At 40.1% G+C, this 1,153,433-nt stretch overlaps 13 protein-coding genes, 1 long non-coding RNA gene, 1 other non-coding gene and 1 pseudogene across 41 annotated transcripts; 6 read left to right on the top strand and 10 right to left on the bottom strand.

The window, feature by feature from the left end:
• Positions 1 to 47,347: 47,347 nt before the first annotated feature.
• On the bottom strand, positions 47,348 to 76,080 carry ATG3 (autophagy related 3). Its single transcript, XM_004272061.3, has 12 exons — positions 75,589 to 76,080; positions 72,641 to 72,682; positions 68,988 to 69,037; positions 65,020 to 65,090; positions 63,557 to 63,664; positions 58,362 to 58,411; positions 56,230 to 56,311; positions 52,694 to 52,728; positions 52,288 to 52,443; positions 51,380 to 51,507; positions 49,250 to 49,318; positions 47,348 to 47,614 (listed from the first exon to the last, which is right to left on the bottom strand). The coding sequence occupies exons 1-12, from the start codon at positions 75,658 to 75,660 to the stop codon at positions 47,533 to 47,535; spliced, it is 945 nt and encodes a 314-aa protein (XP_004272109.1). The 5' UTR covers positions 75,661 to 76,080; the 3' UTR covers positions 47,348 to 47,532.
• Positions 76,081 to 76,201: 121 nt separating this feature from the next.
• On the top strand, positions 76,202 to 96,411 carry SLC35A5 (solute carrier family 35 member A5). Of its 7 annotated transcripts, none has more exons than XM_049710324.1 (7): positions 76,202 to 76,559; positions 77,212 to 77,360; positions 82,296 to 82,394; positions 83,776 to 83,906; positions 86,429 to 86,496; positions 92,868 to 93,648; positions 94,918 to 96,411. In XM_049710324.1, the coding sequence occupies exons 2-7, from the start codon at positions 77,231 to 77,233 to the stop codon at positions 94,984 to 94,986; spliced, it is 1,278 nt and encodes a 425-aa protein (XP_049566281.1). In that variant the 5' UTR covers positions 76,202 to 76,559; positions 77,212 to 77,230; the 3' UTR covers positions 94,987 to 96,411. The 7 variants fall into 7 exon arrangements, with proteins under 7 accessions (XP_049566281.1, XP_004272140.1, XP_033288053.1 ...); XM_004272092.4 differs by having other exon boundaries at positions 76,206 to 76,559; positions 83,773 to 83,906; XM_033432162.2 differs by having other exon boundaries at positions 76,207 to 76,404; positions 83,773 to 83,906.
• Positions 96,412 to 108,205: 11,794 nt separating this feature from the next.
• Positions 108,206 to 141,711, bottom strand: CCDC80 (coiled-coil domain containing 80). Its single transcript, XM_004272059.4, has 8 exons — positions 141,345 to 141,711; positions 139,029 to 140,929; positions 130,909 to 131,065; positions 120,073 to 120,209; positions 118,341 to 118,489; positions 112,362 to 112,465; positions 109,810 to 109,890; positions 108,206 to 108,711 (listed from the first exon to the last, which is right to left on the bottom strand). Exons 2-8 carry the CDS (start codon positions 140,916 to 140,918, stop codon positions 108,365 to 108,367), a joined length of 2,865 nt encoding a protein of 954 aa, XP_004272107.1. The 5' UTR covers positions 140,919 to 140,929; positions 141,345 to 141,711; the 3' UTR covers positions 108,206 to 108,364.
• A 71,114-nt stretch (positions 141,712 to 212,825) lies between these two features.
• LOC117202246 (uncharacterized) lies at positions 212,826 to 269,726 on the bottom strand. The gene is made up of 3 exons (XR_007477593.1): positions 269,055 to 269,726; positions 242,796 to 242,931; positions 212,826 to 214,456 (listed from the first exon to the last, which is right to left on the bottom strand). It is a non-coding gene; the product is annotated as an uncharacterized LOC117202246 (long non-coding RNA).
• A 61,274-nt stretch (positions 269,727 to 331,000) lies between these two features.
• On the top strand, positions 331,001 to 331,540 carry LOC101282982 (teratocarcinoma-derived growth factor 1-like; annotated as a pseudogene).
• Positions 331,541 to 335,613: 4,073 nt separating this feature from the next.
• Positions 335,614 to 368,351, bottom strand: CD200R1 (CD200 receptor 1). Its single transcript, XM_004272058.3, has 8 exons — positions 368,056 to 368,351; positions 348,773 to 348,856; positions 347,589 to 347,648; positions 342,311 to 342,628; positions 341,944 to 342,195; positions 338,109 to 338,214; positions 337,350 to 337,389; positions 335,614 to 336,680 (listed from the first exon to the last, which is right to left on the bottom strand). The coding sequence occupies exons 1-8, from the start codon at positions 368,120 to 368,122 to the stop codon at positions 336,540 to 336,542; spliced, it is 1,068 nt and encodes a 355-aa protein (XP_004272106.1). The 5' UTR covers positions 368,123 to 368,351; the 3' UTR covers positions 335,614 to 336,539.
• A 12,075-nt stretch (positions 368,352 to 380,426) lies between these two features.
• Positions 380,427 to 422,499, bottom strand: NEPRO (nucleolus and neural progenitor protein). 4 transcript variants are annotated; one of them, XM_004272054.4, is made up of 9 exons: positions 422,370 to 422,499; positions 420,609 to 420,763; positions 418,660 to 418,739; positions 418,148 to 418,279; positions 417,598 to 417,675; positions 415,820 to 416,181; positions 415,424 to 415,485; positions 412,977 to 413,236; positions 410,661 to 411,288 (listed from the first exon to the last, which is right to left on the bottom strand). In XM_004272054.4, the coding sequence occupies exons 1-9, from the start codon at positions 422,470 to 422,472 to the stop codon at positions 410,829 to 410,831; spliced, it is 1,692 nt and encodes a 563-aa protein (XP_004272102.1). In that variant the 5' UTR covers positions 422,473 to 422,499; the 3' UTR covers positions 410,661 to 410,828. The 4 variants fall into 4 exon arrangements, with proteins under 4 accessions (XP_033288052.1, XP_004272102.1, XP_033288050.1 ...); XM_033432159.2 differs by lacking the exon at positions 422,370 to 422,499 and adding an exon at positions 421,840 to 422,357; XM_033432161.2 differs by lacking the exons at positions 410,661 to 411,288; positions 412,977 to 413,236 and adding an exon at positions 380,427 to 386,860.
• GTPBP8 (GTP binding protein 8 (putative)) lies at positions 386,429 to 410,555 on the top strand. Of its 2 annotated transcripts, none has more exons than XM_049710327.1 (6): positions 386,429 to 386,764; positions 388,578 to 388,676; positions 390,360 to 390,490; positions 391,493 to 391,592; positions 393,982 to 394,100; positions 408,640 to 410,555. In XM_049710327.1, the coding sequence occupies exons 1-6, from the start codon at positions 386,429 to 386,431 to the stop codon at positions 408,752 to 408,754; spliced, it is 900 nt and encodes a 299-aa protein (XP_049566284.1). In that variant the 3' UTR covers positions 408,755 to 410,555. The 2 variants fall into 2 exon arrangements, with proteins under 2 accessions (XP_049566284.1, XP_004272105.1); XM_004272057.4 differs by lacking the exon at positions 408,640 to 410,555 and adding an exon at positions 399,414 to 400,201.
• On the top strand, positions 422,426 to 686,403 carry BOC (BOC cell adhesion associated, oncogene regulated). 6 transcript variants are annotated; one of them, XM_049710305.1, is made up of 25 exons: positions 422,426 to 422,565; positions 428,888 to 429,002; positions 445,795 to 445,939; positions 449,900 to 450,083; positions 499,931 to 500,032; positions 597,555 to 597,726; positions 611,690 to 611,781; positions 645,215 to 645,376; positions 646,064 to 646,342; positions 663,154 to 663,300; positions 665,078 to 665,221; positions 665,539 to 665,832; positions 666,191 to 666,463; positions 667,534 to 667,841; positions 671,226 to 671,385; positions 671,793 to 671,903; positions 672,273 to 672,479; positions 673,730 to 673,911; positions 679,505 to 679,610; positions 679,873 to 679,995; positions 682,163 to 682,384; positions 683,158 to 683,393; positions 683,575 to 683,651; positions 684,351 to 684,544; positions 685,642 to 686,403. In XM_049710305.1, exons 8-25 carry the CDS (start codon positions 645,292 to 645,294, stop codon positions 685,827 to 685,829), a joined length of 3,336 nt encoding a protein of 1,111 aa, XP_049566262.1. In that variant the 5' UTR covers positions 422,426 to 422,565; positions 428,888 to 429,002; positions 445,795 to 445,939; positions 449,900 to 450,083; positions 499,931 to 500,032; positions 597,555 to 597,726; positions 611,690 to 611,781; positions 645,215 to 645,291; the 3' UTR covers positions 685,830 to 686,403. The 6 variants fall into 6 exon arrangements, 5 of the variants coding, with proteins under 5 accessions (XP_049566262.1, XP_033288045.1, XP_049566263.1 ...); XM_033432154.2 differs by having other exon boundaries at positions 671,223 to 671,385; XR_007477587.1 differs by lacking the exon at positions 685,642 to 686,403 and having other exon boundaries at positions 671,223 to 671,385; positions 683,483 to 683,651; positions 684,351 to 684,423.
• Positions 686,404 to 690,248: 3,845 nt separating this feature from the next.
• CFAP44 (cilia and flagella associated protein 44) lies at positions 690,249 to 827,868 on the bottom strand. The gene is made up of 34 exons (XM_004272091.4): positions 819,779 to 827,868; positions 810,682 to 810,837; positions 810,027 to 810,186; positions 806,042 to 806,204; positions 804,124 to 804,226; positions 800,186 to 800,402; positions 797,857 to 797,971; positions 794,800 to 794,964; positions 785,446 to 785,601; positions 784,597 to 784,644; positions 783,882 to 783,981; positions 783,099 to 783,193; positions 780,234 to 780,443; positions 779,500 to 779,610; positions 756,017 to 756,178; positions 754,726 to 754,956; positions 746,929 to 747,074; positions 746,050 to 746,320; positions 740,516 to 740,571; positions 740,187 to 740,349; positions 738,554 to 738,684; positions 735,240 to 735,436; positions 732,490 to 732,664; positions 721,469 to 721,646; positions 718,410 to 718,910; positions 712,574 to 712,777; positions 711,416 to 711,611; positions 703,468 to 703,578; positions 702,076 to 702,206; positions 700,804 to 700,920; positions 699,733 to 699,934; positions 695,839 to 695,999; positions 694,187 to 694,321; positions 690,249 to 690,582 (listed from the first exon to the last, which is right to left on the bottom strand). The coding sequence occupies exons 1-34, from the start codon at positions 819,933 to 819,935 to the stop codon at positions 690,409 to 690,411; spliced, it is 5,598 nt and encodes a 1,865-aa protein (XP_004272139.2). The 5' UTR covers positions 819,936 to 827,868; the 3' UTR covers positions 690,249 to 690,408.
• Positions 827,869 to 828,705: 837 nt separating this feature from the next.
• Positions 828,706 to 892,125, bottom strand: SPICE1 (spindle and centriole associated protein 1). 3 transcript variants are annotated; one of them, XM_049710308.1, is made up of 18 exons: positions 892,056 to 892,125; positions 885,275 to 885,373; positions 882,222 to 882,269; positions 878,020 to 878,163; positions 873,596 to 873,698; positions 872,668 to 872,774; positions 868,977 to 869,092; positions 860,055 to 860,197; positions 859,706 to 859,843; positions 859,089 to 859,354; positions 848,156 to 848,287; positions 844,741 to 844,882; positions 843,353 to 843,577; positions 836,584 to 837,074; positions 834,310 to 834,493; positions 831,800 to 831,902; positions 830,933 to 831,020; positions 828,706 to 829,470 (listed from the first exon to the last, which is right to left on the bottom strand). In XM_049710308.1, the coding sequence occupies exons 2-18, from the start codon at positions 885,371 to 885,373 to the stop codon at positions 829,417 to 829,419; spliced, it is 2,583 nt and encodes an 860-aa protein (XP_049566265.1). In that variant the 5' UTR covers positions 892,056 to 892,125; the 3' UTR covers positions 828,706 to 829,416. The 3 variants fall into 3 exon arrangements, 2 of the variants coding, with proteins under 2 accessions (XP_049566265.1, XP_049566266.1); XR_007477588.1 differs by lacking the exons at positions 828,706 to 829,470; positions 892,056 to 892,125 and adding an exon at positions 831,981 to 832,159 and having other exon boundaries at positions 831,003 to 831,020; positions 885,275 to 885,411; XM_049710309.1 differs by lacking the exons at positions 843,353 to 843,577; positions 892,056 to 892,125 and having other exon boundaries at positions 885,275 to 885,410.
• Positions 866,233 to 866,339, bottom strand: LOC117202271 (U6 spliceosomal RNA). Its single transcript, XR_004484501.1, has one exon. It is a non-coding gene; the product is annotated as a U6 spliceosomal RNA (small nuclear RNA).
• Positions 892,126 to 908,738: 16,613 nt separating the features above from the next.
• On the top strand, positions 908,739 to 997,108 carry SIDT1 (SID1 transmembrane family member 1). Of its 6 annotated transcripts, XR_007477589.1 has the most exons (26): positions 908,741 to 909,580; positions 933,980 to 934,101; positions 935,100 to 935,270; positions 945,771 to 945,816; positions 949,090 to 949,191; positions 949,807 to 949,890; positions 951,860 to 951,947; positions 954,529 to 954,600; positions 955,019 to 955,112; positions 963,290 to 963,333; positions 969,427 to 969,498; positions 970,839 to 970,984; positions 971,989 to 972,062; positions 973,449 to 973,515; positions 975,231 to 975,304; positions 976,286 to 976,409; positions 976,617 to 976,734; positions 979,036 to 979,172; positions 979,803 to 979,914; positions 983,751 to 983,827; positions 986,545 to 986,591; positions 990,947 to 991,052; positions 991,137 to 991,247; positions 992,438 to 992,551; positions 995,650 to 996,365; positions 996,452 to 997,108. XR_007477589.1 is itself a non-coding variant. In XM_004272052.3 (25 exons), exons 1-25 carry the CDS (start codon positions 909,368 to 909,370, stop codon positions 995,710 to 995,712), a joined length of 2,478 nt encoding a protein of 825 aa, XP_004272100.1. In that variant the 5' UTR covers positions 908,741 to 909,367; the 3' UTR covers positions 995,713 to 997,108. The 6 variants fall into 6 exon arrangements, 4 of the variants coding, with proteins under 4 accessions (XP_049566271.1, XP_004272100.1, XP_049566273.1 ...); XR_007477590.1 differs by having other exon boundaries at positions 908,739 to 909,580; positions 991,145 to 991,247; positions 995,650 to 997,108; XM_004272052.3 differs by having other exon boundaries at positions 995,650 to 997,108.
• An 18,326-nt stretch (positions 997,109 to 1,015,434) lies between these two features.
• On the bottom strand, positions 1,015,435 to 1,059,512 carry USF3 (upstream transcription factor family member 3). Of its 2 annotated transcripts, none has more exons than XM_004272051.3 (7): positions 1,059,245 to 1,059,512; positions 1,039,431 to 1,039,555; positions 1,037,948 to 1,038,012; positions 1,036,198 to 1,036,226; positions 1,034,011 to 1,034,093; positions 1,026,133 to 1,026,229; positions 1,015,435 to 1,023,517 (listed from the first exon to the last, which is right to left on the bottom strand). In XM_004272051.3, the coding sequence occupies exons 3-7, from the start codon at positions 1,037,992 to 1,037,994 to the stop codon at positions 1,017,087 to 1,017,089; spliced, it is 6,687 nt and encodes a 2,228-aa protein (XP_004272099.1). In that variant the 5' UTR covers positions 1,037,995 to 1,038,012; positions 1,039,431 to 1,039,555; positions 1,059,245 to 1,059,512; the 3' UTR covers positions 1,015,435 to 1,017,086. The 2 variants fall into 2 exon arrangements, with proteins under 2 accessions (XP_004272099.1, XP_033288035.1); XM_033432144.2 differs by having other exon boundaries at positions 1,039,440 to 1,039,555.
• A 12,498-nt stretch (positions 1,059,513 to 1,072,010) lies between these two features.
• Positions 1,072,011 to 1,096,556, bottom strand: NAA50 (N-alpha-acetyltransferase 50, NatE catalytic subunit). 2 transcript variants are annotated; one of them, XM_004272050.4, is made up of 5 exons: positions 1,096,222 to 1,096,556; positions 1,077,434 to 1,077,570; positions 1,076,898 to 1,077,017; positions 1,076,394 to 1,076,460; positions 1,072,011 to 1,075,022 (listed from the first exon to the last, which is right to left on the bottom strand). In XM_004272050.4, exons 1-5 carry the CDS (start codon positions 1,096,227 to 1,096,229, stop codon positions 1,074,845 to 1,074,847), a joined length of 510 nt encoding a protein of 169 aa, XP_004272098.1. In that variant the 5' UTR covers positions 1,096,230 to 1,096,556; the 3' UTR covers positions 1,072,011 to 1,074,844. The 2 variants fall into 2 exon arrangements, with proteins under 2 accessions (XP_004272098.1, XP_033288034.1); XM_033432143.2 differs by having other exon boundaries at positions 1,077,434 to 1,077,567.
• A 653-nt stretch (positions 1,096,557 to 1,097,209) lies between these two features.
• On the top strand, positions 1,097,210 to 1,152,802 carry ATP6V1A (ATPase H+ transporting V1 subunit A). Of its 3 annotated transcripts, none has more exons than XM_004272049.4 (15): positions 1,097,210 to 1,097,407; positions 1,122,530 to 1,122,624; positions 1,129,688 to 1,129,816; positions 1,131,642 to 1,131,856; positions 1,132,132 to 1,132,269; positions 1,133,535 to 1,133,686; positions 1,137,271 to 1,137,433; positions 1,137,962 to 1,138,070; positions 1,142,357 to 1,142,479; positions 1,142,573 to 1,142,687; positions 1,143,502 to 1,143,565; positions 1,145,044 to 1,145,247; positions 1,146,596 to 1,146,690; positions 1,148,670 to 1,148,841; positions 1,150,599 to 1,152,802. In XM_004272049.4, exons 2-15 carry the CDS (start codon positions 1,122,540 to 1,122,542, stop codon positions 1,150,689 to 1,150,691), a joined length of 1,857 nt encoding a protein of 618 aa, XP_004272097.1. In that variant the 5' UTR covers positions 1,097,210 to 1,097,407; positions 1,122,530 to 1,122,539; the 3' UTR covers positions 1,150,692 to 1,152,802. The 3 variants fall into 3 exon arrangements, with proteins under 3 accessions (XP_004272097.1, XP_049566275.1, XP_033288033.1); XM_049710318.1 differs by lacking the exon at positions 1,097,210 to 1,097,407 and adding an exon at positions 1,097,437 to 1,097,455; XM_033432142.2 differs by lacking the exon at positions 1,097,210 to 1,097,407 and adding an exon at positions 1,115,694 to 1,115,813.
• The last annotated feature ends 631 nt before the right edge of the window (positions 1,152,803 to 1,153,433 follow it).

The raw sequence follows: 1,153,433 nt of genomic DNA, 5'->3' as shown, positions 1-1,153,433 counted from the left end.
ACTTTGCCTGGGACTATGGGGCAAGGCTGAATGGAAAGTTTGTATTTGAGCTGAACCTTAGTGAGTGAGTAGCTCTTTGATAATCAGAGCAGTGAATGGAACAGGGTGGGGGTACCTTAAGTCTGGGGAAATTGAAGGGCAAACGCAGACTGTTCAGGAATCTCATGGCAGATTCAGGGAATTGATATACACTTGGATTGTGGTTTTATGAAAATACTGATATGCAGACCACTAGTCGTTTCAGTATAAATGGAATAAGCATTAGGGGGGAGAAGTTTAAACTTTGCTTATCCACCATGAGAAAATACAGAGCCTGATTCTTTGGAGATATTTATAAAGTTCAGGTAAATAGCTAAAAATGAGAATTTTCAGTTGAACAGAGTTGTTCAAATGCTAACAGATTGTGTGATGTTGAGATAGTCACCCAGCCTCACCAGCCCTCAATTTAAAAAAAGTAAGATGAAAGGACTGGACTACAAAAACAGGAAAAGTCTTACCCACCATCCTTTCCTACACACAAACACATATACAACTTCACCTCCCTCAGTGTACAACTGATGCTATAAAACCACTTCTCTAAGTCTCTCTATTACAATATATTACCTTTCCATTTAGCCACTGGGCTGTCACCCAATGCTAATAGCACTGTTGAACATCCTGGTTAGTTCAAGGATTCCACGACTACATGCTTGGGAGGAGTGTACAAAGTGGGTTAGGAGGGGAGAAGAGCTAGCTGTTAGTCCTGACCACATCACTGACTTGCAATGGGATAATAGAAACATCACTGTGGTTCTTGTGTGTTCTTATCAGCAGGATGAAGATCATTGGCTGTCACATTGACTAGCATAGGAATTTTTCTCGAGTGGAGGAAAGAATGGATGGAGGCTTGTGAACAGGCATTAAAAGTCATCAAGAGTGCTACCCCTTTGTACAAAGAAGATATTAACACTGCCTACCTGCGTGAAACTAAAACTGATGCTTGTAGTACAGGAACGATGCACTGAGGTAAATGATAGAATTCTAATTTTCCATCTGACAAGCATGTTGACACTTTTGTTGCTTGTCCCAAATTACGTATAATCATCTTATGACACTCAGGTTATCCAAAGCTGTCCCCAAGGGGTTTGTCTTGTCAAAGAAACATCTGAAAAGGAATGAAGATCACAGTTGCTTTCGGCTGGGATTTATCTGTCAACTTTAGTTTTGTTGTTCCTGCTGTTTTCTCAAACATTTATATCTAATGGTGGGGAATTTTCAATGCTAAAAATAATTAAAATAAATGCATGCAGTGAATGATGAAACCTCTACCATCTTCAGGCTGTCATATGATAAAGTATCCCTTTTTAAGTACTATAGGTTTAGGAAGCCTCTCCTTTTAAAAATTCTCAGGTTCCCCTGGTGGCACAGTAGTTAAGCATCTGCCTGCCAATGCAGGGGGACACGGGTTCGATCCCTGGTCCGGGAAGATCCCACATGCTGCAGAGCAGCTAAGCCTGTGAGCCACAACTAGTGAAGCCTACATGCCTAGAGCCCATGCTCTGCAACAAGAAAAGCCACCACAATGAGAAGCTTGCAAACCACAGCGAAGAGTAGCCCCCGCTCGCTGCAACTAGAGAAAACCTGTGCACAACAATGAAGACCCAATGCAGCCAAAAAATTTTTTTTAATTAAATAAATAAATAAATAAAATTCTCATGAAAACCACTGCTGCATTATTACAGAATGTATATTCCATGACTAGGGTGTACCTAGCATAGTTGATGCCCAGAGTGCATGATTTTTAACAACCATTTTTTCTATATGGAAAAATATTCAGAAATAATCATGAAATGAAACAAATAATAAAATGCCCAGGAAAGAAACATAGTGAATATTGTTTTCATTAAACTTCATGTATAAAATGGTGCAAGTTGGACTTCCCTGGTGGCGCAGTGGTTAAGAATTCGCCTGCCAATGCAGGGGACATGGGTTCAAGCCCTGGTCTGGGAAGATCCCACATGTCATGGAGCAACGAAGCCTGTGTGCCACACTACTGAGCCTGCGCTCTAGAGCCCATGAGCCACAACTACTGAGCCCTCGTGCCACAACTACTGAAGCTCACATGCCTAGAGCCTGTACGCCGCAACAAAAGAAGCCACCACAATGAGAAGCCTGTGCACCACAACAAAGAGTAGCCCCTGCTCGCCGCAACTAGAGAAAGCCTGCGCACAGCAATGAAGACCCAACACAGCCCAAAATAAATAAATTTATAAAAAAAGAAAAGAAAAGAAAAATATAAAATGATGCAAGTTAAAAAATGTTTGAAAAATAATAATAGAATAGAAAAAGGGAAAAATGCACAGCTATTTATGTAATAATTTTATATCTATCTAAACAATGTGAACTTGGATCCTTTAGTTACAGCCTGATATTGTAGTTTATGTAAGTAATTTTCCAGTAATTAATAAGCAAATTTTATTAAAACTGAAATTCTATAAAAGACATAATTTAGACCATTACTGAAATGTATCACTAATGTAAAGTTTTATTTTCTTGATCCATTCTTTAATTTTAAAACAACACTTTAAAGATTATAAATTATAAAGATATTAATCAATAAAACAGTTCAGATATAAACTTTAGTTCATGCATGAGAAAACAATTGTATCTCACAGTTTGTATTCTGTTTCACTGTTTTAAATTTTAAACAAATAAATATTCAAAATGGTTGTATGGAATGAAAGAAATGAAACAACACACATTCTGTTCCTTTGTCTCTCTAATCACTGTGGTATTATTGTTATTTAAAATCTACTGTTTAAATGTAGAAATATGTAGTACCGCAGGGGTTGGAGACACAAACTATGCCTAGAGCAAGCTCATGTGATTCTGAACATTTATGAATTTGCTCTTGAAGTGAACACATATAGCTGAATTTGAAGTTCTCTGAGTTAACTTTCAGGTAGATGCAATGTTTCTTAAAGGGGAAGTACTGAAAATGTGCTAATTTGAAACTTACATACATATTATTAAAATTTAGGAGTAACCATGGTCATTATTTAGAACTTAGACCAAAATATTTGGGGATGGGGGAACATTTTATCACTGATATTTTTCAGAATTGCTGGTACATGGTGATCATTAAAAGTAGACCAACTTTTATTTGCTTTAAAACTCTGTACAGACAATATTCCCCCTTATTGCCCACACCCAGGGAGGGGGGTGGACATCCCACTGTTCATGACTATTTCGTTATGGGACAGATTCTAGTGCAAAGGGGATGCAGAAAGAGGCTCACTTGGCTCTTCAATTTTCCCATAAGATTTTTTTCTTTTTTAAAAGATTGAACAAGATACAATCTCTCAGAGTTGTCAAATCTCCAAGAGGGAGAGAGCCTTTCTGTCTGGGTTATCAGGAAATGCTTCAAGGAGGAGGTTGAATCTCCTCCTGTCCCAAACCCCACTCCAGGGCAGATCTGGTCCTCCTCCCATTATCACAGTATAAAATACCATTATCTACCTAATCACATGGACCAGAACCTGGGTGCCATCTTTGTCTCTTACCCCACTCCATCAGCCACCACGTTAAGTTAATTCAGCATCCAAAATATCATTCAAGTTTGTTTTCATGCTACTGCCTTAATTTGGGTCTCATTCTACTTCATGAGGATTATTGTCACAGCTTACCAACCAGTCTTCTACATTCCGAATTTGGCCTTGTTCCCCTCCTCGCACCCCAATTCATTCTCCACATCACTGTCACAGTTTACATTCTTTTTTTTTTAAGATTATTTTTTTATTTTTATTTATTTTTGGCTGCTTTGGGTCTTCATTGCTGTGCGTGGGCTTTCTCTAGTTGCGGCAAGTGGGGGCTACTCTTTCGTTGTGGCGCCCAGGCTTCTCATTGCGGTGGCTTCTCTTGTTGCGGAGCACAGGCTCTAGGCACGCGGGCTTCATTAGTTGTGGTGCGTGGGCTCAGTAGTTGTGGCTTGCAGGCTCTAGAGCGCAGGCTCAATAGTATGGCCCATGGGCTTAGTTGCTCTGTGGCATGGGGGATCTTCCCGGACCAGGGCTCAAATCCGTGTCCCTTGCACTGACAGGCAGATTCCCAACCACTGCGCCACCAGGGAAGTCCCACAGTTTACATTCTTCAGACGAAAATCCAACTGCAAGACTTTTTTGCCTAAAATCCTTCAGAGATTCTTCAGTGCCTGCAGGAAAATGTCCAGACTTCATCAAATGGCATTTTGCCCCTGCCTCTTTATGCAAACTTGACAGTCCCCCCCCCCACTCCAGCAACCCACATCCACTTGATGTTTCTCCTACCAAATGTCCCATGCTACTTTGTGTGACACGCAGCACTCTGTTATGAGTAAATATGTGTTTATGCATCTTTCTTCTGATCTTGTCTACGACCTTCTTGATGGGATGACAAAAGGAAATGGCCTTAGAAAAGGTATGAAAGTGAGAAAGCATGAGACTGAAAAGAGAGAGCTTCATGAAGAGAAAGATCTCCTGTTCACACTCTAATGCTCTCTGTGCACTAAGACACAGAGCAGACACAGCTGAGTCCTTAGGTATGTGGACTAAAGACATTGAGGTGAAGGATGTATGTATCTCAACATACCCTTTAGTGGTTATAACTTAACCACTAAAGAAAAACTAGACCTTACGAGTATGCAATGTGTAAGGGCCTGATTTATGTCCATTCAGGGGTGATATTCAAAATATTTAAGAAGTGACACTCCATGGTCATCCAGATACCCAAATCAGCCAATCAGAAAGGTGTGCTGACCACAAAAAACTGCATGGTCCAGTACCTTCCAGCTTAACAAGTGTAGCTGCTGGTGTAAATAACATCAGGAGCTGAAGGGAGTAAGTAATTTGTGAAACTTACTAACTACTAAAAACCTAAAAGCCAATTGACAGACAAATGGACAAAGAAGATGTGGTACATATATACAATGGAATATTACCCAGCTATAAAAAGGAACAAAATTGGGTCATTTGTAGAGATGTGGATAGACCTAGAGACTGTCATACAGAGTGAGGTGGGTCAGAAAGGGAAAAATAAATATCGTATATTAACGCATGTATGTGGAGTCTGGAAAAATTGTGCAGATGAACTGGTTTTCAGGGCAGAGGTAGAGACATAGGTGTGGAGAACAAACATGTGGACACCAAGAGGGGATAGTGGGGAGGGTGGTGGTGGTGGTGGGATGAATTGGGAGATTGGCATTGACATATGTACACTAATATGTATAAAATAGATAACTAATAAGAATCTGCTGTATAAAAAAATTAATTTAATTTAATTTTTTTAGAAAAGAAAAAAACAAAGACCATGAAATGAATAGAGAGAATTTTCACATTCATCTTCTATCACTATTTTCTCTTTAAAATCTTCTTAAAATGGTATGTGAAACCTTTCTTTAATTTTGCTTTCACATGGTATTTATAGAGCACATTTTTTAAATAAATTTTTTTTTTTGGCTGCACCGCGTGGCATGAGGGGTCTTAGTTCCGTGACCAGGGATCGAACCCATGCCCCCTGCAGTGGAAGTGCAAATTCTGAACCACTGGACCTCCAGGGAAGTCCCTTTAGAGCACATTTTAAAACAATTTCTTCTAGGGCTAGAATTTCTCATAATGTGATATGACTATTTTGGAGAATATTTTGAAGACTATCTATTTAATCCAGTAGTACTGAGCAATCTAAGACTTTAAGCCATATATCTCTGGCTTCTATATAGTCTGGGATAATTCTGAAATTTTTTTGTCTTGATATAGTCATTCTAGTATTTGCTATAGCTTTGTCTAACAGTTAGCAAAGCATCTAAAGTACCTATGTCATTTCATTTCCTTGAGATATTAAAGAATAGTACAAGCAGAGAGCTTTAGTGATCATCAGGTCAGATAGTTTAAGTCACATTTGGAAGGTAACCTCCAGAATCACTGCTTCATATTGATTGCCACTTGCTCACAATTGCAGCATATTTCGCATTATCAGAGTACTGTAAACCCATCCTAGGTGCTCCCGACAGGAGGAAAATAGGGATATGACTAATATTTTTTGAATTCTTATTATGTGCTATGCACTTCTACATACAATACATATATTGTTTCCTTTGATCTTCACAGCAGTTCTATCAGGTAGTTACTACTATTATCTTTATCTTAAGTGGGAGAAACCAAATATTAGAGAAGCTAAGCCACTTACTCAAGATCACCAGCTGGCTGGAGGCAGAGACAGGACCAGGACTTGAACCCAGGTCTGGTTACCAAACCACAAGTTCTTTTCTGGTAGAATAGTTGTGAACGTGCATGGGAACACATAAGAAGAGTTGTTAGCACTGTGGTTCATTCACAATAAATAATAATAAATGCCAGGCATTACTATTTTTTGGATAGGGTGAATTTAGGGAAGCAACACAGCAGTTGAGTAATTGTCCAAGGGTGCAAGGCCTATGGGAGGCAGAGACAAGATGGAAACCCAGAAGGTCTGCCCCAAGTGCCTCTGCTCTGAACAGTTACTTCCAACTTCTTTTGGGGATGAGCAGTGATGTGATCATGGATCAGTGATGTGGTATATTCACCAGCCAAATGAATATAATAGAGATAGAAAAGGTGTTATATCCCACAGAAAAAAAGTCCTTTTATATGAGACATGAAATTCTTGAGAATTATACTAATGAAGAAGGCTAGTCTTGGTCAAAGCTAGGAAGTAAAAATCCTTTGCTTTTTGGTACTTTCTCAAGCTTTCTCTGAGTACTTCTTCATTACATTTCCACCCAATGACAAATATCACCCTGCAGTTCTACCCTACTGGTCATGCCTTTGTCTCCTCAGACCAGAAGATTCACTCCAATCCTTCAGAGTTCTGCCTGTCCTATTTGATAAGGATGAGTTTCCGGTGGAGAGTTCGTTGGCCAATGTGTAATTATCTCTCTGGAATAGCAAAGGTTTTTACCCAGTTCAACAGACCCTAAAGAAAAATGATTCATGTTGACAATTTAGGGGATAGTTCTGGGTAGGGAAGACTGTCTGGTATAGGTGGGTCTGTCCTTCAGAGATGCTAGGCCTTCCACCTTCCTCACAGTGACTTTAGGAAGAAAATCAGGTCAAGAAAAGCCTAGAACATACCTTGGAAGCTGTGGACAGTAACATTCAAGAGAGCCTTTGGCATTTTATAAGAAACCAACATGAGTATTTCTAAATGTTGCCTTCAGTGTTTGAGTGGTTACATGTGATGCTCAGAGTAACCGTGGGTTATGTGTTGTTGGAAGGACACGAGGAAAGTCCATCTCTACTTCTTTTCCAGATACTTCCTCACCTTCCTAATCCATTCTACTACAGAGATCACACTGAGATTCATTGGCATTTTCAAAGCCCTAGAAGATACCTAACATTACCTATGTGGGCAGAAACTGCCAATTGTCCCCCAATATTAATTCTCCTAATACCCCAGAAGAAAAAGAAATGGGGCCATCACCACCCAGGTAGAACCTAAGTGTCCCAGCCTTCCTTATAGCCACTTCTGGACAATGGGCTGTTTGTGATACATGCAAGTTCCAGATTATGCTTATAAGATAAATGTAGTTATCAGGAAGGAGAAAAGGAGTTAAAGAGCTCTACCAGCTAAACCTAATGTTTCCCTATGACTGCCTAGATGGCCCCTCTATCACTCGCCTGGACTGTGTTCAAAGTGAACCTCACGTTGTACATGTTTAGATTCTGAGCATACTAACATGATTCCCTGCATGTGTACACACAGACACAGGCACACAAGTAATTTCTTCCATGGAGATAAGCATGGAGATCAGAGTCCATAACCATGAGAGGACACCGGAAAGGTGGAAAATACTGAGCTTATTTTAGGTAAGGGAGTGAAGAAAATTGGAAAAGTGAAGCAAATTGCTTATGATACAACAATTCACTGACACAAAGTAACTCAAGCCTCATGACTCCCAAACTCTGTTCTCATTTCTTGGTGATGGGGGTGATGGGAGATAATGATATCAAGAGTTGTTTATAGACAACTTTTGTCAACCCCAAATGAGAGATGATCTCCCAGTAATACTTTAAGGGGACTATCAAGTTAATTAAGTTTGGGACTAAAAGGGAAAAAAACCCTAAAACATTATTAGCTAAACTTACACAGCACTTACTATGTAAGTTTAGCTAATAAACTTCAGTCACTGTCCTAAGAGTTTTACAGAATTAATTCACTCAATACTCACAACAACCCTATAAGTTCGATATCATTATTGTCCCCATTGTTTAGATGAGGAAAGAGAACCAGAGAGGCTATGGTCACAGAACCAGTAAATGGCAGCGATGGGAGAGTAATCTAGTAATCTAGAGTCCCTGATCTTATCTGCTCCACCACTGTGCCTCCAAGGAACAAAGAAAAATGTTGATTTCATTTTTGGACCTGATTACAAATGCCTGTGAACATTTTTCTTTCAACAAATTCTGAACTCTAAGTAAAGGTGAAACTCACAAATGATGGAAATTAAGTAGGAAAGTCCCAGTGAATCAGGATAAACTGTTTAACTTCAACATTACAATAGAGGAAATTTTGATAGTGGAACAGAGGAAGCAATAATTAACTAAAGACCTCAATGTTAGGAAAGTCTATTCAAGGCTGTGATCAACACAAGAACTGGTCTTTTCATACCTCAATCCAGGAAATCCTGTAGCTGCAGAATGTATTTCTAGACATTTACGTAAAAGGTAGTCATATCTTATGACAGGCATTTTTGTAATAACAATACACAGGCATTTGCCAGAAGCAGAGCTCTATCTCTGGCATACAATGTGCATATTTCAATAAGAACAAATAAGTAGAGCCAGAGAAATAAGCCTGATAAAGACACTGTGTTACAAAACCAGAATATGAAGGAATGAGAGACAGATTCAGAGCACTTTTGCCCCAGTGTTTCTTCTCTGACCCAAGGATATAGCCTGTTCATGGTGGAGAAACAGAATATGGGAGGAATGTGGAGTATGGATCCACGGATCACACTGAACTACCACCATAAAGGAGAAAGAGAACACACACAAGACCCACATGGAGACTTGGCCCCAACCACTGTGTTTTCAAAGGCACCAAACTGTCAGTGGCCTCCGGTACTAGACCAGATTAGGATGATTTTTTATTACAATAAGCAGTGATCAGAGATTTCCTCCTGCCTTTATTCAGGATCGTATATAATCTCTGCTATAGCCAGAGATAACTGCAGTGCTCCTGGCTGCTTGAAGCTGGGATCCTTCGTTGATGCTCAGCTGAACAATGTCCCAGGACCTCTCAGCTGGAGCTGCTCATTGGGGATGAGGCAGGTGACGGACATGGGCCATCTCCACCTGCAGCCTAGTTCTTGCCAGAAGAATCTCTCCATGTGTAGGTGCTGAAACTTCTATTACTTTCATCCAGACAGAAAGTATATGCTAGATACAAAGGGACAGAGTTCCCCCTAATTTTTTTTGAGAAACACAAAAGGCAAGCAAGCGTAATTTCATTATAAAGAAAGACCTTAAGCTGGAAGTTTGTAGAGAACTTTACCATTTTTTACAACCTTATTACGGATGCAGCCTCATTCCTGGGAAGAGGCACACAGACTTCACATTGCTTTGAAGTGGAAAGGAAAAAATCTTTAAAAATTATTTTTAAACAGTTTGTGCCAGTGTAAAGAATTCAGTAAGCAAATCACGGGAAATCTCACCAACCTCTCTTCCTAATTTAATTCAAGTAATGCTACAATCCAAAAACTGCTGGATAAGATACCTGGCCAGTACTTTATCTAAGGCATTCCGTTTCATTTTTCAAATAATTCATGTCACTATACTTTGGGCTAAATATATTGTACAATATATTTCATGTATTCATTTTATTTTAGCTTCAAAACCTCAACTATTTTAAATGATAATGTTAAAACTTGCTTCCCACTTAATTGAATATTGTGTGGGTTCCTTGGTGTAAAGAATATTAGCAAAAATACCATTAATGTTTTTCAAGCTTTTATTATGTGCACTTACTATGCCAGGCACTTTATCGACTGTATTTGTAGTCTTCACAGAAGCCCCATAATTTAGGTACAATTATTATTATTTCTATTTTACAAAAGAGGAAACTAAGGATAAGAGAGGATAAGAAACTAAACCAAGGTCACACAGTAAGTGGCAGGGCCAGTCAATGAACCCAATTCTAACACCCAAGTCTGTTTTTGTAAAGCACATTGAGAGGAGGAACAGAGTTGTACCATACTCCCAGTGTGATGCAGCACTGCATGTTCTCTTACTTCATTTCACAGAGAATAGTTTATATATTCTTCAGACTGGTATGATTTCTGTTTAATAATATTTGACTTCAGTTCTAGCTAAAGTGAAAAATCCAGTCAGCCATCCTACACCTCATCAACATAATACCAAATACTTAGAAACATAAAAACGCTTAAATGAAGGGGATTTTTGTTTTGCACCTGGTTGCATGCCATCCTGGCATCACAAAGACATTCCAAACCACACAGCTTCAGAATTGAAGATGACATTTACAGGATTTCAGTGACCATATTTTCTGATTTGAAAAATTTAAGAGTATGTGTGCTTGTGGGGATAATAAGGCAAGGTATTTGAAACCAGGAAATCAGAAACTTCTGCTAGCTTTTTATAGCCCTTCCCCCTTTACAATATGCGGGCATCTGTGACCACGTAAGGGAGCAAGGGAACTCATCACTTTTTTGCCTGCATAAAGTCTTTGCAAAAGTGGCCAAACATTGTCTATGCAGAATCCAAGTTGTTTTCTATATCATGACACCCAAGTAGGAACATTCTTTTTCATCATACTAGAAGCTGAGACAGAATGTTCCAATCCCATATTTCTCAGCATTGTCTCATTCAGTATTCTCAAGGCATGTTCCCCACTGAAGCAAGTAGCGAGATTTTATTTAGCCACATTATTCCAGAGTAACCATGGAATCAGATATAATTCCAGTTATCCAACACCTAACCTACCCACCTGAGTACCTCAACACTCCTCTAGCTTCAGTTTGGAAAGAACAAGCTATTTATTCACCATCTGTATGACATCCAGAACATTTTTGCTAGTAGGAGGGATAAATTTCTACTGAAATATTTATAATGTTTGCACAATTCTCTTTTCTTACCATCTGTGTTTTTAAGAAAACCAGCCAAACTGTGACTTAAGTACTGTTTTCTAATTTGGTTTATGTCCTATAATGTCTTCAGTGAGCAAGTCTAACTACTTGGTTTCATCTACCATTATCCACTTGACATAAACACTACATCCTACTACAATCAGCAAGGGAAAGCATTGCCTCCAACCCCCGCTGAGAAATATAAGAAGTCAGTGCCTTACCATTGATACTCCAGATGCCTACAGGTGGAATTAGAAAGAGGACCCAAAGCAATTTCCTGATTCCAAGCATGGTAGGTGATGTCTTCATTTCCTGTTTATATCACAGATACTCAAGTAGAAAGCTTCCCTTCCTCCCCTGAATTCTTCAGAGTTGGAGCAGGTTACCTACTCCAGTGACATCTATAAAATAAATAGAGAAGAGAGAGGAGGTGGGAGAGAACAGTAAGAAGAGCCCAAGTAGTCTATGAAACAAAATGAACAGAAAGACTAGGCGGTACTCTGTTGTGTGGGTTTTGCTTCTTGTCAAATTGGTTGTTCACTTTCAAATGCTCTGATCCATTAAGCAGCGCAGTCCTTAACTTCTCCTTCCATACCACCCTTTTTGCCCCACATTTAGGTTTTTCTCATTCAAACTTCAGTGAATGAACAACTAAACTCTAAAGAAATTTATATTGTTGAAATCTTTAGGTTGAGATTTTAATCAAATCAAGGTCAGGAAATTCATGGTAAAAAGTACTTATGGTAAGTATACATTTCCCCGCTTTCCACAACTTGTGATTATGAAACTTCTTTTATGTAAGAGATTTTAGATTTACCTTCCCCAAAATCATGTCATTATAAGATGAGAATGCTTATTAAACCAGTGAAGATTCTCCTGAGGTTATGGAGAAAGTGAGTGACAGGAAGCCTTTCCTCAACAGATGAAGGAAAGGCAACTGTCTTTAGTCTGTAGATAAATATCAATGGGACGAGATCATCATTAGTACTGGCTACATGTTCTCTCTAAATAATAAAGTTCCAAGCTGAATAACACCTTGAATATCAATTAAAGGAAACTTCCATTTTCAACATTCTTCACGTGGTTATTATCTGGATTAAATAGAATAGAAACAATAAAGGAAGAAATGGAAAAGTTCAAGATCAGACAGGATCAATGTGGGACTGTTTTCTCCAAGGCCACTTGTAATAATTAGCTTAGCTTCTAATCACAGAAGCTAATTAAATTCACCCATTTGAGATTCCAAATGAAAAATCTAGATTTGTGACATATGTGGTCATTGACAGAAGTTCATTTTGTAAGTCTTTCTCTCAGAGGCTGGTGATTTTCTTCCAAGGCCAAATTTCAATGGTTTTAAGTATATAAGGTTAAAAAACAGTTATCATGTATTCACTGATTCAGATAAACACCGTGCAATGGTTGGAGGAACAAAGATGAAAAGTCACTCTTCCTGATTTTAAAGGGCTCAACCAGCACTGTAATTTCCTCATATCAGCCTTCAGTGTTGGGACATAAATATTCAGGCATTTCAACCACCACATTGTAATACAGAGCGACTACACATAGCTTCTTAGAACTTCCATTACTTCCAGAACTTCCATTACTTCCAGAACTTCCATTACTGGAGTAAACATCCTGCAAATATTACAGTATTTATGTAATATTTACACAACTTTCTTTCCCATGCAAATGACATATACCAGCCAAGTTAAGGCTCATTGTCCCTTTAAAATGGTCTCAGAAGTCAAAGCCACAAACCACAAGGCCAAGGATCTCAGGATATTATCCCAAACCAGAAAGAAGTCCTATAAATGTTGTTTATCTCAGCATAAAACCTTCATGATTCACTATTCTAAGGATTCTTTCATATAAAAATGCCTGTGCTAATTAGATAAATTTGGGGGAAAAAACTTATGTAACATCTAATGTATTTTTTAAAAGGTATCTATTTTGTGACTTTTATCAGCATGACTGGTCCTTTGTCCCTCCAGAGCTGGAGTCCTTAGAGCCCCACTGTAGACAGAATCCTCAGTCAGAATCTGACTCCTATCTTCATTCTGGTAAAGAAGAATTGAAAGAAGCCTGGCTCAAAAGTTTGTTAGCTCAGCAACAAATCAATTTTGCTTTAAATTTTTACCTCATCTAGTAATTAAGCTTCTATCTTGACACTTGTCCCATTATAATTATGTACTGTTTGATCAGAAAATTATACTTTTATTTAAATGTGCAAATTTGAAGAATTTACTACATCTTAAAAAGTAATTGCATCGTATTTTAGAAACAATTTCAAAAACATGAACCTATCTCCGATTTTATAGTTAAAGACAAAAAGCAAAATAGAATTTGGAATCTTCAAATTCATTTTGCAAACATCTTTGGAGCTACTTACAGGGCAAATTCTTCAGTTCACTTACAGATGCAGTTGCTTTCATGAACCATGAAGCAGCTGTGCTTTCTTCAATATTTTTACCCAAGGGTGATCAGAGAAACAGCAATCACAAAATAAGACGCAGGGTCCTGGTGTGGTCTTGCCACTGACTTTAGATAACATCAGCCCAGGGGATGAATCTTGATTCTGAATTTTTTTAACACTCCAAAACTCATTGGGTGACTTCTATCAGAAATGTAGTACAGTGTTTAAAACCATTTCCATTCTTCTACTTGGCATCCTCTCCTCATCAATGATAGCAATAATTTCTATATATGACTGTACCTTTGAACCAGCCTGGGCACTTTTTATTAACTAGGTGGAATTCTTGGATCTCACTCACATCTACTGAATTAGAATCTCACAGGATTGAGGCCAAATATTCATATTTTAAAGAAATTCCTATTTTAAAAGTGATTCTGATACAACTAGTTTGGGTGAATATTTGGAAACCAATTATAAATTAGTGGGGATCATGGACTTTTGAGCCACAAAAGACTTAGTGTCAAATCTTTGCCACTTACTAGCTGTGGACGCTTTCATATATTTCTTACATTCTTAGAGTCTGTGGTAGACACAGACGTACCACTCAGATCCTTTTTCAAGGACATATTTGCTCTTAGCTATTGGGGAATGCAGTCAGCAGACTGTATCCAGGTGTATGCTCCTTCAAGGTCTGCTCAGCTGAGATTTCCCTTGTCCAAGGTCATGCTTTCCCATGACAGCCTGCATCCAGTGATGGAGCAAGGAAAGTGTATAAAGGGTTGGCCATTGTGACTCCACATGGGATGTCGATGGGCAGTACTTGACCCAGAGCTTCCAGTTCAGTCAGCCAAGGTTATGTCAGGCTTATATCACAGTTTGACTTCTTTCTCTGCCCAATCTTCCTTATACCCCCTTTCTTTCACAGGTGTTGATCCCTAATCTATTTTGATGTCTGCTTCCAGAGAACCAAATCTGCTCCATATCTCAATTTTTCCTGTTCTGTAGAACACAGATGTAATAATATCTATCTTTTATGTTGGTTAACTGAGCTAACATATATAAAGTGATCAGTAAATTATATCTATAATTATTTCTGACCCAAAGATGGGTTTTCATTTGGACAAGATGGATACCAGGAAGCCCTGTGTTAATAAGCCAAAACATAATGATAGTGGAACCACTTGAAAATGTGTATTTGCTAATGGTAGTCACTGTTGCATAGAGAATGAGACTCAGAAGTGTCATAACAAAGCTTTGATTAGCAGAGAAATGTAATAGATTAAAGGTCTGAATTCCAGAAAATTCACAAGGATGGATCAGCTTCACAAACAGGCCACAGAAGTAAAGGGCAGGAAGAATTAGAGGCCTGAGAACAGGAGATCTAAAAAAGGGTCCAGCCATTGGGCCTGTCCTTCAGGGAAAGAGCTGTAACCCTCCAAAAGACTGGAAGGGGTCAAAGTAGTCACAACAAGACTAGAGGGCTGGACAGGTAAACAAGGCAGGGGCCACTTACTGAAAGTGGGATACAGAAAAGGATCATAGTCATTGGCACCACAACTGAGAACCTGAGATGGGCAAGGATGTTGACTTGCTACTGAGCTCTTCCCCTTGGCTCTTTAAAGTGTATGTTTGGTGACAGAATCAATCCCATACTGTGAGGTGGATAGGGTTGATCCAAAAAAACAGTATAAAATACACTCAGCTGCAAAAATTAGAAGACTGAAGTTGCTTTAGGGAAAAAGATTCCTTGCAATAAAAAATGTATATATAGACAACACCCGAAAACACCCTTCTCCCCTTACTTCTGTATTGGTGGACTTGAAATGTATTGTGGTTCTGTTATTTACTAGATGTGTGTCCTTAGACAAGTTACTTAACTTTGAATCAATTACCTCCTTGAAACCCATTATTTCCTCTGTAAAGCAGGAATAATCACACTTACCTGGAACCTTGTTATGGGTATTCAATAAGAGACAAAAATCGTAACATACATTTTAAGTTTAACAAATGTGAAACCACTTACCACAGTGACTGGCACTAAACCAGGATCCTGATAAATGTATTTTCCTTTCTTTCCTCCCACTCAGACAAGAAGTATAGAGTGCCTATGTCTTGTTTATTTGTATTATTTGTATTGCATGGGCAGGGAGAGAGTTGACTTCTCTTATATCCCAGGAACTATATTTGTATATGCTCATATTTTTGTGCCATATGTATGTTTATCTCATTGCTTGTGTCATGAACCAAGTTATGGATGCATCTTTGCTTTGCAAATTGTTTTCTCTTTTACTTTTGTGGATGTCCACATGTCTTGATGAGCCTACAGCTTTAGATCTCAGCAAAATGTTAGGGTCTGAAGCCATGAACTTGTTCTTCCAGGAGGGACTAGGGGGTTTACATGGAAAAGAAAGGTGGCATACCTTGTAGATTTCCAAATATAAGGGTGTAATTGACCAAAAGCCCCATGTTCTGCACGCTGAGATTTATCACCTTATTTGTGCCATGAGGCTCTGCTTCCCAGCCAATGACTGAGCACAACAGAAATAACAAGGTAGGTTCATTTCTGAGGGGCACAGGATACATCTAATGACCTACTTTCACTTAAGAACTCCCCTAGAGCCTTGCCAAACCTTCTTGTGGTACACAGCACTCTAGGATCCTTCCACCCAACCTATTTCCTGCAGTCACTCAGGATCACACTTGCTTTGTGGTCTAATAGTTCTTCCTGGCATTTTTTTTCTCACAGGTGTTTCCTCTAATCTAATCCTTGCATATTTTATCCTGTTTTGGAGTCTGCTTTTTGGAGCACCCAGTCTAACACATTAATTTTGCATAGTTATGACAGTGTTGAATATACAACTTTTTATTTTGCTTTCCCATACCCCTTGTTCAATAGATGATATTCTGCACAGAGGGGATCTATTTTGCAGAAAGTGGGAAGGCATGAAAGCTAGTTAGTAGGAATCGCAGTATTAAATTAGTCAATCTGGGAGAAACTGTGACGATCAGCCAAACCAATGGGAACGATAGTGAAAAACAGGCATAGAAAGCAGGCAGAAACTTGGAAAATTCACATCCTTTTAACTACAAAAGTGAAAGTAGCTAAGAGCACAGTGGGAATTGGACCAAACAAAGCTTTATCAGAGCTGCACTGCGCATGCTCCACTCGCATTTGTCTTAGCAGTAGAATCCTCTCCTTATTTACATGGCTTTATGAGAAAAAGAACATGCAAATGAAGTAAATAGTAATTCAAAGCAAAGGAAATGGATTTAGTTTTATTTTGGAGTAAGGTCAAAGAAAGAATTTGGGAGAAGTTTGTCCTGAAATGAAATATATATACATATATATCTCCAGCAGCTTCCTGAAGGCCCAATTGTGCCAGTCATTTCAGTTGCTCAATAATGAAGAGATCCCAAAATGATAGGTCCCAAGGAAGGATCCCAGGGGGCCAGGGATGCAGGGAGTACTCAAGGGCTCAGGTCAGGGCAGCAACTAGTTGCCATTCACCAACCAGTTCAGAAGTGCAGCATTTCATATTCTAACATCTGGTAGAGCCATATCAACGGTAACTGACTGAATTTTGGGCCTGTTTATCCCTTTAATGCTAATTGCAGTCAGTGTTAATAAACTCAGATAACTATATACCTAAATTTTCACACATAATGGTTTGAAAGGAAACTCAGAAAGATCAGGTCCAGGGGAGGCATGTTCTCCTGACTTCTGAGCAGATTTTTAGCTGCTGCTCAGCTGCCTTGTAAGATTGCTCTCCCTGCCCTTACCATAGGTGTTTCTCCAAGTGAATTAGGAAAAAATACTTTCCAGTAGCATCCATTTAAATAGCTGAATAATATTCTATCTTATAATTACAGCACTATTCATTTAGTCATTTTCCTATTGTAGGATGTTTAGGTTTTTCTAATTTTTCACATAAAGATAAGCATTTTTGCTCTGCTGCATTTTGGATGACTTCCCAAAAGTGGTATTACTGAGTAGAACATATGAACATTTTTAGCACTCTTGATACTTAGTGCTACATAACTTCCAAGGAAGACCAGCATATATTTCTAGGGGCAAGTTATGAAAGCATCCAGATTTGGTTAACTGCACTCTTACCATTAGTAATGTCTTGTTATGATCATCATATTTCTAAAAGTAAAACTTTCCATTTATTATGGAATTTTATGCTTAATGAGGATGAACAGATTTGGGGGGGTGTTTTATCATTTGTGAATTGTTCTTGCACGATTAACTGTTTATGAAAATATTGGAGTCAGTGATTTTCTTATTATTTTAAAAATTTTTATAGTGCATATATAGAATATATTATACTTTTGTCACCTTGCCTGCTATATTTTCAGCAAACAGTTTGTTTTTGCCTTTAAACATTTTAATAGTAGTTTTTGATTTATGGAAGCTTTTTAAAGGCAACCATATCTAACTGTAACCATATGTAACAATTTCTGTTGCTTTTAAATTAGAAAAACACCTTTCCTGAATGATTTCTAATCAAGATGTCTATGTAAGTGGAGTCAGCCTCCCAAATGTGTCTACATCCTAAACCTTGGAACTGTGGAACCCCCGATACTTTATATGGCAAAAGCTAATTCACAGATTTGATTAAATTAAGGATCTTGAGATGAAGAGATTATCCTGGATTGTCCAAGTGGGCCTGATGTAATCACAATGATCCTTATGAGAGGGACACAGAAGGAGTCAGAGTTGGAGGAGAAGGAAATGTGACAACAGAAGCAGAAGTTGAAGTAATGTGGCCACAAGCCAAGGAATGCCAGCTGCCTCTAGAAGCTGGAAGAGACAAGGAACAGATTCTCCCCTCTGGAGCCACCAGAAGGAACCAGCTCTGCTGACATCTTGATTTTAGTCTTGTAAGACTCATTTGGGATACCTGGGTCTCTAGAACTGTAAGAGAATAGATTTGTGTTGTTTTAAGCCACTTAGTTTGTGGTAATTTATTACAGTGGCAATAGAAAAGTAATGAATGATGTAATTTTGTTCTCCATCACACAAATTGCCAGTAAATGTCAAAATGTTATTGTCCAGTAAATATTCTCTACTAATATAAAAGGAAACTTGCTTCACTATAAAATTTCATGGAATTTCTTTTAGAAATAGTGTGGATGAGGATGGACCATAATACCATAAGAAGCTAGAAGTTCTCGAGCCTAATTCATCTCCTGTGAAGCTTAGTGTACCTGGTAACTATGGAGGCCACTAGGCAGCACACCCCTCACCTTCCCTAGGAAGAGTGATGACAGGTCAAAAGGCTATTTTAGGATTACACCACTGGAGTTCTATATCAATTTAGATTGAGTGCAGCTGTATATAGTGGAAAAGTCCAAAATAGTGATGGCTTTAATAAAATAGAACATTGTTTCTTTTACATGCAAAAGAAGTATAGAGGTAGGCAGGACAGGGTTGATATTATGGCTCCTCATTAATCAGCTACCCTGTATCCTGTTTTTTTTGTTTGTTTGCTTCACTATCTTAACTCTGACATCCATCTTCTGGGTCCAAGATGTAAGATGAATGGTCTCAGCTCCAGTCATCATGTCTGAGTTATAGGTTTGAAGAAAGAGGCAGAGGACAAAGGGAGCAGACCTTGGGGATGACTGAGACTCTTTAAGGAGATTTTCTGGAAACCCAATACCAAACTTTCACTTACAGCACACTGAACATGACTTAATCATATGACCACACCTTCCTGCAAGGAAGACTTGGAAATGAAATTTTCTATCTAGGCAGGAAAAAATACACAACTAAATTTCTAGATTCCATTATTAAGAAGGGCCAAAGCTTTATCTACCACATCCACCACTTTGAGCACTTAAACATCCCTGGAAGAACACACATCCCTCTCCAAAAGGGACAATATCAATAGCTCACCTTGCTAACTTGTCCAAAATCAACGTATTTGGAGGACACATATTCTCCGCATCAGATTTGTACATAGCTTCTCATGGTTCTATGACCTGTGAACTAAAAGGTAACTCATATGCTCCCAACATTTATATGATAGTGTTTAAAAAAGATTTTATAAGCATTTTTGATTGTTGAATGACATGTTATTTCCAATGATAAAACATAACATAAAGGAGGCCCTCTTTTAAAACAACTGGTCTCCCCAAATGAAGAAGGAATATAGTATCCATAGTTTAAATTATTATATGAAAATAATAAATTCTAATCGGGTAACATTTTGTCCATTTTTATAAAAATAACATAAGTTTCTGCATATCTTTTCTAGACCATGTTGTATCAGTGTTCCATATTATATAGAAGGTTACTTCAAACCAAAGGCAAAAATGTCGATATGATTTCTTTTCAGCTTTTAGGAAAAAGATACACATTTCTATACAGAAAAGGGTATAAAGGAAATACAGGTAGCTACTGACAAGAGTGAGGATATCCTGCTGCTGCAACAGTGGACGAATTCCTATGTTTGGGCTTCCAATTGCCCTAGCCTTTGCCCTATAAAGTCTCTTCCTAGTTTTTGAAGATTAAGTTCCTTGGGAAGCAGTCTCTGAGGCTGAGATGAGCACACAGGAATTTTATTAAAGAGTGCTCTAGGGATCATTGACTGTAAGGACAGAGAAGAGAGGAGTATTAAGCAGAGGGATACACCAGGCTGTGGTACGGTCCCAGCAAAGGCTTCAGCCAACCATGGGGACGTCTGAAACTGGATTGGCCCCTTAGAGTAGATTTGAGCTTAGCTGAGAAGACTGGGACTTTACATACCTGTGTCAACAAGTCATTGGTTGTAGGCTGTCTTCAGGAAAGGTGGTGTGTCCTTCGGTGAAGTATTTCTCTTCAGCAATTTCCCAGACAAGACTGACAGCTGAGAACACTCTCAGCAGCTCAAGAATTGTCCTTCAGTCCTAAAGGGGATCTGGATCATACATCATAGCCTCTACTACACCGGTCCTTCTTCCTTTAGGACCACAGCTGAGGGGGGGCATTGGAAAGGATGACTTTGGGGAATGCACAGCTTCATCATTCTACTTCCTGTTTGTGCAAGTTGGGGTCCAAGTACAGTGTTGATATTTATCAGTCACAGGCTATTATAAGCTAGTCTTGGGGTTCCCTCAAAAATCTAGTAGGAATTTCTTCTATTATTTTTTCAGTAAGTTTCATGCACAAATAACCACAGTTAAGGAGCTGGTATAGTTGTGAAATTTTAAGCCAGAAGACTTACTTACTGGCCATTATCCTTTGTCCACCCTCCAGCTCTCAGTTAATGAGAGCTATCCTGAGACTATTTGAAAGAGGATTAAGTGGGAAGTTAATTTTTAATCTGATTTTTATCAATGAGCTAGCTCTCATTATCAGGCAAACAACTCTTATGGGACTTGCTTGAAAAAACTTGCGATCAGAAACTTATCTCCTTCTAAGGCTAAACAGTAGCCTTTACTCTTAGGGTAAGAAAGCAGTTGATTTTTTAAAATAGATTTCATTTTTTAGGGTAGTTTTAGGGTTCACAGCAAAATTGAGCAGAAAGTAGAGGATTCCTATATACTCCCTTCCCCCACACAAGCACAGCCTCTCCCACCATCAACATCCTGCACCAGAGTAGAACCTTTGTTACAACAGATGAACAAACATTGACAGATCATTATCACGCAAAGTCCATAGTTTATATTATGGTTCACTCTTGGTGTTGTACCTTCTATAGGTTTTGACAAATGTATAATGACATTTATCCCCCAGTATAGTATCATACAGAGTAGTTTCACTGCCCTAAAAATCATTGTGTTCTGCCTATTCACCTCTCTCCCTCCCCTCTAACCCTCGGCAAACACTGGTCACCTTTTTGCTTTTTCCAGAATGTTATATAGTTGGAATCATACAGTATGCTGCCATTTCAGGTTGGCTTCTTTCACTCAGTATAATATACTTTTAAGTTACCTCCATGTTTTTTCATGGCTTGGTAGCTCATTCCTTTTTTTAATAATTCTTTATTTATTTATATATTCTTGGCTGTGTTGGGTCTTCATTTCTATGCGAGGGCTTTCTCCAGTTGCGGCAAGCAGGGGCCACTCTTCAGTGTGGTGCGCGGGCCTCTCACTATCGCGGCCTCTCCTGTTGCGGAGCACAGGCTCCAGATGCGCAGGCTCAGTAGTTGTGGCTCACGGGCCCAGTTGCTCCGTGGCATGTGGGATCTTCCCAGATCAGGGCTCGAACCCATGTCCCCTGCACTGGCAAGCAGATTCTCAACCACTGCGACACCAGTGAAGCCCCTCATTCCTTTATAATGCTGAATAATATTCCCTTGTCTGGACATACCCTACTTTATTTATCCATTCAACTGAAGGACATCTTGGCTACTTCCAAGTTTTGGCAATTATGAATAAAGCTGCTATAAACATCTATGTACAGGTTTTTGTGTGGACATAAGTTTTCAACTCATTTGGGTAAACACCAGAGTTGAATCTTTTAACTCTGCAAGATTCCCAATTACTAAAGGCTCAGTCTATTTAGATTGCAGGCAACAAGCCCATGGCCTCTCTTAGCCAAGTGCTAGTTCCTTCCACCTATAGTTTGAGTTGATCTGTATCTTGCAGGACTTCACTGAAAGCAGCAAGAATCAGCACACACACATCAACATTTTGAATTTTCCCTAACATATTGGTTAATGTAACAAGCTTGGGCAGCATGGGTTCTGCCATCTAAGGATTGTTTGATGTCATATAACTAGGTTCGCAAGCTTTCTACTCTTCAAAGTCTAAATTCTTAGTATCTTTCCGCCTACTTCCTTCATGAAGCCAAAGACACAGTTTAGGTTGTGATGCTCTCTGTACACAGTCCTGGTAAAAATGATTGCATTTCAGAGAGCAGAATCATCTATAGTTAGTTTAATCAAAAGAATTCATTTCATTTCAAATTTCTTGAAGTGCCAGGAAACCAACTTAGAGGTCACATAATGAGAAGGAATACAGCAAAGAGAAATATCCAGTTATCCAGTAGGCTTGTTACAACAAAGTCACACTGCTGCCCCAGCACTCAACACATGTGAAGCCAGAGACTAGGCCATCATCATTACTGTTCTAGAAACAAAGCAAAACAAATACCTCAATGACACTGCTTGTCAAAAAATCACTTGTCTGCTGCCTCGTGATGTTCACTGCCATGTTCCGAGTCTCACACACAGAATCCTGACTACAAGAGAGTCTGGGGAATGTGATCTTCACTTGCTGCCTCCAGGGTACCAGAAGGCAGGATGAAAAGGAGCTGGAGTTACATGAGGAATGGTTCTCACTGAGGGGTGATTTTGTCCCTCCAGGATATTGGACAATGTCTGGAGACACTTCTGGTTGTCACAACTGAGGCAGGGGTGATAATAACATCTAGTGGGTGGAGTTTAAGGATGCTGCTCACATCCTACAATGCATAGGATAGACCTCAAATAAAGAATTATTCAGCCCCAAATGTCAATGGTGCCGAGGTTGAGAAACCCTGGTATAGAGTGAGCCAATCTATAGTATCTGCCTTAAAGTTCCACCTCAGATTCACAGTCCTTGGTGACCGTGGAGGCCCTAGGTGTCACTTCTGGAGACTCACAACACAGAGCCTTACTCTAAGCACTGAAGAACCACACAATGAACACATCCAACGAGGAAAAAAGGCAGGGACCACCTGCCTTTTTGTTACTACCTGAGTCTCAGACTTCCACCCACTTCCCAAGGCCCTTCCATCCCTGCACCTTGGAAATGATAAAAATTTCTGATAAATATAGAACTGTCTTCTTCAATCCAAACTTGAAGAATCTAAACAAGTACCTATATCGGTCTCTCACCAAAACCATCTCAAGGTCGGTTTTAGATTGCATTTTCCCAGAAGCAAATCCCAATTCAAGGACTTGAATGTAAGTGGTTTTTTTGGAGGTGTTTCCAACACAATATGGGAGTGAAGAAGTTGGAGAGGAATGGGAAAGAAGTACCACTGTAGATAAGGCACTTAATCCCCACCTCCAGGAACTCTGAGATCCAACACAAAACATATGCCTCAGAGTCAGCCCACTCAAGCACTGAGGAAGCTGGTGTATTTAACCATTTTATGAGTTTCCTATTGCTCCTGTAACCAATTGCCACAAACATAACACAATTTATTATCTTACAGTTCTGGAGGTCGAAAGTCCAAAATGTGTCATACTGGCTAAAATCAAGGTGACAGCAGGGCTGCAACTGGAAGCTCTTGGGGAGAATCTGTTTCCTTGCTTTTTCACCTTCGAGAGGCCATCTGCATTCTTTGGCTGGTGTCCCTTTCCTCTATCTTCAAAGCTAGCAGCATAGCATCTTCAAATTTCCCTGTAATTGTGACTACCTTCTTCCATTTTTAAGTGGATTAGGATGTGCACCTCTTTGAGCAGGTCATTTTTTTGTCTACCAAATATATCTATTCTCATCAGTTGTTACTTGAAGACTACTCTCAAGAGGGGCATTAGCATGTCTAGCCTGCTACTCAGATAAATGAAGCAGGCTCTGGTGGCTAGGGAAAGCCCGTAAGCAAAGAAGTGCAGGTGCCAGAAAATTGCACCAAAGTGGTGAGGATGAAAGATACAGGTGGGGCTTGGACACCATCTGATGCAGTTCCTCCTGAACATAAGTCAATACTGGAAAACACAAGCAGCCCTTTTATTAGTTTTTGTTTTGGTTTAAGAGAGGAAGGAAGGAAGGGAGGGAGTGAGAGAGCATAAAAATCATAGTATATCTATGTAAAGATATTGTTTATATGTAAGAAAAGGTTCATATAAAGGTAGAAGAGGGACACAGAAATATGGTTAAAAAACCATATTTTTTAACACTAGTTTTTAAAAAAGAAAGGCAACTATAAAGAACCAAAGGGACTGCCTCCCTTTGAAAGAGATTTATTAAGAGAAACAGAATAAATTTTAGGAAGTTTTATGTTTTCAATGTAATTCATGAGTTCATTGTTCATTTTGGGAAGATGGGGGTGGTAGCAGCATGGTTTTGGAATGTTTCCAAATTCCCACATCAAAACAAACAGAGTAACTACATAGCAAAACCAAAAACTCCTAGCATTTACAAGAAAACCAAAAGCAACAAACCCAAAAACCCCAGGTAACAAACTGCCCCACAGGCCACAAACGAGGACAAACTACACACAGGCATAAATCTGCATGGTATCAGCTCTGTGCAAGAGGAAGTAGAGGGGTGCAACAGGGCACCTGACAGACCTGAGAATAGTAGAACCCCAAAATAGCCAAGGAACTCACTGGAGCATACAGTGGGCCTAGCGGAAATAGCAGCTGAAACTGGGAGGGCATGTCTACTCCATTAGCAGGTAATCACAGGAGCCTGCTGTAAGAGGGCTGAAGAAGCATAGTCTCTGTGAACTTTCAAAACTTAGCCACATGGCTGTATCCCAGGACATGGCTCTATCCCAGGACATGGCCCTACCCTAAGCAGTAACTACTAAGGGTGGCATCAAAGTAGATGACAGTGGTGATAAAGGTGAAGAGAAGAAAGGGATCATATGAAGGTGGGGGAGGAAAACAGAGTTCAAAAAGCAAGCCACAATATTTCTGAACTCTGAAGGAAAAACAAAAACAAGACAAAAAACAGACAATAGAGCTCTCTGCAGTTAGAAAAGCTACCTTGAATCATTCCTCCTTCTAAAAATTTGGAAAAATTAATTAAGAAACAGGAAAGTATTGAGGTCAAATCCCATACAAAGTTATTATAAGAAAAGAGAATAAAGAACAAAATAACTTCCCTACCAACAATGAAAGCATGCCAGAAGACTTCCCTGGTGGCGCAGTGGTTAAGAATCTGCCTGCCAATGCAGGGGACATGGGTTTGAGCCCTGGTTCGGGAAGATCCCATATGCCATGGAGCAACTAAGCCCGTGTGTCACAACTACAGAGCCCATGTGCCACAACTACTGAAGCCCGTGAGCCTAGAGCCCGTGCTGCACAAGAGAAGCCACCACAGTGAGTAGCCTGCACACCGCAACAAAGAGTAGTGCCCACATGTCACAACTAGAGAAAGCCCGTGCACAGCAACGAAGACCCAACACAGCCAAAAATAAATAAATAAATAAATTTATTTTAAAAAAAAAAGAAAGCATGCTGGAAAGACATGTTCACAGAACAGATTTAAAAAGAGCTAAAAGAAATTAAATAACACAAGACATGAAAGAACAACATAATTTAGATCAGAAAAACTCAAAATGAGGTGACAATTCAGAAAAGAATTAGAACTAAAAGAAATTTATTTTAGAGACAAAGACTAAACAAGAAGGAACACAAGGGTGAATGAGCACAACAGATAATGCCTTAATAAAATAGAAGGTGAAAAATTAGACAAGTTTTTAAATTCAAAAGAAATGAATAGGTAAAAAAGGATTTGAGAGAAAGTAGCAGTATTGAAAGTAGGAAAAAAAGATCAATTATACAGTCTTTTTTTTTTTTTTTTTGGCTGTGCTGGGTCTTCGTTGCTGTGCATGGGCTTTCTCTAGTTGCTGCAAGCGGGGGCTCCTCTTTGTTGCGGTGCGCAGGCTTCTCGTTGCAGTGGCTTCTCTTGTTGCAAAGCATTGGCTCTCTATGTGCACAGGCTTCAGTAGTTGTGGCACGCAGCCTCAATAGTTGCGGCTTGTGGGCTGTAGAGCATGGGCTCAGTAGTTGTGGTGCATGGGCTTAGTTGCCCCATGGCATGTGGGATCTTCCCAGACCAGGGCTTAAACCTGTGTCCCCTTCATTGGCAGGTGGATTCTTAACCACTGGACCACCAGAAAAGTCCTTGACTATACAGTTAATGTAAATTTCTGGTGAAGAAAAATCAAAGCAAGAGAAAATCTAAAAAATATAATTTAAAAAATTTCTGAAATAAAAAATATTATTATCCTAAGCCTATTATGTGTGTAATATGGGATAAAGTAAGTATAGGATAATCTAATTGTTCCAATCCCTATGTCTCTGAGAACAGAAGTCTCTGTGACAGGAAGGAAATACAGATGTAATATTGAGGTCCAAGACACTGTAGCATTCCCAAATTTTAATTGGAGGTATAAAGTATTTTATCCTAAAATATGTATATACATAAGCACAGAGCTAGGAGATAGATGGATACAGAAAGGAAGGAAGGAAGGAAGGAAGGAAGGAAGGAAGGAAGGAAGAAAGAAAGAAGGAAAGAAAGAAAGAAAGAAAGAAAGAAAGAAAGAAAGAAAGAAAGAAAGAAAGAAAGAAAGAAAGAAAGGAAAGAAAGAAAGAAAGAAAAGAAAGAGAGAGAGAGAGAGGAAGGAAGGAAGGGGGAAGGAAGGAAGGAAGGTAGGAAGGGAGGGAGGGAGGGAGAGAGGGGGGAAGGATGGAGGAAGGGATGAAAGATGGAAGAAGGAAGAAGGAGAGAGAGGGAGGGAAGGATATCTTTCCAAGCTCTACCCACTGAAGAGACCTAGAAACAATGACCAACCAGTAGCAGTGAGCATCTCTAGAACCTGAATTGTGGTCTTGACATAATATTTCCCATTTAAAAACAAAACAAAACAAACAAAACCAGCAACCCAAAACTAGGGCCTGTTGGAGAAACAGTTGATTCAGGACTTGGGGCAGGAAATGGACAAAATAAACCTGGAACATCTTGTCAGAAAAAGAGCAAGGAAGCTATGAAAGATTACTAGGGTTATACAAAAGGATTCAGAGCCAACTTGAAGAGGCTCCTATTGGCCAAAGATGAGACAAATAAGCATATAAATGGATAATTGCAATTTGCTAAAATCAATCAAATGTGAGGAACGAAGTAAGCAGGAAGAGAATAGACAGCATGCCCATCCTAGCAAGGCCAAGAGAGAAAGCTTAATGTCAATTCAAGGGTTTTGTCTTCCACGTTAGACTGAACACAGTGACTACTGAATTATGACTCTGTTTGCAAAAATGATTCTAGGACAATCTATTACTCAAGAAAGATCAGAACAGCCATGGGCCTGGAACTTTACCCAGAGTAAGGGGAAGATTGCTGCTACTTCATAAAGTTTGAAGGAATGGTGAAAGAGAAAAATAAAGTTATGATTTTTTTAACATCTTTACTGGAGTATAATTGCTTTACAAAAAGTTAAGTTTTGATTATAATCCATGTGTCATGTTTATTCAACATAACAGTTACACACATAAATATATGAAACCTGTCCCCATGGAGCAGGTAATCTAGGAAAGATTTTACATGTGTACAAATAACTATAATGCAAAATAGTATGAAGTAAGTGCCACAACGGAGGCACAATCAAAATTCTATAGTTAAGTAGGCAGAAATATCACTTCTGACAATGCTGAGAGAAAGAGAGAAGAGTAAGATCTGAGTTGGTCTTTAAAGGAAGAGTGGCATTTAGTGGGCAGAGATGAGAGGGAGAACACGCTAGCCTGAAGAAATAGCTTGAACAGAAATGCAATATAGAAAATGTAGGGAATGTCTTAGAGCACAATGAGAGATTCCACTTGTCTGGAAGGAGAAGGTATATGATGGAGGAGTGAGAGGCAAGGCTGGAAAGATGGACTGGGACCAGGAAATCGGACAGCGCCTTTATTAAAGATTTGGAATTTATCTTACAGTCAGTCACTGAAGGTTTTTAAATGGGAGAAATTTCTACCAACTAAAACAGCATTTTAGGATGCCTGAAAGATGCATTAAAAGGAGGGACATATGGAAGCAGAGAGACCAGTGAGGAGGTCACGGCAATCAGAGAACTGAACTGCCATGGACGCGGAGGAGGTGAAAAGAGAGAGAGGTGCCAGAAATATTCTGAAGGAAAAGTCAAAATGGGTTTTTGATGAATGATGATGCATGATTAGATAGGGCATTGAGAAACTGGAAGGGAGTAAGGATAACTGAGGGTCTGAGCTTAGTGATTGCAAAGAGCTGTGACTGGGCTGGGGAGAAGAGAATTTTGTGCTTTATAAACTTGAAATGAGTTTACTAGAAGGAACAGGACAATGCAAATGAGAGACTGGAGTCAGAGAGAGGGGCTGAGGCAGGAAATAGAGTTTTGGGAGACATGTCTATAAATTCGACTCTGAGAGAGTAAATGAGAACTGAAGGGAGTGTGCTGAGAAAGAAAAGAAGGGAATCAATGATAGGCCCTCGGGAGAGACTGATGTTTGGTGTGGGCAGGAATGGATGGAGAGCAGGATGGAGCAGGGCGGAGACCCAGCGCTGTTCTCCTGGGTATGCCAGAGTCTCCCAGTGTTTAGACTGCCCCCCAGACATGGATTAAATCAACCTAACCAATCCACCAGGTTCTATTCAAGAATCGGCACAGTTTAGAGCAGTGCTTCGCAACCTAACTGTGGTGAAAGACCAGTTTTCTTCTTTCCAATTTGTTGTCATCAATACTTTTGTAAAATCAATAAAAGTTAATTAACAGAAAAATGATTAAGTGCTTGGATGTTGTGGCAATGTCAAATTGCTGTAAAATTTTCTGTGGGCTTACTTTCAATTTCTGTACTAACATTGTGAATATAAAATAAACACCAGTACACCCGAGTAGCACTAAGAAGAACTGAGTCAGGATACTATTTCGGGTACTGTCATTAGCACTCTGTGTAGGCAAGCTTTTTAAGTTCACTGGGCTTACATTCACTTGCTTTTAACGTAAGGGAATTAAATTTGCCCTAAAGTCTAGAACATACAGTCCTTAAACATTAGTTGACACTGAAAGGGCCTGACTAAATTATCATTCTGCCCATACTCGCTTCCTTGCCCAAGTAAGGTTTTCTTCTTCTGGGAGACTTTTCCCCCTCCTTTCTAGTATTTTGAGGTGCAATGCTGTGTGTTGAGGCTGGAAGACTAATCAGAGAAAAACAAGCCTCCAGGGGGCCAGATTTTCTGCAAAACTATTCTGAGCTAACCTCTAATTATCTCTAATTGCGGCACATAGAAATCACAGGAAATCTAAAACAAAAACACTAACCCTGAACCACAGATCCCAGCTTACACCACAGGATCCATGGCTCAGTAGCTCAAGATTCCAGGCTACCAGCACCTTGCCCAGATATGAGTGTGCGCATTTCCACATCCACCAGCTGACTTGACATGGTCAGTGTCATTTATCATATCCTGTTCATCTTATATGCTCCAAATGCCAAACATAATGCGAGGCATGCAGTAGAGGTTCAATAACTCTTTCTCAAATAAATAAATGGAGGAAAAACACTCATTTCTTTCAAAAGCCTTCCACACCCCCAGGCTGACACTACTAAGTTTTTCCTTATTCAGTGTCCCCTTAGCACTTACTCTTTGAAGAAATTACCCATTTCCTGCCATTCACTATAGGAACTGTGATTCACAGCTCTAGAAAATACCTGTTTGGACTGAATTGTGTCCCCCACATTCCCCTGCCTTCCAAATTCATGTTAAAGCCCTACCCCCAGTGTGGCTATATTTGGAGACAGGACCTATAAGGAGGCCATCAAGATTAAATGAAATCATAAGGATGAGGCATCAGTCTGATAGGGCTGGTGTCCTTATAAGAAGAGGAAGACATTTCCCTCTCTCTCTCCCACTGTCTCTGCACACTACAGAGGAAAGGGCTTGTGTGGACACAGTGAGAAGGTGGCCATCTGCAAGCCAAGAAGAGTCCTCACCAGAAACAGACTTTGCCAGCATCTTGATCATGGACTGTGAGAAACTAAATTTCTGTTAAGACACCCAGTCTGTGATATTTTGTTATGGCAGCCCAAGCACACTAATATAACGCCCTTCCTTGATTTCTCCCATGCAAACATCAGAAAACAGTGACTGAGATTCCCCCACATAGAAAGCCTCTAACTTCCCTTTACCACAACCTGAGGGGATCAGGGGATTATGCTTTGGGACGTTATATTTCATACCACAGAATCATCAACACAGGCATAGCCCACCTCTTAGGGACAAAGCTATTTTTATATACCATGAGGCAAACACCTATACTAATTAAATGGTTTTTAAACTTTTGCAGTCATAGACTCCTTTGAAAACTGATGTAAGTTCTACAGTAGCACTGTCTACCTGAACTTTCTGAGATGATGAAAATGTTCCATAATCTGCATTGTCCAATATGGAAGCTACTTAGCCAGAAATGACTATCAAGCTTTTGAAATGTGGCTAGTGCAACTAAGGAACTGAATTTCTAATTCAGTTTAATTCTAATTTGTTTAATTCATTTAAATTTAAATATAATAATATACATATCCAGCTTGACCCCTCTGGCTAATGAAAGATGTCTATGCACTCCTTCTGTATCCACACTGATTCCTATGCCTTTGGGGAAACAGAAGAGGTAGTACAATAACAATGGCTTTCAGAGTTTAATAAATCTGGGTTCAAATTACAGCTCCCTTTATTTTACTCAGAATAGATTTTTTAATATACTAACAAACAACTCCCACATCTCAGTGTTTAACAAAAGTTTGCTTCTCACTTTTCAAGTATCTGCTTGGTGCAACTATAGGGCACCACTCCTTCAGTGGTGACTCAACCGGCTTTCTCCATACATAGTTTCATCATCTGAGTACGAGGGGAGGGGAGAGACTGAAGACATTTGAGGGACTTTTCACTGCTACATCTCATCTCATTGATAAGATCTATTACTCAGACCCACTTAATTACCAGGGAGATGGGAAGCAAACTTTTCATGTCTAGGAAGGAAAAACATTACACTAAATGTTGATGAACACAAAGCATTGTCTTCTGCTATGCTCTCTAACCACATAAACCTGAAAATTTAATTAACCTTTCTTAGTTATCTCATTTGAAAACTGGTGATAATTATATCTACTAAATAAAATGAATGTTCATGTGTAAAGTTCATTGAACAATGTTTTGCACATTGTGGGAACTCAGTGATGGTGGATTCTTTTTCTTCACAAAGGGATGGTGTAGCAAACTTGCAACAGCTCAACAGACTCATGGAATAGCACGTCACATCATGTCTCAAACTATCATAGCTCTGATCTAATTCTTCCTGCTCTTAACTATTTTTCCTCCCACTCGGTCCACCAACAACCCCTTACCTTTATGTAATTTTTAAGATGGACCTTTTGTTGTTTCTATTAGCAGGTATGAGTAATTAACCATAATTATCACAACCAGTAGCTCTAATAATTAGTAACTATACAGAGAAAGATTTAATGTAAAATTATAATAAAGTCAGAGTTCTAAAATATCAAACTCATAGATAAAAGGTGCTTTTCCCCCTCTCTTCCCTCCTTTTCATACATACTACATAGCCTGAAGTGAATGACATATTTGTTATGTACTTGCAATTGTTAGTAAAGGCAGATCTGAATAACATTATCAATCACTTTAATCTAACTGATTTTTATACAATAGTATATCCTGCAACTGTACAATATATATTCTTTTCAAGTGCATATGATGTGTTCTCTTAGGTAGACCAATGCTGGAATATAACAAGTCTCAATCAATTTAAATTTACTGAAAACGTACAGAGTATGTGCTCTGACAACTGAATTACAAATCAATAGTAAGATATTTAGAACAACTCCCTAGTTTGGAAATTAAACAACAGACTTCTCAATAGTCTATGGGTCAAAGAAGAAATCATAAGAAGAATTAGAAACTATTTTGAATAGAATGATAATGAAAATATATCAAAGTTTGTAAATGCAGCTAAAGCAGTGCTTGGAGGAAAATTTATAGTTTTAAATGCTTATTTTAGAAAAGAAGAAAGGTCAAAATTAATGGACTAAGTTTAGAACTCAAAAAACTAACAAAAGAAAAGCAAAATAAACCTAAAGTAGTAGAAGGAAGAAAATAATAACAAGAAGATATAAATACCTTGGAATAAAATAAGCAAACAACAGGGAAAGTTATCAAAGACAAAAGTAAGTTCTTTGAAAAGATCAACAAAATTGATAAAGTTCTAGCTAGAAAGAACATAAATTTCCAATATAAGAAATAAAAAAGAAGTTATCCCCACACATCACACATATATTAAAAAGACAATAAAGGAAATATAATGAATAAGTTTATACAAATTTGACATCTTAGATGAATGGACAAATTCTTTGAAAAATACCACTAACAAACACAAACACAAAATGACATAGAAAATCTGAATAGGCCTGCCTATATACATTAAAGAAATTATATCTGTTATCAAAATCTTCTCAGAAAGAAGACTATAGACCCAGATGACTGCACTAGTGTATTCTATCATATATTTAAGGAAAAAATCTTATATAAATCTTATCAGTTCATAGCAGAGAAAGGAAGTTTTCCCAACTAGTTTTATGAGGTCAGTGTGTCCAAAATATCAAAACCTGACAAGAATATTATAAAATATAGAAAAAAGGAGAAATAAAGATACAGAGAGAGAGAGAGAGAGAGAGGCAGAGAAAGAGACAGAGAGAAAGGAAGAAGGAGGGAGGTAGAGGGAAAAATTACAGACCAATATACCTCATGGACATAGATGTAAAATGTCCACAAAATATTAGCAAATCAAATTCAGCTATATATAAAATGGATAATACATTATAACCAAATAGTGTGTATTAAGTTTAGTTTAACATTCAAAAATCAACATAATTCACAAAAAAGGGGGAAAAAGTATATGATAGTTTCAATAGATAAAAATAAAGCATTTAACAAAATTCAACTCATTTATGATTTTAAAAGTCTGAGATTTTTTTTATTGGAAAAGCAAGCCCTAATTGGAATACATATTTTTTTTAATTTTCAGAGTCCCTTCAATGTCACAAAGAGTAAGTTATTTGAATTTGCAAAAGTTAATGTAGTGGTGGAACACTGATAATCATCATTCAGCAAGGCAACAGGCATGGTAGCCAAGTATACCAAAAATTCTAAATTTACTATATTAAATGATTTGCAATTTGAGAGAGAAAGAGCATCCTGAGAATCAGATCTTTAAAAAAAAACTCATAAAACTATGAATATGAGGGACTTTCCACAATTTGACAGAGGTCATTGTCAAGAACTATAAACAGTTTTTCTCTACTTACAAGTTAACCAATCAGCCTGTCATGGATGCTGGCAGAAGACACAAATCTCCTAGGTCCTCTGTAAAGGACAGTTTATTTCTCATAACAATAGCAGTAGCTAGAGTATTATCATTTTCTTGTGCTAATTTCTCAAGCCCCAATTTCACAGGATGACACAATGAGGCCTAGGTGCCACCTGCACACACAGTAGCTTACATTACAGAAGAGAAACACTGAGTTTAGTGAAGTCAAATCTCTTGTAATGGGCTGCAAGCAACCCTGCCCAACATTTGCCCCAAAGGGAGACATTATCATATTGGACAGTAAACAGATCCACCCTTTGCTCTGGAGGGAGACACTATATATTCCAAGGCTTTTTGCTGTACAAATATCCTTGAAAAGGTAGTCCGGAACAAAACAGTGCTTAGTATATCTGCTTGCAAGATATGTAGCAACAGGAGACTCATGGAGAACTGTCTCCTCAAAGGTGACATATATCCTATAGCTAACATAACTAATGATAAATATCAAATGCTTTTGCCACAAGATCAGGAGCATGGAAAGGATGCACAGTCATATCACTTTGATTCAACATTGTACTGAAGGTCTTAATCATTGTAATAAAAACAGAAAAAAGAAATAAAAGCATAAAGTTTAAAAAGCAAAAGCAAAACTATTTCTATATGCAAATGACATAATGTTCACATGGAAAATCCTACAGAACTCCAAATGACTACTAGAAATAAGTCAATTTAGTTAAGTGATAAAGTTACATAATAATATCAGTAATATGAAAAAATCAATTGTATTTTTATTCATACTAGCAGGAATCAAATAGCAGAATACCATTTACAATTATGTAAAACCCAAAATATTCATTAATAAATTTCAGATGTTCAAAACACCTACACTGGAAACTACAAAATAATGCTGAGATACATAAAAGAAGATTTAAATAAATGAAGAGCTTTACCATATTCATGGAGTAGAAGATTCAATCTTGTTAAGATGTCAATTCCCTCCAAATTTATCTATAGATTCAACACCCCCAGTAAAAATTCCAACGGGATTTTTCTTGTAGAAACTGACATGCTTATTTATAATTTTATATGAAAATTCAAAGGACCTAGAATATCCAAAGCAATCTGGGAAAAAGAAGAAAAAATTTGGAGGACATACACTACCTGATTTCAAGTCTTCTATAAAGCTGTATCAATCAAGACCAGGTGTATTGGCATAAGAGTTGACAAGTAGATTAAAGATACAAAAGAGAAAATCCATAAATAGACTCATATTTTTAAGATCATTTGATATTCAACAAAGATGCCAAAACAACCCGACGGAGAAAGGAAAGTCCTTTAAACAAAGGGGATGGGGTGGGGATGGGAGGTGAACCTGGACCCATACCTCATCCATATACATAGACCTAAAGTTAAACACAATAACTAAAATGATAGGGTCTTTAGAGGAAAAACAGCAAATAGGTTCATGTTTAAGGGTAGAAAGGTTTTTGAAAAAGGATATAGAAAGCAAAGAAAAAAATGGAAAAATTAGACCTCATCAAACGTAAAAAGTCTATTCCTCAAAAGACAAAACTAAGAAAATGAATAGGCAAGCTATAGACTAGAAGCAAATATCTGAAAAACATACATATGCCAAAGTTCCAGTGCAGGATTTATAAAGAACTACAAATGAAAAATAAAGACTAATAGCTCAATAAATACGGGCAAAATACCTAAATGGACACTTCACAAAAGAATACATATAAATGGCCAGCAAGCAAGCAGAAAAAAATGTTCAACAGGATTAGTCATCAGGGAAATGCAAATTAAAACCTTAAGATCAAAACTAAAGCCACCAGAATGGCTAAAATTAAAGACTGACAACATCGATGTTGGTGAGGTTTTGAAGCAACTAGATCTCTCACGCATTCATGATGGGAATGTAAAATAGTATCTCATCTTTTTTGTGGTGAGAACATTTAAGATCTACTCTTTCAAGTATATGATTCTGTATTATTAATTATAGTCACTATGCTGTACATTAGATTCCCAGAACTTATTCATCTTGTAACTGGAAGTTTGTACTACATCTTGGTTTTCTCCCACTCCCCAACCCCTGGTAACCACAGTCCTAGTCTCTGTTTCTCTGAGTCAGCTTTGTAAAATTCCATGTATAACATGATATAATACAGTAGTTTTCTTTCTCTGTCTGACTTACTTCAATTAGCATAACGCCCTCAAATTCCATCCATGTTGCCACAAACGGCAGGATGTCCTTCTTTCTTTTGGCAAATACTACTCCTGTGTGTTTGTGTGTATACATATGTATGTATACATACATACATATATATATATATATATATACATACATACATATATATATGCCATGTATATATGCACCACATCTCGTTTATTGATTCATCCATTGACACTTGGGCTATTTAAATATTTTGGCTATTGTGAGCAGTGCTACAACGAACATGGCGGTGCATATATCTCAAGACCCTGTTTTCCTTTCCTTCATATATATACTGAAGAGGTGGGATTGCTGGATCATATGGTAGTTCTAGTTTTAAGGAACCTCCATAATGTTTTCCAGGGTGGCTGAATGAATTTACACTCCCAACACCAGCACAAAAGGATACCCTTTTCTCCACATCCTTGCCAACACTTCCCTGTTGAAGAGGTAGGAAGATGAAGAGAGCCCTCCCAGGCCTTCTGACCTGCTATGCAGTGCCAAGCACCAGATTCCCTTCTGGTGTTTGCATAGGTGGGAGCTTCCCTAGCTGACCCTGGTGAAAAGAGTAGCCTTGAATGATCTTAATTCCAATGGCAAATCTGCTTATACCTTCCAGCTTCCCCTGCTCCCTCTCTAAGCTCATTCTTTGGGTTATCTCTCTCACTTTTTTCCCCCATTCTTTCCCAACCCAAACATTCTATACCCTCTAGACTGACCTGCTGATCATCTCATCAACGAAGAATGTAGATTCTGAGGTTGACACACTTTGACTCAAATTCTAGCTGTGTTGCTCATTATCTGCGTGATGTGGGACACAAGTTGCTTCACCTCACTAAGCCTCAGTTTTCTCATCTGTAAAAAGGGGGGAACTTGTACATTTCTCAAAGGGTTGTGGAGCTTCAGTGGGCTCATGTTATGGTTATTTATTGCTGAATAAAAAACCTTCCTGGATCTTAGTGGGTTAAAAAAAAAAAGTATCTCATGTTAGAAAAAGATTTGACAGGATTTTCTGTTTTTGAATGAAACTACATATACATCTACCTTATGATTCAACATCTCTACCCCTAGGAATTTATCCAAAAGTTAAAAACAGGTAATGTCATTAGAATAGCAGTGTAGAAGGATCCAATGCTCATCCCCCCAACTACATACTGAGGGAAATAACTCTAGGACAACTCCAGAATACAATAAAGTAGCTTCAGAAATCCTGAGGAGCACAAAAACTAAGGATGGCACATAGAAAAGTGTAGAAAGCAAACCTGTGTCATCTCATCCCCCAGTGTATCACAGCTTATTGCCAAGAGGGATGAGTGTGACCATCCCCTATGGGGAAAAAAGAGAACCAGAGGACCTCAGCAGCCCTAATCACTGCTGAGGACACTCTAGCTTTTGCCAAGGACTCCCACTGTCCACACCTATGCTGAACCCAGCAGATGGAGCTGCCTAGAGTCACCCCCCACTGTCCCCTACTCCCTGCTGGGCCCCAAGCAGCAGCTGCATCCTCCCCGCAAGGGCCAGAGCTGCCTCTGTGCAATGCTGCCCCCTCTCCAGGGCCAGAGCCATATGTACACTGCTGGATCCCTCAGTTCCCAGTGCCAGAGCAGACATCCTTCTTCCACAAACATGCACTTGCCCTGGACCCTATCTCTGCAACTGCTACACATGAGCCTGTGCCTGAGACTTCTGCTGCACTACTGCTGCAGCAAATGCACATGCATGCTGGACCCACACCCAGAGGTGTCCTGGCTGTGACTTGCTCAAATGAAATAACACAGTAAACAGCAACACAAAAGCATGTGAAAGCACAAATCTCACAAAGGTAAATATATAGACATATGTAGAGCTGTCTATAACACAGTAAAGGTGGTGTATAAATTATTTTTAACCCTAATATAAAGCTTAAACATTTGTTTATGGGTATACAATATAAAAGGAAACCAAATGTCTACAAGAACACAAAGTGCTGGAGGTGGGAAGAGTAAAAGGACAGGGCTTTGTACGAAACTGAAGTTTTGTTATCAATTTAAAATAGAAGGTTATAACTATAAGATATTTTATGCAAGTCTTGAGCTAACCAACAAGAAAACATATAACAGATACACAAAAGATGCAAAATAAATCAAAGCAAATCACTATAAAAAATCATGAGAGGAACAGAGGGACAAAACAACTGAAAGACAAACAGAAAACAACAAAATGGCAATGTTAAGTCATCACTTATCAATAATTTAACTTAAAATATTAAACTCACCAATCAAAAGGCACAAAGTGGCCAAATGAATTTAAAAGACCAAGATCTATCTATATATTGTCTGCAGAGACTTGCTTTTAAATTAAAGATACATGTAGACTGAAAGTGAAGAAATGGTAAAAGATATTTCATACAAATGGTAACCAAAGAAAGCAGATTCACTATACTCATATCAGATAAAATATACTTTAAGTCTAAATCTGTCTCAAGAGACAAAAAAGGTCATTATATAATGATAAAAGAATCAATTCAGGGCTTCCCTGATGGCGCAGTGGTTGAGAGTCTGCCTGCCGATGCAGGGGACACGGGTTCGTGCCCCGGTACGGGAAGATCCCACATGCTGTGGAGCAGCTAGGCCTGTGAGCCATGGCCGCTGAGCCTGCGCGTCCGGAGCCTGTGCTCCGCAACGGGAGAGGCCACAACAGTGAGAGGCCCGTGTACCGCAAAAAAAAAAAAAAAAAAAAGAATCAATTCAACTGGAAGATATAAAAATTATAAATACATAACACACTCAACATCAGAGTATCAAAAGTAAATACTGACAGATCTGAAGGCAGAAACTGACAGCAATGTAATAATAGTAGGGAACTTCAATATTCTGCTTACAATAATGGATAGAACATCCATCCAGAAAATCAATAAAGAAACAGCTGACTTGAACACTATAGATCAATGGAAGTTCATATACAGGACTTTCTACACAACAGCAGAAGAATACACATCCTTCTCAAGTGCACATGGAACACATTCCCCAGGAGAGATCACAAGTCAACAAATTTAAGAAAACTGAAACCATTCCAAGTATTTTTTATAACCACTTGGAATAAAACCAGATCAACAACAGGCAAGGAAACTGGAAAACTCACAAATACATGGAAATTAAACAACACACTCTTGAACAACGATTGGGTCAAAGACAAAATCAGAAGAAAAGTTTAAAAGTACCACCGGACAAACAAAAATGAAAACACAGCATGCCAAAAACTATGGGATGCAGGAAAAGCAATAATAAGAAGGAATTTTTAGTGATAAATGGCTACGTTAAAAAGAAGAGCACAAATAAACAACCTAAATTTACACCTCAACAAACTAGAAAAAGAACTAAGCCCAAATTCAGCAAAAGGAAGGAAATAACAAAGACCAGAGCAGAAAAAAAAAAATAGAGACTAGCAAGACAATAGCAAAGATCAAAGAAACTTTAGCTAGACTAAGAAAAAAAGAGAGAAGACACAAAATCAGAAATAAAAGAGACATTACAACTGATAACACAGAAATACTAAGGATCATAGGAAACTACTATGAATGATTATATGCCAATAAATTAGATAAACTAGAAGAAATGGATGAATTACTAGAAACACATAAACTATCAACATTGAATTATGAAGAAACAGAAAATCTGAACAGAACAATAATGTGTAAGGAGACTGAATCAATAATCAAAACCTCCCAACAGAGAAAAATCCAGGACTGTCTGGTTTCACTAGTGAATTCTACCAAACATTTAAAGTAGAATTAATACCAATCCTTCTCAAAGTCTTCCAAAAATTTGAAGAGGAAGGAACACTTCCAAACTTACTTTATAAGGTTAGCAATATCCTGACATCAAAACCAGACAAGAACACTGCAAGAAAAGAATATTATAGGGCAATATCCCCAATGAACATAGATGCAAAAATCCTCAAAATATTAGCAAACCAATTTCAACAATACATTAAAGGAACCATACACCATGATCAAGTGAGATTTATTCCTGGGATGCAAGGATGGTTCAACATATGCAATTCAATAAATGTTACATCGCATTAACAAAATGAAGGATAAAAATCACATGATCATCCCAATATATATTGCAGAAAAAGCATTTGATGAAATTCAACATCCTTTCATGATAAAAACTCTCAACAAATTAGGTACAGATAGAAGGTATCTCAACATAATAAAACCCATTTATGGATAAGCCCACAGCTAACATCATACTCAGTGGCAAAAAGCTAAGATCAGGAACAAGACAAGGATGCCCATTATCACCACTGATAGAAAATTCAACAGCAAAAAACAACAAAAACAAAAACACAACCCAATTGAAAAATAAGCAAAGTACTTGAATAGATATTTTTCCAAAGAAGACATCCATATCGCTAACAGGTACATGAAAAGATGCTCAACATCACTAATCATCAGGGAAATGCAAATCAAAACCGCAATGAAGTATCAACTCACATCTGTTAGGATGGCTATTATCAAAAAAACCAGAGATAACAAAGGATGGTGAAGATACAGAGAAAAGGAAACACTTGTACATTGTTAGGGAATGTAAACTGGTACAGCCACTATGGAAAACAGTATGGAGATTCCTCAATAAATTAAATAGAACTACCGTATGATCCAGCAATCCCATGTCTTTGGGATATATCCAAAGGAAATAAAATCATTATCTCAAGGAGATATATGTACTCTCATATTTGTTGCAACGTTATTCACAATAGCCAAGATTTCAAAACAACCCAAATGTTCTTTGAAGGGGATGTGGTATATGGGGATTGGAATTCTGGAGTCCACTGGTATCTAACCCAGCATAGGCTTTTGACCTCTATTTAGTGAATGAACGTATTTGGGCTCTGTAGTGGTAGTTGTAGCAGCAGCAATATCAAGGGGAATAATAATAATCATAACAACAACAATTTTCTTTAGCATTTTCAAAATGTGTTCACTGTGGTTGTCATGGAGGCATGCCACTCAAATCTCCCTTCTGGAGAGAGCCTCCTGCAAGGAATGTAATAAGCTGATGGCTTCCACCTGCCACACCTTTGGGATCTGCACACAGCAGTAGAACCAGGACATTCCTGGCAGATGGGGTGCTTCTCTAATAGGCAATCTGTGCTCCTGGATCCCCATTAATCTGTCTGACACTTTCTTGGAGCTGCACTGCAAGATGAGACTCTTTCTCCCCAAGTGTCCTTTCTTCTCCTTCTCTTTTCACAGCTGTTTCACCTGCATCGTGGTCTCTCCTCGACTACTGTTAATATATACACTGCAATATTATTCAGCCTTTAAAAAAATAGGAAACCCTGTCATTTGCAACAACATGGATTAATCAGAAGGGCATTTCACCAGAAATAAGCCAGATAGAAGACAAATACCTCAGGTTATCCTTTATATGTGGAATCTTTAAAAAAAAAAAAAAAAAGGCAAACTCATAGAAATAAAGAGTAGAATGGTGGTTTCCAGGGGCTGGGAGAAAAGGGGAGAGGTTGGTGAAAGGTTATATAAACTTTGTTATTAAATGAATAAGGTATGAGGATCTAAGGATAGCACGGTGACTACAGTTGATAACAGTGCATTGTACAGTTGAAATTTAGGCAAGAAAATAAATCTTAAGCATCCTCACCAAAAACAGGAAAAAAAAAAGTAAATATGTGAGATGATGGGTGTGTTGTGAGAATCCTTTACAAATTATATATCAAACCATCACATTGTATACTCTAAATACATTAAAATTTTATCAATTATACATCAATAAAACAAAAAAATTAATCCATTCTCATTTTAGAAAAGTAGATATGAAGGACATAGCTCAGGGAAAATGTCAGGTGATTGAAACAGCAAATAACTGCAAGCAAACACTGGGTGAACTGGATCTCACTGTTCTTCAATAAATGAAGGGGTGAGGATCTCAAACATAAAGGATGTTGACCAATATCATCCACCTCCCTCCCCTATTAAGATAAAAAACGCAAAGAGAAAGTGGGAGAAGCAGTTTTTGATAACTCTGCCATATCCAGAAGGCTTAAATGCTTAATCTTGTGCTATTCCACTGCCCTCTGCTGGATGTGATAATTCTGACCTCAAAACCAGAAGTTCTAGAGTGGCAGCAATTGTAATCATTATCGTCATCACACTAGCTACAGCATGAATGTCAAGCACTGTGCTAAGTGCTTTACATGCATCATCATCTTCAACCCTCCTAACAATTCTATGGCTAGAAAATGTTAGCCTCTCTTTGTAGGTGAGGTATCTGGAGGTTCAGAACCAAGGTCACACAATCAAAGGGAACTGGGAATTCAATATTGGCTCTAGAGACGGCTCTTAGCTACTTCCTCTTCCCTAAATATAAACTTCATGCTATCAGCTGTACTGGGAGACAAATCTGAAAAGGTATTACCTTCTGAGACCAGTTGATTCACTATTAACAATGGAATCACAAAAATGATTTTTATTTTAAAAAGCTCCCCCCAAATATCTTCCTCTAATTTTTCCTTAAGAAGCCCCAAAATTTATCAAAAAGGAAGTTTACTCCTCAACTACGGGCAAGAGAGTGTTTCTCAAGAATTTCTCAAAGTGTGATCCATGAATGAACCTCCTTCATTAAAATCTTGTGAGTTGCTGGTTCAATACACAGAACCCCAGGCACCAGGATGTGTCACGGAAGTAGAGAGGACAGGACTTGCCGCTGAGAGATGTGATATGTATTAGTGGGAGAGGGGTGGACAGAGAGAAAGAGTATGACTCCAGGAATTTTGGCTCAGTAACTGGGGGGGCTGGTAGTGACGTCAAGTGTGGAAAATTGGAAGAAGTGAGTGGTTTTTTATTGTTAGCAGTTCAGTTGTGGTAGTTGCTGTTTGGCAGTGAATATAAAATCAGGAGTTTGGGCTTAGACATGTTATGTTTGAGATGTCAAATAGGATAACCAAATAAAAACGGAAAACTGAGGAAACTACAAAGGAAATAACTAACTTTTAAAACTTACAATATGTTTAAGATCTATCCATGTTGTTTCATGTGTATCTATTATGTATCCAATTGCTGTACAGTACCTGGTATCCCTACCAATGATTAATCCCCAGATTGCTTCCAACTCCTGTCACCATAAACAAAACAGCAATGAACATTCTATAGGTTCCCTGTAATATAATAATAAATATATATGTTGGTCTCTGTCTCCAGTTCCTAATACAGGGCTCCTAAGATCCTTAAAAATTCCTAAGTGATAAGAGCACTAAGAATATCTTTGGACTTCCCTGGTGGTGCAGTGGTTAAGAATCCTCCTGCCAATGCAGGGGACATGGGTTCGAGCCCTGGTCCGGGAAGATGCCACATGGCGCGGAGCAACTAAGCCTGTGCACCACAACTACTGAGTCTGCGCTCTAGAGCCTGCAGGCCACAACTACTGAGCCCGTGTGTCACAACTACTGAAGCCCGTGTGCCTAGAGCCCGTGCTCCCCAACAAAGAGAAGCCACCGCAATGAGAGCCTGCGCACTTCAACGAAGAGTAGCCCCCGCTTGCCACAACTAGAGAAAGCCCGCACGCAGCAACGAAGACCCATTGCAGCCAAAACTAAATAAATAAAATACATTTAAAAAAATAAAATATATTTTAAAAAATAAATAAAGTTAAAAAAAAAAAAGAACATCTTTTGTTCTGTCAAGGTAATTCTAGGTGGACTCTTTAATCGGGGCTCATAACCAGAAAGACAAAGCCATGATTAGAAGCTTAGAATTTTCAGCCCCACCTCCCCATCCTCCAGAGAGGGAAGAAGGGCTAGAAACAGAGTTAATCATCAATCATGCCTATGTGAGGAATCCTCTATAAAATCCCAATAGTATGGTGTTTGGAGAGCTTTCAGTTTGGCGAACACATCCACTCTGAGAGGGTGATGTCCCCGCACTGCACAGCAACAGAAGCTTCTGGACCCAGGACCTTCCTAGACCTCACCATTCATCTAGCTGTTCATCTGTATCCTTCATGTCCTTTAATAACTGATAAATGTTGTGTTTCCCTGAGTTCTGTTAGCCACTTCAGCAAGATAATTGAATCTGAGGAGACATACTTAATGTGACCAGGTACTACCAGATTCCTCTCTAAAATGGCTGTACCACAAAGGAAACCATTGACAAAATGAAAAGACAACCTACTAAATGGGAGAAAATATTTGCAAATGATATGACTGATAAGGGGTTAATATCCAACATATACAAATAGTCCATACAACTAAACATCAAAAAAACAAACAACCCAATTTAAAAATGGGTAGAAGAACAGAATAGACATTTTTCCAAAGAGGAAATGCAGATGGCCAACAGGCACATGAAAAGATGTTCAATATCACTAATCATCAGGGAAATGTAAACCAAAACTACAATGAGATATCACCTCACACCTGTCAGGATGGCTATCACCAAGAAGAACACAACAGGGCTTCCCTGGTGGCGCTGTGGTTGAAAGTCCACCTGCCGATGCAGGGGACACGGGTTCGTACCCTGGTCTGGGAAGATCCCACATGCCGCGGAGCGGCTGGGCCCGTGAGCCATGGCCGCTGAGCCTGCGCATCCAGAGCCTGTGCTCTGCAACGGGAGAGGCCACAACAGTGAGGCCCGCGTACTGCAAAAAAAAAAAAAACAAACAAAACACAACAAATGTTGGCAAGGATGTGGAGAAAAGGGAACTCTCTCACACTGTTGGCTGGTATGTAAACTAGTGCAGTCACTGTGGAAAACAGTATGGAGGTTTCCCAAAAAACTAAAAATAGAGCTACCATATGACTCAGCAATTCCACTCCTGAGTATATATCCAAAGAAAATGAAAATAACTCAAAAAGATACATGCACCCCAATGTTCATAGCAGCATTATTTACAATAGCCAAATACAGAAGCAACCTAAGTGTCCCTCAGCAGATGAACAGATAAAGAAGATATAGTATATATACACAATGGAATACTACTCAGCCATAAAAAAGAATGAAATTTTGTCATTTGCAACAACACAGATGGACCTGGAGGATATTATGCTAAGTGAAATAAGTCAGCGAAAAGACAAATACTATATGATATCACTTATACGTGGAATCTAGAAAATTTTTAAAAAGAACGAATATAACAAAACAGAAAGAGACTCACAGATATAGAGAACCAACTAGTGGTTACCAGTGGGGAGAGGGTAGGGAGGAGGGGCAAGTCAGGGGTAGGTGATTTAGAGGCACAAACTACTATGTATGAAATAAATAAGCTACAAGGATATACTGTACAGCACAGGGAATATGGCCAATATAACAACTTTAATTGGCATATAACCTATAAAAATACTGAATCATTATGTTGTATACCTGAAACTAATATTGTAAATCAACTATACTTCAATAAAAAAAGAGGCAAGAACAAAAATAAAATGCACAAACAGCTCAAAAAAAATCTGTAGTTTTGTAGTATTGTATCAATGTTAATTTCTTAGTTTTGATAAATATATCATGGTTATATAAAATATTAACATTAGAGGAAGCCAGATGAAGGGTGTATAGGACTTGCAATTTTTCTGTAAATCTAATATTATTTCAAAATAAAAAGTTATAAAACAAAAGAAAAAAACCATTACCATTTGCTACTACTTATGCAAATTGAATGTTTAAAAATGCCACAAAGCTAATATAAAAAATAAACTAGGTGCAAAGACTTGTAAGATTGCCGTGCGTAATCTGAATCCCAATTCTAAGTTCGTTAAAACAACTTTGTTTATCAAACCAACTCCATTTTTCTTAATGAGTGCTAGAAATCTGAACTCATAAAAACACATTTATACCATTAACATATCCACTTTTAGAGTCATGTACCACAATGTTCACTGCAGCACTATTTACAAAAGCCAGGACATGGAAGCAACCTAAGTGTCCATCGACAGATGAATGGATAAAGAAGATGTGGCACATATATACAATGCAATATTACTCGGCCATAAAATGGAACAAAATTGAGTTATTTGTAATGAGGTGGATGGACCTAGAGTCTGTAATACAGAGTGAAGTAAGTCAGAAAGAGAAAAACAAATACCATATGCTAACACATATATATGGAATCTTAAAAAAAAAAAAGGTTCTGACAAACCCAGGACAGGAATAAAGACGCAGATGTAGAGAATGGACTTGAGGACACGGGGAGGGGAAAGGGTAAGTTGGGATGAAGTGAGAGAGTAGCACTGACATATATACACTATCAAATGTAAAACAGATAGCTACTGGGAAGCAGCTGCATCGCACAAGGAGATCAGCTCAGTGCTTTGTGACCACCTAGAGGGGTGGGATAGGAAGGTTGGGAGGGAGGGGATATGGGTATGTCTGTATACATACAGCTGATTCACTTTGTTATACAGCAGAAACTAACACAATATTGTAAAGCAATTATATTCCAATAAAGATGTTAAAAAAATCCACTTTTGTTTTATGCATTAGGCACCCATGTAAAGATTTCAATTGGAAAAAAAGATCTTCTGATTTATGCCACCTAGTGGTGATTGAGATAAATATGACTGCCGGCTTAAAAAAAAATGATTTGAAGGTATCTGTACTATAAATAAGGCTTAACTGGGAGAAAAATGTTGACAATGTGATAACATCTATTACTACATATCATTTAGATTACAGGTATTCAAAAATAGGATATTTCAGTAAAATCAGTTGGGAAGATTAATTCAAATAAAGCCAGAAGAGTAGCTTGCTGCCTACATGAGCAAGCAGGATATCTGATGTGTATTCTAAGATGACACCCATGTTTACATCTATTATGCCATATCAAACACCACCTTAATTCTATCAAGATTTTCATTATGGAGAGCTCCTTAAAACACAAAAATTGGGTTACAATTGGAAAAGGGGTAAAAATAAAGGGGCATTGAAGGTAAGGCAAGTATTCTTGAATGATGAGGAATACAAAAATAAACCAAGAAACGAAGGTTCCTTAGAGGCCGGGTTAGCCACTCCCACTATGTGCAAGACAGAAAGAAAGGGGACGAGGGGGCAATGTGGGGTACGAAGAGAATGTAAGAGGAATCCTCAAAGGGCCTGGGTTCTACTCCTCGGCTCTCAGCGGGTGTCCCTGAGTAGAACCTCACTTAACCTTTCTGAACTCCCAGACCCATATCTGTAAACTGATGTGATACAACAAAGGGATCCCTTTAAATTCTAATATTCTATCAGGCAATCACCATAGGAAAAATATTCCTGAATCTTTAATAAAAAAATAACTTTGGTGATACAAACTTAGTAAAACAATCCAGAAAGAAAATAAGTAACAGCACTTAATGCATTTCCTGGCACACAGTAAGTACTTCATCAATATTAACTACTAGCAGATAGGAGACTTAGGGAGATGGTCAGAGAGGGGAAACAAAAGGAACAGAAAGAAGAAGGGAAGGTGAGTCTAGCATGAAGTATTTTCTAGCCCCAGCTCTCACATTATTACACATTTAAATACCTTCCTCATAAGTGTGAACCAAAAATACTCTTATCATCATTCTGTATGAGATACTTCTACACTTGAAGAATTACCATCTTTTGATAAGAAGCAAGAAAAACGGTCTCTTTACACTCATTTTATTAAACAAATAAGGCTGGTAGAGGAACTTTTATTTAATGCATAAACATATAATTCTCTTTATTAGAGAAATTGTACATATCGGTGAGTATGGTCAATGGTCACATCTATGGGTTAATTCTTTAAAAATCAGAACCAATAATTAGGATAGATTCTATGCTCTCTTTGTTACATTGTGAAGTGTCTTGTGTAGTCATATTCTATTGTTGGAATGACAGCTTGTACAAATTTCAAGAAAATTAGAAGATACCTAAAGGTCTTTAGCTAAGGAAAACAGATTGGTAAATACTTCTATGATTTAAGCTAACATTGTAAATATCCATTTTATTAAGCAATAACTCCTCAGAAAAAATACAGAAGACAAAATCTTAAATCAAGTATATTATATTAAAAAAATTCATTCATGCAATTGGTGTCTATTCAGCATGAGGCTCTCTATAAGAATGACTGACCCGGCCACATTTAATATTTGCATGTAAGACTTCTTAATGAGTACAAGTTCATATTAGCCCAAATATTTTAATATAAAAATAAGGACAAGGTGGTACATGTTTAAATGATTGGGAGATGGTCTTTTTATTGCCTATAAGTTTGTTAGAGTATGTTAGAAAATGAGACAGTGTAAAGAATATAAAAATACTGAAGTAAAAGAACAAAAAATAAGTAAAAAACCCTCCATAAGGAATGATTCTTGGTTAGAATATGTACTTGCCATATTCTATACTGGAATAGTCTTTAATAAATCTGCCATACTGGACTGTCTTTAATAAATTCCTGAATTTTTTTCTATGTTCCACTGCACTTAGAAACATTAAGAGATTAATTTTTCTCAGGGGAATTGATGACAATTATGAACTATATATAGAGTCTTCCAAGTTGCTACACAGCTTCCAAAAGAGATAAATGCTCAAATTATGCATAATAGAATTTTAAGAGTAATTCTGGTTTGGACCAAAAGTTCTTGGTTTGTTTCAGTATCAAATCAGCCCAATGTTTCTCTGAGGCACACATTCTATTAGCAATGCTTAGTTTATCTGTAGTTCCAACACAGTGGTGACCCCTCAGTCTACATCTAACACTGAGTGGCAGGAACCACCAAGTCGAATGTCAACCTAGCATCAAACTAATTCAAGCTATTTGGTATTTAAATCATTGACTCTTGACTGCTTTTGATGAATCCATGCTATGGGTACGTGTATTTCAGGATCCAGCAGTTTACTTAATTCCTCTTGCTAACCCCAGAGAAATAAAGAGGCACTCTTATCTGGAGAAAAATGAAAATACTACATTTGAAGACAACCTGAAATAGATTTAAGGTGCTTTACTTTTTAATTAACCTATTTATTTAATCTGAATTCTTTCTTTGCTTCAGAGACCTCAGACTGACAAAACCCAACTTTACTTTTACCTGATAGAAAAGTACGTTTTTGATAACATGTTAAATCAGAAATATACTTGAAAAGATATTCATGTGTTATCCTCTAAATTCACAGGTTATTCATCTTTCATCAACAGATTAAGCACTTTGAGTTTCTTTTCCATAAAGAGTTCACAGTTGTGGAATTGCATACTCTCAGCCACTGCCTCAACAAACAAAAGCACTTGGCAAGATGCTACCTAGAAGTACATATTGCTCTGAAGCTCTGTAACAAGGCAGAGCTAACTGGTGCACACAGGGACATGTGCTTATCAACTGAACAAGGCCAGAACTATCACAATGTAACATTTTCTAAATAAATTAAGGACTCCCACTAAGACTTCCAGATGTGTGGGGCTAAAATAAGTTATACTACTGTGCCTTAAAGTTTATACTAAATTTCCCAAAAAGGGGGAAAAAAAAACCCAGAAGCAATTTTCCTCTAGTCGCATACACAGGTAAGGATACATATGAACACCAAGTTCTCCCCCTCCTTCTGCAACAGTCTCAATGATTTTCTTCATCACCTCAGCATGCCTAAAAGCAAAAGAACACATCTTATTAGTATAGATCAATTGGATCAAAGTAGGAAAAGCAAGTTTTTGTTTGCGAAGAAACCTACATTATTACACCTATGTTATTACCGCCTGTGAATTAATTTTAATATATAATAGTACTATTGTAAAATATTCTCCTCCCTACTCCCCAACAAGCCAGATTGTTGAGTCATGCAGACAGTTTTATTGTAGCCATGGTAGTCACAAATGAACACAATGGGACTAGTTAGCTTTCCTATAATGGGGGTGGAAGGGAGGTAGGGCAGAAAATCAGAGAAAGGGAAATCATGCCAGGGCATAAATGCAGAGCAAGGGCTTTCTGCTCTGAGAAACAAAAAAGAACCTAAACAGGCAAATTCAAAAAAGCTACATGGTTAACAGCTGGTCAAAAAAAACACAAAGATATTTATAAGGCTGTGATTTTGACTGTTTCAATGTTTAACAGAGAGTAAACCAAAACTGAGTTAAAGAAAAGCCAACTTGTCAGAGTTAAGAGGTTTATATTTTTTTTTTTCAGATTAAAATTATCTGATTCTATTTAGAAAAATTTTTTTGGCTTTATATAAAGAAGGATATTTATCTGAAGTTTTCCACAAATGTTTTTGTGGCCAACTGGTGAATCTCCTATGCTATAGAAAAAGGTGGCATCAAAGTAATTGCCTGAGCATATAATTGAGAAAAGGGCACTGTACAAAAGAAATGAACTTTTACACATATCCTGGCTTAAATAACACCACTTCAATTTTTATGAGTACAACCTTCATGAAAGAGGCAGTCAACTTAGAAGATGAGAATAAATGTATTGGCCCTGAGAATATGAAGACATAATCTGAGGCAGCCAATGGCAAGGCCTAAAATGCCCTTGCAGTCTCATTTTACAGGGCCCCAGCTTTTTTTTGCCTTATTTACATTATATTCCATAATACAGTCATTTACTAAAATGTTTAACATCACCAGTTAAATTACTTATCTCTTTTTCCCACTGAGTAAAGTTTATACTTCAGAAAGAGACCTGCCTCAGTTTGATAAGCTCTGTCCTAAACTCTCAAGCCATAAGAGGATCCAAAAAAATAACTCTCAAAAATGAAAACCTTTTAGATTAGGTAATTTTAGATAGTTTTAGTTTTAAACTAATGACTCTTGAAATACTTTTCATAGTTAGCATTATTAACACTCTTAATATAAATAAACTTGAAAAATGAACTAGACTTCCTATGGGATAGATTTTTGGAATAAAAAGGTTGTTAAAAATGAGAAGAAAATATTAAAGGATTTTTTAAAACAAGACTGTTGCCTCTAATTAGTCAATGGAATATCAGAGTTTTCATCTGAAAAATACTGTTACCAAAATTGCTCAATGATTTGTAGAAGTTACCCATTAGAAATAACTGAAAGAATTTAGCATGTAATTTTTTTTTTAAGGAAAATTCTAAACAGATCATATATATAGATTCAGTTTCACTTATTTGGCCCTGTGAAAACACAGTAATACAAAGAAATCCCAAATTATAAAATGTACTTGATTTGGTAGGGCTGAAAACCTCTTAAATGAAAAGTAAAGGAATAGAAATTCTACATACGTCTCCCTTCACTAACAAATAAAAAGAGATAAATAGGTCACCTAGAAAAAGCACAAAGTTAACTTTACATTGCACATTCGCAGAAAGATATATCACAATAGAGCAAACCATGTCTAAATGATTAGTATTTTTTAATCTAAAAAGGATCTTCCAAAGTATTCTTGGAGCTAATAACAGGAGTGAAATCACAAAGATCTATACTATAACTAAACATACACAAAGGACAAAAATTATTCTTAATGAATTTAAACTTAAAGGAAATTGGTAAGGTTTTTTTTTTCTTTGTCTTATATATTATTTAAGCACAAAAACATTCCTAAGGAAGACAAAAGAGAATTTTATTTATTAAGTAAATTTTTTCTGTTCAGGCACCATGTTTATACAGACTCCCAAGTAGTAAATCCATGAAGTATACACACACACACATGCACACAAATACACACACACACACACAGACACACCTGCATGGGTGAACTGAACACATAGGAGGTGGTGGAAGATGAGGGTGATTTTCAATGGTCACTGTTTTCTTCACATGATCTTGACTGATGTCTTCATACATGTGCTCAACTGTTAAAGGCTGCCGTTGCTAAAACCATAAAAAGTGCTTCATTTGAAATTACTGTTTAAAAACTTTTAGGCCTAAACTTCAGGGTTTATACTTATCCCCACCTCCCACATCACTTGCAGTTCTGAATTCTATACTATTTAGAATCACCAGATTATTTGGGGCCAAGGATTTATTTACACCAAGTAGGGAGGGAGGGAGGGAGGAGAGAGTCTGTCCATCAAGGTTATGTGACATCAGCCACCATCTAATACAGAAAAGATCCTACAAAAAGGCAGGTTCATGGCTATCAAAACATTTTATAACTTTCTAATATCTTTTAGGCCGATTTTGTTTTATTTTCTTGTTTCCCATTTATAGTCATTGGAATGACAGATTAAACAAGTTACTTTTATTTCAGTTATTCTTTAATTCAATTAAGTGAAATTCTTAAGGAAAAAAACTACATGCAATATGATCATTCTACAAATGCCTATATATCCAATAGATATAATCTCAAACAAAATTTAATACAACAAACCAACTTCAATTTTCCTCACATTTTGAAGGGATAAATAAGCTCAGGAACCAAGAAATAAATGTAACAGATTATTTCTGTTTAATTCTTAGCAGTGGTGGTGTTACAATGGATAATTCAGTTTCTTCAAAATAAGAATCAAACTCAACATAAATCACAAAATTATAAAACAAATGATTTGTAAAATTTAAAAGGCAAAAGTATATATCCATGGGCCTAATGACAAAAGAATTCAACATAAAAATTTTAAATATTTACAGTAAAATGTCTTTCTTTATTTTTACCTCATCATAGCCGAACAACCATAGTCGTGGTGTCTGGTAATATTTATCATAAGTGATGTAAAGGTCATAAGTTCTGGTTTGCAAAATAGCATCTTCACCTCCAGCATCAGTTTTAGCTTTACAAGCTTCTACTAGTTTCCTTGTATCTAGAGTAGCCTGGTAATAGTGGAGAAAAATTTACAACCATTAAAATCACTATGAATGTCTTGTTTTAGAAAATCTATTTTTCCCATCCCATATATTTTTTATTCAACAGCAGATATAACAAAATTTAAAGCTAAAATGTTATATACTGTAAACAATGTACACATATTAAAAACTCATTTGATAGATCAAGATATTAAGAACACTAATCCCCAAGTTCACTCATTAAAAATTAACTAAAGAAAAAACTTGATTTACAAACCTCATCTGTTTCCAACAATCCACTCTCTTCATATTCTGTTTAAAAAAGCAACAAAAGACTAATCAAGTTCGAAGGAATTTCCTAAACCAAATTACATATTACTTCAGAGTATCATTCAAAACCTGGGTTTTTGCTTTTGTTCTGACTGAAGATATTGAATAAACATGAGGGAGCTAATTCTATACTTCTAAAGCAGCAGACACTTTACCTGACAAAGCCAGAGAAAGTTAGCAGGCTTAAGGCTTGGCCTGTGCTACAACAGTCTATTACTAATACCAACTGGCACAATAATACTGTAGAGCCCTAGGTGACTCCATAGGGTGCACAAGGCTATTTATAGAATTGCATAAAATGTGCTCGTTAAAGTCATCACTGACTTCCACTTGGCTGAATCCGGGTGGTCAATTCCCAGTTTTCATCTTAATTGACCTCTCAGGAACATCTGGCATGATTTATTCCCTCTTCCTTGGAACGTTTTCTTTCCTCAGCCTTTAAGATACTACATTTTCCTGGCTTTCCTCCCACCTCACTAGCTTCTCCTTCACTATCTCCTATGCTGGTTCCCCTTCATCGTCTATAGTAACTACGGGCTCAGTTTTTGGACCTTGTCTCTTCTTTATCCACACTTACTCCCTTGATGATTTCATCTAGTCCCAAGGGCTTTAAATGCTGATGACTCTTAAATTTATTCCCTGACTGCAAACATGGATACCTAATTGTTTACTTAGGACTACAATGAGTGACTAAGGAGCAGAGCAAATATCACATGTCAAACACTGAGCTCCTGACTCCCCCTCCAAAGCCATTCACTCCTACAGTTTTCCCCATCTCAATAATGACATCTTTCCAGACATTTGGGTCAAAAACCTTGGAGTCACACTTGAGTACTCTCTCTCCGTCATGTCACATCCAATCCAGCAACAAATCCTTTTTCGGCCCTACCCTCAAAATATGTCCAGAATCTGCAGCTTCTCATCACTTCCAATTCCTACTCGAGGCCATGCCACAGTCATTTCTTGCCTAGATTATCAAAATAGCCACCCAACTGTTGTCCCTATCCCTTCACTCTATTCTCAACACTGAAGTCACAGTGATTCTGTTGAGATGTTAAATCTTGTTCTCAGCTGTTCCTCTACTTAGAAAAACCCTCCAATGGCTTCTTGTCTCACTCTGAGTTAAAGCCAGGGCCCTACACGATCGGGTCCCCGGGTTACCTCTCTGACTCCATGCCTTTACTCTCCCCTCTCTCCTCTCTAGACATAGGAGCCTCCTTGCAGTATTTTATACAAGCCACACATGCTCCCACTTCAGGGCCTTTGCACTCTTCCTCAGATATCCAAACAGCTTGTCCGTTCACTTCCTGCCAGACTTTACTTAAAAGGTATATCCTCAATGAGGTTCTTCCTTGACTAACCTATTTAAAAATTACAACACTCATCGTACTACAGGACTCCCTATCCCCTCCCACCTTTATTTTTCTCCCTAACACTTATAACCATCTAAGACAGTATATATTTTGCTTATCTACTGTTTCTTGTCTGTGTCCCCTAAATCAAATATCAGCTCCGTGAGATCATGTCTACTGCTTTGTCTCCAGCACCAAATACAGTATCTGATACACAGATACTGTATTGCTTGATAAATATTTGATGAATGATGGATGAAAATTAACTGTTATATTAGATACCAACAACACTGTTTTTAAGCAGAATTCCATATATAGCAATTGTTTCTTTAACTCTATCCAAGGGAAATGTAACCAACATACTAAAAGGCTGCCAGATATTTAAGGCAGTCCCACAGCTTGTACTCTAAAAGCAGTACTTTATTCATAAGGTTCCCCACTCCAACCGGGACAACTGTATGCCATTCAGAGACAAATGGAACCCAGAAAGAGTATTTGTACAGAAGGTGGTTCTGACAATTATGAGACATCCACGTAGAAATGAAACTAAACAAGTAGATATGAAATTCAGGAGATCTGGGTTGGGGGTTTAGACATGGATGTCTTGAGCGCAGAAATGGTATATGAGGTTGCTGTGAGCAATTTCGGTTACAAGTAACTCATTTGGATTTCCTCAAAGAATAGGAGTACACAGTGGAAATAAGGACAAGACTCTTACTAGAATTCAGGAACAGATATACAGCTAGGTTTCACAGAAACTCAAAGTAATTTAGGAAACAAAACTAAAAAAGGTACTTTTAAGTAAAGGCTACGCTGGTTGATTAGGCTATGCTGTCACCTCCTCATCATCGAACACCACTTGCCATTATGGTGCTTCAACTCTACTGACACTACCTTCTACATTTGCATTCTCTCTCACTAAATCCTATGTATTGGGGGGATTTAGCCACCTTACAGCCTCCAAAGTATCTGCCCTGTCTTTTTTAAATCCTCTTCCTTTTTCCAACTAACCTTCTCTCTATACATACACAGTCATATTTAAACTCTTATAGAGAATCTAATGTAATTTATATACCATTTTTCCTGTTGTAAACAATTCTGTGCCAGACCACAGTATTCAATTACAGAAGTCATAAGAGTAGATAAAAATCTACCTGGGAGTGAGCAGAAAAAAAAAAAAAGTGAAACCCCATGAAATAGTAACATTTAACAGTGAAGCAGAAGTAAAAGAGCCCAGCAAGATGACTTTTTACAAGAAACAGTCAAGGAAAGAGGAGGAAAATCCTGTGTCAAAAAATCAAGGGAGGGGCTTCCCTGGTGGCGCAGTGGTTGAGAGTCCGCCTGCCGATGCAGGGGACACGGGTTTGGGACATGGGTTCGTGCCCCGGTCTGGGAAGATCCCACATGCCGCGGAGCGGCTGGGTCCGTGAGCCATGGCCGCTGAGCCTGCGCGTCCGGAGCCTGTGCTCCGCAACGGGAGAGGCCACAACAGTGAGAGGCCCGCGTACCGCAAAAAAAAAAAAAAAAATCAAGGGAGGAAAAAAAAGAGGAGGAAATGGTTAACAGAATCAAAGCTGTATACTTTTAGACCCGTATTACTGTGTTATGTTAGTACAGTGGGTTTCAATCTCTTGTAACAATGATTCACTAATGCAGTGAGTCTCAGCTAGCAATCCTAGGAAGGCACTTCAGATTTTCAGGGAGCAGTGGAGGGATTCCATGTAGTTCAAAAGGCCCCATTAAGAATCACTATCATAAGGTTTTAGTAGTAAGATGTTATCAAAAAGGAAAAAGAAAATACTAAATGCCAGAACAAATTTTGTTCTGTTCTGAAAGAATTTAAGAATTAGCTTAAGAATCTGTGTCTTACGGCTGTACCCAGCATTAAAGATTTATGATCAGTACTGATCTCAGCAGAAATAATGCTATCACAGCTATGCTCTGGGTGAAGTAGAAGAGTCTAAGACCAAGATAAGTTCTGTGCTGATTAAATTTAAACTAAACAAATCCTCTCTAGGCTGTTAAATGTTAAATTTAGAACTCAATGGAGTAGAATTCTTAACTCACATCAATTACACCAATTCTAAAAGCAATATTCTATTGTGAGTAAAGCAAATCCAGAACACAATACCTTCCATATCTGCAGCTTCTCCTTCATCTTCCTCTTCCTCCTCCTCACATAATGCTGAGCAATCCTGGAGTTTTATACTGTCCTTTGAAATTGATTATATTTAAAGTCACTTAAATACGTTCATTAGTTCAAATACTGAGCACCCACATGCCGGCAGTGCTAACTAACCACTGTAAAAATAAGAGTGATAAGATAGTTCTTATGCTCAAGAAACTCCTCCATCAGATGACAAACCCATAAGCCAATCTTTAAGAGTGATGTGCTAAGTGCTGTGACTGAAAAATATAAAAGTATCATAGAAGCACCAAGTCATCTAAAAAAGTTGCCAGTTGCACTTCCAACAAAACAATACTTCTAGTTAAGCAATTCATTAGTATTAGAAAACCAATTCAAAGTTAACTTGCACACTTAAAGGAGAAAAAGCTATATATCTATAAATCACAATACATTTATAAGTTAAATTTATTATTATAAATATCATATTCTCTAATTTGTTAACATTCCTGACTGAATTAAGCAATTACAGTTACTAGAACACATAAGATTTCAGTTCTTAACTACATTTGCACTAGAATGAAATAATGCTAATCAAAGCCAAGCCTAATATACAATTATCATTTTCACGAAATTAATATTCTAAAAATCTGAAGTCAATGTAGTAGGTAAAAAAATTGGACATTTAGTTTCACCTAATTTATAATTTTACTCTGGATAGCAAGTATTCTAAGCACTAAATTATAAATAATCATGTAAATTCTATATTAAACAGGAAGTGACAGGGAAGATATATTCTAGTTGTAAATTAATTCTAAATATTCAACCTTTACTAGGACATAAGAATGTTAAGTGGGATACAAAGTACCATATTAACCATTATTGCATTTATTAAAAATTCTTAAAAGAATTACCATAAACCTATCAAATAATGCTATCCACACTCCTCTGCCATTTATCATTCCCAAAGTCTGAAGCATACATACTAATGGCTGGAGTAAACAGGAGCTTCTGAAGCAGCAAAGCCATTTATGTAATTTTTCCTTTATCATTCAAATTCTCCAAAAAGTAAAACTTCAAAAGGATGAATTCTCAGGCTGAACTGAACCTTAAATCCCTAGCAAGCATAAAATTGTACACAGGGAAAAAAAATATTGTTTTGGTTTCTAACACCTTCTGTTAAGCCCCAGGTAACAAATCCCAAAAGATCCAAATGACAAAAACACATAAAGAAAACTATCTTAAACTAGGAACTGTTGTAGTTGAATGTTTCATAAGGACAAAAGGAACACAATTATTCTGTCCAAATATTCTATCTTCTAAGAGATTTGACTGTGAACAAAATAGTTAAGAAAAGATAAGGGTGAAGGCATTTCGTATTTTTTCTATATTATTTCAAACAACTATATCAAAAATATGAAGACAACTGTAATCATTCTTTCTCTAGAAATGGAAAAGCTAATGTAATACAGATAGTCTAAATTAACTGAAAACTTTCAAGCAGAAAATTTCTACCCAATTATATATTTTTACCCTTCCTTCAAATAAACTGTACAATGAAACCCATTAAGCTTCCACTCATCCAAAATGTCATGATTTTGGATGACATAAACTAAAGTTTCCTTTAAATTTTCAAAAAAAATAAAACAAAAAAACAAGAATCCTTCAAATTAGCAGTAAATTAAGAAACTACAGAAGAAATGAGTAAATTACTTAATGTTTAAACTACAAATTTAAACATGATACCATCAGCAGCTACTGATCAGCAAGTAAATAAATCCCCTCAAAACCTCCACTTGAAGACCATTTTGTACTTATACTTAAAAAGCCGTTTCTTTTAAAATGGTCTAGAAATCTTCCCAATTAGTAAAAAAATTTGTAGATTTTAACCAGTTACAATCTCAAAAAATGTTCTTCTTAACCATTTGACAGATTAAAGAAAAGAGAAGCATTGGGAAACAGCAGTGTTTTGGTATGTTGATGTAGAAAAATGAGAGGGAATAAAATAGCTAGAATTTAAAAGAGCTTGATAATAAATAATTAGAGTTTGCATAAAAATGATATGAATAATCTCAAAATAAATATACATGCAAATAACTAGGTCACTGAATTTAGAAACGTAAGTAAACAACCAGTACCTTGCTTTCCAGTGTAATCTCCTTAACTGCTTCGGTTATTCCTGCAATACCTGTTTAAAATTCAGCAGAATATAACTAAAATTAAGTTGTAAACATCCTCCATTTACCTGATTTAAGAAATATAAAAATACTTATTACCTAAATTCTCAAAGTTCTCTGAAACGAGGAGGCAATGTTAGCAGCACTTTCACAAATGAACTCTAATAGGAATAAATAATCCCAAAGGGTCCTTTCATATTAAAAATAAAATTAAAAATTTTAAATACCAATTTAATATTTTACCATAAATTATCCTACTCTATCATTCCTCATTTACTATTCTTCACTTATTTACTTTCCTTGTGTGAGTCTATCTAAATAAATATTCATCCTCATAAAATGAACAGATTAAGAGATTACAGGAGTCATACAGGGTTGGTCAAAAGGTTCATTCGGTGTTTTCCGTAAGATGGCTCTAATAGCATTTAGTTATCTAACTTCATTCCAAACAATTTTTTTAGATTGTACGTGACAGCTGTCATATCAGCATGCATTTAAAAAAAAAACATCAAAATTGGTGAATTTTTGTGTAGCCATTTTACTGTTGAGGATGAAAGAAAAACAACATTTTCGGCATATTATGCTTTATTATTTCAAGAAAGGTAAAAACATAACAGAAATGCAAAAAAAAGATTTGTGTAGTGTATGGAGAAGGTGCTGTGACTGATCGAACATGTCAAAAGTGGTTTGTGAAGTTTCGTGCTGGAGATTTCTCTCTGGACAATGCTCCACGGTCAGGTAGACCAGTTGAGGTTGATACTGATCAATTTGAGACATTAATTAAGAACAATCAACGTTACACCACATGGGAGATAGCCAACATACGCAAAATATCCAAATCAAGCGTTGAAAATCATTTGCACCAGCTTGGTTATGTTAATCACTTTGATGTTTGGGTTCCACATAAGATAAGCAGAAAAAACCTTTTTTTTTTTTTTTTGGCTGCATTGGGTCTTTGTTGCTGTGTGCAGGCTTTTTTTTTTCTCTAGTTGCGGCGAGCAGAGGCTACTCTTTCTTGCAGTGTGCGGGCTTCTCACTGTGTTGGCTTCTCTTGTTGTGGAGCATGGGCTCTAGGTGCACGGGCTTCAGTAGTTGCAGCATGGGGGCCCTAGAGCACACGGGTTTCAAATTCGTGGCACGTAGGCTCTGGAGTGCAGGCTCCGTAGTTGCAGTGCACAGGCTTAGTTGCTCCACGTCATGTGGGATCTTCCTGGACCAGGGATCGAACCCAAGTCCCCTGCAATGGTAGGTGGATTCTTAACCACTGCGAAGTCCCTGGAAAAAACCTTCTTGACTGTATTTCCGCATGCGATTCTGTACTGAAACATAATGAAAACGTTCCGTTTTTAAAACAAGCAGTGACGGGCAGTGAAAAGTGGATACTGTACAATAACGTGGAATGGCAAAGCCTGTGGGGCAAGCAAAATGAACCGCCACCAACCACACCAAAAGCCGGTCTTCATCCAAAGAAGGTGATGTTGTGTATATAGTGGGATTGGAAGGGAGTCCTCTATTATGAGCGCCTTCTGGAAAACCAAACGATTAATTCCAACAAGTAATGCTCCCAATTAGACGAACTGAAAGCAGCACTCAGTGAAAAGCGTCCAGAATTAGTCAACAGAAAACACATAATCTTCCATCAGGATAATACAAGACCACATGTTTCTTTGATGACCAGGCAAACACTGTTACAGCTTGGCTGGGAAGTTCTGATTCATCTGCCATATTCACCAGACATTGCACCTTCGAATTTCCAATGATTTCAGTCTTTACAAAATTCTCTTAATGGAAAAAATTTAAATTCCCTGGAAGACTGTAAAAGGCACCTGGAACAGTTCTTTGCTCAAAAAGATATAAAGTTTTGAGTTTCCCTGGTGGCGCCGTGGTTGGGAGTCCACCTGCCGATGCGGGGGACATGGGTTCGTGCCCCGGTCCGGGAGGATCCCACATGCCACGGAGCGGCTGCGCCCGTGAGCCATGGCCGCTGAGCCTGCGCGTCCGGAGCCTGTGCTCTGCAGCCTGAGAGGCCACAACGGTGAGAGGCCCGCGTACCGCAAAAAAAAAAAAAAAGATATAAAGTTTTGGGAAGATGAAATTATGAAGTTGCCTGAAAAATGGCAGAAGGTAGTGGAACAGAAGGGTGAATACGTTGTTCAGGAAAGTTCTTGGTGAAAATGAAAAATGTGTCTTTTATTTTTATTTAAAAACCGAATGCTCTTTTTGGCCAACCCAGTATTTATATTTAAACCTGCACTGAAATTTTTTCAACAGGATACTGGTTATACTAAATATGCTATTTAGGGGCTTCCCTTGTGGCACAGTGGCTAAGAATCTGCTTGCCAATGCAGGGGATACGGGTTCGAGCCCTGGTCCGGGAAAATCCCACATGCCGCGGAGCAACTAAGCCCGTGAGCCACAACTACTGAGCCCACATGCCACAACTATTGAAGCCCGCGTGCCTAGAGCCCCTGCTGTGCAACAAGAGCAGCCACCGCAATGAGAAGCCCGTGCACTGCAACAAAGAGTAGCCCCTGCTTGCCGTAACTAGAGAAAGCCCACGTGCAGCAACAAAGACCCAACACAGCCAAAAATAAAATAAATTAATTTTTTAAAATTTAAAAAATATATGCTATTTGCTTCAGAAATCCTGGACATTCAGAGGTAGTAATATCATATCAGATTTATATAGGACTTTTTATTTTACTGTTTCTATATCTTATATAATCCTTACAAACACTATTCTGTAAGATAATGATTTCTCCCTATAAAGAAAGGAAGTCTCCAGAAAAAGAAAGTAATTTGCATGAATCTCACAGACAGTTACATGAATAATCTGGGACTCAACCCATACCTTTTTGGTTCAATGCTCTGTCCAGTGCACCTCATTAAGCAACTACCTTGGAACCTACTTATCTCAATGAAAGGGACATTAAGCAGATGGCAGCATCATAAGTCAGTTAAATAATATTTCTAATTCAAAATACCCATCAGTGTTCTCAATTAAATAGTTCAACAAGGATGGGAAATATTAAAGAAAAAAAACCCCTAAATACAAAATATGCTTTGCTCCCTTGTTAATCTTCTAAAGCTTTGATGTGTCTGCTCAATATATCCAAACCAAAGAATGACTCATTTTCACAAAAGGAAAATGTCACAATCCACAGCTCTAGCATAAAACTTTTACTTCACAGTAGTTTTTCTAGAAATTATTTTATGATAGGTATGATTATTTTATAACAGTAAAGCCCAAATATTAACGTAATAAATTGCTATTACAAAACAATTCACTGAATCTACTACATAGAAACAAAAGAAAATAAATCTCTTCAATCTGTTTAAATATAATGTAGTAGTATCCCATTAAACCAGACTCTCCTAAAAGTAGGACATCCTGGCAAAGAAAAAGACAGCTCAAATGATTCTAATGAAGGTAATACTCTATAAGGCTGTGATGGTTAATTTCACATGTCAACTCAACTTGGGTAGGTTATTGTGTCCCATAGTTTGATCAAACAGCAGTCTAGATGTTGCTGTGAAGGTATTTTTTAGATGTGCTTAACATTTAAATCAGTATACTTAGAGTAAAGCAGATTACCCTCCATGATGTGGGTGAGCCTCATTCAATCAGTCGAAGGCCTTAAGAGAAAAAGACTGAGTGCTCAAGAAGAAGAATTAATTCTGCCTCCAGACTGCCCTTAGACTCCAGCTGCAGCAATCAACTGTTCCCTGAGTCTTCAGGCTGCTGGCCAGCCTGACCTGTACATTTCAGAACTGTTGGCTTCCACAATCACATATGCCAATTCCTCAAAACAAACCTGTCTGTATTTATATCCCTGGTTTCTCTGGAGAATCATGACTAACACAAGGGCTAACAGAAGTAAAAGAAACCTGAGAGAAGAAAAGCAGTAATGAAGCAAAGGGAACTGAGGTGAATAAAGAACCAGGCACCTAGCCTCATGAGTCAGCTGGAAGCACTGCTTTAAGCTAATCAGAATATAGTTTAAACCTAAAATTCTAAGGGTATCTCTCATAAACATTACTTAGAATTTATGTACACCACATCAAATGAAGTATAATACTATGTTGCTTTCTATGTAAGAAAATGATGCTACTTGTCTTCTGTCAACATGGCAAACATTTCTTTAGTTGTAGAATTTCTGTAATAGATTTCTGTCAATCCAATCATTCCGGCACCTGCTTATCTCTGTGATGAATGCCTCTGTAAATATGTACCTGGATTTTGGGGTAGGGGTTATGGAATAAAATACAACTAGACAGCTTGAGAAACTCACTAACTTGATATCAGAAATACAGTGCTATAACCAATGGCTCTATTCAGTCAACAGGCAATTTCCTACAGATGTGCTACTCATATTTCCCAGTCATGTGAAGACTAAAGCAGAGCAGCTAAAAGATTCTGGAAAGATCCAGGGGAAAAAAGAAGAAAAAAAATGTCCAACAGCACTACTCAGTGGAGAAGAGAGGATGATTTTTGAAATTATTTTAAGAAGTTGTTCAATCTATTTTCTCTAGGCCTTGACATGACAACATTCAACTCATTAAGGAACAAAAGAGCTTCAAATCAAGGAGCTCAATTCCTAAATCTGTTTCTATATCATCATAAGGAAATGATGGCAGTATCCTTTACTCAGAGAAGAGGAGAAACAGACTTAATGAGGTACTTTTTCCTGTGCAGATTATTTAGCCCTCTGACTACTGCAGTGAGTATCAACTGAGAGTAGCAATTTTGCCCCTCGCAGAATATCTGGCAATGTCTAGAGGCTTTTCTGGTTGTCATAACTGGGAGGATGTGACAGGCATCTAGTGGGTAGAGCCCAGAGATACTGCTAAACATTCTGCAATGCACAGAAAATGCTATGACAAAGAACTATCCTGCCCAAAATGTTTATAGTACTAAGACTGGGAAACCCTGCTCTACCACTACATTTGATATACCTCCTATTCTCTAGGAGTTAGAGGGAGAAAACTTGTTTATAGTATCCTAGATTTAAACTCAGAACGTATTTTCTTTATTAAAACTAAGTCATAATATGCCTTTATGTAGCCTTTTTTTAAAAATGAAGGCTGTTATAAAAGATTGTAAAGGAGTTTAAAACAATTTAAACTAAATACATGCCATTCTAATCTCCTCTTACCTGTATTATGATAAGTATCTACCCATCCCCCATCACCATCATCTTCTTCAATGATAGCTTCCAATTCATCTGAATATTCCATCTGTTTGCACCGCTTGTAGCATGGCACTGTAAAAAAAAATGGCAAAAACAGTTACTAGGACATAATCTGCTTCCTATAAATCCATTAAAAAAAGAGAAACTTTATTCCATAAAATATATTTCTGCCACCAAAATATTAGGTAAATATTATATTTTACTTCTAATAGGAGTACTTAATTTAAGAGTTACATTCAACCCACAAAATTATTTGACCACACTTATCTTTCCCTAAATAGCTTTGTTAGAAGACAAATACAAAGGCTCTACTGGGAGTGTTCTATATATTCTCTACCCTGATGATCTGTGAAGATCAACAAAGCTGAAGTCAGAGATGACATCGTTCAACCTCAGGCTAATGAATAATATACTATTTTAACAGCTTTACTCTCAGGACATGGAGGCACCACCTGTCACACTCGGAGGCGGTAGAGGTGACCTCTGGTTTGCAATCCTAAAATAACTTTCAACATGTATTTCATAATTCATATTTAAGCTCCAGCTATTCATAATGGATAAACCAGTTAAAGTTCACTAACCTGCTAAACTTTACTCTCTTATACAAATTGGTGCCAAGTTTTTCATATAGCAAATGTATCGAATAACAGGTATTATAATTCATATAAGCCTAAAATTGAAAAATTATAAGGTAACAACATTACGACATGGGGTCAACAAAATGCTATTAATCTCCTGATTTTTTTTTAAAACAAGCAAGATATAAATGACCAATCCTATCAAAACATATACTGTAGGAAATAAAAAACTGATGTTTTGTACATGTTTTCCCTTTCCTATAATAAGCAAATTAGAATAGAAATCAATGTATTGTTATGTGATTAGATAGGGACTGTAACAACGTTTTGATGTTGTTTTCAAATTAGCTTCATAAATAACTTCATTAACTTCATAAATACCTGTTTCAGAAACATTTTTGTGCCTATAGGCAATCTTTCAATGACACAACGGACAATAAAACCTCTAGCTTTGAGATTTTAGATATCAAAGATAGTATAAGTTATACTTTCCATGAAAAATTAAAGTCTAAAGATGATTAAAATAGCTAAAAAGATTATGATTATGAAGTCTGCTTAAAAAGCTCAATGAGAAAAAAGTCCATTTTGCTTAAAGCTCTTTTCCTTCATATCTTAAAACTAGACTTTTTTGGCAAAAAGAAATAACAAAAAGGAAGGAGATAAAATCAAGTATGGAAAAAATACTCTACCCATAGAAAATCCAGAGTTTCATTAAATTTCCAAATTTCTGTATGAGGGAAGCTGCAAGTACCGCTTTAAGCATGAATTAAGATCAGCAAGTGCTAAGGTTTTTTAAAAAATGTTAACTCTTTGCGCAAAATTAACTAATACATACAACATAATTCTTACCATTTTTGGTGACCAAAAATTGTTTGCCTGATGGTAGGTAAGCCTTCACTTTCAATTCCTCTCCTGTAGCCCTTTAAAAAGAGTGAAAAGCACCAAAATACAAAAAATATTTTAAAAGACAAAGACAGAAGGTATCACATGTTAATCTCAACACTACACAATCCACACCCCTGAGAAAATTATTTTAGGATTGGTTTGGGAAGGATGCCATAAGTGACATACGTCACGGCAATGAAGAGCACAGCAATATTTATTGTAAGTGAAATGTACCAAGAGATGCAGACAGACCAAAAGAATTTGGATTAAATATTAGACAAAAAGGTAGAATAATACAGAACTATATTATGCAACTATTGTGTTTGCCTCTAACCAAATATAATCTCATTCAGATTTTTAATCTTAAAGTACTGCTCATCTGAAGACCAAGAAGAGGCAGAAAAATAGCTCCATGACATTACATAACAAAGTAGGTGGTTCACAAGATCCACATTCCTACCACTGTATTAAAATTGGAACTAAGAGATAAAAGATGCTTTGAATCACAAGATGATAATGTTGAGAATAATGGTGTAACAAACAAAAAATCCTTTTACTGAGTGCATATTAAGTATAGGACCTAGAACTCTAACATGCAGTATTTTTATATAATCCGCAGATATCTAAATACTGAGTAATATTTATATTCCCATTTTATAAGTAAACAAAAGCTTAAAGAAGTCGGGTTGCCCACAGTCACAAAACCAGAAGGCAGAGGAGCCAGGATGGAGCCAAGTGACTAGGGCTCCTGCTCTTGAACACTGCTCCCTCTGTGGGTCAGAGCCAGCTATTTGATTTTGGGGGGCTACTGTGGAATATCTCACTAAGAAATTTGTTCAAAGATTCTTCTGTGGGTCACCTAGGGGAATTGGTCAGAGTTAGAGTGGCATGTGGTATCTGTCAAAAATATAAATGAGCATAAATTTTGAGTTCTGCTGCCGTCTTAAGCTTCAGTCTAAACTTCAAACCATAGATTTGAGCATAAGATAAAGCCAGGAAATGTCCTAAAACCATCTGGCAGGCTTCTAGTATCTTTAGACCATTTCCAAGTGTCAAATTCAACAACATCATGGTAATGCCTGAAGTTCTGTGGGAAGATGATATAATACAGTCACGATGGCACCTGTAAACATGAACATATAGCATAGAAATGGTCTGCTTCTAGCACTGATTTAAAATGAATTGCTCCTTTGGCCCCAACAATTTAGCCGAAGTATAGACATTGGAGTGTGATATAATTGAGTTCTAAGTTACAATAAAATTATTTAAACCATCACAATTTATGAAATGGAACTATAAACTACTACCTGCTAAAAGAAGATCCTGTCTATATATACCAACCCCTATAACAATACTATAGATTATACAACTAAACTAACTAGACAACTAAGGGCTTCAACAAAGAAATCTGAATAAAGAAAATGTATATCTATCACACGTGTATTGAAGAAAATCCTTTAGTTCTTTTTCCATAGAATGACTATTACCTTAAATTTTATATATCTATATGACTTGAAATATACAAATATATTGTAGACCACAACATAGCTAAATATAGTTTTAACAATTTAGGGAGGAAAAAAGTCTAAAATCAGAACGCTTCTATAATATGAACATAATTTAAAATATGGAACAGAAATACACATAGGAAAGACAAGGACATAAAAATAAATGAACCTGACATTTCGGCCTTCCTTGTTACATAAAAAACAATGTTCTACAAGATAAAGAGCAATTGATCAAAAGCAGTAAGAACTATTCTGGATACGTGTTAAGCATAAAAATTAAGGGTAGGTTGGGCATTGGCCAAAGGCTCGGTGACACAAATGCAGTTTCTCTTTGACTTTCTGAAATATTGAAAACAGTCCAGGAACCCACTTTATTATTTTACAGATCCCAAAAGGCCCACGGTCCCCAAACAGGGGACAGACAGAATCATGAAACTCACAGAGGGGCAAGGACTTGTTAAAAAAAAAAAATTAAGGGTAATAGAAGAGGCCACAGATGAAAGAGAATTCTAACTGTGATTTTAAATAGTTTAATTATTTAAGCTCTTTAGATATTAAGGAAAACATTATCAATTAGAATCTTGTTAATTCTAGAACCCCTGCTCCCAAATCAAAACTCTACCTTTCAACTACAATTGAAAAAGTGTCACTGAGGGAAAAAAAAGGATGTAACAAGTTGAACCACTCATATACAAACAAGATGATAATTCCAAACAATTCTAGCCTAATTAAAATAGTCTGCCAGTATTGGGATCAATTTTGCAGCTACTGCCAGATGCTTTTATCGTAAGTGTTCAAAGTAATGAAACTGAAGTTGTTTTAAAACATTCTGTTATTATTCAGATATTTAAAAAACACATTACAAGAACTGCTAGTTGCTTAAATTACTTTATAATTAAAAGAAAAGTTAATGAGGAAAATAAAAATTTGAAAAGTCTGTTACAAGTAGATTTCCAATTAAGACCTTATTTGGTATCATGAATCTCTCAACTTTTGAGCTCATTCCTAAAAAGGGGAGAAACTTTTGAACCTTAAAGAAGGTCTTATGGTAAAGAACCATAAGATTCTGCAAAATTCTGCAGTTATTAATGTCATAAAAAAATTCAGGGCTTCCCTGGTGGCGCAGTGGTTGAGAGTCCGCCTGCCGATGCAGGGGACACAGGTTCGTGCCCCGGTCCGGGAAGGTCCCACATGCCACGGAGCAGCTAGGCCCGTGAGCCATGGCCACTGAGCCTGTGTGTCCAGAGCCTGTGCTCCGCAACGGGAGAGGCCACAACAGTGAGAGGCCCACGTACCACACACAAAAAAAAATTCAATACATTTGAATTTGAAAAATAAGCTAATCAGGTTCCTTAAAAAACTAAAAATACAACTACCATATGACCCAGCAATCCCACTACTGGACATATATCCTGAGAAAACCATAATTCAAAAAGAGTCATGTATCACAATGTTCACTGCAGCTCTATTTACAACAGCCCGGAGATGGAAACAACCTAAGTGTCCATCATCGGATGAATGGATAAAGAAGATGTGGCACATATATACAATGGAATATTACTCAGCCATAAAAAGAAATGAAATTGAGCTATTTGTAGTGAGGTGGATGGACCTAGAGTCTGTCATACAGAGTGAAGTCAGTCAGAAAGAGAAAAACAAATACCATATGCTAACACATATATATGGAATCTAAAAAAAAAAAAAAGGTCCTCATGAACCTAGGGACAGGACAGGAATAAAGATGCAGATGTAGAGAATGGACTTGAGGAAATGGGGAGGGGGAAGGGTAAGCTGGGACGAAGTGAGAGAGTAGCACTGACATATATACACTACCAAATGTAAAATAGATAGCCAGTGGGAAGCAGCTGTGTAGCACAGGGAGATCAGCTCGGTGCTTCGTGACCACCTAGAGGGGTGGGATAGGGAGGGTGGGATGGAGATGCAAGAGGGAGGGGATATGGGGATATATGTATACATACAGCTGATTCACTGTTACACAGCAGAAACTAACACAACACTGTAAAGCAATTATACTCCAATAAAGATGTTAAATATTACTCTTATGAACAGAAAAAAAAAGCTAATCAAAGTTATTAAACTTTTGAAAATTATTTTTTAAAGACCCACCACAAGAACAGACTTAGACACTATAAAGAAACAGAATACTGGTAAAGGAAGTAAGGCATTTATCTCAAAAATCTCCACCTTTCGTGCTAACAGAGCAAAACAAAGCAGGCATAATGCTCAGTTTTTCTTCATTTATTTTACTTTAGCAACACTGGAGCACTATTTAATAGAAAAATCTACTAGAGGAGGGTTAAACAGGTCATTCTAATTTTCATGCACTAATCTATTTTGTAAACTGCCAAAATTATGAAGTCACACCTTTTATAAACTTTCTATTCCTCACTCAAGAGTACTTACCATTGCCATGTTGGACAGTGGTGGACTAAGTGATCTCCAGCTGCTACAAACTATTGAAGATTTAGAAGAAATATGAAAAAAGGAAAAAAGAAAAATTGAACATCATTGAATATAAGGTGGCAAAATACCAAAGGGATCATCCTGTATAAACTTGATTCAAAATAATCAATTAATGCAAACAGCACCAACTTGCTCTACCAGCCTAAAGATTTATTTTTGAATATTTATTAAAACTACAAAATTTTTAACATCCATGAAAATGTATATTAATTTTGGAAGAAAAAATATTGAGTGCTGTTAATTTTTTTATTCAATTGTAATCACTGGATTTAGATAATGCCAAAAGCATACAGTACCATGAAATGAATAAGGGTAACACAACAGGATTTTAAAATGCCAAACACCACTTTATGGATGAATGAAATGTAGAGCGATTCTTGCTAATGGTTGAAAAGTCAATGAAGATCTTTGAAAAAATTACTAAATAACTACAGGTCTATGATGTAAGAATAGTTTATTACATCACAGTGCACACAGTTTTTCTCCCTCATTTTTAAAAAAAATTAAGTAACATCTTATTTTGAAAGCTTTTTCACAATATTAAAGGAATCATTAATAAAAGTGAGAAATGTACTGCCAAACAATGGGGAAAAAGTTAGAAGCTTTTGGATTGAATCAGAAAACACCAAGACAATTAAAAAATTGAATCCTCTAACACATCTTGGACTTTCTGGGCAGGCTGAACGTTGTACAAATTTTTGTTTTTCTTCAGAAATGAAAAACAGACTTAGGAATAAAGAGTTTAATCTTCTGAGAATTTCCATTATACATGAGCATGGACTGATCTTATCGTAAGACAGAAGTCCTGCTTATTCTTGAGAGCAGAAAATGAAAGTCTGTTAAACACAACTGCAGTGTCCCAACTCAAGCTATATGCACACATACGTCCCCAATTACTATTTCACAACAGCTCTAACTTAAAATCATGTATTGTTCATGGGTTTATTATACAGCAAAAAATTATATTATCTTTAACCTTCTAATGTCTTTCTGAGAAAAGTATGTCTATGTATGATATTCTGCTTTAATTTGAGAGAATAAAACTCTATAAAATAAGAGTTCTGACAGTAACTTCTTTTAAGAAGATAGATTAACAAGATAAGATTTAGCAGCATACTCCCAACAGTAACTTTACAAAATGTTTCTGTTCTTTTATTTGAATAATTTCTTTACTACTTAAAGGGATTAGGTAAAGACAAAAACCCAAATGAAATCAACACCCGCTCCCCCAGGTTTTAAGCATTTTGGGTCTTTGCAACCAGATGCTGCAACTCTACGGCTATTGGGAACTAATTCATCATCACCAAAAAAGTATTAATTTAACAAAGTGCAAGCAAAACAAAGAATTAAAAACTTAAAAATTCTTTAATGATACTGCCTTGAGATCACAAGACTCTAATATTTTATTCCCCAGCACCTCTGCTGGCATCCATCGAAAAAATAACAAAAACACTAGAAGATAAGGAAAAATATAAAAGAACATAGAATTGCTATGCTACTAATGATATTTAGTACATGTGTATATCTGCTCTCATTAGCAGTGGCCATTATTATTATTACATGCTTCCTATGTTCAAAAGAAAGATTCAAGTTTCTAAATTCTCAATACTGCTTACAGTAGCTTTCTCTTAGTGATTAAATATTGGATAAGACTGAATAACTTTAACAAGGTAGAATCAATATTAACATTCTGATGAACAACTTTATTCTTCAAGCTATCCTCTATTACTAGTACTCTATTTACTCAAGTCATACACATGTTGTACATTAAAGTATTTTTAGTCAGACAGTACCATATTAGATAATGCCTGTCCTTATTTTTAAACACAATACTTCCACACCTCTCAATGAAAACAAAAAGGTAGTTAGAGGCTGACAGCCAGAGGCCCAGAAACAGTAAGAGAAAACAAATGAACAGATCAACTCAGTACAGATCCAAAGCTTTGTCTTCTGGTTTTCTTCCTCTAGACTCATTCTAATCTAATTAAATCCCATAATTGCACTCTATCTCAATTCAGCATTATGTGGTTGGTACCCAGCTGAGCTAGTTTTTGCCTTGCATTTGTTTAAAAATGAGGAAATTCATAAATCACTTCAAGATACAACTAAGTGTAAGAGTTATTCATTGTAGGATTAGTAGCTGTTTTAAAATGGTTTGCTTAATTCTATTCAATGACCACAGACTTGTATCTCTAAATCCAACTATCTATTTACCAATTAGCCATTTTCACATAGAGGAGATAAAGTCGAAGAGTACAAGAAAAACAGCACACTTTCATCTCTGCTCTTTATTTTAGATACTGAGTTTCAAGAACATTAATGATTAAGCTCAAAATTTAGTTTTATTTGGCATTCAAGGTATTAAACTCATGATGCCTAAGGCAGACTGGGTTCTTTAGAGAATGTCCAGTCAAAATCCCTCATTTTAAAGATGAGGAAACATGAGGCCTGTGCCTAGATTAATTGATTTGCCTAAGTCAGAATAGGAGAAATTAGAGAAATGGGTCTAGAAGGCAGGTCTTCTAGGTTTTATCCATACTATTCTGTGTCTTCACTAAACATGAAGACAATTTTAGATAAAATTTTAGATAAAATTTTCAGTTAAGCACACCATCCTTTGAACTTACAAGGATTGGGGACTGAAGAGATTCCATCACAAGTGAAAACTAAAAGATCAGTTAATTCCCTGGCTTGAGGTCTTGGAATTTACAACCAGATCATACAACATGCCTCATTTCAATAAAGTTCCATTGCCAATGACTGGTACTTTTAATGAGAGTTAAAGGTGAAGCTTAAATAAATTATTTACCATTCATTAAGACTAAAAAATAAGTCTGCTGTAACCATAACTATTCATAAAACTGGAGTCCAAAAGGATTTTTAGACCAGAATGTATTTCTCTAAAGACAACAAAATAAACTACCTAAAGGAAAGACAATACTTTTATTATATAGATTTAGTGAACGAGTAAAATGATTCCTCAAAACATAATTCTGTATTAAAAGTATATAAAACACAACTGGCCTATGAAAGAGCCATTTGTTTCAGCATTAAGCAGATTCATCATTGTCTGGTTAGTAGAAAAAGTGAAAGAATGGTGGGGAAAAAAAATCAATGTTAAATATGTAGCAATAAAATATTTAAGCTAAATACTGATAGAAAACTTAATATCCAAGCATTGAGACAAAGTTTCCAAATGGAAAGCCATAAAAACTCATGTTTGGGGTAGAAAGAAGCAAGACAACAAACGCCAGAGCCCACTGCACAGCTCAATATAATACAAATATTAGTGAAGGATAAGTCACTATAGGAATCTTTTCCATTTCCTCTCCCACCCTCATTTCTAAATAAAAAGAAATTACAGAAAAATATGAGAAATGGCAAACTGAGAGGGAAGTTACATTTTCTTTTATGGGAAATAGAACTGCTATTATTGTAATTACAATTACAAAATTGCTAATACAGTCAACAGGATCTAATTTTACTCAAATCAAGATTAAATTTCCAGATGTTCTCTTATAAAACACAAAAGCCACCCAGTTTTATGTAATTGTAGAAAATAACAGCTTTATACTGATATCTTCAATACTCACCTCTTCTGGGGTGATAACACCTGTTTCCTTAAACTTTGATTCCTATAGAAAGTAAAAAGAATAACAGTATTACACTCTCTCTCACTTTCAACTGAAAAATGTTTGTGGGCAACTATGTGCTTGGTACCCATCTAGGTAATGGAGCATGTGCAAAAAAACAATCTGTCACTGGTACCTGACCTCAAGGAATATGTAAGTATAACAGGAAACTGACATGAAAATAATCACAATATAATGTGATCAGTGCTATATTAGAGCAAAGCTCTTTTGAAAAACATTCAAAGATTTATACAGGGGCTTCCCTGGTGGTGCAGTGGTTAAGAGTCCGCCTGCTGATGCAGGGGACACGGGTTTGTGCCCCGGTCCAGGTCCAGGAAGATCCCACATGCCGCGGAGCTGCTGGGCCGGTGAGCCATGGCTGCTGAGCCTGTGCGTCCAGAGCCTGTGCTCCGCACGGGAGAGGCCACAGCAGTGAGAGGCCCGCGTACCGCAAAAAAAAAAAAAAAAAAAGAGAGATTTATACAAACATTAAACCTCAAAATAATTTTGTGAAATGACGAAATATCATTATTTTACAGAACAGAAAAACGTCTTAAAGATGTTTAAACATATTACAATTCAGCCAATCTCTCATTTGAGTAATATTAGAAACCAAATCTAGAAGTCCTAAATCACTTAATACTTTCCCATTATTCTCATCTCCACCAAGATATTATACAATATTCTCTCCTCTAAAGCAAGGATGCAACTTACCAAATTTTTCTAAAGTTTAAGTTATACATAAGGTTTTGTGGTAGAAATCTACAAAAATGAAGATTCACTTATGAACATTACTGATTCAAAACATACCAAATAACTACTATATGCCAAGCACTATTTAAGGTAATAGGGACATAGAGTGAATAAAATAGACCATACCCCTCCTTGTCCTCATAAGAAGTTTAAACTCTAGTTCAGGGAGAAAAGCCAAATGGTCATCAATATCAAAAAGAAAAATGGGGCAGAGAGGAAACTGGTCAGGGGTGGAGGGAGAGAGATGGTTATTTAAACTAGGATGGTAAGAGAAAAAAGACTACACTGATGGGTGACTATAGAGTAGAGACCTTAAGGAAAGGAACCAGCCACAAGGCTGTCTGGAGGAAGAGCATTTCAGGCAGAGGGAAGAGCAAATGCAAAACCCAAGGCAAGAGAGTGCTTGATGGATAACACAGAAGGTCAGACTGGCTTTTAAGCAAAAGTGAACAAGGACTTCTGCTTAAAATCCAGTAGTAGGTGAGAAAGGACCCTCTACCAAACAAGTATAGGCTTGAAGTTCATTGTAAGGACTCTGGCTTTTACTGTACATGTGCCTTCCAAACCATGATTTTTCTTAATTTTTACTCATTGGGATAAATCATCATCTATTTCCCAGGGATTTAGCTTTTTCTCCTTGCCTTCCCATGTCTAGTAGGAAACTACAAGAATTCACTCTGTAAACCAACAGTTTGCACAGGGAAGATCAAGGCAAGGGTCATAAATTCTGCTTTCCTTCTTACTAAAAATACATAAACAAGCTAACACATCCTTTCAGTTTGGTGAACAAGTAGAATGCTTTCTCAATACATAATCCTATAAGTTCAAAATAGCAGTTTTATATTTTATGTGGGAGGTTTTTTTCTCTTGCTCCTCTCTCCCTGAAACTAAAAAGTTTTAATAATTATGTATTATTTAAATGCTGTATGCCTAGTAAATTAGACGTTTCTGATAAGATGACATAATATGCAAAAGAATCATTCGATTCAAATGTCAAAAAAAAAATTTTCAAAGTTGACTGAACAATCTTAATTATGATGGGTTTCACAGTAAACAAATGTAAGCATAGCAAGTGTTGGAGTTCTCATTTATAAACTTTTTTTTTTAACTTGGCCCAACAAGACATCATTTTAAAACCATTCTTAGAAATAAGTATTTAAAAACTGCAGGACTAATATTTCGCTTTGTCATGGAAAGGGAGCAAAGTAAAATCTTCTTAGAACACCAGAGTAACTTCTTGAATAGAGAGGAACAACCATTTCCATGGATATTTCATCCTACACTAAGATTTGTAAAATTTTAATAAAAGCTTAAAGAAAAAAAAAAACACTTAAGCAAGAAATCGCTATTCATTTACTATCATTGCTCGTTTTTCAGAAAGGAAAAATAAAGATACAATAACAAAAAACTTACCATAAAGGGTTATAAAAGAAAAACTCGAATGCAATTCTATTATCTTTGAAAATAAGAAAGTCAGTCACTGCTGTAATAGGTAATGTGTCACAATTTTTAGTTTAAAAATGCTGTTATTGCCAATGTAAAAAAAAAATATGTATCTAGAAGGGTCAAGCTGCTCCGTATTATCACTGACGTCCAAGATGAACTAGTTTCAGCTATTTTAAAACTTGGGAAAGGGGGTTTTGCCTGTAAACTGGGTTCAACGGTACTGAAAGAAATAATGTTGCAAATTTCACCTTGTTCCACTGAAATCTAATAAGCTGCGACCTCATTCACAACTTACTATTTCAAACTCCTAATTACAAGACTTACTACTAAATTTGAAAGAAAAAAAGTAACATGTCATTTTAGTACCAAACAGATTCATTTCTTTAAAATAAGCAAAATCCTTGTTTAAAAAGTTCAAAAGACTTCCGAGGTTAGGATTTAATGTTCTAAAGCCCACTTAGCTGCGGACTACGCTCCAACCCGATGTACCCAGACGAGCTGAGTTCTGGCGGGTGAAGTACGCACAGAGCGTCGCTCCAAGTTTACCCTAGAGAACAGCTGGATAAGACCGCGGGAGGGGGCTGCACCTTTTCCCGCGTACCACCCTACACCGCTCCCCACCGGACAACACCGTGACTCCCCCGGCGTCCGGTCCTCGGTCCCTGCAGAGCCAAGCGTGAGCCTGACAACCCCCGGCAAGCCCGGCTTACCTTGAGGACCGGGGTCAGGTACTCAGCCACTTCCAGTGCCTTTCCCTTCACCGTGTTAATCACATTCTGCATCCTGGGGCCGGAGTAGCGGCCGGCCCCGCGTCGGAGAGGAAAGGGCAGCCGGGACAGTGGTCGGGAGTCAGAAAATGTCCCCGCTGCCGCCGACTCGCCTCAGCACCGGCCGGCAGCACCAAAGGGGACGGGACGCGACGGGAGGGACGGGACGAGGGGGAGGGGCGGCCGGCGCGGCGCGCAAGGGCAGGGCGCGCGCTCCTCGCGCCCCAGGCAGCGCGCAGCAGGCCAGGCCCAGCTGTCACCTGGCCGCGAGCGAGGGCGGCGGGGCTGCGCTGGAAGAAGAGGGCGCACGCGCACCCCTTGCCCTCTCGGGAGGAGTCTTCTCTGCCAGCCTTCACTCGCGCCCCTTCCGGCTTCCGCTTCTTACTCTCGCCCTCTCGCCGTAGCTCCGCCGCCACCTGGGCCTCACGTGACACAGGAGCCTCCGGGCACGTGACGCGACAAAGGCCGCGCTGGGGCGGGATCGGGTCGCTTCTCCCCTCCCTCCGGAAGCGTAACACTGAGCGCGCCTGCGCAATGGGCGCCAGGTCCGCTTTTGCTCAGTCGGGTAGTTATTGTGCTTTTTGTTCCGGAATAGGAGGGTCGGGTCCAAAGGCTTATTCGCCTTTCTTTTCCTCCCATAGATTCTCTGCGTATGGATCCTAAAAGCTACCGCTGCTGCTGCTGCTGCGGACCTAGACAGTTACTGTCTTAGCTTTAGGATGTACGCTCTTCCACTAGAAGCTCTTCCAAGGGACCGAGGTAACCGCGCCCCCCGGGACAAGGAAGTGCGCGTGCGTTTGAGGGGAGGGTGCCCCAGACGAGATGCCTCCTGCGCATGTGTGACAAGAAGGCGTTCCTAGATCGTGGAGGGAAAGCTGCTCTTCCCGAGAAGGGGAGGTGTCTCTTTGGCCTTGGTAGGTTTACGCCCACCTTGGGCTGTGGGCATTGGTATTTCCAGCCCATCTCTCACCAATCCCCCAGGCACTGTGCACTATCCTTACTCTGGGTTGCTTTGGGTAGTTACCCGACCTGGAGTTTAATGGCCTTAACATATCAAAAGAGGGCCTTAGAGCCATTGATTTCTAAGTCGTCTTCTACTTCCAACAGTAGTTCAGTATAAATTAACACAGTGTTTCAGATATTTCTATTTCGGTCATTATTGTAACGAAATCTTTCCCATCAAGCTCTTTTTCTTCCTCCTATGGAAAAACTGCTACTGAGGAGAAAAATACAAGTATGAAATTATCTTCTAGAGCAAAGTTGCTCATAAGAATGAAAGTTAAAGAATTGCTTTTCTGCAGAATCCTGCAGTCCTAAAATGTCCTACCTTTGGCAGCACTTCTAAGCTGGCTCTTGCCTTTTCAATCTCTAGAGTTCCCCCTCCTATCAAATTTTGACTCTTTCCTTTCCCCATAGTTTCCCTTGTACTCCCCAACTTTTTTGCTTTGGGTATAGGCATAACCAGACATTTAAAAAATTCCTTTTCTGTTCTTCACAAATCAGTGGTATTTGCATTATGCTTAATCTGCCAGCAGGGTTGCTCATGAACTTGTTCTTCTCTTTAAGGCAATTAAAAAACAGTGGAATGGAAAGCAATTATTGTGGTCATCCCGTGTTAAGCTCCTCTTCAGCAATGTATACATTCCTGCTGGGGGCCATATTCATTGCTTTAAGCTCCAGTCGAATCCTACTTGTAAAATATTCAGCCAATGAAGGTAAGTTAAGATTTGGAATATGTATGGAGCACTGCCATCTAATCACACTCTATCTTTCTTGTCTTTAGTTTCCCTTGTATATAAAATGGGGATAATACCCTTTAAAGTATTCTGCTTCATGTCAGTGATAAACCATGTTTAAATTTGGTTCTTTAAACTGTCATTCCTTACCAAGAAAAATTTTTGATGCTGAGTGAAATTTGGGTCAGTTAAGTACAGGATCAAAACCTTTGCAGAACAGATCATAACATCTGACTGTTGGTTTAATCAACAGGTGTTTCTGGGCCTATAGCAATATATATTATAACTTATTTTGAAATAGGAGATACATTTGGTCACTTGGGGTTTGTGAGGTACTATTTTAACTACATAATCAGTGGAGCAGTACAGGTTATTAGCTTTGATAAATACATACTCAGGAAATGTTTTATTATTCTTAATGTAAGAATTTGTATTTAAACAGTTTAATTCCACAAAATTGTGTTGAGAACCTCTCACTAGTTATTGAGTACACGTAAAATCATGACATCATGATCGTTAATGGTCTGCCTGGGGAGTCAGATGTGTACATAAGTCTCTTTTTCAGTTAACATTTCTCTGCCAGGGGCTGGGCTAGATATTACTAGCAGAGTTCAAAGTGCACAAGATATAGACTTTATTCTCAAGAATTCACAGTTTATTAGAAGAGAAATACATGTAAATGCATCATGAAAATACAGTATAATAAGTGCAGTTCTATACCAAAGATACAGAGGTAGTTTTACATAGAAAGTGATATATTCTGTCTGGGAGAGCATGATGTGGACTGTGAAGCAGTCAGGGAACACTTCCCTGATAAGGTGACAGTTGATCCACAAGAAGACAAGGTGGGCAGAGGTATTCAAAACAGAAGCAACAGCCTGTAAAAATGAACAGATGTATTAAAAAAGCAGGATGGATTGTGAGAATGTGTAGTTCAGAATTACTGAGCAAAAAGTTTTAAGGACTTGGACGAGGGGGGAAGGAGTGCTTAGCCAGAGAGGGCAGTAATGATCAGAGCGCTGAGGACTTTATATGTCATGCTAAGCATCTGGGACTTTATTCTCTAGGCCCTAGAGTCTGGGGGACAAGGAATACTTGGAGGAATATAAACGGCAGGTTAAGATGAGAAAGACTGTTATGGTAGCTGGATGGAGAATGGATTAAAGGGGAAGAGAAGTAGCCAGTTAGGGGGTTATTACAAATTCAAGCCACAGATGATGAAAACTAACCAAGGCTTTTGAAGTAGGAATTGAGAAGAGAGGATAGATTCAAGAAATATTCTAAACATAGAAAAGATAAGACCTGGAGAATGTGTGGAATGTGGAGATTAAAGGAGATGAAGTATTGGATAGTTCAGAGGTTTCTGGTTTGGATGCTGAGTAGATCAATGATGTTCTCAACTGAGATGGAGACTAAGGAAGGAAGAGCAGTTGGACAGAGCTCAGAGAAATTAACAGTTTTAGCTCTTGTACCTTCCATGAGGCCAGGAGCTGTGTCCTTGTTTACTGCTGTATCCTGCAGTGTTTAGCACTTCACACATGTCAAGGAAATGCCAGTTAAGTGAATAAATAGGAGATAGTCATTCATATGGACATGTTTAGTGAGCATTAAATGTTCCAGAATACAGATTTGGAAACATTTATATTAAATTGACATTTAAAACTCGAGGAGCGGAGGGCTCATTCAGGGTAACCACACAGAATGAGAAAATAACAAAGAGCCAAGGAATGCCAGCATTTAACAGGAGTGCTGACGCTCAGAGGACATTAAGAAGGAATTAGAGAGGTGAGAGAACTAAATGCACTTGACTTATAGAAGGGAGTTTGACTGGGAGGAAATTGCAACATCAGGATAAGATAAGGATTAAAACCCACTCTTGGGAATTAGTAATTAGAAGATGTTTGGTAATCTCAGGAACTAGGTAGTTGGAGTACTGTGGTGGGATTAGAAACCAAACTGCTTGGGGGCAAGATCTGAGTGGAAAGTGGGTACAGTGGAGATAATGAATATTGACACTTTTATGGAGATTAGGAGGAGGTATGGTAGCTGGAGAGGGAGGATCTTATATTTTATTTTTTTTGGTTGGGAGTTTTGAACATATTTGTAGGAGAGGAGAGGAAGCCAGTTAATTGAAAGATAAAGGAGATATACTGAAGCCCGAGGAAATAATTATTGGAGCAAAGCCCCTGAAGAGAATGGAAGGTTTTAATGGGGAGAATGGGTAAACAGTGGGGCCATGGCTCCTCTCTCTGGGAGTGAAGGGAAACCAATAAGGATGAATGTGGCGTAGATAAGGTTGAAGTGTGGGCAGAAGAGTGGAGAGAGGTCACACATGATGCTGTGATACGATACGGGATCAACCATGAGAGAAATGCAAGGAGAAAAACAAAAATGATGAAAAGCAAGAATGACTTAAAGAGCAGTGACAAGAGTTTGAAAGTTGTGATATGAAGCCCCCCCCCATTTGTGTGCGTGCATGTTTGCTCATGTGTATCGTGCTAGAAAGTAAAGCAAAGTATTGTTGGAGGATAATGGAAATGTGATTTCAGTATAACTTTGAGCTCAGAAGAGGGAGGAAGAGATGTTTTTAACTGAGCTTTGAATAATGGAGAAAGTTTAACAGCCAATTAAGTGCCTACTAAGTGCAGAACACTTAACTGCCAGGTTTAGGATGTCTTACAAGACATGATCCCTGTCTTGTAAGAAGCTTACTTTTTAAAATTTATTTATTTAATTTGTTTGTTTGTTTTTATTTTTGGCTGTGTTGGGTCTTCGTTGCTGCGCGCGGGCTTTCTCTAGTTGCAGCGAGCGGGGGCTACTCTTCGTTGCGGTGCACGGGTTTCTCATTGTGGTGGCTTCTCTTGTTGCGGAGTACGGGCTCTAGGTGCGTGGGCTCAGTAGTTGTGGCGCATGGGCTTAGTTGCTCCGCGGCATGCGGGATCTTCCCGGACCAGAGCTCGAACCCATGTCGCCTGCATTGGCAGGCGGATTCTTAACCACTGCGCCACCAGGGAAGCCTCAAAGCTTACATTTTAAGGGTAAGACATACAACATAAAAAATAACTATAATACAATGTTACAAGTACTGTTATAGAGGTTTATAGGTAGTGTTACCCGAAAGCAGGGTTCACCTCTTGGTAGGTGTTGAGCCAAAAGACACAACCAAGCCAAAGATCGGGAGAAGGAAGGGTTTATTATTACTTGTAGCAAGTAAGGAGGACACCAGGGATCTTTCCCAAAGCAGTGTCTTCCCAAACAGCAAAATTGGGGAAATTTTAAGCTAAAGGGTACATGCATTTTATGAAGGGGCTTGGGTGGTTGACAGAATCCAGCTTTAGTTGATTGAAGTCAGGAGGGTCAGAAAAGGTCAGCATCATCATCCAGTTCTAGTTGATCTGGTGGTTGAGCAATGCAGGCTCATCTTTACCATTGAAACTGAACTGGGAGTCTTTACAACTGATATATTATCTTTGCTATTGTCACTCTCTTGCTGGATAACAGTTTATTCCTGCATTCTTTTGTTCCCTTAAGATCCTTAATTACTGAGACCTGTTCAAGGACCAGCATTATGGCCAGGCTTAAGTCACAAGATGGCTTAGGCCAAAAATGGCTTCTCTTATGTCCAGAAAGCCACGCCTGGTTCTCTTTCTCTGGGGACCCCCTACCCTATCTGTTTACACTAGTGCTACAGGATCAGAGATGAATAAAGGATTGATTATGCATAGGTTGTGAAGGTCAGGGAAAACCACAGAAAAGAGGAAGAAAGAGTGTTCTGGGGAGCAAGAATGTCGAGTTGGCTTTTTTCCTTTGTACTTGGCTTTTTTCCTTTGTACTTGGCCAGTTTTTTCATATGACAACCAAGGGAAACAAGTAAATATTTTTGAGAAAATGCATTCCTCAAAATAGTAACTAATAAAATTTATGTTTGTCCTTGGCAAAATCATAGAGCAAGTTGTTTGTAAGCATTTTAGAAAAAGGAGAGAAATAACAGCTAAGTCAAGATATACTAACCAAACCTCATTTCCTAATTAGATTGACTTGTAGGTTGGGATATAGCTTCCTGATTGGTCAGTGGGATTGGATGTGTCAGTGTGTTTGTCCACCGAAGAGCCCTGGGCCAGTTGCCTCTTGCCTCAAGCCGCTTCCTTCTGTTACCACAACATACTGTTTGTCCCAGAGTGCCTAACAAATACTGTTTTCCATGTGTACCATGATATGAAACAGATAGGAAAACTCTGAGTTCAGGGAATATCACAGACAGAGTGTATTTAAGCAAGGCAGACAAGTCACACAAGAGGAATCATGAGCTGGGTAATAATTCAGCCACCTAGATTGATAGCTGTTTGATTAGTCAGGCCCTGATTGTTAGTTAATGGTCAACTTAGAAGGTGATCTCTAATGCCACAAAGCTTTCTTCGCCTGTAGCCCTAGCCTCCTCAACACATTTTTCAGGAACTCGAAGGAAAACATGAGAGGCATATCTCTCAATTTCAAGGATAATAAAACGCTCAATGAGGTAAGGGGAATTCACGTTAGGTGAATTGATTCAAAAATCCAAAAGAGCCAAAACCAACTGGATGAAGTTTAATATAACCAGTCTTTTGCGGTACGCGGGCCTCTCACTGTTGTGGCCTCTCCCATTGCGGAGCACAGGCTCCAGACGCACAGGCTCAGCGGCCATGGCTCACTGGCCCAGCTGCTCCGCAGCATGTGGGATCTTCCCGGACCGGGGCACGAACCCGTGTCCCCTGCATTGGCAGGCGGACTCTCAACCACTGTGCCACCAGGGAAGCCCAATATAACCAGTCTTAAAGTCCAACTTTTAAGTTTAGAAACAGCTCTAAATTATTTACTGTATGTAAGCATTATATAGAGCAAAATTTATAATTAAAAAACATTTCTGTTACATTTCAGAGAACAAATATGATTATCTTCCAACTACTGTGAATGTGTGCTCAGAACTGGTGAAGCTGGTTTTCTGTGTGCTTGTGTCATTCTGGGTTCTAAAGAAAGGTGAGTCTTGAAATGGTATTATATACTGGTTAAAAATCACAGGATCAAAAAATTTTAGAACTGAAAGGAACATTTTGTATCAGTTAGTCTAGCCCATTAATTTTATATATGAGGATACTAAGATACAAATAGAAATATGATTACTCATGTTTTGCAGGTGAGGAGCAGACTCAGAGAGTAAGTAGTAAGTGTTAATGTGGTGCTGGGTAGGAGGGGGCAAAGCCTGGACTCCAACCCACATGTCCTAGCGTCCCGTCCACTGTGCTGCCTCTTGACTTGTTCCTGTGGTGGGTCACACAGCGAGTTAGTTTTTGTTCAAATTCAGGATTATCTAAATCACTACTGTCTGACGTGATATGTAGCATACTGCAAAACAATCCCCATTGCCTTTAGGGGGATAGCATAGCGCTTTGGAGTCAGAGAGACTGTATTCTAGGGCAGATTATTTTACTTTTCTGAGCTCCAGTTTCATCAACTATCAAATAAGTATCAAATAAGGGTGCAAATAGTATCAAATAAGGGTACTAATCCTTCCTCAGATCAAAAGTATGTACCCTTTTGTGGCTATTAATTCTCCAGTTATTGAACCTTAGCTCTCTCTACTACTTTGATCCACCTTCCCACATGAGGTAGACATAGAGTTTACACTATTAAAGGGCTTGCCCAAGAAGTTGTCTTTTCATTCTCAGAGGTTTCAATCTTTGCAGAGTTTCTAGTTAGTGGAATACAATTCTTAATCTCATGAAATTCATGAAGTATTTACAGGGGTTAGACTTAAATTGTTTTCTATCTTTTCATTTTATTTTACATTCTCTGTTATAGTACCTTCTTAAGTTTTTGTAAACCTAGAGATAGGAGAATAACTCATACTAGGATGAGCAAAGGTTAATTTTCTCTACTCCCCTGTATATAAACTTTCACTTAGTTATCTCCCTTTCCTGATTCCCTCACCCACCACAGCACCACCGTCCCGGCCCCAGGAAAAAAAATCCCAGCATGAACGCTACATTTTTTGTTCCACTTATTTTAACTTGTTGATCTCTCTTGGCTTTATGCTCAGAGTAGTAAGAGAAAACATAAGTGTGTCCTGAGTTGCCTTCTTCAGTAATACGTCTGTCTCAAGTTAGCAGGAACTAAGAAAATCAATATTCCTAAAGTGTTGCTGTTGTCAGAGATGAGCACGGTGGTGGGGTGAAGAAAGACCATAATGGAATCATGTGTAGTCCTTGATTTCTCAAGGCTAATAGTCACTTATGAAAGCATGTTCATTAAGTCTCTTTTAAAGAATTATATCAGAAATTAAATACAATTTACTTTCTCTAAAAATATGTGCATTCTCATCAAGCTCATATATTCATTGCTGTATTTCTTTCTTTAGAAGATCATCAAAATAGAAACTTGAGATGTGGTTCCTGGAAGGAATTCTCTAATTTCATGAAGTGGTCCATTCCTGCCTTTCTTTATTTCCTGGATAATTTGATTGTCTTCTATGTCCTTTCCTATCTTCAGCCTGTAAGTAAATAATGACAAAGAAGATAGCATTGAAAAGACAGAGAAATGAATCCTGGAACTAACCTTTCTCTTTTTTTTTTTTAATCGTTTTCCTTGGCACTGTTAGTTTCTCATTGCCTCACTGGCCTTCCTGAGGTTTGAGCAGAATTATCTGAGCACTGACTTACCAATCCACTTGCAAGACTCTTCCGCTGTGAAAGATAACTATTAAACTGTGCTGACTGATGTGTGGGAGCTGCTTCCTGACCACTGAATCTAGAGCCATCTCTCTCTGTGTAACCTTAACCAGTCTGCCTATTTTCTGAGCCATCCTGTGGTCACCCACCTCTAGTATTAATCTCAACATCCAGGACCTCCAAGCAGACTCCCATGAGTAACTCAGAAAATTATACACTCAGTGTACCGCTCTTTCTTACACTTGTTTTAATGTGGTGTATATGTATTCTTTTGGTATGATTTTCGTTTTCTGTTAGTCCTGTCATTTAACCAAGTTCTTTAAGGGTAGAGATTATATCCTCCCAATCTAACTGCTATCCATAACTGATAATACTAGGTATACTTCTCATCTCCCCTGGCATCCCCTACGCCAATTTAGAGAGCTGTTAGTAATCAGAATTAAAGTTTGGTCTCTTCTGCTTTTACCTATTACTCAGTTTGGATCACGTGTATATTTTCCCCTCTATATTTTCATTTTATAAAACGAAGGTTTCTATTGCCACATTTAAGAAAATGTGTTTTAATTTTCTTTAAAGAGCCAGTTCAGGCATTTTGATCATAAATAGAATTTCTGTTGACACTAGTCCTCTATTTGCAGCCTCTTAAGTATATCCAAATCAGTATGAAAGTGGGGTGAAAAGGAGGGGTCAAGAGGGCACTGAGGTAGAAAACAGGAGTTTGATTCTTTTGCACAATTTAAAAGATTAGAACCAGGCAAGGCCAAACCGCTCTGTAAAATAGAATAGTGTTACCATACCGGCCCAAAGGTAAGGACCTAGGCCAGGGGATCACATGAAGTTGCTTTCAGCTCTGTGATCCATTTTCTTAGTAAAAGTTCATTGCATTTAAAATGTGTCCTCTCCTAAATTCTTTCACTTTGTTTTTCAGATCTGAGAATTCCTCCCAACAACATAATTATTCACATTCAAGAAGTGTATATTTGTTGTGTTTTATTTGCATCCAACAGACTACCTCTAAATTTATATCCCTTTGCTAAACCCCTAGTACCAAAGCAGGAGTGCAACTTCCTGTTCTTACAGCTTCTTGCTTTGCTCTTCCTTCCTGATTGTGTACAACCACAGATATTACAAAATAAATTACTTGGCATACATATTCTGTGTAGTGCTATGCCCACACCTCGTTGGAAAGAATTAAATAGAGATGCATGGAAGTTTGGGGGCAAAGAGCTGTGATATTTTATTTGTTCTATACTATTGCCTGGACAAAGTGGACACAATTCTCCAGGCCAGCAGCAGCGCTGTAACTGATTAATCAGAGCCGCCACTTCCCCACTCTTAACCAGCCACGTACTTTTCTTATCTCCTCTTACTTGTCTCCTAACCAGGGGTTCACAAGCATTCATCTGCAAAGAAAACCTTAAAATAATGGTTCCCATAAAAGTCAGTAGGAAAAGAGCAATATTGTATTCTTGGAATTTTTGCTAGTTGTTATTGGATTTTACTCTTATTTCTTTAATTCAGCTGCATATTAGTCATGTTTGCTGGTTGCATAAGATTGTGGATACTCTTTAGGCTTGGTCAATTTAAAGTGACAGCAAGGAGGAAGGCAGTAGGATTTGTTTTTAGAAATTATTAATATTGTCAGATCCAATTATGGGGGCAGTGATAAATTTCACATTTTCTGGGCCAAAATGTATATATGTTCAGATTAATATTTTCATATGTGAAATTTGACTAAATTCACAAAAACAAACCTTAATAAAATCTGGCTAACACCTTTCTAAGTGTTTAGAACAATGTGAATAAATCCAAAGGACTGTCAAATATAAGTTTGGTAGTGAATCACTGGTATTGAATCACTACAGTTCAACCAGGTATAAATTGATTTAATTCCTAGAGCATTAAAAACGCTTAAAAACCTATACCTCCATCTTCTTAATGTATAAATGGGCCTAACAGTACTTGCTTTCTCTCTACCCACAGAATCAGTGTTAAAAGTCTCTGAGAGCTTGAAAAAGTATGCTTTATAATCATTGTAACCATTATTTCTGGACCTAAACTTATAGAGTTTATACGTATTTCCAGATCTGCACATAAAGATTATTACACAGGCATTTGCTGAATTTCAGCACATTTTCAAAGCCTGTACAATAATTTGATCATATCTACGTAAGTTTAACAAGCAATAAAAATAGAATTTAATCCTCTAGTGAAGTAGCTGCCCTAATAACCCCTCTGGATTTTGACCAAAAAGCTTTTTTTGTCAGGTGAACTTGCACCAAGCTGGGAGATTTCTGAGGTCAGTGCTTTGCTTGGATTGTAACTCTATCTTCTCTTTCTTTCTAGGCCATGGCTGTTATCTTCTCAAATTTTAGCATTATAACAACAGCTCTTCTATTCAGGATAGTGCTGAAGTAAGTAACTTGTTGTGAAAGCATATATCATACTTTAAAATGGTACCGCCTTGTTTCAGATGATATACCCTCTGAATCCCAAGGCCGGGATTTTATTCCTAATTTGCTTTGTGTGTTGGGCAAGTTGTTTAACCCATCTGGAAAGCAGCTGCAGTGTTAGCCTGTCTAAATCCTCTGCGATTCAATGTTTGAAATGTATTTTCTTAGCATCTCAAAAGACAAGAGATGATTGGGTTTTAATTATTTTAATTTTTAGTGCCAGACTTTCAACAAAGAAGTCAATAGCTTTTTTTTTTTTGCAGATTCTCTGTACACTAATAGGGAACCAAGAAGTTCCTAAGATTAATATATTTGTTATTTGGAGTTTGGAGGTGATAAAAAGTGGCAAATTCCTTATTAAACTCCTTGAGGTGACTACGTGATTTAAGCTCTAACTGGCAGAGGATTTGCATGAGGAATCTAGTTAAAATTCCAATTAATAAGAGTGAACTTATTAAACTTTCCAAGTGCTATCACTAATTCATCTCCAGGAGAACGTTTGAATAAAATAAACATTTTTAGTTTAGATAGGCTCTGCTGCAAAGCAAAGGCCAGAATGTCCTAAGGTGATACAGGATCTGGGTACTTAACTCCAGTTTAATTTGTTATTTAATGATGATGATGATGAAAATAAAATTAACTCTCTGTTATATTTGTTGTGATTGTTTTTATTTTAATTTTACATTCACAGTCTCTTTTTAATTTGTTTCTCAATGTGCTGTGTCATAGTGTGTTTTCATAATTGATGTGTACAGAAGGATGAAGGGCTTGGTCCATAGGCACTCAGTAGTTATTTGTTGAATCCCATGATGCATCCAGTACATAAATTATATGAAATTCTTGAAAGGTTTTCTTTTACCCTGAGGAAACATTCAATTTAATAGTTAATGTAAGAGATGGGAAAAAAATGAACATAGCATTTCATCCAATTTAAATTTTAGAGTCACTGAAATTTGCTTTTGCTATCACTTTCTTCATTTTATTTATGAATTGTGAGAATAATTCAATTCAACTAGCAAGTTAAAGAATGCTAATCCAAAAAAACGTTTTAAAGTCTTTAAAATCAGCACGAAAGTCACTTTGTAGGATAAAAGTTGGCTTCTGAGAAAACATATGTAAGCAATCATATTTTTATATTGATTCCTGTGATAAAATTAGGGATGCACTTCCATAAAGGAATAATTGTTGTCTCTGACACACAATAAAATACTCACTATTAATAGGGGAGTGATGGTCTCAAAAACATGTAATTTTTTTGTTTTGTTTGGGGCTTTTTTTTCACTTTTTTTTCAAGTAAAAAAATTTTTTTTTCCTGTGAAGTGACAGTTTATGAGTACACATGGTATTATACTTAAGTTATTATATAATACATAAGTATTATGTCAAAATTAAATTAATAACTGAATTTACCAAAGAGAAGTTTAAAGGTATTTCCTGACTTGAAATTGGCTAGTGGCTCTAGCTATGCCCAGAGTTGTTTGTTTTTTTTAATGACCCCAGAGCATGAGCAGGGCTGTGGGCCAAGGTGAGGGGCACTTGGAAAAGCCCTGCCCAGGGTGGCCCGACTGCCATGTGGGCAGCTGCGCGGGGATGCTCTCCACCAGTGACTAGAAAACACTAAGGTCTCCTCAGGGCCTTTCTACCCTATTTCGACTTAACCCCACAATGACCCCATGAGATAGGTGCAGTTAGGCTGAGTCTGTGCCTGGAACCCAGAGCCACTAAGCATTTTGCAGCCCTCAGGCAGCTCCCTTTGGCTGTAGAAGAGGGAGTGTAGGTGGATAGGCTGGGGGCAGAGGGGCAAACAACGTTATGAACTACAGTTCAAACTTTTTTTTTTTTAACATATTTTACCTCTTAATATTCAAAGCAGTAATATGGATTCTTAGGCATGTGTTTGCTTTGTTGTTAATACCACTCTGTTTTGAATCCTTAGAAGTTCTTTAGATTAAAGAAACAATAAAAGCACTCCATTTTTATTATTTCCACAAGCACTTAGTTCCCAGAATGGGTCTTAGTTTGACTAATTCACAAACCAGCACTTGAAGCTACTCTAAATAGTGAAGCTAAAATGTGGTAATTAATAATGTCTTTTATGGGAATGCCTTTTAAGTATTACCTATTATTATATTTTAAAATCAACTTTGTTCTATTTTGATCTTTTTGTTGGTGATAGTGTATGTTGTTTGTTAGTTTTTCCCTATTTAATCTACTCTTCATGAGTCATTTGATGGTCTTTTGCCCGTGGCAATAAAATTTTGACCTAAGAATAGCTTGAGTTCTATCACAAGTTCTTAATTTGTTTGCCATAAATAACTCATTTAGAATATCAAAGCTCTTGTCTTATACTTGCCTCTAGCAGAGCTATCAAATAACCTTTCCCATACAGGTAAAGGATATAAGGCTATACAGGTAGAAAAAAATAAGTCCAGTGACGAATGTAAAACTTACTTGTAAGAATTTGAAAGTGAGAAAAAGTGAAAAGTATCATCATTCAAATGTCTTATTCTAAACCCCATGTGAATGCATAGATTTCCTCCTTGAAGTATAGTTACTGGTTCAAAGTGGAAATGTGGCAGGCATGCCTCAAAGCCCTATTGGTTTGCTCTTAAGGCTTGGCAAAGTTGTATAATCTTGTTTGCTAGGCTTTAGGGAATAATAATGTCAGCCTGAACATCGAGATTTGGGAGATTAGAGAGCGAAACCAAGACCAGCACTTATTTTTACCTAAAAAATGTATATAAGTTTCTGTGATTTCTTCAAAGGGAAGGGAAAAAATTATTAAAAAACACATTTTGAAACATATGTTGGATGTCTTAGAAGTTACGGTGAACTTTACTTTCTGAACCAGCAGAAAAAATAAAAGTGCCACTCAGTAATAACAAGCATTTCTCCAAAACCATTCATTCACTTGATAAATATTTATAATTTCCCTTGATAAATCTGCCCTTGGTCACTCTTTGTGCTATTTAGAAAGTTATGATGCATGGTTTCTTGTAAAAAGTTATGTCTTTCCACTTAAATATTTTCTTGCTCTGCTTTGGTTTACCACCAGATATGGTAGAAATGCTCATATCTGACACAATTTGGACCTAATTGTTGAGTTACTAGGAAAACTCAAAGTAGGGATGTCATTTAAAATATATATATATACTTTAGACAATTTAACTTAAGGTATGTAAGTGTCGATTCATCATTCTTTTGATGGTTCAAAGTGGAACCATGGTTCAAAGTGCAACCTTTCCTTTGCATACGTGTGGGGTTTGCTGATTGGAGTTCTTTGGCTTCTTTCTTGCTTGAACCTACATTCATTACACATCGTCTGTGGTTTCTGGTTTCAATTTCATTATAGTGGAGCAAGCCTTAAGTATATTTTTAAAGTAGATTCTTCTGAATTTTTATTATTCATTCCCTAAGCTTAAACTAACTTACCTGTACCTAATTCAAAGGCAGGTTTTTTGTCTTGAGATTTGCCTTTTGTCCTCCCAAAGCATTCAACTTAGTTTTCATGAAAACAGCAATCCTTTTCATTCACTCATAATTTATGATTTCTGTAATCATTAAAATATATAATTACAATAATGAGGTCACCTGGCAAAAACACGTTTTGGAACAGAGACTCTTTGTGAGCAAACAGTTCACTTGGGAGCAGAGGCCTTCAGGTTCAGCAGCCTTCCAGCCAGAGGCATTCAGCTCTGCGCATCAATCTGAATGTTTTACTGGGGCAGTGGAGAGGTCGGTTAAGTGAGTTTCTACTGTTGAATCCCCTAAGCGGTAAGGAGCAAACTTTTTCAAACTCTTTCGTGCCTAATCAGTCATCATTTATAAGAGTGCAGATCCTCAGCTGCCTTTATAGGATGATTTATTGTTTTATTTTCTTTGCTAAAAATCTGTTTTCACCCTAATCCTTAATAATTTTTACCTTCCTAGAACATTATCTTGAATGAGTAATTATTTGCAGTAGTTACCGGTTAGCTTATTTAAGGCTTTATTTCCTTGGATTCTTTTTTCTCCATGTCAATATTAGTGGAAGATCTATAGCCGTCAGAATTGAAAACTTCTAAAGGACCTGTAGAGTATATCATTGCCTCATTTATCTTGACTTATAGTACTTGGTTATATAATGAGTTTTATAAATTGAGCACCCATTTTTCATCTCTGTCTTTTCGGTTTCTGTTCCATTTGCTTTCTACTACTAAATGTGTACCACCTGCACCTTCAGAAATGTATGTGACTAGCTGACAGTTTCTGACCTCATGGACTATAAGGCTCTGTTGGTCTCATCACTGCATGCTAGATCTGGTTATATGAAAGTGTATACACAAGAAGACATATAGGGAGCACAGGTGTGCTGCTGCCTGTGCTATCTGTGCAGTTAGCAGTTTCACAGCATGAAGCTCTATGGAAACATTGGTGAAATCAGACACATATTCCTGTACAGGCATCCTGGGAACTCAGAATTATACTTAAGAGGTGCATTGGTCCAGAGGAGAACTTACAAAACCATAGCTCAGACTCCTTCCTTGCTCTTTCATAAATACATGACCTTAGAGAAGTCAGTTAAACTCTGAGAACCATTTCCTCCTCTAGAACGGAAACTGCCTGACCCATAGTAGGTGCTCAACAAAGGCTCCAAAATTCTTGCAACTTCAGTTCTCACCTGTTGCTTTACATGTCTGCCTTTGCTCATGTTACTCTCTGTGCTTGGTGTGCCTCTTCTCCACCTGACTAATCGATCTTCAAACTTGAAGGTGTTCCCCCCAAAAGCCTCCCTGGATGCCCCCACCTGAGTCCCATACCCCTCTTTCCTTAGTCAATGTACCTTCTTGTAGCCTTTGTATAGACTCTTGCCTCTTCCTGGGTATATTGCCAACTCCCTTTTCACATGAGAAACTTCAATTTATTTCTCATCTTTCAGCCTAAGTGTCATTTCCTCTTCGAAGCACTACCTGACTCTATTTCCAGACTCAGGTGTTGTTCCTCAGTGTACCCCAATTGTTCTGTGTATCATATGTCACACATTATATTGTCATTATTTAGTTCCATGGCTCACTCCGTATTAAAGTGTAAATTCTTTGAGGATGGAGACCAAGTCTTTTTTCTTTTCCCAGCGTGCCTGGCACATAGTTGCTGCTTATTAAATGTCTGTTGAACTGAATGAATTTGCAAAATGGAATAATAATCATCACATCCTCCATATCTGAAAAGTTTGTTGTTAGGAAAAATAAAGAAATAAATAAAGCATTGTTAGGACTTCATCAACTGAAACACTGAAAATATTTTTTCCTTGCCTTATCAAACAGTTTGCTGTATAATATTTTATGATCAGGCCATGAATCTGGGAACTAGCTTCCTCCTTAAATCATTTCTGGGTCATGAATACCTTTGAAAATTTGACGGATCTTTGAAGGATCACCTGGTGGGGGTGGGGAAGACCAGGAATTCACCTATGTAGAAGATTTGGCACACACTGCAAGAATTCACAGATATCCTAAGCTCGTCACATTTTTTCTGGTTCATGGAAACTAGATTGAGAATCCCTGCTATAACTTATTTTATCACGAGATTAAAAAGTGATCGTACCAAACATCTAAGATCAGTTCCCAAGGTAGGAAGGAGGCTTAGTTAAACCTATAGGTTAAAAGGAAACTTAAAATGAGAAGAAATGACTGAATGGCCTTAAGGGACAGCTACTATAAAAGCAGATAAAAAATAAGTTCAAGGGGCTTCCCTGGTGGCGCTGTGGTTGAGAGTCCGCCTGCCGATGCAGGGGGCGTGGGTTCGTGCCCCGGTCCGGGAAGATCCCACATGCCACGGAGCGGCTGGGCCCGTGAGCCATGGCCGCTGAGCCTGCGCGTCCGGAGCCTGTGCCCCGCAACAGGAGAGGCCACAGCGGTGAGAGGCCCGCGTACTGCAAAAAATAAATAAATAAGTTCAAGGGCTTCCCTGGTGGCGCAGTGGTTGAGAGTCCGCCTGCCGATGCAGGGGATGCGGGTTCATGCCCCGGTCCGGGAAGATCCCACACGCCGCAGAGCAGCTGGGCCCGTGAGCCGTGGCCGCTGAGCCTGCGCGTCCGGAGCCTGTGCTCTGCAACGGGAGAGGCCACAACAGTGAGAGGCCCGCGTACCAAAAAAAATAATAATAATAATAAGTTCAAGAAGCAGACACACCCTGACGGGTTTCCTTTGAACTTGAATTGTGGGGAATGCAGGCAAAAACAGTATGGTTCATGCCACCAAGTACTCAAGTGATTTGAGTTTTCAGTAGACACAGTTGATAGGGGAGGAGGAAAAAAGACCAGTATTAAAATCTCTTTTTTCATCTTTGAACAGGAGGCATCTAAACTGGATACAGTGGGCTTCCCTCCTGATTTTGTTTTTGTCTATTGTGGCCCTCACTTCTGGGACTGAGACCTCACAGCATAACCTGGCAGGACATGGATTTCATCACGATGCCTTCTTCAGCCCATCCAATTCCTGTCTTCTTTTCAGAAGTGAGTGCTCCGGAAAAGACAATTGCACGGCAAAGGAGTGGACTTTTTCTGAAGCTCAGTGGAACACCACGGCCAGGGTTTTCAGTCATATCCGTCTTGGCTTGGGCCATGTTCTTATTATAGTCCAGTGTTTTATTTCTTCGATGGCCAATATCTATAATGAAAAGATACTGAAGGAAGGGAACCAGCTCACTGAAAGCATCTTTGTACAGAACAGCAAACTCTATTTCTTTGGCATTCTTTTTAATGGGCTGACCCTGGGCCTTCAGAGCAGTAACCGTGATCAGGTTAAGAACTGTGGGTTTTTTTATGGCCACAATGCATTTTCAGTAGCCCTTATTTTTGTAACTGCATTCCAGGGCCTCTCAGTGGCCTTTATTCTGAAGTTCCTGGATAACATGTTCCATGTCTTGATGGCCCAGGTCACCACTGTCATCATCACAACGGTGTCTGTCTTGGTCTTTGACTTCAGGCCCTCCCTGGAGTTTTTCATAGAAGCCCCGTCAGTTCTTCTCTCCATATTTATTTATAATGCCAGCAAGCCTCAAGGTCTGGAATATGCACCTAGGCAAGAAAGGATCCGAGATCTAAGCGGCAGTCTTTGGGAGCGCTCCAGTGGGGTAAGTTTGTGACGATGCCGCATTTTTGCCTGTTCTTCCCAAATTCAAAGTGTAGTTATACAAGAAAAGAAATAGATCAGTGCTGATTTGGCACAGGGCGTATTGGATCTCTCTGTGACTTACCGTTCAACAAACATTTGTTGGACTCCTTATGTATAAGGGCTCATGATAATGCTGTCAGGGGTTGAGAAAAAGTATAAATCACAGTCTCAAGGACCTTATGCATTAGTTGTATCATAGAATATTACAGTCACAGAACCAGAAGATGCATCACAGGTTATCTTGTCTAGTCTCCTAGTATTACAAGTGAGGAAACAGACTCAGAGAGGCTAACTGGGTTACAGATAGTAAGTGAAAGAACTGGTACCAAACCCATTCATTACTCTTTCCACCCCACTGTAGTTGGGGAAACAAGCCTCATTCGTAAGAAAAGTTGATCTTTGACATTAGTAAGTCTTGTTAAATATAAGTCAAAAGCCTGGCTTCTTTCTTTTCGCTGTAGTTTTTCGTCAACCAGAGTGTGCCAGAAGGGCAACCTTGTTTATCTCGCTAAGACGGTGGTTCCCAAGGTTCCCAAAAGGATCGCTGCAAATGCATAGTGATCTCTTGGAGGCTCAAGTTACGAGATATATATTTAAATAAAACATGAAATGGAGTCCTCTATCTAGGTTTAAATTTACAGTTTTCATGACAACACAAAATATGAGATAGTTCACACAATGAACATTTTACTCTTCGGGAAAGTTAACCTATTTCTTATTAGATACAGTTCATGGCAAAGCTTCCCTCAGTAATGCCTCTGAACTGATGATATTTACAACAGATTCTTAAGATGAAAAAATTAGAAGGCTGCTCTGATATCAGTTAGAATATAGATTTGGAAATCCTGTATTGTTTTCCAACAGTCTAATAACACTGCTTGCCCTACTTTTTTAGGTAGAAGAAAATCAATGTAGGTAACAAGGCCTAGTTTATACCTATTTCTGCAGCCTTTAGTCATTTCCCTCCAAGACCAGCAGAGGCCGCTCCTTACTTTGCTCTTGTTAACTTTGAAATTCAAATGTACTGAAGTGTATTCCAATTTTTTATCTCATTGTATGCCTGCGGTTAACTTTCCAAGAACTTATTTATTTAATTTCATTTAACAAGATTATAGTTTAATTAAATAAAATCCATGATTTGTTAGTAAGGTTTCTCCTTAGTAATCATTAAAAATGGGACATTTCTAGTTTTGTCCTAATTAATTACTGATTTCATGTTTCCTTGTAGGATGGAGAAGAACTGGAGAGACTTACCAAACCCAAGAGTGATATTGAATCAGATGAAGATGCTTTCTAACTGGTACCCAAATAGTTGGCAGCTCTCATAAACCTTACCTTCACATTTTCAGCATGTGTGATATTTATCTTTCCACTTTGATAAACCAAGAACATTTCTAAAGCATAAAACTCTTTGCATATATCTAACCGCTCCCTAAATAATTCCAACCAAAGCTTAGAGTACCCAAAGGCTAAAAAGTTCTAAGGAACTGACGTAAGAATAATAGTATGGAGACTGCATTAATGGCCTGGTACTTAGTAGGTCAAGATATATTTGCAGATTATTTTCCTTGTTCCTCCATTCCAGAAAACTTGTAATAATCATGTTAGCTGTACCCTATAAATATACAAATAGAGATCAGTTTGCCAGATTTTCAGAATTGTGTAGTTCTGCTCTGCATGCCATAGTCTTCCCTTTTTTATCGTTATAAATATCACCTAGGTTGACCCTTGAATTTTGAGGCCGTGGAGATAGTCATTTTGTAATTAAAAAGCAATGAGACTCTAAAAATGTGGTTGAAGGACCTTAATAACCGGCCACAACATTGATCTGAGAGTAGTGTAGTCTGTGCTAAATGTTTTGCCAAAGAAGCAAATTTTTCAACAAAAATCTCAGAATTTTAATTTTTAGGAATTTGTGGGAAATCTTATTTTTAGTGGTTGTCTTTTGATGTTTTTCTACACAAATAAGCTTCCATTTAGGTGAAAGTTGGTTTCCAGTCCCCACAGTTATCACTTGTGTTTTACATCACTTAAACGAGCTATGGTGGGTTTTTTCTCCTCAGTTTGACCACATGACTCTTGAATTACTCTATTTTGGAGAACTAATAAGCCACTTTTATTAGTTATTAAATAGAACTTATGGCTATTTTATATCTTTATATCATACTCTGTTCCTAAAGGTTGAGACACTGGCTTCAGAATCATGCCAGGTTGTCAGTAAGACTATTGCTGAAGAGTTCTTTTAAAAGAGTCACTTTGCAAACAAATGACTTTTACTGAAATATGAATAGTATTACTCTAAAAAGAGGAAGGCCAGTAATAAATAAAGCACTTTATAGTAACCATATTGCACCCTTAAACTGCATGGTATTTTTTGAGGTATTTTTGCATGCATCCAGTTGAGTCTATGAGGTAGAGAAGTCAGGTGATAGATAATTTAAAAATGAGAAAACAGAAATGACTTGCCCAAGGCCATATGGTGGATGGTGATGGGACAAGTGTTGGCTTCAGCTAATAGACCTGTGTGTTTATAGAGCACTACACTGTAAATGTGAGCTTTAAGTTGTCGTTTTCATGCAGTCTGTACATCTCTTCTTTCCCCTAAATTTCATACAGATAAATATAAGATAATACTATTACATAATCCATCTGTGATATCCAGAACAATATGAATGGCAAGAGTTGGTGGAAATTTATAAATAAAATAACTATTAAACACTTACCTTGTGTTGCCACTTTGTTATATGAGATGGAATGCAGAGTATTTTTAATTTCAAAACGTAATTTCAAAAGAACTTTTAAAACTGTCTCTTTTTCAGTAGATCTTGACTTCTGAGAATAGCAAAACTTTACCTTATCATAGGCGTTCCATCAGAGTAATGTGAAACAGAAAGATTACTTTATTATGGCAATTCATTTTAAGGTAAAGAAAATCAGCTATAGGAAGACCTCACTTTTAGGAAATATAGCATATAAAACATACTTATTAAACACATAAAATTGCAACAGTATTACTTGTGAAGGTATTGCCTACGGGATATATTAAATAGCAGATCCCACTAATTCATGGAGATTGATTTTCTCATTTACAGTTGCTTTTTCACCCTCCTTTTCAGGAAAGCATTTATTGCCCAAAGGAAGGTTTACTCATCTTAATTTACAAATTAAGTAGAGAGAGGGAAGGAGCTGGGACTAAAATGTGAAGTTCTGATGTGGATGCACTGGACCCCTCAACACGGGTTTGACCTGTACGGGTCCACTTATATGCATATTTTTTTTCAATAAATACAGTCCTATACAATCACCGGTTGGTTGAATCCTCGGATGCATAACTGCAGATATGGAGGGCCGGCTCTGGGACATGAGCATCCTCAGATTTTGGTCCGCAGTGGGTCCTGGAACAAATCCCCCGCAGACACCAAGGGACAACTGTATTTTGTGGGCGCTGCTATTTTAATAGGAGAGTAACTGGAAGGTGAGAGGTCTAGAAACCATATCCTATCATCTTAGGTGCTCTTGGATCAAGTGTGTAATCTGGGGAGAGCAAGTGTCATGTGGAAAAAGAAGTAGACTTCTTTCCTGTTCTAAAGAACAAGTTATAGGGTGATGGTTATTCTTTCCTTATAAGGAAGACTCTCCTAACAAATGATACTTTCCAATAATGGAGAAGGCCTTCCTGAAGAGTAGTAGAGAGTAGTAGTAAATTCTCAATCACTGAAGTGTTAAGGAGAGATTGTATCAGCAGTATGTTTTAGAAGAGATTCCATCATTGGTATAGAAGTTGGACTAAGTGATTTCTAAAGTCCCTTCCTATTTTTAGATTCTCTTCTAAGCAGTTTTGACCTACAACTAATGAGCTGAATAGCCTTTGGTTGGACCACAAGTATGGCCTACAGTGACCTGATTCCAGCTCTGTCACTGGTCCTAGGGTCAAACTTCTATCCAGCAATGTGCCTAATCCTGAGGGGAAGCAGGATGTGGCTGTTGGTTATAGAGGGAAAGATGGCTTAGACCCAGATCCCAAATGCTTGGCCAACTGTGTCCTGCTGCCATAGGTTTTCAAGGTCTATATGCAGAGGAGACTCAGCGCAGAGTTACTTTGTTTATAACTCTAAGGCTTTTTGCATCTGAATCCACATGTGGAAGCCCTGTTGCTGGTGACCTGGGTTAGACTATGTGGGGCTGCAGGGAAACCTTTTGCTCTTGTACAGGCCCAACCTTGACCAGACACAGCCCAGGTCCTCCTTGGCAACTTCTCCTTTTACTTAAGTCCTGATTTTTCCTGCGAACTCTTACCATTCTAGTATGGTGAAGGGGCAGAGAAAGTCAAACCCAAAGGAAAGAGAGTGGTTTTCCTTCTCTAAAGCCGAGAGCAGACTTTCTAATACTGAGTAATATATATCCCTCCTTTAAAGGAAAAAAAAACCTCTCACAGATCAGTGTTGACCTTTTTTTCACTTTACTGTAATTTAAATGCATATGAACATAAAGTATAAACTTCTTATAGTTTTTATATGAAAACCAAAACAAATTTACAATTAAAGTATAAAGCTATAAAAGCAGTACATTTTCAATTCAAATAGGAATTTAGTGAGAAGATGATATTTTGCTCAAATGGAATCACAGTAAACTCCCTAACAGATCTGCAGAACTTCTGTCCTCACTTGCTATTTTACTTGCTTCAAGCACCATCCTGTCTCTGCCAAGAAAGATAACTGAAACCTGCTGACAATGCTGGTAATGCATTTAATCCTGCTGGGATTTATCAACCCATGTCCCTAACAATCCCATACGGATGTGGTGTGCGTCAAGCTGCCAACTCCCATTGGCCGCGATGCCCCGGAAAGATTTTAAAAACGTCAGCTTTATGTGTTCCCTGAAGCTTTGAAAGAACTCACAAATAAAATTGCCTAGGCTTGGCACTTTTTTGAGGAGTACTTTTTTCCCTACAACAGTCTTTGTTTCTTCCTCCTCTCTTCTTCTTGATTCACTCTTGATCATTTATATTCAATATTTTGCTAAAAAATTAACCATCCAGATTTTCAAACTTATTTGCACAGGAATTCGTGAATCATGCTCATAATTCTTTTACTTATTTCCTCTTTTACTATAGTTGTTTTCTTTCTCATTTTTGATTTTGTGTATGAATGGTGTCTCTTGGTTTTTTAAAAAATAGGTTAATGAGCAGCTTCTAATTTTTACTTTATTAAAATTTATTATGTTCTGTTTTTCTAAAGTTTGTTTTGTTCTTTTTCCATCTTCTTCAAATGTATTTGTTTTCTTTCTTGCTTGTTAATGAACATGTTTATAACTAGTAGAAAAATTCCTTGAAGTAAGTAGACTCCAGGCCAGTCCCCAAAGACTTTAAAATATAGCATTATCATTGTTATTTTTTCTAATTCTGTTTCGAGTCAAGAGTAGTGTCATTGAGGATTTTATTCATACTTTTGTTAATTTCTAGTTTTTATACACTTGGAAAATGAGATCTGTGCTCTTCCTGTTGTTATTTGCATATTTTTATTGAATTTATTATTGTAGTTTGGCTCATCCTTTGTGTAAAAACTTTTTTGAGAAAGTTGATGTTGGTTTGATATTTTGAACCAGTTTGAAAGTTTCTTGTCATATTTTAGATTTATTCAACTTTCATGTCTAGTCTGTTTCACTGCTAGTAGTTACTTCTACATTTTTAAAAGCAAACTTAGAACCTTATTTATAAATGTTTAAACCTCAAAAATTAAAATATGGTCATTGACTTCTTTCATTGAAAGATGAGGAACTTAGGTTATTATATTTCCTGCCAACTCCTCGTTTTTCATAATAAGCTCTGAGAATTTTATCTAGGTCTGCTATGCTGTATTTCATCTCTTCTAGGACTCATATGTTTTCACATTACCATCTCTGAAATTGGGGTGTGTTAAGCAATGGCATGTTAATATAGCTGCTGCCTCCTGGCAGTAATGAAGTTGTCTTTGCTTGCACATGCAGGCATTTGGCACGGGCATACAACTTCTTGATGTTTCAGTCAACAAGCCACTTAAAGACCATTTGAAGAGAGGATAAGAGTTCTGGTTGTTGTCTGAAAATCTTTCATTGGTACCTCCTGGTAAGATCAAGAACATGCCAGCATCAAATTTTACAGAATAAGTGTCAATAGCTTGGAAGAAGACCCTAGAGACAGCAGAGAAACTCTCTTAAAATGCTTCATCATCATCACGTCTCCCAGTGGTGCAGGGAACTATCTGCCTGGAAAACCTCAGACATCTACGACTCTGTGTCAAAAAGTGATTCAAGAGATTCTGGCTCAAGATGTGAAGATATTCTAAAAATAGCTTAATTTATTTAACTTATAGTTTCCCTTTTTATGTAATCAGAATATGCTACATGATAAATGCAAAGTCTTTAAAAGCTCTTTAAAAAGAGATATAAAATGAAAACTCTAAATGACAAGAAAGTAATAGGTTTAATTGACTGTTTCTTAGCAGGACATGAAATAGTGGTGTCTCTTAGATTTGATGTTGTCATGGATATGATGAAATTTGGAAGTTCTTTTTTTTTCGGTAAGCAGACCTCTCACTGTTGTGGCCTCTCCCGTTGCGGAGCACAGGCTCCGGACGCGCTGGCTCAGTGGCCATGGCTCACGGGCCCAGCCGCTCCGCGGCATGTGGGATCTTCCTGGACTGGGGCACGAACCCGTGTCCCCTGCATCGGCAGGCGGACTCTCAACCACTGCACCACCAGGGAAGCCCTGGAAGTTCTTTTTAAAATGTTTTATTATGCACCTTTTCCTTCAAGAATTAATAGTTTGCCTTTTAGTTTGTAATCCCAATTATCACAGCTAATTAAACTTTATTCGTTCATGACATAATTTGTTTATTCATAACTTTAAATGCCAGTTCATCTCTCAGCTGGGAGCTGTCTTAAAATAGATTTTTCTCTTCCGGAAGTGTTTTCGACTGATACACTTCCTGAGGTTTTAATATTTTTTGGTGTCTAATAACTACTAACTGCAGGTTTTTTCGAGTCATATTATTGTTCAGAGGTTTTGCATTTTTATTACTTTCTATAGCTATTTAATATAATATAAATAATGGCTTGTCTGAAAAATAATTCTTAAGTCACCTTTTTTTTCCATTTAGAAATCTCCTTTTTTATCATTTAGTGTTGCCAAAAAGTTGTTTCCCTGCTCTATTACATATGTACGTATGTATGTGTATATGTATGTCTAGGTGTGTGTGTATGCGTATATGCACACACACACACACACACACACACACACACACACACACACACACACACACATATATATAGTTTTTTTTTTCCCCATTTTTGTAGGTGAGCTGATTTCTAAGCCTGGGTGCATGGATGCCTCTGTACAGATCTTTTCTTTAAGATTTCTGTGTACTCATCTTTAAACAAAATTTTAATCAGTCCCAGTATTTCCCGCAAAATGGTGTAGGTGAAATCTCCCTTACCCAATTGCTCTTTACCTGGACCCTGAATGGCATCTTTGAAGTTGTGTTAAAGCTAGACGGTGTTTTAAGAAGGTGGAAGGGAAGCAGGACCATAGAAAATTGCAACGAGGTAACTTTCTGGGTGTGTACTTTCCCTCTATCTCTGTTGAAATGCCTGCTTTAAGTGCCAGTTCCATAGAGATAGGGGTAGTACTGTCTCCTGTTGTGAGGAGAGGGTATCACTTGACTTTTAGTTTGTTCCTCTGTTTGAGACTGAGCCCCCTGCTTTGATAAGAAGTCAGGCTAAGTGAAGTGCCTTGAAAGCAGCACACACTTTCTCTACAACTGTGAAATTTGCTACTAGAATGTTTCTATTGTATACTTATATATAATTATATAATATTTGTATATATTCTTACATTTAATATGTTACAGACACTTAACATATTGTATAAAATATTTTAACATTTCATATTCTGTAAGGTTTTTTATGTAAAATTTATACACACTGCCCTGCTGCAAAGATTTCCCACGTTCATATATTTGAAAGGACTCACCAGACTCCACAGAGGACACTCATGTAAGACTTTTATTTAAGGCGAAGGACATGGTGCCGCAAGAAAAGGAGAGTGTAAACACTGGGGTTCCAAGAGAGCCGAAGCCTGAGCTCCCCAGGGTCCTTATTACACAGAGACCGCACTGTCTCCACTGTCTCCAGCTGGAGCTACCAAGATCTGTGGGAGGAATCTTGACTTTGGGAGAGCTCAAAGTAGAATTTCCCAGGCTTTTCATGGCCTCTCTAGCCAGCTAATCAGTCAGGTTTTCGTAATCTATTAGGCCAGTTGGAAACCATCATTAAAGAAATTAACCCTGGGGATCCCTGGGGTAGTTTCAAACTTTAAACAGCACATCATAAATCCCACTGCCCTTAGTTTGGCCAAGAGTCGAAAAAGATACCATCATGTCCCCAGAGATAGAGCTTTTCCAGTCTAGCTGTAAACCAACTCCATCCTGCATATATATATATATATATATATATATATATATATACCCTTATCTCCAAACCTCCTTCCTCCAATTAGGAAGTTAGGGGGAAAGAAGGGCAGGGCATAGCCATGTCACTTAACTTTGGCCTCTCAGCTACAACTGATCCTTGCCTGAGCAATAGACTACAAGTGTATTTCCTATCTTTCCTAGTGCTCAATTTCCCCAAGTTGGGGATAGTAAGTAGACACACATTACTCAAAGTTCATGCTTTGAGATTAAAGCTATTCCCTAGTTTCAATCTTGATGAAGTTTTCTTCTATAAATTCATGCTTATTGTTCATTTTAGTTTATTTCAGCAAGGGGGTAGTGTTTATGAATGAATTAATATTAGTGCCACCATCCTTTCATGGACATCTGGACAACTTAAATCCGGGAGAGGTAAGAAGTTCCCAGGAGAAGAAGTGCCTACACTGTGAGTATCCAAAAGCCATTGACTCTGGTGACAGTGGAGTCAATATGAGGTACTTGTTCAAATCATGTCGAGGCTGACAGGAAGAGCAATGTAATAATTCTAATCTCCAAAAGATTGAAGAACTATCATCACTTATATCTCCCTGGTCCCTTCTTTATACCTCTCCCCCCCATCATTGATTATATATACTATCTTATAATTGACTGTGTACATGGCTGTTCTCTACTAATCTGTACAGGAAAATGTCAGTTTTGTATTACTGGTTTCTAGCAAAGTACATAGAAAATAATATAAATACAATAAATGTTGGAATCATCATATAACTTGAGCATAACCTGAAAATGAGTATCTTGGCTTAAGACCTGGAATGACTAGATGGTTCTCTTCACACCTCAAGGCTTTCAGCCATTCTTGATCAAGTCTTGCCAAATTTGGGTATATTCCTGCCTCTGCCTACCCTGTTCTAATTTGGCTTCTCTAAAGAGTATTCACAAAAAGAGGTGAGCCAAAGATAGAAAAGAGGACTAAAGGAGACAAACAGAATGATGGTGAAATGCACAGGAGGAATTTACTCTTTCTCTAACATTTTTGAGAAGGAAAGTGAGGCTTGCTTCCAGGGATTAGCAATCTTTCAGAAATGGTTTGCCAAGCTGTTCCCTATGGTCCTTCTTCAAGGATCTCCTTTTGCGCTGCAGATGTCCTTAGAAAGGGTGGTACCTTTAGCATGTCAGTTATACCTAATCAGTTGTAGTCATCTGTGAGCCAGAATGGTTCATGAGAGAGGGGCCAGGGAAAGGAGAAAAGGGAGAGAGGAAAGGGATGCTTATGGGGGAGGAGGAAAGCCAAAGAAAATGTTGCCCAGGGTCAGTTTTAGCTGTTTAAAATCACCCCACCCCTTTGCCCAGCCTCCTTGGCACATGTATCAACCCATGGAGTGGAGGGTGGAGGACCATCCTTTTGCTTTCTAGAAGGAAGTACTAATATTTAAGGTCTCTGAAGTCTGTCCAGGGACTGCCCAGTTTCCAAGCTTCAGGTGATGCATTTGGTCCCCAAATTAGGAAATTTGTGTTGAAGCACAAGCATATGGTGCAACACAACTTTCCTAATTTGGGGACCACATTAAGGGACTCCTTAAATGTTCAGGAAGCTCACAGTCCTTGCCAGCCTGAATCCCTTGGAAGCTCCAGCCTGGCTGTTAAGGTGATGATGAGGGTTTCTGTGTGTTAGAGGTGATGACCTCTTTAGATCACAGCCACAGCAGCAGTACTGTGCTGGGAAGAATTCAGTGAAGTTGCTTAATACCTTTCCCAATTCCCATAACAATTTGGAACTGGATTCTGAACTCTGAAGTCTGGGTTCTCTGAGAATTAACATTGATTGGATCATAGGAAATCTCTGAGCTTCTCTGAGCTTAGCATTCTACTCCCTAAAGACCAAGAAAAATTCATAAATGTCACAGAGTTAGAAGAAACTTAAATGTCTAGTCCCACTCTCTCATTTGGAGATAAGAAGCTGAGTCCCAGAGGTAAAGTGACTCATCTCAGGTCAGGGCAAGGACCAGTAGTTTTCCCAAGTCCAGTGGCCCTTTTAAAACACCCATCGAATTCTGTTACAACTTGCCCTTTGCGCTTCATCACCTTCTGTGTAAGTGCCTGACAATTAGCTTTTCTGGGAGTAATGTAAAGGCTTAACATTAATCTTTTGATTGTTAAGGCATCCATGTCAAAGAATCCATCTCGAATAAACATGTTGCCAGCTACACAACTACCTAAAGATCAAGCAACCCCCATGAAGTTCCCCATTTGGAAAGCCCTGGGTGACCTACATAACTGACCCCTTGAGTGACCCTACTTTTCCCTTCATGTGCCTAAACTCCCACTCTTAGGTTTAAATTCACCAATAAAAAGTAAACCCGTGAAACCCTAGGCACCTCACCCTCAACCCCAATACAGGCAGAGCCCCAGGTCTCTGCTCTTTACCTGCAGCCTTGCCGTGTGTATCCTCCAGGACCTGTGAATAATAAATCTTGTTTTTTACAGAGTTTTGTGATGGTTGATGAAATAAAATTCATATTTTATGGCAAGATGAAAAACACGTAAAATTCTTCTTTGCCTGTTTCGGCCTCCTCCCTCCCCTTTAGTGTGTATTATGCATTTGTACTAACCAGACCTCCTTAGGAGATAACCTTCCTTCCTAACCTCATAAGGGGCCACTATGACCCATGACCCACTACTCATTTTGTACATGTTGATCTGTAAACTGTCAAATGATGCATAACTATTTGTCTCAAAAAAAAGTATGTAACCGAGCTTTGACCTCTAACTGGTAGAACAAACCTCAGAGCTTTCTGAAAGACTGTCTCCCAGATTATAATCCTCAGGTTGGCTTTAATAAAAATTTCCATTTCTTTCTTAGATCTGCTATTGATTAATTTTTCATCAACATGGTTGTTGCTGAAGTGCACTTTGTGATCATAATAAGAACCATAAAGGCCAGTCCAGCCACAACATTGGTTCCTATGGGGAAATGTCTGTAATACAGGCCCAGATGAGTGCCCCCGGGCATTCCTGGCTGATAGCGTCACTATCGACAGGTTGAGACCATCAGGAAGCACCACTCCGACCTTGATTTTTGAGTTCTTAATAACTAATAACGTGTACAAAATGAAGAGGAAAGTCTGGCATTGGGGCTTTGCACCAACTCTGAGAGGACTGAAGAGAAGTAGTTAGCATTTTAACTGAGCCTCACTTGGAGTTAAGAGCACTCACCAACCACACCCTTTGTCCACACACACCAAACCATCAAGTACAGAGCAACCATGGAGCAGAAAGGATTCCTCAGCAGGGAAAGGGGAATTTGTGGTGGCACAGAAATGGACAGAGGTTCTTTTCAAGAGGCTTCTCCTTTTCTGGAATCTCCCTACAGTGCTGAGCACTGAGATCATCAATCAGGGTCAGCTGAGGCCATCATTCACCCTGGTCCTGAGCTATTTTTATCCTCAAGGCTCTAGGAGTTGAGAAGGTGTGAGCTTCGTTATTAACTATAATCCAGAAAATGAGACCAGTGGGCTCCACCAACTCTGCTGCGTCTGGGCCACCAGCCCCTGTAGCAGGCAGGAGAAGGATCTCTCTGCTGAATTAATATTCACCTTAGAGGGCTTCCCTAGTGGCACAGTGGTTGAGAGTCCGCCTGCCGATGCAGGGGACACGGGTTTGTGCACCGGTCTGGGAAGATCCCACATGCCGCGGAGCGGCTGGGCCCATAAGCCATGGCCACTGAGCCTGCGCATCCGGAGCCTGTGCTCCACGACGGGAGAGGCCACAACAGTGAGAGGCCCACGTAATGCAAAAACAAAAAAACAAAAACAAAACAAACAAAAAAATATTCACCTTAGAGCCCTGGGATTTCTCTAGTAGAAACCAATTCTTGGAAATTCATGGAAGGGAATTATGACAACCAGCAACTTTGGTGAGGCTGTGTCCTTTACAGAGTTTTCCAGATTTTCCTAACTCAACTTTCTAAATACCATAAACTTTCTCAGAGACTATATTTTATTTATTTCTTACCTTTTGTTGTTGCTGTTTTGGGAAGGAAATGCTTTTATAGGAAAAAAACAATACTCAGATTTCAAACAACCTGATCTATACCCCTGGAAGACAGAGATTCAGGTTACCTAGTTCTCCAATCCTCCCAATTTGGTGAGAATTACTTTGTATTTTTCCAGATTATAGAATTTACCAAAAACATCTTCCTCTGAATGTGTCCTTTTGCTGAGCTATGGCTTATACTACAGTCCCCCAAGGGATTATACACGACTTCTGCCTCCACTCATTAGAGGAAGGAGTCTTCAAATGCATTTGCTAATGATCATTTCAGTGTCCCTGAAACCAGAAGAATTCTTGAAAAAGTAATCTCAGGTTATGAAAAAGTGTTGTCTTTCTTTGGGTGTAGGAACTAAAACCTTATTCATTATTATTCTATAAGTAAATTTTCTATTATCCCTACCTAGTTTCCTTGGGAGATGAAACTCCCTCATTATTATATTTCCTGAAATTGAGATAATTTGTGGCCCTTAGAAATTGTCCCTATGTACTTTCAGAGACAATCATAAAGAAAACCATTCTTATTGGCAATTTTAAGCTGTGCTTCACCTTGGCAAAAATGTAAGAGCAATGCACATCAACCTGGTTCTCGCACCTTCACCCTTCAGGCAGCTGGTACAGATTGTTCTAGAAGGAGAGAGGAGGAAAGCTCTCCACCATGGGAGAGGGGTAGGGTGGGAGCATAGTTTATATAATAAGAAAACTGTGTTCTGAAGTCACTTGTACTTTCTGGACCTCAGTTACCTGTAAAACAGGTAAGAATGAATGGTCTTCATAGAGAAAAAGGGACAAAACAAGTGACTCCTCAGGTTCATTGAGGTACAAATTCCACTTTTACTATAATTATAACAAAGTTCAGATGATGTAAAGACAAACTCGTACAAATAGGCACAGATAAGTTAAACGCTAGTAGTATTCACATGTGGCTTGAATGCAGTTATTAATATCTAGGCTCACTAGAGTTAATAACCAATTTCAAGACTATTTGCAGAATTAGTTGTTAATAACAGTGACAAAAAATAAGCATCCCCATTACTGATAGAGGCTGGCACTGTCCGGATACTAAACTCTGGGGAATCTGATCACCTTAGGGCAAGCTCATACATGTTAGTTAATATTACTTGGTCTTTGCTGAAAAACAAAGAAAAGCAGGAAAGAAGGAAGGAAGGGAAAGAGGGAGGGAGGAAGGGAGAATATTTAGTTTATATGCCATATGTAAAAAATAAATGCTCTGTTTCAAAGACAAGGATTATATTCTGCAATCCAGTTACAATTTTATCCACTGTTAATTTAGTAACATTTTCCTTTGAAAACAAAAAGAACCCCTAAAAATAATCTCCTTTGTAATTTTATTTTACAAGGTGCCAGCATGATAATGGGCCCATTAGGGAGTCAAATGTGAAAAGTCAAGGTTTCCCATGCTGGAAATTCCATGGTACCTGATAGAACTCTGAAAGTAGCACCTCTAGATGCAGAGCCAGATTCTGGTGGTGATTTAGAAGTTCCTTTTCCCTGAAAAGACACTAAAAGTTAACAGAAACAGGGCAGGAAGTGGCTATGATAACAAAGCTGAGTTTGGTACTTGCCCTGGCTTTGGTAGCCAATATCACCGGACTCCTGTAGTATCAAACTTCAGGAAAGAAATTCACAGGATAGAGCAGAGCTGTCTTAATCATTTTTAGACTAACATTTCAAAAAGGGTTAAGAAGCTATCTGCTCTGTCTGTTCCATCTGCTCAGATGTTCATCTGAAAATATCTGTGCTGTGATCTTTAATTTTCTTTAACAATCATGGTTTTCACTTACCAATTAATACTAAAAATACTAAAAAGAGAGGTATAAATACTTACGCTATAGAATACTGTATTCCCAATCACATCCACCATATTAAGAAAAGGAAAATATCCATTTTCAATAACATTATTCAGCACCAGATCCTCTCCAGTTAGACAAACAATTCTTTTAAACATCTTTATGATTTAAGGCTTCAGTAACAACTCAAGAGTAGGCAAAAGTTTGCTATTTATTTAATCTTGGAAGAACACTGAAAGAAAAAGGCAGGGAATGTAGGCAGTGTGGAAGAACTCTCCTTTACATAGCTGGCCACATGTGGCTTCAACAGCTGCAGGGGAAACTGGCTGGGGCTAAGGTTACATATTTCTGTTCAGTAAGGGTATCCATGGTGGTAACTCTCATGATGACGGTAGTCATCCTGGTAACCATCCTGGTATCCTTGATGGTAACCATGGTAACCATAGCCTGCATACTCATCTTCTGGGCAGCGCATCCCCAGTGACTGCTGAATAGCCATTTCCTGTCTCCGGAGTTGCATCGAATCAATTAAATCGTACACAATCACCATGGACCACATTGGGGAAGGATACCAGGATTTCACATTTCCATCTTTTCCAACTAGAAGCATGGAGAAGTACTCTGGGCTCACTTGAAAATAGTTACGTATGTCTTTCACCAAATGGGCTGGTACGTCTTCTCGCTCCACAACAGAGCTCCCTGGAATAGGATTAGAAAAGTTGTTAGCGGATTGAAGAGGCAGCACTCAGGAAAGCATCAAAGTGAGAAGAAACCACTGTGAGAATAAAGAGAGGACCCAGGAGTCTCTTCTCTTCAGCTCAAAAATCCAATTTAAAAAGTTTGCTTGTTTTTTTCTATTAGCAAAGAAATGTCCCTGCTGTTCTACAACATTATTAGTGTATCCAACTTTGGGGCACATAATGTCTCCTTATAGGAATGTTACAAAGTATAAAACCAGTCCCTTCATTTAATCCTGGCAAGATCAACTGCTTTAAAATTTGTCACTAACAAAGATTATATTGTTTATATTTCTAAGTTTACTTCCAATTAGCTTAGTTTCTTCTTAGCGGTTACAGTTTTACTTTTGATGCTGTTGTCTTTATAACAAAACTCTTATTTCATTGTCAAAGGTGAAAAATACCAATTATCTAAGAGCTGGGAATATATTTAAACTATTATCATTAGTGAAAAGAAGAAAGCGAAGGGAGAAGGGCACTGACACTTTCTGCGTATCTGCTCTGTCCAGCACTGTGCCAGGGATTTATCCACATTATCTCAGGTAAAGTGCTTGATCTTGGATGGAAGGACTGGGTTTACTTTCTGAAACTTTTAGTCACTGTCATTTTCTTTCAGCTTCTCTGAGCCTTTTAGTATATGTCCTCATCTGTTGCAAGGGAATCAGTGAGATAGGACCTTTGTGCCTCGTAAAACTATTTCGAGAATTAAATGAGATAACATAGATGAAAATGCTTTGTAAGCCAATAAAGCCCCATGCAGACAAAAAAGAATTACTTATTTCAGTTAAGAAAATGGATATTTTTGCTGTCACTTATGATTTTTTTAGTAAAAACAATATTAGTGCTTGTGCTCTCCTTCCCCTTCTTCTACATGCATCCTGTGTACACACACACACACACACACACACACACACACACACACACACACACAGGCAAACATGAAGAGGGAGGATTTTGTGACCTTTCTTCACCTGAGGGGTACACCCACTGCTTACATATAAATTAACATAATTTAACTGAACTTATCAGTAGTTTATACTGTGTTAAAGTAACACTTTACCATTAATCGGGAACAGTTCTAAAACTCCCCCTACTTCCTCTCCAACACCTAAAAGCTTCAGAACAGTTATGTGGCGCAGACCTAAGAGAAAAAAGAAAGCCGTAGAATCTGTAAGTTTTCTTTCACCTCCAAAGACTGGATGTCTGAGAATTAAAAATCTCTAAGTTTAAAAAGAATATAAAACATAACCTGATTAGGTAAAATAATTCATTTTTTTAAAGTTTTTTTCATTAAAAATATATATTTAAATACTTATAACATCTTGAAAAAAGACTAATTGCAGATTTTGGGATTAACAACAGGGTCAGATGTGGTCTGGTTTTGTTTTGTTTTTGCAGATTGAAATAGAAGAATTTGCTTTTAAACTGTGATTCTCACTCTACTAAATGACAAAACAAAAATGAAGCCATCGGAACTTTAAAATATCTAAGATGATCTAAGCTGATTAGTGTTCTCGAAAAAAGTCATGCCTAAAGTTATAACAGCTTGCATGGATAATTTAATTTTCTCTCAAAGAAAAGACTACAGACCCTCGCCGTTGTGATTGTTTAAGAAATCATTCTGGCTTCCTCAAAGAAAAGTTTGTCAGTTTAAAGGGCAGGTTCTTAGCACTTTTTTAGAAGACTCAAAGGGGTAGCACAGCAGGCAGAGCTTGCTTCCCAGCCTCAGCTAAAGTTTCAGGAAAGGAAAGAAGGTCATGCCTTGGTAGCTTGTTGGAATTCTTTTGAAGATGAAGCGCATATGAAAAGATTCAGGAGAAAGAACACTGGAGGACAAGGAGGCTCTAGATTCATCCTATTCAGATTCCGTGGTTTTAGACAAAATCCGAGCCTAGTCATAGTAGCAACTTGGAACGAAATATGAATGTTGACGGTGTTGACTGTCCAAGGGAGAAAACTGAAAGCCACCATGGAGGGCTTTTTTAAGGAAGAGTTGAAATCCAGGCAAAATGCTATTACAAAAAAATTTTGTGGCCTTTACTCTTCTCCCAGAGAAGAGAAGCATTTCTATTCCACATGTTGTTGAGTCATATTTTCAAAAGGGAAGATCATGAATTTAATTATTCCTTAAAAACATGACTTGTTCACATTTCCTGTCTACTGCAAAAGTGTTTGACTTGGGCTCTGTGCAGAGATTCAAAATGAAACATCACCTAATAGCTGCTGCAAAGACATCTTTAGAAAATTAGCAAACCATGATTTTATTTATATTCTTATTGTGGAGGGTCATTAACTGCTCTAAAAACTTCTGTCTTACCCAGCACTGTTGGTGGCTATACATAATTTAAGTTTTGCCTAAGAATACTGGCACAATCAAATCTTCTTTACATATATTGATATAAGTTCTTAAAGCATTAACCTTGTTAATAGGAGTATAAATAAAAATTCACAAATTTTCTAATTGTTTTTACTGTTATGAGCTCATTTTCTGCCTTCTTTTGAGTTATTATTTCACATCTTAAAATTGAAATGTATTTATAATGTCAGGTACTGGGTCATAGCAAGGGCCCAGGCTCTGGTAATGTTTTACAAGACTTATGCCACCACACCACCTTTTATAAATCAAACACAGTTTTATAACTAATAAATGATTCTTCTTCCTAATAGAAGTATCAAAATAATAAAGATTCATCTATGTTCCAATTATGAATTTTTTAATCTGTGGCCCCCTAGCTACTCTTCCCCCCTCTAATGACTCTCTCAAAATTCTTCCTCTGCAGAGATGTATTTTACATGAGACTTCAGTTGTGATTTCCACTTTTGAAATTGCCATTATCTCTTTGGTTCAAAACAGAACTTAGTAATAAGTTCTCTGTATTATGCATTTCCTTTCCTTTCTATATGTCCATATTCAAAATGATACTAGCTCTTTCTGACCACTAGGATAATAATGTTTGGTAAAGAAAGCATACATTAGTTTTCAAAACACTGAGCAATTTACTGCAAATAATGATAGTAATAATAAACTGCATTTCTCTTTGACCTGCTTGTCTTAAAGCATAAGGTTCTGTTTAACAGATCTTGCTGTCTTCCTGGTGCCCAGTTATAGATCAAAATCCTTTCTAAGGGAATGGCAATATAGTACAGTGTGCTTCAATTCACTCATTAATTCCCAAAGCCATTCCTGTTTTACAAAAGATATTTAATCTGTGGAGAAGTACACCATGTTGGTACCTAATTATTATGTAAGAAAATGATAATACCTGAGTTTTATGATCTTGAGACAAGTTTTTAAAAAGTAAACAAGAAGACAACATAATAGAGATCACTTAAAGTAAAGCAGCAGGTATTTTCAAACACTTTAATGAAGAACCTGAGAGGGCAGAATATTGAGAAAAAAGAAAAAAGAAAAATAGACCCCAGTTGACTAAGATTTCAGTCTGAAAGCAACTTTATCCTCAGTATAACTGAGTAAGTGTCTAGGAATCTACAGTTTGGACTGGGGAATATTTGGATGACCTAATGTTCCATTTTAGAACAGACCAGGAAGAGAGTGGTATGGGAAAGCAGTGATGCTTTAAGACAAGCAGGTCAGTGAGGCTTCCCACTCACCAAAATTGCATGCCTGACCACTGAGGGCAGAGAGCTGCTGTGAATAGGCCCAGTCTTCATCATTAGGTGCTGAGATCACTAGCAACCGCCTCCTCCATCGGAACCTGGAAAAGAAGCAGAAGGCCACAACTGCTGCTTCAAACAATAGAGGCCAGTGTGAAAACGCAGAGGAACTTTGGCTGTCTTTTTTTTCCTGTGCCCAGAATAAAAAACAGTGACCCTTACAAATATTTCATAGCTCCTCAAAGCCTAATATTAAACGGTATTACCACATTTCTTGCACGTTTTCTTTTGTAACTTCACAGTCTGCCATACTGTGACATTTGCGTGATGTGTCAGGCATGAGTCTGGTCATCAGACATGAGTCTGGTCCCCATGCCTGATGAGGTCACTTAGGGAGAGACGAAGCTCTCAGATACAATGAAAACTAGCCGATATTGTATGTTAACTTGTAGCAACAGAAATAAGGGAATCAGAAAATAACTGAAGAAAACTCAGGTTCTGGGGCTTCCCTGGTGGCACAGTGGTTGAGAGTCCGCCTGCCAATGCAGGAGACACGGGTTCGTGCCCCAGTCCGGGAAGATCCCACATGCCGCGGAGCGGCTGGGCCTGTGAGCCATGGCCGCTGGGCCTGCGTGTCAGGAGCCTGTGCTCCACAATGGGAGAGGCCACAACAGTGAGAGGCCCACATACCGCAAAAAAAAAAAAAAGAAAGAAAGAAAACTCAGGTTCTGGTAGAGTTCCCTAGGGTTTTTGGGTGGGGCAGGGATCAGTGAATATATGGACAGGAAATAGTATGGAGAAAAAGAACTGAATTTTAAGTAGATGACAGTGACAGGAAGAAGGAAAATAGGAAAGTGTCTTAAGGGGTCAAGGAGGGTTCCTGGAAAAACAAAGCCCCGTGTACCTTCCTCAATAGCCAGGGGCTCTTCCAGGGGCAAATGCTAGTTCTAAAATGTACCCTATCATCATAGTAAGAACCACCACTTACAGAGTACCCCTAGGAAGTAGAATGGGGCTAAACCTAGAGCCATAGGATTTTAGATTATATGATAAACTTGTTTCTGCTCTTACAGCTCCAACACGGCAGGGCAGTGGAAAGAGCTTTTGTCTTACAGCCAGGAAGCTTGGTCCACATTCTGTCACTGCCACTTTTTGGGTTCCTTGAGTATGTCACTCTGTTCATCTAAGTCATAGTTTTTCCTTAGCTCTAGAATCAAAAAGAGCATCCACCTCAAAGAGGTGTTATAAGAATTAAACTCTAAAACCCATCAATGGAAGTTATGCGTGTGATGGCATGGCTATAGATCATGTCTTATTCTGCAGGCTTCTTGATTTAGAACTCTGTCCTACTGATGGATAATGTCCATTTCCCCATTAACAGATCTTGGACATTATCTATCATGATGTCATACAACAACCCATTTAATCCTTATGTTTGTGTATCATTTTATAGCTCACTTTCACCTACACAATATGTGATCCTCACTAGAGTTCAGTGAGGGCATGACTTGTTTTCCCCAGTTCACAGATAACAAAATGAGGCTTAGAGAAGTGAGGTAACTTGCCTAACTAGTAAATCTAAGAGGTGGTACCGAAATACAGATTTCTCTGTCTCCTGGTGCAGTGCTTTCCCTAGTCTACCCCCTCAGAGGTGCTGATGCTTGGCTGGCGCGTCAGGGTCCCAAAGAGGATAGGAATGAGAGAGGGTGTGCATCCAAGGGGCCGCTGCGTGCATTTGTCTCAAATTCCACCTTCACTGGAGAAGGGTTTTTTGCTTTCTGCCCTCAGTGCTGGTGACTGCGGGGTGTCAGTGCACTCATGGAGCCGGAAGCCAGTTGATTTTATTCATGGCTTCTCTCCCTGTGCCCCTTCAAGCCTCACAGTGAACAGGAGAGTTTTCAGTCCCAAAGAAAATGGCCTCTTAGGGGAATAGTGGTTTGGATGAATGAGAGAAAATGATAGTCTGATGAAATAGAACCTCTGAATGGGTGCCTGTAGCAAGGCTCGCCAAGAATTGCTTGCTGTGACATTACATTAGCTTCCTCTGCTTGTTTTTCTTCAAAGGGAAAGAAAAACTAAAATCTCCACTGAGGATAGGAAGATGAATGTATTTGCATAAAGGAGGGGAGAGGAGAGTCTGAGACTGTCTGAGGTTTCCTGGGAAACGGAACAGTGACTGCTCTCGGATCACGAAAGGGGTCTCCTGTATCTTCCCTGCTTCCTTAGGAGGCATGCCAGACCAGCACCGGCACCCCAGCCAGCACCCAAAGCAGGCCAGCCTTCCTGGCCTCACACAGAGCTTCAGAGTATCCTGGAGGGAGCTATTTTGGGTGAGGTCTATTTTGGCTTGTTTACCTGTGTGCACCACTGAATGCTGTCAGACTGGAGAAGGATGGGATCTGAGACTCCCTGTCCCAGACACGATCAAGAGAAGGTCATTTCCCCTAAGTGATGATTCTTTATCCCACAGACATTTACATTAAGATACAAGGCCCCAGCTCCCAACACTGAAGGACGAATGTTAATGGAACTAACTTCTGTGGGAAGTAACAAGAGATGTGAATGTGGCCCAGATCCTTATTTTGGACAAATTGTTTTTCCGTCACTTTACTTTGTCAGTAAATAGAAAGTCTACAAGCTATGCATGTGTTTGCTTCTTTTAACTGGCATTTCCAAATTAGTGTGCATTTGCCCACTCTTTAGGGCTTCTGTCTCAGAGAAAGGTAATTATAGCCTGAATCATATGAGTGTCACTAAAAACTAGACTGGCTTCAGAGTCTGGTCAGCTGAAACCAGGCTGTATAGACTCACCAACAACTCAGCAAATATGAAGGAAAATTCCCATTTGGATACTCCTTTATTTATAGAACAGTTAGGTAGAAAAAACATTTTTTTTCTGTTCTTTTTGCCTGGGTTTCAGTTCTGAAGGTGTTTATTAAATCTCCTCTTAGCTCTCCTTTGATGACAAAGTTCTCTAACTAGGACCTGAATAAATGGCCCTAATACTACTAATAACCACCATTTATTGATTACTTGCTTTGTGCTAGGTTCTAGCTCATTACCTTTAGTATCAAATTTACCTTTCACAACGATCTTAAGAATAGCTAAATTTATTATGCCCATTTTGCAAATGAAAAAACTAAAGCCCAAAGAGATTAAGCAATTAGCCCAAGGTCACACAGCTAATAAGTGGAGAAACCAGGAATCAACTTCAGGGCTGTCTTACTCATGCCTTTAAGTAATACACTATTCTACTTTAATTTTTAAGATCAGTGATAATTGTCAGCACGATGATTCCATGACCACAGGTCATAGATAGCCATAGGACATCTAACTTATAATCATATGCCATTCTGAATATCCATAAAAGATGTATGTTCCTGAAATAGTAGTGAATATAAGAGCTCACAAGTCTCTAACATTAGAAGGAAAATACATTTACATTACGTAGGGCCCTATCCAGTTCAAAAGACTTTAGATGCAAAATATGTATAATGTCTTAAGAATCAAAAAAATACAAATTCAAGTCAGTGATCAACTTGAATGAGCATTGCAAGCTTTGTGAGTGAACAAAAGTGAGATAATGTCAGTTTTCCCTTTCAAGTTTTGAAACCCATGACACTGTGATTATAAAAAGACCCTCTGCCTGAAAATGGTGAAAATAATCCCTCAGAATGTCTGTAGTTGCAGGACTCATGGATGGCCTAAATCCTTGGTTATAAGTAATATCAATGAACTAGATGGTTACTGCTTTAGAGATCAGGCTATGTGAGTTTAATGGGTTGGTTCAGTGGGTATGCCTCTTTCAGTCCTAGAAGATTTAGAATTAAGAAGAGGAAGTTTGCAAAGAATCAAAATCGTAGTAATAATATACATTTCTGATTTTCTTTATATAATTTATGTTCTTGTGAAACTTAAGAGAATTTGGCTTAAAATGATAGCCTTGAAACTCCAAACTAGGATGTGTAATTGAGTATTTGGTTTAGACGTATAGTTTTAGGTTGAAATCTTACTAAGCGTATACAGTTATTGGAACATCTGAGAAAACTTTAGATTCACTGTATTTACAAGATTAACTTATTAAACTTATGGCTCATTTAAGTACTCAGAAAGGTTTTGTTTATTTCAAGGAATTGAAAGAAATATATTAAATGTAAAATGGTTGTTTGGCATAATGACATTGTTTAATTACTGAGTTCATAAGTGAGATTAAACATTATTCAAAGCCCCTTAAGAGTGATAGTTAAAATTTGCCAGGTTATAAATAAAATGATAAGATTTAAAAGCCTAACTTAAAAGTTTAAGAGAAAACTAAGGTCTTGAATTTATAACTTGGATATATTTAACACTATTGGTTAAAATCAAAAGTAAACTTCTAAAGAATCTTTTCTGCCTAAAAAAGGAGAGAAAGGTAAAAGAAATAAAAGGAAGGGAAAGAGAGGGAAGGGGAGGGGAAGAAAATACCTCAAGGACAACAGCAAGCTCTTATCCTCAATCTTCTAAATTACTGACATCTAGAAGGATGACCTTGAACTAAAAGTTGATATTTCAGAGCCCTCAGGATTGGACAAGAAGCCATCGGCCCAGTAGAGCCCTAGAGCCGTTTCTCAGCCAGGAGAGTGGCCGGAAGACTGAATGAGCCTTATGTCCTTAGGGAGGCATGCACCTTTCATCTCCACTCCAGGTATTTGCTCTGTACTGAAAATTTGGATGAAGGCAGAATCTTGGGTTCCTTTCAGCTCTGAAATCCTGCGGTTTTAGGAGTATCTTTCTTCACTTCAAACTCTGGGCCTCTGGGTTCACACTAAAATTAATTCACATATTTTCAAAACGAGTGTTAGATAAGAGCATGGACTTTGGGAACCAGATTATCCTGGGGCCACTAAGTTCTAGAACTGACACTAGTTCAGTGATGAAAGTTATTTAATCTCCATTAGCCTGAGTTGTCTTGTCTGCAGCAAGACAGTAGTTACAGTATTTATATCATGGGATTGTTGTGAAGATTAAACTCAGGAGGGAAGAAGAAGTGCTTGGCACAAAAGGTGATTACAGCAACCCTGGAGTGGAAGTAGGGCTACTTGCTGTCGTTATCCTCATGGGTGAGAGATTTTTAAGATAGGGTTAATTGGAAGCATAGGGGCAACATACCTAGAAAATTGTAAACTGAAAATTTGGATGAATGGCAAGTCCTATGCTCTTTACACATCATGTTGTTATCTCTTAAAAGACCCAAGCTTTCTGAATCTAGAGGAATTCAGATTATCCATTTCCTAATCACAGAATTCTTGATGCTTAGATGAAATTTCTGCATCCTTGCACCTCTTAAGGTCCCAAGGGTTTGTAGAATTTTCTTCCAACATGAGGGAAGGGATGGAGAAGGGAAGAAGTAGAGTGATTTTTTTTACACTCTTTTTGGTATATGTACTAGAGTTTCCCTATAATGGTTTTCAATAAACCACACTCCTCAAGGAATCAGGGAGCTGGGTCAAGAGGATTTCTCCTTTTGAGGTCTTAGTGGAGCTTTTGTTCTCTGCAGAGTTGGAAGGAAGCAGAAAATCAAGCAGTGTTCCAAATCCTGTTTGGAACTAGAAAAGGCCCAATAAATATGTAAAATAAAAGTACAGTATACAAAGCCCTCCAAATTGACTGAATGAATAAACTAACCCTCACAGAAGTTCAGAATTCTGTATCTGTGCCAAAAAAAAAAAAAAAAGGCAGAAAAACAAGAAAAGACCTATCCAAAGCCACCCAATTAACACTCAAGCTTGGAGCTGACCCCAGCCAGCCTTGCCACCAGAGCAACTTCCAAAAGGACAAGACTAAGCCTGGTGGCTAGAGTGCCATGAAGAGGACAGACGTCTCACAGGGAAGGTCACTCTGCACACACATGTCTGCTCTGTGTTTCTCTGGGGGTTTCATGAGCTCACTCAGAACACTCTCCCGTCTGCCTCCTCGGGGTCTCCAAAGATGATGTACCTGGATAGGAAGTTCTCCAGTGACTGCTTCTTGTCTTCTTTGCAAACAATGCCCTCCTTCTTCTGCTTTTCCATGTCTTTGATTCGGGACTGAAAGGTATCAATCACATCGAACACAGACTTCATTGCTATAGGCACCTCATAATATTGCTGTTGAAGGAAAAATAAAAAGTATATAATGTATGAAGGTGTTTCTTCCCTATGTCCAGAGGATAGAGAGCTTGAGAGAATTCAGGGTGGCTCCAGGGAAATCAGAGCCTGGAGGGCTCTTTGATCTATAAATTCTCTCCTGCAGTAGTACCTCTGCTGATTTTTCGAGGTTTTGAATCCATGAAACAAAAGCCGTTACCTTCCATGAAGGTCTTAACTTCACTCTTTTTATTGGGAAGGGTCCATGCCTTCCTCACCACACATATTCTAGGCTCACTTCCCTACCTCTGCGACTAAGCTGGTTCCTCTTCACTATACAACTGGAGAGAAGGTCAGAAACACTGTACTAAACACAAGAAAACAAATGGAATAACATGTTAGCGTATCTGACCTGAGCAATAAGGGTAATTTTCCACCAGAAGGAGGCCTGCTCTGTGGTCATCAGAAATCTACATAAACTCTTTGTGATTCCCAGAGACTATTTTATTGAGTGAGCATTACTTAAAATTAGGTCATGTTTGCTTATGTATTCTCAGATAAAAAGTTGGAGCTAACTTTTTTGGGGATAATGAAATTCAGTTTCCTGCATCAAAGCTGTCTGGACTTAGAACAGCAACCTGAGGTGGATTTGAGGGCTGGCTGATCAGCATAAGTGCCCTCAATGGGAATTTAGTAAATCATGGAATGTGAAAGCTGGCCGAGACCTTGGGGATCATCTAGTCCAACCCCTCACATTAGAGGTGGCACAACACAAATGTGGAATGAATTATTGAAGGAATCTCTCTCCAGATCCAGAAAACTACTGCAGGTTGAATCAGCTATTCTAATAGTCCAGGCAGCTTTTTTTCAAAAGGATTTTCATGTAAGCATGGGCTCTGGAGTCAACCTGCGTGGGTATGAAGCCCAACACTAACTGGGTGAACTTGGGCAAGTTACCTAACTACTCTGGGTCTCTATTTGTCCTCTGTGAAACAATGATAATACTTGCTATTTATCTTAGAGGTTTGAGACAAGGATTGTAAACATCTGAGGTGAGTGCTTGACATAATGAAACAAAGTTAGTTATTATTGTTAATATTATTATGACTACATGGCACAGTTTTTCAGGGTTCAGACTCTCTGTCCTTATCATAGGAAGAAAGTAGGTGTAAAACCCTACTGTCTTGCCCATGTTGGATCAGGAGGTAAACTTCCAGGCCCTTTCAAAGTAGACCTATGTTAAATCTGGGTTTTCTGAAAACAGAAGCTAAATACTCTTTACTTTTTATCACCAGGGCCTGGCTGGTGATAAACATCATAGCTATTCAACAACTGTCTGGTGAATGCATGACTTTGATGTTACAGAAGAATTTAGTCTGAGCCAAGTAGCTGGGCCATAGGTGGTCATCCAATCCAATATTTTCCATAGACCACATTTCTAGACACAAATTCTACAGGACAGTGGAAACTATTTGGACCATTTCAAAACCTTCCCATTTATGAAATAACTTGTGCTTAGTCATATGTCTAATAGACTCATTGACAAAAAATTGAGTTGCTATCTTAAGGAATGTCACTGCATCATCCAAAACAGGAACCCATACCTTGACTCTCAGGTCCACATCAGTGAGCACCATGAAGAAGTCATTGTAGGTCATTCCATACTCCTTCCTTAGCTCGCTGATAAGATGCTGGTCTACCAAGTCCTCATCATCCACAACACGCATAGGTTTCTCATTATCTTAAGGCAAATGAAATGTGAATAAATATGGATGTGACAAAACAGAAATCAGTGGGAAACCAAAGGGTGGAGGCCCTGAGCCTTCATCCCAAGTTAATGAGAACAGTTTTTGATAGTTGCACACATTTGACTAACATTTTGTTTGAACGAGCGTTTCCAAAGTGAACAAATAAATATAGAAACAAGTGAATAAACTCATTTTGAAAATCACTTTTCCAAAGATGATCAAACCGCCATCTCTGCCCACCCTGGTCACAGTGAATCAGAAGGAGCAACGTGAGAGTGAAGCTGCTGAGTCATCCCTGGAAGAAGACTGCCAACTCACTCTGGGGATGAGTCATCACCCTAGCTCACCAGGGAACCAGACCCAGATTCTTTGGTTAAGTTTTATTTCATTTTAAATTTTATTTTAGTGTTAGTTATTTGTTTAAGTCTAAAATCAGTGTCTGTTCCTCCCACTTAGAGAATCACTTTGGGACTCAGTGAACTATGTCATTGCAATAGAGAAAAATAAAAAGCCTATGTTCAAATCTGGTCATTTGGCTCCAAAACAAGTCAAGCTATTCATAATATAAATTTTGTAAGTGAATACAATTTTAAGTAAAATGTTACTGAATTGATGGAAGTTTTTAGTGTTAGGTATTTTTTCAAATACCAAACCCTGAAAACAAATTATTATAATTCAGAATGGTTCCTAAAGGTGCTACTGGGTTAATGGGAAGTATGAACATGGCAAATTACTATGTCTGGAAAGCATTTTGGAAAAGATAGGACAGCTTTATTTACTTCTTCTCTCCCATACAGGTCACAGTGTTTCCCTCAACCCTATTAAAATTTTTATCTGCAAATAATCCCCTGTATTTAAAAAAAATGTACAAAAGTTAAAGTTAGCAAATATGTGATAACAGATCTATTACAGAAGGGAATCTATCAGTTATTATCAATACTGCTACCCAATGAATAGTACTACAGTAGAAAAAAACACAATTTTGCAGATACAGAGGTTACACAGCTGAGTACCACAGACTATTACTCTTTTATTGATATAAAGGGGACAATTACAATTTAAGTATTACTTTGGTTTATTTGATTAGGATTGAAAGTATATAAGTTGAAAGTATATAAACAAAAAGCTTCATTCTCCCAAGCAGATCATAATGAGAGGAGAGAGAATGCTATCATTAATAAAATATAAATTAATTTAAGAATTGTTAGGTTCATGGTGTTGGTTTTTGTTTAGTATAGCTCATTGAATAAAAACAGCAACTTGCAGAATAAAGTGCATAGTATGATGTTATTCTTAAAAGGAAATAAAGCAAAAGAAAACATAATACATCTATATGGGAATATGCATAGGAAAAAGTTCAGAAGGACATACAGCTGATAAAAATGGTTGCCTCTGAGGAGTGGGAAGAGGTGAGGTAGAAAATTTCACTGTTTACTCCATGTAAGTCTATATTATTTAAATTTTAACAAGAAGCATATTTTACTTTGTGATTAATAACAACAATAATAATAATAATGAAGGAAATCTTAAAAAAACTGATTTGTATATGTCCTCAACAACTAATGTTCTGATTCTAAGACCTTACAAACCAGATTTTATCTTGAACCTAGGAATTGCTATTTTTAATCCATAACATACATTCATTTTTGCTTTTGTTCATTGAACAAAATATGTGCTGCCAGTGTCCTAAGCTGATTCTGTGCTGGATGCTGAATTCAGAGATAAGTAACTTGAACAGAGTTCTAGTTCCTAAGTAGAATCACAATTAGAACATTTACATCTACCTAACAGATAAAGTCACAAAAACCATTGAATGGCTGAGATGAAAGGAAATTGGAGACTGTAGTGGATTTCAAAAATGGTCCCAGGGCTTCCCTGGTGGCGCAGTAGTTGAGAGTCCGCCTGCCGATGCAGGGGACACAGGTTCGTGCCCCGGTCCGGGAAGATCCCACATACCGCGGAGCGGCTAGGCCCGTGAGCCATGGCCGCTGAGCCTGCGCGTCCGGAGCCTGTGCTCCGCAACGGGAGAGGCCACAACAGTGAGAGGCCTGCGCACTGCAAAAAAAAAAAAAAAAAATGGTCCCAATTCTCCACCCTTCCCTATACTTACATTTTGCCCAGTAGCTGTAGCTGCCTGTTATGGTGGATGGGTTGATTCTGAGCTCATCTATATAACTTGCTTCGGTCAGGGTTAGCCAGTGTTCACATAAGTGATACAAATGGAGGCTAGAAATGGGCCTGCACATTTGGGATTCCTGCTGCTTCTGCCATTACCATGAGACTACGTCCATACTAGCCTTGAAGAGGATAAGTCAAGCCAAGTTACTCTGGTCTCACCCCAGCCAGGGCTATCCCAGATCAACTGACAGCCAGTTGACCCCTAACATGTGTGCAAGCCCAGCCAAGATCAGCAGAACCACCTAACCAACAGGCAGCTGACTGCAAACACATGGGCAAGCCAAAGCTGAACCTTTCAGGCTTGCGACTCAATGAATGTTTAATGTCGTATGCCACTGAGGTGTGTGGGTCTTTATTACATAGCCTTATTGTGGCAATAGATAACTGCTACAGACATTATCTCGCCCAACCCAGTCACATTACTGAAGATGAAACCAAGGACTGCAGTGGACACTCTGCAGTGCTGGCCAGATCCTACCTTCAGGACTAAAGCTGCTGTGAATGTTAGCAGCTGAATCCCTCTGAAAACTGCTCTCCTTAGAAAAGTACTGCCTTTCCCCAAATCACACCCTTACAAAGAGACAGCCCACACTCAGTGGTTGCCGCAGGGGGGAGGCAGTAGATATAACAGCTGCCCCCTTGCCTCAAAGTGAACAATGCTGAAGGGCCAATTGCATTCAAATTCTCTCTCTGTCACTTTGCATCCCTCACCCCTCATAGGCATTATTCCTGAGAAATACTCCCCATTAACCTCTTGCATGCAAATCTCAGAGTCTGTTTCCCAGAGAACCGACCTATCACAGACACCATGAAGGGAGCAATCTGCTCAAGTTCACATTGCTAGTTAATAACAGACTGCAGGTTAGGACTCAGGTAACATGACCTCACTCCCATCCAGTCCTCTCTCTACTTTCACAAAATGCACCACACTCAAGGATAGAGATGACCCAAGAACAAGATTTAAACCAAATTTTATTCTACTAAATATGGAGGGGAAAAAAAAAACCAACTTCATGGTCTGGATTCTCCCTTCAACTAGAATATTTTCTGAAATGATTTGATCAAACTAAAAATGATAAACAGAACATTTTGCACTCCCAGCCTACAGAAAGATACATCCCGAAGCAATGTTTGTGCTGAGAGAATCTGCCAAAGAAAAACAATGAAAGGCCTGATGAACACTGGATCCAACTGGGATGGGGACAACTCTAGAGCAAGACAGAGTCTACCTCTGGCTGAATTCTGAGGAGGGTAAGTGTGAGGCCAGTTCCTGTCTCCAGCTGCCTACTCCTGACACAGGTCTCTGTTACGCTCTGCATTCTGTCTAAATCAGGGCTGGGTGAACAAGAGGTTTTCTTCAGTCTGGAAAAGCAACATGAATTTGACAGATTCTTATTAAATTTATCCAAGTTCTGTCAAAGATGTCTAGTCCTCCTCAAGGGTGGCAGGGCTTAAAGCAAGCATTCTTTAGAACACATCCTATAAATTGTCCATATGGTCCTGATCCGCCTAAAATGATTCACAGAGCCAAGCCCATTTGGTAGGATTTGGTCATTCCACACAACCTGCCCCTGGACCTAAGTTTTTTTTTTTTTTTTTTTTTGCGGTACGCCGGCCTCTCACTACTGTGGCCTCTCCCATTGCAGAGCACAGGCTCCGGACGCGCAGGCTCAGTGGCCATGGCTCACTGGACCAGCCGCTCCGCGGCACGTGGGATCCTCCCGGACCAGGGCACGAACCCGTGTCCCCTGCATCGGCAGGCAGACTCTCAACAACTGCGCCACCAAGGAAGCCCCTGGACCTAAGATTTTTGAGGAGGGACGGGGGGAGGATGAACTCTGCTGTGTGCTGATGAGCACTGGCTCTAGAAGAGAAACACCTGCCTAGTTTCCCACCCTTTCAGAACTCCAACTCCAAAAGTCAGTGGTCTTCAGGTAGTAGTAAGTTTCTTCATGTATTCGTTCTTCCATGTCTGACTATAGACAGCAATGACACTGCAGAAAAATTCAGCTCCAATTACAACTTATTAAACACCAACTGTGTGCCAGGCATTGTGTCTGAAGCCTCCCTCTGTGACTGCTGCGTCTCTGTGACATCCATGGTTTCTCCTCTTTCTCTTTATCCCTAAATTCAGGCCATTCCTCCAATGTCCTGGGACCACTTCAGCTCCCCCATTGCTTCAGAAGTTCCCAATTTCCTCTTGTAGCTTTTCAAAGTATGAGTCACTGTCTACCTTCATCATGAACCTGGAGTGCATGTTAAAATTACAATCCTTGAATCCAGATCTATCTGGTTCATGCTCCCTGTGGGGCACTATTCCTCTGCCTTAATCAATTGTCTCAATTGTCTAGAAAGACCAATTTGCCAATTAGTCTTGTCTATGAAGAATGTGTCCTGCCAGGTGCTTTTCTGTCCTACAGACTGACTACTAAACCTTAAAAGTTATTTAAAATTTATTTGAAAAATATATTTAGAAACCTTTAGTGACTTCACATGGTTTACCAAATAAAGTTTGAATTCTTTGTCCTGGTATTTGAAATCCTCTAAAATCGCGTGCCAATCTATATTTCTAGCCCTCTCTTCCCTTCTATCCTACACCCAACCTTCTGCTCTAGATCAAACTTATCTGCAAATCAGAATCCCTTGAGCAACATTTTAAAAACAGATTTCTGGACCCCATCCCCAAACTGGGTCAGCATCTTGGAGTGGGGAGAGGACCAGGGAGTCTGAATTTTCCTTCTGTTTTATAAAGAACGCCTATAAAGTGAGATTAAAAAGACCAACAACACAATAGAAAAATAAGCAAAGGACACTAAAAACAAAGCATAAATGTTCCTGAAACATATGAAAATATCTTCGATCATACTCATAAAAAGAGAAATGCAACCTAACACTATATCACACTAAGATACCATTTTTCACACACTGCATTCCTTAAAAACATTCACAAGTTTGATCGCACAGTCTATTGAAGAGGTCTGGGGAGATAGACGTTCTTACACATTTCTGGTGGGACTGCAATATGATACAACTTGTATGGAGAGAAATTTGGTGATATCTACCCAAAGTAGATACACTTTCTGTTTGGCCCAACTATCTTACATCTCAGAATCTATTGTAAAGATATACCCACATACATAGAGTGACATGTGTACGGGTTAATTCTGAAATTGTTTATAAAAACAATATACTGAAAGCAATCCAAATGTCCATCAAGGGGAATGGTTAAAGAGACTGTGGTAGAATCTCACAATGGCTTAATAAAGAATGAGAAAGATCTCTATGTACTCATAAGAAAAGATCTCCAGGAAATATATTTAAATGAAAGAAGCAAAACGCAAAGTAGTCCATACAGTATACTATAGTTTGTATAAAAAAGAAGGGGAAAACAAAAAGAAACTACGTTGTAGCACAGGGAACTATATTCAATATCTTGTAATAACCTATAATGGAAAAGAATCTGAAAAAGAATATATATATATATATATATATATATATATATATTCACTTTGTTGTATACCTGGAACAAACACAACTTTGTAAATCAACTATACTTCAATTAAAAAAAAAAAAGGTCTTTCCTAGCCAAGGTAATAAAACAGTTTCCTGTTAAAAAAAAAAAAAGAGAGAGAGAAGAGGAACATAGGTATTTATATTTATTTGTGTTTGCACAAACAAGCATTAAACGGATAAACAAGGAATCATAAATATTCCTATGGGGGCAGAGAGTAATAAGGTAAAGGGTCAGGAATGGGTGTAAGACTTGTCTGTGTATGCCTTTTTATGTAGCTCTGACTTTGGAATCCAAAACATGTATCATTTGTTTAAAAAAAAGAATAAAAACAAAAAGCACCTATGATAGAGTCATCATCTATCCAAAAAAATCTACTCAGTTTCAAGTCCCCTCCTTTAAATCCACCCGCTTTTCAAAATTCTGTGATACATACAGTACTGTGATGACTGCAATTGGAAGAGCTTATTCCTCTACCACATCCTTCAAGCACTTGTTTTATACACTTGACTTATCAGGTGTTTTTCACCCCTTGCTTGCAGGGGTTGATCTTGACACTGGTACACTTGATGTTGAATGGGATGACTGGACAAGTTAGGGGGCAGCCTCTCCAGCCTCTAGGGCACAGAGTGATTGATAATCAAAGACTGAATAAACAGAGAGGGAGACCACAGGCAGTGTCTGGAAATCTGGTCACTCACCCAGCCTTGTCTCCCGGCACAGGGTGGCAGGCTCTAGAGAAGGCAGCTGCCGGGCATAGTCACCACTGAAGAAAGGAGGAATTGGGGCAAAGGGTCAATTTTTCAGGTGCTCCTGTGGGAAAGCAGCATTTCTGCATTGTTATGGATCCTGATGGTTGTGAGGCTGTTCAGAAAGAGCAATTCTCTTCAACAGGATCGAAGGTAGAGTATTTTAGGCTGAAATGTATTCTATCAGTCTCACTTAGGAAAGTTGTGTTAGAGATTCACCTAGGAATTCTCTACTCACATGAATAAGGAATCAACACTGTTTCTCCTTGTTGCCACACTACACTTCCATAAACTCTTCCACCTCCCTTTTTTTATTCTTTAAAAAGAAACTATCAGGGCTTTCCTGGTGGCGCAGTGGTTGAGAGTCCACCTGCCGATGCAGGGGACACGGGTTCGTGCCCCGGTCCCGGAGGATCCCACGTGCCACGGAGCGGCTGGGCCAGTGAGCCATGGCCGCTGAGCCTGCGCTCCGCAATGGGAGAGGCCACAGCAGTGAGAGGCCCACGTACCGAAAGAAACTATCAAAAACTGCCTTTGCCCATAAAAATGTCCTGTGTTCTAACTCTTAAAATTTGGTGATCAATACCAGCGTCAAAATATTTTTCATCTCTACATTTTGCTAAGCACATAAATATATATATATATACATGTCTGCTGTGCTTTCCTCACTTCTCTTTTCATTCTGCAATAAATGTCTTTAGCTAGGAACTCCTTCCCACCTGACAAACTTTGTCTATAATTCATACACTTAACATAGACACCAATATTCCTATCTTAGATTGATACTTTAAATATCTCTAACAATTAAGAATGTCTTTATGTGTTAGGTCATTCTATTTTTCGTCTTTTGGTTTTGGGTTTTTTTTTTTTAATTTTTATTTTCTTTTTGTGTTAGGTCATTCTAAACCATCACGTATAATATACTCTGGGCTGGCAAAGCCAGATGGGCTTATTCTGCATTGGAATTTGCTCAAGAACGAATGATGACTGAAACCTTAAAGTAAGTTTCCTGGTGTTTGTAGGTCCATCATCTATAACTCAAATACATTTAGCAAGACAGGCCAGCTGATGAGTACAGCCCACACTGTAGTTGGATGTGGGCCTCTGCTTTTAAGGACCAGTAAAAGACTGGAAGAGTAGAGAGTGCCTGATTTATTTTGAGGAAAGTAAGGCCATCTGAGAGATTTCCAGCTGAAAATCGGTCAAGGCTGGAGATTGGTTCACTGAGACCATGGCACACGCCAACTCCTGTTTTCCCATGGCTGACTCCCAGTCTTGGCTGAAAGTACTACAGCCTTTCCCATAAGGGTAACCTGGGACATGACACAAGGAGAGAAAGGCCTTCCAGGAATCAGATAAGGAACAAAATAAAAGGCCCCCAAATCATGTCCAAGCTCCCATTCAGTAAGTGGCAAACACCCAAATCACAATACCTGATTTCCAATAAGGCAGAAAAGAAAATCTCAGTCCTCTACAGTTCATATTCAATCCAGATGTCTAAAAGACAGCAGGATTCATGTTAAAATTTTGCCAAGGCAGCACCAAATGCTTGTAACAGTTAGGACCATGTAGAGGTTGAGGTGGAAGATATAATGATTTTTCCAAACTTCTCTGAAGTAAGGAATGACAATTCTTTGTGTGAGTTGGTGCGTAACATATTTGACACTGGGAACACCTGGTGGAGGAAGGCTTTCATCACCAGCCAGCATGTTTCTGTACTGGATTGAATACCTACTTCCTCTCTAGACATCTGGATTATAACCAAGCTCACTGGCTCATGCAACTATTTGAAAATCCAGGAAGCCAATGGTTGACTCCCAGTTAACCACAGAATATGCGGCTTTGTAGTATTAGTCTCTTGGGCTTCAGTTTTTTTTTTTTTTTTTAATAACACTATTTAAAAATTTTTTTCTTTTAATATTAGTTTATTTATTTTGGCTGTGCCGGGCCTTAGTTGCGGCACACGGGATCTTTGTTGCGGCATGTGGGAGCATTAGTTGCGGCATGCATGCAAGATCTAGTTCCCTGACCAGGGATCGAACCCGGGGCCCCTGCATTGGGAGCGCGGAGTCTTAGCCACAGGACCATTAGGGAAGTCCATCTTGGGCTTCAGTTTTGTCACCAAGAGTAGTAATGCAGCCTGACCCTGAGAAGCAGTTGTGAGGGTTCCCTGTCAACGCTGTGTAATTAGCAGAAAGCAATTACAGGTATTTTTCAATTATACGTGCTCTAGTCCCTGTGACAGCACATTGATCTCCAGATGCCTGCCAGATCAAATGGTGGTGATGACGACAATAGTAGTACTTATTATGTGACAGGTAATTACATATAACCTCTTATTAAATCCTCACCATCACCTGTGAAATGTATATAACTATGTTCTAAGCTGAGACTTAGGAAATAACTTGCCCAAAGTCACACAACAAATACATTGTGACCGTGGATTTGAACCTCTTTATTTAACTCTAGAACTTCTTTTGTGTCTTTTGTTTGTATGATTATTGTTATTGTTGGTAAGGACACACTCTCTCTCTCTCTCTCTTTCTGTTCTCCCTCCCAGACATACATACAGCACAGAGATAAATGTCCACAAACCAATCACTGATCCACAATGATTTATGAGAGGACATTGGAAAGGATGCTATTTATTTTCCTTTAGAACTATCTCAGGGAAAAGTGAGCTAATAAAAATAGAGAATGCATAACTGAAACTTCAAACCCAAATAAATTTGGGAGACCTGCTGGCCAACACTGTACCTATACTAAACAATACTGTATTGTGCACTTAAAAATTAGTTAAGAGGATAGATCTTATGCTGAGTGTTTTTACGACAATAAAAAAATATGATTTAGAAAGCTAGACTATATTAAAATCAAGTTGACATTATCATGACATAATTATGACTGATATGTGTTCAATGATACCAAGATCACATGACAGAAAAATATGTGAGGTAACATGTTACATGTAATGAAGTTAAATGTTAACTAATGGAGGGACTTCCCTGGTGGTCCAGTGGTTAAGACTCCACATTTCCACTGCAGGGCGTGCGGGTTTGATCCCCGGTCAGGGAACTAAGATCCCACATGCCACGGTGCAGCCAGAAAAAAAAAAGTTAACTAATGGAAAAAGCATGTTTTATATGCTTTCAGATGAAATATATTTTATGGAAAATATGTAGGATACGCAAATGGTACAAGAAGAAGGATTTTCATTATAGTTGAAACAACAATAAACAAAAGTAGAGAAATCATGTAAGAAAAAACGTTTTTTTTTAAAAAATAAAGCTCTAGAGATGTAATAGTTATAAAAGAAACTGGGTGGGTTAGAGGTGGGGCTTCTGACCATGAGGCATAACTGCTCACAGTAAGTCTTGCCATGTTCCCATGAGAACGCAGTGAGTTAGACCTTAGCTGCCTAACGCTGAGCTGTACGCCTCACACGCATCATTAATATGAAAAATTGTGAAAACTCCACATTCAGCCAAATCCCTCTGCTTTCCAAAAGGACGTGGGCGCCATTCAGTCTGTATTTCCAGTGATTTTTCATTTAGCTTCACAGCTCCTCTCAGCCCCGGCTCATTCCCCCCAAGCCTGGCCAGAGTCAAGGACCCCCAAGGGTCTGCAGGAGCCCCATCTGTGAGGGAGTCGCCTGCAGCACAAAGGCTACGGGAATATCAGATGGTGCTGCTCACAGGCAAGAAGACTCAGGGGCTTCCCTGGTGGCGCAGTGGTTGAGAGTCCACCTGCGGGTGCAGGGGACACGGGTTCGTGCCCCGGTCCGGGAAGATCCCACATGCCGCGGAGCGGCTGGGCCCGTGAGCCATGGCCGCTGAGCCAGCGCGTCCGGAGCCTGTGCTCCGCAACGGGAGAGGCCACAACAGTGAGAGGCCCGCGTGCCGCAAAAAAAAAAAAAAAAAAAAAAAGAAGACTCAGGATCCAGAAGAAAGTGTCAGGATACCTCTCTGGCTGCCCCCGACACACTGTATTACTTCTCCCCTTTTCCTCCATCTTACTGACTTTCAAACCATACAGTGTTTGCATATTTTTCATTTTAAAGTGCCCAAAACTTAAACCAGAACCATTCAGAATGGCTACATATCAGGAATTAGGCAGACTGACATTTGTTACCACAAGAAAAAAGCCCTCTTGAAACCTGAATTTTCCTTTTGATTCCCCACCGACCTCTCCCATAAGGTGTGCCCCACCTTAGCTGAGAGAAAAGCAATAATATAATAAAGTGTTTCAGAGAACCTAGCTGGAAGTGGTCGATTTTCATGGTGCTGTTGTTGACAGGGCCAAAGATGGTGATCACGGAGACTTTCCTGGTGGCCATCTTGCAGAAACTTTCCAGATACTCATCTCGCTGCTGCACATACATATTGTTCTCAGCCTTGGGAGCAGTGATCAGCTGGAGGAGGGTGAAAGCAAGAAAATAGTAACTCACGGTGATAGTTTCACACAGAGGCAAAAGCCAAAGGGATGATTTGGAATAGAGGGTTGGTAGTGACTGACACCTAAACGAAGAAACTAGATTGTTTTGTTGAATAGATAGTATAATTAAGGCCAAAAGAGACCGTTTGGAAAGGCCTTTTTTTAATGACTCCAGACAGCTTAGAGTTTTCTATTCATTTCCACTATTGTCTGCCTTCATTACCAGTCTCCACATGTCTTGGTTTTCTCATTTGTGAACTCTGCACAGGAATGTTCTTTCGCAAGGCTGATGTAAGCATTACATGATACTTGGCATGCAACAATTGTTCAATAAATGCTATCTCTCTTGTTTTATGTTTTATTTATTTATTTTTTAAATGACTGTATTCTCTCTCTCTCTTTTTTTTTTTTTTTTGCTGCACCACCCACAGCATGCGGGATCTTAGTTCGCCAACCAGGGATTAAACCTGTGCCCCCTGCAGTGGAAGCACAGAGTCCTAACCACTGGACCGCCAGGGAATTCCCATTTCTTCCTCTATTTTGATCTTCATTATCTTAATTGGCTGCTCAGACATTCATGAATTCAGTGGTTACCACTATTATTTCATGTCTCACGGGGTTGAGTTTCATAGACAGGCCTTAGGCACTATGGAACATTCGACGGCTTAGAATTTTTATGGGGCAACCTTGCAGAGAATTTTTAGGACAGCCTTTTGGCCCAGTATTGTCACAGAATATAGTCATTGTCACACTGGGCCTGCATAGAGCTCGTGGTGGATGTCTGATGTTGGAGTCCTCGAACAGGATGGGTTTTACTCTTTCAGCTCGCCTTCTCTCCAATTCAAAACTGTATTTTTCACCTAGCCCCTGTGTCTCTCACACTCACTTTGAAACTCTGACGTTTTCTGGGGAAAGAGAAGATACAGCAATAGAAAGAGATGATTTAGTCACCAGCTATCTGGGAAAACATATTTCATTATTTTGGATAAAATGAGGATACTCTTATTTTTTAGGGCTCCTCTTGAACCCTCTCCCTAAGACTGCCTCAGTGTTTTAATCGAGTCCAAAATAAAAGCCTTTTGACTCTGGTGATTATTTTTGCTGCCTTTTCCCGAGCTTTCTCCAATTTTACCAGGTTCTTCCTGAGCAGAAACCAGAACTGTGTACCACAATCCATGAGTGTGTAGGCATGTGCTGTTCACCCTGGAAGTGGAAGGACATGAAGTTTTATGCTGATGATAACCAGGTCTTTGTTGACCTCTCTAACCCCATTAGCTCACTAGGCTGATGTCTGCAGTAAACACTGTCTACTCACCCTTTGCAGGCTCATCATTAGTTCAGAGGCCAGGATTGAACTGGCAGTGAAAGCATGGAGTCCTAACCACTGGACCACCGTCTATACGGTTTCTTTCATTTGACCAATTCAAATTTGTCAACCACTTTTCTACTTACCCATCTAACCTTATAAAATATTTCTGAAGTTTGTGGCTATTAGCTTGGCATTTTGCAGAGGGAAAGTCACCATGTTGTTAACCTCTTTATCGAATACTTTATCAAAATGGTAACAAATCTGCTCCCAGCTCATCCTGCTGTTTATTTTGCTCTGTCAGAGATGTGTTTATTGCTGCCTGTAGGCTTTCCCTTCTAAGAATTCTCTGTGCTTGAGAAGATACTATGCTTCATGGAAATCAAAATGAGTTCAATAGCTTTTGAGTGGAACATTAACAAAGTTTATCCGGAATGAAGTTTTGTTTTGTTTCGTTTTTCTCAGATTGTTATTTATCTTAAATAGACATGATTTCATCTATTTTTTTTTAATATGTAGAGAAACTGGAAGTTCATACACTGCTGGTGGGAATGTAAATGATTTTAGCTACTTTAAATTTATTTATTTATTTATTTTTGCTGTGTTGGGTCTTCGTTTCTGTGCGAGGGCTTTTTCTAGTTGTGGCGAGCGAGGGCCACTCTTCATCACGGTGCGTGGGCCTCTCACTATCGTGGCCTCTCTTGCTGCGGAGCACAGGCTCCAGACATGCAGGCTCAGTAGTTGTGGCTCACGGGCCTAGTTGCTCCGCGGCATGTGGGATCTTCCCAGACCAGGCCTCGAACCCGTGTCCCCTGCATTAGCGGGCAGATTCTCAACCCGATTTCATCTATTTTTGATTTTGTATTTATATACCTCTTCAGATGGACAGGGTGAGTAGGAAATGCTTGTTTTAGAAAAATAATTTCCCAAGAGGAAAATAATAAAATTTCCCCTTATTTATTCATTGATTCATACTTAGTCTTAAAAAAGATTTAAGGTGGCTATAAAAAGATATAGTGATGGTATTTTCGCTTTGTTTGTTAGTTTTTTAATTAGCTACATGACATTTGAAAATAATTCTTTAGGTTTTCATGGTAGCCCATATCCAGGAGTTTTGTTTTTAGTTGGTATGTTTTAGGTTTTTCTTTCTGGCTTTTTTTTTTGTTCACAGATACACTATTTTAAAATAAATAAAATGAATGTTTAAGTGAGAACACAAAAGAGTAAAAAAACGAAGGTAAGATTTACTGGTAATGAGTCTGGACTCCCTGTTCTAAAAGAAGGATAGGCCCATATTTAGAATATATGCTAGATGACTGATAATTACCTGCCTCTGTAACTTCAAATCCATACATAGACTCCATTCCATTCATGGACCCCTACAGTACATGGACAGACCATGATATGACAGGATTTTAAGAGTCCTCAAAGCCCGCTTTGGTCTTTTTCTCCCCCTTGTGCATAATTGAGAATTTCAGAGAATATGTAATCAAATAGAACCTCATTCTCCCCTGCCTGGCAGCTTCTCCCCTGTATCTCTGAATACAGTAGCCTTAGGCCCTGGATACCCAGTGGGAGCTGTACTTAAATAAATAAAGGGCTCTGATGTTTACTTTCACCTCAGGCCCTTTGCCCAAGGAAGCCTTAACCCACCCGTGAGGTGACATTCATTTAGCATGACTCATTTCCTAGCTTCCAGCCCTCCACAACCTGGCCTCTGGCTTTCTCTAGCTAACTTTCCTCCTATTCCTCCCTTACGTGACCTCTTCACCCTGTAGCCAGACCGGCCTAAATTGTGAAATGAGAGGAATCTGTGCAGAGTGGCACAGAGAAAGGGTGATTGCAGTCAAAATTGGAAGGCAGGGTGATTGCAGTCAAAATTGGAAGGCCTGCATTTTAGTCCTAGTTCAACCCCTGGCTACTCTGTAACCTCAACAAGGCCACTTAACATGCTGAACCTTAGTTTTCTCATCTTTACTATGGAACAACTTCCCTATGAGCTCATAAAGTAGTGAGAATCAAGCACATACATTAGTATATATATTATATATAATATATATATACAGGCTGCGTGCACCAGAGCGTCACAGATGTATGTTGCCTCTGAATAATTCACTCACATTCCTTCCTCTGCCTTCACCCATGTCACCCTTCTCACCCAGAAAGTCCTCCCCACCCTTCCATCTTATCAGAATCTGAGTCATTCTTCAAATGCAGCCATCCTCCTTAAAGTGTCTTCTGGCCCACAATGCTCACTTTCTCCTTTTAATTACTGTTCTTATTGCCTGCACGGCTCACCTGAAATTTATGTATTTCCTTTTACCTCTTTGTTTCATGTTTATGTCATATCTCCCCAACCAGAGGATCCATTCTTCAAGGCACTGAAGCTCCAGCCCCACCATTGCCCTGCAGACAGTAGGAGCACAATTCTGGCCCACGTTCCTCTGGCTACACAGATCATTCCAGCCAGGAGTGGTTTCCTGGTTATGTAAGTCAAGATGCAGCCCACGAACCGTTGGTAAAGACACTCTCCCTTATGTTCAATCTGCTCCTCGAGTTTGCAGCACAGAAAGTAAAAGAGGCTGATCATCTAAACGTATTTCAGCGACTCTTTCCCTGTGTGTTGACATCTACGTCCCATTCATTTTCTAGTGTGGCACTACTTCAAACAGTGTTTAAAATGGTATCCAGTCCCCGCTTCCTAAAAAGAGCATTCTAGAACTTCTCAGTAAACATTATTGTCTAGCACTTGGCCTCTTTCCAGTTTGGTGGTGATAAATCAGGGCATGTAAAGTGAATTTAGAATTGTGTTGTTCTTTTTCATGTTTCTGTTCCAACTGGTATGTTGGCACAAGCAGCCTCAGAGTATAATGAAGCCAGGTTGCATAAGTAAAGGGCACAAACAGGAATGTGAAGATGTCAGGGGGAAGACATTTTAAGTCTCAACTTATTCCAAATACTGTGTTAAGGTCAAAATACTAGGACAGGATTCTGAGAAATAGCGTCCCAGCTGGTAGTCTGCCTTAGTAAACCGGAGCTTTATATCCTTTTCTAAAATTAAACCAAATAAGTAGATTGTTGTCCCAATATCCAAATTTCTGAGGTAAGGTTAAAAGTATGAACGTACTTGAATTATGGGAGATTCAGTCTTAAGAATGCTTAAACTTGAACTTGAATCTATGTACTTTGGCGTGATGAGCCCTCTTGCTCATTGACAAGTAGGTAGATCTCAGGGCACAGCACGATGGCTTTTCAGCTACACTCTGGACTCCAGTGTTTTAGTGATAAACAGCTCATCTATATTCTCACTGTTGTCACCCCCAAACCAACACCAACCAGTCTGAGGGATTAGGTTAACTGGGATTCAATCTATTGTTCTCCACTGACTGTGTGGAAAGCCGGTGAGTTGAGGTGCAAAGAACTAGCTGGGTATTAAAGACAGAAACTGTACATTGGTGCTCAACACGAAATGTTGACAGTTGGTGTACCTCACCCTTTATATGAGTAATTCAAGGTTGAAAATGAATTTTAAAACATCCATATTACTAACGTCCATTTCTCAGTTTCCCCTTCTTTTTATGGCATATGTCCATGATAAGCTCACACCCATGGGAAGGCAGAGCAGGGCAGTGGTTTGACCCTCAGTTTTAAAAATCAAACAGACCTCAGTTCTAATTCTCACTTTGTCACGTATTAGCTATACACCTTGGGAAACTTCTCAACTTGTCTAAGCTTCTGTTGCCTCCTCTGTAAATGGAGTTGATTAGTCCTTCCTCACAGGACTGTTGTGAAAGTTAATTCACAGTCTCAGCAAAGCACCTTGCAGGATGTGCCTCTTTCAGTTGACAGGCTGAGAGGCAGCGGGTTTGGAGGCTTGACCTCTGGCCTAAGAATAGGACACCTGGCTCTACCTGAAGCTCCTTTTGAAGCCCATTAGGATGCTGTTCACCTGACCATAACCTATACCATCTCTGCCAGTGCTTCTCTAAGTAGTTAAGTAGCAGTTATGTGATGTTTTCACATCTAAAGAATGATATAAATAAATGCAAAGCAGTAGGTTAACTGTAGTTGGGCAGCAAGTTACTGAAAATCTGGGAAGGTGAGCTAAAGGGCCAGCACAGCTTCTTGGAATGCAAACCTCATTTCAGTTTGAGCACACTGGGTTAGGCTACATTGTCAGCTGTACTTGAACAGCTTGGAGGCTGCTGAGCCTTAATGAATATTAATTGAATCACTGAAACTTCCTGAATAACATCAACCATGCCTGACAGGAAAAATGAATGGAAAAAAGATACATGGCACCAGCAAAATCTTTCACCCAGAGACACTGGTCTCCTCTCTGTCTGGTGAAAAAGACACTTTTCTCTCCATCTTTTGACTTTAGGTTGTGTTTCTTTTATCATGCCTTTTCTAATCCATTCTTCTTTTAGACATCATTAGCTCTTCAGAGAACACAGTTCCGATATGATCATCAGCTGAACACACGTGGGACTGAAATGCCTCCTGTTGGTATTTTCTTTCTAATAACAATCCCAGTTCTCTGTCCAACCCCAAAGAGCAACATTGCCATGAGCAATCCCAGCTGGTTTCTGTTTTGCCTCACATGACATCAGCAGAACCTGTCGTTTGAGTTTCATTTGCTAGAAATTTATGATCAGGGATACTGTTAAAAGCAGAAAAGACCCAGCTGGGCTTTCAAATCCCTGACTAAGGGAGTGGAGAGAAAGAGAGAGAAATGAAAGGCATGACTAATATCAGGGATATAGTATGAAAACCCCTTTCTTCTGACTCACAAGCTAGGGGCGGTGGAAGTATTTGCCAGATGGGTGCACAATTACAATCCTGACATTTTACCCATGATTATTTCCCCCCTGGTTAAAACCTGACCATGAGGAACACTATGTCTGCCCTGCTGGCCAAATGGCCAGGGTTGGGTGATATGCTTTAGTAGGCTGGACAAAGTCCCAGGTACTCAGGAAGAGAGCAACAGAGCACGTTACTAATGCTTTCCCATACCCCAGAGACAGCACTTTGCCCCCAGAGTTTCTGTACTAGGTAGAATTCTACTCTGAAATCAGTGATTCTTCTGGTTCTGACTGGAAACCTGTGTACTCTGGGAATAACCAAGCAGCTGTTAAACTACTCTAACAGTCAGCCTATCCTCTGCTAACCTAAGTTTACATAGTTACTTTAAGGCCCTGGTGAAAAACGAGGTAACAGCATACAAAAAATATGTAAAAAGACACACACACACATCACACACACACATATGAACCTGTAGAATCAACCAAAACTTAGGCTTTGTTCTAATACATAGATACACACACTATGGATGAAATAGCTAAGAGAATCTGGGGATATGCCCCACCCATGATAAATAGCACAAGGGACTCTGCTCTGAATAGTATTTCAAATGCACATTTAACTTTTTGAAACCACTAAAGATACATGGACACAGAGTCACTTTGCTCAGATCATTAATCCAAAGTTAGTTGGAAAAACTAAAAGACCCTCTAAGAGATGCCATCTCTTTCGGTGGCAGGAACACAAGGCATGGAGTCACCTTGTGTCTTCAGCAGGATAGATGCTGTCCTCAATGGCATGGGACAGCTCCCTTCCACCCAGCTAGCTGAGAGAATTATTCCTGACTCAGGTTACCCAACATCCATTTGCTGATCTTTTTCTCTGAATTAACTGCATTATGCCCTTTTCCTCCCAGGCAGCCTGGAGTAAAATGTAACATTAAGAAGCCAGGGGCAAAAAAGGGCCCCTAGCCCCTTTTTAGTGCCCTTCTTGGAAGGGCAGTAAAATAGGGGCAAGAAGACACTGAGAGAAGAAGAGCCTTTCTCTACACTGATGAGAATGCCTGTACGTTTAAGATGGTGCTTATTCCCGTCCAAAGCCCTCTTGGGTCTGTATGTTCTGGTATCATTCTTTGGACGGTGGCAAAGCAGTGGGGGAGGCAGCCTTTAGGGGAGAAGATTTTAGCCAGCTGGTTTTAAAAGTATATTCGTGAGGGCAGACCAGCAAGGACCCTTCCCCACTCCCGTCATACCCACTCCCCACCCAGGCTGCTCTACTTTCCCCTTTGAGTCTTCCAACTGCTGATATATACCTAATTAGGGGGGAAAGGAGGACACCTGCCATTTACCCATGCACATGCTTCTAGTTTTTAAGCTCATGCAGAGAGAAACACTTTTCCTAAATTGTGACCACGGCCAGTGCATTCCACTTTAGGTATTCTTTTATTCTTTGCACTTGGCAAAAGGGAGCGGTATCCTCCTGTGTATCTTTCCACTGTCCTGTGGAAGAGAGAAGTAAAGTGGGGATGGGCCTGATGGGTTTGGAAGAAGCTGAGTACAGGTGCTTCCCTGGGCTCATGGCTAAGATCCCCCAGTCATTGATTCTGTACTTAGGGCCACGGGTCTGTGTGGATAGAGGTTCATAGAATATCTTAACCAAAAGGAACCACTGGCCTGGCTGGCTTTCCTTGACAAACCTCATGATCATAGCATGAACATAGCACCTGTTCAGCCACAGGCTGCCATCCAACAATGTGATTTTAGAAAAATAACACACCAAGGCCGGACACTGCCTCGGCCCACAGAACAATGCCAAGGAGAAGATTACTTACAAGGAGCCTTCGTTTGCCTTCCAAGGGCCCCAGCAGGTCGGTCACCGACTTCCTGGGACTCTGAGCGAAGTGTTTCGTGGGTTTCAGGTGCCCGTCCTTCTCCGTTCTCCCCGCCTTTTTCTTCTTGTTCTTCTCTTTCTCCTGCCTGCTCTTTTTCTCAGCCTTGTCCTTCTTCACTTGCTTTTCACTCTTGAGTAACTTGTCTGCTTTCTCACTCTTCACCCTCTTTTTCTTCTCCTTCTCGGGTTTCTCAAGCTTTTCGTGCTTTTTAGACTCCTTCGCTTTTTTGGGGGCAACATTCCCCACCTGCAACTCCTCCTCCAGCTGAGAGGCGGTCGGCCGGCTGAGGTCATACTTACCCTCGTACTCATTGCTAAGGATTTTGTCCCGGGCTTTCTTTTGGGGAGGTTTCCCCTTTGCAGGCTTGTGAGGACCCGGCCCCACATTCGGGTCCCGGGGGCCGTGCTCCCACCTGTCCGTGCGGTTGTCCTGGAAACGGCCGGCGCCAGCCCTGGTGCTGGGCTCGGAGACGGTGGTGGGAGGGGCAGCCGTGAAGCGCTCGAAGCTGGTGGCCTTGCTGGGCCTCCGGGCGGTCTGCGGCCTCTCCCTGGGCTGCTCCTTCCTGGGTGGAGGGTAGAGGTTCTTGGAGGCCACGGGGCCCCTGGCAGTGGCCACCTCGGCTGTTGCTGAGGCCCTGTGAGGCTCCGAGGAAGGGTGCACCCGGGGGGTCCAGGGCCTCTGGGTGGTCGGAAAGCCCACGGGGGTTGTAGGTCTTGCAGTTACCGTCACCGGCCGATAGGTGGCCCGAGTCACTGCTGTGGCTGCAGCAGGAGGCAGGGTGGTGGCCCGTGGGGTTGTGGGCGGTGGAGGAGGGGCCCCCGCAGCGGTGGCCGCTTTTCTTATCGCCTTCAGCCGACTCTCTCTGGTTGGCAGCACTTGTGCTCTCCTCTGCTCCTCTTTCCTCTTCTCGCTGCTCAGGCCTGGCCTTCCTGCCTCTCTGCCATCGTTCCCTTCCTCCACCACCTGACCCTCTACCCCGGAGGCCTTACATTTTTGCACAAAACCCTTCTGCCTGATCTTCTCTATCCTGCGGATGGGGCCCTGGTCGATGATCTCATACATGGCCTCCAGCCTGACCGGATAAGGGTAGCGCTCCTCTACCTGCAGCGTCTTCTTCAACAGCACCATGCCAAACTTGCCCTTCTCCAGCTTCAAGAAGCTCATCAGCTTTGGGATGAGGCTGGGGTCCAGGGGCTGCTCCAGGACCCGGCCCTCAGTGGTGATCCTCCGCACCTTGCCTCCTTCCTCGCCTGCCTGGTGGAAAAGCACGATCTGCTGGATGTGCCTTTCCGCCAGCTCACAGTACACGTCGTCCTTCAGCAGGCTCATCATGAGCCGGTAGTAGCCTTCCGAGGCGTGGGGGGCCGAGATGACCCACACCCTATTCTTCCCTGCAAAGCTGGCAAGGATGTTGGGAGAGCTGGAGCCAGACGGGAAGCGCAACATTCTTGACCGAGCTGAAGACCCCTCATCTCGGACCATCTCACGGGGAGAGCTCCGGGCTGCTGGTCTCCGCTCAGTTCTCACTGGGGCCCCGTGGATACCCAGGGAGGCTGACGGTGCCGTGGCATGAGCCACTCTCAACACCGGTACGCTCCTCCTTCTTTGGAGAGGCTGGAGGTTTGGTTCTTCCGGAGTGGTTCTCTCAATTCCCTGAGACCTCCCCGTGTGCCTCAGTAACCGAGCTGGCCTTCTGTTGACGGGGGAAACCGGAGGCGCTTTCTGCCCTCCGCGGCTCCCTCTATTCATGGCATGCGCGTGGGGTTCTGATCCGCACACCAGCCACAATGCCAGTAGCATGGTAAAACTGGGTCCCATTCTCCATGTCATTGTGCAATCCACTTTGGGGAGGCAGCAGGGTCAAAAGACAGAAAGGGGAGGGCAGAGTAAAAAAAGAAAGAAAGAAAATCATTTAATTGCAAACAGAGCTCGGCATTATCTCTTTCTCTATCTTGGCCAAGGGGAGGGGAAGGGGGGGGCGGTTAGAGAAGAAGAAGGAGGCAGGTCAGGGAATGGAAAGTCGGATGAGATCCCGTTGCATTTAAGTCCCTGTAATTTGTCAGTGCTTAGCAGAGACAGCTATATTAAGCAGGAAACCCATTCAACATGCTTGCACTGTTTCAACTGACTGTCTGATGCTGCAGAGAAAATGCACACTGAGCATATCAATTATGACAACATTCCCATTTCATTTCTTCAAATAAGCGACAAAGAAACAAACAAGCACAGCAAAGACAGGCAGGATTACACACTTACGTGGTGGCTCATGGAGATGGAATGCAGAGGCTTTAAAATGTAATCTGAAGTGTGCTCCCAGGACAGTTCCTAGATGAAACACTTTTCCTCCCAACTCTCTTTCTCCTTTGCGAGGCTGTCCGATACAAAGGGGTGTACTGCAGCTCCAGCTCCCAAAGCCACACGCAGACCACCGCCTGTCTGGACCTGAGGGCTGAGCTTTTTCTTTTCTTTCTGGCTGTGCCTTTTTACCTTCTTGACAAGTAGAATGAGGTGAAAGGAGCTGTCCTTTTAAGTCTTTGCATCTCCATTTGTCTGCAGCTTCTTTCTGCTCAGGCTTGTGTGTCTGTGTGTGCCAATGCCCCCGGCCGACAGTACTGGACGCCCCTTAAAGTGGAGCCCCAGCTATTTCTGAATCTCACTCTTTCTCTTTTTCGAGTTCCAGGATCCTTCTTATCACCCTTTCCCCCACAGTCTGGCTTAGTCCCTTTGTTTCCGAGCGTAAAAGCACTGGGATTAATATAGTTTCCAGGCTGAGGGAAAACACAGGAATGTGATGTTGAAAAAGGACTTTTTTCTTTTCCTTACGCTTCTCTCCTCCCTTTATTTCTTCGCACCTTTTTCTCTCCTCTTTTCCTTCTCCTTTTTCTTCTTCCTCTTGCCTGGATTCAGTCCCAGCAATGCCAGGACAACCTCAGTTTTGATCCAAACCAAACTCAAACAACAGCAGCCACTGGAAATCCAGGAAACTTCACTAAGAATTTAACAGATCAGCAAAACACCGCCTCCTTCCCATTTCAGCATGGTGAGCCTGAGCCTGGACTGGGGGAGAGAGAGGGGCTGTTCTTTGGGGTCGGGCTGGGGCGGGGGGGGGGGAGAGTTTTGAAACACTGCACATCATCATAAATCACTTTAGAACAGGATGGCTGAGGACTTAACCCCTTCCCCACTGAGTCATCAGGGCACTATCCCTTCCTGTCTGTACACAGACTGCACTTCGGAAAGCGAAAATTCTCAGATTTCTACATCTGACTGCTTGGTTTTCCTAGAGGCAGATACTCATTTGCGTGAGGATGATTGGCTATACATACACAGACAGTATGTATATTTATAGTTCCATGCATGTATTTTTATCTCTTCCTCCCTGCTTCATGCATTTCGTTTGAGGTTGGAAAAGCCCATGGAAAACATGGCTGGGTTGTTTTTATTTTATGCTAACCGGGGATCATATTACTGTGTTCTTGTTCCTAGTTTCTCCTTGGCATGAAAGGAAGCTGGTAAAAGGTTAGAAATGCAGGCAGTGGCTGCTGTTCCCCTGAGATTGTGGGCAGCCATTACACAGGGAAAGGCCATTATGACCTCCAATTCTGGGCTCTGGCTAGAGATGGTAGGCTAAGAACTTCCTCAGAGGGCACGAGTGTATGTGCATGAGTGTGTGTGTATGTGTGTGTGTGTGTATGTGTGTCGCAATGTCTTGCTCTCTGGAGGCTTCAGGTGTCCAGAGGGCTTTAGGCAATCCTTAGAAATAGCCATATCGGGTTTCCAAAGGAGATACTGAGGCAGCTCTGTGCATCCACCACCTGGATCTGCCATGAGGATTCAGCTTTTAGTGGGGAGGGAAGATGCCTTGGGTTATACAGATATTTCTTCCAGCCTCTCCAAGTGCATTCAGTCAGCATCAACTGCTACGGACAGTGGTGAGCCAGGGTTTGCAGGAGGTCCCTTGAACGCTAGGCCATGTTAATGGCTGCCCTCTCTGAATAAAACCTGGTCCCTGCTTGCTCCCTTTAATCAGCCCCATCTCCGACTGCTCATTGACTTTTCCTTCACATAAGCTCTCAGCACTGAATTGAAGATGTGTAGAGGGCTGAGTGTCAGGCTCTCAGTCCACAGCGTGAAGACCAAGGGGTGCCAAGAAGGAAGGCCCCCCTGTGGAGCCATCTCAGATCCTTGTGAGTCCAGAACAAAGGTGGGCCTCCGGCAGAGACCTTCTGTCTGTCCCCTGGAGGCAGAGATTTCCCCTTTCATGGGATTCACCTGTTAAGTTGATCAAAGGCCTTGTGCTGAGTTGGACAGTCCTAGATGTGATTTCCTTTCTCATACCATAATGTGTTCCGCACAATCCCTTACTAGGTCTCCCCGCTTCTTTCTTTTCTCCTCCTTTTGTCTTCTCCCTGCTGATAACAACTCCTATTCATTGAGCATTTTCACGTGAGGCTCTGGTCTTGGCACTTTCCTATATTCTTTTATCTAACCCTTACAGCCTCCCTAAGAGATAGGTGGGATCATCCCCACTTTACGGATGGACAACCTGAGACTGAGTGAGTTTAAGTAACTGCCTACTGTCATGCAAATACTAAGAGGTGGCCCCGAAATTTGAACCCAGGTGTAGAACTGTCTACAAAGCATTATGTTATCCTGCCTCTCCCTTTCACTTTCTTCCCATGCCCTCTCTTTCTTCTCTTCCTTCAATTTCTTTTTGTGTTCCCCATATTCATAGAAGAGTCTCATTTATTTTGCTCAGTCAGAGCACTTACACTTTTAGTCCTACTTTCTGGAATAATTGTTTAGCAGTACTTTTTGCCTTTCTTAATAGATCCTCTTTTATCTTTTTTCTTGATTGTCCCATGGCTTCCACCAAACTCCCAACGAAGTGCACAACATTTGTCACCTATGCACTGGTAAAGTTGAAATAAAGCCACTTTAGCGACCTGGATTTGACCCAGAGGGGAAGCCTGCCCAACCCTGAGCTGGGTCTTCTGGGGTACTTAGGCTTTCTTCCCTTCTGTGAGCTTCAGCCACTAGATGGCGTGCTAAACACATACGCGGGAGAGGACCTAATACCTCCACCTCAGTGTCTCCCCAAAGCTCCCACAAGCCCAGCAGACATACTGGCAGCATGTGACTTCTGGTGCCTGCTCAGGATTTTTCAACCTCAACACCCAAAGCCTTCCCTGGGACCTCAGAAAAACCTCCCAGGGAAGACCAGGGAGCACATGTCTGATAAGGGCCTAGGAAGCAAGTTAGCATGCACCCCTTTCTGAAAAAGCCCATAATGATGTAGGATTTGCAATGACTCTCAATTTCTAGTCCATGATTTAAGAGCCCTGTTTTTAAACGTTTTCCACCTAGATCTTTCCCTTTCTTCTGTAACCTAAGAAAGAAACATTAACTAATTGCAGAGAAGAGAGAGAAAGAAAGGAGAGAGATTTTAGAGAGGGGGGGATTGATGCTGAGTCAGAGAAAGGTAAAAAGAATAAAATTCAAAACTAGATTTTAGAAATGCTAATTCAGAGATTCACGGACAAGACACTGCCTTGACATCGGTCACATAGTAATTTGGAGGGAGGGAAGGAAAGAATGTGCAAAACAGGTTTGCTTTAGAGAAATTGGGATGGGGGTGATTATTTGATGAAAATGAGAGTAAACGTAAGGAGACATTCAGAAGCTGGTGTGCTAACTGATCAGAACCACGCTGACCTAAGGCTGCAGCGACCTGAGACCAAGACTCAGCAAAATAACCTGTCCCAGGCACCCTAGAAGAAGTATGGGTTCTGTCATAGTTGGTCCCCTACACAGAGTAAACCTCAGTGGATCTTACCGACTCGATTCAAAACATTGTTCTAGTGCCTGAAAAAATCATTTGCTTAAGAGGAAACCAGAAAAAAATTAAAGAGGAAAAAAGTGCAAACTCTTCAGTGTCGTGTACCCCCAGCAGGAAGAATAGCAGAGCCATTTTTTCACATCTTTGTGGCAAAGACACAAACAGTATTCACATCGGGGATCATGCTACGTGGTTTTCCCTTCCATCTGCAGACTGTAATCAATGTTCAGTCTTCAGCCACGTTTATGTCATTCAGAATGAAAATGAACTCTTCTCTTTCTCAGCGTTCACAGTGTAGGACAAACTGAAGAAATGAACAGCAAAGTCAAGGGGAAAGCCCACAATGACCATGAACTGAGGATGCTGCTGCTGCGGCTACCCAGAGAAATTCTGAGAAAGGGTAATCCCCAAAAAGGAACACTCTGAAATTGTCTCTGAAATGTCAACAAGCTCGCAGGTTTAATCTGAAGTTGAGGTATGTGTATACGTTTTTAAAAAAATAAATAAAAATAAAAGTTATCTGACACATAGTGGCCAAAACTATTGGGAAGAACAGTTTTAATATTCTTTTTTTATTCATTTAGTTTTGATTACTTCAGAGGTTTCTTTGGGTGAGAGGGACCTTGAAGGCATTTTTTTCCAGATGGAAAGTTGTTTAATTAAGAAAATGTTGAAGTCCTAATTAGAGCAAATTGAAGGTTTTTGCCATAGCAGAGATTAAGGAACTATGTGAATGACTTAATGGCTCATTTTAAATCTTTAACATTTAAATTTTAAGTCTTTAACCCCTCAATTTGCTGCTTGAAGGGTTAGTTGTGAATTGGGAGGGGGTGACCTGTACTGAGTTCAAAGTCAGCTATTAGCCATTTAATGCATACAAAAGTTTATATCAATCAGGTTTCAAGGGGAAAATTCTGAATATGTTGCTCTCCATGCCCTTAGGTATAACCAAGTAGAGAGCAATGGTCCAATTTCTTTCTCCCAAATGTTTGCAAGAGTGCAGACTTCATACCAGGAATGGTAAGGAATGAGGCAGTGTCTTCCCCTCAGAAGCTCACAGCCCACTGGAGAAGATAAACAAATATTAGTCCATTATACTCTCTGCAGCAGTACTGCCAACTTTATCTTCATGTAAAAATTCAGTGCATGCCTATGGCCCCACTCCTCTTGGAGATTTTGCCTCTTTGATTCCTGGAGCAGGCTTTACCGTGAAAGAGGCTTCCCATGGCAACTCCTGAGTGGCACCTGGAAAACTTGCTTGGTATATTCCTTTGGCTCTAAAGTCCGCTAGGGTCCACAAGAGTCCAAGATACTCTGCCTGGCAGGACGTGCTAGATTGCCTGACAGGCCTTTCATCCTCATTTTCCCATTTCCCATCTAGGCTCTGTATCCTGCATTTGTCCTGCTAGGATTGCCCTGTCTTTCACTTGTTTCTCTGTATTGACCCCGCACTTCAGGTTTTGATCACATCACTCAGGACATCACCTTATTTACATGAGGAGGGGTGAGCCATAAGGATGGTAATGCATTCATTCAACAAATATTTATTCAATGCCAGGCATTGCTCTGGTTACTAGGGATATAACAATGAACACATCCTGATCTCATGGAGCTTCTGTGCCAGTAATAGGAAACAGACTATAAGAATATGAACAGATAAATAGACCTAGACCTAGACATGTGCTTGGAAGAGATTTTTAAAAGGGAAGGGAGTATAAGGTGATGAAAGGAAGGAGGCCGTATTAGATAAGGGTCAAGGATAATGATTCTAAGTGAAGCTAGGGGAGCAAGTCACTCAAGTATCAGGGGAGGGAAAGAACAGTCTAAGTAAGAGGGAGCAGCAAGCACATAGGCACTGAAGCAGGGACTATGTCACAAATGTGTCTCAGAGGAGTGATGTTGAAAGACGTTAAGTGAGGATGTGTCAGAACCTGATACATGGTGAGGGCTTTTCTCTTTCATTTTAAAATTTTATTTATTTATTTATTAGAAGTATAATTGATTAACAAGTGTCGTGTTAGTTTCAGGTGTACAACACAGCGATTCAGATTCTTTTTCAGCTTCTTTTCCCTTATAGGTTATTACAAAATATTGAGTAGAGTTTCCGAAAACCTGATACATGGTGTGAAATGGGTGCTACATGGAGAACGGAGTATGGGAGCAAGAACGGCAGCAGGAAGACCAGTGAGGAAGCTATTGTACTAGTGTAAGCAAAAGGTCAGGTAGATTGAATTGGGGTGCCAGGGGCCGTGAAGGTGCAGAAAAGTCAACCTCTTTGGTAGATGTTTTGGAGATAGAGCCAACAAGGGCAGAAACAATCACAATTTTTTTTTTTTAATTCCCACTTAACACTCTGGTACAAAGGTTGATTAGCCTGTTGGTACATGAGTCTAAACTTCAAAGAGGACTGAGCAGGAATTATACATTTGGAAGGTTATTTAAAGTACGAGGCTGGGAGAAATCACTTAAGGAGCAAATATAGGTGGAGATGAAGAGTTCTGTGACCTGGCGTACAATATTTAGAAGATGAGAAGAGGATAAGGGACGGGGAGGAGGGGCAGCTCACGGTGGGAGAAAGGCAGGAGCTCATGGTGGTTTATTCTCACTCACAACTTGAACCATATGTTACCTCTGGCCCTCTCTCCACAAGTCCTTTCTCCATGTGTCCACATTCAGTTCATTCTGCAATGTGCAGGCCCTGTAACTATCTCTTCCATGGGGTTTTTCCAGAAACTCCAGTATGAATCACTTTCCTTTCTCTGAGAAGGTATTTTGTACAGCATCACTCTTCTGATCTTTTTGACCTTCATATATGGCTTCTTTCCTTCCAAGCAGATCTTTAAGCTTCTGAGAACATGGAATAGCCTGACATTTATTTTGCATCCTTCACAGCACCCTGCATATAGTTAAGGCACAAAAAATTACAGTTAAAAGGAGCAATGGCAAAACCCCAGAACACAACCCAACTACAACATATCACTTTAAAGAAGGAAAGAAAAGAAAAAAAAAAACTACACTTAATGAACCAGAGGGTCCCTTTATCTCTATTTATTAAATAATAATAGTAGAAACAAAAGACATAGCACTATAAACCATCAAAATTAAACCTTATACGTGCATTGAATTATGGAATTGTGACATTGAGGCAAAACATTTTATGTAAAGTAATATAAATCTTCATTTTATTCATTCATTTATTCAAAAACTATTTATAGAGCACCTTTTATGTGTTGGACATTATTCCAGTGTTGGGAATATGGCAACAGACAAAAATCGCTCCTTTCATGGAATTCACATTCTGTTAGTGAGAGATAAGCACTCTAAAGAAAAACAATGAAGGGAAAAGTTATAGTGAATGAAGAAATGTACCATTTAAGATGGGGTGATCAGACACGATCGGGGCTAGCCTCATCAAAGTGGTTATATGCTGCATGTCAAGGAATCTTTGGCATATCTTCAACTTTGTCAATTCTTCAACCTTTGATTTTGGAGTTGAGTATTAGTCATAGTCTGAAGGAGCTAAGTCTATTGAATGAGGTAGATGACCAAACTGTATAACTCTGGTTGGGGTCAAAATAATAAATGACTATAAAGTAATAAGTTTCCTGCATGGTTCATTAATTAGTTTTGGAGGAAAAAGCTCTGAGTGTCTGGCATAGAATAAGTACTTACGTGTTTCAATGAATGAATAATTGGAACGTCACTATCTACAGTCTCCTAAGATGACTGCTTTGAAGTCAACGATATTAATTTGAACTCTGCTGTTTAAAAAAAAAAAGTCACATTCATTTGTGATCACATCTCAAAAATCTCTGTTAAAAAATGATATTGTTCTAACTTAAATGCTTTTAACCAAAGTCTGTTGCAAAAACTCCAGAATGAAGATCAAATACAATGTGGTCTTCAAAGCAAGTTCAAAGTTCAAAGTCGAATTCGTTCTGAATATGTTAACAGGTAACATTCCAAAGTTTTAAATAATATTTTTATTTACAAGTTAAGTATGGGAAATAAAATCATGTGGTCCCTTTACAAATAATTTGTGATGGTGGATTTTGGCAGAAACCTTGGCATTAACTATTGGGAAAATTCAGTCAGTACAAATAAATGTTAGTAACCGCATCAAAATGAGAGGAACAGCTTAGATTGAAAAAGAATTCCTGATTAGAGAACAGTTTCCATGTTTGGAGATTTCACTCATTCATTGGATAGGATTTGTTTTGCCTCTGAGAAAGCAGCACAAAATTTGCAGCCCAACAAACCTTAGACTGGAATCCCAGTTTCACTGTTTACTAGTTGTGTGACGTGGGCAAAGTGTCAAGCTCCCTGAACTTCAGTTTCTTCATCTATAAAAATGTGAAAGGCTATTTTTTATATAAATAATAGGATTCAATTTTTTTTCTAAAGATGGTTTTGTGACAGTGTTTCACGGTTCAAATAACAGCAAATTCGCGGCTCGCTGCTGTAAATGACAGGAAATTTGTCAGCTCACACAAATAAAACATCCTGAAGTGTGGCAAGCTTTTGGGTTGATTTGCTTCAAAAGTTCTCAGTCTTGTTTGTTTGTTTATTGTGGTAAAATATACACAACGCTTACCATTTCAATGATTTTTAAGTGTAGAGTTCAGTGGCATTAAGTACACTCACATTGTTGTCCATCTCCATAACTTTTTCATCTTCCCAAATTGAAATTCTGTACCTATTAAACAATAACTGCTTGTTCCTCCCTTTCCTCAGTCCCAGGTAACCACTATTCTACTTGCTGTCTCTATGAATCTGTCTCTATGACTGAGAATGGCTAGTTTTCATGTATGAAACGTGCCTAATACTCAGCTTAATGGTGGGGGAAATGGTATCCACACAAGAGCAGTCATAAATTCAGACTTCTAGCCTAAGGCAAAAGGCAAATGAAACAACGTGGGAAGGAGCTAAAGGGTCAGACAGAGGTGCTAAGCATCAAACACAAAGAGGAATGACTAAGCATTGGAAGGAGACTCACCTATTATGTATTTTGTGCCAATCTGTCATGAAATCAGAAGCTGGAGCAGTGTTTACACTTTGTGTCTCCTGTTGGCTCTCACTTCTAAGGCTGTAATAGTCTTCCAACTGGTCTTCTGGCCACCAGACTCATCCTTTCCAATCCATCCTCCAAATGATTGTCACTATAATTTTCTTCAAACATCGACGTTTCATTCCTGCTGCAAATTCCTCAACAGTGAGCAGAGAACTTCAGAGAGAAAGCTCAAGGCTCCCCTGGCCTAGAAGTGACATGGGAAAGTAGGCAGTGATGCTAGCAGTAACGATGGAAAACTGGTGGTGGTGTGAAGTTGGATCAAGTTGAAAGGAGGAATGAGACTTCATGCCTGCAATGTAATACCCGAGTGGAGCTTGGCACCCTGAGATTTCCTCCTGCAAAGAAGGTTTTGAACTTTAACCAACAGATGAATATGGTGTAGAAGATGGTTTGAGGAGCAAGAGAAATGCATGGCCTCAAGGCCATGGTCTTCAGGAAAAAAACCACTTGCTACTTTGGGTGTGAGTGGCACAGAATTTACTGGAACTATGAAACCCCTTAGAGACACATCTCACAGGGTAAATTGAATAGAGAACACCACCATATATGAAGGGAAAGCAGAGCCCCAGAGCCTCTGTTTCCAATTAAAGAGCAGTTCAACTGCATGATTTGGAAATTGAAGAGCACTGATTCCATTAATTATGGGTCTTAACGACTTGGCTATAAGAAAGTTTGCCTGAGTGTAAACCTGGAATAAGACGGAAATAATTTATTTTCACCACGGTAGACCTAAATTAACCTAGTTATATTTAAAACTTCAAAAAAGGAAAAAGGCAGGAAGAAGACTGTGATTTTAATTTTATTTTTATAAACAAAATAATTTATGTTACTTTTAAAAGACTGTGACTATTTTTTTAATTTTTTTTGACTTTTATTTTTAATTTAATGTCTCAAAATAGATGGACATTATAACATGACATATGTACACTATTCATGGTGAGCTAGTATGTCTAAATTATCAAGATTTCTGTATAAGTGATTATAAGTAGAAATATAGCATCAAACAATATTTTAAACCCAGATGTTATTTTTAAGAGGTTTTTTTGAAAAACAAATATTTTATTATGTGTAAATGAGTACTATTCACCCAGTTTATTCAAATGACACAAGTACTTAGTGAGAGATTTAAAACTACCTGTTTCACAGATATTCAGAGCATGACAATCTGACCGATGCTTAAAAGAACCAATTTCTTCCCTGTGTTTTCAACTTCAGTAGAGCCAGCTAAATGTTCATCCAACTTTTCAAACTCAATTTATCTCAGTGGAAAAAATAACCCAATTGATTTTTTTGTTCCTCCCTTTCCCCACTGTGTTTTTCCAGCATCCTGATAGCTGTACTTTCATATGCCCAAATACTAGATAACATTTCGGCTTGCTAGAAGGAAAATGTTATAAGTGTCAGAGCTGTTCAAAGATGAAGAGAGATGTATGCAGAAGCAGTAAGCTCCCTGTTGGAGGTGTTAAAATAGGGGTTCCTTAGCAGAGAGTTTAAGCATTAGGTGAGTGGCTAATTCAGGTGAAAGTTTAGCCTGTAGGAGTCTACGGTTACTATGATTACTAGGTATGAACTGATGAATTTCCCTGGCTTCTTTCTGAGAAAAATTTACTTGAAATGTTTGTCATCAGAGTTTACCTCTAAAGGCACCAGGTAGAGAAGGAAGTGTCATCATAACACAGAAATATTTACTAGTGGGCTGTCCACTTACAAAGTTAGTTCCAAAACATTTTTCTCCATATAACAACTTTGCCCATCAATTAGCACCTTTATCTAATAAGAAGTGATAAAGAACTGCTGAAATTACATGCAGAGATATTAACAAATAGATCTGGCAGAAGAGAAAATCAACAAGAATGGAAAAAAAAATGGTACCTCAAGGGAAAATTATTTGGATATCAACAGATTAAGTCTTTTAGAATATCAGTTAAGCCATTGAAAAGCTATTGAATAAGCTTAAAAATGTGACCCTCGTGGGGACCGTGCTGTAAAAGTCCAACTGTGAAGTGATGGGTACTAGGTCACGTTTTGCAGTTTTGTTGGGAAAATCTTACTCTCCCCCAAATCAATAGGTGAGTCACTCCATCATCCTAAGAATTCAGTGCACGGAGTTCCCTGGTGGCCTAGTGGTTAGGATTCTGGGCTTTCACTGCCATGGCTGGGTTCCAACCCTGGTTGGGGAACTGAGATCCTGCAAGCTGCGTAGAGCAGCCATAAAGAAAAGAAATTTAGTGCACATTTGCGATTACAACTCAATTTATTAAATCTGAAATAAACTTCACATTTTCCTTTCAGATTTCAAGATAAGGTTGCAAACAAACTTTAAATTATTTGCTATGACATTTAGTACCTGTTGAGATAGGTTAATCCTAATGGCCTTTTTTCAGGATTAAATTTTTGTTGAGTAACATGGACCTCTTGCACTTTCACAAAGAGCTCCTCCAAACAATCTGAAAACAAACATGTAAAATGAGATGCATTGTACTAATAATTTTTAAGAAATTATTTAAACTTTCCTACCGTACACAAATCTACAGCAGAAATAGCCGACGTATGTCAACCTCAAAGGGAAAAATCTAAGCCTGTTAAAAGAAAAAAAATCTAATCTGAAGCTTTTTTGGAAATCTAAGATAATTCCATTAATTAATTATACCAAAAACAGTTTGTGCAAGGCAGGAAGCATCCCCTGGGATGTCTGTCCTTGAATGCAATGACTGTGGCTCATATTATTAGGTGATTCAGCACACCTACAGTCAGGTATTTCTCCTGGACTAGGTCGGTCCCCCCTCTGCCTGTGACCTCTGCTCCATGAACCCTGCCTTGGCCTCTTGACCTACCTCTGGGGTTTCGGGGTCCAACATATCAGTCTGAGTACCTACTAGAGTCAGTTTCTACTCCCACAATCCTCACAGGTATGTTGACCTAAATAAAGAGGTAAAGTGAGGCAAACTCAAAAGAATGAGTTTACTTGGGAATAGCGGAGGAATTGCAATTTGGGACAAGCAAATTACAGCAAGCTACAGGTGAGTCAGTTGAGGGTTTATAACAGGTTGTATTTGCAGGCAGGGGATGTAGAGGGGAGAGTTCAGTTAGAGTCAGTTAAAATCAAAAACAAACGAAGACCAGATTTGAAAACTTCCGAGCAGACAAAATCAGTCTAGTCACACAAACAAAGCTTGATCCAGCCCACTTTGTGAGACTGACACGACCTGGGTCATCTCTCGTTCGTGCCTTTGGCAAAACTTCTCACGGTTGATGTGAGACAACCTCTGATCAACCCCCATCATCTGAGAGAATTCTCACACTATCAGTTTTCTGTAAATCAGGCGTTTATAGGAAATTAGTCTCTTAGTTCATAAGTTTTGTCTTCCTGAGGGCATGTGTGTGAGATTCTCTTTATATCCTCCAGTTTCAGGTTAAATTCTTCCACAGGTATTACCTAGGGTTCTTAAAGTAAATCTATCTCTACCCCCAAGGCTCCATCTTAACAGTAAATTATCAAGAAAGACTGCTTTGGATAGGCACAACTTCTAGTTTACCGGAAGCCAGTTTGGTTCTTTCCTAGTTACAGAGTAACGCCCCAGGAGAGAGTTGGGAGGTCAGGAAATCCTGGTACTGAGGTGGACATTTAGATCTTCTCATAATTGAGCTAGGAAGACTTTGGAGGAAGAGTCAGAAAAGACAGAGCCTCAAATGTACACAAGAGCCCAAAGATCAGCCCAAACAGCCTTTCAAGGCACCTTCCTTGCCCTTTACAGAGCTTATGACCTCACATGTTGGCCATAAACACACTGGCTTCTGGGCCAAGGCAGCAAGGTGAGGCTTTTGCAGAAGGGCCCTTAGGTAGCGTTCTCTGTGGGAGTTTTTTGCTTATTTGCTCATCACTGGGAGAAAGGGTTTAACCTCTGGCTGCCTTCCTTTATTACATAATCCATTCATCACTGAGGGCCCAACCTAGTTGCTGGTTGCTTATTTGGATGAAGAGAATTTTAAATCCTGGACTTTGAATTCTTTAAAAGCTTATCCGGGTGGCTTAGTGTCATTTTCCTCTATGTTGGTAAATTCATGCCAAATGTGTTTATTTAATGTGATGACTTTTACATGAAGTAATAAGACAAAGTCTTCAGCTACCTATTTTGCTCCTACTTAATTAGATCTCCTTGCATTGGGAATGGGAAACCCAGTCCCCTGTTTCCTCCTGGCTCTAAATAAACCCAGAGCAAACCCTGAAAGCTCCTCTGTGGGACATACCAAGGCAGTGTCTCACACTCTCTGGAGTTCATCGTGGAAATGTGATAGAGATTAGAAATATGTAGACCCTTCTTTGTGCTGTCTTCCAGACACCCTGTGAGGGCTGGCAAAAATGTTCTTATTCTCCAAATATTCACTGGCATGAATTTGTGTAATAAAATTATGTTTGGGGTTTGTCGTTGTTTTTTTTTAAATGAACATCTGTTATTCTCTTTCAGTCTAAAGGTTCTGAACCCAGCTGGGCAGGGCAGCTTGGCTTCTTCCACTACCTCTGCAGAGTCACAAATGGAGCCTGTCAGCTGCTTGTTGATTGGCTGACAGGACACCACTCATCTCCCACAGCTGTTTTGCTCTGAGAGGCTCCAGGGTGGGGAGGGAGGGAGTCAGGGTCAGCTTGTTCTGTGCATGTAGCCCATGGGAGTTCCAGGAGCGGGGATATTTAATTAAGCTGCTCTGAGCAGCCATTACTGGACTTTGTGTGTATGTGAAGCAGGCAGAGGGTCTGGTCTGTGCCTTTTAAAACAGTGGGTCATAGCAGCTTAGTGCTTAGAGCAATTGTTTTTTGTTTTTTTGGTTTTTTTTTTTTGCAGTACGCAGGCCTCTCACTGTAGTGGCCTCTCCCGTTGCGGATCACAGGCTCTGGACGCTCAGGCTCAGCGGCCATGGCTCATGGGCCCAGCCGCTCCGTGGCACGTGGGATCTTCCCGGACCAGGGCACGAACCCGCGTCCCCTGCATTGGCAGGCGGACCCTCAACCACTGCGCCACCACGGAAGCCCAGAGCAATTGTTTTTACCTCCTGGTGTCTCTCTTCCCTATGTCTATGATATACATTATAGATAATGTGACCTGTGCTAAGGCAAATGAGAGATGTAGTTGCAATGAGTGCTTTATTTTCACCAAGGAAATATGCTCTTTGGATCTACATTATGAGTTCCATGTTATTCATAAAAGGAAGTTAATTTTCTTTATGCCTCAGCGCCAGCAAATACACAAATGCTTCAAGTTCCACAGACACTCCAACTCTGATAGCTTCAGGACCCTGGCTTTCAAGAGGACCAAAGTATAAGACCCTGAAGCTCTTTCCCCGAACCCTTGAGCCAAATCATACCAGTAGTCGTAACCATCCATTTGACACACTGTTGTAGGATGATTACTCTTCCTGACTCACAGCTCCAGTCTTGTTACTGTCTTACACAACTCCTTTAATGACTTGCAGCTGCCAACAATACAGGTCACACTCTAGCTCCGCGTTCAAAGTCCTCTATGATCTGATCTTAAACCGCTTGTCCGAATTCTTGTTGCCAACTACTGCTATTAGTGCCTTCTTCAATCTAGCCAAAATACACCACATATGTTTTCTTTGTTGCCCCTTGATGATCTCCCCCTTCTGTACTTTTGCTTACTCTGTTGGCTGATCTCAAGTCCAGATGTCCCCTAACTGTCAAGTCCAAATGCACCTGCTGCATAGAGTCTTCCCAGCTGAGCCCACCTCTGCCACCTCCAGATATCCAATGACTCTCCCCACCCTCTCTCAAAGCACATTTTAGTATTGGGAAGTCCAAAAAGTTCGTTCCAGTTTGTCCGTAACATGTTACAGAAAAACCCGAATGAACCTTTTGGCTACCGCATACTTTATGTCTGGACTTGTGGCTCACAGTGCCCAGTTGCCTACCTCCCCCGGCAGAAGCAGGGAGAACCTGCATCCCGTTACTCTTTCTGCCTTCCCTAGGTCCTTGCAATTAGTGCATAGTTGATAAATTTTTGTTACAGAGATAGCCATAGACATTTGTGGAGAGCTTTGAAGTGTCCGGAGTGGATTCACTTAATTCATTAACTCATTTAATTCTCATAAGTGAAAGTAGAAAGCACACGTGTTCCCTTTATTAAAAATGAGGAGAGAGGAAAGGGAATTAATTTTTAGTCAGAATTAACTTTTACTTATTTATCAAACTATTATTTGTGTCTTTCTTAATGTCTGCCTCTTCTGCCACTTTTTTTTCCGGTACGCGGGCCTCTCACTGTTGTGGCCTCTCCTGTTGCGGAGCACAGGCTCCGGACGCGCAGTCCCAGCGGCCATGGCTCACGGACCCAGGCGCTCTGCGGCATGCGGGATCCTCCCGGACCGGGGCACGAACCCGCGTCCCCTGCTTCGGCAGGCGGACTCTCAACCACTGCGCCACCAGGGAAGCCCTCTTCTGCCACATTTTTAAGCTCCTTGAGAGCAGAGCTGTGTCTGTTTTGTCAGTGTTGTATTTCCAGTGCCTAGCACAGTGCCGGACATAGTGTAAAAACTCACTGAACATGTCTGAATGAATGAATGAGTCAATATTGTGAGACAAGCAGTGGGCTGAATGTTCTATATGAACGATTTTACTCTCACAGCGGATGTCATCTCTATCGCACAGGCAAGGAAATTAAGTCTCCAGGGCACACAGTGCTTACTAGAATTGAAACCCAGATCTCATGATTATAGGTGTTATGTGTTTATCATGACACCATCAGTGCCTTTGGTTGTCTTTCTTTTGTTGCTGTTGTTGTTTTCACCCTTAATTGCTTTATAATTCTATTTAAAAATTAAAAGAAATTTCAAGAGTTACCTTAACTCAAATATTTAACTCTGTTAATTATAAACAGTTATAAAATACTGGATAGTGTGTTAGTCACTTGCCAAGTTCAACAGTATCATTGAGGGTAGATGGGAGTTCACTCTTGGAAGGAAGGAAATAAGTTTTTACGGATTTCTCTGCCTCTGTAGTTTCCTTCTTTTGATCTAAGAATGAAACATAATTAAATTCCCATCGCAATTTATTTTGTCCTAATTGGTCCAGAGGAATATTCATAGTTACATTTTGATCACTGTCACTGAAGAGAGGAAATGAACATATATTGAGCAATCTCCTCATGCCAGGACTTTCTTTAGGTTAATACCTGATGAGTAAGTATTATTATCTCCTCTATTTTACAAGGGAAGACAGTATTGCTTTTATTTCTAAGCACAGTTTATTTTCATATCTATTAAAATTCAACTAAAAAATTGAATTTATCATGCAATTGTCCAAATACACTGTTTTCTCTTTATGTGAAATTTGGGCAAAGATTTTCTTCTGATTAAACATTTTTCATACCTAAAATCAAAAGGAGAAACTTTAAATTTGTATTTTTTTCAGTCTTCTTTCATAGTGTTTTAATACTGTGATTAAGCCGTTGGGCTCGAAATTTTGTGTTTGGTTAACACAAGCCTGCAAAAATGGAATTAAGTAATGTCTGATGATGATGATGATGACAATGAGTTAACGTGTTTGTTTTCTTTTTGTCATAAGATCTGCATATTTCTTTAGCTTCTCCTTCTCAACCCACGTTTGGGAAGTCAAGACTGAAACTACTTGCTTTGAAAGGTTTCAACATGATTTCTAAGAGGAAGTTCAGTTTATTCATATTTTACAAATCTACGTTAATCTATATTTACTACCCATCATTTAATTTGCATCTTTAATATTTAATAAGTATTTAATATTTAATGTGTCTTCAGTCACAGAGTGTTCTGCTTTTTCTGTGCAGACCTCAATTACTAAACTACTGGTAAGCAGTTAGTTTTCACAAAGTCTATTTGATCAAAACAAAAGACCTTAAGGCCAAAGTTTTGCTCTCTAACACCATATTCCCCTGAGCCTGCTTGGTTTCCACAGCATGTTCTTCTTATTATGATATGGATTTAAAGAAAGCTTTTAAAAACATGACAGATTAGCAACATCTAATCATTCCTGGATGGAGCCATTACTCTCAAAATGCATCTAAAACGGACATCACAGAGAATCTTTTATAGAAATTTCTGTTCCTGTAGCTATTCTTGCAGTGCAAAATACTTATGTGAACCCAAATTTTTCAAAGTGACTATTGAAACCATATAATCTCATGTCTTCTTACTACTGTCTTCATGGTCTCACCTCAAATTTATTGCCCTTTTATAGCAAGAGAACCTTGAAAGAAACATCTGCAAAGGGAGCTTGGGACATGGAAATGCCAACTGTAAAAAAATAAAAACGTACCTTCTAAATTAGAGTTTTCTAAATAATTGCATCAGTTTAAATAGAAACAGAAGTTTCTTTTCTGAAGATAGGGAAGTAGTCTTTTCTTTGATGGGCCCCTATATCCACACACATACTCCAGGGCTCCAGGTCAGTTCTGCAGAGTCCCCAGGTCCAGAGAGATCATCATCCTTCAAGAACCACAAGGCAAGAGAAGGCGTCCTTGCAGATGCCTCTAGAGCTCTGTCCATCACCCCTGCCACTTCTGGCTGAATGTGATGAGCACCATTTTCTTTCCTTACCATAGTCCTTAGTCTTGACCTCTCAGGATTTCTAACTATCGTACACCTTGATGTTAACTGTCATTTCTTGGTCATCAAGTTTAACATCATTTCTCTTCAGCTGTCTGGTTCTGGTCTTTGTAGAGCTCTGGCCTACTTCATCCTTACTGCCTATTTTGTAAACTTCTCTAGTCCCCTTTTTCCACTGGAATTTCCCACCATAATAGCTATTTAATGCCTCTTCCTGTTCAAAGCAGATATAACCCCAGGTGACTGACACAGAAGAAGTTCATCCTTCAGATTCTGACAAGATATACCCAGTGAGTGCACATTATAATGAATGGAGATAATGATTTTTGAAGGCAATAGTTGTCTAACTAATATCATAAGACAGCCTATACTGCCTATAAGCTCTGTCTTTCTCTCTTAATTCTCTGTGTGTCTCCAGCCCTTTTCTGCTTTACTCTTCTTTTGATATAGGAGTATGAATCAGAATAAGTGAAAGAGAAGAGATAAAACAAAACCACAAGGCCAATACCAAGGGAACAATTCTGATACCTTCAATTGATGAGGAATAAGCCAGAAAATCCATGAAGACCAGTTGAAAGGTATAATCAAATTTTATACAAACATTAATTTATGTAAATTAATTTTAACCACTAACTATTTCAAAATCAAAATGTGGGTTTTAGGAAGCATCTTGCAAAGACCATGCACAGAGCTCTGTGCACTGACAATTAAGGAGAAGTGAGGCCATCACTCGGTTGCAAGGCCCGGCCTCTATTTCAGCATCTTTCAATCAGTGCTTCTTCTCTCTTTTTTAGGCACAGCCCACTCTAGCCGTAAGTCAGACCTAGAGCACAGAGTTAGGTTTGGCTCAAGTCTGCCAACGCAGGGACCCATCTTCCTCTCCTCCCCTCTAGCCCAGAGTCTGGGCGTCAAAACAGAGAGTCTTATTCCATCTTTTCTTCCCCAGATAATGAGGCAGTCACCTTCTAAAGGTAGCCACCTACAGAGACTCTAGAGAACATTTCCTATCTCAACCTCTTTCTAAGAAATGTTGGCATCAGTGAGTTCAAGTGCTTTTCTAGCTTCTTTCTTGTTGAAGCAGAGAGAACAAAAACAAATTCTATCCCCAGCTGTGCCTGCCTTACAATATATTTTTTAAAATATTTATTTATTTACTTATTTTGTCTGCTCCATGTCTTAGTTGTGGCATGCAGGATCGTTTTTTAGTTGCGGTATGCATGTGGGATCTAGTTCCCTCACCAGGGATTAAACCCAGGGCCCCTGTGTGGAGTCTTACCCACTGGACCACCAGGGAAGTCCCTGCATTACAATATGGAATGCACACTGTGCTCAAGGCACTGTGACATTTACAGTCAACATTTTATTTAATGCTCACACAGACTAAGAGGTAGTCATGATTATTAACTTCATTTTACAGACAGAGAAATTGAGGCTTAGAGAGGTTACAAAACTGGTGCAGTTCAGAAAATGGAGGTTCTATGATACAAACTCAGGCAAGATTAAATTCAACATCCAGAAAATAACCATTATTCTATGTTAAATTCCATAATTATATTTGTGGACAACAACAGCTCTCTACCAGAATTATGCTCAGTGGTAATACTGATAGAATATTTTTTCTCAGGTCACAGTGTGTTTGGAGAGGCAGAAAGTTTGTTACAATAGAAATTGGCAAAGGTTGCCTGGAGAATATAAGAAAGAGAGCACCTAACTCTGCTTAGAAAGACACCAGAGGGAGCTTCATCCAGGAGGAAACTCTTGAGCTAATCCTTGGAAGAAGAGTGGATGTTAGCCAAGGAAAAAAGACGAGTGGGCATGCCTGGTGAAGGAACCATTTATGCAAATGTGAGGGGGCTTGAAAGAATCTGGCACACTGGAGGACAGCAGACAGCTTTTCATAGTCAGAGCACAAGAAATGGAATTTTGAATTTTGAATGGAGGAGCAATAAGAGACAAGATGGGAAGAAAAGGCAGAGGGAAGAGAGCCCTTGGCATGCCACAGTAAAGGTGTTGGACTTGTTCTGAGTGCGGCAAAAAGCCATTGAAGGAGTGAGTGTATCATGATAACATTTGCCTCTTAGATAACTCTAAAAATGGATCAGAGTATTGTATAAGGTGTAGAGCCCTGGGTGGAAAGGTTGCATAAATTCATGATGCCATTTCATCCTAAAACTCAGGAGACACCTGAGCCAATGGGACAAACACACAAAACAACGTAGTCCTTTTCACATTTTCGAGCTGATGACCTAGAACCAAATCTGGATTTCTTTTTTCTTTTTTAAAAACATCTTATTGAGAAACCTCAGTTTCTTAAGGTTACTCACTCACACACTTACCAACTCATTCTTCATTCAACAGACATTAGCTTGGCATGAGTTTCCAAGAACTGAGCTCAAAGCTAGAGCAAACGCTTCCCATCAACTTGGCCCCAGGACAAATCCATATCCTTTAAGCTAAGCCAGAAGAGGCAGACTCTTCCCCCTAAGCAGGAGAGAATGTAGAGCCAGCTCTATGCACCTCTCTCTCCACCCTCCCTCTGCACTTAGCTTTGTGCATCCATTTCGTTATCAGAATCACAGTGGGAACACCAGTCACACTGGTCCATGTAGAGTCCCTGCCTTCTAGATAATCATGTGTGGTGACAAAGTGCTGAGCAACACACATGCCAAAGCCCTGCAGAGCTTTCTGCAGAGGGCCCTGCAGACTACTGTGGGCGAAATGCTAAGCTGGAATCAGAACTGCATTGGCTAAAGCATGTCAGCATCTTTACCTTGTCAGACAAATCTGAGGTTAATGAAAATCCCCATGTCATTTGTAGAGACATTTCAAATAAAACCCACATGGTGTCCACAAAGGAAACTGTGATCATCCCAGCTCTCCAATCCTTCTTGCTTGCACAGATTATTTGGAATCTTTAGTGTTAGACTAGGAGCCAACATACCCAAAGTAGAGTTTTTCTATTTCTCTGTCATGCTCTTCTTTCCAAATTCTACATTGTCACTGCTTTCACTAGTCCCAGCAACAAATTACTTGAGGACCTATGTGTGCAAAGCACTGTTCAGGGCACAGGAGATACAAACATGCATAATAGAGCATCACTGTCCTTGAAGACTTCAGTCTCACTGAAGCAGATATAAGGAAAAATGAATAACACAATAAGGTAAAATAGGCTATGTATTAAGTACATCATCCAGACAATGGTTTCACAGAAAAGAGGAGAGTTATCAGAGATTAAAAGCAATAGGGAGAAAAGGATAACAGAGAAATAAAATATGAAATGAGAGATACATGCCCATTATGGTACATATGGATGATTACATTTAAAAGTTTACTGAGATATACTAAAAAACAACAAAAGCAAATAGACTTTTGATACTGTAACCGAAGTTTCTGAAAGGAGAATAGCTACTGCCATTTCCACGAACTTTATGAAGTTTTCTAGCATGAATAGAAGATCAATGGTGAAAAGTTGAGTCTATCTTTCTTATCTATATTGTGGATATTATTATAACTGAATAAGCTAAAATTAACTTTAAAAAACAAAACATTGTGTTGTAAAATTTGATTAAGTGCTATATACTAAATAAGGGTGAGAGGAAGGGTTTATACTTTCTGGTATAAACCTGAAAGGTATTCCAGTTAAAAAAAAAAAAGTAAATATTTGGACTAAAAAATAATTTCAAAACTAACCTAAACATTTTATGATATTATTTTTAATGATATTTTCATATTTTTGTGTGCACACATATTTACAATATATTATTATCGATCATATAGTCAATAACAATGTTTGGTTATTGGTTTTCTTTTTCTTAACTGACATTGTTCATCATCTAAATAATAATAGTAATAGAATCTAATTAGTACATTAAAATGAAAAAAATTACAAAAAATTACTTCCAAGAGGAGAGGACATAGACAGCCTGCCATTGTTCACACAGAAGGTATAGTTTGACTCCCCAGTTGGGTTTTGCAAAGGAGGAGAGTGGGGATTATAAAAGTTCAGGGGATCCACAGAGTGAGAGATTCAATCTTCAGAAGGCATATTTTAATGAAAGACTGGTAGGGTCCCAGGGTAGAGATAATTCCTCTAAACTTGCTCGAGGTGCTAGACTTCAGCAAGAAAGCTTATGTTCCTTTCTATCTATGGAGCCCATATACAAAGATAAGATGGGGCAAAGATAAGAATATGCATTTGGCTGGGTCATGCCCCCAGCTGTATTTCTTAGGGATCTGCATCTGGCAGAATGAGTTGCCGAAAGAAAAAATGTATTTCCAAAAATATGCTATAGATATGGAGATCTTTACAATCCATCTTCCTAAAGGCAGAATTGGTCCTCAGATCTGAAATAGGACATTTAGTTGGAGAGTAATGTGTTCTATTTGCATGGGTTGGAGAGATTCAGAGCCAATAGTGAGTCAGGCCAACACAGTGACCATAGTTTGGCACTTCTCAAATTTGGTACCACAATGTTATTTCTCTTATTTTCCCCCATGTAATTGTAAATTTCTTGGGGATTATTTCTTCCTCTATTTTTACAACCAAGGGTGTAAACTTCCTGAAGTATTACTTTATATTATGTATAGAATACAATGCTATTGTATATTTAGGTAAAGCATATATGTCTTAGAGAATCCTAAGAAAAAAACAGAAATAACCAGATATGTACTTATGAATCAATAACATAAAAGCATATATATCTTTTTTGTCAAAATGTATCTCTCTGAATTATTTGTGAAGTACATAGTAATATTTTAAATAATTTCATTAACAGGAGAAAGCAGTTGTCAATGAATGTCCCGTCTCATTACTCTTGCTGAAACTACATCTTCTTATTTGGTATTATTTAACTTCATAAACATTTTTCTCTTGATTATATTATTTCTAACTTCTGGTCTTTTGAAAAAAAATGTTAGGGGATTTCCAACAGAGGAAAACATAAAATTGAAAGTATCTTAATGGTGATGCAAAATGAATGCTTAGGATAAAATATTTCATAGTTTATCATTTAGGATAAAATATAATTTTAAATTCTGATTAAATACCATTAAGTACCATTAAAACTATACCCAATACCCAACAATGTGTTCCATCATATTTCTCATCAAAATTGGCTCTTTGGATATAGACCATAACCTTCCAATATTGAAATATCATACTAGACAAGTGCAACTATGTACATCCCAATTCACCTGTTGGGGTCTCGTTTATGAGAGCAGAGTCTTCACTCTCTTAATCTCTCAAATTCTCTAAACCATCTTGGGAATTCAGTCTAAAAACCAGATCTAGAACCCTTTTTTCATTGTCAACTAGTTGTACAAAATATCTGAATGTCCTGTACTTAGTTGCAAATATATGTTGTCCCTTGTACTCTTCAAATTAATATCTCTATTAACAAATTGATATGGGTAACTAGATCGGTATGGGGTGGATATGTTTCTGAAAGTACTGCCTAGAGAATGGCCTCACTTTTGGCCAACTGTCTTGTAAAGTGCCGTATTGATTTTGTTGTCAGGAACATTTGAAATTCTGAAAAGAAATCAATAGGAGGCCCAAATAATTTAGATACTATCGCTTAAATCAGTATATTGCTTTCCATTAGCTATTTGATGTGACATTTTGAAGTATATATCTTGTGATTTATGTTATTATTTATATAAATTGGTTATAAACACTAAAAAGTGATCTTTTATATACCTTATTTTAAAAGTATAATTACTTTAAAATATTGGCTTTCATTGTGACTTTGTTAAATAATCAAAATAAAGACCTCTTTGGAAAATAAATAAATAAAAGCAATAGGGAAGTTTTAGATTATCAGAGAGAGGAGCAACTCAGGAGGGGGTCATGGAGGAATAATATGAACTCTAGGACTGGAAAGTAGTATCTAACATTCATGTAACATTGCCAGGCTCTGTTCCAAGCACTTTATACACAAAAATTTATTTTATTCCTTCCAATATAAATTATCCCTTATATTAAATAGGAGGCAAATACAGCACAGAGAGATTAAGTGACTCGCCCAAAGTCACACAGCCAATAAGTGGCAAAGTCACGTTGTGATCTCAGTCAGTCATGTTCAGAATGTGGTCTTAACCACTCTTCCACTACACCCCATAGAATGTGTGAACAGCAGCCAAGTTTCATCCAGGCACAGCAGGTTGAGAGTAGAGGTGGGCAGGTATGTCCATGGGCAGAGAGTAAAAGCTAAAGGGAGTGGGGTGGGTATACAGAAGTGCCCCCCAAACCCTAATATTCTCAGTGTGGCTGACAGACTAAAAGCCATTCACTTCTAGATTTTCAAAGGCAGTTTATTTTATATTTACAAACATCTAATGTCAAAAGTCAAAACTCAAGGAGTAAAATCTTAAATTCAGGCTGCAGTAGTATTGGAGTTGAATAGGAAACTAGGGGAAGTGGTATATTGCATAACTACAAAAATGATAACCAATACGGCCTTCAAACTGTGAAAATGAACAAATTTAGGATTTCTCTAGAATTTGTATTTATAGAATCAATGTGCATGTAAACTCCAACTTTAAAACCATTCATGAATGTTCTTTATGTTTGGTCTCTTAACTTAATCCTCTCCCTCCCCATGCTTCTCATTCCTTCTTCCTTCTGCCATAGGTCAGAGCCAGCGGGCGGTGATGACGACCATCCTGAGCAGGTCATTCCATGCTCTGTAGGGTTCTATTTGGGGTGGGAACACTGAGTCAGCTCACTTCCTCTCCACTCTGGTCGCATCAGCATGCTTCTGGTTAAAGGAGAAGAGAGAAGACGGATGTGGCAAAATGGGGAAGTTGGTTTTGTTTCAGGTTGCAGGAAAACTCTGCAATCAAAGAGTGAGCCTCAGTGAAATTGACACTTTCTATTCCGGGACAAATTCACAGAACTCTTTTTCACACCAAAACTTGTCAGCAAAATAATGATATCATTTGAAGGTGCTGAGAGCAGTTGTTAGATGAGGACTCCAGCAGGTAAGTTTCCTGAAAAGAAAAAAAAGAAAAACAAACTGGTCAACACCTGAGGATTGTTAAGTCCTCCTCCCTCCCCTAAAGATTCTCCTGGGGGAGATGCCCGTAACTTCATCCTTTGCACTCTTCCCCCAGCTCTAATTCAAAGGACATCAAACAAAATCTTCGTATGTGTTTTGAAATTTTTTCTTCTTATATTTTTGTTCCCCTTCCCCACTCCGAGATGTTTAGTATTTTGAAAACTTTTCAGTCATGTGACATTTCTTTGTATCTCTTTGACAGCTTATTTAGTTCTGACGCCACTTTAGTGAGTTTGGGTTTCCCAGACTTAAGTCTCACTTCTCCAGGATAGAGTGTAGAGGGGGTTCATGCCAGGAGTGAGAGAAAATATCTTTTTCTTTTATAGTTTGCACCGGGCCTCCCTACACAGCCCCACAGAGCCATGGAGTGCAGTACAGGCAAGGCCAAGGGCAGGATGGGTAAGGAGTTACAATCTTCCAAACTGCCTAGAAGATACCCTTTTCAGTAGTCCCGCCACCCACAGGAGCAAAGTTGGAGTATGGAGAGTTCCCCCTGACTTTCGTCTCTGAATAGGTGGTATTTACTTAAAGTACAGTTGACCCTTGAACAATGCCGGAGGTGGAGGGGATTAGGGGCACCGACCCTTCACATGGTCAAGAATCCACATATAACTTATAGTCTTACAGTCCATGTTCCACATCTGTGTTTCCACATCCGTGAATTCAACCAACTTAGAGGACTGTAGTATTCACTATCGAAAAAAATCCACCTGAGTAGTTCAAACCCGTGTTGTTCAAGAGTCCACTGTATTGTTGGGGAGGGGGAAATTTCCTCCCACCCCTTCTGAGTTCTTTTGGCTGGCCTAATAATTCACTTGACACAAGACAGATTAACAGGAGAAAAGACTGATTGAATTAGTGCACAGAGGTCTCATAGAAATAGAACCCCCGAAGTCACCAAACAGGCTGTTTATATACCGTTTTTAGACAAAGAAACAATTATCTGTGAAGATTTAACAAAAGAATGGGCTTATGCTTGGGGTAGTCGACTAATGGAGAAGTAACAAAGCTTGCTTATACAGTTTTCTTAGCCTTGAATTCCCTAACTCTGGTGATAAGGATGCTTTCTATCCTCCTGGTATGGGGAGGATACCTTCATAGGGGAGATTTATTTCCTGCTTTCATAGGGAAAAAGGGGTCAGGATGGGGTTTTTAAATATCGCTTTTTCCCCACTGGCTCCTTCTCAAATAACTAAAATTCAAAATAATCAATATGCCATTGAGCCATATTTTGCAGCAGCCTGCCCCGGGCCTCAACAGTGCTCACGTGGAAGTCTCCATTTATAATTGTTTAGAGCTCTCTGGAAATGAGAAAAAATATATAAAGTTGTTTAGAATTCTCTGGGGAAGAAAACAAGTAGGCGCTTATTGCTTAAAATAAATCTTGTTGATGAAAGAATGAAAGTAATAACCACCAGCATGCTGAACAGAATTAGAAGCAGTGTGATTGCTGGGAGAAGCAATGGGTCAAAGGCAGCCCTGGAGATGGAGGGGAAGGAGGAGAAAGGACAGGGAGTAGGGGAACCAGGCATGTGGCATGACTGGTTGCTCGGAAAGTCTGGGGAGCCTGGTGATGGGTGCATCTCAGCCCGGCCTCAGAGAGTGAGAGCTCTCTGTTTCCTGGCTGGCCATAGGGCCAGACAAAGACAGGTCAGCCTGGTCGAGGGGAAGAAGCAGAATGGAGGTACCGGCCAAAAGGTTTTCTTTTTTTTTTTTCTTTTTGCGGTACGCGGGCCTCCCACTGCCGCGCCCTCCTCCACTGCGGAGCACAGGCTCCGGACGCGCAGGTCCAGTGGCCATGGCTCACGGGCCCAGCCGCTCCGCGGCACATGGGATCCTCCCGGACCGGGGCACGAACCCGCGTCCCCTGCATCGGCAGGCGGACTCCCAACCACTGCGCCACCAGGGAAGCCCCCAAAAGGTTTTCTGATAGCCAAGGATGGTGACAAGCTGGGCTGGGGCTCTCAGACAGAAATATCTAGAACAATAATTTGGTAAATCCGCAACTAGACAGTGCTGATCTATATCTAGTTTATAACTTTAGGTGTCCTCATGATTTTCTAGGAAAAAAAGTTATCACACAGTTTAATTCTCTTAGTTATTTTCCAGTCTTTGTTCAATGCTCCTTGTTAAATTTTTAAAAAAATCTCTTCACCTTTAGCCACCTTGTAACTGAGTCTTCATTGTGAGATAATGTTGTCTTTTTCTTCCATTTCTTTCCTGAATTTGATCACTACTCATTTCACTTCTTCCTGACTGGCTTTTTTTTTTTTTTTTTTTTTTTGGTCTACTTTTGCTTTGAATTTTTAAATTTTTGATTCATCCCAAATACTGGTAAGCAAGGCGATGAGGGGAAGGCGATGAGGGGAAGTCTGGTTGGTATCTGTGGAAGCCAGGGCCATGCAGAGAAAGCAATATTTGCAAAGACACTCAGGCAGGTACAAACCTGGCTTATTTGAGGAAAATCACTGAAGCCAGCATGGCTGGAGCAGGGGAGAAATAGGATTGTCCTTACTACGTGTCAGGCTATTTTACGGGCTTTTAAAATATTAAATGTTTTGTCCTCATAACAACACTATGAGCAAGATAGGATTATTAGCTTCATTTTACAGATGAGGAAATGAGACACAGATTGGTTAAGTTATCCACCCAAAGACGCACAGAAGATAGAGCCAGGGTTTGAATCTGCATAATCTATGGAAAGAAGGAGGAGGAAGAGGAAGGGGAGGACATCAAACGTAAGGGGGTGTCCCACCGTTGTAGGGTCTTGCAGAGCACTTCTGGAACTCTGGTTTTTACTCTGAGCAAGACGGGACACCATGGGAAGATTTCAATCAATGGAGTGATATGATTTGATTTACATTGTAAATGGATCTGTCTGGTTGCTGGGCTTAAAACAGACTGTAGGGACTTCCGTGGTGGTGCAGTGGTTGGGAATCTGCTGCCAATGCAGGGGACATGGGTTTGATCCCTGGTCCGGGAGGACCCCACATGCCGCAGAGCAGCTAAGCCCATGTGACACAACCACAGAGCCTGAGCTCTAGCGCACACGAACCACAACTACTGAGCCTGCGCGCCAGAACTACTGAAGCCCGCGTGCCTGGAGCCCATGCTCCACAACAAGATAAGCCACCGCAATGAGAAACCCGTGCACCACAACGAAGAGTAGCCCCCGCTCTCTGCAACTGGAGAAAGCCCACACGCAGCAACGAAGACCCAATGCAGCAAAAATAAATTTATTTTTAAAAAGTCACTATTGCCAAATAAAACAAATGGTATTAAAAAAATAAAACAGACTGAAGCAGTGATACCTGCTAAGAAGCTATTAAAGTAAATATAGGTGAGGTTGTCAGATCACCTGCTAGTCACGAACTCTGTTTTTTTATGTAAAATAATCCATTAAAAAAGAAAAGAAATGGCAACTGATTCAGGCCTTTCTGTAACATTGCGACTGCTAATCAAAGGACATGTTTACTGACCCCTCTGCCCTGTACACACATCTCTCCTCTTGTAGGAGGGGACACTGTGGCCTGTACCTTCCTTCTTCTCTCTCAAGACCTGTTTCTCGACATTTGAAAATGGATATGCCATGAATGAATCAGCTTAGTCATCGCTGGAGTGAGGGGGTGACCTAGCAAACAAGAGGCTTGGCCAAGACCGTCCCATGGGGGATTTCACTTCACTCCCGTACCTCACACTGCACGAACGATTGGAGAGAAGCCGCATGTGTTTCTCTTCCTCCCATTCCAGCCCTTGGCCTCCCACATGCAATCGTAGAGAGGGCGCGGCTGGGACAATCCAGACTGGTGTTTGAGATCATCCCAGTTCTGCTTTTTCCACCCTTGGAGACCTGAGATCCTGAGGTATAAATTTCCCCGCTGCCAATGCTACCTTCACATTTATAACTATGTTTTGCAAGCCCAGGTGAGGCAGCTGTACAAAGCTTGTGGGGAGAGAAGTGTGCAAGCCTTTTAATCTCCCCCAAAACAGAACCACACAAACTGAGGCAGATGAGTCCACTAGCCACCAGGGGACACCCAGTACTGGTCTGAGGAAATCTCGGCGGGGTTCCTGAGGGGTGCACTGAGCTTCGGCCTTCGGTTCAATAACCAAGGGCTGAGGTTCTGTTCGGGAGGAAGGTCCTTGTCCACTGGCTATGCCTTTCTTACGGATATGATCCCAACAGCTACACATAGATGCACCTTAGGAAGTCTGCTTCTACTAGGATATGCTGACAACTTTATCTTCTCAGCGGCTGATCTGAGAGTTTCCTAAGGCAGAAATGGTTTTGATGGGCTTGCGATGAGGCTAAAAGCCATGGTCTAGGTTTTAAGTAGAGAAAGAAAATTTTAAAACGACTGGGACCAAGCCTTGCAGGACAAACATGAGGCATGATGGGAGACTCGTCGGGAAGGGGAGAGAGCCTTAGAGAAGTTCGTGCTACCTGAGGTGGAGGAATTGAGTAAATGCGGTGCATTGGGAGGTGTGCCCCTTTCCCACGAATCCCCCAGATCTTTGTGAAAACTAAAAACAAAATTGTGTGATTGAATTTCTTGTGAAAGCTGGTAAACGGCCTTGAGCATCAAGGTTGGCCTGGGGCAGAAGCAGTCAGCATGCACAACCCAGGGAGAGAGTCGAGGTCTAGGCTAAGCCATTTGACACAGGCGGTGATGTATCAGGCACAGAGCCAGGTGGGCCCTTGCAGGACACGTGTGCAGCCAGATCTGGACTCTTTCTGCCCCCCATTCAGCCCTCCTCCCTGGCTCCCTGGAGGTCTCTCTCCTAGTCCTAATATTTCTATTTCAAGCCAGTAAGCTCAGTTCCCAACCATCTGAGACTTTTTTCTGAGAGGTAGTACAGTGAGGTGGTCATGCGTGAACATAGGAGGGCAGGGTAGTCTGGACTGAGATCCTGGCTTGGCTAGTTTTAGCAGTGAGTTCTTGGTGGAGTCTAACCAGGCCTCAGGTTCCCCAGCTATAAAATGCTATAATGGGGTTATTGATCTCCCAGGGATGTTTTGAGTACTAAAAAGGCTGATACACGTAAAGTAGCTAAAAATTTGGCCTCATTCATGGTAAGCTGTTTATTATTACTTAATGCTGGGAGGAATAAGGGAGTTTAGTCACAATACCACAACTTTTTTTTTTTGATCACTGAATTAAATTTTTTAAAAATTTCAACCTATAGTCATAATTCTCTGTTATTTACAAAATTTTGGTTTTGAGGTATAATTGACATACAATAAACTGCACATATTTAAAGTATACAATTTGATAAATTTTGAGTACATATATATATATATATATACACATATTATATATATGACGTTATATACACCCATGAAACCATCATCAAAATCAAGAAAGTGGACATATATATCACCCCAAAAATCTTCCTTGTGGTCTTTAGTTGTCCCTCCTTCCAGTCCTCCACACTCCCATCCACTCCCTGTTACCAACAAACAACTGATTTGCTTCCTGTCACCACGGATTAGTATGCATTTTCTAGAATTTTATATAAATAGAATCATGTGTGCTCTTTTTTGTGTCTTCTTTCACTCAGAAGGATTATTTTAATCTCCTTTCATGTTGCTGTATGTATCAATAGTTCATTTCTTTTTTTGCTAAGTGGTATTCTCTTGTATAGATACACCATAATTTATCTATTCACCTGTGGATAGATAATTGTGTTGTTTCTAGGCTTGGGCTACTACAAAAATAGCTGCTATGAGTATGTGTATACATCTCTTGGTGTGGACATGGTTTTTGTTTTTCTTATGTAAATACCTAAGAGAAGAAATGGCTAGATCATAGAGTAAATATATTTTTAACATTTTAAGAAACTGTGAAACTGTTTGCCAAAGTAGTTTTGTCATTTTTACATTCCCACCAGCAGTTTCTCCACAACCTCATCAATGCTATATATGGTCACTCTTTTTCTTTTTTTTTTTTTTTTCAGTGCGCGGGCCTCTCACTTTTGTGGCCTCTCCCGCTGCGGAGCACAGGCTCCGGACGCGCAGGCCCAGCAGCCATGGCTCACGGGCCCAGCCGCTCCGCGGCATGTGGGATCCTCCCGAACAGGGGCACTAACCCATGTCCCCTGCATCGGCAGGCGGACTCTCAACCACTGAGCCACCAGGGAAGCCACTAACTTTTTATTTTATATTGGGGTATAGCTAATTAACAATGTTGTGATAGTTTCAGGCACACAGCAAAACGACTCAGCCACACATATACATGTGTCCATTCTCCCCCAGACTCCCCTCAGTGGTCACTCTTTTTCATTTTAGTCATTCTAATAAGTGGTGTTAGCTCCTTGTGACTTTATTTGCATTTCCCTAATGACTAACAGTGCTGAGTATCTTGTAATCTACTTACTTGTCATCTGTCTTATTTGATGAAGGGAAGTGTCTGTTCAAGTATTTTGCCCATTTTTAAAAATTGGATAGTTGGCTTTCAGATTATTGATTTTTGAGAATTACTTATATGTTCTGCCTACAAGTCCTTTTTCAGATATATGCTTTGCAAATATTTCATCCAGTCTGTGGCTTGACTTTTCATTCTCTTAACAGTGCTTTTTATGCACTGTGCTTTTTAAAGAGTAGAAATTTAAAAATTTTCATTAAGTCCAATTTATTTTTATTTTCTTTTATGGATAGTGGTTTTGGTGTTGGACAGAAGAAAATTTTGCCTAACCCAAGTACAAAAGATTTTATTCTATGTTTTATAGCTTTGATTTTAAATTTAGGTCTATGATACATCTTGAGTTAAGTTTTCACATGGTGTGAGATAGATCAAACCTCTTTTGCTTTGTTTTGCATAAAGGTATCCAATTATTACAGCATGGTTTGTTTTTATTTTCTAGTTTGTTAATATGGTTAATTACATTGATTGATTTTTGAATATTAAGCCAGCACTACACACTCATGGGATAAACACAACTTCCTCATATTATATTATCCCTTTTACATATTTTTGGATTCAAATAACTAAACTTTTGTTTAGAATTGTTGCATCTATATTCATGAGGGATGTTGTTCTATAGTTTTCTCTTTTTATAGTCTTTGTCTGGTTTTGGTATCAGTGTAATGCTGGTCTCTTAGAATGAGTTGAGAACTATTTCCTCCTCTTCTATTATTTTGGAAGAGTTTGAGAAGGATTGGTTTTAATTTTTCTTTTAATATTTGGTAGAACTCACCAGTGAACTCATCTGGTCCAGAGTTTTTCTTTGTTAAGAGGTTTTTAAATTATTAACTCAATCACTTGTTATAGATCTGTTCATATTTTCTATTTCTTCTTGAGTTAATTTTAGTAGTGTTTGACCCATTGGTTATTTAGGAATAGGTTGTTTAATTTCCACATGTTTATGAATTCCCCAAATTTCCTACTATTATTGATTTCAAATTTTATTCCATTGTGGTCAGAGAGTATATTTCACGTGATTTCAGCCATTTAAAACATATTGATCTAGGTACACCCTCCAAGGCAGGTCTAAGTGAAGGTTGCTGAGATAACCCTCTGGCCTTTGTCAAGTTTCACTCTTGGCTATTTGGAGTTTCTTTAGAAGCTAAGTTGTCTTCTGCAGGCAGAATGCAGCCAATGCGGGCTGGGCTTGGCTTTCCTATCTGGGTTTCTTCCTGGCTCAGATGACAAATCATTTGAATGGGATAAAGTTAGGAATGCCTTTATTTCTCTGGTTGGTGGAGCTGATGGGCATTCCAATCCCAAGCACACTGGTGCAGTAGGTGGAAATGAATGTAATGTTAAATTTATCAGGTTACTTTGTAAGAGCCTTTTTACAAAATTCAAATGAACATTAAGATAGATGTGGCTGGATTTCTGATGTGGGTTTTTTCCATTACAGGTTTAATTTCCTTATCTGGCATCCAGCTGACACCCCCCTCACTGACTGTGTTGAAAGTAGGACAATAAAACATTCCCTTCCTTCAGAAGTCTCAGTGAAACTCCTCTTCATAACAGGGCTGCCTTTCCTGGCCTCTGCCAACCCATTAGGATGTTTCAGAATGTTTTTTACTTCTTCTCTGAAGCCCTTAGATCCAGGAGTTCATAGAATAGTGTACTCAAATATTTTGAGGCAAATATGATTCAGAATCCACTTTGGGGTTATTTATCTGAGGAAATGTCTAAGTCAGTAAAGTTGAGATCAGATTGAGTTCTGCAAGTAGAAGGGAAGTGAACTAGGTAAATGGAACACATTGGTACCTAGAATAGCCCGGAGTTTCCTCTTTGGCATTCTGTTGCACGATCATGGTCAGATCAAAGAAACCCTTAGAGGTTTTGTTTTCACCGCTTGGAAACAGGAAAATTAAACTCAGCTGGTCAGGATCTTGTGATATTTGCCATAAAGAAAAAGATGCCATTTTTCTTTTGTTGTGTTCCTTTAGCAGGTGCCATCAAGCAAGGGGTTTGCCTTAGCTGTGAATATGTTTGACCCATGGTATTTCCCTGACTCAATGAACCAAGAATATAAATTAACTGTTTCCCTAAAAGTTTAACTTCATATTAAATATCAAGTTAGGGGAATTAATATCTAGTTACAAGCTATGCATAAGAAAGAGCTGTTAAAGAAGAACAGGGTTTCAAAGAAACACAAATCTCTACATTGACATATGGACTGTTGTATATTATTAAATTCGACCTTTGCAATTAGCATTTAATTCAATCCAACTCTAGTTCAAACTCTGAGACATAAAAATAAAACTCACCCCACTTCCTTTCTAGATTCAGAAACTTGTATCCCAGATTCAGAAACAGACATATACATATGAGTAAATAAATATACACATACACCTTGTGACTTAGGACAAAATAATTACAGAATGTAAGCAATTTTAGAGCCATTTAGACCCCTTAACTGCTTCTGAGTAAAAAGAAGCTGTTCTTAACAAAAATGATGAAAAGAAAATAAAAACTTATTTTACCTGTGACCAAGAATGTGAAGGTTTTATAATTGTAAGCCCCCAAACTATCTCCTGTCCTTGAGGAGGACATAGTGCAGGTATCCCAATGGCTAAAAGCATTGGGTAAAAAATGCCCTGAAGTTAAGGACTGAAAACCACGAGGAGGCAGACAGCACCTGGAGGCAGTCACTCTACAATGAGTAGACCCATACACCACCCTGTCTCACCCTTCTACTTCCAAAGTCATCAGTATGGTTGCTGGTGTTTGTAACAGGATAACCTACCAGCGGGAGAGAAAGGGAGAAGGGAGAAAGCTGGTGTCAAATAGCTCCTGCCCTCCTCTCTGTGCTCCATCACCAATTGTGGTTGGAGGAAGCTGAGTTCTAGCCATCATGAGAGCAGTGGGGCATCATCTCTTACCATTTCGCTAACTACACAATCTTAAGAAGTCCCTTAACCTAGTTGGGTCTCAGCCTTTTCATTCAAGATGATTGCCCAGGTGGTCCTAACATCTGTCCAAGCTCTCGGACTTGGAGATCCTAGAACTGGAAGCAATCACCATGAATGTATGATGTAAAATATTAAGTAATGAATATAAAACAGAGACTATTAAAGCAGTCAGTAGGAAAAACAGAGTCACATACTGAAACACAAAATAAAACAAATGAATGACAAAGATGTACTTTTTAACCTGGATGAGCTCAGCTAGTTAGCATCTCTTTCCATTACAGCTGATTATCTTCACTTTGCAGCACTAAACATCCTCCTGAATTGGTCAACTTAATTATTAGTGATCTCAGAGACAGAAAACTTTCCTGGGGAGATTATTGTTCTATATTTATGGATCCATGGCTGTTTTTATACTTAACTTTAGTCAGACACCAAAGAACATCTGGTGTTTTATAAAATGTCACCTTTGAATAGAAATTTGGCAATCATGTGCTGAGTTCTGGAAAATGACATACTGTCTAACCAGAGTCCATGTGTGGGTTGCTGTAACAGATCTGAAAGGGAAGTGACTTGATCCAACGCACCCAGAAACCCCAACTGAGGGCTCCACTCTATGATGACTTTTCTTACAAATGGACATATATCGCATTCCCCAGCATCATTTCAGACATAATCAGCCCACTGATACCGGCTGGTACGTGAAGTAGCCTGCCAGATCAGGGAGGCAGGAGTAAGGATAAAGGGAGAGAGAACTGGATTCCAGAGCCACAGAGTATTAGCACTGGTTGGGACATTGTGGCTTAGTTCTTGTCATTCATAAAGCATGGCCACCTAGATCAATGGAAAGAAATGACTGATGCTACTTTACCTGCTTTTACATTTTCCCTTTTTTTCTGGTGAAAGTGAAACCATGCACCTCAGATCGGGACTTGGACCCACAGGCCGGGACTCGAACCCAGACAAAACCCAGATTGGGACTTGCACCCATGGCCTTTTAATTAGAATCACTCACCTGGTGTCTGGACTTACTGAGGCTCAGGTTCTTTGTGTCTCAGTGCAGAAAAAATTCAGTGAGAGACAAAGTAATAGGTAAGAAGTGGATTTATTTAGAGAGATACACATTCCATAGACAGAATTAGGTCACTCCCAAAAGGTCCCTCCCAAGAGCGGCCCCAGGGCATGAGATCATTTTGGAAAGTGAGAGCAGCCAACGGAGAAACACACTCCACAGACAGTGTGGGCCATCTCAGAAGGTGAGAGGCCCCGAAATATGGGGTGGTTAGTTTTTATGGGCTGAGTAATTTCATAGGCTAACGAGTGGGAGGATTATTCCAACTATTTTGGGAAAGGGGCAGAGATTTCCAGGAACCACCCACTTTTTTTTCTTATAAATTTATTTATTTTATTTATTTATTTTTGGTTGCGTTGGGTCTTCGTTGCTGCACGTGGGCTTTCTCTAGTTGCAGCCATTGGGGGCTACTCTTCGTTGCAGTGCATGGGTTTCTCATTGCGGTGGCTTCTCTTTGTTGCGGAGCACAGGCTCTAGGCGCACTGGCTTCAGTAGTTGTGGCACGTGGGCTCAGTAGTTGTGACGCACGGGCTTAGTTGCTCCGTGGCATGTGGGATCTTCCAGAACCAGGGCTTGAACCCGTGTCCCCTGCATTGGCAGGTGGATTCTTAACCACTGCACCACCAGAGAAGCCCCACCACCCACTTTTTGACCTTTGATGGATGGCATCGGAACTGTCCTGGTGCTGGTGGGTGTGTCATTTAGATGCTAATGTATTACAATAAGTGTATAATGAGGCTCAAGGTTTACTGGAAGTTGAATCCTCCGCCATCTTGGACCTAGTTGGTTCCAGCCAGTTTATGTCCACCCTCAAGGGCTATGTCATTCTTTTAGAGGTTGTGCCCTACTCCCTTCCCTCCTGTTTCAAAAGTGTTTGGAGTATCTTTAGCCTCTGGATCTAGACTGCTTGAATTTAACTCCTTACCCTGCCCTTGCTCACTGTGAAAACTTGGGTAAGATACTGATCCTCTCTGTGTCTTAGTTGCCTCATTTTAAAAATGGGAATAAAAATAGCACCCACTTTATAGAGCTGCTGTGAGAATTTAAGGACTTAATATATGTTTTAAAAAAAAGCACTTAGACTAGTGTCTGGCACAGAATAAACACTATGTAAATATCAGTTATTGTTGTGCTAACCTTCAAAAAAGAAAATTCATTGGTAAGGTGTAAAATTTCTTGAATAGGTTATTTGCAAGATTGTCAGACTTAGCATTTATTTCCTTGGAGAATTCGTAATCCTTTTAGCACCTGGACCACATCTGATTCTTTCTGCCACCTGCTTCTTTATGGATGGGAAAAAAGCAGATGCTTCTCAGTCTCGAAACAAATGGTTTCTCTCACTATGGTGCCTCTCCTTTTCTATGCTTGGGTCTGCTCAGGAGAGAAAGCAACTTATAGGTCTGAAATTAACATTTTCTTTCTCTTAGGGAGCTTCACTGTCTCAAACAATGAAACTATCCTTTTTCCCATTGAAGATGGGCTTTGTCCTGCCAACCAGACAGAGTTGTGTCTGCCTGGGGATTGACAGCAACTGTGTTGGTGCTGAGCCACAAACCAAACAGAACTCCTACGGCTTTGGAGTTTAAACAATAGCTGAATTACAAGGGCACTGTCCCAGAAGACACCATGCTTATTTTTGCAGACCTGAGCAATAAAATGGCTGTGTCTTTGAAACCAATTGCCAAATCTTTGCTTTACTGGGATGTGCCTTTCCCTTGACAGTAGAGAATTCCCAACATGGGGAGAAAGCAGGTTTCCTATCATAGACCCTAGTATAACTTGGAAAACTATAACCACAGTCCTCCAAATCCCCTGTGTGATATCGGTGGGGACTGATTCCACCATGCTAAGAAAAACAAATTGGACCGGGGAGGATGATGTTGTTTTGACTTGCAATTCAGCCAAACAAGAAGATTATTGCAAACTCAGATGGGTGGAGAGTTTCCCAGAAATGCTGAGTAATGGCCAGGGGGCATGCTATGATCTGAGATAAATAACTTGTCAAAGGTAAAGTCCCACAAGAGTAGTTGATTTCAAGTGAAATACCCATATAACACTCCTAGATCCAGCCCTAGGGTTCAAAGGGCACTGGGAGACTCATTGGCCCTCAAAGCATTCTAAACACTCATCAAAATCTCCTTCTCTTAGGATGTTTGTTTATCTCCAGAGGGGAAGAAAAGACTGATAAAACCATTTCTTATTAAGATGTTCAGGCCTGAATGTGAACCTCCGTCAATACTCCAGAGTCATGCACTCTTTGAAAGAGAACTGAAAAAAAGAGTAATTAGTCACCTCCCACGGAAAATCCCAAAGCAGAATTTCAGGCCATGTGTAATTAATAATATTTTCATCACCTATGTCAGCACCTTCTCTTCACTCACAAGCTAACCCTACAGCACTTCCCTGAACAAACAGTCCAATTCTACAAACATTTAAGTGTGGCAGTGTGCAAAGATCTGTGACTCCAAACCAGCAGAATGCAGCACAGAAATTAAGAGCACCAGGGCAAGACTTAGAGCTTGGGTAAAATCCTGGCTTCACCCATTACTGGCTCTATGAGCTGTTTCTCAACCTCTACTTGAGTTTCAACTTACAAAATACAACTGACAATTTTTTTAAATTAATTAATTTATTTTGGGTTGCGTTGGGTCTTCGTTGCTGCACGTGGGCTTTCTCTAGTTGTGGCAAGCAGGGGCTACTCTTTGTTGTGGTGTGTGGGCTTCTCATTGCGGTGGCTTCTGTTGCAGAGCACGGGCTCTAGGCGTGTGGGCTTCAGTAGTCGTGGTTCGAGGGCTCTAGAGCGCAGGCTCAGCAGTTGTGGCTCATGGGTTTAGTTGCTCCACGACACGTGGGATCCTCCCAGACCAGAGATCAAACCCGTGTCCTCTGCATTGGCAGGCAGATTCTCAACCACTGCGCCACCAGGAAAGCCCACAACTGACAAATTTAATCCTTACATGGCTGCATTGGGTATTTCATAAGATGAAGGTTTTTGCACAGTGCCTGGCATGGAGTGAGGGCTCAGTACATGTTACCTGCATGTGGTATTAAGTGGAACCCAAGTGCAATAAGTGTAAGTGTCTTAAAGCTCAGCTGATGAACCATGAACCTCATGAACCACTGGAGGTCTAACTCCCGGCACACGGTAGGTAATAAATATTTGTTGAATGATAAAGTTATGAGTTTTTCCCTGCTTCATCTACACTTGATCACTGCCTCTTCCACCACAAGAGAAATTCTAGAGATAGAGGAATGACTATTATATAGGTGAGGTTGGATGTGGTAATAGAGCTGGTCAAGACTAATGCTTAAAGCAAGAGCCCAGCTGGAAAATGGGAGCCAGGTGTAGCCAGATGTCTGGGACGGTCACAACCAGGAACGAAGATGGGCTTGAGACTGAGGTGAGGGCCAAGTCCAGGGTACATGAATTCTGTGTGCTGCTTTCTCTGAGGACTTGATATGCCAGTAATTCTAGCAAGCTGAACCCACCAAAGCTGAAACATAAAGGCTTCTCTCAAGTTTTGCCAGCAACTGTCTTGTGGATATCCAGGTAGGATATAAAAGATCATGTTCGATAAGCAGACACTTATGCTTATAAATTTATTGCCTTCTACCTTCTTTTCCCCTGATTTCCTTCTCCCTCTACCTCCAAGTTCTTCCTTCACAGATGTGATGGGAACAGAGAGGGCTGGCTGGGATGTTTTATTTCCTTACATATTTGGACTTGAAGGTACAATCTGCATTATGAGTGTTTTCTCCTTGTTTCTGTGAAAACCTATTGCAAATTAAACACATTAGGTTTGCGTTTCAGGCAAATAAAACAAATGGTCTGCACCCAGGTAGGTGTAGACAGGTAGTGCGGGGATGGCTAACTTATCCCCTGTTAGTCCTGGGTCTAAAATTTCCTTTACTCTAGTCAACCTTTTTGATGCACTGTGTCCTGACTGACCTCTCCTTACCAGGGATTTTCCACCAAAGGGGACATTACTAGCCTTGGATTTCAAAGCCTTCAGCTTTGAGGAGGAGGAAGTATCATGTGGAAGTATGTTTTTCAGTCCTGTAGATCGTGGTTGAAGATTAAAAGGTCAACCTGAAATAGGTGTATTTTTCTTAAGAACTAAAATTGCTTGCTACTGTTGGCAAGTGGCCTAGAACAAAAGGATGAAAGAATTTGTTCCTGGAAGCTTTCAAACCCACAAAAAGTCAACATTTGCTTTGCACTCACATGCCTCTGAGGCTCTGTGGGCTCCTGCCCACAGTAGGCAAGCAGTTTGCTCTTTGACAGCAGCAACTCAACGTGCTTCAAAGGATTTCTTCGGTGCTGATTTCTTATTCAGTGTGAGTTCTCTGACCTATGGAGGTCTCACTATGACATCGGCATTAAGAACAGACAACAACACAGATGGCAGAGGAAAAAGACCCTGGTTTTTTTTCACACCCCATTGTTCAGCTTTTTTTGTTACTGCATTAGTGGTTTTTCTGCTTCTGTTTTGTGGCTCTCTAATTCTGTAGCTATTCTTTCTTCAGCTCTTTTTTTTTTTTTTTTTTGTGGTACTTGGGCCTCTCACTGCTGCGGCCTCTCCCGTTGCGGAGCACAGTTTCCGGATGCGCAGGCTCAGCGACCATGGCTCATGGGCCCAGCCGCTCCGTGGCACGTGGGATCTTCCTGGACCGGGGCACGATCCCGTGTCCCCTGCATCGGCAGGCAGACTCTCAACCACTGCGCCACCAGGGAAGCCCTTCAGCTCTTTTAGTAAGCATTACTTACACCTTCTCTTTCCTTCCAGTTCCTGACAACCACTAAATGTCCATTCTTGTTACCACTATTAGAAAGAGTATTTATGTCTATGCTAAAATTACATAACCTGGGAGCACTACTGCAAACAAAACGAGCCTCTCAAAGATTTTGGTTGGCAAGCTCATCCAAAGCAAGGTTTCCTGGTGAAATGAACAACTGGCCTTCTCTTTGGGATTCTCTCTCTTAAACGCCATGGTCCTTCTCTTGGAACAGAGCAGTGGTTGTCAACCAGGGGAGCAATTTTGCCCCCCAGGCAATATTTGACAATGTCTAGAGACACTTTTAGTCATCAGCTGGGAGAAGGCCATCCTACTGGCCTCCGGTGGGTAGAGGCCAAAGATATTTCTACAATACACAAAATTATCTGACCTAAAATGTCAATGGTAATGTTGGAAATCCTGGGGTAGAGGAAGTGGGGGTGTTTACCCAGGGAAAGAAAAAATTTAAGAGTCCTAGATTCTATATGCAAATGTTTTTCTCTTCTTTATAGTAGCCTTATTTATTTCACAGATGTGATGGCCTCTCAAAATTCTTAAATGATACTGAATATATATTTTTAAAAATATTATCTTTTCCTAAAATTATGTATTTCACCAGTACTTTGTTCACCTGTTTTTTGTTTTGTTTTGTTTTATCTTGGCCGCACCGCACAGCGTGCAGGATCTTGGTTCCCAGACAGGGGATTGAACGCATGCCCCCTGCAGTGGAAGCATGGAGTCCTAACCACTGGACTGCCAGGAAATTCCCTGGTTCACCTGTTTTTGATGTCCCCCATGCTGCTGTTTTTTTCAAAAGCTGAGTGATTCTAGGTTGTCTGTTTATATGTATAAACAAGGGTCTACATCAGCAGTCTCAACTCTGGCTGCACATAAGATCAGTAGAGCCCAGTCTCTAGGAGTGGAGCCTGGGCATCTGTAGTTTTCTTAGATTTCCTAAGTGATTTAGAGACACAAGGGTCTAAATGGCTCAGTATCAGGAGTTGGAATGGTTTTCCCTGGTAGAAATGAAGCTCTCTGCCCCTACTATACTTCCTTAGGTGAATATAGATTTTGACTTCAGAATACTTGAGAAGAGTTGCCAAGGAAGAAGAGGTTGAGATTGGGATAAAAGCTGCTGTCATCGGGGCTTCCCTGGTGGCGCAGTGGTTGAGAGTCCGCCTGCCGATGTAGGGGACACAGGTTCGTGCCCGGGTCTGGGAAGATCCCACATGCCGCGGAGCGGCGGGGCCCGTGAGCCATGGCCGCTGAGCCTGCGCGTCGGGAGCCTGTGCTCCGCAACGGGAGAGGCCACAACAGTGAGAGGCCCGCGTACTGCAAAAAACAAAAAAAAGCTGCTGTCATGGAGTAGTCTTCAAGGCAGAAAAAAAACTCACATCAGTGTCATGGGTGGGTGCAGCTAACACACCCACATGGGCTCACGGGATGGGTGCTGAAGCTCAGTATGGTAAGGGAAGCATAAGAACAATAGAAATATTGGACCAAGAACCTGATATAGAGAAGATCCAACTTTGTCAATTCACTTTTCCTTCTCAAGGGCCGACCTCTGCTCATTGCATCCACTTTTTAATGGAACCAGCAGTTGAGCTCTGCCTACCTAGACTGGATTTCCTTGGTTGGATTGGAAGTGTTGGACTTGTCTCTGAAGAAGTGTATTTATAGCCTATATCTACATTTGGAAATCTGCACACACTGCTAGTTGTCCTTGAGGACCCTACATCACCACAGTCTTCCACAGTCTTCTCAACAGCAAGCTGGGAAGTCAGCAAGGTCTCAAACGTGGAGAGGGAAAAGTGGGTTCTCTACTCTGCATAATGAGTCAGGCAGCCTAGGTGTGCAATGGTTATATCAAGGTCCTCTTAATGCCTTCATTTCTTTCTCACATTAACCCAGATCTGTGAGATTTCTACATAACCACCACTTGTGCCTCTAGGTTATGAGGCTCCTCACCTTCTCTGCTTCATCTTCTCTACGGGCAATCGTAGACAAGTGACCATAGTCTTGATTTCTATTGGTGTTAGGTGAGGCTAGCTAACCTTAGAGACCCAACTCAGGCTAGATCAGGAAGGCTCACACTAGGAAGTTGTCACCATGTTCTGTGTTTTTCTTGCATTAACGTTAAGAGAAGCCTTCTCCGTTCTCAGAAGTGTCAAGGTGCAGCAGGAGAAGAAAACAGATCAGTGGTACCTAACTCAGGACTGGTCCATGGGAAGGTAGAGCTTGCACATGAGGCAGCAGTAAAGTCCAGGTGGATAGTCTTATTTAGCTATACTGACACTCCTGGGAGAGACCCTAGGAATCCAAAACAGCAGTGAAGAAACCCACTTCAATGAGAATGGGGGACAAAAATTACCAGTTTATCCCAGATATATGTACGAATTTTGCTTTTATTACATTCTGTGGATACCTGAATCCCCTAAACACCATCTTACCCATGGACTAAACTTCATTCACTACATTTTAATTGAGCAGCTACTATGTCCCAGGACATTTCTGAGCACGGAGGATACAACAACGAACAAATCAGAACAATTCCCTGGTGTCATGGAACTTGTATTCTAGAGCTGCATTGTCCAATAAAGTAGCAAGTGACACAAGGGCCATTTAAATTTAAATTACTTATAATCAAGTCAAATTTAAATTTTAGTTTTTCAGTGTGTCCAACAGCTACATGTGGCTTGTGCCTACCACACTGTACAGAACATAGAACTTTGCCATCATTGCAGAAAGTTCTGTTGGATATCACGATCTAGAGAAGCTTACAACCTAGAGGAATCTCTATCTTTAGTCTCCCACTTTGATTAAAATGCTGAATGAGCCCATTACATAAGCAGTTTTTTTAGAAGGTCAGCACCATAGCCATTATCAGACCTTTGAGTAGTTCTTTGTAGGAATGAGTCACCGAAAAAATAGATTTTTATGGATATAATTGTTAATCAATTAGGTAGGCACTAATTAAGTGTTTTCAAAAACAAACTCATTCAATCCACACAAAAGCCCAATGAAGTAGGTGCTATTTCTTTTTTAATTTAAAAGTTGGGGAAATTAAGACAAGGAGAGATTAAGTAATTTGCCCAAGATTTGAGCTAATATTAGTCAAAGTTTTTTAAATGGTTTTACAAACAACCCTCTAATCTAAATGACATAACACAGTGAAAACTTTATTCCTTTCTCAAGACACAGGCCAACTGTATATTTGGTGAAGACCATTGTGCAGAGGTTCAGAGCCCCAGTCTCCTTCTACGTGGTGGCTTGGCCAACTTTTAGGTTCTCTGAACCCTGGTGTGGATTCTGCATCTAAGCAGAAGACAAAGTAAGAGCTTAAAGCAGGGTTTCCTAACCTCAGCTTTATTGATATTTTGGGCTGGATCATTCTTTGTTTGCTATCTTGTGCATTGTAAGATGCTTAGTAGTATCCCTGGCCTCTACCCATTAGATGCCAGTAGGAGTGTCCAGTTGTGACAGCCAAAATGTCTCCATATTTACCCAAAGTTACTCGGGTGGAGTGGGGACGCAAAATCACCCACCAGATGAGAACACTGGCTTAAAGGATCACTCCAGAGGTTTTAGAGAAGATGGAAGTGGTCATATTCCTTTCACCCAAATTCTGTTGGCCAGAACGTAGCACATGGCCATACCTATCTGGGAGAGATGGCTGGAAAATGTTCCCAGGAAGAAGAGGAGGTCTTGGAAGAGCAGGTGAGCAATGTGGAATCTGCCTGAAGAATACAGACCCCAGAAAACATTAAAAAAAACTTCAGAGAAACTTGCAGACATTGGCAAAGCATTCTAGACAGTATTGGAGATAAAACCACACCATTATCACATTTTTTTCATGGCAAACCTCATCACCCTATATAGGTCTCCCAGAATAAAAAGCTTATGCGATAAAGTAGTAGATGTCATATTCCCTAGGTGAATATATTCATTAGCTAACACCAAAAAGTAATCAACATTTTGCAATGACCCATGAAAAAGTTGAGCACATGTAGGGTGGGAATGAGTCTGGGATGATGGGAGTGTTCCATGAAGCTGTCTAGCCCTAATTATATTCCAGAAAGATGAGCATCTGCAATATGTATGGCCGGGAGACAGAAGGAAGACAGGAATGCATTTTTGGAAGATGGAGAAGTGGAGAATCTTTGGATAAATGTCACAAGTATTGGAGCTTCAGAAACAGGGAGAGGTGGTGGGAGAAAGCTGTCATTCATTTACTACTGACCGTTTCAAATAATATCTTGGCTTAGTGTAAAGACATGTTGCAAAATTGATTAACAAATGACAGTATCTGGAGTCCCACTCAAAGCACTAGCATTTTGTATTGTGAAGCCGGTTAGTTCACACCTACTCTATAGAGAAAAATGCATACCTTTTGGAAGGATCATCTAAATTGCAGTTGGCTCCTGTTGGTGTATGGAAAACCTTTAAATATCCCTTAATTTTCTCTGCTTTATGACAGCCAAATGAAGTCAAAATGCTTCTTGAGTTTTTTATTACATAGTTTGAGGGAAATTATTCCTCAGCTGCCTAGTTTGTACATTTTTCTCCTTACTATGTAATCAAATTGAAAAGAACTAGAAACTCTCAAGTTTCTACCAACTGGCAATAAACCAGACTCAGAAGCCAAGGCTAGCTCCCCAGCCACACTTAGCTCCAACCTACCCAACCCCTGTCCTAAGGAAAAGATGGCCACATTACATCTCTGCGGTAATAAAAATCAATCAAATCCAGCCTAAGTCACTGGGTTGAAGAAAAATAATGTATCCAATAAATTCACATAAAGGCCTATATCTTATTAAAGTTATTGATAGCCTTGTCTTACTAAAATTAATAATTATATTTTATTCATTTTATCAAATGTTTCTATTTCTTTGTGAAAAAACTATTTGAAGAGTATACCAAATTAAAATTGAAGAGTATTCCAAATTAAAAAGAGAGAGAGAAAAAGGATGGGGAAAAAGAAGGAAAAGGGAAAGTACGATATTTTGAGCAGTAGATAAGTCACATTGAGAGAAGGACTCATTTGCAGTCTTACACAACAGACCTCTTTGGTTGCATTTTCTAGAGAGTGGAAATCAGGTCAGACAGAGTTATAAAATAACACCAGATGATAACCAGAGGCAATGACTAGGTGTTTTTAATAAGAAGCAAATTAGGAACCACAGCTAATAAATACATATACATACATTAACTCACCAAATATTTATCATGAAATGCGATAGACAAGACACTGTTAGATTGGCAAGTGAGGGATGGAAAAGGTGAGAAAGACATAGTACCTCTCCTCACAAACTTGAAATGTAGTGGGGATGTCAGATAAGTATACAAGTGAAGGAAATAGAAAAGAGAAGAGAAGAGAAGAGGAGGGGAGGGGAGAGGAGGGGTGGGGAAGGGAGGGAAGGGAAAACAGATGGAGAAAAAGATACTGAAGAACTGAAATTTCCTGACTGAGTGAAGAAATGTGGTATAGCTGAGATCTGAAGAAGCAGTGTTTTAAGGCAAAATTAAGAATGTCTCCACTCTCTGGGCAAGATCATACTTTGGATTATGATGAAATGGAAATTCAGGGTACTCAGGGAGGAAAACCATAAGGTTTTACGTGCTTTTATGACCCATCCAATGCAGTGCCAAGTCATCCCCCGTGATTACTCACAAGGTTTTCTGCACTCTGCCTGAAAGCAGGCTTCTTCATTTCTACAAAGGCTCTGGGCCCCTGGCCTTGCCTGGCTTCCTTGGCCACCTGAGGCAGAGGCAAAAGAGGGCGGGCCTTGCGTAGCATGAGGCTTTCCAATAACTACTCTCCTGTCTAATTTGGAATACCGTGAACAGGTTTCTCTTTCCTCTTTCAGAGACACAAAAAGCAAGCAAGCGGAGTTTATAAGCCAAAAAGACCTTTTAATAGGGAATTTGCCAATATTACACATTCTGTCCTGGTGCAACATGTAGCCCGACTCTTATACACCTACAGTGTAATGGTGAAAAGAATGGATTTGGGAGTTAGATAGTCTGTGTATAAATTTCGGTTCTACCACCTATCACTGTGTGATCTTGGACAAGTTTATTAACTTATCATCAGATTCCTCACCTATAAAGTGGAGATAATTGTAGTACCTACTTCACAGGGTCATTATGAGAATTAAAAGAAGTAAATAAATAAATTAGGAGTTTGGGATTAAAATATACATACTACTATATATAAATTAGATAACCAAAAAGGACCTACTATATAGTGCAGGGAACTATACTCAATATCTTGTAATAACCTGTAATGGAAGAGAAATTTAAAAAGAGAATATATGTATATATGTATGTAAGTGTGTGTATATATATATATATATATATATATATATATCTGAATTACTTTGCTGTACACCTGAAACTAACACATTTTAAATCAACTATATTTCAATAAAATTTAAAAAAATTTATTAAAATTAAGAAGTAAATAGATGCAAATAATTTATAATGATACCAGGCCCACAATAAGAATTCAATAAATGCTGCTCATTAATAACATTGCTTTAGAAAAATAGCTAAAAATAATATCATGCTAATTCCTAATGCTTCCCATGAGAAGAAAAAATTATGGGTGTCAGGGCATCTCATGTCCCTTGGAGGAATCTTCCTGAGTCAATAATAGCCTATAGGCAAACACTGAGTCAATAATAGCCCATAGACCCAGGAATACAGTCCTGTTTTCTCTAGAAGGCTGGCATCATAAGCCCAGATTCTTTCTCTCCAACAAAATATCTTATACATCACCATCAGAGGAAGATAGTGGCCCTAAGCTTGGATGCTACTATTTCTCTGGCTACTCCCAACATGTTATCCCTGATTTTCATTATCCAAAAGAGTGACAATTTATCCCAGATCTGTGTCATAGAAAGTTGATGAGCATTCTTCCCTTTGCATCTTTATGCAGGTTATTGATAAAATATCAGACAGGATTTGGTCACAGACAGACGTGGATTTCTCTACAAGTGTTATTAAGTCCTTCATGCTCTGCAGAGATGCTATTACTTCCCTTCTATCAAAGCTCCCTCTCTCCCTCTCTCTCTTTCTCCTCCCTCTTCTGTATAATTTGAACCCATTAGTTCATGACATGTTATCTTATTAGTCTGTCCAAGTTTTTTTTTTTAATCACCATACCCCAACCTCCCCACAAAAGCAATTGCTCTCATATGTTTAATGGATGTGTGTGTGTGTGTTGGTAAGTGTACTTTCGAAATGTGTGTGATTTTTTTCATGTTCATGTATTATTTGAATACATGATTGATATTGTGTTATCTATCCCATCCTATTTCTTTTTTTTTTTCACTCAGTACCAACTTTTTTAGTTCTATACAGGTTGTTATACCTACATCCAGTCTGCAGTTTCTAATGACTGTATGATGCTCCGTGGTATTCAACCACCACATTTTGATTATCTACTTTCCTCCAGTGGACACCTTGGTTGCCTCCAATTCCCTACCACCACCAAAACACCTGCAATAAATCCTTATGGACCTGTGTAAGACTCTCTGAGATGTATATCCAAAAACCAAATTGCTGACTTCTCAAAAAACATATAATAAATCTAAGAGCTGTCACTTTGCTTTCCAGCATGATTGCACCAGCTGGAGTAGTCTTAGTTATCACACCCCATAGTACACATCACAGTCATAAGCCCCGTCCCTCTATGTCATCAACTCATGTTCATGAAATCACATTACCACTTAGTACTAAATGTTCTATTAGTTTGTACCCATTCTTTATGCAGTGGGGTACAGACTAAGTCAGAGCTATAAATTTACTTATTGATTCTCTTCCCTGATGTTTTCTTGTTAGAATAACTGAACAATTTGTTATGTTTTTTCCAACGTCCTACCAGTTAATCACCAAACTTTTACAGCTTTATCTATACTTTTTCTTTTCTCATTCTCATTCATATTTCAGGTTAAACCCTTTTGAACAGGTTAGGAATTCTCCAGTCAGACACAGTTTTCCTATTCTCATGGGTTAGACTTCATCCCTTGCCAAGGCTCAGATGTTCTGGCATGAAAAGACATGGTCTAAAACACTTTAAAACCATTTCTGTGGCCAATGGTTCACTTCCCCAATGCCTCTTTCTCTTTCAAATGCTTCAATTTGCAGCCTGGACTTCAAAGTCACCAGCAATACATTCCAGATTTCTTTGGCTCTTGTATTATTCATTCCCAAAAGATCAGCAAAACAGCCAAATAGTTGGTGAGTTTGAGGAGAGAGTCAATTGCTGCTACTTTTTCAGAAGATTCCATCACCCCTTCCTGAGTCACTTTCTCTATACATTAACTTCTTGATATTGGCTTCAATTCCATTTGATTGCTTGGGATAATTTTTCCTCCTGACTTCTCCCTTGGATTACTTTCTTCATCCTGTAGAAACATATGATGTTTCCCAATTACAACTGTCCACATAACTCAGTATTTTAAAAACATAGTTTGTTTCATAACTTTATAACTTTGTATAATTCATAACTTTGTTTCATGAATCTTGTGATTCCAAATCCCCATTTGTGATGATGGCAGAAAACTAATTCAGTCACTTTCAGATGCTTACTCTTATCCAGTCAAATTCAAAATTATTATCTCACGAACAGTCCAGTTTACACAACTGCTTCTTTCTCTTCTTCTCCAAGCCAGTTTGGGGTTAACTGCCCTGGAGAGAAGAGAGGAGAGTACCTCACTTTCTCATATCTGTCCTGCACTATCTCTCTGCAGTTTCTCAAGTCTCACATAGTCTGGTCCTGGACTCAGCACCTGACATTGACTAGCAGGTGAAAATTGTCTGGCTGTGACAGCCATTTTCTTTCCAAGAAGATTTTTGGCTTCAGTTGATCCCAGACAGCTATTTCTGTCTCTTCCCCCAGGTAGAAGTCAGAGAGCATCCTCAGGTGTCTCTCTGTCCCATTGGTTGCCCAGGCAGCCTTTTAGAGTTGATAAACGAATAAACACCACCAACTAACATCAAAGGCTTTCTGAAGCCACTAGGAAATTACAAAGTCCCCCAACTGCCAACCTTGGAGGGAAAGTGGGAGTGGCAAGTTGGAGAACCTTTGCTCCCTTTGAGCCTAGATACCCTGCTTCCATGTGGCCTGCAGTTCTCGGGCTGTGCTCAGCAAAATTCATCCAGGGTGTGTTATCCCCTATTCCAGTAATCACCCCCGCCCCCGCCTGAAACACACACATACACACACACACACACACACACACAATCACCACCTCCACCACCACCACCACCAACAACAACTCCCCTCTCTGTTTTACATTTTAAAGCACTTTGTCTTCAGCCTTCTCCTGAAGCTTGGCAGTGTCTCCTTCCAGGGCAGGACATGGAAGGGCAGGCTCTGATTCCAAACAAAAGCAATAAAACATCATCTCTCTTAAAAATTTGAAGAAATGTCCAGATTTTTAATAATTTAATCCAAATAATTTGAATTAATTCTTTTTACTGAACTTGTCATTTTCCTATTTGATATAGATTTTAAATATCTTTGTTTATATTAACATGCACTCCTATGCACTGAAGGAGGCATTTATGGGGGTTTAAAAATTCATTTGTTATGAAGTCCAGTACTTCCCCTTATTAGGAAAATTTGTAAAAGACTTTTAAATGGACAGAGGTTACTAGGTGTTTCTATTTGTTTTCTCTTACTATTGTAATAAATCACCCCAAACCTAGTGGATTAAAACAACACAAATTTATCATCTTATACTTCTGGAGGTCAGATGTCAGAAATGGGTCTTACTGGGGGTCTTCCCTGGTGGCGCAGTGGTTAAGAATCCACCTGCCAATGCAGGGGACACAGGTTCGAGCCTATGAGCCTGCACTCTAGATCCCATGAACCACAACTACTGAGCCCATGAGCCACAACTACTGAAGCCCACGTGCCTAGAGCCCATGTTCCACAACAAGAGAAGCCACTGCAATGAGAAGCCCACACACCGCAATGAAGAGTAGACCCCGCTCGCTGCCACTAGAGAAAGCCCACGCACAGCAACGAAGACCCAACGCTGCCAAAAATAAATAAATAAACTAATTTTTTTTAATTAAAAAAAAAAAGAACAAAGAAATGGGTGTTACTGGGCCAAAATCACGGTGTCAGCAGGGCTGGGGGATCCAGAGGGGAATCTGCTTTTTCCAGCTTCTGGTGGTCACAGCATTTCTTGGCTTGTAGCCTCTTCCTCTCTCTTCAAAGCCAGCAGCCCAGTATCTTCAAATCTCTGACTATGACCTCCTCCTCTCCTCCCTTTTCCACTTTAAAGGACCTTGTAGTTCCATTGGACCCACCTGGATAACCCAGGACAATTTTCTTATATAAAGTCATCTGATTAGCAAACTTAAGTCTCTGTGCAATCTTAATTCCTCCTTTCCACATAACATAAGATATTCACAGGTTCCAGGAATTAGGACATGAGCATCTGGGGCAGGGGGCATTATTCTGCCTACCACAGTGTCCTTTCAATGGAATGCTCATTGTTGTTTATCTACTGGACACTTGGGTTATCTGATTTTATACGAATATTCTCCTTGTCTTTGACAAGGCTATTTCACAACTCTGTAAACTGGAAAAGCTGAGAGCAGTGCAAATAATTCTTCTCTATAGAAATACAAATGAATTATATCTAGTAGATATATAATTTATTTCTTCCCTGTAGAAAAGATAATTCCAAACTATATCTCATTGCCATATAGATATTAAATAGTTCTACATCAATTAGTAAATTAATTTTAGCATTGCTGAGTACCTAGATATGTCTGCTCTTCAGAGTTTCCTTTGAATCAGTTTTAACATCTTCTCATTTCTTATTAAATCTTTGACAGGTATTCATTTTTTATCAGTATGAGAATGACGATTTTATCTTTTAAAAGTTAAATTTTAACACCCTTGAAATTACCCAATAGCTGAGAACTATCTGTCTGGAAAATATACCAGAAGCTGATACTGTTTAGAATAGTATTTTCCAATATGTGCTCAATCTAACACTAACTCTGCTAGTGTTAATAGATGTTCACTGAAAAAAGGGTTTCATTTTAAAATAATTTGGAGGAAGATTTTTATTTACAGAGCCTCTCACAGGGCTAGTATTCCATGTCAAGCATTTCAGATAATTCTATTCCAGATTATTGGATTTTTGTCACATTATAAGCTAATAACAAACCAGTAGCCAAGACTCTCATAAAATTATAATGTTCATATCAAAACAAAAATTTATTTTCTCAGTTCCTTTGCCTCAATTTACCCAACTTCAAAGTGCTCTTGAGTGTGTTTAACTAAAACCTGCTCGCAACCAGAAGGGTTGTAGGTATTGCAGGTATATCTCAGAAGTGAGGCTATCTCTGATTTTCGTTTGATCTGATTTTTTTTAGATATTCAAGAGATTAAGGTTGGAATTAGAGTGCCAAATTATTGATTTTTAATAAATCATCAGTGACTCAAAAACTCTTGTTCATTATCCAAGCTTCCACCTTCCTGCTAACAGAGGGCCTGGTAGCTGATAGGCAGATAACTCCTTGGTGACCATGAATGAGAGACAGGTGAGGTATGTAGTCTTTCAGATCAATTAAGATAATAAACACTAATATCATTAGATGTTTACCATTTTCCAGGCCTTGTGCTGAACACTGTGTATAACTTCATTTAATGTCTGAACTTGTAATATCCTTATCTTGCTAAAGAAGAAACCAAACCGTGAAGCCAGTAAGTCACTTGTTCCAAGTCACATGACATGTGAGTAGCTGAGCTGGGATTGAGGCCCACACATACACAGCATCATGACACACAGACCCCCAATCCCTTAGCTGATTGGGGCCAGATGTAGTTCAGATTTCACAATTTTTAAGATTTTAGAGAAGTAAACAGTTCATTTGCTGTATATGACAACACCCCTAGCTAGCGGGGTTGGGAAGCAGCTCACGATCAAACACATGAATGTATCTACAGCACAACATAAATATATTCATGCTGAGATAAATGGAGGCTATAAATTACCTTATATCTATCTACTCAGGTCACATTTCGTTGCCAAAGGAATTGTAAAACAGCTTCCATTTTCGGAGATTTTTGGATTTTAGGGCTGTTCATAAAGGATTTTGGACCTGACTTCTTTTCAAGCGCCCATCTCTGTTCACTAAATTTAGTATCTCTCTCTTTCCTGGATAGTGCAGACAGAACACTGCTGATTCTTACCGTTTTATTTTAAGTTTTGTGAGCCACCAGCCCTCTAACACCAGGTTCCTTTTTCAGTCAGGGTAAAACGCAATTAGCCTGTAAGGGGAGCTCCAGGCCTCCAGTTTCATTCCCCTTCTTCACCGCTCCCCACACCCCAGTGCACAAGCATCTGGACGTGTCAAGAGGCCTTTCATTGAGCCACCGTACTAAGGCTACGGTCTCTTTGCCCCAGTATATTCTTTCTGGGGAGTCCGTCTTGCCTCTGCATACCTGATGCTCCTGCCTGTGGCCCACATTGCCCTGAGAGAGCACGGGGTGGGGAGCTTAAATAGATCAGCCTCCCATAGCCCTTAAGGAGATGCAGACTGGCCCTCCTTTTTCCTTGGCAGGCTCTTGTACTGCCTTTCCTTGCTGTCGGTGTGGTACACTTGAGAAGTCAGAGGCATTAATCTAAGCCCAGAAGAACATGGGCAAAACAGACCTTCATTAAATGTAGCAGAGAGAAGCCTCCACATCCTCAGCCTGTTTCACCAGGTCACCCCATTGGCATCTGGGATACAAGTTCACAGAAGCAAGCGTATGTGTTCTGGTCTTGTCCTTGATGCATATCTCTCACATGAACTTCAGAGGGAGGTGGCCATAGTAAGACTGTTTAGTTAGGTCCCCCAACAAACACTGTTTCATTATCATTTGGACACAATTTATAAATATGGTTCTCTAGGGGTGGGCTTTCTTAGTTTCAGTCACATTCCAGGCCTGTTCCCCTCAGTTACACCTTGAATTTGGGTGTTTTCATACTTTCTCAGGCCTACGTTTATAGGATCGTTCTGGGGTTATTTCTGAAGATAGCTCATTGCATCCATTTATGTCTTATGTTTCCCCAGTTTAGCTTTCAGAGGGTAACTGTGCACCCAGAGTTGGTATTCAAAACCCTGAACAACTGGAATGGCACAGGCACCAACCAATCAGAACAGACAACAGATACAAACAACAGAACGGGCTGTGCTGAGCTGCGCTGGTGGAGCCTCAGCCTGGCTCATGTGTGTCTGTATAAGAAACTAGCCTATGATTCTATTCTAGTTTCTACTCCTTATTTGGCCCACTTGTGAACTGTATCTTCAAGTAACATTGAGGAAGGGCAGTCAGAGAAAATTTCTATGGCAATAAAACCATTCTAATACATGCTGCAGTGGGAAGAAATAAATAACAAGCCAATGACAGTGCTAATTACTCTTTCTACCCACTTATGTGTAATAAGAAAGGAACTCTTTTCAAGTAGAAGCTGATATCTCTCTGAAAGGCAGGCTGTGGCCTCTAAGAATCCGCTTTTACTTCTAAAAGGACAGGTCCTAAGAGACTGCATCAAGCCTTCAGCTCACAAAGAATTGCTGCTTTCACCATTCAAATTATTCAGTCTAGAAAGCTCCCCCAATATATTTCCTAAACCTGCTGACTGTAACTGTTACCGATCCTCGTGAGTTGGTCCCCAACAATGGTCCTCCTGCCCAGTGCCGCTCGTGCCAACAGAACGAGACAGAGTTTGGTTCAGAAGCAAAGGACAGCTTTATTCTTTGATCAGAGAATGGAAAGATGCGACCTCTCACCCTCGACCATTTCCTCTCCCCTCTGGAAGGCCGTGGGCGGGGCTGCTTTATCAGGACGCCAGCAGCGGGGAGGGGGCTGAGCTCTCGCGGGGCTGCGCTGCGCTCCAGACCGCAGGGCGGGCAAAGCGTGTCTGCACACGGCCGCCTCCGCCAGCTTGAATTGCAGTGTCGGGTCCAGCCGCTTCGCAAGAGGAAATCTGGTGTGAAGCGCCGGAGGTGAGGCGTCTGCCCGTGGCACCCTATGAGCAAGTGAAAGTAGACGAAGCACTGAGGAAAGAAAAAAGGTTAGAACCAATTTTATTATCTAGTTTCTTTCTTTCTTTTTTTTTTTTTGCGGTACGCGTGCCTCTCACTGTTGTGGCCTCTCCCATTGCGGAGCACAGGCTCCGGATGCGCAGGCTCAGCGGCCATGGCTCACGGGCCCAGCCGCTCCGCGGCATGTGGGATCCTCCCGGACGGGGGCACGAACCCGCGTCCCCTGCGTCGGCAGGCGGACTCTCAACCACTGCGCCACCAGGGAAGCCCTCTAGTTTCTATTTTTATTCCCCAGGATTTGTTAATAGGCTTGGTCAGTGACAAATGTCTCTTCTGTCTTTCGTCCTGTGCCTCCGTCTTGAGGAGTGCTGAGGGGCGAAGGTCCATATTCTGTAACTGGTTCCCGCTGATTTGGGGTGTCAGCCATCGTAACCTTGGGTAGAAGAGCAGAACTTCTCCCCAGCTGCCTTTAGATATGTTTCGTTGTCACCAGGCCGGAGCCCAACTCTTTGTGTCCCTGAGCACCGCCATTTGGAGTTTTATAGTTACTCATGGCCCAAATATTAGCAAGAGAATAATGGTCTTAAGGGACCCAGGAAAGGGAAAAACCACGTGATACCAGGGAGGGCCTGTTTTACCCAGCTGCAAGTTTGTTCAGTCAAATGAGGCTGAATAGCTTGAAGTCGAAGCCGGTGTCACTGGCCACCATTGCCACAGTGCCTGTTACCTTTTTTATGGTGATAGTGTGATATATGGTTCCCCCCGCCAAGGTCACTAGCACCCCTATAAGTGCAGTGTTTCCTGCAATTAGGAGTCCTTTCCTGTTTTAGGTTGGGTGTGACAGATCCAACAATCAGTGAAGTTCCATCCTTCCTGAATATCCCTGGTCACATTTTTGTTGTTTTTCGGAAGAGAAGCTTCAGGTCAGAGGGAGGTTCACACAAGTAGTCGTGGGGGTCCATTGCCCCAGGTTGTCTCTCCGGAGGTTGGGGCTGGGGAGGCCCCTTCACTCGAATGTGATGTGCCCCTGGAGTGATCGTGATCCCCTGCAACTTCAGGGCAGAAGGGGTGGTTAGGATACCCAAGTGGGGTCCGTTCCACTTAGGAGTAAGCTGATCTTGTGGGCTGCCTGTTTTCCAGGTTTTTAGCTTCACCCAGTATCCTGGCTGGAAAGAGTGGAGGGCCAAATTGGTGGGTGTGGGCAGCACCTGGTTACCATATTCTGTGAGAGCTTTCATGTTTTCTCCTACCTGGAGGGCATACTGAATTGTTCCATTTCAAGGGTGTTAAGGTGTCCCTTCTCTCAGGCTTGGCAAATGGGTCTACCACATAAATTCAAGTGCACTTAACTTTAATTTATCCCTTGGGGCTAACTGCAATTGAGAGTAACTTAATCCGATTTTCTTGAGTCTCCTGGCATAGTTTGACTAAGGTTCATTTTAAGGTCTGATTGGATCTCTCTACTTTCCCAGACAATTGGGGTCTCCAGGCTGAGTGCAAGGTGCATTTTAAGCCCAGGGCACTTGTTATCCGTTTTGTCACTTGACACACGAATGCTGGGCCATTATCAGTTTGTAGGGATCCTGGGAGCCCAAACCTGGATATTATCTCTTTTAGTAATACTTTAGCCACTTTGGCTGCCATTTCACTTCTAGTGGGGAACACTTCTACTCACCCTGAAAATGTATCCACTAGCACCAAGATATACCTGAAGTTGCCCGATGCACTTGGTGTGACAGTGAAATCAATCTGCCAGTCTTTCCCAGTCTGATGGACCTTATGTGGAGGCCTCTGGGGGGTCTGGTATTGGGGTTGTGGATTGTACAGATGGGGCATGTCTCAACTAACTGATTGATAATGCTTTTCGTGCCAGGAGTTACCATGACCTCAACTGAACAATTATATAGGGGTTCCTTCCTGTAGTGAGTTCCTTGATAAACTTCCCTGATGGCTTGACAAGCTGCAGTTTGGGGAAAGAAGGATTGACCATATTTATTAACTAGCTATCCAGGGTCTCCTAGATCTCTACTGAAGCCCTATTTCTGGGCTGTGTCTAATTCTTCCTTTGTGTAGACTGGGGAGTAATTGGCTGGATCTGGCCTTTTAGGTATGAAGGGTAATTGTCAACTTACTGGTTCTAGGGCCACCCTTTCAGCCCCTACGTTGAATCACTACCACTGTTTTTGGAAGCTGCACTGCTTCTAGGGATCTCAATATGTTTAAGCCATTTTTTACCTGCTTATTCTCTGCAGTAAGCATACCTCTTTCTTTCCAAATAGGCTGTGTGCATATAGGATGGCATACACATACCGGGAATCTTCATAAACTTTTAAGATCTTCCCTGGGAGGTCACTGCATATTCCGCTAATCTTTTTCCCTTTCTCATAAAACTGTTCCCATCTGTGAACCATTCCTCATCAGTGTTTCGAAGAGGCTCACTTCCTAGGTTGGGGCAACTGGAATAGATCATGTCTGTGGTTTCTATACAATCATGCTCCATCTAGGAGCTCCATTTCTGTGGGTAGCAGGGTGGCAGGATTTAGCATGTGACAAGTTCTTATGGTAGCCACCGGGTTGTCTAAAAACATAGCCTGGACTTGAATTCACCTTCCAGGGGATAGCCATTCTGTCCCCTTAGAACTTACTAAAGCCTGAACCTGGTGTGGAGTCCATATAGTGATTGGCTGACCAAAAGTTAACTTTTCAGCCTCTTTTAGTAGGGTTGTAGTAGCTGCTACTGCCCGTAGGCAAGGAGGCCATCCCTTAGTTGTTTGATCTAATTGTTTATAGAAATAAGCAACCACCAGAGTAAGGGGTCCTGGTTTTTGAGCTAATATCCCAAGGATGATTCCCCTTCTTTCGTGAATGAAAAGCTTAAAGGGTTTAGCTAAATCTGGGAGGGCCAGGGCAGGGCCCTGAAGTAATTGCTTTTTCAATTCTTTTTTTTTCCCTTGGGGCAGTAAAGACCAGATAATTTATCTGGTCCCATTTATAATGAAGAGACAGTGGGTTCACACTCAGAAGACTTAATTACAAAGTAACATCCCGACAAGGAAAAAATTGTCCATCTGCCTATCTATCTATTCATAAAATCACTTAATCTTTGTTTTGGTGGAGACCTTAGAAGTCTTCTGTCCCAACCAGGCACACAAAACATTTTTTTTTCTTTTCAAACACACTTGACAATTTATTTATTCAAACATATCCTGTTTCTACTTGAATGTTTCCGATTAGGGGCAACTCACTTCTTTTCAAGAAAACCTAGTTCAGCAGCCAGCACATATAGACAGCCAGTAATGTTTGCTGAATGACTACTTGAAGTAACTTACAGCCTTTTAGGGTTTTGCAGCGGGAAAGGACCATAGAGTGTGGAAAAATGAGACTTATATTGGTTAATGAGATGTATGTTGTTATTTAGTTATTAGTGACAGGTTGGAATAACAACTCCGGCCTCTCATTTCCGGAGAGACAAGGAGAAGCCAGGAGAAAAAAAGACTTCCTGGGGTGAATGGGCGTCATGTAGAGAAGGGATTCACCTAATTTTGACTTGTTCCAGAGAGGGCAAAGCCAGGGGTAAGAAAACTGGTAGTTGCTTATAAGCCAATTTCAGCTGAATTCAGGGAAGAGGTTTTTAATTGTTAGAATTGCTTTTTCAATTCTTGAAAGGTCCCTTCGCATTCTGAATTCCATTCAAAAGGATCATCGTCCTTTCCTTTCAACTTTTCATATAGACGTTTAGCATAATTAGAGATCCAGATGGGCAAAACCTGGCCGCCCCCAGGAAACCCCTAAGCTGTCTTCTAGTTTTAGGAGGGGCAAGGCTGCAAATGGCTTCTTTCTTCTCCTGAGGTAGGCTTCTCTGGCCTTCTGTGAGAATGAAGCCTGGATAGGTCACCCTATTTTGTGATATTTGAGGATTTTTCTTGGACATCTCATATCCTTTATCAGCTGAGCTGTTCAGAGTGGTTACAGTGTTTTTGTCAGAGGCTTCCTTAGTAGGGCTGGTGGTCAGAATGTCATCTACATACTGAAAGAGGATTCCCTTCTCCAGATGTATAACTTTTATGTCCTTAGCTAAAGTTTCCTCAAAGATGGCAGGGGAATTTTTGAACACTTGGGGTAAGACTGTCCAGCAGTGTTGTTTTTGTTGTGTGTTTGGTTCCTGCCAAATTTTTCAAAAGCAAAAATTTCTTGTGACTCTGGGGCTAATGGAATACAGAATAACAGAAGAAGGCAATTTTTAAATCTAATAATACAGAATACCAGGTCCTGGTGGATGGTAGCGTGACCAGCAGGGTATAGGGATTAGGGACAACTGTATATATATCCCAGGTAGCTTCACTGACTGCCCTGAGGTCCTGTATTATGCGGTATTCCCCACTGGCTTTCTTTATGGGGAGAATTGGGGTATTACAGGCTGATTGGCCTGGTCTAATAAAGCCTTGATCAGTTAGGCCCTGTATAACAGGGACAATGCCCAACAAGTTCTCCTGATTGCCATGTATGTCCAGGTTTTAGTTGGACTATCACGAGACTGGCTTCTACAGTTTGTCCCACACATCCATGGGCCTGGGGAGGTCAACTTGCTCTGTCCAGGGAGGTTTGTCCTCAGCCATTAACATTATCACCTTGTGCCTTTTTTCTGATGCCGATCTCCAATTTGTCTCCCATTAGGTGGATAATAGTTCTCAATTTATGTAAGGTATCTCTTCCTAACAGGGATGCAGGGCATTCAGGAATGTATAGGAAGGAATGGCTGAGAGTATGCTCTTCCAATTTGCATTCTAATGGCTCTATGAATGCCCATCCTTGGGTCTTCCCTGATACCCCCATAATTTTACCACTCTTGTGACTGGGTTTGCCTGATCTGATATTCGGAACTGAGTAAGTGGCACCAGTGTCGACTAAGAATTCAACAAGCTTTTCCCCTATGTCTAGCGTCAGCCAGAGCTCCTTGGGGGTCAATTGGAGTGTCAGATTAGGAGACCCCTGGCTCCATCATTGTTCATCTATTTGGACCATCTGCCTTTGAGGGTAGTGGCCAGGATCTGCCATTTCCAACCCCCTCCAGGGGTGGTGAAGCCATTCTCTCTTCCAGTGTTCCTCTGGTTTACATATGACACAGTGATTGGATCCTAGTTTCCTTGGCTTGCTATCCCTTGGTGGGGACCAGTGTTGACCCCTGGAAGTCAGCAGGAGGGCAAAGAGCCATGGTGCAGCTGCTACTGCCTTGTACAGGGGTCAGGAGGATAGTGCTACTGGTGAGACAGTGGGCAAGATTTCCTCGGCTTCTTCTTGCCCACAAGTTCCCATCACCCCTGGGCCGCCTGGCACTGCGGGAAGGCCAGCCAGAGGCAATGGGCAGGCAGGTATGAGTTTTAGTCTCCAGTCCCCAGTGATGGCACAGTATGATTCCCTCAAGGGGGCACAGTCCAGATGACCCTGGGGGCTATGCAGTGTGCGTACCGCTCCCGACTATCAGGTTGTTGGGCAGAGTCACTCTGAATTCAGTGGAAGGCTGCCACCATTCTACCCTGTCAGAGTGTACCCAAGATCAGAGGCAATCATTCCCATGCAAATCTCCAAAACGTCCACTGTCCTCCAGCTGGAGCCAGAGTGAGTCTGAAGCCTAGTAGGTTGGTATAGGCAGCAGGGCCATGGTCAATACCATCTGGGCTGCCAAAAATTTGTTACCGAACTCCCTGAATTGGTCCCCAGTAAGGGGTCGTCTGCCCTGTGTTGCTTACGCCAATAGAACAAGACTGTTCAGAAGCAAAAGAAAGCTTTACTCTTTGGTCAGAGAATGGAGTGGTTCAAGCCTGTGCTCTAGAGTACATGCTCTCCCTGAAGGACCCTTGGCGGGGTTGTTTTATGGAGTCCTTATGGGGGTGGAGTGCTTGTGGGTCAGGTACAGCTATGCTGGTCACTTCACTCCAGATAAGAGTGCTGGGTGCAGCATCCCTGCACACGGTCCACCATGCTGAAGTGTCGGCTGCAGCCATTTCACACTAGGAACTCTGGTCTGAAGGGCCAGGTGCAAGGCCTCTGCACGCAGCACCCTATAAGCAAGTGAAACAAGACTAAGCACAAAGGAAAAGAAAAAAAGGTTGGACTTTATTTTATTACCCAGATTCTATTTTTATTTCCCTTGAATTGTTAATGTGCTTTGCCAGTGACATAACCTGCCCAGCAATGGAGAATACCAGGAGCCAAAAATACACATTTCATCTAAACAGTCTTGAACTTTCTGAAGTGTCAGCTACCAAGCTGCCCTTTGTACATGACCTATAGTGTCTCACTCGGGAGTTTTTTCTGCACACATCAGTCAGTGGCACCCTTTGACAAAGTATGACACTCCACTGTGGATCTATGATACGTCCTAAATAGTAGAAAAAAGAAGAGAACTAAGATATGGGAGTTGTTGCAAGAAAACTCTATTGTGAGCAGTAGCAAGAAAACAGAATTGGAAGAGAAGCCCCCTGGCCAGGAAGATGCAGCCAGGAGCTCCCACCAGAAAGATTCCTCTGGTTCATTACAATATCCAGACATGGGGTTGGCTTCCAAGGCAAAAGCACAAAGCATTAACATCAGAACAAACATTAATATAGCCTCCCACTCTACAGAGAAGAACACAAATCTTTCAACTTCATCTCAATTTCCGTTAAGTCCTTTAGAGAAGTTTTCTGATGAATCTGCATAAAACCCGCTTTATAAAAATTGGTTTAATGGCCTCCTTGATTGGGACATTTCTGTTGCATAAAACATGGGATGACTGCCATTGGACAAAGTGTCCCCTTTATATTTCTCAAGACTAGAGAGAATAGAGTACAAAGTATGAAGAACTTTTTCTCCTCTCCCATTCTCTTTCCTTCAAGTGCTTATTTTAGGCTCATATTTATAGGTTGAAGGACAGCTCTGTACAGAAATTTGAAAATCCTAACTCCCCCAATTCCAGATCTCCTAACCCAGCACTATTGAAAGTATGTTCACATACCACTGCTGACTTTTTTTAATCAGTCCCTGACAAGATTATACAGCAATTGAGAATAGCATTTAGAAATTTTTTCAGCCATTTGTCACAATAATTTTAATTTTCTTGAAGCTAATCATAAAAAGAGAGGGGCTTATATTTTGAGTATTCATCCATTAAGCAGTGGGAATTTTTAAAAACTGGTTTTTTGTTTTTTTTACTTCTAGATAGTTTGATAAGCACTATCCTGACTTGTAGTCTTTCCAGTTGCCATGCCCTAATCCATAATTATGACCTTCCAATTAGCAATGCCTAGAGTGCAAAATCAGGTACAGTGTCCAATAAAAATAATCCATCACCTAACATCAGTATACTTTTTGTTTCTGTTTTTTTAACCTTGAAAACACATTAGCTCATTTTAATTTTTGCAGTCATATGAGATGGGAAAGAAAATATTATCTGCATTTTATATGTGATTCTACTGAGCTCAGAAATAGTGTGCCCTGTGTGAAATGACAAGCTGGAGAGGACCAGGAGAGAGTAGAAAGACTATTTATTGTGTTAGTGACTGTGAAGAAATTGCTTAATCTCTCTGAGGTTTACTTTCCTTATCTGAAGCAAGCAGATAATAATACCTTGCAAGTTGAAGACTTGATGAAAAAAAAGAGAAAATATGGTAATCACTTAAAAAATTGTGTTATTTGGACTTGTTAAAGATCTCTTCACTAGAACTACAGGTAAAACAATGGTATCTCACAAAAGTAGGACAGTTTTTCCAGAACCTGGCACAAATCTAATTTTCAATAAATATTAGTGGGATGAATGACTAAATGAACAAGCACAGATTTTTTTCCTTCTGTACTGAATCCTTTCTAATGCTCATAGAACTTAACCAAGAGGAACATAATCACACCAATTTTGTTCCTTATTACTATATCACTTAGGATTTCAGGGGCTGTGTCCAAGTATACATAGATTTTTGGATACTCAGTTTAGAGATCTTCAAACTCATTCTAATTAAAGAACTCCTTTCTCCAAACTTTTATCCAGAATTCCATTTTTAAAACAAACAATAAATATTCTGTTGGCATAAATAAGGTGGTCTGGTTCCTCACTCACTTAGCCTCCCTCAGGCCCCACAATAGCCCCTGAGACACCTTCTTAGACCCGTAGGGCACAGTCTGAAAACCACTGTCTTTCTAATAATGGTGACTGGGTGACCAGAACTGACAAGAATTTAGTAAGTTAGAAAAAATAAAGGGTAAGCATATAGACTTTTAGGAGCATAACTATCTCTCCTGAAAATCTCCAAGAAGTGGCCAAAAATCAATTACTACATTTACCTTTGAAAGTCCAACCTATAGTGAGTTACTCATAACCTTCCATTGTTCCACCCAATTATGCTTGCTATATGCTTTGAGAGAAGTGCAAAATTAACTGTTGGGTACAGTGGTTTTAGTTGTTTGGTTGATTTTGTGATCATCCAGAGTCAGCTTTCCTCGAATTCAAAAACAGGAAAACACAAGAAATCAATGAAGAAGTTACAAACCTCTTGATAATCTTTGGCTCTTACAAGGGTCAGGTTGTTGCAAACACTGATCTGATGAATCAGAAGAAGTGTACTTTTGGGGAAGTAGAATGAGACCTCTTCAGCAAAAATATTTGAAAGAACATGCTGCAACCTCAGGTTAGGTTCTGGGCAAGACATCAGAGGTCCCAGGAAATTTGCCTTGGCTACAGTGGTTGGTACTGCATGGGGAGCTTGGGCAAATAAAGACTGAAAAGGCAGCATCCCAAGGGCCCATCCACAATTCAGAGTGGGTTCTTATTCCCCTTGGGTCAGCTGTCAAGATGAGGAGCTTAGCTTTAGCCTTGTTGAATTCATAGAGAAGGTGGGGTATGTAATTCATTCAAGAAAGTGCCAAAATGTTGAAAGAATCACAGCCTTTTGTTCTGGGTTTCCTGGTTGAGTTCTCTTGTCTACACGGTGAGAGATGCCCCAATGTGCTGCCAATTAGTATGGTTTGAATTAGCAGCTACTGCACCAAGGTATTGTCATTCCATTTGTCCTCCCCCATTGATTCCTCTCTCTCGCTCTCTCTTTTGTAATTGAGGAAACTTTAATATACAAATTGGAATATTTTAATCTCTCTATAGACAAATTTTTGAGTCCTGGAGAGAACGGAGGAGGTGGGTAGGAGGACACAAAATACTCTAACGAATCTAGGAGGACATCTCTTTAACGTTTGAGGTAGCAGTTACATTTGACTTTGTTTTTCTTCTGCTCCAAAGGAATTTTTCCTTCAAATCACGTGGACTTGTACATCTTAGAGCAAAGCTGTACAAAGTGACTTGTGAGATAGAGACAGATAATAAAGGAGTCCATGATTGCCACATGAATTTCATCTAGAATAATCTCAGTGCAATTTACAAGGTCTGTATCACCTTCTAGCCATAGGTTATAAGTTAAACAATAATACTTTTGCAATAGCAATTTAGAGAGAGATAACCTCAACATTTCACATAAGAACTTTAAAATCACACGTTTGAACATCAACTCTGACGTTAGTAAAGAAACTTGACAAATACGTTCTTAGTTTGAAGCCGTAGGATATTTCATTGAGACTCTAGGAGGGGCTGAAGACTATTTTTTTTTCCGTTTTATATGTAAGCAAAATTTAGGCCCAGAAATGTTAATGGCTGTTGTAAATTCTATGACTAGACCAAAATTTCCACATTACTGACTCTTGAACTAGCCATTAAGTCAAGCCTTTATTCTAGTGGGATTCTTTGCAGAAGTAAGATTTTTTCATAGTCTTTCATAGCAATTAATTTTCTGAGCCTACATACAGAATCAAAAAGCAGGTAAAATTAGACATATTCTAGGACTAAGAAAATTGAACCAACTTTCAGTGTGTGGGGGTTTCCAAACCAAGTCTACACTGTTCACAGATTTTCTGCTACCCATAATATTTTTGAGGAGAAGAGCTTTTAAATTATTAGCTGTCTTTTTGGATTATTCTTATTTCAACTAGAAGAACTAGAAACTGCATGTGGACTCAGTAAAGACCCCAGCTGCTGCTAGCCCTATAATTGAGAGTGTTAGAATTTTTAAATCATTTGACTTTGATTAACTCCCTGGGAAAGATGACATGGGGTGAGATAGAGAGATGTGTAGGTCACAGGGTCATGATAAAATGTTCATTTCCATATGGACAGCCAGAAGATGGACACTGGGAAGAAGTAGTGAACGGCTTGATGGAATATCTTTTTTTTGTTGTTGGAATATCTTTCATGGAAGCAATGTGTCTGTTGGGCAGTTGGTAACCTGAGAGGAAGTACACTCAGGTGGAGCAGAGAAGAAATCCGTAAAGATCGTGTGAATTTTATTTTCATTCTCCTAGGCCAAGGGAAAGGAGCCAGGAAGGGAAGAAGCAAACTGAAGTTTCCTCCACTAGAGTAAAGCAACTCATGCTGCAAATTATGCTGCAAATTTTTGATTACCATCATATAAAAAGATCTGTGTACTTTTGATGAAAGCCTAGGATGGGCTTGGGGTCAAAGAGAGGTGAAGACTTTGGGATTCTTGTCAACCTTTATGCTCCCCTCCTTTGGATCACAGTCTCTAAAGCCAAGAACTAATACGTTTTGCCAAAACTAATTCATCTTGAATAATAATGGGTATGAAACCCCCAAATTATGACTTTCTAGTGGCTTTCCACAGCCATTATTTAAAATAGGATAATTATACCATATAGGCAAACTAACCAGGGTTTATACTGTTAGATTTCAGTTTGTAATATGAGCAACATGATCAGAAGTCTTTTCATGAAAGACAATATTCTTCGTATTAAATTGCTTTAAAAAGTATTCAGATATCACAGTTGTCTGTTTCTAGTTACTTCAGTGGTTTAGGGTCCCAGATTAATTAGTGCAATATCAAAAATTTGATCTCAGAAGGTCTTTCTTAATTCCATGTCATTGCCAGGTTGAGTAAGAACTGCTTGGCCCTAAAATATGTATAGTTTTTGCTTCCTTATAGATCAGCTGTCCCATAATTAATCCCCATAATTCTAGCTAGACGTTTTGCTTATGCATTTATTCAACAAATATTTATTGAGCAATATGCTTGGCATCATGCCCAGTACTGAGGATTAGAAGATAAATAAGAAAAAAGGAAACAAACATTTAAGAACCTAGGCTGTCCCAGGCATTATGCCAACCAATTTACATGTAAAATGTCTTTTCATTCTAAATCAACCACACAGTGTACACATCATGACTTTTTTCCTTTAAAAATAAAACTCATTGTTTTGAAAGTTATGAGTAATATATGATCATTATAAAAAATATGGAAAATACAGAAAGGTACAAAGAAGAAAATTATTATCATCTGTAATGGCAATCCCTAGAGATAATTATTATTAACTTGCGGAATCTTTTTGTGTATGTGAACTAAGACTGTTCTGTGTTTGAAAAATTGTAGTGTGTCTTGAGGAGGTGTATTTTCTGGCAGAGGTGCTGAGGGGATTAGAAACTGAAGGCTTAATGCTAACTTTGCTGTTTATATGAGACTTTGTGAGATTCATCCTCCTCCCCACTCTCACCCCACTTCATCCTCAGCTGGACAATTGCTCATCTTCCTTTAAGTCTAAGGACATATTTCCTCTAGGAGCTTTTCCCTGACATTTCTTCCACACATCCACCCATAAGTTAGGTTCCCATTCTCTGCTCTTGGGGCATCCTGACTTCTTGTATGTTGCACTCTTATAATTGTAACAAAACAGTCAACTCCTATTCATCTAATGTACACTTCTCTCTTATTTATTGTTACAGCTTCACTCCCTAGCAAAGTGTCAGGTATATAAAATATTCTTTGGATTAACTGAATGAATGAAAGGTTATGGTGTAAAGACCAAAGGTTTTATAGGAATTCTGTCAGCACCAGAGGCTGTGAAAGTGGGCTAGGACCTGCTGCTCTAAACTTGGGTTCATATGTTGATGGGGGCAGAGGAGTGAGGGAAGTGCATGCCAGGATGAGGAGCAACATGACACAGAAGCTTGCTGTGGAACCTTGGGGAAGAGACTAAAGGATATGCCAATGAGCCTAATTTACACAATAGATTAACTTCTGAAATTTCACTTTTGTTGGCAATTGATTCATTTTCCTGTTCATATACACTAAATTCCAACACATGGATACACACATACACAGACACACACACAGAGATGTAAAATTAGCATTTAAAAATTGTATTTAAGAATGCCTAAAGATTTTCAAATACAAGAGTATCTGAAAATAATACTGTAATAGTCTTAATCTCATACAGCCAGTCAAATACTTGAGCAAATAGTCAGCAACACAAAGAGCCTAGAAACTTCCTGGAATTAGGAGGTGTGGAAAAGAACAAATTTCTTATTTGAGACACACTTAGGACATTTTTTATTGGTTACATCTTTATTGGAGCCTAATTGCTTTACAATGCTGTGTTAGTTTCTGCTTTATAACAAAGTGAATCAGTTATACATATACATATGTTCCCATATCTCTTACCTCTTGTGTCTCCCTCCCTCCCACCCTCCCTATCCCATCCCTCTAGGTGGTCCCAAAACACCGAGCTGATCTCCCTGTGCTATGCGGCTGCTTCCCACTAGCTATCTATTTTACGTTTGCTAGTGTATATATGTCCATGCCACTCTCTCGCTTTGTCACAGCTTACCCTTCCCCCTCCCCATATCCTCAAGTCCATTCTCTAGTAGGTCTGTGTCTTTATGCCTGTCTTACCCCTAGGTTCTTCATGACATTTTTTTTCCTTAAATTCCATATATATGTGTTAGCATACGGTATTTGTCTTTCTCTTTCTGACTTACTGCACTCTGTATGACAGACTCTAGGTCCATCCACCTCATTAAAAACAGCTCAATTTCGTTTTTTTTATGGCTGAGTAATATTCCATTGTATATATGTTCCACATCTTCTTTATCCATTCATCTGATGATGGACACTTAGGTTGTTTCCATCTCTGGGCTATTGTAAATAGAGCTGTAATGAACATTTTGGTACATGACTCTTTTTGAATTATGGTTTTCTCAGGGTATATGCCCAGTAGTGGGATTGCTGGGTCATATGGTAGTTCTATTTGTAGTTTTTTAAGGAATCTCCATACTGTTCTCCATAGTGGCTATACCAATTCACATTCCCACCAGCAATGCAAGAGTGTTCCCTTTTCTCCACATCCTCTCCAGCATTTATTGTTTCTAGATTTTTTGATGATGGCCATTCTGACTGCTGTGAGATGATATCTCATTGTAGTTTTGATTTGCATTTCTCTAATGATTAATGATGTTGAGCATTCTTTCATGTGTTTGTTGGCAGTCTGTATATCCATTTTGGAGAAATGTCTATTTAGGTCTTCTGCCTATTTTTGGATGGGTTGTTTGTTTTTACGTTATTGAGCTGCATGAGCTGCTTATAAATTTTGGAGATTAGTCCTTTGTCAGTTGCTTCATTTGCAAATATTTTCTCCCATTCTGAGGGTTGTCTTTTGGTCTTGTTTATGGTTTCCTTTGCTGTGCAAAAGCTTTGAAGTTTCATTAGGTCCCATTTGTTTATTTTTGTTTTTATTTCCATTTCTCTAGGAGGTGGATCAAAAAGGATCTTGCTGTGATTTATGTCATAGAGTGTTCTGCCTATGTTTTCCTCTAAGAGTTTGATGGTGTCTGGCCTTATATTTAGGTCTTCAATCCATTTTGAGCTTATTTTTGGGTATGGTGTTAGGGAGTGAACTAATCTCATACTTTTACATGTACTTGTTCAGTTTTCCCAGCACCACTTATTGAAGAGGCTGTCCTTTCTCCACTGTACATTCTTGCCTCCTTTGTCAAAGATAAGGTGACCATATGTGCATCGGTTTATCTCTGGGCTTTCTATCCTGTTCCATTGATCTATATTTTGTGCCAGTACCATACTGTCTTGATTACTGTAGCTTTGTAGTATAGTCTGAAGTCAGGGAGCCTGATTCCTCCAGCTCCGTTTTTCGTTCTCAAGATTGCTTTGCCTATTCGGGGTCTTTTCTGTTTCCATACAAATTGTGCAATTTTTTGTTCTAGTTCTGTGAAAATGCCAGTGGTAGTTTGATAGGGATTGCATTGAATCTGTAGATTGCTTTGAGTAGTAGAGTCATTTTCACAATGTTGATTCTTCCAATCCAAGAACCTGGTATATCTCTCCATCTATTTGTATCATCTTTAATTTCTTTCATCAGTGTCTTATAATTTTCTGCATACAGGTGTTTTGTCTCCTTAGGTAGATTAATTCCTAGGTATTTTATTCTTTTTGTTGCAATGGTAAATGGGAGTGTTTTCTTGATTTCACTGTCAGATTTTTCACCATTAGTGTATAGGAATGCAAGAGATTTCTGTGCATTAATTTTGTATCCTGCAGCTTTACCAAATTCATTGATTAGCTCTAGTAGTTTTCTGGTAGCATCTTTAGGATTCTCTATGTATAGTATCATGTCATCTGCAAACAGTGACAGCTTTACTTCTTCTTTTCCAATTTGGATTCCTTTTATTTCCTTTTCTTCTCTGATTGCTGTGGCTAAAACTTCCAAAACTATGTTGAATAAGAGTGGTGAGAGTGGGCAACCTTGTCTTGTTCCTGATCTTAGTGGAAATGCTTTCAGTTTTTCACCATTGAGGATGATGTTGGCTGTGGGTTTGTCATATATGGCCTTTATTATGTTGAGGAAAGTTCCCTGTATGCCTACTTTCTGGAGGGTTTTTATCATAAATGGGTGTTGAATTTTGTCAAAAGCTTTCTCTGCATCTATTGAGATGATCATATGGTTTTTCTCCTTCAATTTGTTAATATGGTGTATCACGTTGATTGATTTGTGTATATTGAGGAATCCTTGCATTCCTGGAATAAACCCCACTTGATCATGGTGTATGATCCTTTTAATGTGCTGTTGGATTATGTTTGCTAGTATTTTGTTGAGGATTTTTGCATCTATGTTCATCAGTGATCTTGGCCTGTAGTTTTCTTTCTTTGTGACATCCTTGTCTGGTTTTGGTATCAGGGTGATGGCAGACTCGTAGAATGAGTTTGGGAGTGTTCCTCCCTCTGCTATAGTTTGGAAGAGTTTGAGAAGGATAGGTGTTAGCTCTACTCTAAATGTTTGATAGAATTTGCCTGTGAAGCCATCTGGCCCTGGGCTTTTGTTTGTTGGAAGATATTTAATCACAGTTTCAATTTCAGTGCTTGTGATAGGTCTGTACATATTTTCTATTTCTTCCTGATTCAGTCTTGGCAGGTCATGCCTTTCTAAGAATTTGTCCATTTCTTCCAGGTTGTCCATTTTATTGGCATAGAGTTGCTTGTAATCTCTCATGATCTTTTGATTTCTGCAGTGTCAGTTGTTACTTCTCCTTTTTCATTTCTAATTCTATTGATTTGAGTCTTCTCCCTTTTTTTCTTGATGAGTCTGGCTAATGGTTTATCAATTTTGTTTATCTTCTCAAAGAACCAGCTTTTAGTTTTATTGATCTTTGCTATCATTTCCTTCATTTCTTTTTCATTTATTTCTGATCTGATATTTATGATTTCTTTCCTCCTACTAACTTTGGGTTTTTTTTTGTTTTTCTTTCTCTAATTGCTTTAGGTGCAATGTTAGGTTGTTGATTCGAGATGTTTCCTGTTTCTTAAGGTAGGATTGTATTGCTATAAACTTCCCTCTTAGCACTGCTTTTGCTGCTTCCCATAGGTTTTGGGTCGTCGTGTCTCCATTGTCATTTGTTTCTAAGTGTTTTTTGATTTCCTCTTTGATTTCTTCAGTGATCACTTCATTATTAAGTAGTGTATTGTTTAGCCTCCATGTGTTTGTATTTTTTACAGATCTTTTCCTGTAATTGATATCTACTCTCATAGCATTGTGGTCGGAAAAGACACATGATACAATTTCAATTTTGTTAAATTTACCAAGGCTTGATTTGTGACCCAAGATATGATCTATCCTGGAGAATGTTCCATGAGCACTTGAGAAAAATGTGTATTCTGTTGTTTTTGGATGGAATGTCCTCTAAATATCAATTAAGTCCATCTTGTCTAATGTATCATTTAAAGCTTGTGTTTCCTTATTTATTTTCATTTTGGATGATCTGTCCATTGGTGAAAGTGGGGTGTTAAAGTCCCCTACTGTGAATGTGTTACTGTCGATTTCCCCTTTTATGGCTGTTAGTATTTGCCTTATGTATTGAGGTGCTCCTATGTTGGGTGCATAAATATTTACAATTGTTATATCTTCTTCTTGGATCGATCCCTTGATCGTTATGTACTGTCCTTCTTTGTCTCTAATAGTCTTTATTTTAAAATCTATTTTGTCTGATATGAGAATTGCTACTCCAGCTTTCTTTTGGTTTCCATTTGCATGGAATATCTTTTTCCAACCCCTTACTTTCAGTCTGTATGTGTCTCTAGGTCTGAAGTGGGTCTCTTGTAGACAGCATATATATGGGTCTTGTTTTTGTATCCATTCAGCCAATCTGTGTCTTTTGGTGGGAGCATTTAGTCCATTTACATTTAGGGTAATTATCAATATGTATGTTCCTATTCCCATTTTCTAAATTGTTTTGGGTTCGTTATTGTAGGTCTTTTCTTTCTCTTGTGTTTCTTACCTAGAGAAGTTCCTTTAGCATTTGTTGTAAAGCTGGTTTGGTGGTGCTGAACTCTCTCAGCTTTTGCTTGTCTGTAAAGGTTTTAATTTCTCCATCAAATCTGAATGAGATCCTTGTTGGGTAGAGTAATCTTGCTTGCAGGTTTTTCTCTTTCATCACTTTAAGTATGTCCTGCCACTCCCTTCTGGCTTGCAGAGTTTCTGCTGAAAGATCACCTGTTAACCTTATGGGGATTCCCTTGTGTGTTGTTTTTCCCTTGCTGCTTTTAATATGTTTTCTTTGTATTTAATTTTTGACAGTTTGATTAATATGTGTCTTGGCGTATTTCTCCTTGGATTTATCCTGTATGGGACTCTCTGTGCTTCCTGGACTTAATTAACTATTTCCTTTCCCATAATAGGGAAGTTTTCAACTATAATCCCTTCAAATATTTTCTCAGTCCCTTTCTTTTTGTCTTCTTCTTCTGGAACCCCTATAATTCGAATGTTGGTGCGTTTAATGTTGTCCCAGTGGTCTCTGAGACTGTCCTCAGTTCTTTTCATTCTTTTTTCTTTGTTCTGTTCTGCTGTAGTTATTTCCACTATTTTATCTTCCAGGTCACTTATCCGTTCTTCTGCCTCAGTTATTCTGCTATTGATCCCATCTAGAGTATTTTTAATTTCATTTATTGTGTTGTTCATCATTGCTTGTTTTATCTTTAGTTCTTCTAGGTCCTTGTTAAATGTTTCTTGCATTTTCTCTATTCTATTTCCAAGATTTTGGATCATCTTTACTATCATTATTCTGAATTCTTTTTCAGGTAGACTACCTATTGCCTCTTCATTTGTTAGGTCTGGTGGGTTTTTATCTTGCTCCTTCATCTGCTGTGTGTTTTTCTGTCTTCTCATTTTGCTTATCTTACTGTGTTTGGGGTCTCCTTTTTGCAGGCTGCAGGTTCGTAGTTCCCGTTGTATTTGGTGTCTGTCCCTAGTGGCTAAAGTTGGTTCAGTGGGTTGTGTGGGCTTCCTGGTGGAGGGGACTAGTGCCTGTGTTCTGGTGGATGAGGCTGGACTTTGTCTTTCTGGTGGGCTGGTCCACGTCTGGTGGTGTGTTTCGGGGTGTCTGTGGACTTATTATGATTTTCGGCAGCCTCTCTGCTAATGGGTGGGGTTGTGTTCCTGTCTTGCTAGTTGTTTGGCATAGGATTTCCAGCACTGTAGCTTGGTGGTCGTTGAGTGAAGCTGGGTGCTGGTGTTGAGATGGAGATCTCTGGGAGATTTTCCCCGTTTGGTATTATGTGGAGCTGGAAGGTCTCTTGTGGACCAGTGTCCTAATGTTGGTTTTCCCACCTCAGTGGCACAGCTCTGACTCCTGGCTGGAGTACCAAGAGCCTTTCATTCACACAGTTCAGAATAAAAGGGAGAAAAAGTAGAAAGAAAGAAAGAGAAAGAAAGAAAGGAAGGAAGGAAGGAAGGAGAAGGGAGGAAGGAAGGAAGGAGGGAAGGAAGGAAAGAAATAAAGAAGATAAAATAGTTATTAAAATAAAAAATAATTATTAAGAAAAAATTTTTTTAAAGAAAAAAAAAACGGATGGATAGAACCCTAGGACAAATGGTGGAAGCAAAGCTTTACAGACACAATCTCACACAGAAGCATACACATACACACTCACAAAAAGAGGAAAAGGGGAAGAAATCATAAATCTTTCTCTCAAAGGCCACCTCCTTAATTTGGGATGATTCGTTGTCTATTCAGGTATTCCACAGATGCAGGGTACATCAAGTTGACTGTGGAGCTTTAATCTGCTGCTTCTGAGGCTGCTGGGAGAGATTTCCCTTTCTCTTCTTTGTTCTCACAGCTCCCGCGGCTCAGCTTTGGATTTGGCCCCGCCTCTGCGTATAGGTCGCTGAAGAGCATCTGTTCTTCGCTCAGACAGGACGGTGTTAAAGGAGCAGCTGCTTCGGGGGCTCTGGCTCACTCAGGCCGGGGGGAAGGGAGGGGTACGGAGTGCGGGGCGAGCCTGATGCGGCAGAGACCGACGTGACATTGCACCAGCCAGAGGTGCGCCGTGCCTTCTCCCGGGGAGGTTGTCCCTGGATCCCGGGACCCTGGCAGTGGCGGGCTGCACAGGCTCCCCGGAAGGGAGGTATGGATAGTGACCTGTGCTCGCACACAGGCTTCTTGGTGGCGGCAGCAGCAGCCTTAGCATCTCCTGCCCGTATCTGGGGTCTGCGCTTTTAGCCGCGGCCTGCGCCCATCTCTGGAGCTCCTTTAAGCAGCGCTCTTAATCCCCTCTCCTTTCTCAAGAGAAAGTCTCTTGCCTCTTCGGCAGGTCCAGACTTTTCCCCGGACTCCCACCTTGCTAGCCGTGGTGCACTAAGCCCCTGCAGGCTATGCTCACGCCGCCAACCCCAGTCCTCTCCGTGCGCTCTGACCGAAGCCCAAGCCTCAGCTCCCAGCCCCGCCTGCCCCGGCGGGTGAGCAGACAAGCCTCTGGGGCTGGTGAGTGCCGGTGGGCCCCCATCCTCTGTGCGGGAATCTCTCCGCTTTACCCTCCACACCCCTGTTGCTGTGCTCTCCTCCGCGGCTCCGAAGCTTCCCCCCTCCGCCACCCGCAGTCTCAGCCCACGAAGGGGCTTCCTAGTGTGTGAAAACCTTTCCTCCTTCACAGCTCCCTCCCACTGGTGCAGGTCCCGTCCCTATTCTTTTGTCTGTGTTTATTCTTTTTTCTTTTGCCCTACCCAGGTACGTGGGGAGTTTCTTGCCTTTTGGGAGGTCTGAGGTCTTCTGCCAGCGTTCAGTAGTTGTTCTGTAGGAGTTGTTCCATGTGTAGATGTATTTCTGTGGGGAGGAAGGTGATCTCTATGTCTTACTCTTCTGCCATCTTCCCCTCGTCTCCTGCCATAGCCTAGGACATTTTTTAAAAGGAATTCATTAAAAGGAACACTTTTGAGCAAGTGCTTTCTTGTGATATCTTTTGCTTTTTGGCTTCTTTCCAAACCAGATGAGAAGTATCAGTTAAGAAGTCTGAAGTCTGCTGCTTAGAATTTTCTTACATTTGCAGTAAGGAGATGTAGTTGCTATATGAGTTCTGCCCTCCCTACTGTCATTTGCCTTAGCATTCTCCGAACCTTGCTGATTCAAGGGTGTCGGCAGAGCCGGCACAGCCTTTGCGATTACCTAGTCCAGCTCCATCATTTTGCAGTTGAGGAAAACAGAGGGATGAAGAGACTTCCTAAGCATTCATGCTAGTTGCTGGCAACTAGAACTCAGGCTTCTGGAGTCCCTTTCCCTCCAGTGTCCTTTGCCTGATCATACAGTCTCCCGGGATGAGCTGTCTTGGTATGTGTTTTGAGAAAGGAGGGTGAGGTAATGTTCAGAATTTGAGACTGACCAATCACTTATGTGACCATGGCCACAATTAGTCCAAAGGGTCCCAGACTTCCATGCATTGTAAAGAGCCAAAGGAAGTATAATGTTCTAGCGCAGAAATAAGCAGGCTTGCAGTGCTGCCAGGTATCTGCAAAGGAGCTTCATACAGCCTGATGGACCTCAGATCTGGAATCACTATCACTATCCTGAGATGAAAAAAGAAAGTTACAGGAAAGGGATTTGGAATGACATTAACTGGTTATTTAAATTAAATTTACAGAACTGGATCTGCATCCAATCAACATTTGGAGAGTATATTTTTCACCTTCTTTAGAGGGTATTTTGAGAATATCAGCAATAACAGATAAAAGTAATATTAGACGAAAAGGGAAGACCTCCCCATACATGTACCACTCCCATTAAATTCAGAAAAGAGGAAGAAAAGATATAAAAGCCACACTTTGAAAAGAAACAGTCGGGTCATTTTGCCACTTCAGTTACATCTTGTGGGATGTTCAGACACAAATGGAACTCTTGTAAAACATGCAAATGACTGAAGACTCATCACACACGACCTAATGAAGATGAACATATGTGAAACAACCTAAGTGAAGGTAGCCTATAAAGAATGGCAATGCCCTGAACCAGGTTCTCCTGTGCTAGGGGAATGTAGAGAACAGACTTTAATCCTTCTGTGAAGTAAAAATAGAGTCGAGGCTGGGCCATGTGCCTGGCCAACTCACCCCTGGAGCTCAGCACATTTGGGCTCTTGCTTTATACAGAAAAGCAAGGAATAATATAATCCTCCTAGTCCTCGGGCCACAAAGATCCTCAAACCCATTCTCAATCTGTCAGGGTGCTAATCTGTTTTGAACATTCAGTCCTTCTTTCCAGAAAGGTTTTTTTTTTTTTTAATAAATTTATTTATTTTATTTTTGGCTGCATTTATTTATTTTATTTTTGGCTGCGCACGGGCTTTCTCTAGTTGTGGTGAGTGGGGGCTACACTTCGTTGTGGTACGCAGGCTTTTCATTGCAGTGGTTTCTCTTGTGAAATGGGCTCTAGGTGCGTGGGTTTCAGTAGTTGTGGCACTCGGGCTCAGTAGTTGTGACTCACGGGCTTAGTTGCTCCATGGCATGTGGGATCTTCCCGGACCAGGGCCCGAACCCATGTCCCCTGCACTGGCAGGTGGATTCTTAACCACTGCGCCACCAGAGAAGTCCCAGAAAGTTTTTCCAGCCTTCCTCCAAACTGCCAACACAGCCTGACTTCTGTGTTCCTTCAGTTGGAATTTTATTGCCATACATCTGGCTGCCTGGTTTGTTTGTTTCCCCACTAATTTAGAAGCTGCTTAACAAAAATCTGACTCTTGATGTGATATTGGCCTGTCATTTTCTTTTTTGTGCAGTATTTTTTTCTGCTTTTGATATCAGGGTGATGGTGGCCTCATAGAATGAGTTTGGAAGTGTTCTTCCTCTGAAACTTTTTGGAATAGTTTCCAAAGAATAGGTATTAACTCTTCTCTAAATGTTTGACAGAATTTGCCTGTGAAGCCATCTGGTCCTGGACTTTCGTTTGTTGGGAGTTTTTAAATCACAGATTCAATCTCAGTACTTGTGATTGGTCTGTTCATATTTTCTATTTCTTCCTGGCTCAGTCTTCAGAGATTGTATCTTTCTAAGAATTTGTCCATTTCTTCTAGGTTGTCCATTTTATTGGCATATAGTTGCTTGTAGTAGTCTCTCATGATCTTTTGTATTTCTGTGATGTCAGTTGTAACTTCTTTTTCATTTCTAATTTTATTGATTTGAGCCCTCTCCCTTTTTCCCATAGCTGCCCCCTGCCTTCCCAGGAGACCCTCCAAGACCAGCAGGTAGGTCTGGCCCAGGTTCCTATGGAGTCATTGCTTTTACCCTGGGACCCGGTGCATGTGGAACCTTGTGTGCATCCTCCAAGAGTGGAGTCTCTGTTTCCCCTTGTCCTGTGGAGCTCCTGCAGTCAAGCCCCACTGACCTTCAAAGCCAAATGCTCTGGGGGCTCCTCCTCCCAATGCCAGACCCCTAGGCTGGGGAGACTGTTGCGGGGCTTAGAGCTCTCACTCCTGTGGGAGAACCTCTGCGATATAATTATTCTCCAGTTTGTGAGTTGCCCACCTGGGTGGTAGGGGGTTTGATTATATCACAAGTACACCCCTCCTACCATCTGGTTGTTTCTTCTTTATGTCTTTGGATGTAGAATATCTTTTTTTGGTAGATTCCAGTCTTTTTTTTAATCAGTGGTTGTTCAGCAGTTAGTTGTGATTGTGGTGTTCTCTGGTGTGTATATCTGTCGGTGGTCTGCAGCACTTTGCTCTGTGGTGTTCATAAAGTGGCCACGTATATGATATATATAAGGAAAGCTGGCTTCTACAGTGTAGAGGGTTATTGTACTCTCTCTAAGCTCTCCTAAAACTATGGCTGCAATACAGACCCTGAGGTAGTGAGGGCTGTGGTGAGCAAAGAGTGAGAAGAAGATTATGGTTTAAAAGTTCCTAAGAAACTAATTTACATGATCCGTATTTACTCTCTTACGTGATTATAACCCATATAAAATGAGACCTGGTTAATATTCTTGCTGTGAAACCAGGTGCAGCCAAGACATTTAAACCACATCACCCAGCCTCAGAAACTTGCAAATATTTACTAGATCTTTGTTGTAATTTTCTTAAAACTTTCTAAAAATCCTCTTTAGGCAGCTTTTCTTCTCCCCAAGTTTCATATCGCCAAGGGCACCTTTCCTCAAATTTTCATGAATAAACTCCTCCATCTAGTTATATGCTGATAGATTAAAGAACAGGTTAAAGCTACAAAGAGGATCCATATACATTACCTCACTGTTGAGCTTGATGAACATTTATTGAGCACCTGCTATGTACCAGTAACTGTTCTAAGCTCTGTGGGTACAAAAATAAATACAACACAGTCCCTGCCTATTGAAATGAAAATGGCAGAGCAGGCAACATAATTGTCTCTGAGTGTAGATTCTTTCTGCACTCAGAGATTAAAGGAGGCTGTATAGCTGGTAGTGATGACATCTGAACTAAACCCAGGACTATCTAAATTTTGGATCATAACTCTCTAGTTTTCTATCCAAGCGTTTGTTTTTCACAGATTGAAAAAAATGTGAGCTATTTGGAAAACAAAAACAAAACAATATGACAACAACAAAATCCTTTTAGTTATACCCAAATAGAATTCTTAAAAATAATAGTTAATTAAAAATAATAGTTACAGCCAACTGGAATTTGACATATCTTTCTATATGGCATTTTACTCAATTGAGCCTTTATTGAATAGAACTTTCTGAAAAGATGAAAGTGTTCTGTGCTGTTCAGTACAGTAATCACTAGCCACAGGTAACCAGTGAGCCCTTAAAATATGGTTAGTGCAACTGAAGAACTGAATTATTTAATTTATCTTATCTTATTTTAATGAATTTAAATTTAAATAGCTACCTGAGGCTCTATCATGTGCAGATCATGGCTACATTGGGATGACATGGGAATTTTACATCTTTTACTAGAGGAGACTATTTCCCTTAACAGATAGAAAAGATATTTAACCTGCTTTAATATTTTGTGGCTTGGAGGTAAAAGTGCGGTAGAAAGAGAAACAGACAAAGATGCTGACAGGCAGAAGCACAAAAGGATGCAGCCTTTCACAAAACAAAATAAATGAATGAAAATGGTCATGGCCATCCCACATGCTCATCACTGGTAGGAAAACGATCCTCTCTCTACAGAAAGAGACAATTACACTTGCACCAGTGGGGAAAATAAGCTTGTGCTTACAGAAATCTGTTTCTAAATGAAACAGTTTGGCTATTTTTATCTATTTAAGCCTAGACATATTACTGAATATTAATAAACTCTGTGGTCTAAAATTAATTGTTGAATGTGGGAGAGAATTTTCTCTTTTTCTCCTCTTAATAAGAGACAAGCAAAAGTGAAACCTTAACTCTTTGGCTTGTGCATACCAAGTAAAGATTTCAGCCCTTAAAGATTCACATGTCTGCCCAACAGGTGGCAAAATGTTCTTTTTCTATCATTAATTCCCATAATCGTCTGACTTGCACGTGGTAGTATCTATGGATTTTTCTAATAAAAATACAACTTATTCGTTTTGCATTTCCACAGTATAAAATATCCAAGCTGCTCAGGGTGATAAAGTTCTACCATTAGCTGTGCTCCTACACTGAGGCTGCCTAGGAGATTTGGTGAGCAGGGTCCAGATAACTTAATAAAAAAGAGAAATTTATAATGGAATCACTGACAATAGTTTTAATTCCAATAGCCCGCGTAGATACTGTCAAGCAGAGGGCATATAGAGGCCAAGACTCACGAAATTCTCATGATGCCATAATTTTCTCCCTTAATTATAAGGAATTACTCTAGAGATACAAGATACAATATAAATATATAGTAATACAAAGGTAACAGGATATGAATTTTTAATATGGAAATTATTCCATGTTTTAATATGGAAATGTCACTACGTGTTTTCTGTTTTTCTTTGCTTCTGTGCATTGGAAGGAGTGATTCAACCCATTCTAGGATGGAGGAAACTTTCTCTGCCCTCCTTTTATTTCCATCACTCTCCACCCCTAGGAAGAAAAGCAAACATTTCTCCTTCCCCCCAGGAAGTGTCTAATGACTAAGCCTTCCTACACTGTAAAGAGAAACTAGTGTTTAGTTGCTAGTAATTTGAGCTCTGGATTTCATAGCTATTGAAGATTATTGTGTGAAAGAAAAGTAAATAGTATAGGACTTTGAGCTTGATAAAGGGTCTACGGCTGAAGCTCTGGAAAGTACTAAAATTTTGGGGCAGAAGGAAAGAGAAAAGGGAGTCACTGGATGGGGAGAATTGTCTGGGAAAAGGATGGGCTGGAAAGGGTGGGGAAAAGGGGCACTGACCTTAAAATACAGGATGAGTAATTGGAAAAAAGTACTGAATATGAGAGGTATCATAGTCCTGTCCACCTACCACCCAGTATTCACATAAATGAGAATCATCCCAAAATCGTTATCTAGGACCTCAGGGGGAATTTTTCTCCATCTGTACCAGCACCTCACTAACTTGACTTCCCTGTGGAAACAACAGCCATCCTTGCCACAGAACTTTCTTTGTTATTTGAAGTGACAATGTATGGACTGTCTTGCCACTATATCTCTCCCAGGACATCTTAAGCCCAAGGGACTCCCTGGATTCTTCTATGAGTCATGGGATGGAACTTCTCTAACTTTACTTGGGAGGGCTGAATTGTACAAACTTACATCTCAAGCTGAGACATTAATTTTTAAGTGGAAAGCTCGGTGATGTAAGGATAGTGGTTCACTGATTGTCCCTCTAGTATCCATTCCCTCTCCCATCTTCTCCAAAAAGATTCCAAATATTTATTAGGTGTCCACTATCCCTTTCCTTTTCAGTCTGTATTACCTAGGGGAAGCTGACCCTATCTCCAGTTCAGGGATGCGTTCTTATTGATTGACATGAAAAGGACTTTTATTTCATGATTGGAAGAGATGCTATCACTCTCTCCTGCTGGACATGAATAAAGAAGCATATCACCTTGATTCCTAATGACAGCCATTTTATAAACACAAGAGAAACCAATCTTAGGTTGATGCAATAGGTTTGACACAGAGGGAGATGGAAAATATTTTCATGTTTGAAGACATTGTTGAACCATTAAATCAGCCATTCCTGAAACACATCTTATCTATGGATTTAGTCATTTCCTTATCACTTAAATCAATTTACTTGGAGTTGTCTATTATTTGCAGCTGAAAACTGGCTTAAAATCTTATTAGAAGAATTCAGGAAGTTGATGAGGAAGCTTCTTTATTAAAATAAAACCCAGAATGTTCAATGATTAGATAGAAAGGAAAATCATTTCCTGTAAAAGAGGTAGGTAGCTAACTGATACATTCCCAAGGATCTCAGTCTTCTGCATGGAGTTCTCTGAAGTAAGACACTGTAGCCACCACCACACTTTGCCCTAGAGGTATGTAAATTCCCTCTTAAGGCCAGATGTCGAGTCACTCCTACCCATAACAGAATAAGAAAGTCCTTCCTCTTCCAAAATATCTTCCCCACCCATTTAGTCACACATTCAGCCACCCACTGCCTTCCATTTCTACATCACATTTCTTTATTTAGTTTAGGGCTGCTGTAACTTCAAATCATTATGTGGAAAGAGTAGCATATAAACCAATTGTATACTCTTTCACTAGAATGTATGTAACAATTACTTAGAATAACTGACGTAATGACACCCAGGTCAGGTAAATTTCAGTGGATAGGAGGTTGTCTTAAGTTGGATTCTATTTATTTGAGGTCATATCAAATGAGTCACAGGTAGGGCAATGAGGAAGTGAAATGGAAAAGAAAAAAGCAATAGAGGGTGTGATAATGAGCAATTTACTACTGTGGCAACTGGGGCTTATCCCATAGGAGACCTCAGAGTTTTCTCAAACAAGGCGTAAGGAGCTGGGGGATTTTTTCACCAACTCCACCATTGTTTGAGGGATGCTGCAGGCTATTATCTCCCCCAAGCACTTCCAGTGTTCCACTTGTATGGACTGAGTGACTTGAGTCTCAGGGGCTTGAAAGAGAAATCCATCAGTATGTAAGAAACTGATGAATGCTTAGGGGACATGGGTTGGGTTCCAACAGTGTCTGCTGCATTCTACCCTTTGCACCACTTAGATCCCCTTGGGAGCCCTATGTTAAATTGACTCAGTCCCATCATAGATTCCTCAAGGAGGTGATTCATTAAAACTTAGAGAGAGAAAAGAAAAAAAAGACATTAGTAAGGTTGATGGGGCAAGATACAGTCTCCATTGGTGCAGCTTGTCCCAGATTTATAATTGGTAATCATCATCTCCATCCTCTACTACGTGTTAAACAGTTTGGCTTGTCTTGGTTGCTTGGTGTGATAACCTAGACCGTCATCCCTGAGGGATCTAAGCCCTTGATTACCATGGTCTTGTTAGACTGAGACTGCTTAAAATGCCTGTTTATGATTATTACCATATACGAAATCAATAAAGAGTGACCCAGTGGATTTCCTGGGTTCCAGATATTTTCTTCCCTGTTGGTATTAAATATTAGCAATCCTATCTCCTATCTCCTGATGGTAATCAGGGCCAGTCACCCCTCCCACTGTAGAACTCTTCTTTGTCTGTTAGTCAGCATGAGAAGTCCAAAATGACTATGTGGGAGTCATAACATTAGGATAGGGAATCTCAAAGAGAGGACTGAAGAGTCCTGGAAGTTCCCAACACTATTTTAGGGGGCTCATAAAGTTGACTATTTCCAACTACATATCTGTAAGAGACCAGATTTTCTTCATATGCTTCAACCAAAATATCATCTCACAGTAGATTGAATGCTGAAGCAGATGTGAGAATCCACCTATCTTCTGTTTCATCAGAGACTTGCAATGATGTAAAACAAGGCCATTTTCCCCTTAAATTTTTTTCTTTGGGAAATATTTGTTCTTCATTAAAATGTGTCATTTACTTTAACATGTAATGGGTTTGCAATTGTTATTTTTTAATAAATTAATACTATTAAAATTCTTTAGTTTAATGGGCAGAGAACCTAAATAGACATTTTTCCAAAGAAGACATACAGATGACCAACAGACACATGAAAAGATGCTCAACATCACTAAGTATCAAGGAAATGCAAATCAAAACTATGATGAGATATTACGTCATACCTGTTAGACAACAAATAGCAAGTGTTGGTGAGGATATGGGGAAAAGGGAACCTTAGGTACTGTTGGTGGGTGTTACCTAGCAAAGTGCTCTAGCAACTGTGGACAAGGAATGTTGCCTGTCATTACAGTAAACAAAGGATGTTGTCTGCCATCCCAGTTCTACAAGAATCAAGCCATTAGCCACTGCAGCTGCCACTGACAATGCACCTTGAGGAGAATTCAGGATGGAGAAAAACAGGAAGCATGCTGTGCTTTGGATACTGGCCCTAGATAGTTAATATGCACATCTAAGGAATAATTTCAATGAACCCAGACTCTTGCATTGTCCTATACATAGAAAGCACTAAAATCATTAACTTGAGATGTTTGTTCTTTGTGATTAGCAGTAATCTTTTGATGTTCAACTACACGTTTTGTTTTGTTTTTTTTTCCAGCACAAAACTCCTATATATCCTGGTTCCTCCCTTACCTCTTCAGAGCAGTTTTTCAGAGCTCTCTGAGAGGCTGTCTCCCGGGCTATAGTCCTCAGTAAGATTCCTGAATAAAACTTAACTTGCAAGGGGGCTCAAGATGGCAGAGTAGGAGTACTGAAGCTCATCCCCTCCACAAGCACGTCAAAAATATATCTACAGGGGCTTCCCTGGTGGCGCAGTGGTTGAGAGTCCGCCTGCCGATGCAGGGGACACGGGTTTGTGCCCTGGTACGGGAAGATCCCACATGCTGTGGAGCGGCTGGGCCCGTGAGCCATGGCCGCTGAGCCTGTGCGTCCGGAGCCTGTGCTCCGCAACGGGAGAGGCCACAACAGTGAGAGGCCCGCGTACCGCAAAAAAAATATGTATATATACACACACACACACACACACACACACACACACGTGGAACAGTTCTCATGGAAAACTAACTGGAAACTGGCACAAGAAATCCTATACAACCAAAGCTGCAAGAATGATCTCTACATAACCAGGTAGGACAGGAAAAAAAACAGACATTGGGTTGGGAGCTGTGACCCTGTGAGGGATCAGTAAGGAAGAGGAGGTCCACATGGGGCACCCTCACTCTGAAAAATGAGCAGGTTGACCCACAATCTGGACACCCCAGTTCTGGGGTCCTGAGTGGATGAGACAAGCCCCCTTGCCTGCTGCGGAATCTGCAGAGACAGATAGAAGGGCTGGAGAAGCCTAGACTCTACTCATGAGGAGTGCACACATGCTGGCTTGCCAACAATCAGGGTGGAGAGAGCTTTGCACTGGCAACTTCTGCCTTGCCACACCTCCCAATCTGAAGGGGCAAACACCCTGGCCTCGCTCGCTCACTCCACACCACAGCCTGGTGTGAGATCTGGGCAGAGATTTGGTCTAGCTATGCAAAGACAGACCAGAGCACCTGGGGTGTGGTCTGGGCAGAACCACAGAGGCCATTGTCAGTGCACGCATGGCACAGTGGGTCTAAAGAATGTGCAGTAGCTAGGTGCTGGCTGAATCTCTGGCAGATAATCCGTGGGAGAGGACTCAGTATAGCTACACAGAGACAGCCCGGAGGGCCTGTGGTGTGAACCAGGTGGAGCTGTGAAGCCCATTGTTAGAACCCCCACAGGGCAGCACCACAAGAGGGTGCAGCAGCTAAGTGCTGAATCTCAGGCAGACAGGCCCTGGGCAGGAGTACACACCAGTTTGTTTCCCAGCAAGAAGACCCTGGCCCTGCCCACTCCATACTGCAGCTTAACACTGGATCTAGAGCAGACAGGTCCTGAGAGAGGTCTGACACAGAGGCAACCCAGATCTCAGGCAGCAGCACAGCTACCTCAATTCCTGCAGCCACAATGCCCTAACCCACAACCCCAGCCTACTCCACACCACAGACTTGCACTAGATCTGGGACAAACACAACAGAGAAAAGGACATGACCTTGGGCTGCTTCTGAGGAGAACCGCAGGTGCCTGCACAGGCAGTGCATAGATCCTCTGTGACCCGCATGCACCTCACTTGCTTCAGCAATCACCTCCTTTGGGGCAGGGCTTTCAATCAAGGGCAATGGAACCTGATTAAACATTACTCTCAGGCTTCTACTCCAACAACTGGGGAGCAGACCCCACCCCTGACAGTGCAGCTACAGCCACAAAGCAGAGAGTAAGCCCACCTCACGTCCTTCACAGGTTTTAAATGCTCCAACAAAACCCACACCCCCTAGCAAGGGGATAACTGCCAGCACACTCTGCTCGACATCCATAATGAAACCAACTCTCAGACCAAAAATACTGGACACACACTGTCTACACAGGGATGCTCCCACATAAAATACCCCTTCAAGACCACAGTAGTTAACTGTTTCTTCTAAATTCATAGAGACAGAGAAAGCGAAGCAAAATGAAAAGGCAGAGGAACTATTCCCAATTAAAAGAACAAGAGAAATCCCCTAAAAGAACAATTATTGAAATAGACCTCACCAGTCTACTAAACCCTGAGTTCAAAAAGGTAATAAAAATGCTAAAGGAATTAAGAAAGATTATCAATAGAAATGGAGATCACAGTAACAAGGAACTAAAAACTATAAAAAAGAAACAAAGCTAGACAATTCAATTGCTGAGATAAAAAACAAACTAGAAGCAATGAATAACAGACTAAATGACACAGAAAAATGAATAAGTGATCTGGAAGATAGAATAATGGAAATCACTCAATCAAAAGAGCAGACAGGGCTTCCCTGGTGGCGCGGTGGTTGAGAGTCCACCTGCCGATGCAGGGGACACGGGTTCGTGCCCCGGTCTGGGAAGATCCCACATGCCACAGAATGGCTGGGCCCGTGAGCCATGGCTGCTGAGCCAGCACATCCAGAGCCTGTGCTCTGCAACAGGAGAGGCCACAACAGTGAGAGGCCCGCATAGCGAAAAAAAAAAAAAAGCAGAAAGAAAAAAAATGAAAACAACATATGAGATCTATGGGAAAATATAAAGCATGCCCACCTATGCATAATAGGGATTCCAGAGGAGGAGAGAGAGAGAAGGGAATCAAAAATGTATTTGAAGAAATTATGGCTGGGGACTTCCCTGGTGGCACAGTGGTTAAGAATCCACCTGACAGTGCAAGGGACATAGGTTCGAGCCCTGGCCCAGGAAGATCCCACATGCTACAGAGCAACTAAGCCTGTGCACTACAACTACTGAGCCTGCATGCCACAACTACTGAAGTCTGCACACCTACAGCCCGTGCTCCGCAACAAGAGAAGCCACCACAATGAGAAATCTGCACACCACAAAAAAGAGTAGCCCCTGCTCACAGCAACTAGAGAAAGCCCACACGCAGCAACAAAGACCCAATGCAGCCATAACTAAATAAATAAATAAAAAGAAATTATGGCTTTAAACTTCCCAAACCTAAAGAAAGAAACAGATATCCAGGTACAGGAAGCACAGAGGGTCCCAAAGATAAGTACAAGCAGACCCACACCAAGATTTATCATAATTAAAATGGCAAAAGTTAATGATAAAGAGGGGATTCTAAAGGCAGCAAGAGAAAAAGAGTCAGTTACAAGGGAACCAAAATAAGGCTATCAGCTGATTTCTCTGCAGAAACTTTGCAGGCCAGAAGGGAGTAGCATGATATATTTAAAGTCCTGAAAGTGAAAAACCTGCTGCATAGAATACTCTACCCAGCAAGATTGTATCATTTATAATAGAAGGAGAGATGAAGAATTTCTCAGATAAGCAAAAACTAAAATAATTCAGCATACTAAACCTACCCTAAAAGAAATATAGGATCTTCTCTAAATAGGAAAAAAGCAAGAATCTATAGGAAAGGGAAAATCACAATAGGAAAGGCAAACATACAGTAAGGATTGAAGATGACCGAAATAAACCAGTACTTAGATTAAAAAACAAAAAAATTTAAAGCAGTCATAAATACAATTAACAGTAAAAGGATAAGCATGAAGGTGTAAAGTAGGACACCAAAATCACAAAATGTGGGGGAGAGGAGTATAAAAATATAGATCCTTTAGAATGTGTTTGAACTTGAATGGCTAGCAGTTTAAAGCAAGGAGATATAGTTATGAGTCAACATACATGAACTGCTAGGTAACCACAAATCAAAAACATACATCAGTCACAAAAACCAAAACCAAAAAGAAAGGAGCTCAAGCATACTACAAAAGAAAATCATCAAACGACAAAAAGAAAAACAAAAAGAAGCAGAAAAGAACAAGGAAGAACTACAAAAACAACTTGGAAAACAAGGATTAAAATGGAAATAAGTACCTACCTATTGAAAATTACTTTAAATGTCAGTCAATGGACTAAATGCTCCATTCAAAAGACATAGAATGGCAGATTGGATTTAAAAAAGCAAGAACCTGCAATATGCTGCCTACAAGAGACTCACTTCAAGGTGAAAGACACACACAGACTGAAAGTGAGGGGATGGGAAAAGATATTTCATGCAAAAGACAATGTAAGGAAAGTGGGGGGAGCAATACTCATATCAGACAAAATAGACTTTAAAACAAAGGCCATAAAGAAAGATGAAGAAGGCATTATATAGTGACAAAGGGATCAATGGAAGAAGAGGATATTACACTCATTAACATATATGCACGCAATATAGAAGCACCTAAATGTATAAAACAAATACTAACAGACATAAGGGGAGAAATTGACAATTATACAATAATAGTAGAATACCTTAACACCCCACTGACATCAATGGACAGATCATCCAGGCAGAAAATCAGTAAAGCAACAGAATTCATAAATAACACAATAGATCAGTTGGATTTAATTGATATCTACAGGACACTACATTAAAAAAAAAAAAAAAAGAATACACATTCTTTTCAGTTACTCATGGAACAATTACTCATGGAACATTCTCTAGGACAGACTACATACTAGGTTACAAAACAAGCCTCAATAAATTTAAGAGGATAGAAATTATTTCAAGCATCTTTTCTGACCAGAACAGTATGAAAATAGAAATCAACCACAGAAAGAAAAACAGGAATAGAACAAACACGTAGAGACTAAACAACATGCTACTTAAAAAAACAATAGGTCAATGATGAAATCAAAGAAGAAATCAGAAAATACCTTGAGACAAATGAAAATGAAAACACAACCTTACAAACCTATGGGACGCAGCCAAAGCAGTTCTAAGAGGGAATTTCATAGCAATACAGGCCTTCCTCAAGAAACAAGAAAAAGCTCAAATAACCAAACCTACCACCTAAAAGAATTTTAAAAAGAACAAACAAAGCCCAAAATCATCAGAAGAAACGAAATAACAAAGATCAGAGAGGAAATAATAAAATAGAGAGCAAAACACAATGGAAAACATCAACAAAACCAAGAGCTGGTTCTTTAAAAGATAAACAAAATCAACAAACCTCTAGCCAGGCTTACCAAGAAGAAAAGAGAGAGGACTCAAACAAAGTAAGAAATAAAAGAGGAGAAATAACCAATATCACAGAAATGCAAAAAAATCATAAGAGAATACTATGAACAGTTATATGCTAACAAATTGAACAACCTAGACAGAATGGACAAGTTTTAGAAACTATAGCCTTCCAAGACTGAGTCAAGGAGAAACAGATATACCCATGCACTGATGGTCAATTAATCTATGACAAAGGAGGCAAGAACATACAATGGAGAAAAGATAGTCTCTTCAACAATTGGTGTTGGGAATGCTCGACAGCTACATGTAAATCAATGAAATTAGACCACTCCCTCACACTATATACAAAAATAAACGCAAAATGGTTTAAAGACCTAAACATAAGATATGACACTATAAAACTCCTAGAAGAGAACATAGGCAAAACATTCTCTGACATAAATAATAGCAATATTTTCTTACATCAGTCTCCCAAGGCAAAAGAAATAAAAGCAAAAATAAACAAATGGGACGTAAAGTTACAAGCTTTTGCACAGCAAAGGTAACCATCAACAAAACAAAAAGACAGTCTATGGAATGGGAAAAAACATTTGCAAATGATGCAACTGACAAGGGGTTAATATCCAAAATATATAAACAGTTCATGCAACTCAATTTCAAAAAAACAACCCAGTCAAAAAGTAGACAGAAGATCTAAATAGACATTTTTTCCAAAGACAGATGGCCAATAGGTACATGAAAAGATAATCAACATTACTAATTGTTAGAGAAATGCAAATAAAAACCACAATGAGATATTCCCTCATGTAGGTCAGAATGTCTGTCATTAAAAATTCTACAAATAATAAATGCTGGAGAGGGTGTGGAGAAAAGGGAGCCCTCCTACTCTATTGGTGGGAATGTAAATTGGTGCAGCCACTATGGAAAAGAGTATGAAGTTTCCTTAAAAAACTAAAAATAGAGGTACCATATGAAACAGCAATCCCATGCCTGGGTATATATCCAGAAAAAGTGAAAATTCCTATTTGAAAAGATACATGTACCATAATGTTAATAGCAGCACTATTTACAATAGCCTAGACATGGAAGCAACCTAAGGGCCTATCAACAGATGAATGGCTTAAGAAGACATGATACATACACACAGTGGAACATTACTCAACCCTAAAAAAGAATGAAATATTGCCACTTTCAGCAACATGGATGAACCTAGATAATATTATACTTAGTGAAGTAAGTCAGACAGAGACAAATACTATATTATATCACTGATTTGTGGACTCTAAAAAATAATACAAATGAATCTATGTACAAAACAGAAATAGACTCACAGACATAGAAAACAAACTTATGGTTACTAATGGAGGGAGGGAGGGACAACTTAGGAGTATGGGATTAATGGATACAAATTACTATAGTAAAATAGATAAGCAAGAAGGATTTACTGTATAGCTCAGGGAACTATATTCAGTATCTTATAATAACCTATAATGGACTATAGTCTGAAAAAATATGGGACTCCCCTGACAGTTAAGACTCCTCGCTTCCACTGCAGGAGAGCGGGTTCAATCCCTGGTTGGGGAACTAAGATCCTGCATGCCTTGTGGCATGGCCAAAAAATTTTAAAAAAAGAAAAAAAATATATATATATATATATATAATTGAATCACTTTGCTGTACACCAGAAACTAACACAATATTGTAAATCAACTATACTTCAATAAAAAAAAATAACTTGCAACTGTTACATTGTGCATTTTTGTTCAGTCGACACAGCGAGGGACTTTTGTTTTTGTGCGGGTAGCTGGACTTCGGCTCTTGGTTGGTTAAGCCAGCTCTCAAGAGAACTAACTTGTAGAAAGGTACGCCTCAACAAAATTAGGACTTTATTCCTTTCATATCCCCCTTGCCTGAATCTGTTACCGAACTCAGGTTTGGCTGCTCACTGCTAAAAACCCAATACTCAAGAGACAAGTGTTGGTTGGAAAGGAAAGGTTATTTATTCGGGGGGTCAGAAACCTGGGGAGAAAGCAGATTCATGTCCAAAACCAACTCTGAAGATTCTACTTGACCATAAAAGTTTTTAAAGGGAGAATCATTTGGAGAGAGGGTCAGAGTCTTCCACTGTGTGGAGACTATCTCCTGGTTGGCTGGTGGTGAGGTAACAGGGCAGTGTTCCAGGAACCTTGTGCTCAGCCTGAAGTTACCATCCTCCACCTGGGTGGGGCCTTAGTTCCTGCAGAACTCAAAGATATTGTTATGTATATTCCTTAAGGAGAAACCAGGACCCTGCCCCATGGCTGTACCCTTGTTTCTTGACTGCTCGTCCTGTTTCTGCATTCACTCCCTTTCCTGATAAGCAACTGTTTGAATCTGCCCTTTGAAACTGAGGGGAGGTCAAGGAGGCTGAGTGAAACCTATGTCCTACAAATAACAAATGAGAGACACAGAAAGGATTTGTATCCAGGAGGGCCCTACAGGGTCCTACTTGGTTTCAGAACAATAGGGTGATTAATCTCTTACTAGTTTGGTGTATGTCATTTCTTTACTGACTGATTAAGATACATTATCCTGTATGCTATCAGCTTGTGAAATTATTATAACTCCCACAGCAAACCTGTGTTAAATAAAATATTGGCAAAGACAACCTCAGTTTCTGAGGGAAACACCTTGACAAATGGAGGTTTCCCTTATAAATGTAAGGGAAACACCATTTAGAAAAGGGTAACTTCTCAGTTTTCAGAGCTTCATTTGTGATGATGCCTAATGCAGATACACAGTGCACAGTAGTGGGCAGAGAGGAGGCCAAAGGGCAAAGAAAATTTTTTTGTTTAAATTTTCCTTGTCTTGCCATAAAATATGATTTTATTTCACAATGTCAATTAGGTCTAGTTGGTTTATACTGTTCTTACAGTCCTCCATGTCTTTAGTGATTTTTCTTGTCTTTTTTTGGTCTATGGTCCTTAGCAATTACTGATAAAGGGGAGTTGAAATTTTCTGCTGTGTGTTGAGTTTTCTGTTTCTTTTATTCTCTCAGTCTTGCTTCGTGCCTTTTAAGACTGTTATTAAGTACATGCACATTTGTAATTGTTATATCTTTCTGATGAATTGTTCTTTTGATTATTATGAAATTTCCCTCTTTATTTCTGGTAATACACCTTGGCTTGAAGTCTATTTTATTATCTGACCCTCCAGCTTTCTCATGCTTATTGTTTGCATGGCTTACCTTTTTCAGTGATTTACTTTCAACCCATCTGTGCCTTCATATTTTAAGTGTGCTCTTGTAGGAAACATGTACTGTGTTCTTGCTTTTTAAAATCTATTCTGTCCATCTCTGCCTTTTAACTGGAACATTTAGACATTATCCAATATCTCCCACTAGTAGCCCAGAGCTGTTCCCAGGGTCATTAACTCCCTGACATTCTTGGTCTGTCCCTCCTGATAGGCTGTGCATGGTCTTACAGTAAAAAGACGTCCACATGCAGAGGAAGGATGAGTGTCAAAGTGGTGAAGGGAGGGTCTTAACAATGTCCCCTTCAAAGGAAGTAAAGAAAAAAAGGGAAGGGTATTTTATTTCTTTGTCTGAGGTATGCAATGTTGTTAATTAGAGGAAGTAAGTCGGGATATTAGAAATGTGTGTGTTGATAGGTTGAGGACTGTGAGCCCTGTAGGAAGACAACAAAAAGAGTGAAAAAGAAAGGATATAGAAATCAGGCTTTTTTTAAAAAAAAAAAAAAAACTAACATTTTCAAGTATTTACCATGTCTTATGCCTCTACTTTCAGTGCGAAGCCACTCATTTGTGTTATTGGATTTAATATTTACAAAAATACCATGTGTTAGATGGTATGATTTTACAAATGAGAGACTGAAACTGAGAAAAGTAACATCTCACAGTGAATAAAGACAGAGCCAGGATTCTAACCCTAACTATCAGACGTTAGATCCTGGGCTGGGAGGGGCTATGTGGGATAGGCTTTGCCTGCTTCACAGACCTCTGTATGTTTGCCAGGAATGCTCTGTGGAGCGTATCCTTCAGAAATTAAATTCTGTTTACAGACTGTCCATAAACTGGGTGATCAAGGAAATGGTATTCAGCCCACTTTCACAACTCCCTGGCACCCAGACAAGGACCAGAATAGGATTCTCACGGGGACTCAGAACCACCTCCTGTTGTGAGCCCTCGAGGGCAGGCTCCCACGCCTGCCTGGGTGCTCCTGTGCCCCCCCCTTTCGGATGAGTAAGGGGGGCTCTGCAGCATCCCTGTCACTTCACACAGCAGATGCTTGGGCACAAGCTGGCCGTGGAACAGTAAGAATGGCTCAATAGACAGGGCCCAAGAGAAAGTTCTAAACTTCCACGTGAAAGCTCAAGGCCCCAGGTGGCCTCTCTTGGGACTGATGTTCTTTTAGAGTGGACCATTTTTCTGGATTATAGTATTCTTGGTTACAATTTATATTGACTCAGCTGCAGGCACTCTAGCTGACACAGCTGTGTCGTCAGCTGAAGACTTATAAATGTAATGATATATAAGCATTGGCCTGGATCGGTCTGAAAAATAATGCCCCCCCCCAAGAGCAAAATGCCCCCTCTGCAAAATTACATAGGAGCCACAAACCTACTGGTAGGAGACTATTACTAAATCTAGACATCTTCTACTGTTCAATGCTTTACTAGCCAGGCTTCAAATTGTGCCACTCAAGTTATTCTCTCTCACAAACACCCATTCTGCTAACTCCTGCCTCTCCACCCCGCTTCATACACTTCTGTGAGGTATGAAGGTGCTCTTGTTGTACCCCATACGTGGGGTACAACAAGAGCACCTCCATTTTGTAACAAGGTAATTGAAGTCCAGACAGAAAGAGTAACTTGACCAAGGTGAAGCTGGACCAGAACTCAGAAGCAGGAAGTCCTTGTTGGGTGAACTTTGCAGTAGAGTATGGCACCAGGGGTGAGACACTGTGGCCAGTACATGTTTGGCTTTTCTCGTTATCCATACTGTAGGATGAGGACAGTCAGCTCAGCAGGAATGTACCACCTTTGAAAAGTAAATACTCTGCTTTCTACGGACTTTCTGGAGATCCTGTGTTTGATTCCTGTGGCTTCCATAAATAATTATCACAAACTTAGTGGCTGCAAGCAACAGACATTCATTCTCTCACAGTTCTGGAGGGCAAAGTCCGAAATCAAAGTGTTAGCAGCATTGATTCCTTCTGGAAGCTCTGAGGGAGAGTCAGTTCCAGGTCTCTCTTCTAGCTTCTGGTGGCCACCAGCAATTACTGGTGTTCTTGACTTATAGATGCATCACTCCAACCTCTGCCTCTGTCTTCACATCACCTTCTCCACTGTGAGTGTCTGTCCTCTGTGGTTCTCATAGGACACTTGTTATTGGACTTGGAGCCCACCTAGATAATCCAGGATGATATCATCCCAAAACCTTAACATAATTATGTCGGCAAAGACGCTTTTTCCAAATAAAGTCATATTCACATGTTCCAGGGATTAATACATGGACATATCTTTTTCTGGGGGGTGGGGTGGGCACCTTCCACCCCACTACAAATCCCCTGTGTCCTATTCCTTTGGATTTATTTGAGTCATCTTGGTCTTGCTATAGGTTGGAACTGAGCAGAAAACCAGAGTCCAAAATAAATTTAAGTAAGAAAATGCTTCTGGAGCTTCTACTATGTGGAATTAATTGAGTTAGGAGCTGGTAACATAAAAACAAATAACCTCCCACTGCCATCTAACTGTAATATACTAACAGGTATATGAGTAACTGATCCAGGACATTAGCGAGGTACAAGTACAGTAGCAGACATTACGCCATTATCTTCTTGGAGATGTACTTAGCATATGTGAGTAGTTTTAACAGCAACATAAAGTCTCTCCTAAAATCTCACTCACAGTTCAAGGAAATGCCATCATTTCCTTTGCCTTTGGTGTGGACTCACAGTAATGTCACAGAGAGATGACATTACAGGAAGGGAGTAAAGACATGTCAAACTTGGGACCCTTTGAAAAGATTTGTGTGGTAGGTATCAGAACTTTGGCCAATTTCATCTCTGATTCCTGCCGCCAGACACTCTTATGGGAATGTGGAGCTCAATAAAACCATTCACTGTATCAAGTAATCAACATTCTAAATAATTCCCAAAAGCATTATTTTTGAAGAATCCAAAGATGGGACTCAATAAATGAGCTCTATAGGAAAATTAGTACTTCCAGTCTTTCTTCTCATGAAGCTAACTAAGCAGCCCATAAAAATAAGGACCAGTTCCCATAGAGCTCTGCATTCTCTCCTAATTAAGAGACTGCCCCGTTTTGCTAATATTTTCTGTCAGTATGGATTTCAGGACTGATCCACTAAGCGAAGACCCTAAACCACCGGAATTTATAAGAATCAAGGTCACTGAATAAATTGTGTCTAAAAATATAGAAGTGCTAAATGCTTTTAATTCCACTCCATATTTCATTCTGTTACCTCAGATATCGAATTTGGTGTATTTTTCTTCCTATTATTCTGAACCTTCAGCTCAGCAAGCCTGTGCAGTTTTATAAGCTGATGCTGTTCGATGCTTTCTTAATGTAACAACTTCTGAAAGGTAGTGTTTGTGTGAACAGAAAAGAAGAAATAACAATTTATACCTTTACGGATGCATACGCCTCAATTTTACAAGAAGCATTAGAAAAGGTCTAAACTCCTATAATTCTGGAAGAGTAAAGCTTAAGAGCAAGACTTGAGCAAAGTGGTGTGTTCTACCACCATGCTGCTGGTGTGGGCCACAACTGAGATCAGAGCCCAGGACTTCTTGGTTTGAGCTTCCCAACAGGAGAGGCGGGGGGGAGGGGGGTGGAGAGAGAGAGAGAGAGAATATGGATGAATGAATGAATGAATGAATATGAATGAGAGAACCTTTTGAATTAAGTACATGTCTGACCTGATTCAAGGCCCAACTTGCCAAAGCAGCCAGCCAGGGCCTGGTGTTTCAGAGAGAGGAATCAGGATGAATGCGCCCACAAGAAAGATCTTGATTCAGATTCCAACTTAAAATTGCATTTCCAGACATAAGACGGGGATGGCCTGCTGGTTGATTCTTCCTGCTATTGTCATGACCAGAGCTCTTCTGGTCCTCATACATGCTTAATTGGTTGGTTGGATTTGGTTTAAGGACACAAATTCACTCCATGATTATACCCTTAGAATGATTGTCTGTGGGAACTCCAGTCTGGTGTTAAACTGGATGGGAAGCTGACTTGTATTTTTTACTCCTTCTACAGCAATGCATTTCTTGCCCCCAAAGTAAGTCTCATTATGCCCTTCCCAGTCTCCCTTATAATTCTTCTTTGGCCCTCTCTCATATATGCAGAAGGCTTCCAGATTGTCAACTGGAGATTTCTTTACTTAGGATTGTTTATCCCCAAGGAAGGTCACAAGAATATGGGAGACTTACCTAGACCCTGAGCGCTTTTCCCTTCTAGGGTGCATTCCAGACACCCTCACAGCAGCATTTCTTATGCATGTGGCACTGCAGTTTTATTTGCTTAATAAAATTTGGCAATACGTATTTTCAGATGCTTAGTTTTCTTGCAACACTTTCCAGATGCTTTGTGCCCTCAGATTTGGTTATTCAGCCCACAAAATATCTGCTCCTTAGACCTATCTGGGATCTTTGCTTTTAGTCTCTTTTGTCTGTGGGGAAATCAATAAGTCTTGGGCCACAAGGAATGATTTCCTTTGCTTAACCCTTCATGATGCCAAAATTATCCATCAGAAGATTGGAATAGGCTATCAATATCTCTCTCCCTATTGTATCTTGAGGGCCGAACTAGCACATGCAGAATAAAAATTTTTTTGAAAGCAAGCTATAAGTACAAACAAGGAGAAGTACTTGAAGGAGAAGTAGGGAGGGGTGGAAGGTGGTGGTTTCATTTGAACAAATTATCATGCTTATATGTACCAGTTTGCTTAAGGCACATTTGCTTCCTTTTCCTCCTGTGTATTCGTATTAGTGAGCTTGTCTCAGAGGGCCAGTGTTATAGAGTCCAGGAAATGTTCTTCTTGGATGACTTTTGGATCCAAGTAGCACGAAGTCATGACTGCTCACTTCACATGGGAAGATGATAGCAATGAGAAGATAGCCCAGAACTGAGACCAGTTAAAAATAAAATTGTGAAGAAGGTAAGTTTTGAGGTCAAGCCCAACTTCTCTGTTTCTGTAGCCCTCTTCCTGAAATTTCTTGGATCTGCTTTACTATAGCACCCTTTTATTACAAAGAGGAAAGCTGCCCTATGTATATATACCAGAACTCTTCAATCACTGGTACTTTGAACACTCTTCACCCTCAGTAATAAGACCCTTTCACTCTTGTTACTTTCTTCCACTGGGGAATTTACGTCAATCCCCCCAACCAAAAAAAAAAAAAAAAAAAAAAGCTAGAAAATTCAGCTGTGTTTTGCCTAATGGGGAGAAGAGAGAAAATGGAATTGAGCTTAAAAGGATGGTTCCAATACAACCAAATGAAGGTGGCTACTAGAGTAGGGAACTTCTCAAACACAGAGTGCATTCCAACCTGAAAAAATATTTAGAGATAGAATAAATCAGCGCTGGCAAAATTGTTTGAAATAGTTGGAATGTTGTTTCCTTCTGAGACTGGAAATAAATCCCTGGTGGGTACTTTTTTTTTTTTTTTTTTTGCGCTACGCGGGCCTCTCACGTTTGTGGCCTCTCCTGTTGCGGAGCACAGGCGCCGGACGCGCAGGCCCAGGGCCATGGCTCACGGGCCCAGCCGCTCCGCGGCATGTGGGATCTTCCCGGACCGGGGCACGAACCTGTGTCCCCTGCATCGGCAGGCGGACTCTCAACCACTGCGCCACCAGGGAAGCCCTCCCTGGTGGGTACTTTTTTAAAAAAATAGAGTATATTGCATTCACTTTTGTTTAAGAAAGCAATTCATGATCATTAGAAAAAGTTTGAAAAATATGAAAAAAGAAGGAAGAAAAAAAACTCACAAAAGCCATCCACCTACAGTCCTACTGGACTGGAAGTAATTTTGGGAATCATTGGGTTTTTGTGAAAAGGACATGGCCTTTGGGATCAGAAATACCTGGGTTTAATTCCAGTTCTAAGTTGTGTGTCCTTGGGCAAATCCCTTCAGGTTGAGCAAATACTTAATAAATGGAAGTTGAACAACAACAAAAACTGATCATTTTTACATATGAGTCACTAAGGAGGAGAACTCCCCTTTCCTTTTCATATATGGCACTGATTTAGGATCAATGTTTAACTACCAATAATGTTCTTGTTTGGGTTTATTTTTCATTGTTATAAGCTGAACTCCACATTCCTAGCTTTCTCATTTGACACTACCATTACAGCCTTACATTTAGCTATGGCCATGACTCCTCTCAAGGCAGCTCTTGCCTTCCTTCTCCAGAAGCCCTTCTTTAACCTTTTATAAGACACCTTCAGTCTCTACCTACTAGCCTCAGTCATGCCAATGATGTCTCTCCACCTAGAACGAAGGTGGGCAACCATGAGCTTGAGCCTGCAGGCCTTTCTTCATTCTTGAAGTAAATGAAGGTTAAATTTTAAATGGCTTTGATAAATCATATTGATGCTGTGTTTCAAGAACTGCTGTGGTATTTTGTCCACATGCTAAAGTAATTCAGAATTCAAATATTGGAAGAGCTATTGCATCTCATGTCCATTGCACCCTCTTATCTGACTTCTGTGTACTTTGGAAGAGCACCCACTGCTCCTGCAAGTCTCTTTCAAACCGTGTGCAGGGCAGAACCCAAGAGTCCTGGGGTCTTCCCTCCCAGGTGGGAGAAAACTGAGGGTCTGTATAGAACCTCTCTCTTTTACCCAGGCTGCTGAGAGAGCCTTATGAAGCTCAGGGGTAAAGTTTAAAAATTTCAAACAGTGGTGAAACATTAATGCTTATCAAAAACCAAAGCAAAGCAAAATAAACATCTACCTTATTTATCAATAACTTTCCTGGATTGAGACGGAGTAATACTTTATGAAAATACATGGATTGTGAAAATTAGTTTGGTGGGTGGAGTTCAGCATTTTTTTTTTTTTTTTTTTGCGGTACGCGGTTCTCTCACTGTTGTGGCCTCTCCCGTTGCGGAGCACAGGCTCCGGACGCGCAGGCTCAATGGCCATGGCTCATGGGCCCAGCTGCTCTGCGGCATGTGGGATCCTCCCGGCCCGGGGCACGAACCCGTGTCCCCTGCATCGGCAGGCGGACTCCCAACCACTGCGCCACCAGGGAAGCCCGAGTTCAGCATTTTTAGGTGAAAGAATAGAATAAAATAGAAAATATCAAAGTACAAAATAGATGATGCAAGAAGATTTTTAAAATGTGTGTGTGTGTGTATGTCTTCCATGATCACAATCAAAAATGTTAAAGAAAAACCCTTGGAATAGGAACCTGGCTTGAGAGTGGACTGATAGACAGGTTGGGAAGAGTAGGGTAGTGATGGAGAAAGGTGGGTGCTTGGGCAGGTACCAAAAATAGACTAGTCCTTCACAATTCGCCAAACTCACACACCACACCATACCACACCCTGCATACACATTCTTCTATCCCTAACATCACTCCTAAATGCCTAAAAACTCCCCAGTTGCTGCCCCTGGCATAAATGCCATAGTCTCTACCCTTGGTCTGAAGGAGTCTTCTTGGAAAACAGCAGTCCAGGCCAGTGCCCTCAAGAAGAAGATCAAAAACACCCAGAGACTTCTGCTTCTTTCCTGGGCTGGTATAAACAGTTTATGAAGGGGTGATCAACCCAAGTATTCTTTACATAGCATCCTATTTTAGAGTCTCTGCTTTGAAATATTTAGATGAATAACATCATACATAGATCCCCCAGTTTTAGGTTAGATAATAAGCAGTTATAATTCAAACTTGAGAAAACCTGAAGTTTAGTGTTCTTAGTCACCTATATCACTTGTTGTACAAACACTGCAACAGTCTCTCCTAAGGAAGTGTCCATTTAAACCACATCCACTGCATGGTTCTCTCTAAATTGTGCAAGGACTGTGCTTGCGTGGTTCCTTCACCCCGTGTTAGATCTCAGACAGTAACTTAGGCTGCAGCCCAGGCAGCTGAGCTAAAGCCACAAGCGCCTCTTCTAAGTTTCCTCATTTGGGTATGCTTGACATTTTCTCACCTTTCTTGCCAACGGGGAAACCTCACAGAGAGAGTGTGAGAATGAGGTTAAGAGTTTGGGGAGAGGGGAACTGAAAAGCACTCAGCTGTGGAGACAATATACCGCCATGGCATCAGTGTGGGTAGGAGGCTGCAGCGGCTCCCAGGGTCTCCTCAGCTGCTCGGGCTGCCCAGGCCCTTCCCAGCCCCTTCTTCTTCCTATGGGGCTAAGAGGCAGCTTCTTTCCATTCTTTGAGCTTCTCTCCTGCCATTGCATCTCTGATTCCCTACCCTAGGACACTTTTCTGTGAGTTACCTGCACTAGGCAGCTAGCCAAGGCACCTCACCTGGGAAACTTCTTTCAGTGACCTTTGCTTCTTTCATTACCCTCTGGAAGTTTAGTTTCTGCAACTATTTAGCTTAATTTTGGTCTACCCTGTAGCATATTTAATTGTTAGCACTCCAATCCTGGGGGCAAAAAGAGGGCTGCTAGATGCCCATATTGTTCTGTTTCATGATCTAAGTGGTGATTTCACAGGTGTGTTTGCTTTGTGACAGTTCATTGAGCTGAACACATGATTTTTGTCTTTCCTGTGCATATGTTATATTTCAATAAAAGGGTCTTAATATTCCTATCTTGTCCACTAGACTATATCCTGAGGACAGTATTCTCCATATGTTCCCTAACTTACAGTAAAATGCTTGACACTTAAAGAGTTATCAGGAGGCCTTGATTTAAATTTTAGTGACCCTTTTTATGGAGGCAGCAAGGTCCAGTAGAAAAACACTGGTATAGAAATATGGAGACTTGAATCTAATCCTGCGCCTATCATCATTTACCTAAACTAATTTAGGCAAGTTATTTGGCCTCTCTAGTTGTCGGCTTGTACAACTATAAAATAGACCCCACTGCACCTGCCTTCCTGACCTTACAAGGATTCCTTCTAGGGATTAGATGAGGTCATGGTATAAAAGCATAAAAAAGTGGAAAGTGTTAGACAAATGTGAGGTTGATTTTCTCAGGAGCCTCCTGCCTGCATCCATGTCTCCTGGTCTGGATTAGATTGTAGGCATCCAGGGATGAAGCTTTCGTACCTCTCTTTGTGCAGTAGCAATAGAAATGCTTTTATACTATGAAGGATCATTTTAAAAGAATGTCCACTCATCCCCCAGCCTGGATCCCCAAGTCACCTCAGAAAGCCTTCCCCAGTGCTCTCTCTGAGCCCCTGTTTGCAGTTTCCCATGGGGTTTGACTCATGAAGATCGCTTCTGCCTTCCCCCTGGGGCCACACCTGGACTCGCTCACCCTGCAATACGCTAAGAGCTGTAGCCTGCAGGAAGCAGCTGCAGTGGACCTAATAAGTGGAAGGTGGTGGGGCAGGAGGGAGGAAAATGGGGTGTTAGAAGTGTGAAGATCCTGCACAGAAAAGGGCCTGATCACCTCCACCATTGGCTGAAGTAAAAAGGAGGTGCTCCCCTTAGACAGGAGCTATTGAACTTCTTGCTCAGAAGTTGACTGGTCAATCAAAAAACAATTCTAAGACTTTCTGTCCTAGATGGAAAACATGGGACCCCAACCAGAGCTACAAATCTAATCTAAGGGCTAGGAGGGGCAGTATGATGTGAAGGTTCATGGCACCAACTTTGGGTCAGGTAGACCTCAGACTGAAATCTTGGCTCTGTAGCTTTCTAGCTAGAGACCTTGACCTCCCTAAATCTCACTTTTTACATCTGAAATGTGCTAGTAGGTACCTGATGAGTTTTTCACATGAGTAAATGAGAGAATGCATGAAAAGCACTTAGCACTGTGCCTGGCACATAGTAAGCTCTCAATAAATATTAGTATTTTTTTTCCTATTAAATACAAAGGAGAGCCTTATGAATGTTTGAAATAAAAAATAAAGGTAGCCCAGGTGTGGGGTGTGTGAGTGCCAAAAGGATGGGAAGGAAAAACAGGGAAAGACCAGGAGCAAGCATTTGAATTCAAGTGTGAGGTTTGGGGAGTAAACAGGAGAGAATGTGACTCAAGGGACAGAATTTATGACATTTAGAAGAATAACACAAATGGTTTAGTGCATCAAATGGTTTGTTAGTTTGTTAATATGGAAAGTTCTTGTTAGTTTTTAGCTCCAGCACTGTGGTATGGATTGAGGAAATTTACTAACTTTAAACTGGCTCTATCAGGTAGGCAAAGATTTCTTAAACAGATTACAAAAATAACTCTTACAGGAAAAGATTGATTAGGCTTCATTAAATTTAAGAAATGTTCATTAGAATACACCATTAAGAGCATGAAAATTCAGGCCACGGACTAGGAAAAGATATCTGCAACCCATGTATCCAACAAAGGATTTAAATTTGAAGTATTTAAAGATATCATACATGTCAATAAGAAAATGATAGTCAACCCAAATAAATAAAATTTTAGGGGGAAGGGGAAAGTGGTAGTAGACTTGAACTAAACAAAGAAGATATACAAATGGCCTATAAGCATATGAAAAGGAGTTTACTCCTCAGGGAAATGCAAATTAAACCACTCCTTACCTTCCAAATGGGGGGAAAAAAGGTGTTGGCAAAGGTATGGAACATCTGGAATTCTCATGCATTGCTGTTGAGAGTGGAAATTGGTACAAACCCTTTGAAAGTGGGTTTAGAAGTATCTACTATAGCTATACACATGCATATCCTATATCCGCCAAATTCCACTCCTTAGTGCAAAAGAATGCTCATAGCAGCGTTGTTCACAATAGTCCCAAACTGAAAACAGTCCGAATATCCATTAATAGTGGAATGAATAAGCAAATTGTGATAAATTTATAGAAATGGAATATTATTCAGCAATGGTAATGAACAGACAACTGCTAACATAACAACATAGATGAACCTTGTAAACATAAAGTTGAGTGAAAAAAGTCCAACACAAGAGTACAATTTCATTTACCTAAAGCTGAAATGGAAAAAACTATCTATGATGATCCATGGCAAGACAGTGGTTATCTTTAGGGAAGAGGAGGTAACTGAGAGGGACCCTGGAGTGGGGGTGGAGGAAGCCCTGGAATCACATTTCATGTTCTGTTTCTTGATTTTTATGGAGGTTACAAAAATTTCAATTTTAAAACCTCATCGATTTGACTACGAATTTTGTATTTTTCTGAATGTGTTATAGGTCAATAAAAAATGTTTACTTGTAAACTAAGCAGAACCTGCTCCCCACTCTTATGTAACCCCTGAAAGAGGAATGCATCACCGTCACTTGTGAGATGTGGCCCTGTGTGTGCAGGCGACTTTACCAGATGACTTGGAAATCTGAAGCCCTTCTGGGAGGGGGCACATCATCCCCGTCTGGGCGTTGACAGGTTGACAGAAAGATCAGGTGGGCAATGAAGAGTTAATCAGGCACAACTCTGAGAAACTCTGTGAATTAATGAAACAACTTACACACCCTAAAAGAGAGTCAGGGCCATGTGTCCTGCTAGAAGGACTCAGGCAGCAGGGTGTAGGAGATCCTGGTGAGGCAGGGACCGGGACTGTTGCTAGAAGAAAATTGAGGCATGGAGAGATTAAGTTACCTCAATCCAGTCGCCTGCTGTGAAGTATCGAGATATGAATCCAGGATTTGAACTTCTGCAGCCTGGCTCCAGAGCTTGGAAACTTGGCCACCAACCTGTATAACCACTCAAAGGATGCATGAAATTTCAGGCAGGGCTGTCCAGTAGACATGCAGTGGGAGCCACATATGAAAAAGTAAGAAGAAAGGGGTGCATTCATTTTAATGTTATATTTTATTTAGATAGATATATCCAAAATATTATCATTTTCACATGCAATAAATATAAAAATAATTATTGATGAGCGAGTTCACATTTTTTTTAACATCCGATTTTGAAATCCTGGGTGTATTTTACACTCACAATATATCTCCATTTCAGGTGCACAGGTGACTTGTGGCCAGCATTTTGGACAGCACAGGTCTGGAGAGCAGGAGAGGAACAGGAAGACTACCCAGGTGAGAGGAATGGCTTGTGAGAAGGCTCAGGGAGAGGAGTGCTCTGAGCGTTTCGGGCATCTTTCCAGGAACTGCCAGAATTTGAGCATCCCAATAGCTGCTCCCAGGGAAATTTGCTCTGCGGCATGGCAAGACCCCTTTCTGCCTCTAGTGATTAAAGAGAGCTGAGAACATACATCCAAAACGGCATCTGCCAGAATTCTCTGGGGGCAGGCTTTCAGACCCACAGTCTATAGGAGTCAATATGAGGCCTTCTTTCAGCCATGCCTCCGTAAGTCTCAGAGTAGGAAGCCAAGCCTGGCCACCTTCACCTCCTATGCTATCCCTCCACTCCCCTTCGGGCACACCCTCCTCAGGCTCTTTCTTCACCCTCTTCTCTTCTGCACTCCCGTTCCCCCTCCTCCTCATTCCTGACTCACAACTTGGGGTCTGCTACTCAGCCTTTTTCCTCCTCCTCTCTGCCTCTCTAAACCTCCCCACTCTTTGCTCGCAATCCTGGTACAGCCTCTTCACATAATTTATGAAGTGCTCCACTCTAACTAGCAACCACAGTTTGGGCTGCACAGTCCTGTATGTGTATCTCCACATACACTTGTCCAGTCAATTTCATTGTCAGTTTGTCCTCTGATCAGAGCTGTATCTTCTATCAGTGTCAGATAGACAGTGAGCAACTTATAAATAAGTGTTGTGAGAATAAAACTGTCAAGGTGTTCAAAGAAGCTGAATTCTCACGCCTACCTGACTCTGAAAACAGGATGAATGAGATAACTACATCTTAACAGTCATTGCGCATTTGCCAAATAACGGCCTGTTGAATCATTCTCTGAAGTCTTTCTGATTACAACATTGAATATGAATGAATTCTCCATCTGTATAGGAAACAGTGATACACGATAATGTGAGCTGTGCGTGTATTTAACTCATTTAGAAATGCTGGAATTACATTTTGAGATGCTCCAGGAATAACGGACTGAGTGATGCTCATTTGCAGACAAGCCTGCCATGGAGGCGTGAGCAGGTCCTAACAATGCCAAATGTTAGGATCAGCCACTGCCAGAGGTACATGAGATGCAAATAAATAATTTTCTCAAAAGATTTGCAATAATGCTCTATTCCTATGTAACACTAGGAAAAATTTAATTAAAATAATTGTATTATCGTCCCTGAATATATAGTCATTGCTTTGAGACCTTCATCAAACAAAACCATGGAAATCCCTTTGATTCTTGGAAACAATGGCTGTTTCTACAGAGGAAACTGGTGGTTTCCAGGACCATGTCCATGGGTATGTTGTAAAGCATAGGATGGAAGCTCTACACTGACCTGGGTGAGGTGCCAGTTCTGCTGAAAATGAACACGAGCAAGTACAGGTCACTAGCTCTCTGAACTGCCTCTCTTTTCATCTGTAAAATGGGAGGAAGTAAACTTACTTCTTAAGGTGGAGTCAAACACTGGGCAGAATGCACATCTATCTCAGGGCTTTGCTACTCCCAGGGGTAAGAGTGTCGAGGGTGAGTGGGGGAACCCCGAGGAAGAGAATGAGAATGAACTTGCCTGCTCTGATTCTCCCAGAAGTGGGATGGAGCTTTGCATCTAGTTTCTTGAAGGGAATTATAGGGGAGAAATATGAGTCTCAGGAGAAGAGAGCAGAGTTAAGTCACTCCTCAATTCATGACCCCCAGTCATCACCATTCTGGGCAAGGCCTTCTCTCATTTTGTTAGCTTTTGTTTTATTTTTTCTTTTTTTATACATTTCCTTTTCATCCCTGACTTCTACTTGCCCCCACCCCAGATACTAATACGTACTTGGTTGTGTACATATATTAATACATTTGAAATTTCATGATGCTGTATCATCATTGTATACATTTAAAATATATATGTATGTAAATATATAAGTATATATATGCATATATGGCAGTGGACTATGGAACTCATTCCTTTTTTTCCTTCTCTTTTCACTCAGCTCTATGCTTTTACGAGTTGCCCATGTGTTTGATGAACAGTATTCCACATTTATCTATTCATTCCCCAATGATGGACACAGAGGTAGACCATAAAGCATAATGGTTAGGAGTGCACACTCAGGAGCCAGACTGCCTGGCATCATTTCCATTGACCAACTGTGTGAGCTTAGCCCATTTACTCCACCTCCCCATACCTGTGTTCTCATTTCCAAAACAGAGATAGTAATAGTGCCTACTTCATGTAGAGTACTGAGAACATGTAAAGTACTGAGCACACATAAGCATCCAGCAAGTGTGAGCCATCAACATCATCATCGTCATCGTCATCATCGTCATCATCATCATCATCATTATAATTCCCACACCCAGTGGTGCATAGAACACCCTCATATACATCTCTTAATGGACTTGTGCCTGAGTTTCTCTGGGGTGTAGACTCCAGAGAGGGATAGCTGGGTCACAGGGCATAGGCGCACTTAATTTCACCAAGTACTGCCAAACTCCTCTCCAGAATGACTGCTCCAGTCTACATTCCCACCATCAGTCCCTGAGGGTTCTGGGAAAAGTTTTCTCAGCCAGTGAGAGCACAGATTTCAACAAGTCTCCTCTCCAGTTGCACTGACATCATCTGTCTGGGAGACTTCTGTCCAAGTTGGGTGGAGAAACAGCTCTAAGCCATGAGGCTGATTTAGAAGTCTGTGCGGTTCTACTCTCCAGAGCCCTAAATTCTGTAGTAATTATCAAATAGTAAGCTCATAACCTTGGGGGAGGGTATCAGAATCACCCTGGAGGAATGCGGTTCAAAGTGCTTCACCAGGGAATTCTGACTCGCACACCGTAGGAGAGCATGCATCTCTCACTCCATAATCCCAAGTAAGAGTCCCTGCCTCTGGGAGCCACTGTGCTGATGGATGGATGTTGTCAGCACAGGACAAAAGGTGGAGAACCACTGCGGGAAGGGTAGGCCTGCAGTGACCCAGGGCCCAGGGTTGCATCAGGGCTGATGCAGCCTAATGGAGCGGGAAGGTCCCTTTGTTCAGAAAATTCTCCTACTGTCAGACAGCCCTCTATAGCCTGGATAATACCAGAAATGTCACTACTCAATTCAATCTTTTGAGTTAAGCCCATATTTTCTCTTGAAGACCATGCTCTATCAACATGTTATCTGGGCTCGGTGTTACTTGGGCTCTATTGCCTACAGCCCAATACCTGTTAGTACCAAAAGGTGTAAACATCTAGGCAGGAGTCCTTGAGGGACTTGGAAGTTTGGTAGGCAAAGTATGATCAACGTTTGATAGATTTGGGAGATGTGTGTCCAGGGTCCCCTCTCGGGGATAGTAAGTACAGCTCTAGAGGAGATTCTGAGGCCCACTGAAGGCTGTTATTTAAATCCATCCTGGCACCCACATCATGATAAAGATGATAAACCTTACACTTAATAACTGCCAGGTTGAAAGCTAATACTGGGGGTAGGGTTTGGGCACAGGAGGTAAGGGCAGGGACTAGGTGTGTAAGGGTAGGAGAGGTTAGGATGAGGAAAACAGCAAGCAATAAAAGAGGTTGAGGCTTGATAACTGGGTCCAGATGCCAGAGAAGGAGGTTCAGTGCCAGTTTCCCCGTATCCATGATTTCTCCCTTACAGCATATTCCATTCACATCCCGTTCCCACTCCCACATAGGGAAAGCAGGGCTGAAGCTAGACCCCATTGCATCCAGGGGAGGGAATGCATCTTAGGTTTTGTCTCCCCAGTTTGGTGCCAAATTGTTATTGATGAGTGTCCCTGTCTTGTCCTTCTGGGACTAGGCCCTAGTGGATCCAGCATCCATGGCCCTACAAATGAGGTTCCTCAATCCCCATCCACAGGTTTGCCCTGCTCCAGAAGAGACAGGCCCAAAGGAGAAATTTAAGCCTGAGTCCTGTCCAAAATTACTGTGGCCTCTGATCTATCCCTGACTTTGACCCCCAATTCTGAAAACTGGGTCAGCCTTAGCTCAAAAATATTTATGGAACACCTGCTATGAACCAGGCACTCTGGTCCTTATTGGAGATACAGTTATGGATAAGATACTGGCCCTTGTCTCATGAAGATTACAGGCTAGGGTCCAGTAAGTAGGAAGTTGCAGTAAACTGTGATGAACATTGGGATAGAGAAATGGAGGCATGTATGAAGACAGCTAACCCGAACTTGGGGAGAAGGAGTGGGGCAGGAAAGACTTCCTAGAGGAAGTGATAGCTAAGCCCTGATGTAAAACACAAGTAGAAGTGAACCCAGCAAAGAAGAGGGCTGTGTATATTCGTGGGTCAGAGATTTTGGAGGAAGGAACAGCAAGTTCCTTCCTCCAAATGGCCTAGAGATTAAAGAAAGCAGGATAAGTTCAAGGGTTTAAACATAATTCTATATGGTTAAAGCCACAGAGGATCATGGAGGAAGGGCAAGAGATGTGACTCAAGTAGTAAGGAGGAGTCAGATGACCATGGGCCTTACAAGTAGAGAGATCATACACATTTATTGTCCAAATTGAAGACTCAACAGTTATAAACTGGGACTGTTCTGGCAAACCAATTCATATCATCACTTTAATTATAAATTGATTTAAGAGATTCAGCTCTAACTGAATCTGGGTTTATGTCTTTCTTTACTGAGCCTCACCTCAGTGGCCTGCCTGAAACCTAAGTCCCTCCTGTACAGAGGCCCTGACTTGTTCTTGCTGAACTTCTCCTAGGAGGAAACCTGCCTTTCTGTATATTTGGATTCACATACTGCCCTCATTTCTGGGTAAACCACAAATATGCCCAGTCCCGTAGTCAGTCATAAGCCTCCTGATCCTCCTTCTACTAGACCAATTGGCCTCCTTCCCAGAGGCCAAAACTTCTCCTATATGTGCCCTATGCATGTGAGTGGTAATAATTTTATATTCTGCTTCTCTAGTTGATCTTGTCCCAGGGCAGTTAACCAGGGGCTTCCAGAAGAGATGGTATCTACAATCTTGAAAAAGCTACTTATTTGAGTTATATATCTTCTAATAAAACAAACTTATTATTCACATTAAGATAGTTTCATGTTTTACCAACACCTAAATATGCACTGAGTCAGCATCAGAAGGCTAGAGTTCACATCCAGTCTGCTCTATTAACTTAGACAAGCTACTTGACTTCTTTGAGACACATTCTCCCATTTGCAAAATAAAACAGTGCCAATATCATACAGTTGTTAGGAAAGAACACTGGTGATAGAACCTAGCTCAGTGTCTGATTTGTGCCAGAGGCTCAATATAGCTTGCTTGCTTTATAATTTTTTTTAAAGAACCTGAACTTGGCAGTAGTCATGAACAAGTACCAATATCATTTATTGAAAAGGCTGTCTTCTTCATTGTATATTCTTGCCTCCTTTGTCATAGATTAATTGCCCATGTAAGTGTTGGTTCATTTCTGGACTCTCCATTCTGTTCCATTGACCTATGTGTCTGTTTCTGTTCCATACTGTTTTGACTACTGAAGCTTTGTAGTATAGTTTGAAATAAAGGATTGTGATATCTCCAGCTTTGTTCTTGTTTCTCAAGACTGTTGTGGCTACTCAGGGTCTTTTGTGTTTCCATAGAAATTTTAGAATTATTCTAGTTCTGTGAAAAATGCCATTGGTATTTTGATAGGGATTGCATTGAATCTCTGGGTTGCCTTGGGTAGCATTGTCATTTTAACAATATTAATTCTCCCAATTCACAAACACAATATATATTTCATCTGTGACATCTTCAATTTCTTTCATCAGTAACTTACAGTTTTCCAAGAACAAGTTTTTTCCTCTTTAGTTAGATTTATTCCTAGGTAATTTATTCCTTTTAATGCAATTGTAAATGGGACTGTTTTCTTAATTTCTTTTTCTGATAGTTTCTTGTTAATATAGAAAGACAACAGATTTGTGTACATTAATTTTGTATCCTGAAACTTTACTGAATTTATTGATAAGTTCTAGAAGTTTTTTGGTGGCATCTTTAGGACTTTCAATGTAGAATATTATGTTGTCTGCAAACAGTGACAGTTTTACTTCTTCCTTTCTAATTTGTACTCCTTTTATTTCTTTTTCTTGTCTGATTGCTAAGGCTAGAACTTCTAAAGCTTTGTTGAATAAAATTGGCAAGAGCAGGCATCCTTGTCTTGTTCCTGACCTTAAAGGAAATACTTTCAGCTTCTCACTGTTGAGTATGATCTTAGCTTTGGGCTTGTCATATATGGCCTTTATTATGTTGAAGTATGTTCCCTCAACCCATTTTGTTGAGTTTTTATCATAAATGGATGTTGAATTTTGTCAAAAGCTTTTTCTGCACCTGTTGAGATGATTGTATGGTTTTTATTCTTCAATTTGTTAATGAGGTGTATCACATTGATTTGTGGATATTGAACCTTCCTCACATCCCTAGGGTAAATACCACTTGATCATGGTGTATGATCCTTTTAATGTATTTTTGAATTCAGTTTGCAAATATTTTGTTGAGGATTTTTGCATCTATATTAATAAAGGATATTAACTTGCATTTTGTGTGTGTGTGATAGCTTTTCCTGGTTTTGGTGTCAGGGTAATGCTAGCCTTGTAGAATGAGATCAGAAGCATTCCTTCCTCTGCAATTTTTTTGGAAAAGTTTGAGAAGGATAAGTGCTAACTCTTAAGTGTTTGGAAGTATTCACCTGTGAAGCCTTCTGGTCCTGGACTTTTGTTTGGGAGTTTTATTAATAACTGATTCAATTTCATTACTGGTAATTTGTTCATATTTTCTGTTTATTCCTGACTCAATCTTGGGTGATTGTACATATCTAGAATTTGTCCATTTCTTCTAGGTTGTCCATTTTATTGGCGGATAATTGTTCATAGTAATTTCTTATGAAGCTTTGTATTTCTGTGGTGTCAGTTTTAACTTCTCTTATTTTATTGATTTGGGTCCCACTCTCTTTTTTCCTTGATGAATCTAGCTAAAGATTTACCAATTTTGCCTATCTTAAAAAAAAAAAAACCCAAGAAACAGATCTTAATTTCATTGATCTTTTTTTTTTTAGTCTCAATTTCATTTATTTCTGCTTGGACCTTTATGATTTACTTCCTTCTATGAAGTTTAGGGTTTGTTTTTTCTTATTTCCCTTGTTACTTTAGGTGTAAAGTTAGGCTGTTTATTTAAGATTTTTCTTGTTTCCTGAGGTAGGCTTGTATTTCTATAAACTTCCCTCTTAGAACTGTTTTTGCTGTATCCCAAAGATCTTGGATCATTGTGTTTTCATTTTCATTTGTCTCCAAGTATTTTTTTTATTTCTCCTCTGATTTTTCAATGGTTCATTCGTTGTTTAGTAGCATATTCTTTAGCCTCCACGTGTTTATGGTTTTTGCAGTTTTTTTCTTGTAGCTGATTTCTAGTTTCATAGCATTGTGGTCAGAAAATATACGTGATATGATTTTAGTCTTCTTAATTCTACTGACACTTGTTTTGTGGCCTGATACATGACCTATCCTAGAGATTGTTTTGTGTGTACTTGAAAAGAATGTATATTCTGCTGCTTTTGGATGAAATGTTTTATATATATATATCAATTAAGTCTATTTGGCTAATGTGTCATTTAAGGCCAGTGTTTCCTTATTGATTTTCTCTCTGGATGATCTGTCCATTGATATAAGCGGGGTGTTAAAGCCACCTACTCTTATTGTGTTACTGTCAGTTTCTCCCTTTATGTCTGTTAATATTTGCTTTATGTATTTTTGTGCTCCTATTTTGGGCACATATATATTTACAATTTTTATATTTTCTTCTTGGATTGTTTTCTTTATCATTATGTAATGTCCTTCTTTGTCTCTTGTTATAGTCTATAGCTTTAAAGTCTATTTTGTCTGATATAAGTATTCCTACACTGGCTTTTTTTTTTTTTTTTTTCTATTTGCATGGAATATTTTCTTCCTTCCCCTCACTTTCAGTCTGTGTGTGGTTTTATATCTGAAGTGAGTCTCTCTTGTAGGCAGCATATATATGGGTCCGGTTTTCATATCCATTCAGCCGATCTATGTCTTTTGATTCAAACATTTAGTCCATTTACATTTAAAGTAATTATTGATAAGTATGTACTTATTGCCATTTTGTTCATTGTCCTTGGTTTGTTCTTGTAGTTTATTCTTATTCCTTTCATCTTCTTTTGCTCTCTTCCCTTGTGTTTTGATGACTGTCTTTAGTGTTATGTTTGGATTCCTTTCTCTTTTGTGTGTGTGTATCATAAGTTTTTGGTTTGTGGTTACCATGAGGTTTATATATAGCAATATAGATATGACTGTTTTAAGCTGCTGATCTCTTAAGTTTGAACACATTTTAATGACCCTGCATTTTTACTCTTCCTTCCCTCCATTTACTGTTTTGGGCATCATATTTTACATCTTTTTGTTTTGTGTATCCCTTAACTACTTATTGTGGATATAGGTGATTTTACTGCTTTTGTCTTTTACCCTTCCTACTAGCTTTATACATGGCTAATTTATAATACTATAAATTGTATATTTGCCTTTACCAATGAAAATTTTTCTTCTATAATGTTTATATTTCTAGTTGTGGCCTTTTCTTTTCCACTTAGAGAGGTCCCTTTAACATTTCTTATACAGTTGGTTTCGTGGTGTTGAACTCTTTTAGCTTTTGCTTGTCTATAACACTTTGGAGTTCTCCTTCACATCTGAATGATACCTTGCCAGGTATTCTTGGTTGTAGGATTTTCCCTTTCATCACTTTAAATACATTGTGCCACTTCCTTCTGGCATGAAGGGTTTCTGCTGAAAAGTCAGCTGATGATCTTATGGGATTTCCCTTTTATGTAACTTGTTCTTCCTTTGGTGCTTCTAGTATTCTCTCTTCATCTTTAATTTCTGCCATTTTAATTGTCTTGATGTGGTCCTCTTTGGGTTGATCCTGTTTGGGATTCTCTGTGCTTCCTGGTCCTGGGAGTCTGTTTCCTTTCCCAGGTTAGGGACCTTTTCAGCTACTGTGTCTTCAAATATGTTCTCTGCCTCTGTCTCTCTCTCTTCTCCTTCCTTCAGGGACCCCTATAATGCAAATTTTAGCATACCTGATGTTTTTTCAGAAGTCTCTTAAACTGTCCTCATTTAAAAAAAAATTTTTTTTCCTGTTCAGCTTGAATAATTTCCACTACTCTGTCTTCCAGTTCACTGATCCACTCCTCTATATCATCTAATCTACTGTTGATTCCTTCTAGTATATTTTTTATTTCAGTTTTTGTATTCTCCATCTGTTTGGTTCTTCATTATATTTTCTATATTCTGTTTATCAGGTAGATTACTAATCTCCACCTCACTTACTTCTTCTGTAGTTTTATCTTGTTTCTTTGTTTGGAACATATTCCTCTGTCACCTCATTTTGCCTAATTCACTATTTTTATTTCTAGGTATTTGGTAGGTTGGTTACATTTCCCAATCTTGGAGAAGTGGCCTTATGTAGAAGGCATACCATACATCCCAGCAGCACACTCTCCTATGGTCACCAGAGCTATATGCTCTAGGGGAGTTCTCTATATGGGCTCTATGGGTCCTTCTGTTGTGGCAAGCTGACTACTGTGGGCAGTCTTGCAGGTGTGTCTGGCTCCTGTTCCTGTTGGTTGCCAGGCCCTGCCTCATGTGGAGGCTGCCAGCCATTGGTGGGTGGGGCTGGTTCAAGATGTGGCTGGCTGTGGATCCCTGGGGGGTCCCAGTGCTAGTGCTGGCCCACTGGTGGGTGGAGCTGTGTCCTGGGGTGGCTGGTTGGAAGCATGTGTCCCAGATCTAGTGTCAGCCTGCTGGTGGGTGAGGCCAGTTCTTGACGGCTCGCTATGGGGTCTGGGGTGTCCCAAAGCTGGTGTCAGCCCACTGATGAGTGGGACCAGATCCCAGGGCAGCTGGCTGAGGGGCCCAAGGTGTCTTGGAGCTGGTGTGTACCACTTGGTGGGTGGAGCTGGAGCCCAGGGGATCCTGGGGCTGGTGTCAGCCTGCTGATGGGTAGGGTCAGGGCATAGAAGATCCTGGGGCTAGTGCTGGCCCACTGGTAGGTGGAGCCAGATCTTGAGATGGCTGATTGCAAGGGCAGGGGTCCTAGATATAGTTGGCCTGCTGTTGCATAAGACTGGTTCCTAACATAGTTGGCTATGGGACCTGTGGTGTCCCAAAGCTGGTGCTGGCCTATTAGTAGGTAGGTCCTACCGAAGGGTTCTGAGGCTGTTGTCAGCCCACTAGTGGGAGGAACTGGGTCCTAGAGTCTCTGGCTGCAGTGTCTGGGTTTTCACAGAGTTGGTGTTGGCCCATTGGCGGGCAAGGCCGGGCCCTGGGCCCTCTGGTGGGTGGGGCCGTGTCCCAGGGCACCTGGGGTTTCAGGAGGTCCTAAGGCAGCCAACCTATTTTTGGTGAGTGGGGCTGTGTCCCCACCCAGGTAGCTGCTTGGCCTGAGGCATCCCAGTATTGGTGCCACAGGCTGGTGGGCAGGGCCAGGTCACAGGCTAATTAATAAGCTAGAAGGATTCCACAATGGCACTTGCCAGCATTAGTTTCCTCATGGTAGAAAGAGCTCCCAAATTTGGCTGCCACCGGTGTCTGTGTCCCCAGGGTGAGTTCCAGTCACCTCCTGCCTCTCTGGAAGGCTCTCCAATATCAGCAGGTGGGTCTGATCCAGGCACCTTTCAAATTACTGTTTCTTCCCTAGGTCCCAGAGCATGTGAGTTTTTGTGTGTGCCCTTCAAGAGTGGAACTTCTATTTCCTATAGTATTCTGGCTCTCAAATTAAGTCCCACTGATCTTCAAAGTCAAATGTTCTGGGGCTCATTTTCCCAGTGCAGGACTCTCAGGCTGGGGAGCCTATTAGGGGCTCGGACCCCTTGCTCCTTGGAGAGAACCTCTGTAATTGTAATTATTCTCCTGCTTGTGGATCGCCCACCAAGGGTATTTATCTTGACTGTACCACATCTCCACCACTCCTACCTGTCTTGTGATTCCTTCTTTATATCTTCACTTGTAGAAGGTCTTTTCTGCTAGTCTTCAAGTCTTTTTCATCAATAGTTGCTCTGAAAATAGTTGTAATGTTGGTGTGCCCATGGGAGAAGGTGAGCTCAGGGTCTTTGTACTGTACCATCGTGGCCACTCCCATGCATCTGTTCTTCTCGATTGCTTAGCTGGGTTCATGCCCAAAACCCAGTAACCAAATGTGAACCCTAGAGTGTTGGCGCCCAGGGGTGTGGCAGGTACACAGAGGGCAAAAGCATATTGCTGGTAGCCTGATCCTCTTCACATCTACTGCACTGATACAGATACATTTAGTTCTTCCTCCAACCAAACGCATGCCTTATTGTCCTGAACCACTGGGCTCTACATGTCCCCTCAGCAAATCCAGCCCCTAAGTGCAGAGCCCAGGATCATAACCTAAATTCCACTTTGCTTTGGATTGTGTTTGCCATAGCAGTACCACATCATGGCAGATCATCACTGCCTTCGTTATTATCTTGGAAGTGCTATATCTGCTAAAGGGAACTTTCATTTCCATAGAACTTTGGCTTCTTTAATATACCTCACAATAGAAAACAACCAGTGTTATAAGACATAGCTTCCTTTCCCCTGGAGCCTGATAGCCTTTGAATTTCAGTCCGTAAGGTGCTGCTCCATTCTCTGGGGCCAACCCTGTACTTGGATAGCATGGTGGTAGTGAGGAGTATGGTTTATAATGAACACTAACTACACATATGATCTGTCTTTCTGATGGCCCTCTTCTTCCCTTGGGATTCCCAGGATTAAATTAGATGAAATGATTTTGAAGGAGAGTTAATAAAAAGAGAACTGAACTGACAAGGGGCTATAAACTTTGAATGGTGCCAACAAATCACTTATACCCATCCAAGTCATTCTACACCCCCCAATGCTCTAGCCCTTGCCTCCTGTTCCAGGGACCAGATTCACCACACTGAATAAAGGAAGCAACAGTTACCCCAGGACACCTTCTTCACAAGGAGCACACACCAGTCCTTTACATTACCTGATCTTTTCTTGATCTTCACAGAAAATAGCATAGAAGTAAGTAAAGCGCACTTCCTGAGAAATAAGATTAGTATCAAATTAGAGGTTTCAGGCAGGTGAAAAACCTGCCCATATTCCATCTTTAACCTCATATTTTCACACGTATGACTCTAGGAACACATAAGCTTATGTACATATTCATTGTACATAATGCTTTTACTTGATCTTTCCCAAATTTTATAATACACTTACTCCCAGAGAGCTGAACCACAAAAGGTAACTAAACTTTTTTTTTTTTAAGAAGATGTTGGGGGTAGGAGTTTATTAATTAATTTATTTTTGCTGTGTTGGGTCTTCGTTTCTGTGGGAGGGCTTTCTCTAGTTGTGGCAGGTGGGGGCCACTCTTCATCGCGGTGCGCGGGCCTCTCACTATCGCGGCCTCTCTTTTTGTGGAGCACAGGCTCCAGACGCACAGGCTCAGCAGTTGTGGCTCATGGGCCCAGTTGCTCTGCGGCATGTGGGATCCTCCCAGACCAGGGCTCTAACCCGTGTCCCCTGCATTAGCAGGCAGACTCTCAACCACTGCGCCACCAGGGAAGCCCCGGTAACTAAACTTTTACTTTGTTCTCCAGAAAAAAAATCCGTAACTTTCCTTACGAGGTCTGAGTTGCCCACTAAGAACCCATTGTCACATGGTTGAATCCATTTTATTCAATGTCCCACTCTCTATCTGCCTGCCTGCTAGGAAACTTCCTTCCTGTCTCATTGAGGCTCACAGTGACTCCATGGATCTTAAAATCAGCTTGGGTCTTTGATAATATTTGTGGCCTGAATCTACTTTCACAAGAACCTGTAGGTGTATCCTTCTAATGACTTGGGCTTGTCTTGAAGTTCCAAAACCCAGTCTTTGCTAAATCTGGAATAACAACCTGATCCTGTCAGCCTAAAGCCACAGTCATGATAATCAAAGCCACTTCTCTTTTAGGTTGTGGGACATGGACCCAGAATAATGATATAGTAGCAGTGGTAGGCACAGAGCTGGATCACACTTCAGCAAATCTCCTGAGAACAGCATCCTCTGGCCAGATCCACTCCTAAAATTTGCTGAATAAAGTCCCCAGGAAAGAGTTCTAGAGTTAAAGACCAGGATACTTATTCAGAAAGGTAGAATATCAGGTCCATGAGATGGGAAACTTCCTTCCTACTCACTGCCATCTCCCAATGTCTAGTCCAGGGGTTGGCACTTAGTATTTGTTCAATAATACTTGCATGCACGAATAAAAAGAATATCTGAAAGAGTTATAAGTTTGAAAAAGAAAATATAAAACATGAAGTATAACAAAGGAATTTAATTTCTTTTATTTCAAGAAGAGAAAAAATTAAGAGAAATTTACATTAAAAGAGTTGAAGGACTTAATTAGACAGGGACTATAAGGAGCAGTATTAAATAGTATAAACAATTTGATACAGACTGCTGCCTCGGTTCAAATCCTGGCTTTGACGTTTACCAGCTATGTCGATGTGGCAAGTTAGTTTGTCTCTCTAAGCCTCAATTTTCTTATCTGTAAGATGGGAATAATAATAATACCTGCCTAATGGAACTGTTGTGGAAGTTACATGAGTTAATTTATGGAAATGATATAGTACCCTGGCTACAGAGTCAGCCCCCATCATCGTTAGCCCTTATTAAGAGTAATATAATACTATTATAATCTTGTGTGCCAACACCAGTTGTTTGCTGATGGCTTCCTAGAGGGCTGTGTGGAAGAGTGTATCCACTGAGCACCTAAGCTTGGAGGGAAAAAAGTGTTATGTCTGCTCTGGAAGCAACTTGAAGGAGTAGTTGATCACATGCCATATATTTGCAATTCTTGATCTGGCCTGTACATTTCTCAAACATGGAGACTGTGCTTATTCATCTCTGTAACCCCAGTACCTGGCAAAGTATTTGACACATACTGGTTCTGTCAGTAAATCTTTTTTCAAGTGTTCAACCTTGTCATTGGCTGGCTAATATCTTTTCTCTGCTGTAATTCCATATGATGGATCATTGCATTGATAACATTATAGTCGCATAGTAAATACTGGAGCAAACTCTGGTCTCAGTCAAGTGGTGGTGGTATATTAAGAATGAACACAGGCTCCATCAAAAATGTTCCACATTCCATAAAGTCAGTACATTCCAAGAGGGATTAATGCTATACCAGGATTCCCCCACATGGTACCACATGTGGACATTCTGTTGATTTATGTGTGTCTCTCTCTTCAAAAGTCCTTTTTTCAACCTCATTTAAAATCTTATATAAAAATTTTTTGAGAGTATTGCGGTCTTGTAGCAATAATCTGGCAACGACTCACCTCCATTTCACAATTAAATACTGTAAAAAGCAACACCCGGATCGTGCCAATAAATTCCTCAGCTGTCTTCTCTATGACTTGTTGAAATAGCAGTGGCTTTTTCTATCATCAGCACATAGATAATTGAAGACTCAGCAAGCAGTCCAATTTTTAAAATATTATACAGCACCAGAATAATAGAGCAGAACTCAAGTTACTTTGGTTTTTATCTCTAAATATAAATTTCAGATTACTTCAAAACATACAAGTATTCCTAACATACTACTAGGGTTATAGAAGGAAGAATAATCCTAATAAGAAGTCCTAGGAAAGAGAGAGTGTATTTAGAAATGAGATGGTGTTCAGTAAACAAAGGTCAAAGTGAATTGGGATAACACCATGGCTTTGGATTAATGTGAGGATTGCTCTTAGTCTTCTCAGAGAAGAATGGATTACCTACAAGTCTGGACTGCCATGCTTAGGATTCAGCAGGGACAGCTGGTTACATATTCAGGATAGGGCAGGTAGGGTAGGTCTAGGGACCTAAGCTCTGGAATTGTGACAATGGGGAAGGATAGGAATAGGATGAAAGAGGAGGGCTAGCCCAGTTGCAGTTGATGAAAGGAGGTGGGCTATAACAGATAAGGGATGAATATTCACACAGAAAGTCAGCAACTCTTAGTCTTGTAACCGAGTAATCGTCTTCACACAGCACCACCTTCTTGGGAAAAATTTGTACTCAGAAAATAAAAAATTTTGATCAGAGGGTTTATGAGGTTAAGCACAAAATTAGCATGAAGTCACTGATTGGGACTTACTAAGGTGTATCTCTTATTTCACAGTAGCATATCTATTTTTAAGAACTATTTAATTCAGAAATATTTAGATAAAGGATATGTTGATAAAACTAATAAAACTCTACAACTGCTGGTGAAAGCAGATTTTTAAAAATCCTGGGTGATATAGCTGTTTAACCTGTCCTCTTCAGCAATCTAGAACAAAATAACATAAATTCTAGCTTCAAAGAACAGAGAATTATTACTCTTTGAAAGACAGAGAAATTCTGAAAACAAAACAAAACAAAACAAACCTCTCATGGCTTTCATCTAGATCCAGAGGAAGTATGAGGGTCCCTAACTATGAGAAAGACCAGTCTTTTTCAAGAAGAAATAGAACCATTTGAGTTAAAGTCAGATGAGGCTACAGCATAGAATAGTCCTGCCCTGGATACCCTACTTAAAATTGCAAACACCCCTACCCTGGAACTTCCAGTCCTCTTCACTTTGCTCTATTTGTTTTTTCCCATAGCACCGACCTCCTTCTAACAGACTATATTTACTTTTTATTGTTTGTCTCACCTCACCAGAATGTAAGCTCTCGAAGGGGTAAGGATTTTTTGCCAGTTTTGTTCACTGATGTAACTCAGTTTCCTAGAACAGTGCCTACCTAGTACAGGGTAGATGATAAATAAATATGCGTTGAATGTTTATTCAGTGAATCTTATGTAAACAGAACCAGAAGTATACCAAGTAAGGAAGGTCGCATCAGCATGTTAAGGGTATTAATGATTCAAACCAAGTTATGGGGAAATAGTGAAATATCTAACAGAGATGGACCAAGGGTTGAAACTCAGTGAGCCTCAGGTTTATGAGCTGCTCTGAAGCTTTGAAGCCAGAAGCAAGTCAGCATGAGTGGGTGTCCAGATGACTCCTGACCCTGGCAGACACCGTCAGCTACCTATCTGCTTTCCATTCCCCACCCTTAATTGCCATTGGAAACCCTGTTTTGTTTATAATGACATTATACACAACTGTGGATGGGGAACCATTAATGGGTCGAAGCCAACTATGACCATTCTTTTCCCTTTTTCTCAGCCTTTCCATCCAGGCCAGTGAGAACTTAACAGGAAGTCAACTAGGCATTTCTGAAAAATAAAAATGAGTTTTTCTGATAGAGACATAAATGGTTGCCATGGTTCTTCCCTCTTCTTCCTTCTTTTGAACAAAGGGCATAAGAAATGGACCTGCACAAGCCCATGTCATGTGTCTGAGCGACAGTCAAGAGAACTTCATGTTCATCGGCCTTTACCTCATAGACACTGAACCAACACTAACAAGTGTCTACCTCAGGATCTTTTATTAAGTAGGAATTACCCTATTTTTAAAGTCCATTCTACTGGTCATTTACCTGTTTATTCCCAGATTTACTTCACATCTTTCTCTGTAATTGATAGAAGATAAACTTTCTTGGCAGTTTATGTCCAACTAGGTATAGTCCATTGGCAGCATTAGCAAGAGACTGGAGATTGAGAGGAAAGGAGAAGCCAAGGAATTACTCCTTTTCCTTTGCTTCAGGCAGTATCTCCAGCATTGGCTGTGTCGCCTCCATATCTCAATTCCTGCTGACAACCCCTCTTCCATGGTCCCATCTTCCACCAAGCAGCCATCCTGTAGATCTGGCTCCATGTGGCAATGACTCCTATGCTCCAGTAAACATCATCTTCTTTTGTCCCTGCATCCCTGTGAGTGGTAATGTCTTCCGCTATAAGTAATCTTTGAGTTGCTACTCTTTGAGATAAGTTATTTAGCTTCAAAGCTTTTCCAGCCCCTTTGTAACTAGTTCCTTGTATTAAATTATTAATATTGAACTACCTAGCATGGACTGGGCTTTCCTGACTGATGTAGCACCTTAGCTGGATTTTCCTTTACTTGACAAGTCACTCTCTGAATTGATCCAAACCTTAAGAAATAATTAAAACTTCTTTACCTTGTGGACTGGTAGATTTGAGTAAAGTCCACCTTCCACCTTCCTTTTTAATATATATGAGAACCACACCAAGTTGTTGTCTTTACTCTGTCCCTGCCCATACTGAGGCCATAGTCACCCTGTAAACTTCATGGCCACTCTCTGCCTGAGATCTGAGGATTACTCCAAAATGTGATTTTCCCACACTATACTTGGAACATTCTTTCTTATTGATCTCCAACTCATTCCATTCCAATGGGTCTGTACCCTGATTCACCCTCTCTACCAAGCCTCTTAAGATTGATAACACACTTAGATTGTCCACATGTCTTCTCAAGATTTACTTCCCCAGCTGCTTCCTTGGGTATGCTTACCTTTAGCCATAAAGCAAATGATGTACTGCTCTGCATTCAACCAATGGTCTCTAGGAACCAAAAGCAGCCTGGGCCTAAGAACCTCTGGAAATAAACCCTGCAGAAAGATCCAAACTGTGTATGTGTATATGTGTGTGTGTGTGTGTGTGTGTGTGTGTGTGTGTGCGCGCGCGCGCGCATATGTAGTACAGAATGAATTTTAAAGTTCTTTCTGCTAACGGGTAGAGGGCAGGATGGAAATTTTGGAAAATAAACAAATTCATTATTTCAACCAATATATATTGAGCTATACTTTGTGCTTAGCCCTCTTCTGTATGTGAGGGATATGGCAGTCAACAAGGCAGGAAAAACCCTGTTCTCTGTCCTCCTAGAGCTGCTTCTGACTTTTCAGAATGGCATAGAGAGCCTACAGCCAGCAGAGTATGTCATTAAGGTCATTAAGGCAATGTTTTCACAAGACACACATCAAAGTCTTGATATCAAAAGGAATAACTTTTCATCCTATATGATTAGATTGTGTTGTCTTCCACCAAAATGAGTGCTCATGCTGGCAAGGAGTGCTTGCTTCTAGGGCAAAACAGCAAGAAAATAAACCAGCACTCAGGTGATAAGTACACCAAAATGAAACGGAGCACCCCCATTTTGCTCCTCTCATTGACTAGAATTCAAACCCTCCCCCTCGTATAGTCAGCAGTACCTGAGTTGAAGGGCATCAGCATACAGTCCAGGACTGAGACACCTAGAGCATGCTGAATGCAAGAAGGGTTTGGGCGGTGAGGAGAAGGGTGACAGAATCTCTTTCTTATCTAGGGAGAGTAGAACCATCAGAGGAGAGGGAGACACACACACACACAGAAAGACAGACAAAGACAGAGATGGGTCTGGTGGTAGCAAGAGAGATATTGTCTTCATGGAACTCCCTACTTTTGAATGCTTGAATGTGTCAGAAAAGCAGCTACATCTGAAAAGATGCTCTTTATGGTTTCATTTAGTACTAACACTCCACAATTCTAAGATCTAAAGCAAGATGGGAAAAAAGCCCTAAATTCATTATTTGGATTGTATCATATTTGATAAGGCTCAACACTTCTTAAGGAAGATGTAATGTATCTTTACTAGTGTTCATAAAGAAACAAAAAATGCACTCTAGTTTTCAAAAGCAGTAGTAAATTTCAATGTCTTATACTTCCCAAGAAAGATCTGAGTTTAGTCAACACTACTAGAAACTGGTGTCTATAATCAACATAAAATTTCCTTCTAAAAGCAAAAAGTAGTGTCTGCGTTAAACTGAAGTGAGCTCTTTGAAATATTCTAACAATACTAACTTAACTTTAATGATCTGGTTTAACTTTCACATCCACCCTATGAGGTAGATAAAATTTGAAATCCTATTCATAGGTGTGGAAATTGGGACTTGGAAAACCTGAGTAACCTGTTCAAAGTTACCTGGCCATTCAGTGACAGAGCCTGGATTGGAACTTGCACATCTTGGTTGCTGTCCATTTTTTCCACTATCCTGTAGTGCATCAGATAGACTAGAGGATTTCATAGTAACAAAGGAATAAGAAAAATCTTGAACTCAGCTTGCTTTAATAATCTTGAAGGAAGCTCCAAGTGTTCCAGGAGCTAATGCAAAGGCACTTGAAGATGGTCCCCACATGCATTCTGCCCTTTAGTGAGCTGATCAGGTGCAGCCTCATGGAACTAGTCTGAGAGAATGCTGAAGCGCTTTCAGTTTTCAGGGCCCTTGTTTCCAAGTTGTTTGCGTTAGGAGATAAGTAGCAACAAAACTATGCCTATCACTTCTTACAGAACCCTTACTCTCTTTTTTCACATCCCTTCATCCAGTTTCCAAAAGGAAATACAAGGGACTTTACCATCCTCACTCAGTGGCCCCATCACAGGGAGCCTTTGTAGTCCACAAGCATAATTGTCCTTGATCAGTTATTAGAACAGATCCAGTTTCCACATCTTTGTGAACACTGCTGCTGACTGCCTTATCAGAGGGGCAAGAATTAGGCGGCATAGCCCACAAGTTTATTTTTCTTAGTTAAGCCAGACAGCAGTCTGGGGCTGGGGTGGTGAGTGGAAGGAGGTAGAAGACCACATAGGAAAGGGGGGAGAGAGAGAGAATAGCTGCACTCAGCTCTAGGGGGCCTGGGTATTTTTGTTATTTTCTAATGCCTGTGAATTAATAGCCGTTAATGGAATTTTGAGTTCAGCTGATTCCAGCAGTGTTGAATCTACAATGAAGAAGATCAGTCCTATTCTAAATTCCCAAACTCCTACCTACAGTACATTTCCCCAAACCTTATCAGGGCCTCCAACAAAGTGATAAGTGCCACAGGTTAGATTGACAGGTTAGATTGGTTCACAAACATTAATGTGGAACTTGACAACAGTGGTTCTCAACTTGACTTGCATATAGGAATCTCTTGAGAGCTTTAAAAACTACTGATGCCCCAGATCCAGCCCCAGCAAGCATTTCTGATTTAGTTGAGTTCAGTAAGACTGGGGACAGAATTTTAAAACTCCTCCCAGGTTTTTTTAGTTGTAGACAAGACTGCAATCCCCCTGCTGTAGAACACCATATCTGAGGTCCAGACCCTCTGCCTGCATATCAGAGGATTCTGCAGGGCAGGGTTAGGTAGGGTGCCAGTGAACATAGTCTTGGCCATGTGAGGCCTTCTGCAGTTCCACAAATCCTCTTCTTTAAATGATGACTGGGGCTTGAAAATAGAAGTCCACCCTAGCATACCCACAAGCTATACTTTCCAGCAATACTGAACCTCACAGATTTGAGTCAAAACTGCAAAGACTAATCAAAGTCTCTCCATCCTGCCAACCAACAGGTAGAATTATTGGGCCAAGGAAGAACCCCTCTTGATCTTCTCTTTGCTTCCAGGACATGATTTTCAGTCAAACTAAACTTACACTTAACCCAAACATGAGAATACATCTTCTGCCCCATAATTCAGGTTGACCTGGAAGATATACTATCTATTCCCTTATTTTGTGCCAGCCACATGCATCTGACTCTCAGAGGAGTAGGAATGGGACAAGGACTTCAAATTTCTCAGAATTAGAAGTATATCCAATTCATCTTTAAAGGTTTGCTGAAATCATGCACGTAGCAAAGGGCCTATCATTTCTCCCTGTAGTGCCCTTAGGAATATGTGAGTAATAAATTTATTGCCCATGTTACATGGAAGTCCTTTGTGGACTTTTCCAGAGTCTCAAATCTAATCACAGTTAAGCCAGTAAAGGGATTACAGCCTTATCGGGAGTTTATTTTGCAAGGCTGCCACATAGCTCTGCCAGGATCCTGTTTTTCCCACTATGCTGAGCTCAAAGATCCCATTAAATAAAGTTGAACTCTTCAGTTATGCAGAAATATAAACAGGCTGCTCAGTGTGATTTGGAGTTATATTTTCACTTGGAAAAAGATAATGTTCAAATACTAAACAGTGTTGACCCCCATAACTCAAAAATCTGGATGTGATAGAAGAAATTCTAAAATTTCTCCAGTGAAAAAAAGGCACTACATATTCAAAACACAGGCATACACACACACACACACACACACACACACACACAGGCTTTGCCATTTTCTGTATCCTAGCCATGGAGTCTACTTGATAATCGATGGCTGAAGAGTTTCTCAGTGGATAAACCATTAAGGACAGCATATACCCATTCATAGCATGGGACAAACCCAATAGAAAACTTTGTAGAATCAAGTCTAAACCATTTGTCTGATACACAGCTAGTTCAGCCTAATCTGAGCATATGGTATTTTGTAGGCTTAGTAACAGTGTAGCTTGAGAAAGATAGTACAGATAGGGTTGGACATCTCTACTATGTAGGTTTCTGTAGACTAAAAATCTAATACTTGGTCCTAGGTAAGCCAAACTAGTAGAATAAAAGGTCCCTGTCCATATACAATTAGATCCAATCGACCACTTTAACCATAACAAATAATTCCCATTTCTATGTAAAATTGTGAACTGAAATGCCAAGGAGTAAATCTGTACACTATCTTTCTACTGACAGATAGGAATTCGAGCCACATCTCCTCAGGTGCATTTCTGACAGTGCAATGATGAGTGATTTAGGAGGAGATGATGGAAATGAAAGAGGGTTATGGGATTTACTCTTCTGAAAGGACATTGATAACCCTATTCCACATTGCATTTTTGTTCACTCACGTTATGGCTATAAAAGCAGCACGGTTGAGCCTCTGGCTATAACTGCCACATAACTGAAGAGATTGTATTTTCCAAAATGGCTGCAAAAATATCTCCCATCCTTCCTACTCTTCTACTATGTGGTATTGCCACTCCCCACATCAAGAGGAGAGTCTAGTTCCCTTTTGTTTGAATCTGAGCAGGGCTTGTGGCTGCTTCTACTGGTAAAGTATGGCAGAAGTGATGCTGTATAACTTCCAAGACTGGGTTATACAAGGCAATGTAGCTTTTGTCTTGTTCACCAGCACACTTCCACTTGGAGCCTGGAACTGCCAAGTAAGAAGTTCACCTACCATGAGTTCACCATGCTGTCAGGAAGCCAAACCACATGAAGGCCATAAGAAGGTGCTGCATTCAACAGCCCCAGTGGCATTCTCAGCAAACCGTCATTACCAGCTGCCAAACCTATGAGTGCATCCTCTTGATCATCCAGCCCAGTCTAACCTTCAGATGACAGCAGCCCCAGTGAATCTGATTCCATCTGCCTGAGAGACCCCAAGCCAGAACCATCCAGCCAAGCTCCTCCAAAATTCCTGATGCAAAAGATAACGAGTAAAACAAAATGGCTGTTTTAAGCCACTAAGTTTGGGGGTAATTTGTTATGCAGCAATAGTAGCCAAAACAGAATTATTTCAGAGTTAACCTTTACTTCCTACTATTCAGACTGCTTCAGAATCTAAGAAAATCAGAAGTTTCTGACCACCTTCAGGAAAGGAGTATCTTTTCTGAGGCACTTGACCTTGAACTTTCTAGCACTCTGGAGTTCCTAGAATTTGCTAACAGCTAATGGCCTTGACAAGCAGTCATGTAATGTAATCAGGCAGAGAAGATTATATTTACAAGAACTCTTCTAAGAAAAATTGTTCCATATATTTAGGAAAATACACTTTGATCAACTCATGGTAGAAACGAGATGAGAGTAGGGTGGAGTGAGACATTCTGTTCATGTTCAAGTAGTAATAAATAGTTGCTAAATTTTCTTCTAAGGGGGAAGGTTGCTATTCATAGCAGACCCTTTTGCTTTGTTGAATACCTAGCTGAGTAGTGATTGCAAGTTTAGGAAAAGAACTGAATAACTCAGCAAAATAGAGGAAACTGGACCATGTTTAGGAAAAGTGAAAAGGAGAACACCCTGTTTGCTCAGTAGCCGAAATGAGAACTTTGGGGAACAGAGATATTCAACAATATTTTGAAAGAGTCTGCTATTGAATGTGTAAGGGAAACTTTATCCTCTGTCATTCTTACCAGAATTTCAGTAAATATTACATTGCTTAATCATTCTCTTATTGCAAGTGGTTTAGAGAAATATGGAAATATTGAGGTTATCAAGATTAAAAAAGACTACATATAAGGACCAGCAGATATCTAGGTTACCCACATACTGGTAAAAATATAGCAGGGACAAAACATTTTTTTGAAAAGGGAAAGAAAACTGCCAAAATAGTTAAGCTATCACCCAGTCATGGAAAGCCCATTTTAAAGGAAGAGTTTTATACACACACTGTACCCTAAAGACTGAGAGAGAGAACAGGCACACTCAGCGCTCAGGCACATTCTTAAGCACTGATTTTTTTTTTTTCGGTATGCAGGCCTCTCACCATTGTGGCCTCTCCCGTTGTGGAGCACAGGCTCCGGACGCGCAGGCTTAGCGGCCATGGCTCACGGGCCCAGCTGCTCCTCGGCATGTGGGATCTTCCCGGACCGGGGCACGAACCCGTGTCCCCTGCATCGGCAGGCGGACTCTCAACCACTGCGCCACAGGGAAGCCCTTAAGCACTGATTTTTATTTTCTTCCCCTGATGCTAATGGTTGTTTTGTTTTAAAGGAGAAGAAACTTGTGGGAAAAGTTGGTCTGTGGATATACAGAAAGGGTCATATCCCAGAGTCCCATAAAAATGGCCCAATGTTTTTACCAACTCTTGTTATCTCTTTCAACCCTTTCAAAATTTTGTTTATTGGTCCCGCTTTTGAGGAATAAGCTCTAATGTGATTCTGATCTGACGAACAAATATACACTAACTTGTTCATAACTGGTAATAAGTGAATGTAGTTTATGTATTTAGCTCCCTGGGTCATTTGCATTTATAACCTATGTGAACTTTACCCCACAATCTTGCGTATGAGAAAAGAGTACCATTTTTTCACTTTCTTCAAATTAAATCCAAGTTTGAGCCTCTTTCCTCCTGCAGTTGTAGAAAAATTCGACTTCTATCATTATTGGGATTGGTAGAGAGAAGTCTTCTCCTTCTTAGATTCCATCTATAATCTAGGAACCTGATGTGGTTCCTGAAAATAGATGGAAAAGTCACCGGCCTTCAGTCCGTCCTACCTGCTGATACACATTGTACATATTTCATTGCTCTTTGGAGTCTGGTGGCTCCAAAATTTCCTCTGCTGTGTGTAGGTAGAGAGAATGTACCTAAGGCAGGGGCCCTGTGCTAGTGTCCAGCCTCCTTAGGTGCAGCTTTCCTGCCTCCCACCTGTGGGAGGTGCGGGTGCGGGATTCCCAACACAGAGTTCCATTCTCTCCAATTTTGAGGAGTCTTCCTTCTGAAAGGACACTCACTTCTCTCCATTTCCCTAGTATACTGTCAGCCCTCTGTATCCACATGTTCCTTTTTTGTGGATTCAACCAATTGCAGATGGAAAATACTTGAAAAAAAATCCCGAAAGTTCTAAAAAGCAAAACTTGAATTTGCTGCACCAGCAAATATTTACATAGCATTTATATTTTATTACATATTATAAGTAATCTAGAGGTGATTTTTAAAAAATACGGGAGAATGTGCATAGGTTACATGCAAATACTCCGCCATTTTATATAAGGGACCTGAACATCCACAGATGTTAGTATCTAGTTGCAGGTCCTGGAGCCAATCCCCCACAGATACTGAGGGATGACTGTAATCCTCTCAAGGAGATCAGCCCTTGGGGACATAAAATCTGGAAAGAGCCAATGTCTATAGTCAGTTTTATTTCCTGAACCCACAACACAATCCTCCCCTGAAGCAAGGGAGAGACTCAGAGGGCAAAGCTACCTTCCTGGGAAAGTTATAGAAAAACATACCGCAAAAGGAGAACACAAAGTAATGTTTCAACAGAACACTCAAACATGTATTCGACAAGATACTTCAGAAGGAGTAATATTTTTACCCAAAGGCATGGGACTTTTAAAATGGGTCCTTTAGCACTCTTCAGGTCTGGGAAAGGTCCCTCTCCAGAAAGGCTCTGCCCAAGCACAAAGAATTTGAGGAAATTCTGAGTTTAGGGGCCTTGGGTGCAGCCCTGAATCACCTCTGGGCAGTAAACATCAGGAAGACATTTTCCAGCTCCAGCCTCCACCTCCAGGAGAATGTCAGCAATAATTCTGGGTGTGTTACCCAAAGGCAGGCCTTGCCCTAACTGACTCCTGCCAGAAGCAGCTGCCTTTGGAAACAGCAGAAATAGCTTTCTGTGTTAGGAGGAAGCAATAGGAACCCTGGTGTTGAGCAGACCTCACACTTCCTTCTTACCACTAGTTTACAGGCAGCATGGTGTAGGGAAAATGAGGTCAAGGAGCTGTCGCCCTCTCTATAGGCCTGGGTGACTAGGGAGATGATCTTCAGAAACAGATTCCTTGATCACTTCCCATGGTACCCATAAGACTTTGACTCTGACACATGACTTCAGAGGGGGTCTGCTGAAACCCCCTGTTAACCTTCTAAGAATGGCAAACTTAGAAGTCCAAAAGGATATAGATTTTCATATCCAAAATAAGAGGTATTATAGCAAAGCACAGGTTACATTTCCATAGGACATTTTTTTTTTTTTTTTTTTTTTTTTTGCATTTCACTTAGATCAAGAAAAATCAAATCCCATAACTGCTGGGTGGGTGACTCACAGACCGGAGAACACTTATACCACAGAAGTCCACCCACTGGAGTGAAGGTTCTGAGCCCCATGTCAGGCTTCCCAACCTGGGGGTGGGGCAATGGGAGGAGGAATTCCTAGAGAATCAGACTTCAAAGGCTAGTGGGATTTGATTGCAGGACTTTGAACGGACTGGGGGAAACAGAGACTCCACTCGTGGAGGACACACACAAAGTAGTGTGTGCATTGGGACGCAGGAGAAAAAGCAGTGACCCCAGGGGAGACTGAAGCAGACCTACCTGCTAGTGTTGGAGTGTCTCCTGCAGAGGCAGGGGGTGGCTGTGGTTCACCGTGAGGACAAGGAAACTGGCAGCAGAGCTTCTGGGAAGTACTCCTTGGCATGAGCCCTCCCAGAGTCTGCCATTAGCCCCACCAAACAGCCCAGGTAAGCTCCAATGTTGGGTTCCCTCAGGCCAAAGAACCAACAGAGAGGGAACCCAGCCCCACCCATCAGCAGTAAAGCAGTTTAAAGTTTTATTGAGCTCTTCCCACCAGAGCAACACCCAACTCTACCTACCACCAGTCCCTCCCATCAGAAAACTTGCACAAGCCTCTTAGATAGCCTCATCCAACAGAGGGCAGACAGCAGAAGCAAGAACTACAGTCCTGCAGCCTGTGGAACAAAAAACACATTCACAGAAAGATAGACAAGATGAAAAGGCAGAGGGCTATGTACCAGATGCAGGAACAAGATAAAACCCTAGAAAATCAACTAAATGAAGTGGAGATAGGCAACCTTCCAGAAAAAGAATTCAGAATAATGATAGTGAAGATGATCCAGGACCTCGGAAAAAGAATGGAGGCAAAGATCGAGAAGATGAAAGAAATGTTCAACAAAGACCTAGAAGAATTAAAGAACAAACAGAGATGAACAATACAATAACTGAAATGAAAACTACACTAGAAGGAACCAATAGCAGAATAACTGAGGCAGAAGAACGGATAAGTGACCTGGAAGACAGAATGGTGGAATTCACTGCTGTGGAACAGAATAAAGAAAAAAGAATGGAAAGAAATGAAGACAGCCTAAGAGACCTCTGCAACAATGTTAAACGCAACAACATTCACATTATCAGGCTCCGAAAAGGAGAAGAGAGAAAGGATCCGAGAAAATATTTGAAGAGATTATAGTCGAAAACTTCCCTAACATGGGAAAGGAAATAGCCACCCAAGTCCAGGAAGTGCAGAGAGTCCCATACAGGATAAAGCCAAGGGGAAACATGCTGAGACACATAGTAATCAAATTGGCAAAAGTTAAAGACAAAGAAAAATTATTGAAAACAGCAAGGGAAAAACGACAAATAACATACAAGGGAACTCCCATAATGTTAACAGCTGGTTTCTCAGCAGAAACTCTACAAACCAGAAGGGAGTGGCATGGTATACTTAAAGTGATGAAAGGGAAGAACCTACAACCAATATTACTCTACCCAGCAAGGATCTCACTCAGATTCTATGGAAAAATCAAAAGCTTTACAGACAAGCATAAGCTAAGAGAATTCAGCACCACCAAACCAGCTCTACAACAAATGCTAAAGGAACGTCTCTAAGTGGGAAACATAAGAGAACAAAAGGACCTACAAAAACAAACCCAAAACAAATAAGAAAATGGTCGTAGGAACATACATATTGATGATTACCTTAAGCGTGAATGTATTAAGTGCTCCAACCAAAAGACACAGGCTTGCTGAATGGATACAAAAACAAGACGCATATATGTGCTGTCTGCAAGAGACCCACTTCAGACCTAGGGACACATACAGACTGAAAGGGAGGGGATGGAAAAAGATATTCCATGCAAATGGAAATCAAAAGAAAGCTGGAGTAGCAATACTCATATCAGATAAAATAGACTTTAAAATAAAGAATGTTACAAGAGACAAGGAAGGGCACTACATAATGATCAAGGGATCAATCCAAGAAGAATATGTAACAATTATAAATATATATGCACCCAACATAGGAGCACGTCAATCCATAAGGCAACTGCTAATAGCTATAAAAGAGGAAATCGACAGTAACACAATAATAGTGGGGGACTTTAACACCTCACTTAGACCAATGGACAGATCATCCAAAATGAAAATAAATAAGGAAACAGAAGATTTAAATGACACAATAGACCAGATAGATTTAATAGATATTTATAGGACATTCCATCCAAAAACAGCAGATTACACTTTCTTCTCAAGTGCGCATGGAACACTCTCCAGGATAGATCACATCTTGGGCCACAAATAAAGCCTCAGTAAATTTATGAAAATTGAAATCATATCAAGCATCTCTTCTGACCACAATGCTATGAGATTAGAAATGAATTACAGGGAAATAAAAGTAAAAAACACAAACACATGGACGCTAAACAATACATTACTAAATAACCAAGAGATCACAGAAGAAATCAAAGATGAAATCAAAAAATACATAGAGACAAATGAAAATGAAAACACGATGATCCAAAACCTATGGGATGCAGCAAAAGCAGTTCTAAGAGGGAAGTTTATAGCTACATAAGCCTACCCCAAGAAAGAAGAAAAATCTCAAATAAACAATCTTACCTTACACCTAAAGGAATTAGAGGAAGAAGAACAAACAAAACCCAAAGTTAGCAGAAGGAAATAAAGATCAGAGCAGAAATAAATGAAATAGAAACAAAGAAAACAATAGCAAAGATCAATAAAACTAAAAGCTGGTTCTTTGAGAAGATAAACAAAATTTATAAGCCATTAGCCAGACTCATCAAGAAAAAGAGAGAGAGGACCCAAATCAATAAAATGAGAAATGAAAAAAGAGAAGTTACAACAGACACCACAGAAATACAAAGCATCCTAACAGACTACTACGAGCAACTCTATGCCAATAAAATGGACCACCTGGAAGAAATGGACAAATTCTTAGAAAGGTATAAACTTCCAAGACTGAACCAGGAAGAAATTGAAAATATGAACAATCACAAGTAATGAAATTGAAACTGTGATTAAAATTTTTCCAACAAAGTCCAGGACCAGATGGCTTCACAGGTGAATTCCATCAAACATTTAGAGAAGAGCTAACACCCATCCTTCTCAAACTCTTCCAAAAGATGGCAGAGGAAGGAACACTCCCAAACTCATTCTATGAGGCCACCATCACCCTGATACCAAAACCAGACAAAGATACTACAAAAAAAGAAAATTACAGACCAATATCACTGATGAATATAGATGCAAAAATCCTCAACAAAATACTAGCAAACAGAATCCAACAGCACATTAAAAGGATCATACACCATGATCAAGTGGGATTTATACCTGGATTGCAAGGATTCTTCAATATATGCAAATCAATCAATGTGATACACCATATTAACAAATTGAAGAATAAAAACCATATGATCATCTCAATAGATGCAGAAAAAGCTTTTGACAAAATTCAACACCCATTTATGATAAAGACTCTCCAGAAAATGGGCACAGAGGGAAGCTACCTCAACATAATAAAGGCCATATACAACAAACCTACAGCAAACATCATTCTCAATGGTGAAAAACTGAAAGCATTTCCTCTAAGATCAGGAACAAGACAAGGATGTCCACTCTCACCTCTGTTATTCAACATAGTTTTCAAAGTCCTAGCCACGGCAATCAAAGATAAAGAAGTAAAAGGAATACAAATGGGAAAAGAAGAAGTAAAATTGTCACTGTTTGCAGATGACATGATAGTATACACAGAGAATCCTAAAGATGCCACCAGAAAACTACTAGAGCTAATCAATGAATTTGGTAAATTTTCAGGATACAAAATTAATGCACAGAAGTCTCTTGCATTCCTATACACTAATGATGAAAAATCTGGAAGAGAAATTCAGGAAACGCTTCCGTTTACCATTGCAACAACAAGAATAAAATACCTAGGAATAAACCTACTTAGGGAGACAAAAGACCTGTATGCAGGAAACTATAAGATACTGATGAAAGAAATTAAAGGTGATACCAACAGATGGAGAGATAAACCATGTTCTTGGATTGGAAGAATCAATATTGTGAAAATGACTATACTACCCAAAGCAATGTACAGATTCAATGCAATCCCTGTCATCCCAATGGCATTTTTTACAGAACTAGAACAAAAAATCTTAAAATTTGTGTGGAGACACAAAAGACCCCGAATAGCCAAAGCAGCTTTGAGGGAAAAAATGGAGCTGGAGGAATCAGACTCCCTGACTTCAGACTATAGTATAAAGCTACAATAATCAAGGCCATATGGTACTGGCACAAAAACAGAAACACGGATCAATGGAACAAGATACAAAACCCAGAGATAAACCCACGCACCTATGGTCAACTAATCTATGACAAAGGAGGCAAGGATATACAATGGAGAAAAGACAGTCTCTTCAATAAGTGGTGCTGGGAAAACTGGACAGCTACATGTAAAAGAATGAAATTAGAACACTCCCTAACACCAAACACAAAAACAAACTCAAAATGGATTAGAGACCTAAATGTAAGACTGGACACTGTAAAACTCTTAGAGGAAAACATAGGAAGAAACTCTTTGACATAAATCACAGCAAGATCTTTTTTGATCCACCTCTTAGAATAATGGAAATATAAACAAATGGGACCTAATGAAACTTCAAAGCTTTTGCACAGCAAAGGAAACCATAAACAAGGCGAAAAGAAAACCCTCTGAATGGGAGAAAATATTTGCAAACGAATCAATGAACAAAGAATTAATCTCCAAAATATATAAACACCTCATGCAGCTCAATATTCAAAAAACAAAACTGAATCCAAAAATGGGCAGAAGACCTAAATAGACATTTCTCCAAAGAAGACATACAGATGACCAAGAAGCACATGAAAAGCTGCTCAACATCACTAATTATTAGAGAAATGCAAATCAAAACTACAATGAGGTATCACCTCACACCAGTTAGAATGGGCATCATCAGAAAATCTACAAACATCATATGCTGGAGAGGGTGTGTAGAAAAGGGAATCCTCTTGCACTGTTGGTGGGAATGTAAATTGATACAGCCGCTATGGAGAACAGTATGGAGATTCCTTAAAAAACTAAAAATAGAATTACCATATGATCCAGCAATTCCACTACTGGGCATATACCCAGAGAAAACCATAATTCAAAAAGACACATGTACCCCAATGTTCATTGCAGCAGTATTTACAGTAGCCAGGTCATGGAAGCAACCTAAATGCCCATCGACAGATGAATGGATAAAGAAGATGTGGTATATATATACAATGGAATATTACTCAGCCATAAAAAGGAATGAAATTGGGTCATTTTTTGCGACGTGGATGGATCTAGAGACTGTCATACAGAGTGAAGTAAGTCAGAAAGAGAAAAACAAATATTGTATGTTAATGCATATATGTGGAACCTAGAAAAATGGTACAGATGAACCGGTTTGCAGGGCAGAATTTGAAACACAGATGTAGAGAACAAATGTTTGGACACCAAGGGGGGAAAGCAGCGGGGCGTGTTGGTGGTGGTGTGATGAATTGGACGATTGGGATTGACATGTATACACTGGTGTAGATAAAATTGATGGCTAATAAGAATCTGCTGTATAAAAAAAGAAAATAAAATTCAAAAATCCAAGAAAAACAAGAAAACAGCAACCCACACCCTTAGTCTCTTGCTTCTTATTTCTTTTAGTAGCCTTACTTTGCAGATAAGGTAAACTGAGGCTCAGAGAGATTAACTGACTCTTTTCAGGTCCCACAGGTAGTAAATTGTATAATTCAGGATTAAAAGCTGACATTTCTGGTTGACTTGACCCATTTGTGGCCTTTTTGGATATATATTTCAGTAAAACATTTTTAGGTTTATTTGTTATTTTAAGATAGATACTTGAAGAAGACTGGAACTTCTTAAAATTAAGAGAGGCTGCATCCCTGTTAGGAAAACCAAACTTGTCTTTATTAAATTCTAAGCAAATTATCTGTCTCTGGCAGACACCAGTAGATCACAGATGGCAAGAGAAGTCTAAAGAAGTCTCCTAATTATTTTACAAAGAATTGCTTTCTGTTTATGAGCTGTTAGCTCAATTTAAGCATTAGTGCGTTACACTGGGGGTGTTTGTGTATGTGTGTATGTGTTAGAGGTGTCCATGGGGTAAACAAATAAGCTTAATATAGAGCTGGGTAAAGCCAAAGAAAAAGCACATTGTATACAACAGAACAACTAGAGTGTTCTGTAGCTTTGAAAAACATTGTGGCCAAACAAAGTGTTCTGCCAGGGGAAACATGGGTTAGCGTTCCATCATCTTAGTATGAGCAGGTTATTTTCAGGTTCTATTGGCCTTCAAGATCCAGCCTAATAAACTCTGTTCTTGTGTACCCGTGTTGTATAACAAAACTAACAGTTCATTTGGGGTGCTGAGAGGGGAGGAGCTTTTTAATTCCTTTCACAGAAGTGTACATTTTTCAGAAAAATTCTTAGTCCTGAACAAGTGCCTCTAAAGAGGGAAATAAGAGGTATGTTTCCTTTTGAGAAGTTATAGTATCCTTAAAGCACTTTTTTCAGTTGATTGAGGGTTTCATTAGAACGAAATAATAGTAACCACCGTTAACTGAATGCTTACTATGCACAAGCACCATATAGACATGATCTCATTTAATCGCCAAGGAAGTCTCAGTGTATAGGCAGCATTTGTCACGCATTTGGACACAGAAACTGGGGTTCAGAGATTTTAAATAATTTGCTTTAAATAACCTTGTGAAAAGTGATGGAGCTTTCTGACCTCAGCTTGAGCCCTAACCACTACCCTATACTGCCTCCAGCTTGACACTAGGGAAGGGATAAATTATCCACACAGGAGAGGTGGGCTTTGGCACTAGATGACCAAGGACCAAGCTGTGATCAGCCATCCCTCCAGATTAGAGGACAACTGTAATCCTAATCTTTGCTTTGAAGGGAACTGTTTTCCGTAAGCAGTCTGTATTTTTTCAGCTTTCTGCTGGGTACTTTAGAGGAAAAAAAAGATACTAAAATTTAATTGCTTTACAGAAAACACCTCTTTTTTCATCTCTTGGGGCCATGAAAAAAAAAGCCACATAAAATTAGATCATATGCAAGAACTTCTTCTGAGCTAATCATGTAAAGATTATTCTGTCCTAAAGAAAAATTACATTGAAGTTCAAATGTGTCTAAAATGAAAGTATCTACAGAAACTTTGCTACAAGTGACATTGATGGCTTTAAATCACAGTGGTCTTCACAGAAAGCTCATTTGAATGTTGAAAAGTAAAAATGGTGGCACCACAAATTGTGAAATTGTGATTAATTTGTCTACTTGGCATTAACATGGATAAATATTGTGGACATAATGAGAAGCAAAACAGAAATTGTAGAAGAATACATAAATATAAGTCCATTTATATAAAATGTAAAATATGTAAAATTAAATAATATATTTTATAAGGATACATACATATGTGGAAGCTACTGTGAATTTCATGACAATGATACACCCCAAATTCAGGACAGTGGTTATCTCTGGAGGGAAGAGAAGGAGGTGAAATCTGAATAGGACACAAAGAGAGCATTAACTGGGTTTGTCAAGTTTATTTCTCAAGCTAGGAGATGACTGAGGTGTTTCCCTTTTACTGTTTACATCTTCTGGTTTTTTGAAACATTTCATGATTTTTAAAAATTTCCCTGAGATCAACATGGCCCCTCCAAGTGAACAAAGCAAAGGTGTGCCCATCATTGGAATGCATTGCCTTCTTTTGACCTGAGAACTTATATCTCAGATGAGACAATGAAGACAACTCACAGGATTCCATTCTGGAAGAATGTGAATCTGTCCTAAATCTGAAACCTGGACCCTCTTCAGCAACACTCAGAAACTCACTATTGTGGATTCCATGCCTTTGCCCTCAGTCCTGGGAGCTGGTGGAGAAGGGGCACTGATATTCAAAGAGGGAGATAGATTTGGATTTCAATTCTAGCCTTGCCACTTTCTAGCCTTGATTTCTTCATCTGTAAAATGGACCTAATAAGACAAACCTCCTCACTGGATTTTTATACGGGTGGAATTAGTTACCACATGCAAAGTGTTTTTGGCATGCAAAAAAACACTCATAAATAATGTGGCCATGGTTTATATAAATCACCAGTCTAGGATTCTTTTTCTAGCTCTTAACTTTCTCCCAGCTGTCTGACATTTTCAAATTTGCCCTGTAACTGAATGTTTTCATTCAAATCACTTTCCCAAGACTCATGGTAACATGCATCCTAATTCATTGTTTGGATAGTCCACTTTCCAGTTACTTCTGAACTTTAAAAAAAAAGAAATAAAAATGTTCTACTTATTCATGTTTCTGTCGTTTTTAAAAGTACTAGTTGAGGTCATGAGACCATTACCTCAGAGTGCTCAGACATTATTAAAACAAATTACACTGGGTCACTGTGAGGAGAGCCCTAACAGTCATTCTGACAAAGGAGGCTGGGAGGCCCCTTGAGGAGGAGTGAAAGAATGGATATTTTGTTGACTCACACATGACATTATTTAGAAATAGCTCTTTTTGCTAATATGACCAGATGTCTCCCAGCCATATATAAAAACATTCTAACCTACACTGATTTGCTTAAGAAGTGTCCACAACAAGGTAGTTAACAAGACCGAAGAGCCTTTGTCTATTTAGGGGTAAACTTTGTTCAAGGATTGCATCATCTGCTGATGAGAGCTCTTCCTTGGGAGTACTAGAACCCTAATGTTAATGGGAAAAGTACTTACTTGAGCCAGAGATTAGAGGTTTGAAATTTTACTCTACCACTTCCTGGTGATGTGGCATGAGTATACTGTTTAATTTCTACGTCTCCCTTTCTTCATTTGTAAAGCAGGCATAATAATATGTATCCCAAGGAGTTCTGATAAGATTTAAGGGAATACCATGAAAGAATTTGGAACAGAGACAGATGCACAGCAAGCATTCAACAAATGTTAGGTGAAATATTAGTTGACTCAGTAGATCAACTTGGACATGTATCTTCAAATTTCAGATCCTAATTTCAAGATGATAGGGATGATAGTGGAGTGGAAAAAGTGTTAGACTTTGAGTCAAGAAAAATAACTAAATTGTGCTATTATTTGCTGTGTGGCTTTGGACAAATTTCTTAGCTTTTCTAAGTCTTATTAACGTGCAAACTGGACATAATAATATCCTCTCACTCCACTTTCCAGGATTTTGAGAGAAGGAATGTTTGTCTGTGTTTCCTCAATCTTCAGATTCTGTATTTCTTCTGTTTCTAAAAGTAACAACAACAATTGTTAAGTATGTAGTTTTCTTTTCTCAAATCACTACTTCTAATGGAATGAATAGCCTTCAAAAGAACCCAGTGAAAGAATTACAGCTAGGTTCTGGAATTCTACAGTTCTCTTTGAGGGGACACTTTATATGCAAAGACAAACAGAATACTAGTCCCTCCACACAGAACAGGTAGTAACAGCCATGATTAAGATAATTATCCATCTCTGGAGAAATGCTACCACCTTCTGTGACCTTGTGCTTTCAAGTTCAATAAGATGGAATAATCCATAATAATTTAAATCCCAGAACTACCTTTACTAAGAGTCTGAGTAATAGTTCCTGACCACTCTACAAATCAAAATTTATAGTTAATTGGCTGCATTATTGGATAAATCAAAGGATAATGCTTATGAAAGCCTGAGTTCTTCAAGAGTTCAGACCCAGTGAATTGGGTGGTATTCTAGAACATGGGGTATGCATGAAAGTTTACATAATATTGCCTAGAGGACAATAACTTGAGTTAGATTTTTAGTTTGATGAATAGAAAATGCTTAAGTTAATTTGTCTTCTTCCATTGGAAAAAAATTAACTCTCTTTAATTTCTAAATAATACATGAATACATTCTTACTTGAAAAAAGTTTAAACCCTATAAGGTTTAAACCCCTTTCATTAGCACTTCCCTTCTCAAAATAGTAGTCAGTCCAAAAACTGACTACTGTTATCAGTTCATCGTATATTCCTTCAGAACTCTTTTCTCTGCATTTTCTTTAATACAAATAGTTTCATTAGTGTATATTCATACATAAATAATACAGTTTATCCTTAAATAACTTTTTACTCTACAGTGTGTATTAATCAACATGAAGATATCCACCTCATTCTTTTTAACTGTTGCATAGTACTCCACAGTATGAATGTGCTATCTTTGATTTACCCATTTACCTATTGTCTTACAAGTGAATCATTTCAAATATTTAGTTCTTTTTATCTTTTTAACATCTGTATTGGAGTATAATTGCTTTACAATGGTGTGTTAGTTTCTGCTTTATAACAAAGTGAGTCAGCTATAGATATACATATATCCCTGAATCTCCTCCCTCTTGCATCTCCCTCCCAACCTCCCTAGCCCACCCCTCTAGGTGGTCACAAAGCACCGAACTGATCTCCCTGTACTATGCAGCTGCTTCCCACTAGCTATCTATCTTATATTTGGTAGTATATATAAATCCATGCCACTCTCTCACTTCATCCCAGCTTACCCGTGTCTTCAAGTCCATTCTCTACATCTGTGTCTTTTTTCCTGTCCTGGCCCAGGTTCTTAAGAACCACATTTTTTTTAGATTCCATATATATGTGTTAGCATATGGTATTTGTTTTTCTCTTTCTGACTTACTTCACTCTGTATGGCAGACTCTAGGTCCATCTACCTCACTACAAATAACTCAATTTCATTTCTTTTTACGGCTGAGTAATATTCCATTGTATATGTGTACCACATCTTCTTTATCCATTCATCTATCTATGGACACTTAGGTTGCTTCCATGTCCTGGCTATTGTAAATAGAGCTGCAATGAACATTGTGGTGCATGACTCTTTTTGAATTATGGTTTTCTCAGGGTATATGCCCAGTAGTGGGATTGCTGGGTCGTATGGTAGTTCTATTTTTAGTTTTTTAAGGAACCTCCATACTGTTGTCCATATGGCTGTATCAGTTTACATTCCCACCAACAGTGCAAGATGGTTCCCTTTTCTCCACACCCTCTCCAGCATTTATTCTTTCTAGATTTTTTTGATGATAGCCATTCTGACTGTTGTGAGGTGATACCTCATTGTAGTTTTAATTTTCATTTCTCTAATGATTAGTGATGTTGAGCATTCTTTCATGTGTTTGTTGTCAATCTGTATATCTTCTTTGGAGAAATGTCTATTTAGGTCTTCTGCCCATTTTTGGATTGGGTTTTTTGTTTTCTTGATATTGAGCTGCATGAGCTGCTTGTAAATTTTGGAGATTAATCCTTTGTCAGTTGCTTCATTTGCAAATATTTTCTCCCATTCTGAAGGTTGTCTTTTCATCTTGTTTATGGTTTCCTTTGCTGTGCAAAAGCTTCTAAGTTTCATTAGGTCCCATTTGTTTATTTTTGTTTTTATTTCCATTTCTCTATGAGGTGGGTCAAAAAGGAGCTTGCTGTGATTTATGTCATAGAGTGTTCTGCCTGTGTTTCCCTCTAAGAGTTTTATAGTGTCTGGCCTTACATTTAGGTCTTTAATCCATTTTGAGTTTATTTTTGTGTATGGTGTTAGGGACTGTTCTAATTTCATTCTTTTACATGTAGCTGTCCAGTTTTTCCAGCACGACTTTTCAAAGAGGCTGTCTTTTCTCCATTATGTATTCTTGCCTCCTTTTTCAAATATAAGGTGACCATATGTGCATGGGTTTATCTCTGGGCTTTCTATCCTGTTCCATTGATCTATATTTCTGTTTTTGTGCCAGTAGCATACTGTCTTGATTACTGCAGCTTTGTAATATAGTCTGAAGTTCAGGAGCCTGATTCCTCCAGCTCCATATTTCTTTCTCAAGATTGCTTTGGCTATTCGGGGTCTTTTGTGTTTCCATACGAATTGTGAAATTTTTTGTTCTAGTTCTGTGAAAAATGCCATTGGTATTTTGATAGAGATTGCATTGAATCTGTAGATTGCTTTGGGTATTAGAGTCATTTTCACAATGTTGATTCTTCCAATCCAAGAACATGGTATGTCTCTCCATCTATTTGTATCATCTTTAATTTCTTTCATCAGTGTCTTATAATTTTCTGCATACAGGTCTTTTGTCTCCTTAGGTAGGTTTATTCCTAGATATTTTATTCTTTTTGTTGCAAAGATAAATGGGAGTGTTTTCTTCTTTTTTTTTTTGCAGTACACGGGCCTCTCACTGTTGTGGCCTCTCCCGTTGCGGAGCACAGGCTCCGGACGTGCAGTCTCAGCAGCCATGGCTCACGGGCCCAGCTGCTCCGTGGCATGTGGGATCTTCCCGGACCGGGGCACGAACCTGTGTCCCGTGAGGCAGGCGGACTCTCAACCACTGCACCACCAGGGAAGCCCTGGGAGTGTTTTCTTCATTTCACTTTCAGATTTTTCATCATTAGTGTATAGAAATGCCAGAGATTTCTGTGCATTAATTTTGTATCCTGCAACTTTACCAAATTCATTGATTAGCTCTAGTAGTTTTCTGGTATCATCTTTAGGATTCTCTATGTATAGTATCATGTCATCTGCAAACAGTGACAGCTTTACTTCTTTTCTGATGTGGATTCCTTTTATTTCCTTTTCTTCCCTGATTGCTGTGGCTAAAACTTCCAAAACTAAGTTGAATAAGAGCGGTGAGAGTGGGCAGCCTTGTCTTGTTCCTGATCTTAGTGGAAATGGTTTCAGTTTTTCACCATTGAGGATGATGTTGGCTGTGAGTTTGTCATATATGGCCTTTATTATGTTGAGGAAAGTTCCCTCTATGCCTATTTTCTACAGGGATTTTATCGTAAATGGGTGTTGAATTTTGTTGAAAGCTTTCTCTGCATCTATTGAGATGATCATATGGTTTTTCTCCTTCAATTTGTTAATATGGTGTATCACATTGATAGATTTGCGTATATTGAAGAATCCTTGCATTCCTGGAATAAACCCCACTTGATCATGGTGTATGATCCTTTTAATGTGCTGTTGGATTCTGTTTGCTAGTATTTTGTTGAGGATTTTTGCATCTATATTCATCAGTGATATTGGCCTGTAGTTTTCTTTCTTTGTGACATCCTTGTCTGGTTTTGGTCTCAAGGTGATGGTGGCCTCATAGAAGGAATTTGGGAGTGTTCCTCCCTCTGCTATATTTTGGAAGAGTTTGAGAAGGATAGGTGTTAGCTCTTCTCTAAATGTTTGATAGAATTTGCCTGTGAAGCCATCTGGTCCTGGACTTTTGTTTGTTGGAAGATTTTTAATCACAGTTTCCATTTCAGTGCTTGTGATTAGTCTGTTCATATTTTCTATTTCTTCCTGATTCAGTCTTGGCAGGTTGTGCATTTCTAAGAATTTGTCCATTTCTTCCACGTTTTCCATTTTATTGGCATAGAGTTGCTTGTAATCTCTCATGACCTTTTGTATTTCTGCAGTGTCAGTTGTTACTTCTCCTTTTTCATTTCTAATTCTATTGATTTGAGTCTTCTCCCTTTTTTTTCTTGATGAGTCTGGCTAATGGTTTAGCAATTTTGTTTATCTTCTCAAAGAACCAGCTTTTAGTTTTATTGATCTTTGCTATTGTTTCCTTTATTTCGTTTTCATTTATTTCTGATCTGATTTTTATGATTTCTTTCCTTGTGCTAACTTTGGGGTTTTTTGGTTCTTCTTTCTCTAATTGCTTTAGGTGCAAGGTTAGGTTGTTTATTCGACATGCTTCCTATTTCTTAAGGTGAGCTTGTATTGCTATAAACTTCCCTCTTAGAACTGCTTTTGCTGCATCCCATAGGTTTTGGGTCATCGTGTCTCCATTGTCATTTGTTTCTAGGTATTTTTTTTATTTCCTCTTTGATTTCTTCAGTGATCACTTCGTTATTAAGTAGTGTATTGTTTAGCCTCCATGTGTTTGCATTTTTTACAGCTCTTTTCCTGTAATTGATATCTAGTCTCATAGCGTTGTGGTCGGAAAAGATACTTGATACAATTTTATTTTTCTGAAATTTACCAAGGCTTGATTTGTGACCCAAGATATGATCTATCCTGGAGAATATTCCATGAGCACTTGAGAAAAATGTGTATTCTGTTGTTTTTGGATGGCATGTCCTATAAATATCAATTAAGTCCATCTTGTTTAATGTATCATTTAAAGCTTGTGTTTCCTTATTTATTTTCATTTTGGATGATCTGTCCATTGGTGAAAGTGGGGTGTTAAAATCCCCTACTATGAATGTGTTACTGTCGATTTCCCCTTTTATGGCTGTTAGTATTTGCCTTATGTATTGAGGTGCTCCTATGTTGGGTGCATAAATATTTACAATTGTTATATCTTCTTCTTGGATTGATCCCTTGATCGTTATGTACTGTCCTTCTTTGTCTCTTCTAATAGTCTTTATTTTAAAGTCTATTTTGTCTGATATAAGAATTGCTACTCCAGCTTTCTTTTGGTTTCCATTTGCATGGAATATCTTTTTCTATTCCCTTACTTTCAGTCTGTATGTGTCTCTAGGTCTGAAGTGGGTCTCTTGTAGACAGCATATATATGGGTCTTGTTTTTGTATCCATTCAGCCAATCTGTGTCTTTTGGTGGGAGCATTTAGTCCATTTACATTTAAGGTAATTATCGATATGTATGTACCTATTCCCATTTTCTAAATTGTTTTGGGTTTGTTATTGTAGGTCTTTTCCTTCTTTTGTGTTTCCTGCCTAGAGAAGTTCCTTTAGCATTTGTTGTAAAGCAGGTTTGGTGGTGCTGAACTCTCTCAGCTTTTGCTTGTCTGTAAAGATTTTAATTTCTCCATCAAATCTGAATGAGATCCTTGCTGGGTAGAGTAATCTTGCTTGCAGGTTTTTCTCCTTCATCACTTTAAATATGTCCTGCCACTCCCTTCTGGCTTTCAGAGTCTCTGCTGAAAGATCAGCTGTTAACCTTATGGGGATTCCCTTGTGTGTTATTTGTTGTTTTTCCCTTGCTGCTTTTAATATGCTTTCTTTGTATTTAATTTTTGACAGTTTGATTAATATTTGTCTTGGCCTATTTCTCCTTGGATTTATCCTGTATGGGACTCTCTGTGCTTCCTGGACTTAATTAACTATTTCCTTTCCCATAATAGGGAAGTTTTCAACTATAATCTCTTCAAATATTTTCTCAGTCCCTTTCTTTGTCTCTTCTTCTTCTGGAACCCCTATAACTTGAATGTTGGTGTGTTTAATGTTGTCCCAGAGGTCTCTGAGACTGTCCTCAGTTCTTTTCATTCTTTTGTCTTTATTCTGCTCTGCAGTAGTTATTTCCACTATTTTATCTTCCAGGTCACTTATCCGTTCTTCTGCCTCAGTTATTCTGCTATTGATCCCATCTAGAGTATTTTTAATTTCATTTATTGTGTTGTTCATTGTTGTTTGTTTCATCTTTAGTTCTTCTAGGTCCTTGTTAAATGTTTCTTGCATTTTGTCTATTCTATTTCCAAGATTTTGGATCATCTTTACTATCATTATTGTGAATTCTTTCTCAGGCAGACTGCCTATTTCCTCTTCATTTGTTAGATCTGGTAGGTTTTTATCTTGCTCCTTCATCTGTGGTGTGTTTTTCTGTCTTCTCATTTTGCTTATCTTAACTGTGTTTGGAGTCTCCTTTTTGCAGGCTGCAGGTTCGTAGTTCCCGTTGTTTTTGTTGTCTGTCCCCAGTGGCTAAGGTTGGTTCAGTGGGTTGTGTGGGCTTCCTGGTGGAGGGGACTAGTGCCTGTGTTCTGGTGGATGAGGCTGAATCTTGTCTTTCTGGTGGGCAGGTCCACGTCTGGTGGTGTGTTTCGGGGTGTCTGTGGACTTATTATGATTTTCGGCAGCCTCTCTGCTAATGGGTGGGGTTGTGTTCCTGTTTTGCTAGTTGTTTGGCATAGGGTGTCCAGCACTGTAGCTTGCTTGTCATTGAGTGAAGCGGGGTGCTGGCGTTGAGATGGAGATCTCTGGGAGATTTTCGCTGTTTGATATTACGTGGAACTGGGAGGTCTCTTGTGGACCAGTGTCCTGAAATTGGCTCTCCCACCTCAGAGGCACAGCACTGACTCCTGGCTGGAGCACCAAGAGCCTTTCATCCACACGGCTCCTCAATTTGGGATGATCCATTGTCTATTCATGTATTCCACAGATGCAGGGTACATCAAGTTGACTGTGGAGCTTTAATCCGCTGCCTCTGAGGCTGCTGGGAGAGATATCCCTTTCTCTTCTTTCTTCTCACAGCTCCCAGGGTCTTAGCTTTGGATTTGGCTCCGCCTCTGCATGTAGGTGGCCGGAGGGCGTCTGTTTTTCGCTCAGACAGGACGGGGTTAAAGGAGCCGCTGATTCAGGGGCTCAGGCTCACTCAGGCCGGGGGAGGGAGGGGCACGGAGTGCGGGGCGAGCCTGCGGCGGCAGAGGCCGGCGTGACGTTGCACCAGCCTGAGTCGCGCCGTGCTTTCTCCCAGGGGAGTTGTCCCTGGATCCCGGGACCTTGGCAGTGGTGGGCTGCACAGGCTCCCCGGAAGGGAGGTGTGGATAGTGACCTGTGCTCGCACACAGGCTTCTTGGTGGCGGCAGCAGCAGCCTTAGCGTCTTCTGCTCGTCTCTGGGGTCTGCGCTTTTAGCCGCGGCTCGCGGCCATCTCTGGAGCTCCTTTAAGCAGTGCTCTTAATCCCCTCTCCTTGCGCACTAGGAAACAAAGAGGGAAGAAAAAGTCTCTTGCCTCTTCGGCAGGTCCAGACTTTTCTCCGGACTCCCTCCCGGCTAGCCGTGGTGCACTAACCCCCTGCAGGCTATGCTCATGCCGCCAACCCCAGTCCTCTCCCTGCGCTCCGACCAAATCCCGAGCCTCAGCTCGCAGCCCCGCCCGCCCCAGCGGGTTAGCAGACAGCAGACACCCCGGCGGGCTGGTGAGTGCCGGTCGGCACTGATCCTCTGTGCGGGAATCTCCCCGCTTTGCCCTCCGCACTCCTGTTGCTGTGCTCTCCTCCGCGGCCCCGAAGCTGCCCCCTCCGCCACCCGCAGTCTCCACCCGCGAAGGGGTGGAGACTAGGAATAGTGTGTGGACAACTTTCCTCCTTCACAGCTCCCTCCCACTGGTGCAGGTCCCGTCCCTATTCTTTTGTCTCTGTTTTTTCTTTTTTTCTTTTGCCTTACCCAGGTACGTGGGGAGTTTCTTGCCTTTTGGGAGGTCTGAGGTCTTCTGCCAGCGTTCAGTAGGTGTTCTGTAGGGGTTGTTCCACGTGTAGATATATTTCTGGTGTATCTGTGGGGAGGAAGGTGATCTGCGCGTCTTACTCTCGCCATCTTCCCCTTGTCTCCGAACACTAGTGATTTATAAATGAAACATTCTTTTTGTTCAGTAGCTTTATAATTATAGGTTTATTAACTTACTAAAATTATTTCAAACCTTTCATGTACTTAAAAAAAAAGAGGCATCAAAAGTGAAAAACAAAACTAATTTTAAAGCCATACTGGTTAAAGCAAGGACTCTTAGAAAATTAAATTTTATTTACACACAACTTAAAGTACTTGAATTGAAACCAGCTATAAAAGTATTAGACAGTCATAAATATCAGATTTTTATACTGTTTCCCAAATAATTAAAAAGGCATATCCATGACAGAACTTGGATTCTTTGTTTCATCTTTATCCTCATATGCCTTTGATTAATACTTGAGTTAAAAATTCTCATAAATTCTCATATTTTTAGGCTGGTAAACAGATATGTAGGAGGCCAGAGAAATCACAGAAAATTAATAAGAATGCAGAATCATAGCTTCCTGTATGTTAGAGTTCACCTGCTTCACCCCAGCCTTATTGGGCTCACCCTTAGTAACATGTCAGTTCCAAACTCACCCCCTCTCCATGGCCTTAGCAAATCCCTATAAGTCTTACCCTGCCTTTTGGCAAGAAAGTGGATTGGATTATCTTACTCTTTATTTTTTAAATCTTTCAGAAATTCTTATTTTTAACTACTCGGAGTACATGGATACATTGTGGGTACAAAATCCAAACATTACAGATAAGCTAAGGCCTCCCTTCACTGCTACCCACAGTCCTCTATGCATGCTTGTAATCTTCCAGACATTTTTCTCTGTATCTACTGGAATATGTAGATACAGCTGTAAAACTCAGCCTCTACCCTGGGTTGCAAAGAAAAATCACTTATATTTAGAGTACTCATTCATACTCATTCTAATAGCATGAAAAAAGTTACTTCAGTCCATCAGCCCCTTCTGTCCTCTATTTCACCATGGCTGAATTTAAATTTGGTGTTAGTTAGAGAAACATCTGGTCCTCTAAGTCATCTGTCCCATAGGCATTTGTGGAGAAAACCCTTGTTCCTACTCGTCCAGCTCTTTAGAATGAAGACTGCCTTTGCCACATCAATATTGGTGTAGTAAGAATCAGTTTACCTGTAGTGCCTGTAGAACGAGAGAATTCCTGCAATGACTTCCAAGGTCTCTTCTGTCTGAACTCCCTCAGGTCTTTCACCTCCTGGGCTCTGCCTGGGGGAGAGTTTCCCCCCTTCAAAGGAATCTATACTCTCATCACTTGCCTCATTTACCCTTCTCCTCAGCTCAAGGTGGGGTGTTGGGGTTTTTTTGTTTTGTTTTTTAGGTTGTGGAGTAAGGTGGGAGGAGAAGACTCAGAATTCTCTCTGTTCCCCTAAGAGAATTTACACTTTTGAAAACCAGCCTTAGAAAGAAACATGTATGTGACATTTCTACCTTCTGCCTAAATATATCTTTCTTCTGAGATAATGAGCCAAGCTTGCCATAGGAAGGGATGCGGACAGAGCGGGGTTATTAGAAGGATATTGCAAAAAAGAAAAAAAATAATTTTGTACTTACTGTACATAAATTATATCATCCTATATGTATTATTCTATAACTTGCTTTTCCTTAATCAATATGCCTTGAAGTTATTTCCATGTCGCTATACATAGCCCTATGTTATTCTTTCAATGATCATTTATTGAGACTCTGTTGTGTGCCGGAGTCTACATATGTGGCACTGGAAAAACAAAGTATCTATTCTCATTGGTCTTACATGTTGGGGGAAAGATAACAGTCAACTGTACATGTGCATAAGTAATATAATATGAAGTGACTGGAATTAAGAAAAAGAAAATGGGATAAAAGGATAGAGACAGGGGTGGTTTTTTAGATAGAGGGGACCTCTCTGCAGAGGCAACTTCATTCTTTTCAGCTTCTATATAGCATTACATTCCCCTAAAGAAGGATAGTGAGGTTTGTTTCCCATTTTTGTTATTACAAACCATGTTGTAATATTTACTTCCTTGTGCACATGAACAATAGTCTTTGAATAGATACTAAAAACTAGAATCACTGGGTCATGCTTGCAAACTCTCTCTGAAATGGCTATATGATTTATACTCCCATCACAAACTGCTTGTTCCCTGTAACTCTCTTAGTTGAGTCTATCAAAATTGTTAATTTCACCAATCTGATATGTGAAAAAAAAATGGTATCTTGGATGTTTTAGTAATTGGCACTTTGCTGATTCTTACTTAGGTTGAATATCTTTTCATATGTGTATCAGACATTTATATTTCCCGTCTTATAAAATGGCTTTTTGTATCCTATGTCCATATATCTATAGGATTTTTGTCTTTTTCTTTTGATTTTTTGGCGCGAATGTGTTCAGGATAGTAATATTTTATCTTATATATGTAGCAAATATTTTCTCCCATTATTTGTCTTTATCTTCATCATATAAAGCTTCTTTTATTCATGTAGTCAAATATATCCATATATCCCTATAATAATCATACCTCTTTTATTATTTTGAGTTTGTAAATTCAAATTCAGCATTCATTTATTGAGTATTCAGTGTGTGTAACTCACTGTGCTAGGCAGTTTAAATAGAGACTTGACATCTGCCTTCATGGGTCTCACAATTTAGTGTTGGAGACACATGTGCACAAATGCCTATAAAGCCAATCTGCAAAGTCCTATAAAAAGAATTAATTTGGTGGAGCAATGCCTAGCTCAGAACAAGGCACCTGGAAAGGTTTCACAGATGCAGTAGCATTGAAAGGCAGGAGTGAGCACAAAGGAGAAAGGCACAAGCCAGGCAGAAAATGCAGCTAGGAAGTGCTGGGGAGAAATTTCTGGGAAAGCTGGATAGTGGGTATGTGGGTAGGAATAAGAGAAGTAAACATAGTGGAAGACCAGATTGAAAAGGTAAGGTGGAACTATCCTAATCTTTACCCATAAATAGGAAATATAGTAATAAATTCCACATCTTCTAGTTTCCTTGAAAAGTATCCATTAAATAAAAGAAGAAGACTGTCGACTATGAGAATTGAAGTAAAGATTTGTAGTGATTGGATGAGCATAGATAGCCTCGCCCTCTGGCTTGATGACAGCCTGCAGATGGATTGTTCTGTGAACCTTCAGCATGTGTGTGTGCACTGCCAGTGTATCTGCTGGTTTTCGCTGGCCTGAGCCCTTGCCTGACAACAGCTGCAGTTTGCAAGTCTTAAGTCTGTTTTACCATCCTGCAGAGGTAAGAGTTGGATAGTTTATGCATTATGACCTCACAGTCCTCTGGGGAAGCTGCCAAAGAAAGCATGTTTTGGATAGAAATCTGAAAAAAAAAGGAAAAATTTTAAAAAACCAAAAAATTTAAATGCCCAAGATGAATTTGGCATAGGGATAAGTTTTCATATTCAGCTCCTCTCCAGGCTCTTCCATTTAATCATCCTCCAGGATGCAGGGGCTGCCACGGGGAACCATGGATAGAGATTAGACCCCCTTGGACCGCATCAGCAAACACCCTCCTCTGATAGGCAGTTGGAAAGTAATGGGATTTGGGTTTTTGTTGTAAGGGAACGGTGGAAAATGTTACAAACAGCTGACCTCCTTCGCCCCCACTGAAATGACTGCCTTCCTCTGCACATTTTATGTTGCTTTGGGGAGAATGACAAAAGACAGATGCTTCTTGTTGGAATGCTAGTTGTTTAATCATTCTTTCTAGTCCCGAGACATTTACTGTAGTTTCTTGGAGCTGACATCTTGGGCAGTTCCTTGGTTTTCAATATCTTGTAAATGTGTTGTGTTGTGATTTTCCATCACATGGAATATGAAAAAGTCTGTGGGTGAGTTTTTTCTAAAATGTGTTATGTAGCAGATGGTGTCCTCGGGTCAAAAGCCTTAAACTGGAAGTGCATGAACTGTAAACAAACTGTAAGCTCTTGTATTCAGACACAAAATACACAACCTGGTCCATCTCCTGTCTCCCACAGTGCATTATTCAGGTCTACAGAGATGCTCCCGTCCTTTCCAAGGGTCAGCAGCAACATATAAAATTGGTCTTTCCGGTAGCATGACCTGCCCACACAGCACCAACAAAGGAGGAGACTGCTTCCTTCCCAGGTTCTGTGGCCCCCTTAGAACCCCAGGAAGCTTCAAAGTAGACACAATGCCCTTCAGAAACAAAGTAAAACTCTTGTGTTAGCCACAAACCACCTGTTCAATAGGTCTCTTGCTCCTGTTTTCATAAAGGTAACATAGAAGAGAAGCTGAAAAGATGCACATTTTCATCATCTTAAGGAAGAAGGTAAATGATTAATCTCATAATCATATACAACTTTTTCCAGGAGGATCACATTCTTAACAACAAGCAAGTCATAATAGCAATTTGGAAAATGATTCATTTCTCCTCCCCTAAAAATCTTAATATTTGTTTTAGTGTATCTTGTTTAAATTTAATTTTTTCTGATTTTGAGCCTGTGTATTTTTTTCACTCTTTTGTTAAATTTGCAATTTCTCTGGGTTAGTCCCATGGCCTCCTTCTACCTGTACAGAGGTGATCATTTCTTTCCTCTCTGGTGATTACCATACCTTTGAGGAGCTCTCCTCCATATGTGGGAAGCTTAGTGTAGAGAGGACATGATTGGAAATGGGAATCTATGTCTGAGGTGTCCCTGTGTGGGGGTCTCTATGTCTCAGGTAGAAGAAAAGTTTCAGGGAAGTCTACTTCATTCAATTTTTTCTACATACCAATGTGTGCATAAGGACCATTTGAAAGCAGGTAAAATGAATAATAAGACTTTGTGTTTCTATAGCACCTTTCCCAAGGACATATATAAACATAGGAGGATTATGCTCAAAACCCTCTCTTCAACTGTGTTAAGAGCAAGAATTATTTTCAGAGATTGGTTCAAGATGGCGGAGTACAAGTACATGTGCTCACTCCCTCTTACAAGAGCACCGGAATTGCAACTAGCTGCTGAACAGTCATCGACAAGCAGACACTGGAACTCACCAGAAAAAATACCCCACATCCAAAGACAAAGGAGAAGCCACAATGAGACAGTAGGAGGGGCGCATTCACAATGAAATCAAATCCCATAACTGCTGGGTGGGTGACTCACAAATTGAAGAACACACCACAGAAGTCCACTGACTGGAGTGAAGGTTCTGAGCCCCACGTCAGGCTTCCCAACCTGAGAGTCCAGCAAAGGCAGCAGGAATTCCCTAGAGAATCAGACTTTGAAGGCTAGCAGGGTTTGATTGCAGGACTTCGACAGGACTGGGGAAGATAGATACTCCACTCTTAGAGGGCACACACAGAGTAGTGTGCTCATCAGGATCCATGGGAAGGAGCAGTGACCCCATAGGAGACTGAACCAGACCTGCCTGCTAGTGCTGGAGGGTCTCCTACAGACGTGGGGGGTGGATGTGGCTCACCGTGGGAGCGAGGACACTTGTCTGGCAGCAGAAGTTCTGGGAAGTACTCCTTGGTGACAGCCCTCCCAGAGTCTGCCATTAGCCCCACGAAAGAGCTGGGTAGGCTCCAGTGCTGGGTCACCTCAGGCCAAACAACCAACAGGAAGGAACCCAGCCTCACCCATCAGCAGACAAGCAGAATAAAGTTTTACTGAGCTCTGCCCACCAGAGCAATACCCAGCTCTACCCACCACCAGTCCCTCCTATCAGAAAGCTTACACAAGCCTCTTAGATAGCCTCATCTACCAGAGAGCAGACAGCAGAAGCAAGAAGAACTACAATCCTGCAGCCTGTGGAACAAAAACCACATTCACAGAAAGATAGACAAGATGAAAAGGCAGAGGGTTATGTAAGAGATGAAGGAACAAGATAAAACCCCAGAAAAACAACTAAATGAAGTGGAGATAGGCAACCTTCCAGAAAAAGAAATCAGAATAATGATAATGAAGATGATCCAGGACCTTGAAAAAAGAATGGAGGCAAAGATTGAAAAGATGTAAGAAATGTTTAACAAAGACCTAGAAAATTAAATAACAAACACCTAGAAGAATTAAAGAACAAACAAATGCAGATGAACAATACAATAACTGAAATGAAAACTACACTAGAAGGAATCAATAGCAGAATAATTGAGGCAGAAGAACGGATAAGTGACCTGGAAGACAGAATGGTGGAATTCACTGCTGCAGAACAGAATAAAGAAAAAAAAAAATGAAAAGAAATGAAGACAGCCTAAGAAACTTCTGGGACAACATTAAATGCACCAACATTCGCATTATAGGGGTCTCAGAAGGAGAAGAGAGAGTGAAAGTACTTGAGGAAATATTTGAAAAGACTATAGTTGAAGACTTCCCTAACATGGGAGAGGAAATAGCCTCCCAAGTCCAGGAAGTGCAGAGAGTCCCAGGCAGGATAAACCCAAGGAGAAACATGCCAAGACACATAGTAATTAAACTGACAAAGATTAAAGACAAAGAAAAATTATTAAAAGCAACAAGAGAAAAACAACTTGTTTTTCTCCCATAAGGTTAACAGCTGATTCCTCAGCAGAAACTCTACAAGCCAGAAGGGAGTGACATGGTATATTTAAAGTGATGAAAGGGAACTTACAACCAAAATTACTCTACCCAGCAGAGATCTCATTCAGATTCGTTGGAGAAGTCAAAAGCTTTACAGACAAGCAAAAGCTAAGAGAATTCAGCACCACCCTACCAGCTCTACAACAAATGCTAAAGGAACTTCTCTAAGTGGGAAACACAAGAGAAGAAAAGGACCTACAATAAACTAACCCAAAACAATTAGGAAAATGGTAATGGTATCAATAATCGAACCCAACATAGGAGTACCTCAATACATAAGGCAACTGCTAACAGATATAAAAGAGGAAATCGACAGTAACACAAAAATAGTGGGGGACTTTAACACCTCACTTACACCAATGGACAGACCATCCAGACAGAGAATTAATAAGGAAACACAAGCTTTAAATGACACAATAGACCAGATAGATTTAATTGATATTTATAGGGCATTCCATCCAAAAACAGCAGATTACACTTTCTTCTCAAGTGCACACAGAACATTCTCCAGGATAGATCACATCTTAGGTCACAGATCAAGCCTCAGTAAATTTAAGAAAATTGAAATCATATCAAGCATCTTTTCCAACCACAATGCTATGAGATTAGAAATCAGTTACAAGATAAAAAACGTAAAAAACACAAACACATGGACGCTAAACAATACATTACTAAACAACCAAGAGATCACTGAAGAAATCAAAGAGTAAATAAAAAAAAATACCTAGAGACAAAGACAACAAAAACACGATGATCCAAAACGTATGGGATGCAGCAAAAACCATTCTAAGAAACAAGAAAAATCTCAAACAATCTAACCTTACACCTAAAGGAACTAGAGAACGAAGAACAAACAAGACCCAAAGTTACTAGAAGGAAAGAAATCATAAAAATCCAGCAGAAATAAATGAAATAGAAACAAAGAAAACAATAGCAAAGATCAATACAACTAGAAGCTGGTTCTTTGAGAAGATAAACAAAATTGGGAAACCTTTAGCCAGACTCATCAAGAAAAAGAGGGAGAGGACTCAAATCAATAAAATTAGAAATGAAAAAGGAGGAGTTACAACACCACAGAAATACAAAGCATCCTAAGAGACTACTACAAGCAAGTCTATGCCAATAAAATGGATCACCTGGAAGAAATGGACAAATTACTAGAAAGGTATAACCTTCCAAGACTGAACCAGGAAGAAAGAGAAAATATGAACAGACCAATCATAAGTAATGAAATTGAAATTGTGATTAAAAATCTTCCAACAAACAAAAAACCAGGACCACATGGCTTCACAGGTGAATTCTAACAAACATGCAAAGAAGAGCTAACACCAATCCTTCACAAACTCTTCCAAAAAATTGCAGAGGAAGGAACACTCCCAAACTCATTCTACAAGGCCACCATCACCCTGATACGAAAACCGGACAAAGATACTACAAAAAAAGAAAATTATAGACCAATATCACTGATGAATGTAGATGCAAAAATCCTCAACAAAGTACTAGCAAACAGAATCCAACAGCACATTAAAAGGATCATACACCCTGATCAAGTGGGGTTTATCCCAGGAATGCAAGGATTCTTCAATATACACAAATCAATCAATGTGATACATCATATTAACGTATTGAAGAATAAAAACCATATGATCATCTCAACTGATGCAGAAAAAGCTTTTGACAAAATTCAACACCAATTTATGACAAAAACTCTCCAGAAAGTGGGCATAGAGAGAACATACCTCAATATCATAAAGGCCATATATGAAAAACACATAGCAAACTTCATTTTCAATGGTGAAAAACTGAAAGCATTTCCTCTAAGATCAGGAAAAAGACAAGGATGTCCACTCTCGCCACTATTATTCAACATAGTTTTGGAAGTCCTAGCCACAGCAATCAGAGAAGAAAAAGAAATAAAAGGAATACAAATTGGAAAAGAAGAAGTAAAACTGTCACTGTTTGCAGATGACATGATACTATACATAGATAATCCTAAAGATGCCACCAGAAAACTACTAGAGCTGATCAATGATTTTGGTAAAGTTGCAGGATACAAAATTAATGCACAGAAGTCTCTTGCATTCCTATACACTAACAAGAAAGATCAAAAAGTGAAATTAAGGAAACAATCCCATTCACCATTGCAACAAAAAGAATAAAATACCTAGGAATAAACCTATCTAAGGAGGTAAAAGACCTGTACTCAGAAAATTATAAGACACTGATGAAAGAAATCAAAGGTGACACAAACAGATGGAGAGATATACTGTGTTCTTGGATTGGAAGAATCAACATTGTGAAAATGACTATACTACCCAAAGCAATCTACAGATTAAATGCAATCCCTATCCAATTACCAATGGCATTTTTTACAGAACTAAGACAAAAAATCTTAAAATTTGTATGGAGACACAAAAGACCCTGAATAGCCAAAGCAATCTTGAGGGGAAAAAATGGAGCTGGAGGAATCAGACTCCCTGACTTCAAACTATACGACAAAGCTACAGTAATCAAGGCCATATGGTACTGGCTCAAAAACAGAAATATAGATCAGTGGAACAGGATAGAAAGCCCAGAGATAAGCCCATGCACCCATGGTCAACTAATCTATGACAAAGGAAGCAAGGATATACAATGGAGAAAAGATAAGTGGTGCTGGGAAAACTGGACAGCCACATGTAAAAGAATGAAATTAGAACACTCCGTAACACCATACACAAAAATAAACTCAAAATGGATCAAAGGCCTAAATGTAATACCAGACACTATAAAACTCTTAGAGGAAAACATAGGAAGAACACTCTTTGACATAAATAACAGCAAGAACTTTTTTGACCCCCCTCCTAGAGTAATGGAAATAAAAACAAAAATAAACAAATGTGACCTAATGAAACTTAAAACTTTTGCACAGGAAAGGAAACTGTAAACAAGACGAAAAGGCAACCCTTAGAATGGGAGAAATTATTTGCAAATGAATCAAAGGACAAGGGATTAATCTCTCAAATATATAAACAGCACATGCAGCTCAACGTTAAAAATACAAACAACCCAATCCAAAAATGGGCAGAACACCTAAATAGACATTTCTCCAAAGGAGAGATACAGATGGCCAAGAGGCACATGAAAAGCTGCTAACATCACTAATTATTAGAGAAATGCAAATCAAAAGTACAGTGAGGTATCACCTCCCACCGGTTAGAATGGGCATCATCAGAAAATCTACAAACAACAAATGCTGGAGACGGTGTGGAGAAAAGGAACCCTCTTGCACTTTTTGTGGGAATGTAAATTGATACAGCCACTATGGAGAACAGTATGGAGGTTCCTTAAAAAACTAAAAATAGAATTACATATGACCCAGCAACCCCACTACTGGTCATATACCCAGAGAAGACCATAATTCAAAAAGAATACACCTCAGTGTTCACTGCAGCACTATTTACAATAGCCAGGTCATAGAAGCAACCTAAATGCCCATTGACAGATGAATGGATAAACATGTGGTAGTATATACAATGGAATGTTACTCAGCCATAAAAAGGAATGAAATTGGGTCATTTGCAGAGATGTGGATGGACCCAGATACTGTCATATAGAGTGAAGTAAGTCAGAAAGAGAAAAACAAATATCGTATATTAACACATATATGTGGAATCTAGAAAAATGGTACAGATGAACAAGTTTGCAAGGCAGAAATAGAGACACAGATGTAAAGAACAAACGTATGGACACCAAGGGGGGAAAGCCTGGGGGGGATGGTGGTGGTGGTGGGATGAATTGGGAGATTGGGATTGACATATACACACTAATATGTATAAAATAGATAACTAATAACCTGCTGTATAAAAAAATTAAATTTAATTAAATTTAAAAATAAAGAATTATTTTCATATTTCATGAGGGGACACCAGAATAAGGAGAAGTGCCTCAATTCTGCCAGCTTCACCCAGCTTGGAAACCAAGTCTTCCTGCTTCAGAGGTGAGGGACATCAATCAGTCGACCCTCTGCTGCTGCAGCCTGAGGTCCCCTGCCTCTCTTTGGTTCTCCTCTGTGAATAACCAATGTTCTTGGCTCCTTGTTTGATCTTAAAATCAGTGTTGGGTGAATCAGTCAGAAGACTTGGACATTCTGTTCAGAAAACAAGTTTATAAATTCATCAGGTTTTGCTGGATCTGCAAAAGTATCCTGGCATTCTCAATAGAATAGCAATCTTCTGTCCCCAGATGACTTCATGAAATGTGGGACTTGTGTGAGGAGATGATACAGGCAGTTTCCCATTGCCCTGAAAGAGACACACCCTGTCACAGCTCCCTGCCTTTACCCATGCTGTCCTCTCTTCCCTGCCCTTGTCCACATGTAGCATTCCTATGCATCTTTTAGAGCTCATTTTGACTGTTATCATCTCCTTCATCAAGGCTTCACATGCATTCTCAAGTTCTGCTTTCATAACAAAGTCCCAGTTTTGTTCAGGTCTCCACTTACTCCTCTCCCACCCGAATGAGTGCCTGGTGAAAGGCACTGACTTTAGCCCAGCTCCCTGGATGGCCTCATCAGTGTAAGCATAATCTCAGCCCCTTTGCCAGAGATTGGATCTGTAGCTTTGACCAATCAGACAAGAGTGGAAACATATAAGGGCTCTTGGTCCTCACAAGTAGGATGGGATTTGAGGAAGAAGTGCTCAGCCCTCTTCCTCTGGACATGCTGTGTCTGGCTGTGGCCTTGGGGTGGCTGCCATCTCCTCACTTCCAGCCTGAGGATGAAGCAAACACTGATGATAACAGAGCAGAGACAAGGACAAAAATCTGAGTTCTTCAAAGCTTTGTAGAGCCATTGAAACAACCAGACTTGAGGTTGGCCCTACTTCTAGATGCCTTCATATATAAGATAGTAAATGGCCTTATTAACTGCCAGAGCCCTACTTTCTGTTTCTTGCAGCAGCTGAAAGCCTCCTAATTTATCCAATGCTTTTCCTTAACTACAAGCCACACCTTCAGTCAGAATTGGGTATTTCTTCCTTTGATTGCTATAGCGCTGTGTATATACCTCTATCAATACATCAATTCTGGGTTTTAATGATCCACTTATATGTCTATCTTCCTTACTATGAAATCTTCAAGGATCATATTTTTATTTGATTCACATTTTACTTATTTATTTTTAGAGTTTAGTGTTATGGCTGACACATATCAAGTAATTAATGAATATTTGATGACTGAAGGAATGGATTTACTCAGAATATGTCAAGTGAGTGCCATAGGCAGCCTTAGGCATAAGCAATTTAAATAACTCCTTGAGATCCTAGCCCTTTAGGCGCTGCTTCCAGGACTGACTGATTTTTCCGTCATCTGTCCATCTGTCCATCCAATGCACAGAAATGCCAGGCACCATGCCAACCCCTAGGAATTCAGAGAGATACCCTGTCCTCTGCTGGTATAGATTCCATTCTGCCCTCCACAATGTAAATTGGGGGCCCTCTGGCCCTTTGATACCACTTCAGGTATAAACTCTTTCTGGGGGCATGTGGGAAGCTGGCAATGGACAGAACTACAGCTCTCAGTATAAACATATAGGCCAGCACTGACAAGGAAATGCTTAGTTTTCTGTCCAGGAAGTACAGGGGGACACACATCCAAGAGAGAAAAATAGCAGAGGGTGCTGCTTCCCATCTGAGAACTGGGGGCCCTGATTCCCACTAGGCCTAGTTACACAGAGTCACTGGGCACATCTGCTGAATTGTCTTTCTGGCCGATTGTGGCTGTTTAGTAATGGAGAGAGCTTGCAGCTTCCTAAAAAGAGAACACTCTCTAGAAATTTAAGGATTTCTGAGTATTCCTATTTGATTCCCCGTTTTTTCTTCTAGTCCAGAAAATTACACGCTGCAAGCCACTGGGAAGAAGGCAGGAGAAGGTCAGACTCTAGATATAGCCAGGACCTTCAAAGATTCTGGAGTTCTCCTTGTTATCAGGACATAATATGTTTAAGTGTTCAGAGTTCAAGTAGTATCTCTGTTGGTAGACTGTGAACTTCTCCTAATCATCCTTGCAATTCCCAACGGTCCCTAAGAGTTCCAGTCTTCTGGGAAAATCTTTTCCTTTAATGTTCAAATAAAATAACTCAAATAACTGGCCACTGTAGTTTGGGGAAGTACAACACCCTCTCCAGCATTCTGAAAATGCCTAATGGAGTACTTGCCTTCCTCTGCTGGCTTCTTGTCATCTCTCTCCCTCAACTTCGAATTCCAACTAATTCTTGGTCATCCTTGGTTTCTCACCAGCACTCCTGCCAACTGCTGCCCTCTTTGTTCTGTTTCCCCCAGGATGTGGGCAGAGTTCCCTCTTCCTTCATTTCTAAAGCACCGTTAATCACATGAAGGCTATTGTATATAACAGATTTTAACTAAATATTAACAGAGAGGCATCTTTAATTCTAAAATTCTTTAGCTATCCCTTCACAGAGAGTTTATGACCAACCAATTCTCTTGTTGTAGCTAAGACCTGTTCTATTTCTTCTTTTACCTGATTCCTCAAGAGATTCCAAAATTCCTATTACTGGATCTCAGAACATTTTTTAAATTATGCTGATCATTTTAGTTCCCTTTATTTTGGTATTTCCAGTGCAATCTACAACCTGACCCCTACCTTCCCTGTCTAAACTGTTGGTGTATTTCCCTAAAAAGACAAATTTTTCTCTCATGTCTCTTTTCTTGCATCCAGATTGTAGAAAAGACTAAAGTAAGATTTAAATGAGCAATTTTTAAATCTCCTCATTGCACTTGTTTCTCAGTTTAGATGCGATATACTTGGTATGTGAGGTTCTTGGCATGTGGCAAAACTCAATCTTTAACAAGAGTAATATTCGATATTTCCTTGAAGATAGTGATTAATCTCATGAATATTTCATGTGTTGTTTCCCTTTTTCATCTTGTGATCCTTTTGAAGACTCCCATAAATTCTCTCTTGAACCCTAATTCTCAATCCAAACAGAACAAACTGTAAAGTCCACTTTGTGAATGCTCTCATCAGCAAGCAAAGCAATTTCACACTCCAGCTGGCTTCTGAGTAACACCCAATTGTCACTTTACTCTGAGAGTCTTAGTTTCCTCTTTTGTAAAATGAGGAAGTTTGCCTACTTTTTCTGTAGCTTCCTTCCAGCTTTAGAATACCATGTATGCCTCTTAAAGATGATGGGGGAGGAGATAAGGGGTTGGATCCAGGAAGTGGAAAAGGCCAGCTAATCTTATTTGTATCTCTGACCATCTGCTGCCATTAACACTAACAGCCGCTCTTTGTTTTTTAGTAATCGAGTGATCTCAACTCTCCAGTTTAAGAAATAAGTGAGTACTAATCTTGATTTAAGCACTGAGAGCCTCATATTTCCCCTTTCCCTGAAATAAGACTATTAATACTGACCCCTATCTGGTTTGATAAACAAAATGTTTCAACTAAAATTAAGTGATAGGGGTAATACAATTCAAGTTTGAAAAAAAGATTTTTCTCCTTAATTTTAATTTAAACCATCTTCCCTTTCTTCTGTAACTGTTTCAAAACTACCCAAGAAGACCTAAGAATTAGTAAATGGAGGGACAGTTGTACGGAAGAATTAAAGAAAAAAATGCAGGATTAATGTCTGAGGTTAGATTTTAGCTTGCTTGGAAATGTTAAAAAAATTAAGTTGAAGCACCATCTAGTGGCTCTCAATTGTGTTTTATAAAAGTTGCTCCCAATTTCCCTCAGTTTAGGACCACAATTAATTTGTTGTGCATGTATATGTGTATGCACATATGTGTTCAGAAAAGAAAAAGAAATGTTTTTTGTCTTATGTAGGGGTAGGAGGTTGAGAGGGAGTAGCTTAGCTTTTTACTCTGCCCAGAAAATCTTGGCAGTGAGAATGGAACAGACAAGAAGCATGAACTTGGATTAATCTCTTCAGGGAATGATGGAGTCTTTTTCATGGAAAAAGAATTAACACAATAAAGTCCCATAGATTTCAGTTCCTCTGTTTTCCTTGCTCACATCCTCTCTAAGAGCCCACAACAGTATCTTTATCTTCCCAATCCTATAATGCAGACATGTCCTCGCATGTCTAGGGATTAGCTGACTATTAGGTCATCTTTGCACACCCCCAGATTCCCACGTCCTTTCCTTTCACAAGCCTACAGCATTCCTTGAGCTTACACAGACAGCAATTCCTCTGGAACTGCCATAGAGATGGCTCTCATACCTATGATTACTATATTCTGAAGTTACATCTGTTTCATTATCTCTAAGGGAAGAACAAAAATAGGCCATGACAATGCACATGAATAGAACATAATCCATGTTGAAAGATTGACAGCAAACCTTATGATTGGTAAACTAGATATTTGTATCAATCAGATTAAGTTCAACTACACATGGATTAAAACCCAAAACGACAGTGCCATGAACAAAATAGCTTATTCTCTCTCACACAAAAGTTTAGAGGTAGGTAGTCTATGGCTACTCCATGCTCATCAGGGACCAGGATCCTTCCATCTTTCTTTTCCACCATCTTAATGAGTAGCTTCCATCCTCAGTGTTACCTAAGACCCATGTTGGCTGCTGGAATTCCAGTCATCACACCAATGTTGCAGTCCAGGAGATAAGAAGAAAAAGCAAAAGAGGACCTCTTCTTTCTCTTTAAAGAGCTTTCCTAAAAATATCACACAAAATGTTTGCTTACACTTCATTTTTGAAAATTTTTGTGGGTGGTCATACTGAGTTGCAAGAGAAACTGAGACATATCTTTTAGCTACGTATGTCTCCACACTGAATAAAATTGGAGTTCTATTACTAAGCAGTGTATCAGAAACCTAATGTCACAATAGTGCTCTGTAACAAACAACCACAAAAACCACTGTGACAATTGGTCAAATGTCAGGGATTAACTGGGGGGTCAGGTAGGCAGCTCCTCTGATCTTGACGGAGCTTCTTCTCACTTCTGGGAGATGGCTGACGACTATTGGATTGTGTAGGCTGGCCTCAACAGTGAAGTGGAGGATGAGCCTGGGGTGTCTCAGCTCTGTTCTGCATGTTTCTCATCCTCCAGAAGACTAGCTCAGGCATGTCCTTGTGGAGTAACAGAAGAAACTTGCAGGAACTCTTGAGACCTAGGCTCAAAACTGGTACATGCCACTTCTGCCTCATTTGATTGGCTAATGCAAATTACATGCGGTGGAAAAATATGCACTTTCTTTATGAAAAGAACTCTAAGGTTATTGACAAATTACATGAGTAGAGGGAGAAGAGAAAATTTGGAATCATGAATACAATCATTTACTGTGAGGAGAAAAGAGAAAATGAGCATTGAACCAGGCAGTGGTTCAAATGCAATCTGTGCAACAGTATATTTGAGTCTGTGATTGAATTGTGGTACTAGGCTTTTTTCCATTTTATGCCCTGTCTTAAAAGTGAGGGAATTATGATTTAAAAAGAAAGAGAAAAGAGCAAATATGTTATACATGACATTATTTACTAATTTATTTCTTGACTCATGTTCAGTTAACTAATGGAGTAGGTATTAATCTTAGCATTTGTCTTACTGTTTACTGTAGGCAGAGACTGGATGTATAATATATGTACCCAAAACCTGATTCTATTTCTTCCAAGGCAGCTACACTACATTTTTCAGCTTCCATAGAAGTTGTGTGGCTATGTAACAAGCACCAGCCAATGGAATGTGACCAGAACCGATTACTACTAAAATCCTCCATCTCTCCATTTCTCCCTCTCTCTCTCTCTCTCTCTCTCTCTTTCTCTCCATCTCTCTCCCATTCACCAGCTGAACGGAAAATACTCTGAGAAGGGCAGAGCCATAGGATAAAATGCTAGCTTACAGCAGAATTCTTCCTGCCACCCGCCTTAGCCCCACTAACCTGCATTGGAACGTGAAGTGAGCAACAATTAAATTTTTGTGTATGAATACACTGAGATTTGGGGGTTGTTTGTCAACAGCTAGACTATCCTGCTTACGTTAGTATCCTCTAGGTAGTATGCATTCATTTTCTCTCTTAGAGTTTTGCTTAAAATAAAAGTAAAAACCCAAACCACCTGCCACTTTACACAATAAAATTTTCCTTTAACTAAAAGGACCATTTTTTACTATAGGATTGCCATAAATATCAATGAAGTGAAGGTTCTAGTTTACAGTGGCCCTAGAATATGTTAGAGTTTCACCAAGCACTCTTACTGTTACCACAGTTAACCCATTGTATAGTGCAGACAAGAAACTGAGACACTGGAGCTCTAAAAGGTGAGGTGACATTCAGCACTGTCTCCAGTGACTCTAACAGTTCCTTATGTGGGATCAACTTACAACTTCATCAAAAATGCAGGTGCTGCTAAAAACGACTCCTGGCCATTTATTTAATGATCAGGTCAAACATGCAATACAAATACCTCAGTAATTGCTAGCAAGCGAGAAAAGGATGTGAGGTCAGCTATGGGCTGACTTGAAAGCAGTGTTTGTAGTGGTTCCAGCCATTGCAACGTTGATTAACATCTCAAGTGGGTAGAGGAAACAACTAGATAGGATGAAAGCACCATCCAAAGAATCCAATGGGTGTAGAAAAACTGCACAGTATTGTTATTTGCCTTTTGCTGAGCCATCTTCCTCTTTCTGCTGAGAAGCAGGGTGTTTCTCTTTTGCAAATAAGAACTCAGTAGGGCAAGGGGAAAGTAGATGAGTCATCCTAGGCATTTATAATGGAAGGCGACAAGCTTTTGCATGTGTATATACGTACACGCTAAGAATTTGAAACAGGTTTGACACCTATCACACGAATTCTAAACACAAATGTATCTAACAGTAACAGGAGCAGTTGAGCTAGACGTTGAACCCGAAGGCTGATCTCAGCTGGCTGCTTTTTTGTGATATCAAGTCTAAATTAACTTCCAGATTTTTTTATTTTCTTGCTCTAGGAAAAAATATAAAATTAAGCAGAAATGAATGCAAGCCTTCAGAAGTATAGAAACTGGGAAGTAAACACTGAAGGAGCCCCAGGTAACTTCATTTCCCCCACAGAATTTTCAAAGGATGGTCTAGGACAGGTCTTTCCCAGGGAAAAACTGAAATGAAGCAGACTCTCTTGCCCCAGCAATGCAAGAATTTCTGCCTGGGATCTCACTTGTTAACAAGGCTTTTATGTCAAAGAAGGAGCTGGGGCACAAACAGTGTGCCAAAAAATGGGTCAAGCTTTTCCCACGACATTGTAAACGCAAAGTCTTATAATAATGTGTTCTTTCTAATGAGTCTGTATTTTTCACTCTTCATCTCCTACCTGCAATCCTTTGTTCTCTGGAAGTAGATGAAGCCCACAGTGACTAGGATAACCAAGAAAAGAGAATTTCACATAGAGAATGATCAGTAAGCCTGATGCCGGAAATCCCAGGGTTCTGACTCCTTTAAGCATAGGCAACACAGACAGGGGTGAAGAGCCATTTCAAAAATTCTCCTAATGAAAAAATTAGAGTCTATAGTTTAAAAGAGCCTTTTACAATATTCCTAAAAGTTCACAGACTATCATAGTCAAAACCCCTTCTAAATTACAATTTGAATTCTGCTAGTGTATAATTCTTTCAAGACAGAATTTAGGAATGGTGTCTTTGTTTTTGTACATGGTATTTTTTTTTTATAGTTTAGACTGTTATATTATTTATTACTTCTTGATATCATTCTTTATCAGATAATCTTTCCCAACTCCAGACATTTGAAGAATAGCATTTGTTTATAGCTTGATTGATTACAATGTCTTATAGGACAAAGAAGATGTTTTAAAATCACATTTCCATTTGCAATTTGAAACTCTTCTGCCAACTGGGTTTTTCCAAAGGACCTGCCTCTCTGAAATTCTGTTCCCTTTTCTATTAACTTCTGTAATAATCACATTGCAAAGAATTAATGAGATTAATTGAGGTATGTTTAAATAATCTTGTATAGTACCTCATTTGTTAATTTCCCTTCCTCTTGCTTTTCTTCAAAACCAAATTTAAGGCAATTTTAATTTAATAGCAAATCTAAGAGTTACCCTGAATCCATTTAAAATGCTAATTAGATGGGCTTCCCTGGTGGCGCAGTGGTTGGGAGTCCGCCTGCCGAGGCAGGGGACGCGGGTTTGTGCCCCTGTCCGGGAGGATCCCACATGCCGCGGAGCGGCTGGGCCCGTGAGCCGTGGCCGCTGGGCCTGCGCGTCCAGAGCCTGTGCTCCGCAACGGGAGAGGCCACAGCAGTGAGAGGCCCGCGTACCGCAAAAAAAAATTTTTTTTTTAAATGCTAATTAGATAACATTTTGTACACACAATTAGCATTATATTGATATTTTATTTTTATGGTATTAGAGTCATCATGATTCATTAACATAGTATGTTTTTAGTAAATATTTTCTGAATTAATAAATGCGCAGTAAGCATTGTAAAAACTTCCCAGTTTTATATGAAAAAAGGAAATGTACTTTCTAACTTCCCGTGTAAATGTTAGTCTTTTGGGGCATTATTCTTAAATATTTTGAGCACTATTTTATGGTACTTTCTACACAGTGAAGTGGTTTTGTTACTGAGTTGCTGTCACCCCTTTAGTAGGGTATTTTATGTCTTCCTACTTTCATTTATCCATCTGTGAAATGGCCCCAAGAACTGCTGAAAAGATAAAATGGGACTAATTAGGACCACCATTCTGAAGTCTTTACTCCTATGAAAATGGCGGCCAAAGAGTGTGTGAACTCTAAGTACTAGTCTGACTCTTCACTCACAAGGTCATGTCATCCTGTTAAATAATCTGCTCAAGGCCTAAACTAGAAGACTATCTCCTAGGCACTGTCAGGGAAGAAGAAGAAGACAGTCACATCCCTCAAAAACCTCACAATCCAATTGGAGAGTCAGACCCAGACAAATGAAAAGATAACTTACAAGACACTAAACAGCGCTAAGTGAGCATTAAGGATTGTAAATCATCTAAGGAATAAGAAAGCTTAATCAACTCTAACTGGGAGGTCAGGGTGAAGTGGAATTTGAACTGAGCCTTGCCGATAACAGGATTAAATAGCTTAAGAGATGAAAAAAGACTTTTCAGGGGAAAGAAACAATATGAGCAAAGTTTTGAAGATGAGTTAACTTTAACCATATTTGGAGCATAGAGTGGGATATATAGAGATGAACTCTGTGATGATCTGAACTTAAGTCTGCAGTTATTTGTGTCAGGCACTGTGCCAAACTCTGAGGATATAGAAATGAATGATATGGTTCCCATTCTCAAGGAGCTTACCCAATACTGGGAGTCAGAGAAGTGGGTGGTCAATGAAAGGGCTATAGAAGTACTCAGACAGAGGCATGCATGAGGCTTTATGTGAGCACAGAGAAAGAACAGCTAACCAAACTTCAGGGCAAGAGAAAATTATCCCAGAGGAATTATATCAAACTAAGTCTTAAAACTTCAATAGCAATTGATCAAATGGAATGGAAGAAGAGAGTTGGGGAAAGAAGTATACTATGAGGAAGTAGAAATTGCTTGTAAAAGAGAAAGAAGACTAAAAGAGGATAACACTTTTGAGGAGCCCAAAGAGGCCCATATACTTGGGGTACAGGCTGGAGAATAGCAAGACACAAGGCAAGGAGAGCAGCAGGCCAAAGTGATTTACTTTTCCATGAGGTAAGGAGAAGTCACTGGGGGCACTTAAATAGGGGAGCAGCATGTTTTTCAATTTGGAGGTCACTGGCCACAGTATAAGGGAATGGAGGGAGGTAAGCTGGGGGACAGAAGACCTGTTAAAAGGACACTGAAATAACCCTGGTGAGAGATGATCATGTGCTCTATTAGTGTAGTCAGGAGAAAGAAAAATGTCTAGATTTAAGAAGGAATTTAAGGTAAAATCAGCAAAACATAGTAACTGATTTTCATTATGGGAAATAAGAAAAGGTGCTATTATGGGATATTTTTAATTTTCTGGCTTGGGTCATTTATCAAGACATAAAATATAGGTATGGAGTTACAGAATGGGTAGAGGAGAGGAATTATGTTTCAGGAATATGCACATTGGGGTGTCTCTGATGCATTCCAGTGAACCTTTTCAATTGGAAATTGATTTTGATCATGGGGTAGCCAAGGAGAGAAATCTGGGCTAAAATATATAGATTTAAGAGTCAAGAATTAGACAATAGTGGAAGTCATGGGTAAGGATGAGACCTCTCAAGGAACAGGGGTAAAGGTGAAAAGAGAGTCAGTGATGGAACTCATAGAAATGCCTTCCTTCATGGAATGAGTAGTTGAAAAGGTATCTATTAAAGAAGACTAAGAAGTTGGCTGAAAGTTAATAAGAGAACCAAGTGAATATGGGAGGAAAACAGATAAGGGAAGAGAGACTGCATCAAATATCACAAAGAAGCTAATTAATAACAAGGAATTTAAAATTTATATTTTATTTGGCATCTGGGAGAACTTCAGTGCTTTTTATTAGAACATTTTATGTGCAGAGAGATGCATGTGAGTTAAGGAGTAGATGTGAGGTGGCATAGAAAAGACAGTGAATATAGAATCCTTTTTTTTTTAGATTTTTAAAATTGAAGTATAGTTGATTTACAATGTTGTGTTAGTTTCAGGTGTACAGCAAAGTGACTCAGTTTTAAATATATACTTTTTGAGATTCTTTTCCATTATAGGTTATTACAAAGTATTGAATATAGTTCCCTGTTATATACAGTAGGTCCTTCTTGTTTATTTTATATATAGTAGTCTGTATCTGTTAATCCTAAACTCCTAATTTATCCCTCCTCCTTGCTTTCCCCTTTGGTAACCATAAATTTGTTTTCTGTGTCTGTGAGTCTATTCCTGTTTCGTAAATAAGTTCATCTGTATCATTTTTTAAGATTCTACATACATGTGATATCATATGATATTTGTTTTTCTCTGTCTGACTTACTTCACTTAGTATGACAATCTCTAAGTCCATCCATGTTGCTACAAATAGCATTATTTCATTCTTTTTTGTGGCTGAATGATATTCCATTGTATATATGTATTAGGTTGCTTCCATGTCTTGGCTATTGTAAATAGTGCTATGAACATTGGGATGCATGTAACTTTTCAAAGATAGAGTTTTCATCTTTTCCGGATATGTGTCCAGGAGTGGGTTTGTGTTTTTTTTAAGGAACCTCCATAATGTTCTCCATAGTGGCTGCACCAGTTTACATTCCCACCAACGGTGTAGGAGGGTTCCCTTTTCTTCACACACTCTCCAACATTTATTATTTGCAGATTTTTTGATAATGGCCATTCTGACTGGTGTGAGGTAATACCTCATTGTAGTTCTGATTTTCATTTCAATTTGCGATGCTAATTATTAGAGCTAAGAGCTTGAGGAAGTCATAGCATCTAGTTTTAAATATGGGAGGAAAACAGTCATGTTTATATAATCAGTCTTAGGGAAAGGATTTGTGAAACAGAAAAAACTGAACAAAACAGAGCAAGGATAATTAATGGAGCACAGCTTCTGAGGACATGAAAGAGGAAAATAGAGTATAAGTTGAATGTTTGGTCTACAGAAGAGAAGGTCAGGTGGAACTGGAGATAAATGCGTGGGTCAGAGACAGGAAGTGTAAAATAAGAGCCTGGAGTTGGTGGGAGATGGATACTATAAAATAAAGATTAGAAGTGAATATACTGATACATGCTGCAACATGGGTGATTCTTGAAAATATTATGCTAAATAAAAGAAGCCAGTCACAAAGGCCACATATTATATGGTTCCATTTATATGAAATGTCCAAAATAGGAAAATCTATTGTGAAAGAAAGTAGATTATTGATTGCCTAAAACTAGAGGAATGTTGGAGTTAGGGAGTGATAACTAAAGGGTAGAGCGTTTTGTTTTGGAGTGATGAATATGTTCTAAAACTGATTGTGGTGATAGTTGTACAACTATGTTCAAAGACCACTGAATAATGCACTTTAAATGGGCAAACTGTATGGTATATAAATAAGATCTCAATAAAACTGTTGCAAAAATGCAAATAAATATGACAGATGTTATGATGAATAATTAATAGATATGATTATTTTAATAATGTTATAATAATGAGTATAATAGCTAATGTGTACAATATAATTAATATAATAATAGTTAATATTTAATATAATACATAAAATAGCTAATATTTATTGAGTACTGACTTTGTGCTAGGCACCATGTTAAGTATATTATTTTATTTAATAAACACAGTACCTCTGTGAGGTGGGTACTTTCATCCTATTTAACAGATAAACCACGAGACATTAACTAGATCTATTTTGGTGATCATTTCACAATGTATACAAGCATCAAATATTATGTTGTATACCTGAAACTAATATAATGTTATATATCAATTAAAAAAACAAAATCATGAGACAGAGAAATTAAATACTGTTCAAAGTCACACAGTTGGTAAATGAGAAGCCATGTATCACCAAAGGCATTGCCATGTATTACCAAAGGCATTGCTCCTAATCAACAGATAATATTCCCTGGAACAATACGAAGGCATGGACTTTGTCTTTTCATCTTTGTATTGTCTTTTCATCTTTGTATCACCAGCCTTAAACACATAATAACATTCAATAAATGTCTGGCCAATGAATTGGTTTCAGATGACGAGGGAGAAAGAGAAGGAAAACTTGACTTTTACTCAGAGTAGCAAATAAAGTGGTGACTACTATAAGAAGCAAAAACATCAGGAGGGAAATAATTATTGTTCTTGACTATCTACTGAATAAGTATTGTTAAGTTATATAAAAGTACTGATATTTTATACCAATAATTAATCTCAAAGTAAAAGCCTGGATCACTAAATTAGCAAATAATATTTTTATGGCTGCCAGAATAAAAGGTATTTAGAGAATATATTAGTAAGGAGTTATTGAGTTAATTCCTTCTCTTTGATAAAGGAATACAAACAATTTCTTTAGCATACTAATGCATTACCCAGTTAAATTTTAGAGAATATCTTCAAATTAGGAACATAAGCTTTCTTATCTTCTGCTTGGTTGTTCACAGTCTTCTGGAAAAGGCTGAGCATCAAGTTCACTACTCTAAAGAAACAGGTGCTTACCTTGATCCAGCTCTATGGACAAACTTTTGTTGCCAGTCAAGTGGGAGACAGAGCAGGACACATTAGGTACACGGCAGCCCTCCCAGTGGCATGTACTCTGGACAGTCACTGTGCCATTGCCCCAATGACATTTTTGCTCAGTGACACAATCTCCCTCTGGGGTCCAGGAGATCTGTGCAGCTGGCTTCCCTGCAGCTGCCTTGCACACTGCAGTTCCATTCTCAGTTTGAACCAGGGTCACCTCAGGGGGCACTGCAGAAATGTAGGGGAAATGCTTCAGTCTTAACACACGGGCTCAATAGTCGTGGCCCACGAGCTCTAGAGCGCAGGCTCAGTAGTTGTGGCGCACGGGCTTAGTTGCTCTGCGGCATGTGGGATCTTCCCAGACCAGGGATCAAACCTGTACCCCCTGCCTTGGCAGGCAGATTCTTAACCACCAGGGAAGCCCTTTTTTTATATATTGTTGAATTCAATTTGCTAATATTTTGTTGAAGATTTTTGCATCTATGTTCATTAAAGATATTGACCTGTAATTTTCCTTTTTTTGTAGTGTCTTTGGCTGGTTTTGATATCAGGGTAATGGTGACCTCTTAGAATGAATTTGGCAGTGTTCCCTCCTCTTCATGGTTTGAGAAGGATAAGTATTAACTCTTATTTATATGTTTGGTAGAATTTCCCTGTGAAGCCAACCAGTTGTGAACTTTTGTTTGCTGGGAGTTTTTTGATTACTGATTCAATTTCATTACTAGTGATCTGTCTGTTCAGATTATCTATTTCTTCCTGATTCAGTCTTGGCAGACTGTCTGTTTCTAGGAATTTAGTCATTTCTTCTAGTTTGTCCAATTTGCTAGCCTATAAATATTTATAGTATTCTCTTATGATTTTTTTGTATTTCTCTGTGATATCAGTTGTAAATTGTCCTCTTTTATTTCTTATTTTGTTTATTTGCATCCTTTCTCTTTTTTTTCTTAATGAGCCTGGTTAAAGTTTTGTCAATTTTGTTTATCTTTTTCAAAAAACAGCCTTGGTTTCATTGATCATTTCTATTGTTTTGTTTCTTTCTTTCTTTCTTGTCTCTATTTTATTTCCTCTCTGACCTTTATTATTATTCCTTCCTTCTGCTGACTTTAGGCTTTGCTTACTCTTCTCATTCTAATTCCTTTAAAGAAATTAGGTAGGTTAAGTTGTTCATTTGAGATTTTTCTGTTTCTTGAGGTAGACCTGGTCACTATAAACATCCCTCTTAGAAATGCTTTTGCTGCATCCCATAGATCTTGGGAAATTGTGCTTTTGTTTTCATTTGTCTTGAGGTATTTTCTGATTTCTTCTTTGATTTCTTTATTGACCCATTGGTTTTTTAGTAGCATGTTGTTTAGCCTCCACATGTTTGTGGGGTTTTTTCCCATTTTCTTCCTGTAATTGACTTCTACTTTCATACTGTTGTGGTTGGAAAAAAAATGCTTGATATAACTTCTATCCTCTTAAAGTTATTGAGACTTGTTTTGTGGCCTAGTATATGATCTATCTGGAGAACGTTCCATGTGCATGTGAAAAGAATGTGTATTTTGCTGGTTTGGATGAAATGTCCTATAGATATCTATTAAGTCCAACTGGTCTAATGTGTCATTAAAGACCATTGTTTCCTTATTGATTTTCTGTCTAGAAGACCTGTCCATTGATGTAATTGTGGTATTAACATTCCTAATATTACTGTATTATTGTCAGTTTCTCCCTTTATGTCTGTTAATATTTGCTTTACTTTTTCAGGTGTTCCTATATTAGGTGCATGTATGTTAAAAAATGTTATATCCTATTCTTGTATTGAACCCTTTATTATATAATGCCTTTTTTTGTCTTTTGTTACAGACTTTGTTTTAAAGTCTACTTTGTCTGAGATGAGTGTTGCTACCCTTGCTTTCTAGTCATTTCCAGTGCATGAAAAAGCTTTTCCACCCCCTAATTTTCAGTCTGTGTCTTTTTTTTTAATTGAAATATAGTTGATGTACAATATTACATAAGTTACAGGTGTACAATATAGTGATTCACAACTTCCAAAAGTTATACCCCATTGATAGTTATTACAAAACACTGGCTATATTCCCTGTGTTATGCAATATATCTCCATAGCTTATTTCATACATAATAGTTGTATCTCTTAATCCCCTACCCTTATTTTGTCTCTCCCCCTTCCTTCACCCCACTGGTAACCACTAGTTTGTTCTGTAAATCTGTGAGTCTGCTTCTTTTTTATTATATTCACTAGTTTGTTGTATTTTTAAGGTTCCACTTAAAAGTGATATCATACAGTATTTATCTTTCTCTATCTGACTTATTTCACTTAGCATAATACCCTCCAAGTCCATCCCTCTTGTTTCAAATGACAAAATTTCATTCTCCCCCATGTTTTCTGTTTTTGATGTCATATTTTACATCTTTTTTATCTATCCCCTATTTATTGTAATTATATTTGATTTTATAATTTTTGTATTTTAACGTTCATACTCATTTAATTAAATGGTTGATACATAGCCTTTTTATATATTTGCCTTTACTAGTGAGAATTTTCTTTTTCTGTCAATTCTTGGTTCTTGTAGCCTTTTCTTTTCTGCTTAAACAAGATCCTTTAACACTTCTTGTATGATCAGTTTAGATGAACTCTTTTAGGTTTTTCTTCTGAAGCTCTTTATTTCTGCTTCAATTCTGAATGATAACTCTGTTGGGTAGAGTATCCAAAGTTGTAGATTTTTGCCTTTCAGCACTGTAAATATATCATGTCACTCCCTCTGGCTTGAAAAGTTTCTGCAGCAAAATCAGCTGATAGCCTTATGGGGACCCCCTTGTATGTGACCCTTTGTTTGTCCCTTGCTTCCTTTAAAATTCTGTCTTTATCTTTAACTTTGCCATTTTAATATGATATGTTTTAAATCATACCAATGTTTTCTTAGGTCAGTTTCCAAGGCAATAGAAATAAAAGCAAAAATAAACATATGGGATCTAATCAAACTTATAAGCTTTTGCACAGCAAAGGAAACCATAAACAAAATGAAATGACAACCTCTGGACTGGGAGAAAATATTTGCAAATGATGTGACTCATATGGGATTAATTTCCAAAATAAACAAACAGCTCATACAACTCAATAACCAAAAAAACCCCAAATAACCCAATCGAAAAATGGGCAGAAGACCTACACAGTAATTTCTCCAAAGATACACAGATGGCCAATAGGCACATGAAAAGATGTTTATGATCACTAATTATTAGAGAAAGGCAAATCAAAACTACAATGAGGTGCCACCTCACACTAGTCAGAATGGCCATCATTTAAAAGCCTACAAATAACAAATGCTGTAGAGGGTGTGGAGGAAAGGGGACCCCCCTACTCTGTTGGTGGGAATGTAAATTGCTCCAGCCACTATGGAAAACAGTATGGAGGTTCCTCAAAAAACTAAAAATTGAGTTGCCATATGATCCAGCAATCCCACTCCTGAGCATATATCTGGACAAAATTATAATATAATTTATCCAGATAAAATTATATGGCACTATTTACAATAGCCAAGGCATGGAAGCAACCTAAATGTCCATCAACAGATGAGTGGATAAAGAAGATGTGGTATACATATACAATGGAATACTACTCAGCCATAAAAAGAATGAAATAATGCCATTTGCAGCAACATGGATGGACCTAGAGATTATCATACTAAGTGAAGTAAGCAGAAAGAAGAAAGAAAAATACCATATGATATCACTTATATGTGGAATCTAAAATATGACACAAATGAACATATCTATGAAACAGAAACAGATTCACAGATATAGAGAACAGACTTGTGGTTGCCAAGGGGGTTGGGAGTGGGAGAGGGATGGATTGGGAGTTTGGGATTAGCAGATGAAAACTATTACATATAGAATCAATAAACAATAAAGTCCTATTGTAAAGCACAGGGAACTATATTCAATATCCTGTAATAAACCATAATGGAAAAGGATTTTTAAAATGCGATATGTCTTCATGTGGGTCTTCTTGGGTTCATTTTGTTTGGGAATTTCTTCAGGTTCAGGAAATTTTCAGCCATAATTTCACCAAACACATTTTCAACCCTTTCCTCTCTCTTCTCCTTCTGGGACCCCTATAATGCAAATGTTAGTATGCTTGATGTTGTCTCAGAGGTCTCTTAAGCTATCTTTATTTTTTTAATTTGTTTTTCCATTTGGTGCTCTGATTGGGTGATATTCATTTTTCTATCTTCCAGATTACTTATTCATTCTTCTGTATCACCTAGTCTGCTGTTAATTCCTTTTAGTGTATTTTTTATTTCAGTTATTGCATTCTTCAGCTCTGACTGGTTCTTTTTTTATATTTTCTAGTTCTTTGTTAAAAGTCTCACTGTGTTCATCTATTCTTTTCCCATGTTCTTTTAGCATTTTTATTACTATTGCTTCAACATTTTTATCTGGTAAATTATTTATCTCCATTTCATTGAGTTTTTTTCAGGATTCTTTCCTTGTTCTTTAGTTTGAAGCACAGTCCTCTGTCTTTTTATTTTGTTTAACTTTATCTGTCTCTATGAAGTTAGGTGAAACAGTTACCTATCCTGGTCTTAAAGGGATGTCCTTGGGTGGGAGCATTACTATACAGTCTGCTTGTGCCCAGTGGCTTTTGTGAGATAGTTGGATCTGAAGTGAGCATGGGTCACATCTACCCCCAGGGTATGCTGGCAACCACCACCTTGGTGGGAGGTAGGACTGGAGGTGGAGGGGTAGAGCCAGAGCCAGATGTGAGCTGGGGTTTCTCCTGTGCCCAATGGCAGTCACCACCCTATCAGGGGCAGGGGCAGGGCCCAAGGGTTTGGAGCAGAAGCCCTGAGGGAGCTGGGTTTCTTCCCATGTGTGATGGCACTATCTGCCTTGGTTGGGGTACTGGAAAGGGCCTGAGGACTTGAGACTGCATATCAATGATGGGTCACTTTTTCCCCATTGTGCACACTTTGGTTAGAGACTGGGTCAGGCCAGAGGGTTTGGTGCCTCACTACTGAGCTAATTTCGCTCCTGCTGGCAATGTCAGTCTCTACCCTGGAGCTAGTTTAGCTCCTCCTAAAGGTGGACCGGAACATGTTTGCTGGCAAAGGCTGCCTCACCCTGGTCCGAGGCAGGGTTGGGTCCGAGCTGGTTCTGTTTCCTCTAAGTGTACATACTCTCCTTGGTAAAGGCAGCCTTCACCCTAATGGAGAGCAGGACCAGAGCAGGAGGGGCTACAGCAGGCACCCAATGTGGATAGGGTGCACACTGGGGCTGCCCTGGCAAGCTGGCCAGAGCCCCGGCAGTTTTCAATCTGCTTCTTCCATGCTGTGCCCGGGAGTAAGAAAGCATGTGCAGTGCTTTTCAAGAGTGTTATCTTGGTTTCTTTCAGCTCTCTAGTAAGTCCCATTGGTTTTCAAAGAGGATTCATCTTCTTGGTGTTGGACCCTTGTGCTGGGGTACCTCAAAATCCTTGCTCCTCAGGGAGGATCCCTCAGCCCATGATGTCCCCCTCCTCTTCTGTTTCCATGTTAAGGGTTGGGTCCTGACCTGATAGCTTCTCCTCCCTTCCTAAGCAACTTCATGGGGATCTTTCTTTACAGTGTTGGTTGTAGAAGAGCCTTTCTACCTGTCTCCAAGTTGTTTTCAGTAAGAGTTGTTCCACGTGTAATTGTATTTCTGATGTGTTCATAGGGGAGGTGAATGCAGCATCCTCCTATTCCACCATCTTGATCTCCCTCTCTATGTTTAACTTATTGAAGACTCACCAAACTGCTGTTAACAATGACTGCACCATTATACATTTCTACCAGCAATATATAAGTGTTCCAATTCCTGGGACTTCCCTGGTGGTCGAGTGGGTAAGACTACATGCTCCCAATGCAAGGGGCCCAGGTTTGATCCCTGGTCAGGGAACTAGATCCCGCATGCATGTGACTACTAAGAAGCCCACATGCCGGAACTAAAGATCCAGCATGACGCAACAAAGATCCTGCATATCACAACTAAGACCTGGCGCAGCCAAAATAAATAAATAAATAATTTTTAAAAAGAGTTCCAATTCCTCTACAACCTTGCCTACACCTGTTTTCCATTTCAGTAGTAGTAATAGTAGTAGCATCCTAGTGGGTGTTAAGTGGTATCTCATTGTGGTTTTGATTTGCATTTCCCTAGTGACTAGTGATATTGACCATCCTATCATGTGCTTGTGCCTACTTGTATATCTACCTTGGGAAAATGCCTATTCAAATCTTTTACCCATTTTTAAATTGGGTTGTTTAGTTTTGAGTAGTACAAATCTTCTATATATTCTGAATACTTAAACCTTATCAGATATATGATTTGCAATTTTTTTTCACATTCTGTGCATTGTTTTTCACTCTTTTGGTAGTGTATTTTGACATAAAACTTTGTGTACAAAGTTTTTAATTTTCATAAACTCTGATTTCTCTATATTTTCTTTGGATGCTTGTGCTCCTGATGTCATATCTAAAAATTATTGCCAAATCTAAGGGGATTGAACATGTTTTCTTCTAAGAGTTTTATAGCTTTAGTGCTCATACTTAGGTTTTTTAAATCTACTTGGGGTTAATTTTTTAATATGATGTGAAATAGGGATCCAAGTGTATTCTTTTTCATGTGGGGATCCATTTGTCCCAGCACACCTTGTTGAAGAGACTTTTCTTATGTACAGTGAATGGTCTTTGCACTTTTGTTGAAAATCAATGGGCCGTGGGAGAATGGTTTTATTTCTGGACTCTCAATTCTTTTCCATTGGTCTACATGTGTATTCTTTGCCCAGTTCCAAACTGTTTCAATTACTGTAAACCTGTAGAAGTTTTAAAATTGGGAATGTCAGTTCTCCAACTTTATTCCTTTCTCTCAATATTGTTTCGATTATTTGAGGTCCCTTGCAATTCCATATGAATTTGAGGTTTTTACATTTCTGGAAAAAAAAGAGGCTACTGGAATATTGATAGAGATTACATTAAATATGCAGATGTGTTTGAAGAGTATTGTCATTTTAACAATTATTACTCTCTTATACATGAATACAGAATGTCTTTCCATTTACTTAGATCTTCTTTAATTTCTTTGAACAGTTTTACAGTTTTCAGTGTACAAGTCTTGCAACTCCTTGATTAAGTTTATTCCTCAATATTCTTTTTGATGTTATTGTAAATAAAATTGTTTTCTTAGTTTTCCTTTAAGATTGTTCATTGCTAATGCATAGAGATACAGTTCATTTTTCATGTTGATTTTGTATTGTGCAACTTTGCTGAATTTGTTTATTAGTCCTAATTGTACTGGTGGGGGAGTACTACGTTTAGGATTTTCTACATATAAGAAGATCATGTCATATGTGAACAGAGATAGTTTTATATCTTCCTCTCCAATGTGGACATCTTTCATTTCTTTTACTTGTTTAATTGCCCTGGCTAGAACTTCTGGTATAATGTTGAAATTCCAAAAAATAGAAGTAGCAAAAGTGGACATTCTTGTCTTGTTCCTGATCTTAGGGATAAAGCTTCCAGTTTTCATCACTAAATATGATATTAGCTGTGGGGAGGGGTTATAAATTCCCTTTATTATGTTAAGGACTTTCCTTCCATTCCTAGGTTGTTGAGTGTTCTTATCATGAAAGAGTGTTGGATTTTGTCACATGCTTTTTCTATATCAATTCAGATGATCATGTAGGCTTTTTTTCCTTCAATCTACTCAAATGATGAATTACATTGATTGATTTTCATGTATTGAACTAACCTTGCATTCCTAGGATAAATCCCACTTGAACATGGTGTATCATTCTTTTAACATGCTACTGGATTCAATTTGATAGTATTTTGATGGGGATTTTTACATCTATATCCATAAAGAATATTGGTCTGTAGTTTTCTTTATTTGTGATGTCTATGTCTGGTTTTGATATCAGGGTAATGCTGTCCTCATAGAATGAGTTGGTAAGTGTTTCCTTCTTTTCTGTTTATTGAAAACAAAATTGAGAAACATTGACATTAATTCTCCCTTAAATGTTTAGTAGAATTCACCAATGAAGCCATTTGGCCCTGGACTCTTATTTGTTGAGAGGTTTTATATTACTGATTCAGTCTTTTTACTTATTACAGATGCTCAGATCTTCTATTTCTTCTTGAGTCGGTTTTGGTAATGTGTGTGTTTCTAAGGGTTTATCAATTTCATATACGTTATCCAATTTTTTGTTATACCATTGTTCATGGTATTCTATAAATAATAATACTTTTTATTTCTGTAAGTTTGGTAATACTGTCCCTTTCATTCCTGACTTTAGTAACTTGAGTTTTCTCTCTCTTATTTTTTAGTCAACTGGCTAATTTTATTGATCTTTTTAAAAAACTACCTTTTGGTTTTACTGGCTCTATTGTTTTCCTATTCTTTATTTTATCTCCACTCTAATCTTTATAATTTCCTTCTTCAGTTAGCTTTGGGAATAGTTTGCTCTTCTTGTCTTGTTCCTTAAGGTGTACATTTAGGTTATTTGAGATTTTCTTCATTTTAAACATAGGGTTTCACAGCTATAAATTTGCCTCTGAGCACTGTTTTCATTTTCCGTAAGTTTTGGTATCTTACGTTTTTATTTTTATTCATCTCAATGTATTTTATAATTTCCCTTTTCTTTTCTGTCCCATTATTAGTTTTAAAAAATGATGTTTAATTTCCACATATCTTTGAATTCTCTAGTTTCATTCAGTGATGGTGGCCAGAGAAGATACTTCATATGATTTCAATCTTTTTAAATATTGAGACTTGTTTTGTGGCCTAACACATAGTCTATCCTGGAGAATGTCCCATGTACATCCAACAAAAAATGTGTATTCTGCTTTTTGGGGGTGGAGTTTTCTGTATTTCTGCTAGGTCTAGTTGGTGTATAGTATTGTTCAAGTCTTCTATTTCCTTATTGGTTATCTGTCTAGTTGTTGTATTCATTATTGAAAGTGGGTTATTGAAGTGTCCAGCTATTATTGTAGAACTGCCTATTTCTCCTTTCAATTCTGTCAAGTTGTGTATATGTTTATAATAATTATATCCTGCATATGTTATATCCTACATACTGACTTTGTTCTCAAAACTTAGACATTTTTATTTGCATTGGAGATAACCTATTTCCTATGTACCAAAATCTGTTTACTTTCAAGGTCACTTCTGGAGACTTTACAGTCCTTCATCAACATGGCTTAAGCTGCTTCTGCTTGGACCTATCTGGGGCTCCAGGTAGTCTGTCACCCTCCACAATCAGCTTGCCTCCCTGCACTTCTTCCCCAATTCTCTGGACAGCCTTTCTCATCTTTCTCTTCTACCTGCCTTTCTAAAGTGCATATTTAACACTGAAATAGTTACTTACATGAATTTCCTGTTCAGGTTGATTCTTATCACAGATATTTCCACCACTAATACAAACATTTTATCTAATATCCTTAAACACATGAATGGAAATATACCACATACACACAAACTAAATATTAGGTTTTCACAGTGTGGTCAATTGTGGTCATCATTAAACATCATGGCTCAGAAGAAATTGTTCTTTGCTTATTTCTCATCTGAACCACAGGCAAGGTGGTTGGTTATGTTAATGCTATAATTGCTATAACTGTTGTAACATTTTAGCAATATATTATTTAATCAGTAGTCTCTAAATTGTTGTGACTATGAATAAGACTTTGTTAGTATGTTTTATTTTATTTTGATCCTGAGAGGGTTTTTTTTAATCTCTTTTTCTCAGAATGAAAACTAGCTCTGCTAATAACTCTATGATTACACTGTTAGATATAATAGATCCTACCACACATTCAGTGAGTGTCATGACAGAGAGATAGACATATTCTGGACTATGAGCTACAATGGGTTATTGTAGGTGGTGATATCCCACCAAAAAATAAATAAATAAAAATTTTAAATCATGATTGATGATGAACAATAAATCCATTTAAATATATAGTTAAAACTAAATACTTGAGAGAATTACGTATAAAGAACACAAGTGTTTTAAACCTTCAAAATGTAAAAATAATATATAACCAACAAATCAGAAAGTGGGAGGAAAGGCTGTTTGAAGAAGTGTAAAGTTGGTCTTTATCTTATCTCCCTGTTGGCAGGGAGTCAACAGAAACAGTGACAGTGAAAATACAGGTTTAAAATGTACAGTTGCATCATCCTCTTAATATTGTTCACAATCTTTTTTTAACTGACATAACTCCTTTAGAAATGAGTGTCTCATCTGGTAAGGATTTTTTTTTCAATATGTAAGGGGCAATAGTCCAAACTCATTGGAATAGACACTTTCTCTACTTGGCATGCTGTGCTTTTGTTTTGGTTTTTAGTTTATTGGCTGCCTTATACATCATTATGATACACCAGAAAATACTGCTTCTGAAAAGGAGCTTACTTTTTTATATTTAAGCTAAATTTTTTTGGAGCAGTTTGAGATTCACAGAAAAATTAAGCAGAAAGTACAAGGAGTTCCTGTTTGCCCTCTACCCCAACACGTGCATAGCCTCCCTGATTGCAAATATCCCCAGCAGAGTGGTACATCTGTTACAATCAGTGAACCAGTAATGATGCAGCATTATCACTCAAAGATCATAATTCACATTAATGTTCACTTTTGTATGTGGTAGAGACATTTTTATCTCACATTCAGTAATGACTTCTGCTTCTTTCTCTAGCTTAAAATAAAGTAACAATAAACATAATAATTTTTATTTAAAGTAATTTTTATTTAAACATGCTTATATGAAATAATTTTTATAAAATAATTTCTGTCTTTCCTTCTTTTTACATATAGTCATAGAAAAGTGTTCAGCTAATGTTAACACTGGTTGTTTTGAGTGGTGGAATTTGAAGAAATTACATTTTTCTGTATTGCCTGAATGTCCTATAATAAATGTTTCATCTCACAAAATAAAATGTCATTATTTTAAAAAAAAAAAAACTAAAGAGAAAATTATACACCTTAGGGGCCACTGATAAATATTTCCACAGTAAGTGTTAATGCTGATTTATAACATATTTGGCAGAATTGACTTAGAAAGCTATCCTGAAAAACAGCAGGAGACTTGGGAAAAAAAGAGAAAGATATAGTAAACAATTAGATTTGGTAAGATAAGAATAAGTGGGATAAATGGAATACTTCAAATGTTTATTTAGGCTAAAAATGGAAAGTATTTACATCAAACATAACCCATACTTAAGGCAGGTTAGACCAAGTCCCATAGTGTACTCTTCTGCTATGGCAGCAGTAACAAAATACCACAGACTGACTGTTTGGCTTAACCACATGGTGTTTGTCCAAATGGCAGGTTATTAAGGTTGGAAGGTGTGTTTGTTGGTAGTCAACAAAAACTGAGGTTATGCTTGTGTTAATTTTAAAGAAAGTGGCTAATAAAAATCTAAATGTTTATTTATAAAACATGACAAAAACGAAGAAAGAGAGGAAGCTCTGAAGCTAAGGAATGAGTTTTAGTCTTAACTATCAGAACCTGTTATAACTCTAAAAAAAGAGAGAGAGAGAGAGAGAGAGAGACTCACAGCCAGGAACTCAGTAATTTACAATCAATTCAGGTAAACCAAATGATACAGCTTATGCATTTTCATTATTTTTTCACACTTGATAACATTTTATAATTTTATATAATTTTCTAAAGTTATGTTTTCCAAACTTAAAACTAATTCAGTCATAAGTGATCCTAATATGTATTTCATATTGGCTAAAACAGCAATTCTCAGGCTTTTTGGTCTCAGGATTTCTTTATACCCTTAAAAATTGTTGAGAATCCCAAAGAATTTGCCTTAGAAAAATTTGGAGACACACCCACACAAATACACAAATACTCCATAAGCCATTAAGGCAATATTATCAACATATGCCATGTAGCATCTAGAAAACTATTGTGCACTAATGCAAGAGAATGTAAGTGCCAAAAGCAAATAACTTACTAGTATTATTATGAAAATATAAACAACCTTGAAAACCTCCTGCAAGGGTTCCTTGGACCACATTTCAACTAGAGCTAAGCTAAAACAAGCTTGAAAGCTCAAAGATTATTCTTTTATCCATTTGTGTGCCAAAAAATGTTAGGGAGGAGGAAAATGTAGAAAAAAGAAAAATGTAATTTCATTTATTTAGTCCCATTATTTTTCATTTAACAATTCTAGTTGGCAAAGCAACTGTGAATAAAAAGCTATTTACACTTTGAAAGAGAAACCTGCTTTTTTTTTATTATATGTTCTTTTCCCCCCACAAAGATCACTGCTGTACCTTGACATATCGAAAAATGCATGCATATAAGACATAAAAGCTTTTCACATAAATGGTCAGTTACCCCCAATATTTAGTTCCATCCCTGTCAATAAGAAAAAAATAGTTTAAGTGACATGTGAGGCATATGGTATAGTGCCTGGAAGAGTAGTAAACATTCAAATAATGACAGCTATTGCTGTTTGTTGTAAGTATTGAATACTAAGACTACAGGGGTAGCATAGCAGGATCACAAATTTTGTTGCCTATGAATTTCCCATTTCAATAAACGTACTTTGAATTCACAGTCCATTTTAATTAACTAATAGATAACTTGCATCCAGTAAACTTCCAGAAAGCAGTGGATCCCACAACAGGCAGAATGCCCAGAAGGAAAGAGAGACTTATGCAGAGTCCAGGGGGTGGAATAACCTGGAGGCTCAAGACCTTTAAATACAAGCACAAGTAATGCCTTAAAGGTACATTCCGTACTGACAAGTCAGGTTGATCTATAGTGTATCATTGATACTAATAATGCTTTTTGCTCAAAGTAGCAAAGGAATCTGGAGAAAGGTGTTTTGCTTTTCTCTTAAAAATTTAAGAATTTCTAGTGAAATTTTGCCTAATGTTCCACAAAAGTTCCTTGGAAAGGGGTCTGTAAATAAGACATCAAATGTTAGCATTCTGATCAAAATATTTTTGACCAATGTGCTATTTAAAATTATTTAAAGAGTTTTATTCCTAGAAAATGAATATTATGATATCATACAAAAGAACATCAGTAAGGTATTTTGGGATATTTCCTGATATGATTCACAATATTTTTTTAAAAAATAATCAAAAGCTGACTGAAAAGCTAGCCCTTCCCATTCCTACACAGTTCCTCTGCTCTTTCCACCACCCCCCAAAACTGCTTTTATGACAGTCATCAGTGATCCACTGATTGATTCAAAGAACATTTAAAATTCCTATTCCACCTGACATCTTGAAGGAACGTGACATTTTTGCTTCTTCCTCCCTCAAACTCTTCTGTTGGTTTCCATAGATTTTCTTTCCCCATGGACTGCATTCTGCCTCTTTTATTAGATTCTCTTCTTTGGCCCACTCCTAAAAATGTGGTGTTCCCTAGATTCCATCTTGTGCTTGCTTCTCTATCCAACTCAACATCATTCCCTAGAAAAATTTGATTCATTCCCATTGGCTTATCCATTGCTTGAAAGAAGATGACTCCCAAATCTGAATCCCGCTTTAACTTCCTATGTTTCAAACCTGTGTTTCCAACTCATCTGTAAAACAGATTGAATCCAAACAAATCATCTTCACTTCCTTCTTTGCATTCCATATGTAAGCAATGGCATCATCATCTATATTTACTGACATAAAATACCCAGTCATGTAACTCCTACTTAAGTCCCATATTTAATTGATATAAAAATCCTATTGATCCTGCAACCAAAATACCTTCCAAATATTTTATATTACCATTATTTATGTCCAAGTCTAGCCCTTATTATCTATGTCCTAGACTATTAAAATAGACTGCAAACTGATCTCCTTGCCACTAACTTCTTTTAATCCTAGTCCATGAAAACCATATCATGTCATTCCCTTATTTGAGACCCCCTATTGCCTTTCTATTGCTTATTGAATAAAATATAAATTCCTTAGAATGGCATAGAAGGCTCTTCACAACTGGGCCTTAGTTTATTTTTCAAGACTTAACATCTTAGCCGAGAGATTAGAAACACTGGTCAAATCTAAACTGCAGATACTTGAATTTGTTTTGAGCTGACACAACAACATTTTTCAAATAAGAAAATTTTACATAAAAATCTAGATGTCAAGCTCTTTTGAGAAATTTTAAGATGTGGCAATATTGAGCCCTCATTTTCTAATGGAAATCATCTGCTGGACCTGAAGTGTTAAATTATTCTTATACATTCTCACATGCTTTATGTGGAATATTGCTCTCCATTTTGCCACAGTTTACCATCTAGCTCTCTTAGACTCCTCTTTGTTAGCTGTCTGTCTCCTAAAACTCCTTAACACCACTGACCTAGTCACCATCCACTCTCCCCACACTGCATTTCTTTCAAGTGATTTCAAGTAAGTTGATGATTCTAAGTCTTTGTATATTCAGTCATATTTATTTAAAATGCCCTCAAACAGATGGAGAGATACACCATGTTCTTGGATTGGTAGAATCAGTATTGTAAAAATGCAATCTACAGATTCAATTCAATCTCTATCAAATTACCAATAGCATTTTTCACAAAAATAGAACAAAAAATTTTATAATTTGTATGGAAACACAAAAGACCCCAAATAGCCAAAGAAAACTTGAGAAAGAAAAAATGAGCTGAAAGAATCAGACTCTGTGACTTCAGACTATACTACAAAGCTACAGTAATCAAAACAGTATGGTACTGGCACAATAACAGATCAATGCAGCAGTATAGAAAGTCCAGAGATAAACCCACACACCTATGGTCACCTAATCTATGACAAAGGAGGGAAGAATATATAATGGAGAAAAGACACTCTCTTCTATAAGTGGTGCTGGGAAAACTGGACAGCTACATGTAAAAGAGTGAAATTAAAACATTCTCTAACACCAAACACAAAAATAAACTCAGAATGGATTAAAGACCTAAATGTAAGATGGGATACTATAAAACTCTTAGAGGAAACATAGGCAGAACATTCTCTGACATAAATTGCAAGCAGGATCTTTTTTGATACATCTCCTAGAGTAATAAAAATAAAACCAAAAATAAACAAATGGGACCTAATTAAACTTAAAAACTTTTGCACAGCAAAGGAAACCATAAACAAAATGAAAAGACAACCCTCAGAATGGGAGAAAATATTTGCAAACAAAATGACCGACAAGAGATTAATCTCCAAAATATACAAACAGCTCATGCAGCTCAAAAAACCAAACAACCCAATCAGAAAAATGGGTGGAAGACCTACATAGACATTTCTCCAAAGAAGACATACAGATGGCCAAGTGGCACATGAAAAGATGCTCAACATCACTAATTATCAGATAAATGAAAATCAAACCTACAATGAGGTATCACCTCACACTGGACAGAATGTCCATCATCAAAAAATCTACAAACGATAAATGCTGGAGTGGGTGTGGAGAAAAGGGAACCCTCCTACACTGTTGGTAGGAACGTAAATTGGTAGAACCACTATGGAGAACAGTATGGAGGTTCCTTTAAAAACTAAAAATAGAGCTACCACATGATCCAGCAATCCCATTTCTGGGTATATATCTGAAGAAAAACATAATTCGAAAAGATATATATACCCCAATGTTCATTGCAGCACTATTTACAATAACCAGGGCATGGAAGCAACCTAAGTGGCCATCGACAGAGGAATGGATAAAGAAGATGTATATATATAATGGAATATTACTCAGCCATAAAAAAGAACAAAATAATGCCATTTTCAGTGACATGGTTGGACCTAGAGATTTTCATCCTGAGTGAAGTAAGTCAGACAAAGACAAATATCATATGATATCACTTATATGTGGAATCTAAAAAAATGGTACAAATGAACTTATTTACAAAACAGAAATAGAGTCACAGATGTAGAAAACAAACTTATGGTTACCAAGGGAAAAAGGGGTAAGGGAAGGGATAAATTGGGAGATTGGGATTGACATATACACACTACTATATATAAAATACATAACTAATAATAACCTATATAGCCCAGGGAACTCTACTCAGTACTCTGTAATGACCTATATGGGAACAAAATCTAAAAAGGAGTGGATACGTGTATATGTATAACTGATGTGCTTTTCTGTACACCTGAAACTAATACAACATTGTAAATCAACTATACTCCAATAAAAATTAATTGAAAGTAAAACAAAATGCCCTCTTTTTACTTTGTCAGTCTAATTAACTTTTTAAACTCTTATCTATCCTCCAGGCCTCATTCAAATTTTATCCCTTGTATAAAGTACTCTCTAAATTCTCCCCACTCCCATTTACCATTTAAGGGTCACTGTTTCTTCTATAATTCTGTAATTCTATTACAGCGACCAACAGGAGAATTGGCAACACAATAACTAGAAATAATAGGATAGTACCAAAATCACCATAAAATAACATAAGGTTAACAAGGTTAAAAAGGGAAAAGAGGAAACAGAAAATAAAATGAAAGAACTGAACTTTTAAAATGAAAAATACAATTATTGGAATTAAATTTCAGGGGGTGGATTAAAAAGTAGATTAGACACAATTGAAAAGAAAAATTGTAAAGTGGTAACATAACCTGATAATTAAAATGCATTGTCAGAATGCACTAAGAATTGATAAACAGATAAAAAATTAAAGTGGAAATTTGTTCTGAGAAAATCAACCTCAGTCCAATAATAAGACATAAAGCAAAGTAAAACATGAAAGAGGGAATAAAGTAAATGGAAGATAGAATGAAAAAATTCAATGTAAGTCAATTAGAATTTCCTGAGGAGATAACCGAGTACATAAATAGGTGATGACTTGTTTGGTAAGAAGTTTTCATAATCAGATCAGTTGCTGCAAGCCTACTCACCTATGGTTAGACTCTTATTCCCATACAAATGTAAAACAAAGCAGGTCACATAAGATACATTGTTGCCTACCCAGTGGCATGTGCTCTGGACACTTTCCTGTGAATCTGAGATTCATACTCAGTGATGCAATCTCCTTCTGGGGCTCAGAAGATCTGTGCTGCTGGCTTCCCTGCAAGTGCTTTGCACACTGAAGATTTATTCTTCCCCAGAAGAAGGGTCACCTCTGGAGATGCTGTAGATGAGGACAGAAAAAAATTGTTCAAGTTTAATATTAAAAAAGCAACAAAATTTTATCCATGAATATTTATTAAGAATCTACTTATAGTGCATGTTGGTTAAGGGCATGGGCTCTGGAGTTAGATTATCTGGGTCCAAATTCTGCCACAACTGTTTCCTAACTGTGTAATCTTGAACAAGTTTCTGTGCTTATCAAATAAAAGAATAATACTAATTTGTAATGTATTAATTATGTGACAGTAGGAAACAAAAATTCTGCCAATGACTCTTGACATGTTCTCTACTGTAAGGTGCATCTTGTGCGGAATATCCTCCATTTTCTTCTCCAGATCCATTCTCCAATCTCTTCTGCCATTCTCTGGGTCCTAAGAGGCTGACTTATTGGAGGAATTGGCAGTAAATGTAGGTCAGAGGTGGGAAGAGAGTGAGGTCAGGGTATTATATCTTTCCTGTGGTGGCGTCAGGGTTTGCCTATATACCACTACAATAGCCATAGTCCTCTAGGCAGCCCTCTCAAAACCACTGCTTTCTTCAGCTTCCTTCATCGTGTAACTTCAGGCCAAGGAGTGGAATGTCTTCCAGAGGATGCAAGCCACCAGGTCCTTCATTATCTCTTATTGGTTAGGGAAACCGCTTCTTTTTAAAGCATGCATACTTTTATAAAAATCTCCTCAAGTTACTCAAAGTGTGCTGTTTGTTTATTGCTGCTGCTCTGACTGATACACATCCTACTTTGGAGATGTTAAAATGTGAAAAAAATATTGCAGCTAAGATATAGTGAAATATATCACTTAGCTTCTCTGTGCCTCAGTTTCATTTCTCTTAAATATATTCCTCTTAGAATTATTATGACTAAATGCACTAATGCATGTAGAGTACTTAGAAGAGCATGTAGCATGTAATAAGTTCTCAATAAATATCATCATTAGTATATTTAAAACATTGTGATAGGTGCCATGAATTATACAAAGATGGGTAAAAGACAAAGCATCCTGGTCATCTTAGTGAGTGACAGCTTTAAGTCAGTTATTTTGACCTAAAGCCCAGTATTCTTCTATAAAAACTTCCTTGATAATCCAAAATAACTGGAAAGAAGATCACTCTACCTTAGTGCAAAAGCACTTTTAACACTTTTTAGAATAAATGGTGTTATTAGTTTTAATTATGTACAGTAACACAATGTAATAATTAAAATGCATTGTCAGAATGCACTAAGAATTGATAAAAAGATAAGAAATTAAAATTATCTTGAATGTAAAAATGGTAGTTATTTATAAATAAATTGATTCTTCAAAAGATTAGATAGAAAAGAGATTAGAACACTGATCTTCATTGAGCATCCACTATGTGAGAGGCACCTCAAGATTGAGTACTCACAAACTAACAGGGAGAAACGGCTATCCCGGTTGTACACGAGGAATCTACCTCTGAAGGGCAGAGCAGAGACTCAAACCCAAACCTTCCACAGACAGCAGCGGGGAGCACAGGGAACAACCATGACTTTTCTGTATCACACTGCCTCTGGAATGCTTTAAAAAAAAAAAATCCCCTAACATGGCTTAAATAACACATACCCACTTATAAGGAGATTTATGTTTATGTGTGAGTTTGTTCTTAGACTCCTTTTGGGGGTTTCTGTTTGTTGCTTTGTTTTTGCAAGTGGCACAAAGATGCAGTCTAAGAATTATCACAAGTGTCTTTTTTCAAAAAATAAGACTTCTTTAAAGCCTTGCTGCTGAGTATGATCTACAGACCAACAGCAGCAGTCTCACCTGGAAGCTTGTTAGAAATGCAGAACATTAGGCACCTAGACAAGGACTGTTCTAAAATTGCTAGCCAAGGAAACTAGAAAGAGAAGAAGAAAACTGAGCATTTTCAAAGACAGAAAAATTCTGGTGGAAAACAATCTAAAGTATCTTTCTCATGATGGTTTCCTCTGTTTCACTCCAATACCTTTCACCCTTCCCTCCACCACTCCGAACAGACTTACCAGCTGTGAAAGGGAGAAAAATTGTGAAAAGTATCCCAAAAGCTGAAGACATATTCTGAAGGGAGTTCCCGCCTTCTTCTTTTTTTTTTTTTTCCTCCTATCCCTACCTCTCTGTTTTCTTTCCACCATACCATATACCTAGCTGTGGTCTTTTTCTTCTCCTGATCTCTCCCATAAGCACTGATGAGAAATCCCCTACTGTCTTACTCCACTGTATTTCTGGCTAGTGAGCAATTTAAGAAGAAGCATTTCCTGTTTGGAGAGTTGAGGTGATAATGACTGAACTTCCTGGTTTGTGCTTTTATACATTTATTTCTCTCCAATGAAGCATATATATTTGACCCACTATTCAGATCCAATGGTAATCACTTGAGTTATAGCCCAGACAATGTTAAAATGATTCTTGGAGCTTCCCTGGTGTCACATTGGTTAAGAATCCGCCTGCCAATGCAGGAGACACGGGTTCGAGCCCTGGTCCAGGAAGTTCCCACATGCCGTGGAGCAACTAAGCCTGTGCACCCCAAATACTGAGCCCGTGAGCCACAACTACTGAGCCCGTGTGCCACAACTACAGAAGCCCGCATGCCTAGAGCCCGTGCTCCCAACAAGAGAAGCCACCACAACGAGAAGCCTGCGCACCACAACAAAGAGTAGCTGCAACCAGAGAAAAGCCCGCATGCAGCAACAAAGACCCAACACAGCCAAAAATAAAATAAATAAAATAGATAAATTTATTTTAAAAAATGATTCTTATGAGGCATGTATCAGTATATTCATTTTTATAAATAAAGAAGTAGAAAAGTTAAGTAACTTATCCTAACTTGATTAATGACAGAGCTATAGAACCAGGATAGAAACCGTGATCTTTTCATGGATAGTTTTCCTTCCCTTGCATTGTATTGTGTGTGTGTGAGTGTGTGCATGTGTCTGTGTGTGTCTATGTATATTCGGTAATTTGTTGTGTGGTTTATGAGAGATGACAAACATGATCTCTTCCTCTAGAAGTATGCACTTTAATACAAAAAACACTGAGGCAGAGAGTATTTAAAAGTAAAACACTCCAAAACACCATAATACAAATAGTTCTCCACTCATATGACCCCCTTCCAAGTAGAAAGCTTAGGCTGGGGCTAGAGGTCAGTCTGCATTCAGGAATTAAAGCCCACCTGGGGGAATTTTCCTTTGATCCATCCAAGAAATCCTATGCACAAGCCCTGGACTTCTGTCTTCCACAGGTGAGGAGGGGACCAGGTCCATGATAATGCTGCATGTGGCATTCTGAGGCACCTCCAACCTGGCTCCAGCGCAGCTGCCCCCTTGCTGTTTCTGAACATGGCCCTAGTGGAATGTCATCCCTGCCACAAACACAGAGGACACCACTGCCCACTGCACAAGCTCAGACCTGTTGTGGGAGAGGCCAGGTCCTCCTTGCCTCCACCCGACCTGCCTAAACATTCCCCCTTACACTTTCACACCCTGCTGATGATGTTACCCTCTTCTACTTCATAATTTCCACTTTATTTCTTTTTTCTTCTTTATTCTGTTTATTTCTGGCTAAGGCATTTTAGGATATGCTGTCTTCTACCACAAAATAGAGGGTGGTGGGGTAGGGGAATCAATCTACAGATTCAATGCAATGTTAACCTGGGTTTTCTGTGTGGAAGGAGACAGTGAAGACTGAGGGGCTGGACTGGTAGGCAGAAGTTTCTGCTTATAAATTCTCCTTACATCTTCTTGAACAGATGATAATCCTTCCCTTTGGGTTTGTTCTATTAACAAATGTTTAACATAGGTTTCAGTTTGATTATCCAAAGGAACGATTAATGAAAGCTTCTTGTGAAAAGCATCAGGATCAGCTTCTTGTCACCAGATAGATAATTACTCTACACATTTGAAGATGAAAGTTGGGATTCTTTTAATTGGTGAATTTTATTACTGTCAATATCTTGGTTACTGTCAATATAGTATAATTTAGCAGAATGTTATCATTGAGGTAAACTGAGAATGGTGCATAGGGATCTCTTGTGTTATTTCTTACACTTACATGTGAATCTATAATTATTTAATTATTTCAATGAAAAAAATTGAAAGTCAGGTGTGGCTGAGGGAGGAGAATCTCCCTGAAGGTTATAGTCAAAGCGTTTATTAGGACTGACCTGTGAGACATGGACTGAAGAAAGATGGAGTGCTTCTCTTCCAGTGTGATTTTGATCATGGCTTTTTCCAGAGCGTTTGAACTAGTTGCTTGATCGGGCCACCATGAACTTGCCCGTCCATCACAGGGAGACCTGGCCTTCGGAGATGATGGCCTTCAGTCCTGGGAGGAGCCTGCAATTCATCATCAACCTTCCCAGTTTGTACCATCCGTGGGAATCTAGGACAGTAAGGAGCTAAATAGCTCCTGTCTGTATGGGGAAACCTGCATCCTAGGGTCCCTTTTGCCTGCCCTCCCTCTTTCTATGGACGGAACTGTGAGCATGACTTGCACAAAGAGAACTGTGGACCTGTGCCCCATCACACCTGGTGGCCCAGGAAGTGTTCCATGTGTAAGTGCTGGCATGGCCAGCTTTGCTGCCTTCCTCAGTCATTCCTACCTGGTTGTGATGGATAACCACCTCACAGCTTCTGGGACTCCAGAATTAACACTGTCTGCATGTGCTCTTACGCTACCTGTCATCTGCCTTGCTATACAAAGTTATAATTAACCCATGTTTGCATGCAACATTTGTCATACAAATTTCATGACCTGTAAAGGCTGTCCCTCCAATGTCCCACCTGAGAGATGATGATTTGTTAGTTGCCTTGAAATAGTGAATAGATTTCTCTAACACAGTGAAATAGTGAATAGATGGTCCCTAACATTCCTTAAAGTACCAACTACTTTCCTCTGCCCTGCCCTCTCCAAAAAACTACTTAAAAAAAAAAAAGTAACCCATATCTTGTGCCCAAGTCCTATGTTTCTTGATACATGTAACTCTAGCAAGAGCTTATTAATAGTTTCCTTTAAACAATTGAATTCTATCTTCAGATTATTAAAGGTTACTCTCAGTGTGGAACTGAGTATAAAGCACTGAATAGAGTTGATCAAAATCAATTAAGATAATATCTTGAAAAGGAAAGGAAAGGAAGTATCTGTAAAGGGAGCAAAGGAGAAGAGAGGGGCAGATATCGGAGGTGAGAGACAGGATGCTGGAGAAACGGAAGTGTGCGTGTGTCCCTAGGAGACTAGATATTAAAGTGGGAACAAATGAGAAAGAGTTGAGAAAATAAAATGTATTACTTGGTTGATCGGATGGGTATAGAGAAGCAAGTTAAAAAGCTAAGTTGAAGGACAAGTTTCTATCATCTGTAGGAAGCTGTATAAGACAAGGGCACCGGTTTTCTCAAGGATTTGAAAAGAGAATAAAGTCTCCTTGAAAAAAAAATTCTATGTAAAGTCCCCCAATGTATTAAGAGTGCTTAATACATTATGATTTCTCCATACTATGCAATTATTTTAACGGTGGTAAAAGATAAAATGTTCACAATATATTTAATTGTAAACGAGGTGATAAAACTATACATTGTAAAGCCCATTTTAAAAATATGTATCTGGTGTGTATCTGGTGTGTCTAGTAAAAGTGGGAAGTACGCTGAAAAAAAAAAATTGAAACTGGGGTCTATATCTCGAATCTTGATGTTAGTAAATTTAGGATAATAGAAAGGAAGTTGGTTGCAAACTTACAGAACTTACTGGCCTAATTTCAGAAGCTGCAACACATGGATGGAATAAAATAATTTGAGGTGTTGTTATATACATGATCCATCCATAAGGGATACCTCTAATGAATTAGGATATTCTGTAGTTCATCACTACACCTAAGTTTTAGGGGAATTCACACCCTTTCAAAATTGTTCTTTAGTATCTCTGACAGAGATTTAATATAGTATTTGGGAGTTGGTGGTTGTCATTTCTGACATCAGTCATAGGAAGTTTTTTAAAAGCAAACCCATCACCTCACATAGTACCTTTCTTTGTATACTTGAAATTAGCAAGTTTCGAGTATACAATACAGTATCATTAACTATAGTCACCACGCTGTACGTTAGATTCCCAGAACTTATTCATCTTATAATTGAAGGTGTGTACCCTTTGACCAGCATCTCCCCATTTCCCCAACATCCCAACCCCTGATAATCACCATTCTACTCTGTTTCTATGATTTTGACTTTTTTTCCCTTAGATTCCACATATAAGTGATACCATGCAACATTCGTCTTTCTCTCTCTGGCCTATTTCACTTAGCATAATGCCTTCCAGCTTCATCCATATTGTCGCAGATGATAGGATTTCCTTTCTTTTTAAAGGCTGAATAATAATCCATTACATGTATATACCACATTTTCTTGATTCATTCATCCGCCAACACACTCTTAGGTTATTTCCATACCTTGGCTATTATGAATAATGCTTCAGTGAAAATGAAAGTACAGATATCTCTTCAAAATAATAGTTTCATTTCCTTTGGATATATACTTAGAAGTAGGATTAGTGAATCATGTGGTAGTTCTAGTTTTAATTTCTTGAGGAATCTCCGTACTGTTTTACATAGTGGTTTATCAGTTTACATTCCCACCAACAGTGCACAAGGGTTCCCTTTTCTTCACATCCTTGCCAGCATTTGTTACCTCTTTTCTTGTTGATGATAGCCATCCTAAAAGGTACAAGGTTATAGCTCATCATGACTTTGATTGTCATCTCCTTGATGACTAGTGATGTTGAGCACCTTTTGGTGTACTTGTTGGCCATTTATATGTCTTCTTTGGAAAAATTCTACTCATGTCCTTTGTCCAGTTTTAAATTAGAGTATTTTGTTTTGTTTTGTTTTGTTTTTGCTATTGGGTTTTATGAGTTCCTTATATATTTTGAATATTGACCTCCTATAGATATATGGTTTGCAAATATTTTGTTCCATTTTGTAGGTTGCCTTTTCATTTTTTATGGAGGCATAATTAACTCATATAACATTATATTAGTTTCAGGTGTACAACATAATGATTTGTTACTTGAATATATTATAAAATGATTATCACAATAAGTCCAGGTAACACATGTCACCACACATAGTTACAATTTTTTTCCTTATGATGAGAACTTTTAAGATTTACTCTATTGGCATCTTTCAAATGTGCAGCACAGGGTATCATTAACTGTAGTCACCATGCTGTACATTATATCCCCATGACTTATTTATTTTATAACTGGAAGTTTATACCTTTTGACTCCCTTCACCCATTTCACCCACCCCCTACCCCCCACCTCTGGCAACAACAAATCTATCCTCTGTATCTGTGAACTTGGTTTGGGTTTTTTTTGTTTTGTTTTGTTTTAGATTCTACATAAGTGAGTTCATATGGTATTTATCTTTCTTTGTCTGACTTATTCCACTCAGCATAATGCCCTCAAAGTCCACCCATGTTGTCACAAATAGCAAGATTTCATTCTTTTTTATGGCTGAATTATAGTACATTGTGGGTATTTACCACATTTTCTTTATCCATGCATCCACCAATGGACACTTAGATTGTTTCTATGTCTTGGCTATTGTAAATAATCGATCCAGCAAAGCAGAGTAAAAGAAAAAATAAAACAGAGCTGGGGGAGGAAACATAGTAAATGAGACATGTAAAATAAGATTATAGAAATATGGCCAAATATGTAAGTAATCACAACAAATATGAATGGTTTAAATTCTCTTATTAAAAGTTTAAATTCACCTTCACACTGGTCAGAATGTCCATCATCAAAAAATCTACAAACAATAAATGCTGGAGAGGGTGTGGAGAAAAGGGAACCCTCCTACACTGTTGGTAGGAATGTAAATTGGTACAGCCTCTATGGAGAACAGTACAGAGGTTCCTTAAAAAACTAAAAATAGAATTACCATATGACCCAGCAATCCCACTCCTAGGCATATACCCACAGAAAACCATAATTCCAAAAGATACATGCACCACAATGTTCATTACAGCACCATTTACAATAGCCAGGACATGGAAGCAGCCTAAATGTCCATCAACAGAGGAACAGATAAAGAAGATGTGGTACATATATACACAAAATATCATGTCAGGTGTTATCATTAGTTTTACATCCAAAATAGACTAAAAATCCTTTTAAGGATAAAGCCTAGAGGAACCAAAATGTCTTCAGGGAGACAAACATATTAACAAAACAAAATAGCTGTCTTAAACATTTCAAATGGCACAATTAAAGAATGAAATGGATTTTGTTTTAATTTCTGCCATGTTGAAAATTTTTAATTTTCAGTATCATTTTTTCCTGCTATGGAGTAAATAGACATATTTTTCATAATTAAAACGTATATTTAATAATATTAAAAATGATTAGTATACACATTCCCAATATTTTATTCCATAGAAAAATGTAGAAAAGGGTCATGTCATCCCATGGCTATTCCCTTAGCACATAGATCATATTTTATAAATATCCCAAGTCCTCCATAATGCATATTTAGCTGGTTATAAAAATTTGTTATTTGATAAATGCATCACAGTAAAGTGCACACCATAAAAATACACATTTCCAATTTATCACATCTGCAAAACTATTAGGCATTAGATAGCAATACCTCTATAGAGATATAAGTTCAGAGGAAGCTAATGTCCTCACATGTCTGTCCTCCCTCTCTCCCTCCCTCCATCCCTCTCTCCCTCTCCCTCTCTCTCTCTCTCTCTCTCTCTCTCTCTCTCTTTCACACACACACACACACAAGCATTAAAGAAAAATATAAATTCAGTTTTATTAAATAGTGAAATTCTTATTATAATCTTATATTAGCTAACAGTAGGTTGGCATTTTACAGATATTAAAATAACAGAAAAGGCACATTCAAACAGCGTTGGAGGGAATGTAAATTGACACAGTTTGACATATTAGTCAATAAAAGAAATGCACAAACCCTTTGACCTGGCAATTTCACTCAAGGAAATTATCTTACAAATATATTCAAATACATACAAAGAGATATAGTCACAAGAAACATTCTATGTAGTATTGTTTATAATAGCAAAACAAACAAAGCTTAATCTAAATGTCCACCACTAGAGTTGTGGTTAATTAAATTAAATTCCATTACATACAATGGAATTTTTTGTAACCATTAGGAAGAATGAGGTAGCTCTGCTTGTGTTGATATAAAAGATCTTCAGGATATATTACATTATTAGCTTTCTGTAAGTACAGAACAAAACTATGGTATGTCCCCATTTGTGTCTTGACAAGGATATGTGTATGTATATATAAATGGACATATAAGTGCACACATATACCATGCACATATAGATATGACATATGCACATAGAAATTTTCTAGAAGATTACATAAAAACTGTTGGTTAATTGTTCCTTCTGTGGAGTTACTTGAGGTAACTCAGTTTTCATCATCTACTGTATTGAACAATTTGAATATTTTATCATGAGCATGCGCTTTCTTTGTAATAATATCAGTTCTTCAAAGAACTACATAGTAACAGCTAAAATTCTAAAATTTCAAATGTATAAGGATATGAATGCAAATCCTCTAGAATGTCTCTGTCTTCTAAGAATCTTTGAAAAGCTAATTTCAAAATAAGCCTTCCATTCCAGAACTCCAAGAAAATCAAAACAGTATCTGTACTGTATCTTGATTCATTTGTCCTGGTGCTACACTTCAGGAACATATACAGTATGGAGACTCATCCCATCAACTTCACTTTGTAACACCTTAGACATCTTCACCCTGTTTGTAGTATCATAAAGTGGATTGTTCTTCTCTGTGTAGCTGGCATAGGGCTGCATTTCATCCTAAGAAATAACCCAAAGTTAAAATCAATTCAAAAAAGCCAGAAATCAGTAACCACCTATGTTTTTCTAACAAGGGCCCACAGCTTTAGTGTCTACCAATAGTAGTCTCTGGGCTTACATGAACATAAGAGCAAGACTTTTCTAATATTTTATCAAAAAATTATTGATTATTTAAGTCTCAGTGTGACATGATAACAGTTGTCTGAAAGTAGGAGTGGAGAAGAATGGAGTGATATGAGAAGTATTTCAGAAGAGAGTGTCAAAGACTTAGTAAGCTATTGGCTATAACAGATTATAGAGCTGGATAGGTTTTAAGCTTGGGTAAGAGAGAAATGATGATGGTATTGAAAAAAGGAAGTCAAGAATTAGAGCTGGTTTAATGGGAGAGGAAGTACCAATTCAACTTCTCCAAAGATTACAGCCCAAATGAGGCAAACATTATGTCTTTCGTAGGATGCAGTTCTTGAAATAAAAATATGGATTTGGAGTGTATATAAATAGTACTTGGTGGATAATTAACAGAATAAGTACACCTGACAGCACTGTAAAGTTAGAATTTTTGCTTTTCAACTAAAATACTAATAATGATGCAAATTACAAATTATGTGACTAGATTTTCAGACTACATAGCTTAAAAGTTTATAAATATTCTTTTTAATCTTATCTTACCTCCTCAAAAACTGAAGTATGTTCTGTTTTTTTCAATTTTCTGCAAAAATAAAAATTAGCTGGAGTGAATGTCAAAACATTATTATTCAGATTGAAAATGGAAAAACAAAACAGTATGCTATTGACAATTGTGGTTCATTTTGATAGAAGCCTTAATAAATCAGAAATGAACTACCAGAAATGAGTGAAGAATGCTGCTTGTAAGTTAATTCGTCCAAATAAGATAATTCTGGATTTTGGAAAAGGAAGTGAAATTATGCAAAGAAGTTTGATGTAATAGAATATATGTGACACCTCATATTTGGTGTATGAAATGAATCACTGTAATTCTTTTCTCAAATAGAAAATAGCATGCACTGTCTCTCCCAAGATCCTGCCCTGAGTGGGCTATGCTTGCATGTCTAATTCACTATGCTTGCATGTCTAAGTAACCTAGAAAAATCCCCCTCGTCATTAGTGTAGTCCAAGTCTGTTATTTTCAGGACACACTTATTGATTATGAGAGAACTGAGGTTAACATCTTTTTTTAAATTTTTATTTTATATTGGACTATAGTTGATTTACAATGTTGTGTTAGTTTAAGGTGTACAGCAAAGTGATTCAGTTATACATATACATATATCGATTCTTTTTTACATTCTTTTCCCATTTAGGTTATTACAGAATATTGAGCAGAGTTCCCTTTTTACCCAGTCAATTCCATTTTTTGACTCTTTTCTAATCCAATAAAGCAGGAGAAGAGAAAGCATCAGTCAGTACCTGCAGCCACTGATTTTCAAAAGCCAAATGGATCCAACGATGACCAAGATAATAAAAATAGGGGGAACGATACGTAAAACTCTTAAGGGTGCTGATGTTTTGGCATCTGTAAATGTAGACACAAAAATGTATGAGTTACTATTATTCAGCAGTAGAAAGAAATGAGCTATCAAGCCATAGAATCATGGAGGAAAATTAAAAGCATATTACTAAGTGAAAGGAACCAATCTGAAAAGGCTAAATACTGTATGATTCCAACCATATGACATTCTGGAAAATACAAAACTATGAAGTAAAAAGATCAGGGGTTGTTAGAAGTTAAGGTGGAAGGAGGGATAAATAGGTGGAACATAGAGGACTTTTATGGCAGTGAAACTACACTATATGATACTATAACGGTGAATACATGGCATTTATACATTTGTCAAAACTCATACAATGTGCACCTAGAATGAACCCTAATGTAAACTATGGACTTTGAGTGATAATGATGTGTTAAGGTAGGGTCATTCATTATAACAAAGGTACAACCGCGGAGCGGGGGATTTAGATAGACAGGGAGACCATGCATGTGTAGGGTCAAGGGTTATATGGGAGCTCTGTACTTTCCACTCAATACTCCATCGTCATAAAACTGCTCTAAAAAATAAAGTCTGTTTAAAAACTATATATATAGCATGGTTCAAGAATGTCTCACAATACATGAAATTCATTTCTGTGATTTTATTTGAAAAACTTTTGATCCATTTATAGTTCAAATAATTGTTATAATTAAATTGTTTTATCATTTCAGACTCTTAAGTTTTCAACAAGACATCATCTTGTATCAGTATTTTATTGCTTTAAGGATTCATGTGGTGAATTCCTGTGAGAGAGATGTGAAATTTAGACCTCTCTGTTATAGTAATAGAGTGTTTCTCATCTCCAATATTCAGAAATAAATAGAGTTGTAAGGAAACTATTTGGATAAATAACCCTAATTCTGAAGTCACCTTTCTTCCAGGGCATTGAAACTGAAATGAATGCATGGCAGCAACTTTAAACTATTCACTGACTGCTGGCAGCAATACAAAGTTCAATCTGATCGGAGGACAAGTCAACCAAGGAATTGCCAGCTCTGAGAGGTTTTGAGACTGTGCTCCTGGTGTTTTGTGAACGCGGCTGGGGCAGCAGAGGGAGGTAAGTGGAGGCCGCATCCAGTCCCGCCACCTTCCTTCAATACTTTGTTTTTAAACATTGGATTTTTATTTGAAAAAGAAGTTTGGTTTTGCATTTTAAAATGACCACATTGTTTTGAAACCCTCTCTTTCAAACTAATGGGCTCTCTTTTATTGGAAGTGCACTAGCACAGGTGAAGGTCCACCCTGCGAGGAAGACATATCTGCACTGGGAGTGCAGTGGGAGTGGACTAGAGAGTCCCTCCAGTTCTGAGATTCTATAAATATGACATCATATTGTAATACTGGGTGGTCGGACTTCATACATAACCAGTGGCAATTACTCTTCTCAGTAAATACTGCTAAACTATTAATATGTATATAAAACTTTAAGAATAGATATTAGAAAATTGTGGTTTAAACCCATATGTTTTCCTCTTCTCCTTTCTTAACACTTACTAAAATATCAGCAGAGAATTTTTTAAAGTATAGACTTGCAAAGACAAAGAGAACATGGATGAAGACAAGAGCAGATGAAAGATTTCAGCTTGTTTTTAGGGTGAAAAATGAACAGAAGAATGGCCAATAATTCAGAGTGAAATAAGTATAAACCTTAGTGAACTCCAGGAAGACTCTAGAGTAGGAAAGACCAAATATAGAGAAGGGGGAATGTAGGGAGTGAAGCGTGGAGCTAAAGTTGGAAGCTTCCTTGAAAGTCTGTATTAAGAACAGATGGGCTGCCAAGTCTCCTCCCAGCCCGTGCAACCACGTTATCACACCTTCCCCGACCAGCAGAAAACAGGAAGTGTGACCCAAAGAAGATGAACTGGAGAAACTCCAGAGTGTCAAGGATCCAGACATAATGGAGGGTGAAGATGAAGTGTCATTAAAAGAAAGTCGAGTTCTCAACAGTCATACACACACACACACACACACACACACACACACACACACACACACAGTCCCCTCTCCTCCCTGCTCCCAGAACACTGATAGTCAGGATTATCCCTCCCAGGCAAGAGACTGGAGAGTTATTTTCTGCAGAGTCTGAATAGCCTCAGAGAAAAGACCTTCAGGTACATAAGGAAATAAGGAATCCCCAATTTTAAAACAATCACCTGTTTTCACCCTATAGAAACCTACTAGCTAACAAACCCACTCACAGATAATAAAACTTCCAATCAGCTCCTTAGTGTTCACTTTTAAGTGAACAGATAGCCAAGGAGTTATGGAAAGCCTTGTATGTGGAAGATAGATTAAAACAAACAAATGTCAGGAAGGCAGAAGGAACTCAGATTACACAGACGTGGCATCAACCAGAGGACTGAGGGAAAGAGAACATCCAGGACAATAGCTGTGCAGCATGTCTCATGACCAACCAGGCCAGATTAGAACAAGAGCGTGTAAAAACTCAAGAAAGAATGTCTTCAAGGAAAAAAAATGGAACTGACATTTCCTAACAAATCTGACCATGTGGAAAGCAGTATTAAGAGGCGTTTTCTAGGGTTTTGTTTTGTTTTGTTTTTAGTGTTAGTGATAATTAATAATAGGTACATGCATTATTAAGGAAATGAAAAAGGAAAGTAATTAAGGCCAGGAAAAACAAAAAGTTATTCAAAAATGAAAGTATGAGTTTATTTCTTGATTCAGAGCTTAACAAAACATACATGTTCAAAATAATGTAAACACTGGCTATTTAATTTAACCAAAAATTGCTATTTTACTACATATGAATGGTGAGGGAAGAGAAGGTAAAGTTAAATCCTCATCTACCAAAAGAGGAAGTGGGTACACTAGGTTTAAATTTGCTATATTAAGAAATAGCAGCACAACCATGTTGTTCATAAAAACTGAGTCAATTACTAGAAGAAACACTTGAAGATCTGAAAGTACTTGTCTCTAGAGAGTTGTGTAAGAATGGAGAGGTGGGGTTGGAGAGGCAGAGAGTTGGCTAACGTTTTTCATGGTAGCCCTATAGAACAACATAGACTTTAAACTATATGAGTTATGTTGATTAGAATAATATTTTTTATAACAAGAAATAAGAGTAGATGGGAGCAGAGAGTAGAGAAACTAAACTGTAATGAACCGAATCATAGATACTATTATAAGACATTAAAGAAATTTCACTGGAAGACCCTGGAGGAGAAAATTCTACCAGACTGAAAATTCATGAAGATGATTTATGAGCAACGTTATTCTTCTAATAAAATAATATTTATTTGTTTAAAATTACCCATTATCCTTCTATTAAAACCATAAATATTTACGTAAAAGTACACTACACAAGCCAATTTAGTAGTACAGAAGAGAACATTAAAAGAAGAATAAATTGGGAAGTTCACTAGTGGCCTAGTGGTTAGGATTCGGGCTTTCACTACCATGGCCCAGTTCGAATCCCTGGTCCCAGAACTGAGATCCTGGAAGCTGTGCAGCATGGCCGAAAAAAAAAAAAAAAAGAAGTAGAATAAACTGCATTTGATAATATGGCTTTTTACAATAAATTTTTGTATTATTCTTCCAGGCAATCTTTTTACTTTGAGGAGGAAAGGGAGATAAAGTGGAGGGTGGAAAGGACATCCTTGAATGAAATTTCTCTGCACACTCCTTTTTTCTTCTTAAGGTAACTCTTCTGAAAGAATGGAAAAATCAAAAACAAAACTAGAAAAATTACTAACCTTGATCCAGCTCTATGGACAGACTCTTGTTGCCAGTCAAGTGGGAGACAGAGCAGGACACATTAGGTACATGGCGGCCCTCCCAGTAGCATGTACTCTGGACGGTCACTGTGTCGTTGCCCCAATGACGTTTTTGCTCAGTGACACAATCTCCCTCTGGGGTCCAGGAGATCTGTGCAGCTGGCTTCCCTGCAACTGCCTTGCACACTGCAGTTCCATTCTCAGTTTGAACCAGGGTCACCTCAGGGGGCACTGCAGAAATGTAGGGGAAATGCTTCAGTCTTAACACATGGGACATGGAATTCGGAGATTTGTTTCAGCCCAAAATCTGGTTACCTGAAACACCACAATATATGACGTTCCTTACCTAACACTTGGAGGTGATATCCACGATGGAAATTCCCATTAGGTGTTACCATTTGACACCTGTAATACCCATCATGAGTGATGGCCACTGGATCAATCTGAAGGGCAGGATTCTCGTCAAGTCTGGAGGCCCAGGTTATTCTCTTGTCGGTGCAGTTTCCTCCCTTGGTCTCATTTGTATCACCCCTGAAGGCTCTGAAGCAGGGCAACTTGTCTCTGAGGACTATTTCCCATGTTGTTAGCAGTATACTTGTACACAGCTCAAGAGGGCAAAAGAGCACAGCCTTTGTACCCACTAGTACTGATAGTGAAGTGTTAACTGTACACACACACACACAGACACACATGCACAAATACAGAGAATAATAAGAGAAAAGCTTGATAAAGAATTTCAGTGTTAAAATTTATTCACAGCATATTACATGAAATTGTACTTGAACATTACTTAGCGAGGTCTTATTCCAGAAATATTAGACTTATGTAAGAAATTAACATTCATGAAGTATACATAAAGTATTAAACCCATCCAAAGATTAACCAACTTCCTCCAGTATTATGCATCATTAGGAAAACAACATGAATTATATATGTGACAAAATTGTTTAAAGTGTTATGAAATTAATTCAGGAGATTTGATCTATAAGACAAACAGATGAGAATGCAGAATCTAAGTTAAAAGACAAAGGCAGTTTTCTAAATCTAATCTTTTGGCTTCAGAGACTATTAGATTGATCATACAACTCATGCTCCTCAGGGGGAAAAAAATGGAATAATTAGTGATGTGGTTTTCTCCTCCTAAGTTTTGATGAAAGTGAAAAATCAGTAACATCAGAACTAAACACCTATCCTTAAGGGTGGCAATTCAGACAAACATAAATGTGGAAAGATATGGTACTTTCATTAAAAATAGCTAAGATGGCAATCAGGCTGAACAAGGTGGAAATTATTTTGTTTAATTTTTATTCAGTGAATCACAAAATCAGTTAAATCAACAGATTTTATTTATTTATTTATGTAAAGAATAAAAATTTCCTTTATTCTTCCTAACACCTCAGATGTACTTCCTAACTCTACAAAACAATGAGAAGCACTTGCTCTGTCTTTCAGATGTAAATATGCACATTTAAGTATGTATTTACATACAAACATGCATATTTTAATTTATATATATATATATAAATTGAGATGTATATTGCATATCATACTGTGTATATTGTCCTAAGTCTTTTTCTTTTTTGTTGATATATAATAGACCTATCACCATATCAGTATATCTACATTGATCTCACTCTTTTTTTATTAATTAATTTGTATTGGAGTGTAGTTGCTTTACAATGCTGTGTTAGGAAAACTGGACAGCTACATGTACAAGAATGAAATTAGAACACTCCCTAACACCATACACAAAAATAAACTCAAAGTGGATTAAAGACCTAAATGTAAGGCCAGACACTATCAAACTCTTAGAGGAAAACATACGAAGAACACTCTTTGCATAAATCGCAGCAAGATCTTTTTTGATCCACCTTCTAGGGTAGTGGAAATAAAAACAAAAATAAACCAGTGGGACCTAATTAAACTTAAAAGCTTTTGCACCACAAAGGAAACCATAAACAAGACAAATAAACGACCCTCAGAATGGGAGAAAATATTTGCAAATGAAGCAACTGACAAAGGATTAATCTCCAAACATACAAGAAGCTCATGCAGCTCAACATCAAAAAAACAAACAACCCAATCCAAAAATGGGCGGAAGACCTGAACAGATATTTCTTCAAAGAAGACATACAGATGGCCGACAAACACATGAAAAGGTACTCAACATCACTAATTATTAGAGAAATGCAAATCAAAACTACAATGAGGTATCACTTCACACCGGTCAGAATGTCCATCATCAAAAAATCTACAAACAGTAAATGGTGGAGAGGGTGTGGAGACAAGAGAACTCTCTTACACTGTTGGTGGGAATGAAAACTGATACAGCCACTATGGAAAATAATGTGGAGCTTCCTTAAAAAACTAAAAATAGGGCTCCCCTGGTGGCGCAGTGGTTGAGAGTCCGCCTGCCGATGCAGGGGACACGGGTTCGTGCCCCAGTCTGGGAGGATCCCATGTGCTGCAGAGCGGCTGGGCCCGTGAGCCATGGCCGCTGAGCCTGCGCGTCCGGAGCCTTTGCTCCGCAACGGGAGAGGCCACAGCAGTGAGATGCCCGCGTACCGCAAAAAAAAAAAAAACTAAAAATAGAGCTACCATATGACCCAGCAATCCCACTACTGAGCATATAGCCAGAGAAAACCATAATTCAAAAAGACACATGCACCCCAATGTTCATAGCAGCACTATTTACAATAGCCAGGACATGGAAGCAGCCTAAATGTCCATAAACAGAGGAATGGATAAAGAAGATGTGGTACATATATACAATTGATATTACTCAGCCATAAAAAGGAACAAAATTGGGTCATTTGTGGAGATGTGGGTGGACCTAGAGAGTGTCATACAGAGTGAAGTAAGTCAGAAAGAGAAAAATAAATATCATATATTAATGCATATATGTGGAATCTAGAAAAATGGTATAGATGACCTTATTTGCAAAGCAGAAATAGAGATACAGACGTAGAGAACAAATGTATGGATACCAAGGGGGAAAGGGGTGGGGTGGGAGGAATTGGGAGATTGGGATTGACACATATATACTATCGATACCATGTATAAAATAGACCGCTGATGGGAACATATTGTAAAGCACAGGGAACTCTACTTAATGCACTGTGGTGTCCTAAATGGGAGGGAAATCCAAAAGGGAGGGGATATATGTATATGTATGGCTGATTCATTTTGATGTACAGTAGAAGCTAACACAACATTGTAAAGCAACTATACTCCAATAAAAATTAACCAATAAATAAACAGATTTTTAAATAATCTGTAATTTCTTTAGTTCAACCACCTCACAAAAATGAAAAATGATGATGCCAAGTGGTAAGAGATGCTTAGAAGTATTCTTCTAGAAAAAAAGTACTATAGTATATAAATACAAATCAATGCAAAAACAAGGATTAGTTTCCTCTGTAAATTTTCTATAAAAAGGATTTTATTGCAAGCATGTAATAGTATCAAATATGGCCTTTCAATGAGTTCCCCTTCCTTCCTATTCATTCACACATATACTCCCTGACAGTTTGCTGTGAACCTTGCTCACAGATTTTGTTTCCATACATTCAATAACATTATCAGGATTAAATATAGCATTGACCTATTTTTCCATATTTTAAAGTACAAATTAAGACCGGCAAACATCTCCTAATGTAGAAGCTCACGCTTTCCCATAAGCTGACATGTGTACCTGACAGAAAGGGGTTTGCTGACAGGTGATTAGGTGTATCTGTCACAAGTCACCTGTAATGAAGGAGAGCGTCATTGATTTCATCAGTTTAACATAAACAGAACCAGCTGTGGTATGGCAAAATTTTTACGTGGATGAAGCTTATTTTTTCTAAACTTTGCATTTAACATTTCTTCTATCCTCTTTTGGTGTCATCTGCCCCCTCTGTGATGTACTCAAGCCTTTGCATTTCATGGCCAAATAAAGATCATATTACTAGATGAAGAGGGAGGATTTTAATGCAGATCTAAGAGGGCAGGTAAATCCATGCTCTTTCCATCACTCCAAGTGGCATCCCCTCATAGCAAGAAACTCCAATTTGGCAAAGGCTTGGAGAGAAGCAAGAACATGGCTTGTTAGAGAACTGCTAGAGGTTGGGTGTGGGAAGCATATATGTGCATAAGGGAATCGGGATTAAGATAAAACCAGAAAAATAAGAGACTGGCGAGATAGCAAGTTGTGAATGTCCTGTTGTTCTTGGGATTTGGAAGTTTAGCTTATAAGCAATATAAGGCTTTAATATTTAACCTCAATATCTGACTCATTTTTGTAAAAGAAAGTTCTTGCTAATCAAATAAACATGTATTTGAACAGGGGCACAGTATCCGAAGAAGTAACTCTAATGGTGAGGATTCCAAGCACTGCAGATATTCTCTGTTCTTTCACCTTCCTCCATTCTATAAACTTCAGTCAATCACCCTACACCTATAATGATAGTTCTTATGTTTCTTCATCCTCTTCTTTCCTTTTTCATACCTGTTGTGATAAGTTACACAATGGCCGATACCTCTACAACACTCAGTGGGTTTGGCACCTGTCTGACAGATATATTCTCCATATGCTCCTGTGATCAGCTAGGGTGATTTCACTTCTTGCTTCACTGAGAAGATAGTAGATTCTCATCTCTGCTCCCAAACCAGCAGTCACATCCCATCTTTTCTGCATCCTTTGCCTACAAATATCTTCCAGTCTCATCTAGCCTTATGCACACTGACAAATCCTCATTGGCTTTGGGGCATTTCCTTTCTTTTCTCACAACCATAACCTAGATTAAGTCCTCGTTGCCATGTACCTGGATTGCTGCAAAGGCCTCCTAACTTCTGTCTCTGTCTCAAAACCCTTCTCCTTTCAGTTCATACCTTACACTGCAGCCAGTACATCATTCTGTAACACAGATGTGGTTCCCTCAACTCTAAAACCCTCCAGAGATCTCTCACTGCCTGAAGAATAAGTTCAAATGTCTTCGTATTGGCTTTTAAAGCCCTCTTTTTCACATTGACTCACTTTGCAATCTTATCACCCACTACATTCCCCCAAACTGCAGAAAAAAACACCAAGCACAATTCCATTTCTATGTCATTTCTCACATCGTTTTCACTCTCTAAGGTGCCCTACACGATGCTCTTTTTCTATTAAAGTACTCTACCTTTAAGACCTGATTCACATGCTACCTCATCTGTGAGGCCTTCTCTAAGCCTTGGTGCTTAATCACCCCCTCTGTACACTCCTGGTACACTCGATGTGAGTGCTTCCCTCCTCTGCCTGTGTGATAACTGTGCTCCTGTCAGGGTTCCCCCACAAAACTGAGCTCCCTGGGGGCTCTCTGATAGTCTTGCTCATCTTTATGTTCCCCACAAAGCCCAGCACAGTGCCTGATAGAGAAAGCTCCACAGTCTTCCAGTGGAATTGAGCTGTTTTAGGGGAAGATGGGTGAGGTCGTTCAGGTCCCTCATCCCACAGCATTCAGATCACCATATTCTTCAACTGGGCACAAGGCTGGACTTGGTCCAGACCATCGACTATGTTTCTAAGGAAGCTCAACATTCCACGCTTCAGTGCTGGCCTCAAAAACAAACAAACAAACAAACAAAAACCAAAAACAGCATACTACCTTCTGCAGGAGGTGTTACAGTGCTCTGCTTTCTGTCCATAGATGAAGTAATTGTTGAAGCTAGAAAATATTCAGAGGAAAGTAGGTGAAATCAATTTTAGATATTTAAATGGAGTGGAAACCATTATTTCTCCACAAGAGCTTGTATACAACATGATAGAAAATCAATGAACCATAACTAAAATTACACAAAAATCCTTGAAAAAGAGAAATTAGAAGCTGTTCCATCACTATATGGAAACATTATATGTGAAACATTATATGTGAAACATTATATATGTGAACATTTGAAAATTACATTTATAAGCTGTTAATCAATGATTCCCCATTTATGTGACACCTCATTTTATACGTAAAACTATTCTGTACAAGGTAACGCAGCCTCCACCCATTCCGTAGTCATAATGGATTCGTCCATCATGGGCACCTCACATGAGTTGGGCTGATGATAGTCCTTCTTCCAGATGCCACACCCTGATTAAAATGGTCTGGTCCAGTGGTAGGCACCTCACCCAGCAGGACAAATCAGAGTACTTTCTCAAGAATTTTGAAACCAGAATTGAGAAGAATAGTTCATCCGTCTTTCTCCCCCATTTTTCTACTGTGACGGTTAATTTTATGTGACAACTTGGCTAGGACACAGTACCCAGGTACCTGGTCAAACATTATTTGAGATTTTTCTGTGAAGGTACTTTCTATCAGTAGACTTTGAGTAAAGTAAATTACCCTCCATAATGTAGATGGGCCTTATCCAATCAGTTGAAGGTTTTAATAGAAAAAGACTAACCTTCTGGGAAAGGGAATTCTGCCAGCAGTCTGCCTTCAGACTCAAACTGCAACTCTTCCCTGGGTCTCTAGCCTGCTGGCCTACCCTGCATATTTTGGACTTGCCAAACCTCTGCAATCGTGTGAGCCAATTCCTTAAAGTAACACAACCTCTCTCTCTCTCTCTCTCTCTCTCTCTATCTATCTATCTATCTATCTCTATGTCTATCTCTATTTATCTCTCTCTGAATCTCTCTCTACAGGATGTATGCCCAACACACATGTACATCCTGTTCTGTTTCTCTCAGGAACCCTGACTAATACACCTACCTTGGGGTTAAAAAGTAAAACTATACATAAAAACTATACAAGCATCAAGTATTCTTCTATTAGAATTATCATTAAAAGGTGAGCATTACCCCAACTGTAATTGTCCTTGACCATCTGCTGCATTAATGAGTTGTTTGATGTAACAAGATCTTCCATTACTGCGCTTATGCATTCTGAAAAGGCATATGAAGTAAAGAGAGGAATATGCATTAGTATTTCTGACTCCTACCTAAAATCACATTTTTTCACATCCTTTGGGCTATTTTAGGGTTGCAGTTGCCAATAAATACATCAATTATGACAGGCAAGCAAAAGTCTCATAAAAAATTTGTCTCAGTATGAACTTTTGAATTGATCTTCCTACCTGTTTGGCATACCCCTACTTTCAGTCCAGAGTGCCCCTTACCACCCTCCTGTCTTTATATTCAAGTCAAAGTATTTCTTCTCCCAGGCTTATATGCATTTAATCTATCTCCAATTGTGAAAAAGTGTTTTACTATCTGGTACAGATTTTTCAGGCACCAGTGATGAGGTAGAAGAAGTTTAAAAGTGATGTGTTGGTTGGATGCTGGTATAGAGCAAAAAAAGGAGCTTCCTAAATGTTGTTGAGATAACATCGTATAGACAGCTGTCTATTAAGTTCAAATTTTATAAGGTGAGCTCTAAGTGAGAATAAGCATTTTTAGGGTATCAACTCCTGGCAAATACTCACTAGGCATAGAGACATCAGAATAAACAATAGCTTCTTCCCTCCATGAGCCTAAGGTCCAGGCGAGAAATTAGCTATGTAAACAATAATAACATAAAGTTGTTGGTATGATGATAGCAGTATACATAATGTCCAGAAGATAAAAAGAAGAGATGTTTCATTCTAAGAGTGCAGTAGTAAGAGATTAGGAAAGACTCTACAATAGATAATATTTGAGCTGGATCTTAGAAGATCAGTTTTCCAGGAAGGTAGAAGGAAAAAGAAAATTGCACAAAGAATGACATTTAGAAGAAGGCATGAAGCCACGGGATTTTCAAAGAACTACACATTATGTATTATATTGCCATTATGTGAGAAAAACTGGATGTGTGATTAGAATTGAGGCTGGATATTGGCGGGCTCTAACTGTGGAAGACACAACACTCCTAAAAGTTTTCACAAGGAAATGATACACTTCTAATGCACCTACAATGGATATATCTGTCCAGCAAAGAGAAACATTTTACAGTAAAATTCAGTGCACAGTGTTTTTCTGGAGAAATTTTGAATGCACTACTTCTCTTAGCTACCATTTTCTTTTACAAAACATTGATAAATAATAATTTTTGAACGTTAGAAACAGATTTTTGGTAATTTGCACATGTTATTCATTTTAGTCTCTCCACATGGACAGGTGTTATCATCCTCATTTTAGAGATGAAGAAATATAGATACACAGTGATGAAGCAATTTGGCCAAGGCCACCCAACTTTTAAGCTGCTCCAATTGCCCAGTTATTTTCATCCGAGTAGTTCTTCCTGCAGTGAGTAGGAACGAAGGGTCGGATCCTAAGAAATACACCAGGATAAATACACTACCCAAATTAACCCAAATTGAGGGAGTTGGAGAAGGTAGTCCAAGCCATGTTTCTGTAGAAATACTGATAGACAACCGTCTGGAAGAGCACATCAAAAGGCAAGTCCATAAAATCAGGATTATAATGGCACATGGATACAAGCATTATGAATGCTGGATATGAATGGGAATAGTTAAACTAAGGAGGAAGATTTGAGACAATTGCCAAAATTCATGGGCCAAACCCACCACTCCCTCACAAGATTGTAAGCTCCAGGAGGGCAGGGATTTTCATCTATGTTGTTCATTCTTCATCCTCAGTGCTTAAAAGAGTGATTTGCGCAGCTCCCTGGCAGGTGGCTGGCTCAAGGTGGATTAAAAATAAAGGTCAACAACCCTATAGCAAGCTGGACTAAAGATATGGACAGTTAGTTTACAGAAAAAGAAGTATACATGTCTCTTAGTCATTTAGAAAGAAGCACAGCATCATTTATGGTAAAAGAAAGGCAAATTAAAACTATGCAGAAATGCCATTTCTCACCAATAAGATAGTCAAAACCCAAAAGTTTGACAACATACTCTGTTTGCACAACTGTAGAGAGAGAGGCATGCCAATATACTGCTGGTGGGAATGTAAAATGTTACCGATTCGATAATGGAAAATATGACAGTAAATAGCAAAGTTACATATGCATTTTCCTTTTGACGCAGCCATATCACTTCTCAGAATCTATCCCAAAGATATGCAGGCAACAGTATGAAAAAATATATATACAGAAGACTCATCATTACAACATTGTAATAGCAAGACTTTTAGAAATAACCCAAATAGCCACCCGTAAGGAACTAGTTGTCTAAATTATGGGACATCCACAAAATGAAGTATAATGAAACTCCTAAAAAGGATGAGAGATATCTTTATATTACTATTATGGAGTGATCTCCAGGGCATATTGTTAATGAAAGAAGAGGGACAGATAAAAGTGTATGCAGTATCACATTTTGTGATATGCAGCTAAAGCAATGCTTACAGAAAAATTAATAGCTTTAAATATTAATTACAAAATAAGAAATATCTAAAATCCACTTAAAGAAGCTAAAAACAAGAGAGAAAGAAGAAAATAATAAAAGGAAGAGCAGAAATCAACAAAACAGAAAACAAGCAAAATCAAAAGCTGGTTCTTTGGGAGTTCCCTGGTGGTCCTGTGGTTAGGACTCGGTGCTTTCACAACCGGGGGCCGGATTCAGTCCGTGGTTGGGGAACTGAGATCCTGCAAGCCATGGTGTGACCAAAAAAAAAAAAAAAAAAGCTGGTTCTTTGAAAAGTTCTTCAATATTTATAAACCAATAGCCATATTTATCAAGAAAAAAACAGAACACAAATATCAGGAATGAAAGAAGGGACGTTAACATAGATACTACATTCATGAAAAGAATAACAAGCAAATATTAACTATGCTAATCAAATTCAGTAACAGATGAAATGGACAAGTTCATTGAAAGACACAGCTTTCAAACCTCATTTGGGATTAAACTGATAATCTGAAGAGCCTTATACTTATTAAAGAAATTAAATTTGTTGATAAAAATCTTCCCATCAGATTGGCTACACTGACAAATTTAAGCAAACATTTAATAAAGAAGTAATACCAGTTCTACACACAAACCCCCTTCAGAAAACACACAAGGAGGGAACACTTCCCTCCTCATTTTATGAGTATAGAATACACTGTTCACCAAAACCAGGCAAACACATTACAAATAAGAAGAACGATGGAGCGGTAACCCTTATAAACTTTAAGACACAAAAAATTTTCACAAAGTATTAGCAAATCAAATCTAGCACTTGTAATACAACATGATCATATAAGGTTTCTCTCAAGAAGGCATGTTGATTGAATACTCAAAAATCAATGAAATTGACCACATTAACATAATAAGGGAGAAAAAACATGATCATTTCAGCAGATGTAGAACAAGCGTTTGACAGAACTCACCACTCATTCATGATTTTTAAAACTCTAGGAATAGAAATAAACTTCCTCAAACAGTTAAAGAGCATCTATGAAAATCCTATAGCTAACGTCATACTAATAATGAAATATTTCCCCTCTAAAATCAAGAACAAAGCAAGAATTTCTGCTCTTACTTCTTTTTAATTTTGTACTACAGGTTCTAGCGATTGCAATAAAGCAAGAGGAAAAAAAGGCATATAGATCAGAAACAGAAACGTAAAACTGTCTTTATTTGCAGATGACATGATTGTTAGAAATCTATAAAACAGCTCCTAGAATTAACTGAAATTAGCAAGGTCATAGTATTAAAATGCTAATAATGTTTTAAAACAATTATATTTTTATATACTAGCAACACATAATTAGAAAATAAAATTTTTACATCAATTCTATTTATAGTAATGCAAAAGAAAAAACTTAGGAATAAATTTAACAAAAGATGCACAAGGCTTATACACTGAAAACTACAAAATATATTACTAAGATAAATTAAAGAATACCTGTATAGATGGAGATAAATACCTTGTTCTTGGATGGAAAGACTCAAGAGGTCAACTCAAATTAGTCTACAGATTCAACACAGTCTTAATTAAAATCTAGTAACCTTTTCTGTGAAAATTAAGAAGCTGAAATATTTATGGGAGTGCAAACCTAGAATAGCCAAAGCAGCAGTTAATAAATGAATAAGACTGGGAGACTCATATTACCTAATTTCAAGCTTTACTCTGAAGCTGCACTGATCAAGGCAGTCTGGCATTGGCTAAAGGATAGGCACATACTTCAATAGAGCGGAATAGAGAGTCTGGAAATAAACTCACACATTTGTGGTCTATTGATTATCACCAAAAATGTTAGGGCAATTTAAAAGGAAAAGAAAAGTCTTTTATACAACAGATGGTGGAACAGCTAGATATCCGTATGTAAGATGAAAAAAAATGTTTAACCACTACTTAATAACATATACAAAAAATTACCTTAAATTTGATTATTGACTTAAATGTAAAAAGCTGAGACTGTAGTACTTCTAGAAGAAAACATAGGAGATAATCTCTGTGACTTTGGCATATACAAAGATTTCTTATAATACAAAATAACAAACCATGAAATAAAATTTGATAAACTGGACATTATCAAAATTTAAAACTTTTGGTCTTTGAAAAAGAACATTAAGAAAATGAAAAGGGAAACCACAGATTAGGAGAAAGTATTTATAATACAGGTATTTAACAAAAAACTGCTATGTAGAATATGTGAAGAACTTTTACAATTCAATAATTTTAAAAATCAATATTAAAAAACAGGCAAATGACTTGAACAGACACTTCACCAATAATATATTCAAATTGCCAATAAATACACAAAAAGATGTTCAACATTAGTAATCGTAGAGGAAATACAGACTTAAATCACAGTGAGATAATGATTACACACCTATAAGTATGGCTAAAGTTAAAGAGACTGATAATATATATTGGCAAGAATGTGAAGCAGTTGGAACTCTCACACATTATAAATGGGAATGTAAAAAAGTATAACTGCACTAGAAAATTTCTGGCAGTTTTTTCAAAAGTCAAACATATGCCCATTTATAACCTCACCATTCCAATCCTAAGTATTTACCCAGGAGAAATAAAAACATATGTCCACACAAAGACTTGTGCATGAATGTTCATAGCAGCTTTATTCACAAATAACCAGAAGCTAGAAACAACCCAAATGCCAGTCAGCAAATAGATAAATTAGTTATCCATACAATGGGATACTATTCAGCAATGAAAAGGAATACACACAACATTGATGAATCTCAAAATCATTCCCTTGAGTGAAATAAGGCAGACACAAAAGAGTACACTACACACTACACAAAAGAGTACTACTAATGTAAAACGCTAACTAATTTATGGTGACAAACGGCAGATCAGTGGTTGCCTGAAGATATGGGAATGAAGACAAGGATGGACTACCAATATACATGGAGGAATATTTTGGGAATGATAGAAATGTTTTGTATCTTGTTTGCGATGATGATCACAGATATATACAACTGTCAAAACTCATCATAATGTACCTTTTAAACGGACGCAGTTAATTGTACATAAATTATCCCTAGATTTAATTTAAAATAATATCAGAAACATCAGGTTGTAACATACATAATATTAGAACATGCTTTTACACAAATAAACATAAAAGAAAATACAAATGAAAAACCTTGGCACTGAAAATACTGTTTAAAAAAAACCCTTTTCCATCTAAGTCAAAATCATCAGTAGAAGTAAGATGTTTTGTGATTTGACTACTAACGAAACCTCTTAGTCACTTTGAGCACTCACTTTGAGTTTTCTTTCCCAAATCGTCCTTGTCATATGCCTGAGCAAGCATATACCACCTACACAGTAGACACTGTATAGGCATTGACTGTGCAAACCCATACTCCAAAGGCTTCCTCCAGTGAGTGAAAAAGGCTCTCAGAAACAGCACGTGGTTTTTTTGTGCTACTTAACAGTTTTTATCTATTGTAAAATCCTGTGCTCTGCTGGGCTCTACTGACTAAAAAAGTTAGAGATAGGCATTTCTGATAATTTCACCATTCTCGATAAAAACCTCTGATTCAGTAACTGTTATTAACCAAAATAGAACATGGATTATGCCATACTTAAATAGTCAGTATAGTGACTTAGATTATTATTTCTAATGTATGAAGATGGAAAACAAAAAATTAAAGATTTTTCTGCCCTTTCATTCATTGGCAAGGTTTGGGGAGAATACAAACAAGCAGTAAAGAGTCTGATCAAATGAATTTTAAGCTAAAAGAATTCTAAAATTGAAGCAAAACTGTAGCTTAAAGTATCTGGCTATGCTCTAATAAAATTACCATATAGCTGTAAAAGAGAATAATGTAGAATAGCTTTATTTTTACGTTTCTTCTGATATTTCTCTCCAAAACTTGAGGCTTCTATGCTAGTATTGAACTAATTAGAAGTCATTCTTATTGCTTATTATGGTCTTTGCATCTTGTCATCTTTATTGTTATTTAACATTTAATGAACTTACTATCAACTCTTTTAGAAAAGGAACATAGAATACAAATATATTGAATATATTTCAATACACTGAAATCTGTGAGAATATTCTGATATTTTACACAAGGAAAATATTTGGTGTTTCAAGCTCTCAGACTTCAAAACTCTGCAAGTTATCATAATAAATACAGAACAGGACGATTTTGGATTAAGCAGTGGCAGGAAAATATGAGGGATATGAGTTTTACTTCTTACTGTGCTTCTTCCCTGAATCATTATAAATAATTAAATGAATTTATTTACTCTAGTTCTCTCCTCTGCAAAACACAGACTGTCATCCTTACTTAATAAGTAAGGAATAACTAGTGAAAGGTATCCAATGAACATTACAAACTGAGGTTTTAAACCCAGTAAAAAGGAAACCGTACATCTCTCCTAAAGATTCAAGTTTCATTTAAAATAAATGCAACTCTGAGACTGAGATCTTAGTCACACAAAGAAAATTAAAATTACATTGCCAGAAGAACTTTATTTAGCTATACTGAGCACATAACTTTTTCTAATCACCAGTATGGTGAAGTAAATACAGTATAGAAAACTTTACTATAACTTTTTGGCTCCAGAAAGCTTAAAATATCAAGCTTAACATTTTAGTTAGTATGTTTGTACTGTGTTATATAAAACTGCATATTGTGGATATAGGTTAGACATAAAAGTATTATTTCCCAACAGTTTTTAGAGTTATGAAAGGATTCAAGCAAGAAGAGACATTGAATTGTTTTCTTCAGAGGTCCTGAAAATAAGATGAATTGTCATCCAAATAGTCTAATTCTATTTCTGCTTCTAATGCAATGATTTTCATGTTGGGAACTAGTGGAAGTCCATGATAATTGGCCAGAAAATCCATAAACTTTGTAACTTTGGGGGAAGGGATCCTAATTTACAATTTTTTTTTCTGATATATAATTTAAAAGTACTCCCACCCCTGTAAGAATAATTGAAAGCATAGCCAATTTCCCCCCAATTTTATTTTCTAAATAGCAAGCAGGAATGGTTGGAATAACAGACTCATGTGATCTTTTTCTCTACTAAAGCTACCTGAAAAGTAATGCACTAATTTTACAAGAAATTTTGGAAGAAAGGAAATAGGTTTCTTTCTGCCTTCTTTCACTAGTTTTCATTGAGATGGTATCTTAGTGACCACCTATCACATATATAAGAGCTTTTTGGACTGGTGGAGGGAAACTGGAAGCTGCATTAATAATATTTATTTATTCAGTTACAATAGCTAGGCACTCAATAAATGCCCATTTATCATGGAGCTTCCAATCTAATGGGGACAATACACATTAACCAAATAATCAAATAATTATGTGAAATTGCAATAGCAATAAATGAAAAGTACATAAAATGTACCTTGAGTAACTTATCCTAGTACTGAGGCATGGTAGGCAGCCTCTAAGATGGCGCCTACTGTTCCCTCTTCCTGGTATTCGTGTCTTTGTAAAATCCCCTTCTCTTGAGTGTGGGCTGGATTTACTAACTCACTTCTAACAAATAGAATACAGCAGAAGTGATAGAATGTCACTGCGAAGATTAAGTTATAAAAAGACTGTGGCTTCTGTCCTGGTGTTTTCTCTCTCACTCACTGCTGGCTCACTGTGAGAATATAAATATTTGTTAGGGGCTAATTTATTATGCAGCGATAGGTGATTAATACATGGCCCAATGAACAAGAAGCTGATAATAAGAAAGAGAATGAGAGGAGAATATTCCAAATAAAAGTAATTTTATGTGCAGAGAACATGTATCTGGAGGGAATATACTAGGATCTGAAGAAAGACCAGGGCTAAAAAAAAAGATAGTTTCAGCTTTTGCTATAAATCTAGTCTCCCATAATGATTTCAGGATTTTTTCCCTGAGACAAATGTATTTTCCTACGGAAACAGAAGAGAAAAAATAAATAAATGTTTGCCATTTTGGCAATATAAAATGAAACATGCCTTTTAAAATTAAAACTATCTCCTTCATCTGTCTCATAGCTTAATATTTCAATTAACATGATCCTTGCCTCCAAAAAGGAAAGAAACTGAAATGTAAAACACGAAATTTTTTATTTTAAATCATATTTGTTATTTCTGCACCAGAATTTTTCCAGGGGAAAAAAAACTATTTTGCAAACATCTAAAACTTTATGATAAAAATTATTTATATTAATGAACAGCAGCTACATACTTAAATATAGTTAAATCTCAAACATAATATTGACTAAATAAATGTAGTTATAATATACATAGTATGATTCCATTTATGCACAATACCAAAAAAAAAGGCAAAATAAATTTTATTGTTAGGGACTACATATGTACTTGGTAAAATGTAAAAAAAAACCAGGGAATGATTATACACCAAAGAGAATGATTATCCCAAAAGATAATGGCTACCTTTAGAGCAAAGTTTGGGAGCTATAATTGAGGAAGAATTGGCAACAGTCTATGTCTTAATTTACATAGATATTCACTGTATAATTGTTCTTTAAAATGCACATATATCATACTCTGCAATATATATTATATATGTCACTATACAAGAAAATTAAAATAAGTACAAAGAAACACAAGAATACTTACGTTTTTTAACATAATAATGTCAACAATTGATCCTGGTATCACAACATATATTTCGTGTTCTTACAGTGTGAAAGTGATTTATGTTTTAAAATACATTAATTTAGTAGCAGACAACACCTAATTAGGTGTTCAGTAAACAAAATATTGGGTAAAAACCCAAGGTTTTAACAGAGACAAAAATAGAAAAAAAACCACCAAAATTAGAGTAAGAAAATCAACTAACATTTTGGCTCCTCCATTTATTACCTCTGTAATTTTGCACAGATTACTCTCTGAACCTCAGCTGCTTTATCTACACATATGGGAATTTAGTATCTGATAACAGTGGTCATTTAAATTAGTAAGGGGAAGGATGATTATTTATATCACTGATAAATGATACTAGGAGAACTAATTAGCCATTTGGAAAAGAAACATGGATAGGATACAATGATAATAAAAACCATATTTCTGGGAATAATTTTTGTGTGTGTGACGATAGTCACAAAGTCTGCATCATTTTATTAGGACACAGTATTAATGAAAGCCATATTGTTGGGCTAATTTTTTTGAGGCAGTTACCATCACATAGTCCAAAACTAGTTAATGAAGACAGATTTGTTCCCTAGCTCATGGAAGATGTTGTACAAATGTGTATCAGTGATCACAAGGGTCAGTGTGTTCAGTGGACAGATCATGAATATATGCGCATATCAAATATACAAAGATACAGACATATCTCCTTTTACTGTGCTTCACTTTACTAAGATTTTTACAAATTGAAGTTTTGTGGCAACCCTGTGTTGTCAGATGATGGTTAACATTTTTTAGTAATAACGTTTTTAAATTAAGGTATGTACATTGTTTTTTAGACATAATGTTATTGCACACTTAATAGACTACAGTATAGTGTAGACATAACTTTTATATGCACTGAGAAACCAAAAAGTTTGTATGACTCACTTTATTGCAATATTCACTTTATTGTGGTGGTCTGGAACTGAACCCACAATATCTCCAAGGTATGCCTTATGTTCTAGGATATTAATTCCAGCATAGTTTTTAATTCCAAGAAAAAAAAAAAACTAGAAACAACCAAAAAGTCTATCTGTAGGGGCCAATTAAATAAGTTATAAAATAATATCTATGAAAGAGCTTTGGAAACTGCAAAATAATTATTGATACGATTTTTTTTAATGTTTGTAAAATTCAGACACAGTATTAAGTGTTTTATGTATATCATTTAGCTTAATCCTCACAGCAACCCCAGACACTATCTCAGGGTTTTGGGGTAAAATCTCCCAATTTAAAAATATTGGCAACAAATTCAAATTTTTAAAAATATTACATGAACCAGTCAAAAGTCTCTTCAAGCCAGATCCAGCCCACGGGCTGCCAAATTGCTGTCTCTGTTGTGGAAATTAGAGAAGAGGCCACAACCAGAGTCTTGAAAACATTTAAAATTAGGGATCTGTTGGAGGAAGTGAAGTTAGCAGAAATGATGAGGAAAAGTAGAAAGTAAATGCAGTGTCTTGAAGCCAGGGAAAGAGATTTCAAGACAGAAATACTCAAGGTCAAATCGTGTATGAAAAGTCTTAAAGTAAGGACTAAGAGGCTTTATGGTTTGCTAACAAGGTCATCAGAGACATTTAGGAGCTGTAAGAAAGTAGTGTTATAGTACAGAGGGAGGGGTAGAACAGTTTGCAAGGGGCCAAGCAGAAGCAATTGTCAACAAATGTAGACTTGCTCTTTCAAGAAGTTTGACCTTGAAGGTATGGGAGATATGGAGAATGGGACAGTGGCTTTATCCTTTCATGTCAAACCTGAAAGAGAGATATGGGGCAATATCTGGAACTATGAGGACTGAGAGGGTATTTAAGAAGAGAGGAGAACATAGCATATTTGTAGACAGAAAGAGGGAGCGCTAGAAGTTGCAAGAATGAAGGAGGCTAACTGGTAAAGCAGGATCCTAAAGGTAGTGGGAGGAGATGAGACAAACAAAGTAGAGGCTTGCTTTTGAAGACTGACACTTGGTTTCTGAGAGAGAAGCATAAAGGGCAAGAGTGGTTACAGATACAAGAGACATTTTGAGGAAGTTTAGGTTGACAGACGTTTTCTGAGTATACGTACTCAGCTTCAGGTAGCTGTGCAGAGCTCTGGGGATGGTAGAATGAATAAGGCAAGGCGTTGGCCCTCAGAAACCTTATCATTTGGGGAAGTTAAAGTCCACATTGGATGATGGGTAAATCTGAAGGTGAACAGAATCTGATCTATAGCAGCCTGTAGATCTGGGACAACAGGGATAGTTTGGGTAATGAAGAAAGACCTAAAACAGTGTTCTTAATCCTAGCTCCCATCAGAATAACCTGCAAAGATTTGTGAAAGTCCAGATGCCCTGAAAGGTCTGATTAAGTAGGCTTAAGATGCCACCACTGTATCTTTAATACTTTAGGCCCTGCGGGTGACTCTGTCCGGCAACTAGCTTAAAATTACTGGCTTAGAACAACCTCTGGGTAACATGTAGGAGAGAGCCAATAAAAGACAGATAGAATGATATTTTGGAGAATAAAAACAACTAGATTTAATAATTTTGAATCTACCACTATTTACTACTTGAACATTTTTTCAAAAATTGTCAATACCACAAAAATAAATCCTATAACCAGATACTCCCATATTACGTAGTAGATAAATTGTAGGGAAAGATGTCATAGTATTTCATGGTAAAGTAACAAAATGGCAAGGACAAAGAAAAGAAATCACTAAACAATTTAAAACTGCATATGCGAACACCCTGTTTGGGAAAATATCTTTACCGAATCACTGACTGTTCTCCAATGACAAAGTTTGGACACACTCAGGCTCCCCCTATATTGATAGAAAATTAACATAGAATTAGTGGTCTAAGCCCACAGTCTCAGTTTCCCCCCCACCCACTCCATCCTCTGTGTCAGCAATTTGTGACTCTTATACCCTTCCATTCAAACCACAATTTTGAAGGTTACCAGGCCCTTTACAGTCAAACTTTAGACCTTTCTTCAGTGCTTATGTTCCTGAGTTGCTTGGCATACTTTGATGCTATTATTTTCCTCTCCCTCTAAAACCCCTTCCTTCACCTCTACCAGTACCCTGTGCTTCTCTCTGTCTCATTTGCAAGCCTGCCTGTCTCCTCAGGCACCTTAATAAAGGTATTGCCCCAAGTCTCGCCTGCTCCTCTCTCCCTTTACACCTTCTCTCACCATCCTTTCCCACCTCCAGAATTTGAATTGGGCCTCGACACAGTTGCTTTCTCCTTGTTTTACCACTTCAGTCACAGTTTAGCTCCCTCTGCCCTCGTACAGGCTGTTTGACTCTCTGGAATGTTCATCCCCTCAACCCTCCTTGCCTAGCTATTTTCTGCTCATCTTCATCTTAAACCTCACTTCCACAGGGCAGTCTTCCCTGACCCTCAGACCAGATCAGACTTACCAATTACACATTTCCATGCCACCCTATACTTCTCTTTACACATTTCATATTGTTTAATTATTTGCGATGATTTAGTTAATATCTACCTTTCTTACCAGATTCTAAGGTCCATGAGAGCAGGATCAATGTCTGTCTTATTCAGGTATCTGCAGCATGAAGCATAGTGTCTGACACATGGCAGACACCCACTTACTTATTGACTGACAGAAAAACTAGCCCACATGCTAGCCTTGACTTATTTTTCCTAAACAAAAATCTCAACCCTTAAGCTGCTATTTCTCTTCACTTGAATGCTTGCTGTTACTTCAAGTACATCACATCTAAAAAACCATAGATTCTCCCACATATACTTGCCACATCCATTTTCCCCTCTATTTTTTGGTGCTATGGAGGATTTCCAAGCTCAGCTCATCCACTAAAAAGTTGGGTAATGTCTTTAGTAACTCCTTAAACATTTCTGAGCTTTATTTGCCCATGTATAAAATGAAAGAATTTAATTTGAAAGTTTCTAAAATCCTTCCTGTCTGAAAACTCAATACTTCTCAATAGTGTCATGCATCTCCTTTATTTCACAAATGAGGAAATTACTGTTTAAAGGGGGGACAAGTAATTTCTTAAAGATGACATAGCTAGCGGTTAGAATTATATCTCATGACGGATCTTTAAGTCCAATACAGAGATATATAAGAATCTAGAAAACGAGGGAAAGGAGAGTGAGATTTTCTTGAGAAAAATGAAAAGCACCAAAATAGTCAAGGCATGGATGAAATTTAGAAAACAAAAAGGCATTTAATAATATAATACATTCGATCTAAATGTCCAAGATAATACAACTAACCAAATCAATATCACTTGGTAAAAACACAATGATATTAAAAAGACATAGATTTGAAGAAAGTTCTACTTTGTTTATGGACAAGTAAGCTTCCACACATAACAACCACAAATTCTGGACCAAATAGAAAAACAACTATTTGAAGCCACTGGCAAGTAGAAAAAGCAAGAAGATTCTTGAGAGGTATCAATCCTTGAAAGAAAGTTTCCCATATTTACCACTTCTAGTCCCAGGAAAGGCTGCAGTTGGCATGACACTGGACAGCTAAAACTCTAATAGAAAACCCACAGTTCTCTGAAGAACAAGAATATAAATTTCAGGGCAACCTTGGTCTCTTGAAATTGAGAGAGGCAGAGAGCTAGAGTTCTAAATTCTGTGTATAAACTGTACCCACCTCTCTGGCTGACCCCAAGCCCCACATGGCAGGGCACACTTGAAGCCAACTAGCTAAAGGTAAAAGCACTGAGATTTAAAATACTGTCCAAGAGATCAGACTTCCCTGGTGGCCCAGTGGGTAGGGCTCTACGCTCCAATGCAGGGGGCCCGGGTTCAAACCCTGGTCAGGGAACTAGATCTGCATGCATGCCACAACTAAGATTTCACATGCCGCAGCTAAAAGTTCACATGCCGCAACTAAGAGGTCCGCGTGCCACAACAAACATCCTGCATGCCACAATTAAGACCTGGTGCAGCCTAAATAAATACATTTTTTTAAAAAAAAATAATGAAATAAAATACTGTCTGAGAGAGTTTTTAGTTTGAGTTCCACCAAGGTAAATGTTTTCTGGGGGAAAAAAATCAACAAAGTAATATAACAGAATATAGCCTCTAAGATGTAATATTCACAATCTAAACAAAATTACTCACCCTACAGAGAACCAGCGAAATGTGGCCCATTCTTAGAAGAAAAAAAATACATTAAAGAGAAATCAACCTCAAATTGACACAGATACTGCAATTATCAGAAAAGGACCATAAAGTAAATATTAAGCTATGCTCAGTGATATAAAAGAAAATAGATTCACAATGAATGAAAAAACAAAAAATCTCAACAGAATGAAAAGAGACAAGTTACAAAATAAATGGAAACTCTAAAATTGAAAAATACAATATCTGAAATAAAATATTCAGTGGATGGCCTTAAGAGAAGTGAGAGAGGAAGTTGTTAGCAAACTTAAAAATATATCAATAGAAGTTATCCAATCTGAAGAGCAGAGAGAAAAAAAAAAACTGAAAAAAAAAACCTATAATAGCTATAGGGACCTGCAATGAAGTAGCATAGAAAGTTGATAGATAAAATATTTGAAGAAAACAGTGATTAAAAATTTCCCTGAATTTACTGAAAAGCATAAATTTACAGATTCAAGAATCTCAGTAATCCTCAAGCAGGAAAATATGAAAATAACTATACATAGACACATTATATGTGGTGAAACTGACAATAAGGAGATCTTTAAAGCGGCCAGAAAAAAAATGACTCATTATAGTCAGAGGAACAATGTTTTGAGTCTGCCAACTTCTCATCAGAAATAGTGAAACAACATTTTTAAAGTGCTGAAAGAAAAAAAGGTCAACCAGAATTTTTGCTGAATACATCCAGCAAAAATATGCAAGAATAAATATGCAAGAATGAAGCATATTCAGATAAAATGAAACTAAGAGAACTCTTCACCAGCAGAACTACACTACTAGTGATGATAATAGAAATTATTTAGGTTGAAGGGAAATAACACCAGACAGAAATTCAGGAAGGAATGAAGAGCCCTGGAAATGGCAGCTATGATGGAGATAGTATGTGTACCCGAATCCTATTCGAGGAATGAGTTTCTGCTCCTGCTGCTATAGGAGCACTGTCAGCAGCCAGCCTTCAGTTCTCAGCATCTTCGGAGATCACCTCAGTTATCTCACGCACAGTCAGACTTTTCCCAGGGCAGCCCACATCCGTTGACTAATTTGGAGGTATAAAGCCCCAGCCATTTTGATTCAATGCAGAGTCTCTCTGGAGCCACTCTAACTCTAGAGACCCCCATGAGGGGTCAGATGAGGGTCATGGTTAAGATTGCTGATGGACTTCTCCCTCTGCTCCCTTGTCCTACTTTCCAGCTGTTTCTTCCAAGGGTCCTCGCTAATAAACATTCTCTGCTCAAAACTCAACTTTTAATGTTTATAACTATAAAAAAAAGTAATGGTTTGATTCTTAGGAGCAATTAGCATCACACAGTCCAAAGTCATTTCATAACCACAGATCTGCTCCCTAATCCCATTTAGGAATTATCAAATGTGTGTTGATGACAACAAGGGGGAAGAGGCAAAAGTATATATTAAAAGTTACTATATTTTAATCCCTATTCAGATACAACATAAAACCAAATGAAAACTGAATTATCTTATTAACTAGCACCATTAACTGAAATACTCATGACTTTATTGGGAGGGAATTTATCTACTGTGGAACTCTCATTTGTTCCCATTTCCTTATTTCTATCCTCAACCTATTAGCGTCCTTACATCCAACTTCTCGTCTTACTCTGAAATTTCAGAAGAGTGTCTGTCCTCTTATTTAAAGTGAAGCATTCCATTTATACGGCAGATTGTCTCCCTTCCCATCTCTTCTCAGATCTTACTCTCTGTTATAGAGAGGAAGAAATAATTATCACTCCTAGGACCCAAATCCAAAAATCTCTAGAGTTTATTCTATTATTTTTATCTCTTCATGTGTACTCTCTTTGTGGGATCCTCCATCCACAAATTCTGGATGTGCTATACTTCCAAGTACTCATAGGGATTTTCATCCTATGTGTTTGCCCTCTCTATACTGAATTTAACATCTTCCTCCGCAAAGAAACTTCCCTTCTCAGCTGCCAATGCCTCTCAGTAATGTCATGGGCCTTCCTAAAATGTAAACTCAAGGGTAGGAGCTCTTGCCTCTGCTTCACAATAAAGCTTTACCAAGTGCCACTCCCACTCAGTGAGATACCGATGCCACATTTTTCTCCAAAATATTGTTTTATTATATTATTTTCCTGACTAGTGTACAGTATCCAAGTTTCTTTGTTTAGAGATCAAGGACCCCTGAAATTCAGCCTTATTTCCTGCAGTCATATAACAAACAATCTCTGATCCATCAAGCTAAGAGTTCTTTTTCTCCCTGAACAACTTTGCCTTTGACCATGCTACACGTCTCCTCCTCCCACTTTCTATCTCTGCCTTTCCGCATCTATCCAAACCTATCATTCAAGACCCATCTCTTCCATAAAGGCTTCAGTAAGTCCAACCCACCATAATTTCTCCTATCTTTGGATTTTTACTAGATTCATACACAGTTTCAAGACTGAATGATTGAAAATGTTCTCCGTTTGTTTCGTCTTAGCTTGATCTCTCTAATTTAGATTGCTAACAATTTTTAGGCCCTATTCACACACACACACACACACACACACACACACACACACACACACACACACACTCTATATACAAGACTCTATATAAAGACTTTTGGTTCATTTATCAATTGTTTAAGCATGGATGTTTAGAGGAAACCACACCTAAAAATTACCATAATGTGTAAATTCACAGCTATCACAAATTAGAAAAGGAAGAGAAGACTGAAATTAATGAGGACAAACAGCTTCTTTTTCTCAATTGCTTTTAATCTCTTTTTCGGTTTTTTGCAAACCTGCGGAAGCTACCAAACAGCCCTGCCTTGATTTTTATCTCCTCTTCTTGTTACTGCCTGCCCCCTACTGGGAGATCATAACAAATGGTCAAAATTAGCCCAAAGAAGAAAAAAGGTGGAGGATTCCTTTTCAGTAACCTCATAATCTCAATATCTGTGAGATTATATATCGTTATAAAAGATAGAATCTTTTATAAAAGATTTTGATGGGGACGTCAAAATATAATTTGAACACAAGAAAAAAATCTAGAAGACAATAGAATAAAGTAAAAAAGAAGTGGTGTGGGGTAAAGGGAGTTTGAGGGAAGGGGACTAGACACAGGGTTGGAGAGCTTTACTCTGCAGTGGAGGATTAGCATTGTTTTTATTTTTCCCTCTCAGGTATTTTCGTAATAAATTTTGCCTATCACCTTTGTCTATCAACTACCACACTGCTTGAATTTATAAGCAAATAAGTAAAAATAAAGTAAGTGGATTTTTTAAAATAGTATGTTGTTTACAGTGAAGTCATTAGCTCTCTTTCTCCTTTGTGAGTTTGTCTTGTATAATAAAGTGAGTTATTTCTGTTTGGCAGCATTAATAACAAAATATTAGTGATAAAGTTATAAACTCATGCCCCAAGTGCTTTGCGTATCATTATTCTGAATTATTTCATGGTGAATTTATCATGCGAAATCACTGCACATAAAGTAATTTGCTTTTCCATATCTTTATCCTAAACATTCTGATAACATTATAATTATAGAAGCACAGACTTCAGAGATTTGATATTTGTAGTATTGCCTAGTTGTGGTTAGAAATAGTTTTTAAATCCAAACCTTTAAAGCATTAAATTCAAAATTATTGATTATGTTTTAATCTTGATCTTTTTTCTTTTACCCAAAAGTCATAGTGCAACTTGACATAAATAGCTCATTGCCTAGCTGACACACTCCCTGCCAAGTTGGGTCCTGCACAGGTTTCTTTAAGAACTTTCTACAACAAGACCTCAACTATTGAAAGATTCAGATCAATTGGTTTTTTTTTTAAGTGAGTAAATACTCCATTCAGTTTATAACTAAGTATTGGCTTAGTGGCAGTTGTTAGTGAAAAGCATAATGACTAAGTATTGAGGAAAATTGCCTATTCAAATGTTTAGTGATGCTTACAGATGTATATTATTACTGGGTATGACTGTCATATACTAGTAGTGTAACCTTGGACAAAATCATTTCGCCTCTCTATGCCTCAGTTTCTACCTTTGTAAGATGGAGAAATGTCTTCTATGCCTGCTTCCCTGGGTTGCTGTGCAGAGCAGAGGAGAAAAAGTATGTGAAAATGCTCCATAGAAAAGTACAGTAATACAGTATAGTTACTTCACGTGTGCTCACCAGTAAGATTAACATGCAGAAAAACAGATGTTTTGCTGGAAGATAGTATTTTAAAGTCATTTATATGAGAAAAAATACTTTTCTTCCTTCAATTACCAAACTATAAAATTTAAAACCAAATGTTTCCTTGCAGCTGCTTCCACCTACTACAAGTGAAACCTGAAAACTCCCTCCCACTCCTACCAACCCTCTATAGTGAAACCCGGACAGCCCCGCAATAGCCCCAAGTTCTCCACAACTCCTGCAGGAACCTAGATGTTGAAGAACGTGTCTTCTAACCCAGAAACTGTCTCTGACAGCCCACACATGTTAAAGATAAATACAGACCTACATCACAGACGCACCACCAAACTTCGGAACGTGTTATATTTTTAAAAGTGCCTGGTCATCGAAAGTGACAAGAAAGCAATAAATTTTACTAATTTATACTGTTAACAATATGAGCATAAACAGGTTGGGATTATTATTTAAGTTTTTTAAGAAGGGGAGACGAAAATAGCGCCACTTTTTTCAGGTGACTTGAATTGCTACTAGAAATTAATTTATTCTATCTCGCTCAAAAAAGGGGGAGGGGGAATAAGGAAATGGGCAGTGGGGCAAATTATAGAGATATGTAGAGTGTAGTAGGACACAAAATAAAATAAGTAAGACAAAGAGGAAAATAAGAATAATAAAGTGAAGTAAATTTAGATGGAAACCCCATCCCCCATATCTCAGATGGCATTTATCATGCTCTGCTTCACAAAAAAGGCAAAGAAAGCTCAGGAAAAGCTTAGCCCGGGTTTCTCACCAGTCATTCTCCTGTCACCCTCCCAAAGAGAATTCAAACCCACCTGCAACTAAGTAGAGAGTCAAAATCAGTAGTAGCTGAAGATCAGAAGTTATCCAAGTGCAGGGCATTTCTGTTTTCTTATTTTCTGCCCTTCACTCAGCACTGTTCCTCCACACAGGTGTAAAAGGAGCTATGGACATGGTGAGGCTCTCTCTCGTCCACTTCTCCGTGCTGGATCCTCTTAGCCCATTAGCAGCACGACGACACTTCTTTCCTCATAGCCCCTTCCGTCAATACTATGTGTTTCAGCCTGATTAGTAACTTGGAACAGAAGAAACTTCTCTGGAACTTGACACAGCAATAGATTTCCTGTATGAAGCACTGAAGCAAAGATGGAGGAAGTGGATTGATTGAGTTATCTTTCAGCTCATTGGTTCTCTTCTCACTTCTGCTGTACACAGATAAACTTTACAGTAAGGCATTGAACGTGCCCAAGATAAACTGATTTGTCTAAATTTGGTTTACAAAGCAAAACAGGATATTTCTCTATATTTGACCCATCCTGTAAATTTCCCAGTCATCATAACTTTTAGCAGTTATCTCCAGTTTGAAGAGGTGTACAGCCTCAGTAATCAAGTTTAGAATAAAAGATTTTTCCCTTGAAAATTCTTATGTGATTACTGTCTATAATGGGAGTCACATACAACTCTAGAAGCATCATGAGTGTATTACTACTGTAATAAATTACCACAAACTGAGTGGCTTAAGACAACACAAACTAATTATCTTACAATTCTAGAGGTCTGAAGTCCAAAATAGATCTTATAGAGCTAATATCAAGGTGTTGGCAGGGCTGTGTTCTTTCTGGACACATGGAGAGAATCTGTTTTTTGCCTTTTCCAGCTTCTAGGGGTCACTTGAATTCTGTGTCTCATGGCTGCATCATTCCCACCCCTGTTCCTTTGTTATATCTTCTCTGGTGGTAAGTCTCCTGCCTCCCTCTTATAGAGACCTTTGTGATTATATTGGACCACCCAGGTAATCCAGGATCATAGCCCCATTTCAAAATCCTTAACTTAATCACATCTGCAAAGTCTCTTTTCCTGTGTAAGGCTACACATATACAAGGGGTTAGGACACGGATATCTTTGGGGGGAGCATAATACTGTCTATCACAATTCAGTACTTATTCCCATTCGCTTTCATGTTTGAAGAGCTAGAATGATCATTTGAACCAAATTAACAAATAAATACTCATCTTTAGTTGCCACACGTCTGGAATTTAGAGTTACCAAAAAACAAAAAACACCTGCCTTAATGTGACTATTCATAGGTATTTAGATTATGTTTGGGAGGAATAAACTCCTGTATGTGCTAAGAGTTTCCTACCCCAAGGCAAAACTCCCCAGGAAGGGGAAGAAAACATTGCAAACAGGAAAAAAATTAAATAACATGCATTTTTTTCTTTAAGCTAGCAGTTCCATCTTGCCTCTTGCCAAAGAGTAAACTATATATATTTCCCCTCTTCCCCTTCTCAAGCTTTCCTTCCACTGAGTCAATTTAAGACAGTGAAATCAGGTGCTTGAGGGCATGGAATACTTAAGAAGACCATGGATTGAGTTTCTGCTGGACAATTACTAATCTGATGATACTAGGCAAGTTTCTTAATTGAGTCTATGACCTATTTTTTCCACTTAATATTATATTGATATGAGCATTTTCTCATGTCATCAAAAATTCTTGATGATCATTTATGTTAATGCCTGTTCAATGACACAGCCAAAACTAAAGCACAGAAGGGTTACATGATCTGCCTGAGGTCCCAGTGACTTGGTGACAAAGCTGGGAGTAAAACTCACATTTCAAGTTCACTAGCCCTCTGTTCTTTCCAGTTAACTCCTCTGGCTTGAAATTTCAGGCAACAGCTTTAAATAGACACACTCCTATGCCCTCATCTCAGGTCCAACCACAATGTACAATCAGCATGTTAAGAGTCAAGCGCGTGGTGTGAAAAACCATAGAATTCTCAAAGTAGATTTGGCAGGATGAGACCTTCTCTTCACACTCTTACATCCCCTCCATCCTAAAACCCCATCCCCCCAACCTCCCAACTCCCACCTTGACCTCTTATGCAGAGCAAGTATTTGGAAGAACAATAAAGAGACCAAGGTTTGTTAGCATAACAATCCACCAAACATAAGCCGTGAAAGTCAACAGAATGAGAGAAAAATGTGATTGTCTTGTATATGCAGGTCTCTGAAAAATCTCAAAGAGTCTCCTTAGGTGTGCCCCTTGGGTCCCAAAAAGCAGAGCAAAAGATGGAAACAAGATCAAGAGGAAGGTACCCCTCAAACCAGAAACTCAAACCTTTTACTCCACCAGTCTTCCAACTCCTCTTCAGTACTGCCAATTATGAATCAGTGCCCACAGAGACAAACAGAACAATGTTATGCAGGTTAATGTTGTAGTAGCCAAGACAAAAAGGCCTAGTAAGCTTTAGTAAGTTAGAGCTGCTTTAAGACATAATGCCCCCAATTTGCACTGTTGATTTACTAAAAAAAAAAAAAAAAAAAATTCATCTGCCTATAAATGCTTTTGAAGTAAACTTCTTCCAGTCAGGTGTATCTCTTTGTCTTGTGTCACAGTCGTGCTTAGCCACAACTGAAACCAGTCAAGAAGATGTTGTCATCTTGCCCTTGGGACCCCTTCCCATTATATAAAGGCTTTGCATGGACCTTGAATATTTACTGCACAGACTCTAACGGCCTTTTATTTCTGACCCCTTGTTCTCCATTGCCTGCTCTTTCACCTCTTGGATTTGAGTCTTGACTGCCTATAACTGAAGTACCTGCCTGCTCCTCCTTCCTTAGCTGAATCTTCTGGATGTGTATCCTTGCAGTAATGGGCCAATGCCTACTTGTCATTTTTGCTCTCTGTGAACATTCTGGCTTAGATATGTGGCCTGACTTACCCTTCCATTTGCATGTGCGTACACATGCGCACACACAAACTCACACGCTTAATCCCAAGTCCCTCAGTTTACCCTGTCCTACTGCCACCCAGTTGCTAATGTAACTATTTCATGGAGGTGAAAGAACAATGCCCAACAATGAGAAGAATTTCAAAGAATTCAAACTCTACAATGCTCCACTCTTTATTTTATTTCCTCCCTGCCCTCATGGTACAATGGTTAGAGATCTGAGGCTAATGAATTACCACAGAGCCACTATAATTCAATCTATGATTGCCTAAAATGGCTGGTCTCCTAGCCATTTCCTATTTCCCTATTCTCTAATTCACTTTTCTGCAATCCTCCCTGATCCAAGCTCTGAAGACCCATCTGAAGTCCTGGATCTTCTTCCATGCACAGTCATTAAATGTACTGATGAGTAACTTAAGAAAGCCTCACAAAATGTATATTTCTATTTTTTACATTCTATGTCATTGATATTTACCTTGAAATTTTTCACTTTCAATATACAGTTGATGCTATACCTCCATAATTCTCCTTTAAAAGTTAGAAGATAGATAAGAGCTAATCATTGTTTTCCAATATAAGTTCATAAATTGTACAAAAAGAAAATTTAGAAGTAAATATTTGAAAATAAAATGTATGCAATATCAAGTAAACAAGTAAAACCAGAACAGAGAAATTAGTAAACACATTTTATATATTTATATCTTGTTAAAATATCAATTCTAGACCTCACTGGTTCTGTCCATAGTAAATAGTTAAGATCCTGTTCTAAGCATTTTATGAATATGGCCTCATTTAACCCTCTCAACCCTATGAAGTAAAAACATTATCCCCATTTTACAGTTTACTAAAGTCAGTAAATTGTCCAGTCACACAGCTAATAAGTGATGGAGATAGGATTCAAGCCCAAGAAATCTCACTCCAAGTCTGTCTCTTAATTATGTGGCAAATTACTTTACTACCTATTTTTTAACTCTGTCTTGACTCTAATGCATCTCCCACACTTATCACCCTTCCTTAATCTGTTCTACTCACTCATTCTTTCTTCCATTTGGGCACTCTCACAACTTAATAGTTTGTTTTAAAGAGACAGAGAGAGAGATACGTGGACGTATGGATGGAGGGAGAGAGGGAGAGACAGAGACGGAGAGACAGAGACAGAGAGACAGAGACAGAGGGAGAAACTCTGTGCTCTGCCTTTAATCACTATTTGCAGTAAGATCACTCTCTGCTGCCCCCTGGGGATAATTTGGTGAAACCAAAGCTAATATTTTTACAAATCAGTTTATTAGCAAATTCAGTAACAGCTACACTGAGATTTTGATTACAAAGTATGTTAACATTCTAACATGTTACTCCACTTCCCAAAGAGAACTTGGATATGGGGGAGGGGGAGGAGTGCTGACCAGAGAAACATCCCTTTTCTGTGGCATTAGAAAGGGGAGGGACAGCTGGGGACCTCCCCAACCCATTTCCCCCTCCTTCCAAACTCCTGACCAGCCCCTCAATCAGTGTTTGAGCCTCCTAATTCCCCTTACACACCGCTTGGTGAATCTTGGTGATGATTTTGTCAACTTCGGGTAAAACTGGCAATTCTCAGAGAAGAAGAAAAAAAAAAAAACTTCAGAGGAAGTTATGTTATTTTCATCTATGAGTGACAACTGGGACGGGGAAGTCCAGAAGAATACAGAAATGAATTGAAAAGAATGAAAAGCCAAGTCATATACCTTGGCTAAAAACCAATATCCAGGCAAAGTATTCTGAAAAGAGACACATATTATCTAATCTCCAAAACGCCTTAATTACTAGAGTCAAGAAGGAACAGGAACTTTTAAAAATAAATTTTCCAGACTGAGCTCAATGGGATCACCTTAAAAGTTTTAGACAGTATTAAATTAATAAATTATTTCTGTGCAACTTTCTGGTAAAAGAATATGAAACATGAAAATTATATCATTCATAGAAGCTGGTATCTCTCTACAATTTCATTCAATTTTCAATGGAACTTTTTCAGGGAAATGACAAATGTTCTGTTGACCATGGTTTTATTATATCAGTGGCTTAAAATTTGTATTCCCAAACTACATATTTGACCATACTACATATTTGTCTATTTTTTATGACATCCCATAATGTTTTCAATGATTAACCAGAATGTAGTTTAAGTTGGTTAAACTCTCATTAAATTTGGAAGTTTAAGAATGTTAACAATTTTTTTCCTAGTTTTCAGAGTAGCTGTTAAGACCATGGTCCCTAAAGTTGAACTTCCTGGGTTCAAACTTCAGTTTTGCTGCTTAGTTTTTGATTACTGCATTTTTTTTTTTTCTGTTCTAGAATGTCTATTTGATTCTTTTTTTCAAATCTGCTGTCATTTTTTAATTTCTCATTTTCCGCCAAAATTTTGACTTTGTCTTTTGTCTCCTTGAACACAAAAAGAATATTTTAAAGTATCTGAGAATTCCAGTGTTAGAGTGGCTGTGAGTAAATCTCTATTATCTATTGTTTCTATTGTTTCTTTCTGTGATGTCAGGTTTCCTCATGTGCCAAGCATTGTGTGTTGTTTTCCAAAGTGTAGAAAAAATTTGAGGCCCTGTATGATTTTATCTGTCTCCAGAGAAGATTTTCATTTACTTCTACCCAGAATCTGAACATTAGCAATCTGGCATCATCTTAATCCAACGTTAAGGACAGATTCTCTAGGCCACCAGGGGCCTGAAAGCTGGGTTGTAGTCTACGTGAGGAATGGTTTTACTTTCTCCTTGCCTCCCCACCTCTCCTGCCCCAAGAAACTGTAAAGCACTACTTAACTTTTCAGCCAGCTCATCTAGATCAACAAATATCCCAAGGTAAAAGTAGTTACAGGTGCTAGCCTCACCAATCTGTATTTCTTTCTTTTTCTGGATATTGACCAGGTAATTCTTCATCACCTTGTGAGTTCTCTGATACCTTCCAACAGATTGATTATTATTATTATTACTATTTCTAGCTTTTCTACTTGTCTTCAGTGGGAAGGTTGGTCTAAATTTCTATCTGGCATTACCTGATACAGAAGTCCCATCCTTTGATTCTTTACTCTTCCTTATCTCCCACAATCCATCAGCAAGTCTTTTCGTTTCCTCCTTTAAAATATTTCCAAGTGGTGGGGGAGGGGGTGTGTGATGAATTGGGAGATTGGGATTGACATATATACACTAATATGTATAAAATAGATAACTAATAAGAACCTGCTGTATAACAAGATTAATTAATTAAATTAACTTTAAAAATATTTCCTAACTTGGCCATTCTACCAATCTCCACTGTATTGGATCAGAAAAAAAAAAAAAGAGAGACTAAAGTTCTTAATTCAAAAGCACTTTTTTTAAAATTTAACTTGTGGGCAGTAGCAAAAAGATAAACAGATACCAGAAGCTGAAGAACCCTTGCATTTGGTAGCTGCTCCGTTTTATCACACCTTTCTGCAATCTGCTCTACTAAAATCTTTGTTTATTTTGGTCACTTGTAGACTTGACTATGTTAATGAAACATAAAAGCTCAGATATTCCATACATCAAATTTAAGAATTTTAAAAGTCAGAAGTCCTACATTATTTTTCCTTGAAATCATTTATGCTGTATTAACATCTGTCTAAATTATGTTTCTGTGACTATTTTCCTACTAGTGACGTTTCGTTCTTGTATGCTTTAATTCATCTTATTTAATATACTGCCAATAATTTCGGAGTGGTTTACTATGACTTGAAAGTGTGTCTAGGGGAATTTTCTAATGAATATTTTTATGATCCTCTCACATTTGTCGGTGGGGGGGAAGGTTATGAGACTGTTTAGATGTTGAACGCTCTGTATCAAAAAAAGGAAGTAGATAAGATCTATCTGGTTTAGTGTTTCTACATTTTCCTTAGGTGAACATGATAAAGCAATCATACCGATAAGAAGTGGTGCCCTGGTTCTAACAAATTTGTCCTAGGCCAATTATGACTGAGCTCCTGCTGGAGATGCACCAACCTTGGGGAGAATGAATCAGAGATGAGCTTCATCACCTAATGATGAAGCTAATAGGTGATATATGAAGCATTAGGTGATATATCATCACCTAATGATATATAAACCCTAATTTTTCAAAATGAAAACCCCAGAACCAACGGCAGTGGGAACACAGCAGCCACGCTTCCATCTTCCAAAGCAAATCATCACCACAGTATCTATCATGAGGCATCTCCATCCAGAGGGAGGAAACCCGGACCATTAGAATGTCTTGGGAGAAACTTTTGGGAGAAGAGATGTGGGCAGTGATGTGAAGGGTAGGCTGCTTTTATCTTTGTCCATTGTGCATGTATTAAATAATCTCTCTTCTAAGGTAATGCATTTTATGACTGCTTAAATCTGGTTTGCTGACGTGAGAGGATCAAGAAAAAAGAGAAATAAACTATTACTACCGCTAAAAGAGTTAAGCTTTCCCAGGAATATGTCATCAGATATTTAACTTAAATTTTAACTTGGGCCCATTTGGAAGCAAATAACAACTCCTTGAGCCCTGGGGTATCAGTATTATTCAGAATCAGACTCAGATTGGAACTAGTTTTGGAGAAGTGACATGCTGAAAGGAATCTTTTTAAAAATCTTACTTATAGTCTCTTATTCCACTGTTATTCTTCTTCCAAAAGATTGTCCCTTTATTCAAGTATAAATATTAGGTAACTCAGGGCTTCCCTGGTGGCGCAGTGATTGAGAGTCCGCCTGCCGATGCAGGAGACACGGGTTCGTGCCCCGGTCCGGGAAGATCCCACATGCCGCGGAGCGGCTGGGCCCGTGAGCCATGGCCACTGAGCCTGCGCATCCGGAGCCTGTGCTCCGCAGCGGGAGAGGCCACAACAGTGAGATGCCTGCGTACCGCAGAAAATATATATATATATTAGGTAACTCAGTTATGCTCTATATACACCAATTTGTATCTCTATTAAATGGGATTAAACACAATGACTTTAAGAGGCCATTTGAAATAATTCTCCTGCAAGGCAAAGAGATGCATGATATAAAATATACTTTCTATAAAAAGAAACAAAAAATGGAGAGGGATCAAAATATATTTTTAATGTTATTATTATAAAAGTAGTATCTTCTTTGCGAAAGCAATTGAAACAGTAGCACAAAGTTATATAAAGTAAAAAATGAAACTGTTCCTCCAAATGCTCCAATTTCTACCTGCCTTCTCATTTCCACTCTCCATTTGTGGTAGACAGAACAATGTTTCCCCCAAACATGTCCATCCTAATCCTCAGAACCTGTGAATAGGTTTCTTATGGCAAAAAGGACATTGCTAACGTGATTAAGTTAAGGAGTTTAAAGTGGGGAAATTATTTTGGATTATCTAGTTGGGTCCAATATAATCACAAGGACCCTTATAGGGGAAAGAGGGAGGGAAGCAACTCAGAGTCAGAGGGATGAAAGGCGCTACATTGCTGGCTTTGACGATGGAGAAAGGAGACAAGAGCCAAGGAATGCAGGCTGCCTCTAGAAACTGGAAAAGGCAAAGAGGCAGATTCTCCTCTAGAACATCTAGAAGGAACACAGCCTTGCTGATACCTTGATTTTAGCCCCGTTAAAGCCATTTCAGATTTCTGACCTCCAGAACTGTAAGACAATAAATTTGTAAGACAAGAGTTGTTTTAAGCCATTAAACTGCTGTATTTTGTTAGAGCAGCAACAGAAAATCAATACACTGTTTAACCACTGTTATGCTTGTATAGTCTTCCACAATAGGTACAAAGGCTTGCTATGATTTTTTTTATTATTCTTTCTCCTTTATCAGTCCACTCCTAATATTTGTTGGGCCCACGTGAGAGTACAGATGGAGGCCCACATAGCACATGTCTAAATATTTTAAAGTTATAAGTCAAGCTAACAAATTGTTAAATAAAGTGTGTTTTATCCTCCTACCTTAACAAATAGAACTTCAAAACAAAAAAGTTTTAAAATGTAAACCTATGATTTGTATAAGGCCAAATGTTGGCAAAATATCAGAGATGGTCAAATTCAATTACTATTATGTAACTCTGAGTCTTCTCTTGATGGTCTATCTATGTTCGAAAGAGTCATAAAACGTATATAATTCATAAGCCACTGTGTAATTATGTCATAAATCCTTTTCTTGTTTCTATACAATTCAGTTTTCCTCCTCAGTAAACTGACCATTAATATGCTTTGCCTAGCCTTTTCTCCTTCTACTTGAGTTAAACTATAATCTTTGTTGATATATTGAAGTTCCTTATATTCAAGATATTAATCACCTCAGCTACCTCCTGGCTTGGGCCCACCCCATCTGTCTGCTTCCAATAGTTTAAAAGAAGTTAAAAGGCTACATATTTTATTTTAAACTTTGTCTCAAAGACAGCATATAGAATTACCTAATGAATTTGAATGTTGCATTTTCATTGTGTTTGTTTATGTTGTTTACCAATGTGAGAATCGTATCATTTTATGGGTTAGTTTAAACTATTTATATTTATTATATTGCTGTGATATTAGATCATATTTCAGCCATCTTATTTCCAGTTATCTATTTACCATACTTTTAAAATTTACTTATCTTTTTCTAATACTCCCGTTAGAAGAATTCCATTTTCTCATTCTATTTTAAAAGATCTACATCCTATTTTTATTCTTACGGTGGATAGCCCAACTTAATAAGATTCATATTTATGCTTATTTTTTCTATAAAGTTTCAAAGTTTATCAATATCTAAAACTTCTTTCCACCACGAAGCCAAGACAAATACCCAAGCTCATGTTCATTTTCCTATGGTCTTGTGCACCTCCAGTCCACACCCACCTCATAATGATATCCTCTGTAAACAGATTACTCAAAATATGGTCCCTGAACCAGCACTAGTCTACAAACTGTTTGATATCAGTTTTGATATTTTTAGAAAAAAGAACTTTGTGCCAGAGTCTAAATCATCTGTATTTCTAAGCACACAGTTTAGTCCAGCTTACTTTTTTTTTTCCCTAACAAGATATTATCAAAAAAAAAAAAAAAAAAAAAGGAAGCGGTGTATTCATTTATCTTCCTGCATATGCTTCTTGTTTCATCCAGATGGGTAACAGACACTTCTTGGACTTGCACTTAGAGTAGCAGTGGTTTAGACTAGAGTTTTACTCCTGGGTTGTTAGAATATGCTTTTGTGTGTCATTGCTTATTTAGTCAACAGTCAAATATACTGAGCTTGATGTTCATTTTCTCCAGTGCTTTAGTAATGCTACTTTATTATTTTCTCACATTCAGTGCTGCTACCCAGAAGATTTAATCTGACTCCTATTGCTTGGTAGTTGACTTGCATTTATCCTCTGGAAATTTTTAACATTTGCTTTTTGTACTTGGTGCTCTAAAATGTTAATTTACCATGACTAGGCATAAAGTTTCTTTCATCTCTTCTGTTGTATAAGCCCTTTCAAACTGAGGTTTCTCATCTCCCATTCTGGAAATTTTTTCAATAATTATTTTTTAAAATACTAACTTTCCTCCATTTATTTTACAGTGACTCCAATAATACTGATACTAACATTTCTTCTTCTACTCCCCACAGCTCTTAATTTTTTTATGTTTCGTTTTATTACCCCTTCCCAGCGCTTTCCTAGACTGTTAACTTGATCATCCAGCTCACCATTTCTTTTGGCTGTATTCATTCTGCTATTCAATTATCAAGTCCATCCATTGAGATCTTTACTTCAACAATAATACATTCATATCCAGTATCTCCAATTGGTTCTTCTTTGAAGCTTCCTGTTTCATGTTTTTCATGTTCCCCATTATCTCTCTGTGAATATTCACTGGTTTTATTTTAAATTCTTTGTCTCCCAGATCTGTTCACTCTGATTACCTCTAGAATGATTTTTTTTACTTTTATCTATTTTTTGGCTTGTGGGTTTGTAATGTAAGTTTGTGAGCTCATATTATCATGGTAAAATCAGTTAGTTACATTGGCAAATAACAGGTACAGGGTGAGAAGAGTGAATTAAGCCCTAGCTTGTAGTAGTTGGGCAGTAGAGGGGTACCCACAGCATGAAGACCATCTTGCATTACATTCTGGGCTCAGCCACTCCTTCTATGCCCTCCACTCATGAGATCTGCCTATCAGGTAACTGCCTTGTACTTCTATCCAAGCATCCTTTCTAAAAGTAATCACAAAACATTCTTTGAAATGTATTGTCCAGCTCATGACGGAGGGTGAGTAAGGAGGTTGGAGGGAATATTCCAGAACCTAACTGCACTCAACTGCAGCTAAATACCCCAGGATTCACTTAGTCACCCTAGGCTCTGCTGTTCCTACCAATTCAACCATTAATGTTAACTGCACTGCTCTTAGGGTCTCCATACTTCATGACAGGTAGATGGCACAGCAATGTTGATTATAACCTCCCTCAGCATAAAGAGTTCTAGTTTTGCCATGTTTCACTCAAATGACTAGAGCAGGTTTGTCCCACCTTTCTCAAAAATCTCTAGAAAAATCATTTGTATTTAGAGCAAAACCTGAAATATAGCTTTTCTACAAGCATATGCTCTCACAACAAGTGCAGATAAGAAACTCCTCATTAAAAAAAAAAAATTTAACCTTTTAATCTATGTGCAGAAAAGAGTTAACATAGTAGGCCTGTGACTGCTATCCTTAAAAAGTCTTGCTTGCAAGATTGGCCTCTGAGAACTTGATTAGGAAACGTCCCCTAAATGATAACAGTGGCTCAGTGGACCTAAACTGTTTGTACAAACAATGTGGTTTAGGCTGAACATCTGCTTTCCTTCTGTGAGTCTGGAATTTCAGTGACCACAGTCAGCCACACAAGCACTATGTGCTATATGACCAGCCCACGATAAAACACTGGAGTCCTAGGCTCAGGTGAATGTTCCTGGTGGACATTTGACACGTGTCGTTATAGTTCACTGCTGGCAGAATTGAGTGTATCCTGTGCAACTCCCCTGGGAGAGGACTCGTAGAAGCTTGTGACTGGTTTCCTCCAGACTTCACCTTGAGTGCCCTTCCCTTTACCAATTTTGCTTCATATCCCTTCACTTGGATAAATCATAGCCATGAGTACACCCATATATTGAGTTCCGTGAGCCCACCTAGTGAATCACCAAATTTGAGGAGTCGTCTTGGGGACCACTGACACAATCTACCTCTGATTGAGTTAAAGAACCTGAATATATCTCAACATCTCTGCCTCTGGAATGTCATCTCGTCTATTCAGGGTGCCAGAGAACACACCATTCACTTCCAGTCAGGCAGTGAAGATATAAATTAGAGGCATACTATTGATACAGTGTAAACTTGCCCATCAAAATGAGCTTGCCTAATAGGTAATAAGAATTTAAATGTTAATGAATTATCTGTGAGAACAGCAAAATGCTTTTTTCCAACAACAGCAAAAATAAAAACGGAATAATATAAAAACACACGTTGAAGAGAGTTCTAAAATATTTTAATAGCACTAGTATGGCAGAGAGAGCAAATACGCAGTTACAAGTGAGAACAACTGACTACGTGAAACAAGTGTTTTTCTCTTTATTGAGAAAAACAACCTTGAAGGAAGTGAAGCTCTACACTCCTCCTCCTCCAAACCCAAATCATTCTAAGAGCTCACCTCCTACACGTGATCAAGGTCTGACATTTAATCTCCAGATCTTTCTAGAAATCTGTTAGTACAGGAGGCATAGCCTTAAAAGAAAGCTCAAAAAGCTTATCTGAAGGAAAAAAAAATACCTGTTAGAGATATTCTCTAAAGATACATTAATGAAATATAAACTGAAACTAAGTGATTGATGAGCTCCCAAGGAAGAGAATTGTAAGAATTATGTCTCTGTTGTTTCTTGAATGATGGTCAAATAATAAATTTCAAGAATAACAATTTATAACCTAATTAGGAAATTAGGTGGACAAATCATACATCATGTTACATATGTGTGCCGTAAATTTGTGTCAACATGTTAGGTGATATGTAATTTAATTTTTTAATCAGCTGTTGCACAGAAAAATTTAAAAAGTATAATTAAATGCATTTTTAGTTTATAGTATTCACTCAGACAGTAGTTATTACAATTCAAGCAATTTAAGTTACACGTGGAAAGCTCTTCCATGTTACTCTCATTCATACAATGTGTCTTCCTAATACAAGACTTTGAGATCCAAATTAGATTATAACCACGTTTTTCTGATTCCTGGCACCCAGGTCAATTCCTGGCATGGCACGCAATCAATAAACGTTAATTACTGTTGTTTAAAACAAGGGGGAAAGTGTGGTAGGAAAAGGCCTTGTGTAAATTGGACACTGAGACCTAATCCATTACCTCTCTCTACGTTTTCCTAGAATCTCTGCCCTTGCTTCTGTTAGAGCTTTCAAACCATTTCTAGCCTAGGATGAGAGTTAATCTATGTGTATTCTATGCTTGCTAACTCTCTGATGTTACCGATTCTGCCTACAATGTTTTCCTTCTTCATGTCTTGATGGATTCCCTAAACTTAACACTTACAGAACTTGGACATAAATTGAGATCACTCTGAATTCTATGGCAATTCGTTATAGAGACAGACATCACTGAAGGAATAATTGAGATGATCCTGTCCTAATGGTAAGATCCCACCCCTGTTCTACCTATGTTCCTTGCATTCTTATTAGATAAACATGACAGTATAACTATAGCATTTAGGTCAGATAGGTTTTAGCAATGAAAGCTGGTTCTAAGGAGTGTATATAAAGTATGTAATGCCCTCCCAAATCATATTAAATAGCAAAATCTTGTTAACTTTGTGGTGAACTACCTCCTAAGCTGTCAAACAGAAGGTACTTTTTCTCAGAAGGATGACTATAAACACATCCTGAACTCTGCTGATTTTCACAACATAACCAGATTACTGACCTTTACCAAAGATCATGAATATCCACTGGATGAGGAAATATCCTGAGTGGAAGGAAAATTCTTAAGCCTCCTAAAGTCCAGCTGTTACATTAAGGGAGGGTAATAGTTTGGCCCTGCTTAACCTGCAGCCACAGGCAATCTAAGCCCTAACGCTTTACCGTGACTCCTCTATAATAGGGTTGAAATTTACATAGGACATTCCAGCTATCCTGCATGGTAGTCTGAGGGCTCTGAATTTACACAAGGAACCACACATCATCTTAAAATGCTCTATTAAACAGGACTCTTGGCTGCCATCAAATCCAAGTCAAATCAGTTTCAGTAAACAAGGAGAGGAGCATACTGACTTGTGTGATTGGACAGCAGAGGGACAGAGAACATGATTCAACATAGGTCATCAGGAGTCACGCCACCTCCCATCCCCACCTGTCAATACTGTTTTTCTTTCTGTGTTAGCTTCATTCCCTCTTAAATCCCCATAGGTATCCTTCATGTAGCAGTGAAGAATAGCCATCAGCCATCATGAGTGTAGGCCTCACATTCCAACATCATGACACAAGGTTTAATGGTAGAGCCAGCTGCCTGTCCAACTTTAACATCATGACTGGCTTGGTTGCGATCACCTGCACATTACCCAAGTAATCGTTATTGTCATAACACACACAATGTATAACCAAATCCCACCTCCTGTGACCAGAAGAGTGGAGTTCTTTAATTGATAGGCCTATTAGAACCACATAGAGTGGATGTAGGAGGTTCCTCCCTACACAAGGGATGCCAACCAGCTAAAAATAACTTATGCATACATTCACTTCAAATGTCTATATCGAAGCCAAAGCTGGCTAGAGTCACTGCCAGAATCCATCCTTTTTTTACTCCATCCTGGCCACATTGGCCTCCTTGCTATTCTTCAAACAAGCCATACACACTCCTGTCTCTGAGCCTTCACACTTCCACCTGGAATACTTCCCCCAGATAATCACATGGTTATTCCCTCACTTCCTTAACATCTGTGCTCAAAAGTCACCTTATCAGTGAAAATCACACTAAAATGGCAACATTCCTGCGTCTCTACACACATACACATCTAACCTCCCTACCCAGCTTTAGCTTTTTCCTAAGCATTTTTCATTATCTAATATACCCTTATTTTACTTACTGTCTCAAGACCATAACATATGAGAACAGAAACTTTTTTGTTTCATTTACTGTCTTACACCTCCAGCTCTTAGTACAGTGCCTAGCACGGATATTTGATGAATGAACAAATGGTGGAATTGACCAGGGGTGCCTAATCACTCTCAGTATTAGATAATGTACACTACAGTATTATACAGGCAGGAGTACAGAACAGTACAGTCCATGAATACAGTCCTCATTTATCAGCCTCCCTGGGGTACCACAGCTTAGTGAGTATGTCTTGACCTCAGTGCTGTGGAACTAAACCAAGTGTGGGTTTTCCACAGTTCTCTGGGAGGAGTGCTAAGATGCCCTTAGATCAATTCAAGCCCTATCTCACATCCTTGTTTTGTCTATGGAATCTGCATGACTAAGTAGCTGCTTGGTTTCCTAATTCACACTCCTTTTTCCCACTAGGACTTAAATCCTATTCTGAATGGTATCCCTGACACCCTGCCTATCCAGGAGGATCCTGACTCCTAATCCAAAACCGTTAGCTAGGGTACTACTTTATGCAGACAGACCACCTGGAACAAAGATGCTGCCTACAGTCAGAGGCAGAATATTGCCAGAAAACAGATAATACTATTACAACATTCATCCACCAGACTGGATTCCCTTCAATACTGATTTGGCCTGATTTTCCTGGACTTTGACAATTCCCTGGGTACCCGATGATTTCCTTTGCAGTTCCATAACAGAGTTATTTCCCCTACACTAATTCCTCCAGTTTCTAGCTTTTTCCCTCTGACTAGCAGGCCTCACAGCTATGAATGCCTCATGCAGGATTACAAAACGAGTACTGTGATGTCTATTAATCCCTGAACACCTCTCAAACCCTTGTAAGAACTGGCAAAAGTCCTTCATGCTCGGGTTTATCTCCACACCTGGGACCCCAAAGTTAGAAATGAAATAGCACATATGAAAGCACTTTCAAAGTTCAGAGTTGTCTGCAAATGTACCCACATACACATTCAGTGAAGAAAAGATAGACTGTTTAAAAAATATCGTTGAGACAAATGGCTAACCATTTGGAAAAGAGTAAAGCTGAGGGCTTCCCTCGTGGCGCAGTGGTTGAGAGTCCGTCTGCCGATGCAGGGGAAACGGGTTCGTGCCCCGGTCCGGGAAGATCCCACATGCCGCGGAGCGGCTGCGCCTGTGAGCCATGGCCGCTGAGTCTGCGCGTCCGGAGCCCGCGTACCGCAAAAAAAAAGAAAAAAAAAAAAAAAAAAGTACCATTAGAAAGTCAAAAGTAAACAAGTTGGGAAAAATATTTTTAAAACATGACAGACAAGAGATCAACATTCTCAATAACGAAACAGTTATTACAAATCAATTTTTTAAGTGAATAACCTAATAGAAAACATGATTACAAAAATAAATATAAATGACCAAATAAAATCTCAAAATATGTTTATCTTCTTTAATAATCAGGAAAATATTACCTAAAACAAAAAAGTTTTTTTTATTTTTTCATCTATGTATGGCAATATTATATAATATTATAATACCCTTTTATAATGCCTGTTTTGATGCTATAGGGAGTAATTTGTTGCAATTTCTTTAGAAGATGATTTTTCTACAGAAATATGAAAAATAAAAGTGCACACACCTGGGCTTCCCTGGTGGCGCAGTGGTTGAGAATCTGCCTGCCAATGCAGGGGACACGGGTTCGAGCCCTGGTCTGGGAGGATCCCACATGCCGCGGAGCAACTAGGCCTGTGAGCCACAACTACTGAGCCTGCGCGTCTGGAGCCTGTGCTCCGCAACAAGAGAGGCTGCGTTAGTGAGAGGCCCGTGCACCGCGATGAAGAGTGGCCCCCGCTTGCCACAACTAGAGAAAACCCTCGCACAGAAACGAAGACACAACACAGCAAAAATAAATTAATTAATTAATAAACTCCTACCCCCAACATCTTCTTTAAAAACAAAAAAAGTGCACACACCTTATGCACCTATCAAGTCCTCTTCTAGGAATTTATCCTACTTCCACAAGTGTGCAAAGATATCTATTCATGAGTGCTCACTGTAGCATTGTTGTAATAACAAAACCTAATTAGTGATCAATAAGACACTGGAGATATAAACGGAATAATATGCCTCCATTAAAAACAATCATGTAGGAAAATGTTACTATGACAATGTGAAAACCACATGGGAACAATGATAACAAGAGAAGAGGCCACCCTCTCATATCTAACTAGTGCTTGGAGTGAATGAGGACTTTGTGTTTTTATGGTAGTTTAGGGTTTGTTTGTTTTTTTAAATCATGTAGGTCGGTACGTATTGATATAAAAAGACTTCCAAATATATTGTTTAAAAAATTTTAAAGGCTTTAGAACAGTATTTTGAGTTAAAATACATACATGGTAATATATATATCCAGAATGTCTGGATGTTTACAATGAAGTGTTTTCTTTGAAGGAGAGAGACTAGGGGAAGGAGGAAAGCCTCAAAGCCCAATGCAAAGATCAACAAAAAATTAGCCGGCCGGCAGTAGGTCAGGCTACTCTCCAAGTCGTTGGTCCTGTTCATTAACTTTTCTGTAACATTAATTCAAGAATTGCCCTTATCAGTCACTGAACAACCTGGGGAATCGCTCAAAAGACCGTGCGTTAACATTGGTATGCTGTTTGCTGCTAAGGTTTTAGAAGACCATCGTCTTTTAAGCAGGAATATCTTACAGATACTCATTTTGTCATGATACCTGTATCTCCCATTCCAGCAGTGATCGGTTTGAATTGCTCTGAAAAGAAACTTTTGAAATAAGATGTCATTACATAACTTCAATGAAACAACTCGAACACTTGTGCAAACTGTTTTTTTTATTTTATTCTGTAAGAAATCTCTAAAATTTAATGACATTTCCTGCAACTGTAGAGAAGGCTGAATGAAATATGAACAGGCGCTTTTTCAACTACATTTCTCACCAGCCCTTTTCATTGTTGAGAAAGTGTTTTTCCTAGTGATTTGTACAACGTTAACGTCCGTGAGACAACCAGAAACTGTGAAGAGCAAACTGGCCTGAAACCCACCAGAGCTGCACAGGTTTTCTTCTTCATTTGAGCCTCAAGGCTCACACAGCCAGATATGTCTCTTCACCTCTGAAAATCGTTAAACAGCCTCCCCACAGCGACATACAAGTCAAAGGCACAGGTGTCACGGCTAGAGTGTGAAAGGCACCCAGCGAACTTTTTTCCCCCTGCGAAGTAACACCTGCCCCCGACTCTCTGTACGCGAAGAGCTTAAGCGGGAACCAGCGAGGCCAGCGGAGACTACAATTCCCAGCAGGCGTAACGGGAGCGGGGTCACGCACGCGCAGTTCAGACCTTCGGAACGAAGGCCCGAGGCGGGGCTCCTAGGAGAGGAAAATGGCAGCACGCTGGCTGTGGTTTGACGTGGGCTGGCTGTTTGCGATGGGGGCAGAGCTGGGGAGCGGAAGACGAGCTTACTGCACGTCCCAGGCCTTCACGGAGGTTCTACGGCTGCCAAGCAAGCAGCTGACGAAGCTCGTGTTCCCACTGCAAGAACTCGAGCGGCATTTCGTCCCGGGCTCGAGGCCCGACCTTCACCTGAAGATCTTCAACCCAAGCCTGGATGACATCGCGAGGGCGGAGAGCGTCTTCACGGCTTCCTCGCGGAACCGCATCGAGTACCTCAGCTCCGCCGTGCGTCTCGACCACGCCCCGGACCTCCGCCGCCCGGAGGTGAGAACGGCAGCCGGATGTGGGTGCTGAGGACTTGGGCTGGGATTTTGCTGTCGTCTATTTCTTGTCAGCAGACCGGCGAGATTTACTAGCTTTCTGTGGACGCATATCATTATTATAACAAAGTAAGCAGATATAGTTTTAATTATTTTGGTAGTGAATATAAAAGACTTTAAAAGGCGTTTAAAAACTTAACCATTTATCTTTATTTCTAATTAATTGCAGTAGAGAATACATGCCGAGGCAAATTAGACAAAGTGAAGAATATGAAAAGTATAGGAGTTTCACAAATGAAGTGATTCTTATCAGTACGTAATTTTCACCCAATCTAAATTTCCTATCGTGGCAAAAAAAATTTATATATAGATGGCAATAATGTATAAGATTTTTTAAAACAACTTAAGTGAAATTCAGTGAGTGTGCATTTTATTCATGTCCTGCAGTTTACTATTTTGTTCTGTCTGTTAAATGAAGGCTCTGACCTCCTTACATACTTGTGATAACGGTACCACTGCACTGAAACTTTTCTGCTAATATATTTAGAACTGCTGTAATAATTTAAGAGTACATAAATCACTTAATGATTTTGAGATAGCATCGATTTTCAATTTTCTAAATTACTGGACTTTTTGTGTAATTGGCTTTTCAATTCAGTTTTATTATCTGTATATTATCATTGGATTTAATCTGGGAGAGCATTTGAAATTTTTGCAGGACCCAAATCAATTCATTCTGAAGGACTGACCCCAGTTTTGCAAAATGTGTAGCATTGCTGGCCCCTGCCCACTAAATGCCACCCAATCCTATTGATAACCAAAAATGCCCTTACAAATTTCTAAAACACCCCAGGGGGCGGTACTGCCCTCATTTAGAAGCACTGATTGGAAATGTACCCTCTTCAATACTGTATTAAAAAGACGAGCCATGTGTATTAATCGTTAATATTAGAAATATTTTGTTGCTTTCTACATTCAGACTAAAGGAGAAAAGCTTAATTGGAACAAGAAAGGTCAAGAGAAAGGAGTAATTATAATGGTGCTATGGTGTACTTTGAGAGTTTGTGAGGAAATGGAGTTCCAAACACAGAGCCAGTTCTGTTGAAACACGTCGTTTGTAACTTCAAAAAAGCTTTGTAGGGTCTTCCCTGGTGGCGCAGTGGTTGAGAGTCCGCCTGCCGATGCAGGGGACATGGGTTCGTGCCCCGGTCCGGGAAGATCCCACATGCCGCGGAGCGGCTGGGCCTGTGAGCCATGGCCGCTGAGCCTGCGCGTCCGGAGCCTGTGCTCCGCAACGGGAGAGGCCACAACAGTGAGAGGCCCAAGTACCGCAAAAAAAAAAAAAAAAAAAAAAAAAAAAAAAAAACTTTATAAATATGGAATTCTTAATAAATGTTGCAGATATTCTTGAGTGGCATAGTGTAATTAAAAGCACAGGTTCTGGATGTAGATGCCCTGAGTTCAGATTCCAGTTTCTTCACTTTCTGGCTGTATAATTTTGGGCCAGTTATTTAACCTCTCTCTACCTCTAGTTTTATCACCTGTAAAATGGGGATACGAATATTATCAGTCTCATGGAGATATTGTAAAAAGTAAATAAGAAAATATGTTAAGTGCTTTTAAAACAGTACCTGCCACATTGAAATCATTTAGTAGATAGTAGCTGTCTATTAGAATTTGAGGTTTGACTAACTATAAGCCACTTTTTATGGTTAGGCAAGACTGAGTAGTATTCACAGATTTTTGCAGCTAATACATTATATAGTGATATATATATATAAACTAGTACTCAATTATCTTCTTTTTGCTTGTATAAGGTGTGTTTTATAGGCAGAAGCAATGTTGGAAAATCCTCTCTAATAAAGGCTTTATTTTCACTTGCCCCAGAGGTTGAAGTTAGAGTCTCCAAAAAACCGGTATGTTAAAATTTAAAATATATCTAACTATCTCTGAATTGACTAAGATGAATAATAAATGTTGAGGGGGTAGAAGAAACCATCATTGCTAAGTTCCTAGAAAAGTGATTTCTTTCACACAAGCACTAATGTAAGACATTTCATTAATGCCTGTGTATTTCTCTGAAGAAAAGGAAGTGTATCTGGAGTTATTTTAGTAGTCTTGCCAGTATCTTGGGGAAATCTTCCTTGGTCCAGTCTTTTCCAAAGAGTTGTTCTAGTGTCATTCTATATTTGCTTCTTTGAGAATGATCATCTGCTTCTACTTTGATTTTAAAGAAAACAGCTTTAAAGTGTATTATTTTTTCCTCCTCTAATCTTTTATACCTTGCTAACTCAAATATATACACCCATCAGGCAATTCCCAGTTTACCCAGGGCCAAATTATGTGCCTAATATCCCAGCCAGCCTGCTGTAATAGCTTTCTGTCATTTTCTCATTTCCTCTGCTTCCTTCTCAATAATGCAGACTCTACCAATATTTAAGATGTCCTCTCCTCAAAACTCACCTCAGTTTTCCTCACCTTATTATCTATCCTTGGCAAAATGTTCACACCAACCCAGTGCTCACTGCCCCTGTTGCCTTGCACTGGAACCCTTCCCTGAGGCTTCACTGGTCTTCTCTTGCTCCGCAGTTTTTCCTATGGTTGATTCCCTGATACCATCCCTGACAATTGTAGTCATTTGTTAACCCTCCTAGCTTTACTCCCTCCTGCCCTGCCTTACCAAATACCCCAGCTAAACTCTCACTTCTTGGTAGGGTTGTTCCCTTTCTGCTGGGAGAGGACAATGGAAGAAATGTATTCTTGACATTCCTAATCTGTAATTCTAAAATTATTTTCCTATAGGTAGACACTTAAGCTGCCTGGGAACCTAAGCATCATTTATAAAATCTTCCCTCTGAAAATAATTCTTCTAAGTTCTAAACAATTGACTTTTAAAGTTATTTGTGTTAATCTTTCCTTTTCTGATTAATAATGTCTGTGGACACGAAACCACATGAATAAACCACTTTTTATCATCTTTACATCAGTTTTAGTTGCACATTTTACAGTTGTACATGCTTTTTAAAAAATGCTTAATGAAAGCACTAAATCCACCTAATAAAACATGCAAAACATCTTGATTTTAGGAAAGTTATAGTCTAGGCATAATAAACTATCAGGCTTTGCATCTAGGTGTTATGCAAACTTGTATGACTGATAGTAAGCATTTAATTTAACCTATCTGTGCCATAATTCATTCTTCTTTAAAGTGGAGTTATATTGTTCATCAGAGAATATTGACTAATGCAGTCGTACTATTTAGAACAGTATAACTTTTTCACAGAGAGGGAGCTAATGAAGTAGGAAAGACTCGAAAATATTTTGCCTACGTTATTTCTAATATGGAATCTAAAGTTCTTAAATCATATAGATTCTCTTTAAAAAATGAATTGGAGGGAAGTAGTAGTATCATCTAAGCTTATCTCCAGCCACTTGTCTTCTGTCTTCTTTTCCTGTATCATCATCAGCATAGGGTTATATACAGAATACTTTTATGCTTTTAATAAGTAATTGTTAATTGAACAGAAAATATTTTGAGTCATGAAATATATAAAGGACATATTTTAAGAAAGCTTTTATTTTTCCATTTACTTTATCAGGGCCACACAAAGAAAATGAATTTTTTCAAAGTTGGAAAATATTTTACATTGGTGGACATGCCAGGTTATGGCTATAGAGCACCTGAAGATTTTGTTGACATGGTAGAAACCTATCTAAAAGAACGAAAGAAGTAAGAAAAACATTTTTCTTATAATTGTTATGTTGAACCCCCCAAAGTTCTCATGACTAGGACATTCTACACATGATGAACACTTCAGTTTTATCAAATGACTTTTTTAGAAAGTCCACTTTATTCCCTTAATATTCTACAATACAGTATTTAGGAGCAAGGTATATACTGCCTGCTTAGTTTTTTCCTGTAAGTTAGCTTAAACTTAATTTCAATTGTTTTCCTAAATTGAGACTATCAATAGTAACTCAGCAGACTTTATTAATTTTTTTATACCAAACTCTAAGCTGGCTGTTTTTAAAAATGAAAAATGTTGGTTAATGTGGTATTTACCAGATTTAAATAAACTTCAGTAAATTCTGATTATCCTTAAAATACTTCTGACATCATAGCCTCTGTAAATACTACCTTTTTTTATTTCCATAGGTAGTCAAGTAGCAGGTCTATGTTTCAAGCATTGCACAATATATAGAAAAATTAATGTTAACCTTTTGAAGAATAAAAAAGTGTTTACAAGTATCTTGCTTGTTGTAGCTTTACATAGAAAGTAAGATAAAATACTTGCAAAAGAAAATGAAAAATATAACGTTTGGTTTCTGTTATCTGTTAGTCTTAAAGTAATATTTGAAAATTTAGACATTTTTATGGTAACTTATAGTTAATTGGGTTCCTGTTTCTTTCTCCCACTAGAGTTCAAGCTCTTAGAGGAAGGGGCTCATTCATCTTTGTATCCAGTTCTAGGCAGATTATCTTATGTTCAATATATGCTATTGAAATAAATTAATATTAATGAATTTAGTTACTGAATGTAAATATTGAGACCTGTTGGACTGTAGGATGGACTTCATAGTGAATTGAGAATTCCTTTTGCTTAAAGAAATTTTAAAATTTTGAATTGATAATTATTCAAAGTAAAATTTCTTAGTGTAGTGAAGGTTGGGGGGAAGAAATGAATGAGTATATTTTATATTGCCGTTAATCTTCTTTTCTGCATTCTTATAGTTTGATGAGAACATTTTTGTTAGTGGATAGTGTTGTTGGAATTCAAAAAACAGACAACATTGCCATAGAAATGTGTGAAGAATTTGCATTACCTTATGTGGTAAGTATTTCTTTTGAATCATAGTTGCAATTAGAAATACAAGTTCCCTGTGTGTCTATGTGTGTGTGTGCATGTGCACATGTGTACATCTTTTTAATGAAAGAGTAGGTCTTGCCTCCTCAAAAGATAAAGGAGTACCTTTTAAACAATCTTTTCAGTTATCAGCCATTAATATTAAAATAAGTTCTGTGGTACTTTTATTCCCTTTTCCTTCTCCTGGCTTTTAAGTTTTCAAAATTATAGTCAAAGTAAAAGTTTTCTAAACTGTTCATTTAGTGTTCCTAAGTGCATTTCTTTGTTTTTTGGGTTTTTTTAAAATGACAATATAAATATTTGCTAAGACTCATTTGTAGCTCCTTATCAGCAGGTTGGCAGATACTACTTATCAGAATGTAAACAAAACTGCAACTGAAAAATTTGCTAAACTAATCTGGAATTTAAGAACATCACAAGAATATAGTAGGCTCCAGCACACATAAGTAGGATGTTTATATTCTTAAGGAAAACAAAATTTCTTATGAGAATATCTTACCAGTTCTTACTGTTGTTTACCCTAGAATAGAATACAGATTGGTAGGTTGGTATCCATATTTATTTTGCTTTGTAGGTTTTACAGATAAAATGGCAGTCTTAAAGTTCCTCTCTAAGGAAAAGAGCCCACTGACTATAATTTGGTTTCAAAAAAATGTCAGAAAACCACTAAAATGTAGTGGTTTTGGAGTTTAGTGCAAATCAAACCATGTTACCAGTCAGAAACTTTTCTGTATTCTTGGGGTTATGGAATTCTTGGGGTTTGCAAAAGCCCTGTGAAACATTAGAGATAATTTATGGTTATGAGGAGCCAAAGGATTGATAAACATAGTCTACGTAGTGAAAAAAAAAAAAAAAAGAAGAAGCCCAAATATCGTGCAACCGGTTATATTAAGTGACAGTGATAGTACTCCTAATTTGATATCATAGATACCATTTTGTGGAATCATATATTTTTCTCAGTTTTAACTTTAAGGAAATATTAACCTTTCTTCTTTGGAAAAGAAGTTGTGATAGAGAAATTATGTCTCCTTTTAAATATTTGCCTTTATGAAAAAAGACTTTCACTTTCTGCTTTTCACTCCTTTTACCATTAATATTTTTTTAATTGAAGTATAGTTGATTTACAATCATTAATTTTTTTTATAACTGAAAAGCATAAATGATTAGTCAGGAAATTTAATTTTATAGAAATTCCCTAGGAAAACCTCTGACAGATACATCAAGCTTTTACTTTTTTTTTTTTTTTGCGGTACGTGGGCCTCTCACTGTTGTGGCCTCTCCCGTTGCGGAGCACAGGCTCTGGACACACAGGCTCAGTGGCCATGGCTCACGGGCCTAGCCGCTCCGCGGCATGTGAGATCTTCCCAGACCGGGGCACAAACCCATGTCCCCTGCATTGGCAGGCGGACTCTCAACCACTGCACCACCAGGGAAGCCCTCAAGCTTTTACTTTTTAATTGATTTTGTAATTATCCATGCATTGACCTTCCTCTAGTATGTATTGATAATTGTCATTGAGTAAGTAAATTATTCAAAGTATTTACTGTTGAACCTAGTAGAATCTAGGCTTACTTGGAATATAACTATATATCGGTATAGCTTGGAATATAACTCTAGTGGCTACAACCTACAACTAGCCTGATTTCTAATTTTTCCTTTAAATTTTACATATAAGGCAGAACAATTATGTAGTTCAAAAATGATTATAAGTTGGCAGTTTTATATGGATCAACCTAATAATATTCACTTCTGTATCTTAGACCATAAGATATATAGTGATCGTATGAAACATTTGGCATATGGCAATTGCAAACATGGCACCAGGGTGCTTTTCACTGGTCTTGAATCAAAGATATTATGGCCCTATGTAGTTAAAGCATCAGAAACAGCAAACATATATAGTGTATGCTTTATATATTGCATACATTAACTCATTTAATCTTCTCAGCATCTCCTTTAGGAGGTATTGCTTTTATTTTATAGATGAGGAAACAAGTACAGAGAGATTAAGAAACTTGCATAGGTCACCTAGTTGTTACTGAAATTTGTAACTAAAATGTATAAAACTGTAGAGTAAGAAATAACAGCTGACCCTTGAACAGTGTGGGAGTTAGGGGCGCCAACCCTCCTTGCAGTCACAAATCCAAGTGTAACTTACAGTCACCCCTCCCTATTGGGGGTTCCTCCATATTGGCAGTTCCACATCTGTGGATTTAATCAACCACAGATCGTGTAATATTGTAGTATTTACTATTGAAAAAATATGCATATAAGTGGACCTTTGCAATTCAAGCCCATGTTGTTCAAGGGTCACCTGTACTTTATTTCTAATGCTTAAATATTTGTTTTCCTACAGATGGTATTGACAAAAATTGACAAATCTTCCAAGGGACATCTTTTAAAACAAGTCCTTCAGATCCAGAAATTTGTTGACACTAAAACACAAGGATGTTTTCCTCAGTTGTTTCCTGTAAGGTAAGAGTTGAATTGTCTTTATGTACTAACATATAACTTTATGTACTAACAACCTTTAGTATTAAATCAGTGTATCTGAGGTATCACTTAAAATTACAGGAGTTTGGAAGACTATGCACTTAGCCATAATTTATTGGTACAGCCCATCAACACTTTTATTTTTTCTTCCCTCTATTCTTTCTTTTTTCTGCAGATTCTTGCTAAATCTTCCCTGTAGTATCTTCATGATCTTTCTACCTCAGCCTATTTCAACCCTAGACCACAGTAGAAGTGAAAACTTTTTACTTTTTAAATCACCTAAACAACAGCCATAATAAAGATACTACCATCTCTTTCTCAATTCTAAAGAAAAACAACTCATCTTTATGGTAGAAAGCTCATTCAGGCTGTGAAGGATAAGAATTTTCCTTTTAAAGGACGATGTGCAAAGAAGAAATTCTTCGTATAAGTTAGAATTAAGCATCAATAGCCGACAGGATGGTTATTTCCTGAGCAGCAATTTTTGAGATATTAGATATGGTTTAGCAATGAAACATGAGTTTGTCTTTTCAGTGTACAGTTTGGGTACAGTAAGTAACCTATATACTAGCAGAAATGCAGTGCCACTTCCCTGTGATTTTCTGACTCTAACTTCTTTGACACTATTATAGTTTCTATGAGAAAATAATGAAACCAAGTAACACTTAGTTGTATATAAAACTGTCCTCTAAACAGTCATTCTACTTTCTACAAATCCAGATCACAATTAAATTGTTGGTAATTATGAACATGCCAGTCTAAATCCATCTTCATTCTTTCCTACAAAATGTTTTTCCCCCTTGTCTTACATTCAAGTATTTATCCTGTTCATTTGTCTGTGTCCCATATATACAGTGGAAACTCCTAGGGGCAGGAATGAAATCCTAATTCTTCTTAGAGCCCTGAGCATTGGCATAGAAATATATCTGTTTCTTTTAAACATTTAATAAGAAGGAAGTGAGACTTCCTCTAAAAAGGCAAAACAAACATAAGATGGGCAAATTATGGCCTAACAGAAGCATTTATTGAAAAAAAATGTTTTAGTTGACTGTAAGCTGAGTTAAATAGTATAGTGGGACTGGGGAAAAACTGACAATGTTTTCTTGAGCTACATTATTAGAATTATAGTGTTCAAAACAAGGGAATGATCAAACAGTAGTCTCACACTGCTATAAGCTGTATGCTACCAGATCAGTTGAGCTAGATTGTGGCTTGACATTAAGAACAACTAGAGCTATCTGAAAACAGATGGTCTTGGGGGAGGTTATGTCACTAGATCATTCAAAACACTTAATTGATCCACAAAGTAAGCATCCCTGTTTCACAGGTACGATTACAAGTCGGAGAAGTGAAGTGAGTTATAGAGAGGTATTTGCTGAAATAGAAAGAGCATGGAAAAAAAAAAAAAGCATGGACCTCAGGGTCAGACAGCCATGGTTTTGCATAGTTCCCCTACTTCTTGGCAGTAGCTTTTAAAAAAGCAACTTATTTCATTTTCTGAGTAAAAAAATATGACAGAAGGATTAAATAAAATGCATTGTGACTGATATACACACATTAGCCACATAATAAATGTTAGTTTCTTTCCTTCCCAAAGGTCAGTCAGTGAATGGCAGGGTTAGGCCAACAACCCAAACTATCAGATTCTCAGTACTTTTTAGAGGCGTAGCCTTCTTTAGATGTGCCAGCATTTTCTGCTGCATGACCTTGGAATCACTGCCACTGTATCACTAAGTGACTAAGGCACTGCAGAAGCCACACAGCACTCAAGGTCTTAAGAATTGAGACACACGCAGGAGGCTGCTGGCTTTCAAGAACTTCAATGTTCACCATACCACAGTGACAACATACAGGAAGTTGTCAGGTTGTACTCAGTAGTTCTCAAAACCCAATTCAGAAAATAGAGTTATTTATACTGCTTGCTTTTATTTGCTTGACCAAGTCCCAGTACATCCCTCCAAAAGAGGATTTGGCCTACTCACAGAATAATTATTATAAAGTAAGTCAGGTTTTATTTCCTTATCTTCCTGTATGATCTTGGTAGGAGAAAGATGGAAGTGTGGGTAGACATGTAGTCCAACAGGGTTTGGCCTTTAAGCCTGCTGGCAAAAGTTAAGTGCTAACCTTCATGTCTGAACTCTGCCCCAGCTGAGTAGAGAAATAAAATTGGTGAAAGACCCCTAAAGATTGATTCTGGGATCAGTCTGTTTTTATAAATGGTATGGAAGAAATATATAAGTAGGCACAATATAATTGTTTCTGTGGTTTTCAGGCAAATGAGAACTGAGTCTTAAGGACAAAGAAAATCATATGAGTTGACAGAAATGTTGCAAATCAGTTCACGGTGCCATAGTGTGTGGACTATCCAACTTGTATCGCTCCTGTAAACTGTACATGTGTAACTTCAGTTATAACTGAGAATCATTATGCACTGTTCTCAAGTAGGCAGCTTTGGTCAAAAAGTCTAAAATGCTGTACTTTATCAAAAAGAGAATTAGCAATACAGCAGAAAATATTTTACCTGTGTTATATACAGGTATACACCATACATGTATCCATAAACGTCATAGTGTCTCCGTAAAAGTCCACGTATCCCAAGAAACTATGTGTTCATTTCCATGCTGATAAATGGATGAAAGGATATGGATGGATACAGTAAGATAGATCGAATAATAGACACAATAATGGTGATGATTTTTTTTTTAAAATCATGATAAAAGGTCTACATTATCATGGTAATTGAATCTTTGAGACAAAAAGAACAAATTAAAGAAATCAGAATTTTAGTCTGGGAAATAAAAAGCAAAACAGAAGATATTCCAATGGCATTTCTCACAGAAATAGAACTAACAGTCCTAAAAGCTGTGTGGAACCACAGAAGACTGCAAATAGCCAAAGCAACCTTAAGAAAGAACAAAGCTGGAGGCATCACACTTCCTGATTTCAAACTGTGTTACAAAGCTATAGTAATGAAACAGTACGGTATTGGCATAAAAACAGACACATAGGTCAGTGGAACAGAATAGAGAGCCCAGAAATAAACCCATGCATATATGAGCAATTAATTTACAAAGGAGCCAAGAATATACAATGGGGAAAGGACAGTCTCTTCAATAAATGGTGCTGGGAAAATTGGACAGCCACATGCAGAAGAATATGTTAAGACCTGAAACCATAAAACTCCTAGAAGAAAACAGGCCCTAAGTTCCTTGACATCAGTGTAGGTGATCAGTTTTTGGATCTGACTCCAAAAGCAAAGGCAACAAAAGCAAAGATGAGTAAATAGGACTACATTAAACTAAAAGCTTCTGCACAGCAAAGGAAATTATCAACAAAATGAAAAGTCAGCCTACTGAATGGGAGAAAATATTTGCAAGTCATATATCTGATAAGGGGTTAATATCCAAAATATATAAAGAACTCATACAACTCAATAGCAAAAAAAAAAAAATCGGATTAAAAAATGGGCAGAGGATCTGAATAGACATATTTCCAAAGAGGACATACAGATGGCTAACAGGTATATGAAAAGATCCTCTAATCATCCTCACTAAAGATCCTCACTAATCATTATGGAAATGCAAATCAAAACCACAGTGAGATACTACCTCACATCTGTTAGAATGGCTTTTATCAAAAAGACAAGAAATAACAAGTATTGGCAAGGATGTGGAGAAAAGGGAATCCTTGTGCACTATTGGTGGGAATGTAAATTGGTGCAACCACTAAGGAAAACAGTATTAAGATTCCTCAAAAAACTGAAAATAGAACTACCATGTGATCCAGGAATACACTCCTGGATATATATCTGAAGAAAATGAAAACATTAATTCGAAAAGATATATGCACTCCCATGTTTGTTACAGCATTATTTTCAATAGCCAAGATATGGAAACAACCTAAGTGCCCCTCGGTGAATGAATGGATAAAGAAAATGTGGTATTATACAGTTGACCCTTGAATAGTGTTAGCGGTTAGGGGCTCTGACCCTTGGCCCAGTCGAAAATCCAAGTATAACTTATAGTCGACCCACTATATCCACATTTTCTCCGAATCCCTGGATTCAGCCAACCAGGTGTAATGCTGTAGTATTTACCATAGAAAAAATCCACATATAAATGGATAAATGGAATTCAAACCCATGTTGTTCAAGGGTCATTGTGTATACACAACTGGAATACTATTCATTCACAAAAAAGAAGGAAACCTTGCCGTTTGCGACAACATGGACGGGAGAGCATTATGCTAAGTGAAATGAGTCAGAGAAAGACAAATACTGTGTGATCTCACTTACATGTGGAATTTAAAACAACAACAAAACAAGCTCATAGATGCAGAGGAGAGATTGGTGGTTGCCAGAGGTAGAGGTTGGGGGTAAGAGAAATGGGTGAAGGTCAGAAGGTACAAACTTCTAGTTCTAAGATAAGCCATGGGGATGATGTATTGTACAGTATGGTGACTACAGTAATACTATATTGCATATTTGAAAGTTGCTAAGAGAGAAGATCTTAAAAGTCCTCATCACAAGAAAAGAAAATATTTTTTAACTATAAATGGTGATGGATATAACTAGACTTATTGTGGTGATCATTTTGCAATATATACAAATATCGAATTGTTGTACCCCTGAAACTAATATAGTGTTATGTGTCAATTATACTGCAATAAAAAACAAAACAAAACAAACAGAAAAACACTTTTAGTCTGGAAAATAAAAGGCAAAACAGTAGATGTGAAATTTTTAGAATCATGAAGGACATAGATCCGATAATGTGGATCTCCAGATTTAGGATACTTCAAGAGGCTGGGGGAAGAGAGGAAAAGTAGGACAGATTAAGACATTCTGTTTCATACATGGAACTCACAAGAGTTTGTAAACAGATTTTTTTTTTTTTTTTTTTAAGAGACGGGGTCTCACTATGTTGCCCAGGCTGGAGTGCAATGGCTATTCACAGGCACGATCCCACTACTGATCAGCACGGGTGTTTTGACCTGCTCCGTTTCCGACCTGGGCCAGTTCACCCCTCCTTAGGCAACCTGGTCGTCCCCCACTCCCGGGAGGTCACCATATTGATGCCGAACTTAGTGCGGACAACTGATTGGCATAGCGCACTACAGCCCAGAACTCCTGGGCTCAGGCAATCCTCCTGCCTCAGCCTCCCGAGTAGCTGGGCCTACAGGCGCATGCCACCGCACCTGGCTGTAAACAGATTTTGAGTTAGATGAATTCAGATCTGTTACTACCTCTGAAGTAAGGAAGAAAATGATTTTGCTTTTTTTCTTTTTTTTCCACAGTGCTGTGACCTATTCTGGAATCCATCTCTTGAGATGCTTTATAGCAAATATAACAGGAAATCTGGAGACTAATGGCTTCCAGTTTAGCTGAAGATTCAAAATTGTCTATGCCAACTGAAGTTAAAGACTTAGAATTTCAACATTGTTTTAAATGTTGTGTATCTGTAACTTGCAGGATCACTTCAGTTTTAAAACCTGCATATTCCCAAAGCAGGAATGAATTTGTGCCTGCAGCGGGGGAAAGGTTTATACATGATTGAATTATGCTGTTCATTAGAAGAGATACCAGCCATTTTTCCTGTTTTAACAAACTGACAAACAAGAGCATATAGAGGTCCATAAAATGCAAGTCTATTTCCTACTGTGTAGACAAGGTTTGCCATATTATTTATTGGGTTTTTGTCTTTTAAAGGAATGTCTATTATGTATATTTTATTAAAATATTACAATGGACTAGGTAAAAAAGGGGCTACTTTTCTGCTAAGCACTAATAGATAGGTTGAAGATAAATTCTTACATGTATAGCTATAACTTATCTTTTTTTAGAGACCTTATTTGAATATAAAAAAAATTATTCTTCATAAAATTTGAGTCAGTCCATACTGGAAGTACCAGTTATTTCAGGCTGGGGTCAGTCACCTTCACAGGGTTCAGAATCAGAAGACCAGAATTCAAGTTCCAGTTCTAATAGTTATTACATGTTGGACGTTGGGCAAATTACTTGAGTTCTCTGAACTTCTTTTGTAACTCTTACCTCAAAAGCTATGAAGATTAAAATGTGAAAAGGACATCTGCATATTCTAAGTATTTGTAAAGCAAAACTAACTCAAGTATATAGCAAAATTCACAGGTAGATTTATCACAGAAAACATCCTGTCATAGAGGAAGTAACATTTTATCTAATGAAAGACCAAAAAGAAGTTTTAGGTGAGAAGGTTATTTGCAAAGGACAAGAGAAAAAAGTTGATTGGACAGTTTATAATTGGTTCATTAAGATTCACAATGGAGGAAGGGAGGAAGATGGCGGAAGAGTAAGACGCGGAGATCACCTTCCTCCCCACAGATACATCAGAAATACGTCTACACGTGGAACTGCTCCTATAGAACACCCGCTGAATGCTGGCAGAAGACCTCAGACCTCCTAAAGGGCAAGAGACTCGCCATGTACCTGGGTAGGGCAAAAGAAAAAACAGAAACAAAAGAATAGGGACGGGACCTGCACCAGTGGGAGGGAGCTGTGAAGCAGGAAAGGTTTCCACACACTAGGAAGCCCCTTCATGGGGGGAGACTGCGGGTGGCGGAGGGGGGAAGCTTCGGAGCCGCAGAGGAGAGCGCAGCAACAGGGGTGTGGAGGGCAAAGCGCAGAGATTCCCGCACAGAGGATCGGTGCTGACTGGCACTCACCAGCCCAAGAGGCTTGTCTGCTCACCCACCGGGGCAGGCGGGGGCTGGGAGCTGGGGCTTGGGCTTCAGTTGGATCGCAGGGAGAGGACTGGGGTTGGCGGCCTGAACACAGCCTGAAAGGGGCTAGTGCACCACAGCTAGCCAGGAGGGAGTCCGGGAAAGAGTCTGGACCTGCCAAAGAGGCAAGAGACTTTTTCTTCCCTCTTTGTTTCCTGGTGCGCGAGGAGAGGGGATTAAGAGCGCTGCTTGAAGGAGCTCCAGAGACGGGCGCAAGCTGCAGCTATCAGCGCGGACCCCAGAGACAGGCATGAGACGCTAAGGCTGCTGCTGCAGCCACCAAAAAGCCTGTGTGCAAGCACAGGTCACTATCCACACCTCCCCTCCCGGGAGCCTGTGCAGCCCACCACTGCCAGAGTCCCGTGATCCAGGGACAGCTTCCCCGGGAGAACACACGGGGCGCATCAGGCTGGTGCAACGTCACGCCGGCCTCTGCCGCCACAGGCTCACCCCGCATACATACCCCTTCCTCCCCCCTGTCCTGAGTGAGCTGGAGCCGCCAATTCAGCTGCTCCTTTAACCCCATCCTGTCTGAGCGAAGAACAGACGCCCTCAGGTGACCTACATGCAGAGGTGGGTCCAAATCCAAAGCTGAGCCCCAGGAGGTGTGCGAACAAAGAAGAGAAAGTGAAATTTCTCCCGGCAGCCTTAGAAGCAGCGGATTAAAGCTCCACAATCAACTTGATGTACCCTGCATCTGTGGAATGCCTGAACAGACAACGAATCATCCCAAATTGAGGAGGTGGACTTTGGGAGCAAGATATATTATTTTTTCCCCTTTTCTTCTTTTTGTGAGTGTGTATGTGTATGCTTCTGTGTGAGACTTAGTCTGTATAGCTTTGCTTTCACCATTTGTCCTAGGGTCCTGTCTGTCCGTAGTTTTTTGTTTCTTACTTTAAAAATATTTTTTATTAATAATTATTTTTTATTTTATTTTTTCTTACTTTTATTTTATCCCCTCCCTCCCTCCCTCCCTCCCTCTCTCCCTCCTTCCCTTCCTTCCTTCCTTCCTTCCTTCCTTCCTTTTTTCTCCCTTTTATTCTGAGCTGTGTGGGTGAAAGGCTCTTGGTGCTCCAGCCAGGCATCAGGGTGGGACAGCCAACTTCAGGATACTGGTCCACAAGAGACCTCCCAGCTTCACGTAATACCAAATGGTGAAAATCTCCCAGAGATCTCCATCTCAACACCAACAACCAGCTTCACTCAACAACCAGCAAGCTACAGTGCTGGACACCCTATGCCAAACAACTAGCAAAATAGGAACACAGGCCCATCCATTAGCAGAGAGGCTGTCTAAAATCACAATAAGGCCACAGACGCCCAAAAACACACCACCAGACGTGGACCTGCCCACCAGAAAGACAAGATCCAGCCTCATTCACCAGAACACAGGCACTAGTCCCCTCCACCAGGAAGCCTACACAACCCACTGAACCAACCATAGCCACTGGGGACTGACACCAAAAACAACGGGAACTACGAACCTACAGCCAGTGAAAAAGAGACCCAAACACAGTAAGATAAGCAAAATGAGAAGACAGAAAAACACACAGCAGATAAAGGAGCAAGATAAAAATGCACCAGACCTAACAAATGAAGAGGAAATAGGCAGTCTACCTGAAAAAGAATTCACAATAATGATAGTAAAGATGATCCAAAATCTTGGAAATAGAATAGAGAAAACACAAGAAACATTTAACAAGGACCTAGAATAACTAAAGAGGAAACAAGCAAGGATGAACAACACAATAAGTGAAATTAAAAATACTTTAGATGGGATCAATAGCAGAATAACTGAGGCAGAAGAACGGATAAGTGACCTGGAAGATAAAATAGTGGAAATAACTACTGCAGAGCAGAATAAAGAAAAAAGAATGAAAACAACTGCGGACAGTCTCAGAGACCTCTGGGCCAATATTAAATGCACCAACATTTGAATTATATGGGTCCCAGAAAAAGAAGAGAAAAAGAAAGGGACTGAGAAAACATTTGAACAGACTATAGTTGAAAACTTCTCTAATATGGGAAAGGAAATAGTTAATCAAGTCCTGGAAGCACAGAGTCCCATACAGGATAAATCCAAGGATAAAGACGCCAAGACACATATTAGTCAAACTATCAAAAATTAAATATAAAGAAAACATATTAAAATCAGCAAGGGAAAAACAACAAATAACACACAAGGGAATCCCCATAAGGTTAACAGCTGATCTTTCAGCAGAAACTCTGCAAGCCAGAAGGGACTGGCAGGACATATTTAAAGTGATGAAGGAGAAGAACCTACAACCAAGATTACCCAGCAAGGATCTCATTCAGATTTGATGGAGAAATTAAAACCTTTACAGACAAGCAAAAGCTGAGAGAGTTCAGCACCACCAAACCAGCTTTACAACAAATGCTAAAGGAACTTCTCTAGGCAACAAACACAAGAGAAGGAAAACACCTACAATGACAAACCCAAAACATTTAAGAAAATGGGAATAGGAACATACATATCGATAATTACCTTAAATGTAAATGGATTAAGTGCTCCCACCAAAAGACACAGACTGGCTGAATGGATACAAAAACAAGACCCATATATATGCTGTCTATAAGAGACCCACTTCAGACCTAGGGACACATACAGACTGAAAGTAAGGGAATGGAAAAAGATATTCCATGCAAATGGAAACCAAAAGAAAGCTGGAGTAGTAATTCTCATATCAGACAAAATAGACTTTAAAATAAAGACTATTAGAAGAGACAAAGAAGGACACTACATAATGATCAAGGGATCGATCCAACAAGAAGATATAACGATTGTAAATATTTATGCACCCAACATAGGAGCACCTCAATACATAAGGAAAATACTAACAGCCATAGAAGGGGAAATCGACAGTAACACAGTCATAGTAGGGGACTTTAACACCCCACTTTCACCAATGGACAGATCATCCAAAATGCAAATAAATAAGGAAACACAAGCTTTAAATGATACATTAAACAAGATGGGGGACTTCCCTGGTGGCGCAGTGCTTGGGAGTCCGCCTGCTGATGCAGGGGACATGAGTTCACGCCCCGGTCCAGGAAGATCCCCCATGCCGCGGAGCGGCTGGGCCTGTGAGCCATGGCCGCTGAGCCTGCGCGTCCAGAGCCTGTGCTCTGCAACGGGAGAGGCCACCACAGTGAGAGGCCTGTGTACAGCAAAAAACAAAAAACAAAAACAAAAACAAAACAGGATGGACTTAATTGATATTTATAGGACATTCCACCCAAAAACAACAGAATACACATTTTTCTCAAGTGCTCATGGAACATTCTCCAGGATAGATCATATCTTAGGGCACAAATCAAGCTTTGGTAAATTTAAGAAAATTGAAATCGTATCAAGTATCTTTTCCAACCACAATGCTATGAGACTAGATATCAATTACAGGAAAAGAGCTGTAAAAAATACAAACACATGGAGGCTAAACAATACACTACTTAATAACCAAGTGATCACTGAAGAAATCAAAGGGGAAATCAAAAAATACCTAGAAACAAATGACAATGGAGACACGACGACCCAAAACCTATGAGATGCAGCAAAAGCAGTGCTAAGAAGGAAGTTTATAGCAATAGAATCCTACCTTAAGAAACAGGAAACATCTCAAATAAACAACCTAACCTTGCACCTAAAGCAATTAGAGAAAGAAGAACAAAAAAACCCCAAAGTTAGTAGAAGGAAAGAAATCATAAAGATCAGATCAGAAATAAATGATAAAGAAATGAAGGAAACGATAGCAAAGATCAATAAAACTAAAAGCTGGTTCTTTGAGAAGATAAACACAATGGATAAACCATTAGCCAGACTCATCAAGAAAAAAAGGGAGAAGACTCAAATCAATAGAATTAGAAATGAAAAAGACACTGCAGAAATACAAAGGATCTGACACTGCAGAAATACAAAGGATCATGAGAGATTACTACAAGCAACTCTATGCCAATAAAATGGATCATGAGAGATTACTACATGAGAGATTACTACAAGCAACTCTATGCCAATTAAATGGACAACCTGGAAGAAATGGACAAATTCTTAGAAATGCACAACCTGCCAAGACTGAATCAGGAAGAAATAGAAAATATGAACAGACCAATCACAGGCACTGAATTGAAACTGTGATTAAAAATCTTGCAACAAACAAAAGCCCAGGACCAGATGGCTTCACAGGCGAATTCTATCAAACATTTAGAGATGAGCTAACACCTATCCTTCTCAAACTCTTCCAAAATACAGCAGAGGGAGGAACACTCCCAAACTCATTCTATGAGGCCACCATCACCCTGATACCGAAACCAGACAAGGATGTCACAAAGAAAGAAAACTATAGGCCAATATCCCTGATGAACATAGATGCAAAAATCCTCAACAAAATACTAGCAAACAGAATCCAACAGCACATTAAAAGGATCATACACCATGATCAAGTGGGGTTTGTTCCAGGAGTGCAAGGATTCTTCAATATACGCAAATCAGTCAACGTGATAGACCATATTAACAAATTGAAGGAGAAAAACCATATGATCATCTCAATAGATGCTGAGAAAGCTTTCAGCAAAATTCAACACCCATTTATGATTAAAACCCTGCAGAAAGTAGGCATAGAGGGAACTTTCCTCAACACAATAAAGGCCATATATGACAAACCCACAGCCAACATCGTCCTCAATGGTGAAAAACAAACCATTTCCACTAAGATCAGGAACAAGACAAGGTTGCCCACTCTCACCACTCTTATTCAACATAGTTTTGGAAGTTTTAGCCACAGCAATCAGAGAAAAAAAAGAAATGAATCCAAATCAGAAAAGCAGAAGTAAAGCTGTCACTGTTTGCAGATGACATGATACTATACCTAGAGAATCGTAAAGATGCTACCAGAAAGCTACTAGAGCTAATCAATGAATTTGGTAAAGTAGTAGGATACAAAATTAATGCACAGAAATCTCTTGCATTCCCATACACTAATGATGAGAAATCTGAAAGTGAAGTTAAGAAAATGCTCTCATTTACCATTGCAACAAAAAGAATAAAATATCTAGGAATAAACCTACCTAAGGGACAAAAGACCTGTATGCAGAAAATTATAAGACACTGATGAAAGAAATTAAAGATTATACAAACAGGTGGAGAGATATACCATGTTCTTGGATTGGAAGAATCAACATTGTAAAAATGACTCTACTACCCAAAGCAATCTACAGATTCAATGCAATCCCTATCAAACTACCACTGGCATTTTTCTCAGAACGAGAACAAAAAATTTCACAATTTGTATGGAAACACAAAAGACCCCGAATAGCCAAAGCAATCTTGAGAACAAAAAACGGAGCTGGAGGAATCAGGCTCCCTGACTTCAGACTATACTACAAAGCTACAGTAATCAAGACAGTTTAGTATTGGCAGAAAAACAGAAATATAGATCAATGGAACAGGATAGAAAGCCGAGAGATAAACCCACGCACATATGGTCACCTTATCTTTGATAAAGGAGGCAAGAATATACAGTGGAGAAAGGACCCATTAAGTGGTGCTGGGAAAACTGGACAGGTACATGTAAAAGTATGAAATTAGAACACTCCCTGACACCATACACAGAAGTAAACTCAAAATAGATTATACACCTAAATGTAAGGGCAGACAGTATGAAACTCTTAGAGGAAAACATAGGCAGAACACTCTATGACATAATTCACAGCAAGATCCTTTTTGACCCACCTCCTAGAGAAATGGAAATAAAAATAAACAAATGGGACCTAATGAAACTTCAAAGCTTTTGCACAGCAAGGGAAACCATAAACAAGACGAAAAGACAACCCTCAGAATGGGAGAAGATATTTGCAAATGAAGCAACTGACAAAGGATTAATCTCCAAAATTTACAAGCAGCTCATGCTGCTTAACAACAACAAAAAAAACAACCCAAACCAAAAATGGGCAGAAGACCTAAATAGACATTTCTCCAAAGAAGATATACAGATTGCCAAGAAACACATGAAAGAATGCTCAACATCGTTAATCATTAGAGAAATGCAAATCAAAACTACAATGAGATATCATCTCACACCCATCAGAATGGCCATCATCAAAAAATCTAGAAACAATAAATGCTGGAGAGGGTGTGGAGAAAATGGAACACTCTTGCACTGTTGGTGGGAATGTAAATTGATATAGCCACTGTGGAGAACAGTATGGAGGTTCCTTAAAAAACTAAAAATAGAACTACCATACAACCCAGCAACCCAACTACTGGGCATGTGCCCTGAAAAAACCATAATTCAAAAAGAGTCATGTACCAAAATGTTCATTGCAGCTCTATTTACAATAGCCAGGACATGGAAGCAACCTGTCTCCATCATCGGATGAATGGATAAAGAAGATGTGGCACATATATACAATGGAATATTACTCAGCCATAAAAAGAAACAAAATTGAGTTATTTGTAGTGAGGTGGATGGACCTAGAGTCGGTCACACAGTGAAGTAAGAAAGAGAAAGACAAATACCGTACGCTAACACATATATATGGAATCTAAAAAAAAAAAAAAAGGTCATGAAGAACCTAGGTGCAAGACGGGAATAAAGACACAGACCTACTAGAGAATGGACTTGAGGATACGGGGAGGGGGAAGGGTAATCTGGCACAGAGTGAGAGAGTTGCATGGACATATATACACTACCAAACAGAAAATAGCTAGCTAGTGGGAAGCAGCCGCATAGCACAGGGAGATCAGCTCGGTGCGTTCTGACCACCTAGAGGGGTGGGATAGGGAGGGTGGGATGGAGGGAGATGCAAGAGGGAAGAGATATGGGAACATATGTATATGTATAACTGATTCACTTTGTTATAAAAAAGAAACTAACACAGCATTGTAAAGCAATTATACTCCAATAAAGATGTTAAAAAAAAGATTCAGAATGGAAAGACAAAGCCTTACTTTGAACTAATGTTAATGGAAAATATTTTTATGAAGATGCTACTGACCTATTCATATAAGTGGCTTAGCTTTTCAAAGTGAAGCTGAATATTATAATGTTACAGCAATAGCACTGGATAAAAAATTAACTGTAAAACAGCTTTGTGACTTCTTTTAGAAAATTCAATTCTGGATACGTTTTCAGTTTTATAGTTAGTTGTGGTGGTTTATTCCAATCAGCAGTGATTTAAGCTTAAAAAAAAAAAAAAAAAAACTTTTAAGGGCTTCCCTGGTGGTGCAGTGGTTAAGAATCTGCCTGCCAATGCAGGGCACACAGGTTTGAGCCCTGGTCCGGGAAGATCCCACCTGCCGCGGAGCAGCGAAACCCGTGCACCACTACTACTGAAGCCCATGTGCCTAGAGCCCGTGCTCCACAACTAGAGAAAGCCTGCAAGCAACAACGAAGACCCAATTCAGCCAAAAATAAATAAATAAAATAAATTTTTAAAATAACTTTTAATATAGGCATTCACTGAGTAAAATATGTAACAACAGAATTTGTTAAAAGTCATCTTTCTACCTGCCAGTGTTTGTTTTACTGCTTGTCTTAGCCTTGGTTCTGGTTCTCCTAAAAGCACGGCCCAAGACAAAAGCTTGCATCCAGTTGTTTACTGGGGATGTGATCCCAGCGAACAGGAGTGAAGGGGAAATGAAACAGATGGCAGGAAAGCCAATCAAGGACACATTGAGTTGGAAACAACATAGTACTAGGGCTTGATCTTGAGCAGCCTTATTAAATGTGCCTCTGAATTGTCTTTGAAGGGCGGTTAGAGGACGGCGCCACACCTCTCCCAAGTTGTATATGCCCAAATGCCAAGCAGTTCCTGTAGCTTGTCAGAAGCCAGGAGGCAAGGTGCAGTTGCCCAGTCCTGCTTGAAACTGGTTGCCATACTAGTGGTCAGGTAAGAGGCCAAGAGGATTTGAAGTGACATATGGGAGGTCTACCACACTGCTCTTAAAATGACCAGTGTTTTAATGCCACCCAAAGTGATTAAATTGGTATTCACTATGATGACGCTAACAGTATTTTCTAATCTAATTTACTGGATAAGTTATGGGTTTGTATATTTAAGATTTCACTTTTAAAAATTTAAAACATTTGAATTTAAGTTGTTTGGAAAAAATAACATAGAATACTATGTTCCCTATATATAAATTATCATTTTATGGACACATGAAGCTCTTTACATTTTTCCCAGAATTTTAAGGGGCAGATGGGAGGAGGAGATAAAGAAACATACTCCAAAGGAACATTAATGAAGTAGAAAAAAAATGCTAGGCTTATAGTCTAATCCAGTTTTACCTTAGACAATTCACTGAACCACTCTGTTTTTTCCAGCGAAGGATGACCTCCAAAGTCTCTTCCAGCTGTAAAAGTTTATGATTCTTAGACAATAATGCCACTAAAGATGGAGGGACCTAAGCCCAGGGAAACCTACTAGCTCCACACGACTAGTGGAGGCATGTGCAAATAAAAGTAGACGCAAGACCTGACCTTAAATCTTAGAAGCTGGTGGCTATTTCTAGACTTGTCATGAATGAGACTTCCTTGGTATTGTCCATGTTTTAAAGCACTAAGTAGCTCTACCACCTTGTAGGAAACCAGGAGAAATATAAACAATAAAAAGTGACTAGAGATTGATTAAGAACTCTGAATTAAATAGGATATTTAGCAAGGCTTCAGAAAAGGAAGCTAAACCAGCATTTATCTAACTTTGCATTTTGGGCTACTTGCATCAAAATCACCTGAGCCCCTTAATAAAAATGCAGGCTTCTGGTCCTATCCCCTAACCATATTTATCGATCTCTTTGGAAGGGACTCAAAACCTGCATTTTTAAATAACCCACCAAGTGATTCTCAAAACATCCTACAGTTTGAGAGCCTCTGATACAGTATTGTAGGTAAGTGGGAAAATATACAGAAAGCAGATGAGGAAAGAACAAGGCCAGATAAAGAAACAAAAGGATGCTAAAAAATGATAGGATGGCTGAGGAACGGAAGGATGCAGTATATACTAGGGCACTGTTTCATTTTTCTATAAATTACTGTATATAAACAGAAAACTTAAGCCTATAACCTGCTGAACAAATAGCTTATTAACCTAATTCTAGAAAACTAGAACATTTGAAAGATACCTCAAACTTCACATCATTATTTGAAAATATGTAAGATTTACCTTCTCAGAGCAATTGTATGAGCAACATACAAATAATCAGATGACAACATCAGCACCAAATTATGAATTTATTTTTCGCCTCATTGGGTTGGTTGATTTTGTGTCTCCTTAGCTTTATCTTTTCATCTAACTTTCTCACCTACTTCTACTTTGTGTATAACCACAAGTCACTTCACATCCTTTTTGAAAAAAATTTTATTTGGACTCAGTCACTAGCACCCAAATAAATAAACAAAAGCCCCCACAAACTTTGTGGAACTCCAAAAGCATTTTAATATGCCCTCCTGTGTAGTAAGGTTAACAAATGAAGTGAAATAATGGTTGTGACCACTCCCTGGTAATAGTGGCAAAACTTCTATGACAATTCTAACAGACAGAAGAGGGCACAACTGTTAAAAGCTACAAACCTTGGTGTTCAGAAGAGCACTTAGCTACAATGGAGCCATTAAGGCTAAAGTGACCTTTTTGGTGATTCCTTGCTACTCCCCACCCCACTCCCCATTTACCTAAGGCACAGTGTAGGTTTTGCAAACCTAATTATTCAGATCCTAATTAAGTCAAAAATTGACTGTTAGTCAAATACTTGTCAGTTAAATGACACAAAGCTATGACAAGCGTTTACTGAACTAAAATGAACTGCTCTACAATGTTGCACTTAAGCAGCTCCTCTGAGTCCAAATGGTACTTTCAGATCTTTCCAGATCTCAGCTGTTCTACTTAAAACAGAACACTGGAGCAGTTGGTTAACCAGTTAAAAGTCTCACATATGAGCACCTAAACTCCCATTAAAGCAAAAATATCATCAATGTCGTCTGTCTCCTTAGTGATTCCTGATGTATTATGTTTATTTATTTGCATCGTTGTCCAAGAATCAGTTTCATTTTCATTGCTTTCTATAAGATTTTCATGAATTTGTTTCTCCTTAGTTTGTATGACAGGACTTGAAACTCTTCTACTCAACACTTGCTTATTGTTAGGGTAGAGATCAGTTGTACAAACTGTAGGGTGTGAGAGTCTCCCTTTAATGATATCGGTAGCACTCTGAGTCCCTTGAGGGGGCTGCTGGGTTTCCTTTAAAAGAGTCGACTGCAACTTTCTCTGTGGTTTCCTTCGTTTCAATGAAAATTTATTCTGTGATCTTCGTCTCAGATGATTCTTCAAAGTTTTGCTACCTGAGCCTTGAAGAAGGCAGTTGCAAATTGAAGTTTTTATGCACTCTAGTTTCTTTGGCAAACTTTAAGACAGAGAGAGGAAAAATTGGAGATTGTTAAGATGCAGAAAAACATTCTCAGAAACTTTTATCTCCCTTTTACCAACTTCCAATTGAAAAATATTTATAAGTCCTATGCCTGTGTACAACTCCAGAATCATAAGGAAAAATAAGGAAATAGGAGCTTCAACCCAAGTCTGTGTTTTCAGAGCACAACTTCCCTCTGATTTAGATTGTGAGCAAATGTGTCCCCATTATGTTTCCAAAGTAAAGTAGCTCCTACAAGTAGCAAGGTAACTGAATGGTGAGATATCTCCATATTTTAGTGCCAGAGCTCTTCCCCGATAATTGCTAATCTGTTCATAATATAATAGGAATGGAACTGGGGAAAAGATGAATCACAAATAAAAAAATTGCTAGGATGCATCAACCCACTTCTGGATTAACAGATTCATATTACAGCAGGAAATGAACAAAGAAAAAGGAATAAAAGTGAAGAGGGAGTTTATGTAAAATGAGAAAACAGGGCTCCTGGCATAGACATAATGACAGCCTTGAGCTACCCTAATTGTGATTCATATATCATCTTCAAATTTGGGAATTTGGAACTCAAATGGCCAGTTATTTTAGGTGTTTTGCTTCTGAATAGGGTACACTGCCACAAGGTACATCGGTACCCTGCTAACTGCCTGTTTGTGATAGACTGCAAAAGATTAGCCTGAGTCTGTATCTCCTACATTACCCTCTTCCTTTTTAAACAAATATAGAACTTTGAGGAAGCCCATTTTAATGTAAAAATTCATGATCTCTGTTTCCAAACCATTTTGTCTTACCATAAGCAGTAATCTTTAATTGAGGAGAGGGTAGGTATACTTCCCAATTGAAATGGAAATAGGAAGAATGAAAACAGAAGGATCAGAGGATCTGCACTGAGTTCTAGATCTCCAGCTCTAATACCCTGAGTAAAATCCTCTATTTCCTCATCTATATAATATGAATAATACTACCTACCTCACAGAGTTATTGTGGACATTAAATAAAATTCAAATGTACTACAAATATATTACTGAAACAGCAAACCAGGGCAGAATAAAAAGACACTATATTTTTGTGGGGTGCAAAATAATGGTCTAATCAAATAACTACTAGTTTCTTACCCTCTGCATTAACTTTTAATTATCATCTCTGCCTCATCTACCTCTGACTTTACATGCAGTCTTGAACAGAACACCTCCATCTTAGGCTGAGTTTCTACTCTAGAATGTAATGTAAAAACCCTTAACTTCCCCAACAGCTTTTAATGAAAACTTGCTATAAAACCATCAATATATATATTTTTTACTAAAATAGGAATAACTTTTCCATAAATTTTTAAAGAAAATTTAACAAATTTTAGACTGTGATTCACCCACGGGAACCATTATAAAGCCCTGAATAGATACAGTAAGTCCCCTACATACAAACGAGTTCCATTCCGAGAGCATGTTCTTAAGTCCAATTTGTTCGTCAGTCCAACAAAGTTAGCCTAGGTACCCAACTAACACAATCGACTATATAGTACTGTATTGTAATAGGTTTAACAAAACTGTACTTTAAGTAGATCTCAATTTTAGACTACTGGACATTAAAAAGGCTAACTTGAATATATATATACTTTTGCCCTAAATGATAATAGAAAAAGTAAAGAAATACAATTTTTGTGATGTACCTACCTATAGCCTTGAGCTTCCACATGTTTAAGCCGGTTGCTTTTAAGAAGTTTATTACCCAGAAAGGTGGTCTGAGCCTTGAGTTTTTTGCTCCTACACCACAGAATTGCCATTTGGATCTCTTCAGAAAGTTGTACGAAAGTGTCAGTTTCTCGGAATCTTTGCACAAGACTTTTTACACAGGGAGTTTCTATTGCTTTCCAAGAAGAACGTTTGGTTGCCTTTAGTTTGGATTGAGAACATTTAAACTCAAAACTGTTCGCCTGAAATATGGAACGATGAGAAAAATATATTGGATTTGTTACTGACTTATATAACAACAGAGAGAAGCTGACTCACAGACTATAAAAATTTGAAAATATGTCTTTTTAAAAGAAGGAAAAAAAGTTTTTTCAGCCCACTATGCTTTCCTTTTTTTTTTTTTTGCCGTGCTGCTCAGCTTGTGGGATCTTAGTTCCCCAACCAGGGACTGAACTCGTGCCCCCTGCAGTGGAAGCGCAGAGTCCTAACCACTGGATGGCCAGGGAATTCCCTTCCTTTTTCTTAAAAATGTTTTTATTCACTGCTCCTAACACAAGATTTTTTCCCCTCTGTGCTACAACAGATCCCATCTATAGCTAAATTCAGCTGTATACAGGTAACAATATAAATATTTGCATACATATCTATTTATTTAACCTATACATACGAATAAAACTCCACATGATTAAGTATTGGTCAAAGCCTATCTAGTGGGAAAAAAATCACTGAAGAGCCCTCTTCCTCTAATACTGGACTACCACAACTTGTTTTTCATTTATTTCTATATCCTGAGTCACCCTCCTCAATGATGGGTCATAAATGTTATTGAAAACATGTGAGAATGGGGATGATTGCTGAATGTATGTTAAAAATGCTTAACTGAGCAACATTTCCAACTCCAATCCAACCATCTTTTGATGTGGCACCGTTGGTCTCTTCAACCTCATCTTTCTACATCAAGTCAAGTTTGAATTTTATCAACTTTTACTGTTTATTGAAATATGCCACCTAGTAGGTCTGCTTCCATCCTCTGCTCAAAACTTACCTTCTTCCAAATTTCTCACTCTCAAGAACATAAAGTAGTAGAAAATATGAAAGCAGAGACCTATCAACACTTTGTGTTGGTGATCCATAAAAGTTTGACCTAAAAGTAAGATAAGCATATTGGTGCTAAATGCTAAAAATATGGTAGTCATTGGTCATGCTGGAAACAGCTCACCTAGGAACAGGTGGACGGACTGCAGAAAGTTTCAAGAGTCACAGAGAGCCGTAGTTATTAAGAGAGAGAGCTGACGAAACTATTTGGAGGACTGGTGTAAAGATAAAGGACAAAGACTATGAAACCAAACTGCCTGCATTCAAATCCCAGTTCTGCCCCATATCTGCTGTGTGGCCTGTGCAAATTTCTTGTCCTTTCTGTGCCTTAATTTTCTCATCTGAAATATGGCAACAGTAATAATAGCACCTACCTCACAGGGCTTTTGCAAGGATTATGAGTTAACACATATAAAGTGTTTTGAACAATGCCTGGCAAAGAGTAAATGCAACGTAAGTGTGATGATGATCATATCTTCCTCTGGAACTTGTGAATCGGACAAAATATAAATGCAAACTGGAATCCTTGTAAGCCTTCAAGAAAGTGCTGACTCGTTAGAAATGATTAAGAATTCTTGAATCGAATGGAAAAAATAACCCAGGAAGGAAACCAGAAGAAAACAGTTTTGAAAAGAGAAAGGGTAAAAGAAGTCAAGAAGTTACTGATGAAAGAGGATGACACTGATGTACTTATCCATGTCAGGTCCAGAACAAACAGAATTTGCAGACACTGGCCAAGGAGAGGAATCAGGTTAAAGCTTGGATGCTGACAGGAAGAAAGAAATAGAAGCCTCATGACAAAGGATGAGGATGACGATAATGACGATGAAAGTCGCTAACAATATCTAACACCAATTAAATGCTTACCACACTTTAGACTCTGTGCTGAACACTTTACATGAACTAAAACTGGCACAACCCTATGAGGTACATACTGTTATTAGAAACAGGTATGGACAGGCCAAGAAACTTACATAAGTCACAGAGTAGTACAAACCAAAGCCAGGACTCAAACCACTTCTGTCTGATTATAAAGCCCATACTCTTAAGCTGCAGTACAATCCACTCCTATGATGGATCCTAGGATCACTTTAAAATTCTAGCAAAACTCTTAGTAAAATGTTTCTGAAGGCACTGTATTAACTGAATTAACTACATGCACTCAAATCCCTTGGGAATGCCTCTATTCATTCAGAAACACACTGAGAACTAAGATGGCACTACTCTTAGAGCTGGGGATAAAAACAGAAGATTCAGTCCCTGCCATTGGTAAGTGGCATCTACTCTACAAATCAGCAGAAATCATAAGCTATATTAAAATAAGCCAGACAAACCTGAATAGCTCTGTGTTTCAGCTGTTTGCAGAAAGCCCTCACGTCAAATTCTGATGACTTTTCTGTGAAGATGGAAAGATCACAGATACAAAAACTTAGGCATACTATTTTCAAATCAACAAACTCTTAAGTGCATGACTATATTTCTTGCCAAATTACTACAAGAGAAACAAAGGGAATTAAGCAAGCAAAGAACTATGAAGCAACAACAGAAACAACTTTATATGCTCAAGCTGAGAAAACACAGGTATTACCATACCTCTCTAAGAATAATCAGAGTTAAAATTAAGAAGAAAGATGCTGAATTTCTTCCTACACAATGCATGACTACATTGTAATTTCAAAAGTTTTTTTGTTTGTTTTTTTTAGAGTATGTGCCATATCAAAGCAAATTACCTTTTAAGATTTTCTTATTCTTTACTGGCTGTCCAAGATCCACATTATTCTGAATATTGATCTTCATTTGTTTAGCTTTTTTGGAAATTCTAAGTAATGTTTCTTCACTGGACCTCTGTGATTGCTCTTTTGTTAAAAATAGTTTATTTAGCAGTTTAGTTACTCCTTTAGCTGCAAAAGCTGTAGGCATTTTTTTCTTAAAGATTTCAAAGTAGGGCTCTCCTAAAAATTCAGCAATATCAGAAGGAAAGGTAAAACCTTTGAAGTAAGGCAATGGTTGAATCCTGGAGACCTCTTGAAGTAATCCAAACAATGGCTCATATAAAGAAACCAGCCTTTTTAAAACATCTTTATAGAGAACCCTAGAGAAAGAAGAAGGATCTCATGAATTAGCTAGTAATTATCATTTGCAGATTACATAATAATAAGAGAGTCAGGGCTTCCCTGGTGGCGCAGTGGTTGAGAGTCCGCCTGCCGATGCAGGGGACATGGGTTCGTGCCCCGGTCCGGGAAGATCCCACATGCTGCGGAGCGGCTGGGCCCGTGAGCCATGGCCGCTGAGCCTGTGCGTCTGGAGCCTATGCTCCGCAACGGGAGAGGCCACAACAGTGAGAGTCCCGCGTACCACAAAAAAAAGTAAAAAAAGTAAAAAAAAAAAAAAATAAGACAGTCAAAGCTGAAAATAATGCCTGTGAATCTGCCACTATAGATTAAAAAAACGCTAAAGCGGACACTTGCAAAGAGCTAGATTAGTCCAGCCTAAACAGAAAAATGCAAGTACAAAATGCTATATAAAACCAAATAAAGTACTACATGGAGAGATATCTCAAAAGATATGCCTCAAAATCTTAAGTGTGGTTTTATCTAGATGATGAGATTTTAGGCAAATTTCAGGTTCTTTGCATTTTTTCTATTTTTAAAAGTTTCTTAAAATAACCTTATTATAATCAGCAAAAATCAAAGCTATTTTCATTATAGGAATAATGAAGGTTTGATATTTTAAAGTAATACAATTAGTAATTCTAACACTGTTAGTACTAAAAACAAGCAGAATAAAAAATAAGATGATTGGAAATAGTACTTGAGATATCCAGGTTAAGATATCAAAGCAAGGTTTAGAGAGAATTTTCTCTCTTTTTTTTGGCTTTCATTCAAATTAGAGCTTATCAAACCAATTGTTTAAAATGGCCCAAAACAGTTCTCCTTATAAATATGGGCAGATTTTGAATCCAATTATCCATCAAATAAGTTTCATAATATATATTGTGAGATGCAAGGAAAGGGCTCTTTGGTTTGCAACTAGTATTATCAGTGTTCTTTACATCAACTAACTATGGCTCAAAAAGCAGTGGTGGTTCAGGTGGAAGAAAGGAATCTAGAAAACATAAGGAAGGTCATTGACATTAAAAGTTAGAAACCTAATGGCAGAAACAAATGATACAGACTGCTCAGGAACACCTTCATTTTAAATGGCCCAGCTGCCGAATGATTAGAGGAAACCTTTTTTTTTTTTAAATTCCAGCTGCTAATCCTAGGAATTCATTTGCTTAGTTGTTTAGTGTTGAGGTGATCTCATGGATTCAGATTCAAAGCCTAATCCTTTGACATAACCGTCAACACTTAGCTTCTCAATCTACCCCAAATAAACTCTGATCAAATGAAGAAACAGAATTCCTGCACCTTCAGCATCCCATGGGAAAGCAAATATGAAAACTACTAATAAGAAACTTAGTCTGAGTTAGAGAAATGAAGGATTTCAAAGGTACATACATACATACCATAACCTGCTCACCAGCCCAACCATCACAAGGTTTAAAATAATGAATTCTTGCAAACCTAGATGTTTCACAGTCAAGCTGGAGAATCAAGTTAAAATTGGAAAACAGAATCAAAGGAATTTAGGTTTCTTTAAGTTACATTTATGAAAAAAACAGACTGGAAGTAGAAAGAATTTTCTTGAAGGAACTAAAACCTTAAAACATGTTCTATTTAAGTCACGGAAGCTTAAAAATAAAGTAATATACACTCTGCTAGAGGAAAAATAAAGTAATACACACTCTGCTAGAGGTCTCATATAAATTTAGTTTCTAAGATTAAGAATTTCTAACAGTCAGTGCCCTTAGGATAATACATACTAGGTAGAGACAGAAGTCTCTGGCAATGGCTATATCAGGCAAATCCCAGGAAAAGGAAGCCAAAGAGCAAAATTTTAAGAATTCCCATAAGTTATAACTCCTACAGACTCCCTAGCTTTCAAATAGAAATACTATTAAATATATCCCAACAATTCCAATTCAGAAGAAGGTACTTTAGTTGATTCAAGGATACAGAAATGTCTTGCAGCAACAGTCCAACAAGCGAAGTAGCAACTTGCAGGCTCCCAAAATCTTCATCAACACCAGTTCCACCACTGGTTGGCTAGGGATGACACATGCTTTGGTATTTACAGGCTGATTTTCACTTGGCAAAAATAGAAAAGTACATTACTTTCATTCTTAAATATAAAGCACTTATATAGCAGTTTTCAAGTGCAGACTTGCTTTAAGCTCCATTTGAGGTAGTTATGTTTAATAATGACTCACTGAAGTTGACTGACACTTATGTTTCAAAATAATCTACCATGACCCAGATTTCAATGTCACATCATTTCCTCCCACTGGCCGAGAGAGGGAGATTACCACAGAATACCAGGGGCCTTTTATTGAAACAAAATTTGTACAGCTAAGGTATAATTGTTTATATTCTAACAATAAGTGAAGCAAGTCTAAAGCGAGATCACAGCAAGACACTGGGTTTCCAGCCCACCAAAAAGCCCATTACAAAGCAACTGGACCACTTACTTAGAAGAAAATGACTCAGAGAGATCTTGAATTGAACCTTCCAAATTCATGTTTTTCAAGCGTTTTAAACATTGTTCAACCTGAAAGGGGAAGAGCAGCTCATGTGTGACACAGACAAAGCCACTGATGTGACCAGGAAAACAAAGAAATACAAAATTTCCAAGTATGGAAATACACTCAATACCAAAGAATGCCTTTTTTTAAGGGTAAAGAAACCCATAGCCCAAAGCAATTGCTTCTGGTTAAAAATTTGAAATTTATCCAGCCAAATAAATTCTTCAAATCAGGTTATGACTAAGAATTTATTGTACTACATGCCAGGATGTGCTTGATGCTATAAAGGGGACCAAGGTAAGTATAAGATTATTCTCAAGATTTTATTTTTTCTGAAGCAACATGATTTCTAAGAGTGAAACTATTAAAACAAGATAGTAAATTATTAAGTACTAAATTTCGACAGTCTGTAAGTGCCACAGACATAAGGGATCAAGTGATAGAGGGATTGGGCATTGTAAACATACAGGACCAGGTGAGCAAAGGCTCAGAGGAGGGAACGAATGTGGTGAGTAGGAGGACTCACGAAGAGTTCAGGCCGTCTGAAATACAAAATATATGAAGATGAAGACCAGAGAGAAGCCTGAGCTAAGGAAAACTGAAGAGGCCAGATCACGGGGGATCTTGTAAGTTAACCTAAGAGGTTTCCTCTTTATTCAGGAGACAGTGGAGAAATATTAAAACTTAAAGCTGTGTTTTAGGATGATTAACCTGGCTTTGGTACACATGAATAGGCCGGAGTGGAGGAAAGACTGGAAGATGAAAGATCAGTCAGAATTGCAAGACAACTAACAATTGACAAGGTCTGAAAAAAGAAATGGCAGCCAGAACTAAAAAGGGACTAGATGCAGAGAAAGTTTTGACTGATCAGTTGGCCGGATAGGAGAGCTACGTAAAAGAAAGAAGCAGAGAAAACAGAACACCAAATTTTTCTGACCGGATAATTATTCGCAACTTGGAAGCCGGGAGGAGAAATACGTATGTTCAATCTGAGATGGTAAGTTTGGTTTTGGCGTTAAAGACTCAGAAGGAGATAAAAGCTGCCCCAGAGAAGAAAACTTAAGAAAGACCATGATCCCAAATTTTCCTTTGATGAAAAAATCTTCATCTTTTTTGCCTTAAGTAATGGGAGTGGAAAACTAACCAGAGAGCATGAATCTGTAAGGTTAGAGACTATGTCTGTCTTTTTCATCCTGTACACCTAGCACGAAGCACAGTGCCTGGCACATAGAAAGTTTCAAAAATACTTGGAGAATTAATAAAATGAATGAATGAATGGACACGTAAGGAACTCAGGTTAGGAGGCTCTACTCTGTGGTGTAGTCCCTGAGCTGGAGGGCCCAATTTTGTCTTAAACTCCAAAAGTTACACAAAACCACTTTACATAACTTGTTATATACTCATTCAATATATTACCAATTAGATTACATACCCCACAATAAACAGACTGCAACTTTGTTCTTTTTATGATTTTGGGATTTTGATTATGGTCAGGAAAATTGTTTCTTAATCCAAAACTCTGTCTTGATCAAAGTACTCAATCTTTAAACTAGGCAGAGGCATGGTACTTTATTATAGATTGCATATAATGAAGAAAATTTTTCATAAAAATTACCTATAATAAGATAAATAAATAAAAAGTAAACATAAAAACAAAAAATTACCTACCTACTAGAAACAAGACTGGGAAAGAATCCAACATAGTTCCTTTTTAAATTGTTTTTTGAAATGCTTTCAGGGGAAGAAAGAAAAAAAAGCCCACATGCAATTGCAAGATGACCTATAAATCACAAGTAAGTTACTGCGATTAAGTTACAAAATATTAAATGGCAGTGTGATCTCCATCTTCATCAACTCAAACATGTTGAGTATTAAACACAGGGCTCCCACCTTACCTGTTTGAGGGCCAAATGGGGCTTGTGGCGGCCCATTCTGTTGTGATTGCTGTAAAGGACTGCACATAATACATCTGTTTCTGCATCTAAGATTTGGCTCTTCAGTGACAATGTAACGAGACAGCATTCTTTAATTACAGCTGCAATGCAAAGGTCTAAAGCAGAGATGTTTCGTAAGACTTAATATGCATTTCTACATTAAGTATATTCTATAAAAAATACACTGAAAGAAGCATATTTCCTTATGTTTTAAAGAAATCAAGAACAAATTAACAATCAGCCTCACCTGTAAGAACATAATTAATTTTTCCAAGTATGTGAGAAGTGACATAGGAAGGAAGTGATCGTACAGTGACAGATGATATCAAGTCCAGGAAATCATTAAGAGAACATGTGTTAAAGTAGAATGTACATCTTTACACCACATTTTATCATGATCTTAATAATCTTTCATACGAATACTCTGCAGTCATTTGGTGTACACTTAACACTTCGAGTACCTTAAAGGTGGGACGTGTTGTATACTTCTCTACCACTTTAAGAATATATTCAGAAGAGAAATCACTATAACAGCTGGAAATTATATTACATAATGAATGTCTGACTGAACACGGGGTGCTTATTTAGTAAGACAAGGTAACAGCCTCCTAGTCTGAAAAAGCTGTGAACAGAAGATGGGAGTAAATGTGTTCTCTATGGCTCTAAGGGTAGCAGTAGCATCTAAGTGGCAGTAACGCAAAGGAAGACTTACACACTATACACTATACGAACTATTTGAGGCCAGAATGGGCTGCCTTTGGGGTGGGGGGAGACTTGGTGAATTTCCACGCCTAACAGAATCCTGTTAAAGAATCTTTGAATAGAGGAAGGGGTAAGATTAATCTGTAAACTGAGCAGGATGGATGGATGGGGAGGGGGATGTGATGATTAGATAAGTTACAAGTATTTAATAATAACAGCTGTCATTTGAGTGTTTATTTACTGTATCAGGCATTGTTCCAAATGCTTTACCTATAATGTTAATTCTTTCATCAGAACAGCTCTATGAGGCAAGTACTATTTTTATCCCCACTTGAAAATGCGCTTAAGCCCAGAAAGGTTAAATAATGACATTTCCCACTCCTCACCCCAGCTCCAGCAGAGAGAAGAGCCAGGATTCAAACCCAGGCAATTTGGCTCCTGAGCCCAGCGTGTACTGCCCTACTGCCTAATACCGGCAATGCCACCATACCTTGATAGAACATTTTAGACCACGCTCTCCTAAATGACATCATTAGATCCTCCCAACAACCCGGTGATAGGGAAAACTAACCCCATTTTACAGATAAGAAACGAGGGATCCAGAAAGATTGCGGTTTAACTGCAGAGTGCTTGAGTGACGACCCGCAGCCTCTCAGAGGCAGAGGTCGAGAAAGACTGAGGGGGAACCACAGCACTTGGTGGCCTGAGTGAACGCAGGGTCCCCAAGCAGCAATTTTTCCTGACGCTAGCTGCGTCCGCCCTCTTTCCCCATTTCGGTGCGGGGCTGGATCTTGGGCCTTCGGCGCCCCAGCCAGGCCCTGCGGTAGACTCGGTGGGTCCAGCGAGGAACGGCGATGCCTGCAAAATTCCTCAGCAAGCTCTAGGACCCCGGCCTCTATCGGTCGCGGCCCTGCGCAGCGTCCCGCTGGTTCCGGAAGTCCCGCCCCCACCCCGCGCACGTGCGCCTGCCTGACGCCTCCTCCGGAAAAGCCTGTACCCCTCGCCGGGCGCCTCACTCACCCAGCGCCGCGCCGGGGTCCTGTACGATCACTGTGCTGCGGCTCCCCGCCTTAGGGAGCCTCACGCGGTTCCATGGCTGCGGGCCCGGCAGCAGCGCAGCCATCTTGGGAGGCAGGAGAGGGACTGGGAAAGGTGGACCTGGGCGAGACCCAGTGGAGCGACCGAAGGAGGGGCGATGAGCCGACGTCAGGGGAAGGTAGAGGGCAAGGGGTGGGGCGGGGGCGGGGGCGGGGCCCGGAAGGGGAAAGGGGCGGGTCCTTCACGAAATAGTGGACCAAGTACGGTGAACCTGAAGAACCCAGAGAGTCATCCAGCCCCTGGTCACTAATACCTGGCCGCGTATCAGAATTACTTGGGAGAATTTGGGGGAACCGCATCCCTGTACTACTCAATCAGAATCTCGGAATGGGGCGAGGAATCCGCCTTGTGCTTATGCTTCCCCACGGAAGCACAACCAGTTTCGGTACTACTTCAAGGTATTTTACAGATGTGGAAAGTGAGGTCCGCAGTTGAGTTGGTGCATACGCCCCCATCTCCACCTCAACCATTAGCGGAAAAGGAAGAAATGAAATAAAGAGGCTTATGCAAAGTGTGCATTTGTAACGCAGAAGTAATTTAAGTTAGTCAAGGAAGGCTCTACCTGGAGCAGCAGCAAAACCACGATCATAGAAACTTGGAGGCCGTCTGACTCTCCATCAACCCCATCTTCTGTCAGTGTCCAAAACAAGACGATATACCAAGCTTTCCTGATCCTCACCTCATTTATATCTTTCTAATAGTTCATTTATCTTCAGCTACCCTGATACCAGCTTACTTAAGGCCCCCCGCGAATGTATTAGAGAGGCAGTTAGTGGGTTTTGAAGACGGACCAGCAAGGTTTTGATTCTAGATCTGCCCTTTACTAGCTCTATGATCTCAGGAAGGTTACCTAACTCCTCCAAATCTTAGTGTTCCTACAGGTAAAATGAAGATAATAATACAAACTTATAAAGTGCTCACAGTTAAAAAGTGCTTTAGAATAGTGTCTGGCATACAAACAGTATTTACTGTTAGCAGAATTCGTATTGTTGATATTTTTACTGTTTAATACAAATAGCCACGCCACACTGAAACACTTTGCATGCTCTCTGTGTGTGCCTTTGTACATATTAATTTCTCTATCTGGGCCATTTCCCTGAAACACAATCTCCCTCAGCTCTGGTGTCATCACCTCTAGGTAATTCTTCCTGAGCATCCCATTCCCACTCCATAGCTTGATGTAGAGACGACTTTATGTACACCCGTAGTGCCCTGTGCTGGCCTCTGTATTAGCCTCCTATTGCTGCTGTAACAAATTAGTACAAACATAGTCACTTAAAACAACACAGTTATTATATTACATTTTTGGAGGTTAGAAGTCCAAAACGGATCTCACTGGACTAAAGTTGTCAGGGCTGGATCCTTCTGGAGGCTGTAGTGGAGAATTCATTTTCTTGCTTTTTTCAGCTTCTAGAGGCCACCTGCATTCCTTGGCTCATGTCTCCATCCTCCATTTGCAAAGTCAGTAGCATAGCATCTTCCAATCTCCCTCCAGCCTCTCTTTCTCTCTCACCCTCCTGCCTGCCTTCATCTTAAAAGGACCCTAGTGATTACACTGAGCCCACCAGAATAACCCAGGGTACTCTCCTCATTTCAGAGTCTTTAACTTAATCATATCTACACAATCTGTTTTGCAATGTAAGTAAACATATTCATAGATTTGGGTGATTAGGATGTGGCTGTCTTGTGGGGGGGGGCATTATTCAGGCTACCACAGACTCTCACAGAATTTACCTCACTGTACTGTATTAATTTGTATATTTGTATGTCTCTTTCTCCAGTGACATGTGGGCTGACTGAAGGCAATACTACCAGTGTAGCTTACTGATCTTTATATCACAATGCTTAGCTCATAGCCTGGTGTGTAGTAAGACCTCAATAAGGCTTTAACAGCTTTGTCGAGGTACAATTGATATACAGAGAACTGCACATAGTTAATGTGTACAATTTTACTAGTTTGTCAATATTTACTGGCTACATAAGAGACTAGATGATGCTTGAATAGAGTTTTTGAAGAACGAGTAGGAATTTCCCAGGCAGATAAGGGAAGAAGACATTCCTGACAGAGAGGTGGTAAACAACATGAGTTGGAAGAATCATTAGTCCTGGCTGAGTCAGTATTGCTGGAGCATGACGTGTTCTGAGGGATGAAGCTGGGAGTAGTGGTGTCAGATCAGGGACAGAATTTGGATTTACCCTGAAGGCTGGTGATTCCCAGACCTGGCTGATCACAATTACCTGGATAGTCTTTTTTAAATATTTAGAAAATTTTCGGGCCCCACTTCACACATTCTTATTCATTAGGTCTGAGTAGGGCTCTAATCTGGGTTTTTTAAAAGCTCCTTGTGATGGTGGTCTGCTTTAGGGATCCCTTTCTGGAGGTGACAAAGGAGTCACTGAGAATTAGGCTGGGCAATTTGGGCACCTTGCATCAGAGGACGAGCACTCTGGAGAACAGGTTTGAAGGAGATGAGACTGGAGGAAGGGACCTAAGGGAATCTGTTACAAAAGCTGAGGCAGGAGATAATGAAGGCCTGAATTCCAACACTGGCACTGAAGATGGACAGTATGACTTATTTAGATGTCTGGTACTTAGGTATTTAAATGTCTAGTATGACTTCCAGACTTTTGCCTTGAGTGTGACATGTGGCATCCAAAAGAAGAACCAATTTAGATACATCTAAATAATAGGAATAATGAGATAACTTTTGATGTACTGAGTTTGAGATTGCCCATGGGCTGCCCACAAGAGTACGTCCAATTCGCCAGTTGAATAAATGGGACTGTAGCTCAAAGGGTAATTGCCAAGGGAGGGAGTAGAGATGATGAATATAGGATAACGTTTTTAGCGGCTTAGATGAGAAGGGAAGGCCGAGTTTATGTGATAACAGAGAGATGTAGGGTCAAGCAGGGTATAGTTTTGTTTTGTTCTAATTTTAAGGATAGTGCATCAGTTAGGGTTCCACCAGTCAAACAGAACCAGTAGGCGATATATATATGTATATACACTTTTGAAAAGAAATTGGCTCGCATGCCTGTAGGGGTTGAATAGTCAAGTCTGAAGTCCATAGGGCAGGCTGTTGTAAATGGCAGTCTGGAAACTCAGGCAGGAGCTGAAGCTGCAGTCTACAGATGGAATTTCTTCTCCTTCATGTCCTCAGGGAAACCACAGTTCGGTTCTCAAGGTCTTTTAAGCTGATTGGATTAGGCTCATCCAGATAACCCAGGATAATCTCCTTTACATACAGTCAGCTGGTTGTAGTTGATAATCACATCTACAGAATGCCTTCACAACAACACCTAGACTCATGTTTGATTGAATAACTGGGTGCCCCAGCCTAGTCAAGTTGACACATAAAACTGACCATCACAGACAGAAAGTGGTTTCATCACCTGAACAGGGTAAGAGAAATGGGGCCAAAAGAGTGAGAGAAGCTGGACCTACTAAAGAGATAAAGGTGAGAGAATTGATGAAGAAAGATCCATTCATTCAACCAAGTTTGTGAGCATCATCCCAGAGGAGACAAGCAAAGGTGGGATCAAGAGCTCAGGTAGGGGGTTGTCTTAAAGATCAACAAGCCTTTATCCTCTGAGCCAGGAAGAAAAATCAAGATAGCTTTAGACATGGCTATGTTTGGGGTACGGTAAGAGAAAGATGAGGGAGCTCCTATGTTGTCAGTGAAGAAGGGTCATTACCAAGAGGGGAGGGCAGGGAGATGGGTTCTGGGCGAGCAGTGGATATTTAAAATCAGAGTTTCCTTGAACTGGGGGATATGGAAGAGGTGTGTGTTCTGTATATTAGGGAGAAAGTAAGGATTTACAGCTATGTTTTTAAAATTTCAAATTTACAAAGAAAGACTGCCACAGACACAAATGACCATGAAATAGACAGAACCTTGTCCATCTCATTAGCACTTCAAAAAATACAGGTTAAAATAATTTCACGGTATTGTCATATAGACAGAGTAAAAGCATGGTGTCTCATGTTACTAGGACTTTGGACAAAAATTCAGATACAAAGTGATCCTTTGTTGTTGTAATCATGAAAATGGAAAATGATATATTCACACAATGAGTCAGTGGTTTTCTAATATTTTGGCAGTGGAATTCTTTTTCTCTCACAAAATCTTAACACAGAAATCAAATATATAAAACAGTAAAAGCAGAATTGTAGTGGTTAAGGGTACAAAGGAGAACGCAGGGCCCTCCCATAAAGGCCTCCTTCCCAGGCTCCTAGAAGTACCTCATAAGACACTTCCTAGAGACAGTTTGGAATCCACTGTTGTAAATAAATAAATATGTGTTGATGTGTGCAATTGTTTACCATACATTAAGGTGTTTTCTAAAGCAGTTTAGAAAACGCTATGTACAATGTGATTACATGCAAAAATATACCTCCACATATAGAGAAAAAGGTCTGGAAGGATCTAAATGAAGGTGTTAACAAAGATTATCTTTTCAGCAGTAGGATGGATCTTTTCTTCTTCTATGAGCTTATTTGTACTTTCTGAAGGAAAGAAATACATGTTGCTATTGTAATGAGAAAAAATTATTTTTAACGTTACGTGTGTATCAAACTCTTAGGATGTGTGTGTGTGTGTGTGTGCGCATACACCAGCATATTCGGAGACATACATTTTTTGGCCCATCCAGCTATCGTCTTTCAGCTCTAATCTCATGCGTCTATACTTTGCTCTGTGATGCGGGGCTGGGATTCTGCAAAACCACATGGTCTTTGCCGGCTGCTGGTTATACCCATATGGACCACTAGAAGGAGATTGGAAGGCAGGAGGAGGAGAGAAGTTCCCGTTTGTTTTCTTATTCCTGGTAGTGTTGCCAGGCAACAGCTCTTCATCCTAGGTAATGACAGTTGCTTCTAGTCCCTGACTCATTTTTACACACTGGTAGAACTAACTGACCCCTCTAAGGTACTAACAGCACCTGAATGATGTTCTTTTGTCAAAGATCTGAGTCCCAGTTCTGCAGATCACTTCCTCCAACAATCTAAATTCTAGTCTTCTCCTTGTCTCCCCAGCTCCAGGGCTTGTAACTGCTTTCAGCAGTTATCTCTGTGTTACCTCAGTGTTGCATGTGTGCTTTTAAGTTCTTAAACATCTATTTAACCAGTTCATTATATTAAATTCTCTCTGGTGAAATACTTAGTATGAGTCTGTTTTACTAACATGATTCTTAAACAAGAAGTGGTCCTAAGAAACAGCCCCTCAAAATGGGATTCTGAGGTTGCTCTGAGCTTATCCTTAGCTTTGAACACCATAGTGATCTCTTTAGCAAGGGGAAATGGGATTTGAGTATCCATGATACCCTGTGGCATCATACTTAATCACCTGTGGTTGATTGTGATGAAATGCCTTCTGTGGCCCTAAGAGGGACCAGATGACCGTTATGATAGCAATGATGCTTCTACAGGAAATGACAAGCTCAGATCATTAACTCTTAGCTCAAGTCACAGAGAATCAGAGAATTTCTCTAGTGGCTCTAAAAGAATCACCTGTTTCTTAAAGCTGCAGGGCTGACCTTGACCCAGAATTTAATTTTGTGGGTTACAGAATTTCAACCAGAATTTAATTCATAGATTTGAAAATCTTGTATGTGAAAGTTAGGGCACTGAGTGGTAAGAAGAACTCTGAGACTTGGAATAGGAACCCTCTAGTTTGACTTAGGAAAAGCTGAGAATCTTGGAGTTGCTTGCCTTCTTGTGTCTGAGGGAACTTGTGTTAAGACCCCATAATATCCTCAAGACCCACTCCAACTACTTCTCATAACCTCTAGAGCTAACCCAGTTCAGATCTCAGTTTGCTCCAAGGGGGCAAGTACAAAGTCTGACATGGAAGGAGATGGTTTACTCCAAAATAATTGCAAAATGTTGCTAATTGACAGAAATGGAAATAATAGTGGATTTTAAGTTATTAGACTAAAAGAGGAAGGAATATAAAACACTGGATTAGACCAAATGTATTGATAATGGGTCATTATTACAGTTACTAAAGATCTTAGTTAGGGACTTCCCCTGTGGTCCAATGGTTAAGACTGCACACTTCCACTGCAGGGGGTGCGGGTTCGATCCCTGGTCGTGGACCTAGGATCCCGCATGCCGCGTGGTGCAACCAGAAAAATAAAAAAGATCTTACAGTTAGAAGTGTGTCTAATGGTCTTCTTGGTTGCTTGAAACTTGAACTCAACTATAGCCTATACTCATTGAAGGTAAAATACCAGATTTTTCCTGGCACAATGTGGAAGGAGGAGTCAAAGACTCAGAGAGATTGGAATGATGGGGTGCATATATAATCTGACTTGCACACGCACCCACCCCCAACTGTGTCCTTTGAGAGGTCACTCACCCCACTGAGGCATTGAGAAAGGCATTAATGATGGACTACTTTTGTGTCCTCACAAATTTCTGTGATGGCTGTCTTCTGTAGGCTATGGTGATGGTAGAAGATACTGCCATTGAAATCGGCTCCATGATTTCAGTGAAAACGATGGGATCCCAGAACGACAAAGGCCAAGTGGCAACAATTAACTACAAGAGACGAGGTTAGTGCATTTACTATAATGGGCAATAGAGACAAAATGTTAACCAAATATTTTGACTAGCAGGAATCTTCAGTAGTAGCTAATTGATTGTGGTGCCTGTAGGAATTGAATAGATAGCAGCCTATTAAAATATTACTTCATTTAAATAGCAGGGACCAGAAACCTAATCTGAGCACCAAAATGGAGAGGAGACATGACTCCTTACTCAATTTCCAGACTTAAACAAGTTCAGCAGCACAAAATCTCTTGATGAACAAGGAAGCTGGTACAAAGATGCTCATCAGTGTCATTTACAGGAACAAAACTTTAGAAACATATAAGTATCCATGTTATTTATTGCTGGTTAGTCAACATATTCACGACTTAATCATTTTATTACTTTTATTACTTACAGTTCTGTGGGTCAGGAGCTTGGACAGAGCTCAGAAGGGATGGCTTGTCTCTCTTCCACATAGTGTTGGCTGGGAGGGCTCTACTGGGTCTAGAGGACCTACAATGGCCTCACTCACAAGTCTGGCACTCCCATTGGGATGGCTCAAATGACTGAGGGTGAACTGGGATGGCTGGGTCTCTCTTTTTCCGTGGCATTACCCTGGCTCACACATATGTGTGGGGCCTTGATTCTCCTCTGTGTGGTTTCTCTCTCCACATGGCATCTATCCTCTAGGACCCATCTCCCCATGTAGACTCCCTCTCCAATAGGATAACCTGGACTTCTTTATGCAGCAGATGGATCCACCCTGAGCAAAAGCAGATGCTGTACGGCCTCTTAGAGTCTGAACTCAGAAGTCCCCAAATGCCACTTCCATCAAACTTTATTGGTCAAAACAAGTCAGAAAGGCAGAATAGATTCAAAAAATGGGGAAACAAACACGAGCTCTTGTTGGAAAAAGCGGTAAAGACGTATTGCAAAGAGGTGTGGACACAGAGAGACCCAATTCAGTCACTGGGTCCATTTTCAATAACCTATTACAGGCTAACAAGAAACGTATCTCTTAAAAAATTAAGGTACATCCATACAATGAAAAACAGAGTAGGCAAACTTGCTGTAACAAACAGACCCCCAAATATATAATGGTTCAAGCACAATAGATGTTTATTCTCACCCACATTGTGTTCAATACATGATTATTCAAAAATTCAGGCTCCTTCCATCCTTTGACTTTGAATTCCCCTAGGGCCTTGTCATCATCTACATCTAGCTGTAAGAAAAGATAACATAAAGGATACACACCTGCCTCTTAAAAGCATTGGCCCAGGAATAGCACACATCACATGCATTCCTATTCTTTTGGCTACACGTAACTGCAAAGGATCCTGGAAATGTAGTCTAGCTGCATGCCCAAGGAGAAGAAAATGGATTTTGATGAACAGCTAGAAGACTCTGCCACAATCATTTTTTAAAGATAGGCAATGGCACAGGGAAATGCTCACATTATATTAAATGAATGGAAGGCATTACAAAACTTTGTATGACTCCAAGTTGGGGAAGGGGCAAAGAGAAATGTATATCTGGAGTGAAAATGGTACCAAGATTTTTATTTCTGGTTGGTGAGAGTACAAAAGTTTTATCTTCTATTCTTTTCATTTTCAGAATTGTATTCAGTGAACACAAATGACCTCCATAACATGATAAATAATTTTTTTAATGTTAAAATATCTAAATTATAAACTCAAAGCACTCTTTTAGCATCATTGCTGATGATCAATCTGTCAACTCCTAGAAGCTCGTAGAAATGTAAAGAAAAAATGCCCATTGATGATAGCATTACTTTTGCCACTCTGTTTTCTGAAGTATTTAGGGACCAGCATACAATTTTAATACAGAAAATTCCTAATTTAGAAAAGCCATGTCTAAGTGCATTGTTGAAACTGAACATCTTCGCCCATAAAGTGAACGTAAAACATGATGAGGAGGAACCAGAGCCAGCCCCCCAAAGCCACTTTCCTCCAATCACTCACGTGATCGGTTCCGGCCAATGGTGTCCCGGCCGTTGGTTCTATAGAGGACAACTATGGATTCCAGGATTGTTACAGAAAAGTGCTTTCCACCATCAAGATTAAAACAGCAGGAGCACATCTTCCCTCAGCTTGGGTCACCCTCACCCTAACAAGCTCTGGCACTCAGAGTGGGAGCTTACATCCTGCCATGTTCCCAGAACCAGTTTCTCAATCAGGTGGGAAGTGGGAGCTGAGATCTCTCAGCAGTGAGCCCCTGGCATGGTGGGAGCAAGAAGGTGGAGGGGAGAGCTGGGTTCTAGGCCTGGGCAGGGGTCCCCATGTGGCATGATCACATTAAGACCCAGGATTCTGAGGGAGATATAGTGGTGGGGTGTCAGATTAGGATGATGGGAGAAATGCTAGGGACTCCTAAGATGGGGAAGAGATGTTTTTCCCATTCACTTTCCCCTTCATAGACGTAGTGATCTTGAATACTTTAGTTCCTCTCCATCTCAAGTCCTCTGTCATCCCAGTTCCTTCACTGTCCTCAGCTCCAGTAACCTTCACATTCACTTCACTTCAGTCACATGCTCTCAAATCATATCCCAAATCTTGCCATCATCCAGAATTACTCCATATCTGATATCATAAATTCAGACATTTTTCTTTCTGATGATAGCGTCCTATCTTTTCAACTTTCTTACTCAAGTTATTTCTTATAAATCTGATCTTAAACCTTACTGGATCACCAGTCCTTAACCTCTTACTGTCTTCACATCAGTACCCTTCTTTGTATACAGCTTAGATTCTCCCAGTCCATTGCACGCCAACGTTATCAATCCCCTGTCCCCGTTACTTCCATCACTTTTGCCTAGCCAAAGTCCAACCCTTTATTAATTCCACTCTCTGAATTTTCTGTAATTATGGGGAAAAAAACTGAAGTCCTCAGACAAGAACTCTCTCAACTTACTAATGTCAAACCTACAAATTTACCTGTGCCTCCACCATCCTATCTTCCATTCCTCCAGTTACAATGCGTAAGGCGATCCTCCCCTCACCTGAGGTGAATCCCTTCACTGCCTGTCTCCATCCAGTAAAAGCTTTTTCAGAAAAAGGATCATGTATGCTTGTTAACTGCTGCCTCCAGGACCTAGCAGAGTATCTGGCACATAACAAGTGCACAGTATTTATCAAATGAATAGCTTTGGTGAGTTTTGGAAAAGATAGGGACAGAGAAAGGGAATAAAAGAGTTATTCTTCCTATCCTATTTTACTGTTTTTGGTCAGAAGAGAGAAGAGTATTTTGAGAAGGAGAGCAGAATTTTTCTCATACATAAAGGACAGAGGTTGATCAAGAATTGACAGTATTTGAACTGTTAATAATTCTTACATTTCAGAAGTCACCTGAGTGGGTGAAAGTCATTTCCATGCACGTATTAGCTGTGTATAATTTATTTTCCTGAGAAAAATTCTTCCTTTAGAATAAATTTCCAAATAAATTCCTTTAGAATAAATTTCTGTCATCTAGAATAATTTTATGTACAAATCCCCTTCATCCTTTAATTCCTAGTTCCGCTGCCCCTTGTTCACCTCCCTCAAAATCTGGAACTTATCTCTTCCATCTCTGAACTCCCATCTCACTTTCTCTCTACCTCTTTTATGATACTGACTGCCCACAGTCTGCCTTGTTCTTGAGACATTTTTACCGAGTTCTGTAAGCACTTTCATGCAGGGATGTATATCCTCCCTCCTGCTGGCACATGGGTGCTCAGTAAATACTTGTTGAATAAATACTGAATGAATTAAGTAATGAATAAGAAAAGTCTTTCAATAAGAACCAAATACTAGCCCGGCATCAAGAATTTCTTAATTCAAGAAACACAGTCGTTCTAGAAGTCACAGGAACACATTTGAAAGGCTAGGCATACATAGGCATAATGTGTTAATAGCCCACACGATAGTCTCCAAAAATTTTCCTTGATTCTAAAAGGCGTCCTGTCACAGGTTTTAATTTAAAAAGCATGCTTCTACCTGACTATACTTTTTGAAAATGTTGGCATTTTTAGGGCTGTTACAAAAACATTTTCTTTCAAAATGTAATTTGCACGCAAAAGCCTTAAGGAGACAGCCTCTGACTTGTACTCCAGAACTTTCAGAAGATATAAGACTAACATGTTTCATTTGAATTCCTGAAGTGAATTTTGGTTTGGATTTTGATCTGAATGTATAGGTATAAATCCCAGTTTAAGATCTGGAGTATATAAGAATTATAATTTTCTTGGGTCAAATGCTGAATTTCACTTTATGGAAATGTGTAAAGATAACCCCTTACAAGAATCTTATAATTATCTAAAGATACATGAAGTGATGATTGAAGAAAATGAAGAGTTTAGAGAAAAAAAGATAAGAAATGAGTTCCCAAAACACAGAAGTAAAAAGAGAGTGGAATTAAAGCACCCATTATTGAGAAATCAGACTCTTATAGAGCAACCTTTCAAACTCCATTCAATATATATTTTATTATAACATTTAGCTTCACAATAGAGTATAACTTAATAGCTTTAAGTGTAATTATTCCCCACGGACCTTTACACAGACACCTTAACAGCATTTGCTGAGGAAATCCACAGTCCGCAGTTATGGCTTGCTCAATACCCACCTCTCCACCAGGGGGCAGCAAGAGGCTGTACCCAGATTACTCTCTAATGGCTCCTGGTTTAGTTAGAAGCCAAGCAGAGCCTAATCTACATTCCAGCTCGCCAGTGGAATCCCAGCTTCACAACCTCAGACAGAATGGAGACAAATCGACTTATCCCTGGCAGAAGAGATGCAAATTATCAAAGAAACGTCTTACAGCAAAGTAGATGCACATGATGTCAAGGCTTTGCCCCTAACTTGGAAGCAAGTCATGTGACCTGAAGGCATAGTTTTGGCCAGGAGCGGCTTAACCTAAATTTATTTTCAAGGCGCAGAGTCACTTGAACCTGGGAATGGCAAGACTTAAAAAAAAAAAAAAGTTGATAATCAGATAATTGGATATATTTTTTCTACATTAAAGACTCAATGCCCAAGAACTGACCTTGGAGAAAGTGAAATCATTATTCCTGCTCTTTGACAGCCTTGAGGCAAAATTTCCAAGTCAAATTTATAAGGTGTATAGGGATTTGGTTGCTTGTTTTGCTTTCTTCTCTCTTGCCAGTTACCTCCTGAGATCCGGGCATGGATCAGTAAAATCGCTCTGCCGTGGCTGCCAGCAAGTCTGTGCCTGACTCGGCGCCTTGCTGAAAAGGTACCAGGGCCTCTAGTGGAACATAACACCCTAGTACTAAGCCAGGGGACAGAGCCAAGCCACATTTCAGTGTCTGCCGCTGAACAAGCTCTGAGCAGGGGCCATCTTTTCTGCCCAAGAAGTTGTTACTGGACTCTTTCAAGTGTTTGCTTTTGCGACTAAACTGGTCAAGAAAATGTTTTTGAAAATTAGGGTTCACTCAGAAAGGAGATAGTCTGTCTACACCTGACATTTTCAAGAGACACATCATCTGTGCACCCAGGTACACTCACAAAAACACACATACAGAGATGCACACTTGCCAAGAAACAAAAAGTTCTCAGGAGAATCATGGTCCTGAAAGCTTTCTCTCTTTTACACCAGTATTTACTGCTATCTCTTCTCATAAAATCTACTATAAGAGATGCTGGCATAGCAAGAATTTTACCTCAGGAATATATAAGAAAACATGATCAGGGCAGTAAGCAGATGTATTCAAATAGTGACAAGGTACTCAAGTGTGATAAAGCCAGTACATGGAGTCACATCTAACTCAGGTCAACTCTAGAATAAAAACGAAGGATATTAAAATTGGCATGGAAAATCTCCCCCCATGAGCATGTAGGCATCACAAGAACAGGAATGTTTAGTTCCTTGTTCTAACAAGAAGCTATTCAGTTCCTCATTCTGAGCTAAATGCCTAGAACAGTTCAGATGCTCAGTTAATATATCAAATGAAAAAAGTGCTTAAGAAAGTTACCGCATCAGAGACCAACATCTCTTAGTAAGTCCATTTCAGATAATCTTTCACCCCCTCCAGCATGAAAGCAGATCATGATTTCTTCAGTTGAACACTAGCTGATGTAGTTGTCTTGAGTCAAGGGGCCATGTTGTATGCATCTTTAACAACAGTCATATCCAGAGAGGCAAGCTGTTTACCCCATCGGCACAGATGCTGACTGAATAAATGAAGATTCCCATCTCACACTCTCTCTGGGGTAGTGTTGCCAGATTGAGCAAATAAAAATAGAGGATGCACAGTTAAATTTAAATTTCAGATAAGTGAATTTAGCATAGGACAAAGACTTATACTAAAAAAAATTCACTAACTAAAATTCAAAGTTAACTGGGTGTCCTGTATTTTATCTGGTAATCCTAATCTGCAGCATATACTACAGCATTTTGCTCTTCCTGAGCAAAATAGTGGGAGAATTGTCTAACTTTTTAATTGTTGGACTTCCCTGGTGGTGCAGTGGTTAAGCATCCGCCTGCCAATGCAGGGGACACGGGTTCGAGCCCTGGTCCGGGAAGATCCCATATGCCCGTGTGGTTCCCACATGCGGAGCAACCAAGCCCATGTGCCACGACTACTGAGCCTGTGCTCTGAAGCCTGCGAGCCACAACTGCTGAGCCCATGTGCCACAACTACTAAAGCCCATGCGCCTAGAGCCCATGCTCTGCAACAAGAGAAGCCACTGCACTGAGAAGCCCACACAATGCAACAAAGAGTAGCCTGCACTCGCCACAACTAGAGAAAGCCCTCATGCAGCAACAAAGACCCAACGTGGCCAAAAATAAATTAATTAATTAATTAAATTCTATTAAATTAATTAATTAATTGTGACCTTTCTCTCGGGTGACACAGATTGTATCTTTTTTTTAACACATTTATTAGAGTATAATTGCTTTACAATGGTGTGTTAGTTTCTGCTTTATAACAAAGTGAATCAGCTATACATACACATATATCCCCATATCTCCTCCCTTTTGCATCTCCCTCCCACCCTCCCTATCCCACCCCTCTAGGTGGTCACAAAGCACTGAGCTGATCTGCCTGTGCTATGCGGCTGCTTCCCACTAGCTATCTATTTTACATTTGGTAGTGTATATATGTCAACGCTACTCTCTCACTTCGTCCCAGCTTGCCCTTCCCCCTCCCTGTGTCCTCAAGTCCATTCTCTACATCTGCATCTTTATTCCAGTCCTGCCTGTAGGTTCTTCAGAACCTTTTTTTTTTTTAATTTTATTGTGACCATCAGTTGAAGGTCAATTGGAGGCTCCTCTCATTTAAATCTTTATTTGCTCTTGCTAAAATAAATATTTTTATGGGGGAAAGAAGTCCTTTAAGAAGACCTTCTGGGGACTTCTCTGGTGGCACAGTGGACAGGACTCTGCACTGCCAATGCAGGGGTTCGGGGTTCAATCCCTGGTCAGGGAACTAGATCCCACATGCATGCCTCAACTAAGAGTTCTCATGCCACAACTAAGGAGCCCTGGAGCCGCAACTAAGGAGCCTACATGCTGCAGCTAAGGACCTGGCGAGCCACAACTAAGGAGCCCACCTGCTGCAACCAAGACCCAGCACAACCAAAATAAATTAATTAATTAATTTTTTAAAAAGACGACTTTCTGTCTTCAATCATAAAATCAGATTTAAGAATAAAGAAAAAAATAAGATGCAAATATAATTCTGACAGAATAACAATTATTCTCCAAAATAAGCCCCCAAACTGAAATTAAGATGCCTAGGATACATTTATAGTTAGCACAAATACTAAAGGAATAAACAATAATTTTCAATTGATCAGCTAGCATTTTGTGAACGCTTGTGGCTTTAAGAATGAATAAATAGAAATGTTAACAGGAGGTGGGAAAACATCACAGAAGCACTGACTTTTTAAAAAAAGGAGCAGTCACATGTAGAGAAGCAGTCACAAGAGCCTCTACAACTAAAGGAAATGAGAGTTGCGCGGAGGGCAGAGTTAGTAATACACAGCAAAACAGGGCTAAAATATTTCCTCTTTTTATTTTTGAATTTTATTTTATTTATTTTTTTATACAGCAGGTTCTTATTAGTTATCCATTTTATACATATTAGTGTATATATGTATACACTATATACACGTATAGATTCCATATATATGTGTTAGCATACAGTATTTATTTTTCTCTTTCTGACTTACTTCACTCTGTATGACAGTCTCTACGTCCATCCACCTCACTACAATTAACTCAATTTTGTTTCTTGTTATGGCTGAGTAATATTCCATTGTATATATGTGCCACATCTTTATCCATTCCTCTGTCGATGGACACTTAGGTTGCTTCCACATCCTGGCTATTGTAAATAGAGTTGCAATAAGCATTGTGGTACATGACTCTTTTTTCTTTTTTTAACTTCTTTATTGGAGTATAATTGCTTTACAATGGTGTGTTAGTTTTTGCTTTATAACAAAGTGAATCACCTATACATATACATTATCACCATATCTCCTCCCTCTTGCATCTCCCTCCCACCCGCCCTATCACACCCCTCTAGGTGGTCACAAAGCACTGAGTTGATCTCCCTGTGCTATGCGGCTGCTTCCCACTAGCTATTTATTTTACATTTGGTAGTATATATAAGTCCATGCCACTCTCTCACTTCGTCCCCGCCCATGTCCTCAAGTCCATTCTCTGTGTCTGCATCTTTATTCTTGTCCTGCCCCTAGGTTCTTCAGAACCACTTTCTTTAAAAATTTTTTTAGATTCCATATATATGTATTAGCATACGGTCTTTGTTTTTCTCTTTCTGACTAACTTCACTCTGTATGACAGACTCTAGGTTCATCCACCTCACTACAAATAACTCAATTTCGTTTCTTTTTATGGCTGAGTAATATTCCATTGTATATATGTGCCACATCTTCTTTATCCATTCCTCTGTCAATGGACACTTAGGTTGCTTGCATGTCCTGGCTATTGTAAAAAGCACAGCAATGAACATTGGGGTGCATGTGTCTTTTTGAATTATGGTTTTCTCAGGGTATATGCCCAGTAGTGGGATTGCTGTGTCGTATGGTAGTTCTATTTTTAGTTTTATAAGGAACCTCCATAGTGGCTGTATCAATTTACATTCCCACCAACAGTGCAAGATGGTTCCATTTTCTCCACACCCTCTCCAGCATTTATTGTTTGTAGATTTTTTGATGATGGCCATTCTGACCAGTGTGAGGTGATACCTCATTGTAGTTTTGATTTGCATTTCTCTAATTATTAGTGATGTTGAGCATCTTTTCATGTGCCTCTTGGCCATCTGCATGTCTTCTTTGGAGAAATGTCTATTTAGGTCTTCCACCCATTTTTCAGTTGGATTTTTTGTTTTCTTGATATTGAGCTGCATGAGCTGCTTGTAAATTTTGGAGATTAATCCTTTGTCAGTTGCTTCATTTGCAAATATTTTCTCCCATTCTGAGGGTTGTCTTTTCGTCTTATTTATGGTTTCCTTTGCTGTGCAAAAGGTTTTAAGTTTCATTAGGTCCTATTTGTTTATTTTTGTTTTTATTTCCATTTCTCTAGGAGGTGGGTCAAAAAGGATCTTGCTTTATGTCATAGAATGTTCTGCCTATGTTTTCCTCTAAGAGTTTGATAGTGTCTGGCCTTACAGTTAGGTCTTTAATCAATTTTGAGTTTATTTTTGTGTATGGTGTTAGGGAGTGTTCTAATTTCATTCTTTTACATGTAGCTGTCCAGTTTTCCCAGCACCACTTATTGAAGAGGCTGTCTTTTTTCCATTGTATATTCTTTCCTCCTTTATCAACAATAAAGTGACCATATGTGCGTGACTTTATCTCTGGGCTTTCTATCCTGTTCCATTGATCTATATTTCTGTTTTTGTGCGAGTACTATACTGTCTTGATTACTGCAGCTTTGTAATATAGTCTGAAGTCAGGGAGCCTGATCCCTCCAGCTCCATTTTTCTTTCTCAAGATTGCTTTAGCTATGTGGGGTCTTTTGTGTTTCCATACAAATTGTGAAATTTTTTGTTCTAGTTCTGTGAAAAATGCCATTGGTAGTTTGATAGGGATTGCACTGAATCTGTAGATTGCTTTGGGTAGTATAGACATTTTCACAATGTTGATTCTTACAATCCAAGAACATGGTAAATCTCTCCATCTGTTTGTATCATCTTTAATTTCTTTCATGAGTGTCTTATAGTTTTCTGTTTACAGGTCTTTTGTCTCCTTAGGTAGGTTTATTCCTAGGTATTTTATTCTTTTTGTTGCAGTGGTAAATGGGAGTGTTTCCTTAATTTCCCTTGCAGATTTTTCATCATTAGTGTATAGGAATGCAAGAGATTTCTGTGCATTAATTTTGTATCCTGCTACTTTACCAAGTTCATTGATTAGCTCTAGTAGTTTTCTGGTAGCACCTTTAGGATTCTCTATGTGTAGTATCATGTCATCTGCAAACAGTGACAGCTTTACTTCTTCTTTTCTGATTTGGATTCCTTTTATTTCTTTTACTTCTCTGATTGTTGTGGCTAAAACTTCCAAAACTATGTTGAATAATAGTGGTGAGAGTGGACAACCTTGTCTTGTTCCTGATCTTAGAGGAAATGGTTTCAGTTTTTCACCATTGAGAGTGATGTTGGCTGTGGTTTGTCATATATGGCCTTTATCATGTTGAGGTTAGTTTCCTCTATGCCTACTTTCTGGAGAGTTTTTATCATAAATGGGTGTTGAATTTTGTCGAAAGCTTTTTCTGCATCTATTGAGATGATCATATGGTGTTTTTCCTTCAGTTTGTTAATATGGTGTATCACATTGATTGATTTGTGTATATTGAAGAATCCTTGCATTTCTGGGATAAACCCCACCTGACCAGGGTATATGATTCTTTTAATGTGCTGTTGTATTCTGTTTGCTAGTATTTTGTTGAGGATTTTTGCATCTATATTCATCAGAGATGTTGGTCTGTAGTTTTCTTTTTTGTGACATCTTTGTCTGGTTTTGGTATCAGGGTGATGGTGGCCTCGTAGAATGAGTTTGGAAATGTCCTCCCTCTGCTATATTTTGGAAGAGTTTGAGAAGGATAGGTGTTAGCTCTTCTCTAAGTGTTTGATGGAATTTGCCTGTGAAGCCATCTGGTCCTGGGCTTTTGTTTGTTGGAAGATTTTTAATCACAGTTTCAATTTCAGTGCTTGTGATTGGTCTGTTTATATTTTCTGTTTCTTCCTGGTTCAGTCTCAGAAGGTTGTGCTTTTCTAAGAATTTGTCCATTTCTCCAGGTTGTCCATTTTATTGGCATAGAGTTGCTTGTAGTAATCTCTCATGATCCTTTGTATTTCTGCAGTGTCAGTTGTTACTTCTCCTTTTTCATTTCTATTGATTTGAGTCTTCTCCCTTTTTTCTTGATGAGTCTGGCTAATGGTTTATCAATTTTGTTTATCTTCTCAAAGAACCAGATTTTAGTTTTATTGATCTTTGCTATCATTTCCTTCATTTCTTTTTCATTTATTTCTGGTCTGATCTTTATGATTTCTTTCCTTCTGAAAACTTTGGGGGTTTTTTGTTCTTCTTTCTCTAATTGCTTTAAGTGTAAGGTTAGGTTATTTATTTGAGCTATTTCTTGTTTCTTGAGGTAGGATTGTATTGCTATAAACTTCCCTCTTAGAACAGCTTTTGCTGCATCCCACAGGTTTTAGGTCGTCGTGTTTTCATTGTCATTTGTTTCTAGGTATTTTTTGATTTCCTCTTTGATTTCTTCATTGATCTCTTGATTATTAAGTAGTGTATTGTTTAGCCTTCATGTGTTTGCATTTTTTACAGTTTTTTTCCTGTAATTGATATCTAGTCTCATAGCATTGTGGTCAGAAAAGATACTTGATATGATTTCAATTTTCTTAAGTTTATCATAGCTTGATTTGTGACCCAAGATATGATCTATCCTGGAGAATGTTCCATGAGCACTTGAGAAGAAAGTGTATTCTGTTGTTTTTGGATGGAATGTCCTATAAATATCAAGTCCATTTTGTTTAATGTATCATTTAAAGCTTGTGTTTCCTTATTTATTTTCATTTTGGATGATCTGTCCATTGGTGAAAGTGGGGTGTTAAAGTCCACTGGTATGATTGTGTTACTGTCAATTTCCCCTTTTATGGCTGTTAGCATTTTCCTTATGTATTGAGGTACTCCTATGTTGGGTGCATAAATATTTACAATTGTTATATCTTCTTCTTGTACTGATCCTTTGATCATTATGTAGTGTTCTTTGTCTCTTGTAATAGTCTTTATCCTAAAGTCTGTTTTGTCTGATATGAGAATTGCTACTCCAGCTTTCTTTTTATTTCCATTTGCATGGAATATCTTTTTGCATCCCCTCACTATCAGTCTGTATGTGTCCCTACGTCTGAAGCGTGTCTCTTGTAGACAGCATTTATGCAGGTCTTGTTTTTGTATCCATTCAACCAGTCTTTGTCGTTTGGTGGGAGCATTTAATACATTTACATTTAAGGTAATTATCAATATGTATGTTCCTATTACCATTTTCTTAATTGTTTTGTGTTCGTTATTGTAGGTCTTTTCCTTCTCTTGTGTTTCCTATGCAGAGAAGTTCCTTTAGCATTTGTTATAAAGCTGGTTTGGTCGTGCTGAATTCTCTTAGCTTTTGCTTGTCTGTAAAAGATTTAATTTCTCCATCGAATCTGAATGAGATCCTTGCTGGGTAGAGTAATCTTGGTTGTAGATTTTTCCCTTTCATCAGTTTAAATATGTCCTGCCAGTCCCTTCTGGCTTGCAGAGTTTCTGCTGAAAGATCAGCTCTTAACTTTATGGGGATTCCCTTGCATGTTATTTGTTGCTTTTCCGTTGCTGCTTTTAATATTTGTTCTTTGTATTTAATTTTTGATAGTTTGATTAATATGTGTCTTGGCATGTTTCTCCTTGGATTTATCCTGTATGGGACTCTCTGTGCTTCCTAGACTTGATTGACTATTTCCTTTCCCATATTAGGGAAGTTTTTAACTATAATTTGTTCAAATGTTTTCTCAGTCCCTTTCTTTTCCTCTTCTTCTTCTGGGACCCCTATAATTCAAATGTTGGTGCATTTAATGTTGTCCCAGAGGTCTCTAAGACTGTCCTCAATTCTTTTCATTCTTTTTTCTTTATTCTGCTCTGCTGTAGTTATTTCCACTATTTTGTCTTCCAGGTCACTTATCCGTTTTTCTCCCTCAGTTATTCTGCTATTGATTCCTTCTAGAGAATTTTTAATTTCATTTATTGTGTTGTTCCTCATTGTTTATTTGCTCTTTAGTTCTTCTAGGTCCTTGTTAAATGTTTCTTATATTTTCTCCATTCTATTTACAAGTTTTTGGATCATATTTACTATCATTACTCTGAATTCTTTTTCAGGTAGACTGCCATTTTCCTCTTCATTTGTTTGGTCTGGTGGGTTTTTACCTTGCTCCTTCATCTGCTGTGATTTTCTCTGTCTTCTCATTTTGCTTTACTTACTGTGTTTGGGGTCTCCTTTTCACAGGTTCATAGTTCCTGTTGTTTTTGGTGTCTACCCCCAGAGGCTAAGGTTGGTTCAGTGGGTTGTGTAGACTTCCTGGTGGAGGGGCCTAGTGCCTGTGTTCTGGTGGATGAGGCTGGATCTTGTCTTTCTGGTACACAGGACTGCATCCAGTGGTGTGTTTGGGAGTGTCTGTGACTTTATTATGATTTTAGGCAGCCTCTCTGCTAATGGGTGGGGTTGTGTTCCTGTCTTGCTAGTTGTTTGGCATAGGGTGTCCAGCACTGTAGCTTGCTGGTTGTTGAGTGGAGCTGGGTCTTAGCAGTGTGATGGAGATCTCTGCGAGAGCTTTTGCCATTTGATATTACGTGGAGCTGGGCGGTCTCTGGTGGGCCAATGTCCTGAACTCTGCTCTCCCACCTCAGAAGCACAGGCCTGACACCCGGCTGGAGCACTAAGACCATGTCAGCCACACGGCCAGGTACATGGGGAGTTTCTTGCCTTTGGGGAAGTCTGCGGTCTTCTGCCAGCGTTCAGTAGGTGTTCTGTAGGAGTTGTTCCACATGTAGATGTATTTCTGGTGTATTTGTGGGAGGAAGGTGATCTCCACATCTTACTCCTGTGCCATCTTGAAGGTCTCCCCAGATTGTATCTTTTTTACTTTGATGTACAAATGCCACTGTAGTATGATGATGACAATGGGTTCCATTTAATTCCTTTAGGTGTGCCATCGAAAATTCCAGTATTTGGAAATGTCCTCTGAACTCAGAGTTTTGAACACCACTAGTATAGAGTCTCTGGTATCAGCCTTGCTTTATCTGAATGAAGGGTCTGCCCTATAATATTCTTTATCCCCTATACTTTGGAAGATAATTTCTGGGCAGATACCTTAGTTGAGAAGGTTGAAACTAGGCTTAGGAGGTCCTGTGTTTCCTGAGTGATTTCCAGCGAATTATCAACCTCCTGATCATGAAGTGGTGATAAAACCCAATTCTGGGAGTTGGGCAGGAATTCATAATGCAAGAGTGTGGGGGGAAAGTATTGAATTAAGTAATGCTAATATGTACTCATTTTTCCCAACATGAATATGGCTTAGAAAAAGTGATCCCCTGACTTCTGTCCACAAACATCATGTATTAGTCCTGGACCAGAGCCAGTCTTTCCTGAGAACCCATACCTAGCTGTAAGCTAAACAAGTGATCAGTTCCTGGTTATAGTCTCTGAGGGACCTGGTCCACCTTTACCCAGAGCTCAGCCCTTGTACTTCATGGCTCAGCTCAGCCAGAAAGCTCAGTGGATAACCCTGGGTGACTTGGGTGGCAGTGGGGGTGGAGGTGGAGGAGTTGCAGGGGGCAGAGGAATTTAGCTGGTAATCAAGGAAGGAATACATAGGAATAAACTCTTTTCCATAAGAAAATTTTTGTTCAGCTAACCTCAAAGCTTAGTTTTAGAATTTCATAAAGAAAATGTTCCTTTGTCACTTGTAAGCATTATTTTTATTGAACTATACTATAAATGAGTACCATTGAATAAAAGGAGACCAATTAAATGAATAAAAATAAAACTCTTATCTTCCTAGAAACCTCCATTATATTATATGGCATTTAAGACTTTTCACAAATTAACACCAATCTATCTTTCCAACCTCATTTCTTGCCACTTCTTTCTAGAACTGTCATACTCTACCCCAGGGTTGGGTCTTCGTTGCTGAGCTCGGGCTTTCTCTATTTGCGGCAAGCAGGGGCTGCTCTTAGTTGCAGTGCGTGGGCTTCTCATGGCGGTGGCTTCTCTTGTTGTGGAGCACGGGCTTTAGGTGCATGGGCTTCAGTAGTTGTGGCTCATGGGCTCAGTAGTTGTGGCGCATGGGCTCAGTAGTTGTGGCTCACGGTCTCTAGAGCACAGGCTCAGTAGTTGTGGTGCACGGGCTTAGTTGCTCTGCAGTATGTGGGATCTTCCCAGACCAGGGCTCGAACCCATGTCCCCTGCATCGGCAGGCAGATTCTTAACCACTGTGCCACCAGGGAAGCCCTCTACTTATTATTGAAAGCCTGAATCAAATGCTATCTATCTGTATAGTTTTACTTACAATCTATGCCAGCATAATTTCCTTCCCTGCCTCTGGCTGCCAGAGGCACTGCACACATCTTTACTACCAGTACTAATGGTGTTTACCACACAGAGCTGCAATTATCCCCTCCTCTCAAGAGAGTGAGTTTCTCGAGAGCAAGGTCTCTATATCCACACTACCCAACACAGTGTGTGTGTGTGTGTGTGTGTGTGTGTGTGTGTGTGTGTCTCACCAAATATACACAGCACTCAAATAGATGTTTATGTAAGCACAAGCCAAAGTTCTGAGTTATAACATTTACTCTATATTTCCTAAAGGAATACATGGATTTCCATATTTATCAAGTAGATAAAATTAGACTAGACCCCACTAGACTTCTATGCTTCAGCAAATCTGGTTTACTCACCATTTTCCAAACACGCATGGTAATTTCCCATCTTTACACCACAGTTGAAATTTTCTTCCCCTGAAAGCATCTATTCTCATTTCTCCCAATTAAAATCTTCCTAAACACCACCTCTAGTTTTCACAACTCTAGACACACACTTACTCACATGCACACACACTATGATCTCTTCCTTCTGAAAGCATCTTTGCTTTTTTTCTCTTCTTTTCTAGTTCTCCTCATTCTCCATCTTATTCCCAATGGTCTTCTCTTAAAGTTGGATTCTGCTCCTTGAAGGCAGAGACTCTATCTTCCTCTTTCTGCAGCTCCTCACCAAGGGACTTGCACATACTAGGCACTAATCAAGAATTTGTTGAATAGAAAAAATCAGAGGTTATTTAAAAAATACTCAGTTCCCACCAACAGTGCAGGAGGGTTCCCTTTTCTCCACACTGTCTCCAGCATTTGTTGCTTGTAGATTTTTTTGATGATGGCCATTCTGACCAGTGTGAGGTGATAATTCATTGTAGTTTTGATTTGCATTTCTCTAATAATTAGTGATGTTGAGCATCTTTTCATGTGCCTCTTGGCCATCTGTATGTCTTCTTTGGAGAAATGTCTATTTAGGTCTTCCACCCATTTTTTGATTGGGTTATTTGTTTTTTTGATATTGAGCTGCATGAGCTGCTTGTATATTTTTGAGATTAATCCCTTGTCAGTTGCTTTGTTTGCAGATATTTTCTCCCATTCTCAGGGCTGTCTTTTTTCTTGTTTATGGTTTCCTTTGCTGTGCAAAAGCTTTTAAGTTTAATTAGGTCCCATTTGTTTATTTTTGTTTTTATTTTCATTACTCTAGGAGGTGGGTCAAAAAAGATCTTGCTGCAGTTTATGTCAAAGACTGTTCTGCCTATACAGTGGAATGTTACTCAGCCATAAGAAGGAACGAAATTGTGCCATTTGCAGAGACGTGGATGGACCTAGAGACTGTCATACAGAGTGAAGTAAGTCAGAGAGAAAAAACAAATGTCGTATATTAACACACATATATGGAATCTAGGAAAATGGTACAGATGAACCTATTTGAAAAGCAGAAATAGAGACACAGACATAGAGTGGGATGAATTGGGAGATTGGAATTGACATATATACACTATTATGTACAAAATAGGTAACTAATGAGAACGTACTGTATAGCACAAGAAACTCTACTCAATGCTCTGTGGTGACCTAAATGGGAGGGAAATCCAAAATGGAGGGCATATATGTGTACGTATAGCTGATTCACTTTGCTGTACAGCAGAAACTAACACAACATTGTAAAGCAACTATACTCCAATAAGAAAAAAATAGTTCATATCCAGAGACAGATGTAAGTGTATACAGAAAGGAAGGGGATTGCAACCCATCATGGGGAAGCTTCAGAAAGATTAGTTCACCTGGGTCAGGAAAGAATGGAGGTGCATTATCAGGTAACCACAGTAGTCCAAGGGTGAGGTAAAGCCATCGCTTTGATAATAACAAAGATGTCAGGAACGATTTCCAAAGGATGGGGTACAGGATTTGGTACCTAACTCGAAATGAGACAAGGGAGAGAGAGGAGTAGGAATAAATCATATTCAGATCCTGACTCTGGGTGCTGGGATGATGACAGCATCACTTACCGAAATACAGAGTTTTGGGGGAAAGGATAATGAGTGCAGCAGTTGAGTGTCCATGAGCCGCCTCAACAGAAATATAACAGAGACAGTTGGAAAGATGAGCATGAGGCTTAGACAAGCAGGGGAGCCCAGTGACGGAGTTTGGGAGTCAGTCATATAGCTGAGGCCAAGGGGCAATACAGGGTGATGGAGGGGTGGGGTCTGTGACAAGAGGAGAGGAGAGGGGCTGGTGAGGGAGGCGGGCGGGAGAAGGGGAAGGGGGGCACAGTGCCATGGAGTAGCATTTCAAGGGCTTCAACACTGCAGGAATGGTAAGAATGAGGGCTGGAGATAGGCCAGTGGGTATATTGATGTGGTGGTCTGCTGCCTTTTGAGGATGAGACTCGTGGGGTAGAGGGCCTGAAAGCCAGACTGCTAGGAGGTATGGGGTGAAGGAGCAGTGAGAATGTAATGGCTAAGATAGAAGAAACCGATTTCCTCAACAAGTGTGTCACTGAGAGGAAGGCTGTCGGTACCACAGTAGCTTGAGGGCATAGCAGGGTTCAGAAAGGTTGTGTTTGTTTTTAGGTTGTGCCTGAGACTGGAACTTGTTTGTTGACAGAGGGAAAGGAGCTCGAAAGTAGGAGATTTGGAAGCTATGAGAGAGAAAATGTAATAAGCAAAGTCTTAGAGGAGGTGGGATAGGATTGGAGTCTCGGCGGAAGGGCTGGCTTTGGAAGGAGAAAGGACCTCTTCCTCCAAGAGAGAAGGAAAGAAAGCGGGAGGAGTGAGGAATCACATGACTAAGGCAAAGAGGAGGGTGGAGGGGCCTCACCTCCACACTTTCTTATCCACCAGAGCAGGAGGGGAAACCCTGTGCCCAGGTGTGCCCAGTTTGTGAAGCTGGAGTTACATGAGGACAATCCTGAAACAAATGTATCAGGGAGATGACAAGAGACAAGTGAAGGGGTGGCAAAGCAGCAGTGAGGCCCCACGATTCCTTTCAGATGGGCACATCTTTTCCTGGGAAGCTCCTTACCCTTCAAGACCCAGCTCAAATGTTTCCTTCTCTGGCTCACCCAGGTGAAAACTGAACTCACGGGGGTCCTACTCCCCCACCCTGCCCCGCCCAGGCCCTGCAACCTTTATAAAAGTATTTACCTCGTATTTCAAGTTTCACTCATTTGTCTCTCCCATCAGTTTTTAAGCTTCTCAAAGGTCATAATTTATCAGTAAGTGCTCAAAAATAATGAGTGAGTGAATGAACCAAGGGATGGATGTGTGAATGAATGATATTTCCTCCCCGGTGGAAGCTGACTTCTGCTTCCAGTATATTAACGCAGAGAGAGACCTCAGGAGGGAGACTAGGGGAAAACTGCACGTGTGGATACATGTGAAGTAAAAGCAAATGAGAACAAGAATAGCCGTGAAACAAATGTGAAACTCAAATGGTTTTCTTAAAAGCCACATGCAGTCCTGAATAGTAGGGGAAATGAGTGGAAGGATGGGAGCTAAGTGAAAAAAGTAACAGGCCCAAGAGATAATTTACAGTTGGGAATGGAATGACTTCCTAAATCGTAGAGTGTGTGGTCCAGGAGCAGAACACCACAGATGCAGTTACTGTAAAAAAAAACCACTCGTGACTTTGTTTTGGCAAAAAGAAAGTCTGTTTTGAATCTGACAGTCTCTCTAGCAGCACATGACCTTGCCTTAAAAAACAACAGCTTCATGAAACCCTCGTTCAGATGGAATTCAGTTTAATGTGCATAATGGTACCTTCAAACACTGGTGATGCTGTTTACTGAATCCCAGCACGTGCTCACAATCTTCCTGCTGAGTGGGTGTGATGCATCTGTTTTACACACAAGGAAATTGAGGCAAGGGGCAATTAGGTGAGGAACCCTAGGTCACACACTAGTATATAGGGCCAAGATTAAAGACCAAGTCTTCCTTTTTTTTTTTTTAATTGAAGTATAGTTGATTTTCAATGTTGTGTTAGTTTCTGGTAAAGACCAAGTCTTTCTAACTGCAAAGCCCATATTTTTCTCACGATATTAAGCAGATGCTCCATCATATGTGATCAACAAAGGGTAGTGAGGGGCCACCTGTAGAATCAAGGACGGCTTACTGAGCGAGCTGTCTGGTCAGGCATGCAGGGCCCCGTGCTTAAAAGGGCCCTGTGCTTGGCTTCGTGTTATGCTGTTGCTGTCTTGAAATTCTTAATACGTTTCAGCAAGAGACCCTGCATTTTCATTTTGCACTGGGCCCCGCAAATTTTGTAGACAGTCCTGTGTAGAATCATAGAATGTTTGAGCTGGAAGGGCTTTGAGAGGTCATCAGTTCCTACCACCACCCATTTTAGAGGTGAGGAAACTGAGGCACAGCGAGGCGAACTGGCCGGCCTTCGGTCACACAGCTCATTGGTGGCAGAGCAGCAGGAGAAGCCAGGTGTCCAGTGTTCTTCCTCTTTTACCACACCAAACCCTCGAGAGCCTTTAAAGTTAGAGAAGGGAGGTTTTTCCCCTTCCCTACAGGAGCTTATCTCTAGCCAAAATATCATTTGTGGCTGAGCTGGGTCAACTCATTTCACTTCTGGGCAAATGGCCCTGGGTTTTTCATAAAACCAAATGCACATTAAGCTGGATGTGATTCCAACAAAACCACAATGTCTACACTGTGGTAAAGAAGCCTTTAGCTGAGTCTCTCACCCAGCACCCGTCTCCCCTGCTGCAATCTCCCTAACTTGCATTTCTCATGCAGAGGAAGGCTGGCTAAACCAGTGGCAGGCTGGGTCAGGGGGAGGCCAGGCTCAAGGGCAAGGCCCAAGCTCCTACCAAAGCTGACCCTGAGAAGAAGCAGCATTCTGGCACTGCCAATCTCTGTCCAGGGCCCAAGGCATAGATGTGCTCCTTCTCCTTACTTGGCAGCACATTAAGCCCCAGTAGCAGGACCTGTCAGAGCCACCCTCAGGTCAAGACAGAAGTGACCAAGCACTTGTAAAGGTTTGTGCTCATCTCTCCTGTGCCCATGTATTTGGAAGTTACAACGAGGAAGCCATAGTGTTCTGATTTTCAGCCCAGAAAACGTGTATTTGCCTCAGACACAACAGAGCATGTGGCTCTGCTCAGGGGACAGCTGGTGCTGAGAAGCATCTGACTGTTTTGAAGGTCATGTGCGTTCCCCCAGTGTGAAAGAGAAGAGGTGCAGCCCATGCAGGTCACCAAGAAAACTTGGTTATGTTACAAAAGAGTTTCTTGAGGTTTCCTGGTTTGATGCAAATGTTTTGCCTGTACCACAGTATGAACAGTTTTCCCTTTCATTCAGAATGAACACAGTCTGTCTCAACACCGTTGTGGCATGGTCTCAACTGAGTGACGTGGTACCAACCAGAAGACCATTGTCCTTATGTCACATACATCACCACCTAACGAAGAAGCACCGCAAGAGCAGAGGATCTTACCTCTTGTTCACTGATGTGCCCAAGAACCCGAGCAGAGGCTGGCACATGGTAAGTGCTCCTTGAATACTTGCTGTGTGAATCAGTGCTCTTCGTGGCTTTGAGTGATCGTTGAGATGTTGAGATAAATGAAAGACTAGAGTAGTGTCATAGCTTTTCATTCTAACATGACAACCAAAGAGGGGTATTTCAGGGACTCTGAGGAGGTAGAATGGATCCATGAAGTTTTGTGAGCATGTGATCCAAATGACAACAAGTAAAGATGGGGAAAATATTAGAAGTTACCAATTCATTTCGTGATTATTCCCCTAAGGGCTCTATTATTTAGGCTAATATTAGGAACTCTAGCACACATACGTATCTATGTATATGTGTATATATGTGTATATTTATTGAGAAATATATATAATTTTTATTTGCTTATATGTGTATATATGCCTGTGTGCAAATATATGTGTGTAAGTGTGTATATATACATACATATATATATGAGAGAGAGAGAGTCTTTTTTTCTGACATCATGACCCATGACTCCTAAATACTCCCTGTCTACTTTCACAAAACAGGAACATTCTTCTGTGGTACCACCTTTCCATTCTGGAAAATCAATGTCAACACAACACAGCCTCCAATCCACTGACCCCATTCAAATTTCTCCAATTGTCCCATCGTCTCTTTTTCCTCATTCCTCTCCAGGAACACCCATTCATTATCTCATTGTTCTCCTTCGGTGTGGGACATTTCCTCCTTCCTCCCCTGGCTGTGTGTCCTTGACAGTCTTAAAGAAGCATTGACTTTTCACTCACTAGGATGACCTTCAACTTGAATCAGTCAGATGTTTCCTCCGACTCAAGCCTCGCCTTCTCGGCGCACACTAGGAGAAATGATGCTGCACCACATTAGGAGGCTATCTTATACCAATCTGTCCTACTGCTGGTGATGTTAGTCTTGATCCTCTGGCCAAATTTGGGTCTGCCAAGTTCTCCACTGTGAAGTTACCATTTGTTCTTTGTACTTAATTAGTATTTTGTGGGGAGATATTCGAATATTACACCAATATACTATTCATCAAACCTTCACATTTTACAGTTGGAATTCTACTGTAAGGAAGAACTTCTCTTTCATTTGTTTACTTATACATTCATTTATTAGTATCAGGTGCAGTTATGGATTCTTATTCATTGAGTTTCAATCCAGTATTTCCATCATTTATTTTGACGCTGTAGTTGTCCTAGATTTGGCCAGTGCAGACTCCTTCAAGCTGACTTCTTTATCCTATTGACATGTCCCTATCATTCTTTGGGAATTTCTTTACTTTCTGTCACAACAAGATGATTCAGGCTCATCTTGTTCTTTCCTTGCCCTAGCCTTACAATTACCCATTCCTCTAAGGCATCCTGGCTCCTTTTAGTGCTGGAGGTATTTAAAAGCCAAAATCTGGGGATTTGGTGTGCTCATTGCTACATATATCTATAACTTTTCTATATCTATGTATATATATGTATTTAAAAATTCATAAGTTTATACTGGTACCTCCAACTTGAATCCAACACCTCAGTATCTTTTTAGTTTTCCCAGTTTCCATGTTTGAAAATCTTGTGAAAGTGAAAAGATGGTGAAAAATGTGGATCTGACTCTCCTCAATATACTTGTCTATTGATACTTGCTCAGCCAACTAATTTATTTGCTGAAGGTAACCAATCCCCAACCTTCCAGCTGCCTTCTCTACCTGTCACCTCTGCATCTTCCTCACTTTTTAAAAAATTGAAGTATAGTTGATTTACAGTATTGTGTTAGTTTCAGGTGTTCAGCATAGTGATTTTTTTTTTTTTTGCAGATTATATTCCATTATAGGTTATTACAAGATATTGGGTGTAATTCCATGTGCTATACAGTAAATCTTTGGTGCTTATCTATTTTATGTATAATAGTTTGTATCTGTTAATCCTATACTCCTGATTTGTCCCTCCCCCCTCTTTGGTAACTAAGTTTGTTTTCTGTGTCTGTGAATCTATTTGTTTTATATCTAGATTCATTTGTATTAATTTTTAGATTTCACATATAAGTGATATCATATGGTATTTGTCTTTCTCTGTCTGACTTATTTCACTGAGCATAGTATTCTGTAGGTCCATGCATGTTGCTGCAGATGGCAATATTTCATTCTTTTTTATGGCTGAGTAATAGTCCACTGTATATACATACACCGCATCTTCTTAAGTCAGTCAGCCATTGATGGGCACTTGGGTTGCTTCCATGTCTTGGCTATTGTAAACAGTACTGCTGTGAACATCGGGGTGCATGTATCTTTTCGAATGAGACTTCTTGTTTTTTTCTGGATATATACCCAGGAGTGGACTTCCTGGATCATATGGTAATACCATTTCTGGTTCCTTAAGGAAACTCCATACTGTTTTTCATAGCAGTTTCACCAATTTACATTCCAGACAACAATGTCTAAGGGTTCCCTTTTCTCCACACCCTCTCCAACATTTATTATTTGTAGACTTTTTGATGATAGCCATTCTGACCGGTGTGAGATGATACCTCATTGTGGTTTTGATTTGCATTTCTCTAATAATTAGTGATATTGAGCATCTTTTCATGCGCCTGTATATCTGTATCTGTATATATCTGTATATCTTCTTTGGAAAAATATCTATTTAGGTCCTCTGCCCAGTTTTTGTATCAGGTTGTTTGTTTTTTGATATTGAGTTGTGTGCACTGTTTGTGTATTTTCATGTTAACCCCTTGTCCATCACATCATTTGCAAATATTTTCTCGCATTCTGTACGTTGTCTTTTTGTTTTGTTGATGGTTTCTTTTGCTGTGCAGAAGCTTTTAATCTTGATTAGATCCCATTTGTTTATTTTTGCTCTTCTTTCTTTTGCCTTGAGAGACTGATCTAAGAAAATATTGCTATGATTTGTGTCAAAGAATGTTTTGCTTATGTTCTCTTCTAGGAGTTTTATGGTGTCATGTCTTGCATTTAGAGTTTATTTTTGTATATGGTGGGAGGGAATGTTCTAATCTCACTGATTTACATATAGCTTTCCCAGCACCACTTTTGAAGAGACTGTCTTTTCTCCATTGTATATTCTTGCCTCCTTTGTCATAGATTAACTGACCATAGCTGCATGGGTTTATTTCTTGGTTCTCTATTCTGTTCTATTGATCTATGTATCTGTTTTTGTGCCAATACCATGCTGTTTTGATTACTGTAGCTTTGTAGTATAGTCTGAAGTCTGGACGAGTTATACCCAGCTTTGTTCTTTTTTCTCAGGATTGCTTTGGCAATTCTGAGTGTTTTGTGGTTCCATATAATTTTTAAGATTATTTGTTGTAGTTCTGTGAAAAATGTCATGGGTATTTTTATAGGGATTGCACTAAATCTGTAGATTGCTTTAGGTAGTATGGCCATTTTAGGAATATCAAGTCTTTCAATCCAAGAGCATGAGATATCTTTCCATTTCTTTGCTATCAGGATGATGGTAGCCTCATAGAATGAATTTGGGAGTGTTCCCTCCTCTTCAGTTTTTTGGAGTAGTTTGAGAAGGATAGGTGTAAGTTTTTTGTATGTTTGGTAGAATTCCCCAGTGAAGCCATCCAGTCCTGGACTTTTGTTTGATGTTTTTTTAAAATTATTATTATTACAGATTCCATTCCACTTCTAATGATGTCTGTTCAAATTGTCTGTTTTTCTTGACTCAGTATTTGCAGGCTGTATGTTTCTAGAAATTTGTCCATTTCTTCCAGATTGTCCAATTTGTAGTATCCTCTTAACGATTTTTTGTTTTCCTGTGGTATCAGTTGTTATTTCTCCTCTTTCATTTCTTATTTTGTTTATTTGAATCCTCTCTCTTCCTCTTGGTGAGCCTGGCTAGAGGTTTGTCAATTTTGTTTATCTCTAAAAAACAACAGCTCTTGATTTTATTGATCTTTTGAATTATTTGTTTGATCTCTATTTTATTTATTTCCTCTCTGATCTTTAGTTTTTCCTTTCTTCTTCTGTCTTTGGGCCTTGTTTGTTCTTTTTCTAATTCATTTAGGTGGTAGATTAGGTTGTTCATTTGAGATTTTTCTTATTTCTTGAAGAAGGCCTGTATCTCTATGAACTTCCCTCATAGAACTGCTTTTGCTGTGTCCCATAGATTTTGTAAAGTTGTGTTTTCATTTTTGTTTGTCTCAGGGTATTTTCTGATCTCTTCTTTGATCTTAATGTTGACCCATTGGTTTTTTAGTAGCACTTTGTTTAGTCTCCATGTGTTTGTTCCATTTTTCCTTCTATAATTGACTTCTAGTTTTATACTGTTGTGGTCAGAAAAAATGTTTGATATAATTTCTGTACTTTCAAATTTGTTGAGGCTTGTTTTGTGACCTAGTATGTGTTCTATCCCAGAGAATATTCCATGCACACTTAAAAAGAATGTGTATTCTGCTCTTTTTGGATGTAGTGTCCTGCAGATAAAAATTAAATCCAACTGTTCTATTGTATAATTTAGCATTTCTGTTGCTCAACTGATTTTCTTTCTGGATGATCGGTCCATTGATGTCAGTAGAGTGTTAAAGTCTCCTACTGTTACTGTATTATTGTCAAGTTCTCCCTTTAGGTCTGTTAGTATCTGCTTTATATATTTCAGTGCTCCTATATTGAGTGCATATATGTTAATGAGTGTAATATCCTCTTCTTGTATTGATCCCTCTGTCATTGTATAATGCCCTTCCTTGTCTTTCTTTATGGCCTTTGTTTTAAAGTCTATTTTGTCTGATATGAGTATTGCTACCCCTGCTTTCTTGTCATTTCCATTTGCATGAAATATCTTTTTCTATCCCCTAACTTTCAATCTATATGTGTCTTTTTTGCCCTGAAGTGACTCTCTTGTAGGCAGCATATTGCAGGTTCTTGTTTTTTTATCCAGTCAGCCACTCTTTGTCTGTTGATCAGAGCATTTTGTTTTTTGACATTTAGAGTAATTATTAATAGACATATACTTATTGCCATTTTAATCCTTGTTTTCTAGTTGTTTTTGTAGTTCTTATTTGTTCTTTTCTTCTTTTTATTTTTCCTTTTGTGGTCATGATTCTCTTTTGTAGTATGCTTGAGTTCCTTTCTTTCTGGTTTTTGTGAATCTATTATGTTTCTGATTTCTGGTTGCCATGGAGTTCATAGCTGTTGATCCATAACTATATCTGTTTGATTTAAACTGATAGTCATTCAAGTTCAAACACGTTGTCAGAGATCTACATTTTTATGCTTCCCTCCCCCATATTTTGTGATTTTGGTATCCTATTTTAAAGCTTCATGCTTATCCTTTTACTGTTAATTGTAGTTATAATTGCTTTTATAATTTTTTAAATCACTTTTTCATCTACATACTGACTTATTTAAGTGACCTTCAATTCTTACTGTATATTTGCCTTTCCTGTTGTGATTTTACCTTTCCTATAGATTTGTGCTTCTTTTCTATTTAGAGAAGACCCTTTAACATTTCTTGTAGGGTAGATTTTGTATTGCTGAATTCTTTTAGTTTTTGCTTATCTGAGAAATTCTTTATCTCTCCTTATATTCTAAATGATAATCTTGCTGAGTAGAGTACCTAGGTTGCAGGTTTTTCCTTTACAGGACTTTGAATATATATCATGCCACTCCCTTCTGGTCTGCAAAGTTTCTGTAGTAAAATTGGCTGATAGCCTTATGGGGGTTCCCTTGTAAATGACTCTTTGTTTTTCTCTTGCTGTCTTGAGGATCCTCTTTATCTTTAACTTTTGCCATTTTAATTATAGTATGTCTTGGTGTGGGTCTGTTTGAGTTTATCTTGTTTGGGTCCTTCTGTGCTTCCCATATGTGGATATCTGTTTTCTTCTTTAGATTTGGGAAGCTTTGGGCCATAATTTCTTCAAGTACATTTTAGATCCCTTTCTCTCTTCACCTTCTGGGACCCCTATTATGCATAGGTTGGCACACTTTATATTATCCCATAGGTCTCATATGTTGCTTTCATTTTTCTTTTTCATTTGTCTTTCTGTCTGCTGTTCTGATTGGGAATTTCCATTGTTCTATCTTCCAGATCACTTAGTTGTTTTTCTGTGTCATTTAGTCAGCTATTTATTGCTTTTAGATTGCTTTCTACCTTAGAAATTGAATTACCTATTTTTGATTGGTTCATCTATATAGTTTCTAGTTCCTTGTTACAGTAATCTGCATTTATATTTATAATCTTTATTAATTCAGTTGGCATTTTTATTACCACCTTTTTGACCTCAGGATCTGGTAGACAGGTGAGCTCTATTTCATTATTTGTTCTTTCAGGGGATTTCTCTTGCTCTTTTAATCAGAAACAGTTCTTCTGCCTTTTAATTTTATTTAATTTTCTCTGTCTCTGAATTTAGGAGAAACAACTATCTATTGTGGTTTTGAAGGCGTATTTTTATGTGGGAGAATCCCCATGTAGACTGTGTGTGTCCAGTGTCTTTGTTGTGAGGTCTGGTTTTGATATGGACACCAGCCATATCTTCTCTCCTCAGGGTATGCTGGCTGTTATCACCTTGATAGGGGATTTGGTTGGGGTTGGGAGACATAAAGCCTGTGCAGGCTGTGAGGCGGGACCTCTTCTCTGCTCCTTGGCAGTCACTCTCCTGTCAGGGGTGGGGTGTGGTCCCCAGTTGTAGGAGTAGAAGCCCTGAGGGTCAAGCTCGGATCAGGTTCTATTCCCCTCGAGTGTATGCCCTACCCCTCGGTGGGGAGTGCTGAAGGAAGTGAGGCCCATGTGCTCACAGAGGACTGATGTGTCACCTGTGTAGGCACCCAGAGCTCTGCTCAGACATAGCCCAAGGTCACATCCCTTCCCTTGTTGTGCTGGTCCTAGATCTAGTGCAAGTCTGTGATGTGGAGTGGGTACAGCCAAAGCATTCGCTGGACTGGGGCTGGGGGTTGGAGCATCGTGCCTGCAGGAATTGAGGTGGCTGTGCTGCCGCCAGAGATCTGGGCTGCCTCTGTAGCAGTCTTCTCCTGAGACCTGTCTGCCCCCAATCCAGCGCTAAGCTGCAACGTGGAGTGCGTGGGGATGGAGCCCTCTCACTCAGCTGGGAGAAGAACTGCAAGTCCTCTCATGGTGCCACTCCAGCATGTGCTGGCAATGGCTGCCACCACCTCACCTGGATCACACCTCAGGTCCGCCCCCCACCCCCAGACTATCTCTGTGTAGCTAGACTGAGTCTTTTTTTTTTTTTTTAGTAGATCTTTATTGGAGTATAATTGCTTCACAATACTGTGTTAGTTTCTGTTGTACAACAAAGTGAATCTGGGAGGGAGAAGCTGGGGCAAAGTGAGAGTAGACCAAGTCTTTTCCCATGGCCTGGTTGGCCCTGATCTCCCACCAGGCTATGGCATGGAGTGAGCAGGGCCAGGGTGTTCCCCCCATTCGGACTGGGGAGTGCAGCAAGGCTACAGCCACCAGTGCAAGGCTCTTTCCGCCCTGACTGTCAGCAAGCCAACTGTGTGCATTCCCCATGAGTAGAGTCTAGGCTTCTCCAGCCCTTCTGTATGTCCCAGCAGTCCTTCCAGGAGCCAGAGGGTCTCTGGTGGGTGAGGTGGTACAGCCGTTGCTCGTGAGTATAGCCAGTGGATGCACAGTTTTGTCTTAAGCACATCTCTGCCAGCACACCTCAGCTTTGGCCTGTGATGTCTGCTCTTGGCTGATCCAACCTTGGACCATCACTCAGCCACTTCATCGCCTTCTTTATTTAATCATTGCCATATAGCCTGGTAGGAATCACAAACCCAACACTAAACTCCACAAGCCAAAACTGCCAGGGTAGAGCAATATTAACCCACCTGAGCCAAAGTTATTGCCCTTTCTCCAGCTCCACACTAATGAAGAAACGCGTCAAATATTTATTCTGGAAGAGAAATTGAAATCAAGTGATTAGAAAAGGAGGATGAATGACTGCATTTTGATATTGCCTTTCCTGGCTTTTGACATTGCTAGAGAAAGCAAGAAAACCTAATTTGTGCTGTTAATTTTCATACTTTCATGCTTACATTATGGCTGAAAGGAAAGTCAGGTTTGGCTCCAGATGAAACATCTCTGCCTAGAAAAGGAACATTTTGTCCCAGAGCCACAACTGACATGGCCCTGCAAAGCAAGCTTACACAACAAAATTAGGGAAAAAGTTAAACAAGAGAAGAACTAAAAAGAGAAAGAACGCAACAGAGGAGGTTCTTTAATTTATTAAACCTTTGTGAAGTCAGTATCTGATTTGCTAATAATAGATTGGTCTCTAAAATCTTCCTCTGACCTGATGGTCAATTCCCAGAGATCACCATGAATGGCATTTTGAGAAGGAAACCTTGAGTAAATCACAGACTGACATGGACCACAAGAAAACTCCAGTGTGAGATGGAATTCATGCTGCATAAAGTTTAGCTCTAGGAGCACCTTCTCCTTTCAAAGATGCTAATATGGAAGGTTAAAGTTGATTATATTTTCATGGGTATGTATGTGTGCATTAAAAAATCAAAGCAACAGAATCAAGGTGCCAGCAGACTTGGTGTCTGGTGAGGGGCCCCTTCCTGGTTCATAGGTGGCTGGCCATCTTCTCACTGTGTCCTCACATGACAGGAAGGGGTGAGAGAACTTTCTGGGGTCTCTTTTATAAGGGCACTAATCCCAATCATGAGGGATCCACCCTTATAACCCAGTTACCTCCCAAGGATTCCACCTCCAAATACTATCATATTGGGGATTAGGTTTTAAGCCAGCCTCCAGAAGAGGGCAAAGCAATATGGTGCCTTGGGGAGGCTCCTGTTGAGAGCAGGACTTGAGTAAAGGGGAGGAAAGAAACATCTGTGTTTTTTCCTAGCCAGTCTTAATCATTATCCCCACCTCATTCCTAACCAGAGTCATCCCATCAGCCTACTCAGTTTCTAGGGAGAGGCAGAGAGGAACACAAACAAAGAAAAGGAGAGAGTAGAAAAGAAGCTGAAGCATACAATTCATTGACTTTTAGAGATGGAAAGGGCCTTGAAGATTACTCAATCCAACCCCTCACTGAGAGTCGTGGAAATAGAGCCAAAGAGGTAAAATGACACTAAGGTCCTACAGTTAGCAAGTGACACAGCCAGGGCTGGAACCACATCTCATCCACTACCCCTACAATGTGCCAGGTACTGTGATGGTTTCTAATCCTTGCTTTTCATACTGCTACCTCCAGTGTAACTTACTCACAAGTAGGGGGAAGCAGAGTGGAATTAAAGGAAGAACTGAGACTCATTAATTCCTCCCTCCCAGCCAGCACATTGAACATGTAATGTTTCAGGAAGAATTGGGTTTATTAATTCCAACCACGTAGGGCCTGCCAACTTAGAAAAGGGATGTGTGCTTGAAGAGCTGGTAATGAAGGTGCTGTGTATGTACCACCTGGTGTAATTGGGGAAAAGGCATCTTTTGTCCTAAATTGAATTCCAAGTCACAATTTCTTAAATCACAACTTTTACTCCCTAGGAAACTACCAAAAATAAGGTGGTGATTTCAATTCTTTCCAGATGGAAAAAGGTTGATGTCAGCCTGAGCATTGCCTCTACTAGTGTCATTTATTCTGCCTGACATAACTGGGCATCTGTGGTAGAGGCATCAGAGTTGGAATGAGTCCCTGAGACCAAACAGACCTCTCTAGAGCTATTTCATACCTGTTAGGATTGCACACCTCAGACCTGGGGAGAGAAACTTGTGCAGTGGCTACTTCAGCTGAACATTCTCAAGACATAGAAGATTTGGTTCTGCACTTGCCGTCCAACCTTTGTCATCAGCATTAAACTCACATTATATTTTAAGAAGAGAGGTTCTTATTAAGTTAGCCTAAATAAAGCCTTTGTGAGAGAACAGTTCCGTGCTGGTCCCCAGAGCGGTGGATAGAATGTATAGCTTGATTGATCCTCTGCCTCTCTGATTGCACTGATTATTCCAACAGAAGTAATAAAAGAATCAGTCCACCGTTGGCAAGGACTTTTCGTAGCAAGAAGATTACAGAGGTTTTCTTTAAAGGGTCATTTTGGGGACTAGACTAGGAGAAGATGAATTATATCAGATCAATCTCAAAATTCTTACTTTCTGCCTAATAATCATACTACTGAGATGACTTAAAAGACTAACTCATCAACCACAGATATATCCACTGAACAGATGGTGATCCCTGCATAGCTGGGAATAAAGTGGAACTGTAGAGACATGGAGCAAAGCAAAACTGACCACTCATTCATGCTACTCTGAGGACAGCAATCCATCTAAATGAGATGCACTATTACATTATATGTGATCTTCATAACAATTCTGCTGGGTTATAGGGTGACCAACCATCCCAGTTTGCCCAGGACTGAAAGGGTTCCTGGGATGCAGAATTTTAGTTTTAAAATCAGGATAGTCTCAGATGAACCAGAAAGGTCTGGTAACACCATTAAACCCCAGTTCCACCTATCGCCTAAATCACAAATTATGAAGCTGAGACTCCAAGAAATTAAGAAACTTGCTCAAGATCACAAACTATTTGATGGCAGAACCTGAATTGGTATCCCAGCCTGACTTCAAAGACAGGACCTTCCTTTCAGTAGCCTTTAAGGGGATTTATATTTATTGACAGAGAAAGATGTGAAAATATTAAAGAGCTGGAGGTTTCCTTGTAGCTCTCCATGTTGGAGGCCTATTTAACAAGACAACAGGCTTAAAAACCAGGTTTGGATGAGAAAGAAGATTTCTTGAATTTCTTTGGAAGCATGAAAAACTCAGATGATAGCGTATCTCCCATATTTTATAGAAGATACAATTTCTGATTATGAAGACTAGGTCGTGAATAGGTTAACCATGCATTCCATGTATCCCTTTAAGTATCAGATATTTTCATTGAACTATGTTGAAATTATAGATATATTTATTTTCATATATACTTCATATATTTTCATTTGCTATATATAAATATATATATGTGTGTATATATATATATATAAATGTGTGTATATATATATATAGTGTGTGTATATATATATATATAAATGTGTGTGTATATATATATATATATATATATATACATCCCTTCTTAACCAGAGCCTGTTGAACATCATTCTCTATGTTCTGAACATCAAATTATGACTATTAAATATGGTTTAATGTAGTAGTCTAGTTCCTGTATCAATTGGATATGTCTACAGATTAGTCAAGGGTGAGGTTCTGTCTCAAAGGATTAATTCTATAGCTAGGCACTGGAATGAGCTAAATGTCCCCCTAATTCTTTAGGTTCAGGTCAACAATTCAAGACTATGTCTATTCTATGGCTACTTCATGTCAGGCACTGTGCCAGGGTCTGGGTACAGAGGAGTAATAAGACCTGAAAGAGCTCTCAGTCCACATGAACGTTCTTTTATGAGACAGAGGGTGGGAAGGAGTCCTGGGAGCCTTTCCTTCCACAGTCAGTTTGTCCTCTACCTCGTCCAAATGGAATTGTGACCAAGTGTCTTTTCCAAGATTCTTTTTCATTGCTCTGTTTTTCTTGGAGGAAAAGTTTTTGGGGCAGCAGCAGCAGCAGCAGCAAGTCTTTCGATGTGTTGAGTGCTTATGCTAATCAGTAATCGGGCACCAGTTTACTGATTCTTTTGCCTGATTATTATTTATAGAGTGTGGTAAGTACAGATGGCATTTTGCAAAGCACAGAACTCTGAGAATGAAACCCCAGCCTCAAGGCGTTGACTGTCTGATTTAGACATAAACAAAACACTGAATAAACAGACATCTAGTTGAGTTGATGTGGCTGGAAAGGAGGAAAAACCTGGGAGATCAAGAAAAAAAGTGAGGTTTATGGAGGGACGTGAAGGAGGAAAAGGTAGCATGAAAATGTGAGCCATTTCAAGAAGCATCTAAGCAAGATTACCAAACCAAGGAGTTAAAAAGGAAACAAAAGGAGCATTGAGGACAGAGTCCCAGGAGAAAGGACTCACTGAGATTCCCTGGGTGCCTCTTTTGGCTGGAGAGATGAAAGGCAGAGATGTCCGGGTGAAGAAAACTTTAATGATCCTGGACAAAGGTGACAAGGTCATGGACTAGTGTTTAATATTCAGAGAGAAAGAGAAAAACATGGCAATGGAAAGTGTGAGAAGACTTGGAGGGAGTCTCAATGAGAAAAGAGAGGAAAAGAAATGGAGAGTTCAGAAGATGAGCTTTCAACGTGGGTTGAGGGACCTGGTCAATTCCGTTAACTGGGCCATCTACACCTGATCTTAACTTTTTAGGTCCAGAAATTTCCTCTTATTAATTCACCCAGAGATGATCCTACTCTCAGTATCTTACTCGAATTAATGAATTTCACAAAAGGCTCTTATGTTAACATGAATTTAGGTGTATTGATTCTGAGTGGATGATATAGGTTGATACTAACTGGGTAGAAAAAAATAAACCACCCAAGGAGTAAGCATAAGAGGGATGGAATGGCTATATTAATATCAAATAAAATAGACTTCAAGACAAAGTATTTCCAGGGATAAAGAAAGACATTTCATAATGATAAAGGAGTCTATCCTACTGGAAGACATAAAATAAGAAGTGGAAACATACAAAGCAAAAATGGATGGAATCAAAGGCACAAATAGACAAGTCCACACTCAACGGTTGGAGATTTTAACACAATTGATAGAACTAATTTCTATTTCCTTTCTCAGCAATTGCTGGAACTAGACAAAAAGTTAGTAAAGACGTAGATGATTTGGACAACACTACTGACCCCCTTGAGTGAATTAATATTTTCGAACACTTCACCCAGCATCTAGAGAACACACACGTTCTTTTCAAAAACAGGTGATAGCTCTTACCTCAAAGCTTGTACAGGTTACCTGAATAAATTTTGCCCGCAATGTGGCAGAGCATTTCAGTGTCATTCAAATCTCAGGTCCCTGCATCCAAAGAGATTACAGTTTACTTTACATTTGTTACAGTCTTTCTGTTTTTCCGGTAGTAGTTCTAGGTTCCATAGTAAGACCTGAGAAATACTATACTCTATCAAACCTACAAATTTTCTTTGAGGGTGAATTATTTTCAGAGACTGTATTGCTAACGTTAATTTCTTCAGTGTGAACAGAAAATTCATTCCCTGGCACCAGGGTGAAACATTCTGTGCTTGAGCCCTAGAAGACCTGGGTTCTTGTCACTCTGCACCACCTCCCCAGACACACACACACACACACACACACACACACACACACAGCTTCCTAGCTGTTGACTTTGGACACATGACCTCTTTAAGCCTGACTGAGTTTCCTTACCTGTAAAACTCTTAGGACTGCAGTGAAGTTCAGCTGATAGGCTGTATGTAGCTTTTTTATAAACTACGAAGTACTATCCAAATATCATGGAGCCATATTTTCTTTTTGCTAATAATAGTTGGTGTACCTCTTCTCCCAAGAAAGGGAAATTGGGGCAGGTATTCTGCTTCTTCCTTTGAATACATGTGAGTCCTGCCTAGTGTGAGCAGAAGTTGTATGATGAGAGAACAAAGTCAAGGTTGCAGGGTTTATTTGGAAGTAAAACCTGTGAGAACATTAGATTTCATATCACAGGAAAGATTATAAAAGGTGTAATGGGCAGCTTTTTAAGTTTGCCCAAGGAGACAAGGGGAAAGCTTGGGTATGAAAATAAGAATAAGCCGTTGGAAATTTTGTTGAAGGACATGTTGGATGACGTTGGTCTTACAGAAAGGTGGGTGGATTTCAGCCTAGGAATGAAGAATTCTAGACCTTAGTCTACCGTGGAGTTTCTGAGTAACCTTGCACTAGAGATTTAACTTCTCCAAACCGGTTTCTCCATCTGAGAGCTGAGGATAATAATTTAGGCCACCTACAACTGTCCTGAGGCTTGATTAATGTTTGCAAAATGCTTTGAGCTATTTGGCAGAACAAGGGTTCTAAGAATACAACATATTATTTAGAAAAGTGAAAGAAATGATCAGAGAACACTTGGGACATCTCCCTCTCCGTAGCCTTTTCATGAGATTCCTCTTTTTGTCTTATAAGGAAAGGAAACCAAGTTGGGAGATGACTAAACCCACAGGCTAATCTCTTCCTTTAATGTTCTCTGGACACACGCTCTTCTGCTGAAGGAGCACATTGGAATGTTGTCGTTTGGATTTCCTCATAAGTATAAATGCATTCTTTCCTAGAAATACGACAGTGAAGTTTTGCAAGTTGCTGGCTGTGGGCCCAGCAGTCAGATGTTCTTGATCCCCTGCTTTACCTTGGGCTTTGTGCAAATCAAGTGCTGTTCAACTTCCTTTCCTCATATGTACAAGTGGAATAAAAACGCCCCTCTCTGGGAGGTCAAGTGAAAATTAATTAGCTGTGTTTTCTTTAAGTTCCTCTCCATTGATATTTCAGCACTCTCTGTGTCATTAATTGGAACAACGCTTTCAGACATTACTTCTATCCTGTGACCACAAAGTTCTCAGTGGAAATGGATATGAAGGAATCTGGGAAGTTTACTAATCACTACAGTTTGGGGATTCTGGTGAAATTTCCTAAGCTTTACATTTTAAAAAGGCACAAGAGACTCTTGCTAGATCTGTTAGACACTTTCAGCTGAGTGTTAGATTAAAAACACCAAAATTGTTTTTATTTCTTTTCTCTCTCTTTTCCTCTTTCTTTCTTTGTTGATATCTCTTTCTGAATCTCACTGGGTTTCACTCTTTCTCACTCTCTCTGTTTCTCTCTCTCATTTCCCTAAATTTTAGGGAACTTGTGAAAATGAAAGTTCAGCTGAGTGTTTTAACAAAGTTAGCCATCTCACAGCCTTGCTGGGAAATAAAGCGCTTTTAAATACCAGTGTCCTCAAACTCATTAGCATCCTCCTCCCCTTACCTCTTTCACATTGGGTCACTAACAAGTTACAATGTTTTTCTCTCTCCTCTCCATTCGCCCTTGTTTTGGGGTTTTGTTCTCTTCTTCCTCATTTCTGCCTTGCTTGCTCATCTTAGAAGGCTGGGTTGCCCTGCTGCCACCACTGTCATCACTCCCCAGCAGACAGAAAGGCTAAAGTGTCAAAAGATGCCTTGGTTGCCTCTGACAAAAGTGCAGATCAGCTCTGAAAAGGAATAAATATGATAGGGGGCACAATAATAACAGTGTGCACTTGTTAACTACAAAAATCCAGCAGGAGCTGGGGGCAGGGAGGGAGGGAACCGTGGAGAATAGAAGCTGCCTCGGCAGGAGCCCCCCGGGGAAGGAGTGGAGGGGGTCCTCCAGCAGCAACCATCAGTTCTATGGTGTGGTTTTGTTTTGTTTTGTGAGGTCTGAACTGAGGCTCAGCTGATGGGGCAGGGGGGTGGCGAGAGGGTGAATAAGGGATTTTACCCAAACCAGTGACTCTGAATGGAGGTCTTGGGTTCCGTTGAGGGGGCCTTGGCAGTGGGAGCTTGAAAAGAGGGTCTCTTTGGGTTGTTGTTGGGGGGGGTTAGGTGGAGGCTGGGGGGACATTTTGAGGTGGGGGGGTAGGGGGAGGGAGGAAAATAGCACAATAATGGGAAAAAGGAGGCCAGCTTCTGAGCTCTCATTTCTGACAATGAGTCCCATGTGGTTCTCTTTATCTCGGCCATTCAGGAGTCAATAGGGAGAGCTTTTTCATTTTCAACTCTGAGTGTACAGCCACCTCCACGCCCCATCTCACACACACACACACACACACACACACACACACACACACACAGACACACCCCTAAAAGTGCGGGACACAGAGCAAGACATTAGAAATGTCTGAAAAGCTATTTCCTCAGCTGCAGATTTGCTGCATTTTCTGTCCGCCCGCTGGAACTGCACATATGGGACGGACACTCAGCTCAAAGCCATCCCCACCACTGTTCTGCCCCTGTTCTTCCGGTGTCACCACTCTCAGCCTCTAATCCCTCTTTTCTCTGTTGTGCACCCCTTCTCTCCTCCCATGGATTCCTCAGTCTTTGACTCTTTAAAAAGACATAAGTCATATGATGACAGGTAAAGCAGAGCTCCGTGATGGAGTGATGGTTACTTTTAACAAAATAAGCGAAAACAAGATGGGAGCAAACCCAAGCCTGAACTCTAGACTATTTTAGTGTATAGAAAACAACAGACAACAAACAACAACATTGTTTTTGATGGTGGACTTCTGTGAAATGTTAAGTCCCCAACTAGACAGATCCCTGCCAATTGGTTCCTATGTCTATCACTGAGGCAGCCGCAGCCTCTGAAGTTAGCCTGATAGAAAATAATTCATCTAGTTTTCAAAGAATATCGTAACGGATTCTCGTGGGATATGGGAGTCTGAATAGGTACAGCATTCTTAGTCAGGCATGGAGGCTTGAAAAAATATAGGTTCCAGGCCTCAAGATTCTGATTCAGTAGCTCTGAAAGGGGCTCAGGGTTTGTGAGTTTGTGTGTGTGTGTGTGTGTGTGTGTGTTGGATCAGAGAGGCATTAGTCAAATAATAGTCACTAGAGGGCTTCCCTGGTGGCACAGTGATTGAGAGTCCGCCTGCCGATGCAGGGGACACGGGTTCGCGCCCCGGTCCGGGAAGATCCCACATGCTGCAGAGCGGCTGGGCCCGTGAGCCATGGCCGCCGAGCCTGGGCGTCCGGAGCCTGTGCTCCGCAACGGGAGAGGCCACAACAGTGAGAGGCCCGCGTACCGAAAAAAAAAAAAAAAAAGTCACTAGATAGACACTAAGCCAGTACCAGGCAAATGGTTGGTTACATGACTTAATATCCATCCGACCAGGGAAAGGCTCTCTGCTACTAAGCAGTGTAGCTGAATGAAAGAAATGGGAAGGAGGAAATTATCATTTTCATTACCAAACAATGAAGATAAGGGGAAGGAGTAATTGAAGATGACAGTAACATCACACAATTGCTTAGTGCCACACAGTTCCTCCAAGAATTAGAAGGGGCATTGAGACTCAGTTGTCTCAAGCTACTTGCCCAAGGTCACACAGCTGGTAAGTGGCAGAGCCAGAATGCCTCCCCAGGCTTGAATGATCTAGACAGCATGCTCTGAAGTGGGAGGAGACCCCAGGAGTGGGATGGGAGTGATGGAGTGCTGGAAAGTAGACTTCCACACAGCTCCTAGGAATGCTCCTAAGGGCTGGTCATGCACTCAGTGGCTGTGAGCTGTGAAGTGGCTCCTGGCTACTGCCTTCTCATCAAGGGCTCCATGATGACTGTCCTTAACAATACTGTATTGTATATTTGAAAGTTGCTGGGAGAATAGATCTTAGAAGTTCTCATCATGAGGGAAAAAATTATAACTACAGGGAGTGATGGATGTTAACTAATCTTGTTGTGGAGATCATTTTGCAGCATATGTATACATATGTCAAATCATAATGTTGTATACTTTAAACTTATATAATGTTATGTGTGAATTATATCTCAGTATAACTGGGCAGGGAGGGGAGAGTAAATAATTTTCTTAAAGAACTCCAGATTTCTCACCTTTCACAAATCTCATTTCTTCCTCTTAGCACAACTTGCTCTGCTGGGCAAAGTACCCCACACCAGGTGTAGAAGGAAGATGAGTATTGCTTTTAAACCTATCTCTCAGCAGGCAAATGAGTATAGCTTTCAGGTCTCTCACACATGATGAGGAAATCACAGTTACCCTTTCCTTGGCTCCATTTCCAATGTCTTGAAGGTGCAGCTGTGTGGCTTGACTGTGAATATTGGGAAGGATGTGAAAAAGGTAGGAGAGGGGCCCATTCTGCCATCTGGCTGCTGCTTAACCAGCTCTCCTCCAACCAACTCTTCACGACGTTTGGAGTCCTAACTACCACACAATGTGGATGTGCTCACTCACAGGGTTCAGATGTGCTTATCCCCTCCCTCTAACTACAAAGCTCCTTGAGGGCAGGAGCCCTGCCTCATACTTCTTCAGCACCCCCAACATGCCCAAGCCCAGTAGGGAGCATATGCTGCTCGGTAACTGGCCTTTGCTGGATTCCCAACAAGTGCCTTTTCAATCGGAATGCTCAGAGTGGATTTGGTCTGCCAGTTGCTTTTACTCACCATTCTGAATCATCTTCCTCTTGTTGGCATGCTCCACTTTCTGGATCATCCCAATTGAGGTGTTTTAATTCCATGTGGACTTGGCCAGTGACTTCAGTGCTGCCTTCAGCTCTTTATGTATTCTGATGCCCACTTCGCTTTCCCCAGCCTGTTGTGTTGGTTCTACCCACCCCGAGTCCAGCCCACTGTCTTTAGGTGTGTGTCTGTGCTTACGTGGCGTATTCATAATCATCTCAACTGTTGTTTTGGGGGTTGTTTTTTTTTCTAAATTCATTAATTAATTTTATTTTTGGCTGCGTTGCGTCTCCGTTGCTGTGCACACAGGCTTTCTCTAGTTGGGGTGAGCGGGGGCTACTCTTCGTTGTGGTGCACCGGCTTCTCAATGCAGTGGCTTCTCTTGTTGTGGAGCACGGGCTCTAGGCACGCAGGCTTCAGTAGTTGCAGCCCGCGGGCTCAGCAGTTGTGGCTCTCGGGCTCTAGAGCGCAGGCTCAGTAGTTGTGGCGCACGGGCTTAGTTGCTCTACAGCATGTGGGGTCTTCCCGGACCAGGGCTCGAACCCGTGTCCTCTGCATTGGCAGGCGGATTCTTAACCACTGTGCCACCAGGGAAGCCCCTCAACTGTTGTTTAGCAATGCTTCTTGTTCACCTGTTGCCAATTTCTTAATACAATGGCCTGTCCAAACCTTCTCCATTCTTCCACTTTACCTCCAGACCCAGAGCTTGAAAACAATCCCACTTGCTACTTTATTGAGGTAGTGGGGCCCCCAGGAGCCTGGGTATTCCATCTCTGCAGCCCTTTTCTTCCAGATATGTGGAGGCAGGTTTGTTTGGGGTTGTTTTTCGTTTTTGGTGGCGATTTGTAGGGCCCACCCCTTTAACAATGGGCCTTTCTCCTTCAGGTCTTTGCCTCCCTCAAATTCCTGTCCCTCTGCAGTTTTTAGATATCATCAAAATTCTCTCCTTTTTTTCCCTTCTCCTTAATCAATAAAGATATATATATACGTCACCACTATAAGAAATTAAAAGACAACAGAAGCACTTGCCCTTACGTTCCCCTTCAGTTTCCATCCTATTTTTCCTTTTATCTAAAGGATAAATTCTAACTTTGTTATGACTCGGTCACTCCTTAATCTTTTGTCATCTGGTTTCCTCCCTTTCACTCTGTGTTGTTCATACTGGGAAAAGCAACAGTAACCTTGAAGAGTCTTTCCTTGACCTCATTGTGCTGGGTTCTCTGCTGCATTTGATGCTGTGGCCACGCCCTCTTCCTTTCACTTCTTTAATACTCTGTGTGCCTCTGTTTCTTGTACTACTGCTGTTTCTTCATCCAGGCCACACATGTGGACATTTCCTAAGATTCAGTCTCTGCATGTTTTTCCTTGGTGATGTCTTTCACTTACAAGCCTCCACTTATTACCATGTCTCAGTAGGGTCATACTGTCACACTTCCAATTGTCTATTGGATTTTTCTACGTGTCCATCTTACTATTACTTAAAACTTAAAATATCTCAAATTGAATTTATTTTTCCTCCTAAACTGTTCATTTTCCGTTCTACTAACTTCAAGCCTTAAGGTCACTGCCTTTCTGCCAACTGTACTATCCCATCAGTCATTAAAGTCTATGACTCCTTTAGATGAACCCTCAATCCTATCTATTCAGTTCCCTTCACCACCATCCTAATTCTGGCCCTTATCCCTGACACTTGGACTATGGAAATTAATCTATTAAAATACTTTTAAAAGTATTTTTAATCTGTTAAAATGTATTTTTTGTACTCACACATCCTGTGGTTCCATGTAATTTACAGAATCAAGTCCAACCTTAGCCTAACGTTCAAGACCTTTCTTAATTCATTCGCAGGTCTGTGTTCCCGGTGTTTCTCCCTCTACCATATTTCTCATAAACAAATACATCACTCCAGCAAGCTGTTCTGCTCGTAAGCTCCCAAACACTTTACGTTCTCTTATATCCACACAATTGCTTTGTCCTTCCTGAGACACTCATCCTTCTTATTCCCATCTCTCCTGGCCTAACCTTCCTTCAAATTCCAATGCAAATCCTGCTTTTCAGAAAACCTTCCTTGCCCATCTCAATCTAAATCTCTTCTTTCCTTAAACTCCCTTGAACTCTCATAAACTCCTGGAAGGTTATGAAATTATATAAAATTACATTTTAGGTTTAAAATCTTGCTTAATTTCTTATTATCTTCCTAACTAGATTGTCTGCTCAACTTGGATCTGGACCCCGAACTGACACCCAACTCAGACGTAGGAAATACTAGCTGTTCTCTTCTGAGTTTCTGTGGCTTTATAAATATAAGTTGCCTCTGTAAATTAAGTTCCAAGCCTGTGTGTTTATGAGAGTAGACATCTTCAACAGGATTAACTACGTGCTGGCGTGGATATTTTGTTGTGCTTCTTCTCAAACAAAATCTTATTGATTGGCCACCAGTGGAACGCTATGTACCTTACCCTGTCCTTTCTTTTTGCCTTTCTTAGCAGGTGGGAAAGAAGCAAAGTAGACAGCAAATCATATTCTCTTTCAAGTAGCCTCATTTTTCATACTATGGCTAATTTCTTTATGCTAAAGTAAGTCCATGGTTTAAAGCAAAAAAAAAAAAAAAAAAGGAAGGAAGGGAGGAAAAAAGAAAGAAATTTTGTAATAGAATCTGATTTAAGTATGTTTTAAAAAAAACGGAAACTTATACCAGACAAACAGCTTTAGTATATCTCGATCGTGAGTTAAGCACCACCTACACTCATTTACCAAAAAGGAAAGATGTGAGAATCATAGATATAAATACATCTTTTTTCCTTATGTGAGGAATCAAAATCTTTACTAATGAGACTTTGCTACTTTAATTCAGGTTAGAGTCAGTCCATCTTCACAAGGCTGTCTCCATTTCTTGCCAAGTTGGTGAAGTAATGTCTTGTGACTGACTCAGTGTATCAGTAGACCAGCAATAAAGGCATCACCTGAGAGCTTCTGAGACATGCAGAATCTCAGAATCAGCATCTTCACAAGATTGCCAATTGATTCACATTCACATTAATTAAAGTTTGAAAAGCACTGAAGTAAAGCAGATTTGATGATCAGACAGCCTTGGAAATTCATCTCAGGTGGCATGAATGGGATGCTTGTTTCTGTAGGAATCTTAAAGCAAATATGTGGGTGTTGATGAATTGACAATATAAGATACCCTCATCTTGCAGACCAGAGTCCTGAATAATGCTCAAGGCTGCAAGAGCCCTGAAAGAAATGCCTGCAGCCTTCCTCTTGGGCTCAGGAAATCCCTCCAAGATTTACAGTCCACCCTCCAGCCCTCACTCATTTCTGTCACTTTGCTCTCCTCCTGGACCTTCCCTCTCTGCCTTTCTACAGATGCCTGCTTTAGACAGGCTGGCAGTGAGTTCCTGCTGCTGCCCTTTGAGTGCCTCTCAACACCCTGCACGAGGCCAGGCTCCAGGAGAGAAAGGGCCTGGAACTCTGTGTAACCCAGGCATAAATTGACCCAGAGAGCGTTTTTCTCTAGTATGTCATCTGCTGCTGTCTTTTCTCTGTCATCTTTCTCAAAAGCCATCTGGAGAAACGTAATTGCTATAAGTATTGTATTTATTTCTTGTTGGGATCTGTTATTTTCCAATTAGGCTTTTCTTAAGTGTATCTTCATTTTGAATAGAAAAAAAAGACTAGTGCTCATATAAAAGAGCAAAGACAGCAGACCAGGAACAGGCCAACCATTTTGGTGTGATGCTGGGTTCTCCTTAACCCTGAGAACCACCAATGACATCACTGTAAATGTTTTTTTCACTCATGCATTCATTTTCAACAAATATTATTGAGCTCCTACTTGTGCCAGATGCTCTTCTATGGAGTGCAGGTATTTTGGTGATCAAAACAAAATCTCTTTGTCTTTCCATGACAGATATTTGGGGTGGGTAAGGAAGGAGAGAGAGAGAACAAAAATGAGTTAAAACAAAACCTCTGGCCTCAAACCTCCCGAGTAAGTGGAATGATCTAGGCACAGGTATGAGGAGGAAGAGGGGGAAATATGGGAAAGTAGAGGAGAGGAAGGCAAGAGGTAGAGAAAGAAGTCAGAAAGACATGGGAGTGGTAGGGGATGCCAGTCACAGCCACTGCCCAAGCCATGGCCATCACAGCTCATGGGCTCCCACCCAGGCGCTGCGGCCAGAGGGTGCATTTCTTCTTTGGAGGGAGGAGAGCTGCAGTAGGAAAAGACACTAATAAGCCAGAGGCAAAACAGGCACTTAGTAACAAGAATCCTTGTGAAGAAAGGAAGTTAGGAATCCGATTATAACAAAGATATAAGTTGGAATTTTAAAGCTCAGTAATTTTCAGAGGTTATAAGGACGCGTCAGAGCCTCCTGCCCTGAGAGTTCGCACAGCCCTGTGCAACAGTCCCACAAACACGTCAGGGTGTGAATATGGGATCCTATGTGTATATGATGTGTCTTGGGATCGTGCAGGGCACAGCGCTTGGGCAGAGGGAAAGAAAGTAGGCAAGGCCATTGAAAGCCTTGCTGAGAAAGGTATTTCTTGTGCACAGAAAAGAATCAGGCCCCTCGCTCCCTACTGAGCCCATTTCTCCAGCCTTTGCCTGAGCTGTCAGGCATGAATCCCTGTAGCATTCCGTAACTAATTGACAGTAATGGGGGCCATTGGGAGTCTAAGAATACATGGCATTGCCCGGCATGCACTGGAAAGAAGGGGGGGGCTGCCTCGGGGGCAGCTGTGGGGAAAATAAAGGCTGTCTTGTAAACTTCTTTTAATGTGAAGGTAAGAGGTAGAAAGTAGGGAGGAGCAGATTTAGACAAACTTTTACTTTAGCCTAAAAATAAAAAATTGTAAATCCCCTATTTTATGCTCAGCTAATATTCCAGGAGACTAAGTTTGCCACAGAGAAGAAACAGATGGAATTTCAGTTAACCCCAGGGCCCCTGTGAAATCTATATTGTACCCTCTGGATTTACAACATATTGTAATATATGACTGGAGCCTCCGGAGGTTCCATCGCAAATCAACCCTCTTTATTCCAGGGGTTCAGAAAACAGCTACAAAGGCCCACTTCACAATCAACAGTGGCCAGCTTTTTACAACTTCATCCTCAGAGTTGAAATCAAATTTTTAAATTTTACAACAGATCTTATTTATTTGAGCAGTCTCATGCTTTTTTGAGGGGACATTTATTTTTTCCTTCTATTAATGATGATGTTTATGTGCTAAAACTGTTTAGCCCAAATAGAAATTTGTAAAAAATACACCATTTATCACACCTTGAAGAATGATTCGCCACAGACCCACAGTAAATTATCTCCCAAGGATTTTTACCTTTCTAGAATGTAGTTTTTAATGGTAAATATATTCCAAATAAAAATAAAAGCAGTTACCTCTGCTATGAATAGCACATGAAGGTGTAAATATTGAAATAACTTTTAAGAATTCCAAGTTGTGTTTCAAAGCCAGAATTGTTTATCAGGTACCTACAAACTTACAGCTTTGAATTTTATTTCTTTGCTTTTCTTGTATTATTGGCCTTGCCTGTCTGCATTTGTTCTTCATTTCAAAAATAATATTTGCATAAGCATTCAGCTTTTCACACACAAAAAAATCTTTCCAAATTAGTTGTGGCTTTTTGATATTAGGGATAAATTTTCAGCACATTTTTCTCAGCATGCTACTTTTCCCCAAAATTGAACGTCACCTCAAATCTTTCATGACCTTCTGCAGAGATGAGTTTCCTCTGTGCTGTAGTGCAGACTCTTCACTCTTCACATTGCTGCTCTGTTGTCCAGCATCGTTTTATGGAAGATTTGCCCCCAGACTCCTGGGGAATTTAGGAATCCAGATAAGCAAAGACCTGTACTTTGAGCAGATGTCATTTTGGAGAACAGAAATGTGTCTTTTTTAGAAGAAGATTAGGGGTTGAAATATGCTGAGAAAAGTCTTCCTCTCAAAGGTCACCATGAGGAACTGAGGACCAGAGGGCTGTCCTTTGAAACACTGTCTATGAGACTCAGATGCTGAGAGCTGGAAGGACTAGAAGAGATGTCATTTAGGCAGTGAAGAGACCGTGTGTCCCCACTCTTCAGTTTCATGGAAGTTAAGCAGAATTCAGTGAGGCAGTGGCAGGGACGTTCCTCTCCAGATTGTCAGGAGAGCAGAGTTCTCGAGCCAGCATCTCTTTTTCTCCACCAAAAGCACAGCCTTGGAGGAACACATCAGGGAACGCTTCTTTTTCCCTTTATCTACCAACATGTAGCTAGACCAGCAGGGGCTGTTACATGGTGAGGACATCCAACCAAATCAAGCAGAGAGCCTTCATGTGGCACAAGAACTCTTGTGGGAGCCACCAGGGGCACTTAAGGGACTGGTCAACCCACTCTTCCACAAGGTTTGGAACATTGGCTCCAAGGTTGGAAGAGGGTCTTTTTAATGGAATAAGCCCTTATTTCTAGTGGCATTGGTTTATCCCCTTAAACCACTCTTTAATCAGAAAAAAAATATATATATATAGTGTCCAAAACATGCCTGTTTTGGATCTTAATATCAGGCAATCAAAGTTCATTTTAATGTAATTATTAGGGTTTTATTTCCTCATCTGAACAAAAACATGGATTTGTTATTAAACCCAGACCACACATTCATTTAACCTGTCACATTTCTATACTAGGTATCATTTATTTTGCAAAGAGCAAATATGTGGTTACTTAAAAATAATATACCAACCAAATGTTAAGAGTGATTGAGTTTCTGTTTGCTTTTTTTTACCTTTTGTGTGTATTTATCACATACGAATAATAAAAGTCAATACTGTAGTATTTGCTATGTTCCAGGCACTGTTCAAAACGCTTTATATGTATCAATTATCTAATCATCACAGTTCTCTATGAGGTACTATTATCCTCCTTTCCAAAAAGATAACATTAATGACATGAAGAGTGTTCTGAGAACATAAATGTTTCTCAGCCTTTAGAGTTTATGGCCAGGTATCAGGTTTTCTGATGGCCTGTTCATTTGCAGAGTTGAAAGTGACTTATCTTTTAAAACATAGTCAATATGGTTCTTCTTCTTCATTTTTCCTGCCCTAACTTCTCCAAGTCTGCCCTGAACGCTACACTATTTACAACGTATTTAAGACTCCCGCAATTATGTTTGGCAATTTTACTCTTGTTCCTTCTGTTTTTATTTTTATCCTATTAATTTCCTATTCCAACACCAGCAGAAATTAAAGCAAGATAAAAGGAGAAGGAAAGGATAATATAGGAGGTGTTCTGAAATCACCTGGTTTAAACTTCACAATCAGATAACGTGGGAAATGTATTCAAATAACTCAATTGAAAAAAATATATGCTTGGTGAAACTTTTTGCTGTTATTTTGCTTTTTCCTTGTGTATGCGTTTTCTGGGTTGGTTTAACTATTTTATCATCTCTTTTACTGAAGACTCAAACCATGATTGTCTTTCATCTCTTTGCTGAACCAAGGGAAGTGAGTACATTAGACCAAACAAGTTTCCTGTTAGATCTTACATACTAGTTTCTTCCAAAAGTCTTCACTGACAAGCCTTTCCCAAAGGTATCTATTCCTTTCTTTGAATTCTCTTGGCGTTTAAGTATATAGTCAGCACCTTACCACCAAGCTTTTGTTTATTATCTTGGCTTGGAATTGTTCTCTATTTATTTAACTGGCACACATCTTAGCCAAGGAAAACGGCTATTCTTTTTCTTTGCAGATTCTGCAGAGCCTGATTTTATAGGTCAGACAATTTGATGCGCTGAATTAGAGACAGTGCTGTATATAAATGACATATTTCCCTAAGTATGATTGCTGAGCACTGAATTCATTGGGAAACTGGGCCAAGTAGACCAAGTATCACATCTAGAAGAGGAGAAATGTTGGTCTGGACTGTGCCAGTTTCTGGCAGATGGAAAGATAAGCTTAGGTGAGGTCAGGAGCCCAGACAGCAGCAGAAATGGAGCTGGAATCCAGCCTGGGCCCCTCTGTGATGGTGGGACCAAGGGAGGAAGACTGTCCAGAATATTGGAAGATGCTGAAGTTAGAGACCGGAAGTAAGACTGGGTTTTCTCTAAACAAAAGAAGAGACATTCTCTGTAACATTTGTAGAGAAGAGTCCAGGAGAAACATCTGCACTGAGAATGGAAAGCTAACCCATGGGATACCGGAGATGAAGATGTTCAAAGAAAAGCATTAATATGGTTGAGTGACTTGCCAGGAATGTTTGACTGGGCTATTATGCCAAAACTGATGCCAGGATCTGATTTTTGTGGTTTCAACAACTCTTTATCCATTCTCTGCAGATTGCTCTCTTTACCATAGTATGAGTTTTGACCTTTCGTTCTCTTTATCTTTGGAAGCTCCAAAGACATCATTGTTTAAGGAGGATCAGAGTCTGCCAGAGCAGAGTCACACCATGTGGACTGTCCTGAGCTTGCCACTGGCACCGTGGCAATGACAGCCACTCAGGCCCAACAGTGTTACTATTTCAGGCTATATCTTCTTCTGTATATTGGCAGGCTGTTTTTATGTCTTCAGAAATCATTTCTGCCTGTCATTAAGATTGATAAACTAAGTTGGCATTCATGTAGGATCTTTCCAACAAGCATCTAAAACTCAATAATGACAAAAGAATCCCTCTCTCTCTCTTTCTCTTTCTCTAATTGACTTTATTTTTCGAGCAGTTTTAGGTCTACAGAAACATTGAATGGAAAGTGCAGAGTTCCCATATACTCTCTCTCCCTCCCTATTCCCTTACCTCCTTCCTCCACAGTTTCTCCTGTTATTAACATCTCGTATTGCTGTTGTACATTTCTTAAAACCTATGAGCCAATATTTATACATATTTATTAACTAGAGTCCATAGTGTATATTAGGGTTTTATACATCCTATGGGTTTTGACGAACGTATAATGAAAAGCATCCACAATTACAGTATCGAACAGAATAGTTTCACTGTCTGAGAAGCCCCCTGTGCTCCACCTACTCATCCCTTCCTCTCTCCCTCCCTGTCCTCTAACCCCTGGCAATCACTGATATTTTTACTGTCTCCATAGTTTTGCCTTTTCCAGAATGTCATATAGTTAGAATTGTACAGTACGTAGTATCTTCAGATTGACTTCTTTCAATGAACAATATTCACTTTAGGTTCCTTCATGTCTTTCCTTGGCTTGGCTTTTCTTTTTCTCACTGAATAATATTCCACTGTCGGATATACCATGCTCACCTACTGAAGGACATCTTGGTTGCTTCCAAGTTTTGGCAGTCATGAATAAAGCGGCTGTAAACATCCATGTGCAGGTTTTTCTCATTTTGAAGTTGAGTAACAGAAGCAAGGCTCCCAGCATTCTATATCCCCACACTTCCCCATCTGACTCATTGACTGGCTGGCTCCAAGCCTCTAGGAACTGATTGCTCACAACCATTCTTGGTTGTCCTCCAAGCTTAGCATGCAGAGGTTAAGGTCATAGTTATGTCCAAATGGCCTGATGGCTGATCCCAGCCCAGGTCAAGATGAAATCTAAGATATCACCATTGTGGAGGAGAGGCAGTCTTAGCTGACCCAAAGGAACCTATTCCACCACAGCCTTTGGCCCGTGGAACTTGGACTTCTGTCTGAGAAGTCACTTGGAAATGCCATTTCCAGCCACATGCTGCAGACAGACCACTTTCGTCTTCTGAAGCCAATTCCCAGCTAGCTAGATGCTACATTTATAGCCCACCCTTAACACCTTCCCATCTGTGTGTGGTTTATTTTTTTTAATATAAATTTATTTATTTATTTATTTTTGGCTGAGTTGGGTCTTTGTTGCTGCACGCGGGCTTTCTCTAGTTGCGGCGAGTGGGGGCTACTCTTCACTGTGGTACGTGGGCTTCTCATTGTGGTGGCTTGTTGTGAAGCGTGCCGGCTTCAGTAGTGGTGGCTCATGGGCTCTAGAGCGCAGGCTCAGTAGTTGTGGCGCACGGGCTTAGTTGCTCTGCAGCATGTGGGATCTTCCCGGACCAGAGCTCAAACCCGTGTCCCCTGCATTGGCAGGCGGATTCTTAACCACTGCACCACCAGGGAAGCCCCACCTGTGTGTTTTTGAAACGCACTTCAGCCTCAGGAAAATAGTCATCATGAAGTTCTTTGTTTCACTTAAAAAAGATGTTCTTATGTTACCAAACCTGGGTCTGCTCACCCACTCTACACAGCAAAACCAATATACTGACGCCAGTTGTCATGAAGGAAAGTACAGTGTTTACTGCAGGGCACCAAGCAAGGAGAACAGGCAGCTCATGCTCAAAAGACCCGAACTCCCCAATGTCTTTCAGGGAAGGGTTTTTAAAGGCAACATTTAGGGTAAGGGTTTCAGGGGGCATGACTTTCTTCTGATTGGTTGGTGGTGAGGTAACAGGGTGGTGTTTCAGGAATCCTAACCATCAACCTTCTGGTTCCGACCAGCCTGGGGTCTGTGTGCTTGTGGTCAGCATGTAGTCACCATCCTCCACCTGGCTGGGGGTCTTAGTTTCTGCAGAACGACTCAAAGATATGTGTCAGATTGTTATCTGTATTCATTGAGGAGGAACTAGGACTGTTTCATCACTGAACTATTATTTAAGCTATCATTACTTTTCTTGTTTGACTGCTTGTCCTTTGTTTCTGCATTCCCTTACTTTCCTAATTAGTTGACTGCTTGAGTCTGCTCTTTGAAACTCAGGGAAGGCCTAGGAGACTAAAGCCTTTTTTAAAAACAAGAAATGGGGATACAAAAGGGCTTTCATACCTGGGAGGACCTCATAGGGTCCTGCTTGGTTTTAATCCCACCTTTTCTTTGATACTCCTCAAACCTGAGAGTAACAGGGGTGAGACAAGAAAGGGAATAAAGTTTTAGATAGAGAGGTTCATTATAAACACGGCAGGGGAATTCGGTTTTAGGGGGACTCGGTTTCAATTAGAGCCATCCACTTTAGATTTCTCCCATTGGTTCCTTCCCTATGTTAATGTGTTATCCTCTTGACATCTACATACACTTAAAATGCATTTGGGGGGCTTCCCTGGTGGCGCAGTGGTTGAGAATCCGCCTGCCAATGCAGGGGACATGGGTTCGAGCCCAGGTCTGGGAAGATCCCACATGCCGCGGAGCAACTAGGCCCGTGCGCCACAACTACTGAGCCTGCGCGTCTGGAGCCTGTGCTCCGCAACAAGAGAGGCCGCGATAGTGAGAGGCCCGCGCACCGCGATGAAGAGTGGCCCCCGCTCGCCGCAACTAGAGAAAGCCCTCGCACGGAAACAAAGACCCAACACAGCCAGAAATAAATAATAACAAATAAAATGCGTTTGGGGTGTTTTCCTATGAACATGGGGGCTTCCACAGAGAAGTTGCAGAGGTGGTCTGTCTCCTCAGGCTCCTCTCTTGGCCGCTTCCTTCCCAGCCACCCCCTGGGGCATCTGTGCTCACCATAGCCCCACCCTCAGCCCTCAGGGATTGCTCACAACCCGCTCCCAGGCTCTCTAGTCACCCCAGTCATCCCGAGCAGTAAAGGGATGAAAAGAGCTTAAGCATCTTCCCTCCCTTAATGCATTTCAAAAGCATCTTCCCTCCCTTAATGCATTTCTTCTCCTGGATCAGCCAGGAGAAGAGTAGACACATGAAGCTTCGAGATACCTGACCCTGCCTCGAGGTGGAGGCACTTTGGCTCTCCTGAGATGGGGAGAAGGGAGGCTCCAAACCCCTTAAAAGTTTCCTTTCCAGGTTAGCTCCTCACTTAGAGGAGCCTGAACATCTCCTGGAAACTGTCTCATCAAGTAATTCACCTCTCAAACCTTCCCTGAAGGGAATCCGATTTTCAGTTTTCTTGGGGTGATTCTTTGGAGTTCACACTCCTCACTTTTGTTCGGAGATCTGTTCCCCACTAGCTCCTGCTTGAGGAATGCGTGCGTCGTGCTGGGTGTCAACAGAGTGGGCTTTTTCCGGCCAGGCAAGCACAACCTCTCCCTACCTTGTTTAACTTTCTGTGAAATGTGGCCGACAGCACTCAGTATGAGAGTACCCATAAAAGTACACATTAGCACTAGAGGAGAGGGGTGGATACTGTACCTGTTAAAGGCAGTAAAAGGAGGGCAGTAGGAAGGGGACTTTTTGCGACAGCAACGGAGGCAGGAAAAGAAGTAGCAGGAAGTGGGCATCAAATCGTGCAGTCCTGAGGAGGAAGGGGGAAGACAAAAGGTGAAGAAGCAGTGAGGGTGAAGTGAGTGAGATGGTTTAGTTATGATGTGTTTTGTGTGCCAGGATCTCTGTGGCTATGGAAATAAAGAAGGCAGTCTGCTTTCAAGATCTGGTTTGGCAATGAAAAACAGTTGTCTGTTTGTCATTCAAATAGCAACACTGGGTTTGAATTGGGAGAAAGTCATTGATTATCCTCCTATCAGAAAACTCTTGAGTTAGCACTACCTTGTTTCATAAGCAGACTAAGCAAGGAAGGAGGCTCTAATGTTTGCACAATCTGTCATGTTTGCTGAGCCACACTTCCGGGGGATTTACATGCATTACCTCCATTTAGGGAGTATCTCTATCTTAAATGGGAGTCAGTGAAAGCAAGAAAGGTTAAGTGACTTGCACAAGGACACATGACTGGTAATTTTCAAAGTCTTGGTCCAGCTGTTTCCAAAGCCTGACCTCATGCTATGTAGGTGATTGGAATTCAGCTCCGCTACTCCCCTACTCCAGACCCTCCTCCCACTAAGACAACAGTTGTCCCTTAGGTAGAAGGAGCTTGAAATTTTACGGTTAGAGATTTATCCTTTATCTAAACATTTTATTCTTTAGTAAATTTCTACTGAGAGGAATGAGCCATTAAACAGTTTAGCATTAATGTCTTCCTTACTGAGAACATATTTATGAGATAATTTCCTGCAAGGAAATTTTGATCATGTGCATGCGGAACGGGAGGCAGTCAGAAAAGGGACAGAATGAGAGACTGACACAGAAGAGGGAGGCAGAGATGGAAGACACCTTTGCTTAATCCTCAAATATTTGTGCTACCCGGGGGAAGCCCTCCCCCTCCCAGCTTCTCTCCCTGTCCAGGGAACATAAGGGTAACTGGCTAGTTCACCCGAAAGGATCAGCGAGTGGGCAGAGGCCAGAGAGGAGAAGGCTGCCGATAGCAGGGATGGGGGTGGGGGGCAGTGAGGTGGAGACAAAGGGGGAAGTAACTTTATAAATTAAAAAATGATAAGTGATGAAGAGAATGGCTAATCCTGGGGAACCCTGAGAATGCCGGACCGCCAAGCAAGGGCCTTTCTTTTTTTCACTTTCCTTTTTCCTTTCTTTTTAATTTCCCTTTATTTAATTTCGCTGCAGCACGTATAATCAATTACAGCCTGAATCGGGATAAAGGGAGGGGAAGCACTTTAATTCATAAATCAATTTTATACGGTCATCAGTCAGGTTGTGAATGCAAATACCTCTGTCGGTTTAGGTTATTCAGAATTAATTGACTCCCACCGGGCTGGGCTGCAGATGGAGAGGGGCTTTCTCACAAAGTCTCCTTGGGCCCAGCTTGAGGGCTGCCTGCTTCCGCCCTTCCCCCTCAGGCCCTCAGCCACCACCCTTTGCTCCTTTACCCTCTGGGCCCCAAACGTGGAGATGATGGGGGTGGGCATCCAGCAAAGAAGCTGGGTGGATAAGAGCCCAGAAAGATTGTTTGAAGAAGGAAGGGGATACACAGAAAGATGAAAGACCCCAAACAAACCCTCTCCGGTCCAGGCCCTGCAGAGACACCTTTATGTGATTAGAAATGCTTAGCTTTCAAGGGTCTGCTTTTAAGTTCTCTTGAGCTTCTTAAATAAGAAAGAAAAAAGAAAACAAATGGAAAAGCCAGAGTCCCTGGGCTGAAGCTGAAGGGATATCATTCAGAAACCACCAGGTTGCAGTGGTTCCTGCGGCTGCCAGATTGAGCAGCAGGGGAGCAGCCCGGCAGAGAGGGCGAAGCGCCTGCAGCTCCCAGCACAAGTGAGGGCAAGGTCCTGCCCAAGCCCCTTAGGCTGATGGGCACGGAGAGCCCCGGTCTGTGGACCCACGCCGCAGCATGCGGAGAGAAAGAGTGAATCAGGTGTAGGAAGGACTGTGGCTGCCTAGCCGGGCAGCACCTGTTTCCTAAGTCAGGGTCTTCTCCCACAGGAGTTCACTCTAATTTGGAAAAGACACACACCTACCCACCTGTACATTAGGCCTACGCTGTCCTCTGCTCCCCAGCTAGTTATAACCCTGAGCGTGTTGCTCCAAATCAGACTGTTTTCGTGGTTTTCACCAATGTTGCCCACGTTAGACTCACCTAGGGAGTTTTTTGTTTTGTGTGTTTTGTTGTTCGTTTGTTAATGTCGATGTGCAGGGGGTCCACTCTTAATAAATCCTGCTTTAATCAGGTCTTGAGTAGAGCCCAGGGAATTGGTGTTTTTTTTTATAAAGCTGCAGGTGAGTCCAATGTACAGGTAAGGATAGAGCCACTGAAGTATCTGAGAACCACTCCCACCCCCAGGCCCCATGCTCTCCCCAAAATCCAGGAGTGGTTCTCAAAGTGTGGGGCATTAGAATTGTATGGGGAGGAAAAAGATTGGTAAGGAAAAGAAAAAAAAACAAAATAAAATTTGAGACTACATATGTTGCAGATTCCCCGGTCCCCTCCAGACACAGTGAATCTCTAGAAAATTCTGTAACTTATACAAACTCCCAGCAAGTGTGGGAACCCCTGCTGGGGCAGAGCACCAAGATGTTTGCGCTGGCTTTATTTGAAAGCAAATCCTACCCTGCTTTCCATTGCTGGGCATCACATTTTGCCTTCACGCACCGGTTCTGAGTTTGTGAATTCTGCCAGAGAGCTCTCCTGAGAGACCCAAACCTGAATCTGACACAAAAGGAAAGCAGTCCATTTGATGGGATGATCTTAAAGGTTGCATGTTCCCAAACATGGGTTCTTAATGCATATCGAGCCTCTGAAAAATCAGCTGCAAAATTCTTAACATATTTTTAACCAGAACTCAAATAATCAGCCCCGATCTTTAATACAGTAGCTTGTATGCAAATGAGCCATATTTATTTATTATAAAAGGCTAAGAGGAATTCTTGGAGAAATGTTCCAGTTAGTCGCTCATTTGTATTTTACCATATACTATTGGAGGCAGTGAAACTGCCTTTCTTTAAAATTCTTAGTACTTCAGACTTCATTCCCAAGTCAGACTAGACTTCCTCTCCCAGAAGTCTGAAGGTCTTAATGGAGATTAAATGTGTGTTTTCTCCTGCTGTACTTAGCCAGCAGCAAAGAGAAATTGTGGGGGCTTGGGGGGTGCAGAATGAAAGGGCACCTTGTTTGCAAAGCTCTGTGTTTCTAAGGTAGAAAACGAAGACGTCCATTCGGGGGGAAAAGAAATCCTTAGACCATTAAGGCAGTATGCCAGGGTGATTAAACATACTGCCCAGCTTTGAAACAGCTGCACCACTTACCTTGGACAAGACGTATAACTTGTGTGCCTGTTTCTTCCTCTTTAAAGTGGGAATATTAACAGGAGCTACTTCATAAGGTTGTTGTGAGGATTAAATGAGATAAAGCGTCTAAAAAGCTAAGCAGAAAGCAAGCTCAGTGAACGGCAGCAGCACTTGCTTCGACTGAGAGAAAGCATGGATGAGAGGTTTCTGAAGAGTGGATCGGTGGGCCTGTTGGTCTGCATTGGTCCCCCCCAGTAGCAGCAGCAGCAGCCTTGGGAACTTGTTATAAATGTGAAATCTCCAGCCCCATCCCAGAACTACTGATCAGAAGCTCTGGGGGTGGGACTCAGCTCCCTGTGTGTTAACAAGCCCTCTGGTGATTCTGAACCACCCTAAAGTTGGAGAACCATGGGGTAAGTGAAGGGCTGGAGGCTTGGCAAGCAATCAGAAGGTTCTTAAGGTCAAGCAGTTTGTGGTAAAGAAGGAGGTTGGACTCGACTCTCTGTATAGGAAACACAGGAAGATGGCTTACACAGCCGTGTTTGGGATTGGAAGGAAAGGCAGCTCAGAGGGACTGCGGCCTGGGGTGTCCAACCAAAGGATGAGATCTCAGCAGGAACCATAACACTTTGTACAACAGCACTGTTTGCAAAGCCCTGCCCCAGGCAACCTCTCAGACCTCACAACCTCAGACTGCCTTCCCTCCTCCACACTCCCAGCCCCTCCCCAGATTCCAAGACCCAGGGGTGCCTCCAACCCCATTGCAGCCTGGGACGTCAGCAGACTGCACCGCCCACTCTGTTGCCAGATGAGAGCAGCAGGGAAGTCTGAGTCTCCTGGCCTAGACTTGTGCAAAGAGGGCAGCTCTGCCGGGAAAAGGGTCCTAGAAGGGTAGTCTCAGCCATGCTGCTTTGAGATGCCAGTGGAATACCTTCTCCCTAGCACTTTCCTTCTCCCACAATAGGATTCCCAAGAGCCAGAAGGTGGAGATGGGGGGAAGGCAGTCTGGAGGGGTGGAAACAAAGGAATTTGGAAGTCATCTGTATAAAGGTAGTTTTTTTTTAAGGTATCAAAAAAAAAAAAAAAAAAGGAAAGAGAGAGAAGTCCAGGGGTTTCAGAGAGAAACCACATATTCAGATCTATAAGAGGCTAAAGAAGGAAAAGCAGGCACAGTTAGGAGCCAAAGGGGTGGTTAAAGTGCCCTGTTAAATATTTCTACTTCCATTCCACGAACAATAATTGAGCACCTACTGAGTTCCAGGGACTCTGCTATACTCTGAGAGACAGAAATGCATAAGACACAATTCCTGCCCTCCAGGAGCATTTGAAGAAAGACAGAAGAAAATAGAAAAATTGTGCACATTCCTTCCAAAATGATATCTGAAGAAGAGGAGAAAACAAAGCAACTCCCAAAGTTCTTTTTTAAACACTTGACTTAAATTTGATATTTGGAGTTCAGCAAAAAGGCAGAGTGCAAATGATCCACTCCAAACGCCTCTCGTTTACACGCACCTACATACATGCACGTGCGCACGTGTACACACACACACACACACACTTCAGCAGCAGTCGTGTCCTTGTGGAGCTGGCCAGGGAAGGATCCGCCTTCCAGTGGCCGCTGGCCCTGCCACAGGACTTCAGTCTTGATCAGAAAAGCACTAGAAATTCATTAAAGAAACAAATCCTAGAGTTTCCGGTATGTAAGCCAACTCCAACCTACCCTCCCTTCCATGAGGTAAAGGCAAAGGAGCCTGACAAACACAGATCTAATTTCCTGTGAAATGCACAGGGGTTTAGAAACTAGGAGAGGAGCAGGATTTAGACGAATACATTTTGCATTTTATCACACAAGATACATAAAACCCTTTTGTCGTGTTCACTAGGCCCAAGGCCCCCTTAGTTTCATCCATCCTTGACTGACACCACATCCTGTCTTGAGCTCAGCCCTTCAGATCCCCCTCCCTTTGGGCTGCCTCTCCTTGGGGAAGAGAAGTTAAGGCAACTTCGTTGGTGTGGTGGCTGGGACTTAAGTCACATGCTTCCCAAGATACCTGTCCCAGTGGTCACTTTCCCAGATCACTGTCCCACTTTCACACTTTCTCTAAATGTGAGCCAGTCAGTTATTAGGCTGGGGCAAAATGGAGACCCTAAAAGGGGCCCCTTTGTTACTCTTCATGCATCAGCCCCCAGGTACTCCTGGTATCTGTTCTCTTGCTCCCTGAGGAAGAAATGAGTTTTTATTCCCTCTCAGGTCTCTGCTGATATTTATTTCCCAGGTCAGTTCCAAACAGTCAAATGAATTTTTCGGAAAAACTACAGCTGGAGTGTCAGGGTCCAGGTAACAATATTAAAATAATTGAGAGAGGAAAAAATCTCAGAATCCCTTGGGTGTCTTTTTCACAAAGTTTTCTTCTGGGCATCCTTACACACTCAGGGTTATTCCCAGTTTCCCTTCTGTTGTTCTCCTTGGCCATCTTCCCTGCCACTTCTTTTTTTCTCTGTATTGCTCCCCAAAGCACAAGCTATGTGTGTATCATCCTGAACAAAGTTGATTCCAGACCTTTTTTTGTTTGTTTGTTTGTTTTTTAAGAATGTTCCTTAGACAAAAAAAAAAACGTGGCTGCAGCTGGAGGCTGCTGGGATTTCTGTGCCTTGTTTTCATGCATGGCCCCTTTCATGAAACCCAAGGGAATTCATGGGGGTGGGGTGGAGGAAAAAGAGGGGGAAGAGAGGCGTGAGCCTTTACACCCAAAGTGGGACCTCCGAAGAATTTACAGCATCTTTTCTGGAGACCGTTAAGGTTTATTGCCCTAGCACCAGCAGCTACAGTGCTCCGTGGCGCTCAGAACTGAGCCCGTGCCAAGGATCCCCTAGCTCGCTAAAGCTGGCAAGAGGCCAACTCTAAAGCAAGTTCACTTCAGGAAGAGAGAGGGAGCTCGCTTCATCGGGAGGTGGGTCGGAGGAGAGGGAGAAACCCAGAGAGTAAATAAGGCATCATCAAGTCACAGCTGCGGCTCCGCAGTCAAATAAAGCTGACTTTGGGTGACTTTCCACCGTTTACTAGCTTCTGGTATTAAACAAGTGATTTAACCACTCCAAGGCTGAGGTTTCGAATCTGTAAACCGGAGCTCATAGGAGCACCTAATTTATTGGATTATTGTGAGGATTAAATAAGATAAATCCTGTAAAGAGTTTAGTACAGCGTCTGTACACGGTAAAAGCTTAATGTGTATTATTTTATATTGATATGATTATAAATAATGACATGGCAGGAAAGGAGAGGCCACCAAGTTCACACTTTTTCTAAAGGTGAATGTGTATAACGAGACGTAATTTCTTTCTTACCTCTAAACATTGCCTTCTATGGCAACTCTCCCAGCCACGTCTGCTAGGTACCTTGGGTGTGAGGGGAAAGACCAGTAAAAAAAAAAAAAAGAAGAAAAGTGAGAGAAAAAGAAGAGATGATGATAGCGAAGGAGATTTATAGGGAGAAATAATTGGAAAAAGACATGAGAGAAAACTAAGTGAAAGAAAAGAAAATGGAAATTGTCAAAGATGGAAAGAATTTTTGCAGCTGGATACAGACTAAGCAGGAAATGTGGATGAGAGGCAGAGGAGTCTGGAAACGTGCAGGGCTTGGTTTGCCGGCCAGTGAGTCCTCTGGGGAGGTAACGACTCCTGAAAGCCATGAGCTTGCGGGTATTTAAAAAGAACCTAAGCAGCAGAGCAAACCTTCCTGCAGGACATATAACCCCTCTGTATACTTTCTGTCAGTCACAAGCCCTCCTTCCCAACCCTCCCCGAGCCGTAGGTGGATGCCCCACCTCCAGCTGCACAGTCTCACACATGCAGACTTTACTGTAATCCTGAAAGAGACTTGGTTCTCCAAGATAATGTTTGACACTTTGTACTTTGGGTGGCCCTGCCGCAGAGGGTTAGATTATCCCATGCCTGGGGCTTGCTAAATGCTCCATAGTGTTTGTTGAATGAGTGAGTGAATGAATGAATGCGTCGTGTTGAGGCAGGCCTACGTGACTGCTAAAGGCTACAGGGTTTCTTCCTCGGGGGTGAGGGGGTGGAAATGTTCTAGAATTAGATAGTAGTGGTGGTTGTACAACTTGTGAAGGTACTAAAATTGCTGAACTGTACACTTTAAAATGGTGAATGGTATGGTATGTGAATAATATATTAATAAAATAAATATAAAAGCATAAGCTACAGCCTTAGAGAAACAGTCACAACTAGCGCTTATCTTCCAGTTTGCTTGACATTGGGTCCTCTTCCCATCCCTTTGCTCCTTCTCAGGACATAAGGACAGAATAATTACCTTAAAAAGTCTTTTCAAGTTTTCCTTGGATTTTCAAGTTCCCATGACACCTAAGTGAGACCAAGGTTGCTTAGATCTCATAGAAACGAGGTGGCTAAAAAGGAGGGGCACAGCCTCCTCTGGAATATTTCTCCAGGAGCTGTGTAAACGTTTCATGCATGAACACCAAGATTCACTCTCTTAGTGAACCCCTTCACATCGTCCCAGCCACCGAGGCTCAGCCGCCAAGAAATTCTGGGAAATCAATGGCACTGTTACCTCATCTTAATGCCTTAAGTGCTTTTATGAAACACCTTATCTTCCCTGGCAGTCAGGGGCCTTCAAGTGAGCAGGAATGATTTTCCAGATGGGGTGAAGTAGAACAAAGTCCAGCAGTATATTCGTCTGCTCTTTCCACCTCCCCACACAGAGGACCCATACACACAGAGCTGTCTTCCTGGTATTGGAAGTTACTGTTTGCTATGGACACTTCAGTTTTGTGAGATTGTGTGGTTAACGTATGCACAGCACACTTCTCAAAGGATTTTGTGTGGAGCTCATTTCAGTGGCTTGTTTAGTACTGGCAAGGGAAACTCCTAAATCTTAAGCACTATTTAATACATCAGTAGCAGACTTTTTAGACAAACAGGATTTCAGTTTCGAGGGCTGCTGTCTGCTCTATTCCTATCAATTAAAGAGGGAATGAGTCCATATGTGTCTGCCTCCCGCTCTAAGGTTTGGGCCAAGTACTGGGTCTCCGAGAAAAACTGAAAAAAGCAGGCTATCTTCTGTTTCAAGTTCCTTCTCCAGCATCCAATCATGAACAGAATAAAAATGTGAAAAAGTGAAATGCTACTTAAACCTAATCTTGAACAAAAGAAACAAACATTAACATCTTCATTCACTTTCTGTGAACTGAGAGGCCCTGAGAGTTTCTGAAAAGTCCACCCAATCATTCTTCATAACTTGTCATGACTCACTGAGAATCTCAGTTACCAAGCCTACAAAGTGAGATTTGATCTTGATCTTAGGTTCCTGGTGTTGTCACTACCAAGGCCCCCATTCCTCTATGTTGGCAATGATGTCATCAGCCAACCAGAGCCTCAAATCCCCGTGAGCTCTCAGTGCTAACAACTGAATTGCCTGACATCATCATCAGTTGCGGAGTTTGTTGAAAGTTAAATGTATGATTCCTTTTAAACTTTTAAAGTTGTTGAAGTACAGCTTTTAGAGCCACTGTTTTTGTCTTTGAGTGTCCCCCACCTGTTCAAGGACCCCAGATTGGAGCTTCACCAGATAATCTGTGAGGCTCTTGCCAGCTTCAGGATTCTCCAAGTCTAGAAATCTGAGGGTGAATGAGTAAGTCATGAGTGACCTGGATTTGCCCCTCCTTTCAGCTTACCCTGAAGATTCTCCCTGAAAAACAGAATTGCCCACTGGTTGGACTTTCCACTCAGAACCAGCCATTACTGTCTCTTCATAGTTAGGGTAAAACAATGCAAAATCAAGGAAATGGTCATTATTTGGATTTAAATCCTGGTTGTTGATTTCCTCCAAAAGCCTTTGGTCTAGAAATTTAAGGGGAACAGCTCCTTCTTTGTCTTTTCTAACAAACTTTGTGACTGTAGGAGATGAAGAGAGAGATTCTTATCTACTGCGCCCCAGGTAGTAAACCATAAAACTCTTGAGTTCATTGAAACCCTAGAGAATGCTTGCACAGAGGGTCATTGAAACCCTAGAGAATGCTTGCACAGAGGGAAACAGCCGTGCAGCTGAAATTCAAGAGAAAGGCAAAGGAAGAGAAAGAAAGATGTCCAGGAACCCAGAGATGCTCTAGCTTCTTTCCCCAGTGCCTGTCCTCTTGTAAGGGGCAGAGGCCTAGATCCCACACTCAACCCCTCTCTCGTGTACCTCTTAATAGTGTGGTTTTCTAGACACTGTGGGTGGCAACCATTTATATTAAACCTCCATTAGTGCAGAAAATCCAGAGTAGTGTTCTTTGCTCTAAAAAAAATGGCACTGATGTCAGCAGCCCTTCTCACAGTGGCCAGCATGGTTGCTTTTGCAGTCTCCAGTGTCAGCAAGCTTGCAGTGTGGCTTATCTTGTCCTCTTTTATTAAAATGCTTACTTTGTCACTGCCTAATTTTTAAAGATCAAGATAATTTGTTTTCCCTCAAGCTTAGGAGCCTTTGCTAACTTTGGGAGAGGACAGTTCCTCAGCATATTCATTAGTGATCTAATTGACTTACCAAGAGTACTTTATACCCCTCTTTGGAATCTCAAGAGAAGACAGAATGATAGCCACAAATTGTATACAGTACTTCCCCCTTATTCTCAGGGGATACATTCCAAGACCCCCCAGTGGATGCATGAAACTACATTTAGTACTGAACCATATATTTACCATGTTTTTTCCTATATATACATACCTATGATAAAGTTTAATTTATAAATTAGGCACAGTAACAGATTACTGACAATAATAATAAAATAGAACAATTATAACAATATACTGTAATAAAAGTTATATGAATGTGGTCTCTCTTTCTCTCTCAAAATATCTTACTGTTTTGTACTCCCCCTTCTTCTTTTAATGACATGAGATTTTAAAATACCCATGTGATGAGATGAAGTGAGGCGAATGACGTAGGCATTGTGACATAGTGTTAGGCTACCACTGACCTTCTGAGGATAGCTCGGAAGAAGGGTCATCTGCTTTGGGTGATCCTGGGTCTTCACACCATGATGATGTTGATGGTTGGGGATCCTGGTGGTACGGCACAAGATTTCATCATGCTTCCCAGAACGGCATGCAACTTAAAACTTATGAATGGTTTACTTCTGGAATTTTCCATTTCATATTTTTGGACCACGGTTGATCATGGATAACTGAAACTGCGGGAAGCGAAAGCACAGATCAGGGGGGACTGTTGTACTTCTTATTGCCCCTCACTGTTCCTTGCGCTTCTTTCCCAGAGTACCTTAAACATTGTTGTTCCCTTTCTTTAATGCTCCTTCAAGAAATTGCTTCATGTTTTCAGGTTGAACATGTTATTAATTCAGGAATGTATGAGCGTCTTCCCAGGAAGTTAACCCATTTCCTGGTGGCCCCCAGCAAAGTCTTCGTTTGGATATTATTTGCATATTAAGTTGATTTTGTATTGCTCCCCCAGAGAAATTGGAAAATCATTCAAAGAACTTCAGGAAATTAAGCATTCTTGAAACACTGGCTTTTATTCATCATCACTGTCATCATCATCTCTATCACTGTGCTTTTAAATCCTTCTATAAATAATCAAGTGGACTTCTGATGTCAGAAAAGCAGAAGATTACATGCTGTTTTCCACATTTATTGACAGTGTGTTGGAGCCTGAATGTGAGGCAAACTCAAGTTTACTCACATTTTAAGGAAGTAAGTGTCACTCAGGACATTTACCCTTTCCCTTCCACTCCTGTCCTGGGTAGCATCTTCAAATCTGAAGATGAAGGGAAAGTAGAAACAACTTGTAAACCCTACGTCATGCTGTGGACTGTGTCTGGGTTATTTCAGTAATTCTCACCACAAGCTAATGAAGCTGGTGTTATCATAAACTTCTCACTTTTTATTCACAATTGCTCAGAGGTAACCACTTTGTCATTTCAGTTTGTACAGAGCTCTTACGTTTGTTTGTTCCTCCCTCTATCCCCACAGCTGCTCCCCTTTAACCACCACACCCCATAGGCAACATGCTTAATATGTCTTTAATAAAGGCACTCTTGCAATAGATATTACCCTGTGTGCATGTATTTTTATTTACATAATGGATTCCAAAACATTTTTTTCACATTTTAATCTCTGACATAAGGATGCACCTTGCAATCAACGGTAGGTCATTTGACTGAAAGTAAAAGAGTTTTTACTTTCTTAGTCAAAGCACAAAATAGTGGTGCCTAATACAGTAAATGATATTTAGATTCAGTGAAACTTATTTATTTATTGAAATAGTTGATTTACAATGTGTTAGTTTCAGGTGTACAGCAAAGTAATTCAATTATATATATACACATACAAATATATGTGCTTTTTCAGATTCTTTTTCCTTATAGGTTATTACAAAATATTGAGTATAGTCCCCTGTGCAATACAGTAGGTCCTTGTTGGTTATCTATTTTATATATAATAGTGTGTATATGTTAATCCCAAACTCCTAATTTATCCCTCCTCCCTTTCCCCTTTGGTAACCATAAGTTTGTTTTCTATGTCTGTGGGTCTATTTCTGTTTTGTATATAAGTTCATTTGTAACATTTCTTTTAGATTCCACATATAAGTGATATCATATGATATTTGTCTTTCTCTGTCTGGCTCACTTCACTTAGTATGATAATTTATATATCACATCCTACTTCTTACATTTTCCCCCTTGGAATACCAGTTTAAGACCGTGCATGTTGCCATGTGTTCATCTCTTCTGTTGCTTCTAATTGCTGCCCAGCACTTCAGGGTGGTCCTCCATTGTACTTTGTCTATCCAGCTTCCTGACACCACAGACAGTACTAGAATAAGCATCCTTGTGTCTGTTCCCTATGGCATATTGTAAGCATTTCACTGGAATAGTATGTCTAGGGCTAAAATTGGCGGGTCATTGGGTTTGTAAATATTTATTCGGCCAAGTAGAGCCAGATTGCTTTCCAGAATGGCTACAGTATCCATGTTTCATCAGCAGCATATGAGGGTCCTCTGAACCCACATCCCTGCCAACACTTGGCATTATCTAGCTTCCTCATTTTACATTTGAGAAAAGGAAGCTTGGCATGAGTGGATCCTCTTCCCTTTTACCAAGAAGAAGTAGATGTAGCTTGGGGTACTGGAGCCTAGACTATGCCAAGATGCCTCTATGGCCACATAGAAGAACCATGTGGTTTCTTACTCTGCATTTCCTCAGTCAGTTAAGTATGTCCCTTACCCTTTCTGGGCATCAGTGTTCTCATCCCTTAATTAAAGGAGCAATATTTGATGATGTCCAGGGTTCTTTCCAAATCTATAATTCTCCAACTCTGAGCACCCTTTTGTCCATCACCAGCAATTGCCTCTGCCTCTAACAGCATCCAGGTGTCTCTGTGGGCTTCAAGATGTTGGAAATGACAGGCTGTTCTTTGTACCTTTTCATCTAAGTGACAAAAGCACCTAAGGAATAACCAGGCACCCACACTCAATGCTATCCCCTTTCATACGAACCTCCTCTCCCAGTCTCTGCACCCTCGACTGAGACAATGCCCAGAAATAAAAGACAAGGTACACAGTGTACTTTTGCAAAGTCCAAGAGTATGTTAAATTAGGCTTTGTTCCAGTCTGAAAAGTTTTATTTCCCCTGTTCTGGTGAGGGATGGATCACATTATTTCTAAGCCAGAGTCCAAATGCAGAAATGACATTACCCAAACTGGGAGAAGCCAAAGGTCTCTCCTCAGCCATTTCGCGAATAAGGGCTGGAGAACTGATATGAAGTTGGGGGTCGCTCTGAGAGGTTTCATGGCTAAATATTCACTCCCCACTTATTTCTCTATACTGGATAAGCTCCTGCAGACTCTTCTGGCTTCCAGCCACTGCCTGAAAGGACTGTGAGTGCATGTCCTGTAGACTAGCCTCTCCAAGATTCGCTTCTGACATCTCCCTCAGGAAGACCAGCCCTTCTTGAGCCTCATAGATGGGGCAGTCGCTTTCCACCAGCAATCTCCACGTTTAAACCTATCAGCCCCTTCCCATGTCACATTCTTGTCAGGTATTCAAATCTCAGAGACCTGGAGAGGCTGTCTTTGGTGCTGAGTTTCAGCTACCTGTTCTCAGGGAGAAAGAGATGAAGTGCACCAGTGGCCACAGAGGGAAATTCCAGGGTGAGAGGTCTCAGGTCCTAGGCTCTCGTCCTCTGAGCTGGTATCTCTTCTGTCTCCTCTCTCTCCTGAACCCATATGGTTCCATTTTGAATACCCAGTACACCGCTGTCTATCCCAGGGTTGTAAAGGGCAGGGTAGGAATTGTTACTGAGGGGTACTCAGTGAGATGCTCCTGTGTAATTCAAACATCTTGTTATCCTAAACAAAGGACTCTTAGCTGGCTGTTTTGCTCTTGTCCCAGTGGGCTCCTTTGTCAGCAGCAGGATTCAGTCTTCTCCCTTTGATAGGCAAGTTGGGATATTTATTTTACTTTGCTATGGCCCAAGATCTGCTTATTGGGAAGAGCCGCTTAGCCAGTTTGCATCAGCTCTGCTGGGACCTGGATGGGAAATTCAGTATCAGCCCACATGGAATATTGCTCTGGCTTAGCTGCAGGATTAGGGTTCAGAGTTCCAACATGCTTGTCTTCGCTTACTCTGCAGGGTCATTGCTAGGACATGTGGGGCCCTGCACCACTCAGGCTGGTAGGGGAGTACTCAGGTCTGGGACTTAACTGCTTTTTTTTAACTTTAAGTAATAGCATGTTATAGCAGAAAAAGCAGTTCCCGGGGAGGTCCAGACTTCATTGAACTCACTAACTGAGATAAGTGAACATTATAACCAGCCTCATCGATTCATGTCAGGTTTTTGGCCAAAAGAGTTTTGAGAAAAAAATGTTGTGATTTTTAGAGCTCCTTTTCAGATGTGGAAATTACAGATAAACGATTATGGAGCTAATTAATGGAAAAAGCATACTAAGCCTTCGGCACCAGAAGGACAGAGATTCAAATCCTTTCAGGCTGATTTTGGGGAAGTCACTTAATTGCTCTGAGGTTCAGTTTCCTGAACTGGACTGAACTACCACCTTGTCGTATTGTTTGGAAGATTAAATGAGACATGGCATGTGCAGCATAGGTTAAGTTAAAAAAAATAACTTAATTTTAGGATATGTGGAGGGAGGGATGAGGGATGAACTAGAGCAATGAAATGTTGGAAGAAACAAGAAACAGATTTGGGGAAGGCAGTGAGCCATATGGAAAACCTTAATTTGAGAGTGTGAAGGAACAAGGGAAAGGAGTCTGAAGAATGGAAACTTGCTAGTGGGCTAGGTAGGCTCCGGGGAAGGCCAGAGCCTCTAAAGTAGGTGCCTTGAGCTGTATAGAACCAGAACATAGTGCACTGGAGCTAAGGGATGGGCGTAAGGTACAGCAGGAAAAGTTGAGACACCACCTGGGGACCTGCCTGTTGGATACATAGAGAACCAGTCAGTGTGTCTCTCAGCATCAAGCAGGTTTTTCCACTAGGAGCACTTGCCTCTTACTCACCTGGATGCATGTCTACCCTGCGATTTCATTGCACTTGGAGCCAGGTGACTAAATTCATGTTGCCCAAAAGCCCCCAAACAGAAATGAGAAATAGATGATGACATTTGTTATACAGTGCATGCCTACCCAAAGTGCCAGACGCTGGGCTAAGGCATTTTACACCCATCACCTCCTTAAATTCTCACAGCACCATGAGGAATGTATTATTTTCCACACACCATAGATGAGGAAACTGAGGCTCAGAGATGTTAAATGATTGCCCAAGGTCACAGAGCTAGCAAGTGGCAGAGCTGGAATCCACCTCTAAGTCTGATTGACAGCACGAACCACTACAATGCACTTCCTTACTGCTGGTAGCAAGAAATGTCATAGATTTTATATGAGAAATCCCTAAGCTCTCAGACACTGGAAATGGAAGGCTACAGTGGTGGAGCTTTTGTGGGAAGGACCTTGGCCCCCTTCACCACAGTCCTTCCTCTCCGCTGGCTCCCAGCTCCCAGCTGATGCCCACTAGGCACAGCAATCACAGGGAACCCACAGTCCTTTTAATGACCCACGAAAATGTTTTAATTTGTCATAAAATCAGAAGAGAAAAACTAATATAATTTATTATATTCAAAGAAGTTATAAAGGATAATTTTTAATACTTTTATGTGGAGGAAAGGGTACACAAAAGGCCCACGAAAACCATAATGCAGCCCTGCCTGCTTTCTTAAATAATCTAGAAAGTGTATGGTGTGTAATTGCAATCCTTGCATAGCACCACCTCCTCTTTCATTCATTTGGGGAGTTATATCATTCTAGAAATCCTTAAGTAGGGAACATGCTTTTTTTGGCAGGCTGTTCTTTTCAGCTGACATAAAAGTTGATACAAATATATCTAAATACTCAGATATACAAATGTGACCAGATACTTAAAGCTTAATAATCACAAGCTATACCCAAGAATTGTGTACCCCAACTTGTCCATGGACATAGATTCATAAGCACCATGGGGCAGCCCTAGAACCTGCACTGTAAACATAATCACCAACACACCCAAAGACACACACACACACACACACACACACACACACACACACTTCTCCAACAATAAAACAAATAGACAAGGAGCCAAGAAGATCAAATTACTATCCCATGAACAGTTAAAAAGAGAAAAATCCCAGATTTGCAGTCCAATCTGTGGTAGGTAAATAAAGGATCAAGAGGGGGTGGGAAAAAGAATAAGGCAGTGCAGACTGAGCCAATGCATTTATTATTATTATTTTTCAAGGTCCAAGACCAGAGCAGTTATTAATTATGGCTCTCAGAGTCTCCCCAGTTAGGCATCCCCTGCTCTTTGAAGGATTCCAGATCTGTACAAGCCAGTAATAACATCAGATTTGAGGATTGAGTTGGGGGTCAAGACAAGGGGAGAAGGGGAGGGGGTAAAGGCTCTGTGAGGGGGTCCATGATTAAAGACAAGCTCAGAAACAGCTGAAAAGCCAGAAAGGAAACTATCTCCTTAATTGGACCCCTTTCACCTCTTTCTTTCCCCATTCCACCAACAATTCTCCTCCCTCCACAGAATGTACCCAGGCAAAACATTTGAAAGGGATTATCTGCCCTGGTCTTCAAAGCCAAGTTATTTTTGGTTAATTGGGGGTGAAAATGTGAGGCAACCTCTGAGCAAAGATACCCTGAAATCCTGCCTGTGTAGAATCAACAAATCCCAAACTCATACCGGTAAGAAGATGTATACTCATAATGGAGCCTCAGGCTTCAACATGATTCCTACAATATTCATTTATCTGGAATGTTGGGAGATTTAGGTATTTTGGTTCACTAATTCATTCCACAAAGATATAATGCCACCTATTGAAATAATAATGATAATAATAAAGTGATAACTCTGTGCCTGTGCTAAGTACTTTATCTGCAGTGATCTCATTGAATCCTCACAGCTCCATGAATTAGGCACTGTTATTACAGAGAAGGAATTGTACAGACGAGGAAACTGAAGCTTGGAGATGTGAAGTAATTTACCCAAGATCTAGGAAATAGATCAGGTGGACTGTAACTCAGATCTCTCGTTGTGTAGTTTACATTGTGGTTTTTTTTTCTCATTACTATTCATCATTTAAGGTTCTTTCCAAATTTTAACTACTAGAAATAACATGGCAATGTACTCTTTGTACATAAAGTTTTTCTCTTATTCCTGGTCTTTTTTTTTTTAAGAAAAAATTCACAGGAGTAAGATGTCTGGCTTAAATGGTTTAAATATTTGTTGACTCTCACTATGTATTGCCAAATTGTATTTTTAAAGGTTTTGCTCATTTACACTGGGAACCTCACCATACAAATGACCCATTTTTCTCAAATCCTTTCAGACACTGTCTGTTTACTGATGAGATTTGGCTGCTCTCTGGCCACCATTCCACGATCAATGGCAAAGGTTCTCAGGAATGCTATTTTAGTGGCCAGTAGCATCCCAAGGCTGTGAACATGCTGGATTATAACAGGCTGTATGAAGGCCATTACCTCTTACCCCATCTCCCATCTGTTGGCCAATACCTATAATTCTACCATTAGGGACTCATCCTTTTGGCTTAAGGTTTAGAGTTTTCCTAAAATGTCCCCTGGAAGGTGTTACTTTTAAATGGCTATCAGTTATTTATATTCGGTGTTGAAGGAACAGAACCAGGTTATTTTGAGAAGGAAAGGAAGCCAGGGGACAGTGTTTGGAGTTCTGGGGGCATGGGGTGGGGAAGGGGATTTGGGGAGGGACTGAGAGCCAAGAAGAAAGGTGCAGGCTTCCCTGGTGGCCCAGTGGTTAAGAATCCGCCTGCCAATGTAGGGGACCCTGGTTCGAGCCCTGGTCCGGGAAGATCCCACATGCCACGGAGCAACTAAGCCCGTGCACCACAACTACTGAGCCTGTGCTCTAGAGCCCGCGAGCCACAACTACAGAGCCCGTGAGCCACAGCTACTGAAGCCCGTGCACCTAGAGCCCATACTCCACAAGAGAAGCCACCACAATGAGAAGCCCGCGCACCGCAACAAAGAGTAGCCCCCACTCGCCGCAACTAGAGAAAGCCTGCATGCAGCAACGAAGACCCGACGCAGCCAAAAATAAATAAATTAAATAAGTAAATCTATAAAAAAAAAAAAAAAGGAAGAAGGTGCAAGTCTGTTCCCTCCCCTACTAGCCAAGGGGACACTTTGTTTTTCTTCTCCAGTGTTGTGCATAGGAAGGTAGTTTTCATTTATTCCTTTATTCATTCATTCCACAAAAATTTTTTTTGAGTGCTTAATATGATGTAGACAGCATTACAGGTGCTGGAGAGAGATACATCTGTGAACAAAACAAAGTCCTTGCCCTAAGGATTGCTTACGTTTTAGTGACAGGAGACAGTCAAACAAATAAACATATAATGTGTCAGGAAGTAATAATGCTGTAAAGTATTGTTTCTAAAGAGGAAAATTGTCAGAAGCCAGTCTCTGAGAAGGACTCCAGGGATAGATAATCTCCAGACTCAAGGATGTGGGGCGTGTATGTGAGACTGAGGGATATGGCAGGAAAACAAAAATTACAGACAAATCACTAGCAAACAAGGCAGCTTTCTGACTCTTATTAGACAGTACTCTAGACCCCCTTCATTTCTCCCAACGAAGATTCATGATTTTAGTCACCAGATCCCTCAATTGGCTGTAAGAATGTGAAGGATGTGTGTAGATAGGGTGCTATTGTTCTGTGTGTGGATCCAGTGTATTGTTCTATAGTGAGAGTAGCAGAGCTCTTTCAGGCTTCCCTCTGACAAGTGCCTGTGGTGAGAAGGCTGGAAAGCCTTGGAAATTAAGACTCTACCTAACCCGCTGCTGTGGAACTTGGGCCAGGCCCCTAACTGCTCTGCCCTGGGCCTCAATCAAGTCCAATTAAGCAAAGCGAGGAGTTTAGACTCTAGAAAGAAGGTCTCCATGGTCCCTTCCAGCCCTAGTCTCTGTCTTCGACCTCAGCTTGCATTTCTGCCTGTGAGCCTTCCAAGTAAACAGCAGGATTAATCCATCAGCTCAGCTGGGCTGGGAGAGGAAGGGAAGCAGGCAGAAGAAGTATCAATGGTATCGCACTCCAGTGAGCACTGAAGAGGTTCCATTCATGGACCAACAAAACCTGGGAGAAGCCTCGGACTTAATCTGCCAAGGAGGCTCCAGCAGTAGGAACAAAGGAAATCACAGCCGTATTTGGCAATCCAGGCACAGCTTCTGTGTTCTCCCTGAGACCTGAGCCCACCAGCTCCCCCAGTGCACGTGCGCATGCGGCGGGCGCACGTGCGTGCGTGCGCGCGCACACACACACACACACACACACACACACACACGGTGGGACTACAGGTTTCCAGAAGGAAAGGGGAAGACAAAGAGGCAAAGACACGGCACCTGAGGAGTTAGGTGATAGCTGATATAAGAACCTCATTTTAACTCTACCTTTTAGACCAGGTTGCAGGAGCACTTGTAATTTAATTTTATAAAATTAAGATCCTTTTTACACTTAAAAACCAAGGAGCACTTTGATGAGGTTTGAAATGAAACTGTTGCATGGACTTCTGCATGAAACCTTTCAGGGTCCTGAAGTAATTTACGTTTCTTAACACATTATGGCGGTTACAATACTTTGTGCCTTTCCATAGAACCTCTAGCTAGGCATTTTAAAAAATATTCCGACACCTTTCTAGTGAAGTAGGTTGGGATTATGCATAGTCCCATTTTATAAGTGGGAAAGCTAAAGTCGTGTTTCTTATGGCTGCCTATTATGTCTACAGTATGCTGCTGCAGTCACCTGGGCCAGCCTCCTCACCAGACATGATCCTTGACTTTGAATGGATGGTGGTGAGAATGGGCAGATTGCTATCACCCTTCCACAGGTAAGTCCCAGAAAGAGGATGGGCAATTAGCATGCCACACAACAACAAGTATCTTTCCTGGTTGGGGAAATAAGGACGTGATGCTACCCCTCTCCATGCTAATCTAAATGCCACACCCTGTCTTTGTCAGCTGCTGAAAATATCTGGGAGATTATATTATTAGGATGACTCACAAAATTAAATAATCACTTGTTTTTGTTTTGTTTTGTACTCATATGTTTTTCTTCATTTGACCTTCTGCTGCCCTATGCTATATAAATTGCATCTTTCTGAAGGCAAGTCTAAGTTTGCATACATTAGTATGTATAAGTAGCATTTCAGCTTATAGGCATTGTCTTTAAAAAGGAGCTGGAGCAGTCTTTTGTGGGGTCTTCAACTAAGATATTTGCTAAATAACTTTGGGGCAAATATTTTTGTCTGAAAGCCTAGTATAAAAATGAAAAGAATTCTGCAAGCAAGGAATTTAGCTTATTGTGTTCAGTTATTTTTCCACAAGGAATAGGTGAGGGGTGTGAGGTTAAAAATTATTGTTGAGTTATAACCAGTAGGTGACAGACGTGGTTTCTTTTTTTAAAATATGATACCTGTGGCCACAACTGATTGTAGGAAAAACCATGGAGATGTTTCTCGTGGGTTCAGCCATTTTCCTTTTCTGTGCTCCTCTCCCTACTAGTGGTTTGTTTTTACCTGTGAATTAGGTGGCCCTTATCATTCCATCAAGATGTCCTACACTTTGCCCTACACTTTGATGTTTCCCCTGAGTAGCATCTCTCGGAGCAAACCCATTTCCCCACTTCATCAATAGTTTCCAGGCCAGGTTTGACTTCTTGATAATTGGACAATTTCAGGTATATCCCCAGAACAGGGAACTTTGGGGGCCAAAGAGCCTCCAAGCAGCACTCCTCTCCAACTCTTCATGGAGGGTCTGCTCATAGGTTGAGTCTGGCCCCTTCAGACCTCTCTTCTCCACTATCACAGAGGCAGTCAAGACTCTTAGCCAGGCTTGTGAGCAAAACAAAGGAAGCTGTTGCAGTTGTAAAACTACTTTGAAGCTCTTTGTGGAGAAAGAACTTCTGGTGGCCCTGTTGCTTCCTAAGAGCTCTCCTCCCACTCTCAGTGGTGTGAGTGTAAATTTTCCAGAAACCTCCAGGCCTCTTCATCATCACAAGTCTCACCTTCCCACTCAACTCTCTTTCTAGGTGAAGACTTAGCCTCTGCAGACCTGCGAGCCCTATAGTTGACCTCCCTGCCCCCATATACAAAGTTACTTCCTGCTTTGGTTGCATCTATTATTAGAAGGGATTAGAGGTGTTTTGCACTAGTGGCACATGGTGGGCACAGTGTATATGTTGGCAGAGTCGAACAGACTACCAAGAAAGGGACATACCCTTCTGCCGTAAAACTCCAATAGAAGGTGGCTTGCGTCTGAGACAGTGACCCTCAAAGGGTGATCTAAGGCTCACAGCAGGCAGGAAGGGACTTGTGAGCCTTGAAAGGGTTAAAGTATGTCTTTTGTGGGGAGGGATGGAGCTTCATGTGGTAGATGATGGGGTAAGTGAGCCATGGGGCTTTTTGCCATAGTCAAAAAAATTTGAGGGGGCTTCCCTGGTGGCGCAGTGGTTGAGAGTCCGCCTGCCGATGCAGGGGACACGGGTTCGTGCCCCGGTCTGGGAAGATCCCACATGCCGCGAAGTGGCTGGGCCCGTGAGCCATGGCCGCTGAGCCTGCGTGTCTGGAGGCTCCGCAACGGGAGAGACCACAACAGTGAGTGGCCTGCATACTGCAAAAAAAAAAAAAAAAAAAAATTGAGAACATTGGATAAAAGTACAGTCATGCCAGGAAGCAAAGGGATGGCCATTGTCTTTGAAAAGTGTCTTCTGCTGCACCTGAAAATGGGCAGCTCAGCCTGTGACACATAGGGATGCAGAGAAGGTCCACAGATGGCCTTGACCTCAGAGACTCATCACCATCCTTTCAAGTTCTGAATCCTGACTCTCCTGACATCATTAGAATAGCATTCCCCACCCCCAAAAGCTGAAACTCCAAGGCTGTGTGCATCCAGATATTACACACACACGCGCGCGCGCGCGCGCGCGCGCGCACGCATGCACACACGCATGTTGCCAATTTGTTAATTAACCCTGATAAATACAACTGATAAGAGTACTAGTTATTCCCTTTGGCCTGATCAGAACATTCCTTCAGAATGAAGGATGTAAGTTGAGTTTCAGAAGCGTCTCTCCTTGAAGAAGCTTTAGGCACTCTCACAAGGTCAGGGGCCAGGAAAACCTCTGTCCAGGATAGTGCCTCTGCAAACTTGCTTTTTCTTGACTCTTAAAGCTGGTCATTTTCCTCTCCCCACTCTACTTCCCAGAGAGATGTGTTCTGTTCAGAGGGGTTCTTCAAACAGCATGCACTCAATTGGTTGGGTTCTGAGTACTGTCCTACTACCTGCTTCCCTGACTTTTCTCCTAGTTCACCTTGATTGGTATCTTAGGTATTCCCAAGCTTTTGGCTCACATATTTAGGGATGATATTGTGATTTACTTCCCCAGGTGGCTAATCACATCCATTGTGTATGGATCTTAGTAGTTTCACTCTTACAGGGAACTATATTTCCAAAGTCTTAGAACACATCTTATTGTGGTCTCTAGGCCCTACAATGTCTTCTAGTCCTGTAATCTGTTGGTAGGAGCAAATTCTCCCCAAGTGACAGCTCCTGAGTCACAGCTCCTGAGTCACAGTGTCCAGAGATGGACACTGAGTTCGTGTAGTCCTTCTACCATCCCTCCTCTGACTTAGGCATTCGCCTTGACCTCTTCAGTGAAGCTGGCTCTAGGCATTCTTCCCACACAGCACAGAAAGAATTGGGATGAGAGATGGCTGAGTCCCTTAACAGCAACTTTTTGTACAGCAGAGGAATCAAATAAGAGATGAAAAAGCAGCTGCAAGTGAGTATGTGTGACCTGGGCCCTCAAGCAGGCCAGGGGGCTGAAGTTTAATTGTCCTCTCTCTGGATCAGTTTATTGGTTGTAGCTTTCAGGATGGTCCCAGCTCCTGAAGTCTCACTCACTTAGCAAACATCTACTAGTAGCCTCCAAGCTTCACGGCACGGAGTGTGGGCGTAGGATGCATAAAAGATGAACAAGACATGGTGCGTGCACTCCAGGAACTCACAGTCTAGTGAAGGCAGGAACGCTGGCTTTCTGGCAAGTGGTTCCTGGAATAAGTTATGGGATAATAACAGGCAAGAAGGACAAGGAACATTTGGAATTGCCTGGAGAGGCATCCACCCTTGAAATCCTTCCTGCAAGCACAAGGCTGGTTTTCTGCCCTGGAAGCTGCGCTCCCCTTCTTCCTCCTTCTCCCTGTCCTCCAGCTCTTTCCTCCCTGCCTGAGTCTGACTGTTCTCCCCGCCTGAGGGCTGAGGCGCTGCTTCACAGGATGAGTCATCCCCACCTGTCCCCACACATAGAGGGGCACCCCTCCATGAAAGGAACAGGGATCTTCGGAGTAAGCTCAAGTTTGGGCCAATATATTTACTTACTTTAAAGAGGTTAAAGAGTGAAAACTCTTATTTGAATGTGAGTGAGCTTCGACACTCCTTTTTAAAGCACAGGGATATGGTAAAAATTTTAAAATGTACCTACCCTGGTATCATGAGACCCCCAGGGCTAGAAACTATGGACTAGTGAATGAGAAAAAGCTAGGAAGTAAACTAGCTTCATTTAAAAAGCTGACAAGGAGAGTTGTATTAATTTTAGCTAAAGTAAGTTCCAAAACAGAGTGAAATGTTCCAAGAACGGGCATCCCTACAGATTCTATTGTTCATAAAATGGTAATCCAAGATATTATGAATTTGACAGATATTTAGTGTCAGTCACCTTAGTGAGCACTGGAAATACTGAGCAAGTCAGTCTCAGCCCTCATGGTTCCTTGATGATGTTTCTTCAAAGTAAAAGGCACAGCTTCCTAAAAGTTCTGTGCTCTCTCTTGCTCTCTCACTCTCTCCCCCACCTTTCTTTCCCTCCACCCTCTGCCCACTTTCTTTCTATCTCTCTCCCTCTGTCTTCCTCTCTTTCCTCACACTGATGATAGTCATGGGCAGAGTCTGTTGGCAACAACCACAATGACATCCAGGCACTGTTTTGTATCATCCACACTTTGCTGTGTGGTTGTATCAGTCAGGATAGACTAGGTTATGCTATAGTAACAAACAACTCCAAAATCTTAGTGGCTTAAAACAACAAAGATTTAGTTTTCACTCAAGTCACATATGCATCACGAGTCAGCAGGGATCTTTGCTTTTGTAGCCACTTAGAAACCCAAGCTGATGGAGCAGCTGCCATCTTGAGCGTTACTGGTGATTGTGCCAAAGATAAAAGAACGCTCTGGAAAGTCTCAGAAACAGGCTCCAGGCCCCAGCCAGGAAGAGTTACATGTCACTTCTGCACAGAATTCAAAGGCGATATAACTAGTCACAATACCCAATTCAACCATAAGAATCCAAGAAGTTTAATCCTCCTCTGTGACAGAATTGAGGAAAATGAAATATTTGGCAAATAGTACTAGTGACTGCCACAGTGGTGTGTAGTAGATTTGATAGGTGCTGATCCAAACCCTAAGATGCTAGGCCACTGGGCAATTTTGACCTCATCATAGTGAATTCTGCCTCCTCAGCCTCAAAGGAAAGTAGGAAAAGCACAATTCCCACTAGGTTCTTGGAGTAGTCTGATTCCAGGGTGACCTTTCATGCCACTCTCCAGCCATATAGTTACACACACACACACACACACACACACACACACACACACACACACACAGTGGAGATAAGGGAGGTGGGGGGGACTAGAGTAATGAGATGATCAAATGCGGAGTTTTCAAAATCAGACAGAGCTGGGTTTGCATCCTGCTTTCACCACGTACTGCCCATGTGAACTTGGGCAAATTTCTTAACTCTTCTGTGTCTCTCTTTCCTCATCTGAAAAATGGGACTAATAATGCTTAACTCCTAAGTTTATTGTTGGGATACACTGAGAGAAATTATGCAAATCCCTTAGCCCAGTGCCTGGTAACTGACAAGTCCTCCATAAGTAAGAACCATTATTGTTAGTGTTAGGATTGGAATAATAAGCAAATATCAGTGCAATGTCGAAAAGATATCATGTAGCAAATCTGAAGGATATTTAAAATTTTTTGCCTTTTCCTTGAGATGCTCTACTAAGTGTCAAGAAAAGGAGTGTGGGAGAGATGTGCCCAAATAACAACAAATAACACGCATGGAGAAGTCAGTGGTGTGATACAGTGGATACACCATTTCCCAACATACAGTGCTTGGGGGTTCTATGTATATAGCACTCCTAAATATCTCCTAAGGTTAACATGTCTACTCTAATCTTAGATATTTATTGAGAGCCTACTATACATAGACACCTTACAAATATTATTCCATTTAATCATTGTGATAAACCCATCAGCTCAGATTTGGATCCCCATTTTATGAATGGGAGCCTTTACAGCAGAGTGGGTAAGAGCATGGGCTCTGGTGTCAGACTGCCTGGATTAAAATCCAGACTCTACCAACAACCATCTGCATGTCCTCAGGCAACTTACTTTACCACTTGTTCGTCTGTAAAGTGGGAATAATAATTGCATGTCACCAAGATGCTGTGTTAATTAGATGAGATAATGTATGTAAAGTGCTGAGCCCAGGGCTTGGCGTGTAATAAGGGCTCGATGGATGTTAGCTAGGATTACCAAATATGAGGAAATCAAGTCTCCAAAAACATAAGTCCCTTGCCTGAGATCACACGGTTAGTAATTAGGAAAATTTAAACTCTGGTCTTTCCAAATCCAAAGCACATGTGCCTTTGTTTAACCACATCATTCCATTATTTACACTCAAATAATTGCCCTTAGGACTGCATTAATCTTCTGAAATTTGGGTCAGGCAATCCTCAGGCACAGTTGAAAAAAAAGCAAGAAATTGTGCAGTGGGCAGACTCTGACAGTGGCAATAAGTAAATGGAGTCACTCTACTTTCAGTACTCATCCAGATTGGCTTCTAAAGATGCTTATACTCTAAGAAAGCGGAGATGGTACTTCAGGGTTTTAGATTACTTACTATTGAGTACCTGCATCCATCAGGCTCTGTGCTAGGTGATTTCCCTGTTTTCTCATTTAATCGTCACACAGACCTGTGAAGGAAGTACATACTTATTTTCCTCATTTTACAGGAGAGGAGACTAAGATTTAAAAGGTTAAGTAACTTACCCAAGGTCACACAGGTGAAAAATAGCAAAGCCTCTGAAAGATGAATTAGGTTGAAAACAACCTTTACTAACTAAACAATGTAATCTCATTAAAAGAAAAAAGTTTAGTCGGTATTTTCCCACATAATCACAGTAATAAATGATCATCATAGAAAGTCTGGAAAGTAGTGCATAGAAGCAGGAAAAATTATCCATGACTCTATCACCCAGAGTCAATCACTGTTAAGTCTTTTAGTATAGTTCCTTCAGATCTTTTCTCTATATTTCATTTTCATTTTATAGTTGAGATCATACTGCAACAGTTCGTAATGTTATTTTTTAAGAGGCCAAGAATGAATTCAGTAGTCATTTCAAGTTAATATAATAAAATCTTTGGTTATAAGAATTCAGGGACTGATAATTATAGTTGCCATTTGTTGACTATTTCTGTATGTCTGGCGCCATGCAAAATAGTTTTAACTAAAGTATCTCCTTTTATCTAAACCTATAAAGTGGGTATTAAATAATCAAAACATCAGAATATTTATGTAACCGGTATTTTAATGCACTCCACTTTTTAAGAGAAAGAGGTAAAGGACAACAAATAAGCTGGTAGATCTTATTTAAAAAACCCAAACAAAAACATTGCCAGGCTGTGGCCTGTGGTCGCCATAAATTCTCTTCTGTTTTCCATCCCTTTTCTATCTGCAGCACAGTGAGGCTTGGTGTCCATGATGATGACCACAGTGATGATTCACAAGCGTCACAGATTAAAGCAGTTTAACTATACTTTCTTCCCTTGGCTTATGCCTGGATAGGCCCACACTTGAGCAGCTCAGGTTACAGGACCACTCAGTGGACATCAGAAACAGGAAATGAACCACTTCTCCCTAATGTGGGCTGGGTCATGTTCCAGTTTCCTCCTTTGGTCATCTTTGCTGGCTCTACCGTAGCCCTCTCATCCCTGTGATCTGAACTTCAGGACTGCCTTCTCTGTAACCCTCAGAAACTTCCTTAACTAGACACAGACTGGGTGGAAAATGGTAGCTGGACTACCTTTGCGGGGAGTGGTTGCCCTGTGGGACAGGAAGAAAAGAAAGGAGAGAAAAGTCTTTTTGAGATTAAGGAAAGTGCTCTCAGCATTAAAATCTGAAAATAGCCTCCGTGTGGTAAGAACACATGACCTCTAAGGGTCCTAAAGGGAGATGGTAGGGGAGGGTCTGGCTGCAAAGATGCTACAGGTCAGGAGTGGACTTTCAGCGTTTGCTGTTTTATATGTTTAAAGACTAGGTCTGTGTTTTGTTAACTGAACTTGCTAATAGCCACCACTTGAATTGCTGCTTCCAGCTCTGTTTGTTTTAAATAAGGAGATTCAGCCAGTAATAATGGGAGGAGCTGCAAATGACTGCCCCAGTTGGAAAGTGCCTGCTTGTTTTTCCATCTCCCTGGGCATGCAGATGCGCAGGCCACACTCACAGACGCACACATCTGAGGAGATAGCCCGAGGGAGCCCTCGATATGTATATTTATATAGGAGGTGTGTGTAAGGGGGCACTCAAGTATCAAAATACTTAGGTAACTGTGGGTGAAAAGAGGAGTTATGTTGCAAGAATTTAAATATACCATGTCTCATATATTTATTTCTTTCTTCATTCATTTGACAAACCTTCATTGAGCACCTACTGTGAGAAGCACTGTGTGTTTGCTGTGAGACATGCTATTATTTCTAGAAGATGGGCCTTTATTCCTCTCCCTTCAGAAGCTTACCATCTGATGGGGGTACTATCTGATCCTCCACTAAAGCGTACAATCACCCACCGTGAGCGATAATGTAGGATAAATGCCTTAGGAGCGATAATGAAGATAGGTGCTGTAGGAATCCAGAGAAGTAAATGTTCACTGCTGGCTCAGACGAAGAGAGGTGGAGAGGGAAGAGGTGGTCTAGGAATTGAACGGCAAATCTCCAGAGGCAAAGAAAAAGGTATAGCACACTGAGAGTTGCAAGCAGACTGGTTTATCTGCAGAGTAATCACATGGGAAAATGTATTGAAATGAAATTGGAAGCTAGGGGTCAGTTTGGGAAGTACCTCCCAAGGTCTCAGAAATTCAAGAGATAAGGGTGATGTTAGAGCAGAGAACACCTCTTCACTTTCTGAATGTCTGCTAGGCCAACAAGCCATCACTCTATGTGAAGGAAATAAATGCATATGGACTGTGTCAAAGTTGTCGAAAACATAGCCTCAGAATAAAAGATAGCTCTTTAAATTGAACCAGTTAAGAAAATTAAACTATGCTTATTTTTTTTGCCATGGCCCAGTGGAAAGGTCATCACAGCCATTGATATGGCTAAGTTTTCCTTACTCCAACTCCAAGCTCACCAAAGAAGCCTACAACCATCATGTAAGTCCATAGGAGAAGAAGGCTACCTTGGTGAGTTAGCTGCCACCCTGGCCTTGCACGTTAGTCTCTTTAGAGCTCTGCTAGCATGAATGTGTCCTGAAGTGGAATCTGCTCTTAGGCCACTGGCCAAATCACGTTTCTGAATCTTCAAAGCTTAAGACTAGGGACTTCCCTGCTGGCGCAGTGGTTAAGAATCCACCAGCCAATGCAGAGGACATGGGTTCAAGCCCTGGTCTGGGAAGACCCCACGTGCCTCGGAGCAGCTAAGCCCGTGCACCACAACTACTGAGCCTGCACTATAGAGCCTATGCTCCTCAACAAGAGAAACCACCGCAGTGAGAACCCTGCACACCGCAACGAAGAGTAGCCCCCGCTCGCTGCAACTAGAGAAAGCCCATGTGCAGCAACGAAGACCCAATGCAGCCAAAAATTAATTAATTAATTTTTTTAAATAAAAAAAAAACCCAAAACTTAAGACTAAACCCTGGACCTTGCTGAATTCACCAAGGTAAATGGCCCTTTCTTGAGTCCCATTTGGGCAGCTCACCAGATTTCCCTCTGGGCCTCCTGAAAGAGTACCTCATCATTCAAGATACCCACAGTTTTGGTTAATGGAAAAGTTTAGTTTATAGACTTGACTGTGCACGGCATATGTAAATCATCAAGAAGTGAATAGAATAAAATAGGCTTACACTAAAAGACCCTAAAAGGTTTTTTTTGATGATTCAAGAACTACTTCATCAAAAGACATATCCAGAATATATCAGAACTCTTAAAACACAACAGAAAACAAATAACCCAATGGGAAAAAAATTGGGTAAGATAATTGAACAGGCACTTCACCAAAGAGACTATTTGGATGACAAGTGAGCACATAAAAAGTTGTCAAACAGCACTAATCATTAAGGAAATGCTGATTAAAACCAGATGAGTTACCACTTATTATTATAATGGCTAAAAAAAAGCACTGACAATGCCATGTGCTGACAAGGATGCAGAGCAACTCGAACTCTAGGCATTGCAGGTGAGAAAGCAAAAAGGTTTGCCAGTTTTTTTAAAAGTTAAACATGCACAAACCATATGACCCAGCAATTCTGCTCCTGGATATTCACCCTAGTGAAATGAAAATTTATTTTCACATGAAAATGTGTACATGCATGTTTATAGCCACTGTAGTCATAATCACCAAAAACTTGAAACAACCCCAATGTCCTTCACTAGGTGAGTGGGTAAACAAGCTACTTCAGAATTTTACAGTACTTTGGGGGGAAGAAACATTATGATCAGTTAGTGTCATGAGGTGGTACCATAGGAGGAAAATGGTCATATGTTTTCTTCTACTTATTAAGATTCCAGACAAAGTGAGGATTTTATGCTACCACAAACATCAGAAAATGTGCAAGCTGTTCATTGACGCTTGTGTTAACCATGCTGTGTATGAGTTCCCTGTGCCTAAGCATATAGGTATTGAGTATGAAATGTAGGGTTTTTGGGGGGGTTTTTAAGATTTTTTTTTGATGTGGACCATTTTTAAAGTCTTTATTGAATTTGTTACAATATTGCTTCTGCTTTATGTTTTGGTTTTTTGGCTATGAGGCATGTGGGATTTTAGCTCCCTGACCAGGGATTGAACCTTCATCCCCTGCATTGGAAAGCGAAGTCTTAACCACTGGACCACCAGGGAGGTCCCTGAAATGTAGGTTTTGAAGGAGCAGAAGGGTGAAGTATTTGAGTGGGAGGAGCAAGAGAAGGTCTGCATGTAGAATAAATGAAGGAGTCTCTGTTTGTCAACGTTGACTTCAACCCAGGACCAAAGTGAGGCAAGTGCCTGCATATGTGTTGTATTAAAAAACTTAAAATTACGGCTTAAAATCACTGAGCGTCTTTAAAAACTGGTCTCTTTGTGGGTGCGGGGGGCTACTGTATTTAGATGAACTCAAGAGAGTTGACAAACTTAAAGAATTGGGAGGGCAGGAGATAGTGCCAGAGGAAACTAACTCCTCATATCAGTGGAGTCTTTGATATTTGCTGTCCTGTGTACCCAGGCACTTGACTTGTGACCCATCCTCTCCACTCTGAAGCAGCAAAAGTTCTTTTGTTGCAAATCTATCTCTGTATTCCAAAAAGTGCTTCATTAGGGGTGGGGAAGCCACTAACTGAATTAAGTGAGACATAAGTTTACCAGCAGGTGGCAATAGAGGTAATTGTGTCTCCGGAAAGATTAAACTCGTATTACTTTATAAACCAGAGATGGGAATCTTCAGAACTTGATTGGGCCCCAACTTCACTTCCTTCTGCCTTACACTAGCGTTCTATGAGTTGGAATTGTTCAAGCCAAAATACTGTATCCAGATACATAACCTTTTCCTCACTGAGCTGCTGCTGCACTCTGATTTCTGAATGGCTCCTCCTCTAAGAGTTTGATGCTTTTAGTTGAAAAATTAGAAATAATGGCAAAATCATGTTTAATATCATAAATTAGATTTGTTCGTGGTTTAGGGAAGCTCAAAAAGGTGAAATAAAACACTGCTTTCAAATGTAACCTCCTGATACTATTAAGTAAGCTAACCTAAACTCTCAAAGAGCAAAGATGAAGCAATCAGACTGCTTTTGAATATCAAAGGGACATTAGGTTCCTAAGTGAATTTCTCTGACCTTTCTTAATTCCTTTCACACAGGAGAAAACCCGTAGTTTTCAATGGAAAAATAAACTTTTTATTTACACACAATAATTTCAAAGGCCAGTGGAACAAGATAGTGTGCTGTGAAGCCCATGTCTCCATGGACAGCAAAGTGTTGCAAGAATGTTTCACCTGACTATCCTTACCCGAAAACTTACCGACTGTCTGTACTTCTTCCTGTTTCGCCAGCTTTCTCTGATTCTCTCTCCTTCTGGAGAGGTTCCTAAGCTCCTAACTCCTAGTTTCATCCTCTACAATCTCTCTGTTCTCTTGTGGTTCTTCACGCCCTTTATTTATTTATTTTTTACAATCTCTCTCTCATGACTGAGAGAAAATTTGGAATACATGATTTAGAAAAATAAAAACTATTATTGCTATATTTCTTGGTAAGGCTCATTCAATTCCATGATATTTCTAAAAATCAGAAATAAATTACTTTTTCAATTATTTAACTTAAGTTTTTAAATAAACGCATTCATGTGATTCAAAATTCCAATGATCCGAAAGGGTAAAAATGTTTCTCTTACCCCTTCTCCCAGCCACACAGTTCTCTTTGGAAGCACCTAATGCTACTATTTTCTGATAAATATTTCCAGAGACATTATAGGCATATACAAGCAGTTAAACGTGTATATGCATCTGTATGTATGTATATATGTGTATTTATACATTCTTTATTTTTCTTTGTTTTTACACAAATCATAGCATACTTTATACAAAAGCACCCTGCTGCTGCTTCTTTTTTTTTTTTTTTTTTACTTAGCTGAGTATCTTGGCAATCATTCCCTATCAATCCAGAAACAATTCTGCTATGAATAACCTTGTTCATATGTCATTTTTCACATAGGAGCATATGTCTGAAGGATAAATTCCTAGAAGCAGAATTGCTGGGTTAAAGGATATGTGCATTTGTAAGTTTAATAAGTATTGCAAAACTGCCCTTCTTAGAATCTGTAACCCCAGCGATACGAGAGGGCCTGTCTTTCTGCCTTCTCACCACCCAGCCCTCCTCATTGCTCTGTTTTTCACCATTCTTCTATTCTTACTTTTCTTTCTATATGAACTTTAGGATCAACTTTTGTCCCAAAGAAACATCATGTAGGAATTTTTACTGGAATTGCATTAAATGTATAGGTTGACTTAGGGAGAATAGATATCTTTATGATGTTGAGTCTCTTCACAGATGCCTTTCATTTGATAAAGGATTCATTTCCAGCCTTAGTAGCAATTGGATATTTTCTTCATAAAAAGCTCACACATTTCTTCTTAAGTTCATCCCTTGATGTTTTTATTTTTATCACTGCTGTTTTCAATGAGATCTTTCCTTGTATCTCTTCTGAGTGGTTGCTATTATATAGCTTTGATTTTTGTACCCAGTTTGTATCTCACCACGTCAGTGAATTCTCACATTATTTGTAACAGTCACTTAAGTTTTGGGGGTATATAACCATATTGTGACTCAACAATGATAATTTTATCTCCTTCTTTCCATTGTGTATGCCTCTCTTGTGGACTGAATGTGTCCTCCAAAAATTTGTATGTTGAAGCCCCTAACCCCCAGTGTGGCTGTATTTGGACAGGGGGCCTCTAAGGAAATAATTCAGGTTAAATGAAGTCATAAGGGTTGGGAGAGCCCAGATCCGATAGGATTAGTGTCTTATCAGAAGAGACACCAGAGATCTCTCTCTCTTTCTCTCTTCACCATGTGAGGACAATGAGAAATCAGCCATCCGCAAGTCAGGAAGAGAGACCTTACTAGGACCTGACCCTACTGTACCTTGATCTTAGATGTGTAACCTCCAGAACTGTGAGAAAATAAATTTGTTGTTTAAGCCACCCAGTCCATGGTATATTGTTATGGCAGCCCTAGCAAACTGATGCAAATTCTATTTTCCTTATTTTGTTAAGTGTATTGGCCAGAGCCAGAACAATGTTAAGTAATAGTGATAATTGTGGACATCTTTCTCTTATTTCAGAATTGAGAGCGAATGTTTCTAGTGTTTGCCCATTAATGCTGCTTTGGGTTGAAAAAAATATATAATTATATTAAGAAAGGAAAGCTGTTTCTATTTTCATTGCATTTTTCACTTATTTGCGGTATTTACTGAAAATTAACAAACAACATAGACTTGACAAAGTACCTGATCAATAAAATAGGTGCTTCAATCATTATAAAGTTCAAGAGGAGTTTGCCAGGTAGGGATAATGTTTTCCAAAAGGACTTTAGCCACAGAAAAAACAATAGCCTATGTACAAGGGAAGGCTTCAGAACAGTGTGGAAACATACTGACTATGGTAAAACTTACTTACATCCATGAGATGAAGGAAGTTGTATGAAACCCATTTGCCATACAAATAAACTTGTTCATTAGGTAGTTTAAAATGTTTGGAACCAGTATGAACAGGCTTCCCTGGGTTATACTTTGGACAAGTGGGACAAGTGAGGTAGGCACCTTTTGCAGCCTTGTTAATGTTTACCCACCAATATGTATTCATGAAGGCTATCATTTTATCAGTAGACCAATGGCTTAGTGCATGTTCAGTGGTAAGGAGTGAGAATTTAAAGTCTTCAGTAGGACTGGGTTGTTATTTTGTCCAAACCAGAACTTTCTCTTTATCAAACCATCAATTGCTAAATTAACAATCTTGTTTTTCCCTATCTGAGGCCAACTCTTAGGCTTCTCTAGGCAGTTTTTCTAAGTTATCATTTGGGGAAATATCCCTTTGGACCATGGCAGAGGTTTGGCTGCTGTGGGTCTCTCTAAGAACAGAATTCCTGAGATTGGTTCAAGATGGCGGAGTAGAAGGACATGCTCTCACTCCCTTACAAGAACACCACAATCACAAATAATTGCTCAACAATCATTGACAGGTAGACACTGGAACTCACCAAAAAAGATACCCCACATCCAAAGACAAAGGACAAGCCACAATGAGATGGTAGGAGGGGCGCAATCACAATAAAATCAAATCCCATAACTGCTGGGTGGGTGACTCACAAACTGGAGAACACTTATACCACAGAAGTTCACCCACTGGAGTGAAGGTTCTGAGCCACACGTCAGGCTTCCCAATCTGGGGGTCCGGCAACTGGAGGAGGAATTCCTAGAGAGTCAGATGTTGAAGGCTAGCGGGATTTGCTTGCAGGACTTTGACAGGACTGGGGGAAACAGAGACTCCACTCTTGGAGGGCACACACAAACTAGTGTGCTCATTGGGACCCAGGGGAAGGAGCAGTGACCACATAGGAGAGTGAACCAGACCTACCTGCTAGTGTTGGAGGGTCTCCTGCAGAGGCAAGAGGTGGCTGTGTCTCACTGTGAGGACAAGGACACTGGCAGCAGAAGTCCTGGGAAGTACTCCTTGGCATGAGCCCACCCAGAGTCTGCCATTAGCCCCATCAAAGAGCCCAGGTAGGCTCCAGTGTTGGGGCGCCTCAGGACAAACAACCAGCAGGAAGGGAACCCAGCCCCACGCAACAGCAGACAAGTGGATTAAAGTTTTACTGAGGTCTGCCCACCAAAGCAACACCCAGCTCTACCCACCACCAGTCCCTTCCATCAGGAAGCTTGCACAAGCCTCCTAGATAGCCTCATCTACCAGAGGGCAGACAACAGAAGCAAGAAGTACTACAGTCGTGTAGCCTGTGGAACAAAAACCACATTCACAGAAAGATAGACAAGATGAAAAGGCAGAGGGCTGTGTACCAGATGAAGGAACAAGATAAAACCCCAGAAAAACAAGAGAATGAAGTGGAGATAGGCAACCTTCCCGAAAAAGAATTCAGAATAATGATAGTGAAAATGATTCAGGACCTCGGAAAAAGAATGGAGGCAAACACTGAGGAAATGCAAGAAATGTTGAACAAAGATCTAGAAGAATTAAAGAACAAACAAACAGAGATGAACAACACAATTACAGAAATGAAAAATACACGAGAAGGAATCAATAGCAGAATAACTGAGGCAGAAGAATGGATAAGTGACCTGGAACACAGAATGGTGGAATTCACTGCTGTGGAACAGAATGAAGACAAAAGAATGAAAAGAAATGAAGACAGCCTAAGAGACCTCTAGGACAACATTAAACACAACAACATTCGCATTATAGGGGTCCCAGAAGGAGAAGAGAGAGAAAGGACCCGAGAAAATATTTGAAGAGAATATAGTCGAAAACTTCCCTAACATGGGAAATGAAATAGCCACCCAAGTCCAGGAAGCGCAGAGAGTCCCATACAGGATAAACCCAAGGAGAAACATGCCGAGACACATAGATATCAAATTGGCAAAAATTAAAGACACAGAAAAATTATTGGAAGCAGCAAGGGAAAAATGACAAATAACATACAAGAGAACTCCCATAAAGTTAACAGCTGATTTCTCAGCAGAAACTCTACAAGCCAGAAGGGAGTGGCATGATACACTTAAAGTGATGAAAGGGAAGAAGCTACAACCAAGATTACTCTACCCAGCAAGGATCTCACTCAGATTCTATGGAGAAATCAAAAGCTTTACAGACAAGCAAAAGCTAAGAGAATTCAGCACCACCAAACCAGCTCTACAACAAATGCTAAAGCAGCTTCTCTAAGTGGGAAACATAAGAGAAGAAAAGGACCTACAAAAACAAACCCAAGGGCTTCCCTGGTGGCACAGTGGTTGAGAGTCCGCCTGGCGGTGCAGGGGACACGGGTTCGTGCCCCGGTCCGGGAAGATCCCACATGCCGCGGAGCGGCTGGGCCCGTGAGCCATGGCCGCTGAGCCTGCGCGTCCGGAGCCTGTGCTCCGCAACGGGAGAGGCCACAACAGTGAGAGGCCCGCGTACCGCAAAAAAAAAAAAAAAAAAAGAAAAAACAAACAAACAAAAACAAACCCAAAACAATTAAGAAAATCATCAAAGGAACATACATATCGATAATCACCTTAAACAGGAATGGATTAAATGCTCCAACCAAAAGACACAGGCTTGCCAAATGGATACAAAAACAAGACCCATCTGTATGCTGTCTACAAGAGACCCACTTCAGACCAAGGGACACATACAGACTGAAAGTGAGGGGATGGAAAAAGATATTCCATGCAAATGGAAATCAAAAGAAAGCTGGAGTAGCAATACTCATATCACATAAAATAGACTTTAAAATAAAGAATGGTACAAGAAACAAAGAAGGACACTACATAATGATCAAGAGATCAATCCAAGAAGAAGATATGACATATAAATATATATGCACCCAACATAGGAGCACGTCAATACATAAGGCAACTGCTAACAGCTCTAGAAGAGGAAGTTGACAGTAACACAATAATAGTGGGGGACTTTAACACCTCACTTACACCAATGGACAGATTATCCAAACAGAAAATTAATAAGGAAACAGAAGCTTTAAATGACACAATAGACCAGATAGATTTAATTGATATTTATAGGACATTCCATCCCCAAACGGCAGATTACACTTTCTTCTCAAGTGCGCATGGAACATTCTCCAGGATAGGTCACATCTTGGGTCCCAAATCAAGCCTCAGAAAATTTAAGAAAATTGAAATCATATCAAGCATCTTTTCTGACCACAATGCTATGAGATTAGAAATCACTTACAGGGAAAAAATGTAAAAAGCACAAACACATGGAAGCTAAACAATATCTTACTAAAAAATGAAGAGATCACTGAAAAAATCAAAGAGGCAATCAAAAAACACCTAGAGACAAATAATAATGAAAACACGATGATCCAAAACCAATAGGATGCAGCAAAAGCAATTCTAAGAGGGAAGTTTATAGCTATGCAAGCCTACCTCAAGAAACTAGAAAAATCTCAAATAAACAATCTAACCTTACACCTAATGAAGCTAGAGAAAGAAGGACAAACAAAACCCAAAGTTAGCAGAAGGAAAGAAATCATAAAGATCAGAGCAGAAATAAATGAAATAGAAACAAAGAAAACAATAGCAAAGATCAATAAAACTAAAAGCTGGTTCTTTGAGAAGATAAACAAAATTGATAAACTGTTAGCCAGACTCATCAAGAAAAAGAGAGAGAGGACTCAAATCAACAAAATTAGAAAAGAAAAAGGAGAAGTTACAACAGACACCGCAGAAATACAGAGCATCCTAAGAGACTACTACAAGCAACTCTATGCCAATAAAATGGACAACCTAGAAGAAATGGACAAACTCTTAGAAACGTATAAACTTCCAAGACTGCACCAGGAAGAAATAGAAAATATGAACAGAAAAATCACAGGTAATGAAATTGAAACTGTGATTAAAAATCTTCCAAAAAACAAAAGTCCAGGACCTGTTGGCTTCACAGGTGAATTCTACCAAACATTTAGAGAAGAGCTAACACCCATCCTTCTCAAACTCTTCCAAAAAATTGCAGAGGAAGGAACACTCCCAAACTCATTCTCTGAGGCCACCATCACCCTGATACCAAAACCAGACAAAGATGCTACACAAAAAGAAACTTACACACCAATATCACTGATGAATATAGATACAAAACTCCTCAACAAAATACTAGCAAACAGAATCAAGCAACACATTAAAAGGATCATACACCATGATCAAGTGGGATTTATCCCAGGGATGCAAGGATTCTTCAATATAAGCAACTCAATCAATGTGATACACTATATTAACAAATTGAAGAATAAAAACCATATGATCATCTCAATAGATGAGAAAAAGCTTTTGACAAAATTCAACACCTATTTATGATAAAAACTCTCCAGAAAGTGGGCATAGAGGGAACCTACCTCAACATAATAAAGGCCATATACAACAAACCCACAGCAAATATTGTTCTCAATGGTGAAAAACTGGAAGCATTTCCTCTAAGATCAGGAACAAGACAAGGATGTCCACTCTCACCACTATTATTCAACAAATTTTGGAAGTCCTAGCCATGGCAATCAGAGAAGAAAAAGAAATAAAAGGAATACAAATCGGAAAAGAAGTAAAGCTGTCACTGTTTGCAGGTGACATGATACTATACATAGAGAATCCTAAAGATGCCACCAGAAAACTTCTAGAGCTAATCAATGAATCTGGTAAAGTTGCAGGATACAAAATTAATGCACAGAAATCTCTTGCATTCCTATACACTAATGATGAAAAATCTGAAAGAGAAATTAAGGAAACACTCCCATTTACCACTGCAACAAAAAGAATAAAATACCTAGGAACAAACCTACCTAGGGAGACAAAAGACCTATATGCAGAAAACTATAAGACACTGTTGAAAGAAATTAAAGATGATACCAACAGATGTAGAGATATTCCAAGTTCTTGGATTGGAAAAATCAATATTGTGAAAATGACTATACTCCCCAAAGCAATCTACAGATTTAATGCAATCCCTATCAAATTACCAATGGCATTTTTTACAGAACTAGAACAAAAAAATCTTAAAATTTGTATGGAGACACAAAAGACCCTGAATAGCCAAAGCAGCCTTGAGAGAAAAAAACGGAGCTGCAGGAATCAGACTCCCTGATTTCAGACTGTACTACAAAGCTACAGTATTCAAGATAATATGGTACTGGCACAAAAATAGAAATATAGATCAATGGAACAGGATAGAAATCCCAGAGATAAACCCACCCACCTGTGGTGAACTAATCTATAACAAAGGATGCAAGGATATACAATGGAGAAAAGACAGTCTCTTCATAAGTGGTGCTGGGAAAACTGGACAGATACATGTACAAGAATGAAATTAGAACACTCCCTAACACCTTACACAAAAATAAACTCAAAATGGATTAAAGACCTAAATGTAAGACCAGACACTGTAAACTCTTAGAGGAAAACATAGGAAGAACACTCTTTGACATAAACCACAGCAAGATCTTCTTTTGATCTACCTCCTAGAGTAATGGAAATAAAAACAAAAATAAACAAATGGGACCTAATGAAACTTTAAAGCTTTTGCAAAGCAAAAGAAACTACAAACAAGCCAAAAAGACAACCCTCAGAATGGGAGAAAATATTTGCCACCGAATCAACGGACAAAGGATTAATCTCGAAAATATATAAACAGCTCATGCAGCTCAATATTAAAACAACAAACAACCCAATCAGAAAATGGGCAGAAGACCTAAACAGACATTTCTCCAAAGAAGACATACAGATGGCCAAGAGGCACATGAAAAGCTGCTCAACATCACTAATTATTAGAGAAATGCAAATCAAAACTACAATGGTGTATCACCTCACCCCAGTTAGAATGGGCATCATCAGAAAATCTACAAACAACAAATGCTGGAGAGGGTGTGGAGAAAGGGGAACCTTCTTGCACTATTGGTGGGAATGTAAATTGATACAGCCACTATGGAGAACAGTATGGAGGTTCCTTAAAAATCTAAAAATAGAATTACCATATGACCCAGCAATCCCACTACTGGGCATATCCCAGAGAAAACCATAATTCAAAAAGACACATGCACCCCAATGTTCATTGCTGTGCTTTTTACAATAGCCAGGTCATGGAAGCAACCTAAATGCCCATTAACAGATGAATGGATAAAGAAGATGTGGTACATATGCAATGGAATATTACTCAGCCATAAAAAGGAATGAAATTGGGTCATTTTAGAGACGTGGATGAATCTAGAGACTGTCATACAGAATGAAGTAAGTCTGAAAGAGAAAAACAAATATCGTATATTAATGCATGTATGTGAAACCTAGAAAAATGGTACAGATGAACCGGTCTGCAGGGTGGAAATAGAGACACAGATGTAGAGAACAAACGTATGGACACCAAGGGGGGGAAAGCAGCGGGGGTGTGGTGGTGGTGGTGGTGTGATGAATTGGGAGATTTTGATTGACATGTATACACTGATGTGTGTAAAATGGATGACTAATAAGAACCTGCTGTATAAAAAGTAAATAAAATAAAATTCAAAAAAAAAAAAAAGAACAGAATTCCTTGTAGAAATATCAGCAAGGTGATTTGCATCAGGTTCCAGTGATTCAAGTTTAGAATTCCCTGTAATCTTAGTAATGGTTGAAGCAGCAGGTAAAAGTATTTCATTCAGTAATTCCTGAACATTGGGGCCATTTTAATTTAATTTCCACTGGAAACTTCCAGTACATTCCAAAGATCATGAGCTACTCTAAAATCATATCTACTCTCAGTATCAATATTGGTAGTTCTGTCCTTGATGAAAGTACAAGCCCAAGTAAAAGTGTATAATTCAGCCCGTTGGACTGAGGTGGCCATAGGTAAAGATGCTGCCTCAACAACATCAAAAGGAGTTGCAATAGCATATGCAGCACAGTATTTGCCAGCATCACCTTTTAAGTAAGAACCATCAGTGAAGCATGTTCAGCATTACCCAAAGGCATTTCCTGTAGGTCATCATGAGGAGTCAGGAGGTGGTCTGTGAGCATTAAGCAGTCTTAAGTGACTTCATTGTTGACAGAGGGGAGAAGAGTAGCAGAGTTAAGGTTATTACAACATAAAAGAGTTATGTGAGGAGCAGTTAACAAAAGGACTTCATAGAAGGTGAGGCAGCTGACTGATAAATATTGAGGTTGATGAGAATTCTGGAGAATTTCTACTGCATAAGGTAGAAAAATAGTTTAAGGGGATCCCACAAAAATTTTCTCAGTGGCTTTAACCAAAGGGCAGTGGCCAAAATGGCTCTAAGGTAAGGGGTGGATCCCCATGCCACAGGGTCCAGTTGCTGGCTATAAAACCCTATGGATCAGTGGTGGTCTCCATGTTTTGCGGTGAGTGTCCCAAGGGCATTCCTTTCCTTTTCATATACAAGGGCATTCCTTCCTTTTTCCTTTTGAAAAAGGAAAAAGGGAACCTAATAATTGGGATGCCCAAGGGCAGGTGGGTTCATCAAACTCTCCTTCAAGGCCTTACAAACTATGTTGTCCAGGTCTTCCCATAAAATTGGGTTGGGGTTGTTATTGTTTAGTAAAACATACAGAGCTTTGGCCATAACAGAGAAATTTGGAATCCAGTTTCAGCAATAACCAACTAGCCCAAGAAAACCTTGCAGTTGGTACTTAGTTTGGGGTTTGGGGAAACTTAGGACACCATGAAGCCTATCTGGATCTACGTGTAGCCCTTGTTCTGATATCAGATGCCCTAAATATCAAACCTGGATTTGGGAAAACTGCAGTTTTTCTTAGGCAACCTTATGTCCCTTTAGGGCCAAAAGCTTTAGCAAGTGGATGCTGTCTTCCTGTGAGGAAGCTTGAGAAGGAGAGCAAAGAAGCAAATCATCCACATATTGCAACAAAGTAGAACATCTAGGGAACTTTATGTCATCCAGATCAGCCTTCAGGGTTTGTGAGAAGTAGAAAGGACTCTCAATAGAACAGTGAAGAATTACTGTCCAGGTGAATTGTTTTTCTTCCCAAGTGAAGGCAAAAAGGTATCAGCTAGCTTCATTATCTGGAATGGTAAGGAATGCACTGCATAAATCAGTTACAGTAAAGAATTTACTTTCTTTGGGAATGGATGTTAGTAGAGTATGAGGGTTAAAAACAACAGGGTGTCGGACTTCCCTAGTGATCCAGTGGTTAAGACTCTGCACTTCCAATGCAGGCAGCACAGGTTCAATATCTGGTTGGGGAAGTTCTGCACACTGCACGGTGTGGGCAAAAAAACCCCAAAAAACAAAAAAACGTGGTGTTGAGGGATAACAATGTTGTTTATTGCCTAGAGGGCCTGGACAATCTAAACCCTCAGCCCTTGGGTTTTCTCACTGGTAAAATAATAATAGTATTACAGGGACTAGTACAAGGGATAATGAGGCCTTGAGCTTTGTAATCCTCTATTATAGGCTTTATGCCTTGAAGTGCTTTTTTACTTATAGGATATTGATTAATTCTAGGAAGTGGGTTTGAGGAATCTGTTTGAATCATGATGGACGGTGCACTATGAATTTTGCCAGTATCAGTTGGAGACTTTGCCCATATCAGTTGGTGACAGCTGATTCAGAAGGAACAAATGATCTGTGTTCTAGAATCAGCTTTAGTACTAAGAGACAGAACAAATAAAAGATGTCAAAGAGTCATATAATTCACCTGGTGGGTTACTTTGATGACTACTGTCAAATTCTAGAATTACTTCCCCCTTTGGGGAGAAAGAAATTCCAGGGTGACACTTCTCTAAGAAGTCTCAGCCTAATAAACAGTTAGGAACAGAGGAACGAAGGAGAAAAGGGTATGCAGCTCTCCAAGGGCCTAAGCAAAAGGGAGTAGGTTCAGAAACAGGAACCTCTTGAGGTTCATAAGAGAGTCCCATGATTTAAACTGTTTTAGTACTTTGAGGCAGGGGCTGCTTTATAGTAGTGGTGTTGAGTAACAAGAGTGTGGTTCTGGTGTCAGTCAGGACTGGAAGAGATTCATCCCCAATATGGAGATATGTTTCTTTAAGCCAATGAAGAGGGAGGATTAGAAAGAGCCCCTGTAGTTCTTTAGAGCCCTGTCACTGATAATTGGAAGGACATTGGAGAGGCTGATTAGAAGCCTGAAGGTGCCTGAAGCACTTAACATTTGTAACACTCTCTTCTACAATGTCCATGCTCTTTACAATAATAGCAGAAAATAGAAGGCTTTTGGTTTCCTTTAGGAGTCTTCATTTGCTAGAGTTGAAGATTAATGATTTTTGTGGTCTTCCTTTTAGGTGGCTCATCTAGAGTGTGAGAAAGCTATTTGCCAGATTAACTAAATCTGGAGTAGATATAGTTTCCCGTTCCATCCTGGTCCTTTTTACTAGAAAGGAAAGGTCTCAGTTCAGCCCAGTAATAAACATGAAGTTAAAAGCTACCTGGATAGAATCAACATTTGAAGGAAGACCAGAATCTGAAGTCAATAGTAATAGTCATGAACAGGTTCAGATTGTGTGCAATCCTGAATTTTGTTCCAATCAACAAGCTTTGGAAAAGCCCTAGGAATTGCTTGATGAAGTCACCAAGCAATTCCCCAAGCCTGATATATAATAAGTAGTGGGTTGGTCTCCTGGTTATAATTTCTAGAGACCTTTCAGGATTTTCCCAATTAGTGGTTTTCATCGAATGCTGGGCCTGGCCTTCACCGACAAGCATATGAACTAGCTGATGTAAATAGGAGAAACCAGGTTGATAAGTTTGAATCATTATATTTAAATAGCTCAACAAATCTGTAAGGATCTTAAGTTATTTTGGGAAAATCTTGGACTATGGCTCGCAGTTCAGCTTTAGTCCAGAGAATATAAGAAAGTAAGAGTTTAGCCTCTAGATCCTCAGAAGGCTTAATTTTAAAGGGACAGGCTCTGTAAGTTCAGAGGAAAAGGGAGTGGGGAGAGTTTCAAAGGAAAAGGGAAGTTTGGTGAGAGAATTAGTATAGGGAATCTGAGAGTACAGAGGAGGCGTAGGCAGCATAGAAAGAAAGGAAGAAGATGGTGCCAGAGGCGTTTCCTGAGAAAAAGAAACCAAGGAAGAGGAGCAGGAGGCCTTAGAAGCCATTTGAACTTTCTTTAATTTGACTCAGTTAAAGTCTTAATTTGTAGAGAGGCAATTTTAGGTTTCTGATAATATTTGGAAGCTTCAAAATATCAATCAAAATAGGCATTTCATTCAGTTCTGGAAATTTTAGAGCTATAGTGGTCCAATTCAGTTTTAAGAAAATTAAGTTTGGGAATTTCAGAAGTTCCCTATAATGGCTATTGATATTCTAAACTGCCCTCAGTTTGGTTGAGCCATTTAGTTAGAAATGTGCATGAGAAAGACCACAGTTTTTAAACATAAAATCAGCTGGAATCCCTGGGTTGGAGGGAACACCCTCAAAATATTTAGGTAACTGAGACCCCATCTCTCAGAGGTTTTTCTCTAGAGTAAAAGAACAGTTTTCAAACAGCTTAAACAGCCTACAGCTCAAACAGCTCAATTCAAACAACTTGCAACTCAAACAGCCTGCAGGCCTAATACCAGCCAGTTCTAAGGGAACAGCTTGGTCCTGGAGGGACCAGGCTGAAGACTTCTTAGCCAGTTCCCACAGAATAGCTGCTTTTCCAAAGGAATGGGCTTCTCAGCTAGTTTCAGTTGAAAGAGTCTGATCTCAAAATCAGACCAAGTGCCAAACGAGTACTTGCATACAGACAGGGCCTTAATCAGAAAGGACAAAACCCTAAAATAGATCCTGAACAAAGCCTGGAGAGCTTCAAAAGCAAAGAGGGGCATAAGCTTGGATCCAGAAGAAAGACATACCTTTAAATTTCAGGGTCAGCGAGAAAAGCAGTGAACCCAGTAGGCTCAATTATGGGTACCATACCTGCTCACTCACCAGCTCCCAAGCTGTCAGGGGTCTACTCTGGTCCCTGTACAGGCCACCAAAATGTTACCAAAAACAAATAGACTGCCAGTTATTTCTCCAGCAAAAAAATGGGTTTATTCAGGGTCAGCAAAGAATTGCAACTTCGAGTCTACACCCATGGTGAGCTATGTGCCAGTCCCCACACAGCAAAGGAAGGAGAGCGCTCTAATACAAAGGAAAAGGAAGCTGGGAGGGCTGTAGTAAATCAAGAGTGCTTGGCTTTTCATTGGCTGAGACTTTGCCAGGAAAGAAAAGGAGTTTTTCTTCTTCCTGTTGGACTCTGCTATAGTCACAGGGCATGAGAGCTCCCCCTTCTGGTCTCCCAACTCTATTTAATTGAGGTTTCTGTTTATTAGTTTTCTTACAGGTATCGATGTTATCTTAGAGATTTTCTTCTTTTTCTGTTTCCCAGAAAAAAATTTAAGAGCATTGGAATAATCCATTCCTCAATGATGTAGTAGAATTACCTGTGAATTCATCTGGTCCTGGTGCTTTCTTGCTGTCTGGTTGTTTGGAGGATGTTACTTCTTTAAAAACTTTACTATTTTTTTAAATGACAATTTGTGTAGATATTTTGTTGTCTTCTAGAGACATTTTAAGTAACTTTTATTTTTAGAAAATTATATATTAACTAGGGTTTCAAATTTATTTGCATACTTTTGAGAAAGGTAATCTCTATGTTTCTTTTAACTTCCCTTGTATTTGCAGTTATTGTCGCCCTTTATAATTTTTTATTTTCTTATTTTATATATTTGTGTTTTTCCTTAAGTACATTATTTCTTCCTTCAAGGGACTAGCTCTTAGATGTAATATACTCTGCTCTTTTTTTGGTTGTTTTTGGTTAAGAGATTTCTGCTTTTGTTTTGATTAATTTCTACTTTCCACTTTCTTTAGGCTTATTATTATCCCTATTATCATTCAGTTCTTTTTATTAACTCCTTGAGTTGGATGTTACTTTTTTCATTTTTAGCCTTTTTTTGTTTATCATTCTACCTATGTAAGGCTATGAATTTTCCTCTGAGCAGTGCTTTAATTGCATGCTATAGTTTCTGGTGTGTAATTATTTCTAAATTTGTTTTTGGCACAGAATTGAGTTAATCATTGTCTTGATTCATGGCACACTCTCATCATTGGTCAATGCACAGTCTTTTATTTACTTATGTGTTTATTCTGTTAACTTTTTCAAAGTTATAATTTTTATAATTATGGACCCACCATCCAACATGGTCTTGACAATAGCCGATATCTACCTACATGGTCCTTCCCATCCCCTTTCACTGCCTCCTCCTCCCCCAACTCAATCAGAGATAAGCATCATTCTCAATTCTTTGTTTTTCATTCCCTTGCTTTTCTTCTTGTGTAGTTTTATGATGTCTATCTATTCCCATATATATTCTTAAAATATATTTTATTGTAGATTTAAATTTTTTTCGTTATTTTCTAAATATCCTGTCATTTTGATATTGATTCTCTTTGACCCAAGAGTTGTTTAAAAAGTTTTGTTTTCTCTTTATTTTTCAGGTCTTAGGGTATTTTGTTTGTTTTGCTATCTCGATTTTTTAAGATTCTAGTTTTATAGAATCATTAGCAGAGAATGTTTTCTGCACTATTTTTACATTGTGGAATTTATTGATTTTTTCCTTTGGCTTAAAATATGGTCAATTGTGAATGCCACACAACTCATGTAGAAACAGCATACTGTCTATGTCTAGTATAGGTTTTGATACGTATCAGTCAGATCTACCTCACTAATTATGTTATTTAGATCTTCTATATCATACTTTTTTTGTTTCCACTTAATCTGTCATGGGGGCAGAATTAAAACTTCCTGTTACCGAAGTATTTATTTTTCACCATATCTTACATGTTTTTTTTTTTTTTTTTGCTTCAGGTTGTTGGTTCTCTGCTAGTTGGTATTCTAACTTTTTGAAAATCTTCCTGTTAAAACATTATAAAGTACCATTCCTTGACTTCCTTAAGCTTTCCTGTTTTTAATATTAAGGTTATGGCCCATTGCATTTACCAGTATTACTCTACCCACCCTTTTATTCTCAGCTGTTCTGATTCCTTCATTTTAGGTAGGTCTCTATATAGCCTATAGTTGAATTTTGCTTTGTAATCCAGTTTAAAAGTCTTTTCCTCATCTTTGACTTCTGTTATGTGTTGAATTATGTTGCCCAAAATGTGTATGTTGAGGTCCTAACCCCTAGTTCCTCAGAATGTGATCTTATTTGGCAACCAGGTCATTGAAAATGTAATTAGTGGGACTTCCCCAGTGGCACAGTGGTTAAGAATCCGCCAGCCAATGCAGGGGACATGGGTTCAAGCCCTCGTCCAGGAAGATCCCACATGCCGTGGAGCAACTAAGCCTGTGCGCCACAACTACTGAGCCTGCACTCTAGAGCCCATGAGCCACTACTATTGAAGCCTGTGCACCTAAAGCCCATGCTCTGCAACAAGAGAAGCCACTGCAGTGAGAAGCCCGCGCACCACAATAAAGAGCAGCCCCTGCTCTCCGCAACTAGAGAAAGCCTGCACGCAGCAATGAAGACCCAATGCAGCCAAAAATAAATAAATAAATAAATATGTAATTAGTTAAGATGAGATCATACTGGAAGGTGAGCCCCTGATCCAACATGACTGGTGTCCTTATGAAAGGGGAAAATGTGAACACAGATACATAGGGATAATGCCACGTGAAAACTGGAGTTATGTTGCCACAAGCCAAGGAACTACCAAAAACTAGGAGGAAAACCTGGAATAGATCCTTCTCTAGAGCCTTCAGAGGGAGCATGGCCCTACTAACACTTATCTCAGACTTCTAGCCTCCATAATTATAAGACAATAAATTTCTGTTGATTGAGCCACTCAGTTTATGGTACTTTGTTACAGCAGCCTTGGCAAATTAATACAACTTCCTTGTAAATATAAGTTGATTCTCATTATTAGAATTTTATATCAATTTAAAAACTCTTTCTTATGCCTTCATAAGTGAAAATTCTTGGCAAATTGCTGAGGACCAGATATTGTAAGTGTTAACAGGATCTATAGGTGACCCCCTAAAATGTTCTAAATCTCTACAACCCTAAGAAAAACCAGAGTAGCTTATACCTGTTCTAACACTGGCATCCTCCAAAAATCTCAAGTAAGCTAGCTAAAAGCCAGCCAGCTGAGCATAACACCTCCTTTTCTTTCTTTCTTTTTTTTTTTTGATGTTGGGGGTAGGAGTTTAGTAATTTATTTATTTATTTTTGCTGTTTTGGGTCTTCGTTTCTGTGTGAGGGCTTTCTCTAGTTGTGGCAAGCAGGGGCCACTCTAAATCGCAGTGCGCGGGCCTCTCACTATCGTGGCCTCTCTTGTTGCGGAGCACAGGCTCCAGACGCGCAGGCTCAGTAGTTGTGGCTCACGGGCCTAGTTGCTCCGCGGCATGTGGGATCCTCCCAGACCAGGGCTCGAACCCGTGTCCCCTGCATTAGCAGGCAGATTCTCACCCACTGCGCCACCAGGGAAGCCCAACACCTCCTTTTCTTTTCAGGATTGTGAGACTTAATGTGAATCAAAGAATTGAAACCAATAAGAGTCTCTCCAGCAAAAGAAAAGTAAACCTAGACTTCCTGTTACCTGACCCAGAGATACTGGGACTTGCCTGGCCATTTGTAAAAATGAAGCAACTTCTACTTCCTCCAGTAAGGGTAACTCTCCTACCTAACTATAAGAGGCTATGAATAAAATGAAGGTACCTAAAGACCCTAATTGAGATAAGATCTAGATTGTTCTCATCTCGAGCATTAATTTGTAATTTAACTGTCTGTGCTCTTACTGTCAACCAACAGGTTTGTTTTTCCTTTAAACTTTGATTACCAATATTTACTGCAATTTATTAAGCAGAGCTAGAGGACAGATGCAGCAGACTGGGTGGGCTCTGTAGTTAAGGATGGCTTGGTGCTACACCCCAGAGGTGCCCTGGATAAGGACCTCCGAGAGACCACACAAGGATCCAAAGTGGCCTTATATATCCTTTCCTTCCTCCATCCCTTACCTTCATGCTTCTGCTTCTTCGCACCCAAGCCCAATTGCCATGGAGAAGAATACCAGATATATAATTTGAGGACTATGAACAGTGGCAATACTTTCAAGACAAAAATATGAACATCTAGTCCATACTTAGTATCAGGAATTTGGGTAGTTCCTAAACTCTGGCAGGAATGACCTCTGTTGAAAGAGAGGTAATGAGCGAACTGGAGATCAGAATTCCTCTATGTGAACATATATAGCTCACATCTTACCTAAATATGCCTTCCAAAGGGGAGAACAAGAACATTGCATACTGGTTATAAACTTTACCATTGGAAAGAATAAAATATAGCTCAAAGGAAAAATAAGCAAAAAAAAATTTTTTACTTGATCCTGTATAAGCACTTATGTCAATATTTTTAAAATAAGCTTTATTTTTTATTAGATCAATTTTAGGTTCACAACAAAATTGAGTGGCAAGGACAGAGAGTTCCCATATACCCCCTTTCCTCACACATGTACAGTCTTCCCCAATATTGACATCCTGCACCCCAGTGGTACAGTTGATGAACCCACACTGACACATCATCACCTAAAGTACGTAGTTAACGTTAGAGTCCTTTCTTGATGTTGTCCATTCTACGGGCTTTGACAAGTGTAGTATACAAAATAGTTTCTGCCCTAAAAATTCTCTGGGTTTGCCTACTTATCCCTCTCTTCCCCTAACCCCTGGCAACCACTTAACTTTTTACTGTCTCCATAATCTTACCTTTTCCAAAATGTCATGTAGTTGTAGTCACACAGTTTATAGCCTTCTTTAAATTGTTTCTTTCACTTAGAAATATTCATTTAATTTTCCTCCATATCTTTACATGACATGACAGCTCATTTCTTTTTAGTGCTGAATAATATTCCTTTATCTAGGTTACCACAGTTTACTTATCCATTCACCTAATGAAGAATATCTTGGTTGTTTCCAAGTTTTGATAATTATTAATAGAGCTGCTGTAAACATCTGTGTGCAGGTTTTGTGTGGATGCAAGTTTTCAACTCCTTTGTGTAAATACTAAGGAGAGCAATTGCTGGATGCTGTGGTAAGTGTATGTTTAGTTTTGTAAGAAACAGCCAAATGGTCTTCTAAAAGAGCTGTGTCATTTTGCATTCCCACCAGCAATGTATGAGAGCTTCTGTTGTTCCATGTCCTTGTCAGCATTTGATGTTGTCAGTGTTCCAGATTTTGGCCATTCTAATAGGTGTACAGTGGTATCTCACTGTTATTTTAAATTGCAATTCCCTGAGGATATATGTGGAGCATCTGTTCATATGCTTATTTGCCATCTGTATATCTTCTTTAGTGAGGTGTCTTTGAGGTCTTTGGTCCATTTTTTAATGGGGTTGTTTGTTTTCTTATTGTTGAGTGTTAAGAGTTCTGTGTATATTTTGGATTTCAGTCCTTTTTCAGATGTCCTCCAAATATTTTCTCCCAGTCTATGCCTTGTCTTCACGTTCTCTTCACATTGTCTTTTTCAGAGCAGAAATTTTTAATTTTAATGAAGTTTGGCTTATCAGTTATTTCTTTTCATGGATATGTCTTTGGTCTTGGATATAAAAAGGTATCACCATACCAAAGGTCATCTAGGTTTTCTCCCATATTATCCTCCAGGAGTTTGATAGTTTTGCATTTAACATTTAAGCCTGTAATCCATTTTGAGTTAATATTTGTGGAAGGTGTAATGTCTGTGTCTAAATTCATTTTTTTGCATATAGATGTCCAGTTGTTCCAGTACCATTTGTTGAAAAGACTGTTTTGCTCCATTATATTTCCTTTGCTCCCTTGTCAAAGATTAGTTGGCCATATTTCTGGGGATCTATTTCTAGACTCTCTATTCTGTTTCATTGATCTATTTGCCTCTTCTTTCCCCAATACCACACTGTCTTGATTAATGCTGTATAGTAAGTCTTCAAGTTGGTTAGTGTTAGTCCTTCAAATTTGTTCTTCTCCTTTAATATTGTGTTGACTATTCTGGGTTTTTTGCCTCTCCATGTAAACTTTAGAATCAGTTTGTCAATATCCATAAAATAACTTCCTGGGATTGTGACTGAGATTGCATTGAATCTATAGACCAATTGGGAAGAACTGACATCTTGATAATATTGAATCTTCCTACCCATGAATATGTAATATCTTTCCATTTATTTAATTTTTTGATATCTTTCATCAGAGTTTTGTAGTTTTCCTAATATAGATCTTATACATATTTTGTTAGGTATATACCTAAGCATTTTATTTTGGGAGGTGCTAATATAAAGGGTAATGTATTTTTAACTTCAAATTCTACTTGTTCATTGATGGTATATAGGAAAGCAGTTGGCTTTTGCATATTAACCTTGTATCCTGCAACCTTGCTATAATCACTTGTTAGTTCATGAAGGTTTGGTGAGTGGTTTTTTTTTTTTTTTGGTTGATTCTTTTGGATTTTCTACATAGATGATCATGTCATCTGTGAACAAAGGCAGTTTTATGTCTGCCTTCCCAATCTGTATACCTCTCTTTTATTTCCTTTTCTTGTCTTATTACATTAGCTAGAACTTCCATTGTGATGTAAAAAAGCAGTGGTGAGAAGGGACATCCTTGCCTTGTTCTTGATCTTAGTAGGAAAGCTTTGAGTTTCTCACCATAAGTATGATGTTAGCTGTAGGGTTTTTGTAGATGTTCATTATCAAGTAGAGAAAGTTCCTCTCTGTAACTAATTTGTTCGGAGTTTTTATCATGAATGAGTGTTGGATTTTGTCAAATCTTTTTTGCATTTATTGGTATGACCATGTGATTTTTCTCCTCTAGTCTGTTGATGTGATGGATTACATTAATTGATTTTTGAATGTTGAACCAGCCTTGCATACCTAGGATAAATCTCCCTTTGTTATGGTGTATAATTCTTTTTATACATTGTCGGATTTAATTTGCTAATACATTATTGAAGATTTTTACTTCTGTGTTCATGAGAGATATTGATGTAGTTCTGCTTTCTTGTAATGTCTTTTTCTAGTTTTGCTGTTCGGGTAATGCTGGTCCCATAGAATGAGTTAGAAAATATTCCTTTTGCTTTTATCTTCTGAAAGAGATTGTAAAGAACTGGTAAAATTTCTTCCTTAAATGTTTGGGAGAATTCACCAGTGAACCCATCTGGGCCTTATACTTTCTGTTTTGGAAAGGTATTTATTTAGTCTCTTTCATAGATATAGGTCTATTCAGACTGTCTATTTCTTCTTATAGTTGAGTTTTGGCAGATTGTGTCTTTCAAAGAATCTACATTTCATCTAGATTATCAAACTTGTAAGCATAGAGTTGTTTATAGCATTCCTTTATTATCCTTTTAATGTCCATGTGGTGACGTTTCCTCTTTCAGTTTTGATATTAGTAATTGTTTGTTCTCTCTTTTTTCTTAGTTAACCTGGCTTGAGGCTTAATGATTTTATTGATCTTTTCAAAGAACTAGATTTCTGTTTTGTTGATTTTCTCTATTGATATCCTGTTTTCAATTTCATTGATTTCTGCTCTGATTATTATTATTTCTTTTCTTCTGCTTGCTTTGGATTCAATTTGCTCTTATTTTCTTCTGGTTTCCTATGTGGAAGCTCATACTATTGATTTTTTCTTTTCTAATATATGCATTCAATGCTATAAATTTTCCTCTAAGCACTACTTTACACATCTCACAAATTTTAATAGTGTTTTCATTTTCTTTTAGTTCAAAATATTTTAAAAATTTATCTTGAAATTTCTTCTTTGACCCATGCATTGTATAGAAGTATTTTGTCTAATCTGCAAGGATCTTGCGATGTTCCAGATATCTCTCTGTTATTGATTTCTAGTTTAATTCTATTGTGGTCTGAGAGCAGACATTATATGATTTCTATTATATTATATTTGTTGAGGTGTGTTTTATTGACCAGAATGTGGACTATCTTGGTGACTATTCCATGTGAGCTTCAGAAGAATGTGTATTCTACTGTTTTTTGGATGAAGTTGCCTATGGATTATATCCAGTTAATTGATGGTGCTGTTGAGTTCAGCTTTGTCCTTACTGATTTTCTGCTTGCTGGATCTGTCCATTTCTGACAGAGGGGTGTTGAGGTCTCCAACTATAATAGTATATTCGTGTATTTCTCCTGGTATTTCTGCAATAGACTGAATGTTTATGTCCCCCATAAAGAATTGTATGTTAAAATCCTAACCCCCAAGGTATGGTATTAGGAGATAGGACCTTTGGGAGGTGATTTGGGCATGGGGGTGGAGCCCTCATGAATAGGATTAGTGCCCTTATAAAGAGACTCCAGAGAACTCTCTTGCTTCTTCTACCATGTGAGGTTACAGCAAAAAATATTTGTCTATGAACCAGGAAGCAGGCTCTCACCAGACTCCAAGTCTGCCTGCATCTTGATCTTGGACTTCCCAGCCTGCAGAACAGTGATAAATAAATGTTTGTTGTTTATAAGCCACTCTGTTTATGGTATTTCTGTTATTGTAGCCCAAATGGACTAAGACAAGTTCTATTTGGTTTTGCCTCACATATTTTGACAATCTGTTGTTAGGCACATTCGTATGAAGGATTGTTATGTCTTCCTGGAGAATTGACCCCTATATCACTATGTAATACCCCTCTTCATCCCTGAAAACTTTACTTTCTCTGTAGTCTGTTTTGTCTGAAATTAATATAATGACTTCTGCTTCTGTTTGATTAATGTAAGCATGCACTATCTTTATCATTTTACCTTTAATCTATACATGTCATTATATTTAAAGTAGGCTTCTTGGACTTCCCTGGTGGTACAGTGGTTAAGAATCGCCTGCCAATGCAGGGGACACGGGTTCGAGCCCTGGTCTGGGAAGATCCCACATGCCGCGGAGCAACTAAGCCCGTGTACTACAACTACTGAGCTTGCGCTTTACAGCCTGCTAGCCACAACTACTGAGCCCACGTGCCACAACTACTGAAGCCCATGCGCCTAGAGCCCGTGCTCTGCAACAAAGAGAAACCACCGCAGTGAGAAGCCCGCGCACCACAACAAAGAGTAGCCCCTGCTCGCCGCAACTAGAGAAAGCCTGCGTGCAGCAACAAAGACCCAATGCAACCAATAAAAATAAATAAATAAAATTTTAAAAAATAAACTAAAGTAGGCTTCTGTAGACAACATATAGTTGGGTCTTATTCCTATCCACTCTGACAATCTCAGACTTTTAATTGGTGTATTTAGACCATTGACATTTAAAGAGATTATTGATATAGTTGGATTAATGTCTAACATATTATTATTTTCTATTTGCTGCCCTTTTTCTTTGTTCTTATTTTGTCTTCTACTGTTTTTCTGCCTTTTGTGGTTTTATTTGAGCATTTTATATGATTCCATTTTCTCTCTTTTCTTAGTATATCAATTATACTTATTTCTGAATTTTTTTAGTGGTTTCCCTTGAATTTTCAATATGCCTTTACAGTTAAACCAAGTCCACTTTCAAATAACACTATAATATTTCCTGGGTAGTACAAGTACTCTGTAATAACAAAATATTCCCACTTTTTCCCTCCTGTTCCTTATAGCATTATTTCTTGTACCATTCATTTATATATTAGCATACATAAGCATATGTATATATACATAAGCATTCATAATCAAATAGTTGGAGCTATTATTTTGAACAAACTCTTACCTGTTGCATCAATTAAGAATAAAAGTTTTTATTTTACCTTCATTATTCATTCTCCAATAATCTTTATGTAGATCCAAGTTTCTGGCTTGTATCATTTTCCTTCTCCCTGAAGAATTTCTTTTAACATTTCTTATACGGCAAGTCTATTGGCAACAAATTCCTTCAATTTTTGTTTGTTTGTTAGAATCTTTACTTCTCCTTCACTTTTTTTTTTTTTTTTTTTTTTGCGGTACGCGGGCCTCTCACTGTTGTGGCCTCTCCCATTGCAGAGCACAGGCTCCGGACGCGCAGGCTCAGCAGCCATGGCTCACGGGCCCAGCCGCTCTGCGGCATGTGGGATCTTCCCGGACCGGGGCACGAACCCGTGTCCCCTGCATCGGCAGGCAGACTCTCAACCACTGTGCCACCAGGGAAGCCCCTCTCCTTCACTTTTGAAGGACAGTTTCATAGAGTACAGAATTCTGGTTGGTGAGTTTTTTCTCTCAACACTTGAAATATTTCACTCCACTCTCTTCTTGCTTGCATGGTTTCTGAGAAGTCAAATGTAATTCTTATTTTTGCTTCTGTAGAGGTAAGGTGTTTTTCCCTCTGGCTTATTTATCTTTGTTTTTCTGCAGTTTGAATATGATGTGCCTAGGTGTAGTGTTTCATTACTTAATCTGCTTGGTGTTCTCGTAGCTTCCTGGATCTGTCATTTGGTTTCTGTCATTAATTTGGGGAAATTCCCAGTCATTATTCCTTCAAATATTTCTTCTGTTTCTTTCTCTCTTTCTTCTCCTTCTGGTATTCCCATTAAGTATATGGTACACCTTCTGTAGTTGAGGCACTATTTTTGGATATTCTGTTCTGTGTTTTTTCAGCCTTTTCTCCTCTTTGCTTTTCAGTTTTGGAAGTTTCTATTGGCATATCCTCAAGCTCAGAGGTTCCTTCCTTAGCCATGTCCAGTCTACTGATGAGTCCATCAGAGACATTATTTCATTTCTTTTACAGCATTTTTGATCTCTAGCAGTTCTTTTTGACTCTTTCTTAGAATTTCCATCTCTGATTACATTACCCAGCTGTTCTTGCATGTTGTCTACTTTATCCATTAGAGCCCTTGGCATATTACTCATAATTGTTTTGAATTCATGGTCTGATAATTCCAACACTCCTGCCAATATCTGAGTCTGGTTCTGGTACTTGCTCTCTCTCCTCAAACTGTGTTTTTTGCCTTTTCATATGTCTTGTACTTTTTTGTTGAAAGGTAGATATGATGTACTGGGTAAAAGAAACTGTAACAAATAGGCCTTTAGTAATGTAGTGGTAAGATGTGCGGGGAAGGGAAGTATTCTATAGTCTTATGATTAGGTCTCAGGCCTTTGGTGAGCCTGTGCCCCGGACTGTGAAATTCACCAGTGCTAGTTTTTTTCCTCCCTTTGGTGGAACAGGATGGCTAGAGGGGGCTGGGCTTTTGTATTTCCCTTCCTTCGTGTGGAAGCTCAGAAGGGACTGGAGCTGGATATTTCCTTTCCTCCATGGGGGTTAGGCTCTGATAATCCCAGCAGGTTAGGCCCTAGCAAAAAAAGTTTCTCCTGAGGGCCTGTCTTGTTAAGAAGAACAGAATGTTGTGGACTTATTTCAAAATGGTTCTTTTCCCCTCCCCCTGCCTAAAGCACCAGGAGATTATTCTCTGATCCTCACTGTGTGTGAGCACCTGGTAGAGCTATGGGAGTCAAAAGTCACAAAAGACAAAGTGTAAGGGTTACTTCCCTGTGTGCCCCCGCCCCATGCCTGGAATCCCCCTGGAGTTTTTATATCTCAGGCTTGCTCACCCTGAGCCTCCAGCAGTTCCTCTGGTACAGTTCAGTTTTTCCTACCCCGGTACTGGCTCCCTCAGAGGTTGCTGCTTGTGGCTTTCTGTCCAGTAAGTTGTGATTCTCCATATCTGTCTGTCTCTCCAATTGGGGGGGCAGCAGTTTGCACTGTGATCTTACTTCTCTGATTGATCTAAGAAGAGTTGTTGAGTTTTCAGTTTGTTCAGCTTTTTACTTGTTAGAACTGAGTGGCAAATTCTAAGCTTTTTACATGCTGAACAGGAAACTGGAAGTCCTTACGTCAGTATTTTAAAATCAGTGTAGAGGTAATAATCAGTTCATCCTGACAAAATTCCTCTTGGGCAAATCAGCATGACTCTGAGGTGATGGTTAAAACCCAACTGGCAGAGATGTTAAGCAGGTTACCCAGGGCCACACAGCAGGCTAAAAGCTGAGCAGGGATTAAAGATCTGGAGAGCCTGACTCCCAGCCCTGTATGCAGACTATACCACCTGTAAACAAACGAGCTAACAGCCAAATCAGGTAAATGTGCCTGAAGTGAGTCACTTGTGGCTGCCAAACTTGGCCTCTTTGCACAATCAGTAAGCTAAGGATCCAAAAGTCAGGGCCTTTTGCACACATGTCATCGCAAAACCCATCCCTGAGAGGCTGTGCTCCAAGGAGCAGGGGACTGACCATCTTCGGTGGTCACCACAGTGATTGTCCATTGCATTTGTACGGTCCTTCTCAGTTTCTGAAACACTTTTATGTAATTTATCTCGGATGTTCCTTCCAACTATACTAGAAGACTGTCAAATACAGTCTCTGTTTTGTTTTTAAAAGTGTGGTGAGCCAAGGAGGCCAACAAACCAGTGCTGAGAGCTGAATCTTGCCCTAATGAGTATAAAGAAATAAGCAGAAGGCCTCGTCTCCAGATGGACATAGGAGGTGATCTCTGAGGTCAGACCTAAGTAGGACAGACAGCATTGCCCTGGCAGGGGTCAAGGTGGAGACTCAGCATAGGTAGGGGAACTGTGTACCTCCTGGTTACCAGTATCATCTTCATCATTTGGAAACTTCCTGAGAGACATGTAGTATTAGGGGTATAATATGCTTGGCCATGACTAGGGTATTAAAAGTCCTTCCCAAACCCAAATGAACCATCTTCCTGTTTCTTCCTATCTCAGTCTTCCTTTTGCTATTATGTTAACCTCCACCCAGGGCCCCTGTCCTCACCCTCCCAGTCACCTCTGGCCTCCTGCACTCAGTCTCCTCCAGTCCTCTAAATTCATCATCAGGCAGAATGCTACCTCTTGGGTCTCCCTGATCACTTACCCCTCAGTCCTTGACTGAGCTAGAGCCACCCACCCAACTATTCTTTACTACAGTGGTCATCCAACAACATACCTGAGAAGTTACAGAAATGTTATAGAAATTAAACTAGGGCTGTGAACAGCAGTGTTTAAAAGTAGAAGTAGAATTACGTCATCATGTCAGTCTACAAGGTATCCTCCCCTTCTTCTGGACACATGGTTAGACTACATTTCCCAGTCTTCCTTGCGGTTATGTACAGATGTGTAACTAAATTCTTTCCAATGAAGTGAGTGGAAGTGTTGTATACTCTTTATTTTTTTGAATTTTATTTCTTTTTCTATACAGCAGGTTCTTATTAGTCATCAATTTTATACACATCAGTGTATACATGTCAATCCCAATCTCCCAATTCATCACACCACCAACCCCCTCTCCTGTGCCACTTTCCCCCCTTGGTGTCCATACATTTATTCTCTATATCTGTGTCTCAATTTCTGCCCTGCAAACCGGTTCATCTGTACCATTTTTCTAGGTTTCACATTCATGCGTTAATATACGATATTTGTTTTTCTCTTTCTGACTTACTTCACTCTGTATGACAGTCTCTAGATCCATCCATGTCTCAACAAATGACCCAATTTCATTCCTTTTTAAGGCTGAATAATATTCCACTGTATATATGTACCACATCTTCTTTATCCATTTGTCTCTGGATGGGCATTTAGGTTGCCTCCATGACCTGGCTATTGTAAATAGTGCTGCAATGAACATTGGGGTGCATGTGTCTTTTTGAATTATGGTTTTCTCTGGGATATGCCCAGTAGTGGGATTGCTGGATCATATGGTAATTCTATTTTTAGTTTTCTAAGGAACCTCCATACTGGTCTCCATAGTGGCTGTATCAATTTACATTCCCACCAACAGTGCAAGAGGGTTCCCTTTTCTCCACACCCTCTCCAGCATTTGTTGTTTGTAGATTTTCTGATGATGCCCATTCTAACTGGTGTGAGGTGACACCTCATTGTAGTTTTGATTTGCATTTCTCTAGTAATTAGTGATGTTGAGCATCTTTTTATGTGCCTGCTAGCCATCTGTATGTCTTCTTTGGAGAAATGTCTATTTAGGTCTTCTGCCCATTTTCTGATTGGGTTGTTTGTTTTTTTAATATTGAGCTGCATGAGCTGTTTATATATTTTCGAGATTAATCCTTTGTCCGTTGATTCAGTGGCAAATGTTTCCTCCCATTCTGAGGGTTGTCTTTTCATCTTGCTTATGGTTTCCTTTGCTGTGCAAAACCTTTGAAGTTTCATTATGTCCCATTTGTTTATTTTTGTTATTTCCATTACTCTAGGAGGTGGATCAAAAAAGATCTTGCTGTGGTTTATGTCAAAGAGTGTTCTTCCTATGTTTTCCTCTAAGAGTTTTACAGTGTCTGGTCTTACATTTAGGTCTCTAATCCATTTGAGTTTGTTTTTGTGTATGGTGTTAGGGACTGTTCTAATTTCATTCTTGTACATGTATCTGTCCAGTTTTCCCAGCACCAGTTATTGAAGAGACTGTCTTTTCTCCATAGTATATCCTTGCCTCCTTAGTCATAGATTAATTGACCATAGGTGCAGGGGTTTATCTCTGGGCTTTCTATCTTCTTCCATTGATCTATGTTTCTGTTTTTGTGCCAGTACCATATTGTCTTGATTACTGTAGCTTTGTAGTATAGTCTGAAATCAGAGAGTCTGATTCCTGCAGCTCCGTTTTTTTCCCTCAAGACTGCTTTGGCTATTCGGGGTCTTTTGTGTCTCCATACAAATTTTAAGATTTTTTGTTCTAGTTCTGTAAAAAATGTCATTGGTAATTTGATAGGGATTGCATTGAATCTGTACATTGCTTTGGGTAGTATAGTCATTTTCATAATACTGATTCTTCCAATCCAAGAACATGGTATATTTCTCCATCTATTGGTATCATCTTTTATTTCTTTCAACAGTGTCTTGTAGTTTTCTCAATACAGGTCTTCTGTCTCCCAAGGTAGGTTTATTCCTAGGTATTTTATTCTTTTTGTTGCAGTGGTAAATGGGAGTGTTTCCTTAATTTCCCTTGCAGATTTTTCATCATTAGTGTATAGGAATGCAAAAGATTTCTGTGCATTAATTTTGTATCCTGCAACTCTACCAGATTCATTGATTAGCTCTAGTAGTTTTCTGGTGGCATCTTTAGGATTACCCATGTCATCTGCAAACAGTGACAATTTTACTTCTTCTTTTCCAATTTGTATTCCTTTTATTTCTTTTTCTTCTCTGATTGCCATGGCTAGGACTTCCAAAACTATGTTGAATAATAGTGGTGAGAGTGGACATCCTTGTCTTGTTCCTGATCTTAGAAGAAATGGTTTCAGTTTTTCACCATTGAGAATGATATTTGCTGTGGGTTTTTCGTATATGGCCTTTATTATGTTGAGGTAGCTTCCCTCTATGCCCGCTTTCTGGAGTGTTTTTATCATAAATGGGTGTTGGATTTTGTCAAAAGCTTTTTCTGCATCTATTGAGATGATCATATGGTTTTTATTCTTCAATTTGTTAATATAGTGTATCACATTGGTTGATTTGCATATATTGAAGAATCCTTGCATCCCTGGGATAAATCCCACTTGATCATGGTGTATGATCCTTTTAATGTGTTGCTTGATTCTGTTTGCTAGTATTTTGTTGAGGAGTTTTGCATCTCTATTCATCAGTGATATTGGTCTGTAATTTTCTTTTTTTGTAGTGTCTTTGTCTGGTTTTGGTATCAGGGTGATGGTGGCCTCATAGAATGAGTTTGGGAGTGTTCCTTCCTCTGCAATTTTTTGGAAGAGTTTGAGAAGGATGAGTGTTAGCTCTTCTCTAAATGTTTGGTAGAATTCACCTGTGAAGCCAACAGGTCCTGGACTTTTGTTTTTTGGAAGATTTTTAATCACAGTTTCAATTTCGTTACTTGTGATTGGTCTGTTCATATTTTCTATTTCTTCCTGGTGCAGTCTGGGAAGGTTATACCTTTCTAAGAGTTTGTCCATTTCTTCTAGGTTGTCCATTTTATTGGCATAGAGTTGCTTGTAGTAGTCTCTTAGGATGCTTTGTTTTTCCATGGTGTGTGTTGTAACTACTCCTTTTTCATTTCTAATTTTATTGATTTGAGTAGTCTCCCTGTTTTTCTTGATGAGTCTGGCTAATGGTTTATCAATTTTGTTTATCTTCTCAAAGAACCAGCTTTTAGTTTTATTGATCTTTTCTATTGTTTTCTTTGTTTCTATTTCATTTATTTCTGCTCTGATCTTTATGATTTCTTTCCTTCTGCTAACTTTGGGTTTTGTTTGTCCTTCTTTCTCTAGCTTCATTAGGTGTAAGGTTAGATTGTTTATTTGAGATTTTTCTAGTTTCTTGAGGTAGGCTTGCATAGCTATAAACTTCCCTCTTAGAACTGCTTTTGCTGCATCCTATTGGTTTTGGATCATCGTGTTTTCATTATCATTTGTCTCTAGGTGTTTTTTGATTGCCTCTTTGATTTTTTCAGTGATCTCTTCATTTTTTAGTAAGATATTGTTTAGCTTCCATGTGTTTGTGCTTTTTACGTTTTTTTCCCTGTAAATGATTTCTAATCTCATAGCATTGTGGTCAGAAAAGATGCTTGATATGATTTCAATTTTCTTAATTTTACGGAGGCTTGATTTGTGGCCAAGATGTGATCTATCCTGGAGAATGATCCATGTGCACCCAAGGGGAAAGTGTAATCTGCTCTTTTTGGATGGAATGTCCTATAAATATCAATTAAATCTATCTGGTCTATTGTGTCATTTAAAGCTTCTGTTTCCTTATTTATTTTCATTTTGGATGATCTGTCCATTGGTGTAAGTGAGGTGTTAAAGTCCCCCACTCTTATTGTGTTACTGTCAATTTCCTCTTTTAGAGCTCTTAGCAGCGGCCATATGTATTGAGGTGCTCCTATGTTGGGTGCATATATATTTATAATTGTTATATCTTCTTCTTGGATTGATCCCTTGATCATTATGTAGTGTCCTTCCTTGTCTCTTGTACCATTCTTTATTTTAAAGTCTGTTTTATCTGATATGAGTATTGCTACTCCAGCTTTCTTTTGATTTCCATTTGCATGGAATATCTTTTTCCATCCCCTCACTTTCAGTCTGTATGTGTCCCTTGGTCTGAAGTGGGTCTCTTGTAGACAGCATATAGATGGGTCTTGTTTTTGTATCCATTCGGCAAGCCTGTGTCTTTTGGTTGGAGCATTTAATCCATTCCTGTTTAAGGTAATTATCGATATGTATGTTCCTTTGATGATTTTCTTAATTGTTTTGGGTTTGTTTTTGTAGGTCCTTTTCTTCTCTCGTGTTTCCCACTTAGAGAAGTTCCTTTAGCATTTGTTGTAGAGCTGGTTTGGTGGTGCTGAATTCTCTTAGCTCTTGCTTGTCTGTAAAGTTTTTGATTTCTCCATCGAATCTGAATGAGATCCTAGCCGGGTAGAATAATCTTGGTTGTAGCTTCTTCCCTTTCATCGCTTTAAGTATATCATGCCACTTCCTTCTGGCTTGTAGAGTTCCTGCTGAGAAATCAGCTGTTTACCTTATGGGAGTTCCCTTGTATGTTATGTGTCATTTTTCCCTTGCTGCTTTCAATAATTTTTCTGCGTCTTTAATTTTTGCCAATTTGATTACTGTGTGTCTCGGCGTGTTTCTTCTTGGGTTTATCCTCTATGGGACTCTCTGAATTTCCTGGACTTGGGTGGCTATTTCGTTTCACATGTTAGGGAAGTTTTCGACTATAATCTCTTCAATTATTTTCTTGGGTCCTTTCTCTCTCTCTTCTCCTTCTGGGACCCCTATAATGTGAATGTTGTTGCATTTCATGTTGTCCTAGAGGTCTCTTAGGCTGTCTTCATTTCTTTTCATTCATTTGTCTTTATTGTGTTCCGTAGCAGTGAATTCCACCATTCTGTCTTCCAGGTCACTTATCCGTTCTTCTGCCTCAGTTATTCTGCTATTGATTCCTTCTAGTGTAGTTTTCATTTCAGTTATTTTATTGTTCATCTCTGTTTGTTTGTTCTTTAATTCTTGTAGGTCTTTGTTAAACATTTCTTGCATCTTCTTGATCTTTACCTCCATGCTTTTTCCGAGGTCCTGGATCATCTTCACTATCATTATTGTGAATTCTTTTTCTGGAAGGTTGCCTGTCTCCACTTCATTCAGTTGTTTTTCTGGGGTTTTATCTTGTTCCTGCATCTGGTACATAGCCCTCTGCCTTTTCATCTTGTCTATCTTTCTGTGAATGTGGTTTTTGTTCCACAGGCTGCAGGACTGTAGTTCTTGCTTCTTCTCTCTGCCCTCTGGTGGATGAGGCTGTCTAAGAGGCTTGAGTAAGTTTCCTGATGAATGGGAGTGGTGGTGGGTAGAGCTGGGTGTTGCCTGGTGGGCAGACCTCAGTAAAACTTTAATCTGCTTGTCTGCTCTTGGGTGGGGCTGGGTTCCCTTCCTGTTAGTTGTTTGGCCTGAGGCAACCCAACACTGGAGACTACCCCGGCTCCTTGGTGGGGCCAATGGCGGACTCTGGGAGGGCTCATGCTAAGGAGTACTTCCCAGAATCTCTGCCACCAGTGTCCTTGTCCTCACGGTGAGACACAGCCGCCTCCCACCTCTGCTGGAGACCCTCCAACAGTAGCAGGTAGGTCTGGTTCAGTCTTCTATGGGGTCACTGCTCCTTCCCCTGGGTCTGATGCGCACACTACTTTGTGTGTGCCCTCCAAGTTTGGAGTCTTTGTTTCTCCCAGTCCTGTCAGAGTCCTGCAATCAAATCCCGCTAGCCTCCAAAGTCTGATTCTCTAGGAATTCCTCCTCCCATTGCCGGAACCCCAGGTTGGGAAACCTGACGTGGGGCTCAGAACCTTCACTCCAGTGGGCAGACTTCTGTGGTATAAGTGTTCTCCAGTTTGTGCGTCACCCACCCGGCAGTTACAGGATTTGATTTTATTGTGATTGCGCCCCTCCTACCATCTCATTGTGGCTTCTCCTTTGTCTTTGGATGTGGGGTGTCTTCCTTGATGAGTTCCAGTATCTTCCTTTCGATGATTGTTCAGCAGTCAGTTGTAATTCTGGCGTTCTCGCAAGAGGGAGTGAGAGAACGCTCTTCTACTCCGCCGTTTTGGTTCTGGGCAGCTGGGAGGTTTTGATACAAAGGTAAAGCTCATAGGATATCTGTATACTCTTTAAAGACCTATGCGATAAAAATGCTTCTCTGTTGTCCCACACATTTTCTGTGGGCTGTATGATGTGGCCCTAAGGGTTGGCAGAGTCACAGGGGTCTAAGAAGCCTGGGTTCCTTAACCACCTTTATGGAAAAGAACTCTGCTCCAGCCAGGAGCACCTGCCTTGAACAGTTATATGAGAAACAAACTTCTATTGTGCTTGCGCCTTTATACATTTAGGGTGTATTTGTGATAGTAGTTCAGCCTACCCTAACTAATAAACCCATCAAGTGATTGAAAGCAGGTAAAGCCATCACTAAGCTCTTACCTGACCTCAGAGAAGCATATAATTGAAAAGGAAAAAATATCTGCCTAATGACAAATGGGGAAAAAAAGCCATAGGTGAATGTGAATTATATTTTTATAAAATGGGATGGGGAACCTTTGTGTGATGAAGGTTCTTGCAGCAAAGAACCTTTCGGGTTTTTAATAGCTAACAGTCTCAGTGTGAGCTACTGTCACCCAGTGGATGAAAAAATATTCCTTGAGGACAGGTTCCTTGTTAATGGATGGGGCTGACACATACTAGGTAAATAAGAAATACTTAACTTCAATCAAATCAAGATCAAAGTAGGATAGAGTCTCAACACCAGCACATTTCTAGAAATGGAACATAGCCAGCTTTGAGAGCCAAACTTTAAAAGAGATATTAACAAAGTCAAATGTCCAGAGAAAGGAAGGGGATCAAGGGTAGTAAAGTCTGAAACCACGTCAGATGAGGAGCATTAAGGGAGTGTAAATGTCTAACCTAAAGGAGTGTGTGTGCGGGCACGCGCACATGTGTATGTGTGTGTGTGTGTGTGTGTGTGTGTGAGAGAAGGGGGAGGGAGGGAAGGAGAGAGGTAGTGAGAACCACAATTGCCTTTCAGTAATTTGAAGGGTTGTCATGGAGAAGAGGCACTGTATTCCACATCCCTTAAAATGTAAAACTGGAACTGAACTTCTGCTTTATGTAAAAAGAGCTTTCCAACAAGTACAGCTCTTGGACAATGGAACAGCCTGCCTTGGAAAGAACTAAACTTCCCCTCAGAGGAAGTATTTCATCCAAAGCTGGCTGCTGCCAATTGAGGACATTGTAGAAGGTTATCCGGCACTGGGTGTTAGATGAGGCAGTGAAGGTCTCTTCCAAAGGCTTCAGGACCCTGTGAAAGATAGTCCTCCAGAAGCTTACACTAACAGGACATTCAGGAGATTCTCTGTTTTGGGATCACCTGCAGTTTCCAACAGTCTCTGTACCAACTCTTAGTCTTTCCTGTGAGGGGGACTCTGGCTGGGTAGAAGATGAAGGGGCAAAAGAGATCTGGGAGAAAGGAAACCAAATGCTAAGTCAGAGAATACATGATCTAGTTATTTTATTCAAAGTCTAGTTTCGGGAGTGGGGGTGCAGCTGATAGAGAGAGACAAAGCCATTCGCCCCTCAATATGTCCCCTACCAAATTACACCAGTTTAGTGGAAGTTCTAGTCCAGAACACTCCTGGAAAGATAAAGCCAATTGCTCACCTGGTCTTAAGAGAGCAGTACCTGGTAAGTAGAAGGAAAGACTGACTTTACCTTGTAGGTTCCTTATGATGATCAGGCCCAGTTAGAGACAAAGGCCCCCAAAAAGCAGTATGAGAGTATCCAGGGTGTGGGGAACTGCGGGGGTACGAGGAGGAGTGGGGAAGAGTTTTGCCTACCTTGCAGTTTAGCCTGGGGCCTTGGTGTATCTCTGAGAACTTTCTGGGCTGATAACATTGTTTGCCAGCACTCAAGTTGGGATGTCAGGACTTGTTTATAAACTGCAAACACCTTACTACAGCTCAGCCCAGTCTTCCCCATCTAGGTCAGTCTGGTCTCCTTGGGTTTAAGCCTGGGTCTGCTCATTCTCCCTCTGGGAGAAAGAAGGGAGAAGGAACAGAAGGCTGCTCTCTTTGCTAAATATCTTCCCATGAAGGAAGAGCCTATCGGTTACCCATTCTCATGTGAGCCCCACAGTCCCACACTTTATCTCGTCCATGTCCAGTATGATTATTCTACAACTTCTCTATCAGGGGAGTTACAGGACCCATTCACACTGGCTGGCTCCTAAATACCCAGAAACCTAGCAGAGATTACTGGACAGTACAGAAACCTAAGACAGAGGACAGGTAGGCACGACAAGCTGTCTGAGGGGAAATTATAGTGAACTGCATCGTCGAGAAAGAGGAAATGAATTTGAATTTTGAAGAATGAGCAGGACTCAGTCATGCAAAGAGAAGTGAGGGAATTTCAGGTGGAGAGACTATACAAGGAGAAGAGAGTATAAAAGAGTATGTTAGGAGCCAATGTGTGGAAGAGTCAGACTGGAAGGATCTACCGAGGGAACTCAGTGGTTGGTGCAACACTTCTCACAACCTTCAGCTTCCATGCACCATTCCAGCCCCATCCATGATTGTTTGGGAGTCTCTAGGCAGGAGTGAGCATTCTATGGTTGAGGCCGGTAGATTAGGGAATGCATAGAAAAGGTTTATCTGCAAAGAATCTGGCAAAACCTCCATGAAATTTTCACGTCAAATGGAGAAAAGTTGACCGGCTAGAAGTATGGTTAAATAAATTTATAGCTGGTTCAATCACGGACCAAAATTATACTCATCTCTTGCCCCAAATCTGCCACTGCTCTTGTTTTCCTTATCGCTATCATTGGCCATTCACCCAGTAGAAGTGGCAGTGGATCCTTAAAAAAGTCACCTCACACCCAGATCAGTGTATCTCTGGAGTTTCCCATGGTATGAGTTGTCACAGTAGAGGTACTTAATGGCCTTAAAGGCAGTCAACTTTCTCTAGGACCTAAATGCAGGCCATGAAACACCACGGTCCTATATATTTCACATAGTATGTGGGACCCTTGTATTTTCCATTTCTAGTGAAAACCTTTTATTCAAATTGACATCTAGGTATGCTAGACTGCTTAAATAAATTAATGTTTCCATTTAGACCAACTCATGTGGTAAGAATAAGAAGTTCAAGTGCCAACGCCCCACATAATGTTCTTGCCATTGAAAACTGTGAATTATGTCTATGTTTTCCTACTAACACTCACTGACTACCATAATCATAGTGATTGACCTATATCTAGCATTTTGTGTAAAACATATAAATGAGAAGACAATAGTAAAAGTTTAGAGAAGAGAAGACTGGTCATAGGATGGAAGGAATGGTGGGAGATGTTTTTACAGTTCATCAAGATACAAATAAAGATGGCTATTTTGTTCTTTAAAGGCAGTGGGTCTACTGAGAAATAAGTAAAAATTTAAAAGATTATGTAATATAAAGAATGACCTGGAAATATGGAACATAGTGGATCAAAAGGTACCAAACCAGCAGAGTTCAGCACACAAAATTATAAAGTGCCAAGGCATCTTCTCTAACATTACTTTGAAAGGTTGAGAATCACATTCCTGGTGATTCTTGAAGAATAAGGATCCAGCAGCGGTCTGACCTGGAAGTCAAAGTAGGGAGATTTAAGTACTCTCAAAACCCCTTCTCTGCCCAGTGTCTTAGGATTTCTGGTTGAGTTAATGGGATAGAAGTTTTCCAAATCATAAGAGTGTATAATCTGTGGATGATCAAGGACGCCAGTTCTAGAAGCCAGATGCTTCCATGAGCAAGATGAGGCTGCGGCAGAACTGGAATCTGCCAGTCGGAAGAGGTTGTCTGTGACAGAACCTATCTGAAAATTTGATCAGGAATTTCTTCCCAAAGGGGACAACATCCCTGCCTTTTATTTGGAAGTCTGCTTTTCTTTCCCTGAAATTCTTAAAGCAGTAGTAATGATTCTTTCCTAAAGGAAAGTTGCTGCTCTTGCTAGCGTGGGCTTTGGACTGACTTTCTCTCTAATCTTTCCGGCGCAGAAAACATGTTGCTGAGTTAATGAAGAGGATCAGTCAGTGAATGAGCTGGACAAACACGAGGGAAGACCACCTTAAGATAGTGAGGGAGCCAGCGGCTTGTCTTTGTGAGATGGTGACAGTGCACAGGACCCACTATAACATACAGGGTGGTGCCAGAGGATAGCAAGGCAGCCACTTGTTTCAAACTAAGGGACAGGAATTGAGTGTATATGATGAGAGGAAAAGACACAGTTGAAAGGAGAGAGTTTCAACTGGCCCCCTCTTATGGCTCGGCCTGAGTTCAAAGGTCTGTGGAACTCTCTCAATTGATTATATACCTATGGACTTGCTGGATAATCAGGAGAAAACAGTCCATTAACCAACCATAAGTCCAAATACTCTCAATATTTTCACACACTCACCAACCCCAATGGACAGTGAAGTCTAAACGCAGCACTTTTAGGTGGAAAAAAAAGTCTAATTAAAATGACTTTTGGAAAATCCCTTACATTTCTTGTTATACCGTCTTTCAACAAATTGTTACACCATTTTTATACCATCTTTCATTGTTATACCAGCTTTCAACAAATGCAACATAATTTTGTGGGTGTTTTCCTTCAGTTGGGTAGGAGATAAAGCAGTAGACTTTTATTTAAAGGGTCATGTTTTATAAAATAAATTATTTCTTTAAACACAATCAGGTCATGTTATGAGATACATCTAGAAACCAAGATCAAAAAGGAACAAGGGAAGGGCTTCCCTGGTGGCGCAGTGGTTGAGAGTCCGCCTGCCGATGCAGGGGACACGGGTTCGTGCCCCGGTCTGGGAAGATCCCACATGCCGCGGAGCGGCTGGGCCCATGAGCCGTGGACTCTGAGCCTGCGCGTCCGAGCCTGTTGCTCCGCAACGGGAGAGGCCACAACAGTGAGAGGCCCGCGTACCGCAAGAAAAAAAAGAGGAACAAGGGAAGAGTAGATGCACATCTCTCAGCTCATCTAACACTACTCATTGAGTTGAAAGATGGGCAAATCATCCTCACTATTTAAATGACCCTTTCTTCTTTCTTTCTTTCTTTTTCTTTTCTTTCTTTTGTTTTCTTTTCCTAACACATATTATTGAACTCATGTCAGTTAAAAACCCATGGCGCTCGACTCCATGGTTCATGGGCATATCCTCTCCCAAGAACCTGAGTAAGAGCCAGAAATAAAAGGTAGGGTCCAACACTTGAGGCTTTAGTGTCAGGACCACTTGGCCTCTTGAAAGTACCTTGCTGTTAACTGCTGTCTTTCTCAGTGTGTGCCCCAGATGCTGGCCCTTAATGATCATACTTTTCCCATCGATGATACCTCTTCCTATCTTTGTGTTCTTTACACAATTCTTGGATGACACCTTTGGTCCAGAAGACCTTACTTAAGAAGAAAATACAGATTTATGGAAAAGAGACCTGGAAAATCTCAAACAGACACATCTTTATTGCAACCCTCTGGATCTGTGAGAGAGAACAGGGCCCAGAAGGATCAGCTCTGGACTTGCTCCAACTCGAGGCTTTCAGTCACTCCCTTCTCTTCAAGCTCCCCACTCGGGCCAAGTTTAATCTTTCAGTCTTTCTCCCTCCTCCATCGTCCTCTGTTTATTCACCTTTTCCATTCCCTTGGCTCATTTTCTCATTCTTTCTGATTGCCCTGCTCTCTCACACTCACATTCCCTCGCGGATCATCTTTCTGTTGGAGACTACGCTGACGGCCTCTTTCCAAGAGCAGCAGGTTTGAATCAGCTCCAGTTTGAAATGAAGGTGGGGGGGTGGTGAGGCCAGGAGGGGATATCAGCTCTCTCATGTCCAGTGTTCCAAGTGCTCAGCCCTCCCCCAGGCGTCCTGGCTCCCTTCTCTGCCTCTGTCTCTGTCTCTCTTTCCTCTCTCCCTCCCTCTCTGCTCGGACATCCCTCCACACACAGGTGCGTACAAAAGAAGGCCTAATCATCCCTTGCAGACAAGACCAGAGACCCCCCCCACGCCCACCCCCAGTCAGGCAGCTGGTTTCCATTAGATGTCCCAAGCCCTATAAATATTCTCTTTTCTCACTTATCTCTTACTATTTTTCCTTTCCCTTTCTCATGTTCCCCTCCCTGCCTCTGGATTCCCTCCTGGGAGGAGGCCTAAATTAAGAAGGGAAGGCATGCCAAACTTTGCATTAACGATCTTGTCATAGCCCAGGCCTCTGGCAGAGCAGAACCCAGAAATGATGGCTTCTTGTTTGTCCAGTTTGCTGCTCCACACACCAAAGGTTGAAATCCTGCCAGGAGAGCAGAAGGGTTGAGCTCAACGTGAGCTCGAGGATGCTGCCAGGGTCTGCAGGATCTCTGTGCTCTCCGCCGTGCTGCTGGCTAAGCCTTTTGAGTCCTCTCTGTCTTGTGCTTTGCACTGAGTGGTGGATGGTGTCTTGGGCACAGCTCTGGAGGTGGACATTCTGGGGTTCAGATCCCAGCCTCTTTGTACACAGGCGACGTGACCTCAGGCAAATTACCTGACCTCCCTCATTTGTAAAATTGTGCTGACGATGCCTACCTCAAAGGACTGCTAGGAGGATGAAAATGAAGTAACTAGTGGGAAGACATTTAGCTCAAGCCTGCACTTAGCAAACACTAGTTCTCTCTTCTTGCCTCTTCCAGTAGGATTGACTGTGGAAAAACGCACCCTCCTTTTTTACCTCCTCCCACACCTTCCAAGTAATTAACTGAACAATTAGAGAAGAATTAACCCCTAAATACCCAAGGTCTGAGTTGGGGAGTATAAAATGTTTGCTTCTTGATAAATGTTTGCTCTCTAAGATAAAGAAAGAGACAGAGGAAGAGTGAATGTAAAAGGCTTAAACCAGAACAATGGTTACAATTGTGAGTACTTCTTATAAACCAGGCAGCAAGAAGCCATGTCATTGTTGAGTCAGTGACCCCAGAGCAAAAGATCCTCCAGGGGTGGGTGGGAGGAAGTGGGGGAATCCAGGCACCTCATTCTAAGCCATGAATGCAGCCTTCAGGATCAGGCTGTTTCTGGGTCTGGATTCAAGCTTCAGTCCTTCCTAGCTGTTGAGCTTGAATGAGTTATTGATCTTTCTGTGCTTCGTTTCCTCTTCTGTGAACGAGGATAATAATATAACTGACTTCATAGGATTGTTGCAAAGATTGAAAGAGCTAAGATAGTTCACTGCCCTTCAAACAGTGCCTGGCAGAGTAAGTGTGCACGAAATGTTAGCCATCGGTCCCATCCAGCAAATCAGCCCTGGTGTCCTATAGCTTTGCTCTTCCATCCTGGCCGTTCCCAAACAGACCCACCCACAGGGCAGTGATCCAGCAGGGAGCTGCCCCTCCCACCTCTGCACACCCCTCAAAAGGAGTCCAGACACTTTGGTGGCTCTGGATGAATTCCAATCCTCACAGTAGAACAAACTCTGGAAGCTCCTTACCTGGCCTTCCCGTGCGGGGATGACTTTTAGGAGGGCATGCACTGTGAGCACAGGGATGCCTTTCCCGATCCTCAGCCATCCACGCCCACCAAGTCCATGGCCTTCCTTAGACCACAGCCTTTGTCTGGGAGTGCAGCCATGACAGGCAGCAGAGACCAGTCCAAGCAGAGCCAAAGGTCTCCAGAGTGCTTTGGGGGGACAGTGGTGCTGGGTGTGCCCACTCTGTCTGTCTCTTGGGCTGAGGGTGAGTGGAGAATAATGCCCTCCCAGCTTAGAGTCAGGCATAGCACAGAATTCCAAGGCCTTAAATTCATGGGATTGAATCCCCTGTCTTCTGAACACCGATCAATCTAGATGGAAACTTGATAAGGTTTGTTTGTTTGTTTTGGCTAACTTCTTTGCTCTATAAGTCAGCCTTCTCATACACTGGAGGCAGCTAGACCTGATTCTGTCACGTCCTCACTGTGTGACCTTGGGCAAATTGCTTAACCTCTGTGAGCCTCCATTCATTAATCTATAAAATGGGACTAACAACTTTACCACCTTACAGATGTATCGCATCTTTCTTAACGGGCTTTAGCCATGGCTACTCACCCTTATTACTATTATTTTGTCACTTTGCTATAGTTTAATTCTACTTCCTCTTATTCTGTCCTTAGTGCAGTCAGAAAAACAGGTGGTCACCATCATTCCTATATATAACTACCTTCCAGAGACCTGAAAACAGTTAATAAATCACTCTTCAGCCTCTGATCTTCAGGCTAAGCAATGCCAATTTCTTTCATCTTCCTCCTAAGGTCCTACCTGAAAATCTTGAATGATTTCATTTTTACCTTATGGTCTATCTCTAAATTATTAACATCTCTGGTTTTTAGTGCCCAAACATGAATGTATAATTTTAATAAGGGCCTGATAAAAATGTTGCCCATAGTGAACATAAAGTTTAATTCATCTAATTCATGCTTAGCCTGGGTGCCCACTAGTACCCTATATAGAGAGTAATATATACATGCATATATGTATATATACATGTGTGTGTATATATATATATACACACACACATATATATAATATTTTTTGTATATAAATGTTAAACAATTCAAACGTGAAATAGAGAAGAAAGGTCAGTGTTTGTTCCTTTAGCAAGGCAACCCCACAACTTATTTGTTAAACTTTGTCCCATTTGCAGGAGGAGGAATAAAAGAACTACCAAAATGGACTCTGAAGGAAATATTAAAGTGAGGAGAAAAGCTCTAAAGAAAAGAGACGCTTTCTGCCCCCTGAACCTTCCTTGCTCAATTCTCTTCTCCCACCGTGACAGTGCAGCTCATAGAAGTCTGTGCTCCGCTAGGCCCCTGCCGAGTACGGCTGGGGTAAGACAGGAAATCGCCACTCAGAAAATAAATGACCTGTCCCAGAGTCTTTTGTTAATGAGTCCAGGGCATAATAAATCAAGGTGACCCAGTCTCAAGAAACACAAGCCTGTTTAAAAAAAAAAACAAAAACCCGAAACCCCCAAGCCCCAGAGGTGAAGAGGAGGAGAAAGGCGAGAGGGGACCGCAGGGAGTCCTTATAAATCACACCCGGATGAAACTAGTGCAGATGTTTTCCAGTTTCAGACCCACTCAAGAGGCAGAGAACAGACGTATGTGGATGTGAATGGAAGGGGCTATCTGTTTGGGAGGCGAGACAGGAGACGGCAGGCCTGGGGGACACAGCCCCTCCTCACACTTGGCATCCCCAGGGCTGTTAGTGGCACAGGTCTGCGAGTTCCTTCTTAGTGTCTTCTAGTTGTCCACTTGGCTTTTTCATCTCGTCCCGGGTCTCCCTCTAATCAGCATGGCCGGAGTGTTTGGAGTAAGGGGTCTGCCTAAATCCCCTTGGAGAAGAGAAGCAAGAGCTTCGTGTGTCAGATGTGGCCCCAGCTTCCTAGAGTGGCAGGCTCCTGTAAGAGAGGGGGGCCAGGTAAACCACGAGAGGGTCTTAGCTTCCCAAGGGAACTGCAAGGTCTCTGAGGGTGAAATTTAACAGGACAGAAAGAATGTCGCATTGGAAATAAATATTCCAGTATGTCCTGGAGCCTATAGATCTCGGGTGAGCTGTAATGTGAGACCCTGTTATATGCAGAGGGCTTTCACCTAGAGCCATTAATAGCCTGGTAAGATAGATGTCATTGTCCCTATTTGACAAATGCAGAAACTGAGGCCAAAAGAGGCTAAGGAAAAACAACAAAACGCATTTGTCATGCGCTTTGCAGTTTGTAAAGTGTGTGTGGTAGGTTGTTCTTCCCTTGGCTACAGATGAGGAAACCTGGGATGAGAGGGATGAAAAAACCTCTCCAGGTCACGCAGCTAATGTGTGGAAGAACCTGGGTCCACACCTAAGCTTTCAAATCCATCTGTTGTCCTTTCTATTCAACACAGCTATCTGCCAGTGTCCCATGATGAACATTATGCTATTAGGGCAAGGATGATGAAAGAGGGAGACTAAACTTTGGCCGAGGTTCATGACTATTCAGTGTTTAGAGGTAGCTGGAAGGTAGGTGAATGGACAAGAAGAAACCGGCCAAAGATTTTTCTCGTTCTCCTTGTTGTATAAAACCTGTCATCCGGTCATTTCCCTTCCTCTTTGTAAGCATGGCCTCCTCTGGTCACTCTCTCCTACTTACCGTTGTTTCCAAAGAAATGACATCACATCAACTGCTTCTTTTTAAAATTATTGACATGCTGAATTCAATTCCAGTGACCATCGTCACCACTACTAGTTTGTTTACTTCCTCTAAACTTCTTAATCGGGATTGTCATTTACCCTAGGAAAAACTGAGATCAGAGTGACTTGCCCGGGATCGCTCATTAGAATGGAGATCTTTCCCCCTAGCCTGGACTGCTTCCAAAACAAACACAGGGTAGCCAGACACCTTTTTCCATCTCAATTTTTTTTCCTATTGCCCCAGTTCTTCAGTGAGAGATGTCGCTGTCTTCCTCCAGGGTTCTCCATAGACCTCCTATACCAGCTCTGCTTCTTTTTAAAATACGACAATGAGCATTATGCTCTAATCCAAGTAAGAGTCCGAGTGTTGGTTCAACCAGACACAGTCGTCAGCCGTAAGAGGAAGATGCCACAGCAGGCCACCTAAAACAAACCAAAATAAACCCATAGCTTTAAATTGGTCCAGGACCTAGATCTGCAGGACAGCAGGCACATGCATGAAAATTAGGACTATTCCAAGTATTTTCGGTAGAATAGCAGCCTTCTACCAAGGCAGAATACTGCTTAGCTTTCCTTTTCTTGTTTTTTGTTGGTTTTTGGTTTTGTTGTTTTGTTTTGGTTTTTGGTTCTGCTCTATGAGTTCAAATCTTTCATACTCAGATGTTGACTCTCAGCTGGATACCCAGAGCCAAGAACCCCAGGATGTGGGCATTTCGGTGAATTCTGGCATATCAATATTCTGTCATAAAAGACAGTCAGTCATTCAACACGTTATCTTGGATTCCTACTATGTACCAGGGACTGTGGTCCGTGATGAAAAGTTTGAGACTTATGTTTTATAGTATCCTGGCCACTAACTATCCGGGAGACCTTGGGCAAGACCCTCCCCCTTTATGGACGGCAATTCCTGCCTCAGTTCAGGGGAATCTGTGCTGGTGGAGTAGGCCTGGGGACAGCACCTAAGGAGAATAATAATGTCCTCTTAATTTACTTATCTAAAGAACCGGAAAAGGAGGTAGAAGTAGAGACTATATTTTGCAAGGACATCAAGCTTTGCCATGTAAGGTGGGGCTGGTGGGGGGCAGGGAAGAGTGGCTACTGAGTTTTAAAAATCCATTATATATGTCACAAAAAAATTCTCAAATACAAATATGTGTATCACTTTATGCTCTTTTCTGGTACATGTTTTATTTAGCTGTAATCAGTTCTTGCATAATATCCTTTGTTTTATCTGTTATTTTGTATATACATTTTGTATATCATAGAGTGTATGTTTTTCCCATTGCTTTTAGTAGATAAGAGCATTCCATCCTATCATACCTTAGGTTTCTTTTTTCTTTTTTTTTTTTTTTTTTCCGGTATGCGGGCCTCTCACTGTTGTGGCCTCTCCCATTGCGGAGCATAGGCTCCGGACGCGCAGGCTCAGCGGCCATGGCTCACGGTCCCAGCCGCTCCGCGGCATGTGGGATCCTCCCGGACCGGGGCACGAACCCGTGTCCCCTCATCGGCAGGCGGTCTCTCAACCACTGCGCCACCAGGGAAGCCCTTAGGTTTCTTATTTACTCACAAATGGTGGGACATTTGGAATATATTGGTTTTTTCCTTTTATTAATAGCACTGGTATAACTTTCCCCCTAAATTATTTCCTTTGGACATTCACGAAAAAAATTAAATTTCTAGATCAATGATGTGATCTGTTTCCAAATACCTGATCCATTTATAATAGCATCAGCAGTTTATCAGCATTTTTGGTTTTCTGTAACCCGTTCTACATTGCATATAATAATTTAAATTTCTTTTTGATAACCTAAAATTGTATGTTTCCACTAACTTCTATGAAATTGTTTATATTTTAATTTCTTTCACTATTACTGAGGCTGATCTGTTTTCTACGTGTTGAATAATTTTCCATATTTCTTCCTATGTGAATAATTTATTCATGTCTTTTGACCTCAGGTACAATGATTTTTGAAAAACGTGTTACGGCTTTTGTGGGCCAAATTCTTAAGCATCACTGATGTTGTGGATACCCAAATGTGGAAACATTCATCATTAGGAAAGTAGAGATTTTTGTCTATTTTGTTCACTGAAGTATCCCAAGCACCTAAAATAATGTACACAGCAGGTGCACATTACATAAGTATTGAATAAGTGAATAAATATTTATAAGATACCCACTATGTATTGGGACAAATACAAGCATTCAATTTTGGCATGGAAAATGAGAAGAAAGCAAGGTCAGAATAGCTGGGAGAAGGGGTGTTTCTCACTTGAGAATTTTAAAAATTCACACAAGGTAAAGTGGCAAGGTAAGAAGCTACTGAGGAGTCCCTCTAGTTAATTCCTTGACATCGCCAAAACATGGCACAGGTTATTTGTGTGTTTTGTCTGCTTCCCTCGTTACTATTTGCATTAAAATGTCAGACCAACTTCACTATTATCACAGTGTGAACCTAATTCAAGCAACGCACGTTTTCTCAGCTTTTACTGTAATATGCAGGCACTGAACTAGCCACAGGATACTACTAGTCCAAAGAGCAGAGTCCCTATGTGTGCATGCAACAGAATACTATATATCAAGAAGAAGGAACAAATTACTGGTACAGACTACAATGTGTATAAAACTCAAAAACTTCATGCTAAGTGAAATTGAGAGGCAAAAACTGTGTATTGTGTGATTCCACTTATATGAAATTTCCAGAAAAGATAAATCTATCAAGACAGAAAGTAGATTAGTGGTTCCCTGGGGCTGGGGAATGGGGTGACTGCAGATGGGCACAAGGGGCCTCTTTGGGGTGGTAGAGTTGTTCTGATACTAATAGATTGTGGTGATGATTGCACAACTCTGTACAATTACTGAAAAACCATTGAATTGTAGACTGAAAATGAGTGGATTTTATGGGATTTTAATTATACCTCAATAAAGCTGTTTAAAAGAAAAGAGTGGCTACCATGACCTTTACCCTGTCAAAACAAAGCAAAACACAGTCCCCATAGGAGGCAGGCAGTTAGAGCACTGTCAGTTAAGGGCTGCCATGGAGGTGAGCCCTGGGGGCTCTGGGGGCACTCAGGCTCCTTACCCAATCCTGGCGCTCAGGGGAAGTTTCTCAGAGGAGATGATGTCTGCCTGGGAGAAACTGTTCCAGGCAGAGTAAACGGGAGTGGGAGAGTAGGAGAGGCGCCACACCAAGTCAGTGACAGCAGTATCCATGTCATGGGAGGCAGTGATGAGACCAATGCCCATCTTGTTTTGAGTTTAGCAGGTTTCAGAGGAAGCTAAACGCTGGGAAAAGCTTTGCATATGAATGATAACTACCATCTACTAAGTACCTTGCCATGAGGCAAGAACTGTACATTCAGTAACAGCAACCCTACAAGGCAGATGAAGAAACCGGCAAAGTGAGGCTACTTGGCTAGGAGTAGCTTCCCTAATACAAGCAGCAGAGCTGGACATACGCTTGGGTCTGAAGCCATGCTTTTCCCATTCTGCTATCTCCTTTACCACTATGCAGACACATGACTACTACCAGTGTGGAATCAATGACCTTTGCTGAGAAGGACATAAGTTTTGCTGATTTACTCTAAAGAATTCATAAAACTCATCTGCAAAGAGTTTTGCAAATGCAGTTGGACAGGGTCTCAGAGCCACAGCTTCGTAATTTATCACCATCCTTAGCACACTGCTCTGTATACAGCAGGCAGGCATTGAAAATGTGCCGTTCCCTATTTAGCTTCAGATGTGTGAGTAAAATCCAATAATCTTGGTTCATGATAAGTTAAAGAATGTTGACTTCCTAAAGAGTTAGAAAATTCTGAAAGGCCACAGAAATCTAATCCGTAACACAGCCGTAATCCAAAAATCCTCATGAAATGCCTTTCAATAATATTTTTAGATGATCACACAAAGAGCTTAAAATGGTAAGACCAAAACAGAAACATGATTTCTTTTAAAAATGTGTTTAATCTCTCTTTTAGATTATTTGAGAATTGCTCCTTTCCGTCAACTTTGGCCCAAGTGTATCTACCCCTTTTGGGAAATTGTGAGTCAGCTTGGGTGAGGCAAAGACACACATTCTTCTCTTGAAAGAATAGACTTGCATTCCTATGAGTAAAATAAATTAGGTTCAGTTTCTCTGTCCATTAATTATGTGGAGTAAACAACCTTCCCCTGCTCAGAAGGAAGCCCAAGAGACCAGCACAAATTTCCTCCTCAGACTCAGGGGAAAGATCACTTGACCATCCAGGAAAACGCCTGTGGTCTGAGAGGACTCAGAGCATTGGAACAGGCAAGGTTCTGCCGCCAGATGTTTGTAAGAAATACACTGATGGAGACAATCCCATGATACAATCCACAGAGGACTGCTGCGTTGCGGGGAGGGGCTGGAATTGCAGAAGAACAACAGAGTGAGAAGGAATTTGCGTCCACTTCTGCCCCTCAGGAACATCCAATCCTCAACCCTGAAGACAGCCCATAGAGTCGAGGGAAGGTACTACCCCTGCCCCCCAAGCACTTATGTTATTTTAGTTAGAGTCTTAAAAGATGCCAGGAACATCACTCCCGGGAAAGGGGGTAGGTAGAAGGAAGGTAATGCAGGGCCTCTGACATTCTGTAGTCAAATTGAACTGGCTGGGATTTGCAGAAGCATGGAACGTCACCAGTGCCAATCTACAGACAAGGAGAAACATGGCTAATGAGAGGGAGGTTTCAGAGCTGGAAATGTGTTTGGTTTTGGCCTTTACACACTTGTGACCAACACTACTGTTCATTATCTGCTTCTTCCATACTAAGAGAACCTTGATTTTATTATGAGGTGCAACAGTGCTGTCAGTATAACCACTCAACTTCCCAGATTCCTCTGTGGCCAGGGCAGGCCACGTGTTCCAATTCTGGCCAATGAGATAATGAACAGAGCTCGCTGGAGTCAGGCATTGAGCAGTTGCCACGCTTTGGCCTCTTGCTCTTTGCGCTGCACTTCAGATGCGAGTGTGGACGCCGGGACCAGCCTCTTTCCCTGAGAGAAGGACCGCAGAATGGCAGGCTGGCGAGCAGAAATGTTGAAGCAGCCCAGATATTTGATGATTCCCAGCAGACACTGCACTAACGCTGGCCTACCACCTGTGAGTCATATCTTGTTTAAGGCGCCGTTTGTTGGGTACGTCGTTGCCTGCAGCCAAACGTAACCCCTAACTGCTAGCAATTTGAAATGAGTTAAATTCAGCAGAGATCACCTATGATGTGCTAGGTTTGGGAATACGAGGATGAGAATGATAAAACCCACTTACCCTCAGAGAGTTCACGAACTAGTGCACAAGAGAAGATACATAAGCAAACTATTATAGTGTAGTCGATACCTTCTAAAGTGGAGGTTTGTTAAAAGTGTTATGGGAGGGCTTCCCTGGTTGCACAGTTGTTGGGAGTCCGCCTGCCGATGCAGGGGACATGGGTTCGTGCCCCGGTCCGGGAAGATCCCACATGCCGCGGAGCGGCTGGTCCTGTGAGCCATGGCTGCTGAGCCTGCGCGTCTGGAGCCTGTGCTCCGCAACGGGAGAGGCCACAGCAGTGAGAGAGGCCCGCGTACAACAACAACAAAAAAGTGTTATGGGAACAGTCATCATTATTAGTAAGGAAGCAAAATGTACCGGGGTAAACTACGTGGCGTTATAAGTTATTCTCACCCCTTATAATACATATATAGGTAAATCCGATAAACTCACTGAATAGCCACAATTCATATTATTGATATTGCCTGTCAAATCATGAAGTCACAGTTATTTTATCCTCCCATAAGTACCACTTTACACTTGTTTATTTTCTCTGGTGGGGTCGGAGGACCTCCATATTTCGTCAGTAAATTTCTCAAACCTTTGTCAATTCCTTATATACAAGAGAAACCCCAAGAAGTCCATGGAAAAATAAACTCAGTCTCAAAGAGCACTAGTAACAAAGGACAGTCTGGTCTGAAGCACACCCAGAAGTGAATGCCAAAGTGCAGTAGCAGCATTTTCACCCAGGGCACCTACTGCAGCAAAGGCTGCCCTGCCTTTCTCCCTAATTTGTGATTCTCTCAGGTGCATTCCTCTTTCCTTGTCTGCTTCCTGCCTCATTCCCCATCATCCCTCCCTAGTCTTCTGGCTGGCATCTATTCCTCCCACTTTCTCACACGGTCCCTCTCTCTCTCCCTTATCCAACCATGAGTTAAGAATAATAATTTTTTTAATGTTATTTGCTGCTTTTATTGAAGAGATTTTTATCCAAGATTTTAATTTTTGAAGTTGATGATTAAATTAATTGATATTTCGCAAAAACAAAAACAAATTGCTTTAAAATTTTTGAAGAGGTAGTACATTCACATGTTTCAAAATTTAGGAATTTTGAAAGTATATATGTAAAATATCTCCCTCACATCTGCCACCTAGCTCTCTTGCTCAGGACAACCAACATTTCCAGTTTTGTGTGTATCTTTGCATAGCTATTTTATATACAGGTAAATATATACACCTATTTCCCCACTTTGTTCTACAAAAAGATGGCATATACTACATACCTCTTTTTTTTTTTTCACTTAATATATATTAAAAATCTTTCAGGGACTTCCCTGGTGGTCCAGTGGTTAAGACTCCACGCTTCCAATTCAGGGGGCACGGGTTTGATCCCTGGTCGGGGCACTAAGATCCCACATGCTGTGGGGCGTGGCCAAAAAAAAAACGTAAAAAAAAATCTTTCATAGCAGCACATAGAAAAGCATTCTCATTCTTTTTTAAGCTGAAAATGTTTATTTCCATAAATGTATCACAATTTAGCCCCCACTGATGGACATTTGTTTCCAACCTTTTATTATTTAAAATAATAATGCAATAAATAGCATTATATATGCATCATTTCACAGATGAGAGAGTATTTTAGGATAAATTCCAAGAAGGGAGTAAAATAGTATGAACACTTGTGATTATGATAAATATTGCCAGATTTCTCTTCATAAAATATATTATTTTATGCTTCTACTTACAGTGTATGGAAGTGCCTATTTCCCTAAACCCTCACCAACTCAGTTTATCAAACTTTTTGGACTTCGTCAGTTTGATAGGTGAAAATGGTATGTCAGTGTATTTTTAAGTAGTTTCTCTTATTATGAATGAGATTGTTCATCTTTCACACATTTCAGAGCTCTTTGCATATTCTTTTCTATTAAATATCTATTAATATCCTTTACCCTTTCTTCTTTTGTGTTGGTAAGATTTTTTATTGCTATTTTCCAAGTTATTTATTCATGAGGGAAATGAACCGTTTGTGATATAAGATGCATATTTTCCCCCAGTGTGGCATGTGTCTTTTGATTCTGCTTATCAAGGACTTTCACCTGGCAGTTCATATGTAGTCAAATTGATTAATCTTTTCACTTCTGATTTCTAGCTTTGTTTCATGCTTAGAAAGGCCTTCTGATGGAAGAGGAGTTTTTTATAATTACCTTCTTGATTATACATTATATTGACTGTCAATCAATAAGTTGTTTCTTATGTGACTAGTGCAGGTTAGAGAATGATCAGGAATCAAAGCAGATGGGGGATGGGGTGCAGGTGGTGAGAATCTGGGTTCAGATCCTCTCCACTCCTGGTTATGTTGCTAGGTAAGAGGGCTTGGACTTATTCTGACATCCACTCCATCCATTTGTCTGCTGTAGGTGAATGAACATGTCCAACGCTCCACGGGCTAAGTGTATGTGAAAGTGAAAGGAGGATTCTAAGATGCTTTGATGACATGTGTGCATAAACATTTGAATTTCTTCACCTCTGTGTATCATAGTGTCATGTCTTCTGCTGGACGTGTAGATGCTTCCTGTCTACATAATGTTGATATTGTTTTTCCTCAAAGATAAAGATTCTGGCATAGGAGTTATAGAACAACTCATTACAGCTGAAAAAGATCCCCCAATACACTGCATTTCAGTGGAAGTTGAGGGAGGCGGGAGTGAGGGGTGGGAGTCATTCAGTCACCACTCCTTGGTTGAGCAGGGCTTGAGGGGGAGTCAAGCTTAGACGTGTGTAATGAGGCGCCTGTAACAAGCTAGAGCCGTCCTGACTCTTCGTCTTCACCAGCCATAGCCTCCCAGCCTTATGGGTCCTAGCTCCCTCCTTCAGATGAAGCCAAAATCCCAGACAGGCACCTGAACAGGAAAAGCTGCCCTCCTGCAGGACTGCAAAGCCTCTGCCAGTTCCCAAGATGGCAGCATCTGAGTTTGCAGAAGCAACAGCCAACCCCCCCGCCCCTGCCCAGTGTCCTTACAACCTCAGAAGAGCAGAGAAGCTGGACACTTATGACCCCAAACTGGGCTCCAGAGCATCTTGACTTACTTCCAAGGAGCACCACTCAGGCTTTAAAGATTTGTCCTTTGGTTTTCTCATCTTTTGAGGGCATTTTGAGATCATGTCCTGCTTATACAAGGTTCTAAACTGAGAGGAGTGGTCAGAGGCTCTGCTGCCATTGGGTCACACATGGTGGGTCACTCTGAGGATATTAGCCTCATTCATCAGGTGCGCCCAGGGCTTGGGCTATGGGGAGGTGAATGGTGGGGCTGCTTGGGGTCCAGCAGAAGAGAGTGATGGGAAGCCACAGAGAGGAGAATTAGGAGATGTGGGTGCCAGGAGGCCAGGTCATCTCAAGTCAGTCTCATAGACTGTATCATGGACATAGAATCTTGGGGTAGAGTTAGAAGTGGGGGCTGAAGGATAGAGGAGGTTTGTTATAGTCATGGTAACAGCTCTGTGTGAGAGCCAAGATGGTAGAGGCCTGGAGATGCTCTTCTACTGCTGCCCTACACAGTCAGCAGCTAGATGTATCTGATAAGGTCATTTAACATCTGGGGCATTCGTTAGCACACATGTGAGACATGGCTAGCCTCAGTGGTTTTAAGAGAGCCCCACCTGTTTCTGATGGGGTAGAAAGAAGAAAGGATTCATTTGAGTCAAGGGATTCAGAATTGATGAGGAAGAGGTTGTGTCCAATGGAAAGGCAGCTATAGCCAAGGAAATTCTACAGGCAGTTCCTTCCGTTGTCCCCTGAGTTGGGATTCAGGTGGTTTGAGGGCATTTTCCGTCTGAAACTATGGCAGTGACTTGAGACTTAAGTAAGAAAAAGAGATTGAGACATGAGAGAAAAGGCTCCAAGTTATGGACTGGAAGGTAATCAGCCAGCAGGAAAGGAAGAAGTGACCAGTTATTCATTCCACCACTGTTCACTAAACCTTGTATGCTAGATACTGTTTAAGGTACCAGGGTTATAGCAGTGAACAAAACAAAATCCCTGCTTTCCTGGTACCTATTTTCTAGTGGGGGTGACAGATGATATCTACTATGTATTTTAATATATATTTCTATATTATGTATTTATATATACCTTCCCTCCATCACTTACCTGTCTGTCCCCTTCCCTGGTTCTATTAGCACTTTTCCCTCCTGTTAATAGATAAGTGATGGAGGGAGGATGCTATTCTAGATAGAATGGACACGGGATGCTTCGGTGGTAATGATGTGACATTTGAGCAGAACTGGAATGAAGTGAGAGGGAGCCATGCAGACAGAGGGAAGAGCATCCAAGGCAAAGGGCACAGTGAGCCCAGAGGCAGGCGGGAGTGTGCTGGTGCCACAGGGAAGCCCCTAGGGCTGGAAATAAGTGAGTGAGGGTGGCATCGTAGGGGACAAGGTCACAGAGGTTAGAGGGCATGTTGTGGTACAGGCCACATGGGGCCTGGCAGAACATAACAAGGATTTAGGAATGTATTCGGAGTGCAGTAAGAGGCAGTTGTAGGATCACGTACTCATCAGGTTACTGGGCAGCCTGGGAGTCACTGTGCCCACATATACATGTGATTCTCCAGTGCTGTACTTGCCTCCTAGCCTGTGAAAGGTTGTGTCCCCCAAAGCCCCAATTACAGGGAAAACAGATGTGTATTTCAGCCGCCAATTGTGTAGTTGTAGGCCGCAGAGAGGCCTGAAGTGGGGAGAAAGACGTAAAGCCTGCAGGTCTCAGGCCACTTGAGCAAAGCCGTCCTCATCTGGATGATGGCAGATGCAGCCTTGCAGGTGGGGGTAGCCTTGGCCTCCTACTTGAGTTGTATCTTGTGCTAGTAAGTGGCTGGTGCTCCAGTGTTCAGAAAACAGTGTCTGCTTCCTGCTCCCTGAATTCTTCCTCCTAACCTCTCCATAGACCAGACCTCTGCTCAACAGAGCCTAGGAGGACACCTGCTACGTCCATCTTCTTCCGCCTGGGACAAAGGACTGGGCAGGCCTTTACAAGCTTCTTTCTTGCATAGGAAGTGAGATATCCCCCTAAGTCCCCATACAGTTAAAGAATGGGCTTTGTCTAGAGAGTTTATAGATTCAGCCTGGAAAACCCCACCCTCCTCATTAGATTCAAATGCGTTAGCAGATATGCACAAGGCAGGAACCCAGATTCCAGAAGCTGATTTCTTTCACAGGGGTCCTTCCTTGAAGTCTTAGAAAATGCAGGTGGTCTGGTCGTTTGTACATTTTGTTCTGTGTTTGTGTGTGTGTGTTTGGCTTACAACACAAAGGTCTATTTCTTGCTCATGCTACATGTCCACTGTGCATGGCTGTAGGCCCATACTGTCTTCATTCCAGAACCAAGGCTGAAGGTATAGTCCCTATTTCAACATGCTCATCATCGTCCTCAGGATCATTCCCAAACACTGATGGTTTTTGCAAAACAGGGTGCAACTTCTGTGCTTTCTTTGGCAAAATAAGCCTATACTGTCTGCCCAGAATCACGTTCTTGCTCCCATCTCCCTATTTTGTTTTCATCATAAAGTTTGTTTTTTTTTTTTGCGGTATGTGTGCCCCCCACCGCCGCGGCCTTTCCCGTTGCGGAGCACAGGCTCCAGACGCGCAGGCTCAGCGGCCATGGCTCGTGGGCCCAGCCGCTCTGCGGGATGTGGGATCTTCCTGGACTGGGGCACGAACCCGTGTCCCCTGCATAGGCAGGCGGACTCTCAACCACTGCACTACCAGGGAAGCTCCATCATAAAGTTTTTGAACACACTGGTGTACATGCACGTGCGCACGCACACACACACACATCATGATGATATTGTTGAAGACTAATGACCTAGAAAGATATTCACATGAAACAGTATGCTCAGTATAATCTAAGTATATGTAATTATGCATAGCTATAACTACCAGAGTAATGGCATTATGGGTGATTTTTATCTTTTTTATGTGCATTTTCAAATTTAAAACATATTTTAAAAAATCCTTATATCCCATCTACCTGGATATATAATAATATCAGAAAGTTACCATCTCAACCTCAGTACTTCCTGTCTAACAGCTCTCTACAAGGCAGGGCCTTGTAAGTCCCTCCAACAAATCCTCTTTTAAATAGAGCACTTGTGTGTGGTAAACATTGACAGACTGATCCCCTGACCCAGTGACCAACCTCCTTTTGTTAGGTGCCTGCACTCGGTTTAGAACCATTCACAGGCAAGGTCACAGAACTGAGAGAGATTTCAGAAATGATCCTGCCTGACTGCCTGCTCAGTGCACAGCTCTCCTTTCTACATGTCTGACTGGGTCCTGTCCAGTCTCTGCTTAGTCATATCACAGGGTAGGGAGACCAGCCATTGTTGGGTAATGGCCTTAGTTAAGAAGGTCCACCTTACAGAGAGGAGGGATCTATCCCCACAGAACACGCACCCTCAGATCCCAGCCCCCAAATTTATTGGCACCTCATGGCTGTAAGAGCTCATCCCAAGGAAAATAAAAGGGGGTGTGAGATGAAGAACTGACATTTTCTGTTGTTTTTCAGTAGTTTTGTTTTGACTTAAGAATCTCTTTTCGTTCATCTAAGTTTCTTTTCCATGCTGTCTGGCACCACTCAAAGATTTGCCTTGGGCTTCCCTGGTGGCGCAGTGGTTGAGGGTCTGCCTGCCGATGCAGGGGACATGGGTTCGTACCCCGGTCCGGGAAGATCCCACATGCCGCGGAGTGGCTGGGCCTGTGAGCCATGGCCGCTGAACCTGCGTGTCCGGAGCCTGTGCTCCGCGGCGGGAGAGGCCACAACAGTGAGAGGCCCGTGTACCAAAAAAAAAAAAAAAAAAGATTTGCCTTGTTCTCTACTTCTCTCTTTTTATGTCTGAGGTTTCTTTCTCTCCCAGATGAAACATTTACTTCTCCCCACTTCATCCTGGCCACCTTTCTTTGGTGACCATCCCTGCTCTTTTATTTTCTACCCTATAGGTAATTGACTTTCTTAGACTTTACCCCTCCTATTTCCCATCACCCTTTTCCTTTCTTCATCAGAACTTCTTATTCTCTCTTTCCCTTTTAGGGTCATACTGCAACAGTTAGAGACATTATAATACCACCCCTCCAAACATGAATCAAAATAAAAGCAGTACCTAACTATAAAACAAATTTATGGGAGAACAAATTGTTTTTTTCAGATTTTGACGATAATGATTATTTCGATGCTTTTTTGGGGCATTTTTTAATTGTAAAAGACATACCACACAAAATGTACCATTTTAAAATGTACAATTCACTGTCCCTAAGTACATTCACAAAGTTGTACAACCATCACCACTATCTAGTTCCAGATCTTTTGCATCAGCCCAAATGGAAATTCCATGCTTATTAAGCAGGCATTCCCCATTCTCCCCTCCCCCAAGCCTACAGCAACAACTAAAACTGCCTCTGTCACTATGGATTTGCCATTTCTAGATATTTTATATAAATGAAGTGATACAATACGTGGCCTTTTGTGTCTGGCCTCTTTAACGTTGCATAACGTTTTCAAAGTACATCATTGTTGTAGCATGCATCAGAGCTTCATTTTTCTTTTTTATGGCTAGATAATACTCCACTATATGAATAGACCACATTTTGTTTAGCCATTCACTCATCAGTTGATGGATATTTGGGTGGTTTCCCTCTTTCAGAGATTGTAAATAGTGCTGCTATGAACTTTTTCGTACAAGTTTTTGTTTGAACACAAATGCTTTTTTGGAAGTATTAATTCTTTTTCTCCAAAACGCAGGCTTGTTTGTTTCTTGCTGGGGGCAGGGGTGGGTGTGGAACTGCTTCACCGATGCACTAAGCAAGTTTCAGCTTGTCCACTGGTGATCTCCATCTGTTCCGGTACTTGTGCCTTTCCCTATTTTTCCCTTACTCTCTCTTCCCTGCACCAATTTGCATGTATGTGGACTCTTCCCCACTCAAACAATTTGGAATTCATATTGGCAAGTGGATTTCCTCCTCTTACACAGGTTTCTTTATATATATATATATGTATAAGTACAATGAATGTGTACAATTCAGAAAGCCCTTAGGCCTCAGTTCTTAGCTTCCCCTAACGAGGCCCCTCTCCAAGTCAATTCCAGGAAATCAGGCTCCCGGAGCTCAAGCCAGGAGAGGCCCTTCCTCGGGCCTGAGCTCATAAAGCCAAGGTGTGTCTGGGCCCCCAGCTCTGTCAGGCTTGGAACTTGAGCCTTCACTCGCTGGCTGCTGTCAGAGTTCAGTGCTCCCTGCCAAGCCCTTGGAAAGCTGGGGGCCAGAGAGAACAGAGAGGTGTCAGATTACTGCCTGCAGAAAGGAGGGGGCTGCCCTATCTGACACACACACACCCCCTCCCCTGGTGTACAGTGTCACCGTTACATGTACAGCGGGTGGGTAAGCAACCCCAGGCATCGTCAGCGTTGGACCGCATCGCAAAATACAGTGCGATTATCTTGCCTCCTCTCAGAAGTACAGAGGCCCTTGCTCCCTTCCCCTGTGCCTCTCCCACCCCTTTTTCCTGGGTTTGCAGCTCTCCCCCCTCCACATCCCCTGCTTTCCCCCATCTGTTTTTCTGGTGATTTCCCCCAAAAAACCACTCTACTTCTCTCCTGTCCTTTTGATTCCCTCCCCCTCCTTTCATCCTCCAAACCTTTTCCATCCACTCCCTGTCTCCTTGCCTTTCTCGGTGTGCCTTTTGGATCTGTTTCCTTTGACACTGATCCCAGGCCTGCTGCCAAGTTTCAGACCCATTAGTGAGGTGCCTTGCTGACTGAAACACAAATCAAGGCTGATCCGGGTACAATTAGCAGCTGCTCGCACCTCATCTGGAACGCATTAGCCAGCACTGAGAGTGGAGGGAGGGAAACAGGAGGGAAATATGGATGCCAAACAGAGCAGATCTCCTATTTTGGAACAGGGATCCTGACCCAGTAGATGTATAATTGAAAATAAGATACAAGTAGACAAAGAGGCCCCACCATGAGAGGCAAAGATGAGTGACCTGTTAACTGACCTTGGGTATCCTTCAGCATCTATGCAAGAGGTACAGACTCCTCCACATTTGATTCAGGTGTAGAACTATCATCCAGGAAAAGGGGTGTCTGTTCCATTTAATCCAGATATTTGAACACTCGTGTGATCCAGGAGTCCTCTGCTCTCTTGCTGCATACTGTTATCTTAGTACTGCTTCTAGAAATCTAATGTGCATTAAGAATCACCTGGCATTGAGTTAAAAACGCAGATTCTGATTCACTAGCACTGGGGAGGGGCCTGAGATTCTGCATGTATAACAAGCTGGTGGATGGACCACACTTCAGGAGTCTAGGACAATTCAGCTCATGTAACGTTGGTCAAATGCCCCTGCTAGAGGCTTCTCCCAGGACCCTGCCCTTCTCTTTGTTAGTACTCACAATTACAATTAAGGATAAATGATGTAATTAGCTGTTTGATGCCTATCTTCCAAGTCAAGTGCAAGCTGTCCAAGGGCAAGGACCAGTCCTGTCTGGTTCACTTCTGTATCCCCAGTACTAGCCCAGGGTGTTGCTTATAGTAGGTGGTCAATAAACATTTCACAAGTGAATTTTCACAAGTGAATGAACCAGCTCAGTCCTCAAGGCCCATCACAAGTCTCTTTCAGAGAGCCTTCCTAGCCCAGCATTCCTTATCTGTACCTGCCTGGTAACAGTTGATAATTTCCCATGTGTTTCAGCCCCTTAGCTAGATCATTAGCTACTTGAAACTGGGACTTGGTCTGCTCAGTTTCTGTACTTTTTTATGCCCTTCCTCCTCCATACACACACACACACCCCCCTCCCCGTGCTGCCTTGCTCTAGTAGGCATTTAATGTCAGTTGATTGATTGAGAGACCCTAGGATGATGCCAAGTTTTATTTAGAACTCAATTATAATGCCCAAGGGTTGGCTGAATTTTGGCTTGGACCAAAGCCAAGGTTTCACACGCCCCAGTGGAAAAGTCTTTAATACTACCTAACACGTCTGTGGGTGGGAAGGCTGAGACATTATGTGTGTACAAAATCAAGAGATTGTAAGGCTCCCAGAGCAGCTATAAATCAGGCCACTCTGGAGGGTTAACTGGTGCGCCTGCAGCCATTACCTCACTCCAGTTTCTCCACTGAAAACCATGGCTCACGGTGTAGGGCTTACTTGCAGGAGTGAGGGCTGCCGTTCTTTTCCAGGATCAGGCAGACCATTTACCTTGGAAATACAGAAAACTGGCTCGCTGCATTCTCCCATAGATAGGAGAACCTGGTTTTGTTTGGAATTCATCAAATGTCCTATTTTTCAAACATTCAGGGATTCGTGAAACCCAGTGTGCCTTTTGTCAAGCACCTTCCCCCCATAACCTTAAAACACCTGTGTAGCGCTTGCCTGGTGGCGCAGTGGTTGAGAGTCCCCCTGCCGATGCAGGGGACACGGGTTCGTGCCCCCGTCCGGGAGGATCCCACATGCCGCGGAGTGGCTGGGCCCGTGAGCCACGGCCGCTGGGCCTGCACGTCCGGAGCCTGTGCTCTGTAGCATGAGAGGCCGCAGCAATGAGAGGCCTGTGTACTGCAAAAAAAAAAAAAAAAAAAAAAAAACCTGTGTATCGTAAGGGACATTTAATGCGTATGCTTACTTACGCTTAAATCATCAAAATACTGTTATGCAAGATCTGTTTGATGTCTAAGAAACTTTATGAGCATTATTTGGAAGTTTAAAAACCTTGCTTTCAGCATAAAAAATCAGGAAGCTGTGTTTTTCCAAAAACACATTGCCTTTAACACAAAAAGATGTGAGGGCCTTTCCAGAATCCTAATTTTGCAGGGCTTAAGGGGTTCAGAGCCAGCACAGTCCAGGCTCACATCCCTGTCTCTTCAGGGAATCAAAGCGTAGCTGAAAGTCCCAGGCTTGGCAGACTCTGTGACCCTTCAGTACCCAATGGTGACAAAGATTAATCTGTCTGGAGACTCCCAAGCATATTTTACAACCAATACCCCAGATGCATGTTCCACGTGTAATCCTGCAAAATGCCTGGCTGTGGCCTGATTATCTTCTTAGGCAGATAAGACATAAATCCTAGGGTGTTAGAGACAACTTTTAAAGTTTGAAAGTACCTGGCAAAGAAAAACCACCAGAAATGCAGCTCAAAGATGTAGTCCTATGGGATGGATTTTCAATGATCTGACTGATCTCAGGGCAGGGAATGAGGCGGGAAACGTAGGATGTCCTGTTATCTCTTAAGGCTCTGCCCCAAATTGGCCCTGAAAACTGAGAGCCACCACTTTGTTCTCTGAGTTCTGGTTCACTTACAGGTGAAATGGTGAAATGGCTGGGGTGGGTGAGTTTCAAAGTAATGCTGACACACACACACACACACACACACGCACACGCACACACACACAATGTATATAAATGTCCCGTATAAACGCAATGAGTGAGCAATGGAGAAAGTATGCAGTACACCTAACACAAAGAAGAAACTTAGTGAATTGAGTGAGGGGTTGAGTGAGGAGTGACTGCATGTTGCTGAGAATAGGTAACAGGAAATCTGAATCCACAACCATCAACTCTCAGATAATAGTCTCCTGTTCCACCGTGGGGACATAGAAGTTTGGGGGTAACAGGAGAAAGGAAGATGGCCATCGGGCAGGTAGCAGTGGCCTAAGCAAGTGGTGAGAAGCAGAGGCGTAAGGAGACCCATGTGCCCCAGGCCACCTGGCCTGCCTCCCCATTGTCCTTTCTCCTCTGCGACCTCGGAGCCCAGCCTAAAATGAGCAGAGCCATGCCTGGGGAATGAGTCCTCCAGAAATGATATTCAGCTTCTAAGTGAACCACTCAGCAGATAGCACTGAAGGCCTGCCACCTGTCAAGCATGGCACAGCTGTCTCAGAGCCACAGTGGTGGCTAAGATGCAGTCCCCACCCTCAGAGAGTTCAGTCTGGCACAGGCGAGTGGCCAGCTTCCTTCTTGCCCGCCCGATATCCAAGGGAGTGTGAACGGAAATGACAGGACAGAAGGAGAGATAAGCAAGAGATGGAATCAACAGCACTGAGCCCTGAGCAGACGTGGGAGGCAAAGGACAAGGCAGCATTAAGGAAGCTGTTGAAGGTTCAAGTCTCGGTGTCTCAGAGGATGGTGATGATATTAGCAACAATCGAGATTACAGAGGAGAAAAGCAGTTGAGAGGGAAGATGCCAGGGCCAGTTTGGAACCTACCTGCTAAATCTAGTGAGACATCTCTGTAAAATGGCACTAAGTGAGGCCTTTATTCATCTGGGGAGGAAAAAAAAAGGCTGCCTGGAAAGTTCAGACACACACAGCACAGAGGAAAGAAAAATGAGGTGAGAGAGCATGAAAGCCCTTGTTGAAGGGGCTTCATTCTGGCCGGACGTGAGATCAGCAGAAACAGTGGGCTCCCTTGGCCTGAGCACGCCTAGATCAGAACTGGCACACCACTGTGTCTCACTTTTGATCACTCTAAGTGTTCTCAAAGTGAGAGAAACGAGTAATCTCACAGCCCCCAAAACTAGCTCAGAAGCGTGTGCTTCAGTGGGTCGTGGTGGCTCTGCACGTGGAAGATTGTATTCAGAAATGCCTGACTCCAGCTCTTAAATTCCATGACACACGTGGAAGGAATTGAGGAGATAGCTAGACTTAAATATTCCACCCACACAGTGTGGCGTCCTGATGCATTCTGGAAACAGAAGCGCACCATGGTGGAAAAACCTCTGCACAGTTAAATACGGACACCTTGAACAGGGGCTACATTCTTTATGAGATTTCTGTGTCACTGAAGACTTGGCCAGTTTCATCCTATGAAGAGAAATTATAGACTATCTCCTCTGGCTATCTAGAATGCTTTGGAAAATTTATTGTTTTGAAGAGCTAAACGTTACAGAGAGAAAAGGGTTTACCCCTTTGAGTGCCAAAACTTTACTTCAGTGATTTTGGATGAAATCTTTTCCAAAGGCATATACCTTTCCTTTACTTCTTAAATACAAACTTAATTTCACTTGAGGAATGCCAATTACAAACTATGTTACAATAAGAGAAATACTAGACAATAAGTTCATTGAGAAGTGAATGCTGCAAAAACTACTAGTGAAATCCAAATGAGGTCTGTAGTCCATTTAGTGGCAATGTACTGGCATTAGTTTCTTCCCTTTGATCACGGACTAATGTAAAATGATATCATTGGGGGAAGCTGGGAGAAGCGTACATAGGAACTATTTTTGCAGCTTCTTGTGAGTCTAAAATCATTCAAAATAAGGTTTTTTTTAAAGTAGCCTGAGATCAGGGACTCGTTTCAGTTATCAAGTGGACGAATAGAAGGAAGAAAGGAAGGAAAGGAGGAAGGAAGGGAAGGAGGACAGACAGGCAGGCTTGGGACCTTTAGAGATCTAAAAAACTATATGGGAAAGAGTGTGGAGTATCAAAGACGCGGGAGCTTTAAATGCAGGCAGGCTCTGAGGTACACCCCCTTCCTAGCTTGGTGACAAATGTCTTATAAGCTCAGTGAACCTCCACGTTTACCTTTGTAATATAGGGATAAAATACACACTACAGAGGATTGCTGTGAGGATTAAATAGAACAATATGCCCAGTACACCCAACAGAGTATCCATCATCCATTGGGTAGTCAATAAATGGCCCTGTTCTAAATGGCCCTGAATAGCGTGTGGTTGTAATTCTTATGTCTTAATTCTGTAGTTCTAGTTTCTAATCATCAGAATTCAGCTCTCACACGTTGATGCTCTGCACCTGCTTCCCTGTTTAGTTTGCTGCTCATCTGCTGTGAGCTTGATAGGATTCTACATGCAATATTAAATCTATATGCAATATTAAATTCTATATGCAATATTAAATTGTCTGTGAATAAACTATTTGTGTTTCAGCCCACAGACACTAATTTTAGCTGCTCAGAGACCTTTTTCTTTTGACGTACTATTTTTCGGTTGAGTTCTCCATGGATAAGTTTCTTCGATGAGTTCCAGTTAGATGAGACAATGACATTAATAAAGACAACAATAGCCATCGTTTATGGATCATTACAATGCTAACTGTATTGTGTTCGACATAAATTATCTCATTTAATTCTCATAGCCCCTCTTTGAGTTAACTGTTTTCATCTCTACCCTGTAGATTAAGAATTTCATCCTTCGCCCAAGGTCCCAGAGCTAATTATCTGCAGACCCGGCTCCTATCACAGAGGATTCCAAAACAGTGTCCTCTTCTTTCATTGCGATTGAAAATACTTTTAAATGGCCCCCGTCCTTAGAGTGGGAGCTAGGTCCCTTTGATGAAGGAGGTAAAGAGGGGGTGAGAAGAAGAGGAAAGGAGGAAAAGAAAGCTGTAGTCAAGAGTCCAGTTCTTTTAAAATCTCAAGAAGACAACAGTCCTGGAAACAGCATGATTTTATACTGTGGCTCCTTAATAAATGTTTGTTGAGTGTTTCATAAAAAAACAGGGTTTCCCCAAGCTGCCTAAAGAAAGAAAACTGTCTTATAGAAGGTTTCTCCCTTCTGTATCCTGAGACCCTTCATCCCCTGTGCTGATTACCTCCTCATGCACGGCCAAGCCAGTCAGGAAACGCCTCCTGTCACAGAACCTGAAGCCCTAGGATTTGAATTACATAAATTCCCTGTACAGGCAATCTCTTAGGAATTGTCTACTTTGCATTTTGAAGAATTCCTGTATTTGGTGACCAGACCTCTGAAGAAATGCTAATGATCCCGCCAGACGGTCCGGTCTGTAGGTGTTCATTGTTCACGTGCTTAGACTCAAAAGGGGAGCCCTGTTGACAGACACAAAAGAGGGAAAATAGGGCAGAGCTGAGGTGGAGGGAGAAAGTGCCTCTGCTATAAGGGAGCAGAGGCCGGAATCCAGCAAGGTTGCAGACCTAACCAGCTGTAAAGTCAGAGGAGTCTTTAAACAGAAAAGGTTCCTGGGCCTTGGCATATATTTCGCAACAGGTTGTGGTGTGAGGGATGTTTGGGACAACTGTAAACAGGAACTGCTGTGTCCTTATTAGGAATAATCACTTCTCCAGGCGGAGAAGCGGCTGTTGAGACTGTGCTCACAACCGCCTTCCTCCCTCCTGGCCCCAGCCTGTCCTCCCCGTTGCTGCTGTAGGAACCCAGTGACGCTGTTACTCTATGGTTGCTTCTGGAGACTGCGGCTCAGCAGGACCCCAGAAAAGAAAAAGCCAGGGATTCCATCTGGCGGAGTCTACCTTGATCCCAGCTGCTCACAAGAGCTGTTTATTCCCACCAACACTGAGCCTAGTGTAGCCGTCCTCCCTACCGGGTGGCCTTAAGAGCTGTCCAACAGGCCTGGCAAATTTTGTCAAAGCCAGACACTGGGCAGGACTTCAGGGGGTGGGCCTGGGTGCTCAGCAGCCTGGATTCGGAGAGGCCAGCACTCAACAGAAGGTAGGGGCTACGGTAAGAGTGGATGGGTGCTTCATCTTCCCTGTCGGGAAGAGCCGATGCATCCTCAGGCCTCAATGCCAGAGGTCATTGCCTAGCGTCACTCTGAGCCAGTATCACCACGTTTTATCACAGAGGTGATTAAAAGTGTAGGCTGTGTCAACAAACAGTATAGGTCCAAATTCTGGCTCTGCCTTTCTCTGCATGCATTTTTCTGAGGATGAAAGTAAAACTTGGCAAATAGCTGAATTAAGGGGAAACAGAGAGTCTTTTAGAAGTCTAGGTATAGGCCCAACTGCCCTGGAGGAGATGAAGGTTATTTATAAAAATTTGGAGTTAGGTAGGCTAAGCAAATTTGAAGATGAATATGAAGTCAGTTTTCCACATTTTGAGTTTCAAGAGCTAATGAAATAATCAAATGAAGATGCTAGTAAGCAGGTAGAAAAACAGGAATGGAGTTTAGGAGACAGGTTAGAATTAGATTTTCTTCATCATTGGTCCATGCATGACCCTATTTTATTTAACCTTTAATAATACAATGAACACTATGAAACTATAGCTCAACACAAGAACCAACCATTACCAGTAACCCACACCTACCCAATTGGTCATCCATATCCCATCCCTCCACCTCAGAGGAAACCATTATCCTGACTTCTGTGTCTATAATTCCTTTCCTTTGTTTTCTGTTTTATTACATATATCTAAAAAAGTAAATCTAAAAAAGTAAATCGACTGATTTTTCTTGTTTTACAACTTTATAAACAGGTTATACTATAACGTCTGTTGGAACTTACTTTGGTCACTCAACATTATGTCACTGAGATTCATACCTGTTATGTGAAGCTGAATACCATTAGTTTTCACTACTGTATAATATTCCATTGGGTGAAAAATACACTACTTATCTGTTGTCATTAAGTGTATGAGTTGTTTCCAGTTTCTTTGCTATTCTGAGCAGTGAGCTATGAACAATTTTTCACATGTCTCCTGGTGCATCTGTGTAAGAATTACTCTTGGGCTTAAACCCAAGTGTAAGTGGGATTGCTGGGTCATACAGCATACAAATGTGCAGCTCTTCAAGTAACACCAAACTGGTTTTCAAAGTAGTTGCGCCAGTGAGACAAAGATTTGAGAGATATTACCAGGGAGGTGACTATTAAAGCCATGGAGGCCGATGAGTTTGTCCTAGGAGACCATGTAAAGCAAGAAACAAAAGCGGGGATTGAGGTCTGATTCTTAGAAACATGTATGTTCAAGTATGTACAGGAGGAAGCAGTGCCAGAAAAGAAAACAAATGGGTGGTCAGAGAGGAGGGAACACAACCAGGAGAGGTAGAGTCAAGCATGCCAGAGGACAGGGGTGACCAACATCAGAGGATGCTGCAGAGATGATTTGAGAAGGATGAAGGTTGAGAAAAGGTCAGTGACCTTTAAGAAAGCTATTTTTGGCTTTGTGGACTGCTGAGTGTAGAAGCCATATATCAAGGGATTTATGGGTGAGCGCTGGAGGTGGGGTGGTGGAGAGAAAGATTGTAATTATAAATACCATCGGGATAAGTTTGACAGTGAGTTGAGGAGTAGATATAGGAAGTTGGAGGAGGTATCCCAGCTGGGATGTGATTTTTAATTTGTTTTTAAGGATGGGGAAGACTTGATGTGCTTGTAGATTCAGAAGTAGAAGCCAGTGGGAAGGAAGTGTTTGAAGTAAGAGAGGTTCATTTTAGAGGAAGGTCTTCTAAGGAATGGGAGAGGATAGAATCTGATGCACAAGTTTGTTCTTGGCAACTCTATTTCTCTGAAACAGAGAAGATAAAAAAACTTTAAAAGGCATAAAAAATTATCATTGACATCACAGCAACTAACATTTATAGAGTACACTGTGCAAAAGATCCTATACTAAGCACTTCACATATTATCTCATTTAATCATCTGAACAGACCTATGGCATGGGTACTTTTTATAATATCTATTATAATTTCCATTTTACAGAAGAGGAAACTGAGGCTTAGAGACATGACTAGATCAGGCTAGTTGTCTGAGGCCATGTTCTCTCAATCATTATGTGTAAGCTGAGAATTTGGAAGTAGAACAAGATTGTGCAAGATGGCAAAAGCTTAGGCCTGAGGCAATCAGAGATGTGAGAGGATTAAAAAAGGCTTGGATTAGGTACCCTTATGTGATAAGGAGTCAGGGGAAGAGGAGAGGGAAGTAAACATGTTGGGCTTTTACTATGTTTTGGGCTAAGTGCTAGGCCCTTTGCATACATTGACTTATTTCAATGGGAACAAATTAAAAAGATAACTAAGGAGCAAGGGCTCCTTGGCAATTGGAAAGCATCCAGTGTAATGGACCTAAGCAGTCTGGGCTTTTTGTAGGTTGCACAAACGACGAGCAGGAATCTGAAGAAGACAGTGCAGTTGAGCAAGGGTTGGAGATATGTAAGTGGAAGCCTAGAAGTAAGGGGGTAGATGAGGCCAGAGAGGCCACTTATTTGCTGACCGTGGCCTCTCACAGGGGGAAAAAGGCAAATAAGTTCATGAATCAGATGAACTGAGCTGGGGAATATCAAGGGACTAAAGTTCACAGAGGGGATACAGAGGCAGTCCAGCATTGGCACGGGTGGGAGAGAGGTGGGAAGGTGAGAGGCTCAAGGACTTTCATGGTTTGAGATCTTAGAAGTTGAGCAGCTGAGCACTGAGAGGTCTGCAGTGTGGTCACTCAGGAGGGTGCTGAAGAGAAGAAGATACAGATGAAGGCCGCTGGGACTGAGAAACCAGAAGGCTGGGCTACATATAGCACTTTGTAGTTTATGTTGTTTTATAATCTTCATAACCCCCTGGGGGATAGTTCTTTTTGTGCATTAAAAAAATTCAAAAATTGAAATTAAAAAAAAATGTCTGTTACTAGAGACAGTACATAGATGACCAAACTTGGGCTCCCCCAATTTGGATAAAGCAGTCCTGGGATGTGAACCAAGTCATCTTCTCCAAGTTCCCCTTTTCCTCTTTAGTGCCTGCGACTCCCACTCACCATTCAAGAGTCAGTTCAAGTGTCATCTCCAAGAAGTTTTCATCTCTCTTAACACTGAGCCAGGGGCCCTTCTTCTGGGATTTCATGACTCTCTCACCTTCTATCCCAATTGCTCACTTATTTGTCTCTCACTAGGCTAGAGGAAAGTGACTCTGCCTTTATTTCCAGTGCCTGGCATCATTTCTGGCCCAGAATGGGCTCAGTAAAAGTTTATGGAATTAATTAATATATTCGAAAACAACAGACTGGGCCCAGAGGCATACCAAGCCAAGAGACTCTTTCCAGTATTTGGACTTACAGTGCCCATAAATTTGGTCTGAGAAAAATGGTTCTCTGTTAAAATAAGGTCAGGCTTCCCTGGTGGCACAATGGTTAAGAATCCGCCTGCCAGTGCAGGAGACATGGGTTCGAGCCCTGGTCCGGGAAGATCCCACATGCCATGGAGCAACTAAGCCCGTGCACCACAACTACTGAGCCTGTGCTCTAGAGGCCACGAGCCACAACTGCTGAGCCCACGCACCACAACTACTGAAGCCCATGTGCCTAGAGCCCGTGCTCTGCAGCAAGAGAAGCCACTGCAATGAGAAGCCCGTGCACCGCAGCGAACAGTAGCCGCCGCTCGCCGCAACTAGAGAAAAGCCTGTGCGCAGCAACGAAGACCCTATGCAGCTAAAAATAAATAAATAAGTACATTTATAAAAAAAAAAAATAAGGTCAGTGTAATGGGGCTGGTAGAAGGGCAGCCAAGATAAGCTGGGTTTGGGAGCCTGGAAAGGGGTGGGCTTATCTGGATAGCAATGAGTTCAGAAGAGAGAAGGAGAGACAACTAAAGCAGTACTGAGTATCATTTGTCAAATTACTTAAGTTATTAATCAAAAGCCCAAGTTTCCTAAGAAGCCACCAGATAAAACCTTAGTGTATCCTGCCTCCATCACCCCACCCCAACCCCAGAAGAAAGTAGACGCCACCCACCACAGCTGTGCTTCACTCCTCATTGTTCACACCCACCTTCCCTCTCTCCCCCCGGCCCCGCCTCCCCCGAACCTCCCAAGCCCCTCAGATGCCTCCAGTTTACACACACAGACCACGTCACTCCATCCTCAGATGCACACCACGCTTGCTCTCTCCTGGGCTGCTTCTCCTCCCCGGTTTCCCAGCCTGGGAACGGAGACAGCCTGTTTTCAGTTAAGCCTTTGGTCACACACAGATGCCTTTTCCATTACTCTTGTTTTTCCTCTTGGAGTGTAACATTTCCAATTAATTCTCCACAGGGGAGGAGGCCCTGTGTTAACCACCTCCACGTGGGCGTGGGGGGCAGGGTCCCTGGAGGCCTGCCCTGGACTGCCAACAGCTGACCCCTGGGCAGCCTGCAACAGGAACTTTCTTCCCTTTGGTGGAGGGAAAGTGACCCTGTGGACACAGTTTGGGGGCATATCACAGGTTTGCCCACCTCTGTAGCTAAGGCCTAGAAAGGGGACCCTCTTCTAAGCTCCTTTCCTGACCCTCTGACAGCCTGAAAACACTAAATGAATCTTGTCTGCAAGAGGCCATGGAGTTTGTCTTGCTCTTTTTTAAAACCTAGGGGAAGAGTTAGAAAATAAGGACCATAACAGACCCATGAAAATCGAGAGGCTCTCCTTGTGGAGCTCCACTTTTGTACACACCTCTATAGCGTATAATTTCCCCCAGAAATTACAGCAGGCTGTAAGTGAAAATGTTAGGAGTCCCTTCTGTCCTCTAAGGAGCGTGTATATCCCTGCCCTTGTGATAGAAGAAAATATACCAAGTTGCTCTGAACTCTGGCTTCTGAGCAGTCGACTCCGCTCAATCACTAGTCCCCACAGATTAGCCTCACAAAGAGGAAATTCAAATTGGAGCTTCAAGAAAATGAAAGACGGGCATTGGATCCTAAAGTTTGGGCAGAATCGTCAAAACTGCAAGTTCTTAACCTGTGAATGTCAGGTGTCGGCTGTGATGAGTCCTTCGTGTGGTTTTTTGAACTCCCAATAGGCCAGACATCGGGCTGGGAGCTTGGCAGCCACCGTGAAGTTTGCCAAGGTAGTTATCGCCATGATCTTGTGTTGCACAGGGCTGCTGTGGGCAAACTCCATCTGTGCGGAGAGCCCGGGCTCCATCTCTTTGCCCATTTGGAGCTCCACCCAGGAATCCTTGATACTGGGTTTCACGGGCTGGAGATACATCTGACTGATTCTGGGTTTGGGAAAAGGGATTGAAGCAGTACCCCCTTCTGCAGCAGGAAGAATAAAAGGCATGGGAACTGGGTTGTGGGAAACAGCAGGAGGAGGCGAGGAATTGAGTCTGAAGGGAAGAACTGGAGATTCCTGTCAGATTTGAGGCCCAGAGAGCTCTGACGAGCAAAGGACACATGCTGTTTATAATCTTACATGGAGTAGGCTTGATTACACCTTGAAAGCTTTGTGGCCTCTCTCCCAGGCACCTGGGTCCAATTATCCAGGGCCCCATCTACCTAGAAGAAAAACTGCATCTGACTCTCCCAGGCTGACTTCACTCTCACCAGGCTCTCATCCTCTTTCTGACATGAATCGAAAGGAATGCAGGTGGTGGAGAGGACCATGCCTGTTGACATACACCCTCCAGAATCTCGTCACTGTTTCATGTGTTACAACTACCTTAAGTTTGATCATCAGCAACTTAATTCCTCTGCACAGGTTGTCTTGGTAACAGTGTCTCCACACTGAAATGCTTTTTTTCCCCAACTTTATTGAGGTGGAATTGACGTATAACAATGTTTCAGGCGTACCATGTGATGGTTTGCTATTCGTATATATGTGAAATGATTACCACAATCAGGTTAGTTAACACACTCATCACCTCACATAGGTACACTTTTTGTGTGTGGCAAGGTCTTTTAAGATCTACTTCCTTAGCAACTTTCAAATATACTACAATACAGTATTATTAACTATAGTCACCATGCTATGTATATTAGATCCCCAGAACTTATTCCGCTTATAACTGGAAGTTTCTACCCTTTGACCATTGTTACAGTGCTCCCCACCCCACCCAGCAACCACGAAACTATTCTGTTTCTATGAATTTAGTTTTTTAGATTCTACATATAAGCGAGATCATACAGTATTTGTCTTTCTCTGACTTACTTCATTTTAGCATAATGCTTCAAGTTTCATTCAAATGGCAGGATTTCCTTCTTTTTTATGGCTGAATAATATTTTGTCATATATATAAAACAGAATATGATATATGTATATATATGTATCACATTTTCTTTATTCATTCTTCCATCAGTGGACATGGGTTATTTCCATGTCTTGGCTATTGTAAAATAATGCTGCTATGAACATGGGGGTGCAGATATATCTTTGAGATAGTAATTTCATTTCCTTTGGTTATATACCCAGGAGTGGGATTGCTGGCTCATATGGTAATTCTATTTTTAATTTTTTGAGGGACCTCCATACTGTTCTCCATAGTGGCTGCACCAATTTACATTCCCACCAACAGTGCAAGAGGGTTCCCTTCGCTCCACACCCTCCCCAGCATTTAACTCTTGTCTTTTTGATGATAGCCATTCTGACAGGTGAGGTGATAGCTCATCGTAGTTTTGATTTGCATTTTCCTGATGATTAGCGATGTTGAGGACCTTTTCATGTATCTGTTGGCCATTTGTATATCTTTTTTTGGAAAAATGTCTGTTCAGGTCCTTTGCCCATTTTTAAATAAGATTATTTGGGGTTTTTTTGCTGTTGTGTTGTATGAGTACCTTATATCTTTTGGATCTTAACCACTCATCAGACATATCATTTGCAAATATTTCCTCCCATTCTGTAGGTTGCCTTTTCATTTTGTTGATAGTTTTCCTTCCTGTGTGGAAGCATTTTAGTTTGATGTAGTCCCACTTGTTTATTTTTGCTTTTGTCGCTTCTGCTTTTGGTGTCATATCCAAAAAATAATTGCTGAGATTGATGTCAAGGAACTTTTCCATATGTTTTCTAACAGGAGTTGTATGGTTTCAGGTCTTACATTTAATTCTTTTATCCATTTGTTGGTAATTTTTGTGAGTGGTGTAAAATAAGGGACCAGTTTGATGCTTTTGCATATCGATTATTTAAAGGATGTATCAGGTGACTTAAAATTATTAGGAAATGGAAAAATGGGTTGGGCAATATTCAGTGTATATTCAGTTCATTCAGATCACAGGAATGGGTGCTTTGGAAAGAAAATAGAAAAAAATATGGTCTCAGATGTCTAGGAGCAACCCTTCAAAATGGGTAGGCAGAATTCATCCATGTGGAATGGATAATTAGATACTTAAACATGGAGACTAATGACGGAGGGGAGCTAGATCTCCTTTTAATAGGGTAGTTAGGGAAAGCTTCTCTGAAATGATACATTTAAGCAAAGACCTAAAGAATGAAAAAAAAACAGCCTTATGAAGAACAGGTGGAAAAATTTTCCAGGGGGAAGAATCAGAATATGCAAAGTCCCTGAGGCTGGAAAGAGTTTGTTCAAGGAAATGAACAGAGGCCACTATGACTAAAGCTAATTTTTAAAAAACATAATGAGATAATATTAAATATAAAATTTTACATACTGTGTTTTCACGTAATATAAAAATGCATTTCCTATGTTATTACTTTTTTTCAAAAATATGGTTCTAATGACTTACAACAGTCTGTGCAATAAATGTAATATAATTTGCATAACCATACCTTTCAAAAAATACTGTTTCCAACTTTTTGCTTTTACAATAGTGGGAGCACGGCTTTATACATAAATATACGTATATACATAAATATTTGTCTGAATTTATTTTTCATCAGGAAAAATTGCCAGGAGTGGAACAACTTAGGTAAATAAACATTTTCAAACCAAGTTGCTCTCCAGAAAGTTGGTCTATATTACTCTTTCACCAGCAGTATATGGAGTCCATTCTAGAGTTAGTAATAATTTGAGCAGGATTTTAAATGTAAACTATTAAATAGAAATCCTTAATGTGGGAAACAATTAACTTTAAATTATTGAGAAATGTTAGTATAGAAGTTGCTTTGTAATATGTAAACCCAAAATACACAGAAGAATCAGTATAAGAGGAAAGTATTATCTCAAATCAATATGTGGCTTTGGGGAAATTGTTTATTTGGAAAAACATTAAATTATCTCCTTTCCTCATACCATATACACTCCTGATGGATTAAGGAGGTAAACATTAAGAAACAGGTAAACCATAAAATAACTTTAAGAAAATGTAGGTATATATTTATCATATAATAGGGGAGGAGAAACAAAAAAGAAAGTAAAAGATTGATGGATCTAACTGCATATGGATTCAAAACTTCTATTTCAAAAGTCCTGTCAATATAAATCCATCCTCTGAGAATAAAATAGGTACACTTAATAGGTTTCTTAATAGTGATAGCTAACATGCACTGAGTACTTGCCAGGCACTTGCTCAGTACTTTTTTTTTTTTTAAACATCTTTATTGGGGTATAATTGCTTTATAATGGTGTGTTAGTTTCTGCTTTATAACAAAGTGAATCAGCTATACTTATACACATATCCCCATATCCCCTCCCTCCCCTCCCTATCCCACCCCTCTAGGTGGTCACAAAGCACCGAGCTAATACTTAATCTGCTTTTTATTACTTACTCCTTGTGAGGTGGATACTATTACGTACCATGAACCCCTGGCTCCGAGGCGCTGGAGTCACCAGCAGTCAATAGTAAGCTGAGCTGAACAGGGGTGGTCTTGGTCAAGCACCTGTCAACTTGCCCAGGACACTTACTTGGCCCCGAGACTCTGCTCATCTGCCCCTCACCCTCCCTTGGTAGTTGTCGCCTGCCCGTCAATGGCAGCAGAATAGCACGCTGTGATCTCATTCATTTCGAGGCCAAAGGCTGCTGTTTTGTGGACACTGGTCACCTCTGACTTTCTCCTCTACTGTCTAAGCCAACCCAGAAGAAGTCACCATAGAAATAGAAAATATTATTAGAGCTTGTATCAGAGATCCAGGGATCGTCTCCACTGAGCTGAGACAGAAAATTAATATGTTTATCAAGAAAGATTACACTTGTCGGCAAAGAGTCTTTTTCAGGCTCTAAGGATAAACAGACAGAGTCGCCAGCTGCCCTCAGGGCTGGTCCCTGGGCAGGGTGTCTGCACAGGGCTGGTAGTATGTGCTCTGTCCATCTCAGCAGAAAACAGGCTGCAGACTTTATCCAACCTCCAATCCCACCCCAGACAGGCCCCAGCTCTCAGCCACATCTTCCTCTGTGTATTTTTATTATAAGAAGGTATTCAAGGATGATTAAGGGAGTAGAAAGAAATGATTTGTCAGAAAAGATTTAAGAGGCTAAATATGTATGATATAGCTAAACAATGACTAACACTGGCCCCCTCAGCTCTTTTGGAACTCTGTTGGGCCAAGGCCTTATTTAGGCTGGCTTATGTGCCAAGGATCAGAAGATGGCTCACCCTCAGGTGCCCTTCATCCATCAGTTACCTCTTCCCCATTTACTTATGGAAAGAGCACAGACCCAGACCTGCGTTCAAATCCTATGCTGTGTGGTCTTCAGCAAAATCCTTAACCTAAGAGTTAATCCTAAATCTCAGTGTCATTATCTGTAAAACGAGGACCTAAACTAACACAGTGGTGCCAGGACTGGTCTAAGGATAGGGGCAATAAATAGGGTTCTGAGGCTGACTCCTTCAATAACCAGTGGGCCAAGAGGACACCATCGTAAGTGATGTGTGTGGCACAGATGGTCACACAGTAGCGGTCCTATCCCTGAAGGTCTCACAGGAGATAAAAATGTCTCCATGGAGGGTGATGTCACAGCAGGTGCAGTGAGTCAAGAATTTGAAAAACCACGTGGGAAACAGTGTCTACAAAGAGAGTGGAGCCTCTGGTTACCGATAAGATGTATTGACTCCCTGCAGAGGGCTATTGAGAAACAGGGCCATCAGTAAGCCGCTAAGAGCTAAATGTACAAGCCAGAAGGCTTCTTTGGAAGCTGACAAAGATGCAGCTAAGAGTAGAATGTGCAAAAAACAAATCTCATAGTTAAAGTTGAAGAGCTCCAGAGATATTTGAGTGCTCGGCAAGGCAGGTCTGCTATGCTAAAATCAGGGGCCTTGTTGGAAAATACTAGGACCCCGAATCAGCATGGGATCAATAGGACAGCTGCCCCTGAAGATTTCGATTTTACAAGCACCACTTCCTTAAACTTTCAGAGTTTGCAGAGTTGGCTCCCTCCTTGTTAGTCAGAGGTAACATTTCCCCTGTGCTGGAAGATGCTGCAGAGGTCCCTTCCCCAGAGGCCACACCCCCTCAAGAGCTGCTCCCAACTCCTCTTCTGGATGACAGGCTAATAACTAGGGTTAAATCCTAGTATAAGTTGGCTGGGGAGGTGCTGAGCTTGATAAAGTACGAACGAGACAAAGCAGATGGGCAGCCAGCAAGGATGCTGCTCAGCATCTACAAAAAGGTCAAGAATGGAGGAGCAGGAGGCTGAGGGCAGTCGCCCTAATAAAAAGTCATGGTCTCTGACTCAGTTCCCAGACCTGAGCCTATTTTTGTATCTGGAACCCACTGAGTCATGAGATGTGACGTCATAGCAAGGTTATACTATGATCATTCCCCTCATCTTTCCCCAAAGGGATCTATTTACCCCAGTGACTGGACATTGCAATGCGGGGGATAATCAAGTATTTTGAGGACTATTGGACACAGGGTCTCAGTAGACATTGATACCTAGAGACCCAAAGCATCATCATGCCCCCCACCCTGTTAGAATAGGGGACTATGGGAACCAAGTAATAATGGAGTCCTGACTAAAGTCTGGCTCACAGTGGACCCATTGAGTCTGTGATACACCAAGGGGTCATTTCCCCAGCGTCCAAGTATATAATTGGAAATGATATGCTTGCAGTTGGAGTAACCACCTCATGGGTCCTTAGCCTGCTGAGTAGAGTTGCTATGGTGGAGAAAGCCCAAATGGAAACCTCTTAAACCTCCCCTAACATCCTCCAATGCTGGGCCAAGATAGGAAATCAAAACCAATATCATATCCTGGGGAGGGAGTGTGCCAACTTTAAAGACCAAAGGACACAGAAGTGGTAGCTCCCATCATATCTTCATTTAATTTACCAGTCTGACCCCTGAAGAAACTGGATGGATCCTGAAGAATGACTGTAGACGACTGCAAGGACAACCAACTAGTAGCACTGACTGCAACTGCTGTGACAGACCTGGTATCAGTTTTAGAACAGATTAACATGGCTGCAGGTACATGGCATGTGGCCATTAATCTGGTGAATGAATGCATTCTTTTCAATCCCAATGAGAAAAGAGAACCAGAAACAGTCTGCATTCATGTGAAATGAACAGCAATATTTCTTTACAATTTGCCTTAAAGCTATGTTAACTCCCCTGCATATGTCATAATATAACCCAAAGAGATCTAGACTACCAGGCCATCCCAAAGAATATCACATCTTCCATGGATGACCACACTGATTAGGCAGGAAGAACAACAGGTGATTAGTTCACTGGAGGTCTTGTTAAAATGCATATGCTCCAGAAGATGGAAGATGAATCCTATGAAGATTCAGGGACCTACCACTTCTGGGAAGTTTTTAGGGATCCCAAAGTAAAAGACAATTTATTTTATTTTATTTTTTTACTAAGCACCCCCAGCGCAAAGGAGGAGGCTGGCCGCCTGATAGGCCTCTCTGGATTCTAGAGGCAACACATTCCACTGTTTCAGTCTATATACTGGGGGACACAAAAAGGCTGCCTGCTCTGAGTGAGACACAGCAGAAAAGGGCTCCGTAGCAGGTCCAGGCTACAGTGTAAGCAGCCCTGCCTCTTGTGCCATGTGACCCAGAAAACTCTATAGCATTGGTGGTGGGAAACCTTGCTATTATGACAGATGAGAAATTAGTTCACTATGTAACCCAACACTTCTTCTATTTTCAGTTTATTTCCATTACAGATTTAAATTATACTTTTATGCATAGTTCTGTCACCTGCAGGCTATATTTCTTGACTTCCCACTTTGAAAATAAGGATATTAGCATCCTTTTTCCATTTTTCCATATCCCAACTTCCATCCTCTTGTAACTTTTACGTTGTCAAGGTTGATAACATTTATATTCTGTTCTTCAGTCGTAATTAACTTTCCATTTTTCATCTGTAGATTGACCCTAAAAGTTCAAAATCAATAAACTATGTTAACGTCATTATGGCTCTGTAATACGTATCCACTGCAATGCCAAGTGCCTCACAATGATTATATTTCCTTACTTTCTTAGTGTTTGATTCTTCCTGGAGTTTCTATTGGCTTTTGTGAGGTACTTCCCCCTCTTTCTTATTTGCCTTTGTTACAGCTGCATTTAACAAATGCAGCTTCTTTTGATACCGCCCAATTGTTTTTCTGGAAGATATTTCTTCTAGACCCTTCTGCCCTCCTGCTCTGCTTTTTAATCTGCTGCACAGCTGTTGTACTGGAACTACTGGAACTGCACTGATCTAGCTTGGATCCGTTTTTTTCTGGATACCATATATTTCTCCTCTGGCTTCCGCCCCTCCCTCCCTCACTCCCTTTTCCTCCCTTCTTCTCTCCCACTTTTCTCTCTTTCTGTATATCCTCAGATAAGATGGTTGGACAGGGTATAGAATAAGTTTAAGTAAGTTTTCTCCTAAAATGAAGACACTGTTCTCTACATTCAGTTATTTCTGTTGAGAGATCTGATGTTGATCCTACTCTCATTCTCTGTTTTTTTGTGTTCAGTTTTTGTTTCTTGGAAGTTTTTGGATCTTCTGTTTCACCCTGATGTTCTAAAATTTTACGACTAGGTGTCTAGGTGAGCATTTTTTTTTTAATTTATTTTATTGAAGAATAGTTGATTTACAATGTTATGTTTATTTTCTCCCGTTGCGGAGCACAGGCTCCGGACGCGCAGACTCAGCGGCCATGGCTCACGGGCCCAGCCGCGCCACGGCATGTGGGATCCTCCCCGACCGGGGCACGAACCCGTGTCCCCTGCATCGGCAGGCGGACTCCCAACCACTGCGCCACCAGGGAAGCCCTAGGTGAGCATTTTTTTATTCACCATGCTGGGTACTCAGTGGGACCTTTAAATATGACGACTCATGTCCTTCAGTTCTGTGAAATTCTCTTATTTATTTTATAATTTTATTTCCTTCATTTCCTCTGTTTCTTATTTTGATATTTCTATTAATCAGATATAAGAACAATTGGGGTAATATTTTCTGTCTCTTTTATCTTTATACATTTTTGTCTTTTAAATTTTATTTTCTAGGAAATTTCCTTTATATTTTACTTTCCAACTGAGAAGAGAAATTTACTATTGTTTTATTTTTCAGGTAGCCATAGTTTTAAGTGCTTTTAAATAGCATCCTGTTCTTGTTTTGCTTAAGCTATTACAAATTATTGTATTCTCAGAGAGATTTGAGAAATCATTCATAAAACAAGACTTGTAGGTCCTTTTTACAGTTCTGTTTTGATTCTCTGAATTTTCTCCTACTTCCAGTCTTTTCATATGAGTTTCTCTTCATCTCTTTCCTTCATGTTATAAGATCTTTGGTTCCTCATTCATATTTAAATATAAAGCAACAGGCAGATACAGTTTGAGCTTTGTGTACACAAGTGAAGCAGATCAAAAGGGAGTATTTACTCCAGGGGTGATGGGACAGTTGACGGTCCATTTGCTTTGAGACACCTAAAGGCCAGAGGTGCCAGCTTCCACAATAGTTCCCTTGGCTTTCTCCAAAGAGTTTGTTCTGTTTCTTTACAGTAGACCCCCTCCTTTCTCCCATTTGGAGTTACATACCTGACTACCTGGCACTTATGCAGGCAGTTGGTGGGGGTGTGTTGAAAGTTGACTGTTAAATCTATCGAGTCTTGCCTTTTCTCCCTATATGTAGACCGCTTCCTCCTTGGCTGCAGCTGTCTCTGCATGTACATTGTCAGCCCTGTCTCCCCTGCACTGCTCCATCAGTCACTGCTCTTCCTTCTACTTTTAGTCTTCCACCAATATGTTGAAGCTTCTTGTGCCCTTTTCCATCCTGGTTAAAGAGAATTGATAACTTTTTTATTATTCCTTTAGTATTATTGGAAATATTTTGGGGAGTGGAACCATAAAGGTGTATGCTTAATCAACCACCTTGAACCCGAGATTTCTAACTTAATATTATTATTTTCTAAAGCCTCAGTTATGATTTTACTACTACCTATAACACACATCAATATAAATTAATCTCTCTCATGTTCACCTATTCTTTTATTTAACCATTTTTTTAATTGAAGTATAGTTAATTTACAATGTTGTGTTAGTTTCAGGTGTACAGCAAAGTGATTCAGTTATACGTGTGTGTGTATATATATATATATATATATATATATTCTTTTTTAGATTCTTTTCCATTATAGGTTATTACAAGATACTGAATACAGTTCCCTGTGCTACACAGTAGGTCCTTGTTGTTGATCTATTTTATATATAGTAGTGTTTATCTGTTAGTCCCAACCTCCTAATTTATCTCTCTCCCACCCGCCGCTATCTCCTGGGTAACCATAAGTTTGTTTACTATCTCTGTGAGTCTATTTCTGTTTTGTAAATAAGTTCATTTATATCATTTTTTTAGATTCTATATATAAGTGATATCATGTGATACTTGTCTTTCTCTGACTTACTTCACCTAGGATGATAATCTCTAGGTCCATCTATGTTGCTACAAATGGCATTACTTTATTCTTGTTTATAGCTGAGTAATATTCCATTGTGTGTATTATTTATATATATATATATATATATATATATATATATATATATATATATACACACCACATCGTCTTCATCTATTCATCTGTTGATGGACACTTAGGTTGCTTCCATGTCCTGGCTATTGTAAATAGTGCTGCTATGAACATTGGGGTGCATGTATCATTTCAAATTAGAGATTTCTCCAGATATGTGCCCAGGAGTGGGATTCCAGGATCATATGGTAGCTCTATTTTTAGTTTTTTAAGGAACTTCCACAGTTCCATATGGAACTGTTTTCCATAGTGGCATTCTCACCAGCATTCTAGGAGGGTTCCTTTTTCTCCACACCTCTCCAGCGTTTATTATTTGTAGACTTTTTAATGATGGCCATTCTGACTAGTGTGAGGTGATACCTCATTGTATTGATAGTTTTCATTTGCATCAGTGTTGAGCATCTTTTCATGTGCCTGTTGGCCATCTCACCTGTTCTTTCAATTCCCACTCCCACTATCCAGTTCTGACTCTCACTACATCTCACCTAGGTTATTACAATTAACTGACTAGTCTTCTAGCTTGAATCTCTACCTTCTTCCAAAAACCATAGCTCAAATCATGTCAGTTTCCTGCTCAAAAACCTGTAATACTCCCTACTGACTGTAAAAGAAAACCTAACTTTGCCTAGCATTGAAAGTTCTCAATAATCTGTCCTCTGAGCAATTTTATCTCTGTCATTTATCAGATTACTTCTACCTCCTAGAATGTCCCTACTTCCCATCTCTACAGCTTGAAGTCTTCTTCCCCTCCCCCCTTTATTCACACCACAGCTAATGTGCTACCTCCTTCTGGAAGACGTCATTGATCTGTTTACTCTCTCTCCATGCCTCTCCCTCAGTCCTCCAACTCTGAGGTCTCCCAGCCCACTGGCTGAGCCACTCTCAGAGCATCTGTCACCAAAGGCCTGTATGGGCTTCCGAGGGCAGAGACCTGTGTCATTCATGTCTCTACAACCAAGCAGAATGGCTGGCACATAATAAGAATTCAGGGATTATTTGTTCAAGCAAAATGACTGAATTTGCTTTTCTCTTTTTTTAAGAAGTAGCCACCTTCCACGATTGCCATGCAGACCTCTGCCCACTGCATTTAGAGCTTGGCAGACGATAGTATTTGAATATTATTTGGTGAATGATTGGATGTTATTACTACCTTGTTTTTCCTCAGGGAAACTTTAAAGCCCTGCAATTTATCACCTTAGTATCAACCAGGTAAATCTAATTTATGCTAAAATAATAATGGAAAGGGGCTAAAATTCAGGCTCTCGGGACGTGGTGAGCATTTAAACTGAGGTTGTTTAGAAACCCAGCCTTTATTATCTCAGAAGACCCCAACAGTCAGCCATTAGCCTGGCTGGGCCCCTGCCTACCTGGATAATGGAGCTGGAGAGACCAAGAGTCAAGGGGAGAGAGGGAGAGCCAGAGACAGACAGTACCAGTGGGACAATGTTTAAATAACCAGGCTGCAGCCCTATGAAACAAGGAAGCTGATCACTGTACAGACAGCTGGTAGTGACTAATGTGGAGGTGTTTAGGAAGGCAATGGGTCTAGGGAATTGAGTAAGTCCAAGGGGACAAAACAAAAGTGGAAACATGAATAAATACTGGGAATTATTTCAATCTTTCTACTTCATCTACATGGAGTGTATCAATCTTTTTTTTTTTTGTTAATTAGGTCAACCTGGGTAAAAGTTTGTGCTGTTTAGTAGACCAAATTCACTAGGTAATAAATCTAGTGCTGTTTCTTGTCCTACATACCCACAAACTCTCTGAGCTGGGAAAATCCTTTTTAATTGGATGTACTTGGAGGGGAAATAGAAGCAGAATGCCCTAGTATGTTTGTATGTTCATGCATACATGCATGTGCATATATGCACACCCCCTAGATACTGGATCAGACATGCTTTAAAGGTATCCTTTTTCCTATCATTCATCCTTCTCCTTACAAGCCAGAAGCAGGTTACCCAGGCTTCTTTCCTAAGATGCCTTATGGCATTCCTTCAACAATCCAGGGCTATTTGAAAGTTTGTGGCCACTCACAATTTTAACCCAGGGGGTTTTTCAGGTAAAGAGCCAGAGAATTGGGCTGTTGGGGAAAAGTCTCTTGTGTAGGGTGCCAGGATGGGAAGGAGACTTTCTAGTTTCTCTACTTTTCTCCCTTGGGTTTTCTAGGTATGATCCTGTTGTGGGCCCTGGGGACCTGGAGCCAGGAAAGGGGTTAGCAAAGGTTCCCCATCAGTATTTCTCAGGGATTCCTGACAGAGCCCATCAGAGCTGCCTTTTATCACTGCTGCACGCTTTAGTGAGTCTGTCACGGCTCTCAGACATCGTGTTCCCTGCTGGATTAATCCTGACTGCATTCAGACTCAGGATGTGGGCCACAGGGAGGGAAGGGGCAGGGGGGGAGAGAGGGAGGGGGAAGTAGGATGGGGAGAGGAGGGAAATAAGGTGGGAGAAGGAAAAGAAACTTTGAAAGTACCAAGTAAAAAACCTAGGAAGAAAAAGAAATTAATTTGCAAAATTAAGGGAAAAATATAGTTTGGACAAATTAAAGCTAAAAATCTGAAAAGAGAACAAGGGACCAAAAAAAAGGGGGTAGGCCCAAAGTCTCAGAATGTGAGGGACATTCAGTATGGGAGCAGAGAGACTCAAGCTCCAGGCTAGTTCTGTCAGAGGTGGTTTATTATTTTATTAATTTATTTATTTTTTATAAATTTATTTATTTATTTACTTTTGGCTGCGTTGGGTCTTTGTTGCTGTGCGGGGGCTACTCTTCATTGTGGTGCACAGGCTTCTCATTGCAGTGGCTTCTCTTGTTGCAGAGCACAGGCTGTAGGTGCACAGGCTTCGGTAGTTGTGGCATGTGGGCTCAGTATTTGTGGCTCGCGGGCTCTAGAGCGCAGGCTCAGTAGTTGTGGTGCACGGGCTTAGTTGACCGCGGCATGTGGGACCTTCCTGGACCGGGGCTCGAACCCGTGTCCCCTGCACTGGAAGGCGGATTCTTGACCACTGTGCCACCAGGGAAGCCTGTTTTATTTTTTTAGAAGATTATAAAGCAGACCGATCGTTCACTGATTCACTCTCTTACTTGGAGCACATTAAGTAAGGGCCGATGACGTGTGGGCTCCATGCCAGCACACACTTGGAGAAGTTCTCATATACTCAGTTCTGCCATAGCTTACTTGAAGAACTACAGAAGGAAATTCAGTACACCAGAGCCTCAGTTTTACCCTCTGTAAAACGTATACGCAAATCAAACCTACTAGAAGAGCACTTTGGCATTCCCTCAGTGAAAGCAGTTTTCAAAAGAAAAGGACTGCTGGCTTGACACGTGATGAACTCCAGGTATAAAAGTGCCTGTGCATCTTGCTGCTAGAAAGCCCCTCCTCATCTGGGCTGGCTGACACTCCAGTCTCTTCCAGTGCTATGGTTATGGTCTCTCAACTGAGAGACGAGGACAGACATATGAGATCTCTGTCACTCTGAGTGAGCATCTTGAGGGCAGAAACTGAGCCTAATTTATTTCTATTTCCTCTCTGCACGTGAAACCTGATAGTTGGTAAGTGCTCGGTTCCTTTTGTTCATTGTTGGAGAGGGATCAGGAAAGGCATCAGAGAATCCATGACTGTGAGCCAGGCCTTGTAGCATTAATGTATAGGCTGCATTTGGCATACAGAAGGTACTCAATAAAGGAAACTTTCCTTAGTAAGTCTGTGGAGAGGAAAAGAAGAGTAAGGCAGAGGGACTGAGAAATAAAACGCATGCCGAGTTCAAGGAACAGAGTTAGCACAAGTGTGGCTAGATAGGTGTCCCCCAACCTTTTGTGTTTGTAAGAATGGCTAGAGGAGCTAGTTTTGATCTGCAGAGTCCTGAGGTCTCTACACTCAGAAATTCGGATTCAGTAGCCCTGAGGGCCAGCAAGGATATCTGCATTTTAAGCAAACACTACCAGTTTATTTTCTTACAGGTAGTCTGCCAGCCACACTTGGAGAGCACAGGCCTGGGGATGTGGGAAGTGGGGGCGGTGGGAGTGTCTTGAGTGCGTGGAAAGATGAAGCTGGGGTTGGTTGAGAAGAGTCTGGACTCTGTCCAGGAGGGGAGCCCTCCAGGGCTTCTAAGCAGGGGAGTGACAGGGCCTGATCTGTGATGGAAATCAACTGTTCTTACTAAAGCTCAGGGCATTTTCTCTTTGCTTCTGCTCCATTAGATATCATTGCTTCAAGGGCCCAGAACAAATAACGTTCCATTAAAGCTTCCAGGTTTTGTAGGACCCAGAGTTCCAGTTACCAGTGGAATGTGAAGTTCACAGGCCGTGTTCAGGCTTGCAAGGAGAGGATTAATTAGGTAAAAAGGCAGTTGCACACGTAAGTGGGTGCCCACACCCCAGTCTGGCCTGGTGTTTTGGTGCACTCATTCAGGAATACAATACTCTTTTCAGTTCTAAGCGCCACCTCTTGAAACAAGTTAAAAAGCGAGTTCCAAGTGAGATGCCCAAGTGCTGTGTTTTACACAGACTAATGATCAACAGCCTTCTGTTTTTATGGTCCTGGCAACCACACTGGGCTTGCACTGCTAAGGATACCATAGAAAAGAATCCCGCGTTTCACATCTGACTACATAGCTAAGTGCAGAAAATTATGTTTTAGGTTAAAAACAAAAGTGATGGGTTCACTGAAATTATTGGTTTCTAAAAATTTGTGCCTATGAGTTTTTTTTAACATTTAAAAATGCCATATGTTTCACTGTGTTGGGACAGTGAAATTAAAATTAACATTAGTAAAGTACCCTTTGAAAAGTACTTTCACATGTTATATCTCTATTGATTCTTAAAATAGTCTTGTGAGATAGGTATTATCATTATCCCCATTTTACAGATGAGAAAAGGAAGTGTCAGTCTTACTGATTTGTTTAAATCCATACAGCTGGAAATTGTGGCTCCAGACCCCATCTCAGGTCTTCTGATTCCAAGATCCATGATTTCACAGTTGCTGCAGGAACCTGGCAATCACTGGGAATGCAGATATGTCAGTTATCCCCCTCACACCTCAACACTCTCCTGTAGTTCAGCTTCACAGCTAGTTGCCTCAACATTTTGTTCATTTCAAATATCTTTGACAGAGAGGTGAGTGAGGTCATGAAAACTATGTCTATGTTGATGGTCAACTAGATTGGAAACAAGATTGCTTTTGAGAATGAAACTATAGAGTTAACTCTGGTAGACAAGCGATATCCCAAATCACCTTATAGGTATTAATAGAATGGCTCCCAACCCTGTAAGATGTTGTGACACATCTAAGAAATTATATGGCAAGCAGAAAGGGGGGTTGGTCATCATCCCAGAGACAAATGTGGCAAGACCCACTTGAGCTCAGCTTAGAGGAAGATGTGGCCCAGTGACTTGACCCATACAGGCCCAGTGGCATGGACCCCTTTGCTATGATAATAGATGCTTCTTAAAATTTGGACCAAAACCCCTAACGCCCTTGTGTTGTTTCCATGCTCACTGAAGTAACTCTGAGATTTGACTTCCCTACTTAAGTGTCTGCGGGGTCTGAGAGATACAAGTCCCCAGGCTCTCCAGGTGAGCCCCAACCTGGGTCCTGGCCAAGCACTCACTTGCCCTTTTGAAGCATCCAGAGCAAGTCCTGGAGGTGCCGTCCATAACTCCAGAATAGGCCTTAACATTTGTGAAGGCCAGCACTTGTCCATGGCTGCTTGAATGGGCCTCCAGTTTTTAAATCAGCGACTTAAAGTGAGAAACTGATTTTTCCATTATGCTTCAAAAAAAAAATTTCCCACCTCCCATCTCTGTTGAGCCATTCTGAACTTGCTGCCATTCCTACAGTGCATTTTGTTCACTCTTAGAGAACTTCAGACATGCCTTTCTCCCTTTTCTCTCTTGTCTCCATCTTGCTTTTTGCCTGCATGATCCCCACTCATTTTTTCAACTTTGTATTTAAATAACTTTACAGAAAAGTTGCAAAGACAGTACAGTGAGTTCCCTTAGATCCTTCACCCAATTTCTCTATTATTACCATCCTTAACAACCAACTTCAATAATCAAAACTAAGCAACTAACATGATTACAATACTATTAACTAAACTGTGGACTGTATAGATTTCATCAGTGTTTCCACTAATGTCCTTTTTCTGCACCAGGAGTCAATCCAGGATCCCACATTGCATTCAGTTGTCATGGATCCTTGGTCTTCTTAATCTGCAACAGTTCCTTAGTCTTTTCTTGACCTTAACACTTTTGAGGAGTATTGGTCAGTTATTTTATAGACTGTCCCTCAATTTTTATTTGTCTGATGTTTTCCATTTGGGGACAAGAATACCACAGAAGTGATATGTCCTTCTCAGTGTATCATACTGGGGATGCATAACATCAAAATATCTTACCACTAGTGATGTTAACATTAATCACTTCGTGGTATCTCCTGGGTTTCTTCACAGTAAAGGCAGGTTTTTTTCATCTTTGTGACTAATAAATATATTGGGGGTGATACTTTGAGACAGTGCAAACACCTTGTTTCTCTTCAAACTTTTGCCCACTAATTTTAGCATCCATCACTCGCTCTTGGCCTGAAAAATTATTGCTGTGGTGTTCTAATAAAGATTTTCTATTTCCCTAACTGCTTCTACATTTATTATTTGGAGTTCTTCTGTAAGGAAGAGCCGCCCCTTCTACCTCATTCATTCAATTATTGATTTATATCAGTATGGATTCATGGATATTTATTTTGATCTATGAGTTATAATCCAATACAATGACTGTTTGTTTTGTTGCTGAAATTTTTCCAGCTTTGGCTGCAGGTTAGCCACTTTGCCATTTCAACACTACCCAGCCTTTTTCGGGTACTTCCTTGCTTCTCTAGCAGCATGAGAGGCTCCTGTCTCAACTTGTATTTATCCCACCCCAGCCCTGGAATCAAACACTTTTCTAAGAATCCCTAATTCTTTAGATTGGATAATGGGATGTAAAAACCAAAACTTAGGTGGTGGGTGTGCTCACTGCTACTGGGATGTCACTGCTTCTAGGCCCTCTCAGCAGATAGAGCTAGGAAATCTATGGATGAATACTAGGAACATACTAGGTATGTATTCACATCTATATTTATTTCTGTATCTCTCTCTCTCTCTCTCACTATATATATATATATATATATATAGAGAGAGAGAGAGAGAGAGAGATACGTATGTGTGTGTATATACGTATATTATAGTACATATATATATATTTTTTAAACCATGAGTTCATACTGATACCTCTGACTCTCATCCAAAACCATAGATTTCATTCTAGCCTTCCCTCTTTCCTTATTTGTAACTTATTACTCTGACAGTGAAAAGCCTGACTTTCATTATCTACAGTGTATTAAAGTATTTGTTCAACCCTAGTATATACACAAAGTAGTTTCAGAATTGCTAATCTGTATCCCCATGAAAATTAAGTTTACTAACTAGAATGCAGTATTTGTGTATAGTTCTTTTTGCCATTAGTTTTACAGTATCCAGCCAAAATACTGATTTCCAAAGTAACTTAGTTTTTTTCTTCCCCACTCCATTATGGTTCTGTTATTCATTTGCAATATGGTTAGGTTCAGTTGTTATAGTTTGTATTCCATTTGGGGCTCTTCCTTCATCCTGGTTCATTTTTTTAAAATTTATATATAGTAAAATTTTCTTTGTGAAGTATAGTTCTATGAGTTTTGACAACTGCATGTTATGCATTTTAAGTTGTTTTCTATGTTCATAAAACTGACATTTTTTTTCTAGCTGTATATATCTAGGCATTTCCATTTATTTTTCAAACTGTTTTAGAACTTTATGGATTGGTCATTCCTGAGGGAGAAAAGTTTCAGCGTCTCTGTGTTTCACATCAGAAGGGCCCAAGTTGAGGAGCCAACTTGTGTCTGTAATGCAGCCACTGCTTCAAATTTGGTCAAATCATGACTTTCCATCACCTAAGGAACCCAGGTCTGCACAATCAGATTGGCTGTGCTGTCAATCTGTATTGTCTCTTAAGACATCAAACAGCTGATGGGGGGAGGGTTTTTGGGACCAGGGTTGAGAGAGAAAGAAATATTACAGGCTGGCAGCTGCAGTGCTTCCTTTCTCCTTTTTTTCTTTTCCTTCCTTTCTTCAGATAACAACTACCCACTACCTACCATATTCCAGAAGTTGTGCAATGATGTTTAAGGCCCAGGACCCGGCTTCAAGAGTTTCACATCAAGTAAGGAAAATTGAAAATACACCACAGTGTGAATGGCATCCCCTGTGCTTGAGAAACATGATGGCCTGAAACAATTATTAAAATGGTGAGTAGGTGCTATGATAAGGGTAAACACCAAGTGATATGGGTCCTTGGTTAACAGGCACCTCTCACATGCTGGGGAGGTGAGGTGGGCAAGGAGGGCCAGAGGAGTTAACACTTGAGCTTAGCTTTGCAGGACAAATAGGAGTTTGGTGCAAGAGTCAGTAAAGGTACTCCAAGCAAGGGCACCACATACACAAAGACCTAGAGAAGTGAATGATCTGGAATGATCTAAGGAAGCTCTATATGGTGAGGGAGGGAATAGGGTCAGGAGTGGGAAATGGTAGGATCATATTGAGGAGATACTTGCTAGGGACCGTGTGAAAGGTTTTGTGTGCTTTGCTAAGGAATTTGATTTCATCCTGAAAGTGGTGAGGTCACTGAACAATTTCAGGAGGAGAGACAGATGTGGCATGATCAAATTTGCCATTTCTAAATGTGTCTCCATCAGGAATGTGGAAAATGGACCAGTGATGGAGCCAGATGGGAAGTAGGGAGATTAATCAAGAGGCTTTTGCAATATGAGAAATGATGCATGTCTGGATTAGGGCACTTGCAGAAGGGACTGAATGCTGGTAATGAATTCTGGGGAGACTTTAGATGTGGCACTGCAGGAGTTAGTGACCACTGAATGAAAATAGTGAAGAAAAAGGAGGCACCAGAGATGATTCCCAAGTTCTTCTGACAGCTAGATAGATCATGGTGTTACTCACTAAGGCAGTTTGATTTCAGACTAACTTTTTTTTTTGATTTACATCAGACAGATATAAAAAAGAGAGAGAAAGAAGCAGATTTTTTTCTGCTATATAAGTGGGGTTTTGCTAATATTACTCATATTCATTGAGGAGGAATCAAATAAGAAAGTTTCACTGCTCCATGCCATCATTCTTAGACCCCACTGTAGAATAAAGGAGATGATTCCGTCCCAAGGGAGAGTAGAAAGTTACAGTTTCAGGAAAGTTTGAGTTTGGTGTGTTCAGGCAACTTCATGGGAAAGTGGTCAGTGTGCTTACACAGAGCCTTGTACTCAGAAGGGCCTCTTGCTTGGTTTTAATCTCTGTGGCCGCCATCTTGAAAGTCTGTCTTTGAATCTGTGTTTTGTAAATGAAGTTAGACTGGACGATGAAGCATACACTGGAGGCTTGGAGTCTCAGCTCACATGTGGTCCTGCCTCCCTCTTCCTGCCTGGGATAAGTTCTCAGCTGTGCATTCCTTTGAACCCTCGTGCCCTAGTTTCCCCCAACCTTCCCTTCCCCATACCTGCTCCTCAGTTGCCTTCTGCCCCAGGTTGGGGCCTGAGCATAAATATGGGGTGGGTTGGGGTACAGCATGTACCCACCCTGCATCTCAGAGAAGGGCAAAGCAGTGGCTGTCCCCACCCTAGGCTGGCAGGTCCACAGAATTTCAGCAGAAACCTGGACATGGGCCTCTAGCCCATCCCCTAGTGTGTCTTGTTGTAGAGATTACAACTCCTTGGGGGTCACCTTTCTGCTGTGGGTATAAAAAGGGGAGATTGACTCCCTGACTCCTGACTGGGACCCTCCCTGCATTTTCACTTTGCACTGAACTCTGCAAATAATAGAGCCTACCCCTGGGTGTGTTGACCAATGGCAGAAAATGGTGGGTAGAATTGTTCCAACTCATCATGCATCCTCCAGAAACTAGGAACTTTCTTGACCTGTCAGAGGAAGAACAAGACATTCAAGGAAGGGTCAAAGAGGGTGCAAAGCAGAGACCAGGTCAGGAATGAACCCCTTGCCACAGACTTTTGGAAAAGACTCAAGCCCCTTCTTTTCGGGACCGGAAGGGCATGGTCCTGACTCTTACTGATGGTGGCCAGACTTTTAGGGGCTGGGCTGCACACACACAATAACCTACAAATCATTTTTAAAACATACAACTACTCACAAATGAGTATGCAAGTAAAAATGACAGAATCTGAATAAAGGCAATGATTGATATATCAAAGTCAGTTATTAAGATATTATTAAGATATCTTCAAGATATTGTACTACAGTTAGGCTAGATATTGTGTTCCAGTTAGGGAGAAACCTCTGTATTATTTCTTACAACCCATGTGAATCTATAATTAACTCAAAATAAAAAGTAAAAAAAATATATGCCAATCATGTGCTATCATTTCAAACGTACCGTGAGCATCTAAACGCAAAATACTAAATAATAGCCATCCAACTTTATATTTCAGACAAATCAGTCTTTACGTGCTTTAGGCAAGAGCCTGGGTTTTGATAACTATGATTCCGCCTCAGGTGCAGTACCAGTTATTGGTATCCTTTCAACATTCCAGACTGTATAGACCCATTAGGCTTCAACTGCTATGACAGAGATACTTGATTTTATTAATTCTTCGTTCAAGTATTTATATATGGGGCACTCATTTTGGGCCAGGTATCAGGCTAAGCACTGGGGGTACAAACATGAAGCAGGGATCGCCTTGGTGCTTGTAGATATTCCAGTCAAGAGGAGAAGTCAGATGGACCCACAGTTAACTACTACAATGCTCATGATAGATGCTGTAATAAAGGTAAGAAGAGGAGTCCATGGAGGACAAGTGGAATTGGGGAGGGGAGGTTCAGGCAAGTTTTCCTAGAGGAGGTAATGTTAGAGGAAAATCTTAAAGAGTAAGTAGGAGTTAGGTGAACACAAAAGAGAAGAAAAGGTTTAGTCAGGGAAGACAGGAATTGGGCAGGCTGGGAAGCATGAGAAAGTGTGGTGCTTTGAGGAAGGGCAAGGGAATGCTGGAGCGCAAGATACAGGTAGGTGGGCCCTGGGCGAGCCAGGCTGGAGAGGTGGGCTGGACCAGAGCATGGAGCACTTGTCCCCTTAGACCAAGGGAGCTGGGAGCCACTCATAAACTTTAAGTAAGGCAGTGACATGACTGATCCTGTCTTCACCTCTCCTGGATAAACAAGGACAAGGCTTATGGATTTTTTTTTTTTTTTTAAGGGATAAGAGAATCAGTGGGCTGTATGATTCATTTTCTTAGTCCTTCCTTATCCCAGGCAGAGGTTCATAGGTAAGGTGCTTCTCAAATTGCGCCCACCAAGCCTCAAATGATTCCACTTCCTAGTTGATGAATCCAACCAATAGAAGGCAAAGAAGATGAATCTGGGTTCTGAATCTGAGTTGGAGAGGTAGTGGGGAGGCTCATACAACATCACCAGCCCAGTATCTCTGTCTTCCTCTCAACTCCCCTTTCTTCCTCATGGCCTGTGCCCTGAGGGCTACTCCCCGAAACCCAAAGAAGTGGGGTGGGGGAGGTTAAGGTGGGGCACAGCTGGTTTTCTGTTGCTGTGACCAAAAGTCCTAGTAAATCCCTGGTAACTCATGAAAGAGAAAGAAAATAATATATTGAGAGCAAAACAAGCCAGCACACTACCTGTCTCTAAGCCTGCCATGGCAGCTTTGGCATTTGACTCTGCTCTGCTCAGTCCCCAGAACATTGATTCCCCTCCGTGGAAGCATCTCATCGCTAAATACCCTTCCAGGATGTGTGAGAAACTCCTTCCCTCTTAAATGGCTGACTGAACAAATTTAACGGAGGCTGTTACCCACTGAGTTCGGTATCAAAGCACTAAGGTCAAGTTCTCCTTGAGTTTTTGCTTTTATCTGGAGTCTCTCGCCTCCTGCCCTCCACTGCCATCAGCTTCACAATATCAGACAGATGGAGTCTGGGCAGCTCCAGGATCCACGTTTCTCAGCCTAACACACGAGGAGGGTAGGGGGAGAAAGAATGGAGGGAGTTGACGAATGTAGGGGTTTCATTTGGGACTAAATGGGGCCTGTGCTTGCATCAGAGGATCTTATATCATGGAAAAATGGAGTCTCTTAGAACTCAGTGTCAACAGACAGATTCCATTTGTCTGAGAATTAAGGAGTGTGGAAAATCAAGCATGCAGCATGGGTAATGGAAATGGCCTTGGATTACTCTATTTTCCATTTCTCTGTCCTAGCTGTACCTCTGACCCAAACCTTTACTAATATAACTACCACTTATAGAGTACCCACCAAGGTACTCTATAAATATATATGTAAAATAATGGTCAAGGCATTGGAACTGACCGATCAGAATAAGTGCTAACTGTAAACAACTGGTATAGTTGCACCAGATGACCCACTAAGAATCATATACTGAGAGAGATACTTCATATATATTATTTTGAATTTTCACAGATAAAGAAAGTGGGATTCAGAGTATCCAAGCTCATACAGCTTAAGACTGGATCCAAATCCAGATTGATCCCACAATCTTGCTTTTTTATGTCATCCTCCCCCTAGGGTACATTTGTCTGTAGGCAGCCTCAAGGGAATCTGGAGAATGACTCCTTAAAGTCAAAGAACACATGGCCAGTAGGAACACCTGAGCCGGCAGCGCTGGACGACAGAAGTCAGTCCCAGCCAGCTCAACTTGAATGCGGAGTAGATGGCATTGTACCAGGCTCACCTGTAATCCTGCCTCAACCTGCAGCTTAGGGTTTAATTACACACTGTCTTGCATTGTTTACTAATTGTTGCAGAGGTCAATCTTATACTTTTATTCATCATTCTTCATTCAGTCATCAAATATTTTGGAGCAACTGGGCACATTCCTTCTCTGGCAGCCCTTGTGATAACCAGCATGGAGAGGTAGGCCAACTCAGATAGCTAGTTAATGGCCCACTAAAGAGCAAATGAGGGCTAATTTGCCTTTTTATTTTTTTTCTTTTCGACCGTGCCATGCACCTCGTGGGATCTTAGTTCCCCAATCAGGGATCGAACCCATGCCTCCTGCAGTGGAAGTGCAGAGTCCTAACCGCTAGACCACCAGGGAATTCCCTAATTTTCCTAATAATAAATTAATGAATTAAGTTTTGCATTTATTTTGCAAATGTTTTCAGATATTTCTTTAATAAATAAAAACTATACATTCAACAGCTAGAATTTGAAACTAGGAAGTTGGACGCACAAATATTTTATTTCTAGCACCTCTGATCAAGATAAAAAGTCTTTATCCAAACATTAGCTTTGGGAATAAGAATGTTTACAAAAGCCAGTTTTCTTATTATTGTTAGTACTGTGAATTTTAATATGTAGTCTTTAATCTAGATATCTTAACTCATACATCAGAACAGCATTCTCTTAAGGTATACAATCCTTGGACTCTTCTATTAATTACAGTTAGTAAGTCACCTTAGCTCTTTGAATGTATTTGGATGTCCTATTAAAAAAAACAGTCATCTGGAAGCCCACAAAAGATTCCTTAATGGCTTGACAAAATTCAAGCATCTTCTTAATATGCCTTTCTTACTCCGCTAAGAAGCCTGTAACTCGTGAAACAGCTGCAGGGAAACCATAGGTTGCACTTGAAAAACCCCAGTTTCAGAATTAGTACCACCACTTAGTTGCTAGGGATCTTAGGCAAGTTACTTGAGTTTCCGTATCTGTAAAATGGAGATAATGCAACCTACGGGAAAGGGTTGCTGTGGGGATTCGAGATCACACGTACACACAGAATCCAGCACAGAGGCTGTGAGCAGTAAGTGCTCAATAAATGTTAGTTTATTTCTCAGGGGGTTGTTGGGAAGGTTAAATAAGTTCATAAATATAACTGAGCTCACATAGTAAGAAATTACTGTTCCACCCTTCCCACTTGAGCATTGTCTCCACTGTAGTGAATATTGGCAGTTGTTTTCTTTATCTGTGTAGTCATCCAAAGTGGACAATTCAATCAAGTCTCCACTTGGAGCCTTGTATCTGATGATCTCATTGTTGTGGAGATCTGAGAGATGAAAATATATATTGGAGCCACGACAGGACAGTTTTGCAACAGCAGCCAAAAGCCCTTGAAACGTTCTGTCCGTTGATCCAAAACTCCTACCCATAGGAATTCACCTTTAGGAAATAATCAGAATTATAAATAAAGATTTATGACAAGATGTTTAGTCAACTGTGATGCATGATCATAATAAAAATAGAAATAATCTAAATACATGACAATAGGAGAATGGTTGAATAAATAACAACCTCTCTGAATAGCACACAGCTGTTTAAGTTGAACTTTGGAGAAGATTTAATGACATGGGGAAAATAATCACATTTCAATGTTAAATTTAAAAAGTAGGATCAAAACCTGTGTTTACAGTGAACACAATTTTACAAAATGTGAAAGTACCAGATGAATCAGTGAAGAAACTGACCCCTAAGTTACCAAATGCATAAGAAAAAAATACAAAATATTGAATAAAAGTATCCATTTATGCTGCCCTTTTAAACATCTTCCAGTTCTGATCAATTAAAATCATATACTCAGTGAAGATGAACTATGGATTTGTATGATGAGAAACAAAAACAAGAAGAATGACTAGAGAAAACACTCTGTTAACATTGTTACCCGTAGGTAGTGGGATTAAGGTAATTTCCTCCTTCTTTGCGCTTTTCCATATTTTCCAAATTTTCTTCAATGAACATATTTTATAATGAGGAAAACAGATTTATATTAAAACAGAAGGGAGATTATCAAGTCCCTATTTCTCTTTGCCTACGTGTTAGTAGTTTTCTCAGCACAATTCTTTCCAGATATCCTTCACCACCAAGGGGCCCCCTGTCCATATGATACAAATGGAGTGTCTATAACACACTAAGGAGGGAGCATCCTCTCTTCATGTCACTCACTGCGATTCCTTCCAGTTCACTCTGCACAGTTTAGTGATATGCAACTTACATGGATCTACAATCCCTGCCTACCCACCCCCAACATAATAAATGTGACATAATAAATGTGACTTCCATACTAAATGCTGCTTTCTTGATAGAGGCCCAGATAGCCCCCAAGGAAGCAAAACACCAGAGGGACTCACCATGAACAAAGTGGAGAGTAGCAGAGAGCACCTGATCACAAGCCCACACTCTGTTTTGAGATGGCTGGGCGGTTAGAGTGGGGTAGGGATGGTAGTGATAGGGAAACTAATAAAGAGGGGAAGGGAGAATTAGGCAAGGAACTTGCTCCAGGCAAAGGGAGAGAGTTCAGAGATACATTGTCCTTACAGGGGTAATAATAATAAACACAATTATGTTAATACAAAGAGCCATAAAAACAATAAACACATGTGAGTTGCCAACAGTGTGCTTGGCTCTGCGGCAGAATTAAGCCCTCTCGGTTAGGCTGTGATCTGCATTCTGTCTGAACTCTGTGGGAAAGATGAGCAGCGCCACGAGCAGCCTGGGATGGAGGGAAGTACAGGCCATGGGGTCTTTCTCCTGGCTAAATAATGTTGGTAAGGACTTCAACCTTCTTTGTTTTCTGTTGTGCTCTGACTGGTTGACTCAGGGTATAGGGGATACCCAAAGGCCAGAATGGAGGGAATCAAGAGTCCTAGGAGAAAGTCTTTGGAAGAAGACAATGGGAAGGGGTAAGAGACATCTTTGAGATGTTGATCCATGAATAGTATATAAAAGAATATAGAAGAATCAATATGAGCGTTTCATGCATAGGTTCCTCATTGGTATCCCACATTATCAGTGAGAGTGGTACTTGGAGTCATCTTTGAAAAACAGACAGCTCAATACTCTGCTGGGGGCTCTGGGGAGAGGGAGTGTTTTCACTGCAGTGGAAGGCTGGCTGGCCCATTCCCTTGGGAAATTGAGAGTTCTGTACTCAGGATGGGCCCCAGGCCTGTACTCGTGAGTTGTGCCCTAGAGGAGGACGGTAAGAAGGTGGAAGCTGATATGGGCATTGAGTGGAGAGAAAAATAGGCCTTGGAGAATGTTAGGGGGAGAATGTTGGAGATTAAGAGAAGGAAAGTGGGGAGGGAGGGAACTGGAGAAGAAAGGAGTGGAAAGAATACAAGTGCATAGTTCAAGGAAGGAGTATATAGTCTTTTTCACCTTGTTGAAAATGGATCATCCCCTTTCTCCACTTTCCCCTGGGGACAGACCCAAGAATCCAGGCACATGGAGCTGAACGTTCCAGATACGTCAATAAAGAAACTGGCTCATGCCTGGATTTCCAAAAGCATGAGAAAAAAATAGTACAACATATTGATTAAAGGATGTTTGTGTTGCCCTTTTAAACATCTTTGGATTCAGGTTCAATTAAAATCATATACTTGGTGTAAAGTATGCATTTTTACTGATGAGAAACTGAGGAAAATAAAGTTGAGGCCCAAAAAGGTTAGGTGACTTTCTCAGAGCCACATGGTAGCTTGCTGCCTCCCAGTGCGGCTCTCCTGCCATAAAGGAGGCGGCACCTTCCTTCTCCCCACTCCCTGCCTGCCTGTCCGCTTTCAGAACGGTTCCTTCCCACTTTGGCACAAACTCCAGCGAACGCCTGCCTTAACCCTTCTGGGTCTCGGTCTCCTCAGCCTCGGTATAAGGGTGTGGACTGGATGACCCTTCACTATGTTTCATCACTTACAGATTAAGAAGGGGACCCATTTGCCACCAACTCAGTACGTGCTTGACTTCTCAATACCGTGGAAAAGTAGTTTTTAAAACGTGGCCCTGGACACACAGCATCAGCACCACCTGAGAACTTACTAAAAATGCAAATTCTCCGCCCTACCTCAGACCCTACCGAAGCCGAAACTCTGGGCGTGGAGCTCTGCAGCCTGTGTTTTAATAAGCCTGCAGGGGGTTCTGATGCAGCTCAAGTTTGAGAACCGCTACTCTAAATGCTTTTCTGCCCAACACTAAAGGGAGGGCTTAACACGCACACGCGCACAAGGACGTAACTAACTTTTCTCTGTGGCCGCTACCCCTCCCTCGCCTCCCCACCCCCCATCCTTTTCCTCGCTCTTCCATCCTGGGATGATGAATGGAGGTCAGGGCAGGGCGCTGTCAACGGAGGAGGACGCGGCGAACCCTCCCTTCCCCGACCCACCGGGTGGGTCGGTCGCGGGGAGGTAGCATTGGGGCTGTGGTTTCCTTATAAATTTCTCGACAGCCGCTGCCCCATTTTGGGGGCATTTAGGGGCGCGTTTAACAACAGAGTTTACTTTTAATGATTTATCCAATCATTTGTTTGCAGAATGAAGGAGACCATTAAGAAGGGGGGGTGTCAGAAAAAGACTTGGGGAGAAGAGACTGGGCGAAAGGAGGGAAGGATAGAGTAGCAGAGCAAGGGTCTGAGGTGAAGCTAAAGAGAAATGGGGGTTCCGGGGAGCCCGTGGGTGTGGGAGAAAGGCGGAGGACTTTGCTTTTGGTACCGGAAAGAAAGTGAAGTTTGGGGAGAGCACGGGACTAAGGCGCAACAGAAAGAAAAATGGGTGTTAGGAGAAAAACTGAGTTTGGGGGTACTGTGTTTTTTTTTTTTCCCAGCTTCCTTTCCAAGACTTTCTTTGCTCCACTTTGCTCCTCCCCCTCTTCCCCGCCTCCTCTTCCCCCCTCCCCCTCCTCCTCCTCGCGCGGTAATGGGAGGCTCCTAGGCAGGAGCAAAAGAAGGAATTGTTTGCGAGTTCAGTCATCCAAAAAAGCTTCTTCCATATGGAGGGACCGGGTGCGCAGGGCGCGGCGTCCCCTGCCTTGTCCTCCCGCTGCTGCCGCCGCGGCCCCCGCTTCCTGCCGCAGGGACCCTGAGCCCCGGCCCGCCGGTGTCAGCCGCCGCGAGCGCACACGCACACTCACACTTACACACACAGGCGCGCACACACTCACGCCCGCCGCAGCCGCACGCACCCGCACGCGCCCTCCCTCCCCAGCCCGCAGCTTCTCGGTCCGGGGCTCCTTTGTTGCTCCCGCGGCCGCCGCTCTCCCGTTTTGTGTGTCCCTGGGTGTCACTGTGCGGGTTGTGTGTCCGTGCGGCACCGGGCTGTGTGGCGCTCTCTGCGCCCACCGCGCCCCCGGGCCCCGGCTCACCCTTCCCAGGAGCCGGCTGCACCAGAGGTGAGTCACGTCGCTGAAGTTTGTTTTCTTTTCATAAAAAGTTGTGTTTATTTGTTGGTTTGGGGAGGGGAGGGGGCGGGAGGCGGCCGCAGGCCGGGCGACACCGAGGAAGCGCCGGCGGGTGGCTGGTGGGGACGCGCCGGCGGCGGGAGCGGGTCCCAGCGCTCGGCCCGCGGGCTCCGGCGGGGGGCTACGGCCGAGGCGGGCGGCGGGGTGCCGGGTGGCCGCCTCCAGGCCCGGGGCCACCGCATCTCGTTCCGTGCGGGTGCGGTCTGGACGGTCGTTCCCGGAAGCTTCCCGGTGGAAGAAGGGCCCGGACAGCCTCCCAAACTTCCCCGGAGGTTGACACCGGTCTCCGGCTCCCAGCGCGGGGTTCTGGGGAGAAACCCACAAGGGGTCGGCAAATACACAGCACCACCGCACACCCATTTGGCCTCTTAGGGGGTGAGGGTTTACCGTCTCGGAGTTTAAAAATAATAATAATAAATAAATTTTTTAAATTAAAAAAAAAAAAAACTAAACCCAAATGAGGGACCGAACGGACCGGGTGCAAAACAGTCCCAGAAAAGCATCCCCCGCTAGAGGGGTGGAAGGGCCGAGGCTGAAGTGAGAGTGTCCAGAGGTCCTCCTGGGGTTGTTCTCTTGGGGGTTTTTGTTGGTGTAACTGTGAGAGGTTGGGAAATGATCCTTTGGAACAGGTGGGAAGGGGCTGTGGAGAAGGGCAAGGAACCCAGGAAGAATTTTCTGCTGGATTTTTGAAGGCTCTGCTTAACTTTCAGGGTGCCCAGTGTTAGTTTGCTCTTCCAGATGGTAGGAGGATTTTGAGGGCTGGGGGTGCAGGCAGACCTGGTGGAGTTTAAGGAGCCCTAGGGATTTGTTTGCTTAGTTTTGTTTTGGGTATGGGATTGCAGTGGCAGTGTTACTTGAAAGGTTGTTGTGTGCCTCCAGAGATGTGGCAGTAGAGCTAAGAATACCCAAACCACACACCAACGATCCTAAACAGGCACTTTCTGGGCGTGATGGGGTGTTCTGCCTCTCCCCCATCCCTTCTCAGCAAGTTCAAATGGGTTTGCATAAGTTTTTGACCCAGAGTTCCCTCTTGGAATGGACTGAGTGAAAAGTATGTTGTGGTTTCAGGCCCTTGTGCCACCTCCAAGTGCCTTGTACCCAGCTCACATTGGTCACCTAGATCTTTATTACCCAGAACCTTGCAAACACTGGCCATTGAATGAATGAAATTTTCAAAATTCTTGAATGCACAAACATTTCTGATTTATTCCACAATTGGGCCCTAAGCAGGCAGCCTAGCCCTGTGATGGTTTCTCATCTCTTTGGTTACAGTCAATAAATCAATCTCCATTTTCTCAAGGGCAGCGTGACAGTATTTAAACAGTCTCCTTGGACTAAGGTGGGGACGGATGCCCCCATACATCTGTCCAACCTGTTTTCTGAACTTAAAGTGAATCTGAGGCAAGAGTTTGGCCATTTTGAGGTATGTAACAGGTTTCCCAGGAACGTTTCTGAGGTCTTATAATTGGTACTTTTTTATGGTTTCATAATTGAAATCTAGAAGGTTCCCATGGTAATCTTGAAGCACCTTGGGGTCAGTGGGACAGAGGCAGGGTGAAAACAGAAGTGGAGTTATGATTTTCCTGTAGGATGAGTTTTTGGAGCGAGTGTATGGAAAATGAAAGAAGTAAGAGTTGCCGCTTTGCTGACATTGCCTGCCCCCAACTATTGCTTAAAGTTTGGCCCTTCAGGAGGCCGGAGGCTGTCTACACCTATGAAATCTGAGGATTGAGATGTCAGACACTGTCTCGTTCATCCTCTGTCAAGAGATCTCAGAAGAGGAACACTGCAAGAAACAGCTTCTCAGGAGAAATTGCCCAAGCCACAGCACTGGCTTTACTGAGGAGAGGACATTGATAGAGTCCAGGATAGTTGGTTCCTTGACCACAGTTGGGATGGGGTTGTGGTGGGATAGAGGGAACCCTGCTTAGCTGTTGATCGGTTGGCCAACTTGAATAAGAGGGTGATTTTTGTTCCTTTACATCCTCCAAATGGGTCCAGAGATTTTCCTTTCTTTGAAATGCTCTTTCAAATGTTTGGGCTCCTAGCTCTCTTCAGCAACTTATCTGTGGTTTCCATACCCTAAGAAGGAGTAGGAGATTTTACTCATGAGATAATTCAGTTGACTTCCCCAGGGATCCCCAGGGTATAAGCAAGGATGGTGAGAAGTGAACCTGGTGGTCACAATATTCCATGGGACCCTAGGGTTCTGAGTTCAGATTTCCACAAAGTCACCAGTATGGTTAACGAATAAGGGTTTTCCTTTCTGTGTCTTTTAAACAAGCGGATAGAAGCTGAAGAGGACCCAAGTGCACCAGATAATTGCTTCCAGTACTTTCTGTCCTCTGAGTAAGAAAGTATTAACCTGGCACCAGAAGATATTGTACATTGGGAGTTTGCTTTCTTTCCTCCAAACTCCAAGCCTTCTTGCTATCTGTGAAAATAAGGAGGAGGGTGGATGGAAATTGGGGAGGGAGAGAAAAGAAAGTGATTTGTTACATTTTTTAAAGTGTATTTACTTTAACATATGGAACTTATTGTCATCTCCATACTTCAATTCAGCAAAAGTTTATAGCACATCAGACCCCAGACTGGGAGCTTTTTTGTCCCAAGAAAATAAGCTTTCTTAGTCAAAGGATGGTTCTCCAAATGACCCTCCCCTCCCAATTTTTATTTTTTGCACAAGCATCTACTACTAATAAAAAAAAAATGTGTTTTAAAGTTACCCACATTGCCATACTATAACTGTTTTTGTTCATCCACGTGCATACATACTTTTCACATAGCTCCAATAAAAGTAAAGACTCTTGTAGTCAGACAGCCCTGAAGCAGCTCTACACTTTTGACCAAAGACTCGTAGGGAGCAGGTATATCCAACCACTTTGCTATTGCTGGGAACAGCCTAAATCCTGAGAATGCTCCCACGTGGAGCCTTTACATGTAATATTTTCATCATTTATGAGGCTGGATCAAATATTTGGGGCTGGAGGGTGGGATGGAAGAGGGTGTTTGTTTTTCATCTAGAAATCCATGTTTACAAAAAGCCTTCCTAAATAGGGCTCTTGCCTCCTTGGAGCCCTCAGGGTTGGAAATGGGTAGAGAAGGGGAGGTGGAATCGGGAAGTAAGACTTAAAGGATCCATCTCAAGTGGCACTGCCCTGAGGATTAGGAAACTTGGCTTGGACCCCTGGCTCTGCCTGTGGACTCCATTCACACTGACTCAATCCACTGAGCTAATTGCTCACTAAATCTCCATTACCACTGAGTTAGCTCCTTCCCCAAGCTTGCCTAGTCTCTCCTGCCTTTCCTTTTATTATTCCGCCATCCTACCATCTTTTCCATTTCTGCCACCACCATGCTTCTTCATGCCTTTGACAATTTAGTAAAGATCGCTGACACATGGCTGGACTCCCCACTGTCTACCCATCACCCCCCTACCCTCACGCCCCCACCAACGCCCATCGTCCATCAGTCCCATAAACTCATCCCCCAGTCTAAGCTTACAATCTAAATTTCTTAGCCCTCTCACATGTGACTCTGTCTCATCTCACAATAATATTACCTTGATAGAACCCTTCTGCTCCAGCTGGACCCATCTATTAGCCGACCCTTGATTTTGGAAGTGATTCACTCCTTCTGCTGCCTTACCAGCCCCAGCCCCTTCCCTGTTAACCCACCTTACTTCGTATGAGGGCTGCTGATAATGTGTTCTTAACAGATATTTGGTGAATATTGGTGAAAATGGACCACTGGATGCAAAGGTCATGGTTTTGTAAGAGCAACAGACTGTTTTCAATGTAATCATTGTCCTTCATCTATTCAGTTCATTTCTAGCAAGGGGCCAGGTAACTGGAGATTTAAGGAAGCCTGTGGTTTAGAAAAACTGCTTTTTCTCTGTTTTCTTATTTGTAAAATGGACTAATAAGGAATTACTCTGGTTTATAGCAATGTACCTTATAAAAAGCAAATACTTTCAAAGTGTTTATTTATTTTGTTTGAGACACTTTCTTTTTCCTCAGGCCCAAAACAAGCTTCCTGGAACCCGTGACCCATGACGTCTTGTCAACATTCACACCGTCTGAGGGTATCAGCAATGAAGTAGAAGAAGCAGGTGAGGTTTTCTGCCCATAGTCTAATATCTCTAGCCTATTGGGTCAGTCATATTTTCATGTTTTATGTTTCTGCTTGAAGATAAGAGTGTTTCCCATCCTTCAGTATTGAAAGGGTCCAGTTTTGAATGGAATCTGAACTAAACAAGTTGGTTCTAGTTCAGCTCGGATACTCTTATAGTCAGAGCCTGTGGTGGCCTCTTTCCCCTGGCGTGACCACGTCACCCCCCTTTCCCTGTGGCAAATTCTGTTCAACATGTTGGTTATAAACCATTTACTGTGGATTTGGAGCCCAAGACTGCTGTGGAAAAGTCCTGCTTAGGTTTGGATGAGGAAAGTCCTGTGTTTATGTGTCTACCAATGGTATTACAGCAAATGCCTTCTCATCTGATGTACTGGGCTGTGTTTATCTCACAAAACCCAGAGGGATTCCGTGTCATACCATCTTCTGAAATAAAGTTAGGAAATAGTTTCTCTTTTCCTAATGGTGAATTTGGCCTTATCTTCAAAGAAGGCCTTTGATGTTTGGGACAGGGTTATTGGGCAGTAAGAGGAAATGGTAGGAGAAAGATCAGAGCCAATGATACACAGTCAACTTAACTTGATTGCCAGAGAAAACGTTGAGGAAAGTCTCAACTAGTTCTCCTAGTTAGTAACGGGAAAGTACATTTATGGGTTGAATAAAAAATCATCCAAAAGGAGCTGAGCAGCAGAAAATATGGAAAAGAAATGTTTATTCTTCTCCAAAATGAGTTTGGACAGCATTGGACAAGATGAGGGTGATGACTCATTTGTAGGTTGGAGCCTACATCCTTTCAACAAGCTTTTATTCAGCGCTCGCTGTGTGCTCAATATCAGTACCAGAGCCCACGCCTTCCAGAATTCCATGACTGAGGGGAGGGGACATGCAGGGCACGGCAATGCAAACTCCAGTGTGAAAGTGCTTGGACTGGGTCATGAAGAAAGGCTCCTGGAAGGAGGAGAGCCTGGGAGCCTCTCAGGCTAAGTCCTAGAGGCAGCGATGGGGCTGGCAGGACTGAAACGTTCTTTTACCTCTGCCCGTATGTTGTTCATTATTTTCTCCCTGCAAACTTACTTTTCCTAAGCAGATAATAGACTGAAGTATTAAGTATTAAGACAGGAGATTTCAAGTTCAGAGTGATTTTTTTTAATTTTAGTAAAGTTAAAAACTGGAGGGGCTTCCCTGGTGGCGCAGTGGTTGAGAGTCCGCCTGCAGATGCAGGGGACATGGTTCGTGCCCCGGTCTGGGAAGATCGCACATGCCGCGGAGCGGCTGGGCCCCTGAGCCATGGCCGCTGAGCCTGCGCGTCAGGAGCCTGTGCTCCGCAACGGGAGAGGCCCGTGTACCGCAAAAAAAAGCAAACAAACTGGAATCTCTGCATTAAATACGGAACCTCAGAAATGCGAGTCTTCGACAAGTTTCTAAAAGCAGTTACTGAGTAGCTTTCAGGGGAAAAAGGAGAAATTTGTGATCTTTTCTTTCTCAGCCAGGTCAGATTTTAGCTGAGAATGCTAGAAACACATGCCTGAATTCAGCTTTTCACTTTTAAATTCCATTTGCCCTTTGTTCTGCTGTCTGGGGTAGGTTTGCTTGGCTCTGAAATTATTCCCAGAGTAACAAGTGAGAAGACGTTTATTTTAGGGGCAAATAAAAGTTGCTGGGCTCTCCAGTTGCCCAGGAACCTCCTTGGCTGCTACGAGGTGGCTGTCGCACAGGATGGGAGCTACAGGTAAGAGGAGAAGGGTGTGTAGAACTGGTTGGCCTTGGAGGCTGGGCTGGAATTGGACTCTCGAAGAGAGCACTCCGCAGGTCTCCCAGCCTGCCAATATTTTTCCAGAATAGTCCCAGCCAAGTGCCTTGACTAGTCTGAACTTACCTAACATTGCAATCCCAGCAGGTCTATTAGGTATGGGTCACAGTTAATTGGAGAGGAAAATTGGGGGGTTCTGGGTTTCTTACTTTTCTGTGGAAGCAGAGGCTGCTCTTAATTGCTTCACAGAGCATCTCCCCCGTCACCCCCCGACTTGGCTCTCTGCTTTTCTGCCTGATGACTGTCGTCCCACAGAGGTGTCACGGTACCTTGTCCTTTTTTACGTACTTGCGCCCGCGTGAGGGATTTCATCACGCAGTCAGTCAGCACAGTACCCACTTTTGCAAGTGAGACCACGTAAAGTGACGGAAATTCACGGCTGTGTACTTGTGTCGTTATGAACGGATGTCTTGTAGTGAACAAGTTACATAAAAATCTGCTGTGTTATAGCCAAGGGTTAGAATCTAATGTCTCTTGCAATGCACAGGCCTTCCAAGCAATCGCCTGCAGCCCTTTCTGGACAGCGCTGGTGGTCTGGCCGTCGTGAAGGCCGCGTCGGCTCCAGGTGAAAGCCCCGCAGTCAGGTGCCTGTCGTTCTGTAGCCTTCTGTTGCAGAGATGGAGGCTGGGTCGTCAGGCCCAGCTCTCGCCTGCCTGGACGGTGGCAGCTTGCCAGCGCGTTTCACTGGGTGGTCTTCAACAATGGGAGGGGTGGGGAGCTCAGCTCTCCTCACCAAAGGGGAACAAGAAGGTTGGCAACCAACCCCGTCACTGAAACACCACAAAGGTCCCGAGCGTGCCTGAAAAGGACAGAACAGGTTGCTGAAAGCAGTATTGTGATGGAGTTCATTTTTGTTCCCCTGATTTTACAAACCAAGCCTTACAATGTATGTGGTGATTCTCCCTCAAGAGGGTGAGCACACATGAGCAGCAGGTGCCCTCCGTCACGGACGTTCCCGTGCCCTTCATTCCCTTACCCTCTCAGGGAATCAGCTGTGGACCTGAAGGGCAGGCCGAGAAGGCCGAGACCGGCAGATCCCAGTGCCAAAGAGGCAGCTGCACCTGCCTCCGTCGTCCTTCTGATGACGGGGAGAACGAGAGCTGCCATTTAGCGAGACCTACTGTGTGCCAGGCCCTGCGCTAAGCCCCGTGAGCACTGTCCCTGCAACCCCCCAGCAGTCTTGTGAAGATGGGCAGCATGATCCTATTCGGCAGATAAGAGAGCTGAAGCCTAAATAATTGTAGGGACTTGTTCTGGTCTCACAGCTGGTAAGTGGCAGCTTACCAAGATTTCATGGCAGGGCTGCTGACTCCAAAACTCGGGCTTTGAGGAAAAAAAGTATCCAGACAATCTCCCCTCTCAGTCTCTCTAAGGAGAGCCCCCTTAGCTTGGGAGAACTGTTTCTTTTGCAACTAACAGAGTGCAAGGGGCAGGTGGCGGCCTTTATGAGACTTGCCTTAAGAGACATGAATTGAAAACTGGGGCCACAGCCGGAAGGTTTTGAGTGGTTCCACAGCAGCAGCCTGAGGGAAGCTGGGTCCTGAGGCCCAGATGATGTCTGACTTCGTAGGCAGTGCTGAAAGCTGCCTCTGTCTTGGGTCTCCTCTTGGAACGTGTCTCCCGGCTTTTGCTCGCCCTGGGACATCATCTGAACTGGCTGTCTGAGTCTCTGCTCCCACTACAGGTGCCAGCTGAATCCACGTGCTCCTTGGGCCTCTGCAAGTCTGCTCAGGGTCCTCTGAGCCTCGGCAGGGTGAGGGGGGAGAAGGCGTTCTGCCCAGCAGGTGCTTTTCCTGGTCAGGAGAAGTGGTAGCTTGTGCAGAAAAATACCCTGGGGAAGGAAGTAGCAACTTCGACAGACAGGTAACTGACAGGAGATGGTACCTTCCAGGCAAATACAGGGCAGCCAGCAGAAAGAATGCTACGGGCCGTTACCTGCAGAGCAAAACCGAGTCTCCCAGCTGGCTTCAGAGAGTGGGCAGATTTGGCTGCCATGAGCATGGAGTTGCCCTCAGTTCCTTGTTTTTCTTTAAAAATTGTGGAAAGCCTGAAGCCAGGATGTTCTGGCTTTGCGTGTGTGTGTGGCGGGGTGGGTATAGGATACCTGGGTTTAAGATATAATTATGTGACCAACTAGTTGGGTAACCCAGAGGAAATCATGGAAACTCTCTGAGCCTCTCTTTCCCCATCCTCGCAAGCTGCCTTTTCAGGGCACTATGTGGATGCAGAGACATGGCACAAGGGAACACTTTTGATGCAGAAGGTTCCTGCCCACCTCAAAAGCCTCTGGCATCTGTGCTCACCCAAGATGAGTTGGGAGATAAGACATTTGAGGGAACTGGCCAGAGGTCAGAGTCTAGGCACAAGGGCTGCATCTGCTTCTGTGTTTGTGTTTGTTTTCTAAGAGCAGAGGCCTGAACTGAAGGCAGTTACGTCCTATTGCCAGATAAGCTGCTTTTCCCTCTCTTGTGGGAAGAGACAGTGAAGGCCTCAGGGTCTGGCAGGACTTGAGAGAAGAAAAGCTCTCGTGGCAAGAGGATCCTGGTTCGCACTGTTCCTGAGAGAGGTCTGAGGAGAGTTGGGGTGACCTCGTCTGAGAGAGCAGAGGTTTGGAGTGAATCTTATTAGAAAAAGGGGGAAGTGCTGGAGAAAGACGGTTGTTGCAGGAGGGAGCCATGTCTCTGGGGCCACTTCCAGGTTGGAGATGGTGTGGCATCCTGGTTAAGGGCGGGCTTTGGAACCAGACAGGCCTGGATTTGAACGTAGCTTTGCCAGGTGGTAGGCGTATGACCCTGGGCTAGTCACCTCCACTCTGAAACCCTAGTTTCTTAAAGTTGTTGCAGAGAGAAAGCAAGATACTGCATATAAAGCGCACAAAATGCATTGTGAACATTCAGGAGAAGGTGGCCGTTAATAGGAAAAGAAAGGAAAGAAAAACGGACTGGAAGGAGAGTTATCAGGGGATTGGGCAGCTGGAAAGAGGAGTAGGTGGAAGGCTGCACTGATGGAACCCCCCACTGGCTCAGGGAATGAGAAGATGGGGAAAGAGAGGAGTCCACAGTGGGGCAAGGTTTGCCCCAGGTGCCCCCGTAGGTACCAGTCTTTAGGCCCGGTCCCTGGGAAGACAGCTCCCACCCAGCTTTCTCCTCTGCTTCCTCCCTGCTTCAGCATATTCCATTCTACTGGTTAGGCCCCAAACCCGAGAGTCACCTTGGACTCTGTTCTTTCTCTCATACTCCACTTTAAGCTGGCCAATGATGTTGGCTTTATTTTTAAGATGTACTCAGAATCCTGCAACTTCCCACCATCCTTGTCTTCCAGCAGCATTTCTTACCTGGTCTATTGCAGTAGCTTCCTAAGTGTTCTCCCTGCCTCCACCCAGCCCTGACCTCCCTGCCCACGGTCTGTTCTCCATGGAGAAGTCAGCGTCAGCTTCCAAAAGAGGAGCCAGGCGAGGTCAGTTCTCTGCTCAACACTGTGCATGGTTTGCTTTCATGCAGAGAAAATGCCACACACTGTCAGTGCCCTCACCTCCCCTGTCCGCTCCACAGCCTCAGTGGCCTCCTTGCTGCTCCTCTGCCTAAGCAGGACAGCCTCCCTTCCGGGGCTTCGCCCACTGCCTGGAAGGTACTTCCCCGACAGCTGCACAGCCCCTCCCTCACTTCATTCAGGTGTCTGCTTCGTGGCCACCCTCACTGGACAGCCCTTTACTAAATCACACTCCCCCCGTCATTCTCTCTTCCTTCAACCTAATCTGTTCTTTCTCAACGTTACACCTCCTGACGTGTCTCTACTTGTTCATCTCATCTCATCTCATCTCATCTACTTGTTATTGCCTGCTTATCCTCTAGAAGGAGAGATCCACGGGGTCAGGGACTTCATTTTGCACCTCACCACCTCCCCAGTGCCCGGAGTAGACTCTGGGATGTAATTGGTACTCAATTTTTCTTTTTACTAGTCTACAGGTCTTTCCTGAATCTCAAAATGAGTATAATAAGAGTTTCAAACAGAATGAAATCATCACCTAAGGATTTATATAAGAAAAATGCATTCTGGGTATATGTATACGGGGTGGGGGGGGGAATGTGGGAGAGAGGGGCAGGGAATTCTAATACTATGAGGGTGTCTGTTTTAGAAAAGCCGGAAAGCAGTGTGCTAGGCCGCAGCAGAAGTAGCTCAGCTCCTCTGTCTTCCTCAAGGTGACTGACTTCAGGAATGTCCGTGGATGTGCCGTTGTGCCACAGTTCCATCTGTAAGGGGAGGGTGAGAATGGATGCCTCTCTGGCCCTCCTGCATCACTCAAGAGGAGTTTACTGAGCATGGACTTTGTGTCCAGCACTGTGCTAGGCCAGGCTGGGAGCTGCAGAGAAGCCCAGGGCATCCTCACTCCATCAAAAGTTTATAGTCTAGCTGTTCATCTGGAATTTCCTAAGTGTGCCTGGCCATCCGCTGCTCCCTTCTCTTTGCACAGTTGAATGAGAGTTCTGTTGCATCTGGGACGTGAGGAACACGGGAGGAATTTGAGACTAGTTCAGTTCCCTACATATGGGGGCCTGGTGGAGTCAGGCCCCGTGGTAGGCACACAGGTGACAGAAATTGTCTCTGTGATTGGAGAGTTGACAGCCTGAAATACAAGGAATAGGAGGTTTGGATGTCTGCCCAGAGGGGGATAGATCTGACTTCAAATTGCATCTCAGTCATTTCTAGCTTGGTTCTAGATTTAGAAGCTAAGGAAGAGTAAAAATAGGGGCAAATATCCCAAGAGGTCTCCTGCTGACAACAAACGTGCCTGAGAAATTACACTACCAAGATCCCCAGACCCAACATCTACAGCATCTCAGGGAGCTGGGGAATAGTCCAAACCTCCTCCTCCAAGTTTTTTTTAACTTAGAAAGAAATTAATAGGCTTTTTTAAAAAGCAGTTTTAGGTTTATAGAAAAAAATCAAGTGAAAATTACAGGGAGTTAACTCATACCCCTCCACCCCTACCAATTTCCCGAATTACTAACATCTTACATTGGTGTAATGCGTTTGTTAGAATTGATGAGTCAATGTTGACACATCGTTATTAATTAAAGTCCATAGTTTACATTAAGACTTATTTTTTGCATTATACAGCCTGTGGTTTTGACTAATGCGTAATGATACACATCCACCATTACTATAGTATCAGACAGAATGATAGTTTCGCTGCCTAAAAATCCCCTGTGTTCCGCCTATTTGGCCCTCCTTCCTTCCCTCTCCCAATCCCCGGCAACCACTGCTCTTTTTACAGTGTTAGTAATTTTGTCTTTTCCAGAAGGTCATGTAGTTGGAATCATACAGTATATATAGTCTTTCCAGGTTGGCTCCTTTCACTTAGCAATCTCCTCCAGTTTTTGTTTTTGTGTTTTTTTTTTTTTTGCGGTACGCGGGCCTCTCACTGCTGTGGCCTCTCCCGTTGCGGAGCACAGGCTCCGGACGCGCAGGCTCAGCGGCCATGGCTCACGGGCCCAGCCGCTCCGCGGCATGTGGGATCTTCCCGGACCGGGGCACGAACCCGTGTCCCCTGCTTTCTCCTCCAGTTTTAAACATGGCCTTCTCCACGGCATGCCCCCTCACACCATACATCCAGCTGGGGTGCAAGGCACTGACAATGGAGGAGCCCACAGCCAGGGCTGAGACCCACCTGCCCAGAGCCCACGGGTCTGCAGTGCTGCTCCTCTGTCGTCATCCACTGGACACGCCTGGCGCTGGTGCTACTGGAGTTCAGCCCAGGCTGGTAAACGGTCGGTTGCTGCCTGTGTTTTGGTTCCACATCTGGAAGTATCGGCTGTGCAGACCTTGTGTCACGCTCTTAAGTAGACAGATGGGAGCACCGGGCCGTTTGCCTTCCTCCTCGCTAGTTTGGTTTACTTGCTCTGGAGCTTTGGACAAGCGGCGGGGAAGTGAGCCGCCCAGGCAGGCAGGGCAGGCAGCACTCCTTCACGCCGCGTCCGGCGGCAGCCACAGCTCCCTCAGCCGCCGGAGTTGCTGTCTCAGCCCCAGTGGTGTCTGTGCTGAGCCCTGGGAGGCACTGAGCTTCAGGGCTTGTTTTGTGGTCATTAAGCAGGAAGACTGATCAGGCACGAAGAGAGTGAGAACGTTTTCCCTGCCAAGAAGTGCTGCTTTCTTCAGTCAGCCTCACAAACGAGGATTCCTTGGCGGGTGTGTGTGTGTGTGTGGCAGGAACCCCAGTATTCAGTGCCGTCACCAGTCATTAAACAGTGAGGCTCTCGGGGGATGAGGGATAACGATGGATTTTATAACTAGAGCAGAAGGAGGACCTCCTCCAGCCGGGCTCCAACTCTGGACCCCAGTTAGAGGAAAGGGAAGTGCGTGTGGATGGGGGTCACGTGGGCCATCTGGTTGAAGCAGGCTGAAATGTTCCAGGGCTGAGAGGAAAGGGGTGTACTAGGTGAAGAGGGTTCCGACCCTGGGGAGCAGGGACTGAGACTTAGACCCCAGCTTCTGTTGCTTCTATGTGGAGTAAACGAAGAGCTGAGGCCAGCTGGCACCTCCTCACGTCCAAGGACACCAGGCAGGTGCCTCAGAGTTCAGTAAAAAGGAGAAAGAAGACATGGCCTCCTTGGAAAGTCAGCTCTCAGACGGTAGAAACTCCATGCCAGTCATCCAGTCCTTACCACCTCGTCCTCTGGTTTGCTCTTTGCCTAGCCCACCCTCCCATCTGTATCCTGTTCAGGGACTTGCTGAGAGCTCTTGGGCTGCCATTCAGTGGTTCTTCTGACTTGTACCCTGTGTAAGTGGAGACTAATAGTACTTGTCCCAGGTGTGTCACCAAGACTGTGAGCACTAATGCAGTGGAGTGTTGAATGCTCCTTAAACTCTTCAGAGAAGTACCGTCTACAGGCAAGCCGTCCTTGCTTTTGTCATTAATTGTGGAATCAGGGTGGTGTGCCCTGCACCCTCTCGTCTTCCTGGGTCTCGCTCCAGCATCTGGAAGGCTGTGTCTGATGACTGACCATCAACACAAGGGAGGCCTTGGCCCTTGTCACAGTTTGCCTGCAGAGGCTAAGGATAGAGAACTGCTGAACATGGGAGGGTGATACCCACGTTCCCTGCCAGATGCAGCCTTCATTCCTGAGTCACCTCCTCACATGCTGTCCCCCCAGGAGGTCCTGTGGGAGAATCCCGGACCGGCTTCTGTAGGTGCAGCCAGGCAGTGTGTGTCGAGGAGCAGGGACCACGTTTGCTAAACCAAAAGATAAATACATGATCTGACAAAGCATTTGCATGGGACTTTTTTCCCCTGATTTTGGGGGGGAAATCTCAGAAACGCTGAGTTTATAAATACCTTGTGATGTATTAAAAAATAACCCTTTAGGGCTTCCCTGGTGGCGCAGTGGTTGAGAGTCCGCCTGCCGATGCAGGGGACACGGGTTCGTGCCCCGGTCCGGGAAGATTCCACATGCCACGGAGCTGCTGGGCCCGTGAGCCATGGCCGCAGAGCCTGCGCGGAGCCTGTGCTCTGCAACGGGAGAGGCCACAACAGTGAGAGGCCCGCGTACCACACAAAAAAAATAAAAAAAAATAAAAAATAACCCTTTAGTACGAGGAATGGCATCCTGTCCAGTTGGGGGCCATGCCAGGACCTCCCAGCGGCGTGGTCACCTGTTAGGGCAGGTTGTGCAGGGAAACGCGGCGTGGCCTCGCCACACGTGTGAAGCTCCAGCGAGTGTTGGTGGAAGGAAGTCTCCAGGGCAGTCTGGGTTTTCTCTAGTACTTTCTCTACAGAACAATCTGTGGGAAACCAGGGCAGGGTCCCAGTTTTACCCATCACTGCCCGACTCCCCTCTCTAGAAAAAGCCTCCATGGCTGTGGAACAGGGAGGCTCCTGAACAGCTAAGTTCTACAGCTTTCAAAGTCAGGAGGTGAAGAGGACCAGCCTGCCCCGCTGTGATGGAGTGTGAGGCAGCAGAACTCATTTTCCCTGCACAAGGACACTAACCAAAGTGCTAGCGCTAACGCCCGTGGTCTAGATGGGGGAAAGGCAGTGAGGCCTTGTTTCTCTGAACCTCAGCCCAAATGAGGTGTGTTACCCTTCCCCGGTCAGGGGGTTCTGACCTGTCTCCCACCCTCTGAAAGTCACGATGCCCGCTGCAGCCAGCCTCCCTCCAGTCACTGAGCTTCCACGCTGAGCTGTTTCTGGTTATCCAAAGACCCAGCCATAAACCTTGCCTAGAGCAGTGCTGTTCGTGCCTCTTCAGGCATTTTCCACGTGGCCCCAAAGACACGTTTGTAACCCGTAAAGAGTGGCCTTTCAGTTGATCAGCCAACAGATTATTGAGCACCATGCGTGCTGCCCTCAAGACACTCATAACGTAGATTCTGAATATTTCCCAAATCCAAGCAAGAGGTCATTTCACGTTGAACTGCGTTATCTACCTTCTCTCATTGGAAGAGCCCTTGGCTCAGAGGAGGTGCTAGATGTCACCATTATTATCATCATGATGATTATTACTTTGGCTTTTGAGATAAGCTGCTGATTTATAATTCCTTCCCAAGAGCCCATATTCTCGGAGAACTTGGCTATTTAAAGAGCTGTGTCACTTACGGTATGTTTGCGAATTCTATAGGTAGAGAAATGGAGGTCCAGAGAAAAGTGATGGTCTTTCACTCGGACCCTGAAGCCTGTGCACTTGGGTGGTTCTGCCATCAGGGAAAAGCCCACCAACACTGGGGACCTGTCATTGGTGAGATATGCTCAGGGTTCTGGGGAAGGCCCATCCAGGACAGGGAACCCAGAAAGGAAGCAGAGGGCATGGGGGGCAGCCAACAGGGTCCAGGTTCCCAAGCCAGAGCACCAAGGAGATAGGCTTCTCAGGGCCTCCTCTGGCTGTGGCCAGCAGTACCCTTTCAGGGGTGGGGCTGCCTCTTTGGCCCAACACTAGGGAGCCTTTAAAGGTTGAAGAGAGGTATACTGCCCTCCGTTACCAGAACCTGGGCGCTCGTGGAAAATTGCCGGACAGTGCTATTTGGCTTAGCTCTGGTGACATGGGGAGCAATGGAGGGGGGTGGGGGGGGCGGGCGTCCTGGAAGTTGGTGCAGGACTGAGAAGGTTTGGGATGATCTTGTTCTAGTCATCCTATTGAAAAAGCAAGTTTCATTATTATTTAAAAACTCAAATACACAAAAGCAGAAAGAAGAGTATCAGGAACCCCATGTACCCATCACCCAGATTCAACAATTATCAAGACAAAAGAGTTTTTTAAAATACTACTTTGGGACTTCCCTGGTGGCGCAGTGGTTGAGAGTCCGCCTGCCGATGCAGGGGACACGGGTTCGTGCCCCGGTCCGGGAAGATCCCACATGCCGCGGAGAGGCTGGGCCCGTGAGCCATGGCCGCTGAGCCTGCGCGTCTGGAGCCTGTGCTCCGCAATGGGAGAGGCCACAACAGTGAGAGGCCCACGTACCGCAAAAAAAAAAAAAACATACTACTTTCATTACTCTGCTCTGTGTGCAGATAGGACAAGGATGAATGCCACAAGGGTACTTTTTCCAAAAGAAGTGTGTGATCCAGTCTTCCCGTGCTCTCCTAACAGGAGCATGGAAAAGAAACAACCCCAGCCCAGGGCCCTCGGGTTTGATTCTCAGTTGCTCCACGCTGCTCTGAGGTGTTTCTGTGTGTCTCCTTTACCAGATGCTGAGCTCTTAGAGAAAGCTTGAACTTTATCTTCGGATCCACAGAGCTTCGTATTGAATGAGTGTTCAATAGGTGTTTATTGACTTGGAAGGCAAAGGGTTGTATGAGTCAGAATGGACAGGTGTAAGTGATGTGAGTACTTAGTTCACCATTTGGGGAGGAAAAGGGGCAGCTGATGGGGTTTAGAGTTGAGTAAAGGGCCATTATCTGAACTCTGGGGGATCCTGAATGGGTGAAATGTTAGGCGTGATCGTTCTGCAATGCAGGGGCTCCTGGTTTGGCCAAGAAGGAAGAAGTCAGCAGCAAGAGATGACAGGAGAGAGCTGGGTCAGAGCTGCTCTCTGCCTGGTGCCCAGATTCAGGTGTCTGCAGACCCGGGTATGGGGGGACAGGGGTCTAAGAACAGAGGCTCCAGCTCCAGACCCATTTTTCTGGGTGGCCAGAAGCAGTCCGCAAGCCGCCTATGCCACCAGGACCCGCGTGTCATTCCAAGCACTGTTTTTATTTTCATTTTGGAGTTGGCAAGGAACGGGCTCCTCGAAGTGTGAGGACCAGAGTCTGCTTCCAGCCTGTGGAGTGCTGGGCAGCTCGGCTGCTCGGTGGCCCCCTGGGCAGCGTTTGGGGTGGTATGAAATGGGTGTTGGAGGAACAGGAGGGGAGATGCTGCAAACGCCGGCTCAGGTCTGACCCTGGGTGTAGCCAGCAGGGGCCTCAGGCAGGGTGTGCCAGGGCCCACACAGACCCCAGGGAAGTCTCCAGGCCCCGACTTTGATCAGCGACCTGCCCCTCCCTTCCCTGCCTGGTCTTTTTCAGTTTAAACTTTGAGCTGTGTCCTCGCATACACGCGTGATGTGTGTGTGAGCGTTTTAATTTTTATCCTTGGCAGAAGTTAAGACACAAAATGGATTTGGAAGGAGATGAAACCAGTCTTGGTATACGCTGGGTAGCGGCAGCTTCATTCCTGGAGTGGGAGGGCCGCAGGTGGGGAGGGGCTGGGCGGGACCCAAGTCTCTAAGGTTGGGGTGAGGCGCTGCTTCCACCCCAGCAGGGACCAAACTGAAAATCCACTTCTTGGGGAAGGGAAGGCCGGAAGCTAGAGGCTGAGCTGTTAACCCTTTGGGATGTCAAAAAGCCAGTTCCAGGGGAGCCAAAGCCCACTGGTGCAATCTGGTGTTAAGTGGATGTGGGACCCCTGGACAGCCAACACCTGTTCTACTTCCTGGTGGTCTGTGAGGCCCTGAGACTGTCCTCAACTTGTTAAGGGAATCACTGACGGTATGTCAGGTTTTCATGTGCAAACGCTAAAATGTGCATATGCTTGGAAAACTTCCTGTCTCCTGCTAAGCTCTCTGCCCCCAGAAGTGGTGGTGGCCCCAGCAGGGGTGACTGTGGCCCAGGGACCTGTTTACGTGTCACCTTTGCTACTCTGGAAGCCGTCTCGGCCCCCAAAGTAGGTGCTGTTTGCGATGGTGGTCTCTCTTCTTGGGTTTTTATTTCCGTGTGAAGAGGAGAAAACTAGGCATCTGAAAGTCCAGAAAATGTCTGGGGATATCTGAGAGAAACTTTGAGAAAATGTTTTATTCGTTAAAGTGTATTAAGATATTCAATTTGTGGAATAAAAGAAAATAGCTTTAAAAATGGCAAGAATTTCACTAAAAAGAATAGAGCAGGGAACGTCTTTATACAAAACTCGCAATTCCAACCGTGGCATCCCATGCAACCAAGGCACCTCTGGCAGACCTTCTCTGTCAGAATGACCCACAAATCCATGGCGGAGACTCCAGGGGTTCTCAACCCTGGCTGCACATTACAGTTTCCAGGAAAGGGTTTTGGAAATGCTGATACCTGGGCCCCACTTCCACAGGCTCTAAGTGAATTTGCCTGAGGTGCTGCCCAGGTGTTGACGTGTCTTAGTGTCCCCGGATTGTTCCATGCAGCCAGCGTTGGGAACCTCCAGTCTTATGCTTACGTAAGACCAGAAGGAAGATGAGAGAGGTCAGATTAAGAAATGGAAGAATTTATTGTCTCTCACTACATGCTGGTGCATATTACGTGGATCCAGACTCAGAGGGCCGCGGCCAACTCGTGGATGGGATTGAGGTGCTCACTCAGGGCTGACTCCCGCTGGGGTGGGGGACTGAGCATCCTCATGAGTTGGCTACAGAGTGCATTGTGGGACCTGACGAACCAGTCCCTCCCGAAACATGGTGGCTAATGCATGACTCCAACCCAGGCTGATTTCGGTTTTTTTCAGCCTCCCTCAGTTTCCTTTTTCAGTTTGTCTGCTTAAATCTACCAAGGACACCAAGACCAGCAGGCAGGGGAAGCAGGTAACCCTGGCTTTGAATCCTTTACTTGAGTAAGATGTTTAACCTCTCTAAGCCTCAACTGCTGCATCTGTAAAATGGAGATGACAATACTACCTCCTTCACAGAGTTACTTAGAGGTTAGACAAGATAATACGTGCACATCATCTCACACACAGTAACTCAGCAAATGGTCACATACTCTCTTTTATGCTAAGATGGAATATTCCTTCCAATTCTAAATATTTGCCTTAATCTCATATTACAACAAAACCTGGTGTGTTACATTCACTAAATCGGAATGACTTTTAATTACATTTACTAATCAGTTAAGTTAGGAAATTAGTGATATAGCAGGAAAAAAAGGCAGTCCTTAAATGTTAATATGCCCAACATGGTAATTGCAGCAAACGAAGTGCTTGGTGCATATTTTATACAATTTACTAAACAAAGTAATTTCAGATTAGTAAAGGTTGCTAAAAGAATATTAAATGTGTTTTCATTTTTTCCAAAATACTTGTCCACATTGTGTGGACGCAACAGAATCCTGGAATTAGGGGAGGGGGTTCTTTATAAGCCGAAGGAGTTGACTGTTGGATATAGACACAGGAAACACTTTAGATGTGATCATGGAGCAAAGAGCAACATTTTATAGCCCAAGGAGTTGTTAGGAAATGAGGCCCTGGGCCTATGGGAAGATAAAATTTCAGCGATGACATGATAATATTTGGGGATAGATTTTTTTTTAAATTTACCTTTTTAATTACAAAAATACACACTCACTTGGAATATTTCTGAAATGTTTAGTATAAAAAGTGCAAATTTCCTGCTCTTCACCATAACTGATGTTAACATTTAAGTGTCTCCTGACCTTATCCTATGACAATCCAAATAACTGTACACCACATATTCACATGTAATTTTTTAAAATTACAAACATGGGTTGCTGTTTTACAAGTTGTTTTTGGGATATTCTCCAGGAACCTCTTAGGCCAACATTTCCCAAAGTGTATTTGATGAAATTCTCCTCACTAATGGTACTCTGAGAAAAAAGAGTAGTGTGGTCAAGTCAGTCCAGGCCTGTGGTCAAATAAGTCCAGGCCTGTGGTTGAGTGAGTTCAGCCTTCAGTGCATACTCTACCCACCTTTTGGTGATTCACAATAATAACAGCCCATTAAAGGCTCTGAAAAGGCCTGCACTAAGGAAACCTAATTTGCTTTTCTTAACAGAGCATTTTCCTACATTCTTTTGGCTAGCACATTTTAACAACTGATAGATTTTTAGAAGGCTGTTTTAGGCATTCCTCACTCACCTCCCCTCCACCCACTCCAGCTCCTCCATCTGCAGCCTGGTGGGGTAGGCAGGAAGAAAAAAAGCTCATCTATTCATTTAATTAACAAATACTTACTGTGCTTCTAGAGATAGATGCTGGGGCTACAGTAACGAGCAAGATAACAGGCCCTCTACCCTGGGAGGCTCCAGCACAGCGAAGGTATTAGTCACACAGGATGGGTTGCACCTGGGCTGGCAGAACATCAGCAGGGATCCTCTGCAGCTGTGGAGCCTGGGCGGAACGGCTGGAATTATCCCTACCCCCTCTGCCCCACACCCTTCATCAAGCCTCCAATTCCCCACACTTCGCTCTGCTATAAATAGTGGTGCCTGACCCAGCTGGCAGGATTCCATGTGTTTGTTTTCTCTGCGTGTGCCAGCCCTGCATGGAGGCCACTGGGCTTCCCAAGTTGGGGAGGGCTGACAGGAGTTGGGGTCGGAGGCTTCCAGCAGAAGGTGGGGACAGACGGACGGACTGGCGCATGCTTCAGGTTTCCAAATTGGTATTTATTTTAAGTTTTAGATGGTTTAAAAGAGCTTTCTAAGTGAGGAAGATTGGGGGTGGGTCGGGGACTGAATGTGTATATTTGGGGGTCAGAGAGGTGGAGAAAGTCGGTTTGCATGAGGTCAGATAGGAAAAAAGTAAACTGTCATGATTCTAAAGCATACTTCCCAGCTGGAGCTGGAGAGCTGGAGTTGTTTGCTGTGTGAGCACATGTGCACACGCATGCCTGTGTGTGTCTGTCTGTCTGTCTGTCTGTCTGTCTGTGTGTGTGTGTGTGTGTGTGTTGTCTGTCTTAGAGGTAGTGCGTGTACATGCCCAGAGCAGGATGCCTGGAGAGCCTGGGTGGAGGCGTCTGGCCCCTGAGCTATTTACCTATTCTTAAACCTCTTTTGTTGAAATATTAGGGATAAATCTGTAACAAGGATCAGACTAATGAAGGTACTTCTACAAGTAACCCTAAAGGAAGTGACTCAAATTGAATAAGTTGCTGTCATTTATTGAACAACTGCTTTGAACCAGTCATTGTTCAGATAATTTGCTGATGTGATCTGTTTCTCCTTCAACATGCTTGTGTGAGAGATGTTACTGTCCTGCGTCAAAGTGGTTCCTCCTAAATGTCCGGGTAAGGGTTTCGTGCTTGAAGGAAAGTCTAGGAGAGACACTGTCTGTGTCACAGTGCAGTCAGGTCAGATGCCAGCTGAAGAGAGGCAGCTTCTGATCCTGCCTTGGCCCCGACTTAGCAGTTCAGCCATTTTGCCCCATGGTTTAGCTTTTCATTTAAGTGCTTCAGATTTCCTGCCAGCGTGCAAGAGCCTGTTAAGGGTTGGGTGTGTGTGTGTGTGTCTGTGTGTCTGTGTTAGGGGTTGAGGTGTGAGTGTGCCCACGAGTTGGAGTTGGGGCTGGTTTAGCCCAGCATTTGCTTGAATCGGCCCCAGGAGTGGACAGGTCAGGAAGTGGCAGCCTGACCCTCATTCACTCTGGGTCACAGAACCGGAGACCGGTTCTGAGTCCTGGGGAGGGTATGGGTATGGGCCTGGTGCCATTGGTTGCTTAGTCATCATGAGGAAGGGGCACAGAAAATGACTGCAGGTGACAGCTTAATTGGAATTGGTGGTAATTATGTTGCCTAACAGAGTAAATCAGTCTTTTCAACCCCCAAACTTCCTAAAGGCCCAGCCTCCTCTCCTAAGAAAAAGCTCCCTCTTGACTATGTGACTACAGTTCTCTCTCCTCTCTGCCATGACCTTTCACTTTTGTGTTTTGGGTTGTAATTCGTTCACTCAACGGGTGTTTGCTGAATACCTCGAACCGTGTTACACACTCGAGATGCCCCTGTAATAAGATCACCACCATTCCTGATCCCTGAGCGTTTGGTCCAGCGGTCAGGCAGACCATAAGTAATTAGCGTGACGGCGCTTCCACGGGGGAAGTGCAGGATTCCAGGGGACAAGAGCTGGTGGCCCAACTGCTGCCTGACGTAGAGTGGGTGCTGGGAGCTTGCCTAGCGAAGGGAAGCGAGTTTCCCTGGGCGCCTGCTTCTCCCCACACTCTCCCCCGTCTCCTCCTTGGCAAGCCTGCCCTCACCCACGTCATGCTCCGGCGCTGTGAAGGGAAGCCCTGTGTCCTGCTTGTCTTTTCCCCTGAATAAGAACCCCATTGGGCTCCCCAGAGGCAGGGCGATAGGGACGGAGATCTCAGACACCCATGCATCACCTTCCCCTGCTCAAGCTCTGCTTTGCATCAGAAGCAGCCCTGGGGGTTCACCGGATCCAAACTCCAAGGACCAAATAGAGTCAGGCCTGGAAGAGATCTTGGAGGTAGGTCTTTACAGCTTAGCAAACATTCACTGAGTGTCTATTATGTGTCCAGGAGAGACTTGTATATAAATAAGGTACAACACAGTGTGAGAAGTGACAGTGACAAAGCAGAGGCTTCAGCAGTCCTCATAGGCTTCCATTAGCTCTAAGCCTCTTACCTACCTTAAGTGATGTACTTTGATGACTCTCCCGGGACTCTAGTAGGAATGAATGTGGATGATGGAAAGGAGGCTTCTTTTAGAACTTGTGAAGAGGACTGACTTGGAGGACTGACCTTCTGTGCTGAGCAGGGCCCGAGTGTACAAGTGTGCGTGTGTGTGCGTGCACTCAAATGTATGCCACATTTCTTTTGTCCTGCCTCTGATGCCTTTGCTAGTGGTTCTGGTTCTTTGCCTGTACTTTGTAAAATCCAGTCTATCTTTGATCTTTTCTTGAGGCCATGCTGCATTGGGTATAATAGAAAGATGGTGTCACAGCAAAGGTTGACTAGGTCCCAGGTTCTTTAAGGATGGGACACTGCCTACTTTTCTCTATGTCCCCTCCACCCTCCATTCAGTGTGTGGCACCTAGTGGGTGCTAAGTGTGGTTTTGCTGGACTGACCTGAATTCTGCCCTGAGCCCACCCAGGGGCTTGTACCGCTCATCAGGAGTGACTTTGGGGTTGCCAGCTGTTTTGTCTGCTCCGCTCACCATGATCGCTAAGCAGAGCACCCTTGTCTGTCCTACTCTTCTGGCAAGGTTTGTGTTCACTCATGGCTCACTGTCCAAAATCCTTTGTCCTAAGAGATAGGACTTAAGCTGTTAAGGTCTGCCTTAAGTGCTGTTCAGGTCCTGGGACTGGTTTGCCTATGTACTGTGTTTGTGCTGTCTACCCACACTCGGATTAATTCCTTTCACAATGGACCTCTCATCAGCTGTGTGCACCAGAAGCCTTGGAATTGAATGCTCCTGTTTCCTCTCCAGTCACTGTTAACCATTTTACTTCGTTGTTTACCTGTGTGGCTATAGCCCTGGCCATAGGCTGTAATTAGAAACAGGTAGGTGTAAAAAGAGCAGGTGGTCTGTTGTGGCTTTGTGAGCTCACCGATGTGGTCGGAGCTGAGCTCCGTACTGGGGCTGGGGGGGCGGGGGGGCGGGTCAGAGAGGGATTGGGGGTGTGCTTTCCTTTCTATAAACACTTCTCCATAACTTCTTGTCCAGATGACCTACTGTCTGACAGGGATCTTTCCCCTTTCTCTCCAAACAAGTAGAGACACTACGGAGAAATTATTATCATCATCAAGAGAGTGCAGAGAGAGGGCGTAAACAGGGTGGGATGGTGGGAGAGGTTATTAGCTTAAGTGATATAAGTGTTGACTCGTGTTGGGTGGAGATTGAGAGACTGGCAATTGTCTTGCCACAAACTTGGGAACACTGTAGTACCACCCAGGGATCTCCTGTCCCACTGGGCTGTTGTGAGGTTCTGTAAAACACTGTATACAATGTCGGTGTTACTGCTTTTTTTCCGACAAAGAATCTTTCTTGAACTTCTGATGCATGTGTTGTAGGGCAGCAAAATCAGGCCATTGCTTAATTGGGTACAGCTTATGAGGAGCAATGAGCAAAGAGAGGATAGCCCATCTGTGTGGAGTTGTTCAAATGCAACAAGTCCTTAAGTCTTAAAGGCCATCAATCTCAAAGCCCACCAGTGCCACAGTATGAAATTAGACCTGCAGTGAACGGCTTTCAGTAGAAAAGTTCCACGACACCTGTCCCCCCTCACTGCTATGTGCCAGGCTGCCTTCACACGTAATCTCCTTAACTCTTATTAGCAGCTCAGCAAAGGGGGTATTATCATTCGCATTTTCACAGAGTAAACTGAGGGTCAAAGACTAAGTAATTTACCCAAAGTCACCTTCTACCAAAGGTAGAAGTGGCAGAGCTCTTATCCAAACCCAAGGCTCATGGTATTTCAGTACCTGATCCTGCAGAGTTTCAATGTTGTCACTTAGTAGAGAAGCTATGTCTATAATACAAATTTGAGGTGAGCCCTAAAATCCTTACGTGGTAAAGCATCACGAAGTGTTTTAATAACCTCTTTCCCCATCTGTAAAGGGGACGATAACACTCCCTGGGCTGTGATGATGAAAAGTGGACCATGTGTGTCCACCCCCAGCCCTGGGCTCGGCACAGAGTAGGTGCTTTCGGCATATTTAGTGCTCTCGTCCCTACTCCCCTCCCCACACTCTCTCTTCAGGCCTGAACTTGTCCTGTTTCTCACGTACAGCTTTCTTCCTTCTCCTCCCATCCCTCTCTGCCTGCCTTCTTCCACCCTGGCCTCAAGCTTAGGGCCATGCTGTCACTGGCTAGATGATAGCCAATCACGGTATCATCCTAGATGAGGTTCCCTGCAGTTCAGTGGCTGCAGGAAGCCCGAAGTCTCAAGCTTATTTGGGTGTTTGTTTTGGGAGAAGAGACAAGAAGGAAAACAAAGAAGGTTCTTGAATGAAACCTCAAGCCATAGGAGCATCTGCAGAGGCACTGACTTCTGTCAGGCAGCTTGACCTTCCCCAAGGGCTGCCAACTCATCTAAGGGCCATTTGGGTTTGAAAAATAAAGGCCACAGTTAGTCATTTCCCCCTAGAAAAACCCTTTGGTTCCACCACTGATAAGTGTGTCTGCATGCGTTCCTCTTAATAGGCCCACGGGTCAGAGTAACATTCCTTCCCAATCCCAAATTTCTAATCCAAATAGACCCTTTAGTTCAGCAGACATTGACTTTTCTAGGTGCTAGGGTTACTGAGATGAAGTGGACACCTCCTTGCCTTCAGGGAGTTTAGAGTCTGGGAAAAGAGGCATATTATAGACAGGCATAAATCGTCGTGGAAATGTTGCAGTTGGTGTGCACAGCGCTGTGGAAAGTGGGATGAGGAATAATCACTGGAGGCATTATACAGTGACGCTGGAGGCAAGTTTCGAAGGATAAGAAAGGGAGAAGCAGAAGATGGTTCTGGGAGAAGGAAGGTGTGAAAAAGCAGCTTGCCCGGGACTTAGGGCTCGTGGGAGGAAGACAAGGGGAAGGTTGGCTGCAGCCCAGTTAATACAGAGCCTGGAAGATTGTGTGAAGAAGTTTGAACCTTATTTGATCATACTTGTTTGGGGAGCTATCAAAGGTGAGTCTATTAGCTCTTTTGCTTGTTTGTTTTTAACTGACCTCAAAAGGGGAAAAAAAATCACTCCTAATTCCTTCACATTATCAAATCAGCTGCTTTTATTTGTTTCCTGTTTCCTTCCAGGCCTTACCCAACTGTTTACATGCTTTTTACAAAATGCGATCTGCTTTTTTCCTTAATATCCTTTAAACGTTTTTCATGTTGCTGCTTGCTCTTTCTAATTATTACTTTTAATGGCTGCATAATAGTCCACTGATTTTTCTGCCATAACTTAAAGCAGTGTGGTAGAGTGAAAAGAGCCAAGGTTTTTTTTTGTTTTTTTTTTTTTTGGGTACGCGGGCCTCTCACTGTTGTGGCCTCTCCCGATGCAGAGCACAGGCTCCAGACGTGCAGGCTCAGCAGCCATGGCTCACGGGCCCAGCCACTCCGCGGCATGTGGGATCTTCCTGGACCAGGGCACGAACCCGTGTCCCCTGCATCGGCAGGCGGACTCTCAACCACTGCGCCACCAGGGAAGCCCGAGCCAGGGTTTTTAGTGTCAGCCAGACCTCGTTCAAATCCTGACTCTGTGGTTTACCATCTGTGTGATCTTGGACAAAATACTGAATCACTCTGAGCTTTAATTTCCTCATTTATAAAATGGGTTGGTCGTACACCTACGTTACAGGGCCATTGTGAGAATTACATCAAATTAGGCAAATGATGGACGCTGGCCTATAGGAGGCATTGCTCAGTGAATGGTAGCTGCTCACTTGTCATCTTTACTGTCCAGTTGAGCTTGATATTCTAGAAAGAAGGTAGGTGACCGTGTGGAGGCTTATTAGCTGGGGAGAGGAGACTCGGAGCCAGTTTGAAGGCCCTCGACATGCACCGTCTGCTACAGTAGCCACTAACACATGTGGCTACTGAGCGCCTGAGATGTGGCTAGTCTGTGCTGGGATGTGTAATAAATAGAAAATACACACTAGATTTAGTAGACTTGTATAAAACAAGTATAAAACTTTATTAATGATTTTTATATCGAGTATATGTTGAAATGATAGTATTTTTGATATATTGTGTTATAAAAGATATTATTAAAATGATCCCCACCTGATTTTTCAGTGTGACTACTAGAACATTTTAAATACTCTATGTGGCTTGCATTGTGTTTCTCTGGTTGCTCCTGCCAGAGTTAGAGTCCACGCGACCAATCTGATACTGGGGTGGAGAATGAGAGGGAGCCAGGAGACAAGGATGAGTCCCGGGTTGGGCAGCTGAGCGGATGGTGAATCTTTACATAGTTTTAGGGAAGACCGGGCAAGAGTAGATGGGTTTGTCTGTGTTTGTAGAAGCAGGTCATTAGCGGGTGTCCTCTGAGCAGTGAAATGAAAAGCAGGTATTTGGTCTGGACCGGAGAAGCTGTCCCTGCTTTCCTTCAGAGCTGCCATTCTGGCTGTCGCCACATCACACACATCCGTGGTGAGATTACTGACCAAAGGGCCCACTGCCGGGAGGGCTGGGAAGAGCTTGGCTGCTCCGCTGAGCTCCCAGAGTGCTCCAGCACTGGTTTGTACCGGAGCCCCAGGTGTTCCCACTTGCTCCTTCGTGGTCTCCCCCCAGGTCACCCCACACACTTCTCGGTAACACACACAATATGTGGTATTACAAACACAGAAGTTGGAGGGGAAGGCTGCTCTGCAGGGATCGTAAGTGTCCAGAGTCCTTTTAGGCCCTGGTCAGTTGTGTGTCTTCACCTACTCTGGTTTGGGGTCTTCAGGCCTTTGTGGTTCCCTAATAGATGTAAATGGATATGACGCTGAGATAGACTTCTGGGTAGCATTTCAGGTACCCAAATGCTATTTTGGTTTTAGAACTAGGAATTGAAATTGTACCTGGCTCTCGAAATATCCACTGTAGCCTTTCCTGAAGGGGTGCTGGGATATAGGGCCTTAAAATCAGGATAAAAGCAAAGAAAAATTCTGAGCACTTTTGTATACTCTCCTACAGTCTTGCCCTCCCCCACCCCTCCTCTCCCCTCCCCTCCCACCCCGGGGGTTGAGCTTAGGAAACCACAGATTCAAGATGCATTTCAGTCGGGGAAGAGCAAGGAAAGTAGAATAGAGCAAGCTTGGAGGACAAAACACAAACCACAGCAAGCACCAGAATCTGCCTCGGTTTGAGCAGTTTTATCTGACCTAGCCTGCCTGACTCCGGCACTGGGCGACGCAAAAGGCCCGTGTAATAGGCGCTAGCACCACTCTGCCGTGGGCCAGAACACTGATTGTAGTTGTCAGTTGGGTAAAGAGTTTCAAGTTCTTGGTCAGCAATAGTACAACTATAGGAGTGTGTACATGGTTCATTCCTTCAGCAACCATTTACTGAGCTCTTCCTGTGTACCAGACCGTGGGATTAAAGTTTCAACTGTAGGAGAGTATGTGAACGCTTTTATAGTTTTTCTTCGTTTTTATCTTCTGTCTTGATTTTAAACTTGTGATTTTTTTTTTTTACAGTCACAGAACAAAAAACTATGTTTCACAACTTACAAAACTGATTATTCTTTAGGAATTCTATCATAGCTTGGTTACCAATTGTATTTTTTCTGAGAAGTTGGGAGAAATGTACTCTGTTCCCTCCCCACCTCTCTCCCCTCCTTCCCTTTTTGTCCCTGGGGAAAGATCACCTCTGACCTCAGGGAGCCCTAAGTCTCCCTTCCATCATATATATGCATGACAAGGCTTCATCTGCTAGACAACCCCCTCCATCAACTCAGAGGAGCCCCATATGCCCTTAGTTTGGCTGTGACAGAGCAGCCCGAGGAGAAAGGGCCCCAGCTTGGCAGGCCAGTGGGTCCTCTGCCCCTACAGGGATGTATTTCTAAAGTAGTTTCATCTCATTGCAAAACCTGTGACTTTTTCCATACAACTGTGGAGAGCTAGGAATTGACCACAGGCCCGACACCTACAGGAGGTAGGTGTTGCTGGCTTGAATGCCCTTCAGTTGACTGGGGTGGGTGTTGGAGGTAGGTAGGTAGGGGTTGGGATATCTAGGCATAGCGGGCTGAATAGCTCTGAAGGCTTGTGTGCGCCAAGGCCCCGATGGACCTGCCTACCGTCTCTCCACACGTGCACGGGCCGCGCACACCTGCGGCTCCACGTGCGCCGGCCCCTGCGCAGGTGCTGTGCTGCTCTCCCCACTCCGCTGCCCAAGAAGTTCCCACTCGTCACCTCTCCCCGCCAACTCCAAGCCCCCGTCTCAGCATCACCTCACCTTCCTCACTCCTTACCCCACAGTCCTGTCTTTCTGCCAGCCCAGACTTCTCCAGATTAGAGCTCTCTAGGGACCTGGTCCTTTTAAAAATAAGAAGTAAAGAAAAGAGAGGAAAAACAGAAGCAAACAGAAGAATGAAACTGGACCGAAGAGGCAGTGGTGCCTCGAGCTATCTCACTGCATTACAATGAATATGGACTCTATTAAGCTCCGTTCTGCCTGTTAGTGTTTCCCTGGGCAACACAGCCCCCATATGGCAGGCATGCAGCAGATTAGGGGAGGCCCCTGGGCCTCATTGAAGGCCGGGGGCGTGATTGGCAGTTGAGCCTCCTCCCTACCTCCCCCTACTCCTCACACTTGACACTGCCTGTGTTTATCTAAAGCGAGGAGGGGGGGCCATTTGGAAGGTTTTTGTGCTGCTCTGAGAGAAGGGAGAGGAGAGGGGAGGGGGTTGCGGAGGACGGCGGTAGAGGCGGGGTGGGAAGGGGCAGGGAACGGGGGAAGGCCTCATAAATATTCAAGAGGAGCGGTGAATGGGGAGAGAGAAATAAAGCAGATGGAATTCGTGTTAAAGAACAGCACAATCACCCTGTTTTGAGCCCTCCGAAGACAAAAAAAAAGAAAAGGGAACGGCCTTCTAGGAGTGTGGAAGCTGCGCTTATCCAATTAGCAGGGTTGTCAAGTTGAATTTATATGGAATAGGGGTGGGGGGATTGAGAAGCGAGCGCAGAAGAAAGGAAGTGGTTTTTCTTTTCTCTTTTTGCCAGTTTAGCAACAAGGTTTGTGGGGTTTTTTTCTCACCTTTCTCTCTTTAAAGGTAGATCTAAAAAAAAAAAATCTCTTTAAGGAGATGAGGCCATTTTCAGGAAGAGGTATATATGACGAAGAAATAAGACTCCCTAGTAACTTTCTCCTCAAGTGATGGAGGCGGGGGAGAGGATTAGATTTGTCTAGTGGGCAAATCAAGAGACCAGACCTTCTCTTTACTCGAAGGCAGAGGGGGCTTCTCTCTGGGGGGGATTCCTCCCCAGAGCTAAGATGCTGTGTCCAGACTCTTCCTTTCCCCTTGCCTGGATGGTAAAGGGGTCTACCTGCCTGAGAAGAAATAAACTCTGTCCATGTTGTTAAGCAGCTTGTTATAAATGTGGAGTTCAGTGTGAATTAGCCCAGGTTTAGCTAATCTCCCCAGAATGCCTCTTTGCTTATATATTCCCTTCTCAAACCACCAATAGTTCCCCTCTGTCTATGGTGTTAATTTCAGACTCTTTTTCCTAGTCTTCCACGGCATGACCCAATCTCAGTTTCCTCCCTTGTCTCTCTTCATTCCTCTAGAATGGTCTCTAAGCTGGGGGCTCCAAAGGGGAAATATAAGATATTCCATTGGGGCACTGGAAGAAAATATTAGAGATTCTCTTATGGTTTATTTCTATCTACAAAAGGAATAGGAAAGAAATTCAGCTTTCCTAATATTTAATACTGGGATTGACAGTCTTTAGTCTGTATGTCGGGCAATGACGTGTTGCAACAGAGAGATCTGCATTTCTCGGAGGGCTTGACAGTGGGGACCTCACTCGCTTGATCATTCACTCCCCAGTTTTCTTGTTCTCTGTTAAGTGGATTTATAGATTATGTTATTTAGGTTTTTTTTTTTTTTTTCTTTTTTTGTTATTTAGTTTTAACTAAATTAACTCTCACAAAAGGACAAGTAGCTTAAAAAGATTGCTGCAAAGAAACTGGGTTGAAGAGTGTGCTGAGACTCCGGCACATGCAAACAGGATGAAAACAGCAGAGCTGACCCTTTTCAAGTCACATTAGGAGGTAGAAACAATAATAATGGAATCACATCTGATGAGAAGTGAACAAATTAATTAACATTCAAGCAGACCATTTGAAAGAGATTACATCCATATCATTAGTGATGAATCTAATCCTAAATAGACTTTCTGCCTTAAGGTATTAGCTTCATGATATTAGAAAACAATCGTGATTAACAAGTCATTAAAAAATGTGGTTTCACTTCTGCCTACTCTTAAATTTTAGTTTGGCAGTATTGTGCATTTAATTTATAAATAAATATGCATGTATTAGGATATTCTGGGAGATTTGCCCAGAGTGTTTTTCTCAGGAGAGAGCAAAATCAGAAAGGTTAGGAGACCCCTTTCCAGATAAGCATCTGCTTGATGTACCACCATCCAAACAGAACTTTCCCACCACATCAGCGTCACCCTCTGTAGTGCCCTCCGGCTCTTACACGTGCACATATTCTAGGAGGCCCAGTTTCAAACCCACTTATCCAGAAAAACCTTTCCTGAAGGCCTGAAATTGAAAATGCTCTCCCCCCTCTGCTCATTTTCCACTTCCCATTTGCGACTAAACTGATATCCATTAAGGTTCTAGAGTAAAGAATGCTAAAGTTGTTAGATGAGAGTAATTTCAAAACCTCAGTGGTTTTATGCAACATAGGTTTATTTCTTCTCCTGTCATAGATTGTGCTATCTTCCATCTCGTAGCTATGCCTTGTGAAACATGGGATGTGGCCCACTGGCAGTGGGAGGAGGGAGAAGCAGCCCCCCAATTCTCTTAACTCTCTTGGTCTGGAAGTGACCCAGAACATGTTCACTTACATGTCATTGGCCAGTACTTGTCACCTGGCCCTAAGCCAACTGCAGAGCAGGCTGGGAAGTGGGGAGCTCATGGATATTTGCCGAGCACTGGCTGACTTACGTTCCAAGCTTTTTTTTTAAGCTTCTCAGGACAGGATCCATCTTCTAGTACAGTGCCTTGCGTACTGTCTTCTATATGGTAGATCACAGTGATATTTTTTTCTTCCCAATAATAATAATGATAATAAAATCACAATACACACAGTCTTTTGTTTTTTGGGGGGTTTTTTCATTGTATTTATTTTTGGCTGCGTTGGGTCTTCATTGCTGCGCACGGGCTTTCTCTAGTTGCTGCGAGCGGGGGCTACTCTTCGTTGCGGCACATGTGCTTCCCATTGCAGTGCATGCACGGGCTCTAGGCGCGCGGGCTTCAGTAGTTGTGGCACGTGGGCTCAGTAGTTGTGGCTCATGGGCTGTAGACCACAGGCTCAGTAGTTGTGGCGTGCAGGCTTAGTTGCTCTGCGGCATATGGGATCTTCCTGGGCCAGGAATCGAACCTGTGTCCCCTGCATTGGCAGGCGGATTCTTAACCACTGAGCCCCACCAGGGAGGTCCCCTACACATAGTTTTTTAATAGAAAACATACACAAACTTTGGATAAGGAATAGGCTAGAAATATATTTAGAGGCTGGCTAGAGCATGGCTCATACTTAAGACCATCAAACCATTGTTGTTCTCCCCTGTGTGATGTCAGAGTGGTCTGCGTAGATGTTCCAGATATTAATCTTGAACTGTATTGCCTAATGTGGTAACCACTAGCCCTGTTGGCTAACTTAAAATTAAAAATTCAATTCCTTAGTTATATTAGCCACACTTAAGTATTTAATTGCCACAAGTGCTAGTGGCTACCTAGCATCTTGGACAGTGCAAATATAGAACATTTTCATCATTGCAGAAAATTTTATCGAAGACATTCATGTAAAGAACAGGAAGAGATTCTTCCAGATTAGAATTCTAAATGGTAAAAGAATGAAAATGACCACACAGAAAGTTACTGTTATAGATAATGATCCAGGTGACATTTTTATGCCTAAGGAAGTAAATTCAAGAACATTCTAAATTTAGTTCTAAAAGCAGTTTTAAGCAGTTGGTTAACATGACCCAGAAACAATCTTCTGGGAGACAGTGTCAGGGGAGTGGAAAGAGCACCGGACTAAGGGTCAGGAGACCTGACTTGTCACCCTGGATCCCTCTTAACTGGGAGACCTGCAAATCGCTCAGCCTCTCTGCACCTTGCTTTCCTCATTTATAATACCTGTTAGGTGTTATCCAAAGCTATGAATTTTTCTGAGGTCCCTCCTGATTTAAAATGTTACCCTTTAATTACGTCTGGGGGTAAAAACTTTTTACATTAGGAAAAAAATGCCTTTCTTAAATACTTCTCCTAGATCTGTCTAAACCCACATATTCAGCTGAGAATTAAATTCACTTGTTTGCCCAAGATTTCCCCCAATGTCAGTCCTCTGTGCAGAAGTACCACCCTCTTTCTTGAGGCCAGAGGGCTGCCAGCCCTCACCCTCCAGTCACTTGGCATCACCTTCGCAGGGCAAAACTTCTCTCTGCCTTGGAAAAGGCCAGTCTTACTCTACAGAATTGGGAACATGTGAAAAACGTGGAACTTGGGGTCAGAAATATTCCTTTTTTCATCTAGCCAGCCCCTCTCAACCAATGGAACAAGGATTTTGTCAGATCTCATTCTTGCCACTGGAAGAATTTTTTTTTTTTTTTTTTTTTTTGCGGTACGTGGGCCTCTCACTGTTGTGGCCTCTCCCGTTGCGGAGCACAGGCTCCGGACACGCAGGCTCAGCGGCCATGGCTCATGGGCCCAGCCGCTCCGTGGCATGTGGGATCTTCCCAGACCGGGGCACGAACCCATGTCCCCTGCATTGGCAGGTGGACTCTCAACCACTGCGGCACCAGGGAAGCCCCTGGAAGAATGTTTTTAAGAAGGACTCTCTGTGTTACCTGCTAGATCACGTGCTCTTCTGTGTAGCTCATCTTGTTAGTGGTCATAGGACATCCACAGGGTGTGTGTTTGGCATTTTAGACCGTGGAGGCTTCTGTCTCAGAGAGCTGTAGTGGCCTGGGTGATCAGGGCATGAGATGTGGCCTCGGGTGCCCTTGCCTCCCTCTCGTTCCTGCCAGCCCGCCAGCCCTCTTGGGAGAAGGTGGAGCTGGCCTACTTCTGCTGATGATCAACTCTCAGTTGTTTGTAATTTTCTCTCGCAAAATAAATACTCTAAGGCTGTAATTTCTAGTGCTTGGTCTCAACCTTAGACGTGTATTCTGCTGCTGTTGTTTTTGGAAAGTTTTAAAAACGTCTGCTTGGAGATTATTTCAGTGGGAACATGTATGTCAGCAGTTCAACTTCTCAGATGCATTTTCTTTTATTTTTTGTGTCCAAGTAACCCTTAAAAATAGAAAGTACCTAGGCCTCAATGAGGAATTTATGTCAAGAATTCGTTTTCCCTTCTCTCTGCTTTTGTTTTTTTTGTTTTTTTTTTTTTTTTTTTTTTTTTTTGCGGTACGCGGGCCTCTCACTGCTGTGGCCTCTCCCATTGTGGAGCACAGGCTCCGGACGCGCAGGCTTAGTGGCCATGGCTTACGGGCCCAGCCACTCCGCGGCATGTGAGATCTTCCCGGACTGGGGCACGAACCCGCGTCCTCTGCATCGGCAGGCAGACTCTCAACCACTGTGCCACCAGGGAAGCCCCCTTCTCTCTGCTTTTGATTTTTTTTTCTTGATCTCTTTTTCTGAGAAAATGCAGAAAAAATAAGAAGGATCTAGTCCTACCTTGCATTGCCAAGAAAATTAACAGACCTTACTGTTGCCTTCACCCACTTTTGAAATTGTACCTTGTTCATTTCACAGTGGGACAAAGTTACACTGCAGTTAGTTACTCCAATTAAGTCCTACTTGCCTTTTTTTTATTATTAAAAAAATGTTCTCAGAAACCTGCATTTTTGGAATTATTTTTCTAGACCAAGCTCACTAGGTAACTTCCTCCAGGAAGCAGCTCAGTTTCCCCAGCTGCTAAATAAGATGCATAATAGCTACGGTGATCCCCCAGCCTCTGTATTTTTGTCACAGTTCTGCTTTGCCGTGACGGAGACCCCATGTGTCCTGCTTTGCGCTCACTGAGTGGTATCTGCTTACAAGTCTGTTGTGGGAGTTCATGAGTTAACTCCTTTCTCCCTCTTTGGACACCTGCTTCCTCACTCCCTCTCCCTCCTCAGCTACATTTTTTTCTCCTTTAAAAGCGGGATGGTGGCTGGCAGCAGTAGTGGGGTCTGTTTCCATTTTGAACCTTATAAATTACCCAGGGTGCAGAAGTAACAGGAATTGTTTGGCTGGCCCTCGTTAAGCAGGAGGGGGTCTGGGCTGAATTTCCTCAGTAAAACCTTTGTCGACTTTACAACCCAAACACCTCGGTGGCCACTCTGTGCTGGGATAAGAAACAGCCCTTCTGTCCCTTTGTCTGCTTGTCTTCTCTCTGCCTTTTACTACTTTGTATTCATTCTGTCTCCCTGCTGCCTCCTTCCTTTCCTTCCTTCTTCCTTTCTTAGGGCAGGGGAAGAGCAGGTGTGGGCAATCTCCTCAAGGAGTTGGGGGAAGAGGAACACGGCATGAGCAAGCAAGTTCCCTAAAATCCTGTAACTGGTCATTCATGCAGTGTTCTAGATAAATACGTTATTTCATTGGGGGAAAGTAGAGAATTAAAGCTAGTATCTGGATGATGGAGGGGACACCAAAGGCTTGCTTTTTGGTGTTTGTCTGTAACTATATTAATGAACTTAATGAACAGTGATTAAGAAACCACTGTTAAAATTCGTCATTGTTCTACCTCACCCTATTCCAACTCTGTTCGTCAAGCACCCACTTGGTGCAGAGGGCTGGTAGAAAAAAAAACATGAAAAGCCTACCATTGTGGTTAAAAGCACAGAACTTTGGAATGAGCCCAACCTGGGTTTCATTCCAGGCCTACAGTTATATGACCTCGGGCTAGTTACTTACCTTGTGGAACTCAGTTTCCTCACCTGTAAAGTGGGGATAATAGTCCCCACCATGTAGAGTTGTTCTGAAGATTAAGAGAATACCTTGTGCAAAGAGCTTAGCAAGATACCTATTGTGGTAACAGGCGTGTCCTCCCTCCCACCACGGCTACCCTCCCCTGCCATACTCACATCCTTTGCAGCTTCCCTTAACTTCACTTTGTTAATAACATGACCCTCTGATTTCCTGGATTGTCTGGAAAAGAGCAAAAGCTCTCTCTACCCCAAGAGGGAAAAACTTGTCAGGAAAAGCTTAAAATTTTTCTTTCAAACCTCTTTTAGAAAATGTCCCCTTGTTCTTCCCCAGAAGAGTAGAAGTCCTCTGATGTTGAAGACATGAGACAAAGGGAAGGATTAAAAATCAAGGGGAGGGCTTCCCTGGTGGCGCAGTGGTTGAGAGTCCGCCTGCCGATGCAGGGGACACGGGTTCGTGCCCCGGTCTGGGAGGAACCCACATGCCGCGGAGCGGCTGGGCCCGTGAGCCATGGCCGCTGAGCCTGCGCATCCGGAGCCTGTGCTCCGCAATGGGAGAGGCCACAACAGTGAGAGGCCCGCGTACCGAAAAAAAAAAAAAAAAAAAATCAAGGGGAAAGGACTCTGCCCTAGAAACCGTTCCGAACATCAGTGTGGGGCCAGGCCCTAGATCTGGTTTGGAGGGGTGCTTGTTTGGCAAAGCAGTGTAGCCCTCTTAACTCTCTAAGTAGCTAGGTGAAAAGCCAGAGGAGCTTGGAGAATGGAGAGGTTTAGGCAAATCTCAAGCACTCCCTAGCACAGAGCAAGAGCCTCGAAGCCCAGCCTCAGTCCTCTGTGAAAGGAGCCATGGGTGTTGAGAGGCCCAAGACCGGCTCTTACAGCAGACTGTACAAGTAGCCAGAACTCCAGAGACTGGAGAGCGTAACACAGCTGTCAGCTGGGCAGCTTAACTACCTCCTGTGACTTTTCAGTGGTGACTGTAAGTTTTTGAAAGAGTCGCTGGTTTAGGTAAACTGGTCCAAAAGTGTTCGCATTTTGAGTATATGTCACCCTCCTGGAAATATACTATTACTATTGCCGCATGTGCACGATTCAGGAATATGCATCCTCTGTCTAGATCATTATGGTGCTGCCTTCAGTTACCTGAATCTCACTGTACTGTCTCCCTGCCTAGCAGGGTGTTGGCACACCTTCCTCGTTGGTCTCATGTCCTATAGGTACAGCAGTGAAAACACAGAGGCAAGATCTTGGTTTCGGCTGTGACAGAAGTGTGTGTACATTTGCCTCTTTGTGATTTTGATGAATCTTTTAAACACCATAGCTTAAACGAGGCATAAAGAAATAACACTGTAGAAGGGGCGGAATTAAAGTTCTAGGCAGGCAATAAGAGGATGGCTGATGATAGCCGAGATATGTCATCAAGCGGCTAGAGGAGCAGTACAGTCTAGACCCCCAAGGAAATGTTCTGGGTGGAGATGCAACACAGCAAGCCGTCAAGAGTGCAGATTTTGTATTTTCTAATTTCCTTTGTGATTTCTTCTTTGATACATAAGTTATTTAGAAATGTGTTAACTCCCAATATTTGGGGCTTTCCTAGATATCTTGTTTTGTTGGTTTCTAATTTAATTCCATTGTGTTCAAGTAACATACTCTGTAAGATCTCAGTCTTTTGAAATTTTATGGCCCAATATTTGGTCTGCATTTGTGAACATCGCATATGCACTTGAAGAGAATACTGTTGTTGGCTCTAATGATTGATGAATGTCAATTAGATCAGGAAGGTTGACATTGTTATTCAGATCTTCTATATCCCTACAATTTTTCATCTAACTGTTCTATCAGTTATTACCAGGGAAGTGTCACAATTGCCACTATGATTATAAAACTGCCTAATTTCCACTTTAATTCTGTCATTTTTTAAAATGTATTAGGCATATGCACATTTATGATTATACACTCAAGATGTGTGTGTTTCACTATGTGAAAATTTTATGTCACTAAAATTTAAAATAATCTGATTAGGACTCAGGGCCAAAAAGAATGTGTATAAAGGAGATCCTCTGAAAAAAATAATGATCTGGCAGAAGACCAAAAATGAAATTGTCTATTAAAAAAAAATGTACAGATTTTGTAGAGATGGAAAATACCAGAATTTCAGCACTAGGGGATGGAGAGAAGAAGAGGGGCCTTGGCTGAGTGACTTTTGTCTGTGTTTGTGTCTGGAGTTACAGACATTAGACAAGCTGAGGAGGGTTGGTAGGTTTCAGGAAATCAAAGAATGTTGACAAGGATGTAGGTGAAGAGCTGGGGTGACTCAAAACAGGAGATCTTTCATGAGCCTCTGAGACTTTAGGATTCATTCATTAGTAGCATCCCCTACCTGAGGGATGTAGCATGCATTCAGTATACTGTGACAGCACTGTGCACAGTAGTCTAAACTAGCAGCATGGTGTGCCACGTAGCCCTGGGCACCTAGCCTCCTGCAAGCAAATGGTAAAGATAACTGCATCCTTTCCAGCATCTGTGCTGGCTACTCACTGCCCTGAGCCTGGGACACGGCTGCCGGTCTCCGCCTCTCCGTGTCCTGGGCTCTCCTGTCCTCGTTGCTATGGGTGCACTGGGCAAGGCTCTGGCCTTCTTACCATGACATCACCTTCTAGCTCAAAGGGGCAACTTAGAAGCAGCTTATGTTAGATGAGAAATGGCATGAGAGTGTTCTTTAGTCTTCCAACAGCCGGCCAGGTCAAGACTTTGAATGTTACCACCTGTGATGGAAGCAGGGGCATGGGGACAAAGCCAGGCCCCATGGCCACCACAGGGGTGGCCCAGGCATTCTTACCACAGCCATTTCTCTCTCTTTTTCGCAACAGAGTGTAGCAGGGGATTGCGGTACCTCTTTGAGTGACTCCTTTGGCTTATGGGACGTTGACACACCGTGTCGCGTGGGATGATGATAACGCAGAGAGGAAAGAGGTCCGAGGTCACACTTGCTTGCCTCCTCTTGGCCATGGCCGGCTGCTTCGCAGACCTGAGTGAGTGTTTTCCTTGCCTTCTTGGTGGCCCTTCTGGGAAGAACACTTTGCCCCTAGTGTCAGAGGGAATCATCAGGCATTCTACAAGGACCCTCTAAAAAGGCCTCCTTCCTCCTGGATTTCAAAGAGCATTTCCTTCCCACTGACCTTCAGGGACACGCTCAATAATACAAGATGAGAAATGATCTCAGTAACATATTGGTTGTATTTTAATCATTTGAAACTTATACTAGGGAGGAGTAACGATAATGACTGAACTACCTTTTATTGAGCACTTAACTATAGGGCATTACAGCAGGCAGTTTACATGCATTGTCTGTCAGCTTCCCAGCGACGCTGTGAGACAAATATTATTAGGCCCATTATACAGATAAGAAGCTGAGACCCCAAAAGGCTAAAGTTCCCTGGCTCAGAAGCAGTGGCACTGGGATTCAGACACAGCGCCTGTTCAGGTCCAAAGCCTGAGCTCTTGCCTTCACACCACACTGCCACTCCAGTCTACTTTCTGGGGAAAAGGCCAGGTTGGGGAAATGGACCCGAGGTCAGCAGAGCTCTTCAGAGAAAGGTCAACTCCTCTCTGGGTTGCTCAACTCTGAAAGGCTGCCTGGGTGCGGTGCTTCTGAGCAGGTCATGCTGTTGGTTTCTTGGGGGTGTCAGTTCATCGCTACATGCCTGTTCTTCCTCCAGACGAGGTCCCTCAGGTCACTGTCCAGCCTTCTTCCACCGTCCAGAAGCTCGGAGGAACCGTGATCTTGGGCTGCGTGGTGGAGCCCCCCTGGATGAACACCACCTGGCGCCTGAACGGGAAGGAGCTGAATGGCTCGGATGATGCCCTGGGCGTCCTCATCACCCGCGGGACCCTCGTCATCACTGCCCTCAGCAACCACACTGTGGGACGGTACCAGTGTGTGGCCCGGATGCCTGCAGGGGCTGTGGCCAGCGTGCCAGCCACCGTGACGCTAGCTAGTGAGTACTGCTCCTCTGCCCCCTCCCATTCTCTCTCTGTCCCCCACCCCAATCAAACCCCCTGTCATCAGTCCCACCATAAAAGGGGCCTTGCCCACTGACGTTTCCAATCACAGTGGTGGCTGCCCAGTAATCTCCAGTGGCTGGGGACCTTTGTGCTCTCTGAGTAGAGGCAGGGTCTGGAGTGAGCGTCTAGAAAGAAGGAAACTTGACATGGTTGAACTGTTTCTGTGGGCCCCAGAGCTGGGCCACGCCGTGCCTTTCTACTTGGTCGCCCTGTGGTCTTCAATGTCGTTGTGCCCCGCGCCCCCCATCCTCGCAGCAGTTGCAGTCAGAGCATGTACAGGGCCACGTGTGGTCCGAACAGAGCCCGCCCATTCCTCCTTGGCCTCCTGCCTCTCTGCGGGGCAGGCATAGTCTAAATTCCTGAAACAGAAGTAGTGGAACACAATGAAAAGGCAACTGTGGGACAGAGGGTAGAGAGGAAGAAATGAGGTGACACTTTGGTTCAAGGAGGTTGCCGGGAGAAGACTTCATGCTACTCTTATATATAGTTACCACTTGGGTACACTATTGTGCCCAAGCTCAGTACACACATTACCTGATTTTCTACCCATGGTACGTATGGGAAATGAGACTTGACTGGTTAAATAAACTTCCAAAGGCTTATTTTGGAAGCGCAGCCGCAACACCTGCGCTTATATGTGGAGTCTATAGCCAGGAGGTTCACTTGGCCCTTGAACAATTCAGGGTGAGGGTCGCCGACCCTCTGGGCACTCGAGAATTGGCATATAACTCATAAGGGGTCCTCTACATCCTCAGGTCCAACCAACCTCGGGTCATGCAGTGCCGTAGTATTTACTGTGCGGGAAAAGATCCCCAGCCACGTGGCCCCACGCAGTTCAAGCCCATGTTGTTCAAGGTCAACAGTATTAAGAATTACCTCCCCTTCCTGGTGGCTGGAGCCTAGGAAACAGGGGATCTTGTTGAGAGTTCCATGGTGTTTGGGCTTAACCTTTTAGAAGGTCTCCTGAGCTTGTTCCCTCACGACTTAGCTGTGCCTCTTTATCCCGGACAGCCCTGCTTCCATGTCACCATCGTTATCACCCTCCTGGACCATGTGGTTCCAGGAGGTTGGTGGTCCTTATGTTACGGGTCACACCTAAGGCAGCCAGCTTCTAAGATGCTCCTTAAGCGTCAGCTGGGGTCCCTGAGGTGTGAGGCGTGAGTCCTGGGGAGAAAGTGGTGAGAGAAGGGGGAGTAGAAAAGCAGGTGAGAAAAGACCCCGCCCTGCCCTCTGGTTTCCAGATCCCTAGAGGGACTTCACTCCCCTGGTAGAATAGAGACTAGAACGAGGCTGGCAACAGTATTCCTGTTTCCTGGGGAACCAGTTTAGCAGCCCTGCCCTCTTCTCAGAGGAGGCCGGAAGACAGGGTGGGTCCCTAGCTACCTCCCTAGTGGGGGAGGCCAAGCCTGGGCTGCATCTTGTAGCCACTTTGCCTCTGTGGCTGCAGCAGCATTCACTGAATCTGAGTGCCAGGCCTCTGGGGAGCAGGCTTAGGGTTCGGGTTCAGTGAGGCAGGCAGGCCCTGGGCCACCTGCTGGGCCCTCCCCCCAGGTGTGCTGGTGGGCTGGGGCAGGGTGCTGGGAGAGCTGGGTGAGGAGGGTGACAGGGGTCAACTCGTCGTAACAAGAAGGGCTGAGGCCAGAGCTACACTTCTTACCATCATACTTCTCTCGTAGATTTTTAAATTATAATCCAATTGACTCTAGAAAGTTTAGAATATATGGAACATAATGTCTCCCCACCGTCCTTGTACAACCACCATCATCATTTTGGAGTATACCCTTCTGGTCTTCATCCCTACCTATATTTTTACACTACTGAATATACAGTTTCTGTCCTTATTCTCTCCCCTTTGACATCGTATGACAAGCATTTTCCATTGGTCATATGACCGGATTTACTTTTTCTTTTTTATTGAGTATAAAATGCATCCAGTAAAGTACACAAAACGCACGAATGTTAAGTGAACAGCCCAATGTGTTTTTCGCGTGTACGTACCGTGTACCCACCGCTCTGGCACGCTCCTAGTTAATCTGTCCCCCGTCCCCCTCCAGAGCAGGAGCACAGTTGCTCATGGCCCTAGAACATCCCAGAGTGGCTCTACCATAGTGTCCTGAACGCTCTTCCTAGGACTGGGCAATCGGGTCCTTGCCAGTTGTTCATTATTACAAATGAGAGGTGCCTTTTAGCAACCTTTGTGCCTTTAGCAACGCCGCTCCTCCAGGAGGTTTGCTCACCTGCAAATGGTCAGCCCTCGTCTGTGAAGACTTGGGAGACTCCCTAACTTGGCCTGATCACAAGCCAGCCTGAACCTCTCATTGTTTGGAGAACGGGAGAGCTGGAGAGTATAAGATTTATTTTGGAGCCCTCCTTCTACTTCAAGGTGAATCTGTGTGAGGAGAGACAATTTATAGCCTTTATTTAAAAAAAAAATCCTGGCCCCTTCTTTCTCTGGTGCTCAAAGGGATCTGCAGTTGGCAGTGAGGACAAAGGGAATGGTTTGGTTGCAACCCAAGAAGGCGCAGTGAGAGAAGAGGGGGCTTGTGCAGAAGCTGAGGCGAGTCTTGTTTGAAAACCAAGAGCTATTGGCTTGTCATTTAGGCATGAATCAGAAGAGAAATGTTTGGGCCTGACCAGAAGATGGATGGAGAAGTGCTGGAAATGGGGAGAGCGGGCTTGGAGGGTCTGTGTCCTGGGGAGAGGGAGTTGGTGGACTGGAACTACAGCCTCCCAAAGTTGGAGGAGGCAGTGACGGGGTGGCAGGAGGGCGGGAGAGAGGGGTGCTGTGCTTGGGTTAATGCCATGGGGGATTTGGCCCAGACTCAGCAGCTAGATTAAGTTTCCCAGAGCACATTCCTGAGCAGAATGGGGGCTGTGTTCTGCTGGGTGGCTGGTGTGCGAGGGAGGCCAAGCGGCAGAAGGGATTATGGAAGGCACGTTCTGCATTCAGAGGCGAGGCCGGCAGCGGTGTGCCGGCGCTCGCACGCATGCACGCACGCACGCACGCCCACACTTGGTGTTTCAGGCTTCCTTCTCCTCTGGCCTCTCCCCAGTGCATTCAGATGTTCATCCTCAGGCAGGGTACTTGCTGTTTGGCCTCCGTGGCAGGGCGCTGCCTCCTGCATCTCGGTGAACCCCTAGAGATCACTGGGGGTTTTCAGTGATGGGGCTTTCAGTGATGGGGGCGTTCAGTGATGGGGGCGTTCAGTGATGGGGGCTTTCAGTGATGGGGCTTTCAGTGATGGGGCTTTCAGTGATGGGGCTTTCAGTGATGGGGGCGTTCAGTGATGGGGGCGTTCAGTGATGGGGGCGTTCAGTGATGGGGCTTTCAGTGATGGGGCTTTCAGTGATGGGGGCGTTCAGTGATGGGGGCGTTCAGTGATGGGGGCGTTCAGTGATGGGGGCGTTCAGTGATGGGGGCTTTCAGTGATGGGGGCTTTCAGTGATGGGGCTTTCAGTGATGGGGCATTCAGTGATGGGGGTGTTCAGTGATGGGGGCTTTCAGTGATGGGGGCTAAGACCTGGCTTGAGGATTCAGGGATGTGGAGGAGGCTGCTGGCAGAACTTCCCTGGTCCAGACCACTTTTACTCTGATGCCAGGGGGTGCACTTGAACTTTACCCCTGCCTGGTGACATCAGCCTGTGTTCTTCAGGTAAAATGGGACCACCTGAAGTCTCACCTGTGCACTCCCACCCTCTCCTCCAGGTGGTCCTGGCTGTGTGGAGAACTGCTTTTCTTACTCTCTGTGGAGGTGCCCTTCCCACTCTCTTCTGTGGCGATTTTTTTCCCCTTTTCACTTAAGCTTTCTTTGTGGTGAATCTCTCTTGCTGCTAATGCCTCTCTTCAGACCATGTCGTCTAATTCTTTTTGAAATGCTTTGACTTTGCTCTCCTTTCTTACCTCTCTTCCCCTTACCTCTCTTTTCACAAGCTTCACACCCGGGCACCACCAACTGTTGAGCCTGAACCAACAGCGGATGTTGCCAGTGGACACCGCATTCCTTGTTGCTGGACCCCGAGGCACCCTTAGCGTTGTTCTCCACACAGCACAGCACGTAATCACAGCCAGTTCAGAGCTGGTATGCAGCGTGAAAGCTGTTTCCGACCCCTTACCACTCGTCATCTACCATTCAGATAAACTCCTAATAATTCTTCATTTTTACCTTCTTTCTATCTTTTCAGTTAATTCTCCCAGTTATCCTATAATCCCCAGGTCCTAGTCATAGTTGGAAATAAAATAGGCGGTAACTGGGTAGTAATTCTGTATCTGGGGATTTTAGTCTTCAGGCTAATGTGAAGTCTTATGCTGGTGCTGGTTTAATTGACAGCCGATATGTAACCCCTTCGTAAGGTCTTTAAGCCCTAGGACCAGTCACGTACTCCTGAATTATCCTTCTCTGGCATCAGAGATCAGAGGCAAGACGGCTGACAGGAAGGGAAGGAGTTCCCCTTAGGCAGCTGTGTCCATGACTCTGTGCCTTTGAGGAAAGGTCAGAAGGGGACAGGGGCCCTTTGTTACCATAATTTAACCCATGAGTGAAATGAAGAGCCCAACTGGTATGATGGAAAAAACAAGAAACTTAAACCGAGGATCTTTTTTTTTTTTTTAAGTTTTAACTCTGCCACTTAAGAGTTAATGTGGCTTTGGGCAAGTCACTTGGTTTCTCAGATTGCCACAACTGTGAAATGAGCACAGTAATGATTACATCATCCATCTTATGGTTTTGTTTTGTTTTGGTTTTTAGAGAATCAAATGAGAGAGTATATGATAGTAATATTTTGAGGCATTTTATGAATTCCAGACTTTATTCACTCACCCATTTGGTCAGCACATATCCGTGGAGTATCCTCTTGCAGAAGGCTCTGAGGCCGGTGCCCAACCCTGTGCTGCCCAACTGCATTCTGGGAGCAGCCCTAGGACGACAGAGCCCAGGAGGGGCAAAGCTTCTGTCACAGCCAGAGCCAAGAGAGAGGACTGGCTTATCAGGAAGAGAGAGCAAACCCATTTCCTGTGAAGTTCTTGGCTTCCCCTACTCACATGTTCTCCAACCTGGGTTCCCACCTCCCCGCCACCTTTGAGAGCAGCCCGTAGTGTCACTGCATATATGTTGTCAGTGTAGCCCGCAGAGCTGCCCATTTATGCTTGTGTTGGCTCACTGCTGCTTATTGTTCCAAGGAGACAGTGCTGGTTTGCGCTGGCAGGATGGGCCGACCCTGGCCCTTGGCCTTGTGAGTTCCACAAACAGAAGCCATGACTTCTTACTCAGCTCCCCAGCTCTGATTCCCATCAGACACTTCCTTAAGGTCTTCTGTGCTGTGACCCTGAATTAGAATAGGCCATTAAGGATTGCTGTCGACATTAAAAAAATATATTTCTAGCTTCCTTTATCCTTGTTTTTATTTATTTTTTAATTATTTTTTTTTTTGCGGTACGCGGGCCTCTCACTGTTGTGGCCTCTCCCATTGCGGAGCACAGGCTCTGTACGCTCAGGCTCAGCGGCCATGGCTCACGGGCCCAGCCGCTCCGTGGCATGTGGGATCTTCCCAGACCCGGGCACGAACCCATGTCCCCTGCATCGGCAGGCAGACTCTCAACCACTGCGCCACCAGGGAAGCCCTATCCTTGTTTTTAGTCAGGGTTCTCCAGAGAAGAAGAGCCAATCTCCCCCCCCCACATATATATATAAAATGCATGTATGTATATATACACACACATATATACACACAAACATAACTATATAAACACATAATTTTATGGACAACATACATATGAATATATATACACACTTATATAATTATATATACACATGTAATTTTATGGAGAACATATATGTAATTATACACACACACACATATGGGGAGAGAGAGAGAGAGAAAGACGAGTAGAGAAAGGAAAAAAGAAAGGGAGAGAAAGATTTATTTTAAAGAATTGGCTCACATGATTGTGGAGGCTGGTGAGTCCAAAATCCATAGGGCTAGCCGGCAGGCTGGAGAGTCATGAGTCCCGCTAGGGAACCAGCAAACCAGCCATTGTCCTGAGTTCAATATCTGGGTGTTTTGGAGATTCGTGTCCTGCGAATTGGGGAGTGTTTAGAATTTCCAGCAGCACAGTAAGACCTAGTCCCTCCTGTTGAGGATCTCTTAGTCTGATGGAGAAGGTGGACTGCATTTACCTGTTAGCCATAAAGCAAGTCAGTCAGACCCATGAGTTGCCTAATAGAGATATAAACAGATTTTAATGGGAGCTCAGGTGAACAGTGATTCATTTCAGTTTCAGGGGATTGAGGAAGACTCAGGGTTGAGCCTTGAAGAATGTGTGAGGGACAACCTTTCTCTCTAATTTTTTGAGTCCTCACATCCCTTTCTCAGACCTTCAACAACGAAGTTCAGCTCTCTACATCGTGTACTTAGACCTAAGCCCAGTGCAGTTTCTTGGACGGTGCAGATAATTCCATAGTGAGTTCAGTCAGATCCTGAAATTAGGATGAGGTAGCAAGAGAGAGACAATCACCCAGTGGCTGTATTTCTCTAGGAGTGGAAAGGAGTCTGCAGCTGAAAGCTGGGTCTGAAGATGCCCTCCAGGCAGAGTGTGAATCTGTCTTTGCTGGGAGAGGCAGAGAGACAGCTCCACACGGTGGTATAGTTGGAAAAGGAGAACTAACTTGAGCTTGAAATCCAACTGCTTTATGCCGTAAGCGTTGTGTATTTTACTTTGCCAGTTGGACAAGAAAATTATTGAAAGACAGTTTAAACCTAAAAGGTACTAAGCAACTTGAGTACCTAAATAGGAGATGACTAAGGAATACCTTACAGCTTTAGGCCAAAGTCATATTAACCCTTTCTGTTTTCTAGTGGATACAGGCAGAAATTCACACCTCACAAGAATTTCCCCTGGTATTCTGGTGAAATCTTCAAATGGCTTTGGCAATGCTAATCCCAGTAGGCCTGGCACAGGTGCCCAGACAAATGTGTGGAGTTAGCTCAGGGCATCATGGCAGCAACTGCCCCAAACAGCCAGGGTTCCAATTCTCTATTTAGCAACCGTCAATATTTACCAAAAGAGGGCTCAGTTCCATGGTGCACCTTCTCCCAAGGACATGCTTAGAACTCTTAACCTACCCCACTCCTCTCCTCAGTCTGTTCTTTGCACACACACCCATATGCTTAAATAAAATCCTAGGTTCATTTTCTAAGCTAAGAGAAAAGGGAAGGACCACACAGTGTGTTAAGCAGGTACAACTATAGATTCAGTGAGCCAGAACAGACTTTAAGAAGCCTTTTGCGCAGGAAGACAAGGGGAGGGATTGATTAGCTTGCTTGAAATCACTGGAACGTCTAAAGGACATGATGCAAGATGGTTCTTTTAAAATGAAAAAGAATCAGGAGAGCAAATGAGTTCCTTGGCTCTCCTTTTTTTTGTGTGTGTAGAAGAGTTTAGGGATTTCTACCCTGATCTTGTTTTTTAGACTTGCAACCATTTTTGGAATCTGGTAATAGTCCCAGGAACTATAGAACAGTGAGTCTGTCCTGCAAATGGGACAAAATGTTCAAATCTAAATAAAGGACTGTCACTTAATACTGAGGGATAAAAAGGTAAGCAAAAGGAAAAAAAAAAAACTTGCTAAGGCAGAAACAGCATGTTTTTTTCTTTAGGGAAAATTGTGCTTCATTTTTGGTGAGTGCGTTCCTTTTCTACTTAAAAACATTGAAAAGGCATCACAGAGTAAGACCCAGGCTGCAGCGTGACAGTTAAGCCTCCCTCTCAGCCCTACCTCCCACTCCAGAGCCAGCAACCCTGCCATTTCCTCAGCTAGTCTTGCACTGGTTTTTGGAATGGCGCTCCGTCCACCTGTAACAACCTCCTTTCCGTTCTCTTCCCCAGAGAGTTCCCACCTCCCTTTGGTTAATAAATTCCTTCTCAGTTTTCAAGATTCAAGTATCTTCTCTAAGAATCTTTTCTTGACCCCCTCGACCCCCCAAGTGTGGAGTGGGGTCCCCTCTTTGCGGATCCCTACCATCCCGAGTTTACTTCTCTAGGCCTCTCCTGCCACCGTCTCTTTGCCCTTCACCTCTGTGACCACCACACCGCTGCACAGCAGTGGGCCTAGCACAGGCTAGGCCTTCGGTGAATGTCTAGGGAGAGGCAGACTCCCAGATAAGATGTGTTTGAAGTCTAGAAGATCAGAAAGGGCATGCAGAAGGTGAACAAAGATTTCTTCACCAGACTATGACATAGTAAAAATTTTGAGGAAGTAAACAAGAAAGGATGAAGCAACATCTTGGGATATAAACAGGCTGAAAATACAAATAGATTCAGGAAGGGTTTAGAAAAATTGATGGACGTCAGAAGCGTGAAGCATTTTTAGAGGAAACTCTGGAACGTTTGAAGGGAGACGCCAGTGGAAGTGGCTCTACGTCCTACCAGATGCCTCACGGGACACTGTCAGAGAGGGTGGGCAGACGACATGGGTAGTCATTACTGCTTTTAGGACTATGTAGTTCCCAGGTGTGTGGAGGGGAAACCACTGTGGGTCCCACGGCCTTCAGACTGTGCCCCCGCCTCTCCCACCTAGAATTCTGTTTGTAAAGGCCACGCTGAAGGGTTCACGTCCATTGTTCCTCTGAACGCCTCCGTCTTCTCTCCTCTCTCTCTTCCTGTACAGGCCGCCAGCCTGCCAAAGGCCATGCCAGGAAGCAGCTCTGGCTCTGATGAGTCTAGACCACCGGGATTCACATTAATTTTCCCATTGCTAAGTTTCTAGTTTATATTTGGTTGATCAGAGAAATATGTGTGATGTGGGTTGCTGGCAAGTCAATCTTCTTTTTCCTTCTTCTCTCTTTCCCCAGTGTATGTTTTCAAACCATTTTATTCCTTCGTCTAGTCCAAAAGAAACTCCCCAGTTCTGCTAGCCAGCCCTACTTCACAGCAGCACTGGAGTCAAATAAATGGGATGGTCTACAGACATCTCCTCTGTTCATCTGGCTGCCAGACTCAGTGGAGAAACGGCTCCCATCCTTGGTTTGTGTTCAACGATTAATAACATTTCTCATTCTCATATGTCTTTTAAAAAATATATATTTTTAATTGGTTCAAGCCAAGAAATTCCTGAAGCATTAGGCCAGTTTACTGCAAATCATTTAATGACATTGCAAACTAGGTTCTTTTTCTTTTCCTCCTTCTTCCTCTCGCACCCCTCCTTTTATGCCCTCTCTCCTGTCCTCCCCACCTCCAGTCTTGACTCTGATCTTCTGCTCTCCTCCCTCTGGGCCTTTCATCTCTTCCCCAACCTCAGCTTTCTCCCACTGCTCCAATCTAGGTGCACACCCCACCTTAACTCAAAAGAAAAGAAAGAAACACAAGATTTAACAACTAATATGTTTGGCATCTGCCAGGGTTTTTCTCTCCCCCATAGAAACTGTTTTTATTTAAATAGCATGCCTTGCTTTCATCAGAAAGTGTGTGTGAGAAATTTCATGTCACGTTTCCATGGCTGTCAGGAGACAGCTGTGGAGCCAAAATTATGCAATTGAACAGGCAGAAAAAAATCCTGAAGAGAGCAAATGCGTTTGTCCACTCTTCCAGCCTGCAAAGGGAGGGTTACTCCCTCCACCAACCCCCTTTCTAAGTTGCTCTGGAGATCGAGGTAACCTAACTTAGGTTGGAATGCTGGTGAAGGTGGCAGGGACTACGGCTGGGGACACTACTCGTGCGATTTGTTGTACCCTGCCTTGTGTGTTGTTTTAACTGTCTTTTCTATTAGAGTAAAGCTCCTGTGGTTAGGAACTACGTCTTTATCTTCTTGGTATCTTTGCAGCTTCTGGCTGGCTGAGTGAATGAATCAGTGGTGCCTGGAAGGATGGTATTGTGCCAGATGCCCACTGCAGAATATGCAGATTTTGCCCAGCCTCGTGGGCTGCAGTTGGGTTTGACTTCAGTGGTCTGTGTGCCGGGGCTATGGACTAGTCATAGGCTTAGTCACTACCCAGAATGCGTGGCGTCTGAGAGGCCCGCCCATCCCACAGTAAACCCCGTCCACTCACCAGAATCCAGGCAGTCCCACCTCTAACAGGAACACCGTCAGGACCCAGCCTCCATTCCGCTTCTGCAGTCCGTCACCGTGGTTTTCCACTTGTAGCGCACTTCCTTTCAGAGGCTTGACCACGGGGTCGTGCCAGGCCATGGCTCCTCAGGTGACTTGGAGATCAAGTCGTGCTGTGATTCTCTGCCCGTCCGTGAAGCAGTTCAGGGCACTGGAGAGCCCCTGCATCGCAAGAGCCCACACAGGGAGGCAAGGCCTAGGACCCTTCACCTGCTCAGACAGCGCCTCCCAGTCCATCGGTAGAGCAGTGAGCCCCGGGCGCTTGGTTCTACTTCCTCTGCACCTTTGCTGCCTTTCAGAACACGCAGGGATGGGCCACAGGGTCAGCATGTCACTGGGGTACTCCATCAGGCAAGCTCTTTCTACGTTTTGTAACACCGGCCGTAGACGCAGCAAGCCAGCACAGGGGCAAAGTTGAGGCCTGGCGGCCAGGAGAGTTGGGGGGTAGAATGATCGGTCAGCCTAGAAACTTGCTGACGGCCACGAGGCTGCTGAGCCGCCCGGCAGCGTTGCCAAGTGAGCCCAGCTCAGTCGCCTCACGATCTGGTGGATCCCATCCGGCCTCGGCAGATGCGTGCAGGCTCGTCCTGTGCTCCCCGAGAACAGGCAGGAGGGTAGGACAGGACTGACTAGGTACGAGAAATGCCTGGAGGCGTTGAAAGCCGGAAGTGCTCAGGGAGATGGGGATGTTGGTAAATCCAGGCAGCCTCCACCTGAAGGCACCGTCTTACGTGACTTCTTTCTTAAACGGAAGCGAACTTTAATTTTCAGCCTAAGGGAGGAACTCGGGGGGAAGACGATCAAATAAGGAAACTCCCCGAAAGTAAAAGTTAGGTTTAGTGATTACACTGGGGGCATTTTGCTGAGGCAAAGTGTACCACGTGACGGGACAGGTAGAGTCTATAAAAACTGGAGGATGAGCCTACCATCAAGATTGACAGTTTTGTGTTACGAGAATGAACAGACATACACTGAATATTGTCATTGAATTCGTAGATCTACTGAGCCTTGTATTCATAAAGGAAGGATCAGGCTAGAAGGTGGAGAGAAAGAAATTCAGAAGGGGCTCAAGGTGGAATTTGTCAGTTTGTAGTTTCGCATATGATCCTGGTGATGGCAGCCACACCCGACATGCCTCTGAAAGTTTTCATTTTCCTCCTTTTATCCCCACAGCTAAGAAGGTAGGAGCCTGATGTACCCTGTAAATGTGGAGGAAACTCAGAGCATATTGCATGATTTGTGTCTGAACAGATCCCTGTAATCTGTGTATCCAAGGCTCCTACGGAAGTGATATATGAGAAGATATATGTTCCGTTAAGAAATTGCGTGCTTAGAAGTCAAGGAACCGGGCAGGGTTCCATATGGAGCCTGAGATGTTCTGGGCTTTCTCAGAAAGCACGAAGCTCTGTGACAAATAAAGAAGGTCCATAAACCCAGAGATGGCCTCAAGGACCGGGGGCTTCTGACCTGTTGAGAGCTGAGAAACAGGAGTGAGCCCCTTGGCATTTGATTAGCGCCGACACGTTAATAAAATAGTTGGAAGAATACACAAAGAGGGGATGCAGAAGAAGGGTCTGAGGGAAGGTAAGAGGATTAAAGCTGCAAAAACATTCCTCTGATGGATTTCTCAAACACACCAGCCAACAGGCAAGGGCAGGTGTCCTGTCAAACCATTTCCCCCAGGAAACCTGATGCATCGTTGTGCAGCGAGGCCTGAGGCCTGCTAACCCCATCTGTAACTGAAGGGCCTGCCCCTTACTCCCAGCGAGGCGCTCTGAGCAGCCCAGGGACTCAGGAAACTGGCTTTGCAGACAAGGGGGCCTGAGAACAGGCTGCTTCCCTTCCTATGCAGCCAACGAGATCTCCCCGCATCTGCCTCTCATCTGGTGGCCGATTAGAGTGTTATTGATCACAAAGCCTCTGCCCCTGCCTGGCCTCCTTCCTGCCCAGAACTGCTAGAAGAGGGGGTGCTCTGATTTTCAGATCGTCCATCACTTCATTACTCTGCCTTTGATCCCTTTTTAGTGAAACTCAACTTTTGCTCCAGCAGCCAAATTGGGAGCATTTGTCTAGTGAAGCAACAGCTAAAGCTTAAGCTTTGGGGGGACAGGGCCAAGGACCCAACTGCTGCTTATTTGTTTTGAAGCCAGGAGGCTCGCCTGCCAGTCGGCCCTTGTGGGGAGCTGGAAGCCCAGCTGGGGTGTCCTGGGTCCTGCCCGCATGGGCTGTCGTGCACATGTAGGCATCAGAACAGAGGGGCCATGGCTGACCAGTGCCCCCGCTACTGCACACACAGCCTGCTGTCTCCAAGGCAGCAGTGGATTGTCCGAGCATGCAGAAGGCACCACGAGGGGCTTAAGGGGGAGTGCATAGTGTTATCCAGTGTTGGGGCAGTGAGGTGGGTACATGGAGGACAGCATGCTCCGTGCACGGATAAGACCTCAATTACAATGGGGCAGAAGCCAAGGGCTAAGCTGGAGATGGCGTTCTGATCCCAGACTCCTTTCCGTTGCTCACATCTTTTTTGCAAAATGATCTGTTAGGCTTAAGTACATTCTTGCTTGAGGCAGATTTTCTTAGAACGAGGTAAAGGAGAAGGGTGAAACAAAAACTCAGAAACTCTTGGTGGAGTAGTTTTTAGATTTATTAGAGCATGCATGAGAGTGCTTCTCAGTGACTGAGGAATTTTCCAGGTGCCCCTGAGCTCACGATCGCTCACAGCTCACTTTGTGGGGAGCCTCCTGACTTGGCAGGTAGGGCACACCCTGTGCTGAGGAGGGTTAAGACCTTTGCATTGCTGAAGTGCCTTGCTTGGGAAAGCAGATAGCAACGTCCAGCTAGAACACATTGAGCCCAGGCAGTCCACCCTCCCTTCTCTCTGGGAGAAAACACATCCGCTCTCCTGGCTGAGAGGCTCAGCCGAGACTGGGCTCCATATTCTGTGGGGCTCAGTGCAAAGGGAAAGTCTTCCAAGCGCAGGGCCCGGCACAGCTGCACAGTGTGCATGCCCACCAATCTGGCCTTGGGCACAGCCTTCCAAACTAGTCACTCAACAAGGACTAAGTGAGCCTGGTGCATCCTGAAGACGGTGCAGTGGGGCTTGGGGTGGGGGCATGGAGTGCAAAATCAATAGGTTGCCCGCTAGGAATTTGCAACTTAGTGTGTGTTGGTTATCACCAACACAAAATTAAATAATGATGAGATAATTCTTTAAAAGCCCAGAAGGCCCTGCACCCACCCAAAGGAAGGAATCCATGAGAGAGCTCACCTTGACCCCCAGGACCCACTGGTTCAGCCTGGAAAGCAAACTGTGGCCGTAGAGATGAATCAGGCATTCTGTCATTGTTTTTGCCACACTACTCGGTCAACAGCATGTATTTCTTCTAGTGTATTTTTCATTTCAGTTATTCTTCAACTGATTGGTCGTGCTTTATATTTTCTAATTCTTAGTTAAAACCGTCTTGTAACTTCTTGCTCTGTGCATCCATTCTTTTCCCGAGTTCTTGGATCATCTTTACGATCATTACTCAGAACTTTTTCTCTGGTAGATTGCCTGTCTCCACGTCACTCAGTTGTTCTTCTGGGGTTTTATCTTGTTCCTTTATCTGGAACATATTCCTCTGTCGTGTCATTTTGTCTAAACTTCTATTTGTATTTTTATGTATGTGGAAGGTTAGTTATGTTTCTCAGCCATGGAGAAGTGACCCTCAGTAGGGGATGTCCCGTGTATCCCAGCAGTACACTCCCCTCTCGTCACCTGGTGCCCAGGGACCAGCTGGTCCCAGGGTGGGTCCAGACCTGTGTTTTTGGACTCAGTTCCGCAGGCTATGTGACTGTTTTTCTTGCTTCTGGTGTCTGCCCCCCCGGTGGGTGAGGCTGGTCTAGAGGCTTGTGCAGGCTTCCTGGTGGGAGGTACCAGTGCCTGCCCACTGATGGGTAGAATTGGGTCTTGGCCATCTGGTGGGCAGGGCTGTGTCAAGGAGCGTGTTTAGAGGTGGCTGTGTGCTCAGGAAGTCTTTAAGCAGCCTGTCTGTTGATGGGTGGGACTGTGTTCCTGCTCCGTTGGTCGTTTGGCAGAGGTATGCCAGCACTGGAGCCTGCAGGCTGTTGGGCGGCGTCAGGTCTTGGTGCTAATGGCCCAAGCAAGATGTCAGCCTTCAGATGAGTAATCCCGATACGTTCACCGCCAGCTTTTACGTCCCAAGAAAGAGCCACAGCCACCCCCTGCCTCCCCAGGAGACCCTCCAAGACCAGCAGGTAGGTCTGGCCAAGGCTCCTATGAAGTCACTGCTTTTGCCCTGGGTCCCAGTGCCCACAAGGCCTTGTGTGTGTCCTCTAAGAGTGGATCTGTTTCCCCCAGTCCTGTGGAGCTCCTGCGATCAAGCCCCACTGACCTTCAAAGCCAGATGTTCTGGGGTCTCCTCCTCTCGATGCCAGACCCCCAAGCTGGGGAGCCTGACATGGGGCTCAGAACTCTCGTTCCCGCGGGAGAACTTCTGTGATATAATTATTCTCCAGTTTGTGGGTTGCCCACCTGGGGGTATGGGATTTGATTATATCTCGAGTGTGCCCCTACTACCATCTTGTTGTGGTTCCTTCTTTGTCTCTGGATGTAGAATGTGTCTTTTTGGTAGGTTCCAGTCTTTTCTACTGATGGCTCTTCAGCAGTTAGTTGTGATTTTGGTGTGCTCGTGGGAGGAGGTGAGCTCAAGGTCTTCTACTCTGCCACCTTGTCCCGACCAACAGCATGTATTTCTTATTCCACATTTATTACACCTATTTCTCCTGTGACCCTGGAAGTAATCACTCAAGAAATATGCTATTTTCAAAATATCCAAACTTAGATAAAGGTTGGCCACACTTGGATAAGAGGTTCATGGAAAATTTGTTGTGCTAAGCCCTTGAGCTCATACTATAGACCCAACTCAACTATGAAATTTGAGTTCACAGGCAACATGCGTGGGCATCTTGTACCTGACTTGAGTGGCCCAGCTCCAAGATAGTCACTCATCGGTCATTCAGCATTCACTGAGCATCTACTTGCGCCAGGCGCTGGTTAGGTTCAGAGGACACATACATGAAGAAGACTTGGTCCCTGCCCCTAAAAAGTTCACAGTCGAATATTGGAATCAAGGGGACAGTGATCCTTTCATAGAAATAAAAGGGCTTTCCTCCCCTGCTCTGGCTTGGCTTGACTAAGAACTTCTTGAAAGTTCCATTAAATGGGAAACCTCTTGACCTCCCTGAGTGCCTTGATCACTGAGCTCTCCTCTGGTGACAGCGGTTTGTTTTTGGTAATTAGCTCACGTCTTCTGTGAGAAACCTGATTCCCACCGCTCCTTTTGCCTTGTCTGGGAACCAACCGCACAGGCAGGTGGAGTCTTGCTGTGAACTGCAGTTACGCTGCGCATCAGAATGTGGTGTGGTCGGCACTGAGATGGTGCCTCCAGGGCTTTCTGAGTACCTTTATGGAGAGAGTGTCTGGGTAAATATTTTCATCTCTCTTATCGTATTCTCTATTAGTTTTATTTCCTCTCTTAAATTAAATTAAGCCACAATCCTGAAAACCAAATTTGGAATGCGGTTTTGTTGCACAAATGGCCCGTTTTGTTCAACCACAGCAGTGATTTGGCTCAAAGAGAGTTTTGTTGTTTGGACCGTTGGATTGTTTAGGAAACATCCTGCTTTGGTTCCAGATGGATCTCCATCCTCTCCAGTTTAAATCCCAGTCTTCCTGCCACTGAGCTAAGTCGGGAGAGACTGCAGCCTGGCGTCGGGACCCTCGGCTCGCCCGCATTCCACTGCCATTAAGCCACCCTGGGGACATCCCTCTTTGCCTTAGAAAATCCTTCAGGCATCCACAGATCCCCATCCTTAGCCCTGAGAAAGAATTAGCCATGACATGACATGGAGTCGGCTCTCTGAATCTGCAGGTGGAAGATCCGAAGATACGGCAGGCCGACTGCAACTGCTGTCCAGCACAATTTTGTATAAGGGACTTGAGCATCCGCCGATTTTAGTGGGGCACCTGGAACCAGTCCCCGAGGATACTGGGGAGGACTGCGTAGCTCCTGGGTAGCAGGAATCAGCCTTCTGGTTGTAACCACGGTTCGCAATTGAGCAGAATCTCGGGCCTTTCACTTTTCACTGTGGATGTCTGAGGAGAAGGTGATTCTTGATTGAACTGGAAAACAGACAGAAGCATTCTCTATCGTTGTTCCTTTCAGTCTCCATGAGCTGTGCCGGGACATCTGTGCCTTGACTGTGACCCATTTCCAGCCAGGCTCGGTGGGGCCGATGGGCCTAGCCAGCTTGCCCCCCTGTCAGTGTAACAAAAGAGGCTGGTCTGCGTCACCCGCACCGCTTCATGGAATTCTCTACACCCCGCCCCCTCAGCTTATATACACCCAGCTGAGCTCCCCTTGCAGTGACGCGGGCCACACGTTCCCTCCTGTAAACTCCTCTAGACACCGAAAGGTTGGAGGAAGGACTCGGAGCGCCCCCAGAGCACCCCCAGTGTGTAAGCTTCTTGCGGCTGTTGATTGTGACCAAAGACACGGAGGCACAAGCCCACCCTGAAATGTCGCACTGTCTGCCTCTCTCCTCCATCGAGGCCCAACCGGCCCCTTCCCTTCTCTCCACAGATCTCCAGGACTTCAAGTTAGATGTGCAGCACGTGATTGAAGTGGATGAGGGGAACACGGCGGTCATCGCCTGTCACCTTCCTGAGAGCCACCCCAAAGCCCAGGTCCGATACAGCGTCAAACACGAGTGGCTGGAGGCCTCCAGAGGTGAGCCCAGCGGCCGGGGCCAGGAGGGAAGCTGGCCGTCTCTGCAGCGCTTCCCAAACCCCCGTCGCCACGCCGGCAGCCCCTCCCCGTGCTCGTCAGCTGTCTTCTGCCCTGACATTTAGCCCTGCGGGATCCTGAAGGGATTGGCCTCCGCTGTGGAGGTCCCGGGAACCTGTCGTGAGGAATCTCTTCATCCTTTGAGGCCCTGGCAGATGCTGCTGAGCTGCTGCCATGGATGAGGGCTGAGACTCTCCCTGTGCAAGCTCCCCGCCACCAGGCACACACAGGAGGGCTGCCTGACATACCAGACATTCCTGGAGCTGTGGGGTTCCCTGTTGGGAGACGGGGCTCTTCCCCCGCACAGCAGAGCTGGTAACGCAACCTCTCAACAGTCACAGCTTCCTGCTAAGTGGACGTGACAGCTGGTCCAGTGGCGACCAAGCTTTCGTCCACAGAGTGCCAGCAGGGAGAGAAGCTCTCTCTCAAGGCCAAGTCAGCTTCTTTCCACAACTGACCTGCACCCAAGGCCAAGTAGACCCTATGGCTGGACCCGACACTTCAAAATGTGTCCCTTTTTAAATGTCCTAGAGATTTAAAAATATCTTTGTTAACTTTCTGGTTATGAAAGGGGAGTATATGTTTACTATAGAAAATACAAAAACCTTTTTTTTTAAGGGTAAAAAGCCTAATCCTGCCACTCAGAAATAACCGGAGACTGAGGAGAGTATGAATGTCTATTGTCCCTAGCAGAAGCCTGGCAGTAGCCCCTAGAGAAGGCCTGCCCATCCCACAAGAGTCAAGGGCTTTTTCCTTTCCATCTGGCATGTGCCTTAAGCAGCTCACACCTGGGGCGGCCCAGTGACAGGCAGGTACCAGACTCAATGAGCCTAGACTGCAGGGACATCCAGATTGCCAAGGGCAGGCCACCAGGAAGCTCAAAGCTGATGACCAGTGCTTTGCCTGCCAGGAAGCTAAACACCAACCCAGTCACCAAGTGTACTGTGAGTCGCTGTGAATCTGTCTCCTGTGGAAAGAAGCTGAACTCAGCCCTGGGACCCCACCCCCATGGCACCCCTGGTCCAGAAGCAGACAGAGCCTAGCAGGCCAGCGATGCAGGGGGAAGGGCTTCAGTGGTATTCATGGAGAGGGTGGGGCTTGGGGCTTAGAATATCCCTCCCTGGCTGCAGAAATTCAACAGTGAGATGGCTCAGAGCTGTGACCGTGACAGAGACTGACGGGAAATTCTAAAGTCAATTCCCTCCTTCCTGGTGGCTTGCAGGAATGATCAGCTCATCTCCCATGTGTGCAGCACGGGCCTCTCAGTCCTTACAAATGGCTCTGAGGCAGCACACGTCATGCTGTTTTACAAAGGAGGAAACAGGATCTGAGAGGTTAATGGACTTGCCCAGGATCACACAGTTAGTATGCGGCAGATCCAGAGCTGGAGTCCAGGTCTGGCAGATCCCAAATCCTGCCTCCTTGCCATGGCACGCAAGCCCCCTTAAAAGTTATAAAATGCTCTTCCACAGACCCATGTATGAACTTGGGATGGTGGTGGGGTGTCAGCCAGCCAGTTTGTTAGCTGGTTGGTTAGTGTCACTCCCGACACCTCCGCCCCACTAGGCGTGAGGTTTTATGGGGAGAATAGCATTTTCAGTTTGGGCTTGTTGGAGTTCAGGTATACAACTTCTGACTTGGGCCCTGCCTGCCCCGATCCTTTGTGGGAGCTGCTGAGTGCAGTAGTCTGGGCCCACATTCATCCCTGTCCTCTCTTCAGATAACTACCTGATCATGCCGTCGGGGAACCTGCAGATTGTGAACGCCAGCCAGGAGGACGAGGGGATGTACAAGTGCGCTGCCTACAACCCAGTGACCCAGGAAGTGAAAACCTCGGGCACCAGTGACAGGCTGCGCGTGCGCCGTAAGGGGAGGGTCTCATTGAAGGAGGGGGGCTGGGGCCGGAGGGGCATCCGGCATGTGTTGTGTTGATGCTACTGCTGCACTGCTGTCTCACTTCTTCCTCGTGACAGCTCTCTGCAGGAGGACCTTGGGGAGCCCAAGGGAATTAGTATCTTGCCCCACTTGACATAGGTCATAAGCCCCTGAAGAGCTGTTTGATTCCAAATCCACAGTCTCCAGGCTGCCGCCTGGGGCTGGGCCACCTGAGGCAGGGCGGAGGGGATCCTCTGCGCCCAGTCCTGGTCCTACACGCTGTCCTTCCTCTCCTTGCCCCTCCAGGCTCCACTGCGGAGGCTGCCCGCATCATCTACCCGCCAGAGGCCCAGACCATCGTCGTCACCAAAGGCCAGAGTCTCATCCTGGAGTGTGTGGCCGGTGGGATCCCACCCCCGAGGGTCACCTGGGCCAAGGATGGGTCCAGTGTCGCCAGCTACAACAAGACACGCTTCCTGCTGAGCAACCTCCTCATCGACACCACCAGTGACGAGGACTCCGGGACCTACCGCTGCATGGCTGACAACGGGGTTGGGGATCCCGGGGCCGCGGTCATCCTCTACAACGTCCAGGTGTTCGGTGAGTGTCTTCTGTAGTCCTTCTTTTCCTGGGCCTTCTCTCATCTGCACAGCCTCTCTAGAAGCTCATAAGCTGAGGCTCAGACAGGGTCACGTGCCTTGTGAGAGGTCACGTGCCAAGTGAGTGATGGAGGAGAACTGAGAGAGTAGGAGGCCTTGGATCCCAGGGGCCAGGCTGTAGGGGCCCGGTAGCCCTTCCCTGTCAAGACTCTGATGGAGGAGACATGGGACCTTTTCTCTCCTCTACCAACATCATGGGGAAGGAGGGAGCCTTGCCCAACAGCAGTCCCCTCCCCAGCCTGTCTGGGCCTGGACGGAAGGGCTCAGCCTTTCTTACCTCTGCTCTGGTTTCCTGGCAGAACCCCCCGAGGTCACCATGGAGCTGTCCCAGCTGGTCATCCCTTGGGGCCAGAGCGCCAAGCTCACCTGTGAGGTGCGAGGGAACCCCCCGCCCTCCGTGCTGTGGCTAAGGAACGCCGTGCCCCTCACCTCCAGCCAGCGCCTCCGACTGTCCCGTAGGGCCCTGCGGGTGGTCAGTGTAGGGCCCGAGGATGAAGGCGTCTACCAGTGCATGGCCGAGAATGAAGTCGGGAGCGCCCACGCTGTGGTCCAGCTGAGGACCGCCAGGCCGGGTGAGTGCAGCCCAAGGGTCTGAGATTCCAGCTGAACGTTTATAGAACCCTTTTCTCAAATGGAATCCAGCTTAAAACCCCAGTATATAAAATAAATAAAAGTGGCTTTTAGTTGTAAGTTTAAATTTACATTGACTTCCTAATAAGTCAGAAGTGCAGATTTTCAGTAGTGCAGATGACCCATTTAAATACCGTATTTAAAAAAAAAAACAAACCTTTTAAATTGGTTTGCAGAACCTGTGGCTTCCAAGAGTTCCGTGGAACCCAGCTGGACAGCCACTGGTCTAGCACAAAGAAAAGCACCTCTGTCTTTCTCAGTTTGATTCCTTTCAGTTGACATCTACATGGATTGAGCAGTTGCTATTTGCTCAGCACTGGGCTAGGCAATGAGGGGGATGCAGAGACCCTACCTTTCCTAGGGAGGAAATTAAACTTACCGAAGAATCAACTGGAGAAAAATACAGCAAGGAGTAATGCTGACTCATCTGTATCAGGAGCCGACCTCCTGCGCAGGAGGTCGGGCAGCAGAAACTAGTGTTGGCGGAGTCTGTGGACGCTTCCTGAAGGAGGAGCGACCCCTCCTGCCTCTGAGAGTCTCAGACGTATTTACGTTCACAGTTCGCACCTCCAGGTCCCCGCAGTGGAGCAGGGAGAGGCCCACACTGTCCCATGGTGTGGATCCCACAGTGAAGGGGACACGTCCCCACACCCACACAGAATGTGAGGAAAAGGACGCAGGCTCCGGCACCTCAGGAGCAAATTGAGATGGTTCGCTCAGACGCACCTGGTGCAGACACAGGAAAACAAGCCGGCGGCGAGAAGCCCGGGCAGGGGCGTCCGGCTGCCTTTCCCTCCTGGCCAGGCTGGGGCACAGCCCTCTACCCCCACGGAGCCCGGCTGTGTGTCCAGGGGGCTGATGGTCACTTCACGTCCTGAGCCAGGGGTTCTTCCTGCCCTGGCAGCCCTTCCCTCTGACTTCTCCCTGTTTTCTCCATGGAGACAACAGCTCAGCAGGTGGCCAGGGGACTAAGGGCTCTTCCTTACCTTCTCCTTCCGGCTCTGTCCTCCAGGCACCACCCTGAGGCCATGGCGGGATGCTAAGCCGGCCACTGCCACACCTCCTGTGCCCCCGCCCGGACCCGGAAGCCCTGCCCAGATGCCGAAGGGCCACCCAGGGGCCCTGAGGCCGCCGGCGTCGGCGCTGCCAGCGCCCTGGCCGTGCCTGGGAGAGCAGGGGCAGGCGGCCCCCGCCGAGGCTCCTGTCATCCTCAGCTCGCCCCGCACCTCCAAGACTGACTCGTACGAGCTGGTGTGGCGGCCTCGGCACGAGGGCAGCGGCTGGGCACCGATCCTCTACTATGTGGTGAAACACCGCAAGGTATGGTGTCTGGCATTACGCCTGCCTCTCGCTGAGGCTGGGCAGGGGCCTCCGCCCGCTCGCCATCTCCCCTTGAGCTCCTGAAGCCTGGATGAGTCGTATCTGCTGCTGACCGTGACCTTCTGATCCCTCCGGCGTGCTTTCCCACCACCTCCCAGGAAGCTGGTTGTGAGATGGGCGTCTGGGGCCCTAAGAGGCCCGGGAAGAAGTCGTGGGTGTGCTTCCAGGTCTGAGCCTCGCACACCAGCCTCTAGTCCCGAGGAGAGTTCGTAGGCTCCCTAATGACCACCCCAGTCCTCCCCTCTGCCGTTCGTTGTTGATGTTTTGTTTTGTTTTGAATCTAAGCTCTGCTGGTGCATACCTGCAGGAACCCGGGTGTGGCAAGCTAGCTTCAGAGCCAGGAAAACAAATATCTGTGAGCAAGTGTTTTCTCTGAGGGCTACCAAATACCGCCTCAGTTCTCAGGATCCCTCCTGGCTCAGCTTTGACAAGCAGGCCTTTGAGCTAAAAGCACATCGTGTTGTTCAGACCTCAGCTATTTCTCCTTGGCAGGAGGAGGTCTGTCCAGGTGGATGTGTTGGGAGCTCTCAGGGAGGGATCCGGCCCACCTTCTTAGACACTCTGCCCTCCGAGACAGGACGCAGCCCCCGGGCTGCCACCCCCCCCCCCCCCCCCGCAACCCCCGTTCAAGGCTGCACTCTCACCTGCTGCGACCCCTCAGGGGAGAAGGACATGAAATTCCCCTTAAGAAAATATCCTTGAAAACATTTCTGTTTATCCCAGGTGCATGCTGTTCTTTTCCTAAGGGCATTAGACAGTAGAAAATTATTCTTAATGGATTTTTTAAATCTTATTCGATAAGTAATAATGTATTATAAATGCCAGGTTTTATTATGCATCTCTTTAGTTGTTGCTAACAAAAGTACCATGTGCACTTGGTAGAAAATACGGAAAATATAGGAATGCGGAACGAAAAGCATTTATCAACTTGCCTCCGTCTCCAAAAAGAAACAAAACCAGCGAAACTCAGTGAAAGGTGCCGCCTGTGCAGAAGCTGTGCCCCTGCTCCGGACCCCGACAGCCCCGTTGTTCTGGTCTTCCTCTTAACACGCTCTCCGAGGAGACCTCCGGCCAGGACAGGTCCACAGAGGCACCTAAGGCAAAGCCGCCTCCTAGGTGGGGGTCGAGAGCGGGCAGTTTCTAATTAACCCTCGGCCTGCTGGCCTCTTCATAGGCAGCCAGCAAAGGGGGTGGATGAGTTTTTAACAAAAAGCCGTGTTGTTCAACCCAGGTTATGGGCAGGGCTGGTCCTAATCCTCAGTTCCCCGTGTAACTGGACACCTCCATCTGCAGAGTTGGAGACAAAGATCAGGGCGGGCCAAATGCTCGTGGTCCCCAGGAGGCAGGAACCAACATGAGAGCAAGAATAATATTTTTCGGGCCAATAGGTGGCCATGAAACGGCCTCACCAAGAGGCAGGCTGGCAAAGGCCACACGAGGTGATCCGGAAACGCCAGGCTGAGGCCGCATTCACCCTCTCAGTATGCGTGACAGTGACTAATTACCGTTCCATTTCTTATTTTCATTTCTGAGCCCAGTGGAAGTGAGGCCAGCGCTAGGAGGCAGAGGGAGAAAAGGGGCACAGGGGAAGTGAGACGATGGTGCCCCGCTGGGTCTGGCTTCTGTTCGCCTCTGGCCCGTGGGGCACTTGGAGCTGTTAGGTGGACGTTGCCAAGGCACAATTATGTCTTGAAAGCAGTTTCATTCTTGAGGGACTAACGTGTCTTGAAGATCATCACACAAGAAAGGATTTTGAAAGCAAAAATCAGCATTTGGGTTGTGTTTTTTCAGCCCCTCCCCTCTTGCTGGAGACTGGGAGTCAATTCAACTCATTTTCACTTTTTCACATGCATGAAGCCAGCTTTCATTTCCTGGTGCATCTGCAGACCCTGGGCTACTGTGTTTGGGTTTCCAGCACCACTGGGGATTCTCAGTTTGTAAAAAGTTCTCCCTTTGGAACAAGTCCTGGAAGCCTGACATGAATGAGCCCAGACCATCCCTGTCCCTTGAATAGTAGGTTTTGTTCTATTTTGAAATATTCTGCTTGGGGATAAGAGCTTTTCCTACCAGCTGTTTAATTCCTTCAGCAAACCACAGCTTCAGGCCCCAGCAGGCTCGCGGAGATGTGCACAGTTAGCAGTGAAGTCTGTGTCCTGAAAGGTGGGTGGGTGAGATGAAGCAACCTCTCGGCAACGCCTGTCCGGAAGCCTGGAACTCCTTTTTTTTTTTTTTTTCTTTAAAGAGCCAGGAATTTGAAGCCATTAAAGATTAATCTCTAATGGTTACCGTTCATCCACGGCTTTTAAGTTCTAAGCAAGGCCTGAGGGCAGGAGCAGAAAAAGGAGGATGAAATCCTCACCGAGCGGAGGAAGAGGGGGCGCGGCATGTCCTTGTTGGGAACCTACTGTGTGCCAGCTTCAGCGTTCGACACGTCACGTGAATCGTCGGATTTAAACTTCAGAGTAACCTGAGAGGTTTTATTTGCTTCATTTTAGAAAAGAAAAGCTTAGGGATCAGAAAGATTAGGGAACTTGCTCAGGGTTACACAGCTGGTAACCTGTGTGTGTGGTAAGAGACACAACCCAGATTTGAACCCAGGATTTTCTGGCTCCCAGACTTCCTTTCTAGGGTAGGTTACGATGATGAGTTTGATCTCTGGAGTCAAGTCAGGGTTTCTGTGCTCACTGGCAATGTGGTCTTAGACAAATTACTCATCTCTCTAAACCTCAGTCTCCGCATTTGTGAGGTGGGAACAATATTAACACCCATCTCTTGGGCTGTTGTCGTGGAGGCGTGTTATGGTGCATACAGTGTGCTTAGCACCTAGTAAGCGCTCAAAAAATGTGGCCATTTCTATGATGCTTTTATCATTCTCATCATCATCTCATTAGACTATAAACTAAAGGTACTGTGTGTGTTTGGTTTAAATAGATCGAGGAGAAAGAAAGTTAAATAGGGAGGTTTTTACACTTGATCTTAGGCAAAAGGCCTGGAAGCGATAGGGAGGTTTTTAGAAAGAGAGAAGGTCTTTGGAGAAACTCTCAGCAATGTCGGCTGGGCATTTTGACCCTCCCCACAGAGTTTTGATGAGATCATTAGATGAGGGGTCAGGGAGCCTGACTTTATTGTCCCAGCAAGGATGGATGTCCCAGAGCCAGCAGGAACGGCCTGCCTTCTGTGGGGCCACCTCTCCCCCAACCTGGCCCATTTTCCCTCCCTTTCTTCTGTCCTCTTGGGCTCAGTTCTGCTTTCCTTGCAACCTACAGCCCACCTGTAGCTCCAGGCCAAGATGCCGGTCCTTATACCAGCCACCTTCTCCAGCAGGTCACAAACTCCTCTGACGACTGGACCGTCTCTGGCATTCCAGCCAGCCAGCACCGCCTGACCCTCACCAGACTCGACCCTGGGAGCTTGTATGAAGTAGAGATGGCAGCCTACAACTGTGCAGGCGAAGGCCAGACGGCCATGGTCACCTTCCGAACTGGTAAGGGTCCAATGTTGCCCCCAGCTTGGGGCTTCCATGGGCCTGAGCGGTCCTACCAGGCCAGGTGGGCGTCCTGCTCACCTTGCCCCAGCTTTTCACCTTGAACTTCATCTTCCTTTCAGCTCCTGCCTCCCTCCGGTCTGCATGCCTAGGCTGAGGTCCCACCTCGTATCAGGACAGGCACCAGCTGGCCTCTGGCATCCCTTTGCCCCTTTCACACTCGGGGGCCACGTGCAGTCTCACGACTGTCGGGCAGAGCTGGAACTCAGACCACACTTCCAATGTCCTCTATTATTTCCATGGTCTTGTCAGACCCCCTGGCAGAGCTTCAGGCGGAAAGGACTGTGTGGAAAGAGAGACCTAATGCACACTCCCTCTCGTGCTGATCTCAACCCATTTCTACCCAGGACGGCGGCCCAAACCTGAAATCGTGGCCAGCAAAGAGCAGCAGATCCAGAGAGATGACCCTGGAGCCAGCCCCCAGAGCAGCAGCCAGCCGGACCACGGCCGCCTGTCCCGTAAGCCCCCGGCAGCCCCGAGGGCGGGAGTGACGAGTAGTCAGAACTGGAACCAGGTCCGCCGCCTCAGAAGGCTCACTGCTACAGGTTGAATGCAGTCTTGAGTCCCGGAGTCCTTGTGACGTTTTCCTGGCCTCTCCCCAGTTAACCACAGCGAGGCGATATGGATTGGAGCTTTTCCAGGGCTCCTCCCAGGAGAGAGTGACCCAGAGAGCCCTAGGGAGATCTGATGTGGCCACCAGGGCGTGAGGGCTGTGGGGTGAAGCTGGCCCCCATCAGGAACAGGCCAGGTCTAGTCACATTGCAACTATCTTCTCATCATGTCCTTTCCTCCCACTTCCTTCCTCCCTTGGGTATGGTCTCCTGCAGCCCCAGAAGCTCCAGACAGGCCCACTATCTCCATGGCCTCTGAGACCTCAGTGTATGTGACCTGGATTCCGCGTGGGAACGGCGGCTTCCCCATCCAGTCCTTCCGAGTGGAGTACAAGAAGCTGAAGAAAGTGGGGGACTGGATTCTGGCCACCAGCGCCATCCCTCCCTCCCGGCTCTCGGTGGAGATCACAGGCCTAGAGAAAGGTAGGGCCCTGGCCACTGCCCTCCCTGGTCCCCCAGCTGCCCCCGGCCCCCTGGAGGAGAAGGGAAGCTTTGGGGGGGTCTTCTCTCTGCTTGTCGTCCACCCACCACCAGGCTCCTGTGGCCACTCTTGGTTGTGTTACCTCAGTCCCACAAGGCCTTCCTTCTCCCTCCCTCTCTCCATAATTGGTCCCAAGCCACCTCCTGTGTGGTGCGTCCTTTTTTTTTTTTTTTAACTTTTTATTTTATATTGGAGTAGAGTTGATTAACAATGGTTTGTTAGTTTCAGGTGTACAGCACAGTTATATCCTTTTTCAGATTCTTTTCCCGTTCAGGTTACATAATATTTTTTTTTAAACTTTTTATTTTATATTGGAGTATAGCCAATTAACAATGTAGTGATAGTTTCAGGTGCACAGCAAAGTGACTCAGCCATACATATACATCTTTCCATTCTCCCTCAGACTCCCCTCCCATCCAGGCTGCCACATAACATTGAGCCGAGTTCCCTGTGCTATACAGTAGGTCCTTGTTGGTTATCCATTTTAAATACAGCAGTGTGTACACGTCAATCCCAAACTCCCTAACTATCCCTCCCCCGCCCCACCCTTCCCCCCCTTGTCAGTCTGTTTCTGTTTTGTAAGTAAGTTCATTTGTATCTTTTTTTTTTTTTTTTATCCACATATAAGGAATACCATATGATATTTGTCTTCCTCTGACTTAACTTCACTTAGTATGGCAATCTCTAGGTCCATCCACGTTGGGGCAAATGGCACTATTTCATTCTTTTTTATGGCTGAGTAATATTCCATTGTATATAAGTACCACATCTTCTTTATCCATTCCTCTGTCAATGGACATTTAGATTGCTTCCACATCTTGGCTATTGTAACCAGTGCTGCAGTGAACATTGGGGTACATGTATCCTTTCGGACCATGGTTTTCTCTGGATATATGCCCAGGAGTGGGATTGCAGGATCATATGGTATAGCTCTATTTTTAGTTTTTTAAGGAACCTCCATACTGTTCTCCGTAGCAGTTATACCAATTTATATTCCCACCAACAGTGCAAGAGGGTTCCCTTTTCTCTGTGTGGCTCCTTTCTAATGAGGGTAGGAGTGCTTAAGTCCTTTGGGGCTTGCTTTTGGGGAAGGGCTGCCCAAAAGATCCCTCCAGGTCCTGAACCTGGATGGGCTGACGGGGAGGGAGATGGTGTCTCCCAGCCCCCAGGTTCAGTGAGTGTCTCTCCCCAGGCACCTCCTACAAGTTCCGAGTCCGGGCTCTGAACATGCTGGGGGAGAGCGAGCCCAGCGCCCCCTCCCGGCCCTATGCTGTGTCAGGCTACAGCGGCCGTGTGTACGAGAGGCCCGTGGCAGGCCCTTACATCACCTTCACCGATGCCGTCAACGAGACCACCATCATGCTCAAGTGGATGGTAAGTGGCCGGGCGCAGCCAGCAGCGGAAGACGGTGCTGAGCTCCATGTTAGGTGGGAGCTGGACGCTGCAGCCCGGGCAGGAAGGAATCACCTTTCTCCCTTGGCTCATCCTAGGCTGCTACCCCTTTAAGTGTTCCTCCACCTTCGTACCTGGGAATTGGGCCAGAGGGACTCAACCTCACAATACCCAGGAAACTTCAGACGGGACTTAAGTCTTTGAAGAAATGACCATTTGTTTCTTGTCTCCAAAAGTTAGGGACTCCTAGGCTAAATAAAATAATGAGTGATCGCCACAGCACTGTCCAGAGAGCCTTGGGGAGATCATCAGAAATGTTTGTCAGGGTCTCCAGTGAATTTTTTACTAATTTTTATTGGAGTATGGTTGCTTTACAATGTTGTGTTAGCCTCCACTGCACAACAAAACGAATCAGCCATACACACAAAGATATCCCCTCCCTTTTGGACTTCCCTCCCATTTAGGTTACCACAGTGCATTAGGTAGAGTTCCCTGTGCTGTACAATATGTTCCCATCAGTTGTCTATTTTATACATAGTATCAATAATGTATATCTGTCAGTTCCAATCTCCCAATTCCTCCCTCCCACCCCTTTCCCCCGTGGTATCCATACATTTGTTCTCTACATCTATGTCTCTATTTCTATTGAGAATCAGCCATTCTGACCAGTGTAAGGTGATACCTCATTGTAGTTTTGATTTGCATTTTCCTAATAATTAGTGATGTTGAGCATCTTTTCATGTGTTTGTTGGCCATCTGTATGTCTCCTTTGGAGAAATGTCTATTTAGGTCTTCTGCCCATTTTTGGATGGGTTGTTTGTTTTTTTGATATTGAGCTGTATGAGCTGCTTGTATATTTTGGAGATTAATCCTTTGTCAGTTGCTTCGTTTGCAAATATTTTCTCCCATTCTGAGGGTTGTCTTTTGGTCTTGTTTATGGTTTCCTTTGCTGTGCAAAAGCTTTGAAGTTTCATTAGGTCCCATTTGTTTATTTTTGTTTTTATTTCCATTTCTCTAGGGGGTGGGTCAAAAAGGATCTTGCTGTGATTTATGTCATAGAGTGTTCTGCCTATATTTTCCTCTAAGGGTTTTATAGTGTCTGGTCTTACATTTAGGTTTTTAATCCATTTTGAGTTTATTTTTGTGTATGGTGTTAGGGAATGTTCTAATTTCATTCTCTTACATGTAGCTGTCCAGTTTTCGTAGCACCGCTTATTGAAGAGGCTGCCTTTTCTCCATTGTATATTCTTACCTCCTTTGTCATAGATTAGGTGAGCATAGGTGCATGGGTTTATCTCTGGGCTTTCTGTCCCGTTCCATTGATCTATATTTCTGTTTTTGTGCCAGTACTTGAATACCGTAGCTTTGTAGTATAGTCTGAAGTCAGGGAGCCTGATTCCTCCAGCTTCACTGTTCTTAAGATTGCTTTGGCTATTCGGGGTATTTTGTATTTCCTAACGAATTGTAAAATTTTTTGTTCTAGTTCTATAAAAAATGCCACTGGTAATTTGATAGGGATTGTGCTGAATCTCTAGATTGCTTTGGGTAGTATAGTCATTTTCACAATATTGATTCTTCCAATCCAAGAACATGGTATATCTCTCCATCTGTTTATGTCATCTTTGATTTCTTTCATCAGTGTTTTATAGTTCTCTGAGTACAGGTCTTTTGCCTCCTTAGGTAGGTTTATTCCTAGGTATTTTATTCTTTTTGCTGCAGTGGTAAATGGGATTGTTTCCTTAATTTCTCTTTCTGCCTTTGCATTGTTAGTGTATAGGAATGCAAGAGATTTCTGTGTATTAATTTTGTATCCTGCAACTTTACCAAATTCATTGATTAGCTCTAGTAGTTCTCTGGTGGCATCTTCAGGATTTTCTATGTATAGTATCATGTCATCTGCAAACAGTGACCGTTTTACTTCTTCTTTTCCAATTTGGATTCTTTTATTTCTTTTTCTTCTCTGATTGCCTTGGCTAGGACTTCCAAAACTATGTTGAATAATAGTGGCGAGAGTGGACACCCTTGTCTTGTTCCTGATCTTAGAGGAAATGCTTTCAACTTTTCACCATTGAGAATAATGTTTACTGTGGGATTGTCACATATGGCCTTTATTATGTTGAGGTAGGTTCCCTCTATACCCACTTTCTGGAGAGTTTTTTTAATCATAAATCAGTACTCAATTTTGTTGAAAGTGCTTTCTGCATCTATTGAGATGATCATATGGTTTTTATTCTTTAATTTAATTATGTGGTGTAGCACACTGATTGATTTGCATATATTGGAGAATCCTTGCATCCCTGGGATAAACCCCATTTGATCATGGTGTATGATCCTTTTAATGTGCTGTCAGATTCTGTTCACTAGTATTTTGTTGAGGATTTTTGCGTCTGTGTTCATCAGTGATACTGGCCTGTAGTTTTCTTGTTTTGTGATATCTTTGTCTGATTTTGGTATCAGGATGGATGATGGTAGTCTCATAGAATGAGTTTGGGAGTGTTCCATCCTCTGCAATTTTTTGGAAGAGTTTGAGAAGGATAGGTGTTAACTCTTCCTTTAAATGTCTTATGGAATTCACCTGTGAAGCCATCTGGTCCTGAACTTTTGCTTGTTGGAAGGTTTTTAATCACAGTTTCAATTTTATTACTCATGATTGGTCTGTTCATATTTTCTGTTTCTTCTTGGTTCAGTCTTGGAAGGTTGCACTTTTCTAAGAATTTGTCCATTTCATCCAGGTTGTCCATTTTATTGGCATATAGTTGCTTGTAGTACTCTCTTATGATTCTTTGTATTTCTATGGTGTCAGTTGTAACTTCTCCTTTTCATTTCTAATTTTACCGATTTGAGTCCTCTCCCTTTTTTTCTTGATGAGTCTGGCTAAAGGTTTATCAATTTTGTTTATCTTCTCAAAGAACCAGCTTCTAGTTTTATCGATCTTTGCTATCGTTTCCTTCACTTCTTTTTCATTTATTTCTGATCTGAGCTTTATGATTTCTTTCCTTCTACTAACTTTGGGTTTTGTTTGTTCTTCTTTCTCTAGTTGCTTTAGGTGTAAGGTTAGGTTGTTTATTTGAGATGTTTCTTGTAGCTTGAGGTAAGACTGTATTGCTATAAACTTCCCTCTTAGAACGGCTTTTGCTGCATCCCATAGATTGTGGGTCATCGCCTTTTCATTGTCATTTGTTTCTAGGTATGTTTTGATTTCCTCTTTGATTTCTTCAGTGATCTCTTGGTTATTTAGTAGTGTATTGTTTAGCCTCCATGTGTTTGTATTTTTTAGTTTTTTTCTCGTAATTGATTTCTAATCTCAGAGCATTGTGGTTGGAAAAGATGCTGACTATGATTTCAGTTTTCTTAAATTTACTGAGGCTTGATTGGTGACCCAAGATGTGATCTATCCTGGAGAATGTTCCATGAGCACTTGAGAAGAAAGTGTATTCTGCCACTTTCGGGTGGAATGTCCTATAAATATCAGTTAAGCCCATCTTGTCTAATGTGTCATTTAAAGCTTGTGCTTCCTTATTTATTTTCATTTTGTATGATCTGTCCATTGGTGTAAGTGGAGGGTTAAAGTCCCCCACTATTATTGTGTTACTGTCGATTTCTCCTTTTATGGCTGTTAGCATTTGCCTTATGTATTGAGGTGCTCCTATGTTGGGAGCATAGGTATTTACAATTGTTATATCTTCTTCTTGGAAGAAGATGATCCTTTGATCATTATGTAGTGTCCTTTGTAATGATCCTTTGATCATTATGTAGTGTCCTTCCTTGTCTCTTGTAGTAGTCTTTATTTTAAAGTCTATCTTGTTTGACATGAGTATTGCTACTCCAGCTTTTTTGATTCCCATTTGCATGGAATATCCTTTTCCATCCCCTCACTTTCAGTCTGTATGTGTCACTAGGTCTGAAGTGGGTCTCTTGCAGACAGCATATATATAGATCTTGTTTTTGTATCTATTCGGCCAGTCTGTCTTTTGGTTGGGGCATTTAATCCATTTACATTTAAGGTAATTATAGATATGTATGTTCCTATTCCCATTTTCTTAATTGTTTTGGGTTTATTCTTGTAGGTCTTTTTCTTTTCTTGTGTTTCCCTCCCAGAGAAGTTCCTTAGCATTTGTTGTAGAGCTGGTTTGGTGGTGCTGAATTCTCTTAGCTTTTGCTTGTCTGTAAAGCTTTTGATTTCTCCATCGAATCTGAATGAGATCCTTGCTGGGTAGAGTAATCTTGGTTGTAGGTTTTTCCCTTTCATCACTTTAAATACGTCCTGCCATTCCCTTCTGGCCTGCAAATCTTCTGCTGAAAAATCAGCTGATAACCTTATGGGGATTCCCTTGTAGGTTATTTGTTGCTTTTCCCTTGCTGCTTTTAATATTTTTTCTTTGTATTTAATTTTTGTTAGTTTGATTAACATGTGTCTCGGCGTGTTTCTCCTTGGGTTTATCCTGTATGGAACTCTGTGCTTCCTAGACTTGGTTGACTATTTCTTCTCCCATGTTAGGGAAGTTTTCAACTATAATCTCTTCGAATATTTTCTTGGCCGTTTCCCTTCCTCGTCTTCTTCTGGGACCCCTATAATTCGAATGTTGGTGTGTTCGATGTTGTCCCAGAGGTCTGTTAGACTGTCCTCAATTCTTTTCATTCTTTTTTCTTTCTTCTGTTCCTTGGCAGTTAACTCCACCATTGTATCTTCCAACTCACTTATTCGTTCTTCTGCCTTGGTTATTCTGCTGTTGATTGCTTCATATGTATTTTTCATTTCAGTTATTGTGTGGTTCATCACTGTTTGTTTCTTCTTTAGTTCTTGCAGGTCCTTGTTAAATGTTTCTTGTATTTTCCCCATTCTATTTCCTAGATCTTGGATCATCTTTATTATCATTGCTCTGAATTCTTTTTCAGACAGCTTGCCTATTTCCTCTTCATTTATTTGGTCTTGTGGGAGTTTACCTTGCTCCTTTGTCTGCAGAGTATTTCTCTGTCATTTCGTTTTGTCTAACCTACTTTGTTTATGGTCTTCTTTCTGCAGGCTGCAGGGTCGTAGTTCTTCTTGTTTCTGTTGACTGCCCCCTGCTGGGTGAGGTTGGTCCAGGGGCTTGTGCAGGGTTCCTGGTGGGAGTACCTGGTGCCCGTGCTCTGTTGGGTGGAGTTGAGTCTTTTCCCTCTTGATGGGCAGGGCTGCATCAGATGGTATGTTTTGGGGTGTCTGTGAACTTAGTACAACTTTCGGCAGCCTGTCTACTGATGGGTGGGCCTGTGTTCCTGTCTTGCTGGTTGTTTGGTGTGAGGTGTTTGGCACTGGAGCCTGCAGGCAGTTGTGTGGGGTCGGGTCTTGGTGTTGATATGGATACCTTTAGGAACATGCATGCCAATTAATATTCCCTGGGCCCGGGAATTCTCTGGTGTTCCAGCACCCTGGACTTTATGTCCCCACCCTGAAGGCCCAGGCCCAACCCCTGGTCGGGGTCTCCAGTGAGTTTTAAACTCTAGGCCAGGGTAAAATTTCCATCCCCCAGTGGTTTTGATCACACAATGATTTCTCTGCTCCATTGTCAACTTGTTTCTTCTTTCTTCCCTGTAGTATATTCCAGCAAGTAACAACAACACCCCAATCCATGGCTTTTATATCTATTACCGACCCACGGACAGTGACAATGATAGTGACTACAAGAAGGATATGGTGGAAGGTGAGAAACACGTGTGTGAGATAGTTTCCTCTGTTGGCAAGGGGCTCTAGGAGTTGGTGAAAGTAGAAAACGTGGGCTGGCCTGCCCCACATCGTTGGCTTTTTCTGGACACACTTGGGGTCATTGAGTTCATAAACCCACATGCTTCGTTCCATGGTGATGGGACAACAGGAACATGGTGGGCACCTAGAACATTGCCTCCAGTGGGGGCCAAGCAAGCCACATGCATAGTCATCACGCTGACTCTCTCTGTCTTTCCCAGGGGATAGATACTGGCACTCCATCAGCCACCTGCAGCCGGAGACCTCCTATGACATTAAGATGCAGTGCTTCAACGAAGGAGGGGAGAGTGAGTTCAGCAACGTGATGATTTGTGAAACCAAAGGTGATCTCTTTGGGTTCTCTGATCTCCTCTTGCTCTCCCCCCAGCAGACTAGGGCAACGTCACTGCTCTGTGTGCCATGCTGGGTATCTCTTCTCCAGAATGACTCCCTATTTTCCACGTATCCCCAAACTTTGTCATCTTAACCCTTCTCTTCCTCTGCCTGTGCTCCGTATTAAGTGCGAGTGGGCTGCCATCATGACGGTCTCATGGAGCTTGGGAATTAACCCACACGTGAACTCATGCGTTAGAACCCACTCTTAAGTTGGGAGCGTTCTATAAACACTTTATTCCTACAGTAACATTTGGTACTCACATTGCTTAGTTTACTTAATTTAACTACAACCCCACGGGAAAAGAAAGAAACTGAGCCTCAGGACACGTTATACCTTGACCAAGGTCGCACGGCTGGTTGGCGGTGGAGCACACTTTGGGCCACGTTTGTCCCACCACAAGCCCAGACTCCCCCTGCGCGAAAACACGCTAAACACGGTCACGTAACAACTTGATTTTTGCATGTCGGTCAAGTGGATGGACGCCATTTCCATTTTGCAAAGACTGAAAGGTGTATCGCAAAAAAAGGTCATCAGGAGAAGAGCCCAGAGGAACAGGGATAGAGCCAAGAGAACGATCCATTTTCCTGTCACGGCAACATTCTGTCTCCCATGTGCCCTTCCTGCCCTCTTCTGTCACATGCAGTGAAGGGGGCAGATGCACACACGGCCAGCATTCCTGTGTCAGGGGACACGCAGAGTGCCCGGGGCAAAGAACAGAGACTTCACACAGCCTTCACATTGGTCTTCTGGAAGGACGGAACCTTCAGCAGGGTGGAGGCAGTGGCCTGGGGCATAGGACAAGCCTTCACGTAGCTCCACATGGCGGGAGTATGTGGCACTGGAAGGACGAGAGAGGGCAGTGCTCAGGGAAGAGGCCACGGGCGTCAGGGACCCTGTGGGCTGTGAGGTGGAGAAGGGTCGTCGTTGGATTTGTTTGTCAGGAAGGGTCACTGGTGACTATGCAGGAATGGGCTGAGGGGAGAGAACCGGGGCCGCGAAGGAAAGGTGAAGAGAAGGGGTGGGTTTGAGCCTCTTTTGTGAGGGAGCGTAGGGAGGACCAGGGACTGATAGTGTGTTGAGGCTGGGAGAGAGTGAAAGGAGTTCAGCGGAAACCTTGAAGTTTTGAACTTGAAGAACCACACAGGTGGTCGTGCCATCTATCGAAAAGGGGAAAAGCCAGCAGGGAACTCGCTTCCACAAGAAAGGAACAACGTGAACCACTTGGAGGCGTACCTGAGTCTGATTCTTCTGAGACGTTGAAATGCAAGTGTCCCGTGAGGGAAGCAGGTCTCCTGCCCAGGGAGGACCCTGGGTAAGGGTATTTGGCGGTCACTGGGATGTAGGCTGAAATCACAGGCATAGAGGGAAGAAGAAGACAGAGTGTAGTCTGAGAGGGACTAGAAGACTTCTCAGTGTCTGAGGCAAAGACAGGAAGAAAAGGGCAGGAAGAGAGAAATGTAAGCAGCAGCGGCAGAGAGGTTACGGGAAACCCAGAAGACTGTAGTATCAGAAAGTCATGGGGGAGGACGGCTGCGAAAAGGAGTTAACAATGTCAGATACATCCTGATAACAGCAAAAGCCAGATGCCGAGGTTGCCACCTCGTAAACTTTTGGATTGGCATTTCTCTAGCACTGTCAGTCCTAGTGAGCCCCGAACCCCGTCTCCCTGCTCTGCACCCCAGCTCAGACCTAGGACTTCACATCTCTCGGTGCACCCAGGAATAGCAGATTCACGGGGAAGTTCTTCCATTCCCAGTTCTTTCTGCTTTCAGGTACTTCTTATATTTTCTTCCAGAAGTTCCCCAGCTATGCTTCTAGAAAACCCCTATACCACTTCTGCCCCCAAAGACCCAGTCTGCCCCTAGTGCTTGGTCCACAAATATCTCAGGGTGTTTTTTGAAGTATAAGGCTCAGGTGTCTTCAGCGACGCCCAATTTCACCTTAGAGGTCAGTTTCACGCTGAGCTTGGACACCACAGTCATCCACCGAAGGCCCTGTCTTACAAGTTTGACCCCGTTTCTCACACCCGTGGAATCAGGATATTGTTTTCCTATTTTTCATGAAAGAAATGTCAAAGAAATAGAGGCTGAAGTGAGTTTTGTCCCAATTAACAGCCCGGAAGTCTTCTGGTCAGCCTGGTCGACTCCCACCCCCAACTCTGGCCCCGCCACAGCTACCACCCCATGAAACCATAGAGCGGCCGGTGGGCACAGGGGCCATGGTGGCCCGCTCCAGCGACCTGCCCTACCTGATCGTCGGGGTCGTCCTGGGCTCCATCGTCCTCATCATTGTTGCCTTCATCCCCTTCTGCTTGTGGAGGGCCTGGTCTAAGCAAAGTGAGTGAATGACCGTCCTCAACACCAAGGGGAAGGAGCCTGGGGTGGGGGTAAGGGGAGGAGGGGTCTCCCAGTCCCTAAGGAGGCCTCTGCCCAGGGCAGGATCCCAGGCGCCCTGCTTCACACATGGGAGCTCAAGTTCCTGGTGGGTCCCCCAGAGGGCTTGGAGAGAGTCGGAGATCGCTCACAGATGGGGCCTTCCCTTCGTCTCATAGACGTTGGCAGATGGAGAGGATGAAGTGGGAGTCGGTCTGTGTTCTCTGCATCCCTGGAGCTCAGTACTTAGCTGGCTCTGTTTTCTTTTACTGTCTCAAGGTCTGACCACGTACTCATACTTTCAGTTGACCCTGCCTCTTCCCGCCTCTCTAGGTCTGTGGCTCCCTCGAGCTTTCCCCCTAATCCTAGGTTAATCTGATTTATCCACTGATTCCTGCTTCAGACGGTAACACATCTGGTCAACTTGCTTCATTTAAATATTGTTCCTTGTGTTAACTTGCCACTTCATTCTCCCAAATCCTGGTCCTGTGTCTCCTCTCCCTACTGCAAAAAAAAAAAAAAAAAAAAAAAAAAAAAATCTAGATGTTAGGAAGAAGTGGGAGACAGGAAGAATTTTCCGAGAGAAAGAATATTCTCTACCCTGGCGCGATGTCAACTCCCCACCTACCTCATTTGACCTTAAGTCCTCAGGAGTTTTCTGAGATTCACGTGGGACTTTTTCAAGCTGCCCCAGGCCTCCTTGACCTAAGCGTAGCTCTATCCTTCTGTTCTTCCAGAACATACAACAGACCTGGGTTTTCCTCGAAGTGCCCTTCTGCCCTCCTCCTGCCAATACACTATGGTACCACTGGGAGGGCTCCCAGGCCACCGAGCGAATGGGCAGCCCTACCTCAGTGGCACCAGCGGACGGGCCTGTACCAATGGAGTACATGTGAACACGGCCTGCCCTGCAGCTGCCATGGGCTACCCAGGCGTGAAGCCTCAGCAGCGCCGCCCAGGGGAGCTTCAGCAGGTAACGTAGTTCTGGGAGTGTGGGCATGCAGGGACGGGTCACCATGGAGGGCGTGGCCGGGCCACCTCCTGAGGCTCCCTCCCTTCTAGCCTCTAATCCCGGGCTGCTGGGCCTGCTGAACAACGAATGGGGAAGTTACCTGGACTCTCTGATGTGACCTTCTCGTTCCTCGTTTGAGCAGCAGGATGACACCGACAGCACGCTGAGGCAGACCGTTCTTGGCAGTGGACGTGACCCCCCCAGTCACCAGATTCCCAGGTACCCAGGCCCCTCCCTGCCTTCCACCCCTGAGCCCCAGCGCTCGCTCTCTCACTAGTTCCTCAAACCCAGCATGGCTCACTGAGAGGTGAGCACAAGTGCTTCACTCACGATCCCCTCATCTGACAAACTGCTCCCCTGGACTCTTTTTTTTTTTTTTTTTCCCCCCTCGGTACGCGGGCCTCTCACTGCTGTGGCCTCTCCCGTTGCGGAGCACAGGCTCAGCGGCCATGGCTCACGGGCCCAGTCGCTCCGTGGCATGTGGGATCTTCCCGGACCAGGGCACGAACCCGCGTCCCCTGCATCGGCAGGCGGACTCTCAACCACTGCGCCACCAGGGAAGCCCTCCCCTGGACTCTTAGCCTAAGGGGGTTAGTTGTTGTGTTTGCAGTTACGATGCCTTTTCTGCTCAGCAATTCCTCCCTCGCTTCTCAGGCCAGAGCAGCCCCACCCAGCTGGCTCTGCCCATAGGCCACACGTCCTCTCATGTACTCAGGACGCGCGTGGAGTCACATGGAAGGAGACTAGAATTGCCTGTGGAAGCAATGGTGTGGCACCTCCTGATGTCCAAAGGGGAGCAGCCCCTGCCCCGCCTGAGCCCTGCCCAGCTCTGCTGCCCCAGACGGGAGTATCCAGGGCAGTGGGATCCAGGCCCACGCTGCCCCTGCCTCACCCCTCCGCCTGGTTTTGTGCATGCAGGGCTCCCAAGTCTAACCCGGACGAGGGCTCGCTCTTATACACGCTGCCCGATGACTCAGCTTGCCAGCTGCTCCAGCCTCAGCAGGACTGCCGCCACCTCCAGGGGCAGCCAGCAGCCACGGGCCAGCCCGGCATGAGGCGTGTACCCCAGGGTCCTGGGCTGGAAGCCACGTGGGACCCTCTTTCTCACCCAGGTCAGTGCTGAGGGCAGGGCGGGCGGTTGAACAGGCTGGGGATGAGGTGAGGTGTAGGCGTCCACGACCCGGGAGTGACGTGCAGGCGGGGCGAGAACAGTCCCTGAAGGCGGTGTTTGGTAAAGACCGTCCACAGCTTGTATATCCGAGATGGGGGTGCAAAGGGGAGCTGGCCACCTCCTTCCCTGCTGAAGGCCCAGCACATCTGCAGGGAGTGTCAGGTGGGTCCAACATGGCAAGCTCTGTCCTCAAAGGCTGAGAGAACGGGCACTTCACCATTTCAGGGAAAGAAGCCCTTTTGGTCTCAGCATCTCAAGGCCACTCACCAATTCCCGCCGCCTCTCATCACACTAAGAGGCACTCTCTAATCACTCCGAAGTACCTTGCTTTGTCGGGTCTTGTCTCTTAATTAAGGAATGAGGTTGCATCCATCATTAAGCCAGGTTCTCACATCATCAGAGCTCTGTGCTTCCAGAGAACTTTCCCTCCAAGGGACTCCATGCACAGCGCGCCCAGCCCACTGTCCTTCTTTGTGCCCATCTTTTTGATACCTGGTTGGGCACAGGCTGGTTCAGAGAATTAGCTGCTGTTTCTTATCGCCTCCCCGGTGTGGCTTCCAGGTCACATGCAGCTCCCAGACCCTGGGAGATGAAATTCTAAGACAGGTACCTCCTAGAGCCAGACCCCAGTAGCCTCCACACGGGACCCCCTCCATCGGGGGGCATGAGTTGTGAGTGAGATGATCACGGCCAGAAAGCACAGCAGAAGGGTGTACTAGCAGCCCACACCTGGAGAGAGCAGGACTTTCTTGCACGGTTCCTGGGCTCAGCTGACGTCATCTGCCCCTGGTTATAGGGTAGATGCATGAGGGTCTCCACGCTTTCACCACTGAAATGTGCAGGTGGGACGTGGGTAAGAAGTGGCCCATACTTAGAGGGAGTGTAATTGTCCTTTTTGTGGTTGTAGGTCTCTGTCCTTCCTCTAAAGCCAGCAACCAGCTCCCAGAGAGAGCCTAGAGAGAGGGTGACCCAGTACCGCTGAGCACTAGTTCCTGGTCAGTCTGGATTCTAACGTTTCCCACTTTTCTCTCCCCTCAGGGTCCCGGTGCTGCTTGGGCCTCGTACCGGTTGAAGAGGTGGCCAGTCCTGACTCCTGCCCTGCGGGGAGAGGAGACTGGTGTCCCCAGCACCCCGTGGGGGCCTACGTGGGGCAGGAACTTGGGATGCGGCTCTCCCCCAGCCCACCGGTTCACATGTCTTTTGAAATACCACCTCCTACAATTTAGGCAGAAGCTGATATCCCAGAAAGAAAGACACTATATATTGTTGTTTCTTTAAAAAAGAGAGAAAATTGGTATTTATTTTTCTATAATAGCCATATTTATATATTTATGCACTTGTAAATAAATGTATATGTTTTTATAATTCTGGAGAGACATAGGGAATCCTCCCCACTGAGGTCTGAGGTGGGAAGCAAAGAAGCCGCAACGGAACCGGAGTCAACCGGGAAAGAGCAGCACAGACTGAGGAGGCAGCCCGTCCCTTAGACCCTCCGCCGCTGCCTGGGCCCCTGCAGAAGGCCCACAGAGAAGCCCGTGGAAGGAGGACTCCTAGGCACACTGTCCACAGTGACTGCAAGAGAAGGGCCAGGGCCGTGCGATCAGAGGCTGCAGCCACCCGTGACAGTGGCTGGATCTGGTGCTAAAGGAAACGTTTTCCCAAGATGCCCGTGAGACTAGACTAAGATGTGTATAGTACTGTAAGCATTAACAAACCTTCCAGAATCAATAATCTGTGGCAACATATCTCTGTAAAAATAAACACTGTAATGTCTAAATAAATGTTTAGTCTTCCCTGTAACCTACAGCTTAGTCATGTATGAGTCAGCATTCTCTTTAGATGTTAGGATTCAGTCTGAGTATTTGAAGAAACATCCACTTGTGATGTTTTCAGATCCATCGAGGAGAAGTCTGGAAAAGGTAGCAAATGTTTCTAATTTTGTCTTTTTAAATATTGACTCTCAGTTGTGTTTTCATTAATGCAGATGCGTGGTAACTGTTTAGTCCAAGAGGGACACAGTGTACAGTGGGCGAGGAGAAGCAGATTCACCGTTCTCTGACTGGACTTGAGGTAAAGCTATGGTCAGATCGGAAGGAATGAGGCTCATCTTTTCTATACAGGTGTGTGTTGAAGACTAAGTATTTTCTCCAAAATGCCATTTAGTGAAGTGCTGTGCTACAGGTGAACATATGGTGCCTCGTAAAATTCACTTCCCTTCTTTCCAAAGAAACAGCAACGTGGCCAGGGGAGTTGACTCACTAGTTGTTTAAAATCAACATTTACTCACTGCCGTCCAACCACAGGCTCAACCTTTGTCCAGGCAAGTGGAAGTAGACGGAGGCTGAAGCTTTTTGCTGAGAGCCCTACCGCACTTTAACTGTTTTCAGGAGGGAAATGTACCTTTTAGATTTCAGTTGAGTTGAGTTACAGATGAAATGCCACTTGAAACACTTAATCCTCTTCCGGGTCATCAATGGCAGACCCTAGCTTCACACTCCAGTCACAAATTGAATCAAGTCCTAAGAAAGCCCCAGGAGGTGACTGATGGTCTAGGGCAAGTGCGCCCTCTGCTGGCCAGAAGAGATTCCTGCATCCTTTCTCTGTCCAGCAGCTAAATTGGAACATGGTTTTCAGAAAAGCAGTCTTTTAAAAATATTTCAAGAAATGAAATGAAGGACTGTAGGAATACGGAAATGATAGGAAAGGAGACGTAGAGCAGGGAAGAGAAGAGATAAGATATTGTGACTTCAGACACAATCTGGGATCAAGGGCCTAGAGGTCACTTCCAGGAGGGGGACAGATCTCACCTCTCAGGTCTGGGCTATAACTCAACTTCTAGCCCATTGGCTTTTGAAAACAAAAAAACTCCCCTGTTTTCTTAATGCTTGATGATCCCAGTGGTTGTCAAGGTGAGTTTTGGTGAACTTTATGGAAGTGGTATGGTTCCAGTGCTGTGCAGAAAGCAGTTTTATGTGACAACAGTGCTTTTAGCTCTCAAAAAAAAAAAAAAAAAAAGCCTGGGAATGAAAAAGCACTTCTAAGGCAGGTTACATGAGATAAATGTGCATATTTACTTTAGCCAATTGCAGGAGAGGAGGAAAAGGTTAGGCATCAGGCCTTTAAATTTTAGCCTAGAAAAGGAAACAGCTTAGATATTCAGTTTCATCGCATCTTGCATTTCTTTAGATTCAGGTTAATTATTATAGTGCCTTTTAAAAATCTGATTCAGTCAGCAATGGCTATATAAATTAATCAAAAGGAAGAGTAAGACCTAGTTGGGCAGGAGCTGGTGGTGGTGTGGAGTTCAGCTCATGGCTCAGGACAGCCACACAGGACAGGCTGAGTCGGCAGGAATGAGAAACTCCTTTTCCTGTGAAGTTCTGACAGAGGGGCTGGACTCTACAGTTTTTCTTTCAATGTTGAGATTTGATGATACTATGGACGAGGGTTCAGAATAACCAAGGGACATTAACAGTTGATCCTCGAGTAACTCAGGCAGATTTTTGGCCTCTTTCAAAGGTGAGGCTGCCTTCTCTAAGGGCACAGCAGGAGGCAGAGCACAGATCAGGAGACTAGGACAGCTTTCCATCCACCCCCAGCCAGGGCTGCACCCTGGTGCTCTCCTGCTTGCTATTAAACCTCCCGAAGTCTCAGTTGCTATAGATTCAAGACTAAGCCTGGGATCAATGAAATGAAACGAAAGCTATCTTTCTTATCTAATTCAAAATAAAAATGAATTAACTGTATTGTCAAATCCCAAACATGCTGTATGAATGCCTAATATTGTAAACTTTAGTGATTTTTGTCTAGTTCAGTTTGGGAAAAAGTAATAATCCTGACTGGTTTTACTCGTCCATAGACTAAATTCATTCTTGCTGCAATTAGAATCTCAGGATTCAGAATGGGAAGAAGCCTCAGAGCTTATCCAGATCTCTCATTTGTCTGACAATGAGGCCCAGGAAAATAATGTAATTTTTACCCTAGCTCTCACCACAACAAGGGGATAGTGTCTCCTCCGGGACCACCCACTGTATCCAGGCGGTCGCTCAAGGTCGTAGCCGGCCAGTTACGTAAGTTTGGTGGTAGCCCTTCCTGCTGCAGCCAAGCTTCAGATGGACGCGGCCCCAGCTCACAGCTTGACTACAACTTCGTAAGAGACCCGAGCTGGAAACACCCAGCTAAGTAGCTCCCAGCTTCCTGACCCTCAGAAACTAGGTGAGATAATGTTGTTTGAAGCTATGTTTGGGGGTGATTTTTTATGCAGGAATAACTAAGTAGGTAAATATGCAGGAATAACTAAGTAGGTAAATCACTCAGAACTGTGACTAGCACATGTTTTTGAAATGCTTGAAGGGCACACATAGTTAAGGGTGTACACACATAGTTTAGGGTGTACAGCAGAGAATGTGATAAAGGGTGCTCTCCAGTAGAAAAGCTGCTGCATCAGAGCTCTGTGGTGATGGGCACAAACAGTGAGCTATTTGGACCTCTCAGATAGGAGTATGAAAGGATCTTAGAGACACAATAGGCCAAGTGGCCCCCTGTAATATATATATATATATTCCAACATACAAAAAACCCCAAGTCCTGTCTATAATTTTGGGGGGCAGATCAGCAGGCTAGACAAGGTTACGAAAACTTGACCTTGCTGAGGTCACTTTCTACATTGGTGCAACATTGCCGCCTTTCCCTTTCCTTTTCGGTAACCAATTCATATTCTGGGATGGCCTCAAGGGAGTAGCTCATTAAAATGGACCCACAGAGCACGGAATTTAAAGTGCTATGTTCTAGTACTAACAGGAATCCAAATATCAGTGAAATCATTCTTAGATGAATTCCACTGACTACTTACCCCCAAACCAAAAGAATACTCCCAAATTAGTTTAAATGTTATATACAATCAAAAGTGATTATTAGAGTTGATCTCTCAGTGACGGGATCTATTTCATTACTTCCTGATCTATATCAAAACCAGCAAATGACTCAAGTAGAAACAGAAAGAAAATGGCACAGGACATGAGAAACTATAGGAAGTGCTTAGAATACTGGTAGAGTTGCAGACACCTTCAGAGAAGAGACTCCTTCTCAACCATTTTGCAAAACACACTTCTGTGCTCCACCCAGAGCTGAGGAGGTTGCTAAAACTATGGGTGATTCGGGAAGCTGTTTATTTTTTTGCTTTATGCCAGTCTAAAGCAAACTGCTCTGCTCTTTCTGTCTGCATTTCCTGAATCCCGACCCCCTCAAATAACTGCTTTATGAAGTTAACAATGTCAAAATTCTAAATTGCATTTTTCTCAGATATTGTTGGCAAAATAGTTTTTGTTCTCTTGTGTCCTCTCAGAGAATACCTGATAACATCAAAGTTTATTTTCCAAGGATCCAACGACCAAGAAAAGGAAGTTTTCTCATGGTTTGCTGAATTATCGATTTTCTTGCTAATGGCTAAGAATTCAGATAACCAAAAAACAAATTTCCTAAAACAGGATATATTACCGATGGTTTCTGGCGATTTAAGGTAACAGCCTCCTAAGACTTCATATTTGACCCAGTTGGTTGCAAACACATCTGCATTGGTTCAGTTCAATAATAAGTAGCTGTTGGGTGCTGTAGTCAGTTTTAAGATAAGCAGTTGGGGGGAAATTATTAAAACTACATGACTGGATGTGGTTTTAGACTTTCAGATGAGTTCACTTTAAAACAGTAGGATTGTTGCAGGCGACAAGGAAACAGAACATCTGTTGAATTAAGTGTCAGAAATCTTGGCTGGATTTGAGAAAAAAGCAAACTTAAGGCCCACGGGCTTCATTCATTCTCTTGTGGAGAGTGAATGGGGGGGAGAACAAGGCCACCTTTCTTACGCAAAAGAGCAACCTCTTCCTTTAAGGCCATAATCCTTTCGGCCTGGACTTGGATCAATTCAGTGACCTTCTCTCTTGCCACAATATCTGCTTTCCGGGGGCCCTGGAAGGCATTGCCCTGTTGAGAGAAAACACCTCCCTGCTTTAAGCACCATTTGGACTATGGAAACACCCCTGTCTTAATTTGTCTTTTAGGTGTGCCTGACTTAAAGAGCCACCGCTCCTGATTTTAAGATGCCTTCAAGTCCTCCACTGAAATCCTACCATTGGAAAGGTGTCCCTTTGAGCTAATAAGGCAACTCTTAGAATGCAAATCCCCTTTAGAGAGTAACTCATGAAGCTAGCTATCAGTCACTCATACCCTACAGGGCTCATCGCTGGAATTCTAAAAGGCCAGGTACCTCCTTTTCCTAGACAGCCCATATCTTGTTTTCCAAGAAAGAAATCTTTATTCCCTCATCTGATTTCTTCCCCTGCCCAGCCAATTCCTGCTCATGTTTCAGACATCAGTTTTAGGGAGGATTTCTTCACCCCATGGGCTGGGTTAGGGTTCCTGTTCTACGTTCTGTCAAATCATCCATCACTCATCATTGTAGTTATTAGACTGAACCATTTGAAATTTGTGACATGTGACCATTTTTTAGCCTAAAAAGTAGCAGTTTCCTAGGGTTTGACCTAAGTGCTTGTTTGATATCTTTCTTGCTAGATCCTGTGCCTTAGAAATAGAGCCCAATATGCCTGGATCTCACCACTCTACCCAGCATCCGCCCTAGAACTTGTTACATAAGTAGACGCTCAATAAATCTGAACGTGCATTAAAGGAAGGGACATAACACCTAGTTATCTTCTCCGTGCCAGGTGCTTTATGTCTGCAACCTCATGTGATCCTCACAACTCAGAACCAGGTGGTGTTATTCCAGTTTTAAAGATACAGAAACTGACAGGTTTATGAACTGGCCCAAGTCACTATAATATTAAGGACTGGAAGCAGGATGAGAACCAGGTTACCTGAAGCCAAAAGCCCATGATTTGTCTGTTACCCCACTTACTATGGCAGCCCTTCCTCATAAGTAGGGGTTGTCATTACCCAGTACCTTCTTTTTTTTTTTTTTTTTTTTTTGCGGTACGCAGGCCTCTCACTGTTGTGGCCTCTCCCGTTGCGGAGCACAGGCTCCAGACATGCAGGCTCTGCGGCCATGGCTCACGGGCCCAGCCGCTCCGCGGCATGTGGGATCTTCCCGGACCAGGGCACGAACATCGGCGTGTCCCCTGCATCGGCGGGCGGACTCTCAACCACTGCGCCACCAGGGAAGCCCCCAGTACCTTCTTGCCTCTTCTCCCTTGCCCACCTTCACTTCAGGGGCTGTGAAAACTAAACACTAACCTTAGCCACTTTCTTTTCCAGCTGGGAGTGGCTAAGTAGATGTAGCAGAAAACATTTGCTTTCTTAATGAAAGGGACACAAGAGTCTGGCATTTGGGCAGCAACCACAGAGCTGGGGCAGCTGTCTGTGACTCTGAAGGAAACTTCAGCCACGGAGAGAGTCACAGAGATACTGGCTCTGACATCACAGCCCCACTAAACTAAAACCCCTCAGTCATCTCCTGCAGACTTCTTGTTAAGTGAGGAAAAGCACCCCTATTTGTTTAAGCTACTCTTCAAAAGTGGGGCTTTTGGTTACTTGTAGCTAAATGCACGGCCCCTCATGCCCAGTCAGTCACTCTGAAGTCACCTTAGCTTTTCCCTCATTCTCTTTACCATATCCAAACAAATTTTGGCTCTTCTTACTTTGAAATGTCTTCTTACTTTGAAATGTCTTTGACTGTTGGTTTTTTGTCCTTGCCATCTTCATCCCAATCCATGCCTAGATTGTTGTAAGAGTAATAGCTATGGAGTCAGACAGTTTAAAAACAAACTTCCCGTTCACTGCAGCTCTATTTACAATAGCAGGGACGTGGAAGCAACCTAAGTGTCCATCAGCAGATGAATGGATAAAGATGATGTGGCACATTTATACAATGGCATATTACTCAGCCATAAAAAGGAACGAAACTGAGTTACTTGTAGTGAGGTCAGTGGACCTAGAGTCTGTCATACAGAGTGAAGTCAGTCAGAAAGAGAAAAACAAATACCATATGCTAACACATATATATGGAATCTAAAAAAAAAATGGTTCTGAAGAACCTAGGGGCAGGACAGGAATAAAGACGCAGACGTAGAAAATGGACTTGAGGACACGGGGAGGGGGAAGGGTAAGCTGGGACGAAGTGAGAGAGTGGCATGGACATATATACACTACCAAATGTAAAATAGATAGCTAGTGGGAAGCAGCCGCATAGCACAGGGAGATCAGCTCGGTGCTTTGTGACCACCTAGAGGGGTGGGAGGGAGATGCAAGAGGGAGGGGATATGGGGATATATGTATACGTATAGCTGATTCACTTTGTTATACACAGAAACTAACACACCATTGTAAAGCAATTATACTCCAATAAAGATGTTAAAAAAAAGAAACTTCCCCACGTATTAGCTCTGAGAGCATGAGCACGTTACTTCACCACTCTGAGCTTTGGAAAGTGGTATTTTGAAGATTCAATGAGACAGCCAATGGAAAGAGACCATACATGTAAAGCTATATATATATAAAGATATACTATGTAAAGAGACCTACACAATTAATTCCCTTTCCCAGTCAACTGATCTGCCTCCAGACTCTTTCCTCTCCAAGGTATTTGGACGTTCAAAGCACATCAAGTCAACAGATGTTTACTCCCTGACGACTCTGAAGATTCTGTCTAGGCATCACCGCTCTTGAATACTGCTGTGACTCTTCATTCAATAATTCTTTAGTGGATAAAGGGCCTTTGATATTCAGATTCTAGGCTTCCTCTCTATTTTAGTTGTAAACTTCCCAGAGCCTCTTATTCATTCTTGCTTTTGGACTTTGCTTAGACCAGTGATTCTTCAGCTCTAGCATGCAGCTGAATCACCTGGAAGGCTTGTTCTAGATTGCTGGACCCCTCCCCCACAGCCTCTGATTCTGTAGATCTGGGGGAACGATACTTTGAGAACCCCTGGCTTAGAACATTTCCTGGGCGCGTAAAGAAAACCAAGAGGAAAAAAAAGAAAGAAAACAGCATTTTTGCAGGTACTATTAAAAGATTATAGCACATAGTTCAGAATATGCCATACATGTGTTATGTCCCTAGAAGGCAAGGCTTAAATAGGGTGAAACTTTATAAATAAGTATTATCCACCACATGCTGTATTAAGTACTACTAGGTTAGCCTCAATAAATATTATATAAAAGCAAGTTGAAAGCCCTAAAAAGTAACAAGTGTTTTAATAAGTAACATGTGGCCTCCCATAATTCAGGAGGCCCCCTGTAGGTCAAAGGAAGTAAACCTGTATTGGAAATGGATGTTTGACACCAAATTCAGGGAGCATGTTGATGTCATTATTTATACCTAAGTAACCCTACATCTGCAAGGGCCAAGGCAAATCCCTTAATTAGTACTTGTATGAATTCATGGTACCCAGTAGGCATACAGTAAAGCTAGTCCCTCAGGCTCATTTTAATATAGACGGTATCAACTCTGTCCTCAGGGACCCAAGTGGGCCAGAAACGTCCAAGATCAAGGTTTGTTTAAAAGCCAGCACTTGATAGTCCCTTTATAGAACATCCCCAATTCTGACAAAAGGTCTGAAGAAAAGGAACATACCTGTTGGTTCTGTAGAATATTCAACTGAGAATCAAGTTTCTTCTTTTCAGTACATAAATCATTCATCTGATGAAGTTTTTTGGTGTGTTCTTTTGTCTTCATCATCAATTCCCGTCGCATTTGAGCAATCTTTTCCTACCGGGGCAGAAAGATGCAAAATGGATTAAGTGAATGAGGAAGCAGAGAAAAATGAATGATTTGATCAAAACCACCAGGCAAATGGAGTGATGTGCACATAGAAAAATACAATAAGCCAATAATATCAGAAGCAAGTGCACTGGGTCTGGTTTGATTAAAGAAGAATGTAAGCAGGATGAAAGTAGGTAAAAATAAAATAGACATCACTCCATTGTTGAGCAATGACATTAGGGTGCATACTGAGTGATGGTATTCATTCATTAAAAGGGAGAATGATCCTTTAAGCAGGAAATGTTCCTGTATTGCTTTTTCCCCAGTCTTGGCCCAGGATCCTCAAGGTGACCCGCTTGAATACATGTGCCAGTGGCTTTCCTTTGTTCTCCTACTACTCCAACAAATTATTTTAGATAGCACATATTATCTCCAGCACTACCCTGATAGGGACCAGCCCACTGACACGAACACTGAAGTAATTTGTTTCTTCACGGTACAGTGGCAAATCTTCGATGAGACAAGATAGCACTAGGAGGGACTTCCCTGGTGGTCCAGTGGTAAAGAATCCGCCTTCCAGTGCAGGGGACACAGGTTCAATCCCACATGCCATGGGGCAACTAAGCCCACGCACCACAACAATTGAGTTTGCGCGCATCGACTAGAGCCCACGCGCAGCAAACTACAGAGCCCACGTGCCCTGGAGCCCGGCGCGCCACAACTAGAGAGAGAGAAAACCCTCACGCCACAACTAGAGAGAAACCCGAGCAGACCTTGCGCCATCACAAAAAAATCCCGCATGCCTCAACAAAGACCCCGTGTGCTGCAACTAAGACCTGAGGCAGCCAAAAAACAAATAAGGAAAATAAATAAATATTAAAAAAAAATGATTAGCGCTAGGAACCTCTCCTCCCTCCCTGTCTACTGTGAAGACAGAAAACTGGAGAAGCCATAATTATTTGTGGGCTTATAAAATCTCTGTAAAAGTTCCTGTCTCTGAATCAGGCTGTCACTGGGGTACTGCCTCATCTCATGGCTCCGGGAACAGTGTAGGCATTGAATACCTTCTAAGACCCTACCAGCTAAATAGTAGATACTTTGTTATAAAATGTATTACTCAGAGATGTTTTTCTAATTTCCAGAATGGAAATAGCATCAAAAGCTATTTAGAATAATACAATTAGGTCCTCAGAGTATAGCAGTTCATGTCTAACACTATTAGAACGTTTATACATTAATGCAGACCTCAGAGTAGAATCTGTCTGTAATCTTTCATGCCATTTTGCCATCATATTTACATGAATCCTGGATCCCAGACCCAATGCTAGTGCTTTCATCCCAAGATAGACCAGTGGCTCAACTAAGTGAATGGTAAGAAAGCCGAGACAGGCTTAAGATCATGGAGGAACCAAGTGGGGCTCACACACGTGCCTCCAGGTGTACAGATGCTTCACAGGAACCACTGAAAGCTCACCAGGAGTCCTTGCCTCCACCCAGTGGATCACCTGCCCTCTCATCCTAACCTCCCACATCTTCATTTCCTTTGCGTTTGATAGCTCCTTTCGAAGTTTCTTGATCTTTAGTTCTTCAAGTGTTGTATTCACAGAAAGTGTCTGAAGGGCTTCTAGGTTGACCACACGGCCAAACTTGCTGACCATTAGTTGATTGACTGTTTCTTCCATTTCTAAAAGAAGACAGTCACTGTCAGGTTGTTCACCAGATCCCACTGTTATTAAATGAATAATACCAATACCACTACCATTCTGAGGAACAGCTTTTGCAGGAAGATGATAAGAGATTTTACGTTACCAGTTGGGTTTTCCTCTGTGACTTTTCACCTACTACTTTCCTCACTTAGAATGCACATTGCTCTCTTGTCTTTTCATCTACTTCAAATTCCTGTGTAAAAGGGACTCATCTTTCCCAACTGGCTACACCTTCTGATCTGCCCCTCCTCAGATTATTCATGGGCCCAAATGGGATTATGAAGCCTTCAGTTTTTAATTTTTTATTACTGATCTCTATAACATCTGGTGTTGAGAATAGAACAGTCACTGAACAGAAGTTTCCATCTTATTCCAAGTAAAAATATTAAAATCCTTGCAGTGGTTCACAAGGTCCTACCTGTCCTGCCCTGCCCCTATTATCTCTCCCACCTCCTTTCCCACACCTCTCTCCTCATTCACTCCAGACACCTTTTTCTCAACCTTCTCAAACATTCCGGGCTCACTTGGATATTCTCGTATGGAATTGTCTGGAATTCTCTTCCCGAATAGCCACATGACTCACTCCACACAGCCCATTTTCTGAAAACAAGTTGTGAGACTGGTGAAAGACTCATTTCCAAAACACCCATTTCTGAAGGTGTAACCAAATGTAATTTGTCCCCTAACCAGGGAGAACCACATCTTAGTAAGTATATCACCTTTCCAGGGAGCTCTTCCCTGGCTTCCTATGGACCTCAGCACCCTTTCCCAGTCCCTTTCTAATTTTTTCTTCTTAACAATCCTCTCCATCTAACATGTAATATGTTTTACTTTTGTTTACTGTGTTTCCTCAACATGTGAACACTGGAAAACCTGGAGAAAATTCCATTTGTGGAGTCTGAGCTCCCCAAGAAAGTATAATCTTGTAACAAGATTTTCTCAGTCACCAGAGTCCCCTAAGTGAAGGCTGAAGGCCCTAAGGTGTAACAAGATGATGCAATTCTGTTACAGTACGGGAATTTGTATTCAGGTATAATCGTTATGGCTGAATGATAATGGTATAATCAGCATGGCTGCCATTTTGCACAATCCAGGGAGGGTTATTCATTTCTATTCTACGTGAGTGGCGCCCCATGGACTTGTGTCATGCGGTGGCCATGATACTCAGTGATGCAAATGAAATGACTGGATTATTTGCACATGTGTGGCTGCCTGCTTGGCCTCCCTCAGTAAGAACCTTGACTTCCCCCAGCTAGCCCCATATAACAGGGTCCCCTCTCCCAAGGCAGCCTCATGTACTAGGACATGGACTCTGGTCCTTGCCCTTCCCACTGTGGAGCCAGCCTAACAACACCCTTCTCCTGACTCAGGCCAGCTAGTGTTCCCTGGGCACATAAAGGCTTCTGGAACACTCCCCATCCTCTGTCCCCATGGCTGCAAGCTGTGCTCTCCTTGCAAAGGAGAGAACTTACCTCCCCACCCCATGTTCTAGACTCTCCTCTTCTTCCCCATTGGGTCTAGGGATGGAGGCAGGCAACAGTGAGTGACTGGTGTTTCTCATCACTGGTAAGCATTTGTTCTTTGAGATACAGTAAAGGAACCACTCCTAGCTTCACCTTCTGAATTAGGAGATCAGTCTTTAACCAGACTCACAACTTGCTTTCAGAAAATGGACCAGGGGTAGGAGAAGAACTCAAAGTCACTGAATAAAACTTGAACCACATGGGACTTTTTTTTTTAATTTCAACTAACATTCCAGAAATGTGAATACTTCATTTTATCTTCACACATTTTTCCAAACTGCGAGGTTACTCAGAAGGAAATAAGCTTCTTTCCTCATTTTCATACTAGTTTGTCCCTTGGTTTGACAAATAGTATTTCCAAATATAAACAACATTCACAGGCTACAGAAGCCAAAGGAATGTGAAGTACGTGAGAAACATTGGGGCCTCAAGGTTTATACCTGAGAAAACTCTATGTCTCAAATAAGTGTTATTCAAACATAGAGTCCTAACATGTATTTTAAAATTTTATAATCCAGCCACCCATGAGGGTAGAACCATCATCACTCATTAGAAACTGACCTCTACAAATCCAAGCAACTTGGATTGACTGACCGCTATATTCTTCCCATTATTTTTCTTTTTCAAATTTTCTTTTAAAAAATATTAGTCAATTGTGGTAAAATGCACATAACAAAATGTACCATTTTAATCTTTAACATGTACAGGTCTGTGGCATTAAGGTAGATGCTATTATAGTATTGGTAATATTATTATTAAAGTTGGAATACTTCATCACTTACACATATGTTCCATATATCAAATATTCAAAAGGTATTTTAAGAGAATTGTCTTTACTCCATACATCTTATACTGTACACCTCAGTTCCATCTGAATTAAGAACGTAAATGTGAGGAACACTACTAATAGAAGAAACAATAGAAAAATATCTTTGTGACCTCAAAATAGGAAAGGATTTCTTAAGACACACACACACACACACACAATGAACAAACTATAAATAGATTGATAAAATTAATTATATTGAGATTTTTAAATGTCTGTATCCCAAAAAGATACACTAAATAAAGTAAAAAGGCGAGACACATATTAGAAAAGATTCAAAGTGAATGTAATGGACAAAGAAAGACATAAAATATAGGGGAAAACTCCCTACAATCAATAAAATAAAAAAAACAAGTAAAAAAATGGGCAAAGTGTATGACAGGCAAGAAAAGGAAACACAAATAAACAGCAAATAAGCTATGTGAAGACATTCAACCTCAAGGACTTCAGGAAACAGTGAAATACAATTTTAACATCTACGAGGTTGGCAGAAATATGAAAGTCTAGCAGTATTAAGTGTTGATTAGACTATGGAGCCCAGGAAATTCTCACACTGCCAAGGGCGAGAAAAGGGTACAGCCACTTTGGAGGGCAACTTGACAATACCCAGGAGAGCGGAAAATGCACACACCCACCTCTCATCCAGAGCCCCCAGTCCTGGGGACTCACCTCCTTCCACACATGCACAGGGAGACATGTACAAGAAGGTTCACTGTAACACTGCCTGTGATCATGAAAAATTACAAGTACCCTAAATATCCATCCACAGGAGACTGAAGAAAAACTCTTATAGTCCTACAATGGAATATTGTAGTACCAGTTAAAATGAGTAACTATCTGTAGCAATACGGATTACTCTCAAAAACTGGTTTAATGAAGTGAACTGCAAAATGATAGGAATAATATTATATTACAGTTAAAAACATACAAAGGCACTTTGTATACTGTGTGTGGATACATCCATATGTATACAGACGTGCCTGGTGGTTGATTCTGGGGAAGGAGAGAGCAGAACAGTATTATAAGGAGAAGGGCCTTCAGTTGTATCTTCAATGCTTATTTCTTAAGCTTGCTAGTGGGTACAGGGGCTATTGCTGTATTATTCTATAATTTATTATACATAAAACCTTTAAAAATTGCGAGAAACTATTTCTATGACAAAATATTTATCCTTTTAAAATAGGAGAATGACCTTTTGATAGAATCAGGAGAGAGAGTAAGTGGGAAGACGGGAAGGTGTTATTTCCTCTCAGTGGTTCCGATCTGTGATGACCTACTGTTTTCAAAGTTGGAGATGGTCACTTGACAGTTCCCTCTCTAATCAATAAATATTACTAAATAAGCCACGGGCTTAATACTCACTCTGTATAGTTTTGGCCATCTCTCTCTTTTCTCGGATGAGCTGTTTACGCCGTTCCCGGCAATCTTTGTTAAGTTTTTGCTGCTGGGAATTTTCCTCGTGGAGCTGGACAATTCGTTCTTGCAGTCGTCCCAAGGAGTGGTTCGAAAAGACCAAAGTTCCAGAAAGATCACTAGGTATTTCTCCGAATACCACATACTCTATCTACGAAAGCAAAACAAAACAAATCAAAATAGACAAAGACCAAGCTAAATTGAAGGTCATGGAAAGCATAAGGGAAACACTTCTTTCTCTGTCCCTTGTCACCACTGAGTAAGGTAAAAGCAGGAAGCCACTTTCAAATAGAAGTCACATTATGTCCCTCTGGGACAGCACTTCTTTCCAAAAAGACCATGCTTGATATCTACTGCATAAGGATGGAACGGACATTTCAGGGTTGGCATATTAGGCAAATTGCTACAGATCGCTAATCCTGTTTGGGTCAGGTTAAACAAGATGTATGTAAGGCTGATCTTAGGTTTTTCTTCTAACATACAGCTTTCTCTATTTACGTGACAAAACATGGTACTTCGCTGATATGATCTCTGCATTTTAATGTAAGTTGCAGTTTGAGCGGGATATAGAGATGAACAAAGAGAGGGAAAAAAGAGAAAGAATATTTTCCTTTTATCTTAACCTCCCTCATTAACAAGTAGAGATTAAGTGAAGCTACTTCTTGCATCATTAGTTCATGTCTACTTAAAGATGGTGGGAAAAGTGACATGTGCCCAAGAGCCAACATTTCAACCTCCAAGCCATTCCCTTGAGTCATAGGCTTCTCATTTCTTCAGACTTGAAATGATTCAACTTTCAAAGTGATAATGGACCACAGGGAAATATACATGTTTTCATATTATGCTTTTATAACAATCTCAGAAGGGGTAAGAAAAGTTGGGGTGTCATTCTACAGGTAGATTTCTCACAAGGACTGCACTTCTGCCCCCTAGTGGCCCATGAATTTTTCTCTGGAAAAGCCTGAGTGTCATATGGCTTTCCTGCTCAGACAGGGTGGGGCAACCTCTCAGACCCGTCACCTGGTGGAGCTTGAGAGGAATCACAACCAGCAGCTCATTCAACCGCTGCTGCTTCTCACGCTGATAAGCCTCCAGGGCTTCCTCGGCCATGTTCAGGTTAGTTGCCACAATCTTGACCTGTGGAAAGCCCCATGTGTGAGATGTTGAAAAGATTCACTGAATATATACCCGAGGTGGTAAATGAAGCCTTTCTGGGAGGAAGCAAAAGCATGAGCTGGATCTGCTTTGTTGGACTGTGATTAAACGGACGATCCCAGTCTGCAGCCCAGCAATATATGTTATTCTCTTCCTGCTAAGTCATGATCCACACCACTTTTTCAATTGTTCTAATGACCCCAGAGTTGTATAGGTTTTGTTAATGAAAACTCAGAAGACTTGTCCCCATCTCCCTTTTGTTTTCTGCAGTAAAAGCATCCCTCAGGGCTTCCCTGGTGCAGTGCCCCGGTCCAGGAAGATCCCACATGCCGCGGAGCGGCTGGGCCCATGAGCCATGGCCATCTCTCAGCCTGGAATGTCTTTGTCAGGATGGTTCAAATCTCATTTGGTCATAATGACATCAATAAACTAGAGAAAAAAGCCCTTTAAAGTAATGAAACTACTAACTACAGTATTTCTAAAGCACATAGCTTCATCTCCTAAAATACTAGAAAGTTTTCCAAATCATTTCCTTGTTCAAGAGAAGAAGCAATCTATCAAAAATATTTCTGAATATGAGTCAAGTGACGCTGCTCTAGGAAAGAGTACTTAAGAGGGAAACTGAGCAGATACAGCAGAAAAATCACTATAATTGTACCAGAAGTTTAGCTTAGTGGCCTCCCACATGGAATGCATACACCCCAGAGTGTCAAAGTCATCTACTGGGGTCCAGAAAGAAGTTTCAATTTCTATTTACTTTTATCTTATTCTTGTTAACTTCTGTTTTTGCAAATGTTTCATAATACATAAAATATATTAGTACAATAGTTCATGTATATAATTTATAAATAAATATACATTTATTGTGGGAATATGTGCTCCACAATTTTTTTACTTATAGAAGTATGTAATCAAAAAAGTTTGGAGGCCAATGATTTAGATAAAGAAAGTCCCAGTCATTAAAAGAGCAATGGCCCCTCAACCACAACTGTAAATGGATATAACATGGGAAATGTCTGTTCTCTTACAAGAAGTCCTAACTCATGCCATTGCTATGAAATAGCAATATTATAGCTGCAAGGAGATGTAGCTTGTTGGGAGAGGATGAACAGACCTGAGAAGGGCAGACCAACATACTTTTTTGGACAATGTATCATATTCCTTTCTGAGGTTATCGATCACTTTCTTTTCTTCAACTAAGGCCTCTTCAATGTCCAGCCTTTTCTCTCGAAGTTGAAGGGCCAGTTCAAAGAGACCCTTATCACAATCTGAAAAGACAGTCAAAACAGCAAAGCAGCCCCATTTGTTAGGGAATGTAGTAATACAATAAGTGTGGACTTTGGAGCTTCAGAATTATTAATGTCCATCTACTCCAGCAAGGTTCCATCATACTTAGGGCTCCAGGTAGAAATTATTCTGGGTAGAAATTATTAATGGTATTAATAATCATGATAGTGGTTATGATACTAGTATTGATGTTCTGAGCAGTGCTCTGAGCCAGGCTCGGTGCTGGGTCCTTTATGTACCTTATCTCATTCAAGGCTCACAGGCCCTGCAAGGTAGAGACTGTTGTTCCCATTTTATAGGTCACGACCACCTGACCACCGTAAGCCTCAGAGAGGTCACACAGCTGATATGTGACAGAATGGGATTCAAGTACAGTACCTCTGTATTAATTTCCACTATATCACACTGACAGCCACATTTATCCACTGAGTAATTGATAAAGAATGTGAAAATATAATGGATCACTACAATGGAATTTAGGAACCATAGCTCCATCCCAAGTTCTACCACTAAACTAACTGTGAGCCTTTGTTCAAGCCGTTTAATCCTGGTATAAGATAACAAGTTGCACTACAAGGTTTTCTAGCTTTCTTCCACTCACAAATATGATTTTAAGGAGATTCTTATTTTCAAAATCAAAACAAGATTTAAACTTTATTTGACTTTAAAATTTGATTTATAATTGATATGAAATACCTAGGAAAATAATTTCAGATCAAGAAGAAACAGTTTTCCTACTGAGCCATTCATGTATTGAGCCTGTAAGAATATTGGTCTGGACTATAAGAATATTGGACTGTAAGAATATTTCAGACTGGTTTCACCAAGCATCTCCAGGAAACGTAAAAATTGCCCCTACAAAACAGGTTTGAAATATGAAAACTGAATGGTTTGGCAAAAAGGAAGAGCTTTATAAAAATATACTTAAATATATATTTTTATATATAAATCTTCTGTTTCTCTATAAAATGAAACTTTCTGCATAATTTATGACTCTGAATCAACTAGAGATTGTCTGCAGATTATTTAATTGAGTACTTATAAATATCTGCCTCAAGAAACAGAAAATTAATTGTCCAGAGAGCCCCAAAGAGTATCCATTAGACTATACTTCATACATATTAAGCCATCCTTTCCTTAAATATCATTATGAGACAATTGAGAAAACAATAAAAGGGAATTTTTGGTATTATCAATCCACAGTCACATGTAACAGAGAATGCATGGTTTTATCCCACTTACTTGTTGGGCAGATAGAATCATCAAAAACCTCATCTTCAGATCCAGACTCATCCTCATCACTCTCCAAGCTGGATTCTTCTTCACTTGATTCATCACTTTCTTCATCTTCATCTGAGGAGAGAGGGAAACATTGTTAATAAGCAGAGAAGTTCCTGTGTTAAGACTTTAAAAATAAATCATTTTTCAATGAGTTAGTTACTAGGGAAACAACAGGTAAATAAGGAAATTATTCAGTATTTTTAGAAGAATTTTAAATGGTTACGGATACAGAGACCACAAACTCAAATGCCTGCAGAAGGTTGTGCAATTAATTTCAATACATTGAGTCAGAGAGGCTGCCAAGCTGCTTATGCTGTGACCCACCTAACACACACTTGGTTATACAGTCCACAATTCCTAAACCACAGTGCTCTGAAAACAGAGAAGGTTTTTCATAACTTCTCTGAACCGAAGTAATACCATTTATAATCTTCACTTAACCTACTTAGTGTGAATATTCATGTCTTGCTGCAGAAGTATTACGACGTTTGATTTAGAGATTCTGCACCAAACCCTGCTGGGGGTGTTAGTTGACAAAGACTCTCGCCTTTAACCAAACTTGAGTCAGACTCCTCTGAGTCCTCTGACTAGTGCTTGACTTTGAACTAAATGAGCTCTGTCCTGGGCCCATTTGGTTCAGTTTTAGCAAGAGTCCTGCTGAGTAATTCCCCACCCTTGATAGCTGGTCGAATTCCTTATTCCCTACCCTCAATATCTTATCACTCTGGCCTGCCTTCAACAGAAACCCTGTTAGGTCAGTTTAGCAAAGAATTACCCTACCTCTTAGTAATTTTCTAGCAACTAACCCTGACCATGCTCCTTGGCTATAAATCTCCACTTGCCTTGTTGTATTCAGAGTTGAGCTGATCTCTCCCCTACTATAAAATTCCATTATAGTGATCCCCCTGAATAAAGTCTGCCTTATTCTTAACAAGTGTCATGAATGATTTTTTCCTTTAACAATGTCATATTTAATATATTTTATAAAATTTTTTGAATACTAAAGTACATCTGCTCCCAAGAGTTTTGGATTAGGAATTGTAGACCTCCCCCACTCAACTCTAACCCCATTTTCTTTTAAAACACCTTGAGCCCATGTGGCAATTTCTATTATATGGAACATCAAAAAACAGAGATAAGAAGTGGACGTTATACTCACTAGAAGATTTGTTAAATTAAAATGTCTCAGAACTTTCCTGGTGGCACAGTGGTTAAGAATCCGCCTGCCAATACATGGGACATGTGTTCGAGCCCTGGTCCAGGATGGTCCCATGTGCCGCGGAGCAACTAAGCCTGTGCGCCACAATTACTGAGACTGCACTGTAGAGCCCACGAGCCACAACTACTGAAGCCCGCATGCCTAGAGCCCGTGCTCCGCAACAAGAGAAGCCACCGCAATTAGAAACCCACACACCGCAACAAAGAGTAGCCCTCACTCACCACAACTAGAGAAAACCTGCACCCAGCAACAAAGACCCAACGCAGCCAAAAATAAATAAATAAATTAATTAATTTAATTAAAATGTCTCTTAAAATGACTACAAGTGATCTGTACCACCTTATGGAATAAATCAGCAAAGTTTAAAATTAGGCTTTAAAATTCTTACATAGATTTCTGTTTTCAAGAAAATGAAGCAGATCTACTTCCCCTATTCCTCCCACTAAATACAGCCCAAACCCCTGGACATTATAGGTAAAACAAACACAAGAAGACTCTGAGAAGTGGGGAGAAGGCAGCAGACCTACTAATGCACTTTGAACCCTGAGGAACAACACTGTGGTGAGTTCCTTGGGCCTTTTTTTTTTGCCCTGTATCTCAGAGGTGGAGAAGACTAAGAAACCTGAAACACCAACAGGTGCAGATAAAGAAAGGCCCAACCAGAACCTGCTCTCTCTAGCCAAATGACCTCACCATGCTGTCAGTAGAGATTCTGTGGGGAGCTGGGACTCCCATCTGCACACAATAGTAAGGAGATCTCCCTTCCCTTGGGTTAAAAAAAAAGGCTGAGTACCTCCACCTGGCAGTAAGGAGGATGCACCCACTCCTTCCTCTGGCAGTGTTAGAGAAAGCCAAGTAAACAAGTAAGCCAGAAGATTTAAATAAGATACAGAATCTCATACATAATATGAACGTCTCCAGCTCTCAACTGAAAGTCATGCATCATACCAAGAACCAAGAATATCTCCAACTGAATGAGAAAAGACAACCAATAAATGTTAACACTAAGATGACAGAAATGTTAGAATTATCTGACAAAGTACTTTAAACAGGCAAGATAAAAATGCTTCAATGAGCAATTATGAACACACTTGAAGCAAATGAAAAAATGCAATGCCTCAAAGAAATAGTCTCAGCCTATTTATTTATATAAAGAAGAACTAAATGGAAATTTTAGAACTGAAAAATAAATAATTAGAATAGAAACTAATGGATGGGTTCAACAGCAGAATGGAAGGGACAGAGAAATGAATCAGTGAACTTGAAGAAAGAACAGTAGAAAGTAGCCAGTTTGAACAACAGAGAGAAAACAAACTGGAAAAACAAACAGAAATCCAAACCCCAGAGCCTCAGGGGCCTATGGGACCATAATGAAAGGTCTAACATTCATGCCATCAGAGTCACATGAAGGAGTGAGGAAAAGAGGGAGTCTTCAAAAGGACTTGAAGAAATAATGGCTGAAAACTTCTCAAATTTGGCAAAGGACATAAACCTACGGATAAGTTGAATGAATTCCAAAGAGGATAAATCCAAAAAAAAATCTACACTAAGACTCATCACAGTCAAACTTCTGAAAACTAAAGAGAAAAAAATCTTGAAGGCAAACAGAGAAAAGGGGATAAGCAATTTGAATATCAGAGGGTTTCTCATCAGAAACTATGGAGACCAGAAGGAACTGGCACAATATTTTTCAAATGCTGAAAGAAAAGAAATGCCAACTTACAATCCTATACCCAGTGAAAATGTCTTTCAGAAAAAGAGGAGAAATCAAGACATACTCAGATTATAGGAAAATTTAAGAAATTGCCACTAGTATACCTGCCATAAAAGAATGGATAAAAGAAATTCTTTACACAGAAGGAAAATTATTTTTTAAAACAGGAAGCTTGGAGCAGAAACATGGATAAATACAATAGGCTTTCCTCCTCCAAGTGTTTAAATTATGTTTGATAATTGAAGCAAAAATTATAACATTATCTGATATGGTTCTAGATGTATGTAGAGGAAATATTTAAGACAAGCATATTATAAATAGGGACGATAAAGAGATGTAAAGGTAGACGAGGATTCTATACTTGACTTAAACTGGTAAAATGATGACACTGGTGGATTGGGATAAATTATGTATATATATCAATAATATATAGAGCAACCACTAAAAAAAGTACACAAAGAGATACATTAAAAAGTGCTAGAGAAAATTAAAATGGAATTCTAAAAAAAATGTTCAAGTAACCCACAGGAAGGTAGGAAAAAGAACAAACACAGAAAACAGAGAATAAGAACAAATAAAAAATAAAATGGCAGACTTAAGCCCTAATATATCAAATGTAAGTGGTTCAATATACCAATTAGAAGACAGAGTGGATGAAAAACATTATTTGACCATATGCTGTCTATCACAAATTCATTTCTAATATAATCATATAGTCAAGTTGAAATTAAAAGGAGGGGAAAGGCATATTATGCAACTATTAATCAAAGCAAAGCAAGAGTGGCTATACTAATATAAGATAAATAGACTTCAGAGCAAAGAAAATTACCCAAGACAGAAAAAGACCTTATATAATGATAAAAGTGTCAATCCATCAAGAAGACATAGCAATATTAAATGTGTATTCATAAAACAACAGAGCTGCAAAATATGTGAAGCAAAAACTGACAAAAATGAAAGGAGAAATAGACAAATCCATGATTATATTTGGAGACTTCAACACCCCCTCCCTCAACATTTGATGCAAAAACTATACAGAAAATCAGCAAGGATACAGAAGACCTGAACACTATCATCAATCAGTAGAATCTAACTAACAGTAATAAAACACTTCACACAAAACAGCACAATATACATTCTTTGCAAGTGCCCACAGAACATACACCAAGGTTGACCGTATATCAGACCATAAAACAAATCTCAACAAATATAAAAGAACTGAAATCATACAAAGTGTGTTCTCTGACCACAATGGAATCAAACTAGAACTCAATAACAGAAAGATAACAGGAAAATCTCAAAACACTTGGACCTACACAACACACTTGTATATAATTGATGGGACCCAGAAGTCACAATGTAAATTTTAAAACTACATTGACCTGAATGGAAATGAAAATGCACTTGAAAATTTGTGGAATACAGCTAAAGCAGTGCTGAGAGAGAAATTATAGTACTAAACTAGAAAAGAGGAAAAATTCTCAAGTCAATGATTTAAGCTCCCACCTCAAAACCTAAAAACAGGAGTACAAAATAAACCCAAAGCAAGCTGAAGGAAGCTAATAGTAAAGATAATAACAGAAATCAATAAAATTGAAAGCAGAAAAATAATAGAGAAAATCACTTATACAAAGAGCTGATTTGTTCTCAAAAAGATCAACTGAATTGACAAACCTCTAGCAAGACTGAAAAAAAAATAGGAAGATAAGAAACAACTTACCAATATCGAGAATGCAACAGGTGATATTACTACAGTCGCTGCAGATATTAAAAGGATAACAAGGAAATACAATGAACATCTCTATGTACATAAATTTGCTAACTTAGGTGAAATAGACCAATTCCACAAAAAATACAAATTACTACAACTCACCCAATATAAAATAGATAATTTGAATAGTTCTGTAACTATTAAGAACATTGAAATTCTAATTTTAAAACTACCTTGAAGATATCCATTGGCCCAAATAGTTTCACTGGAGAACTTTACCAAACATTTATAAAGAATTGCCATAAATTCTTTACAATATCTTCCAGAAAAATCAAAAAGGAGAGAAGACTTCCCAATTCACATTCTGAAGCTATTATTCTCCTGATACTAAAAGCAGATATAGTACAAAAACAGTACAATGATCCTCATGAATATAGACATAAAATTTCTTAACAAAATATTAGCAAGTAGAATTCAGCAATATATAAAAAGAATTTTACATCACACCAAGGGAGATTTATTTCAGAAATGCTAGTCTGATCTGGTAATCAGTAATCAGCCAATATAATCCACCATCTTAACGGGCTAAAGAAAAAAAAATCACATAATTGTCAATACAGTAAAGCATCTGATAAAAATTCAACACCCATTCGTGATAAAAATTCATGAAAAATAGGGAGAGAGGAGAACTTCCTGAACTTGATAAAGACTATGAAACACAGGTGTTTCTTAATGGTACAGGTAGCAGACTTAATGGTGAAAGATTGAATGCTTTCCCCCTAAAATTGGACTAAGGCAAGGATATCAGCTCTGAGCACTCTATTTCAAGACAGTACTGGATGTTCTAACCAGTGCAATAAGGCAATAAAAGGTAATTGGCATACCGACCAGAAATAAATAAAACTGGCCCTTTTTACAGATAGAAATTCCCAAGGAATCAATCAAAAACCCCTAAAACTAATAAGCAAGGTTATAAGATATAAGATAAACATCTAAAAAGCAATTATATTTCTATATACTAGTATGAATATGTGGACACCAAGATTAAAAGCAATATACCTTTTAAAATTACTCAAAAAAAAGGGAAATACTTTGGTGTAAATCTAACAAAACATGAACTTGAATTGTATGTTGAAAACACAATGCTGATGACAAATCAAAGCTTTACATAAATACATACTATGTTCATGCACTGGAAGACTCAACACAGTAAAGATGCAAATTCTCCCCAGATTGATATAGAAGTTTAACACAATTGCTATCAAAATTCCAACAAGATTTTTTGTAGGTTGAGAAAAAAATTCTAAAATATGGAAATATATTAAGAGCTGGAATAGCTAAAACAATTTTGAAAAAGAATAATAAACTGGGAGAAATTAGTCTACCCGATTTCAGAACTCAATAGCTACTACAATCAAGACTATAGTATTGGTGGAGAGATAGCCACATAAATCAATAGAAGAGAATAGAAAACCCAGATATAGAACCACACAAATAGGCCCAAATGATTTTTGACAAAGATCAAAAGCAATTCAATGGAAGAGAGACAGCCTTTTCAACAAATGGTGCTAGAACAATTGGAGATTCCTAGGAGAAAAGAAAACATTGACCAAAGTCTCACACCTTATACAAAAATTAACTCCTAATGGATCACGGACTTAAATGTAAAATGATAAAACTTTTAGAAAAAAATAGGAGAAAATCTTTAGGACCTAGGGCTAGGCAAAGAGTTCTAGACTTGACACCATAACAAGATCCAAAAAGGGAAAAACTCAAGATATACAAACAGCTCATACAACTCAACAACAAAAAATAACCCAATCAAAAAATGGGCAGAAGACCTAAATAGACATTTCTCCAAAGAAGAAATACAATAGGCACATGAAAAGATGCTCAACATCACTAATTATTAGAGAAATGCAAATCAAAACTACAATGAGGTATCACCTCATACCAGTCAGAATGGCCATCATTAAAACTATATAAATAACAAATGCTGGAGAGGGTGTGGAGAAAAAGGAACTCTCTTACACTCTTGGTGAGAATGTAAGTTGGTACAGCCACTATGGGAATAGTATGGAGCTTCCTCAGAAAACTAAAAATAGAATTACCATATGATCTGGCAATCCCACTCCTGGGCATATATTCAGACAAAACTCTAATCCAGAAAGATACATGCACCTCTATATTCATAGCAGCACTATTCACAATAGCCAAGACATGGAAACAACCTAAATGTCCATCAACAGATGAATGGAATAAGGAGATGTGGTACATATATACAATGGAATACTACTCAGCCATAAAAAGAACAAAATAATGCCATCTGCAGCAACATGGATGCAACTAGAGATGATCATACTAAGTGAACTCAGAAAGAGAAAGACAAATACCATATGCTATCACTTACATGTGGAATATAAAATATGACACAAATGAACCTACCTACAAAACAGAAACAGACTCACAGACATAGAGAACAGCCTTGTAGTTGCCAAGAGGGAGGGGGATGGGGGCAAGATGGAGTGGGAGGTTGGGGTTAGCAGATGTAAGCTATTATATATGGAACGGATAAACAACAAGGTCCTACTGTATAGCACAGGGAATGATATTCAGTATCCTATGATAAACCATAATGGAAAAGAATATTAAAATAGTGTATATATGTGTATAACTGAGTCACTTAGCTGTACAGCAGAAATTAACACAACATTGTAAATCAATTATACTTCAATTTAAAAGAAGAAAAAAAATTTTAAGGGAAAAATTGACAAATTGGACACTGACAAAATTCAAAACTATCGCTCTGCAAACTCTGTTAAGGGAATGAAAAGACAAGCTATAGACCAGGAGAAAATATTTGCAAACCACATATCTGACAAAGGACTAGTAGGTGTAATATGTAAAGAACTCTCAAAACTCAACAGTACCAAAGCAAACAATCCTATTCAAACATGGGCAAAAGACATGAAGAGACATTTTACCAAAGATATACAGGTGGCAAATAAACATATGAAAAGATGTGCTTGTTAAATTAAACTATCCTATGATATCTTATACCAGATACACACACACACACACACACACACACACAATCCAGATGGTTAGAGACCTAAAGGTTTATATGCTCTCATCTGTAACCCCATAGTGCCTCTACATTGTCTATGTTGTAGTGAAATAAAAGGGTGTACTATTTCCCTTAGTTATTTCTCTATTTCATGCTAATGAGAAAAAAATAGGATCATATGTAAAAAGAAATACAAACCAGCATCTCCTTCAACCTTCTTTTTCTTCACCCGCTTAATCCTCTTCTTTAGTACCTTCATGAGAAAGTTAGCAAATTTATTGTTTTCTCCAAGGGCTGCTTGGAAACCAGCATAGAGTGCCTTTTCTTGGTCCTGGATCTTGGCGACTTCATTCTTTTTCTCTTCCATCTCTTTAAGAGTTTCATTTATTTTCCACTAAACGAACAAAAAATAAGAACAAATGATCAATATTTCTGATAAACCAGGTTCAGAGAACAATGTGCATTACAATGTAAGGTTACAGCCTACAAACATTTTTTAAGCTTCTTAATAGAAGTTTACATTTCTGATGTTTCTGAATGCAGAGTCATTCATTTATTTGATTAAAATTTTATAATTCTTTTGTAAAAATCAGTTAAGTTCAGAATCAGATAAGATCGATTCTTTGACGTTTAACTTCCTCAAGAAATTAAATTAGGTAAATTGAAATTTTTACTGATATGTGGATATCAGCTAGTATTCTTCCATGTGTGGTCTCAAAAAAGTTTTTTTTCATATCAATACAAGATAACTAAAACAAAAAGGCACATCTGCTCTTAGTGAAACTGATATACCTAAAAATTGACATCACTATTGAGTATGTATTATCTAATACAATCCTTCTTCTTTTAAGACAAAGATAGATGGTCTAATTAATCTCTTTAAATTTAACATGTATGTAACAAATAAACTTAATTTCATGTGCTATTCAATTATTTATTACTCTAAAACTGGCTATAATATTTAAGAAATTTACCAGCTTCTTTCCCAAGTATGTTCATTCATAAGGATAATATATAATCAAAACTCAACTTCACATGATAGCTACTGACAACAAAAACAGACTTTTAATCAGGTAAACTAAACATAAGGGTCACTTTTGAAAAATTTATTCTCCTACCTTACAAAATATCAGATCAAATTCATTAAAAAGTATGATTCACTCCTCCCTGAGCACGGCTACCAAAAACAGAGAGCAAACAGGAATAACGGGGAAAAGGAGGAGGAAGAGAAGACAAGAAAGAGATGTGGACTAGAACAAGTGGGGAAATTAAGTTGAGAAGAAGAAAGAAAAGAAGAATCAAGTCCCCTCCATAACTAAGGCTGTAGCCAGCTAGCACTCTTCTGCCCATTCATACTTGCATGTCCTGTTCCTCTTTGTCTAATGAATTAACACGCTCTTGAAGTATGTTCTCCTGTTTCTCAAAATTCTTCAGGAGAAGCATTTCTTGAAATAATGTGACATGGTGCAGGTCAGATAATTTCATCTGAGTATCTAGTTTCAGTTTCCGATGTCTCAGGAGACGGAGTTCTGCATCAAAAGTGACAATCAGTTCTTTGATCTGAGGTGGAAGAAGATTTGAGGGTATGTTAGAAGTTTAAAACAGGTACATGCATTTTTAAAACTATCCAACAATACTGATTTGTTTGGGTAAAAGCATTTTCTTATTATGCCCTTATTATGGATGGAGAATTACAAGGGTGGGTGGGTGGGGCACATGGGTGTGTATACAGTCTCATAATTTAATTTATGTACATTTAATACCATTGATGAACTGGTTTATTAAGTGGTAGGTATTCTGTAACTGCAGTCCTTTGAGCTGTTTCTTCACCATTGATTAAGCCATTGATCAGGAATGTCCTTGGGGCTTCCCTGGTGGCGCACTGGTTGGGAGTCCGCCTGCCGATGGAGGGGACACGGGTTCATGCCCCGGTCCAGGAAGATCCCACATGCCGCGGAGCGGCTGGGCCCATGAGCCATGGCCGTTGAGCCTGCGCGTCCGGAGCCTATGCTCCGCAAAGGGAGAGGCCACAACAGTGAGAGGCCCGTGTACCACCAAAAAAAAAAAAAAAAAAAAAAAGAATGTCCTTCTTGCTGGTTTAAATCAGAGACTGTGAGCTCTTTGTGGGTAGTATTGTGTCTGTCTCCACTCTATTCCCATGGTATCTCTACACTGCCCTTCACACAGTAAGTACTAAAATAATATTTTCCTCACCTTCTTATTTTGAAAAGTTTCAAATCTACAGAACAGTAAATATTTTTAAACAGATAAATATAATTGTGGAGCCACAAGAAACCTGTACAATCTTCTTGGTTTATTTACAGATGAAGAAATTGAGACTAAAAGTGACTTCCCTGAGATCAAATTTGTTACAGAGCTTGGATAAGAACCCAAATATCGGGCTTCCCTGGTGGCGCAGTGGTTGAGAATCTGCCTGCCAATGTAGGGGACACGGGTTCGAGCCCTGGTCTGGGAAGATCCCACATGCCACGGAGCAACTAGGCCCGTGAGCCACAACTACTGAGCCTGCGCTTCTGGAGCCTGTGCTCTGCAACAAGAGAGGCCGCGATAGTGAGTGGCCCCCACTTGCCGCAAGTAGAGAAAGCCCTCGCACAGAAATGAAGACCCAACATAGACAAAAATTAAAATAAAAAAATAATAAAAAAAATAAAAAAAGAACCCAAACATCTCATGTCCTGGTCTAGACTTTATTCCACTGCAATTTCAAATGATTTTAAATCCTCAGTTTTACTTTGATTTTGACACAGCGTCTCCCTTGCCCCATCCCAAAGGAGATGAAGAGATCAACAGAGAGCCCAAAGAGCTGATTCTCCCAATGAAACTAGTACACCAGGAAAAAGACAAACCATTCCATGTTTTTCATTAGGCTGTACTTGAATGGGGAGCCTCGACTATCAAATGCCTATAATGAGTGAGGGCTCAGCCTGGGGCTGAGAAAGAGGAAGATATCTGTGGGTTTGGGTCTGTGAAACTGCTGGAGAATTTCAGAGAGCTAAAAAGCAAAAACAAAAAACACAACAAACCAAGGAGAAGAAAAATTAAACTTTTAATGTATGACTGTAGACTAAGTGGGTTCCACTTTAATGCTTGTTCAACAAATTTGAATTATTTTTAAATTTCTTTGGAGGAAGCACTATGTTTTCTTCAGTGCAACACCATTCTGCAACTATACCACATAGGTGTCCAAGGTTGTAAGGGTTATGCCTGTTTTATTCTCACTACCCCTCATAGCCTGTAAGCTGTATAGGATAGAGAATGTGTATGACTTGACAATTGTTTCATCCCTACTACCTAGCTAGCACTGTTTCTGCACATAGAATGTCCAATAAATATTTGTTAAATTAATAGTTAAAATTAAATCAATTAAAACTTTTTACTGAATATCTACTATATGTCTGGCATTGTCCTAGACACTTCAGGGGAATCCTAGAGTTGTATCTAATGAAACAGAAACTAAAAAAAAAATAGAAAAAAATCAATGAAACTAAAGCTGGTTCTTTGAAAAGACAAACAAAATTGATAAACCTTTATCCAAACTCACCAAGAAAAAAGGCAGAGGACCCAAATGAATAAAATCAGAAATGAAAAAGGGAAGTTAAAACTGACACCACAGAAATACAAAAGGTCATAGGAGACTACTACTAACAGCTATATAACAACAAAATGGACAACCCAGAAGAAATGGACAAATTCTTAGAAATGTACAATCTCCCAAAACGAAACCAGGAAGAAATAGAAAATTGAACAGACAAATTACCAGTACTGAAATTGAATCAGTGATTTTAAAAACTCCCAACAAACAAAAGTCCAGGACCAGAGAGCTTCACAGATGAATTCTACCAAACATTTAGAGAAGTGTTAACAGCTATCCTTCTAAAACTATTCCCAAAAAATTGTAGAGGAAGGAACACTGCCAAACTCATTCTATGAGTCCAGTTTCACCCTGATACCAAAACCAGGCAAAGATATCACACAAAAAAGAACATCACAGGCCAATGTCACTGATGAACATACATGCAAAAGTCCTTAACAAAATATTAGCAAACTGATTCCAGCAATACATTAAATAATCATACAGTATGATCAAGTGCGATTTATTCCAAGGATGCAAGGATAATTCAATATCCACAAATCAATGTGATACACCACATTAACAAATTGAAAAATAAAAAACATATGATTATCTCAATAGAAGCAGAAAAACTTTTGACAGAATTCAACATCCATTTACGATAAAAACTCTCCAGAAAGTGAGCATAGAGGGAACACACCTCAACATAATAAAGGCCATATATGACAAACCCATAGCTAACACATTATTGACTGGGGGATCTTTGCAGAAACTAATGCCTGTGGCCATAATATGCCTCTGGCCAAAAATGTGTTAAAGGTGAAAAGCTAAAAGCATTTCCTCTAAGATCAGGAAGAGGACAAGGATGCCCACTCTTGCCACTTTTATTTAACATAGTATTGGAAGTCCTACCCACAGCAATCAGACAAGAAAAAGAAATAAAAGGAATCCAAATTGGAAAAGAAGAAGCAAAACTGTCCTTGTTTGCAGATGACATGATGCTATGCATAGAAAATCCTAAAGACACCACCAGAAAACTACTAGAGCTCATCAATGAATTTAGTAAAGTTGCAGGTTACAAAATTAATATACAGAAATCTGTTTCATTTCTATACACTAACAAGGAACTAGCAGAAAGAGAAATTAAGGAAACAATCCCATTTACCATCACATCAAAAAGAATAAAATACCTAGAAATAAATCTACCTAGGGAGGTAAAAAACCTATACTCGGAAAACTATAAGAAACTGATGAAAGAAATTGAAGATCACACAAACAGATGGGAAGATATACTGTGTTCTTGGATTGGAAGAATCAATATTGTTAAAATTACCATACTACCCAAGGCAATCTATAGATTCAATGCAATCCCTATCAAAATACCAATAGCATTTTTCACAGAACTAGAACAAAAAAATTTTTGTGTGAAAACACTAAAGACCTCAAATAGCCAAAATAATCTCAAGTAAGAAAAGTGGAGCTGGAGGAATTATGCTTCTTGACTTCAAGACCATACTACAAAGCTACAATGATCAAAACAGTATGATACTGGCACAAAAACAGACACATCAATCAGTGAAACAGAATAGAGAGCCCAGAAATAAACTCATGCACCTATGGTCAATTAATCTATGACAAAGGAGGCAAAAATATACAATGGAGAAAAGACAGCCCCTTCAATAAGTGGTTCTGGGAAAACAGGACAGCTACATGTAAAAGAATAAACTTAGAACATCCTCTAACACCATACACAAAAATAAACTCAAAATGGATTTTAAAGACCTAAATTTAAGGCTGGGAAACCATAAAATTCCTGGAGGAAAACATAAGCAGAACATTCTTTGACATAAATCATAGCAATTTTTTTTTGGATCTGTCTCCTAAAGCAAACAAAAGCAAAAATAAACAAATGGGACCTAATTAAACTTAAAAGTTTTCAGACAGCAAAGGGAACCATCAACAAAATGAAGACAATCTACTGAATGGAAGAAAATATTGGCAAGTGATACGACGGACAAGGGGTTAATATCCAACATATATAAACAGCTCATACAATTCAACATCAACCAACAAACAAACAAACAAACAATCTGATTAAAAAATGGGCAGAAGACCTGAATAGACATTTTTCCAAAGAAGAAACGCAGGTGGCCAAAAGGAACATGAAAAGATGCTCAACATAGCCAATCATTAGGGAAATGCAAATCAAAACCACAATGAGATAATCACCTCACACCTGTCAGAATGGCTATCATTAAAACACACACACACAAATAAAAAATTTTGGCAAGAATGTGGAGAAAAGGGAACACTCACACACTGTTGTTGGGAATGTAAATTGGTGTAGCTCTGTGGAAAACAGTAGGGAGGCTTCTCAGAAAACTGAAAATATAACTACCTTATGACCCAGCAATTCCACTCCTGGGTATATATCCAAAAAAACCAAAAACACTAATTCAAAAAGATATGTGCACCCCAATGTTCATAGCAGCATTATTTACAAGATATTGTGAAGATATGGAAGCAACCTAGGTGTCCATCAACAGATGAATGGAAAAATATGTGGTACATATATACAATGGAATATTACTCAGCCATAAAAAAGAATGAAAATTTGCCATTTGCAACAACATGGATGGACCTGGGGGATATTTTGGGTAGTGAAGTAAGTCATCCAGGTTAAGACAAATATTATATGTTAGCAGTTATATGTGGAATCTAAAAAAAAATAAAACTAGTGAATATAACAAAAAGCAAGAGACTCACAGATATAGAGAACAAACTAGTGGTTACCAGTGGGAAGAGGGAAGGAGGGAGGAACAATATAAGGGTAGGGGATTAACAGGTACAAACTATTATGTATAAAATAAGCTGCAATGAACTAACACACCATTGTAAAGCAATTATACTCCAATAAAGATGTTAAAAAAAATAAGCTACAATGATATATTGTACAACACAGCATATTTTATAATAGCTACAAATGGAGTATAACCTTTAAAAACTGTAGATCACTATATTATACACGTGTAACTTGTAATATTGTACATCAACTATACTTCAATTAAAAATTGTATAATTTGTAAGACAAAACTAACACATATAAAACAGCAAATAAAAATATTTGCCATTCCAGCTCCAGAACAATTCTGAAGCTAGTCATTACCGTGAACACTCTCACTAAAGGGGCAAATCACACATTAGAGAAAGAGCAGGGGGTGAAAAGCAGAGGGTGCCCCATTTTCACCGGAAGGTTTTTAGTTATGCTCCATCCATCATCTGAAGGCTGCTTTATCACTTCTCCTTTACCATGACTTCAGTTAGATACCAATTAACATGGATTTGCCCTTAATTCTTAGCTTTCCAAAAAGAAAAAAGTTGAAAAGCTCCAAAGTTCTGAGCAGAACACAATGATTTTCAGAAGACCAGGGATGGGGAGAAAGCCAAGCCATCAGTGAGTTGTGGGCTGGTCAGAGTTTGGGGAAGATTAAGGTAGAGAAATTAAAAATAATTTTAATTATTTTTAATTAAATTATAATTCAATTTTAATTATCCTGCTCTTCTCTCCTTCAGCTTTAAATAAGCAGTCTCATTTCTTACCCTGTTGATCAAATACTGTTGCATGTACAAGTGTTTAATCTCATCCCTCTTCATAATCTCCAGCTCCACTTCAGTTGGATCTGTTCTTTCAAATTCCATGAACTTTGGAATATCTAGATTGAATACTGTTGCTTTTGATGATCTAGACAATGAATCACTTGTCGTCAAATCCCCATCCTTTCCAGAAGAGAGTCTGAGGAAGCTTCCAGCTGAGCCTGCAGACGCTGCCTTTTCCACTCGAGGGGCCGTTTCAGCCTGATTTTTCATCTGCTGCCGCTTAAAAGCTAGGAGGGTTTCCTCATCATACTGAAATCTCTTTTCTGGAACTTCTTCTGGGTATATCTGAGGGATTTGGGGAATGGGGATGTGCTTGGATACGTGAAGAGTCGACTGAATGTTCTTCAGTTCTTGCACCAGGCACTGTATTTCCTCGATGACAGCCACTTTAAGGTCTCGAAGAGAGACAATGCACTTGTTCATGTGCATTTTCTTTGCATAGGCCTGATAAAAAGAACAGGAAGAAAGCAAAATGACAACCTGCTCACAAAGGGCAGCTTGAAATACAATTTGCTTTTGTCCCTTGACTGGAATGCCTAGCAAAAATTCAAGATAAAAATGTATCTGATCATTCCTGTTCGCTACTAAGTTATTTTCTCTAGTTTTTAGGCTTTTCCCCATTTCACCTCTCCATAAGGGGAAGACGGTCTGGATGTGACCTCTGGTGTCCCCCAGCTGGCTTCTAGGGCTGAGTTCCCCCATCCTCCTTCCACCACTCAATGGAAGTCCTTCCTGAGCCCTGTACTCAGCCAGATCCCAGGGAAGGGAAGGCCATTCTTTGGTCAGGAGCACACAGTAACCGTCCTTCCCTGATGAAAACTCAAATCCTATTGGCTTAGACTCACTTAGGGTTGCCCACCTCGGGCCACTTTAGCCTGTTGTCATTCTGTATTTTGGCCACATTCTTTCTGTTACTCCTTGTGCAGGCAAGGTCACGATCCTGAATTCCAGTACCACGTCACACTGAGAGGTTCCTGGACTCTTCCTTGGTTCCTTCTCCACTCATCCGAGCCCAGCTATGCCCCTGCCTCCAGTCACAGGTGCCAAACAGGCCCACTGCTCCCTCACTGCCAGCTCTCTCCCCAGGCTGTGTTTCCTAAATGCCCTGACCAGAGCCTCCAGTCACATGCAACCCTGCTCCTGGTGTGCAGTTAGGCAACTAGATGGCCCAAAGGCTGTTAAGAGTAACTTTGCATAAATATACAGGTTAAGAAAAATAAAAGATCGAAAGGCTTTTCTTCAAGTCGTCTTACAAAACTTACCTGTATATTTACTATCTACTGTAACAAAATAGAGGAGATGTTTTACATACTTAAGAACAAATCTTTAAAGCATTAGGGTTTAAACTCAAAATCCAGCCCTTGGGTGAGTGAGGGACCACTTCTGAAGTACCTGGAGGACCGAGAATTAAGTGGAGAACAAACCCAAACCAGCCTGGTGGCTGTAAGGCCTACCTCTTTTAGGAGCCCAATTTACATACCAAGCCTCTCTTTCTAATTTTCCAAATACCACACACCTAAACACTAGCCATGGATGGGGGAGGTGGGGGAGGAGGCGGTGGTGGTGGGGAAATGTATAATACACAACTTCTAAAATGCTTGATACTTTTCAGTGACTTTGAACTTAACCATGATAAGAATGACTGTTTATTGACTTTGACCATTACTTTAACCCTATGAAGAAGACTAGACATGTCTTGTCTTACCGTTGTTCATTGGTAGTAATACCTTTTTTTTTTTAAACAGACAATACAACTGAGGCTTAGGGAGAGTTACATGACTAGCCAAGTTCATATAACTATTAAGTGGCAGAGATTGGAACGGAACTCTGATCTTCTGACAGGTAGAATTGTGTGCTCTGCATTATTTAATGCTGTCATTTTAATAAAATAGATTTCAGTGCAATGCAGTTCCATTCAAGACATCACACCTGTCCATCACCTCTACCTGGACTATGAAATTTCAGGTGGGATGACTGGCAAATTGTGATCAAAAGAACATTTGTCTGTGACAACGGATGAAACATGATAGTTGAAACAAGAATTGCCTTAGACAAACAGATAGAAAAACAATCCAAACGGTCACTAATAAAATGTTCAAAATGTCCATTTGATCAGAAAGTTATAGGTATGAGCTATGAAAATTGACGTGTGGCTATGAATCGCCATACCAGGATCTCTGGAGTGCTGGCATGTACAGCATCTTTAGTGAAACAGAAAAAGACACTCCTTCCTCAAGACACTTTACACTTCCATTTGTCAGAAAATTATAAAATATTCAAACATGCTCTATCTGTGGTATGATTGGCACTCTTTTCAATGTGATGCCTTGAAATGGGCAACCTGCACAGCCATACTAGGTGGCCATATACAAAATTCTCCTCAAAATGGTAACTCAGATGCCTTCTGAGCCTCTAAGTGTGAAAAGTCACTTGTCAATTCAAAGCAAGGAATTACTATGACAGGGAGAGGAAACTTTAGGATGAAAACAGGTATGAGAAATCAGGATGATTAGAAGCAGTTTGGGGAAATGCAGAGAGAATCAAAAAGGAATATATTAACTGCTCAGTATTGTGTCACCTACAAAAGTTTGGAAGTCCTTCAAACAAAGGCTAAATACAGTGGTCTATTTTCCTAAGTCTTGGTGGTCCACAGCAGCCAAAAACAATAGCCAACAAGGATGTGTTTGAATTTCAGAGATTCAAAGTTCATAAAATATAATGCCTTCACTCATGAAACTGGTATTGAACCAAGTAATTAATTTGAAGGCTGGTTCTGCCATGTTAACTAAATAGTCATGAATAAATCTCTTATCTTTGGGACTCAATTTCCTCATTTGTAAAAAGGGGCATTATTCTAGATAATCATGAAGCCCTTTTCCAATTCTAAATTTCTATGACTATATATCTTTATGGACCAGCTAACAAAATGGGTGGTTTCAGCAGAATTCAATTAAAAAATCCAGGGTGTGTGCCTCCTTGTCATGAAAGCTACGGGTAAGTACCATAGAGTCGAGGTGTCCCAGTTCCTCTTCCTTCTTGGCAGCATTTACTCTCATGTGTTCAGGTATCTTATAGTCTGGGGCTGTCTTCAAATTGAAGTCTCCCATATACAACTGCGCCTCTTTGATGGCTTGAACATCTTTGGGATCTTCATAGTCATCACCAGGTTTACTGTTGTACCTATCAGAAAAACAGAAAACTCAGCCATAAACGTGACAATAAACTCTAATTCGTCTACTTTAGGCATATAATCAAATTTAATCATGAAGCAAAAGCATAATTCTGAGTCTGTGGTGCTGCCTTTTCCTATAGAGCCCAAGATTTTTTTTTATGTTAATGGCTATTTTTAAAGCACCTCAAGCAAAATAATAAGTAATAAATAAAAACTAATCAACTAGATGGTGCTGAAATAATCTGAATCATTCTTAGGCTTTGGTTAACTTCAAAGTAATTTAGATCAACACTGCTATTTATTCCCTCAACAGAAATTACGCTTTGGATACAGGTTTGTTGTTTTTTGTTTAATCACTAAAATGTTAAAGTTTTTAAAAAACATAAATGACTGTCATAAAGTTTGTCATAACATTTTCAAAAAAAGGCATGTGATTCAAAATGATAGCACGAGTATATATGTATTTACCTCCCTCTCTTTTCCCACATTCCATGGAAATGGCACTGTGGGGTGTCAAAGGAAGTAAATCACTAGGAAAGCTGAGAATGGGATAGAAAACCATGAGCAAACTAGTGATAGAGATACATTTCTAGAAGACAGAAAGAAGATGAAGTTGTATTAATGGATAAACCAGACCAATGAAAACTCTAGTCCCAGATACCCGCAGGAAAATGCTATAAAAAGAATTGGATTGGGTCTTCTTGATAGAGTTCCTAGGAGGCTCCAAGCAAAGATGGAGCAGGTATGGAGCAGGGAATGGAATGCTAGACATTATTTGGTAAAATTAATTAGAGGATTGAAAAGGAATGCCTGAACCAGTTGCGCCCTCCCAGCTTTCCCACCTACACACATGCAAGGCAGTAGCAACCTTATACATAAACTAAAACTGAAGTACTAATCTCTACAGAAACTGACCTCTCTGCTTGGGAAATACTAAGGTAGCTATGTTATGGGTTGGCCCCCCCCGGAGGGGATCTTCATTGGGAGACCCTAACCTACCTAATTCTTTAAAGTGAAGCCTGTCTGTCAATATGAGCATATAGCTTCAGTCAGCCCTTTAGGGGAAAGCAAACATGCGTATAGCAAAGGAAACACACGCCATCTAATGTATTAACTGACAATTGTTCATTTGTGTATAACAGCACTAAAAGGAAAGATTAATATTTTTAATGAAAGGAAAGGAAGGAAAGGAAGAAACAAAATACTTCTGCTCTTGCCATGTGAGAGAAACACAGCCCATAATTATCCTCATGCTACAAATAACTAGAATTGAACAAAAATATATAAAACAACTATGTTCAGACATTGAATGATAAGCAGCACAGGACTGTAATTCCTGAGAAAAGTGAAACAAAATAAGTAATCCTTACTGTCTCCTAGTTTCTGCATGGAGGAAATTACCATACTATGGAGTAGGGTTGGAATCCCAGAAATCAGATTCCACAGAGGCCAGAATGGCTAGAATTTTGTGGTAAAGACTATCAGAGCTACACAAAGAAATCTATAGAGGGCTCTCTCGAGTTTTTGGCTGAGTATTAATTTGTACACTTGTAATGTGAAACACCATGAAGGTGAACAAATTCAGTAGACATTCAGAAGACATTCAGTAGAAACCCCAAAAGAGTCATGCCTTCAAAGTAGAAGAAACAGAAGATTTAGACAATATTATCAATCACCTTGTCCTCATTGACACGTATGGAACAGTACACCCAAGAATACAAGAATACACACTCTTTTTCAAGCACACATTGAACTTTAACTAAGAGACTATATGCAGGCCTATACAATTTCCAATAAATTTAAAAGAATTTAAATCACACAGACTATTTTCTATGACCACAAAAAATTAAATTAGAAATCAAACAGAAAGATATTTTTTAAACCTCAAAATATTTGGAAACTAAACAGCATATTTTAAAATAAATCACAAGTCAAGGAAGAAATCACAAGGGATACTAGAAAATATTTTGGACTGAAGAATAATGAAAATATATCAAAACTAGTGGAATGCAGCACAGGGCTTAGAGGGAAAATTTTACTTTAAATACTTACATTAGAAGAAAAGTATAAAATCAAAGTTTACACCTTAAACTTAAACCTCAACAAGAAAGAAAAGAGTTAATTAAACCCAATTAAACTAGAATGAAGGAAATGATATAGAACAGAAATCAATGACATAGAAATCAGAATCAGACAAACAATATATTTTTTTTAATCTATAACCAAAAGCTAGTTGCTTAAAAAAATTAATAAAATTGATAAACCTCTTGCTGGAATGATCAAGAAAGAGAGAAGATACAAATTAACTATGTCAAAAATAAAAGAGGACAACACAACAGATACTACAGAAATTAAAATAATAATAAGGGAATAGTATTGTATGAACTATATTATGCCAATAAATCTGATGAAATGCACAAATTCCTTGAAAGACACAAATTACCAAAACTGACCCAAGAAGAAATGGAAGATCTGAATAGCACTGTAATAATTTAAAGTTTGAGTTTATAATTGATAATCTTCCTTCAAAGAATACTCCAGGTCCAGATGGCTTTACTGATAAATATTACCAAATATTTAAGGAAGAAATAATACCAAGCCTAAACAAAGTCTTTTAGAAAATAGAAAAGAAAAACTTCAACTCTTTTTATGAAACCACTGTTATCCTGATAACAACCCAGAGAAGACATTGCATAAAAATAAAACTAGAGAACAATATTCTTCATTAATAAAATATAAAAGTCCTTAACAAATTACTAGCAAATCAAATACAGCAAAATATTTTTTGAAAATATCAAAAGTCTATTTTATTTTTCTGTTTCATTGAGATATAATTGACATACAATATTGTATTAGTTTAAGGTATACAACATAATGATTTGATATGTGTATATACTGCAAAACATTTACCACAATAAATTTAGTTAACATCTATCACCACACACTGTTACAATTTTTTCCTTATGCTGAGAATTATTAAGATTGACTCTCTCAGCTCAAATACACAAAACAGTATTGTTAACAGTCACCATGCGGTAAGTTACATTCCCAGAACTAATTTCTTATAACTGCAAGTTTGTATTTTTGACCACTTTTACCCATTTCTCCCATCCCCACCTAACACCTCTTGCCTCTAGCAACCACCAATCTGTTCTGTTTCAATAAGGTCAGATTTTTTTAGATTCCACATACAAGTGAGATCATATAGTATTTATCTTTCTCTGTCAAACTTGTTTCACTTAGTATAATGCCCTCAAGGTCCATTTGTGTTGTCACAAATGGACTGCTTTCTTTTTTTATAGCTGAATGATATTCTGTTGTACAGTATACATGTGCCACAACTTTTTAAAATCCATTCATCCATCAGTGGAGATTTAGGTTGTTTTCCTGTCTTGGCTATTACAAATACAATGAATATGGGGGTACAGATATCTCTGAGATAATGATTTTATCTCCCTTGTATGTATAACCAGGAGTGGAATTGCTGGATTATATGGTAGTTCTATTTTTAATTTTTTGAGGAATCCCCACACTGTTTTCCATAGTGGCTACACCAATTTATGTTCCCACCAACAGTGCACAAGGATTCTCTTTTCTCCACATCCTCACCAACACTTGTTATCTCTTGTCCTTTGGATGACAGACATTCTAACAGGTGTGAAATGGTATTTCATTGTGGGTTTGATTCGCATTTCCCTGATGATTAGTGACGCTGAACACTTTCACATACCTGTTGGCCATCTGTATGCCTTCTTTGGAAAAATGTCTATTCAGTTCCTCTGTCCATTTTTTTAAATTTTATTTGCTATTGAGTTGTATGAGTTCTTTATACATTTTGGATATTAACTCCTTATCAGATATATGATTGCAAATATTTTCTCCCATTCCATGAGTTGCCTTTTCATTTTGTTGATGGTTTCCTTTGATGTACAGAAGCTTTTTAGTTTAATGTAGTACAGTATTTACTTTTTGTTTTTATTGCCTTTGTTTTTGATGTTAAATCCAAAAAAAATCATTGCAAGGCTGATGTCATGGAGCTTACCACCTATTTTTTTCTAGAGTTTTATGGTTTCAGGTCTTACATTCAAGTCTTTAATCCATTTTAAGTTTATTTTTTTGTATGGTGTGAGATAGTGGTCCAGTTTTCCCAACCCCATTTATTGAAGAGACTCTCTTTCCTCATTGCATATTCTTGGCTCCTTTGTCATAAACTGACCATATATGCATGGGTTTATTTCTGAGCTATCTATTCTATTTTATTAGCCTATATATCTCTTCTTATGCCAACACCATACTATTTTGATTGCTACAGCTTTGTAATATAGTTTTGAAATCAGGGAGTGTGATAGATACTTCCAGCTTTGATCTTCTTTCTCAAGATTGCTTTGGTTTTTTGGGGTCTTTGGTTGTTCTGTACAATATTTAGTATTCTTTTCCATTTCTGTGGAAAATGCTATTGGCATTTTGATAGGGGTTGCACTGAATCTGTAGATTGCTTTAGATACTATGGATATTTTAACAATACTATGTCTTCTAGTCCATAAGCACAGAATGTCTTTCCATTTATTTGTGTCTTCTTTAATTTCTGTCTCACTGTTCTTATACTCTTTGGTGTACAGATATTTTACCCTCCTTGGTTAAATTTATTCCTTAGTATTTTATTCTTTTTGATGCAGTTGTAAATTTGATTTCTTTCTTAATTTCTCTTTCTGATAGTTCATAATTGGTGTATAGGAATGCAACTGATTTTTGTGTATTGATTTTGTATCCTGCAACTTTATTGAATTTGTTTATTAGTTCTAATGGTATTTTGGTGGAATCGTTAAGATTTTCTTTATATAATATGACATCTGCAAACAGAGATGGCTTTACTTCTTCCTTTGGATGCCTTTTATTTCTTTTCTTGCCTAACTACTCTGGCTAGAACTTTCATTCTTATGTTGAATAGAAATAACAATAGTGAGTATCATTGTCTTGTTCCTGACCTTAGAGGGAAAGCTTTCAGCTCTTCACCACTGAGTATAATGTTAGCTGTGGGCTTGTCATATATGGCCTTTATTATGTTGAGTTATGTTCCTGCTATATCCAGTGTGCTGTGAGTTTTTATTATGAATGGACGTTGAACTTGGTCAATGCTTTTTCTGCAGCTATTGAAATATGATTTTTATCTTTTGTTAATGTGATATGTCACACTGATTTGTGGATGTTCAATCATCCTTGCATCCTTAGAATAAATCCCACTTGATCATGGTATATTATCCCTTTAATATGTTGTTGAATACAGTTTACTAAATTTGTTGAGGATTTTTGCATCTATGTTCATCAGGGATACTGATGCAAAGAAGGGTATGTGTGTGTGACAGAGAGAAAGGGAGACGGAAGCAGAGCGAGCAAGACAGAGTGAGCCAGACAGTAAAAAGACCTAGCAAGCTTTTGAAATCTCCACAGATTAAATTTCCACTGATGCCTGAGCTTGGTGGAGCAGCTCACAGATGACTGAGTAACTACTGTCTAAAGTAAAGCTCATAGAAGAAGCAGAATTCAGTAGCTTCTCCTAAGGCAACACCAGGTTTAGGATTCTGGTCCAAGGTGGTGACATATGAGGTTCCTGAACTCACCATCTCCTACAGACACACCAAATCTACAGCTATTCATGGTATAATTACCTCTGAAAGAAGTTCAGAAACTAGCTGAATGATTCCCACACGTTGGTGAATGAAAAAATACACATATTGCAATGGATCTTGGCACACTCTCAGCCATTGGGGGCCATTAAGAACAAAGATGCCTTGGATAATCACAAAGGTCTAAGAGACAATGAAGATCTCAGGCCAGGCTGAAAGATAAGGCTCATCTCCCATGAGACCAGATGACTGTACTACTGTAAACTACTGTAAAGAATCTGAAAAAAAGTTACTACACCAAGTAGGCTTAGCAACATCATCAGATTAAAGATAAATATGAGAAAAATCAATTGAGAGGAGTTCCACTTCCAGGAAATGGAATAGACCCACATTTTTCTATTTTTTCCAGCAAGCAGAAAATAAAAACCCTGGACATTATATATAAAACAAATATAAGAAGATTCTGAAAGGTGAAAAGGAGGTAGGCCACATAAAACCTTGGGACCCAAGGAAGTATATGATGGCAAGTTCTCTGGGTTTTATTTTTGCCTTGTATATCTCAGACTTGGAGCTAAAGAAAACAGTAACTCATGTCATATGATCTGTCAATCCCACTCCTGGACATATATTTGGACAAAATATAATTCAAAAAGGTACATGCACCTCTCTGTTCATAGCAGCACTATTCACAATAGCCAAGACATGGAAACAACCTAAATGTCCATTGACAGATTAATAGATAAAGACGATGTGGTACACATACGCAATGGAATACTACTCAGCCATAAAAAGAATGAAATAATGCCATTTGCAGCAACATGGGTGGACTTAGAGATTATCATACTAAGTGAAGTTAAGTCAGAAAGAGAAAGACAAATACCATAAGGTATCCCTTAGAAGTGGAATCTAGAATATGACACAAATGAATCTATCTATGAAACAGAAACATACTCACAGACAAAGAGAACAGACTTGTGGTTGTCAAAAGGGAGGGGGCATTGGGGAGGGATGAATAGGGAGTTTGGGGTTAGCAGATGCAAACTATTATATATAGAATGGATAAACAACAAGGTCCTACTTGATAGCACAGGGAACTATATTCAATATCTGATGGTGATAAACCATAATGTCTCACAATATAAAAAAGAATGTATATATATGTATAACTGAATCACTTTGCTATACAGCAGAAATCAACACAACATTGTAAGTCAACTATGCTTCAATTAAAAAAAGAAAAAAAACAGTAACTCAGAAACACCAGTGTGTTTAGACAACAAAAGCCCAACAAAATCCTGCTCTCTCTAGCTAAAGCATCAAGAAAAGAACAGAATGGCGAGAGAAAAAACTTGTAAACACTAAACTCTCTACTCCAGCCAATACCACAGAAAAAAAAATGTGGTGCTACTTCCACCCATGCCAGCAAAGGCCAAGTGGGGAGTCTAAACGTCCTCCATCACCAGGCTTTAACAAGGCAACACAACCCCAACAGAGTGGTGTTAGAGAAAGTGAGTCCTGGGAACCGGGACTTTCATCACCAGTGTGTGGAACAAACCTCCCTACCACAGTGTCAGTGGAGACCCCAAAGAGAATCTGGACTTCCACTCCTGCCTAGCAGTAACAAGGTGATCTACCCCTCCCCCTCCCTGCTGCAGTTGTGTGTGAGGAGCCCTAGTGGAGAGTAATGATTTTCACCATGCTCCACAGTAACAGTGGAAGTCAACTGGAGAGCAAAGTGGTATTAGTGGGAGCCTAGTGGAATCTGGAGCATCAACTTTTGACCAGCGAGTAGCCTCTTCCTTCCTAAGGTGTCAACTGGAGAAGAATGGGTAACCTGGACTTCTATACTCATAATAAGATGGCACTCCTTATCCTGCTGAAATCAGAGAAAGCCAGCTAAAACAGAATGTATAAATAACATCCAGAGTCTCATAATACCCCAAATGTCCAGATTTCAATAAAAAATAATCTGACATACCAAGAATCAGGATGACCTCAACTTGAATGAGAAAAGACAATTACCAGATACCAAACCCAAGATGACAGAGATGTTAGAATAATCTGACAAGTTTTCAAAGCAGCCATCATAAAGTTCTTCAAAAAATCATTAGGAATATGCTTGAAACAAGTGAAAAAATAGAAAGTCTCATAAATAAATGTAGGATAACAAAGAACCAAACAGAATCTTTGAAAGAACTGAAAAACATAATAACCAAAAAAAACCCAAAAACTTAATAGATGGGCTCAAAATCAAAATGGAGGAGACAGAGGAAAGAATCAATTAACTTGAAGATACAATAGAAATTACCCAATCTGAATAGCAGAAAGAAAAGATACTAGAAACAAACAAACAACAACAGAAAGCAGAGTCTCAGGGATCTAATATTGGTCTCATTGGAGTCCCAGAAGGAAAGGAAAAAAAAGGACAGGTCTTCAAAATAACTATAAGAAATAATGGCTGAAAACCCTCCCAAATTTGGTGAGAGACACAGTATACAGATTCAAGAAGTTTAATAAATACCAAAAAAAAAAAAATTCAAAGACATACCAAGATACATCAAACTTCTGAAAACTAAAAGAAAATATATTGAGAGCAGCAAGAGAAAAATAACACCTTATATTTATGGGGAAAACAATTTGAATGTCAGCAGATTGATCATAAGAAACCATGGAGGCCAGCAGGAATTTTTCATGTTCTGAAAAAAAGAATGATAAACACAGAATTCTATGTACAGTAAGAATATCCTTCAGAAATAAAGGGGAAATCAATCCATTCTTAGATCAAATAAAACTAAGAGAATTTGTTACCAGCATACCTACTCTAAAAGAATGGCTAGAGGAAGCTTTCTGAACAGAAATAAAATGATAGAAGGAATCTTGGAACCTCAAGAAGGAAGAAATTATGATGTTAATAGTAAAAATATGGGCAAATACACTTTTCTTCTACTATTGTCTAATTTATGTTTGATGACTGAAGAAAAAACTGTAACTGTCTGAGGTTCTAAAATGTACATAGAAGAAATATTTATACAATTATATTACAAACAAGGGAAATGAGGAAGGGTGGGTAAAGGGACATAAAGGCAGGTAAGGTTTCTATACTTCAGTCAAGCTGATAAAATGTCAACACTAGGAGACTGTGATTAGTCATGTATTCATAATGTAATACCTAGAGCAAACACTAAAAAGCTACACAAAATGATGCACTCAAAAACATTACAGATTAATCGTATTGGAACCCTAAAATATTCAAGTAACCACAGGAAAGCAAGAAAAAGAAGAAAAATGAAAAATAGAGAATAGAAAGCAAAATATAAAATAGCAGATATAAGCCCTAAACATCGATAATTACATTTAGTGTAAATGGTCTAAATACACCCAGTGAAGAACTGAGATTGACAGAGTGGATTTAAAAACATAAGCCAACTATACGCTGTCAAAAACACACTAAAGTCAAATGTAGCTATATAAGAAGATTGAAATAAAAGAATGAAAAGTTACACCATCAGTACTGAATGCTTCTCCCCTAAGATCAGGAACAAGTTGTGGACACCAGCTCTCCTTATGCTATTTTGACATGTTACTGGCAGTCTTAGCCAGTGCAGTAGGAAAGGAAAAGAAAAGGAGAGGCAAACAGATTGGATAAGAAGAAATAAAACTGTCTCTATTCACAGATTACATGATTGTCTACACAGAAAATCCCAAGGAACCTACAAAAATATTCTCAAAACTAATATGACAGTTCAGCAAGGTTACAGAATACCAGATAAACCTACAAAATACAATTTTATTTCTATACCATGAACACATAGGTATCAAAATTAAAAACAATACCATTTACAATTGACCCCAAAAGTGAAATATCTGTGTGTAAATCTGACAAGATATATATAGGACTTTTATATTAAAAACAACAAAACACTGACGAAATCAAAGGAGATCTAAGTAAATGTAGAGTCATACCGTGTCCACGGATTAGAAGACAACATAATAAATACATCAATTCTCCCCAAACTGATATACAGGATTAAAATAATTCCTAAAAATAATAATAATAATAATAATAATAATTCCTAAAGAATTTCAGCAAGATTTTTTGGGGGTAAATATATGATTTATATGGAAAGGCAAAATAACTAAAATGGCTAAAATAATTTTGAAAAAGAAGAATAAGATGAAAGGAATCAGTTTACCCAATTTCAAGACTTATTACATAGCTACAGTAATCTACAGACACTATGGTATTGGCAAAGGGATAGACATATAGATTAATGGAACAGAAAGCAAACCCAGAAATAGACCCACACAAATATGCCTAAATAATTTTTGACAAAGGTGCAAAAGCAATTCAATGGAGGAAAAAGAGCCTTTTCAACAAGTGGTGTTAGAGCAATTAGTCATCCACAGGCAAAAAAAAAAGATGAAATTACATCTAAATCCCACATTTTATACATCTTACACAAAAATGAACACCAAAATGGATCACAGACTTAAATGTAAAATGTAAAACTATAAAACCTTTAGAAGAAAAATAGGAGAAAATCTTTGGGACCTATGGCTAGGCAGAGTTCTTAGACCTGATACCAGAAACAGGATTCATAGGAAAAAAAATTAATAAATTATCTTCAACCTAATTAAAAACTTTTGCTCTGAAAAAGATCCTGTTAAGGGAATAAAAAGACAAGCCACAGACTAGGAGAAAATATTTGCAAATAAAATATCCAACACAGTACTCATGTCTAGAATATACAAAGAACTCTCAAAAGTTAACAGTACAAGATAAACACTGTTATTTGAACATGAGCAAAAGACATGAAGAAATATTTAACCAAAGATATAAAGGTGGAAAACAAATAAATGAAAAGATGTGCTTGTTAAATAAAAGTACCTTTAGAGACCTATAGATGAAGACCCAAACTATAGGATGTTAGAAGAACGTACAGGAGTAATATCTTCTGAATGTTGGGATAGAAAAGAATTTCTTAATTCTTAAAAATCACTGAATATATTAGCAAAATGAAATTCGTAGACCTGAAACTCAAGGGGTCACTGAAGGTCCACCACACTATCACCACCCTGAAAGATCCACCTAACCTGACTTTAATATCTCTATCGGTTTCTACTTATTTTAGTTCTTTATTTAAATACCAACTTCAATAAATGTAAAGATTTTAAAAGATATTTTGAGACTCATTAAAACAAAAGATTTCAGGTAAAAAAAACTTACATTTCCTCCCATTCTTTTTTTCGCTGCTGAATTTTCATTTGGGCCCTTTCAGCCTTTAATATAAGTTTCCTTGTTTTCTCAATTTGACTTTCCACCATAATTTCACTTAGGGTTTTAGGCCGAAATTTCTTCCCTTTTTCTATGATTGATTCTTCTGGCACACTAATACTCCCACCTGTAAAGAGAGTCAACATTTTTTTTTCAATCTTTTTGAAACATCAAAATAAAACTTTCAAATATTGTTTTTAATCTGCCACATTTTAAAAATCCAAGAATATAATGAATCTGTAGTATATATTATAATCTGCAGTATATATTAAGCAACTACCATGAGTTAAATCCCATAAGTTATTTTAGAATACCAAAATAAAGAGATCTAAATCACAATTTTTGCTCCTCCGAACCTTATTAAAAAGTTGGTGAGATAACAATTAGAGAACAAGATAATGAATAACAGACCACTGACAGATATTGAGAAGCAGGGAAAGAGTGTCTGTAACATGATGATTGGGGAAGGGAAAAGCAAGTGAGTCCTATTTGACATGTATAATTTGAGGTGACATATACCAACTGCAGTGGTCTGTGACCAATCAAAAAACTGGTCAGAAACACACAAATCTAGAATTTAAAAATTATGGGCTTTATCACAGACACATGAAAAAATGCTCAACATCACTAGTCATCAGGGAAATACAAATCAAAACCACAATGAGATATCACCTCACACCTGTCAGAATTGCTGTTATCAAAAAGACGACAAATAACAAGTGTTGGTGAGGAGATAGAGAAAAGGAAACCTTTGGGCACTGCTGGTAGGAATGTAAATTAGTGCAGCCACTATAGAAAACAGTATGAGGGTTCCTCAAAAATTAAAAATAGAACTACCATATGACCCAGGAATTCCACTTCCGGATATTTTTCCAAAGGGAAAAAACCCCACTAATTCAAAAAATGTATGTGCCCCTATGTCCACTGCAGCATTATTTACAATAGCCAAGATACGGAAGCAACCTAAGTGTCCATCGATAGCTGAACAGATAAAGAAAATGTGGTATACATATATATATATATTATACACACACACAATGGAATATTACTCAGCCATAAAAAAAATAAAATCTTGCCATTTGTGACAACATGGATGACCTAGAGGGTATTAGACTGAAATAAGTCAGACAAAGAAAAATACTGCATGATTTCTCTTATATGTGGAATCTAAAAAAACAAAACAAATGAACAAACATAATAAAACAGAAACAGACTCATAGATACAGAAAACTAACAGCTGGTTGCCAGAGGGGAGGGGGTGGGGGGATGAAATAGGTGAGGGAGATTAAGAGGTACAAACTTCCAGTTACAAAATAAATGAGTCGGGGGATGAAATGTACAGCATAGGAAACACAGTCAATAACGTAGTAATAATTTTATATGGTAACAGATGATAACTAGACTTATCATGGTGATCATTCTGTAATGTATAGAAATATGGAATCACTATGTTGCATACCTAGAACTAACAGTTTTGTAGGTCAGTTAAACTTCTATAACAATTAATTAATTAAAATAATTGATTTTATCAGTTATAAGTATCTACTGGGGGAATTACTCTATGTTCAAGTTGCATAGAGATATACTTTGGATATACACAAAAAAAGTTAAATAATATGGATGGTCATATAGTTATAAGCTACCATTTCATTTCATATTTCAAATATATGGCACCATGGTAAAATAACAGTTTAATGTGGCCTGAGTGGCCACAGAAAGGCTTTATAGTAAAAGTGTAATTTGTATATATAAAATAGATAACCAACAAGGTCCTACTGTAGAGCACAGGGAACTATACTCAATATTTTGTAATAACCAATAAGGGAAAAGAATCTGATAAAGAATATAAATATAACAATCACTGTGCTGTACACCTGAAACTAACACAACATTGTAAATCAACTATACTTCAATTAAAAAATTAAAAGTATAATTTGATCTGGATCCCCAAGGACTGGGGAGAATTCAGAGAGGAGAGGAGTGAATTGGTCACTCCATCAGGAACCTGGATGTGGAAGTTTCAGACATAATTAGGAAGCAACAAGCAGGACAATAAGCTAAACATGCCAATCACGCAGTATGAGAATGCGCTATTGGAAATAAATTAGGGATATTGTGGAAGGATTAAATATGGGGATAATGGTTTCAGATTTTATCCTAGAGGCAGAAAGAAGCCATTAAAGGTTTCTCAGTGAAGAGAGTGAACCAGTATTAAGGTCAGTACTGTATCCTGGGCACTAGTCTAGATCTGGCCAGGCTACAGTGACCTTTATCCTTGACCATGCTCTGCAAGCCATTCCCAGAATTCCTGTCTTCCTCCTACTCACCTGCAGTCATCCTGCAGGCAGTCACAAGAGGCAGGGCGCAGGGATTAGAGGCACTATTTTCACATCTGTATTCTCAGCTCATCACTGTTTAAAGCATATGCTCTTGGAAAAGTGTGAAATGCTGTGTTCTAGCCCTACCCTCTGGGATGGGGCCCAGGAATCTGGGAACAAACACTGCCTAGGAAAACTAGCATCTGGGGAAATCCTAGATTTAAGAACAGCTGGACATGGGAAGTTAGAAATCCGCAGCACCAGGTGCTCTCATCCACTCTCAGTCCCATGACTGGGAGTCAAATGTTCTGCTCACAAAAAGATAATTCAACTTTGAAGTTTTAATAAATAGGGACTTAAAAGCCTTCTTGTCATTTAGGTTACCTGTATCTCTCTGACTGTCCTTTCTTCCAGTTCCTTCTTTTTCAAACCTCTCAAATTTGCTCGCTCTTCTCTCGGATTGACTTGGCTGTTTGGATTTGGAGTATTTAGAGGACTTCACAAGCCTATAGGAGGATATCTTGTGTTCACTTTGTATGGCATGAACCACAATAGTATCGCTTTCCAACGAATCACGAAATCTGAAGGGCAAAAAAATTATTTGCAATCATCATCAGTTTAATCATGCTGCATGATTATTACATAATAAAATAAGATCACAATGTACTATGCTGATAAATGATACCACTATATCACACTGGATCCAAAATTCAACCATGCTTATACCAACCCAACAAGGATGTAGTGGAATTTGAATAGGACTTGATTAAAGAGCAAGTCGAATTTTCTTCTTAATGAAAATACTAAACATCTCATTATAAACAGTATAATACCATTGTTTTGATAGTATGAAGAGTCAAAAATTTTCAGACAGACTACAGTTTAAAGGTAAATGGATTATATCAAACTCTGAGGAAATGTAATTCATCTTCCTATCTATTATCTCATTTATTATATATAATATTTCATATATTACATACATGATAGATAACAGGTGGTGATACATGTATGTACATATTATCCTATTTGTCTCTATAAAAAACATTAAGCTCAGGAGTCTGTACTACTCTCCAGTTCAGCTTTCTCTTATAGCTTACAGACATCTATCTTTTAAAAGTTCTTCATCAATTTAATTGTTGTTATTTTTGGCTGGTTCACAATTATTTCCTCATCTTTTTATGTCTAAGTTGATTTATAGATTCAATGTAATTCCAATCAAAATCCTAGGTTTTGTCATGAAAGTTGACAAACTTATTCTGTGCAAAGGACCTAAGCAATATTGAAGGTGAAGAACAATCCAGAGGGTTCATAATATCAGATGTCAAGAATAATTAAGGTCTTGTGACACTAGCGCAAAAACAGACAGGCCAATGGAATAAAATGAAGAGTTTAGAAACAGACCCATATATATGTGGTTACCGGATTTTTGACAAAACCATCACTACAATCTAGTAAGGAAAGGATGGTCTTTTCAGCGAATGACAGTGGGACAATTGGATATCTATATAGAAACAAAAGACACTTGATCGCTATCTTACACCACCCACAAAAATTACCCAAGATAGATAATGGCAAAACAGTAGAGCTTCTAGAAGAAAACGGAGAATTATTCATGAATTGGGAATAGGCAAAGATTCCTTAACTACAACATAAAAGCACTAACCATAAAAAGTTAGTGAAAATATTGATAAATTGCAAAGGAAAACACCGATAAACTAAACTTTATTAAAATGAAAAATTTCTGTTCAAAAAGACACTATAATGAGGATGAAAAGACAAGCCTCAGAGTAGGGCAAGATATTTTACATGCATGCATACACACACATAGATATGTCATATATACATGTGTCATGTGTATGACGAGACTCATCCAGAATATATAACTCCCACAACTCAATTTTTAAATGAACAAAAGACTTGAGCAAACCCCTAACAAAAGAGAATATAAAAATAACCAGTAAGTATAGGAAAAGTGACTGAAAATCGTCACTCATCTGGAAAATGCCAATTTAAATCACACTGAGACACTACTACAGAATAGCTGAAATTTAAAGAGCTGACAATGCCCAGTGATGGCAAGCATGAGTGTTATGGGTTGAATTGTGTCTCCCCAAAAGAATATGAAGTCCTAACCCCCCACGTACCTCAAAATATGACCTTATCTGGAAATAAGGTCTTAACAGAGGTAATCAAGTTAAAATGAGATCATTAGGGTGGATCCTAATCCAACATGACTGATGTCCTCATAAAAGGAGAAAAGTTGAACAAGCACAGAGGCAATATTATACGAAGAAACACAGAGAGAACACCATGTGAAGACAGAAAATTTAGAGTGATGCATCTACAAGCTAAGAAACACCAAAGATTGCTGGCCAAGCCACCAGAAGCTCAGAAAAAGGCATGGAACAGATTCTCCCTCCCAGCTCTCAAAAGAAACCAATTTAGTCAACACTTCGATTTTGGACTTCCGGTCTCCAGAATTATCAGATAATAAATGTCTGTTATTGTAAGCCAGCCTGCCTGTGGTACTTTGTTATGGAAGCCCTAGAAAATGAATACAATGGGAATCAATTGGAATTCTCATACATTGATGATCAGAGTATAAATAAATTGAGCCATTTTGGAGAACTGTTTGTCAGTGTCTAATAAAGCTAAACATGCTTAGAACCTATGGTCTAGCAGTTCCACTCCTGATTATATAGAAAACAGAAATAAGTGCTTATGTCCACCAAAAGACATGCACAAGAATGTCAGCATTATTCATCGAAGCCAAAAAATAGGAACAACTCAAATATCAGCAGTTAAATGGATTAATAAATTGTGGTATAACCATTTAATAGAATATTACAAAGCAATGAAAATGAATGAAGTACTGCTACCTGCATCAACATGGGTAATCCTAGGCATGATACTGAATAAAGAAGCCAGATACAAAAGCGTTCATACTGCAGCTTTCCATGTATATGAAGTTCACAGACACAACTAATCTATGGTGATAAACATTCATCTTTGGAGAGTAAATATTTATCGGGAGGAGGCCACGAGGGAAATTTCTGGAGTGTTATAAAAGTTCTTTTATTTTTTTAATTTTTTTGAATTTTATTTCTTTTTTTGGCTGTGTTGGGTCTTCGTTGCTGTGCTTGGGCTTTCTCTAGTTGTGGCGAGCGGGGGCTACTCTTCATTGCCGTGCACAGTCTTCTCATTGTGGGCTGCAGCTCGTGAGCTCTAGAGTGTAGGCTCAGTAGTTGTGGCATGCAGGCTCAGTAGTTGTGGCGCACAGGCTTAGTTGCTCCGTGGCATGTGTGATTTTCCTGGACCAGGGCTTGAACCCGTGTCCCCTGCATTGGCAGGTGGATTCTTAACCACTGTGCCACCAGGGAAGCCCCCTTGGCTCTATTTTAATTTTCTAATATATACATGCTCACATGTTAATTAGTTATAAAATAAATAGTTTGTTAAAAACCGAAAGTAAATATGTATGACATAATTTGGTTTGCAAAAAATTTTGCAGACTTAAACTAGGAAGGAGTGAGCTCAGGAAGTCAGTAGCACTGACAAGAGGATTCCTTGAGATTTTAGGAGTTAGTAGGTACTTCAGGAGACCTCTTAATCTGACCACTTCAATAAAGCCACTGGAAACTACTTTCTTCAAATATATGCTCTCAAACATCTTAACTTGCAAGAAATATGCATCCTACCTATTCTGTAGCTTCCTTAGGCCAAGTTGGTGTTTCTCTTTTTCCCAAGCTAATTCCTTTTCCACTCGTTGAATTTTATTAGCTGTTTTCCTGTCAATCTCAGCACGAATTTTGGAATCTAGATCAAAATCCTGCAGATAAGTAGATTTGTTCATCAAAATGGGTACCTTTATCGATAGACTTTACCAATCCTATTTCATACATAAGTACAGATTTTTAAGGTTTGTCCTCAATTTTATGCTACATCATAACTGTCTCCTAAGTATCATAAACTCTCTCATTCTAGAAAAAAACAACATACTTTTGATTTTACTGTCACAAAATATGGAGAAAAGTTCCCAGAAATAATTAACAATGATGAAAATACAGTTACATATTAAAAGATTTTTCCCACAATATAAACAATGAATGCTAACAGAATATGTGGAGAGTTTAAACAGTTTAAAAAAAAAAAAAAGAGGAACTCTCTCCACCCCAGAATAACTACTATTACATAACCAGCTGGGCATGGGGTAAAAGTTCATGGCACTTGATCATCAGCTGATCCTTCCTTCCCATGTGACTCCCCACCTAGGAAAGACAGTAATGTCTTTGGTGTCTTCCGGATATAACCAAGTTCTGGTTGAATATCCCTCACCAAAGGGGCCATTTTCCCCATAAGGATACTTAGGGGCCTCGTGTTTCTTTCCTTCACTCCTGGAAAAATATCAGGGCCTTCATTCACACAGAATTGAAAGTAATTATTCTTTCCAGGTGTTTTGGTGCTTTAAATAATGGTGTATGTAAAATGCTTAGCCACAAAACTTACCTCAGTTGTTCTTTATTTTGAATTATGTAACCATATTCTGCAAGTGTCAACACTTTTCTTAGTAAAATAACAAACATCTTTTAACCATTATAAGTTGGTCTTTTAACCAATATAATGAATTAATCATTATGATTTCACCACAGTTTTTTTTTTAAATATGAAATTGGCTAAGTGCTTCTGGAATTACAGGACTGGGTAACCCATGGGTATAGTCAGGATAATAAATTCTGAGTTTTTATTTGATTAGGCTCTTGACAGTAATTCCATTTAAGATAATGTAAAAAAAAATTAGGAAAAAAAGTTATCACTAGGAGGTAAATGGGGCTTTGCAACAAGTCACAGAAGAAAAAAATTTAATACAATATTGGCTTAAACAATTTGGTGATTGTCCCCATAGCTACAACTATACTAAGTCATCTTTTAGAAACTTTGTGGATGAACCAGGTACTATCTTTTCAATAGAGTTGATGAATTATGGAAAAGGAACCACAGAGAATCAAATTATATAGTATGTACCTATCCAACGGTTAAATATCTTGGCTAGGTATGGTAAGGATTGATAACCAGATTCAAACTTATATATTATTACCAAAAAAATGTGAAATAGCTAAATCCAGAAATAAACTTTGTATAAAGAGGCTCATCTACATCCACACCAAGTTGCATGACAAGTTCCACAGTAGTTTAGTTGCTGCCAACACACTGACAAACCAGACAAGGGAAATTTAAAGATGGTTTTAAGTGTTCCTACTTGTTGGGAAAATAGCAGCCTCAATTCAGAAATAGCATATGTTAAAATTAAAATCAAATTTATTTTAGGCTTACTGTCCGTTTAAACTGCATATGTTTTGGTAATTCTTCATTCATCTGTAGTAGTTTCTGTAATTGATTCCTTAAAGCTTTGATTCGTTCTCTCTTCTCAGCCTTGACTTCTTCCCCTTCTTTCATTAACTTGTCATGTTCTCTTTTTCTTCTGGCATTCTCAATACTGAAAACAGAAATTTTAAAAGGTAACAGGTTAAAGATAGAGAAACAGCAGAGAAAATTTGTATTTAATAATTTGGAAATTCATTTAACTTGGTCAGCTTTCGTAAAATGTTGGTGTGTTTTGCAAAAGCCCAGTCCTATTAGGTATTGATCGAAAATTCCCATACCTGTAGGCTTTAGGATCTTCAATATCTTCTGGAATTGGCTCTGTTTCTATTCCAACCTGTAGGAAAAGGAGTAAAAGCTTAGCTCCTTTAAATTGCATATTTACCTTAAAATATCTAATAAGTAGTAAATTGAAGGGTTTTCTCTGCTAATTTCTAACAACCGTAGGCCTGGAAAGTATTGTCACAAAAAATAAACTAGGGAAAAAAACTTATTTGTTTCTACTTCATTTAAAGAGGTATGTAGAAAAAGAAAATCACATGTATGCAAAATGTTAATATCACCATATTCCCCTCCAAAATACGAATTAGTAATATTCATGTGTTACTAACAAAAAATACACCAAAAAAATGCTCTAGATCATTTATTTTAAAGTACTGTTTTTTTAGCATATTCCTTTCATACATGCTTTGATTCCCACCACAATACCTCATGTGTATACAAGGAAAAAGTTATATTTTTTAAATTTTAAGTGTTTCACTTGATCTTATCACAGATATTCAGTGAGAAATACACAGAATATAATCCCTCTCCTTGAGAAAGATATGAAATCAGAAATATGACTCTCCCTTTAGAAAGGAAATCAGTTTAAATTAAGTACTATGAAGTAAATCACTTAGAAGTACTTTGTTTATTCAGGTGCTGTGCTGAAAAATGTCTTAGGCTGTTAAAGAAGAGGATTTATAACCCAGTGAATGAAACAAAAAGTCCTAGTTTGCTAGCTAACCAGTTCTTAAGTAAAACTGAACTTATTTTCTGTTCTCTTCATAGCGCATATGTCTCTGTTTCGCTATCATTTGTTGTAAAGAAATAAAGATTCTCTTTCGATCAAGTTGTTTTATTACAGTACTAGTCTTTATACACATAAAATATAAATCTACATTTATATAAGACAAGGTTTATGATTTTCATAAAGTGAAGTCATAAAACATGACCAATGTAAGAGACAAGTGATGGCTAATATATTTTAGTTACTATTAATCACTTAGGATACAACTTGACTGAACTCTATTCTTTTATTGCTCAGAGTTAAGCCCCTTGCTTCTCCAATATCAGTTATGATTTCCAGGATTTGATGCTGATATCAGCCAACTCTCTCCTGACCTCAGCTGTTTACAATAAATTTGAGTTAAACAACGGTGCTTCCAAAGAGTTCCAAAACACCTGCCAATTGTTCTCAATCGTGACTGCACTCTAGAACCACGGGGGCTGGGGGGGAGGGGTGACTTTTATAAAATACAGACGGTCCCTTACTTACAACGGTCAACTTGACGACTTTGCATTTGGTAGAAAGCATACTTCAAGTTTGGAATTTTGACCTTTTCCTGGCTAGGGACATGTGGTAGATCCTCTCTCGTGATGCTGGGCAGCTGCTGCAGCCACAGCTCCCGGGCAGCCACAGCTCCCATGATCATGATCATGAAGGTTAACAACCGGTACCCACATAACCATTCTGTTTCTCACTTTGAATACAGTATTCAACAAATTATGAGATAGTCAATACTTTATTATAAAATAGGCTTTGTGGTAGATGATTTTGCCCAACTGTAGGCTAATGCAAGTGTTCTGAGCACGTTTAAGGTAGGCTAGGCTAAGCTGTGGTGTTTGGTAGGTTAGGTGTATTAAATGCATTTTCAACTTATGGTATTTTCAACTTCTGATGGGTTTATCAGGGCACAATCCCATCGTATCTCATGTTGAAGAATGTCTGTACTGATGCCTGGGCCTCACTTTCCAAGATTCTGATTTAACTGCTCAGGCATGTATAGTTTTAAGAGCTCCCCTGTGATTCTAAAATATGGTAAGAACCTCAGACCTATGCAGAGCTTAGTTTTTTATTTTGTTTATTCAATTCTTTCTGATTTTGCCTTCTAAAAAGCAGAGGCTGCTTCAGTGACTTCAGAAATATTTATTGCAGTCATAAATAAAAGGAGACCATTATACAAATGTGGAATGGATTTTTTCTATCCCATATGGGTTTCCATAGAGAGTTGGCACTAAGTAGAAAGATAAAGATTTTCTTCTTGTTCATACACTTTCCCTTCTGGAAAATTCCTCTTCCTTAGCTTGACCTCATTAGACAACAGTTCATTCTCCAAATTTTGCTGCTATTAACAGAAATGAAAATTTACCTGCTCAAATCTTCCCTACATTCTTTGCATATTCTTTTGAAGCAGGCTACGTGTTAAATAGGAAGCCAGTGTGTTCACAGGAATTTTAACTTTGGTCTAATACAATCCCTTATGCTTTAGAAGCAATTCTAACAGTTATTAGTCATTTTATCCAAAGGAACCATTTTTTTTTATTGGAGTATAATTGTTTTACAATGTTGTGTTAGTTTCTGCTGTACAAGAAAGTAAATCAAAAAAAAAAAAAAAAAAAGAAAGTAAATCAGCTTTATGTATACATATATTCCCTCCCTCTTGGACCTCCCTCCCACCCTTCCCCCCGCCATCCCACCCATCTAGGTCATTACAGAGCACAGAGCTGAGCTCCCTGTGCTATACAGCAGGTTCCCACTAGCTATCTATTTTACACATGGTAGCGTACATATGTCAATCCTAATGTCCTATTTCATCCCACCTTCCCCTTACCCCTCTGTGTGCACATGTCTGTTCTCTACATCCTTGTCTCTATTCCTGCCCTGGAAATAGGTTCATCTGTACCATTTTTCTAGATTCCACATATATGCATTAATATACAATATTTGTTTTTCTTTCTGACTTACTTCACTCCATATGACAGACTCTAGGTCCATCCACATCTCTACAAATGACCCAATTTCATTCCTTTTTATGGCTGAGTAACATTCCATTGTATATATGTACCACATCTTCTTTATCCATTTATCTGTTGTTGGACATTAAGTTATTTCCATGTCCTGGATATTGTAAATAGTGTTGCAATGAACACTGGGGTACATGTGTTCTTTTGAATTATGTTTTTCTCAGGGTATATGTCCAGTAGTGGGATTTCTGGGTCATATGGTAGTTCTATTTTTAGTTTTTCAACGAACATCCATACTGTTCTCCATAGTGACTGTATCAATTTACATTCCCACCAACAGTGCACGAGGGTTCCCTTTTCTCCACACCCTCTCCAGCATTTATTGTTTGTAGATTTTTGATAATAGCCATTCTGACTGGTGTGAGGTGGTACCTCATTGTAGTTCTGATTTGCATTTCTCTAATAATTAGTGATGTTGAGCAGCTTTTCATGTGCTTCTTGGCCATCTCTATGTCTTCTTTGGAGAAATGTCTATTTAAGTCTTCTGCCCGTTTTATGATTTTTTTTTTTGATATTGAGCTCCATGAGTTGTTTGTATATTTTGGAGATTAATCCTTTGTCCGTTGCTTCATTTGCAAATATTTCCTCCCATTCTGAGAGCTGTCTTTTCATCTTGTTTATGGTTTCCTTTGCTGTGCAAAAGCTTTGAAGTTTCATTAGGTCCCATTTGTTTATTTTTGTTTTTATTTTCATTAAGAGGTGGGTCAAAAACTATCTTGCTATGGTTTATGTCAGAGTGTTTTTTCTGTTTTCCTCTAAGAGTTTTATAGTATCCAGTCTTAAATTTAGGTCTTTAATCCATTTTGAGTTTATTTTTGTGTATGGTGCTAGGGAGTGTTCTAATTTCATTCTTTTACATGTAGCTGTCTAGTTTTCCCAGCACCACTTATTGAAGAGGCTGTCTTTTCTTCATTGTATATTCTTGCCTCCTTTGTCATAGATTAGGTGACCATAGGTGTGTGGGTTTATCTCTGGGCTTTCTATCCTAGACCATTGATCTATATTTCTGTTTTTATGCCAGTACCATACTGTCTTGATTACTGTAGCTTTGTAGTATAGTCTGAAGTCAGGGAGCCTGATTCCTCCAGCTCTATTTTACTTTCTCAAGATTGCTTTGGCTATTTGGGGTCTTGTGTTTCCACACAAATTTTAAATTTTTTTGTTCTAATTCTATGAAGAATGCCATTGGTAATTTGATAGGGATTGCACTGAATCTGTAGATTGCTTTGGGTAGTAGAGTCATTTTCACAATGTTGATTTTTCCTATCCAAGAACATGGTATATTTCTTCATCTGTTTGTATCATCTTTGATTTCTTTCATTAGTGTTTTATAGTTCTCTGAGTACAAGTCTTTTGCTTCCTTAGGTAGGTTTATTCCTAGGTATTTTATTCTTTCTGTTGCGATAGTAAATGAGATTGCTTCCTTAATTTCTCTTTCTGATCTTTCACTGTTAGTGTATAGGAATGCGAGAGACTTCTGTGAATTTTGTATCCTGCACCTTTACCAAATTCACTGATTAGCTCTAGTAGTTTTCTGGTGCTGTCTTTAGGATTTTCTATGTATAGTATCATGTCATCTACAAACAGTGACAGTTTTAATTCTTTTCCAATTTGTATTACTTTTATTTCTTTTTCTTCTCTGACTGCCTTGGCTAGGATTTCCAAAACTATGTTGAATAAGAGTGGTGAGAGTGGACATCCTTGTCTTATTCCTAATCTTAGACGAAATGCTTTCAGTTTTTCACCATTGAGAATGATGTTTGCAATGGGTTTATTCATATATGGCCTTTTTATGTTGAGGTAGGTTCCCTCTATGCCCACATTCTGGAGAGTTTTTATCATAAATAGGTGTTGAATTTTGTCAAAAGCTTTTTCTGCATCTATTGAGATGATCACATGGTTTTTATTCTTTGTTAACATGAATATTAACATTGATTGATTTGCATATATTGAAGAATCCTTGCATTCCTGGGATAAATCCCACGTGATCATGGTGTTGATACTTTAATGTGTTGTTGGATTCTGTTTGCTAGTATTTTGTTGAGGATTTTTGCATCTATGTTCATCAGTGATATTGGTCTGTAATTTTCTTTTTTTGTGATACCTTTCTGGTTTTGGTATCAGGATGATGGTGGCCTTGTAGAATGAGTTTGGGAGTGTTCCTCCCTCTGCAACTTTTTGGAAGAGTTTGAGAAGGATAGGTGTTAGCTCTTCTCTCCAAAGGAACCATTTTGATAATAGAAAATTTAGGTCTTGTGATAGGGCAAAGGGATATAATTTGGGGATTCAAACCCTCAATCTTCATTACAAAGCCAATAATTTACCTGAATCTTTGATAAAACTCTCACATTCTAATATAAAGATAATAATATTTTTACAACCCCTTTCAAAGGTACAAATTATGGTATACCTCCCACATATGCCTCCTCAATAAGCAAATGAATAAATAGAACGCAAAATATATCAGAAAAAAGTTGGGCATCTTGAAAACAAAAAAACTTCGTGAAAGTGATGGAGACAGAAAAATTGACAGTCTTTTTAATAGAGGGACTTCTACACCTTTAGTAATAAGGTGAATTCAACATCTTTCATATTTGATAACAGAGGCACCAGAAAGGCAAAATTATAATACTGGTAGGAAGATTAGACTGCAAGGTATTTGCATCTAAATAGTTTCATTTTTAAAGAATATGAGCATTTTAACATCACAATATTAAAATAAAGTTATTATTATTAGTCAGTTACATACCCTGGGAGATGGCACCTTGGCTTTCATGACCTTCTTTAACTCAAATTCAGAAAAAATGTTGAAAACAAAGATATTACTGTCTGCTCCAGCAGTCACCAAGAAACGGTCATCAAAGCTAGTGGAGATGGCATTAATGCATCCATAATTATTGTCATGCATGCTGAAATGCCAGTAGTCCTCCATATTGGTCAATGAAGGATCATTCTTATTTAGGATATAGACTCGAACTGCTCCATTTTGCATTCCACAAAACATCATTTCTTGGTTAATGCTATGAAACAAAAGGAAAGTAAATCGTTCTTCATATTAATCTGAAAATGTTTAATTTTAAGTTAATTGAAAAATGACTAAAGTTTTAAAAACAAAGATGTTATGGAGTAAGTTGTGTCCCCACAAAATTCATATGCTGAAGCCCTAACAAACTATGGCAGCTCTAGCAAGCTAATACAAAAGAATAGAAGGAGAAAAAGACAATTTGAAATTTGGAGCTATTATATTTGGTCTTCAAAAGAATGACCAGGATATATGCTTAATTCTTAATTATTAAAGGACTAATGATTCAATTAGTGATCTTTCCAGAATCATTGTAACCCAGAACTTTCGTTATCTGACTGTGCAGTAGCATCCTCCTAAGTAACAGAAAAAAAATCCATACAATTGAACTGTGTGACAAATTCTGACAGAATATTTGATAGAAGGAATTTAAGTAGTTTCAGGAGTAGCTTAGATTCTACTTTAGTCATTTGATTTATTTAACTAAACATTGTTTGAATACTCCTCCATTTGGACAGATCTTTAAAATTGACAATATTAATGATGGACAAAAACAGACAGTAATGGGATATAGTTTTTTTTAAAGCTTTCTGAAATTCTGGTCACCTGAAAGTGATAGCTGTGATGGGATTATCCTCTGTATCCTCAAGAAGACGGAAATCAAAAGGTTCATCTTTCTTTTCTGTGATATCACTGCTTTTGTCATATGGGGGAAACTCACAGTGATATAGAAAACCAGAATCATAGCCACCCTGGAAAAGAGATAGATAACATACAAGGTAGTACCTGAATATAAGAAACCTATGACCACATGAGGAGTTTTTGATTATTTCAAACTTTAACACATAAAATAGGTGTCTTAAAACATATACTTTTGTATGATTTCTATGGTTACAGATGGAGATGCTTTATAAAACCTATTATTAATTTATATGCAACTACATAATTATAAAAATAAAACACCTTACAATGATTTGTTCCTACTTAAAAGACAATACAAGAGGGACTTCCCTGGTGGTCCAGTGGTTAAGAATCCGCCTCCCAATGCACGGGACGTGGGTTCGATCCCTTGTTGGGGAACTAGGATCCACATGCCATGGGGCAACTAAGCACGTGCACCTCAACTAGAGAGCCCATGCACCCACAACTACAGAGCCCATGCACTCTGGAGCCCACGCACTGCAACTACTGAGCTCATGTGCCGCAAGGAAGAGCCCATGCACTGCAATGAAAGATCCCACGTGCTGCAACAAAGATCCGACACAGACAAAATAAATAAGTAAAAATAAATATTAAAAAAAAAGACAATACATGAGAGATATCATTTCTTTTTTTTTTTTTTTTTTTTGTGGTACATGGGCCTCTCACTGTTGTGGCCTCTCCCATTGCGGAGCACAGGCTCCGGACGTGCAGGCTCAGCGGCCATGGCTCACGGGCCCAGCCGCTCCACGGCATGTGGGATCTTCCCGGACCAGGGCACGAACCCGTGTCCCCTGCATCGGCAGGTGGACTCTCAAACACTGCGCCACCAGGGAAGCCCAAGAGATATCATTTCTATCTACATACTGAATTCCATTTTATTTTAAGGATTATTCGGCATAAGCAGTATTTAACAATAGAGTTTTGTAGATCATGGTTTTCAGAGATTTCCAGTCCAGGAGATTTTTTTTCTCCCTAAGGCAACTGCCAGTTCTGAAAGTGGCAGCTGAGAGGTTAAGAAATTGAGCGGAGCAATCTGTAGTGTCATGGGCTTAGGGAAAGGCAAAGAATTCCCAGGGTCCTCCAAGAAGAAGGAGCCATTGTAAACACACCTTCCACTGGGCTTTCCATTGCAACCCTGGAGCACTATATCCCACACATATGGATAAACCAGAAATAGACTGGACCTCGTAGGAAGTAAAACCTAATTTCAAGTCATCTCAATCACTGACTGGATGAAACTGATCTAGGATTTTTAGTTGCTTTCCAGAACTAAAAATAAATTTCAGGAGACAACAGCAATATACAGAAACTCAAGCTGATGCTACAGTTTTTGACAGACAAGATCCAGCGTTCAATTATAAAAAAAAAAAAAAACTAGGTATACTAACAAAGAAAAGTCTTGATTGAAAATCAAAAGAAAAAACAGACCAAAGAAACAAAAGTACAAGAAATAGTGATAGAGGTGTTTTCAAAATGGACTTCAAAATAACTCTGATTAATATATTTAAGGCCTTTGAAGGCAATACAGAAAGAAGTCAACTAGGGTCTATAAAAAAGTAGATAATGGAAAAAATAAAAATTCTAGAACTGAAAAATAAAATGACAATTAGAATTCAATAGATTGGTTTAAAAGCAACTAGACACAGCTAAAACTGAGCTATGAAGCTGGAACAGAATCAGAAAAAATAGAGTAAGGCAGGAGAGAGAAAATACAGATGTAAAATTTTTTAAAAAGGAGTGTAAGATCTACATGGGACATAATGATAATGATTAATATACACAAAATTAGAATCCCACAAGAAGAGACTCAAAAGATGGACCAGAAGCAGTACTGTGGTTGATAAATGTCTGAGAATTTTCTAAAAACTGAATACAAATGTATTGAAATACAAGAAATGCAATGACCCACAAGGAAGATATATGAAGAATTTACACCTTTTAACATTACACCATAAAACTCCTAGAAGAGAGCATAAGCAAAACATTCTCTGACATAAATCATACCAATGTTTTCTTAGGTCAGTCTCCCAAGGTGACAGAAATAAAAACAAAAATAAACAAATGGGACCTAATCAAACTTACAAGCTTTTGCACAGCAAAGGAAACCATAAAAAAAAAAGACAACCTATGGAATGGGAGAAAATATTTGCAAATGATGTGACAGACAAGGGCTTAATCTCCAAAATATACAAACAGCTCATACAACTCAACAACAAAAAAACAAACAACCCAATCAAAAAATGGGCAGAAGACCTAAATAGACATTTCTCCAAAGAAGACATACAGATGGCTAGCAGGCACATAAAAAGATGCTCAACATCACTAATTACTAGAGAAATGCAAATCAAAACTACAATGAGGTATCACCTCACACCTGTCAGAATGGCCATCATTAAAAGTCTACGAATAACAAATGCTAGAGAGGGTGTGGAGAAAAGGGAACCCTCCTACACTGTTGGTGGAAATGTAAGTTGGGGCAGCCACTATGGAAAACAGTATGGAGGTTGCTCAGAAAACTAAAAATATAATTACCATACGATCCAGCAATCCCACTCCTGGGCATACACACAGACAATACTATAATTCAAAAGGTACATGCACCCCTATGTTCATAGCAGCACTATTCACAATAGCCCAAACATGGAAACAACCTAAACGTCCACTGACAGATGAATGGATAAAGAAGATGTGGTACATATATACAGTGGAATACTACTCGGCCATAAAAAAGAATGAAATAATGCCATTTACAGCAACATGGATGAAACTAGAGATTATCATACTAACTGAAGTCAAAAAAAAGAAAGACAAATACCCTAGGATATCACTTATATGTGGAATCTAAAATATGGCACAAATGAACCTAGCTACAAAACAGAAACAGACTCAGACATAGAGTTCAGACTTGTAGTTGCCAAGGGGGAGGAGGGTGGGAGAGGGAAGAACTGGGAGTGTGGGATTAGCAGATGTAAACTATTATATACAGGATGGATAAACAACAAGGTCCTACTGTATAGCACAGGGAACTATATTCAATATCCTGTGATAAACCATAATGGAAAAGAATATGAAAAAAAAAAGTCTGCATGTATATAACTGAGTCACGTTGCTGTACAACAGAGACTGGCACAACACTGTAAATTAACTGTACTTCAATAAAAAAATAAAGAAGTTACACCTTTTAACACAAAATCTTCAAAGCAACAAGAGAAAAAAAGATGCATAGGTAACAAAAAATAACAATAAAAAGATGTACATAGGGCTTCCCTGGTAGCGCAGTGGTTAAGAATCCACCTGCCAATGCAGGGGACACAGGTTTGATCCCTGGTCCGGGAAGATCTCACATGCCGTGGAGCAACAGAGCAACTAAGCTCGTGCACCACAACTACTGAGCCTGTGCTCTAGAGCCCGCAAGCCACAACTACTGAGCCTGCATGCCACAACTACTGAAGCCCGCACATCTAGAGGATATGCTCTGCAACAGAGAAGCTACCACAATGAGAAGCCTGCGCACTGCAACAAAGAGTAGCCCCCGCACAGCTACAAAAACCCAATGTAGCCAAAAATAAATTTAAAAAAAAAGATATAGATGGCAGAATGGAAGACAAAAGATGATAAGATATCAAAGTTTTAAAAAGAAAATATACAGAAGAACTAAAAGTTTTAAAGGCAAAATAGGCACAAGGCAAAAAAAAAAACCCCAAGCTTATATATACATATATATGTGTGTGTGTGTGTGTATGTGTGTATATATATATATATATATATATATATAAAATGTGACAATGAGGTGAGGGGGAGGATACACAACACTAAAGTGCCCTAAGATCTTTTTTCTCTAGAGCTAGTAAAAGAATAAATTTGTATCAAATTATATTAAATTAAGGATATATACTATGACCTTTAGCATCACCACTAAAAACAAAATAGTAAAAAAAAAAAAAAGTATAACTAATAACCTAATAGAGGAGGAAAATTGGGGGGGAAACTACCTAATCATCTGATAGAAGGTGAAAAACCAAACGTAGAATTGGTGTGATAAACAGAAATAATAAGATGGTAGATTTAATCTAAAATATATTAGCCATTACATTAAATATAAAAGGACACAGTGTTCTATTAAAATAAAGATTTTACTACAGGATTAAAAAGAAAAGCCTAGCCATGTGCTGCTTACAAAAGACATACTTTGAAATAAGAATATCAAAGGTAAAGGCAAGAAAATAATCATTAACAACTCTCAGAGTTTTGGCTTAGTAACTGGATGGATGGTTGTCCCATTTACTGAAATGGAGATGGAGCAGGTTTGCACAGGGCAAGTGTGATTTAAAAGTTATATTTTGGGGATTTCCCTGGTGGTACAGTGGGTAAGACTCTGTGCTCGCAATTCAGGGGGCCCAGGTTCGATCCCTGGTTGGGGAACTAGATCCTGCATGCATGCCACAACTAAGAAGTCCACATACTGCAACTAAGAAGTCCGCACACCACAACTAAGAAGTCCACATGCCGCAACTAAAGATCCCACGTGATGCAACTAAAGATCCCACATGCTGCAACTAAAGATTCCATGTGCCGTGACTAAAACCCAGAGCAGCCAAAATAAAAATAAATATTTAAAAAAAAAGTTATATTTTGGACATGTCCATTTTGAGGTGCCAAGTAGTGATGTCAAGTTGGACATACAAGTCCGAATATGAGAGGACAGGTCAAGACTAGAGATAAAAATGAAATTTATTGGCATATATTTGATATTTAAAATCTTGGGACCAGATAAAATCATCTAGCAAGAAAGAGGGCACCCAAGACCACATCCTAGAGTACTTCAAAGTTCAAAGCTAGTTCAACATATAAGAAGCCAGCAAGAGAGTCTAAAAAGGAGTGGCCAGCAGATGGTGGTGTCACGGAAGCCAAAAAAGAAAATGCTTTAAGAAGAATGGAGGGTTAACTTTATCAAATGTTTCTGAGAGGTCAAATGGACAGAGAAGTGACCACTGAGCTTGGCAGTAGGAAAATCTTTGATGACTTGAAGTGGTGGAGCTAGAAACCTGACTGGAATGTGTTAAAAACCAAATAGGATGTGAAGAAATGAAGCCAGTGACTACAGACAATTCTTTCAAGTTTTCCTATAAAGGAGAAGTGGATGAGAAGAAAAGAGATGTGAAAGAAAAAAATCAAGTACTAGGAGCATGTTTATGTGCTGACGATAAGAAATGAGTAAACAGAGAGAGGTTGAAGATACAGGAGACCAGCCAGTTTATTTCAGAAGTAAAATCTTTGAGAAAGTGAGAGGGGATGGGATCAAGAGGCCATTTGGAATAGTGTCCTTGGAAAGTTGCAGGGGACCATTCACCAATTGTTAACAGTAGCAGACAAACTTGAATGGATCTCCATAGGACATTAGATCTCATTAAGACAAGACAAGGAATTCCATCTGATTGTTTTTATTTCATTTTCTCAGTGAAATGTGAGATGGGAATTCCTTGGCAGTCCAGTGGTCAGGACTCTGTGCTTTCACTGCCGGGGCCTGGGTTCAATCCCTGGTCAGGGAACTAAGATCCTGTAAGCCGCTCAGTGGGGAAAAGAAAAAAAAGAAAAAAAGGAAAAGGAAAAGGAAAAGAAATGTGAGATAAAGTTATCATTAGAAGTTGAGGGAAGGTACAAAATGATTGATGGGAGAAGAATTAAAGCGATAGTTTGGAAAGTGGGAAAGTGAACATGGCTGGGCAGTAGAACCAGCCTGCACTGTGAGTACTGATTTGAGAACTGTGGTCGTGCCTTCAAAATGAGACTGGTTTTCTGCAGCATCTGCTTGGATACAGGCACAGAGTTGGCAAATAGTTGAGTCAAGCAGGGTTAGTGTCACTTCTTCTGAACTATGCCTTGACCTTGTATGCTGGTGTAGTTTAATGGTTAAGAGTGTGGACTCTAGACCCAGACTGCCTGAGTCCAGATCCTGGTTCCACCCCTCATTAATTATACAACCTCAGATAAGTTACCTAACCTCTCCACTCCTTGGTTTCTTCTTATGTAAAATGCAAATTATGAAGAGTGCTTATTTTATAGGGTGGTCACTTAGAATGGTGACTGGTATATAATAAGCAGGTTTCCAGATTTAGCAAATAAAAATACAGAATGAATGTTAACTAAACTTATTGTGGTAATCATTTCATGATACATGCAAGTCAAATCATTATGCTATATACCTTAAATTATACAAAGCTGCCTGTCAATTATATCTCAGTAAAACCAGGAAAAAAGTTTTTAAATGCAGGATGCACAGTTAATTTGAATTTCAGATAAACAACAAATATGTTTTTAGTATAAGTATGTCCCATGTAATACTTATCTGGCACCCCTAAAGGTAAGCATTAAATATGTTTGTCAGGGCTTCCCTGGTGGCGCAGTGGTTGAGAGTCCGCCTGCCGATGCAGGGGACACGGGTTCATGCCCCGGTCCAGGAAGATCCCACATGCCACGGAGTGGCTGGGGCCGTAAGCCATGGCCACAAGCCATGGCCGCTGAGCCTGCACGTCCGGAGCCTGTGCTCCGCAACGGGAGAGGCCACAACAGTGAGAGGCCCGCGTACCGCAAAAAAAGAAAAAAAAAAAAGTTTGTCAAATAATTAATAATTCTTGCATATGTTTCAAGGACACTAGAACTCTATCATATTACTGTACAGTTGTTTCTGTGCTTCTCTCCCTCATGATATGAGGGAACTTTCAGAAGGCAGGATCATGTCTTAATTATTCCTTTACCCCATGAACCCCACACAACAGTAGCCATCGATAATTGTTTCATGAAGCACAGAAGATAAAAGGTCAAGGCACTAATACATGGAATCCTAAGGTGCCTCCATCACTACTTCCTATCCTTCTTGCTGCTTGTCTCCTTAGAAGTTGCCATCAAAGATATATTTCTAAGAAATGTTGAAGAGGAATGGAGTTAACTCTCATCACTCCTTATAGCAACAGTACTCAGCTAGGCGGTCTCCTGGCCTGGCCAAAGATCTGATACCAATTATGAATTAGAGATAATAATTGACATAAAAGTATATGTGAAAAAAAAAAGTATATGTGAAAGAGTACTTTTTTGGTGAATGGAATTGAAATTTGTGACAAATTCATAATGAAGGAAATCTTGTTTGCAATAGATAAATAAAATATTTTATAAGGGTAGAAAATATATAGGGGATGTAACTGTCACATTATTGTAACATTTGCAGGTACTTGTCTCGCATTTTTCTCTTCTTCCTTATTAGCCAAGTCCCAATTTCACTCAGGGTGGCAATGTGACCATCTAAAAACAGTCAGCTTCCCAGACTTCCATGCAGCCACACAGCATAGTTGTAGATAATGAAAGGTAAGCAAAAGTCTAGTGGACTGTGCTGCCATCATATTCAAAATTTTAAAATGATAAACACAGCTGGAAAACCCCTTAGCCCTTTGCCCTTCTACCTTTAATTCTCCTCCCCTTTGAACTTCTGAAATGTGTGATTGTCATAGATAACAGATACAATAAGTAGACTTATAAAACATATTAAGATGATATAAAAACAAACACATTTATTCATCAAAATTCACACCTTTGGTAGTAGTTAATAGCTGAAGTCTTACCATAGAGTAAGGAAGTAAGAAAGTGATGGAAAATAATACCTATAATTAGATTAGGGTTGAGATAAAAATTTATTACATTATTACTTACCAAAGAAACCCAGAACTTCCCTGGCCCAGAGTAAAATCCACAGAGGATGTGACAGGGGGTTAAAGGAATAAAGATTTCGGGTAATGGTTCCTCCTCCTCCTCCTCCTCTTCCTCCTGGAGTTCCTTTTCTCCATCTTCTTCCATCTCTGCTTCTAGTCTTTTCCTCCTTTCTTCCTTTTCCTTCTCCTTCAACTCCTTTTGTTTCTTTCTCTTTGCAATTTCTATTAATCTCTTGTGCAAAAGAAATATTGAGATTAAAAAAACTGTAATTCATTCATTCATTCACACTATTATTAAAGAAAGTAGGAGGAAGACAGAGTCCTAGAAAAATTTACAGCTCTAATGTAACAAATAATGTCATTGAAAGATTATTATCAAGTTGGGAATATATTTTTATTGTTAAAATTTTCAAATCTTTGGAATGACTTTCTTCATAACTCCTATTGATCCTGGTTTTACAGAAATTATTTTGCCTTTTTTTTCCTAATAGAGAAGTTAAATATAGCTTCTCTCAGAGCCTATCACTGTCAATCCATGAATTTGGTGGATTGACATAGTCCACGGGGGAAGCTGGCTCTATCTTTAGCGGTACAGTGATTTAGGCCCTCAGCCTCTATCAACTGGCTATTGCAAAAGCCCCCGAGCACTGGCATCCCTAACTCCCATCTTTTACCTCTTTATTCCATTTACCTCTTAGAATTAAGTTCCAAATTTATATGATCTCATCACATCAATCGCCTCCTCAAAAATTCAAAATGGATTCCAATGGCCCCAAAATTAAATTAAAACATCTTGGCTAACATTTAAGGGGTTCCATGTGGTGGTCACAGACTCCTGTCACACCCCTCCACAAATTGCATCCCTCTGCTTCATGGTCCATTCTTCATTTATCGAAAACTCCAAAACTCTTGCAACTCTGCCTTCTCTCAGGATGTTCTCCCAGCTTTTATTGCCTTCCTCCTCATTTTCAACCTGTCAAAATCCTTCCCATTCTTTAAATACTAAATATCACCTCCATGAAGTCATCCTTGACCTCCTCTCACCCCTCTATCAGAATCATATATTCTTTCCTCTGCGTGCCCCTAAAATTCTTTTCTTTGCACTGTGATTTTAATATCTACTCATTACCACCTTCTAATACAATAAGCTGCTTTCTACCAAATAAGCTCCTTAAAGTAAAAGTCTATGTCTTATTCTTCTTCTTCGTATTTTCCCAGCACTTAACACAGGATATTTTATATTCTAAGAAAGAAAAAAAATTAGAAGACAATGCTTCAAGGGTATTTCATACCAGAATCTTAGATTTGATACTTGAGAAATGGAAACATTTTATACACATGTCTTTGATTTCATAGGAAACTACATCATGGTCCTCCTCCTCCTCCTTTATAGTTGGAAATGGAGCTTCAAGAACATAGTCATTCTCACAAATAATCAGTAAAGTACTTTCAGGCTAAAAACAAAATTAAAACATATCATTTACATTTAGGCAAATTTTTAGAAGCACAGTTCATAAAGATTTTAAACCAGGGAAACTATAATTGCTATGTATATTAGCCATTTTTAAAAGATACTTATTACCAGTAATAACCACAGTGAGGAACTTAGTCAATCTTATTAATCACTATACACAATTATTAGTACAATTATATCATTAATTAATGAGTTAAGTGTTAAAATTAGATTTAGATTCATTTCCCTTATAGATGCCATATTTTCTGAGCCAAAATTTGGTTGTGAAATGTTATCCCAAACGGCAGAATATTAAAATTAGGACTGCCAAGGAAAATCTGCAGTATGTGAATGGCATATACAACCTCAGCCTCCTTTGATTGATCATCCTCTCTCTGCCTGAGTTCATTTAATGTGGATGTCCCCAAGATTTTTGTTCACTTCCCTCCTCTTCTTTCTCTCCATAAACATGCCCTGGGAAATCTTATAGCTAATCAAGGCTTCATTACCACTCACAAGCAATTAGACTCCAGATTAATCCCTCTAGTCCAGTCCAAAATCATGTATTTAACCATGTGTGGGAAATCCCCATCTTGATAGTCTACAGAAACGTTATTCAAAATGTTTATTCGAAATGTTTATTCATTCAGTTATTCTATTCTATACTTATTATATACCTATTATGTGTTCAGAATTTTGTAGAGGGCTAGAGGCAAAATTATAATAAGAAAAATAGGGATTGTCTCTGCCATTATGAAGCTTACCTCCAATGGGAGAGCGTGTCATTTAACAAATCATATAAATAAATGTAAATTATAACTGCAATAAGTGTTGCAGAGATACCACAAGAGTAAGGAGGTTGTACAAGGCTTCCTGAGAAGGTGGTACCTAAGTCTCAAGGTGAAGGATGAGTAGAAGATATTTTTATAATGACTTAGGGGAGGGTTTGAGGGAGCATGCTATGTAAAGGACATACCATGTTCAAATATCCTGTGGCACATTTGGGCTTTTAAGAAAGTTGTGGCCTTGGTGGTATCACCTAGGTGAAGAGAACAGAGCGAGAAGAGACTGGGACAGAGCCTTGGGGAAACAACACTCAATGGCTGAGTAAGGGAGACTGAGAAGGAGTGACAAGATGTGAGAGAAGGAACAAGGAGAGCATAATGTCCCCCAAATCAAACAAAGATGGTATTTCAAAGAGGAAGTGAGGGTCAACAAGGTCAATTGAGGCTAAGAGGGCAAGAAGATAAGAACTAAAACTGTTAAATGGATACCACTGGTATCTTTAGAAGAGCTGATCTGGTGGAATTATGAGACACAAGAAACTCGTAAGAATGTGTAAAGGAAGGAGTAGGTGTAAGGAAATGCAGTTCGTGGGAATAAACAATCCCCTTAAGAAAATTGGGAGGAGAAACATGGAGCAGTGACTGGAGGAGAACATGAAGTCAAGGAATTTATTTTTTATACATGAGAGTTTTGAATATATTTAAATACTGATGGAAATAATCCATTTAACAAGTAAGGTTAAATTTATATGACAGAAAAGAGAAAATAAATGTGTGAAATGTTGAAAAAAGTGGGAGTAGAATCCAAAGGTCACAAGGGAGAATTGGCCTCAAGTAGGAAGGCACACAGCACCTCTATTGTAAAAAAAAAAAAAAGGGAAGAGGAGCAGGTAAATGAAGAGGTAACAGGATTTTACGTTTGGTAGTGGGAAGGTAAAGGAGTTCCTGGCAGAGGGCTCCTACTCTATGAAATAAGTGATGCTGAGAATGAGAGTGAGCGAGCTAGTGGGAGGCTTGAAGCTTTGAGGAGAGGAGAAGTTTTTAAGTGTTCATTGTGGGTGAAAGAGAATTGATAAGAACAATGTCATAGGATTGCTAAGCCATACCATGAATTGTGTTGAGGCCATTTGAGTCACTAAATTATGGAGAAGCTAATCTTCTCTGGTGTATGACTACCTCCAGCTGCCCTTGGTAATCACTGTAGGCAAATACAAATCAGTTGGGGGCATTCAGGGATGGATTTTTGCCAGAAGTGTATGAAAAAAAGAGAAGGGAGCTCAAGGCATTGGAAGAGTGCTATTGAACCCTACTGAAAAGAATCATTACATTTAAGCCGGATATAGGGGGAACTTAAGAGTGGACTAATGAGTGAGGGAAAGCAAATGGTGAATGAACAAGGGGTGCCTGTGACTTCAGAGAACAAGTAGAGCAGAAGTAGCTAAGTTAACAGGCTGGATAGAAGAGAGGTTGAGGTTAGAATGTGAGATATCTGAATAGTAGACTTTTAAAGTTGAGTTCTTAATCGCTTCTCGGCCTTTTGGCTAAGATCAAGTGTAAAGTTGAGTTCTTACAAGACATTGTAGTCTGAATCATGTCCCCCCAAATTCTTATGCAGAAGTCCTAACCCCCAGTATCTAAGAATGTGACTGTATTTGGAGATGGGGCCTTTAAGCAGGTAATTATGTTACAATACAGTTGTTAGGGTGGGTCCTAATCCAATAGGACTGGTGTCCTTATAAGAAGGGGAGATTAGGACACAGAGGGACAATCATGTGAGGACACAGTGAGAAGGTGGCCATCTGCAAGGCAAGGAGAGAGGTCTCAGAAGAAATCAAAGCTGTCAGCACCTTGATCTTAAACTTCTAGCCTAAAGAACTGTGAGAAAATAAATTCCTGTTCTTTAAGCCACCCAGACTGTGGTATTTTGTTATGGAGGCCCTAATAAACTAATAAACTGTGGTAATAGTGCCCAGTGGGTGGCTGTGAACGTGTGTGGATAAACTGTAAAGGTCATGGGAAATGAAGAGGTCAAGAAGCTCAGAGGCTGATGTGATTTGATTGACTAGGCGCATGGTGTTAATATCATTCAGTATAATTGTTTACACTTCAGATAAAGAGAAAGATAACCATATTCTCAAAATTTTAATAAAGGGGCAGGCTTGACCAGGTGGTCAGATGATAACAGCAACATAAAAAGATAGAAGGTGATATAGCCAAGTTACAAGAGCCTCAGAGGAGCTGTGTTTGTATTTTATGAGTCAAGTTATAAAAGTAATAAATATTGTCACAAATGAAATAAAAGTTAACTATTATACTTCTCTCCCTGACCCCAAACATATATAATGAATGCTAAAAAGTTCCACACTTTTCTCCTCAGAATAGAATTTTTTCGAGTACAGAAAAGGGTATTCATTTATTCATTCAGTGAAGATATGGTCAATCCATATCCATGAAGATAAAATAACCAGACACATTAGAAATAAGACATCAAAAGTGAGAGTCAACAAAACAAATACCAAAAAAATCCATAAAGACTTCAGATGTTGAAATTATCAGACTCAGTCCAAAAAACAATTATGCTTACTATATGTAAAGGAATATAGAAGTATCCACAGGAAGCAAAAAAAATATAAAACTAACAAAACAAATATGACAAACAACCAAATAAAACTTCAAGAACTAAAACATACAGAAGTTGAAAATAAGATCACAAAGGATGGCTTTAATACCAGATAACTGAAGAGATTACTAGTCAGTAGAAAATATGAGAAGAAATCCGTAAAACACAGCCTGGAGAGATTTTTTTAAGCTAGAAAATACGGAAGATCTGTCATTTATACGACAGAAAAAAACTGTGAAATTTTGGAAAAAGTAGGAGTAGAGACAGAGAAAGTTAAACAAAATGAGAGGACAGAGGAATTTGTTACAAACAAAAGAACAAGGGAAAAAACCCTTAAAAAAAAACGATTAATGAAACAGAAACAATTTACCAGATAAAGAGCTCAAAGCATTAGTAATACATATGCTAACTGACTTTGAAAAAAGAATAGATGAACACGTGAGAATTTTAACAAAAACTAGAAAAATATTAAAAATAATCAGAGCTGAAGAATACAGTAACAAATGAAAAACACACTAGAAGGAATTAGAGCAAACTAAGTGATACAGAAGAAAGCATAAGTGATCTTGAAGGTAGAATAATGGAAATCACCCAATCAGAATAGCAAAAAGAAAAAATAAAATTTAAATGAGGATAGTTTAAGGGACCTCTGGGACACCATCAAGCATACTAACATTCCCATTATAGAGATCCGAGAAGGAGAAGAGAGAGAAAGGGGTTGATAATCTATTTGATGAAATTATGGCTGAAAACTTCCCAAAACTGCAGAAGGAAATAGATAGCCAAGTACAGGAAGCACAGAGATTCCCAAACAGGATAAACCACAAGTGAAGAAACTAAAAGAACACAGAAGAACTACAAAAACAGCCAGAAAACAAGTAACAAAATAGCAATAAGTACATGCCTATAAATAACTACTTTAAATGTCAATGGACCAAATACTTCAACAAAGAATTATGGGTGGCTCATTGGGTCTTTTAAAAAAAGACCATCCATATGTTGCTTACAAAAGACTCACTTCAAAGCTAAAGACACACAGAGACTGAAAATGAGGGGACGGAAAAATATATTTCATGCAAATGGAAATGACAAGAAAGCTGGGGTAGCAATACTCATATAGGACAAAGCAGACCTTAAAACAAATTTTACACAAAAGACAAAGAAAGGCATTATGTAGTGATTAAGGGATCAATACAGGAAGAGAATATAACATTCATTAACATATATGCATCTGGGACTTCCCTGGTGGTCCAGCAGCTTAGGCTCTGCACTCCCAATGTAGGGGACCCAGGTTCAATCCCTGGTCAGAGAACCAGATCCCACATGCCACAGTGAAGTTCCTGCAGGCCACAACTAAAGATCCTGCATGCTGCAACTAAGACCCGGAGGAGCCAAATAAATAAATAAATGTTTTTTAATGTTTCTAAAAAACATATGCACCTAATATAGGAGCACCTAAACATATAAGGCAAATGTTAACAGACATGAAGGAAAAAACTGACAATAATACAATAATAGTAGGGGAACTTTAATACCCCACTAATGTCAATGGACAGATCATCCAGACAGAAAATCAACAAGGAAGTGGTGGTTTTTAATGACACATTAGACCAGTTGGACTTAATAGATAAATAAGGAACATTCCATCCCAAAACCGCAGAATACATATTATTCTCAAGTGCACATGGCACTTTCTCTAGGACAGAACACATGCTAGGCCACAAAACAAGTCTCAACAAATTTAATAGAATAGAAATGATATCAAGCATTTTTTCCAACAACATGGTATGAAATTAGAAATCAATTACACGAAGAAAATTGGCAAAAACACAAATATGTGGGGTCTAAACAACATGCTACTGAAAAACCAAAGGGCCAATGAATAAATCAAAGAGGAAATCAGCAAATATCATGAGACAAATGGAAATAAAAACAAAACTTTCCAAAAGCTATGGACACAGCAAAAGCAGTTCTAAGATGAAGTTTATAGTGATGCATGCCTATTTCAAGAAACAAGAAAAATATCAAGTAACCTAACCAACCACCTAAAGGAATTACAAAAAGAAAACAAAGCTAAAAGAAATCAGCAGAAGAATGGAAATAAAAATCAGAGAGGAAATAGAGACCCAAAAACACAGAAAACAGCAATGAAATCAAGAGCTGTTTTTTTTTTTTTAACAAAACATGAACAAAATTGATTATCTTTTAGCCAGGATCATTTAGAAGAAAAGAGAGAGGACCCAAGTAAACAAAAGAAGAAATGAGAGAGGAGGAATTACAACTGACATCACAGAGAAACAAAAAAATCACAACAGAATACTGTGAAAGGTTATATGCCAACAAATTGGATGACCTAGAAGAAATGGATAAATTTCTAGAAACATACAATCTACATAGACTGAATCAGAAAGAAATAGACAATTTGAACAGACCAATCACTAGTAGTGAAATTGAATTAGTAACCAAAAAACTCCCAGCAAACAAGTCTATGACTTCACAGGGGAGTTCTACCAAATATATAAAAAGATCTAATACCTATCCTTCTCAAACTGTTACAAAAAATTGAACACTTCCAAATTCATTCTATGAGGCCACCATTACCCTGATACCAAAACCAAATACACCACAAAAAAAAGAAAATTACAGGTCAATAGCAAAAATCCTCAACAAAATATTAGAAAAGAAAATTTAGCAATATGTAGAAAAGATCATATATAAAAAGGATCATACAGCATGATCAAGTGGGATTTATTCCAGAGATGCAAGGATGGTTCAATATCCACAAAACTCAATATGATACAGCACATTAACAAAATGAATGGTAAAAATCACATTATCTCCACCAGGAAGCGTAGACAACCCACTGAACCAACCTTAGCCACTAGGGACAGACACCAAAAACAACGGGAACTATGAACTTGCAGCCTGCAAAAAGGGGACCCAAAACACAGTAAGATAAGCAAAATGAGAAGACAGAAAAACACACAGCAGATGAAGGAGCAAGATAAAAACCCACCAGACCTAACAAATGAAGAGGAAATAGGCAGTCTACCTGAAAAAGAAGTCAGAATAATGATAGTAAAGATGATCCAAAATCTTGGAAATAGAATAGACAAAATGCAAGAAACATTTAACAAGGACCTAGAGAGCTAAAGATGAAACAAGCAATGATGAACAACACAATAAATGAAATTAAAAATACCCTAGATGGTATCAAGAGCAGAATAACAGGCAGAAGAACGGATAAGTGACCTGGAAGATAAAATAGTGGAAATAACTACTGCAGAGCAGAATAAAGAAAAAAGAATGAAAAGAACTGAGGACAGTCTCAGAGACCTCTGGGACAACATTAAATGCACCAACATTTGAATTATAGGGGATCCAGAAGAAAAAGAGAAAAAGAAAGGGACTGAGAAAACATTTGAACACATTATAGCTGAAAACTTCCCTAATATGGGAAAGGAAATAGTTAATTAAGTCCAGGAAGCACAGAGAGTCCCATACAGGATAAATCCAAGGAGAAATACGCCAAGACACATATTAACCAAACTGTCAAAAATTAAATACAAAGAAAGCATATTAAAAGCAGCAAGGGAAAAACAACAAATAACACACAAGGGAATCACCATAAGGTTAACAGCTGATCTCTCAGCAGAAACTCTGCAAGCCAGAAGGGACTGGCAGGACATATTGAAAGTGTTGAAGGAGAAAAACCTGCAAGCAAGACTACTCTAACCAGCAAGGATCTCATTCAGATTTGATGGAGAAATTAAAACCTTTACAGACAAGCAAAAGCTGAGAGAGTTCAGCACCACCAAACCAGCTTTACAACAAATGTTAAAGGAACTTCTCTAGGCAAGAAACACAAGAGAAGGAAAAGACCTACAATAACGAACCCAAAACAATTAAGAAAATGGGAATAGAAACATACATATCGATAATTACCTTAAATGTAAATGGACTAAATGCTCCCACCAGAAGACATAGATTGGCTGAATGGATACAAAAACAAGACCCATATATATGTTGTCTACAAGAGACCCAATTCAGACCTAGAGACACATACAGACTGAAAGTAAGGGGATGGAAAAAGATATTCCATGCAAATGGAAACAAAAAGAAAGCTGGAGTAGCAATTCTCATATCAGACAAAACAGACTTTAAAATAAAGACTATTAGAAGAGAACAAAGAAGGACACTACATAACGATCAAGGGATCGATCCAAGAAGAAAATATAACAATTGTAAATATTTATGCACCCAACATAGGAGCACCTCAATATACAAGGCAAATACTAACAGCCATAAAAGGGGAAATCGACAGTAACACATTCATAGTAGGGGACTTTAACACCCTACTTTCACCAACAGACAGATCATCCAAAATGAAAATAAATAAGGAAACACAAGCTTTAAATGATACATTAAACAAGATGGACTTAATTGATATTTAGAGGACATTCCATCCAAAAACAACAGAATATACATTTTTCTCAAGTGCTCATGGAACATTCTCCAGGTTAGATCATGTCTTGGGTCACAAATCAAGCCTTCGTAAATTTAAGAAAACTGAAATTGTACCAAGTATCTTTTCTGACCACAACGCTATGAGACTAGATATCAATTACTGGAAAAGATCTGTAAAAAATACAAACACATGGAGGCTAAACAATACACTACTTAATAATGAAGTGATCACTGAAGAAATCAAAGAGGAAATCAAAAAATACCTAGAAACAAATGACAATGGAGACACGACGACCCAAAACCTATGGGATGCAGCAAAAGCAGTTCTAAGAGGAAAGTTTATAGCAATACAATCCTATCTTAAGAAACAACCTAACCTTGCACCTAAAGCAATTAGAAAAAGAAGAGCAAAAAAACCCCAAAGTTAGCAGAAGGAAAGAACTCATAAAGATCAGATCAGAAATAAATGAAAAAGAAATGAAGGAAATGATAGCAAAGATCAACAAAACTAAAAGTTGGTTCTTTGAGAAGATAAACAAAATTGATAAACCATTAGCCAGACTCAACAAGAAAAAAAGGGAGAAGACTCAAATCAATAGAATTAGAAATGAAAAAGGAGAAGTAACAACTGACACTGCAGAACTACAAAAGATCATGAGAGATTACTACAAGCAACTCTATGCCAATAAAATGGACAACTTGGAAGAAATGGACAAATTCTTAGAAATGCACAACCTGACAAGACTGAATCAGGATGAAATAGAAAATATGAACAGACCAATCACAAGCACTGAAATCGAAACTGTGATTCAAAATCTTCTAACAAACAAAAGCCCAGGACCAGATGGCTTCACAGGCGAATTCTATCAAACATTTACAGAAGAGCTAACACCTATCCTTCTCAAACTCTTCCAAAATATAGCAGAGGGAGGAACACTCCCAAACTCATTCTACGAGGCCACCATCACCCTGATACCAAAACCAGACAAGGATGTCACAAAGAAAGAAAACTACAGACCAATATCACTGATGAACATAGATGCAAAAATCCTCAACAAAATACTAGCAAACAGAATCCAACAGCACATTAAAAGGATCATACACCATGATCAAGTGGGGTTTTTTCCAGGAATGCAAGGATTCTTCAATATACGCAAATCTATCAATGTGATAAACCATATTAACAAATTGAAGGAGAAAAACCATATGATCATCTCAATAGATGCAGAGAAAGCTTTTGACAAAATTCAACACCCATTTATGATAAAAATCCTGCAGAAAGTAGGCATAGAGGGAACTTTCCTCAACATAATAAAGGCCATATATGACAAACCTACAGCCAACATCATCCTCAATGGTGAAAAACTGAAAGCATTTCCACTAACATCAGCAACAAGACAAGGTTGCCCACTCTCACCACTCTTATTCAACATAGTTTTGGAAGTTTTAGCCACAGCAATCAGAGAAGAAAAGGAAATAAAAGGAATCCAAATCGGAAAAGAAGAAGTAAAGCTGTCACTGTTTGCAGATGACATGATACTATACACAGAGAATCCTAAAGATGCTCCCAGAAAACTACTAGAGCTAATCAATGAATTTGGTTAAGTAGCAGGATACAAAATTAATGCACAGAAGTCTCTGGCATTCCTATACACTAATGATGAAAAATCTGAAAGTGAAATCAAGAAAACACTCCCATTTACCATTGCAACAAAAAGAATAAAATATCTAGGAATAAACCTACCTAAGGAGAAAAAAGACCTGTATGCAGAAAATTATAAGACACTGATGAAAGAAATTAAAGATGATACAAATAGATGGAGAGATATACCATGTTCTTGGATAGGAAGAATCAACATTGTGAAAAAGACTCTACTATCCAAAGCAATCTACAGATTCAATGCAATCCCTATCAAACTACCACTGGCATTTTTCACAGAACCAGAACAAAAAATTTCACAATTTGTATGGAAACACAAAAGACCCCAAATAGCCAAAGCAATCTTGAGAACGAAAAATGGAGCTGGAGGAATCAGGCTCCCTGACTTCAGACTATACTACAAAGCTACAGTAATCAAGACAGTATGGTACTGGCACAAAAACAGAAAGATAGATCAATGGAACAGTATAGAAAGCCCAGAGATAAACCCACGCACATATGGTCACCTTATCTTTGATAAAGGAGGCAGGAATGTACAGTGGAGAAAGGACAGCCTCTTCAATAAGTGGTACTGGGAAAACTGGACAGGTACATGTAAAAGTATGAGATTAGATCACTCCCTAACACCATACACAAAAATAAGCTCAAAATGGATTAAAGACCTAAATGTAAGGCCAGAAACTATGAAACTCTTAGAGGAAAACATAGGCAGAACAATCTATGACATAAATCACAGCAAGATCCTTTCTGACCCACCTCCTAGAGAAATGGAAATAAAAGCATAAATAAGCAAATGGGACCTAATGAAACTTCAAAGTTTTTGCACAGCAAAGGAAACCATAAACAAGACCAAAAGACAACCCTCAGAATGGGAGAAAATATTTGTAAATGAAGCAACTGACAAAGGATTAATCTCCAAAATTTACAAGCAGCTCATGCAGCTCAATAACAAAAAAACAAACTACCCAATCCAAAAATGGGCAGAAGACCTAAATAGACATTTCTCCAAAGAAGATATACAGATTGCCAACAAACACATGAAAGAATGCTCAACATCACTAATCATTAGAGAAATGCAAATCAAAACTACAATGAGATATCATCTCACAGCAGTCAGAATGGCCATCATCAAAACATCTAGAAACAATAAATGCTGAAGAGGGTGTGGAGAAAAGGGAACACTCGGGCTTCCCTGGTGGCGCAGTGGTTGAGGGTCCTCCTGCCGATGCAGGGGACACAGGTTCGTGCCCCAGTCCTGGAAGATCCCACATGCCGCGGAGTGGCTGGGCCCGTGAGCCATGGCCGCTGAGCCCGCGCGTCTGGAGCCTGTGCTCCACAACGAGAGACGCCACAACAACAAGAGGCTCGCGTACCGCAAAAAAAAAAAAAAAAAAAGGTAGCACTCTTGCACTGCTGGTGGGAATGTGAATTAGTACTGCCACTATGGAGAACAGTATGGAGGTTCCTTAAAAAACTACAAATAGAACTACCATATGATCCAGCAATCCCACTACTGGGCATATACCCTGAGAAAACCATAATTCAAAAAGAGTCATATATGAAAATGTTCATTGCATCTCTATTTACAATAGCCCGGAGATGGAATCAACCTAAGTGTCCATCATCAGATGAATGGATAATGAAGATGTGGCACATATATACAATGGAATATTACTCAGCCATAAAAAGAAACAAAATTGAGCTATTTGTAATGAAGTGGATGGACCTAGAGTCTGTTATACAGAGTGAAGTAAGTCAGAAAGAGAAAGACAAATACCGTATGCTAACACATGTATATGGAGTTTAAGAAAAAAAAATGTCATGAAGAACCTAGGGGTAAGACAGGAATAAAGACACAGACCTACTAGAGAACGGACTTGAGGATATGGGGAGGGGGAAGGGTAAGCTGTGACAAAGCGAGAGAGTGGCATGGACATATATACACTACCAAACGTAAAATAGATAGCCAGTGGGAAGCAGCCGCATAGCACAGGGAGATCAGCTCGGTGCTTTTTGACCACCTAGAGGGGTGGGATAGGGAGGCTCAGAGGGAGGGAGACGCAAGAGGGAAGAGATATGGGCACATATGTATATGTATGACTGATTTACTTTGTTATAAAGCAGAAACATACTATCGTAAAGCAATTATACTCCAATAAAGATGTTAAAAAGTCACATTATCATCTCAATAGATGCAGAAAAAGCATTTCATGAATTTCAACATCCATTCATGATTAAAAAAAAAAACAACTTATCAATGTTGGCCTTGAGGGAACATACCTCAACATAAAAAGGGCCATTTATGACAAATGCAGAGCTATCATCATACTCAATAGTGAAAAACTGAAAGCTTTTCCTATAAAATCAGGAAAAAGACAAGGATGCCCACTCTCACCAATTCTATTAATATTTTTAACATAGTATTGGAAGGCCTGGCAACAGCAATCAAATAAGAAAAATAAGACAAATTGGAAGGGTAGAAGTAAAACTCACTTTTTACAGATGACATGATACTATATATAGAAAAATCCTAAAGTCTGTATTAGAATAAAGTTGCAAAATACAAGATTAATATACAGTCATACACTGTACACATGGTATCAACTACCATCATGCATGATAAACCCACTGGAGAGTTGCTGTTTTACATCCCTTAACCAGGACACCCATGATAAAGGTCAGGACCCAAGGGTCAACATAGTTGGAGATACTTCTGGTAGTCATCTTAGCACTGGATGCCCTGGCCAACAACTAGTTCATCAATATTTTTATAAAATCTTGAGCCATTAACAATTGTCTGTCTGCCTGATACAGCCAATGGTAGCAACAACATTCCTTATCCAAGGAATATCTTGACTCATAGATACCCAAAATATAAATCAAGGTCACATGTCTCTACATGGCTTCATCAGCTTATTCCCTTCAAGCATCCAGACATTGGAAATAATGTTAGAGAAACAATTTATTGGAATTTCCAATCAACCTTTCTTTACTTGGTGTTAGAATATTTTTCCCCTGTAGAGGAGGAAAGAATTTCTTTCTCCTGAGGTCTTCTGGGGTTTCTATTAGTCTAGAACTACATTATTCCAATTTTCATATTTGAAGATTTCCAAATCACTTGGGTGATCCAACACAGGGCCATAAGTGTGCATTTTAGAGCTATTTAACTTATGGTTCATCTTTATCTTAGTACATAGTTTTGGGGGATACAAGCTTCAGTTAGTGGTTGCCAAGGAGGAGAGGGAGATGGATGGAGGGAGAGTTAGAAAAAAATAGTGAATTAGAATGGATCCTTTAGCTGGTTCCTTGTTTAAACCTTAAAAGAAAAAAAAAAAAAAAAGCTGAAGTTAGTGAAGGTTTGTCATAATTTCTTCCTTTGCTATGCCCTCATCTTGAACATGAGTCTCCATAGACTAAGGAGGACATCAGAAAGATAGCCAACTTTTGGGCTTCCCTGGTGGTGCAGTGGTTGAGAGTCCGTCTGCCGATGCAGGGGACACGGGTTCATGCCCCGGTCCACGAGGGTCCCACATGCCACGGAGCCGCTGAGCCTGCGCGCCCGGAGCCTGTGCTCCGCAACGGGAGAGGCTACAACAATGAGAGGCCCACGTACCGCAAAAAAAAAAAAAAAAAAAAAGATAGCCAATTTTTGAGGTTTTTTTTTTTTCTTTCTTTCCTTTTTTTCCTTTTGATCAGAATATGCCTGCCCTCTTAGCAGAATCAGTTTTCGGTACTTGAAGTTTTCCCAGTATTTGTGCTACATCTCACACCACCAATAAGATGCCTTGGTCATATTCTGTCAAATTCTATTTATCCTCATGAAAAGGTTGAATTGAGCCACCTAGTACTCCATGAGCTAATGCAGACCCTTACCCAATTGTATGTTCTATGCACACATTCTTAAGTAATCTTATTCAAGTGGAAGATGTTGGGTTATTTTTTGTGATAAAATGACAAAATCATCGTTGTAATTGTAATAACTCAACCAGATATTTTTCATCCATCATGTGTATCACAGTAAGTCACTCTCATCACATTGTTAATTCTAAAATACCTGAAAATTCAATTTCATTATACTTCTCTATCCTTCATGAAGGTCTGTATCCTTGATGACTGAATGTAGTTTGTTTTAGAGATGAAAGATGTTAGAGAGGCACTGTTTTGCAGTTTCTATTCTTCCTGTCTTTAATCTGTCTTACAAAATTCCTTCATGAAAAGCTGTATGTCAACAACCAGTAAATTTATTTAAATTTTGAAGACTGATATTTATGTACAGTATGCATATATGTATACAGAAACATGACATATATATTATGTATATACACATATATGCATATATACATATATATGCATGTCATGCCATTTTTGCTAGGTAACCAGAAAACTTCAGAACCATCTAAAGAGAAAATGCTGTGGTTTTCTTACATATACATTTATTTATAGACTTCATCCCCAAAATGAATCAAAGCAGCAGAATATATGCCCTATAGGAATAAGGAGCTTTAATACTTCTCTACCACATTTTATAGATTTCCTTTTCTAATCAAGTGAAATTCTATAAAAGGAAACTCATTTTCTTTTGTATTACACCTTGATTAATCTTTTTATTTACAACGTGACTAGATAAATCAAGAGGATATTTTATGAAGGTCATCTAAATTCCACTAAGCAAATTAATTGACAAGGGTTGGCTGGGTATTTGTGAAGTACTACGAAGAACTCCATTGTTATTGTTAAGACCTAGACATTTACTCCTTATTAAATTAACAGATTCAATTGACAAATCATAGTTAATGTAATAGTCACCCACTGGTTATACTCTGTAATTACTCTATATGACAAAGTTACTAACATTGGAAAAACTACCAATAAGAACCAATAAGAACTAGCTAAATCAAAGCCCCTTCATTGTGGAGAGCATTTTTTTCAAATTTTCAAGTAGTGCACTCAAAAATACATTTATTAAGCTTTTATCACTTGAGTAATATTGCATTTTGGGGATGAACTGAAGTGTATCATTTCAATTTTCCAATCTGATAATTAGTAAACATACTCTCCCCATGATGAAAAATATTGAATATTTTAATTCTCATAACTTTAAGAATATAGCAACTATCAATCTTGTCATTCTTTTTGATTCATTAATCTCAAAAGTTGAAAAAATCAGTCTACCCTTGTCTTATTCAAGAAATGATACAAGTTGGATGCTAATATTGAAAGGTTAGATAATGTATCCCAAATATTTTAGATACTAACAACATATCCTAAATGATCTTCAGTAAAATACACTTCCTGAAATCAAATATTTTTAGGGAATAACTGCTTGCCACTTACTATGGACTAAATATTTGGGTTCCTCCAAAATCCACATGTTGAAACCCTATGTGGAGGTGGGAGCTTTGGGAGGTAATTAGATTTAGATGAAGTCCTTAGGGTGGAGCCCCCATTATGGGGCTAGTACTTTTATAAGATGAAGAGACCAGAGCTCGCTCTCTCTCCATGTGAGGAATCAGCAAGAAGGCAGTGATCTGGAAAGCAGGTAGAAGGCCCTCACTATGAATCTGACCATGCTGGCATCCGAGCATGCTGACCATGAGGCTGATCTCAGACTTGCAGCCTCCAGAACAGTGAGAAATAAACGTTTGTTGTTTAAGGCACCTAGTATATGGTATTCTGTTATAGCAGAATGCCAGACTGATAAAATATTCATTTATAAACATTTTATTCAAGGCTAATTTGCAAACTTTTGTTCCTGATTGTCTGATGCTTTAGTTCTTGATTACCTAGAATCTATTTTACATGTATGAACATATCAATCACCCCAAAGTATGCTTAAGCGGAGTGAATGTTTGCAAATATAAAATGACATTTTCTAAGACTTTAGGCATATACTAGGATATGACAACAAATTTGATAAAAAGTTTGTTTCTGTGGTTGTCCTTGCAAATGTTGAAATTGAAGCAATTGTAAAAATAAACTTTACAATAAACAGAAATAAAAAAGGCAAAAAAAGATTAATATACAGAAATTTGTTGCTTTTCTATATACTAATAATGAACTACCAAAAAGAAAAAGCAAGAAAACAGTCCTTTTTAAAACCACATGAAAAAGAATAAAATACCTAGGAATAAACTTAACCAAGGAGGTAGGAGATCTATACTTTGAAAACTGTAAGACATTGATGAAGTTGAAGATACAAAGAAATGGAAAAATACCCCATGTTCATGAATTGGAAGAATTAATATTGTTAAAATGACCATACTACCTAAGGCAATCTACAGATTTAATGCAATGCCCATTAAAATACTGATGGCATTTTTCACAGAAATAAAACAAATAATCCTAAAATTTATATGGAACTATAAAAGACACTGAATAGCCAAAGCAATCTTGAAAAAAAGAACAAAGCTGGAGGTATCACATGCCATGATTTCAGACTATACTACAAAGCTACAGTCATCAAAACAGTATGGTACTGGCATAAAAACAGACACATAGATCAATGGAACAGAATAGAGAGCCCAGAAATAAACCACACACTTATGGGCAAAATTAATCTACAACAAGAGGTAAGAATATACAATGGGGAAAGTAGTCCCTTTAATAAATGATGCTGGGAAAACTGGACAGCTATATGTTAGAGAATGAAACTAGAACATTTTCTCACACCATATACAAAAAATAAACACAAAACGGATTATAGAGCTAAATGTAAGACCAGAAACCATTACACTCCTAGAAGAACACATAGGCAGAACACTCTTTGACCAAAACCATACAATATTTTTTTGGATCTGTTTCCTAAAACAAAGGAAACAAAAGCAAAAATAAACAAATGGGACCTAATTAAACTTAATCTTTTGCACAGCAAAGTAAACCACTGACAAAAAGACAACCTACTAAACAAGAGAAAATATTGGCAAATGACATGACCCATAAGGGGTTAATATCCAAAATATATAAACAGCTCATACAGCTCGATATCCAAACAAACAATTTTAAAAATGGTCAGAAGACCTGAATAGACATTTTTTTAAAAGAAGACATACAGATGGTCAACAGGCATATGAAAACATGCTCAACATCACTAACCATCAGGGAATTGCAAATCAAAGCCCACAATGAGATATCATCCCACAACTGCCAGAATGGCTATCAACCCAAAGACCATAATTAATAAGTGTTGGGGAGGATGTGGAGAAAAGGGAACCCTGGTACACTGTCGGTGGGAATGTAAATTGATGAAGCTACTGTAAAAAAACAGTATGGAGGTTACTAAAAAAGCTAAAAATATTACTACCATATGATCTGGCAATTCTACTTCTGGGTATATATCCCCAACAAAACAAAACCCAAAAACACTAATTTGAAAAGATACATGCACCCCAATGTTCATAGCAGCATTATTTACAACAGCTAAGACATGGAAACAACCTAACTGTCCATCAACAAATGAATGGATAAAGAAGATGTAGTTACTCAGCCATAAAAAAGAATGAAATTTTGCATTTGCAACAACATGGATGGACCTGAATGGTATCATGCTTAGTGAAACAAGTCAGACAAAGACAAATACTGTATGTTATCACTTATATGTGGAATCTAAAAAATGAAACAAACTAGTGAATATAACAAAACAGAAACAGACTCACAGATATAGAGAACAAACTAGTGGTTACCAGTGGAGATGGAGGACAAGATACAGGTAGGGGGATTAAGAGGTACAAACTACTATGTATAAAATAAACAAGCCACACGAATATATTGTACAGCATAGGGAATATAGCCAATATTTTATAATCAATTCAAGTGGAGTATAATCTATAAAAATACTGAATCACTATACTGTACACCTGAAACTAATATTGTAAATCAACTATACTTCAATAAAAATAAAGTTTAAATAATAAAAATAAAGGATTTCCCTGTGGTGCAGTGGTCAAGTATTTCCCTGCCAATGTAGGGGACACAGGCTCGATCCCTGGTCCAGGAAGATCCCACATGTCGCAGAGAACTAAGCCTGTGTGCCACAACTACTGAGCCTGTGCTCTAGAGCCCATGAGCCACAACTACTAAAGCCTGTGCACCCTACAGCCCACATGCTGCAACTACTAAGCCCATGCACCGCAACTACTGAAACCCATGAACTCTAGGGTCCATGTGCTGCAACTACTGAGCCCGCGTGCCTAGAGCCCATGCTCCACAACAAGAGAATCCACTGCAATGAGAACCCTGTGCACCACAACAAAGAGTAGCCCCCACTCACCGCAACTAGAGAAACCCTGTGCACAGCAACGAAGACCCAATACAGCCAAAAAAAAAAAGATTAAAAATAAACAATAAAATATCAATACTTTTTAATAGTCCATAGGTCAAGGAAATCAAAATGAAACTGAGAAAATATTTTCAACTGGATGATAATAAAAATACTACATTATCAAAACTTGTGGGATACATTAAAGGCTATAGCTTTATAAGGTACACATAAAGATACATATAAAGAATAATAATAAAATATAAATATCCGTTTCATGAAATTAGAAAACAAGAAAATAAACCTTAAGACAGTAAATGTAGGATTGTAATAAAAGAATATAACTTAATAAAATAAAAAACAAAATAAAATCAATAAAGTGAAAAGTTCCTTGAAAACACTAATTGACAAACATCTAGGAAGATTAAGCAAGAGGCAGGGAAAAAAATGACCAATATAAAAAACTGAAAAGGAAACATCATTACAGATCCTGTGACATTAAGAATATTACGAAAATTACAGACAAAAAATTTGAAAATTCAAAGGAAATAAACAAGTTCCCTAGGGGAGAAAAATGTACTTACCAAAATTAAATCAAGAAGAATACATCTGATTGGAACCACAAGAGACCCTGAATAGCCAAAGCAATCTTGAGAAAGAAGTCAAAGCTGGAGGCATCACACTACCTGATTTCAAACTATACTGCAAAGCTATAGTAATCAAAACAATATGGTATTGGCATAAAAACAGTCATAGAGATCAATGGAACAGAATAGAGAACCCAAAAATAAATCCACATATATATGGTAAATTAATTTATGACAAAGGAGCCAAGACTACACAAGGGGGTTAAGACAGTCTCTTCAATAAATGGTGCTGGGAAAACTGGACAGCCACAGGCAAAAGGATGAAACTGGACTACTATCTTATACCGTGCACAAAAATTAACTCAAAACAAATTAAAGACTTGAACGTAAGACCTGAAACCATAAAACTCCTTACAGAAAACATAGGCAGTAAGTTCCTTGACCTTGTCATTGGTCTTTGCGATGAGTTTTTGGATCTGACACCAAAAGCAAAGGCAACAAAAGCAAAAACAAAAACAAAACAAAACAAAAACAAAGTGAGACTACATCAAACTAAAAAAGCTTTTGCACAGCAAAGAACTCAACAAAATGAAAGGCAACCTTATGAATAAGCAAAAATATTTGCAAATAATCTATCTGAAAAGGGACTAATATCCAAAATACATAAAGAACTCATACAACTCATTAGCAAAAAAAAAAGCACAAAGAATCCAATTATAAAGGGGGCAGAAGATCTGAACAGACATTTTTCCAAAGAAGACATAGAGACAGACAACAAGTACATGAAGATATGCTCAACATCACTAATCATCAGGGAACTGCAAATCAAAACCACAATGAGATATCACCTCACACCTGTTAGAATAGCTATTATCAAAAAGACAAGAAATGTTGGCTAAGATGTAGAGAAAAGGGAACCCTTGTGCACTGTTGGTGAGAACATAAATCAGTACAGCCACTATGGAAAACATTGTGGAGATTCTTCAAAAACTTAAAAATAGAACTACCACATGATCCAGCAATCCCACTTCAGGGTATTTATCTGAGATGAAAACATTAACTGGAAAAGATACATGCACCCTCAAGTTTATCACAATATTCTTTACAATAGCCAAGATATGGAAACTATGTGTTCATTGAAGGGTGAATGGATAAAGAAAATATTCCATTGTGATTATATGTACACAATGGAATATTATTCAGCCATAAAAAAGAATGAAATCTTATCATTTGCAACAATATGGATGGACCTTGAGGACATTATGCTAAGTGAAATAAGTCAGGAAAAGAAAGACAAATATTGCACGATATCAATTGTATGTGGAATCTTTAAGAAAGAAAAAAACATTAGGTACAGAAAACAGACTGGTGGTTGCCAGAGGCAGGGGTTGGGTAATGATAAAATGGAGGGGTTCAAAATGTACAAATTTCCAGTGATAAAATAAGTCATGGGAATGTAATGTACAGCATGATGACTATAGTTAATAATACTGTACTGCATATTTGAATGTTCCTCAGAGTAGATCTCAAAAGTTCTCATGTATTGTAACAGATGTTAACTAGACTTATTGTGGTGATCAGTTCTCAATGTAAACAATTATCAAATCATGTCGCATATCTGAGACTTATTTATGTCAATTATACTTTAAAATCTAAAAAGAAGAATTATAATCATTAAAGGCATTGAATTAATTTTTTTTAAATCACCTCAAAAAAAAAAAAACCCTATGCTCTGATGGCTCTACTACCAAGTCTGCCAAAAACTCAAAATTGTAATATATTACAAATTCTTCAAGAGAGAGAGAATAGTTTACAACTCATCTTAGGAGATGAAAAAAACCTTAATAACAAACTTGATGATGAACTATGAAGACAGAAAATATCATCCAAATCTTTTTTATAAACATAGATGAAAAATACTAATGTTAGCAAACTGAATTCAATGACACATGAAAACTTTGCTAAACCGGCTAGTTCAAGACAACACAGAGAAACCAGTACAGCCACAGCTCTAAGAGCCAAGATAGCAGGAGAAGGGAAGCTAGGTGAGGTGAGCTGGGCATTCTCTGCACCTCTTTCTCCTAAGGGCATTGGTCAACTTACTGCATGGGACCTAGAAGCCAAACAGAATGCAGTGTTCTAGAGCTTTAGGCATTCTCTCAGAGATGAATAGACACAAGCTGAAGTTCAAAGTGACAAGAAAGTTAGGACCTGATGGCACATGATACCAGAGAAAAGGGAAGTGCAGAAAAGGGAGTCTGACATTCTGCTGGGCCTTTGCCTTTAAAACATTTGCACAACCCTAAGCTGCATGAGAACAGGAGTTGCTCATTTCATCCAAAAAGTCACATTATTGTTTACTTACTTTCATTTTTGAAAGATACTACCACTGGGTATAAAATTGTGGGTTGGAAGTTATAGAACTATAAACTGCTAAAAGAAGACATCTACTGAAGAAATTCAATCCATTATTAAAAATCCTCCTACAAACAACAAATCAGGTCCAGAGAATAGAAAAGACTATTTTTTTTAAAAAAAAAAAAAAAAAAAGAGGACAGAAATACCTTGATTCCAAACCTGGCAAGGACATTACAAAAGGGGGAAATTATCACTCTGTTATGAATGTAGATGCAAAAATCCTTAATAAAATATTAGTAAACTGTGTGTGTGTTAAAATATAGTGAGTTGATGTGTGCTAGGATGACAAGAAGGAGGTCATTTTAGGCAGAGAAGATCAAGTTCAAAGCTTAATGCATGAAACAAAGAGGAACAAGACAACATAGAGGAAGAGACAGATTTAACAGATGTTTAGGGTGCATAACCAATGGGGGGGCTTGGTGAACCACCAAAGCAGGGTGGTTAGAGGTAGGGAAGAGATGGCTCTAAAGATTTTCTGGTTTAGGTAACAGGGAGAATGGTGTTCTCAGAAAAATGCAGGAGGAAAAACAACATGTCTTAGAAAAACTCTAATGAATTTCATTTAGACACATCAAAATCACCCCCAGAAATTCGGAAGATCACCAAGTTCAGTCAATTCTACCTATCTCTTATCCACACGGTCTTTCACACTTTGGTCACATCTTCTCTGGAACACAGCTGTCCAATAGATCTACCTGCCTCTCATTTGGCTCCCTTGTAACTTCTCCACACTGCTGCCTAAGTGATCATGGTAGTGACCACTGCAGATGGAATGGTTCTGTGTGTGATGCAGCTTTATTGGAAACCAAAATAATGAGCAGAAGCTTAATGCATTCAGAAAGGTAGGAGGTCTGACCAGTGAGCTGGTAGGGGCTAACAGCTATTGTTATTTGGACAACTGAAGTGTGCAGTATCAGTTACACATGTTAATTTACTTTTTTCCCTCAGCTTCATTGTAATATAACTGACATAACATTGTGTAAGTTTAAGGTGCGTAACGTGATGATTTGGTGCATGTATATATTGTGAGATGAGAGTAACTTACATTAGTAATTCCCAAATAATACTAGATATATAATTGCTAATTGGCACCACTGCCTGAAATGACTTTTGAATTGTTTTTTTTGGGGGGTGTGTCTTTTCTGCCTTAATTTTCGTTTTAGTTTCTTATTTTGAAGTAACTATTAATACATAGGAAGCTGCAAAGATAGTACAAAGAGGTTTATACCTTTTGCCCAGTTTCTCCCACTGGTTACTTCTTCTGCAACAATATCAAAACTAGGAAATCAACATTAATATAGAATGCGTGTATAGTCCTGTGTCATTTTATCACATGTGCAGATTCATGCAACCATCCACAATCAAAACATAAACTATCCCACCACTACAAAGATCTCCCTCAAGCTGCCCCTTATAGTCACACCCACCCCCTTCCCACCCATCGTTTCCAACCCCTGAAAAATGCTGGGTTTTTTAAAACTTTGTTATATAGGGAAATGATTGAAGGATGCACAAAATATTATATGTTGTGATACAATAGCTCATGCTTTAACACAGAGCATCCTTTGCAGCTCTCTTTCCTTCGCCTACACAACTTGCACTCTCCTCCTCTCAACTAACTCACATCATGTGTTAACTTCTCCCTTTCTTGATATTCCCTTTCTTGATATACATGCTCTATATTCACAGCACGTATTGTCTATACCACTGATATCACTGATAATTTAGTCACCCATTCCCTTGTGAAATCTTAAATAATTCTATCACAGATAAATATAACTTCTTAAACATGTGCATTTTTTTTTTCTCCTTCAGAAGATACTGTTATATACTGCTTATTGAATCCATTGCCAGGGCCTAGCAAAGATGAAAACAATGAGTATTTGTTAATTAAAAAAATATTTTTTCTAGGTACTACTATATTTTTATGGCCATTTTCTTTAGAAGAGCTTAAAATAGATTACAGATGTTACCCCCCACCTCCAAAATCCTGACAGTACCTCTACACAGTTCATCAGCATTATTATTATGCTGGAACCCTAGTACAAGTACCTGGTTTAGACATTCAATCAATATTCAGGTGACTGAATTATCCTATGCTCAAAATTAGGGAAATTAGGGGCATTAAATAAGATTAGTAATCAATACTGAATCCCCAATTGTTATTAGAAAAGAGGCAACGGAAGATTAGAAGAGAAAATGGAGCTGGAATGGGAGCAGAAGGGAAGTAAAGAGATTAAACATGAGGACAAGTACACCCAACACATTCTGACATGTTGTGTTTTGGGCTGAAGTCTCCATTGTTGAAGCAAAGTCTGATACAATAATTAGATTATGGAAGAAGGAGGAGGTAATGGGAAGGGCTTGAAGCTCCTGAGTAATGCTCCACTAGTAAAGCTGAGCAGCTTCCCTGGCCCCTCACAGCGGGACCCAGGAGTGGAGCTAATAATTCCACCCACTATTGTCTATCTACCAGATCACTTCACTACGTAGTAACTGAGACTTAAACACGAAGACAAATAACTACTTACATGAGAGGCTGTAGACCAGGTTAACTGGCAAACAGGTCCAGGAGTAGTAATATAACCGATTGGCTTATAACCCCTTTCCACTTCAAAGAAGAAGACAGTTTGATCTTTACTCTAAGAAAAAGAGAGATACCGAAATACATATTATTATGAAACATATTGCATACAGTACAAAGAAGCATTTAACAGCTATATTACACCCACTGTATACGTATACCTACAATGATCATATTTCCCCAGGTTATTCTGGGAACATTCTTGTTTCAAATATTTGCTTCATTTTCCCCATGAGAACACTTGACAAACCATGTTTTCTTGTATGTGTTTCTGAAAAGATGCTCACCATACCTGTATATAAGATTCACAAAAAATTCCACAATGCATACGCTCACCTATTTATGCATAAAGCATTTACATGTTTATTCTCTTCATTTAGGCCAATTCCACATAAGAACATACCTAGGTTATAAAACGTTCATTATACATAAAACATGTTGCATGATTCCCAGTTGAACATTTCTGTTCATTTAAAATAAGCATTACAACTCAATTTGTAAGAATATTTTTAAATGTCATGCACAGACTATACTGAAAGAATCTGAATACAAAGAAAACAAAATAGGGATATATTCTCAGAAAGGAATATAAGCAAATAAGGCATCATTAAGTAGGAAGACTAACAAGGCAGGGTTAACCAGGAAAATTCAATAGGAAACACAAGGAAATCTACTACTTACCCCTGTGGCTAGAACTTCTCCATCACGATCATAAGCTAAAGCAGTGACAGGAGAAGTATGAGGTTTGAAAACCTGTTTCAAACAAATATCTGCATCTGAAACTCTCTTCCGTCCCACAAAACTTGTGAGCCCTTCTGGATCATAAAGTTCAAGAATTCGAACAACGCCATCTTCAAATCCTGCAATAATCTGTGCTCCACTGTTGCTTACCTTGGACAAAAAAGAAATGCAAGGTTTCTGAAATTAGTTGATTAAGAAAGCTGTACTACATAACAGATTTCTGTATTTTATTTAGACTTAAATTATTTAACTAAATAATTAACTAAAATAAATGCTAATCAATAATTCCTTATACTACTTTCTGGTAACCTCCATCTCTTCTATGACAGTTCCTTACCACTGCAGACCATGAGACAGGTAAACAATGACAATCCAAGCATTCAATGAGCAAAAGCTGGTGGAGCGTCTGTCTACTATGTGCCAGGCACCCATCACCAGCAACCCAAGTGTGAGCATAAACAGTCTCAACCCCTGTTTTTACAAATGTATGGTCGAGTGGGAGGACAGACATTAATCAACCGCACAAATGAATATGGAATTATGAACTGAAATAAGTAAACAGAAATAAACATTCTGAGAGCACATAGCAAAGAAAGCTGACCTAGTCTGCAGCTTAGAGGAGAAGTCTGGGCCAGAGATATAAATCGAGCAATGTCTTAATGTACTACATCTGCTATCTCAGAAGGCATTCAGGAGAAGGGCAAGAGCCTTGGTATTCTTTAGAGCAGACTGATCATCCCTGAAGCCAGGCAATTACGAAAACCTTGGGAATAAGAAAACTATATTCCATTCAATTCCAACTGAATGTTTATGCAAACATTTACTAAGTGTCTAAATGTACCAGTAACTCTAGAGGCACTGGAAGTACAAAGATGAATAGGATATGGTGTCGCCATGAAGAACAAACAGTCTGGTGGGAAAGACAGTCAATAAAGCAAGTCATCTTAGTACACTGTGATAAGTGCTATAAAAGAGGTATATACGCAGTCCTTAAACAAAAACCGCAAAGGAAGAAGTACGCAGCTCTACGTGAAGGTGGGGTCATGGAGGCTATGCAGAGGAGATGATATCTGACCTGGGCTAAATTGTAAACAATGATGTGCAGTTTTCCAGAAAGGCAAGAGGGTATGAAGAAGGGGCAATTCAAGCATAATGTCCATATGATCATTACTTGGATATAAGGCTAAAAAAGAAAACATTCTATGGACATTGCCCAAGCATCTGAAAAAATGATTCAATTACATAGGCTGTATTTTAAAGAATTTAGGTAAGAGTGTAAATAGATTAGGATAAAGAGTGATCCGTGTTTGGTAATCTAAATACTCTGTCATTTCTACTTAATCCAGCCTCATCATTGTTCTGCTTCTATTCCCTGGCCTGAGTTCTCCTTCTGGTCTTGATCCCATCATGAAATTCCCCTCCATTCCAGCCACCTCCACATCTACTTTGGGCCTGGAACGTTTTCTCTTTGACTTCAACCCAAAACAATAAGGATAAAATATTCCCCAAATATTCCCATGACACTTGAAAAACTTGGCTGCAAATTTTTTGCTATGCCTCTCATGGAGAGGTGGGGTTTAAGTCCCTCCCTCCTTGAATCTGGGAGTGGGGGGGGCTTGTGACTGCTTCACCCAACTGAGTATGGTACAAGTGACATTATGTGACTTCCAAGGCCAGGTCATAAAAGGACAGCAGCTTCTGCCTTATTTGCTGGAACACTATATCTTGGAGCCCTGAGCTGCCATAAAGAAGTGTGTGACTGCCCTGAGGCCACCATGCTGTGATAATGACCTCTCCATGTGGCATGGGCTTCAGGTAAGCACTGCTGTTGACATCCCAGCTTAGCTTAACCTTCAACCCAGGTGCCAGACCTGTAACAAAGAAGCCTTCAGATGACTCTAGGCCCCAACCATTCAAATCTCCCCTACTGAGGCCCCAGATACTGTGAAGCAGAGATAATCCATCCTTGTTGTCACCTGTCCGAATTCCCAAACCAGAGACTGAGCAAAATAAGATGATTGCCGTTTTATGCCACTACATTTGGGGTAGTTTATTACACAGCAATAGACAACTAGAACAATGATCTCTAATTTTTTCCATAGCTCTTATCATTATCTAACATATCACATAAATTTACTTATTTTGTTTTTTGTCTGTCTCTGCCTCCTGTCTCCCACTCTAGTGGGAGATTCATGAGGGCAAATATTTTTTTTCTTTTTGTTCATTGCTATATTCCCAGAATCAGGACTGGCACGTTGCAGACATGCTGGAAATATAAAGAATGAATGAATCAGAGTCAGGCAAAGGACAGATACACAAAGTTCTGTCAGGTAATTACTTTTTTTTTTTTTTTTTTTTTTGCGATACGCGGGCCTCTCACTGTTCTGGCCTCTCCCGTTGTGGAGCACAGGCTCCGGACGCACAAGCTCAGCGGCCACAGCTCATGGGCCTAGCCACTCCGCGGCATGTGGGATCTTCCCGGACCGGGATGCGAACCCGTGTCCCCTGCATCGGCAGGTGGACTCCCAACCACTGCGCCATCAGGGAAGCCCATCAGGTAATTACTTTTTAACATGGAACTATTTCTAAACTTTATGTGGCATAACAATAGATTTTCATTAAAACAGAACCAAAACCACAATAGCAAAGTCACGATATGATTTCTATCACGTTCTGAGTGAACTAAAATTTTTGTTCTTCCCTAAAATCCAGAGTCATAAAATATCTGTGTTTCTAAGAAATAGCACTAATACACCATATTTACAAATAGATTCTAGTAGAAATTCATTATAACAATAAGCTTACCCGTCGTGGTACCCAAGTAAGGGCAGTACCTCCTTGTTTGAATTTCATCTGAACCAAAGGAGTTTTGCTAGCAAAATCATAGAGTCTAACAGAGCCTACAGAAAGACAGTTTTAAAAGAAACATTTATATATATATATAAATATCTTTAATAACTTTAGCTCACTTCACATTTAAGCACTAAACAAGAAACATCATAAAAATTAAATCAACTGATAATCTAATGGAACTTTCTTTAGTTAAAACTTTACATGTATACCCTCAATCAGGTAATTTATAAACATGAATAATGTTTATATGCCATTTTATATATATATATATATATATATATATATGCTATGCCATTTTATATAAGGGACTTGAGCATCTGTGGATTTTGGTATCAGTGGAGTCCTGGAACAAATCCCTACACAGATACCAAGGGACGACTGTAGTAAAGAAACAACTGATGACTGACTAGTGGATCAATTTCACCTTGCACAGTCCACATAGATTCACTGTAAGTCAAGAAGGAAGAAAGGAGATGGAAAGAAAAGGAAAAGCATGAATGTGGATAACACCAAGATGAATGGTATTTTCACGAGTAACTTACTGATGTGTCTTTATTTTAATCTCTCACAATAACCATGGTTGCCGTATTTTGGGCCCTTTCCCCTCTCCTGAAACTCACCTCACTTGTATCAAGAAGTTTCCCTTTCGGAAAAATTCTCAAATACTTTAATCAAACACATTAAAAAATGAATTGAAAACAAAACACAAAGGTCCAGATATGAGTTCCTACTTACAGTCCAAGGCAGTAGTGGCCATGAGATAAGTTAGAGGAGAGACGGCCAAGGCTTCAATGGCTCCAGAATGGAAGGAGAAAAGGCATTCTGGATCTTGGGTCTGATAACAAAAAAAAGATCCTATTAGAGCTCAAAGATAGGCAAAAAGATCCTATTAGAGCTCAAAGATAGGTTAACACAGAACTAAGGCCAAGTTTAAAGAAATGCAATTAGAACCCTGTATCATGTGTGACTTTATCTGAACAGAAATAAGAAAAGGCATAAGATAGAAAGGGCGCTGAAGTTTGGAATTAGGAGAGACAGATGATGCAGTTGATGGCTGTGTGATTTGGCACAAGTCACTTCAAATGCCGGTTTCCATTTCTTCATCAGTAAAATGAGATGATGGCAACTGCCTGCCTACAAAACAGAGTAGTTGTGAGGATTATATGAGATAATAGACATTAAAATGCCATATGTTTATGAAAACTGTAAAGCACTGTATAATGTTAGGCATTGTCATTGCCACTTTTCTTGTAAATTGTTATGAGATAGATCCTTTTTTATGTAAAGTCATAACGAGAGAAAGAGACAGAGACAGTATGAATTCTCTGGATATGATGAGCAAGTTTTTGATGACAACAATGATCAAATATGAAAAAAGAGTATCTTTTAAAGAATAACAACAAAGGTCTTTACTATGAGAATTAGAAAAAAAGAAAAATAGGCAACTTACAATATTTGAAAAGCTAAGGTCAAGCTTCCATATGGCTCCACTGGAATCCTAAAAAATTAAATACCTAATAATATTTTGTTCATCATTTTAGACTTTTATCAAATTAAAGGAATTTTTTTTATGATTTAGTTAAAGGACAAAACATACCAAAAACTTACATATATTTTAAAGTGTGATTGAAATTAAACAATAGCAACTTTCATGCATCTTAGAACACGACACAATAAATGAAGCAATCTCATAAAACTTATAGTCAATTTAACATAATAAAAATGCTAATTTGTTTTCTGTGTATAAAATACAAGTCAATTAAATATCAAAATTCACGGAACTCTTCATTGTAGTATCAACAGTAGTCTTAATAGTACAATGGATTTACAGTGACCATAAATTATACTACTATTTTAATTTTATGTCCAAATAACTTTTTTTTTTTTCTTTTTGCGGTACGCAGGCCTCTCACTGTTGCGGAGCACAGGCTCCGGACGCGCAGGCCCAGCGGCCATGGCTCACGGGTCCAGCCGCTCCGCAGCACATGGGATCCTCCCGGACCGGGGCACGAACCCGTGTCCCCTGCATCGGCAGGCTCTCAACCACTGCACCACCAGGGAAGCCCCAGATAACTTTTTTTAATGTATTTTTTTAAAGCCTTTATTGAATTTGTTACAGTATTGCTTCTGTTTTATGTTTTGGTTTTTTGGCCATGAGGTATGTGGTATCTTAGCTCCCCGACCAGGGATCAAACCTGAACCCCCTGCATTGGAAGGCAAAGTCTTAACCACTGGACTGCCAGGGAAGTCCCAATGTCCAGATAACTTTAAAGAGCAAAGAGAGAAGAGTGCATCTTACCTGAGACAACCAAAAGTTATTTCCAATTTCATTCATTTTTATCATAGAGAAGAGTCTGACATTCTTGTCTACTTGAAGTTCATTAATGGGCTCTATCTCTAACAATCCAGTCTCGTCTATAGTATCAGCAGTGTCTATTGTCTCAAAATCCCATATCTTAAAAAATAAGAAAATACTTTAATCAATCAGCAGTTTCTGGATGTATATTTTATAAGCCAGAAAAGGCCCCATTTTTTTTCAAAAGTCATTTCTTCTTGTTTCAGGAAAATAATGAGTAGGTATAAATTAAAACACCAGACAAAATCTAACCCTGGGATTTTGCTCTGAAATGGGAATAATGAATTATTATAATTTCCTTTGTATTTATGGAGATTAGTGAGAAAATACAGACCTGAATAAGAATTCTAATTTGCCCAAAGTAAACTTTATTTCAAGGTTTCTGTCAGGCCTTACTGCATATATAGTGGCCGCAAGGAATAAATGGTTCAGTCATCCACTGAGACATCATGACGAGCCTCGTCTTACATTAGATTCGTGGGCTCCTGGAGAGGGGACACAGACCTTCTTGCTTAATGATCCAAGCACTATCTTCATTATAAGCAGAGAAAAATGGATGTAGGTAATGTCTTCATGAGATAATGTTTCTCTTCCTTATCATAGATTTAGAGTGTACTATTCAGATAAGGATTGTTGTTCTTGCGATAGGAGACCAGAATAGTACCAGGGAAGGATGAGGGAGCACAGTTTCACTTTATGTGGTGAAGAGACTCAGAAGGACTTCCTCTGTGAAGTGCCAAAGCCCAGCCTGGATGGTTCTGTAGCCACATCCTGCTACGTCATCCTAGACTCAACAACTCAGACTCTGGGAGGATTGGTAGTGTCCCACAGAGTAGCATTGTGGAGGAGAGTCCCAGATCCTAGGGTCAGACTAACTCCTGGGAGTTGGAGTAGGTTTTTCCTAGAGGGTGAGAAGTAGAGATTTACAACATAGAGGACTGAAGAGATAAGGGCAGACTTTGAAAGGGGAAGCAAATTAGTGATGTCCATGAAGGGATCTTCTGTGAAGTATTTAACTTCTCTTCTCTTGAGGTTTTCCTCCACTTGATATTTTGACGTATTTGGGGGTGACATATGCCTTGGAAGGATACTGAATATGTTTTATGACATAATAAAGGACAAAAGATTCTCAGAGCAATGAGTAAAATAGAACAAAATTAAATTTAACATGACTCAAAAAGCCAATGGTAAGAGGACAAACTGTGGAAGACATGTCTCTAATATATTGTGGGAGCCATACATAAGCTCAGTAAGTATCAGAGTAACCATACTAGTAAAAAAAATAATAATACAGTCTTACTTCTGATAATACTACTTCCTAAAGAATGTCCGGAGAATACTCCCTTTTATGAATATTTTCTTATGAAAGGCCCCAGTAGAAATACGTACTGTGGGGACCACAAGGCAAATCAGAAGACTGCAGGTTTGCCAGCAACAGCAGGGTACCTACACATGGGTAGGTGGGAGAAGAGGTGTGACAACAGCCAGAAGGATGGAGATGCAGAAGCAATGTCCCAGCTTAGCCCACACTATGGGCAGGACAGTGTCCACAGGTGAGGACAAGCGAGTTCACTAGTGCACAGAGCACCAGGAAGGGAGCATCCAAAGGCAAACCCTATCAGCTCACCTTTGTATTTCTAATCGGTAAACTCAGTAAAAAATTACCTAACAAATGTTTGGCCTCGTTGTCCCTAGAAAATGACCCATTCATACCAGGCATTTTGGAAGGACATCTGAGTCCACTGTTAATACTGTGCTAACATGGGACGAGGGGAAGATGGCGTAAGAATAAGACACGGAGATCACCTTCCTCCCCACAGATACACCAGAAATACATCTACACGTGGAACAACTCCTACAGAACACCTACTGAACGCTGGCAGAAGACCTCAGACCTCCCAAAAGGCAAGAAACTCCCCACGTACCTGGGTAGGGCAAAAGAAAAAAGAATAAACAGAGACAAAAGAATAGGGACAGGACCTGCACCAGTGGGAGGCAGCTGTGAATGAGGAAAAGTTTCCACACACTAGGAAGCCCCTTCGCGGGCGGAGACTGCGGGCGGCGGAGGTGGGGAGCTTCGGAGCCACGGAGGAGAGCACAGCAACAGGGGTGCGGAGGGCAAAGCGGGGAGATTCCCGCACAGAGGATCGGTGCCGACTGGCACTGACCAGCCCGAGAGGCTTGTCTGCTCACCCGCCGGGGCGGGCGGAGCTGTGCGCTGAGGCTCAGGCTTTGGTCGGAGCGCAGGGAGAGGACTGGGGTTGGCAGCGTGAACACAGCCTGAAGAGGTTAGTGCACCACGGCTAGCCGGGAGAGAGTCCGGGAAAGGTCTGGAGCTGCTGAAGAGGCAAGAGACTTTTTCTTCCCTCATTGTTTCCTGGTGCGTGAGGAGAGGGGATTAAGAGCGCTGCTTAAAGGAGCTCCAGAGATGGGCACGAGCCACGGCTAAAAGCGCGGACCCCAGAGACAGGCATGAGACTCTAAGGCTGCTGCTGCCGCCACCAAGAAACCTGTGTGCGAGCACAGGTCACTATCCACACCCCCCTTCCAGGGAGCCTGTGCAGCCCGCCACTGCCAGGGTCCCGGGATCCAGGGACAACTTCCCCGGGACAACGCACGGCGCACCTCAGGCTGGTGCAACGTCACGCCGGCCTCTGCTGCCGCAGGCTCGCCCCACACTCTGTACCCCTCCCTCCCCCAGGCCTGAGTGAGCCAGAGCCCCCGAAGCAGCTGCTCCTTTAACCCCGTCCTGTCTGAGCGAAGAACAGACGCCCTCCTGCGACCTACACACAGAGGGGGGGCCAAATCCAAAGCTGAGCCCCGGGAGCTGTGAGAACAAAGAAGAGAAAGGGAAATCTCTCCCAGCAGCCTCAGAAGCAGCGGATTAAAGCTCCACAATCAACTTGATATACCCAGCATCTGTGGAATACCTGAATAGACAACAAATCATCTGAAATTGAGGAGGTGGACTTTGAGAGCAAGATTTATGATTTTTTCCCCTTTTCCTCTTTTTGTGAGTGTGTATGTGTATGCTTCTGTATGAGATTTTGTCTGTATAGCTTTGCTTCCACCATTTTTCCTAAGGTTCTATCCGTCTGTTTTTTTTAAAATTCTTTTTCTTAATAATTATTTTTTAATTTAATAACTTTATTACATTTTACTTTATTTTATTTTACTTTACCTTCTTTCTTTTTCTTCCTTCCCTCCTTCCTTCCTTCCTCCCACCGTCCCTCCCTCCCTCCTTTCTTTCCTTCTTTCCTTTCTTCCTTCCTTCCTTTCTTTCTTTCTTCCTACTTCTACTAATTCTTTCTCTCTAATTTTTCTCCCTTTTATTTTGAGCCGTGTGGATGAAAGGCTCTTGGTGCTGCAGCCAGGAGTCAGTGCTGTGCCTCTGAGGTGGGACAGCCAACTTCAGGACACTGGTCAACAAGAGACCTCCCAGCTCCACATAATATCAAACGGCAAAAATCTCCCAGAGATCTCCATCTCAACGCCAGCACCCAGCTTCACTCAACGACCAGCAAGCTACACTGCTGGACACACTATGCCAGCAAAACAAGAACACAATCCCACCCATAAGCAGAGGGGCTGCCTAAAATCATAATAAGTCCACAGACACCCCAAAACACACCACCAGACGTGGACCTGCCCACCAGAGAGACAAGATCCAGCCTCATCAACCAGAACACAGGCACTAGTTCGCTCCACCAGGAAGCCTAGACAACCCACTGAACTAACCTTAGCCACTGGGGACAGACACCAAAAACAACGGGAGCTACGAACCTGCAGCCTGCAAAAAGGAGACCCCAAACACAGTAAGATAAGCAAAATGAGAAGACAGAAAAACACACTGCAGATGAAGGAGCAAGATAAAAACCCACCAGCCCTAATAAATGAAGAGGAAATAGGCAGTCTACCTGAAAAAGAAGTCAGAATAATGATAGTAAAGATGATCCAAAATCGTGGAATAGAATAGACAAAATGCAAGAAACATTTAACAAGGATCTAGAAGAACTAAAGATGAAACAAACAACGATGAACAACACAATAAATGAAATGAAAAATTATCTAGATGGGATCAATACCAGAAAAACTGAGGCAGAAGAACGGATAAGTGACCTGGAAGATAAAATAGTGGAAATAACTACTGCAGAGCAGAAAAAAGAAAAAAGAATGAAAAGAACTGAGGACAGTCTCAGAGACCTCTGGGACAACATTAAACGCACCAACATTCGAATTATAGGGGTTCCAGAAGAAGAAGAGAAAAAGAAAGGGACTGAGAAAATATTTGAAGAGATTATAGTTGAAAACTTCCCTAATATGGGAAAGGAAATAGTTAATTAAGTCCAGGAAGCACAGAGAGTCCCATACAGGATAAATCCAAGGAGAAATATACCAAGACACATATTAATCAAACTGTCAAAAATTAAATACAAAGAAAGCATATTAAAAGCAGCAAGGGAAAAACAACAAATAACACACAAGGGAATCACCATAAGGTTAACAGCTGATCTCTCAGCAGAAACTCTGCAAGCCAGAAGGGACTGGCAGGACATATTTAAAGTGATGAAGGAGAAAAACCTGCAACCAAAATTACTCTACCCAGCAAGGATCTCATTCAGATTTGATGGAGAAATTAAAACTTTTACAGACAAGCAAAAGCTGAGAGAGTTCAGCACCACCAAACCAGCTTCACAACAAATGCTAAAGGACCTTCTCTAGGCAAGAAACACAAAAGAAGGAAAAGACCTACAATAACGAACCCAAAACAATTTAGAAAATGAGAATAGGAACATACATATCGATAATTACCTTAAATGTAAATGGACTAAATGCTCCCACCAGAAGACATAGATTGGCTGAATGGATACAAAAACAAGACCCATATATATGCTGTCTACAAGAGACCCAATTCAGACCTAGAGACACATACAGACTGAAAGTAAAGGGATGGAAAAAGATATTCCATGCAAATGGAAACCAAAAGAAAGCTGGAGTAGCAATTCTCATATCAGACAAAATAGATTTTAAAATAAAGACTATTATAAGAGACAAAGAAGGACACTACATAATGATCAAGGGATCAATCCAAGAAGAAGATATAACAATTGTAAATATTTATGCACCCAACATAGGAGCACCTCAATACATAAGGCAAATACTAACAGCCATAAAAGGGGAAATCGACAGTAACACATTCAAAGTAGGGGACTTTAACACCCCACTTTCACCAATGGACAGATCATCCAAAATGAAAATAAATAGGAAACACAAGCTTTAAGTAATACATTAAACAAGATGGACTTAATTGATATTTATAGGACACTCCATCCAAAAACAACAGAATACACATTTTTCTCAAGTGCTCATGGAACATTCTCCAGGATAGATCATATCTTGGGTCACAAATCAAGCTTTGGTAAATTTAAGAAAAATGAAATTGTATCAAGTATCTTTTCTGACCACAACGCTATGAGACTAGATATCAATTACAGGAAAAGATCTGTAAAAAATACAAACACATGGAGGCTAAACAATACACTACTTAATAACGAAGTAATCACTGAAGAAATCAAAGAGGAAATAAAAAAAATACCTAGAAACAAATGACAATGGAGACACGATGACCCAAAACCTATGGGATGCAGCAAAAGCAGTTCTAAGAGGGAAGTTTATAGCAATACAAGCCCACCTTAACAAACAGGAAACGTCTCGAATAAACAACCTAACCTTGCACCTAAACCAATTAGAGAAAGAAAAACAAAAAAATCCCAAAGTTAGCAGAAGGAAAGAAATCATAAAGATCAGGGCAGAAATAAATGAAATAGAAACAAAGAAAACAATTACAAAGATCAATAAAACTAAAAGCTGGTTCTTTCAGAAGATAAACAAAATAGATAAACCATTAGCCAGACTCAACAAGAAAAAAAGGGAGAAGACTCAAATCAATAGAAATAGAAATGAAAAAGGAGAAGTAACAACAGACACTGCAGAAATACAAAAGATCATGAGAGATTACTACAAGCAGCTCTATGCCAATAAAATGGACAACCTGGAAGAAATGGACAAATTCTTAGAAATGCATAACCTGCCGAGACTGAATCAGGAAGAAATAGAAAATATGAACAGACCAATCACAAGCACTGAAATTGAAACTGTGATTAACACTCTTGCAACAAACAAAAGCCCAGGACCAGATGGCTTCACAAGCAAATTCTATCAAACATTTAGAGAAGAGCTAACACCTATCCTTCTCAAACTCTTCCAAAATATAGCAGAGGGAGGAACACTCCCAAATTCATTCTACGAGGCCACCATCACCCTGATACCAAATCCAGACAAGGATGTCACAAAGAAAGAAAACTACAGGCCAATATCACTGATGAACATAGATGCAAAAACCCTCAACAAAATACTAGCAAACAGAATCCAACAGCACATTAAAAGGATCATACACCATGATCAAGTGGGGTTTATTCCAGGAATGCAAGGATTCTTCAATATACACAAATCTATCAATGTGATAAACCATATTAACAAATTGAAGGAGAAAAACCATATGATCATCTCAATAGATGCAGAGAAAGCTTTCGACAAAATTCAACACGGATTTATGATAAAAACCCTGCAGAAAGTAGGCATAGAGGGAACTTTCCTAAACATAATAAAGGCCATATATGACAAACCACAGCCAACATCATCCTCAATGGTGAAAAACTGAAAGCATTTCCACTAAGATCAGGAACAAGACAAGGTTGCCCACTCTCCACACTCTTATTCAACATAGTTTTGGAAATTTTAGCCACAGCAATCAGAGAAGAAAAGGAAATAAAAGGAATCCAAATCAGAAAAGAAGAAGTAAAGCTGTCACTGTTTGCAGATGACATGATACTATACATAGAGAATCCTAAAGATGCTACCAGAAAACTACTAGAGCTAATCAATGAATTTGGTAAAGTAGCAGGATACAATTTAATGCACAGAGGTCTCTGGCATTCCTATACACTAATGATGAAAAATCTGACAGTGAAATCAAGAAAACACTCGCATTTACCACTGCAACAAAAAGAATAAAATATCTAGGAATAAACCTACCTAAGGATACAAAAGACCTGTATGCAGAAAATTATAAGACACTGATGAAAGATATTAAAGATGATACAAATAGATGGAGAGATATACCATGTTCTTGGATTGGAAGAATCAGCATTGTGAAAATGACTCTACTACCCAAAGCAACCTACAGATTCAATGCAATCCCTATCAAACTACCACTGGCATTTTTCACAGAACTAGAACAAAAAATTTCACAATTTGTATGGAAACACAAAAGACCCCGAACAGGCAAAGCAATCTTGAGAACGAAAAACGGAGCTGGAGGAATCAGGCTCCCTGACTTCAGACTATACTACAAAGCTACAGTAATCAAGACAGTATGGTACTGGCACAAAAACAGAAAGATAGATCAATGGAACAGGATAGAAAGCCCAGAGATAAACCCACACACATATGGTCACCTTATCTTTGATAAAGGAGGCAGCAATGTACAGTGGAGAAAGGACAGCCTCTTCAATAAGTGGTACTGGGAAAACTGGACAGGTACATGTAAAAGTATGAGATTAGATCACTCCCTAACACCATACACAAAAATAAGCTCAAAATGGATTAAAGACCTAAATGTAAGGCCAGAAACTATCAAACTCTTAGAGGAAAACATAGGCAGAACACTCTATGACATAAATCACAGCAAGATCCTTTCTGACTCACCTCATAGAGAAATGGAAATAAAAACAAAAATAAACAAATGGGACCTAATGAAACTTAAAAGCTTTTGCACAGCAAAGGAAACCATAAACAAGACCAAAAGACAACCCTCAGAATGGGAGAAAATATTTGTAAATGAAGCAACTGACAAAGGATTAATCTCCAAAATTTACAAGCAGCTCATGCAGCTCAATAACAAAAAAACAAACAACCCAATCCAAAAATGGGCAGAAGACCTCAATAGACATTTCTCCAAAGAAGATATACAGACTGCCAACAAACACATGAAAGAATGCGCAACATCATTAATCATTAGAGAAATGCAAATCAAAACTACAATGAGATATCATCTCACACCGGTCAGAATGGCCATCATCAAAAAATCTAGAAACAATAAATGCTGGAGAGGGTGTGGAGAAAAGGGAACACTCTTGCACTGCTGGTGGGAATGTGAATTGGTACAGCCACTATGGAGAACAGTATGGAGGTTCCTTAAAAAACTAAAAATAGAACTACCATATGACCCAGCAATCTCACTACTGGGCATATACCCTGAGAAAACCATAATTCAAAAAGAGTCATGTACCAAAATGTTCATTGCAGCTCTATTTTCAATAGCCCAGAGATGGAAACAACCTAAGTGCCCATCATCGGATGAATGAATAAAGAAGATGTGGCACATATATACAATGGAATATTACTCAGCCATAAAATGAAATGAAATTGAGCTATTTGTAATGAGGTGGATAGACCTAGAGTCTGTCATACAGAGTGAAGGAAGTCAGAAAGAGAAAGACAAATACCATATGCTAACACATATATATGGAATTTAAGACAAGAAACGTCATGAAGAACCTGGGGTTAAGACAGGAAAAAGACACAGACCTACTAGAGAACGGACTTGAGGATATGGGCAGGGGGAAGGGTGAGCTGTGACAAAGCGAGAGAGAGGCATGGACATATATACACTACCAAATGTAAGGTAGATAGCTAGTGGGAAGCAGCCGCATATCACAGGGAGATCAGCTCGGTACTTTGTGACCGCCTGGAGGGGTGGGATAGGGAGGGTGAGAGGGAGGGAGACGCAAGAGGGAAGAGATATGGGAACATATGTATATGTATAACTGATTCACGTTGTTATAAAGCAGAAACTAACACACCATTGTAAAGCAATTATACCCAAGATGTTAAAAAAATACATAAAATAAAAACAAATTGATATCTAAAGAAAAAAAATATTGTGCTAACATGGATATTCATTTTCCAAAGCTACTATTGATATATCAACAGAATCAAAATAACAAAAGGTCCCCTCAGAAAACTTCAGTGCCAAGATGTAAATGAATTTTGACTAGAATTTAAATATTTACCACAAGAGAAGCATTATTTAAAATGAGGTGGCCCTAGGAGTAAATGACCACTGATCTCCTTCATCAAGTGACCTTAGTGAGAAATAAAAATCTGATAAAACCCACAGGGTGATCTGCAAGGTTTTGATGTGGGTGCTACTGTCCAAGTGTAAAGAAAACTTACCCTAACACATCCATCTGACCCGATGGTGATGACTTCACCCTCGTCCAGCATTATCTGGTTAATGGGACCCTGGTGACAAGTCTTGCCTGCAGCTCGACTCAGCTCGACTTTGATGTGGCCACCTTCCCAAAGCAGCATGTTGCCCCATTCTGATCCTGAGAGCACCTGGCAGGTGTGCGGAAAGGAAAGAACGTGCATGAAGACAGACAAACGTGTATATATGCTTCAAAGAGCTGGTGAGACTTGTTTCTAAAGATTTTTCTTGGTTATGAAAGTAAAAATTTTAATTTTTAAAATAATAAAATACAGCTATGAAAATTCACTACCCCAGAAACAACCACTTGTCACATTTTGACATATTTGCTCCTAGCATTATATATAGTTTTACCTCATTGTGTATGTTGGTTAATTTTTCAAACATATCGGCAGTAGATTTCTTTGTACATCTCTTCAGGACACAACCCAGGAGTGGAATTACCAGGTCAAAATTTAGAGACATGTTTAAAGTCCTTGATAGATGAAATTCTACTTTTTAAGAGTGATAATATCAAATGTTATGTTTGATAATTGTGAGGTCAGTACTGAACTCAGCAAATTATAGCAGAATATAATTCAATTTCAAATAAGGATGATCATCTAGAACCACTTCACATTAATGCACTTAATCCAGCACTTCCCAAAGTATGTACCACCAAACACTAGTTCTTAAGATGTTTAACTAATAAGTAATACTAATTGAGGATTGACTCCATGCCAAGCAGTGCTTGAGCACTTAACATATGTTGTTATTTAATCCTAAAAACCATATGAACTAGGTACATTTACCAAGGATACCATGTGCTGTTGTACAGGTTGGGTACTTTATTTTCCCAGAAGAGACAGTTTTTCTCATTTGCACAAAGGAACCATCTGGGCTGATGATGGAAGTCCTGACTATTACTCTCCCCATTTTATAAAGTAAAAAAACTGAAGCACAGAACAGTTAAGTACGTTGCCCAAAATTACTCAGAGGAGTCAGGGTTCTAAACCACGCGCTGTGGCTCAAAACCTCCCATTCCAACTAATGCTGCCTCAAAAGACATATGCTAGGGAAAACAAAGTCAAACAAGTTTCTTTTCTCTAGGACCCCTTGGAAGCGTTTTTTTCTTTTTTTTTAAATTAATTAATTTATTTATTTTTGGCTGTGTTGGGTCCCCGTTTCTGTGCGAGGGCTTTCTCCGGTTGTGGCAAGCGGGGGCCATTCTTCATCGCGGTGTGCGGGCCTCTCACTATCGCGGCCTCTCTTGTTGCGGAGCACAGGCTCCAGACGCGCAGGCTCAGCAGTTGTGGCTCATGGGCCCAGTCGCTCCGCGGCACGTGGGATCCTCCCAGACCAGGGCTCGAACCCGTGTCCCCTGTATTAGCAGGCAGACTCTCAACCACTACCAGGGAAGCCCCCCTTGGAAGCTTTCATACAGAAGTGTTCACTGGGAATCACCATGAGAAATTTCTAGCTGCAAAGGAATTTGACCAGGAAAGTCTTTTCATAGAGTTTCTGTGCAAAAGAATGTTGCAGGCGATGCCCTTTGGGGAACTCTGATCTAATTCTTGCCTGCCTGCTCGAGGACTCTGCAGCCCCATTTTCCTCTCACCTAGAGGAACTTATGACCTGACTCAGTCTTTTCTACTTCTCCAGTCTACCTATGCTTATCTATTCTACCTATTTTACCTATTAAGCCTCAGCCCACTTGTCTTTACTTAGACTTCTTTTTTTCTGTCCAGTAACTAAAACCACCAAAAGTCACCAAAGCCTATAAGTCATTTCTTTCTGAAATGTCACTCATGTCTAGCTTCCCTCTTCCATTTGTCCTGAGTAGAGTCCAGACTCTCATTTTCTCTTCTTACATAAAAGCAGTATCTTCCTTCTGAGCTCATCTCCTTGACTCCACATTTCCCTTCTAATATGCTTGGTATTTGTGGCCAAATTTATATATAACTTCTTTCATTTGCAACTCTACTCTTCCAGAACCTAATAGTTCCGCCTGGCTGTTCCAGTCCTCATACACTAGGGCCCCACCATACTTCTCAATCTCATTTCCCACTCCTTCCCAACATGAGTACTCCAATTAATCCTCTAAATATGTAATATTTACTCCTAACTCTAAATATTTCCTTTTGTGGCTCTTTCATTTAAAATGGGTTCTTTTCTCCCCTACCTCTACACAAACTCTTCTGAACCTTTTTCAGATATATCTCATACCATGTTTTTAATGATCTTTAGCTTAATTCTTACAGAATTTGAAGCTGGAATGATTTATTATCATCTTATAGGTTTGGATATATAATTTATAATTTAGCCAGCACCCAAGCCTTTTTATTTCCTACCATACACCATGATTTCAAATTAAGAATATTCCACTAGGCAATCACTAGACCATTTGGTTCCTCAGAGTAATATTTGTATGTTGGCATTTACTTATAACTGAGATGACCACAAATAATACTATATAACTCGTCCTAATAGGAAGCCTTATACAATATTAATGGAGAACTGATCCTATAGGCAATATGTCTATAAATTTTATAAGAAGAAGAAGAAACTAACAGATTAAAATTGCAGTGTTGTAGATGTCACTATACAGTGGCTCAATCTTCCTGAACAATAATTTGGTAATAAAAGCAAAAGCCACAAGACTGTATATAACCTTTGACCCAGTAAGTCTTCTTGGAGGATCATGGCAAAGAAGAGAGAAGGGAAAGATAAACACTATAAACGTTGCAACTCCATGACATAGTTAAAAGTGACCAGTACTATGTGAATATATGAAAATGTTCACATACTTTATATGTGTATATAATATTTAGTAAAGACAAAATGATATGTACATGTGGATTATGAAAATTTCACAGAATTAAAATTGATAATCTGAAAAGGTAAAATTAAAAGCTCATTATATTTGCAATTATAGTATCTGTTATTGCCAATACTGGCAGTGCTTTTTAGACTGCTTTCATATATATATATCACTTCACTTCATTTCAATAATTTCATTATTGTAGAATAGTAGCTGTACTCACCTTCCCATCCGGGAGCTCCATGTAACCTTCTATATCATTAGTGGCTGTTTTGCCAAATCGACCCAATGAACCCTGAAGCTTGAGGCCAGTGAATGTTAGAGCCATTTCCCAGAACCTGCCAACAAATAAGAGCCTGAATGTACCTCAAAGAAATTTTATTAATTTTAATATCACCCAAACACTTACATATTTCATAGTCACATATTATTTCATTTATCCATTCATTCAATTAAAATGTATTAAGTATCAACTACCTGTCAGGCAAACTTCTAGGCAATATGAATTCGGCATCGAGCAAAATAGTCCAAAAAGAAAAAATTCCATGCCTTTGCAGATCTTACATTTTAGAGTTGTGTTTTCCTATGCAATAGCCACACATTTGACTATTTTAATTTAGACTTAAAGTAATTAACATTAAATAAAATTTAAACATCAGTGTTTCATTCAGACTGACCAGTTTCAAGTATTCAATAGCTACATGTGGCTACTGTCTACTAGATTGGCCAGCACAGAACACTCCCACCCTAGCAGAAAGTTCTACTGCACAGTACCACTTTAGAGGATATAAAAGTTTTCCAAAAGTTCTAATTTACTTGTTGTGTAACTTTGAGTGATTTTCTTGATCACATTGTACTTTCATTCGCTCGTGTGTAAACTGAGAATATTATTTGCACCAACCTCATGAAATTGTTGAAAAACTCTTTTAGAACAGTGCCTAGCACATAAAGTCAATAGATGTTAAGTTACTAATATTTTCTTATTCATAATCTAAACAAATGAATAGTCAGAATGATGAAAAACCATGTAGAAAAATGAAAGAATCTGGCCTACCAACTGGATGTAGAATAGATAATGGACAGTATCAACAAGCCAATAATATAAAGCCAAGAGCCTAAATGACCAACACCCTTCTCCAAGGCTGTTGTAGGTCCCCTGATCATGTTTCCATTTCCTCTGTTTCTTTTACAGCACACCACACATGAAATTGTTCAAGGTCTATCTTTCCCCAAAGACATAGCACATAGAAAATATGCACTCCAGTAAACAATGGAAAAATTAGAATTTTTTAACCTATAGCCAGCAGAGAGTTAGTTGACAATTCCAAGATTTAAAAATCTGTTCAATTATTCTATATTTCAAAAGGACCAGACTTAAATTGTAATGAAAAGAATTTAAGATAGATTAAAAAACCTTTCTCATAAAGAGACACTGGGAATCAAGTTAAGGGCAGCTCAAGAGTAGTGCTAGAGGAGGGTGGGAGGGAGGGAGACGCAAGCGGGAAGAGATATGGGAACATATGTGTATATATAACTGATTCATTTTGTTGTGAAGCTGAAACTAACATACCATTGTAAAGCAATTATACTCCAATAAAGATGTTTAAAAAAAAACAAAAAAAACAAAAAAAAATACTTTAAAGAAGGAAGATAAGAATAGGTAGACAATGATATCAAATTCTGTGAAGAGACCAGGTAGACTAAAGATTTGATAACCAAAAAAAAAAAAAAAAAAGCAAAGCCATAATCCCTTGAACAAATAATTTCTTAAGAATATGATATAATCTTAGTTATCAAAACGATGTCAACAATAGGTTTGTAATGATATAGGAAATAAATACAACTGAGTGAAAAAGGATAATGTATTACGACTGTGGAATACAAGAGATCAAATGGAAATTTAACAAAATGTTAATAATAGTTGTTCTTTAGTGGTGGGAATAAAGGTGATTTTAAGAAAAATAATAAAAAAAAAAAAAAAAAAAAAGAGTAGTGCTAGAAGGTTGTTAAATAAAGGACAAAATCAATTCCATCCTGAACAAAGAACAAAGGGTATAATATAGTGGAAAACACCCAGAGACCTGAGATCAAGAGTAGGCTCTGTTACCATTTAGTATTGAGGGTCCTGCATCAGGAATGGTTCTGTTATAATTCTTATTCTACAAGTGAAGACTGAGTTCAGAGACATCAAGATGACTTATCCATCTCACAGTATCACTACAACACATTGAACAGTGGATATGAAAGTTCAATATGAACTTGGACACAGCACGCCAATGTTACTAAGACATTATACAAACTCTCTTAGGAAGTGAAGCCTACAAGAAGGCAGCAAGCAAAATTCAAAAGCCCTTCTTTTATCTATGCTGTTTTCAGTAATAAAATCTCCATACCCAACTAGAAAAGCTGCACTACAGTTAGTTTTTTAAATAACACATTTAAAAATTATCCTAATGTTAACAACATCAGCAAAAATGTCTCCAGCTGGTCAATCCTCTTAGAAAAGACCCTAACAATAAATGACTAGCACCTGTATCAGTCACGTAACCTACTTGATGTGGCCGGATCCCGATGTAGTAAGCTGCTCGTCATCTTCAGGATTGAAAGTAACCTTGAACACTTCCTGGGAAAAAGCTTTTGTCCTCAGTAGGGGCTGCTCTTCTTTCCAATTCCAGATTGTCAGTGTGTAGTCAGGGCTGCCACCAACAGAGGCCAGCAAGGTACCATCGCAGTTAAAGTCTACATATGCATAGGCCAGATCAGTCCCATCTGAAAGGATGAAAAGATGAATGCAAGTCTAATGAACACGGACAGCACTTACTTTTCAAAAGTGTATTATTTAAATTAAAAAAAGGAGAGAGGGCTTCCCTGGTGGCGCAGTGGTTGAGAGTCCGCCTGCCGATGCAGGGGGCGCAGGTTCGTGCCCCGGTCCGGGAAGATCCCACGTGCCGCGGAGCAGAAGGCCCGTGAGCCATGGCCACTGGGCCTGCGCGTCTGGAGCCTCTGCTCCGCGGCGGGAGAGGCCACGGCAGTGAGAGGCCCGTGTACCACAAATAAATAAATAAATAAAATTTTAAAAAGAGAGAGAGAGCACCCTTAGTGGTGTGCATTGGTGGAAGAATGCCAAGACTCCCCTAAAGAAACAATTCCAAAATCACTCATCACCCTTGGCTGTAGAATGAACTACATGATATGGGGGGAGGGGGGAGGGTGAAGAAATCTTAATCACACTTTGCATGAGAAAAACACTTTGAGAATACATTCTACTTTATGAAGCGGGGAAGGGTGACACAAAAGCATATTAGACGGCAGAGAGAAATCAATTTAAAATCTGTCACTGAAAATTTCACGAAATAAAAATTGATGACTTCAGGTTTCTGCTTATGCGTGTGAGGAGCTAAGAAATCACCATTCCATCCTAACAACAAGTAAAAAGCTGAACAGACTGAAAAATCAACAGCTCTTCTTGCATCTATACGAGAAGAAAGGAACCAGGGCAAACCCCTGCCCCCAAGAATGGAGAGACCACCAGGTAAATACAGGGATTTGCAACTCACCAGAGCAGAGGCTTCCAAGCAGCAACAGCCAGAACAGCTCAAGGAACCACTGCCGGTGAAGTAAAACATGAACTCTAACTGACGAATTGCTGGAGGCTCAGTGTGGACAAGTCTGAGAATTAAAAACTCCAGGGGGACCCAGTCATAAGGTGGCCCCAACAATATTGTGAGATTTACCTCCAGGAGTTGACCAGATTCCTAAAGTAAAAACATCTAGAAAAATCCCCCCAGGCTTCCAACAGAAGGAGGGGAAAAGGAACCATTTTGAAATACCCGAGAGCCTCTGTTCTTCTTAATAAGGTCTGCCCTCAGGGGAAACTAATTAACCAGAGCCTGAGGCTGGAATGTTATCAGAGCTTAACTGACCTGGAGAAGGAAATATCCAACCCAGCCCACTCTAGCCGTCCTGTCCTACCTAAGAGGGGAGAAAAATGCTGAGAAACATTTGTGAAGTTCACAGTCCAGAGGCATAGGCTCACCAAAAAACTGAGACCTAATCCCAGGACTAGAGAATGCTTCCCCTGCCCCACACCTTACCACCAGGTGACTAAAGTCCTATTTAAGGCAGTTCTTTTTACCCAGTACATCATGTCTGGCTACCCAGAAAAAATTACAAGGCATACCAAAAAGCAAAAAAAGACAGTTTGAAGACACAAAGCATGCAGCACAACCAGACATGGCATAGATGTTGGAATTGTCATATTGGGAATTTAAAACAACTATAATTAATATACTAAGGGCTCTAACAGATAAAGTAGACAACATATAAGAGCAGATAGGCAATGTCAGCAGAGAGATGGAAATCCTAAGGAAAGAACCAAAAAGAAATGCTAGAGATAAAAAAAAAACAAAACACTGTAACAGAAATGAAGAATGCTTTTGATGGGCTCATTACTAGATTGGACACAGCTGAGGAAAGACTCTTAGCTACAGGATATCTCAATAGAATCTTCAAAAACCAAAAAGCAAAGAGAACAAAGACTGATAAAAACAGAACAGAATATCCAAGGGCTGTGGGACAAATACAAAAGGTGTAATGTATGTGTGGTGGGAATACCAGAAGGAGAAGAAAGAGGAACATAAGAAATATTTAAACCAACAATGACTGAGAAATTTCCCAAATTAATGTCACACACCAAACCATGGATCCAGGAAGCTCAGAGCTCACCAACCAGGATAAATGCCCAGAAACACTACAGAAAATGAAAGATAAAGAAAAAAAATACTGGGGAAAAAAGAAAAAGAGGGGGGACAAAAATCTTACCTAAAAAACACTAACCTAGAATTCTGCGCCCTGAAAAATTATCCTTCAAAGGTGACAGATAGGGCTTCCCCGGTGGTTGAGAGTCCGCCTGCCGATGCAGGGACGAGGGTTCGTGCCGCGGAGCAGAGCAGCTGGGCCCGTGAGCCATAGCCGCTGAGCCTGCGCGTCCGGAGCCTGTGCTCCGCAACGGGAGAGGCCACAACAGTGAGAGGCCCGCGTACCGCAAAAAAAAAAAAAAAAAAGGTGACAGATAAAGACTTTCTCAGACCAACAAACACTGAGGGAATCTGTTGCCAGACCTGCCTTGCAAGAAATGTTAAAAGAAGTTCTTTAGAAAGAAGGAAAATAATATGGGTCAGAAACTTGGATCTACATAAAGGAAGAGAATCAAAGGAGTAAATGAAAGTAAAATAAAACTTTTATTTTTCTTATTCTTGATTGATGTAACAGATAACTGTTCAAAATAAAAGCAATAATGTATTTGATTATGTATGCTTATGTCTGTGTGTGTGTTATGTAAGTGAAATGAATGCTTATATATAAGCTTATATGTAACTGAAATGAATGACAGCAGCTAAAATGCCCCTTAATAGGTGAACGGATACATAAGATGTAGTACATCCAGACAATGGAATATTATTGAGCACTAAAAAGAAATGGACTATCAAGCCATTAAAAGACAAGGAGGAAGCTTAAATGCATAGTACTAAGTGAAAGAAGCCAATCTGAGAAGGCTGCGTACTGTATAATTCCAACTCTATGACATTTTGGAAAAGGCAAAACTATGGAGACAATAAAAGATCAGTGGTTGCCAGAGAGGGTAGGGCAGTTATGAATAGACAGAGCACAGACGATATTTAGGACAGCCTTTGGGAAAACTCCTATTCAGAATACTGAATGATGTTATAATGATGGATATATGTCATTATACATTTGTCTAAATGAATACAGAACACCACAAGTGAGCCCTAAGGGAAACTACGGACTTTGGGTAATTGTGACTGTTAACATCGACTCATCCTTGGTAAAAAATGTACCATTCTGATGAGTTATGTTGATAATGAGTATGCTAAGCATGGGTGAGGGGAGAGGGTATGTGGGAATCTCTGAAACTTCCTCTCAATTTTATTGTAAACCTAAAAACTGCTCTGAAAAATAAAATCTTTTTTAAAAATTGACTACTGAAATTAATTATATGGAAAACAGAATTGTAAGATAATTGTGATGGTAATTTTATGTGTCAACTTGGTTGGGCTATAGTACCCAGTTATTCAATTAAACATTAATCTAGATGTTGCTGTGAAGATAGTTTGTAGATGTGGTCAACATCTATAATCAGTTAAGATTATCCTTGGTAACCTGGGTGGGCCTCATCCCATCAGCTGAAAGCACTTAAAGCAGAACTAAGGTTTCCCTGAGGAAGCAGAAGTTCTGCCCTTAGAGGTAGAATCAATTCCTTCCCAAGAATTTCCAGCCTGCTAGCCTGCCCTACAAACTTCAGATTTGCCAGCCCTCGTAATTACATAAGCCAGTTCCTTCAAATAAATCTCTCATCTATCTCCCACCAGCTGTGTTGCTCTGGAGGACCCCGACTGCTACAATAATGTTACATCTTCAAAATGTTGTTAACCTTAAACGTGAGATATTTTAAAGATTCTACTAGACTCACCTTGAAGTATTCTGTAGGGCCTCAAAGAAGGATATTCATAAATGATAATCTTGGGGAAAACTCCTTTTTCTGCTACTGTGAAGTAAGTTTTTTGGGGGTGAACCTATAAAAGATAAAACCTCACTAAAGCACCGAAAGGGAGATTATCATATAAATCACTCAGTTAATACAGTATTTAGCATCTGTTACTTTATAATTTGTTTATTAGGATCCACTCTAATAGAAAACTCAAAACTGGGCATCTAATAAATACTTGACAATGGATATAATTTAAACTGAAAACTAGAAGAATACTCATTTTAAGTTTTACTTTCATTAAGAGAGTCATGTCTTAACTCTACAATTTTTTTTAATTGCCATCAGAAGAGCTAGAACAGTGGTTCCCAATCTTTAGCAGGCATCAGAATCACAGGCAGGGCTTATTAAAGCACAGATTGCAAGCTTTAACACTAGAGTTTCTGATTCAGTAAATTGGGGCTGGGACCTGATATTCTGCATTTACATTTCTACCAATTTCCCAGGTGATGCTGGTGATGCTGAATCTGGGGACCACTCTTTGAGAACAACTAAGTTAGATGAATTGCTTACCCTGCGTTTGGTGTTTTGCTTTATTTTTAATGGAGAGCTAGAACAAGCAAGACGTCTACTTTACACTCAACACATAAATTCACCCTGTCTTTTCTGGAAGAGAGCTTATATCCCCCAAACCACATTTCTCATGGCTTTCTCATAGCCTCACAAGAGCATTTCTCATCCACAAATGGATAACTATTTCAGAAAAATTGAAGTGACATGGGCAGTGGAGGAAGGTCCCTGTCACTGTCTGGACACCAGCAAGCCCCAGCACACACAGAGAAGAGCCCCACCGACACACAAGTGCTCAGGGTCCAGGAGGGTGAGGTTTAGGGTTAGCATTCTTGTTCACACTACACCCCTAACTACTGACCTCAAACCAAATTATCGTGACACAAAATAGAAAAACGGACATTTCAAAACTATCATTGGTCACAAAGTGATAGAAAAATGAGCAGGCTAGATATTGCTCAGTCCTCTGCAGATGCGGGGGGACCTCAGGGCTCATGGTACTTTGAGATGGTCCCGACCGACTTCCTCCACAGAGCCTTCATGTCGGGCCTGTGAATATTTGCAACAGCTAGTGCCACCGTAGCATGTACTTGTGTATATATACCTAGCTTTTTGGTTTTGCCTCTTTTTTTCTTTTAATTGGCCGTGCACACGACTTGCGATTTCTTAATTCCCCGACCAGGGATTGAACCCGCGCCCCCTGCAGTGGAAGCGTGGAGTTCTAACCACTGAACCACCAGGGAATTCCCAGAGAGGGGCCTTTTAAAATGAGAACAAGTTGATTTAGTATGCTTTTATGCTGAGGATGCCTAAGGAAGTAAAGGCTGAAGATACAAGAAAGAAAACGACTGACGGAGACAGACACCTGAGGAGGAATGAAGAGACAGACTTGAAATCACACACAGATCTTTTTGTCAACTGCTTGAAACGACCGAATGTACAATTTATGCTTCATTTCCTAATGTTCAACTCTTTTATCTGGCACTTAGCTTTAGTTATTATGTGAATTATCATTTGTGTTATTCATTTCAGTATTTTTGCAGAATAGCAACATAGCATTTACTGTGAAAAACCTGCATGACTATGGGAAAGTCACTCAACCTCTATTAGCCCCAGTTTCCTTATCTGCAAAATGAGATGATAATATTATTAATATAATATTATAATATTGCATGGAGCTAATGTCAGTGAACGTAGTGATTGTCATCGTGAATTGAAAATGCCTTAGAATAAAGACTGCTGTGCATCTCATGTAATCCCTCCTCACAGCCTGGCTGGTCCACAGAACAAACACATGGATGGATTTTTGTTTTCTAAGTTACTAAAGGCATACCCCAATGACACCAATTCCCCTGCCACTGCTACTTCTCAGGTAGGTCTGTTCCTTGGTTTTCAAATTCAGAAGGATCAGCTGGTTCCCAGCTACGTACAACACCATATTGCTGTCCAGAAGTTGTAGGTTGGCCCGCTTTCTGCAGTCATAACCAAAGGAATGTCTGAGGGAAAGTTGCAAAGGAAAACCAGTGAAACAACATAACCATCCTAGAGAGGGGAAAAGTAATGAAATGAATATATTTTTAAAACCCATACCCTTAGTTAGATAAAGATCCAGGGTTGAAGTAGTTGAATTTTATGCTGAAACTTAGAGTTATTTACTGTATTACTAATGTAATCTTGTTTTTAAATTAGGTGAAAATTCTCATACTCTGATTCAGTCTTTTAGTTTTCCTAGGAAAACCCTGAAAGCACATTAGTTTTGTTTGCAATAAAAAATAAACTTTCTATTTGGATACTATAGAGAGTAAAGTAGTCCCCTAAATAATTTCATTTTCCTCTCTCCTGCTAAAACTAAATCACATTATAATGTGAGAGAAAGTCTGTCTTTGCCATCTTTGTACTCCCAAAGCCTGTCCAGTTTGTTGACTGAACATAGTAAAAGGATCATGTAGGCCTCTTCCTTGATGCTGAAAGACAAGATGTTTAAAATTCTGACATGTTTGTGAAATTCTGACACACCAGTGACAATATGACTACTGTAATAAATTCACATAAATATAATTGAAATTTAATCATATGAAAATTATAAAAATTGACTAAATAATACATAATATATAAGTATATAAAATAAATAGGCTAACATTTCCTTTTCAAGATCATTAGGATGTACGGGTGTGCAGATGAGTATATACGTGTGTGTGCGTTTATGCTATAGAGTAAAACTGCATCAATTCAAAACAGAGATTTAAAAAACTGAGCTATAAAACATTTTTTAAGTGTACTTTGTTATTACGTTCAAGCTCAAATTAATATAACCCAAGATATAAGTGTAATAATTAAATGAGATCAACCTATTAAAAAATTATAGTTTGCCAAAGAAATATATTATGTAGTGTATCTTAAGTAGATATATTCTTATTTTCCAAGAATTCGTTGCTGAACACAAAAGTTGAAGGATCACTGGAGCAATCCTTATTTCTTGAGCCCTTGTTTTTGTTTTGTTTTTTCAGTCTGATTTTAGACGATTCCCCTTATTTGTAAGTAAATATTTTCAGAGAAAGAAATTATACAAAACTTTTAACAAGAACGATATGTCAAATGTAAAAAAGGAAGAGCAAATTTTAATTAATGCAATTTGAATTGTGAAGAATATATAAATTATAGCTAACTACAAGTAACTATACCTATCTCACTGCCTCATAGTTAAATTGAAAAAAGAGAGAGAGAACATTTCAGGGCATTTGTACAAGAAAAAGGAATTTTATAAATTTAAAAGACATTAACGCCTAAAATTGAATCTTATATAGAAATGCAAATGAATATGTGATCCAAGATCTAGATGAAGCTATTCTGCCCTCATGGAGAATACCTGGGGCCACCTCACAAATAAAGAGTAGGGTCTACAGCCCCTTATCTTTACAGAGCCTGGTATGGGGCAGGAAGTTTTGCCTTCCCTCTCCCTAAACTGCCGTTCTCACCTTTCCTTCTTCCTTCTCTCCTTTCCCTTTTCCCAGGTGCCAGTGTAATACTCTAAAGGGCTAGAAGAATGTCTAACTATGAGGGTAGAAGCGGGCTACCATCCCTTCACTAACTTGGATGACAGCAGGGAATCGGAGACATGATCATTTATCTAATATTATCATCTGTAATTTCAGGGGGGAAACTCCCTCTCACTTGCTGCTGTTTTGATTGAAGGCCCTTTCAAATGCAGAAATGGGTTAGATTGTAGCTTGCCAAACACCTTCCCTCTAAATCAATCACAACCTGCTTGAGGGCAGAGACTGCTTCTCATTCATCTGTTTCCTGGAACGCCTACCACAGAGTCTTGAGCCTATTCGGTTGAATGAATGAATGAATGAATAACTAGAGTCTGATCTTTCCCTTTTAACCCCAGAGGACAAGGCAGTCGCTAAGCAGGGCTCTGAAAATGTTAAAATGTATTCTGACGTACCTTCATCTCCCTTCTGTTTTATCTCATCCTCCCTTTTGGCACCTATTCTTAACTTCCTATCAGAGGCCCAGGGCCTTCGCTGTTTGCCCATGTCCATCTAGAACCTCCACTTTAAAGTGGTGTTTAAACACTGTCTTAAGTGCTGTTTAGTGTCTTCTACAAATTATGCTGTGGTTTAGCTGATATTTTATAAATTATACTTTCTTGATTGATTTAGAAGACACACATGTTAAAACTGAAGTAGATGAAGAATTAAAAGGGTATATGGGGATACACGAGAGCAGACTTCTTACAGCTTCTCACAAGAAATAGAGATTATATTTTTTCATCTCTAGAGAGTAGGACTAAGTCTAACGCAGGACAGTCCAGAAAGGCAGATTGTAAGTCAAGGCCTGGAGGAGCTCTCTAATAATGTAAGCTATTCAAAAATGGGATAAGCTGCTTTGTGATTGCCCTGGTTTTGAAAGTGTTCAAGTCCACAGCTTATACAGCCACTCCTCCAGCATGAGTAGAAAGGATTCATGCACTGAGCCAAACGTCAAGATCGCTCTGACTCCCTTATTTACAGGCTAGGCATATCTCTCTAATACAGAGATCCTTGTATTCAGAAGCACCAAATCCCCAGTGTTGAGAGCTGGGAGAAGGCAGCACAATCAAAATTACCCGAGAAGCTTTTTCAGAGTACATATATACCCAAGCCCCTCTCCACGTGGAAATAATGCAGTAGGTCCAGGAAGCTATCAGAGCACGTGCATTTCAGGAAAAGCTTCTAGGTGACTAATAAACCACTTCATTTGAAAAAAATCGACTAGAAGGCCAACTGCATAACTTTTATCAGTAACCTGTCCAAAGGCCACAAAGGAAAAAAAAAGGCCCTCAAGAGAGAAAACTCCAGGTTACAAATTTCAGGGTGAATTAGTTTTAGTTACACCTGGGATCGAAATAAAGTTAGAAGATATAATAACAATAACATGATCTATTTTTACATAAAAAGCAAAACTGGGTCAGGAAGTACACTGCCCTTCCCCTCTCAGCACCCCTTTTATAAGGGGCCAGTCAGTGTCTGGGCCATGCGGTCATAACCACTGCCCTTCTGAGGGTAGGCATGCTAAATTGCTAATCAAGGGCCTTAATGGAAATTGTCTTCTAACTAGCACCTCACAAACCTAACATCATAAAGTGATGGCAAACCCTAAATCCCCTTGTTAATCATCCCACTTTTACTTTTCTTCACAGAATTTTATTCTTCTATTAAAATGGGTTATATTGTGCCCACTTCCTCAGGGCTGTCTTCTCTGTAGCTCATCTGGTAAATAATGCGAAAGCAGTAATGCCTGACAATGGCCATGTCAGCGTTTCAAGCAGGGAGATCAATGATTTTAACTTAACAGGCATTGAAAAAGGGGTGCCAATCTGGTAGAGATAAATGGGGATAAGAGGCCTCCTGGTCTCCTTCACATCACATCTCCTGAAAGGACAGCCAGAAAAGCATTATATCTCTTTATGGTTATTTGGCATCTAACAAAAGCTAACAAAAGCTTAGTTTAAATTAAGATCAAGCATATCTATCTTAAGCTTCTTAGAATTACCTAAGATAGGGGTTGGCAAACTGTTTTTGTAAAGGGCCAGGTAGTAAATATTTTAGGCTTTGTGAGCCAGATGATTTCTGTTGTAACTACTTAAATCTGCCCTTGTAGTGTGATGGCAGTCATAGACTTCATGTAAATGAATGAGTATTGCTGTGTTCCAATAAAACTTTATTTAGGGAAAAAGGCCAGAGGCCAGATTTGGTCCATGGGCTGCAGTTTGCCAACCCCTGACCTAAAAAGCTGAAATTCCAAGATTATACATATGTAACTGGAGTGGATACACAAGTGTAAGAAGATCCAGCGGTATGTCTGAATCCGGAGTCACAAAAGGCATCGAAGCCAGCTCCATATAATCATAGAAGAAGCTTTCTGATATTTTCTTCTTAACTTCCTCCTCTGCCTCTTCTGCATCTGGGACAGGAGTTTCCATGTACTGAGATTCTAAAAAATTAAAAATATTTTAACTAAGAAGAGTGTCTGGTCAATCCTAAAATCGTATTTCATGAAGACAGGAGGAATGTACGTAGCCCATAATACTCTAGCAGTAACTACTACTTCTGGCCTGGACATAGGATGCCACCCACAAGTGAGCATGGAAGCAGAGGCAACGCGCCTGTGTGCATTGGGGTGAACGCCTAGCCCTGCATGGTTCCGGCAGTCTCAAAGAACAGCGCACGGTCAGTTCTAAGGGAGAGTTAGTCTCACTAATGTGGGATAGATCACTCCTTAGACAATCCCACTCCCCAGAAAAACCCAGTATGAGAGTATGTGATACTCAGAATACACAACTCCAGAGCTGCTAAAGCACCCTATCAGGATATGTTTGATGCCCTTTCTTTTATCACCTCCACACTTCCTGCAACCATTTCTTTTATGGATTTACAACTGTTCAGTTAAAACAGTGACGAGTACTAATAGAAAACCAGTAATACTTACTTCCAATGCTTTCCACATAATCATCTTGAGATGAACTTGAACTTCCTTCCAAATGTTCCACATAGGATTCATCATCCCCTAAATATGACTCTTCCCCTTCAGTAAATGTTTCGCCTGTGGTATCTTCAACAGATTTGTAATCCTCTTTCATAGCGGCTATACAAAATAATTTGTTTTAATAATTTCTAAATTTGAATTAAATAATTTCTAAATTTGAATTAAACATTGTCTTAAACATTAAATAATTTCGAAATTTGAATTAAACATTTCTTATTTCCAAAGGACCTAATACTTCCAATTCGTTTGTGCTCTAAACTGAATGAATTTTAAACTCAAAAATTGCTACAAAAATCATTTTATTTGGTCACTCTTGCAGCTTTACAAAAAATTTTTAAAGCTTTTCCTGTGAGTAAATCTCCATTTTCACTTCATTTGCAGTCTATTTCCTACCACTGCACACTTACAAGAAAGTAAAGGATAAAGAAAAAAAGATTGGCTAGTATGTTGCTATCATTTTTTCAATTCAATTTCACTTGAACAACACGTTATTTATAAGGACCTTTTATGTCAAAGATAACGCATATTCAAGAATAAACTCCTCTGGGTATGACTATGTCTGAATGATATCCTAGGAATACATCAGACTATTTGCTTCAGGACAAGCTAGAAGAGAAAAAGAATTGGAATGGGAGTAGAATAGATCTAGGTATAAGCCAACATTCAGATGAAGTCCAAACATGGCTATGGTTCACATATACCATGTCCAGCAGGTGAAAGGGCTGGATGAACTTTCAGAATAGTAAGGCAGAAATGGTAAGTATGTCAGAAACAGAGTAGAACCACCTAGTCGGTCTATCTGAGATGAGGCTAAAAGAAGAGGAACAAGGCCCAAGACTAACTTGAATGAGGTGAGAAAGCTGGGCCAATCCAATTAGCAGAATAAGAGGACAGGGTTCTGTAGGATTCATGCACTTGGATGGAAAGAAAATAATCCTGGACACCTATATGGGGCCCACTTCTTGAACTCCCCTAGGGGAGAGCCCTGGGTAAATACTCTCCAGTAATACCATTTAACAGATTTCTTAGCTCTTTCTTGTGACTGTTGCAATCAAACACTATATCCCCATCTCAAGATTGGGATATTATCTGCTGGCCTGCCTCTCTCTGGGAACAGAGTTCAAACTGCCATTAGATGAGTTCAGGCTGCCAGCTAGGATGAGGGAATCACTGATAAAGGAATCAGAAGTGAATACGAATGAAGGGGAGTAAATCATTTTTCTAAAAATGAATATTCTGAGCCTGGTTGAAGGGTTGTGCCACTGAAAGGAAAAGTGGAGTTTGGAAAAAAACGAATTTAACAGGAAGTAGACACATTTAATCAGACTGGCAAAGCAGCAGATCTTAGCAACTTGGTGACAACAAAGATTTCTATACTTTTTATAATCCCAAGATAGACAGATGGAAGGATTATGGTTTGATGTACAAATCAGCATTTGTCTTTCTATTCTTGGAAATAATCTAAAATCAACATTGAAAATGAAAGCCAAAATTACAAATGTCATTTTTTGTAGAACTAGAAGCTGCTAAAACCTCAAATCAGAAAGGGATGGCAGGGCTGGCTGGTGGAAGGGCTGGCAAAATTAGTGGACACTGAACAAGGATGGGTGCAGGAGGAAGCAAAGGGAGGTAACCAAGGCGAGGAGACACCATAGCCACAGATCTCAAAAAGAGCCAGATGAAAGTTTGTTTTATGACCAAGGATTTTTACAAATTAATTAATTAATTAATTATTTTGGCTGCACCAGGTCTTAATTGTGGCAATCTTAATTAAGATCTTCATTGCGGCATGTTTATCTGCAGCATGCGGGATCTTCGGTTGCGGCATGTGGGCTCTTAGTTGCAACATGGAGACTCAGTTGTGGCACACGGACTTCTTAGTTTTGGCGTGCATGTGAGATCTAGTTCCCCAACCAGGGATCAAACCCAGGCCCCCTGCATTGGGAGCACAGAGTCTTACCCACTGGACCACCAAGGAAGTCCCTGACCCAGGATTTTATAGGTGAGTTTACTCCGCTTTTTCTTCTCTCTAGCCAATAGAAATATGAAGCTGCGGTGCCTCTCCTCACCAGCTGCCACAGAGGCAGGCTGCCTCCTACAAATACAGCTTGCCTCTCTGGTCCTTGTTTACCTCCACCTCCTTTGTGAGATTGGGAACACAATGAGGAAGTCTGCAAATGATGTGACTGTGCACATAGAACATCCATAAGGACTCCCTATAATTATTACAATTTTTAAAAGAGTTTTGCATCGTTACTACATACAAAAACAACATACAAAATTTAATAATTGGGACTTCCATTTTGGCCATGGTGAAGTAACCATGATGGAGTACCAGACTGTTCTCCTACTACAATTTTGGAATTATTTAGTTTTCCCTTTAATTCTATTTTTCTTCATGTATTATGATGCTCTGTTATTAGATGCATACATATTTATGATAGTTATGTCTTCCTAATGTATTGCTCCTTTTATCATCATGAAATGTACTTCTTTGTCACAGATAGTACTCTTTGTCTTGAAATGTATTTTATCTGATATTAATATAGTCACTCCAGCCTTCAAATGCTTACTGTACGCCTACTATATCTTTTTCCATCAATTTACTTTTAACCTATTTGTATCATAATACTTAACGTGTGTCTCATATATCATATAGTGGGTTCTTGCTTTTATTACCCATTCTGATAATCTGTACCTTTTTACAAGACTTATTAGTCCATTAATATTTAATATAATTATTGGTATAGTTGGATTTTGATCTAACATTTAATTATTTTCTGTTTGTGCACTTCCCACTCTTCCATTTTCCCTCTATTTCTTCTTTCCTATTTTCTGTTAGACCATTTATTGTTATTCTTCTAGATTATTTATTCTTTAAAATTCCATTTTAAGTTCTGTTAGCTTTTTAACTACTTTTCTTTGTTTGCTTTTTAAATAATTGCTTCAGAGATTATAATATTTATCCTTTACTTCTCACAGTCTACTTAGTTAATATTATAGTAATACACATCTTTCATCAACTGATGGAACAACCAGTCAAAAACTCCATAAGATATGATGATCTGAAAAACACTATCAAACATACCCACCTGATATTTAAAAAACACTACACCTACACATTCAAAGGCACATGGGCCATTTACCAAGAGAGATCACTTGCTGGAACATAAGACAAGTTTTAATAGCTTTTAAAAGATTGAAATAATACAAAATATGCATATTCTCTGATAATAACAGTAGTAAATTAAATTACAGAAGACATTTGGCAATTAAAAAACACACTTAAAAATAATGTATGGGTCAAGGAGAAATTATTAAAGAAATTATAAAACATTTCAAAGTAAATGATAATTAAAATATAACACCAAAATGTGTGGGATACAGCTAAGGCAATGCTTAGAGGGAAATTTATAGCTTTTAGTACATATATAAGAAAACTCAAAAATCAATGACCTAACATTCCACCTCAAGAAACTAGAAAAAGAAAAGCAAAAAACCCCAAAACTCAGAGTAAGTAGAAGAAAGGAAATAAAAATAATAAATAATAAAAATAAAATAATAAAAAAATAATTAATAGAATTAGTGTAAATAATAAAAATGAAAGCAAGACTCAATGAAATAAAAAGGCAACAAAACAATAGAAAAATTATCAAAGCCAAAACCTTATTCTTTGAAAAGATCGACAAAATGGATGCACTCCTAGCTAGACCAATCAAGAAATAAAAGAGAGACAATACAAATCTTCAGTATCAGGAATTAAAATAGATCCTACAGAGTTATGTCAACAAATTTTACAATTTAGAAGAAATGTATAATTTCTATGAAAGATACAAAGTTACAAAACTTAATAAAGAAAAGACAACCCTCTATTTATTAAGGGAATTGACTTCACAGTTAAAAATTTTTCCACTAAGAAAATTACAGGCCCAGATACTTCATTGGTGAGTTCCAGCAAACATTTAAGGAAGAAATAATACTAATTCTACACAAAATATTTCTGAAAATAGAAGAGACCAAAATACTTCCCAGTTTATTATATGAAGTCAGCAATAATTTAGTCCTTTGATAAGAATCAGAAACCAATGTCTTGGTAACTAAAGTTCTTCACCCTTGTGAAAAATGCTGCATGGTCTGGCTGGTACATTTTGTCTAAATCTCTTAATAGGACTCTGTTACAGCAGAAACTCCTTGTTGGGTGTGGGGAAGAGTCTACCTTAATCTCTGTACTTAGGTAGAAAACCATGAAATTGATTCACTCTGCATGAGAATTCCAAAGGGTAAGATGTTGCTTAGATATTTTAGAAAGACTGAGAACAAGGTAAGGGCTCCAGGAAAAAAAATTCAGCTATCAGGTATGTAGCTGAACCAGGACAGAGACCTCTTCTCACAGCACCAAGGTAGAAGGTTTCAGAGTGTCAGCAGACTATTTCACGTTATCATTTGAGATCCTAAAACCCATGATTTATGAACTAATTTATGAGCTGAGGACAGGGCCAGGCCAGATTTGATAAGACCTGCCCTTAAGAAGGTCTGACATTAAAAAGGGAGATTCAGGCAGTGCTGGACAAAGGGACATTATCATTAAATCCATCCATCCAGAGTGGGAGAGGAGCAGAGGGTGTTGGTCCCACCCACTTGGGCCCTGGAAGCCTGCTGGGCTCCCACATGGTGTCCCCTGCCCTCTGAGACTACAGGCGGGAGGCAGGCCTGGGCTCCTCTGTTCCGTTGAGCCTAAGCCCCAACCCCCCACACCTCCCAGAGCCTTTTCCAGCCCTGTGGGTCCTAAGCATAGGCCCTGCCCACTGCCCAAACCCTACCCCTGCTTAGGCTCCGCCCTCCACAGCCAAGGCCTTTTCCACCTTTTTTTTTTTTTTTTCTCCTCCTCTTTCTTATTATTGTGGTTCTTTTTTACCTTCTGGTTGTTGGTTCATCTATATTTTTATTTTTATATTCTTTCTAACATATCTGTTTGTTTCCTAGTCTAATTTTATTTTTTACTTGTTATTGTTCTCCATTTTTTTTTGCTGCCCCACACGCAGCTTGTGGGATCTTGGTTCACAAGCCAGGGTTAGGGCTGAAGTTCCTGCAGTGGGAGCTCCAAATCTGAACCACTGGACTAACAGAGAACCTCAGACACCAGAGGGAATACTCATCAGAGCGAGGTTTCCCAGAGGTCCTCATCTTGGCACCAAGACCCAGCTCTAAGCAACAGCTTATAAGCTCCAGTGTTGGAAGCCTAAGGCCAAACAACCAGTAAGGCAGGAACACAATCCCACTCATTAAAAAAAAAAAAAAAAAAAAATGAGATGGCAAAAAACATGTCACAGATGAAGGAGCAAGGTAAAATCCTATAAGACCAAATAAATGAAGAGGAAAAAGGCATCCTACCTGAGAAAGAATTCAGAGTAATTATGGTAAAGATGATCCAGAATCTCAGAAATAGAATGGAGGCGTGGATTGAGAAAATACAAGAAATGTTTAACAAAGATCTAGAAGAACTAAAGAACAAACAAACAGAGATGAACAACACAATAACTGAAATGAAAAATACACTAGAAGGAATCAATAACAGAATAACTGGGGCAGAAGAATGAATAAGTGAGCTGGAAGACAAAATGGTGGAAATAACTGCCAAGGAGCAGAATAAAGATAAAAGAATGAAAAGAAAATCTCAGAGACCTCTGGGACAACACTAAATGCACCAACATTCAAATTACAGGGGTCCCAGAAGAAGAAGAGAAAAAGATAGGGTGTGAGAAAATATTTGAAGAGATTATAGTGGAAAACTTCCCTAACATAGGAAATGAAATAGTCACCCAAGTTCAGGAAGCACAGAGAGTCCTATACAGGGTTAACCCTAGGAGAAACACATTAAGACACACATCAATCAAACTAACAAAAATTAAATTCAGAGAAAAAATATTAAAAGCAGCAAGGGAAAAACAAAAAATAACATACAAAGGAATCCCCACAAGGTTATCAGCTGATTTTTCAGCAGAAACTCTGCAGGCCAGATGGGAGAGGCAGGATATACTTAAAGTGATGAAAGAGAAAAACCTACAACGAAGATTACTCCACCCAGCAAGGATCTCATTCAGATTCGACAGAGAAATCAAAAGCTTTTCAGAAAAGCAAAAGCTAAGAGAATTCAGCACCAACAAACCAGCTTTACAGCAAATGCTAAAGAAACTTCTCTAGGTGGGAAACACAAGAGAAGAAAAAGACCCACAAAAACGAACCCAAAACAATTAAGAAAATGGTAATACGAAAATACATATCGATAATAACCTTGAATGTAAATGGATTAAATGTCCTAACCAAAAGACACAGACTGGTCGAATGGATACAAAAACAAGACCCATATATATGCTGTCTACAAGAGACCCACTTCAGACCTAGAGACACATACAGACTGAAAGTGAAGGGATGGAAAAAGATGTTCCATGCAAATCAAAAGAAAGCTGGAGTAGCAATACTCGTATCAGATAAAACAGACTTTAAAATAAAGACTAACAGAGACCTTATCTCTGTTACAAGAGATAAGGAAGGACACTACATAATGATCAAGGGATCAATCCAAGAAAAAGATATAACAATTAGAAATGTTTATGCATCCAACATAGGAGCACCTCAATACATAAGGCAAATGATAATAACCATGAAAGGGGAAATTGACGGTAACATAATAATAGTAGGGGACTTTAACACCCCACTTACACCAATGGACAGATCATCCAAACAGAAAAGAAATAAGGAAACAGAAGCTTTAAATGACACAATAGACCAGATAGATTTAACTGATATTTATAGAACATTCCACCCAAAAGTGGCAGAATACACTTTCTTCTTAAGTGCACACAGAACATTCTCCAGGATAGATCACATCTTAGGTCACAAATCAAGCCTCGGAAAATTTAAGAAAATTGAAATCATATCAAGCATCTTTTCTGACTACAACACTATGAGACTGGAAATCAGATACAGGAAAAAACTGAAAAAAACCACAAATACATGGAGGCTAAATAGTGTGCTACTAGATAAGCAAGAGATCACTGAAGAAATCAAAGAAGAAATAAAAAAAAAATACATAAAAACAAATAACAAAAACATGACGACCCAAAACCTATGGGGCACAGCAAAAGCAGTTCTAAAAGGGAAGTTTACAGCAATTCAATCTCACCTCAGGAAACAAGAAAAATCTCAAATAAACAATCTAACCCTACTCCTAAAGCAGCTAGAGGACGAAGAATAAAGAAACCCCAAAGTCAGTAGAAGGAGAGAAGTCATAAAAATCAGAGCAGAAATAAATGAAATAGAAATGAAGAAAACAATAGCAAAGATCAATAAAACTGAAAGCTGGTTCTTTGAGAAGATAAACAAAATTGATATACCCTTAGCCAGACTCATCAAGAAAAAAAGGGAGAGGACACAAATCAATAAAATTAGAAATGAAAAAGGAGAAATCACAACTGACACCACAGAAATACAAAGGATTATAAGAGACTACTGCAAACAACTATATGCCAATAAAATGGACAACCATGAAAAAATGGACAAATTCTTGGAAAGGTACAATTTTCCAAGACTGAACCAGGAAAAACTAGAAAATATAAACAGACCTATCACAAGGAATGAAATTGAAACTGTAATTAAAAATCTTCCAACAAACAAAAGTTCAGGACCAGATGGCTTTACAGGTGAATTCTATCAAACATTTAGAGAAGGAGAAAATGGACTTGAGGACATGGGGAGGGGGAGGGGGAAGCTGGGGCAAAGTGAGAGTAGCAGTGACATATATACACTACCAAATGTAAAATAGATAGCTAGTGGGAAGCAGCAGCATAGCACAGGGAGATCAACTTGGGGCTTTGTGAGGACCTAGAGGGGTGGGATAGGGAGGGTGGGAGGGAGAGATGCAAGAGGGAGGGGATATGGGGATATATGTATGCATATGGCTGATTCACTTTGTTGTACAACAGAAACCAACACAGTATTGTGAAGCAATTATACTCCAATAAAGACCTATAAAACAAAATTTGAAAAAAAAAAGAAAAAACTAAATCATCCAGGAAAATACTGCAAAGCACTAGAAACTAAAAAGTAGACAATCCTGTGTCAGAAACATAGGGAGTGGAAAAAAGTGGAAACGGAAAAACAAACGAGAAGCAAACTAAAGTGTTTCAGGAGAGTGATATAATCATATTTTTTGGAAAGATAACTCTAATGGTGGTATGGACAGGAAGACTTAAGCAGAAATCCTTGTTGTAAGAGTCCAAGCAGGAGGAGATAGACCTCTAAAATAAAATACGATACGGAGAAATCATGGATTTACCAGACAGGCCTCAGATAAATTGAAAGAATTTAATGTACATTTTGTAAATGAATTGATTTCCCCAGGACCTGCTCTCCTCTAGGTGCATAGTAAAAATTAGATTCTGAAACTATATTTAGGATTAGAACTAAAAATGTCAATATTCCACTAAGCCACCTAACACCACGATGCCCAGACAGAAAGAGCCAGTCATCTTTTAAAAATCCTATTACAAAATTCTTCACTTTCGGTTCTATCTGCAATTTATGGTATCCTTCCACATATGTTATCCAATTTAATCCTCAAACAGCTCACAACGATCATTTTACGGGTGAGAAAATTGAGGCTCAGAAAGGTGAAATAATTTATCCAAGATCAAGCATCTCTAAGTGGAAGACCCAGGACTCAAAACTTAAGTCCAGCTCTCTTTCCACTGCACTGTATTAGAGAAGCTCATTAAAGACCTTGTAGACCCTACAGGAAGGAGCCAGACCAGATGTGAAGATGGGTCATCATCAACATAGAGATGATAGTAACTTCTGTGTTCCAGGACTAGAGATAAAATGATTAAAATACAGAATCTACTCTTAAAGAACTCAGAGTTTAGTAAGGGAATTAAACAAGTCAACCTTTCTGTCATATAAACTTAGATATGCACTCTTTAAAAATTATTTTACTCAAATTTAATAATCAAGACCCTAAGTGTATATTATAATCTTTACTCACGTTCTGATGCAGATCTAGAAGAATGAGACTGCCTTCCATCACTCTTTGATCTCTCTGATTTCCCCCCATCAGTATCCTGATCATCTGGTTCCTTCATTTTCTCTGTAAGCACAAAATTGAGACAGAGACAGGGATAGAGCTGTAAAATAGAAATCATTAACAGATTATTTTCCCCCTAAACAAATTCCATGAGCACCAAACACCATGTGTGTTGACAATCTATGTGTTTGCAAGGTATCAGAAATGACTTCACCAGCTGGAGAGCACAGCCATCATCAGAGACCTCCGTAGAATGGCAAAACATAGTCAGATATTCCCTTCCTCCAGGCAAACTCGTCACCATGGTGCCCTCTGGTCTTCTAGAAGTCCACAGTGAAACACCACCCAAGCCTATCTTTCCTCTAAATGCTCCACATTAAAATTAACCCTTTGCCATCCTTCCTTTGGATCATCCTCTCCTCTTCCCCCTCCCATCATCAAAGTCCCCTGGTGGTACTAATCAATTTCAATTTTTAAATATTTGTTGAGGATAACTTCTATGTATCAAATCTTACGTTAGGCACTAGATTGTAGTACTGAACTAGAAAGATACGATCCCTAACTCAGTGGAGCTTTTTTAGAAATATAGGTATTAAACAGGTAATTAAAATATAATGAGTGCTACAAAAGAATAGGGTGCTGCGGGCACATACAGCAAGAAGATTAAACTATGTCTGGGGTTAAGGAAGAGGCATTTGGGACACAGGTCATGAGTAGACGCTGGCCAGGCATAAAATGGGAAAGATTATTGGCAGAGGGAGCTTCTAAGAGAGGCTTGTGTCTGTGAAGGCCTGAGAGCAGTCTATTGGCTAGAGCAGGAGAGTGAAATGGACATTGATGAGGAAGCGGGTAGCAGATCATCAAATTGTCTCTAAGCTTTGCTAAGGAGTTTAGAACTTATTTTTATGGTAATTGAAAGCCATTGAAGGTTTTTAAGGAGGGGAGTGACACGAGAGGTTTTCTCTGTCCTCTCTCTCTATGGCAGCTCTTGTAGATGAGAACATCTACTATGTCTTCTTTCTAAGTCTTCATTTCTCTGCACTAAACATCCCGTGTTTCTTCAACATTCTTCCATGGCACAGCTGGCAGGTAGAGTAGTAGTTCTATTTGGATGAGATCTGTGGTTAGATTCAGGTTTGAATCCCAGTTTTGCCACAGAACTAGCTAATTACTTTACATCAATTCCTCAATTGTAAAATGGGAGTGAAGAAAAAACTATGGATAAGGCTGCTATGCGAATTAATTGAACTAGTGCATTATTAAACCTTCCTGGTCTCTCAAGAAAGACTACTATGCCCAAAGCAGCCAAGATCTACGCTACACGATCAGTGCATGAGAGTGCAGGATGACACCTACCCACCTTCATCTGGACATTAGGGTTTATACCATCTGTTTCCTTGCACTGACATCATGATACCCTCTCTTGATTTTTGTGTTTGTTTTTATTTTTTTAGAATTAAAGGATTGAGAAGTTGTATTGCAACCTGACGAGGCTTTGATGTCAGAGAGACTTGTTTGGCCAAGAAAAAAGGTTTACTTGGCCAAGGGCCAAGCCCCTAGCATCCCTTAACCTGTCAGTCCTTTTATATGTACAATGGGGAAGATAAGGTTGTCTGGCAGAGTTATTGTAAGTATTAAATGAGATCTTTTATACCCACAGTTCTCAACTCTGGCTGTACTTTAGAATCACTCGGAAAACTTTTTACAATGTACCATTCTCGGGGTCTCATTCCCTATATAATTCTTTTGTGGAGCCAAAGAATAAGAACCAGAGTTAAGGACCATGGGTTTATATCAAACTCTTCGTACGTATTGGAAAATGGTAGTTTTACTATAATTACTACACATTCTCTTTAATACAGCTAGGGCTCAATAAATATGATCACAGAATCTTGAGAGTTGAAAGAGGGTTAATTTGGTCCAATCCTCCCACCCAATATAAATCACACATCTACAACTCAAGCCCAGGCTAAGAGTATTGGCTAGAATCACACTGACTGGGCTCAAAGCCTGGCTCTTCCTCTTACTATTATAGTTGTGAGGTATTAAACAAGTATTTAACCTCTCTGTGCCTTCTCATCTGTAAAGTGCAGTACCTACTTCACAAGGTGGTTCTGAGATCTCAATGAGTTAATACAGTAAAGCTTTCAAAGAACAGTGCCTTGCACTCAGTAGGTAAAATAGTTGAAGGGATGAATGTTTTAATTCCTGAATAAAGGAACAAATGAAGGAACACACCAAGAGACAGTCAGCTTTAATTTAAACAGTTCAGGTAAGAGGGTGAGCACATTCTGTTAATGTTCTCAGCTCTAGTTCTTAGGAAGTTCATTTTATATTATATGAAATCTTCCTCCCTGCAACTTGGATCTATTTGGCCCTATTCTTCTGGGGACACACAGAATAAGTTTTCCTGTTTACTATAGCCGTTCAAATAATTAGCCAGTTAACTTTCCTACCCAGATCCTCTCTTTTCCCAAATAAAGCATCCCAATTCTTTCAACTATTTCTCACTAACATGTTTTCAACTCCTTTCAGCATCTGGATAGCTCAAAAACTTAATTCCCAATCCATGATATATCCCTCCCAATTTTGTATGTCCTTTGAAGGATCTGGACACTTTCCAGAAGATATGAACCATCACTTTATCCGTTGGGGACATTATATTCTTTCAAGGCAGCCTAATATTACATTATCTTGCCAGGGTCTGGGGGGTGGGCAGGCTCCTCATATACTGACTCGTAATAATCCATTTGTAACCAGCTAGAATGACTAAACCTTATTTCTGTATACCTAACCATGTCCTATCTTATACAACTGAACTAGCTAGGTTTGGAAGTCTATTTGCAGAACTACCTTAAATCTATTTTCATTAGACTCAGGCTTATTGGTCCAGCCTATGGTTAATTCTGTTAACCAACTCAATAGGTAGACTGTGAAGTTTTGAGTCAACCCTGAGGAAGTGTAAAGAAAAAAGAAAATTATAGTACACAGTGTTGCAGAGTGTGTGTTGCTAGAAGGAGGTTGGCTGGAAGCCGGACAGAGGGCTCCCCAAGATGACATTACTCAAGATTCATTCCTTAGATTCCAGGGTCGGTCCCCACTCTCACAAACTCAAACACTCCATCTCAGCCGTGCACCAGAGCTGGTCATGTTGAGATTCATAGAGATTCCTGTATAAAAACAGACACTCAGTTTTTACTTTACAGTGTGAAATACAACTGTGAAGAGAATAACAGCTCGTGTTTTTTTAATGTTTACCATGTGTCGAGCACAGTTCTGAGGATTCTACACATATTGTTTCATATATTTCTCAAAACTCTATGAGTTAGGTGCATTTTACAGATGAGATAGCAGAGCAGTTACTATTTGAATCCTTCCCTCTCACCCAACTCATGCAATTGACGTCCAAGTCCTGTTGCCCAGTGTCCAGTTATTAAGCCTTTTGAATTCATCCTCTCCCTTCTAGTCCCACTGTCCCCATCCTAGTTCTGGTCCTCACACTGTCTCACCTCTACCATTACCACAGCCTCATTCTCTCCCTTCTCTGGTCCATTTGTACACTGCCTCTTATATTCCTAAAACACAGCTTTTAATGTGCCATTCTTCTTGTTTAAAACCTTTAATGGCTCCTCATTGCCACAGAACAAGAACTCAGATTCCTTGGTGTGGCACAGAGGTCCTTCATCTTAGGGTCTGTAATTCATCTCTTGTCACCTTCCCCTTTCCTGGATCCTCCTCAGCCCCTCCTCCTTCTCAAAAATTTTAGTCAGTAGCCACCTTGGACAACTCACAATTGGCCAGGCATGCTGAGTACTTGTATGCTACTATATCTACTTGTATGCAACAAGGATTTATTGTGCACCTACTGTGTCTTGCATGTGCTACACACTTACTTGACCTGCATTATCCTATTTAATTGTAACAGGAACCCCATGAAGTAAGCACTACCACCTTTCCTAGTTAGATGAGGAATCTAAAGTGCAGAAGGTCAACTTGCCAAGTGTCACACTTAACAGGTCTGGGTGGCTTGTTGACCCCAGAACCCAGGCACTTTCCCACCGACTCCCTGTTCCTGGCTCAGCCCGGTCCAACTCGGACTGCTGCCATCGTCTGTCTTCCTCCCTAGCTGGATCATGAGCTCCTTGCAGGCAGGAAAAGCGTCCACGTTGTATCTACAGTGTGTTGCCCCATGCCTGCGAATGCCATCAATTCAAATGTTTGTCGAACTGATCCATAGAAAGGAGAAGGAATGTGTCTCAGCAAAGCCCGGAGAACCCTAGTTCAGCCTAAGAGAAGTCCAAATGGGGTCGACAGATCCCTGATTCGCCAACACATTTGAGGGGGGAGGTTGTGGGAGCTGCCAGGCTGCTGGGGTCAAAACTTACCTAAGGCACCAACCTCCGCCGCGCGTTCCCAGTCACGGCGTCTGCCCCAGGTCTCCGTTTACTGCGGTTACCACGGCAACGCCATCCCGCTTCCCGGGTGGGCGGAGACGGGCGGGCCGAGAGGCGCATGCGCCGCCCTAAGGCCGCTTTCTGGGAAATGCCAAGGCGGTTGCAGGGGTACCCTTGATCTCGCTTGCCCTCTGGCCCGGCTATTTCGTGGCCCATGACTCAGGATCAAGGCCAAACAGAAAGCCCGGCATTCTACCAGCTTATTATCCCCGTTTAATTTTTATATCTAGTTTATATTATTATCCTAAGGATGATACATTGATGACTTCGAAGCTATGCCCAATAATACAAAATGACTCAAAGGTGCCCTGATCACACACCGTCATCAGCAAAAATACGTCGCGGGGCGATTTTTGTTTTACTTATTTATTTTACTTTATATTATCTCTGTTGACTTTAACAGTAAGTATTTTATGTTGTGGGCTCCTCGGTCACAGGACTCCAGGTGCACAAAATATAGGCCTAGCTTGACAGATTTTTTCGGTTTAGCAGTTTGCTCTCCAAATGCTCTGTGGCACAGCCAGCAATCATTATTAATTATTTTTAAGTACCTAACTAATGTTACTGGTTACAAAACATTGTTTTTAAATGGCTACAGCCTCGCAATAATATGACAAAGAATTTTGTATCCAGAATATGTAAAGAACTCTTATAATTCAATAACAAAAAAACTAACCACCTAGGACTTTGAATACCTCACCACATCAGATGTATGAGCAGTCAATAAACACATGGAAAGATGCATAACAGTAGGCCCCAGGGAGATGCACACCACAATGCACGCGTTCCTACTACTGGGATGGGTAAAAGTTTTAAAACTGCCAGCACCAAATGTGGAAGGATGTGGAGCAAATGGAACTCTCATATAATGCTGTCGAAAATGTAAAGTAGCACGACCACTTTGGAAAAACGTTTGGCAATTTCTTTAAAAGTTAAACATTTACCAAGCAATTCCATGTCCAAGGTATTTTCCCAAGAGAATAAAAAATTTCCATCCATACAAAGCCTTATGTGTGAATGTTCATAGCAGCCATATTCACAATAGCAAAAAACTGGAAACCACCCAAATGGTCACTGACAGGTGAATGGATAAATATCTGTACAACAGAATACTACTCAGAAGTAAAAACGAAGAAACGGATACACACAACATGGATGAATCTCAGTTAGGATGAGTGTAAGTATACAGGCACAAAATATTACAGTGTGTGTGATTTCATTTATATAAAATGCAAACAAATCTATGATGACCAAAAGGAGATCAGTGGTTCCCTAGAGCTGGAGTAAAGGGAGAGATGCACAAAGAGACAGGAGGAATCTTCTGGAGATGATAGAAATGGTCTTAATTGTGGTGATAGTTCTGTCTGTATATACAACTGCCAAAGTCCATGAATTGTTCTCTTTAAATGGATGTATGGATGTATTTTGTTGTATATAAATTATTTCTCAATAAAGTTGGTAAGAAAAAAGTGGCTGTATTATATTTTGTGTTTATTGATTTCTGTAATGTTACACAACGATTTTCCAAAAACTTTGTACCATGCATTTATTGGTAATGTTGAAATGTTCTCTTTAGTCAAGTATTCTCGAGGATTAAAAAACAAGACCATTATCGTGGCTGTTAATTATTAAATAGTATATCCAGGGTGTCAAAAAGCCAGAAAACATAGGATAAACTTACTTTTAAACAGTATGTTAGTTATTTTCAAATAATATGCTCAACATGTTTTATTTCAACCTCCAAACATCTTTAAAGTTAAAGCACTGGATCCAGTTATTAATTTGAGAAAAACACAAATTCACTACAGAATGTCTTTAAAAATCCAGAAGTACAGAGGGAATAGTGTATTTATTTCTACACCAAAAAGCTGGCAGTCATTACTGAATGCTTGTGAGTCAGGTGCTGTTCTTAGCATATTTACACCTATTTACCTCACTTAATTCTCACAACCCTGTAAGAAAGGTATTATCTCTGACTTTCAAATGGGAAAAATGAGATTCATCTGCCCAAGGGACACAGCCCAAGGAACACAGATGACATATGAATCCAAGCGTTCTGATGGCAACACTTGCACCCGTAGCCACTATGCTATATTAGTTATTTCTTTTAAGTTAGTAGAAGTCCAATAATTGTTTTTAAAAAGAGCTTCAGGTCCTGGCTTTACTTCTTACAAGCACTCTGACATTGGGTAGCTTATTCGACCTCTAGAGCTCAATTTCCTCATCTGTAAGGGGGGTGGGTGGCATTTAAACACGTCTAACTCATAGGTTGACTGTGAGATTTAAATGCAATAACGGGCTACTGCGGCTTAGCACGGCGCCTGCCACAGGAAAGGCTCAATAAAGGAAAGCTATTATTACCATTATGGTGCTTCCATATTGTGCACACCATAAGAGGGCAGCGCAGCATAGGCTTTGGAGAAAGACTGCCTATGTTCCCATTCTAGTGCCACCACTCCCTGGTTACGTGACCTTGAGAGAGTGCTTACCTCCTCGGATCTAATTTCCTCATCTGCAAAATAAGGATAACAGTACTTACCTCATGAAGGTGTCATGAAGTCATGTGGCTAGAACAGTGCCCGGCACTTAGCACATACTAAGCCATTATTAAATTCTGCTAATCCAAATGATTTTGCTATACAGTGTAGGAGTGATTATATCATAACTGTGGATTTAGCTATCAGTCTAGTTTCTCTCGCAAGCTGCAGTTTGGAGAACTGTCAATTTTATTAAAGTTTATTAGCACCTGATCAGCAGCTTTCTGGGACATATCGGACAAGACATATGTTAGCAAAAAACTTGCATCTAAAACCAAGAAACACAAGTAATCTGAGTCTGGACCGTTAAAAGTAAATACAAATGTAGTACATCACAGTCAAATACAGCAGAGTTCACCTGTCTGCAGTGTTATAGATCCATGGTTCCCAAATTTGAGCATGCCCCGAATCACATGAAAGGCTTATTAAAAAAGACACCAGAGTTTCTGATCAATAGGTCTGGGGTAGGGCGCAAGAATTTTCACATCTAACAAGTACCCCAGGTGATAATGATGCTGCTGGCTGGTGGTCACGCTTTGAGACCCACCGATGCAGCTGGCTCTGAAAGCTGATAAAGAGAAGCTAATAAAGGTAGTTTAACTTAATTAAAAACAAATATGCACTAATTTATGACTTGGGGATAATAAATGTTTTCATAATGATGTTTCCCAAGCTTGGCTGTTCACTGGAATCATCTCAGGAGGTTTTTAAAATACTAATGTTTGTGTCCCGTCCCCAGAGTTTCTAATTTAATTGGTCTGGAGTGAGAATTGGGCACTGGGAATTTTAGAAGGTCCCCAGATGACTCTAATAACAGCTGAAGTTGAGAAGCAGTACTCCAGAAGGCCTAAGAAAGAAAGGCTCCTTTCGCTGTATCTATTATTCTTGGAGTTTTTTCAATCTACCTTTGTATTTTATCAGCAAAAACAAACATTAACAGGATGAATACTTCAATATCAGTCCCAAAGGTTGCCATGAGCTAGTGGTAAAAGTTTTTGCATTGGTTCTCAACTCTGGATGCACATTAAATCACCATGAGCAGCTTTTTAAAATGCCATTCCAAGGCATCTTAGAGGTTGAAAGGAATATAGAGGAAAAAAATAAAGAGCCAACCAGTTGGAGAATATTAAAGAAAATACACGTCAAAAGAACGCATTCACAAAGCAAGCAGATAACTTGACATTTCAGTAAGAGAAGGAATAACACTAAAATGGGTTTATATGCCATACAGGGATAGTATTTATTAAACACCGAGGTTTAAAAAGTGCAATACAGACGGAAGAATCTGCAATAATGCAAATGCATACAGATGACTTCACATAAATAAAATCAGTGATACCAAAAGATAATAATTATTTTGCCCCTACAACAATGAAGAGGCCCAAATGAAAGCTGCATAGCACACTTCCTACAACAGTGACTTACAACTGCAGGAGGAGGGAAGGTGTTATCTAAGAGAGTTCCCCAAGGAGTTACAGTGTGCTTCCCCCTCGCCACTCCCACCTCACTTAGGCTGAGAATTCCTATCATAGAGCCAAGGAGCAGAGACCATTCAAAAACCAAGTTTAAAACAGAAACCAATATGTGAGATCAAACAGGTGCCTTGAAGAAAAATCCACCCTGAATGCATTGTAGATTCAAGGCTGGGAAAATTGATAGCAACGTTTTGTACTCAATTCTGTTTCAAACATTAAATAAACCAATAAATCAATGTTACTGCATTCAGATATTTAAGCTCAATCATTATTTTTTTGATATACATTACCATTACTGATAACATTTTCACATGTAAAGACTATGTAAGAATTTTATAATATATATAACCACCCTTACCTGCTTAAGCAAATATAAACAAATACTCCCACACTGACTTTTTTTTTTTTTTTTGCGGTACGCGGGCCCCCTCACTGCTGTGGCCCCTCCCGCCGCGGAGCACAAGCTCCGGATGCGCCGGCCCAGCGGCCATGGCTCACAGGCCCAGCCACCCCGCGGCACGCGGGATCCTCCCGGACCGGGCCACGAACCCGCGCCCCCTGCATCGTCAGGCGGACTTCCAACCACTGCGCCACCAGGGAAGCCCCCACACTTACTTTTGAAAACTATACATTCCCTTGATGGAAAAAGTGATGGACTACAGTGACTTCTCTCAAAAGGGGGTGTAAATTTTTCTGAAAGCCAGACTTTAGTCACACCGAGTCATTTTATTGTAAGTTATATGCAAAAGCAGTTTAGTTCTTCAGAAAAAAATAAAATAGATCAACATTTGAGATACACTGGACCAAAAAAAAAATCTGAATAAAGATGATAAAGATAAAAATATATTACTCCAAAAAATCCTTGAATTTATTAGAATATAAAACTTTAATTTCCCTCTAGTCAAAATTTTATTCACAAGAGGTTATAGGTTGTTTGTTTGTTGGAAATCTATTTGAAAAGGTTAAAAATTAAAATAATTGCTTTATTTCTTTGTTCCATTAGTACTAAGTCATGAGATCTTTGTAAGTTGTATCTGAAAGAAGAACATAAAAACTTAAAAGCAGTAGCAGGGAAAGGGGAGTGGAAGCTCAAGAATATATTACTGAGAACAAACTCTACAACTCGTCCTCACTTATGACACGTGGGTAGCAAGAGCAAACCAGCCTTCTTCATTTTGTTTCTCAATCTGTTGAACAAAGATGCGGAAAGGCTTTAGAAAGTAATCAGGAGCATGAAACCACTCAAGATTTACAATTATTTACCAAGTACATAGAACCAAAGTTATCTTACACCACTGAATGGTACTAAAAATTATTGCTACTAGCAATTTTTTTTTGGTACGCGGGCCTCTCACTGTTGTGGCCTTTCCCATTGCGGAGCACAGGCTCCGGACGCGCAGGCTCAGTGGCCATGGCTCACGGGCCCAGCCGCTCCGCGGCATGTGGGATCTTCCCGCACTGGGGCACGAACCTGTGTCCCCTGCATCGGCAGGCGGACTCTCAACCACTGCGCCACCAGGGAAGCCTGCTACTAGCAATTTTTATTCTCTATCAGAGACACTCCCAAATATTCCCTGGTCAACAGATCCCCTTATTGTTTTGGCAGACCTAATTTTTTTAAAAAGAATCAATCCAGTATTTTATACAAATCAATGTACAACTTTTTAAAATAACAAAAAAAGTTATTTGACCTTGGTAAATTAAATCTGTTACTAAATTCCAGAAATTAAGGGCAAATTATATAAAATAGTTTACGTTAAAGCTTTTTAAGAATATAAGAAACAACAAAGGACAAATCTTCCAGTGCTGGGCAATCAGAATATTCTGAGCTTACCGATTAATTTGGACTATAAATACTCAATGTTTATTGAGGTATTCACTATTTTGTCTAATTACTGAAGCTAGTAATAAGAATAGCAAGGAAGATCCCCCCCACCCCATCAAACAGTTGTTAGCTCACATTTGCAAATGTAATGTTTATGATTTTAAAGATACCCTCACAATTTGCTATGACTAATCAGTCAAAGGAACTATATTTTGCTGTATTACCAGCACAGAAAAACGCCTTTTGCAAAAATTGTGGATATACTGTAAGATGCTTAGTTTCTCTACATTCCTACAGCAAATCAGAACACATAAAAAATACGTAGGACATTTATTTACCCTTTGTGCCATAACCTCTCTACGTGTGGCACATAACCTCTCTGTGGCACACTCAGATACAGCACACTGGGGCAGAGTGACAAGGAAAGTGACTGGCCCCAGGGCTCTGGTTATCCCAAGCCCTATACAGCCACAGCAAAGACTGAGGAAACCAGTATCTCAGTAAGCCCACAGCCCATTCAAGGCACCCCTGCGTGTCTTGCCACACTATTTGGAATGCTCTGCCTGAAACAATAATGTCCGATCTTTGTTGAAATCTTATTGAATTTTACCTTATTCCTTAGTTACCCTAGAAAACAAAAGAAGTGTATGCTTATTTGTTTTTCCTAATGAAGGTGAATTAGTATTTCTTTTCTTCTGAGAATTTTATATTATCTTTAAGATAACAGGAATAATAATTAAGCATGAAAACTACAAAATCAGCCACCTCCCACCTTTGCCCTCCCAACCTCTAGACACATTTCACAATTACATTTTATCACATACCTCTGCTCTTGGATTAACAGGTGTCAAGTGCCCACTTCCTGAGGTGGCATTTAATGGAGAACAAGAATTACTAGTAGCCCCTGGAGATCTATTTATGAGAAATAAAAGAGAGTGAGAGAGTAATCTATTATTATTCACCTTTAAAAATTATATAAGACACAATTCTCAATACTGAGAAGAGCTTGAAAGGAATGGCTGACTTAAGTCCAAATGAGGTAAATTATTTGCAACATATTTTCACCAACCTCTTTTTTTTTTAATTAATAGATTTTCTTTTTTAGAGTATGTTTAGGTTTACAGAAAGACTGAATGGAATGTACCATTCAGTACATTAGAGGACCACACAGATAAGTTTTTAACATTAAAAGAGGAAGAATGGATGTGCAGGGATGGGGAAGAAGGTCAGGGTCATGGAAGAGTAATGAGACGTGGAGCAGTGCAGTACTAGCATGTAGAGTGGACACAGACAGCCAGGTACATCCTTGGTGTCACCATTTACCAACTACGTGACCCATGGAGGCAAATTGCCCAATTAGCTCTATGAGCTTTGGTTTCACTTACTGTAAAGGAGGAAAATACTATTGGTCAATTTACCCTGTCATATATTACCTCCTAATTTTGTAACCCATAAAACGCTCTACATATGTGCTATTATCCTATTTTTGTCTTCAATAGCCAACCCAATGCTCTTCTACTTAATTAAGGATTGTTCCTCACTCTTCTTCTTTTTTCCCCCAAAATTCTCCTCCCCAATTACTTGATTTTCTCTACATGAGTGAATCTGTCTGAAACTAAGTCAGACATTATGCACTACCTTTTTTCACAAAGAGAATAAAACACAAACCACGTTCTTGATTTTAACCCTACCTTCTTGAATTTAGCCCACTGGTAGGAGAGACAATACTGCATTTTGAGCTTTCTGGGGCTTCCGCTACTGGAATAGATACCTCGATCGTCCTCTTTCCTCCTTCTATAATATAAAAATAAACATTAGTTTATTACCTTTCAATAAAATGAAAATTAAAATTTAACTTGATTTCTGTCTTACTGCAAATTATAAAGTTGAGGGTTCTTTCTATATTTTTATCATCATGGACCACAAATACACTTCAAGGATTTTTTAAAAAACGAACTGTGGGACAAGAAACTTTAGTTCTTAGTGTCAATTCAGGAGCATGCCAGTTCCTAGAGAGCCAGAATCTTCAGACAAGTGGTATCATGTCAGATCTGCAAGTGAAAAACAGAAATTAAGAGCTAGCCCTAAAGAACAGGAGATCTTGGTGAGAGCGACTTATCTAAAGCTTTCCGAAAAAAAAAAAAAATGAAAAAGAAAGAACATTTCTGGAGTTATACAGTAAAACTTTAAATCTTCTAAATCTATTACATTATTACTGTTACTGAAGACATTAAATTTGGAGGGGAAAGTTGGCTGAAGAGCTCATATGGCCAAAGGCAAGTATAATTATGTACATTTTCAATATTTTAGAAGTAGATAATCAGTCAACAAATATTTACTAAGTATGTACTCATGAAAGGCTCAGGCAGTGCTCCTAAGAATCATGCTTAAAACCAGTAATTTCTGGACTTTAAGGGGTAATGAAGCTCTATTCAATTTTATAACATATTCCTTGGTTGCCCTAGAAAACAAAAGAGGTTCTGCATGACATATGATTTATTTTTATCTTTATCATTATAGCCCACAGAGGTTCCTGTGAAACCAATAATTTTACTTAAGAAAAGAATACCTTAGACAAATAAGCACTGGAATGGAAAGAACACGGTTGCAAATCCACCAGTTTGCTTTAGAATTTCAGACAAATCACTCAACCTCTTTGTGTCTTGGTTTACTTATTTATCAAATAGTTGTATCAGCTTTGTCTACTCTGAAGGTATGTTGAAAACTAAATGAGCCAACAGAAATGAAAGTATTAACCTCAAAGAACTACTGAAATAGATGTCTCATTTGATCACAAAATTATTCTTACGAGTGATCTGCTTTATTTTTTCTTCATTGCACTTAGCACTAACTGACATTGTCTCATGTATTTATTTGCTTATTTGTATTGCCTGCTCCCCCCAGCTTGAATCCCGGAGTAGTCAAGCTGGGCAGGGGCTTGTCCTGTTCGATGCAGTATCCCCAGTGCCCAGAACATGGTGGCACATCGTTGGTATTCACATATATTGAGTGATTTCACTTATTTATTCTAGTCACAAGTTGCCTCTAGACTTTCTGACTATGAAGGACGGTAGATAAAGCTGTAATGTGAAGGAGCCTAGAATAAACAAAGAGGAAGGACCTTAGGGAAATGCGTTATCTATCACTTTCCAGTAACTTCCAGATTACTCTGTTTTCCTGTTCTCTTTTTATTTAAATATTTATTTATTTATTTAGTTGGCTGCACCAGGTCTTAGTTGCGGCACTCGCGATTTCTAGTTGTGGAACGCGTGAGGAATCTAGTTCCCTGACCAGAGATCGAACCCGGGCCCCTGGCATTGGGAACGTGGAGTCTTAACCACTGGACCACCAGGGAAGTGCCTCAAATCACTCTGTTTTCTGGGTCTGTAATTCAAAAAGGAAATAACTTCTGAGAGAAAGATTCTTATTGGTAGATCCTTCATAGGTAATATACTTCAACCAGCCACAGGACATAGGAATCTCTCTAAAACAATAATGCTTGAACACCTCAGGGGGCACACCACTTACTGATACAGAGCTTTGTCTATTCCTGACAATTAGAACCTTCTCTTACACCGGGCCCAAATTAGTCTCTCTAGAACCTTCATGCAGCTCTACCCCTTGAGGGACTTAATAATTCAATTTTTGGCTAAAGAGCAACTTGCGGTCTACTTCCTTTCATCAGTACCTTTTTGAATGTGATCACTATGACAACTAATTTTTCAGTTACTTTCTATTGTTTAGAATCGCCTGGAGCTTCCCACATTCCTAAATGTAACAATTAAATAGGAAGTTTAACTTACAAGTGAAAATGTTTTAATGGTTTTAACAGAATAATAACTTGTAAATTGTTGCTGATGAAAGTCTAAATTATTTTGATGCTTATGTTTATAAATAGCTGCAGCATACGCCATGAACGAATCATATACAGAACTAGATCCCATTTACATGTAGGGCAACTTAGGAACTCAGACACCAAAGATTAACTGCAGGCACCATGGGATAGCTTTCTAGAAGCTAGAGAGGAGACCAGCCTTCTAGTCCCATTTCTGTCACTTAGGTCTGTTTCTTTCTATATAAAATTGAAGACACTGAAATATATGCGCTCTGAGATTTCATTTAGCTAAATATATACTTGCAAAATCAAGAAAATGAAAATTTTCATGTGTCTAAGCTTTTAAATCATGAATTTGTGACTAACCAGTCCATGCTCCGAGAGGTGACCGAATAGGTGATACTGGTGGAGAGGAAGGATTCAAACCAACAAGTTTCTGCTGCTCTATTAATTGCAAGAGTTTTCCACGAGCCTCCATACTCTGTCGATTCAATTCTGCAATCCGCTCCTCCATGCTACTTGGTGTTAGAGGTTGTACTGCTGGAAAAGTCTTAAAAAAAAAAAAGGACACAGACTCCATATTAAAAATAATACAAACAATTATGACCTTCTGTAAAAACGAACTCTTCCACTAAGAGTCAGCAAATTAGTATTCATAGCCTTTGCTACATGTGAACTTGAATACTGGGCAAATAGTAATAGAATTTACAAATCTCTTAATTGAAAAATAAAGGCTAAAGTAAAGGGATACTAATCCTTCTAATATCAGTGCCACATAAGCCCTCTAGTCCCTCTGTCCATGGAGAGTGTCTGTGGGACAAAGCAAAGCCTTCCTGCATCTCTTAGCATTTGTTGAGCTGCACAAAGATCACACGAGCAAAGATACTACTCCGAGTGATTGACTTCTAACATCCCTATTAAAGGCAGGTCTGCAGTTTGAATCACAATATACAAAAGAGGACCTGCGATAGTTGAAACAGATGCTTCTATAATTATAATCTTCATACACGCACTATGAGCTATTTGGCAAAGATTTCTAGGAATCATCACTCCTTCTGACCATGTGTCACCCTACCCAGGCCACTTTTGGCCTAATACACCTGATTCGAGAAGGCTGGTGACTGGAAAGGAATATGAGAGGTAGAGTAAAAAGGAGCCACCCAAGGAATGTAATGTTAAGTTTGATTTGAAAATTCCTGAAAGGAATGTCACTCTTAAGTACTTCATTTAGTAAATATGTCCCTTTGGGGAAAAACAATTCCTACTAGAAGTCACTAATTTGTAGCTTATGCCCGCTAGTTAAAAAAGAGATAAGCAAAACAGCATGAATTAAAAATCATGTTGTAATTCTGATTATAATGAAAAGGGTGGTGAGGGCAATAGTACTGGATCGTCCTCTCCAGCCCAACTGTTGTACTAATCGGAAAAGGGGGCAAGCTCCATTTTTAATTCTGTGGGTTTTTTTAAACCATGTTTAAAAAACATGTTTCAAATAAACTTCAAAACTCTGCATACACAGAAACGTCTCTGTTGACTAAAACTGAGGCAGCTTGAACTTACATACAACTGAAACGATCACTCCTAATCTCCGTCTCGGCTTCTTCTGCCAGTCCCTTCTGACTGCTATTTCTGTCACTCGATACCTGTATTGCCCTTATTGCCCATGAGCCAGTGCTGACAGAGATGGCCCTTACCCCCACCCTCTCCTAACCTTCCTCATGGAAGCCCTCAATCCACAGTTGGTTAAGCCCCTATGGAAGCGATCACTCTGGAACCCCTAATCCATGAAGCTGGCCAGCTCCTTCCCACAGCCCCGCCTCCCATCAGAACTCTGAGAGGCGCCACATTGGCTCATGACAGGGTAAAAGGAAGACTCTCCCGTCACTGGGATCTGCATGAGGGCGTGTGTTATCAACACTCCACAACCAGAACTTAGAATCCCTTTGCTCCCCACAAACAAGGAAATGAAGGTTCACGTTGCCAGGTCAGCCCTCAGTTACGTAACTTACAAAATTCCAGCACTACAACATGAAGACTTTTGCTCCTCAAAGTGTAATCCTTGGACCAACATGACCTGGGAACTTATTAGAAACGCACAGGTTCTACCTCAGACCTACTCAGTCAGAGTCTGCATTTTAGCAAGATTCCCAGATGATTAGTATGTACATTAAAGCCTGACTTTAATATTCTTTAAAACATCATTTCTAAGGGAAAATGCATTCTGTGTCCTAAAAAATTAACTACTCACGAGCTGAGGGCCAACTACACACAATTCTCTTTTATGAGCCCCTTTAAGAGTAAAAATGATTTCAATTAAAACAGTTATGTGGTAAACTTTCAAGACATATTTATTCTATATATTATATTTAAAACTTCATTCCTAGCTTAATTTTAGCTTTCCTACCTGTTTTACTTTTGTCCTATTTTCCTCATTCATTTCCCCATTTTAAATTTTATGTTGTACTCTTTTAATGCATGTGTGACATAAACTGATAAACAACCTCTACTTATTTTGTGATGAGGACCCGACACAGCATAAGCCATCTAGTACCAGCTTCAAGCACCAGGGTCATTTCTGGATGCTCCAGCAATATACTTAAATACCAATATGTCTGTAGTCAGTCCTTAACTAGTACTCACAGAGGTCATGTCGCTGGCATGACTCGTCTCCTGTTTGTTAAACTCCCGAAGTCCATCCCCTTGCTCTCCCCCTGGCCCAATAATATTATTCAGGTGTGCCTTGATAGCTGAATTCTGCAGTGTCAACTCAGCAATTCGTGCCATGATGTCCTTTCTTTGTATTAATGTCTCATTTGTTCTAAGCTGCTGCCCATCTCCCAATACTGGGGGTTCTTCTGAGAGTGCGGGGTTTCTTGATTGCTGAGTGCTTGAACGGGAATTGCAGAGGGGCTGTGAGGGGTTAACAAAAGGAGCCTGGGTTTTGTTCTGCAAATCTTCTCCCATGTGAGAGGCCCTCCACCTCTGAGTAAAGCGATGACTCTCTTCACTTGAATTCTGAATGTCTGTGCCAGTAGGTACGGTCTTCTTTTCCCAGTTTTGTTCCTTCTCAATTATTTCCACGGTTGGAGGAATTCGTGGGGCAGGACGAGTTTGAGCAGTCCTCCTCAATACTGTAGATAAAATTAAAGCATAAGAAACATGTACCACTTAACCACAGTTGGCACTATAATCATCTCATTAGCCCTCCTTAGTAGTTAGAGAAATATTTCAATAGAAGGATTTGATTTCTGAATGCCTCATTTATTTTAGCAGAGAACTTACCAGCAATACCAGCGCTAACAATGAAGTACAGAGTCTTTTATATTCCTTAGAGCTTTATCGGCATCCTTGTGAAAAACCATCTACCAAGTTCACATTTTAACACATATATTAACTCATACCTGGGAATCTTGGGGGGAGTATAGATATATAATGTAAACTGCGGATGGGCAGGGGAAACATCTCTGAAGAAGTAAAGTTATTAAATGATTACATATGTGACAGAAAGTAGAGCAAAGAACACTACAGTCAGAGAGGACAACATATGTGAAGGCCCCAAAATAGGAAACAGCAAAGAAAGGAGGCCAGTCTGGCTGTAGCATAGCAACAAGGCAGAACTGGGAGTATATGAAACCAGACAGGCATACAGGGCCAATTCTTGCAGAGCTTTTAAAAGCCATGTTAGAAATTTTATAATTTAATCCAAGAGCAATGAAACCTGGAGGTTTGGGAATGACTCAATTTACATAATTTACATTTCTTAAATTCTGTCGATAATTGGAAGGTCCAGGAATAGAAGTAGGGAGACCAATAAGCAGCTGTAGTAGTCAAGAAGAAAGATGATGGTAGCTTTGACTAAGGTATGTTTGCTATAAAGATGGAGAGAAGTAGATACATTTGAGAAATATTTTGGCAATAGAACTGAGAGTGATGAACTGAAAGTAGGGAGTGAGGGAAACGCACAGAGCAAGATGGCATGCACAAGTGAATCGATGGTGATGCCATTTACTGACATGGAGAAGACAAGGAGAACAGATTTGGTGGAAGGAGGATTATTAAGAATTGTTTTGAACATGCTAAGTTTAAGGTGCCTATATATCCATCCAAGCAGATGAAACATGGGTCAGAAACTTAAGAGACTATCTAGGCTAAGATCCAAAACTGGAGGTCACTGGGCATATACTGGGTTTGCCAAAAAGTTCATTCGGGTTTTTCCGTAACATCTTATGGAAGCCACAAGAACGAGTGAGATTATTTAGAGAGAAAGAATAGAGTGAGAGAAGAAACCAGTAACAAGACACGAAGAACTCAACATTTAGAGTCAGATAAAGGAGGAGAAGCTAGCAAAGCAGACTGAAATGGAGCAGCCAGAAAGACAAAGAAATATTACAAGAATGTGGTTTCAAGGAAACAAAGAGGCAGTGGTTAACTGTGTGTAATATTACTGTAAGACCTAGAAACATAAGGACAGAAAGCGTACAGTGGAGTTAACAACACATTGACCACTGGAGCCCTTAGCAAGAGTGATTTAGGTAGAATGACAAATATGGGAGTGAATCGGGGGAATAGATGCTTCTATTCCAAGACTACAGACTGAGCATACATTTATCTTGCCTTCTTTAACTGACAGTAAGGAAATATAAACACAAATAAACTCACACCAGTAAAGATAATGGTCTGGGGAGAAGCAGTAGCAAACTAGATATTTCAACACATTTCTGGAAGACTGAGAGTGGATGGGAAGTGTGTGAAAGAATGAAATTGTGCAGAAGCCACAGTCCAGAATATGTCTATTAATTAAAAGGAAGCTACAGGTAAAGCCAGTTTCTTTTGGGGAGTACTGAAAAGGCTGCAGGCTCAAAGCTGACAGGTACAGAGAAAGAGAAAAGTAGGGCTAAACTGGGGAATTACTTGAAAGCTTGTCTTTTATACAGTGATGTCAGTCAACCTGTTGCTCACAACTTCTGACACCCATCCTTGAAAACAACAACAACAACAAAAACAGGGTTGGGAAGAGCAAATGTGGTAGACGCAATTGGATAGCTGGATCCTGCTTCCATATGCTACAGGAAGCCTGCAGTTAACATCTCATGCCCATATGCGCAAAGCAACTACTTAAGGCAAAACATATTGGGAAAACAGACCTAGCCTTACCTACATCATAGAGGAGAAAACTTATGCCAGCTACCTATACTATTCAACCTAGTCATTTATTCTTAAATATGAATGGACAATAAAGGATGACCAGACATTGAGGAAAGCCAGCAGCACAAAAAAGAAAAGCCAGGATAGATAAATAGAACAGACTAAGAAGAGAAGAAAGAAAATTCAGGTACAGAGGAAAATGTAACAAAATTTTAACTGGTTTCCTCGGAAGAGAGTTTCTGGAAGATATTGCATTCATAATGAGCAGCAATGGAAAAAAGGACAATCAGAAAATAAGAAAGGGTCCTTGATTGGAAATTAAAAATATGGTTGGTGAAATACAAAAATGTAAAAGTCAGGCTTGAATATAAAGTGAAAAATACTTCCAAAATATAAGAAGGAAGATATAAGGCCAAATACATGAGAAAATAATTCAGAAGGTCAACATATAATTTCTCCAAACTGCAGAAAGTCATGTCTTCTGACGGAAAGGTCCCACGGGTGCCTCACAGTAATGAGGAAAAAACCCACATTTAGATACACCCTGTGCAATTTCAGAATAAAAATAAAGGGATCCTAAAAGCTTCCACAGAGAAAGAGTAGGTCAAAAATACAAAGAAATAAAATTTCGATATGAAATCAGACATCTTGACTGCCAACACTGGATAATAAAAATCAATGGAACAATGCCTTTAATTTCTCAGGAAAAGGGGCTAAGGACCTAGAATTCTATTTCTAGCCAAATCATCAATCAAGTATAAGAGAAAAATGACAATATTTTCAGATTTTCAAAAACTCAAAGTTTACCTTCTATATACCCCTTCTGATGTCTTCTTTCAGAAAATTGAGGGAGAAAACCAAAAAAGAGGAAGAAATGGAATCTAGGACGCAGCAGATCCAAACCAACAGTGTGATAACAGGGACTTCCCTGGTGGTCCAGTGGTTAAGAATCTGCCTTCCAATGCAGGAGACGCAGGTTCAATCCCTGGTGGGGGACCTAAGATCCCACATGCTGCGGGGCAACTAAGCCCATGTGCCGCAACTACTGAGTACACGAGCCACAACTAGAGAACCCATGTGCCACAACTACAGAGCCCACGCGCTCTGGAGCCTGCATGCCACAACTCGAGAAAAGTCCACACGCCACAACGAAAGATCCCACGTGCCTCAACGAAGATCCTGTGTGCCACAACTAAAACCTGACACAGCCAAAAATAAAATAAATAAATATTTTTTTAAAAAGTGTGATAACAGCAAGTCCCAGGATAAGAGCTGTGCAACAGGCCCAGGAAGCAATGCGTTGAGACTGGAACAGAGGTTGGCGGGCTCTGGGAAGGTATCTCTGGTATCAAAGTGGAATGACTAAAGGACGTGCAAATGAAATGGGTGAAGGCACATTATACGTTTGTCAACAAGACGATAAAAGCAATTTGAATCTTCAGGCAAAATAAAAACAGAACAAAAAAATCACAGTATAAACACAGAGCCAAATAAAACATTCTGAGCAAATGATGAAGTGAAATAAGAATTCACCTTGACCTTCATACTATGAACTTTTTCCTTTTGTGTGGCACAAGGACTGATAGTAACAATGAACCCAAAAAGAAAATGTAATTGTTATTTGTTTTCAATGTCAGTATCCATCTATAGATGAGACAGAGAAGATATAATGGTAATGGAACATTGTAAATGTTAACAAACTTGATACTACCAAAGGAAAGGTAAAGGTGACTGAAGATGGGAGGTGGAAACAAAGGAGAGGAAGAAGGAAGGGAGGGGAGTTAGTGTTCTCCTCTCATAGCAGAGAGCTAATAGATACTGCCTGAAGTTAATGAAAAAGAAATAGAAAGTATTTAAAGTCATGAAGTTCTGCAACAGAAGAAATAAAAATAAAAACATAATTATCCAAATTAGATAGAGAAGAGAGGCAGGTGTTAAGATGAATTAAACCCTCTTCTTTAATAAGGGAGAGTCTATAATGATTGTGTAAAGTTGATACTTCAAGAGATGTGAAAATATTTTATGTTAATTATTAAGACCACCATCAGATAAACAGAAATCAAACTGGGATAAAAATAACTGCCTCTTGCGGTAGGCCTAGAGGTGGAGGAGGAGGAGACCCTTGTATGTGCTTTTTTTAACCACCTGCAAATATGAATTAAATTAATACTTTAAAAAGTGAATGGAAGATAAGAAAGCGAAAACAGCATATGTATACCACTCTTTCAAGAAGCATGGTTATAAAAGAAAGTAGAAATTGATTAGTAGCTAAAGGAAAGTATTTATGATGGGAAATTCTAGAACAACACTGTCCAATATGGCAGCCTCTGGTTATACGTGACTATTCATATTCAAACTTTAATTAAAATTAAATAAAATTTAAAATTCAGTTCCATCAGTCACAGTAGCCACATTTCAGGTTCTCAGCAGTCCCAGAAGGCTAATAGTGGCTACCATATTAAATGGGGGAGATACAGAACATTTTTTATCATCACAGAAAGTTCTATTGAACAGTTGTTCTAGAGCATAACTGAACACTGATGATGCACCCTATGTACCTCTCATCTCTGTCTGCATGTTCAGTTTAACTGAACAACTCTTTACATGTGAGCATTCCAAAGAAAATGCTGAAAAGTATGTTAATAAAACTTCACCAATTCAGAATACATATTCCAAGGTAGTTCTATCTGCACACTGTAAAAGAAATGTGCAGTGTTATTTTCAATGCAGAACCTGCTGAAGATGCTAACAAAATGTTGTCTAGAGCAATCCCTGAATAATTTGCTTTCACAAACAGTTAATATATTTGCAGAGTAAAAATATTTATTATAATTATTTCTTTAAAAGGATTTCAAGCTACCTTGTTATTGCCAATGAAAAATAATTTACAATATCTCATAAGAGATCATTAGGCAAGCCCATTAATAACATGCAAACATTTGAAAAATTACTTTAAGGAATGAAAGCTAACTTGAACAGAAATCAGAATTGAAATTATATTTCATAAATCTAGCCAATGTTAATAATACTTACTAGACCTCTAAAGAGGAAATATCAAATCACAGCACTGTAGAGCTGGAAGGACATTAAAGATAAAGGAAAAGACTCTCATTTGAGAGACAGGAAAACTAAAGTCCAGGAGAGGTATCTTAGCCCCATGGCGACAGCTAGTCACTGGACCGGCAGGCCAAGACTCCAGCACTTTTGACCCTCAGCCTAGCGCTGTCCCCCTGCACCACACAGATCTGACAAACTCTACATTTGCATTGTAAATGCTAAAACAAATTTTATAACAGCAAGGATTTGTCATTTTCTTTAACCTCTTATGGTCTTTTCACGTCCTCTAAGGGAAACGAAGTGCAGAAAATCTGACAAATTCTGTACGTCCTAATGACAATAAAAATTATTCTTCTGTTCCTCTACATAAAAATATAAACACTCTTTTTAAAGAAAGAAAAATTTAGGCAAATCAGGGCTGAATAACATTTTTCTAAAAACTTTGGAGGAACATCTAAGGTAGTTTTTTTGATTGAAGAACTCTTCTGAAAATGAAATGAAAGCTATAGCTCCAGAAAAATGTACATGTGGACAAATAAACATAATTTTCCAAACAGTGAAGGAGTCCATGGAACATCTGAAGACCATCCATGAGCTCCAAGTTTTAAGAATCTATGAGCGAAGGATTAATAATAAATTTTTAAAATATTATTCAAAGTTCTCTTTATATATGCTGCAAAAGTAATTCTAAAGCTACTTTTAATTATACATAGGCTTTCATTATAAAATTCTCCAAGCTGACTGAGCTAAAAACTTTTTCTAAAAAAGAGGTTAATAATCAGATCTGACTTACAAAATCCTCTAAGTCACAGTTCCTGTCTTTCCTTGGTTAAACTTTCCTTACTCTCCGAAGTACAATCTCCCCTTGTTTCTTACCCCTTCCTGTGCCCCTGGACCATAGACACAAATGGGATTCCCCTTACTCTGCATTTTATTGCTGAGGACTTTGGTCCTTTGATCTGAGTTCAATTAATATTTACAATGTCTGATGGAACAGATACATAATGAAATTCACTGTCACATTTCACCATAAGTGTAATACACATGATATAAACCACCCTGAAAGACCCTCCTTCAGCTTAAAGATTAGGTATGGTAATCAGTATCTTTTAAAATTCTGTTTATCAGGGAAAAATGAACACAATATTTTACATATATGAAGCATAAAAAAACAGCTGCCTTATAGCTTTAAAAGAAGCCTGCTTACCATCCTGCAAAGGACAGAATTCTGAGTTGCTCTTCTGCCTGGGTGGTGTTAACAATACCGCTGGCTCAAATATATGCCCTGGAAAATTGCTGGCCAGATTCCTGCTTTCTGGAGGGTTTGGCACCTGAGACAGTTTAACAGGCAAATCTTCCTGTGGCAATTCAACCACATCTTCCCCTCTGAACATCAATGGCACGGAGACATTAGCATTTACAGCTGGACCCTCTGAAGAAGATGAGAGGCTATGAGTACTCAAAGGAATTATGAGCACATTTCAGGTGTTTATACTTAGATGCATTTCCACAGAGGGCAAAATCACGGGGCCTCGGGAGCCTTCACTTTCTAGTCCATATGCTCATTTAGCAGTCCCTCACAGGCAAAGCTCCTGGGGGGCCAGCACTGGGAAGGAGTGGCTGTTTTTGAGAAAAGCACTGCCCTTGAAGACCCACCCTCACCATTGAGTTTATCTCATGCAAGTTAAATTTTAGAGTCAGCCACTTAGAATCCCTTCTAAGAAAATGCGCCTAGGGCTTCCCTGGTGGTGCAGTGGTTGAGGGTCTGCCTGCCGATGCAGGGGACACGGGTTCGTGCCCCGGTCCGGGAAGATCCCACATGCTGCAGAGTGGCTGGGCCCGTGAGCCATGGCCGCTGAGCCTGCGTGTCCGGAGCCTGTGCTCCACAATGGGAGAGGCCGCAACAGTGAGAGGCCCGCGTTCCGCAAAAAAAAAAAAAAAAGAAAGAAAATGCGCCTAAATACATAAAACTCTTTCCACACAGAGACACTCATCAAAATTATTACTTAGAAGTAAAAACTCCTAAATGTCCTATTCAGCCTATGGCATACAATGATGGCACATGAGGTGAAAAAAAGGTTTTCAAAGCATCCCCACAAATGAACTAAAGTCATGAATTTCTGAAAGTCAGTATTTTTTTTTCTTTCCATGACCATCCCGTCCTCTTCTGAACCTGGGGCACCATAATGAAAGGTGCTGGTATTAAATTCCCACATGTCTAGGAGGCTAGTTCTTCTACTTTCTATTTGTGTGACTTTGCTAAGTTACCAACACTTTCTCTAAGCCTTAGTTTTCTCATCTAAAAAATGGGGGGTAACAATGACACCTACCTCATAAAACTGAGTGAAGAACTCTTGAAAATTAAATGAAAGCTATATTATGAGGATTAAACGAGATAATACATGTAAAACACTGTAAAAGTACTTGGCATAGAGCAAGTATCCAATAAATATTAGTTGGAAGTAGCAGTGGCAAATGTAATAGTGTTAATGCTGTTTATGCATAAACAGCCAATAATTACATACAAGTTTACAGTTTTTTTTTCTCTATAAGTATTTTAATCCCAATCTGGGATAATAAGATTATTCCACTCACCTAGACTGTCCATATTTCTACTTGTGGCTCCCCTTTCTAATGTCTGACTTTCTTTGTTATTTATCACAGGACAGTTCTTAATGGCATGTGTGAGTGATATAAGCTGCTCATCTGTTGTGATCATGTACTGCTGAAGTCTTGCCTAGAGAAAAACGAACAAAATAATATCATTGGCATATCAGACAACAAATCATTACCTAGGTATGTATAACTATATCATTTCAGACTTTCAAATACTAAAACAATGCATTCATTAAAACATATAATTATAAATATTTTTAAAATTCCATGATAGAACAATGGTCTAATAAATCATGGAATATTATTAATAAATACACTGCTACAACAATAAGAATTAACCTTTTCATAGGGCTTTCAATTTACAAAATCTCTTTATATAGATGATACACTACTGACTCTCGAGCTACCCTGAGAGATACATCAAGTGGAGGAAACTCAACAGAATATTATATAGACATTTAAACTGATAAACATGAGCATTATAAAAATTTATGGTAATGTATATAAAATAGTGTTAAAAGACTACATATATATATACATATATATCTATATATGTATATATATCTATACCACATATGTATATATATTACAGTTGACACTTGAACACAGGAATTAGGGGCATCAACCCTCTGCACAGTGAAAATTCATGTATAACTTTACAGTTGGCCCTCCATATTTGAGGTCCTGCATCTGTGGATTCAACCAACCACAGATTGCATAGTACTGTAGTACATATTTATTGAAAAAAATTCATGTATAAGTGAACCAGCACAGTTCAAACTAGTGTTGTTCAAGGGCCAATGGTATATACACAAACAGACATAGATATCTCCAAGATGAATAGACATTAGATAAAAATCAGATGTGGTCAGAAGTCAGAAATATTATTAGTAGGACTGCTGAATGAAGTATACTAAACATTTTTATATCCGCCCAAATTTTTCCCAAATTCCACACTCATATATCTAGTGGCCTACTCAACATCTCCACCAGGAACTCACATAGGCTTTTCAAACTTAAAATATACAAAACCAAACTCCTCCTGAACATCCCCACCTCATCAATAACAACTCCATCCTTCTAACTGCTGAGGCCAAAACTCCTGACTCTTCTCTCACATCTTCCCCTTCACCCCATATCGTATCCATTGGCACATTCTACTGGTTGACTTCAAAATATATTAAGGGGCTTCCCTGGTGGCGCAGTGGTTAAGAATCCACCTGTCAATGCAGGGGACATTGCCTACAAGCTTAAAGTGTTTACAGATTCAACATCAGGTCAAGATACATTCCTTCTGATGATGTCATATCTTCGTGAGGCTGAGTTTTCATTAGTTGCTGTGCTAAAAAGCAACACTGCATAAAAATGATTGTGAATAGGAAATAAGACTGATGGTGTCCAATATGATTCTAAGCTATGAGAAGCTGTACAATGTTTCATGTACAACATGTATACATATTCCATTAGTAAATAACTGGTTATTTAATCATGATAAAAATAAGACTTTTTCTATCAATTTACATGTATTATTTTTTTCACACAGCATCCAAGCTGTTAAGACATAAATGCTTATTAAGTTGTTTGAACCTAACTACTTAATAAATGGAACTGTTGGGTATTTCTTTGGTCTAGGAGTGTCCTGAGGCACTAAGGGCTTGAATGGAGCTAGGGCAGTGATCTCTGATCTAATCTCAACACGACAGCCTAGAGTGATTCTCTTAAAACTTAAGTCAGATCACATCTCTTCTCTATCCAAAACCCTTCAGTGGTTTCCCATCTCATTCAGAACAAAAGCCCAAGTCCTCACTCAGCCTGCAGGGCCCCATGTGATCTGGCTTCCCTGATCTTGTCTCCTCCTGCGCTCCCTCTGCCACATCCCACTCCCGCCACCCTGGTCTCCTTGATGGCTTTGAGCTCAATAGCCATGCTCCCACCTCAGGACCTTTACCCTTGCTGTTCCTCTGCCTCGAGTGCTCTTCCTTCAGCTATCAGCATCCTCGCTTCCTCACCTCCTTCAGGCCTTTACTCAATGTCACCTCCTCAGACAGACATGGGCCATCCTATTTATACCTTCCCACCTTGGGCACTTCCTATGCCTCTTACCTGCTTTATTTTTCTTTATAGTACATAATAACCATCTAACTTACAATATACTTCACTATTTGGGGGTGTGTTTATTTAGAATATAAGCTCCTTGAGGGCCAAGATTTTTTTTTCGTTCATTACTGTATTTCCTGCACCTAGAACAGTTCCAGGCCCACAGTAAGTGCTCAATAAAGATTTGTTGAACATATTAGTATACTTGAAAAGTGTACTATCTTCCTAAGAGAACTGAAAATATATGTTCACACAAATACTTGTACATGAATGTCCATAGCAGCATTATTAATTCATTACACACAAAAAGTGGAAACAACTCAAATGTCCTTCAACTGATGAATGGATAAGCAAAATGTGGTAGAGCATATATTTAGAATATTATTGGGCAATAAAGAGGAATGTAGTACTGATACATGTGACAACATGGATGAACCCTGAAAACACTATGTTGCGTGAAAGAAGCCAGACACCAAACACCACATATTGCATGATTCCACTTATATAAAATATCCAGATTAGGCAAATCTGTAAAAACATAAAGTATATCTGTGGTTACCAGGGGTTGAGGGGAAGAGAGAATGGAGAGTGAATGCTAATTAGTATGGGGTTTCTCTTTGGGTTAATGAAAATACTCTGGACTTATCTAATGGTGCTGGTACACAACTCCATGAATATACTAAGAAACCACTGAATTGCACACTTTAAAAGGGTGAGTTAAATGGTATGTGAACTATACATCAATAAAAAAAATTGCATGTCTTATATCTAATGTCCATTGACACAAACATAACTTGTCTACTAACTACTGATTTTCTAGTCTCTTTTGGCTGTTAAGTAAAGGTAATAATAACCACTATTTGAGAACAAAAAGATGAATAAAGATACTGAAGATACTATAAACAACTTTAAACAGCGTATGTTATAGGAGGGTTCCTCAAAGGGTATCCTCTGCTATTTTGAGATGAAAAGTAGCTATCGTAACACTCATTTCATATTTTGGATAAACTATTATAATATTGGTAGTTATCATTTAAATGTAGATTCTGTCTTCCCCAATAAATAGTAAGTTTCTTAAAGACAGTAGCCTTATTCTACACTACTTGTAGTCCAAGTTTCTACTATACTACCTCCAATATCATAAATGTGCCATAAAAGTTACTCTTGATGATAATAAAGAAGCAGTAAGTAATCATGCCAGCACAAGTAAATCAAAGGCAAAGAAGAGAATCTCATACATCCATAAAAATGCTTTATACTACTAAACACAGAAAAGTTTGGGATCTCATCTAAGTACCTGGGCAGCAGTATTTTCTTCTCTAAGGAGAAGAACTTCAGCTGTCAGAGCATCAATCAGCTCTCGATGATCGCCTAATGCTTGTTCCAGTTGCTGCCTTGTCTCTACTTCTTTACGCAGTTGGAGCTCACTCTACAAAAAAAAATGTCAAATAAACTCCCATCCATAGCATCACATGTTGAAAACTAAAAGTTTCTACTCAAAGCTGTCAAAGAAGAGAATACTTACAAAGTATATGTTATGTGACAGTAATGACAATTAAATATTTTTATTAAAAGGTTTATAGTTGATTATAATGTGCTGCTTTATCCTCTTCCCTTCTTTAAATATAACACAATGAACAGAATGGTATGTAGAATTAAACAACTACAATTTTTATAGAAGAGAGTGGAAGGAAGTACATATACATGTTGCTTGAATGTATGTAGGCCATCTCCAGAAGGGCACACTGGTATCTGCTAATGATAGTTGGCTACAAGGAAGGAAACAGGTTAAATGGAAGTTAGGGGTGGGAATTAGGTTTTTCATCGTATATTCTTCTGTATCTTTGAATTTAATACCATGTAAATGTATCACCAATTCAAAAATTAAGTTTGTTAAAATATAATTAAAAATAAAAAAAAAGGTTTAAATGATTTAGCTTTGTAAAGCAAGTGATTAACTAAAAAGTACATGCTTCTAAGCCTGTAATACATTCAGAGAGCCAAAAGTACATTCCTAGAGATTCCTAACTTCTGGGTAGAAGAATGGTAAGACTATCACAAGTCTGACAGTATAATAAATCTTTAAAAAGCAAATTTAGATAGATCTCTACAAGATGGTGGAGTAGAAGGACCTGAGCTCACCTCCTCTCACGAAAACACCAAAATCACAGCTAACTACTAAACAACCATTGACAAAAAAGGACTGGAACCTACCAAAAAAGATCTTCTACTTCCAAAGATAAATAAGAATCCACGAAACAGTAGGAGGGGCACATTCACTACACAGTCAGATCCCATACCTGCCGGGTGGGCAACCCACAAACTGGAAAATAATTATGTTGCAGAAGTTCTCCCACAGGAGTGAGAGTTCTGGGCCCAGGTCAGGCTCCCTGGTCTGGGGGTCTGGCACTGGGAGGAGGAACCCCCAGAGCATTTGGCTTTGAAAACCAGGGGGGCTTGATCACAGGAACTCCACAGCACCGAGGGAAACAGAAACGCCACTCTTGGAGGGTACACACAAGGTCTCGTGTACACTAGGACCTGGGGAAAAAGCAGTGACTGCAGAGGAACCTGCGCCAGACCTACGTCCTGGTCTTGGAGAGTCTCCTGGGGAGGTGGGTGGCAGCTGTGCCTCACTGCGGGAACAAGGACAAGGACACTGGTGGCAGAGGTACTGGGTAATCATTGGCATGAGCTGTCCTGGAGGCTGCCATTTTGATGCCAAGACCTGGCCCCACCCAACAGCCTGAAGGCTCCAGTGATGGGATGCCTCAGGCCAAACAACCCACAGGGCAGGAACACAGCCTGATCCATCAGCAGACAGGCTGCTTAAAGTCTTCCTGAGCCCACAGCCACCTCTAAACACACCCCTTGACATGGCCCTGTCCATGAGAGAGACAAGACCCCACCAGTGGTCAGCACCAGTCCCTCCTACCAGGAAGCCTGCACAAGCCTCTCAGATCAGCTTCATCCACCAGCAGACAGACACAAGAAGCAAGACAAACTATAATCCTGCAGCCTGTGGGATCGCAAACACAGAAAGTTAGACAAAATGAGACAACAGAGGAATATGTTCCAGACAAAGGAACAACATAAAACCCCAGAAGAACAACTAAATGAAGTGGAGATAGGCAGTCTACCTGAAAAAGAATTCAGAGTAATGATAGTAAAGGTGATCCAAGATGTCAGAAAAAGAATGGATGCACAGATCGAGAAGATACAAGGAATGTTTAAGAGCTAGAAGATATAAAGAACAAACAAAAAGCGATAAACAATGCAATAACTGAAATGAAAAATACACTAGAAGGAATCCACTGAAGAATAAATGAGGCAGAAGAACGGATAAGTGAGCTGGAAGACAGAATGGTGGAAATCACTGCCGCAGAACAGAATAAAGAAAAAAGAATGAAAAGAATGGGGACAGCCTAAGAGACTTCTGGGACAACATTAAACGCACCAACATTTGCATTTTAGGAGTCCCAGAAGGAAAAAAGAGACAGAAAGGGCCTGAGAAAATACGTGAAGAGATAATAGCCGAAAACTTCCCTAACATGGGAAAGGAAACAGTCATCCAAGTCCAGGAAGCACAGAGAGTCTCATACAGGATAAGCCCAAGAAGGAACATGCCAAGACACATGTTAACACATTACTGACCAGGGGATTTCTGCAGAAACTAATGCTGGTGGCTGGCAATTTGTTATGTAAGTGAATATGGAAACACTAGCATTTGAGTAAATATTGACAACTATTTTTTGCACTTAATGTATTTATTTGAAACTTTGTACATGTCTTACTAAAGCATTCCAATATTTTGTTAGAGTGTGATAGGCAGTATAGCAGGCACCTCTGTGCAGGGGAACAGAACATCTATTACAAACATACTGTGTTTCACTGTGCTTTCCCCTGAAAGAGCAGATGCTACACTTTCTGGCAGCACTTCTTTTTAGTCCTGTGGGTATTATTTCCTCTAGAATATGTTTTTATTTTACCTGATAGTTGACAAGGTGGATCTTTGCAGGGGGCTCGTTTAGAAACGCCACAAGAAGGACCAGGTGCGGGACTACCACTACATTCACCAGAATGGTCAGTTACCTATTGTCTAGCTAATAAAAATTACTTGTAAGTCATTTTATTCTGTGCATTAAGGCTACAATAAATTTTAAACACATTGAATAAACTGCAATTACTCAAAAGAAACCCAGTTTCTTATACCATTTTAGAGTTTTCCAGAGGACCCTGAAGTTGGACAGATTTGATCAGATCGATCAACTCCTTTCATATATTTATTATACTCTATATACAAGTGAGCTTAGTTATCTGATGGCCAGTCCTCCTGTCTTCTTTTCCTGTAGATGCTATGGAGGCGTCATGAATAGTTGTCACCATGTGGACTAGCCTCTTGTCTTTCCATATAAGAAGAATCACTTCTCTCTTCTGTAAGAATGTCATTTCTCCCATCTGTAGATTTTTAGATTTCTCCTTTAATTGGTTTAATAGACCACAATTCTCTCTCATAGTCCCACAAAGTCTGGTTTTATTTTTCAACAATATTTCAGATGTGGACACAGTTGTAATAACTGTCTTTGTAAATATGGTGCCATGAACCAAGATAAGGTTGTAGGACCAATAATATTGTTTCTTGCAGTTTCTTTCCTTCACCCATGTAAATCTCAAGGCTGCATGTATATCCAGTTTCACTTTTGCTAACCATCCTGACCAAAATTCCATATTTTGTAAATTTTCTGGGATTATAGGTTTGTTTTTTTTTTTTGCGGTAAGCGGGCCTCTCACTGTTGTGGCCTCTCCCGTTGCGGAGCACAGGCTCCGGATGCGCAGGCTCAGCAGCCATGGCTCACAGGCCCAGCCATTCCGCGGCATGTGGGATCTTCCCGGACCGGGGCACAAACCCGTGTCCCCTGCATTGGCAGGAGGACTCTCAACCACTGCACCGCCAGGGAAGCCCGGACTATAGGTTTTGAATCTGAGTTGTCCTCTCCACTTTATCTTTGCCTCCTCAAGTGAGAGCTCTTGTTTGGGTACATAGATCGATTGAAATTTTGGTAGAAAACAATCCAAAAGAGATTTAACTTTTGAAATTCTGTCTGCAGGACGTGGAGTTTCCAAGTTATCATTAAAGTGAAGAAATGTCATTATTTGTTTGAACCTTCTTCTCGTCAAAATCTTTGGAAAGATAGGTGTTTCAAGTAAGGGGTCAGTCGACCAATATTCTTTCCAGTGTGACTTTCTTATTTGTTCCATCAAAATTATTAATCCAAGAAACTTCTTCATGTCACTATTGCTTACATCAGTCCATTTTAAAGCCTTATCGTACTTTTTATGATTTTTCATTCTGTTGGTGATACAAGTTTGTCTGAGAAGCAACCAACTTGAAAAAGTCGTTACCAAAAATTAATTCTGCTATTTCACTAACACTTTGTGGGTTATTACATTCAATAGTTACAGCTGACATACCCGTAAAGTCTTCTAATATTTGTGAAATGTTGCCTTCAACCCACTCTTCTGTAGAAGCAAAGAAGCATTCTCCAGCAGTGTGAGTTTCATTTTCATTTTCTGTATCAGAATCAATCACTAAGGTTTTTTGTCTTTTTGTTGGTCTAATATTCACATCTGCTGAATCAGAACTATATTCTGAAGAACTATCATCTCCTGAGACACTAGTATATATGTCACTAGAACAATCAGAGAAAGTATCTGCATAAAATTCACCGAAAAATTCTTCTTCACTCAAAATTTCATGATGCATAATTTTTGAAGATTTTACGATAATAAACTTGCATTTATAATTTACACAATGTTGGAACAAAAACCTAATGGAGCAAAACATGAATAATAATGACAATCGCAAGTTGTATAACGAACCCTTGATCAATTTTAAGCCCTAACAACTTCACACGGTGATATTAATTGTATCACTTTCTAAATACGTACTGATACGTCTCTGGTCAATAACGTTCAGGTAACAAAAGATGTATTAATACATTGCCCGTCAATAAGTTGTTAATCAAATTGACAAAAATTAAAGACAGAGAAAATATTAAAAGCAACAAGGGAAAATCAACAAATAACGTACAAGGGAATCCCCATAAGGTTATCAGCTGATTTTTCAGCAGGAACTCTGAGGCCAGAAGGGAGTGGCAAGATATACTTAAAGTGATAAAAGGGAAAAACCTACCACCAAGAATACTCTACCCAGCAAGACTCATTCCAACTCGATGGAGAAATCAAAAGGTTTACAGACAAGCAAAAGTTAAGAGAATTCAGCACCACCAAACCAGCTTTACAACAAATGCTAAAGGAACTTCTCTAGGGGGAAAAGAAAAGCCCACGACAAGAAATGAGAAAATTACAAATGGGAAAATTAACTGGTAAAGGCAAACATACAGTAAAGGTAGGAAATCATCCATACACAAATATGATATCAAAATCAACAATCGTGAGGACAGTACAAATGCAGGATATTGGAAATGCATTTGAAATTAAGAGACCAACAACTTAAAACAATATTGTATATATACAGACTGCTATATCAAAACCTCATGATAACCACAAACCAAAAATCTACAATAGATATACAGACCAAAAAGGAAAAAGAATCCAAATACAACATCAAAGATAATCAAATCACAAGAAAAGAGAACAAAAGAGGAAGGGAAGAAATAAGACCTATGAAAACAATCCCAAAATAATTTTAAAAATGGCAATAAGAAAATACATATTGGTAATTATCTTAAATGTAAATGGATTAAAGGCTCCAACCAAAAGACACAGACTGGCTGAATGGATACAGAAACAAGACCCATAGATATACTGTCTACAACAGACCCACTTCAGACCTAGGGACACATACAGACTGAAAGATATTCCATGCAAATGGAAATTAAAACAAAGCTGTAGTAGCAATACTCATATCAGACAAAATAGACTTTAAAATAAAGACTGTTACCAGAGACAAAGAAGGACACTACATAATGATCAAGGGATCAATCCAAGAAGATATAACAATTGTAAATATACATGCACCCAGCATAGGAGCACATCAGTATATAAGGCAAATGCTAACAGCCATAAAAGGAGAAATCTACAGTAACACAATAAGAGTGGGGGACTTTAACACTCCACTTACATCAGTGGACAGATCATCCAGACAAGAAAGTCAATGAGGAAACACAGGCCTTAAATTATACATTATACCAAATGTACTTAATTGATATTTATAGAACATTCCACCCGAAAGCAGCAGAATACACATTCTTCTCAAGTACACACAGAACATGCTTCAGGATAGATCACATAGTGGGCCATAAAGAAAGCCTCAATAATCTAAGAAAACTGAAAACATATCAAGCATCTTTTCTAACCACAACACTATGAGATTAGAAATCAACTACGAGAAAAAAACTGTAAAAACCACAAACACGAGAGAGTGGCATGGACATATATACACTACCAAATGTAAAATAGATAGCTAGTGGGAAGCAGCAGCATAGCACAGGGAGATCAGCTCGGTGCTTTGTGTCCACCTAGAGGGGTGGGATAGGGAGGGTGGGAGGGAGATGCAAGAGAGAGGAGATATGGGGATATATGTATACGTTTAGCTGATTCACTTTGTTATACAGCAGAAACTAACACACCATTGTAAAGCAATTATACCCCAATAAAGATGTTAAAAAAAAAAAAAACATGCCACCTTTTTGATCTATGTACTCAACCAGAAAACAAAAACATGAGAGGTACATTCATCTAGCTGATAGGCTTCTGCAGTATCTCTTCAAGCCAGTAGGATCTGTGCCCTGCAGAACAATGTAGTCAGTATGTCTATAGGCCCTGATAAGCTTGAAAAATTATCCATACACTTTCTACATATGAGACTAACCAGAGCCAAGGGGAAAATCGTGTCCCTACTTTGGTATTATCTGTCTGATAAGTTTAAATGGGAAAAATGCTTTTCAATTTTTTCCATAGTCATTGAAACTGATAGTTTAATCTAAATAGTAACGTTACATCAGCATGACATTCCAGAGCTACTCATGTAGTTTTAATTTCCCCCCCACTTTGGAGAAATGACCTTGCACTACTGTGTTAAAAAGCAAATAGCTGCTTCAATATTTACATCAAAGTGTTTGCTCAATACATTTCAGTATAATAATTACAAACAAGAAGAGAATGCAATTTTGCATATCATAAGTGTCTTCTGAAAGTCACTAAAAATCCTATATCAATCTAGACACTGATTATGTCCATTGTCTCTTTTATGTAATATTTATTTTCACAGAAATGCCTCAGGTGAATACAACTCTTTCCAGCTTGAGCTTTGTATTTTGGGAAATAATTCACAGAGTTCAGTGCTTCCAACTTTGATAGATTTATTGTCATGGCAGTGCCAAACATCTTTTTCTGATACTTGCTTACACATAGAGACTCAATGGGCCAAGTGATGAGAACCAGAAGTTTAGTGCAGGTGCTTGTCCTAGTTTACACATATTTGGTATTGAACTCCTGGTAATAATGTTTACTTGCATGATGCATTATTGTTTTTCAGAGAGCTACCATATCCATTTCTCTTTGTTACAGACCTGTGGCTGTAATTTCTGAATTACTCCAAAGGTGTCCTGCTTGAGAATGTGTACACTATCACTCCTGCTAGAACTGCACATCTTCGGACATTGTTATTGCTTCTAGGTAAAATAATAGGGAGAGGAGATATGTTTAGGTGTAAGAATTGAAGAAATATGTTCTACTTAACAAAGATCTCATCAGCAGTCCAGTGCAAAACAGTGATTACATTTAGTGAAAATTCTTCCCCAGGTGGAGCTTCTGGACCTAATGAAGGTGGAGGTATTTTTCACTCCTTGCTTTTTCTCAGAGAAAGCAAAACCATTATTCCTTGCAGTGATGTGGGGAAAGAACAGTGGGAGCTCTGCTCTCCTACAATGAGTCCACCATGCAGAACCTGGATAGGTTCCGTATGTTAATCCATTTGTGTCATTCCTTTGTTGAGGACAGGTCAAGGATTTCCCTTTGCCTGCAGAGTAAGTAATATTTATGGTTCTTCGCATGGCCCATAAAAAAATCCTAAAGATGCTACCAGAAAACTACTAGAGCAATCCATGAATTCAGTAAAGTTGCAGAATACAAAATTAATACAGAAATCTGTTGCATTTCTATACACTAACAACAAAAAAATCAGCAAGAGAAATTAAGGAAACAATCCCATTTACTATCATATCAAAAAGAATAAAATACCTAGTAATAAACCTACCTAAGCAAAAGACCTGTACTCCCTAAAACTATAAGATGCTGATGAAAGAAATCGAAGATGACACAAACATCTTGAAATCGAAGATGACACAAACATCTTGACACAAACATCTTGACACAAACATCTATGAAAAGATATACCATGTTCTTGGGTTGGAAGAATCAATATTGTAAAAATGACTACACTACCCAAGGTAATCTACCGATTCAATGCAATCCCTATCAAATTACCAATGGCATTTTTTGCAGATCTAGAACAAAAAAAATCTTCAAGTTTGCATGGAAACACAAAAGACCCTGAATAGCTAAAGCAATCTTGAGAAAGAAAAATGGAGCTTGAGGAATCAGGCTCCCTGACTTCAGACTATACTATAAAGCTACAGTAATCAAAACAGTATGGTACTGGCACAAAGATAGACTTATAGATCAATGGAACAGGATAGAAAGCCCAGAAATATACCCATACACCCATGGTCAATCAATCTATGACAAAGGAAGCAAGATTATACAGTGGAGAAAAGACAGTCTCTTCAATAAGTGGTGCTGGGAAAACTGGACAGCTACATGTAAAAGAATGAAATTAGAACATTCTCTAACACCATACACAAAAGTAAATTCAAAATCGATTAGAGACCTTAATGTGAGACCGGATACTATAAAACTCTTAGAGGAAAACTTAGTCAGAACAGTATTTGACATAAATCGCAGCACTATCTTTTTGGATCCACCTCCTAGAGTAATGAAAATAAAAACAAACAAATGGGATCTAATTAAACTTAAAAGCTTTTGCACAGCAAAGAAAACAACAAGCAAAACAAAAAGACAACCCTCTGAATGGGAGAAAATATTTGCAAATGATGTGACCAACAGGAGATTTATCTCCAAAATATATTATATAAACAGCTCATGCAGGTCAATATCAAAAAAACAAACAACCCAATCAGAAAATGGGCAGAAGACCTAAATAGACATTTCTCCAAAGAAGGCATACAGATGGCCAAAAAGCACAAGATGCTCAACATCGCTAATTATTAGAGAAATGTAAATCAAAACTATAATGAGGTATCTATCACCTCACACTTATCAGAACGGCCATCATCAAAAAGTCTACAACCAATGAATACTGTAAAGGGTGTGGAGAAAAGTGAACCCTCCTACACTGTTGGTGGGAATGTAGATTGGTATGGCCACTACAGAGAACAGTATGGAGGTTCTTTAAAAAACTAAAAATAGAGCCACCAGATGATCCAGCAAGCCCGTTCCTGGGCATATATCCGGAGAAAACCATACTTCGAAAAGAAACATGCAACCCAATGTTCACTGTAGCACTATTTACAATAGGCAGGACATGGAAGCAACCTAAATGTTCATCAACAGATGAATGGATAAAGAAGATGCGGTATATATATACAATGGATTATTACTCATCCATAAAAAAGAGAATGAAATAATGTCATTTGCAGCAACATGGATGGACCTAGAGATTATCATACTAAGTGAAGTAAGTCAGACAAAGACAAATATCATATGATAGCACTTATAGTGGAATCTAAAAAAAATGATACAAATGAACTTATTTACAAAACAGAAACAGACTAGCAGACTTAGAAAACAAACTATGGTTACCAAAGGGAAAAGGTTGGTGGAGGGGGGTGGGGGGGGCTAGGGATAAATTAGGAGGTTGGGGTTAACATATACACACTACTATATATAAAATAGATAACCAACAAGACCTACTGTATAGCACATGAACTTATTTATAAAACAGAAACAGACTAGCAGACTTAGAAAACAAACTATGGTTACCAAAGGGGAAAGGTTGGCAGCGGGGGCTAGGGATAAATTAGGAGGTTGGGATTAACATATACACACTACTATATATAAAATAGATAATCAACAAGGACCTACTGTATAGCACAGGGAACTCTACTTAACACTCTGTAATAAACTATATGGGAAAAGACTCTGAAAAAGAATAGACATATGTATATGTATAACTAAATCACTTTTCTGTACACCTGAAACTAACATAACATTGTAAATCAAATATACTCCAACATAAAAAATAAAAATAAAATTAAAAAATATAAAACAGAAGTAAACATTTTAATTAATTAATTTTTTAAAAAGAAAATTTAGGAAGACATCTCCAGAGAAATTGATACATGTAAATTAGGTTGGTGAATCAACTTTTTTTAAATGATAAAATTTCCTTAAACAGTTTTTGGTCATATTTGCTTAACAAATTTAAATATATAAAAAATAAATAACAGTTTAAATAGGTTTTTTAAAAAGGTATAATACATAACCATTTCTAATCCCACAGCATTCTGAGGACTGATTATTATTCACAAATGAATTAAAGATACAATTCTTTATAAAGATGTAAAAAAAAATAAATAAAAGATACAATTCTTGCTTGTCTTATAAATTACTTTTACAACAATAAAATGTCTCCCATTTCAAACACTGAAGCAAAGCCCAAGTTACCAGTGATACAAATAATATGAAGAATTTTCCTAATCTGTGCCTACAGATTACAGGCATACCACTCTCCAAACTGAACTGAAGTGGGAATAGCAAGCAGAGAAAAGCAGTAGAATGAGGACATGTTTAGTAGTTCTCATTAACCTGTAACTGCCAAACAGCAATATGAAGTATTAGCACAAGATACAATTTTATTTATAGCAGATTTACCTAACTAATTATATTTTACTAAAGCTCATATTAAAATCAACATCACTTATCTGATGTTATCTGTATAAGGATGTAGAGGAAAATTAAGAGGATAAACCTTTACTACAGATCATCTAAAGCTGAGGTATTTTAAACAAAGCTATTCAAATTTGACTATACTTTATTTGGAGATTGCAATAATTCAAGTGTAGAGGGGAAAAACCTACCCATTTCTGCCATTAGTCTGGCAGAAGAGAAGACTCTAATAACCTCACCTCTTTAAGGTACCGAACCAGGCGACAGAGGGAGCTCACGAGCGACAGGGTGAAGCCGGTGAGACCCTGACTGTTCTGGAGCCCCCGGACCTCGCGTCCTGTCCACCGCTCATATTCTTCCATTTCATGTTCCACTTCATGTATCATGTGTTTGAGGACATCTAGGCTGGGGTTACTGCTATTCGGTAAGTCTGTGGAGGCTGTGCTGGCTGATAACACGCTATTCTTCTGTTTTGAAGGAGCACGCAAATCTGGTTTTCTTTTCACTGATAATGACAGAAGTCATTCTATGTTAAGACTGGGAAAAATTACAGTAGCAAAACGTTTGACTGTTGTTCACAATTTATAAAAGGTTTTTTATCGAAGTTATCATCATTTTCTCTTAAAGAATCTATACTGTTTGAACCAGATTTACACTATCTATAATGAATGGATGAGAACCATCCTTCTAGAGTTACATGGAATAAAAGGAGGCATTGCCTGGCTACCATTCAACAAACTCTTACTTAGTAGGATCCAACTGGATGAGTTTAAGGGAAAAGACATGCACTAATAAACTAAGATAGCTCTGTCAAGTTACATGTTTAATAACCCACTTTGTCAATTAAGAGACTGACCTTTATTTAGCAGCTGTTTTTGCTTCCTTGAGTTCAGCACTTGTCTCACTACATAGCTTGAGTCTAGAGTCTCAGTAGATTCTTCCAGTTGAAGCCTCGTATGGATTCTCTTAACAGCATTGGTAGCATTCAGAGCAGCTAAAAGGGAGAATTTTTCCAAAAGTATCTCAAGTGAACAACAACAAAAAAATTTTAAGCATGTCAATCGACAGGTCAATGAGTATTTACTCAACCAGGCTAAGACAGTCAAAACTCAAGTAATGTTCCTTTAAAAAATTACTGTGCTTAAGAAAGAACATAATAAAGTAAGCTACTACTCTGGGAGAACTAATACAGTCAGGAACCAAACCTTTTTGTTCTCCTGATGGAGAAGCAGATGATGGAGTTCCTGAAGAGGTTGTTATTTGTGATTGTGTTGCTGCTTTCTGCTGAATATCAGTCCATAGTTTATTAATTAACTCGGAATTATCTTCCGTTATTTTGTGGAGAAACCTATAAATTATGGGACAACAAGCTATATTAGAATTAATAAGTACTATCATTTAACTTGTTCAACTGTTTACATGTTTGATTTGAAGAAACTTTTAATAATTCATAATCAAAGAGAAATATGTTTTGCTTTAACTTATAAGAAAAAAGTCTAAAATGCCAGTCATCTCGGTGTTAGAAGGAATCATTCCATCTCCCTCCCAGTTTCCTAGCTATGCTGGCTCCTGAACCAGGAGCGATTTGCCCTTTCTGAAGTTTTGTGCTATAGGTTATGTCCTCCTCTCTCTTTCTCTAGAGAAAGTACATGGTTTCTATGAAGGAGCTTGTCCTCAGAGCACAGTCTCTGCTCATCACTGAAGTAAAGTGACTGGAGCAGACTCTGCCCCTGTGTTTCAGGGAGGCGGGGAGAGGGAATGAGAAGAAGAGCTACCGTGTAGGGTGTGAGAGAGATAAGCCTTTTGCTGTAATCAGCTTTATCACTGATAAAGCTGATTTTTCAATCTTCAGTTGTCTGATTTCTTTGTCTATTCCCCAACTAGAGTAACATTTAAAAGAGGTAGAGGGTCTAAAAGTGGAAACAACCCAAATGTCCACCAGCTGATGAATGGATAAGTAAAATGTGCTCTATCCACACAAAAGAATATTATTCAGCCATAAAAAGAACGAAGTGCTAACATGTTACAATATGGATAAATCTTGAAAACATGTGACAGACCCCAGACACAAAATATCACATACTGCATGATTCTATACAGAGGAAATGTCCAAACAGGCAAATCTACAGAGATTTAAAACAAAAACAAAAAAACCCAGATTCATCTAGCAAATTAGATTGGACTGAAAGGTTTGGGAGAAAATAGGGTCTGACTATTTAAGAGTATAGGGCTTTTTTGAGGGTAACGAAAATGTTCTGAAATTGACTGTAGGTTAAACAATTCAATGAATATACTAAAAATCTGAAGATCTTTGAATATTATGCTTTAAATGGGTAGAGTGTATGGTATGTGAACTATAAATCAATAAAACTGTTATGGGAAAACAACAACAACAATGAGAGAGGAAAGGGGAAATCTTATTTAGTGGCTCTACAAACCTCAACCTAGAGGAGTTGCTTTAAAGCAACCTGTGGACAGCACATTGAACACTAGTTGCTATTAAGTTTAGTTAACAAAAGGCTGTAATGTGGTCCATTCACATTATGGCTAGTTATCAAAGCATCAGAAAGACTCCTCTGTAAGACAGTGTTAGTTAGGTCTAAGTCCAACCTTCAGGATAAGTCCTAAGAAAAGTGTCATAATGAGATTTCTGTACAAGTTGGGAAAATCCAAACCAGTTTGAACTCCCATTACCACCTCTAATGTTTACACTTTTAAGAATTAGGTTATATCAAATAACAACAACAAAATAAGACAATACTATCTATGGTAGGCTTAAGAATGGCCCTCCAAAAGATACGCATAACCTAATCCCTGGAACTTGTGAATGTTACCTTATCTGACTAAAAAGGGACTTTGCAGATGGATTAAGTTAAGGGTCTTGAAATAGGGAGATGATCCTGGACTACCCAAGTGGGCCCTGAATGCAATAATATGCATCCTTAAGAGAGAAGCAGAGGGAGGTTTTGACACACACAAGTGGAGACGGTGATGTGAAGGTGAAGGCAGAGGCTGGAGTGATGTGGACACAAGCCAAAAACACACCACCAACCAGCAGAAGCTGGAAAAGGCAAGGCGTGGATTATAACTTAGAGTATCCAGAGGGAATGTGGCAATACCAACACCTTCATTTCAGTCTAGTGAAACTGATTAAGGATTTCTGGCCTCTAGAACTGTGAGAGAATAAATTTCTGTTGCTTGAAGAATAAACGTAATTCTGTACAAGGTTAGTTATATTTACGTTCTGAAAGAAAAAGTACTTAAAAGACGATACATATTTCCAGGTATTCCTAACAAATGGTGACCAGCTAAATTTGAATTACTCTACACATCCTACAAAAAACTATACAGTGAAACAAGAAAAGCAAATAAAACAGCATATAACCCATACCTTCTATATTATTGGAAGACAGAGAATACTACTAACTTCAAACTACCTGTAGGTAGAAAAATAAGCATCAAATTCCAGCAAAGATATTTCTTGAGCTCCTGTAAGAAGCCTTTGCAAAGAATGGGGGCAGTTCAAAATAACTGCACAGAGAAAAGGAAAGCTGAGAGCCTAATGGTGACAAAAATCACCTCTAGAAAGAAAAAGTCCACTCTAAGTATGTAAATACTTAAAAAAAAAAAAAAAAAAAAACCTGGGCAATCATAACGCCACCAAGAAGTTTGTAGAACCCAAGGTGGTAGCCTTAGGAAGGCATCACTTCTTAAGGAGAAGAGAGTGAACATGAAGGGACAGGTACCCTTTGGAGGCTGAGTGCTAAAGGAGAAAAGATGCAAAAGTCCTTCAAGACAAAAGAGAACCATGATATTGGAGAACAAGCCAACTTTAACCCACCAACGCTTTTTTTTTTTTTAAAAAAAGGCTCTAAATAAGCTGTGCCTCACCATAATTGACAGAAGAATCACCTAAAACTCCCAAACCTCTCCACAAAATGTACAGTATAACAAAGGCAGTATATCAAAACAGAAAACTGAAATTGAAATATTTCAACTAATGAAAATTCCTGCCCCCAACATGCAAAAAAAAGAAGAAAACTGGGCTTCCCTGGTGGCGGAGTGGTTGAGAGTCCGCCTGCCGATGCAGGGGACACGGGTTCGTGCCCCGGTCCGGGAAGATCCCACATGCCGCGCAGCGGCTGGGCCCATGAGCCATGGCCGCTGAGCCTGCGCGTCTGGAGCCTGTGCTCTGCAACGGGAAAGGCCACAACAGTGAGAGGCCCACGTACAGCAAAATAAAAAACACTCAAGAAAACAGGATTTGAAAGATGTTTCCTTAGCATTAAAAAAAAAAAAAAGGGCTTCCCTGGTGGTGCAGTGGTTGAGAGTCCGCCTGCCGATGCAGGGGACACGGGTTCGTGCCCCGGTCCGGGAACATCCCACATGCCGCGCAGCGGCTGGGCCCGTGAGCCATGGCCGCTGAGCCTGCGCATCCGGAGCCTGTGCTCCTCAACGGGAGAGGCCACAACAGTGAGAGGCCCGCGTACCGAAAAAAAAAAACATATATATATATATATGGGCAGAAGACCTAAGTAGACATTCCTCCAAAAAAGACATATAGATGGCCAATAGGCACATGAGAAGAAGCTCATCATCGTTAATTATTAGAGAAATGCAAATCAAATCTACAGTGAGGTACCACCTCACACCAGTCAGAATAGCCATCGTCAAAATTACACAAATAATATATGCTGGAAAGGGTGTGGATAAAAGGGAACCCTCTTACATTTTTGGTAGGAATGGAGATTGGTGCAGCCACTATGGAAAACAGTATGGAGATTCCTTAAAAAACTAAAAATAGAATTACCATATGATCCAGCAATCCCACTCTTGGGCAAATATCTGGACAAAACTATAATTTGAAAAGATACATGCACCTCTATGTTCACAGCAGCACTATTTACAATAGCCAAGATATGGAAGCAACCTAAATGGCCATCGACAGATGAATGGATAAAGAAGATGTGGCACCACACACACACACACACACACACACACACGAATACTACTCAGTCATAGAAAAGAATGAAATAATGCCATTTGGAGCAACATCGATGGACCTAGAGATTATCATGCTAAGTAAAACAAGTCAAACTGAAAAAGACAAATATCATATGATATGTGGAATCTAAAATATGACATAAATGAACTTTCATGAAACAGAAACAGACTCATAGTTGCCAAACAGGAGGGAAGGGGAGGGAGCGATGGACTGGGAGTTTGGGATTAGCAGATGCAAACTATTATATACAGAATGGATAAACAACAAGGTCCCACTGTATTTTTATATATATATATATATATATATATATATATATATATAAAACATCCTGTAATAAACCATAATGGAAAAGAATGTGAAAAAGAACACATATATGTATAACTGAATCACTTTGCTGTACAGCAGAAACTAACACAACACTGTAAAGCAACTATACTTCAATAAAATAAATAAATTTTTAAAAAAGAGAGAAGTGGGCTTCCCTGGTGGTGCAGTGGTTGAGAGTCTGCCTGCCGATGCAGGGGACACGGGTTTGTGCCCCGGTCTGGGAAGATCCCACATGCCGCGGAGCGGCTGGGCGCGTGAGCCATGGCCGCTGAGCCTGCACGTCCAGAGCCTGTGCTCCGCAACGGGAGAGGCCACAACAGTGAGAGGCCCGTGTACCGCAAAAAAAAAAAAAAGAGAGAGAGAGAGAAGCCACTTTTGGCCTAAGCCATTTTGTGATCTAAGCCTGACCACAATTCTTGCCCTTGAACCAGTCTTGGTAGTTAATGATCTTAAGGGAAGTAAGGGAATTCAGTAACAAAGAAAACGCAGTCAAGAAACAAAAGTTCAGCAATAAAACGAGTGCTAATTGCTCCTCAAGGGATATACATAACAATCTGATACAGTTTTTGAGCTCTGCAGGAACTAAGGCCCCCACCTAGGTGGAAGATGGAATGATGATGTTGACCCTCCTGACTTCAATCAACTAAAGCTTGGACTCTGCCAACATTTGTCCCAATTCTATGCTGAATTCTCCTCTGCTCAAGCCTCTTCATGAATATGCATGTACTCTTAGCTTAAAACTTCCCCAATTTTACTGTTTGGGGAGACACTGCTTTGGGAAATATCCCCCGAGTTCAACTTACTTGCTGCAAGTAATAATAAATCCTTCCTTCTCTCAAAAAATAAATTAATAAATAATAAAATAAAATAGTAACCAACAACAAAAATACTCAGGAATAATTTTAACAAGAAATGAGGAAACCTATATGAAAAAAACATTAAAATACTCCTCAAAAACAAAAAGGTAGACATTAGCAAATTGAAAAACATCCTTTGTTCTTGGATAGTAAAACCCAGCATAATAAAGATGTCAGGTCTCTCTAGTTAATTTATTAATATAACAAAAATATCAATAAACTTTTTTATGATGCTAAATGAGTTGACACTAAATTCATACAGAAGAATAAACATGTAACAATCATTATGAAAACTGAACTGGAAAAGGCTAGGAGGGAAGTCTATTAAAACAATATAAACTCTAATTAAAACAGTGTGGTGGGCTTCCCTGGTGGCTCAGTGGTTGAGAGTCCGCCTGCTGATGCAGGGGACACGGGTTCGTGCCCCGGTACAGGAAGATCCCACGTGCCGCGGAGCAGCTGGGCCCGTGAGCCATGGCTGCTGAGCCTGCGCATCCGGAGCCTGTGCTCCGCAACGGGAGAGGCCACGACAGTAAGAGGCCTGTGTACCGCAAAAAAAAACAAAAAAACAAACAGTGTGGTATTGGAGCATGACTACAGAAACAAGCCCAGTGGACTAGAAAATTCAGTAGATCCAGGTACACATGGTAATTAATGTATGCAGGCAGAATCTCAGATCAGTGGGGCAGTAATAAATGGTGCTGGGGCAATTGGATACCAATTTATGAAAAGATAAGAAGCAGAGCCATACCTCATACCACATACCAAAATAAACTTCCAATGGATCAGAGAACTAAATAAAAAATAAAACCACAGAAGTATCAGAAGAAACATGAGTGAATTCCTCTAAAATCAGTTTTAGGAAAGAATTTCAGAGTATGATTCAAGATCCACATGTAAAAGCAATGAATGGTAAATTCAAACTATATATATATTCTATTTTGTTGTTGTTGTTGCTTTGTTTTTGTTTTTGTTTTTGTTTTTGTTTGCGGTACGCGGGCCTCTCACTGTTGTGGCCTCTCCCGTTGTGGAGCACAGGCTCCGGAGGCGCAGGCTCAGCGGCCATGGCTCACAGGCCCAGCCGCTCCACGGCATGTGGGATCTTCCCGGACCGGGGCACGAACCCGTGTTCCCTGCATCAGCAGGCGGCATCTCAACCACTGCGCCACCAGGGAAGCCCTATATTCTTTTTTTTTAAACATGGAATGCATCACAAATTTGTGTGTCACCCTTGCAAAGGGGCCATGCTGATTTTCTCTGTATTGTTCCAATTTTAGCATACGTGCTGCCAAAGCGAGCACTATATATATATATTCTTAAATCTTTCACTTGTTAAAGAAATTCAAAAGACAACGAATTGGGAGAAAATATAACATATTACACAGGTAAAAGACTAATATCCTTAATATGTAAAGAATGCTTACAAATTAATAAAAAAAGGATCAAAACCCTAAAAGCAAAATGGGCAAAAGACATGAATAGACAATTCACTGTAATGTCCCTTAAATATATGACAAAATTATCAATTTCACTTAGAAAGGCAAAGTAAAACTACACTGAGATAACATTTCTCACCTATGAAATCAGCAGAGAAGTCTGACAACACACTCTGGTGCAGACACTCTTGTAAGTTGCCAGTAGGAGTGCAAAATACTACAACCCTCATAAAGCAGAATTCAGTAATTTTAGAACAAAATTACATAGCATTTACCTTTTAATCCCAAAATCCCACTTCTAGTAATTTACTCTAAATACACACCTTCAACCATACAAAAATACATATGCATAAGTTATTCACTACAGCATTTTTTAATTGAAAAATATTGGAAACAACTTAAATACTTGTGTGTGTGTGTGTATATATATATACACACACATATAGCATTGCAAAAACTGGATAAAGATGTGCAAAAGAATGAAATTGGACCCCTACCTTACACCACTCACAAAAATTAACTCAAAATGGATTAAAGACTTAAACATTAGACCTGAAATGGTAAAAATCCTAGAAGAAAACATAGGGGAAGCTCATTGACATTGATCTTGGCAACAGTTTTTTGGATCTGACACCAAAAGCACAAGCAAAAAAAAATAACTGGAACTACATGAAACCAAAAAGCTTCTGCACAGCAAAAGAAACAATCAACAGAATGAAGAGGCAATCTATGGAATGGGAGAAAATATTTGCAAATCATATATTTAATTAGGGGTTAATATCCAAAATACATAAAGAACTCATACAACTTAATAGCAAAAAACCCAAACAATCCAATAAAAAAAATGGGCAGAGGAACTGAACAGACATTTTTCCAAAGATGACGCACAAATAGCCAACAAGTACACACACGAAAAGGTGCCTGACATCACTAATCATAAGGGAAATGAAAATCAAAGCCACAATAAAAGCAAAACCAAACAAAAAATAAAACAAAAGTAAAAAAACAAAGAAAACAAAAAACAAGAGAACCAAACAAAAGAACCCAAAAAAACAAACAATAAAAACAAAACAAAAAGCAAACTAAAAAAAGCAAACATAAAACAAACACATAAAAATGATTAAAAAAACAAACCCACAATAAGGTATCTCTTCACATCTGTAATAAGAATGGCTATCATCAAAAAGTCAAGAGATAACAAGTGTTAATGAGAATGTGGAGAAAAGGGAACCCTTGTGCACTGTTGGTGGCATTGTTAATTGGTACAGCCATTATGGAAAACAGTGTGGAAGTTCCTCAAAAAATTAAAAATATAACTACCATATGATCCAGGATTCCCACTTCAGGGTATATATCAAAAGGAAATGAAAACAGGATCTCAGAGAGATATCTGCACTCCCATGCTAACTGCAGCACTATTCACAATAACCAAGATATGGAAACAACCTAAGTATATGTCAACATATGAATGGATGAAGAAGATGTGATTGAGATACATAGATATGTATCATATTCCACTGTATACATATACAGTGAGATATTATTCAGCCATGAGAAAGAAGGAAATCATGCCATTTGTGACAACATGGATGAACCTGGAAGATATTACATTGAGAAATACAAGTGAGACAAAGAAAGACAAATACTGTATGATATCACTTATACGTGGAATCTAAAAAAGCTGAGGGGACTTCCCTGGTGGCGCACTGGTTAAGAATCCGCCTGCCAATGCAGGGGGACACGGGTTTGAGCCCTGGTCCAGAAAGATCCCACACGCCGCAGAGCAACTAAGCCCATGCGCCACAACTACTGAGCCTGCACTCTAGAGCCTGTGAGCCACAACTACTGAGCCCACATGCCGCAACTACTGAGGCTGCGTGCTGCAACTACTGAAGCCCACAAGCCTAGAGCCCGTGCTCTGCAACGAGAAGCCACCACAATGAGAAGCCTGTGCACCACAACAAACAGCAGCCCCCCCTCACTGCAACTAGAAAAAGCCCATGCAGCAACGAAGACCCAATGCAGCCAAAATAAATAAATAAATAAAACAATTTTCAAAAAACTAAAAACTAAAAAATATATAATAAAAAAGCTAAACTCATAGAAACAGAGTGGTGGTTACCAGGGGCTGGGAGGTGGAGCAAATGCGAAGATGGTAAAAGGGTACAAATTTCCAGTTATAAGATGAACAGCTTCTTGTGATTATAGCTAATAATATTTTATTTTATACTTGCAAGTTGCTAAGTGAGAAGATCTTAAATGTTTTCACCACAAAAAAGAAATGGTAATTATATGATGTGACAGAGGTATTAACCATCCATCACTTAATGCTATGATGGTAACCATTTTGCAGTATATAAGTATATCAAATCAACATGTTGTATGCCTTATAAACTTATACAACATTATATGTCAATTATATCTCAATAAAGTAGGGGTGGGGGAAGAAATGGCCTTGGAAAAAAGGGAAGCATCTTAGATACTTATGCCATCTATACTTACGTGTCCGCATTTGTGTTTGACTGAGAGCTTAGAGAGTTACCCAACTCATTCTCACTTTCTTCTGACTGGCTGTTAACAGTTCCTTCTCGTTGGTCATCATCTACTTCATTAAGAGCCTTTATCAACACAACAATAAAATAATAACACAGGTTGGTTATATACACACTCATCCTTTCTTTTTGTCATAACAGAAGAGAGATCCCTCCTTCTAAGGCTAATCCCTCCACATGTGGTCTAGAACCCAAACCCTCTTACCTCCTTCTAGTCCATCAATTGCCGCTTCTCTCTCCTGCATCTTCAACTTCTCCTTACTGGCTTCAGCTCATCCACATTTAAATCTAAGTCTTTGCCATCTTATCCGTACCCTATACTCACCTCGAGCTACCATCTACTCTTTCTGTGCAACAAACTTCTTGAAAAAGCTGCCCGCCACTTCTCGTTCACCATTTATGCCCTGCAACTTTGCTTCTGCCCTGCCACCCCATTTAAGCTGTTCTCTACATGGTCAACATCAACACACCTGTTCCCAAATCAAATGGATATTTCTGTCTTTGCCTTCCCTTACTTCTGACTCATTAGACATCAATGACCACTCATTTCTTTCCCTCAAAATCTCCTTTTGAGGAAGATAAACTTTTCTCTCCCACTTCCATGATACCATATTTTCTTGGTTTTTCTTCTTTTGGCCATTCCTTCCCAATCTCCTTTATTGGTTCTTTTCCTACCCTTCCCTTTTTCTGATGTCACTCAAGGTTCTCCCTTTGGACCTTTTCTCCTCTCATCTGACTCATTTTCTGTATGATTATATCTAATTCCAAGGTGCAATTATGAGCCAAATGCTGTTAATTTCCAAATTTCTAGCTTCACTCAGATCTCTCTTGAGCCCTCAACATTTATATCCAACTGCCTAAAAGATACCCCTAGGAGAACATCCTACACACATATACTCAACATGTCTAAAATTCATCATTTTCCTAAGCCTCTACTATCATTCTTCCAGAAACCTTGTCCCTGTCATGTTACCAAGACCATAAACAGCATCACTATCTACTCAGGTTCTCAAGCCAGCAAACTGGAAATTATCCTTCTTCCTTATCCATCACATCCAATCAATCACCCAATCCTGTCAATTCTATCCCTTCTTCATCTCTCAAATCTATCCCTCTTCCCCACTACCTTCTTCCCTACTGCCACTGCTTTGGGTCAGTCCTCACCACTTCTCGCTAAGATTCCAATGTGAGTCTTCTAACCAGATCCTCTCACCAGTCTTGTCCCTCCCTCCCCAATCCATCTTCCATGTTACTGTCAATTTTGCCATGACTGTGCTCTTCTTAAAATCCTTTAGTGGCTCTACTCTTGCTTTCTGGTTCCTGAGGTTATGGGGAGGGGGAAGGGTGAGCTGTGACAGGGCGAGAGAGAGTCATGGGCATATACACACTAACAAACGCAGTAAGGTAGATAGCTAGTGGGAAGCAGCCGCATGGCACAGGGCTATTGGCTCGGTGCTTTGTGACAGCCTGGAGGGGTGGGATGGGGAGGGTGGGAGGGAGGGAGACGCAACAGGGAAGACATATGGGAACATATGTTTATGTATGACTGATTCACTTTGTTATAAAGCAGAAACTAACACACCATTGTAAAGCAATTATACCCCAATAAAGATGTTAAAAAAAAAAAAAAAAATCCTTTAGTGGCTCTACTCTTGCTTTCTGGTTCCTTAGCCCTTCGTGACCCAGCTCCTTCTTGTCTCTCTTACCTTGCCTCTTGCCACTTCCCAACCTTCATCATAGAGACCATGATCATTTGAAAGCTAACTTTTTTTTTTTTCCTTTGCGGTACTTGAGCCTCTCACTGTTGTGGCCTCTCCCGTTGCAGAGCACAGGCTCCGGACGCGCAGGCTCAACGGCCATGGCTCACGGGCCTAACCACTCCGCGGCACGTGGAATCTTCCCGGACCGGGGCACGAACCCATGTCCCCTGCATCGGCAGGCGGATTCTCAACCACTGCGCCACCAGGGAAGCCCAGAAAGCTAACTTTTTAATAAGTGCCAAAACATACATGGCTTTTGGCTAGGCATATGGCTAATGGACTTTGGCTATTAAAAATGTGTGTAACATTCTATTTAATTGCCTTTATAAGTAGAAAACGGTATATGTATATGATTCTGGACCTTGTAATTCCCTAGGATCATCCATCTAATTGATGATTCTCCTTTTTTTCATAAAAGATACAAATAACTTAGGAAATTGCATTAAACAGGTACTGAGACCTAGTCATTCTTAAAAAGTTGACTTATTTTAGTATTAAATTCTTCATGGGCTTTTAAAAAATGTTTCCTATCTCAAAATTCTAAACATTTTGATTAATTAAGAGTTCCAATTAGATTAAGATACAGCTAATGAATGTTTTACTATTATACTTTTCCCATGTAACTAGTCAATAAATTCAAAGTTTCTTGGGTAGCTGCTTTTTAAACATATTAATACATTAGAACTAATTCACTGACTTTCAGATATCTAAAATATTCTTTTGGGGCTTCCCTGGTGGCGCAGTGGTTAAGAATCCACCTGCCAATGCAGGGGACAGGGGTTCGATCCCTGGTCCAGGAAGATCCCACATGCCGCAGAGCAACTAAGCCCGTGAGCCACACCTACTGAGCCTGTGTTCTAGAGCACCAGTGCCACAACTACTGAAGCCCGCGTGCTCTAGGGCCCATGCTCCGCAACAAGAGAAGCCACTGCAATGAGCAGCTCCCAACAAAGAGTAGCCCCCACTCACCGCAACTAGAGAAAGCCCACGTGCAGCAACGAAGACCCAAAGCAGCCAAAAATAAATAAATAATATAAATAAATTTATTTTTAAAAAAAGAAGGGACAAAGATTTAATGAAGAACTAATATCTGGTATTATGCTCAACACTTTACATAACCTATCTGAGCTGATCCTCACAACAACCATAGCAGGTATATTCTATTCCCATTTAACAAAAAACTCTCTGAGCCAACTCAGATACCTTGAGAAATCAACTCAACATCGAACAACTACTAAGTAACAGAATATGAACATAGATTCACCTGACTCCAAAGTGGGATGTGGAAAGACTCTCTTGCTGTTTCCATATTTGTAGATGGTGCACAGTCTTTTTTTTTAGTATTTAATTTTATTTACTTATTTTTTACATAGCAGGTTCTTATTAGTTATCTATTTTATACATATTAGTGTATACTATACATGTCAATCCAAATCTCCCAATTCATACCACCACCACCACCCCCCCAACTTCCCCACTTGGTGTCCATACGTTTGTTCTCTACATCTCTGGGTGACACAGTCTTATGGAGCCAGACAGCCTAGATTTGAATGCCATCTCTCATGCTAACTAGCTATGTGATCTTGGACAACTTACTTAATTTTCTGAGCCTCAGTTTTTCCATCTGCTAAATGGGGATAATAGTAACTACCTCCTAGGTAAGCACTCAATAAATGTTAGCTATTATTATCTAGTCCTATCTTGTTTAGTACAAGCATTACTCACAGAAAGTGCACTATGCTTGAGTAAGAACAATTCTAGCAACCACAACTTGGTATTTAGATAGTATAAAGCTTTTGAAATGTTTACCACTATGCCTATCTACATCAACTTAAACTGAATTTCAGCATGAGCATTATGGCTGTGAGCAAAGCACATTACCTGAGGCTCAATAACAGATTCACTAAGGATGGCCTGGGTGACAGGGTCTTGATTTACCACAATGGGACCTTGAGAGGAATCAGGAGCCATTGTTACATTCGGAAACCCTGCAGAAGGAAAATAAGTCATGATGACTTTGTTTCATTTAATTAAATTGACTTCACACATAGTATACACTGCCATAGGTCTGAATTATCGTATGAAAATCTTAAATAATAATAATAGCAACTTGCACTTAAACAGTGCTTACTATATGCCAGGCATTGTTCTAAATGCTTTTACATATATTAAATTGTTTCACCCTCACAAAATCCTATGAGGTTATTAGTATCATTATTTTACATATGGGTAAACTGAAACTCAGAGACGTGAAGCAACAGGCACAGAGTCACGCTAGCGAGCGGCCAAGCCAGGATTCAAACCTTAAACTAAAAACTAATGATCTGTTTTTAGGGATTAAGATAAACAACAGATTATATACACATTAAAATGAATAATGTTGTGCATCTCACAAGAGGCAAAGTTCCTTTTAGAGAGACACTGAAGTTGCTTTAGTTTTCAAATTAAGCTTCACTCAAATTACATACAAAGCAGATACTTTAATTATACAGTAATTTAATATTAATAAGCTGAAAATGAAATCATACCTTAAGTTATGAAATCTTATACATTTCACAAAATGTTTTAGTAAATAATAACAATTTACCTTTCCTTAACTTGAGTAATTTGTAATAGTTAATATTCTTAGTGAAAAGCAAATAAACTGTAATAAATCTATGTCTAACAACTCTTGTATGCTATCCACCCTAGAACACATGTGATAGAAATAATATGATGCCTGAGAAAAGATTTTAAATTCTTTCAAACAGCCAGGTGTGGGCTTTGATGAATAAGATAAAGAAACTTTTGTTTGATGTGACTACTTTACCTGTGCGCCTACGAGGAAAATCAACAAACAGATCTTTTGCTGTAGCCATCAAATGATCAGATTTTTCCAATACATCCTGCATCTGGTATTGGTCATTAAGAATCTAGACACATGTTAGTGATAAATATTATTATTCAGAATAAATATATATACTTAATAAATCACAAAGGAAAAGTCCATACAAAGGCAGGAGCTTAAAAAGCATCTCAAATCCTTCAGCGGCAATATCATTAAGTACCAGTAGATGGAGCTATTATAATAATTAGTGGATTTCAAATGCTTGGCTTTGATCCAAAGAAATACATTATTAAATTATGACCCAGTCCACACACAAATGTAGACAAACACCAAAATAAAAGCTTTGCTTAAACTTACTCTTTGATAACCACTCTGATATTTTCTTTTTAGTTTCTATTCTATTTTTTCAAATGATGGTTGCAATCCACTAACTTGATTTTACAATCCATTAAAAAGTTGTGATCCACAGTTTGAAAAACACTGATTAAACATGAATCTTTAAGCCATAAACTCAGATGTGTGGCTCTTTGGTGTTTCAGCCACTAAAGTGATTTCATAATCCACTAATGGGTCATGACCCACAACTTAAAAAACACGACGTGAGACACGACTTTGGGGGCGTTAAACAAAAAAGTGATGCTTCTGCATTTATAAACAAGCTCGATTTTTATTCTGGAAAAATGAGAACTCAAAAAATACCAATACGGCGGTGTCTCTGATTATACACTTTCAACTTAGGAATTTTCCCAGTTACAAGCAAGGATGCACGGGCTAGAGTGAAACCAAGTCAACACCTACCACCACCAGATCGCATTCTTAGGCTGAAAGGAGTCTCAAAATTGGAAATTTTCCAGTTTCCAACACTGACTCAAATCAAAACATCTGGTAACAAATGCTCTTACCAGAATTTCTCTAGACCATGGAAACAAGCATACAATGTGACCTCAGTTACTGTTTTAGGACATTAAGAAAAATAACAAGAGTCACATTCTGACTTTTTCCCCCTTCTTCCCCCGCTAAAGCCAAGCAGGTTGGCTGCCTCTGTTAGTGAGAATAAAGTCCTGAATCTGTTCTCTCCACAAAGAGTTAGTTTTGGAATGGCACAGGACAAAGAGCACATTTGGAGTCAGAAGACTGGCATCCTAGGCCCTGTCAAGAGATACAAAAGTGTATACTAAATCTGTATACAATTCTAGAGATATTTGAGAATGTTGTTACAACTTAAATTTTCATCCCTGGTTAGCCATCTTGTAGCACATGCAATTAGAGTTTAGGAGAGAAAGTAAATGGAGCACTATAATCTACCATTTATACTAGAAAAATTATACAAAATATATTTCCTAGCAGCAGTTTTGTTTACTATTTTTAAAAAAGGTACTGACTTCCTATCAAAATGAAGAGATATAAATTGAAAGAAGCAGATTGTGGAGGAATAATTTTATCATATCAAGACCTGATACTAATTATAATGAGGTCTCCAGAAAACCCACTGCCCTGCAGCCCTCTCCCTGCTAGTCCCTGCCCAGGCTCCTTGGGGCAGACAGCTTGAGTGGCCAGAGGTCAGAGCATTGGCTTTCTGTTGCTCTTTCTGGATTTCTTTATCACTCCTCTATGATAAAACTCATCCTCATGATAGGCAAATCAATCTCTGCAGGCCCATCTGTATATATTAATTCCCCAGATGGGTTTGCAGAGCACAAAACCAAACTTAATCCAAGAATACATCTTGGATTTTCAAAAGATCAGTCAAGGTCCCTTCAAAAACATTATTAGAAACTTCTCATGCTAGCAGTTTTGCTCTCTGGTAATGAAAACCAGACAGAATTGGGAAAGTACAAAGAGACTAGGTTAGTTAATATACTTTTAAAATTTACAAAATCTTTATCAAAGCCTCCCTCTCTCTGATTTGGATTTGGACTCTTATTTGCTTGATTCCCATGGCATGAGTGGATCATACAGCAAATGAAATCTAAGACTATGCTGGTCAAAGAGCTTTTTTCTTAATTTACGTTAATCTAGGAGCCCAGCTTCTGGGGGACGGGTCCTGGTAGCTCTAACACATAATGATAAAACCTAGGTGGATATGCCCAAGGAGGACTCTTCCTTTGGTCCCCTCACATACCTTATCACAGACATTACAAATATAGCAACACTGAAATAATAGATGTACAAATCCTTTGACTCAGCAATTCCACTTTTAAGAATTTATCCTACACATATATTTATACATGTACTCAAAAACATATTCAAGGATATTCATTACATCATTTATAGTGACAAGGCAGGAAATAATCTGTCGGTGGCAGACACTGCTACTTATCCACCAATAGCCTTTCTTTCTGTTTTCTCTTTAACAGCAGAACTCCCAAGTTAGCCAAATACATAGCTAATTTCCCAACCACCCTTGCAGGTGACAGTGGTCACTTGATGAAGTTCTGGACAATGGGAGAGAAGCCAGAGCTTCTGGGTGATACGTAAAGGGAGTAACGTGCATTCTCTTCCCCACTTCATGCTGCCTGGGAAACATCTGAAGGAAGCTGGAACAGCCACTGCAAACTCAGACATGGAAGCCCTGTAATAAAGGACCAGAGCTCCCCCTACCACTACCATGTATATCTGAGCTGTTCCATAAAAGTGAAATAGATTTCTATTTTGTTTAAACCAGTATATTCTGGGGTCTTCTTTTTTTCCAGGTGCTTATACCATGCTCTGATACACATCCCAAATGTCCACTAATAAAGCACTAGATAAATAAATTGTGGTATATCCATATACTACCTGGCCATTAAAAAAGAAGAGGTAGATTTCTAAATACTGACATAGCAAAACCTCCAAAATATGTTGTTAAAGGGAAATGCCTAAATCCCACTAATAGCAGAGGTTCTCAACCCTAGCAAAATATTAAAAATTACATAGCAACTGTCTTAAAAATACCTAAGTGGGGCTGCATCCCAGATCCACTGAATTAGAATACCTGAGTATAAATATGTCTGAGTCCAGATACTGTTTTTTTTTTTAATGGGAATTTTTTTTTTTTTTTTGCGGTACGCGGGCCTCTCACTGTTGTGGCCTCTCCCGTTGAGGAGCACAGGCTCCGGATGCGCAGGCTCAGCGGTCGTGGCTCACGGGCCCAGCCGCTCCACAGCATGTGGGATCTTCCCAGACCGGGACACGAACCCGTGTCCCCTGCATCGGCAGACGGACTCTCAACCACTGCGCCACCAGGGAAACCCAAATGGGAATTTTTTAAATGGAAATTAGAATCAGTCAGAGTTGATAAACACTACGCTAGGGCATGAAGAAGCCGCATTATAGAAAGAAGGCAGAGAAATTTCACCCACCTTCTCTTACCACTCTTCTTCAATCCCTAATTCTACCACATCTACAAGGTATAAGGGATTCAGGACATGAGCAGGGGCCACTAGGGAGGGGAAACTAAAGCCCAGAGTCACCTCAAAGGGGCTGCCTTTTTCCCTGGCCAGATCTGTGCTCTTAGGCCTTTCACGGAGAATTACCATGTAACATTTAAGTGTAGGTGACTTGCCTAAGATCACCAAAAGATACGTACCTCTAAAGAACCATTCTCTCAATCCACTGTTCTTTTTACAAGCTCATGTAAACATTTATTTGGGAGATATACTTCTTCCTCATGATATATAAAGTTATGACTTTCATATTTCACTAAAAAGCCTAACAAATTCCTCAAAAGACAGAATGTGACTTAAAGCTGCAGCAGGTCACCCAGACAGCCAAGTGCCATAAGCTCCAACACTGAACAAGAAGAAAACAGGCATTTCTTTTACAATGACTTTAGCCCAAATAAAAGAAGGGTTTTGCTGCAGTTTCCTCTTATTTTCCATAATATGTATTCCTACCCACTCTGATTACTTATTCAAACACCCTACATCTGACAAAAGATTAAGCCAAAGACAAGCGCCTTACTAATTTGTTGGACTAGCACACATTTTTTTTTTTTTGCAAAGTAATCTAACAGCATCGTTGTTGAACTGAGAAAAATAATTATAGCAGCTTTATATATATATATGACACTAATTATGTGCCAAGGACTGTCCTAATCACTTTAGTAATATTTTATCACTGAAATCTCCTAACAGTACAATCAGGCAAATACTGTTACTCCAGTTTAAAGATAAGAAAATTCAGGCTGAGAAGTTAACAATTTAAGGTCACCTGGCTAGTAAGCTGAAGAGCGGGAATTCAAATCACAAAACTAGACTATAATCGTCACTCTGCTCCTTTTTCCAAAGTCTACCTGTAGATCATTGCGTAAGGACACGATAATGATCAGAGTCTGTCCAATGTGAATCAAATATGCGGAAAAAGAGAGACACCTATTTTCCTCTTCTTTTCTTTCTAAGTCTACAGATGATGCAGTTTAGCATTACCTCCTTCAGGATAGACAATCTCCTTTTCTCAAGATTAGAAATTTCTGGTTTCTGCTTCTTCCATTTTCTCTTCAAAGCTTTTTCTTGGAGCTCCCAGTGTACTAATGCTCTATTCTTCGATTTGTGTATTTCATGACGACGGATCTATATGGAAGAAAAAATATATAAAAGAATGTTTCAGGAACAAAGAACTTGCCTATTCAGATGGTAGGACAACCTAACCTAGTTCATTTTTTAAATTTTTTCTAGTCCAGTATATGTATATATATATATTATATATATATATATATATAATATATATATACACACATATATATTCACAAAATTTTCACCATCTCCTAAATTTTCAAAAATGATTTTTTTTTTCAAAAATGATTTTTTGAAAAAGAAGTATCTAAAACTAGTAGACCTAGGGAGTTCCCTGGTGGCCTAATGGGTAGGATTCTGGGCTTTCACTGCTGTGGCCTGGGTTTAATCCCTGGTCGGGTACTGAGATGCCACAAGTCATGTGATATGGCCAAAAAATAAATAAATAAAACAAACTAGTAGACCTAGCCAAAACACAAAATGAAAGAATATTAATTTCTACTTCTTTTGTACAAGACTATCCAATAAAGTAGTGTTTTGCAAACTGCATCTTGGGACTCACTTAATGGGTGGTAAAATAAATTAGTGGATCAAAACCAACATTTTTAAAAAATAGAATATAGAATAGAAAATATTAAGAACACATTGCACATAATAAAAGTTAAGAATTCGTTTGTTGGGGCTTCCCTGGTGGCTCAGTGGTTGAGAATCTGCCTGCCAATGCAGGGGACACGGGTTCGAGCCCTAGTCTGGGAAGATCCCACATGCCGCGAAGCAACTGGGCCCGTGAGCCACAATTACTGAGCCTGCGCGTCTGGAGCCTGTGCTCCGCAACAAGAGAGGCCGCGATAGTAAGAGGCCCGTGCACCGCGATGAAGAGTGACCCCCGCTTGCCACAGCTAGAGAAAGCCCTCACACAGAAACAAAGACCCAACACAGCCATAAATAAATAAATTTAAAAAAAAAAAAGAATTCTTTTGTTAAATTTTTCAGTTACATATGTGTGTACATGTACAATTATAAACACACACACACACACACACACACACAGACTGAGTATGACATAAAAGGCACAAAATCCACTGAGTTATCTCTGGCAAAGGCACACCCATTCCATGATATTCACATCACCACCAAGAGCTCACAATGCAGTGTTTTTATAGCCCTGCAATGGCTTCATGTGGAAGTGGGTCCATGGAGATGCAGGACTCCAAGGAAGTGGAATTCCAGAAGCAGAAGCAGAGATATGAGCCACAGCTTAAGAGTTAGAAGGGAGGAGTTCACTAAGGTGGCTAAGGAACAAAAGCAGATATTGGCTTTACAAGCACTCTAGTATTCAGAACTATGAATATGAACAAAACCTGTATGTCATCTGATAAAATGTACTACTGAGTTTGCACCATGTAAATATGAAATCAGTCCATTAAGAGACTAACAACCAAATATTATGTAAGCATTCTGATTCACAAAGAACAAATGAAGATGACATTTTTGAGACAATCGGGGAAATCTGAATATGGATTGGGATTAGGTAATACCAAAATATTAGTGTTACTTTTGTCAGGCATGATAATGGTATTGTGGTTATATATGAAAATATCTATTTTTTTTAATGCAAACTGAATATGTAGACACAAAATGACATGTCCTCTGGGCTTTGCTTTAAAATGCTCCAGTGAAGAAGCAAAGGGTAAGATAAATGAAACAAGTATGGCAAAATTTTCATAACTATTATATCTAGGTGAACAGTATATGGGAGTTCTTTATACTTTTGTCGCTATTTTCACGTGAGTTTGAAATTTTTCATAATAAAAAAATTTTAAGTCATCTGGGCATCATTATTATCCTCAACAAACATTTAATGAGTACATACTACGATTAAGATTCCTAGGCCCACAAAGACATTAAGATACGGCCTCTATCCCTCAAAAACATTAATAATCTGCCCAGAGATTGGACATATGCATATAAAGATAAATGACATGCATTAGATGGCATATACTCAATGCCTTATGTAGGTAGTAAGTACAACAGTTCAGAGAAGAAAGCAACTGTTAGGCAGCTTCAAAGAGTAGGACTTCAAACTTACTACAATAATCAAGAGAGTATGGTACTAGCATAACGATAGACATACAGATCAGTGGAATAGAAATGAGAGTCCAAAATAAACCCTTATCTTTACAGACAATTGATTTTCAACAAGGGTGCCAAGACAATTCAATGTGAAAAGAACAGTCTTTTTAATAAATGGTGCTTAGACAATTGGATATCCACTTGCAAAAGAATGAAGCTGGACTCCTACCTCACACCATACACAAAAATTAATTCAAAATGGATGAAAGGCCTAAACATGAGAGCCAAAACTTTAAAACTCCTAGACAAAAACATAGAAGTAAATATTTGTGAACCTTGGTTAGACAATGGTTTCTTAGATATGACACTAAAGCTACAAGTGACAAAAGAAAACAATTAGATAAATTGGACTTCATCAAAATTTAAAACTTTTACGTTTCAAAGGATACTATCAAGAAAGCTAAAACACAACCAACAGAATGGAAGAAAATATTTGCAAATCATATATCTGATAAGAAACATATCCAGAATATATAAAGAACTCCTACTACTCAACAATAAAAACACAAATAATCCAATTTTATTTTTATTTTATTTTACTTTTTGTGTCCCTCTCTTCATCAAGCCCAGTTCATAGTTGTCACATATTTCCTACGGAAATTTTCAAATAACTAAGAGACTTGAAGAGACATTCCTCCAAAGAAGATACTACAAATGGCCAATAAATATATGAAAGGATACTCAATGTCATTAGTCATTAGGGAAATGCAAATCAAAACTACAATGAGATTCCACTTTATACCCCCTGGGGAACTAAAACCACAAAGATGACAATGACAAATGCTGGCAAGGGATGTGGAAAAATTGGAACCCTCATACATGCTGGTAAGAATGTAAATGGTGCAGCCACTTTAGAAAACAGTTTGGCAGTTCCTCAGAAAGTTAAATATAGAGATATCATATGACTCAGCAATTCTACTTCCAGGTATACGCCCAAGAGACTAAGAGCGTATGTTCACACAAAAACTTGTACATGAATATTCATAGCAGCATTATCTGTAACAGTCAAAAAGTAGAAACAACCCAAATGTCCAACAACTGATAAATGGATAAATAAAACATGGTATATCCGTAAACAAAATAGTATTTGGCAATAATAAGGAATGAAGTACCGATACTACAACATGGATGAACCTTGAAAACATTACGCTAAAAGAAAGAAGCCAGATATAAAAGAATACATATTATATTGCATTATATGAAACGTCCAGAATAGGCAAATCCATAGAGACATAAAACAGATTAGTTGTTGCCAGGGATTGGAGGGGTGGGGCACAGAGAGTGACTGTTAATGGATAAAGGGTTACTTTTGGGGGAGTGATGAAAATGTTATAAAATTAGAAAGTGATGATGGTTGCATAACTCTGTGAATATACTAAAAAGCAATGAATTGTACACTTTAAAAGGGTGGATTTTATGTTATGTGATTTATATCTTAATAAAGCTGTTTAAAAAAACAAACAAACCTGTAATAAAAGCTTTTTTTTTTAAAAGTAAAACTTGAACTAGGATAAGGAAGCAAAGTAAGATTTGTAGAGGAGGAGAAGAAGGTAGGGAAACTGTTCCAAGTAAAGAGGATAGCAGGAACTGGGGCTCAAATGTGGAAATGTACATGGCATGTTCAAGAAATAAATTATAATGTATGTTTTTGTATAGGGAAGTAATGGTAAATAATGCTAGTGATATCTACAGATAGGAAAAGACGATAAATGTGTACAGGAAAATACTGGACTAGAGAGATTTGAACTGTAAACCAAACCTATCTAATGAAATTATAATGCATGCTAACTGATATGCCTAAGTAAAATAAGGAAGCCCAGGACATACACTTTTTGATTTTATATAGACATAAGCAAGATTAAAAATAACTGAACAACTTCTAAGAAGTGCCTCTGGTTTCTATTCTGTAGGTTAGAAGTATCAAGTATCAAATATCAAATAAGATGATGAACAAACGACTTAACTTTCAATAGTAAACTTACCAGATCTTCAGGAGTTGCCCGATGAACTGTTAGATCAGTTACAGTGTTCTGCAAAAAAAATAAAGGATGAACTTTCTTTAAAAAGCAAAAGGTTTCTTACAAAATACTAGTATATGCTGAATTTTAATGGCTGAAAATGGATTCAAAATCCTGAGACCAAAAAGTCTTTCCTTGAGAATTAAATTCTCAATTTAAATATTAACATGGATTACTTTTAGGTGTCTTGTAGAAAATAACTGACTATTTTTAAGTGTCTCACAGAAATTAAGCACTAAATTCACCAAGCAAGCATCCATTATATTAAAATAATGAAAACAACCGGGTAGTACATAATTCAAAAAGTAGAGGTTCAATTTGTGCCCATGCCAACACCTTAAGCATAGAACCTATCATAACGAGAGACAAATTTTGAGGGTATTGTATTATTTCATAAAATGTGAAAACAGTCACTCAAGTAAAAAGGCATTAAACCAAATGGCAGGGCTTCCACATTGCACAACTCAGGTGGTTCCGTTGATATCACAGGCCATGTAAATAGTGCCCCTTGGAATTGTGCAGTGCACAGCCTGCACAGCTCTGAGTAGCAGCCCTGCAATTTGGTCCTTTCCAAAATGACTTCAGCCATTTGTGTTATACAGATTTGGTAAGGCAGGGAAAAAAGCAATGTAGACTTTTAATTCTAAGAGAAATATACAGAACTGAGCCTAGTGAAATAGCTTCTGATGTATTCAAAGACTTAACCTTTGGGCCATAGTTTGTATTTAGCTCAAGTCTTTTATATACTAAAACTGTTATTCCTTCCATATTGATTTATTCCTTCCATATCTTACAAGATACAACAGTAAGATCATGAGAATTGTTTTTTTGGGGGGTTTTTCTGGCCATGCCACGTGGCTTATGGGATCTTAGTTCCCCGACCAGGGATTGAACCTGGGCCTTCAGCAGTGAAAGTGCCAAGTCCTAACCACTGGACCATGAGGGAATTCCCGAGAATTGTTTGTAATAATCATAATAAAAATTTAGGCATATAAGTGATATGCTTGGAATTAGCTTTCATGGGAGAAAATATAATTTCATTTATACTACTATTGCTTAAAACTACAGGTGACTCTTGAACAACATGGGTTTGAACACAGGTCTACTTATGTGTCGATATTTTTCAATACATACTACAGTGTGACACAATCCACAGTTGGCTGAATCCATGGACGCAAAACCACAGATACAGAGGGCCAACTGTAAAGTTATACGTGGATTTTCGACTGTGCAGAGGGTCGGTGCCCCTAACCCCCATGTTGTTCAAGGGTCAACTGTATTTTCTTCTGAAATTGCCTTTAAATCTAATTTACAAGCCATTTCAGAAAATGCCTCAATATTTTCATCAAAACAGTATTATTCAGTTGATCTCTCCTTCCTCATTTACCATTCACACCAAATGAGCTATAACTACTTTCAAGTTCCATCTACCTTCAGAAAACAAAGTTTTTTCCACCACTGGAGATAATATAAAGTAAATGAGGAAGGTTCTGAATGCAATTTCAAATAATGGTTTTCAATTATGTTTTGAGCAACAGCAGCATAGCAAAATAAATATGGAACTTCCCAAAGTAACCGCTCTGAAGGGGACAACTTATGTTATCATTTTTTCATGATAACATAATGTTAACATTATGATAACATAAATGTTAAGGTGTATTTTTTCACCTTTTAATCAGTATCATTACCTTAAGAGTCATATCCTTATACTATTTTATAGCCAATCACATGGCAACAAAGCAATCTAAACATAGAGAAATCCCCCTGCCCCACTTTCTAAGGCTGTCAGTTTGCCCAGGATACCTGGCTAAGGTGGTTGGCCACAACCCAGAAGGTTCTAAGTCCAAAAGAATCCGTAAGATCCAAACTAGTCCCTGACCAGTTAATCTTCACAACAGAAAGTAAAAGTACCCAAAGTCTCATGGTCCAAACCAAAGTACCCAACTCCAAAAGATAAAAATCCCCTTGATAATACCAAGTGGTACTCAGGGTAGGAGCCAGGGATCATGTCTCACATACCTGAGACCAGTCTTACATCTTAGGAGAACCTTTGTACTGAAACTGACAAATCTCTGGAGATGAGCAAAAAACAATGTGAGGGGTAAGACAGCAAGGATCACCCACTTTTTCAGTCAAAAATGCCACTCACATGATTATGATATCACAGATTGCTATGGACAAATCTAAAATATGTACCAAAAAATTTCAGATTTCAGGTTAACTACAGTTGCCTTAAAGCAGTGAGTTCTCAAAGTAGAGGTGAGGGACTTTTTAAAAACACACTCCCCACCCACTTAAGATTTCAGGTGTTTTTTGTTTTTGTTTTTGTTTTTTTAAAGGAGAGAAGAGAAAGGAAATCCCTTCCCTTCTTTTCTTTTTTTAATTAATTTATTTTTGGCTGTGTTGGGTCTTCCTTTCTGTGCGAGGGCTTTCTCTAGTTGTGGCAAGCGGGGGCCACTCTTCATCGCAGTGCGTGGGCCTCTCACTGTTGCAGCCTCTCTTGTTGCAGAGCACAGGCTCCAGACGCACAGGCTCAGTAGTTGTGGCTCACGGGCCTAGTTGCTCCACGGCATGTGAGATCTTCCCAGACCAGGGCTCGAACCCGTGTCCCCTACACTGGCAGGCAGATTCTCAACCGCTGCGCCACCAGGGAAGCCCCAAGATTTCAATTCTTAAAAAGAGGTAGAGCTATAGCCTCAACATGCATATTTTTAAAAAATTCCCCAAAGGCATCTGCTCTTCCCTCCAAGACTTAGGATATGGGATTGGCCAAAAAGTTCATTCGGTTAATGAATACGTTGTTCAATAAAGTTCTTGGTGAAAATGAAAAATGTCTTTTATTTTTACTTAAAACGAAACAAACGTTTTGGCCAACCCAATAACATGCCCAGAAACCCATTCCACCATATCACATGCTAAGCCCCATTCAGAGCACCATCCTGAGTGACTAAGGCCATGTCATCACACTTATTCCTTCCATGGAACGTTATACTGTGTATTATCCCACCTAGACTTACATCCCATTCTTGCTTTACTGACATTTTCTTCTTCTTTACTTTCAGTGCTTTCCTTCCTCCTCCACGGGGACCGTAACGGTTCACTCTGACAAATGACATCTAGGAGTAATAATCATATAAAATTTTAAAAATACATGAAAAAACTAATAATTAATCATCACCAGAGAGGGAAAAAGATATCTAAGAAAATAAATTTTAAAACATCAGACGAGAACTTTAAGTATACTGAAAGGAACAGGCTACCAAAAGACTTGGTTCTTTCACTTCATAATTATTAGAAGGTTGATACTGATACTATGATAAAAGAGGTTTCAGATCAACAAATTAAATATACGTGATTAATACAGAGCCCTAGGAATGAAGCACGTATGACCTAAGGCAGAGGTCTATCTGACAGCAGTCATAAGCATTGTCACCTGTTACACAAATTCGCAATGAATAGAGGAAATGTCAATCACATGTGAACAATGTGAATGTAAGAGAAGGAGAGCAAGAGATAGTTGGGGTTCTTTTTTAAGCATCTAACACTCAAAATCACTACCAGACACATACGTACTTACCTTAAAATAAAGGTGGCTAAAGTTTAGAGAATGAATGAGTTATGATATGATCTCTAGTATATTTTTCACATAAGACTAAATGGGGGTGATTATTGATACTAAACTAGAATATGAAAATGGCCAACAGTTGCTTGGCACTTTTAAAATGCAATGCTAAGGACATTAGACTAAACATCATACAAAATTAGAAAAAGACTCACAGTGCCTGAACACTAGGATTTGAGGATACACATATGTTTTAAAAAGCAACACATATACATGACTCCAATTCCAGAACTTCTTTAACACCTAAATAATTACAGAACTTTCCAGCTGACCCCCTTACTCCAAATTATCCTAAAACAAAGACTCTAGTATTTTCCTTAAGTACATCTTTGAAAAAAATCATTTAGTCTACTGTGAATAAAGATGACTAAATGCAAGTATTTCTCAGGAATTGGCCCTCTGTCCCGTAACTCTTAGCAACCACATTCACTCTTTAAGCATGGTATCTAATTTCAGAACGTACAATCCAGCAAAGGAGATAAGTCACATACAAGTTAGAGAATAACATTTAAGTGTTATCATAGTGATGGTGATGATGGCGATGATGATGACAGTGGTGGTGGTTATAATGATGGAATTAGCTACTAAGTACTTTCTTCAAGCCAGGTACTGTTCTAAACTCTTCCCATATATTATCTCCTTTAATCCTCACACTAATCCCATGAAGTATTTACTATTTGTTACTCATTTTACAGATGAGAAAACTAAGGGACAAAGAGTTAACTGACTGGGAAGGTCACACAGTAAATTGCAGAGCCATATATGCCATTTTAAAAGATATGGAATGAAATAGAACCAAGAGTCCAAAAGAAAACTTTAAACTTATGGTCAGTTTATATTCAACAAGGGTGCCAAGAAACAATTCAATGGGGAAAGAACAGTCTTTTAAATTAATGGTGCTGGGACAACTGGATATCCATATGAAAAAGAATGAAGACCCCCTACCTCACAACATGTAAGAAAAAATTAACTTAAAATGAATCACAGACTTAAATATAAGAGCTAAAAGTACAAAACTCCTAGAAGATAACATAAGCATAAATCTTCATAACCTTGGGTTAAGCAATGGTTTCTCAGAAATGACACTAAAAACACAATCAACCAAAAAATAAATAAATTGGGCTCCATCAAAATTTAAAACTTTTGTGCTTCAAAGAACACCATCAAGAAAGTGAAGAGACAACCAAAAGAATGAGAGAAAACATTTGCAAATCATATATCTGATAAGTAACTTGTATCCAGAATATATAAAGAACTCTTACAACTCAACAACAAAAAAATCCAATTTTAAAATGGCTAAGGGGGCTTCCCTGGTGGCACAGTGGCACAGTGGCACAGTGGTTAAGAATCCGCCTGCCAATGCAGGGGACACAGGTTTGAGCCCTGGTCCGCGAAGATCCCACATGCCACAGAGCAACTAAACCTGTGCGCCAAAACTACTGAGCCTGCACTCTAGAGTCCGCGAGCCACAACTACTGAGCGCATGTGCCACAACTACTGAAGCCTGCGTGCCTAGAGCCCATGCTCTGCAACAAGAGAAGCCACTGCAATGAGAAGCCTGCACACCACAACGAAGAGTAGCCCCTACTCGGTGCAACTAGAGAAAACCCACGCGCAGCAACGAAAACCTAATGCAGCCAAAAACAAATTTTAAATTTTTTTAAAAAAAGAAAGAAAAAATAAATAAAATGGCAAAGGGATTTGAATACACATTTCCCCAAAGAAGATACTACAAATGGCCAATAAACATGTGAAGAGATGTTCAAGATCACCAGTCATTAAACGCAAATCAAAACCATAATGAGATATTACCTTACACCCACCAGGACGGTTATAATCAAAAAGATGTAAATAACAAGCTTTGGCAAGAATGTGGAGAAATTGGAATCCCTATATATCACTAGCGGGAGTGCAAAATGGCATAGCCACTTTGGAAAACAGTTTGGCAGTTCCTAAAAAAGTTAAACACAGAGTTACTCCATGACTCAGCAATTCTAGTCCCACATATATAGCTGAAAGAATTGAAAACTTATGTCCACACAAAAACTTGGACATGAATGTTCATAGCAACATTATTCTTAATAGACAAAAAGTGGAAACATCCCAAACATCCACTAACTGAAGAAGGGATAAATAAAATATTGTATATTCATATTCTGTAATATTATTTAGCAATAATAAGGAATGAAGTACTGACACATGCTACAACATGGATGAACCTTGAAAATATTATGCTAAGAGAAAGAAGCCAGACACCAAAGGTCATAAATTATATGATTCCATTTATATGAAATGTCCAGGATAGGCAAGTCCATAAAGACATAAAGTAGATTAGTGGTTGGGAGGGTCTGGGGGGAGGAGGAAATGGAGAGCCACTGCTAATGGGCACAGGGTTTCTTTTGGCGGTGATGAAAATGTCCTGGAATTAGATAGTTGTGATGGTTGCAAAACTATGAATATACTAAAAAACTCTAAACTGTATACTTTAAAGGGCTAAATTTTATGGTCTGTGAGTTATATATCTCAACAATGCTGTTATTAAAAAAGATATGGAAAAATATAATGGTTATTCAAAAAAGCTTTCTTATGTATTTTACTCTTTAACCACTTAGATCTTCGATTTACTTGGCAGAAACAAAGGGGAATCATAAAATGTCAGTATGTCTAAATGATGAATTATGTATTCATTAAAATTACATTATGAAGAATGTAGGAAAATACATAGAAAGTTCAGTGTAAAAAGTACAGGAGCTTCCCTGGTGGCGCAGTGGTTGAGAGTCCGCCTGCCGATGCAGGGGACACAGGTTCGTGCCCCGGGCCAGGAAGATCCCACATGCCGCGGAGCGGCTGAGCCCGAGAGCCATGGCCGCTGAGCCTGCGCGTCCGGAGCCTGTGCTCCGCAACGGTAGAGGCCACAACAGTGAGAGGCCCGCATAACGCAAAAAAAAAAAAAAAAAAAGTAGAATACAGAACTGCGCATATAGTATATTCTCATGATGTTAATACACACACAATACTAATAAAGCACTTACCTGTGCTAAAAGCTTCACATTTAATCCCACAACCCGATGAGGCACATACTATCCTGAGACACACTAGAGCATAGCAGTTAAGAGTACAGTCTAAAACCAGACTGTCTGGGTTCACATCCCAGCTCTGCCACTAGCTGTAAAACGGAACTAATTAAATGCACAAGGTGCTCAGAACCCCTGCCTAGCACACCCTAAGTTCTACTTAAGGATTACTAATGATTATGTCAGCAACAATTATTAACCCCCTTTCCCAAATGAGAAAACTGGTGCTTTTGAGATATTGCTCCAAGTCACAGAAATAATAATGCACAGAGCTGGGAGCTGACACTCAAAACCAGATCTGACTAATTATGACTAATTATAATAATGCATATTCTAGAAAACATTACTAGAATTAAGTTATCTTTGGTTGGTTCTATATTTTCCAAACTTTCTACAACGAACTCATGTTACTCTTAAAATACTTTATTTCAAGTTATTTAAAATATTATACTTTTCCACCGCCTCAATTCTGAAAAACCATCCCTGAATCTGAAGTACGCAGAGGTTAAGTTCACAACGGTGTAACAAAGCTGCTATCCCATCTCTGACCTTCCCTTCACCAACAAACTTCATGAAGGAGAGGCCTATTTAAGCACTTATATTTACTAAGCCCCAGTTATACTTCAAACTTTTATAACACAGGAACCACCTATGCACTGAAAAGTGTTCTCTTAAACATCACCAGTAAAGGTGACCATATTTTTCTTGACCAAAGATCAGACTTCGTGGTCTAACGAAGGGATTTTGTGCCACTTACAGGAACCAGGTATCATAAGGGAGCTATAGTTTACATGCTGAAATGTGAGACTATAGAGATAGTCTGATGGTTTACAGTGCCAAGATGTCAAATAATAAAATTAGCATAACCCAGAAAATCTAGGCTCGTTGGGAGAAAATCTAAAATACTAATAGCTTCCTAATTGCTAAAATTATTGGTCCCTTATTTCTCAGGCCCTTTCCATCTGTAGAGACGCCCACTCCTGGAAGCTCACCCCTCCCTTGGCTTCCATGACACTCTTTCTCCTGGTTTCTCTCCTATTCTTTTCTCCTTTTCAGGCTAAGACAATATTCACATACTATATAATCAAGGATCTTCACTCAGTTCTATCCCAGTCTTCTTTTCTTTCCATTGGACACCCTCTCTCTTTGTCCAATAATTGTTTTTGAGAGTCTACCACATGCCAGGCACTGGCCGGGCACTGGAGATACGACAGTAAACAAGTCTAATATGGCACCTGCTCTCGTGGAGCTTACTTTCTAGATCACCACGGGGAATTCACATCTTCCCTTAGTGATCTCACCTACTCCCTTGAGCAAAGCTATCAACGTACTGGGAACACAAATACACTGTGAAAGTTAGTCCCAAATCAAGGATGCGCACCTTTCCTCAAAACATCTAACGCTCATTTCCAACTGGCTTCTGTGCACATCTCTCAAATATCTCAAATACAGTATGGCCAATATACAGCTTAGCATCCATGCCCCCTCCCCACCAATGTCTAGTTCTTGATATATAACTGGCTTGCTCAGTAAATGTCTGCTGCATAACACTGAAGTACAGAATTACCTTTCTTCCAGTTGCTCCAGTTTAAAACCTTAGCATCACCTTCTCTCCCTTCTTGTCTCAAAGCTAATCAGACACCAGAATCTATTCATTCTTTCCCTCAAACATCTCTCTCATGTCCCCCTTTTTTCATCTCTACTATGAATGTTCTTGTCCAGGTTCTCATTATTTCCCCTAATTAATCTTCCTTTCACTCATTCACTCTCCTACTTCATCATCCATCTATTATTTCCACAAGTATTTTGAAAGCACCTGCCAAGAGCTTGGCACCAGATACAGCAAGAAAGTAGAATAACTCTGGACCCTCAAAGAGCTTAGCTTGTCCGACCGCAATTAAATAAGGAATTGCAATAAAAGGCTAACGTTGGAAGTAAATTCAGTGTCATAGAAATACCTATCTTACTCTACACAGTGAGAAAAGGCCACCTCCTCCCTCTAATTCCCCTAAAAATATTGAAGCTGAGAGCGGAACTATGAATAAAAGTTAGAAGCTGGGGAAAAAAATGCTCCAGGTCAGGGTCGGGGGAGGGCACTTACAAAGGGTTTGAGAGGTTCAGTTTGACTAACAAAGATTTGAGAGGGTAGGAAGGCTAGAAAAAGGATAAAAAAGAAAGGCAGAGGCCAGATTATCGCCTTGTGAGCCACAGCAATTTGAACACTAACCTAAAGACCTATAGGAAGCCACTGAAGTGTTTTAAGCAAGGTCAGTTACGATGGGATTTAGTAAAACCACTCTGGCTAGTGGAAAATTGATCAAAGGGAAACAAGACCTCTTTCCAAACACTATCCCTCCAATCACTCCCACCCAGATATATGGATAGAGGATAGCTCTCAAAACTTTACTTCCTTCCTCAAACGATTTTAACAGCGCCCCCCTGCAGAGAGGAATCCAGCTCAGCTCGGCACTCAATCTCTCCGCTCCGTGCGACCCAGCTGACCTTTCTTTGCAGTCATTTCTCCTCTCACATCTCCCACACATCCTAAAACAAAGCTCTCGCCTTCCCATACAGTTCCAGCCGTTCCTTACGCTCTGCTTGGAACACCCGTCACACTTCCACTCCCTTTTCCACGGGGTTAACTCCCACTCACTCTTCAAAACTCATTCAGGCGGGCCTTCCTGATAAACTCTTTCCTAACCTTCAAATCGACTTAAATGACCCTCCCTGTCCCCAGGTACCCCGGATAGTTTGTCTCTCTCGCATGAGACCGGAAATTCCTTGAAAACTACATTAGGGTACCCCAATTTCTAGCTCTGCGCATAAGTGCCCGAAAGCGGTGCGCACGCGCACACTCAGGATGCTCCTGGGAGAGCGCGCTAAACGCAAACACACCCAGACAGGCATCCTGACACGCACACACACTCGCAAAACACACGGAGTCACGGGTGCACTTTCTGTAGTAAGGATCCTCAACCCAGGCGCCTGGATCCCCAGGGAACAGAGAGGAAGACGCCACGACCGTTCGCCCCGCCCTGTAGCCCCTGTCCCTAAGATTCTGTGGGGCGGGCTGCAGGCCTCCGCCCCGTCATCGCAACCTGCCTTGCAGTTTCCTCACTGCTGCCTCCACCACGACTAAAACTCCAGGCTCCAGAATCGCCCGGCCGGCCACAAGTTAACACAGCCCGCCGCTTCCGGGATGTTGCCTAGGTTACCGGAGCCCCGCCCCATTCCCTTGCGTACATCCGCCGAGGCCAGTGCGCAGGCGCCTCCCAAGATCTGGCTTACGCTATGAGATAAAAAGGCTCTTGCGTGTCTTCCCTTGGCCCGCCTGTCGGCAGGGTTCCGGGCATAGCTTTGGAGGATAGGCATGTATCATTAGCCAGGTTCTTGTGAATTCTCGGAAAGCAAGATGTTGTTCCCCACACCAAACTTCACATGTCACACTTGCTTTCACCTCTGTGAAGATATTTTTATTAAAAAATATTTATTACTGGGCTTCTCTGGTGGCGCAGTGGTTGAGAATCTGCCTGCTAATGCAGGGGACACAGGTTCGAGCTCTGGTCTGGGAGGATCCCACATGCCGCGGAGCAACTAGGCCCGTGAGCCACAACTACTGAGCCTGCGCGTCTGGAGCCTGTGCTCCACAACAAGAGAGGCCACGATAGTGAGAGGCCCGCACACGGCGATGAAGAGTGGCCCCCACTTGCCACAACTAGAGAAAGCCCTCGCACAGAAACGAAGACCCAACACAGCAAAATTAATTAATTAATTAATAAACTCCTACCCCCAACATATTCTTAAAAAAAATAATAAAAAAAATTAAAAAAATATTTATTACTACCTACCAATGTGCCAGAGACTATGTTATATTCAGCGGACTCTTAAAACAGGCGAAGTCCCTGTCCTCAGGAAGCTTACTGTGTAATAGCAAACAGTTACCAACAATACAAATGTCAAATTAAAACTCTGACAAGTGCTAACAATTAGTCATACTAACTAGATACTAAACTTACAGGAATATTTGAATTACTAGGAAAGCTGAAAAGCAAGGATGAGTAAATTACCAGGGACAGGTAAAGCCTTCCTGCAGAGGAAGCCACATATGCAAAGGTGTGTGGCAAGTGCAAGGGAGTGGAAGAAGTCCAGTACCTCTGGTGTTGGTGTAAGGAAGGCTGACCTAATTGGGCGGAGCCAAGACAGGCAAAGCTGCGTATCCCATGTTAAGATCCTCACAGAGCATTTCACTGGAAAACAGAGTAAATTTGCTCCAATAATACAACCTCCTTCAGGTCCTGGTTTTCTACTGTTAAGACATACCCATACATGGGCCAGCAAATACACATTCAACACCTTCTAGATGCAAAGAACTGCCTTCTAATAGTTTCCACTCTGATTGAGGAAGTTTGATGTAGTTATATTCAACGGTCAGTCAATATAATTATCCCCTGCATACATCTTCAACTCCCTGCCCCTCTCTGAGTTACTGTAAACTTGGCAAAACCACAATCCATGCCATTTCAACACTGTATTTACTAAATGCCTGGACCCTTCCAGATAAAACTGGAAGGAGAAAAACACTCAGCCATGCTGACTTTAAATTCATGATAACTAATTTTAAGCGGGCCTTTAAAAATGACTGAAGACCACAGTACCGTTCCCTGCTCTATTAATTCTCCTACCCTCCCAAATGACAACTTTATACCTTCTCTCATGCTCAACATCTCTTTCTCTGTCCTCAGTCTCAGCCAGTAACCTTGCTCCCTACTTCATTGACAACACTGAAGCAATCTGAAGAGAACATCCATAAGCTCTCATCACTAATTCAATCCTCCTATCAGCATCGTTACCCACCAACCTGCCTTCCAGAAGCTCAACAAAATCCAAACACGAGAAACATGAAGAACATTACATCAAGGTACATAATAACCAAATTCAGTGATAAAGAAAAAACTCTTAAAAGCAGCCAGAGGGAAGACATTACAGAGGAACAAAAATAAGGATAACTTCATATTTCTCATCAGAACTATTGCAAGCAAGAAGACAGTAAAACATCCTTAATGTATTAAAAGAAAAATACCTGTCAACGTAGAATTCTATATCTGTCAAAAATATATTTTAAAGATGAGGATGAAATAAATATGCTTCCACACACAACTGATAAAATTTATCACCAGGAGACCCCCACTATGAGGAATGTTAAAGTAGGTACTTCAGGCAGAAGGAAAATGAAACCAGATGGAAATCTGGATCTACACAACGACAAGCACTGGAAATAGCTACAGGAGTAAGTATATAAGATTATTTTTCTTATTATTTAAATCTCTTTAAAAGATAGTTGACTACTTAAACAAGTATAATAAAAATGTACTGTGATGTTTATAATATATGTAAAGGCAAAATGCATGGCAACAATAACATAAAGTCCAGAGGAAATATATTGTTGTAGGCTCTTATACTATTCTGATGTGTTATAAAATCACCTGAAGTTAGACTGTGACAAGTTAAAGATGTATTCTATAAACCCTAAAGCTAACACTAAAGTAGTAAGAATTACAGCTAAAAGAGATGATATGTATAAAAAGAGATATTATAAAAGAGATAACAAAAAATAGTTGATTAAAAGTAGGCAGAAAAGTACAAAAAAAGGAAACAAATAACAGATGAGAGAAATAGAAAAAAACAACAAGGTGATAGATACAACTCAATTATTACATTAAATGCAAATAGTCTAATCACCTTGATTAAAAGGCAGAGATTGTCAGATTAGATTTTTTTTAATTGCTGCCTATAAAAAGAGACACATTTATCAATAATATAAAAACACAAGTAAGTTTAATGTACAAGGATGGGAAAAGATATATCATGCTAACACTAATCAAAAGAAAGCTGGAGTGGCTTTATCAATATTTGATGAAGTAGATTTCAGAGCAAAGAATATTACCAGGGGTAAATAAGATCATTTGATGATGGTAAAGGGGCCATTAAATCAAAAGTATACAACAATTCTAAACATTTATGCACCTAATAAGAGAGCTTCAAAATAAATGAAGCAAAAACTGATAGAACTGCAATGTGAAATAAAGTCCACAATTATAGTCAGAAATTTCAATCCCCCTCCCTGAATAACCTATAATATAAGTAGGTAGAAAATCAGCAAGGTTATAATAGGCTTGAAAAACATTATCAGCCATGTTGACCTGATTACATACATAGACTACTACTCCAACAACCAGCAGAATACAAATGCTTATCATATGTATACAGAATTTTTAGCAAGATGGACAATAATCTGGACCATAAAGCAAGTTTCAATAAATCCAAAAGGATTCAAGTTATACTAGCTATGTTCTCTGACCACAATGGTTAAATCCAAGGAGGAAAGAAATAATAAAGATTAAAGCTGAATCAATAAAATAGTAAAGCAGAAAACAATAGAGAAAACCAATGAAACTAACAGCTGAATCTTTGAGATGATTAATTAAATTGATGAACCTATAAACAAATTGATCAGGGGAAAATTACATATAAATTACCAATATTGGAAATGAGAGAGGTGACGGATTCTACAGATACTAAAAGAATAATGTAATATTTTGAACAACCCTATATAATAAATTCAACATCATAGGAAAAAATGGACAAATTCCTTGAAAGACATAAATTACCAGACTTTCTCAAGGAAAAATGGATAACCTAAATAGTCCTATATCTATTAAAGAAGTTAAAGTTGCAATTAAAAAAAAAAAAGAAACCTTCTCACAAAGAAAGGTACAGGTCCAGTTGGCTTTACTGGTGAAGTCTATCAAACATTTGGGGAAGAAATATTACCAATCCTACAGAAACTCTTTCAAAAAAGTTGAAGAGTTGAAGTGGAGGGAATAATTTCCAACTCACTCTATGAGGCCAGCATTATCCTGATATCTAAATCAGAGAGAAGTTTACAAGAAAACTACAGACGAATATCCCTCATGATTATAGATGCAAAAAGTCTTAGCAAAATTTTAACAAAACTCATTAAATAAAATAATTATGCTGAGTGAAAGAAGCCAAACAAATTTTAAAAAGGGTATATACTGTGTGAGCCCATTTATGAGGCTCTAGAAAATGAAAGTTAATGTAGTAACAGAAAACAGACCACTGGATGCTTGATAATAGAAAGGAAGCAGAGAGGAAGCAGGAGAGAGATTTAAAGGAAGAAGAAAACTTTAGAGGATTTTGGATATGTAGAAAATGGTTTCATGAGTATGTGTGTCTACAACACAGGTGATATATATGCTTTAAATATGTGAAGTTTGTTGTATGTCGATTATACCTCAAGAAAGCTATTTATTTAGCTTCTCTGGGCAGTCCAAATATGAGCCAGATATGCTCCCCCAGCCATAAGATGCTCTACTTCTGCTTAGTCCACCTCCAGATCCCCCATCCCAAATTCTCATCAGAGTATTTCTGAAGTCTTCCCTTTATTTACTTTATAAACCTTTCCCACTCCCCTCTTGTCTTTGAGTCTCCGCCAAATGCAGGTGATGGTGGATGATCCTTCCTATATCAAACGCTGAATAAATAGTTTCTGTTTATTCTCATGTCAATAGTCTTTGTTTCCACAACTGCTTCTATTTTTTATGACACTGATTTTTTTTTAATATGGGGAAGATTCGTCTTCAGTACTACTATGAAAAGAATCATACTTTTTATATATTCTGATTTTCGAAATGTAAAAATACCTAAACTGGGATATAAATCATATAGATCTCTGGTTGGTTATGAGGAACAAAAAATAGGGAAGCTGGCAAACATGACCAAATCAGGACAATTCTGGGTTGATTGTTGCAGAGGTTATGGTTTGGCTTCCTGGACTGACTGCTGCAGAGATTGTGGGTCAAGTTCTATTGTTATATATCATCTGCCCATTGTCTGTTTGAATATTCAGTCACAGACACCACCATGACTAGCAAACAAGAGATCAAGAGCAATGCAACTGTCCACCACTGCTCATACCAATGAGTTGAGACTGATTTCTATTCCTTCTAGAGATTAGGTAGTATCATTAATAACTTCTGCCAAAGTTAATGATAACTTCATCTTATAGTCTTTTCTATTTGTACAATTCTCACCATTGAGAAGATTGCTCTGATTATTAGGATAAACAATGAGTCAGCAATTCCTCCGGGTAGAGTACCTGTACAATCAAGGGTGGTCTCCTTTTGTAGCTTGCATCTGAGTCAGAATTTCCATCCTTGGTAGTTTATAGAATTAACATCTAGGTGTATAAAGAAGTCTTGGGATGCTATTACTAAATTGGATAAAATCTTAGTCTGAGGCAAACAAGACCATGTGTTCCACCTGCAAAGGAAGTAGTAGCCTATAGGGGCACATGGAGATCAGAGAAAAAAGATTTTATCATAAAATGAAATCAGAACCAAGAACTTACATACTTAGACCTCTATTAGTCTCTTCCAAGTGGCAAGTATTTGGCCCATCACCCTACAAAGTTTGTTGAATTCAAATTTAGAATTACCTGGGGTCTGATCAATAGATTGTACTAATTGATTCTTTCTCTGGGAGAAAGAAAACTAGCAGAGTCACAGGTTAATGTGTTTAATGTAGTTTGTCCATGTAGGTGCAAGTGGAATAGCCATTGGCTATAGTTCTCCGTGATCTCATTTGATGCTAGCCTATACGTTTTCATTGTGAGAATCCAATGATGAATGGCGTATCCAACAGTCAGTAAGGCTGAGGGCAGAGGGTCCTATCTGGGGCAATCTAAGAAGAGTGACTATGTCCTGATCCAACAATTATAATAAAGAGGGGGGAAAAGGAGAGAAGGGAGCATTCTGGGTAGAAAACATCAGTGATCTATATAGTAATAGAGAAGGAGAATATCAGTAAGTCAGTCAAAAACAAAACAACAATTAGACAGGGGTCCTGGTACAATGTCTTAGTTGGAATCTGTCCACTTTCCAAGGCCATGTGCTTATTCCAAAGGTCTTCAGTCCATTGTCTATTTCCAAAGATCAGATGCTTCTAAAGGATCTGTGATAATCCTCAGCTTGAAGTCCCCTATTGGAGTAGATTTCCAGTTATATGGAACTGAGTTGCTTATTTAGCTGTGAAAAGTTGTCAAAAATTGAGTTACTGGGCTTCCCTGGTGGCGCAGTGGTTGAGAGTCCGCCTGCCGATACAGGGGACATGGGTTCGCGCCCCAGTCCGGGAGGATCCCACATGCTGCGGAGCGGCTGAGCCCATGAGCCAGGGCTGCTGAGCCTGCGCGTCCGGAGCCTGTGCTCCGCAACGGGAGAGGCCACAACAGTGAGAGGCCTGCGTACGGCAAAAAAAAAAAAAAAAATTGACTTACTGAAGTTTCACTAATATATTTGTTGTGTTAAAAAATGATTAAAGAAGACAACTTAGGTGATACAAACAAACTTTACTTAACACTTCATGAAGTAGACAATCTCCTTCTGGAGAACTGCAAAATGGGGTAGAAGGAAGGAAGCTTTTACAGGATAAAGAAAGAAAAGGAAAGAGAAAAACAGAAAATATCTGATTGGCTGGGGCCCCACTGTCAACCATGTTTGGGTGAGAAGGCCAAGAGCTGGCTTGCATTTGGGGACTGACCGACTATATATACTGCATTTCTGGTCAAGTGGAGCATTTAAAGGGATGCGAAAGTTATCTAAGTTTCAGTTTACTAAATGTGGCACCCCAGGCAGGAGTGGCTCCATCTTGGGCCTAGAAAGGTATTTCAACAGTTGTTAACAGTACCTAATAAGGTCCCTTCCAGTGAAGTTCAAGAGAGGTTTTTCCCAGTGTCTCTTCCAATAGATGAAATTTCCTAGTTGATCATCACAAAGAGCCAATTTAAGAAGCGTCGTGTGAAGCTGGCCTTAACGTGTCCATTATAAGACCTGCAATATTTTGCCACATCTGCATGCAGCGGAAAAGAGTCTAATATCAGGGGTGAAATTTCTAAAAGTATGTGCCTTCCTGTTAACAGTTCATAGGGATATAACCAATGTGTCACTGAGACATGTGGCCAAAAGGGCTAGTGGGAGTACCTCTAGCCAAGAGAGCTCAAGAATTTCTGAAAGTTTTGCTAATTTTAATCTTATTTTTTAGTTTTGCTTATTTTAATTTAATTTAATTCCATTGGTTCTTTTCATCTTTCCAGAAGCTTGTGGGTGGTAAGGACAGCATAGTTTTTGAGAAAGAGTGATGCCTTACAAAGTTCTTTTATAGTAGTTCATGTAAATTGTATGCCTTGGTCACTCAATATAAAAGCTGGTATACCCCAGATTCAAAACACAAAATCAAGCAGCGTTTTAGAGACTGCAAAGAATGTCCAGCAAAGAAGATTTTCAGCAAGAAAATGCTGTAACCCATCCTAAAAATAAATAAATCCCATGGAGAGTGGAAGCTGGATAAAATCTATCTGAAGGTGTTCAAAGGGTCCTGGAGGTTTTGGTTCCTGGCCATGCCTCATCTTTACAGTTTTTCCAGGATTATGTTGTTCACAAGTAACACATGTCCCCAAAATAATCTCAGCTGTCTTTTAAAGTTTTCCCACCAACATTGATTTAAGATAATAAGCAATATGTCTTCACCCTGATGCGTAGTTTCAAAGAGAAATTCAGCTAATATCCATTTGAAATCATCTGGTGCCACTAATCTGTCATCTTGAGAGTCTCAAGGATTATCTAAGTGAAGTATACACCACACTTCTTCTTCCATTCTTCCTCTTTCAAATCATGGGCTGGATTTTTGATGTGGATATTTGATAATGGCTTCTTTGTCTCAATCCAGAGATTTGTCTTTTAGGGAGTTAGTTAGTATCATAACCTTGGTTAAGCCTGCTTGTTTGGCAAAATTATCTACTAGAGCATCTCCTTTAACTTCCATTTGATCTTTTTGTCTCTGTTACCATGGGCCTCAATCTTTAAAATAGCCATTTCACTGGGAAGTTGAAGTGCATCTAAAAATTTCTTAACTTGTTGTCCACTTTTGATAGGGATTCCAGCAGAAGTGAGAGAATCTTTTTGTTTCTAAAGCAGCATGTACTACTCCAGAAGCATACCTGCTATCTGTATATGCGTTTATTCTCTGGTCTTCGGCTAATTGACAAGCTCTAATAAGTGTTATAAATTCTGTCGTCTGGACTAACTTTCCCTCAGGTAGAGGACTCTCCTGTAATGGAGATTTGAGATTAGTGATGGCATGATAATCTCCAGTTTCTATTTTGAAGTATGACCCATCAAGAGATACTATTCTCAAAGGGAGAATCCTCTCTAATAAAGCTGAGCGAGGTACAGAAAGTCCCTAGCTGAAGCAAGACGATTGTGAGGTTCCCTTTCTGGTAAGGGCAGGAGAGTGGCAAAATTCAGAGTGTTGTGCAGTTAATAGTAATGTGAGACGGAGAGAGCAACAGAAATTCATAAGAGGTTAACTGACTTAAAAGTGTTGTGTGGAGATTGGTTCAAGATGGCGGAGTAGAAGGACGTGCTCTCACTCCCTCTTGTGAGAGCACGGTAATCACAACTAACTGCTGAACAACCATTGACAGGAAGACACTGGAACTGACCAAAAAAGATACCCCACATCCAAAGACAAAGGAGAAGCCACAATGAGACGGTAGGAGGGGCGCAATCAAAATAAAATCAAATCCTATAACTGCTGGGTGGGTGACTCACAGACTGGAGAACACTTATACCACAGAAGTCCACCCACTGGAGTAAAGGTTCTGAGCCCCACGTCAGGCTTCCCAACCTGGGGGTCCGGCAACAGGAGGAGGAATTCCTACAGAATCAGACTTTGAAGGCTAGCGGGATTTGATTGCAGGACTTCGATAGTAATGGGGGAAACAGAGACTCCACTCTTGGAGGGCACACACAAAGTAGTGTCCGCATTGGGGCCCAGGGGAAGGAGCAGTGACCCCACAGGAGACTGAACCAGACCTACCTGCTAGTGTTGGAGGGTCTCCTGCAGAGGCAGGGGGTGGCTGTGTCTCACCATGAGGACAAGGACACTGGCAGCAGAAGTTCGGGGAAGTACTCCTTGGCGTGAGCCCTCCCAGAGTCCATCATTAGCCTCACCAAAGAGCCCACTTAGGCTCCAGTGTTGGGTTGCCTCAGGCCAAACGACCAACAGGGAGGGAATCCAGCCACACCCATCAGCTGACAAGTGGATTAAAGTTTTACTGAGCTCTGCCCACCAGAGCAACACCCAGCTCTACCCACCACCAGTCCCTCCAATCAGGAAACTTGCACAGGCCTCTTACATAGCCTCATATACCAGATGGCAGACAGTGGAAGCAAGAAGAACTACAGTCCTGCAGCCTGTGGAACAAAAACCACATTCACAGAAAGATAGACAAGATGAAAAGGCAGAGGGCTATGTACCAGATGAAGGAACAAGATAAAACACCAGAAAAACAACTAAATGAAGTGGAGATAGGCAACCTTCCAGAAAAAGAATTCAGAATAATGATAGTGAAGATGATCCAGGACTTCAGAAAAAGAATGGGGCAAAGATCAAGAAGATGCAAGAAATTTTTTTTTTTTTTTTTTTTTTGTGGTATGCAGACCTCTCACTGTTGTGGCCTCTCCCATTGTGGAGCACAGGCTCCGGACGCACAGGCTCAGCAGCCATGGCTCACGGGCCCAGCCGCTTCGCGGCATGTGGGATCTTCCTGGACCGGGGCACGAACCCGTGTCCCCTGCACTGGCACGCAGACTCTCAACCACTGCGCCACCAGGGAAGCCCTGCAAGAAATATTTTAAGAAGACCTAGAAGAATTAAAGAACAAACAAACAGAGATGAACAACACAATAACTGAAATGAAAACTTCACTAGAAGGGATCAATAGCAGAATAACTGAGGCAGAAGAATGGATAAGTGACCTGGAAGACAGAATGGTAGAATTCACTGCTACAGAACAAAATAAAGAAAAAGAATGAAAAGAAATGAAGACAGCCTATGAGACCTCTGGAACAGCAATAAACGCAACAGCATTTGCATTATAGGGGTCCCAGAAGAAGAGAGAGAGAAAGGACCCAAGGAAATATTTGAAGAGATTATAGTTGAAAACTTCCCTAACATGGGAAAGGAAATAGCCACCCAAGTCCAGGAAGTGCAGAGAGTCCCATACAAGATAAACCCAAGGAGAAACACGCCGAGGCACATAGTAATCAAATTGGCAAAAATTAAAGACAAAGAAAAATTATGGAAAGCAGCAAGGGAAAAATGACAAATAACATACAAGGGAACCCCATAAGGTTAACAGCTGATTTCTCAGCAGAAACTCTACAAGCCAGAAGTTAGTGGCATGATATACTTAAAGTGATGAAAGGGAAGAACCTACAACCAAGATTACTCTACCCAGCAAGGATCTCATTCAGATTCGATGGAGAAATCAAAAGCTTTACAGAAAAGAAAAGCTAAGAGAATTCAGCACACCAAACCAGTTCTACAACAAATGCCAAAGGAACTTCTCTAAGTGGGAAACACAAGAGAAGAAAAGGACCTACAAAAACAAACCCAAAACGATTAAGAAAATGGTAATAGGAACGTACATATCAATAATTACCTTAAACGTGAATGGATTAAATGCTCCAACCAAAAGACACAGGCTCGCTGAATGGATACAAAAACAAGACCCTTATATATGCTGTCTGCAAGAGACCCACTTCAGACCTAGGGACACATACAGACTGAAAGTGAGGGGATGGAAAAAGATATTCCATGCAAATGGAAATCAAAAGAAAGCTGGAGTAGCAATATTCATATCAGGTAAAATAGACTTTAAAATAAAGAATGTTACAAGAGACAAGGAAGGACACTACATAATGATCAAGGGATCAATCCAAGAAGAAGATATAACAATTATAAATATATATGCACCCAACATAGGAGCACCTCAATCCATAAGGCAACTGCTAACAGCTATAAAAGAGGAAATCGACAGTAACACAATAATAGTGGAGGACTTTAACACCTCACTTACACCAATGGACAGATCATCCAAACAGAAAATTAATGAGGAAACACAAGCTTTAAATGATGCAATAGACCAGATAGATTTGATTGATATTTATAGGACATTCCATCCAAAACAGCAGATTACACTTTCTTCTCAAATGCACACGGACCATTCTCCAGGATAGATCACATCTTGGGTCACAAATCAAGCCTCAGTAAATTTAAGAAAATTGAAATCATATCAAGCATCTTTTCTGACCACAACACTATGAGATTAGAAACCAATTACAGGGGGAAAAATGTAAAAAACACAAACACATGGAGGCTAAACAATACATTACTAAATAACCAAGAGATCACTGAAGAAATCAAAGAGGAAATCAAAAAATACCTAGAGACAAATGACAATGAAAACACGACGATCCAAAACCTATAGAATGCAGCAAAAGCAGTTCTAAGAGGGAAGTTTATAGCAATACAATCCTACCTCAAGAAACAACAAACAACTCAAATTAACAAATCTAACTGTACACCTAAAGTAACTAGAGAAATAAGAACAAATAAAACCCAAAGTTAGTAGAAGGAAAGAAATCATAAAGATCAGGGCAGAATAAATGAAATAGAAACAAAGAAAACAATTACAAAGATCAATAAAACTAAAAGCTGGTTCTTTGAGAAGATAAACAATATTGATAAACCATTAGCCAGACTCATCAAGAAAAAGAGGGAGAGGACTCAAATCAATAAAATTAGAAATGAAAAAGGAGAAGTTACAACAGACACTGCAGAAATAAAAAGCACCCTAAGAGACTACTATAAGCAACTCTATGCCAATAAAATGGACAACCTGGAAGAAATGGACAAATTCTTAGAAAGGTATAACCTTCCAAGACTGAACCAGGAAGAAATGGAGAATATGAGCAGACCAATCACAAGTAATGAAATTGAAACTGTGATTAAAAATCTTCAAACAAACAAAAGTCCAGGACCAGATGGCTTCACAGGTGACTTCTATCACACATTTAGAGAAGAGCTAACACCCATCCTTCTCAAACTCTTCCAAAAAATTGCAGAGGAAGGAAAACTCCAAAAGTCATTCTATGAGGCCACCATCACCCTGATCACAAAAACAGACAAAGACACTACAAAAAAAAGCAAATTACAGGCCAATATCACTGATGAATATAGATGCAAAAATCCTCAACAAAATACTAGCAAACAGAATCCAACAGCACATTAAAAGGATCATACACCATGATCAAGTGGGATTTATCCCAGGGATGCAAGGATTCTTCAATATACGCAAATCAATCAATGTGATACACCATATTAACAAACTGAAGAATAAAAACCATATGATCATCTCAATAGATTCAGAAAAAGCTTTTGCTGAAATTCAACACCGATTTATAATAAAAACTCTCCAGAACGTGGGCATAGAGGGAACCTACCTCAACATAGTAAAGGCCATATATGACAAACCTACAGCAAACATCATTCTTGAAGGTGAAAAACTGAAAACATTTCCTCTAAGATCAGGAACAAGACAAGGATGTCCACTCTCATGACTATTATTCAACATAGTGTTGGAAGTCCTAGCCATGGCAATCAGAGAAGAAAAAGAAATAAAAGGAATACAAATTGGAAAAGAAGAAGTAAAATTGTCACTGTTTGCGGATGACATCCTAAATATGCTGCCAGAAAACTACTAGAGCTAATCAATGAATTTGGTAAAGTTGCAGGATACAAAATTAATGCACAGAAATCTCTTGCATTCCTATACACTAATGATGAAAAATCTGAAAGAGAAATTAAGGAAACACTCCCATTTACCAATGCAACAAAAAGAATAAAATACGTAGGAATAAACCTACCTAGGGAGACAAAAGTACTGTATGCAGAAAACTATAAAACACTGATGAAAGAAATTAAAGATGATACCAACAGATGGAAAGATATACCATGTTCTTGGATTGGAAGAATCAATATTGTGAAAATGACTATATTACCCAAAGCAATCTATGGATTCAATGCAATCCCTATCAAACTACCAATAGCATTTTTTACAGAACTAGAACAAAAAATCTTAAAATTGGTATGGAGATACAAAAGACCCGAATAGCCAAAGCAGTCTTGAGGGAAAACAACGGAGCTGCAGGAATCAGACTGCCTGACTTCAGACTATAATGCAAAGCTATGGTAATCCAGACAATATGGTACTGGCACAAAAACAGAAACATAGATCAATGGAACAAGATAGAAAGCCCAGAGATAAACCCACGCACATATGGTCACCTAATATACGATAAAGGAGGCAAGGAGAAAAGACAGTCTCTCCAATAAGTGGTGCTGGGAAAACTGGACAGCTACATGTAAAAGAATGAAATTACAACACTCCCTAACACCATACACAAAAATAAACTCAAAATGGATTAGAGACCTAAATGTAAGACCAGACACTATAAAACACTTAGAAGGAAACGTAGGAAGAACACTCTTTGACATAAATCACAGCAAGATCTTTTTTTCTTTTTTTCTTTCTCTCTTTTTTTTTTTTTTTTGCAGTACGCGGGCCTCTCACTGTTGTGGCCTCTCCTGCTGCAGAGCACAGGCTCCGGATGCGCAGGCTCAGCGGCCATGGCTCACAGGCCCAGCCGCTCTGCGGCATGTGGGATCTTCCTGGATTGAGGCACGAAACCGTGTCCTCTGCACTGGCAGGTGGACTCTCAACCACTGTGCCACCAGGGAAGCCCAGTGAAGCAATTTTGAACAGAGTTTCATTTCAAGGTGTCTGCAAACCAGTAAAAAAAAATGCTGCCCATTGAGTCTAAGAAGTTTATTCTCTTTCTTTTTTAAGGCACCTCTCAGATGAACAATTTTGTTCAAGCCCATTGTTCCATACGGTGGCCATTGAAGGCCCAGATCATCCTTGGGGAAGTTATGCCATTTGAAACACAGGTGCAAGAATTAGAACTGTAATGAGTCGACATATAAGAAGTAGGAGTTCTTCCAGAAGGAAGAGAGGAATTAGACTTAGCTGACCCCATAAGAGCTGGCAACAAACAGTCCATTGAAAGTCATGCTGTGCACTTTGAGTCTTGAGCCCCCAGTGTGATGGTAACTGCCTCCAAATGTAGACCCAACAAGCTACACCTCCAGGCAGGTGTAGAACCAGAGAGGAAGCTCTCTGTGGATCAAAGCCAAACTCTGGGGACCAAAAAAAAAATTGAAACACAAGGATAGTCTTATCTAGGCTAAGCAACATATGTCCAAAAGGATGCCAGGCAAGTGAGAACCATACTGGTCTGTGAGACCAGCTTAAACAAAGAGCTTAAAAGGCCTATGCCTGTGTTCTACTCTGTGATAAACAACACTTTTAGATGACATAACATAAAACAGAAGCAGAAAAGAGAGCAAAAAAAAAAAAAAGGATAGAAAGGAATGACCTGACCCCACCAGAGATGCCGAACAAATGGGAACCAATAACAAAACCGGGGTATCAAACTGAGACTCGATAACCAAAGAACTCAAAGCAAAGGGCAGAATTCAGACCCAGTGCTGACTTACTTACCATGTCAACGCCTATAAGTGGACTCGGTGGGTACTGCACCTGGTTGAAGGCTGGAGTCCGTGATGACAGGCAGTGCAGACATCTCAATGGAACCTTCAGGAACACTATGGAAATAAGGACCACCCAAGGAAAACAACCAGAAGTTATTTATTCAGAGCTTGCTATAGTAAGCCACCACTTGTGTTTGGCAGAGACTTGAAGGCAGGGGAGTAGGAAAGCTTTATAGTGAAAAAAAGGGAAGGTTTTCAGAAGTGCTCTGATTGGATCTTGGTGGCATGGAGAAGCTGGAAGCAGGCGCATTTTATGGTTTGTAGAACATATTTGGCTTCCCCTGACTGATCCTAAGTTGGAAGCAGGAGCAAAAATTGGAGAAGCTGGCAGTCACTGACCAAGTCCTGACTGTTCTGGGCCATTTGCTACAGAGTTTGTGGTTTGGCTTCCTGGACTGGCTGCTGCAGAGGTTGTGGGTCGGGCGTCTGTCATCATACATGGACTGCACATTGTCTGTTTGTGTGTTTAGTCTCTCACAGTGGAAGCTGGGCATTGTAGATATTTTTAAAACCTGGCTGATGGACCATGTTTTACTTTTTAGGTATTGAACAATATAGTCAGATAATAATATTTGGTCATATAACATTTTATGCTTTCTAATACTGACACAATTTCAAATACATTCTTCCCCCACCCCCCTTTTATCCTTACAGTGATCTTGTAATCCTGGGGAGGTTAATTACCTAATGTCATTCATTGGATTTGGACTAGAGTTAGGAGTCAGTCACAGTATAGCCTGATTTGCAATGTAACACTCAAATTGTCTGGTATAGATATCATCTATAATGCCTTTAAAATAAATATTTTGGGCTCTAGGGGATAAAGGGTCTGTTCCAACTGTTTCTAAATTCATTACTTAAAGTTAGGATAAATGATTGAAGGGTCATAGCTCCCTTCAAATCCCTACAAGGCTGTCACGTGGAAGAAGGATTAAGTTTATTCCTACGGCTCCAGATGGCAGAACTCACACCAGTGAGTGGAAGAGAGGTAGATTTCAATTTAAAATGTGAAATATCTTTCTAATAATGAGACACTTGCCCCCCAAAGAAGCGGTCACCTTGTGAAAGGGCCAGTTCCTCACTCTTCTTAGTGTTTGAGTAGGACTCCATGATCCTACTCCTCTAGAAAGTGCCTGAACTGTCCAGGCCAGCTAATCTCAAAGGATATCATAAACTTCAAGTTCATGAAACTTTTTTAAGTTATAAAAAGAGGCATAGACATTTTAAATACAGCAATTTAACATCATTCAAATTCTGGATGAAATTATCATGCTATGTTTCTCAAAAACAATCAGTTCTATTTTAAACTTTACCCCCAGACTCTTCTTTGAATCAGTATTTTTGTCCTCATGCCCATATATTTTCAAAAACATTTTTTAAAAAGTAAAAAAAAATTTTAATTCTAATAAAAGTACTAATAGGAAGTCATCTAATTCAATCGCCCATCTGCATTGCTTTCTGATTGTGCGCTTATAACTTTATACCAAATGTATTGCGCTCATTGTTTGATGTTTTAATAAATTGTAGTAATTCAATAAGGTTAAAAAAAGAGAGAAACACTTCCCATTGAATGGTAAATGCTAGGATTTTAATCTGTAATTCTTTGAACATGATATTTTTCCTTCTTTGTGGCTTCTTTTTTAATGTTCCCTCAGGTTGAACTCAACTATATCCTTTTCTGGTTTACAAATAACTTGAAGCTGAAAGAAAAGAGTTCTTCTGACTTGTGACTGATGTTCTGCCAGGACTTCCGAGGGATCCTTTTCTCAACCCACCCTTTACCTGCCTCTTCAACTGTTTAAATTGACTCCCCTAATTTTTTCCTGAAGGGTATCTCCTTTTGATTTGGGGCTGCGGTTTCTCTCCTGAAAAACAATACAGAATCCTGGGGATTCTGCTAAATCTAAGAAGTCATTGCAGAGGTAAAGTAGACAAGAAGTTAGGGCAGAAGCTGTGCCCACTGCACAAAGCCAGCTGCTCTGGGTCGTCTTTGACAACTTCCGGGACTAGACTTAAGGTGGTGTTCGAAATTGTTTTCTTTACCATATCTATTTGTTTTTTTATGACTGTACATATTTACATACGTACACGTATGGCGAGGGAGAGAGAAAGTGATGACGTGAGGCTCCTTGAGATTAGGAGGTGATAAGAAAATAAAGCAGGTGGCTGGGAAGGGAGAAGGGAGAATTCTGTTAGAGAAGGGAGAATTGAGAGTTAACCGTCATTCAGACGAGCAGGAGGTCTCTGCAGGTAGCAGTCTGGAAATGCGAACTTGTGCACCCTCTTTGGGTTCAGGCTCTGTTGCTTTCTATTTCTTCGCTTGTGGCCGCGTGCCTATTTATTTGAAACTGACTGAATTTCCTCTCAATGGCTGGTCAGGTTGATTCTTCAAGACTAGTGGATATTTCTTTTTAATGTCTCCAACGCAATTTTTTTCTTTCTTTTTTTTTTTTTTTTTTTTTTTTTTTTTTTTTGAGGTTTAGGGGGAAGAGATGGTTGAAATTCTGGCTGGGTAAGCTCGGGAATTCTCAGAAATGAGAAAGGGGGAAGAAAACGGACTTTAGAAGCCGGCAAGCAAAGCAGCAGCCCCCGGTCCCCCTATCTTCCGCACCCCCTACCTCCGCCCCGTGACCTTCCGTGGAGACCCCAGGAGGCTGCACCAATATTTGATCAGCCTTTCGCCAGCGCGTTGCCAGCACTCATCGGCAGGGCTTGCCAGGCATCGCCTGCGCTGCGCTGCAGCCGGCGCCGGGGCCCGCAACGGGCTTTGGAAGGACCGGCTCTTCGCTCGCCCCCTCCCCTGGGGCGCGGCGCCCACCATGCGGGGCTGCACGCTGCTCTGCGCGCTGCTCTGCGCGCTGTCCTGGCTTCTGCCGCCGGCTGCACCCGGGCTCCTCGCGCAACCCTTAGCGCGGCGCCACGACCCCCGCGACCCCGTCAGGGGTGCCGAGTTCGATCGCATCTACAACGGGGTGGTGAGCCTCAGCACCGAGAACATCTACTCCTTCAACTACACTAGCCAGCCCGGCCAGGTAAGACACTCGCTCCCTTCGCTCCCAGGAACTTGCCAGACCTCAGAGCCCCGTCGGGGCTCTGGGTCCCTGGGGAATCGACCTCGGGAGACCACAGGGACCAAGGGACCCTCGTTCCCTTTCTCCTTCAAAGCAATCACTGCCTTGCCCAAGCTGCCGCATCCTCCCCTACCGGCCTCAGGGACATCTTCGCCTCCTCTCGAGCCTTCCCGGCCTGGTCTCTAGCATCTTTGGGCTTTGCAGGGGCGCTGGTTCCCCGCACCGTCTGCGGGTCCTGGCCCCCTGCTGGGCCCTTCTCTAGGGAGGTCACGATTTCTAAGGCTGAGGAGGGAAAGGACCGCACTTCTGTTCCTAATCCCCTGCGGGGAAGGAACCTCATCTTTTTTGGATGATTCTGCCAGACTTCTATCTCATAGCACATGGGGAGGGAGAGCTGCTCAGAATCTAAAATGGGAATGTGTGAGAACAGACCAAGCTGCAGAACCTCTGTGTGTTCAAGAGTCACTGTCTGTGTTTCTGTACCGTTGTCACACGTTTGTGCTTCAGAGAAGCCAGAAGACCCGGCCAAAGATATTGGAACTGCAGCCATCAGCCGATTTATCGAGGTTTTGATTTTATACAAGGATGGATAATTTAGTGAAAGTTCTAGACCTATTTGTGACAAAACTTGAGGTGAGACAAGGGAAGGAAAGGACTATTCCAGCAACTACCCCCTTTGACACATATACTCTGATTGTATAATGTAAGAAAATGCATACAGTTAGCTTTTCCCCTCTAATAGGAGGCACAGAGAAAAGAGAAAACTCCCCAGTGTACCTGCCTCTAGATCTTCTTCCCAGGAATGTATGTGAATGAATGTGTATATATGTGTATACATGTGTATGAATGTATATCTATCCCTTACTATGCCAGCATTCCCCACTCACTGGGGAAATTCCAGAACCAGATGATTGGGATACCATGATATGCCTCCCTAACTCTCACTTAGGATCAAAACTCAGAAACCTGGTAGCTTGGGGTAGTATTTAGCCAAGAGGGACCAGTGTGCCCATCACCACTCCCAGACATTTCCCAAGTGTGTGTACTGAGCAAGTGCACCATCTCCAGTCTGGCACCAGATCCTAAGCTTGGTCTTCACCATGGACCATGTCACCATATTCTTACCCTGTCCTGTCCCTCGCTGACCTTTAGGTTGTACTCCTGAAGTAAGCAGAGTGACTGTGTGCAGAGCCATTCCACTGTAGACAAGTCGGGGGGGGGGTCAGTTTTTACTCCCCACATTCCTTGTCACCCACCTTTTCCAGTTCTGTGTGCTGTATGGACCAGCTGACATTGCACCTGAAGTGTGTTCCCAGCCCTGTTATTGGCTCAGAATAAATAAATGTCTGAAAAACCCCATGATCGCTGGGGTGTACTGCCAGGTTCCCCCTAAATCATTGGTAAGGAAACTCAAATGATGTGTGCAAAGTAAGACCTTACATCAGGCTTTAGTATTTCTTACACTGCTGCTTAGAGATACAGTGACTGCTTTTTTACTGTTCTTTGGACCTTTTTGGCTGCAGTATTCAGTGAGTTCCTCTACCTCAGCACATGTTGCACTGTTTGCAGTTAGGGTCACCTATTTGACTTACCCAGAAAACCGTGAGATATTGAGGATGGGGGCAGAGTCATGTCCATCTCTATACCCTAGTACCTAGCACAGTGCTTGACACATAACAGGTTTACTAATGTTTTTGAAAAAATGAATAAATAGTTGAAAAAAGATTTAAGGATTCTTTAAGCTAAACCTAAATAAAATATACTTTTTAGTAGGTTGAATGTGAGATCATTTCAGATAAAAACAAAATTTTAAAAAATTGTTCTGGGATTATGCTCTTTCCATTTTGCCTGTATGTATGTTAAAATGCTCTTTATTTTATGAAACAATGGTGATAATTAGTTTTTAAAATATCTTTGCATAATACAATAAAAAGCTGACAGTCCCTAAATTTTACTAGTCTGAGAAATATAGTTGGAAACCTTAAGACTAGCAGAAAACTCAAGTGTTTTAATTATTTTAATGCCAGTATGCAATAATATGAACCAGATGTCCTCAAATCTTACAGCCTTCTGAAACTTCTCTTTAATGTGCAAATAAGACAGTGGAATCCTCAATCAATTTACTTTGGAAAATTGCCCTTCTCTCCCTCCAGTCCTGTATTCCAGTTGCTTTCTCCAGAAATGGCATTGTTCTGACCTGCCCATCCAAACCATTATTCTGTTTCTCTTGATGGCCTCCTCTCTTCTTGGTTCCTTTTGCCTCATGTTGGAGACCAGCGCCCCCTCCTTCTAATACCATGAACACAATCCTGTTGGATATAGCAGAATTTTACTGAAGGTCTGGAGTAACATAAGGGAATTGCAGAACAGCACAGAGTAGGTGATAGATTAAACCAGAAATCTAAGCAACACTGTCATAACAATTTACCAGCTATTCCTCCACCAGGAGAAATATCAGGATGGTGGCACTATTTTTCAGGCCCTGTCTTGTCACGATCTTTTTGGCCACCCCTCACCCCAAATGTTGTGCTCTCAGTCTCTAAATTTTTGTTATTCTCTCACGTCAAGCAGTTTTGCCTCCATGACCAACCCCAAACTCACTAAAGAACTCTGCTAAATAAAGAGCTATGAGCCCAAGAGCAGAACCTTTTTCCTTTAACCTGAGCAAAGTCTTGGTCAGGGCTCTCTCCCCTGCACATGTCATTTCCCATCTACCTGTCTTCAGTGCAACTAAGAATTTGGTTTAGACATAGGTGTATTCTTAATTGGAAAACTGAAAAATATTGAATGAAATACATATAACAGGGTTTATATTGGCACTAATGGACATGTAGCACATGAAATCATTAAATTCACACTACAGAGCATTATAAAAAGAAGACTTTCCTGAACTCTTTTTCAAATGCTTCCCATTTCTTTTCCAATGAACACAAATTTTATTTCCTAATTTTCACGTAGCATCTAGCTCTCCAGAGAGCAGCTCTCCAGAAATCTTGACTTCACACAAGTTTTTCTCAATTAAGTACATTTTATTTAAAGATTTTTCTTTTGGAAAAGACTAATCATCATTAAAATTACACCGGATGTTTCATATAAAGACACTGTCTGCAAATACTGACTATAATGCTGTAAGCAAAGGAAGAAAAAATTAAAACAATGTGGATAAGTGCATTTAAAAAAAAAAGGAGAAAAAAGAATTCAGTTTAGGAAAAAAAAAGACTAATTTTTTTCGTTTTAATCTTTTTCCCTTTTCGCTTCAAGCCATTGGTATGTTTGCCGTTCTTTTTCCTTCAGCTTGGAGGAGAAAGACTATTCTAAGTTTAAGCTTTGGTGCAGAGAGGAAACCTCTGTGGGAGACTTTGTTCCTAACCTCTCCTGTCAGCCACTGCATCTTCCATACCAAACGCTGTCTTGGAGAACTGTTTAGCCAAATGTGTCATGCTAATTAGCTAAGCTAGCACCTGGAAAAGTCTCACATGCCTTCCAGGCTGAGAGTAATGTAAATATGAAGTTACCGTTAAAAGAAAAATCACTGAAGGAATGGAGTGACTGGTTTAAAGAAGGATAATGAAAATAACGATTGAAGGTACAGGTCAGGCAAGATCGTGGTTCATTTCAGTCCCTGGAGGGGAAGTGTCTGGAGACTCCTTTCAAGGGGCATAGGGTTTCATTGTGTCAAGGGCTGGGACCAAACTAGAAGGAAATCACCTTGTTGAGAAAATTGTCAGGGATGGGTTTGACTGGGACAGAGGGCATAAAAGCAGGTTTATTGGGAAATGAGAATACTCTTGTAGAGACACGTGGCGACAATAATAAGATGTTTATATTTGAGCTAGATGGTGATAAGAAGCCCTTAAATAAAAATCTAACCATGACCCAGCAAGAGGTCCTCTCTGAGGCTTTCAGTGACAGAATTCATTGCTTGCCATAGATTTTTGAATTTGAAATGTTTCTCTGGACTTATTTCTTTTATTTTGTTTATTACACTGAGGCATTTATCTTTTAATGACATATAGTTGTCTATGCCTAAGGAACAAATCTTGGCTTTATTAATATCAACCAGTATCTAGAATCAGTTATACCAGCCTGTCAGATCCAGACTGAAAAAGCCTATCCAGTCCTCATGAACAGGACATTCCAGGGGTAACTTCTAGCTGTATACATTACTACTTAGAAGAATTAAAAATGTTGATGCAATAGCCTCAGTTCTCTCCAAGTCGTATGTACTCTCCCCGTTTTCTTTACAAAATGAGGCAGAGAAACCTCCTCTGCTGTCCTCCCACATCTCCTTACTGAACTGGACTGGTGCTTGTTTGGGAAGAATCATCTCATTAGCACATTACCTGGGTGGTTGGTTACTGTCTCAGTCAGTTCAGCCTGTTAGAGTACCATAGACTGGGTGACTTAGGAAACAAACATTGATTTCTCACAGTTCTGGAGGCTGGGAAGTCCAAGATCAAAGTGTCAGCAGACTTGTATCTGGTGAGAGCTGGCTTCTGGGCTTGTAAACAGCACTTACAGATATGTCCTCATGTGGCCCAGAGAGCAGAGAGAGTAGCCAGCTCTCTCCTGTCTCTTATTATAAGGGCACTAATCTCATCACCAGAGCTCCAACCTCATGATCTAATTAACTTCCAAAGGCCCTACCTCCAAATACTATCACCCTGGGGATTAGGCTTCAACATATGAATTTGGGGATGTGGGGACCAAACATTCAGTCCCTAGAGTCACCTCTCACATTTTCCTGCGTGGCTCTGAAAAAAGAGTATTGACATGTCATAAGGGTATTTAGGGGCTGACATTACTCCAGTTATGAGTCTGATTTTATGCACGGCCCATCTTCTGCCTGCCCTGACCTGATAATCATATGCTAAACTGTACAATGGACCTCTACCTTTGCTACTTGTGCTGAACTTGTTTTTCAATTCCTTTTTGTTTCTTGCTGAGTGCCATGTCTATAAGCTTGCTGTAGTGTTGGGTTTGGTTTTTCAGTTGTTATTTTGTTTTGTGTAGATTTTACTGCTGTGATGGTCCCTTCTGACAGGGTGTTTTAGGTTCTTATACAGTTCATAGAGATTTTCAGCCTTTCTGCCTTTCCTGATTTGGTTTCAATGTGTTACCAGATGTATCTCCTATGTCATTCCTCACTGTTAGCTTGAATCTTAAAGACCAAGGGACTTGAAGATACCGTGAAACCTCTTTGCTGCTAGAAGTGCCAGCATTTCTTTCTTCATTTCAGACAGAAGTAACCACACCCTGTTGATGTTATAACACGTTGCCATGCAGCACCCCGGAGTATGTTAGCCAGCTCTTCCTGCGTTGTTTAATGCTGGAGCTGACTGAAGTTCATGTCAACACACCAAGATGGTGCGTTGATGATTTAAAGGCACATCGAATGAGCTATTAGAATTGGGGCCTCACCATCCTTTCTGCTTGTTTGCTAAGAAAAATATCAATACATCACGGGCTGCCAGACAATATAGTCTTTTCTATTTTGCTAAAAAAAAAAATTATAAACATTGATCTTTCTTTTCTTTACTTGGACATTTTGAAAATGGAAACTTTGAGGTCTTCCAGTACATTAGTTGGCTATGCAAACCAAAACAAAACCTAAGGACCTGTATTTTGCTTAAAACCTAAGGTCAGCAATAAGAATAACATTGTATTCTATTAAGTTCTCAGCCTAAGATCCTTCGGTTTTTATATATAAGAATGTGTGTAAAAATTAGATAGGAGAAGCAGTTGATTTACATGTTAAAAGCTAGTGCTCCATTCCTGAAAAGCAAAGCTGAATGTTATATAGCAAATTTAAATTATATAGTAAATATTATTAATAAAATTAATTTGCTGTAATAATTAATTACTTCAAATTCTTATTCCCCTCATCTCCTCAGTTTATTTGAAGTGACAGTAATAGCCAAAGAAATTGATTTTACTATTGGGAAGAAGTTATACGCAGATGTTAATTTTGCTACAAGATTCAACAGGGAATTTTTCAGTTAGTTTAACAAGAAGAGTAAAGGTGGCTTGAAGTTGTCTTATATTGAAAAATGTGTCCAGTGAAAGTTGAATACGAGTTTTCTTTCCTGATAAGAAAGCTGTAGGAATCCACTTCCCTGTCACAGCTCCCAAGAAGTGGGAAATTTTCTCTTATTTGGAGCACTGAAAAGGTTTTGAGGAGCTAGTTTTCAATCCATAATTTTAAGGAACTTTATTTTGGACCCAGCCTTCTACAGCTGATCCCAAGGATGGCCAGGGGTGTCACCATGTAATTATGAAAGTATTGGTTATTTAAAAGTGAAGATCACCTATGTTTTGGTTAGACTCTTAAGTGTTTGAATATAATACTTAATTTCCAAAAATGGTGGCAAAATTAAAGTTTATCTAACATCATCAAGTAACATGTTGTCCTGAGTAAAAACATCCTTTAGCTACCTGGGAACTTACACTTGATACTGTGGACATTTAAAAGTATAGATAAAAGTTCACCTCTCCCTCTGCCTAACCTTGGCTGCAAAAGATTTTCAACTTTGTTTGCTTCCTCACTGTCCCCTATATGTACATATTTTTAACAAAACTTTATTCTTCAAAGCAGTTTTAGGTTTACAGAAAAATTAAGCAGAAAGTGCAGAGGGTTCCCATATATCCTCTCCCCACCCTCCCCCATTCACACAGTTTCCCCATTATTAATATATTGCATTAGCGTGGTACACTAATGATGAACAAATATTGGTGTAATATTGATATTTTATTGGCCTTTATTATTTACTAAAGTCCACAGTTTACATTAGGTTCACTGTTGGTGTTGTACAGTTCTATGGGTTTTGAGAAATGCATAGTGTCATATATCCATCATTATGGTGAGTTATATAGAATAATTTCACTCCCATAAAAATCCCCTGTGCTCTACCTATTCATCCCTTCTTCCTTTCTTTCACACCCTAGCAACCACCAATTGGTTTTTTCTACTCTCCTTATAGTTTTGTCTTTTCCAGAATGTCACATTGTTGAAATCATACAGCATGTAGCCTTTTCAGACTTGCCTCTTTCACTTAGCAATATGCTTTCAAAGTTCCTCCATGGCTTGATAGCTTATGTCTTCTTAGTACTAAATAATATTACATTGTCTGGATATGCCATAGTTTATTTATCCATTCACCTATGAAAGACATCATGGTTGCTTCCAATTTTTGGCAATTATGAATAAAGCTGCCGAAAACATTTGGGTGCAGATTTCTGTGTGGACATAAGTTTTCATCTCATTTGGGTTTATACCAAGGAGCTTAATTCCTAGATCATACGGTAAAAGTATGTTTAGTTTTATAAGAAACTGTCAAACTTGTCTTCCACAAGGACTGTATCATTTTGCACTCTCACCAGCAATGAATGAAGCGTTCCTGTTGTTCCATATCCTCATCTGCATCTGGTGTTGTCAGTGCTTTAGATTTTAGCCATTCTGATAGGTGTAGAATGATATCTTGTTTTTTGTTTTTTGTGGTACGCGGGCCTCTCACTGTTGTGGCTTCTCCCGTTGCGGAGCACAGGCTCCGGACACGCAGGCCCAGCGGCCATGGCTCACAGGCCCAGCCACTCCGTGGCATGTGGGATCTTCCCGGACCGGGGCACGAACCCGCGTCCCCTGCATCGGCAGGCGGACTCTCAACCACTGCGCCACCAGGGAAGCCCCCTTATTGTTTTAATTTGCAGTTTCCTAATGGCATATACAGTTGAGTATCTTTTCATATGCTTATTTGCCATCTGTATATCTTCTTTGGTGAGGCATCTTTGCAGATCTTTTGCCCATTTTTAAACTGGATTGTTTGTTTCCTCGTCGTTGAATTTTAAGTGTTCTTTGTAGATTTTGGATAGCAGTCCTTTATCAGAAACAAGTTTTGCAAATATTTTCTCCTTGTCTGTGGGCTTGTCTTCTCATTCTCTTAATAGCATTTTTCACAGAGCAGACATTTTTTAACTTAATGAAGTACCACTTATCAATTTTTCCCCACGGATCATGCCTTTGGTGTTGTATCTAAAAGTCTGCCATAAAATCTAAGGTCACCTAGATGTTCTCCTTATATTATCTTCTGGAAGTTTTATAGTTTTGAATTTCACATTTAGATTTCTGATTCATTTGGGATTCGTTTTTGTGAAAAGTGTAAGGTCTCTGTCTAGATTTTTTGTTTGGTTTTTTTGTTTTGCATATGATATCCAGCTGTTCCAGCACCATTTGTTGAAAAGGCCACCCTATATTTTTAGTATTATAGTACTGCGTACGTGTGTATACATTAATAGCCTATCTTGGACTAAAGAGTTTGAAGCAACTCTTTATTGGGGGCTCATTGTTCTTACCATTGTTCCCAACCTTCCCCTCTGTTACCACCATCTCCGATCTCTACCATTCTCTTGTTGCTCCTTTTTTCTATGTATCTTTTGTCTCTCTGCTTCTTCCATCCCTTTTGTCTTTCCAGTCTTCTGTGAACACTGTCAGTCCATCAAGGTTCTTCCTGTTCTCTGGTCGTTTGAAGCTTTGCTACTGGCAAAATATTCTTTCTTCTTCATCTCAGGAGATATGTTTTGTTCCTTCCTTCCTGATTCAGAGCCGGTCTCCCAGTTTTTAAGGTTTTGCTATAGAATGTTAATAATACCAACAGTGGAGGATGAAGAGCCTACATTATTTGGGCAATCAGTATATATTTGTTTTGACTTCATGTACCATTATTTCCTTTTTTTCATGTCAAGATTTTCTTTGTCAAGTCTGCTTAGCTACAGAAGTGTGTCATTGGGCTTGTATTTGTGATGGTTTTTCTATTTTTTTCTATCAATAAAAGAAACACAAAATATCCCTCAAGGGCTTCCCTGGTGGCGCAGTGGTTGAGAGTCCGCCTGCCGATGCAGGGGACACGGGTTCGTGCCCCAGTCCGGGAAGATCCCACATGCCGCGGAGCGGCTGGGCCCGTGAGCCATGGCCGCTGAGCCTGCGCATCCGGAGCCTGTGCTCCGCAACGGGAGAGGCCACAACAGTGAGGGGCCCGCGTACCACAAAATATATATATATATATATCCCTCAAAACCATAAGAAAGAGGTAATTGTATTTTAAACTTAAGAGCTGAAAGGACCTTTTAAATTACCCAATCTCCTCTCTCTTAAAAGGAGAGAAAACAGAGCTGGTAAAATAAATTACTTGTCCAAATTATACAACTAGTTTGAAGCAAAGCCAGGAACATAACTCAGGTTCCTGAGGACATTTCCTCGGATATTTCTACTAAACCTCCCACAAGAGCACATCTGTTATGCTTATCAACAACAATAAAAGTGTTTAAATACCATAGTCATAATTCCACAGTCAGGTTGTTTGATCATACAGTTTAAGAGCTTTATGTCTGACTCCCTTACAGTTACTGAACGTTGAAACAAGAGGATTTTCCCTTCTGTTTTTCCTCCATGGATCGTCCAGGCATCCATTTGCCTCTGTTAAGTCAGGCAAGCAGAGTTGACACTAAGGAAAACGGTGAATGTGACAGATTTCCTTCAGTGTTTCACAGAGCCACAGGCACCCACCACCCTGTGGACCAGTCTTCATCTCTTTTGTGCTTTATTGTCATTAATGCTGGGTTCCTTCTTTGTGCCAGACATAGGGCAGCTTGGAGACCTAAGCAGTTAACCTATATGTTCCTCTAGGGCAGTATTAATCCTGAGAACTGGTATTTCTGGATCCCCACTAAATAGCTATGAAGATAAGCCATAGCAAACAAGAATGACTGACTCTTTCTGTCCCTTTAGATCTAACTGCCCTTTTGTGGACGAAGTGACTCACAACTATTTTAATTTGTGTAACTGGGGGTGTACGTTATGCTCCCCCCAAAATTAGCACGTAAATGCTCACAGTTTTATTTTATCCTCTCTAATACTTGCAAAAAAGGAATCCTGTATTCGTCCCCACTCTCTCCCTGCACCGTCTTCACCAGAGTGGAGGAATTATAGGTTTCTAGGAGAAGGACAATGCTTATCTGGGTAATAAAGGGATAAAAAGTGGGGGATAAGGAAACAGGCAAACAGAGTGAAGTCTGGGTGTGCAGAGATGGTTTGGGGAGATCTGTGGACAGTAAGGCTCAAGTTAGCTGTGGGCTATGAATGAAGTAGACAGAGAAGGAAAGAGGGTGTGGGGTCAGGCAAGGTTATTGGCTGCAGGCAACAGAAATCAACTGGCTAACATAAGGAGGAAAAGAATTTACTAGAAGGGTATTGGATAGCACCCAACCTGAGTTCCTAAGCTCACACTATGGGGACCAAGAGAGAATACACTGCAAGAAATTATAACAACAGTCCTGCAGCAGGAATGTGTGGCCAGGATGCTCACCTAGCCACTACCACCTCCTCTGCCATTAGACATGGTCACCCCTGGGCCCTGCTGTCACGGTCCCTACTGATGTCACCACTGACAGCGAGTGTTAAACTCTTCCTTCATCTTTGTATCATTTAATCACTGTTGAAAGTACCAAGTGGGAGCATCCAACTCTCTGAGCGTGGGTCCTGTACCTGCCCCCTATGGCATCTACAGGCAGCCTTGACTCCCACAAAACTCACACAGTGGTGTGGAGGGGAGGAAGTTCCTCTAAAACATGCAAGGCATCTGGATTCTGGGCAGCTCCCAAATCAACCCCACCAAAAGTTTTCATGGGGTGTTCTCTAGCTAGGACATTTGTTGGAAGATAGCTACATGGACCCAGACATAAGTGATCAGGGACCAAAGGGAGCAAATCTGGGCTACTGCAGGCTATCTTTGCCCATTTAAAGAGGAACATCTTACCTGAGCACCAGAGAAGAATTCAAGTCATATATATCATCTTGGCCACAGTGTTTACTCCATGATTAGAAATAGTTGTGTCTCTGAAATATGGCATTCCCTGAGGCCGCTTCTGCTAGTCTCAGGAAATTATCTTTGAAGATTTTGAAGGGGATGATGTGTGCAGATGATTGGCTTTGTCTTGTTTAGAAAGCAGTTTTCTTTAGGTAATACTTCTATCCTGCCAATACTTATTTAAAATTACAAATGGCACCGGTCTGGCAATGAATACCACTACAGAAATAAACAGCTGATAGGGCTTCCCTGGTGGCGCAGGGGTTGAGAGTCCGCCTGCCGATGCAGGGGACAGGGGTTCGTGTCCCGGTCCGGGAGGATCCCACATGCCGCGGAGCGGCGGGGCCCGTGAGCCATGGCCGCTGAGTCTGCGCGTCCGGAGCCTGTGCTCCTCAACGGGAGAGGCCACAACAGTGAGAGGCCCATGTACGGCAAAAAAAAAAAAAAAAAACAGCTGATAAACATCAGATCATAACTCTGACAATCATCGTAGTTCTGTAGTGCTTTTCCATCTTTAGAGCATTAATTAAGTAGGCCTCAGAATAGCTCTAGAAGAAACATGCCTGCAGTGCAATCACTCAGCATATAAATAAAATCCAGGGAGTAGATCCTTGTGTTCTGCCTCAAACCATAAAATAATTATTTTTACCTCTTTATAATTTTTTCTTCCTCCCAAGAGAAGGAATATAAGCAGGAAATAGAGAGAAAAAGACAGGAAAGATAAAGAGGAAAAAGGAATCACACACAGAGATGAGCAGACGCAGATACCTAAGAGGTTGGTGAACCAACAGAGGCCCCTGGCTCTCTCCCAGGAGCCAAGGCTGGAGATGCCTCAAGCCAGACGGAGGGCAGTGGGACAGAGGAGCTAATGCAAAGTCTGTGAGAGGCCTGGAGAGACAGAAGATGGTCAGCTCTTGGGGTGAGAGGCACGTGGCCACCCTCAGTCTAAGAGGCCATGGGTAGGGAATAGGTTGGAGGAGAGCTTTCTTGTGGCGCTTTTTTGCCTCCCTCAGTTTGGCCCAGGTGTACTGCTGCCTGCCCTGCCTCACTGTCATCAGGAGGGAGGAAACAAGCAGTACCCACCCAGGGTGGGCTGGCTCGCAGGATAATGTCTGTGGAGGCTGGCGTGGAGAAGGGTAACCACTGTGCCTGCTGACCTGCTGACCCTGAGCTGTCCCTGCTTTCCCACAGGCCCCTTCACACGGCAGACGCCGGCAGGTTAGGATGGGAGCAGGAACAGTGGGGCTGAGGGGCGGTGGATGAGGGGCGGGGAGGTAGAAGTAAAATTAGATGGGCGGGGACTGGACCCCTGGAGGGGGGTGAAAAGGGGCGTGGTCAACTCAGAGGCTCTCCACCCTTCCAGTCCCTCCTTCTTCCCTGAACTCCCCTCACATTTAGCTCCTCCCCTCTGGAGTTCACGCAACGACCCTAGGTAGCTGATAGCCCAGGGAATCAGAGCTCATGGGAGAAAATAACAACAGATCTACAGAGGGAAGTTACGTGAGAAATGTCAAACTGAATGACCTTTACCAGATGTAGTAGAGTTAATGAACAGGAAGAATAAGACTTCATGACAAGCAAAGTGAACATCCTGGAAGAGATGTGGATAGGAGGACGTTGTTCAAATGAAACAGGTTACAGCTATAAAGGTGAAAGATGAAGCAACTGGGAAATCCCAGATTTAAAAAATAATACTGTTTACATAAAGACCTCAGCAATGGGTTGGACGTTAGAATGAATAACGGATTAGAGAACTGGAGGATCGTGTTGAGGATCTACCTAAAGAGATGTAGGATATAAAGAGAAAAATTAAGAAATTGGGAGCACGGACCCAATTATGACATCAACATAATAGGGGTCCCACAGGAAGAAAACAAATGGAGAGAAAGGAATATCTGTAGAAATAATGCTGAAGAATTAAGAACAGCCATTTCCCTGACATCCTGGGGTGTTTTTTTAGGACTTGTTGAAAGCTACAACCTTAGCTGGGCTACCTCCGCTCATATGAAAACAGAAACTGTAGTGTATGTACTAAGTGTCAAATACATGCTTGACTCCAAATAATGTCACAGATAAAATCCTCAAAGAGAAACAAATACATGGAACAATTAGCAAATATTACAAAACATGAAAATATGATGTAATTGAGCACTAAATCGGGTAGTAACGGTCCTTAAGTTTTATGATATTAAATGGCTAGATTAGGGCGAGTTAGGGTCTTCAGGACATACCTGATTTGACCTCAGTTCTTGTGAAAAAAATATCACAGCATTTCCCAAAGTGTGTTCTATAGAACATTTGTTCTGTAGGATAGTCTTGGTGTGGCATGTGAAAGGGATTCCAAATGTAGTGGAATTTGGCCATGTTTTAACTGCCCAGAATCTGAACCCCATTCCTATATGTTTTGGGGAAATTCCTCATTTCATGAGTCTCTGCTGGAGATAGAGCTCCTTCCACTAGGGCAGCAGAACGGCAGGCATCTGCTATCTTGAACACACCCCTCCCAACCCCACCAAGCTCAGGCTCGGGTCTGTGGCCTCGGCGCTACCAATCAGATCTGCTTTCCCCAGACTTTGAGTTGGGAGCCAGTGATGCAGGAAAGCAGCTGTTCAGCAGCAACAGAGGCAGCACTGGGTGTCCAGGGATGGCCATAGCAATGGGGTGGTAGCACTTAAAACCTTCCAAAGGCTTTCTATTGTCCTTAGAGTAAAGCCTCAACCTCTCTAACATGACTTTAAGACTTTTCAGGACTATCATGGCCTTTCAGGCACCTCAGGCTTCAGCCAAACTGATTTTCCCTTAATTCTTCAAACTCGCTTCTTGCCTTCTCTCTCTCTCTTTTCCTCCTTCCCTCCTTCCTCTCTTTCCTTCCTTATGTCTGCTACACAGTTCCCTTTGTTTGGACATTTCTCTTGCTCTGCCCACATTTTTCTGGTTAATTCCTACTCATCCTTTAGGAAGATATTCCCTGGAAAGTCTGTGCCATGCACTTCCACAGCAACTTGAATATTAATGCGCTTGTTGAATTGGCATTCCATGTGTAAACCTGTGATCTCAGCGAGGACAAAAGGCTATGTCCACACTGCTTAGTAATGTATCTCCCATGCCCAGAACAATGCCTGGCACAGGGTGGGGAGTCAAATATTTATAGAATGAACAAAGTTCATCCTAAAGTAGCTAGAACCTAGACCGTGTATTGTTCTATATTCCTGGCCTGCCAATCATTAACCTCTCTTCACTGTTTTCCCATGTTTTTATTGGAATTGAAATGTTTAAAATAAAATTTAAATAATAAGCCAAAAGAGGAAAGGGTATATAAATGTATTTCTGTCCAGATTATTGTTGGCATAATGAAATTGGTGAGATGAGGTCTGTAAAGCATGATTCTTAGGAGAGTACTCTGAATTGTATTCATTTTGTAATGCTGAGAATCTAAAAGAATAGGGAATAAATAGCTCCCAAGGGGTAAACTGCTCTTTTCGATGAGATGAATGAGCTGTTCCAGGAAAGCTGGAAGCCAAGCTATGAAAGGAAATTAATATCCTATGTGAGATGGACTGCATAACCTTCTCCTCTGCCCGAGGGCAGTTGGGCTTATAAATGTGTCTCCACACGTGGAAAAAAGACAGTCAATAACTGATTGATTGGTGAACGCGTGGGAGTGGAAAAGCACTGCCCCAACCCAGAGCCCGGGTGGGACAGCTCTGCCTTCTGCTCTGCCTGGTGCTCGGCAGGTCACAAAACACAGGTCACCCATAGTCTAGGGAGGTGGATAGTTTGGGTGTTACTGTTCCCATCCTACAGTTGAGGAAACTGAGAATGTCCAAAGTCACCCAGATCGTAGATGTAGTGCCAGAAATAAAATCCAGTTGTATGTATCTTTCTGCCTTATAGCATAAGTTTACAGAAGATGGTTTTCCAAGGCTACATCAGGCAGAGGGAATTTTAAACAGTCTCATCAATAACTACAGGAATTACTTTAAAGTTTATCTTAAAAAAAAAAAGTATAACCTGTGATTAAAGCAGCTCAGTTCCCTGCAGTAGTCATAAAACTTGTGGGACGAAATGCTTCATTTACTAGGACTTTCCAGCCTCTAATAAGAAAAGGATTCAGAACTGCAAGGCCACTTCACTCCGGGGAAGCTGTTTTCATACAACAGTCACATAATGGACTCTCCCAGCAAGCCTTCCTTCATTCAGCATGAAGGGTCTTGGCAGGTGGGTACAAGTTGGAGATAAGCTGCTGGTCAGGGAAAGGTACAGATCTGTACCTGAATGGCTTTATTCCTTAAAAATTCTACAGATCTAATGTTATAGGTTGATTTATGTCCCCACCTCCAAAATATATGTTGAACCTCTAAACCCTGGGACCTGTAAATATGACCTTATTTGGAAGTAGGATCTTTGCAGATGTAATCAGATTAAGATGAGGTTATTAAGGTGGGCCCTAATCCAATGTGACTGAAATTCTTATAATAATAGGGAAATTTGGACACAGACATGCACAGAGAATGGGACGGAATGTGAAACAGACACACAGAGAATACCGTGATGACAGAGGCATGCGTTGCAGTGATGCAGCTGCAAACCAAGGAAGCTCAAGGATTGATCATCACCACCAGAAGCAGCAAGAGGCAAGAAAGGATTCTACCCAGAGTCTCAGAGGGAGCGTGGCCTGGCTGATATCTTAATTTCAGACTTCTAGTCTCTGGAACTGTGAGACAATACATTTCTGTTGTTTTAAGAACCCAGTTTGCGACACTTTCTTACGGCAGCCCTAGGAAACTCACACACCTAACAACACGGAATCTAGGCTGGCACATTACTGTCCAGTGCAGTACTAGCTTCATCTTCATATTTCCTTTCCAGGGAAGAGCAGTGGAGAAATGAGTCATGTTGATCAGACCAAAGACAATGTAAAGTTTTCCAGCTGGCTGCATGTGCGCAAGGTGGGTGGGGAGGTGGGCAGGCTATAATCGGTGAAGTTAGTACAAGCAGGTCAAGCACTAGTAAGGACAGACTATATGAGAGTATGTTTTAGAGACTGTTTGCCACTTCCTTGAATAGCAAAGAACCTGTACAAGGCATCTCCTGGCAGTCCAGTGGTTAGGACTTGGCACTTTCACTGCCGTGGCCCAGGTTCAATCTCTGGTCGGGGAACTAAGGCCCTGCAAGCCACGTGGCCAAAAACAAAAACAAAGAACCTGTATAAAATGAGGGTTGTTGCTCCGAAGCGGGCAAACACAAACGCCAGCACATCACGGCTTCTTGATGATGATGGTGATGGTGGTGATGAAATATTTCAGACATATAAACAAGTATAGAAAATAATAGAACACCAGTGTACCCACAACTCAGCTTACGAAACAAGAAGACGATTATAATGCCCTACTTACCTCCACCCAGCCTCTTCCTTCATCCCCCAAAGTAACCATTTTAGGGAGACAGTTCTTCATAGGTCTCTTGATTTCCGCACATCTTGCAGGAAGGCGACGACTGAAATTTTTCTACACTGTTCTTTCAAGGACATTTGTATAGTGAACACCTCAGAAAATAGAGATGGTGTCTCTCTCTGGGGAAAGTTCAGGCAGGCTTTCTGCCCGTGTTGTGACAAGACTAATAATGTACCTGCTTCTAACCCAGGAGTCTGGGTCTTCTATCAATATCTAAGAAACTGTGGCAACTGGGGTTAAGTCTGAGATCCTTCCAAGCTTTTGAGAACAATTGTCTTGAATTTGGTGTGTATTAATTCCATGTATATATATTTTACTAAAGATAGATAGATATTATTTTACTAAAGATAGATAGATATAGACAGATATTATTGTTTTGCTTGTTTACAAAGTTTATGTAAATAGGATCACACAACCTGCTCTTTCTCTTAATTTATCTTATTCAGAGTTATCCACCCTGATCCATAGTCTACTTCATTTCATTTCATTCTTATTCATGACTTTGTGTAAACTTAGGAGTGGAAATGCTGGGATGTAATGTGAAGTCGCCTTCAGCTTTAGTAGATATTGCCAGCTTGTTCTCTGAAATGGTTGTACCGAATACCATTCTCGTAAGCAATATGCAAGAGTTCCTATTTCTGTCCATCCTTGTAAATGTGGTATCGTCATACTTTTGAGTCTTTACCTTCTGATGACTGTAAAATATTCTCATCTTTTCACATGTTCTTTGGTCATTCTTCTCTTCAGTGGCTGTTTACATCCTTTACCCATTTTTCTATTGGGTTATTGTGTTTTTCTATGAGTTTTTAGGATTCTTTATACATTCACAATACTGATATTTTGTCTGTTATATATGTACAAATAACATCTCCTATACTCTCCCTTCATTTATGGTGTTTATATAGCTTCTTGATGTCACAGTAGAAGTCTACATCCACAATGGTGTTCAGTGGAGTCAGCGATTCAAAATGGTGATGATAGCATTATCTGACCAAGCATTGTGTGGAGACTGGGCTGCAAGAAGCTTGGGTTCTAGTAATGATACTTCCATAGCTGAGCATCCTTGGGGAAGTCATATCACCTCTACGTCTGGGGCTCCTCCTCTGTAAATGGAACCTTTGGACTAGATGATCTCCCTGAGTACCTTCCCAGATGCAAGGTTCTCTAACACCATGAGTCAAGGTCATGTGCGCCAGGCAGGCAACAGCAGGACCTACGTGAACAATCCCAACTTCTCTATAACTTGGGAAGTAACCGACTAGCTTCTGTGTTTTTTACTCTGACTCTTCCACATGGGTAGCCACTTTGTCCTCTGGGGGCCCACAGCACCTGCTCACATTGCTACTATAATATCATCACATTATGCTTTTGATGATAACACCATCTGTCTCTCTGACTAGATGATGAGCTACTCAAGGACAGGGTTCCCTTTAGTATATCCTTAGCACCTCCCATAGCTCCTGACTCAGTGACTGTTTGAAGAATGATGGAGGGAGCATGGCAGGGTAGGAAAGAGGGAAGGAAGGAAGGGAGGGAGGAAGGAAGGACAGACAGAAGAACCAAAGAACCTAAACACCCCCAAAATACACACCCAGTGAACATAACAGGTTATTAAAACAGTTACCAAATAACATTTGTATTTGTTTGTAAAAAAAATCGTTTTCTAACGTTTGTAACATGGGGAAAAGGAACCATTAGCAAATACTATCGTAGCTATTTTACAAGTGGAATCAGTTTTTCAAGATCACACCAGAAAACAATGGTGTGCCTAATATGGAAACCAGTAATCTCTGATTCTTAATCTGATATTCCAATAAAGCCTACAGTCTCATTATTTTAGCAAAACCAAACTAGATTTTGAATTGAACTCATTTTCACCCTCTTTCTGCAACAGAACTCTATTATTTGTAATTTTGAACTTTTCCCTACTGACATGTTCTAAAAGATTAAAAAGGGACTCTCTAAGCTTTAAGACCTTTTGTAATTGTGATCTATGTAATATCAGAGTTGGGAGTACTTAAATAATTCTTCCCTCATAGTTATAATGCAATTCGCTGCTTGTAGTAACATAGGAAGAGAGCAAGACATATGTAATAAATGTGCTCTTTTTGTCATGACAACAGGAAGAAGCAACAGGAGGGAAAATCTTGGCTCTTAAGAGTAGTCTGGGGAGATTGGGATTGACATATATACACTAAGGTATAAAATAGATAACTAATAAAACCTGCTGTATAAAAAAAATAAATAAAATTAAATTTAAAAAGAAACAGTAGTCTGTTACAGGGTATCAGGGTCCATTATGTATTGTCAATACCTTCATTTAGTTTTCGCTTTACATGGCTTACTTCACTGCTGCAAATGTAATCCAACTTTCCCAGTTGCATATTGGCCTCTGGAAAAGCAAAGCAACATGTGAACAGGGCTTTTTATCCTTTCCCGGGGGTGGTGCATTATCTGCTCATCTTGAAAAACTGCCCAGTGTTTTCTATTTCCCACTCTAATATTTTTTTTTGCAATTTATTATGCCAGTATCTCTGAGTTTTTAAATTATAATTAGTAAGATCATTATTAAATAATAATTAAAAAAAAACTAAGTGGGTTACAAGAGCCAGACCAGGAATAAAAGAGTGTGGAGATAAAGAGTGGAGTGGAGTAACAATCTGCCCTGCTCTGCTCACAGCAGACCTCCTTCCTGCTGGCCCAGTTTCAGCCCCACCAGACACACTAGCTTCCAGACGTGCTAGTGACATTGGTGATCTCAGGGTTGTGCATCTCATAATAATGGGAAGTTGGCAAGCTGCTGACAAGATGGTTTCTTTGGAACAGTACTTCCCAGAGTATGGGCTCCAATCCACATGTATCAGAATCCCCTAGCATGCTGTTAAAAACACATTAGTTTTAAGTTCTACTCCTGATCTGCTGAATCAGAAATGATGAGGGTGGGTTTGAGAGATTCAAATGCTAAAAAGCACAGTAAAATTTGAGAATCACTGCTTTAGAGTGACATGTAAAAAAAAAAAAAAAAAAAAAAAAACAGGAGGGAAATCCCTTCTGGAACTAAGTACCTAAGAAGGAAGGAGAAGACTGCAGCCTAGGTAACGAAAAGGGAAGCAGACAAGCAAAAGATGAAGCTGGCCTAGTTCACAGCTTTCCTTAGGTTTTTACCTCAGTTCTATAGATTTAAGCCAGACAAAAGTGTGCTCTAAACACATGTGCTCTAAGTTGGTGTTTGTGTTATGAACCTCAAAAGTGATCCTGCTTCTAAGTTAATTCATTTTGCCAGCACCAGAGATGCCAAAGATGAAGATTTCAGCTTTGCAGAAGAGCCAGGCAGGTAAACTAAATGTTAGAATACTGAGAGGTCCATGTACACAATGAGACACCACTTCACACCCACATAATTACAATCTAGAAGACAGACAATAATAAGTGCTGACAAGGATATGGAGAAATTTGAAACTTTTACATTGCTGGTAATGTAAATTGCTGGAATGTAAAATGATGCACCTCTTTGGAAAACATTTTGACAGTTCCTCAAAAAGTTAAACATAAGAATTACCATGTCACCCAGCAATTCTCCTCCTAGGTATACACTCAAAAGAACTGAAAACACTGTAAAGCACAGGGAACTCTATTCAGTACTCTATAAAGACCCATATGGGAAAAGAATCTAAAAAGAAAAAAGGAGTGGATATAGGTATATGAATAACTGATTCACTTTGCTGTACACAACATTGTAAATCAACTATACTCCAATAAAAATTTTTTAAAAAAAGAAAGAATTGAAAACACATGTTCACACAAGAGCTTGTTTACAAATGTTTCATAGCAGCATTATTTGTAATAGCCAAAACGTAGAAACAACCAAAATTTCCATTAACTGAAGATTAAACAAATGTTGTATATTCATTCAATTAGAATATTATTGAGCAATAAACAGAAATGAAGTACTGACACATGCTACAACATGGAAGAACCTTGAAAACATTATGCTAAGTGCAATAAGCCAGACACAAGAGAGCATATATTACATGATTCCACATATATGAAATATCCTATTGAAATAGGCAAATCCACAGGAAGTTAAATTAGTGGTTACCAGGCACTGGGGGAGGAAGGGAATGAGGAGTGACTGGTAATGGGTACAGGGCTTCTTTCTGGGGTGATGAAAATATTCTGGAATTAGGTAGTGGTAATGAGTGCACAGCTCTGTGAATATACTAAAAACTACTGAATTATACACTTTAAGAGTGAGTTGTGTGGTATGTTATCTATATCTCAATTTTTAAAAGTGACCAAGAGAAAAGGAATAAATTTGACTGCATGAAAAAATGTTTTGTGCTTGTCTGTAGAAAAAGCTAACTTCTATTTTCTTCTACTCACCCAGTACTTCTGACATCAGATTTATGGATCTTCCACACATTAAGCAATTTTGTGTGGGTGGGTATCCTACAGTTCAATCCAGTTCTGACACTGTCTACCTGATGTTTGCATCACATCTCATAGGTTAAGGCTCAGTCCCACAAGACTGCCTACCTCCCACTTCAGATGCTGAACACAAGTCCAGGCTGTTACCTATGCTCTGACCAAACAGCTATAAATCAGAGGTTCCCAAGTCCCCCTCCTCAGGTTTGATTAATTTGCTAGAGCAGCTCACAGAACTCAGGAATACAGTTTATTTACTAGATTACTATAGTATTATAGTAGGATATAACTATAAAAGGATATAACTTAGGATGAGCAATATAGAAGAGGTGCATAGGGTAAAGTCCAAAGTGTTCTGAGCACAGAAGCTTCTATCCCCATGGAGTTGGGTTGCTCCATCCTCCTGGTATATGGATGCATTCACCAACCTGGAAGTTCTCCAAACCTTGTATTTTAGGAATTTTTATGGAGGCTTCATCATTTGGGCATGATCAATTATTAACTCAATTTCCAGCCCCCTCCACTTCCTGGAGGATGGAGGTAGAACTGAAAGTTCCAATCTTCTAATCATGGCTAGGTCTTTTGGGTGACCAGCTCCCATACTGAAGTTATCCAGGAGCCCACCAAGAGTCTCTTCATTAGAACAAAAGAGACTCCTGTCACCCAGAAAATTCCAAAGGATTTAGGAGTTCTGTCAGGAGTCAGGAATAAGACCAAATATTAGAACAAAATATGCCACTAGTGCTCTTATCACTTAGAAAAATACAAGGGTTTTAGGAGCTCTGTTCCAGGGACTGGGGGCAAAGGCCATATATATGTCTATTATTTCACAGTGGTATTAATATGCTGTATAGAGGTAATCAGAGGCCACATGCCCCCCAAGAGAGGGACACCCACTTATGTGATGGGATGGGGACATATCAGGGAAGACATCCCCAAAGAAGGACTTTAGGGATGAGAAGGATATTGAAAGGCCAATCGCTGGGGACAGAGCCCTTTTGAGAAACAGCAAGTAATTGGCCATGTGAGGGACTGGCAGGCAAAGAAACTAGAGAAGAAGGCAGTAATCAAGAAAAGCCCCCCCCCCACCAAAAAAAAAGAAAAGAAAAGCCCAGAGCAATTCAGATCAGTGGAGAAAAGATGGACTTGTTAATAGGTGGTGCTGGGACAACTGGAGAGCCATATAAAAAAAAAAGATAAAATTAAAATCATTCCTCATACCATATGTTAGTATTAATCATGAAGGGATAGGGATTTAAGTATTAAAAATATGATACTAGAAATATAAAGTACTAGAAGAAAATACAGGCCTCAGTAACCTGGAGTGGTGAAAACTTTCTTGACTAATTCCAAATCCAAGGAAAAGATGGAGAAATGTATTTAGTTGAATCTAGCCAAGCCTCTAGCTGTAACTGCCAGTTTACAGGAAACACAGGGGATAAAGGAACTTGTTCAATGACACCACAGGGTGCAGTCAGCAAAATCTAGCATGTGGGTGTTTCAGGTTTGTACTGCTGCTTTGTGAGCTGCTTTCTTTCACAAATAAATGCCCAAAGGTGGGGGCGGGGCAGTTACCTTCAGATTAAAAGAGATTCAAAACACATATCAACCAAATGCAATATGTGGGTCTTGTTTGCACTCAAAATTTAAAAGCTGAAAAAAGCACAATTTTTTCAACAAATGAAGAAATTCAAACACTGTGTGGATATTGGGTGATTTTAAAGAACTATTATTAATTTTACTGAGTATGATAATGGTAATGTGTTATGTTAAAAAGAAGAGGCCTTATCCCTTAGAGGTATAGACTGAAATATTTACAGATGAAAAGGTATGATCTTTGGTATTTACTTTAAAATAATCTAAAAATGATGTGTGTGGAAAATGGAAGGTGTAAACGAAAGAAAATGGTACAATTTTTAATAATTATTAAAGCTGGATAAGTACATGAGCATTCATTATTCTATTCTATATTGTCATAAAAGTACTATTCCCGTTCCTTTGGAGGAAAATCTGAAAGTTCCCTGAGCCACTGAAGGCCTTTTCAGCAGGAGAATGCCAAGATGAAAGTGGCATCTGAGGGAGTATAGCCCTGGGGATAAGAAGACTAGATAAGGTGCTGTCAGGGAGGGTCACAGTGATAAAGGACTGGATGAGGATTGTTATTGGTGGGGGAGGGGAGGATCTGGGTGTGAACACTATGTAGAACTTGATGACCTATTGATGGAGAATGCTACAGGAGTAGGAATCAAGGATGACTCGGGCGCAGAATAATGGCTGTGAGGTGAGGCCATTCAATAAGCAAGGAAGTTCAGAAGAAATGAAAGTTAGGGGTGAAGGAAGTGACAGGTGCCACTTCAGACAGGTTGAGTTTGAGATGCCTGTGGAACATCCAGAGCTTGGGGAAGAGGTCAGCACTAGAGACAGGGTGTTGTCAATGATCAGCTGCAGCATAATTTCCATGGAAACATGTAGAGCACAGGCACAAGAAAACGCTCCCTTTGTGAGCAAGCACTTCCGATCTAATTATAAATTACTCTTGGACGGTTTTAACATTAAAAAACTAAGTGTCTTAATCAAGAATGATATAAGATATCCAAATAGTAATCATCTATGATTCCCATGCTATTCTGCTGCCTCTCAGTTTCCATTTTGAACATGTCATAGATCTTTAGGGTTTCACTGCAAGCCTTTCTTGCTTCAATTCTTTCCCCTAATAAGGTGTTTTCAAGAGAACACTAGGGCTTAAATTCATTAGGGGGAAAAAAATCTCATACGAAAGATCAACTTTTTCTTACTTTGTCTTTTTTCTATTGCCTATAGTATTATATATATATATAAAAAAAAACTGAAGGGAAACACCAAAACCATCTAGATCCAGGGGCACAATTCAATTTCCTATCTTTTAAAAGCCATGATAGTGTTCAATCCTTGGGGTGACACATGTATTCAAAAGAAGCCACGGATCTGCTGATATCAAAAGCATTTAGTGTTGGGGATTGATCTATGCCTTGGAGCAGGGCAAAGAGAAGACTCTTCAGCCCCTGTAGTATTTGTTGCTGGGAGAGCGTCGGGCCATCTGCTAGACTTTAACACAATGTGGCAATAACATTTTGGTCTGAGGCACAGAATCATTTTCCAAACCAAAATTAAAGTTTGTTGGCAACTGGGGCACTTGTAGGTATTTTTTTTAAGATATTTGTATATTTAGCATTTATATTCAGATAAGAAGAGAAGCACATCAGCCTCTTTCTTTTTCTGTTTGGGCTTATTCTCCTAATCTTGTGCTGACTGCCCAATTCAAACTCCTCAGCCTGCCATTTGAAGCCTCCATAATTTGGCTTCACCCAAGACAACTTAAATCAAAATTCTGAGGGTTGGACCCAGGCATCAGTTTTTTTTTTAATCTCCCCTCGTGATTTCATTGTGCAATCAGCGTTGAAACTGAGTATGGTTACAATATGAATGAGGAGAAGACAGCTGGGATATTTGGAGTATCTATGGTCAGCAGCAAACGTATGAATTAAAGTTTTTCAGAGCTTCAGATGGCAGCTACGATGTAACGTGTCTGTGCGTGTGCGTGCGTGTGTGATTTGCATTTCCTCCCTCTCTGCCCTGGCTCGCAGGTGAACGCCGTGCGGGTGTACGTGAACAGCTCCTCTGAGAACCTCGACTACCCAGTCCTGGTCGTGGTTCGCCAGCAGAAAGAGGTGCTGTCCTGGCAGGTTCCTCTGCTCTTCCAAGGACTGTAAGTGGATCTTTCCCCGACAGCTTCATTATATTTGTTTTCTTTCAACGTGCTAGACCTTAATTGCCCTTTTCCCTAGCGAAAGGAGAAATCAGACGTGCAGAATGTTGACATATTATGCATGCTAAGTGCAAACAGTCGTCGTGGTGCCTGCATTGACCGTTCAGCTCTGTTCAGTTTCTCTCCTCTTTGAGGTTCTGATAAGCACTCGGTCTAGATTTATAGCACCCAGAAGAACGTTTAACATTTTAGTTCTACCCAGAATGTTCTGTTACTCTTGGTTGGTTAGTGGGTCATCCACCAAGGTCAGGGCTAGGTCCCACCATCAACTTCAATGAGTGACACCTCTCCCCATTCTTCATAACGTTCACCAAGTGTACTTTCTTTATCCCATAATATTTATTGAGCACTACTAAATGATAGATGCTGGGGATACAGTGGTGGAAGACAACAGCAAAATCCCCGCCTCGTGGAATCTATATTTTTGCTGTATAAGGTGCTAGAGCAGTAACAAGAACAAACCAGAAAGCATGCAGACATGGGCACACAGTACAGTGTTAAATCACTTTTGGAGGTTAATACACGTGAGGATTGAAATACTGAGTCTAACGCCCTGACTTGGACTCTGGGGCTTTCTTTATGTTCATTTCGCAAAAGCTTGAAGATTGGAAAAACGGAATCAACTGGTTGTTTTATCAGAACAGTTTTCCCTTCAAAATCTGATAACTTTCCTGACTGAATTAGGAGGATGATTTGGTAATGAAGACACCTAAGTGAACTGCTCAGCACTCAACAGTCCTCATGTCTGTGTTATAACGTCACACAATGTGTGCCAAACACGGTAGCTCTAAAATTACTCTCAGTAGGTCCAGTATGAAATTTTAAATACAAGGACTTGGAAAGAAGTTCAGGGAGAAGTGAAACGAGATGTTCTTTTCCCTGCTTGTTCATTGAGTGTCTTTCTCCTCGCTGGCTTTTCTCTCCACTGGCTGCTGCAGATACCAGAGGAGCTACAACTACCAGGACGTGAGCCGCACCTTATGTCCCTCAGAAGCAACCAATGAAACAGGGCCTCTGGAGCAACTGATATTTGTAGATGTCGCATCCATGGCGCCCCTGGGTGCCCAGTACAGACTGCTGGTTACCAAGATCAAGCACTTTCAGCTGCAGTAAGCGGGACTCCTTGTGGCCTTTCTCTGTTCGCTTGTCTGCTCTTCCTGAGCTTGTCTGTTCACGGTCCAGCTTCCTTCCTCCCAGATCAGCACCCCAGAAGGAAATCATCCACTTGGCATATTGTCTTAGCAACTTCTGAACTCTCCTGTGCACAGCTGTGCAGCAGGGCCTTAGTCTGTGTAAGGGGGAAGCAGTAGGGGACTGGAGCAGAGCAGAGGGCGGTGCACCTGATAGGTGTATCTGTTCCTGGGCATCTGTGAGGGCCCCCTCCTGTCTGTCGTCCAAGCAAGTGTGACATCCAAGCACTAGTGATGGGTACTTCTGTGTCACTCACCAGTGCTACTCTCCTGAAGGAAGTTTTGGTTTTGTTTTAAGGAAGATCTTAAGCTATTTTTCTTACCCTTATTACTATTCCAGTTTTCTCCTTCTGGTTAGGAATGTATACAGGTTGAAAACAATATGTTATGTGGCTTTGTGCGAAAACTTATGACTGTTTCCTCCTTCTCCTTTCTCTACCATCCTTTGAAACCAAATCAGTCGGAGTACAGCATCTCGAATTGTTTATATTAGACATGGAGTATAATAAATTCAGTGGAGGGCATTGTCTCTAAGGGATCTATTCTTTCCCAGAGGTTAGTCACATAAAATATTGCATAAATCTGTGTGAAAATGTAAACAGAAAGGCTAAGATTATTCCTTAATAAGGCCAGAAACTTCAGGGAGTTTCCTGCCCTATCCTACTCTAAGTTCAAGGCTTCTCAAGGGTTCAAACCATTCCCTCCCCTCTCAGTGTTTTAAATAAAATTTTAAAAAATATGTCATTAAATCGCTCATATTAAAATTTTACTTTGTACTCATCAAAAGTTATCATTAAGAGAACAAAAAGACAAGCCATAGACTAGAGAATATGTTTCCAACACTAACTAACAAAGGGCTCATATGCAGAATAGATAAAGAACCCCTACAAATCAATAAGAAAACACTGGCAAGCTTTTGGCTGCTGTCCCCAGTATCACCCACCCTTCTGTGGCTCTGGCTTCTTCTGGGCAAGAATCTTGGAGCCTATGAGTCTGAGCACTGCTCAGAGTGGGGGCTGGCACCCAGGTGGGTGCAAGGTTCAGACTCCGCTTCAGTGAAATAAATAGATTCTCTGGGGCAAAAATGAGGAGATCTCAGGAACAGAAACGATACATGAGACTTTGACCTCTCACTAGAACTTTGGGACAGAGACAGAAGATCTCAGAAGGGGAATCAATGTTTATATTTACCCAATGAAAATAAATGACATATAAATAGACTCAAATATGCCAAGTAAAAGACTAAGAATATCAGGGCTTCCCTGGTGGCGCAGTGGTCGAGAGTCCACCAGCCGATGCAGGGGACACAGGTTCGTGCCCCGGTCCGGGAAGATCCTACATGCCACAGAGCGGCTGGGCCCGTGAGCCATGGCCGCTAAGCCTGCACGTCCAGAGCCTGTGCTCCGCAATGGGAGAGGCCACAACAGTGAGAGGCCCACGTACCACAAAAAAAAAAAAAAAAAAAAAAAAAAAGACTAAGAATACCAAATGGGATTTAGAAAAAAAGAAAACTAAATATATGTTGCTTAAAAGAGTACAATCTTTAAAAAGAATGTATAAACGCAAATAAAAGCATAGTAAAAGAAATACCATACTGATACTAAACAAAAGAAAGCTGATGTATTATATCACATTATACAAGCTATTCCTTAATGCAAGGAACATTATTAGATATAGAGAGACATTCCATATTTCTAAAATAATCATTTACCAGGAAGACACATTTAAATCCTAAATTTCTGAGTACCTAGTAATATTACTTCAAAATATACAAAGCAAAAATTGCAGAATGGGAAGAAGAAGTGTACAAATTCACAATCTTTGTGGTAGCCTTCTCTATAGCTAATAAAATAACAAACCAAAAATTTTAGATGTATGTACAGGGTTCTCCCACTATGTGAAAGTAGAGTGTTCCTGTGAAACCTTTTATAAGCCAAATGATATTAAGCAAAGAAGCAATTACCTTAGGACACATCTTGCTAACACATGCACAGAATAAATTGAGATAAAGCACGGAGATTCCCAGACACAATTCACAGCTATGGTGGCTTGATGCTGAGATGCTGAGTGTAGTTCCAGGGAAGGCGGTGGCAGTGCCACTCTCACCGCTCAGGGTGCACACTGCAAAACAAACGCTGAACACTGTTTTCGCTTTTCATCTTTTTTCATAAAAGCAAAAATCTTCAGATTTCTTTCAGTTAGTGAAAACAGATACCAAGGTAGCAAATTGGCATAAAGCAAATTTTCAGAAAGTGAAGGATAGCGGTATGCAGTACTTAGAACAAATATTGGCAAACCACGGCCCACAGACTAGCCAATGGTTTTTGTAAATAAAGTGTTATTGGAACATAGCCCTACCCATTCATTTAGATATTGTCTCTGGCTGCTTTCATACTACAATGGCATAGGTGAGTAGTTGGGACAGAGAAATTATGGCCTGCAAGCCTAAAATATTTACTATCTGGCCCTTTTAGAAAAAGTTTGCCAACACCTGCTATAAAGGAGCAGGTCAACATGATTAACAAACTTGAGCTAATTAACATATTTTGAAAACTGCATCTCAAAATGATAGAATGCCTAAGCTTTTGAAAATATACATATCCAAACTTCTGGGATGCAACTAAAGCACTGCTTACGGGGAAAATGTAAAGCTTCAAATGTATATGTCAGAAAAGACGAATGGCTGAAAGTCAGTGTGTTAAGTACCCATTTTAAGAAGTTAGAAAAAGAACTGAAGCTTGTGTAAACTGCTTCTTTGTTGAAATTCTATGTATTTTATTTTATTTATTTTTTTGTGGAGTTGAATCCGATCAATTTAACTCCTGAATGTACTTTTTTTTTTTTTGGCATCTTTATTGGAGTATAATTGCTATACAATGATTTTTGGTTGCATTGGGTCTTTGTTGCTGCACGTGGGCTTTCTCTAGTTGCGGTGAGCAGGGGCTACTCTTTGTTGAGCTGCATGCAGTAGTTGCAGCATGCAGCCTCAGTAGTTGTGGAGCATGGGCTTAGTTGCTCTGCGGCATGTGGGATCTTCCCTGACCAGGGATAAGACCCATGTCCCCTGCATTGGCAGGTGGATTCTTTACCACTGTGCCACCAGGGAGGTCCAAATTCTGTGTATTTTAAAACATCATCGTCATTCTCTTGATTTCTATAGGTTTGTTATGATCATTAAAATAAATTCTTGAATTAAATGCTTGAAAAAAAAAAAAGTAAAAGAACTGAAATTAAAATTCAAAGAAAGTGGAAGTAAGTACTAAAATAAGAGCCCAAAACAATGAAATAGAGAACCAATTAACAATGGACAAAATCAACCAAACCACAGGTCAACTATTTAAAATGACCAGTATTATTTTTATAATTGTCTTCTAAAAAATAAAAAAGACAGGCAAGCCCACTGGAAAAAAAATAGGCAAGAGACTTAAACAGACACTTCACCAAAGAAACTATACAAATGGTCCAAAAACGTAACCTCATCAGCTGTCAGAAATGCAAATTAAAACCATAATGAGATTCCACTGCACCTACCAAACTGCTGTACTTTGAAAGGACTGACAACGCAGTTCCACTCCTAGTCATATACTCAACTCCTAGATACATAATTGTGCTATTCATTCGAGGAATATCACACAACAATAAAAACAAACTATTTTTGTACCTAACAACGTGAATAAATCTCACAAACAAAATGTTGAGCAAAAGAAGCCAGACAAAAGGAATACACACTGTTTGATTCCATTTATATAAAGTTTAAAAACAGGCGAAACTATTCTGTACTGTTAGAAGTTAGGACAGTGGTACCGTCAGGGAGGAAAGAAGAAGTACACGGCTATGTTTACTTCGTGAGAATTCTTTCAGATATATACTTATGTCTTGTTATCTATATGTTTGTTACACTTCAATAAAAAGATTCATTTTTAAAAAATAAGAATATTTTAAAATATAGACTACTTTTGGGCAGTTTATTTTTCTGATCAGAATGTTCTGCCCTATTATAAACTCTCCTTAAATTTTCTAAAGCAGTTTATTCTGAAGTCTGTAGCCAGTGGAGTTGCTGATATGAACCAAATATCTATCTTGGTCCTCTCTACACCCCTTGACAGTGTATACCCATAGATACAGATGGACAGATAGATTAATGAATGGTCAGAAGGATGGTGAAGTAGTTACAGCATTTTTTTCCCAAGTCCCTCCATTAATTTTGGTGTAGAAAAAAGTGATGTGATAATTTCAAGAGCAAAGAACCAGCCCCCCAAAAAAGGCAGAAATAGATCAATTATATGAGTCTCTAGGAGGGAGTTTTGAGCGTTATAGTATATACATTTTTAAGGTTCTCCAAGTGATTCTAATGTGCAGCAGAGCTGAGAACAGCTACCTTTAAGCAATTTCTAAATGCGGTGCTTGTGTTTAATTGTGTTAATAACTAAATTAATCTGTGATATTAAACAGTATGGGAATTCGTACTCATAATTTGAAGGAGGTGGCAGCACTTTACCCGAACAGAGTGCATTTTGAACTTTGGAGAAGCCCTGCATTTACTAACTGGTCTCTGTGTGTCTGACCTGTCGCTGTCACCTGGTAGTGACAAGTACACCTGGTAGTAGTGTACTTGAATTCTAGGGCTGGTATCTGTGAGGCTAATTAGACCCTTTGGAAAACTGAATTCTGTGAAACTGAAGCCATAAGGTCACAACTCTGTGAGAGGGTTATTGAATGATACGCATGTGGTGAAACCGCAAGTCTATTCCCTCATATTGTTTTCTGTTTCCGCCTCTCACAATGTGACCTGACCTCAGCAACCAGACATGCAGAGCATTTCAAAATGCACACAGTTACCAGGGTTTTTACGCGAATAAGATAAGCCCGAGAAGAGATGGTAACTAAGATATATGTGTCTCTTCCTCCCTGGCTCTGGATTGTCCCACACCAGCCTTGCTGGAAACTCAGAAATCCAGAGGATGATGGTAACAGGCAAGAGCTGAGGACTGTGGGGAGATCTGAACTCAGGTATTGAGAGAAACACTGAAGAACTCAAATTTCCCAACATTGCAGTTTCTGTTGTATGTTTTTCAGTGGCAGACTACAAGCATTATTTTTTTCTAGAATCATAAATTTTAAGAATAGAAGGAACTTTGGGAATTGAATCCACTCATTTCATTTTTACAGATGAGCAAACTGATGCCCAGAGAGGTTAAGTGATTTGTCCAAACTCACACAGCCAGGAAAGGAGAAAATCAAAATTAGATTCGACTTCTGACTTGCAGTTCTGAGCTGTTCCCACTATACCATGCTATTTCTACTTTCTGTTTAACACCGTCCTCCTAATTTTTGTTGCCCTAAATATATTTCTCAATTCCATGAAGCATTTATTTATTTAAATCCAGCTTAAAAAATTAACTTCTGCCTTAAAGCATTACTCCATGCCGTCTTAACTCTCCCCCACCTGCCTCCACACATGCACATACACCAGCTTTGCCCCTACTCCTTTTCCCAGACCCCATTGCCCTGGCGCTCAGTGCTGCAGAGTGTGAAGTTGCAGATAGGGAACAGCAGGAGGCTGCAGGAACAGGCAGGCACCTGCTCCTGGGGTGGGAGGAGCCTGGAAGAGCTGTTGGGAATTCTCTGGTGGTCCAGTGATTAGGACTCCATGCTTTCACTGCCGTGGGCCTGGGTTCGATCTCACAAGCCATGTGGCTTGGCCAAAAAAAAAAAAAGATATCCCCAAGAATGGAAAATGCATGACAGATAGTTTAAAAAGAAAAAGAAAGAAATTTAGACAGTTGTCTATGTTGTGATATTTGTATGGATAATGGATTTGAGGGGGACTCGACTGGATGCAGAGAAATTAGGAGGCTGATGCCGTGGTCAAGATAAATAATGAAATGAACTGAAGAATTTAGAGGTGAAGTTGACAAAACTTGATTGGATATTCAGGGTAAGGGAAGTGGGAGAGCCTAGGATGACCATCTAACTTGTAGATGGTGGTGCCCCTAAGAGAAAATGAGTATTTTGAGGAGGGAAGGAAAAGATAAGTTCACTTTGGGACATGTTGAACTTGAAGTGCAGTGCCTGGCAGAGTGTTGAACTTATACAGCACGATGCTCAGGAGAGAGGGCTGAGCAACAGAGAGGCCACTGAGTAGAAGCTTCAGGAAGGCTGGTCCCTATGGTGCCTGAGGTGGAGTTACAGGAGGTAAGGGGAGAAACAGGCAGTACCCAATCCTTGATCTTTGAGATATTTTTGCTGCACCAGGCAGTTTAGACTTCATCTTTAAGGTTATGGAAGCCACTAAAAGATTTTAAGCAACAGAATATCATCAACAGGTCTGATTTTTGAGATGACTTTAGTAGCCGTGTAGAAGATGAACTGGAGAGGAGAGGGTAGAGGCACACAGACAAATCAAAAGTTTGAACAGAGAAGAATTAAAAAAGTATTAGGACCTGAACATATCATGGTAGCAACAAAGTTGTAAGGGAGAAAAAGAGTCAAGTAATACACATGGGGATAATTCACAAATTCAAAAACTACATGTGGCAGAATCAAAAATATAGTCTTACATGAACACTTGAAGGCTTCAACCCTCCTCTAGCCTTCTAAGTAGGGATCTTGAGTCTTTGTTTTGAGAGAGGGTTTTGAGTGCGATAGCTCAGCTACTGTGCTGTGAAAAGTAATCGATTTTTGAGGAAATGGATGAGTAAAGAGTCTTTTAGACCATTTTGCTATATGTCATCCTATGTAAAGGCCCTTTGGTATTTTAGGGTAGAGTACAGTGATTTACATTGTTTTTCAGTTTTGTTTTTTTTTCTTATTGGATGCTATACTGAGCAAAGACAGTGCTTCAGGTGGGAGCAGGTGCATCCAGGTTACATTTACACTGATAGAATCAGTAAGACTTGGTGAGCAGTCAGCTGTGGAAGGGATAAAAAGGGAATCCAAGACAACTCCAACAAGGATGTCACAAGTCAGGTGAGGCTTATCGACAGACGTGGCAGGTCAGGGTCAGGGAAACGGGAGTACATTCCCTTTTGATCATATGGAGTTTGAGATGCTTGAGGGCCAGCGAAGTGCAGAAGCCCAGCAGAGAAACCCTTTTCTGTGACTGGAGCCCAGGAGATAGCCCTGGGCTGGACATGGAAACTTGTGATTCACTACCATTGTTGTGGTTTTTGTGGCAACTGAATATTTATATATATGGATTTTATGGCAATTATAATATATATAATTATACATATATGAATGAAGATGTATGTGGCTAAGGAAAACGAGGAGATCAAGAACAAGACTGTGGGTCACATTCTCATATAAGGGATCGTCTGAGAGATAGGAGCTCTCAGAAGAAGCTGACTTGGCATAGTCAGATGTGTGGAAGAAAACCCAGGAAAGCAGGGGTCACAGAGCCCAAGGGAGGAAGATCTAAGACAGAGGAAGTGGCTGTCAGTGTCAACTGTCACAGACAGGTAAAGAAAATTAAGAACTAAGTCACTGGATTTAACTACAAGGAGGTGACTGCAACCTCAGGGAGATGGTGGAAAAAGAATCCTGACAGCAGTGGGGAGAGGGAAGCATGAATGAGGGATTGGAGCAGAGCACTCTTTGAAGAGGCTGGTTGTGAAGGAGAAGGATATAGAATGACATCAAAGGAGAGAAATTTGGGGAAAAGAGGGCAATTCTGGGGGGTGCTTTTGTTTGTTATTTATTTTGAAAATAGTTGAGACTAGAGTATATTTATAAACTAAGGAGTAGAAAGGCGGATAAAATTTATAGGAGAGTTGGATTTTTGTAGAAGCAACGTCCCAGAGGAGGGAAGAAAAGACAGGATTTAGCACATGCGTGGAGAGTTTATACTTCAGCCAGAGCCTTGAGGTGGAGGGTTACAGATGATGGAGGGTTGGGGAAAGATTTTGGATAAGCAAAGGCAGTTCATGACAGATGGCAGTAAGGAGATAACAGGAAATGATACTCTGAAGTCCATAGTCCAAGTGAATAACCAGTGTGATTTCCTTCGACAAAGTGAGGGTTTTCAACGCTCACTGTGCTCTGTGCTAGGGGCTTGCTGTCAGAAGATAAATATGGTGCCCTGAATCTCACAGTCCTCTCTGTACTCACCTCAAAAACGACTTAGTTTTTGTCTCTGCCTGTCTTTCCACTTACCCTTTCTTCCCATCCCCCCTTCCTTTTCCTTCTGTTTTATTACTCTCCTGTAGATACTTCTCCCCCTTCTTTCTCCCTTCCCCATGGGCCCTTTTCTCCTTCTTCTCCTGTCTCCCTTCCCTGCACACCCATCAATCTTGACTCCTCTGTTCCTTTTCTCTTTCCCTCTCCCTCAAGCTAGCCAAAATGAGGAAACAAAATTAGCTTTTGGGTTTTCTTATTTATTGAATAAACTTTTGTTTCCTGTGTTTAATTTTTTCAAATAAGTCGAAAATTGTGTACTTCCTTCTCTAAAACTAAAGGTGTACATGTGTGTCAGTTAGATTTGTTCTGTTGCTTAATGACACCTGATAAAATAAACCTTCCCCACCTCCACTGAGGCCCATGGGGAAGGAAACAGAACCTTTCATCTGCAACAGGCACCATGTTTATTTTGCACACACTGTTGACTCCATGAGAAAGAGAAGACTTAAATGTGATAGTCTTAAAGAAAATAAAGTGTTTTCAAAGTTTGTATGTGTTGTACTAGTAAAGCAAACATAAAGAACAAGAAAAAAATAAAAACAGAAAATTCCTATCAATGTCCACACATTCAATGTTATAACTGCAATTCAAATGACAGGGGAGAATTTAAAAACAAATTGCTGGCCAAAGAAAACTGTTTTCTCCTGGAAATCTTACACTGTCTGTTGCCAGCCAAGAAAATCACTGTCCTCTTTGTTCCCCTGACCTGGCAACAAACAGAATTGAGGGCCCCGTGTTGCCCTGGTAATAGCAGATGACACTCCCCACACGCTGAGAGCCACACACAGCACTGCGGGTCCTGACTCTGGCTGTGGAATCTCAGGAGAACACACACAACTGGATTTGACACTGACTTTGGCTTCTTTAGGTGACTTAAGATCACGAGTTACTAACCATATGTCAGCAGAACCAATCCTTGACTCTGATGATGATTTCTACTGAGAGTGAATATATACAAATTGCATCCATTGCTAAACTCTAAGCCTCATCTGCTTACAGCCTGAATTGTTTTTCATTACCTTTAGAAATAGTGCTCAAATTTTATGACTTCTAAACAACACCTCCAATTATAAACTTCATGCTTAAATGTCCTGACATGCCCTTTCTAAAGGAATCTTTAATAAAAATGTTAAACTATTTAATTTTTATAAAAGGAAAATTAGGAGTGAAGAGAAAGACTCCTTAGCATTGGGGGATAAAGCTGGGGAAGGACCCCAGAAGAAGTTCAGGTTCAGGTTCCCAGAAGTGCAGGTCACACTGGACAGTTGGGATCATGACACTCCCCAGACGCAGGCATTGAGAGTGCAGTGGGCATGTGTGAGTGATCTTCACAACTAAAAATGAGGCAAGAACCAGAAAGAACAAAAGCCCCAAACAGCCCTTACATGACTACAGAGAAGAGCAAATTTCTCTTTGTTTTCCAGTCTCTTGAACTGTTCACGTATGTTCCTTCCAACAGCACTCTACGCTACAGATGTATGGTTCCCACATGCTCCTCACACTGTCCTTTCCTCAGTGCTGGATCATTTCTGTCTTTCACAGAAGAATGAAAATATCTAATAAAATATCTAATAAAATAATTCACAGCAAATTAATAATTGGAGAGAAAATAACTTCATTATATTCTTTTGGTGGTATGTGCATTTTAAGAAGGGTCTTAGAATGCAATGCCTAACCCAAAGAGTACACAACCTTGGAGGGAAATGTAGACAACTGGGGGTGCTTGGGGGCAGGAAGAGTATGCTCCTATCCCTAGAGACCCTCCCATGGTGATTATCTATCCACCACATGTTTTAAAAAGTGATCTTTTGCCATGGATACATCAAAATTTTGAAGTGCTATCTGAATTATGCAAATGAACCTCAAACCTTCTTTTCCTCTCTCTTTCAGACCACTTCTGACACCTAAACCCTGTACTTGATTGTAAAATCTTAAGAGAATCCAAAGACAAATGTGTCTATAAAAGTCAACAAAGTACTTACTTGTATAGATATGACTTCATGGGTTTACAAAGACATAAAATTGATCAGTTCCCCAATTTGATCATTCTTGAGAGTTGAAAACACCAAGTTCCCATGCAGCACACTTTGTCACTTTTATGGGCCCAGAACTCCTTTCTCAAAGGGTAGGGCTTTCCTTGCATCTAGTTTAAGATTTTTTTTTAATAAACAAATTTTGTTTGCTAACTTATGCTTTTCTTTCACTTTCCCCACTTTCCCCTCTCCCCCTTATATTTCTCAGGACAAATGTTGCCTTTCACTTTACTGCCAGTCCCTCTCAACCCCAGGTAAGTGAAGGGCTTCAAGGTTATCATGATTCTTCCTGTTGGTGTTACCCAAAGAAACCATGGTAACAGGTAGAGTTAGCATGTGATGTTGCCCTCGATCTTTCACAACATGAGTTATATTTGTACTTTTGGAATGTTGTTCATGTAACTGGGATTTTAGACACACCTTTAACCTTATCACTTGAATTGGTGTAAAATGGGAGGCATGAAGTATTTGCAGATGTTCCTTGGCTCAACCTTCATTCATAAAATTGTGGGCCTACTATGTACCAAGTACAGTGATAGATTATACTAGGTGCCAGGGATAGAAGAATGAAGAAGAGACAGGTGCAACTTCTGCCTTCACGGACCTTATAATCAGGATGGGAGTGGGGAGACAGAGAAAGGAAGACCACCACTAAACAAATACAAAAATAATCAATTGATCTGAAAGTACAATAAAAATGAGACAGATTTTAATTTCCACAGTGTTATGGGTAAAATTAATTAGTTTCTCCTGTCATTAAGAAAGAACAGGAATGCTGACAAAAATTATTAGAAGAATTAGATATTTGTGCTGTGCTCTCCATTAGGCCATAGTCATAAACAGACTAAATAGATGAAAACTTTGATTGACTTGGGCTGCTTTTCTGGTGACACTTCTAGCTACCTTCCTTTCTCCTCTCATAGCTTCTGAAAGAGTGAAGTTTATGCAATAGCAAGTTTAAAACAGATTTATTTAATGTCCTGATATTTATTATAAGTCTTCTGTAGGCTGTAATGCAACTTTGTCAAAAATGGCCTTGGATATACTGTACTAAAACTGGGATTAACATATTATATGGATAATGTTGTAAATCTGTTACAACCACTTGTGAGCTGGTGAATATTTAACAACTGGTTCTTAGAGTGAAAGCCCTGTTTTGTAGCATTTGCCCATTTCTGCAGTGTAAATACCTCCACTCTGGCGGATTTCAAGCTGCCAGCGTGACGTCATTGAACACAGAGTTTGGCATCGATGTGCACAATCAGCTCCCCAGACCTGCAAAAGCCAACTCCAGCACACCTTGAAGAGTTAAATTTCCCATCAGTGAAAGCCTCCACAGTGCATATATGCTGCCACCCAGTGACAGAAGAGGACCAAGTCCCACGATCCATTGCCCTCAGAGTATTAGCCACTTAATTCATGAAATATTTGAAAGCACTAGTTACTAGGGGCAATGGGAGATATCTATATAGAAAGGGAGGGGAAAACTTGTACCCCAACTGCAGAAAGAGTACAGTCTAATAGTCCTGTCGAAAGCTATAATAAATATGATAGAAATATCATATTTATTTATTTATAAATATCATTTATTTATAAATAAATTTATTTATAAATATAATATCATTATATTTATTTATAAATAAATATAATAAAAATGTGTGAATGTCGTGATGTACTTTGTAGACTGAAAATCAGTGATTATATATTATAACTTCTTTCTATTTTAAAAAAGTGTTAAACACTAAAGCCCAAATAATTTGTATATAAATCACAAACTAGAGTAAAATATACTTAAAACAAACTCATGAAACAAAACAGAAATTCTTTGACATCTCTGAAGGTCTTACTTTACTCGTAACTGTTCCCATTTTGGCCTATATTTTATATCCCCTTCAACTGTAGGAAAAATTTTCTGTTCCTGCAAGTCCACCCAAACTATTGCACATACTCGGACAACCTGAATCACCACTGTCTGCCTCTATTCCTGTAGATAGAAGCAGGTTACAGAAACTGGATAGATAATCAGGACACAAGATGGTGATTTTTAGCCTAAATTCCAGGCATTGCTTTGGATCCTTGTCACTTGCTTCCTTCTGGTAAAAGTAGATTCTCAAGGCAAGGGGTTTATTTATTTGGGGTTTATGGTAATTTAAAGGTAAAAAACGATTAGCGATACCTTGGTATACAGATAAGGCTTCGGTAGATGTCTACAGCTGGCACAAAACCAACTCCTAGAATATACAGGCTTATATGTGATGCTCATTACTGCTAACAGTAACCATAATAATGCTTTTGAGTTACAAAGTACGGTTCCCCTAAGAACCATGAACGCCTCTTGGGAATTCCAGAGTATTCACCTTTGGAAGAGCCCTGTATTATATGTATTTGAATCAAGCTCCAAAATAAAAGCACAAAAACGGAGTGGCTTCTTGAGAGTGTTGCCATCTGTTACAAGGCATGAACAGACTTCCAAACAGCAGCGTTAATGACACTCTTTAATCTTGAGATGATTTTTTTCCCCATCAGAAGGCTTTGGATTGTTGAAAAAGTTCTATTTTTATTGCTCTGGTTCTCAGAATAAGGTTAATAAAGAGGATGTGGGAATGCAAAATGAAGTTTTAACGGGTTTTGCTTCTCCTTTCAAGTGATAGATTTACTAAAGCGCTAGGATAGGAGTTCGCTTTGTTTGTTTTCCTCAAAATTTTAATCGTATATTTCATGTCAAGCTTCTCAACCAAGTTTCTATATTTATAACTACTGGGCAGAAGTCCCCTTTCTTCATTATTAGCAACATGTTTAAGGCTTAGAGTTAATAAATTTTTCCAGTGGATTGATAATCTAAGTAGGTAAATAGTGTAACTTTTGTCTATTATAAATGTTTCCTTATTCTGATGATATTGGAGAAATACTTCTGCCCAAAATTGTGAACATATTTCAGGAGGCTAGATGTAGGGCTTGGTCTTTGAATCTAAATGTCATCTCACTGTGTTCCAGCCAGGAAATAGATTCTTTGGCAAGAAAGTCTAGGGGAAGGGTGGGTCTAGTGCTAATTCTTGCCTGTGGGAATGTGGTTAAGATTCTTGAAGAACAGGCTTATCTGCTTTTCAAGGAGGAGCTTCATATTTCAAAATGACCCCACAGAGGCAAACCTTGTCTCCTGTCACATTTCACATATCTCTAATTCAAAGGGTTGGGGGCATCTTCTTAAGTCAAAATTAGAATGAAGTGTAGCAAAGTTTAGTTGAGAAGGAAAAACCATAAAAAATGATATGGCAATATTGTATGAAATGGCTCCTTTCTCTCGTTCACTGCTGTGTTCCTAGTGCCTGAGCCCCGCACAGAGCATTTGCTCAATATGCAAGAGATGAATGGCTGACTGAATTACTGGAGGCTTACTGAGATTTACATCTGAACTTTGTGCTTAATATTTGAGGAAACCACCTTATTCATGGGAAAAAAGCTTGAGTTTTTGACCGTAAACATTTCTTAACATTAACAAATCCTATCTTTCTTTTTTTTATTCTTAGTATTTTCTATACAAATTTCCTGAAGATGTGGACTCAGTTATCATTAAAGTTGTGTCTGAAATGGCTTATCCATGCTCTGTTGTCTCAGTCCAGAATATCATGGTGAGTCTTCATAACCTGTCAACCTTCCAATATGGAGTATTATATTGTCCCAGGATAAATGAGAGAGAAGGGTGACCGCCATGTCATCCTCATACTACATATTCCTGACAAAACTGCTAAATAATAAAGACAGTATCGTGTGCACACAAGTGGGCAGTCTGTGTTTGTAGACATTGATCTGGGGAGATAGAGAGCAGTTGACTCCTCACCAAAATAAACAAAGGAAGGAAGGGAGGGAGGGAGGATTATGACAGAGAACAAGGAAGACCAACTTGTGGGCTGCACAAGAAAAACAGAAACCTGTTTGCTCTATTTTTTAAAATTTTTATTGTGTCATTAGGCCCTTTCTGTTTCATAAGGTGTTAAATAAAAAATGGGAAAGGTGTGATACACTTTAAGATGATCTTTTCAGTTCTCTTTGATTTAAAGTGACCTTGACTTCAGAGGACAAGGCACCAGGTTTTAGGAGGACTATTTCATGACTGTTCTGGGGGAAAGCTCTTCATGGTTTCTGGCTCAGTAGGGACCCCCTCCCTGTGATCCAGGTGGCATGTGTGGTATGTATACTATGACATTAGTGATGCTTTCCTTTTTTATTCCTCATGCATGTTACAGTGCCCAGTGTATGATCTCGACCACAATGTAGAATTTAATGGTGTCTATCAGTCCATGACCAAGAAAGCTGCCATCACACTACAGGTGAGACATCGCTTCTGTGGTTGTTACTGTCAATGACAGTGCACAATTTATAATCAGATTACCTACTGGACCAGCCAGGTTACCTGCCAGACTTAGAAAAACCTAAGGGATTACCGCTCACTGTGTGCCTTGAATCTCTTTCCTTTCTGATTGATTTTAAAACAAAGATTGCGGGCTTCCCTGGTGGCGCAGTGGTTGAGAATCTGCCTGCCAATGCAGGGGACTCGGGTTTGAGCCCTGGTCTGGGAAGATCCCACATGCCGCGGAGCAACTGGGCCCGTGAGCCACAACTACTGAGCCTGCGCCTCTGGAGCCTGTGCTCCGCAACAACAGAGGCTGCGATAGTGAGAGGCCCGCGCACCGCGATGAAGAGTGGCCCCCGCTTGCCACAACTAGAGAAAGCCCATGCACAGAAACGAAGACCCAACACAGCCATAAATAAATACATTTAAAAAAAAAAAAAAAAAAAACAAAGATTGCTACACCTGAAATCAAAGCCTTGGTGATAGTAGACAGTGCTACTCTACCAGGTGCTCCGTTCCCCTTGGGGAATCTTGGGAACCTGTGATGCAGTGGGACATGTCTGACAGATTGCTTAGAGAAGTAAGGGCAAAAGATTCCAATCTACCCAATGGGGGATGCTGGTTTAGGGTAAAGTTTATCTGATCCATTTAAAACAACTAAATATATTCTACTAAAACAATATTTTAAATCAACTACCCTTCGATTGCAAAAAAACATATTGTAACCACAACATAACTTCAACTCTGGACAGAATGGACAGGTTCAAAGGAATATGAACCACATTTGTGCAGAAGTTTGCCCTTTTGGTATGATAATTAAATTATTATTTCAATGGTAATTTTATAGCAAAAATGTACAGACATCATGTCAGCATATTTTCAAAGAGATTCTGTCCCTAGCTTTAGAGTGGTACTTACTTGGAGTACCTGTAATTTGATCTGTTCTCTAGGTGAGGAGATACTGTTTATTGAATAGCAGGCCATGAATGAGAAGAGGTTAATTATAATTTAGCTATCAGACCAAAAAACTTCTATTAGTCAGGCTTTTATTTTTAATGTCTCAGATTCGATATCTCAAATATCTGCTCTTATTTTTAGTATTTTTTTTTCCTTAGCACATCAGCATTATGTGGTCCCAAATTTAAAAAGACAAAAAAATAACCATAGTAGGAAACTCAGATTTTACATCATCTGGACACTAAATTAATGAAGTGCAAATCATATCAGTATATCCCTACTTTCAATATGTTTGGCAATAAGTTATTATTTCTCTTTTGGACCCATGATTCAGTACTGGGCCATTTTCTCAGTGGGTTAAACATAATATCAGAAATTTGGGGATAATAAAAAAAATCAGAGTTGTATAAATATACTGTACCTTAAAGATTATCTTGTCAACCATGCTTCATTCATGGATAAGAAACTGGGACACAGAGAAGCCCACTTAGAGAAAGTCAAAGCCAGGACTGTAACTCAGGTCTCCTGACTTGAGTCTTTGCTTCCCTAACCTAAATTGTTTATTTAACTGCTGACTGTGTGACTTTTAGGAAAGTCATTTATCATTAAATTTTAAAATAATAAAAACTTAATATAGTGAAGCTAAAACTGCCCTAAAAAATAAAGTTTATTCAAGAATTTAATATACAAGTATGAATTATTAAACATAGACTGTTGACATATATTTTATACGGGGTCTACTACAATTCTAAGCACTCAAGTGGGCACCAGACAGATTGAAATCAGAACACTCTATTTACATAATTTCTTGGATATAACAATTATTTTATTATGGATAACCTGGAGTAGATCATGGGAATGTGAGAGTCCGTTCTAAGGAGTTAGGGAGCAGAGGTGAACTTTACTTTTCTTCTCTTTCCTCTTTCTTTTTGCCCCCACCATTATATGGACTTTCTCCCTTCTTCTCCCTATCTTTATGTCTTGTGCAGAAGAAGGATTTTCCAGGTGAGCAGTTCTATGTGGTGTTTGTGATAAAGCCTGAAGATTATGCCTGTGGAGGATCTTTCTTCATCCAGGGTAAGGAACAGTGAGGAGTATTTGTCTACTTAGAAAAACCTAACAGAATGGAATGGAAAGGAAGCCAAAAGCTCATTTTGGCCCCATCCGGCCCTTTCCAACCATCGCTAGTTCCCACTAAGTGAGGGTCATCAGCAGTGGCTTGGCAAGGCAGTCTGAGACATACATGAGAAAAAAATAAAGGGAAGAAAATAATAAATCTCAAGATATTATTGATACTACAAAATGCCATTTAGTGCCTGAATCTTTTCAAAGTCTTGTACTCCCTCAGTTGGCCCAGTTGGCCCAGTTCACTCAGTTGACCCTTTACTCAACAAATATTTACTACTGTGAAGTAATGATCTTATACAGCAGATCGAGGTCCATTTTCAAAGATCATTTTTGTAGCGAGCAGTAATGGATCCACTTATATTTATCGGTAGTCATCATTTCCCCAAGGAAAATTCAGAGTTCTCAATTCCCATTGCCAAAATTGTACCTTTCAAGACAGTAAGTGAGCAAAGTAGGGCAACTTATCCCAATGGCAGGGGTTATGTCAGCTCTTAGGCATAGTACAAGTGGTTATGGGCAACTACCCACTACCTACCACGGGAATGGAATAGGCTGTTGATTGAAAACACAGACCCCCCCCAGCAGCTTATAGGCCATATGTGATCAACACGAAAAGTGTTTACTGTTGAGTGTAACATCGTTCCCTCAGTATTTAGGTGAATTTCTTCTAATATATTCTTTAATCTCTTAATTACATAGCTCTAGAGTTTTGCCAACATCCAATGTTCTCGGTAAACTATAAGTCCTTTGATGGCCATATAAGAAAAAAACAAATTCTCACTGCCTAGAAAAATGCAAACCAACAGTGCAAGAGTGTTCCCCTTTCTCCATACCCTCTCCAGCATTTATTGCTTGTAGATTTTTTGATGATGGCCATTCTGACCAATGTGAGGTGATAGCTCACTGTAGTTTTGATTTGCATTTCTCTAATGATTAATGATGTTGAGCATTCTTTCATGTGTTTGTTGGCAATCTGTATATCTTCTTTGGGGAAATGTCTTTTTAGGTCTTCTGCCCAATTTTGGATTGGGTTGTTTGTTTTTTTGATATTGAGCTGCATGAGCTGCTTGTATATTTTGGAGATTAATCCTTTGTCAGTTGCTTCATTTGCAAATATTTTCTCCCATTCTGAGTGTTGTCTTTTTGTCTTGTTTATGGTTTCCTTTGCTGTGCAAAAACTTTTAAATTTCATTAGGTGGGAATGTAAATTGATACAGCCACTATGCAGAACAGTATGGAGGTTCCTTAAAAAACTAAAAATAGAACTACCATACAACCCAGCAATCCCACTACTGGGCATATACCCTGAGAAAACCATAATTCAAAGAGAGACATGTACCACAATGTTCATTGCAGCACTATTTACAATAGCCAGGACATGGAAGCAACCTAAGTGTCCCTCAACAGATGAATGGATAAAGAAGATGCAGCATACATATACAGTGGAATATTACTCAGCCATAAAAAGGAACAAAATTGAGCTATTTGTAGTGAGGTGGATGGACGTAGAGTCTGCCATACAAAGTAAGTCAGAAAGAGAAAAACAAATACCGTATGCTAACACATATACATGGAATCTTAAAAAAACCAAAACAATGGTTCTGATGAACCTAGGGGCAGGACAGGAATAAAGACACAGACATAGAGAATGGACTTGAGGACATGGGGAGGGGGAAGGGTAAGCTGGGACGAAGTGAGAGAGTAGAATTGACATATATATACTACCAAATGTAAAATAGATAGCTAGTCGGAAGCAGCGCCATAGCACAGGGAGATCAGCTCAGTGCTTTGTGACCACCTAGAGGGGTGGGATAGGGAGAGTAGGAGGGAGGCGCAAGAGGGAGGAGATATGGGGATATATGTATACGTATAGCTGATTCACTTTGTTATACAGCAGAAACTAACACAACATTGTAAAGCGATTATACTCCAATAAAGATGTTTAAAAAAAAAAGAAAAAGAAAAATGCAAACCAAAAATGTAGTAGCTCTCTATTTTTGCAGCTGTTTTCTTCAGATGTCTGTGGCATATTGAGCCATATGATATCAGAAGAAGGGTCAAGGGCTTCCCTGGTGGCGCAGTGGTTGGGAGTCCGCCTGCCGATGCAGGGGACACGGGTTCATGCCCCAGTCCAGGAAGATCCCACATGCCGTGGAGCGGCTGGGCCCATGGGCCATGGCTGCTGAGCCTGCACATCCGGAGCCTGTGCTCCGCAGCGGGAGAGGCCACTACAGTGAGAGGTCCGCGAACCACAAAAAAAAAAAAGAAGAAGGGTCAAGCCTTCTTCATTCAAGAAAGGAGGCTGCATTCTCATTTGACTCACTTAGTGCTACCAAAATGCACCCAAACAAAGGCCAAGTTGAAAGTTTTAACCGAAAAGAGTATTAGACAGTTTGAAGGTTTTCACGTAGTTCTTGCTAAAAGAAAATTCAGCAACCAGAGTTAATTCTGGACAGTTTTTAAACAACTGTTCAGATCAGAGACCAGGAACTTAGTATCTGATCCATTGTGCTTTGTTCTTTTTTACCAGAAAAGGAGAACCAGACCTGGAATCTACAACGTGCAAAGAACCTTAAAGTGACCATTGTTCCTTCCATTAAAGGTCAGTCTTGTTAATGAGATTCAGTGGAGAGATTCCTATGTCAGGAAGGCAGTCATGTCATTCAATGCTAATGTCATCCTTCCAGAGAAACATCATAAGAAAACTAATGTTTACCTTAGAGATAGAAGAGAGAATCAAAGCATTTTGCTAAATCCTTTGCAGAAAGAAAGGGAAGTCAATTATGAAGTTGTATACAGGAAGTCCCTTCCCAGCTTCCCTGATGAAGTCATCACTGTGAAAGGCAGCCATTTATGGACGATGTCTGGGTGACCTCCAATAGCTTTGCTGCTTTGAGTGGAATTATCTTAGAATTTAAGAATGAGTGTGATGCAGATGGGCCCATGAAGCTGTCCTGTCCCAAACATGGTCCTCTCTTCTCTTGAGGACATCCTGACCAAAGCTCTTTCTCTTCCCTCAGGATCTGTTTATGTGAAATCCATTCTTCTCAGTTTCCTCATCTTCTTCTCCTTCTACTTGGGATGCCTGTTTGTTGCATTTGTTCATTATATCAGGTATGTCAAGAGTTTCAAGAAATGTCAACCCCCTTCACCTGTCTCTGCTTAGTGATTAGCACATTAGATTTTAGAGCCATATTAACTGGATTCGAATCTACCTTAGCCACAAACTGTGTGATCTTGGGCAAGTTACTTAAACTTTCTGTGCTTAAGTTTCTCCATCTGTAAAATGAGATAATAATTTACCTCATAGACCAGTATAACTGCAGTGTTTACATCAATGTCCTGCACAGAGTAAGTGCTGATAGTGTTAGCTATTTTCATAGTTAATGAAACTTCAACAGAAAGATAGCTTCGGTAATTTTTAGACCAGAAAATACTTAATGTAGATCCTATGGAATGTAAGAAATGAGTTCTACCTAACATGGAGATTTAGAAACAGCTTTAAACATTCCATCAAAAAGTACAATTAATGCCTAAAATAAATATTGAGGTATAATAAGTAGCAGGAGTAATAAATATGCTTTGACACTACATTACCAGGTGCTTTCTTACTGTTGTAGCATCAATTTTACAGTAAAATGTTCCTCGAGAGAAAAAAAGGAGATAATCATGCTGTAATTTGGAAATTTCCCTTCCCAAGAGTTTGGAGCCCCCAGTGAAAAGAGCACCAGTCTTTCCTTGTATCTCAGAGCAGGCCTGAACCTTGAGAATTCCATAGCTTGTCGTGGTCTCTGTAAAACAACTACAAAGGAATGGCAGGAGGTATAACAAACAAATGTTCTCTCTCCTCTTGAGAATGTAAAGAAAACAAAGCCAGTATAGAGTTTTCAGATTAATGGGCAAGATTAGTCTCATCTGGAGAAAAACCTCAAGGCTACCACAGTGATACAACTATCTCAGTGATACAGGCCTACCTCTGACTCAAAACATAACTCCCTTCTGTGACTTTTATGAAGCTTTGCAATTGAGAAACTGACTTCAAAAACCCACTGACCATATCTGGGACAATTTGAGAACCAAAACAATTAAGGAGAATAGTGAATTATAAACCATTGAGAAAAATAGAAATTCATGAATCCATATCAGTAAGGGAAGAAAGGAAGGGAGAAAAGGAGGGAGGAAGGAAGGAAGGAAAGAAAGACCAAAATTCTTACAGATATACATTTAATAAACTCAACAAAATTACTAAAATAGATACACATTAGGGACAGGACCCATTAGCAAATACTGACCTAGAAGGGAGGACTCTTGCCTACAGCAGAACACCAAACACTGACTGGTAAATAAGAAGAGGGTGCTGGAATTGGAAAATCATCATTTTGCATAGATCAGGTTAAGAATCATCAATGAATACTAAAACTAGCAGGAAAATCTGATGAGGATCAACATATTTGCACGGCCTTAAGTGTATCCCCACAAATCGCTTAGTAGTTGTAAGGGAAAAAGTAGTAACTATACAGTGGGGAAATTAGACTATTGACAGGGTGATAAAAATTAATATGACCAAGGGAAAGTTGGACACTCTGTGTCTCCAGATGTGATGCCCTGAGAAGGAAACAGCATCACTTATGCAGTATTCCAGCCAGAAATGCACATTTTTAATGTAATCCTGAGGAAAAAATTAGACAAACTCAAAATGATGAACATTCTATTAAAATGTATCACGAAAGACAAAAAATAGCTATGGAAATGTTCCAGATTGAGGGAGACTAAATATATGTGACCACTAAGGACAATATTTGATCTCAGACTGGTTCTTTTACTAGAAGAAAAATATGCTATAAAGGACATTATTGGGTCAATTGACAAAACTGTAAAACAGACAGCAGATTAGATAAGATTATCATATCGATGTTAAATGTGCTGAAGTTGACAACTACACTGTGGTTATGGAAGAGAGTATCTTTATTCTTTGGAAATATTTAGGCACAAAAGTTCATGATGTATGCAACTTACTTTCAAGAGGTTCAGAAAAAAATTTTTACGTATACATGTATATGAAAACACACATACGCACCCAGAGACAGAATGAGAAAGCAAAGGGGGTAATACGCTAACAATAAGTGAATCTAGGTAATGATACATGAGTCTTCTATATTCCATTCTTATTCTTACAGCTTCTCTATAAATGTGAAATTATTTTCAAATAAAAAATTAAAAACAAAATCTCCAGTCTACAGGCAAATATTATACCTGGAAAGTATACATACATTAACTGGTTATCAGCTCATTAATTTATCAGATCATAATCACTAACACTGAACAAGCACTTATTCTTTGCCAGGCACTCTGAGTAGACTATCTCATCTAAAGCCCCACAACAAGTAGTAGTATTAGCATTATTTGACAGTTCAGGAAATTGAGGCATTCAGAGGTTAAGCAGTTTGACCAAGAATTCACTGCCTGGGTTTGAACCCAGGCAGCCTGGCTCCAGAGCCTTAGCTCTTAAGCGGCCCAGACAAGATGGGTCTGGAGTGATCAGGGCATGTGAAGGAGGGCAGTCCTAATCAAGGAAACCAGGTCAAAAACCTGGAACCCCAGCATGAATTTGATTGAAAAGGGGTCCGAAAAGCTGCCAGTTTTGACTCAGATGAGTTACAGCATCATGGGAAAAGAAGTTCATCCTTTCTGCCTCTCTTAGGAAGGCTGTCTCTACCGCTGATGTTCTAGATTTTAGAAAATAGGTTTCACCTCTTTAGTTACCTAGCAGATATAACCAGTGTACAAACAGACAGAAATTAATAGCTGGATATCAATCTCTCTAAAGTTGTTATTCAGCCTGCTGAAGCGAGCACAGCTGTTGAAAGTTGTGGCGTAGGCTCTGTTGAAACCTCTGGCTGCCAGATTACTTTGCTACTGCCAACTGCACAAGCACAGATTCTTTCCAAATATAGGCAAACTGAAAATAGAAATCTGGAGACATAAGAACTACTTGGCATCTAAATAGGGGAATAAACTGAGAGAAAATGCTAATAGAACTCTTCCTTCATTGAACTAAGCAGAAATAACAAAGTTTTCTACAAAACCAAGTGAAGCCAGCCAGTCCTGGAGCAGAATGCCAATTGCTTGTTGAGCCCCCTGTTCTTTATTACTAATACATGTGGGGTTCGCAGTACATGCTATGAGATCAGGATGAAAACAATGATTAGAGACATGGCTCCTGTCCTCAGGGAGCTAAGAATTCAAAGTGTTTTTATGCTATTTTTTGTTTTTTATGTTTTCTTGGCTCAACCCTGAACTCCATTCCCCTCCCCACCCCCAGCTCCAATTCATTCAGCAAGTATTTATGGAGCCCCTGCAATGACCCCCCTGGGTCAAGCACTACATACATGTCTCTTTTTTTCTTTAATTATATTATATCTATATCAATTTATTTTTAAAATTTATTTTATTAATTTATTTTTGGCTGCGTTGGGTCTTCGTTGCTGTGCAGGGGCTTTCCCTAGCTGCGGCAGGCAAGGGCTACTCTGTTGCGGTGCGCGTGCTTCTCATGGCGGTGGCTTCTCTTGTTGTGGAGCACAGGTTCTAGGCGCGCAGGCTTCAGTAGTTGTGTCTCACGGGCTCTAGAGCGCAGGCTCAGTAGTTGTGGTGCACGGGCTTAGTTGCTCCACGGCATGTGGGATCTTCCTGGGCCAGGGCTCGACCCCGTGTCCCCTGCATTGGCAGGCAGATTCTTAACCACTGTGCCACCAGGGAAGCCCTGCATACATGTCTCTTATTCCTTCCTCTCAGTTACCCTGCCAGATGTTGAGTTCAAACTACATGATCCTGATTACTCGTTCTTCCCTCGATTCCTGTATTAGTTATCTATTGCCACAATAATGCTGCATAAAAATCAACCATAAGGGCCTCCCTGGTGGCGCAGTGGTTGAGAGTCCGCCTGCCGACGCAGGGGACGTGGGTTCGTGCCCCGGTCCGGGAAGATCCTACATGCCACAGAGCGGCTGGGCCCGTGAGCCATGGCCGCTGAGCCTGCGCGTCCGGAGCCTGTGCTCCGCAACGGGAGAGGCCACAACAGTGAGAGACCCGCGTACCACACACACACAAAAAATCAACCATAAAAACTCCAAAAACTCCAACCATAAAAACTCCAATACATATTTACATTTGCTCACAAATCTATGGGTCAGCTGGATGGTTCTGCTAATCTGGACTAGGCTCAGAGATCTCAGCTGGGTGTGGTCATAGAGTGAAATCAACTGGCAGGTCAGAGAAGAGCTGGCTTTTCTAGACTGGCCTCAGCTGTACTTTGCCTCTCATCCTCCAGCAGCCTAGCCCTACTGTATCTCCAAAAGAGACAGCAGAAGAGTGCAAGGCTTCCTTAAGAGGTAGGTTCAAAAGTGGCATAATATCACTTCCCCCTCTTCCTATTGGCCAAAACAAGTGATAAGGCCAGTCCAGCTGCAAGAGGTAAAGACACAGACTCCACTTTTGATTGAAGGAGCTAGATACAAGATGAGGTATAGCCATTTTTCAATCAATCTAGCATAGGTCTCAATTACTCTTTTTTTGTTTGTTCACTCGATACTGCCTGCCTCACCCTAGCTTTGTAAATCATTTAACTCCTCTAATTAAGAACTTTATCAGCTCCAAAACCTAGGGCAAATGTGGTTAAAGCCTGTTAATACAAACACAGTCCAAACACATCATCTTTTATGAGTTCATATAATTGCTTGCTAGTTAATATCACTAAAATTGTTTTTTTAAAGGGACTTCCCTAGAGCCTCATTTGCCAGCTAGAACAGTCAGACCCAATTGTAACTGCTCTCCTTAATGATATGCCTTGTTCACTCAACAAATATTTAGTTATCATTTCCTGAGTGCCAGGCCCTGTCCCAAAGGTTAGTGATACAGTGGTGAACAAGACAGTCTAGATCCCTGCTCTAATAGAGCTTACATTATACAAAGGAAAAACATATAAGCAAGCAATTAATAAAATAATTTCAGCTAGTGACAGGAGGAGAACAAACACAGTGGTGGGACAGAGAATGATTGGACTGGGGAAGCTACTTTAGATTTGATTTGTTCAGCAGGGAAGACCTCTCAGGACCAAGACCTGAATGGCAAGTAGGAGCCAGCCATGTGAGGATTTGGGGAGAGAGTGGCCCAGGCAGAGAACAAGAGCAAAGGCCCTGAGGCAGGGATGGGTTTGCTGTGTCTAGGAACAAAAGAGGTATGAAGAGAAGTCCTTCCACCAAACATACCAGGATCAGGGGTGTGCAACTTCTAGAACCCCCATTTGGAAATAAACAAGAACACGTACCAAAGCACAGGCACATGTAGTCCCCAACTTTTCTCCCTTCTCCCCCAACTCCAACTTCATGTCCAAAAGGGAGGCTTATCTGGGGGGAAGAGAGCAATTCACATTTTAATTTTTGATAGACATTTACATTTGATACACCCAGTTTTAAAAATAATGACTTTATTAAGACATAACTCATAGACCATAAAATTCACCCCCCTTTAAAAATTCAGTGGTTTTAGTATATTCACAGTTGCACAACCATCACCACTGTCTAATTTTCATCACCTCCAAAAAGAAACCCTGAGTTTATCAAGATTATAGGATACAAGATCAATATACAGAAATCAATTGTATTTCTATACACTGGCAGTGCACGATTCAAACACGAGATTAAGAAAATAATTCTATTTACAATAGCATCAAAAATAATAATAGAGTACTTAAGAAAAAATTTAAGAAATTAAATATGACTTGTACATTGAAAACTACAAAACATCCTTGAAAGAACTTAGAGAACCTAAATATATGAAAAGACATCCTGTGTTCACAGATTGAAAGACTTAATATTATTAAGATGGTATAGTAGACAGAATAATGGCCCCCCCAAAATGCTCATGTTCTAATATTCAGAACCTGTGAATATGTTACTTTACATGGCAAAAGAGATTTTGCAGATGTGATAAAATTATGGAGATTATCCTGGATTATCTGTGTGGGTATAATGTAATCACAAGGGTCCTTATAAGAGGGAGGCAAGAGAGTCAAAGATAGGAGGAGGTGTGATGAGGGAAGCAGAGGTTGGAGTAATACATTTGAAGATGGGGGAAGGGGCCATGACTTAAGGAATGCAGGCCACGTCTAGAAGTTGGAAAAGGCAAAGAAATGGATCCTCCCCTGGATTCTCCAGAAGGAATACAGCCCTGCTGATATCTTGATTTTAGCCACATAAGACTCATTTTAGAATTGACATCCAGAACTGAAGATAATAAATTTGTATTGTTCTAAACCACTAAGACTGTGATATTTGTTACAGCAGCAATATAAACTAAAAGACGTGGTAATACTCCCCTAACTGATTTATAGATTCAACACAATCCCTATGAAAGTCCCAGCTGACTTTCTTCCAAAAATTGATAAACTGATCCTAAAATTCATCTGGAAATGCAAGGGACCCAGAATAGGAAAAAAAATCATGAAAAAAAAAAAAAAAGAACAAAGCTGGAGGTCTTACACTTTCTGATGTCAAAACTAACTACAAAGTGACAATATTTAAAACTCTGACACTGACATAAGGAAAGACATACAGATCAATGGAACAGAATTGAGAGTTCAGAAATAAACACTTACGTTTATGGTCAATTGATTTTTGACAAGGGTAGCAAGACAATTCAATGGAACAAGGATATTCTTTTCAACAAATGGTGCTGGGACACTTGGGTATCCACATGAAAAAGAATGAAGTTGTTGTACCCCTACCTCACAACATATAAAAATAATTAACTCTAAATAGAACATAGATCTAAATAAAAGAGCCAAATCTATAAAACTCTTAGAAGAAAACATAGGTGTAAATCTTTGTGACCTTAGATTAGGTAATAGTTTCTTAGATACGATAGCAAAAGCACAAGTAAAAAAAGAAAAAAATAGGTAAATTGGACTTCATCAAAATTAAAACTTTTGTGTTTTTAAAGGACATTATCAAGGAAGTGAAAATACAATACACAAAACTGGAGAAAATGTTTGTAAATCATATATCCAGTAAGAGTCTAGTATCTAAACTAGGTAAAGAATTCTTACAACACAAAGATAAAAAGAAAAATATCCCCATTTAAAAATAGGCATTTTTTAAATTGAATAGATGTTTCTCCAAAGAAATATGCAAATGGCCAATAAGCATGTGAAAAGATGTTCAACAACATTAGCCATCAGGGAAATGCAAATCAAAAGTACAATGAGATATCACTTCATATCCACTAGGATGGCTATAATAAATTTTTTTTAATGAAAATAACGAGAGTTGGCAAGGATGTAGAGAAATTAGAACCTTGTACATTGCTAATAGGAATGTAAAATATTTAGTTCCTGCTATTGAGCTACAGTAGAAAACAGTTTAGAAAGAAATGTTAAACACAGAGTTACCTCATACTCAGCACTTCCATTCCTAGGTCATACCCAAGAGAATTTAACACATATATCCACACAAAAACTTGTACACAAATATTCATAGCAGTGTTATTCATGATAGCTAAAAAGTGGAAACAATCAAAATGTATATCAAGTGTAAACAAATAAATTAAGCATGGTATATATCCATACGATGGAATATTATTCAGCCATAAAAAGACTGAAGTATTCATTCATGCTACCACATAGATGAACCTTGAAAGCATTATGCTAAGTGAAAGAAGACAAAGAGACCACATGCAATACAATTCCATTTATATGAAATGTCCAGAATAGGCAAATTTATAGAGACAGAGAGTAGATTAGTGATTGCCAAGGGCTGGGAGGATTAGAGAAAGAGCAGTAACTGCTATGGTTTGAGATTTCTTTGTGTGATGATGACAATGTTCTGCAACTAGAAAATAGTGATGATTGCACAACTCTGTGAACATATTAAAATTCATTGAATTGTGCACATTAAAGGGTGAATTTTATGGCATGTGAATTATCTGAAAATAAATGAATATGGAAATAACTTAATGAATTTAATATATGTATGCCTGTATGTGCCTAGGTGTGGAATTGCTGGGTCATATTGTGTCTCTAGGTTTAACTTTTTAAGGAACTGTCAAATGGTTTTTCAAAGTGGCTGCTCCATTTTATAGTCCCACCGGCAATGTATCAGAGTTCCGATTTCTACACATCCAAAGGCCCATTTTTAAGAGATCCTAGCAGACAAATCTGCAACAAAGTCTATAGGGAACAAATGGAAAATGCTGACGTTTTTGCGGTCTTAGGAGCATGTGTATGTGCTTGTTTGCAGGTTTCAGAGAAAGTCCATTGATGGAAGCTTTGGTTCCAGTGACGGTAAGAAAAATCCCTGGTTTCAATTCAAACTGATGTCAAGTATGTGGCAACATTCCATTTGGTACTTTTGTCTCTCTGACTTTTGTGATTTCCCAAACCCTCTATTGATTCCTATCCCCCCACAGACACACACAGAGTGGTCTAATCTGCAGTCTTCCTACAGAAAGCAGAGCCAGTGAGAACCAATTTACACACTTGATAATTACTGAGATATGGAGCTCACACTAAGAGCCTTTGTTCGGAGAGTTCCTCATAGTTGTCCACAGCCCATTTGTCAGCAATTCATCTTTTTAAGGAGTTTAATGTTTTCTAGGACATAAATTGTTCATATCTGTCTTATCACAGAGCTGACTTGTGAACAATGGTAAGAATTTATTGTGTCAAATCTAATACAGAGCTTACTTTTCCCAAATTGAGATAGAGGGTTTTTTTTGTTCAAGGATCTAGAAAACTGAAGTATTTGAGACCAGCAAGTATAAGACAGTATTATAACTTTGGGAAATCCAGAGTAATTGATTATCCAACCATTGTAATATGCCCTTTCTTCCACTCTGAGGATTTGAACAAAGGAATTTAGTTGCTTGATCTTTTTATTAAATCTTTTAAAAAAAATTAAATGTCCTTATTTTTAAAACTTGAGATATAATTGACATATAACATTGTATAAGTTTTGGGTGTACAACACGATTCTGTATTTGTATATATTGCAAAGTGCTCACCACTAGAAATCTAATTAACATCTATCACCACACATAGTTATACTATTTTTTCTTGTGATGAGAACTTTTAAGATCTATTCTTTTAGCAATTTTCAAATACACAATACAGTATTATTAACTCTAGTCACCATGTTGTACATTACATCCCCAGGACTTACTTATATTTTATAACTGGAAGTTTGCACCTTTTGTAAGTGTCCTATTTTTGGAAAAGCCTAAATCAGCATGAGTTACTCAGTGCTCACAAGCTATTTGGCATACAGTGATCATTTGGAAAAGGAATGATGGAATGAGACTTGATTTTTAAGTCACATGCAGCAGATTATTTTTTCTAATTTTTATTGGAGTGTAGTTGTTTTACAATGTTGTGTTAGTTTCTACTGTACAGCAAAGTGAATCAGCTATACATATACATGTATCCCCTCTTTTTTTGGATCTCCTTCCTATTTAGGTCACCGCAGAGGACTGAGTAGAGTTCCCTGTGCTATACAGTAGGTATGCAGCAGATGTTTAGTTCTGTGTTTTCTACAGTTAAGTTAGAAAGACACAAAGCGACTCCCTACCCCACCCAGCAGGAGTATCTCTCCCTCTGCTGGAGGTCTGCTTCTCCTGCCTTCCTTTGACTTTTGTCTTCCTTAATGTCAACGTGTCTATTTTTCCAGGCATCCAGGCAATTGGTTTTAATAACATTCAACAGCCAATGTAAAGGAATATGAAAGAACACCTGCTCTAGTGTCTTTAAAATGCTAAGTACTACTTTCTATTTTATTCATAATATGTTAAAATGAAATGTCTTCTCTCTGGATCTCGGCCTTTTCTCTCTGATGCTCTCCAGGTTTTGCTCTTATTTAGGCCTAGTCGAACTTAGAAAGCCCGATTGGTTGGATCCGATAGGTGCTCTGTGAATGGATTCTCTGTTCTTTTTATTGTATGAGTGAAGTCATTTTATCACTGCAATGACAATTAAAGGAACTTCATATTCAGAAGGGTCTCCTGAACAGTGAAGCCCTGGTAGACAGAGCTGGGACTTGAGCCAAATCACTGTCCAAGATCAAGATGGCTCTGAAAATTAGCTAAGAGCTAGAGGCACCCTTCAGATAACAAGCAGAAATGAATGAGTGAGCAAAAAAATAAATAAAGATGCATCCGTTGGATTCATGCGGCTGCAGGTGACAGCAAAGTTTATCTCAAACATACCTAAACAATAAAGAGTGTCTCCTCTCCCTGGAAGCTGAGCAGAAGGGTGGGCTTCAGGATTCACTGAGTCCAGGGGCTCTGGTCCTTTTTCCTGCCATTCCCTTGACTCTGCTTTGCCCCCAAAGCTGGTAGTGAGATGGGTTCTCACCTGACAATGTCCAGAAGGAAGGACTGTTTCAGAAGCACCTAGCAACTTCTCTCATGTTTCATTGGCCTAGAGAGGATCATACACTTGTTGCTAAACCAGTCACTGCAAAGGAATCTATTTACTTACAGATCAATCAAGTTTGCTTATAGAATTAGGGTGAGGTCATCTTTTTCTAGGACCAGCGTTTCTCAAACTCAACATTATGGACAATACAGCCAGAATCATTCTTTGTTGTTGGGAGCTGCCCTGTACATTATAGGATGTTTAACCGCATCCTTCACCTCAACCTACTAGAATTCAGTAATACACTCCCTCCCTGTGACAACTAAAGTTATGCCCAGACATTGTCAAACGTCCTCTTGGGAGCAAAATGTTCCCCCCACCCCTACCCCCAACCGAGAATCACTGACTTAAAAATATGGGCTTCCAGGCACAGGTGAGGGAGGATACCCAAACAAAATCCCAGCTTAGTTAGGAAGTAGGAAATAGGAATGTTCACCACAAAGGGCTCTGAAATCAGGAGGAAGTAAGGAACCTATGTAATGCTGAGAGGCTACGGGGAAAGATGACACATGACCACTGGTGAGACAAGACCTAGGTTCTTCAAACAAGAGCAGAGAAGATAAGCTCTACCCTAGGGAGGAACCAGTTAGTGACTCTTAATCACATGACACAGAGCACGGAGAAACCAGCCTGTAGCAAGAGACAGAGGCAAGTGAGGGACCTTATCTGAAAGCTAACGTGAAAGATTCAGGGGAGGAACCTTTAGAGAGGAGCAAGGATACAGAAGTGTCTTTGTCTCCCAAGGGCCAGTATCAGTGTGCCCAAGGGGGCTACAAGAAGTTTAATGGAGCTTAGCGCTACAGGAAATGCCCTGGGGGCTAGTGCCTAGAAGAAATGCTAGGAGCAGCGTTTGAGAAAGGGGACCCCACTAGATTTGGCATGCTGTCTGCCGCAATCAACGTGGAGCTGGATATCTGAGGAACTTGGCCTGATGCTTTCACCCTAGGTATGCCTGAGATGGAGGAAATGGAGCCAGGTCCCTACAACTTGCTAAATTGTTGGCAGCTCTGTTTTAGTTATGTAATGATAGGAAGGCTGCATTTGGAAAATCTGTCGGCTCCCCTGCATGTGTCTTTCTTCGATTTGCCTGCAGTTTTTAAAGTTGTGTTTGAAAAATGTTGACATTGGCTCCAACTAAACTAAAAAGCAAAGGAAGTTCTTTCATACTTCATGGGATAAAGAAGGAGATAAGAGGCTGGAGCCCAGGTGAAATGGAAATAGTGTTGGTAAAGAGCAGCTTCAGGCTGTGAAGGGACTTTACTACTGCGGTGTGACTGGATGGACACTGTATTCTCTATTCCTCACTTAGCACTTAGGACAGGGGCCTCTGTGGTAATCTAAAGGGCACTGGGCAAGGCTCTGTGTTCTAAAAACATGTCCTCCAGTGGCTCTATCAGTGGAAAAAACCCACATTTCACATCACTGTTAAAGAGCCTATACAGAAATTCAGTTACCACCTTGAAAGAGAGACAGATGAAACGTGACTCACAGGCCTCTGGGACCACATGAGCTGTCACCATGAACCTGGGTGCAGCCTAAGAGGAGGGTACTTTCTCAAGTGAGGGAGCTTGGTGAACTTGCCAAGTTTGCAGATTTAAGAACCAAATGGCCAATCAGATCCTTCCCTGGATGGAGCGATTACTGAATCAGCCTCCCAGCAAAGAGCAGGGCCCGGGAGGGATAAGACAAGCAGCGTGCTGAGTCCAGAGGGGTCAGGGAGCACAGGCCATCCGCAGGCTCTGTGGCAACAGGTCTCAGACTCTAGTCCTGACTCTCTACTCTGCTTTTTCCCAGCTTTGCCTGCCCGGTTTTTTCTTCTAGAGGAATTTTACTTTTACGTCCTTCTGCAAAGATTAGTGGTTTTCTTCATTTTCTCCTCAACTTTTGAGATACAGCATGACACTCGTTGGGAGAGGTAGCCAACTGGCATAAAAATGAAATATCATGTCAGCTAGTTCACAGCGTTACTGACTCCCTCTTCCGCTTCCAACCTCCTGAGTCTGGAGACGGAAGCGGGCAGGACAATTATAAATGTGACGTCCCTGAAAGAGCCAAGCATGCTCAAAATGAAATGAAGTTTTTCTCCTCACACGGAGCAATTAATATAAAAGGCAAGCATGCAAGCGTATCCTATTCTAAGTTAGTAAAGCAGACAGATGGCAAAGGGCCCGCACGCAGAGAAAAACATACCAGAACAAGTCTCCCCATTAAGATGAGCTCATTCACAACTTTATATGTTTGCTTATTCCCAGCCAGAACATCTTGGTCTGTCCTATAAACTGATATTTTGTGTTTAATTCTGCTTTCTAAATGCCATACAGTTAAATAGAAATATGGCTTGCCTTCTGGGCGCATCCATCATGTTTGAAGTTTGGGAGGTAATGCTTCGGTTTTTGCATTCTAAGAAGGTCTTAGACATTAGAAACGTTAACAGAATACCGTTATCCATTGTTGACCAGTCTCCTATTTAATTGTGCATATAGAAGTGCACAGATTTGTTTTTGTTTTGTTTTTGTGGTACACGGGCCTCTCACTGCTATGGCCTCTCCCGTTGCGGAGCACAGGCTCCGGACGCGCAGGCTCAGTGGCCATGGCTCACGGGCCCAGCTGCTCTGTGACATGTGGGATCTTCCCAGACCAGGGCACGAACCCGTGTCCCCTGCATCGGCAGGCGGACTCTCAACCACTGCGCCACCAGGGAAGCCCAGAAGTGCACAGATTTGAAACAAGAGCACCGCTCATGAAAATCTCGATGCTCTTGTCCATCACAGAACCATTGTTGTTGTGGTTGCCTCGAGGTGAAAAGAACTAGCGACTACATCGAAATCAGGTCCTGCTCGATTGCGAGGCAGAGTGCAGAAATCATCGAAGTCTGAACAAACCTACACAGCTGGCTTTTTCTTTTTAGTGAAGTTGTCGCTTAACAAAACAGTGATTGTTTTTGTTTGTTCACTTGCTTTGACTTTAGTTTTTGCCATTTTTTCTCCTTTGATCACACACACGAAAACCCTTTGCCTCCTACAGACCATTTCAACCCCCCGCTGCAGAGGAACTCAAGCGTTCTCCGACGCACGTGTCTACTTCCCATGCCAGGGGGTTTCCCAGGAACAGAAAATGCCCAAAATCCTGGGGTTTATGATTTTAGTATCATTCTTCGCTTACTATTTGCACATGTAATATTTGGAAAAGTTTGAGGCGCGTCCTCTTAAAGAATGTTTTTCTCTCACTGCCAACAACCATTTGGCAACAGACATGCCTATTCTACCTCTGAACTATCCCCCAAATAACCCATATTCCTGCACATCCTTAGTTCACGTTGTCATTATTTTTTGCTCCAAGGAGTGCAGTAATTTCCATCCTGTCAGGGCTCATCCCGTCTATAGTTAGGGTACCGTTAATGACTGTGACAAATAAACCTCCGAATTATAGCCCCTTAATCACAGAAGTTTATTTCTGGTGTTTATGTTCAGCGGTGGCCTTCCTCACAGTGATTCCAGGACCCATGCTCCTTTGTTCCTGTGATTCTGCAACACTGCCAGGCAGGAATCGGCAACGTTTTTTCTGTAAAGTGCCAAATGGTAAATGTTTTAGGCTCTGCGGGCCACGTAGTCTCTGTTGCAACTGCTCCACTCTGCCATTGTAGCCAAAAGCAGCCACAGACGTACTCAACGAGTGGCTGTGTTTCAGTAGAACGTCGTATGTAAATACTGAAATTTATCATTTTACCTGCCATAAAATACTCTTCGTCTTCTGATTTTTCCCTAACCATTTAAAAACTTTAAAACCATTTTTAGTTTAAGGGCCATACAAAAACGGGTGGCAGGCTAGATTTGGTCTGCAGACCATAAAATTGGCCTGCAGGCTCCTACATTAGAGTGAAAAGAAAATCAAACTATTTAGAGTTATGTTCTTTCACTTTGGCAACTGGACATAAAGTGTTTGCCTCTTTGCTTTTCTTTTTAACAGGCTCTGGAAATACGTCGGTGTCACATCCCATTGCTGCCAGCACCCCTGACGAAAGCAATTATGGGGCAATAGGTATTTCCTACAATGAGTCCATTCATGGAAGTGTTTCCTGATTCTCCAAATAGGATATAAGGAGCCCTCCAGCCACTAATAACTGGGAGAGTGGGCAAGGCCGTCATCGTATAAGATTATCTTTTATTTATAAGATCAATTGGCTCGATGATCTGGAAGGTTCCTTCCAGCTCTAATTTTCTCTGGTTCTATTGATCCGTTTCTTGGGTCTGCTAGCCACACTTGAGCAGAATTTTCTATGGTTGCCATCAACTCCCTCGGGGATTTTCTCGTACCCAGCCTGAGTGTAGGGCGTGAAAGATGCGTCAAGAGTCTGACGTCAGGGAGCCCGACATCAACTGACCCGGTGTTTCATTCTCAGGTTTCAGTGGAGTAAGGGCGATCAGAAGACTGAGGCTGTGCAGCAGGTGAACACGGCTGAAGCCTAACGATCTTCCATTTGGGCTAACTGCATAAACGAACCTGCACACTGCCACCCATTCACGTGGCAACCCCCAGGGCTCGTTCAGTGGCCTGAAGGGTCAGAATTCTGATCCTTGTCTTGTTAGAGTTGGCGTGCATTGACGCTTCCACACACTTCCATGATGCTTGCGGGCCTATGAATGGTGCACCTTAAGCTGTCAGCATAGAGGGGCTGGGAATCCTGTATGCCTGCCCTGTTATTCTGTAACTTTGAGAAGCATGTGGGCTCAGTGCTGGAGACTTATTTCTGGCTCTGCAAGAACAGGGTTTTTTTTTTTTTTTTTTTAACCATCTGAATAGAAGAAATAAAGCAGAAGGTAGGCTCTGCTCATGTGCTCATTAGGCTGTGCAAATTCCCATCTGCTCTGGGAAACATTCACAGGATTCTTCTTCCTGAGAATGTTGTTTCCATTATATAATCATAGATACAGCATGTGGGGGATTTCGGTGTACAAATACTTTATCCACGAGAAATGTATAGCTGCTGGACGTGTTGGTACTAACACGTACATGTGGTAGATGCTATACATAATTACGTGCATGTGTATGTTTATACATTTATGCTCATATTTTAAAATATGAAACATGAAATATAAGCATAATATTATTTTTGCAGCCAAATAGTTAACAGAGCAGATGCCTTTATATTATGTATTCAGCCCTAGAAAGAGATGATTTAAATATAAAAATAGGAGGAGAGGAAAATTAGAGGTCCATTGAGGAGCAATTAGAGAAAGAACACGTGCTGTGGGTAAGGAGTTGGTTTTTACCAACACAGCATTTTCAGGAATGAGTCAGCACTGTGCTTTTTGCAGAGAAAGATGGACTCCATGGGTTCTTCACGGTTTGGGAAGGCAGATGAGTCTCCTCTGTTTCAGATGAGTCAAGCTCCAGTCCTGGCAGGCAAATGTCCTCCTCCGATGGCAGACAGCCATGCCAGTCAGACACGGACAGCTCCGTGGAGGAAAGTGACTTCGACACCATGCCAGACATTGAGAGCGATAAGAACGTCATCCGGACCAAGGTACTTCTGCCAGGTGGTGCTCTTCGAGAGGGCGAAAAGTTCAGGAGCCAAATACAACTTCAGCAACACCTCAATTTCCTTTATATATATTTTTTTTCTTCAGGGGGAGTCAAATTTCTCAGTGAGCTTTTTATTTATTTTGTTTAAACATCTTTATTGGGGTATAATTGCTTTAAATGGTGTGTTAGTTTCTGCTGTATAACAAAGTGAATCAGCTATACATACACATATATCCCATGTCTCCTGCCTCCTGCATCTCCATCCCACCCTCCCTATCCCACCCCTCTAGATGGTCACAAACCACCGAGCTGATCTCCCTGTGCTATGCGGCTGCTTCCCACTAGCTAGCTATTTTACATCTGGTAGTGTATATATGTTCAGGGGGCTTTTTAGATAAAACTTAGCTACATACTAAAAGCAATACTTGGTTGGTTAACACTTCTTTCTGGAGGGAGAAAGTGAGAGCAGTAAAGAAAACAGAGCGCTAAAACGCTCTCAGGGTCCGAAGGGGCTGAGCATGGACAAAAGTTGAGGAAGGGATCCAACCAAATGGGAGAAAAGATTCATTTGAAGGGTGTACTTGGAAAACCCCCCTGGTTGTATACATAAAATCCTTCAGGAGTAAAAGCTCATTTCTTTCTGGCTTGTATATATCACATTGTGTTGTATCCAGTAAGGGACACAAAGGTGAATCGTACCGTTTCAACCTCGTCATTCAAGAGTCACACGATGGGCATCTCTGAAAACTGGGAAAGCAATTCTTGAGATCTAAGAAGCATTCAAGACGCCCAATAGGCTTCCCACATCAGCCAATTTCCCTAAAGCCAAGGGAAATACTAGGCTTTTTAAAGGCATCCTGGGAAAAGCAAAATTAAAAGAAAAGTCTTGTTAAATAATTTTAATCCCTAGTGAGTGATTGAACTGAAATGTGTAAAGCTCTCCTTTATATTTTATGCAAGAAATCCAAGTACAGTTTTGCACTCTCTTTTTATTTGGCATCCCAGATGTTCCTTTACCTGTCAGATCTGTCCAGGAAGGACCGGAGAATTGTCAGCAAAAAATATAAGATTTATTTTTGGTGAGTAAATGACCAGGAGGGCTATGGTTCTCTTTAGTAAAATTAAAGTTTTCCTTGTAAAAGCTGCAATCACTTATGAGATTCATATAAGTGAATCAAATCACAGGTTTCAGTGTTTAATGAGGCACAGGTATAGCTGTTTAAAGGATTCATGCCACATTTGATAGGAAAGACAAAAATGAACTACCAAAGGAAACCAGCCCTAAATTAAATAAATACAAAGTATTAAATAAGAAAGGTAGTGGAATCCCATAGGGAGACACTAAATCCTTTTCTAGGAAAATACAGTAACGATAACATTAATGTCACCACATTCCCTCTTCTCCTCACCAGGACTTGCTCTTGGAAGAGCCAGTGATTAAAGGGATGAGATGCCTAGAGCATCTCATAGTAGCTAGAAACCTCCCTGAGTGAAGATGATACCATCAGCCAATAGTAAATAGACCTGCGATGGTCAGACACAGATGCAGTCTTCCTACAAGCAGAGAGTCTGAGGTGCCTGGCAGGGTCCCCTCCTTCCTCTCAGAAACCCCCAGCTGACACTTCTGATAGCCCTTCCCATTCTTTTTTCTGGAAGGATACCCTTTTACTGGGATACAGATATTAGAGGAAAACAAGGGCCAGTGGGGACCACATGGAATTCCATAGTAGGGCCATCATTTTAGAACTAAGAGATATCTAAAAGAGCCACATCCCTTTGTGAGATCCATCACCCGTTACCTACTTCAGATCACTTTTTTTTTTAATTTTTAAGTCACAACTTATTTTTATTTTTTTAATTTATTTATTTTTGGTTGCGTTGGGTCTTTGTTGCTGTGTGCAGGCTTTCTCTAGTTGCGTCGAGCAGGAGCTACTCTTCACTGTGGTGTGCAGGCTTCTCACTGTGGTGGGCTTCTCTTGTTGCGGAGCACAGGCTCTAGGCTCACGGGCTTCAGTAGTTGTGGCACGCGGGCTCAGCAGTTGTGGATCGCGAGCTCTAGAGCACAAGCTCAGTAGTTGTGGTGCACGGGCTTAGTTGCTCTTCAGCATGTGGGATCTTCCCGGACCAGGGATCAAACGTGTGTCCCTTGCATTGGCAGGCGGATTCTTAACCACTGCACCACCAGGGAAGTCCCTCTCTGATCACGTTTAATCTAACAATATCCTAAATAGATAGGCCCTCATTAATAATTGGTTAAACCAGAAGCAAGTATTATTTACACTGTTTTACAAGTAACTGTATGAGAGGAAGATTGGAGAAACAGGAACCACATAATCAGTTTCTAATCGCATTTGTGAGTTAACTAGGGAGTTATGGGGTGGAAAGATTCTTTTTTTAAAAAAAAAAAGGGCAAAGTTTCCATTGTTATTTTGGAAATAACCGTTTCTGATTCTTTGCCTGCGTAGGAACATCATTACCATTGCTGTGTTTTATGCACTGCCTGTGATCCAGCTGGTTATCACCTACCAGACAGTAAGTGCTGCCCCGAACTCCAAAATCCCACCTTTCATACTGCAGGGAAAGATATTTGCTGCGAATTACAGAGAAAGGTATAACTTGAGCTCCGTCCAAGAATTAATTCCCCGTTTGGGTTCCCACTGGATTTCTCCACTGGTTCGTCTTTGACCTTTAAATCTTGTTCCCAATTGTTTTATCACAGACCTCTTGTATTATTTTGACTACCAATCTGAAATTATTACCTTGCACTCATTTAGTCTTGGTATGTATCAACTATGTCTATTGTTTTACCAGTCTGCACTTTTAATCATCATGGGATGATAAGTAAAGTTGCAGACCAAAACAAAGAAACCTGATGTCTAATTTAGCCTGTGTCCTGTCATTGAGGGTAAATATGTTTTGTAAAAGTAAAAACAGCTTCACAATACTAATGAAATATTAAAAGAAAATATAAAATAAATAAAAAGCAAACAAAACAATAATTAAAATAGCTTGAGAATCCCCACTGCACCTTCACAGAACCCTAGGGTCCAGGTCACTTAAGTGATCCCGTCTGGGATCTATTACACATGAAAAAGCCCAGTTAGAACAGCACCAGGCTAAAGGTGTTTCTAATGCAATGGTTCTCAAGCTTTGCATTAAAATCATCTGGGGGACTTTTAAAAATCCCAGTGTCCAAGCTGTACCCCACACCAGTTAGATCAGAGTGGAATCAGGCATCAGTATTTTTTTTTTTTTAGATGTTGGGGGTAGGAGTTTATTAATTTATTTATTTGTTTTTGCTGTGTTGGGTCTTCGTTTCTGTGCGAGGGCTTTCTCTAGTTGCGGCAAGCGGGGGCCACTCATCATCGCTGTGCGCGGGCCTCTCACTATCGCGGCCTCTCCTGTTGTGGAGCACAGGCTCCAGACACGCAGGCTCATTAGTTGTGGCTCACGGGGCCAGTCGCTCCGCGGCATGTGGGATCCTCCCAGACCAGGGCTCGAACCTGTGTCCCCTGCATTGGCAGGCAGATTCTCAACCACTGCGCCACCAGGGAAGCCCCAGGCATCAGTATTGATGAAACTCCCAGTGATTCCAGTGTACAGCCAAGTTTGAGAGCCAGGAGTTTAATAATATTTCACCAATTCCATACTTAATACGTGATGAGGACGAGGACTTTATAAGGCTTGAGCACCACCATTTATAATCTAAATATTCTCTGAATACTTTGGTGCTGTCAGAAGATACAGCTATGCTGTGATCTAGGAAGGTTCTTAACGATAGCGATAGTGATAACTATGGACAACCAATCACACATCTCCTTATGTCCACCTGCCCTGTGGTTACCATTTCCACACAGAGGATGGAACAGCTCCTTACCCTCCCAGGATTCATCTAGAACATAGGATGTACCATGACCATCCTAATAGGCAGGTCCCAATGTTAGCATCCTCTCAAAATCCTTTTATAATGAGAACAAAGGAAACATACTCAGTTGTATTCTGCCGTGAGGCCACATAATGAGGGACACGGAATATTTCAATTCAAAGCAAGATGGCAGCATTGAAAGGAAATGTGTCTATACTGTGGAAAGGCTGAAGATAACGACCCATCCCCTGCTGAGAAGGGACGCTGGTTACACTGTAAATCACCGACAGTTGGTCGCTGTGAGCACTGTCCACTTTTTGTGATTTCAGGCTCAGGGGGTGGAGGAAAACAGCATCTCCTCTTTTCACTCTTGGTTTTACAGATAGTCAATGTCACTGGTAACCAGGACATCTGCTACTACAACTTCCTCTGCGCTCACCCCTGGGGTGTCCTGAGGTAAGCCCAGTCCTCTGAGGCAATGAGAGATGCCTTTCTGTGTAATGTGACGATTTCAGTTTTTAAAAATACTAGAAACAGTTGCGGAAAAGCACCCCAATCAAGGGTAAAGAGGAATGAAATCAGGAAGTTGAGATCAGGTATGCCTCTTCCATTCCTGTATGGGGGCCTCAGGAAACAGTCCTGAGGAGAAGGCAGAGATGTGTTTGAAAATACCAGGTCCTTAGCTGTGATGACCTTCATCCATGGGCATGAGCTGCTAGTACATTCAATCCGTTAAACAACCTTGTGAGATAGATAGGATTATTATTACCCCCGTTTTTAGATGAAGACGTTAAGGCTCAGTTAGAAAGGTAAGGACTTGCGGAAGGTCCCTCAGCTCGTTAGTGATGTCGAGACTCACACCGGGGCCTGCTGCCTCCAAGGCCATGCTCCAGCCTCCAGAACATGCGAAGTGCAGAGAGCATTTGCCTGGGAGTTGCGAGCCTGGCTTCTCGATCCAGAACTGAACTAGTCTCAGTTTCCTTAAATAAATCTGCTGGCTGTGACCAGTTGACGCGTATCCTGAAATTCATGGTTACAGAGCTGAGTATGAACACATAACGTGGGTCCATCCATCTATGTGAATTCACTCTCACAGTGTAGCTGAAACGCTTGGCCCAACTGCCCATCTGTGGAGCGACTCTCTTTCCTAGGATTCATTCCCCGCTACTGCCATCAGCACAAGGGAGGATTGAGTGGGTGTTAGGGAAACTAAGCAGGCATCCCTGAGAGGAAACGGACACATTATCACAGGCTAAGCATCCTAACGTGGCATTAGGTTAAAGATGCTTTCTGATGATCTCGGTCCTGAAATCTTATGGAAAGGTTAGCAGTGGAAAACACTGAATGATGATTTCACTCGCTCATCCATGCCTTCATTCAGTCTCTAAAGCTCTTTGATACCTTGACTCTCTCATGGTCTCTCTGTCATCCCCTTAGTGCCTTCAACAACATTCTCAGTAACCTGGGCCACATGCTCCTGGGCTGCCTCTTCCTGCTGATAGTCTTGCGCCGGGACATTCTCCATCGAAGAGCCCTGGAGGCCAAGGACATCTTTGCCATGGTGAGGAGAGGGTGGGACGAGGGAGGTGAGAGCTAGGAAGGGTTATGGTTCCAAACGGGATCTGCAAAGAGGAGGGACATCTGGCCAGACGGTGTGACAATGGATTACGTGTCATGGACCACACGAGGCCAGAGCATGGGCGTCCCGGTTCTGTGGCTGAGTCACTAAGGAGTATCTTTCCACTGACCAAGCTTTCTGCTTTTTCAGGAGTATGGGATTCCCAAACACTTCGGTCTCTTCTATGCTATGGGCATCGCACTGATGACGGAAGGGGTGCTCAGTGCTTGTTACCATGTCTGCCCTAATTACTCCAACTTCCAATTCGGTAATTCGAATTTACATCAGCTACACAGATTTGAGTTATAGGAGTCTTATCCTGGGACCCTCTCAGAAATGCCAAGGTCGTGCTTGCAAGAATTAAATGACATTTTACGTGAAGTGATCTGAGGGCACCTCACCACAGGGCATGGTTTCCCCACATTGTACCGTTTTTTCCTCTCTGACCACCGTTTATAGACTACAAAAGAGCAAACACCGGGTACTGATCTCATGGCTAGATCTGCAGGTGGGCAATGGGCTAAGTGTCAGGCAGCAGGTCAGGTAGAAACCACCAACAGACATCTAGAAATCTCCCTCAGTGTAGCTTGGCTTAATTTAACAGTTTGCCTGTTTTGGGTTGAAAGTAATAGAAAACCCAATTCGAATTGGATTAAGTAGTAAGTACACTCATCAGCGCACCAGCCAAACGTACAGAGGTGGAATGGCCTTGTGGGTAGTTTGTCTGGTGGCTCTGGCTCCGCTTCTCCGTGATCCCCCTGGTTGCACCCAGCCTGCACACTGGTGGCCTCCTCAGGCTGCCTTCCCTCGTGGTGGCAGAAATAGCTACAGCAGGTCTTGGCTTCCTGTCTCCACACCATGATGTCTAGAGAAAGCAGCGAGCTGGCTTCCAGGAGCCTTCATCTGAGAGCAGGAAACTTCCTTCCCCCAAACTCCCCAGATAAGAGCCCCTCACGCCTCCACAGCTAACACAGCCCTGAGCTTACTCCAGAATCTTTCTCTGTGTGAGGGTTAGCTCGGGCCAGCATTGCTACCCCAGTCACGGTGGCAAAGGAGGTGAGGTTACCTTTAGACCAATGAGACCCCTCCCTGGAACCAGGGGTGCGGTTAGCTTTCCTGAAGCAAGTGGTCTGGGAGGGTGTGCATTTCTGAATAGAAAATGGGGCTGAGATATTTGAGTTGGTATCGAGATGCTGTTAGGTTGGAGAAAGGGAATAGCTGATGCTGGAAGAAGGCAATTAACAATGCCCTCCACACTCGAGGATGAGGTTTTTAAAAACAGTTATTTTGTGTTTGTGCTCTAGCCTCTGGCTGTTAACTCCCAACACCACAGAAATTCTCCATCACGTTTTAGTTTGTTTAAATTAGAAGACATTTTTAATAGAGGAAAACTATAGAGAATAATATCATTCACCACTCAGAAGGAACAAATGCCAACACTTTAAAATATTTGCCTTAAATCTACTTTAAGAAATAAAACATTGTGTAAAGTTGAGGTCCCATTTTGAACTGTTTTCTAAACTTATCAACTCTCCCCTTCCTTAGAAGCAACAACTGTGATTAATTTTGTATTTATCCTTCCAGTTTGTTTTTATAGTTTTTCTTCATTTGTAACAAATTAATATTAATTTATCACACTTCGTTCGGCATCCTTCTTTTTTCCTTCAACAATGTTTTCAAGATTTATTGGCATTAAACCAAGGATATCCAGTTCATTCATTTTTAAAGATTGTCATTCTGTAATAAAAATATACCACATTTATCAATTCCTCTATTGAACAACACTTAGAGGTTGCCAATATTCTGCTAGTACAGACAGTGCTACAATGACTAGCCTCATCTATGCCTGTTGCGCACATGTGAGAGAGGTTCCCTGGAATACCTAGAAGTAGAATTTTGGGGTCACATGGTCCTGGTTGATGCATCTTCCATTTTACCAAAAACAGCCAACTTTCTCCCCAGAATATTAATTCCCACTCCCACTGGCTGAGTGAGAGTTTCCACTTCCCCCGTATCATCACTAACATGTGTTATTATTAGACATTTACACTTTTGCCACATTTTTTAGTAACATGGGACATTGCATGGCTGTTTTAATTTGCATTTCCTTAACCCCCATGCAGCTAAGCCCATGGAATTTCTAGCTGTCTTCTATCCCTAGGCTAGAAAGCCTTGTATATGAGCAGTAATCAATGTGGTTATGTTTCAGTATACTGAGAAGGACCTCCTGCACCCACATAGGATTCTCTTTATTGTCACACTGCCCTGTTCCCATTAGGGATTCTTTTGTTGTTGTTGGACAGGAGCGTTTATACACACATAGCCCTGCCAGTGGGGATAGGCAATTATTCATCATATCATCTGATACTTTTCTTCTGTGAGCTAGGAATGCCCCTCTTGGAGGGGGTGAGAGGTAGAGTGTGTAGGGTTTACCTAGAATGTGCCTGGAGAGGCTGGCGTGTTGGAGGTCACCACACAGGCTGAGGGCAGCAAATACTCCAAGGCCTGAAGGGAGGGGTTCTCTGAGGCTGCCACCTACTGGATCTCGATTGTCTCGGCTTCTCCTCAGACACCTCCTTCATGTACATAATCGCCGGCCTCTGCATGCTGAAGCTTTATCAGACCCGCCACCCAGACATCAACGCCAGCGCCTACGCTGCTTACATCTCCTTCGCCCTGGTCATCACGCTCACCGTCCTTGGAGTGGTGCGTCCCTCCCCACAGCTGGCAGCCCTCTTGGGAGGCTTTGTATTTTGTTTTTTGGACCCCAGGTGAACAGGTTTAACTAATCATAATCCTTGGCTCATGACACACTCTCATCATTGGTCCGTTCATAGCATTTTAGTTACTGAGCTAGAATTTTTAATAATGTAACAGGCCCCTGGAACACTGCCCCTGGACAGCGTTAATACAAAGCTGAGACCTGACTCGGGTGAGACTGGAATAGAGATGTACAGGCTGATGGGAGAGAGACTGACTTGAAAGGACAAAAACCACTTTCTAAATGTGCGTGCACATGCGTCAGTCGTCTTCTGTTATTTGAAGAGCATTAGCTCCCAGCTTTAGACCTACTGCCTCTTCACCTGCTGTTCAGCTGCCTCACCCATTGCTTCCCTTTTCCATTTCTTTCTTTTTCATTTGGCCAGGTAGCCATTCTTTTTCCAGCCCTGGCTGCAGTAAGATCCCTGTGAGATCAGAGAAGGGAGAAAACCCAAAATTCACACACAGCTAGGTTTTTGACACCTTATGCATACACGAGAGATGAAACAATTTTAGTAAGTTCTCTGGGGGAAAAAAAAAAACCCAGATGAAGGTAACTTCCATCTTTACTCCTAGGTGTTTGGGAAAAATGACCTGTGGTTGTTCTGGGTCATCTTCTCTGCAATCCATATTCTGGCTTCTCTGGCCCTCAGCACCCAGATCTACTACATGGGTCATTTCAAGATAGGTGAGTCACCTGTTACTCTATACTAAACATGCTGATTAACTTACCCTGAGAAAGGATTGTCTTGCCTATCCTAAACGGAAGTGTTACTTGTCACCGTGAACGTTTGCTCTGAATTCTGTGTGTTTAATAGCATATATTCTCTCCAAGAGCTTCCTCTCCTGTATAAGACAGCAACAATCTACTATCACTAGTTCTGTTTTCAACTGAGACACTAAGCTAGCTCAGAGCTGAGGCATCCTTTCAACTCCAAGTCCCCAAAGCTTTACAATTCACCAAACTTTGAAAGTGCGTTTGTAGAACAGTATGATCATCACACCGCTAGTTCCACCGAGAAGAATGTTTTTCAGTTCATAGCACTTAAAAGGAGCATTTCTCTAACCATCCTAAATGGTTAACGAGAATAAATTCTATATTATTTTCAAATTCTGGGGCTGGAAGTTTTGGAGACCAACTTGCCAATCTTAGAGGCAGGACACCTGCCGAACGCCCTCTGACGGCATGAACGTATCACGTTAGATCACCAAGTGTTCTGTGGAAATCAGCTTCTGATCTGCTCTTGGTCAGTCAGCATACATTTGAGCGGGTGCAAGTCATTTCAGAGCATCTAAATTTCACCCATCATTTTAAAGTTCGGGAAGTCAGACTCAAAGATTCATTTGTATATTTCAAGAAAAACCAATATATATATAAACTAGGCCTATCCCTAATATTTGCAGAGCCCAAGGCAAGACTGTAAATAAAAGCCCACTTACCATATGTATAAAAATGTTTAACTTATAAAGCAGAGGAAAAAAGTATTAAATATATGGAAGAAAGGAAGGAAGAAAGAAGGAAGACCAAGAAGCTGATAAATATACCTTCATTACAACCTACAAGGTACAAGTTCAAATTTAAAATTCTCAGGTGCATGGAAGAGTACTCCAGAACATAGCTATACAGGAGAGCTGGTCCCCAACCCCCGCCCCTCTTTTCTTCTCACCTCTGGCTCTGTCCTGCATCTTAAGGGGTCTCACAGGTATGCATATGGACACCCTTGTCTAACATCCAATTGGCCATTCCTTGCCCCTAGAAGTGCATACTCTAGTGGTGCTATCTGCCCTCAGGAAGACAAACCAGGGAAGGGACCTATGCAGGCTCTGAGAGTGGGCTCAAGGCCATCAGGACAGGGAATTCTTGGGTCCAGGAATTCAGAATGTGGCTTAGAAGAAGCAGCCCCCTTGCCTTGCAGACTCCTCAGTCACTGGGGAATGAGGGCCTTTAAAATACGGCACCCCTGTTGCCCAGATCTAAGAGCGATTCTATATAAACAAGTGGCTTTAAGACTAGGAGACCAAATAAAACAATCTCTCATTTTGGCAGTTTAGTTTTTCCTTTTGGCATGGTCAGGAGATTAACTCTTGGTGTTAACATAGCCGGTATACCCCCAACTCCCCCCAGTGGAAGCATCAATAGCTGGTTGGGTAGAACATTTGGTACAGCACTCTGTTCGTGCTCCATCCTCCACACTAAAAGGTGAATGAAGTCATACAAACTAAACTCTCAAAAGGAACATAAGTTAGGCACTGTTCCTCTGGGTTTTGCAAGTTGGAAAAATAAACTTGAATACAGATATATGTAATGGTAGTGACCATTAATACATAGAGGAGCTTTTAATATGTTTATACCACCTTGGCCCCATGCAACTTTGCAATACTGAATTAATTTACCTTTTTAAAAAAGGAGAAATTGAATGTAGTCTATTATAACCATGTACTAGTCTGTCAGGGTCCCAACAGGAAAAAGCTATCACATACAAAGACAAAAGATTTATTCACAGAGGGACTCTTCATAGGACAGGGGTGGGGTGGGGAAGAATGAAAGGGGTAGCACAGTAACCTGGGGTTAGTAGCAGGAAGCTTTTACTACCCACAAGCCCAAAAGGGCATAGAGGAAGTGGTTACCAAAACATGGAAGGAGGGCATCACGGAGAGAAAGTCACCTTCCTCCATGAGCGTGGAGCAGTGACCTTTGGCTAACAGACAGGCAACCTCACAGGGAAGGCACCAGGCAGATAGTACTCTGGGCTCACTCTCCTTCCTCTGTCCCTCCAGTCTCCTGCTGGCGTTTCTCATTGTCCAAATCCAAGGGGAGCGAGGGAACCCATTGAGTGGTCCCTGCAGTCAGCCTCCCCGGGCGTGGTGAGGACAGAGAGACATGGCAGGTGAGTCTGGAGGGGCAAAGGGAAGATAACCTTCACACAACTTAACCCAACATTTAAAATTTCTATACCTAGGGAGTCTCCCCCAAGTGGTTACGGATTTACCAAAGTCAAAAGGAAAACATTGTGACAATTGCATCTACATTTAGTCCAAAGGCAGGAAGTCGGGTTAGTGGACAGTGGTTCAGGCAACACCAACCTCTCTGCCCGTTCCATAAGCCGCCTTTGCTTTCTCAAATCACAGATTCCTTTCTCTGGGGCCCTTAGGCCACACAGGAAAATTAAAGTGGACACGAGGAAAGGCAGTAGCAATGAGGCAGAGCATTTCATAAGCAGGACAGAAAACTGCAGAGCTACTTGCCCAGATCACCGTCGTGCCTCTTGTTTCCCAAAAAGGACCACAGGCAGAGGATGGATTATAAGTTGCAAGTGGTGCACAAAAGTACACAGGGAGAGAGGAAAGTCTGATTCACGCTTCGAAGAATAGTGAACTTCTGAACGTTTGAGACAGGCAGAAGGAGTCTGTGTTCTTTACGAGAAGACATTACTTTTGTAATCAGAAAACAAAATTAAAGTCATCTGTTTCGAGAGAAAAATAAAATGACCAGTAGTTTACCTGTTTGGCTACCTTCTTACAAATATTTTTTTCTCTCCTCAATTCTCTGCTTCCCACTGATTCAGATGTGTCTGACACAGGTAACGTTCAGCCACCCTCCCCAGGGTTTTCTACATTGTTTCCTTAACAAAGCAACCTGCCTGACTGACCTGCCAACTCTGCTTTCTGAACACCTTGCAGATTGGGCAGGATTTGGTGGGCAGGAGGTTTGGAGAGAGGCTCAGAGGCAGGGATGCACCCCAACCCGGCCCGCAACGCGCCTCTTCTGGGCTAGTGCATGGACATGCCCACGCCCCCACCCCCCAGTGTATCTAGTCTAGTGAACGCTGCTTAAATTGACCCCAGGGGTAGCCTTGAAGAGGAACGGCAGCACAGCAGAGCTGGGGTCCACCCTTACTGAAATGCTCACTTCAGGAAGACCCCAGCTCTCCCCGTGACATCTCTGTGTGGATGGCTCACAGAATGACAGCCCCACCTGGGGCCCTGACCCTGCTCATATAACAATCATCATATGTACAGGTTTCTGAACATGCTTAGTAGACCCCACTGTCCCCTGGTTCAATTCTTACTGACTTATAACCCCACTGAGAAACACAGATTCGAATTTTTACAAGCTAAGATTTCCCATGGTCTAGAGAGAGCAGATGTGTTAAGGTGACTTTTGAGAGTCCCCATACATCTCTGCTGTAAAGAAAACACTAAACCATCAACAGAGGGAAACTTAGCTGAAGGAGACCATAGGAGGGTTGGCCAGCCCCCCAAACGGTTTGCGAGTGCTTTTTCCTTGTGTCCATCTTGCCTGCCTTTCTGCGGGATGCTGCATGGATAGAGCACACCTGCCACGAAAGCCCAGGCAGCTGTGGGTGGCGTTTTCTAAAGCAAACATTTATTGCTGACCTATTAGGGACAAAGCATGGCTTTTATGAGGTGACATCATCCTGGCCGCAAAAGCTTGGGCCAAAGGGGAGTGTTCTGGATTATCTCTGACCAAGCCTTCTCACCATGCAATTGTGTCATCAGCAGATTTGGGAATTTTCCGACGGGCCGCTATGGTGTTCTACACAGACTGCATGCGGCAGTGCAGCCGGCCTCTCTATATGGTGAGTGTGTGTTCCTGTGTGCCTTGGCCTTCTCCCAGACAACAGGAGGACAGCAGGAGGGGCAGGCTCGGGGTAGTCACAGAAGGCTCCCCAAACCAAGAGGGCCAGATGGCCTAGCGTGGCTGAAGTCCAGTTAGTGAGGGAAGAGGCATCTTGCTTCCCCTTCTCACTCTTAAAAGACACGCTGGGATGGTTCCTTTTTTGTATATGAAAAATTGCTAGTATATAAAGAACATATGTATGTATATACACACACAAAACTATTAAAGTGATGACTGCTGGAGGAGGGAGGATCCAGATAGGGTGTCCCTATAAATAATCATCCAACGAGGTATGATTATTTCACTTGTGAAGTCAAGAGAGGGCACTATTACTAATGACACCTGGACGGTCCCAGGCAAACTAGGGACATATGATCACTCCAATCACTTTCATTAGGAACTTTCCACATTATACATTTGTTTGCTTTTTATACATTGTTTGACTTTTACAACGAGCACGAATGCTTTTTCAAAATCGTAGCTATTGCTTGATGGCAGAAATACACTTTTAAAAATTCTACCGTGTGGTTTTCAATGTATTGCACATTTCTACACTGAGCGGAGGGATCAGTGTAGTTTCTACACTGAGCTGGGATCAGCCCTGCTGCCAGCTGCCTTGGCTTGCTGGCCAGTGACCTTGGGAAGGCTACATACCTCCTCTGAGCCACTGCCCCAACCTTTACCCCGTGCTGTGATCAGAACTAGTGATGCCGTTTGGGCCTGGCACACAGGCATTCACTAAATTCCTGCTGATAGTTTATAATCAGAAGGATTTTTACATAAAGGAACATGGGAATGTTTTAAGCCCGGTAGAGCTTGGGCAGGAGCTATAGGCACTAAAAGTTGAATTGAAGCTGGAGGGTTTTACTCAGGGGAGAACTTAAAAGCCCATTAGGACCTGTGAGTATTAGGAGAGATAAGAATGCCTCAGCTGTGAACCATAAGGGGAAATTAGTGTTTCTGGTGTTTTTTACATTAATTGATGCAGGCTGTCTTTTTTTTAAAAAAACAGACTATTTTTAGAGCATTTTAAGAGTTTTTAGTTTTTTTAGGTTCACCGAAAAATTGAGAAGAAAATACAGAGATTTCCCGTATGCCCCTCCGCCACACAGACACAGCTTCCCCATATCAACACCCTCACCAGAGAGGTGCATTTGCTAGTCAGTGAACCTATGTTAACACATCATAATCACTCAAAGTCTATACTTTACATTACAATTCACTCCTGGTGTTGTACATTCTATGGTTTTCTTGACGAGTTTGTGATGACATATATTCATCATTATAGTATCAAAGACGGTAGAGTAGTTTTCCTGCCCTAAAAATCCTCTGTGCTCCACCTATTCTTTCCACCTGCCCCTCCTCCCCAACCCCTGGCAGCCACTGGTCTTTTTTAGTGTCTCCTTAGTCTTACCATTTCCAGAACGTCATATCGTTGGAATAGTATAGTATGCGGCCTTTCCAGATTGGCTGAAATAATATGCACTTATGTTTCCTCCATGTTTTTTCATGGCTTGCTAGCTCATTTCTTTTTTTTTTTTTTTTTTGCGGTACGCGGGCCTCTCACTGCTGTGGCCTCTCCCGTTGCGGAGCACAGGCTCCGGACGCGCAGGCTCAGCGGCCATGGCTCACGGGCCCAGCCGCTCCGCTGCATGTGGGATCTTCCCGGACCGGGTTACGAACCTGTGTCCCCTGCATCGGCAGGCGGACTCTCAACCACTGCTCCACCAGGGAAGCCCTCATTTCTTTTTAGTCCTGACTAATATTCCACTGTCTGGATGTGCTACAGTTTATTTATCCGTTCACCTGTTGAAGGACATCTTGGTTCTTCCAAGTTTGGGCAATTATGAATAAAGCTGCTATAAAATTTTGTGGGCAGGTTTTTGTATAGGCACGTTTTCAGCTCCTTTGGGTAAACACCAAGGAGCACAACTGCTGGATCATACGGTAAAAGTATGTTTAGTTTTCTAGGAAACTGCCAACCAAACTGTCTTCTGAAATGGTCGGACCATTCTGCGTTCCCACCAGCCATGAATGAGAGTTCCACATCCTCACGAGCAACTGGTGTTAGTGTTTTGGATTTTGGCTTTTCTAGTAGGTGAATTCGTTTTTTTAAAAGGAAGATATTTCCCTGCGCCACCAGGGAAGCCCCAATAACTTTAATCTTAATAAGGCCATGTGTTTAGAAACCAGGAGCCTGGGAGCTGCAGGACCTCCTTGGAGCCAGAATAATGAAACTAATTCCAGGTGCATCCCAAGAGCTGCCTTAGGGCCCACCAGTTAACACAACCCAGGGAAAGAGTCCTTGGTTACAGAACAGTGTGGCAGAATTCTTTTAACTACTGAGTAATCAGCACATACCACCAGCCTTCCCGCCAAGAGGTGGGCCCAGGCGCCCAGCTCCTTTAAAAACTGGGGGGAAAACAGCAAGACTTCTGCTTTATTCACCAGGCTTTCTTTTACAGGGACGAGGTCACGTCTGTTTGCAGTCAGAGGCTTTGCCATTTAGTCCTCGTAGAGGACTTTCCAGTCATAGGCAAAGCTCTCTTACAACTATAGAAAAATTGTTTCCACCAAGGCAATTGTTTTCCCATAATTGATGCTTCCCCTATGGTAAGTTTTTTAAAAAGCAGTATGTGCGGCCCCTCATTTGATGTTTTCTTTCCTCCTTTCCAGGACAGAATGGTATTGCTCATTGTGGGGAATCTGGTTAACTGGTCCTTGTAAGTAGTCTTAGGAAAACAAGTTTTTCTCTTTATTAATTTCTCTGTAACACCGTGGTTTAGCTTTCCTTGGCTGTCATTTTTATAAAGAAGTCTTAAATTACATTAAGGAGAGCATAGGACTGTGCTTGTTCTAGTGACTTGAAAGAAAGCTACTTTTCATCCTGCAAAGAATGCACTAGGAAGCTCTTGTGTACCAATAGTTGCCTCCCTTAAAGCAATGAGTTCAACACACTGATGCCTTGAGCTCATTTGTTCAACAAGACAAACATCAAATTTGCTATATCTAGGTGGATAAATTAGATTGGATATATATGCATATACACACATACACACATATATATAAAGAGAGACTAATTATGCCAGCAGCAGCAAAAAAGCAACAGTTTTAAACTCTTTTTAGAACTTTCCATAAAGGCTACCCAGTAGGCATTTCTCTTACTAGGTGTGTGTGTGTGTGTGTGTGTGTGTGTGTGTGTGTGTGTGTGTGTCTTTCTCATTTCTTTCTTTCCCTCCAGGTCTCAATCTTCTTACTCTGCCTATACCATTTTTCTTCCTTTTCTTTTCCCTCATTATCACCTTGGTCTTGTTTCCTCAAATGACCTCTAAGTAGAACACTGCAACAGAAGTACAATTATGCTAGCTGTATTTTATGTATCTATTTTTCGCAACTTATTCTTAACTTAAAAATGTGAATGAGTGAGATGTTTTATTGATCCCTCAAAAAATAAGTATGTTGAGCTGCTTTTATTAGTGGTTCTTAGCTGATGTGCTCCCCTGGGTCAGTGACCTTTGATAGAAAGGTGACACCCTACTCCTCCTCCCTTTAAGATACCAGATGCAGGGCTTCCCTGGTGGCGCAGTGGTTGAGAGTCCGCCTGCCGATGCAGGGGACACGGGTTCGTGCCCCGGTCCGGGAAGATCCCACACGCCGCAGAGCGGCTGGGCCCATATGCCATGGCCGCTGAGCCTGCGCGTCCGGAGCCTGTGCTCCGCAACGGGAGAGGCCACAGCAGTGAGAGGCCCGCGTATCGGAAAAAAAAAAAAAAGATACCAGATGCAAAGAAATAAGCACACCATCAGGGAAAGCCAGAATCAAGTCATGAGAATTTGAATCTTATTTCGGGGCCACATGCTTCTGGAAGAAACTTCCCACAATATTGTTGCCCCAGGGTTTACCTTGGGGAAGGTCCATACCTGTGAAGGACTGTCCTTTACTCAGGGACACGTCAGGATGGGTGATTCTTGGCCGTGGTCACCTGCGATGCTCTCTCGGCCACCCTTTTAGGGAAGACCCCACAGTCCTGGCGACTCTGTAAGACAGGATGGAGGGTGTTGATAGGAGATACGATACTGAACAACTGATGATAGTGTCTGCAGGGTCAGAATCACCTAGCTTGTCCCTGCCTCTAGTAGAACTAAAATCAAACCCAAGTCTGCAATCAGATTTAACAATCAATGGAAAGATATCCCATGCTCTTGGATTGGAAGAATTAATGTTGTTAAAATGGCCATACTACCCAAATCAATCTACAGATTTAACGTGATCCCTATCAAATTACCCATGACATTTTTCACAGAACTAGAATAATCCTAAAATTCATATGGAACCATAAAATACCCAGAACTGCCAAAGCAATCCTGAGGAAAAAGAACAAAGCAGGAGGCATAACCCTCCCAGACTTCAGACAATACTACAAAGTTACAGCAATCAAAACAGTGGGGTACTGGCACAAAAACAGACATATGAATCAATGGAACAGAATAGACAGCCCAGAAATAAACCCACACACCTACGGTCAATCAATCTTTGACAAAGGAGGCAAAATTACATAATGGGTAAAAGACAGTCTCTCAGTAAGTGGTGTTGGGAAAGCTGGATAGCCACATGTAAATCAATGAAGTTAGAACACATCCTCACACCATACACAAACATAAACTCAAAATGGCTTAAAGACTTAAACATAAGATATGACACCATAAAACTCCTAGAAAAGATTATAGGCAAAACATTCTCTGGTATAAATCATACCAAAGTTTCTTAGGTCAGTCTCCCAAGGCAATAGAAATAAAAACAAAAATAAACAAATGGGACCTAATCAAACTTACAAGCTTTTGCACAGCAAAAGAAACCATAAACAAAAAGACAACCTATGGAATGGGAGAAAATATTTGCAAACAATGCGACCCAAAAGGGCTTAATTTCCAAAGTATATAAACAGCTCATACAACTCAATAACAAAAAGAGAACCCAATCAAAAAATGGGCAGAAGACCTAAATAGACTTTTCTCCAAAGAAGACATACTGATGGCCAATAGGCACATGAAAAGGTGCTCAGCATCACTAGTTATTAGAGAAATGCAAATCAAAACTACCTCACAATGGTCAGAATGGCCATAATTAAAAAGTCTACAAATAAGTAATGCTAGAGAGGGTATGGAGAAAAGTGAACCCTCCTACACTGTTGGTGGGAATGTAAGTTGGTTCAGCCACTACGGAAAACTGTATGGAGGTTCCTCAGAAAACTAAAAATAGAATTACCATATGATCCAGCAATCCCACTTCTGGGCATATATCCAGAGAAAACTATAATTCAAAAAGATACATGCACCCCAATGTTCATAGAAGCACTACTCACAATAGCCAAGACATGGAAACAATCTAAATGTTTATTGACAGATGAATAAATAAAGAAGTTGTGGTACATATATACAATGGAATACTACTCAGCCATAAAAACTGAAATAATGCCACTTGCAGCAATATGGATGCAACTAGAGATTATCATACTAAGTAAGTCAGAAAGAGGAAGACAAATATCATATGATATCACTTACATGTGGAATCTAAAATATGGCACAAATGGACCTATTCACGAAACAGAAACAGATTCACAGACATAGAGAACTGACTTGTAGTTGCCAAGTGTAGGGGGGAGGGGAAGGGATGGAGTGGGAGTTTGGGGTTAGTAGATGCAAACTATTACATACAGAATGGATAAACAACAAGGTCTTACTGTATAGCACAGGGAACTATACCCTGGGACAAATCATAATGGACAAGAATATTAAAAAGAATGCATAGATGTGTATAACTGAGTCACTTTGCTGTACAGAAGAAATTAACATAACATTGTAAATCAACTATACTTCAATAAAAAATAAATTTTAAAAAAATGAACAAAAACACTCCATTAATAACAGCTTTCCACTTGAAATACTTAGGAATAAACTTTGAGAGATGTGTGGAATCTTTCTGCAGAAAATTTAATTACCTTATCAGGAGAGATAGAAGAAAACTTAGCTAAGTGAAGAAAGATGGCATGCCCTGGGTGAGAAGATTAACTATTGTAAAGATAACAATTCTCAAGTTAATGTGTAAATTTAGAATTAGAAATGGAATGAAGTTAATAGGATTTTATTCTGAAATTATTTACCTAGTTAGACAAAGTCTCTGCAAAAGGTTAACCGGAGAAAGGAGGGGCAGAGGTGTATAGTGACAGCCCAGCATGATTCAATAGAACTTTCTGGAATGATGTGTTTATTAGCCACTTGTGGTTATTGAGCACTTGAAATGTGGTGTGACTGAGGAAATGAATTTTCAATTTTTTTTTAATTTTTATTAATTTTTATTTAAATAGCCACATGTGGTTACCACATTGGATAGTGCAAGCTAGCCTAACCTTTGTTAGATAATCTAACATATTATAAAACAACAATAACACGATGAGCCACTGCTCCAAAACTAGAAATTATAAATTAGTGAATCAGGATGAAGAGGCCAGAAAGCCAACTATATACATATGTGCATGGTGTGTCTGTATTAAACACAAGCTTTCAAAACCAGGAGATAAGAAAGGGCTGTATAATAAAGACTTTTGTTAGAACGGAACAGAAATTTGGAGCAAACTTAAGGCCAAACCGCAACCAAAATAAACTTCAGTATCAATTTAGACAGCTAGCAAAAATTTGGTAATGTGTGTCAAGCCAAGTATTGAGATAATTCTATGTCTAGTAATCTATTCCAACCATCTTAAATGCAAAAAGGAAAAAAAAGCACAATATGTCTGAAGGTATTTATTGTTGCAGTTTTTAATAATAGTGCACAACGGAAGGACAAAGAGAAAACTTTTCATTTCAGCTAGAGAGGTAGGATGATTGCTTATGGTACATCCACTGATAGGAACCTCACAATCGTTAAAAATGAATGTTCTGAGGAAGACGTAATGAATTGAAAGTTACTTACAACATTTTTAAATTCCCCTCCCACCAGAAACGGGGGTGTGGGAGTGAAAAAGCCAATAATGTTACAAATCCACCTTCATAGCTACAAAATAATTCCTCTGTGTGCTCAGTGCCCTCTTTGGACTGATCTATCGACCCAGGGACTTTGCCTCCTACATGCTGGGCATCTTCATCTGTAACCTGCTGCTCTACCTGACCTTTTATGTCATCATGAAGGTAAGAGTGGCGGCTGGGAGCCGGGCACCGCGGGCCCTCCTCGGGTGACGCGTGTGGCTTGGCAGCAGCGCTTCTCACCCACAGCTTCGCAGCTCCGAGAAGATCCTCCTGATCCCGCTCTTCTGCATCGTTGCCACCGCTGCGGTGTGGGCTGCTGCCTTGTATTTTTTCTTCCAGAATCTCAGCAGCTGGGAGGTAAGAGGGCAGTTTTCTTTTCCAGGATGACATTCTCTCTCCATCTTGCCTTTCTGACCTTCCTACCTCCCTCTCTTCATGTGCTGGTTGCTGTTTATCTTTTTTATGTTCTCTGACATGGATGCTTTCTCTAAAGGGGATGGTTTTCAATATCCACACGTGACTGCTCAATAAATGGCATGTCGTCATTATCAGGGTGGCGCCTCTTAAAAACGAAGCTCTACCAACACTGCAAACGTGATCTTCATTATGTGTCATTCCCAGTGGATGTTTAATACGTACAGGAACCTTGCTTAGTGTATCTTCTCCACCTTATCATAGTCACCATCCATAAACAAATACACAGGTGCAGGTGTTTATAAATCCATTTCACAGATAGGAAAGCTGAGGCCTAGGAAACTGGTGATGTGTCTGAGGCACAGAACAGGGAAGAAGTCTTAGCTCTCCATCACCATAATCACCACAGGCAACTTTAGAACCTTTTTATCACCCCAGGAAAAAACCTGCATCCGTTAGCAGTCAATCACCATTTCTCCCTAACCCCTTAGCCTTAGGCAACCACTAATCTACCTTTTGTCTCTACAGATCTACCTATTTGGACATTTCATATAAATGGAATCACATAACATGTGGTCTTTGGCTTCTCTTCATAATGGTTCACCCATGTGTAGATGTTATCAGTACTTCATGTTTTTATTGCTGAATATTCCATTGTACGGATATACCTCATTTTATCTACCCGTTCAGCAGTCTATCGACATTTAAGTTGTTTCCGCTTCTTGGCTTTTATGAATGCTGCTGCTGTGAACAACTGTGGTCAAGTTTTGTGTGGACGTATGTTTTCTTGGAAGCTAACTTTTTTTTTTTTTTTTTTTTTTGCGGTACGCGGGCCTCTCACTGCTGTGGCCTCTCCCGTTGCGGAGCACAGGCTCCGGACGCGCAGGCTCAGCGGCCATGGCTCACGGGCCCAGCCGCTTCGCGGCATGTGGGATCTTCCTGGACCGGGGCACGAACCCGTGTCCCCTGCATCGGCAGGCGGACTCTCAACCACTGCGCCACCAGGGAAGCCCGGAAGCTAACTTTCTGACCCAGGCATCTAGTAGTGACTTTTTAGGTTTCTGGATACTCAGCCCTCTAAGGAGTTGAACTGTGGGAATGCCCCCACTACATCCTGCCTCACCTTCTTCCAGGGAACGCCAGCCGAATCCCGAGAGAAGAATCGAGAGTGTATCCTGCTGGATTTCTTTGATGACCATGACATCTGGCACTTCCTCTCTGCTACTGCCCTGTTTTTCTCATTCTTGGTGAGTTTATAAAAACTTTTTTCATTTCTTCTCGCTTTACATCCTGTACCCCTTTTTTTCTCTTCCCCTCTTTCTTACATCCCCTTTTGTATTTTTAATTTCCCTTTCCAAGTCTTCATTATAATTCAATGTACAGAATATCTTATTTCTTTTTTTACACTGTATCCTTCGGTTAGATCTTTATTTTCATTCTCCTTTTACTCTTCAATACTTTAAGGCACAGAGGGATAAAATAATTTTCCTTCAGTTGTGCAATGTTTGGACTGAACTGTTGATTAGAACTCACATGCCCAAATCCCCCGGGAACCACTTTGGGCATTGGCTACAATCTCAGCCACACTAGGTTATTCCGTCTTGTGCTATACTCACGTTCCTCCCCCTCTTCCAGTCTCACTGCATGTCTTACAAACATTTCACAAGTTCTTGGAGTGGCTCAGGATAGCAGCCAGGCCTCTTCTTGCCTTCTAACCAGTCTCTTCCAAATCTCTCCTGTAGTCCCTCCATTTTTTGTCCAAACACCTTTCCAGAAGCCACGCATATTATAACAACCCAGGATGAGAACTCCCAGCCTACTTCCATCTTAATTTTGACTTTTCCAAAATAAAAGCCCATGATGCCTGTACAAAAGGTCATTTAAAAGATAACACTGGGTTGGCCAAAAAGTGCCTTCAGTTTTTAAGTAAAAATAAAGGACATTTTTCATTTTCACCAAGAACTTTATTGAACAATGTATTTGCCCTTTTGTTCCACTACCTTCTGCCACTTTACAGGCAACTTCATAATTCCATCTTCCCAAAACTTTTTATCTTTTTGAGCAAAGAACTGTTCCAGGTGCCTTTTACAGTCTTCCAGGGAATTGAATTTTTTTTCCATTAAGAGAATTTTGTAAAGACCAAAATAAATGGAAATCCGAAGGTGCAATGTCTGGTGAATACGGCTGATGAATCAGAACTTCCCAGCCAAGCTGTAGCAGTTTTTGCCAGGTCATCAAAGAAACATGTGGTCTTGCGTTATCCCGATGGAAGATTATGCGTTTTCTGTTGACTAATTCTGGATGCTTTTCGTCGAGTGCCGCTTTCAGTTGGTCTGATTGGGAGCAGAACTTGTTGGAATTAATCATTTGGTTTTCTGGAATTAGCTCATAATAGAGGACTCCCTCCCAATCCCACCATATACACAGCATCACCTTCTTTGGATGAAGACCGACCTTTGGTGTGGTCGGTGGTGGTTCATTTCGCTTGCCCCACAGTCTCTTCCATTCCACTTTATTGTACAGTAGCAACTTTTCGTTGCCTGTCACAATTTGTTTTAAAAATGGAACTTTTTATGTTTGTTATTTTTGGCCGTGTTGGGTCTTCATTGCTGTGCACAGGCTTTCTCTAGTTGCGGCGAGTGGGGGCTACTCTTTGTTGCAGTGCACGAGCTTCTCATTGCAGTGGCTTCTCTTGTTGCGGAGCACGGGCTCTAGGCGCACGGGCTTCAGTAGTTGTGGCGCACAGGCTTAGTTGCTCTGTGGCATGTGGGATCTTCCCAGTCCAGGGATCGAACCCGTGTCCCCTGCATTAGCAGGCAGATTCTTAACCACTGCACCACCAGGGAAGCCCAAAACCAGAACGTCTTCATCACGTTTAAGTAGAGAATCACATGAGGAAATACAGTCAAGAAGGTTTTTTTTGCTTAACTTAATGTGAAACCCAAACATCAAAGTGATTCACATAACCAAGCTGGTGCAAATGATTTTCAACGCTTGATTTAGATATTTTGAGTATGTCGGCTATCTCCCGTGTGGTATAACGTTGATCGTTCTTGATTAATGTCTCGATTTGATCGCTATCAACTTCAATTGGTCTACCCGACTGTGGAGCATCATCCAGCGAGAAATCTCCAGCACAAAACTTCACAAACCACTTTTGACATGTTCGATCAGTCACAGCACCTTCTCCATACACTGCACAAATCTTTTTCTTGCGTTTCAGTTGTTTTTACCTTTCTTGAAATAATAAAGCATAATATGCCGAAAATGTTGTTTTTCTTCCATCCTCAACAGTAAAATGGCTACACAAAAATTCACCAATTTTGATAGGTCTCTTTTTAAATGCACGTTGATAGGACAGCTGTCACACACAATCTAACAAAATTGTTCCAAATGAAGTTAAAAACAACTAAGTGCTGCTAGGGCCATCTTACGGAAAAAAACGAACGAACCTTTTGGCCAGCCCAATATTAGGCCTCCTGGTTTCACGCTGCCCACTTACTTTAGTCTTGTCCATGTAACCTCAAGAGTGGGGCAGGGCTACCCCCTCGTGGCCAGTTTGGGAAGTTTAGCCAGTCTGTATAAACATCATTCCTGAAGGCTTTTATCTTTGATAGTCACGTTCTCTAGAGAGACAGAGACAACAAAAGTGGAGCTAAGGGTTCCATGTGGAGAGAGTGATGGTAGAGGGAACTAAAAATGGAGGATTAGGGTACAATTCTTATATGGCAATATTCTATGCAACAAGATTTCATTCCGTTTAGGTCCCAACCCAAATGTCCCCTCCTAAGTGGTAATGATGTCCCTGGCCACCCAATGAAAAACAAAATTTTATACATATACAACTGAATCACTTTGCTGTATACCTGAAACTAACACAACATTGTTAATCAACTATACTGCAATATAAAATAAAAATACAAAATTTAGAAAAATAAAATTTTAAACAAAAAAATTTTTTTACCTCGCCCCATCCCATACTTCCTATATCCCCACCACAGTTTAATTATTATCCTTAGTACATATTACTAGCTAACATACTTGACTTTGCTCATGCGTTTGCTTCATGTCTGAAGCCCTCTCTCAAATGTAAGCCCCACCAGGGTAGGGATTTTTGTTCTAAGCCATATCTCTAGCACCTGGAATAGCACTTAATAGACCCTTGATAAATATTTGAATTAATAAATGAACTATGTAATTATGACAAGTGCCTGTTAAGAGCACGGCGTTGCAGAAAGCTGCAGAAGACATGAAAACAAATAAGGGCACTTGTGAGTCTTTGGGAGAAAATAGGGACTTATTGCAACTGTGGGTTCCTCTCATTTCTCTGCCTCTCTCATTTCAGGTTTTGTTAACCCTGGATGATGACCTGGATGTGGTTCGGAGAGACCAGATCCCTGTCTTTTAAGCCTCCAGCATGGAGAGCGGGGAGAGAGAGCAACCAATCTTGGTGCTGTTTCATGAAAAATACAGGGAATGCAGCAAAGTAACCACTGCCAAATGCTCCACTCACCCTCTGTTGGGTTGGTTCTGTACACATTCCCGCAGGGAGGAGAGGAGATACAGGGGGACCCAAGCCTGCAAGAAGGGAAGCAGAAGGGAGGCAGCAACTGTGGACAGAGTCAAGCCCTTCAGAGTCGAAAAACACCCACCATCCCCTTCTGTCACTACTCTGAGTTAGACATGGAAAAAAGCTGCATCGAAGTTGACCTTGGGACCACTCCCACCCTCACCTGATATTCGCCAGCCATGGGGGGACCATGCTGCTCTTCGCCCTCCAGCTGCCTCCCCGCCCAGAAACTCCAGGGTGGCCCCCGTGCATCTCTGTAACATCTGCTGCTCTAGACATCCCAAAACACCAGCCCACTTCTCCGAAGTTCTGGAATGATGTGATTCCTTAGAGTCTGGTAGAGGGGTGGCCCCGAGGCCCTACCCAACTGGGATAGATGTTTTGTAGCACCAGCTCGTCACCTCCACCAAAGGAATGCTGTACGCTTCCCCCAGGTTCCTGACCGCATTAGGAGGACTCTTACATCAGGCTGGGTCACCCGCTCCTGGCAGGTAACTGTCCCTGAGACCAAGGTGTGGGTGCTTCCCTGTTCCTTGGTGTCCTCATCTCACCGCTGTGTGTTGACCCCCTGACTCAGGCTCTACCTTCTTGGGAAGGCCACTTCTCCACAGACCAGCTCCAAGGTGGAAGGGGAAATGGGAAAACTCTTCCAGCAGCAGGAGGCACCAGAGGAATGACCGACAGCACTAGGAGACTGGTGACATCAGCATCAAGCACTCAGGCCTCACGTTAAGGACTTGGGCTCCTGGAGCAGATTCAGCGAAGGCAATTAGGCCTCCAAGTCAAATAGCTCCCTTCTGTGCCTGCATCACCCTTGGGGAAGAAATAAGTGTTCTAAGCAGGGGCACTGCTCTCGGGCTCCTGTACAACCGGCCAAGCCCCTCCTCTGCTGCTTTATGCAGATCAGGGGCTTTAGACTTTCTCCTGAGTTTCTCTGGAGGCCAGTCTCAGGGTGAACACATCTCACTCCTCCTCTCCAGTTGCAAAGAGCTCAGCCGGTTTGGGGGCGGGGCGGTTGTCTCTCTGACACACCTGATTCACATTCACTCCCCAGGATGGTGTTGAAACACTCAGTGTCCCACTTCACTCTCTCACTGTCCAGCAGCTCTGCCCCCAGGAAGTCCCATTTTGACCAAACTCCTGTATTACCTGCGATATGACGTCATCAGAAAATTTACATGCAAATGTGCATACACAGATATATTTGCCTGTGAAATTGAAGTCACCTTCTCACCTCTGCTTTTTTTTTTTTTTTTTTTGCTGTACGCGGGCCTCTCACTGTTGTGACCTCTCCCGTTGCGGAGCACAGGCTCTGGACGCGCAGGCTCAGCGGCCATGGCTCACGGGCCCAGCCGCTCCGCGGCATGTGGGATCTTCCCAGACCAGGGCACGGAACCCGTGTTCCCCGCATCGGCAGGCGGACTCTCAACCACTGCGCCACCAGGGAAGCCCTCACCTCTGCTTTCTTGATCCTTCATTAGAAGGATCCTTCATTCTTTTTAAAAACTATATATATATAATTTTCTCTAAAATAATGTTCAAAAACACATTTTGGAAGTTTGAATGGCAAACTTTCCCTGATTTTAAGAACACAAAGATGCTTTCAATGAAACATTATGATTTTTTTTCTAAAATGCCCCCAAATTCATAATTGGTGTTGTTATTCTTTATTCCTTAAAAATTGTTGGCTTCCATAGGCCATATGAAGGCCACCTATTAAATGGTTGTATCAATCTAACATTTAAAATAAATTTCGAACCTGTTTAACTTGGCTGATTTGACCTAATTCTTTTATTTTTAATGCACTAAAAGTTTTCAAATCCAAGAAAAAGCGGGGGTGTGGGGTGGTGCAGAATGCGAACGACAAAGTCTGTTCCAGCAGCCCTGTGGCCTGAAGTGAATAAATCGTAGGACACCTTACCTGTTTGGTAGCTTGTCTGAGAACTATGTCCATGGAAATGGGGAAGGGGCCCCAGAGAAATGGATGGACTGTGCTGCTGTATTCTTGACCGTTTTCTGACACAGTCTGCCTTGTGCTACAAACTTACACGTTGTGGTCAGTTTTGTTCTCTGCAGCAGGATGGAAAACCCAGACCAAGCCTGCTCTTATAAATATCAATTCTAAAGGTACCTGTTGCTTTTTCTATAGTGCTGATTTGTGCATGGCTGGAGGCCACAAGAAAGTCGTTCAGCTGCGCCTGTAGGTTTGATAGGAACTCGGGGTGGAGGGGGCAGCCACAGTTACTCACAGTGGTCCCTTGTTCACATGTAGCACAGGCCTGTGTGACTTTTGTCTGTCCTCATGGACTTCTCTCTTCACAAGAGAAGGGAAGGCAACTCTGAAAGCTGAGTCCAACAGGAGGGTAACGGGAGCCAGCCAGCCACCGAGAAGAGGCTCTTGGCAGAGAGGCCCAGGGTAATAAGAGCAGTTCCCTTGGAGGACAGAGGTGTGGCAGCCAGAGGGGCAAAGCTGCACATAAAAAAGGCCTCTTCACACCTCTGACAAATGCTGGGGAGGCAGCCCCACCTGTTAACACTGGATGGCTGAGGGATTAGCCTGGTTTTATTTTAGCAGCAGGAGAAGCCAGTGGAAAACCAGAGTCTATCTGGGGAAGGGACTTTCCATGGTTGAAGGAGATCACCGAGTCAGCTCCTGGGGTAAAGAGAGTGGCAGCTTCTTCTTTTGTAGCTCCAAGCTGCCACCAGAATGTCCTGTGGGGTCGCAAAATGCATGTGTCGGGGAAACAAATAATACCCAAATGTTTCTCCTCCTGGGAGACAGTCTCTCTGTCTAAAACTTGGGAAAAAGGGAAAAACAAAGAGAAACATTCTTCATAGAAGGAACAGTTGAATCCGAGAAAAATTCTTGAGTCAGACTTTAGTCCACATACGTTCACCTGCTTGCTGTGTGACCTTGTGCAATCTGCTGGAACTCTCTGATCTTTACTGCCACATCTACATGACGTGACATGAAGGTGACAAAGGTGGAGCTGTGTAGAGCACCTGGAGCAGTGCCCGCAGAGAGAAGGTCCTCACCTGCACCTCTCGAATCCTGCAGGGTGGCAGGGCCAGAGCAGGTCTCCCTGCTGGGCTGGCACCTCTCGCCCAAGGGGGCCCCTCATTGAAACCAGCTATGCTGTTTCCTGACCTCAGTTCCAGGAGGCCCTGAAGGGGCTGGGAGGTCTCTTCACCTTCAGAGAAACTGCCCAGAATTATCCCACCTCCCAGCCCCACTCCTTGCCCTTTAATTGCTGCATTTCATCGTCTTTGGCCCTTAATACTCCAACGCAGATGAAAAGTTGCTGCCAAAGCTGGGGCCAAGTGGAAAGTCTGGCTGTGTATAAAGTCACACCTCGTTACTGCCAGTTCTACTCTGGGAATCTCAAAGAAAACCTAGACTTTCTCCTCTCTCCAGCATCTATAGCTACTACAGTCCAGGGGATGCCAGGTGCAAACGTTTCCCCCGACCTTTATCACCAAATGTTCCGTAGGGAAAGCCTGGATGTTCAGCCTGGATGAAGAGGGACTTCAGCCTGCGGGTGACAAAACAGGTCCCAGAGGAAGCCTGGGAGGGTCGCTCTGGTTTTGAAATGATTCTAATGTCCCCTGGTGAAACTAAGGAAAAGCGTTATGAGTAAAGATACAACTAGCTTCTGCCTGAAGCAACGTAAAACCCAAAATTATGTTTACCATAATTTTGCCCAGCTTACAGTCATTTTTTTGCTTTGTTTTTAAATGCTGGTGTTAGGGAACCGGGTTCATTTTACCTGAAGCACCGCAACCAAAACGCGGAGACACTGACGTCTGCAGCAAAGACAGGGCTTATCCGCAAGGCAGCCAAGGGAGAAAACCGGAGAACAAACCTCAAACCCTCCACCCCGAAGGGAGGAGGCGGGGTATTTATGGGACGAGGAATGAAGAAGCGGGCTGCTCTGAGGCACGGGAGCGTGGGAAGCCGGGGAGGTGGGGAAAGGTGATTGGGAAAAGGTGCGGTCATCACCGTGCTGCGCAGGCATAGCTAGGCTACGGGCCTCTGCCCGTTCCAAAGGTCACGGGTGGAAACTCGCGCATGCCCAGTTGGGAGGTCAGTGGTCCCGCCTAGTTTCAACAAGCTCAGCTGAGCTAGATACGACCTGCTCCAAATTCCTGGAAAGCAACTCAGGCAGTTTCTTGTTTGGGCCTCGTGCTTCTTGGAGAACAGGCAAGCCTTAAAATGACATTGATTAGTGAAGGCAGGGGAAATGGATTTGACTAATTACCCACGGTTTTGGCGGGGACAAGATATATTTCTGTGGCTAAGTTCAAATGTCTCCTCAATATTAAGGCACCATCATCAATAAGGTTAATGACCTGCTGAATCTTAGACCTTAACACACATGAATTCAAATAAGCTTGGCGAGGGTCATGGCTCAGCCTTTTTCAATGAGTTTCTAAAAGGCCATAGTAATAGAGTTTTCACTTGGACGGGATTCCTCTGCAAAAAGAAACCGATTTTTAGACTTTTTTGACCCCTGTGAACTCCAAGGGGAGCGGGGTTTGCAGTTCATCATATGGTTTTCCTGAAGTAGGGTCTTGCTATTCTTATTGAAGTACAAGGAGGGCTAAGTGGTGACCAATGTTGACATAGAATTACCCTTTGCTCCTCCAGTATTAGGGAAATGGAGCTCTGCGTTCTTTCTGAATATCTCTATATTAGAAGTTTTCATGATTTTTCCTGAACTAAATTTTTAAAAACTCCATGATTTTATCCTACCTTTTTTTCATTCCCTGTCATCTAAGGCTTATCCCTTTCATTGGAGATGAAAAATAGCTAACCATCATAGAATAGCCTTGAAGTTATATCACATTTCAGTCATGCTAATGTCTGGGTGTCTCATTTCTCATCCCAGAACATGCAATCCCACTATGGTTGGCTCCTGGGCCCCTAATTTCCCCTAACCTGTAACTCTTGATATATTTTTTTAAACTCTTGACATTCTTTGTGAATTAGGACTCTAAGTCCTTTAAACAGAAGACTATCCATAATAATTCAAAAGCTCTCTCTTTTAAGGTGCTCTAATGTTGCCAACACAGAAAAATGTTGATTTGCGTTTTATGATTTATTTTTAGAAGTACACTTTTTTAAAAAATTAATTAATTAATTATTTGGTTGCCCCAGGTCTTAGTTGCGGCAGGCGGGCTCCTCTAGTTGCAGCACATGGGCTCCTTAGTTGTGGTATATGGGCTTCTTAGTCGTGGCATGAGAACTCTTAGTTGCAGCATGCATGTGAGATCTAGTTCCCTGACCAGGGATCGAACCCGGGCCCCCTGCATTGGGAGCACGGAGTCTTATCCATTGTGCCACCAGGGGAGTCCTGCGTTTTATGATTTTTATTACATTGCTTATCTGAGCGTGTCACAAGTCTCAGTACCCGGTTCTAGGCAGGCCCCTTCGAGGAAGAGGACAAATTCAGGCCTAAGGTTGAGGCTTCTCTCTCAGTGTGGGATACCTTGTAAAGTAACCTGCTTTTTAGGAGGTCCATTTCCCCTTTATCCTCTCCTTCCTCACCATTTCTCTGTTCACTTACATAGAGTCAGAAATACTGCTTCAGTCAATAGTCAGTCAAGAAATATCTGGGCCAAGCACTGTGAGGAACTGGGCAAAGCAATGGGCAAAACACCCAGTCTCTTCAATCACGGGGTCTACGGTCCAAAAGGGGAGAGATGCATGAAACAAGTAACTTGTTCATTATAAGTGGGCAAAGAGCTCCAAGAAGAGAATGGCCTTAGAAGAATCTTACTAGGTACAGACGCAAAGAAAGTCCAAGTAATTATCAGCAATTTTTATCCCTAGATGTGAAGCCCCTAAATTGCTGCCCCTAGAACCGATTATTAAAACAGCAAACATTTGTCATCGGACATTCTGCCAAGGGTTTTATATACATTCCATGCTCGATCCTGAAACACTCACCACCACCAACCCCATGAAGTCGGTATTATTACTATCATCCCCATTTGCCAGACAGAGAAACTGAAACTTAGAGAAGTCGACGTCCACTAGATGAAGTGAAAGGTGCAGAAGCCGGGATTAAGAGTCAGAAATGGGTGGTTCAGGTAACAAGAACAGAGACAGGGAAGGTGGATTGTGTTGCAGCCCTTATTTGTTCATGTATCTATATATGCAAAATACACAGCCTAGAATTCTATAACCCTTGAACATATTAACAAAAAGAGAAGGTTTTTCCAAACTTCAGAAGATGTGTCTGTTACATGAACCTGAGTGACAGTGAAACCTATCGTGCTTTAGGAAAGTCAACCAATGAAACTGCAGCTTTGGATCATTTTGGCTCTTTAAACTGGAACAGCAGGATTCAGAGGACTCTTGCTTCAGTTTCTAAGCTTGTAAAGTTAAGGACCAAAGTCCTTTTTATACATTCAATGACTGCATTTGGCAAAGGGCTGTAGACCCAAAGATTCATTTTAAATTAAAATATATGTAGCATAAGGTGTCAGGTTTCTACTGGGAACCTGTTGGTTCAGAAACAAAATTAACAGTGGAGAGAAGGCACAGGAATAAGAAATGGGGTTTTTTTGGTTTTGTTTTGTTTTTTATCTGCATTGGCTCTTAGCTTCGGCATGCAGGATCTTTTGTTGAGGCGTGCGGGAACTTTTGTTGAGGTGTGTGGGATCTTTCATTGTGGTGGGCGGGCTTCTTTCTAGTTGTGGCGTGGGCTCCAGAGCTCGTGGGCTCCAGAGCTTGTGGGATCTGTAGTTTGCAGCATGCAGGCTCTCTAGTCGAGGCCTGCGAGCTCAGTGGTTGTGCTGCGTGGGCTTAGTTGCCCTGCAGCATGTGGGATCTTAGTTCCCCGACCAGGGATCGAACCTGCATCCCCTGCATTGGAAGGCGGATTCTTTACCACTGGACCACCAGGGAAGTCCCTGGAATAAGTGGGTTTTTTAATTTCCTAAAACATGTTCAGAGACTCAAAATACTGTCAAGAGTCCTAAAGTCCTCCAAAGCTGCCTCTGAAACCAGTCTATGCTTGGTCCAATAGGTCAGGCAGAATCTACGACTCCCATCAATGGCTGAACCATCTTTGTTCCTGGTGGCTGGGAGTATTTCCATTCCACCAAACTGAGGCAGAGGAACTAGCCTGCGTTGAACTGGGAAATCATAATTCTTCAACTGGGGGTACAATGATAATGGAGATAAAATTTTCTACATTGTCCAGAAGTAAGACCAAAAAAAAAAATCCCAATACGACTTCATTTGAAACACCAACATACTAGCCAATTTTCTTCTCCTATACTAAGCTGTCTCTTAGGCTTAAAAAAAAAAAAATTAATGTGAATTTGCATATTTGCCACTCAGCAGCATTTCTTTTTTGAAATGGGATTTAACCTAATTGAATCACAAGTTCCCAGAAGGAAACGTCCCTGCAGCAGTAAGTTCTCTACCACTACTATTAGGCTTCAGTCTCTTTCCAAACCACAGATTTGAATGTGATAAAGCAATGTAAGAAAACACCACCCAAACCAGACCTGCACAGCACACACTTAGTTAAAACCTGGATTCTCACGTCTCCCCCAAATCAGTAGTTTATATGGTCATGTGAAAAATTAAGTGGCACATTGATACTAGGTAAGCAACCTACCTGACTTCTGAACTTATGTAGGTAGCAAATTGGAATTGTGTCCTTCATTTCTCACAGGAAGACGAAAAGGTCAAAAGAGGTGTTGATACTGACCAACAAACCACATGCTAGTGGAGCCCTGCATTTCAGTCTCCCATGTAGGGCAACAGAAATGAGGAATGTCATGGAAAGTAATTGCCACTTTACATTTAAATATTCCTTTGCAACTATGTGAAACCTCTTCAAATATAAAACCTCATTTGTCCTTCACAACAACCCTGTGGTCTGGACAGGACAGATAATTTACCAGCAAATAAATTAAGATGCAAAGAAGTTACGCCACTTGCTCAAAGTCACAAAGCCAGGCAACAGAAGCCAGATACAAAATAGTGCCTTGGCCTTTTCTTTTGCTAAAGAATGACAGTAAAATAACTTTTAGGTTTGGCTGACTCAAGAAATTTATCATGAGAAAACCAACATCATCAGATCAGACTTCCATAGTTTTTTCTTAACCTTTTTATTTAGGCATAAAATATATTCAGTAATGTACAAAATGTGCACTAATCATAAGTGTATACTGACGTGTAAATTTTTACATATATTTTACAGATATGTTTACACACACATGCACACACACCCTATTGTAACCACCACCCACATTAAGAAAGAAAACATTTCCTGCATCACTGTGCCTGTTCCAAGTTCATCCCTCCCCAGAGATAACCACGATTCTGACTTTTCTCCTCCTAGATGAATTTTGCCTGTTCCTGAACTTTATATAAATGGAATTATGCAGTATGTACTCCTTTTCGTCTAGGCTTCTTTCACTCAACGTAATGTCTGTGAGAGTTGTCTGTGTGAATCAGTAGCTTCATTGTGTGAATATATGACATTTCACTTATTCATTCTCCTATTGATGGATGTTTGGGTTGTTTGCAGTTTGGGGCTACCTGTAAAGAAAGCTTCTATGAACATTCTTATACATTTCTTTTGGTGAACTTATACATACATTTTCCCCAGAGTATATACACAGTACACTATGGAATTGCTGAGTCATGGGATAAGTCTTTAGTTTTCAAGGATACTACCAACTGTTTTCCAAAGTGGTTGTATCAGTTTACACTCTCATCAGCATCATGTGAGAGTTCCAATTATTCCACGTTTGCCAACACTCGGCATTTGTCAGCTCGTTCAATTTTAGACTTTCTGGGTGAGGTGTAATGGTATTTCATCGTATTTTATTTTGCATTTCTTTGATAACTACTGATGTTGAGCACCTTTTTATATAGAATTCTTGGCCATTTATGTAAAGGATTTTTTCAAGTTCTTTTCCCATTTTTTAAATTGGCTATGAGTTTTTTCTTTCTGATATATATAATCTTTGCTAGTCTGTGACTTGATGAACAGACATTGGTGATTTTAATGAAATCAATCTAACTTGTTTTTTTCTTTTATGTTCTAGTCAGAAGATATTTCCTGTGGTTTCTTCTAGAACACTAGTTCTCATTTTTTGGTCTTGGGACCTATTTACACTCCTAAAGATTGTTGAGGACCCCCCAGAGTTTTTGTTTATGTGAGTTAATATCTATTAATATTTACCACATTAGAAATAGAAAATGGAAAGTTTACAAATTTTATTAATTCATTTAAAGAGAATAATAAACTCATTACATAACACAAATACAGTCCTCCCCTGGTATCTGAGCAGAATTGGTTTCAGGACCCCCTTGTACCAAAATCCACAGATACTCAAGCCCCTTATATAAAAGTGGCATAGTGTTTGCATATAAAACATGCACATCCTCCTGGATACGTTAAATCATCTCTAGATTATTTATAATACTTAGTACAATGTAAATGCTATGTAAATTGTTCCCAGCATGCATCAAATTCAAGTTTTGCTTTTTGGAACTTTCTGGAATTTTTTTCCCAAATAGTTTCAATCCACAATTGGTTGAAACCTCAGATATGGAACCCGAGGATACTGAGGGCCAACTGTAACATCTTTTATGAAAAATAACTATATTTTCCAAAGCAAACAAAATTGTGAGAAGAGTGTGTTTCACATTCTTGTAAATCCATTTAATATCTGGCTTAATAGAAGGTAGTTAGATTCTCATATTGGTTTCTGCCTTCACTCTTCTGCAGTATGTGTTTTGCTTGAAGCATACGAAGAAAATCTAGCCCTACAGAAATACATAGTTGGAAAAGGGAGCAGCCGTTCTAGATAATTGTAGATATTCTCTTTGATACTATACCAAAACTCAACACATGGTAGTTTCCCAAAATTAATTGCAATGTGGAATCCAAAACCATATCAGTGAACTTTTCATGTTTTGTAATGTCAAAATCCATTGGTCTATCTTTCAATTTGAATGGATCTTTTTACCCACGCATGGTTTTGTAACAGCATGCCTCAGTCACTTGGAAAATATTGTCTCACTGAATTGTGCAAACCTTTCAAATATTACACATTTAATTATATAATTATTAATTATATACATGTGTATACATATACTATTCATTTATATCACTACTGATCTCATCAGAGAGGTCTTAATGGGAACCTGTCAAGCTCACAGTAGTGGATACAGTGCATGTACATTTCATTCATTTTTGAGAAACTGTCTGCCAAATACCCAAGTCTGAATAACTACAGATTTTAGTCATTCTCTCAGCTAAAAATAGTATTCCATAAAGAGAACCAGGAGTTCATTCTGTAATTTAACACCAGTGCTTTTCCTTGTGAAAACCACCATCCTCTGGCTTGCAACAGAAGTGCTTTATGTTTGCTTCCCATGTGCTCACACAATATTTAAAAAGGCTATTAAAAGGAAGCATACTCAAAAGTTAAGATTGAATGAAATTGTTAATTTCTGTTGCTTCATCAAGGAGATTCTAAACTACGTTGTTTTGGTTTTGTTTTGTTTTTTACTATGACTTTATGATGATTAAAAATACATGGGCTTCCCTGGTGGCGCAGTGGTTGAGAGTCCGCCTGCCGATGCGGGGAACACGGGTTCCGTGCCCTGGTCTGGGAAGATCCCACATGCCGCGGAGCGGCTGGGCCCGTGAACCATGGCCGCTGAGCCTGCGCGTCCGGAGCCTGTGCTCCGCAACGGGAGAGGCCACGACAGTGAGAGGCCCGCGTACCGCAAAAAAAAAAAAAAAAAAAAAAATACAGTGACTATTACTACTAGCATAGTAGTCAGCGCCACTGCCTTGATTTGTGCTAAAGTACTAGCAGTTTTACCCACCATTGCTTTTGCACCATCAGTGCATATGTCGACACAGTATATAGGCATGTCACATCTTGGTTCTATCATAAAAATAATTTTGACCTCACAGATTCCCTAAAAGGGTCTCAGAGAAACCCAGGGAGGCTGGAGACTACATTTTAAGAAGCACTACTCTAGAAGCTTTAGTGTTTTACCTTTTACATTTAGGTCTTTGACCGGACTCAAATTAATGTTTGTTTATCATGTGAGGTGGTGGCGGGGAGCAGGTGTCTAGGGCTTCTTCCCCTTCCGTACTGATATCCACTTGCTCCAGCCCATTTACAGAAAAGACCATCTTTACTCACTGAAATGGAATTGGCACCTTTATCATCAATCAATTTGACTATATGTGTCTAATCTATTTCTGAATTTTCTGCTCCCTTCCATTGGTCTACTGTCCATCCTTGTGCCAATATCACACTGTTTTAATTATTGGAGCTTTATAGTAATTTTTTAAAAATTTTATTGATGTATAATTCACATATAACATCATATTGGTTTCAGGTGTACAACAGAATGATTTGATATTTGTATATATTGTGAAGCCATCATCACAAGTTTAGTTAACATCTGTTACCATACATAATTACAAAAAATTTTTTTTCTTGTGATGAGGATTTAAGATCTACCCTACTAGAGTAGTTTTGAAATCTGGTGGTTTAAGTCTTCTAACTTTGTTTGTAAGATAGTCTAGACTGTTCTAGGATTTTCACATTTATATAATTATTATATTAAATACTATATAAATTTAAGAACCTGGTTGTCAATTTCCACCCCCCCCCCCAAAAAAAAAAATCCCTGCAGTGATTTCAGTGGCAATTGCCACTGATCATGTTTGTCTTGATCCCAGCTTGGGAGAAATTATTAAGTATGATATTAGCTGTAGTTTTGTTTACTGGGGACTTTTTGGCAGAAATGCTTTATCAGTTTGAGAATGCTCCTTTCTCTTCCTCTTTTGTTTAGAATTTTTACCATAAATGGATGCTGAATTTTATCAACTAAAAAGTTACCATATTTTAAAAATATGGTAATTGAGTTACCATATTTTTTTATCTTTTATTCTGTCAATACAATGAACTGCATAAATTGATTTTAAAATGTTAAAACATTTTATGCATTCCTGAAATAAACCACATTTGGTCACGATGTACTATTCTTTTCTTATATCTCTAGATTTGATTTGCTGACATTTTGTTTAGAATTTTCAGGGAATTCCCTGGGGGCCCGGTGGTTAGAACTCTGCACTTTCACTGTGTGGGCCCGGGTTCCACCCCTCTTTGGGAACTCTGGCCCGCAAGCCATGATGCAGCCAGAAAAGAAAAAAAAGAAGAATTTTCACAACAATGTTTATTAGGGATATTGGGCTATAATTTTCTTTTACTATAATGTTGTGACAGATTTGGTATCAAGGTTATATTAACTTCTTAAAACAGGTTTGGAAATGATCCCTCTTCCTCATGAGTTTGGGTAGATTGGTATCACTTCTTCCTTTAACATTTAGAGGAATTCCCCACTAAGATCTCTTGGGCTTGAGGGTTTTTTGTGGGAAGACCTTTAAAAAAATCAAAACAGCTATTGAGATATAATTCACATACCATAGAATTCCCTCATTTAAAGTGTACAGTTCAACAGTTTTTAGTGTATTCACAGAGCTGTACAGCCATCAATCACCACAATCAATTTTAGAACATTTTCATCATCCCCCATCAAAAACCCCACACACACCATCAGCCACCTCTCACTTTCTCCCGAACTCCCCAACCCTAGGTAACCACAAGTCCACTTTCTGTGTCTTTAGATCTGCCTATTCTGAACATTTCATAGAGATGGAATTATATAATACATAGTAGGAAGGTTTTTAATTATAGATTCAATTTGGCCAGCAGGTATAGAGGTATAAAGATTTTCTATTTCTTCTTATGTTCCTTTTGGTAAATCATATTTTCCAAGAATTTTGTCTGTTTCATCTCAGTTGTCAATAATATTGGCATAATGTTGTAAGTGATCTTTTTATGATTTTAATTTTTGTATGATCTTTTGTGAAGTCCCCTTTTCTATTCATTTTATTGGTAATTTATATTTTCTTTTTTTCCCTGATCAGTCTTTCTTAGGAGCTCTTTTGTTTTCTTTTTAATCTTTTCCAAAAATCAACTTTTGGGTTTGCTGATTTTCTCTATCATATGTCTGCCTTTTCTTCTTTTTATCGGTCACATTTTTCTGGACATTGTATATATTTCCTGGATATTGTACATAAACGAACAGCAAAGATTGAAGTTGTGTTATTTTTCACCAGAAGGGAATCACACTTTTCCTCTGTTAGAGAGTTGAACTGGGTGAGAACGGGGATGCAGCTGTAGTTAGAGGCAGTTCGCTTCTGGTTTTCAGTGTCTTGAAGGTGAGACTGCTTCCTCTAGCAGAAATTTGTCTCCTAAGCTTCATAAAACTGTGGGAGCTTTCACTCTGCCTTTTCAACCCATCCTCATCCAATGTCCCCAGGGGATAAATAGAAAGGCAAGAGATCTCACCTCACCTAGGGAGGCCTTTTCTCTCTGTTTTGTTCAGATCTATTTATATAGTCAGAGGAATTTTGTCCTCTTATTTTGATGGGTTTTAGTATCGTTTTAAACATAATTTTCTAATTTATTCTTTGTTCTAGCGGTGCAGTGGGATCGATAACATGCCACTAGCTATTACATTCTATCCAAAAGTGAAAATTCCCTGGATAGCTTTTTAAAGAGATATAAGTTACTAAAATCACTTTCCCTCAAACATCTAACTAAACTGGAAAGCTAACAAAACGTTAAATATATGGCTGTTATAACTTGCACATTCATTTTAGGGATATTGAATCTATGCACAGTGGTTGCACTATTATAGGTTGTATGCACTTTACAGCATATTAGGGTTCCTTGTATAACCAAAATATATGATACATCTATTATCATATGAGAGGCAGTGGGCAATAGCAGAAAGAACACTAAACCCTTGATAGAATACTGAGCTTTAACCTGAACTCGCAAAAAGCTAGACCAGGAAAATATAGTGAGCACTAATTTCCTGGAGAACATGTGAAATAAATGCTCTCTAAAGTCCTCATTTTACCTGTTTCAATATTAGGACATGTTTTACTCATTCATAAGACAAAAATGTCAGGTGTAAGTGAGATGAACACCTGAGCATCTGCTCTCAGATTCAATAGAACTTACCAATGTTTTTTTGTATAAATTTATTTATTCATTTTTGGCTGCATTGGGTCTTCGTTGCTGTGTGCGGGCTTTCTCTAGTTGCAGCGAGCAGGGGCTACTCTTCGTTGCGGTGCACGGGCTTCTCATTATAATGGCGTCTCTTGTTGCAGAGCACGGGCTCTAGGCGCGCGGTCTCCAGTAGTTGCAGCACATGGGCTCGGTAGTTGTGGCTCGCAGGCTCTAGAGAGTGGGCTCAGTAGTTGTGGTGCACGGGCTTAGTTGCTCCGCGGCATGTGGGATCTTCCCTGACCAGGGCTTGAACCTGTGTCCCTTGCATTGGCAGGCGGATTCTTAACCACTGTGCCACCAGGGAAGTCCCCTACCAGTGTTTTTGAAGCACCTCTCTTGATACCTTCTCCCTCCCTCCTTTCCTAAGAAGTATCTGTTATCCTGAATTTTGGGTTTCTCATTTCCTCAATTTATAATTTTTGTAGTTTGTTTTTTGGCCACACCATGTGGCTTGTGGAATCTTAGTTCTCTGACCAGGGATCAAACCTAGGCCCTCAGCAGTGAAAGTGCAGAGTCCTAACCACTGGACTGCCGGGGAATTTCCCCTCAATTTGTAATTTTTCCCACATCTGTAGGCTACCCGCAAAGAATAAATTGTTTGATTTAAAGGTATTTAAACTTTACATAGCTTTATACTGCACAAGATCCTCGGCAACCTATTTTTTCCCCTCAAAATTCATGCTTGTGAGATGTGACAAGTTGATGTGGGTAGTTGTAATGAAAGACCTAATTCTTGTCCCAAAGTTTTGTGCTTCAGTTTCTGCCACTACAAATACACAAGGAGAGTTTAAATTGAATCATCTATCAATTCTCTCCAGATCTGAAATTCTACTTTTTACAATAAATATAGAGGTATACAGTTTACTCCAAAAATATAGCACTGATCATAATTATGATTTATCTGAGGTTGACTCGTTGATCAGAAACACAACCCCATGGGAAATGTGTCATTTTCAGACATTTTGGCAAAATTTAAAGATTACCTGAACATGAATCTTCAGTATGTAAGACAAATCATTTTAATACCAGGTTTGAAGCGGCACGGGCAATGATGAGAAAAGGCAGAATTCACAATGCAAAAATGCAAAGTTTATTTTCTTAAATAAAATACTATATTCATATCTATACAAATAATTATTACAACCATTAAAATGTTACATTTACCAATAAAAATTTCAAAACTTTAAACAAGAGCATGGTTCAGAATATTCACACCCTAATACAATGCATTTGTAAAAAGATGTCAAAATAAACAGGACCTATTCTTATTTACAACTGTAGGACAATCCTGACCATATTATACATATCTGCTCTGGATTCTATTACAAAACAAATTAGTTCCCATTAGAATTATAAACCAGGTAATTTACAGTAATAGGACACAGTGCACAGCAGATATTGCTGGCGTGAGAATAGTTACAAATATTACATACACTACTGAAAGCACTACAGTTAGATTTTTTCCTGGTGACTGCCCTACAGTAAGCTTCTCACCCAGTGTATCTATAAATAATTTGTGAAGGTAACTATGTTCTCAGATTTTTCCACCCACTTTTACTGAAATGAATATATATGTGTGTGTGTGTGTGTGTGTGTGTGTGTGTGTGTGTGTGTATATATATATATATATATATATATATATATAATCTCCTGTTGAAAGTGGAAGCAAATCTTTTCTTCACAGTAACACAACTGCAGCATTTTAAGCAACACTGTCTGGTCCCTTTCTTCTTGGAAGATCAACAGTTCAACTCCCCCTAAAAGTTACCAATATAGTCATGTCCAGTGCCTCACAGATGAAAAACGGTTTTAAGACTTAGGGGATGGAGGAACAGAGGTCCAGAAAAGTGAAGAGGGGACTGACATGGAGTAAACTTTAAGTTCCTATGACATAGTATGGTGTATAGCTGTACAAACCACTGAGGGGAAAAAATTAATCATCTTTTCAAAAAAGTGTTAACAAATGAAGAGTTGTCTTCTATGTCTCATGAGATCCCTAGTGACAGGTTATGCGGTCATTCAAAATAACACCAATTTGGATACTATCCCCAATATTTTCAACCCAGGTTGGCTCATGTTTATGAAGCATCTGAACACAGGCATGTGCCAGAAAATGATTACAGTTGACAGGGTTTGTGCAAATCTAGAAAGAAGAATGTTGAATGGCCACCACATACAAGCTCTGAGTTTAAAAGGAGTCTTGCATCTAACTAAGTGTTTTACAAGATCGGCTTTAAAGATGGCTCCGAGAATGATAAGGCAACAGTGAGAAACATCAGCTGTACTTGTCGTCTAGGTGTTTGATTACACAGCATGGACCATCCCGGCCGGTCCTCTGCTGTAACAGAGGAGTGAGTGAGCAGTATGTTCCAATGGCTGGTCCTAGGACCAGAGGCACAGTTGCAGGTAAAGTGCAGTCTCAGGGTAGTGGCATGGGGGCACAACTAGAAGCTCTGTGTCCAAGAAGTTCCTCAACACTTCTTCCCAGAACACCTGGATGGCCTCAATCTGAACCTTATGTCCCCCACAGACTCTAGTAGAAACACTCTTAGGTTCACACAGGAAGTGTAGAATGCAGGGAGGATATTGTTAAGTAAAAAAAGGACCCTTTTCTGTTGGACTCTGGAGGAAGGAGAAATGGTATCCTTCAGCCAAAAAGGTATCGGAGAAGAAACTAATTTCTGGCCATTAATTTGCATAAAGGTATCATAAAATCATCATTTATTATTGCCCTCTGGAAGTACACAGCCATAGGTCATTATCTCTGGGCAAAGGCAGATTTAGAGAGACAACAGAATTAGAACAACGACTTCCAGGTTCCGAAGGATATCAACCCAAAGCCGTCTGATTTTGGTACCACATTTGCCTTTTCTTTACTCCTCCATGGGGGGAAACAAAAAAAACTCTCCCAAACAAGGGACAGAACTATATGGCACATTAAACATTTTCAGTCGGTCGTGAACTACTTTTGTTTTGAGAAATTCTTGTTGCCCCTTAATAGAATAGGAGATATAATGGTTTCCAAAGGCAGGCATTTGGGAATCACTGATTTGGAAGTATGAGTCCCTATCACACACCGATCCAATAGACACTGGACTCAATAAATGTTTCAAGGCAGAGGAGTAATCATCCTTCTAAGGAAATGACCAGATTCCCTGCCACCTGTTTGACATGGAGCAGACGGCAGAAAATAAGAGCCTAAGTACTCATGTATCAAAGGAAGGATAAAGCTAAGAAGATGCATATTAGTGAGTCTTTACCCTTTCTCAAATTTTAAAAACTTCACTCCCATTAAAATGTATTTCTACATTTTTTTGGAGTATAAATCTTAGCCTCTCCATGAAATGGCCAATGTTAGAAGGCAAGAGCAAGGCAAATGAATTATCTTTAAAATGTTTAAATAATTTTGTATATTAAGAAGCCTGATTTTTAAAAGTTGATCCTCATTGCAGTTCACCCTGATATGTGACTGAAAATCACTGAAAAAGAACATTCCTTCCTCGTCCTTCTCTTCCCAAAGTTCTGATACATTACATTTTATAAAGCATGATCACTCTGGAATTTGCATTCCTTACTTAGAAAAAGGGTGCCACCTCTGGTACACCCCAAAGGTTTTAAAATAAAAATAAACTTCCTGGAGCAGTATAAAACACCCCGAAACAATCTGTATGTACCAAAAAAAAAAAAAAAAAAGAAATGACATCAAAGTTGATTTCTTTTATCCATGATTGACACAATAGAATTTTTTACATGATGAGAAATCTGAAAATTTTCACCTCATCAGAAGTTGCTGTGTAAAATGTCTAGAGGAATCAACCACTTTCTGAAACTGATTCTATGGGATCAATAACACTACAAGAGAGAGAAACAATTTAATCAATGACTCTCACTTATGACTCCTACCTGTTAGTGTATTTCTAGAAATTACAAATTTATCTGTGGAAATGGATTTACATTCTATAGACATATATTAGAAAGCCATGAATAACATTAAATTTACTATAACAAAAATTGACCATGTTCTCTGCCATTCCTTTGCCAAAATTATATCCAGAGCTCGTTAGATATTAAATAATAAATTTCCTCCCCCAGATCATGTAGCTCTAATTATCAAATACTTAATACTGCTGGTAAATCTCATATACTCGGGCTTCCCTGGTGGCGCAGTGGTTGAGAGTTCGCCTGCTGATGCAGGGGACACGGGTTCGTGCCCCGGTCCGGGAAGATCCCACGTGCCGCGGAGCGGCTGGGCCCGTGAGCCATGGCCGCTGAGCCTGCGCGTCCGGAGCCTGTGCTCCGCAACGGGAGAGGCCACAGCAGCGAGAGGCCCGCGTACTGGAAAAAAAAAAAAAAAAAAAACTCATATACTCGTGCTTATAAATCAAGTAAGATTACTGTGCTCTGAACACTTTCAGAATTGAGTTTGTGTATAAAATGATCTCTTACATACATACATGTCTGTAAGATAATTAGAGCTACATGTAAACAGGAGCCAAATTATTTGCAGATGGTCATATCTTTCCTCCAATGGTCAAATAAGCCTTACTTAGAGGGTAGAGACTCTTTCGGGATCAAAGTGTTATATTCCTGGAATGAAAGATCTGAGGAATGTAAATGCTACCTCTGAACAGAGCTGAGCAGAAAAATACAATCGAGGCAACAGAGAAATATCTGCAAGTACCAGGCTTGGGGCCTTTCCACTGAATGTTCAAATCGAGCTGCTTCTTAGCCTGTTACCTTAGTCTCAATTCTAACAGTCCCCAGTTCTTCAGAACTCAACAGCCACTGTGTGTGTGTTGGCGGGTACAGGAGGAGGAGGGGGAGACAGAGAGAGAAAGACAAGGTAAGAAAGAGAGAGGGAGGAAGGGAGGGAGGGAGAATGAATAGCTGAACACATTGAAACCAGTCCTTGCAATTAGCAGACTGGATCTTTCAAGAAAAAAGAAAAACTTGAATGTTAAAGCTTAAAACTCAGTTAGTTTTTTTTTCTTTTTTTTTTTTGCGGTACGTGGGCCTCTCACTGTTGTGGCCTCTCCCATTGTTGAGCACAGGTTCTGGACGCACAGGCTCAGCGGCCATGGCTCACGGGCCCAGCCGCTCTGCGGAACGTGGGATCCTCCCGGACCGGGGCACGAACACGCGTCCCCTGCATCGGCAGGCGGACCCTCAACCACTGCGCCACCAGGGAAGCCCCAGTTAGTTTTTTAAGTTATAAACCTCACATATTTTTTCTCAATTGACTACTGTGTTTATCTACTGTCTTGTTTAAGTAACTAATTCACGATGCCCTCCTATTCCTCCCCGCGAGCGTTTTGAAGGGAGAAAATACATTTTTCTTTTTTTGTTTTTGCCCCCAGGAGGCTGCCTCAGCTGGCAGCAGGAAGAGACGGGAAAATTTGGTGAGAACAGTTGAAGAGGCACAGATGACCCTTTTGCTGAGTCTTTAATAGAGGTATTCACTGGAGTTAACTGCTCTAACCAAGCCTTAGGAGGTTTTTTTTAAGGAAAAAAACACAAAATTCTGGTCCGTGGGTTCACTTTGCTAACAGAGTAGACAGAACAGTTTATATCTCCCACTCCATCCCATTTTTGGCAGACTATAACAACAACGAAAATTAATGGGCTTGAGAATGTGAGTACATATGTTTTCTTAATTTTTAATTAAGTTTTCAAAATTCAATTCATGAATTTTGAATATATTTTTAAAATTCATTATTAACTTCAGCGGGGCTTTTAAAAAACGCTACATCAAGTTCTTCTACACTTCAGCAGGCCTCAGGTCCCAATTCCTCATTTTCAGGTGGCAGGCCTATTTTTAAAGAGCCAGTTTATACTTTAAAATCTATGTCCGAGTACACACACGCTCACACACGTGGACATATGCAAAGACAAGGTTTTGAAGCACCATTTCACATCTACCATCAGGAAAAATAATGAACAAATTCATCTTCTCATTGTAATTCTACTATGAAGGGTAATAATGCAATATACAATGCCATATTTTAAATATAAATATCAGTAATGAAAATACTGACAGAGCTTAAGACTCTGTTCAGAAATATTTTAAAAGTAAGGCTCAAATAACTGTGTAGATTCCAAACACGCTATTTACTGATCAGTCCCTAATGATTAAACAAATATAAAAGAACTTATTTCAAGATCAAATAAATAGAAGAGAATTCTACAACAAAACTCAATGGATCAAACAATCTTTAACTGAACACATGCAAAACTCCACAATACAACTGCTTTTATCCTTATGGCCTGATGCAAAATGCAAGTACAAAATGGAGAACATCTATGTACTCTGCTTTTTAGCTTTCCACTTTTAAGGCTACTTGTTTAAGGAAGACCTTTGCTTTTACAGGATCTTGGCACATTAAAGGATAACATGGCTCCCTAATTTGGAGAACAAGACATGACACTCAGATAATTTATGAATTGTTATAATTAAGAAAGAAGCCTCTACCTAAACCAAACCTTGGGAACACAGGTTGATTAAACAACTCATTTATTTGCTAACTGCTTGACTTGAATCATGGACATTCATTCTACATTAATTCAACACCTGCCATGGGTAAGAAACTGTTCTAGATGCTGACACTGGCCCGTACTTGGTTATGAGCCATTGTGTTACATCGAACTGTCTGTATTTTTGGAAAGCAACTCAATCAGCTCAACTATTTTACAAATTATCAACAATCAAGTTTAAAATCTAGGTTCCTTCCTACCACCCAGGACACACCAAGATGATCTCCCTCAACTTCCAGCCGATTAATATCTAGGGAATGTCAGATTACAGATCAAACTTGAAAATGTAAATCTGCTTGGAAAATTTAAAAAGTACACCATGCAGTTAAAAATGAAAGATAATTTGTTTTCGACGACCCAGTATTTGCCTCATCTCTGACACGGCTTCCCTACATTCAGAAGATAACTGACAATTGATTATACAAACACAAGGAGATACACTCACACACTCTCTCTCTTCCTGTGCACATGTGTGAATACACACACAAATACATTTGTAATCTCACCCATTACATTTATGTACAGTCAGTCAGTATTTAAACAGCTGAACTGCAATCATGACCTAAAATATGGCTTATGTTGTGGGCAGGTCTGTTTGAGGACTGCTTGGAAGAGTCCGAGGCAGAGGAGTTTGCTATCGTAAGCAAAGGTGACATTGCTGAGCCGTCAGGGAGAGCTGTAGCTATTTCTGGAAACAAAGATGTCATATTAAAATTGGATAAGTGAGAGTTGGTCATGTGCATTGGGGGCATGTCAGGGAGAAGAGGAAAACTTGGTTGAGCAAAACCAACAGGTCTGGGAGGAGATAAAATTGATCCAAATCGGTTATTCAAACTTCCACTGTTTACCTTCTCTGTGCTAGGATTCGAGAACATTTGATTAGAAAAATAGGGGATTGAAATATCATTGGACAGTGTAGGATGAGCAGGAGAGTACGGGGGATAGAAGGAGGGGAGAGTATTTTGGGGATCTACAGGGATGAGGGCTGGAGTTCGAGTGGCACTAGGCTGAGTAACCTGTGGAATGAAAGAAGTATTCGCATTTATTGGTGGATTCATGCCACCCTCAGGAATAAACGGAAAACCAAAATTTTGTGATAGTGTATGCTGGTCAGGCGCTGAATTATCATTAGGTACTTGTGGGCCATCGGGCATGAAACGAACAATACTTCCTCTCTTTTCTGTAGCGGGTTGTTGGCGTCCGAGAATCATACTGCCACTAGTAGACAGAGGAAGATGGGGAAGACTTGGATCAAAGACATTACTGTGTCTTTGGTTTCCAGAGCGATTCCTTTCAGGTTGACGAATTTTGGAACCACTGCTGTCCTGCAAGGGATGCCTTGATCGCTGGGGAACTGAAGAACTAGTTTGACGTACAGGAGGCCCTTGGTCAGCATTTCCGTGAGACACAGACGGATGCAGCAAACCTGGCCTTGCAACCCCATGCATGTTGGTTGTGACTGGAGGGTTCATGTGGCCCTTGGTCCCGTGACTGTCAGTAATCCTCATGGGATTGGACTTCTGTACAGAAACGTTGGGACTTGTGTTTCGACCTTGAATATCTCCTGAGGAAGAAGAACTCGAAAACGGAATATTCAAAGTGCTGTTCCTGGTGTTAATTGCACCCAGGGACATGTCACAACTCTCCCTATTCTGACTCTCACTCTCTCTTCTAATATGGACACTTTCATGAGTTGGGGGACAATTATATTCGATTGCAGAGGAGGGACCACACTGTGTATTCCTCTGATGCTCTGGCAGTGATCTCTGGCTCCCAATGACCTGATCACCCAGGTGAGGGGCAAGTAAACTCTGCATGAAACTTTGGTGACATGTATTTTCACTGTCCCTTGGTGGGACAGCATTTCCTGTTGGGATGCTCTGAACTGGTGGGTAAGGTAATCTCTTTTGGCGGTCAATTGGTGGTGGACCAGGGTTTTGACTAATTCGAAAGGCCTGGGACTGCATACTCCTCAAGGATGACACAGGGTTACCTATTTCATTATTTCTTGAAGACTGTACTTCAAAATTACTCTGGGGCTGCTGACTGGCTCCGCTTGGCTTAAATGTCTGACAGTCAGAAAGGCGGATATCTGAGGTAACAGTATGGTCCACACGACCCTGCATATTATGAATGGCCAAACTCTTATTTCTGGGAACATCAAGGTAGCTTCTCATTTCAAGCTGATCTGAAATTCTGGAACCCTGAATCGATATACCCATTCTCTGCTCTGAGTTGGAAGATGTCTTTCCAATGAGTGCCTCCGCAGAGTAACTTGAAACTCTATTTCTCTCTGGCCTGTGTGGAGTACAAGTCATGTCTGAAGGTCTCGTCACGATACTCGGTTGGGACACCATTTGCTGCTCTATGCCTCTTGATGTCAGAAGCCTCTGCATTGGATTATGCCCAGATACGTGTTCAGAAGAAAGCCCCGCACCTTGCTGCCGGCTCCCCACCTCCTGCTGGTGCATGATGTCTTGACTGAGATGGTTATGGTGACTGCGGCTTGTGGAAGGATTTTCACGGCTTTTCTCTGGCTGGGAGCTTCCAAAGTGTTGCTGCATCTGTTGTTGCATCTGCTGATGGTGGGGGTGTGGCTGACCGCTCTTGGGTCGGGATTGGTCAGTTCCATGGTGCTTGGGTTGTAGAGGAAGCTGAGAGGCCTGAGTGCCCTGGACAAGAGTCCTCTTTTTCTGCATCTGGACTTCCTGTTGCAGGGTTCTCTGTTGGTGGACGTGGGGCTGAGCGTGGACAGAGCTCTCTGCGTGAGGTGCGTGATGCTGCAGCTGGTATAAGTGATGCCTCTCTCTTAACTGCCCCGCCTGCTGCTGCTGCTGCTTCAAGTAGAGGTGGTTACTATGCAGGTGAGGCGCCCCTTGAGCTGGCACATGCTGCTGCAGGGCCTGCAGATGTTGGCTGGCCTGCGTTTGCTGCTGCTCAGCCACGGAAGGCTGCGAATTGCACTGAACCTCAGTTTGCCTCAACGCAGGGGCCACAAAGTTGTTACCAGGTGGGAATAACCGCGTAAGGCCGTCTCCATGTGCTGGGTTGCTAATAGGTACAACTGAGTTTGACGAGTTGGGAGGGATCTGACTAACCATCATTTGAGTTTGATCGGAAATGCTGTCTGGAGTTCGGCTCATCAGGGACAGACCTTCAAGCCGGAGGGGAGCCGGCTGACAATGCTTTTGACGTTTAGCTGAAGAGAGTAAAAGGTCATCTTGGACAGCACGCTTAGCAGAGTTTTTACGGCTTTCGTGACTTGGCTTTAAGAGTGGCTCCTGAATCTGTGGATTTGGTATGGTACCGGCCATGGTACTGAGCTGTTCTTGGGAGTATTCGGTCATCAGAGATGGGCCAGGAGGCTGACTGCCATAGGAGCTGGATGAAACCGTCAGATTAACCGTGGCAGGAACAGCTGTTGGCTCTGAAGTCTGGGCTAAACCAGCGCAGCTGACCAGAGGATGGCTGATGCTGCTCTGATGGATAAGATTATTCACACTTAAACTGGTGATGCTTGGCGGCTGAGAAGTCGAAACCTGTAAAGAGGCATTTGATGTTTTCATCCCTATAGAACAACTTGGTTTTTCAAGGGGCCGACCCACAGTTGCTTCAATTGACTCCTGAGAATTAAATTCATTTGGTGTCGCTTCTGCCTGTCCCGGGCCATTCTCTTTAGATATCTGGGTTTTGAAAGGCTGGTCTCCCTCTAAAGAGGATGCTTCGGAAGGCTTTGAAGGAACGTCCCTCATATCAGCCTGGGCGCCAGCTCTTCCCTTCTCAAGGTTCTCCTGGTCAAAAATAGCTCTTGCTGCAAGAGCAACTATATCAGTTTGCTCTACAAAGGTACAGCTGTCACACGTATTAGTCGTTGCACTGCTGGTGACATCCTCTCTAGTTGTTTCAGGAAGCATGGATGCAACTGAGAAACTACGACTACTGCCAGAGCTGGTTGACATGGGGGAGTCAGCCTGCCTACTGGTGAGCAAAGAACCATTAATAACCTCCTGATCAGAGATACAGGAATGATGCTGTCCTGGATCTCTGTCCTCACTGCTCATCAGTAATAGCTCCTGTTTGGGATGTAAATCAACACTTGAATGGACTATTTTAGAATTTTCTGAAGAAAAGTCAGGATGGTCCACCTGGACTGAAAGAGGTGATTTCTGAGGGTCTTTTTCTTTAGCAAGACCAGAGAGCAGTGCAGTTAAACCCTGCCCCTTTAAGAGACCTGTGGTTTGCACTGTAGCTGATGAACCTTGCTCAGCCCTGCAAGGTTCAGCAATGACTTCTACCTCAGAAACACAGTCAGTACTTGCAGTGCTCGTGGCAGACGACAAATCAGAAACCTGAGAAACCAAAACGTGGGGATCGTTTGCAGACGAAATCAACACGTTGGCTGAAGTGCAGGATTTGGCAGCAGCTGGCAATGCCAAACTAGCTGCTGGCTTATCCTGAGATGTCTCTCGTTGCAAAACGGGGAGAGAATCTTTGGATTTTGCTGGGGCCATTGTAAAATGTTCACTTGTTACGGATTCTTGGGAGGATGAGCTAGACTCTTCTGCTGACTTAGATTTGGGTACGGACTCAGGTATCACTGATTCAGAATTCAGAACATCCAAAGAATGTGAGCCAGAAACACTCACACTATTTACCTGGGACATAGTGACCGATGGTAACACACCAGGGAGGCTGTCCAGAAGTCCATCATTACACGATGGCTCTGTGGAGCCTTCGGTGCTGGGGCAGTCTAACTTACCCACATCTCTGGCTGGATTCAGGGTGCAGGCTGACTTATTAGTGGCTACGTGTTTCTTGACACTCGGCTTCTTATTCAGCCTTTTGGGCTTCAGGTTAGGCAAACAAGCTACAGTGTTCATTGAGGGAGTGGTCACTAGATTATACGTACTGGGTAGTGTGGCTGAATTCTCCGTTGTCATGGGAGATGCTACAGCTGTTGTTAATGCAACACAGTTAGCTGGGGTGGTTTGACTATTTGCAGCAGTTTGAGGATTGGCAGGCTGGCTAACAGACAGTTGTACACAGCTTTGCCCAGCCATCTGCGATATGCTTTGATTGAGGCTGGCCAAAGCGCCAAATGTATTCAGGGCAACATTGGTATTTGGATCTTCGCTGGTGGTGGGTTGAATAATTTGCATAGGGGTTTGACTTGTAGTTCCTGATGAAGACATCACAGGCTGCAAAGCAAAGAGCTGTCCATTTAAAGAAATCGTTTGAGGCTGTTGTTGGTTTGACATGGTTACAGAAAAAGTCTGTGTTGAATTAGATGCTGATAAAGATGAAGGTCTTGGTAATATGTGGACAAGGTGCTTTCCTCCAAAACTCTGTGGGGTCGAAACATTTTGCACTGAATTGTTAGACCCTATGATAGCACTGGCTCCATTGACAGGGAGTCGAACAGAACCAGGAGGTGGAGCGGAGAGGAGTGGCAAAGGGTTCTGATTAGTTGCCTGTATGATTACTATCTGTTGACCTACTGTTTGGTTGGGAACCTCTGCCCTCATCATTGCTGGGCACGGGGTGGTGCTGGGTGGCTGAAGAATGATAACGTTTTGATTAGCAGGAGCTGCGTTAACAGCCGACCCAACTGGCTGAGCCATCTGAATCACTTGCATTGCTGAATTCAATGGAAGGATACTTTTTGGAGGCTGAGATTTAACTTGTGGCTGGGCAATCAGTGACTGCATAGGTAAAGATGGACAAGAAGGCAAGGTTACAACTACTTGCTCAACTGGCTGCCCATCTGCTGGAAAGGAATTATTCAAGTTGACGCCTGTAGCCACACATCTACTGTGGTTGGCCGTGGTGGGGCTAGTACCAGACTCATTTAATACCGGAGTCACAGCAGAAGATGGTGTCTGGCTTAAGGGCTGAATAGTGTTTCCCGCCAGTTGCAAAGTAGTCCACGTCGTCTGCGTGTTTCCAGCTGAGGAAATTCGGGTAAGGCTATTAATGTTTTTCAAATCTGAAGCACTAACAGCTGAAGAAGGCAAAGAACAAGAAAGAGTCCAACCACTGTCCACAGGGTTTGCAGAAAGGGTGCTCACAGGGGTGGTGGTCTCCTCTCCTCCAGGGGCAGACGGGGCCACCACCGCAGTAACACTTGTCAAGTCTGCACCCTTGCTAATGCTCGCTGGACAAGAATCACCTGCAGATCTTGGAGGCTGGGAGCAGACTGTCGTGGTAACGGAAACAACAGAGGTGGTTTGAAAGTCACCTCTGCACTCCTGTACGCCCAGGCAGGACTTGCTTCCTTGGTGTCCTTTAGTGGCAGTTGCTGAGCAGCTGGGGGAGATGCCTGTGGCACAAGGGACTGTTTTCTTCAATAATTTGGGGCTCTCTTGCCCATTCTTATTTTCAGAAGAATTTTGATCCTTTAGACATGTGTGCAATGAATGATGCTGGGGTGGTACAGGCCCGACAGGGACAGTCATCAGTGAGCCACTGCTGGCACCAAGCACACTCGACTCGCTTTCGGAGGTGGAAATCTCAAGAATATTTTGAGCAGAAATGGTAGCAGGAAGACAAAGAGGAACAGGCTGGTTGGCAGCCAATGCAGAAACCGTGGTCTGATGCCATGGCTTGTTTTCAGAAGGGTAAACTCCAGAAATAGACACAGGAGTCACAAGATTGCAAGTCCTCTGTACTGGTACCACATTGGCAGTTTGCTTCTGTAAATTATGCCCAACGTTAAAGGTTATCCCCTGAACAGCTGTTCCCTGGCTATTTCCACCAGGCTGACTCCCGCTGGAATAAACAATGATATTCTTTTGAACCTGGTCACTGGGAATAACAACAGAGACCTTTGAGTTTTTAAGATTTCCTTTCCAGTGGATTGTGGGGTCGTCATATAAACATATGTCATTTGCTTTCAGTAATTCAATATATCGGCCATTTTCTTTTTGAATTTCTTCCAGTTGTTTACGTAGCTTTTTAATTTCTTCAGCTACAATATCAAAAACAAAAATGAAAAAATTACTTCTAAGTGTCAATATTTATAATAATTTAAGAAACAGCTGTATACTAAACTACTGAATACTAATTTTAGCATTCTAAATACCTCAATTGAGAATCTTCAGCTCTTTTCTAATATAAGTTCTTTCTTCTTTTTAGAATGGTGTCTCAAATTTCTATCCTAATCCTTTGAAAAGTATGTATCTTTAAAGGTCAACAATTCAAAGGTCAGAAATTACTCATAATGTAGAAATCTCAAAATTCCAAAATTCAAAATAGGGCAGCAAGGAAAGACATACTGATGTCATGGTAACATGCTAGGAAAATAACACTGAATATCAATATAATAGCATTTAAATGTTGCAATAACTAACATTACTTTATGGTGGTAACAGAGAGTTTTTTTGGCCCCTCTGCATGACTTTCAGGATCTCAGTTCCCCAACAAGGGACTTAACCTGGGACCACGGCAGTGAAAGCCCAGAATCCTAACCACTAGGCCACCAGGGAACTCCCGACAGTCTCTTTTATAAATGGCTTTAAACTGGTTTCTATCTTACCCTTTGAAATGACAGAGACCAAGCAGAACATGTAAGAAGTAAGATGGGAGAGTGCTGAAGAAAGGACCACTTTTTCCTTGGTAGGGCCAATGTGTGTATGCTAGTGAGTAATGAAGATGTCCGTGATGCCCTACACTGTTTTAAAGGAGACAGCCTCAACCACGGATACTAAGGGTCAGCCTTGGCTGTTGGTATGTACGCTCTGTGACCCTGTACATCCCCACCTGCCGTGCCATAGTAGGTATTCTCCCCCATTCCCTCCGCCAAAGGCAGCCGATCCTCAAGGCCAGTACCTTATGAGGTAGCCTGAAGTAACAGGTTCTGTTCCAACAAGGAGGAGCTGAGACTATCAGATTGTTTTTCTCAGCTATTTAAAGAAAGAGCCACAGAAGAAAGATGCCAATGTGCTATGGACGCTAGAAATTAAAGGACAATTATCATGGACCAAGTAATAGAGAAGATGGTTCTCACTTATTGTGCACTTACTCTATGCCTGGCACTTTTCATTCACTGTCTCATTTAATGATAATAATAATAACAACAACAACAACAGGTAACACTTATCAAGCATTTACTCTTGTGCTGCGCTTTAAGTGCTTTACTTAATCCTCATAACAACCACGAGATGGGACAAACACCTTTGTCATCATCACTTTTAGCTGTAAGAAACAGGTTCAGAGTAGCTATATAATTTGCCTAAAGTCGACTAGACAGATGCTATGATTATCCTCATTTTAAGACAGGGAAACTGACACTTGGAGAGGTTAAGTAACTGGCCAAAGGTACTGAGTGAGCAAAGGAAGTCAAGGCTCAAACCTAGGTGGGCCTGACTCCCAAGAGCAATGCTGTGGCCACTGTGCAAGACTGTCATGTGGACAGTGAGTATGTGGAGGAAGCTGCTGGGAAAAGAAGAGAGAGCAGATACAAAACAGAACCAAAGAAAGGATCATGACCGCGATGACAACACGGTCGGACTTAAGGGGCCTCGGGTGCTGCCCCAACCCCTGGCCTGGCTGTTCAGCTCTTCCTGAACCGCCTGCAACTTGTATTTCTTCAAGTTTCCCTTTTCCCTAGGGTAACTCGATTGCCTCAGATGCTGGACTGTGAAACCAGAGGAGCCCTCATTAGAAAAGTCTATACATCACTCTAGCCTTACTATCCCTTTTGTGGGTGCCTCAAAATGGTTACCAAATATTGATTACGTACCTAATTGCCTGACAGCATCATAAAACAGGACCTGGACCATAAAAGACAGCTGACTGAGGGGAGGGGTAAGTTGTCAGCTAACTGAAAGTAAACAAGAATTCAGAATGCCGACCTTCTGGATGTGCTTTCCAGCACTTCTTACAATAAACACAGCCCAGCATTGCTCCCACATCAGCAAATTCTGAGGTTTGTCTCCTTTTAAGGTGACCTACTGAGTTGTCACAGGAGATTCTCATTTTTCTTTTTAGCTGTTACAAGGAAACCTTCTCTCCAATGCAAATGGGAAAAGAGAACTCATCTGATAGCATAAAAAAGTCACCTCTAAAAATCAAATGTTATTAAATGACCAGGCAGTCTCACGCACACATTACATGCAGTATAAACAATTATGAACTGAATGTTTTGGCCTTCGGAGTTAACTCCTAGTTAAGTCCTGGCACAGGCATATCTTTATCTGTTTTAAGTTACACTGAGCAGGACTCCCGCTGCATCCTCTTATGGGATTCCCCTAGCTGGAAGATCCACCTGGAAGGAAGGAGATCCAGTATTATTTGCATCATGATCCAGTATTATTTGCATCATGAGTTTAGCAAACATGAAGTACAAGAAGAGTAAAAAATCAAAATTGTGTATGCCTACAAGGTTAGAGTTGCTCAAAGAAGGGGGAAAAGAGGTCAACTAGGTTGAATTTATTTGCAACACTATTCTCACAGGCCCACCCAATGCATGATCTTAATGAACTGGGGCAAAAAAGCCTTCTGTATCCTAATATAAGTTGCACTGTGACACAAAGGCCTGAACATTGAAAAAACAACAGAAAGTAAGAATCTTAAAATCTTTACCTTGTTCATTGTTTCCTCCATTAAGCAGGAGTTCATCGTTTTGCCTTTTCAATTCTGTTATATACTTAAAGGCTTGGTCCAGGATCATATTCTTGCTCTGCCAAAGAAAATCAACCATTTAAAAGTTTCACTGAAGGGTAAGAACTTGCCAGAAAAAAGTTAAAGCTTTGGTTTTATCACATATATGTGATACGTATCTTTTCAAAATTTAAAACTGCCACCATATTCAAAACTTCTACTGTTCCTCTTTCATTTAGTAAGTATTTATTGAGGCTCTGTTCTAGGCACTGGGGATATAATAAACTAAAGGGACAAAGTTCCTGACCTTGAGGAATATTATTTATTTTTGAGGAACTATTATATATTAATATCTATTTATATTTATAAATAAAATCGGGTGGTGATAAATATTATGAAGAAAAAGCAAGTAGGGTACTTCACTCACTGTTAATCTAGTCACCTCCCTTGCCCGGTCTAGGTTTGAGCTTAGATGCATCTTTCTCTAGGAGCTCTTCCCTGGGCCTCTCTGTTCTAGAACTCTATATTTCCTTGGCTAGATGGTAGGTATTATTCCCCTCTTACTATGATATTTACTGTGTGCTTTATTATTCCAGATCACAGAAGAGCATAATGGATGGAAGCGCAGATTCCCCCACTTAGCATTTCTGTAACTGGGGAAAGTTACTTAGTCTTTCTAAACCTCAGTTTTTCATTTGTAAAATGGGGATAATAAAAGTACGTACCTTGAAGGGTGTGGTAAGGATTAAAGTCTTTAATATAGAGAGAGCATGTAACACTCTGAGAACACAGTTAGTGGGGTATGGAAAGTGCTTAATAATTGCTAGCTTCTTGTAGCTACTGTTTGTCAGGTCCTATGTTAAGTACGTCAAATGCATTATTTCTTGGACTCATTAGAAGAACTATATTGTTTTTCCTTATTTGTTCAGCTTTATTGAGGTATAATTGACAAATAAATTGTAAGATATTAAAAAAATAATAGTAAAGTAGGGTAAGGAGGGGGCCAGAGAGATGGCAGAGGTTACTCTGTGCTGTGGACTGAATGTGTGTGTCCCCCTACAATTCATGTTGAAGCCCTAATCCCTGATGTGATGGTATTTGAAGGTGGGGCCTTTGGGAGGTAATTAGGTCATGAGGATAGATCCCTCATGGATGAGATCACTGCCCTTAGAAGAAAAGACATGAGAGAGGTGATCTTTCTCTCTGTCATGTGAGGACACAACCAAGAAGAAAGCCCACATCAGGAACCGAACCTGGTGACACCTTGATCTTGGACTTCCAGCCTCCAGAACTGTGAGAAATACATTGTTGTTATTTAAGCCACCCAGTCTATGGTAATTTTCTTATAGCAACCCAAACTGACCAAGACATTCTGCTACAATCTATTTAATATAGGGAAGCTGGGGAAGGTCTCTCTGTAAGGTGATATTTAAGCAAAAATCTGAAGGGAGTACAATAAATTATGCCCTGTGGATATGTGGAGGAAGAAGGCTCAGGTATCAGGATCAGCAAGGACAAAGGTCCTCAGGTGGGGCTGAGTTTGGCATGTTGGAGGAATAGTAAGGAAGTGAGTGAGACTAGAGTCAAGTATATTGGGAACAGTAAGAGGAGAGAGGCCAGAGAGAGTCTGCAAGACCATGGAAAGATTTTAGACTTTAATGTTATTCTTTACTCTGTCAACCACAACTACAAACTATTCTAAATAGTAGGTTGAGATAACAATGTCACTTGATTGAGTTCTGGTGTCATGCTCCCAATATATTCCATTCCTAAGTTTTCTCAAAATGATCGTATTTTATGTCAAAGTTCCTGTATCTTTACTTAAATTTTTAAAATTGAAAATATAATATATGCATATGGTAAAAAAAATGTAAATAATATGAAGAGATATATAATGAAAAGTACATTCCTTTTGACTTTAGCCCTCCAAACCCCTTTCCGGAGTCAACAACTGTAAGTTACTTATGTGTCTTTCCAGAAATATTCTATGCCAATACATATATATATATATATATAAATCTTTTTTTAAAAACCCAGATAGAAGGATACTATAAACAGTATGTTACATGGATGCAACTAGAGATTATCATACTAACTGAAGTAAGTAAAAAAGAGAAAGACAAATACCATATGATATCACTTATATGTGGAATCTAAAATACAGCACAAATGAACCTATCCATGAAACAGAAAGAGACTCACAGACATAGAGATCAGACTTGTGGTTGCCAAGGGGGAGGCGGGGAGGGAGAGAGATGGACTGGGAGTTTGGGGTTGGTAGATGCAAACTATTACGTTTAGAATGGATAAACAACAAGGTCCTACTGTACAGCACAGGGAACTATATTGTATCTCCTGGGATAAACCATAATGGAAAAGAATATTAAAAAAAAAGAATGTATATATGTGTATAACTGAGTCACTTTGCTATACAGCAGAGATTGTCACAACACTGTAAGTCAACTGTACTTCAAAAAAAATTTTAAGTATGTTACATTATTTTGTTTTAATTTTCAAAAATATATTTTGGGGACTTCCCTGGTGGTGCATGGTTAAGAATCCGCCTGCCAATGCAGGGAAACAGGTTCGATCCCTGGTCGGGGAAGATCCTACGTGCCGTGGAGCAACTAAGCCCGTGCTCCACAACTACTGAGCCTGTGCTCTAGAGTCCACGTGCCACAACTACTGAAGCCCGCATGCCTAGAGCCCGTGCTCCACAACAAGATAAGCCACCGCAGTGAGAAGCCCGCGCACCACAACAAGGAGTAACCACCGTTTGCTGCAACTAGAGAAAGCCCATGTGCAGCAACAAAGACCCAGTGCAGCCAAAAATAAAATGAATTAATTAATTAAAAAATATATATTTATATATCTTGGATGGTATGGTCATTTTATGGATCTTCGAATCCTTGAGCATGGTATATCTTTCCATCTGTTTGTGTTGTCTTTAATTTCCTTCATCAGTGTCTTAAAATTTTCCAAATACAGGTCTTTTACCTCCTTAGTTACATTTATTCCTAGGTATTTGATTCTTTTTGATATGACTATAAATGGGATTGTTTTCTTAATTTCTTTTTCAGATAGTTTGCTGTTAGTGTATAGAAATGTAACAGATTTCTGTATATTAATTTGTATCCTGCAACTTTACTAAATTCATTAATGAGTTCTAGTAGTTTCCTGGTGGCATCATTAGGATTTTCTATGAAGAGTACCATGTGTTCTGCAAACAGTGACAGTTTTACTTCTTCCTTTCCAATTTGGATTCTTTCTATTTGCTTTTCTTATCTGATTTCTGTGGCTAGCACTTCCAGTACTATGATGAGTAAAAGTGGCAAGAGTGGGCATTCTTGTCTTCTTAGAGGAAATACTTTCAGCTTCTTACCATTGAATATGATGGTAGCTGTGGGCTGTCATATATGGCTTTATTATGCTGAGGTATGTTTTCTCTAAACCCACTTCGTTGAGAGTTTTGATCTTACGTGGATGTTGAATTATGTCAAAAGCTTTTTCTGCATCTGTTGAGATGATTATATGATTTTTATTCTTCAATTTGCTAATATGGTGTAACACATTGATTGCTCTGCAGATAGTGAACCATCCTTGCATCCCAGGGATAAATCCTTCTTGATCATTGTTTATGAACCTTTTAATGTACTGTTGAATTCAACTTGCTAACATTTTGTTGAGGATCTTTGCATCTATGTTCATCAGTGATACTGGCCTGTAATTTTTGTGCTCATGGATTGGAAGGACTAATATTGTTAAAATGAGCATACTACCCAAGGTAATCTACAGATTCAATGCAATCCCTATCAAAATACCAATGGCTTTTTTCACAGAACTAGAACAAATAATTTTAGTATTTGTATGGAAACACAAAAGACCCCAAATAACCAGAACAATCTTGAAAAAGAAGAACAAAGCTGGAGGTATCATGCATGGTTTCAAATTATACTACAAAGCTACAGTAATCAAAACAGTATGGTACTGGGACTTTCCTGGTGGTCCAGTGGTTAAGACTCCATGCTTCCAATGCAGGGGATGTGGGTTCAATCCCTGGTCGGGGAACTAAGATCCCACATGCCGTGCGGCATGGCAAAAACAAACAAACAAACAAACAGTATGGTACTATCATAAAAACAGACACATAGAGCAATGAAATAGAATAGACAGCCCAGAAATAAACCTATGCTCTTATGGCCAATTAACCTATGACAAAGGAGGCAAGGATACTTTGGGGAAAAAGACAATCTCTTTATTAGGTGGTGCTGGGAAAACTGGACAGCTACATGTAAGAGAATGAAATTAAAACATTTTCTCAGACCATATACAAAAATAAACTCAAAATGGATTAAAGACCTCAATGTAAGACTGAAAACCATAAAACTCCTAGAAGAAAATATAGGCAGGACACTCTGACATAAATTGTAGCAATATTTTTTTGGATCTGTCTCCTCAGGCAAGGGAAACAATAGCAAAAATAAACGAATGGGACTACATCAAACAAAAACTAAGACAGTGTCCTTTCATAAAGCAAAAGTTGAGACAAAGGCAGAACCTGATAATGCCCACCTACTGCACAGTGAATGAAACTATCAACAAAACAAAAAGGCTGCCTACTGAATGGGAGAAGATATTTGCAAATGATATATCCAATAAGGAGTTAATATCCAAATATACAAAGAACTTATACAATTAAATATCAAAAACCAAACAACCCAATTAAAAAATGGGCAGAGGATCTGAATAGACATTTTTCCAAAGAGGAAATGCAGATGGCCAACAGGCACATGAAAAGATGCTCAACATCAGTATCATGAGGGAAATGCAAATCAAAACTACAATGAGATATCACCTCCCACCTTTCAGAATGTCTGTTATCAAAAAGACAACAGGGACTTCCCTGGTAGTCCACTGGGTAAAACTCCGTGCTCCCAGTGCAGGGGTCTGGGTTCGATCCCTGGTTGGGGAACTAGATCCCGCATGCATGCCACAACTAAGAGTATGCATGCCACAACTAAAGATCACGCATGCCACAACGAAGATCCCATGTGCCGCAACTAAGACCTGGAGCAACCAAATAAATAAATAAATAATTTAAAAAAACAGAAAAAACTAACAAACAGAACTCAAAAACAACAAATAAGAAGTGTTGGTGAGGATGTGAAGAAAAGGGAACCTGCATGTCCTGTTGGTGAAAATGTAAATTGGTGCAGTCACTATGGAAAACAGTATGGAGACTCCTCAAAAAATTAAACATAGAATGACCATACAATCAAGCAATTCCACTCCTGGATATTTATCCAAAGAAAACAAAAACACTAATTCCTAAAGATATATGCATCCCTATGTTCATTGCAGCATTATTTACAATAGCCAAGATATGGAAACAACCTAAGTCCTCATCAATAGATGAATGGATAGGGCTTCCCTGGTGGTGCAGTGGTTGAGAATCTGCCTGCCAATGCAGGGGACACAGGTTCGAGCCGTGGTCTGGGAGGATCCCACATGCCGCGGAGCGACTAGCCCCGTGAGCCACAATTACTGAGCCTGCGCGTCTGGAGCCTGTGCTCTGCAACAAGAGAGGCCGCAATAGTGAGAGGTCGGCGCACCGCGATGAAGAGTGGCCCCCGCTTGCCGCAACTAGAGAAAGCCCTCGCACAGAAATGAAGAGCCAACACAGCCATAAATAAATAAATAAATAAAATTTAAAAATAAAAAAGGCAAAATTCCTAAAAAAAAAAAAATGAATGGATAAATAAGATGTGATATGTGTGTGCATATATCTACATCTACGCTATACTTTCTAAAGGCTGTATTTATTTTGTTTACCAGTCTATTACTGATAAATACTTAAGCTATGAAAGAGGAATTTCGTTTTTTTTATTCTTCAGCTTTTAAAAATGTTACAGTGAATATTTAAGCTCTACCCAGTATTTATACTATTAAATATCTCCAGTACTTTATCTGATAGCTCTCTTCATGTAGGAGTCGGTGATTTAGGGCTTTGGTTCAGCAAGTTACAATTTTGGGTCCCTTGGGCTGGGTCCCATCAGAAATCCAGTATAACCCAGGAAACACCGTACTTTAGAGAAAGAAACTAAGATAGTGTCCTTTCTTAAAGCAAATGTCGAGACAAAGGCAGAACCTGATAATGCCCACCTACTGCTTCTCTACTGCAGATGGGGGTGGGGACATGCGGCAATAGTTACGAAAATCTAAATCTATTCAGCTTCTGGAGACCAAATACTGACTTCCATTGCACATTCTAGGGCACCAAGAAAGAGAAATGATTATGGTTTCCTTTCAGATAAACTTGTAGGAATAAAAGCCAAGGGGAGGAACATTTTATTGGACAAACACCAGTGCTTAGTGAGCAGCTACTATACACTGATATGTGGAGAAAGAAAAACAATCAGAAGACATAGTACCTGCCCTTAAGTTTGCCTGTGTGTTAAGGAAACAGAAAGTACCTTTTTAAAAAGACTAAAAAGCACATTTATGCAAGACTAGGTACCATCTTGTAGGGGAGAATGAAAAGAAACTGAATTGTAAGACCTTGCTGAGGGAGACAGTGTTGTGAAGTGAACACATTGATCTGGCCCTCCCCACCAAAAGCCTGGGATGGTTTGGGACTGGGAAGCTCCAGCTACCCCAGAAGGTGGGGTGAGGCATGGGTTAAAACTGAGGGGACTGATAGAAAGATTCTTCTTTTGCAGTAATAAGAACCACACACACTCACACTCACACACACACACACACACACACACACACACACACACACACACACATCCTATGCAGCTGGATGATTTCCCCTCTTCCCCAACCACAGGAGACAAGTTTATTTTCTGTGAAATTTGAACAAGTTTATTTTCTGTGAAGATTTCAGCCTCAAGGATACTTACTTGGCACAGAAGTGGACAAGATGAGGCTCCTAAATGAAAACAGGAGGTAAAGTAAAATCCTGCCTTCTAAAGCATGAGACTCTCCAGCACCCCTTCCCCAGCCCAGCTCCCAGAAAGATGGCAATGAGCCTTATAGTTCTTTTCCCACCATTCCCACTCCTAGGCAGGGTGCTGAAGGATCCTTCTCCGGAAAATAAAAATTAATAGCTAACCCCAAAAGAAGAAATCTACAAATACTGATATTGTTTAGTTCAGCAACAATAACAAAAACATCAGCTCACTAGCCAATCACCGGACAGTTAGGACCACCAAACCACAAGCCTGTTCAATCAGCTTTTTAATGCCTCGTTCTCAAATATGAAAAAGACAGCTAAGTATCATTAAACATTTAAGGAATGTCTCCAAAAAGAAAGACAAAACATCAAAACAGAGGAGGGGAAAAGGAAATCAGAAGAAACAAAGACAATATAGAAAACAGAAGAAACATTTAAAAAAACCAAAACCCTATATAATATTCTCAAAGCTGAGATGATATTATATCCATAAAAAAACATGTATGAAAAGGAACAAAGAGAATAAGAAAAAAAAGACTTGGAAATTAAAAATATAAGAGCTGAAATTAAAAACAGAAGAGTTGAAAGAAACCAACTAATTGAGATTGAAAAGGAAAGGTAGAGGGTTCCAGAAGTAAAGGTTCAAAGGAAAAATTGGGAACATGGAAATTATGTGGCAATTTGACCATATAGAAACTGTAGTAAGAGACTGTTGGAGGTGTGGAAAGAATTAAAGATAGGCAGGTATATAGAAAATTGAGCAAATGAAAAACAATGAGGCAATTATTAACTCTAAAAAACCATTAATGGCAGGGAACAAAAATAATCATTCTGAGCACAGAAACAACTTAGGGAATTATCTGATCACAAGCAATTGGTGAAAGTATGAGTGGATTTCTTACCTGTTTCAGTGCAGGGGAGCATGGGATCAGCTCTCCTATTCTGTTTATCCCAGCATTGATTTTCTTCTTTCTATGCCTCTCCACTAGATAGAGGAAAAATTCATTTATCAAACCTTACAATACTACTGCCAAAGTGTCTCATTCTCCCTGGGTAAAGAAATTTTAGGTAAAGAAATACCTAAGAAAGTCTTATCAAATAGTATCTACTGAATACAAATAACTACAATAAGATTTCTAAGAATGTCATATTCTAGGTTTAGTGTTATGGAAATCAATATAAGCCATACCATTTATTAGGATTTAAAATAATGGAATCTATAATAAGTAAATTCAAATTATAAACACAATGTGCTAATACTACATTACTCTTAGGCCATTATTATATTTCAAGTAATTATTAGAGATTCTAATGATAACTAAATTACAAGAACCCACTAGCTATGTTACTAGAAAGCTGCTTCTTTATAGCAAATGGGCAAATTAGACCTTTCTAGACAGATTAAAGAACTTTAACACACCTCTTAGGCTGACTAGAAGGCATTTTTGGAATAGAAACGGCTATTAGTTGTGACTTAAAATAGACAAGAAAAGGCACTGGTTTATTTTTTTCTATGGGGTCTGTGCTGTTCACTTTGGCCCATCTAAGAAGCTGAACAACTGACAACTTCTCAATTAACTGAGCAATGTTCCAGGCTTCCGTGCTACAACTTTAAAAGTTGTATGAAAGGGGCAAGAAGATACAAGCGATGATCTAAATAGTTTTTCTATAAGACACTGTAAATAGAAAAATCAGTCTACTTTCTGTTAGTTTTCTAAAACCTTCCTTTTTACAAAGGACTTCAGTGCTTCTAAGAGGATGATTTTTCAGATATAGCATAAGTAGGTCTTGATTTTCAAAATATATACTTTTTGCTTCATAATCTAGCAGTAAGAACATCCTTTCAATGACATCCATTTACTCTCTCTTAATAAATTACTATCAGGACATATTTATGGTCCCATGTGACATTTGATTCTAATAAAAAGATTTAGTTCATATGGCCAAAAAAATTAGATTTATTGATGTGGCCAAAAAAAAAAAACCCCACAAAGCAATAAACTATAGCTCACCTTTCTTCTGAATTCTCTAACAATAGTATTTGCTGTTATCTAAGAGCATATTTTTTAATGTGTGTAGATAAAACAACAAGAACAACAACATTAAGACTCTATCCACAGTGATAAAAGGGAGTTCAAAGGTAGTAAACTCCCATTCTGGGGAACAGCAATGTCCTACCAGTGTTCAACACAACTTTCCATAGATAAAGTTTTCCCCAGGGTCCTTTCCTTAGGGAAGGGAAGAGATTATTTATAGAGTAATAGAAATTGAGTCTAAAATGTATATTTTTAGATCTGACTGTAGTCCCTGATGGAAAATAAAATGTTAAAAATGTACCAAATTGTCAATGTATGCACAATTACTTCTATAAATGTTTACCTGGCTGTGGCCTATAATTTTGACGTTTGAGATAAAAATCAAATATTTTTTTCTACATTTCTTCTTATAATTGAGAACTCCACAGCTTAATTTAAGACTGTTCACATTTCAAGTACCTTTAAGATTTACAGCTGCTCCCCATTTCTTCCCTACTCCTGTAGGCAGCTAGCCCACTCTAGAATTTCTGCAGAGGTACATACTCTTCACTCTTTTCAGGAGGAGTATATCTGGAATTCCTCAGTGGGTGAAATCACTTAAAACACTAGCTCCAGGGGTATATTAATCCTTAAATTATTTAATAGACTGTGAATCAGAAAATGATAAGCCATCTTCATGAGACTTAGGGAGTATTTTGTCAACTAAAAACAATATAGAACAAATTATTTTGTATTAAATAAGTAAGATACAAGGGTATATTGTACAACACAGGGAATACAGTCAATATTTTATAATAACTATAAATGGAATATAACCTTTAAAAGTTTGAATCACTATGTCATACACCTGTAATTTATATAACATTGCACAAGTATACTTCAATATAAAAAATGCAAAAAAAAAAAAATAACCCAAACAATAAAGGAACACTTTCCTAAAATGTAATGAATAATGATTCTGTGCTTATAACATAAAAACACAATCAACTGCAGTATAATTTCATTTTGAATGCAAAAAGTGCTAACAAATAAAACTTAAATTGCTGTTTCTACCTGCATTGTGTGTCTCCCGATTTTTCTTTCTGAAACAAAAAGTACAGATAAAAGGAACATGAAAATAATAGGAAAACATTTTACGTTATATTTTGAGAACCATAAAAATTAATTTTATGAATTTGTATTTGTTGTATCAATGAGAAACCATTTGAAGGAAAATTTTCTTAATAATATATTATGGTATAAAAACCTAACTGCAGATACATCAATATAAAGTTAGAATTCACAATTTTCTCAAAGTAACTACAATTCTCCATTTTTCCATACCCAGAAGTCATTGGTTGGGAAGTAAGTCAATCCTTGAAAATCTTACCTATTTGAAAAATGTACTTAAGGGGCTAGTCAGCTCTCTAAGTGATGTGCCAAGTACAGCTGCCCCTTGAACAACATGGGTTTGAACTACACGGATCCACTTATACTTGTATTTTCTTCAATAGTAAATACTACAGTACCACAGGATCCACAGTTGGTTGAATCCATGGATATGGAGAACTGTGAACAGGACGTCTGGCTATACCCCTAGCTACACGCTGTTCAAGGGTCAACTGTTGGTGATTTCTTTTTTTTTTATAAATTTATTTTATTTTTTTAAATGTATTTTTGTCTGCATTGGCTCTTCATTGCTGCACGCAGGCTTTTTCTAGTTGCGGTGAGCGGGGGCTACTCTTTGTTGCAGTGCATGGGCTTCTCATTGCAGTGGCTTCTCTTGTTGCGGAGCACGGGCTCTAGGCGTGCGGGCTTCAGTAGTTGTGGCTCGCGGGCTCAGCAGTTGTGGCTCACAGGCTCTAGAGCGCAGGCTCAGTAGTTGTGGCGCACGGGCTTAGTTGCTCTGGGGCATATGGGATCTTCCCAGACCAGGGCTTGAACCCACGTCCCCTGCATTGGCAGGTGGATTCTTAACCACTGCACCAGCAGGAAAGTCCCTGTAGGTGATTTCTGATGTTTGCTCTGGCACCTGGCCAGGGGTAGGGATGAGTATGTACAGAAAACAAGCAATGGTACAGAAGAAACTTGTAATCCCCAGGGAGGGAAGTGTGGTAGTCACTAGCACTCACGCACTAACAACTGGCATCTGAGCCATCTTTTGCATTTATGTACCTTAGGTTATCCAAACTCTTACATTTTCTTAAAAGCTAATCTACTAAAAACACCAATTTTCCCTTTTATGTACAATTACTCAATACATAAGAATTCTTTAATAGCTATTTGGTAAGGAAAGAAAATAATGATTTTAATATTTAATAATGGAAGCGTTGGCCATGCAATTCTAAGCAGAAACATTGCCCAAAATGCTAGAAATTTTGAAGGAGGTATTATACAAAGAACCAGAACTAATACTATACTAATGTGCATATTGGCATTAATGGTTTGTAATGTCACAAAATGTCTGTTGAAACTGACTGCAGCCTAAGTGAACTTAGTATCCACCACAAAGACTAATATTGAATGCAAGTAAAAATTTCAGGAGAAACTAAACATTTAGCATAGATTAGGTATTATACTATTTTAACTACTGATAGTCATTTTATTTCTTACACTGCTAGTAGAACTTAAAGGACAGGTAAATTTTAATTATGTACCCCTTTCAGTAAATCTATTTATATTTATCCACACCTATTTTTGAAGAGTAATGGTTTTCTAGGCATCCAAATGAAAGTTCCCTAAAGGACTACCTATTTAGCAAAGTGGGGACTAATTCTGCCTCTTATCTGCCAAACTATATTATTTTTGGATTGTGTCTTCATACCTGTGCTGCTTTTTTGTAGGAGTCTCATTCTCTGTCATTTCTGGCATGGTTACAGTGATAGGAACCTACAAGGCATGGAAAGACATGTCAGAAAGTCTAAAGGCATTCTAGTATCTTGGAGAAACTGATTAATAGCAATTTGGTTTGAATACCAAGACGCTAAGAAATAAAAGTGACATCATGAAAAAGCACTGGATTAGGTGTTGTAGATAAGTACAAGAAGATAGGACAAAAAATATTATAACCAGCAGGTGGAGAACATGGTGAATGTCAAATGTGAGGTATAGCCAGAAAGTGCTTGAGAAGATTGGAGGAGAGAAAGGTCATTTTAGGTTTGGAAATCAAGAAAAGCCTAAAGGGGGTGTAGATATGAGCAAGACCTGGAAAGACAGGTAAAACACACTTGTTGGGAGAGTATGTTCTTTGTTCATGATACTGTTTGTTCATGACACAAAATTTAAAACAATGGTCCTCCTCTCTGAATGCAGAAAAAACAAAAGTGACAAGTACACAAATAAATCATATTCCATACATGGAAGCAAGCATTCATTCATTTATTCATTCACTCATTTGCCAGGCTTCTTTCATTTCAAACTGCTAGAAGTCTTAAACATTACCACTTGAGAATCGTTAAAAATCTGAGTTTGAAAATTCTATTTATATTTAAAATACCATGAAACTAAAGAATATATGTACAATATGGAAATATACACCTATGCCAAGAAAGCCTGAAAGCAAATACATTAAAATATTAATCACAGTTATATAAGGCCAGGAATATTATAGGTGACTTCTTTCTCTTTTCTGATTTTCCAGAATTTTGTAATGACAACTTTAATGCTTTTAAATCCCAGGGATTGACAACTTTTCAAAAGAGGTCTGTCAAGTTGGGATACCTGTTCTGATACACTGGAGGAGGCTGCAAGAGCAGTTTCCTATTTTCTCTTTGAGAGAAAAAGAAGGCAGCAAGTAAGGAACCGAAGTCAGTGTGAGTTTAAAATCTGGTTCTGCCATTTCCTAGCTGTGAGGTCCTGGGCAAGTTATGTAACGTCTTGGAACCTCAGATGCTTCATCTCGAAAGTGGATCATAATCACAGAATCTAGATTATTGGGCTGTTTCAAGAAAGGAATGATGAAATAATGCAGGGAGAGGACAACAGCATGGTGCCTAGCTGGAGTAAGAATTTAATCAACATTGGCCATGGATATTAATGAGGTATTTCAGGTTAAGGCTTTAGCTCTAGAAAGGAGGGGGAAGGGTCGTGGGAAAGAAAGAAGTAGATGCAGACAAGGTGCTGACAGAAAAGTACTAACTGAAACAGCCTGAGGAGAAATGTGTGCTCTAGACCCATTTCCAGCAGCTTATTCCAACCTTCTCCCTAACATTTATGAAGGTCCAGATCAGCCTAAAAAACAAGTTCACATTAGATAACCACAGACTGACAATGCGGGACACGTGAGTAAATAAATCAATCCCTGTCACCTTTCTCACCCAAGGGCTTGCAGAATTTCTTCACTTTTGATTCCTGGCTTCCAACGCCTCCCGTTTCTGATCCAAATCTATCATCTTCTGCCAGAAGGTGGTCTATAAGTTATGTTTTCTTCTTACTACGCAAGAGAAAAATCAGTGAATGTTTATAGGTTTCCATTAGCAGCATGGAAAACAAGGACTAGCAACCTAGAGCAGGCAGGCAGATTTTCTGTGGCATACAGAATGATCCTGAATTCTCCCCACCTCTCAAAAGTTAATGAACCTGGTTGCTTTCAAAAGTCACTTCCCCGTGGGTTATGAGTGCTCCACCCTGCACAAAGATGGTAGCACAGCAACCATTGGACAGTCTCCAGGAGGTGATTCTCCCCTTTCTCATGCATGCTCAGTGTTCCTTGCCCTCTGCTGTCCTCAATTCTAAAATTATCTTTCCTTCAATCTCCTACTTCCCCATTCTCTCTTGTGCGAATGACTGAAAACTTACTCGAGGACCTACCACTAAGGCACCAGGAAGACAGCCCTCAGATCTGCACATTGTCTGTGCTCTTAAAAAATGCAAATATGGGGAGGGGAATTCCCTGGTGATCCAGTGGTTAGGACTCAGCACTTTCACTGCCAGGGCCTGGGTTCAGTCCCTGGCCGGGGAACGAAGAGCCCACAAGCCTTGCAGCATGGCGAAAGAAAAAAAAGCAGACATATGGGGGCTTCATCCCAGACAAATGAGAAGTGCTAGGTAGGGCCCAGGAATCTGTATTTTCAACAAGGTCTCTGGGTGATTTTTTTCTTTTTCTTTTCTTCTTTTTTTTTTTTTTTGCAGTACGCGGGCCAGGCCTCACGGGCCTAGCCGCTCCGCAGCATGTGGGATCTTCCCGGACCGGGGCACGTACCCGTGTCCCCTGCATCGGCAGGCAGACTCTCAACCACTGCGCCACCAGGGAAGCCCTTCTCTTTTTTTTTTTGGACAAACTTAGCTCCTCTTTAGGGCAATATTTCCTAAACATCCTGATCATCTGAAGGTACTAGTTTAAAAATACAGATTCTCAGCCCATCCCAGACCCACTGAATCAATCTCTAAGGAAGGAATTCAAATCTCTGATGGAGGGATATGAAATTTAATGAGTGCCCCCAGGTGGTTCTTATCAGGACAATTTGAAAGCACAGGCAGGTATCTTGGTGAAATTTCAGGGACCTGACCAATACTCTACTGTAGGAGAGATTGTTTGGGATGTGGTATGAGAGTTGACCAGATAATTTTACCTATAAACCAGTAAGGCCAGATTTGCCTCATACCCACATGAGTCAGCATTTGGTCATTAATATCACAGTTCCAGTTGTTCCCCTGTAGCCCTTTTGCAAGTCTGCAGATTCATGTTACAATTAAGATACATGAAGTAAAAGTTTTAATTTTTTTTAACATCTAGAATCTTAAAGTAAATGACACTAGAGGCCTATCACATAAGTAAACACATTCAATAAACTTCACTGTGGTGAAAGCCAGTAGTTTACTGAAAGAGGAATATAACAGCAAATCAAAATCATCCAGTTTACCAAATGTCACTATAAATATCCATCTCAAAGCACATTTTAACCAATTCAATTAATCTAATTCAGTGCAAAATTATTTCCATGTCCATTACCTCCTGATATTAAAATTGCATTCCTGACACTGAAAAAGAACATTTACTGGCATGAAGAACTATATAATATTGTCATAAATCCTTGTCCACTTATTAATTAACCTACTAATAAGGAAATGGCACTTTTAATACAGTATTTATGTAACTAAATACAAATATACCCTTTAAAATATTTAAAGTGCCATGAATTTTTGAAAATTGTCAAAACGTTACATTAGTAATCTATGGATTACTGTTTTTCACGGTAAGAAAGAATTATTTCTGAAATCAGTCAAACCCAGTGGTTCTCAAAGTGTGGCCTTCAGATCACCTGCATCAAAATTACATCTTTTAAAACTTTTCTTCCCCTCAGGGTAAAGCTTACATATTAGTCAAATGCACAGATTTTAGTGTAATATTCAGAGAGTTCTGACAAATGCATACACCTGTGTGACACAACCCCTAGCAAGGTACAGATTATCATCATCAGAGAAAGTTCTCTCATGACCCTTCCTAATCAGTGCCTTCCCCCTACTCCCAGAGAGGCGACCAGCCTTCTCATTTTTTTCACCACAGAGCTTTATAATGTATTAACTGAGAATGCTACTGTTTCAAACTTTTACTCAACATGTTAAAATTCATTTGTAGTTTGTTCCTCTTTACTCCTGAGTATGAATATATAATTGTGTGTGAATTTATAACCCAATTTGTTCATTCATTTTTCTGTTCATGGCCACCTGGATTGTTTCCATGTTTTGGCTACTATGAATAAAGCTGCTACCCAAGAACACTGTTGTGTAAGTCTCTTTGTGGATACAGTCTTTCATTTCTCTTGGTAAATACCTACAAGTATAATTGTTTATCACGTCCCCTTAAGTTCCACTCCTAGGTATTTACCCAAGAGATGTCACACTTTCTCCAGAGTGGTAGTACCATTTTGCACCGCCCACGATGTAGAAGAATTGCTCGTTGCTCCACAGCCTCGCCAGTACTGGGTTTTGTCAGCCTGTTAATTTTAGCCATGCTGGTGAGTATATAGCGGTATCCCATTATAGTTTAATTTGCACTTCTTCATGACTAATGATATTGAATGCTCTTTTTTTTTTGCTGCATCACGCACCTTGCGGCATCTTAGTTCCCCAACTAGGGATCCAGCCCATGCCCCCTGCAGTGGAAGCGTAGTGTCCGAACCACTGGACCGCCACGGAATTCCCTTGAATGCTTTTTATGTGCCTATTAAGACCATTTGTAGATCTTCTTTTGTGTGTTCATATTTTTAACCAGTTTTTTAATTGGACTGTTTATCTTTTTATTATTGATTTATAGGAAGTCTTTATATATTCTGAGTTATTAACTGATATATCTTCTGGACACCTGTCCTTTGTCTGAAATATATTTTGCAAACACTTTCTCCTATTACGTGGCTTGCCTATGCTTTTTCTTATTTTCTTTTTTTCTCTCTTCAAGTTCATTGATTCTCTGATTTGATTTGATTGATTTTTTGGCTCCACCTCCAACTAAGGGCACGTGGGACCTTAGTTCCCCACCCAGGGATGGAACCTGCGCCCCCTGCACAGGAAGCAAGGAGTCTTAACCACTAGACTGCCAGGGAAGTCCCTGCCTATGTATTTTCTTAAATGTGCCTTTTGGTGAGCAAAATTCTTGATGAAATATAACATCACTTTTTCTTATCATTTTTTTTTTTTTTTTTTTTTTTTGCGGTACGCGGGCCTCTCACTGCTGTGGCCTCTCCCGTTGTGGAGCACAGGCTCCGGACGCGCAGGCTCAACGGCCATGGCTCACAGACCCAGCCGCTCCACAGCATGTGGGATCCTCCCGGATCGGGGCACAAACCCGTGTCCCCTGCATCGGCAGGCGGACTCTCAACCACTGCGCCACCAGGGAAGCCCCTCAATTTTTTCTTTTACGATTATTTCTCTTTGTGTCCTGGCCAAAAAACCTTTACCCATCCCAAAGATATTCTCCTATGGTTGCTTCTAGAAAGTTTATAATTATAAATTAATTACTAATTAATTATAATATTTAGGTCAATGATCCATATTATTTATGGCATGAGGTAGGGGTCAAAGTTCTTTGTTTTTCATACGGATATTTAGTTGTTTCAACACCATTGCTTGAAAAGATTTCCTTTCTTCAATGGCATCTTTGTTAAAAGTCAAATATCTGTAACAGTGCAGTTCTGTTTCTAGGCTCTCTATTCTGTTGCTCTATATTCTGATCTATCCTTATATTATCACCACACAGTCTTGATTAAGCTTATGTTTAAAATATAGATTCCTACACCCCACCCCAAACCTAATGTATCAGAATCATGGGAGGGAGAGGTCCAGGAATATGCAGTTCTAACAAGCTTCCTGTTGATTCTTATACACCCCAAAGTTAGAAAGTATTACATTACTTTAACACTCCTTCCTCTAAAACTGATACAAATTGGTGAGCTTACACATTAGGGTCCACTTGGAAAGACCAGTGAACTTGGATTTAGGAAACCTGAGCTCTGTCTCAGATTTGCTACTCAATAGCTATATTCCATTTTATTTACCATAACCCAGGGCCTAAGTTTTTTCATGTGTAAAAGAGGGTAGGTCTAGACTCAACTGTTCAAGTATGGATTGAGTATGCACACTGCCTAGCAATTGCAGAAATAAAGATGAATACAGTCTAGATCAGGGCTTTCCAAAAAAGCTTTGTGCAGTGGAAAATCTACTTTCCATATGGTCACCACTAGTCACACGTGGCTATTAAGTGCTTGAAATGGGGCTAGTGAGACCATGGAATAAAATTTTTCATTTTCTATATTTTTAAGTAATTTAAATAGCTACTTGTGGCTAGTGGCTACTGTACTGGACAACACGGGGAATGTAAAAAATAAGTTAAAAGGTGAAAGATGAATTAAAAGATAGGTTAATGAATGTCAGCTTCCTGGTTTTGGTATTGTCCTACATTTATAAAAGATGTCACCTTTGGGTGAAGCGGGGTGGAGAGCACATGGACTCTTTGTACTGTGTTTGTATCTTCCTTTGAGTCTATAATTATTTTTAAAATAAAAAGTTTTTAAAAGCGAATTTAGGGAATTCCCTGGTGGTCCAGTGGTTAGGACTCCGCACATCCACTGCCGAGGGCCGGGGGTGTGGAGGGCAGAAAGAGAACCTGGACCAGACTGTAAAGGAATTTTCTATGCCTAATGAATGTGTTCAGATTTTACCTTAAAATCAGTGGTTCTTGAATAGCAATCCAAGAAACTAGCCTAGCACCACTGGTCTGAAGTAAAATGAAGTCCCCCGGTCTACAGTAAAATAGAAAAAAGGACAATGCAGTTAGGATATTTTTTCTTTTTTATTGGTAATATAACCTACGTACAGTAAGTCACTAACTTAAGTTCACTGCTCCATGCTTTCTTGGAGGCCACGGCAGTGGAAGCCTGTGATCCTAACCACTAGGCCGCCAGAGAACTCCTCATGCGTTTTTATACATGAATACAACTATGTAACCACAACTCTGATCAATATATAGAACGTTACCAGCATCTCAAAAGGCTCTTTCGAGGTCACTGCCACTTAATTCCCTGAAGTTTCTTTTAAAAGTATATATTCAGGGATTTCCCTGGCAGTCCGGTGGTTTAAGACTTCATCTTCCAATGCAGGGGGTGCAGGCTCGATCTCTGGTCGGGGAGCTAAGATCCCACATGCCTTGTGGCCAGAAAATCAAAACATAAAACAGAAACACTACTGTAACAAATTCAATAAAGACTTTTAAAATGGTCCATATAAATAAATAAATAAATAAATAAATATATATATATATATTCAAAGAAGAATATATATTTCCAAAGAAGACATACAAATGACCAACAGGTATGTGAAAAGATGCTCAACATCTAATCATCAGGTAAATGCAAATCAAAACCACAAAGAGATCTCACTTCACACCTGTTAGAATGGCTATTATCAAAAAGTCGAAAGACTGTTGGTGAGGGTGTGCAGAAAAGGGAACCCTCTTGCACTGTTGGTGGAAACATAAACTGGTACAGCCATTATGGAAAGCAGCATGGAGGTTCCTCAAAAAATTAAAAATAGAACTACCATATGTTCCAGCATCACACTTCTGGGTATATATCCAAAGGAAATAAATCACTATCTCAAAGAAATAGCTGTACTCCATTCATTGCAGCATCATCCACAGTAGCCAAGATATGGAAACAACCTAAGTGTCCATTGACAGATGAATAGGTAAGGAAAATACTGTACTATATGAATGTATTATTTTGAATATTGTATGTGATATATATATCTGTATGTATATATCATTTGGCCTTAAAAAAAGGGAAATCCTGACACTTGTAACAACATGGATCAGTCTGAAGGACATTATGCTAAATGAAATAACCCAGACACAGACAAACAAACACTGTATGATCTCACTTATATGTGGAAACTAAAAGAGTCGAACTCATAGTAACAGAGGGTAAAATTGTTGTTACCAGGGGCCAGGGGGTGGAGGAAATGGTCAAAGTGTACAAACAATCAGTTATACACTGAGAAGGTTCTGAAGACCTAATGTACAGCACGGTGACTACAGTTAATGTAAGGTATTGTATATTTGAAATTTGCTGAGATAAAATCTTAATTGTTCTCCCCACAAACGGTAGCTATGTGAGGTGACGGATGTGTTAATTAGCTTGACTGTGGTAATCATTTCACAACGTACACTTATATCAAAGCATTATGTCATATACCTTAAATATATATAATTTTTATTTGTCAATCATACCTCAATAAAGCTGGAAAAAATATATGTATACATTCAGAAGTGTGCTACTACCTCATACATTGCTGGTGGGAATGTAAAATGGTGTGGTCACTTTGGAAAACAGTCTGGCAGTTCCTCAAATAGTTAAACACAGAGTTGCCACATAATCCAGCAATTCCACCTAGGTATATACCCAAGAGAATTGAAAACACATGTTCACACAAAAACTTGTACATGGATATCTGTAGCAGCAATGTTCATAATAGTTTAAGAGTTGGAACAAGGGAAATGTCCTCAAGTGACAAGTAAATAAATTGTGATATATCCACACGGTGGAATATTGTTCAGCAATAAAAAGATGTAAGTACTGATACATGCTACAGCATGGGTGATCCTTTATATTATAAACATTATATTAAATGAAAGAAGTCTGACACAAAATGTCACATATTGTGACCTTTATTTATTCCATTTATAAGAAATGTCCGTAACAGGTAAACCCATAGAGAAAGAAAGTACTTGCCAGGGGTTGAGAAGGATGGGGAGTGAATGCTAATGAGGAAGGTGGGGTGGGGGGTCTTCGGGGGATGATGAAATGTTCTAAAATTAGATAACAGTGATGGTTGCACAACTCCCTAAACATACTAAAAACAAATGAATTACTCTTTAAATGGTAAACTTCATGGTATGTGAATTATGTCTCAATCAAGATCTTCAATTAAAAAAAAAACTGTTTGATAGAAGTCTCTTTGGGTAATTTGAAACTCTGCCCATTCACCTTTTTCATCACTTTGTACATCTGCTTTCTTTCAGCATATAATTTCAAAATTCTACTTAGTTACCAGTCATCCCCAATTTCCCTAACACAGGGAAAATGTGAAGCCACCAAAAAGTACTGGCATTTATTTAAGAGAAGATTTAGTTTAACTTTCAGTGGCAAGTTGCATTTTCTTCCCACCAAGAAGCAAATTAGTGGTAAAGGTTAATTTTAATTGTGTCTTTAGATACTATGAAGAGAAAAACCTAATTCTTATAAAAATTTCAAGCTGGAATTAAAGTGTCTTAATTGAAAATATTTTATGGCACATTGCTTAAACATCATTTGTCCATGGGTTGAGAAAGATCTTTTCAATCTCGGTATTTGTCTTGCTGCTGTTTAACGCATTCCTAAGCATTTTACAGTTACTTAAAATGTTTTAAGAGTGGCTACGTAGATATGCAATTTTAAAATATGTTCCATTTCTTTATATGAGATCTATAATAAGTCCTTAGTCCTCTCCAATCAAAATGATTTACACTACTGAACTAGAATATGATCCATGGAAATTACAACGCAATTAAGCATTAATTCCTGGTCTGGGTCACAGTCATTAAAATGTTAGGCCATAGGCAATGCTATGTTCTGTTTTTTACTTAAGGTGGGCATTTCTCCATGTCATTCAAAATTGTGATTACAGCATTTATGTTTAGTATCTTGGATATACGTATGCTATCATCTTATTTAGTGCTTTGAAGCACCTTTGCTCTCTGTATTTTGCTAGATGAGCTACAATTTGCATTTATCTTCACCATTTTAGGTTAATAACCTCCTACCTGGTCTACGGGGTTCAACTCATTAAATCTTGAAATCTGGCATGTATGTATTAATAGTGGGAATAGCACAGGGGTGCTTTTCACACCCAAAAGAATCCTTCTTCTATGCATGTGGTTTCAGCAGCTGCTTTCCATCTTGGTGGGAACTTGAGGAGCTGTTTATGAGTGTGCTGTGTTGTCTTCTGCTTTCTGTAACTGCTATCAGAAGTTCTAATTTTCTCTGCCATTAAAGAAATATTACGTCCTTTAACAATGTCTATTGGCTCCCACCATCATGTTCGGTGCAATCAGTCATGGAGTTTTCATAAATGTCAACCTTGAGATGCTATGACATATATAAGAATATGAAATAATGAAGTCCTGCTTTTACTGGGCAGTTGAGTGAAACTATATTTCAAGAAAAAGAAATAAGCCAAGGGCATAGTAATTTGCTGAATGCAATTTTAAATTTTTATTTTTAAGCTACACAAGTAAACTGTTTGTATAAAAAAATGGTTTTGTTTTGTTTTGTTTTTTTTGTGGTACGCGGGCCTCTCACTCAACCTAATATCTCCACCCATACAATGTAGTTATATGTACTGATAGTCAAATTTATTTATTTACCTATTTATTTGTTATGTATTGTATCTCCCCCAAATTCACATGTTGAAGTCCTACTGCCCAATACTTCAGAATGTGACTGTATTTGAGGATAGGATCTTTAAAAAGGTAATTAAGTTAAAATGGGGTCATTAGGGTAGGCCCTAATCCAAGATGACTGGTGTCCTTATAAGAAAAGGAGATTAGAATGCAGACCACACAGACGTAGGGAGGACCACGTGAGGAGAAAGCAACCATCTACAAGCCAAGGAGAGGCTTCAGAAGAAACTAAACCTGCTAACACCTTAATCTTGGATTTTGAGCCTCAAGAACTTTAAGAAAATTAATTTTTCTTGTTTAAGCCATCCAGCCTGTGTATTTTGTTATGGCAGCCCTAGCAAATAAGTAAATAAATAAATAAATATTGATAAATAAATAAATGTTACAAGTAAACTTGTATAGAATACCTATCCTTTGGGATGGGGAGGAGAACATATGTTAATAAATGATGCACAGAATTTCTCTGGAAGGACTGTCTTTGAGGAAGGGAAATGGGGACACAGTACACAGGAGACCTAGTGTATATCTTCAAATGCAATTTTAATTTTTGCCACATGTATGCATTATGAATTAATTTTTGTCTTTCTAATAAATGCATTTAAGGCTATAATATTTCCTCAAGGTACAACTTTGTCCACAGCCCATAAATTTTGACAGGTAATATTTTCAAGTTATTAATTTCTAAATAGTATACAGTTTCACTTAAATATTAAATTATTTTTTAAATGCTATACTGAAAAACAAAAAAATAAACATTACCCCTAACCACATCCCTTTTTTCGAGGAGGAAAATCAAAGTCCCCATTACCACCTATTCATTCTACCCTCTCCCAGTTGGTAATCAAATTTGAGATCAATTTCCTTGATCTTTCTACAGTTATTTACATATATGCATTATCACATGCACAACTTTTTTTATAAAAATTAAATCATGCTCTATGTCACTCTGCAATATGCTTTATTTTTACTTAGAAATACATTATGGACATCCTTCCAGTAAGTACATATCAATTTAACCTACTCTTTTTCATACCTGCATAGCATTGTGTAACATGGATGAGCCATCATTTATTTAGCTGTTACCCACTGATGAATACTCTTTATCCCTCTTTCTTTTTTATTTATTTTATTTTAAAAATTTTTATTGGGGTATAGTTGATTTACAATGTTGTTATCCCTCTTCCTTTTTTACTTCTGGGTTTTGTTTTGTTTTGTTTGCTATTAAAAACAATGCTGACAAAAAAAGGGTATAATCAACATTTTTTAAATTTTTCAGTCCAAAGCAACACAAAATATCTTATTATTGCTTAACTTGCATCTCCTTGAGGACTAATGAGGCTGAATACCCTTTCATATGTTATAAATCATTTATATTTCTTTTTTCCATGATTTGCTTGTTTTTATTACCTTGACTTTTTCTTCTTTGTAATTTCAACTTTTATATCCTCTTCAAACTTAGGTAAAGTAAAAAGCTTTCCAAGAAGTTATATTTCTTCTTTTTGGTTCCACTTTTGTTAAGAGTGTGTGTGTGTGTGTGTGAGAGAGAGAGAGAGAGAGAGAGTGAGAGAGTGAGAGAGTGAGAGAGTGAGAGAGTGAGAGAGTGAGAGAGTGAGAGAGTGAGTGAGGAGGGGGGGGAACTATTTCCTTGCATTACAACTGGCAATAAAAAATTTTCAATTTTCAGAATTTGAGATTTTCTGTGTAGCCCTGTTACATGATATATTTTTGTTAAGTGTTATATGAGTATTTGAGAAGAGTGTGTATTTTTAGCTCCTTAGGTATAAAGTTTTATCAACTATTTTAAATTAAATGTTTGTTGTCTGGAATTAAATTTTGATAACAAGTTACTACGCATTTTCTTCCATTCAACATTTGCCTGGAGTATGTATGTGTGTATTTTATTTTTAACCTTTCTGCATTATTTTGTTTATATTTGTCTAAAATAACACAAATCTGGAGATTTGTTTCTACATAATTTAAGAGCTTTTTTAAAAAAAAATGAGAATGTATTACAGTCACATTTATTGTAACTATTGCTACATTTGGTCATATTTCACTTTTTTTCTCTTCCCTCCTCCACTAAGTTTTTATTTTTCCTTGGCTGGCTTTTTGTTTATTTTCCTCAATATCTTCTTTCCTTCTATATCTATTCTATTCATAAATATCCTTAACAATTTTAAGAAACATACTGTAGTGGACATTTGTTAGACATTTTCTCCTCTCCACTCCATGAACTTCCCCAATTCTCACTTAGGTATGTACCCCTCCCCAGCACAGCCCTTGTGCTTCAGTAGTAGGCCTTGGCAGGTCTTGGCAAATGATTTTTTTTCTGACAACAGTGACTGGTCTCTGACCTATCCAATCAAAGCAAAGCTCAGGACTTTTCTTTGATGATGTGGGTAGCTGTGCCCTTTCTCCCTCCAATTTAAAGAGAAAGCAGGTAATTCCAAATACTGAACTTGCAGACATCTTGCAAAAGAGGGAAGCCAGTCTGAGGATGAAACTGACACACAAAGAAAAGCAAAGCTGAGAGGATAAAGCTGACAGAAAAGGAATCACATATCAATAACTTAAGATATACTAATATTAAATTTAAACAAATTTTCTTCCTATTAAAAACAGTATCTATGGTCTCCTCTTCTACCACTACAGAAGTTTTAACACACTCTAATTCTTACCCACCAAATGCCCACCATCTCCCCTCTGCCAAAGACTTACTGAAATTGTGCAGAATTTTAGTTCTAGAGTATTAGTTCTCCTCCTAGATATATATTTCATGTCCAACAGCTCATAGTTTTCTTCTTTGTTCTTTTGTACCACATTTTGGAAGAACTCCTTGGTCTGATCTTCTAGTTCATTAATTCAGTCATCTATTACAACCATGCTGCTATTCAGCCTGCTATTAAAGTTTTTATTTCAGAAAACATGTTTTCAATTTCCAAAAACTGTCTTGTTCTTGTTTCTTTTTCATAGCACCCCATTGTTATTTTATGGAAATTATATTCCCTAAAATCTTTCAGGATTATTTTTGAATAACAAATATTATCTTTTATCTATTATATTCAATTTGTTTTCTCAAAAATCAATTCCTCTGTTTGTTCAGCTTGGTGTCCCTCTTTCACCCTCTTGATTTTCCTTAAATATTTAGTGAGTCTTGGTTAATAGAACTGATAGCTAAAGTTGGTTTCCCCAGCACAGTGGTTCTCAACTCTGGATGCACTGTAGAAATCATCTTTAAAAAAAGAAAAGAAAAGAAAAGAAAAGCTCCCTAGGTGCTTTTAATGGGCATCCACCACTAACAACCACTGCTTTAATATACGTGAATATCACTCTTCTCCCCATCATGGAAGTGTATGCTGATTATGAGAGTGCTGGCTATCCAGAGAATCATGCAGAGATGGAGGGGAGCAGCTAGATGGGTAACTTCTGAAGGAAGGAACCCTACTTTCACAGGGGCACTTAGAAGTTCTCTGAGGTATAACCCTGATTCTCTCTCTGGCCCTCAAGCCCAAGATGGAGATACACCCAATTTATATAAATAAGTTCTAGTAGCTTAGCTCGAGAGTAAACACTGTAATTAGCTATTCTAATTAGGCCTGGTACAGTTGTTCTAAAATCCAGTAACTAATTACCTTTTGACCATTGTTACCATCTGAATATTTGCTTTCCCCATCCCTCCCCCCCAAATTCATATGCTGAAATCCTAATCCCTAAAGTGACAGTATTAAGAGGTGGGACCTTTAGGAGATGATTAGGTCATGAGGGATTGGTGCCCTTATAAAACCCAGAGAAGGTTTTATAAGGCCCAGAGAAGTCGCTTGCCCCTTCCACCTTGTGAGGATGCAGCAAGAAGCAGGCGGTCTGCAACTCAGAAGAAGGCCTTCACCAGAATCCAACCATGCTGGCACCCTGATCTGGACTCCCAGCCTCCAGAACTGTGAGAAATAAATTTCAGTGGTTTATAAGCCACCCAGTCTATGGTATTTCGTTATAACAACCAAAATGGACTAAGACAACCAACCTCAACTTTTCAAAGTCTCTGAGAATTGGGGTTTTCCACAATTGTGTTGGCAAAACTCACTTTTCTAGTGTTTCTGCTTTAAGCCTGTATCAGGTTGCAGATTTCTCAATGCTATAAGGTTTGTCACCAAGCTGCTCCTATATGCTTTTCATTTCTCCTAAAGTCCTCAATGTTTTTCGTCTTTAGATGACACCTTTCCCAGCTTCTCAACACTAATAAGGATGTGCCCTTATTCTCCCATTTTCTTATTCTTGTTATTTAACTGGATTTTTTCATTATACAAATAAAATACCCTTATATTAAACTACTCCGATCATTCTGAAGGATTTAAGTTGTAAAAGTAGTAGTCTTCTCCACCAACTGTCCTCCTCAAATGTCCTATTAACACTCTTTAGTACTTTCTTACTTTTTGGCACTGTAAGATGCTCCAGACTCATCTTGTGACATACATCCTATTGTTTCTCTGGAGAAGCCTGACTAATATAGTGGGTAATCAGTAAGGTGCAGGCAGGAGCTTTTTAAAGCTCCTCAAGTGATTGTGAGGCACGGCCACTGTAATCGGTAACACAGATTCTCTCAAGTTCCCCATATTCTTCACCTGACATTAATGAATGAATGGTAGAGTGGAGTGAGACTAGCCTTTGATATCAGACTGAGGATCAAATCTCAAAGTTGACATTTACTAGCTATTTGCTTTTAAAAATAAGTATTCCTTGAAGTCTTAGTATCCTCACATTTAAAATTGGGAGATTATCACCAACCCCTCAAAGAACCCTTAGGAGTTTACATGATAATACGTTTAATGGATCAAGCAAAGTGCCTGGTATGTAGCAAGAGCTAAAGACACTTTACTTGCCTTTCTTCCATTTCCCCCCTAATTCACTGGGAAGATGAAGGTCATCTGGTTCACCTTCCTTAACTGGATCCCACATTTATCATTACAGACCTCTGTCTATACATCTGTCCTTTCAGGCTACCAGAACATCCTAAAGCTAATTCCACCACCTGTGGAGAGAGATTCTATACTTGATTCTTTCCTCTTTAGTACTATATTCCCTCCTTAACCATTTCTCTCTTGTTTCCAAAATACAAAGAGTTTCCTCATATTAAACTGGAATTTACTGCCTTTTCTGTCTATCATTCCGTTTCTTTCCTCCTTTCCCATGAAACGTCTCACCTTTCCTTCACTGGCCAGTCTCTTCTAAAGCCCGTGGCAGTACGCCTTCTGATTGCTCCTGCTAGCCAAAACTGCTTTCTTAGAGGTCAGGGACTATTTTTCACCAAGTCAAAGGTCTTCTCCTCTCTGCAGGATTTGAGGCTGCTGATCTCTGCCTTTTCTTGAAATTCTCTCTCCCAGGCTGTCTTCCTCTCTCCAATTATGCATCATCTTTCTCTAACATGAATCCTCGTCTTTCTCTCACTTTGACTTCCAAGGCTGAATGCTTTTTTTCTATTTGCTTTTCCCCTGCAAAGTTTCAAATTGTTTCTGTGTAAAAGCTGTTATGTTTTCTACAATAAAGCTACATTTCAACACTGATCTTACTCCAAATCTTTGGTTAGGCAAAGCTCTCTTCAGAGCAATTCATTTCAAAACCAATAAACAAGAGTCTGTGTGCAACATGTCAAATGGCCTTGCCTCTTAAGAGACCTATTTCTGATTTCTCCATTTTATCAACGACACCAAAATTTTAACATGGCTTTAAACTCAAAAGTAACCTTCAGATCTTCTCACCGAATCCTATCAATTTGTTGCACAATGTTCTTCTCATGTTTGTTACTACCACCTTAGATGAGTCCCCATTTTACACAGCTCTGGTTCTTTCTTGCTCCCAGCCTTTTCCCTATTCTTCAATGGTTTTATACTCCAATGTCTCATTCATCTTTCCACTGCGCTGTATCCTATCACATGCCTGTCCTGCTCCAGAATCTACAGTACCATTTTCCAACATCTACTGTATCAAATCCAAACTCTTGGGTCCTACCTTTCATGACTCTACCTCACATTGCCTTCTTTATTGCAGGGCTCACTCATCCATTTCTACCTAGTACAACACACAGAGGAGCAGGGTTATATAGCTGATCGCATCATCTACTCTTCCCTCCTCCCCAATTCAGACAGATGTTTCCCTGTGCTCCTTATCAGCTAGTTTATTTTTTGCTAAATTTATGCTATTTTCCCACTGACACAACCTTTCCACTTTGCTCTGCTTATCCAAATCCTACAAACTCTTTAAAGCCCAGTGCAAATACGTCCTCTTCTATAAAACCTTCCCCAATATTTCCAGCTAACACTAAACCTTCTACCTTTGTTCTGGACTCTATCACTCCCACTTCTTAGCAATTTTGTTACAAAAATATATCCTTTCTCTCATATATTATTAATTTCTCCTTCCCTATTAGTGCTTTTACATTAAAATATATTATTCATTTTTTTCCTATTTAAAAGATTAAAATTTTTTTTTTTCCTTTTCTGACCTTGCCACAGATTCTAGATGTTCCTAGTCTCTTCTCCCTTCCCACCATCAGGCTCCTTGAACAAGTAGTTTATACTCACTGTCCTTTCATCCTCACTTCCCATTCACTCTTCAACTCCCTGTTACATGGCTTTTATTCCTAAAACTGTTTACAACAAGCTCACACATCAGGATCTCCACACTGCCAGATCCTATGAACTCTGTAGGAAATATCTTGGTTTTGGCCTTCTGGCAATACCACCTCGCTCTTCCTTTGGACAGCTTCTCTGTCTGATTCCTGAGGTCTGATATGACTATCAAACATGGGCTCACCTCTGGGGTGGGCACAGGGCTGACCAACAAGACTCTGCACAAGGAGGAAAACTGGCTGAGGCTGAGTTAGCCCCACAGACCCATGTGATCCTAGAAGCTGCTTTCTCTGGTCTTCCCAAGGCTTCATTATTCTACCTTCCTTCACTTCCATGAACTTACCAGTATCTATCCATAAATCCCCCTTTCTTGCTTAGGTTAGCCAAAGACAATTTCTGCTGCTCTAACCAAAGAGAAATTGATCCTGCAAGTGGAGTTGAGGTAGAAGTGGTACCTCTCATGGTTACACTACAAATTTCTTCTCCCTGTCACCTTCACTACAGGCTTCTGCTGTTTAAGAAATTATAGTAGCTAAGGGGAGACCGCTTTTGCCAAGGGACCCAATAATGGCTTCATTAATTTGGAGGGAAGGCTGTCTGGGGCTCCTCATGCAGCCAGGTAATAGACAAAAGGGAAGTCACAGGGAGCATAGGTGGGAACAGGGAGAACCCTGGGGCACCTCTATTTACTAATACTAGCAGCAAAATTACCACACTACTGCTACATTACACAGACAAGGTCTGCCAGGGCTCAGACCCCTCAGGAATAAAAGTTTGCATGTCTGACTACACATGTCTGACCCCAAAGTCCGTGCTCTTTAACATACCACTTTCTACCATGACAATCTACTTGTAGCTCCTTAATCAAGAAATGCCCTCTCTCATCTCCATGCCTTTGCACCTATCACTGTGTTTGGAATGCTCATATCAACTTTCCAACTGGGAACTCCTAATTATCCTCTTTGAAACTTTCTCTGATCCCTACAGGTTAGTCCCAAACATCCTGACATAATACATACTCCACAATATCTTAACAGGAAATACACTCTATATGCTTATTGGCTATTCCCACTAGACCGTAAGCTTCTAAATGGTAGACACCACATCTTCCATATTGTATGCTCAACAACTAGTACTCAGTACGGGAGTAATAAATGTCTATTGAAGGAATATCTGGTCTTTCTTAATTTTACATGGTATTAATCACTGCATCATCAATTTTGAGTACTTACGTTTAAATTAGCTAATGAATATTGTGTTCAGTCCCTTATTTGATATGATGCTCTCCAATCCTCCCAATAAGTCTAAAAACTTCTTGAGAGCTGAGTCCAACCATTTACTACTTCTGTATTCTCTTTAGCACCTAAGAGTATTTGGACACGTGGTAAGCACTCAATAAATACTTGATGAACTGAATTAAAAACAGCATATTAGCACATTAATAGGAGCAATTTATTATGCCCTACTGATCTAATTAAAAGATCTGGACTTCTGAAGTAGTGCAATTGTACCCGTATGGAAAATTTAATGAGAAAAAGAAAAATTATCTAATTGAACAGTTAACAGCTTTTCTCTTAGAGTTCCACAAATATTTTACAGATAACAAGAGTCGACTTCCAGAGCTCAGAATAAAAGACTCAAGGCATATATTTCCAGGCATGTTGGAAGGATGATTACATGTTTAAGCGATCTATCATAACCATAATTACTTAAATTCCACTAATCCCTAATAAATCCATAATAGGAGTCTAGGACATAAAAATATTTAATAGTGAAATCAGTTAATGCCAAATCAACCTATGCTAAAGATGTATATGGTTATCTTTGCATAATACATAACACAACAGTCATTTACTCATTTCACAAACATTTTTTGAGTGCCTACTAATAAGTGCTATGTTAGGTCCCAGAAGTACAAAGATGAAGAGAACACAGTTGCTATGTTCACGGGGTTCTAGCTCCACATGCTGCAATGGTATTTAAGAATACAGTGTGAATCATACCTCCTGGAGCTCTCAATGTGGCTGCTCTAGGGGTAGCAGGCTCATGGAGAAGGTGGATAAACACATACTCAACGGCAATGTGATTAGTGTTAACACAGAAATAAGTACAAGCTGTTATGGGGCCACAGAAAATCATCAACCTACTGAAGAAGTCAGGAAAATACATGGAAGAAACTGACATCCATACATGAATTCAATGTGAGTTAAGATGTGAGGAAGCTACCACGACAGAAACATCTGGGATGGAATCAAACCTGAAACTATGGTTGCAAACAGAGTGGGGAGGTTTCAAAGCAAATCAATCCAACCTACAGCAAACTATTGTAGAAGAGCGAAAACTAAAATACTCCTTGCCGTTAAGTTTGAGAATAATGAAACACATATACAAAAGAAGTTATAAATAAATGTATTAAAGTAAAAGAAAGTTAAACCACTACATGATGTAACCACAAAGGGAGTCTTTTAAACAATATGTGGATTAAAAGTTCAAAGGGAGCCAATCACTGAAGAGAAAGGGCTGTCCAGGAAAACCTTCATTAAAGTTTAGGGTTAGAACTGTTGTCACTGGGGAGAGGGCGCACAGGGAGGGGCATCCATATGCTGAGAAAGACCAATGTCATTAACAAAAGCAGGGATCTGAACTGCATATCTGTGGGACCACAAGGAGGCTCATGCTGGGAAGTAGCGGGGGGAAAGCTGGACACATGAGTGAAGGCCTAATTTAGAAGAGCCTGGAAGGCAAGCCTAGTGGATTGGACGTTGCTCTAGACACATAGTAGTTCTCAACCCTGACTGCTGAATTGAAACACCTGGGGAGCTTTAAAAACTACACCTACAGCTGAGGTTAACCCCACATCAAAAGTAAGAGACTCTCTGGGGCAAGCAGTCTGGGCATTAAAATGTAAAAGTACATAAGATGATTCCACTGTATAGTCCAGACTGAGAACCACTGGGTTAGAGGATAAAAAGGTAAGACATGAAAGATATGGTTAAGACCCAAGCTTGATTCAGTCTCTGTTTATAAGCAACAATTTTGAGTTGATTGCCTGTTGAAGCCTATCTCCTAACTTGAGTTAAACATTCTCAGTTTTCTTATGTTTCTTTTCCCTTGTTGACAATGCTAAGGTCTGAAAATAGGAAAACAGCAGATCAATTTCTCTTACCTGCCTATTTCACTGACTGCACAGTCTGCAACTTTAGAATTTTATTTCCATGAAATAAAATTCATGGAATATTATTTATAGCATTTCAATCCTATGCTGCCCTTGAATCCCTGCAATGAGGTGCTTTTATTCCAAAGAATGTTCTAGGCTGCATGCATATCTGGATTTTATAAAACTTCTTTTTTAAATATAGAGAGAATGTAATACCTATGTATAAAAAAGTCATACTGCTTAGATTAGAGAAAAACGTGAGATTAAGTTCTTCTTTACACTGTTCCTGAGACAGGATACTGTTCCTGGTTTCATTAGTGCAATGATTACAAAGTATTTTGCTTATTTTGTAACAATTACTTTTAACGTACTTCACAAATAAAGGGAAACACCAAATGTATCCCATACAGCAACTCTGTACTACATTAAACACGCGTCCTGTGTAGGAGGAAAAAGTCATCAAAGTGATTAGAGTGCATGACAGCCTGTTGATCCTTCAAAAAGCAGGTTTGCTTGTTTGATTGCTTTTTAAGAAAAAGCAAAGGTACAAATATGCTTCAGAATCTGTTACTCGCGGAAGGGTTTATTCAAGAAATCTGTACTTTGATAAGTAAGCAACTCTCTTTTTTCCGCAAACTTAAGTTACCCACAACTGTCTAGTTTTGTGTGGTGTTAGGTCAATATATCTACTTAATAGTAAAAACAGCATGAGAACGTAAGCTGGAAGTCATCAGCTGGGATCCCACATATAGGTTTATGCATTCTCTTATCTCCAGATAAAGTTAATAAATTCGAAGGACCATATCCCACTGTAACCGTAGTGGGGGGAGGGGGAAGGGGCCAGCGGGTATGGGAGAATCGTTCCTATTCAGAAAGGAAAAGAAAGGCTTCTAAAAAGAAGACGCAAGCCTAACTCTCCGACACAGGTGTCAGAGTTAAAAAGCAAGTCACAGGAGTCTGACCAGTGGGTCCGAAGGAAAATCGGAGGGCAAGGAAAGAAGAGGGAATGAAGGAAACAGGAAAAGGTGAAGGAGGCGGGCAAAGGCCATCCGGTATGAACCTGAATGCCCAGCTCTTTATGCACTCGGGGCAGCGTGGAGCCCTTCTCGCCCCGCGCGCATGTCGGGGGTCGGTACGCAGCGCGATCCCCCCACGGGCCTGGCACCAGGGGACGCGGGCGCCGGGAGGTCGGGGAGAAGAGGGGTGCGCGCACCTTCGGCGCTCGCGCCCCACTAGGCTCCGCACGCAGGGGTCCCCAGGAGGAAGACACACTTTGCGCAGCCCTCGCCTCCGGGAGCGGGGAAGGGGTGGGTGGAGCAGAGCCCGGAGCCGCCCCCCGGAGCCGCCCCCGCAGCCCCGGCCCCCGCCCCCCGCCCCGGCTGTCAGCGGCCCCCTCCAGCAGTCACTCACCCCGGGGCTGCATGGGCTCGGCCGCGGCGGCGGCGGCGACCCCAGCCTGGGTCATGATCCCAAGCGGGTTCCACAGGGTTGTCCGACCGCCCGGGCGAATCTCTCAGTCTGCGGCCGCCGCTTGCTCCTCTGGGGCTGGGGGAGCGCGGGCCCAGGCCCTCCTCTCCCCCCGCCCCCGCCGCCTCTTCCTGCGGCCACTGCCGCAGCTGCGAGCCCGAGCCTTCAAGGCCGGAGACCCGGCGGCAGCACGGCCTCAACTTTCCCAGCCCCCCTCCCCCCGCCCCTCCCGACCCCTCCCCCCGCCCCTCCCGACCCCTCCCCCCGCCCCTCCCGCGGCCGCCGCTCGGCTAGCTAACAGCCTATCCTGGGTGCACCGCGGTCCCGCCTCTGCCACTCATGGCACCAATCCGATCCCGGGGAGGCTGCCGTGGTAGCCGATCAGAACCCGAGACGCCGTTGCGCTCTGCTAGAGGGCGGGAGGAGGTGGAGGGAAAAGTGAAGAGTGAACGGGCCTCTGGCGGCCCAATGAGGAGGGCCGGGGGGCGGAGGTGTGCAAGTTGGGTTGAAGGAACAGGAAATATTCTTAAAGGTAGAGTGATGGGCAGGACGGAAAGCCAGTAGGTGAATGGGAAAGAGGTGGGCCTGGTTCGTTAAAGGGGACGCCTTGAGAACCTAGAAAAGGAGGTGTTTTAAGAAACTTCTTTGTATCATGGTCTCTGTTCTGCTTCACACGTCTTCGGTAGGAGTTTGGAAGTGGAAAAACTGGAAAGGAGGAGGGCACGGAAGGCTTTCAGAAACGATTAGAGAGATCCTCTTAGCCTACAGGGCAGGAAGGCGGGATGATGCCTCTGTAACACAGGAGGTGGGGAAGAAAAAAGAGATTGCAGACGTCTCCGGCTGCCATTTCACTGGAAGATCGTTGCCGACCTGACGCTGCTCAGATTTGTTGGCTGTGGTCATCTGTCATTTTTCATTAGCCACAAAGGCGGATTCCTGCGAACTGGAGATGACAGTGTTCAGAAATGTCCTGGGGGCCTCCTAGCTGGGGGAAGCGAATATGTGACATTCGGGGATGGGATTTGGAACTTCAAGCTTGGGTTCTTATAGACCTAGATCTGGGAGGTACAGAGCCGCGGGTGATGGCATGGAGACCTGAGGGTCCGCTAATTCCAAGATGGGTTTGGGGCCCTGGAACCGTGGTCACAACTCCCTTTTCCTGGTTTTACTTCCTATTTCGTAACCCCTCCTCCCCTGAAACAGGTGTCCTCCACCTAGTGGTGATGAAAGATTTCCAAGCGCTTCCACCACCAGGTTCGGAAATGTCCCAGATCTTACATGTCCAGGGGCTAGACCAGGCAACTTCCAGAAGGTGCACACAGGGCATGGCATAGTGGGAATTACTTGAGCCTGTGTACAGAGGAAGCTGACCTTGTATTGGGAAAAGGTGTAAAGTTAAACAGTAACCACACCTTATGTTTGTACAGCAGTTTAAAAGCTATGATGAAACAGAAGGCCTTTAGTGTTACTTGTAAACTATGGCATGATAAACAGCCTGGAAATTTTCTTTAACTCTTGCATCTCAGCATATAAAGTTCTAGCCTCTGAATGCATTTAGCATACCCAAATCAAAGCTGCAGATAAGACCCTAGGATTCAGAGCCTAATAGTAATGCTAATATAGCGCCCGAAATTGTATAGTATTAGTTAGTATGTCCAGCTGTAGGAAATAATTTCCATTGTGATCAGAATATAAGGTATTCTTGTTAAAAATTATTCTGGTTAATAAACATCATATCTCGGGTATGTATGATTTTCCAAGGAAGTGCAATGCATCGAGCCTAAAGTAAAATAACACAAATAGTTTTGACAGTTCAGAAAACAGTTGTTAAGAGTTTCTTTGGACCACCATTGAAAACATACATGAATACCTTTCTGGCACAGTGTAGAAATGTTAAATTTCTATTTGATAAAAGGTGGGGGTGGTAAATTGGGAATTTGGGATTAACAGATACAAACTATATAAAAAAACAACGAGGACCTACTGTATACTACAGGGAACCATATTCAATATCTTGTAATAAGCTATAATGGAAAACATTGTAAATTAGCCATACTTCAATAAAAAATTAACAACAACAACAACAGAAAGGTCTGAATGTTCGCTTTTTAATTTAATCCTCATTCCCGACTGAAACCCAAGTCCCAATCATAGATCTCTTCGTTGACTTTGCCTATTCAACGTTGGTTTACGGCTCTAGATGAGAGGATGACATCAGAATATCGCACCAGTCCAATTCCCGGCTAGCTGACATGTGCTTATAGTACCTACACTGATAATAAAATATGGTGGCCAAGTGAAACTGGTCTCCCTGCCTCTAGGCCAAATCCATTTTTCACACCGCTGGAGTAAATATGATTTTCACCCACGTACTTAAGATCCTTCAGTGGCTCTAAAAGACTCTCTGCATGACTTACAAGCCCCTTGCTTGCCTCCCCAGTTTCATTTCCTGACACCTCTTTTTTCCTGTTTCTGGGGATGAAAGACTAGGGGACGGAGGGGCTCTCTGGGCTCTACTCTACCCAACACCTCCCTGCTCCCAGAAGAGGGGCCGCGCAGAGTGTGCCTCCTCGCAGGGGACCCCTGCGTGCGGAGCCAGGTGGGGCACGAGAATGGGGGTGCGCGCGCCCTTCTTCTACCCAACCTCCGGGCGCCCCGCGTCGCAGGATGCCAGGCCCGCGGGGGGCTCACGCTGGGCCCCTATCCCCAGATGCGTGGAGGGCTAGAGAGGCTCCAAGCTTGCGTGTTCTTTTTAGAAGCTTTCGGAAATGAATGGCAGCGGTACAAGCGAACGGTCAATTGTTTTCCAGGATGGTTGTAGTATTTCGCATTGTCAACAGCAATATATGCGGATTCCAGGTACTCCACATCGCCAACCTTTGATATGGTCAGTCCTTTTCATTGTAGCCCTATGGTGAGTGTGAAGTGGTCTCTCGTGATTTTAATTTGCACTTCACTAATTACTACTGGTGTTGAGCATATGTTCCATGTTTATTGGACAGATACACATCTTATTTGGTAAAGTGTTCAAATCTTTAGCCCATTTTAAAAGCAGGATGCTTGTCTAGTTATTGAGTTGTAAAAGCTCTTTGTACCCTCTGGATAAAAGTTCTTTCTCAGATATATGTTGTGCAAATATTTTCACCTAGTATCCTGGGGGGGGAGGGGGACAAAACCAAGATCGCTTTTTTAAGGAATCTTCAATAAACTGAACATATTTAAAATGTACAACATGGCAGGTTTTGAAGTTTGTAAGCACCTGTGAAACCATCTCCACAATAAAAAATGAACATATCTAGCCTGCCCTCAGTTTTCCTCATCCTCCTTATTCACTCCTTCCTCTTGCCCTCATCCTGTTCTCCAGGCAACCACTAATCTGCTTTCTGTCACTACATTCGTTTCATTTTCTAGAATTGTAAATAAATGGAATCTTTCTGTTTATATTTTTTTGTCTATCTTCTTTCATTCAGCATGGGGGGGAGGGAGAGGTTCATCCACTTTGTTGTATCAATAATTCATTAGCTTTTGTTACTAAGTAGTATTCCACCATATGGATATATCATATATATATTCACGTTGGTGGACAGTTAGATTGTTTGCAATTTTTGACTATTACAAATAAAGATGCTAGAACATTTGTGTATAAATTTTTGCATGGACATTTGCTTTCATTTTCCTTGGGTAACAATTTGGTAAATATCCAGTGGAATGGCTGAGTCAGGTGCTAAGTGTACATTTTTTAAACAACTGCCATATTGTTTCCCAAAGTTGTTATACTATTTTATATTTTCACTAGTAGACTCTGAGGATCTGAATTGTACCATAGCCTTATCAACATTTAATATGGTCAATCTTTTAAAATTTTAGTCATTCTAATAGGTGTATAGAGGTATTTCCTTGTGACCTTAATTTGCATTTCCATAATGACTAATGATACTGAGCATTTTTCATGTACTTATTAGCCATTTGTATATCTTTTATGAAGTTCTGTTTAAAGCTTTTGCCCATTTTTATTGGGTCATTTGTTATTTATGGGGTTTTAAGAGTTCTTTATGGATTCTGACTACATAGCCTTTATCAGATGTGTGATATACAATATATTCTCCCAGTTCTGGGTTGTCTTTTCATTCTCCTGTTTTTCAAATAGTTGTTCTTAATTTTAAGTCCAATTTATCAATTATGGCTTTTATGAATTATGCTTATGGGGTCATATCTAAGAAATCTTTGACTAACACAAAGTCACACAGATTTTTCTATTTTTCTTCTAGAAGTATTATAGTTTCATGTTTTATATTTAGATCCACGGTGCATTTTAAATTGCTGTATATCACAGAACTATGGATGAAAAATTCTTTTGTATTGGGAAGTCCAGTTTTTCAAGCACCAATTGTGGTTTTTTTGTTTTTCTTTCTGGCTGCACAGCACAGCATGTGGAACTTCCCCAACCAGATATTGAACACAACCCGTGCCCCCTGCAATGGAAACATGGAGTCCTAACCACTGGACCACCAGGGAAGTACTCAAGCACCAACTGTAACCACCATCCTTCTTCCACTGAGATGTCTTTGTACCTTGGGCAAAAATCAGTTGACCATATATGTGTGGTTGTTATTTCTGGACTCTATCTGTTCCATTGATCTATTTATTGATCTTGACACCAATACCACAGTTTTAATCACTGCATTTTTTTTTTTTTAATTCACTGCAGCTTTGTAAGTCTTGAAGTCAGGTAGTGTATGTAAGTCCTCCAATTTTCTTGTTCTTTAAAAAATTGTCTTAACTATTCTAGGTCTTTCACATTTCCATATAGACCTAAGCTTGTCAAGAAGAAAAAAAAAGCCTGCTAAAATTTTGAGTGGGACTTATAATTCAATTTGGGAAGAAATTACAACTTAATATTGAGTCTTTGGATTCATGAATGTGTTCTCTCCATTTATTTGGGTCTTTTAAATTTTTCTCTGAGGAGTGTTTTATAGCTTTATGTATACAGGTCTTGCATATATTTTGCTAAATATCTCTAAATATCATATGTTTATGCTATTGTAAATATTATTAAATTTCAAATTTTAATAGCTGGATATACGATTGATATTTGTACCTTGTGGACTTGTTACTCTCACTTATTAGTCCTAGTTTTTCTTTTAAGTTATCTTAGCATTTGCTACTACATCGTATCATCTGTAAATAAAGACAATTTCTTTCTTTCTATCCAATCTACATACAGGCTTATTATTTCTTTTTCTTGTCTTACTGGACTGGCTAGGGCTTCCAGGGCAATATTGTATAGAAGTGGTGAGAGCAGTCATCCTTGCCTTTTTCACAATCTCACATATAAAGCATCCAGTTTTTCACCATTAAGTATGATGGCAGCTTTACAGATACCCTTTCCAAGTTAATTTTCTTTTTATTCTTTTGTCATTGAAAGTTTTTATCGTGAATGAGTACTGAATTTTTCTGCATCTACTGAGATAATCATGAGGGATATTGGTCTACTGTTTTCTTGTAATGTCTTTGTCTGGTTTTGGTACTAGTAGAATGCTGTTCTCATAACATGAGTTAGGCAATATTCTTTTTTCTACTATTTCTTGAAGAATGTAGAATTGGTATTATTTCTTCCTTAAATATCTTTTAGAATTCACAAGAGAAGCCATTTGGTCCTGGAATTTTCTTTGCAGGAAGGATTTTGACTACAAATTCAATTTCTTTCATACATATAAGGCTATTCAAGTTACCTATTATTTTTTTCTAATATTTGGCTTTTTTCTTTTGGTATCAGCTTTATTGAGATATAATTCACATACTTACAATTCACCCATTATGGTTCAACAATATTCCATTATATGCATATGAAACATTTTGTTTATCCATTCATCAGTTAATGAACATTTGGGTTGCATCCACTCTTTGGCTATGATGAATAACACTGCTATGAACACTCATGTACAAGTTTTTGTGTGGACATGTTTTAATTTCTCTTGAAATTATATACTTACATACCTAAGACTGGAACTGCTGAGTCATATGTTCAACCTTCTGAAGAACTGCCAAACTCTTATTTCTTTTTGGGTGACCTGAGTGACTTGTGTCTTTCAAAAAAATTTGTCCATGTTATTTGTTGAATTTATTGAATAAAGTGGTTTGCAATATTCCTTTATTATCTTTTTATTGTAAGTTCTGTAGTGATGTCCTCTCTTTGCTGATGTTGGTAATTTGTGTCTTCTGTGTAGGGGGTTGGGGGGAGTGGTCAGTCTGGCTAGAGGAGAGGTGTATCAATTTTAGTTTTTCGAAGAAGTAGCTTTTAGTTTCATTTAATTTTCCTACTCTTACTGTTTCCAATTTGATGGCTTTCTGCTCTTTATTATTTCCTTCCTTCAGCCTACTTTAGGTTTAACTGGCTCTTTTTCTAGTTTCTTAAGGTAAAATCTTAGATCTTTGATTCAAGATCTCATATACAAGCAACAAAGATTTACCATATAGCACAAGTAACTAGATTCAATATCTTGTAATAAACTATAATAGAAAATAATCTGAAATAAATAACTGAATTACTGCTGTGCACCTGAAACACAATATTCTAAATCAACTATACTTCAAGGAAGAAAAACAGATCTCATATACACATTTAATGCTATAAATTATCTTTTAAGCATTTAATCCTACAGCTTTGACATATTTTGTTTCCTTCTATTCAATTTTTTTTTAACTTCTCTTGCAATTCCTTTTTAGACACATGAGTATTTAGAAGAATGTTGCTTAATTTCCAAATATTTGGGGGATTTTCCAGATTTACTGATTTCTTGTTTAGTTCTGGTGTGGTTAAAGGATGTGGTTTGCATAGTATCAATCCTCTTTAATACATTGTGACATACTTACCAAGAGTTCAAAATCTCTATAACAGAAGATTTGTCTATTTCTCTTGTCAGTTTTCTATTATTAGGTTCATATTCATTTAAGATTATATTCTCTTGGTGGATTTCTTTATCATAAATATCCCTCTTTTATCCCTGGAAATATATTTTGTTCCAAAATCTACTTTGGTATTAATTTAGCCACTCCAACTTCCCTTTCATTTGTGTTTACATGGTGTATCTTTTCTACCCCTCTTCTGGTTCACTTGTATTTAAAGTGGGTTTCTTATAGGTAGCATGTTGTTTTGTTTAATTCAGTATGAAAAATCTCTGCCTTTTAATTGGTGTGTTTGGACTATTTACATTCAATATAAGGATCAATATGGTTGTATTTGAAGTTTCCATCTTGCCATTTGTTTTCTATTTGTCTCATCTATTCTTTGTTGTGTACATTTTATACCTTGCCTTCTTCCACTTTAATCATATTGTTAGTTTTTAAAAGCTGGGTAATACTGAGATACCATATTTTATCATATTTATTGTGAGCATTATACAGCTCAGCCCCTTAACTAACTGTGACCTTGAGAAAGTTACCTTTTCTAAGCCTGTTTCTGAAACTGTAAAATGGAGCTAATGAAAGTTCCTACCACAAAAGACTGTTGTGTGAATTCAGTGAGAGCATCGATCAAAGTGCCTGCCACATGGTAATCTTTCAGTAAGTGTTATAGTAATGAATGAATTCAGTGCCAGACAGTGGGGTTAGGCCCTGAGGATGCACGTATTTTCAAATTCTCGTCATTTAGGCAAAAATAAGGACATACTTTTGTAAGCTGCCTTATTAGAGTTTCCTTTTCCATTAATTGTATTTCCTTTGTGAATTATGTCCTTTCACCATCAAAAGATCTCAATGTTTTTCTTAGGTATGAGCTCTTTAGACAGAAAAACTGTGTTAATGCAAAATTTTGCAGTCCCCTTCTAATACAATTATTTGTAACTGTTAAATCTGACCATATTTTTAAAACTATGATTTTTGTAACTTTCCTGGAGGATATGCCTATTAGAATTTTTTTAAACTTCACTCTTTCAGACATTTTTACAGGCATTTTATATTCTTCACATCCACGAATGTGGTATATCACTTTATCTCTTCCATTAATTCATTCAGTTTCAAAGGAACTTCATATTTTGTATAAACTATAGCTTTTACTAAGTTAGTCTCTCTCCTCTGTGATCACTGTGAATGGGTTAGTTTCCCATTATCTAGCTGGTGAGCGCTGACAGTATGCTCCTGATACTTGTGTCTAGCTTTTATTAAACTTAGTTGGTTCTGTATTGAAATGTTGAGATAACTTGGGCTTTTCAATTCCAAAGTTTTACAATGATCATTCATCTCTCTTTTTTCCCCCCACTCTTAGGTATAAAAACATTAACAATTATTCATTTTGTATTGAGAACCAAAGTAAAAATTGACTGAAATGTTTTCTCCAAAATTCTGTAAAATGTATTACACCTACCACTCCAACACAGTACCTCATGGCAATTGAAATAATGTAATGTTTGTTCCCTGTTAAGATCACCAGGGCAGGTCTATGCCTATCTTTTTCACTGTTGTATCGTCAGTGCCTGAACCATTGTGGGTACATTCTTTGACCTTATCTCTGTACTAAGTCCCACAAGTTACAAGAACATTTAAAAAAAAAAAATAACTTTAAGGACTGGCAGTAGTCCAGAAACCATGCTCTAAATTTGTCCCAGGTTACATATTACTAGCTGGATTTCAATTTGGAGTGAAGAGACACTAGACAATCTTATGTAGGGAAAGAGCGTTTTACAAGAGAAGGGGAAGCTTTTAGTATACGGTAGTTGCAGTTAAAATTGCAGGAGTGGGCTTCCCTGGTGGCTCAATGGTTAAGAATCCACCTGTCAATGCAGGGGACACAGGTTAGAGCCCTGGTCTGGGAAGATCCCACATACCACGGAGCAACTGAGCCCGCGCGCCACAACTATTGAGCCTGCACTCTAGAGCCTGCGAGCCACAACTACTGGGCCCACGCGCCAAGAGACCAGGCTCCGCAAAAAGAAAAGCCACTGCAATGAGAAGCCCACGCACTACAACGACGAGTAGCCCTCGCTCTCTGAAACTAGAGACAGCCCACACACAGCAACGAAGACCCAATGCAGACAAAAAAGAAAATTTTTAGAAAATTGCAAGAGTTATCAGTGTTTTAACTATAAGCAACTAAATAAGACGTCCGATGAAATCTGAACAGTATGAACAAAGGTCATATAGATTTACTTCTACGTAAAACAAATGAATTGAATCAAGTCCCTAATAGGTAGTCTTTCCTAGTGTCTGTCATCAGAAGAAATTTGTTAGAGAAGAGAAACCAATGATGAAGGAAGATCTACGGAGGTAGAAATTTTCTTTGGATTTTGAGGCAAAAGGTCAAATTTTGTGGAAGGTCATTCTTAATTTGGCTAATAGTATAATCTCCAGCTAAGGTGCCAGTTGAGCTAGTCTGCTGTTTCTAAATTGTAGCTTCCTCAAGGCAGTTTTAGAATGGGATAGGCTGAGAACTGGGGGACAAGCAGAAACTCTACAAAATGTAACTTAGATGGTTTCTGTTGTATAAATTCTGAATTTGTATCCCTTTTGCACTCCCTTTCATATTTTTAGTCTCAGTTCTTCTATGGGAATTAGGCTTTTTGTTTATACTCAAACCAATGTTAAAGAAAGCAAGTCAGCATAAAGAATATTCCTCTCCACCAAGCTCCTTCCAAAGTTAAGGTAAAGTCAAGGTCCTTGGAGGCTCTGGTTGTTATTTTAGTAAAGAAGCTGGCCTCTACTTAGACATGAATTCTCTGCAAATTAATTAGAATTTTACTTCCCTTTAAAGAGACTATGATTTTTATCTGCCTAGTTCATTGACATATCCCTAAAGCTTAGAATAGTAGGTGTTCAATAAATTCGCAAAAAGTTTTCAACATTTACACCAGCGAAAGGCAGATAACTTTCTCACATTGGAAGATGGTAAGGATAAAGAAAGTCATTAAACTACTTTTAGACTGCTATAAGAAAGCCTTCATCTTACCAGATTTTACTGCTCTATATATTAATTATTTCAAGTTGTGTATTCAAATTTCATCTGCATAAGCAGTTATACTTGTGGTGCCTGTTTTTAGTATACAGTTTTCACTTTAGTACAGAGATTACTAATGACAAATAGGATTTAAGATTGTTCAAATCTTTACAGGGAACTTTTGATATTGCCAGTTTGGTCAAGGAAACAAAGAAAAACATCATAATCAGTTATCTTCTTGAGGGTACAGCCATTTAACGTGATTTAATTTATACTACTTAGATTCCTTTATAAAAGGATGTCTTGAAGGTTTTTTAAAATATTTATTTGGTTGCACCAGGTGTTAGTAGCGGCAGGTGGGTGGGCTCCTTAGTTGCAGCATGCGAACTCTTAGTTGCAGCATGCGTATGGGATCTAGTTCCCTGACCAGGGAACAAACCTGGGTCCCCTGCATTGGGAGCACAGAGTCTTACCCACTGCACCACCAGGGAAGTCCCAAGGATGTCTTGAGTTCTTGAAGACAGTAAATAAATAAGAGTAAAAATCGGGACGAAATTCAGCTATGTGGCAGATTAGTTTCAGTATATCAGGAATAACTAATTCCAAGTTCACTCACTCCAAATACCCCTGCACAATAGACTATTCTCCCAAATGTTGGATTTAAGCTTCCATCACAAATTAATATTAAAACAGGCTATAGGGGGCTTCCCTGGTGGCGCAGTGGTTGAGAGTCCGCCTGCCGATGCAGGGGACACGGGTTCGTGCCCCGATCCAGGAAGATCCCACATGCCGCAGAGCGGCTGGGCCCGTGAGCCATGGCCGCTAAGCCTGCGTGTCGGGAGCCTGTGCTCCGCAACGGGAGAGGCCACAACAGTGAGAGGCCCGCGTACCGCAAAAAAAAAACAAACAAGAAAACAACAACAAAAAAAAACCAGGCTGTAAGTCTTTGAGATTTAAATTCCAGCCTGTTTAAGCAGTGATTGATTCATATTAGCTTTATGCTCCCAGTTATTCTTGGAGTAGGCTTTGATTCTAGATACTTTTTACTGAACTGTTTTAGAAAATTGAAAAGGTGAGAACTTCTGCCCCAGTAACAGATTACATATTCTCTTCACTTTACATTCCTCAATGTTCTATCAAGATAACTATACCTATCGATACATTTAAAAATCTGACTCAAGCCTTTTTTTCCATATGGCTATGCTACTTGGCTGTATCTTGAACTAGGACTAAACTCCTGTAGTACAGCACTGTAAAGAAGTCCAATTCAGGACCCTCTGTCATGGTTTATTCCCTGAAAAATTCTCAAAGGCTCATCACTCCTACTCATCCCCACAGTACTCAACTTCCCAGGAATGTTCAGATCACACAACTAGAAAAGCACCAACCTGGGAGACAGATTAGTGAGCCCACGCAGTTGAAAACCCAACCATAAGAGCAGAACTTTTAGGTCCACTCCCTATTTAACATTTTTTTTTCAAAATTAATTTATTTACTTACTTATTTGGCTGTGCCGAGTCTTAGTTGTGGCACACGGGATCTAGTTCCCTGACCAGGGATCAAACCTGGGCCCCCTGCACTAGGAGCAGAGTCTTAGCCACTGGACCACCAGGGAAGTCCCTTCTTTAACATTCTGAATAACGGTAAAGTGCAATGTTTTCTAACCCTCATTTAGGAAATCAAGCCCTTCAAAGAGTAAGATTAACAGAACCTTTCCAACTTCCCTGTGTTGGCTGTCAATAAAGCCCAACATTTCCTCCAAACATGACATGGTAGCCAGGTCCACTGATTCCCACCTCCTGGTATTAATATCCCCTCCCATACTACCAGGCTAGTACAATGGCTGGTCTGTGTGACCAATGCAATATGGCAGAAGTAATAGGTATGTCACTCTGAAGGTAGGTCATACAAGAGTATGGCTTCTGCTTACTCTCTTGGATCACTCGCTCTGGGGCAAGTCAGCTGCCAGCTGTCACTCAGGCAGCCCTGGAGAGACACCCACATAGTGAGGAACTGAACCCCTCCAACAACCAAGTGAGTCAGTCATCTCAGAAGTGGCTTCTCCAGCCCCGGCTGACAGTCCTGTAACCTGATGAGACCTTAAGCCAGAACCACGTAACTAAGCTGCCTTTGGATTCCTCACTCAGAAACCGGGTGATGATGCATGTTCATTGTTTTAAGCTGTTAAATTTGGGGATGATATGATTAAGACACATCGGGCAAAGATCACCCATTGTTTCTTGAATGGAATAAGCAAAATTCTAACACTTTTGACTAAGATACTGAGTTAATTTTGTTAAAGACAAAATTCTAAATTCATATTTGTTTGGTACTCAGAAAAAACTTAAAAAGCAATTCCCAACTCACTCAACTAAACTCCTTCCTCACTGTTAACAGAAAGAAAAAAATCTGAATATATGTTCTCTCTAGTCAATGCACACTGCTAATTAGCTCACAGCCTAAAGTGTCAGGTGCTTTTAACAATTGCGTTCAAAATATAGTAACAGTAAGACAGCTCTTCAGATCTTATTTTTTCTCTCATTGGGACTGAACTGCAGATACCAGGCAGTGTTTCTAGCAAGTTCCAAAAGGTCTGAATTAGGAGGCCTTGATTACACTTGGCCTATTTTAATTAGTTTTAAGTTAGGTCTTAAAGAAAAGTGAAAGTACATAAACCAGTATGGGCAACAGTAAACAATGACTACATATATAGTTGCTGATCTCAGAATTCAACACAATGCATTTACATTTCTTTGACATTTACCAGACATCACAGATTACTACCAGAACATCATGTAAGTTTATTTCAGATGTAACAGCAATGTTAAAATCAACAAGTTTAAATCTTAACTGCACCAAATAAACTCAGCTATTTAAGTATTTTTAAAGTTATTCCCTCCAAAAAACTGAGGGAGCTTTTCTTTTCCACCCCATATGTCATGGTTTCCCAATAGTTCTATTTTTGGAGGACTTTCAATTGATGAGTAAGCCACTTTGGGGATATTTCAGAACTTCTTTCCCCAAATGAAAACTAATCTGGACAAATTATATATTGCATAGATTTCTCTGCAGATTCTTTTCTTTAGAACCTAAATGCAATTACCATACAATATAATGTTTATCTATTTGCCCTACAGAAAAAAACTATCTACCCTGAAAAATATGATGGATATATCCTGTGATCTTCCAGTTAATAGAATTTACCTCAACGATAATTTTTATCAAAATAACCAACTGAACATGGGACATTATTTCAGTCTTTACTGACTCATAGGCACGTGAACTAGTGCCCAGCTTCCACCTCTTCTACATCCTCCTCCTCCATAAGTGGATGGAATTATTTCATGTAAGTCTGATGTAGGACAATTCACCCTTTACAAACACTTACAATTTAGGTTAAAGTCAGTGACTAGTGTGGAAAAAGAAACACTAAAATGATAGGGAGCCTACACACTCAATTCAAAATTTAATATTTTTTCCTCCATAAATAATATGTACTTAATTGTCATGAGGCAGCTATTCGGTTTTCATTAACCACATTCAGGGATACATTCATAGGACTGATTAGATAGTCCAGGTGAAATGGTTATAGAAATAGAGGCAGTGTCATCTCACAAAACTCATTTATATATCAAAATCTATTCTGATATGCGAAGTTTACAAAAAGGCTGAATCTTCAAACTAATTATGCCTTCTGTAACTCAAGCATTCTTCTCTTGGCAAGAGCAAGCTGAAGCTTATCCATGAAGGTAAAGGTGCTTAATGCTAAACTTTTCTTCTAAGCTTAGATTTGGACTGCTTAAGAAACGGATACCCAAGAAACCAGCATGGTCTTTCTACATTTTTACTATCTTAAGATTATAACCCTATAAATTCATTTATCAACTATCTTCCTTTTCTATATTATACTTGGCACTCAACTAAGACTGCTGAAGTCTATTGTACCTTGTATTTTTACATTCTCAAATAAGAACTTAAGATTATAAAATGTGCATAAACATTGTGTAAAATAATTTTGTCATTCAATATATTTGAAGAGATGAAACTTTTATGCCAGAATTTACATAAGAGGATAAATATTATGAATCAATCTTCCTTTTAAAGTCAAATGACAGAAAATTCAAGCTCTGTGCATTGTTTTAAAGTCTAATGAAAACATTTCTTGGGCCACCAGTATTGGCAATGTAGAAAATTTTAAATATTGGAGATGGGATTATGGAGGAAAACATGAAAATTTCAGATGTCTTCTATCTTACAAAAAGTTATCGACCCGTCAAAGCCACTCCCTATGTGCCAGGAAACGATCTGGCATAAACCAGTCCTGTCAGTAGAGGAGGTCACAGTGACATTTGCGTTATTAACACTTCTAGACTTCTACTTTTTCCAAGAATAGAAGCAATATGTTTAATAATTCCCCCACCCCCAAATCCTTAAACTCAATATCACAGGCACAGAATGTAAGCAAATCTGGGATGTTCTCCAACAGATAAGCAATTAGCACAGCTATGTTATTCTCAAAAATACTGTCTAGATATTCCTTCCTCTAAAATCAAATGCTCAGTGGCCACACTTCTAACCGTCTGCATTAGCTGACATTAAATGCATTTATTGTGCCACAAGTCCATCTAAGCTTCCTTTTAGGTATTTTTTAATATGTCCAAGAGACAACACCTGCTTCAGGTTTATTTAGGGGCATTGACCTATAAGGACATCAACTCCATTTTTAAGGTTTGACTAACTATTGTGGATTTACTGAAGAAAAAGGACAGGAGAAAAAAAAGCAAATCACAACAAACCTCTTTAGGTCAGTTAAAGGCCATTATCTCTAGCTGGGATATTAAAAAAAATTAATCTCACCAGCCCACACTCCTAAAGTTAATGCCACTTCTAACAATCAACAGCAGGAAAAATAAACCTGCTAACAACCAGCCCACTCATTAGCAAAAAGCAGTTTAACTCAAATGCTGAGACCAAAGTATAATACTACTTACTCAGACTGTCCCAGCCACCGTCAGCCACCAGCGAGGAAGGAAGAAATAACTGCTTAACAGAACAAAATAAACTTAGTATTTCTTACAAGGATAACAATGGTCCAACTCCTGAGATAATACTCAGAAGGACAAAAGGTGGAGTGAAGGCAATGTATAGGGATTAGTATCCCACAAAATCTTGAAAACCCCAAAGTACCACAAACACACTAAACTTGTCTATGAGTTAGAGAACAAGATATTGCTGCTGCTGCTTCTTGTCCTTTGAAATATACAATATTTTGTAGGCTCTGCCCTTCAATGTGAAAGCAGGACATTAAAAAAAAAAAATGAAATTGACACTCAAGTTTTCGGGACCATATATCTTAACTGTGAAACTAAACAGATCTATACCTTCTCCTTCCTACAATCAAACCACCTCATAAAAATAAGAAAACTAAAACAATCCAAACATGATTAATAAATCCTTAAAAGTTTAAAACTTTTAGAGGAAAGGGAAGGAAGTTTTGAAAGGAGGAAACACAAGAACGAGGAAGGGGGAAAGGTTTAAAAGAAAGGGGGGGGGATCAATGGGCCTCTCTTTTATTTGGCGACAAGCAAGTGCAAGAAAGTTCATCTGTAATTTGTTCAGTTGTCTGTCTTCTGCACATCTGCGTTCTGGCCAGAAGGGACTTTGAGGTTTTTCTGCAGCACATGAGCATCAGCGGGCTCTATCCTCTTATAGTAGTTCTTCTTTGTCTCAATAATCTCAAAGCCAAACTTTCTGTAGAAGTCAATTGCAGACTCATTGCTGATCTGGACATGCCTGAGATACAAGAGGGTATCGGAAAAAAAAAAATTAAGATTCCATCAGCTTTTATGTGTCCTCCACAGATAGCTATTGGTTGGAGCTGGAATACTGCAGACATTTGTTAGACTCTCTTTACAATTACTAGTTATCAACAAAGATTAGGTATTCATTTCAGAGAAACTTTGATGACAAATTTATACTTCTAACTCTTTTTTTTTTTTTTTTGCAGTACGTGGACCTCTCTCACTGTTGTGGCCCTTCCCATTGCAGAGCACACGCTCCGGACTCGCAGGCTCAGTGGTCATGGCTCACGGGCCCAGCCGCTCTGCGGCATGTGGGATCTTCCCAGACCGGGGCACGAACCCGTGTCCCCTGCATCGGCAGGCGGACTCTCAACCACTGCGCCACCAGGGAAGCCCTCTAACCTAACTCTTAATCTAACATTTGGAAGACAGCTAGCTGAGATGAGGAGATGCAGGAACAGCATTTATTCTTAAAATCAACAAAGGTTAAAGTATCATAACATTTTTTATTTCAAGAGGAGAAAAGGTTTCTGTAACTAAAAGTACGTAGATAACTATAGGGATGATTCAAAGACCATAGTAACACATTAAAAAATAAACAAAACCTAGGGTCTCAAATGCCTGAATATATCTTTCTGATTGATAAAAAACATGTTAGATTTTGAAAATAATTTGTGCTTTCTCAATTACTCCTCAAAACAGCATTATATAATTTAATCTCTCCCAATGCCGAAGTGAAAATGAGAATAATCTCAATATCTGTATTATAAATAATCCACATAGGGAACTATATTCAATCTCCTGGGATAAACCAAAATGGAAAAGAATATTAAAAAAGAACGTATGTATGTGTATAAGTCACTTTGCTGTACAGCAGAGATTGGCACAGCATTGTAAATCAACTATACTTCAATGAAAAAAAAAAGAAAAAGAATCCATAGTTGCCACCTTAGCCTTACTCTTAAGATTCAAGTATAAATCAGCTAGGTACTCTCTGATTTTGATGATTAAATTCTACTACTAATGAGCATGTCACTGAGAGCCTTGAACAAAACTCAGAGTGCAAACAGATGGCATGATAAAAGTAATATTAATGGTATTAATTTCTTAAATTCTGAAGATCTGAGTTTTAATCTTGGTTTCACATATGTGACTTTGGAGCTCCCACCCCAATGTAATAAAGCAAAACAAGAATGTTTTATCACAGGTTCATTATCTATTATTAAAACAAACTTCATAACTACCACTTCCATGGTATTTCCCAAAGACAATAAGTGACCAGATTTTAAATTTTCTAGTAAAGATTTCTATTGCCAATTTATTAAATTCTTTAGATAAGATCATTAAATATGACTTTACTTACAGATAGATGTTGTCAAAAGTGCCATCTTTTTCACAGATGTTTAAGACATGATTTAACATTTTAGTTCCTATTAACAAGACAAACAGCAAATAAGTAATCTCATAAAAATCAATCTTTAAACTAAACATCTTACTGAGTCCTAATAGAATTTGAGGTAAACACCAGACATCCTGATTTTCCACAATTTTTTTCTCTCTACACTACCTTCTGTATTTAAAACTGCTAGCAGACAAGCAATCTTTATATACAGCCCTTCCAGGAAGAAGGAAAACAGAAAAAGCAAAAGGGGTATTAGTAACAAATCTATTTATATATAGGGCTTTCAATTCAATTATGTTCAACTGACATATAAAACAGTTCTTTTCCACCTTACTTTATATAATTCAGTAACCCTTTCCCAGTATTCCTAGAAGAAATATTGCCTTAGTGGGGTCAGGAACAGTACCAATGTATTTATGCTTCTTTAAAGAAAAAAACAAAACCAAAACCCACAAATAATTTTACCTATTCCTAGCCTTCGGTATGGTGCCAGACATCCTAGTGTCATGATGTAAAGTCTCTTCTGATTCTGTGAATGATCCACCCTACAGCATACTGCACCTACTGCAATATCATTGAAATAGGCTGCCACGGAAAATATAAAGATACAAAGTTTAGCAGACAGAATAACACATTTTACTGAATCTTTCCCTGCCCTTGAACAACGACTAAATTGTTGTTATTAGCATTAATTAAATTTTATCAGGTACTCTGAGTATCAATAGCCTCAAAAATATCCTATACCTTCAGAATTTAAGACCCCTCTTAAATATGTGAAAACACAGACACAGCCTAAATAAGAAAAGATATTTAGCATTTCCTTTTGAAATTCAAGTATTTTATTTTATCTTGATTTTTCTAAGAACCTGGATCACCCCCATTTCCTCACTTGTAAAACAAGGAGATTAAATCAGTTAACTCTTTTTTTGTCCTGATATTAAAAACTAGAGGTCAAGAACATGAATAAACAAACGAAGGGAAGAAGAAAAACCATATCATACCAAGTTTTGCTAGCTCGCCAACCTCCAGCACATCCTTATAGAACTTGTCATTGTAGCTGACTGGAAAGATCACCTGGTTTAATCTCTTCAACTGCTTAATATTGTGTGGTGTCACATCTCCCAGCTCGATCCGGCTACTGGAACAAACCAAAATGTACTCAATAAAATATAATTAGCTTCATTTGTTAAGATGGACATATTAAAAGGGTACCAAGTCTTTTTTACATGACTGATAAATCCAACCCTTTCACAGTAACCTTACACTCCTATGAAGATCACCACTAATAAGCAGATTTTGCCAGTCATTCCATCCAGGTTCCAACTCCTAGCTTTCATACAACTGTACACATTTAGAGACAAATACAGTAAACAACAATTACTAAGAAGGCCAGAATAATAATCTACATATAATGTTGAAATTTTCAGAAAAATTTAAAGACATCTATTACTGATCAAAAAGACTGATGATACCTAATTGGCAAAGGGGTGGCAAGTAAGATATTTATACTCTGCTGGCAGGGATGTAAATAGATACAGTATCTCTGGAAGACAATCTACAACTATGTACTAAAAAGCCTAAAAAGTACACCTCCTTTGTCAAAGTATCCCCACTCTAGGAATTTATTCTAAGAAAATAATTAAAATATGCAAGAATCACGTGTATTCTGGTCACTGGACACAGGAACCACATACACCAGAGTCACAGAGGGTGGCGACCAAATCCAGATTCCTGGACGTCCCACCCCCACCCCCTTCAGAAGCAGTCTCTGGAAATGGAACATGGGAATCTACATTTCAGAAACAAAACAAAACCAACCAACCAAACAAAACAAACCCCAGCTTGAAAACTACTTAGCAAGAACACAACAGTAGCATCGCTAAGTAACCATACTTAACCAAAACAATCGGCTCCATGGGAAAAGGGATAACCACTAAAAAGTTTCAGACTCATGGTAATAAAGCTGATTTGCCTACAGAGCTGTCAACAAATTTTTAAGCGCTCAAATCAATCTCACCACCACATGCTAAAGGTTGATCAATAGTGACAAGACAAACCTGAATAGCATCTACACAATTTTTCTTCCTATTATCACCAGCACTATCATTTGTAGAGGTTGCTTATATACACTATTTGCCTTCTTAAAAACCTTAACACACCTGAAACTAACACAACATTGTTAATCAACTATACTCCAATATAAAATAAAAAATTTTTAAAAATTAAAAAAAAATCTTAACAGTGGGTCATAAAAACATTTAAAGAAAACAATGTCATCCACCTGCCAATGCAGGGGACACAGGTTCAATCCCTGGTCCGGGAAGATCCCACCAGGTGCCACAACTATTGAGCCTGCGCTCTAGAGCCCGCGAGCCACAACTACTGAGCCGACGCGCCACAGCTACTGAAGCCCGCGTGCCTAGAACCTGTGCTCCGCAACAAGAGAATCCACCACAATGAGAAGCCCGCACATTGCAATGAACAGAAGTCTCCGCTAGCCGCAACTAGAGAAAACCTGAGCACAGCAACGAAGACCCAACGCAGCCAAAATATAAATTTAAAAAATAGTATCTTATAAAAAAAATTGTCAAATCAAACTAAAAATGAGTTCAAAAATAAACAAAACAATCTGATGCCAACCAAGCAGCTAGAAAATGACGTATGTCCTACACTAGGTGCTAGTTCCACATCACAACTGCATTAGTCAATAGCAGGAAAATGCAAACAATGCACCCTAATTAACCATTTACATCATATGCACAGAGGTTTTGAAAGCTCTCTGTTACAGAAACGACTAAACAAGAAAGCTAATCATCACACTTTTATAATGGTTAAAAAAAAAAAGGAAAAGAAAAAAATCTGAGTGTCCACCATTAGGGGACTGGTTAATTAAATAAAGCATGATACATTTATATTAGAAAGACATTGATATAGTTTCCTGGGAATATATATAAATGTATCTCCAACTTTTGTTAACATACAGAAAAATGTTTAAAAGCACATTCAAACAATGTGTGGTTTGTGGATAACTTTTATAACAATATTCTCTGAAATGTTAATAAGATAATCAGAAACAACCAGAATGTATTACAGTTCTTAAAGAACAAAAAAACCTGATTACAGACCATTATACTCATTTGGAACTTTAGCCTTCCTGCCTCAATTATTTCATTTGTATGCTACTGTTTTTCATTATTCACTATTGTGACCAACCACCCTTGTATATCTTGCATGTCTTCTTAAAATGTAAGCGCACTGAGTTTCTTAGCAGCCACACAAAATTTTAAGATGCAGGCATCTTAGTAAAAAATATATAGATCTGTTATATTCTCTTTCAATTTCTAGCCACATGAGTAAATATGAAGTAAATATGGCCTTCTTCCCAAGTATTTGACTAAAATGAATTCCCTTCATGACTCATGTCTCTTTTTTAAAATTTATTTAATTTGTATTTATCTTTGGCTGCATTGGGTCTTCGTTGCTGCGCGTGGGCTTTCTCTAGTTGCCACGAGCAGGGGCTACTCTTTGTTGCCGTGCACAGGCTTCGCAGTGTGCGGGCTTCTCATTGCAGTGGCTTCTCTTGTTGCGGTGCACAGGCTCTAGGCGCGAGGGCTTCTGTAGTGGTGGCACGTGGGCTTAGTAGTTGCGACGCATGGGCTTAGTTACTCCATGGCATGTGGGATCTTCCTGGACCAGGGATCGAACCCATGTCCCCTGCATTGGCAGGCGGATTCTTAACCACTGTGCCACCAGGGAAGTACTGAGTCATGTCTTCTTTACTAGGTTACGTCTCATTCACAGAAAAACTTCCCTTTTCATTAAAGCACACCCTGGCTTTCTCTTCTTTAAGGCTGAGGTAAATGACATTTCACCTTAAAATACAGGGATCACATCTTACCTGCACAGTCTCTTCTTTTTTTTAAAAAAAAGGATTCCTCCCACTTAATTAATACATCCATCACCTACCTTTTTTTTTTTTTTTTTTTTTTTGGTGAGAACATTTAAGTTCTACTCTCTTAGCAAATTTAAATTATACGATACGGTGTTATCAAATATGTTATACTTTAGATTCTCCGAACTTATTCACCTTATAGCTGAAAGTCTGTACACTTTAACCAACCTTTCCCTATCTTCCCCACCTGGAAACTACTTTTCTACTCTGTTTCTATGAGCTTGCCTTTTTTTTTTTTTTTTAAGATTCCACATACAAGTAATAAAGTAATACTATGCGGTATTTGTCTTTATCTGGCTTATTTCACTCAGCCTAATGCTACTCTTTAATATCGTACCACAGATTGGGTGCAGTAATTTATTTTAAATATAAGATAGCTTATTATATTGATTATATTTAGAACACACCATTTAAAAATTAATCCAGGGGAATTCCCTGGCGGTCCAGTGGTTAGGACTCCTTAGTTCCACTGCAGGGGGCTCGGGACCGATCCCTGGTTGGGGAACTAAGATCCCGCATGCCACACAGGAAAAAAAAAAAAAAAAAAATTACTCCACTGCACTTAAAAGCCAGTCTCTGTATTTTAATAGTGATTGAAAAATTACATTATGAAATCTAATAGTAAAAAACAATAAAGGAAAACTTCAGAATCTAGGAAGTTAAGATTCTAGATAATAAGTGAAAGAACTTGAGTTTTTAAGAGTTTAAGAATAACTTCTAGGTAATTACCATGCTTCAAGTATAAGTTTTAAAAGGATAATAACCAGGTATTTCATGACTTCATACAGAAGGAAAAGGTGGTCATGGTGCAGTGTGGTAGACTGAAACTAATAAAAGGTAACTACTAAAAAAATTTCCATTAGGGTGGGCAGATCAAGACTAAATACAGAATACAATATTGAATCATTAGAGAATAAGCAGCTTAATCTTACCATGCCTAATTTAAAAAAAAAAAGTGTGTCTTGATTAAAAAAACAAACAAACCCAACACCATAGAAATGAGTTAGACATATAGTCTTCTAATATTCTTCTATGCACATATATACTGACAAGTTTTAAAACAGAATTGGAATACTGTATTGTTCGGTAGCTGTTTAAGAAAGAAATTAATCAAGTTTGATTTTTTTAAATTGAAGTATAGTTGATTTACAATATTGTGCCAATCTCTGCTGTACAGCAAAGTGACTCAGTTTTATACATATATACATTCTTTGTTTAATATTCTTTTCCATTATGGTTTATCCCAGGAGACTGCATATAGTTCCCTGTGCTATACAGTAGGACCTTGCTGTTTATAATCAACTTTTATTATTACCAGACTGTCAGCATATACTAGAAACAGAATTATTAAATGTCTATTAAATATAACTTTGTCAGCAAAATGCACCTTCAGATACAGTTTAACTCTCCTGAACATGATATGTCTGACTGAAATGGAACTTTTCTGTAATCCTGATCACTTAGCTCCAAATTATTCTAAGATGTGGATATTCTAAATATATCAGAGTAATATCATCAACTTGTAAATATAATTCAGTAAAGAACATGTAGTACCAAAGGCATAAACATAGTTATGTAGGAATATCAAGTAAATTAGAACATCATTTGACTGTAAACAACCAAAAGCTTTTAGAAGTTAAAAGAACTTGATTAGAAAATTAAATAATAGAGATTTTAAGAACTCCATCATGAATCTTAAATTTTCTATAGTTCTTATGAACATAATAGTTGCCTATTCAAAGCATAAATCAGTTCTATTTCAATAAATATTTCAACACCTATGTGCTAACACCTGGAATGCAAAGGAGTTTACATTCATGTATTCCCCAAACCACAGGCAGTTTGCTATAGTAAAACAAAGTATGCTTTGTGTACATGTGGAAGCCGGGGCTGGAGAGGAGGGCCTTGCACATCAAGATGGTACTTCATTGTCTTCTCTACATTCTCTCGGTGACCTCAATCTATATATAGTCCTATGGATTTAATGCTGCCAACTCCCAAATTTCTGTCTCTAGCCTAGAAATCACTCCTAAATGCCAAAGCATCTCTAGTAGACAGCTCAAATTAAACATATCCAACACTAGCTATCTGATCTTCCCCACAAAATGTGCTTCACCTGAAGCTTTCCCTATCTAAGTTGGTGGCCTTTCCATTCTTGGCTGCAAGTTTACTCTCTCACCTCCTTTAGGTCTGTTCAAATGATATGTCAGGAAGTCTTACTCTGACACACTCTTTTTTCCCTTATAATATTCTTGATAGGTTTTCGTATCAATAAGGTTTCTTGGCCTCAAAGAAAGTTTGGAAGTGTTCTTCTTGCTCTTCAGTTCTGTCAATGCTTGCTTCTGTATTTTCAAGTTATGTTATTAACAGCATAAATATTTGAGACTGTTATGAGTTGATGAATTGATCCTGTTATCATTTTGAAATGTCCCTCTTCGCTGTAGTATTCCTTGCCTTAAAGTCTACTTTGTTTATCATAAATATAGACACACTGTTTTCTTCTAATCAATGTTGCATGGTATATCTTCTACCACCCTTTACTTTGAACTTCTATGGCCTTATATTTAAAGTGTCTTTTTATAAACAGCAAATGCATAAGAGTCTTGTTCCTTTAATTTGGTAATCAGAGTATTTAGTCTGTTCAGATTTAATATAATTATTGTCATAGTGTATTCAAGTCCACCAGCTTGCAATTTTCTAATTTGTATCAACTATTAGTTGCTCCTTTATTTTCCAGCCGTTTTGGGGGGTCAATTTACTTTCTTAGGGAAAAAAAAATTTCTTAGCTAAAAGAAAACAAAAAAAAACTTTTAAAAGTTCACATAAACCTTTTTTTAATTCCTTTTTTTTTTTTTTGCTGCATGGCTTGTGGGATCTTAGTTCCCCAACCAGGGATCGAACCCAGGCCCACAGCAGTGAAAGCACCAAGTCCTAACCACTGGACCGCCAAGGAATTCCCTATATAAAATTAAATTAACTTCAGGCATATAGTTCTGAGTTTTGACAAATACATATAGTCACCTAACTACCACAATTATCAAGAAACACAATGGTTCTATCACCCCAAAAGTCTCCCACATGACCCTTTGTAGTTCAGCTCTACCACCACTCCCACAGAACCATTAATGTTTTCTGTTTCCCATAGTTTTGCCTTTTCAAGAATACCACATAAATGGAATCACACAATACATTCCCATTTTCTTGGCTTCTTTCATTCAGCACAATGCCTTTGAGATTCACCACACTACTGTATCAACTTCATTCCTTGTACTCCATTGTATGGATGTACCATGGTTTATACTTTTGTTGAAGGGCATTTGGGTGTTTCCAGTTTTTGGAGATTATGAATAAAGCTGCCACAAACAATTTATGTACAGGTTCTTGTGTGAACATAAGTTTTTCTTTCCCTTGAATACATACATAGGAGAGGGGATACTGGATCATTAGTTAAGTGTACAAGAGTTTCAGGTGTTCTGCATCGAAACCAGTGTTTGACACTATCAACTTTTAAAATTTATGCCATTCTAATAGGTGTGTACTGACATTTCACTGCAGTTCTAATTTGCATATCCCTAAATAATGGTGAACATCTTTTCATGTACTTCTTTGCTACCCATATTATCTTCGTTGGTAAAGGTGCTGTTGAAATCTTTTGCTCTTAAAAAAATCCTGGGTTCCAATTGAGATTTAAGTTACTGTGAATACATGTCCTTTGCGAGTTATGTATGTTGCAGAGGATTTCTCCCAGTCTGTGGCTTTTTTCATTTTCTTAACAGTGTTTTTCACACAGCAGAAGTTATACATTTTGATGAATTTCTTTTGTGGATCATGCTTTTCAGGGTAATATCTAACAAATCTTTGCCTAACCCAAGGCCACTAACATTTAGATTTTTGTTTTCTTCTAGAAGTTTTATTACATTTAGGTGTATGAGCCTCATCCCCTTACAACCCTCTCATTTATTTTTCTCTTAAACAGCCCTCTTGAGGTATAATTTACATACTATAAAATTCACCTATTTTAAGTGTACAATTCAATGGTTTTAAACTATTTATAGGGTTGTGAAATCATCACCTCAATTCAGCTTTAGAGTACTCACATCACACCCCCAAAATCCCTTGTGCACAGCTGAGATAGATCCCCTTACCTACTCCAAGCCAACCACTAAATCTACCTTCTTTCTAAAGACTTGCCATTTCTGAACATTTCATACAATAAATGTGATCTTTTGGACTAGACTTCCTTCACACATCATAATGTTTTTGAGGTTCATCCGTATTGCAATTTGTGTCAGTAGTGGAACAGTACTCCATTGTATGAATATACCACATTTTGTTTATCCATTTACCACTTGATGGGCATTTTAACTGTATTTACTTCCTGGCTTTTATAAACAATGCTGCTATGATTACTGCATACAAGTATGTGTGCAGACATAGGCTTTAGTTTTTTTCTGGTAGATACCTAGAAGTGGGACTGCTGGGTCGTATGGCAAATATGTTTCACTTTTTTTTTTTAATTGGAGTTTAACTGCTTTACAATGTTGTGTTCGTTTCTACTGTACAATGAAGTAAATCAGCTATATGTATACCTATATCCCCGCCCTCTTGGACCTCCCTCCCACCCCACCCATCTAGGTCGTCACAGAGCACCGAGCTGAGCTTCCTATGCTTTATAGCATGTTCCCACTAGCTATCTATTTTATGCATGGTAGTGTATATATGTCCATCCTTATCTCCCAATTCATCCCACCCTCCTCTCCCCTGCCCCATGTCCACATGTCCGTCCTCTATGTCTACGTCTCTATTCCTGCCCTGTAAATAGGTTCATCTGCACCATTTTTCTAGATTCCACATATATGTGTTAATACATGATATTTTTCTTTTTCTGGCTTACTTCACTCTGTATGACAGACTCTAGGTCCATCCACATCTCTACAAATGACCCAATTTCATTCCTTTTTATGGCTGAGTAATATTCCATTGTATATATGTACCACATCTTCTTTTCCATTCATCTGTCATTGGACATCTCAGTTGTTTCCATGTCCTGGCTATTATAAATAGTGCTGCAATGAACACTGGGGTACATGTTTTACTTTTTAAAGAAACTGCCTCTGGTAGGCAGAATAATGGCCCCTGGAGGCTGTCCATGTTCTAATCTCAGGAACCTTTAATATGTTATTTTACATGAAAAAAGGACTTTTCAGATGTAAGATCCTGAGATGGGAAAATTAACCAGGATTATCTGGGTGGGCCCCTTGTAATCACACAGGTCCTTAGGAGTCAGAGAAGATATGATTAAGAGCAGAGACACGAGAGACTTAAAGATGCTATGCTGCTGGCTTTGAAGATGAAGGCTCATGAACCAAGGAATGCAAGTGGTCTTAGAAGCTGAAAAGGCAAGGAAACGTTACATCATCTTGAGCCTCTAGAAGAAACACAGTCCTGTTGTATCAGTTTCCCAGAGCTGCCTTAACAAATTACCACAAACTCAGTGGCTTAAAACAACAGAACTGTATTCTCTCGAAGTACTGGAGGCTGGAAGTCCAAAATCAGAATGTCAGCAGGGCCATGCCCTCTAGGCTCTGGAGCAGAATCTTTCCTTGCCCTTTGCCAGCTTCTGGTGGCCTCAGGTGTTTCTTGGCTTGTGGCAGCATAACTCTAATGTCTGCCTCTATCTTCACATGGTCTTCTGTGTGTATGTATGCTCTCTTCTTAATAAGGACATTAGTCATTTAGGGCCCACCCCAATTGAGTATGACCTCATCTTAATTACATTTGCAAAGATCCTATTTCTAAATAAGGTCACATGCTAAAATTTCAGGTAGACAGGAGTCAACTATACCTACCATCATCTTGATTTTAACAGAGTGAAACCCCTTTCAGACTTTCGGTCTCAAGAACAAAGATGGGGCTTCCCTGGTGGCGCAGTGGTTGAGAGTCCGTCTGCCGATGTAGGGGACACGGGTTCGTGCCCCGGTCCGGGAGGATCCCGCATGCCGCGGAGCGGCTGGGCCCGTGAGCCATGGCCGCTGAGCCTGCGCGTCCGGAGCCTGCGCTCCGCAACCGGAGAGGCCACGGCAGTGAGAGGCCCGTGGACCACCAAAAAAAAAAAAAAAGAAGAACAAAGATGATACATTTGTGTTGTTTAAGCCACTAAATTTGTAGTAATTTGTTACAGTAGTAAGGGAAAACTAATATGTTGCTAAACTGTTTCCCTAAGTGGCCAGACCATTTACATTCCCATTAGCTATGTTTTAGGGTTCCAGTTTCTCCACATCCTCACCAATGCTTTTTACTGCCTTTCTGTTTATAGTTATTCTAGTGGTGTGAAGTGACATTTCAGAAGTAAAAGAGTAGGAGCCCATAAAGATGTCTGAGAAACAATGTTCAAGAGAGTAGGGATAAATCTGGAGAAGCAGTGTCGTAAAATCCAAGACTGGGTTCCAAACCTGGCTATACACCAGAATCGTTCTGCCGGTTAAAAACTCAAATTCCCACATCCTACCTTGGAATCTTTACTTCTGTAATAAAGCTTGTTCTTTTAACCATACAAATTAAACACCCACTTTAATCAAGAAACTTCCTACTGCATGTGTGTAAATTTCTAAATCCAAGGAGTCTGGTAAGGGAAATAGAGACTAAAGACAGGCACAGGGAAGTGGAATAGACCACTGCAAAAAAAATACACTATATGATCAGAGTGGGTTTCCATAAAATGCTAATCATTTCCCCATAAAATGTTAATCATTTCCCTTATGCAAGCAGTACAGTATGTTACACTATAGCTTTAATGTATGTGACATAACTGGTATTGAGGAACTGTGACCCAAACTCAAATCAGCCTAACTCTGAAAGCTGGGTTTTTAAAATCACTACACTGACTGCTTACTTCAGGTAAGATTTCAATATAATTTAACAATATAGACTATTTTTAATTTATTGGTTCAAGACCTCTGTTCTGTAGATAAGCCCCAAATTCCTAGCCTAGAAGTCAAATCAGCCATGTGGCCACATCTACTTGACTCAACAATTTTTTGTTTTTCCAAATTAACTTGGTTGCTAATACTTAAATCAGAAGATTTTACATAAAGCCTACGTTTCTTGTTTTATTCATTTACCTTATCTGCTTGGTCCCAGGTCCTGGGTTCCTGTTGGCACTAGAGTTCACAAACTCTAAGTAAAAAACTGAAGACAGTAGTTATTAAAGTAACTAAATTATTCTCTTAGCTCAAGTAAATTCATGTGACATGTTATTTTTTCTTGTTTTTCAAATCCATAACAAACTCTAACGCATCTTCATACCAAAGTTTTGAGACTAAGATCTAAGGAGGGGCGGACAGATTCATACAGCACAAGCATCCACAGAAATGTGAACCAAGTCCTTAGATCTGGAAAACACAGCTACTTGCCTCCTACTTTTAGAGAGTAGCACCACAAGATTAGCCTGTTACTCAGTCAAATCTCAAATAATCTTTGCACTTAGAATATGGTAGTAGGAAACCTTTACCCTTGGCTTAAAAAACAAGTGGTATTTATCATGGGAAAAGTATTTAGTACAGCAACATCAGATAATAAGCACTCAAATGTTTCTAGCTCTTAAGGGTAATGTCAATTATGGCCATAATTACAAAAACAAAATTTAGTGGCAATATTCTGAAAGGCCACAAGATGGAGATACGACTACACAAAAGTGGGTCTTTCTTGGGCAAAGTCTGACTGCTAAAGTTACATAGCAAAAAGAGGAAATGATGTATAGAGAAAGCTTAAAGTCTTTATACTTTAGATGGGTATTTAAGTGCACCCTGGCACAAAATTTTAACTGTCTGGTCACTTCTTATGAAGAGTGTTTGATCTGGAAGGGACCTTAGAACCACTGGCTCTCTTCCCCTTCATTTTGCAGATGATGGAACTGAAGCCCAGAGACAGATGTGCCTGTAGTTATACAGTCAATTATCAATAAAGCCAGAATCAGGCTTATGTCTATGAATTCCATTATAATGCAAGATTAGCCACACCATATGACTTCCCTCAAAGGAGTCATCTTTACTTCTCAAGGTTAAGAGAAAGAGAGAAATACCCAACATTTATCTAAGGTGTACTGATAAAGGACTTTTGCATAAAATTTAAGTCTTCTGGCAAGGATCAAAGTATGCCCATGGTCCTTTGATTAAAAATTTCAAGGGGCTTAGAGATAATTTTTTCTTAGCTAGCAGTAATGTGGTTCTAAACTCTTGCCTTCAAGTAAATTACATGAAAGAGTGATTCCTCTAAAGTATAAATTCCTTCAACCTAAAAGTAAGCCCTCTCAGCATTTATCAAAGCACAGCTTAAATACTAACTGCTCATGAGGCCTTAACCTGTCATCCTGCTGAGATTTCCACCTCATTTGAACTATATTACAGTTGTACTCTTCCAAGGCACAGAACTTCTGCACTGCTATAAGCATCTGTTTTCGAACCTTACCTCTTCTACTGAACTACAAGACTTAGGGCAGAACCTCAACTATTTCAAGGATTGCTAAATTACTTTTAGTAAATCTAAGAATCTCTAGGACCTTAGTAAAACCGATGAGCTCTCTTTCATCTCATCTAGATTTTAGAGCAGTTTCTCAATCTTGGTACTACTGATATTTAGGGCTTGATAATTTTGTTGTGAGGGCTTTCCCAGAGCACCCTGGGATGTTTAGCAGCATTGCTAGCCTTACCCACTGGATGTCAGTAACCATCCCATCCCACTGTGACAACTAAAAATGTCTCCAGACATTATCAGATGTCCAGAGTGGGGTGGGAGGTGTACCGCTGGTTGAGAGTCACTGTTCTAGAGGTTTAGCAGGTTATCAAAAAAGCAGTGGTGGGTGAATCAGTCCTCCAAGCTGTGTGACTGCAAGTATCAGGTGTGTAAAAATCTCAGTAATTATTTGGTTGGGTACCAGAAATGCTAAACACACACAGGGACACAATATACTCAAGGTTATAACCTAAAAAAGAGTAAAATTATCCTTTGAAAAATTTTTCCATCGTTATCTATATGTTCAATTAGGAGAGCCCCTTCCCAGCTACGGCTCTTTCCCTACTACTACCTAAACACTGATGTTTTTACTTACAAAACTCTGAATTCAAGCACATATTTCCAACGGCTTACTGGCTATCTCTACAGGAATCACAAATTCAACACATCAAAAACTGAACTCATCGTTCTCCATAGGAAATCTGTTCTCTACCTTTCCGAACAGCTCCATCATTCATCCAATACAGACACTGAGCTTCAGATGCACTCTAACATCCCATTTTAATCCCTGATAAGTCTGCCTCCCAACTAACCTTATAACCTGTTCCTATACCCTTTCTCTTAGCAGCATGGTTCAGGCCATCATTTCAACCCCTCATTTCAACACATATTTTAATAGCCTAATAAAGGGGAATAAGACTAGAGCCAAGGAGACAAAGCCATCACAATGCAGTCAGAATAATCCTTCTAAAACACAAATCTGACCACTTTACTTCTCTGCGTAAAATCTTTCAAAAAAATTGCGCATAATCTACCAAATAAAATTCAAGTAGTCCTTCATCGCCTAGCTGTGGCCACTGGCCTAGCCTTCTCCCCAACACCCCCCCATTGTTTTCTGGCCATATAAAACTACTCAAAAACCCCACCACCCAACAAGCTTTCTTCCCTTCTTGGCCCACCTCTATATTTGTTTTATACTATATTTACAGATACATTAGTAGACTATGGATACTATCTTAGAGCTACTGTGAGGATTAAATGAGACTACTGCCTGGCACATTGCCTTAACAGTGCCTCCTCTGTAAAAGGTAATAGTAGCGTGGGGAAGGGATGGGAGAGCAGGTCCCAAAAAGCAGACACAAGAGCAAAATGAAGAGTTCAGCTTAAAAGAGAACAATTCAAATATGATTCCAAAGTTTTGTTTCTTGCTATCATAGAAAGCTAGAGCTGACAGAGACCAGGAATGGCAAACGTGCGACACACGTGCCATTAATAATCAATGACATCACTTGTTTTCCCCACAGTCTGAGAACTCATCAAAGCTACCAACAGACTAAATATAATACTGATAAGATACTATCAACAGATTAGAACTGGCACAAGAACTCAAACCTTCAGCCTTTCCTATTCAGGTTCAAGCTGTTCTCTTTAAAGACAAAGAAATGAGGGAATTCCTGGTGGTCCAGTGGTTAGGACTCAGTGATTTCACTGCCAGGGCCTGGGTTCAATCCCTGGTTGGGGAACTAAAGATCCCACAAGCTGCAAAAGAGACAAAGAAATGAGGGCCCAGAAGCCAAGAAACTTATTAGTCAGTGTCCCTACTATTGCTAACTATTATTGGTGGCACACTGAACTATAAAATGTGGTTGCTTTTAGTTCAAATGCCTTCTGCATTATAGTAAGTCTCCTTTTTGAAGATAAATTATGCTACAAATAACAAACTACATTCTGGGGGGTGGGAGGCATCCAAATATTTCCTTAAATATATCTTAGTTTTCTGGAAGGAGAAATAAGAAAGATTTAAAATGCATACAAATGGCCAGTAAAAGTGGGAAATGTCCAACTCCACCAAGTAATCAACAGGAAAGGAAGAAAGAAAGGCCATTTATCACCTAATCAGCAAAGTAAAATTAGAATTAAGGGTATATGTGTATATGTCCTCCAAACCAACTTGTCAAGACACTATTAGTTATTTCTATCATTTTAGAAATGCTCAATGTATGCCACTCATCGCAGACAAAGGTAATTTACATCACCCATCACTGAAATGGCAGCCACAATGTCTTCCTCCATTTTCCTTTAAGTTTCTGCAAGTGCTCCTCCCTTTCTCCACTAGCCCTTGAAGAAGAGAAGGGCACTCTCATACACTGCTGGCAGTATAAAGTGTTACTATCTTTCTGGAGGTCAGTTGGCAACAAATATCGGAGCTTTAAAAATGGCAGTACTTTCTGATCCAAAAAATTCTCCTCTAGTGAATTATCCAAAAGAAATAATTAAGGATGTGTGTCCAGTAGTTATACAAGCAAGCATTCTGCTCTACTGAAGACTGAAAGGAGAAGTCTGAACTTGGGAAACAAGGTTTTCCCTTAAGAACAGCTTCAGCAATGACAGAGGTAGAATACAGGTTGTACTAGCTCAGGCAAGGCAAATACATACTTCCAATTACCCCTTCATTTACCCAGAGGATACTACTGGATTATAATATCTTAATTGAAAACCAGGAGTGGTTACCACAGAGGTATAAACAGCCACACACTATGTGTTGTCCCACATTTGAAACATTTACCATCCAGGAACTAGACCCTAAGGGAAGAGATCATGTTTTAGACAAATTTGTTTTTTTCAGGGTCTAGCACAGCACAGTCCAACAGAAATATAATTTGAGTCACATATGTAATTTAAAAATTTCTAGGTCCAGGGTTCAAATCCCTGTTAAAAAAAACTTTTTCCCCCTAATATCTACATTAACAAGGCATAAAGAAACAGCTGAAATCATTGCAACATGTAATCAAAATAAAATTAATGACCTTTTAAAAAAATCTTTTTTTCATACTAAGTCTTTAAATCCAGTGCACATTACACTTACAGCACGTCTCAATTCAGATGGTAATTTTCCTTGGAAATGTTTTATCTGTACTTATATTTCATAAAATTTACAGTGGATTCACACATCCAAGTTGTTCGAAACACACATAAAAATTGTCCAACAACTGACATTTTAATTCAGCTCCTCAGTAACACAAGACATTTCAACTGCTCCACAGCCAAACATAGCTAGTCACTACTGTATTGGACAAGACAGGACTAACGTTCTGCTAATAAGTCAGGCACTGAATGAATGTAAACAGCACATGATGGAAGAGAACAGCTCAAGAGAAAGGAGTGTTCTGTGATAGCACAATTATACAATTTTGTAAGTTATTAAACTATAATCATACAATTCTCATTTCTATGACGCGAAGGACGTTTCTATTGATTAGTACTGGTATTCTAACGGTTTCTGTAGGCTGCACTTTTAAAACAAGAAAAAAGGACAGCCATTTAAATAATTAAGAAGGTGTATCTTTCCAGATGGCACAAAGCTGGAAGCCATAGCTAATACCTAGAAGAGAAAATCAGGAGTCAAAAGAATTTCTACAGACCAAAAGAGAGGATTTAGCAAAGTGAAATTTAATATAGATATTAGTTTCGTCTGGCAAAAGCACTGGCTTTGAAAGATAATGCTTTATGAGTGCCTTTTAAAAATCTTTCCCAACCCACAGTTCTTGATTATTGTGCGTTTTGTTCAGAACTTTACCAACAGTTGTCCACAATTTGGGGAAGAAATCACAACACTGATGGCAACACAGCATTACTCACCAATGCACACATCTGTACTGGTAGCAGATATACTTTTTAAATTATATAGTTGATTATATTTACAGATAGATGCAAACACCTGGTCTTATGATTTATGGTGTTGTTGTACCTGCTCATCTGCATATTGAAATAGATATCTTACTGCAGTTTACTTTCCTTTTATTCTCCTTTATATTAGTTAGGATATTGATTTTTTAAAATTATGGTACAGATTATATTTTATATGCATTCATCTGAACAAAGCAAGGGAACATTACAAAGTATTTGTTAAAATCCAGTAACTTAATCAACATCCTACAAATCATTGGCTTCACAGAAGCAAGGAGTATGAATTGCAGTTTTACAAAAGTTCCTGAATTCTACATACTTCGGCCTTACTGGCTTTCTTTTTTTGTTTTTTTTCCCCCTGACAAAAACAGCAATAAAACCTTTAAAAAAACACTTTTATTGACATATAAGATACACTCAGTAAAGAGCACAAATCTTGTTACAGCTCAATGATTTTATACATATGTATACACCTCTGCAACCAATACCCAAGGTAAAGATACAGAATGTCTCTAGCACCTCAGTAAAGTTATTTGTGCCCTTTTCCAGTCCATAAACTCTCAGAGGTACCAATTATTTTCTGAGTTCTTCAACATAGACTCATTTCTACTTGCAGAATCTTATATTTTAACACTTCAATTAGGAAACTACACTGTTCTATATACTATATTATTGCTGTCATCTTTATTTTGTTCACATCTAGTTAAAGACATCTTTATTAGAATTTACACCTCTTTGCTACAATTGAAGGGCAAATGGACTCAGTTTTACTTTCTATTATATCGACTATTACACTGCCATCTCATTTCAGTCATGGCTGTGTATAGCATACCTTCTTGCTTGAATATCACCCTCCCTACAGGGGAACAGATAAAAATAATCAGCTTACCATCCACAAATTCAACCCATAATGTCCCTAGTTCATAAAAACAAGCAACCTCAGTACAAGTAACACCTCATAATATACTTCAAATTTCTAAACCATGCATATAAATGCATGCAGTAATTAACAACTGGAAGCTTATCTACTATGGAGGAAAGGCAAATACATGCCAATACCATGGAATGTCCTACTGCTACTAATAAAAAACTAAGTAAAAATATGAAGAAAAAGCCAGGTAAAATAGTTAAGTTTTAAAGGTTTCAAAACGATAGACAATATAGGCAACGATGTAAAATATTGAAACAGTAGACTGATTCAGAGTGAGGAGTTCTGCATGTTTTCAATTTTAGATATTTGTATTCAACTTACAGTTGAATTAGCTCAATATACAGTAAAACACTTAGCAAATAAAATTTCGTACAAAAACCACATAATCAGGACCACTGTTTCATTTTCACAGGCCTTCATAAACCAAGAGTCAGGACTATAACACTGACTGCATTGTACACGGTGATACAAATCTTTAAACTCAAGAACCTTAAAATCTTTTAAATAATATCCACTGTCTTCATTTGTTCAGTGCCTTAAGGGCAAGACTAACAAATGAAAAAAATTTTACAGTCCCATCTTACCTGGGAGTTAGTTCACCTTAGAAGTTCCTCTGAAATCATCTTAAAAGTTTACCATTAAGAACATGATCTTAAGCTCCCAATAGTAAAAGGTGATAGGAACTAGACTTAAGGACTCTACATTTTAGGCATAGTTGCTGGCATAAGGTACAGGTTCAGTAACTATAAATTTCTTCTAAATTTGACCAGTTACTCATTTCTGGAGATTGGCCTCCATCAGTTTGTTACATATAAAATAACCATTTTAAATAAAAAGATAATTGCCTCATAAGTATGTTAACTGAAGGTAGATTACTTCTATTGCCAAGTTAGTATCAGGAAGAGCATTACATCCTAGGCAGACTGAGCTAGATCAAAAGATCTTGGATCTAAACATCCAGAATAATTCCTTGGAGGCATTCCTTTATAAATCCGTGCACAAGCTCAACACCAAGAACTCTTCAGCCTCATTTTTATTACTTTAACAAAGACAAATAAGCACTGAGTGCCAATGAGAACACAAAAACAACTAAGAGACAGCATCCATACTCAAGGAAAAAAGAGATAAATCTCGCCAAGTTATATTGGATCATATACAAAACAGCCAAACTTCCTAGATCATGATTCAAGTGCAGCACGTACTTCAAATACCCCCTCAATTAGTATCCTGATTGGAACTCTTTAGAACTTGATGTGAATTAATGCAGGTACTGTGAAAATTTCTTCATGATTTCTCAACTTGATACAAAACACGCAATTCGACATTACAATGGATTCTCAATATTTAAAGCAAAATCAGAGTAAGGAATCACGCTACAGACCTTCAAATTAAACTTTCTTGGACCTCTTCTGCGACCTCAAACACATATACACACCGAAGTAATATACAGACCCTTGTTTTAGGCAGTATGAGATTACTTCGAACAGACTTCTACTTCATCTTCAAAAGGGCTGCTTAACAGTCTGAAAGGCTTCGCTAACTCAAAACAGTTACAATTCTTTAACTGACTTGCTATCGTAGAAAACACTCAGCACCTCAGAAAGCTTTTAACACTGATTAAGATTCCATTTCGTTCTTTAAGGAGGGTAAAGGCAAGCTTCAAAACGGCTCCCTCCGTCAATATGTTAAAACACAGTATTAGGTAATTAATACTTTAACAGTATGCAATTTAATAGTAAGATGACATCTTATCCAAATGGAAATAGTCGAACCAAAATAATCCCTAACTTTGTCCAAGAGGGAACCTGTGAAAGAATATTCACTTTGCCAAACCCCTGAAGAAAGCTTCACTAGGAACCCAGGACCCCCTCGCGGCACAAGGGCAACAGTAAACGGCTGGAACAATAGCTCCACCTACTGATCAGCAACACTTCCTTAAACATTTTGGCACCCCAAGTCTTCAGTGCTCACGCTCTCTCCCCCTCCTCCACTCGCTCTGACCCAACCCAAATCCAGTTGAGTCACTAGCTCTTAATACTCCTTTCCGTGCTCTTTATTCCAATTCCTGCTCCCTCCAGAAGGTTCTGCACGGCTTCCAAGTGTGAATAAGCCCGAAAGGTGTCAAAGACCACAGTTCTCAGTGTCGAGCCGGGATCTGAAGAGGACACCCAAACCGCTTCACTCGGAGGGGCGGGCCGGGGGTGGCTCCGCAGTCCGCGCCCGGGCAGGAGGCCCCAGGCGCCTCACGACAGCTTTTCCCCGCTGCCCCACTCAGCAGCTGGTGTGCACTAAACCCGCACTCGTCCTCCAGGCCCAAACCCTAAGCTCCCCGGGTCTCGCCCGCCAGCAGCCGGAGCCGAGCCTCCGCCCCCTCCATGAGCAGAGAAGCCCAGAAACCTCCCTTCGCCGGGTCTTCGCCCGGAGTCTCTCCCTTCCTTCGCAGCCCCTCTCCCCCGCCGGTCGGGCCCTGCCCGGCTGCCCTTCCTCACCCTTTCATCTTCCCCGCCTGCTAAGGCCGTTGTTACCACCGATATCAACGCCGTTGTCGTCACCGCCCTGAGCTCTCCGCGCCCTCAGCTCGGGCCACTCCACCCCGCAAGCCGGCCTCCTCGCTTAGGGCAGGGAGCTGAGCGGGTGACGGAGACCGCGAGAGTCGAGCGCGGCCCTGCGTCTCCAGAGGGGGCGGGGGTGCCTCCCGCCGCCGCGCTGGTGCCGCCGCTTCTCCACACGTGCACACGGGGCACTCGCCTCCCGCCCTCCGCCACCGCAGCCGCCAGCCCGACCCGCCGCCGCGCTGTGACCTTTCACCCCGCCCCCTCTGCGCGCCGGCGCGTCGGCAGCCAGGCGCGCAGCCGCACTGCAGGCCTCCGAGTACCCTTCCCCCTCCACTTGAGGACCTCCATCTTTCTACTGGGCTCTGCCTTCCGGCGTCATCTTCCTCCTCCCATATCTTACGACGCAACTTGTGGGGCTTGCCGGGTAGGCCTTGGCGGTAAAAGCCAGATTTTTCCACCGCTCCCTCACCTCTCCCACTTCAACAAGATCAGTCTTCCCCGACCCTGGTCTTCCTAGCTGGTAGTCTCCAGTATGACTTTCAAACGCTCCTGTCTCCTAGTAAGATTTTATAAAGCTGGTTCCTCTAAATGTAAAGAAGCCTGTGGGAGACTTAAGTAAATTAGTGCTTTTAAGACAAATAGGTGTATTTAACAATTGGCCGGATAACTTGGCTTCCGTCCAGCACGTTTCGGTTTCGATATCACGTGATGGCCCCAAACCCATAAGCCTGGGATTTTGCCGGCGGGCCCCAGGGGGGGCGGAACTCTATCTCCATTTCCGGCCCCGAGGCCACTGCGTGAACGTCACTTCCTTAGCAATGCACTTTAGCCCGTTCCACCCACGCCTTCTACGTTGCAGTTTACAACATAATCTTTGCGGACATTTTTGTTTTGTTCTTGCAGTCCTAAAATCTAATCGCAAGAAAATTAATGTTCAATCGATCCGCAAAAATACAGGCGCCGGAGATGCAGCAAGCCCGGTTGGGGAGAACAGGGCGGAGCCCGGGGTCACGTGACTGTCTAGACCCGCCCCCCTCTGCAGCTGAAGACTTCCCCTCCCACAGTGACAGAGCCTCTGGGTAGGTGATCGGTACAGTTTCTGGACCTCGCGCCCCGGCAGGTGAGTGGCGACCGGTAACCGGCGGCTGGTTGGGATAGAAGAGAAGAGGTGAGAGGATGAAGAGAAGAGAGAGTGTGAATGGTGGCCTCTGCTGTCCCGGGCTTCCCCCCGCTGTCATCCTGCACCGGCGATCTCATTTCTCCAGTTATCTTGACACCCGCTCCCCCAATGTGGTCGCCCCTGCAACCTAGGAGTTCACATGTCCACCCTTCCCGGGGCTGGGGGGTGAGTGCCGCCATTATGGTTCCCCTTTCGAGTCTTTGGGGCTTCGGGTAGTGGGATTGGTTCAGGCATTCTTCGGGGTCTGCAGTAGCCTCCAGGTCTCAATCCCCCGTTCTTTGGCAGAGGCCTTGTAAAGTCTTTACCTTCAGCCCGGGGCTGGGGAGCGGGGAGATAGGAAAAACCCCGGAGGCAGAGGCGTCTCCTGTGAGACAGGCTTGGGAGAGAATGTCACCGATGTGGCCCTCACTGCGGTGTCACCGTAAATCTTGCTTCCGAATGTGCATTTTCAGTTAATTCTTAGCTTTTATCTAACATCCCTGCGAGAGGCGTTTTATAGATGTCCACAAGCTTTGAATGGATCTGGAAGGGTAAAAGGTGGCCGTTTACCTTTCTCTTCTCTGACTTAATGGTGCAGAAAAGGAGAGGACAGTTGAAAGAATAAATATATACTACCTTCAAAACAGGAGGTGTTGGTAATGCGACAGTCTAGATTGAATGGGGAGGCGTTGAAAGATGGTGTTGCGGTGTCATGATCTGCAGGAGACCCAGGCTAGCTTATGGAAAAGTGACCTCCCTGAAAGGGAAGTAATTCTTCAGAAACTAATTGGGCTGGAAAGATAATTAAACTAATGTGTTTGACCATAAACTTAAAGGTAAGGAGGTTAAGTCGAGATATTGCTGACTTCATATTTTCTGCCTTTGACATCCTCTTGCCATTTCTCCCTAAAATCCTACGTAATTGCCACTCCCAGTCAATTCCTTGACTAGTGGTAAATTTATGTTAAGTAGCATTTGTATCCCTCCTTAGCTTTCACCATTTGTAAAAGTCCAGGTGACCTCTTCAGATTTTGATGAACAGTATTTTCTGAAAGTGCAGAAAAGATTGTTTAGGTTTTTGCCCAACCCAGTGTACTCCCATTTCACATGTAATATAGTAACCAATGTTTTGACCCCAAACAATGTGCCTTAGGGAAGAGTGTTTTTCTGTTTGGGGTTAAACTCTTGTTTATACTGCAAACTCAAAGTCCCTTGGTTCTTTTAAATTGAAAGGCCTTACAGAAATTACAAATCTGATTTTTTAAATTTAAATTACACTTTTTCTTAATCTGAAAAAATTATATTCTTAGTTAAACCTTAGAGTTTTCTAACCCATGTCATTGAAGAATCCATTAAAAAGACAACTGAAAAATGAGGAAGATGGAATCATTATCTTTGAGTGGTGGGTATGAATGACTTATTTTTGTTTTTCTGGTATCTTCCAAATTCTCTGCAATAAACTGGTCTTATTTTGTTAAGGGGGAAGTTAAAATTCTAGAGTAACATCAATTTAACAAAATGTTTTATAGTAAGTTCAAAATAGAGAAACTCGCTTATTGATGCTCGTTACTAGAAAACATAACCTTAAAAATCTTTCTTGCTTTCTCTAAGTAATGATGAAGGCCACTGTTATGATTTACAGTTTTAGCATTTTGTGCATATAACTTATATTGGACAAAAGCACTAATTTGTTTGAGATGTTTAAGTATCGGTATGCTTGCTACCGATATAAATATAGTTTTATCCATTAGTTTGCTCCAGAGTGAGGTTCCCTGGTCACTAGAGGAGAGAAAAATGTAAGCAGTGTTGCTTCATTGCCCAGGTAACATTCCACCAAATAACAGGAGTTCTTGAAGTCTAAACCAGTCCTGTCTGGGTGAGACCAAAATGGAATAGAGAAAACAGGCTAAAAAGGATTGAGCACTAGAGGAGAAAATGTCAATGTGAAAGAGGTTGAATGAGTTTGCAATTTTACTTCACAGTTCCCCTGATTTTAGGGAACTTGCAAAAGCAATAATTTAGACCACTAATGAAATCTGGAAGATTGGCAGCAGGAATTGGTGACTAAATTGCTACTAAAGTTGAATTTGAAAAAGAGCTTTGACGTTATACTCGATTTACACACACAAACAAGTGATGTGAAGTGTGGAAACCATTTCTGAGACGAGCTTTTTATCAATCTATGAGTATTATGTGCAGAAATCTTTTTTTTTTTTTTTTTTGGCCTGCCACGTGGCTCATGGGATCTTAGTTCTTAGTCCACTGACCAGGGACTGACCAGGGACTGACCAGGGACTGAACTGGCCCCCCCACCCCCGGCAGTGAAAGCACGAAGTCCTAACCACTGGGCAACCAGGGAATTCCCTATATGTAGAAATCTTAACATTCATTAGAGAATTGTGCTGTAGTCCAACATTAAATGGCACACGGGGGTTTTTGTGTTCGCATCCCTGACACCTCTTGTGTGCTTACTCTGAGGTCTTTCTTATATGTCACTGCCTTTGTAGATTATGGCCACCACCAAGATGCTTTCTTCCTCTGTGGGCAGAACTAGGCACCAACTTCTATAGACTACTACACAATATTTTCTATTCTATTTTCATTTCTAGCACGTTGTATTTAATTACTGTTTGCTGGGCTGTTCCTTAGTAAACTGTAAAGCTCCTAGGAATTCAAGGACAGTGTCTCTACTGTTGTGTCTTTAGTACCAGGATGCAGAAGTACTTGATAGGCATTAAATAAATTGTTCATTGAATGAGTGTTTGACAGTTGGACAGGGAGATTAAACTACTTTTAAAGTTCTTGCAGATCATAGCTCCTACTGAGTTTATGCACTAGGTATTAGCTTTAAGATATAAATTGTTAATAGTAACCATCCAAATCATGGTCAATAGAATAGATATAAACCTCAGATGGACTTTATTAATGTAGTGATCAACTTATTTTCACAACATATGTGTTTGCATGATAGGGAAGGGAAGAGGAGTGAGTTGTGTTTATTGAAAAAAGGGGCACTGTACAGGCTACACGTGATATAGCACTAGACTAAAAGTCAGAAAATCATCATTAAGTACTGCCACTTTAGCTATATGCTTTTAAGTAAAGTTGGGGTGGAGGCTTAGGAACCTTTCTATCAAGGGTATTATGATTTCAAATGAGATAAACCCTAGGTAATCTATGTGAAAGTATTTTTAAACTATTTTTAAAACTAAGTGGTATTTCCTGATCCTATAGACCTGGGTTCAAGTCTGGCCTTACCATTTATTTAAGCTGTGTGACCTTGGACAATTTACTTAATCTAAGCTTAAATTTCCTCGTGTTTAAATCTATGCCATAGATGCTATTAAATTAGATCATGATGCAGAGGGCCTAGTACATACTTTGTACATTTAAAAAATTAACTTTGCTGATACCTAGTTTGATTTTATATACTGAATTTCTAAAGGAGACTTTTAGATATCCTATAAAATTGAGCAACAAGTTTGGGGTATGGAGTAAAGAGTAGAATTTGAAATGAGGCTTATTAACAAAAAATAGCAAGAAAAATGTACTTCTAGCAAAGATTCTAAAATAGATTTATTAATAGGAGCTAAGAAATATCAACATAAAGTCTATTATTTTGGCAACTGCAGTGACTTAATATTTTCTATATAAAGATTTTCCAGAGCTCATGATCATTAATATGTGGAATCAATTTAAGGAAGTATTGTATTTCTAAATTATTATCCCTACACAGGATTATAGAAATATATTAAAATTATACCATCCTATAGAGGTGGAACTTTTGAGTTTAGCTTATATTTAAAATTTCTGCCTTTTATTCTAACTGTTTTTATGCCTTATTTTTATCCTTATTTGAAGTAGACATAGGAATATAGAGAACACAATGGAGACGTGAACTAGAGTAAAACTTTTCCCTTCCTAGGTTGACGATTCACAAGGTTTAGTGGTTTTGTATTGGAAAATATCAGTAAATTAAACAATAATTGAAGTGTAGCTATCATGAGTTTATGTTTCACCTTAGTCCTGAAAAAAATAACTCATTTGTTCTAAGGAAAGATTTTATTAAGAGATTATTGAATATTCTCTTTAATGTCTTTAATGTCAAGTTTTCTATTATAGTGAAATAAATTATGATCAATAACCATATTTTCCATTTAATTTTTCTGTAGAGACTTTAAAATTTTACTATTTTCTTTGTTTCCTGTTGTGAACTGAAAGTGACTTCGGTTTATATAAGTGTATTATTTTATATATATATAGTATATACATATTATATGTATAGTAAATACATATACATTGTGTGTGTGTTTATAAAGATAGCTGAAATAGATGTATATTTTCATAGTAATAAATCTTTATTTTTACCTGTAACTATTAAAGTCATCTTTAGAATTAGTTACTACTGTGAATAAAATTATTTAATGATTAATTTTTTTGAAACGCCCCTTTATATTTGTTCTTAGTTAGCTCTGTTTAATAAATTTCACAACTGCACTTAGCCTTCAAAATTGGTCGTATTTCATAGATATTTTGAGATTTAACCTGTGTTTTTTTTGTTGCTATTTTTTTGGTGTCAATATTATGACTAGCTACTACAATAAAATTTTCAGTTTTTCTGAATCTTAATGCTATCTGTAGAAACCATTGTTCTTTCGTTGACAAACCTTTTTAAAAATTATATCAACAGCATGCCATGTTTTATTTCTTTTCTGAAAAATAGTTAAGCTTATTTCATTGAAAGTAAAATGGGTAATGCATGATATAATGCAGAAGAGCTGCACACGTGCTTGAGCAATGAAAAACAACCAGACTTTGTTTTGTTTTAGTTATTTCTTAGTTTAATTCTTTTTAGTGTTTATTTAACAATAAAATAGAGAAGACTAAATTAGAAAACACTTATAAAATTGAAGAAAGGGCATGATACAGAAACTGTATGTATGTGTAGTAATGATTGTATATACATATTGAAAAAGATGGACAGAAATGCATCAAAATAAGTCATCTTAGATTAGGAGATTTAAGAAAGTTTTAAAATTTCTATTTGAGTTCCTACAATCACTGTTTATTGCTTTGGGCAATAATTTTTTAATTTGGTATGGAGAATTAGGCATTTAAATGATGATTTCTTCTTAATTACTTGGATATCTTAAGTGAAAATGTTTTGACTTATCCAGATAACTGAATACGTTATTTAAGTTTATAGGTGCAGGTATGTTTTTAGGCCTCTGTAAGCTCAGCAGAATTTTAAAAAGCAGAAGTAAATCCCAGCATATAAAATAATTTAATACATGGTGAAGTGATATTTCAATCCAGTGGGAAAAACGGGGACATATATAGTAAATGTAACTGACACAGCTTGTCTGTCTGGAAGAAATTAACTTGAGCCAGTACTTTGCAGCATATGCAGAAACTAGTTTCAAGATGGATTAAAAACTTAAATATTTAAAATAAAATATTAAAAATATTAACTCCTAGAATTTTTTTATATATACAATCTAGATGTAGTGATGACCTTTTAAACAAAGATAGGAAATCTGAAAGTCATAAAAGTAAACATAGGTGTATGAGAACACATAGAAATGAAGAATTTTTCAATGGCAAAAATAGAGGACAAAAGCCAGATTGAAAACAAATTGAAATATGTATAACAGATAGAGTTAACATTTGTCAGAACTTTTACATACTAAGAAAAAGTCCACATAATAGAAACATGGGTAAAGCATATGACCAGAACTTCAAGAAGAGAAATCCAGACATTCAACAAACTTATGAAAAGATGTATAACTTCACTAGTAATCAATATACTAACAATGAAAAATTTTTTTTCTGATTAGCAGAAATTAAGTGGTAAACCTACCGCTAGTGGTAAAGGATTTTCTCATAAAATGCTAGTGGAGATGTAAATTGTTACAGTTTTTTTAGTAAACAATCAGGCAATATCTGTTAATATTAAGAATACATATTCTTCCATCCAACAATCCCACCGTATGGACTCTTTTCCTTAGAATAAAAACACCAGCAAGTAGCAAGTGTTCACATGAATGTCGATTGAAGCAGTGTTTGAAGTAGCAAAAACCTGGGAACAAAGGGAATGCCTGTCAGTAGGGGTATTGGTGTATAACTTATAGATTTTATGTTTTTAAAATCCATTGAAAGTAGGAGTTAAAAAAAATTGAAGTTAAATCCATACTGGTGAATCGAAAGGATTTCCAAATACATCCTAAAAAGATCCATCATGTATCTTAAGTGAGAAAAGCAGAGTTTAGAGAAAAATGTGTAACGAGATCCCATTTTTGTTAAACAGCTGAAAAACACCATGAGTTTTGTATATGCCTATATGATTGTCAACACTGGAAGGAGGAAGTAAGCAAAAGAAAACAGAAAGACAAAGGAAAAAAGGCAGGGTATTCACAATAACACATGCATAAAACTACATGTTTGTGCATATCTGTACAAGTTGAATTGCAGAAAGGATAGTTACCAAAGTGTATGTTTAGTGGTTACCTCAGTACATGGATGGGCATTTTGGGTGGTTTTTATTTTCTTACCCTTTTCTGTATTATGTGTTTTTATTTTTACAATGAACATGTAGTGTTTCTGTAATTAGAAAAAACTACCTTTTTTAAAAAGAAGCGACTTCCCTGGTGGCACAGTGGTTAAGAATCCACCTGCCAATGCAGGGGACACGGGTTCAAGCCCTGGTCCGGGAAGATCCCACATGCCACGAAGCAACTAAGCCCGTGTGCCAAACTACTGAGCCTGCGCTCTGGAGCCAGCGAGCCACCACTACTGAGCCCACATGCCTAGAGCCTGTGCTCTGCAGCAGAAGCCTGCGCACCGCAAGGAAGAGAAGCCCCCTGCTCGCCGCAACTAGAGAAAGCCCGCGCACAGCAATGAAGACCCAACGCAGCTAGAAATTAATTAATTAATAAGTTAATTAAAAGTAAAAGATCTGTTAGGGCAAAGAAGGAATTAACAAAAGGAAGAATTCCATTTGAAATGGCCAGAAATGGCAATTGTCTGAAATATTTTTTTGTCTTAATTAGGTATCTGAGGGGAAAGTGTATAAATTACCCTGCTAATTCCATAAACTCTCCTTAATTTTTTTGTGTATGTGATAACCCATGGGCATCCAATAAGAAGTTGTCATTAAAAATGTACAGAAAAGTGATAGGCATTACCAGATAGGGTTACAAATTTTATTTTTGGTATGGATATTAAGTCCTCCAGAAATGTTTTCTGCCTTGGAGATAATAGAGCATATTGCACAATTATGGAGTCTGTTACCTGACGTAATTGTTTGACGGTCAGCATAAGGGGAAGTCCACATTTGGGTTTTGGTGAATAAAAAAACTAAATACAACGTTAACTCTCCTTAGAAAGCTTCAAATAAGAATGCCTATAAAGAAGCAAAATTAAGTTACTTGATTTCAGTCCTTTTAAGAATCTGAAATTAATATATCATTCAAAGCCGTAATAGAAAATAACAGATGCTTTAGAGCAGCGGTCCCCAACCTTTTTGCCATCTGGCACCGGTTTCATGGAAGACAGTTTTTCTGAAGATGGGGTGGGTGGCGGCGGTGGGGGGGTGGTGGTGGTGCAGTGGTGGGGGGAGGGTTCAGGCGGTAATGGGGAGTGGCAGATGAAGCTTCGCTCACTTGCCTGCCACTCACCTGCTGTGCAGCCGGGTTCCAAGGAGTTAGGGACCCCTGCTTTAGAGTGAGATTTGTTATATGTTTAAAGCATTTGTATTTGTTTCTCATGTTGATATTTTTTGTTTCCCCTTTTCCTTAAAAGTTTTACTAACTTAATTATGTATATGTTCTTTATTGTAAACTGTACACATTTTTCCCCTCCAGTTTTATTGAGATATAATTGACATACAGCACTGTATAAGTTTAAGGTGTACAGCATAATGACTTGTCTTACATACATCATGAAATGATGACCACAGTAATTTTGGTAAACATCCATCCTCTCATATAGATACAAAATTAAGGAAAGTTAAACAAATTTTTTTTCTTGTGATGAAGACTCTTAGGATTTACTCTCTTGACAACTTTCATATTTAACATTCAGTAATGTAATTATATATCATGTTATACAGTACATCCCTAGCACTTATTTATAACTGGAAGTTTGTACCTTTTGACCACCTTCATCTGGTTACCCCTTCCCCTGCTCCCTTATTTCTAGTAACCACAAATCTGATCTCTTTTGCTTTCAAAGTATAATTGACTTAAAGCGAATACTATGTTAATTCCTGCTATACAACATAGTGATTCGATATTTCTATACATTTTTAAATAATCACAATAAGTCTAGTTACGACATGTCACCATACAAAGATATTACACACTTATTGACTATATTCCCCACACTATACATTTCATACCTGTGACTCATTTATTTTGCAACTGGAAGTTAGTACCTCTTAATCTCCCTCACATGTTTCTTTTCCTCCCTCAGTCCCCTTCCCTCTGGCAACCACCTGTTTGTTCTCTGTATCTATGACTTTGTTTCTGTTTTGTTTGTTCATTCGTTTTTTAAATTCCATGTGTAACTAAATCATACAGTATTTGTCTTTCTCTGACTTATTTCACTAATACCCTGTAGGTCCATCTCTGTTGTTGCAAATGGAAAGATTTCATTCTTTTTTACAGCTAATGTTCCATTGTATGCACACACCACATCATCTTTATCCATTTTTCTGTTGATGGACACTTAGGTTGCTTCCATATCTGGGCTATTGTCAATAATACTGCAGTGAACTTAGTGGGGTGCATATATCTTTTCTAGTTAGTGTTTTTGTTTCCTTTAAATAAATACCCAGGAGTGGAATTGCTGGATCATATGAGAGTTCTGTTTTTCATTTTTTGAGGAATGTACAAATTCCTTTTGAAAAGAGTTGGGATATATGTAAATAAAAAGTAATTTTAGAGTAGTGTTGAGAGGCAACATAGCAAGCAAGGAGGTTAGGGGTGTAGGTACTGGAGCCAGGCTGGCTCAAACCCTGGCTCTGTTACTTCTTAGCAGTGTGACTTTGGGGAAGTTTCTTTTATGTCTCTCTATTGCATTTTTCTTAGCTTTAAAATAAGGATATTAAGAGTATATTTATTTCATTAAGTATTGTGAGGATTAAATGAATAATATAAGAAAAGTGATTAGAACAACGACTGTTACATAATAAGAGCCATGTACATATTTGCCATTATTATTTAGTTACTATGCTCTTTGCTCAGTTAATTAGTTATATATAGTAATTTTATCACTTGGCTTAATTGGTTTAGCACTCATCAAATCACTCAATATTTTTAACTAAGTTGAATGGATAATACATGTACAAATACAGTAAAATTTTTATATTCATACACGTGTGTGTTTTCTCCCCGTCTGTCCATCCTTACTCTTTTTTCTCATGTATTTGTTCACAAAGGTAGCATCTTGTCATGTTATTCCCAGGCCTTACATTTTTCATTAAACAATGTTACCTTGGAGATTTTTCCACATTGATACAGTTAAAGATGCCACATTCTTTTAAATAATAGTCTAGTATTCAGTTGTACTAATGTACCATCATCATCCTACACAACAATTTTTTGAGAGTTTACTCCTGTATCAGGCACTTTTCTTGAATTAAGTCATGTAAGGCTCGCAACAGCCTTATAAGATAGGTGTTAGTTTTATCCCCATTTAACAGATGAGGCAGTTTAGGCTTTGAGTGGTTAAATGCCCACCAATGTCACACAGTTCATAAGTAATAGGACTCTGGAGTTGAACCCAGAGAGTCTTTTTCCAGAGATTACTATCTTAACACCACAGCTCTCAAGACATCGACTCCATATTAATGGACATTCCAGTCTTTTGCTGTAAGAAACAGTGCTGTAATAGATTATTTTGTTAATAGCACATTTTGTACACATAAATTCCTAAAAATGGAAGAGGTGGGTCAAAGGATTTTGAATTTTGGTGGGTATTGCCAAATTATTGTCCAATTTAGGGATGCACTGAAGGTCAGGTTTGTCGTCAGTATTTTGCCAAAATCTGCCCATTTAGCTTGAGTCTTAGGGAAGCTGAATGCCTTTAAAATTTCTAGCATTCCTGAATTACGTGTGACCTACCATCATGTGATAGCATAGGTTACCCCATATCTAATCAGTATCTAACAGTGTCAGTATGAGATCAAGGTCTGACAAATGTTATGACTTTTTGTTACTTTCAAATAATGGAAAACATTCTAGATATAACTTGAAGTGCTGTTTATGTGACTCATACATTGAAATTCTATCAATTGAAGTTTGAATGTAAGTTATTAAAAGTAAAATACTACAGTTGTTAATAATTGTGAAAGTTGCTGATTTTATGAACCAAAACAATTATGTTAGAGCTCTCAAATAATACATAGGGAATCAGATTGCCAATTAATACGAACATTTAGAGTGTGATAGCTAGCTAAATGTGAGAATAACTGTATCTTGTGAAAAATGGGTTGTCACTCTATAAGTACTAGTCTTAGGTAATGCAGAATCAGACAGTGAGGAACTTTATTAACATGAGTTACAATATCCACAAATTATTTTGAATATAACATACTTCTGTTCAGTGTCCTCTATTTCATTTGTTTCAAGAAAGAAAAGTATCTCTGATTAATCCAAAGAATAGGCCAAGTGACACCCAAACTCTTCAATGTGATCCAAAGCAGACACTTAAAATACAGAATGCTCAGGTCCCAACTTGGTACACCTGCAGTGCTTGAATGTAGATTTATAGTACCTGCTATTGTTCAGTGGTGTGTGCGTATTTTAAATATGATCTCATCCTCACCCAAAGATGCTGTTGGATAAGGAGGGTGGGGGAAGTACCTAAAAATAGGCAATGATAAAGACTCTTAATTCTTTATTGTAAACTATTTCTACCTCAGAGAAGAATAAAACAATAGAAAATAACTCCCTCTACCTTCACCCTCCAAATGAATCATTGCACCGTAGCAACTTTGATATCTAAAATATTAGAGCTGAGCCTGAATCTTGGAGGTCAAACCCTTCTATGCCTCATGCCTCATGGCTTGACAGTTCAAGATAATATTCCTAAATCCTCACACAAGATATTGCCATTAAGCCCTGTTCTGAAACAAAGATGAGTAAGTACTTTAGAGGCATTTCTGACTAATATACTCCTGAGCTGTTAAGGGACTGGAAATTCTCAGGATTTGCTGAACTTGACTGGACAAGTGGGTGCCCACAGCCTTATCAAGAGCCACATTAGTTCATTCTAAACAGACAAAAGCCTGTGTGGTGGTTTTCAGCTGTTCCTAGGGTTAAGGTTCTCTTATTAGCATCATAGGCATACATAGCATCATGTAGTCTTCTGTAACTGTTAGTTGACAAGTAAAAACAAAAGTGAATATGATGTATTCTGTGTAAGCATTATGCCCTTACAGGAGTCATATTGTCAATACTTTGTGCTTTTTAAAAGAAGTTTTATTGAGGTATAATTGACATAATTGCAAACATATTTCAAGTGTACTGTTTGACATTTTGATATATGTATACACCCATGAAACCATCACTACAGTCAATATAGTGAACATATCCATCACCCTCAAAAGAAATTTCCTCGTGCCTCTTTGTAATCCCTTCCTTCTATACCTCCCCACTGCCCATCCCCAAGGAACCACTGATCTCTTTTCTATCACTATAGGTTAGTTTGTATTTTCTAGAGTTTTATATAAATGGAACCCTTTGCCCAGGGCGGTGGGGGGGGGGTGTCTACCTCTTACTTTTACATGTTTCAATGATGCATTTCTTTTTATTGCTGAGTATTCACTATATACCACAAATGCCACAATTTGTTTATCCCTTTACTTGTTGATAGATATTTGGGTTGTTTCTGCTTTTTGGCTGTTATGAATAAAGCTGCTATGAACATCCATGTAAAATTCTTTGTTTGGACATAAGCTTTCATTTCTCATGGGTAAATACCAAGGAGTAGAATGACTGGGTCATATGATAGGTGTATGCTTAACTTTCTAAGAAACTGCCAGATTGTTTTTTTAATGGTTGTACATTTTACATTCCTACCAGCAGTACGTGAGAGTTCTAGTTCTACATCCTTACCAACACTTCCTGTGGTCAGTCTTTTAAAATTTTAGCCCCGCTAGGTATGGAGTGGCATTTCATTGTGGTTTTCCTTTGCATTTTCCTAATATTAAGCATATTTTCATGTATTTATTTGCCATTCATGGGTCTTCTTTGTGCCGTATATCTTAAGATCTCTTGCCCATCATTTTAATTGTGTAAAATTGTCCGTTTTAGTCAGTTGTCCATTTCTGTGTGTGGTTCTATAGCCTTTTTTAAAAAAATAAATTATTTTTTATATTTTTGGCTGCGTTGGGTCTTCGTTGCTGCACGTGGGCTTTCTCTGGTTGCGGCGAGTGGGGGCTACCCTTCGTTGCAGTGTGCAGGCTTCTCATTGTGGTGTCTTCTCGTTGCGGAGCACGGGCTCTAGGCACGTGGGCTTCAGTAGTTGTGGCTCGTGGGCTCAGCAGTTGCGGTACTCAGGCTCTAGAGAGCAGGCTTACTAGTTGTGGTGCACAGGCTCAGTTGCTCTGCGGCATGTGGGATCTTCCTGGACCAGGGCTCAAACCCATGTCCCCTGCACTGGCAGGCAGATTCTTAACCACCACACCACCAGGGAAGTCCCTGTATAGCCTTTTTGAGCTAATATTTGTTTGTAAAATTTTAAATAATAATACCAGGCAGAATAATGGAGATAAGATTTTATCTATTCTTTGTATAATTATTTGGTGTTCTAGCATTTATAACATCAAACAAAATAACCACTAAGGGCTTCCCTGGTGGCGCAGTGGTTGAGAGTCCGCCTGCCGGAAGATCCCACATGCCGCGGAGCGGCTAGGCCCGTGAGCCATGGCCGCTGAGCCTGCGCATCCGGAGCCTGTGCTCTGCAACGGGAGAGGCCACAGCAGTGAGAGGCCCGCGTACCAAAAAAAAATATATATATATATATTTATATTTATTTATTTATTTATATATAAATAACAAAAAGTGGGGTACTGTAGTTTAAAGAGAATTATTACATAAACTATGGTATCCATTTAATGGAATATTGTACTGTTTAAGATGATACTTATTAAAAATATGTCAAGTTGTATTATAGTATTGATTACAGTTATATAAAAAATTGTGAGGAAATAACATCAAAGTCAACAGTATTCAAGTTGTGAGACTTTTCTTTGGGTATTTTAAAAATTATAAGCATATTGCTTCTGAAAATAAATTTTAAGCAGAAGTATGTAACAAATGCTTATTTTCTTTACTGTTTGTATCATTTAGCTATCTTTTTGGCTGTTTACATTCTTGGTAAGTTAAAATATAAAATCAGTGACTCGTTTTTTTCTTTGTAATCTGAAATCAAGAAATCTTCTAAAAATTCACATAGAAGTCTTATGGGATATTAATGTTAGCTTCACTATAACTTTTAACTCTTTAATAAGTTTTGTCTTAGAGATAAGAAAAATAAGAGGAATTTCTCAGATACTGTTTCAGGTAAATTTATTATTCCAAATTTATGACAGACTATTAACCAGAAATTTTCTACTACTATTCCCTGTAGCAAAATTATATTGGGTCTGTTTTCATTAATATTCTTATTAGTTCCAAATATGCCCATTTACTTTACAGTTAAATTTATTTTTACTATTATTATCAGTTATTTATGTTTGTGTTATAAAGCTAGGCATTAATAAAACACAGCATTGTGTGTTGTTCTTTAAAAATCTTACTTCTTTAGGAGATGGATATTCTAGAAACAGTCAATTCTTGGTTGTTATACTACTTGCTCTTTAGTTTGTGAATGATCTGTTATATCATCTCTTTTTCATCTTCTCCCTTTTGCCTGCATATTATTCTTTGCCATTCTAACATAGAGTCAGTTAATAATGGAAAAGAGCCATCCTGGGCTTTTTTTTTTTTTTTTTTAAGATAATAGAGGTTAAAGCTACTGGCTAAATAAGGTCTTTTGAATTATTTGTTATTATTATAAATGCTTAGATGTTAAAATCAGACTAAATTCGGACTTCTCCACTCCATAGCTCTAGTCTTAAGCGGGTTGCTTAAAGTCTCAAAACCTGTTTCGTAATCAAACCATACCTGCCTCCTAGGACTGTTGTTAAAGGTTAAATTAGATGTGTTTATTTTTTAACATAATGCCTGGAATGTGATATGTGCTTAACAAGTAGTAGTTTACCTGTTTTTTAATATCAGAACATTTTATTGAGTTACTGCTGTGCAAGGCTCCATGCTATGTGGAGGGAAGAGAGTTAAGAAAATGATAAATTTATGCCCCTTGAAGGCAGGGATACTTGAGTCTGTTCATATGACAGTTCTACCATTGGTCATAGGCTTCTAGCCTATAAATTTCAAACCATAGAACTTATACACTAAATACAGTATTTTGTTATTCTGGTTAATACTTTGGATTATCATCTTAGTATAACCCACTTTTATTTATAAAATTTTGAAGTGAAAGGAATCTGTGATTGTTTATTTCTAGAAATGCTATCAAAATTGTTTATGGATAAGCTTGTCATCAAAGCATAAGAATATGTAGCCAATAAGATTTGAATTCTATTCCCAGCTTAATTGTCCACCCTACCTTTTATCTTTGCTGTTTCTTTTACAGGATTAGTTGTACTTTAATAAGTGAAAGGGTGTTATCTGTGTGTGCCCTCAAAAAATTTTATTGTAGTAGGAATAAATTTTTTCTGATTCTGTTAGTCCAGTTTGCCATCTGTGATCTTTCTATACTTCTCTACTCTGATTCCCACTTTTGTCTGCATATTTCCTTGTAGTCCATCTCAAGTAATTTTTTGTGAACTATTTAAGTAATGACCTTATAGATGCCTTTATTCTTAACCTTTTGGCCTATCCTTTAAAAAAAATAACACTATGAAATATGTATACCATATAAAAATATTTATTCTTGAAATCCTCTCCTTTCTGTTTTGTTATAAAGGCAACAGGGACCCAGATGCTTTCTGTCTTTCAGTTTTGCTGTCCTTAGCAAGGTGGCCTGGCTACTTAGATTTGCTTCTTTCAAGGTCCCAAGATGGCTGCATGTCCCCCGCAGATGACCAGATCCCAAGGGAAAAAGTGTTTTTCATGGCCTGTATATTTTAAAAGAGCAAAGAAATCATTCCCAGAAGCTCCCCAGTAGACTTTGCTTTACCTCTTATTGGTCAGAACATCATAACATGCTCATTTCCAAACCAGTCATTGACAGGGGACCTGGAATTACCTTGATGTGTCTACCAAAATTTCAGCCAATTTAGGGTTTTGGTAACAAGATAAAAAGGGGGAACTAGTTATGCTAGTCAGTAATCTGCCACGTAAGCCTTTCTTTTTTTTTTTTTTTTTTTGCGGTACGCGGGCCTCTCACTGTTGTGGCCTCTCCCGTTGCGGAGCACAGGCTCCGGATGCGCAAGCTCAGCGGCCATGGCTCACGGGCCCAGCCGCTCCGCGGCATATGGGATCTTCCCGGACCGGGGCACGAACCCGTGTCCCCTGCATCGGCAGGCGGACTCTAACCATTGCGCCACCAGGGAAGCCCACACATAAGCCTTTCTAATGGTGTTGCTAGGGAGGTAGGTTAAATAAAATGAATAGAAAAGTACTTCACAAAATGATTGTGTACTATACTCTGAATATAAGGTAGTGCTATCAGCTGGAATTCTACCAATTCTATAACTTTCGTTATAATTTATAGCAAGCATAAAAATATTAGATTCTTGATGCCTTTCCCCAAGAAGGTAAATTGTGTATGAAAATAAGTATTTGCTTTTAATCAACTAGATTCTTCATCTTAAAAAAAAAAATCTATTATTTCCAAAGATAGTCTTCAGTCCGTTGGATAGGATGTACATTTCCAAGTGTTATGTTAAGTATCAATGAAGTGCCCCGGTATCAATTAAGGATTTTGTATGTAAATAAATCTTGTCTTAGAACCTTGGTATTTAGCTTTTACATAACACCTTACCCTTGCCTCCAGCAATTGTATCATCCAAGACTGGTAGTGAAAACATTTCTCTGGGTAATGAAATTACTAGGTATAGTGCATTAACCAATAGCAATTTGTAAGGGATCTTGTAAAACAGAAGGAACAAAAGTGGGCCTCTGGTGTTGTGATTTGCCACTGCAGTGTTCTGCAGTGTTTGGAGGAGAGACTGGTGACTCATTAGATCCGATGGTTGCCTGTGCTATCTGGATTTTTCCCCTTCTACAGCAGGGTTTTTTGTTTGGGGTTTTTTTTTTTTTAATCTTTCACAAATATGGGGGGTGGTTACAGTTTGTGACTATTAGAATTTTGGATTTTTTTTGTTTTTTTGGGTTTTTTTGGCTGCACTGGGTCTTCACTGCTGTGTGTGGGCTTTTCTGTAGTTGCAGTGAGTGGGGGCTATTCATCTTTGCGGTTTGCATGCTTTGCATTGCGGTGGCTTCTTGTTGTGGAGTGCGGGCTTCAATAGTTGCGGTGTGTGGGTTTCAGTAGTTGTGGCTCGCAGGCTTTAGAGCACAGCCTCAGTAGTTGTGGCACACAGGCTTAGTTGCTCCGCGGCATGTGGGATCTTCCTAGACCAGGGATCGAACCCGTGTCCCCTGCATTGGCAGGTGGATTCTTAACCACTGCGCCACCAGGGAAGTCCCCAGAAGCTTGGTTTTAATTGCATTTACTTTTTATCCTTAAAAGAGGAGTCCAACAACTGAAGCCAATTTTAAAAATATAATCGAGTTGATTTCTCTATGAGCGCAGGTACATATAACACATTGTTTTATCGGAAGCAACTGTTTTTAAAGTAAATATCATGCTTTTATTTTTTAAACGATTGAAAGCAACAATAATAGCTGCATATCGTATTAGAAAGGAGTTATTACATAGCACATAAAACTTCATGTAGGATTATATCATATCATGATAGTTTGAATCTTATGGAGATTTGGCATGAGATTAACTTTCAGTATAATCTGACTTGCAGTATCATTTGCTTATAGCAAGTTAAACTGTTTTGGGAGGTTGTTGTCTTAACATTTTTAAAAGCCTACGTTGGGAATTCCTTGGCAGTCCAGTGGCTAGAACTCCACGATTTCACTGCCAAGGGCATGGGTTGAGTCCCTGGTGGGGAACTGAGATCCCGTAAGCCGCTCGCGCAGCCAAAAAAAAAAAAAAGCCTATACTTTTTCACATAGATACATAAGGATTCAGTAGTGAAGCAGAAGATTTTAGTGGGGTATTTTTATTTTCACTCTTTCCATAGATAACAATGAAGGGTGGTTAATGGATACAAATTAGTACGTTGTATGACCATGTCTATCAAACTGCTATATGCTTTGCCCTGTTCAGTAGTTGTCAATATAATATGTCTACCTAATTTATCATTTTTATTTTATTTGTGGGGAGGAAACACTTCCATATTTTTCTTGTAAAACACACGTTGTGTATGATGATGTAGAGGGCAAAACTTGTTTGGATTAAGAGGGTATACAAGAGCAGACAAAGAAACTTGGCTGCTTACAGTAGACTGCTGTAACATCCTGTTGTCTGTCAAGATGCTGGGGAAGTGGTGGGGAGGTATTTATTACTTTAGTGCTTACTTGTTCTTCTGCAGTTGGGGTGCTTTGATGAAAAAGCTTTAGAAGTATATTATCTATATGTGTGTGTGTGTGTGTGTGTGTGTGTGTGTATCCTTATGTCAGTGCTGTGGGAATTGCAAATTTTAATGTTCAAGAAAGCCTAGTACCTTGGACTGATCCTTGGAAGTTTCTCAGTGTTTAACTGTTAAGAGGTTGGAGCCTGAAACTTATGGACCAGGAAAACATATTTTCCAATATCAGAAAATAGTACTTTAGACTTCTTTTCCTGCGACTGCTGGTGATGGGCTGTATCTAAGGTTTATGTTGAAGGAGGAGGAGCAAGTTCCTTTCAGAAACTAAGGCTTTCGTTGCATGGGAACCTTAGCCGGAGAATTGCCTATTGGGCTGTGCTTTCTAAACCCACTTTTGTATTGTTTTTTCCTTTTCCCAAAGTAACCAGTTACAAGATTACTAAGACAGAAAACAGGCCAAAAATTGTAGTGCTTCAAGTGTGAGTCTATGTTTCAGTTATCCAGGAAGTAATTATTCAGTTTGTTCTTTGTAAGTATTTTAGGTTCTCTGGAATCAGATGTCTAAAAGGAGTCTGGTGTATAAGATTTTCTTAAGGATCAACACATGTGAAAGGAAGGGGACGGAAACAGAGTTGGTCTGGGGAAGAAGTGCAAATGCAACACAAGCCCGACAAAGCCTCAGCTGACCAGGTGGGATGATCTGGAGTGAGCATTTATTGCTTGTGACCTCCGCATTGGGCTGATAGGGCTGGGCCTTTCTTTATACCTCCACTTTGCTCAGTCACCTGGTGCAGGTTGCTCTGTGAAGGGTGTGAATGTGGGCAAGGCAGCTCTCTGCATCCCTGAAGGGCTGACAGCTGTTGGCTATCCACTTCCTTGAAGTGGAATCTGAATGTTGCAGCTCTGTGTCTAATAAAATAAAACATATAGTCTTGAGGTAGAGACTATTGTCCTCTGTACCACATAGGATTGTTTAGATGTATACAACAGAAATCAGCCTAGTTAATTGAGGAGGCAGAGTGCAGTGCTTAAAGAGCATAGGCTTTGATGTCAGACTGCCTTGGTTCATAATCCCACCTTTACTGTTTGCTGGTTTTGTGATCTTGGGCAAAGTTACTTACATCTCCATTCTTTAGTTTCCACATTTGTAAAATGGAGATGGTATTAGGGGGTATGAAGTTATTCAGTAACTATTCACTGAGTGCTTTTTTCTTTGCCCAGGCACTGTTTTCTATACCCTCATGAAACTAAGTATTCTAGGGAGTGATACAGATGCTTATACTAACCACAGTAAACAAGTAAATTAAAAAGAACAAATATTCTTTCAGGTAGTTAAAAGTTCTATGAAGAAAAGCAGGGTAAGAGCATCGAGGATGACAATGGGAAGAGAGGGACTATTTCATGAGAGTGAGGAAAAGACATTCTAGGCAGGGCACAGCAAATATAAACGTCTGAATTGAAGCCGAGATTAAAATTTAACATGTTGAAGCATCAAAAATGGACAAAAGTGCCTGGAATTCCTACATTTTATACTTTAAAAACTGGTGTTTTCATAATTTTCTTATTTTATCATGAAAGATGTGTTAAGAGTTGGTTTTTGAATGTATTTGTAACCACTTATCTGAATATCATACAGTGGTGTACAAAAAGCTAAATTACTTGTGACCATCATCATGTTTTTCTCCTCTTAACATTGACTTTTTTTTCCTTCCAGTTTTATACTTACTGACTGTATTCCCCGCAGTGTACATTCATGCCTGTGACTCATTCATTTTGCAACTGGAAGTTTGTACCTCTTCATCTCGCATTTCTTTCCTTCCCCCACCTCTTTCCCCTCTGGCAACCACCTGTTTGTTCTCTGTATCCATGCCTCTGTTTGTGTTTTGTTATGTTTCTTCATTTGTTTTGTTTTTCTTTTGGCTGCGCAGTGCAGCATTCGGGATCTTAGTTCCCCGACCAGGGATGGAACCTGTGCCCCCTTGCAGTGGAAGTGTGGAGTCTTAACCACTGGGCCACCAGGGAAGTCCTGTTTTGTTTTTTAGATTACACATTTAAGTGAACTCATGCAGTATTTGTCCTTTCTGTCTGACTTATTTCACTAAGCATAATTCCCTCTAGGTCCATGTTGTTGAAAATGGCAAGATTTCATTCGTTTTTTACAACTGGGAAATATTCCATTATATTTGTATACCACATCTTCTTTACCTATTCATCTATTGATGGGCATTTAGGTTGCTTCCATATCTTGGCTGTTGTAAACACTGACTTTTTATTTTATTTTATTTATTTATTATTTATTTATTTATTTATTTGCGGTAGGCGGGCCTCTCACTGCTGTGGCCTCTCCCGTTGCGGAGCACAGGCTCCGGATGCGCAGGCTCAGCGGCCATGGCTCACGGGCCCAGCTGCTCCACAGCATGTGGGATCTTCCCGGACAGGGGCACGAACCCGTATCCCCTGCATTGGCAGGCGGACTCTCTACCACTGCACCACCAGGGAAGCCCAACACTGACTTTTTAAAAATTAGAATCATCTTGATTTGTTATAAGAATATTAATCAGATGAATGGAAATTTGTGGATCTGGTGAAAAGCATATTTAAGTGAATTTATAGAATTATCACTTAGGCTCTTGGTTCACTTATTAGTTTGATATCACTGTTCCTAACGCCTGCTGCCTTTGGCATAGATTAAACAATATATGCCTAAAAATAAAGTTTAAAACTGTAGAATCATCAGTTTCCTATGGTGGCTAGGATTATCCAGCTGAGTGATAAATTCACAAGGCAGCGGAATCATGAACAAACTCATTTGATTTCCACTAATTATTGCTCATACATTTGGAGGCTCTTGTTGTTGTTTAAAAGGGAAAATATGTAAACACCTATTTTTAAAAATCAGAACAGATACTATTATTGCCTCATGAACATTCTAGAACACCTTCATGAACCCTAGGAGATTTAAAGCATCTGTAAGAAAGTTCTACTGTATACTCTAATGCCTCCTCATCTTTCAAGTTTCAGCTTAGCCTCCTCTAAGTCACTCTTGTCCTGCCCAAGTCAAGGTTAGATGCCTCTTCTAAATCACTCTGCACTGCTCTATGAGAGCACATTTGTTACCCTATTGTAACTATTCTTACTCCACTGTATTTTCAGTCTATGATACAGCACCTGGCATATCACTGATGCTTAAAATAAAATCTTAGTTTTAGAAAATAAAGTTATGGTAAAATACACATAATGGCTAAGAAAAAAACTAGCCACTTGACTAGATTTGGTTCATATAACAAGAAGATAAGAATATGTTAGGTTCTTTTTAGAAATATAGGCAATATTAGCTTGTACTAACAGAATAAAGTTAGTAGTCATCAGTAATACTTTTCTGTTAGGCTTACTGTTAGGTGCTTCACAACAATCCCAGTAGATTTTACAGGTGAAATGAGTCTCAAAAGGTTGAAAGAATTTGATTTGCTCAAGGGCACAATTTACAATTTCAGACTTCATTTGTCTGACTCAAAGCCTTGGTCTCTGTTTCTCAATAAAAAGAAAGTAGCCAGAACAGATGAAAGTGGTACTCTTCAGAACTTACTCATATGATATTTAGAATACAGTTTTTAATTTTGTTCGCTCTGTTTTAAAAGAAACATTGATATCGTGAAATACTTCCGGAAGAGGGTAGCCTCAGGGGAGAAAGATCTGAAAAAGGCTATCCTTTGAGGGACAGTTGACACCAAAGAGAATTCCTCCGGGAGGGAAGATACTGTGTGTGGCTACAGTAGTTGGAAGAAACGGCCAGAGGGTAGAGGTTGGGGAAGTAGATTTAGGCTGGATACAAAACAACTCTCTAAGAGGCGATTTCTGAAAATAGAATGGCTTTTTCAAAACTGAAGCCCTGTTTAAATGGTAGGTATTACAGATGAATTTTTTGTGAGCATTTTACATCTCACAGGGAACATTTTGACAAACTGTAATTTAATCATAGCCCCAGGGTAGGTGGTACTTGTGTTTTTCAAATGAAGATATTAAGAGATTTTGATTTGTCCAAGATCTCCTGCAGTGTGTCACTGGTAGAATCAGTATATTTCCTAAGCCTGCTGACTCAATATTTCATGATATTTCCACTTTAATAGGCAGATGATCATGTATCATAGGAAATACCCATATTTGGGGAAGAAGTTAGACTGTATTATTATAAAGTTCTCTTTTGACTTTGAAAATCTTTGATTTTCTGGAGATTAAAATTTGACCTCCTTTGCTTGTTTAGTACTTCTTTGAAGACTTTGCCCAACCCATTTCCCAAATAAATGCTTATCTTTAAACTTTGTTTTTTCCCGTTATCTAAGTAGTTTCTAGAAAAACTTTCATCTTTTTATATTCTAATCTTTTGCAGTCCCATTCCTACTTACTCAACAGTTCCCTTCTGCATCTTTAGGAGGCTGGAAAATCCTAATAAAACAGTTTCCCCTTTTCTTTACTTCCTCCCTCAACTGCCCTTCCTCCAATTTTCCTACTGACACCAAAATCCTTGTCTCCTTTACATTGACATTTGTGACTGTAATATCAGATTTATTATTATTTTTCCATGATTTCTAAGGACTTATACACTAACTTCATCTTTATCAATAAATGACCAAAGTGATGATAGTCTCTACCTTATCACTGATACCATCTTTAAGGTGTTGGTACTTTTCTTGCTCCTTTGATCATATTCTTCTCACTTGGAAGGTCTCCCATATCGCCATGTGGTTGATTTTGGGGTTTTTTAACATCTTTATTGGAGTATAATTGCTTTACGATGTTGTGTTAGCTTCTGCTGTATAACAAAGTGAATCGCCATATGGTTTTGATCTTTAATTGTTTTTACTCTTGCTTGTTTCTTTAATCACTCTTTAATTCTTCTCTGTTATCCCTGTACACCGTCCTGCTTCTGAAGGCACTAAGTGTATCAAACCAGAATTCCACTGTTAATGACTTTATTGTTACACGCCCTTCCCGAATTCTTTGATACCTTGGTTAATGGATTACAATTGTATTCCAAGGAGTGTAGGGTTCTGTAGCCATCCTTCAGTGACTCCAGAAAGACTGAAAAACACCACTGTACCCTGCCTGAATTAATACCTAAACCTCAGGGTTTGATTTTCCTCTCTTTCTGTATTCTTTCTATTTGGACTCAACTCAGCCTTGAAACTTACTTTCCAGTTCTTACCAGTTCCCCTAACTCATCCCCATTGCTTTACACTTTTCCCACATCTGAATCAATTTCTCCTTTTCTCCCAATGTGTTGTCATTTTGAACACTTAAGTAATTTTGTCTTATGGTACAGTTGTTTAAAACCAGTGAAATCTCCTTTTATTCATAGTCTTTATTCCCTAAGTTTAACACAGTACCTTTTCCTTGGTAGGAGCTCAGTAAACATTTAATAAATTGAATCCATTTGTTACCAGTTAAGTTGTATGGACCCCTGCTCGGGCCCTAGCCCACTGAGGCCCTCTGCCGCCACAGAGAAGGTTTTTTTCCATTCGGGTTCCAGCAGCCAAAAAATGAAACCAAAGCAGAAATTGAAGCAACAGAAGCTTTATTCAATGGCCAGAGAATGGATAAGTGGGAACTTAGTTCACAAATCAAGCTCTCGCCTTAATGGCAAGACGGATTTGCTTTTAAGGAATAAAGACAATGGGGGGAAGGAGTGAGACTAATGATGGGGATGCATATGCATTAGTTTTCTGGGAAAGAGGCAGGCTTTCCTGGAAATGGGATGCCACCACTTTTCTGTCCTTTTTTGGTCAGTGACTTCCAGTCACGGCTGCCAGTAGGTGTGTCATTTAGTACACCAATGTAGTAAAATCAGTGTAGAAAGAGACTCGGGGTCTCTTGGAGTTAAGATTCATCGCCATCTTGGTTTCAGCTGGTTCTGTCCGGTTTTTGTTTTTCTCTTCCTATAGCTTCCTTTCTTTGTGTCCAGACCCTGTGATGAAAGATATATGTTAGTTCCTATTCCAAGGAGGGGTTGGTGGGTTTTGAGCAAGGGTCTGGTGACAACTCTGGTAACACATTGACACTCACCCCATAACTAATTCCGGAGCTTTTCAACTTCTCTTCATGCCTGCATCCCTTCCCCTACTTAACGTTAGATTGGTTAAACATCATTATTCTCATAACAGTTCTCCCTCAATCTTCGGTTATTTCCTATTGTTTGTAGGATAAAGTCCAGTAGGCATTCATTTCAAGACGCACAAATTAGTCTCCCTTATCCTTATTTCTCACTGTTGCCATAACATAAACCTTTTATTCCAGTCAGGCTGTTAACTGTTCCTGAAATTTTTATTTCCCTTCTTTTGTTCTCGTTATTTCCCCACCTGAAATGCCTTTTGCTCTCCTTCTTTTCCTATGCTAATTATACCTGACCTTCAAGATGTTTTCCCCAAACATTCTAATCGTTGAACTTTTAGTAAATAAGTGTGTATTATTTGATACTTTATTACATATTGATCTGTGACCTTTACTTTATGGTTGTTTGGAGACATTATTTAGCTTTTTAAATGTACATATATTTTATCTTCTTTATTAAATTGTCAGTAATAAGTTAGACCAGCAGTTACATAGAAACATTCTACTTTGGGGTCTGTAACCAGTTTTCTATTTGGACTTGAATAGTTCATTGTTTGGGTTTTTCAGATTGCACATCTCTAAAGTAAAGAAGTTGAACTGAATTTCTTACACTATTCTGTGTTCTGCTAAAAAAAGAAAAAAGGGAAAAATGATCCCAGAAATATTTTAAAGGTAGATTTTACATTTAAACATTTTTTAAATGTAAGATACAACTTGTTAGATGATAAAAAAATAAAGCAGAGAAGGAGGGGAGGTATTTTAAATAGATGGGCAGATAGGCAGAGAAGCCTCTCAGAGAAGGGGACATTTGAGGAAAGACCTGAAGGAGGTATATAGAAGCTGACATCTGGCAGAAGAGTACTCCAGACAGCGGGAACAACATGTACAAAGACCCTGAGGCAGAATGTGTATGTGCTTTGAGTAATGGCAAAGAGTTCAGTGTTTATGCAGCCTGATTAAGGGGAAGAGTCGTTAGAGAGGAGGTCAGAGAAATAATGGGAGGGCAAGATGTTGTCAGGCTAGATAAGAGGTTGGAAAGAATTCACAGTCTGTTACATTCCATGGGGTATTTTCTATTGAATATCTTGCATACGGATATATAATTCTGAGTTTTAATAACTGTAGACTATCCAAGAATGAGGTACTTTTAACCAAATCTTAAGAATTTTATATTTTACTTTGAAGAAGTGGTAATAACTCAAGAATACACCAAAGTTCACTCACTACCTATATTGGTTCTTTTGCTTTAAAGTTTGTAATTATAACTTAATTCTTTTTTTTTTTTTTTTTTTTTACCATAGGTAAGTTAACATGATGGATTTCTCCAAGCTACCCAAAATACGTGATGAAGATAAAGAAAGCACGTTTGGTTATGTGCATGGGGTCTCAGGACCTGGTAAGTAATACATAATAATCTCAATAGTAAAAATTCCTAATATCAATTAATGTCTTTTCAAGATGTTTTAGGCAGAAATACACAAGTTTCTGTTCACCTACATAAATTCTGTCTTTAAAAGATTTCATAGCTGCTGTAAGACTGAGGTAATACCTCCATCATAAGGGCTACTGTAACATTTATTATCTAAATTTGATAATTATTGAGGTACTAATTTGTGATATCCTGTTTATTATATAAATGTATAGTTGGTGTTATATGTCTTAATTTTTTTGTTAAGCGTGAGGTTAAAAAACTATAAAGTTTATGGGTTTTAGTATGTGATACCTAGATGTCTGTTAATTGGATTTGAATTTTAATAATTGCTTTTAAAGCATTTCTCAGAAATATCAACCTTGGCTCTTTGCATGTATAAATCTTTCTGAATGGTTATTCAGATATCACATAACTAGCTACCTGTAGGAAAATAGTCTTATGACATGATAATGAGAATGGAAAGCAGTTTATGTTTGTTCTGCCCACACTTGGGGTACTGCATTTTAAATAATAAATTTTGTTCTAGTATTCATTTTATTATTCCACACTTCTATTGCAAAATGTGGTTCATAGTTTCCATAGGTAAAGCTGCTCATTGATTTGTATCTTTAGTGCCATGGAAATTCATTTTTCCTTATATCTTTTTACAAATTCATGTTGTAGTCTTTTTCTTGTTCTAATCACAGAAGAGGTGATGACACTTTTTGGTGTTAATACAAAGAAAACACTGTCAGTCACTGTGCCTGTTTCTCCCTAAGAAGCTTCTACCACTTAGAAATTGGTGTTTGAGCTTGAACTTATTAGCAGATAATATATTTCACTGTTTTCAATCTCTTTTGCCATTCGGAGAAACAATTTTTCCCCTTGAGGATCGTAAGGTCTTCAGGAAAGACAGGCTATACACAAGAACTCTTAGGGAAAAGGCAAAAGAACACTATCAAAAGAGTTTAGGTAAAAATATTTTTCTGAAACTTGTAGTTAACTGCTCTTGGAACCTATTTATAATTTTTAAGTACTTAATGAGGTAGTAGAAAAATGGCATACTTTTGTTTATGAAATATGATTTCAAACGTTAGTGATCTCTGGTATTTTGGTGCATCTTAACTATTCTTATATATAGGTTCAGAGGTAAGTATTTAAAAAATTAATAAATTTCCATTGTTCAATGTTAAATAAATATTAACATCTTAATAGTTTTCACTCGAATATTACCTAATTCATAGATCTAATTAATTTTATCAGAAGGCTAAATATTAAAAGAGACTTATTCCATTGAGGCCTGCGCAGGTCCCAACCTATCTGTGGTTTGGGGTTGCTATCCGCCTCATAAAGCACAGTAGAGGCTTTGTCTTCTGGGAAGACAGAAGTCGTCTTCTCCTGAAAAGGCCTCTTACATAGCTGGCTTTGGCATCTTCCAGGAATAGGAGGGCAGGGATTGAGGCCTCATGAGTCTGGTAGAGAGACAGATAGAGGTAGATGTAGAGAGGTTGAGGTTAGAGAGAGAAGACAGTGGTTATAACCAGAAAGTTCAGAGTGGGATGTTGTTACTTCCATAACTTGTCACTGTTAACTCAGCCTGGGCTTCATGACAGTCATAGAAGTGGATTCCTTAATTAAAAAAAAAAGACTTATTTCTACATATCTGAAAATGTACAACATTCCCCTCATTCCAGAAAAGTAGTTTTTGCTTACTAGACAACATGATCAGGACTCCTCTGGTGGTGCAGTGGTTAAAAATGCGCCTGCCAATGCAGGGGACACAGGTTCCATCCCTGGTCCCGGAAGATCCCACATGCAACTAAGCAACTAAGCCCTTGCACCACAACTACTGAGCCCGCGCCCCAGAGCCCACGAGCTACAACTGCTGAGCCCGTGTGCCGCGACTACTGAAGCCTGCATGCCCTAGAGCCTGTGCTCTGCAACAAAGACAGGCCACCGCAAAGAGAAACCTGCGCACCGCAACGAAGAGTAGCCCCTGCTCACCGCAACTAGAGAAAGCCCGCGCACAGCAATGAAGACCCAACTCAGCCATAAATAAACAAACAAACAAATAAATAAACCAAAATAATAAGTGTAAATTCTAGTTCAGTATTTATAAGAAATAGGGATTTTTAATTAGGATTTCACCCAGTGGTGGTGACTGATTATAAACGTCCTATGGGATATGAAATAAACATCCTATGGGATATGAAATAAACATCCTATGGGATATGAAAAAAATCTTTGATGCAAATGGGAGGTTTTCTAGATAGATCTGTCATTAGCTTATCAAGAGTCTTTGTTCCAGAAGAGTTTTAAGAACCACTGGTATAAAGTGTTAGAAAGTAAAGATGTTGTTTTATATAATAATTCTCAAAGCGATGGTGACAACACAGCAAACTGATAATTGTGTGGCATTCTATCATGCAACTAGCTAAAGCTCTTGTTCTCATTTTAGTTTTAAAGGTTTTTTTTATTACTCTTGTTCCAAAACCCATCATTCCATATATTATAGCAACCTAGGTTGATCAAAACTTGCCTCAATGCTACTAAGTAAGAGTTTGTCATATAGAACTTCAAAATGAATATAGTTTTCATGTATATTATGTAAATAAGTAATCTTTAGCCTAACAAATTTTATTGTTTACCCCAACTATGTCATATGCTAAAAATGTCTCTTTTTTTTTTTTTTTGGCTGCGTTGGGTCTTCATTGCTGCGTGCGGGCTTCCTCTAGTTGCAGCGAGCGGGGGCTACTCTTTGTTGTGGTGCACAGGCTTCTCATTGCAGTGGCTTCTCCTGGTGCAGAGCACGGGCTCTAGGTGCACAGGCTTCAGTAGTTGCAGCACGTGGGCTCTAGAGTGCAGGCTCAGTAGTTGTGGCGTACGGGCTTAGTTGCTCCATGGCATGTGGGATCTTCCCAGACCAGGGATCGAACCTGTGTCCCCTGCATTGGCAGGCGGGTTCTTAAACACTGCGCCACCAGGGAAGTCCCTAAAAATGTGTCTTTTGATCAACAAAACGAAAAGACAACATATGGAATGGAAGAAAATATTTGCAGATGATGTGACTGACAAAGGGTTAATGTCCAAAATATACAAACAGCTCATGCAACTCAATATCGAAAAACCAAACAACTCAATCAAAAAATGGGCAGAAAAAAAAAAAATGGGCAGAAGACCTAAATAGACATTTTACCAAAGAAGGCACACAGCTGACCAACAGGCATATAAAAAGATGTTCAACATCACTAATTATTAGAGAAATGAAGATCAAAACAACAGTGAGGTATCTTCTCGAAGCAGAATGGCTGTCATCAAAGAAGTCTGCAAATAATAAATGCTGAAGAGGATGTGGAGAAAAGCGAACCCTCCTACACTGTTGGTGGGAATGTAAATTGGTGTAGCTACTATGGAAAGCAATATGGATGTTCCTTAAAAAACTGAAAATAGAGCTACCATATGATTCAGCAGTCCTACTTCTGGGTATATGTCCAGCAAAGAGGAAAACTCTTAATTTGAAAGATGCATCTACCCCAATGTTCATAGCATCACTATTTACAGTAGGCAAGACATAGAAGCAAACTAAGTACCCATCAACAGATGATTGGCTTAAGAAGATATGGTATATATATACAATGGAATATTACTCAGCCATAAAAAGAATGAAATATTGCCATTTGCAGCAACATGGATGAACCTAGAGAATATTATACTTAGTGAAGTAAGTCAAAGACAAATATTGTATGATATCACTTAGATGTGGAATCTAAAAAATAATACAAATAAATCTGTATATGAAACAGACTCACAGACATAGAAAACAAATTTATGGTTACCAAAAGGAAGAGGGAAGCAGGAGAGGACAAATTAGGAGTATGGGATTAACAGATGCAAACTATTGTGCATGAAATAGATAAGCAACAAGGATTTACTGTATAGCACAGGGAATTATATTCCATATATTGTAATAATCTATAAATGGAAAGTAATCTGAAAAAAAATGTATATAACTGAATCATTTGCTGTACACCTGAAACTAACACAGTATTTTATTTTTTTATATACTTTGAATTTTTGCATGTTATTTTATTTTTTTATACAGCAGGTTCTTATTAGTCATCCATTTTATACACATCAGTGTATACATGTAAATCCCAATCTCCCAATTCATCCCACCACCACCTCTACCCCACACCCCCCACTTTAGCCCCTTGGTGTCCATACATTTGTCTTCTACATCTGTGTCTCTATTTCTGCCCTGCAAACAGGTTCATCTGTACCATTTTTCTAGGTTCCACATAAATACATTAATATATGATATTTGTTTTTCTCTTTCTGACTTACTTCACTCTGTATGACAGCCTCTAGATCCATCCACGTCTCTACAAATGACCCAATTTTATTCCTTTTTATGGCTGAGTAATGTTCCATTGTATATATGTACCATATCTTCTTTATCCACTCATCTGTCTATGGGCATTTAGGTTGCTTCCATGACCTGGCTATTGTAAATAGTGCTACAATGAACATTGGGGGGCATGTGTCTTTTTGAATTATGGTTTTCTCTGGGTATTTGCCCAGTAGTGGGATTGCAGGGTCATGGTAATTCTATTTTTAGTTTTTTAAGGAACTGCCATACTGTTCTGCATAGTGGCTGTATCAATTTACATTCCCACCCACAGTGCAAGAGGGTTCCCTTTTCTCGACACCCTGTCCGGCATTTGTTGTTTGTAGATTTTCTGATGATCCCCATTCTAACTGGTGTGAGGTGATACCTCATTGTAGTTTTCATTTGAATTTCTCTGATAATTAGTGATGTTGAGCAGCTTTCCATGTGCTTCTTGGCCATCTGTATGTCTTCTTTGGAGAAATGTCTGTTTAGGTCTTCTGCCCAGTTTTTGATTGGGTTGTTTCTTTTTTTAATATTGAGCTGCATAAGCTGTTCATATATCTTGGAGATTAATCCTTTGTCCATTGATTCGTTTGCAAATATTTTCTCCCATTCTGAGGGTGGTCTTTTCATCTTGTTTATGGTTTCCTTTGCTTGCAAAAGCTTTTAAGTTTCATTAGGTCCCATTTGTTTATTTTTGTTTTTCTTTCCATTACTCTAGGAGGTAGATCAAAAAAGATCTTGCTGTGATTTATGTCAAAGAATGGTCTTCCTATGTTTTCCTCCAAGAGTTTTATAGTGTCTGGTCTTACATTTAGGTCTTTAATCCACTTTGAGTTTATTTTTGTCTATGGTGTTAGGGAGTGTTCTAATTTTATTCTTTTACATGTGGCTCTTCAGTTTTCCCAGCACCACTTATTGAAGAGACTGTCTTTTCTCCATTGTATATCCTTGCCTCCTTTGTCATAGATTAGTTGACCATAGGTGCATGGGTTTATCTCTGGGCTTTCTATCCTGTTCCATTGATCTATATTTCTGTTTTTGTGCCAGTACCATATTGTCTTGATTACTGTAGCTTTGTAGTATAGTCTGATGTCAGGGAGTCTTATTCCTCCAGCTCCGTTTTTTTCCCTCAAGACTGCTTTGGCTATTCAGGGTCTTTTGTGTCTCCATACCAATTTTAAGATTTTTTGTTCTAGTTCTGTAAAAAATGCCACTGGTAATTTTATAGGGATTGCATTGAATCTGTAGATTGCTTTGGGTAGTATAGACATTTTCACACGATTGATTTTTCCAATCCAAGAACATGGTATATCTCTCCATCTGTTTGTGTCATGTTTGATTTCTTTCATCAGTGTTTTATAGTTTTCTGCATACAGGTCTTTTGCCTCCTTAGGTAGGTTTATTCCTAGGTATTTTAGTCTTTTTGTTGCAGTGGTGAATGGGATTGTTTCCTTAATTTCTCTTTATGATCTTTCGTTGTTAGTGTATAGGAATGCAAGAGATTTCTGTGCATTAATTTTGTATCCTGCAACTTTACCAGATTCATTGATTAGCTCTAGTAGTTTTCTGGTGGCATTTTTAGGATTCTCTATGTATAGTATCATGTCACCTGCAAACAGTGACAGTTTTACTTCTTCTTTTCCGATTTGTATTCCTTTTATTTCTTTTTCTTCTCTGATTGCCGTGGCTAGGAATTCCAAAACTCTGTTGAATAATGGTGGTGAGAGTGGATATCCCTGTCTTGTTCCTGATCTTAGAGGAAATGCTTTCAGTTTTTCACCATTGAGAATGATGTTTCCTGTCAGTTTGTCGTATATGGCCTTTATTATGTTGAGGTAGCTTCCCTCTATGCCCACTTTCTGGAGAGTTTTTATCATGAATAGGTGTTGAATTTTGTCAGAAGCTTTTTCTGCATCTATTGAGATGATCATATGGTTTTTATTCTTCAGTTTGTTACTATGGTGTATCACCTTGATTGATTTGCATATATTGAAGAATCCTTGCATCCCTGGGATAAATCCCACTTGATCATGGTGTAATCCTTTTAATGTGTTGTTGGATTCTGTTTGCTAGTATTTTGTTGAGGATTTTTGCATCTCTATTCATCAGTGATATTGACCTGTAATTTTCTTTTTTTATGGTATCTTTGTCTGGTTTTGGTATCGGGGTGATGGTGGCCTCATAGAATGAGTTTGGGAGTATTCTTTCCTCTGCACTTTTTTGAAAGAGTTTGAGAAGGATGGGTGTTAGCTCTTCTCTAAATGTTTGGAAGCATTCACCTGCGAAGCCATCTGTCCTGGACTTTTGTTTGTTGGAAGATTTTTAATCACAGTTTCGATTTCATTACTTGTGATTGGTCTGTTCATATTTTCTGTTTCTTCCTGGTTCAGTCATGGAAGGTTATACTTTTCTAACATTTCTTCCAGGTTGTCCATTTTATTGGCATAGAGTTGCTTGTAGTAGTCTCTTAGGATGCTTTGTATTTCTGCGGCTAACACAGTATTTTAAATCAAGTATAATTTTTTAAAACTGTCTTTTTATGAGATAGTGTGTTCCATAGTAGGTATTTTATTTTTCCTATGAATATATGAGAGAAGTGTATTATAGTATTTATTGGATGTTTTAATTATCTTAATACTCATTTGTTCTTTTCAGTGGTTACAGCTTGTGACATGGCAGGTGCAGCCATGTATGAACTGGTGCGAGTGGGCCACAGTGAGTTGGTTGGAGAGATTATCCGATTGGAGGGTGACATGGCCACTATCCAGGTGTATGAAGAAACCTGTATCCTTTTTGGTTCAATTTCTAGCCATTTTCTATAAATCAGATTTGAAAGATTTATGGCAAAGGTATAAGCAGCACCAATGGTATCAGAAACGTGGAATATTGGTGTTTTGAAGAAACCCGATATATAGGAGTTTATTGAAGAAAGGTACTAAGAATTAGTGCTCTTATTTTAAGAAATTAGTATTATCTCCTGACCTTTCATTGCTCTTAATATTTCATTGCTCTTATTCTCAAGATCAGTATTACTTCTTTGGCTACTTAATTAAGTTTTATTTGGTACAGCTTTTTTGCCATATTACAATATATGCTTATGGTACCTGTTCTCTCTGTCAGTATTGGAGTGCTAATTCTAAACAAAATCTGAAAATTTTTAATAAAATTAAATTTTTTAATTTGAAATTTTTAATAAAATTAAGAGTCTTCATAGCTATGAAATCATCACTAATCAAAAGGATTTTTTTCTATTGTTAGGTTTATCTTTTATTTAGTCTTCTACATGGCTTGAAGATTTAAAATAAACAAATGACCATGTGTATAGTGAGAACCCGCTCTGCCTTTGTTATCCTGTATTTGGCCAGTTTTCAAAACAGACATGCATTCATGCAGCCCATTTTGTTAGTTCCATTTATTTTGTATCCTTCTAGTTTGTTATATGAACCAATATAAATATATACTTTTATTTTTATTTCCTTTTTTCCCCAAAAGATAGCATAGCATATTATATGCACTGTTCTGCACCTTGTTTTTTTCACTTAAAAATATATGTATGGTGGAAGATGGATAAATATGTGATAAATATAGTACAATGTTTATGGTAGATCACTGTAAAATTCTTTCAGCTTTGCTGTAGGTTTGAAATATTTCATAATCAAATATTGGAAATATATTTTGGAGATCTTTCTTGAAAAATTCGTAGAAGTGCCTAGTCTTTTTTACGTCTACATAGAATTCCAGCTTATGAATATACCAACATTTATTAATAAATCTCTTAATGATTGTTAAGTCTGAAGATTTTTTTGGTTGTTTCTTAGTCTTAAGCGTTTAAGTTTTTGTCCAGGTCCTAATATCCTTTTTAGGGAACTGATACTCCTCACCAGTATAGTTGAAACAAAGTATAATGGAGAGGCTTTTGCTTCTATTTTTAAGCCTGTGGCTCCCAAACTGTGCCCCAGGGCACTCTGGGCAGCTGCAGCAAACTCATGTGGGTGCCCCAGGATATTTTAAGGTTTTACGGTAAACACGGGGATATTAGACATTTTGTCAGACACCATGAGAACTAGTAGCTTGAGATAATAAACACTTTTATTATTTGACTGTACTATATTCTTGTTGATGATATCATATCTTTGTGAAGCTGAGTTTTGGCAGTTGCTAAGCTAAAAACCAAGTGTCATACAAAAATGATGTGGGATGAGTATTCAATCTGACTCCAAGGTTTGGAAATTGTAGAATACCCAACAGGCACATAAATCCCATTTGTAAGAATTGGGATTATTTTATAATGAAATTAAAATGTTCTTTTTTCTTTCAATTTATGTGTATTTTTCAAAGTACCATTAGTTGTTAGGACATACACATGTATTAAGATGTTTGGACATAATTATTTAATAGATGGAATTATATATATATATATATATATATATATATCTTTTGTTGTAGGTCACTATGAAAAAGTTACCGAAACACTAAGGATGCTGTGGACTAAAAGTTTGAGAATCGCAGGTTTAGCGCCTTATGTATCATTTCCTGTTAAACTGTGGTATTTCCTTTTTATAGTATCTCTAATCTTTCATAGTGAGTTTTTCTCAACTGCCATTTCCAGCTGGTGTGTCTGTTGGAGATCCTGTACTCCGCACTGGTAAACCCCTCTCAGTAGAGCTTGGTCCTGGCATTATGGGAGCCATCTTTGATGGTATTCAAAGACCTTTGTCGGATATCAGCAGTCAGACTCAAAGTATTTACATTCCCAGAGGAGTAAATGTGTCTGCTCTTAGCAGAGATGTCAAATGGGATTTCACACCTTGCAAAAACCTACGGGTATGTCTTTGTAACCTAAATTTCTAAAATTGGTGAAAGAATGTGAAAAGAGTGTTTACTGAACTATTTTGTACTCTTAGTCAAAATAAAAATAGACCACAGAAGCATAGTTTACATCTTTTTTTTAGCTCCACTAGAAGGATTATAGAACAAATGTGTTCTATTGATAAGTGAAGCAAATGATTTAAATAATAGCAAGGGTGAGTCTGCTTGACGTTTATTAAACATTAAATGGTTTGACATTTATTTGAACATTAAGTGCATTTGTTCTCTAGGTTGGTAGTCACATCACTGGTGGAGATATTTATGGAATTGTCAACGAGAACTCACTCATCAAACACAAAATCATGTTGCCCCCACGAAACAGAGGAACTGTCACTTACATTGCTCCACCTGGAAACTACGATACCTCTGTAAGTATCATATAAACTTTATCTCACAAGAGTGGCCCCCCTTATATGTGACAGTTGCCCCGTTTTAGTACTCTGAATAGTTACAGAATTCATATTTAATGTGTATGTTTTAAGTTACTCCCATAATTATTTTTTTATTTAAGATTTTTTTCTTTAAAACTTGAGCTTGGGAATACAAAAAGCAAAATATATTATTTCTTTTTGAAGAGAAATAGCTAGTATAGTATTTTCCTACCTTCTTAACTTATGCTACATTATTTAAACCTCTGATTCTTTAGGCATAGAATAGACTGATCTTTTTGTCAGTCTCTATTCACATAATGAATTGTAGAATGGATTATATAAGTTCTTACTCTGGGTGAGCCACTTAAAACTTAGTCCTTTAATGTTATTGATAGTCACATCACACCAAATACAGTAGATGCATGATAATCTTTGTGGGTATGAAGGTAGCTTTATTGAGAAGATCATTATAGCATATAATTTTTTCCCAATAAAATATGATAAAAGATAATAATTTTCTAATCATTTCACAAGAATCAGTCTGTGCTCTACAACATATACAGAGCAAAAGAATTAAATCGGGATTCTGGGCAGTCAGCTAACCTTACTCACTAGCTTAGAGACTCACCTATACTTGAAAGAAAACCCTGAAGTAGACAGTTCAGATTCATGCATCAACAAGATTACAGATTTCTATAGGTCTATGGACTTTGAGATTGTTTGTGAACAGTTAAAACCATCTCAGTGTTCACAAATGTTAGAGTATTACTCATTATCTTTTTGCTTTTGTAAATAATTTAAAATATTTAACTTTATTAAATATGTTACGGTTCTTAATAGATTAGTATTTTTCATTAAAGCAGTGTCAGAGCATTATAATAAAGTAAGCAAAATAAAGAATGGAAAATAAATTATGAAAGCTTTCATTTCTTCCCTCCCTCAGTCCCAGGAATATCTTCTGTACCCTTCAAGAATTTTTCCTATGCATATTCATGTAATTTATTTAACTATCCCTCTATTACTTGAGATACTCCTTTCTCCAAAACTTCTAAGCTTTTTTAAAAAATCATTAAAATAGTAACAATGCACCTGGTTTAAAAAAAATTAGAACAGTATGTAAAGATTTACAATAAAAAAGTATAAATCTCCCTCCCCACTTTCACATACCACCTCCCTAACCCCCCAAGAGAAATCTGGCGTTACTTTGATTTTAGAGGAAGAAATGTTTATAGTGTACTTAAAGTCCTGCTGTATTTTTGTAGGATGTTGTGTTGGAGCTTGAATTTGAAGGTATAAAGGAGAAGTTCAGCATGGTCCAAGTATGGCCTGTACGTCAGGTTCGGCCTGTCACTGAGAAGTTGCCAGCTAATCATCCTCTGTTGACTGGCCAGAGAGTCCTTGATGCCCTTTTTCCGTAAGTTTGATTTGTGTCCTGTGGTTTTCCCTCAGAGTTATTATATGTGCTTATTGTTTCACTTCTTTATAGATAAAGATTTTATGTGCTAATCCTATAATACATTTTATCTAGAGAAATATATTTTACCAGTGCTTATTTAGAGAATCAAACTGTTGAAGAAAATTTATTTTTTCACAGTTGCAAAAGGAAAGCATTATTTCTAAAACTTTCTGAAAAAATGAAATTTCCAGAAGGAAATCTGTGCCAAAATAATATAACTATTTTTCTTAAGTTATCCTAGAATTAGTAGATTGGTGTCACTATAAATTGATGATTTCTAACATCAACTGGGTTCTCTATGCTACCCAGCAATCTTTCTTACTTTGTAGTCTGCTCTTTGCCATTTTCTTCATCACCTGCTTAAAAACCTCCTTTCTCTTTAAATCTTAGGCATTTTTAACAGATAACTTCATCATTTAATTCACAGAAAGGACTGAAGCAGTGATGTAGTAATTCTTTCAACTTCTGATCACCAACCCATGTATGTCTCACTTACTCTTCAGCCTCTTACCTTTAAACCTACTCTATGAGTTGTTCTCACTATTCCTCTCTCATAAGATCTTCAGTACTTTGACTCTTCTTATTTAGTCAGTACCTCCTGTTTCCATATCCTTCACTATCCAGTTTAAGTTTAATAGTCTATCACTTTTACTAACATCTGTCAGTATATTAAATTTTCTTGGTTCCTTTGTCTTCTGCCACGCCCACCTGGCGAAATATCAACTGTGAATCAGTCCTGCTATCTCCTTCTCCCAAATCTACACACAAGCTGCTGAGAAAAATAAATAAGGCCAAGTTGGTATCTCACCACTGTGGCACAGTCGTTCAGCGTTTCCTTAATTATCATTCTCCTGCTCTCCTCAGTGACTATTTCAAACCTCTCCACTTACCTCAGAGCTTCAACTCCAGTCTTCTTTCTCCTTCATTCTCAACAAATGATCATTCTAGATCCTTCACAGAGAAATGACAGGCCATCAGATTTGGAACTCCATCAGTTAACATACATTCCCATCCATCCCTTACTTCTCTCCTTTTTCTGGAGTTTATCCCACCTCATGTTTCCTCAAAGACCTCCCATTAAGTGATATTCTCTTTATCTCCCATCTAATGAGAAGAAATCTACCTTTGACCCTTTTCCTCTTTCTACCTTCCACTACGTTTCTCCCTATCTTCACAGCCAAACCTCTTAAAAAAAGTAAATTAGTTGTCTCCACTTTTCCCACTCTAATTCACTGTACTGATCTGCCCATGGTGCCACCCCTCAACCGAAACTACTCTCACTAACATCATCAGTCACTCCCAATTCAATAAGTACGTTTTAGTGTTTTCCTAATTCCTACAACTTTGGATATTGGATATTGCTTTCTACTCCTTCCTCTTTGAAACACCCTCTTTCTTTGCTTTTCCAGTTAGCTTCTGTCTACAAGAAGCTATTGCTTATTCTCCGTTGCAGGTTCCTTCTCCCTTAATTTTGATATTTCTTAGAGGTTTTCCCTTTTCTTTCCTCATTATACGTCTTACCCTCTGTGGATGACTTCATTCTCTCTCGAGACTTAAATGTTCATCTATATATGATGATTTCTAAACCTGTATCTCCATCCCAGATCTCTTCTGAGTTCCAGACTCATACATCCACTTCTGATTATACCTCTCCTTTTGAATATCTTATAGGTGCCTCAAAGTCAGTATGTTTAAAACTAAAATCATCATCTTAATCACCACTCCTTTCCTTGAAACTTTGCTGCCTCTCTCAACCAATGTCATTATCATACATCCAGTGAATGCCTAATCTAAAATCTATGACTTCTCTCAAGTATCATTTTTACCCTCCCACATCTAATTAGTGAACTAATGCTGTTATTCTATTCCCTAAATATTTTTTATCTGCATCTGTCATCTCTACTCCATGACTATAATTAAGGATCTTACCCTAATTCCTGTAATAAACTCATTTAATCAGACTTCCCATCTTCAGTTTTGCCTTCTTTCCAAGTGGTTGTCCATATTACATAGTGATCCAACTAAAACGCATATGTGATCCTGCACAATATTGCTTGAAACCCTTCAGAGCTCTTTATTGCTCTCAAGACAAACACACACTCCTTAACTCCTTACAAAGCCACCCATGATCTGGCTGTTGCTTACCTTCCAGTATTGTCTCAGCCACTTGCCTGCCCAACTGCTTCCTTATACACCATCTTCCAGACTTAACGAAGGACTTTTAATTCTTCAAGCAATGCTCCCTCTTGCCCCTGGACCTTTGGGCATTCTGTTCCCTCTATGTGGAATGTTATTTCCCTGTATCTGGCTAATTTCTATTTTCTTTCAGGTCTTAGCTTCTTTCGGAAAGAATTTCCTAATCCCACTCCCATCCAGTGTCAGACTTTGTACTCCTTCCTGTGTACTCCCACAAACCTTGGATGGTCTCTATGATAGCACTTTTCACATTGGATTGTTGAACTTCTAAAGTGGGGCACACCCAGCCTTGCCTCCCCACCCTGGCTTAAAGGTGATTTGAAAGACGTATACAAAGCCATAGGCTGAATGGACATGCCTTCTTAGTGTATCAGAGTCACTGAAAGGTTTGAAGGAGAAAACATTTTAATGCGTATTAGTTTCATATGAGAAAAGTCTGTTATTATTATTAACGATGCAGTGTTTGTGTGAATTTTATGATAAAACACACTATTACCAAGGAATTTCCCTTAGCATTATGTCTCATTTCTCCTGCCCAGACACTCCTGCCTGACACACACATTCACCCGCACACACAAACACACCTGTGACATTCACTTCCCTCTGCTCTTAACTTCCTTCTGCCCTTAACGGTATTTCACTCTCCACTGACACTTTTTAGGGAAAGTTTGAAAGTGGTTGCTAAATGGTGCTGTAATCACAAGCTGACTCTCTAGTTGACTCCACTGGAATGTGAGCTCTTTGAATACAGAAACATGGCTATTTTCTCCGCTGTTGTCTCTCCAGCATCTCCAAGCATAGTTTGTAGTACCTTGGAAGTACCTCATAAATCGTTATTGAATGGGTAAAAGGGGGTTGACTTAACACCTTAACAAAAGTCTTCATTTATTTACCTCTGTAACAAGATAGGAATTTCTTAGATCTTATTTTTTACCTCAGAAGACAACTTTCAAAGTGTTTATATTTTTCTTTCAGCTTTAATTCTTACATTGTCCTTTCATAAACTAATTGATTTAAGCATTCAGAATATCATTAGTACTATTTTATTTATTTTCATATTCCTCTTCCTCAGTTACCTTATGGAATATACTTTCACTTTTTGCTATTAAAGATGATAGAAATGATTAATTTATAATAAACAACATATACTACTATAGGTGGAAACTAGGGGAGCAATTGTTATATATCTATCTGTATATCTATCTTTGTAAGTACATATATAGATACAGATGACAGTATTATAAAGTGCTTTCGTTCTTTAACTTGTATTTCTGTGTCACTTACCTACTTTATTTATTGGTATGTATTAGCGAGTAAAGTAATCCATGCTTGTTTTATTTGTATAGATGTGTACAGGGAGGAACTACTGCAATCCCTGGGGCTTTTGGCTGTGGAAAGACGGTGATATCGCAGTCTCTATCCAAGTATTCCAACAGTGATGTGATCATCTACGTAGGATGTGGTGAGAGAGGAAATGAGATGTCTGAAGTCCTCCGGGACTTCCCAGAGGTCTGTATTTATAACGCTTCCAATACTAATCTAGAGAAAATACCACTAATCAACTTTAATTGGCAATTAATAAAGCTTTGTGTTGAATCTGGAGCAATGCTCTCATTTGTCAAGGATCTTTTAAGGAATTTTTCTAATTATATCTGTGATTCAGTTTGTATACTCAAGGAGACGAATTTGAATTTTTCAGTGAAACACTTGAAAGTTTCTTTTTGTGGTCTGGTGGTTTTCAGTTATTGGGAGAAAGATACAATAGGCAAAATATTTATAGGTGTGAACTTTACATAGCCTTTATATGATCTACTAGGTTACTGTAGTAATATTCCTTTTTCCATAAAATAATGGGCTTCATTTATGAAATGGAAATACTGGCTGTTTTCTTTACCACACAGTGGGATAGAGGGAAGAGGTTGGAGTGATGGGAATATGGCTTTGGGAATACAGATTATAAGAGAGATTAAATATAAACAAGTTGTGAAAAGGGGACTGAAATGTTCTAGGGATCACTAATAGATTGTTTGCCTCTAGCTCACGATGGAGGTTGATGGTAAGGTAGAGTCAATTATGAAGAGGACAGCGTTGGTAGCCAATACCTCTAATATGCCTGTTGCTGCTAGAGAAGCCTCTATTTATACTGGTGAGTATATGAATTGGAATAAAAGCGATTAACATATCTGTTCTTAAGTTTAAATCTAGCACCAAACTTTTTCTTTGCCAAAGAACTTTTCTTTCATTCTAAAGTACATACACACAACCATGTTCCTAGAATATTTTTTTTAATATTTCACATATTATTATATCTTGAGAATATGTCAATTTAAGACATTAATAGAGCTGCCACAATCTTTTTGATGACTTTAAAATGATGTATCTTCTACTACTGGTTTTCCTTTTTTCATTACCTGTTTTACCATTGCTCTATCTCTGAATATATCTGTATCTCTATAACTTGAATTATCAGCTTTGAACTGTAATACTTTGAATATCAGTATGTTTATGTATTATCTTCCATCTTTGCTCCCACTTCCATCCAGCTTTTGGTGCTTTGATTTCTACATTTTCAGGATTTATAATGTTCGTATTCTGTTCTATAACCATAAATCCAGTATTTGTATTAGCCTTAGACCTAGTGAAATGGAGTCATGCCCACTGGCAGTCCCTCGACTACAGTTTTTCCATTTGTTTCATGGTTGGACAAAATTTGAATTCTTGTTTCTTTGTAAGTCTGGGTTTTTTCAGCTGCCTTTAAATTTTAACAGTTGGGCAGAGTATAAAATTTTTTGATCAGTATTTCTTGCCTAGAGAACCCTTATTTCAGCATTAAGTACTGGGGAGAGATCTGACGCTGGCCTACTTTTTTTCCTTTTATAGGTGATTTTTCTTTTTACCCAAAGGAATGTCTCTTTAACTTTGAAGTCTTTTTTTTTTTACTTATTTTTTGGCTGCGTCAGACCTTCATTGTTGGGTCTTCGTTGCTGCGCACGGGCTTTCTCTAGTTGCCACAAGTGGGGGCTACTCTTCATTGCGTTGCACGGGCTTCTCATTGCAGTGTCTTCTCTTGTTTCGGAGCTCGGACTTTAGGTGCGCAGGCTTCAGTACTTGTGGCACATGGGTTCAGTAGTTGTGGCTCGCGGGCTCTAGAGCTCAGGTTCAGTAGTTCTGGCACACGTGCTTAGTTGCTCCGCGGCATGTGGGATCTTCCCGGACCAGGGCTCAAAACAGTGTCCCCTGCATTGGCAGGCGGATTCTTAACCACGGCGCCACCAGGGAAGTCCTAACCTTGAAGTCTTATAACTTTATTAGGATATATCCCAGTATTGATAGTTCTGATAATTTTTTCCTGAGACATAGTATACCTTTTCAATCTATGAATATGTCTTTTATTTTGGAAAATTTTTGAGAATAGTTTCTGAAACTTTTTCTCTTCCATTATGGTTATCTTCTTGAAGCTAAACATAAAGCGTCTCCTTTAGCTGTTTCCATATGCATCATTTCCTCTCTAATTCTTTTTATTTAGCCTTTTATCCATTTTTTAACAGGATAATCAACGTGTATTCTTTGTATTGCTTCCAGTGAAGCCTTTATGTTCTTCTAGCTCTTTGCTGAGTTCTGCTGGCTCATGAAACATCTTTTGTGATCTTACTGTATACTCCTTGAGATTTTTATTTTGTGGTAGGATGCAATATTAAGATTTTCTTTTATTAATTAATTGTGGTCACAGTTTTCATTTGTTTCTTGGCAGGTTCATTGTTGTACTCTGCTCTTCTGTCTCTTTTTTTCTTTTATTTTTGTTCCTGTGCTGATGTTTATTATTGCTATTACTCATCTTTGCAGGAGATGGGAGGGAATGGTTGTTACTATGGTCCAGGGTAGCAGGAATTCTTCCTGGTAATCTGTGAAGTTTGTTATAGCATAGAGTTGTGTAAGTTATTTTACTTTTTCTTTCCTGCCAACAAAAATCCGCAGCTACAAGGCCACTTACAATGAATTCTTTCTCTTCTACCCTGCCTCATTCACTTTTTACTTACTGAAAAGGAGTGCCTTCCTTTTTTTTGGGTCCCCATCTCTCTACTTCCCCTTGATGCCAAACTGGGTCCAAGGAACCCCTGCCACTAGACCTGTACCCCTTTTACTGTGTTCCAGACAACGGATTCTTGGTTTTACCCCTCAGGATGTACCTTCTGGTTTGCAAAAGCTTAATCTGAGATGTGCAGCCTCAGGTGAATTCTTGGTGTCTTTCCACTCCCTTGTTTGTTTTTTATCTCATTTAGTTGGCTTTCCTCATTATTTTGTTGTGAAGCTAAACATGGCCCCTAGTTTTTGACTATGGAGTTTGTGTTTCTGTATTTCTTGTTCTCCTTGTTTGGTGGTTACTCTTATGAGAAGAAGGAGAAAGTGACATACTCATCTACTATTTTAGGACAAGAAGTCTACCTACTTCTTTTAAATGGCTGCACAGTATCCCTTTGTATGGATATATCGTAATTTATTTAACCAGCATCCTTTTAGGGGGCACTTGGATTATTGATAATTTTTTTGCTCCCACAAACTTCACACCATAAAACATTCTTAAGCATGTTTTTTTACACTGTGGCTTTGTATGTTTTATGCGCATGTTTCTTTGTATTTTTGTCAGGTAAGTTCTTAGAAGTAAAATTGCTAAGAATACAACTGTTAATATAGATTTTAGTTTCTAATAGCTCTTCAAAAGGAATAACAGTGGACAAGAATTCTGCTTCTTCACATACTCACCAATGCTAATTTCTTCAACACTTTCTTATGATCATTATCATACAGAAAAGTTGAAAGAATATTACAGTGAATACCCATGTACCCCACACCTAGATCTGATAATTAGCATTTTACCGTCCCTGCTTTATTAGATGCCTATTCGGTCTGTATTTCTTACAGTGAGCTAGCATCTTTTCTGTGTGTATTCACCATTTGAAAACTGCCTTCTGTCCATTTTTGTATTGGTAGTAGTTGTTTATCATATGGAGGTAAAGTTCTTTGAAATCAGTCTTTCATCTGTTATGAGTTGCAGATATTGTCCTAGATTGCTTATCTTTTGATTTTGTCTGAGGGTTTTTTTTTTTTTCTTGTAGGCACTGATATCTTTAGGTCTATGAAAGTGGTCTATGAGACTTCTTTGAGGTTTAGTCATGTGTATCTGTCTCTTCTATCAAGTCTTTTTAATAAATATGTACACACAGGCATTAGTGAATGTTATCACAGAGACATAGCGTATTTGTATAAGAGAGGATCTGATTCTACCATCAGATTGAAATATGTGATAATTACTGTGTTTTTTAAGCCTTAATAATGATAAGTGGATTTCTTAAAGACTTTGTTCCTTGGATCATATTTTGGAAGCCTAAGTCAGTATTTTTTATTCTGAAGGATGTGATAAATAGTAAAGTTCTGAGTTTTCCAGCAACTATTTTGTTTTACTTATATAAGCATCTGTTTCTTTACTGGTAAAATAAGGGAATTAGGGCAGTAGATTTGCTGGAATCTACTGTTGCTTATGATGTAGCAATAAATATACATTTCTAATATCTTAGAGTTGTATAGTACTTTGTACTTTGCAGAGGGCATTTATAGAAATCTTTTCATCTGATATGTGTAGATAGATAGGGTGAGAGTTATTCCATTTTCACAGATTAGGAAACCACACTGGGAAATGAAGTTATTTTGCTAAGATTAATGACAGAATAGGAAGTAGAACCCAGGACTTCTTTCTGTATATTAGCTTCTTCTAAGTGGTTTACTGTATGTGATTTTACAGGAGAGGACCCAATCTGCATAGCAGAATGATCTGGATAATTAAGATTATTACTCACGTTAATAACATTTGTTACTTTTGAAAAATAATCAAACAAGCTAATTAGTTGAGGATTTTTTGATGCCTATGTCTAATTATCTCAACAATGAATGGGAGGAAAGTCTTTTCCTACTTTTAAAAATGTATACTAGGCTATGATAAACCCAAACATATAATTGCTCAATATAATAGACATTTATTTCAGATGATCCAGGCAATCTTCATTATTCTGTCATTTTTGGGCTGGGACGCAGGCTGAAAAGAGCTCTTTCATTTCGACACATATCTTCCATGGGTCCTGGGAGTTCTCGCCCTCTCAGTAAGCCAGAAGGAAGAAGTAGCATGGAAGGATGTGTGGCTTGCCTGGTGGTGGAACACATGACTCTTACATTCCATTAGATAGGGGTCAGTTACTTGCCACATCTAAATGCAGAGGAGGCTAGACAATATAATTCAGCTGTGTGCCCAAAAGAAGCAGCACAGATTATGGTGAACAGCTTGCAGTCTTAGGAACTTATTGCTTTAAATTTTTCTTAAGGATGAAAAAGTCAGGATTATACTTTATAGGATTATAACTTGTACTATTCTTCCCAATTTAGGAATTACACTGTCAGAGTATTTCCGTGACATGGGCTATCACGTCAGTATGATGGCTGACTCTACCTCCAGATGGGCTGAGGCTCTTAGAGAAATCTCTGGTCGCTTAGCTGAAATGCCTGCAGGTAAGTCTTTGTATTGCTTATTACATAAGCAAGACGGTTAGGATTTGGGGATTGGTTTATAACCTCTCCTTAAAATTTCTTTTCATTTTTCAGATAGTGGATATCCTGCATATCTCGGTGCCCGTCTGGCCTCATTCTATGAGCGAGCTGGCAGAGTGAAATGTCTTGGAAATCCTGAGAGAGAAGGGAGTGTCAGCATTGTAGGAGCGTAAGTATCAAAACTGCACTTTTCATAAGAAAAAAGGTTATTTATTTTAAAGAGACAGTATTTAGCCCCCCTGAGAGCAGTGATTTTTTTTTTTTTTTTGCGGTACGCGGGCCTCTCACTGTTGTGGCCTCTCCCGTTGCGGAGCACAGGCTCCGGACACGCAGGCTCAACGGCCATGGCTCACGGGCCCAGCCGCTCCGTGGCATGTGGGATCCTCCCGGACCGGGGCACGAACCCACGCCCCCTGCATCAGCAGGCGGACTCCCAACCACTGTGCCACCAGGGAAGCCCGAGAGCAGTGATTCTTAACCAAGGTTGCACTTGAGTCATCCAAGGAGCTCTTTAAAATGCACATGTTTAGGTCATCTCTACATGTTCTGGTACTATAGATTTGACTTGACTGATTTATTATATTCAAGTCACAATATCATAGAAATAATTTAGAAAATTATAGACACGTTAAGGTAAGACTGTATCATGATAAAAACAATGTGAAGATTCACGATCCCCACATAAAGCCATACTTTGTTCTCAGACCTCTTCCTTCCTTCCTGTTTCATCTGTTTGATTAGAATAGTGAAACAGATTATAATTAAATCTGTCTCATTTCTCAAACTAGAAGGTGTTTAATAGTTGTCATTCTTAATTTTCAACTTAGTACTGGTTTTTATTTAAGATTTTTGTATAAGATTTTCTTTCCGAAGGTCATATTTCTAAAGTTATTTACATTAAAATTTACTTGCAAAAAATTGCTTTTATATACAAGTTATTTTCCATAAGCATTTCTAATGACTTTTTCTTCTTTTAAATTTAGAGTTTCTCCACCTGGTGGTGATTTTTCTGATCCGGTTACATCTGCTACTCTTGGTATTGTTCAGGTATATCTTTCCCTAGTGTAGTCAGCTTCTGAGCTCCACCCCACCCCAGGCTGTCCTCATGTTATCCACATCACTGTGAAGTATTTCATTTGGTTACTGAAGAGTAGGCAGCGGTAAAGTCTGTTTTAGCAACATTGTTACTACTGAAAGTCTTCAGTGCTGTCTGTTCTTTCTTAGCTCTTTTTCTAGAGTTTATAATAGATTTAATATTCTGTAAGTGGAAAATACATCCGGGTAGCAAAGTTTTATTCGTGTTAGAGTAATACTACACTTCGAGTTAGAGTAACCCTAGGAGTAGAAATAAATGGGCCCAAAAAAGATATAATGGCAAAAGCCCCATAGAAGTTTCTCCTCGTGGTATGGTCCAAGGCAGGTAACCCTATTAGAGGGCAGCTCTTTTCCATTCCACAGTAATCCAGAACCAGCGCTTCTTCTACCTTGGGCTCCACCTAGCCTGGTAGTTGTCTGCATGTGGCTGGTACAGGCGGACTGTGTAGAAGGCACACCTACTTTGGGCTCAGGCCTGGTCACTCCACTCATTCCGTTAGCCACACCCAGATGAAAGCAAAACTTGGAAAGTGTAGTTTCTGCCTAGGCAGCTTCCCGGTGACAAGGGCATGAATTCTAGTGGATAGCCAGCCAACTTGGCCATTAAAAGTAAGCCTGGGGGCGGTGGGGGGCGGGGATGAACTGGAAAATTGGGATTGACATGTATACACTAATATGTATAAAATAGACAACCAGTAAGAACCTGCTGTATAAAAAATAAATAAATAAAAAATTTTTAAAAAGTAAGCCTAAATGAAAGATGTATATAAATCAGAGCTATAATTTTTTTAATGTTGATACATTTATAAGCATATGTATTATTCATATGGGAAAAATAGAATATTTGCCTATATTTCTGTCAGTTTCAGATAAAAGGACGTGGTAGAGGCTAAATTTACAACTTTCAAGATGTTTAACCTTTGCTGAAATTTTGAATTTTTAATTGCCGGGAAATGGGGAGCAAAGTTAGGAACGCATAAAATACATATGAATGTTTGGCCTCAGAAAAATGACTGTCACATCTTTTAGGATTGGCCCTTAATGATAGGGAACTGAATTTATTCAGAACATTTAGAGGTTTTCATTAAAGTGAAGTATCTATCTTAATAAGCATTTTGTGGTTCATCTGTTTATATTGCACTGTCATAATCTTCAAAGGAGTCAGTGTTTTTGCTATCAGATTTGACATACTATTAAGGAAATTTTGATTTGTAGATATTACCCATACTGAAACTAAAAGAAATACATTTTCCTATTTGCAGTTTTATTCTATTTCACGTATACTTGTTATATACTAAAAAGATAAATAATTTGACCAGAAAAGTATAGAATTGCATATTTAGGACAAACAAATACATTTCAATACTTCAAAAAAAATTGTATTTAAGAAAAATTTTTATGTTTTGTTTTTGATTTTGTCTTTAAATCAGGTATTCTGGGGCTTAGATAAGAAACTAGCTCAACGGAAGCATTTCCCGTCTGTCAACTGGCTGATCAGCTACAGCAAGTACATGCGTGCCTTGGATGAGTACTATGACAAACACTTCACAGAGTTTGTTCCTCTGAGGACCAAAGCTAAGGAGATTCTGCAGGAAGAAGAAGACTTGGCAGAAATTGTACAGCTTGTGGGAAAGGTAGGTTGTAAAATCTTGTGGAAGACAGGTCTGTGAGTTGCAGTGAAGCTTTTTAAGGACAAACAGAACCTTGGATATGCGGATTCTTGCTGGGAGAATTAGTATTTATTAAATATTTTTTAAACTAATAGGATTTTAGATTATTCCTTTATCCAGAAGATATTTGAGGGACCTGCTTGTGTTATGGAAAGTAGAAAGATGATTGGTGTTTAGATTACTATTGAATAACAAACCACTCTGACATATAGTGGCTTAAGTAGTGTTTTTTTGCTCATGGTTTTTGGGTTTAGTGGACTCAGATGGGAAGTCTTGCTTGGGTCCCCTCATACAGTTTTTGCAGTCATATGGTGGCTGAGACCATAGTCATTTGAAAGTTTCTTCCCTCACATGTCTGGTGCCCGGGCTAGGATGACTGGAATAGCTAAGGGTTGGCTGGGCATTTCTCTCTCAATGTGGTGTTTCAAAAAAAATCAGCCTGTTTGTGTACCCACGTTCATAGAAACATCTAAGCACTAAAAGGTGGGAGCAACCCAGATGTCCTTTGCAACACACTCACGTGCGCACGCGCACACACATGCACACACAATGGAATTAATATTCCATTTCAGCCTTGAGAAGGAAGGGAAATTCAAACACATGTTGCAACATGGATGAACTTTGAGGGGACATTATGTTAGGTGAAATAAACGAGTCACAAAAAGACAAATACTTATATGTAACGTATCTGAAGTAGTCAAATTCATAGAAGTAGAAAGTAGAGTAGTGGTTAACTGGGACCGGGAGGGCAGGAGGGGAGTTGTTGTTTAATAGGTATAGAGTTTCAAATTTGTAAGATGAAAAGTTATGGAAATCTGTTTCACAACAATGTGAACATACTTAACCTACTGAACTACACTTAAAAATGGTTACGATGGTAAATTTATGTTATATGTTTTCACAGCAAAATCCAAAAAAGAACATCAATCAGGAAGCAGTTATGAAGTGAATTTATTATTTTTAAAAATTTTTTTTTAATTTTTATTTTTTTTGCGGTACGCGGGCCTCTCACTGTTGTGGCCTCTCCCGTTGCGGAGCACAGGCTCCGGACGCGCAGGCTCAGCGGCCATGGCTTACGGGCCCAGCCGCTCCGCGGCATGTGGGATCTTCCCAGACCAGGGCACGAACCTGTGTCCCCTGCATCGGCAGGCAGACTCCCAACCGCTGCGCCACCAGGGAAGCCCCTGAAGTGAATTTATTAATGATAGGTGATAGTGTGTTGATTATGTGGTTTCTGCATGCTAACTGGTTAGAACTATTGGTCCCACGTTGTGGCAGTAAATTTCTAAAAATGTATTTTTTCCTCTTCTAGGCTTCACTAGCAGAAACAGATAAAATCACTCTGGAGGTAGCAAAACTTATCAAAGATGATTTCCTTCAACAAAATGGATATACTCCTTATGACAGGTAATCTAGCCTGATTTTCTTTTTTTAATTTGAGGATATTCTATCAAGTTTTGAAGAAGGAGCTGCCTACACATTAAAACCCTCCCCTCGGGGCTTCCCTGGTGGCACAGTGGTTGAGAGTCCGCCTGCTGATGCAGGGGACACAGGTTCATGCCCCAGTCCTGGAAGATCCCACATACCGCGGAGCGGCTGGGCCCGTGAGCCATGGCTGCTGAGCCTGCACGTCCGGAGCCTGTGCTCCGCAACAGGAGAGGCCACAACAGTGAGAGGCCCGCATACCGCAAAAAAAACCAAAAAACAAAACAAAACCCTCCCCGCCTTTTTTTTCTCATACAGACACACTCTGACTCAGTGTAAAGGTTTATTTTATATTTTCATAGCAGACATCTAGTGATCCAGTATGTTCCCTTATCTTGAGTTGGCTCATTTTTCCAGTTATGACAGTGTTTTCACTCATTATCCAGCCATCTTTAATTAGATTAAATTGTGGCTTAGTGTACGGAGCCTGGGGATCATTGCCTCTTTCAGAAGCTTTTCTCACTACCTGTTACCACAGCCTGTGCCTCTTCTACTCTTTTCCTAAATAATATACTTTCGTGCCTCATTTCCCAAGAGTTATATTCTTTGTATATTTATTTATTTATTTATTTATTTATGACTGCATTGGGTCGTCGTTGCTGCGCGCAGTCTTCCTCTAGTTGCAGAGAGCGGGGGCTACTCTTTGTTGCAGAGCACGGGCTTCTCATTTTGGTGGCTTCTCTTATTGCAGAGCACAGGCTCTAGGCATGCGGACTTCACCATTGTGGCACGTGGGCTCAGTAGTTGTGGCTCGTGGGCTCTAGAGTGCAGGCTCAGCCGTTGCGGTGCACGGGCTTAGTTGCTCCGCGGCATGTGAGGTTTTCCTGGACGAGGACTCGAACTCATGTCCCCTGCATTGGCAGGTGGATTCTTAACCACTGCGTCACCAGGGAAGCCCAAGAATCCTATTCTTTTTCTTTCTACTGAAGTCCCTGTCGGACGTCTCACCAGTCCCTGCTACTCCTGCCCAGTGCTTGTTTTTCATTATTGTCTCTGCTACTTCCATGGCTTATTTAAAAGTTCCCATTTCTTTTAAACTTTAATCATTTGAACCCTTTCATCATAGGCTAGTTTTTCTCCCTCAATCATATTTGGCCCTGTATAAGACTAAAGTGGAAACTGAACACATAGGAAGATTACCAGAATGTAAGACAAGCAGAAAATATGACAGTATAATCAGTAAGGCTCAAAAAAAACCTATCAGGAACTTAAGAAGCTCTAGGAAGCATCCACACAAAGATATCTCCACAAAGGGAAAATCATTTGAAGAGAGTGTAATTGAGAGTGTGCATGCAATTGTGTATGCAAGTAAGTTTAAATGCGTTGGAAATTTGATTAGAAAGCATGTGATGCAAGTTGAATATTAACTTCTGTGTCTTCATTATTAAAAGATATGGGTAAATGAAAGTGAACACATTAATGGAGAAAGGAAATGCTTATTAACTTTAGGAAATTGCAGTTCCCTGCTTTCCTATTATTTATTAAACCTTCACCGACTGTCACAAGGGAGTCTTTACAACTCAGTTATTTTACCATTTGGGTAACTGCTTTAACTGCACTGTACAAACACAAACCCTCAGAGGTCATTAGATTGTAGCAGTACTGTTTCATTGTTCTTCCTGTTTGATTGTGTTAACAAAAATTAACGTCACTCTTTAAATAAAAGAATACATAGCTCCACCCCCTATTCCTGAGACATCTCTGTCCAAAAACTCTGGTTAAGTATTATTGATCTTTTCCACTATTCTTTTTTCATTCCTTATGTATCATGCAATAAATGTAAGTAGTGTGCATATCTAAATAAAGAAGTTAATGCTCTGGTATTTTACAGATGAAGTAAAAACTATGAACTTGCTTTGGATTTTGTTTTTGTTTATTATTGTGACTTTCATTTATCCTAGGTTCTGCCCATTTTACAAGACAGTAGGGATGCTGTCCAACATGATTGCATTTTATGATATGGCCCGCAGAGCTGTTGAAACCACTGCCCAGAGTGACAATAAAATCACATGGTCCATTATCCGTGAGCACATGGGGGAGATCCTCTATAAGCTTTCCTCCATGAAATTCAAGGTATATTTGTTTCTACCATAAACTTTTTTTAGTAGTTTCTTTTTGATTTTTTAAAATATTTGGGTCCCAAACCTGGTGTGTGAAACTGGCATTTATCATTTTCATACATGCTCGGGTTATGTAAAACCAGAAGAGACCTCAAAGCTATGTTCAAATAGGAATTCACATGGTAAAGACTATAGTATGTCACATCTAAAGTAAACGCTGACGTGTTTTCCCTTTTGTCTTAACTGCCAGGCAATTTAGAGCTAAAATCATTGCTAAGCAGCAATTATGTTACCTCAAGTGCCTGTTAATATCTAATCCCGATGCTCCTCTGAAACGATTTCTGCTGCTTACTTCAAGTATCCTATTACACATCATTTTTACTTTTAAGTAGACTCTCATTCTTTGGGAAGTACACAAGACATAAATAGATAATTAAGTGAAATTATCTGTAGAAACTCAAATGTGTAAGATTGTTTTTAAAATACTTAATCAGTTGAGTTGTATTTAATTATTTCTAAGTCATGACATCCAAGTATATTTACTAATCTCCTACTGAGAAATTAAGAGTGATTCTCTGAATGTGTATGTTATGTATATAGTGTTTGCATTATAGTTTGGAAGTAAATTTGTATAGACACTCACTGTATCAAGGATTTTAAAATATTCACACCCTTTGAGTCCTGTCTTTCCATTTCAAAACATATAGCCCAAGGAAATAATTAGAGATTTTGATATGGATGTATGTAAAAGATTGTATATTAAACTTTTAAATGTCATCCAAAAGTGAATGGAGCCATTGTGGCATGTACATTACAGCAAAAATATTATAAAGGCATTAACATCTTTTTTTCAAAGAATATCCAAAGACACAGGGAAACGCTTATGGTATAATTAGTGAAAAAAGTTGGTTGCAAAGAAATTCCATATGTAATTTGATCCAAATTTTATTTTTTAAAATTATACGTTCATAGGAAGATGATAAAAAAATATATGCAATAATATAATAGTGATGACTTCTGGTAGTATAACTAAAGGTGCTGTCTTTTTTCTGTTTACAGGTATATTGTATCAAATTAACATTTCAGTTGTTCTTTAATATCATTAAGTATTTTTCTATAGCACTATTTTGTGGCTGGAGAATAATATTTTCCTATTCTTAGGCATTTAGGAAATTTCCAGTTGTTGGTATGGACAGCTTTGTTCATGTAGTTGGTTTTGTGTATTTTCCTAGTATATGTTCTCAGAAGTGGAATGATTGGGTCAGAGGGCTTAAACACTTTAAGGTTTCTTTCATACATTTTACTCAATTAAGTTGCTTTCCATACAGATTTTAAATGGGGTGCATTTTGAGGTTATTTTAGAAATTTTACTCCCCCCGTCCCAAGGTGATACTACCAGACCTTGAATAGTAAATTCTGTTTTGATTAAATTCCAACTATCATATACACAGAGAGGAATGCATCTAATACACATTGCTGCGTAATTCCCTAATATTTTGCATATCGTTGAGGGTAAATCCATTGGTTGTTGAATACAGTTAGCAAGGAAGACACAGAACGGAAATTTTGTCTTCTGTTTGGTTGGACGACTACTTTATACATTTCTACCCTTAAAGGAAAAAAGAAAAATAAGGTTAATTCTGCCTCCTGCCTGTGTTTTACCAGTGTACCTCAACCTAGTACTCAAATACAGTAAATATAAATAACTCACTATGTGTTCTAAAAATTATTTTCCAAAGGTAAATTGAATTCTGTCATGTCTTCTTTCAGGATCCAGTGAAAGATGGTGAGGCAAAGATCAAGGCCGACTATGCACAGCTTCTTGAAGATATGCAGAATGCATTCCGTAGCCTTGAAGATTAGAACTGTGATTTCTTTCCTCCTTTTCCTTAGCAAGCTCTCATATGTGTATATTTTCCTAAATTTCTCATCTCAAACCCTTTGCTTCTTTATTGTGCAGCTTTGAGACTAGAGCCTATGTGTGTTATCATTTGTTTCCCTGTTTATTTGGTAGGTCTTATATAAAACAAACATTCCTTTGTTCCAGTGTTTGAAGGGCCTCCCTGATCCTTTCTCCAAAGTGGTGAATGTAGTAAATAGGATATACAATGGCTACACTACTGTAAACGTGTATGTAGGATGACGTCTCTCCTTGTCCTAGGTTTGCCCTTTCCTCATCGCCATTAAATTGTAAACAGGACTACCGCGTGTACTCTCTTTGCAATGGCTTTGGAATGGAAGGCCAGACTTCTATACATTTTGTCAGGTTCATTGTGAAATGACTCAACATCTGTGTGGTAAAGTTATTTGCAGCTTAGCATTTTGCTAAGTAACCTGCTTTGTAGGAAATACTTACTTTTTTAAAACATGAATAATTAATGTTTCTATTATGTGTTGCTTCCCCCAGTATAAATCAAGAATATTTGTGGGAAACTGTTGAGAACTGTACTGTTTTTAAAGCAGGCATTTGTGGGACTCAGCACAATAGATGAATCAGTGACCTCTAAAAAAGTGAAAAAGAAGCCAGGTGATCAAACTTAGATTAACATCATCTTGTTAAAGCCTATTTTACTTCACTAGGAAAAATTCGGTATCAAGGACTATTATACTACATTACTAGGAAATTCTTTTTAAAATTATGTTTAAAACAATCACCGAGAACTTGATCCACATCACACCCTCTTTTTTTTCCTCAAACATCGTAGAACCCTAAGCTTCTAAGAATCATGTGGCAATGTGATAGGCAGTAAAATGCCACAGAGAAGATATTTAGTAGTGGTTAAAGGCTGTTTGCACCTTTAAGGACCAGCTGGGCTTTAGTGATTCTTGGGGCCAGAGTGGCACTATGTTTTTACAAGATAATGACATGTGTCACATGTTTGTTTGTTTGCTAATTGAATTTTTGAACAACCAGCTTCCTGATCGTAAAAAATATTATTCTTTCACATGGTTTTTGATTCACTGGCTCAAAAGATTTCTCAGAATACCTGTAGCTGTAGCAGCATAACAGTTTCCATTCTGTTTCATAGGGATGAAGTTAATTCTTATATCTGCTGATAACAGAATCTGGGTCATGTGAAAAAAAGATCATTTCTTCCTATCTTTTAAGTATATGTTTTAAAATAAAAGTTTCTGTGTTTGTATGATAAGGCACATTAGGTAATGTATTTCTTTTGGTCTGTTAAGGAAAGATGCAGTTAGAGAATTCAGCTATGTTTGTTTAAATCCTTGCAGATTACATGTTCTTACAGTGGCCTGCTGTTCAGGATAAGTATTCTGCCGTGTATCTTTTTTTAACCTTTCAGAATATTGGAAGATAAAAATTGTGCAGTGATTTGTTGAGACGTGGATGTAATGGTGCTGCTGAATCAGTTTGCTTTCCAATGTGGCCTCCTACCCAGAGGCCCTAAGACCAGTGGAAATTAAAAGAATTTCAAAAACTTTCAATTCCTACCTTAAACCTACCAGCAAACTAGGATTGCGTTAGTAATGAATGATATGACGAAGAAAGTTTGACCAAGTTTCTTTTGTGTTTTTCTGAATTTGCAATGTACATTCTTACTCCTTTTTAAGAATGTTGATGTAAGGGTGTGAACATGCTAGAGAAACTGCTCAGAGCCTCACTGTAAGTGTCCCTTCACCCATATGTTGTAGAATTTCACATTGGTCACTGATCATATTTCTTTAGTAAGAATGTGTTAAAGTTAACAACAGTCTTTTAAAAAGATGATGCAGTTCTATATTTATTGTGCTGTGCCTGATCCTAAGTGGAGCCAGTTAACAAGTTTCATATGTATTTTTCCAGTGTTAAATCTCACACATTGTACCCTTTGGAAACTTCCTTCCATCCTGACGAACGAATAGAAGAGGTCATATGTATTGCCTTCTTATCCTTGAGGTTTCACTATCTTTATGTTAAAAGTTGTGTATAATTGTTAAAATCTATGAAAGAATAAAAAGTGGATTTAAATTAACATTTTTCCTTTTTTTTGTGGGTGTGGCAAGATCTGCTAAAAAAACGTGCCACCTTATTGTATTTCGGCTTGTTTTCAGTATGAACTTCAAAGTTTTTCATTTCCCTCTTTATAGATTGTTACTTAAGATCATGAAATTGAATTGGCGCCCTCACTATAGACTGCAAAAAGTCCTATAATCATGTACCACTGTGATTTGGAAATATAGTACATGGAATCCCATAGCATTCTGAATATTACTTTAAATTGAAAAAATGAATGGTTTCTAAAAGTAGACTTATAAATGAAAGGAAATCAGTGTACTCATCTCTACTTTTGGCAAATGAACTAAAGCTTTGTAATTCGTAATTCTGCAAGCCAAATTATTTAAGATCCAATGTAGCAACATGGTTTTTATTTCCTTAAGTGTATTTTTAACAATTTCTAAAGGAGTAAGAAGCAGTGTGAAATGAAAAACTCTACCAACTTTATGTAGAGAAATACTTAAAAATTCATGAGAAAGCTTATTCATTATAGAATGGGTGATTTTTATTTTTTGGTAATAATCCAATATTTTCAGGTTATTAGTTTTAATGTATTGCCACAATATAAGAGTATGAAGAAGGGAACCAATTTTCCCAGGTGAGGTATG

This window comes from Orcinus orca, chromosome 5 (assembly GCF_937001465.1).
Source record: "Orcinus orca chromosome 5, mOrcOrc1.1, whole genome shotgun sequence".
Lineage (NCBI taxonomy): Eukaryota > Metazoa > Chordata > Mammalia > Artiodactyla > Delphinidae > Orcinus > Orcinus orca.
Note: the sequence above shows the minus strand (reverse complement) of the source record. Positions and strands in the feature narration are given on the sequence as shown.

Bases quoted from the DNA above. Each gene is read 5' to 3' on its own strand.
- ATG3 (XM_004272061.3), bottom strand. From the start codon at position 75,660: ATGCAGAATGTGATTAACACGGTGAAGGGAAAGGCACTGGAAGTGGCT. The intron at 72,683-75,588 runs GTAAGCCGGGCT...TACTTTCTATAG, and splicing joins ACCTGACCCCGGTCCTCAAG to GAATCAAAGTTTAAGGAAAC. The intron at 47,615-49,249 runs GTATCCTTACCT...AAAGACCTTTAG, and splicing joins GGAGAACTTGGTGTTCATAT to GTATCTTCTAATTTTCTTGA.
- SLC35A5 (XM_004272092.4), top strand. From the start codon at position 77,231: ATGGAAAGCAATTATTGTGGTCATCCCGTGTTAAGCTCCTCTTCAGCA. The intron at 77,361-82,295 runs GTAAGTTAAGAT...GTTACATTTCAG, and splicing joins AAAATATTCAGCCAATGAAG to AGAACAAATATGATTATCTT. The intron at 86,497-92,867 runs GTAAGTAACTTG...ATCTTTGAACAG, and splicing joins CTATTCAGGATAGTGCTGAA to GAGGCATCTAAACTGGATAC.
- CCDC80 (XM_004272059.4), bottom strand. From the start codon at position 140,918: ATGACATGGAGAATGGGACCCAGTTTTACCATGCTACTGGCATTGTGG. The intron at 120,210-130,908 runs GTTCTCTGAAAC...ATTTGCCTTAAG, and splicing joins AATCGACCACTTCCAGCTAG to ATAATGAGAAACCTATGCGT. The intron at 112,466-118,340 runs GTACATCATCTT...CTTCTTTTCCAG, and splicing joins CTGGAGAACTTCCTATCCAG to GTTCCGATGGAGGAGGCGGT.
- CD200R1 (XM_004272058.3), bottom strand. From the start codon at position 368,122: ATGCCCTGCACTTGGATAACTTCTGATCTTCAGCTACTACTGATTTTG. The intron at 338,215-341,943 runs GTTAGTAATTTT...CTACATTTACAG, and splicing joins GTCCATAGAGCTGGATCAAG to ATGCCAAAACATCAGCACCC. The intron at 337,390-338,108 runs GTACTGACTGAT...TTATTTTTGCAG, and splicing joins TTGAAAATCAGTGGCTGCAG to AAAATTGAAAAAAACAGAAC.
- GTPBP8 (XM_049710327.1), top strand. From the start codon at position 386,429: ATGGCAGCACGCTGGCTGTGGTTTGACGTGGGCTGGCTGTTTGCGATG. The intron at 386,765-388,577 runs GTGAGAACGGCA...TGCTTGTATAAG, and splicing joins CGGACCTCCGCCGCCCGGAG to GTGTGTTTTATAGGCAGAAG. The intron at 391,593-393,981 runs GTAAGTATTTCT...GTTTTCCTACAG, and splicing joins AATTTGCATTACCTTATGTG to ATGGTATTGACAAAAATTGA.
- NEPRO (XM_004272054.4), bottom strand. From the start codon at position 422,472: ATGGCTGCGCTGCTGCCGGGCCCGCAGCCATGGAACCGCGTGAGGCTC. The intron at 420,764-422,369 runs GTGAGTGAGGCG...TCTCTGCTTTAG, and splicing joins GGACCCCGGCGCGGCGCTGG to ACCTTTGCATTGCAGCTGTA. The intron at 416,182-417,597 runs GTATGTATGTAT...TTCTTTCTCTAG, and splicing joins GGGCTGGTGAGCAGGTTATG to GGTTCTCTATAAAGATGTTT.
- BOC (XM_033432154.2), top strand. From the start codon at position 645,292: ATGATGATAACGCAGAGAGGAAAGAGGTCCGAGGTCACACTTGCTTGC. The intron at 645,377-646,063 runs GTGAGTGTTTTC...TTCTTCCTCCAG, and splicing joins CGGCTGCTTCGCAGACCTGA to ACGAGGTCCCTCAGGTCACT. The intron at 666,464-667,533 runs GTGAGTGCAGCC...TCTGTCCTCCAG, and splicing joins GCTGAGGACCGCCAGGCCGG to GCACCACCCTGAGGCCATGG.
- CFAP44 (XM_004272091.4), bottom strand. From the start codon at position 819,935: ATGATTTCTATTTTACAGCTCTATCCCTGTCTCTGTCTCAATTTTGTG. The intron at 804,227-806,041 runs GTATGCCTTTAG...TATCTTTTATAG, and splicing joins GGGGAATTGGTGTCATTGGG to GTTCACCCCCAAAAAACTTA. The intron at 783,982-784,596 runs GTAAGTTGCCTA...TTTTGTTATCAG, and splicing joins ACCTTAGCTTTTCAAATATT to ACCCAAGATCCAGAATGCCT.
- SPICE1 (XM_049710308.1), bottom strand. From the start codon at position 885,373: ATGTCATTTGTCAGAGTGAACCGTTACGGTCCCCGTGGAGGAGGAAGG. The intron at 873,699-878,019 runs GTAATGCTAAAC...ACATGTGTCTAG, and splicing joins GATTGTCTATCCTGAAGGAG to ATTCTTAATGACCAATACCA. The intron at 831,021-831,799 runs GTAGGGTTAAAA...TCTCATAAATAG, and splicing joins AGTGGGCTAAATTCAAGAAG to ATCTCCAGGGGCTACTAGTA.
- SIDT1 (XM_004272052.3), top strand. From the start codon at position 909,368: ATGCGGGGCTGCACGCTGCTCTGCGCGCTGCTCTGCGCGCTGTCCTGG. The intron at 972,063-973,448 runs GTGAGTAAATGA...TTGCCTGCGTAG, and splicing joins AAATATAAGATTTATTTTTG to GAACATCATTACCATTGCTG. The intron at 991,248-992,437 runs GTAAGAGGGCAG...ACCTTCTTCCAG, and splicing joins AGAATCTCAGCAGCTGGGAG to GGAACGCCAGCCGAATCCCG.
- USF3 (XM_004272051.3), bottom strand. From the start codon at position 1,037,994: ATGCCAGAAATGACAGAGAATGAGACTCCTACAAAAAAGCAGCACAG. The intron at 1,034,094-1,036,197 runs GTAGAAACAGCA...TCCTCTATCTAG, and splicing joins TCGGGAGACACACAATGCAG to TGGAGAGGCATAGAAAGAAG. The intron at 1,023,518-1,026,132 runs GTAAAGATTTTA...TTGATATTGTAG, and splicing joins TGGAGGAAACAATGAACAAG to CTGAAGAAATTAAAAAGCTA.
- NAA50 (XM_004272050.4), bottom strand. The intron at 1,077,018-1,077,433 runs GTATGATATGGT...TTTCCGTGGCAG, and splicing joins TGGCGAGCTAGCAAAACTTG to CCTATTTCAATGATATTGCA. The intron at 1,076,461-1,076,897 runs GTAAAATTATTT...TCTTGTTAATAG, and splicing joins ATACCGAAGGCTAGGAATAG to GAACTAAAATGTTAAATCAT.
- ATP6V1A (XM_004272049.4), top strand. From the start codon at position 1,122,540: ATGATGGATTTCTCCAAGCTACCCAAAATACGTGATGAAGATAAAGAA. The intron at 1,131,857-1,132,131 runs GTATGTCTTTGT...TTTGTTCTCTAG, and splicing joins CACCTTGCAAAAACCTACGG to GTTGGTAGTCACATCACTGG. The intron at 1,137,434-1,137,961 runs GTCTGTATTTAT...GTTTGCCTCTAG, and splicing joins TCCTCCGGGACTTCCCAGAG to CTCACGATGGAGGTTGATGG.